The 1149082-nt window shown below is 39.7% G+C and overlaps 11 protein-coding genes across 63 annotated transcripts; 5 read left to right on the top strand and 6 right to left on the bottom strand.

Moving 5' to 3' along the window:
• Positions 1 to 6136: 6136 nt before the first annotated feature.
• Positions 6137 to 44601, bottom strand: GPRIN2 (G protein regulated inducer of neurite outgrowth 2). Of its 7 annotated transcripts, XM_038140597.1 has the most exons (7): positions 43966 to 44601; positions 42943 to 43089; positions 41483 to 41612; positions 40827 to 40951; positions 39479 to 40154; positions 39122 to 39245; positions 6137 to 10354 (listed from the first exon to the last, which is right to left on the bottom strand). In XM_038140597.1, exon 7 carries the CDS (start codon positions 10336 to 10338, stop codon positions 8548 to 8550), a length of 1791 nt encoding a protein of 596 aa, XP_037996525.1. In that variant the 5' UTR covers positions 10339 to 10354; positions 39122 to 39245; positions 39479 to 40154; positions 40827 to 40951; positions 41483 to 41612; positions 42943 to 43089; positions 43966 to 44601; the 3' UTR covers positions 6137 to 8547. The 7 variants fall into 7 exon arrangements, with proteins under 7 accessions (XP_037996525.1, XP_037996528.1, XP_037996530.1 ...); XM_038140600.1 differs by lacking the exons at positions 39122 to 39245; positions 39479 to 40154; positions 40827 to 40951; ... (1 more) ...; positions 42943 to 43089; positions 43966 to 44601 and adding exons at positions 31065 to 31162; positions 34595 to 34862; XM_038140602.1 differs by lacking the exons at positions 39122 to 39245; positions 39479 to 40154; positions 40827 to 40951; ... (1 more) ...; positions 42943 to 43089; positions 43966 to 44601 and adding exons at positions 31065 to 31129; positions 34595 to 34862.
• LOC119702455 (synaptotagmin-15-like) lies at positions 36421 to 46036 on the top strand. 3 transcript variants are annotated; one of them, XM_038140603.1, is made up of 8 exons: positions 36421 to 36987; positions 40029 to 40227; positions 40894 to 41036; positions 41565 to 41860; positions 42624 to 42794; positions 43296 to 43416; positions 44468 to 44647; positions 45745 to 46036. In XM_038140603.1, exons 1-8 carry the CDS (start codon positions 36573 to 36575, stop codon positions 45879 to 45881), a joined length of 1662 nt encoding a protein of 553 aa, XP_037996531.1. In that variant the 5' UTR covers positions 36421 to 36572; the 3' UTR covers positions 45882 to 46036. The 3 variants fall into 3 exon arrangements, with proteins under 3 accessions (XP_037996531.1, XP_037996534.1, XP_037996532.1); XM_038140606.1 differs by lacking the exon at positions 36421 to 36987 and adding an exon at positions 39150 to 39256; XM_038140604.1 differs by lacking the exons at positions 36421 to 36987; positions 40029 to 40227; positions 40894 to 41036 and having other exon boundaries at positions 41484 to 41860.
• A 2168-nt stretch (positions 46037 to 48204) lies between these two features.
• Positions 48205 to 78107, bottom strand: SHLD2 (shieldin complex subunit 2). Of its 15 annotated transcripts, XM_038140579.1 has the most exons (13): positions 77680 to 78107; positions 66306 to 66406; positions 64826 to 64910; positions 62584 to 62649; positions 59337 to 59492; positions 55836 to 58290; positions 55199 to 55306; positions 54240 to 54434; positions 53240 to 53374; positions 52076 to 52282; positions 50981 to 51215; positions 49236 to 49351; positions 48205 to 48653 (listed from the first exon to the last, which is right to left on the bottom strand). In XM_038140579.1, the coding sequence occupies exons 6-13, from the start codon at positions 57337 to 57339 to the stop codon at positions 48481 to 48483; spliced, it is 2673 nt and encodes an 890-aa protein (XP_037996507.1). In that variant the 5' UTR covers positions 57340 to 58290; positions 59337 to 59492; positions 62584 to 62649; positions 64826 to 64910; positions 66306 to 66406; positions 77680 to 78107; the 3' UTR covers positions 48205 to 48480. The 15 variants fall into 15 exon arrangements, 12 of the variants coding, with proteins under 12 accessions (XP_037996507.1, XP_037996506.1, XP_037996508.1 ...); XM_038140578.1 differs by lacking the exon at positions 62584 to 62649; XM_038140580.1 differs by lacking the exons at positions 62584 to 62649; positions 64826 to 64910.
• Positions 78108 to 78229: 122 nt separating this feature from the next.
• Positions 78230 to 107420, top strand: GLUD1 (glutamate dehydrogenase 1). The gene is made up of 13 exons (XM_038140623.1): positions 78230 to 78810; positions 90495 to 90575; positions 91415 to 91470; positions 92363 to 92426; positions 94049 to 94143; positions 98275 to 98454; positions 99992 to 100129; positions 101216 to 101353; positions 101481 to 101561; positions 102324 to 102447; positions 103341 to 103432; positions 105379 to 105441; positions 106058 to 107420. Exons 1-13 carry the CDS (start codon positions 78375 to 78377, stop codon positions 106175 to 106177), a joined length of 1668 nt encoding a protein of 555 aa, XP_037996551.1. The 5' UTR covers positions 78230 to 78374; the 3' UTR covers positions 106178 to 107420.
• Positions 107421 to 129815: 22395 nt separating this feature from the next.
• Positions 129816 to 146111, bottom strand: SNCG (synuclein gamma). Its single transcript, XM_038141350.1, has 5 exons — positions 145566 to 146111; positions 140618 to 140659; positions 139625 to 139752; positions 131293 to 131361; positions 129816 to 130197 (listed from the first exon to the last, which is right to left on the bottom strand). The coding sequence occupies exons 1-5, from the start codon at positions 145684 to 145686 to the stop codon at positions 130168 to 130170; spliced, it is 390 nt and encodes a 129-aa protein (XP_037997278.1). The 5' UTR covers positions 145687 to 146111; the 3' UTR covers positions 129816 to 130167.
• A 6971-nt stretch (positions 146112 to 153082) lies between these two features.
• On the top strand, positions 153083 to 175541 carry MMRN2 (multimerin 2). Of its 3 annotated transcripts, XM_038141083.1 has the most exons (7): positions 153084 to 153754; positions 163320 to 163442; positions 163707 to 163813; positions 165799 to 165864; positions 166931 to 167104; positions 168150 to 170054; positions 171071 to 175541. In XM_038141083.1, the coding sequence occupies exons 1-7, from the start codon at positions 153474 to 153476 to the stop codon at positions 171457 to 171459; spliced, it is 3045 nt and encodes a 1014-aa protein (XP_037997011.1). In that variant the 5' UTR covers positions 153084 to 153473; the 3' UTR covers positions 171460 to 175541. The 3 variants fall into 3 exon arrangements, with proteins under 3 accessions (XP_037997012.1, XP_037997013.1, XP_037997011.1); XM_038141084.1 differs by lacking the exon at positions 166931 to 167104 and having other exon boundaries at positions 153083 to 153754; XM_038141085.1 differs by lacking the exons at positions 165799 to 165864; positions 166931 to 167104 and having other exon boundaries at positions 153083 to 153754.
• Positions 175542 to 176273: 732 nt separating this feature from the next.
• BMPR1A (bone morphogenetic protein receptor type 1A) lies at positions 176274 to 250820 on the bottom strand. 2 transcript variants are annotated; one of them, XM_038141108.1, is made up of 14 exons: positions 250674 to 250820; positions 213219 to 213340; positions 212220 to 212271; positions 197588 to 197795; positions 188854 to 189016; positions 187444 to 187546; positions 186855 to 186954; positions 185955 to 186054; positions 185014 to 185158; positions 183837 to 184029; positions 183160 to 183457; positions 182496 to 182671; positions 181843 to 181973; positions 176274 to 180884 (listed from the first exon to the last, which is right to left on the bottom strand). In XM_038141108.1, the coding sequence occupies exons 4-14, from the start codon at positions 197652 to 197654 to the stop codon at positions 180759 to 180761; spliced, it is 1602 nt and encodes a 533-aa protein (XP_037997036.1). In that variant the 5' UTR covers positions 197655 to 197795; positions 212220 to 212271; positions 213219 to 213340; positions 250674 to 250820; the 3' UTR covers positions 176274 to 180758. The 2 variants fall into 2 exon arrangements, with proteins under 2 accessions (XP_037997036.1, XP_037997035.1); XM_038141107.1 differs by lacking the exon at positions 212220 to 212271 and having other exon boundaries at positions 250674 to 250819.
• A 7462-nt stretch (positions 250821 to 258282) lies between these two features.
• Positions 258283 to 374675, bottom strand: LDB3 (LIM domain binding 3). 11 transcript variants are annotated; one of them, XM_038141097.1, is made up of 19 exons: positions 368595 to 368714; positions 368366 to 368490; positions 336938 to 337089; positions 324525 to 324600; positions 313323 to 313345; positions 309754 to 309957; positions 304257 to 304426; positions 303268 to 303304; positions 289814 to 289849; positions 288278 to 288475; positions 284943 to 285104; positions 283211 to 283318; positions 279377 to 279424; positions 276564 to 276691; positions 270948 to 271248; positions 269548 to 269728; positions 267248 to 267368; positions 265830 to 265945; positions 258283 to 264633 (listed from the first exon to the last, which is right to left on the bottom strand). In XM_038141097.1, exons 2-19 carry the CDS (start codon positions 368456 to 368458, stop codon positions 264544 to 264546), a joined length of 2244 nt encoding a protein of 747 aa, XP_037997025.1. In that variant the 5' UTR covers positions 368459 to 368490; positions 368595 to 368714; the 3' UTR covers positions 258283 to 264543. The 11 variants fall into 11 exon arrangements, with proteins under 11 accessions (XP_037997025.1, XP_037997017.1, XP_037997015.1 ...); XM_038141089.1 differs by lacking the exon at positions 284943 to 285104; XM_038141087.1 differs by lacking the exons at positions 284943 to 285104; positions 309754 to 309957; positions 313323 to 313345; positions 368595 to 368714 and adding exons at positions 317702 to 318108; positions 374540 to 374675.
• A 242-nt stretch (positions 374676 to 374917) lies between these two features.
• WAPL (WAPL cohesin release factor) lies at positions 374918 to 511503 on the top strand. 6 transcript variants are annotated; one of them, XM_038141078.1, is made up of 20 exons: positions 374918 to 375058; positions 381175 to 381302; positions 449762 to 450285; positions 463496 to 464542; positions 470282 to 470397; positions 484339 to 484434; positions 487534 to 487686; positions 487923 to 488059; positions 490049 to 490160; positions 495347 to 495574; positions 499449 to 499560; positions 500561 to 500658; positions 502174 to 502250; positions 503429 to 503604; positions 503902 to 504017; positions 504701 to 504862; positions 506082 to 506289; positions 507448 to 507536; positions 508573 to 508668; positions 509022 to 511503. In XM_038141078.1, exons 3-20 carry the CDS (start codon positions 449784 to 449786, stop codon positions 509085 to 509087), a joined length of 3591 nt encoding a protein of 1196 aa, XP_037997006.1. In that variant the 5' UTR covers positions 374918 to 375058; positions 381175 to 381302; positions 449762 to 449783; the 3' UTR covers positions 509088 to 511503. The 6 variants fall into 6 exon arrangements, with proteins under 6 accessions (XP_037997006.1, XP_037997004.1, XP_037997010.1 ...); XM_038141076.1 differs by lacking the exons at positions 374918 to 375058; positions 381175 to 381302 and adding an exon at positions 445800 to 445823; XM_038141077.1 differs by lacking the exons at positions 374918 to 375058; positions 381175 to 381302 and adding an exon at positions 446517 to 446655.
• OPN4 (opsin 4) lies at positions 382375 to 411012 on the bottom strand. Of its 9 annotated transcripts, none has more exons than XM_038141100.1 (13): positions 410118 to 411011; positions 409902 to 410035; positions 403180 to 403389; positions 401103 to 401236; positions 399758 to 399961; positions 397720 to 397891; positions 396715 to 396879; positions 394040 to 394147; positions 392713 to 392893; positions 391034 to 391180; positions 390455 to 390523; positions 389977 to 390012; positions 382375 to 389144 (listed from the first exon to the last, which is right to left on the bottom strand). In XM_038141100.1, exons 2-13 carry the CDS (start codon positions 409964 to 409966, stop codon positions 388959 to 388961), a joined length of 1677 nt encoding a protein of 558 aa, XP_037997028.1. In that variant the 5' UTR covers positions 409967 to 410035; positions 410118 to 411011; the 3' UTR covers positions 382375 to 388958. The 9 variants fall into 9 exon arrangements, with proteins under 9 accessions (XP_037997028.1, XP_037997029.1, XP_037997027.1 ...); XM_038141101.1 differs by having other exon boundaries at positions 409902 to 410026; XM_038141099.1 differs by having other exon boundaries at positions 409902 to 410001; positions 410118 to 411010.
• Positions 511504 to 580727: 69224 nt separating the features above from the next.
• On the top strand, positions 580728 to 1066802 carry GRID1 (glutamate ionotropic receptor delta type subunit 1). 5 transcript variants are annotated; one of them, XM_038140277.1, is made up of 18 exons: positions 580728 to 581035; positions 583177 to 583332; positions 775131 to 775415; positions 848315 to 848520; positions 948128 to 948181; positions 960169 to 960342; positions 971320 to 971481; positions 972743 to 972862; positions 1011871 to 1011972; positions 1013327 to 1013524; positions 1015440 to 1015764; positions 1017207 to 1017345; positions 1035561 to 1035756; positions 1043011 to 1043177; positions 1044531 to 1044771; positions 1045034 to 1045120; positions 1053588 to 1053623; positions 1061691 to 1066802. In XM_038140277.1, the coding sequence occupies exons 1-18, from the start codon at positions 580957 to 580959 to the stop codon at positions 1062117 to 1062119; spliced, it is 3156 nt and encodes a 1051-aa protein (XP_037996205.1). In that variant the 5' UTR covers positions 580728 to 580956; the 3' UTR covers positions 1062120 to 1066802. The 5 variants fall into 5 exon arrangements, with proteins under 5 accessions (XP_037996205.1, XP_037996206.1, XP_037996207.1 ...); XM_038140280.1 differs by lacking the exon at positions 580728 to 581035 and adding an exon at positions 581818 to 582854; XM_038140278.1 differs by lacking the exon at positions 1045034 to 1045120 and having other exon boundaries at positions 580729 to 581035.
• Positions 1066803 to 1149082: the final 82280 nt, after the last annotated feature.

Below are 1149082 nucleotides of genomic sequence, written 5' to 3'. Positions count from 1 at the left end.
AATATCAGGGGTAAGGAACCATATGCATCTTTTAATGGTCTCTTTCCTCCCACCCCTCATGGCAGTACACACTGCTCCTCCCCCAGCCACAGCCTTTGCCATGCCAGATGTGCCTTTTTATACAAACCTGCACAGCAGATCAGAAAAAGAAACTTAAAATTACAACAGCTGAAGCAAAAGGCAAACTGGTGATCTACTAAAATAGAGGCAAAAGGTTGGGGAGAGATGCAGTTTTATGGGAAAATAAACAGGACAATCTGCTCATGTTAAAACAGAAGCAAAGATGGAGATGTAGTCAGCAGTTCTTCAGCGCTGGATACAACTGTATCAGTGTTCACAATAACCCTCCAACCAGAGTATGAAGAAAAGCATTTTGGATGCATGAAAGGGATCTAAATACACATCAGAAATAGTTAATGAGGATAAAAGCCTGCAGCTTGTCCCTTCAGAAGTTTGTGACACCACATAATGCATGGCTACACCCAAGATTCAGTGCTATTTCTTGCTGAGTAGGAATCCTACTTACAGTTCTGCAGCATAAAGCCCATCCTTCCTTGATTTGGCAAAAGTGTACTCCTTTGTCACCCAAAGACATTTTTCCTTGCGCATCTGCAGTGTGGGAATGAAGACCAGGGAGAGATTCATCCCCTCCCATCCCCTGAAAACATGACGTTCGATAGAAAACTGGAAGCTTTCTCTGCATTTCTTAGGTATGGGCCTGCAAAACTTCTACTGGGCACCACTCAAACCACAAAAAACTTGAAGAATATTCTCTGGTGCAATGGCTTAACAGCAAATTTTCTGGGGTTTAAAGAAAAAAGAAGTTTGTTTTCTGATCAGATTGTTCCTCTTTCAACAACTGCAATAATGTAGTTGAAGGGCATCAGCTGTGTTAACTTCTCTGCTAAATGCTGCAGAGTGAGTTCCCTGCTCTACAGCGCTACCACACAGCTGAGCAGTGCCTCCATCCCTGCCTCCTAAACGGGGAATAAGGAAGCTCAGCAAGCCCGGCACGGCTGCGGGTGCAGCGGGACACCAAGGCAGACCGAGCTGCCGGCTGCTCCCTTCAGAAGCAGCAAAAGTCCCCAGGCAGAGTATGAAATTCTAGAAGAGTCGTCATTGTAGCCGTCAGGGAACCTCACGCAGGCTCCCGCGGGAATAGCCAGCTTCCTCAAGCTCTGCCGCTGGAAAGGGACTGTTTTCCCTTGTCCCTGCCAGCCCGGGTGCATGACCTCGCACGTATCCTCTCTGACGTGTGTCCTTGGTCCCCCTCCAGGCAGGCGTGACCTGGCACCCGGTCCCACAGCTGTGCGCCAGATCCATCCCCGGCCTTCCCGCAGGGCCCGTGGCCCCAGGGCGACCTCAGCCCCCTGCCCGCCCAAGGAGCCGAGCGGAGCAGCCGCCTCTTGCGCTCAAGTCCAAAGGCTTCACTGCCCCACAGGGCACTTTCAAAGCTCTCTGCACTCTATTTATTCACCTTGAATCTTTGCTGTTGGTGTCGAGCCACCTCAGTGCCAGAGAGGAATGAAATGTTTTTCAACTCCCACACAAACAGTTTCTTATATATACTGTAAACAGATGTTTCAATGGCCTTTTTCTGCACACCACACACAGCCTTCTTCCTTTCTCTAGTTTAGGGATTTCTCATTTCTGCAAATTTTTTACTTACTGTCTATTCTTCTATCCCACTTCACACTGAGCAAAAGTACCACCTACACCTAACTCCACACTCATCTTTCACTTGAAGAGGTTCTCAGGAAGGTCTTCTGTAGCTTCTCCAGACAGCCTAACCAAAGGCAGAACTTCTGGAAGAAATGCATTGCTTTTGTGAATTAGGGTCCCACCACAGACATGAAAAAACTTCTTACTTGTTGTGGCCCAAACCTATCAGTGCAAAAAATAACAGGCACAGCACCAAAGGACTCACACTAGAGGGAGGCATGTAAACAGCTTACAAACGATTTTAACTAAACTAAAACTATTTTTACAAACCTTCAACCTGCTTCAGAAAAGTTGTTCTATCACAAATATAGATTGAGCTGGTAGCAAAGCAGCAGTGTGATTTTGGTCACTAAACATTTTGCAGCCCCCCCAGAATATATACACACACATTCCAGTCAAAACTGGAGCAGGAAAAGGCTCATAGTGCAGACTTGGAACACAAGGGCTGCGTTACAGCTCCAGGGTTTGCTCTCACTTGAGTGGGGGAGCAGGTTGTTGAACAACATCCATCACACAATCGAAACAGATCTCTTCTGCTTTCTCAGAAACACGTGTCTTTTCTCAAGATCCTTCTTTAAGAAAGCAGTTATGGCAGCTTGACAGTAAATGAACTCCTTATGCTACTGTTAGAGGGAGGCTGATGCTGAAAAAAGCATGGAATTTAGAAAACACAGGTCACTATGAGAACAAGGAAGAAATTACAACAAAACCAATTATAACATCACATCATGCACTTAAATCAATGTAAAAGCTGTTCTAAAACTGGATTCTCTGAGGCAGTGGCATTTGTGGGATTTTCCAGACAATGTGAACACAAGACAGCATTCAAATCACCTGCACACAGGGATTTCTGCCCAGTCCCAGTCTGGAGTGCATCAGTTTGCACTACAACCAGCACCAGAAGCAGTGTAAGCAAATTACCTACAAGCCTGCAAAAAGCCATCAGAGGGGGGAAAAGGCCTGACTTTTTATGCATGTGTCTGTGTCAGGGGAAGGACCTCAATCTCCAGCTGCTGCTGGAGTTGCTTTAAGGGCAGTACAGCACTGGTCAGGTGCTGGCACTCAGGCCTGGACAGTTCTGTGTGCTTCCTGCACCACAAAAATCTGCCTGTCAGCAGGTCTGCTGGGAAGCACAAACAAAAGGGTGTTCGGGCAGGATTCACTGCACCCCAAGCTGTGACCCCATCTCTGCTTTACAGTAAAAATTGAGGTGAGCAGGGAGCAGAAGGTGCTGGAGAGGAAGAGCGGGTCTGTCCTGTGGAGCTGAGCACCAGGTGGAGCTCAGAGATGTAATCCTGGCCAGCAGGAGTGCACGGGAGCGCCTGACCCAGATTCCTTAAGTCCTACTACCTTTAACACCTCGGGGGACAAAATCTCCCCTTCATCTGGCCTACAGATACCACATGTGATACCTGTCTTTAGTGCCTGTAGGTGAGCAGAAGGTGGCTGGAAGGGGATGGAAGTCTGCAGCATCGTTTCCTTGCCTGCGTCCCTCCCCTTTGCTTTCTAAGCTTCCTTCAATGCCATCTGAGTGGCACAGCCTGTAGTATACTGAAAGCCTGATAATAAGACAGATGACATCTGTTTAGGTCACATATCTGAAAGGATTAATGCTCCCAAAGACTTACAAGCTACAGCTTAGTGCTCTGCTATCTGAACACATTGGCCCTGGTATATGTGATGGCTGTCAGCTCAAGGCTCAGAACTTCTACAGCTCAAGAAAGATGGAAGCTGGACATCCAAGCAACCATGGCAAAGGATCTGTACCATTCCCTTCATGGATACGGTAAAAGCCACAAGCAATTGTACGCCAAGTCTGGAGAATGAGTTCCAGGGGAAAGAAACAACTTCATGGCCCTGGTTTTGCCTGTGGCAGGGTGCTGCCCCATGGAAAATGGACATGGACATGCTCCTTCCAGCGGGCAGAGGTGAAAAGGGAGCACAACCATTTTTATATGGGGGCAGAACTGCTGCGTGCAAGTTGCTTTCTGGACAAGAAAAGGAACAAAACTCACACTAATCCATGTCACCCACAAAGTTGCTCCTGTGGAGGGGCAGGGGAGTGGGATGACCTGGACCACCACAGCTCCCTTCCTCAGCAGACATGAGGGGCTTGCAGGACACACAGTACTTGTGGAGGCAGTACCTGCAGACACGAGCAGCCCAGGGCTCTGCACACAGGCTCACAGGCATTAGATTCCCCTGTTTTGATAAGGGTCAGCTGGATCTTGTGGCCTGTGTAAATAACAGTGCTTTGGAAGGAAGCTGAATAGAACATTATATTCTCCATTTCAGATCTGTAGTTCTGAATGGAGGGAAAAGAAATAAAATTTAGAAATCAACCCTAGACCCTAAAGTCCCCTGAAGGGGAAAGACACAAGAGACTGACGCAGCAAGTTCCACTAAGTTACTTAACTGGTACCATGAGAGTTGATTAGAATTACTTATTTCCAACTCATAAACCCACATGCTGCCTCTTTCTCTCTGGCCAATTAACAGTATTACTTAGCACTAATAAACTGCTTTCATTTTCAAGGGGCTTAAGAAGACAAATTAATCACCTCAACATGTCTGAAAGGAACAGATGGCAATGAAGTATTAACATGGCAATTTCTCAGCTGGAAAAGCTCCTGAGAGAGGGGGCAGTAGCAGTGTCTGGAGGATACCTAGCCCTGTTCCCTCTGTGGAGCTGGGGTCTCTCGATCTCACCTCCACTCTCAGCTTCTGCTTTCACCCAACCTCACCACACATTACTTTTCCTAGAGCAAAGCTACACTGTTTTTCTTACTCATTCTTTAATAGTTACTTACATCCTTCTAGAAGGCCTCTTACCTCAGCACATCTCCAGACAGGTCACTACTGCTTTGGATTTAAAAGACTAAATGTCTATCCAATAATGCAATTAGTCCAGCCTGTCATTATTCTTACTGGCGATAAGCAGAGAAGTGATCAGGAAGAAACACATTGCTCTGTCCATACAGTGGAGATGCTCTTTTCCCTGAAACATCTTGGTTACATTTCAGTACAGAACAGCTGACTGCCTTTTCCTCTTCTCACTCGCCCCTGTCCCAGAGGACTGTGCAAAAGTGCTGTTCTGTGGGGCCTTTGGGCTCAGCTGTACAGCAAAAGATTTCTTAAGCTGCATCTGGAAGGAAGACAGGCTTTCTGTGGAACTGGGGTTCCTAAAGCAAAACATGTTCAGGTGAGGACCAAACAAACAAATACAATTATTGTAATAGTAACTGATGTGACAATGACTAAGCAACTGTTTAGTGTGCTGTTTTAGCTTTTTTTAAAGACCTGACTTAACTATGGATGGTTTTTATTTAAAGCATTAAAATAATACCTTCTATTTCAATATTTAACCCCAGTCAAAATTATCTCAAATTGAAACTGCAATGATAATGGTCAGTGCCAAATGTCCGACAGTTTTGGCCTCTCCTCTAGGAATAACAGTAAACACTACTTCAGAATGAAATTAATTCTTCTAACACCTTTTCAGAACTATTTTAGCACGTACTGATATTAGTATCAATTGCCTCCAATCTCTGCTGAGCCACTGAGCTAAGCATCTCAGCCCGTTATCAATCTCAGCCCTCAGTATCAATGTACAATGAAATCCTTCTAGAGACATTAGTCGGTGTCTAGGGACAACATGACATCATAACATATCCAAAACACTGCATTAACTGGGGCTGTTCGTGCATGTTAAGGTAAAGAAGGCACACTGAGACAAAAGCATTAAGCACCCAGTGTGCCAGTGCATCCCTCCCTGAGAATTCCTGGGAAAGGCAGCCCCAGCCTGCTCAGCTGGAGCTGGTACCTGAGCACTCAGGCTGGGGAGCGGAGGCAGCATGGTGCAATGCAAACTGGTCTTCAAATGGGCTTGGGAAAATAATACACCCTATTTCACCTAGCTTGACAAGCATCTGTGTTCAGCGTTGACCCACTCAGTTATAAATCTAGAGTGAGTTTTCCTGACACTATATTTATAATTAACAGTAGAATGTAAGGGATGTGGAATTTCCTAAGTTAAAAAACATTAAAAACGGAGTTTTCACATTTACAAGAGCAACATTTAACAGAGAATACTTAATATACAAAATGGCTGCATTTGATTTTTTTTTAAAAACTGAACCCAAATGCAAAATTATTTCAAATAACCCTTTTTTTAAGACTTCGATTGTACATGTAAAACAACTTGTTTTATCCCGGAAGCTAATAATCAGATGAATATTTTTCTCAGATTTCCATTATATTCTTGTACTTTAAGCCTTCCCAAAAGTGTAGAAAGTCCTCAGGCATAAACACTACTTTTTGTAAATAACAGCAACCCTGATTAATAAAATGAAGATTCAGAATGTCTGTAATGAGTGAGCATCTGTTTTTCTGAACTTGCAAATAGTTGGTATCCTTTGCCTTTACTTGTAATTTATTCTTCTCATTCAGGAATGATAATCATATTTAGGACTGTAGTAGCAGGTCATACCAGTGCACAAACCATAAGTAATTGACACCAGAACTGTATGAAATACAAGAATTGTTCCAGGTTTTGGAGCACAACAGACAAAGAATTCAAAGGACTTTGGCATTATTCCAGTCCCTGCTGCAAACTCTCTTTTTGACCAGTTTGATGCTGCTCTTATCATATCATCTTCTACAGCTGGGGGCTTTATTTTGGAGAGGTGCTTGGAACAGCAGGGGTGGGAAGGAGAATACAGTTTTTCCACATGTCAAATAAAGTATGGATTACAACAGCCATGGGAGGAAGGTACTCTTGCTATTTTAAAGCTTTAGGTTGACTCTTCAAATCTTGAATTCTCCTGCACACCCGAGGACAAGCTAACAGACAGCACAAGGTTTTATACCACTATAATGCTTAAAATTCTCAAAGTGTAAAGTTTGAAGAAAGGAAAAAAAATCAATGTTCAGTATTCTGGAGCATAAAATAAGCCTGTACAGAAACTGCTTAGCTAAACTTTAGTAACAGCAGAATAGTTTTAATTAGTTACTCATTACTTCCTTCCTCCTACTAAAGGTTCAATAAAAGGAATTTTAACATTCAGATTCATTAGCAGAACTTAGATGCTCACAGCTGCAGAGGCATCCTGAGTAAGGCATTCTATTCCAGGGGCTTCACACTTGGTTTGTATAAAACTCATTTTGAGGTCAGACTTCTTTGAGGCCCAAGTCCCAAGGTCTAAACAAAGCCTCCTGAACACCAGGTGAATTTCACAGGAGCCAGCTCTTTGCCCAGGAGTGAAAATTTGATCTTGATCTAATCTACATCATTAAATTAATGCATCACAGGACATTCCAACTAGGAGGTCCCACATTTAAGGATTTTATAGGTGAAAGTTTAAAGCTGTCCTAATGACCAAGGGTTCCTCTTGATATGCAAATGTCAGGTGAACATCATGGCATCAGTCTGCTAACTTACTGGAACAAAAACCAAACCAAACCAACAAAGCACAACTCCACACATTTAAAGTAAGAGTTGGTAATTTCACAGCAGTAAATTCTCAGACATTGCAAATTTTCCTTTGAGACAGAAATGGATGTTTCTCTTTTCTCTCATAAAAAAAAAATATTGCACATCTCATTTCCCCAAGAATCTTAGGAATTCACCAAAGGCACAAATGACACTAGAAATAGTATTCTCAGCTTCCCTGACAAACCTTTTACTTCAAACAGGCCCTGCACTATGGCTGCTTTACACTATAATTACAGGTTTCTCACTGAAAACTTGTTTGTGAAGTTGTTTCTAGAAGAAAATAAATCTTTAAGCTGCCCAAATGACCAAGGCACTCAGAATAACCTTAGGACTGTCCTTTGGGGAAGACACAAGGTCTCACTTTCAGCAGACGCCTGACGTCAGACTAGAGAGGGAACACAAGACAGGCAAAGGTTACATGCAAACTGTCCCCTGTGGCTTATGCAAGAGCCAAATAACCACTGCTCAGGATAGATGCAGATAAAAAGAACTCACTGGAAATGACTTTTAATATAAGCAAACCAAAACTGCTCGTGAGTTATAGGGTATGGTGGTGCCACAGACTAATCTGAACAGCTTCCATTTCAGGTGTCTAGAACAAGCATTCAGTAAGTAATCCACATTGCATCAGTCATCTTTGGTAACACGGTACATTTGTGTCAATCATTTGGTAAATATAAGTTCTGGATGTTTAGAGTGTAATTCATCATAACTACAAACTAATTGGAAAGTTGATGGAGTGTTCTCCAACCGTACATGAGCTTGCTAAGGGAAGAGTTCAGACTAGCAACACTGAAATTACTTCACAGTAATGTAGAAAAAAAGTTACAATTCTTTGTCATAAAACATTACACTAGTTTGTTATTTTGTCTACAGTTAAAGTGGGCTTATATCAGGATTATTAAATTGACAGCAAAACAGCTGCCAAAACAATTTAACGGAATGTGATTTAAGCTAACTTTGATTAAAGCATTTTTTCTAACCCTAAATTATTAAAATACAGAAAAAAGCCATCATTATTTCAAAAAGATGTATCATTTTAAAAAAAGTTCCATTCCTTACAATACAGCTTAAAACTAAGGTAGAAGGAATCAGTGCTACATTAAATACAGTCAAGAGCATTTGGATGGCATCATTTAAGTATAATATTATGTTTTCTGTTATATGGTCCAGCTGTGGACTTCTCCTTGCTTTAATGCATATTTGATGACCACTCCACTTTTCCCATTTGTCCTGATGGGGGCTGTCCACATATACTGTGTTCACACCTAAGAGTCAGCATTTATGTACAGTTTAAAAGCAGCACAGCTATCCTACACCTACAGCTGTGCTCACTCCACTGCAGTACTTGAGCGAGCGCAACAGCTTGGATATCTCAGCGAATGCATCATTGTCCTGAAAGGCCTTTTTTTCCCAGTTTTTTCAGCGGGTGACTCCTCATTACTTTTCCCAGCTGCCTCAGCAGGCTCTGTCTGGAACTGTTCTATTTGAAACTCGAGATGTTTTTGAATGGCTACCCCGAGGACTTCTGGATCCACAGATGCCCCGTACACTTCCCACGTCATTCCTTCATCATCCCATCTCACTTCACGAACTGGAGATCTGGGGGCCTCCAAGCCTTGCTCCAGGTTCACCTCTGGGAACACATGCGAGTGACCTTCTGCTGCAGCTGCTGGGCTCGTTGCCACCGATTTGCATTCCATGGTTGGAAGAGTTTGTACCTCGGCATCTCTGCGCTCCAGAGCCGGTTTCAGGCCCTTGGTTATGTCATTCATGGAGGTCATAGTCCACATATCCTTAGTTGTCACTGCCATGTCTGCACCTTGCTGGCTGCTCAGAGCAACACGGGCAGCCTTGGCCTCTGGAGGAGCTCTCTCCTGCGGAGCAGGTTGCAGTTGTTCTTCAGGAACGTTACAGCACTTCAGGATTTTCTTGGCATCCAGGCCCGATTCACTTACTGAAGACACCAGCTTAGGATATGTCAGAATGTCTGAAGCAGAAAAAGAATGAAAGTAGCCAGGTGCTGCCTGCTCTTTTCCTGTCTCACTGACAGAGCACACCAATCGCGGGATGAGCTGGATGGATGGGATGGGCAAGGAGTGGCAATAGGCCGGGATGGTGGCATCTGCCTTCAAGGCATCCTGCCTGAGACTGCAGGGCCCCGCTGAGTTGTTGTGAACTGTCATCACCATGGGGGAGTACGCAGAGTTTGGAATATTACCGTAAGTCAGACCACCATGAATAATTCCAGGGGCTTGACTGAACGTTGTCCTGTTTGGGAAACCATTTCCAGGCATGTGGGGTCCTAGAACAGCAGAGTGAAATGTGCCAGGATCTGTGTAAACAGTAGTGTTACGTGGAATGCTGCCACTGTCAAAGGTATTTGTGGGTACTTGTTGGTCTCTAGGTAGGACTGGAAGATGAGTCACAAAGTTTTGATAGTGAGATGTATTTTGATTTGTTTCTGATCCATATCTCTGAGTTTGGAAAGACATTGTAGCCACTGGTGGACCATGCCGGCAGCCAGAAGAGCTTAGGCTGGAGTGAGTAGCACTGGTTTCTATGTGAGTGACATAAGCCTGCTGTTTGCAGCTGCAGGTTAGGTCTGAGTGGCTTCTCTGAAGGGCAGTTCCTGATTCTTCCATTTTACACATGTCTTGCTGGTGAACAAAGCAAGTTGAAGAAACATTCTCAGCAGTGCTGCTCTTCACACACATCTTAGTGTCCCCCACTCCCCAGGATGCTGAGGACTGTTCAGTGACAAGAACATGGTTTGTATTCTTAGTTCTTCCCTCTGAATGATCATTGGCTGATTGGTCATTTATGGTTTGGACCTCTGATCCAAGTCCCATCATCCCAGGCTGTGAGGAAGACCATCCAGGACTCTGCACACTCCTTGCATCACTCCTGTTTTCCAGGATATGGCAGATGGTGCTACTATGGCTTTTCTTCAGCTCCTGTTTGTTTTGCCTTTCCTCTAAACTCCTCGAGTGCCCAATACAGGCCAGATTTGAGGAGCTCTTGGACAGGAGGTGACTGTTGACATTCAAGAGACTGTGACAAGTAGAACTTAGTGAGTCCTGGTAGCAATGGGTGTGGAGCTGGTGGCTGTCAGATGACATGGCAAAAAAGAGAGATCTGCAAGAAATGGTGGAAAAGAAAAAAACACAATTTAAGTAGGAAATAAATGTACTGGAAACTATAATCTCTACTGACCTTCTGCTTGGGCTTCCTGCCTTTCACAGTTCACAAGAACTTCTAAAAAGTACAGTACTTTAGTCTAAGCGTACTCAGACCAGTCAGTTTCCATCTTCCCTTTCCCCAAAGAGTTTTTTCCCTAAATTAGATACAGGATTTTTTGAAATTCTGGTGGGTTTTTTTCCAATTCATAAAACACAAAAGGAAAAAATCCCCCTTGGTTTCTACCTTTTAATAATAACTATCTCAACATTACCAAGTATCCTCTCCCCAAATTCACTGGAGCCATTTTTGGGACATCCAGAGATGTCATGTAACTTAAGCAAAGACACAAGTATTTTCAAACTAGATAGCTTTTCATCACAGTGGTCATTAAGCCAATGATGTTAACTCTATCATCAAAACAAAAAAAAAAGTTTACTTTTCAGTCTTTTGACATCGTCATTTCAGACGCTATCCAGTCACTGATGGAGCATTTAAACCTTGAAGCTGCAACAACTAAACAAGTTCTCCTTTTCCCCATACCTTTCCTAACAAGCTTCTTGATATTTCATGTTACAAGAAGATCACTGTTTCAGCCCACCGTTTTCCCCGAGCCCACACAAGTGTACTGCAGATATGAACAAAGTTGTTTTGAACCCCTGTGACAGAAAGGGCATGAAAACAAGGAAATGACCTCTACCAAGCCAGTGTGGGGTCACTGCCAGTGTTCCCAGAACAAATAATGCTGGGCAGCATTCCAGCTTGCCCTCACCTCCGGCACCACAGGAGGTGGCTGCAAAGAAGGATCCAGTGGAAGGCTGGAGGTGAAATTCCCCTCTCTCAGCACTGCCTCTGTTAAGGGTGCATGCTCTGGGCTCTCAGGCTGCTCACCTTTGCAAATCCACAAGTCCATGCTGGCTGTGGAAGGTGTGCACTCATGACACCAGAGGCAGGGTAAAAATGAAACAAGAAAATCTTTAGCCAAAGCCTCGCAGCTCTTCTGTCCTTTTTTATAGTGCGCCCAGTCATTTCTATTTTTATAAAACCCTTGTTTCTACCAGTGGGTGCAGTACCCTAGACATTATTAACATTTATGTTAGCAATTTCACATCTGAGGGGAGTTGTGATTGAAGATTATGAATCTCACCAAATTTTTGCTGATTGAATCACATCTTCCACTGATTGACTACACATATTGCCTTGGTGTCACAGAGGTGTTGCAACATTTGTACAACTAAAGGTATTTTTATATGCTCATATATATCTGTATCTACCCACAAAAATACATATATGTTTTTTCTACAAGAACTCACTGTGTTGAACAGAAAGATCCAGAGTATTTGCGCATTGCTTCCAGGCCAAGTACTACCAGATATTTTGTTGTGCAGATGTAGAGAGTGAAAGCCAGATTTTCTCATCTAAGACAGCTTTCCCTCAGATATACTCTATGCACTCTGCCTCCTTAGCAGGTCTCTCACAGAAACCTGCATAATTTCTTGTGCACTGTATCACTACAATAAAAAAGGAATGTGTGGAACGGGGAAGGTACATACACATGGTGAACAAAAGCACTCTGCAAATGTAACAGGGAAGTTCACTCCTACCATCAAGGACACCGTGGCTGCAAGGGCTCACATTCAACACTCTCTATGTGATCCTTTTAAAGTGATATTTACAGGCTTCAAGAGTCACGTACCAGTGTAACAGATAAGAACATGCCTTTTGCTCCCTCTGCCAACCAAGAGCTCTACAGCTGACCCAGGCAGCTATCAGTGCTTGTAAGTAATTTCATTTCCATTGTTAACGTTGGCAAGCTAACAGGCTGCAATTTTCCCATCACCTGAAATCCACTTGTGTTGGCTGTTTGCCATCATAAAATTAAATTGAGCATAACAACATTAAAAAAAATTAATATTTGCAATCACATTCTTAAAAAAATTCTCATTGTGGGTTGTGTATCAGGGACTTGTGACCAGCAGCAATATCCTCTAGCACAGGGTTGCTACAATTTGGACTGTATGCAGAAAAAAGGTGAATTCCCATCCTTCACATGTGTCACCTCTCCTGCAGTCACTTCTGCACATGAGTATAGTCTGTCACAGGGTTCAAAGGAGTCAAGAGGATTAAACACCAGAGCAATAGCTGCCTACAAGGTGAAAACCTTACATTTAATCTCTTTAAAAGATAACACCTGCAAAGGCTCTCACACACACCTGGATGAAACAACACTTACTAATGGCAATCCTCAGACACAAATATTGAGACTCAGGTGAAAGGAAGCGTCAAACATATCCTGTTACAAATGGTGCAAGGCTGTAGGAAGCTTGAAGGTCTCTCTTACAAAGTTTACAGCATTCAAATACAGACATGTACACAGAAGCCAGGGCCCTGTTTGCTTTCTTTGTGTAGCAATGGAGATTGCTGCAGAAGCCTCTGCAACTGAAAGAAGTGATGCATTTGAAACTGATTGTCACCTCACACGCAACGCATTCAGGTGGATGAAACAGACCAAACACAGTGACATCATGAGAGCAACACCCAGGGTGATGCTGGCAAGAAAACCTCCAGAGAAAACTCGGAAGAAATTTATTTTTGCCCCCCTGCAGGTGAAATTGTGACTGAACATGGGCCAATGTGGCATATATTACACACATACATGTAGAATATTCTAAGCAGCTACTCCCAACAGCATCTGAACATTGCTGCTCAGACAGACCAGTGTTCCACACTAGCGTCATTGCAACCATTCTCCTATGGCCTTGGGCCTTCCCAAACTCTGCATTTCACACAGGCACTGCCGGCACTGATTGCCCAGGGTGCCCAAAAATACCCTGAGAAGAGGCCCAACACTGCACACACACCTCCCCAGGTGCCAGACCTCCCACTGAGCCAGGGTCCAGCCCATGGCTTCTGGGAAAGGCTGGGAAGCAGAAGGGACTGGATTGTCCTCCCCACACCTCTGCCAGTGAGGGGCTGGGTCCCGTACAGAGAATGAGGTGCCAAACTTTTTAAAAATCCAACCCCAAAACATGGAGCCTCTGCAATGTCACAGCCATGCAACACCTTTGTATTCTGTGAATCAGCTAATCAGGAATGGATTACCCACATGAAGCATGCATAGAAGCACACTGATTTTGTGGGTACATAGGCACCCAAACCAACTTTCTCTGTGCGTGCTGGGCAGAGCAGACTGCTTGGTTTAACTTTCATTTTTAAAATGTAAAAATATAACTTATAGGAAAGGAATTTTATTTAAAAATATCTACTTTAAGTTCCGAGTCTGTCTGAAAGATTTTGCTTTGAAATTTCAAAGGAAATTCACACCTGAATACACAAATAAGAAAGTATGAATTTTTGAGGCAAATACTCTGCTATGAATATATAGAAAATTGTTAGACAAGCAGAGAAAGGATTAGGATAGAAATGGAATTAACATCCACTATTTTTGGCTTAGCTTCAGATAGCTTATGAGGGGATCTAGGCTGCTTTCACTAATTCCACTGAACTACTTTAAAGCAACAAATGTGTATTTTGCTATGACTTATGATTAAAGTTTTGACCTATTTAATGCACCAGTAAATTTAGTCTCAAAATATTAAATACAATGTATGTTATCAATTGAAAGACATTCACTGTAAATTGACCATGATTCTAAAATCCTTCGGTATTTTTGTACTCTGCACACATACTTTAATTGAAATTTTGACAATACGCTCATCTTTTAGTTGGAAACTCTTTCCCCTTGTCTCATCTGTCCACGTAAAAAGTCCTTTTCCCTCTTTTTTAAGAGCTCTCGTTTAGTACTTTGTTACTATAGGAAGTTAGCAGACAGTGAGGCAATGAGAATCACCTGACATGCTGAACAACACAAGTTAGCTGCAGAATTTGGGAAGAGTCAGAGAAATGCAACACTATTTACTAGAAATATGCATGCATGGCCAGACACTTCTCTAAATCTTCCACAGTTATTTTTTCTTTATATAACTCCAATGGTCAACCCACAAGTCAAGAAGATTTGTAATAATGACTGCAACTGTGTTTGACCCATCTTCACTTGGCTGATCATACAAGAAAAAAAAATTTTTTCTTAATTTTATGCTTTCAAAATCAGCATCTGACTGCAAAAAAAGTCATAAAATCAAAGCCAGTTTCAGGGGTGAGAGCACTAATATGCAAATGTGGAATTTGGAAAAGGTAAGCAATCTGATCCATACCACATTTTTGGATGATGATTTATTTTTGGATGCTGACCAGGACCCTCCATTGCAGCATGAGCCCTTTCAGAGAAGACACTTTCTGACAAGAGTTAGGGGGTTGCAAGGTCTTTGTCCAGAATTTGCTCCTTCATTTGCATCATTCTGACCCTGCTGTGCAATAATCAGCCCCGCAAAGCAAACACAGAACTTCTGCAACACCAACCTCCAAGACAAACACAATTACATTTTATACAAGAAGAATAGTGTCATTTTAATTAACTTAAGGAATATACTTGAATAGAAGGCTGCTAGATACAGGTTCTTAATTTATTTAATCTTATTACAAACACCATGGTTATAAATTTGAAAGTTAAGAGCAGTATATGGCTAAAATGATGGAACTTTAATTACACCCTAAGGGCCAGTGGCCAGCCATAAACACTGCTGACCCTTGTCTGGGGCACAAGACAGTACTCAGGAAAACCTGCATTGCTGCCCAAACATCCAAGCTCCCTCAGGTACCAGAGGCAATTCAGTATATTCACACTGGGTTCTCCTTCAGGCCTGGTATTTTATAAGCAATGTGGCTTCCTTACTGCAATCCATGACTAAACTTCTAAGATACATGTTTAATGTGGCAATATGGCATTAAAAAGAATATCACCTAATATGATACTCATTTCTTTTAGAGCTGTACCAATTTTACAGAAACTTATACCATAAAAAAAAAAACCAGTGTGCTTTTGTCTAAAAATTGTCCTTGCTTGCCCACATGGAAAACTACTTGCACAAGATAAGAACGATCTGTTTTGCTTTAGACAAAGATTGGCATGATAGCATTAAGAGATCTGATGGCCTCTCCCTAACTACTACTACTACTGAAGGAAATAGTTCATTAACAGTAATCACTAACATCTACATTGGGGGGAGTCAAACCACTCGAGAGGCATTGGCAAAACAGGATTAGCCATGGTAAAAAGCTTAGAGATTCAAGTGTCTGAGATTAGGAGTTTTGTTGTTGCTGTTTTTAATTGTTATTTTATTTTGGTGAGGTGTAAGTGAAAGGAATAAGCAGAGGAGTTACAGCAGGGGAAAGGTATCACTTGTCAGGGAACAAAAAATTTTCTCTAAATTCTGTCAATACAAAAAATAATTTCTCTAAATTTGGTCAACTAGATTAATAAAGACTCAGGTTGAGACCCCAATCACTTAACCTTTAATCCATCATCTTTCTGTAGGCTTTCCATTTTGGAGTAGCATTATAAACAAACCATGCCTTGTTCAGTTTAATCTGCTAATGCCCTTTTGTAAATATTTTCTATCATCCTAAGTATTTCCAAGTATCAGCCAGATCTACAGGACAGACTGGCTTGAGCATCCAGAGATACCAAGAGACAAACACAAGAGGCAAGCGCACATTTTGCATGCAAAGGAATGGGGTCGTTTTCCAGTTCTGCACTGCAAGAGGCACAGGGGACAGTGGGGCCATGGCACTGGGACCACCATTCACATGGGGGAGGGCGAGTACACTTGGCAGGCTGGAAAACATGAAAGCAGGAGAGCTGCGACCCACAGTGCTCAGCACTGCCAAAGCAGAGGTCTGGCCCTTACAAGGCCACCGGTCACAGCCTCGTTAGTTTCTGCTAATTACTGCTTTGGCTGCCAGGCTTTCCTAAAACACTTCTGTCTTTTGCCTGTGCTGTGCCGAGCACATTGGGCAGGTATCTCTGCAGTGATTGGTGACAAGACTCAGAGAGAAGAGCCCCCTGTACCCCAAGTGTTAATGAACCCTGGCTCTCTGCTTCCTGAGGGCACAGCAGAGATCTCTTCCCCAAACACTGAGGGTGCCACGGGTGCCCTGGTTCTTCCCAGTGGCCTCAGCAGGAGATAACAAATACCACAGGAGATAACAGATACCGCATTAGAAAGTGGATAGATTCCAACATTTGCCCATGCATCCACCTCAGTGCGGAACGACAAGGCCACTGGCACAGAGTTATCCCAACAGCTTAGCAGAGCCATGCAGGAAGGTCAGCATTCTCTTTTAAGGACCAGGGACAGCCTAGAGCCCCAGCACAGCCTGAGCAGAGCTGACAACTCTGAATTCTAAAGATAAAAAAGACTAAAATGAAAGTGCCAGGAGAGAGGAGCCTGATAAGGGTGAACCAAAGGAGACAATTTCAGTGACACCTTTAGCTGAATTCCAGGAAGGACAATTCACAAGGCCGTAAATACATTATTGGAAAATCAGAGAGAGAAGCATTCTGTCACAAGGGAGGCATGTGTTGGGACACTGTTGGGACATCCCATGTGTTGGGACACGACACCACCACATGATTTACTACTGCAACATGCAATGTCTTCTTTGCCACCTTTTTTATTCAATCATCTCTCCCAGAAACAACTTCAAAAATCTCTTGGACTTATCTTTTTTTAGCAGAATTTTATGAGCAAAACATTACTCCTACTATATCTCCATGTGGAGATCTGCCTCAGCATACAAACTAAGCTACAATATACCCAACAGAGATATTGTACAGTCATGTTTTGATGCTCACTTTTACTGTTTGACAGCTCACTTCTTTAAAGGTCATCTCTTCAGTTAGAAGACTTAAAACTTTAATTACAAATTAAATATGACGACACGGTCATTTAATCAGCTGTTTTCACCAGCTGGGGCTTAACAAAAGTCAAATACAACGACAGCAGGCAACATTGACCTAGAATCATGCTTACAGTGAATAGTGCATGCCTAAAGAAGTGGCATATTAATATAATTGTCTTTCTAGCTTAAGCAGAACAGAATTAAGCAAAATGAAACTGTTAATTCAGATGCCAGCATTATGCTGCTAAGAATTCATGGCTACTGATATCCACTGGTATTGCAGAAGTCCTGTGACAAAAATATTTGATAGTTTCTTTAGGAATTCATCTTTAATGTAGAAAATATGCAGTGGCCTATGCGCATTTGGATTTGTTTCAGAGACAGACCCTAGTGAGCCTTTTCCTCTTCACAGCAAGGGCTCAAATCCTATTCCTTCACATGTTCCAACTTGGAAGAGACAGAATTGGTCTAGTGTTGAACTCCCGCTCTTCAGAGCTCCACTTTTGTACCCACTCTTCAGCCCTGAGCAGACCAGCTTCAAAGCAACCCCACTGACCTGGAACTCTGCAGAAACACATGGCCATAGCTTTGCTCAGTAAGCCTCTGCCTGTCAGAGGCCCAAGCCTGCCAACTGTGTGAATCACAGCTTCCTGGGCAGCAGCATGAACTTAAAAATCATACAGAAAGCCAGAAGCATGCTTACAGCCTCCTTCCAATCTCAGAGTACAGCTGGATATCAGTGCAACCTGCACAAGAGGCCAGCAGTTTGCACATCCAACAAACTCCACCCAAAGGGGCTAAGTGATTCAAATATCTACTTGCAAATTTATGTGTTTGAGTAGAAAATATTCAATCAATAATTTTTGCTGTTTGCTCGAAAGCTTAACAGCGACAGTTAGAGGGAAGGCACGAACTCAGCTTATCTCCCCTGCCCTATGGGCATCCCAGCTTTGATGGCACTGCACTTCTGTGTGAGGGCAGTGGGACACCCCTCCCTGCCAGGTGAGCACCCCTGTGACAGATAAAGCTGTGTCCCAGCCTGTGTCACAGGGTGCACAGTCCGTGAGTGTGCTCTGTGCTGGCTGCAAGGAGGCAGAAAAGCGCAGAGCTGAGCGTGTCTGACGTGCCCAGCCTCCCCATAAAGCTCACTCCCTTGCCTCAGTGTTGTGCCAACAGAGATAAAAGCTTTACAACCAGCTGCAGTGGCAGACAAAGGAAGCCCAAATCTGCCTTAAGAATACTGAATATACAAACATAGCCACAAGCACAGCAGCTTTTCATGTTCACATATCATCCTTAACTGAAGGATGGCAATTCCTACAGCAGCATCAAGCAGCAATAATGGTGATAGAAACAAAGGTCTCCAAACATCTCCAGAGGATAAAGACAATAGATTTAGACAATTGGATTGAAGGATGCTTTGCCAAAATAATTAAAGATGGCTCATTATTCTTCAACATGTGATAGCTGAATCTCTTTCCTATCTAGAAAAATCTGGCAACTTACCTAGCAAAACCTGGAAATTTACCTTTATTGCTTGTTCCCCTGTTTCCCCCTGTGACTGAAGACCATACAAGGGCCACAAAATCCCCTTCAATTCTTTATTTAAATAAGAGCATTTATGAACTGTATGGAAAACCTTGGAGAAAAGAATTCAAAACCACAATCCATCTACCTGTAGAAGCTGCTCTCAGTAGTGGCAGAGAAAAGACTGACTTTGACATTGTGGACTGACATAAAACTGACTTCCAGAACTGAAAAGCCAATTGCTCAGTAATTAGAAAGAGGAAACAATTGCTTTCTAATTCTGTCTGTGGTCACTGACATAGTGTATGACCTTGAGCAAGTCATTCCCTTTGTGACTCAGTTTACTCATCTGTGACTCACAGATTAGATGCAGAAGCCCCTGATGTAGGTATTTAAAGGCTTAATTCATGATTGTGAAGCACTCTCAAATCCTAGAATAAAAGATATTAAATATAAGATGCTGGAGATAATGTATTCTGGCCCTCCTTTTGTAATATTTGGATTGGAAGAAATAAATAGAGCATCTCTACAGGAAGTTCTTGTTGCACTTGCAGAAAACTCACCTTATCAGTAAAGATACCATCTGTGCTTCAGAAGCATAAGTTTAAAGCACCCCCTGCAACTTTCCAGCATCATGAACACAAGTAATCTCAAGGATTTCAAATACTCAAACTCAGCAGAGTTTCCCAAATTAGGTGTTGTATGTATACAGTCTCTATACAATATGCGTGCTGACAACATGTATATTGTATATGCACGGTGTATTAAGTAGCAATGATTAATTATTATAAGCAGCTTCATTAAACTTTCTAAGCAGAGTTGTCACAACTGCAGACCACGGTGTCTTGCAGTGCCACATGCACTTGTAGGCTTTTATTTATTGTGGTGAATTTCTCACGAAAAAGAGATTCTGTGACTAATTTAAGCCTTCAGTTCACACTGCAAGCTGTCTTTTATATATCCTTAAGCTGGAAAAGAGCTGGCAACCTCTATCCAAGGGGCTGAGTATTGAAAAGAACTAAAAAGGGCACTAGCTAATTGTGTTTCATAGCATTAAAAGTTGCCATTGTAGTATGAGGTAGCTTTAAAACTATTTAAACAAGGAATATGGCAATAGGAAGTTTTCATTTAAAACTTGGTGTTTTGTCATAAAAAACCAATATGTCAAAGTGCAATTTCTGTCTGTCAGAAAAGCAACTGTCCCAATTCATCTGTGGTGGAATCAGACCCATGTGGGGAACTATTATCTATGGTTTTCAGAGAACATCTGAAAGGGATGGAAGGGAACACTTCCCTACTCTCTCAGGACTGAGAGGACAAAAACATTACATCTTGGCTAGAGGAGAGCCCCTGCCTCCCAAGGCTTGATACCAGAGACTGTAAGGAGAAAAAACCCAAGACAGAGTAAATTAACTGCCAAAGCAGCAGACTAAAGTTTGCAAATACTTCATCAAATCCAAGTATGTGAAGGAGTTCCTCTAGAACTAATGTTTACACCCTATGTAAACAAAAAAATTTCCCCTCCTCTTGGTTAATCTCAATCATAAACCAAGCTGCAGAAGTCTCCACTTCCTTGTTAACATGTAATAATGTCAGAATCACAAAGTTTTGAGGTATAAATTTGAAACAACTCAAGAACCACAAGACAATTCAGTTCCTGTCATCATTCAGGTTGAGGAAGATCCCACCTGTGTGACATGGACAACTAGAGAATAACTCTTCAGGCATCTGCTGTTAACTGCTAGCAACAGGATACTGATTATAAAGAATAAAGGCTCTGCTACAGGAATTCTTAGCTTTTCAGACATTGGTTTGACCATATTCAAGACTCACACAGACAGAACCCTAAGAAATCTGGTCTGACCTCATAGCTGTCTCTGCTTTGAGCAGGAGACTGGAATGGATGAATTCACAAGGTCCCTTCAAAAATGGCTTTTTTTTTATTCTTTTCATAAATACGTGCTTTTATCCCTCAGTGCCAATGAATGTCATGTACCTTCTCAACCTGAGAAGCTGAAATGTGCAGCCATTTTGCAATCCTGAACCACTTTTAATTGATTTGTGGAACCTGTACATTTTACTGAAACCTGAGCACCTTTTACTGAGACAGGAATGACTTTGGAAAGGAAGCACAAAGGTGATCTATAGGAAAGAGACAGTGACTGCAAAAGTTTCTTTCCAATCCTCTAGCACCTCTGTTGTTACTAAATCAAAATCATGCCATCCCTTTCACAGTTTAGAGGCCATTGAGAACCAAATAAAACTGCTATAACTGTTTTTCCTTGGTGTTTCAAGAAGACACTGATAAACACTGAACTTTCCCAGCAGATTCTCTGCAGAAAGCAATAATTTAAAAATTCTTAAAAAAAAATAAATCAGTTTATGAGAGCTAGGGTGGCTTTGTGCATTCATCATCTCTCCAGTTTCCTTGTCAGGGCTGCTTAGCTTGAGCTAGAAAGGAGTTGGATCTTTCCCTTCAGCTCAGATGAACTGGTTTCTGTCAGTCTTCTGCACTGTTGACTGGAGTAAAGCTCTGCAAGTCAAATGAAGGTCTTACAACTGCTCAATCCCATTAACCTTCATTTGCACACTCAGGTGTGCCCTTGCTAAAGATTAATTAGCAAATATTCTGCAGATGGAGAAAGACTCCTGCTCCTTTCTCTGCTTTGTATTAAATCCACACTGTGCACAAGTCAAGCCATCATTTTGCAAGAACTTCCCCACACAGGGACAGGCCGGTTTAAAGGTGATCTTTCTTACGAAGCTTTTTTTGGTGCAGAATGATGCTTGGCTATAACTCACATACCAAACTAGGAAAGATCTGGCTGATGTCACCTTCATTTCTTTGGCCTGACCCAATTCCCATGCTCTAAGTGCACCTACCTAAGCAGCCCCAAAGTGATATTTTTTGTGGTTCCTGTTGCTTAAGATAATTGCTCAGAGTGGAACTTTACTCTGAAGAACTTTAACAATTTTTCTAAATGGAAGAGGCCATCTTCTTCCCAACAATCTCAGGAAATACTCCTAAAGGAGAGTTCCTAACATGCAGATGGACTACAAGCTGCATAGCTATAGATTAATTCGATTGTGATAAGGCATCCATAGGAAATATTGCATCAAATGATCTTAACCAGAGAAAAGCTCAGCAGTGTCTTTCAGTTCACTGCCTTCTCATTGTATCCCCTGTGCAGATATTCCTGACCACTGTACTCCAACATTTATTTTAACATTTATTTTCATTCTCCCCCTTATTTTGCTTTCACAGAAAAGATCTCTCTCTCACAACTGAAATGCTGCTCCCAACCCCATCAGAAAAAAGAAAAAAGGCTATTGAAAGTTTGTTCAATTCACACCTTCCAGAATCTGAATAACCCAGAGAGATACTGTGTATGCATACAGCTTTACTGTTTACACCAGTTAAAAAACTCTTATTCCTGTACAATGAAGCTGCAAGAATTAACTAAAAGGCCAGTGCCTGCAGTCCCTATGGCGTGGCTCATGGCCATGGAAAATGATATAAGGAAAAAAAAAAAAGTTCAAGGCTGACAAGGAAAGTAAAATACAACATCATTTGCAGCCTATGAATCCTGCTGGACTGTTGCTCTTGGGCCAAAATGGTTTGAGACTAGAAGCAATGAAATAATGCACAAACCTGCCAAAGATACTTGCTGCAGCAAAAATATTGGTATGATAAGAAAAATAAGAATTTTTTTTTCTGATTCATTGGAAAAAATACTTGCAGAACAAATACTATTAACAGGTATCTTTCAAGTCTCTAGCATTGGAACTAATTCTCCTAGGCTGCATTCTCCTGCAAAATGTGTAACAGTTTGCAATATTCAAATACAAGGGAGCAGAGTGAAGTACACTCCATCCTCATCTAAAAACATTAACTCCAGGGCAAAGGAATGAGCAATTTAGTCTCTCTAACCTCCAGGAGAGTCCACTGGAGAAGAAACAGGACATTGTTGCTGTTCTACTCAGAAAAAACCTGCCTGCAGTCAGGTGTAACATTATCTCACTGGTACAAGCAAATACCTCTGCTCACCTGCAGTGGTTAAAAGCTACCTCAAATTCACCCTTTGTCATTGCCCTAACAGAAAGAAAGAAATAAAATCAAACTTCAGAACTCTAATGATCCTCAATAACAATTCTCCTCTGTTTTACCCTCCCTCATACCTCCTTATTTTTCAAGTGCAGCTTGAATACACATAGTTTACAATGGAAGGAAAAATGTGGACTTGACATGGTTATCTGATGGAAATTCACCACATTTTGTATTATAAACTAACTCTGACACTACAAGGCCATATACAATTTACTGCTCTTGTTTAAGCAGCCCAAAACAACTGTCAGATAAACTAAATTGCAATTCCAGCTTTCCCTGGAATACAGTTAAGATAAAGTGTTTGGACAATAAAAGTCAACAAAAGCCAGTGAATGGAGAAGTATTTATGGAGTAACCAAGACATGGCATGAAAACATAAAGCCCTCCTCTAACCCACCCTCCTGAATGAAAACTTCTCAAAACCTAATTGTTTTGCACAGAGACTCCATGCAGAGGTCTCTAAACTCAGATCCCACTACAGTCAATGTCCTGCAAACATTCAGACATACACTAAAACATGCAAACAACCATCTGCAAGCTTTCACCAATCTCCTGGTGCAGGAAAAGCACTGATAGTTTTGTATTTTGTATGAGATTATTACTTAAAAGCATGAGTCAATGGAAGAGAGGTAGATTTTGATCTATATAAGGTCCATCTCACTTATCTCTGAGATCAACATCTTGCAAAATGTATTTATTTTATCTTTCCTTTCCCATCAGCTTTCATGCTTAGAGTTCTCTAAATGGAAATAACTGCTTGCTCCCCCTCCCTTTTCCCTCTTCCCCTAAAATCCAGGAGTGCATCAGCATAGACTCTTGCTTTAATCACAACACATACAGAAAATAGTCTTCTACTTCTAAGGATTCTGATATAAAATATTGATCTAGTGACAATAAAAAGCCAAACCAAATCAAATTTGGGACTTTGGGAAAAACATGTTTTGGTTTAAGAGAAAAATTTTATTTGCCATTTTAAATAGCAATTGACCATTTATCTAGGAAGGTAAAGTGCAAAACAAAGCTGATATGCAGAAAGCACTGAAATATTCCTCACATTTCTCTTATGTTGGATATTCCTAGGAATTTAAAAAATATGTGATACACATGGTGGAAAACAGGAAAGTACACGATTCTCTGGCACATTAGTACTAAAAGGCAGAAATTTAAAGCAATAAAATTTATACTTTTCTCTTATTTTTAGTATCCAAACACTAACATGCACACAAGAGATAATCAAAAAGCATCTTCATAAACTCACAGATGTGCAGGTGAACAAGCTTATGGGGTTTTTCTCCCACAAAGAAACAGTGACATGTATACTCTGGAAATATTTAGCAAAAGACAAACACATACACATGTAAGCGAAAGACATCAGCACAAAAAAACCCACCTTCTACAGAACTACATTAAATTCAATTAAAGCTCGGAGTCACAGTTCCTCATCATTTCAGAAAAAGAGAAAGCCACCATTTCCTGGGATTTTCAGTGCAGCTATCAACCCCCTGCTGCCAAGACAGCACTTACAGAAGCCTTGGTCTGTCTCTGTGCAGCTCCTCTCCCTTCCCTTCCTCTCATCTGCTTTGTTACTCTCCTGGCAGAGCGGAGAGGACTCGGTGTCCTTACAGGAGACAGAGAACTGCCGTGGTCCTTACCTTCCCCCCACTCAGAGACTGCACATCCAGCTTCCCTGCACAAGTTACTTGGAGGGTATTTAAAAACAGATGCTCAGAAATCTGAGGAGAACAAAAGCCCAAGGAGTTCAGATTTCCTCTCCTTGATCCGCCTGATGCTGTTGACACTAAGGTGAGCATATGATAAGGGGAAGGAGGTGGGATTGCCAGAGAGCATCAAAGGCAGGAGACTGGGAGATGGGGTTCCCTCTGCCTCGACGTGGCACCCCTTCCTGGCTCCCCCCTTGGCTGGAGAGGAAATAAAATGGAGCCTAGGAGGGAGGGAGAGAGATAATCCTGCAGCTTCATCTGATTAGAGAAACTGGGCCTGTGCAGAGCTGGCAATGCCGCCAGGGAAGCACAGGGAGGGGAGGCACACGGGGCAGGAAGAGGAGGAGCACAGGGGGAGGAATAAAATTGTAAGGGTTAAAGGAAAATTATAAAAAGTATACAAAGGAACTGACTTCTGGGCCAAGGCATCTTGGTATGTGAGGGTATCAGCCTTCATATAAAGGTGAAATCACCAGAAGGAAACACCCATTGCTGCTGGCAATGTGGAACAATCAGAAAGTAAACAAATCAAACCCCAAGCCCAGAATGCATCTGTCCTGTGGGCACAGACTGGGAACAAGGATGTATCCATGGACTGCAAAGAGTGAGATTGTTTGTGCTGAGCAGGGAGAAGTGCAAAAAGCAGTATGCTACAGAGAGATTCCAGATTCTGCCAAACAGGACACAATTTAGAAACCATCTTCTATTGCAAGCCATTTTCCAGAACCTGTTTCCACTTACTTACACACATCTTAGTTGAACCAAAGTGACTTCCAAGGAGCTCGTGTCAACACACATCGTGGAGCTCGCAGCTGAGGCTGCCCTCCCACAAGGCTCCCACTTTTGCCATCCCCCTCTCCCACACCTGGCACAGGTATTTTTGGGCTCACGTTTGCCCACAGAGTGTGGCCATCCCCACCCCAGCAGTACTGCAGCCCTCAGGGGATCCCAGGCTGCCGGAGGCTGTGCCAGCCTGCCCTCCCTGCAGCGCTGTGTCCTCGCCCTCAGCCTGACACAGGGGCTCAGCCAGGCATGGGCAGGGTGCTGAGGGTGCTGCTGTTGGGTATCCCCCACCCCATCCTCACCCAGCAGGAATATCCTGCCTTGAGGAGACAGGCACACAGCTTCTCCAAGCTGCCAGGCGTGACCTGGGGTGCATCAGGGAATACCAAGGACAGATGTGACCAGAGGAGTCCCATCCCCATCCACAGTGGCCCATTTTTGTACAGAATCTCCTCTTTTGCTCACCTTTATGAGGGGTTACACTCAGTCCTTTCCCAAGGATCTCTCCAAGTTTCCACATTGTGAGCTGCTTTTATTCCTTTCTGGCCTATAACCTCCACTTAGAACTTCACACAAGGGAAGGTGGTTGGATCTCTAATGGAGCAAGGCGAGCGATGCCAAAACATCTGAAAAGAACCCTTTCAAGTCCTCTTTCTTTCTGTTCAGGAAGCAGTTAATAATTCTTGTAAACCACTCCAGCAGTTCTCGTTTTCTCCTAGTACCCTCCTTCACCAATACCCTCCTACCAGGCCTAGCTCAGCTGAGAGAGGGATCAACACCCCTCCCCAGTGCTTTTAGGAATGTACAGTTGCTCCCCGAGTCTTCAGAATGGGCTGCAAAAACAGTAATTTCCTGTGTGCTTCCAGGCTTTGTTCCTAAGATGCACTCCCCCACAGACTCACTGAGCAATCACACCCTCAGGCTGCAGGTCAGGAAGCATTTCGGGGGTTAAGAGCCATGCACGGGTCAGCAGCAGCTTTCTGGCTGCATTATTTTACCTGCCATGTGGTACAGCAGCGAGGCAGAGTAGGCACTTGCAGTCAGCTCTTTGTGCTGACCTTGACAGCCTTTCTGCCAGGCTGGAAACAGAAGTTCCTTGAACCTGTCCCTTCCAGCACATCCTCATCAGCATTCCTGCTGGCCCAGGATCATGCCCAGGCAACTCTTCCCATCCCATGGTATGGGACTGCAGTGGTGCTGCAGGGAGAAGGCAGCTCTACATCTTCCTTTTTCATTCCAGCAAAAGACCTTTGGCTGACATGGTGACACACACCCCTGGCACCTATAGCTACTCCAACATTGTTCCAGTGCCAGTGGCAAGCCATGGAGCAACTCAGGACGACCCTTCCACTCCAATGCATCTTCCAAATGAGTGTCAGGTTGCCCAAATGACATCCCAAGAACATGTAAAAGACAAAATGAGAGGGCAATACTGCACTTAGCTTTTCCCCTAAAGGGTTTAGGGGAATGAAGTTGCAGGGCTTTCTTGTCCCAGATTTTCTCTGTCCAGCAAGGTTCACTAATTTCATTGAAAGCATCAAAATGTGCTTACTGGAAGACACTGGTGACCAACTTTCACATCAACAGGTCACAAATCTGGGCATCCATAATGCAATTGGCATACAGCTTTCTCATTCTACATTTTTTGATGAGAAAAGGTGTTAAACTGCCTCAAATTCAGATCTGGAGAATTTATTCTTGTATCTTTCTTTAAGAAAGTTGATTTTTAAAGGAAGCTGAGAAATCAGTAGCCTACAGATCCATTAGGCCAAATCCAGACAATGCTGATGAATTTCTTTTGAGGAGAAGGACAGCATTATTTTTCACAATAATGATTTCAGAACTGTTCTGTCACTGTGGCTGACTAGCATTCATGTTTTCCTGAGAACTCCACCCAGGGCTCAGACATGTGAGAATGTGTCTAATTCCATGAAATTAAAGCCCTATGCCCAGCCATGGAAGAAAGCTTTCAAAATTACTGTTTACTGATTTGGGTGCTTGAGCTCATACGAAAGCAAGCCACCAGCCCCCTGACTTTGAGTCACCTGGTGTGAGGAGAGGCAGTCAGCTCTGCTTGCCTGCTGAAGGAGGGCACCACCCAGGCAGAGCTGTTGGATCTGCAGGCCAGCTTTTGCCAGTCTCCATCCAGGCAACCAGGGATTCTGCATTCAAGAGAGAAGTCCAGCCCTAACCCAAAAGCCCTTTATCTAACCTAAAATCCACTGGCACACTTTGGCCATCCACTCCTCTTCAGAAGAGGAAATGGGGTAGGGAAACCATCCTGATTGCTTGGTGCCTCCTAAAACCAGGTACTGAAGCCCTCCTCTCACCCCTTGCCATTTATAAGCCCACAGTATTTTCTTGCACTGCCAGGTCTGCTGTCATTTAGAGCAACTTTGTCCTGCCAGGTGGGTGACCTGAACCCACCCAGACTGTGCCTTCTGAACTCCTCCATCAGCCCTGAACCTGCTGAGCTCTGCTGCTCTTTGTGGGGCAGGTCTGAGTGCCCACAAACACTGCCTGCATTTTGTTTACATCTCTGTCTGGAGGCTCTGCATGGAAACCCCCCAAGGCTGATATTTGTTGTCTGTTGATCCAAAGCCACTTAAGCCAGTGAAACTGCACCTTCCACCAGGCAGATTTTATCTTAATGCATTTCTGGGATATGTTCTAATCTTCCACAATAAGGCAGCCCTCCAGGAACAATATGCTGTCTTGTGGGTAACACTGCTCATTTGCCTGAATGTCATCTGCCACAGCCAATTTGGATCAGGTTTTGGATTTCTCCATTGTAAAGCATTTTTGAATGTTTCTGAAGAATAACAGCCCCTTAGCACAGTCTGGGAGAGCCTTCAAGATAATAACTAATGCACCATGGGCAAATTTAAGTTTTTCTATGCCTATGACCAGTCAGAAGCTCTCCACTCCAGATATTACTTTTCCCTTATTGAAATTGGCATTCTGTATGCAGTACCACTTTTCAGTTTTTGCTTATTCTCAGACACCTAAAATAATTCCAGTCAGTCAGGGGTAGGAGCAAGCATAGCAAGTGTTCACATACACACTCAAGGCAACTGAAATGCACTGAGATTGTTTAAAAACAGGAAACTGACCATCACCTTCCATTTGACATAAACAGCAGGGTTATTTCTAACGGAGTTTTATAAAGAAAGCAATTCTGTCAGGTAAGTGATATCACATTAACTTCAAACTTTCCAACACATCCCAATTAATCACCACAAATATCATTCCATGAGGCTATGTGCCACATGTCTAACACATCTGTCAACCTAATTTGTCTACAAACACTCCATACAGAGTTTTGGGTATAAATATAAACACTATGTAGAGTGTTTCTATCCAACAAGCATCATGACAAGTTCTGCTTTTTGTGCCTGGGAGAAGACAACTGCTGGTTAGACATCCCAATTATAGCAGGCATGGTCTCTGAATAAGCCTCTATTCTGCAATTTTATTTTTTCTCTGGAAAGGAAGATGATTTGTGTGGGTTTATCTCAAAGTCTCCATGAAATCTGCCAGGTCACCTACATTTATCTTCATTGGGAATAATGCTGTAACACTACTGACATGACTTTTTTCAAGGAGCAACATAGATTCACTTCTCTTCTTTGCAGAATTAATCTTTTTGAAAGCTGTCAGAATTTTTAGACCTGTGAAAACTGGTGGTTTTGAGCTCTGTCATCTCCTTTCTTTTTCATCTTGGATATAAGAGCAGTTTTCTCAACAAAGCAGACCAGTTATTTTTCCTTTATTTTACCTTGTTACCAGTTAGCAAGGCAGCCCACTGATAACAATCAATCTCATGTACTTCAAAGACTTAGCAAATCTCTAAAAAGCCCTATTTTTAGTTTGGTTATCAAACAAATAGAACGGTAGCTTATGGAGAATGAAAACAAGCTCCCTTTTTTAAGCATGTTTTGCAATAAGCCAAAGATGATATTGCACAAAACCTTACATCTCCTCTTAAATCAGGGGAGTATCACATGGACACTCTGCTGCTCTACTTCTCCCAGATGTCATTTCCTCCCATGCACAACCACTAGAATGTCTTCCCTACACTTCTTTAATATCCATTAGCAGAAAGCAATAAATAATTGCACCAAAAAAAAAAAAAAAAAAAAAAAGGCAACCAACCCTTCTAGCCAGTTTTGGGGTAGCTTTAAGCTGCCTTTCATGCAATAAGGGCTTTGGCCTTTTGATAATTTAGTCACATGTTCAGCTTCGCCCTGCATTTGATTGCTAGTCTTCCATCTGTTCTGTACTCAACTGCAAAGGAGGGAAGCCAGGACCACATAAGCAGGCAGGGCTCCCAGGGCCTGCTTCCAGAAAAAAAATCCCACTACAGAACACCACACTTTGAGAAGGCACCACTCATTCTCTCCTTGTGTGACTTGCCCACCAGGACACTCTTGCAAGTTTGAATCTTTTTTATTCAAAACTACATTCATGTAGATACTAAGTGTCCTTGGTTTACTTTTGCAAATAGTGTCATTAAAAAAAAATTATTTGGTCTTTGAACAACAAAGTATGAGAGTCTGCTGTAGATGTTAACTGGTGCCCAGGGCTGAGGGCTCTGAACAAAGCCTGCTGTAGAGAGAGTTTGCTTTTCTTAATGGGAGTTAAGCATCTAAATAAAGACTTGAACTTTGATGCCTCAATTCCCACATGTAAAATGATGAAATGGGACCAGCAAGAAGCTGGGGAAAGTGCAAAGCAAAACACTACACGAGAGGAAAGCTCTGCAGACTGGGACATAATTTGCCTCATGCAGTTTGAAAAAAACGCAGCTCTGCAGCTCCAAGAAAGGCTTTGTTTTCCCATGTGACCTGCAATATTCCCAAACAACTCAGACCACAGCCATCATAATGTCTCATGGCCTGCAAATCAGCTCCAGTCCACTCAAAATTCCTAATCCAGACTCCCTTTCCCTGGACAACAGGCCTGGGTAACATATCCATCCTCATTTCTTCCCCATGCAGCAGGAGCTGCTAATCCTGGTCTCCCTGACTTCATCCAGGATTTTCTGAGGAGACAGTATAATGGAAGGAAGAGGGGCAGAGGCTTCAGGAAAGTTGGGGGAAATTTGAAGAGGGTCTGGATCTAGTCCCTGGGGCTGCCTATAGAGAACCAGTCACACAAGAGGCATGATGATCCTTGATTTAATGAAACAGACAGAATTATTGTACAACCAATACACCAGAGTGACATCCCAAATTAGACAAGAGCTGAGAGCAGCCCCACTGTATACTAAATAAGGCTTTCTGCACTAAGCCCTAGATTTCAAAGGAGCCCCACAGCAAGAGAACAATGCTATTTCAAATGTACCCAGTGTCAGAGGCAGTCCAGCAATATGGAGTGTAAGCCCCAGGCTAGCTCTGCCTGCAATAATCTGCAGGCTTGACTCTGTGACAGATTGAAATGCAGTAATAGTGTTTATGCAACTAATTCTTGTTCTAATCTATTAGTTTATGTAACCTTTGCTCATGGACATACTGACTCAGAGGTTTCAGGAATCTAAAGAAAATCTCCTTTAACTCTCTCCCATCCTTCAACCCCTGGTTGCCCAATAAACAGGTTGTCAGAGATCTTGTTCATTCTCTTTGAGAAAAACTATGCTGGCAGTGGGAAAAAAAGGTATCAGTTAAATTTCTCAAAACCAGTGGTGTTTTTCCCCATGCATACCAATGAAGTCATGTCATAAGCTCACCTGTGATGTGCAGGTGTCCTTCAGGTTAGCATTTCCAACCACAGCGTGTCCCATTTGAGACCGGGCTGGGAAAGGCACAGCAATTGTTTGCTTAGCTCCTACAGAGAAAAAAAATACTGCTATCTAGCATTTAGACTTCTTTATTTTCTTCTGAGTAAAGCAAGGCAACAATACCCGTGTCAATGACACTTATTCTTCCTAGCTTGAAAGATTTATTTTCATCTCTCTCATATTTCTTGTATTTCCTAGAACATTCTCACATCTATTTTAAGTCAAGAGCTAACCACAGGAACAGTGTGCAGAATTCCCTCTGCAGCAGTCACAACTCTAGTGATTACCACACAAAACATGCCCACATCAGCTTATTTGATCCCTTCCTGGCTAGGCTCTAACATAGAGTTTTGAAAGGATTGGAGTCAGATCAACCCTTTTTGAGGTTTTTTTTTTGGGTTGTGAGGTTTTTATTTTGTTTGGAGGTTTGGTTTTGTTTTGTTTTTGTGGGGGTTTTGGTTTGTGCAGGGTTTTTTGTTTTGTTTTTGGGGGGCTTTTTTGGGTTTTTTTTTGTTACTGTTTTGCCTAGGTTTTTTGGGTTTTTTTGTTGCCACTGGAATAGGTCACACAGCTGCTGCAATGTTGCCCTCATGACACTCGTTAAGTACCCCAGAGCTGATTTAATTTCTAACCCTTAGTATCGAGGATTCCTACACAGAGCAAACCTGATTTATATCAACTGCAACCAAAAGTATTTGGAGCCAAACCCCACGGTATTGAGTGTACTTAGGAGACATCACCATGTATTTTTGATGCATGCTGGACACTACCCGTACTAGATAAATACTCTGTAAACGGATCAGGCATTCCTCATTACTTGTTGCAAAAGCAGGGTAAGAATGGGCAGAGTGCCTGTTTCCAGCAAGTTCCTTTGCAGTGGGATGGTGCCCCAGTGGATTCCTGGTCACGCTGAACCGTTTGCTCCGGCAGAGCCAGAAGCTGGGTCCCAGGGAGGTCGGGCAGTTCCAGCACGGCCCTGTGGGGCCCTTTGCCAAGGAATTCCAGCAGGGACAGCCCCAGGATGGCGCCCGATGGCCACCTCCTGGCCACTGGGCAAAGACAAAGGCATTGCTTACCCATATGAAAGAACGACTTCATTATATGAAAGGTTTACTCCTTTTTTCCTACAATTAGCATTTAATTTTTTTTTCTTACATCTTTCACCCTCAAGATCTCCCTACAGTCCTTCCCAGGCTTTTAAGCAACCTTTAATTCTTTGTAAACACAAAAATGTATGGGATGACCCCTATAAATCTGTTGCTGCTAAACAGAGAGCAGTTTTAGGTGCACTGCAGAAACATCTTTACCTTAGAGCAAACGGATCTACAGCTTTCAGTATCTGATTCCAGATGTAAATGCTTCCAAAAAGACACATCACCTTTTGCTCTCAGTTAAAAGTTTGCATCCCCTAAGGCTGTACCAGTTAGGGCTGTATTACACATGGTGTAATTGCTATGCCACACACACGATTTTGTGCTTCCCTGCAAACATTAAGATGGATTAGTGTCTAGAGATTCACCTGCCTGCTCAGCAATCCCTCCCCACTTGTCTAATTCACATTATGTCTGGCCTAAATTCATTATCCCTCAGCAGAGAGGGTGAGGCTTAGGAAAAACTGTCTAAAATAAACACCAGACTTGCCTTAGAGCAACTCCTGTTGTTCCCTACAGCTGTGTGAGCAGTTCATTTTTCATGTGTACACATACAATCTTGCAAGGCCCTGCCAAAGTTACTGAGTTTAGATTACTCTTATCAAGGCTGGGAAGTGAACAAAACTGGAACAAAAAGTCAGATATTGCCTCCAAAAATCTTTAAAACCATGCAAGCCAGAGCTACAGAAGTAGTTTTCTCTGTAAAAATCTCTACTTGTGCATGTTATCTCTGAACCTGGAGTTTATTAATAAAGGCATTTTAAAAGGAACATTTTGTATTCTTATTTTCTTAAAACATCAACAGCCAACTAACTTTCATAATGCAATTTACATTACAAAAAAAAACTCTTGCAACCATAAGAACACATTCTAGTAAAAGCAAACCTGAAATTCCTATTCTAAAACAAAGGAAAGAAAAGTCATTAGAAAAGAATAAAAGTTCATATTTTTCCATTTTGCTTCACACATCCAAAAAAGTCACCTTTAAAAAACTTTTTGGTTTGCTCTATTATTTGCACTAAAGTCCATCTTTGGCCAGGAGGTGGTGCTATAGTCTATAAATTCTGTTGTTAGGCAACACCAATAGCTAAAGCTTACTAAAAGCAAAAAGAAAAGGTAAAAAAAAAGAGAAACATTCTAAATCCTGTAGAAGTGCTGGCATGCAGACTTTACCTACAGATGCTTTCATATCAATAGGTATTCTGTAACAGTGCTAAAAGATTTTCTGAGGAGGCACTAAAATATTTGTGTCTGTCAAGGATTTCAAATACCTAGCAAAACATGATTATCAAGGCATGGAAAAAAACCTGTCATGCACAGCTCTGAGCAAGCTGTAACAGTTTTTATGTGGCCAAGGCTCTGTTGAGCAGCTCTGGGCCATGAGGAAACTGATGGAACAGTGGAAGCTTTTTGCAGCTCCAGTGAGAGCATTCTGTCTGCCTCTCCCTGAAGAATGTCAAGGTTAGCTGCAGGTCAGATTTACTGGGCCAAGATGAAATGCCAAAGTAGGAATCCAAACCCCATGGCTAGGTTAAAGCTCTTTCCCCTTCTCTCCTTTCTTATTTTGCTGTCTTTCTCCTCATGCCCATCTAGAAGCACCAAACATGGCATCATCTGAAGATTTTTTTCTTGCTGTCCATGTTGCCCTGTGTCTATCCCCATTTTCCACCTGTAATTTTTCTGGGAGAGCTGTTCTGGATTGCAGTCTGCTTGACAGTGACTACCATCAGCAGCCAAGCTGAGAGAAAACAATTGTGGAAGACTTGTTCCCTTCTGGCTGCACTTCCTCTCCCGTTCTCATCTTTTCTTTGGAAAGGAAACTAACAAGTGACTCCCAGAATGGATCCAAGGGGTATTTGCTAAGAGAGTAGATATTTCTTTCACATATTCCTTTCTGAAACTATCAATTATCCATAGCCTGCTACGGCCAAGAACTAGGTGTCAGACCAAGGCCAACAGCAGATTGTGGGAGAAATTCTTATCTCAGTTACACAAGCGTGGATCTGGAGGAACTCCAGTTATTAAACAATCTATAAAATTAGGATAACAATAAGTATTATTTCAAAAAGGTTTGTGATGGTTAACTACCAGTAATTAATGCTGGTATAGAAATCAGGCAATGGTTGCCTGGAAATGAAAGGCACTATAGAAATTCTAAGTACTCATTATTTCTGCCATTTGCAATTATACTTTTCAATGTAATCTATTTGTTGTAGTCAGGGTGCCCATCAATGCTCCCTGCAGACCCCAATCTATTGTTCCTGAATAATTCACTGGTCTCAATAACAGCAGTTCACATTTAATTAGGGGAAAAAAAAAAAAGTTTACCTCTTTCTAGATGCCATTACAGATGAAGGTACCACCAACACAAAAGTCAAAATTCACAAACACGAGGGAGTGGGTGTGAAAGCAGAATAACTTGAATATATTTCACTTGAAATGAATGGACTGGAAGATCATTCTATGACTGCAAAATAGGATTGAAAAAACCAACAAATGAAAACCCTTTTATTGGATGGGATCTGTTGAAGCTTTAAGATTATTAATAAATTATGGTAGGAGTTAGACATCAGTATAAAATGATGCTATAATTACTTATCTTTCTAAAGACCTATTGATGCTTGTGATCCTACAACTATATCTCATTTAAATACTTTTCTGTTCTTTATCAAGGAATGTTCCTATAAACAGATTTAAGTAATTACATGCAATCAAATTAATTGTAAATCAGAACTGGAATAAAAGGTTTATACATCAAGTAAATACTGTTTTTTTCAAAGATATCCAACTTAAAAAATACATTATTTTGAATTTTATCCAGTCTAGTGGGAATTACATGAATATAGGATAAATTATTTGCTGTTACTTAGACTGGTGTCAAATGAACACTGTGACATCCCTGTTTTTAAGGTAACACACTCTGGAAATTGTTTTGTGACAGAATTTTTAAGTGGTCTTTTAAAGCTCAAGGTTTGACTGTAATATGTCCCTGGATAGGGACACTAAAAAATGTGTATGTTACAAAATACGCACCAGAAACACAGAATATTTGTAGTACAATATCTAGGTCCACAAAACATGAAACTCTTAGCTAGCTGTTCAGGGATTTAGGCTACGAAGGAGGCTGCAATCAGAGATAAAGGAGGGTACAGTTGTGTTTCATGTCCTGTGTTTATTCTGATTTCCATCTGTTGCAAGAACTCAGCATAGAAAGACTGGAACCGGGAACTCCACAGTGGAGCAGAGAATCAAAATGAAAGCTCCCTGCTCAACAGCTTTGCCATCACCTCCTTCCACAGGAACTTGGGGAGGGTGGGATCTGCCCCTCCGGGTCCCCCTGTCCCACGAAACAGGAGCTGAATCAGCAGATGGTCACTGGCTATGGCTCCCCAGATGTCCAAACTCCCACAGCTCCACGCAGGCAGCACGGCTTGTGTGGGAGCCAGAGCATCTGGGACTTCACTGGTCAGCACTGCTCTGGAAAGCAATCAGGTGTTCAAAGCAACTTCAGCACTCCTCACACAGCCACTAAACTGAGCTCAAGCAAGAAGACTGCAAGAGAAAGTAGACAGTTGCTGTCTTGCCACACAACTCAACATTTTTGGTTGCCTCAGACTGCTTAGAGACTTATCCTGACCAGCGCAAAACTGCTGAGGGAAAACCTCTACTTCAATGTTTGCACTTGTTCAATGGAGAAATAAGAGTGGCAAAAGCACCGACTGTGCAATATTTATTTATTTACAAGCAAAAAATTAAAATATATGAAGCTTTTTCTTTTTTGGGTAAAAACTGTCTAAACACTTTCTTCCAGAGGACTCAAAAATTAATAGAAAAAGCTTAACCATTCCACATTTACAGCAGAACATTTTAAATGCAATGAAAAGAATTCTAAGATTCTACAGAAACAGAGGACATTTCATTAGGATCCTACTGGTTTTAATTCCTTTATGCCTTTCTTTGGCTTTTAGATTAAACAACACTATGCACTACACATGCACAAATTGTGAAGAGAACATGTAATACAAACAGCTGTCCAATTTAAGGTATAGGTTCTTGTCACATACTGGCTGTGAAAGAAGCATTAGGAGACAAAAGGTGATGGCAAATACTTTGTTTCTGAAGTATGCATGAGTAATTTGGCTGGTTAAGATCTGGTTGGTTGTATCCATTACACACTCAGAGATTAAAGACCATTACGTTCATAAATACAAATAGGAAGGGCTGTAATTGCAATTGTCTAAGGAGATATGCGTTCTTTTGTGCTTACATATTTTGTTTAAGATATAAAAGAAATGCATCCACAGTCATGTTCTTGCCCACACGAATATTGAGAATTAAGCTACTAATATCAAAGAATTTTTCCGAGTGCAACTGTAGTTTTTGGAGTTCTCCCACACTGGCAGTGTCACACAGGTGCCCTTTTAGGGCTGACAGAGGACTTATGCAGCACAAGGGTCAGCATCATTCCTGCCCGATTCCAGCCCTCCCTCCCGGGAGGCTCGACAACGTCTGTCCTCGGGGAGCCTGGGACAGCGCGGGCTCTTTCCCGGACGGGTCCCTTTGCTTTTCTTGGCCAGAGATGCCTCTCTCTGAGCTGCTGCTCCCGGCCTCTGCCGGGTGCGAGCGGCGGGGGCGGGCCGGGGAGGGGCTGCGGCGCTCGGACAGCGGGGCGGCGGCGGGCACTCGGCCCGGGCCCGCAGGAGCAGCGGCACCCATGCCCGGTAAGTGCCGGGGGCGCAGGGAGGGAGGCGGGGAGGGGGTGCCCGGCTCCTCCCGCAGCCCCGGCCGGGCTGGCGTTTGGGAAGGCTCGCTAGAGCATCGGCCCAAACCTGTCCCTGCGCCCTCCGCAGCCCGCCGGGGCAGGGGCAGCCTGGAGCTGCAGGGCTGGCAGCACCGCCAGACAGAGGAGAGCTCGGCCCTGGAGACAGGCACGGCAATTCGGCAGTCTTGACACCTCTCCCCCCCAGTTATTTAATTTACACTGTTCGTGGGCTTAGACCGTGTCTTTATATGGGGATTAAAACTCGTGCTGGAGAAGGGGCTGCTCGTAAACTTGCTCGTACGCCAAAAGGCTTACTGCAAAGTTTAAGTAAAGCTTATTAAAAGCATATAATCACACAGCAAGCAAAAAGGGATGCAATCCCAGAGGAGACAGAGGATGCCTGTCAGGACCTGCTCTATGCTAGGATAAACCTGGTACCTCTTAGCAGGAGACAGTCCCCTGGCTTGGGTAGGGGGAGATGAAGTGGTCCAACAGGTCTCTTCCATCTCCTCTGCCATGATCCTGTACCACAGCAGGATACAATACATCAATTTCTCATGATGACAGGTAGTTATTTTAAAAGATACATATTTTCTCCCAGCATACAATGGATGCAGCTTATCTGAATGGTCGATTTTGTGACTAGTGCTACATTGTGCCCTAAGCGACTGGTTCTGTTGCAGATCTAATCTGATAAAATGGTCTAAAAGTGAGACAAATTCTCCTTACTCTCATTAAATTACAGGTAACTACTGAAATGAATAAAACTTTATATTTACAGCTGTGTAAATTTAAAAAAAAAAACAGAATTTGAGTCTATGCCTATGAGTGTGTCATTAATACTTATCATTCTGCAGTTAAATTCAGTACATACAAATTCATTTACTAAGAGACTGGAAACTCATTCTCTTACTCGAAAATCAATGCACACCTCATCTTATTGTCTTTAATGGTAAATGGTGACAAAGTGGCTATAGGGCAACACAGGACTGCTGCTGAGACCATCAAAAACTTGTGAATGAAGAGGACAAGTTAAACAAAGACCTGCACAGCTTACTTGAAATGTTAATCTTTCAGATCCTTATGTCAGACAGTACAAGTACCAGCCATATAGATATTTGTGTTGCTTAGGAAACCATTAATTTCTATTATGTCCATGGGCATTAAACTGAAGCATTTTTTCTGCATCTAGCCTTCTGAGATGCCCTAAAATGTGAGACTGACTGAAGATATACTTGAGCATGCCCCACAAAACTAAAAGGAACAAACACACAAAATTCCCATGCTCATATGCATTTCCTCATACTGTACATTCTTTTCAAGGAAAACCAATTTACCCACATGGCACAGTCAGACTTGTCTCTGTATTAATATTAACCCACACCAAGTAGGAGCTTGTTTCCTGTTGCACAGAATAAGGATTGCACTAATAGCCTGGCTGAATGCTGGAACCCACGCAGTTCACCCACCTCCTGCAAGGACAGCAAAGTGCTGTTGCTGTGGTACAGCCGGGAGCAGGGCGGCTGCTCATGGTGGTGCTGGGAGACAGGAGTGACTGTGTGACTCGGGGAAGCAGCCAGACAGTTCCTGCAGAGGCCTAAGGCAACACACCTGGAGGGGAGCTGCAAAACCAACTTGGCTCCAGTGACTCCACCAAATGCAGGAAAATGAGTCAGGATCAGATTAAGGCCTTTGAGGCGCTATGGGCAGGTTAATTTTATAGCACAAGGTAATTACTTAAGTGTTCTGTAGCTGAAGGACATTTCATGTCACTTACTGCAACAGGGCAACACTGAAAAAGATCAGCAATATATGTATTTGCAACTCACCTCCCATACTCTTTATAGCTCTAATGAATAAACTAAATTAAATGAAAATAGTTTGGAATTATTCAAAACTATTATTACTTGATAGTCAAAGCTCTCACTAGTGTTGACTGATGATTTTGTGCTTGTATTGTCTTTATTTTACTTGTACCATTGCATAGAGATGGCTAACTGCAAGGTACCTACCAAGCACAGACAGATAAAAAGGAATAAAGCATAAACAAGTTAACTACCTAAAAGCAGAGAAGAAGAAAAAAAATTCAGTACCAGTTGTAAGAAAATGCCAGGTCACTTCACTACTTCAGTTTCAGGGGAGACCTTGAGAACTGTCAGCATCCAGTACTCAGCTGCTCCTGAGCTGTCTCCCATAGCTGCAGAGTGGAAGATCTTTCTAGAGTACAGGTACAGAGTAAAATAAGCTTTGCAGCCTATCACTCCAGCATTCTCAGCAAACATGTGAAAGCAATGAACTGAGCCCATTATCAATTGTCTACCCTTGGTCTAATGAGAAATTTTCACAACAGAATTTCTCATATTCATATTAAATACATTTATTAAGTTTTATTTGGATTTTGGTTGGTTCACAGTAATTATACAAGATATTGTTGTATGTTAAGTACTCACGATTCCGGAAACTGTGTTTAATGGATATTTAACTTTGACTTCACAGATCAGGAAACACATGCATCCTTAGAAAGAAAACAACCCATAGCTTTACTTTGTTCCTTGTGCCAGGGTCTAGATTCAAGTCAACATAGATGAATAGTTGGAAGAACAAACCAAACCAAAATAATGGTACCTTTCATATTAGGTGCTCCAGGGTTTTTTCTTCCATTATGCAAGCTCTAGCACTTCTGCCATGCTAAGGTAAATGCTAACACAAAACAAGAGCCTGAACAATTCTTTGGCATTTGGGGTTTTTTTATGTCTGTAGTGTCTCCTATTGCAGTAACTGCCAGTGCTTCTGAACGCTGTAATCTGTCACTGCCATTGTCATGTGTCTTCAGGTGCTGCACCATGCTATAACCAAACAAAAATGTGCATGTGAGCTGCATGCTTCATTTAAAAATAATTTTGGAATGGTGTTTGTTAGCTTCAATATTCCTGTCTACACGCAAAATATACTTAACTTTAATCTTCCTATGATGTTTTGTGTGCTTTTATGTTTGAACAGAACAAGCAGTTGCTGTGGCTGGAGGTATAATAGGAGGGATCCTTTTGTTTGTTCTCCTTGGAATAACTGCGTATCTGCTCTGGAAAAAATTTTGCCGCCTCTTTTCTTATGAAAAGCTCATCAATCCTGTCAAAACAACAAACGCAGATGCCATTATCCAGGATCAGGCAAATTCTGAGATTCATCTAAAAAGCACAAGGTATCTATTTTCATTTTGTGTTTAAAGCATATGCTATGTAATTTATTTCAACTTGTCAAATGTCAAATGAGCAGGTGATCCAAATATATGCATGAACAGAAATAAAGGAGATCCCTAAATTATATGAAAATATCAGTCATAATCTGTTTTTAGGTTCCTTTAGGAAAAGGATAATTTAACTATGAAAGTGATGATTATTCCTGATTTATTTAAAAGAGAGAATATATTCAAGTGTAATTGGTGACTGGATAGCTTTACCTGTTAGACAAACCCAGCCTATGTTCCAGAGTAATTTCTAGTCTAATAACAAAAACAACAGGATTTAGTTCAGGAAGGAGACTCTCTAAGAGAATTAATCATTGCAGGGGGTTTGGACTCTAAAACAAGCAGCTGCAGTTAATTCTTCCTTTTCTTTGAAAGATAAATTCTAAAGGGAAGGAAAGGGGGTAAGAGAAGAATCTGTCAGAAGAATTAAGACCTAATGTGCCTCACTGCCTTTTTATGGATTAAGCAATTGATTTTATTTGCTTTTTGATTTTAGTTTTACCTTTGCATGTCTGTAGAATTTTTACATTGTGACATAAGAACAGTAAACTTACTACTCTCATCAAGTTTGGTTTCCAGCTTTAAACCAGAAGAGTCAATAGGTGCTGTTGTCTTGTGCAGGTCCAGAAGTGTTCCATTTATCATTCCACCAACACTGCATGGGCGAGACTGGATTCACCTGACAAATGAAGAACAGGTTCAGGAAGACAGGGACCCCTTCATGACCCCTCAGTCTGGACCACGGTCATCATTTCATTCTTTGGGTATGGCATTGCAAAAATGGGACTATTTTTAAGGGTAGGGTGGCTTTAGTATTATGAAGCATAATACTAGGGGGCACAGCAGAGATTGCATTACACAGCACAAGCCCTAAAGGCTCTATGCATTTATATATTTTATATATGAGCATTGGGCAAGAAGGTAGTAATTTTGGTCCCAGTGTTGTGGTACTTTGCTTATTTGGCAGACGAAGCAACCTCTCCTCCCATATTTTGTAAAGGCCAGGAAGTGTCTGCTGTCCCCAGGAACAGCAGTCACCAGGTGCACACCGCAACAACAAATAGCTAGAACTAACCTGGTAGAATCACAGGAATAAGAGAAAAGTGGTGCAGCCTACAATTACTCCCCCAAATTTGAGGGAAAAGGAAATAAAATATGAAACTCTTACAAAAAAAACTTAATTGTTAATAAAGAGGGGAATTTGCTTTACCCAAACACAGCAGTGGTTATAAAAATGCCGGCAGTGGTTCTTGAGGCTAATCTGAGGGTGCTTGCTTTGCCTTTTCTTGCAGCTGGAGCTTATGTTGTAGGGACCATTAACCCAGATCTGTACAAGGTTCCTGAAGACAAAAGCGAAACAGATTTTCCTGATGGCAGCATTGGCCGCCTCTGGTTCTCCATAGAATACGAGCAAGAGTCAGAAAGGCTCCTCGTCTCCTTGATCAAAGTCAGAAAGCTGCAGGCTCCTGCTGACTCCTGCAGTCCATTTGTGAAAATCTACCTGCTGCCTGATGAAAGAAGCTACCTGCAGTCCAAAACAAAACGTAAAACTCTTAACCCGCAGTTTGATGAAAACTTTGTTTTCCAGGTACTTTTTCTTTTGATGAGGCAGATTTTTGTTTGCAAGCATTAACTTGTCAAACTACAGTACATGTTTGTATGTTCACAACGCTTCTACCAAGAGAGAAGTTGTTTCCACCAGAGACAAGATTTTTTACTGGGGCTTCTGGAGATTCTGGACTACAGAACCGATCTTACTTCTAGTCTGTACTAAGTTAAGGATTCCAGAACTTGCCCTGGGAATAATGAAAACTCCAGTTTGAACTACAGCTGAGCAGTTCAGCCCAGCAGTTCTAGAAGTCCAGAAGGAGCCAATACTGACATAATGCTTTCACAGCTTTTGGTTTCTTTGCTGTGGAAGTAGGCTACACAGCAGAACCTAGGAGGAATCTCTGGGTTGCTATTTGTACAGTACTGCACACCTTTGCTTCCCATGCTAACAGGCTTTCAGCACAAACCACAACACCTTTAAAACCACAAAAGTTTGTGTTTCAGACAACTGAAAAAATATTTAAAGATTCTAAACATTTGTGTCTGAAAGTGAATGCATCACACAGCACTAGATCCATATGAGCTAAAAAAACACCAACTTCAGAGCTTTCAAGTGAACTCGTATTGCAGCTTGGATCTGGACTTCCACATAGCACAAATTTTAAAAGTACTTCAAATAATTAAAGGAAATCTCCACCTAAACTTACCACAGTTTGAAAAATATTTCCTTTGAAGTCATGCTAGAATAGGAAAGTGTCAGATGTTTTATAATTATTAATATTCTTCGTTTTCCTGTACAGGTTTCCAGTAAAATGTTGCTCCAAAGGACACTAAAGTTTTTGGTTTATCATGTTGATAAACAGAAGAAGCATCATCTCCTAGGCCAAGTTATCTTCCCACTAAAAAATGAAGCATTAACTGAGGACAACAAACTAGTCATATGGAGAGATCTGGAGAAAGAAAACTTGGAGGTATGTGATACCAGACTGCTTGGCACTGTGGAACTTCTGTTATTTTACAAGTATTGGAAGGATATAGCTGAAGTAGAACTACATCCTACCAAGTGCCTCAAGTGCAAAATTACTTCATAAACATTTGGAATCAAAATTCCCATCTTACCAGATGCAGATCCATAGCTGTTGTGAAGGGAGTACCCAAATGCTTAGAAAAAGTCACATGAATTAGGAGGTCATTACATAAGAACTTTTGTTATTTGCTTATCTCTTCAATTACTAAGAGCAGAAGAGGCAAGGAAATAGATACATCCTGGAAAAGAGTAATTCTGAAGGTTAGGAAGGCTGATCAATTGGTTCCATCAAATGTTACAACAGCATAAATAAAGCCACTACAATTCACTCACATGCCTTAGTGTGACAGAAACTATAAGCATGAAAAAGGATTGGTCTCTCCATTTGACCACATGATAGAGAGTTTTTCAGACATATATGACAGGTGTTGTTCTGCTTCCAAAGCCTCCTTCAGAGCATGGTGATATCCAGTTCTCCCTGAGCTACAATGACTACCTGGGCCGTCTCACTGTGGTTGTTCTGAGGGCAAGGGGATTAAAGCTGCAGGAGGAGAGCCCTGCTGCTGGTAAGTAGGATTTCCTCCTTGCTATCAGCTCCACAATTCCTGTTTTAATTTGCTGCTTCCTCATCTGTACACCCAGGCTTGTGCTGTGGGACTCTGACAGGAGCAAATAAACATCCTGGTGATTTGAGTGGAAGCAAGCCATATTTTGCCCTGAGGCAATTAGATCTTGATAGCTTAGTTTTGCTATGTTTGGGGTTTGTTTCATAATAAAAGGTTTGTGCTGTGGCAATTGGTGGTAACTTCTTTCTCCTGCTTTTGTACAGTGAGCAACATCCTTTTGCTGCTCTCCAGTCCAGAGAAGGCAGGATTTCAGGGGATATTGACATTAACAGTTGCCTCAACTCAAATTCCCAGGGGTAACAGCTGCAGGACAACTGCTTATGCTGAACACCTGTCCTGGGAGGAACTGAGTTGGGAGGACAAAATTCCAGTTTAGGACAGCCTGGCTATTGTTTAAAGGACCATGGCATGGACTCACAATTTTCTCCCTTAGTGCAGAGGGCTTTTTCTGGTACATCATACTCGTGTATCCCTGGTCTCAGAGATTACCTCAAAATGCTCTTTAAAATCCAACACTCAAAAGCAAAAACAGATGAAGAACCAAACTTGTATTTCAGTCTGTAGTGATTTCTTGCAGGGCTTTGAAGTAAACAATATAAATGCAAAATACACCTATCATTTAAAAAGAAAATAAGTTTAGTCCTCTATATACACACATCACTATGAAGTTTTTTTTGACTGAACAAATTAAGCCTTCAAAAAAGTCTCCATCAGATGAAGGGAAAGCACAGAAACATAAGATCAAGGATGCAGGCTAAGAATATGGCTGCTTATTTTAACAGCACTTAAATTGGAAAGTGCACTTCAAAACTGCACCCTCAGTACTTTATAGGCTCCCTGCTTTATGTCATGCTGTCATGTGTGTTACAAGAATCTTTCACAATCTGATGTTATGCTTGATATTGACTCCCAAAAGGAAGAAATTCCTTAAGCCATCTCCCAACTGCTTCTTGAAGATGTCTTTTAGTCTTGAATTTCTTTTTCTCTAAAGGTGTGTATGTCAAAGTCTCACTAATGAACCATAATAAATTCGTCAAAAGTAAAAAGACAGCATCTCTTCTGGGAACTGCCAACCCTGTGTACAATGAAACCTTCAGTTTCAAGACAGATCAGACAGAGCTGGATACAGCAAGCCTGAGTCTATCTGTGCTCCAGAGTAACAAAGGAGAAAGTAAGTTATATAAATTATTACAGTCATAAAAATTATTACAGTCAAGGTGTCAAATCTCTTACGTATTTGAGACATGTTTAAACCTGAGAGGAAGTAATTCCTTTTCAGCAATAATCATAAAACTTGTAAGAGTTTTGGGGTATTTCAAAGGCTGTCTCTTTAAAAGCAGAACAACTTATTTGTAGTTAAGCATATGTCTCTCTTTCAGAGGCTAGATTTCATGGAAGACATGAATAAAATCTCTGTAGACTAGTCAATGCCAGTACAAGATGCTGTGCCTTTGTTTCATTCCAGTATCCCATTAAAACAAGCTTATGTGAACACTTGTGTAACACAGCCTCCAAAACTGTGTGGTCGTTCACTCTTTCCAAGCCAATTTGAAAGAGGAATAGCAATTTTAATTCTCTCAGCAGAGAAAAAGAAGAGAGATTAGCAAACATCCCCATTCCCTGGCAGAAAACCTGATGCTTGAGGCCACCTCTTACCAACTGTTAGAGAATCCATTAGAGTTCTGCTCACAGAAGCAAATCAGAATTCAGTATTTCCACTGCTCACAAGAAAAACATCTTCTCTGCAGTGCAAATATGATCTCAATAATTTTCCCCATTCACAGCTGAGAAATCCAGGCATGAATAAACAATCTGGTCCTTGGCAGTGGCAGTACACATATTACAGCTCCCAGCTGTCTCAGTAACTGCATTTATTTTTTGCAAAGCCAGAGCATTGTGTGAATCCCACTAAGGTTGAAGATGCCCAAAATTAGGGCACACTTCCCCAGTAAACCTAAGGTAAAGGGGCAGGGCAGACACAGATCAGATATTTGTACCTTGAAGATGTTTTACTTTAACTTCAGGCACAAGGACAGGCCTGCATTGACTAAACACCCACTTACTGCCACACCTTTTTAATGCTGAACCTCAGCAGGTAGAAGCTACAGAACCTGAAGTCCAGAGTTATTTCCTGGAGGAATATTTTGGTATAAAAATACCTTTTAGAACTGGCATTACTCAGAGAAACACATGTTGATACTCTAATGTAGGCAAGGATTTCAGAGAAGCATCACGTGTGTTCATCACTAACTGCCTTTTTTTCCCCAGAAACACTTCTGCTGGGACGAGTAGTAGTTGGGCCTTTCATGTACACACGTGGCAGAGAACTGGAACACTGGAATGAGATGATCAGCAAGCCCAAGGAGCTGGTTAAACGATGGCATGCTCTCTGCCACAGCACGTGAACAGCACTGAGAAAAAAAACAACCTTAACATGGAAAGGCTCTTACTATCTTTCTCATCTAAAGGGTACAAAAATCTTTGCTCAGATTTTGTACCTGAAGAAGAAACTAATAAATTATTTCCTTGACCAAACACAAATCAAAGATTTGGTCCCTGATAGGCTGGGAGTCCCTCTTTCCTCTCTTCAAAATATGTGTTAAATTTAATTAACATGCAGCCGAGCAAACAAAACAGCCATACATGATCTCTCAGTATTAATTATTTTGACTGGTAAATTCCACTTCTTGGTCATGAGTTCTGGGCACAAATGATCACACATATAGACAGAGCCCAAGAATTGCCAGTGATGCCACCAGGCCTATCTGCCCACTGCTCCACATCACCACAGTGGCTTCACCAAAGGGGAGAGAAGCCCAGTGAGCATGCCAAAACAGACAAAGCCCAAAAGACACCGACTAACACATGCAGAACTTGTTTAAAATAGCAACGTTATATTTAAGACCTCTTTTGAACAGGAAGGATGAAGGCACTGCTCACTGGTCACACACCTGGAAGCAGCTGTTCACATCCCTCAGCACAGGGTATTTCCTGCAGTAATTCAGTTCAATGTTTTCAGCTGACCCCAAGTACAGCACTTTGTGCTGACACTAAGGGACAAGTAAAGAAGTCACAGAGTCACAAATGACTGGAGGCTATTCCAGTACTGGAGTACTCTGAGACAGTAAGATGAGGACATGTCCTGTCCTATTATATTTCTCTCTAAACACATCTCTGCTGGAGACAGAGCATTGATTACAAGAGCCTTGGCTTTGACCTAGTATGACCATTCTTACAGTGACAATCCAATTAGCTTAAGCCCCCGGGCATGTGTCTGTTTTAGTAGTAGAGTCCTCTTCATTAAGTAAATTACTGCTCTCTAAAGTAATTTAGAGCAATTATTCCTAATCAAAATAAAATAGGACATTTTTCTCTTTTTGATTGTTCACTGGGGACCTGAGCTCTGTACCCTTCTCACTGTACAGTCATAAACCAGACACACAGACCACTGCAGCAAAACATTTTGCACAATTATGTTCCATAACCTCTACAGCTGAAATCAAACCAACTTCCTTTCAAACAGGATACAATATTAATTAATTCAAAATCTTCAACATACTAGGCTTCTCTGGGGAGATGAAACCACTTTCCATTTTGATAATATTGTTACTACTTAAAGGAAATGTTACGAATGAGAAGATACCACAGAGGAATTGAAGATAACAGACCTCCCTGATCCACCATCTGATATGCTACACAGTACCCTCAGTCTGTCTTGCTAATTACACCGCTGGATATAAAATGGGCCGAAACTCATTACATTAAGCTGAATTTGACCAAGTGCTCAACCTTCATTATATCTAAAGGGATAATACCAGCAACTCAACCCCAAAGAGCTGTAGTCAAATTTCAGCCCCACAAAGCTACTGCAAACCAATGTGATCAGCAAAGTTACTGTGCTTGTTCTGGGAAGAAAAACTACTCAGTTATCACACAGTTTACATATTACTAAAATAAAGTGATTTTACCAAGTAAATTTTGTATTTTATTATTTCAATCATACCATTAAGGATCTTAAAAGTAAGCAGTTAGAAGTATTTCAGACAGTTGGTTTATGAGTTTGTGCAGAAGATGTATGCAATGCACAGAGCCTGTTAACAAACAGGGTGAGAAGTCACCTGTCTGACTTTATGTACAGTACGGTCCTCCTTTCTTCCCATACATTAAAGTAACAATACTTCCAGCTTGTGTGTTCAGTAATTGCAGCTAAATTGTGAAGAAACAAATTCTAATGCACTTACCAATGTACTTGTACTCATGGTCATCCAAGGGAAGCAAATGAGAAAGGCCCTTTCTGACTCTTCCTGAACAAGAGTTATTTCAAAGCAAGAAACATCATCAAATCAGGAGTTGTAACACAGTGTTTTCAACTGTCACATAATGAGCAATTTCTTTACCTACTGCCTTTTTATATAACATTCATCTGATCTCGTGCTTGAGACTTACCTTGAGCTGCAGGAGGTGGAATGATTACAAGACAATTCTGTTCTACAAGAGAAAAGAGCAGCAGCAAAATTGCTGAGGGTAAATGGCAAAAATTTTGCTTTTACAAGAAGGAAAGCAACCACAACAGCAAAACAAAACCACCATATGGGATAAGACAAACAAAAATTGTGTAACTTAAATATTACTGAATTCTTTCTGTCTTCCTCTAATATGGCAGATCTCAGGAAAATTCAGTCTCTCACAAGAGTAGTGAACTTTTCTGAGGAGAAAAAGGAAAACAGATACAGAAGAAATTGTTGGAGTTTATTAACATAATTATTAACACAAATATGCACGTATAAAAATATATTTCATGAAAATTCATCAGTGTTACTCCAGCAGTATATACTATTAGCAGATATTCCGAACCAATCCTTTTGACAGTTTTGCTTTTTTCATAAGTTAAAACCAAAATTCTTTATTATAGTTTTTTGAAGAGATTTGCTCCCTTCAGCTAAGTAATTTTTCTTCTGCTTCCCATCTGTGTGTCCTTATGGTCTTTGTTACTCAGTGTAGAGGTCAAAGATCAGGATGAAAATTCAGCAGGTGGAAATCCTTTTGCAAAGGATAGCTGTTCTCATCTAGCACGAAGTGGCTTCTGATTTCCAACAAATAGGATGCTTCAGTATCTGCCAGCAGTGCATGACACAGATCTGCCACTATTGTGCTGTAGGTTATATCTGAAGAGGGCACTACAAAACACAAAACAATTCAATTTACACTTGATTTTCACAGTAGCACGTAACATTCAAGTTCTATCTCCATGAAGCTCCATTGAATTACGGGAAGTGAAGTTTAACATCTGAATAGAAAATTAGCTGTTATTTTTAATTACTTTTAAAAAACAATGAGCTGAGCCTGTTTCTCATTAAACTGTTAACACCAGTGAATCACATAAAACACCTCAAGTCAAACAGGATGTATCAAGTGAAGCTTGTCTGAAACACAGCTCAGTGTGAAAACATGCCATGAAAACATGCCATCTCCTTCTAAAAGCTCCTAAGACATTCTATTTTGCACATAAGGAATCTATTTAGCTATTGAATATTTAGGTATATAACTACACCTACTTAGTTATATAATAGGTATTCACACCATCTCACCTCCTGTTGTTGCAACCTGTCCTCTGAAATTCTGAGTTTGTCAGACAGCCACTGAAATATTCTTTGATGTTGGTTGCTTAGGGTTTTTTTAAACTGTCAACGATCAAAAATTTTCCTTCCATTGTGAAATTTGCTGCCTGTTTCTATCACAAGTAATTCATGAATCAGTACCTACTAATCTCTTCAGCCAGTCTGCAGGAATATTGAGGAAGATTTTTTCCACCAACTCAGACACCACATGAACATAAATTTCATATCCTTCATCTTCTACTGTCATCAAAGCAGGTCTAGATCAGAAAACAAAGTTTCATGAAAGTTAGCTGCTATGGTTTGTTTTCTATTGAAGCAAAATTTTAGAAAGCACTACAATTTAAAATCTTACTCTACAACACAATACCAAGAAATAGAAAAATGAGAAAATCTCTATGTACTCATGCGTCAAATCTGTAGCACTGGAATCAGTAATAAAGAAATGGCCTTAAACTGAGACAGGACACTCAGATTAGACATTAGAAGGAAATTTTTCACTGTTAGGATGCTCAGGATTGCCCACGGAGGAGGTGGAAGTGCAAAGCAGGGACATCAGCTTAGGTGTATCACTTGGAATTGTACCATCTGTATCAACATCACTATATATCTGTCTTAATACATCACTTTATAGCCACATAATACCAAGGTATATCTGTTTTACTGTAAAAAAAAAAAAAAACAAAAAACAAATGTTTTCACAAACCACTGAACAAATAAAAATCCCTATTGGGAAATACTCCCAAGGTGATGCATTTTTACTAATTAATCAGAAGAAAATTCCAGTGCAAAAACATCAGGCTTTTCTCTGAAAAAAATGGACGTGTAAATTCTTCATCTGGATGTGTTCCCATGCTGAGAATACAAACACTGGAAATCCTTATCATTTTTCTACCATCTTTTGTCCAGGAGCAAATTGAGGTCCTTCATGTCCACTGAGATTTTATAGTCTTATGAAGGACTGGCAGAACCTTTTCACTTAAGGAAAAACCTCTTTGCACTTTGCAGTTAAGGAAAAAACCTCCCTGACAGGAAAACAAATAGGACATAAAGATGCAAGTCTATTTTGCTTAGAGTACTAAGCAAATACTAAGTCACTACCTGGTAAGATAAATAGGATATTTAAGTCCTAGTTCATTAAGTAATGGTATTTAAGTTGATGATTCATTAAGCTCATTAAGAAAGAGTTTAGAAAGAATTTGAGAAAAAATTTAGATAGAAAATTTACATATTCTAGAATTCTATCACATCCATGGTTGTCTCAAACATTTTCTAGCTACATGTCTTTCTAGTCACAATGAAAATTATATTTCAAAAGTCCAAGATAAATGTGAGAATTGAACAATTAGTTAATAAAGATGTACCTACATCAACTAGATCCACTTAGTTTATTTTCTCTAAGTGTGAATATCTGTGTCCCACAGTGCCATCTGGTGATAACTCACTATCTCTGCTATCCCAGAATGTTTACTGAAAACACTTGTCAATATTATTTCTGCACAGCAGAAACTGACTAATCAGTTTAAAAACATGGTTCTGCGTTCACGTGATTTCAGATTTAGGCTGGAACAAGATTTTCAAGGAGTTTTCCTTTGCTCCTCAAGCTTCTACTCCACCTCAGCTTTATCTGACACAGTACTGGGTAAACATCATTCCTGCATGATAATAGTAGTCAAAGAAATAAAAAAGTTAGATTTAAACTAAGAATATAATGTATAAATAATGACAATATAATACAGCAATTCAAAAACAAATTGAAAATTCATTAGAGAGACAGGGATGATTGCTAACTACACCCTTAAACAAACAATTTTAGATATGGGGGAAGTTAAAATGGAGGAAGTTTACCTCCCTAATAATACACATTACTTTAACTCTATTTTGTTTACCTGTAGAATGTTTTTACTTTGCTGTATGGCAGACATCTAATACACTGCTTATAGATCATGTTCTCATCTGCCTGTAGCTCCAAACCACATTTGGCACAACCTGAATATGTAATCATAGACAGAGAAGCCAAAACACATTCCAGTGAAGTGTCAGCGGAGAAGATGATTTGCTTGTACTGACCAGTGGAAATGGTAAATTTCAATTCCAAGATATGGGCTTTCACTTGAACCACTCCTACAAAAACAATTCAAATATGAATTAAGCTTTATTTAGAACCGAAAGCAAAATCAATGCCTACAGCTGATTAAAAACCAAAATTGCTATCAAGAACTTTCTCAGTTTTTTCCCCTTTGTTAACACATGCTCAAATTTTTACAGATATTTTAGTCAGTGAAAAATCCTGGTGGCTAAATATTATTTTAAAATGTATAAAAGCATTACATTTTCAGGTCCTATATCAGTACATGACACTATACAAACTGCCTGAATAAGAGATCAAAATTGTGAAGAATTTCCAAGTGATTTTCTTCCCCCTGTTTCCAAGACACTGAAAAGCATAGCTTTAGCAACTTAGCTTTTCACTATTTATATTTGAACTACAGTTAAATGCTGCAAGAACAACTTTAATCACTTCCCAGAATGTAACACCAACCACAGCAATCTTCTGGGTTTATCTGGGAGAGGATGACTGTGTCAAATGTCTTCTTTGAACTTTTGTAAGAAGCTTGCAATAGCAGTAGCTACTTCACCCTTGCACTGGAGAGTTCCAGTTTTTGAGAAACACTGATAAACTTTCAGTAATTAGTCACATCATTACTGGACTGGCTGGTGTGGACAACAGAAGTCAGCATTTCCCTCTGTGCTCCAAAGCTGCCTTTGCATGGCACCACACACCACATGCATCTCTCAGCTGAGCTCATGGATGAAGGCTGCATTCAGTTTGGCCAAGTACAGAGCAGCAGCCTCCAGAATAAATTCAGAACCAGACCTGGACTACTTTAAAAAAACAACCATCTTACCTCATCAAGAGAGCATCTATTTTGCCTCCTTATGCATGGCACAACAGACATTACAGAGCAATGGATAACATTTACCTGAGCATTTTTCTTCCAGGAGTGCAGAGAGCCTTGTCAACCCCATGAGGGATGTTTGACTTTTCTGAAATTTTTCTTTAAATTCAACTGCCCTTTTATCATCATCAAACAAGCATTCATAGGATGACCACGGGGTTGTGTGCAGTTCCAAGTCACCTGAGACAGAACTACACTGGACCAAAAGGTACTTGAAGTCCCATATGTGGTCTACAGAACAAAAAAGCAAAGGGAAGAGTTTACTTTCTATACCGTGGTTAACTTACAGAAAGTCAGGGTCACTAACAAGACTGAGAAACAAATCAGAAGACATTCTCATATGATCAGCTCTGGCAACTTCCTTTTAAGTGTGATGACATGTAAGGTTTTTCCTTTCCCTATAAACTTTGCGTAAGTTGTCCCATAACAGAAATTTCATTTCACCTCTACCAAATTCAGCTCTCAAGGCAACTGAGACTTTTGAAAAACAAACCAGCTCTGAAATTGGTTGTCAACTCTAATGCTGGCAATGTCTCAGAGAAAAAAAATCTTCATGTTATTAAACTTCCATTTTTTAATGTCCCTGTTTTTTAATCTTCTATCTCCACAATTATCAATTTAACATAAACCTAGTTTAATTTTTTTAAAAGAAGAGACTAGGAATTACTCAAAATTTGGTAGGAGTCACTGCTGAAACACAGTCTATGTAATTCTTGCAAGAGATACTTTTACTTAGTTACAGCTGGACTTGATCTCAAGACCATCAGGATATAAAGCCTGACACGAGTAAAGTGGAAAGCAGAAAATGAAAAAAGGAGTAGAAAAAACCCAGTAATTCGTGCTAAATGAGACAAGGATAAGGAAGACCCAGCAAAACTGGTAATACAGTTAACACTCATGGGTTTTTACAGTCACATAGCCAGTCACTATACAAGTAAGAGCATCTTGTATATAGATTCAAGTTTTTAAATATTTATGCCTTCTCAGTCTTCTAAAGTGCATTCAAATTCTCTTGTCTGCACTGCTTCTAAACAGAGGAGATACGTTAGAATTAGCACAAAATACATTACCCCTCCAAGGGGAATATTTAAAGGTTGAATGGATCAATGTTACCAGCTGAATACTTAAAAGGCACTAACAGCATCACAAAAATCCTTTTAGACCTACCAATAGCTACAAGGACCTTACCTTTTTTCCTCTGAAGCTGTGGGTACCAGGCAGCCCCTGCTCCCCACAGAACCATCCTATAGTGTTGATCTCTGTTCTGTTCTACAGTTAGAATAATTTTTTTTTGGCTGCCACCTCTGTAGCTGTACACAGATTCTGAGAAGAATTGAAATTACATTACTTCTACAGTAAAAAGCATATAAGCACATAAACCCCACGTGCCTCAGCTTTACAGTGAAACCATGGTGTTATCACATTTTATGCTACAATTAAAAGCAAAGAAGAACACACCTATGATTTCTTCTGGACAGAAAATAACTTGCTTTCTTCTGCAACATGAATCTAGTTTAAGGGAGTGCATAAAGTTAATTAATAAACTTTTATCCATCTAAGCACTCAGTAGTTGGACAACTCCCTTTGAAGCAGGAGGCATCTGAGCATCTTTCAGCTCCCATTCCTTCTGACTTGTATTGAATAGAAAGAAGTTGTACTCAATCTCTCAGCAATTGGAAGTTCCCATAACTTCTGTGCAATATAGTGGAAGAAACATTTCTCTAGAAGTTTTTACATAAAAGAAAACTACAGGCACAAGGTGAACAAGGCACACTAAAACTATTAGTAACAGTACATACAAATTGCAACAACTAACATCTCTACATCACTCTTATCCAGGACACTGTATGTTTGTTTCAGTTCCACACTACAACTACAGCATTTTCCATAATTAATTATTTTTGAACAAGAATACCTGGATGAAATATCTAACCAATATTTAGTTCTAATATCTAGATTTACATACGAGAGCAAATTTCTATCTATCTAAAGTCTACATTTAAAACTAATAAACATGCTACTGATGATGTGGGTAGAAATTTGTATCTTACTGGTTCAAGATGATAGTGCAATGTGATCAAATCTTTGTGCAAAGCTTGAAATCAAGCAGTGAGAAACATTTTGCCTTGCAAAATTACTATTTAAGTTCCACCTACTGCAGAAGTTGAAGTCCAGTGCATGAACTTACCTGTTAACACAGAAATATTGATAATTTTCAGGATTGAGTGCACCAAAGTATTGGGCTGGAGCTGATGTAGCTGCACATACCGAACATCATCCAGTCTCTGAACTTGTCTTTGTGGAATGTCTCTGAAGTGTGGAAATTCTGATGATATGTATGCCAATAAGCCACGCAGAACACCATCATCCACTAGAGGATAAACTTACATGGAAAAAAGGCAAAGTCACATACTGCTTGTTATGCTCAGAAGAGTAAAACTTGTGACTTGAAACATGTTTACACTGAAAAAATCAAAACAGCTTTAGAATAATTTTAAGGTAAGAAATTCCTGAGATATATAACACTAGATTTGAAATTAAACTGTACTTCAGGGTAGTATCAAGAGGAGGCAGATGAAGCTAAGTGCAATAATTTAAGATATATAAAAAAAAACCCCTTGTACCATAGTTTGGTAAGAAGAAAGCTGTTCTTGATCACTGACCCCAGAATCTGCCTTAAGAGCTGGCATCACAACAGTGGACATCACAAGGACAGGAAGAACATTGGTGATACTTCCACAGTATTTTCCCCTCAGTCTCCAACCCTCCATGGCCTGCAATTAATCACGTTCCCTGAATGGATCTACTTACTCCACTTTGCAAAAAAATTAATCCTCATGCAATCTCAGACATCACATGGACAGGTCCTGGGATAACTGCTCTTTCCTAAACTCAACTCATTTTTTTTTTTTTTTGAGTTCAGAGTGGTAGCCACCAAACTTGATCATTATCTCCATATGCCTATCTGATGTCATGTCCACACCTTGTGCTCAGGTGTTCCTGTCACATTTTTCTATTGTGTTTTGTACCTCTCAGTTGCACCCATTTCTATTTTACCCTGTGTGTGAGGCATTGCCAGCAAAATGGAGTACTTGAAATAGCTCTCTTACTGTGATTTTCATGGCAACCTATGCACTACAATCTTACATTCTTCTGTATTGAGAGCTGAGCAGTTCCCCAGATTCAGTAACTGACTGGAAAATGTTGACTGAAGCATGACCTCTCCACACCAAGGATTCTCATACATTATTATATCTGCAAGAAAAAAGCCAACTTTATCAACTCATGTGTTGACAATATAGAAGTGTATCCTATTTTTCTTGACTATATAACTGTCTTACATACAGATGTGTAAAGCACAGGGTTTGAGAGAGATCACTTGGAAACACAGTGATTTTTTTTTTAAATCTACCAACACCATTTACAATGAGTTAGTAAAATTTTCTCATTAGTTTGATGTAATTCTTACATTTATTAGCCTCCTAGCAGACACTGCTTATATCTGGTTTTTGGTAGCACTTGTACTTTTCAGGAACAACTGTTTTAAAACACTGACACCTTACAGAACAGCCCTGACTCTCCATGGCTGTGTCTGAGGGCAAGCTTCCATGGAATAGTCAATGTTGCCCTGGCAGGATGACTGAGAACTCAAATGATGTAAGTGATGTAAAAAAGCAACTTACAAATGCTTAGCCATAGTTCCAGATTACTTGTTACATTCTTCTACTTTAAACAGGCATTTTTAAGACCCGTATTTTAAAAAGGCAAACAAAAGAATTCTCACCTGTAAGCAGTACGATATCCCCAGGAAACACAGTGAGGGACCAAAATGCAGCACCACGCCACAGCACCACCTTTCTCTCAGTTTCTGACTGGTCAATAACAACAATTGTTGCCACAGGAACTTTACATGAAGATTTTGGTTTAGTCTTCTTCTGTATTTCTTTGATATGACAAGGATGTACAACTGCGACCAAAATATTGTACTTTTGATTTTTGCTGCAGCAATTCTTAAGTAGTGATAGTTTCTTTTGGAGTTTCTTGAACTCTGCCATCCTGTCTGGATCCACTCTCACCCCAGAAGCAGGCGGAGAAGAATTCAGTTTAGCTCTCTTGGATTTCAGCTGTCTTTTAAATGCTGAGTGAGATAGATGAAAGGAATCTTCATGCTTGCGGGGTCTTTTAGAAAAGTTCTTGTGAGAACAGTTCCCTTGAGAGCACAGTATCTCAGAGCTCAATGGCTCAATATGGATTTCATTTACAAGTTGCTCAGCAGGATCATTAAGCTCTTGAAACTTTTCTGCATTTTCCTGAGCACTTTCTTCCTGTTTTGTAGCTTTAATCGAAACATTTTCCCCATCATCCTCAGAACTGAAAAGTTCAAGAGAGCTTGCATCCTCTTCCTCATATTCATTTTCAGTCACAGTAGTAGTACATGTTCCAACACCAGAATCACATTGGAAGTGATCATACTGTCTTTCTTTAGCTTTTTTGCCTGCTTCTATTTCTGATAGTTTTACAATACTTTCCTGCATCTCATTCTGTGCAAAAACAGCCACCTGACTGGAAGTCACTACACTACGAAACTCAGTGTCTGCTGACACTGCAAAGTCTGCACACTCATTTGGCTCTTTTGGTTTGGACTCCTGACCTTTTTGGAAAAACATATCCATACATTGACATCGATGATGATGATGCTCACTTCTGTGAGCTGCCTGAAGTCCCACAGACTGTAGATGGATGCTGACCTGCTCAGGGCTGGCAACCAAAGCAGAAATGTCAGAGCTGTTAACTTCTGAAGGACGGGCTTTTCTCTCAGGGAGCTCTGGGCAGCAGGTACCTGATGGTTCCTCTTGTCCAGCTGATTCTGCACGGCCCTGGGGCAGGTGTTGATCTGCAGCCTGATTTACATCTGCAGGTGTAAATCTACCTTTGGATTCCTGACAATCAGAGCGAGTCAAACTTGTGCTCCTTTTAGGTGTGCTGGTACAAGTTAGTGCCACAGGGGCAGGAGATGGCAAATCTTCTCCTTCTTTTGCCACGAGCCTGCCCTGCTGAGCTCTGTCCCCACTGGCAGGGACCCCTGTGGGTGTGGAGCTTTCTGCATGGGGCACCGAGGGGGCAGCAGCACCCCGGAGCTTCCCAGGAACAAACCCAGGGCTATCACACAAACAGCGCAGCTCCCTCCACCGCTCACCAGCGGGGGCTGAGCTTTGCTCTAACCCCTCCCCTGGCCTCGGAATCCTGGGTGCTCCCACAAAAATATGAATTTGAGGTCTCTTTGACATTTTTGACTGCTGTGTAAGTTTGACTTTAAATACCGTGGTTTATGCAATAAGCACAATAATAAATATTAGCAAATGCAAAAAAAAAAAATTTACTTTTTCTTTGCAATTTTAAAAACACGTAAAATTCATGGGAGTATTTCATAGTTTAACTGGTAAAAAAACTACTTAACTACTTCAAGCCTATAAAAATAGATGTACAAATCTTAAAAAGAGAATTTATTTTAGAAATATTTAGCACTTATTTATGTCAAACTTGCATAGAAAAATTAATTTACAGCAACACCTAGTTTCTGATTCTGATACATGGAAACACATTATAGTGAAGTTAAAATTAAGTTTAATTATTGACCTATTTGTCTTCATTTACTATTGCTAATCAAACAGTCAAATGTGACTTCACCAATCAGTACTTGCTTTTAACTCATCTGAAATAAATGTAAGAAATCTTCACAGCATGGTTAGGAGATCATTTCATCTCCCAGAAAATTACAGTTTCAACTAAATGATTAAAATACTAGAGCTATTTAAAATTAAAGTTTGCTAGAAATGCAATATTTTACGTGCTGTTTTGGCATGAAACTACTGTTTCAGGCTATTACTGATAAATAATAATTATTTAATAACCACTAAGAGGTCAGTAAAGCTTGAGCAGGTGATTTAGGATTTGCTTTAATTCATTTATGTAGTACCAAACTACTCAAGAAATTACTAGCTTTTCCAGCTAATTAAAAATAAGCCCACTTACACAGCACACAAAAAGAAGACCTTTTAGTTTTTAAAACTCCTGCTGTATAATTATGATTTTAATATATGCAGAAACAAATATAACTGTTCCTTAAAATGCTGATTACAGCTACTTGTTTTGGGAGTGCTGTTGCTAACAGAAGTTGCTTCAACAGGCAATTCTGCAGACGAGGAGAGCACCAGAAAAAAATTTGAGAGCTAATCCAGCTGTAAATAGAAGGAAAAGACCACTGAAACAAATGCAGCACTGAAAAAGATGCAAATTTTTCATTCAGCACTTATTAAATTAGCAACCATTTTCCTAACAACCCCACTAGGGGTCAATAAATCTGCACATTCATAAGGCTCATGTTAACATGGAAAAACCATAAACACCCCAGAATAGTGAGCTCTGGTATACCACTGCTGTCACTGGAAAAGCAATATACAATCTCTAAAATTAGTTAGGGCAAAATACAAAGAAGCTACAAAACCTAGAGACTAGTACTGATCACTTTTATGGTTATAACAAAACAAATACCACCTAAAACACTGGAGTGTCCAAACTTCTGCAGTTGTACACTTAAATTTAGTCCCAGAAAATGGTAACTTTTAAAGGACAATAACCAAAGCTGTGAAAGCTTTGAGTTACATAAAGAATGGTAATATACAAATATCCAAAAGAACATAATTTATAGTCAACACTAAAGTAGTGGATCGGGTAAGGGAAAGACTAAGCAATGTGATAGTGAGGTTGAATCCCTAAAGTAGTGATGTTAATAAGTTTTGTAGATAAAAGGCTACCAATACATGATGTAAAAAGCTTAGTAACAGATCTGTGACAAACAGAAAATGCTACTAACAGTTCAAATGAACTTAGTAAATGTCCAGTTACATAGAATTTATCAGCCCCTCATTTTAAGTATCACTTCTCTTTTGCTTGTTGACATGTTTAAAGGTTTATAAGTTACACAAAAATTCAGAAAGTTTTCCTTAACTTTGCAGTTCTGTAACTTCTCTAAACTTAGGATTTGTTTTGCTGATTCACATTTTGCAGTGCCAGTACATTAAGGCCAGGCTGGATGGGGTCCTGAGCAACTTGGTCTAGTGAAACGTGCCAATGGCACAGGGTTTGGAAGTTGATGATTTTTAAGAGATTTTCCAACCTGAGCTGTTCTACGATTCTATGATCACACCAAAGGAATTGAATCTTGATGTTGTTTAATGAATGTTTGCAATTAAAATACAGCTTATATTTTCAAAACATAAATTACCTTAGGAATGGCAAATGACGTCTGCCAACTTTCTGATTCCTGTAATAGGGCCACTACTAAATGACCTGTTTTGGCAATTTCCAAGTGGCTTTTTGGATCAAAGATGTCAAACTCCTTCCTGTACTAGGAATCATCAGTACCTAAAATCATTTAAGTCTGTAAAACAGAAAGAAAAAAAAGATTAAAGTTTAAACACTTTTGCATACAGAGAATTTAGGTAAAGTACTGTTGCTTTGCTGCTTTAGAAGAGAATTATTACTCCCTTAATGAGTTTTGTTAGAGAAGTTCTATACCTTGTTATAAATAAAAGTTTGAAAGAACAATTCACTTCAGCAATTGTTCAGCAATTGATTTTTTTGAGCAAAAAAATCTATCAATTATTTTAGTATAATTCTACTGCCACAAAAAAAAATCCATTTTATACTGATAGTTAAATTCTCTGTGGGCAGACAGTGGGTTAACTAACTACACAGAAGACAACAGGAGCTAAAACTCATGAAGATACAACTGAAACCTGAATGCACATATCCATTCTACCTGTTAATTATTACACCATTTCCTAATTTGTGGAAAGGTGCTCTATTCCTAGCAGCCAATGAAAGCCAAGCTTTTTATCTCTGAAATGGTCAGAGTCTGATTGACGGGTCAATGATCTATTAAAAAACAGTAACTACATCAGCAAGTTTTACATTTGCAAGGCACTGCAACTGAAGTTTAATATACAGAAATATTTTATGCTACATAATATATTTCCTCCAATCTAAACAGTAAGACAGGAATTCTAAATTCAAAGGTTTTTAAAACAAAATGTCATTAGCAGATTGTTCATCTCTAATGATCTGCTGCACATAGAACAAAATTAAAAATAGCTTTAAAAATCCGCTTCCCTCTAGAAATGTTCTGATGCTACATACATGACCTTAAAGTGTCCCTAAAATGCCCTAAAAATACTCATCAATTTTATTCCATATTTTTCTGCTCATTAATAGTATTCACTCACCATGACAATCATTAAGCATTATGCCAAGGTAATTTAAGAGGGTGACACAGCTTCAGCTTCCTATAATTCTTGAATACTCACAGTAGCCACATGCCTGATCTCTGTTCTGAGAAGTTACATCCAAATAGTCTCACCAAGTCTTTACTCAAGCCCTGTACACTAAAAGTAAACCACACTAATTCAACTTCCAGTTAAGAGTTTCTTTATGAATGCTACACACTACAAAGTTTCAAACTACATATAAAATTACAGAAATAAAAGACAGTAATGCATCAGAAGACAAAAAACTATACCAATATAATGCAAAAGTGTACTTGCCCCTCTAGGAACACTAAAGTTTTAGAAGACACTGTATTCTTTTAACTTCCTGCTTTGATTTGCTTTAGCTTAATGATGAACATTCTAAACATTCTAAGTAAGTGGTTAATGACTTGACCCCTAAAATTCGCAAGAAAACATTATATTGTCCTTTACCTGCTGAAAAGCTGGTAATTAAGTAATAAATACATAAAGTAGGATATTTCTTAAATTCTAAATTTTAACTTCTATTGTGGCCTTTACCCTCCCTTATTCACATACTTCACTTTATACTCCTCCTACATGTAGTATAAAAAATTTAATGATTGATTCATCTACCTTACAACAGAGGAATCTGAATTATTCATAGCCATCTTCAGAGTATTTGTTTCAGTTCAATTCAAGCTGTAGGGATGTTGGGCTGGGCTTTTTCTTTTCTACAACTGAACCCATTGATTGTGGAGTAGAAAATCTACTAAGACAGTTGCTAACCAAAGGGAAACCAGAAAAACTTCTTGATGCAGAATTCTGATTACATCACAGGAAACTCTTCTGGCACTTTCACCGTGCTGCTCAAATCTCCCTCCAAAATTCAACCTGATCTTTTTAAAAAGCCAGATACTGCAGCTGTCCAGCAACTTTGAAAGAAGAAACAGCAAGCAGTGTAGTAACAGTTTCATACACTGAGAAATTGAAACAACTCCGGAATGAAGTGAGGAATGCATTACACGTTCCCTTGCCACTTGTGCAAGAAAAAGAAGGGAGATCCTTCAACCAACAACGCCTGCTGGCACTGCAAGTGAATCAATATATCAGCAACAGCACCTATCTACTAAATCAATAATCTTGGTCCAAATACATAGTGAGAGAAACACAATGGAAAATAAAAACTGACAGAAGAGCTCAAGCTAAGCACCTTGTAGCTGAAGCAAACTTACTCTACGTTAGAGTGAGGGATGTATCATGTGGGCTTCAAAGAAGATGCTATGTGAAAGTGAATGGCAGTCCAAGGAGATTTACGTGGGCTGCAGTAGCCCAGGCTGGTGGCACCTAACAGGGACTCAAGGGAACACAGATGGGGGAGAACATACACACACAGGGGCAACTGAGGAAATTAACAGGATAGGTCTTCTGTCATCCTCTGTGATTGTTACAAGCACTAAATACCTTTTATTTGAATTTTCATACAAGGTTTCAGTCAAAGACTGTAGTCCTTGACTGAAACTGACCTGTCTAATCAAATGCAATTTTACACCAGGATGATCATTTGGCTCACACACTAACACTGTGTTAGCACATGGAATACTGTGCACAGAGGCTGCTGTCAACCAGACCTGCTGGTATAGCAAGAACCCTGCTAGTTGATATCAAAATTGATAAAAATCACAAACCTTCATTTGCCTACAGCAGTATCTGTAATTAGTATAAAGTTACTTCTAAATGAGGTACTTAGGTTATTATTGACCATAAAATAATTTCTATTAGTACTTACTATTGAAGTTAAATAGCAGCATTCAGTATTTAGTTCTTCTCACTGGCTATGAACAGAGGACCACAATACCATTTGGACTCAAGATAGATGCAGCTGGTTTACAAGTACATAAAGCCTGTATTCAGCAATATCCAGCCATAAAACACGAGGTATCCAACTGTTTTTCCTTATTTGGAGCACTTTCAGTAACAAGATGATTTTTACAATAGAGAACACTTATGGTTTAGGTAACACAACAGAAACCTTCCTAAATACTCCTGCAGCAGCAGGGAAGTAATTTAAACCAGAAATCAGTGTTCTAAGCAGTTCCATAGCCTGACACTGTAAAAATGTTAAATCAAAATACTGAGTAAGAAGAGGCAAGTTGTTCTTCATAATTATTACTGAACTATTAATATACAAAAAGAAGGCAAGCAATCACATGGCATTGCTATTGCTAATATTTAATGTGTACCTACTTGCCAGCAGGATCAGGGCCTGTGGTTTCTAAAGTTGTGCTCTAGAAGGAAAATATTTCCCTGGATCTGAAATGAAGACATTTCTTCTATAAATACAAGCTCAGATCATATAAAAGGCATCTACTGAGCAGTTGCATCCGCCATTTTATTTTACCATTATTATTTTTTGGAACCAAATGATGCAAAAATCTGAACACTGATAATACTCTTCCAATTCAGCACTGAGATAGTCTTCATTGTGTTTGAAAATTGGAGTAAAGGTGGTAGGCTTTTGTGATTAACTTGATAATTCTTTCCTCACAGCCTTTGTGCCTTTCAAGATGGCCCCTTAAGTAAATTCTATTTATTGATTTTTGTTTTGCAATGCACAAAAGCATATAATTAAGAAGATATGAGCATCCAGTGGCTGCTACAAACAAAAGAAGTCAAAAGTTCTAGAGAACACTGACCTTTTGAGTAGAAAAGGAAGATAAAGGTAAAAGGTCAAAGATACATAAACGTGCCATGCATGTTTCGTTGAAGAACACTCATTCCCCAAACCCTTACTTCTGAGAACTATTTAAACAACTAAACTGCTATACCTTCTGTCAAGAAAGATATTATTCCATATATTTCAGCATATTAAAATACCTCACAATATTAGAATGCCATCATTGTGGCTTTTTTAAGAAAAACTATTTAGTTTGCAGAAAATTTCCACAGGTATCATTACCAAAGAAAATCCATGTTGGGACTGAAACCTGATAAACTGAGATGAATAAAGCAATACAGCACCTAAGATGAAAGCAAGGTAACTGGTCAAAGAAACATCATAACAGCCTGATCTCCATCAGATTAACTGCTGGTAGATTTCACTCATTAGGACCAGAAGATAGATAAATATAGATAGATTAAAAAAATATATATATACATAAAGAAATATTTAAAATACAAAGCCACCAATATTATTTTCCCATCTTTACAAAAGCCTTACTCAAAAAAGATGAAGTCTTATAATGAAAGCCTGGATGCTGACTGCACATACTGCACATTCATAGTCAAAAATGGGATATTGTCACAGTTTTGGACAACAGTCATAGGTAAGACTGTCCGTTTGCTTTTGTACTGTGGGAGACAGGGTGTTGAAAAGGTGTAATTCTTAAGTTTACCATGTGAAATAATCTATTTGATTTCCATGGAAGTAATCTACTAGTGCCAGGAAAATGTCTTTCTCTCCCCACCACAAGTGGTTAAGTTAGCAGTAGACCTTAACAGAAGCTGCACTTCCTCTTGCCTTTAAGACAAGTGGGATACTTCTCATTTGTCAGCATCACTAAACAACTCAAATTCATTGTCTGTCAACTGAAAAAATCAGTCACTCACTCCAAGAAGCCATACTGGAGCACAGAAGTCATCACTACAGCAAGTCAATTTCCAAGGTTGTTCAAAAGTATAAACTACACAAGGAGCTCCAGAAGAAGCCAGGTGGCACATGAGCCCACAAGACACCTTTAGACCAACAGCTCAATCACAACTTCATTTCCTTCATCACTGTTTATATAGGATCCCTCCAGAAGAGCAAACATTTAACCTTGCTGCAAACATAAATGGCAGCAAGTACTTTTTGTCAGGACTGAACCTATGGCACCAGAGCTATCTAATTCCCTCCCCATGCCAAGCCACACTGTGCACATTTTAGCTGTTCCTCTAGTGTGCAGCTACATCCTTTATGTGGTATGATTAGTGTATTTCTGTGAGGTTCAAAGGAGCTGGCAATCCAGTCCAATCAATAGCTGATCTCCTCAGTACTTCCATATCTCAGGAAGATGAAAGCTGGTTTTACACATTTCTATAGATCAGTGTCTCAAAAGAAAAGTTCAAACACGTGCTTTTGATGTGAGCATTGTAATTTAAACAAAACTCTTAAGAGATGTTAACTACATGCTAGCATGACAGTAATGACTTTTATATCCAAGTCTAGAATTTCAGTTCTTGTAAAGGCAAAGGATTTTGAAGATTCTGTTAATATTTCCCTTTTACACACACAACAATACACTTCAGCTGTGAGTGAAAAGGATTTGCTCTTTTATCTATAAGTCAAGAGGTAAAAGATTTTTTAAGAGATAAAGCTCCCTTAAGGAAACATAACCTTCAGACTTGGGCCAAACTGTCTCAGTACACTGGTGAAGAGCATTACAAAGATCACTGATGGTTCACTGCCCACACTTGCTCCTTGTTGTGGCCACAGAAGGAACACACCTACCAAGTTCTCTGCAGAACTGCATGAACGTCAAACACTCTTCCATGGCTATTCCAGTAAGTAGTAAAGTTGTTAATTTACTAAGGCACTGCAGGAAAACAAGACAAAAAATTCAGACTATTTTAAGTGAGTGAGAACTACAGTGAATCTTCTGGAAACAGAAACAAAGTTTTCAAGTATTTTGGCATTTACCTAGGAAAAAATAAAGACATGATAAATAAAGAAAATTAGCACTAGCTTTTTAATATATAAGCCTTTACATTTCAATGGTTTAGATGGATGTCGGTTTAGCAAACTGGTTAAGCTTTAACAGGGAACTGGCGACACTGAGTAACTATCAACACAGCTGACTGAGCCAAAGGTGCCTTTTAGATGCAAATTTCCTTATTTCAAAGAGGTAGCTTTTCTCTCAGACTTTAGGACAGCAATGCACTTTGACTTCTATTAAAAGTAATTTGACAAATTACACTTCAAAAAATTGTAGATCACAATTTCTACCCTACTGTGCCCCGAAAAGTTAAAGGAAATCATCACAATTGAACAAAATGTGAATGAAGTGTACCGATTAAATGCCAGAAACACTGATTTGGCCTGTACCCTTTTCCATGGTAATTCAGTCATCTGAAAACACCTCAAGAAAAATAAAAAAACTCAAGGCATGATGTAACAAGTCATCCTGGGTCTCCCTCTACTGTTCCAAGTCATAGTGTGTAGCAGCAGGGCACAGCAGCATAACCACTGGTAAAAATCTTCTAGTACCTTTGCTCTCAGTCAAAGCACATCATTTTCTTCACTGTTTTTGTTCAAGGCAATACCTCAATTATTATCTGTACTGTGCCATTATTGCTGTGTACCTTCACTCAGCTGCCTTTGATTCAGTAACTTTTATAAATGTTTTTACTACTTGCAGTACTACATAGTCATGCCCCTGAAATTTTAAGTTGTTTAACTTCCGAAGCTCCTGAAGTATGAAGATTTAAGGATGGAAACTAAAGAGATTTATCTATTTATTCATTTGTCTTCATGCAGAAGCTGATCCTTTCTGAAGTAAAACTATAAATTGCTTCTTTCTGCAATGCAAAGAGAGTAGAGATTATGAAGAAATGGTCACCTCATAGTTTAACATCTGTATAGGAACTGCAATCCTGTTTGCAAATGCAATTCTTTTTCTGTTTGCCAGGTGTTGCAAGTTCTATACCTGATTTTCAGTAGAATAGAAACAATAGGACTGATGTACACAAGGACAATATTGGCTACTAGTATATTAGCATATCCAGAAAACCATGTGAGCTGCTATACAAAGCTAAATCACAATAGTCTTCAAAACATATTTTTAAAAACACTAGCAGGAAGTTTTCACACAGAACAGAAGCGACAGTGCCAAGGTCAGAAATCTATATTTTTAACAGGAGTTCTATTTAATGCCCCAACACACATATGAGTTGGGCACTAAGGTAGCTCTGAAGAGTGTTTTGTAACCCACCCTTACTCCATGTCAAGTCACGTCATCTACAGAAAGACAGCTACTGCTCCATGTGACTCGTGGTGCTTTAGTGCCACACACATGCGCCTGAATTTTACATTCTGCAAAAACATGAAAGAGGAAAATTAGAGGTGAAGAAACACAAAGAATTTGCAATCCACTCCATATCAAAGTACTCTTTGTATCCAGCTAATGATTTGAGTAATTCCAGGTGTAACTAGCTTGTGTTAGGAAGCACATGGAATATAAATGAACAGCTTCGGTAGTATTGAGCATATGACAGGAAATGAGTAAATACATATTGTTTTGGCACTTTCCCTGCCAATAAATTTCACATTAAAACCTGTTTATATGGGCTTCCTTTAAAAGATTTTAAAATTAGCAGATAAAGCAGGAAACCCATAAAGCTATTACACTAAACATGTGATCCATTATCTTTCTCTAGAGATTAGTAATCTTTACAACAGACCTGAGATACAGGAATTCAAAAAGCAGTACAGTTTGTTCTGTCTTGGCTAATGTTCTGAATTACCTGACACTGCATTCCAAGAACTACAACTATGTTAACATTTTATATTAAAACTTGATCTTGCAGGTCAAACTAACATAACATCTAAATGAGTGCCAGTTTAGGAGCCACGTGCTCATAAAAAACATTAGGTGAGGTATGGCAACAGTTCATGTTAACCTCTATGAAACACTGGAGCAGAAGAAAAATTTGAGAAAATTAAAAGACATAAAACTTCAGACATCATATTTGTCAGCACAAATCTAAAAACCAGCAAAAGGAGATTTAGTTTATATGATGGAAATCAAATCAAAACATAATTGAAGGCATCTTTGCAAAAATAAAGATAGCATTCATTCAATAAATACAAGAGACAAGAGAGAATCAAAATATTAACATACTTCTCTCAACAGGAACTTTATGACATTACAATATATAAACAATATGTTATGAACTTCAGCTGCCAACAGAAAAACCATGTAGAAAACTGAACAGTCTGATCACAGTGAGAAAAAATTTAGTAAGTGATGGGTATGGATGGAAAGTTTCACAAAATGAGCAAGTGCAATAACTTGATTTGATGAAGCTGAAAAGAAAAATATCCAAAACAATGTCCACTTAAATTGCATTCCTCATTAAAAACGGCAAATACAGAAGAGGGAAGAGGTAACATAAGAATTAAGAACTGTGCAATCATAGTGTGTTTTTTTAATTCCTTCATACATTATAATGTTACTTGTCACTTCTTTCTCCATATGGCAAACAAGTAAGTTTTACTTTACCAGCTCTGAAGGAAGTAAAGATTCCAATCCCAAATGGGAAGAAGCTGCCAAATCCCTTTACCTATGCTTATCCCTTTAACTGGGGAAACACAGTGTTTAAAAAACAAGCACTTACATTTTATATCCAGGGAGGTTTAAAAGATAAAGTTCTGATCCTGGAAGCTATTCTATGCAGTTCCCTTCCCCAGGCAGCCCTGAAGTGACAAACTGTTCAGTGGGCATCTCAGCTTTGTTTGGAGCATGCAAACATGGGGAAGGCAGCTGTCCATCAGGGGCATCCTCTACTGCTTAGCATTGCAAAGCCACTGACACTGTAGTGCTGCATAGAACAGTGGTGCTATGCAAAGCTTTTCCTCTCCAAACAGAGGGCAGCTTCTTAAGACTACGAATATGGAAAAAATTAAAGCTCCTTAAAAATGTCTTGACTCACATTCACCTTTCAAGAATGAAAATTTCACTCTTGCAGCCAACATCAGTATTTTAGAAAGATGTGGGGAAATTTTACCCAAATAGGTCAAACTCTATTCCTTCAAATTCTCAATAGCTCATCTTATATAAATCAAAACACAGTTTAGCAGGGACTGAAGCTGTTCCACTGTAGAAGTTATCTAGGCTTTTCCACATTACATTGGTTTTCCAGCTCCACGACAGAAATTTGCCACCATGCTTCACAATAATAACAGTACTCATGATACTTCAAGAGTATCAGTAGCCCATTATTCTAAAAAATAAGCAGTGACTTCTCAGCTCAGGAACTAGAAGTCAAGAGCAGAACTACTGGCAGAAAGCTCACCACTGATCTTTAGGATTAGTACTGCTTTACAAGCACTGATGCAATGAGGGGTTTGAGCTTATTAAAAGAATGAAAGTCTCACACCTGAGAAGTCAGAGCTCTGCCTCCTGGGGCTCCTCTGCTGGACACAGGAAGGCCAGGGAACAGCACAACTGCAAAGTCTGTATGCCCAACAGGTCCTCTAAAATTAGCAATTCATGCAATTACACAACTAATAAAGTCACCTTCTGTAGCAGGCACAGGCCCTGCAAACCTGCCTTGGCGTTCAGAGACAGAATGCTGAGTCAGGATGACTGGACAAAAGGAGCCCCTCTCTCCCGCTCTTGGACCCTTGCTTATCTTTCTGTAAAGCTATAGGTCACTTTCCTTTAACCCTTACCATTGGACAATTTTCAATCCTCCCTAACCCTATATAAACCCCTGTTTCTGCCTGGCTCGTCGGAGCCGCTGTCCCTGAGACCCTTCGAGACACTCCGTGGAAGAGCTACGAAGAAGACCAATAAAGACATCGTCTTGGAACCTCACACAGCACTCTCCTCTCTTTCCTGGTCTTCCGAATGCCTGCTGCGTGCCCCAGCCAAGCCTAGCAAGCCCAAAGAGCTGAAATCACTCATGAGCTGATAATCACTGAGCTGAAATCACTAAAGGCTTGCTAAGGCATAGGCTAGGGGCACTGCCAGAGCTTGGGCTGATTAGCCCCCCTCAGAGCTGAGCTATCCGGCTTTGATGCAGCTCCTGGGTACACCCCGTATCCCAGCCAGCGGCATTAACCTTCCTCCAACTTATCTCAATTTTATGCTCTTTTACAATCTAGGGTGGGAAAACAGAAAACAACAAATCTAAGTTCAAGAAACCACACTGCTTTAAACAAGCTGATCTGACATTCTCAGCAAAAAAAGCACAATCATATCTACACTGGCATATTCCCAAAGAACTCATGCCAATCCCAGTATTTATTTTCTTTGCTTGTTGAGTAATTCCACCTTACTTAGCATTTCAGAAATTTTTCTAACCAAATATAGCCACAGGTCAAATTATATTACCTACTCTTCACCTGCCACGGTGCAATTTGCTGGGTGAAGATTTGCTGAAAGACTGACTTTATTTCAGATATGTTAAGCATACAGTATGAAAACAATTGAAATTAAATCTGCTGGCAAAACATAAATGTAATGTAATTGACAACCATTCCTCTTCTCCAAACTGACCAACCAAAGTAGCTTATGGATAAAGCCATGGGTAGTACTTGTTATTCCAAGAGAACTTCTGCTCATTCCTCTGTTACTAATTTCTCTGGATTCTTTTAATTCAACAGAATCTGCAAAAGCTTACATAACTCCTATTTTTCATCATCTTCAACATAAAATTAATGAACTGAAGTTGCATTAGACCTCACTATATCAGTTCCTAGGAATAAGTAAATTGAATATGCTCTGAAAATGATAAACATTCAAGACAAGAAGTATTTTACTTATCACTATGGAAAATAACCAAAGACTTTCCTATATTCCTTTAAGAAAACCAAGTCTGATAGGAAAGAAACTGTATGAGCTTATTAGAAAAGCAAATTCCAGGAGTTTCTCCTTAAGAGTACACACTGCCCATACTCCATAACTTCTGGCCTATATTAATTCAGATATGAGGACCAAACAAGTTTGTAGAACCAGCTCAGTTCCAAGCAATACTTAAGGTTAATATGTCCTCCCCATATTTTTAAGGCATTGGGAATAGATTATCATCTGGGTTTTTTTGGGTTTTTTTTATGGGAACTGAAGCAATGAAAGGTTTAAGTAACTTACTTTTGCTTGCACAGTACATTGAACCACGTGTAGAACCCAGTGAGTGATTCTTACACACTCAGACCTTAAACATTGCACTGCCATTCCCCAGTGCATAATCCTTCACCTTTTTGATAAGATACAAAACTATCCTTTTCACCTCAGCTTTTCACCCTACCACTTGAGATTTTAACAGTCAGCATCCCTGGTTATATCACTTCTGTATCTACAATTCTCTCTTCCTGCAATATGAGATTTATTGTCCTCCTCTGCTTTTATTCCTTACTTGAGGTCTCGGGTGCTGGTTTACAAGCACAAAATAATCCAATGATTCAAAGTCAGGATTAACACAGGGCATCTGATGTAACTATTTCTTTTTGTTTAGTTCCTGAACCTCATACACTATTTGAAGGAAGTTCTCTCTTACCTTATATTGTACAGAACTCACCCACACAATCACACCTTAGTTTTCAAAACGTTAAGAATTACTTTAAGTCCTGAGGCAGTGTCCTATATTCTACTGTGACTTTAGGACTCACTCTGGGAAAAAAATGATGAGTGTTTCCCCACATAACAGACTTTTTTTTTTCTTTAAGTTAACAGGTCCATTAACTTCTTTAACTTACATAACCTTCAGTGAATTAGCCATCTAATAAACAAGAATAACTTGCACCTAAAACTGAGTAACATTAATGGACTTGCACTACAAGCATGAGTTCAGTGGAGGTGAGGGGCAAAGTATTTAGGGAGAAGAGAACAGTGAAGGAGAGTGGCTTCTAACTCCATCCTTCACCTACTCATCTATTACTTTTTGGTCACATGAGGAACAATCTCGATTTCTGCTTAGGCAGTCCAATGTTACATTGATGTAAATGCCACAATGATAATGCAGCCTTAAAACCTGAGGTGAACATCTTGGCATGCTCTGTTCAAGAAAGCTGACCTCCAATGATAACTGAACAGTCCAAAAGCATACATTATTTAGATTGACATTTAGTGTTCCTTTACTAAAGAAAAACATCAGGCTTATTTATATGAAAACTGATAAAAGAAACCAGGATAAGCTTTCATGACTTCCATGGTGACTTTAACTCATTTAGTCAGAAGAATACAATATAGTAGTCCTTCTGAAACCAGAAAATCTCTTACTAATGATATGCAGAGACCCTGCCTTTCCAATACTTCAAAATAAGCTTAATTTCAACCTACTGGCTTTCAAAGGAAAAAAACAGAAGAGATGAAGTAGAACAGGTAAGTTAGACATCATCTTGCCAACATTGACAAGATTAGACAATGAATAATAGTCACAACAAACTGGATACAGTGTTTTCAAAAATTGTTCAAGTGTGCTCAAGAAGGGACAATTTAATTAAAACAGAAACATTTCCTTTTCTGACCTATATTCTCATTCTGAGATTCCTCTGGGATGAGCTATCCAACAGTGATTTTGTGCTGGATCTCTACATGCAGGGCACCATGAACAATCCTGAGGTCTCTGAAAGATGACCAAGAAAAGATATCACAATACACTTTTACATCCAGCATAACCAGCTATTCCCACCTCCCCAAGAAATCTATGATGTGTTGAACAATACCAGCCAGTGTACTCTTGGAGTTTTCTGATAACACCAATTTCAATTATACCAACAAACTTGAATGGTAATTCCTAATGCTTTGTATGTGGGCTTCACCCACCAACATATTTCACAGAAGATTTAAGCGTTCAAACATATTTTAACAATCTTGATTTCCATAACCACTCTAAAGTTAAAGAGGCTAAAGTTGATTTTGCTAATAGAAATGCAAACAAAAGCACTGCAGGAGACTAGTATTCTCTAGTTCATAAGAGCTTTAATGTTTGTTATTTAAACAATACACACTACATTTATGTCAACAACTTCTGACTGTCAATTGAGTATTAAACCAAGAAAAAACTGGTTTGCAGCCTCTGATGATTTGATTCCAGGTTGGAAAGATTTGGGGTATAATTTTCAGCCAGACAGCCAAGGGCACCAAGAGCTGCAAAAAAGATTCATTTCAATTGTAAATGTTACTTTCAAACAATTCTTATTTCACTCCTGGCAAACCACTTTCTGCTGTTATTTGCTATGTTAACTGAAGGAGACAGGAATTTTTAAAAAAACATCATTTCCATGAAATAAACTGACTAAAGTACTTTATTTTCCCCTTAACCTTATTTAAGAAAACAAAGCTGGCATGCTTACAGTGCATCTGGGGAAGATTTATGTCTGTATATCTATCAGCTTTCCCATTACTAGCTTTTTCATCAGCTAATTTCAAACACACTTAACAGTGAGATGAGAATCACAAATATTTCAGGATTGGGTATCATGCCCTCTTTTGTCTTTTAAATTCGAAATGAGGAAATATCAATCAAAAGCTAAAGATTATGCCACAATGACACAAATCTTACACAGATTCTCCCGGATACAGGAATTGAGAAAGGAGAAGCCTTCACACTGACCCACAAAAGCCTCTATCCTGCATGGCCATGTTGACAGGAAGGTCACTGAAATCAGATTAATTTGTTACTGACTTCAGCAAGCTTTGGGTCAGACCTGCTGCCTCCAGAGAGAGTTACTTCTTGTCCCATCCATCTGAAAACAAGAAGTGGTGTTACAGGGATAAGAGTCACTAAAAAGCATATTTAATGTTTATCAGCTAGATTATCTGGCAACACTCATTATCAATACATTGACAGTGACAGTGCCAAAACATGGCACTGAGAATTTCTGTGTATCTATAGGCTGCCTGACCAAGAGATGGGGGCATCAGCTCCTGTATACAAGAAGAGCTTTTTATATCTGCTGTCACAGAGCTGAAGTAACCAGTTGGCAACATCAGTCATCATGCACAGCAACTATATAAACAGATGGAGACAGAAGGTCTTTAAAGCTAACAAACATAAGCACAACCACTTTTCGTGGCAATTAAAAATATTCAGTCATGAAGTAGTTATCATAATTTATTCAATATTTTGATTTCTGCAGCAGAATTATTAAGAAGTTAGAAGCTCAGAAAACTGCTCTGCACCACTTACTGAGGGTTTTCCCAAGTACCTTTCACTTACAAATTAGGAATCCATGTCAAACTCACATCCTAAACAATGGGCTAACAGACTAATCACCAGAATTTCTGGAAATGTAAAGAAAAACAAAATCTTGTGTTTGATTAAATAATAAATTTAAGTATTATTTTGCTCATCTACAGATTATTTTTGTAGCAATGCCTCAAGTGAAAAACAAGACTCACTCTAGCCTAGTCCCTACAAGGCTAAACCTAGAACTTTCTTATTTACTTGCATGATTTTGAGTTTCACTCCCTACTTTTACAGTGCTATAGACAAGCAAAAACATTACTATTTACAGATGAAGAAAACAACAGCAGCTTATTACTTAAACTTAGCAGCCACTAAAAACTTCAATTTAATGCAAAGTAGTACATAAAAATATTAAATAATCAGACCACAGGTACCTAAGTATCTCATTAATAAGACAAAGTATTGAAAGGTTTAAAGCCTTTATCTCAAATGGAAATAATCTGAATACCTCTTCCCCAATTTTGCAACATTGCAGAAAGCACATCTCAAATTTGCAATATGTGCAAACTAACTTCTGCATCCTGCCTGGAAAACCACCAAATTCAGGTTCTTTTTTATCAAGGCTAAAGGACAAAAAAATGAAGAAAACCTATAAGTCTGCTCTCCAGATCCGCTATGGCTCAACACAGCTGAAGCTATTTATAGAGGAAAGCCTCTAAACCAATAGATCTCAGTACTGGTATCTTGTGCTATCAGTAAAAAGGCTTTTAATAAGCTTTGATCTCTGATTGGTTGTAAAGAGATGACTGAAATGAAGATTTCTAGTCAAGTGTTCACTTGGTAAAAGTGCTCATATAGACAGTCCCAAATTAACAAAATCTTCTGGGATTCAGTTAATTCATGTGCTGCCTGTGGCAGCATCCTACAGGGCCAACCCTCCACCAACAGCAAACCAGAAAACTGCTCCACACATCCCAGCTCATTCCTGTCACATCACGTACTGGCTAGGCATAAAAAGGGAAGAATATAATCAAGAAATATGGCACTTAGAGTACAACAATTAATTCACAAATTTGGAATTAAAATTAAGATCAGATTACATTAATTATTCCTTAGACCCTTTAATCTGTAGTATATTTGTTTCATTTAAAAATACATCTTTGAAAGAACAAATGCTGTACCAGCATTACCTCCTATTATTCTGAAGACTGAATGTTGGTACATTCTCTTGCAAATAAAGAAAATACCATCTCTACACATCCTATGCCAAAACCAGTTAGACATAAAGTTTTTACATTAAAGCATTGGGAAAGTGGAAAATAAAACTCATGAACCTGAGAACACCTCAAGTTAAAGATCTGGAAAATAATCACATTTCTATTTGGTACTATTTTAGTACATTTTGCCACAATATGCAGGCAGCTCCCATGCAGAAGGATTTCTGTGAAGTCCTACACACTTGCTGCTTGTCTTCACTGTGTCCATTTAACACAAACACACAGGATCTCAGCCAAGAGGTGTGTGAACAGCACTACACTCACCATTCCTGTCAGATTCACATCCTCTCATTCACCCAGCAACTATTATGCAACTGTCCAGAGATCTGTTGACTCGGCAGAGGCTGAACAGTTTCTGTAGCAGTTTGGGGTAAGAAAACAACCCCAGCTCTCACCTATTTACTTACATTACCAAGGTCTACATAAAGCAGTACAGCATAACATATAAGCCCAAGAAAAAAATAAAATAAGCTTTTTTTTTTTTTTTTTGCAGTTTCTGGCGCAATGAAGAAGGGAAACATAAATACTCATATAGGCAATTCAAGGGCAAACAACTTGCTTCAATTTTTACTTGGAAATTATCTCAATTCTTTAAGCAAAGGGGCTTTGCTTAAACTGTCAAGTGCTTAATGTGGCATGGCTCACAACTTAAAATGAAATTTTCTGAATCAACTGTAATTCCATCTGCAGTTTATCTCAAAAGCAGTTTGTCTCCCCAGAAGACAGTTTACCACAGAAAGGAACTGGTCCTCTGTACAAATCAACCTTCCTCCTGAGTGTGCTGTCTAACAGAGGCTCAAACTCTGCACTGGAGGCAACCCCAGGGTTACCCTGGCTTTGAAGGGTCCAGGCAGACAAGGGCAGAGTTAGCCAGAGCACTGGGAGGATCCCTGATTTGCAGCTTCTCTGCTCCTTCTCATCTGCTCTGCTCAGCTGGTAAGAAGACTGGGATGTGAGCTGGGAACAGCTATTCCAGTTTCTGAGGGAATTCAGCACCAGTACACCCCGGGAATGTTTTAGCCCAAATAGCTAGTACTTCAAATAATAAAAGGATTAAAGCAGGAAGTATTTGATTCTTGTTTCGGATCCTTTTTCTCAATAAAATTTTAAAATCCAACACAGAAAATTACTCCACCGGCTACAAAATTGCTAACACACACCTTAAAACACTAGACTGCTTTAGAAAGCCACAATACAGAGTTCATTATTGTTCTTATCTATAATAAAAACAACCTGCTAAAATTTATATTTTAAAAGCAGCTTACAGGATATTAAATCAAGTTGTTTGTCTCCCTGAGTTAAACTTCACAGATTTTAAATAGAAACTGATACCTGTCATGTACACACAGCTGAAAATGACCTTGCTGCAGAGTCCATGAATAACACAGACAGATCCTACCACACAGGTATTGGGTTTTCTCTACTTATCTCTCTCTCGGGATGTAGTCCTAAGACCAAAACTTTGTATGAAACGAATGAAGTTAGAGAAACTCCTGACTGAGAAGACAAAAAGTTATCTTTTAATTCACCCCAGCGATTTTGTTTTCATTGATGCCACTCAAATGTGAGTCTTCTGATGGCACCCCGCATGGTATATGAGAGTAAAGAAGACACAAATCCTCTTTGATTATTGCAACTACCACTTTCATGCCGGCTAGAACTCATTCTGAAGCATGCCATTTTTAATTTTCTCTGGCAAATTGATTTGATTCAACTGCTCACTGCTCAGCACACAACAATTCTGGAATGGGGAACACAGACAGTGTTGTAACTCCTGCCTCCAGAAAGGACTTGAATCACACAGAAATTTGGTACAGATCTGCTGAGTTTGGTAAACTGCCTCTAAACTGCACACGTTACTTCAGTCAAAAAAAGGTGCCAAATAAAACTCCCTAGTTATCTTATCTCTTACAATGTTTAAAGACTAAGAAATTTAACATGCTGATTTAGTTATTCTCAGCATTCAACCCACAGCTTGTTAAACGTTTTGCCAAATTCCAGTCTCGTTTAGAAATGAGGGTAGGTATGGTACAGCCACTGCTTCAAATACAACTGTGAAACTGAGCCTCTGGAGAGATCCACGTGGTTCCCACACTGTCATGTCCCATGCTCAGTCTCAAATACATCCACGAACGTGTGCTACACACAGGCTGCCACTGCAAGCAGCTGATAATTGAGTGTGCTCATAAATCAGAGAGAACACAGCTGAAAGCAGGACAGGAGCTAAGCACATTAACCTTAACATCTACTTCTACATGCTTGAGCAAACTGGCTAGTCACATCCTTCATTTAACCTGTGTGTTTCTGCAATGATATTCCAACGTACAGAACAAGGTGCAAATAATTACCTGATAAGGACTAATTGCCACAATACCTCTCATCACCTTCTTTCCTATGCGTATACAAAATTTAGGAACTCACTGAGCTCTAGCTAATGAGAACATGCAGATGACTGAAATCAGCTCAAAGCTGATACAACCCCTGAGAACACTGCAGTTCTGTGAACTAAACACCAAAATAGTGGTGGTTTTCCATAAACCACCTATAGTGTGGACAGAAAACCAAATCAGTGAGCTTGTTTATGAAGCCCTGTGTAAACATCTAAAAAGCAAACTGGCCTAAGGACCAGCTCCTTTCTGGATTTTTTTCCCCCATATCACTATCAAGGATCTTAGTTCTCTAGACTACAATGATAAACCATCTTCATTACAGATAAAAACCAGCCTGATTAGTGGTTCTTAAGAGAACTTCTTCAGATTCTCAGGACAGAGAGCAACATTAAATAAAGATAAAAATAGAGCATCAGTTGGCTGAAGAGTTTATGTGAGTTAAAGAATCCGTGACTAATCTCCCTGCTGACAAATACACACAAAAGTTAGATTATTTTCCCACAAGCCTTGTAGCACAGCCCATAGTGGTTAGAGAGATTCCCACAGAGATAAAGCAACTTCCTGGTTATTCCTGGCTTAGGGGCATTGGTCTCCCACAAGCCTAAAAAGAAAAAAATACCCATTGTATTTTCCAATTAGCAGCCCAAACCGACAGAAAATGAACAAGCCACTTAAGTGTTCTAAAATAAATATAGTTCAATAGTACAGCATACTCTCTCTCACGCTCTGACAGCGGACCTTACACAGCTTAAAGCAATATTCTTAGGAGATGTTGCCTGAGCTACATTTAAAAAATGGACTTGAATGGACCAAGAGGCAGCAAAATGAAAACCAGTCGAGCAGACAAATCTCAAAGTTTTTTCCAACCTCAGGGATTTAAGGGTTCTATGAAAGCAGCCATGTTAACACCTTTACTCGAGGCCTCTGTCCCCTCTCGGCAGGGCAGTCCCTTAAGCACACATGGAAAAGCTGGCTTCTCCCACAGGCGCCTTTCCCCGGGAGCGCAGAGCACTGTGCGTGAGCACGCCCTCACTGGCACTGTACTTGCGCTGAGAGAGGCCTCGTTTTTCACGCGGCTGAAGGGCGGCACGTGAAGGCTGCTGGCCCCGGGCTCTCCGCGGGCCGCAGCGCAGCCGGCCGGGGCAGGGCCCCGCGGGCCGGGCTCCTGGCAGCGGCGGCGCAGCCGGCCCGGCCTCCCGCCAAAGGAAAGGGAAGGGGCGGTGCGGCGGGCGCGCACTGCGCAGACGCGGCGCGGCCCCGCCCACCCGCCGCGCCCCCTCCCCTCCGCGAATCCCGCCGGGGGCGGCGCGGGGCGCGGGGCGCAGGCGCGCTCGGAAGGCGCGGAGAGCCCCCGCCCCCCGCGGGCGCGCCGCCCCCCCCGCAGCCCGCGTTTAAAGGCGGCGGCGGCGGCGCCCGGCCCCCGGCCCCTCCTGTGACAGCGGCAGCACCGCTCCGATCCTCGCTTCTGGCGGCCGCCGCCATGTACCGCTACTTGGGGGAGCTGCTGGCGTCCCGCCTGGCCGCCGGCTCGGTGCTGGCGGGCTCGGAGCCGGGCGGGCCGGCGGCGGCGGCGGCCGGGGGAGCAGCGGTGGCGGCGGCATGGGGCGGCGGCCGGTGTCCGCGGCGGCACTACTGCGAGGCGGCGAAGAAGGAGGACGACCCCAACTTCTTCAAGATGGTGGAGGGGTTCTTCGATCGCGGCGCCAGCATCGTGGAGGACAAGCTGGTGGAGGGGCTGCGCACCCGCGAGGGCATGGAGGAGCGGCGCCACCGCGTCCGCGGCATCCTCCGCATCATCAAGCCCTGCAACCATGTGCTCAGCGTTTCCTTCCCCATCAAGCGCGACAATGGCGAGTGGGAGGTGATCGAGGGCTACCGGGCGCAGCACAGCCAGCACCGCACGCCCTGCAAGGGAGGTGAGAGCCGCCGCCTCGCCGGGCCCGCGGAGGGCCGGGCCGCCCCGCCCCGCCGTGCCCCCGACCAGCCCCCCCTGTCCCGCCGCGCCTGCTGCCCGCCCGGCCGGCGAGGGCAGGCGGCCGCCTCGCTGTGCCGCCCGTGGTATCCGATACCCGAGGAAAGGCAGGCACAGGGCGGTTCCTGCCGCGCTCCGCTGTCCCGGCCCCGCGGGTGACCCCCGGGCCAGCCCCGGGCCGGGTGTCACGGGCTCCGGTCGGGCCTTCGCCGTACTCACCGCCTGCCTGGCCCTAGGCATGGCGAAGAGATTCCCCCGCCTGATTTTAACTCGATGTGACTCAGACCTCCATAGTGTTTGTAGGGAAAGGGGGGAGCACCATGCCAGAAGTGCCTGCTCGAGTCGGGAGCTGGAGGAGCCACTGTCACTCAGCTGGCCGTGTTGGCGAAAAGCTAGTGCTCCCACAGAAAACGTCCGTAGAGAAAAATTACAAGTTAACTGTGTTTCCAATACCGGCTGGATACATAGTTAGACAAAAGTGATTTTTCTGTGAGTGGCTAGCTCTAGGTAGGTGACACCAACGACATGCTGAGGGACCGAGAGGGTGAATCCCACTGGAGCTGAGCGGAGCTGGGCTCTCAGGGGATCGGCCGTGATCTCAGAGGAGTCAGACTCCCTTTTAGTCTGGGATAGATGGCATTTCCTTGAAAAACAAATACAGATGTCCTTCAGCATAACTTGCTCAAGTGCTCTGATCTTTGTGGACATTGGAGTATTGGAAACCATTTCAGGTCTCTGACTCAAACCAGAGCTTCTGTAGCCTGTAAACACTTTTTTTTTTCAGGGTACATCAGCTTTATAGTAAATCATGATGGTTACAGAAACAAAACAATTTCTTACACATGAAGTCGTCCAACTGCAAGACTAGATTAGGAAGGGTATTCTTAAGTAAATGTGTTTGTGAGAATCAGTTCAGCTGGTATATATGACATGAGGATTTCTCTCTGCAGCACAAATAGTGTGTCCTGTTAATGTGATTCCTAACATTCCAAAATCAAATATCTAGTGAGTGTCCTGTAACATGCTAAATTCTTACCCAAAAGAGGCTAACTCAACTTTTGGTTGTTTACTTGAAGCAAGAATTAGCATGAGACTCCAGCCAGCATGGGCGTGGCTGAAGTTTACTCTGTGTGAATCTACTGTTCTATGCCATTGCTATAATTTCTTTTAAAATACTGATGGATATCACACTGCTGTTGTATTTCTGCTTCAGTTAAGTTACTCTTTGCTGCTGCTTACAAAAAGTCTTTTGCTGCACAGCATTCTTAAGATCTTGCTTGCATAACAAAATGCAGTCCAGTGGCAAATGAAGTAATAAAATAATATTGATATATGATAGCTTCTGATATTTCACATTAGTACTGCTCATAAGTGAAGGAACTAATGTTTCCACAACAAATAATTATAAAATGCATTGAACATGAACAAACCCCACCAACTGGGTGATTGAACACTGTCTGTTCTGATACCTACATTTCTAAATCCTCACCAGAATGTCTTGATTTTTGGTGGCATTTGTTATGCCTGTCTGCACTGAAGCAAACACTGGAGCACTTACAGGCAATTGAAAATGACAGCTCAAGAAAGTAGGAAGTCTCAGTAGTTTGTCCTTTTCTTCTTGTGCAGCTCCCCACCCCCTCTGAATTTAGGGAAGGAATTGCAAATGATATTTCCTTTCCATTCTTCAGCACAGAGATCATTAATGGATTTCACCTTCTACTGCTCTCTAGGAACTTGCTCACTCACTATCAGGTGACAGATCTGAATTGGTAGTAAATTTAAATGGGATGTATGATAAGCAAAGATCGATTGCTTGAAATCCGCTATGGAAAAGGTATGAGGAAGTAGAAAATTCTGCTTTAAAGATGGAGTGGTAGAGATATTTCTGCATTTATAGTGCATTTGATCCACCTGAAATGCAACAACAATTTAAGCTTTTATCCAAAAGGGATTTTTGAACTAGAATCCTGGTACAGTCCATAGGAATAAAGGCACAAAGTCCAATGAAACACAACTCCTTACTCCATGTAACAGTATGAAATGGGGAAACTTGCTGAAGTGAGTGTCCCACACACTGTGGACCCCAGAGTCCAGTGCAGGTAATTTGCACCATCAAGAAACAGCAAGGGGCATAAGGCCCCCTTCTAAAAGAAGAGGTGAGCTGACAAGTGGAAGGCTTGCAAAGACATTAGGAGGAACACAGCCCATCTTTCATATGCAAAATTGTGACCTTTAACTTTGAAAACTTCCTGAAAAGTAAAATTTGGTAAAGCAAGGTTACCCATTCTGCTTTTTTTTTTTTTTTTTTTTTTTTGGTGTGTGTTTATGTGTGTATTTGGTACTAAGAAAGAAATGGTGTTTAGTTACTGCTAGGTGAATGCTAGCAAGTGGGGATGCTTTGTCGCGTCTGCTGTTCTTTCAAGGAGCATTATGCTTTAAAAGCTCATCTCTTGTATTTCTTGACGTTTACATAAACTGAAGGATAAGAGATGCTGGTTAGAGAATATGAAATACTGTTCTGTATGCAGATCAAACAAATGATCAAAGTACACTTTAAGATTCAAGTAGGAAATGTAGGAGTACAAAAGTTTTTAGGTCTTTTAAAGGCTGTCCTCCTTTAATTGTTCCTAATTTTTTCAGTGCATTCATACCAAAATACTTCATTAGTGGTTATATGTTACTTCTGTATGCCCTTCTGTTTATAAGGGCATTTACAGATTGAACCATGGACTAATGAAGAATTTATACTGTAAATCAAATTTTAAAATCTTGATTTAAATGCCCTAAACTTGGAGGCAGATGAATTACTCAAAGAAAAAGAGTCTAAATAAACATTTTAATTATATGCACTTTAGCAGCACCTTCTTATTTTTTCTGAAGGTTTGTAGTTAACAGTATAACATTTAGATGATGTTCCTTCTGTCAGAGGTATCTTCAATTTCTTTGCCTGCTCATTCTCTTCTGGAGTGAAACCTCAGTCCCCATTTAGTGCCCAAATGTGAAAACTGACAGAATCTAAATGCAAGGTTTATCTTTATAAATCTCACATGTGCATGCAAATGATACCTGCTGGTATAAACCAGCAGTTCCTTGACTAGTAGTCCTTCCATATCTCCTCTGTGCTGGCTTCTCTTTTGCCTGCAAAGTAGAAATACCTCAATAGAGTGAATCCCATGAGAGGACTACTTTGAAAATCCAGGTCCTGAGTGGATGGATTACTGTAGCCTGATACAGCTGCATGAGGGCAAATCCAAGATCAGTCTTACATTTTTTGTATAGGCAAACTTCTACACCTTGGTGAGAAACTTCACTGTCGTATTTCTGTTCAAGAAGTACAATGCTCTTAATACTCTAATTCTAGCAATCAAAAGCATTGTTAATAAAAATAGGAAGTTATTTAATGGCTTTTCCTACTTTAGTCTCTCCCCTCGAAGCACATGTAAGAGCAGAAGTCAGCTTGGTTGTGTTGGACGTAGCTGTCAGTACATAGCAGTGCAAGTGATTCTTCATCAGGTGAAGAAGAGTGCTTTTCTGGAGAAGAAGCATGAGGCACTGAAACATGCTGTCTTTTCAGTTTACAGCTTTTGCTGGTTTTCCACCTTATAGAGAGAACCCAGAAATAACACTTCTTGTTGAATCTTGTGGTGCTTACCTATTTAATTGTCGAGAAATTAATCCTTAATTCTGCTTTGGGGGTTGCAAACTTTTGCAAGTTGAGAAAGTGGTGATTCTTTTCTTTAGCAGTGCTTCTCTGCTGTACTTTAGGAATCTTTATGGAACCATCATGAATATCCCCGTTTAAGTGGTAGGTCTTGCAGCATGTCCAGCATGCAAATCCAGCTTTTAAGGACTCCATTTTCTGCAAAGTAACTGTTTACCAGAAAGGAAAAATCAGTTAGATGCCTCCTCATCCCTCTGAGAATATGGAATAAGCAATTTTCTTCTGCGTTGGAAGTCAGGTTGCTTATGCTCCAAATGTAGTATTTATACAACTGGAGTAATGCTGTGGGTCACATCACTCTTTCCTTTGCTGATGTGGTGCCTTGCATGCCAGTGGCCAGTACGAACAGGAAACCACAGCTGCTCTTGTTCACTGCACTGACAGCTGCCTAAAGAAGTAAAACAAACCAAGTAGGGTGCAGGAAGTGAGATGTCTGAATACAGATGACTTTGTTGGAAACTACTCTGGCAGTTCCTACTTAAAATAATAAATTCTTCTAAATAATTTCATCAGGTTCTGTGAAAGGTGTAGAACTGGTTAAGCTGCTTTTTATGTGGTTGCTGATGGCTATTTATCATTAATTGGTCAGTTTCAGAAAACGAATTGAACTTACTGCATTTTTACCTGCTTAGTAGTATAGAAGTGATTCTGTGTTTGTTAGGCAGCATTTATTATGGGAATAATGCTGTTAAGTGGTTTCAAAACTTTTTCAAGCCTTTTCCAACTGTTAACCAACTGTCCAACAGGTCTGTTATAAATGAAACCAAATGAATCAGAGCCAGAAACAGCCTAACTTGTTTGTGCTCACCCAAATGGCTGTAACTAAGTCGCAGCTGCTTCCTCAGTTCAGAAAGGCTTTAAAACCATCCTTAGTTCTGGACTAGATTTAGTATAACCTTCATTTACAGAGGAATTTTGAAAGCTTTGTCAAACATTACTTCTGAGTTCACTCCTTTATGTGAAGACAAATGAGTCTTTATTTGTTCAGTTGACTTGGAGGTGAATGAATTTGATTTCCTGTGTGGTGCTGCCTTGGCTGGTTAGTGGAAGGAGCTATTCTGCACTACAAAACTTTCCTGTTGTCTGGTCTTGGCTGCATTTATTCTGTCTATCAGGATTTATCCTTCTCACTTGGCTCATGAGTTCATATTAATGAGTTTCTTACTGCATAAGGTGACTTTTACTCATGCCAGCCTTGCCGCAGTTTTCCAGTTGCAGAGGTCCAAGGCTGGCACTGATCTCAGTGCCCAAAATACTCTCTGTTGCAGACACTATTGTGGTTAAAACAGTGTACATACCTGATGATGGAAACCTTACTTGCAAAAGAAAAACCTGTACATGCAGGACTTGGTCCAGAACATGAGCTGTCTCAACATTATATATTCCTTTTCTGAGAGGGTAAGGAGCAGTGCTATAAGGTATCTTGGAACCAGCAGAGCTGTTTATCTTGGGGTTGAATTAGCAGCTTTGATTTTTTTTAACTCATGCATGGGTGGAAGTTAAGAGCTTGTGCTTTTGGCCAGGGATCTTTCGAGTAAGACATGGAAATGTACCCTATGGACCATGCAACAGATGGAACTAAAACATGGACCATCTGTAACCTGAAATAAACCTTGGAAACTGATCTCACCCCAAAGGAGCGGGAGAGGTTTTTTGGGGGAAAAAAGGTAATTAGCCTAATGGTGATAACACTTGTAGTGCTACAGCTAAAGCTTATACGAGTGCCTTACTTTCATAGAATCATTAAGACTGGAAGATACCTCTAAGATTTGAGTCCAACCTTTGACCGATTTCCAAAGGTTTCTATTCTCTTATTGTAGCTTATCTGACTTCACAATTAGTGCAATAGTGGATATACATTTAAATTGCAAATGAAAAAATAAGGAAAGGAATATGTGTCTTGTCTTCTACTGTCTTTTAATATGCTAGTTACAATGTGAACCATATCAGGTTTTTGTTTTTCCCTTTGATATTCTTGTAAGCAGCTATGCCTTGCTCTTTTGGCTGTGAATCTTTTTAGTCTCAGCTTTTTCATATAATCAGCTCATACCGTTGCTGCGGTAGCCAGCTTTGTCCTTGATCTTAAATAGTTGTTTTCCCTTGCTACTGTTGGCTCTTTGTCTATTTATAGAGAGATCATACCTCCCTCAGCATTGGGCTTTCTGCATAAACACGTGTTGGGGAGAGGAATCTCCTGTGTGATAGTCTCCCTCCTGTTCTCTGGGTGATCCTAGCGTACACTTTTTTGTTGCACGAATTGCAACAGCTCCATCTTGTTAGAAATTACACTCTTAAGAAGAGCATGGAATTTGCCTGCCTCATGTCAGCACTGTGGTGGCTTCTTGTTTTGTGGCTCCTATGGCATTTGGACCAGCCAGGGCCAACTTGTGTGTTATTTCCGCCCTCTGCACACACCCCCCTGCACGTGGTAATAATAATAATAATATCTATGTGGAAGCAGTTTACTGTATCTCCCTGTTTCTGTCCTTGTTACTACAGTGTTCAGTGCACTTTAATGAGTGATCTAATCCTTTGGGTGGGGCTGAGGTAGTTCTGTAGGTGAGAGACTTTACTTCATAGCCAGATTCCAAGTGCATAGATTTATGTCCTATTTGCTTGCCTGGTAGTGCACTAGATTTGCCATATTCACATTTCAAACCAAGTCTTGTCAGTGCACCAGAGGTACTTTTTGAATAGAGAAAATTCTTGGCTTTTCTCAGCATGGATTGAAATAAACATGTTTGTTCAAGCAAACTTCAAGTGCAGCTTATTAAAAACATACAATAAGTGATATACTGAAGTATTCTGTCTGGCTGAATACCTTGTGGTCATTTTATACATACTGGTGCTTAAAGCAGAACAGTGGCATGTCTCTGTAGGGGAATGTCTGTCCTGCCCCAGCTTTGTAGCTGGCTAGTGCTGTGTAGGAAGAGATAAATATTTTTATCTCCTCTCTTGGCAGTTAGTGAATTGAATTTAGGAATTAGTGACTCTTGTTGATGATTGGTGTACAGTGTTCTTGTTTTCCAGTTCTGAATTACTCATCTTGCTTTGTTAGGTTTATCTGGAATTTCTTTGTCTTTAATAATTACAAATTGGTCACTGAGCTGTTTATCACACTTTTCAAATGGTTAAATAAGGCTCAGCAGTTTCTTTCTTGGGAAGGTTGGATTGTTTTTCTGAGTCTAGAAAAACGTGTGTGTTCTGAAAGGGTTTAAGAATTGCTTGGACAGTATGTCCCTAGTGAGTTAAGTGTCAGTGGATACTGAGTTTGATGGTAGTACAATCACAACTGCACTTGTTTACTAACCAAACATGAAACTATACATAATCCAGAGTTAAAACATTAAGGAACTAAGGCACTGCAGTAAGTGCTGGGACTAATTTATGGATTTTGCAGAATCCATAGGTGAACATCCATACTGAAGCTCCTTCAGACTGTGGACTTAAAGGAAAGCCTTTGGACAGGGTCAGGCAAGCTGCTAACCCACAGAGCTGCTGCAGAATCCAGTGTTGCTAACTGGGAGATTACCATGCCTGTAGTCACTCCTAGGAGCTTCCAGAGGAGATGATGACGTCTGTGTTGCTGAGTGTGTATGGCTAGTGTAGGATAGCTGCTGCTCTGGAAGGTTTCTTTTGATGAGCAAGCACTTTGCAAATAGAGGTGAGCGGAACCAATGCACCACACTAACAGGAATTGTCATCTGTAAAGGACCCAAATTACTTCCAAAGTTCACAAGAACATGACAACCAGAAGAAAACACTGAAGTCAAAGCAGGACAAAACTCTTGGTTAGATATTAATAATTTAGGCTGAGATGCAAATGTGTTCCAGGTTCTGGGGAACTTGAGAGACTTACTAAGATTTACAAGATATTTAGAACAGGAGGAGTAGTTTACCAAGTGTTTTGCTTTGAACTGTTGCTATGGCAACTGTTGAGGGGTTTTTTGAGACTTTAACTACCTCATGCTCGTTAGTAGCGAGGGCACATGTAGGTACTATCATTTGGGATCACTGCACAAGAAGCTCAGAAAATAGTGACACAAACTTCTCTAAATAGATTTGTAGGCGTACTAGAAAGGCAGTAGTCATCCTTGAAAAGCTGGTGGTTCTGTACACCACATTTTCCAAGGAAGCATAATAAACACGCTTAACATCATGGAACATATTGAAGTCTGTACAATGTAAAATCTAGTAGGATGTATAACCAATTTTCTTGGAAATCAAGGTCTTTGTTATGTGTATGCTAGTACACCCCTGGCTACAAAATGATAAAATGATTAAAATTATAACTAACTGCTGTTGCTATAGAATCCAAAGTAGCCTTGCTGATAAAGACTACTTGGATGTGAAGAGGTAGCTGAGTGAAGTGTAATAGCTTCATAATTCAGATCATAAAAAAGAAGTTTTAAAAGCGTAGACACTTCTGTGTAGTGATAAAGCCTTCTCTTTATACTGACAAATACTAAAAAATTAAATGAAAACTTATTTCCTCATTTAGAGACCTTTGTGCATAAAAAAACAAAGTTACTCTTAGCATACTGTTTAACTTCTTGGGGCGTGGTAAGGAAAGAGAATTTTCAACTGGAACAAGAATTCATATGTTTTCCAATGAAAAGTATTTTCCATGGCCATGAGTCATACTGTAACTTGAGGCTTTCTTCAAACTATTTTTTTGTAGTTAGCTGTAAAAGGCACTAGTTTCCAGAGACTCACTGAGTGGGACTTGCCAGAGTTTAAAAAATTGTAATCTTGCTACCTAACAGTGACTTTGTTTGCTTTTATGTGGTGGGAACCTTAAAAAAAAAAACAAAAACAAAAACAAAACAAAACAAACAAAAAAAAACCAAAACAAAACAAAACAAAAACCCAAAAACCACCAAAAACCAAACCCAGTATTTTATCTGTGCATATGGTCCATTTTTAGACTTAGGCTATTGAATGCATACTAACACTGCCAAAAGATGCCACACAAATGCGTGGCAATGCTCCTGCCAAATTATGAAGCTGTCAAACTAAATTTCAATGATGTCCAAATAGAATAGAAATTAAGTAAGTCTTTTATCTTTGTGCATCTGCTTGCAGATGGAATGTACAGCATTCTCAGATGCCTGCTTCTCATCAGTCTTAACAGCTTAGCACGAATAACTTCTCTGTCAAGAGGTGGCCCTCCTGTAGAGTAATTACAATTCCTGGAAAACAGTAACTGGCTGAATTGTGAAAAAGAATTAAGTGTTAGCACATCTTAAATGTTATGTACTCCTGCCAAGGAAGGGAAAAATTCATCACACCTGTCCACATCCAACTTGGGTCCGCATCCTGAACTTCCCCTAATGAAAGATTTTACCGCATAAACTAGAGAAGAATGACCAGTAAAGTCAGCACAACTCTCAGAATTGACTAGTCTTCCAGTTACAAAGATAAAGCCAGCAGTCAAGCCATTTTAATTACCACTGTTTAAAAGCCTGGTAAAGGAGTTAAACCTTATTCTGAAGTACAAAGTTGTCCAGAAAAGAACAGTTTTGACCTCAAGTCTAGAGGTTTCCTGTGTTCTGGTATGTGTACATGGCTGACAGATAGGCAGCTCAGTTGAAAGCCTGTCAGTACTTTGTTAGTTTTGGGGCTTTTTCCCTATTTACCTTCATATGAAAACTTAACATTTTTTACGTCAAAGTTTGTGGTAGTCCTTGACTGGAATACAAGGAACCAGAGATCTAACTGTTCTACATGCACTGGAGTAAATACTTGCACCAACACTTCTAGTTAAAGTGCTGCTTGTTTACCTCTTCAGATCCTATTTTCTGTATGATTTGCAGAAGAGGCTTCCCTCTCTTTTTGTGTTTAGCTTCTCTCTTTAAAATGTTCAAGATAATTATCCCAAAGTATTTAGTTTCCTTGCTGCTTTTCATATATCAATAAACAACATTTTGTGTGCCTGCAGGAGTACATTTATAGCAAAACTGCTTTGTATACACAGCTTGGAAGTTTGAATAGGTAAATGGGTTGAATAAATACACAGTGATCTAGTTTACCTGGGGGGTGGAGGGGCAGAGTTCACTTTTGGCCAACATAGGCTGTGACTCCAAACTTGGCTGGCTTGAGCAATACTCAGATGAGACCTGTCCCCAGAGTACCTGCTCAACCAAGAGGGAATGGTTTCCCCAGGCAGGACAGCCAGTGGCATATGTAGTGCTCATTCTTGCTCAGAGCTTGACAGAAGGATAACTGCTCCTCTGAAGGATCAGTATAAGACATATTAAAAAAACTCCAACACGTTCATGTTCTAACTTTGACTGGTCTTTTGGGCTGTGATATGTTCTACTTAAATTTTGAATATTACTTCCCATGAGAAGGTTATTGAAAGTTCAGCCATTAACTCCTTGCAGCTATCTAAGTTAGCAACTACTTAGTTTGCTTTTGGAGACCACCCTTCCCCCATATACACAACAAATTTAAATTCTGTTCTGCGGAGGCATGGTACTTTCTTTTACTGATTGAACTCACATAAGAAAGCAGCACTTGGCCCTCAGCTTTATTTGAGCAGCCCTTAGTTCCTTTGAAACTGGGATTGTTTCCAGAGCATTCAGGAATGGCTTTCATAGCAGCACAGTGCTTTAGTTTGGATAATGTATGCTGGTCTTTTTTCAGTCCTGAGAACCTGAATATGGTCTTCTCTTTACATAATAGGAAATTTGTGGTGCCGTGTTCTGGCATCTAAAGGACACTCTGTGCCTGCTGCAAACCACCGTGCAACTTGGCAGAACCTACGGCCAAAGATTTGGGGAGTAAAGATGGGAATAATAAATTATTCATGGCTCTGTTGTACAGTTGGTTAAGTAGGAGAAGCTTGGATAGAAACAAACATACAGCTGTAGGACCCTGTTGGTTGTGGCCACATGACTTTGGGCACATGTTGATCTTAAACATCGTATTCAAGCTTCTCTAGTTCTCTGTATCTGCTCTGTCAGTTTGGTTAAATATTTCCTACTCTGTAGCTACCTTCAGATACATGAATCTTAACTTTGAGTTCAATAAATTCATTGTATTTTTCAATTTTTCAGAAGACTGGTAAGAGTCAGGCAGGTGAAAGATCTCCTTACCTTTGTGTAACCATTTTTTTACTCAGCTCTGGGCTGCCTTGGATGCTGGGCTCACCCATTGTGCATCTGAGCTGCTGCCAGCACGCAGCAAATTGAATTTGCATTTGTACCATGTGTCAGCACACACTTGCAGCCCTGCTGAGTGACTTGGAGAAGGGAATGCAGGTGTGGGCTGACTTCCATGTGGGTGTGGGATGGGTGGCCTTGTCTCACAAGCTTGCTGGTGTAGGACTATTCCCTCAAAAATGTTGTGAAAAAAATTTGAACTAGCAGAGTGGTTTGTTGCTTTTTGTTTTGTGGCTGTGCCTAGCAGCCAGGGCCTTAAAGCCAAGGCTTAGAACTTAACAGGAGCTTGTATTACTCCATCAAAAAGATCTTGATTATAACCTGTACTGATAAGTTATGTTCAGGAACAAAGCTAATCTTGTATATACAATGAATGAAGTCCAAAACTAAAGATCTTGTGGAATGCTGAAGAGCTTTATCAGCTTCTCGAAAACTCTGCTCTTAGCTACCTGTCAGCTTGATTCATCTTCTTCACAAAGAATATTCACTTTTTCCCTAAGGCTGAGTGCTGCCATTAAGCTACTTCAAAGAAAATTACTGAAGTAGTGAATATCTGCTACATAAAAGATAAACATTTGAGTAAGGAAACAGGGTCTCATTCTTTATCTCTTAGAGTAATTAAGTTGATAAACAACCTATTTGCATGCTAAAGATTGTTGGTGTGGATTAACCCTTCCCAATTTATAAACACTTATGAAGGTGTTGAGTGAATTCCTGTTTTTTCTCATGTGTCTTTTGCAGGTATTCGTTATAGCATGGACGTTAGCGTGGATGAAGTGAAAGCCTTAGCATCTCTCATGACGTACAAATGTGCTGTGGTTGGTAAGTGTTCATTTTCCAAGCAAGATTTCACTCTTCAGTTTCAATCAGTACTGATGTAATTACATAGAAAAAACAAACATGTAAAGGATTAAAATGAATTTCAGACACTAATCTCTAATTTATATCTGTATCAAGGTGGGAAAATCTATAGTGACTAAAATAATATGTATTCCCTCTCCTGTCCCTGAAAATACTTTAATAAGGTTGCATTTTCGTTTGAAAAGTCCAGATTCTGCTAACTACCCTCTCCCATAGAAAGTACTACATCTTGAACTCAAATTCAAGTATGACAAACTTGGATTATTAGGGAACTAATTTTAGGGGGAACAGATGGAAGCTCTGAAGGATTCAGGCAGGGGAGCTGTGGAGAGCAAAGGATAAAATTCCTTTATGGGTTATAAAGAGGTATAACTTGTACACAGCTACTAAATTGTAGAGGAGTTTGGAGAGAATCTGCATATTATGTATAAGAAAAGAAAATACTTTCCTAATGTATATAGATGTGCTTAGGACTCCCAAAGTAACATTTTTGAGCTAAACCAGTAAAATATAAAAGGTAAAACTTATTATTTCTTCAAGTGTCAAGTACAAGAGATATTTAAGCATAGAAAATTTAAATAATGAACTTTCGACTTTTAAAGACCATTTTCAAAGTGCCTTGAAAGCTCTCCCATTTTTATGAGAGTACCTAGATCAGATTATAACTTCCACTTCAGAAGCCATAAACGTAGCAAAACCAAAATCACCACAAAAATCAAAGATATAATTACACATCTTTCTCATGTGTTCTGCCTTTTAATGTTGAAAAAGTAAAATGATTTTCCTTTGCATTCTTGTAGATGTGCCATTTGGTGGGGCAAAGGCTGGTGTCAAGATCAATCCCAAGAACTACACAGTAAGCCTAATCATAGATAAAAATTTGGGTATCTGCAATACTGAAGCCAGCCAGTTAAAAAAGCTCTTCTAAGGGCATTATTGACCACTTAAAACCTCCTGCCACTTTCTGCCTCTGTAAAGGCTGAATGTAGCCTGTGCATGCAATAGGTAGGAAAAGAATTTTTAAAAGGTCTGTGTTTCAGAGGTGGAATACTTCAATTACTTAATTTATTAATTTTTTCTGAAAATCAGGAGACTGCAAATAATTTGGAACCTGGAAATTTTTTAAAGTTGATACTGTTAATAAAGGCTTAAATTAAGTTACTCTTCAAAAAAAAAAAGTTAATGTTTTTGTTTATTTTGACTAATAGTTTTATGCTCCATTAAACCATTCTATGCAGCGTTCCAATGTGAATAATAACTAACTTGGCTTATAAAAGGTTTACTGCAGGCTTGCCTTCTTGCCCTAATTAAAACAACTTGTACAGAAAGGAATACTAGAATACATAACAGATATTCTAAGCTCAAAGCTCCTGTAAGGATTTGTGTCAAGTCACTTGGCTGTGTTGATTGCACAACTGGCAGGGCCAGCTCTTGCTGTTGCTGGTTGTAAATCGCTCACAGAGGATATCAGATTTGTTTGCTGGAAATCTCTGCTGTGGGCACAGGTGGTTCTTCCTGTGCCATGGTCCCAATTTGTCATGGATCAGAATGTACAGAAAGAAAGCCCAATGTTTCTTGTGCTGCCTGAATACCAATGGTCTGCCAGGGAGTGGCATATAAATTATATAAATTATGAATCATCCTTTCTTCTGAAAGAAGAGGGCGTTGGCTTGTGCTTGGGCTAAGTTTGAGCAAATACTCATAAGCACTAATGATATCTTCTGATATTTATTCCGTTTTCTCTATAGGACAATGAATTGGAAAAGATCACAAGAAGGTTTACCATGGAGCTGGCAAAAAAGGGCTTTATTGGTATGTTGGGCAGCTTTTTATTCAAATTTAGGAATCTGATTTATTGTGCACTGACAGTGTCCGTTAGATGATATCCTTAAATAACAGTATTTTTGAGAGCTGAAAACAATTAGCATAGAGAACTTTCAGCAAGAACCACAAAGAATTGAGTCATTGCATCCTAGTGCATTTTAAAGGGAACTGTGTCTTAACTTTTTCTGGTGGCTGTTCTAGCTATGAGAAGCCACAAAAGCTGAGGTCACAGTATCCAAAATGAATCACATTTCTCTCAGAGTTAGATCATAAAATGGTGAGCATATCTGTTGCAGTTTTAATCTTTAATAGCAAGCTCTTCACTGTTACTGTTTCCTGTAGTCTCAGTTGAGGCTTTTGGCAGGTATCTGAGGAAAGAGAGGAAGGAAATAGAAGATCCACCCCAGCAAAAGTTGATGGCTTCACCCATGGCAACCAGAGGCTGCAAGGGAAGTGTAGGCAAGAAGCATAGGAGCCTGTTGTAACAGAACCTCAGCTTCTCTAATGTCAGTAGGGGCTTCATTCACACTCAACCCTGAGCTGTTGTGGTAGCTTTGCTGTCTGGATATCTCCTCTGCAGAAAGCTGACTATTACCAGCTCAACTTTTAATTGAAGGGAGCAGCTTTACTCAGAGAAGGTTCTTACTCAAATGAATAATGAGGCATGTTACTAGTTAAAGGACTGTCATGTATTCCTGATATCTGACTGCCTTGGGAATGTCCATCCTTTTATCTGCATTTTCTTGCTCCTCAGCCAGAGTGTTTGCTGCTCTTCCAGACAGAGCATTTACTATCTAAATTAACCTCCTTTATGAACACACGTACTGATGTTACATGTGACTATGGTTTTACTATACACAATGCAAGCTATAGTGATAATCAGTTCTGTGACAATTAAAATGGTTTGATAAAATTATCTTCCTTTTCGGCTCTCTGGTTGGTGCCACACAGCTTTCACAAACCTTTTAAAAATACTTTAAAAAATTGTTGGGGCAGAGTTGCATATAATATCCTGATTAGCAAGTTTCTATGGTCTTAAATAGTCTGGGGAAATACTATTTTTAGCTATCTACAGAAGTGGATTTTTTGTTTAAATTTCAACAGATGTGTGAGACTTCTTTTAAAGGTTTATTTCATCAAGAAAGAGAAATGAAACCTTTCTTGAAGTAAGCAGTGAAATCAAATGCATGTGCTACAGCACAGTGACTAGGTACAGCCTACCTGCAATATTTAAACTCACCCAGGAACAGAAAGGAAATTCTTATGCAGAAGAATCCAATCAATATCACAGTATATAGAAATCATACCCAGATAGCACCCTCCCTGCAAAAAAACCCAAACCACTCCTCTTCTTATTGACAAAGTGGCCTTCACCTTTTTTCAAATGGCTTATGTAAAGGTTGGGGGTTTTGATAATATTGTAGAAAGGTGTGATACAGCATCTAAAACTACATTGGATCCAGAAGAATATGTTGCTTGCATAATAAACTGAGGATTAAAGAGGAAAACAGTTCTTCTCTGCTAAGGCCTGCACAGTTCCCAAGGGAATGAAGATTGACAATAACTATTTGTGTTGGACCCTTAAGAGGTGTTTTCACTGTTGCCAACAGGACCTGGTGTGGATGTTCCTGCTCCTGATATGAGCACGGGGGAGAGGGAGATGTCCTGGATTGCTGACACCTATGCCAGTACCATAGGACACTATGTAAGTCTTGTGCAGAGGCTTTCAAGCAGAAAAGCTGCCTAATCATATCAATTTGTTCACTTACTGGATCTAAAAATATTATTGCAAACTGTGACAACCTCCGTGAGGATTTTAGGGTACAGCAAAGGAAAAATAGCTTTAAGGATAATATTCTTACACTAGCCTTAAAAGAAGCTTCTCTGATACACTACTGATTGCAGCTGTTCAACAAAGATAATACACTGTTTTTAAAGGTATAGACTCTAAAATTGGTTTCTATTTCTATAATTTTCCTCTGTTTTTCGTTGGTACTGTAATTACTAATTTAAAATTGTTAACTGATAACTGAATTTATAACTTTTATAAATACGTGCTTTTGTTCATTCAAGAGACCATGCAAATTACATTCACATGCTATTGGTATAACTTCTAAAAGTTTTAAGACTCTCTGCAGTCTCCTAGAAGTAACAAGTTTCATTGTGGGCTTCAGCAAATTCTTCAAAGTGTAAAACAAAGGACACTGACATAATTTATAGCCCAGGAGGCAATAAAAAACAATTTAAAGCTTTTAAAAATTACTTTTTTAATGCTAGTCCTTGGTTTGGCCTTTGTCAGTGGGGTTATTTGTACCTGTTAAACCAAACATTCTCGTTGTATGCTTTCAACAGGTCTGTTCAAAGAAAAATGCATTGTGGACAACTCATTTGTCAGTAGCTGTGTATTAATGTGTTATTATGCTGTTCTAGTGCATGTTTGCCTATCCCAGCTCCTCTTTGCTTGTACTCAGTGCAGTCCCTTGCAGCAGCTCCCCTGAAGCTCTGCAGGGTGTGTGCCTCGGGCATTTGTGCCACCCACCACGAGCCTTGCGCTGGCACATCGCCCAGGATGTGCCTGCTGTCCTCAGGCATCTCCTGGCACAAGACTTGTCTGAGGCCTTGGACAGTAGGAGGTGGAGTGGCACAGGTTATTCTAAGTCTGAAATGCAGTCTGAGGTATCTTATGGAAGGAAAAAAGGAATGCTTGAGGAATCAGCTGTGCCATGCTGATTAGTTGAGTTAAATTACTTTTGCACAAAGCTCTCTGTTAGGGATATCACTGTAAAACATTATTTGCTTTTTGCTATTCACATAGGTAAATATTTTAATGAAAACTTGATGTCTGATAAAATGGCAAAGTTATGACTTTAGAAGGACTTCAAAATGCTGGGTGCCAACTAGTTCCCTGAGTCAGAACTTTAAAATTCCAACTTAGAGCAAAACTACTGCCTCAAAGCATTGAGTTTTAACATTTAATCCATTGCACTAAAATGTGTATTTCACTGTGATTCAACAGCACTGTGTTATTGAGACTGACAAGAAAGATCACAGCAAGTGCCTGCTTTAAGATTTACTGTACTGAAGAGTTCTCATGCAGTTTTATACAAAAGCTCCATTTTTTAAAAATTGAACTAAACCCTGATAGAGAAGTTTTCAAATGGATGAATTTCTTATTCTTACCACTTTATAACCTCACCTTGTTGTGTAGTCCTACAAAATCTTATGATTCAATGACAACAGAAAAGAAAATAACTACTGAGAATTAAAATTTGAATTACCCTACAGCAGCATATTTTTAGACTCCCTCTGTATGGCAGTATCCTATTGAAAAATAAAAAAAACTGAGAGGATTCAGGAACGCTTTTCTGCAAAGTTAATTAAAAATGGAAATAAGAGGCAGGAGGGAAATATTAGTTTCCTTAATTTTGTTGGGTTGCTTGTTTGTACTCAAGAGAGTGGTAGAGCCACAATAGCTACCACAATAGCTATTGTGGAACTCCAGAGCTATTGTGGAAAATTATCAGGTAATGGAGAAGGAAAGTGAGAATTCTGACAAGGCTATAAAAAGGGGAATAATCCATCAAAACCAGTTTCTAGAGGAAGATGTTTCTGTCTGTTTGGCACACCAAGAGCAAAAATAAAGGTGATTATGGAATACTAAGAAGATAAAAATGACCATGGGGGAAGAAGGGAAGGGAACTAAGAGCAGAAAATGAGCAATGAACAGAAGTGAAACAAGCCGTAATTGCAAACACAGATGGAAGCTGTGCAAGGCACCACTTTCCATTCAGTGGAGTGGAAAGATAACTCTGGTGAGAGGGATCTCTCTGAGATACAGACCTGATGGCTCTGTGCTTGCACACTGCAGACAGCTGTGTTCAGGGAGTTCCAAGTGGGAAGGATAAATCAAATAACAGATATGAGCAGATAAGGGAAGTTTGCTCAAAACCTACCACAGAGCGAGGAAGTTGGAGAGACAAGGAGAACATCATTGCAGGGGGGAAAGGAGTAAAGAAAGGAGCAAAGGTTAGTGCCTGAACATCACCAAGTTCATAAGCTACCACTGCTGACATAGAAGTCTTTGATGCTAGCCATAAGCCCTTTTTCAAGGTTCTCTGTAAAAGCCATGCTCTTTGGTTTTCACCCAAGATGTTTTGAAAGTTTTTGCTTATTGACTTGAAACCAAAGATTTTAGGACTTTGACATCAGCCGTGGCTTTTATATGTGACTTCAAGAAGTCCTGGATCTGCCCTCACTTCATGCTCTATTTTCTTGCCAAACCATGCAAGTTGTTAATAACTACCATGTTAACTGTTCCAGAAAATCCATCTGAAGTTGCTGGATCACTGAGTTACATATGGCTGAAGTTTCTTATTAAATTAATCCTTTCCGCTCTTCTGTACTTCCTGACACTATCAACTGACTTTTGGTACATAGGAAAGGACTTTGATAAATACATTCTTATATATGGTGGGAAGCTGTATTTCTTCACATATTTATAAAATATATTCCCTCTTTTGTGAATGCACAAAGCCCAAAGCATAGTTTAAGACCATATAGCAGAATAAAAACCTGAAAGTCCATCGAAGCATCAGGCCAGGTCGTTCCAAGAGAACACTCCTGCCAATGTTTGTTACAGCTGACATGCCACAAGAGGGAGCATACAGCTTATGGAGAGCAGCGAGCTGGGTTTTGGGAGGCTGAATTAGGAATTCTGTGGCAAGCCCAGCATCACTTTCATTGTGCTTAAAGAGGCTTATATGTTAACTCACTATCGTTTTCAAACAGTAAATAGTTTTAGTCTTCATTATGGCTCTAGTCTCCTCCAGCCATTCTGCCTCCACTTACTTTTGTCTGCTCCTTTCCTTCCTCTCACCAAGCATCCTGCACCACAGGCATGCAAATGCCTTTGGCACAAGGGATGGAGCAGAGGGAGCCTCCCAGTGAATGTGTGGCTGGTGGAATGGAAACCCATCCGGCTGCTGGCACTCTCATTTCAGTGGATTCTCTTTTATCCCTCCTTTTTCACTTGTGCTGGCAGCCAAGCCACCGTGTGACTGTGCTCCCAGGGTGTGGGAGCATGGGAACCACTGGTGACAGAAGAGGGAGTTCCAGTGTCTGGTTTGGAAGAATTTCGTTCATGTTATTAATTCCAATTGGAAAAACCAGCTATGGTTTTCAATGGCTATTTTATCTTGGCTAACTATCTGGAATATGGAAAACTTAATTTTATTGCCACCAAATTAAGAATAGAGGCTTGATTGTAAATGCTGCTTTTCTGAATAGAAGTAATAAATACACAACTTTTCCCATATGACCTTCAAACTGCAGATTAGAGCATCCCTGTATTCTGACTACCGACCTCATGCCTTGTTTTGTAATTGTAAAATATCTGAATTTGTTATTGAGGAACACTAAACACTGTTTAAAGATGATTAAAGCCAGCTCAAGGATATCAAAAGTAGTGATGTAAAGAAATTGTGGCTGTAAATAGGAGCTGATTTTAAGAAACATTCCTGAGAGCTTTTTGATTTGACTGCCTGTGGATGTCACCATGATATACAGACTGAAGTTAACACACACACTTAGAGGCAACAAAAAATCACAGACCATATCCACTATTGCATGACACAACTTTCCTGACAGAATATTCTGAGGTGTTCACACAAAGTGAGGAAGGAAATCATCTTTACAAACTAAATTCATTTAAACTATATCATGTTCTGACTCTTAAACTTTCTGTTTGCCCTTATGTCAAAAGTGTACAAAACTTCTTGTTCCAGCTGTTTTTTTATTGATTAATCCCATGTCTCACAAGTCCTTTGCTGTTTTACAGGATATTAATGCTCATGCATGTGTAACTGGTAAACCCATCAGCCAGGGTGGGATCCATGGACGTATATCTGCAACTGGCCGTGGTGTCTTCCATGGAATTGAAAATTTCATCAATGAAGCCTCATATATGAGCTTATTAGGAATGACTCCAGGATTTGGAGATAAAACATTTGCTGTTCAGGTAACTTTTTTCCTTAGACAGTAGGAAAAAAAGTAGTACACAGACTTTCAGTAGAGCTGTTTTTAAAACAGGCCCTTAAAAACTGAGAGAGCTTTAAAACTTCCAAGTTAACCTTTACTCTCCAACTTTAGAAACATTTTTCAAGCAACACAGGTCTCCTTTATTTTAGACTGGTTTTTATAAACTGAACTTTCAATTGCACTCTACAGGCACAAAGCCTAATCTCTATAGTCATTATGATCTTGTAAGCTACAAACAGCAGAATGAAATACTGTTACACGAGGTCTTTAAACTAAGCACACTTTTCAGTGAGCTGTGACACTGGTTTTACCTACAGAAATTTTGTTGCAATGTTTTACAATAAAAAATTAGGAACAGGAGAAAGTAAGGGTTCCATTACAGAATAAGCAGCTGAAAAAATAGAAACTAAGACCTTATCCTAAATTTGTAGGGTTGAATATACATTTTTGGTGCTCCTAAGACTTGGGGATTTATGTACTTGAATTTTGAAAGTGATAGTCAGTAGTATGCATTATCATTCCTAAATTTTCCAAGAGAGGAAGCTTGTTCAACTTTAAACAGTATGTTAAATGGAGCGTTTGAGGAACTGATTTGTTTTGTTGCTTTCAAAAGTGCTTGTTAGAAAAGAAATAGCAGAGTAATTGTAACCTCCAAGTTGTCCTCTAGTTAACCTGTGGTCTGCAACAAACATCTCTGCCCTGCACAGGCCCAGCAGCACACTCCTCTCCCTGCACTTGGGCATTTTCAGGCCTGGCAGAGGACTAACCAACAGGCACTTAAGCAAAATATAGACTGAAAACATGGCCATAAGAAAAGCAGAAAATTCTGCGAGGAAAACGAACCTAGAGCATTTCAGAGACCTAAAGCATGACAGACTCTTCTGCCAAAGTTTGCTTCTAATACATCTGCAAAAATCCCAAATATAACTGAAGCTGTGTTATACAGGAATTGATTATTTCTGTATAATATATATTTATCCTATATATTTATAGCTTTTTTTTCAGCACAGAATCGTACAACAAACTTTCAACATTGATCATATGACTTTTTGTCTGCTATGTGTGTTCTTTTACTTCCAGAACATCAGCATCCTGGAAGTAAAGGAACTTAATGGCCTGGAATTAAGTCAGTAGTCATACAAAAATCCATTAATCCCTTTAAGAGGGTGCCAATCATAAAGTGGATACACAAAACATTCCCAGGTTGATAAACATCATTGTTTTGACACTTTCATACTAGCATTACCTCTTGCTTTCTATATTTCCAGTATAAAACACTTATCACAACTGTATATTGCTGGCTACAGTGCATCATTTCTGCAGTGAGATTCAGACAAGAATAGCATGTATGTAGATTTCTTCCATCTTGCCTATGCACATCTAATGCCAAGATGTGCCAATAGATGAAGAACTATTTAAAACTGTATTTGAAGAACTATTTAAAACTGTATTAGCCCTAGCAGTAATCATCATTTTAACTGGAGGGTTGACTGCTTTTCCCTTTCTCTTTCCCTCAGGGATTTGGTAACGTGGGCTTGCATTCTATGAGATACTTGCATCGTTTTGGCGCAAAATGCGTTGCTGTCGGAGAGTTCAATGGTTCCATCTGGAATCCTGATGGGATTGACCCAAAGGAACTAGAGGATTTCAAATTGGTACGAAACTTAGCTAAGCAGAAAGAGTTTCATTTTTGTCAGCTTTGCAAGTACATAGAATGACTGATGACTGTAACTAGTGTTGTGATATTTAAAGCATGCTGCAAATAGTCCTTACAAAATGGCTTAGAATTATTGATTCTTCTGACTTTCCTTCTTATCCCCAACAAGAATGCAAATGCGGGTGGTTCCTTTTTTACCCTTTAACCTTACTCTCAAAAAAATGCCTGTATGTGTGCAGGCTAATTACTTTTTTTTTCAGAACTGGAATTATTATTATTATTGTTATTGTTATTATTATTATATTGCCTTTCTCATGCCTAAACTAGAAAGGATGTCTTAAGGAACCAGGGCAAGGAGGTTCCTGAAGGATTCCTGACTGAGAATCACAAGCACATGGTCATTTAAGATGCACAAAGTGTACTTTTGCTGTTTCTTACCTGTTGGATGTTTCTGAAAGAACGAAAGCCTGCCTGGCAGTGTGACTTGAATGTGTAGTTTATAATGAAAACTGGATGTGGTCTTTTTATTTCAGCTTCCAAGTGAAGCAAACTTGAGGGTACAGTTCACAGGCACTAAAATACAGTCTTCTACTTAAAGCTTCTTAGGGGCTTATTTTATGTGTCTTCTTTTATATAGGGAATATTTGAATTTCTTTATCATCATCTTTCTCAAAAGAATGTAGATTCTATTACTAAACAAAGGCTATCATTGTAGTACTGAATTTTAAAAACCATTTGAATCTTATGTGATGCAACTTATCCTGGGTGTAGCAGACTAGTGAGTCATTTCAGTTGTTTGAAAGCTATTTTAAGAGCTGAGAGGAACCTTTTTTTTTAAATATTCCAGAGCCCAAATGTTTCTCAGTGTCTTTATGCAGAGAGCAGTTATGCTTCAGTCTTGGGAACTTTGTTCCTGAAGCTTTGTAGCTTGCTTTTTATGTCTAAGTAAGGATAGGAATTACATTACGTGCTGCCTCTCTAGTACTTTTGCTTCTCCTTTTTCTCACTCTGAAAGTCAGAAGGGAAGAAATTGGCATGAGTGCACAACACACTAAAACCACTGAGGTTTGTTTTCTTCACACAGCAACACGGGACAATCATGGGCTTCCCTAAAGCAAAGCCACTTGAGGGCAGCATTCTGGAAACAGACTGTGACATTCTCATCCCTGCTGCCAGCGAGAAGCAGTTGACCAAGGCCAACGCACACAAGGTTAAAGCAAAAGTAAGTCAGAGAGTTCAAATGGAAATGAAAACCAGAGATGATCTGTTTAAGTAGTAATTTTCAATAATCAGCATGAACAAACCCAAATCTATTCCTCTGAGTTACTCTGTGCTGTGATTTCTTTCAGATTATTGCTGAAGGTGCCAATGGGCCTACAACTCCTGAAGCTGACAAAATCTTCTTGGAGCGGAATATCATGGTTATCCCTGTAAGGCTCTATCATGACCTTTGATTTTCATTTCAAAGGAACATTTTTGTGAAGAGTACCAAGACCCTAGTTATTGAAGGCTTTTATTAATAGCCATTCATTCTCTAAGAATGTTTTTTTAATAACTGATGTCTAGGAAACAGGTGTCAATGTTGCTGAAGAATTATAACATTTATTAAAGACCTCACTACAACTTAAATGCCCAAAGATAATGATTGTTAGTTGACATTTGCTCAATCAGAAGTGCACTAAACACAGTAACAAGGAAGAATAAATATTCTGGCCAGTTTGTAGACATGGTGTGTCTGGATGATGCTCTGACAGAAACATGTACTGCAGAGTGTATAGATAGTTTGAAAAAAGTTTAGTGATAGTTTGAAAGAAGAAGACCTAGCCAGCTGTAATGACAAATTTTTTTCACAGAGAAAGGGTGTCCTGATCAAGTGATCTTGCTAGATAGAGTAGCTGATCTTCAGCCTTTACTCACTGAGATGGCCTAAGAATGCTCTAATTTTCTTACACTTGTGGTAAAAGAGAAGTAAGTAGTCTGTCAAGCAGATCTGAACTTGATGTGTTCTGAAGTCAAGTTCTATTTTAAATCAGTAGAAGTAATCCTTGAAGAAGAGGGTGTTGTCCTGTAAGAGTAAGAACTGGATTGTCTTCTGTGCTGCAGTTTAAAGTAATAATGCTGCTTGCTTTTGCAGAATATGATAGCGCTTTGTCACAGGGTCACAATTCAAAATATTTCTTCTTTCTATGCAGGATCTTTACCTGAATGCTGGTGGTGTAACAGTATCCTACTTTGAATGGCTGAAAAACTTGAACCACGTCAGTTATGGCCGTCTGACTTTCAAATATGAAAGAGATTCAAACTACCACTTGCTCAGTAAGTGCTCACTTCTGCTTCCACACACTGTTTAATTAATAGACTGGACTAGCAAACACCAAATGTGGGAGACATGGAAACAGAACTCTTTTAAATTCATCACAATTTCCCCAGAAGTCTGTAATTGCTGCTTACTAAATAATGGAAAAGGTTTCATAGGTTAACTGACCTGCAGCTCTAATGACTTAAGTTAAACACATTCTTTTCTGGTTATCTTTAAATTCTTTCCTCAGTTTTGTAAAATAGTGAAGTCAAGCTACTTAAGTGAAGTATTTACTACTTCTAAATAAACTGCACACTTTCAGTTGCACACTTGGTATTCAGGAAGCATTCAGATGAAGTTCAAGCAGGTGCCATTGTTCTGCACATACAACAATAAAGGATTTCTATAAAGGCCAATAATATAATAGAGAGAGGCACTAGAAAAACCTGCTTATGGCTCACAGCTCCACTTATGGTCATTCTGTGCTGCCTGCTTTCTGGGAAACAATAACAATTATGTGATGAGAGGAAGCTCAGTGGAGAAGAACTGGAGGATGTTGCTCCATTTTAAACAGTACTCTGTATAAAACATTAGAATCTTGAGACACTGGACTTGACAAAACATATACCTGTATTGTTTTTAATATAACCCTTTCTCATAAATCATGCATTTTAAGGTGTGTCTAAAGTAGGGGAGAGTTATAGCAATTCTCACGTAAATCCCTTTCTTAACTTTGAGATTGTGTTGTCTCAAATGCTCTTTGTTCCTATTTAGGAATTTCAGAATTCCAAGAACTAAGATTAAATAAATATCAGTGAAAATACCAAAGTACTGTTCACTGTCCTAAGGAAAAAAAAATCCTAAAATTTCATATTCTTCAGTTACCTGGCATCTACTTTTTTTCCCCTAGTGTCTGTCCAGGAAAGCTTGGAAAGAAAATTTGGGAAACATGGGGGAACTATTCCAGTTGTGCCTACAGCAGAATTTCAAGATAGGATATCGGTAAGTAGTTGCTGCTGGTTTTGTTTTTTTTTACTGTTAGGGGAGCTGTACTCTATATTATCTATACTGATATTGTAACTGAAATCTAAATTTTACCATTGTAGCTATCATGGAGCGCTTTCCCCCGAGCAAAGCATTAGTGTATGATTAGCTTGATGGCCAAACAAAGCAAGCAAATGATCTGAACTGCTTCAGAATATTGGAAATAAGCTATTTTTGATTTCTTTTACTTCAGTCCATGCAAAATACCTCCAAAATAGTAAAAAAGCTACAGTTTTAATACAGATGCTTTTTGTATTTTGGAGCTCTTGTTGATATAGTTTGCCTGGTTTTCCAAAAACCTTTGAACAAGATATCACACTACAGAGAGTTTGATGTTTCTGTAACTCCAGAATAACAACTGGGTGAAAAAATTGTAGCTTGGTCCTTTAAGAGAGAGTCAACAGGCAAAGAAATGTCAGGTAAAATTCATTGCTATCTATTGTGTAGCAATACATGGTGGGGAAATTTCCACGTGAAGGGATGGGTTGTGAGCTCATCCATTTGCATTTAAAAGGAAATTGTGGAGCTGATGACAAAATACAAGCCTAGAAATCCACTGCAATCAATAACCAAATCCAGCATTGGAAATTGTTCTGAAGGGGCAAGACTGACTAATGATGCACCATATGAATTCAGAGTGTGCTGCCTTCTGAATACTGTGTGCAGGTTAGGTCTCTGCATCTTCAAACACTGCAAGGGTGGCAAAAGTTCAGAGCAAGATCACAATGATAGATAAAATACAGGAGCTTCTCTGACATGGAACAATGGACTAACCTAGGTCCTTCTAGCCTGAAGTGGAGACAGTGATCTGTAGAATGAGGGATATGGAAGGAGGTGGGTACGGATAGACTGTTTACTGCAGGGAATGCTGGAAGATAGTGAGATGTGTTCCAACAAAAGCAGCACAGTGAGGTGCAGAATGAAGAATAAGGGGATGGTTCCAAGCAGAGCAGACAGTTCAGGTGTGCAATACTCTGCCAAAGATACATGGAAACTAAAAGCATCAGTTGGTTAGGTTTTTAAACTCTAATTCAGGAGGAGGTGGGACAAATGAGGAGGGGAGAAAAGTCCAGCAAGTTGTGAAAAACATTAAACCATGCTTCCTCAGGAAGAAATCAGGAGAAGTGCATATAAACTTGGACTACAGTCAGATGATAGCAATAGACTTTAGCCTGATCCAGAATGGTACATTTTATACATGTTAGGCTATATGTAGCCTGTTATGGGTTCTGTGGCTTAAAGCAAATGCTGGATCTCTTAAACACAAGCCATAGAAACTGGCCTAGTACATTCTGCTTCCAGCCCAAATTGGTATTTGAAGGAAAGCAAATGTTTTGTGGACCCAGATGTCAAATTATTAGTAAATTACAGCAATCAGGGTGATGGAACATTGAACCTGTAATGATTCATCCTAATTTTTCAACTGCTTATCGTTCTGTGTATTTAAATTTTAATGGGAATAAAGCTGTGGAGTTGCTAAGGGCTAATGTAATGTGGAGTATATGAATTTGGGATCTATGCCCTTCCTCAAACCTGTCTGTCTTCAAAACAATTGCAATAGGTTGTTGACTCTTGGAAACTTTTTTGTTTGATATTTACGGTGTGGTCTGAAGGCTGAAAACAGTAATTACTGCATCAGTAGATAATGGTAGCATCATGCATCTAGAAGCTAGGCCCATAAAAATCTTCAATGCTTACATCTGAGGTTTTAGAATTGAATTGACCCTAGCTAGCTCTTCACATAACACAGTAAAGGCTATTTAGATTCTTCACCCATCATTAGAAGAGAATGAGTGAGCAAGCTTCAGTAATTACAGGAATCCAACATCTCATTGTCCCCAGCACACAATGAGGACCTTTTTGCGTCTTGGATTAAACCTTGATTTTATTCTCTATTATTGCAGGGTGCATCTGAGAAAGACATCGTGCACTCTGGGCTGGCTTACACGATGGAACGCTCTGCCCGGGTAAATATTGCATAACTCTATATACTTCCATGAAGGAAAACTCACATGACTTTGGGACAGTTTTTCAATAGGTTGTACAGAATTTCTTTGCAATTAAAGGAGTAGATAAATAGTACATGATTAATGAAAGTCAGAGTATGAAGAATTTCTGCTCTGTGCCATCATGGCCAACTTTAACTGGGTATAATAAATACCATAGATTATTCTGGTAGAAGTAGTTTTTTCTACTTACTGTAGTAAGTAGAAACTTTTTAGTTGTCTTCTTGTACCTGGCTAATCTGGGACATGTACATAAGAGTGCTTTACTTCACCATTAGCAGTTTTGGATTAATTCCTCAATGCTGCATGTTTAATTAGTGGGACAAAGGCTACTTGAAACATCTCATCTCTCCCTATCAGGGTAAGACTTGAAAAGGGGTATTATAGTGACCTGGGAAAGATGTCTTTCCCTTTCAGTTGTCAGTTGTAAGGGGAATCAAGAAATTTCAGAATTGATCCACAAAGGGTCAGAGCTCTGATACCAATCTAGCAGCTCCTTACTTAGATCCTACAAGCAAAATTGTTGAGCTCTTATGGATAAACCTGCAGAAACTACATGTAACCTTTTCTGTTTCAGCAAATCATGCGTACTGCCATGACATACAACCTGGGTCTGGACCTGAGAACAGCTGCCTATGTCAATGCAATTGAGAAGGTCTTCAAAGTGTACAATGAGGCTGGTTTGACCTTTACATAAACAGGCCATGACCGCTCCTTGTTGTATCCCACCCCTCGCTGTTAATGTACCCTCTTCTTGAGAAAGCTTATCACAAGTTTACATGTAACCACAAATTTTCTTTTCTTCTGACATTATAGTGGATTCTATTCTCAATTAGTTTCAGTTCCAAACTAGTCTTTTTTACAATAAAAATCCATGGATTAGGAAATTGTATACAAGTATGTATCTGAAGATAACAGTTCATCTGCACTTGTGGGGGCCATTCTGGGTGTTTCGCCTACAAAACAAAATGGTACATTTTATGTATGGAAGAGTGGTCTTGCCACCTGAGCCACTTCTCAGACTTCAGATCAGATACTGTACTATATGAGCACTTAGCTCATTATTACTTCATGCACTTTTGTTTAATGACATAATTTTGGCTTCAGCACTTTCAGTAAGGCCTTGTATGATCAATGCTGTGGCATTGTCAAAGGAAGAATGGGCCTCCAGCAGGGATTAACTTTGATAGGAGTCTAGTTTTTATTTGTAGTAAAGCTTCAGGCCTGATTCTCTTAAGGCAATATTTTTTCTTTAACTGAGCTACTGTTACAGGACTGCCTTTCCTCGCTTGTTCAAGCTTTTTAGTTTGACTATCATCATGACGTTTGTAGCGCTGACAGACTAATATTTTTATAAGCTGAAACTATTGAGCAACTCTAGTTATGTTTTTAATCAAGTATCTACATAACTACTCTGACTGTAGGTTGTTTCCTTTTTTTAAGAAAAGGATATTCTGAATTTGGTAAGTAATCACACTTAGATTTTTTTGGAATTCTTTTTCAGTCTTTTCCCTTCAGAGGCTTTCTGAAAATTAGATACTGCCTTGGTGAACAACTAGAGTGAAACTGAACCCAGAAATCATTGGCCAAACCACAGAGGAGTTAGAATGCTGCTATAAACTTAATTCACTGTCTTAACACACACAGCCTTTTTTTTTTTTTGTCATCAGGAGGTCTTGAAGGTTTTGAACATAAAGTACAACAAAATGGACCTCAACAAAATATTGGATCAAGCACAGTTTTTGAAGTTTAAGGCTTTTGTCCCTTGGAGTCCCCTTGAAGTGCCAGATGTTATTTATGTAATGAATATGAATGTTTTTTTTAAAAAGACAATTAGTCCCTCCCAGAAACTCATGCTTTTTTCCTAACTACTTTGTAACTGCATGACATAACCTGGAGAGAGAGCAGTTATTAAAAAAAAGTTGACCTTTCCAAACCAACTATGCCGGTGTATTACTGTTTTCTATTTCATGCAATAGCTTTCCGTAGCTACAATCTGCATCTCTTCACAGCACACATGTCAGTTCACTACCTGACCACTACTAAGATACTGTCCCTGAATTATCTTAAGGGGCTCACTAATACAGATCTTTGTCTCTTGAGCTTGCCTGTCAGCAAGATTGCACATATTTAGTAAAAAATTTCAGGTCTTTTTAGCTTATCCTCAAAAATTTGTGTGAAGAACTATTTAGTAGTTAGCATGGAGCAATAAACCTGTGTGAGGCATTTAATTGGTGGCTTACTCCGTCATGTATGCTAGCATCTAGGGCTATAAAAGTACTGCAGATAAAACAAGTGCAGCATATCTATATACACACTGATACTATTTTAAAAAAACATGCACCCTTAGAGCTTGAGAATTACTGTGATCAAGGTATGGATCTCTAAACACAAGATCTGTATCCTGGATCATATTCTTCAGTGCTGTTTTTACATAAACCATTATGGTTTTAACAGTTTAGCTCTGACAAATTGTAACCAAAACGTGGAGGCTAAAAGCTCACAAATAAACAGTTATATTACGAAAAATAGAAATAATCTTAAAAGTAGTGTTGCATTATCTGGCAGCAAATTCATTTAAAGCAAAATTCTTACTGTTGTTCTCTCTCCCCTGCTTAATTTCCTCTATAGCTGGTAGGGCAGCCCTAGTTTGGCTAGGCAAACTTGAAAAATGGGACCCTTTCAGTGCTGGAGCAGACAGAAAGCTGGCATAGATAGCTAACTGGGATATCTTCTACCTCCTATCAACTTGGAAGGGAAAAAAAGCAAAAGCCTGCACCATGCCTGTATTCCCCAGTATATAAGCATCCTCTGTTCTTGTGTACACACACATTACCACTTCTTTTCAGGGGATATCTTGGAAAAAAAAAGCAAACCTAACACCTGGCATGATTTTACTAAACCCAGAGATGAGTCCTTAGGGTTCGCTGGATCTCTACTCAGCAGCTTGACTGCAGTAGTTACTGACCTCTTGTTAAACAGTCATTGTTGGAGACATGAATCCAAGCATATCCAAGGGTGGGTGTTACAAATACTTAAGGTACTTCCAATCAAATAATTGAGATTCTTGATGAGACAAATGCTTGGAGGCTGACTTGGAAGCATGTCAGCTGATTTGCCCTTTGTAGCTAAACACAAGAACTAAATCCTTATCAGTGATCCCTGACTTCTTGCGATAGCCTGCTCTGAAATAATCTCACACAGTTCTGAGCATTGTTGGCCTCACTCCTAACATTGAGACAGTTAAGAGGAAAAAAAAAAAAAAAGAGTTGCACGTTCCTTATCACATTTTGTGCACGTACCTCTCAGCACCCAGCAACAACAACAGAGAAGAAAGCAGCAAAATTTTGGACGTTTTCTATGAGTTAATGTGATTTCAGAGGTTTGAGTACAAAGCAGCTTTAGCCTTTTCCCAGCCCAAGCCACAGCTGAAGAAGGCAATCACTCTCTGGGATGCATGTTATAAATACTGGGGTTTTTTTTACTAAAACTGTAACTTCAGTTAGATGTTGGACCCTCCTTACATATAATGTACATACGCACACAAACACCCAAGTCTTATCTGCCAGCTAATAACCTTACCACTGCTTGTATTCACTTATATGCCACTAGACATTTACTAAGAAACTTGCTGTACTGTTTGGCTGGTAGCCAGTCAGGACCTGAAGTCAGACCAGAACACAGGTTTGTAACTGCTCTGGCTCACACCTACTACACGGAGCAAAGCACATCCTTACTGGGTGTTGGTAAGCTCTCATTCAGCACTTGATACTGCTTAGGTACATAGTTTGTGCTGAATAGCAGCTCAGCAAGTACTCCAAAGCTGCAAGTGAAGCCCATGAGGATGACAACCACAGTGTTCAGGGTCACATGTCACCTGCAAACTACTAAATGCAAAATGTTTTTATTATACAGAAGAGCAAGCAGAGCAATAATTTTTTTTTGTCCCAGCAAGGAACTCAGTACTATACCACTTTTTGTTTGTTGTCAACTGTCACCATCAGGAAGAAGTGTCAAAGCAATGGAAATTCTTGCTGTGATTTCAAGATGCTGGGTAAGTAACCTCTAAATTATTCTGTTACTAACTGAGAAGTCTGTAGTATCAGATTCTAAGATCTCATTCTAAGTTCATAGGCACAACAGAGTGTTCCTGGCTTCTGAGGATTTTTTCTGGTTGTTGGCGCATTACTCAGAATCACCTGGTTCTGATTCTTTCAGCTGCTGTTCCTGTGTGGGTTTAACAGGAGCCCTGCAGACACGGTCAGTGCCTCCTCTGTGGCACAGCACTGCCTGCTGTGCCTGTGCTGTGCAGAGCTGCTGGAGTGGCCCCAGTGACTGACAGCTACTGCAGCCAAGTGCTCTGCTGGCAGCAGTGCAACCTCCTGCTGCTGGCATTGGCTCTGAGCGTCACAGTGCTGCTGTGCAGTGCTCACATACACCTCAAACACACTTGAGCCTTCCTCAACACAGGACCTAACTGTGGTTTTACCAATGAGATCAGAACAAACACAGTCAGAGAGGCACAGCAGTTCTTACCTTGTCTGGAGAGGGCTGGCGGGTGCTCAGCTTGTGACACCTGTACCCACACACAATCAGGACTTAGGCTCAGTGACAAATGGGAGACCAGCTCTCAACACCTTGACTTTACATGCTGCCCACTTTAAGCCAGCCTTTACTCCACAACAAAACCCAAAAAAACAACAAACCAAAAAACATCTTGGCAGTAGTAGCTTGACACAGCTCTAGTTGCCTGCTCTGTGCAGTAATCCAGTCTTTCTAGACCAGTGACTGTAAACGTGTTTTTATATGTGTAACCAAAGGAATACATGCAGGCCAGGCAGAGTGTGAGTATTGTCTTTATTTCAGAGTATATGTAGTAGAAACTTGTTTACAAAAATTTCAGTGCTGATACATTTTGATCTTTATTGTCCAAAGCTTTTGCCCCATGAAGTTGCTTGGTTTGCTACATTTTTTACAGCTTTTTCACCAGTTTCAGCAACTTTGTAGACTTCATCAAGTGCTTTTAAAAGAGAAAAGAACAAAGGTAACTGTAGCATCATTGCAATAGCTACCCCTTTCCCAGCTGGTGTGGGACAAGAAGCAAGGCAGGGTTGAGGACCCTGTCTGGGTCCTGACGTTTTGGAATAAACACAAACATTACCGTACCTTTCTGACCAGCAGCCTTAGCCTGCTCTGCTGCTTGCTGCACAGTCTGGTTCACAGTGTCAACTGCAGTTAAGAGGAAAAAAAAAAGTCAATTAAGCAGTCATTACCCTTCCCCTAATTTCAACAGTCACATTTTCAAAGGGTTCCCTAAATGTTTCAGGGCTGGAAGATGAATTATTATTCCATAAGGATGGGCATTCTGATCTAGTGGTAGAGGTGCTATTAGGACTCTGGTTGCAGTTCCCCACAGCATCCATACATGTCGGTGTTGATGCAGATCATGGATGTTAATGTGGGGGACCTAGACTGTTCAGAAACAAATGCTGGTAGAGAATTGGGTGCAATGAAACCTTCCTTTTACTTAGCCTGGCTAGGATCTGCTGAGAGCAGTTTGATTGGTAAAGATTCTTTTACCAGCTGCATAAACTGGTGCTCACTCTCTGAACTGGCATGCTCTATGAGCAGCACACCAAAAATTATTAGTCTAATACTTTCTCTTGTACCTAAAGAAAATGTATTCTGTAAGAGACCAGAGTATTTTTAAAGGCAGGGAAAAGTTCAATAGAAGAGACATACTGAAAAATGAAGAGCAAGAGAAAGTATTGTCTTAAAGCCTAGAAAATAGTGGTAAATATTTGGATTATCAGCTTCCAAAAGCTGTGATCAGGGAAGTCTTGCTTACAGGAGTCAGAAGTTTGGGGCAAATGGCCTTGCATTGGACCTGTATTTATTTTATTACCCTAGCTCAAATTACTATTTTTAGAAACACCATAGATGTCTTCTGCACAATGGGTACTGAGGGGGTGGCTGACTGAGCAAGATATTCCTGATGGAAGTGGCAGGAGGGAGAAATGCTGAGGTGAGACATTTAAGTGTCTAAAACTTCAAAGGTCTCCAGGCTTGCACTGAATGTCTCTTCAACAGTGGTTTTATTAAGTGTCTTGTAAAAACCAGTGACCTATTTCACCTGGAGCTTGTAGGACATTTTCTACTACCCAAAAGACATGCTAATTATCATTACATGCCATCTTTTGCTGCAGTTTCCGAATGTCAATGATGTTCACTGCTCATAAGATGCAGCTAAGACAAATGCTTCCCATAGCAGTCTTAGGTCACAGCCAAGTTTGTAACTGCCTTCAGAACCCATGGGATAGATGCTAATTTTAGATACTTGCAAAGCTCAGTTGTGCCACTCTGTACTTGGCAATGGCTCCTGGGACTGTGCCTTTGGGGCACATGCAGGCACAACAGAAGTAGTTCAGAAACAAGGTAATGAATAGTTGCAAAACCACCAGATAGACAGTCTTTTTTTACTTGAAATCTGGCATTAATCCCCCTTTATTTTCATTTAAATGGGGGTTTAGAGGGTACCTCTAGGATCCTTCCAGTCAGTGCAGTACTAAGAGTGGCGTGATGAGTTCAGCATCGTGTGCTGTGTATTTACTGCCTGACATCAAGGTACATGCAGATTGCACAGAAGTGGCCAAGTCAAGCCAGTGCCTGGGACCACCCTCTGTTGTTCCAGAATCCAACTCCAGCTGGAAGAGCCATGCTGCAGTGCAGGACTTGCTGGGAAGGTATAGGCAAAGGGCTTCAGACAGATGATATCCAGGCTTCAGACAGATGATATCCAGGCTTCAGACAGATGATATCCAAAGGGCTGGTTCAGCTTCAAGTGCTTGGGACAGAGGGACAAGGACTGCAGCTACTATTTATAAACTTTGCTCTTAGAGTTTGTTGACTCCTAAGCACTTAGTTCCATCAGCTGATGGAGATTAGCACTCAGCTCCTCTGAAGATGATAAATGTCCCTTCTAAAACATCCATATTGTCTTCCAGCATAGGAAACAGCAGATGTTTCCCTCATGTTAAAGAAGTTAGAAACATCAAAAAGCTGCCACAAAATACACATTTCTAGGACTACTCTATGGCAGAATCAGAAAGAAATCTTCATTTGAAAAATTGATGGCTCCCTTTCAATTGCCCTCATCCTGGTGTTTTTCTTTCATGCTTCAGCATAAAAATAGCTGAATTAAGAATATATCCAAATTCTTTGGAAAAGAAGGTGGCTGTGGGATTGTTCATCCTTCATCTTCCCAGCAAAAAGAACCAAGTAATGGTAAATAAGTAGCAGGCTTCCCACTTGCTTCACTGGGCAAAGAGCCCACAGGTAATATTTCTACAGCATTTGAAGTCACAGGCAAAATAACTGGTTTCAAGAGTTTACCTAAATGTCATGTAAAGAAATATGAAACAGTTTCCAGTGCTCACATCCTAAGCACAAACACTTCAGGAACCTCAGCAGTGCAGGTCTCCATGTTAAAGCTCCACTAACAATGGTTATTTAACTTCAGGGCCAGTTCAGCAAAACTCTCTGCAGGAGTGAACTTGGCTCATGCCCTGAGCCCCTGCAGCTGCACTTGTGCTCTTGGTGGGGTGTGTGACTGCAGGACTGGAGCACTGACATCAGGGCGCTTCACTGCGCCTCTCTGGGCAGCACCGGGCGGATCAGAGCCCTCAGAGCTGGGACACTGCTGCTACAGAGCTCATACTTGTCATGGCTGGTCATATTAGGAAGCAAAGCCCTAAACAAGCAGCCTCGCCTCCACTCTCAGCTTTCTGCTGTCCTGTCATCAATGCATCATCTGGGCACCCACTCACTATGAACCAGAATAGGAAAAGTTGTTGGAAACCCAGTAGTTAATGTCAGACCTTCACTTACTATAGTGTTAGAGGGCTTGGAGATTACAGGATGTGCTGACCCTACCCTTGAGGGCAGCATCTATAGAGTTCATGCCCCGGGGGCAGATTTGCTCCCAGCAGCAGGGGTGGGAACAAAGCAAATACTTTAACACCCAAGGCACAGGAGGAGGGAAAGGAGCAATTTGTATTTACCTGCCACTTGTGCAGCGCTTTCAGCTTGTTGCACGGCTTCCCCAGCGAGCTTCTTCCCAATACCGAACATGGTTGCGCTCAGTCCTCTCTCCCCGGATGAGGCGGGCGAGTGAATCCCTAAGTTCGGTTCTGTTACACTGTTTGGCAAAGTGCAGCTTTTTATAGACAAAGCAGGACTCCTCCCAGTAGTTAGAGGGCAAATGCAAACTGGAACCGGGAAAAGTCATGAGCGCTTGTTGGGTGATTAATATACCAGGCATAAAAGGGTGAAGAGACATTAATGTTTGTTATGATTTCCTCCCCGGAGAGAGGGCGTGGATTCATCGGCAGAAGTTTTCCATAGCCCAGGAATGAAAGCTTTGTTTTTCCATATCGGGGAGTTGGTAAACAGTGTGCATGCCACAGCTGTCCTGACCAAAGGCTCCAGTGCCGCAGGGGGATACACAGACTGGCACAGCCCGTCGTGAACCGGGCAGAATAACATTGCATTGCAAAACATTCCGCTGAAGAATTGCTTAAATCAACTCTGTCATTTCAAAACCTTACATAGAAAAGTATCCAGTTTCAGATGATTCTTGCCCACATTCTTTTGATCCCCAGTGGGACTTAAAATTCACAGTTATAAAAAGAAATGGAAGGCACTAACCCTGCTTTCTAAAGTGTCTGATGAAATCTTTATTGTGTTAGAGTAGGCTCATAATTTTGTGGTGTGTCATAATTAATATTTTAACCTCTTATTTACGAGGTCTGGTTCAGGAGAATAGGTTTGTGCCCTTCCCCACTGTCTCCACAGCAAACACTTTGCAGGACCCAGCACAGCCTCCAGAGTCTCGGGCATCAACAGCAGCTGGTGGGGTTCAGGTGGGCTCACTCCAGCTGCCAAAAAGCTGAGCTGCCCAGCCTTGTCCCCCCAGCTGTAGATGGGATGTGCAGGAGGCAGACTGCGAGCATGTGGCCCCCACAGAGCCCTGGTCCCTCTCACAGGGCACCTTTATGTTGTCCAGCCACACAGGAGCTGACCTCACCCCAAAACACTAAGCTTACTTTTTTCTGGGATCACAAGCTTTCCAGCAGAACTACTGTTGTGTGTTGTACTGTGATCAACAAAGGGTTTCACTCTGGTGATCAAATAAATATTGCTGAAAGCAGGGTGAAAATGCATCATCTACCTCAGAACAAGGGTTCATGTATCAAACTGTTCTGTATCCTACAGCTGCCACCACAGGTGCTCTAGGAATATGTCTCTTGAGGCCAGGCATGGCACTTCATGAACAACAGTTCCTCTGCAATGTCCCTTTTCAGCATTACAGTAAAAGCTCTGTTTTCTTCCCACCACTGCCATTTTTTTGTTACAGACCACAAAGTCCTACTTTATATCAATTAAATAGGATGTAGAGTTACTGAGGGTAGTGGGGGTTCCCTTCCTCATTTTATCTTCTGACAGCAGGGAAAGGATTATTCACCTTTTCAGATTATTATCTGAAAGGATTATTCACTATTCAGATAATTATATGAAAGCAAATTCTACCAGAATGTGCTTACAAAAAAAGAAAAAAACACAGAAGGAAAGTAACAATATTAGTTTTAAACTGACATCAAGTCGAGGGTTGTTGACAAAGTTCAAAACAGACCTGCAAGCAGGAAAAAAGGAAAACAAACACAGAAATATTTCAGATAACTCAGACCAGCATCTGATCAGTGGAAATTCTTTGCACAGCAGCCAAGAAGTAAAACGTACACATTGTTCCCTGTGACATCCTCAACTACCCACAGCCAGCCTTGTTCACAGGAAATTGCAATTTCCTAGTCCTGTTCTGCTGCTGCTCCAGTTACTGACAGCAGAGAGATGCGCAAAGACAGCAAGACTCAGAGTCAGCAACAGGTTTGTGTATTTGCCGAGGTGTGTTATCACATGACATTATCACTGGAAATACCCCTCCTCATCCTATCCCAATTCCAAAGTGAAGAATGGTTCCCACTGTCACGCACTCCAGTACCACAAGTACAGCTTTTTTTTGAAAGCCACGTTAGCTCATAAGCAACTTCCATGGGTGTAGACTGATACAGCACCAGCACTGGCTTTCCAGTGAACATCAGCACAGAAATAAAATTACAGAACCAACCCATATTACACGACACCAACGCACTGCAGGTACATATTGAACTGTAGCATGGGAGAGGAGAGAGCATGTGCCATCACAACACTGCCTACACACAGGTAAAGGTGATGTTTGCCTCACAGAGTGAAAACACATAGCATTAAAATACACCCCACTTTTCAAATACAAAAACGACCCATTTTCTCAAGGCATGGAAAACCAACGAGGGGGTGCAGCTCCCTGCAGGCAGCAGGCCTTTGATCACGCCTGCATTTAGACTGACACGGGCTGCACTCAGTGTCACGGTATCTGCCAGTGCAGCAACACATCTCACTAACTGCGCTCCCCAACTGCACAGCTCCTGGCACGGAGCCCCTGCGCCACAGCCGCTGCTCTTGCTCTGCAGGGCCCCTCACCCTGCCCGGCACAGGGACACGTCCCGGGGAACTCGGCTCGCTGCTGCTCGGGGGCTGCCGAGAGCGGGCCTGGCTCCGCCGCCGCGGGGCTCGTCCTGAGGGCGGCCCGGCCCAGGCCTCGCTGAGCCGGCACGGCGCCCAGGGCCGGCAATGCCGGGGCAGAGCCGAACGCGGAGGCTGGAGCTGCCGAGGCACAAACACAAACACTGCCGGAGCTCAGCCACCAGCCAGCACGGGCAGACACGCCGAGTTGCAGAGCAGAGACAAAGCCCAGCACCTTCACCATGGGCAATGGCTGCAGGGCCTTCATCCCCCAGGCTCGATCGCAGCGCCCACCCTCCCAGCACACCGCCACCTCGCATGCCCGGGTCCTACCTGCCCACCATGTCCTCAGCCAGCAGCTCCCCCGGGGAATCCTCTCACAGCCCCTTTAAAGGCTCCCCAGCCTAGACCCACACAGCCAGGCAGCCCCAGCCCAGGTGCAGCAGGTTTTGGGTAACAGCCCTTATTTGCCACACCTGGTGGGGTTTTGAGTGAGGGTCCACCTGTGTGATTGGTGGGAAATAAACTTCAAATGTGAAAGGAACATCACAGTCCATTTGTCCTATGGGCAGGAAACCCCAGTGCTGCTGTGGCCCCTGAGGGCAGACACTGCTGACAGCCCCAAAAGGGAGCTGGACAACGTTGTTCATAAGCTCAGATTTCAAGGAGTGGCTGGGATATCCTTTCCAACATTGCTAATCCAGCAGTCTTGGTTACCTGGGAGGTGGGACCAAGAGGGCCCCAGTTTGCTGCCCGCTGCTGCTGCTCCTCTGTGTGGAGGAGGGAGGTGGCGTGGGGCCTGCCATCGTTAGGCCCTGGTGTAACCGCATCACCCGGGCACAGCGTGCAGCCTGCACAGCAGCTCCAGCTCCAGGACATCCCAGGGGCACATGGGCAACAGCATCCAACACACCAACAGTTTATTCGTCTCCAGGTTTCTTGATCTTACTTTGCCACATGACAGGAAACTACAGCTGCAAAGACTGGTTTCAGAGAGATTGGATTCTTGATAACCTCCAGACCACTAATCACAGTATTCACCCAAGAGAAGGATAAAAATCTGGTAAAAGCTGTGCCCCACCCATGCCCCTGGCCTGTTGAGCTGTGAAGAGGAGATGAGGAGGGCTATTTGCCCCTCAGCCCCCCGGGAAGGTCTCTGGGGCATTGGAATGGGGCATGGAGCAGAGGTGCTCGGGCTGGGCAGCCCAGCCAAGTTGAGACACGAATCCTCGTTGCTCAGCATTTCATAGCTAAGGCAGCTGCAGGCACACCCAGCACCTAATATAGGGAAGTCTGAGAACTCAAGTGTTAGATAACTTCACGTGTCCAGGGCTGATGGCACAGGAGCTGCCAGGAGCTCTAGGGATGTCTGCTTTACTTTTACAGAACATCTGGAGGCTTCAGTTGGGATAGGAGGATGCAGTCCTGAGCTGGGTCATGGTCCCTATGTGATGCATGAGCGAGAGAGAGTCCCAAATACTTCCAGACCAAAGAGCACTGTGACTAAGGCAGGGACCTTACTTGTGGAGCAAAGTGCTTAAGTTTAGACCTGGAAACACTTGCCAGCAAGTGACTCAGACTCACGGGTGCCCACGGCACAGCGTGCACCCTCGGGACAAAGAGATGTGAAATACTCCCATCAGGCTCCTGAAGCAGCAAGGGCATCCCTGCACTGGAGAGCAGGAGTCAAGAACTGCCTCTGGGTGCTCCCTGGTTGGATGCATAAAGTGATTTCTCCTCTCTTAATTCAGTGGGTGACCTCCAGTAGTCCCTTCAGCCAGGCTGTCCAGTCCCTACCCTGCCAGCGCTGCTGCCAACCCTGGGCCAGTGCAGTGGGAACTGACAACTGAGTAGTCACACTGAAGACAACTGGAATAAAGGGATATAAAACTGCACACCAGGAGTCAGGGCTGCATTCCCCATGTACAAAGCAGGAGGAGCAGTGTCTGTCATGCAAGGGGACAATAGGTTTTACTGGTGAAAATACTTGCAAGTGTACAAATATTTTTTGTAATTAAGTTATTTGCAGGCAGAAGAAAAAAGGTGTGATGGAGAGTGGTGTATGTGTCACACTGGTGTCTGAAATGCTGAGCCTAAAGAGCACAGTCTCTGAAGATTTCACCATCAGGAAGGTAACTATGAAAAGTACTAAATAATAAAGTACTATTGGGGGTTGCCCAGTAACTGAGAGTGCAATAGTCTAATGCTTTTTCTGTGAGCTTGTACTTGGGTAAATATTTAGGCTTTTAAAGCTTTAAATGACAGGAGCCATTGCATAGGGCATTGCTCTGTGCAAAGCCCTGGACTATGTTTACTCACAGATGGTCTATTACTTATAAGGTTCTGTAAAGGCTTTTCTGTTCGTGCAGTCCTTGTGCAGATTGCAGACAAGTGTGGTCTTTGGGTCCAGTGATGAACCAGTCTCTTCTTGGACCAAATTCGCAGACACTGGCTTCCAAAAAGCCCTGGACAACCCCAGCGCTTGGTCAAGAGGTGCGAGACTCTGATACCTCAAACAGGCCTGGACTGCCCTATTTCATTGCAGCCAGACAGTTTTGGACATGCTTGGATTTTCTTTTGTAAGACACAAATTATATTCTTACTGAAACAGGCTGGTAAGGCTTCAAAGCAAGAGTGAAAGAAAAAAGGGGGAAAAAAAAAGAAAGGAAATATTGCCTAGCAATGAGAAACAGCCTGAGGCTGAGTTAAGAGCACTTACTGTGAGTGAGTGGATATTAGTGCCTTCTGTTGACAGAGGCAGCACTAAGAGGGCATCCTGTCTGGCTGCACAGCCTCTGATTGCCCAGCAAGCAGCAATCTCAAATAAATATTTCCATCTCCTAGGCGAGAAGATTGCCCCCTTGCCTGTGTGGCAACAGCTCTGTCCCTGCACAGGCCATGGCTGGCTGGGGCTGCCTTGGAGCACCCGCACAGCCTGCACACAGCCTGCACACAGCCTGCACACGAACCGTAGCTCAGGCGTGGCTGGAGCAAGAGCAGAGCACCCTCAGGGACCTCTCTTGCACCTCAGTGCTGCCACTCGGCTTCAACAGCAGTGCCCCAGGTGAGCACTGGGGTAACGACGATTCCAGGGCTTGTCCCCAGGAGATTTAGCAGGACATGTGTTGTGGGTAATGGAAACAAGACATTTAGATGGGCATCAGACTGTAGGAGAATGGAGAAGGGGTTAGACACCACCTTCACTCCCAGACACCACAGGGCTCCTCTGCAGTGGGGGCTGTTGGTTTCCATCCTTCTGCCAGACTGCAGAAGGGTTCAGTACTCCCCTCCCTTACAGTGACCTCACAGGGCTCTGAATCAGAGAGCAAAAGGGATTAGCAAGACACTGTGCGATCCTTCACTGAAAACCCCAGCAAAATAATGAGATTATTAAATAACAAGATGATCTGAGTAGGGCAGATCTTACAGTACCTTTATTTATCTTAATCTAAAAATGCAGAGGATAGGAACAAACAAACAACTGACAAGAAATATAACTCCAGTGTAATTTTTGATTATTGGAAGAAGACTCAGTTTCATCACATGACTGTTCTGGTGTCCTAATTATGAACAGTTTCACTGGCTTTGTAAATACACTCAGCAAATGTGGCAATAATCACTGAGCTGTTGTAAGAGCAGGGCAACAGCATTGCTGAAACCTTTTCAGCCACGTTGACAATTGTGAGCAGATGTGCTAAAAGATGCATTTTTTTCTGCTTAAAGGATGAGAAGGACCTTCTGCCTTATAAAATTTGTATTTGAAGAGAACAAAATTATCCAGATATCAAATAGCTCTCATTTTTCTACACAAAGAAGTAGGTAATAGCAGACCACAGAGAGATTTATACAAGCAGTACTGTTGACTTGAATTAGCATCATTTTTTAAATCCACATTTTTTCCCAAAGCCAGACATTGCTTCTGCAGCCTGTCCGGCCACTTTTTCTACTCCATCTTGTGCTGTCTTGGAAGCCTTGTCAAAAGCTGCAAGAGAGGGAAAAAGATAAGCAGAAAGTTGGAAAAATGCAACATGGTTTAATACTTATCATAGAAGAGAGGTGTGAAAATTATTAGACTACAAAAAAAGGAATGATATATCTTCAAAAAAGGTTCTGGACATTTTGCTGCTCCTCATCTAACATCAACAGGTGCCCAAGCCTGCCCTTCTTGTCACATCCATGGAGCTGTGGAAGGTGTCAGCTCTAAGAGGATACTGCCAGTGTGTTTTGGCTTTCATGAAATATTTTAGACCCCAAAATTGCTAATTCACCCCTCATATTTAGAATCTTATTAAATTAATTTAAAAAAATAATCAGCTTAGTTTTTAGTTTAACTTGTTCCCAATGCCCAGCTGCAAGATGCCAACCCTTGCTTGACAACACCATTTCACCTGCAGGATCAGTAATGTTCAACCCCAGCTGCTGCCCCAGCAGGTGCTGGGATCCAGGGTAGGGCTGGACCTGGACAGAGCCCTGCCCTCAGGGCTGGGGTGGGGGGAGCAAGATGTAACATAGAGTTACTTAATCCTCTAGAAAGAAGAGCTGTCCCCACAAGTTTTCTAAATAGGAAGCCAATGTCTGAATGCTGTGCGTGAGACTCGGTGGCCAGGGAGTGTCAGCTACAGGCTGCCAGAACATGCGTGGAGCTACTAAGCAACAGATCCTGAAATCCTTCTGTGAGATTTATACAGGTTGTTATAAAATCGTTAAAGTTGTTATAAAATGTTAAAGGTTATACAAAGTGGTGACTGAAACCAAGGACTTTCAGGCTGAGAACACCTGTGGGACAGAGGAGAATGAGCATGGGCCGCTTCTGGCTTGTGTTGAGCTTCTCCATCTTGATTTGAACGTCATTGCTCCTACCTTTCTGGCTCGCATCTGTTATCTGGTTGACTGCATCCTGAGTGGCCTGCCCCAGTGTGTTTGCTGTAATGAAGGGAAAACAAAATCAAAATCCTTCCCAGCTGTTGGTGTTTCTGGTTACGGAATTCCGTACGTCAGTCAGCTTTCTGCGTGCCTGCAGCAGGCTGTGCCCCTGGCAAGGGCCTGGGCTGTACAGAGCAGGCTGAGGCTGTGCCCTTCACAGGGCACCCTGGGCACTGTGTGCTGCCACAGCAGCTTGCCCCGAGATTAGCACTCACCTGGCACCTACGGTCAGCTGAGCAAATCAATGGCAGTTAAGCAGGAGATAAGAAAAGATTAGCAGTGAGTTGGAATGATGACATTTAGCTGCAAGCTGCTTATTTAACACTACACTTGCTTTTATTGATTTTTCTACCTTATTATGCTGGGGGTAGGTTGGCCATCTAACGTGCATTTTCCCTATGGGCCGTTTGGGACTAGAGCCTGTTCTAAACTGGAAGCAAGTGCATTAAACAGAGCTGGACAGGAGAAAGGAGATTTTTACAAACAAGATATGAATAGAAGAAGAGGAGCAGAAACTAGAAACGTAACAGATCAACTCCAGAATATGAAACATTTAAAAAGTGAGATGCCTTACAATTGTAAGATAGCTGATAGTTTATGAAACAGTGAAGTGCCTCCTCACTGGCAGGAATATATTCAGGATGCAGCAAAGACTATTTTGTTTTCCAGAAAGGGGTTCTGTAATGTTTGTGGGACTACAACACATTTATCCCCAAATGTATGGAAACTTTCTGTAACTTCAATATAATCAATGATGTTACTCATGTATTTCAGCTATACAAGGAAGTGTTTGCAGGATCAGAATCCTGAACCATATCCAATCAAATTATACACTACCAGGAAAGAGCAGCAGGCAGACACGGTAGAGAATATACTATAAAAAGCTACTGTAAGCTGTACACATTTTGCAACTTTTCATTTGAAGGAAAAACTTTTATGCTTTGCATTGAGAAGTTGGTTTCCAATGCCAGCGCTAATGACAACAGTGCTCAGCCTTAGAGCATGGGCATTGCTATGACAGAAATGTGCATACAGGGTTTTTTAAACCCTGCACTCTGGTGATCACTGCTGAAGAACACAACAGAAACATGCCCTGTACACTACAAACTATCCATTGCAATCAGTGTATTACATTACCAGAAGGCACTGACAGGCCAAAAGGCAAATGTTAATCAAAGCTTAATTCCAACATACTAAAAGGAGTGCTGATTAAAAGCCACTGCAGAGCATGAAAAAAGACCATCCTGAGCAATGCAAATGGTAAATACAAAAGGTTGTTACCACAAAAAAAAGGCTTCGCTGCTCTAAAAATATTAAGTTTAACATTTTGGAGAGTGAGAAGAGTTGGACAGTGCCCAAGAGCCACAGAGGGAGAAGTGGGTGAGTGGGGTGAGGCAGCTTTGAGAGCCACGGCTGCCCTGTGGTCTTCTCCAGGCGATGGCCAAAACTTGCAAAGTGAAGAAAAAAAAAAAGCTGTGTCCTGCTAGCACTGATGCAGCTATGGGTTGTGGTATTCAGCAACTAAGCCCCCCTCCAAATATAAAACAATATTTAATCTTTCTTACCAGCATCTTTTGCTGCACCTTCAGCTTGTTCCTTCAGTCCCTGGAAGCTTTTACCCGACATTGTGGCTTCTGATACCTGTTGAAGTCCTCTCTTTTGATAAAATTGAGCACCTGGTGATGTATAGCACACTATGTGATAGTGTCCTAACTTGTTCTGGTTTTATACATCTGCCAGGAGACCTGCTGATTCTTTTGGGGGTGATTGGTACAATGGGTGGAGTTCAAAAGGGAAGAATGAGAGCTGAAAATAGAGAAAAGCTGTTTATTTACCCTCCCTGATGAGAGGGTGTGCCCAGATTGAGATTTTTGCTCCATCGCACTGTCTTTGTTTGTTAATTTGTGCCGTTTGTTTTTTTTATAACCAAAACTGAAAAAAAAAAAACCTGTTCCACCATCACAGGCAGAGGAAAGCCACTGAACTGAGCTTTACAAGTGCTGGAAAACTACTGAAGTGCAGTGTGTGGGCATGGCCAACTTTCATCCCCACTAGGCTGACTTCCTTCTCCTTCCTTCAGTCCCTCGGACTTCAATCCCAGCAGACCCTCATGAGAACAGAAATCAGCCCAAATTTGTTTCTGTTCTTACAAGTTTTAATCACAACCCCCTTTTCTTTTCAGGTGGGATAATGTTAGATGGTGAGAGCTGTTATTTATGTGTATTTTTATAAGAAACTGCTAATCTGGTCATCTTTCCAGTTGCCTGCTCAAGGTGGATTGTAAATCCCATCATCACAGAAGGCCTTGCCTGGGTAAGGCAGGTAACCAGTGCCAGCACTAGCAGCTCTCAGGGGAAGGGAAAAAAAAAAAAGAAGCCAAATTAGCAAACCCACATTTTCCTACTGTGGCTTTGTGGCAAGATTCTTTTCATTCAGAAATTATGTTTAAACTCACTTCCTTTCCTAGCATTACCACATTAATAAAAGTTTCTTGCTTTAACCTCTGGCATTTCCCAGGTTTTCACTAGCCTTTGGAGTTTATATTTCCTGCCATCAATCCCCAGTACAAAGGTACTTTGTACAAGTAAACTATTGGCAGAGTCAGGAGCCAAATGGCTCTCCAGTTTTGTGGGGTTTGGGTTCCTCATTGCCATTTTCTGGGGTACAAAGTGTCTCTGTTTGGATGGCCACACTCATACCCATATTTTTCTTCCTGAGAAAAGATTTGTGTTGGTAAACAGGCACAGATGCCACAGATGAACCAGGGTGGGCACTGACGGTTCTCATAAGTTTAGGACTTCATTAGTACCCAAGAGAGGAAGAGTCACGGAAAACAAGGTTCTGAGAATTCCTCTGCTGCTCGTGCTCTGCCTGTCATTTCAGAGAGCTCTTGTCAACTTTTGCACCACTCCTTTGTTATTTCAAACAGCATTCCTCTTTTCCCCTCAATGGGTCAATTAGACTTTTAATTATATATTCACAGCAGGTATCTTTTTAAATTCCTTGCTGATTTCTTTCCTGGAATGATCTTCTTACTTGAATTCACAAAAACTCAGATAAAAAGACACCCAGTATTGTGAGGCTCTGGCATTTTTTGGAACCAAATCACTAACAGAGACCTACTTATTTTTCTTGCCCAAACCTGAGAACACAGCCACAGCAAAGCCACATCAAACAGGTGGATTTCAGCTGTTCTCAGCCCATTAGTCAGGAAGATTAACTTTTGTGTGGAGTGTTAGTGAAAGGAAGGAAGAAGCTCTCTGGAGCTCTCTGGAGCTCACCAGGCAGCTTGTCACAGCTCAAGAGAAGATGTGCCCAGGCTTCAGCAGCAAGTACCTCCCGATGCCCTCCCTCTTGTTTCCACTGCAGGGTTTTCGGTGCAAGAGCCCTGCAGGTGGTGGCTGGGATAGTCAGGGCTGAAAGGGACACCAGGAGTTTAGGAAAGCATTTAAAACTGAAGCATGCTTACATCAAGCATTAAACATGCACCACATTAGAGCATTATTTTATAGACTCATAATCAGTTCAGGTAAATATTGCTCTCAAATTCTGTTCTAATACCTACCTAGATTTCCCCAGCTCCAACTTCTTCCAAGCCAAAATCTCTGTTCAGTATTTTGGACTCAATATGGGTGTCTGAGCTGTGCCACTGCTTGCTTTACCTCCTGCTCAAAGCATTAGGTAGCATGAATTCCTGAGTAAAACTCACACTGCTGACAGCACGGCAGCATGACTCCTTATCTAATGTAATCTTATCTTTAGCATCAATATAATTATTCTGATTCCAAATTGAGAAAAAAGAAAAGTGAGAAAATTACTCTTGCCCAAATTGGCATGGCATGATCATAATAATGCAGCCCAGAGCAGAGGGAAGAGGGACATTTGCATAGTATTCATTCCATATGATGGTACCAATAATCTGTGCATCAGGTGGCAGGCTGAGTTACAAAATCACAGCAGAAAATTAATGGAATATATTGCATAATATTTATCCACTCTGCGAGTTAACATTACATTTAAAAGACAACAGTAAGCCTTTTGAACTGATGTTAGATATTAATTAGAGTGCTTAAAAATGAGGATTTGAAAGGGTGGAAAGTTAATTTGGACTTTTGCTCCATTCAGGTCTCAGTATCTGCTGAGCCTGCAAGTAGAAATCCTGGTTAATGCCAGCTGGGGCAGGTACCACAGTGCGGGCAGAGCCACACACCAAGGTGCCCCCAGAATTTCAGGCTATTCCAAAAGTTACTCCACCTGGTAATGCCAGGGTGCACCACTGACACTGGCCAGGACCAGAAATCCAAAAGTCCCAGCACCCCCAGCAGCACTGTCTGCTCACCTCTGACACCTCTGACATGTAACATGTCTGACTCCCTTCTCTGTGTCTGAGTCCTCAGGCTTTTTCTCCACATTCTGCACCTTCACAGCTTGTGATGAGCAGTTATTTGTGTTGGGGGAAAAGAAACCCAAAACTGATTCTTTAAGTGCTATGAGTGCTTCACAACCCATGGCCCTGGAAATAGCTGGCAACTACAAATACGCAGCTCAAACAGCTGTGAGTTAAATCTAAAGCACCAGGGGGAAATTAGAAATTGTTCTGGTTTCCTTTCCTTTCACACATCTTCTGTGGCAGCTTTGAGCGCCCTCTCATATATCAGTGACCTGAACCCTTCTGCTCTACTACCTGATGAAGGTCAGAAGTAACTAATCAGAGCTACAGCTTATGTTTTACAGAAGAAAATGGGCAAGCGAGGTTAAGTAAAAAGCATTGGAATTTATTTGGGTTTTCTTAAATTTTAATTTTACCAGAGCTGGGATTTATAGATATGTGTAGTGTCCATTAGCAAGGCAAATGCAATGATGTGTTAGGGCTAAAAAGTTCTACACAAATCACTTCAGAAATTTACAAAGTGTGCAGTGTTCAACATTCATGGCTGCTAAAGGAGACTGATATTAGTGTGGAAGGGATGTGATGTTGATGCCATGAAACAGAAGTGTTTTAAGAAATGCAATGGTTTGCTCATAGATAATTATTGTAAGTCATACGTCAGTAATTTAGGAGATCAAACTAATATTCAGTTCAAATCCTGATATACAGTTCTGGGAGAAAAGGAGGTTTAACTGATTCTTCCTTTTACACAGGTGGTAACGTCCTCCAGGAATTATCAGTCAGCTCTGCTTCAAAGTATGAGATCAATGTAAGGCCAGAGCAAATGGAGTTCTTTACCTTCTTCAATCTTGAGGTAACATCCAGGTGAAGTGTCATGTTTCTACTGTCATCTGGAGCACCTGAAACCACCCTTAAATACTGGGACTGCTGTGGAGTCTCACAATATCCTGCAGATTCAGGACTAGAAAAGACAACAAAAAATTGTCTGGTCTTTAAGTTAGAAAGGCTAGGAAGATGAGAAAGGCTTGTCTCCCACCCTAAAATCTGGCATGGGACTGGGGAAATAAATAACTGGTCCTATCCCAGGAGTGACTGGCTGGGAAAGCTGAGGAGGTGAGCTGGGATGTAAAGTCTACAGAGAGAGAGAGAGCTGTCTATATTTTCTAGGCACATTGAGAGGAAGGAGTGCTGTGGCTCTGCCCTTCTGGCACACAGTTGTGCTGCCCACCCCACATGGGCTTAGTGGGAGAGGAAGGGTGGAGAAGTAGAGCTGCTTTGCAAGCTGGGATCCATGCAAAAAAAGCAGTGCCAAAGCTTGACAGAGAAAGTCTGTGCTGCTTCAAACTCATGGGGGCAGGGGTTTGTCTGATATTCAGAAAGTGCAGTTTTGATTTGACCTTTTTCTCATCTGCTATTAACAGTATGGAGTATCTTCTTGTGATTTGGTGGGGTTTCAGCACATTTATGAAACAGTTAAACCGAGTTTCAATGTGTCAAAGAGATGAGAATGTGATTTTATAGAGAACAGCATTATAAAAACAGCCCTTCAGTTTTTACTTGGGTACTCTGTGAATTCAGTTTTAGTACATGCATTATGCAGACACACAAATAGGACTTTCAAATGAAGTGGGATTCTAAGTGTATTATTACCTGATTTGCATTTAAATTAGTGGAATGCTGTTTGGAATATTCTGTAGAGAGCCACTGCTTCCTCTCCTTCATCCCAGACAAACATATTTGAAAAATCAGGTCCTGCATGCCCTTCAGCCCTTGGCTAGGATGTAACTGGGGGGGAGCTCACAAAGGCTGTGAGCTCTATCAGAACAAATCACTCAATAAAACTTAACTGCAGTTTTACATGGAAAGGAAGTTTTGCTGTTACAAGGAGAAAAAATGGTTTTCAGCACTTTGTTGGTCACTTGTATGGTGAGGCTGATGCAACACTTGGCAGCAGCTGTTCCTGGCTCGTTGGATCCCCTCAGAGGTCAGAGTGCAAGTGCCCAGAGTCCTCACTGGGGACAGACAGTGGCCACACTGTGCCTGGCACTGGGTGCTGTCTCATCACAGTGGGATTAAGTTAACAGCTGGTGTGGTGTGACAGTGGTATCACATGTACGAAGTCCACTTCAATAATTCACAGGGTGAGATGAGTAAAAGAAATTCTTGATTGTACAAGACCTGTCAGCAAAAAATGATTTTGTTAGTGTTTGCTTCCCTCAGCACTTACCTGGGCCAGGGGGTGCCAGCACTTCCATAGTGAAAGTACCTTCTTCTGTGGGATGTTTCTGACACACCTCCTCCATCACTGCACTTTTCACTTTCCTTCCATCACCTCTCATCACACTTATCTGAATACTCATTGAAAGCACAGACTTCCTTTCAACGAACCAAACAGATGCACAACAAAGTTTAGTTGAATAATTATTGGACAATATTTTGTCTCTTTAATCAACAAAAGAAACAAGTCCTCACCTTTCTTACCTCTGACAAATGTGGCTCTGACCTCTGGCTTCTGCTCCACAGCTGGGTGACAGCCAGTCTGAGACAGGGACAGGGAGGAAATAGAGGCTCACTGAGCCATTGCATGGGCACAGCACTACCCTGTTCTCACTCACTGGCACAGGGTACTCATGTTGGAGGAAACTGCATGTCCTGGCGTCTGTCTCCAAGACTTGGGACGCCTATGCAAGATGCATAAACACTCTCTGGGCTCTGACTGCCATGGGACTAGACCAGACCTGTGCAGGGTCTGCGCCTGCCTGGGCCCCGAGCAGTGTCTCCCACGTGAGAGGCAGGCAAGTGCAGAGGCAGGTCTTTGGGAAACATTTACTGCCCAAATGTTGGGCAGTAGTCAAGCAGTGTTCTCAGTCCCACAGTTCCAGATACAGGTGTGTAAATACTGGTAAAACACATTCACTTCCACGGGAAGGAAACACAGAGAGCAGCACGCTGCCCTCCCAAGCAGCCACGCAGCTCAGTGTGGCAGAGATGTGGCACAGCATTCTTAGCTCAGTAATTACCATTCTCTCCTGGCTTAAGCCCTTGGAGCCAGGGGCAAAGCCTGCTTGAGAGATGGGCATTTGGGGAGCAGCTTACTGCTCCTTTGAGTTACAGCCTGCTCCAGCCTCTCATGCATGCCCTACATAGGGAAGGCATTCACCTCCAAATTTTTGCAAAACGCTTTTTTTGAAACACACTTTTGTTTGTATCCCCATAAAGCAAAACCTTTGAGCAAAAGGTTTTTCTGTCTCTCTCTAGTGAGCGCTGAGAATAGACTCCAGCCTCCTGCTGCTGGGCATGAGTATCTCTTTGTGTCCTCTTACCTTGGCCTCAATTTTAGTTCCGCTGTTTAATTGGCAGATACTTGCAGGACACCAGAAAAGAGTATGCACATATCAGATACATTTTCCTTTGAGGGTCCTTGTTACCTCTGCTAGGGCTCTTTTGTTCCCTTTCTGTGTTGAGATCAAAGACCCACTGGGATGGAAATCCTGTGGTCTCTGCAAGGCAATGCTTCACACATACTGTTATGCCTGAAGGAGGCTGCCAGCACACTTTCTAGATGCTTCCATGCCACAGCAAGTCTCTTCTGTAATGCCTTCCATAGTCATCATCATTTAGCAGCTTAATGAAGATTATTGGTCTGATTTTGAAGCAGTTTAAATCTCAACAGTTTACACTGGCTTCTCCTGGATTCGTGGGTGCTCTTCCTGCAGGTAAATAAAAGAACCCATTTTTATATCCACACCTACTGATGTGCTTTAGACGTAGCCCATTATTTACAGCAGCATTTTCCTGCTCTCTACCCTGGTGAGTGTGGAGGGTCTCTGCTGCCCTCACTCAGCAGCTGATCTGCAGCCTGACTGAGTGCTGTAATTGATACCAGCTCCGTGTTCATAGTGCACCAGGAGATTCTCCTTTGGCACCTGCCCTCACACTCACACGTGTCACAGCAAGCCTGCCCGTCCCTGCCAGCAGCAGTGCAGTTCTGACCAGGTCAGCTGGTGCCCATCACATTTCTTTAATTACCTTCTGGCAGCTTGTTACATCCTGATGTCAGGACAGCTTTCTGGTGCAAACAGAATAAACTGAGCTCAACGTCACCTTCACATTCCTTTAAAAAGCCTCCTTTCATCCACTATTACCCCCACGTACTCTCTTAAACATGGCAAGTATTTAAGAAGTGAAATATTTGTATTTCAGCCCTGAGAGACAGAAAGCTAGCCTACCTACAGTACTGTTTTCAGAAATAGAATTTTTCATGATTCTTCATCTCTTACAACATAATTTAAGGCCCTTACAGTTTTAGGTAAGGGCCTAAATACTGCACTTTTACAGGAAGAATGCATCAGTCTCCAAGGATCCATATCTAAAATGTGCAAACAAAACCAACAAGACAAAGAACTTGTTCAAACACCTTTTATTAGTTAAAAAAAAAAATGTCCACAATGCCTATAGATCCCAAGTGCCAGTGCATATGGATGCAAGACACAGATTTGTGAGTCCAACCAAAATATACAAAGCAACTGGGAGGCCAGGAGGGAGGTTGGGAATGCCACACAGCCCAGTACACACCTGCATGTTACTCACAATTAGAGGAGTCTGGCTTACATAGATTGTACAACTGGTTTATGAAGCAAGTGCAAGACTACAGAGCTGAATGTAGTTAGTCTATGGACAGTGGGATTTTCCTGTTGTGGTGTCAGCTAATACTTCCATGTATGCTCTTGGAATGGTCTCTTTTGAGCAAGAATTCCTTAACTTGATGGATCACCTTCAGTTTCACCCTGTGAGAGAAGACAGGTAAGAAAGCAGGTAAATATTTCCAGTGGAAAACATAAATAAATAAATTTAGGAGAAAAATCAATGCTGACAGTCACCATACAAAACTCCACAAACAGTTAAAAACAATGAGGGCCATAGGTAATGCAGAAAATAAATCAATTATCCATTCCTTCTGGAAACCAGACACACTCCTGGTGTAACTCCAATCTCTGGGGATAACAAGGGTGTGAATTCACACGTGGTGCAAGTCAAGTTAATGTGGGGCCAGGCTCCACTGGCAGGAGTGTCCTGCTTTGTGCTCCTGGGTCTGCTCCTGCCTGACCCAGCCTGACATCAGCACTGCTGCAGCCACGCAGCCATTGGGATTGTGGGGCCCATTGCTGGGACTGGCAGTGGGGGGTGATGGCTGGAGGAAGGTGAGAGATGCAAGATGAGACTTTCAGGAGCTTTGGGGACCATGAAAACAGCCTGAGCTTCAGAAAGGCTGAAAACTGTGGGGTTTGGGTGCATGCAGTACTTGTGGAAGGAACAGACAAAGGCCTTAGCACTGAAATTGTAAAGGAAATACCACATGAGAAGTGTTTGCCCCTGTTGTCCATGTTGGACAAAAAGTCATCCCTGCTCAGGAGCTGAAATTGGCCCAGAGACAAATTTTTGACCCAGAGCTTCAAAAGACTATTGCAGGTAGAACAGTGCAAAAATTAAATGAACTAATTTAAATACAGAAAAATCTATAGAGAAACCTAACTTGTTATCTAAATCTCTTCTAAAGCATGGCTGCAAACAGGAAAAAGCTATTCCATGTGATGACAGAACCATAAGACAGCATTAACTTTAATATGTGCATTTGTACCCCAAAATCAACCCAAATCAGGCAGCAGTTTGCACTCCGTCCATCTGTCACTCTTGAAAAATTCCCAAGATAAGGAAGTGGCAAAAACGAGAACAGATGAGCTCAGGTTTTTGTCCAACAGCTCGGGAAAGTGGGAACAGTGATGGGCTCCTTGCGTGGTAGTTCTAGAACCTCAAGTGGCAAGGGGGAGGTTCTGCCCGGGGGAAAGCAGTAACCCAGAGAGGCCGGGTGTGGCACCACTCACCTCTCCTGCCGGAGCCCCCTCTCCCTCCAGCCGGGGCTGCTCGGGCGGCTGCGGCGCTGCCAGGTCCTCCTGCCAAGTCACAAGCAAGATGTTTGTCCTTGCTGCCACATGCAGAGTCATCACCCTAATCTTAGACAGGCTGAGCATTACACACACAAGGAAAATAGCAGCTTGAATAGATGGCAGATACTGCTTGAAATCCATTTTTGTTGTGCAGCTGGTTTGAGCAGATATCTATGAAAAAGCCAACTCAATTTCTTACAGCCTGGTTCAGGGTCTTTTTCATACAGAAAATTAGTTCTTTTTCTGTCATTGAGACCAGAGTTTTGACTCCATCAGTGTGAAGAAATTTGGGAGGAACAAATAAATTACCCAACCTTTCCCCACATTATCTTACCCTAAGCATTCATTGCATAGACTAATGAATCGAAGATATAGCAGTACTGCGGTGCTGTTAATGTCATGCTCCAGAAAAAATATCCTTATCAAAGGATAAGCCTTTCTTTTTGTTTGAGTCCAAGCATTTACTTGAGTATTTTGGGCTCTTCTAGCTACTTGCCTACATCTTTCAGCTACCTTCCTATTCGCGGAAGAAGAGAAAAGGTTGCATTACCAGGTAATTATGTTAAACACAATTTGGCCACATGGGAAGACAAAATCCTGACCATACTGGATGTGCACAGGGAATGGACAGAAGAAATGCAGAAATGCACCTGGGTGGAATCAGTCAGTGAGAGTAAGAGGAAGAAGAAATAGCAGGACCTCAGTAATTTTAGTTGAGTTCACCAGAAAACTCAACTAAAATGACAAAGCTTCTCTGTTCTCTTCGAGCACACATGCCCAGCAGCTCCCCTGAATGACTCTCTTCCCACATCAAGTCAGGGCCACCATAGAGGGAACCAGAGACACATATATTATGGAAAGGAGAAGTCAATTTTGTACGGAAGGCAAAGTTACAAATGTCAACATTTTGGAAACACAAGGCAACCACTTTGCTAGATGCTGCTGCTGATGCAATGCAAATCAGTGTCCCTGCCAAACCTCCTGTAAACAAAATTTTATGCTCTGTGTGTTTAGGGGACTCTGCCTTTTCACTGTCCAGTCAAAACTGTTCTCATCAGTAGGATAACATCCCTGCCATGCTTGCTGCTTTTTGGACTGAATTTGGGAATAAAAAGGTGATGTGAAGTAAAAAAGAAAGATAGATGGAGTTACATAGATACAAGGTAGAGTCCATGAAAATTTAATCTGGAAACTGAACTTCAGATCCATGTGTGGCAGCAAGGGGAGCCAGGAGGTGGAAGCACTGCAACCTGCATGTCCTACCTATGAGCTTCCTGTTCTCCATGCAAGCTACTGTAAGATCAATCCACTGGAGACAGAAAATAGCCGAAGTACAAGCTGCAGCCCTCTGCTGATGTCTGTCACAGCTGCAGGCATCCTTTCTTCACCCTGCTGAGACCAGAGCTGATCAGTCTGTTTATGGAGAGCACCATGTGCTGCTGCTGTCTCCAGATGGGAAGCACAGTGTGACCATCTTCTCCTAAGGAACCTGCCCTTAACTTGCATTGCATTGTTGGCTGAAATGATTCCTGCTGGTACCAGCCTGAGCTGTATTAAGCAAGCTTAGGTAACCAAATGACATCAAACTGCACATCATGGAAGTCAGTTTCTCCTGCAGGGAGACCTGCAGGTCTTCAGGAGAGGCCACTGCTCTGATGGAGCCACTTGGTCACAGTCTTCCTGAGATGAGTCAGCTCTCCTGCTGCCAGCAAACAGCTCACTACTCTGAATTTATGGACGCTCATCCAGCCTCAGGATCCAGCCTGCAGCTTTAAAGCACTTTACATTTGCATTTACATTACACTTTGCATATCTACACCTTATAACTCAACAGTGCACATTAGGCCAAAGCAGGTAAATAGCCTCAAATTGTATTTTGAAGCTTTACAAACAGATTTTTGACTATTAGGTGGAAAGGAAAGAAACTTCCAATGGAAGCCACTGACAATAGCTGCAACAGCAGGTATTTCATAGTGTTTTGCAGGTGGAGTTACCAGCTGCTGTGTGAAATTGTGAAGGTCAATCAAAGGCAACTGCCTAAAGTGCTGAGCTGCATTGAGAAAATGGGAACAGCTCACAGTAACATAAGGACCAGTGCAGTGCTCTCCATCTTTCTACAGGGTATGACCACCTGCTGTTCCTGTGGGCAGGGAGCTTGGCTCTGGTAGATGTGGAAAGAGTCCTGGGAGGGGGACACCTTTCTCAGTACCACTCTAGGGATACTGTATACAGGAGCAAAGGGTGAGCTGGAGAATCCCTGTTCAGCTATTGTGCTGCTTCTTAGATCCCTTAGATCCTGCTCTCTGCCAAGACTGCTCTAGAAGGCTAAAAATCAACCATCTATTTTTAGAAAGGGAAGCAAGTGAGTTTCTGGAGGATGTTTCTAAGCTATGTTGGAGGAGCCAGCACAATAGCAGGATGAAGAGGTGTCAGGCTGTGTTAGGGATGGCGCTTCACAGCCTTTTTCTCACGCGCTTCCACCCTGCTCGGAACAGGGAGCAGAAGATGAGGAAGGGCTGCATTCTTCAGCTGGGTGTTACCTGGCTGGGGATTTCAGGCACTGCTCAGGAAGACAAATATACAGAGGAGGACCATGTGGTGTAGGGGTCTCCACTTTGGACAAAGAGCCAGAAGTTCCTGGGCACCAGCTCCAGCTATAGCTCTGACTCACAGAACAATGATGGGCAAGACAGAAGGGGTGAAAATCCAACCTCCTTGGGGGGCAGAAAGAGTTTTGCCATTCCTGTCAGTGCTCATCTCCTCATTAAAAGGGGTAACATTTTCTAAGCTAAAGGCATGTTGAAACCATGAAACAATTAGTAATGCTCCTCCTGCTCTTAAAGGGAGAGCCAAATATTTCCCTTCAAAAATCATGTGTTTTCTTAGAAAAAAATACTTTAAATGGAAATAAATTAAATATGTAGTTTGCTATGGGCTATTTTCTTCTGGTTTTGGGTGCGCACTTGAATATTTTTTTGCTAATGAAGCAGGAAAAGTGAAATACTTGAACATAATAGTTAAGTGAAACACAAGACTCAGAATTCCTTCCAAGAATAGTACACAAGTTTTTAAATATTTTGTGTGTTTAAAAATATTTTTATGCAGAATATATGCACCACAGATCTCTCTATATAAAATACAATATTTCACTAAGGTTATGAAACAGAGGTACGTGTTCAGCTATCACTAATTAAAAACTCAACAAATTAAGACCTGCCATTTATAAAAATAATGGTAAGGGATCTTAAATAGACTGTACTATAGGCTTCTGGGTTCATATGTTTTAATAAGGTGTTTTAAAAAACTGATTTTGAAAGCCCAGAAATACTGGAAGAAATTAATTACAATTTAATTCATCAGATTTCTTATTTTCACAGGTTCTATGAAATTCCCTTTTTCAGGTCTTCAGCAATTGACTTCTCCACTGTCTGAGTTCATATACGAAGTAGAATTTATATTTTTTGTCTATATTATCTTGCAGGCCAGTGGGAGTTTTGTTGCTGTCCCCACATATTCGGACATAAACAATCTCACTAAGATTATCACCCTTATATAACAGAGAAAGCAGCCCAGATATTGGATGCTGGAATATACTCATCTCAAAATCTCAAAATATACTCATCTCAAAATCTCAACAAATTCAGTGGCAAGCAAGATATTATTATTATTATTACTATTTTAAGGCTGACAAGCCAGAGAGGTTCACTGGCAGCCTAATGTGCTACAAATTCAAGGGCCCTCAAAGGGACATCAATTGCATAAGGTGGAGAGGTTCAGCCTCCTGTAGTGCTCTTGACCTTGGGTGCTGGAGCAAACACGATGCTGCCTGGCAGCATCCCCACACCACTCCCTAGGAAAGCCTCAGGCAGCCTGGCAGGTCCTGTGGACGAGCTGTCCTGGACAGGTTTCAGGCTGAGTGCTCAGAGTGATGCCAACAGCTCTGACTAAGGGGCCAACCCTTGATTAAAGTGAGTGGACCCACCAAAAGGACAGACAGACGGGCATGCAGGATTCCTGTCTTACCCTGCAAATCCAGGTAGTCTTTTGTGGTGGCTTTGTTTTTATCCAGCTCACAGCCAGACTCTCTGAGAGTCTCCTGGGACTGCTTATACAAATGATACATATTTAACAGGAATACTATGGGATTGCAGGGGTACAGCCTTGAGCCATGGAACACATCCATGGTCTTGTAGGCTTTAAGGCTTCACCAGTGCCACTAACTCAGCTATTTTGCATGGGAAAATGTCTGCCTGAATGCACTAATGTGACTGAGAGTAGAGCACAGAAAAAGTGTCTGTAGGCAGAGTGCCCCACTCCACGCTGCTTGTGCAGTCTCCCGTGCTCCATGACATGTGGAAGGATACCACTGGGATGCATCACTGCATCAACTAAGTACAGGGAAGCTTGAATACAAAAGGGAACAAGTTTCAGCTATTTATTCTACCTAATAGTTGGGTGGTTTGGCTGTTGATTTCCCTGCTCCTCCTGCTTGGCAGCTCTGCATTTGGTGCCTTCTCAGATGCCCTTGGTTGCTCTCTCCTTGTGGCCCTTGCCCAGCCCAATCTAACTTGGACGGGAAGGTCACTCAGTTTCTGCTTCTAATTCCTTCCGTGTGACAGACTGTCTCTGCATCAGAGGCGTTGCAGGGTGTAAGTGAAGGGAATTAAGGCCATGAACAGCAGCCTTTCCCATTCAGGATGTGCAGTTGTTATGAAAGAGATGAGCCGTGGCGTGGGTGCGGCCCACGTGAACCAGATCAGGTGCACAGAAACGCTGCGATCCAGAGAACGCGCCCAGCGGTTGCACATAACTGACAAATGCTCATCTAATTAATGGGTTGAAGTGCAAAAGCAGATCAGACCCAACTCAAAGTGACAGAGTCATGAACTGACAACTAATTCATAAAAACTGACACGACAAATAGATCTAAAGGGAAGATTTAGATGGAAGGTGTAGGGAAGCATCAGTTAGTGGGGAAATTGTTCCAAACCCTGAGGGACATTTTGAGAGCGTGTGTATGTACATGGGCTTGTTCCCAGCCACGTGGTGTCTGCATTGCAGCAAGCTCTGTGCTGTGTCATACAGACGAAGCATTAATCCTCTTCTAAGACAGGGATATTTAGTGGATGGTTATCTCACTGGAATCTCCTAGTGTCCAGCCCAGGGATGGGGATGGGTGCAAAGCCACAGACAGAACATGCTACTGACCGGTTCTGTTCCTTTTTGTATTGGAAAAATTGTGGAGGTTTTATAATCTTTTAATTTACCTATTTTTAGTTGATACTTAAAAACTCCCCCAAATGAGTCAATTCTTTCTCGTACTCAGCAGTGACCAGGTCGATGCCAAAGCCCTATCAGGCAGTGCCAGCACAGCTCAAGGTTGTTCTCATCTGGTGCTTGGCACCCCTCCATAGGTGTAGGGTTACTTCAAGCCCATTTCCTTCTGCGTGGCTCTGAGTGCTCCCCCCAAGGACAGTGAGGAACAGCAGGCTGCCAGGGTGTCCACACTTCAGCACCTGCTGAAACTGTGATGCAACAAAGAGCTGAATTCTTTCCCATGGCCAAAGTCACCATCTGATACACCTGCACCCCACGGCTATCCTGAGCAAAACTTACCCCAAAACCCTTAGAGTACCCCTCTCTTTCCTAATGTGTGCCGGCCACTGATCCCAGCTGTCAAATGCACAGACTAAATGTCAACAAGCTCCCTGTAATTGATATTAATACTGGCAATGGCCAGCTGGGGACATGCCTTCTTGGCCACTGGTGTCCCCAGCCCCAAGTCACCCTGAGCACTGCTCAGTGCCATGCAGTCATCCCTGGCACTTTGAACAGCCCTTCTATAGCAGGGAGCAACACTGCAGATAGTTTAAAGCTCAAATAACACGTTGGCAAGTGCTCTGTGCAATTAGAAAGAGGGAGGATATTGTGGAGCACAAACAAGTCGCAGGACTGGATGCTCTCTCAGACTTCTGGGGCTGAAATGCTTGTGATTATTCCAGGACTGCAGGATTATAAAAGTGGATATTCACTGTTTAAACATTTAAAAGCTATACATTATCACTCTTAGTGTATCTCCAGTGGGTCTCCCTCATGCATTACAGTGCCTGGTGCTGCTATTGGCAGACTCTAGATGTATTTCCATTAGCAAATTGTGTAACGTGACAGGAGCAGTTCTGGAGAAAAAGCAGCTGGTGCTAAGAACCCAGCACAACTCCTTATACTCCTGTCAGGGCCCTCCCTCTGGAGCAGCTTTGGCTCCATGGCAATTATCCATTAGCAGTGGGGGTGCACTCAATGTGCACGTGGTGCCCAATCTTCTCTGTCTAGCTGGATCTAAAAGATGTCTAGCTACATGCTAAAATATGGTGAGTATGAATAAAAGATTTGCACTCTTAAGCTGAACTAATCCAGCAGAACAGATGAACCTTGCTTCACAGAAACAAATGTTTTTCCTGATTTTTTTCTCCTGTGATTTTTCTTGTTTTTCTCCTCCTGTTTTCAGTCTGCTGCCTCAGCACCTCTGCTGTTTGGCATGACACTGTATCCAAAGCAGTTTCCTGACTCCATTTAGTCTGTCCTTTGGCATGTGACACATCCTAATTTTTTATTTCTTAATCAATCTCCATTTTAAGTCTAAACAATTGGACATCAATGGAAGACATCAGAATGACAGTTCAGATGCCCTCTGGAAAACCTGCACTGGTTTTAGCTCTGAAATTAGCTGTAAACTGTAGCTGTCAGTCTTTGAGGTGGGGTTCTCACTGAGGAGGAAAGGAGAAGAGGATTGCTGCTGCTCAGTCCTTGCTGGAGGGGAGACAGCTTGCTATCTGCAGCAAGGATTCCTACCATCAGCAAATTCCTCACTCTCCTGGGTCAATCACCCCATGGTCAGTGGAAAGGTAGGAAGGGGTATTCTGGCCCCATGGAATTAGGAATCACTGTTTGCACTCCTGCAGCCTAACTGCTGTTCCCTGTGGGAATAGAGATTAAACTTATCCCAAGGGCTTAGCAGAACTCCTGTATCTGCCCTTTTCACATGCTTTCAGGAGGACATTTTGCGTCACTTGTAGCTGCTGTTCTCCTCTTTTGTTAGGCTATTCTCTCAGGATTTATATGTGTGTAGAAGTTTTGTTTCACATCACAATGTGTTTATGTGCAGGTCAGGAAATTAATCAGCCGACTATCTGAACAATTAAAACAATTTTGGCCAGCCTGGCTTTGCTTTGATTCTGGGTTTGGGTTTGCTGTGACTCATAAAGCTCATGTGGCCATCAGCAGCACCGATCACACTCTCTGAAGAGGGGAGAGAGAAGGGCTTACCAAAGAGCTGCCAAGTATTGGCCTCGTGCTGTACAAATGGGTGCTGTTTGTTACCAAAGCATCCTCTCTAATGATCAACACTGCCTTCATCTAAGGAACTGTTCTGCTCCTTCAGACGCCCCTTAATCCCCTCACTGGAAGCAGCCCCGTTTGTCAAATTAGACTGGAGAACAGAAGATGCCTTGTTTGAATCTGGCTTAATCTGTGCACAATTTGGGCCTTTTATCAATAAGCACTTGGTTGTTGTCAAAGCAGCACGAAGCAGAGCAGCAGGGTCAGGCTTTCTGCTGGAAGCAGGCTGTGCCTGGCTTGCTGCTGCCCTCTGCTGCCTCCGGAGCTGCCGTGGCCAGGGCAAGCCTGTGCATCCTGCCAGCACCGCACAGGGGTGAGGGCAAGTGCAGGCTCCCGTGCCTTCCCACTCTGCACATCCCTGAGCTCTGACTCAGTCCAGATGCTCACTGCAGCCCACACACATTTCTACTCAACTCCCTGGGAAAAATGCTTTTCTACATTCGTAAGAAAATGGAGAGCCAGACTGTTGCCAGCAGTGCCCACTGACGGGACAAGAGACAACAGGCACCGAGTGATTCATGTGTCCATCTGAACAGAGGAAAACAATTCTCTTTTTCCTATGAGGGTGGACAAACACTGGCACAGGTTGCCCAGGGATATTGTGGAGTCTAATTCCATGGAGATATTCAAAACCCACTGGGACAGTCCTCTCTCACTGGCCCTAAGGGGATTGGACTGGATGATCTCCAGGTGTCCCTTTCAAACTAAATGATTCTGAGACTATAATAGGCATTATATGATAATATTAAGTATTATACAAAAGCAGATATTGCTGAAAACCTTCCATGAAATAAGTAAAACCATCAACTGTAAATGTTTGCAGGTTAATCCAAAGGCTATTCGGTCCTGCCTATCACAGAGCAAATAAACACACCTTTTTTACAACTCCTGTAGTGGCCACGATGGTCTCTGCTCCTTCTACAGTCTTGCTTGCCACTGTGTTCACGCTGGCTACTACAGCTTCTCCCACCACGTTGGCCTGCTCTTTGGTCTTCTCAGCAACTGCAGTTTCAACAAAAGCAGAAAAGTCAGCAAACTAGACACTGCCAGAAGGCTGCCAAATTCCCTGAGATGACAAATTATTGCATTGATGCGACAGAAGAAATCAGCCCTGGTGCAGTCCTTGTTTGGATTTTTTAGATGAGATCATGTCTGCATTTAGATCGTGTATGTGAGGATTTTTGTCTGGCACAAAATGCTGCTTAGAGAGCAGCACTGCAGCCTGTCAGTTTTGTGGGCAACTGGAGAATGAAAAATTCACTATCAGATACTAAGAGACAACAGTGTAAATAAGGTATTTTGCATTGCAGACAGTGCATGACCTCTTTCAGGTTACTTTCTGTTTGATTTAATCAAAAAACCAGCAATAGTTAGGAAATTCTCCAGGCAAAGGATCCATCCATCTTCCTTCAGGACAGTCCATATGGCTGCTCCTCCTTGGAGTTGGGGATACCCCAGAAGGGACCTTTAGGTCCCTGACTCTGCAACTGCGTGACAGGACTCTCCCAATGACCACAGTTTTGGCCAGACAGGATCTGATTCAAGTAAATCCTCTCCGTGTGCTAGGCTGTGCACCCGACATTGTGAAATAGCTAAATAGCTGTGAATCATCCCAGTCTGCCAAGTAACCTGCGGTAGATTTTTCCTGACCTACTCTACTGATTAAATATTTTCTCCCACCTGTGTCCACTGCAAATGCCAGACCCTGAACCATCACTCCTGGCAAGCAGCCTCCATTCATCAGTGGGAAGCTCAGGCAGATCAGTGGTGTTCCACAGAGACCTCCCACTTGGCAGGGGTGATGGCCTTCCTAAGAGGTCTAACAGTCACCACGGATTTCCAGATCCCTCTCGGGCTGTGCTCTTACCTGAGGTCACACTTTGCACTACACCCTCCTTGGTCTTGGTGCCTGTGAAAGGAAACACAGTCCATCAGTGCTGCCTGGAAATTACACCCTGGCTTCTGGACACAGATGGTTTCCTGCTCTCAGGAACTGCAGTGAGGAGCCAAGGTGCTGCTGGTACCTCCTGCTCAGACACAAACCATTTGTAGAGTCAGAAAAGAGACCAGCTTTCCTCCCCAGTAAAGCCAAAGAGTATCTTTGTGTTGAGAGCTGGACAGCTTCAACAGCAAATTCTCTGGAGATGCCTAGACCTGAAAAATCTTGATTATAAAAAATTGTCCCTGCAATATTTCCAAATTGAGCAGTTGAGTGGTGGTAAATCAAATTTAAGGTAGTTGTAAAAATGACTGCGAATAAAATCACCTGGTAACATCTCACCTAACCTCACTCTTGCAAGACAAGAAGTCACATCCATGACTCTCCCCTGCCTTTCAGCAGGCTACTGCTGAAAGTGGTAATTTAAAGTCTCACTCTATACCACTAATAAAGACTCCGGAGAAACCTGAGAATGAATTTACAGAATGATCACCTACCTCCTACATACCTACTTACTAGATTCCCAGTTTGGTGCCTCAGCCTAGACTGTAAGTGTCTGCTCCCAGCAATGCATAGAAAGCAGATGGTTTTATCTCAAATTATGAAAACACACCATATTTATGCTTACATTGTAATTTATCTCACTGTTCTCAATGCAGAAAAGCTAACAGGATGTCAAGGCATTCAGTTTGCAACACAAATAGCCCTGAGGAATAATTAATCTCTGTGATTTTCCTCCACACTTGAAGTGACAAGCTATATATCCTCTGTACTTGATACTGCTGCAGATAAGTTAAATCATATGGTAGATGGGCAGCCCCCATGGTAACTAGGTGCTTTACACATTAAAAAAATAAAGGATCAAATTGATCTCTCTTGGAAGTTAAATAAGCCAAAATATTCCACTGGTCCCACTTTCTTATATTGCAAACCATCTGCACCTACACAGGTTCTCTTCAGGTTTCCCATACTGATACAACAAAAGGATTTCTATGGCCAACTATCAAAATGATAAAAATGGACAACAACCAGGCAGATTTTCGACTCCATGATAGTGGAGCATCCATGGGTGTGGAGGGAGAAACCAGTTACAAACCACAGCTCATTCTCATTAACAGCCTGAGAAGCAAAACAGGTGCAGTGCCCTGATAACAACTGATACATGTTATGTATTATTGAATGTAATTCTCAATTGTTGATTTATTTTGGTGGTTGCAATGTTTGCCTGGGGCAGAAAAAAAAACCTGTTCTACCAAAATATGCCCTCAACATTTCACTCCACCTTGCTGAACTGTCTTAAAAGTCAAGAAATGAAATCTTTGTACCTTTAACTTGTTACTGCCGTAAGCTACAGTTCCTAGTGATGCACATGATACAAGTGCACTGCTGTGAACTGGATTTCATAATGGTGCCCATGATACAAAACAAGTGAAGAAGCACAGCATTGAGCAGAGGAGGTGCAAGTCTCAAGCCACGAATGTGAGCCCCTAAACGGGCCAAACACACAAGGTTCAATTCAGGCACCATCCTGCTTCATTTTCCCTTCCAGCAGAAAGGAAAGTCTGCCACAATATTGATTTGACATACAAGGTTGTCTCACAGCAGACTCAGATCCTCAAGATTAGCCCTTTGCCGGTTTTTGGTCAAACAGCAGTGGATAGGTAAGCAAAGTACATGATTTGCTGTACCAGCCTTTCATGCCTTTGCAGTTTTGCAGTAGACACACTTAGTGAGGCAAGAGCTGCAGTTTTGTAGCCAGACTTTTTTGCCAGACTTTTAAGGGGACTATCTGGGCTCAATTCTTTCACGGGGAAGAGTATGGAAAATAATTCCAGAAAGGAGGGATGCAGATAGAAGGAAAACATCCGAATCCATTTCACGACAGAAGCAATGTCATTGGGAAGAGTCACTGCTGCAGCCTGGGGAGAGCTCGCCTCATCCTCCCAGCCCAGCCACACCCGATGACTCAGGCTCCCATCCATTATGCACCGCATGAAACCCGACCTTCCGGCCACGCTCCTGCCAGCAGCCCGCATCTGTTGAATCAGAAAGCAATCACCTGATGCTCAATCTCATTTCACTCATTAGTCCTTGCCTGCAGCTTGTGTACCCAGAATGAAAAGTTTGTGCATCCTGTCTCTTCTGAGTGCCGTGAGTCATCTGCCCGTGCTTTGGGACCGCCAGGGTGGGACTGAGGTGGTGGAGCGCTATGCCCTGGGAGAAGGTCTGGAGTAGAGAGGGATATTTTAATGGGCATTAAATCCTGCAGGAATCACTCAGTTTAAACATAGCTTGGTGTGCTGGGGCTTTCTGCAGCACACACGGTCGAAAATCATTCTGGAAAACTAGAAGTGCATTCTTTGCTGAGGCTTCCTGAACTATAGCATTAAACAGTATTAATGACCCAATACTCCGATGCGGCTTTGCATTAAATTCATTAATTAACTTCAGCCGCACTTATATCCCTATTCAAACCAAATTAAAAAAGAGAGCCCACTCAACCATCTGCTGGATCCATACTAACCGTGCAGGGATCTCCTGACATTCAGCACACTCAGAGGCTGTTAGAATTTAGAGAGCAGAAGGTGATTTCACCAAGCACAGAGGTGACCCATGATACAGGACTCCTCCCTCTCCTTTCCTGCACTCTCTTCTCTACCCCACGGGTCCAGCAAGGCCGGCGGCAGGGCAGGGGCACCACATTGCAGGCTTAGCACAGGAGGGACACATCTCCTGCCTGGCATGGGCTGTGGGAGCTGAACCTGTACGGATCAGAGGGGGGATGAGGTGGCCACAGTGTCCCAGCGATGCTGTTCACTCCAGACAGATGCCTCTGAGTATTATTTTCTCCTCCTGGGCAGCAGCAAGTGACTCATCAGACGTGGTGGTTGTGCCCAGACGTTTGGAATCCTCCTCAGAGAATCAGCAATGACTTAACACAAACCTGAATAAAAGTCAGGGATCCACTTCATCCATCCTAGGCCCTGGGGATTTTGCTCTCTTTCCTGATGTTCTCAAAAGACCCTTGAGGTTCAACACAGTATTATTCTCCCCTAGCATCCAAAAATTCAAGTCTCATCACCTAATGCTCTAGACGAAGCTGCTGGGATAGGGCTCTGCAAGGGAAGAAGCAAGGAAGGAACAGTTCAGGTCTCTGATTTACTGTTCATGTGGCACACAGTGACCAAAGGCAGCATGAACAACATACTAATCACTGCAGTTTTAACCAGTATACCACACCTCCAGCTTCTCTGGCAATTAAAACAAAACCCCCATTTTCTGAGCTAATCAGCATCTGGTCTTTACTTTTCCTGCCTATGAAAGACTGAATTTTCCCTAAAGGACTGAGCTTCCCAACAGGAACTGAATCAGGCCAAGGCAAAGCTCTGACCCGTGCATGACAGGGCAGGAACCAGCAGTATATCAACAAAGCAAACCAATACAAGGAGAAACCACTTAATCCTCACCTAGATCCTTATTTGATCCTCATTCAGAGATTAAGATTTCAAGGCTTTTAGTTTTAGGCTCATAGGAAACGTCATTGAAAAGGTCAGAATCTCCTAAAGAGAGCTCCTGGCTCAACCATGAAAACCAGGTCACAGTATGGAGCTGTACAACGTGACTGAAAAGAGATGTGAGAAATTATGCATAAAAACTCTGAATAACCCCAACACAACTCAGATCTGGAAGCAGATGGAGCAGTAATGATGCCACAATGTGACATCCACATGTGACATTTCTTAGACTGGTGTTTCACTTACTGTAGTTGGTTTAGTTGTTTACAGGGATGCTGCTTACCTTTTTTTTCTTGTGGGTCAGCTTCAAATTGAAATGTGAACTGTTACATCCATTAATTTCCAGCATGTCAATAATTAAGTGTTTAAAAATTCAAAATAAAAACATTACTAGACCTGCTACATACAAATTTTGTATTTAATTTGTAAAGTACAAATATATTTCTGCAGCTATTGGCAGTAGAGCAGTTTTAAATATAGTAGCTAAGTACAGCTGTGGATGTTGCAGTAGGATAGCAGGAATAGCCTGCATGTAAACTTTCCTACAAAAAGAAACACTCCCACATCCAGCAAAAATAAAGTGCTGTGTGAAATGCAGTAATCAGCAGTGAGATAATCAGTCTTGGGAACCTAAGAGTCTTTAGTTTGTATTATATGGAATATCTGACCATCCAGCCATATAATTGCATGTGCTAGATAAGTGGAGATAGTGGGTTTCAAGGGTGACCTTGAAAGGAGAGGTTTCAGCCCATTAACTGTGAAAGAGGTCTCTAGGCAGGACATCAGGCACGCTGTTTTCCAGATCCTATTCTTTGGGCAAAAGGAATTTGGGCGTTTCTTGTAAAGCGAGATTAATGTGTGCATGGGCAATGAAAGAGGTCAGTGAGGAGAAGGATTTTAGGACAAACCCATTTATTTGTGGGGAAACAGATGCATCCTGCAATCCCCTCATACTAACACTGTTGGCTCCTCTCAGGGACCTCCTCAGTGAGTCCCTCCCAGTGTGGAGGTGAGGCAGAGACCGGCAGTGCTCGTTTGCCTGGAGAGCACCTGACTCACCCTGCAAACAATCAGTGAATAGTCAAACAAACCTTACACCTGGGCATCTGCTCCTTAACAGCATTCTGCCTTCCCTCAAGTCATTGTTTCCATGTCTAACTTACAGCTGGGGAAACTGAGGCATGGGGAGGTTGTTGTAACCCAGGTTTACACAGCAACTCTGCTGAGCTCAGGATCTTATCCAGACTATCCTGCTAGTCACTCTGAAGCTTCAGCCACAATATCATTTCCCCAGACTTTCTCAGAGACAATCTATGCAGCTTTTCATGCTCAAAAGTAGACCAAAACTAGTTCTCTCTTACCTACATACATTACCCCTTCTTTGGTCTTCTCTGCAGCCTCTGTCACTCCCTGCTTGGTCTTTTCTGCAGCAGCCACCACACCTTCTTTAGCAATGGAGAAACCTTTCTTAAAGACATCCATTCTTGTTGCTTGTTAAGGTATTATCTGGGATGATCTGAATGAGGGAGCAAAAGCAGCAAAAGGCACCTCAAGGCTGGGACTGCAAGACGCAGCCTTACCCTCGGCAGATCTCAGCTTCTCTGGCAGGCTCTGCCTTTGCTCTTCCTCCAGTGCTGGATGAAGGCAGTGTGGCAGAGCTCACAGCCCTCGCTGGCTCTTATTGATGAAGTGTGCTGCAGTGTAGCCAATGCCCGTGTTCAGCTGATACTGAAATATTAATGATACGGATCTGCTTGGAAGCTTTAATAAGGGAGGGGGAGAGGAGGACGATGACAGCAGTAGGTAAGGAGCTGTCTGGAGAATTTCCAGACAGAGAGAGCTTTTAAAATGTGCTGCGATGCTCTCAGTGAAGGATGGCCTCAGTGAAGAGGGAGACTTTAGCAGAAGAGCTGAGTTCCTGAAAGGGCAACTCCCCGAGGCTGCAGCAGGAGCCAAACACCAGGGGCTCTCCTGGGCCCCAGAGGGCGGAGAGCACATAATGCTGACAGTGTTTGTAGCAAACAAACAGGGTCAAGGTTTCTTGGTCTGGCAGTTACCAGAACCCAGCCTGCACAAAATGGTAACAGGAACATTATTTCTAGTAAAACCTCAGAAAAAGGGAACCAGCTACAGCGTGGTGCTCAGGTGAAGTGAACTTGAGGTCCCACCTGCTATGTTTTGTCAAGTGTGAAGTCATTCTGTATAAATGGAGGGGTTTGCTCAGCTGTACATCCCATTACAACAGTTCATTTCTGAAAAATCAGACACCTGTTGGGGGAAATCCTGTTTCCTATTTGTTTCTCTGACTTGCTGTAGACAGAGCCCTGCGCTGCTGCCGCAGAGTGAGACAACATCTCACACCAAACACCATCCCTCATGTCAGAGCTGCTGCTGCAGAGCACAGCAGGGTGAGAACAGCCAGCACAGAACTGGCTGGGGAAATCTTACAGAGGATCCATCCAGCCTCAAGGCCTGGCTAGGAAAAAATACCAAAACATGATCATTAATCACAGCTGGATATCCTAATGTACTTGCAATTAAAGTGTTTTCTGAAGTAGATCCTAAGCTGATCCCAAATCAGCTATTGCCCTGCCAGCAAAATGAAGTTCAGTGCTAGCTGTGAAAGCAATTGCTGGTGCAGCAAGGTGATTTATTTATTTATTTATTTTTTAAATAGTGTCAGATGGGAAACTGTGGAAGCCACATTGCATCAGCCTTTGAGTCCAAAGCATGACCTGCTCTGGCTGTTTTTCCTGCACCAGGCAAACAGAATATGAACTTCAGAGGCTGAGCTGCAATTTTGAAAGATAGCACACCACAACATCATGAAGTGCAGTGGTCTGCAAGCCACTGCTGCCACAAGTTATCAGCCTGGAAGTGTCAGATGGGGAATGACTACACAGAAAAAAGTCTGAACAAAAAACGTTGTATCTGTACGTACATGTAGACATGTATATGAACAGCTCTTACTGTGGAATTAATTCTTCAGTTTTTGGAACTGTTTTTCTTACCCCATATTGAAATTATTGAAAAGCTGTTGATCTGGGAAATAACATATACAGTTCGTAATCCTTTTCTCACAAATAAGTCTCCTTACTTATAAATGAAGAACAAATTTCCCTCTGAACATAAAGGAGCCAAATCTCTGTCAGACTAAGGAATTTATCAATTGTTAATTTTAAAAAGTGAAGGAATCAGAGGAAGGTCTGCACAGCATACCAATTATAGGACCTCACATAGTTCCAGAATGCAGCAGCAAGAAGTGGAAAAGGTTTTTCTTACCATCTGTCAAAATTCCCCCTAGGTGGTTGTTGCTATGGCTGGTGCTCCTTCCTGCTCCCAAGGTGCTCTCAGACTGAAGATATCTACACCTTACTGTGCCATACAACTGTGGTTTAACCTTGCTGCTCCTGGAGCCAGTCACAAAACTGCCATTGATTTCACCAGGCACAGCCAGGAGTCTTCTTTTAACTACATTTGTTTAAAAAAATGAATTTACCATCTTTGGGAATTGCTCCAGGGCCTATTTACTTTTTCACCAGGCTTTCAAAGACCATAAAAGCAAAGCACAGACATTCCCAGGGTTATGAGTTTTACTGGCATTTTCAGGAGAACACCAAGGCTGATAAGGCTGAGTGGGAAGCATATCTTGATTTCGTTCAGCTATTGTTCTGTCATTGTGATTTGTACAATTCAATTTTACGTATTTTGCATTGCTATAAAAGGTAACAAATACATGAAATATCAAGCCATCCTGGAATGTGAAACATGAATCATCACCAGATTGAATTAGCCAATACTCAAGTGGGATACTCCTTTCCTGCCTTCTCCTGTCCCAATGACCTTGGAAAAGGCTCACAAGACATATTTCAATGCTGTTGGATCCCTCCCAGACAGCAGGCAGTTTGCACAGGCATTGTTGTACCTTGAAATCTTTTTAGGAAAGCTCTGAACTCAAGACAACATCGTAGGCAATCTATACAGGGCAAGCATCCCCAATGGCTCCTCAATGTTTGCCACCTCCAGGTGACTGCAGGATCCTTCTACTCAAAGCAAAGGATTCAGTCCCAGTTTGTTGCCAATCCTACCTCAGACAAAACTAACAACAAGATTAACACAAGCTACCTTGGCTTGAAGATTTTGCTAGGGACTTCACTTTCTGCCTGGTAAGGTCTCCCCCTTTGTATCAGGTAAGCTATCAGCAGAGAAAGGCCTCCAGCAGGCAATTCAGAGACCCCAAGTTCCTATCTCACCCGGCAGCAACCTCTTTTTCTCTGTTTTCTGCCTTGCAACACTAGGAGAAGCTAGTTAAGCTACATCACTCTAAACAAATCTGTAACTCAAAAACATTTGGCTGATCTGCATAATACCAAAAGAAAGCCTTATCTTGACTTGTGCAATGACAAACCATCCACTTGCTGTTCATTTAAAGTCTGAATTCTGGCTGCTCAGACTTGGCTATTGAGCCTCTTGCTGGATAACAGCAGATTTTCTTGAAACTTCCCCTGAAAGGAGCAGTTCCCCACCTCTCATGTGCCTCCACCTGTCCCTGGGTGTTGGTGGCTGACCCCGGGAAGCAGGTCTGTGCAACATCTGCCAGCAATTCTGCAATATGGGCAAGGAATTCTAACTCAAGTCTACATATTCCCAAAGCACTGATCCAAGGCAAAGAAAAGAATGCAAAGCAGAAATCAACATTCCCTGTCCTCTACTGTCTTTTTCTTTGTTCCTGCAACAGATTAAACAGGATTTTACTTAATTTGGGTCTCTTCCTTCTTGAATTTTCCCAGCTGCAAGCTACTCTGCCCACAAAGACTTAACCTTGTCTTTGACAATGAACTTATGCTGGAGACTAACAGCTGACAAAGTCATTTTGCAGGATGAAAGGAGTGTGATTCGGTCATATTCTATTGAAGTATTTAAATTGTATATGATATTGTGTGAAAGACAGGTAAGGAAAGGAAAGACAGACTGCTTTTGTGGCTGGTAAATATCCTTTGTTGAGGAAGTTATTTTATGGAGAATAATATTAACGCTAACAGGATCCAACCTTGCTATATATAAACAGAAATCCTTCCTCTCTCTCCATTTATGAAAACTTCAAAATGCAGAAAGGAGAACTATCACAGATCTGTCATTTCCATGCCCTAACGAAAACAAGCAGTTGTCTGACATCCTATGGCAAACAGTTTAGGATTTGAATCCCTGCATGTATGTTTGCATAGGTAATGAGCTAATTTCCTCAGCCAGGGAATGAATAACCCAGGGACAAGCCATTTTTCAGGAACACACACAGGGATGAGCCACATGCAGCGCACAGAGTGCTGCCAGTACAGCGATCTTCCGTGACTGATCTCTGCTGTCAAATACCACTGAGAGCTTTTGAGCAAACCATTAAAAATACAGGCAACAAGAATTCATCTTCTCCCTCTGATGGACAGACCAGCAAACGGAATTGCTCTCTAGCCCTGCAGTCCCCTCCTGACACTCTTCTCCCCGCACTCTCTTCCTCCAGAGCAGCTGCACACGCATGAGCGCGCATCGGCAGCGGGCAAGGGATGAGACAGCATTTTCCAGATCTAAATCCCAGTGCCTAATGAGAAGTTATCCCCTTGCTGTGCAGCTATCAACAAAACTGTCTTCCCAGACATAAAATCCTTTCAGTTATTCAGTCTGCTTCAGAGATTTGGAACTGGGATATAAGAATCTAAAGCAACACTTGCTTTCCATCTTTTCTTGGCTTTTAAAACACTTTTTCAAGGATTTTTTTTTTTTTAATACACAGATTTATAATTTAGGTCTATTATTAAGAGCTTTACAGAGTAAGCAGTGAATCCAGAAAGACAGAAAAGAAACAAACAAATTTATCAGAATCTATTAAGTGAAAACTGAATTTCTAAGGGCTGTTTCTCCAGAGACATGCTGACTGGAACAGCCAGAGTGTTTGCTTCCCAAGTACAGCCAAGTCATTTATCTGACAGGCCATTGATCAAACACATTGTTTGGCACTGTTTACTCCAAGGTTGCCCACCTCCCATCCATCTGTAGCTGCAGGGCTCTGACCCTAAACAAAAGGAAAGGGGCCAAGATGAGATTTTGTACCTTAAGCAGATTACCCAGGAGATGGTGCTGGCATCTGATGACTTGGTTATGGAATTGCAAACAGGACACTGAATTCTTGGGGAGGGCAGTATCAGAGGGGGTTAAGAGCTGTGTTTAATGGACATGGTTAGAATTACCAGACAAGGCAAGAGCACTCCTGACACTTATGGGCAAGATCCCAGGGCATAAGTGATCGATCCAGTGTAAGCGGCAATATCAACTCTTTAAAGACCAGCTTGAAGTCTGAAGAAGTTGGAACACTTTGAGGAAGTACTTCCTGGAAATACTTGGAGAAATAGTATTTCCATGAATAAGAGCACAGGGGGAAAAAAAGTCACTAGTGATTGGGGACGAGGAGTGGAGGAACAGTACCTTTTGGTTAGCTGATCTTAGAACCACTAAAAACTTGTGAGAACAACCAGGGCACCTCCAAAGATCCCCACACCACTATTAGTATAACATCCCTTACTGAATGGGTTTTGAGGATATTTTTGGAGTAACACTTCATTATAACACTTCACAATACCACTTTGCAAATAATGTTCCAAACCATCTTTTAAATTGATTTCAGTCACCCATTTTTTCACTAGAGCAGTGGTACCCAGCTCTGTAAGATACACCAACACTAGACTAGGCAAACTGAAGGGTGACTAAATATCTACTGATGTTAGTTGGTGCAGAGATGTCTTTCTCATCTAGACATCTACCTCCTAGAAGACACTGACCTCAGAAAGCAAGGAGCAGGTAGTTACAGCAAATATGTCTGTTTTCCCTCGTTCCATACCGAGGCAACAGCTCACAAAAAAAAAACAACAAATGAACAAAAACCACAAAAGAAAAAAAAACAAACAAAACACACACACATAAAAAGAGGCAAAGTTGTGGTGTATCTCATTCCTTAGTAGGTACACTCTTCATACCTGCTCCTCTACAGATATAAAAGAAAACTTAGAGCTCATTCTGCCAGCAAATCTGATGTTTTTAACCAATGTTATTCAGGTACCACAAATTATAAGAGCAGTTACACTAAAATCTCAACTACTGTTCAGTAAGGAAGTTTCTTTGAAAAATGAATACCTTTCCTGTGTTCATGGCAGCATCCTATGCTATGCCTGCCACAAGGAAAGGGACTTCATCCCTTGCCTTGCTCCATATTTAGCATCTTTTGTAACCACTGCCAAAAACCATCATGCTAAATTATTAACCTGCAAATCTGTGCCTGCTGCACCCACAGGGCAGCACCATTACAAAGGTACAGAGAACAGGTTCTTGCACCTGGAGGGGCAGCAGATCTTCTGAGCCAGAAGGATGGCAGAGAAACACTGCCCCATCACTTGGGAGAGATCATACCCATGAAGAATGATTTCAATACCTGCAGCACCAAGTCACTTCTCTGCAAGCCAGGATCTCACTGCAGGTCAGGCTATACCCCTGTTGCTTGTTTTGTCTCATGTTTGCTTCAGTTCCTTCCTGATAATGGTCTTAATATGTAAACAAATATAATGCTTAGGTCACATCCAGTTACTTGTGAGAAAAGCACATTTCTATGTGAAACATGGCACATGAAATATTCACACATTGACATGTGTTACGGCAGGATGCACACAATTCAGAAATAAAAGCAGCAGGAAGGAACAGAGGGAAGTTGCTAATTTTTTTCAGTCTTCAGTCCAGACCTTGTGATTTCATCTCCCTGGAGAAGTGACTGCTACAGCAAGAACAGGTTTTCCCTTAGAATTAGCAAAATCTCTCCCTGCCTGGCCCCATACGTTGTTGTCACTGCTTTTAGGCAGCAGTGACTACCACAGGTCAGGAAGGGCACTTCTGTGTTTCTCTATGTTCTTCTATTAGGCATAAAATAGAGGCATCAGGAGAGGGGTGCAAATCCAGCCAGTCATAAGGAGATGCAAATTCACAGCCTTTAATAACAAGGCCTTCCAAAATCCTGGAGAGATTTTTCCTCTATTTTTAGCTGGTGTTGGAACAAATCCATAAAAGCTTTACATTTAATGCTCTGCAAGACATACTGAACTTTGGCTGATCATCTCATCATTCACACTGCAAGATGATCTAGCAGTTCTGCATTCCCACTTCTTTTGTCAGTGGAGCATCATTCTACTTCACTTTATTCTTTAAGATGCCAGAGCACGTCAAGACAGTGAAAGAAGAAACACAGTTAATGAAAGCAACAAAACTAAAAGCAGCACCACCAGCAAAGCAAAACCAGGAAGAAAACTACATGCAACCTCCACAGCTTTTTTAAAAAAAATATTATTAGAATGTGGTGACAGAGGTAGCTCCTGACAGCAGATCTTCTAATGCTAATTAAAAAAAAATTAAAAAAAATTAGGCCTGACACCCAGAGATGACAACCCAAACAGAAATTCTTAAAAATGCTCTATTAGCCTGGCCTCTCTGAAGGACAACTTCATGAAAATCTTCCATTTTGATGGAAACAGACTATGATTCCCAAAGCTATTTTGCAAAGGTAACAGAATAAATTGTAGGCTCTTTTTTACTGTACATTTGCTCTGAGTCCCTCAATACCCACAATTTGTTCTTTTATATATATATAAGAATAAATAAATATATATATATACCACATAATACTACATATTATACCCTGCTGCTAAAGCCAAGGTATTTCAGCCTTTAAACTGTACGTAAAACTTCCATATGCAGCACTGGACCAGGCAGGTCTGTGACATTTTCTGGCAGTGTAATGAGAGTCTGTTAGAGCACTCAGTATTTTCTTTCCTTTCTTTTCTCTTCCTTTCCTTTAAGCTAACATCCTTTTCCTGTGCCTGAGCGAGAAGGCAGTTGATAAAAGCCGAGTTCCTGTTCACAGATAAGTTTAGAAGGCAGGCAAGCTCAGAAGTTCCTTGAATAAGCTATATTCCTACCACCTCATTTTCCCCCCTGTCAGAGACGTCTGAGCCCCACACAGGAACCAGGCTCGCATTGTTCAATAGCCACGGACGTTTCCACAGTAGCTGGGAGGGCCGAAAGCTCTTTCCGCTCTTTGTTACAAATTTTTTTTTTATTTTTTCCTTCCTTCTTCCAACTTTCCAGTTAAAGAATATTGCCGGGGCATTTCTGAAGTAATTCAGGCTGAGCTTCAGAGAAAAGAACACGAGACAGGTGTAAGTGGGGGGAAGAAGCCCAGGATGCTCGTGAAGCTTTTGCTGGTCTGTAGCACAGTAGGACTGGCAAAGCTGGTGGAACACGCAGACCATCATGGAGATCGTGATGGCTCCGTGCACAGCTTAAAGCCACGAGTTCACGAGAGCTCTGCACACCCCCAGAGAACTCCTCTGCCACGCCAGGAAGGTTACTGGGAGGCAGAAGGGTTCAGGGAGGACACTCAAGATTACCCTTCAAGTGTGATCTCCTCACATCAGGAAGAGCGAGGGGATTTGGAAGCTGCGAGCCCACAGCCCCGAAATGGGTAAGTACCCCAGCATGTCTGTCTTACTCATAACAAGAGTACAATCCTCTCTGATATTTTTATAATCTGTTGATACAGGACTGTTTTGATTAGAAGCTTCTCATTAAAATACATTTGATTTTAGGGGCCAATCTGTACCTAAACAAGAGCGGTTTAAATGCTTTGACTACACAAACAGAAAGCTGACTTGCCTGTGGAGGATGAAACCACAGATGGGACCAGCTCTCTGCTTAATCTGAACAGCAGAATGGGGTTAGGGGTGTGCACACACCCAGCAGAGGTGAAGCTTCCCAGTTCTGCCAGAAACCAAAACACTACCTCTAGCAAAGCAGAACTAGAGGAAGTTATTTTACTGACTGTTTCTTATCATGAACCAATGCTGATTATTTCTGCTGAGCATGGCAAACTTTGCCCATTAGCAGAAGATGCCTGCCTGCAGACTTGGGCCTTGGAAATGGAGAGAGAAAGGTAATGGCAGGATGTTAGGAAAATAAAAATAGTGAGGAGTAAATATAATGAAGGAAGGAATAATGAATAAGCATGAAAATTACTACAAATTTCACACCCCCAACCCCCTTCCAAGGTTTTCATGCCAAGAAAATGATTCTCATGGTAATCTGTAGCTGAAGAGTAGCCATTCTGAGAATAAAAGGCATGTACTTCACTAGAAATATTCCAAAACCCTATGATTTGTGTAAGTTTTACAGGGCATGTAAGTAGGTCTCTAAATGTTTAAAATAGATGAAAACCAAGCAGGACAGTGAATGAATCTTTTATAGCCTTGATGGATGGATACAGCAGAGCACTGTTCAGGAGAGCTGAAACAGCAGCACACTTAGTGCTGTTCACAGCCCAGTGCTTTAGGATGCCCTGGTATTTTTCCCTTTAAATGCTCTTGAGGAAAGGAAAAAAGTGAGATGGAAAGAGACTATAAATCCTTGCTCATGTCATGCTTCCTTTTCATGCAAACTGAAGTATGAAATCTTGTTTCTAATCTCACCTACATGTAAAATTAAGGCCTCTCTTCTGCATGTAACATGGTGAGCGTATGAAAGCCTTGCTGTCTTTCATACTACACCTTCCCAAAAATCTATACCTCCCCCTAAAAGCTCCAAGGCACTTCCTAAAGCCTGCAAGGCTTCCTGATGGGTAGTGGTAGATAATGACGTGCTCTGTTAATTAACCAACTCCTGGTTAATGCAGTTCACCCATGGTCAAAGGAAGGAAACAAGGTCCAAGGGGCACTCTGGGCTTCCAAGTTACTCTGCAAGGCGGTAATCATCTGACTGCTGCTTGAAATGCTGAAAAGATTCTGAAAACTCCTAGTACTATGAAAATTCAGTGCTGTAAAAAGGTCAGCATTACAGGCCAGCAAGATGCTGTAATATACTGTCCTAATCAGGATTTCTTCCTTGGCTCTGTAGCTCTGTTCAGCACCAGCTTGTCTAATTCAGCTCAATACCAGCTATGACTCATCCTAATTTCCTCCCAAGGAGAGAAATACTTCCTTCTTTTATGGAGATAGTTGGATAATGAGTCAAATCATAACATTCTTCCCAATTATAAAGATATGTGGATGACTACAGACAATCCAAATCCAGCCTGGCAGCAGCTTTAAGGTATTTGCTGTTTTGTAGTGCTGTCACACTTAAGCACACACAAGGCCAGGCAGCTGCTAGGTCTTAGGAAAGAAATTGGAGACTTTGAGAGGAATTATATCTAAAAGTAAAGGGAAAGAGACTGAAAAAGAAGGGACAACACAATGCTTCTTGTAATTACACTCCAAATCCTAAAATGGTTGAAACAACACACTTTCAGAGCATGAAGTCCTCGTGTGCCTGTCAGCTGCTGTGGCTGCAGTACCCAGCTAGGCACGGACAAGATGTTGTCATCAATCTGGTATTTCCTCCCTACAAGTGTGACACATTCCCTGGAAAAAAGTCATCAAGAAATGGGGTTTATATCTCTCAGGAGGAGAACAAGAAGAAAAGCATCAGGAGTTAAATAGGAATTGAGAGATAAAGGGAAAGAAAGACATGCCAGAAAAAGGTGTGACAGACATGCCAAAAACAGTCCAGCATGGTGGAGAATAGTTTTCTACCAAAATGATGCCTTACATGTAGTTTGCTTTTGAAATAGGAAAGAAAGTCTATGGTAACTTAGTCTTTGTGACAATGTTTTGACTCTCATTATTTAAAAAAAATAAAAGCAATATGTGTTTTGTTCAACCACTTCTTATTTTCTCTTTGTATTAGGAATAGTGGTAGTTACAAAATATTCTTCTATTTTAGAAACATGTAGAGCATAATTTTTCATATTGCAATTATTCAAATTATTGAGACCATCATGACTAAGTACTGCAAGGTATTAATCAGAATCCTCTGGGGTCTGTTTCAATATGTGAGATGAAATGACTCATTAGATCCCAGTCAAATATGCTGGATATGTTATTTTGCTAATTCCTCTAAGAAAAATAAGATTTTTCACGTTTTAAAATATAAATCAGTAAGAAGTCACTGGCCTTTAGAGGAAGAACTAGGTAACAGTTCAGTATCTCAGCTGTTGCTTGTATCAGAATAAAAAGGAGAAGCTCTGCATGTTTAAGTGGACAAGTGTCTGTACGTGTACAAAATCAAAACTATCAAAAGAAGCCAACTTTCCAAAAGAAATCAACTTTTATATTGCTTTTCTCCCCAGCAGCTGTGTGGTTTGACCTCAGCTATTTTATTCTACTGCTGAGGTAAATGGATCCACATGTACCCAAAACTTTCAGCAGAATTAAAAAGGGAAATTAGGAGACCTGTACATCAGGAACAGTCAGGCTCACAACTCAGATTTCATGCACTTAGTGCTGTATTTCATTAAAGAAACCAAGACAAATGAAGCATGTAAAAGGCACATGCAGCTCCAACAGCAAAGCCCAAAGCTGCCTGTACCCTCAGTTAGCCTGACCTGTCTGTCAAGTAACACTGTAAACCAGATCACTTAAGCATTCCAGGCTAAAAATAATCTTAGGAAAAAGCAGAGGTTATTTTTAACATTCCCCCTCAGTAACAACACTGGCAGAGCCAGTTCCCAGGTGGATGGCTCACCCTGTAAGGGAGAAATGGACCATGGGGCTGGAATGGGAAGGAGCACAGCAACTACAGCTGCCTTCCCCATCTATCCCAAGTCTCACAGAACTTCTGTTTCCAGAAGTGTCATAATTTCCAAGTGGTCCCTGTTCTGGTTTTGCCTTGCAGCTGGGCAGGTTCATTTTTCTTTCTTTCTTTTTAATCTGCAAAAACACAGTGTCATCTCCTGGGATTTTTTTACAACATATCCACAAAAAATGGAAAAACAAAATTAAAAAGTCTCCAAACTCTACCACCTGACCTATTATACATGAAAGGCAGAAATCTTCAGCTTAAATAAATCCTTAATTTCACTAATATATTTTGAGTTTTGGTCACACAATTCTGTGAAGTCACCCTTGATTAGAGGAAGGTTTCCTGATGTCAGCCAGGTGTGTTATCTCTCTGAAACACTCACCTCTTCCTCTCATTCCACATCAAGGAGCCACAAAGAATCAGGCCTGTTCTCATGACTACCCAGTGTGTCAAAACATGTAACTATCCTCCCAAATGTACACGAGCAGGGAAAACCCAAATCACTTATTCTAAGGAAAGTCAGTGTTCAATCTTAATAGCTTATTATTTTTTGTCTGCTTTTACAGGAAGAATCCATTAATTTAATTAAGACCAGTTCCACACTGACTCATCTATTTCTTCAAAACAAGGCAGGGGCTTTTGTAGGAAGCTTATGGGATACTGAAATTTCCCACCAAAGGGGCACAGAACATACACTTAAAATAATACAGTTTGGATAAAGTGCAGCTAAAAGTGATCTTTAGCCCCCGACATCCTGCAAAGCAGTGGAACAGCCTTTGAGTGCTCAACAATAGCTTTGGCAGTGCCAAGTGCATGAACAGAGGCATTGGTTTCCTATCAAAGTTAGGCACTTGGCTCCTTTCAGGACTTCAGGAAATATTGGCCAATATTTGGCCGTTGTTGAATGGCTCAGCTGCAGGTGGAATAGCTCCCCATTAGCCTGCTTGATGCAAATGACACAGCTCCATTCCACACAGTGCAGGAATTATTGAACCCTCTGTGCCCGAGGGATGGATTTGTTTCACAGCTCATTACTGCAAGCTGCAGCAATTAATTTCTTCAGCAGATAGCAAGGGAGCTCCTGTTTCAGCACAGCCACAGAACCACTGTCAGCACTATCACCACCTGGACCCAACACCTTCCTGCTTGTGCAGTGACCAGTGGGCAGCCCTGAACAAATCCCCCCTTGTGCCCCAAACATGGTCAGGGCAAACCTTGATGCATGCTGCCCACGCCCTGAGCACGTGCCAGCGGAAGCTTGGCTTCCCAAGTGGTTTTGGCTCCCTGGCATCAGCACAGGTGTGCCAAAGGGGACCACAGGCTGCAATTCCTGCTTCCAGGTGAGGTCTGACAAAGGAGTGATCCGGCTGTACTAGGGGTGAACTTAAGTCTGCAGGAATCAAAGGATAAAATCCAAGTGTAAGCTGTCCTTTCAACGGGCTGTAAATCTTCCATTGAGGGGGAATAACAGAAATGAGGTAATGGCTGTGGATGCTCTTGAAGAGGAAAATCCTCTTGCATTGACTTCTCTGGTATTGTTGTACAACAGTTGGATTTGGCTCAAAATCAGCTTCCAGTCAAGCCTCTGTTCCTTGAACTCCTGCTCTCAGTTCAGGACTGCATTTGCTCTGAAAGTCTTCACTGTGCTATGGTTTTGGACGTCCTGCAGGACAGGACTACCCCAGCTGATAACAGTTTACCTGTTGGAATACACACTGCATTCTGCCTGGGCTACTCAGGACTCTGGAAGATTTCCAGCACTGCATGGAAACCACATGTTTGAAATTACCATTGCCATTCTTTTCAGTCCAGTTTGTTAAGGTGAGCGGCAAATCAGTCTGCTCTCAGCCCATTGAAAACCAGAGTGTTGCATGGGATGAGACACAGGGAGATCCCAGACCCTGCCTGAAAGGGAGTTCTACTCCTTTTGGGAGTTTTCCTGAGGGAAAGGAGAAATATGAGAGTTTCTGCTGTCTGATTCTAATACAGAGTTGCTGGCTGCCTAGGAAGAGCTGGAGAATTCACTGACAGATCACAAGGCATCACTTGTCTGCTAATTAAAAACCCAGTGGCACACCATGCTCCTTTGGAGAGCCAGTGCCTTCCCCAACAGCTGAACACTTTCTATATTCCATAAAATATAAAAAGATACATCTGTCTCAATACTGACATGCACAGTCTTAGTTTGGATTAATTTAAATGTGATGCTTTATTTCTGTTTTATTGAGGCTGCTTTTTCTTGTCAGTGAGAAATTTACACGGAGGGAAAAGCCAACCACAGCTAAAGCCTTATTCTTCTATTATTCTTCATCTAGTATAAATCAGAAGTCATTCTGTACAACTCAGTGGAAAACCACTTGTTTAAACTAAAAGAACAGTCTTCTACTACCTTCCCATAGCACACTAAGCAGGAATTACTGCTTATCTGGTGCCTTTTGTGCTGCATAGGAAAATGTTATGGTCCTGAAAAGTTTTGCACACCATGAGTAGTAGACACAGGCGTGGCTAGGCAGGAGTCTTCAAAGTAATTATGGACACTGGCATCCTTGAGAATAGAAACCTGAGGAAACTGATGGTGAAGGACAACTCAGTTGGACCAGTACAGCCAAAGGAATAACAAAACTTATGAAAAACATCCCAACATCCTGAATTCCTGAAGCTTTTGTTCAGGCAAAAATTCCACTGACCTAGGAAACATCTAAAATTACGCACTGCAGTGCCAATCAAGAGAATATGTAGCAAAGAGAACTAAAGTGTGTCAGTCCCTCACTGAGCTGGGGAGCATTACTCACACTCACAGACAGGCTGCCATTGTCTGTGTGAAGGAAAGACACTACCCCATATTCATCTGAGCAGGGTCAATTACTGCAGAACAGCCATCTAACCTTTTCTCCTGGTCCTGTGGGTTTTATTTTGTTTCCTATGATATAAGGTGGCCCAGTCAAATCCTAGAATCAGAGAAAGAACTGCCTCCATTTTGCAATGTTTCAATAGATCCAACATAAGAAAAAAATAATTTTCGTATCAGTTTCTAAACACCCGAAAGGTTCAAATAAAAAGAGCCTGAGCTAACCTACATTTGCTGAATCTTATTTAAATACAGAATGCTTTGTCATCAGATATATTTAACCTCAGATATAAGAATACAGTTGCCTCAGATTTAGGCAGAATTGAATAGGTGCATGTGAAGACACTATTTAATAAGATTAATTCATAATTAGAATGAAGTCTAGGGGAAAAAACCAAAAAAAACCAAACAAAAACCCCCCACCAAACCAACAAACAACACCACAGGCTAGCAAAGAAAACGATTAAAACACTTTTTCCTGGTTTAAAAAAAGCAGGGATTAATTTCTTTGCAATGTGAACCAGGAAAAGCCATTAAACAAATAAAACATTAGCAGCCCTGAATTTGCTAGGGTTCCCTCAAGAGGTGCTTCAACTTTCAGCATTGTGATAAATGCTACTGTTCACCACATTACAGGGAAGGCTTTTCTGGTCTCCTCACATGAGCAGCTTCTTTCTGCCCCTCTCTCTTCCGGGCAGCAGAAGCTTGCACCAAAGGAAACTGTATTAAAGAGAATAAAAGCAGAGGGTGTTGAGTTGGTTACATATTCAGTGAATGAAGCGACATAGTTACAAACAGGAGAATAAATGCAGCAGCAGAGCACAAAGCTGCTGTGTTCCAGAAACCAGCTCAAGAAAGAAAGTGCTATTTGTGAAGGAGCAGCTCTTTGAAATTTCACAGCTTGATTCAGAGCCTTTGGTGCCAGAGAAGTCCTGCATGCCTCACTGAACTTTAGATCAAGCCCTTCGCAGTCTTTTACATTGTTGCACTTAACATTAAAGAATGACGTATTTTCCTTCAAGGTTAATCCCGTTAAGGAGTATTTTTAGTTACAGATAGCAAAGTTTCCCTAAAGGAAGCATTTGACAAGTTGTGCAAAAAATACTGCAATAGAAGTTTCATCTTTGGGCACATGAATCTATTTGGCAGCTCATTACAGGCCTTATCTACTTACTTGAGGAAAGAATAAACTTTGATAAGCTTTATGGAACTCAAAACCTCTGAAAGTTTTTGTGATTAAAACCACAACATGGAATTACATAGCCCTTCAGCTCCACAAACCAACCTTCTAGATCAAGTGAGAGAAAACCAGTGAATATACAGTAAAGAAAACTGGACATAAAGAACTGTGACAGGCATTAAAGGATGTTTTGACTGAGAGTCCATCATATTCCCCCCTTTTTCCCCCCTCATCTTATTTATTCTGCTGATTACTAGTTCAAAGCAGGCATCAAGTTGGGATCAACCACTGATTCAATTTCTGATACAACATAACACCTTTCTACAGGTGTTGGGAAGCTCACCAAGTACCTCCAACACTTTAACATGTTTTGAAAAGGAATCCTTGTGCTTTTTGTTCTGTTTGTCCACATCCACCTGTGCAATACAGCAAAAGCACTCACAGTCCCACAGTGCCTCATTCTTGCTCGCACAGGTTGATGCATGTGCACATTTGGCTTTGCTCTATGTGGCTGACATGACTCCAAGGAATTCTTGGGAAGGACTTGCATATGGTGGGAAAAAAAACAACAGCCCAGATGATGATTCACTGGGTGTGGATTGTTTTCATTAGGAAAGAACAAAACCCTGAAGCCAAAGAATCCTGTTTTAAAAGGAGGTTTCCACACTGAATGCAGACTACTGCCTGGAGCTGGCAGGCATCCTGCTGGCAGGGGCAGGGATCCTGCACCTAGCAACGACACCAGTGAGCTCCAGCAACAGTGCCTGGGCACTTTATTTCCCCAGGAAAAAGGAGAGAGGATTTGAGGGGGGAAAGCCTCTCCCAGGTATGCCTTGCCAAGTGCATGAGAGAGGACAGCCCAAAACCAAGCACAAACCAGGACCCTGTTCTAGAGTTATTTAACCAACACCAAATACCAGGAGAGTGCCACAGCTGTTAAAGCCTGGCAATGGTAAACCCAGTAAACTTAGGCACACCTTGGAGGCAGATGTCACCAGAGCACGTGTACTGGTCTGCTGGATTTTACTGAGTGGTTTTATACTCTGACACAAGCAGTGTTTGGCTCTGGAAGAGTAATACTTCAATAAAAATTTGAGGATTTGTCTTTTAATTCAGCCCTGTAAGAACCAAGACACCCATTGATCATGGGTCCAAAATTTCCCCCAGTCACTTGTAAAGGCCTCAAAGCTACAACTCAAGCAAGTTGTTTTGGCTGGAAATCACAACAAAGACAGCAGCCTCCTTTCCTGTCCTGCTTTCCCAGCACTGCAGATTTCTTTGCCAGATTCCTGCCCTTGCTTCTAACAGATGAAGAGTTTTGCTTGCATGAGTGCTTGCTGAAATCTTAATCACATTTTCCTTAAGAAACAGGGGAGCAAAACCCACAAGCCTGGTGAACTGTTCCCAGCGAGCCCAGGCTGTCTGCCCTTCCATCCTGATGTTTTCAGCTTCCTTGCAGCTTTGTCCCGGTCTCCTGGCTGCTGCAGTGCCAGCTTCTGCTTTTGTGCAGGACTCGGTTCCCCATTGTTACACCAACTCCCTGAGAGAGGCAAACCTTTTCCATATATGCTGATAGCTGGAGATTTGGTTCCTGTATTCCCATTTAAAAATACACTGCCTAAAGTTCAGCTGTTTCCATTATAGTTATTACTCGTCACTTCCTGCCCCTTCTGGTCTTGGATTTAACCATCAAACTTCAGCCAACACTCGACTGCCAAGTCTTGACTTTAAAGGAAGAGGCTCACCTGCACTCTGGGATTAATAGGTGCCTATGTAATTCTGACTTGGAAAATTAATCAGACTATTAAAACTCACTTGTCCTTGCTAGAAGCATAAAACTAAACCCTTTTACTCCCAAAATTATTTTCCTGCAAGTGATGGGAGAAATTATTTTGAAGCTAGCCTACTTCACAAAATTTACTACATTATCTTGAAGAAGTAATACTTAGGAAGATATTATTAATGGAATTAATGTTGGATTAAGTTTTCAGAAGCAGTCTGCCTCAACCTGATGAGTCAGTCATATGGCATCTGAAATGGCAACATGCCTAGAAAGGCAATTTGACATTTAAAGTGACATTAACCCACAGGTTATCATGGGCTGGAAATTTCTCCTGCAAAATGAAAGGACTGGAAATGGAACTAATGCATCAAAGTTTAGACAATCAGCCCTTTTGTAACAAACACAGATAAACATCTCAAATGAAAAATGAATTGGGAGTGGAGGGAGAAGGTAGGAATCATTTTCCACTTTCCTCATCATACAGCTGGGAAAAAATACAAAGTAAAAATAAAGGCCTTTCTGCATTTCACTTTTTCTTGGCACTGTTACAGCCAGGGACTTAGAGACCTACTTCAAACTGTTTTCCCACGTTTTCCCTCCACTAGGAACTGGTGTTCCTTCACGCAGTCCCGCCTGGTCACATACATAGAAGCCTGCATGAAGGAGAAGTACATTGTCAACTCCCAACAGCCCTGCCCAAATGGAGCCCCAGACTGCCAGAAGATCATGTAAGTGTCCTAAATAAAACCAGTGAAGAAAACAATATTTTCTCTGAAGTATCTAAAAGACGTTTTCAACAGTACTGAATCATTATTTCTAGGGGAGTTTAAAACAAATTTCTATCTTCCTTGGTAACCGTTTTGGAACAATGTGTTTAATAATAAAACCCTCTCTACACCTCATCAGAATACTACAGCATTCAGGATCAGTCCAAACTTGATTGCAAAGGACTCTATTACAATAAACCTAATGCCTTGACCCTTCCTCCCCAGGTACAGGACAGCTCTGAAGCCAGTCTACCAAGTGAAACAGAAGACTTTGAAGTCTTTGCAGTGGAAATGCTGCCCTGGATTTATTGGCAAGGACTGTGAACAGCGTGGTAAGCAAAGCTGGAGAACAAGTACAGGAATGAATGACTAAATGCCAGGCACAATGGCAAGAAATGAATCTGCCTAATTTTTCTCCTTTTTTTAGAATTGATGCCTTGTTTTTTTCAGCCTGCTATGTCCCAAATCACTGCTACTTTGAGACAAGAGCAGTCATAATTAGCTGCAATTAATAGTTAAATAGCATTAGCTACTTACTATTCTGTTAATAGCACCTTTGTAATCTTTATGCATGGAGAAAGGTATTAATTTGCTGGAAAGCCTGTCAGACGTGCATCTTAGACAAGTCCATCTAGGAATGCCTAATTCCAGGTACAAACTGGTGACACCAGAAAGTAACACTAGTGTGTGAAATGCCCCTATGGCCAGTACACAGGATGAAATCATCAGAGTTGGAAATCACAAGGTGTCCAAGTTCAGAGGAGAGGGCAGCCTTCACTCTGCAGTTGGCATTGCTCCTCCTCTCTGCTTACCCTGGCTGCAAAGGCACTGGCTCCTCGACAGGGAGCAGCTCTACAGCACAGGCAGGAGCAGTGCCCAGACTGTAACCTCCAGGAAAGCTCCAGGCACAGCCTTTAGAGTGAACTACTGTCACCCATTGCACTGGTGAATAAAGCAGTGGGGGCAGCAGATTGAGGGAGGGGATTTTGCCCCTCTACTCTGTCCTCCTGAGACTCCACCTGGAGTCCTGCATCCAGCTCTGGGGTCCCCACGTTAAGGACATGGACCTGTTGGAGTGAGTCCAGGAGCACCTCTGCTATGGACGCAGGCTGAGAGAGCTGGGGCTGCTCAGCCTGGGGGAGAAAAGGCTCCAATGAGATCTCAGAGCACCCTCCAGCACCCAATGGGGCTACAAGAGAGATGGAGAGGGACTTTTCACAAGGGCATGTAGTGGTAAGACCAGGGGAAATGGCTTCAAACTGAAACACGGCAGGTTTAGTTTACATATTAGGAAGAAATACTTTGCTGTGAGGGTGGTGAGGAATTGGAACAGGTCTCCCAGAGAAGCTGTGGGTGTCCCACCTTTGGAAGTGTTCAAAGCCAGGTTGGATGGGTCACTGAGCAGCCTCGTCTAGTGGGAGGTTCCTTGCCATGGTGAGGGGGTAGGAACTAGATGGTTTTTAAGGTCCCTTCCAACCCAAATCATTCTGTGATTCTATGATCTGTGCAGCTGCCAATAAAGAGAGAGGGGAGATAGCGTGGTTTAAAAACTGAATGGTGGTTTTAAAAGTGGCATTGGCAAGATTTAGCAAATAATACTCAAAAAGCAGAATTTAAACAGATTTAAGAATAAATAGATTTAAGAATTTAAATGGAAATAAGGGAATTTAAATGGATAAAAGGTAATTCCCTCTAGCAATTAAGTCAACCATAACAATAAAGGCAAACATATGTCTGAAAATTTTTCCACAATCTACATCTAACTCACCTACAGACTCCACAGATAAAAATCTCTGGAGGTTCAGCTTTTCTTCACAGATAGCTTTCATTTGTGGTTTGATCTCTTTGTGAACTTCACTCGTAATATTGGAAAGATATTATCAAATGCAGTGCAACTATTTTAGTCTCTCTATTGTTACATTCATTGACCAAAAACCAGCTCCTCCATCAATTCCTTCTCATTTGTACAGCATCATTCACTGCTGCTGCCAGTTCAGGTAACTGTGGAACAAGAAAGAGGAATTTGCAGATCTTTAGATGGGACCTCCAGAAAAGAAAAAAGCCCCATTTATTTGCAATAGGCTAATTTCTTGTGAGCAAAGCTTGGCATGAGTTAAAAATCCCTTCACTATACTGCACAGCACTGCAATGTTTGCCAGTGCAAAGAAAGTAAGTTCTCCAGAGAAGGTGTTCTTTCCTCAGGAAGCCTGCCTCCACACCATTTACACAACACATGAAATTCCTGTGTGGTCTTGCTAAACTGCAGTAGTTTCTGCATTTAAAACACCTTCACAGCTGTATCATATCTCAATTGCAGATCCTAATTTTATTCTGGTGCCAGGAACTGAAACTGAAGGACAAGAAGAAGAGTTCTCAAACCACAGTATGTGCTTGAAGTTATTTTGTTTGTCATCTTTTTACCTCTCAGTCACTGATCAGGAGAAAGAAAGAGAAAAAAAGATTTGAAGCTGTAATTTTCAAGTGATAAGCTATGGACAAACTCTCCAGTGAAAGCATTCTCTGGGAAAGCTTTGAAACAGTACATTTATTGACATAAATGAGGGCTTTTGCTGTAACACTCTGTGAATGTTCACAACAAAGCATCCCAAAGTTTCAAAGCTGTGTGGTGAACAGTGGATGCCAGCTGGTGCAGAGCCTTACCCCTTTCAGTAGCATGGATGTTAACCCCTTGCTCTGCAACGTGGGCTCACAGGACAGCACACCATGCTCACAAATCTACCAGAAAAACAACCCACTGAAAACGCTATTTTAGAACAGCTCCCAGTAACTCTGAGATTACAGTTACAAGGTACATAGATTTGCATCTCAGGCACTCCACCCTACCAGGGTAAGTAGCACGAAGGACCCTCCCTTACTGCCTGGAAGTGGTGTGGCTTGCAGTGCTATGAAGTGCCTTTCAGCAATTAGCTTCAGGGAAGTATTGCACACTTTGAAATCTACAGCTGAAATTCACAAGTATTTATTTAGAAAAACATCACTTAAAGGGCCCCTCCATGAGTAAACTCTGACACACACTGTGCTCCTGATTTCTCAGTGGAATGTCTCAATTGCTCTTTCATCCCCTCCTTTTATACTAGGCTGTTAAACCTTGCCATCCTTTCAGTCAATGGCTTGAAAAGAGTTAGTATTCCAAAACATTTGTATGGCATGGGGAGATTTCTAATTAAGAGCATTTTACTGCCATCATGGCTATTGTAGCTGAAGTTCTCTGCAAACATTTGAATATATTAGGTTTCCATCACTGTTGGAAAAAATCCTTGCAGATAAACTGCAATTTAAGGTGCCAGAAATCAACAGATCCCCTAAATGTCAGTGCAAAATTTTCAGAATGAAAACCAGACAGGTGTTCTCAGAGGTCTTGCATGAATACCTGTCACCTGGTCGCTGCACCCTGTTGCATGACTTTGTTTTTCTAATCTTGTGACTAGTGTCAACATCAGTGGATTCAAGAGAAATGTTCGAAGTCATTCAAAATCATGAGGCTTTACTGGATGATCTTCAAAGTGATATTCATCAAGCAGCCAGCACCTTAGGTGACTTACAGAGACTATTTGAAAACAACGGTACAAGCATGGTGTTAGAAGTGAACGAGAGCAATTCAGGTGAGAGGTCTGATGCAGAATTATCAGCCCGTGACAGGCCCTGTGAAACCACACAAATCAGAAAGAAAATGTGAAAGCAAAAACACCCTGATATTCCTTGATCTGCTGGTTGCTTCTACAGAGAGAAAAAATGGGTGCAATCCCAATGCAAATGAATGAACCAAAGAGTAACTAGAAATGGGAGAGGAAAGACATTGTTCAGACTATGCCTTAATCACAGAATAAAGAGGTTGCTTATATTTAAAATTTGTTAACCTTACTATTCTGCTTCTCTTCTGTGGGGATGCAGAGTTTAGATCTGTTCTTTTTCCATACTCACGCTCTATTCGCTGATGTGTGGAATAGCACACTGGTGTTTCATGAAAAAAGGAAACATTTGACCCATCTCTGGAACAGTGTTTCTGCCATATACAGGAGTAGAAAAAAAAAGAATGGCTGAATTTAACCTACCATAGTGAGCCACTGGCTTGTAGAAACATTTTCCAATGATACAGACTATACAGTACTCAGTGAACTTCAAGGCACTTGAGTTTGAACTTTAAAGTTAGAAACTGAGCCTTAGTATAATTCTCATACAGTCCAGATACCTCACAGATTTTTCAAGTTATTTACTCCTGACCTGGAATATTCAGCTGTTAAGATGCTGTATAACCTTGAGGAGTTGAAAGCATGAGAAATAACATTGTGGCACATCAAAAAAGGAAGAGCCCACTAACTAAGAACTGTTGAGGAAATGGACAGTTATGGCCACTGGAAAAACCACCTGTCCATAGGTTTCAAAAAGCACCATTTTTAAGACATAAATGGGGAAGTCAATACATATCCAAATTATTTTTCTGCACACTCTTAGATACCATGTGCTTCACAGTAACCTTGATTTAACAATAGTTTTTTTTTTTGGAATTGTTGAACTTTATCATGAGGTCAGATTTTGGGGAGTAAGACAGCAACTACCATAGAAAAAATGAACACTTGAGTTAACCTGTATAGATTGTGTTCCAAAAGCAGAATTTAAATTTAATTTTTTTTTCAACTGTATTAACAGATCCTCAGGAAAGGCTTCTGCAGCAAGTTTTGTTTCCTCATGTGGAGAATTTCCTAAGGAAACATTTTAACCCAATGTGGACAAGTTTCAACAAAAGTTTACAGAACCTCTCCAACATAGTAAGAAATCTGTCCCATGATGTGGAAGCCAACAAGAAAAGCATAGAAAGATTCCAAGAAAGCACTGTGCCCAAGAAGGAATTCCAGGAGCTGGGAACTAAATTTGAATCAAAAGTCCAAGAAAACATAGTGAAAGTTGATCAGGCGAAAAGAGATATAGAGAACAAAGTGCACATGGAGCAGGCTAATATTCACTATAATCTCAGCATGCTCAAGGCAGATACTGACACGAGACTCAAGAAGCTTCATAAGATACAGCAGTCCCATTTCTTAGCTTTGAACAACAGCATAGCAAACCTGAAACAAGAGCAAAACCTTCTTGAAAGTAAACTGGAAGCTTTGAAAAAAAATTTAACAGAAGTCTCTTTACATCATGGTCCCAAAGATGAAAACAGCCAATTAACCATCAAACATATGAATGAAATACTGTCAGGGCATGCCAAGCAGCTTAAAGAACTTTACATGGAGTCAGATGTGGCCTTTCAGAATATTGCAGTTTTAGAGAGGTGGTTTAAGGAGTTAAAGAAAAACATCTCAAAGTATAGACCAGAAGATCTTACAATAAGTTTAGCTGAGAAATCAGTTATTATGGAAGAAAACAACGCAGCAATGGAAAGGCAGATATCACAGCTCAACTACACTCTCTCAAACCTTCAGGAAAACTATTCAGATCTGCTGCGGTACATGGAGGAATGCAATTGCCAGAGAGTATCTACTGACACTGATGTGCTGGAGGAAGATCCAAGGAATAGCACTTATTCCCTTGAAGATACCCAGCCACAGGATATGAAACACTTAGAGTCAGTTTTCAGAGATTTCTTCAGGAGTGAAATTGAAGAGCTCTCCTCAGCTATTCCGTCCATCCATCTGTCTCTTAACCTCCGTCAAGAAGAGAACAGACAGCTTCAGTCACAGGTTACAGCTTTTTCAGAAGACATGGGCTTGCTGAAGAAGAAAGATGAAGAAATTCATCAACACATCAAGTATCTCAACAGCTCTTTTAGCTCTCTTTTGAAAGACGCAATGCGGCACGAAGAAGCACTGGAGGCTTTACTGAGACACGAATTTCTGGATGTCTTTTTTGAAGATGATTTTAGTAGCCTAATACCATCAGTATTTCAGCTGCAAGAATCTCTCAGACACTTCTCAGATAAACTGCAAGAACAAAATGTGACTTTAGAATCTCTTATGAGGAGATTTCATCCCTTGGAGAGAGGTCACCAGAATCATCACGACGCTCACATGCCTCCTAAGCACTCTGAGGAGGAAACACAAACCTCCTCTACTCTATACGAAGTCAGCAGTCAACGCAGCGTCATAGAACACATGGAACCCAACTATGAGGCTGCCAAAGATGACTCCTCGGAGAGCTCAGCCTATAATGATATCATGACTCTGAAGAATGATATCAAACATCTGAGCCTGGCAATCCAGAGGCATGAATCCAGAGGTGACATGAGTCTCTGCTGCAATCATACAATAGCAAATGCAATTGAGCCACTCAACGTTTCTGTAGAAATTCTCTCTGCAGATTTAGCAACCATCAAGCGGAATCTGGAGGAACATCTGGTGACTTTCAGAAAACTATTTGGAAGTAATGAAGAATTAGATGCCTCAAATATAAGTCTGGATGTTACAAAGATTCAGTCAATGCTGCAGAAAAAAGGGAGAAGGCAACAGAAAGGTCAAGACAAACAAAGAGACAAGAAAAGGTCTGAGAAGCACAGAGAAAATACACAAGCAATAAGTGGAAGAAATACAGTGCAGACAGAACTTGTGGAAAAAGGTGTGTTCTCTTCTTTTACTTGCTCATGTACAGGTCTAGCTTCTTTCTAGGCCCTGATGCAAGTTCCACACACAGAGCATGTTAGTATTAGTTATAAGAACTATCAGGTATCTTGTGGGATGCTGGAGGGAGAAATTCTGACATTACTTACATCCTCCCCCTCCACCATTTTAAAAAGAGAAAAAAAAGCAGTTTGAGTGAGAACCGAGTTGATATTCTGCTGTAGGTTGGTTAAGGCAAATAAAATTACACCCGCTATAGCTGCTAGGAAATTGGTATTAAACTAATTAAACTTCAGGTCTTTAGAAGACAAATTTTGTTTGTAGATGCTCATGTTAATGCAGTAGCAGTCTTCTCTTTGGAAGCTGATGTGGAATGCTTTTTTCCCTGTTACTTTATTACTTGGTTCTGGAAGGATTGTATTCAAAGCACCAAATCCTTCTCAAGACAGATGCATTAAATGAACTGCTATAATTTGCACAAGTGGAACAGGCAGGACTGACCACAGAGCACATACTCCCTCTCTTATAACCAAGCTTCAGAGACAAGTTTTCAGCTTATACTTCACTGGGACTGGCCAGTTCCCTTTCCCTATAAGCATGTGACCATAAGCACCCAGTAATCACAACCACTACAGCTTTAACACTGGCTTTTATGATTGCAGCCCTTGCTATGGACAAATAACAGAGCAAAAACCAGCCCCTTTAGGCAGCTGTGCTGCAAAACTGCAGTTAAGACTGAATAAGCAGATAACATATTCTTAACTGATTTATTTTTGGGACAGTAAAAGAGTGCTATTTTTTCCCCTGGGTGGTCCCAGCATTATACTTCTCCAAGAGTTCCAGGGAATAATTTGATCTACTCCAGTGCACATAACCATTTCCAGTGTCTAGCTTTGCAAAGAAGCATATAAAAATCAGGCCTGAGAGGGATTCACCTTATCTCCCATCCTGATGATCCTGGGGAGAGAAGAGTGCTCACTCACTGCTAAAATCCTGTTCCTCTTTCTTTTGCAGACTCATTGGTGGCATTCCACGTGGGATTCTCAGAAAGAAAGGATAAAGAAAAAACTGTGAGGTTTAATGAAACTTACCTCAATTATGGAAACAGCTATTTCTCTGAACACGGCCACTTTAAAGCACCACACAAAGGTGTCTACCTGTTTGTTATCTCTGTGGAGTTCAGCTCAGGACCAGCACTGGGACAACTCTCCTTCAGCCGTGGGTACAAAAGAACTCTCTCAAGCAGTCAGAGAAAAACCCCACATGGAAACACCATGACTACTTTTGCTATAGCAGAAATGGAGAAGGGGGAGACAGTGTGCTTTGAATTGCTGCACGGCTCTGTAGTGAAGCGAAGCCCACCTGGGACAACTATGGGTGGATTCCTAATATCTAAAACTTGAATAGTGACATTTATGTTTTATTAACCTCCTTCCATAGATGCAATGGATGCATTCATTTTTGCTTCATCTGTGATGTATTCAATGCTACTGCATGTGTTTAAACATAGCACTACCCTAGGTTTGTCTTCATGCTTCTTTTCTGGAAGTGTTTGGCTTTTGATTAGTTGCTCATAAGCAGCAATGGGATTCTCTTTCAAGTGAAAAGCTAATGGTTTGGACTCCAGATGTATCAGCACACACACATTCCCAAATCCTTCCAATGTGAGAACTGCACATAAATGTTTTGTGGGACTTTCTTCACTTTGAACACAAATTTCTCCTTTCCCTTGGCAAAAGAATATCCTCCCATGACAAATACCCCCAGTCAGTGTCAGGAAAAGATTTTAGGTAGGACTGCACACTCTCATGTTATGTGGATGGTATCTTAAAACCCAGAAGCCAGGGCAATTTTACCTTTTAGTTCTCTGTGGACCAGAGACAATCTTGGAAACTTCTGCAACTCACTCCAGTGTTTCAGCCTGTGCCCAACAGGAACACTAGAAGAGATCCATCAAACTCAGTAAAATTCACTCTATTGCCAGTATTTGCAAGCAAGGATCTCCTAAAAGGTCCAGTCTTTGTTTCTTGGCCTGTGATGTATTTCAGCTACACTGCAAAAATTTAAAGCATTGTTAAGATGAGCTACATTTACATTTAGACACTAGGAAAATGTTTACAATATTTTAGAAGTATTGGTGAAAATGCAGTTTATTTCTAAAGTTAATCCTGGAGAATATAATGAATTCAGCCCAGAGTTCAGTATTTAGTAAATATTTTAAAACCAAGCAAGCAAAACCAAAATCAAAAGGCAAGCTCAGTGGTCTCTTGTCACTGCTGAATATAAATTTATAATTAGAGTAAACCAAAGAGTAGAACTTCTGAAATGTAGAGGGCTTTTTTATTTCCAAAACTTCAAAGTGACCATGCCTGGTCACGTCTTAAACTTTTCTTCTGTCAAATAAAACTTCCCAAAGACTTTCACTCTAAAGAAGTTCAAGTATTGTGGTATTTATATCTATCCTAATACCTTACAAAGCAATATTAAAACAATTAAATTTGCCAAAATGAAATGCACTTTGAAATTTTCAGTATTTTTGATGAAAATACAAATTATTATGTAAATTGCCCTTTTAAGGTAGCATTTTTTAACAAATCTATTCTGCTGTTAAGAATTTTCTCCTCATCTACCTGTATTCTGAACAATACTAACCTATCATTAATTGTTAAAAACCCCCAACACATTGGTACCAACACACAATGCACTTAAAGCAACAGTCTGACAAGCAGACAATACCTATCTTTTGAAATAAAGCAACAAAGCAATTTCAGCTGACTTGCTGAGAAGATTGTTTTCTCTATCCTGAAAAATCCAAGAAAACTAACAAGAAGAAATGCTCCTTATCTCCTCCTGGCCAATGCAGATTTCCACAGGAGATGCCCAGGCCAGGTGTTCCTGTTTTTCTAGCATGGAGCCATGGTTCACACTGCTCCGTTGCAGACAGCACAAAGTGCCTGCAAACTCACTGTCATTTTCTGTCCCACTTCTGCTCAAAATATCTGAGGGAAGAAAGAATAAAATTGAAGAGGTGAAATGAAGAAACCATCAAATTGTAAGATCAGGTTCTTTCAGTACAAAGCTCCCATCCTGGGGTGACTTGCCTGCGTTTTTACCAATGTTCCTCCAATTCCTGACTTTTGTGGTGGCAGCATTCTGCAGAGCCAGGCCAAGTGTGCTGCCTAGATCAGGGTGGTTCAAGGAGCACCTCCTCTTCAGGGCACACCAGTTCTGCATCTACCAGTCAAGTTCCACAAACAAGCACCACTGGGGAGTATGTGTATGTTACATATGGGGGATAGGATACACCTATATATTTCAGAACACTTTGTTTTTAAAGCTTTGACAGAAAGCTTCAACTGGAATGAAAACCACTTGGAAATGGACACAGGAGGTAGCAGAGACCATTGCAGTTCATTCGGTCAGGTTTTGTGTCCTTCCTTGTGCTTACCAGAGTACTTTTGTTGAAGAATATGCCAGGTGAGTTCAGAGAACATTGACTCCAGAGTGAACAAAATGTTAAAGATGTTTTTGTATTCTAAAGATGTCTTCAAATAGGTGCTTAAGTTAGTCACCTGCACATACAAAGGAGACACACTTGACTGGAAGACTAATTTTTATGTGGCAAAAAATTAATGAAAGACAATGGGATAAATCATTCTGTGGGCTGCATAAGCCAGGAAGATCGACTTCCTTCTTAAGCAACAAGAGAACAATGATTAATCTACTGGGCTGTGGTTGTTTGTTCAAAGCAATAAACCGGCTTTTAAATAAGCCTCCATCTAAACCACTCCTGCATTTTTTTGGTGGGATGGTTGTTTGGGCTTTTTTGTTAGATCAACATAGCCACACCACTATGACCTGTATTTTTAGGCAAACTAGAGAAATCAATTTAATGAAGATAATTTAAAATTCAGCTATTGGTTGGCTCAGTGGATTTAGGAGAATTTCCAAACATGAAAAACAACCTGAAGCTGACCACAGGCACTGGGAAGAGTTGTCTGTAAAAGCTTCAGTTTCCCTCACAGCAGACTGACTATAGAGTAATGTGCCGGATGGCCAGGCAGCAAGAGGCACAGAAATGTGTGCTCACTTCAGGACACAAATATATGTAATGTCAATGTGACACTCATATTCAAAAATAAAAGCTTCCAGCAGCTTTTAGTACTTCCTAGGAATCTGCCAGAAAATATTGCCACGGCTTCAAGTTTCTGTATTTCCAGACTGAACCACTAAGCTTTGTATCTTAGTGCCTTCATGGAATTATTTTGTTATTAATGCTGCTTTATGAATGTCAGTATCTTATAGTACATTTCAAAATTAAAGTCTCCTAATTTTTTTTTTCTTTTCTATTAATTAAGACAATCTCCTTACCGTACTCCAAATTCAAGTACTGACTGTATCACATCTAAACAATTTTACTTTCTATAGATCCAGCAATGCCTGAATTCTGCAGATAATATCCACATCAAGTCAGAGTCTGAAGCCCATGGAGGTCTCCTCATGAAGCAGACTCAGGAGGTGGTCAGCCCACAGGAGTGGTCCTTTCCCAGCTCAGATTCACAGCTGATACTGATCTACTGCATTCACATCAGTGAGAAACACCAAAGTGGTGTTCTGGGGAAAGGTGAAGATAAAACTGCAGAAGGAATTAAGGAAATTAACAAGATTATATCTGATCCTTTCTGAATTCAGTGATACTTCTGCTATTTATTCAAAGCTTGTGATTCAGTTTGCTAACTACTCGGTGTGCTTTTTGGTATGCCCACAAAACATCCATGTGCAGTGTTTACACATTTCACTGGATACCGCTGTTTCACCTCTTAGATACAGATGCCAACTCATCAGTAACATATTTTATACAGTGGCCAAACCCACCCCTTTATAAAGGAGAACATTTTGGTATTTATTACCAGCAGGCAGTAGAACCTTCACATCTCAAAACTGCCCAAGGTCGTTCCCAAATCCTTTCCTTAGGACACAGCACCACCGCGTGGCTGTTCCACGAAGCAGCACCGAGAGAAAAGCTGCTCCTTAGAGCACGGACAGGCGCAAACACTTACCCACAACTTTCCTTATGTCCTCCTGCAACGCTGACACGAAATCCCAGTTTTAAATCCAACCAGGACCACTGCAACCAGTGAAGACATTCCATTCCAAAATAGCCACAACCGTAGGAAAAACGTTTGCTTTGCCAAGATGCTAATTTAAGGAGACTAAATCTTTGTGCAGTCTAATTTCCTGGTGTTATGTGTTAAGGACAGAAAGGTTTGAAACGATATTGCTGATCTTTCCACTGCACTTTCCAGAACTATACTGCAAGAATTTAACACCTGATTGTATAGGGAAAACAAACCCAGGCTTATAATTACAATATACTGGCAACAGTTTTTATGGTGTTCAGATATAAAACCTTTCTAGCTACGGTAAAAAATATGTATTTAAATCAAAAGATTACTCCTGATTAAATGCAAAAAGAGAACAGAAACTGATCTTACTTCTTTCTCCTTGTAAACTAAAGGTGGACTCTATGGAGAGTAGAAGCCAATGGATTTCTGCAATGAGAAAACAAATTCTGACACTCTCTTCATAGTACTCAGGCCAGGTATCCCCTTGACTGGTCTTCATTCGCTTGAATCATAAAAACCAGAGTGAATTTAGCAGGATATACAGAAGCACCTGCATATTTTTGCAACAAGCAGTACATACAGATATTAAACTCAAATATCTTAATTTGGATACTATTACACAAAAAGAACATTGTACACGGAGGGAACAAAAAACAATTACAAAATTCCCCGTCCCTTTATTTTTTCTATTTTTACTTGGTAAGCTTAAGGAAAATTTATATGGATAAAATCAACATGTAGGGAACCTGCATATGTTCAAATAACAGTATTATTTGATTTCGACTTGCTTTTGGCTTTGCTGTAACACAGGGATAAAAATCAGGAGAAGGAAACACTGTTTTTTTACTGTTGCACCCAAATTTAAATATCGTGCAAGGAATAAAGAGCTTGAACTTAGAGAGCACCAAATAATTTTCAATATCATTGAACAATAAAAGCAGTAACTAACAACTTATTCAGAGACTGTGAGGGGAAAAAACCATAAACAAGGTACGAAAAAGTAGGGAATTATTTAGTTACAGTATTAGGATTTCCAAGTTATTACATTTTTAAGGCAAAATCTTATAGTAACAAAACACATTACTAATGTGTACTAAAATAAGGTTATTTACTTAAAAATGATACATTGGACATAATCTGTGTACAGAACAAGCAATTCATGGTAAACTCAATAAGGCACCTTCTAAAGCAGATGCTGTACAAAATACATTAGTGTGTTACATTTTTAAAGTAGTATTCTACACTTCTGGCATATAACACACACAAGAGTGTGACCATTTGTCTTGTTCCACTCTTCTTTCATATTTTATTTACATCTTCTCTAGGTTAACTACAATGTTATTTATTCTTCTTGTATACAATATAGTACATTTCAATTTGGGCATGTCATGTCGGAGCACAAATGTCACTACATGATGTGGGCTTCCATAATTGCATTAAACAGTAAAATATCACAAAGCAACAATTACATTAGATTTGTTGAAAAACCAGATGTCATGCGCCCTCTAGTTCTGCTGTACAACCAAGGCTGAGCACCATGGTTCCACAAGGACTGTGCTGTGCAACACTGCCAGCTGCTTTTAGACATCACCCCTACCTGGAATAAAGACTGTGGGCACAGGATAAAGACTTAACTCAGAGGCACTGTCAGGAGAGTGAGCAAAGGCTAAATCATTCTAATATTTCACAGAAGATGAGCATGTAACTTCCCTTTAAAAATATCAGCAATAGCAAAAGAATGTTTATTAACTTTATATCTCTGCTCTTCAAACACTTTTAGACCATTACAATACTGTCTGTTAAGACAGAGTAGACAAAATGCACCCAAATTATTTGTTTTATAAACACATTCAAATGGTCAATTCGATCAAGATCTAAAATTTGATTCTAGACTACTATGGAGGTAAGTTAAAATATTAATTTTACATTTCATTCAAGACCCCAAAACAGGATAATTAAAGACACATTTCAGAAAAAGTGATGGATATTGGGAAAATTGTTTCTTGAAGAAAAATTATATTAAGTAAAATTCAGAATAAACTCAGATTGTAAGCCTAATTTTCTCTGTAGGAATACCACATTTCTGGTAGAATTTACAATTAAACAAGGAACACAAAAACTTTCCTTTTAGTTGCTGTAACAATAAGAATGAAGTGACTCCAATTATTTCCATTTAAAATCACATGGAACAGGTTCAATAAACATAAAAGCCCCTCTATTTGAATGTTTAAGAACTTCCAAGGCACAGTCTTGATAATCCCCAAGGTATTTTCCACACAGTTGATTTTTGTATTAAAAAAAAAAACAAACAACCAACCAACCAGAAAAACAACCACATTTGCCAGTTTTGGAGGATATTTTCTCAAATGACAAATGCTTAAAATTTTGACCACCAAAAATCAGATTAATCACAGTCCAATAGAAGAATATTTTTACCCTCTCTGAACTTAAAGGCTTCTGAACACTACAGAAAGCAGCAACTTACCTTTGGAGTCTGCATTAATTATGCTTAGTTAAGTAAAAATTAATGGGCTGGCTTAGAGCACATTTTTTCCCCTCAAATGATAAAGTATCAGTACAGACATCCTTTAGTGTTAATGTTTTGTTGAGTACCAGAATCAAGGAAGCTGCTGTTCAGCACAGCAAGAACTACACATGATACATTTGAGTATGAACACAGTAACTGAAGTGCTGATAAATTAGGTTTAAGGCAAAAAAGATTTTTTTCCCCCCTCTCGAAAAGTCATCTTTGCAGCAGTTGGCTCCCTCTATGTTAAAGTAAACCTGAAAATCAATTTAGGTCCTAAGGTGTCTAACCATCCTATTGCTGCCTTGCAAATAACTAAACAATGGAAAAGAAAATAAGTGAAAATTTAAAAATTATTGAAATTCATACTTCCAGAAGGGGCTTCCCAAAGAGCTGAGAAAAATGAACTAAAAAAAAATTCACAAAAAATGTTTACAGCAAATGATGATGTGGCAAATTCTAAAAGAAATGACACAATACTCTACATAGGACGGGGTTAATTTAGATAGATCTTCATGCTCTGAAAGTTTAAGCTAGCAGGGTACCTACATAAACATTTTTTCCTTCTTATTGATAAAAATTCTAGAGAAGGAAAAAAAAAGCTTATCCCTTACTGTTTTTGGCTTATACCAAAAGTTTTCCAACTACCTGTGCAAAAATTATGTGCGAAGACATGATTAACAGTTTCAAAATCATCATAAATTTCTTGGCAATGGACGGAGAAACTTTTTTTTAAAAGCCCTTTATCATGAGGATTGTGGCACAATATCATAAATCTCTCGCTGTTTTCAAATAAGTTAAAGTTGACATACCTATGAACTTCTCAGCCAGAATACATATTAATACTTAGAAGGCATTACTAAACAAAAGTAATGACTTTATTTAAAAAAAAAGTCCCTTGAAATAGCTAGTTTTCTATAAAATATGTAGAACTGTTAAATAAAGTCTGTACATCACAATAGAAAATAAAAATACTGCAATCTTTTGCCTGACCATTTACATTATGGGAACTACAGGATTAAAAGGAAAAGGTAACATGCTAAAAGTTTGTAATTGTACACAAATCACATTACTTCTGTGTTACATTGCTTTGTATCAGTTGTATTTTCAAGGGAAATTTAAACACATCAAAACAATCTCTATGTAAATATTTTAAGACAACAAATAATCTGGCATAAATCAATCTGAAGTTTTAACAATTTCATCAATTCTGGTATTATTCTTTTTTCTTCAAATCTCAACTATGGCATGTGTGTGCATATATCTAATTGTACAGATGTACCTAGGACTAGGCATTTATTGTATTTTTTTTACTAAAGCACACAACACACCGTATAAATAGCTTCCCTTTTTAAAGTTATCTAGAACAAGATTTACAGTACAAAATTATAGGCACTTAAATTATCAAATAGATTCAATGGTTCCAATACTGTGTGTTCAATCTTCAGACGATTCATGCTTTGAAGCTTCAACTTGAGTTATGGTACTATTGTCTAACTTCCACGTAGAAGTGCCAAAGGAGTTATAAATCAATAATTCTACTTTACAGTAACCTCATGGAGGGTTCTGGCTTCTATACACCTTGTGTGGGTCAGTGGTGAAAATGGGGAAACCTCTGTTTCTCGTGCAGGATGAACAGTTGGCACAATAAAACCAAGTTTTACAATTGTGCTAACTTACTGTATCTTCATGCTTTAATTTCAATGCCATTCCTCCCAAACTTAACTAGAACTTACAACACCCACTGATTTACCTTGTCTCAAATCTTCACTTCCACTAAGTGGCCCACAGATGTGGCATCCTGTATCTACATCAGAGCAACCCAGCTCCAAATCTTCTGCACGCTGTGGATCTGATCTTCAACAGTTCCCGTACTCACTTCTCCTGGTCTTGACCCTTTACTGCATTCTCTGATCTTCAGAGCACCCAGAGCTTCCTGCCTTCCCTCTTTTGTGTCTGTAGACCAGACTTGGTCTCAAGCCTTTGAAAACTCACCTTCTGCCTAGTTTTGTCAAATGATGAAAGAGCACATGGTACAGCTGACAAATCCCTTCCTTAGTGGGAAGAAATTCAGAGCCTGAACTCCTATCAGAGTCCCAATTACAGCAGGAAGGCAAAACACATCACCATCAGTCTTTCTGCTAAGATGTATTCTATGGCAAAAATGCTGGTTGCATGTGGCACTGTGAAAAAATATGACAAATTTCAGGGATCCAATTATGAAGCTCTCTCTAGACTGCAAGTGAGATGACCAAAGCAGCCTACATCTCTAGAAGAGATTGTTTCAAGCTCCTTACAGATTTAGGCAGGCATTTCTTAATTAGTTAATGGTTCACATTTTTGCAGTTCTCCTTGTGACCAAATAAAAAAACAGAAAAAAAAATTAAAACTGAGACTTCTGAAGATAACTTATTGGCAAAAGATTCAGTAGCAAATCTCTGATTGTGGAGCCACAAAATGCACGGAGCCCTGACCATAAAACTTTGTTCATTTAAATGGTTTCTTATATATTCCAAATGACAGCAAAATAATCCTGGCACACACATAAAGGCATAAAGAACTGTTAAACTGAGTAGTATCACAAACAGATTAATAACCTACAGGCTGTTTCACCAAAACTTGGTATGGATTGACTAGGTTTTATCAGGTAGAAGGCAAAAAACTCAAAAGCTTATATTCTCCATCTCTGTTGAATCCATATAGCTTGTTAGGCTTTCACAGAAAGCACTGTAATCTGAACATTCAATTCAGTACCCAGAGTTTTACTGGAGACTCACTAAGTATGATTGAAGTCTCAATGCAGCTCAAACCAAAACAAAACGTGTTATTTTCTCAAGGCTGTCCATATATGTAGCACATAGTGTATAGAGGCTCTCAGTATCATGGTCTATGAAGTACTGAAAGATTTCATTAGCAGCCTGTAGAAGTGTGCTGAGAAAATATACTGAATCTCAGTTATTTCCTCTTCTCTATTTTTATCTTCCTCACCCACGTTTGAGTGAAAAGATCTAGGGAGTCCAGCTTTGCTCTCCAAAGTCAATTTCCTATGTCAAATCTTTACATCTTGTGATTCCACCATCTTGGCAAGTGTCTTCTTGATCCTCAAGGCAGTGAGCCTTGAGGCAGGATTATGAGCCCAGCACTCAGACATCAACTTCAATATTGCTCTTAAACACTGCAAAAGGAAAAACAAAGGATGCTATTGAAACAACTGCTACACCCAAAGTTATAATTCTGGTTTGCTGTCAAGCTCATATTATAGAACTTTCAAGTTCAAAACTTCCAAATTTTCTGCAAAACTGTTGGTATAAAATTATTATAAAGAGATCTACTGAAGGAAAAAACCCAAAACACCCCAAACCCAACATCCACATGCCAATCCTTCTTATCCCACCCCCTCACTGCCTAGTGTTACAGTAGGGGGAACGAATAGAAGTGTTGATTTAGTCCCTCAGTGATGCATTACCAGAACTTCTCTGTACAGCTCAAGAACAGTGGCACAAATATGGCAGCAATAAACAGAAATATCTCCACATGTATGGCTGCAAAACCATAGAGAATTCTTTCAGGGAAAATGAAGATGTGACAACAGTTCTTTCAGCAGTCAAAAAAAAAATAGGAGAAACTGGGAATTCACAGAAGTCAAGGACTTGGGGAAAAATGGATATGGCTTACTTAATTTGCTGTGTGAAATAGTTATGTCTTATTTACTGTGTTTCAGCTGTGCCCATTTAAAAACACATATAAATGAGAGTATTTTAGTTATATCACAGATTGTCCTGGGATGTAACAGTAAAAAAGGGAAGAGGAAATCCATAAAGGAACTGCTTCATCTTTCAGGAAATATCTTATGCCACAAACCAATAAGCTACATCTATTAAGACTAATAACATGAATTAAAAAATAATTTAAGTTTTAGCTCCAATTAAACTCTGAATATATTCCACTATCTAAAATACAGTATTTTGAATTGATCTCAAGCATGTCTTCCTCCAATTATTGCTATGAGGTTTTCAAAGTATCAGAATGTGGGAATGCAGTCCTACTTAACAACATTTTAGTATTTATTAAACTAAAATACCATCCCATAATAATGAACACACTGAAGCAGCTTTTCCTCTGAGCACACTCACCTCATCACTGTTCCATCTGTTCGATACCACTGGGCGCAGGCGTTTGACACACACCACTTCTCTCATGTCCTCATAGGATGGATCATTTGGCACCATGTCATAATATGGCAACTGGTACTCTTCAACAATACCTGGAAATAATTGTGAAAGATTAGGAACGATTGAAATAACTAAATCTACCTATCTACACTTGGATTTCTTTAGCTGGGAACAAAAACTAATTTTCTGCCATGTTAAACTTGCCACACTGTTTTACTGTGGTAAAAATCTGAAAATTTCACTACGACAACAATTTACAAAAAAAGTTCCAATATTATGATTATTAACTTTAGTAGCTACGATAATTCCTTGTAGTGCCTTTGATTTTGATATCAAATGCTATCTTCAGCTTTTTCTAATCTACTACATGCTACAAAGAAGCACAGAGAAATAGAAGACAGAGGAATAATACAGGTGAAGATACATTAGGATACAAAAGAAGATTTAAAGAAAAGCTAGGATGAGTCACTAAAATATTTGTCAGACTATTACTACTGCTTTTAAAGAATACAAGCCTAATGATACAGCAAGTTAATTATATTATTTCCTGGTGAAGCATTACTAGAGGGAGGGAAGGGCCTGGTAGATTTTATACAGAATATTGAAAAGTTTACCTCCTGTGACACAGCGTCGAGCCATTTCCCAGATGATCAGCCCAAAACTGTAGATGTCAGCCATGATGTATGGCTGGAAATGGTTTTTATTGAGGCTTTCATCCAGGACTTCTGGAGCCATGTAACGTTTCGTTCCCACTCTGGTGTTCAAGGGAACATCAACTTCGTTGGTGTCACTATATGAAAACATTAGCAAGTTACAGAATTGTGGACTGCTGCAAGGTGTGAAATCCTGTATGGCACAACCACTAAAAAGACAAGTCTCGGTCTCCATAGAACTTAAACTAATAAAAGTATTTAATAATTCTATTAAAGTATCACATCTTCAATTAAGTTTCAACTACCTATATGCTGTTCAAATTTAATGATGAAAGAATTTACATGATTGCAATTACTATGAAAGGCTAATTTTGAATAAAATAATTAGTCTCCATCTCCTCTACAAAACTTTTATTTTCCATAAGAGTATTTTCATTGTTTCTTAACAACCTATTTTCATCATGATGTTTACCAGCTTTTAATAACTACATTTTACCCACAAAACTGGGAAAAAAACCCCACAAGCACACAACCAAATGATTTCATGGGCCTTTTTAAACTGAGTATCTGGTGCATTAAGTAAAAAAATGACATGAAATTTTTCCCATGACAGAGGATTTGTTACCTGTTAAACTTGACTGCAAGACCCAAGTCCGCAATGCAGCATGTTCCGTTTTTCTTTATCAAGATGTTTTTACTCTTCAGGTCCCTGTGTGCAATTGCAGGCTTGCCTTGTGTCCCATAGATTTCTGTGTGCAGGTGGCACAGGCCACACGCAGCAGAATAGGCCAGTTTGAGCAAAGCCCTGTTGTCCAGAGTAGTGCACTTCAGAAAATCATACAATGATCCGTTTTCGTGATAATCCGTGATCAAGTAAAGCTGTGTCCAGGAGCCAGTGCCTTTAATATCTGCTGCTATGAAACCTATGAAATGCATAAACCAAGTTACTATTTATTTGTACATAAAATTTTTGTGTAGTCGATTTAGTGATAATTCCTAAAGCTGTATTTTCTTGTACTGTAGCAGAAAATATGTGTTGCCCTTATGAAAACTAACCATGTAGAACCTCTGATTTTAACTGTATGTGAGGTTACCAGTCCAGCCTTCCAGAAAATAGATTGCAGATGTACTTCCAACCAAAAGCAGCAAAATTCTACACTTTGAGTAACATTTTATTAGAGCACATTAAGGGAATAACCCATCTGGTGATTCCACAGAAGCTGCCTTAGACCCCTCATGCCCCCCAGTAAGAGCTCCTCCTCCTGCACCCTGGAGCAGCCGAGCAATGTTCTGCTGCCTTACCGAGGATGTTTTCGTGTCGCATGAGAACAGTTTGGTAAATCTCTGTTTCTCTGAACCAGCTGGCTTCTTCTGTGGTGAAAAACACTTTGACTGCCACTTTTTCACCCCTCCATTTGCCCATCCACACTTCACCATATCGTCCTTTTCCAACTTGCCTCACCATCTGAATTTGTTTGGCAATAGTGCGTTGAACCTAAGGAGACAAAAAAAAAAAGCTATAACATGGAGGAGGGAAGCACACCAGTTGACCAAAAGTACCTGGCCAAACTGCTTGTCAAGCTTGGATTACTTTCAAGTTTGATACCATTGTAAAATTTTTTCCATGAAATGTTTTACATTCCAATTTTGGACTCATTATTGCTGCCTCCAAGGTACAAAAAAACCCAAGAAGATTTAAGTCATCTCAACTTCTAACTGAAGGGTATCTTTTCTTGCATTTTATTTCTGATTTATAAATAGTCATCTGTCTCACTGGCTGATTTTTTAGCAAGTATTATATAGGACGGTGAATGAACAAAATTATGAATAATAATCACAAAAGGTTTCAAGTTAGAAAGGACCCTAAAGATCATCTACTTCCAGCCCCTCTGTCATGGGTGGACACACCTTCCACTAGAACAGGTTGCTTAAATCCCCATCCAGACTGCACTTGAACACTGCCAGGGATGGAGCATCCACAGCTTCTGTGGCAACCTGTTCCTGCGCCTCAACATCCTCAGTGAAGAATTTCTTCCTAATATCCCATCTAAACCTACTCTCAGTTGAAAGCCATTTCCCCTTGCCCTATGTCTACACGACCTTGTAAGAAGTCTCTCTCTGGCTTTTCTATTTTGATGGTCTGTGGATACTAAGAAAGTAAAATCCGAGTTCACTCAATTTGATACTTATATTAGCCATTTTTGTATTTTTATTTTAAGAGCTGTAGGCTCTAAGTTTGCTTCGAATTCTGCTGACACCAACAGATTTTTTTAAGATATCTGACACTTCATTTTAATTAACTATGTGAAGATGGGATTTAAACATGTTCAGTTTGTACTTCACCTTCAGCATAATGGCATATAAAATAACGAGCGTTTTGTATGAATAAACTGCTTTGTTCTAGGCATTAGATCCAAACCAAACTTTGTATGCGATGGAGAGAAATTCAGTGAAGAAAAATCTCAAGCTTATGACTTACCAACAGTGGGAGTCCTGATCCACTCCCAGAACTCTGTGACTGGTCAATAAGGTCTTTCAATGACTCCCCAGCTGGAATAAATGCTTCATCTTGTTCCAGGTCACGATTATAACAGTGCCTCTTTGCCATCGACTTACAGTAATGTCTGCAAAACACAAGTTAAGCTGAACTCCAAAACACTTAAAAATATGTAACAAATTGTTCTAGGAAAGGAGCTATTTAAAAATATGCACTTTCTCAAAAGAAAAAACAGAGAAGGAGATGTTACTGTATTTTCTCTTTTCCTGAAATGTAACTTACATAGCTTCTTAATGTTAAAAAGCTGTTGCAATGCATGAACAGGTTTGTCAGCTGATTGTCAGTGAGGGGGAAACTCACCATTTTCAATACTCAACTCTCAGCTAGAGTTACCAGTACAACATGGCTGATTTTAGGTTAAATGAACAGACAGAACCTTGAACCACAGCAACTGAGACACAAGCCTTGGAAACTGCTAGAACAGTGATCACCTCCAGCACAGGGCTGGTGCTAACAGAAGCTCCTGAATGAACTGCCACAGCTCAGCTGGACATTACTTAGTTTTGAAACTCGGCAGAAACACTCACAAGCAGATGAAACTTAACTGTTGAAAGTGACTGAAGACCCAAAAGCATAAAAAGCATATTCCTGTTTACCAGCTGCTTTAGCATCAAAGTTATGTGTAGCTTGCAGAACGGTAAATAATTTGAACCCAGAGGAAAGGATCAAAATCACTTAAATTCTCTGCTGTGAACATTTCATTTTACCTAGTGATGGAAACTGCTACCCACAGAAATGTGAAATTAGGTTACCACTGTTTCCAATCGCCATATGATTAACTGAGTACATTAGTAAAATAACTGTACGTTTACACTGATTTGCAAAATTAAAAATGTTGCCAATAAAGGAAGTTGCTTTCTTACTTGTAACAAAAGCAGCTAAGTAAGATGACCATGACAATTATGCAGACTGCCATAGAAATCAACACTGCCATCCAACGAATGCTGCCATCAAAAAGTCCATCTATTTGACAAAAAAAGAAAAAAAAGAAAGAAAAAATAGAAAGGAAAAAAAAGAGAGTTTCCAACGTCTATTAATTAAACATATATTGTAAACAGTTTATTTAGGTATGGTTTCATATATTGTGTATCAAAGTAAGTATTTATACCACAAAAGCAAAGATATTTTCATTTGGATGACAAAAAAAAAAAAATTCATCTTGAGATTTTGGAGTTGTTGGTTTTGCTTGACTCTTGCTAGTTTGTTAGAAAGGAAATTAAGGATTTACAGCAGTAAGATTCTGAGAAGATATAAAGCTACAGTTAGACCAGTACAATTTGCCTAGCAATGAATGAGTAAGCGCATGAAAACAAGCTATTTTTGCTGGGAACAACAGAAAGAAGAGAATGAATTTGCAATAAAGAGGTGTTAACAAGGTCTGAATAGATTTTTACAATGGCATTCATAATGGTAAAAGCACAGCAGAGATTAAGAAAAACATTTTAAAAAGAGATCAGACTGTGGAAACAGAATAAAAACAGATCAGAGGATCACATGCAGTCAAGAAATGAGCACATTAAGAACAAGAATAAAAATGCCATGAGTGACTGACTGATCGGGAAAAAGATTCACTTGAAAGTGGCAAAAAAGGAAAACAGAAAATGAAGAGTAGTACGGATCTTCATATAAAAGTTACTGAGTAAGGAAAAAACCATATTTGTGCAATACTGTAATTACATTTTCTCTTTATTTCTACTGTTGATCAAGAAGAACAGAACCTGCACAGCACTTCTTAGCAGTGTGAACATACAGGAGGTGTTTACCTGTACTGTCAAGAGGTGGTAATGTTGGTTGCAAATCCTGATTGCAGAAATCAGTGCGACAGCACTCAATCGTTCGGCGTAACTGCGCTTTAGGCGAGTCCTGTTGAAGGAGGATTCAATGAACATTTAGATTTTGAAGCTAAAACAAGGACAGGAGATGCTATAGCTACAACATAGCACGGACAAAACTGTAAGCTATTTTATTTAAAAGGCACTTCAACCACACCATTTAATGTATGAGATCACTTTGCAGTGGCAAACAGACAGCATCTAATCTCTGAGCCTACATTTGATCTTGCATTTTTTTATATTTCATGAGACCTTTTTCAATCGTTGCACAGAAATAGATGGTTTCTACTTAAGTTGCTATTTAATACATGGGGAAAGTCTTAAGCTTAGTCAAAACCAGTTAACCATATGTTAAGTAAATACTGCTCTTAAAACAAAAAACCCCATCCCTTTAGAAGTTTTTCTCTTATCATAGCAGCAGTATTTGCTTTAGAAGCATCTTCAGAATGCCATATAAAAAAAGGAAGTGGCATAGAAATGAAATAGAAGTATGGCACTGGTATAAATCTCATTTTTTCACCTTGCACTGGAAGTCTGAACCTTCATACTTCATGCAGCCAGAAGCAAGCGTGGGTTCTCCATGTTCATCCTCCTCAATGATAGCAAAGCAATGCCCATTAGTTCTGCAATAAACACATCACGTGTGCTTTACCAGCATGTTTATCACTTAATATTCTGTATTAGTTGACCATGAACCTTCTAAGAATTCTAGAATGAAAACTTCTAGAAAAATTCTTGAATACAGTGGTTACCATCCAGTTTGAGAAAAAAAGACCCCCACAGTATTCTCAAAGAGAACACTACAGGGATATTTCTCACAAATATGCATTCATTCCCACAGCAGAGATACTAAGGAAAACAAATTTAGAAATAAAATAATTTTGTTTGCCTAAAATCTATTAACACTAATTCAAAGAAATGCAGATGTGGAAAGCATAGTGCCATAAGGTACCCTGCATGTAGACACTGTGTATTTTTAACTAATAACTTTATTATCAGCATAATGGCCTATCAGTTGCTAGGTCAGACAAAAATTTTTAAGGTATATACAGACTGCACACACTAGAGGGCAATAAAAACCAATAAATAAATATCAAGAGGCTCGAAAGACAAATACTGGAACATTTTCTCAGTTCAAAACTGTTTGTAAGTTACTGCCTGTGTTTACATTTAAAAAGACAGCAGTGTTTATTCTACCTCCTTCCACAGAAACTGCCAACTGACACCTTGGAGAGACTGAAACCTATGTTAAAGTGAAGACTCAAAGTACAGGAGCAAGTAATATGTTTTCAACTGTGTATATTAATTCCTAAGGAAGAAAACAGAAGGGCCTTGAACAAGGAATTGCAAATGGAGCGAAAAAAAAGAAAAACAAGGACTTTGCAGGACATGAAAAAAAACCTACCTTAAGCAAGCACATAGCCTATGCATGAATCTGTTAGGATTCTTACACCTATCAAAGATAAAACTTCCCTCCTGTCTCTACATGTCCACAGGCTTTTCTTTATTTTCCCCTGCCCTTCCTTCACAGTCTGTAACTACTGAACATGAAACAAGGAGAATTCTCAGTAAATGGCCATGTTGTTTCCACTGCCTTTTTGACTACTAGGTGAAGAAATAAGCAAACAGGTGGTCATGTCAGAAGGTTTAGATTTGGGTCATGTAATACTCACCCAGCTATAAAATACCACAGGGTTACTTAAAACCTCTGTCCTTCAAAGCAGTTGCTAGGATTAAAATGACCAGTTGTAAATTGTTCTAAGGTGTGGTGAAAACAGAGATGAGCATGGGTTTTAGCACTCACAGAACATAATCAATTATGGTCAGATCACCTGAGAGAACCTTGGTCAGCCTTCAGAGGTACTGTGCTCTCTCAAAATCCAAAATGATATTCTTCAAAGAGCCTCTCTATCCTGAATGCAACACTTACATGCACGTGTTGTTAATAGCATCATCTGGACAATGTCCTGAGCAGTAGCATTTAAGAAAAGGTAAGGTGTCCTCTGGAGCAAGCGTTACTCCATTTGCTTGTTTCTTTTGGTCAGAATTTGTCTTCATTCCTGTACCATGAAGCATGCTGTCTGGCTTTTGACCTGGACACAAAAAAATACAACAAAAAAAGGTTTGCATCTCTTTGAAAACTGCTCAAGAGTTTTACAGGCAAAAGATGACAACAATAATGACATTAATAACTGAAGTATACAAGGCAATCTCCTCTCCCAAGATTATAGCAGAAATCTGAGTTAATAATTTTATTCTAGAAATGCCCTGCTGACACATTTTGTACTTTAACAGCAGATCTTCCAACCATATATAATCAATATAAACAGAAAGATATTTTCTCTTTTCTAGGCAGGGCAGGAAAGCAGTGGTATAACTGGTTAGAATTTTCTGAAGAAAGTTTCTCTCATTCATGAGTTTAGAAAACCAAAATGCTGACGGCTTGATAACCACAACAAGAATAATTTTATGCATGACTGAACATACTTAATATGCAATTTTCTAATTTTCTGAAGTAATTTTTTATAGATTCACAGTCTCATGGAAGAGCAGTAATAACTCCAAAATCTCTTGGTTTTTTTGATCTTTGTATGCATTAGTACTTCAAAACACAGCTAAAGTAAATCTTGTTTGCAAATTAAATTTCAGTAAATGACAGGAACATCCATCCAAACAAGCTTTCACAGAACAGAAACAGGGCTGCATCATGTTCCAAGCAGCCCTCAGTTTCTCAACAGTAGCAGAGTTAAGCATCATTTGTTCTTGTTCATATTATTAAAGCGCTTTTGTGAATGTAGGCATTCAGAAGAAAACAACTGTTTTCTTCTTAGTGAAGAACATGCAGAACAAAAATTATGAACATTATCTGCCTCATTTGGAATATGCTATGTGATTACTGTATCAGATGAGAACACCTTTACCCATCTCCTTCAGCTTTATCATACAGAAATCTCTTTCTGTCCACCACCTTGGCTCTAAATCCTCAAGGTAAGAACCAAATACAGATAGAAGAGCTGTGAACAAACTATCATTTGCACTGACACAGATTACAGCAAGGCTCTCTGTGAGGCTCAGTGTTGGCAAGATAAGCCAGCAAGCAGACACTCAGGACCAGCAGAAGCTTTTACAAATTCAGTTATTAATAAAAAACTGGAGGTCATAATAAAAATTTCAGTTTTTCTAAGGAAAAAAAAAACCTGACCAGGAAGCTCAGAGTGTCTTCAAACAGATTCTTGGGCTTCCTGTTAAACCTAGCAAACATGAGCTGTAGAGTGATGAGAATATTAGTGTCCTGTTGTACCTTGCTTGAAACGTGTCCAGAAAAACTTGATTAAAACTTCTTGCAGATACAGCCCTCTGCATCACTCTACTGTAACATCCACTGTGTCATTCAGACAAGTGCCAATTAAATACTTGTGAAATTTGATCCTACTGAAAACACCAGACTTGCAGATTTGCTCATCTGGTTAATACAGCACACCTAGTGCACTGTCCAATGAAGCAAAGTAAGGCAACTGTGCTTCTTCTGGATACAACTAAGAGAATATCCTGAGAAATACACCATTTACCTAAACACTGAAATCACAGAGCAGCGCTTTATTTAATATGTGGTCTTCAAAGAATATATCAGTAATGCCCAAGTTAAATCATCCTGATCTGTACAGACTGTTCACAAGAAACAAGATCCAATGCTAGAATAACAGTAGGTTATAGGTATTTCTGATTTAACAAGAGGAATCCTGCACAATTGAAACAGCTCCTCCATCCACCCCCCTCGCTTTCTATATATTTCTTCCCAGCATAAACTGAAAGGTAATTTTAATACTTTGCTAGAGACATTACAAAACATTCTGTACTCACATTTAAGAGATCCTTACCTGCTCAGAGAACAGGTAATTCTACTTAATATTTAAAGCAAAAGCCACTGCATATGTACAAATATTGTCTTTCTAATTTTGTTGAATGACTGCAGTATCTTTCTCAATTGATGTTATAAACCCCTCTTATCTTCAGGAACATTCCACATGTTAAAAGTTTTTATGGTACTTTATGACCAGTGTCTTACAGTCACTCATCCATTTTCCTACCCTGATCACTGAATGCAATGTTATTCCACTTTATTAGACAAGAAATCCAAGGGACCCTTAAAGCATGGCTTCTCCTAGCTCAGAACAGAAAGAACAACACTTTTGTGCATGTCTGGCATCTTTTAAAGCAGTATAATTCTCTGTAAACTAACACTGAAGCTTGACTACAGGTATACCAACCTTTTATACTAAAAGTGACAGGAAACACATTTTCCCTCTTCATTTATTAAGATGGATTGTATGACAAGATTTATGAAAAGCACATGCCATATAAAATCCAAACCAGATAACTGTATTTTCAAAGAACAGCATCTTTTCTTTTGTTCAGTTTCTATAGGCAAAGATTTTTATTCAAGGCAAGAACAGACTACAATTTCATTATTTTTGTAATGTAAAACTCCATAGTAACCTGCTTTCATCTTACAGGTAATACCTGAACTGCACAAAGAATGGGGGGAAAAAATCACTTCACTCTTGCATTTTTACTTTCTAAGACTGTAACCAGAACTCTTCTTAGACAGGAGTTTGAGTACCCAGGGAAGAGAATAGGAAAATTTTGAGGAAGTTTGAGATTACTTCACAAAAAAGTTTTTAATTGCCTCCACCTAGGATACCTAACTGTATCCTTTACTGCAGTACTGCAATTCACCCTCAGCACTTCAAGACTCATTAGTGTCCACCTTAAAGCTGTTGGGTATGGGGATGGGAGTCAAGCGTGGAGAGACTTAGCTTCCATCTACCTTGGATGTTAAGAGGGCAAATGAAGGCCCTGAACTCACAGGATGCTTCATTGCTGTTTTTCCTGGTTGATAAATACTGAGTAAATGAACAAGAGAGAACTAAGGATAGGTCTAAAGAACATCTTGCTCCAAGGTTTATGTCCCCACCCTCAGAGCTTCAGCTCTCAGACATTCACACTGCTGCATCTTCCCCCTGGGAACAGGACAGGCAAAGGAAGGATCATGTTTTAGGATCTTGTGACACTACACTACCTGATAATGTAATTAATCTCTTCTTTTCCATGACACTTGCAGTTGTCACTCTGCAGTACAGCTAAGAAACATACATACACAAATCTCACACAACCTTCAAAGGTGTAAGTGCAGTGTATTGTGCACTGAAACACAGCACCCAGAGACTTCAGGCACAGCAAAGCTTCCTTTCCACTATTTCCTAAAGTCCACCTGCAAACTGCACAGAGCTGGGGGTGCAAAATAATAGACATCAGCAACAAATAAGGTATCACACGCTGGAGAGCTTGTTCAAGATCTTGGATCACTTCTAGCCTGTTTATCCAGCCTTGAGAACGACAGTATCATAGACTTCTAAACATACAAACTGCTCTGTAATGTGTATTTTACTGCATTACAAAGTTACAACCTTCAACAAAATATCAGAGTAAGGGTGGAACATTCTCCTAACCTCACAGAGTAAGACACTGATGAAAAAAAAGCTGAGGGGGCTTCAGGTTCTGATTTTGTCTTCTGCTCTGCCCCACCATATACTGCATGCATTGTAGATTTATACTAGTGTGAACAACTGTTACAGACAGGACAACACTTAAATGGTTTTCTGTTTAAAATTAAACTTTATTTAATAAAATAAATGAAAATTTCAAAAGCTAATAATAAAAGAAATTGTTAAAACAGAACAACGCCTGACAAGGTATCGTATCCAGCCTTTGATCAAAAATATAAATTATTCAAAGCATTGCTTCTTCCAGTCACAGAAAATAACTTAAGACTATAAAATGTATTTCAAAGAAGCACAGGATATTAAAAATCTCACTAGGTTAGAAATCTAAGTCAACTTGAAAGCATGCTTCAAATATGAATATTAACATGGATAAATCTTAAAAATGTACTGTGCATGACACTGCAGTGTTACTAATCACTAGTTAACCTGCTTGCAACTCAATGCCAGGATACAGATATAATTTCATTAAGTCTTCTGATCTAAGAAAAGATTTGTGTGACCCATAAAAAACCAGCTCTATGAAATGCAGAGACAGCAGTAAGTGTAAGAAGACAAATACAAAAGCCAAATTATGCCTACAATTTTTTACTTAATTGTATCCTCTCTTTCTCCACAAAGAAAGGTCCAATATGATCTACAGCAGTTCATAATATAGGTGTTGCCCATAAAAACATTTCTATTCCAGACTACATTATCCTTTAAAGGGATTTGTCCTAGCAGAAATACAGTGCTAGAGGCATTTCTTTGCAGCTACTGTGATCCATGCTTGTAAACTCCAAGAAATTCAATATTCAAGTAACAAGAATCTTAGTCAGAAGAGCCCCTTCACCTGCCTTCCTGCTAGTGCTGATGCCACTGGGCTCCTTTCAGCAAAGATGAAAGTTGTACCAGAGCTCTTTATGTTAGACATGCCCTCCTTATGAAAAAGGCATACCTTGACATTTTTATGTGGTGGTTCTAAATTACTTTTTCTTGCTTTAGGATGCAGATACTGCAACATCTCCCACTCCAGCAAGCACATTTCACCTTTTGCCTATCACAAACTTTCATAATGATTTAACGTGTTCTGTTATGTGAATTAAACCTCAGTACAACTGACACAGCTTGAACACCATAGAAGGACTTGCTCCTTAAAGACAAAATAGTTTTTTTTAAAATCAGAAAAACTGTTTGAGTGCAAAGAAAGTATCTTAAATGCTTCTCCAAACTCTGTGTTAGGCATTGTAACCATAATTCTCCCTATAGTGCTTTTTTATATATCAAGGCTGTGATCTCCAAAGACCAGGTATGTTAGAGGTAGCTCCATCCAGCAGAACTGGTTCCCAAAAATCACAGCATTTTCCCAGACTACTGGTTTGAAACCTCTCTCCTGTCCTTCTAGCTCTCCCAGGAGCTACATCAGTGCTCAACTGGGCTGATAGACAGCCCCTGCCTCCTCTGCTTCCCAACCCGCAGTCCTCAGCCTCTGCTCCCACCTCTTTTCCCCAGAAGTCACTTCTGAAGACTGTTCTGCTCTTAAGCACTCAATATAAAAGCCAGAGACTTGAAAATTTTGTGCATTTTTCTCAAGAAGTACACTGCATTCTAATTTCAATTAAAAGGGCTTGTAAAGAATAAAGTTACTTAAAACTAAATGCGAAATTTTAATAATGAAATCGATCAACTTTAAATAATCCCTTGGAAGAATTTTAAGCAGACAAATCTGTAAGAACACAGTTGCTGCCCATGTTTTAAAGACAGATACAGCCATTAATTGGGGAAATCACTAATAAACAGAACTAGTGTTTTCAAATATTGAATCAGCTACTGACAACTGTAAGTTCCTTTGATAGATTTTAGAATTTTGTTTCAGATTAGTTTATACATTCAAATTCAGTTAACTACTTCATCTGAAATTGAGAACGTGCATAAAGTTTTTAAAATGTATCTTAATATATACCTTATCTATAGCAAGTATTTGAATAAAAGTAATTAGAGCAGTGAACTAAAATCAACAGGTTTTTTTTTATTTCACTAACAGTGGCAACTTTAAATCCATTTTAATAGTAACACTAATTATTTTTAAATTTGACTTTTAATATATCTTTATGCATATCAAGTGGCATTAATACATTTTCAGTCAACTAATTTACAAGGATTAAAATACTGGTCTTCTATGGCATCTCTGAAGAATACATAAATGTGTGATGAACCACATGGGAAGTAAACTGCCAGCAATGAAGAACCAAATTTATGAGAACATGTTTAAGTAGATGTTAAGCACTTTATTACTGCTACATATATTGATCAGACGTGCTCATCAATGCACTGTAACAACAAAGAAAGTACTCTACTTGGAAGTAAAAGTGGTTCTCTGCATGAAAACCCTGCACTACTGGGAAGACAAAACCTGTTTAGTGCAGCCACAAGTGCAGCTGAAGCCCAAGACCTCTTGCCTTAGATTAGAAAAAGGAGGTGGATGATGATGCAAAGCAAGTCATAGACTCAAAGCTACTACAAAAGTCTTCCACGGCAAGAAAGGAAATACAAAATCTTTTAATTGAAGAGGTTGCTATTAAATCTGGCCATCTGCAACTCAGCCTTATTTCTGACTATTTCTCAAAGTAAGTGAGGAAGTCCCAAAGCTATAAAGACACAACCCAAAGGGTAACCACTGGGTCCCCCTGCTGCATAGCACCAACCTGAGAAACTGCAGCTACTCACCAGTAATGTCATGGAACTGCCTCTGGCTTCTGTTGTTACTGTAAGAATATTTTCACAGTAATCAACACATGCAGCCACTTGCTTTTTCAAGTTACCTGTTAAGGAATCTGGTGTGTATATATACATGCAGCTATACAGACACATTTGCTTTTATCATTCTCTCAGGTCTTGGTAAGCTCTGAAATTCCTAACATTCTGAAGAAGCATCCAAGAAAACCCCAAGAGAGCAAACCATTAACCTGGATGCCAGACACTGAAAGTACACACACTGGTTTCTACTTTCTCTGCCTTTTCTTCCTCTTTCTGTAAATCACATAAATTCTCTTCAATTCTTCCTAACGAATCTTCTTCACCTCTGTTGATTACTTTATGATGCATTTTTCTAACATCCTGCATATATTTTTCTTGTTGAAACTACTTTTTCAATGGTTTGAACTTTTCACTTCAGATTTTTTCTTTCCTATAAAAATTTCAAATGCTTTACGACGATGATCTTAATTCTTTCCTCCCCCAAGAATCTAGGGAAAAGCAGAGAGACTTGACTGTTTTTTTCCTTCCCACCCCTGGAAACCAAGCATATTTCATATGCTTGAAGCAAAGCCCTTAGGCAACTTGCAAGGAACTAACAACATCTCAATAAGCTCAACTTTTCCATGGCTTTCAGAACTCCCTCAGTGAAAGTCAGGAAAAATTTCTAAGATAAGGAAATTTCTTCTTTTGAAGCTGAAAAATAATTTTCAGTCTTTAAACTTAATTTATCTATATTACTTACTGGAAGTTATTTACTGAACTGTTATTAATCACCATGATCATGGAAGGAGTTAATGTAATTTAATTTTAAGCCACTAGAAAACTTGTATATTTGTATTATTATTTCTATTTGAATCTAGAGAGGAAAAAAAATCTTCCGTTGCTATTGCTTATTATTAAAATGCTAAATATTGGTAATGCAGAGGAGTAACCATGACTTCAGCAAAAAGAACAAAGCATATTCCTACCAGCCTCCTCAAGGGAACAAGGGAAGAAGCTGGTCTCTTCCACCAGAAGCAGTAACACTGCTTGAATACAAACAGAACAAGCTCCACAGCAAAACATTACGTCTGAGTATTTTAGAGCAGAAGAGACCTCTGGAAGTTACCTGGTACCACCACCTGGTCAAAACAGGACCAACTTCTACATCAGACCAGGTTGTTCAGTCATTGCAGTAAAGTTCTGACTACTCTAAGGATGAATATTGCACTACCTGCTCAGGCAGCCTGTTGTATAATACTTAACCACATTCGGTCAAAATTTCTTTCCTAATTTCTCAATGAAATTTTCTTTAGTTTATTCCCATTACCTAATCTAAGAACCTTACAGCTATCTGAAAATATTTGTAAATCTACTACAGACTTCAAGTATCCCCCAAACTAGGCTGCTTCTGTGCAAACAGATGTATCAAGCCCAGGCTTTGAAGAGACAGCTCTGCTATAGCCTTTAATCTAAATTGCAGATTCACACCAGAAACAAAACAAAAACAAAAAGATCAGCATTTGGGTACTTACTAGGCTTCCTCTTCTCCCCATGTTAATGGGTTCATTGAATTGTTATTCTCGAAAGTAAATAGCTCACATAGTATCTCAAAATCAAGCACTAAGCAGTAACTGATCTACGTATGGAATGAGAATATAAACCCTTTTATAGTCAAGTATTTAAATGGCAGTACCAAATTTGTTTCCTCTATTTTCTGAAAACATCTGGAAAGCTCTGTGTACTTAAACTTAGGAGGAGTGCACAGCTGGGAGAATGAACACTCTTACACGGAGACCCAACCAGGGATGCATATTTTCAATTCAACCCAATTTGACAGAGAAGTTAAAGTCCTAATGACAACTGGATTTCCAGAAGTTTTTTGATAATTGGTGTATGGGGTAGATGTGAATAGTCCATAGGCTCACCTTGGCCCATCAAGTAGACAACAACAAGTTCATTTAAATTAGTTATGGCATACCACTTGTAGGCTGCTGGGAGTATCAAAAGGCATGGGGAACTGCACACTGCAAGTTCTTCAGTGGGTCAAGTTAAAGGGAACAAATATTCACACACAGAGGGAATTGAAATTCAGAAAGTCAAACCTTCACTTCTGCTGCTCATCCAATTTGTTCTGTCATGCACTAGGCAGTTTTGGAATTGCTTCTATTTAAGTATTTGCTAAAATAGACCTAATCTATACTACAATGAATGATCACTAGAATGTCCTTTTTAGGGAAGCATCCACACGGCACATCAGGCCAGTAAAGTCACCTGCCCACAAAAGAAACTCCAAAAGAAAAAAAAAATCCTACTTCAACCACTGGAAAATGCACAACTCTGCTACAAATTAGAAAGATAAGCTTATTTCAACTAGTTTATATTTACCTTGAACATGGAGAATGATAAGCAGATAGGCTCCAAGCAATTGCTCATGAACTCTCAATCGAGTCATTGTTCACTTTTAATCCTTCCTGTGCAGGGCAATTGGTCCTTCTGCTTGACAAATGCTAAGCTCAGTCTGTTCAGTGAAGCCTAATACAGGATTCGGTGCTTGACTGCAAGGATGCTTCTGTAGCTTTTCCACCTTTGTTTCCTAGAAAATACAATAAAACAAAATGTTTAAAAACTTCATGTATTTGTGAAACAAGAAAAAACCCTCAAGATGGTCATCATGCTGAGCATAACCAACAAACCCAACAAAAAAATCCCATGTGTTTATTAATGTTACTATCTGAAAACATTAGCTATGTTGACTATCTAACTGAATAGCAGGGTTCATCTGAAATATAAACTTTGGTAACAACCCACAGGGATGTTTTCATATTCCTATTAAAAATACTAGATATGTCAACTCACTGGTCACAGATGTATAATTTTAGACTTGCATATAGCTGTTAGAGGTAGTATTCAACAGATTTAACATGTAAATCTGTTTGAAAACTATTTTCTTTACAGAAATGAAACCTTCTTTAAATAATTTTCCATAAAAATTAAATGCAAGTGGTGACTTCCCATAATACTGGGGGGGGAAGCAATAACACCATGTTAGGCCACCTGTTGAAAACTGCTGGTAGAGAAGCTTTATTGCAAAAAAACCCCAGCCTCTCTGCTGGATGAAAATCAAATTTGCATTAAATTTAGCAGTTAGTTTGGTTACCTAACATACTTATTTTGTTACTTTTTTATCCTAGAAGAGTACTGCAGAAAAAAAAGCCACTACTAACTGCAATTCAAAATCATTACATCCAGGATTCCCAAGCCGTGTGCAAATTAATTCCTCCTGAAAAATTACACTACCGTATGAACACGCCATTTGCTCCACAAATAAAACATAACTCTACTCTTGTGCAGTGGGTGAACATAAAACCAAGACAGCCAAACTGAGGAAGAAGTCACTTTTTCAGACTGCAGTAGCTGCAGTCACGTTCCGCTTACAGAACTTTTCAATGGTGATGCATGAGGGGAACGTAATTGGGCCTCAAAGGACTAAAAAGCAGCTTGAACACCTCAATAGTTCCTTGCAACAAAAGCGAAGCTGCACAAAGATGAACAGAGCCCTGATTTTGCCTCTCCTCGGCCTCGTTTCGGTGGGGTTGACCCCCCTGACCCCTGTCAGCCTGGCGCTGCTCATGAATGCCAGAACGGGCGTTCGCTCGGGGATGGGCAGCAATTACTGTTGGTGGCCGCTTCCAGCATCAATAACTCAATCTGTGTGTCGGCGAGACCCAAGAACTTTTCATTTTAATGAGTCTTGGGAGGCATTTAACATGGAGGCAAATTAGCGGCTGAGCCAGGAGGTGTCCGTCACTTCCAATTTCAGCGGGCGCAGCGCCGCCCCGACCCCTGGCCTACTTTTCACACGTCTCTGACTTCTCCCTAATGCAGCCACAAAGAGGGAGCCAGGCACCCCGAGCCCCACGGCAGCCACGGCCCTGGCCAGGATTATTGCCAGGTTGTGGTGGGACGGACTCGGAATCGCGCACTGTGCAAACGTCCGGAGCAGCAGGAACTTCAAAGTAAACTTCCCAGCCAGGCAGAGGGAAAAGCAATGTGACAGCAAAAATATTCACTCTTTAGTGTCCCTATGCTACAACACCAATTCTGACAGTTAATAAGGAACATCCTTCTAGCTGTAAAACATCAGGCCAGCAACCTAAGTGCAAAAGTATTAATGTTTATTCTGTGTTTCAATGGCAATGAACTTCCAATCCTCAATAAAACATGCAGAATTTGAAAACTGCCAATAGCTTTATGCAGCAATAACAACATGGGCTTCATTTCCAGTATTCTATCAAGCAAAACCAAATAAATCTTAGTAACAGTCTGTTTAAAGTATTTTTAAAAACAATTTCTGTCTTGTCCAGTTTCAGAAGGAACGTATATTTGCACTGTTGCACATAGCAAGGGTAGGAAGTGCAAGTGTTTAAAATTTGGCAATCTTGCCCCCCAGTTCACCAGAGGGCAACACTGGCACAGGAGCGTGTATTTGCCCCTGTACCACACAGCACGTTACGAAAAAAGAAATCAAGAAAAAACTGAAGAAATTAACCATTTTAATGCAACTCACTCCAATTTCATGGTGATTTTTGTTCAGTGACACACTCTAAGGTAATTTCCAGAAATGTTGTCCAAGCCTATTAAAAAAATAATGCTCTCCACTAGTATTTTAATGTTTCCCTTTTCACACACACACACACACACACATATATAATATATTATATATAACCTTGCAATAAAAATCAAAGAGAACAAATTCTAATTCCCATTTTCAAAACAAAAAATACCCTTTCAGACTGCTATTAAACAGAAAGACTAGCAGCCCTGGCTAAGGCACAAAACTGGAAGACCAACAGGAATTTCTCCAAAATCTGCCTGATATAACAGTTTAGAATGACACAACTAAATAACCCCTTCAAATATATTAAAGCAGCAATTAACACTTGGAATGCTACTCTGCCAACAGAATGATGCTGACGAGATTAAAACCCATAAGCCAATCAATTGATTTTGAAGTTCTCCATCTCTTTTCCACTCTAGCCACAGTGTTCAACTATAATTCACTAAAAAGTAATTTATTCATCAATGGTAACACCTGATTTTTCTGCACTGTATTTTATTATTCTTCTTAGTAACAGTTAATTGAAGAAAATGTTTTTATTATAAAACTGTGGGTTTTTTTCTGAACTGGAACTCAGCAGTGAACTCACAGCACTATCACAGCAGTCCAGCCCTATGTTCTGTATGACTCCAAATACATGAAGCTGAAGTGTGCAAGAGTTCTCATATGGCCCAAACCAACTCTGAAAGCATGGAGTTCAGTGATAACTGTTCTTTAGATGTGGCTATGTAGTATTTTTAACAGCATGATCCCCAAACCAAGTGAGCTCTGCTGTTCCAAATTTCAATAAAGAATGATAGTGGTGAATGTAACAACAAAGATAGCATTGTGTAAGGGGAACACACGAAAAAATGCCATTCTTAGACTTCACAAGAATTAGAACATAAATTAGAACATACAATCCACCTCAACAGACAAGATATTTCAAACCATTCGCAGCAGTACTTGTAACACCAAATTAATGTATTTAAACACAACAAAACTAAAACTTACTAAATGGTTCTCTGATGTGTAACTGGGGCAAGAAGCAACTTAAGTAACTGTAAGCATATTACCTCAATCACAGGGACTGTTTTGAACAGGACTTTGAGATGAACAGAATGCCAGAGATAAACTGAACTGTCAGTCTAAGTCAGTGTGCAACAACAGCTTTCCTGGAAGATTATGAAAAAACCTGATATGGTGCCACAAAGAAAATTACTCATTTGGATGAAGAAAAGAGGGATTATAAGAACAGTAAAGAATTCACTACAGGGCAGACAAGTAGTTTCAAGAACAGAGATTAGTAGCCTAGTTCAAATGGCATCTGAGGACCTTGATTCTTGATTCAGCTTGACTGAAGAATACTCACCCTTTTCATTAATGAAGTAGGCATAGAAAGCAACAACTTTTTAAAAATTGCTGACAAACAAATTGTCAGTTCAGCTGAGTGTTGCTTATATGCAGGAAGATTTGGATCATATGAAGAACTAAAGTAACAAATGGAATGAAGTACAACAGCATGAAATTGGAAAAGTCATGCATATTGCATGCATGCATATTGGGAATTTCTGCTTCACACAGACTAGAAGCTCACACATAAGAGATAGCTATGTCCAAGGACACCAACTGATTACAGAACATCAGACACATCCATGTGATGTGGCTGGGAGAAAGACACAAACACAACTCTAGTATTTCCTAGGAAAATTTCCCAGGGATAACAGAAAGGCATGAATAGCACAAAGATAATATGACTGATAAATCCAACATCCATCTAGAAGGATACTATCTCAAGTAAAGAAAGCCATTTGGAGATAAAAAGAAAAGAAAATAATACAATTAACACAGTTAAAATTGCTGGGTAAATAATTACACTTTGACAACATAACAGGAATAAACACAATAAAGGCAGACAGCTATTCAATCTTAAGAAAATTACTGGTTCAACAACAAGGTATGGATTAGCCATTAAAATTCATTTGGATCAGAAATTAGAAGACAATTCCTAACCACTGGTTAGAAGGTTGTGGGGCAGATTTTCAGACTAAATATTGAGTCCAAAAACTTAATTAGTCTTTAGTTTTCATAGGCCACCATCTCATGTAGCTGCAGGTGTCAGGACAGGAATAGACTGATCTGGGACTACATTTCATTATTCTTAATACAAAAAGAGCTACAGTTAGCTTCAGTTTATCCAAAGTCAAACAGTCAAATTTAACCAAGCCCATAACAAGAAGAAAGTTTCAGATCCTGTACTGTGTAGTTCTGTCAAATACTTGTACAAAACCTACTTTTAAAATGTGTTTTTACTATGCTATTGCAAGGCATGCTTACACAAATTGTTGAAAAGTGTCACAATGAAACACCCGAACTCCCTATGCTTGAGTGCTGTCAAATATGTCAAATTAAACAAGCAAGATAAAACCACCCCCAAAATCTGTCAAGAAATCCTACAGCTGATGGAGAAGACTGCTGGTTATTGCAAGACAGCTGGCTACATGGCCATCAACAAAAACTTCACGAAATCCCCTATTTAGGCACTAATCTGTTCAAGCTCACAGAAATAACTCCCCTGAACTGTGGATTGTGTAAGAATTATTTAAAATTTATAAATAAATAAATTTAAAAGCTAAGAGACTTTGTAAATTATACAAGTCCTTTCTCCTAGAAACTAAAGTGAAATCTGAAATGCTAAATGAAGCACAACTGGGTGTATTATATACTTCTCAAAAGAATGAAAAAAGAAAACTTAGTTCTCTCTGTAGTACATACAGAACCACGTGTTTAGAACACGTGCAATGCAACACATTTGTTCATTCAAAAAACACAAGACTCTAACAACAGGTTTTTTGCAGCAGGGGAGCTCAGTCTTAGAAAAGGACTTCTTATTTCTGACCAGTGGGAAAAGCCACCAAAATCCACCCTGAACAGTCAAACAGTTATCTCCTGAAACGAAGATTTCCCACTGCAGGCAAATAACAAATGTGTACATCATGGCAGAATTTAGAAGCCAAAGTACTAAATTATGATATATCTGTCTGTTTCATAAACAAAGTTGTTAACGGTGAAGAAATTAAAGCCTAGCTGCTTTCTACCATGCCCAACAAAATTAGGTAATTGGGGACGCCACTCACTGCACTCCTGAATGCCCATCTTACTGTTACTCTGGCCTTCCAATTAACTTACTGCTACAAAGTTTCTTCAGTTAAATTAACTGAATGACATGCAGCAAAATTGTTTTCCCACTGCAATCAGGTATTCAGACATATCCTAATGTGTTACAAACACGACACATTCTTTTATTTGAACATATTTAGAGAAAATGTCACTGCACAATTCTTATTCACCTCGACCCATTTCCCTCTTTTCTCAACTCCTTCACTTCGGAAGTGATTAGCTGGCTTAGAGCTTCTGCCCTTAGGACAATTAGCAAATGGACACCCATGCTCTTTCTGCAATGACATTAACTTCTGCTATTCTACCCGGAAGCTATCCTTCTCATATGTTTTTATAATCTATTTATCATTTTTGCTAGTTCCTTACTGTCATGCAGTCAATGTGAACTAGGAGAAAAGCCTCCACACATAATGTATTCCATCTCTAAATTGAGAGAATCATAACTTAAACCTTTTAGATCTCATTCATAAGAAACATACTTTTGTTCACCAAACATAAGCAGCAACGGAAAAAAATCATCAAAATTTTACATGTCACTATTAAAAATATTTTGGTCATACTATACTGCCCACAAGACTTATCACACATTTTAGCTCTGAGTTTCAATTATTACACACAAATAATATACCTGGGCTGAGAAAAGGAAAAAGCTGGGCCTCAATCCTGAATACATGTTTGATCACACTTTAAAAAGTGGACAAAGGACCTAAAATAAGTGCGCCAGTGCCTTCAAAATTACAAATGCTCATAGAAAGAATTTCTAATGTGCAACATGTCTTTTAGCACTATTAAGACTCACAAATGTTTTCACAACCTTACAGTATTTTTTTTGTAATTTAAAGACAGTTATTAATAAACTTATGTAAAAAAAAAAAAAGACCAAAGAACCCAGATCCAGAAATTGACAGGCTAACATTTATTTTGCTTAACTCCCAGCTTGCTTCTGCTACACCTATAACCTCCGCCCAGCCTAGAAGAAGAAATTCACAACTCCTTCATGTTTCCAAAGTGAAGGTGATTATGCAAACTACGGAACTCACAAAGAGTTCTGCAGAAACTGGGTTTTTGTTCGGTGCTTAAAGAGCACATTTTTCATGTCATGATTCCTATGGAAAACAGCCTGTATTTTTGGTCGCTGACTTTAATCAATAAGAAAGCACGCTGGACAAATCGCTGCTTTTGCCATTCGTCAGTGACATCGGTGTGTCCCAGCAGAGGAGTGAGGGACCCGAACCAGACCACATCCCTGCCATGCTCAGGCACAGGAGTGAGGGACCGGAACCAGGCCACCTCCCTGCCATGCTCAGGCATAGGAGTGAGGGACTGGAACCAGGCCACCTCCCTGCCATGCCCAGGCCACCTCCCTGCCATGCTCAGGCACAGGAGTGAGGGACCGGAACCAGGCCACCTCCCTGCCATGCTCAGGCATAGGAGTGAGGGACTGGAACCAGGCCACCTCCCTGCCATGCCCAGGCCACCTCCCTGCCATGCTCAGGCAGAGGAGTGAGGGACCCGAACCAGACCACATCCCTGCCATGCTCAGGCACAGGAGTGAGGGACTAGAACCAGGCCACCTCCCTGCCATGCTCAGGCCGGCCCGCAGTTCTGACTCCCGGCATAGGAGTGAGGGACCGGAACCAGGCCACATCCCTGCCATGCTCAGGCACAGGAGTGAGGGACTGGAACCAGGCCACCTCCCTGCCATGCCCAGGCCACCTCCCTGCCATGCCCAGGCCGGCCCGCAGCTCCGACTCCCGGCGCGCTTCCCAGCCCGAACGCTTCGCCCACAGGAGGGAGGTGTCAGCTCATTTCCCAGTAGGGGCGCGTTGCTAGAGCCTACCTCGCTCACGCGCAACCTTTAGAAAATGTGGCTGCTATTTAAAAGACACATCACTTGAATTTCAGTTTTTGGTACAAAGGAGAAAACAGCGGCAACAAAGCTGAGACAACTCAATACGGGGTTTGGGGGTTAGCTTTTCTTAACATGAAAAAAAACAAGGCTATAAACTACTTCTCTCCCTCTTGCTCTCGCCTCTTCCAGCCTTAACTCTCGTTTTCTAGGTAGTAAGATTTTTCCAAGTGCGCTGGCCAGCCGCCAGCTCCATAAAGCGAGAGGGAGGCGCTCCCCCCGCGGCCCCTCCCGGCAGCCCAAGGCGCCCGGCCTGACATGCTTTTCAAGGCGTGCTAGACTGCAGCGCAGACTTTCTGGCTCCACTTCCATTGTTTGCACGGCTGCTTTGCTCCTTATCCAGAGCCGGGATTAGCATAAGAATACTGTCTTCCCCCTCTGCAAGCCAGCTCCCCTCTAGAAGACCTCCACCCCTTAAGAATAAACACAGGGTTGGGTTTCTTTCTTTTTTTTTTTTTTTTTTTTTGGGTTTCTCTTTAAATCCCTTTTTCCTATTCAGGACTTGTAGAAACCAATAAAATAAATAAAACGCTGAACAAGCGAGGCTGACAAGGCTCAGAAAGGCCCGATTGCACAGATTAGTAATTACCAAGGTCAAAAGAGTCAACACCTGATAATGCACGGAGCCCTGAGTACCCACACTCACATTCTGCACATGAAAGTTATTAATGGATATGCTTTCCATAAGGAGCTGAAAATAAATAAATTTAGGAAGGGGTAACAGAAAGGAGCTTTTAAATCCCCCTTCCTTTTACTTTACACCTGGAAGAAGGCGTTTCAAATTACTGAGAACAGACAGGAAATATTACTTACGAAGACAACCCTCAGTCAAAAATACAAACCAACCCCTCCAAACTGCGAGTGGTGATGCCTTTACACAGGGGAATCTGCCTGCTTTACACATCTGCAAACCCTTTCCCTCTGGTATGTGACAAAGGGACTATGAGCCCTTTTAGAGCAAGTGACATGTGATCTAGTATTAAAAAAGGCCGTCAGAAGAGCATTTCAACAAGAAGCGAACTGCTTGCCCTCACAATGCCTCACACTGTCAACATGGACATATTTTTTTGTTCTGCTACTCAGAAGGTAACAGCTGTCCAAGTGAATTCATATGTCGTTTCATGAACAAGATAAAAACACACTTGTAAATATTACTTCATAAGGAAGCAATGCAATTTTTAAATCATCGAATTCCACACTCCCCACTGCAATGGGTGAGAGATGAGCTTTCCTTGACAGTATTTGCTCGACACATACAAACAGCAGAGACAAGACTAGCAAGTTCAACATCATGAAGATTTGCTAATACAAAACGCTGCTTGGCAAGGTAAGCCTTAATCCTCACTTTCCTCACCTGCTTGTCATGCCCACGGAGGCACTGTACTCTGCTGAGAGGAAAACTCCCAAACTCCCTGTCTAGCTGTTCCCACAAATCACTGTAAATAACACACACATATCCTCAAAGGAGTGGTCTCCATCAGACTTCCAAAGAGGCATTTCAATAGCTGGATGGGACAAATAAGTGAAATTGTAGGTGCTGCTTGTTTATTCTCCTAATAAATGACTGGTCTGGCTGGGGGAAGTTATTTTTAAAGTGTTCTTACTACAGAAACAAAATTTTAGATAAATGTAAGTTGCAATGTTTACCTACTAAGTTTGTTCTTTGTGTTAGTTATATTATCCTTATAACTTAAAATCGTAACCTTTCTTATTATTTTGAATTTAAATGAATAGTTGACTAACTTTTGTCATCTGTGAGCCTTCACTTCACCCTAGAAACAGATGTTGGGGATATTTTTATGAGATTACAAACTCCACGCAGAGAACACGAGCAGGTTACCACCTTCACAGCAAGGGCAAAAGAAGTGAGCAAGTATTATCAGTAGCAAGTTTAGAATAGCCTAAACTAGAATCATTCATTATCTTACATAGAACTTGCAAAGTGTTCAGATAGTCTCAGTATCAGAGTGATAAATGCTTATGTGTGAAGTGTGACATGCTCACCTACAGAGTTACCTCACACATAGTGGATATATTAAACTAGATTGCTATATTAGGAAAGTGCTTACACAGGACAAATAATGTAACATTAATTATATGCTGCATTCAGCATCTATTTTCATCTGCAACATTTAATTTCAACGTGACATATGTAAGAAAGTATTATTGCTCTGGAAGAATTTTCCAGGACTCTAAATGTATGTGTCTGAGCGCTGTCTTACCCTGTTAGTGTTCTGCAAATCTTGCTGAGATAAAACCAGATTTTAATGCAAACTTAAGTTAAACTCGAAGTGCACTGTAGATCCGCTTGGTTAAATAACTACAGAAACAACATGGCATGCACATGCACACAAATACTCTTAAGTTTGAACAATGTACTTTCATCAAATATACCTTCAAAGACATTTCCAAACCCAAACACAGTAATCTTTCAATAGGTAGGCAAAAACAGAGTTCAAAGGTAATGTTTACTTCAAAAGTTATAATCCTCTATTTCCCTGCACTGAAGTGCTAAAGCAATACTGTTAATTTTTTTTTCCTCACAAAATTTAAAAGCAAACAAGAGCTTTCTGGTCATGAGATTAATGAGATTAAAAATCTCCCATTTGTAATCAACCAACTACACCAGTTCTTTTCTCAGTGCAAAAAGGTTATTTTAAACACACTATGAAACAGTTACACAGTAGAACTCAGGACAGCAGGAAATCAACATAGAGAGTAGAAGCTTGGTTTGCTTTTAAATTAAGTGAAGTTCACATTCAATAAATAAAATCTGTAAATTTTTTCATTCAGTCTTTGCTTTTCTCTCCATATTGTAAGAAAGCAACGGGACTAAGACCTAAAGAAATCAAAAAAGTACAGAGATTATATGATATATTCCTTCCATGAATTTCACTTGGTTTCCTATTTTCTCTTTGACCATCATGGTGTACAACTTAAACTGCCCATACTCTGTATTACAAGGATGACTTGGACACTAATTTTTTTTTGCAAACATTTCCCTCACTCTCCCATCATCCTTAAATTGAAGGTATCTCCTCTGATGTCTCAACAGTTCCCTAAGCTAAAAATCTTAAAAGCAAAACCATGTTCCTCCTAAGTCACGTCTGCATTAACTTTGGCAATTCACTTATTCCCCAGTCATTCAAGATCACATTCTTAAAATTGTCTCATTCTGCATTTTCTTATGTAACTTCTGTCAAAGCTGTTATTCCAGCTAGGGGTCATTTATTCCTTCCACATCTTCACTATCAAAACCTTCTTTCAGGATTCTTTAGCTTACATGAATCACCTCTAATAGGATGGAATTAAGGCTGATTCAAATTAAATCTGTGAAGGAAAAATTGAGGTTACAGGAAAACCACAGGTTCCATAACGGGAAACAATTTTTGTTGCTAGTTGAAGAGAATACAGAATTATTTCTGGCAGAGAGAAAGGAGACAAAAAAATCCATCATGATTGAACCTTCTCTATTAAGCACTATATAGTATCTTGTAATCCTCTACCACATCCTAAGTATTTTTCCATTTCCCTTTTTTTTTTGAGATTTTTCACACATTTGAGTTAAGAACTGTACTGAAACCAAACCAGCAGATGAAAGACTGCAGTAATTTATTGGGTCAGCGTGACCAGGTTTTGGTAGCAGGGGGCTAAAGGGGGGGGCTGCTGTGAGAAGCTGCCAGAAGCTTGTCCAGCCAATGCCAGCTGGCTCCAGGATGGACCCACTGCTGACCAAGGCCGAGCCCATCAGGAATGATAATAATGCCGCTAAGATAACATATTCAAGAATGAAAAAAAGTTATTGCACAGATGTTCCTGTGGCCAGAGAAGATAGGAGTGAGAATATGTGAGAGAAACAACTCTGCAGACACCAAGGTCAGTGCAGAAGGAGGGGCAGGAGGTGCTCCAGGCACCAGAGAAGACTCCTCTGCAGCCTGTGGTATGGCCATGGTGAGGCAGCTGTGCCCCTGCAGCCCACGGAAGATCATGGGGATGCAGAGATCCACCTGCAGCCCGTGGAGGAGCCCACACAAGAGCAGGTGGATGTCTGTGAACACGGGAAACTTGTGCTGGAGAGGGTCCTGGCAGGGACTGCACTCTGCAGGTTTCCCAGTAGGACTAGTGACCCCATGGAGGACTCCTATCAGAGCAGCATGTGCCTGAAGGACTGCACCCCAGGGAATTGACCCAAGATGCAGCAGTCTGTGCAGCAGGGAAGGAACTCTCCTCCCTAAGCAGCAGCAGCAGGAACGTGTGATGAACTGACCATAAGCCCCATTCCCTACTTCCCTTCACTGCTGGAGAGGGGAGGTAGGGCTCAGGAAGGAGGGAGGAGTGGGAAGGGAAGAAGGTGTTTTTAAGATTTCTACTTCTTGCCTGGCTCTGATTTTAAGATGTTCAATTAATATCCCCAAATTGAGGGTTTTTTTGCCTGTGATGATAATCAGTGAGTGACCTCTCCTGGTATTTATCTCCACTCACAGAGAGGGAAGTGATAGAGTGGCCTGTGCAAATTCTAAAGACCAATACAGCAAACTTTTTTTCCTCTTGCCCATTAAAAAAGTCTTTTAAATTCAGAGATTGGTGGTATAACCAAACATGAAATTTACTGAGGGGAGGGGAAACCAAGTAGATTGCAAGTGTACATTTGCAAATTCCAAAACAACTCAAAGGGCACGGAACTGCAAGACACCTGTATAAATATCCCTCTTCTCATACACTGCCTTCTCAAAGACTTCAGGGACTCTCCTTTGCACAGGCAGACGTCTTATCACTTTACTTTCATCCCACTGAAAGCCTAGGACTGAACTGTTTGTAAAAAACTTTCATATGCTTTACCTGCCAACTGAAACAAATAATTGTTTTTCAAACACCAGCAACTTGAATGAGCATGTTTGAACGAGAACAGGAATTTCAGATCTTAGAACAACAAAATGTGTTTGAAGCCTGGTGAAGTGTAGCCATTCCTGTAGATGTGCAGGAACCCCTCTGCACATCTACACCGTGGAAATTCTCCTAACAGATGTGACTACTGACCCCTCTACCATTACTCTAAATAGATTCAGATTTTTACTCAAGATACCCTGAAATTCCTGTACTGTGCTGTAAACTCAAAACATACGTATTTTAAGGACATGATAAAAATATCCTTTCTTTACATAGACTTCGCTACAGCACACAAGTAATTTTTTTAAAGGAGGGTACATATATCTGGTTTAGAAATAAGAAAATTAGAATGTTTCTATCACAGTGTCTTTATAGACATTAAGGATATTATAAAAAGACTCTTATCTAAATCGGTCTTAGATTTTGATAAGCTAACAAGTTAAGCTGCTTATTATTTTAATATTTACTATTTCAAAATACATTTTAAATTGACCCCTAGAATTAATTAAATTCTGTATCAACTGAAACGTTTTAGAAACACTTCACCTAGCATTTCATGAAACTTACTGTACCTTTACAACCTTGGAACCTCTGGAGAAGGACATTCTTAAGTTTTCAACCTAGTTTAGAGGAACCTACTCCACAACTAACTACTTAGGACTGCTTCAAAATAGTACCATCAGAAAGAGACATTTATCTGCTTTGTTTTGGCTCAAGGGGAAAAAAAGGAAAGAAAACAATTCTTGAAAGCAAAATTAATCCCTGTATTAATGTCCAGTTGAAACCCACATTTTACTATTCCTAATCTAATCATTAAATAGAAAATAAGCAAAAAAGGCAATCTGGCATGTTTCTAATTACATATCCATGTTACAATAATCTGGTTGCAAAATATATTCCTATCAATACAAACATCTTCAGACTGCACCGCAAATGTGTTCCTTGTATGCTTTTCTCATTGTAAGATCTTAAATTGTTCTCTATCCTACCCGATAAAATTCCCATCCTCAGCTACAGAAATAAAATACAACATTTAGCTTCCTTTTACTACACAGGAACTTGTCTAGATTTCTTTGCAATCTGTTGTCCTTGACACTTTCGAGAGGAGCTCCTGAGCCAAACAGAGCCAACATAAAAACAAAGGGATTCTCAGCAGCTTAATCTGACCTCGCTGAGCCCGACAGTCTTGACCTAGCAATAGGAAGGCTCTTGTTTTGTGTGGTCTGAGATCAAGATGATGAGACTACTGGAACAAGCTGGGATAAGCCAGGGGCAGTGGCAGTAGGGAAGTCCTGTTAGGAGGACACTGCAGAACAGAGCAGCCCAGAGTGGAACCACTGGCACTTCCTGTTTTGATCAACTGATTCACAAGATGACACAGATGTCTGGTTCCTCCACTCCTGGAAAATGCTTTGAGCACACTGACCTGTATTTCCCATTTGTGGTTTGAGCCTCAAGTGGCTCAGCCTGTTTGTTATGGAATTAACTCCTAGCAAATAGTTTGCCACCAAGGAAATTCAATGGCAGCTAACCCAACCTTATAAAATAATTGTTTCCTAACAGAACTGAGAGGATCTTAGGTAGCCTTGATGATTAACAGGAAAATCATTGCAGGAATACCATTTCATCACTGGCACCCTTCATTCTGAAGCACCTGGTATGTGTTTCTGGCTACTGAATGAACGAGCTCCATCACATAAAAGATGCTCCTACCACTACTGGTTTGGAGGACACAGGAAGATGACAACTCTATGGACAGTAGAAGCTGAAAAGTAGGAAGTTATTCCTAAACTGTCAACTAAAGTTATTGGTTCAGCAGTTCTATGTTAGAAGACTCCTAACTCGTGCCTTGCTGCAGGCAAGGCAAACTAAGGGAGTATTTGACATTTTAATGGGTGGTGCTGGAAGTCATCCAAGTCCAGTTTTCAACATCCCAAAGAAAATAAAGTAATCATACAACCAAAATCTTCCTATTAACTAAAGAGACAACACTATATGGGACACCAGTTGCAGAAGGGAATTGAGCACACATAACCCTACTGATTACATGTAATATACTAATTAGAATTTCTCCAGCTGCATTGCACTAGAAATGCACAAATTCACAAGTGGAATTAAAACAGAGCTATTTACCCTGCTAAGTCAGAGGTAAGAAAATTTTACACTGAATCACAAAATAAAGTAGAATTAGCAAAAGTACAATGAAAGGTTGTACTACAGAGATCCCATATTAAAGAAAGATAAAATAAACTATCTTGAGAACTGTCAGACATTTCATACTCTTCACTGAACCCTAAAATGGAAGAGACAACCAAATAACTTTAATCCCAATTTCTCTCTGTAAACCAATCAGGAGCTAGCAAATAAACTATCAGGCAGCAGTTTTAGATGCAAACAAAAGACACCTTTTGTACATAATAAATATTTAAAACGAAAACACTCACCTTTACTGTTTTTTGTAGGTGTCCAAACTCACAAATGGGCTCAAAGACATACCTAAAAGCAGGTCAGGCAATGAAATACAATACTGCTGATCTCTGACTCAGGAAGCACATAAAATGTCTGATCAACACCTGGGCAATGTACCCAGCTCACATCTGGTATTTATAGTGTTTTTCTCTTTTGGCATTCATGATCAAAATTTTCTTTTGTCTTTATCCCTTTGCTATTGAAATTCAGCCATAAAAGGTATGAAAACAAGAAGCAGTACATAGGAGCGGGAATAATTAGCACAAGGACTTGTTTTATTTGCTTGTGATAAGCTCCCTTCTTCTTGCCGTTTCTGTGTTTGTGGACTTAGAAGTCCTAGTAAAAAGAGAACCAACTGTGTGAAGATAGAGAAATTTTGTGGTGGAGTGGTGTTGCCATTTTATTTTTTGCCAGATCAGCTATTTACATACAGGGAAAGAAAAAACAACCTCCCTCCCTCGACTGCTTCTAATACTACTTGTCTTTAAAAGGACAGTGGACTAGAAGGCAGAAAAAGTAACTTGTGAAGGTGGTTAGGGGTGTGTGTTTTGTTTCCCTTTTCAAAACAGTATTGTGCCCAGTTTTCAACCCAACCACTTATGCCCTGCCACTTGACACTGTGTAAAGCCTTTTCCCAGTCATATCAGCAAAATAACAGACTAATAATCAACTAAAGCATTAGCAGTATTCATAACTAAGCAGATTCTACCAAACAAAATTTGCCTGATACTGTAACTCTTTTCCAATGTGCCTTTGTACAACAGATGTCTCTGTAGTTGAGACTGAGTTGTCTTTTTTCATAACTGAGATACAGACAGAGATTAGATCAAACAGCTGTTTTAATATGGTGTTAAAGACTGTCACTAGCATAAAAAAGGTGGCTCTGAAATTTTTTATAAGATATGGTGGCTGTTTATCATATGCTTTTTATCCCTGAAATACTCGAAATAAAATTTTGCATGCGTTAACCTTACCTCCGAATTAGGAAACTGAATGAAACTGTATTGTACTTCAAGCTTCCTCCAGACTGTTTTCATCTGTACTTCCACTTCATTAGTTCAAAGGTGGTATTATGGAAATGCATATTTCTACTGATCTGCAAAATACAAAGAGGATTTGATTAAAAAGATGGCTGAAGAAACTGTGTTGACAGTTTATGGTCTAGAATGTGAACTGCACTTGCAGATACTTTTATCTGGAATTACAGAAACCATATCCTATGATGAGCTGCTCCCAGCTAGAAACTGCCTAAGAGTCATGCATATCCAATAGCTGCACAGTTGCAGCAGTTGACACACAAAGTAATTTCAAAATAATTTTACTGTTATCAGTAAGTGCTCATATTAAAATGAACCAACAAAAACATTTCTATCCTTTAGCTGGAAAATGTCTTTGAGATCATTGAGTCCAACCTATGACCTAATACCACCTTGTCAACTAGACCATGGCACTGAGTGCCACTTCCAGTCTTTTCTTAAAACACCTCCAGGTACCTCCAGGTGACTCCAGCACCTCTATGGGCAGTGCATCCCAATGCCCCATCACCCTTTCTGTGAAGAACTTCTTCCTAATGCCCAAGGAAAGGATACATTGTTGGTGACACCAATGGAAAAAACAAGCCATGCACAATTCAATCTTTATTATAAACACCAGAGAATCTTAAGACTGCAGTTCCACACCAAATATCCACTGGGGTCACACCATTAGTTCCAGTACACCAGAAACTGCAATATACAGAGAAATACTTGATAGGTTTTTTTTGTAGCTGTGCACAGGCATGATTACTCCTGGGAACTGAAAAGCAAGCCAAGAATTTAGACAAAGGTACTGGCAGTCAGGTGGTTTTGATTTTTGGTTTGTGTTTTTAAACTGCTGTACATCCCAGCAGAGAAAAGCCTGGCACAGGCTCTTACCCAGTTCTCTTAAGGATTGTGAGCAAGCCTGACTTGTGTCAAGTCCCAGCATTTTCAGATGCATTGTTGATAGCTAAGATGGGCTTACCAGCTTTGTTAGTTTGAGTCCACACTGAGCAGCACCTATTGCCAACTTTTCCCATTTTATCATTGTCACAATTTGTGAAGGTTTCCATCATCTGAAGCTTCTAAGAAGATCCTACAAGAATTTTACCATTTAGAAGCGCCAGTCTTATGACTGTGATCATAACATTGAAAATCACACAAAGGCTTGAACACCACCATTCCTGCTGTACTGTTAAATAATACACAACCACTTGTACAGTGTAGAGATGGAATGACTTTTGAATACCAAGGCCAACAGGAGGGGTGCAGACAGAGAAACCATGTGTAGGATTTCCAGCAGAGAGAGTTTCAGCACCCATTCTCCTTCTCTTTTCCTTTCTACAGACCATAAAGACCTTTCCATTACAAGAAGGTCAGAATACTTCTGTCTCCACATCCATTTATAAGCACTGCTCCTGACACACTGAGGTTTAATAGTCTTGGTAATAAATAATAAATTTGTGCTAAATGGTAACCCAAAACCATCCAGAATATCAGATAGCACCAATTCTTAAAGACAACTGTCTCCTCTGAGCAGACAAGCTGACACCTGACTTACTTCTTCCATGGTAAAATTGAAAAAAACATTCTAGCCATGCAATTGTGTTTGTAGATTGTATTTGCTTTTTAAAGTCAAGAATCTGTAAAATATACCTATCTCTTCTCTCTAACCAAGGACCTCAAGTTCATCTTCTGATGGACTCCAAAAGAAAAACAACAAAAAAGTTGGTGTGTTTTCTGTTTTTACAACACCTCCAATCTCCCTGTATCTAGTATCTGATTATATAAAGTCGACTTTGTATTATTTATAGAGTTTGCTTTGCGAGAGTAAAGACATTTCTGAACAATGCAGCTCAGGAGTTTTTTGTTTTGTTTTTAAAACCATGTCCTCCTTGTATTTTTCCAAACTCCCAAACTGGTGAAATAGCTGTTCAATTCTCTAAGTATTCATTGCCTTTCCTGATTCCAACCCCATGGATCAGATATCTAAGCTCTCTTACTAAACAACTTTATTTTGGTGAACTTCCTGATCTGCACGACTCTAGGTATGTCTATATTAGCATTTAATTCAAATCAGGACTGCACTTTTGAAGTCCATCTCCCAAACAACCCTCTTTTCCTTGCTTTGCTTTACATTGCAAAGCAGTCATCAAGTACACGAACCACGTTTCTTTTGAATAAAATCAGATCACAGAATGAGCTTCAGGTGTACATTGTACATGCTCCAACCACCAAGAGGAATTCAGCCACAGAATCAGACCGGGCCCAGCTTGAAATAAAACTCCCACCACCTGTGTAGCACTTATGCCAGGTTCTCAGCACCTGACAGTTCTGATCTTATTACACCACTCTGCTTGGTAATGTGGACGCAGACTCTTTTATGACTTACTGAATTTTTGTGTCAGTTCCAGATTCATCTCTCCCCTTTTTAAAAGGAAAACTACAAAACTCTGTCAGATATGGGACAGAAGTAATGATAATTATTACATTACGGGAGTGACCTCACAGTGTTACTGTTTCTTCCACTTCTTCATCAGCATGAAATGCTACTTGAGAACATACTCAATTTTATAAAAATCAATTTACTTAAATATTTATTTTTATATACTTATCCAAACTGCTTAATTATTAATATATAAGTTTTTCAAAATGTTTAGTGCCATTCTTGATAGCATCTTCCAGAGAAGTGCCATCAAGTACAAAATGAAACAAGTGAATAAAATATTTGCACAACTATACCTTCACTTTATTAGAATTTGCAAACCTACAGCAACTATAAGAGGCACAACTTCAAAAGTACGGAGCCTCACAGTGCTTGTCACTAGTTACTAGCTATATTAATTCCAGATTTATCTACAAGTTGTTCTTAATGCCAAGATTAAATCTGAGATCTTTATATACTATCAACTGAAAAATATCAGCACTCAATTGGGGAAAAGAAAAATCAGAATTACATGAACACACTAGCTACCTAGATAACCCAGAAAACTGTAGATTTTCTGCCACCGGCAGGCCCCAGGGAACAGTCAGAATATCTAAACTGAGTTGATTTAAACCTCATTCAGGAGGGGGGTGGTTCCTCTGCTAGCCAAGTGCAGGAGGCAGCAGCTATGAGCAGGACAGAACGACCGCAGGGACTCGCAGCGGCAAAGCTCGAGTCAGCCTAACTTGCCTTGAGGAGCAAACTTACTCAGCCTGTGGATTCCTTTTTTCTTGTCTTACCACATATCTCCAGTTACTGCTTCCCTTCTCAGCAGTTCCAGTTTCTTCAGTTCCAGGGCCACATCCAACTCATTCCCTCACCTGTCTCTTTTGATGCCAAAAACTTTCCTGGCACTTGACTTCTCCTGCACTCTCTTCATTCCCACTCTGCTCCAACCGCCTCACCAGTTTCCAGGTGGATTACTTTATTCATCTTAAGTTATCTTTCTTCCTGAAGCAGCCTGGTACTTGTTAAATACAGTGTGTATTTAAGGAACAGAAGTTTGTAAAATAACTTAAAGTAACATAGGAGTTAAACTAATTCAAGTGCAATTAAGTACATGATCATACAAGAACTCATTGGTACAGACAGGGTTAAACACTTGACCATTCACTCCAGCTTCCAGGTACTTCTTTCCGGCTCTTTCACTTCCTCCAGCATCCACAGAGCACTTCTGCAGGGTGCCCATTCAGGTAAACATACCTTTATTTCAATTTATGAAACAGAACTCGTTTTGAAGTTTCTGTAAATTTAAATCATGGCAGACATAGGCTTGGGTGATATCAGACTCACAAATAACAGGAAAAAAAAGGTCAAAACCATTCAGCATCTGAGACTTGGGGTGGGAGCAAAGGGGAAAAGGAGAAAAGTGTGTGGTGCTCGCAACACATGTCTGTGTGCAGTGTCAGAGTTCATGGCCAGCTGACAGCGCTGGTAACCAGAGAGGGGAGAGGTTTCAGAAGCAGAATTATTCCTCTTCAGGTAAACTACAGCCCTAGACAATAGGCTTTTTGTTAGAAACCTATGCACAATGAAAATACACTGCAGACCCATATGGTAGCCTGGAAGATGCTTCACTTAATCTCATGACCGCCACTAGAAAATACAGCCAGAGTTCTTGTAATCTATTGCTTTTACTGGACTACTACTGCTCTGAAATATGAGTCGAATTGCAAAGGGAAAGAAGCCATACCAAATTTCCACATTTTACTCCATAGTTCATGTCCAAAGATAAGAATTTATTAAGGAAACCTTTTTCAACAAGTTTACATGTGAGCTAAACCCTCACAGCATGCTGGGAAAAGCAAACATCATACTGTATGGCAAATTTGGGGCTTGCTGGTTTTGTCTGTCAAACAGTGAAGGTATATGAGCAAGAACACCTCATTGAACAAACAGCCCTTCCAAATACAATGAGACCAATTAATGAAATAAAATAAACTGGCTGAACGAACACTTTCCAGTCCCTGGACACCATGTCTTCCAGGTTGCAAGAGGGGAAAGTGAGAGCCTGAGACATGGTTCAAGCACATTTATTTGATCTTTGAGGCAAGGTAGTTCAAAATTGTTCAAAATCATGTTAGTAAAAATATACCTCCATGAAAGCTAATTTTTAAAATTAATTTTATACCTACCTTCCCTTGAGTTTTAATTAACCACCATTAAGTTATTCTTGAATGGTATTAAAAATGCAAGGAATTATAAAACATTCAAGCACTCCATATCTTACATTCTTCACATCTGTATTACAGTGGTTTGGCATTCCTATATATCTGGTCAAAACACTCAAATTAGTTCAGAATACCACTGATCTTTCCAGCACTTCCACGTTGCTCTTGGAAAGCCTAGATTTTGTTGTTTTTATTGATTGCTGCATCCTTGATGGCAAATAGCATTCTAAATCATTTGTGAGAACTTCAGAAATACTATCATGAAGCAATTTGAAGGAAATGACATATCACACAGGACAGAAATAATACAGATGGAAACATCAACTGGGCCATTCCAGTACTAATCTAACCTGGCTGGTTGGTTGTGTAGGCAGGTGGAGTAATTAATGAGTGCTGCTGCCACTAATGGAATCAACTCCTGATTCACCTTGCCGTCTGACAGAAAATACAGGACCAATCCGTACGATTCAAAAAACCCCCAGAAACCTACAACTGTTTTTCCTTAACTCAGATCACCCTCTTTTTTGAGGGAGAAGTTCTCTATCCAAGCCACACAACCTTTTTCTTCCTGACTCTGGTTTTTTTATTTCATGAACATGTCTAGCTGGCAGTTCAATGGACCAGGCCTAGCACAGCAGAAATTTTTTTTGCAGAACAGACAGCTCCTCCTGTCTGCTCAAGAGGCATCAGAAGACTCCTCACATCATTTGTCCCCTTTTTGTAGGATGGGAAAATCTGTTTCCTAGAATAACCTGAGCTTTTCCTTCTGAGGCCTTACAACCATGCAAGCACACACAGACACAAGACACCCTGAAGAGGCAGCATCTGAAGGACCAACACACTGTATAGCAGCTAAGCAAGCACTCTCCTGCCCTTGTTACACATTTTTGTTTTCATCATCTTCAATGCCTGTTGAGATAGAAGGCAAAATGGTCTACACAATGAAGTTCCTGAAATATCATTGCCCCTGGGCATAACTAGAAGTATGAGAGCACAAAAATTCCTGAGTAAGGTGGGACTGTGCAGTACCTGACAGAAAAAAAAGCATTTTCCAGAATGACACCAATCTGCATAAATTACAGTACACTATATGAGGGTGTGACAGCCTGGCCAGAGAGTGAGAAAACAGGATTCGTTTTCTCACAGTGGACTTATGAGATTTTTTAGGGAGTTGTAGAGAAACAATGATAACTTGTTAGTATAAACAACCTGCAGGTGGTGTTTTCCTGCTTTTCTGTTTTTCTGTTCTTCCCAAGGACTGTTTGTGAGAAAGATGTTTTTGTTAATTAGCCAATCAAATAGAATGTGTCAAACCTATCTATAAAAGAAAAGAATTTTTGTATTAAAGCTGCTGTTGTGCAAACCATCCTTCTGGTGAGTTTGTGTCATTTCTTGCTCAATGGTGATAACCATACTCTCCACAGCATCTAGTGGCACAAATAATTCATTATAAGGGCCATGAGAATCCAGGCACAAGGCTCATTCTACCTCATAAGCAGAGCTAGATAATTCCACCAGGTCTTTACTTTGCCCTGGCAGATGTAATTTTCCATACCAGAAAGAATCTCAGCCTCCTGATTTCTTAGAGGATATCTTCAGTGTTTTATTTTGGCATGCCTAGCTACATCATCTGTACTCATCTGCAGGACTCCACAGGCTGCTGTGCTCCCACGAACGCTGCAGAATGCCTCTCAGTCTTCTTAAATATTATTCACCAGTGAGCCAGTAGAAGCTGAAAAATCAGTTCACTCTCCAAACTTCAGAGGTAAAAGGAATCTGACAACAGCATGCTGTTAAAAGAAAAGTAGTTACCCTCAAAAGGAGACCCATCAGCCTGCAGCAGTGGTGACAAATCAAAGCCACCAGTTCATTCTGTGCTGAGAGGTGAAGTCAGAATTTGACTTGTCAAGCTTCGTCAAGTAACAACTGGGCAAAAGCCTTTGCTGAGCAACTCCTTCTTTCATCACATCCCACAGCTCTCCAAGTATCCAAAAGAATTTCTCTGACAAATATGCTTGGTTTTCAAGAGGAATGTACAACTCAACTGCTTTAGCACAACTTTGGAGGTACCTGGCCCAAAGCTCCTCCACCTGCAATCTCAGCCTCCTCTTGGGATACTGATGACAGAGTGGCACCACAATTAACAGTCTTCTGCTGTGCCTGAGATCCCTGAAAACATAAGGCTGCTTCTGACACCACTGACTTCCTAAGTCTTCCTGAGTTGCAAAAAATTTTATCAAAAAGACCCCTAACCCAGGCTCCATGCTGCGTTAAACCACCAGGCACATTTCCCAGTGGGCTGCAGACAGTCACTGGGCCACACTTGCCACCTGGCTAGTAGGTTGCCTGGTGTGGATGGAAGCAACAATTAAATTTGATCACTTGGCACACAGACTCCAAGGCGCGCATTCTTATCCTAATGCTGATCCTGGGAATGCTGCCCAGAGTGCAATTTCTCTCTGACAAAAGAGCCAATGAAATTTAGCTTCTGCCTGTCCCGCAGGACATATTAGACCACATTCTGATAGGTGATCCTCTTCTCCCTCCCCCTAAGATTCCTGCAAAAGGTCAAGCATTTCTTCTATCTGTCTAATTTACAGAGTAATTCAAATGGTGAGAAACATTTTCAGGAACCCTTTGATTTTAAAAAAATAAATAAATTCTGTTACAACTTTAAAATCCCATGGTTTTGCATACTATCAAAATATTACAGAGCAAACCACCTGAAAACTACACTACTGTTCTATCACACTGACTTATACCTGTGTGTGTAGGATTGAGATTTTCTTTCTTAAATTTAAATTTCATATAACAAATGTTTAAATTTTTAAGTAGTGTGGTGGGTTGACTCAGACTGGATGCCAGGTGTCCACACGCACTGTCACTGCCCTCCCTCAACTAAACAGCGAGAAGAAATAGAACAAAAAGGCTTGTGAGTTGAGATAAGGACAGGGAGAGATCACTCACTGATTAATGTCACAAGAAAAACAGATTCAACTTGGGAAATGAGTTTACTATATTACCATAAAATTGAAGTAGGATAACAAAAAATAAAAGCAAACCTTAAAAACATGTTCCCTCCATCCTTCCCCTCTGTTTGGGCTCAACTTTACTCCCAAAATCTTTACCTCCTCCCTGCATGTGGAGCAGGGAGACAGGGAATGGGGATAGCCATCAGCTCATCAGACACACTGTCTCAACTCATCCTTCCTCCTCAGGGGAAGGACTCCTCACACCCTTCAACTGCTCCAGCATGGCCTCCCTCCCCTAGGAAACAGTGCCCCCATGAACTTAAACAATGTGACTCCTTCCCACAGGCTGCAGTTCTGCATGAATTGCTGCAGTGTAGATTCCTTCCACAAGGTGCAGTCCCTTAGGAGAAGGCTGCTCCAGCCTAGGTTCCTTCTACAGCATTGCGAGTGCTCCAGCAAACCTGCTCCAGAATGACCTCCTCTCTCCATGGGGTCACAGCCTCCTCTGTGACCTCCTCTGTGACCTCCTCTGTGACAGCCTCCTCTCATAAATCTGCTCCAGCATGGGGTTTTCCATGGGCTGCAGGTGGAACTCTGCTCCATTGTGGACCTCCATGGGCTGCAGGGGCACACCTGCCTCACCATGGGCTGCATGGGAATCTGCTCTGCCATTTGGAACACCTCCTATCCCTCCTTCTCCACTGACCTGGTGTCTGCAGAGTTCTTTTTCTTTCTCTGACATATTCTCACTCCTCTCTCCAGGTGCAGTTGCTACTGCACAGTAACTTCTTCCCTCGCTCACAAGTGTTATCCCAGAGGCACTTCCACTGTCAGTGATGGGCTGAGGCCTGGCCAGCAGTGGGTCCCTCCTAGATCTGGCCAGCACTGGGTTCATTTGACATGGGGGAAGTTTCTGGCAGCTTCTCACAGAAGTCATTCCTGGAGCTGCAACAAAAACCTTGCCATGCAAACCAAATCCATACACACAAAACCATATTAAACACAGGTTGCAGGCTGGCTAACTTCTGACAAGAAACACAGGTCCCAGGAACACATAGATGGGAATGAAAAAACCTTTCCAACAAGATCACTGCCTTCAGCAAAGCACTAAGAGCTATCAGCTCAACAGCTCTGAACACATGGAAGTATGACAGATTCTTCAAGGAAATCAGGAGACACCTCAGACACCACTCCCATCACAGTAAGGTTAATGGCCTTCACCATCAGCAGACCTATCAAGTATGTAAGTTTTTCTATAGAAACACGCTGACATTCAAGAGTAAAATAACTCTTGTGGAGGAACCTTTAGAGTCCACATTACATCCAGTCTCCTGCTTTCTTTAAATCACTAACTATATAACACCACATAGCAAAAGAAAAAGAAAGGCATATAAAAATATTTCAAATTATTCTAGACAACTTCAGAATTCATTTGGACCACGTGTAGTATCTAAAACTTAGATATTTGGGTATTTTCATAGATTCCTTCAAAAGACAAAATTTCAGAAAGTCATAACCCCATAGACTTCTAATGCACAATGTCACACATGGTCATTTACAGGAAAGTCTGGCATTCCACAAATAACTGAAACTCTTGAAACAACTGTAAGTCTTTGGCAGAAAGATACACAACTAAACGTTTTACCCTTTTTTGTAATTCAGTGGTAAAAAAACCCCCACCTTTCTGTACATAAATTGAAAGAATGCTTTATAATCCAGATGACCATGTGAAATTACCTTGGTAGCCTTTGACTGTCCCTCATCTCAAGCAGATTGAACTTTCCTTTGTCCATTTACAGGTACTGTAAACTTTTCCTGATACAATGAGACCAATTCATTATTCAGACAACTGAGTATTATCCCCAGAAAACACAAGTCGTCTTTTTTTGCAAAAGTGGTTACACACAAGAAAGCTATAATTATGGAATCAACTCTTTTAGTAAGATGTTTGTACTAGGGACTTGTTGGAGCATACTTGGGTGTCTGAATTTTCTTTAAACATTGTTATTTCAGAAAAAAAAAGAAGTGCCAAATGGAAATTAGAATCATGGAATATCCTGAGTCAGAAGGGACCCACAAGAAATCATAGAAGTTCAACTCCTGCACAGGACCACCCCAAGAGTCACACCACGTGCCCAAGGGCATTGTCCAAATGCTTCTTGAACTCAGCCAGCCTTGCCCTGTGACCACTGCCCTGGGGAGCCTGTTCCACTGCCCAGCCATGCTCTGGATGAAGAGCTTTTTTCTAATATGCAACCTCAACCTCCCCTGCCACAACTCCAGGCCACTCCCTTGGCTCCTGTCAGTGTCACCACAGAGCAGAGATCAGTGCCTGCCCCTCCTTTGGCCCTCAGGAGGAAGCTGTGACTGCAGTGAGGTCTCCCCTCAGCCTCCTCCTCTCCAGGCTGAACTGACCAAGGGACCTCAGCCTCTCCTCCCCTCAAGGCCCTTCACCATCCTCATGGCCTCCCTTGGACACTCTCTAACAGCTTTCTGTCTTTCTTGAACTCCACACAGACAAGGCTGCAGCAGGACAGAACAGAGAGGGACAATCCCATCCCTTGACCAGCCAGTGATAGTGTGCCTGATGCACAATTAGAAGAAATTTCTCAAGTAATAAAACAAGCTGGATATTTGCTAAGGTATTCTTTACTCATCAGAATTTTAGAAGACATGAACATAAAATAATTTCCATCCTTACCATTTGCATGATAATACAGCACTTGATTTGCAAGTCTAAACTCAGGCTGCCATGGCCTCAACATCTGCCCCAGCTCAGATGAACAGGTTGGAGTAAGGCAATGCTGCCTCACACAGCAAATAATACACAGGAGTAATTCAGTGTAGACACTAAGGTGCTCAAAAATCCTCAGTCATTTCAGCTATTAAGTCTCACAATTACTCATTCTGAATGCTAGAATGTTATACTGCCTCTAGTTCTTTGGTCACCATATTATGAATGCTTTCAACTTGACCTAAGATTTCTAATGACAGATTTGTGAAATACTACATCCAGAATAGACCTGAAGGGCACAAACAAACACAGAGCAGGAAAACCCATCACCAGGTTCCTGGACATGCTGTACAGTTATCTAATATCTAATGTGGCCTCCTGCATTTCTTACTGATTTATTTATTTAGAAGCAATGGTGAGGAATTCACCACATCTCAAATTCTCTTCTTCAGATGCACAGGAGTCCTGGGGCCCTCATCAAGGATTTGAAAGAAAACTAAGCTGCCTTTCTTTTCCCCTTAGCAATAAAAACTCATTGTGGTAAAAGGTGGTGACAGGCCACTTGCAGAGAACAATACAGATCTCTTCTGGTTAACTGCCTGGGAACAGGTTCGTTTTGTACAGCACACCACCTTCCATGAAAAAACACTACAAGAGAGGGCTGTATCCTGGAAAAAAAAAAGACTTGAAGAAGAATGGCTAAATTAAATCCACAGCTTCTTCAGCGTGGGAGAGATTTTTGTCAATCAAGCTCTAAAGGCACCAGAGGTGTGCCTGCTGAGAACTGTGACACACCTGGTACTCTGCACACTCCTCCAACTGCTCCGACAATGCTGACATGAGCTAACAAACGTGACAGCTGCTCTCCTTCAGACACATCTCAATTCTTTATTTTGGAAGTCAAGGATCATCCCACTAGTTGTGGATGGACAGTGTGCTCCCAAGAGGGACCTGATGAGCACAAGTGATCCTTCACTGCTGTGCCTGTTAAAGACATCACTTTTTGCAGAGATGAGCACAATGCCTATGGAAGAAAAGGGAAAAGGGAGAAAAGAGGCTTAACTTGATTTTTAGCCAATTGAGCACTCTTGGGGTTGGAGAAGACCCCTGAGATACAACCACAGTTTTAATACATGCTTTATAGCAAAATACACACCAAGTGAGAAGTTATTTTATTCTTGGGATGTACAGAAAGTAATTTAGACTTCACTGTGTTCCAGAGTGGCTTGAAAAATAATATGAAAGCTTTTCCATCAACACTGAAAGACAGCATCAGAAAAATATGAGCAAGCATTCGTGGTAGTTATTGTTCAATCATGTTTTCGAAAAACCCATGCTTATTTTTGTTCTGGAAAGCTTGTCCTGCTTCAAGAAACTTAAGATACTTGACATTGTTGCTTTAATATGACTCCTAACAAAAAACCCCAACCAACCAAAAAAACCCCAAACCCATAAAAAACAAAACCCTCTGACTCTAGCAGCTTTTTCTATTTACTGAAGACACAAGAGCCAGCAGCTGACACTTGAATCTCATCTAAATTCAAACAGGAAATACACTTTAAGGAGTTATCAATTGCAGACTGATTCATCCTTGATGTAGTGGATTCTCCATTCTGAGAAGACTTTTAAATGCACAGGTAAGAGCATTTATGGCATACTGGGCTAAGAATTTAAGCTGTTTCCTTTTGCCCACAAACAGACAACAATCCCAGCTAGAATTACTCAAAGCTGAATACAACATCCACACTGCATAGGCCAACCAAGCAGAGCTCCCCATAAACAGGACCACTCTGAAAACAGTGGAGACAAAATTCCACTGCACAGAACAAGGATTTTTTATCTTTCCATCTTTGTCTCATTTGTGGCTAATTAATAATACTTAAACTCAAAAAAAAAAAAATTTGGAAAAAAGATGAAAGCAGAGCTATTTCAGGTGTATAAATTAGGACCCCATGTGATGTATATCTTTCAACAAAAAGCTGAAACAAGTTTAACAGAATCACTTTAAATTATTAATTATCCTAAGTAATTTCTCTTTTGGTGAGGAAAAAGGAAAACAGAGCATCTTTTCATGTTCCCTTAACTTAGCCATTCAATTTCCTACTCAAATAAGTAAATAAAATTCTTGCTTTAATCAAGGAAAGATAAGAAAAGGAGTTTGAATAGAGAGGTGACCTCTGTCCCTCTCTACACTGAGAATCATCTACATTCTACTATTAAACCATCATGCCATTTATATGTTAACAGGGTTAACATATAAATAAAAGAAGCAGCAAAATATTTAGCCCTGGTAGCTTCTTTACTGGTTATGCTAAAGCTCTACGTGAATCTCAGCTGATTTAACCCTTCAGACGCATGACATCTATTTTATAAAATTATACAGGCAATACTGCAGTTGAGTGTTTTTCCCTGCAGAGCAGCTGCCTCCTCCTCCTAAGCAATGTGGAGAACTATTTATAAAATAGCAGTCAATACTGTGAAATTTAGGGGAAGGCAGCAAAGATTTCCAAATAAGATTGCTAGGTTATCTTTTCTTAGAGGTTTCTTTGTTTTCACCTTCTGTAACACAGACTACAGACTATACACACCACTGCTCAAGGACTCTGCAAGACAAGGGCCCAACTGCAGACAAACATATTTTGGGCTCAAAAGGAATTCAGTCACATCTGGGTATATGCTCAAAAGAAACTTTTGAAAAAAGGTTTTTTGAAAAAAGAAACTTTTGTATATGACTTACAGACTTCACTAAGAGGAGCCCTCCTTGCAGATTTTCATCCTTTAAACAGGTAACAACAATGCAACTGAAGTGTCACTCTTCAGGTAGGTCCTTTCAGCATAACATAATTTCCACTGAACCACAAAGCTACTGAGCTTCCTTACTCCTTGAAGAAAGAAATTTCAGCCCACTAATGAACTGAAACTTGCATTTTCTGTTTCACAAGAATGCAAGACACTTGGAAGTGATGATAGATTTCAACACTAGATACTTTCCAAAAGTATTTATTGGAAATAGAAAAGAATCCCAGTTCAGGGCAGCAGCTTCCTTATTCAGGTAAAGAAAGGTGAAAAGCTGTCCAAGAGCAAACTGAAAGCAAACAACAAAAAAAGTCAGTTTTTCCTGAAGGGTTTTATAAAGGATGGACTGGTTATTTATATTTTGCCTCTGTTTTTTTCTTTACAGCAAGATGCATAAATTAAAACGACTTATATATAACATATAATTAAACAAGACTGCAAAAAGTAGATATATATATAGATATATATATATATACACACACACACACTATCATGACAACTTTTGCTTGTTCAAATCCAAAATACAATTGTTGGAACAAACAATTGCAGGAAAAATGTACAGACTGGGGATTCAAAATGTTAAGATTACATGCCTTACAAAGCCAAAAATGAACAAGTTCAGTAACCCTATTTTTTTAAATGTAAATTAACATAAAAAAACTTATGTATGGAATCCCTTTCTTATAAACCACAGAAACTTTGGAATGATGAAATGACCTTCCACCTTATTATAAGCAGCTTTGAAAATGACTAAAATTGAGACAGAATTACACAGTGTGCAGAAGCAGGCTCTAGTGATAGGAGAATCTTTCCCAGAAACACACAGCTTTCCTTACTATCAACTCAGCCCTGAGCCAGCAATGGGTTACTTCCTTGGGATTGCTTGAACATTGAAGATTCTGTAAAATAAAGTATGTATGTACCCCAGGTATGCCCCTGCTTTTACTTCAGGTGATTTATTCAAGTATATGTGAATGCAAGTCAGGAAACACTTTCCAGCACACAAGGAAGTCTGGAAAGTCTGACTTGATTCTGCTGTCTCTAAAAGAGCCACAAGATAAAACAATAAAAGTTACTTAAGTAAGCAAAAATAAATGAGTATGTTTAAAAAGAAGCTCTGCTGAATAGAAGCAGTACTCTTCACATTCCTTCTACCATTAGTATATTCTCAGAACTAAAATAGAACAAATATTTAAGTATATTTAAACAGAACCACACAACAACTCAATAACAAGCTTACAGCTCAAAAACAGAACTTGAAAGATCTAAGCAGTGTAACTAAATCTTAATCAGAGCAGCATGCAATCATATGCTGGCAGTCACTAGAGCAGACGCCTGCCACCAGTGTAATGTAAGCATCTCCATAACCTAACTCCTCCTTATTTAGAAAGAAGAGTATCTGGGATAAGGACAAAAAGAAAAGTTTGGAGTTGCAGGAAACCCAGGAAAGGGTGAGTTTAAGACGCTGTAATGTTTTTTGCTTAAGCATGTATGTCTGGAAATCAGGTGAGACCCAGAAAGTCTGAAGGTCTTTAAAATACAGATGTGTGTCTCTAACAAACCAGAATATTGTATGATAATTCAGTGACCTGATTAAGCCAGTTCTGACTGTCAGACTGCCAAAACCTTGTGTGGATCAGACTATATGGGTCTTGGCCTTTCCTAGAACCAGAGAAGGGAGTGGGGAAATAGGGAGGAAACAATGATGTCAGGGGACATAGATATGTATGACCTAACACAAAAACTCCTAATAGTGCCCTTGGACACTGCTAACTCCTGCCAAGGCTTGCAGAGGCATCCAATGGCCTTGGGATATTTTGTGTTTCCTGAGATAACTAGGGAGGGAGAAGAGGCAACCATGCAACACACATTCTTCAAAATACTGCTCAAAAAGCTTCAAAATTTAAGTGTTCAAAAATTCTCCTGATGAATTAAGAGCTTGCAGGCTTTCCTTGTCTACATGCTCCCTCAGGGGAAGGTTTATCTCTCTGTCAACAGACCCTAATGCTTTGCAATTTGTACAATGACAGTATCAGTTCTATGCACAGTCCAGCAAACAGGTTTGGCAGAGGTGGGGGGCTTCTTGGCTGGCCATAGGGGGTGTTTTCTTCTGTTAAATAAGCTGAAAGCTGTTCACAGTTCCTCTTTGTTAAAAGATGTGAAATATTTATAAGCTATCTTAAGAGGAACATTCTTAGATACTGTAAAATAGCAGCAGTTTGGATATGTAATTCTTATCACGCTACTTGTAACCCGAGCCCAGAACTGACAAACTGAAAAGCAGCCTCAGAATCCTGGATCTGCCTCTGGGAGGGAGAGGTCATGGAAAAAAAAATAAAAAAGGCATCTGATAATTTGAAAACTGCATGATCAAGATGCTTTCAAAGATCCAGAATCTCTTGCACCAAATCCAGTGAGAACATGAGCAGGATGAGGCAATACCCTTCTGTTGACAGATGAGTTGACAGATGAGACTTTCAAAGGTGTATCAAGAAGAGCAGGAAGAACAAGAATTCACCCTCCATCAGCTTCAAAGGTCACGACAAAGAACCGTTTATCAGCAATGTACATAGGAAGGTGTCTTGCAAAAATTAAATAGCTACCAATATTTATACTTTTTATACTTTGACTGGGATGAAGAGGAGGGAGATCATTTAGAATAATCAAACAGGTAAGGAAAAGATGTGGAAAGAGAACAGCTTTCTTTTTTCGCTACTGCTCATCTCCAGATGGAAGTTAAAATACCCCAGAACTCAACCTACCCAAAGAGCAAGGGAAGGACTCACCCCAAAGCTGCTCAGCCTCACTGTGCTCCTTCAGGCACACCGACTCCACACAAGAAACCACAGTGTCTGCTGCATGTGAAGCGATGACAAACAACTTTTCCATTTCATGCACATTGAGAATACATCTTTTACAGGTTTTCCAGCACCTGGATTATTTTTTAAAATATTTTCTACATTAAAAAAACCAACCTAGACTTTACAATTTTTAAATCCCTTCGTGAACTGTAAAAATTAGAAGTTTTCACAGCATAGGCTATAGTTGTGTATCAAAAGTTCAGTGTATTTTGATGAGCTGCAAGTTCAGACTGTTCTCATGTTATGTTTTTATGAGAAATAATTGTGTTAAACACCAATCATACAGCAGCAGGATACACAGCTACCACTGAAAAACAGATAAAAAGCTTTCCAAGCCACTGTCAGCAAGTGAAGCTAAAATACTTTATGGAGAACCTAGGAAGTGCTAGATTTCTGCTACTGCAGTGCTGCAAAACCGTGCACAATTCTAATGGGAAGTTCCTTATAATCTAGTCTTATCTTTATTACATATATCTTACTTTATTTCATCCTCTTTAAAAAGGCTTCCCCAGATGCTACTATAATAAAATAAAATATCAAAAAAGCCACTTTTAACACGAGAAATTTTTCCAATACAGCTGTTACAAAGAATATATCAGTGGAGGAACAATTTTCACTTCTTTCTTTAGCTGACTCTCTGCAAGATCACTGCTCCTTTCTGACAATAACGATATTGATCAAACCAACTGACATATGCAAAATCAAAGAAAAAGACATGGAAGAAAGCCCAAAATTCCAACAAAACTGACCATTTTTTAAAAGACTGAGTTAATGCAAGAGACCACACAACAACAACAGAATACCTAGAGAAAAAAACGGTTGTATTCCCTTTATAGTTTCTTGGGTTTTTGATGAAACTACAGCCATATTTGAGAAAGCTTTCCAGTTCACAGATATGTTCTATTTCTCATTGATGTTGCAATAAATCCTAATTAAGACAGTAACAAAAAGGAAAACATGAAATGTGCAGTTTTAAATAATAGCCAAGGGAGACACTAAATGCTTGTATTTCCACCTTCTAATGATGTTTGGAGGGGGAAAAAAAGGCCTCAGAAGAGGAGTAACAGTTGCAGAACTGCTGCCAGTACAGAAGGTAAACAAATAAAGGAACATGGGGACAAATGTTTCTGCAGGGCTTTTGTGACTGGGCAAGGGTAATGGTTTCAAACTGTGTGGTAGGTTCAGAGCAGATATGAAGAGGTTTTGTTTACCGTGAGGCTGTGAAAGACTGGCACAGGTGGCCTGGAGAAGTGGTGGATGCCTCATTCCTAGAAACATTCAAGGTCTGGATGGACAAAGCTCTGAGCAGCCTGAGCGACTTGGAGATGTCCCTGTTCACTGCAGGGATTTGGGCAAGATGTTTGAGAGATCCCTTCCAACACAAACCATTCTGTGATTCCATGAATGGGCTTAATTTACAGTCACCACGTTAAAAGTAAACACAACTTGCAAGTTGCCACTAGTCCTTTGGAGCTATCTCCATACATTTATGTATGCACAGTACAGAAACTGCCATTTTCAAGCAATCAAAATTGAAGGAAGTAGCAAAAAGAAGACAGGCCAGATCTCAATGCCAGTACACGGTTAATACCTGAAAAAAACACAAAGAATCAGGGAAAAAGATTCTTGCCTTTAGTATTTGGGGAATTTTCTCTAGTTTAGTAATTTGCCTTAAGGCTTCTCATCCTCTACCAAGTTCCAGCATGGTTTATTTAACAATAAGGATTCTGTGGAGTCAAGTGGTAACAGTCACATTTGATAACATTGCCAAGAAAAATCCAGTTGGAAAAATAACATAATTATTAGCTTGTAGAAGGCTTGCAGAAGGCCAGAACACCGATACAAAACCCGTCACAGTTTATTTCATATTATAACAGAAATGATACCATTGTCCTCTCTTGAGTTTGAAAAATTGACATGCATAAATTCACGCTGAAAAAAATTACTGTCAGTTTTCAATTATACCTATATAAAACCAGTTCCCTACCAGGGAACAACAGGCAAGAGTTGACTAGGCCACAGGGACTAAGCAACAGTTCTACCCAGAGCCATTTCCTACCCTGCATCACAAAAATAAGGAAGAAAACTATCCACAGTTCACTTTGAAATAAACTCCCTCATTCTAAGCCCGACAAAAGGATTTTAACACTTGCAGAAAATCAGGGGACTCACAAGAAGTACACTAAGAGTTACTCCTTTTCTGGCAAATTATTTGTGCAAACCACTGCCAAATCTAACATTGACAGAAAAAACACTTCAGAACTTTAACATTTTTAAAAGTCTTTCCATTGTTTCAAATATGCTCTTCAAAACAAATAGCATTTAACATCCATTGCATTATGTTATCTTCCCCAGGTCACAAACACCCATAATTTTAAAAAAACACAGGTAGTAACTGCTGTAGCACAGGACTATGCACAGTTATTTCTGCTAATACAAATGCTAAGATTTAAAATAAAATAGGAGCCCAAATCTACTCGGACAATCAAGATGTCAGGCTAAAAAATTAAAAATAAAATGCTAGGCATCCACCCAATAGCTCTCACTGACAAAATATTCAGATTGAGATTTTCAGATAGCCTGTAGCACCAAACTATTTGGCAGCTCTATTGGCTCAGCTCTCTGTATAAAGTCAGATTTAAATCAGGGAATAGAAGACTACCATAAATGAGGGATACACAGAAAGAACAGTCTACACATTTTTTCATTCCCTGACCTAGATCTTCAGTGAGCTAGAATGCAGGCCATCTGAAATAAACAAACCTTAGTTACAAGTAACTAATTTTAGAAGTGAATTTTAAAAAAATTGTTAAATCTCCTTGTAAAGAAAGATCTAGTAGAAAAAGCCCACAAATCTGACCCTAAATAAAGGGCCAGCACTCAGTGCCACATCTGTTAGCTGAGTTCTTACCTCCTGTGACACAGAAGGATGAATGCACACTGAAGTTCCAATTTTCATTTTTGCCCTGATACACAATAGAAATGAAAATTTAACCACTGAACCCAGACAAACCAACATGGCTGGTGTTACATGAGGTCGAGCAATTCTCACCCCAATCCTCCATTCACTAACTTTGGCCCTATTAAGCTGGGTTAGAAATCAGGTGTATTACAATCTGCAAGAGTGACCTCTTCATACCAACTGCCAGCCCCACAGACCTCGGCTGCTGTCAGACAGAACCATCAACTCCCACAGGTTGGAAGAGACCTCCAGAAGTTGCTCAGTCCAGCCCCGTGCCCAATAAAAAGCCAAATTCCATGTTCAGTTAAGCTGCTCAGGACCTTGACAAGGAATATCCTGCACATGTCCAAGACAGGCAGTTCTGCAGCCTCTCACAGCAACGTGTCCCCAGTACCTCACCATTCTAATTATTTTTTTTTAATCCAGTAAGAAATTACCTTGCTGTAACTTGCAACTACTAATTTACCACCCTTTCAACATGCACTCCTGGGAAGACTGTAGCTCCACCTTCTCTGAAGATAACAAACATCATTCCTCAGCCTTCGGCAGGCTGAGCAAACACACCTGGTGCGCGGCAGCCCCTCTCTGCGGGCCACACCATCGCATCAGTCTCCCTCTGGTATGGGGGAACCCAGACCTGGAAGACCAAGCCTGCAGGCTGCTGGCTGTGATTTCTCTTCCAATCCAGCAGAACACTGAGCCAAACCCAAAAGGCTTTCAGCTTGATCCCACTATTGTCCTGCCAGCGGCAGACCAGAGCCCTGTGTAACGTAAGCATGAAAGTCTTCAAACACCTGATAGGATGGATTTCATGCTGTTGATTGGGGTTTTTTGTTTGTTTGGGTTTTTGATAGGTTGGATTTCTGAGAGCAGGACAACGACTCAACTTGCTACATGGAATATCATAAAAACGGAAGGCACAGACCCACCCATTATCTCATTGCCCTTTCAGACAGGTGAACAAATAACAGCTTCACAGCAGAACCAACAGCAGACACAGAGGACATCCTCCATTCCCCAGGCCCTCAGCTCCAACACCATGTTAATTCAGTGCCAGAATAATTTTGTTGCCTGCCACGGCAGATTAAGGGAAGTGTTTTTATGAAGATCTATGCAAACATTCTGCAAGGCAAGCATGTGTGGGTGGAAGCAGTATAACTCAGATATGTGAGTTAACTTACAGTGACTCCAGCAGCTGTGCTCTTTTTCAGCTAAGGCAAGAAATAAGGTGTTGGTGATACATTTTATCCAGAGCTGTGTATTTATTGATTTGCTCTGGATCTCAACACAGGGCCTTTACCATCACAGACTACTGGCAGTTCCCAAATTGGCAGAAACACCTGAGTAAAATACATTAAATGTGCATTTATAGCTCTTTTCTCATTTCTAGTCAATATACACACTGATCTGATAGAGGAAACTATTTGAACTGCACTGAAACCCATTACAGAGTCACAGACTGGAACAGAAACAAAAATGTGTGGTGGTTTTTTACATCAATTACCTTTATATATTCACAACAGCAGCTGCATCCACTGCATACTGCTTTGTGTGAATCAACTTTTTTTTAAACCAACAACACATGCATTTTAAATTATAGAACGAGGAGCAGTAAATTGAGAAAACACTGAGAAGAATTTGGCAAAAGTACCTGAGGTGATGAAGTAATCTTTTTTTACTATATATAGTCTTAATAAGAAAAAGAGATTCAATGTCAATGTTTCATTTTTGCTATTATTGTCAGATTTCATTCATTTTAGGGTAAACTCAATCTTAGCAGTGAGTTTATGTACAGATTTTAACCAGACAGGACTAAATTTCACATGTTGAGGCTGAAGTGAAGGAAAGTTCTCAAACCTGTACCAGAGACACTTCTGCTGACAGAGACACAAAAGACTCTCTGCAGTGAAACAGAAAGAATCAGTTGGATCCCTTCAGTTTTGGGGAGCTCAGGGATGCAGCAGCAGCAAGTCTGAGGAAGAATTTTCAAGAACAAAATACTCTCCACGAGTGTTTCATTTTAACTAAAACAACTGCAGAGGACTCTTCAATTCAGCGTGTGATGGCTTTTATTTGTGGGAGGAGGGAGGGGAATAAAAGGAATTCCTTTGACAAGAGAGCTGCACTGCAAACCACAACCAGGATCATTTTACTTCTTTAGCTACAAAGAGATTACATGCCACGAAGAAAAATCCCATGATCTAACAGCTTTTACAAATAATACCACTCTGACCAGTTGCCAGAGAAGATATTTTTGCAGCTGATTTGCTTTGTACCTTTCACAGCATTTGATACACAGTATTCATCATTCAAGCTCTGATGAATGTGGTATCTCATGCCCTTGCTGAGCCTTCCCACGGACAAAGCTTTACTTAGCTCTTGAACTAAATCTAAAGTCGTTATTTATCTCATGTTTGTGATAATGTACTGAAGGTAGAGGAAAAAAATTCAACAGTTATGGACTCCTGATTTGCAGAATGATTTACAACCTGAATTAAAAGCGGGGGAGAAGAACACAACACCCCAAATAGCACAACACAACATGCTCAGAGTTTCAAATTGAGATGTCCTGCTTAGTTTCTTTTACCTGAAATGATTTATGCAGCCCCAAAGAAGTACACAAGACATGCTAATGACCCTGCAGGAACAGTGGGTACCAGCTGACGTTGCTGTAACAACTACAATAAATATTCCACAAAACATTCTGTTACAACGTCAACTTGAAACTTTAAATACAAACTCAGCTCTATTATAACCAGCCTTAATGATATTCTCCTGCAGGTCGCTATTTTTTTAATGGTGAAAACTTTAAGATGTGTGCACTAAGTACCTGACTATTGTTCTGCCGAGGAACAACTGAGTACTGCTGCAGCGCAAACGCGAAATGGAAATTACATGATCTTTAAAATACATTGCTTCAAATCGCTATTTTGTATCCATGGAGAGAGAAGGGAAAAACAAGCAAAATACAAAAATCTACACTTCCACGAAAAAAGCAAATATTTATCTAGAGGTTACATCATACTGTAAATACAGGTAACAATTTCAAAAATGAGAAGGCAATAAGCGCATCAGATAATTAACCTTCTAGCGGTCAAGGAAATATCTGAAGCACAACAGTCTTACAACCACTGTTCCAGCTAAGCAAAACTAAACAGCGCCACGAGGATTTCTGATCTCTAAAAATAGCTCCAGAGCCAGTTCTTTCCCAGTAAGTCGTTACGCTCACGGGAGGCAGGGCAGAGGCCGAACGCGGCCGCGGTTCGGGAGAGCGCGGGCCCGGCGGTGCCCGTGAGGGGCGGCGGGCCCGGCGGTGCCCGTGAGGGGCGGCGGGCCCGGCGGTGCCCGTGAGGGGCGGCGGGCCCGGCGGTGCCCGTGAGGGGCGGCGGGCCCGGCGGTGCCCGTGAGGGGCGGCGGGCCCGGCGGTGCCCGTGAGGGGCGGCGGGCCGGGCCCCTCCCGGCGCGGGCGCGGCGGCGGCGCTGGAATGCGGAGCCCGTAACCCGAGCCGCGCCGCCCCTCCTCCCGCACCGCCGCGCTCGCACACACGGAGCCTCAAAATGGCATCCCGGCACGGCCTGCCCGCCAACCGGGCTGCGCCGGCCTCTCCTGAAACGGGCAGGAAAAGGAAAAGCCTTTTCTCGGGGTCCGGCGTGCCCGCCGCGTCCCCTCGCCGCCGGGAGAAAGCGGTGCCCGGCTCCGGGGAGCACCGCTGCCCGGCCACGCGGGTCTCCCTCCTTCGGGCACCGCTGCCACGACTCAAAACTCACCCGAACTGCGCTGCGAGGCCTTAGACACGAACCCGTCTCACTCAGAAGCAAGGCACTGCTAAGAACAGCTCGTCCATTACAAAGGCCTCGCACCTCAAAAGCAATGCATTCACGTAGATCCAACGAGACAGATTTCTGGAACGATGTGAATTGTCCCTTTCTCAAATGAAAGGGACAATACTGTTATGAATTCACTTGACTTTCCAAACTATAAGCACATAGTTTATTTAGGATACAACAACACTACAATGTCTTAAGTTTCATGTCAATTACATACAAGCACAGAAATTAGTAAATTACCCCTCAAAACAAGTGTGAGATGATCTTACAGATTAACTGTCTCCATCTATTTTCTCTAAAAGCGAGCAGTTTTGTACCATGAAAAAGGGCTGTTGCAATTTGGAGTAAGTATTTTGCTGTAAACAAAACAAACAAGAATTTTACCATTGTGAAGATACTGAAATTACTAAGATGCCATTATGCTACCAGATAGCAGAGACTTGGAAAAATAATCATTCCAGTGACAGCACACGTAAGGAGAGAAAGAAAATAATCTGAAAAACATCTCTCTAGTAATAGTGATTTTACTCACTAAGCACACTACCAAATGTTCTATCAGGAGCTGAGAAAAAAGCCTTCCACGCATCTCAGGAGAGCGCAGGTCTTCTGCCATCAGTGTGGAAGCAGGGGCTCACAGTGACTCCCTCTGGTATGACTCCCATGGGAGGTGCTTTGTACTTTCCTTGGCTGAACTAAATCCGACACTGCAGAGCACTGCTAAGGATGGTAATTCTGCAACTCTACCAAGAAGAGACCTTTGGTCACTGTACACTGGATAGAGTCCCTCTGTTCATGTAAAAAAATATCTCACCAGCAACAGGCTGCCAGAAACTCTCTGCTGTAACAAAGTTTTAGGCCTGGATCTTAAGTCAAAAAAAGAAATTCAAAGCTCAATGACTTTTACACAGGATTCCTTCACTCACATGGTTTCCCCCGTATTGGTTCACAGCTACAAAATATGAAAGAATTCAAAATGCTAAGAGACAGTGACCTAAAGCACTGTCTTCATGGTAAAACCCTAGAATCTAGTGAGGAATGCCAAACACCACTACAATGAGAGCTTCCAAAAGACTTTAAATCTGAAAGAAGAAAAACCTTGAGTAGGCAGGATGATGAAAATAATCACTCATTGATATACTAATACAGCTATCAAAAATCCCCACTATCAATAAATGCTATTGCAGGTCAAGGATCAGAAGCACTAACAACTGGCTACCTCTATAATTCTAGGCAAAGTAAGCATAGAATTATTTTTTGTTATGTATAAGAACAAAAACCCTACTCAGGTGCCTTTGTTACAGAATATGAGCACTTTAAACAATTTTTTTGTTTACTGCAAACAGACTTATATTTGCAGGACCTCTTTTTACAGAAGGCAAAATACAGCCAATTTTGCTTCTGTGTATCAGATGTGATAGCATTTTGTCTCTCAGGTTATGTAAAACTCAGACTTTTAAATTTCAGACTTTTAATCTCTCCTATCTGTTAGCATTCTACAAAATTTTATTTCCAATTTGTAATTTCTATCAGATAATCAAAATTAGAAGTATTTTCTATTTTCACCAGAATTCCTCTATTAACCTAAGGTAACAGAAAATGTCATGCACATAACAAATAAACAGCTATTTTTCTTTTAAAATATATTTAATAAAGCTTACTCATTGGAATAAAATTTATTCAAATTGTTGGTTAGCAGTGGAAGAGCAAGTATGTTTACATATTAGAACTGAAGCTCAAAACACCATAACATGACAGCTATTAAATGCCCTGCAAGAAGTTATTAGTGTTGATTCTCTTTCAGAAGGCCAATATAACAGTTCCACCCTTAGCATCCTCCCTGTAGTTTTACTTTGTTGTGTCTTTTTTAACATAAACTTTCCCGTCACTCCCACAGGTCGTGTTTTGGTCTCGAGACCTATTATTGGGATATTTCACACAACAACTATGTAAAGAAAATTAAGCCAGTGCTAAAACTACAAAGTAATCCTAAAGGTTTCAACAGGGGTTAAAGCCACTGTGCTAAAAATAACAAGATGTATACATATTTTACCAAGGATTCTGTTTTCCAAAAGAGCAGATAGAAAACTGTGATGTTTTACAAGGACATTCACAAATACCTTCAAGTACTTCAGCACAAATTTCATGCCAGCAAAGATTACAAGCAGTCACTGTGGGAGGGAGAGGGAACCAAGGAGAAAAACAAAACCAAAACCAACCCAAAATCCAAACTCATACTGCCATTACAAATTAATTTTTACAAATGAAAAGTAGTGTCAGGAAATATACCTGCTTATAACAGTTTTAATATTTCCACAGTCACAATCTTGGAAAACTACAGACCACGTATCACAGAAACATACAGACATGGTGAAATGGTGGTGAAGAAGAGACACAAAGGTTACAGAAAGTATTGTTAGAAAGCACTTTGGAAGTGGAAAATGTCCGTGAACTTCTTTTTGTACTTCTCTTGGGTGCGCGAGTAACACAGAGCCTAACAGGTGTCATTCTAAACAAAATGTCCTTTTGAACACACTTGCTTTCCTGTGAGAAATGTGACTGGGAACATCACTAGCTGCTCTAGCAAGTGTCACTTTATTCACTGATCTCTAACCATGGACAAGCAGTCCCACTGCGCTGTAACTGTGTGCCTGGCCAAAGGAAGCCGTGCCAGTCTGCTTGCAGAAGAGAATCTCCTGAAAGATGTATCCAAATTAATGGTTTAAAAAAAGTTATTTTTAAAGTATACTTTTAGAAGCTTGCACTCTAAATTAAAATTAAAAACTCAACAGTATTGGCAAATTTCTTTGCACAAGACTTAAATATTTCCTAGTATACCTTCCAAAAGCACAAATTATGGATGATACTACTTCCTGCTGAAAACTCAGCAGAGAAGAATAGCATTTGTCAAATCCAGTATTTTCAAAAAACAAGTAAATTTGCAACAAGCAGTTTAACAGAATCTGGTTTTTATTACAATGTAATGGGTTCCGTAGGTGGAGGAGTGTGGACTGCAGACATACTAATATATAAACATGTGGCTGCATCAGTACTCCTATGAGCTTGTCAGACATTTCAACACTGTATTTTTAGATTATTCTCTCATACCAACTGCACTGTTACAGTGGCATTTAATTCCATTATGTTCATTGCCAAAAAGGTAATCTTCTGCTTCAACTACAGCAGTTCTTTGAAAAAATACATTTTTAGAGACTGTATTTAATTCTCAAATATATTTTCCCAGTCATAGCCATGAGCCAGCTTAGTGTAATACAGAAAAGAGCACCTACATTTCACTTTATAGATGCTATGTCACTTCATGCTCCTTTTGACACACTCTGTAAAAATCCTTGGATTTGGGAATAGCACACCTGTGGTTATATCTGAGCCTGCTACATAGATTTTATTGTGCTTTCTCTCTGTTCTAATAAAGCCTGGGTTAATGAGGAGACCAGAAGAAAAAAACTTGGCTCAATTGATCTACTCTGCCCTGGCAGTGATGCCAAACACACATCTATGGTATTTCCAGCTCTTAAAACTCAGGTGATTGTTTCATCTAAATTTTATCTCTTCATTCAGGGAAAAAAAAAAAAAGTCATCACACATCAAACAAATAGCATTATGAGCAGCAGACATAAGAAAGCCTGGTTTTCCACAGATTTGTTCTATTTTGGTCTGTATCTTTTCCCAGTGTAATTGCTCCAGCTCACTATATATCCTGTATGATTTCACTCCCCCGGTCCCTTAGCAATAGATCCATTTCTCCACACATCCCTCTAACCACAGTTGTCTCTCCCTTCCCTCCCACATCCTCTGGTGCCAAACAACGTCTTGCTGGCTGGACAGTAATGTGCATATTGACCTCCCTCTTACCAGGCAGAACAAGTTTGCTGAACACTTCTGATCGTAACATCCTTCACCTCTGGGGACATTAACACAGCTCAAGACCTTTGAAACAGAAACAGCGTGACATCCACAGTCTGACTAGATATCTAATCTTCAAACCTGCTGATACATGAAGCTTGTCTTTGAAGTTTTAGGTATTAGCAGTTTGCCAAGCTCCAAACCTTTACAGACTACATCAGAGGCAGAACTACAAAACAAAGGACTCAGCTGCAAAAGAGCGAAGAGGAATGTAGGGATGGGAAAGAAAAGATTCTGACCAACTCATTTTTGCTTTGTGGAGTGAGGATACAGTCAATATACACTAAGAAGTTACACAGGATCACCAACATTCAAGCTAATTAAAAAAAAAAAAAAAAAAGCACTCCAAACTGGGTAACATTCCCAAACAGCAGACTTACCCACAAGCACGTTACACTACAACTAAACTGGGCCTGGAAGGGGCACTCCTGTTCTCTATGCTGACAGTAACACTTGGTCTGCCCCCACAACCGCAGCTAGACTGGCAAGAAGTGAAGCCTACTGAAAAAAATTCAAAAAGAAGGCAAAAAACAAGTAATGGGCTCTCAGCCAGTTTAGATTCCTACAGCATCAGAGCAGTGCCAGCCAGTGCTGCTGAAAAGCAAGAGGGAAGGACGCACCAGGGTGGCGTGAACAAGGAGTAGAACTGGCCCTTCGAGTGTACCCGGCTGCTTAGGCTGCTTATCTGCTGCACAGAACTGCCCTCTCCATCTGGCAGTTAATTATTCATCCAGCAGACATCAATGGAAGTCTACCTGGCTACACTGCTCCAGTCCTTAGGAAATTATATGATCAATCTTTCCACACTAAGCAAAATAAACTACCTGAACAGAAAATGTTTAAGATAAGGCAGATACAAAAAAACATGTTACTTCACGTTTGATGGCAGTTTCGTTAAAGCAAACCTAACAAATGTGTCAACGAAGGCAGACGGGTGCCAGTGCAACATTTAAAAAAGCTGTAGGCGTTACAGACACTACTAAGTGCAACAGCAGAGGAGCTGACGTGCCTGGCTGCGTGTGGGTGTGATAAAAGGCCTCCAAATTCGCCGCCTGCTCTGTGGCAGATGTCTAGCCCAGCACTCTGCCTGTGACACCGCCTGCTATCAGACCAGTGGGAGCTAAGGGAGAACAGAGTCCTCCCTGGCTTCATCCAGAAACCTGGGGAGTTCCTGACCTAAAACCAGGCACAAGTGACTGCGCTATTGCCATCAGCGCACACATCCGTCAACAAATCCGTGTGCTGGCAAATCTGCACAGCACTTTCATCCCCAGCCACGTATTCTGACAGCAACTTTTCAACTGAAATATTTGCTGTGAGGAAGGAAAGAAACGCCCCATTTTACCATCCTTGTAAACCTGCCATTCCCTTACACCGTGGAGAAAAAAAGTAGTGGTGAAACACTATTCATCAGTTTCTTACTTGCATTTAAGGTTTGATAGGTTACCATCACCATCTCTCTCTCCACTGTTTCTCTTTCCTTAACTGAAGAGGCCCAAGTCTACTTAGTGTTTCATCCTATTTGTACTGCTGGAAGAAGGAAAAATCAAAGAGAACAAAAAATATTACCTTCTCATTTTAATGGGACTGTTGAAATTGTATTACCAAAAGGACATAACCTGTATGTCCATATATAATGAACTTGTACAGCTGTATAATCACATTTTTAAAATACTTAACTGTATAGAATGCTGCTTCAAAATTGGCCTAAATTCATTTAAGCCTGTACTGATTGTAAGAAGAGAAGTGCTGGCCCTCCTCTCCTCTTACTCCACATAAGGTACCACAGTGAGCTGGAAATACTGAAAACCTAGGGGTTTTCATGTGGTTAGTTTTCAGTTAAATTGGCAAACAAATCCAACCTTTTACTTGGCCACAAGTACAAAAGTGACAGTGGAAACACAAAAAACAGGAGAGAGGAAAAAAAATTCAACACCTTACACAGATATGTTCAATCTAAAGTAGGAGCTTCAAAACAAAGATCTCGCCAAGTGTTAAAACCTCATTTAGAGCCTATTACTGTTTTTGCCTCTGTTTGAATTAAATTACATTGCACTTACTGTACCTCATCCAGTATTTTATCATCCAGGCATTCAATACTGCTCAAGCCAGTTTACAGTACCTGTATCAGCTATAAATTTCACCACACCATCCACTCCCCTTCCACACTCTTTCCTAACACACGGAATAAAACAGTCCTTGTCGCTTGCTTTCAGTGAGGCTGTTACCACCTCTCTGCCCCAGGGGCACCTGCCCAGTTCTTCCTGGGAGCTCAGAACTGGCCAGGGCATTCCAGATGTGTCTCACCAGTGCTGAGCTGAAGGGCATCATCACCTCCCTGAGCCTGCCCACAACACACACCCTTGGACAGCCCAGGAGGCACCTCCCCAGGTGCAGGGCTTTGCACTTCCCTTTGCAGAGCTTCACGAGGTTCCTCTCTGCTCACTTCTCCAGTCCATCCAGGTACCTGCAAGGGGCTGCACAACCACCTGGCCCACCAAACACTCCTACCAGTTCTGTATTGCCTACAAACTTGTAAGGTGCTTCTGAGCGCCTCTGAGGTGCTCTGTCCCACTAACCATGAATGTTCACTTGGTTGCACTGTACCAGAAATCCAGCTCGACCTCTGGGTCACACTACAGTTGATCCCCAGCTGGACTCCGTGTTGCTGATCACAACTCCTTGAACCTGGTAGCTCATCCAATTTTCAGTCTCTCTCACTGTCCATTTGTCCAGTCTGTACTTCATCACTTTGTTGATGAGGATGTTAAAAGTGACACTGCCACTACCCTAAGGAATCCAAGATAAACAATATCCACTGCTCCCCACTCATTCACTGAGACAGCCTCCTGCAGACCCCTCCCAAGATCACCCATGCTGACCTTGTTAGGCCTGACCCACACCTCTCAACTGACTCCTCATCCACCCAAAAGAAAGAACTTCAGGGATCTCCACGGCAGTCTCCCAACAAAAATCCCCACAACACCATGCATACCTCACCACCTCAGCCTGTCCTTCCTGGAGAGCCTGTAGGGAGCCCTTGCAGCGCTCCAGCCACGTCAGCTGTCCCACCCCATCTCTGATCAAAACAAGATGCGATGCCACAGCACACAGACCTCTAATTTCCCTTGTTTGTACCCAATCTTTTCCACAACATATTGAAAAGAGTGAAATCCAAATAAAATAATCAACTTAGGTTAAATTTTAAAAACTTCATACTGGCTACACTTCTAATAGCCTGAAACCTCATTTCACACTGTGACAAAGTTACAGATGCTATAGAGAAAAATCAACAGTGACAGTGGAGTAATAATGCATGGATGGATAGCTATGGGAAGAGGTGCTTTGCAGATATATACAGAGCAAGGAGATTTAGAGTTCTGTCACTCCTGTCCCAGGTTAGAAGAGAGCTCCGGGCTCCTCTCCAGGGCTCAAACCCAGCAAGCCTTTCTCACCATGCCACTGCTCCTCTGCCCACACTCCCTGTTACCTTAACCCAAAGTCCCACACCTACCTGCTCTTGGAGACCCTGGGATCTGTATTTACAGCACACCCACAGCTCCTCTTCTCAATCAAAGTAACCCAAAGGAGATTTATTTTACCTTCAGTTGGTCTAAGTACACACAGTAGAAAATATCTTCCAGTAAACAATTACTTCTTCCAAAAGCAGAAACAGTTTGAAATCAAGATTCAAAATCGCTGAAAATTCTGACATTACTCTTACATAACCTCAAACTTTTAAATTTTTGGTAAAAATTCTTTGAAGCAAGAGTCCCTTCGTACAAAGCAAAAAAACCTTCTTAGGGTCTTTTATTAACTAAATTATCCTACACATCAGCACTCAAACCAATGCTTTCTTAAAGACCAGCTCCACCATTTGCACATCTTAGTACCAACAGGTAACTCTGACGAATACCAACATTGTCAAAAAGTACAAAGACAAAAAAGAACGCAAAAGAAAATGTAAAATTACACATTTTTATAACCTGCTTTGTAGCTTAGAGAGACCTTTTCTAACTACAATTGTTTCATGTGCTATGGATCTATACTGAAATGGATTCAATATGCCTTACAGACTCGGCTAGCTCCTGGCTATTGGGATGTAGGAAGAAACTTCCACAGAGTGGTGTAATTCCACAGTTGTCTGCTAGACTGTCTTACATGTTGCTCTGGAGCAATACTGCTGGCCATTGAGGGGACCAAAACACTTGAAGCATTTGCAACATTCTTTTCTCACTAGTGCACCCTCCTTTCATATAGTTGTTAGTTGGTTACTTTTCCTGCAACCAACTTCTCCTCTGAAATTACGTCAGCAGAAATTAAAAGATATTTATAAAGAACAACCAAGCAAAATCACAGAATTTCATTGCAGCAAAAAACTACACACACTACAGATGCTTTAGGACAAAGAAAGAAATTCTTACATCAGCTCTTTCCTCCACCTCTATTCTCCAGGCTCCTAAGACTATTACCGACAGTATTAGAGAGATGTAAATATTATACAACAGCATTTGAAGCTTTGAGAAAAACTTGAGTAATGCCATTTCTGCAACGGAACCTCTGGCTAAGGAATGCACAGCTGCTGAGCAGATGCATAATTTCAGCATTTAGATTCCATTATTTCAAGGGGGATTTTTTTCTTTACTCCATGTTTTCAGATTTTCTATTTCCATCTGGTTTTTGACCTCCTTCAGCTTAGTCCACTCTTCTCTGTTTTAGTTCATTACACCAAAATAATTTTCTAAATTAGAAACATCTCTACATTTAAAAACTTGTGAATTTAAAGAGAGGTGGGGGAGTGAAACAGGGCCAGGGACAGAACAAAACCAGACAGTTCAACAGAGGCTCGGGTTTGAATAAAAACTGTCCTGTCTGGATCAGGATTGATTTTGCAGTTCCTGGTCTAACCCAAACTGGCGAGCCTCTAACTGCATTCCTTCCATGAAATTTTAAGAGCAGGAAACTGAAGAATATCAGCTATTTGGGAATGTTTCTAGACTTTGCCAGAGCCCTCTGCAAAACCTTCTGAGTATAACAACAGTCTAGGTTCTGATTCTTTTTAGAGTTATGATTAATTATAGTTGTAAGTGTAAAAAAAGTTTAACTTACCACATACTAAAAGAGCTTTACAAAACATATAAAGATTAGTGCAAACCAGTGAGTGGTCGTCAAATCAATTCAGTAAAGAAGTTATTATTATTATATATTATTATATTATTAATAATTATTATACTATTATGCAAGAGTAGTAAAATATTCAGAATATATATACCGAGACAGTATTGTTTAGAAAAATTTCTATTAATCTAAGTCAAGCAGAGGACTAGAGCATAGAATATTGCCTGTCTTAAACTTCAACACTACAAGTTTTAAAGATGAATTATCCCTGGTAGAACCACTGACTCAAATGTGACAGATTGGCCATAAAACCTATCCAATCTTCCATTTAATTTTAGGCTCAGAATAATAATTTGCCTGGGTGGGGAAGGGCACAGTCTTCAATCCAAACAAATAGCATACACATCAGAATATTCTACAGGAAACTTTCTATAGAATATTTTCACAAAAAAGAAAAGGAAAATTATTTTAAACTAGTAAATATGGAAGATAAAATTATAAAAAATACATCTATACTTTAAAACAAAACCCCACATTTTTATTTGGTGGGATTTATTGTTTGCTTTGAGGAGACATTCAAACCAAGTTAAAAAAAAATCTTTGAAGTGAAACTTCCCATATCTTCTATCATCAGGGACATTTCTGCTTAATACTTGGTACCACTACTGAATTTCTCATTACTGCTAAAATCCCTTCAATAACCCGAACTGAAGATTGATTCAGAGCCCAAAACAGGGAGGGAGAAGTATGGCTGCACCTCATTAGCTGGCAGCTCATCCCTGTGCCCTGTCCCAGTCCTATGTTGTAATTAACTCTCAGTTGTCCAAACCTGACAACTGCAAGGCCTGCTGCTTGCGTAACACTGAGAAGGAAACAGGAGGGTTTCTAAAATCTTCTCCAAGGCATTCTGTTTCTCTTCCACCAAGAAGGACATGCAGCCAGGAAGAGCACATTTTACCCAGCTTTGTGGTCTCCTCACTCACATTTCCAGTCACTAAGGTTCACTCTTTTCTTCCAATAAATCCCTCTTTTTCTCATGCTACTGCCCAAGTTCTTTCGTTCCCAAATATAAAGGGACAAGTAGATGATACATTTTTCATATTCTCAGTATTTCATATATTCCATTATTCCTCCCAACCCTTCTGTTTAAGCTTCCTTTTCAAGCTCTCTATATCCCTGCAAAAACACACGTAACAGTTCCTCTGCCTGACCACTGTAAATTTCCATCTGAACACAGGATAGGAAAAAGAATGATTAATTTAGAAAATGTTATCTGAGCTTATTCACCACTCTCATATCCCTGATGTTCTGACTCTGAGCACACAGTGTGCTCATTTGCACAAATCTCATGAGCAGAGTATCGATTCTCTGCATAAGTGAAATCTCTGATGACCTCAGTCCTCCAAAGTCATTTGAGCTCTGTCCACCGATTTCCAGTCAAATTTGGGATCAGGCTCTCACAGAGGAAGTACAAAGGCCTACAAATGGTTCTAGGTGGGATTTTTTTTTTAAACCAAGAAAAGAAAAGCAAATTTAAATCATTTCAACGGCTGCAGCAGTGGAAAGGAAATCGCTTCCACAAACCAGATCCATTTCCTGGTATGTATCTTGTGAGACTTTGATATTTCTCTAACTTATCCTTGCTACATCTGCTTGTATTTATGAACCAAAGCATGGCAGTACTGACAGTTTTCTCCTTAAGATGGTGAACTCAGCAAATATAGACACGAAGAAGTGCTAGTTGCTTCCACATTTTAATCTAATAAAGTTGACTGAAACAACACTGCAAAAATGTATGTGATATCAAATTTTTGTAACAAGCATAGCGGCTGTTATAATATATGATGCAAATTAAGCTGCAAAACTGCAGAGATGAGTTAATAATACTGATTTTTCCCCCTTTTAATGCAAAGCAATTCATGACACTTGCATTACATTTAAATGCTCTACATTTTCCTCTCTATTTTGAGGAAAAAAACAAGCATAAGAGCATTTAGCTGCATGTTGCAGGTACACATTCTGTGAATTGTTACTACACAGATTTTTGTCTAATCAGAATATCTTAAAACATTCAAAGTTCACACATTCATGAGACTCAGAGCACTTTCCCCTCCCCCCTGCGGTGACAGCTGGGTGATGGCAGGGACAACTCCATCAGGGCAATCACCTTCACTGTAACTACAGGTGTCACTGCAGAAACGCAGAGCTGGTGACACACCTGACCTTCAATAAGGCTTTGCTGTGGCTTTTCCTTTCCTCTAGCTTATACAGCCTATGAATATTATCACCATCATGAACCAGAGTTTATTTTCCTACCCTAACTCTTGTTTTGAATTTTGCTAACCAGACTGTCATTAAACAGTACTAACCCTAACCGTAACACCCAGAATTCGAATGAAACGGGATGGCAACTACAAGACACCCTTTAGAAAAATGGCAAGAAAAACCATCTCTGGATTATAAATCTGAAACAGAGTGACTATATTTCTCACACTGCTTGTGTACAACTGAAACAATGGGGTCATAACCAGAAACCCATGCAAGGGTTTTGCATTACCACAAGATGAATGAAGTTCTTGGTCTTCTCAATATATTAAATATATGTCATCCTAAAATGCTTCAGTGTCCAATCTGCTACTGTGAGTTTCAAAATATATACTGCAGACTAGTGGCATAATTGCTTTGTTTTGGAGGGAAATGGACGTGAAATACACCTCATATGCTCTGTAAATACACCCAGCAAAGTCCTGGGAAGCCAGTTCTCAACAAAGTCCATCCTGGCAAGTTGGCAGTTTGTCCCCCGATTTCCTGGTCAGTGGTGGGCGAGCTGTGTGTTTTATCAAGCTAAAGCTCTTGGGATTTACATACTCCAAATACAATGTACTACACAGATGTTTCTGGACTAAACTCCTCACAGAATAGCTATTCCATAGATCTTCTCAATAAGAGCACCGAGATTGCTAAGATTATGTTTTCTGTACATAAGAAAAATGAGGTGCCTGTTTCAAACTTTTACCCAGTTCCAAGTATCACCTAGTGTGGGCTCCTCGTTATTCTTAAAGGACACGATGTAGCAGGTCAAGTTTTACATTCACTGTCAGTTTTAAACAGCTTAAAGAGTAACACTACTTGCTGCCGAGGAGCAGTGAACCCTCAACAGCTTTCACAGCAGCCTTTAACTGATTGCAAGAAAACAAGGCAGAAAGAAATCACGTTTCCCCCTAAAGCACTGACCATCCTGGAAGGCACAAAAGAGACCACTGCAACTGGGAACCATCAGCATGGCTGTGGTGGAACAACTGCAAAGGGTCCTGCAGATCTTGTCCAAGAAAGGGAAAAGAGGAACCACTAAAGCAGCAGTGAAAGGAAAAACTGGTCAGGCACACTCCATGCCTGCCTCCAAGTCCTGCATTTTGGGAATGCTAGCAAAGGAAACAAGGCTTGAAGTACTCCATCTATACCCACATTTGTCTCTGATGAGATATACTTTTAAATTGCTGAGTTCCTTCTGTCATTTATTTACAGATGACAGTAAGATAAGTGAAGAAATCCCAGGCACTGAAAATATGCCCTCTTTTTACTGAGAAACCAAGAAACACTTTCCCAGGTATCCAGATAGGACAAATCTCCAACTGATGCTTGAAATAAGCAAGGACAAACAAACATTTGTAAGTTTCTCTGCCACATACTGATTGGTCTCTTTCATTCATCTGTGTTTTCCAGCAATTTACCAAAGAAGCTACTGCAGCTCTGTATGTCAGAGCTGGTATCCAGAAAAAGCTCACATATCATTTATACACTCCACCATATCCAGTATTTTTAATATGCATAACTATTTTCACTACTAAGGATCTTGCAGAGCAGTGTTCAAAACATTAGGATTTGGGGTCCCACAACTGGCTTTAGGAAAGTCTATGCTCTAGCTACATACTGTTTTAGTAAACATGTCTTTTAATCAGTGAATTCCAAGTAACAAGCTATTTCAGGCTTGCAGTTTACCAAGAGCTTTCTGCTCTAACTTGAACAAAGGCTCAAACAGATAACATCCAGAGGTCCCTTTCAAAACTAAATTACTTCACAATTAAGGGAAGAAAATAATTCAGATCCAGCCACATATACTCTCTGTTGCTGGAAGAGATCAGCCAGCAGGACATACTAAGGACTGGCAGCTGAATCTTGCAGGTGCATGAGAAAACCCTTCATACCATTTCAAACCACACCTCAAAGCCTACCAGGTTGTACCTATCTATACAAATACATATAAAATACACAGCCCCTCGCACATACCCCAAAGAAAATGTGGTGAATAATCTAAGAAAAAGCTACAAAAGAACGAGACCAAAAGACAAATACATTGTCAGCAAGAGTTTTATCCAGGCTGCTACAAATGCCACAACAGGGAGTATTTCAAGCTGTAGACTGGGTAAATTACCTGACTACGAATTGCTCTTATGTTAACTTTTTTATTCCAGGATTAGGTTCTACTAAAAATCAAACAAACCTTTCAATTTGGGAGTCTTCCTTATCTACAAAAGCAGCTTCTCCATCCCTGCAGGTAACAGGCCTGAACAATCCCTAGCATGCTAACCTGATAAAAGAACTCAAAGATAATTACTTCTAAGCAGAGAACAAAATATGGAAATTCGGAGGGCAATCAATTTACACTGGGAAAAATCGTCATACAACTTGACACAAAGTAACAGGCAACTGCTGAAAGGAAATACCACAGCTACTACCATTCCCTGCTGCTGAATTCACTCTTAATTTTACCAAAACAACATCGGACTGTGGTTGATTGAAAGGTGGTAAAAAGCCATTTGTGCTTTTGAACCCTGTTCAATAGATTTTGTAACCAGTTATGAAAACCGCGTACATAATCGGTCCTCAACAGCACAATCTTTCGCCACCAAGGTACGGGCGAATAATCATTCGGGGTTACTATTTCTTCAGACTTTTTACGTTTGACGTCGCTGAACGGCAAAAACCGATTTGGAAAGCCGGCGTCCAGCTTTGTTCAAGGCTCGCACAAAAGAAAGGCGAAGCACCTTATTCCTCGCACCCTTCCCACGACCACGGGCGCTGCCGCTCGCTCGGGCTGGGGCCGCTCGGCACCGGGCCCGGCATTACAACACCGGGAAGGGAGGGCAGGAGGGAGGGAGGGAGCGCACGGCCGGCGAGCGCCGCGCCGGCCCTGCCCACGCAGAGACCCGCGGGCCCCGCGCAGCCCCCGCGGCGCCCCCCGGCCGGGCGGCGGGCAGCGCCCCCAGCGCCGCGGCGGGGCAGGGCTGCCGGGCCGGGGGCGCTCCCGGGGCCCCGAGCGGCCAGGCCGGGGCGGGAGGGCCGCCGCCGGCCGCGGCGGAGTCCACCTTCGACGGCGCCGCCCGGGGCCGGCGCAGACCCTGCCGGGCACCGCCCGGGCCGGGCCGCCCGACGGCGGGGAAGGGGCATCGCCGCGGAGGGAGCGCCCCGCGTCCCCCCGGCCGCGGAGGTGCAGGCGCGGCGCTGCCCGGGGCGCCCCGGCTCTCCCCGCCCGGCCGAGGCCTCCGCGGCGCGTCCCGCACTCACCGGCGCTGGGGGCTCCTCATCCTCCGCGCGGGGACGGCAGGCGAAGGGGGAGGGGGCCCGCTCCCCGCCGCGCTCCGCGGGCCGTTCCCGGGGCCCCGACGGCTCCGCTGAGACGGGGGCGAAGGCGGGTGCGTGTCGGGCGGGGGAGGGCGGGACGGCGCGGCGCGGGCTCGGCGCAGGCTCCGTGTCCCGGCAGGCGCTCCCGGCGCGTCCCTGCGGGGCGGGGCGGGAACGAGCCGGATTCCAATCTCTGCAGCCGGGCGCGCGCGCGGCGGGGGCCCGCGGGGAGGCGGGAGCGCGCCCGCCGCCCCCGCCCGTCCGTCAGCACGTGCCGTGGGCGGGAGGGCTGGCGGGGCTCCCCGGGAAGAAAAGTTGGCCGGGAGGAACCAGCCGGGCCTGCTTTTCCTCCCCGGGAGCCCCTCCGCGGGCGGGAGCGCGGGCCGCAGCCTGGGCCGGCTTGTCGCTGGGCTCCCGGGCCCCGGCGTTACCCTGCCCCGCCGGCCCAGCAGCGCTTTCCCCGGGAAGAAGCTCCTTCGGGAAAGGGCGGGAAGGTGTGAGGGGAAAAGTTGCCGAGCCGGTGTCGTGGAAGCACCGCTGGCCTCGAAGAGGGTCGAGACACGAGAAAAGCAGCTGCGGTTGGATTTGGCTGCGGGGCCGGGAGGCTCCATCCAGATGCTGGCGGGGTTGGTGCCGCGCAGAGCGGCCGAGCTGCCAGGATTGACGGGACGTGGGGTGCGGGATTGCCGTGGCACCTTCGGAGGGAGCTCAGCGGGGCTGCCTGTGAGCTGCGGGCAGCCAGCGGGGCAGCGGCGTAGGGGAAAGGGAGGGATTCACATGGGCCTTTCGGCTTCGTGGAAGAATCGTTCTGAGAAGGCTGACGTTGCAGTGCCGCAGGAGGGATAGAGTTCCATTGCAAAGGACAGCATTGTTTGCTTTTTCCATTTCCTGTATCTAAATAAATATGCCCAGTTAGTTAGATTGGAATACATTATAAGTTCTGCAATGAGCTGCTCTGCTTGCTGATAAGGATGCTGAAGGCCATGATTTGCATTGTATTTCAAAGCTCCTTATCATTAGGACAAATTGGAAAAGTAATAATTTGTCTGTCTGTCTTCAAGCGAGGTCTCCCAGCAGCAGTGCAGAAGGAGCTCCAGTGACAGTGTTATGTGCCGGGGAGGTGGCACAGCTCCCACCGGGGCTGCTGTTTTAATCCTTCACTCGATAGTGTGACAGCAGTTGTGCTGCTGATGTCCTCTTGCTTTTCACCTATCCTGTCACTTGGTTACTCTGCACCAAGAACTTTGCACACAAAGCCAGCTACAGGGCAAAATGAAGATCACATGGATCGTACAGACGTACTCAGTTTCCCTTTGCTGCACACCAAAACACTCTTTAGGCCTTCAGGATACACCAGTAATTGCTGGTGTGGAGATGGCTGCGCAGATAAACTGAATGCAGAGAATAACCAGTTGGGAAGCAACCTGGCTTATTGGTGCCAAATAGCCACATGTGCATATATTGCGGGAAACATGGGCTTGCTTGTTTTGTTGACCTCTCCATAGTGTATCTCCGTTTTTGCACGCTAATATCAGATAGGACTTGTAAATGTTGTGTACTCCACTGCAGAGTTGTCACCTCTGAGTGTAAGATGAGAGCACTTGGCTTTGCATTGGCTCACATGCGTCTCACCCACAGATTGTTAGATGAGTTTGCTTCACTTCTGTATTATCCTACACAGCGAAACAAAAGAGGAAGTAAAACTTCAAACCTATCACCTTCACAGACTCCTTTAAAATGTAGGCAGGTAAAGGCACACCTAATAATTGTATGTGGCCAGATACTGTGGTGATAGGCATTTGAAAATGCAGGTCTTGTCTTACTAGACTTTAAGAAAATTTTTTCCGATCACCATCATCCAGAAAAATCTGTCAGTGTGCGAAACAAAGCCAGCCTGCAAGAAAGACAAAATCACAGCTTCCATGCCAAGCAATACAGAACTCCTATGCTTATGTTTATAATTTCAAAGGAAAATATGAGTCTGCTGTTCTTCCACTCTGTGTACTATGAAATTATAGCAGCAGAAGAGACACTCAATATGGAAGAAGAATGCAACATGCGTGTGTGTGCTCCCAAGCAGATCCAAAGCTGTTAGTGCTAGCATCTCTTCAGTAATCATGTGTGCTAATACAGTCCAGTGCTTGTCAGATGTTAGATATTGATTCCAATCCAGGATGCATGAATTTAGCCACAGCCACCAGCCTTGAAATGGATTTAACCCTTTTTCTGAAATGGATCAACTCTTTTAATCCAGTTCCTGCTGTGTAAATTTGCACACTGCAGAAATTGCTGTCTCAGCCAGTACTTTTCAAGGCACTTGGGCATTGAAGATACCCACAAGTCCCTGTCAGGGCAGGAACAATGTTGCTGAGGATGAAGTTTGTATTGCTATGGCAAGTAATGCCCATCTCTACATAATTGAGTGCTATTAGCTCCTTGTCTTAATCACAAAATAAAGTTGGCAAAAATAAACTACATTATAATAATATTAGGACTGCAGGAGACCAAACTGCATCTTAATCTAAAATGATGAATCATAATGGCCGTAGAAAGTACTTAGATCTGTGATGAATGTCTGATTAAACATCACATAGAAAATACTGATATCTTTTAAAACAGTGCAGTACTTGGGTTTCAAATATCTCTACCAAGATAGGTAGAGAGACCTTTTTAAACCAGAAAGTGAACGCTTCAGATGATGGGCTCTCAGAAAGACACAGGGCTCCAGCAAACGAGTTAGCAGCAGCAATCTTACCTGGTGAGGATTTTAGGAATCTGCAAGAACTCCGACACACCAGGTTTAGTAACACGAAGTATTTATTTTGTTAATTGAGCCACACTCAAAAAATACTGAAGTCTGAAAATCTGAAAATAAACTTAAGTTTATTTGACAATTGGCCAAGACGAGATGTGGAAGTCTAACATGTGATATAAAAGAAGCAGTTCAAAACTGACTGTCATGATGAAGAGAGCTGTATTAAAAAAAAAAAAAAAGATTGTCTTCCAGCTGCTTTCATTGTTATTTCCTCTCCAGGAATTTCTTATTAGTTCTTGGAATCACTAGGGAACTGCAAACTTGAATATCAAAAGAACAAAGAGGTATATATAGGGAGAAGGTCAGCCATGTGATAGGACTTGATCTTTGTAGATCCTTCTTCCCTTCAGTCTCTGGTATTCAGATGTCTTAAATCTGCGGTCCAAATATATTTTTGAGAACTGTTTGCAATTAGATGAGTATTTCTCTGTGACTGCTACAAAAATAAATATTCCATGTTACATATTAAAAGAATATTGCCCTTCAGCCAGGGACACAATTATTTCACTTAATATGACATGAATTTGGCTTTGTCTCTTTTTCACAACTATTTTACTTGAAAGCATATTCTTTTGATTATAAATTTATCCAGCTGTTTGTTACTTACAAAAGTAATGGATTTTATTAAGTTTTTTAAATGTAAGCAAAAATAATTCAATAAGGCAGAGTCAAATCTGTGAAGAAATGTTTTTTAAAAATTTTTGTTAGTGGATCACTGGTAGTAAAGAGGCAAGCCATGTCCGACCAGTCTGGTGTGGAACAGAGTCCAGGGCAGCATTGGAGAGCACTGTGGCAATAATCCAAGGAATAACAAACAGCTCAGTGTGCAGAGCATGGGCACAAGGAATCAGAAGTGTTCCCACAGATCAAGCACTTGGTGTGTTTTGGGGTTACTTGGGCTTCTACAGGGGATTCTTCCTCGGCCTTGTGCAGGTGGCCGTGGAGGAAGGAGGACACAATGGCTGTACCTGTCCCCAGCAGCTGCAGGGTGGGAGCTGATTCCTCACTGAACTGTGCTGTGGGGAGCTGATGCCCCTGCTGCGGCAAAGGGCTGCAGTAATGGGAGCACTTTGCTCTGGGAGACATCTTCCCAGTCAAGAACCAAACTTCCCGCTGCTTTTTCTGTTTCTTCTTCCTGTGCCTAGTTGAGCTATATGATTTTGTTTTTATGGATTCACATTTACAAAACCCTTGTTGCAGTCTTCTCACCGGGTTGTAATAAACCCTGAGATAACTCTCCTTTTAAATACAAATTACCTTGTTTTTCTTAAAGCCAGAGCATTAAAAGTCTTATCACAGAAAAAGAAAATATTTGTAGGCTCAGCAGAGGCTTCACCAGGGTGTCTCACTCACATCTGTTTGTTTGGAGAATTAGTAATATGTTTTCCCCTAGATGCATGCACATAAAATCCCTAAAGTCTTCAGTTGCTCAGAGAAGATTAGGGATTTCAATTGTAGTGCTGGTTTTAAAATTTACGTTCCGAATTATCAGTCAGTGGTGCCAAATGATCTACAAAGAAGTTTGAATTATACTCAGAGAGAAGCTGAATGTTTGTGTTCCTCCACCTTTTGTTACAAGAGGTGTTTCTTTTACAAGTTGGAATAATCCTTAGATCCAAACCCACACTGTATTAACACTTCCTCTGTTAAGCCTGATGCTCAGGCTTTGTCCTGAAACTGGAGCACTGCTGAAAGCGGAAATGTTTTTAAAACCTGCCGTTACACAAGGCAAATTCTCATCAATACAGAAAATTTCTGTCTTGCTGTGTATAACAGCTTTGTGCTCAGGAGGCATGGATTCAAGTGGCTGTGTTTCTGGCAGCTGTAGGAGCGGGTACTGTAGAGATTTACAAAGATGGACATTTATGAGACTGAAAATGCTCTGTTCTTCCAAGCTTGTTAAAATGAAACAGATCTGATCACATACAAAAGAAATGAAAGAAATAATGTCATCGCTTCCTTATTTTTTCTCAGTCTAAACATATCTTTAAACATGAATAAATTGCTGCTAAATAAGAGCAAGTGCAGCAAAATAGTCTCATTCACATCTTTTTTCATATTATAGTAAAACCAGTATGGGACTACAAAATAATAAAAAGATATCCTCGTATTTCAGCTGAAATGTCTGAAAATATGTAATGAAATTAAAGGCATAGCAATGAAGCTTTTCTCTCTTAGTCGGTAAGGTACTTGAATATTAACTGGAACTTGAACAAGTCAAACTCATACAGCTAAAAGCAAATCCCAAAAAGTAGTCTATAACTCCCTTTGCTTCCAATGAGAAATTGGCCTGTGTCTACAAATCTCCTCATTTGGCAGCCACACCTAATACAGTTTAAACTCTCACTGGCATCAGCAAAAAATTACTTGATTAGGGATGCAGGATTTGATCTAAGATAATAGCATATTAAAAATCCACCATGGTTTCAAAAGCTACTAATGGAAATGAAATCCCTGAGAATATAAAACATTCCAAGCAGTGGAACAGTTTCCATTGTACATACTCAGAATGCTAAACAATAGCAGCTATTGCATGTGTGACCATCAGGAAACACAGCTGTGCTTCTTTGTGTTACAATTAATTACTTCCGTTGTATATAAAATTGAAAGTATTGGTACTCTGGGGCGGAAAAAGGATATCCTGATACACTGCTCCTATTTCCTTACCAAGGCCTATTACTGAATGGTTCACCATTAATTCACTCTCAATGAATTACCCTGCAAGGAATAAAGGAAGGGTAGATTGGGTGGTTAATTGTTAAGCTAAAAGCTAATTTTTCTTTGGATTTTCACTCTCCTACATTTTTATCTCATTTTACTACTTTTGCATATGCCATCTTTCATAGTAATTGTTCACTTTTAATTAGTTGCACTTAATAATGAAGGTCTAAAATAAACATTTACTTAACTATCTTTTTACTTAAAGATTGTTCTATTAATATTTTTTAAGTTACAAGATCAGAGAAAGCACAATCTTTCTCACTGTCCTTTAAGGAAATGAACAAAATCATCTCAACTGAAATATTTGTGGCCAGGTTCTCTGAAGCTGGCACACAGAGCTGCAATTTATACCTTTCTGTGCCAGTAAATATTCCTAAGCTGGAGGGGAATGAGGATTGTTACCCAGAGTTAGGGAGGAGTAGTAACAACCCTCTGTTATGCATTCTTCTTTTTTTTTTCTTTTCTTTTCTTTTTTTTTTTTTGAGAATTGCATAGGAGCAAGAACTGTTTGAGGTTGTACTAAATAGGCAAATATGGACCCAAAGGGAACACACTACCCCCAATCTTTATTATCTACTTTTTAATAACACTGACTCTTTCTTTTTAGAGAACTTCTAAACAGAGAGCAGCTTCTGTGGCTCCTTAGGAAGTCAATGAAGTCTCCAACAACCACCAGCCATGTAAGTCTATAAAAGGTGGATAATGTGTTCTGTATTTGTCTCTGAGAATTTAATTTCTCAGGATGTCTCCTGTCCTAGAAGTCTGGCAGTCCATCACCTTTCACCACCAGACTGTTTCCAATCCATTCTAGGATGTCTAACACAAAGCTGAATAAGTTACACGTGGAAAACATGGAGTCCTTCAATGTGAGAGTAAGTAAATTTTGCCAAATGAGCTGAAACCTTTGCAATTTTGAATTCAGACTGGTGTCATGATCCAGTAACAGAATAGCAGCTCAGAAGAGCTCCCATTCCAGAAACTTTACATAATAAAAATAGCAGAAAATCACCGTCCACAAACCAGCCCTGTTGTCCTTTTGCTGCAACAGATGGCACTGGGAATACAATCCCAAAGCAAACTGTGCTCTGCCATTGTTTTATACCCACACAGCTCAGATTCAGGTATGCTCTCTCTGAGGCCACAGCTAGAACCAGAATCCCTGGCTAGCACTTTGGATTTCTTGCAAGGACTTTTTGGCCAGAAGTAGATGCCGTGTAGAGTATATGCAATAAAGCAGAAACTTTCAATTAGTGTCATCTATGTTGTGCATCCACAATAAATCTCAGGAAGTCTGGTATTTGCAGGATGCAGTAGGCAGAATACACTCACATGAGCAGCAGAGCCCACTCTGTCACCTTTTACCCCACAGCTTACAGGCCTGTGAAAGGAACAGGAACTCTGCTCAGGCTTCTGCATGTGCATTAATCACAGGGAAATTGACAATATCCTTGCAAGCAGCGCAGAGAAAAATCTGCAGGAAGAAAATCTGTCAAGGAATGTGCAGAGGACAGCTGAAGAATATTTTGTTGTGAAAGAATAATACCTGGTCTTTGTTTATAATACGCAAATAAAAATTTTATTCCTGAAATCCTATTTTTTATATGAAGCCAGTTTTTTGGAAAGTGTGCCCTTTTTTTCTGCTCCCACGTCTCCTATGCTATCAAAATTGTGGAGTTGTTCCTTCGTAACATAAAAATACCTAACAGATAACAAAACCCAGGTCTCAAGGTACACTCAGATTCATGCATTATTCTTAAGCTATATATAGTAAATGGACTAGATGACAACAATTTAGGCTTAAATAGTGCAGGTATGAAACACATCCACTTAAAGGAAATCAGAATCCAAATTCTGAGTGTTTTAATCCACATATATATGTCCCATACATGCATAAAGGAATGCTTGCATTAGTCAGCACGAGGATTTCTTTAAATGAAACTAAACCTCGATCCCAGCATTATTTTCCTGTCTACATATGATTAGATCTTAAAATAATTTAAACACTGTAAATCATTCTTTTGTTTTGAAATGAAATCTTTAATTAAAGCTATAGATATTTATTAAACCTACTAAAAATCCAAAACACCCTCTTTAATGCACCATGAGAATAAAACAATCTAGAACAGCAAGTTTTCTGGCTTTAGTGCAGCAAGCAGCATTCATTCCACAAGCACTGGAAGAATCATCAGCTTCATTCAGTTCAAGGTTGTATTTTTACCTATATCTTCTAATTGAAAGAAAAATAAGTTTCAACTCTTTTTCAGAGACACTATGCACAGTAAAACTAAGCAGAAGCAGAAGAATTTCCATAACATCTTTGTCATTAGTGAAAATAATCTGATTTCTAAAGTAGTAAGGTTAGAAAATACTTTTGTAGTAGAGGCAGATTTATTAACGATACTTTATGCATACTAATTTATTATTCCCTAACAGTTATAATCTGGAAACTTTTAAAGGAAAAATGTTTTGTTCAAAAGTTTAGCTTTGTTTAAAAAAATTCCTTCTTGTCTTTATTACAGAGAAAATTCTCGTGACTCAGCCTGACAGGCCTTATTAGTACAACACACATTTGTTACTGTTTTCTTTTGATGTAATCTTCCTAAGAGGAGGAACAAATGTATTTTAACAGCTATCCAAGGGCATATTTCATAGGCTCACAGCACAGAATTTATGCCTGAATATAGTCTGAATCTCATCCATAACTCTGATTTGCCTGGGAGAACAAAGCGTTTCATTGTGTATTCAATAATGGTCTCAGCAATCTTATTCACACATTCCTTCCTTTCTTAATCAACAGAAACTGTTTGAATTCAAGATGCATGATTGGGGTGGGAGGGGGAAACAATGCCAAAGCCTATACTTTTGAAATCTCCATTTCTTCAGAGCGATAATCTCTCTTTAATAATCACTGTTAGGAATCCCTTCATGCAACATTTGTCACACATTTTGCACTATGTCCTTCCCTAATGAACTTTGCTCTATTCCCCTTTTCCACCCTGTCAGCTGGCATGGTGCTCTGCTTATGCCTCTATTGCTTCCAGTTCCAACAACTGAACTCCCCAGGGATCACAGTGCACAGCTTAGGAAGCACTGTCTTGTGCAAAGGTTAAAGATCAGAACAGACAATCTGAAAACCAGCAATTTTGATCTGACAAAATACTGCATACATTCTGGGCATTCTTTTCAATTGCATTTCTTATGCACATTGTAAACAGAAATTGGGGCTGGGAAATAAAATCAAAAATGCACGAAGTTGTGATTCCTGATGCTGTACTTGGTAATGGCATCTAAATCCAAGTCTGTTCATTTATCATCTAACTTCTTAATTAAGTTTAATATACTTAGTTCTATCTCTAAAATGCCTGCATTTCTGAGGGGTGTGCAACAGGAATGCACAAAATGGCTGTTTTTGTAAGACACATTGTTATATGAAGTCATCCTTTCATTTGTACATATTTCTTGGCACTAGAGCTCAATGAGGTTGTTCAAAACACTTTGTGTATCTTAAGTAACTTTTGCTAAGAAACAGTAGAACTCCTTCCTGAATTTATGCAGTCAAACTTTGTTTGCAGATGTAACTGAAGACAGCATTTGCCCACTCCTTACAAAGTTACTGTAAACAGTATTTGTTGGCACAATAAGGTCTGGGACTATCCAGGTCTTGCTGAGTTACAACATGTACTGTTAGCAGACTGCATCTTTTAAGCATACTAATATTTGTTTCAAACAGCATTATTTGGTCAATAAAATATTCAAGACTGATATACAATAAAGTTGAAACCAATGGTTTTAATTTTTATTTTCAGGCCTGAAGTAGAGAGTACAAGCTTGTGTATGCTTTCTTACTGACATTACATGGCTGAAAGCTGTCAGCTGTTCACACGGCATATTAATAAATATACCCAAATCATAAAGCTTTAACTGTTTTTGCACACTGCTTTTATTACTAGATTGTTTTATTCATGTTGGCACAGATAATCCATGCAAAGTAATTACTCGCATCTCATAAACCACCAGACATTCTGTTCTGAAACAATTAGGAACTCAGGAAAAAATATCTATCTAAAAGCAAGGGCACTTGTGGCATCAAGTCAACATGTCAAAATATTATAAAACCTAGACTTCTAATATATGATCACTGCAGACAATAAATCACTCAGTTTCAAATTCTGATGTTTATAAATACGAAACAAATTAATATCCACTACCAGGAGATGAGTATTGCAAAAAAACATTAGCGTACCCAGCATTAGACACTAATGAATGTGTTCAGTGCTGTGGACATTCACATTATTAAACATAAATACAAGTAATCTTCAGCAAAACATTTCACCCAAAGTACTGACCCCTGAAGGACCAATGGAAAAATATTTTTCCTTGTTTTGAATTGATTTTAGAATTGAGAACTGTATAATGTGTGAATCCAATATAGTGAAAACTAATGAAAAAAGTCCTAAGACTGTTTTTTTTTTTTGTCCAGATAACAAAAGTAGCTGCATTTGGAAACATTTAATTTGCCCTGTTCTGCAAAAAGAACATCAAAAGAGAGAAAAGCATTAAAAAAAGCTTTTGAATCCTTTGACTGAAAAGTTATTGAACACTTTTTAGTTAGACAAAAGACTGATATTTTTAATTGATCATTCAGAGGTACAGTATCTTAGCTTTATTGGGTAAAACCTCACATTAATTAGAATAAAAAGAAATATTCAGAAGAACTTAGGACTTATCTCAGGCATCTCTTACAAGACATAAAACATAATCAAGTACACATTATTCATCTTGCATATTTTTGTATAACATTATTTTCCGTGATAGTTAAAAGGCCGTATTTTGAATTTTAGAGATATACATTATTTTATATACATATATATATATGTATATGCATTTTACCCTCTCCATATCACAAAGGTGATGTAGCAGAAGAGCATCAGCAGTTATGTGGTATTCTACCCCTGTGAAAGTTAAAATGCTACATTATTATTCACAAATTTCTGGTTCAGATATGTGCAAAAATTATATCTTAATATAGATATCAAGGGCGGGTACGTGGATTCCCTATTTTTGGACCACATTATGAAGCAGCACAAGTCATAACAGGAAATTTTTATTACATGATAATCCTCAGGGTATCTCTGTTCTTCATTCAGAGATATCGCTGTACCTCATGGAGTGATATGTAAACTAGCTTTAATCTCACTTGCTCAGACACCAGCTGGAGTCAGGGCATGTGCTACAGTGCAGGTTCTCTGCCCAAGGAATTTTTCAGGACTCTCTCAAGCCAGTACAGCTCCCAATGAAGTCTGTGCTGCTGCACTTTCGCTGCTGCCAACCTGCAAGCAAGCTCAGCTCTGCTCACACACACTGCGTTCCCTTTCCTGCAGTCCAGACTTCAGATGTACCAGATTGATCCTTGCTCACCCTTCTGTACGTATCCAAACCATCTCTCTCTGGAGCTACTTGTACCCTCATTTCTTACTTGAAGCCCGCTCCCTGACTGTAGTGATCCTGGCTGCCCCCACCCAGCCTCTCCTGCCTCACCCTCCTCTCCGACATGCCAGCGTGGTGGAGCTGCCCTTACCTGGCTATTCCCTGCTCCAACCCCAGCCTCAGGAAGGGCTCCCCATCTCCTCAGCGCCCCATCTTTCCCCACTCAAGCAGGGGCCTGCAGAGCCCCGGCATTCTGGCAGCCTGGGGTGCCCGCTCTGCGATGCCAGGTCCCGTCCCCTGCCCGGTTTCCCGCTGCCCACGCAGGCCCGTGAGGAAGCGCAGCCCTGCGCTGGCTGCACCCCCTGAGCTGCAGCCCGGCGCCTCTGGCCAGGTCCGAAAATGATTCATCCTCCGTGGTGCCGGAGAAGAGGAAGCTTATAGGGACATTGAGGGGGAAGGTGGAGGGGAGAATGAGGCACACGCACATAAACGCGTGCAGATCAGAGGGGAAAGACCTCGTGAAGTTCTCCTGAGGCATCCATCTCAAGCCCTTCCCACGGAGCGGAGCCTGAGTCCCTATTCTGATGTCGCAGACAGAGATTAGTCCCACTCAGTGGCCAACACTGACACAAATCTGCCTAAAGAGTATCTTCCATGCAGTCTCACTATAGAGTATGCTGATGTGAATTCTCTCAAATAACAGATAATAATAAACATTTTGTTGAATGGCACTGAGAAATGAAAAGGAAATGTAGAATTTTCTCACTGTTGTGAATATGTATTTAATGAAGTCAAATAGGAGTGGAAAAAATATTTAACTTCCATAATTATGATTTATTCTTCTGGAGAATATTATGAGCCAGATCTTTGGATTTTGTAATCTATGGGACCATATTCACACCAGCCCAGCACCGACTGAAAACAGAAAATTTGCTAGCTTACAGAAAAAAAGTCCAAAACAAACAAACAAACAAAAACAAAAGGCTTTGCATATAATGTACTAGTGTTTTAGAATAATTCATGCATACAAAAATCTGACCCTGTAGCAACTCAGATCAGATCACTGCTAAGATCAGTGAAAACTAAGATACCTACTGAATAAATACAGGTCATACATGTCAAAACTGCCACAGGCAGTTCAGGTTGTTGGTTTTGTCCAAGATGCAGACTGCCTGCAGCAAACTTAACTCTTATTCTAGAACTCCAAATTTCATTTATTCCTCCCCAAGCTTTAGATAGTTTTTCATCCCTTAAAAGACACACAAATGAAATAGGCATTACCCATGGGAGGGACAAGACAGACAATATTATGTAATTTTTTGCTACTCAGAATACAAGGTAAAATAGGTGCAGATGGCACCAGCATGTGGCCCACAGAAAGCATCCTCAGCCTCAGAAGTACTAATTCAAACTGTCAGTACTGCAAGCTGTCAACACACACATCATAATTCTCACTTAAATGAGTTAATAAAGCTTGAATGGTGATCAGACTTTCCATCTTAACTCCATCAGACAGAACTGCTGTCTCCCATATAAAAGTCACTGATATTCAAACATTCAAAAGTATTATCAGTACTATAGGTATTGCTTATTTGAAAAAAAGAATTTTATGAATAACTGTCTGAACAGCTTGAAAGTTGTTCTCAAGCTATTAGGATAGATGTCTATATGGTTTTTAGAACAGATGACTGTATGGTTATCCTAATTGCTGGAACATAGCTACTGTTTTCCAATAGAAATACTGCTACAATTCATGATGTGCTGCATTTAAAGTAAGGAAAGGAATAAAGAGTATGTGCCTGCTGCCTTATGGATTTTTGATACACATTCATTCACTATAGGAAAAAAAAAAGCCTTTTTCCCAATTATGTGGGATAGAGGAGGAATTTTTGCAAGCTGTCTCCCACAACTTAGCTGTGCTAGATGGATGTTTTTCTTCTGTGTTCACTCGTGTGAAGGTCCAGATGTAGGTTCCTACCTCCCTCTGATATCAGTGGGAATTAGAAACCAAAGCAAGATTGAATCTCTTTTTTTTTCCGCAGGAGGAAAGGAAAACTGGTTTTGAATTAAAAGCTGGCCTTTCTAGTGAGCTCTATTCCATTCAATGTAAGAGCAATTTGGAGAAAGCCAGTTGTCCTTTTCCATTACAATTTGAAAGTGAATTATCTACTGTGCACATAGAAGCCAAGTGCACTAGCAAGGCTGACCCAGCCATTTTATTTTGAAACTGTTATGGTTTGTCACCTAGGCTTCCTAGCTACATATGGATTCAAGGCAGACTTGTTATTTGGAAAGAATCTAAAATATCTGATGCTATGAGGTAGCACCACAACATAATGGAACAGCACTCACTTTTCCTAGAGGAAGCCCTAATCTATTTATTTCCCTTTGAAAGCTACGGCCTTTGGTTCTACAGATGACTGTACATATGGCACTTACTCATTCTTGCTGTGAAAGAAAATGACTTAATACAGAAGTATTTTTCCAGTTGTTTTTAAACACCAGTGTGTGGTCTAAGCAGTAAAACTGCTATGGGTAGTTAACTTGAAACTGTATTTGCACATTACTTTTTATAATAAGGTTTTTAGTTAATTTCAAATTTTCTCCCAACCGTTGCTATAATAATGGACTAGTTCATGAGTTCATTTGGTTTGGACTGCTCATTCAATAGGTTTTTGTATGAACTTCACAAAAAGAACGTTCTGCATTTATGAAAGAGGATAAAGTTAAACTTGAGAAGTACCAACATCTAGCTTTTACCGAGAGAAGTGCTAGCCATGGTTATCAGCTTTATGATTGCCCAGTTAGTCATCTGTTTTACCCCAGCATTACTGACTACCAACTCTCCTTTTAAACATTGATGGCATGGGCATGCTTCTTGCACAGGGGCTTGTCCTTCTTGGAGTAGAATGGCTGACCTTCCAAATTCACATGGCATACCTAAAATGAATAATAAATGCAATCAGGAATAATTAAGGAAAAAGAAAAGGGAGAAAGATGTGACTATCAGTTTCAACTGTATTGCTCTTCTGCCCATGCATTTCTGTGGTAGTCTTTAGGAGTCATGTATTGATTTGCTATTGATTTAACCCACTGAAAGAAATCAAGTTAGGTCTTTAAAAAGACCCCCACTGTGAGAATTGCATATTAACAACACATAACAAAACTATCATTTCCGCAGAAAATGGGGCAGCTAAGGCAAATGAACGAGCAAAAAATAACATGAACTATTCAGAGAAAGTGTCTTTAAGTAATCAATATTTGTAAGTGATTAACACAAGTGTTGGCTTGTGAAGGAAACTTGCTTAGTATTCCTTTCTGTGTTAGAATTTCCAAAAGACTTCAGTTTTCACAAAACACTTTTTTGCAAACCTAGTTTAGCTTCAGATATTTATAAACATTTCTATACTTTCTACTAGTCTACCTAAATTTTAGACTTAAACAAACATTAGAAATTGTCGCTGTCAGTTTGGAGTGGCCAACATACTATTTTTAGCTAATTAGAGATTCTAGATATTATTACTTTAGGAATAATATGTTGCAGAGCTGCTCAGTGGTATTAGAACCAGATGAAAGTACTGTTTATCATATGGATTTTTCTGCTTTGTGTGCAGAGTGTGGGAATATGGCCACTCTCCAGAGCTATGTGCACACCACAGATTGATGAGTTTGACCAACTTCTATGCTAATTACTATTCATGCTCTCTAAACAGACTTCTTTTTGCAAGTTTCAACAAGCATTCAGCATGGAAATACAAACTTCACTGCTTTGTAAGTAAGATTATGGTTATACTGTTCAGTATGGTGTTAATTTATTTTCAGTCTTGCTCTATCTTTATTTGGCAAACACTGGAAAGAATAACAGCAATAGTGGTTTGTACTGCTGTATGTACTATCTAAAACTGGATGTTTTATTAGAAAACACTCACTTAAGATGGTCAAATTCCATAATTCTAGTAAAAGTTATGGAGGAGAAGGAAAATTACTCCACCCTTCTCCAAATGGAAGTAAAAAATGAAATTTCATCCCTCTGTGTCCTTAAGCATATGTTAGTTATTACTGCTTTCAGGTTTTCTGATGTTACTACACAATTTAGGAGTGTAAAGGAATGAGACAGTATTTGATGTAGAACCTACAGCACAAATGAAGCAGGTGTCATGCCAAGTGTGTCCAAGGGCTTCAATGAATTTATCTCCAGCTTCAACAGGATAATCACAGCCATGACATTTTGTGCTGAACAAAGCAATGTAATCTAAAATAAAACAAAAAGCAAACTTAGAACAAACTCTCAACATAATCATATTAAGTCCAAAAGAAATAGAACCTTTCCAGACAATTAATGTTTTGATTGTTTTTGCTCAGTTTCCTACTACATTTACTGAAACATTCCTACTGAAATATGCTTCTTTTCTTTCATTATTTAAATACAAACTCAGTCCAGAACCCCCCATTAGTATGACATTTATCATCACAAATGTAGAAGACATACAAAAAATCCATGGAATTTGAAGTTGTGTTGCTCACAATACTTTCAAATTAGCTTTAATATATGTGGAATTTATTCATAGGAAAAATATGGTTGTACAAAAGAATGTAATGACGAGGGAATGTTACAAATTTCCATGCCTGTATTAATGTTCTTTTTGCATAAAGAGAGAACATTATGGAAACCCCATACTGGCTGATTAATACATCTTCACTTTATCAAGTGTGATTTGAAAAGGTTTGACATTGAAAAATATTAGTGGAAATTCCAAAGGTATATGGAATCCATGAGAGTTATTTGATGTTCTGACAAAACCTCCACTTTTAAAGTGTAGGTACCCAGTCAGTCATGCTGTATGTTTTTTTCTCTTCACTAATAAGCTACTCTGACTTGTAAAATTTGAATTGCATAACCATAAGAAAGAAATCTCCAGAGAGAAGTAGGCTAGGAGCTCACTGAATGCACAAGGGGAATACAGAGGGAATACCACTGAAACCTTAACCTCCTTCCTGACTATGTCAGGCAACTCATTTGCATGGCAAGTACCATTTTGGGAAAACATGGCCTTTTCCTTTCTTAGCTGGCAAGAAGCAGTTTGTTTGTTGCAGCAGCCAGGAAGCAAAATCTGCACCAGCATGTGCTGCACATCTGTGCAGACCTATCTCTTCATAAGCGTTGGTTGAACAATTCTAGTGTGAGGCAACTGCATCAGAGGTCACAGCTCCAGCAGCTCAGAAGGATTGTGGACAGCCCTAGAAGACTAATTTTTCATTTCTGGTGAGCAGACTCTACCAAGGAGGGGAGTGGAACAGGGGAAAATGTGTAGGGAAGGGAGAGAAGTGAAGGCAGGCATTGTGGACATTGAGGCTAAGACCAGTGCTCTGCCATTCTCTCATATAAACTGGAGAAGAATACAGACACAAATACTTGTATATGTGGAGAGTGGAAACAAAATCCATGCTGGATGGGGAAGTGATAATATTTTGTTCACCAGCTGCTTTATTCTTACATTGTTTCCATGAACACGAAGCACCCAATTACTGTGCAGAACTGTCCAGACTGCCATACCTTTCTCACAGTAAGGCTCCCCGTCCTCCATGTGGAACAGGCTATTCCCAAATGGCTTCTTACAAGCAGCACAGACAAAGCAACTTGTGTGCCAAGTCTGTCTTAGGGCATGCATCACTTCCTGTAAAACAAACAAACAAACAAACAAACAAAAATCTCCAGCAGAATAGCCAGCCCTGCAACTTCCTCCTGGAGAACAAACACAAAGCAGAGATGCTCTAAATTCTTCCCTTCTGTATCAGCCAGTTCCCCTCCTCAAAAGAAAGAATTATGACAGAAATTTGGCTCCTTCTGGAAACAAAGAGGAAACAGGACTGCAAGCCTTCTAGAACAATGTATTTGCCAAAGTGAAACAACATGGTTCAGCCAGCAGTTTGTATCAACATGCCCAGCCGCTGTTGCAGGAGGGATTCTGCACAAAGATTCTGATTATTTTCTCTTTTGTTTTGACACAACCACTATGAACTCTTCAATGCAAGAGTATGATTTGTTAAATAAATTTCAGAGTAATTTTCTAAGATGAGGAGTAAGTGGTGTAAGTCTGTTGTTTCAAAATAATCTAGATTGTATAGTAGTTTCTTTATGCTTTTTACAAGAAAAATTCCCAAATTAATGTAAAAATTAAAAAAAAAGGAAAGGTTCTTTTAAAATGAGTCTGCATGTCTCTTCCTAAGGCATGTGTTTATCACAAAAACCCCCAATTCTGTGCAACTGATGTTCTCCTCAACTGAGTACATCTAGATTTTATCAGCTTCTTACTTCTGTCCAGTATGGAGAAATCTCTATTACTGCTCCATTCTTTTGTCATACAGAAGTCTTCCAAGTCCAAAAGCTGCTGTACTTGGCTCTGATGCACAGTTACCTGCTAATTTGTCAACCTTACGTGTAGCTAGGATGATGTTGGACAGTGCCTCTCTGTCCAACAGCCCAGATTTCAAAGGGCCAGCTGCATAACTGCTGTAAATTAACTTTGTTAACTTCAGTGAAACAGCATTGATTTATACCAGCTGAGAATCTAGATCCTATTTTACGTTGCTTCCAATTATACACATAGACTCTGATTCTCTTTTAAGGATCGTTTTTAATGTCCACTGATTATGAGAAAATGGATTGAAGTCCTCTTCCATGCTTTCAATCCAGTGAATAGACAAAATAGTCTAATTTAGATTTGCCATATATCTCATTAGAAAATCACCATTTGAGATTCATTAACTTCTGTTACTGTTTGCAAAACAACTATTGCTGATAAATAGGTTTGGATCCATTTATGAACCTCAGTGAGGTAAGAAGCAAAAATAGCTTGAGAAATCTTATTAATATAAATAGAGGCAGCTGGCATCTTTGCTATTTTCCTGATGAAAATCCATAATGGGAAACTGATTTGTGCCAGCATTCATTAGGTAGGTTAAGTCAGCACTCTGCTATAAATTACTCCTTCTGCCGCAGTAGCAAACAAGACTTGGTTGGAGCCAGAGCTTCACCGTCGATGTCTGATGCTGCCACCCCTAACTGGCAGTTGCAGAGAAGAGCATCTGTAATGCCAACATTTAGACAGATGTCAAAAGGTGACAGCTAAGCAGTGAGAAACCAGTCGGGGACTCCTTGCTTCTTCATCTGAGTCACACATTCACTACAACTGCACGCATAAATACCCTGCTAAAATTATTGATGGTATTCCAACCTCACCACCATCTGAGGTATGTGGAGACCAAATTAAATTGTACATTTACTTGTAAATTAGTCCTTTAAGACAAAAGTGGCATGTATTTTTGGCTTTGTGGAATTCAGATCTTTGTATTTATTCTGTATTTTCTTAACTATAAGAAACCAGCAGAATTCTTCAACAGCTGTGCTACTAGCTAACAGGTGCAACAAGAGCATTGGGCCTCTTCCCAACATCACTGATTTCTCTACTGAAATTTTGACTAAATCCTATGTAAGAAACAAAAACCCAGTTCAAGTCTCTTACTATAAAGAAGAGAGATAAAAGTAACATAATGTGTATCAGACAGCAAAAAAACTATCCAGAAAGTGTTACTTATTTTACACTCAGTGAGATGCATATTGGATAACATATTCCATCTATGAGCTCAATAAGGTACAGAAATATCCAAGACTTCCGATGGATAAAAAATATTATAAAATAATATGATTCTCATTCTGAAATATTCAACAAGCTGGTAAGTAAGTCTTAAAAGGACAAAATAATAAAACATCTACATTTACTGCTTGCAGTCTAAACTATTTCACTACTTCAGGGATCCAGGCAGTTGCAGAAAGGGTTAATGTTGTTCTCTTACCCCCATAATCTTAGTGTGGCATCTGGCACAGGTCGGTGCAAAGAACTGTTCATAGCAGCGCTCACAGTACACACTGTTCTGCTCCTCCACAAAGCACATATCAGCCAGGGATGTCTTGCAGTAAGCACAGTTGAATTCTTCTGGGTGCCAAGAGCGACCCATGGCTACCAGGAAAGGACCTCTGGAAACAATAATCATTTATTTGTAATCTTGTTTAATCTTACTTGTATTGTGAAAAAAGGTTGAATGACCCTGATTGCAAACCCACTTTCTCAGACACCTTGTACACATGTAAGAAGCTACTTGAACCATGACGTGCATATTTAAATAATCTGAATAGAAGTGGCCTTTTCAAGACCATTACTCAAAACACACTGGTTAAAACATTTCATTATTGTTTGATCTCACACACTGCATTTACAGACAACTGTTGGAAAAATCAATTGTTTTCATATCTGCATACCTGTAAGTGGTCTTTGTAAGCAGATGCTAAGACAAGAGGAAAAGGCCAAAGGCAACAGAAGACAATGCTACTATTTGAAAGCATGAAATGCCAGGCAAATTTCCATCTTTACACACCCACACCTCACAACACCTCCTAAAGTCTCCTACCTTCTTTCTGTCTGACAGCACTGCGTGCAGCATGTTCTAGAAATGTCAGACTATCAGGTGACAACTTGCTGTTTTGTTATGTGGAAGACACGTTAAATTCATTTTGGTGATTGACTCTGGTGATTGTAGTTAGATATAATGATTATTACTGGAATATTTCCATTCCAGAATATATGAAGGGCAATAATCAACAGTTCCACACCACCAAACTAGCTCCTTTTAGTGGGGAGGACTGTCATTAAACATGGATTACTTAAAGTTGGATAGCAGTGCACAGGCTAGCAGTAGGCACTGGTCCAGCAGAATGAATTGGGAGAGAAGGGAGAGGCATGCTATGAATCATTGGTAATAGAGTGTAGGCATTATCTTTCTCCAGACACAAAAGCAACAATTACATTTGGCTGCTGTTCCAAAATGATGCCTTGTTCCTTTTCTCTCCACAATCCCCCCCTCTGCTCCCAGCCCCCTAACTCTCCCAATGAAGTTGCACAAACCTCCTTCAAAGGGTTACCTTAGGACCAGAAACCTGTTTAGAATCAAGCAGGGATTTGCTGCAGCATCCAAGAACCAAACAATTAGCATGTATAACACTGCAGTGATAAAAAGTGAACCACACAACAACAAAATGAGCTCTGGAAATGTTAAATTAATGAAGCAGACAACAGACATCCCTGCTGGGTAATTTAACAGAGTCTTAGGCTCTGGAACTGTATATTAATGTACAATAACCAGTCTCTCTGATACTTTTTTTTCCTGCTTCATCCCTCTTCAAAGGCCCACGACCTTACCGAATGATGCTGTTACAGTGCCCGCAGAGAGGAGTTCGGCTGCTGGCTGGAAAACGCTCCGCCCTCTGAACTGTTCCCCGGGCTAATGCAGGGGGCTGGGAAGGAGTTGAAACTGGAGACGGGTAAGCAGAAATGGTGGCAGGGGATAGCACTGGAGCACCCCTTGGTAGGATGTGCTTTGTGACGGTGGTGGTGGATTTTCCAGGTGCAAATTTCTGGGAAAAGGAGTCATCTGTTACCCAGGGAGGGCGACTCGCAGGCTCCGTGTTGGCAGGGGTGTAGGAATGAACTGGTGCTGGAGCTGTTTTAAGTATTCCAAAAGAAACCAAGAAAGATTTTAAAGTCTTTTTCTTCTACTGTCAATACAGCAACATTTACCAAAGGGTACTCCACGACACACGTACGATAAAAGCTTCAGGTGATAGCTCATTATGGCCTGTCCCATTGTTGCTCATTTGTTCTGGGCTGAAGCCAAAGGTATCAGCACTATCACTGACTTCTAATACCCATGCATGACAGAAATCATTGCCTACTGGCTTTTACAGATTTTATGGAGACCAATGTCAAGATCATCTCTTCCTTTTCTTGAAGGAATGGATATGACAATTCTGTGATAATGTCAAAGATTGCCATATACTCTGTTTAAGACAGGTTAAAAATATAAAAGCCAAATAATATAGTAAAGTTTTAGATATAATTCCCCAGAATTTCAGTAAGTTATGCTTAACTTTTGATTTCATTATATTAATTAAAATACAAGATGTTCTACAGATGTCACTGTTATCCTTTGGAGGTTTATTCCTAGATTTTTGAAGAAAAACAGGCTCCCACAGGGAAAACAGAGAGCACTGGAAGCAATACTGAGGAAGCCAATTCAGCTCACATGACCAGCAAGATAAAGCCAACAGCACTTAGAAGAAGGCCAGACTTGTGGTTATGACTGATCTCAGTTCAGTTCTTGGCTCTGCCACAAACTTCCTGTATAACTTTGAGCAAAGCAAAGAGTGTCTGCGCTTCAGTTCCTGTGTGTAAAACAGAATATTATCCTTTCTCTCTTCCACCCTTTGACTAGCACATAAAACCTTCAGTGCAGTCTGTCTCTGTGTTTGTGTGCACCAGGCTCTAATCTTGGGTGGAGTTTTATCACATTAAAATAAGCAGGAGCCAGGGCCTGCACATACTGACAAGTTTTCCCATTATCCTGCTCCTTTCAAAATGCCAGATCTTGCATTATGTAGAACTGAAGTTACTGCCCAAGAAACAGCCTCACTTTGCCAAGTACAGGAGCACTAAAAGCAGTTTCCCTTTGCAAGGAAAACAAAGCAAATGATTGAAAAGAAGCTTGGAGAGCTGAAGTGTTTTGCCCAAATGAGAGAGCACAGGCTTGGGAACAGAAGCCAGTTCTCCAGCAGTCTGGGCAAACATTCCACACAGTAGATCCCAGCACCAAGAAAATCACAACCAAATACAACATGTATAGGTTTAAGGGGCTTGCAGGTAGAAAGGTATTTCAACCAAGAGGGCTCTGAAAGTAACATGGATCTTTCTGAATAATTAAGTGGTGAGAAGTTTATGTTCAACTTAACGCTGCTTCTTCAGGCCACACCCTGCCACATAATAACTTACACTGATTATTGGCAATTTGCAAGTGCTTAAATTGCATAGATATCAATGCACTGTGATCACCCTTGGGATCTTTTTATGGAGGTCAGAGTTGAATCTAGTGCATTTGCTTGATAAAAATTTCTTATGGTACAGCATCAGCAACGTTTCTGCTTCATAAAACTGTATCCCACCTTAGCTTGAGGCTTCTTCATTTTTTTTAACTTGGAAATGGTAAACAGTATTTAAAGATTTCAGAACAGAGTTTATATGCAATCTCTTTAGATCCTGAGGCTCTTGCTATTTATGTATAATGGTATTAAGATAGGCAAAATTAGAAGTTAATATTTCATCTCTAATTGATGAGTTCATAAGGCTCCCACCTGTGAGGCTAATTAAACAAGGTGACTTCAGCTCACTACACTACATTCTCTCTACCTTCTATTTCTTTTCACTCTTTCTTTTCTATTTGCTGCAGTAAAATAAAGAAAAAGAAAAAAGGAAAGTAAAATAAAACAACAAAACAGGTTTTTTTTCCAGCTACTAAAAGGAAGTACCAGAGGATTTACTGCAAAATGATAAATGCTGGATGTTTGCATCTGCTCCGAGTTCTCTTTTCAGCGGTTAAAATTTAATTTTACTGGCCTGATTTATTACATTTTCCTCCTGTGAACAAGCTGCAATTACTATTGCTTCAAAACAGTATCACTGCAACATATAAGAAAGATTTCACTGACTCTGAGATTTTAGCAATTGTTATTAAAAGGGAATTATCTTATTTTCTTACAAGTACATCCCTAAGCTTATATGAACAATTCTTTTGTCTTGTAGCTACTGCCATACATATTCAATTTGAACATTTATGTATTTCAAAAAGTCTTCTAACACCAATCAGGAGAAAAAAGGGGTTGTTAGCTACTAAAAAAGTACTAAGATTCAGTATATCAGAGAATATATTCTCAATTTTCTATGAGTTGAACATTAACTGTTAAAAAAATGAATACTTCAAATAATTCAGCAACTTAGCCTCTATCACCTTGTTTCTCTCAGCCCTCATGTTCTCTTAGAATAGGAAAGAATGAATGGCATTATTGTTGTTCTGAGAGAATGGCAGGAGAGGAGGTCTCTCTTAACAGGAGTAGGAACAAGCCAATTCCTTGCTTCTGGGGAAGTTGGAATTCTCCCCCTCAGCTCTTCATTTATGGCCTATGGCTCTTTTCTCTCCAGACAAAAAGGCACATTACCAAGACCCACGTAGTAAAGCAAAGATTTATAGAGTCCCAAATGCTTTGGTCACAGACTTGCACTGTGAGAACATTTTTTTCTTTTTTTTCCCCTTTGTTAGTAGATGACTAAGTGTTACTCTTTATTATTATCAGTAACAAATTAATAAACACAATATGATATGGCTTGTTCTGCACTTAGTGGCCACATCCTTGAATCCCAAAGTTTTCCCATATACAGAGTAGATGACAGACAAAACAGATGATGTTTTATAGGGAAACATATTCCTATTTATGGGCACTAAAAATGAAATAATGGTGTGGAAGCTGCTGGTTTAGTATTGAAGGTGCTTAGGATTCAATATAAAGTTCATTAAGAACTGTGGGAATCTCTCTACCAGTTCCTCAAAGAGCAGATCAGGCCTTTATGCTTGACCAGTTTTGCATACACAAGTTGGACGTAGGGATTTAAAAGGAAAGATCTGCTTTCTTTCATTTAGGCATCGTGTTACTTCGGGGTACAGAAGTGGAGCCGGATTTTGGGATCCATGAAAGGCTGTGCTGGTCTGGGAATGCCTATGGCAGAGGAATACCCAGGTATCTTCTGCCATCTAGTGGGCCTTGCTCAGAAGAGAAGCCTTTAAAACATGGGTTGTGAAATTTAAGGAAAAGATTTCAGAGTTCCCAGCTTTCTCTACTGGAAAAAATTAAAGATCTTCAGCAGCAGAAAATTTCTCACCTAAATTAGATTAGGGAAAGTGCAGACTGCCTGATAAATCCCATCTGAGCAAGATACTCAACAATGCAGTTTCATTTTGAGACTTGTTTCAGTTCATTTGGGTTTTATTTTCAATCTGACATTAAAATAGCCTCATAAATCCTCTCAGTGACTGATTCAGGAGTCTCTATATTGAATATATGAGCCTGTTGACTTGTGTTTTAATCTGGAAGTTGCTGTCCCACATTTCCAAGGGAAGCCAGTCATTGACAAAGTTGGATGAGGAAGTTTTCTAACTGTCTTGGTGGTTTGTTTCTAAGTACTATTGATTCTCCCATCTGTGACAGGAAATGCTATTTCCTCTATTTCTTCCCAAGTGGCAATTTCCCATTTGCTCTGCAACTGTCTCTGAGGACAGCTCATGCTCCAAAACCACTCTGAAGTGCTGCTACATCAAATATACAACACTTCATATAGTACCAAAACAAGAACCAAACATCCTCCTTGAAGTCTCAGCCTGGAACCTCTCTTGTACCTGAGTCACTTCAGGGTTCAATTATGAAGGCATTTTAGAATCCCTTACTGGATATTTCAAACTCCTAAACAGTACATGAGGACTATTTCTTTCTCTGCCAACTATTTAAGTCTTTATTGAGAGGCAACGAGGCTCAAAAGCAGCAACATAAGGAATTGCAAAGGAACACCAGCAATGTAAGGAAGTGCAAAGAAGATGCCCAACCCAGGAGAAAACAAAAGCCTTTCCTCTTATTCCAAGTAGAATTCAACAGCCAGCTTTGACTTTACCAGATCCAGCCAATAATTGGAAATAGCTGCAGATGTATTTCTGTGGCAGGTTTGTATATTGAACTTGAGTTTATACTTCCCCAAATGAGCACAGGGCTTAACATCAGTCAGTGTTATTTAGGAGATCTTTTGACTTGCCAGAGTTTGCTCTCTTCTGCATTATAGAAATAAATCTGCTGTCATCATCTCTTCAAGTCAAAAATAATAGCATTTGCCTTGAGTGAGAACATGGTATACACTGGTGCACTTAACCAAAAGCAAGTAAGGAGGAGCTGAATGTTTATTTACTTTGAGACCCTTAAATAGCTCATGAGAGTTCTGACTTGACTTTTTCTACCTTTATGTCTCAAATATAAAGGTCAATTGATTTGTCTGTCTGCTTTATGTCTAACTAAAATTCCTACATTTCTTTAATTTTAGTAAATCCAGAAACAGAACATTACAGAAGACAGAGTTTAAGACTGTAACAATTGTTGGCCTTTCCATGTTTATTTGACTGTGAAGATATAAATCAACTTTTTAATTCTCTTGCTAAGATCAGAAAAACCTTAATTTGAAACAGAACTGCCTTTAGATTTATATTGGTGACTCATTTAATTGACTCAGTTTGAAGGTTCACATTTTGGTCATCAATGGTTTTAGAAGCTCAGTCCATTTGTAACATATTAATACCAAGGGAATTAAAATAATATCAAGGAGCATATTTTCCAAATGAATGAATAACCAAATATATTCCTTAACTTACTGTCTCTGGGAAATGGTATAGCATTATGAGGTGCTTAAATACCTCATTCTTTATTTCAAATAGCCTAAGTTTGAGGAATTCAATTTATGGTTTTACCTATTTTGCAAATATATCCTACTCAAGCAAACTTCACCTATTTTACCTCCCTCCTGAACTGCGCATTCTTTTTTTAGCCATTTTCTCAATTCTGTAGTGCCACTGGGCTCCTAATTGGATACACTGTGTTATTTTTCAAATTTATTTCTTCTGAAAAATCAGGCTACACATTTGTTATTAGTCATTTCCCTTGCTTTTATTTTACCCTCTGTTTGTTTCACATTTTAACTCTGAAGTAGAATACAAATACAACATAATCCTCAATCTTCGGATAATCTGAGGCAAAACTAGCAACATTTAGACCCACATGTATAAATACTTTCTGGTATATCTGTGTACAAAATGTGTGCTTTCTACATTTTCTTTTTCCAAAAGAAATGTGTGAGCATTTTTTTCTGAATCTTTTCAGTACTTTGAAGGCTCCTTACCTGGCTGGTAGACAGAGGGCTTTATGCTGGCAGTAGTAACAACTCTCATTTTTGAAGCAGCAGAAGGAGCAGGACTTTCACCGTAGCCTCCAGAAACTGGCATTGGTGTATATGACTGGGTTGTGTTTCTAAAAGCAAAATGTAGGTGTGAACAACTTTATAAACAGAAAAAGCTACTGATCATGAAGTAACAGATCTGGCAGCATCCAGAGCACTCCAAGAGGAACTGTCTGTGAGAACTACAGAGAGAATGCTGGGAGATTCATCAGTCTTTGTCATTGCTAAGGAAGGCTTGGACAATTCTTTGGAAAGAAAAATTAGTCAAATAAGGATTTTAAGTAATGGCAAGTTTGCTGTTGTTGTCATCACAGAAAACAGCTTGCTGAGGGAATATGATTAATTTGAAACTCAGTTTAACAAGGGATCAGACTTTACAAAACTGCATATGAAGTTTGTGTTTTCTGTTCCTCTGCAAACAAAAAGGCCTGGTCTTGTCTAAGATAAATCAGTGGGTCATATCTGGACTTAAAAATATACTTGCTCAGCACAATTATTGCTATTACTGCTATTAATTAAATGCTAATTAGTATTTATATACTGTTATACTCTTTTCAAAAATATTGATCTTTAAAAATTTTTTGGAAACTAACTCTTTTCCCTATTTACACTGAAACATTTACATTAATTTTCCTATTGTTCAGATTCATCCTTCAGATAAAAACCCCACATGATATGCAACATTATGATGCACTTCCTTGCAGTCCTAGAATAAAAACATTTGCTCTGGATTCCAAACATCAGTAAGAAACAGTTTTTCTCTATCTTATGGCTTTGATGGTGATTCTCAGTTTGATTACAGTAACAGATTAAAAAATATGCCTCTTCTATCTGCCAGTTACTTGGGGTGATTCTGTTTGTAGTGCCTGTGCTTCACAGACTGCTAAAAGAGCATCACAGTCAAAGCAAGCAAGAGAGAACAAAGAAGTACAGAGAAGGGAAGCAACAGATAACGAGATGTGTGCAGTAAGAAAAACCTATTCACTACAGAACATCCTTCTTACTCACCCTGAAAACAGTTTTGCTTGTTTTTTCCCTTCAGTGTCACTCCCTCTATGAACTAGATCCCTATCTATTTGTGCTGACAGCTAATGAGTTATTTCCAAAGCGGGTTTGTCTACAGGAAAATATTTGTCAGCATATGAAAAGAAGCATCCATCTTTCCCAGACTATTGGTCCAGCTTGACTTTACTTTCTTTAACAGTGGAAACAGATGTCATCTGGAGAAAATACATTATAATCTCACATGGCAAACCCAGCAGATTTCTTCCAGTACAGGCAAGAAACATTCTGAGGAATGGAAACTTTCAATTTTTAATTTTGAACAAAATAAACCTGTCCTCAATGTAGTTTTTTGTTGCTCTGACAGTGTTTCTACTATAGATTTAGTTTGCATAGCATTGCTGCCTCAGGCTAATTTATTTTGTCTATGTAGCAAGACCTAGAAACTTAGCTATTGCTACAATGGCTATAGCTAATTATTGCTGTACCTAGTCCAGGGCTTAGGCCTGGATTTGGGTCCACTGTACCGTGAGTGAACACAAGTCTCCAAGATAAACTATTTTAGTGGGTTTGTATTCACTGTAAATTCTGTTGTGAGCCCTGCTGTGCTTTTGTAACTGCCAAAGCTGTTCTAAGCACTGTCAAACTTTCTGGGTTCCATTCTTGCTGTCTATTTCCTGATGAGACCTCCTGTGTGGTGCCTCAGAAGACACTTTGCTTGGGATCACGGGACAGAGGCTACTGCTCCTGTCATAGCACAGGGACATGGACACTGTGGCACTCTGACTTCACCCACAGCTTCCGAAATGTCACCAGCTAAACACACCTAAAGACTCGTCCTTGTTTTAAAATCTGATACTTAGGGTAAACTACACTGCTCAGTGCCCAATATTTACAATGTGGGTTAAAAGACTTTAAAATGATGAAATGATGTGTCACACAGCCTGAATCTGAAAATGTCATCCAGTCAGGAAAGTCTACTCCCAGGTGCACAGATCCAATGGTTAGAAAGACTAATTTGAATCTCTCTTAATGCACAAAATAAATAAAGAAGTTCTGAAGCAGATTAGTAATACTTAAACTGTTGTGAAGAAAAATGGTTATTCAAAATTCAAGTGTTTCCCAAATATAATACCATAGTAAAACCATACCACAGATTTCCTCGTTTTCAGGGAAATGAAGCTGAAAAAAAACCCCAAAATAATACCCCCCCCATTCATAGTATCAAAATCAAAGCAAAATTAAAAGTAGTACTGAATCCTTTTAACCCTTTTACATGTGTATGATGCATATTAAATACAGTAAGAAAGATAAGAAAGCTTATCGAAGAGGAATAAAGTGTTATATTACATCATTAAGGGTTTAGTGAAAGAAAAGATTTATCAGAATTTCTGCTGAAGAAAAGGCATGTGATTAAAAGAACCAAAAAAGAAAAGAAACAAGAAAGAAGGAAATTAAGAAAGAATAAAAAGATGTTGTAAGCACCAAAGATGCTTTAATGGATCAAGAAGCACTGGCATCTCAAAAAGCAGTGAAAGCAACCTCACTGAATTTATCTGTAGCAGTCAATGGCACGTGACAGGCAGCAAATTAAATACTGGCTCTGAAAACTATTAGTTGTCAGAAAAAGAAAGAGTAAATATTTCTAAGCAGATAATTTTTATGTTAACGCTTCACTAGATGCCTACTAGTAGCAATAAACTGGCTTGTTAAGTGCTTTTAAGGTAGAATAGCTGCACAAAACAGTTTTATACCTCTGCTTTGACTGGTAGCTGATGGAGGTGGAAGAATGCCGGTTGAAACTAAAATGAGACAAAAGTGGTATTTGAAAAAATATACACAAAAGATTGGGATATCTTGCCCTACCATGAATTTCCTATGAGTAAGAAGGGCACTTAAATGCTGAAGTAAACAACATGTACATATTTATAATCATATGAGTATTACATTACGTTTTGTTTTCTTATTTAAAATACGAATCACAGTGAAACCTGAAGAGTGGTAACATAGGTCAATAAGTCACACTTATCTGATCTTGTTATTTCATTGTGAAACTCCAATTATTTTTATTAGCAGAAAAAAAATACAAGGGATTTTTCTCAGTGTCATAAGTTTACATTGCATCAAATCTGAAAAGCAAACCTTGAATGAACCAAAGGCCAAAGATCAGGGAAGTGCCCCAGCCTGTGAGGCAGCTTGGACAACCCCATGGAAAGGACAGACTGGCACAGTTGAAGCAGAAACATCCACCCACCATGTTCAACTTTTGTCTTGCAGAACCTTTCTATTACTACAGTCTTAGGTAAACAGGTAGATTTTTTTTTTCCTTGGGGAAACAGTGTAATTTCAGAAAATAAATGAGTCATTTATGCAAATACTGGAAGTACTTGAAAGCCTGCACAACGTATGATCTGAGAAACAAGAGGATTCAGAATGAACAGAGCTCGTGTCTGCAGGGCAGTGCAGGGCTACAGAGCATCAATCCCATCCCACAGGGGCACAGTCCACATTTCCCAGAAACACCAGGAGTCTGCCTTATGCCAGTTATTTTCCTCACTTCTGGAGAAGATTTTTTTTCGTCTCTTTACCATGGACACAGTGCTTGGATTAAAATCTCCAGATCAGAAGCTACACTTGGCTTTTAGAACCATAATTGTAACTCTTTCCATTGTTTCTCCTGGTTTTGTATTCCCAGAGTGCTGTTGCATGGGGCACCCTGCTTTAACCCTCTGGATGGAATGACCCATCCCTGAAGAGCTTCAAGCTTATTCAACACTCTCCTGCTGTCCTTGCTTCTTTTAAGTAAGAATGTAAGTGGAACAGATAACAGTAAGTCAGATTTCACTGCAGATGTAAAAGAGTAATACAGTCTGTTAAAGATTAGTGATTTACTTCAAACACTCCTCTTCAGGAACATGATCAAGATTTTACTCATGTTAAGTGTTATGCATATGCTCACAAAAGAACAGGATCTACTAAAGTTTAAAATCAGATTTAAATAGTTAAGGATATTGATCAAGAAATCCTCCTGCCTTTTCTTGGTGGATGCTTTTAAAGCATCTAAAAGGGAAAAAAACACCAAACACTGGAATAATGGTGATAAAATCTCAGCCTCATCTACCTAGGACATCCCCATCCTGTAAAACAGTGGTGTAATTAAGGTCAGCCATATTCTTTTTTGAAATAAAATTATATTCAATGCTCAATACTCCTCTGGTATATGTCAAGATAAAACTGGATTTTTAGGTCTGTCTTTTGGCATGCTAAAGCATTGCATGATTTCTAAATGAAAGCTACCAGATGATCAAAAATTTGAATTATAAATCAATTTAGAAGTAATTTTTAGTCCCTTTCATTTCAATACACTAGCTATAATACACAACACTTTTTACAACAAACATGGAAGAAATGCACCAAGATAAAGAACCTATTCCAGCTGCAAGACAGCCATCCAAAACCAACCAACCAAGCAGAGTTCACTTCTTGTACTTGATTATCAGGGAACCAAATTTTTACAGGTCCTACAAGTCTCTGATTTGCCCTTATGTGCCAAGACAGTAACATTTGCCTGTTGGTGACGGGGAAGCAGATGACAGCATTGCCCATGTGCCATCCACTGGCAAAGCAGCAGTGTAGTGTATAAAGTTGATATGCTGTAGATCTTTTAAATGTGGCCAGGTGCCAGCAAGAGGTTTTAGGAGTCTGATTAGAGCATTTATTTTAGAAATGGACAGATGTTTTTCATAGATTCACAGACTTGCTGAGGTTGAAAGAGGCCTCAGGAAGAATCTGATCTAACCTGCTGAAAGCAAGGCCAGCTCTGAGGTCAGACCAGGTTGCTCCATGTTTTAGCCAGTGATGTCTTGAAAATGTCCAAGAGTGGAGGCACAGCCTCCCCAGACAAGTCACTTCCTTTCAAAGGGGCAGGAAAAGCAGCAATGGTCCATGACAATCTAATTTACTAATTTACTTTCAATTCAAATGCCTCAATATCTCAATGTCATCTTTTTATCCTCATTAATTTTGTTTCACACTGATTAGTCCATGTTTCACGCTGATTAGTCCATAACTACAAAGGAGTTAATATGGTTTCGGGGGTCTCACACTGCTTCCCCTCTCCCATTAAATGCATTTAAAATTTGAGGGAAATGAAAAAAAGCTCAATCAAAAAATAGTATTTCATTAGCTCTAAGAAAGACATGCAAGTAGTGTCAGCAAGTACTGGTTATCTTTCTACTAATCTATTAGCTGTTTATATGTAAAATATGCATAATTGTTGCTTAACTTGTCCCTGCCCATGGAACTAGATGATCTTTAAGATCCCTCCCAGCCCAATCCATTCTATGACTTCCATGATTTCCAAGGAAGGAATGAAAACAAGCTCTTAGGAAAGATTTAGATGGATCCTAAGATGTAGAGTGGTGAAACATGAATAGATGTGCACTGTCTGGACAGAGTAGTCACCATTTAATTGAGCAGTCTTCCATTTAATTTCATCTTCTGACTGATTTCAATCTCCAGCTGAAAGAATCCCTAAAATCAAGTATTTTCTGTAGCTCAGGAGAAATAATAGCTTTTGCATGCTAGTGTTGAATCAAACTCAAATATGCACAGTTATTATTGCTTGAAAAGCAAGGAACCTTACCTGAATAGAAGGGGCTTCTTGAAACTAAAGTTACAATTGGTGTACTTCCACTCATCAGCAGTCAGTTTTATTCCTTATGTTTTATCAGTTCCATACTGGGATTACTTCCCCTGTGTAAGTCCCATGGCTGGAAACAGACATGTTCACATCCTAAAACTGAAAACTCTTCTGATGTTTTGTTCTGTAGCTATTTCATTTCTGCATTGGTTTCAGTGATGTGAAGCCAACCAAACTGCTATTAAACAGTTCCTGTGCCAAGCACTTAACTGTTCTGTGATTTTCTTGAGAAAGACCATTATACTTCTTGCCTTCATCATACTCAAACCTTCAAACTTGTGCCCTTTGTCAATTTCAAACATCACCTTTGGGTCATTCCTAACAATTTTTTTTATATAAAGATAAGACACACATGGATAATTATAATCTCAAATGTATTGCTGATTTAGTTTTTTATTATTTCTTAAAACTGTTCTAATTGTGTTCAAAAGAGTCTTAAAATCCCCTGCTTTTCTCTGTTAGTTGTCAAAGTGTTATGAAAGCAGCGAAAAGGCTTGGAAGTGAGGCAGTACAGCAGCATTCTCTCTTTCTAGTGATAAAAGATTCCTGTGATCCTGTGTTTTCACCAAGAAAAAAAAAAAAAAGGTCCATCATTCTCACCCAGTGTCTCTAGACAAATATTTTCATTTCAGGATGGCAAAAGCAGCACAAACCAACCAAGTGAAACACCTCTGCTCCAAGAGGACCTTGTGGTCACATATCCTACATCTAAAACGTAGCTGTTTCCTAGCTGGGTTGTCATGCAGAAGATAAGGAAGAGGCTGTTCTTTTAAACACATTGTGCTTTTTCTCTCCAATTCAATCCCTTCAGAAACTGAAAACCTCATGTCAGAGAGCATAATACAAAATCAAAACAAATTAAAAGAAGAGAGCTTTACAGATATACCTAGACTGAGATGAGATAGCAGATGAAATAGTGGAAGCTGCTAATGACATGTTCTTGGGCCCATGGAAAGACTTAGGCTGGGAAAGAGAGCTGGGGGCTGCAAGAACTCTGCAGAAGACACATAAAAGCAATAAAGCATGAACAAAATTATTTAACAGGGGCACAAATCATGGCATCAGAACCAGGCTCTGGCAGGATTCAGATACAGGAAGACTGCTGCATAGTTACCAGGAACAGGTTTTCTGTAGCACACATCTGCAGACTTACAGAATAGCACAACCAAGCACATTCCTACAGAACACAAGGCAAAATGCACACATTATGGAAACATTTTAAAACCAGACTCTATCAACAACTGAGACAGAAAATATTACAGGACAGGACTTTTGTCAATGATACATGCTTTTATCTGAAAGATCTGAAGATGTTTGAGTCTAAATACAAGATAAACATTTCCCTATGCAAACAGTCCCAGACAGAAGATTGTCCTAGCAAAACCAGAAGTAATTGGAATGATTAGTTTAGCAAAGGGTTGGGTTTTTTTTGTTTGTTTTTTTGGTTTTTTTTTTTTTTTTTTTTTTTTTTTTTTTTTTTTTTTTGTTGGTCTGGAGAAGATACTAGGTAATACGTTTTCTTCATGCTATGATTTCAACTGAGGGATAAAAATTATTTAAACCTTATCATAATTTTATGTTGAAGTGCCTCTCAGGGCAGTTCTGAATTTGAGCATAAGACCTTATTCAAACCTCCTTTGCTGTGTGGAATAAAACCACTGCATTCTGGTAGGTCATGGCTAGGTAAAAACTGACTAAAATAAGAAATGAATTAGTTGGTATATATACATAAACTAGGAAAAACTAATTAAGAAGTAGAGCCAAGAGAACATTTCCAATTCCATTTATACATACCTAAAATATGATACCTCTGAGGTCTCAGTTATAAGTGGTTTATATTACTGGAAGTGTGTTTTTGCTTGGATTTTAAAAGCACGCTAAAACAGACATCTTTTCAGAATATTCATGTAGCAAACCCCAAAGATAAAAGAATATTATGTACCAAAAAACTCACTATCTCCAAAATTACTGTCATGTAAGTGACAGCTGTAGAAATCCCACACATTTCCTCACAAGCTGTCTGACAGTTTTTAATATACAACTGTAACTCCCAGTGTGCTGCAAGTGTTAGGAATGCATCTCCTTGAAACTTACTTCAGCTCAAAGGCTAATTCTCATTAGGAAAAAAAGATCAGATAAATCTAATAGAAATGAATTGATTTAACTTACAGAGCAAGTCAATCATCAGGTGTCCACCATGTTTTACTGATATCTGCTGTGACACAGTAAGCTCAGTCATGTAAGTAAATGACATTTTCTGATTTTCCATTTCTTGTCCTACTGCAGAAACACTATTAAAAGAATCTTCATACACTGCAACTAAGATGAGGAGTTGTTTTGGTTTTGTTATAAGTGGTGTAAAAACATTTCTAATTTTAAGCCCAGACTTGCTTTCTGAAAATGAAGTTGTTTTTAGGGCGGTTTTATTGTGCAAATTCTACGCAAACATGAACAACATATCACAAAATTGAAAAAAAACCCCACATAAAACCCCATCCCCCCCAAAAATATATAAAAGCATATAAACCAGGTTACAGCTTTTCATACTACATTCTTAAGCTAAGAATGTGTATGCAGCAGTTCCAAAGCCAGAGGGGTATAAAGCAATGGAGCATTACCTTTGGAAGGAGGATGAGAAAGACTCTTGCACTACTGAGGTGGTGGCTGGTGCTGCCATCGGGCTGGCTGTGTTTGGAGCAGCAGTAGCAGGCTGAGGTGCTGAAGCATGTGGTGCAGGAGCAGCAGAACTGGGAGCCACCGGGGCATGCTCAACAGGGGTACTAATTAGAGTTAAATTAAATAAAACAAGAAGCATCTTAAGAAGGCGTGCATTTACATGGAGAGCATAAAACCTACTATGTTTGAACCTGCAGCTGCAAACATAGTAGCTGGCTGGGTTACTGAGGGAAAAGCACAATTATGCAAAGATAAAAAGACATTTGTTCAGCCTTTTTCCTTGTGCAGTTCAGACTGCAATGCAGTGTTGATCCTGCTTGACTGAAATTTACCCCAGGTGTTAAACAGCACTTCAGTCCTGCTCCCACTGATGCCGGTGGTAGGAAATGTGGCACCCAGGACTAAAATGGCTGTGAAGAGCCTGTCACAGACTTGTGAGCTTGTATAAATTCCACCAACTATACTGAAATGAATTACAATAATCTAGTCATGTATCCTGTGACTATTCAAGCAACCTGTTGAACTATTAATATCTTCCATCACCTCTCTCAAAATTGAGAATTACTCATCTCTTCCAGACGGACAAATGGAGCAAAGTTAGCAGGGTTTTTTTGGGTTTTTTTGTTTTTTTAATCAGGGCATCACTGTACATAGTTGTCTTGTCCATGAGCAGTGGCCTAGAAACACAACATCTACTTGTTTAGACCTATGTCATAATCATACTGTCACATCTCTGTGTTCTTACAAATTACTCCTATCACGGTGCTGGAATTTGGTGATTCTCTTGCTCAAGGTACAAATGCCCAAAATGCTCCTTCCTGAGCACAGCAAGTATCAAGTAGCAAAAGAAACCTTATAGCTCCACAGCTGTTTCTTCAGCCAACCTTAGCCCTCTAACTCTCTCTCTCAGCTTTTTTTCCTAAGCAGAATTACCATCCATTGTGCAAATTATCTCATACTTTCTTTTGCTTCTCTCGGAAGCACTGATTGGACAAGTTATATTCCTCGGGACCTAAAACAAGTGTTTGGTATTTCTGAACTTGGGATACCCCCTTGTTCTCCATGGGACTGTCCCATTACCCCTGTCCTTCACCTCCTCTAGCTCTTCTAGAGCTCAATAGTCTACATGATGGTGTCTTAATTCAGCTGAAGATTTTGTTTGATTAGCTGAAACAGAAGCTGGTTGTTATACCCACAAACCTCAATGTTTAATGCAGCCCTCAACAAAAGCATTTGTATTTTCTCCCTTGTGGAGATTCATCTACAATTACGTACATAATAAGTAAGTTCCTGAAAACAATCATCCAGTTTGCAATTCTGGCTTTCAAATCCTTACATCAAGTTTTGTAACAGTTTTGCAGAAGTTCTTCCATAGTAATATGCATTTGAGAGTCAGATGATTTCTTCCATCCTGATGCATTTCATGATATAAATTCTTCCAATTAACTAGGAGGCATCAATTTCACAGCCTGTGTTACAGAGTTGCTGTGTATTATCCATCACAGCTAATCTGGTACTGAATTTCAACACTGCAAAATTTTCCCTGTGCCACAGTGGGTACCAGAATTACCCCATTAAAAGCTGTGGAGTCACAGTTTTCATATTACATACTTACATATCTTTGATTTGGCAAAGAGGAAAAGATTGAAACTATGCTGCACATTGAAATGGAACTTAATGTATGTGTCAAAAACAAACACAAACTAGGATTTCACCCATTTTGTCTATTTGCACTGATGTGAAAGGGAATTTACTACAGATTTCAGACGATTCAAGACGTCATACCTTGAACAGAACAGTTAACTTAATTAATTGCAATTTAATTGTAACAATCTACAAAACAATCAAAACACATATTCAGTGATAAATAATGAAAAGAAAGTAAAAAACCCCCAATCCATATGTGTGGACATGGACCTGTGTGGAGACAGATTTGAACAGAATGAACCCGTATAAATAAAATTAAAACAAATATACTAGAATACCTTTTAAAGTTTAAAAGAAGCACAAACAAATTTCATCTTGCATAGTATTTGTAATATTTCTTTTTATGTGATTAAAATGTTAGAGGCTTGCTTACCTTCCTTCATGGTAGAATATGTTAATTGTCAAAACAAGGAATTGGAATAAATATAAATGAAGTGGATATAACCATAAAAATCAGAGTGGTTTGGTTACATAAATTATATGCAGTTGATAATATTCTCAAAACAATTTTATAGAAAGGCCTCGAGACTGACTTGACTGGTCTTAATTTAGCAACTATAAATTTTACATAATTTTATATATATTGTCAAATACAATAGCCTAACTGTTTTTTTGTCTGATTTTTCATTTTAGTTATTCAAGAACAGAAGAATTTCAAGAATTGATAAATGTGAGTGCTGCTTTATAATAGAGATCATCTAATGCAACAGCTTCATTATGACATGTTATAGAGTGGTTTTTGGTCAGTTTTTAAATACAGTAATTTTGTAGACTTTAAATCTTTACAGTACTTTGTATTTTAAAAGACATTGAAAAAATCAAACATCTTCATATTTGCGGTAACAAACAAAAGTAAGTTAGGTGGATGAAAACAAACACACATCTCTTCTCAGCTGATTTTCAGTCATGAAAAGGAACACAGATCAGTAGAGGTTAAGAAGATAATAATGGTTAACAACCATAATGAGAACACAGCAACAAATGCACTCTAACATTTAAAATATAAGTGTAGATTATACTTTTTCTCTTGGTGAAGACCTAAGTTCTGAGACTTTCTATCCCAATAACAAGGAGTGGATGATTAAAACAGCACTTAGTCTCCTTTATGTAATGCATGAAGGTTTTTGTGTTCTAATCCTCCAACAGATGACTTGCAAAGAAACAAAAATATAGAAAACCAAAACTAAAATGGATTTGAAAAAAATCTGTTATTGAATCATTTGTAGAAAAAAAGTGCCAGAGAAAGTATTTAGAGAAGGCTGTAATGCGGAAGGATTTAATATTTGAATATGGGAATGTTTGTGGAATCCACCAAAAATACAGAAATATCAGCTGCTGCTTCTCTGCTGAAGATGCTTAATGACTTGTCTCTGCGTTGTAGGTATGATCCTATGATAGTCACTGAAAATGTAACACCCACACGAACCAGAAGTTGCTGGAATCGGAAGAACTGGAATGTCTGCCTTTGAGGCAATGGGCATTTCCATCTGAAGGAGTTAGAGGTTGTTATTACCAAACCATTGCAAAGCTCCAAACCGGGTCAGTTACGCAGTTACACGGCACAGTGTACCTTTGGTTACTGGATGAAGCAAGAGGGGCTTTCTGGCCAACACCGGCCTCCCCCTGGCTTGTACCTGCTCCAAGCCTCACAGACCCCTTGGAGGCCGCTGGCTGAGCATTGGCAGTGTTGGCATCCCTGGTGGATGACTTAGGAGGATGCCAAGTACTCGAGGTCACATACTGGGGCGCATGCGCGGTACCTGTAGGCCTGGGTGACAGAGATTACAAGGGTGTTTGTAAATGAGGCATTTCCTAGGGAATAGCAGGGGCTTGAGGAACAGACAGAATTCCAGCCACAGATGGAGCTGGAGATCATAATGACAATGCAGATGAAGTAATCTTGATAGTTCATTGGTTAATTACTGCTTAAGACCAGGAAAGGCTTGACAAATTAAAAAAGGTACCTTGTGTTAAATCTGAAAATCATATTGCTATGAATATCAAAATAAGCGGAGCTGTGATGGTAATGGAGGTGGAGAAAGGCTGTGGTATGACAGATCACACAAGATTAAAGCAATATAGGAGGACAATAGCACCAGTCACATATCAGAAATTGTTCCTGGCAAAATAAAATAATAGTTAAAAGAAAAAGAGATTTCAGTGAAGCAGCTGCATAGTCCTACAAATGGTTTTACACAAATGAAACTGCTGGTGAAATTCTAACACTGCTTGTTCTTTACAATTTAATTTATATTCAGGAATCAAGGGGTTTATTTCCTTCCTTTTCTTAATTATTAATTTAAAAATAAAAATCAATTTTCCCAACTGTTCAAGTGCCAGTTGCCATTGCTTGTGTCATTATTAACAAATAATGCTTGCACTCAGATATTAACTCTATGCAACCTTCATTCAAAAATAAGCAGTCTTTTAAAAAACCCCAAAAATAAAAAGTGGTTGCATTATCACTGAGGCAGGAATCAAAAACAAAGAGAAAAGCAGTAGTATAAAATTCTTTTCATGACTAACTACAAAGAGGCCTTTCTTTGCTCCATTAAACAACTGGTCTGATTCACTCAAAAAAACCCTGTGTATCAGTACTTGGGGGTTTAATAAATGAACTAATAGAAAACAACAGATTTCTATACTTAATTGCAAATGTTCTGATATCCTTTGGGAGAAAACAACTTGACATGAACGAACTTACAGAGGGACTGTTTTCAACCTCATAATCCATTGAGTATCAATCAATATCTGACATATAAATGTTCTTAAAAAGATAATCTTCTTTAGATTTTAAAAATGTCTTGAAGAGTCTAGACAAAGTTTAAAATAGAAATTGTTCTTAAAACTCCATCACAAACTGACAGTACTCCATTTCAAGAATATTTGATTTAAAACTTCTTATTTTTCAGGTTTAAAAGTTTTGAGAAACACAATCCCCACCTCACACTGCACAAGAAAGAAATGCCTAATGAACCCACTTAGCTGAAGCCTCTACCTTCATCATCTGCTCAAAGAGTGTATTTTTATAACAGGTTTTGAAGTAAGAACAAGGAAGTGGAGATATATTCTTAACAAGAAGTAAATCAAACACAGCACACATTACCTGTTTTCTGATGCTGCTGCAAGGTTTTCCTTGTCTCTGTGAAAGGAGGGGATACAGTATGAAATAAATGCAATTGCCAGTGATGGCAAAAAAAGCCCCACCCAAAACAACCAGAAAAGAAGAACATGGGTTGGGGAGAAATGTTTGGTTGCAAAAAGCATCCTAGAGTGGTTGCTTGTAAATACAGCTGTGAGAAGCCTCTTCAGCTTTCCAGGTGAAACCACCAGATATACAAGTTTGCTGTATGCCTCTTATCACTTGCAAACAACTTTGTTTCGATAATAAAATAAAAGGAAAATTAACAGTTACAAATGAGACATTGTATGTGTGTATACAATTTCAGGAATAGTTTTGACTTTAATAAGTTTCCTTTTAAAAAACAATTCAATAATATTCCAGCAGAACATACTCGGATGCCAAATCCAAGCACTAAAAATAATCAAAGCTGGGCAGTCTTCATGGACCCAATATTTTGAAGTGATAAGCAGTTAAATGGTTAACAAAAACTTACACAAAAAGGATTTCTTATGCCTGGCATCACTTAAAAATTCTCTGCCCTATCCAAATACTACTTTTCTCAACCTAAATTGGATTAGAAACAATTCCTTCAACTGGAAATCATTCCTTCATTGAGGTGAGGAGTAAGTCAGTCTCAGTTTCACTGACAGAGAACTGGGCTGTTATTCTGTAAACACACATACACACTTAAAAAAATAACTGATCTGTTTAAATGCAAGCTATTGTTTATCTGTAAGAAGTTAAGACACAAGTAATTTCATAAAGAATAGAATCCATTAGCCTTAAACACCTAAGTATGAAATCCAGTTAGTTAAGTAATTGAGATAGTCTCACTAGTTAGCAATTTAATGGGTGATTGCATCCCTTCTTATTTAAGGAACTGTGCTGAAATTTCAACAGGTTTAAAGCTGAAATATGCCAAATGAGAACACTTTTCTTTAGTGGCATGTAAAATTACAAACCACAAAGTGAATGTCCTCATTTACTCAAATGAACCTTCTTCCTGAAGCATCCTTTGAAAACAAAAAAGGAATACATGCACTTGTTTATATGGATTTTCTGGGCTCAAATCATTAACTTAGATTATGTTTGGAAAGCTATTCTTAATATTTTCCACATTATTATCAGTATTGTGTTTATGTACTTTTACATATATATATGTACAATCACATATTCTTTCCATAGTTCAGTTCCAAGAAAGTTATAAAAACCAATCCAGTTAAGATCAGCAAATGCTTGGGCATAGGTGTTCTCTACGAATTTTTAAAACCTCTAACTAAAATGTAGCCCTAAAACATATGAATTGAAGCCAGATTTTGAAACCCAGAAGTTGGGAAATGCCCCTCAGATGTGTCTGAATAAGATGTTCCTGTGATCAGAAGAGCCTGCCTTGAAGAGAAATCCCCCAACGAGGTCGATGGCTCACCACTCTGAAGCAATGAGAAACCAAACACTGTCCTTATGGCAACCAAGCTGTGAGTTCACCGCAATGCCAGCTATGAAACAAGGTGCAGGAGGATGGATTACAGACTGTGCAGGTGTGGGAACTGTTAATTTACCAAGAGCCATAATCATGCAACAATGTTAAAGAAAACAGTCAGGGCCTAGAAACAAAATACAGCACTATTTATCTCCAGTGTTGCCAAATGCTCTATGAGAAATTACAGCCAAGACCAAAAGGCAGGCAGTTGGGGTCAGGCTGAAGCAGTGCTAAGCCTCTGGTGTTACAATTAATCTGATCCTAACTTTTCTGCTCCAATAACTGTGGCTACACTGAACAAGGCAAAAAAAAAAAAAAAAAAAAAAAAAAAATCACTTGACTCAAGGTCACTTTGAGGTCGGTATTTCACAGAAGCTTTTTCCCCAAGTGTACAGTATTGGATAATGTTGAGTGACGATGGCAGGGGAGTTGTGAAGGTTAAAACAGAGAGAGAAGTATAGTAAAAATACTTCCACAGAATAAATCAAAGGAAAAGGCAGAGTAAAGGGGAAAATGAGTTCAAAGGCACATAACACTGCTTCATGGTTTGCTTCCAGGACCTATTTCTCTTCCCAGTCAATAGGAGTAATTCCCATTTGGCTACCAAGAAAAAAGGCTCAAGATCAGATGTGCCTCTGACTGGCAATACTTGCATTTTAAGGAACCAACAACTGGATTTCTGGCCTTTACAATCAAAACATTTTTTGTAAACTAAATGCAGAAATAACTTTACTTTTGAGCCAAATACATCCCTCGGGCAGGCTCAGTAAAGTCAATACTTTCACAACATGAAAGAATTTGGCTCAGAATACTATGAGCTGTTTGTATCTCAGTCTACACAGGCTGCTGCAATAACTGACAGTAGTGGATAATAGTTTTGAGCTATCTGGGAGAGATTTAAAATTACTGTGGGGGATTTTTTTTCTGTCTGCAGTTGTTTTTAGTCCCCACTGAAATTGCTTTTGATAGAAGGGCCTCAGTCAATGACTGTTCTGAGAAAACAGTGCAACTCCCACAGATTTTGTTAAATGTTGGACCTGTATTTCAAAGAAGACCTATTCATAATATACTGTCTTCCCAATTCCACAATACATTATACAGTAGAAATTATGAAATGTTTTCTTCTAATAAAATATGCTATATGATAGGGTGCTAAAGGCAGAGTGAAGTGATAGAAATAGTCTTTCCCTCACACACACCAACAAGAATTACAATAGTCTGAGTAACAGAAATCAAAATTCATTTGCAAGCCAAGCTTGTGTGTGCTATTGGACCCTAAAAATAGCCTGGAGAATCTTCAGAATTTTCAATAAATGAGTATGTTAAATCTCAACTCTATGTACGGGGCATTGGAATGTTTTCCCATTCTATTTTTTGGGAACAAAATGCAAAAGATCCTCAAACATGTACATGTAGCAGGCAAGCTGAAACGTAGAGGAGGTGCACCTTCCATCTACCTTCTTCTTGGATAGTAAGAGACCTAGACTCTCTCTCTTGAAAAGCTCTGCTCTATTCCCCTAAAATGTGGAGACAGAATCCTGTGATGTGCAAGGAAGACCTGGTGACATAAGAAACAATAGGTGTCCCGAGGGCCCGCATGATCCTTCAACTGCTCTTTCAATACTGAAGCAAAAAGTGAATATTCTAATTGAGTTTTTTCTCTATACTCTCGCAGAGCAAGACTATTTTTTTTTTTTTTACAGATGAGAGACTAAAACTTAATAGATTTGTTCATGGTCTAAAAGAAAGTCCACAGCAGTGTAAAGAACTGAAATAAGCTCTCCCAAAACCCCGCTGAGTATTTAAAATATCAGTTCACCCTCTTTAATGAGGTATTACAGATTTTAAATAAATATATCTGTTCAGTTAATCAGTATTTTACTGTATTGAGAATCCAATATAGTCTTCTACTAAGTCTGATAGATATACAATTTTTTTTTTTCAAAGGGGAAATAAACATAAAGATTATTAGGGTCTATATTTATTGAAATTAAAAATTCTGTTTTTCTAGTAGTGTAGTGTGGATTTGCAAGACTTATAACTTTCATCCTAGCATGTAGTTTTATAAACATATTTGCCTACAAATAAAATTTCCTTTCAAGAAGTAAAAGTAACAAAGTAATTTTAAAGAAATTCTTATAGGGTGTCTGGGAGTAAAGTTGTGTGAAAGCTATTTTATAATTGCCTTCCAAACATTTTTTGTCTCGAAGGCATGAGACACTGACACTGTGGAAACTGGACACTGAGCCAGATTAACTGCTGCTCTGATCCAGTGAGGCTATTTCTACCTTTCTGTATTTGCAGCTGAGAATTTTTCCATGGTCAGATGACTATTGAGATGACTTGCCTTTTTTTCCCCCATGCTATATTTCTGTTATTTTAACAAAGACACCAGAAGACAAACAAAGAAATGACAGGCAGTTAACTGGAGAGGACAGAAGATGACTATCATGCTGGTTTAGTTAACACTTCAGCTTGGGATCACAAAAAGGGGTAGAAGAGCTAGTCTCTCTTTTTCAGCCACTGTAGTTAAGAATGTGAGCAGCCCACGCCAAAACAATTGCAATATATCCTACTATGTTTGCTTGCCAAAACAGGGAAGTACTTTTCTCACAGGGCTTTCCTGCTTTGTGCAGACAGTGCCACAGAAGAGAAGAAGCATTATTACAGATTCAGTGGAAAACAACCAGCAGCTCATTCTCAACACATACTATGGAACTCAATCAAAGCAGCTCAGGAAAATCCAAGCCAATCCCTCCTATGAATGCATTTTAGTGGCATCTACAGGCTTGCTGTTAAATCTAACAGTCACAGAATAAATTCAGCTGGACGTACAGCAGCCTTAGTGTTGGGGAAAGTAAGGTAACTCTTGCCCAAGGTTTACATTGTGATATTTGGCATAAGAACTCCAATTTAAAATTTTATCTTATTGATAAATACATCACTTTAGTAAGAACAAAGACTGCAAAATTCTGAGCATGTGCAGCAATTGGGGCTGGGATTTAATTCAGATAATTATTCCCTATCTTGACCTTAAGTGTACAATTCGATTTAATTGAATGCTTTTCTGTGGCTTTCTATAGCCCCACGGTAAAGTGCAGGGATCTGCCACCAGGAACCTGAGCACAGGATCCAAACTCTCAGTCTATGTTCCTGACCACTACAGACAAAACCAATGCACAAGTTTGGGCTTTGTATGACAGGAAATGATTCCCCTCTCACTGAAGTGTTCTTTCTCATCATGACCTCACTTTTCTCCAGGGAAGCTGAGGAAAGAACAAGAACTCAGAGGTTTCACTTTCAGGGGGTTGTTTTTTAGACCTACTTTTTAATTTGTGCACATTGATGATAAGAAAATTCATATTTCCTCTACATGGCATTAAACTAGGTTTGAAGCTGCCCCTGAAACCCAGCAACATGTCTGTGCTGTTCAGTTCCTGAATTAAATATCTAAGTGGTATGAATTAGAATGGTTGTCATTTTTTCAGAATGTGAATTAAATTTTATTTCATAAACTCTCTCAAGGATTTTCTTACCTTCCCTCTCTCATTTGTAATCATATAACATTCTGGGTCAGCTACAACAAAAATGCTTACATGGAAATGAACTATTAGGAAGTTATTAGTATTTACGGTAATTTTGCTGACATTAATGCAATTTAGAAGCAGAATAAAAGGAAACAGTGCCAGTGCTGTGCTCCAGCTCACCCTAAGCAAAGCTGTGAGCCAGGCTGATGATCCACAGACCCCAGCTGAGTGCCTCTGAGTTACAATGCTTGTTGGAAAACCTGCTGCATGTTAGAACTGCTTTTCCCTTTTTGGACTGAGCAGTCAGAGAGAAAGGCAGCACTGGTGTCTTGGTTAGCCACCTGCATCAGCTGAAGGATGCACATGAAAATTTTAAAGGTTGCACAGTAAAAATGAAAGTTAATGTTCATTAAAAGTTACATGGTGGACAGGAACATGCAGGAGACTGAGGTGGTAAAGATAAGATGCTACGTATAGGTCAGTACACCCACACCCAAAGTTTAATTTCAGCTTTAACAGGCTCTGTTAGCTTATGCATTGCTTTCTTTATGAACTGTTTTGAGAAAAGTTTCATGGTATTTTCTAATTGCATTTGGAGGCTTCACTCTTTCAATTTTAAGTGGGTACACTGAAGTGGATACACTGTACCTTGCATTGTCTTTGACCAATTTATTCTACAGGGAAACAAGGGATTTACAATGCCCCAATAATTTTTTTTTCCCATAGAACTTCCAGGAATATTTAGAGGAAGAAAGACTTGATATTTGATCAATTTTCTCTCCTGATTTCACTCAAGATTCCACGGAGACAACTGAGTTATTTCACTGTTCCTAAACTTTTGTCACTCTTCAGGTGTTAAAAGGTAAATGGGGATTAGAAGATATTAAATTGATGTGCTTATTATTTTTTTATTATGTTCCTTAAGTGGAAAATCTACCTAGAGAAGTCTGCTTTATTTCACCAGCTGTTGTGGAAAGACAGGCCATGTCTTTCAAAAGTAGCAGTTCTGGTAATTTGAGCAGCAGATAGGAGGTTTTTGGCAATAGGGCAGATCAGCAATGTTAATCATTGGAAATTTTGGACAACCAAGGAAGGAAATCAAGATGCCTTAGCTTGTCTTAGCGGCGTCAGATGGCTTTGATTAGCAGACATAGAACAAGAACGTTACTGTGCTTGAGAGCAAGTTTTAGTCAATTAATTGTCATGTATCCTGCAGAAAGCTGTCAACTAAAGGCAAACTGATTAAAGATTAAAGAAAGTAATTATCTGGTCATACCATGCACCATACCAAAATTCTGGCTTTTTAACTTTGCAAACTCTAATTTGTGTAAGGATCCATTTAAGTTTCTGATACATATAATGATAATCCCAGTCACTGAAGCTCATGGTAGACACAGCTAAAGAAGCTACAACATCAATTCAACTCCTGTGGGAACCAGAGTGAACAAGTGAAAAATTGGTGTCACTTCTGCCCCTGAGGAAGGCTTCAGAAAGCTCTGTGATGTTGGACTTTTCAAAAGTGATAAAGTACTCCCAGAAATATTGTTCGCTGCTCTGGAAGATATACTCCATCCAGTTTTGCATAATGAGAGAGAAACTGCAATGAAGTGACCTCTGTATTACTTAGAAAAAAACCATACTGTCCTTCCTGTGCAGGCAGGCATGAGGAGGGGGAGGCAAGGGAAGGAGCCACGGAACCTCCCTCCTTTGGTCCCTTTGTCATGCATGAAAGGAACAGAGGTCAAACTGGAAAGCCACACTGCAGCCACATCCCATCAGCACACACTGCATGCAGTCAGTGCCTCTGCTGCAAACTGAGCACTGCAGGAGGTCAGGGGGGCTGCTGGAGCAGAAGGCAGGGCAGCAGGATTCAGGAGACAGGTTAGTTCAGATCAAACAGCCTTGTACCACAGCACAAAAGGAGCATGTCCCTGTGCCATAACCAGACAAGCACATTTACCTGGAAGGCCTTTTGGTTTTGATTTCCTACTGGCATCAGCTTTGCTGTGTCTTCATTAAATGCTTATAACGCTATGTTTTACTGGCAATATTGGGAAGGGCAGGGGGTGCCTATGACTACCCACATCCTGTGTTTTATCTTTATTTTTGGCATGGAGGTTATTTAGAAGACAGTATTGTCACCAACCATTGTCCTCTGCTCAGCAGAGCCATCACAGGTCAGAATATATTCAGCATGGGACAGATACACCTGCCTATCATCAGTGTTGGTTTAAAGAATTACATGACTCATCGAGTATTCAGGAACCTATTTTAAGCCTCACTGCCATTAATTGTGACTGATTTTCCTGTGTGAGACAGCAGACTTCTGCAAGTGCTCAGGAAACACTGCAAGATGGGGTTGGTCCCTCAGAAGCCACATCGAGTGAGATAAGCCTGAACATACTAAAATATAATAGGCTAGGCTTGCCCTTTCACTAGAACAAAGCTACTGGTTTGTTTTTTTTTTTCAAAGCTTTAATGCTTTTTTATCAGGCCCAGGTTTGTTCCTGTCATTAGCAATGATATGCACTAGAGTGAAAAATCCAGGCCGATTTCTCTGTCTTACAGACAAAGTCTGCCTCCTCCGCAGGAAGCAAAAACAAGGCCTCTTCAGAGCTATACAAAAAAAGATCCATAACATTAATTTTCTGGACTTGAAGATCACCATGACAACATAAAAGAAGATCTTTGAGGAGTAAGAGTTGAGGAATTATTAGTCTAAACATAAAAAAAAGAAATGACATAGAAATACTTGATTGACAGTTTTAACACAAAAAGTCCATCACTTGTGAAATTTTTTAAAGGGATTGGACTAAGCAGTTGAAATATGCTGTAGTAAAAATCTTGCTCTAAGGATTAATGAAGGCACCTTCACAAAAGGTCTTTAACATTGCAGCAGTTCTAAAAGCTGCCAGATATTCAGGATTTCTTCCTATTGCTTTTTCCCCCCCTTTTTATGTAACTGCATAAAGAATTGTCATTCTACAAGCTTGGAGAATGTTAGATTCCATTTTTTATCCTACAGAAAAAAAGATTAAAACTATTCCCCTACATGATTACATGGTTTATATGCACTGAATTGATATAATTAAAATACCTTTCAAAATAACATTAAGTGCAAACATTGAGATATAATCTAGACATTTTCATTCTAACACATGCACTAGAACTCTTGAAAATGACTAGTATCTGTATTATATTCATAAAACATTAAGGATGCACAATTGTTATTACCATTAAGAGACTGCATTACTACTTATTCATAAAAACATCTAGTTTGATTGAAAATTAGAACTGGAAGATTATTTTGCTTAGGTACATTTTATGTTTATGAAAAAAACCTTAATTGCCTACTGATATTTAAAATTCTATCAAAGTTTCCCATACATAAGTAAAATTTACCACCACTTTGGTTCACCAAATGTTGCTCCTGGCAACAATCAGGAAAAGTTAAAATGTTGCTCTTATTTCATGCAGTGATGCTGATTTACCGTAGGTACTAATAGGATAGTGTGATCAGAATCTGTTTGTGTTCCCATAAGGAAAATATGAATGCATGTTGTGAATTAAGTAGCATGTCCTCAAGTGCTCTGGTATTTAGCTAAGAAAAGTGAAATGCATTTTAAAAGGAATTAGTGCTTATGTCCTCTTAAGGAATACTGAAGAATCAGGTTTTTTATATATGTATGATATTCCTTTAAACGCTTCAGTATTTGGCTGATTCATGCAAAATTCTCCATGAACAGCAGCGTTTCCTTATTTCTATAACACAGAAAAAATGGGAGTTTGAATGAACTTGGTTCTTATAAGAACTGCTGAGACAAATTTGGAAGCAGCAAAAAGTGTAATAGTTTCAATCTGATCTCATGCACTAATCCCTTTGATTGGAATTAGATAAAGGTACCTAACTCAACTGCTTTGTCAGGTTTATTCCAATTCAGACAACTTCCAGGTCAATAATAATTACAGCTAATAATGGAAAGCTTTTTGACCAGATTTTTTACTTGGGAAAATAAAGTTCTCCTTCTTTCAAATAATCACTTGAAGCAGTTATGGTCTTAAAACAGAATAAAGTACTGTGTAAAATAGGCACAGAATTATTTTAGTTTTAAAACCTTTTATTTCAGATAAAGCATGCTGCTATATACAGAAAAAAAATGTGAGTCAAAGCAAGAGCAATACAGAATGGGCAACATATTCCTTAAAACTTACAAGATGCTTTTAAAAGCTTCAGTGCACCAGCAGTATGATATATTCTTCTCACTCCTAAATCATCTCTAGCAAAATGTCATTTCCTTGCAGATCCTGAGCAACCTCAGCTATCTCTCTTTCATATAATGATAAATTAAAGTTTCCAACACAAAACTTACAGCAGTGGTTCCAGTAAATGAGATTTGCCAGAATAATATATTGAAATATAACTTCACGTTGCTAATATCTTATTTCAAACAGCATCATTCAACTATGCAAACTAAGTGTGTTATACATTTAGCAAAGTCTAGGCCAATCAGTTTTCCTTTTCAACTTTCTATCTCTTACTTCATTATCTTTACATCAGTAAAACTCTGTGAAAATCTCATTCCTTTTCCTTCTAAAGAAATACTGTCAATAACTTCCCTCTCATTTTCTTCTAGAATTAAAGTCAAGAGACTTCAGTAGTGATGTTTTGCTGTATACTGAAGTTTGAGATAATAAAGGAAAAAAAGCTAAACTACTTTATCATGAAGAACATGTCCTGGGTTGTGTCATGATTTCATCTTTGGTGACAGTGAATGGCTAACAGGCTAACAGCAGAAACCAAGTGCCTAGCAGCACATCTTTGCACGAGTGGCAGGCTCAGGCTCTAAGTCAGGCCAGCAGTTAATGTGTTACTGGGACTCAGTGTTTGCCCTCGGACTGGACGGGGGCGTTTAGCTTTTAACGTTAAGGAGCTGCGCGGACAGGCCGTGATGCCAGTTGCGCAATTTGGCAAAGCGTGGGCTGTTACGTTCCGTTTCAAACCTCTCCCTGTGGCATGAGGAAAGAGAGAGACAGAGACAGAGAGAGACACACATACACAGAAGAAAGAAAGGAGGGAGAAAGAAAGGGGTTAGGGACCATGGCTACCACTCTCCTGCCTTACAACTAGGGCAGTGGCAATTTATTTGGATTTTTCCGCAGCTTTCAAATCAGCATAGTGAAGGCTGGGTGATGCTTTTTGGACCATGTGTGAAAGGTTTTGCAGTGGTTTATTTCTGAGAAGTAACTTGATATAACTTCTTATTCTTTGACTTGTGCTTGGTATTACAGGGCTGCTTTTGCTAGCAATGCAGTGTAATCCCATTGTTTTCCTCCCAGCAGTTTCTCTTGGCTTCTCCCTCCCTCTCACACAACTGAGGAGTCAGTGAAAGTTAACTCATACAAGTGCAAAATGAATGCAAATTATTTTCAATTCTCTAACACTTAGGTCAGCCCATATATAACCTGCTGTCCTTCCTGCAAGGACCACCAATGCCAGGTTTCAGCAATACTTTTGTATAGCTTCCTCAGAATTAGTGAGTATTAGTGTTGACATTTTGCATAGATATTTCTGGTCATTTGTATCACAAAGCAGAACAACAGGGAATTTTCAAAGCAGAGTCCTGTGAAGTACTGGCCACCTCCTCCCATCTCTGACTATGGAGTGGAGTGCTCGAGCCATGCTCAGCACCTCTCAGGATTTAATCTTTTCTAGATGCCCCATAGCTTAAATTCAGCTTTTGTACATAAAAAGGGGAAGAAGGAATATGTGAGATGATAGCACAGTCAAGGAGAAGTATATCAAACAGAATGAAAAAGAAAATGTTCTCGTTATTTGCAAAACTTTTTGCAGTCATTGCAAACAAGGTCATTTTTTTCCTTATTATTAACACTCATAACACAAGACAATTAATTGTGTTAATGCAGTGGAACTTGAGAGTGAAACCAGCCAAACAGAAAGGAGCATACTGGGCTGGTTTTACTCCTCAGGCTGAGGAAAGCACAAAACAATAAACAGAGTAAATGCCAACAAATTCACTGATATTTCTAAATTTTTTGTGCTTAGTAACACAGTGCCATGCAAGTAACAGTCCTAAAGGAGTCTTGATGTATGACTTCTCAAACTATTTTTTATGCTTTTAGGTAATTAAGAGATATAAAGTATTTCTAGCTGAAACTTTCTGATGGTATTTTTTTCCAGCTACATGAGCATATCCTAGCTCCAGGGGGTCTGACATATAATTTAAGAACTCCCTTACTGCTTTGAAGATATTACCCCTCCATTCAAGGGAAAGGTATTCAGAAACATCTGTTTGGCTTGAAATGGATCCCATCTCTCCAGAAAATATTCCACAACAATCATCACATCAGCAATGAAAAGTTTTCATTGCAAATTATACCTTTATGTGTGCCTTCAAAATAGCAGCAGCATGAGCAAAGGACAGTCATACAACACACTCATTAATATTAACTGACAGGAATGTTCTGCCACCCAAATTCCCAAGTTTATGGGTTTTTTTGAACATATGTCATGAAGTTGGAAGCAGCAATTTAAAAGTGACTATTTTTATGTAAAACAGTTCTGCCAAAAATAAGCTACATCTTTCTTCACTTTTAAGTGTTTGGAAGAAACCTGATCACCATTCCATGCAATTCCTGCTGGCTCCACTGAGGAGCCGACACAAAGAGACAAGGGAAACACCAGAGAGAGACTGCTCACAGCCTGCCTGAGGCCACAGTGATGGATGCCTGCACAGCCAGGGCCCTGCTGCCAAATCCCCAGTGGAGTGTGTCCTATGTTTAGGGTGGGTATCAAGCACCCAGATGGTGCCAGCACTGTCAGTGGGGTAGGAAGGAGACCCCAGTTCATTCCTTGCACCAGAGCTTACACCAGTTGCACTGTCCCTGTGTAGCTGCCTACACGTGCTCCCTTATGCCTCTACTATCAATGCACACCTGAAACCTGTTCAACTGTGCCTAAACATAACCAGAAGCATCCTTGGGCAAGAAAAGAATAACACAGTGATACCTAAAGACTGCAGAAAATGTGCAAGGCACTGTGGATGTAGTCATGTACTTGGAATTACACTGACTAGAATGTGCAATTTACATGTGTTGATGTGTTATCAGGTAATTATTGTCAACATATCTCATACCACGTAAAGTTTCCACTATTTTGTATTTTTCAAAGCCACAGATTAGACCTAGAGAGATTATTTCTTTAAAACCACATATTACTCTCAGATATGAATGAGGCAATGTTAAGTTCAGCACAATGCTTTAAATCCCATCATAATAAGGATTTGGACGTGTGCTATTACATCAAAACAGATAATGCACAATAGATGTAATGAGAATTAGGCTTGCATATTTGAGGGAAGAAATAAATCCCTGAGGGCTATAATGTCAAGCCTGATGTTCAGGCACCCAGCCATGAACTTGGGCGAACTGCAGCGGAGGGCTTACAGCAAACACCAACTGAAAGCATTCTTGTATTCTCACAGGGAACACAGCAGATTCTTTCGCACCGATTCAACATTTGTAACCTGCACTGTGATCAAAAGCTCAGAACCTTTAAAGAACCCACAGGGCAGTAAAATACAAAATAGAAAAAGAAGAGGTGGATTGAGTAGCAAACACATCATGAACCCAGCCGGTGGCTTAGAGCAGCTAAAGTGAAACAGGGATTTGAAGTATGCAAACAGAAGCTAAGGATTGCATGCAGAATGCTTCTGATTCAGCTGCAGTTTTTAAGCTCAACATAATGATATTTAATACATCTATTTCCTGGCTATGCAGGATGATGATAAATCTTTAATTCCATATTATATCTCTGAACACATCCTCTTTTTCAGTGTTTTTGATACATCATATGAAACAAAAACATTTATCCATTAGCAAAAGCAGTCCTGTGCTTCCATATTCTACAAATTTAGGTCATATTTATTCCAAACAAAACATAAACCAATGATTATGGGTATGAATGGAAACAACTCCTTTACTGTATCATTTAAGGAGAATCAAATGTCAATCAGAGGGTCATCCAAATAAATTGCTCACAGATTTCAGTGCTATCACAACATTACATATTTTTATCCACTTACACATTCAAGCAGTTACACGGGGCTTGGAACTCATTACATTCACACACCCAGTAAAGTATAGGAAAGTTGCATGAGCAGAGAGCTTTCATATTTGAACATACACTTCAGCAAATTTACACTGTTTTTCCTAAAAACATGCTGATTTGTTATCCTTCTCATTCAAATGCCTCTCAATGATAGCATTTTAATTTTAGTGATTTTTAAGTAAATGTGTTAGAATATTTTAGGACCAAAATATAATGAAGGAAATTAATATTAATGCCATTTCAAAACATTATTGGGTTATCAGGAAGGAGAAAGCTGTATTTTTCACAGGGACTTGCCTACCTTGACCTCCTCAGGGCTTCTTCATCCGGATCTTGCACTATAGGAAAAAATGTTTCAGTTAAAAAACAGAAGCAAAGAAATTGACTTTATGGTATTTAAATTTTTTTAAAAACTTATCAAAAGCCTATCTAAAGGTGCATTTACACTGACTTTCCAGCAGTAATTTGTAAGAACATCATGAAGATAGCAGTTCCCTAGGGACAGGAAGGAGGATGTTAGGAGGAAGGTAGCTATTACAACTATTTTCCCATTCATTATTCGCAATGTTTCACAGCTGCAGGCCATGATTCTACAGAGAGGTCCTGCTGTTTTGTACAAAGCAGGAGAGACAGCAACAGCACTTTAATGGGGGAAGGGAATGCTAAATATTTCCTCCTGATGTGGAAAAAGGCCCTGATCTTCCTCCTCTCTACAGCAAGAGCCACCTGTGAGCTTAGTACCAGGTAGCCACAAAACCATTTCAATAGGCAACAAGGTTAAAGCTCTGTGATATTCACATCAGATCTAGGTTTAGATAACAGAGCTGATAGAGACATAGATTCCATACAAATGGTGATTAATTTATTTTTTTTTTACCTCCAGAAGTCACTTCTATAAAAGACTGTTACAGAAGACAAGACATGTTTATAATTTTTGTCTAAAGAATGGGCAGCTCTGTGAGTCTAGGCTCCAGGAAACCCAGATTGCACTGCAGAGACTTGATTTCTAAGTAGGAATAATTGTGGGGTCCCAAATGCTCGTTTACTGTACAATCTGTTATACTTTTATGCTGAGGCCCCTGGCAAAAGAATTTTCTTCATAAAGCATAAGGTGAGATTATTCACTAAGATTTCTGAGTTCCCTCAAGTTACATCCAGGATCTTCACCCTCACTGACAACTACATGAGCCTGGACAAAAATATTCCCTGAGTATCAGTGGCCAATACCAGGGCAGTGAGGAAAGACATGAATCTAAAATCAGGATGAGGGGGATGTTTTGTTTTACTTACTGTACTCGGTTCCAGTCATCTGAGCAAGGATGCGAAAGGACTTGGACTGCAGGTTGGCAGAGCGACGGCTCCAGTCCTCACTGTCATCCTCAGGCTTGTTCTGAGTTTTAAGCACAGCCTGATACACCGGAGAGGCACTGTCTACATGAGGGTCCTTTATAGGGAGGGTACTGCAATTCAGAAAGGGAAATGTTGGAAGCAGCCCCCTGGTCACAGTTTCTCACCCAGCCATCCCCTACATGGCTTTGAAATGATCCATTCTTAAAAAAATACACAGATCAATTTTATGTTATGGCTCATTCTGTCTCTAAAGGGCCTGTTATCATTCACATCTGTTTGGAAATACCTGTTCATGACTCCTCAGCCAATTAAGGAACACAAGCGTGCAGTGGTTAGAATATGTGGAGAATAGGCCAGGCAAAAACATTTATTCCTCTGACCATTTTTGTTACATATTATTTCTTATAAAAACAACTTCACATTGGTACTGTTTTATGTTTTCTTTAAATTACAGTGTTGGGCCACTGTACCTTCAGGCTGCAATTAGAACTAAACCTGTATTTCAGTATAAAAATAATGAGGTACACTTTTATAGCTTTTTCTAGAGATGATTCTTTTTCAAACTGAATTAAACTTCCATCTGCCATAGTCTGGATTCATTGCCTACTAAACATGTGAAGCACAGGAAGTCTAGACTTGCACTCAAGACTTGCATATATAAGTAGTATCTGAAATCTTTAATGACAGAATGTTTCTCAGGATCTTACAACATGCTTAATCATCTTGCAAAGTGATATATCCAGTTGTACACACCTAAAATCAAAGCTACACAGGTCTGTATAGCACAAGTGAGGTAACCTCGCTTTGATTTATGATGCAGGCTAGAAACCAGCTTAGCAACTTAATACTAAGTTTGGTGGGCTTTTTTCCCCAGTGAAAATAACTTCTGCATAGCAGAATTAAAATTAACTATTAACAGAGCTGCAGAAATATACACTGAGGGAATGATGTGTGCTTGGAGCAACTTGGCTCCATGGCTGCTCTAAATAAAAGGTCTATTTTTGAAGCGAGTGATTTATTGTAACAGCTTTATGCTATTCCATAAAGAGCTTTGCAAGCAGCAAGCTCAACTTCATGAAAACTGAGAAACAGTTCTGTTTAAAGTTAAGGGCCATTTGGTCCAACAGTTGCTTCCTTGGTGCAGGCTTAGTTAGTGCTAAGATACCACTGTGCAGAGAAAATCTACAGAGAAGCTGGGTCTGTGATTTGAAAGCCTGAGAGGACTCATGAAAAGCCAGGATGTCTGCCATCCTACATAGAGTAGGATGCAAATGTTACCAGGTAGTGCTTTAAATATCAGTTCTTCCCAGCTGACACACTCCTCTTCTTCAGCACTGGCAATATACACTGATTTGATGGATTTACACATAATAGCATGTATTTATAACCCCCATATATGCAAACTTCTCACTTTCCTGAGGAGTCACCGAAGTACAAACCCCAGTTAAGTTTTTTTGTGTGTTTCCACACAATCACCTGTGGGGGGGAACACAGCTTAGATGAATTTAGAGAAAAACTTGACTCTTCAGTTTAAGCTCTGCCACGAAACATACAAGTTATGTAAAAAAAGTTCCTTAGTGTGAAAGATGGCCTGTAGGAGGAAGAAACATTTTCGAGCTCCTTTTTTAGCTCATGTTTCCTAGACCACAATCCTTACAATATCCAAACACTAGCAGGTACAGAAGTTTATTTTGGGAAGGCTCTGCCATCAGTGACTTCCATTAGTGCTGCTCCTGTGTGCACCAATGGACAAAGTGGTGCCATATCCTTCTTTAGGTGGAAGAGGGGAGAGAGAACAGTAGCCCTCCTCTTGTGGCCCATCACACATAGCTAAAGGGCTTGCTAAAGCAGGCAGGAAAGCACAGCATTGAGTTCTGCCTTCTCCTGCCTTCTGCAGGAATAGTCTTTGCATGGCAAAGAGATTCTCAGTAATACCAACAGTAGGTCACAGCAACGCCCTCGGGACTGTTCTGCTGCTGCTTCTGACACTTGGCTATGCTGAAAGTTCTGTCAGGGCAGTGTTCCCTAAAAGGTGACCATGTTTTCAAGTCCCTAAGGCACTTCAGGGTGCTTCACACCAAGAACCTGCCCCGTATGAATTCCAGAAGTGACTGCCTGATGTGGGCCAACAGTTAACTTTATATCCCCACACTGACTACTTAATCTTGTGGAAGCTTAAAAACCTGCTGTATGGGTCAGCAAATTTCCCAGCTGAACACTGATCTAGAGTGGATAATAAACCATTGGATAGACAGTGCTGCTGACTTCAACCATGGACCACTGTGGCAGCAGTGATGTGCCAGCCACATACAGTTCAAATTCCTCTGTTTAAATCCTCTAGCTCAAATGTTTTCTTCTCATATTATGACCTATGTACAAAAAAAGCAGTTCAAAGGTTTATGCATAGATATGCCATTAACTCAAACATTGTTAAAAAACCAGAGCTGGAGGCTGGACCACAAATTTCACAGTAGCAATGTGTGGCATTAATATGACATATTAATATCCTTATGGTAGATGATTAAGGCAGGAAATGGAGCTTGGTGAATTAACCTCCCCAGCAGAGTGAAACATGCTCATATAAATTGAGCTAAATTAATGCAATACATTGGAGTATTTCCAACTCTGTCTTTAATTCAGCAGGCCTTTTTCTTTTTTTAAAAACATAATTATATTGTGGATGAATAACTAGGACATATAAGCCTCTCAGCATGGAAGTGTAAAATAGAGCACATCGCTGAATATGAGCATTTCATACACCTAAATGTGACAGTTGATTCTTACAGACAGCCTAAAGATGCACATAACCATGTTAATACCTCTGTTATACCTCTTTGTAATTTAATTTCTTTCCATCTGGGTGTGGATGTGCAGAAATATCATGCATCTTTAAGCATATTACTTGAAATTGATGCTACTGAAAAAAAAAAAAAAAACTCTTCCCAAATGGGCTAGCTGTTGGAGGTTTTTAATCTAGAGCCTAAGGTATTCTAGTAGGAGTCAATAAAAATTATTTTCCTTTTTCTTATTATCATTTAAGTCACACATTTTTACCATTAAAAAAAAAACTTTAAAGACAGTCAAACTTTTCTTAATAAGTAGCAATAGAATTTTATTTTTTGGATGGTTTACTATGTGAATCACTCCCTGGAGTCATTATGCAGATTTAATTTCAGTAGCTATTAAGTAAAAACTAAGGAACACTGCAGTGTTCTACCCCTGACGTAGACACACAACAAAATATTGTGACATCAGGTATTAGACTGATTCCAGCTACTTTTAAATAAGCCCTAAGGGGTAAAAACCCCACAACCCAACAAACAAAAGTTCATGTAGACTGGTAAATAGACAGCCAAGTTGACTTACTGCAGAGGACACACAAGATCTTAGTTTGTACAATCACATTATTGATTCTTCTACTTCAACTGTCAGATCTTATTCCCCATAAAGGTGCTGGATGTACGTCTTTATACAACTTGTGAATTTGGCTAAAACTGCATAATGGAATTTAGAAGTGGTTTGACAGAAATGTACTCAAAATGCACTGTCCACATGGTTTTACTGCAGCCACCTAGCTCCTGGTTCTTCGTTTAGCAAGATCAATTAAAACAGAAAAACAAAGAGTAGAAAAATATATTAAGTCAGGGCATTTGAAATTTTCTTCCTTTAATTTTCAGCATGGAGTCTGAGTATCAATAATTCTGTCCTTCCCTTTATATTTTCCATGGTGATCCATTAAGTGTGGCTTATTTCTAAGCAACAAGAGCCTGACTCTGATCTCATGAAGTTACAACATCACTGATTTCAAATTGTCAAATTAGAAAATGAATGCATATCTTAAGCCTGTCTGTCCTTCATCCCTGATAAAATAAGTAAACTGTTTCCAGCTGCTGTTTGCCCTTCAGATGTGCAGTCCGAGTGTGCTTACCACCCTACAGACATTTGTGGACAAATGAAAAGGACTAAGACTATTAATTAAGAACCAAGACCAAATTATAGGCTGATAACTGAGACAAAATGAATCAGCACACAATTTGGTCTGCTTTTATATTAAAAACAACTCATACAAATACTTCTACATTAAGCATAATCGTAACTCAGACTTGATAGGTTAAGCAAGCTAAAGAACATTATGGTTTCCACTGCAAATTGAAGTTCAGAATATCACAGAGGAAACTAAAGGAAACTTATAAAATGAAAAGGATCCACATATGCAGCATTAACTTTATAATCATCTCATCATTTAAATAGGTAAATTTTTTAAACATTACTATTTGCATCATATAATGCAACAGCATTTAGCAGAAAGTGCCAATGTATCATAAAATGTCTCCTATAATCCATGCCTATGAAGGATGTGAACCCTTATAGAGAACACAAATGAACTTCACTAATTGGAAATATGATTCTACTCAACACCTGTGGAGATTCACTGTGTCATGGCCAAAACCAGCTATAAGTATTGCTTGTGATCCATCATGAGGGGGAGCTGTGACAAACAACAATATTGGTGCAAAAAGTTAGCTGAAAAGAAAAATAATTATAAAAAAGAGAAGAAAATGGCCAGCAGAAGGGAGCACAAGCAAATACATAAACCATCCTCATCTGTAAAAAGCCTGCAGCGAACATATGGAAAAGAAACTACGTTAAAGTGTGTTGCTATACCTGTATTTTGGTGTCATATCAAAGGAAGGCAATTTCTATTTTGGGCAGAAGCGTACCCGGTAAGAGAGAAACCTGGCTACATTCACTGCATGTAATTTCAGTAAAATTATTACAACTCTGGATAAGTTAATCGGGTAAGATTACCAGAAACATGCACTGGAAAAGCAGAGTTATTAAAGATCAGGGGATTTTGCCATAGTCCAAAGGATCTATGTAAAACACATGTACTGTATGTAAACTGGGACAGGGAAAATAAAGCAAAACATTCCATTCTGAAGAATAAAACAGTAGCCAGTGCTAAATAAATATTTTGCATTCTTCACGTCTCAATAAAAATTCCACTCCCCTTTTCTGTCCTTTCTGAGTTATGCATATAATAATGACTATTATAAATCATGATTGTCAGGAATGAAAAGCCATCCAATATCATATACAGAGCATTAGATGTATTTTTGTGGGGTTTACCAGTTATAGGAGGAATACCAAAACACTAGGTTAACAACTAGCCCCTACCCCTGACCATGGTAAGAGCTTGGAACTTTAAGGTCCCTTCCAATAACAAACCATGCTATGATTTTTCTAGTGACCCATCCTTTAAATTCAAAACATGGAAGAGCTTTTGGACACTGTCTAGGATTGATATGGATTTTTCATGTGTAATATACCCCAGGAAAAAAAAAAAGAGTCCAGGAAGAGCAAATGCGTCATGCAAGTAGGGATATTACAAGTACCATGCAGAGAAAGAGCATTCCACAGAAGGAAATAACCTTACCCAGCAAATTCTCCACCCTGGGCTTGTGCCTGGCCTGCAATTGCATCCATGATAGCATCCTGGGAATACATGCTGATCGGGGTGTTATACTGCGCGTGAATTATGGTAGCCTTGCCGCCAAGGCCCTTCACCTCAATGGGTTTGTGGGTAGACAGGGCAGAGTCCTTCAGGACATTGGGGTTGAAACGCTCCGTGAAGTCCGTGCTGGGTTATGCAAGAGTGAGGTTCCACGGGGAAGGAAGGGAGGGGAAGAAAGGAGAGAGGCGTGAAGTTAAGTGAGGGAAGCACCACCAAGAGAGGAGTGTGCACGTCTGTTCATGGCATCTCACCAAAGCTTCTCATCAGGGAAGCACAGACAGTGTAAGTGCCAAGCCACAGTGAAAAGATGGCTGTGCTAATGGATGCCATTTTTGGGTTGGCTTATGATGTATAAAAAGGAAAAAAAAAAGGTGAAATAGCTGTCACTGTATTAAAATACCACAAAAAAACTGTAAGTATTTGTGTGATACTTAGATATACTAAAATTCTGTTGTTATATGCATATATACATATACACATCTAAGTGTATACAAACATGCACATGTATATATGCATGCCCATGGGACGTACATGCACAGTGCAGAGAATTCCCACTTTTTTTTCATCCATTTGTGTTTTCAGAAGGGTCTTACAAAGGTCTGGAAAGTACAGTGAAGTGAAGAGAAATCAGGTTCTCTATTATGTAGAAGGTTTCAGTACTTTCTGTCTGTGTTATTAATCACAGTGAAATTTAGTACTTGTGCCTTTTCATCTTCAAGGCTTTCCTTACAAAGACTAAATCTTCCCAAAATGTCTGTACAGCCAGCCTGAAGTGCTGCTATGGCATGACAAATGCTCAATCCCAGATCAAAATACGCAACATTGCAACCAAGAGGAAAAGTGCAGTTGGAAGACTTGCTGCCTTAGTTTCCAAGTGACTCTATTAACAAGGAAAGATTTTATATTTGACAGAAGGAGCCCCTAAAGCAAGCTAACTGAAGCTTCCATGACACCAGAATGAATCAGTTTGATGTCAGACTGCAGCCAAAGAGCAGCTGGTTTTCTCGTAGGGCTGAGCTGTGCCTAGTTCTAGTCCTAGAGTTAGCACTGAGCCCCGCCCAGAGTTCCAATGACCAACGTCAGCCACTATGGTGGCTGCTCTTCAACCTATGGGAGATCAGGCAAATCTCTAGTCTGCTGTTCCTGTCCTGCCAGCAGCAGGAGGATGCCAGCAGGAGAGATCCCATACACTCACCAAACTGGACAAAACTGGAAATTGCATCCTTTGTGAAATAACAGAATTTCATAAATGTTTCATTCAGAACTGAACCCAAAAGCTGCAAATAGATATTTCTCCCCCTTCAGAAGAACTGCTGAAGAATTTATATCAGTTTGATTGGAACAATTTTCCTTTTCAGTTTAAGACATCAGATTGTAAATTTATTGGCTAATATTGTTTTTCTCTTTACACACACAAAACAGTGTGCCTGGTGAGAGTTAAAACCGAACCCTCAACACAGCATGATGAAAAACGTAAACTCAAGTAAGGCTGGCAGCCATCTGACAATTATCTAGAGACTATTACAGGTGCTGTGCCACCTCTGAAGCCAGCCAGGGGATTTCACTCTGTTTTCAGCCTTTTGTTTGGTGGGATGCTCTGACTGAGGATGGACAGAGAGAGATACAGACACATATCATTGCAAATCCTTGATAGAACATCGACCGCCACATTTACAAGGACCAGAGACACACAGGAGCACATGCTGCATTACAGCCACAGCCTTCACTTGCACATGCCAACATTTTAAGGGAGGGAAGTGGGAAGAGCCATTATGCATTCAAAAAAAAGTGAAAATTATCTTTTTACCAAGACATTCTCACATTTAAAACACATCTCCCTTAACTATTAATCAACTCTGACAATTCTATAATTACAGTGACATCATCTCTGGAGGGGTGATGTGCAGAGACATGCAGGTTGCTGTACTGAGCATGCACGTGCCTGACTTCAACAGCATCTCTTTTCTGTGTAATACCCTAAACAATCACATGATAATTACAAACACATCCTCAAGATCTTGAATTTACTGTTCTCTTTCTTTCATACTGTTGGAAGTACTAAAGAGATTCTAAACCCAAGATCTAAGAAGATTGTGTGAAGAAAAGGACAGAGGTTAAATAGGCCACCTTTGAAGAATAACGTTCTAAGCAATTTGTTTCCACAGTCAGTTACAGAAATCAAAGCTACTAATGTCAGAACAGCCTAAACTTCCCTCATGGTAGCAGCAGGAGTCATTTGGGATTTCACTTGTGGTCTTGAAACAATTTTAGTCATGTCTTTCAAGAGGTTTTAGTCACATTACATACACCAAGGCGAAGCTTTCAGTGAAGTTAACAGGATTCCGATAAAAATAACAGAAAAAAGTACAGATTGCCAACTGCTGAGTTCTTTTTCTAACTCTGAAAGCAAACAGAAGATATTAGTGCTTCTAAGGAGTGCTGGACAAAGTGGCAGAGGTAAGGCTGCAGAGACAGCACATCTGCAAAATGAATGGAATCTTTCTCCTAAGCTACAAAAGGATCAGGAAAATAAATCCCAAAGCAAATAGATTACAAACACCCCTATAAAGTGACTTCTACTTTCTAAAACAATCCTGTCAGAATAATTATTAACGTAAACTGGCTAGGATTTTACACTCCAAAGGACTTACATCATCACACCCACACTTGACTGAAATCAACAGAGAATGCAAGATCAATGTAAATTATATGTACTAAATATTATTTCAACTTTACGTATTCTACTACTCCTAACTTTGTACTGTCAGTTTAAATTTGACATTTAACTATTAGAATTATTTATTTTATACTCAGTTTAACCAGTCTCCAGCAATTTATGGACAACACTCAGGTCAGAGGCAAAAAGCAAGAGTTTAGAGACAATCCTCTGCCCCTAGAAAACTAAAGGTCAAAACTGAGGACTCTCTGAAGTCTCCCAAATAAAGCAGATCAATCACATTTTCAAGTCAATAGTTATTTCTTTTTTGGGCAATACATTTATCAAGGTAAATCACTTCACAGATTTTTTTTTCCTCCATATCAGTATCTTACTCCAACCTAAATTTGAATTTTAGCAGACTTTAGAAATTAATTTAACATTGAAGCAAAAAGTACTTTACTAATAACACACCAAAAAAGGCTCAGATAACACTCTCCAAACTCTAAGGGCATGAAGATGACTTAAAGATTCAAGAGGATTTAAACCTGCCCATAGAAGCAAAACCACCTGAAAGCTTTTAGAAGAACTGGGCAGGCTCAGGTGGCAGCTCCACTCACAGCATTAGAGCATCACCAAGAAATGCCAAGCGGGAGCACTGCTGGACAGCAGGGGCAGCGCAGGGCGCCTGCCACACCAAGCAGATGTTTAAAAAAATACTTGCACTTGCAAGCAGACACAGCAGGAACACAGGGGATCATGCTACCCCAGAAAACACATCTTCACACACACAGCATCACACAAGTATCTGGCACTACACAGAGGTGATACTAACTTGGCAGCGGTGTTGGTTATGACCTAGAAGAAGAGAAAGAGAACAAACAACATCAAAACCAACCACACAGAAAAAAGGCAATAGTTTGTAGAGTGCAAAGGGTAAAAGATATTTACAAAAGATTACTACAGCTCTTCTCAGACCATCTACAAATAAGAACAAAAAGTAAATGTATGCCTAAAAACCCTGACATGATTAAGAAAGGAAAAAATGCAGGGATTACAGTTGATCCACCAGGACTTAGCAGGGTACCATGGCATTTTGGCTGACTGTTGAACATGATCTTATTGCTGTGCATCCTTAAAAGTACTACTACCAAAGTGAAGGGAGAAGGGAGCAAGGGGAAAAAAAAGAGGATTTTCAGAGTATATTTTCATCTGGAAATAGCAAATGAGTGGTAGAGACTATATTTTTCTCTTAGATACTGAATATTCAGGGATAAAGTCTGTTCTCAGGCCACCCTCAGAGTTGGTTTTGCAAGACTGAATTTTAAGTCTTTTACATGCTGGGGAAGATCCAAAGAATATATTGGTAAATGTTTTCAAGCTAAAACTAAGGAAAATGCCTTTTTATGTGAAAAAGCATTTGCCTAGATAAGACTGCACCTACATTATGCCACAAGGCGTGTAAGTCAATTAACTTTGGAATAGTCATTCCTAATTTATTCCGCGTGAAACAAAGCAAGCCAAAGTTTGCTATATGTTTTTTGGGATATCCATATCAGTATATTTTATTCCAACTGGTTCCATACAGTACAGTATGAAAAAAAGGTATGTTCACACTCCATTCCTGCATCTCTGCATAAACCAGTGATGGTGTTTGCACAGTAATTCCAAAGCACCATTACACAGGATAAAGCTGGGAGTGCAGAAAAGAGTGTGCTCAGTCTGGACTACAGTGCTCTTCCCAATAACTCTGTGGTGGTTGCACAAATAGCAGTAATGAGCTGTGATATTTATTTTAATTTTTTTACCCCGAAGCTTAGAATACCCACATTCTGCTTTTTTCTTGGCTGAAGAGTAATTAGTTCTATTTTGTGCAAAATAAAGAGGAAGAGATCCACGGTCAGTTAATAAACTTTTTTTACTTGGCTGTATGGAATGCTGTTGACAGAACTGGGCACTGAGGATTCCATCTTGCTGCTGTGACATTTCTGTGTCTGGGACTGATACAATATACTGTACAGGAAAGCTACACTGTTAAAGAGTGACATTCCAAGTGGATTTGGCCCCTCCTGCTTTTTCCTTGCAGAACCTTTGATATTACTGCTTCTTCCTACCTATGATCCTTTTGCCTTGGCTCATCCAACAGCACTTTTCATGATCAAGAGGACTCTAATGAGCCAAAGCTGCAGCAAAGGCTTTGCACTTCTGCATTTCCATGGTAAAGCAACCACAGATCACCCTCTGCAGCTACTGGTCATTCTCTCAGATTTGAAAATATTCTTCTAGCTTTATAAACCCTACATTAAGCCAAATGTTCTTACAGGAACTGTTAGAGATATATTAGGAACAAGCTGCAGCCTGTAAGCACATCAGTAATCCTATATCCATTTTAGGTGTATGCAAGACAGCTGGGCACTCATTTACAATGAAACCAAGTGTAATGGTATCATTTTCTGACTCATCCACGCATCTACCATACATATAAAATAACATTTTCAAGGCAGAACTATACAAAACCCCTAAAATACACCTTAATTAAAGGGATATAGGAGTATGTCCAAAGAAAAGAAACATTATGTGCACACACTAAGAACAGCTCAGTAGTCTTAGTAAAAATTTTTTAGATGTGAAGAGGCTGCTATGGCTTCCTTCAAAAACAGTAAAGCTTTGCTTCTCCTTATGGTTAGGATGTGATGAGAAAATTCCTCCCAGTTCAGAGCCACACATAATTTTAGTTTGACTCTATATAGGGACATGTCTGGAACACCCAACTTGCTGCTCACAGGGGTCACACAGTAAGAGGCCAGTAACCCAAGCCACCTGGCACGTACTTGTGGGACAGGTATTTACTGCCCTTGACCTACAGTGTGAAAAATAACTTACACTGGAATGAAAAAGATGCACGTTACAAACTATGACTCACTGTTCATATTTATTCATACACTCCAGAGCTTTCAGCACATCACGTTCCACACTCCTAACAGGCTATCTTATTTTTCACCTTGGGTCAGAGTGATAAAGCTTTAATGTAAAGTGTATCAGACAAACAGATGCTTTGTTACTCTTCACAGATCAAGGAAGTAATCTCAAAATTAATTTCAGCTTCTTGATAGGATTTTCTAAAAGGTTTAGCTAAACCTGTAACACAATTAAGTTTAAATCATCTGGTGAAAAGGGCACAGAACTGAAACGTACCTTAAGATCACTCCTCATGCTTGAACTCTCTCGCAGCTTTTATCATACAGCTAGGTGCATGTTTGTGAAAGCACAATGAATTCAGTTTTGGAGCACCACAATATCACAACCATGTTGGTAAGAATGTTCCCAGTAAAGACCAGAGCTGATTTTTCAGCGCTCACAGTGCTTCCTTATTCTCATATATGCACTGTGAGATTGAGATTATCATGGTGCCACCAAATCCCAAGACAGTTACAGGTTCCATGTCTTTCTCCACAGAGCAGGAGGTAAGATACTTCTTACTTCATGGATAACAGTCAAGTGGGAGTGGGAATGATAGCACTATTGAGCTCTGAATTTTCTCTGCATGTCAACAGACATGTACAGTTCTCTAAATCTCAGAGAAGTTACCAGACAAGACATATTTATTTAGTGCTTCTAGACTCTTTGATCCTTTCAGAATGTTCCTGCACAGCAGGACAAAGGTTTTTTATTTTTCTGTTTGTTCATCAGTGTTCCAGATGGTAAAGGCAGATAGCAGTTCCCTAAAATTTCATTTAAACTGAACAGAAAGGCTCACACTCTCTTTGGTGAGTGATGGATGTAGTTGTGTTGTAATTCTGATAACAAAAGGGTCACAATGCTGAGCCATCCAAAATTCAGCCCCTTCACCCTCACCCCTGCAGCTATTAAGGAGGATTATGAACATAATGGAGAAAAAAAACAAGATATACACCCAGGAAACTCTGTATACTGAAATAAGACAGTAACTGATATTCTTCAGGAAACTGTAAATTAAGAGACAAGTATTCTGAGGTTTATTTTGCTGATCTTGCTTACTAACTGAAATTATTTTTTAAAGGTAATTGCTTTACCTAATTATCAAGTACAAGAAGGAAGAACAGAATTTTCTCAGATAAGTTAATTAGGATTGTTAATGTTGAGTGCTCAAGAGAGTGGCAGTGAATCATCTAAAATTGCTTGAAACATTTAGTACAGGTGTATATGCTCTTTTAATAGGATGAAATAGCCCTACTTTTCTACAACTTAAAACCTCTTGGTTTTATTTTTGCAAAGAGCTTCTGCAAATGGATATAAAGTACTTGAAGATATGCAGTTGCTATCAGACCTTGAGAGAATTGTTGGAATTTTTTTGTTTTCCTTATATAGCCCTAGTGCCAAAAAACCACTTTCCCCCATATTCCTAACAAGAAATTTATCTTCATTAAAAAAAAACAACAACACCCAAACCCACAAATAAACTAAAAAATTAAATTTGTTTGATGATTTATACATGAAGGCAAAAAAATTAGGAAAACCTCTTTCTTCCTGCTTTTTCTCATGTACTGCAGTCCAAGCTCCTCACTTCACAAACCTACTAATAAAACAGTTGACCTGCAATATAGGAATATGGAAAACCTTGACAGCATGGGATCAAACTATCTGGGCAGTGTCAGTATCTGGAGATCATTCCTTGTTATAGCAAAGTTAACATGAAAGCTACCAGATGCAAGACATTCTTCAAGCCAGAGGATTCAAAATATTGCAGTTGTGACTCATTTTGCCTAGGAAAGCCAATGCATTAAGGCAGGAATTACAGCAGGACACTCCAGGAGCTGGGTGTGTTGGATTTGCCGGTCAAAGCCATTTCTCTCTAGCAAAGTACCAAAGATCAGGTGTGGTTTATAGCAGCTGCTCGGATGTCTGACAGCAAAACTTGGTCCTCAGAGACTCCATGCATTACTTAGAACTGCTGAGTGTCACAGCCCTGAGATGACTACAGTTACTTCAGTCCTAGTGTTCCCCCTCATGCTCTGCTGACTACTGCCAATCCATGCTGCACGTCGCATACCAACAACCATTATTCTGTAACGGCAATGTGGGTATGTTTTGGGGGCTACTGGAAAATTTAATTATTGATCCAGACTTTAATAATGATTGCTAGACAAATGCACAATAGGGTAAGCACCATTACATTCACTGCTCAGCAAGTTCATTACTTATTGAAATAATTAAAGATGTTACCATGTTACCTACCCTCTAGGAAGTCCACCTTCCGAAGCCCTTCGGTTGAGACTCAATTTATGCATCTCAGCCATTTCCCTCAGGGTCTCTGCCGAGTAAAGGCCAATGGGGTTGTTATACTGCCTTGCAGGGCTCAGCTGGTGAGCAGGGCTACTGCCACCAGCCAAAGCAGGGCTTGCTTTGGAACCTAATGAGCTCTTGGCAGGTGAAATGTCAGGAGTCACAGACTGAGAGGACTGAGAAGATCTAACTGTGGTAGTCTTTAGGTAGGAAGAGCTATTTGAAAGGCTGATCTCTTGCTGGTTGAGGTAGCCTGAAAAGGTTCCATTGGTTGCTAAAACACTACCCACAGGCCCAGTCGCCGTGTTAGTTAGAGGGCTGAAGGTTGCTCTGTTGCCATTGATTTCCCAAGCAGGTTCCTGTAGTAGCAAACATGCAGGCCAAGAAAAGAAAAAAAAAAGAAAAGAGCAATCATAGAACACATGCAAAAATAACATATCTGCAATTAATGCTGTAAACACAGTCATAAACTAGCAATAAATAGATTGGGGCCAAAGCATTCAAACTTTCAGGGAAGATTTTCAACAAAGAAATGCATTGTTTCAAAATAAGGGAAGCAAAACCAACTCAGGCATTTTTTTACTAGGTTTTAGTTGAAATCAACAAATAAAGCTTAACATTAACAGAGCATTTGATACTAGTCAACCTCACAGCAATAATTTTATATTAAGGCAACATTGTCCATTAATTTCTAGGATAATTAAGAAATCTTAAAAAAAAAGTCTTGAGGTAAGAATAATTTTAGATCATGTACAACCATAGAAGTCAATGCCATTATTACAAAGACACAATGATTCTAAACCACACCATTATGTTGTCTATGAGTGCACTTGAGGTTATGGAAATTATGCCCTGCTTTCCTGGGCTCCGGCTCATGCTGATCAGGCCATGCAGCAGGGTTAGCAGAAACCAACAGGACTCGAGAACAGGCACTGCTCCACAGAGAGGCTGCTCCTATGCTGATTGCTCCTGCTTCATTTCCGCTTGAGTATGTAGGTGTGTGTGTGATCCTACAGCCCTGTCCCAGATAAAATTCCTAACTGGGACAGCAGCAGGTATTGCCTTAGCCAGAGCAATCTCTCCTACAATACTTATACCCACAGAAGTCTGTGCTGGTGCTCAGATTCAAAACAATCTACCAAAAACTCAACTGGAAAAACACAGTCCAACACTTGAATTTCATAAATGATTCACTATAAATGCACCTTAGTGAAACCAAAATAGGTGATATGAAAAAAGAAAAATGCTCACAGTAAAGAGGCCCAGTAATGCTGGCTAGTTGCTGCAGTCCAGCTCAGGGGACAAGGACAGGCAGGGGACATCAGCCTGAAGCAGGAATGGAGCCCAAAATCTGGCCTCAATGATAGCCTGTTCAAGAGCAGGTGGTGGCCTGCGGTGACGTTGTGCCTCATTCATTGGCAATACAATCATCATCTTTAACACCTTGCATGAAATATAGGTCTGAGAATAATTCAGCCTCTAATTCTATACTTTTGCCATTATTGATTATCATTAATGTAATTTACTAATTTTGATACTATGGTTCACAAGAAAAATATTTTTATTGCCCTTTTGGATTTTTTCTATATTCCATGTATAAATTTAGGGAGCATACATTAAAAAAATCAAGACAATACGCCTTGATTAATTAAAATTTATTGAAAAAACCCCTAAAGGTCTAAGGATATAAATAATCATAACATTAAACACATTCAAAACATGTTGAATCAAAAGTGTAAGGCAGATGAAATTAACTAAGATAATTTTTCTTAGTGATAAACAGGAAGAGATTTTAGCTGGCATTAATAGCTGCCCAAGGCTGTAGAAACAGATAATCCTAAAAGCATTTTCTGACCATGCCTTTTAAAATAAATACATTTGCAATACATACGTTGGTTATTATACCCTGCCACTGAAAACAGCAAACAACAATCCCTTCCAGTGGCACACTGAAAGCTTCTGGATATCATTAAACAGAAAACAGGGCTTCTCTCTAAAAATGTGTTCAAAAAGAGGTACAAATATGTTCAAAAATTAAATAATCACTTGGGCAAACTATTTTTACATGCCAGCACAGAGGGACAAAACAATTATTAAATAAAAAATAAACACAGATGTAATAGAGAAGAAAAAGGATATGCTGGAGTTATATTAATTTGTTATCCTGAAAACTCTGTCGCTTTTAGTTAACTGTGGGGTTCTTCCTACACCCCAAAATAAAAGGACATGCAAGGAGAGCTGATTGTAAAGTATCAGTTCCAACTGCTTAGCCCTAATGCATTTTCACAGTCTTGGTGTTACTGGACAGTAACAACAGGCAAAGGGAAAATTATCGGACAGCTGTAAAAAATGATGGCCGATGATTTTGCTCCCTTTTGGCACAAATGGAGTTCTGGTTTTGCTCCTTAAACAATCTCTAGCTGGAATATCAGCATACTGGCAAATCAGAATTTTAAGAACCCAGCAATGCCAGGTTAGCAATCTCCATCTTGAGTTCGTATTTTGGATAGTTTTAGGGTAGTTGTTTTTCCTGTGTTGTGGGGGAAAAAATGGATGAAACAAGAAGTGTCTAAGGTAATGGCTGTATTTCTAAAAAATAACTGCCTCATCATCAGCATATTTAGCTCGTCCCTTTTGTGACTACCAAAAAACCTCTGATTCAGTTTATTCCTGGGAGAATATTGTAGAATTATTTTCTATCTCCAGTTGAGTGTCAAAATCAGATTAATGCAGAATTTCAGAACCCATTTTGGACTGTGAAGGGCAAATGTCTAATACTGAGCAGCAGCACTGAGCTTTCAGCATTCCATCACATGAAATGCAGCCAACAATAACAAACGTTCCCCTGTTCCCCATCTTTCATTCCATTCTGTTTCAGTGGCTGGAAAAGCAGGCTGACATTTCCAGCTCCCGGAGTCTGATGCTACCCCTCTAGCCGACCAGGAGAGGAGGCTCTGACACTGAGCAATGGGCTTCCCTTCAGAAAGATACGGGATCGTGCAGCAATCCCTTACTGCGGGAGGAAAACTGTGTAACGTCAGGGAACGAGCTTCAAACTGATAAATGTAGAGGAGTCTCAAACCTTTTGAGATAGAAGGAAGCTAGGAATCAGCTCAATTTCCATTCTGAAATATTATTATTTGTTTATAAAAATCCAATTTCTGTGAAAGGCAAATGCTCCTTCTTTAGTATCAGGGAAGTGAGAAATAAATTTAGATTGGGAGATATAATACCAGGTTTTGCAGGTCCTCTCCCTTTGACAATTCATTCTCTATTTATCTATTGCTGTGACCCTACAGCCATTACTCACCTCCTGCACTTCTGGGAGAACAATTTTAAAAGTATACCAGTGATTTTGACCACCCAACATGCTCAAGAAGCAACTGCTGCTTGAAATTTTTTAGGGGATAAAGGGAATGGAGTCACCATGGCACTGAATGACTGCTCAAAGACATAATCAAACTGCTTTTGGCTGAGCCAGGTTCTCCACCCTATACTCTACTTAAAAAGTCAGTCATCTCCATCTATTTTCTCTTAGACACATAGGCTCCCAAATTTGGCAGGAAACAAATTGTAAGTATGGCAAGATCCTCACTGGATCCTCCAAAATAAGTGCTGTCAGTAGTGTTTCTCAGAAAGCACAACACATAGCCATATTATTAGAATTAACAAGGCTGCCAATAGCTTCATGCAAATGAAGAAATGTTAAAGCCATGCTTAGTCCTAAAATGCCAGCTTGAATGTTTTGAACTGCACTGAGCTGAGTCTTCACTTGTGTTGCGTCCCCTCTGAAGAGGTGCAGGAACTCATTGACTGATTGATGGCTTAGTTTAAATCCTTGGACTCAAGCTTACTCTTACTGTTATTTGAATGCTTTCAACATTAACTATGCCCTTTCTTCCAGCTATGCCCCACCTGTGCAAAAGACTTCACTAAATCAAAAGTATTTGACTAAACTAAATGAAAATTGTTTCTAGTTTGAGATTTATGTCAGATATAGTGAAACTGAAAAGCAATCAAACCTTACTTCCAATAATAGCCCTACATACTTATGGTTGCAGAACCTGCATAATCTGTAGCACTGATCATCTTTGTGAAAGAATGACTGATCTTTCTGAAAAAAGTATGCTTGTTTCCCTAAAACAAAAATAAAACCAAAAAAAACCCCAGTGAACGGTGAAAGAAGTGCATGCTTGAAAATTAGTGGAAGCTGCAATAACATACAAGAGGATTTATGGTTTTAACTAGACACTGAAGTTGCACATGCAGATTGTTTAGCTAACATTGCCACACCTTAACCTTAACCAGAGAAGGGTGAGGAAAGCTTCTCTTGATCTATGAGGATGACACTCTCACGACTGTCTTGTAATGCAGTCTTTTGCTGATTTTTAAAAAATACCATCAAATTCATGTCATGCAAACCATCAGTCTAAACACTGTCAAGCAGAGGTGTGGAGGTGACTTCTGCCTGTGTGTCACAGAATTCTTCATTTCTACAGTGATACTTGTTAGTAGAAATAATAAAGGGACAAACAAAGAAACCTTGGTTTTAAAGTGTATTTACTGTAACACAGCTTACTGCCAAATCACCATTACATGGCCTCTGTCAGTAAAGTATCTTTATTCTGGATTTTGAGACTTCTCTGAGAGCCTTTTTTCCTCCCAAACAATCCCCAGAGAAGAATTCTTCTTCACTTAAAACTTACTATTAGCATAGACAAGTGACACAAGTGTCACGCCTCTTGACCTGCAAAAGGTCTAGCACTCTGATGTTAGCTCTTCCCCTGGGTGAAAGACCCTACACCTAAGATCTTCCTGAATACTGCAAAATAACCTGTTTCCCACCATACCTTCCCCTGGATGCCACCCTTTCCCTAGAAAGGTTCCACTAAGTCTCTTTTCCAGCGGCTGGCACTGCCTGCAGCTGGCTCAGAAAAGGCTGCCTCCAGCAGCTCCTACAAACCTTTCCTGACCTCCTTGCACAGGATTCTCAAACATAAGACAGCAAGCTTCTGAAAATGGGTTGGGTCTTTTGATCCTCATCTCTCTCTGAAGGGCTAGAATAGGAAATGTAAAGTGTCTTTATGGCTTTCATGCCAAGGGGGCTTTTAGGACCTTCAAGAAACCCCTGCTGTGTGTAAAGTTAACTTTTCTATACAGTGGATAGTTAAAGGAGGAAAATATTTGCTGTGGTAAACAGCTTTGAAAACCTATGGCAGCAATTTTAAAACTGACAATTGGCAAGGAAAAAATGCACCTAAAATGCACTGAAAAGACTCATGAAAGTCCAATATATTAGAGCTTTATGTGCCTATGGAGGAAGGAGACAAAGTTTTCATACCTGTGCAGGTGCTATAGAGCCCCCAAACGTAGGTGTCAATCTCATGTTGGTGTCTGATGAGACACATCTACACACTGCCTTGAACACTGACAGCCTTCTGGGGGGGTCTTCAGGGAAAGTGAGAACTCCCTCCCCTTCCTGTCCCTATTACTTTGCTGGTGCAGTCAAACACCAGTTTAACCAAAAGAGTGATTCATAACTTTTGTTCTAGGAATTTCACAGTACTGTTTGGTGACTCTTGCAATAAGTTCCTCCAAAATAACTTTTATAAAATCATAATATAAACAGAAACAATTCTGAGCAAGATAAATTCTTAATTTCCTCTGCCCTTGCCAAAAAAGTTTACAAGATCCAGTCTGAAAAAACATTTTCTGCCTCAACTAATAAATGGCCAGTCAGGTTAATTTAAAATTTCACAAAATAAAATCGAATAAAATTATTCCCCCCAGGTGCATTCTCTTCTGCTATTTTGAACCTATCTGCAGCAGTTTCAGGGATGATGTTACCATCTGTGCTCTGAATTTGGAAAGCACAGTGTACATAAAAATTACTTAAAATTGATCTATGGAAGTTGGAACTGTCAAAACCAGTAGAAAATCATCTAATTCCCCATGTATTTTGATCTTCAGTGTTTTTTTATTTATATGCATGCTAGGAATGGAACTGGCACAGACAGCAGGGATAAGTTGCAGCAAGGGAAACTTTAGCTCCTGTCTATTTATCTAATCAAATGCATCAGCAATACAAATGTTCTGCCCAGAGCCTGAGCCCAGGGATATATGCACCATCTTTCAGGTACCCCTGCTCCTCAGTGTCTCCAAAGATACAGAAGATGAGTTGCCAGGTACGGTCCGTGTTTATTCTAAAATGAATTTATTTTATGAAAGATGATGTACTTTGACAGTGGAAACCAAGCCATTCATTTCCTCTGCCACTTGCTGTTATTCCTTAAATCAACTTATCCTCTTTAGTTTTTATTCTCAGGTCTTCTGAATACTGTGATAAGAACACTATTATGATGCAAGCTTTCTAACGCCCTCATGTCCTCTTTCCAAATCAGTGTCATTTCAGTTGCAGACAGGATTTGGATAGATTGAGGCACAGTCTAATGGGTCTCCCCAACAATCTACAAAAGCAAATGTAGATTTTTGAGAAGCTTTAGTGGCTTCTTGTAGCTAAGATGAAAACAGTTGCTCAGAATTGCTTAGACCAAATCACATCAGAGGATAGCTGGATGCTTTGGTCCTGCTAATCAGAAATTAGCAAAATACAGATGACTAATACATTGCCTTGCAGCAGTTTTGCTGCCTGTGCATTCATTAAACTTTTAATTATTTGGGGCAGGCAGAAGCTATTTCCTGTAACAGATATTTACCTTCACCTCAGCAGACAGAAATGGTAATCACTCTGGCTGAGGAGAAACATGTCACTTACCTTCTGATGGGGAATTACAGCCCTGGGAGAGTCAATTCTGGGAGCTGTGGTTGAAACTGGCACTGGGCGTTTAGATCTGGGGATTAAAAAAAAAAAAAAGAGAGAGAGAAAATAAAAGATATGTGCAATCTGCACTCCTACTTTTTACCTCTAATTCCAAGCCAAAAAGCTGCTACATCAGGACTGAAAATTAAGCATAGTCTAGACTTTTTCTGTCCTACATCCTCACCTACAAAGTTATTAAATGAGAGAAAAAGCTTGAGAAAGTTTCTCTGAATGATGAAAATCCACCAGTTATGGAGCAACCTCCGACTTGGGAGATCATCTGTTTTCCAATATTTGTGACAAACTGCATTTTCGTAGAAAAGTCAGATAAATTCAACTAGATAAATTCAAGTTTGGGTAGCATTCTGGAAAAAGAGACTTAGAGGTGTTTTAAAATGCAGAAGCTAAACTTTGGTGCTGAGGCACCTGAAGATAACTCCTCAAAAGATTATTATTTAATAGCTTAAAGTCTACAACTACAACTACTTCAACCTCTCTTCAGGAAGAAACTTGGGCTTCACTTCAGACAATTGAGTTTCACAATGAGCAGAACACTACTGAATTAGCCATTCCAGGTGCTTGTCTTTCAGCTGTATTTGACAAGTATATGCCCTTGATCATTTAAAAAGCCCAAAATAAACCCTACTAAAATGCTCTGAAAAGAAACAGTTTGCCCTTTCATTGGAATAACAAAGAAAGTACAGTGGCACATGTCATCTGAAGCACTTCTACTATGCCCAGGTAAGTGAAGAAGTAGTTGTGGGAGGTGTTGTGAGAATCTGCCTAGTGGTGAAAGTTCCCCTGAAATCATTCCAGTACATATGGGATCACCAGAAAGAAGGAAACTAAAAAGAAAAAAAAAAAAAAAGTCAAAAGAATCAGAATTATACAAGTAATATCCCATTTCCAACCTAGAGATCAGGCTTATGCCTCAAATTCTAATCTTTAGAAAGTACATTTCAAAATTAGGACAAGTACAAAAATCAAATAAAAATACTTAAAAGCTTACCAATCAAGTAGAAGCAGCTAAGACACTTGGGATTGTTTGCTTTAGACAGGAGATGAAGAAGAGAAAATATTGCAGAGGCTTAGAAAATAATGAATGGTAGAAAAAGGGAAATAAAACTACTCTTGTGGACATTGAATGAAATTGAAAAGACAACACATATAAAATTGATAAAGGAAAACATCTTTTTCTAGAGAACTTGATTAACCGGAGGTGAAACTCATTGTTACAAGACATCATTGAGACTATGAGAAGAGCAGAGTATCAGAAAGGATCAAACAGTTATACTTAACAAGAAAAACCCCGAGAGCTGCTGTAGACTGGCTATAATAAGTAAGTATACAGACTTTCATTTTTCACAGCACAGCTCAAAAGACCTTCTGTGTTAGGTTCATTATTTCCTTACTGAGGGCTGTGCTGCACTTTCCTCTGAAATACTTACCAGGCGCATCCATCAGAGAGGGAAAGCTGAGCTCAACAGGAACAGGGCTCTTCCCCCGTGGCAATCCCTGCATTAATACCCAGCTTCACTCTGGGTTTAACTTTAGCTGCCACACTTAACATTTTTTCCATAAGCAGTAGTGAATGTACAAAAAAAGACCACCCAGGAAAAAGGAGTAATCCTTACAGGGACCGTAGGATTTCCACTTAGAAGGTATGGAAATTTTGCTACTTTGAGAGCTGAAAACAATGCTGTGTAACAAATGCCTACCTTGCAAGCAGGTACTATGAAAATTAATGCGGTCTGAGGAAACAATGAAAACTGGCATTTTGTTGAACAATGTGTAATTAACCTGTGAAATTCACTGACAAAGTATTCCTGAAACAACGGGCTAGAAAACTGTAATTCGTACTCACAGATGAAATACATCACAATATACTCCCAAGATGTAATTATCTGAGAATTAGATACCTTCAAGTTCTAAGAATAAGAGCTACTCACTAACAGCCTAAAACAAACTTTCCTCAGGCAAATTATCTTCCCTCAGGAATGAATGCCATACTCTTCCTCCAACCATTTTAGCTTAAAAAGAGAATCGATAAATCGTATTTATGAGACATGCACATGTATCATGAAAGACAGCAAAAAAGAGAAAAAAATCAACTGCAGCTCATAACACAGGGTAGCTGAAAACTGACAGTGACAGTTTATGAACACAAAGATTTAGGGGATGATTCTGCTCCTCTTTCCATTGCTGTAATTTCTGAGTACACCCAGTTATTTCTGTGAGGTGACACTGGTGGCCCTGGGCATACCATGTTAAATGTCCCCCTGCTCTGCTCACTGATGATGAATTTCAGTGCCAGAGTTGCTCAGCACTGTAAATGAGGTTTGCCACGTACAGAGGTTGAGCAACAAACCACACACTGCATGTTTGATGCTTAACTGGAAAACAGTTATATTGCAGCAAAAGAATTTATTTACCAGACTATTCCATCACTTCTGATGTTTCTAGTATGTTTAGTTTTTCCTCTCTCATTACCTGCCCACAGAAGATGATGCTAAAAAGCTGCATTTCTTCCACGTTAGCAATAAAATACATCTGTCATTCACAGTGGTAGCCAAGATTTGTATGTGACACCAACTTGGAGATTTCAAGCTGTTACTTGAAAATGATGTTCCCACACAGCTCTGACTTGGATGTTTATAGCTTTGATATTTAAAAAGAGAATAATGAGGCTTGCTAGATCTAGCAGAGGCTTGCACCAAAGAAAAGGGCAGAAGAGGTGAAATCAATTTGTGGAATGAAATTGTATGCACTTGCAGAATAAAGTGATTATTTACATAAGAGTCATTATTCCTCCAGGACAAAACATCTGCAAGTTTAGAACATTCTTTTTTTTTCTCCCTCTCTTGCTAGATGGATCTAATCTTGCAGCAACAGAAGTTTGCTTTTCAAATGATGATGGTGCTGTAGTGAACATATGTGTCCAGGTTTACATTTTAATCCACCAATTGCAAAATTATTTTATTCCAAACACTTGAGGGTGTACCTGCTCAGTAGGGCTATGAGAAGGATGAAAGCCCAAATGTCACAGATGATTGCGATCATTTTAGATTTGATGCTGAAATTTTTCATCAAGATTCTTTTTCTTAGGCATTTAATTTGATTTCAACCTTTAGACATTTTCTTCTACATTTTCCAAGTTAAAGATGGAAACAAAAACCCCATTTCAAAATGAAAACTTACAACAGTTCTGATGATGACCAAATACATAATTCTGGTATTTTTTTAAACTCTTCTCATTTCCACAGATACACCTCTTCTGTCCCTCAGCGCTGGTTCTGTTTTTTAATGAAGTTCAAAACCAAGATGGATGTAGTTTTGCAAAGCAGTTCAATTTTGATAGCACTGCTCAAATGACTGCCAGAATTTCTACTTGTTCCCACCTAAATAGGTCTTTAATTGAAGAGCACTTGACTTCAATCCTGGTATTTTTATACTCACAACAAAGGTTTATTATAAGTCAACTACACTGAAGAGTGCAACTGCTGCCTAAGTCAAATGCCTGCTTAAGAAAAGTCTGCAAAGGAGTTCTGTGATGCACTATCAGTTTAAATTGCATCCTCAGGGGAGCAAAATATTGTACTTGAAAAGAGGTGACATGATCTAAGAGACAATAGCTCTTTTTCATCTTCATGGGGTTTTTCTTCTATTTCATATCTTCACCAGTCAGTGTCTATCTCTAGTAATTCTCAGGACAACTAAAATCAACATTTCTCTTTTACAGTATGCTTTTTCATTTGTCATTTTATGACACATGAGCACTTATTTACCACTTTTTGAGTATCTTAATAATTGTACCCTAGTATTTCAACTACTAGAAAATGAAAAGGCATCAAGTGCATGGAAAGGTAATAAAACAGATTAAATTAGAGTTAGAAATTTTACATACTTTAGCTATCTGAAATGGAGGCATTCTGGCTGGAGTGGAGCAGAGCAGGTAAGCACAGAGCAGGATGCAAAACAAAACGTAGAATAGGGCTTCTGATATATATATGTATGTTTTAATGCACTAATATTCCTGAAAATTTGCTGGGAATGATGATGGCAATGTCAGGGAGAGATGTAAAAAGATAAAGTATTACTCACGGTTATCAATTTGAGGTATCCATTTCATAAGTGCAAAAGATATCAATGTGCCAGTTAAATTTTCAGCTAACCAGTGAATTAGGCAGCCAAGCAAAAGCTGCTGCTTGTTCCTAAGTCTTGCACAGAAAATTTTGAGTCCCATGATACCATGGTGTAATTTTCAGTGCCCTGCTTGGGACATCAGCAAGCACTCTTAGTGACTTCTCATTGTCACTCCTAGTGACTGCAATGAGAATCACAAAGACAAAGCCCTGAACATCTCACAGTACTACAAAGTGTACTTTGAAGTGTACTTTGAAGTGAGTACTTCAGAGTGCTCACTCTGAGCCTAGGATCAGCCCTACTTTCCCTCTCTCAGGGTTTCATCTGAGCCTGCCATAAAATTGAAAAATACTTCCACCAGCAGTATTTTGCTCTCTATATATCAATGGCAAATGCAAATATTAGCATTTGGTTGGATGACTGATTGATTAATTATTTCCCTGCATTACATTGTACTCAGATTGCAAGTTGGGAAATTGCACTTTCCAGACCTAATGTTCACACCCACAGTGCCATAAGGACAAAAGCTTGTTTGGCATAGAGGGCATCAGCCCAAAAGGGAGCAGTCATCCAACAAAAAAAGCTGTTTGGAAGTACGTAATACCTATTTTCCCTTAGAAGGAATCTGAGTCAGAGGCAACCACAGATATTAAGGGATGGAAACAGAAAGTGAAAAGGAAGAAGCCTTGGAGATTTTTGTGAAAGGGAGGAAAGAAAGCAAACTGAAGCCAGTATGTGAAAAGATGAGATTTTTTCAAGGTTTTCCTGATATCTCTTTGACCCTTTCTACTACTCTGGCATCTGCACAGTCCCTGTTGTATCCTCCTAACTCCTCCCCTGCTGTAGAAAATCCCTCCTTTCCTGAACTGCTCTGCATTCTGCCCTCCAGCTTGTTCCCTCCTGAATGGAGCCACCGGCTGCTAATGCCTCCATCTGCTCTCAATTGACTTGGTACTGACCCTAAAATTCCTCCATCCCAGCAGCTTCTATGGGCAAACAGGGAGGCTATCCAGTATCCCTGCAGCTCTGCTCTGAGGGTTACAGCTATCCACAGGGTACCAAGTATGAATGCTGAGCACATGCTTGGCACTTACCCAATATACACAGCAAGCTCCAAGGACAGGTAATTTCTCTGTCTCATTCTTCCTGTCTTTGCTCTGTTTTTAAACCATTTCCAAAAACTTCCTCTACACATCACTACTGAAAACTTGGATAAGCCATAAAAAATGTGGATTCCGACCAAGGAAATTTAATTTCATGACAAAACTTGTTTATGCTGTCATGGGTTGAATTTGTATGTAGATGTATATTGCCATTACCACTCTTGTAGAAATACATTAATTGATATCAAATTTATGTGCGGCCCAGTGCAGACAAACCCACAATACTCTTGAAATATTCAGAAATACCTAAATGGGGATTATGAAAAGGAAGCCATGACTCTCACATAAATTGGTTAATTGCAGAATTTGCATTGCCTAGTTATAGACAATGTCGGTTCAGAATCAAAAACAAGAGGCTGAAATGCAGTCAGATTTATCAGAGGGATCAAGGCTTAAAAGCATAAAAACTTCAGATACAGCAGCTCACTTGGAAGCTAAAGTTTGGCATAATTATTTATTATTAATGATTTAATAATTAGATTAATTATCTATAATTACTGAGAGATGCTAAAAAAAACCCAAAACCTACTGAAGGTAAACATATAAATAACAAAAAGATTTGTTCATTTAAGATCATCAGAAAAAAATGTGCCCAGTGCTCAGCACTGATGTGCTCCAGCAGCCACCAGCCAGGGACAGCACAGACACCAAGAGCTGCCCAACAGCCAGGCTAAACAGGCCTTGGTTATCACAGACGTGGTTATCACAATGGGTTGCCAACAATTAGGAGTTTGTTGGAGAAACAAAAAACTAGGGCAGACAGCTTTTATAGGAGTTGATGGGCAAACACCACGGTGAAAAGGATTCAAAAAAAACCAAAAAACTCATAGGCACAAAGAACATTTACAAGACTTAATCTAGTAAAGCCTCAGTGTTTTACCTGATTAAAAAATTCCTCATTACACTTCTAAAAAATTCTTTTTCATCCATTCCAATTAGCTTTAAGTGTGTAATTTACATTTTTCCATGACTGTGCTTAAGCTAATCAGCATTAACAGAAAAAGGTCCCAGCCTGAGCAGACTGTGACCTTGCTGGCTATTGTAACATTTTGGCTAACTTCCTCTTTGCAGAAGGCAGGCAGGAACTGTTTGTCTGAAAGAATACTACTGCCATGTTTATTTACTAAGCTGTGTCAGCCCACTGACTTCAGTGAGATGGGCCCACGGTACCCATCTTGACCTTTCCATGGTGAGTGAAATACAACACGTGAAGGAATTCACATGGAGATTATCTTTAGGGAATCCAGAAACTATTTCTCACATAAAACGATGAATTTTAAACTCGCCTCTAAGCTGGTATTAGGAGGCAAAAAAAAAAAGATGTGCACTCTGAGAACAGTTCTAATCCCTAAGCAGAATCTTGCTGCAATGAAAACTTCACTGCCCTTTAAAGCCTTGGCATATATCCACAGTTTCCAGGCTCTCTTCTAAAACTAACAAGGACACTTTATGCAGTGAGTGTAAATAGCAATCCACTAAATTAAACTGCTCATGTAAGGAATATATTTGTATTTATTCCAGTGACTGACATTGATACTTTATTTCATTTTCCATGGAAATAGCAGCACTAAATGTTACTACTCAGAGAGAGTAGCTCACAGTCCTATCCAAATGATAGCCTGACATCTGTAAACAAATCCTGCTGTCCTCTCATACCTGCATACGGAGACAACTGGGCACACCTGTTTCACACAGATTGAGGGAGGACCAGCTCTCTCAGTAATACAGTGAAGCTTCCTTGACCCAGTAGTGGGATGTAGCTTTTTCAATGCTTTAAGCATACAGAGCCACCAGAAGGAAGGAAAAAAACCTTGGCTATTGGTGGTAGACAACTTAGAAGTTCTACATCACAGGTGCAAACAAAATAAGCTAACTAGTATGGCATGTCATATCCACCATTAGTGTTCTTTTTTTCTACTAATCTGCTTAATATTTTGAATAGTCCAACTAGTTCAGACCATGCTTTCATCAATATTGTATATATAGCTCCAATTTACCCTGAACTGGAACCAATACCATCTTTTAATTCTTCTGAGCATAAATACAGCCCTATTCTGGTTCTGATTTAAATGTGCCCATCAGCAGACCTAAAACATGCACAGAATTGGTTACTACACCCAGCATCAGACAAAAGAAAGCAGTTTACAATAACCACTGAGTTCCCCTTGCTTGCAGTTTGCTGTCACCACATGCTTTATTTATAGTAGGCCTGAAATAAATACTGCAGGATCAGCCATCTTTTGGTGCTGCACAAAAAAAGAAAGCTATTAAATATTTACCATAAGTCTCTCATAGCCTCGCCTCTGACACTTTCCCTTTCAGTTGAGAAAAGAATTATTTAGCTCATGATTTTCCAGCAAAAGACAGCCAATTGTGACTGTCTGGAAGCAAAGGGTAGCACCACTGGCATGCCCTGGGAGGGGGAAGTTTTGTCAATGTGCACCCCGCACAGAAGTCTCCACCTCCCCTGCTCCTCTCCAGCAGCACAGAGTGACGCCAGAGCGGAGCCTTAGAGTGACACAGGAATGTTTGTGCCAGCAGAATGAGGCACGCTCATGTTACAGCACTTTCCAAAACTAAGCCAGTACATTTGGTGAATCCTTTCCAAGGAGGCCGATCAGATTACTTGAGTTATGTTGTGGATGCTCCAGTGAAACATGTTGACAAATAATGCTGCTCTCTTTTTGTATTTACTGTGCATTTAAGAAAGAAACCCATTTGTATGAAATAAAAATAGACTTTGCATGCATTTTGTTTTTCACTGTGAACTGGATACTGCCTGATCTGATGTTTATGGCCTAATATCTGTGGGACAGACACACAATTAAAGATGAACTTTGACTAGCCTAGAATTAAAATGCCTGAGGGCAGCTGTGTAGCTCAAGTAACTGATTAGAAATTGATACTGAAAAATGACTGAGAACTGAACTCCAGGAGGTCACAAAAAGACTAAAAGCAAAGCAAAGTCTTTTTTCCACCCCAACCCAGGCTATTACAGAGTATGAGCATAGCCTTCCATAGCACAGTCCAGCAGAACTAGCACCAATCCCCCCTCAGTACGCCTAGAGCAATGCAGGTTTCTAAGGAATAAGCTGTATTTATAGCGGTATGTAACACTTTAGAATATCAGCCTGGTTTCCCTGAGTGCCTCATGGGAGTTCTGCTGAGTAATAATGCACAGTGCCAAAGACACTTCTTTCCTTCTCCTCTCACTCCTGCTCTTTTCTTCAGCAAAAAAGAATTCACTTCTTAGATGTGCTTTGTCTTCTAAACTTAACGAAGCAGTGCTAGTCTGGAGGGTCCCAGACATTGCCACATCACAGGTCCCTTTCTCCAGGCAAGGTCCAAATACTTCAACTTCCCAGCACTTGCCTGTCTGCATCTTTTTGATTCCCAGAAGCAGCAAAGGGAGGCACACTGCAGGCTGTAGAGAAGCCTGCAGCCAGGCAATGCAGCTCAAGGCACTAACAAGTTCTGGCTGCCTGATCAAACTTCTGGCTTAGCTGGTGAGACTTCCAGTCTAATTTTGTGGGTTTATGTGAAAACATAGCATGGTTGAGGTGATAAGAACAAATTAAAGAGGGAGTTTAGGGAAAACAGTTGCCAGACAACACTTGACATCCACAAATTCCCGAAGCCATGGCTGAAACATGGAGAGCTCCACTCAGGCCAGTACTGAACAGCACTGAAGGTCCGTGTTAGGGTGCCTTGAACAGTGCAGGTGCTACTTGAATTAAAATGAAGTTCATAAAGGAAATCACAGAAGCCCATTGTTTAGGCAGGCAAGTATGAATAGGGGCTCCTAACACTTCCCTTTTTCCTATGATTGATGCCTTGCAGCTGGATGTCCTGCACAAATGCTGACACCATGTACAGCTTTTTTTGACAGCCAAATTAAAACAATAAGCAGTTCCCCACCCTGATAAAAGCCCACAGGGAACAAAGTGTTGTAATAAAAGTGAGAAGCAGCAAACACTGTCTTAACTGTCAGGTTATAAACAATGCTCATGAAACCTTCATGGCCACGACCGATAAAGGGAAAGGCCATCGCTCTTGAGAGCCAAGAACCATTAGAAAAAAAAAAAAAGCTTTCTATCTTAGAGCATTTTCATCAAGATTTCACATTCCACTGCTTCTTCCATGGCCTTACAGATAAAACAAGCAAGATCTGTTCCACTTCCAGTGCTGCAACAGCGACATCAAGCCACAGATTGCCTGGTAAGGCATTCCATGACCTTGATTCATATTCTGTAGAGCCATGTGACTACTTCACATACATGTCCAATATCACCACAATTTAGAGCTTAAGTTTTCCTATCACAACAGTCAATATCCTAATGCACATATGTGCCTTTTCCATTGGAAAGGATTTCCAGCATTTCCAAACTTGACAAATAGGATAAGTGAGCACTTTCATCTCTGTGCTCTTTATGGCAACTAGGGCTGTTTTTCCATAGTACTAGAGCACTGCTCCAGTTTCATTGCTGCAAGCCATGTCTAAAAAAAGTCAAAGTGATCTCTTAGCACAGTCATTTTCCTAGTAACCATGTCCCAGGAGATTCTGCCTCTCTTCTGTCTTGTTCTTATTTGGTTGAAAGTTACTATCCCTTTCCACTGCTACCTTCTTTTCATGTTATTCTTTTCACCAACCCAATATGTGTAAAATTCTTTGCTGAAAAAAGTATATTGCATAGTACATTTTGGGCAGATATCTAAACTGACAATCTTTTTGTCCTTGGGTAAATGAACACATTTGTGTCAAGGGAAAAAATATTTTTAAGGCAAGATTAATATAACTTCCTGAATATAGTGGAGATGCCTTTTGTTTGAGACATTGGATCCTTAACAGGGTTCTATGTGTACCTCAGTTGGTCAATATTGCTTGCTGCTAGAATTTAGCTTCTATAAGTACTGAATTGTGCAAAGCAAAACCAGCTTAATGCCTCTGAGCGCAACTTTTTTTTTTTAATAGCCTCATGTCATCTAAGAAAATTAATTATTTAAAAAAAAATTACTTTTCAGTCTTTTTTATTGGGTTTTCCCAATAAGGCTGAACAGGTCACCAAGACAAACTAATAGCTCACATCAAGAAGTAGCTGAAGAGAAGAGTCTTTAACTGTCTAAGTTCAGAGCAAAAACATCATGTGAGAAAATTTTCATTTGATAAAAAGCTGTTTTATCATCTATTTATGTCTGCTAGTATTTCATTTTACTTCATGCCATTTACCTTCTTTTCAAAATGGATCATAGTTTATCTACATCTATTATCTATGCAAGCATATTTCAGTCTCTGGGATAGAATACTCCATTACTGCTTTCTTTGATTGTTCTTTACCCATACAACCTGAGTATCTGAATTATATATTATTGCTTTGGAACCGAGAGACAGGGAAAGCCTTAAAAAAACAGAAGAAACAATAAATAGAGATGAAAGCAATTAATAATGGTACTTCCACAAGTTTGGTTTTTTTTTTTTTTTTTTTTTTTTTTTTTAAATGATGTGGCCACTAGAATTGCTGGTGCTGTACTTTAGAGGTCAGCAAATAAAAAAGCATAATGATTACTCAAATGAAATATCCCCGGCAATACTTGATCAAAATTACTGTTTTAAGTGACTTGTCTCTGTGATATGTATTAGGATAGTCAGGATTTGTTAGTCATGAATTTGGAAATTCTTCCTCTGTGAGTAAGAAGAGTTGTTGGTTTCTAGTTTTAAACCATTTATGCTAGGCCATAGAGGCAGACACCGGAGAATTTTTCAGGTTCCATATCCAGGAAGATTAATACTAAATATGGAACAATTCAAAGCACAATAAGAAATGTTTTCTCTAAATGCAAAAACATAAAGGTTCAACAGAAAAGCAGACAGTCATTCTAACAATCAGAAAGGATTTTTCTTAACTCTCAATTAAGAAGTATTCAGAACAATAAATCTTTGCCAAATAAAGACATTATACATATATTTGTAATAACACTAACTCAGAGTGAAGAAAAAAAGAAGCTGGAGTGGGTGATAGGATGAGAATGCAACTACACGCATCAAGGTAGTGATTTTCTACTCTATCTGGAACACTCAAAGACAAAATTAAAGCCATGGGGGAAAATCAGCCACATATTTTGCTTTATAGTACCCTGTCCTGTCTTGGAAACTTCATCTAAACTCCTTATTCTTTAGCTATTATTCTGTTCCTGATACTGATTATCTCTACTGCACATTCATATATGAGGTTTTTTGGGATATTCTCAGAAATTGTACTTCCACATTACAGTCTGCTTTCTGTACTTGTCTTTGCCTGCCCTGCACAAAAATGATCTTCTTCACAGTGCAATAAAATTAGCAGCTACTTCTCTTTCTATAATTATGGAGCTTTAAATATTAATGCATTTATTACAGAAATCCTCTGTGCAAGGTTATCTAACTTGAGAACAAGTTTCCTTGGAATCAACATTAACCAGCAGAAGTTAAAAGACTTATTAACTGCTTTCTTAATAGCAAGCAAATGGTAACTTTTATCACATCTCTATGATAAAACCTGCCCTATTCATGCTCGACTCCCTCTCTTTCCCACACTTGGGCTACATCTTTCTTATTCAGTCAGATACAGAGCAGACTTTCAAACTCACAGGGGCCAGACCATTAGCACAAATTCTCATAATTGCATAATTGCACAAGTTCCTCCCATGCACTTGTAATACTTGTTCTGTTCGTTGTCTCTAGAACAGTTGTTCATAAATTAGCCAAACTAAATTGGGTTGCCCACATGAGAATAACCAAAAGAAACATCACTGTTGGATTCATTTAACAGAAGCTTGAATGCATGTGAGATTACACCTGTATTCAATAGGCTAAATCCCACACACTCAACGTAACCATTCCATTTCTGTAGGAATCCATGCTGACTTCTACAAGAATCAGAGCAAATTTTGGCTTCTCATCTCATATCTCTGACATGAGCACTTCAAATAAATCTAACAGACAGGGATAAAACACTTGCAACCTTCAGTCATAAGTTTCATAGGTTGTCCTTAGGAACACAACAAGTTTAAGATATTCCAACATACTTCTGCAGAGTGAGGCTCAGGTTGTGGCTGGCTGATTTGATCTTGTTCTGGGCCTCCAGGTGGGTCATGCTGTCAGTGTTGACTCCATCAATGGCCACAACAAGGTCCCCCTGGTTCATCTGTGACTGTGCTGCCTTGCTGCCAGGGGTGATCTGTGTGGAAAAAGACAAAAGAAAAAGTCTTATCATGACAAGTCATCCTGTATCCAGAACAGTTGAAGAACTTGCCCTGAATTATAGTACAGAATAGATACAGCAAAAAATACACTAATAGATACAACAATAGTTGTATCCATTATTGTATGGGTGAAAAATCAAAATTTTTGGGAATTAAACAACTTGAAGTTAATTCAAATATACTTCTGCAAAGGTCCAGGACACCATCTACTTGTTGTTACTTCCATTTTGAGAGGTTACGCCAAATGTAGTGTTCCCTTACCACCTATCATCACTATCTCAAGGGGATAATTATCTCTATACAGCAGCAGTATATAGAGATATTACTCAGAAGCAGAAAATGAATGAACCACTATCCACTGCAAGATTTTATTGTATTTTTCCTCCTAAAAGCCATTTTCCCCAAATTAATTCATTTTATTGAGGGGACGAAAAATGAATGCATGTGAGTGGCCTTGGCACACTTTGTTTCTTTAATAGCAGGCTTTAGAGGAAATTATTCTACTTAACTGTACCCATATACAACTGCAGCTCCATTACCAACACAAATTACTATGTACCCATCTCACCAACTGTTCGACCTCACACTCCAAAGATCAGCACTCTCAGAAATAAGAAACCACAGGGCTGCAACCACAAACCCAACAACTGACACAGCAGTCCAGAAGTTCTGTTTGTTCACTGCAGCAACACATTTTGTTGGCTCCAGTCAGCTTGTGAACTGCACCTTCTCTGAATGGACAGCACCCTGATTTCAATTTTACACAGCCCTCTCAGCTTCTGTATGAATAACACCAGTACAGCACTAAACCAGAAAAGCCTTCACATACCATCAGCCAGACAAATTTTAATGAGCACATCAGAGTTGTCCTCTGCTTTCAGCACCCAGTACAGAAAGAGCATGGATATAAGCTATAGGTACTTTTTCTTAGAAACTCACTTCCTTCCATTCCTCACTAAAAATCCCAAGGATAATCTAAAGTACTACAACAAAGGCCGCATTCAAAAATTCTGTTCCTTCAGTACAGTGAACATAAAATAAAGATGTACTTGATTATGAGCCAAAAGTCCCTTGTGAATTCTGCCAGGCTGAAACCATGAAGTCAAATTTCTAGTAATTTATAAATATATACATACTAGAAAAAAAAAAAAAAACCTGCTTTGAAAACAATTCCCTAGACTGTTAGCTCATGTGTTTTACTGGCAAAGATGAACAAGCAAAAAAAGGAAAAAGCCCTTTCTTAATACACTGTTAAAGGTGCTATTGAGGCCAGAAGTCCAATTGACAGTAGTGTGACAATGGGAGGTGTCATTTTACTAGCACACTAGTTCTAGGGTCAGAGTGCTTGAACACACAGCACCCTGGATACTCAGACTATTTAAAAGTAAAGATTACTTTGGAATTAGGCACTGTAAGTAATTCCCAGAACTGATTGGACTGAAAGACATAAGTTTTAATACCTTTTCATTTGAGATAAAAGCAAAGAGTTCTGTGTTTTCTGAGTGAAGGACAGCCACAAATACAATGTTCTCATGCAAGTAGAGTTGACTGATAATGGCAGTACTATTCCCCAACGTATTTTCCTGGTGTTAAGGAATCAAGGGATGGGGGAAATATTTCGTGGCAGTTTCAAAGATTGACTTCTATTCTGCAGTCTAATGCACCCTCAAAAAAAAACCCAAAACAAAAAAACCCAAAAAAACCAAAATAAAAACCAAAATATTTGTGTTACAAGCATAGCTTTTCTAACCTGTTATGCAAACATTAGCTTCTATGCATTTTATTGACTTGCATTGTGCCAAGTAGACAGAATTCAGAAGCCCTTAAAGAATATGGATTATTTGCACACCCACATGTATAGTAACTCAAAGATGCTTTCCTGCTTAGTCCCACAAATATGTTGAGAAATAGAATCTGCAATAGAATAAAAGGTAAAGAAAGAGCAAAAAGCAAACTAAAGCCAAACTCAGACAAATCAGCCAGTAAGACTTGAATTCATCTAGTAGGACGGTTCTGTCTTTTTCAAATTATCCTTTTTTAAATAAATAATCTTTACACATCACTTTTCTAAGACACCACTTTTAACTTCCTCATGAAACATACAAGTTCTTGCCACAGAATATTAACTGTGTGATGCTGGTTCCAAATTCTGAGACACTCCCCCCCCACCCCCATCATTTTTCTTGTCAACAAAGACTGGTTTTTGAACATAACCCAGTTCCTGAAAGTTAAACGTCTGCCCTAATTTGGGTATTCTTACTCAACACCTCTATCTCTCCTTCCACTCCTCAGTGATGCCTAAAACAAAATAAACCCAGGGAAGCAGAGCTTCCAGAGACAGGATAACACTCTAGATCTGGGGCTAGTTGAACACAGCTCTAATACACTGGCTTCCCTCTCACTTGCTCTGACTTCTGCTTTTAGTAGCCCCACAGGGAAATGCTATACCTTAAAATAATGACACAGCAACTACAACCCTCCTAGAATTAGAGTCAATTTAGAGGGAGGCGATGGCTGTAATGAGTGACCTAATTTCACTTCTTCTAATGGGATATTTTATGCCTAATATTTTAGAAAATACGACCTAAATTATAAAACATTCATCACAAGAATCTCTCAAAAAAATAGTCCTCAGTAACTCTGAATTTGTGGTTTACGTGACTTTCTAATTTTGCAACACTGCTTCTGAGGCAAGGAGCTCCAGGAGCACCATACTGTGAAAGAGAAGGAAACAGTCTCAGTCATGGCTCAGCCAGTGGCTACTTAAAAAGGAAATGAAAGGGCTTCAACTTCTTCAACTAAGTAAAAGAGTAGCAAATTCTGTGTGGGATTCTTTCATACAATTGTATTTTTTCAATTCCCATTTCAGGGGACAGCACTTCACTGATGTTACTTTACCTCTAAAAATCAGCTTATCCTTACTTCACAGACAGCAAGCCTCACAAGTATAAAAGATAGATCTAATTTACTGTATCTGCAATTCAGACAAGTAGTAGGTATCAGGAATTAATTACTTCTTCTCATGGTCTTCCCATGGGTTAAAAGCACTCTGAGTTATTTGGTTCTTAAAATTTTATATAGAAGGCATTATTAAAGACTGGATGCATAATCTGTATGAAATATGAAAATCAAAGTACAAAATTACATGTATTTTAGTTAGAACCTGGGAGACATCTCTGTGAGTGCTCCTAGTGAAGGCGCAGCATGCATTTCCAGCAGACATCAAGAGCAGTCAGTAATTGTTGTGAACAAAATACCAGTGTGCAGATGGAGATACAGGACACACAGATCTGAAGTGTCAAGGCACATTCAAGACTATCTTGTTCCCATTTCTAAAGATCCAGCTGAAAGGAATGGAATGCAAAGAGTTTATCTTTTATCTGTTGGTATTTTCCTTTGAAAATTCATCTCTGATCTACTAAAAGATTTACTAAATATAAACCACAAACAGAGAAGAGCTCACTGTGTCTTTCTAAAATCTTGAGTAATTATTTTCTATTTAAAAATATTTTTTGAAAATATTTTTGAAGGACGAACACTAGTTAAACCCTAGATTTAGACTGGAAATCCAAATCTGTCTACACAGCAAATTCTACTTTGCTCTTATCTCAGCCTCTCTTCTATTAACAGAAGTAACAAATTTAGAGAAATATACTACTGTCAAGGATAAATATGCATTTTTCAATTTGCCTACTTCACTCTTTTTTTCCTAAAGGAAATCTCTGGGCAAGTTCTAGAGAGAATGATTATAGAAAACCTTTGTAATGGCCTTAACTCACTTGCTCTGGATTATAACGTAGCTCTCAGTTGCTAGGTGCTGCAAATGCTTTTATTTAATGCTACAGTGAGACATTCATCAGAGTTTCAGGGTACAGCTATTTCTGTCAATTGATTTACAAAATCCAATCCAGGGTAACATCAACAGATCTAATTTTACTAGAGTTCTTTAGTGCCTCAAGCCCAAGCACAGATTTTATCTTGGAAAAACCAAACATCTCACTGCTCTCAGAAAAGCAGAGGAATACGTGCTGCTTCAGAGATGTGAATTTTCAGCCCTCACAAATTTCCTACAAGACAGACATCTGACTTCCAACATCCCCAGCTTAAAGCAAGTTGGCAGGCTGGAAGCATCACATGTTCCTTCCAGCACACCACAGAGAATTCTTACTACACTGTGTTGTGAGCGGATGGGTACACCAGGTGAAAATCTAGTACCACAGTGACAGCTGTGCCCTAAAAAAACTTATCTGCACTAGGTTCACAGTAAATACTACTTAGCAGGAGCTCTGGGAGGCAGTGTACAAAGAGCAGCTGCTGCACCACCTTGAGAACTGCACATGCTGCCAGCCAAGCCCCCTCAACTCCACTCCAAAGGGAAGAGATAGGGATCAGGCAGCATTTGAGTGGATGGGTGGTCAAAAACTAATGAGAATGCTTGTACAAACAGATGGGTGGACACAGTTTTCCTACTCCCGAGGAACTCCTAATTTACAAGGCAGACAAAAATACATAGGAAGGCCTACACAAATGAGAAGCTGTTAATATAGCCTGCAGCATCAGCCAGGGCCTTTTTCCAGCACTTGAGCTATGCCTGACTCCATCCTGATCTCAACCCCAAAATGAACAATTTATATTTTCTGCTTCGCATTTAAGAACAACATTTCAGAGAATCAGATATTCACTAGCATTGGAAATGTGCAAAAGCACAGAGAATGAATATGCTCTCCTCTGGAACATAAGAAATAATTAAAAGAAAATGTTCTTTTCCATAATCAGAAAATAAGAGACAACAATGTCTCAAGAAAATCAAGAAAAGGATTGGCCAGAGACTAAGGAACAATATATTTCCTCTACAGAGAAAAGAGCATTTAAATCTCTCCCTATTACATTTATGTGAGTATTTTTTTGCACAGAAGATTCCAACAAACTCTCAGAGTCATTCTAAGTTCTGAGGCTCTAAGTGCCTGCAAAACTTCTCTTCACACACAGGAGCATGACCTGGTGAAAGGAGAGACATGCTTTGAGACCCCACCGCAGAACAGCTACTGAATGCCCACATTGAATCTAGGCAGTTACCTCTAGACCAGAGACATCTCTTCCTCTCCCATAGTAAGAAAGTTACTTGAGGAAGTTCATATTATTCTTTCCTAAATGACTCACTTGCCATCCTTGTCCCCATAATAAAAGTGTAAGAGCTCCAAAGGGAAAGTAGTGTTTTTTCTTAGAAAACAGAAAGCAATTCTGGACAAGAAAAAAAGCAAAGAAAATGAGGAAGACCCACTGGGATAAGTCATCAGGCAGGCAGAAATTCACCATTTCATTTGACACATTGCCAGAAGGCACAAAACATAAACAAGGAAAGAAACTACCTACATAACCTATACCATAGAGCAAGCATCCTATGGCTTTTATACTTTTCTGTGTCAGATAGGAGAGCTCAGAAAGACCAATTAAATACAAAGACAAGACTGTGGGAAACCTGAAACTAACTATCCTTGCACGTATTGCAAACCAAACCTAAGGAAAACTTCCATTTTGCAGCTACTATTTGCCTGAACGAATTGCGTCATTGTTTTCAATTCACTATTGAACAGTGGGCTTTAATTTTTTTTTTCTTGTTGTTCCCCTTTCCGTGGTGTTTCTTGCTTCGGTTTGGCTTTTCCTTTTTGTTTTTCATAAGACAACAAGAACTGCCTTAAATGAACACTTGTGGCATGTGCAAAATATGCCACTGACACCCTGAAGAGATTCCATTTACACTAAACAGAGCTGCACTGGCAAGCTGCAAAGACACTCTGAAGTGGCCTCTCACTCTCTGCTTCATCTGTAGCCAGGAAGGGAGATTACAATACATGTGAGAACACCCAAAATAGCTCTAATCTACCTCTCTCGGGTACCAGGAATCACAGCAACACAGAGATTTTGTGGGATGAACAGTAAAGCACTTACAACTCAGGACACCCTATGCTGAAATGTGTATTCCAACAGCAGAAGGGCTGGGAGCACTCAAACCAGCCAGCTTACCTCCTTCTCAGGAGTGCCAAGCCAGGTTGGAATGATGCCACCTTGATTAACACCAAAAATTTCCCTTACACTTAGCATCACTCACAAGCCTGCTTTTCATGCACAACATATAGTCTCTGCAAGGAAGAAGACAGATGATAGCCCTTCCTGCCAAGCTAACTAGACTCAGGTGATGAAAATAAGCCAAATGTAAAAGACTTTCAGCTGTGTAATGAAAGGAAGCATATAGGCATGCTTAGGGAATTGCCCTAGGCAAGGCTTTGGGGCATGTTTTGAGAGGCAGTGTGAATACACCTGTTCCTATTTGCAAGATCATTCCATTCCCTGCCCCACCTCCAGGTTCTCTGATGGAAAAATTTTGAATATTTTGTTTAAAAATAAAGGGAAAAAGCCAAATATTGTGGACTTTGGACATTAGCTTGTTAGAAACATGACTGCTCTATGTTACACCAACTACACAGATGATAGTAAAAGAGTGGATGTGGCTTTTTAACAAGATGTGTTGGTGTAACTAGAAGGTTACGCAGCTTTTTATATCGTGTATGGTATGATTAACAATGATATCTCTTCTCCCAATCTTTATCCAAATGTATCTGTTCGATCTATTCAGTCTGTTCTCAGTTAGCATCACACACTGTGCCAAGGTAGTGTGTGCAGTGCATCTCACAGAAATTAAATGGAAGCAAAGAGGTGAGTCATATAATGACAAATGTTGTTTGTTTTGTTACAACAGGTTTTGAGAACCAAGTGACTGAGTTCTTATTTGGTATCAAGGAGTTCAATAACCTGAATGCAAATCAAAACCAGGAATAATACTGATTGCTAGTATTCTGGCAGCCCCCATCTGATCTGTCAGCTTCCACAGGAAACCCCCTGCAGCAAATATACACACAGCTTCCAAGTGCCTGCAGGATCAGAAGAGCCAAGTTTCTTTAAAGGTTCCCCATCCTCTTCCCTGCTTCTCCTTTTCAAATTTGAATTCATTTTAAGGCAATTGTATAAGGTGGGATATTTTTCTGTGTTTCAAGCAGACAGATGTCAGTCATCAATATTGCCTGCTTCATTTTCAGCTTCTTGAATTCAACATTCTGTGCAGATTTTTAACCTGCTCACAGAAACACAATTTGTCTTGTCTCTCTCTACAACCATTAGCAATAAACTGAGGAGTTTATGTCTTGCTATTGGCCACTATGGTAAGATTTTCTTTTTTACAAGTTCATTCTGCTTAATGTATCTCATTGTATGTAACTAAGACCATGATGCTTTATAACTTTGAAGGGCTTTTGATTGGTCCAGCAACAATAAGGCCTGACTAAAAGGGCATTTGAGACAATACTGAGAGGCTTAGTTTGGCAGTTAGTGCCTTCAGCCACTTCTGATATTAAGCAACTTAAAATAGCTTTGAGCAAGTCCTGAGGTTCTGGCACAGATATGACAGATGTGTAAGTGACTCTTGTGCTCCTGCATGCTTGTAAATTAGGGTACTTATTAAATAGATGCAAGCTTACATTCAATTGTTCCTTGAAGGCATTTGTTTGAGTTGTCTTTGCTTCTGGCCACCAGATAACCATGGAGTCGTTCTTCCTCTGCTCACTAAAATACAAGCTGCCAGTTTGACCCAGCAAACAGTAATCCTGTCTCTAGACCAGAACTATTTAGTACTGAGCTCCATGCTTCACCTACAGAGGGTAAAACAGCCTAGCACACACCAGCTGGCAGCTGTATGAAGGAAAATGAGATGTAACACATGTCCACAGGGACAGGGGCACTGAATCAGAACGAAATTTTCAGGAACTGCACTTGGTATCATGCCCTTACTTCTGCATATAAGGCTTTAGGAGGCCATAGTGCCCAATGTGATTCTGTTCCAAGTGGAGGGCCCAGCATTAAGCTGCCAGCATACAGCATCAATGCCTCCCTTAACACTTACTTTATTCACAGGAATAACTATTTTGTACCTGGACCATTCATCGAAGATCTGTGAGAATAAACAAAAGCACAGGCTTCAAACTTCAGAGAGTGAAGAATTCTTTTTAAGATCAAAGTGAATAAAACAGAATAGAAGCAAAGTTCCCCTGAGAAAGTGCAATGCCAATTTCTTCTGCTATAGGCTGTTTCACATTTAGTGCATAACATGACATCCCACCAGGCAGCCCAGCAGGATCCCTGGAAATTTAAAGATGTAGCAAATAAAAGAAAAAATTTAACACATTTAACAGGTACATAAACTTTTGGATGTTTCAGGAAGCTAGGAAATTGTAGAGATTGAAGATCGTTGTACCTGTTAAAATGTAATTACTTAAACTTTGTTTTCCTAGCGGTGTTAGAGTTGAACACAGAGAGGCCACTTCCCTTGGTAAACCACAGGAACCATGTTTGTTTAACAGGAAATAATCTGAACATATCACCATGATCTCAAATCTAAAAGGGAAATCATGTTATGTTGAAGATTTTTGTGTTAAAGTAACACAACCTGAACTTTAAAAAGGAAGGATTTTGATTTTCCTTATTTTCAAAAATGAAAGCATCTCTGAGGAGGAATGTGGCTATTGCTGAGGACAAGGAGGGAACTTTATTGATAGTATGATGATGCCAATGCTGGTTTTGGGCATTTTAACCCATTAAAGTATTGGGTAGAGCAATCTTCAAAGATTTCCCACTGAGAGCTTGCACAGTATCAGAACACACACATACACATGATTTTATTTGATGAAGAACAAACCAGTGACATGGACGGTTCTGGTCAGTGCATAGAGCAGTATTAAGCTGACAAGTTCTCAAAAAATGATTTTCTGTGGGTTTTTTGCAAATAGTATTTTCCAAAACTCTCCAATAAAAAAAACTTACGCGACTTTAGAATGTCTTCCTGTTTAGAAAAAATAAAATAATAGAAATTAATTGTTGTAACACACTGTCTACACTGTCTGTAGTTAAAGGCTAGTTAAGATTCAAAATTTAAAAAAAAAAAGTCAAATTACTAAAATCAAAGAAGTATCATTTATTGAGAAAGATACACTGATTTTTGGTTCAGCTAATAATGTTTGTTTAATTTCTAGTCAAAAATAAGTTAGATTAGCTGGCTGTGCTATACACAACAGTAACCTAGGCTGAGAGTCTTCTTTCTCCATAGAATACTGCTTCATCAGCTCCTCTTCCCAGCCTGCACCATTTTCTAGGGAGAATTGGAAGTAAACATCTTTTACAAAACATTACACACACACACACACAAAGACATTAATTAGGAAAATTTACTGAAAGTCTTCATTAAACACAATTACTGTTTATGAGCCAAATGTTTATGTACTAAAATAAGGTTTTAACAGGAATGTTAAAATATGTTCCATAATGTTCAGAAGCCATAAGCAGATTTAGAAGAAGGCTTTTAAAGAAATTAAAGACCTCAGCTTGTAAATAGTTCCCTAGAGTGAATGGCTCTTCATTTAAAGTGCTCTTGAATTGGAAGATCCAAACAATGCCACTCACCTCTATTGCACCATGTCTTCTATGTTTATGCCCAAGTTTCAGACTGAAACTTGATTCAAAAAATCCCAACAACTAAAATAAAAGCTGTTCTTGGGGATATTTCATTCTAGAGAAAGGCAGGAGTCTGTCATCTCACAATTCTTAATTCAGCAGAGTGCGCAGAGCCTCAATTATCTTTGGATAAGGTACTGGCTTTCTATTTGTATTTTCTGCAGCCTTGTTTGTGCTGACATGTTTTGAATTCCCCGTGGAGTTACCCACCCAGGTGTGTGTGGAAGGGGATTCCAACTTGCAAAGCCTATGATCATAGCTCGCACTCGAAAGAAGGTATTAAGGCAGGAAGAGAAGCCTGATCAGAATTTCCTCTCCAGCTGGCATCCTGTTATGGACAGCCCTTCACCTTCTGTGCTGCACACCCTGCTGATTAGCAGGTGAGGGTTAGAAAGCTTTCAGTCTCATTGGGAATGCTAGGACATATCCCATCATAATACATTCTTCAACTTCATTTTGTGCTACATTCCAGAGACTCAATTGAAAACATCCATCATTTCAATTACAGAGAACACAGTGGGCATCCACCAATTGTGAATGAACACTTTCTGCCAAACCAAGAGCCCCCTGCAAAAATCACCCTGCAGATTTGCCTGTGGTACTGATATTGCTGGTTAGTGATACTTTTACCTGCTCATTTGGGGACCAACATTTCTGCCAATTCCTTTTCGGGTATTCTGCTTCTTTCCTGTTTTATCTCATTTAGGTTTAGTGCTCACCACTTACTGGTGTAAGCAGCAGCAAGACAGGGCAGTGTTTTTCCTCCACATGTTTAAATGGAGTATTTCAAGAAAGGCCTTGAAGATGTTGATCATGTATGTTCCCCCAACTCTCACTCCTCTGTACATTTCTATTTCTTTCAGGTGACTACCTGTACTTGGAAACATCAATCATTTCTACTAGATTGTAGCACAATCAATGCTTTAGGAACTTAGTGCAAGTATTCCAAAGTGGGTTAAACACTCGTATCCAATAAATATTCTGAGGTAACAAAAGTTAGGAGCATAAATTGTGTGAAAATTATCATTAGCCTGCTTGGGATACTTAAGTAGGCTTCAGAGAGAAGAATATGCTTCTGATTCTTAGTTTAAGATGCTTCATGCTTAGTTCAAAGCATAGCTCCTTAAGGATCATTAGGCTGTGTAACTTACGCAGAAGTAACAGAATTAATCTGCAGGGTGCCTCACTTCCATTTCAAAGTGGTACTTTTATCTTTAATTTCTTTAATGATAAGTGCAGACATTTTTCTCTGCAAGCAGAGGCTGTAATGAGCTCCATACCTAGTCAGAATGAGCTTCTAAACTCTGCTTGTCCAAATTAGAAATTTTCCCCTCCCGTTCCAGAGTAAACATGCTAATTATGATAATCTGGTTGTGTATTTTGTTAAGGAATAAACATTCACAGGACATCTATTTAAGTCCATGGAAGGAATGCAATCAAGTTCAGAATTTGCCTTAACAGTATTTTCCTTGGCTACATTAGACACTGTCTTCTGCAATGAAGCATGTCAAAATAATTGGTTTGGAAGAGGCAGCAAGAAAGTTGTCATTTGACCAAGAAAGAATTTCAGAAGGTCTAAGGTAGTATGCCTTTCTGGGTCCAGTTTGTCTTTTTTCCTTCATTTGGCACCGAACAAACTGCTGAACAATGAATTGTATAGATGAGAAAATATGACAGTTACTTTAATAGGGATTCCTGCTGCTAGTGAAACCATTATTTGCCTGATACAAATGAGGAATGAAAGGAACACAGAAAAGAAGTTAACCCTCCACTTTGATGTCAAATGAGGACTTAGTTAAGCTGCAGGACAATGAGCTTCATCACTGTATTTTGTCATCAAGCAAACATCTGAATGACTAAATTAAAGTGACATTTTGAACTGCATAAAGAAAAAAATTACTATAAAGCAGATTGATGTATTCCCTAACACCAGCATGCAAATCTCAGATTCAGACAGTGTTATGACTGATGGAATTATGAAAGTTTTCTGTTCTAGGCAGTTACATTTACAGTGGTATTTTTCAGAGATGTACACCTACATGGAAACAAAGCTTGTAGGCATTTTTGAGTTTTAATATGTTGTCCAAATTTGGTCTTGGCCACCCTCTCTAGTTTCATTTTTCATCTGTTTTCTTTTTTTTATATCCTTCTTCCTCTTACAACATCTTGCTCAGTAAACTTGCTTAGTTTTATTAATCATGTTTGCAGAGAAAATATTTAAAAACTGTCAGTGCTGGAACTTTGATGGGATCAACATCAACGCTGTAACAACTGCAATGGCAGCAGAAAACATTTCTCAAAGTGAATATGCAGCTATTTAACAAACAGTAGGCTTTAACTTCAGACACCAGGAAGCGGAAATAAATGAAAATTAGGAATGCTTGGATGGTTATTGGACAGCTGGGAAGATTCCAGGGGCAGACAAAAGTGCCAAATGCAGCCACATTAGTAATCTCTCTTTATCCTAGGATGGGTCTTCTATTTATAGAATTATACAGCCCTTGAAGAAACTATAAGATTGCCCACGTAAATGATACAGGAGCAACACATGCATTTTACATGAAACTGCCTAATAAAATCCAAAGATGCTCCCAAAATCTTAGCAGACCTCTTTTAAATATTACCACATATTATGTCCATCTGGTTGTCTCAGCTGGTGACAGGCATTTTCTTCTGAATGGTATTCCCCCCTGCATTTTTGTACCATTTTCAGGATTGAAAGAAATTCACCCTCTACCTTCTGCTCACACTTTTCATCTATCTCCTACATAAAATCCTTAGAAAAGGCCTCCTGAATTCCAGATCCTACTAGTCAATCTTCTGGGTCATATCCAGTCCAGCACACATTCAAGTGAAAAGAATTTCACACGGTTACCTCCTATTCTAGATCAAGAAAGGAACTATTTCATAACATTATTCTTCAACAGCTATCCAAAGTAAGAGCTAGAAAAAGACTCCTACTATTCTGTCTTGCATTAAGACTGAACTAATTTCATGAGCAAAGTTATGGTGTTCATGCCTGAACATTCACTACTAGAAATAACATTTTAACTGCAAAATTTTATCAAATTGGAGAGACTCACATGGCTGCAGAGGAAAATATGAAGCATAGGCAGTAGCTGATATCAAAGCTACATGTATCAACCACTCAGGGAAAACATAAAAGCAAGCCTAGATTCACCTAGTCATCTTCTTTGAGATGGGACACACCAAGAAGTGGAGGAAATTCTCTGGTTTTAAACAGAGAGGAAGCTCTTCCACACACTTCAAGTACCAAGTGTAACAGGGCCCAGACCTTCCCTGGCTCTGGATTTCAGGGTAATACAAGTATGGAAATTAAAGAATCAGCATCTTTCACAGTGACAAACAGGACATCAAACAAGATTTTGGGCAAAGAGAAGCTGAGACATAAGAGAAAGAGAAAACTTGTAAAATAAGTTTAAGTTTCTTTCCATGTTAGAGAAGAACAAGATCTTCTCCACTTCAAAACATCTAAGATTATCTCATCTGCTGCTCTCTGTGAATACCACAGACAAACAGAATTGATATGAAAGCATGGATTTCAAGCTCTATGCTACTTGGCTCTGCAGTCCAGGTAATATTTCTAGCATCTGTTGCAGCCTCTGTGAACAGATTTGCATTGATAGTGCAGAGGTAAAAGCTCCACAGACAATAAGGTGTTGGTCAAGTCTCTCTGAAGGCCCCTTATCCTTTTTTATCATGCATGACCCTGTAAGAATGTGCAATGCAATCATCCAGAAGAAAAAAAAGCACTAGGCTGTCAAGCTAAGCTTTTGCTGGCTGCAACTCAGATATGACACAAAGTCATGCCCATCTTATGTAAAAATTGATAAGAAGGCTTAGCGCTGTTTATGGTATATCAGTGTGTAATTAAAAAGCCTTGTGCTTATATCAGTGGATACATTGATAATCAACTGTCATGGGAAAAAGAATCCAAAACAAACCAAAGCAAAAAACAGAATCAAGAACTGAAAGTGTAAATATCCAAAGTGGTTAAATCCTTCTAAAGAAGAAGGACAAAGAACAGAACTGCTCTAAGATTAGCAGCTTTTGAAACTGCACTATTACAAGTACTTTCCCCAAGTAAGATGTGAATAAAGCTGCTGTTAAAGTTAGTGAATCAAGGAGTCTCATGCAGGAAATTAATTCCATTGTGCACATTCTTTCTGTGACCCCAGCCCGTTTGTTTTGCAGAACCGGAGAACCTTTTCTGTCCTGACAACACACTAGAAATAAAACTTCAGTAGAGCAAAACTATTATGGTCCAAACTCCCCATTACTTTGCACAATTCATTTTCTTCAGTGCAAATGCAAGTATTTCAGTTCCTCTGTTAATTGCTTTGCACTACAAATGCCTTCATAACTGCCAGGCAATGGTAAATCAGAGTGTTCATTTTCACCTCAGGCATGACATCAATGATTTTGTTTTAAATCACATTCAGAAAATATCACTTGAATTTACAATAAAGTTCTAAAACTCTTCTCTTTCCTCTATAGTTTTATGTTCTCATTGGTTTTATGAGTATGGAAGTAAAATTAAGGACAACAGGCAGCCTGATGCTCCTGTCCCAAAAAGCAACCTCCCTGCTTTTATCAAAGTAAGAACTTGTAAGTCCATTTCATCCTCACATCTGGGAACCCTCTCTAATGACTATGGCTAGGGCCAGAGCAAATACTTCACAAAAGATACTCACATATAACTTGCCATATTGCAAAGTCAATGCGTAACACGCCTTCCTCTTTGTACCAGAGGTGTCTTCTGCTCCAGTGTAGACACTCAAAGCACACTATCTTTGCAACTTTTGAATGACATATAAGCTTAAATCACAGAAATTAAAGTTTGAAGTTGCCTTTGTTGGCAGAATGCAGACAACCAGCCCATGTTAGTGGCAAAAAGTCAGAAAAATCCTCCACAGCATCAAAAGGATCTGTCTGCATTTTTCTGTAGTTCAGTTAAGCATCTCCTTGTCATGACAAACCTATGGAGCATAGAGATCCATTAAAAAATATATACATATAATGGATGTAGGAGAGACTGGATTTCAGAGTTGTATCTCATTGGGAAGAAAGGATGACTACAGAGCCTTCTGAAGTAAATATGAATCAACACTAAGAAAATAACTTTTTTCCCCCCTTAAAACCTTTCACTCCCTTTCTAGCTTTCTGTAATAAACAGAATAACCAACTGGGAAACATCATCCCAGTGTAGATAGTGCACACACTCAAATACAGTCACAATATGTTAACATGCCAAAAACCTGATGAATCTTTATGCTTTTGCATAAGCCATAGACAAAGTATTTATGAGTGCATAGTGCATATATTTCCATAGTGGACAGCAACATTACAATACACCATTTTGTTAACCCACCATCTAAACTTGTTGATATTGATAATGGAAAAGTTTATTTTAAAAATAAATTTGTATCTCAAGCTATGATAATATTCTTGACATTCAGTAATGCAGATTTATGTTCAGTACTACAGCACTTACCAATATATTGACTGTCCTAAGTATATTTTTAGAAGTGGAGTTTATTTGTCACAGAAATTGTTTTGCCTTGTTAAAACATAGTCCTCTATGTGGCCTGTGCTTTTATACACGGCCCCGTTCATGAAGGGCACTAATCCATATTATTACATGTACTAAATGCCAATTAATTCTCCCTTATGAGTTATGATAAATGATTATTTTAGGGTGGAGCTATACATTTTCCAAAGGGTCTTTATCACAGCTATGTTGACAGGACTTTAAGTATGGTGGTATGCTTAGTACTCCCCTGAAGTAGCTGAAGTATGTGCCACAGCAGGTGCCACAAGCAGAACATAGATTTGCTTTGACATTAAAACATAGGGTATAGTAAGAGTGCAGGGTTGTTTGATGGATTTATAAAAGCACATGTGGTGAATGGTTTGGAAAAGTGGAGCCTTTGGGCTTCCCAGCATTAGAGTCAAAGCTAACTCAATCTGAAGAAATCCTGCCTTGCCATGGCAACAGTTCTTTGTACTTCATGATTGTCTGGGTATCTGTCATTAAAGAAACATTTTGCCACCTCTAAGGAAAAGCTCATTGAAGTGTAACCTCTTGGAGACATTAAGACCAAACTATTAAAACATGCTCTTTGAGCTTTAAGGGATACATTCCTATCAAATAACTGTAAAAATTATGCTTGAATCTGTTTTACAAAATAGAAAACATGGTTTACATTTCTTTCCCATTGTTGACCATGTCCTCTTTGTAAAAACTTAAATCTTGAATTTTTGCACCAACTCTTAGTGTCACAGAATGTTGGCAGTCAATGTAGTTCTAGCCCTTCAGGGACAATGTGGCATAGAAGGTGACAGCTTTCACCAAAGGATCTCTCTGATCTATGACTTTATGTCTCCAGCCTAGAGTGACCATTTCAGCCACACAAAGTAGGAGATGGGAAGCTCCTCCTCATTAGCCATAGCTAAACCTCTCCACCAACACTCATGCACATCCCATCCATGAGATGACATTTGCTCCTCTGCTTTCCACTATCAATGTGAAAATGTCACAGTGGTTGTGATCTCGCCAATTTTTTCCCACAAATTTTTTTCACATTACCTTGTTCTTTCGGCCTTTGCAATACCATTCTACAAAGACATTGATTATTCCTTTACTAATACCCCAATGATAGTACAGTATTTAGTTTTCATTTTCTTCATCCATCTGCAAAATCAGTTTTTGCTTTCTGTACAAATTACGGTTACAGACAACTTGCAAAAATTAAGTAAAATATCTAACCAGTCTGCTTGATAGTCAGTTGTTGGACTTGAGTGCCAAAACTGCAACTAAAATTAAAGATCTGTAAAAAAAAAAGTGGAATCATCCCAACTGCCACCAGGAAAGCAGCCTAGGCAGTGCATACATTTCCTAGATTAGTCCTAAAATATTTACACAGCCATAAAACCTCAACCTCACTTGTAATTAAAGAAGCCAGAGCTAGATTCCCAGATATTAAAAAAAAAAAACCCAATTATATTCTACAGTGGTCATTCTCCTTAATGTGGTTATATTAGTTTATTCCAGCTAAAAATATTGCCCTTATCTTAGTGAGTGTAGAATTTCTCTTACAGATGAATTTTAACATTATGTTAAAATTATTAAATTTTAACATTATGTTTTCCAAGCTCTTTTTATACACAAGTGATTGAGAATAGTGGTATTATCCTTCAACTCCGAAGGCTCTCTTGATGAATATATTCCCCTGTAACTTCATAGAACCAGTGGAATTATACCAGGAATAAATCTGTTCCAGTATCTTCAGTTACTCTATTTGGAAACCAGTCATTTGCCTGACCTTCAGTGCAATGCTAAAAACAGAGTTTGTCTGTCATCAAGAGCCAGTGAGATTTCAGATAAAACAGAAGTCATGGCTCCTGCAATGAAATTCCAGGAGTGTCCATCAAAGGCTTGCCAACAATAGCATCTCACTCAGTCAAGACTTTCATACTTTGATAAAACTGGGGGAAAGGGGGAAGAGGGGATTTGACATTGGGAATTGGCCATGTCACAGCAACTTAGGGCTCACTCTCAACTATACAAATCCAAAAGAATTCTTTAATTATATTCTACTAACACTTTTATGAGGTGAATAGCTTTGGTTCTTTAAAGGTCCAGTAATTTCTCACTCTATTGACAATTTGCTTTTTGGGGCTTTTCAGTTGGCTGTGAGATTTTTTTTACCCCTCTGGGGGAACATTCCTTCCAACTACCAGCACCACAATGTATTTAAAATAACATACAGAGCAACAAAAAATTAATCAGGCCTGTTCTAAACATCAGAGTAAATATTGTGAGCAAGCAGTTAAGTGGAAGCAGGACTTTCTTTAAATTACAGTACATCAATCTTGTGTTCACTAGACCAAAAGGACTGTTACTGAAGGACAATTGCCAGGCAAGATTTCAAACTTCTTCCTTATGGTCCCATGCCAGTATATAGGCTTAAAGTGCTCTCTCTTCTGTTAAACTGGCATTTCTCTTGACATTACTTAACCCAAATTTAAATCTCAAAATACCATCCCAGACCTTGCAGAATATTGCCCAATGCTTTGATAGTGAGAGATGGCAAGATAAAAGGTTACCAGTCATTTCCACATGCAGCTTAGATATCCATCAGTACATACAATGCTTGCTAACAATCTCACTATCTTGGAATATATGCTTACATTTCTGGTATTTGCACAGTTTGCTCAGTCTTGTAGTTTGGTTTCTACTCAGAGGATATAAACATATATAGGATATATATATATGTTGAGACTATGGATAACAGAGGGTTGGAGTGAAGCCAACAAAAAGGATATCATGTAACATGGTCTTCTCCTCTCCCAAAATGGACAATGTATATTTTAATCAAAAAATTAATCAAAAGTCCTGTCCTGGTCTTTGTAAAGAAAATTAACCATTAAAAAAACAGATTAGGGAGGTGTCAGAGGTAAGAATGGAAAGGAAAAAGACTTCAAGACAATATCAAGGATCTCAGAAGTGAAAGAGGAATTTCAAAGTTGAGGACATTAAAATTCATACTATCAATTTTTAAGTGCAACTTCTAGGCAGCTCTCCTTGAACAAGAGGCCATGGCACTCTCCCTGTTACATTATCTAATTGAATTGAGGACTATCACAGCGCAACCTCCTTGCACTACAAGATGACACAAGTCACCAGAGGCAGGGAGGAAAGTGTTAAGAGACACAACCAACCAATGGCTATTTGTCCTTGGAATGAAGCTGCACAAAAAGTAAAAAGATACCATCAAAACAGCCTGGATTTTACTTATTCTGGTATCAAAGCAAGGTAAACTGGGCAAAAAGTAAGCAATGGTGTGACAAATGGAAGAGAAATGATATATATAGATATAGATATATGTATATGTAATCAGGAATATCTGTTCATCATGGGTGTTAAAGAAAAGAAAAAAAAAAAAAAAAAGAAAGGAGTTTTCTTAGGCCATTAGCACCCAAAGATAAATACACAGGTCCCAGGCAGTAGACACTGTGTAGAGAGAATAGGGAGAACACCTTTTGTGTTCCAACTAAAAACGAGCTCAATTAAAAATGAGCTCGACTAAAAATGTGCTAAGGACATTGCAAATCACTGCCTTTCCCATCTGTTCTCAGGATTTGATATCTTTCTATTAAAACATGCTTTTACTTGATTATTTGTTGTTGTTGTTAACAGATAAACCTAGGAATTTGGAGATGTTATTTATTATAACTTTACTCAATAAATAGATGAAAATATTCAAATAAAAACTATGAAACAAGTAGATGTTTCAAATTCACCTCTTCAAGGAGGTCACCATAATCGCTTTTAAGGTGTTACAATTTAGCCAGTAAAAAGCTTCTCTCGTGACACACTGAGAAAATTAGTTTTTACTGAGTATCCCATTATTGTCATTGCTGCAATGGTGAGAAGATATGAATAGCTTCAAAAGACGGCATGTACCCTTTATATTAAAAAAAAAAAAAAAACTTTGGCAATTTGGGGACTTTTCTCAATAGCTCATGATCCCTATTTTGCTAGGGCAAAATTGTGCTGTCTGCAGTGGAAAAAGATAATATTTTAGAGAGTATTTTCTAAACATTTCTCTTCACAGCATTAGTGTATCCAAGGGCAGTAGCACACTGGTGTGGATGTGTGGCACAAATAGCGTCAGACAGTAGCCAAGATGCTTTATGGGAAGACTGAAACTAAAGACTTGTGGCATCCAGGCCACAACATTCACTGTGGATGTTTTATAATTAAACACCAGCGAGGAAAGTTTATTCCTACCTAAACCCTTCATCTACGCATTGAACCAAGAGGCTTAACAACCAACTACATGGTGAGAGCTCTTTCCTGGCCTCCTAACCTTGGAGATGTATATAATATTGGAACCCAATCCAATCTCTGCAAAACCAGTGGAGGAGGATCAAGACTTAATGGAGACAAAAGAAGTAATATTGTTTACCAGTCCTCTTAACAATACTTCCTTTAGATAAAACTAATTAAAGGTCCAGTTAACAGGGGAATAAGGGCTAAATTATAATAAAACTACTTTTTACTGCTTTCTAGTCTATAAAGACCTTTAATAAAACAAAATTTAGAGACCAAATTAAGCATTTGAGCTAAATACTCAGAGTAGCAAGAAATAAAGACATCTACCCATATCATCAAATGGCATGAAACTCAGATCTAGCCTGGAATTCTTTCCCTATGAGAAAGATCAACATTTCACACTGTACTTATAAAATGTAATACTGTACAAGAGAGTGTCCTGCCTCCTTTCCAGGTTGTCTTTAGGACACATGAACTCCAGGGAATCGTGGGTGGAATGTATAAAAGATCTTATTGCAGCTGCTGGTACTGCATCTGTTCAAGGGATAAATAAAGCAGCTAAGTTCTAGTTTTGGTTTCATATACTGCCAGTCCCTTGACATGCACAGAAATTATATACCACCTCCTCATCTTGTCAATCACACTGCAAATATGTCTTCAATATTGTGGAAGGGATGATCACTTTTTTTTGGCTAGGAATGTTCCCACAAGCTGGGATAACCTCCATGACAAGTCACACACACTGGAAAAAAACCTATAAAGCACTTCATTTTCTTCCAAAGAGTAAACTGTTCATGTAAATTATCGACCTATAGACTTTTTCTCATTCTTCCTAGGAAAGAATTTGGTCTAGATAAAACTGATCTGAAATTAAAACAGAATTAATTCACTAATTATCTAGACCTTCAAGGAAGTTTATTCTGTTTTGTTTCCCTTCGCCACCACTTAACCCCCACGTTTTGGCATGTGGAATTTATGGAAATATCCTCAATTTCTCTCAGCTTGTATTTTTTATATATATTTTTAAAGAATATTAATATGTTTTACTATCCATGGTCAGCATATTTTCTTCAAAGATGAAGTTGGAGATTACTATCTAAGATGCCACTTTGCACAGTGTGGAACCACTGCTATGAAGAAAATTAAGCACAGATATGTATGGAAAGGGAATTGCTGTTGAGCAGGACAAATCCATATTTTTGTGGACCATGGGACCATAGGATGTGTGGCTGTAAAAGGAGCAAAGTCTCTTCCAGGAATGTCAGTGAAGATGTACTCTATTGTCAACACAGAAGTGATATTGGTATTATTTGCAGCTTGGATTTCTTAACAGAGGCTAGAGAAAACTATTTAATACAGCAACACATGTAATCAGAGAAATGGGAAACCCCTCAGCTTCACACAGAGCAGTCATGAACTTCCATGTGGCACCATACTTAGCCAGCTCCTTCCAGCACATTCCTGCTCTGTCCTTTCATGGCTCTATAGCACATGATAACACCTTTTGGAGGGTCTTTCACTTCCCAAATGCAGTCTTCATCTTTTTGCTCCTTCACTCTAAGTGCACTTTATCTGAACAGCCCAAAAACTAGAGCAAAGAAAGGATAGCACATGCTGGTGAGGCAGAATGTGGGAATAGAGCAAGGAAAGGAGGCTAGGGAAAGAGGTCACCTAAGCATCCAAGGCATACGGAAGGAGGAGACAGCAGAGAACAATCTCACGTGGAGTGGGGAGGAATGCCAAGAGCCATCAGTACTTATCCTTGCAGCTGGCTGCTACAGCTGAGGCACACAGCTCTCGAGGTGGGATAAAGCCTCCCTCAAAAGAGAGGAGAGCTTTCCTCAGGGGTGAAACAGCCAAACAATTCTGGCACCTCAGTAATCTGTTCCCCCTTCCCACGACGTGCCAACAGTCTGATACCTACAACTCTGTGTACTCAGCCTGAACTACTGAGAACTATATGGCAAACCAGCAAGTGTTTCAATTTTAGAAGAGCTGCCCTGAAAAGAAGCAGCACCAAGCAGTGGGCAATCAAACAGGGAAGAGACTGCAGTTCAGGTAGATGTGGTTCGCTGCTGTCTACTCAACTGAGGATGCTTGCAGACTGCTGACCACTTCTTGTCATGAAGACAGCAAAGCACACATGTAATAGAGAGATTCTCATCCACCCACCCCATAGAGCTGACAAAAGGATTAAAGGATTTTATCTTGCATAATTTGTTAGTTAATTTAAGCCAAACAGTGAGATAAGAATCTTTTAGACAGGAACGGAATTTTGAGGTAGATTAGGTTACAACTCTTGTCCAAAAAAAAAAAAAAAAAATCTACAGAAAGACTAATATTTTTTCTACAATAATTAACCTTAGCCATTGCTCATGAAAAAGGCCGTCTTACTTTGACTTTTAATTTTTTAAATACCTGTCATAGTACTAACTGCCCTTAGCTGTTTTTGAACCCACTATGATTAGGTAAGGAGAGAATGCTGACATTCTCAAATAGAACAGGAAGGTCCCAGTGACCCCCAGGATCAAGGAAAGGCGGCCCAAATTCACCCTAATACCAGGGCATTCAGATTTGGCACTATATACCAGAATCTGGGGTTACATGTAGTATTTTTGGAGTTTTGGATAAGATGTCCCATTCCACAAGCTTGAGGTAAACGTAGCATTGGTTCCAATTCAAAATAGCTTCCTAAGTTACTGGATGCTTTAAATATAGCATGAGAGTCCCACAGAGGCTTCTCAAGAGTGCGCACAGCACCCCAACCAGGTATAGTAAGTACTACAATGCTTTGCAATGATTTTTATTCATGCCACAAAGACTAATTGTCACTAATGCTGGCTTCAAATTGAGAACCCATAAATTGTTTAAAGTAAGCGTGTGCCTTTAAGCCTGCTACTTTTAATAAGAATAAGGGTTTATGTCTGTATTAGGTATGGCTAAGCAAGAGAGGCATGGAGCCAAAATAGCCCAGAAGCTGGAATTTGGACTCTGAGTAAGGGAAAGGTGGGAATAGGGTGAGACCATGTGAAAGGCTGTGTTCCTCCTAATCCTCAGCTGCCATTGCTACAAATCAAGTGTATTTGGAAGGATTTTGGAGAAAGGTTAAAACCTATTTATGCACTGTGTCCAGGCACTGAACACCTGTGGCACAGATGATCACAACACCAGCTACGCACGTGGGAAGTGCAGAAAGTAACCCTACCCTTGTCAGGGGATTTGCATGCCTTTAACACATTTGGCCCATTTCGTCTTCCTAAAAGAAGAGCAAGATCTCATTGACGTTTTGGAAAATGGCTGCTAACCACCACTACCAACGAGTCACCTTGTAGGAAGCCCATTCAAGCTATTATCTGGAGCCATTTGTAAGCTGAAAATGAACTTTCTGAGGGACCTAATTACATGTACTTTCTTCCCTCTACTTATTGTGTGCTTTTTCTCCTGTAAATCTCTTAGAAGAACACAAACAGCTTTACATTTAGGGAAATATACTCTTCATGGATTTGTAAAACAGAAGATTTTAGAACTGTCCCCAAAGGATACCCAACAGTAAGGCTGACCTAAGCTTCAGGGCAAGCTTTCTGTGACTAAGATTTTATTTCTTTTAACACCTGAGTTTTACAATAGTAGACAAATAAAATACTTCTAAAAAATCATAATCTATGCAACACATTTTGACAGGTGATACTGGTTAGCTTTTAAATATATAATGTGACTTATGGGTCAACACAATGTACCTTAACAGCACATTCATTGAGATCCTTGTCCTCACTCTGTACCAGCAAAAATGAAATTCTTTATGAATTAATGAATGTCATTTATTAAATATCATAGCATACTTCTACCAAATTAGTATGTAAGAATTTAGATAACTGTAACAGAAAGCCTACTTGGATATTTTCTCAGGTAACCTTTTCATTAAGGCTTAAACTACACTAGTACAGCCCTTTAACATGCTGTGCATAGAAACCATTCTTCTCCAATTAGCATTATTCATTTGTACTAGCACAGTACTGCTGACATTGCCAGAGAAGGTTTTAAATTCATTTATACCCTCAATACCTGCACTTGCAATCGATTTTTACCATGTTCAGCAGAAATTTCCCTCTTTCCTCTCCCCTTCTCAACATCTTTCAACAGGGCCTGTTGAAAGATGTATAATAATTTACCTGCACATTAATAATTTGGCTAACCTTGCAACAACACTCAGTGGAAAGGAAGAGTATTATCTCATATTACACCGGACAGCATTTAATGCTATATTATGCATTAAAATGGTGGCACCTCAGGGACCCATGTGCACACACTTCTAGTTACACACAAACTGGCTACATGAGATTGTCTTCTCAGGTAGCTCCAGCCCACCATGAAAGCTAGAGTATAATGAAGACTACTGCATTTTGTACACCATTTTCATACTTCCATACATTGCTACTCAAGGTTGGTGTTATTTTGTATTTACATACCCACATTTTTTATAGTTATACTATAACTTACACTTTATGCTACTAATTAGACAAGATGGGAACTGCTGTTTTACAGGAAGTGAATGATAACATATTTGCAGAACGAATGTGTTCCTTGTGTTCCACTGGCTGGAGAATATTTTGCAATAATGTATTCAGAATGGAGATACTGACAGAGTTATCTGCAGTGTTATTAAGACACTGAGTCATTTACAGAGTTCAGACATCAGACACTAATAAAAAGTTTTATCTGAAAAAAGCTTATTGTGCATTTTAATTATAAGCATTAACAGTTCAGCAGCTTTAAATTCATAATTTAATAGTTACCTCCTGATGTTTAGTCATTCTAAAGAATCTGCAAAACTATTGACTTCAATAATAATTACGTAAATCTGAGGACTTCCTGAAATACCACATCAACTATATTCTCGTACAAGTAAACTCTAGGTCAAAGACTGACCAATGTGTCAGACCACATTATCCAGTTGCCAGGGCACACTGTCAAATCTCAAAACAAGTGAAAAAGGAGTGCAACCAATTTGAGTTGTGGATCTGTTTCCTCATGTAAAGAAAACCTTTTCCTCCCTCCTCCATAAAACCACAAGAGCTGCTGTTATCCCCAGTTGTGAACTCAGGTTTTCACCAGCCTTGAGCCCATGTTTCCCACAGCTAAACTATATGTCTCCTGTTCAAGGGAAGAGCTGCATTTCCCTTTCTTTTGCAGGAAAGAAAGCTGCAAAGTTACTTTATTAACTGAGCTGGCAATTGCACAGATGTTATTCAGCCCAGTTATTTCATAGAATGAGCTCTTTTCACAGATAATGCCACACAAGTATTGATGATTCAGCGACAATCCCACTCCAAATTAAAAAGCATTTAGGAGGTGAAATGAAGAAAGGGTTATGTATCTTGTGTCTGAACAGTCAGAACACCAGGTTTAATGATCCAACACCATTTAAACCAAAACCTCAGCTATTACTGGCCATTACTCACATTTATCTGGCCTATATTCTACCAGGGTGTTATGTTTCTCCTGAAATTCAAAACAGATATAATTGAAGAACACAACCTTAAATAGACAATTTCTTCACAGCATCTGTGCAGAGCACATAATACTCCTTATATACCCCTGACCTTCAGCAGTGGACTTAGTATTTAGTGATTACTTTAATCACACAAACAGATAAGAGGGGCTGCCTTTGTGTTCTGAGTATCTACTTGATTTAAGGGAGAAATCATTTGACCAAGAGCGGCAGCTAGCTACATGCTGTTCCTGGAAGTTATTTTGTCAAGTACAATACGTACATTCAAATCCCACTGCTTTATCATGCTACAGTTTAAATAAACTTGTATTAAAAGCACTCTTCAACAAATAAACTTGACTTTAAAGTTACAACAACAAACTTCATGGATTTTTCAGAATATTTTCTTCAAGGAAAGAAAACAAAAGCTTCTTACTTCTAGCATGACTCTTTATCCAGAGGGAAAAATAACTCATCTTGTGCTGGAACTGCTTTGGATACAAAATTGGATATTTGCTGAAATCAAACCTTCTCTTAAAGTGTTAGAGGCTCTGGTGAAACATCCATTAGGATTACTTTTTAGACCTGACACAGTATTTTTGATCAAGACAGAAAATGTTGTCTACCTCAGAATAACTAACACCCTACCTCTTAGAGCACCTGCACAGCCATGTTCAAAACTCTGTTTTACTCAGAGCAGAGACCTGAACTGCCTCCCTGATAAACTGGGATTTTTTGATCCCCAGGTGCCAGGACCCATTTCTCTGGTCCAACAAGTATTATTTAAATGGAACACAAATATAGAATTTGCTTCGTTTTTCCTTGTCTGACAGAGACACGACACTTGTGTTTGACGAGACATGCAACCTTATCATACAAATGCCTCGTACACTAAACTGCCATTTATAGTACAGATGCTGTCTACTGGAACATCTCAAATAAACAATACCAAATCAGGAGGCTGAGGAGTTACTTGTAGGGCTCAGGCTCACAGAAACACAATAATTTCTGATGTAGCTGTAAATATACCAGAACTGGCTTGCAAATTAGTTTGAAAGTAAACATACCACATCAGATAACTGGGTCTCTCCTAGGATACTGACATTGTTTGTATATATAACAAATAATTGCAGGTAATAAAATTCACAATGCTTTAACTTCAGATGAGGTGACTGTTACTTGAGAAGTAATCAACAAATTAAACAGATAATCACAAAGAAATGCTGATGCCCACAGAATCGTTGTTCTATCAAAAAAAAACAGATAGTAAAGTTTCAGAGTGTCCTGAAAATCTGGCCTGGAAGTATTTAACCTTCCACTGACAAGGAACTATTTTGAGTTAAACTGTAAGAAGGTTGGAAGAATGTGAAACTAAGGTGTAAGAAATTACTACAGTTTGTCTAGGCATAATACAGTCATTATATTAAATGGCTCACTTCCTTCTCAGAAGCTGACTCAATAATTTGAGCTTTAAAGGAAAAAGGAAACATCTCTACTGAGTAATGGTTAAAGAGGAAGACTCCTAGACGTCTAGAGGACATCAGACTTATCTGTTAATTTTGTAGAATGTCAACTATTATAAATATTAATCTATAGTTTTTGGTATAGTTTTTCTTTGGAGATTAAGAAAAACCCTCTCAAAGCTGCAGCTTTAGGACATCTACTCAGCAGTCTGATTCACCAAAAGTGGATGCTCAACAGGTGACGTGGCACCAGCACTTCAAGAGAACTTGCTGAATTGTTTCAGTTTACTGAATACAGGTAAACTGCATTTTTCTGATTATAGTTTACGTACAGCACCACATGGCCATTCAAAGGACAGCTGCAGAATGCACAGAGCCTGACCCAGATCATCTGAGGCTTCCCTGCATTCAAGAATAGAAGAAAAAAAGTGAAGAGGGACTGCCTTCCCTCCTCAGCTGCCTGTTGTAAGGCACTGATACACAGCAGCCCACAGGAAATGAATACTTTCACACAGCTCCTCTAAAGCAAAGGCAGTGACAGCCAGAGGTTGGCATATGTATGCTAGGGAGTGGAGGAGGGACAGGAAGCAATCAGCAAGAGATGCTGATAAAAGGAAAGAGCCTAACAACTCTGAGAAAAAAACCTTCCTGCTCCTGCAGAGACAGAATGCAAAATGCTAGACCAGGGTTTTCCCCCAGACTCAAAAAGCTGTTTCAGGTTGCTTGTAGCAGAGTCAGTATACAGATAGGCTAATTTAATTATTTTTGTAGCAGTGTTTGCTATTTTCCGTCCCTGGACTTACATAGTTACCAGATTTCAACCTTTTCATCACTTAAAGGAATAAAGAAAACTATTTCTTGAATGTTTTTGTTTTGTTTAAACACTGTCTTCTGTTTCAGGCCCTGGCTTTTGATTTGGAAGGCAAGCAGCTAAAAAAACTCTCTATTAGGAAATACAAAACTGTACAGATAACTGCAGAGTCAATATACTAGTCATGAGTCACCACTGTGATTTAGAGAATATTTTCACTACCTCGGATAACGATTGCTCATTCACACATTTCAGCTCATTGCATCACCTGCAAGCCAGCCTGTCTCACTAGAAAAGTTTACTGTTCAGAAATAAAGACTCAGAACTATATGAAGACGTTCTGTTATTGCATCCAAGCATGTGCAATCATACCATCTTAGGTAGCATGGCAACCGAGCACTTAGATAATTAACTATGTCCAAAAGCCTTCTTACAGAGGATTAGGTCTATAAAATTAATGAATTCTGCTTGCTTCCAGACAGTTCAAGCAGTAGGAGAAAATAAACAGCTTTGCTGCCCATGTCAATTTGGAAAGACCAGATTTATGTATATGATCATGCCACTGGTGACAGTGCTTAGCACTGCCAACAACCTGCAAGTCTCATTCATTTCAGCAGGGCTGACAGATGCTTAGCTTTATTAAGTCTGTCAATACTGTTTTCCTATGTCTGCTACCTGCTCATGACGTCTCATGACAGAATTTGACATCTCATAACAGAATTTGACATCTCATAACAGAATTTTTCTTGTGGGTAGGATGGTCTGCAGGGTGGAGATTGGAAAAATAGTTTACAGATGATTTCCTGATGCTATTGTTAAAGGAGTGTGAAAGCTGCAGAGCTACCTTAACTCTTCCCTACTTGTTTTTGTCTCCTGTTTTCTTGTTCCCATCCCCTACATTATTCAGGCATTTATTTTTAGATAAAGCACAGATAAGCAGAACAATCCACTTCAGGGCAACACATCTTCACCTGTCACCCAGCTGACTGACTGTGACTCCTGTGCATTATGCTGTTGACTATTCAGCAATGAGCTGATCACCTGGGCCTACCTGAATGGAAGAAAATACAGTGTCTGAGACTCCATTTTAAAGATTTCTTTAGAAGTGAACTGTGATGCCAAACAGCTCTGTGTAATTCCCTTCCTCATCCAGTGTGTTGAGAACATTTTTCCTGAACAGAAGCATTAGCAATCCCACAATCCTGTACTGTGCTTTTCTCAGCAGGTTTCAAAGACCTTCAGGATTACTCCCCTGCTCTCCAGGTAAAGTGTGAATGCAGGTCAACAGGTACCCACCCTATGTCTACGCATGGGCTAGCTTCATAATGGCACAATACCAGCGTCCTCTTTTGGGAGGGTGCTTGGAAACATCTTGGTCTAATACTATAGATGTGATGAACAACCCTGCTGTATTAGACTCTTTCCATCATTTTTCTCAGGGGCTTTGAGGCAGTACTCTTGCAGCATGACAGAAGAGCACAGAGCCTTCATGAAAAAGGAAAATTCCTCTGTTCTCTGTGGCCCACCCACAGACAGTCTAATTAATCTGGGGCAGTCAAAGCACAATGAACATGTCTGCATGCAAACCCAGTCTGGAGGCTTAGAAGGACACTGTGCACATGTAGCCAGAAGGACCATGGCACATCTGCCATGGCACATTAAATGCAATTACAATACTCTTTAAGTTGCAGTATTTGGAGTTTAGGACTCATCTTACACATAGAAAGTCTAATCTCATCTCAGAGCAGCTGTGGATCAAAACCAATCCATAAACAGGTGTACAGCATCCACTAGCAACATTTAGAGCTGTGTGCCCTTTCCAAGAAGGAGATTTTCCTCACAGTTATCTTCTCTCCCCTCCTCCCCACCAGGAATATCTTAAAATATAAGTACAGCTTCCTTTTTCCCACCTCAATAAGACTGCAATTATGGCTGAGTTCATAGGTCAACTCACTTTTGACTGAAATTTCTGATCTGTTTGGAGATATATTTATGTGATAAAGAAAACAGATCATCAAAAGTAATGTATTACACTGTGTTCCAATTAAAAACACCACAACCAACAGGCATAACTATCCCAGCTCCCCCCGAAAGAGGCTATTTTAATTCCTGTATGTCTGCTTCTGCCCTCATAAGGCAGGCTCTAAAATCCAATCCCATCCCAAAGCTGTAGTCCAAGCTAGAAAACTGGGCCTCACTGGGAAGAGTTTAAAAACACTTAACAGTGCTTTCTGACACGGCTATGGCTGAAAATGCAGTCAGCTCTGTAAAGAGCTAATTCCTCCACACCTCTGGGAATTCAGCTGTTGCAGTTTCACTTCTGCCCCTCCTATGCTCTCAAAAGCCTCATGAGAATCATGCAGCCTTTGGGCATAGTGTTTACACTTCCACAGATTACAATCCGAGACAATGAGCTCTTTGGGAAACAATTGGCTTTTCATTACTGACTGTGTCACATATACTGCAAGTGCTACAGCCCTGGCCCATGGCTGACAGACTCTTAAGTATGACTGAATGACTTATAAGAAAATAATCAACACCATACGGTGCAGGCTGTGAAGTGCCATTAAAACACAAAAATATGATGATACCTCTCTGTACTTACCTTGGGTGGGATGAGAAAAGAAATACCAACATTATTTACAGGAGCAAAATTAATCTGAGTTTATGAAGGGAGTTTATTTTTGTAGATGGGGGGTATTTAAGGTTGTCTTTTGCTCGTTTGCTTTTGATAAAACTGCCGGAACAGCCTTCTTTGCAATTACTATGCTGCAAAAAGAGTTATGAAAAGTATGTCTCATCATCATAGTATTAAGGTAAACGTGGCTCTGTCTTCCAAGAAAGAGATAATGTGCATAAGAACAAGGGAGATCAGATGATAGAGTTTCACAGGATGAATAGGAAATAGCACAGCTAAGATTTCAGAAGCTCACCGACTGACTTTGATCACTTTTGTTGCAGAGATATACATTTTGTACCCACAACTTAACAGACTGTATTTTTTCATAATGAAAAAACCCCCAGTTTTAAAAGCAGTGTAGGTGGCTTTTTTATTATTATTTTTGCAATGGAGCAGACCTTTTATTTGCATTCTACTTGTTTGTCTAATTAAATAATTCTGGTATTTCTCTTACATACTGTTATGTAAGTAACCTCTCTTGTCACTGTACTACAAAATAAGCCTTGTGCAGGTGATTTGTGGAGGAGCCAAGACCTCTCTAGAAAGATCTGAACATTCTGGAGCAGATTTGAGGCTGTCAGAAACAAGAAAAGAAGAAGGGAGCTACGAGAAATCACAGAACTGTCTTACAAGAGAAAAGTAGGTAAGGGAAACACAAATTTCCTCAAAATCATTCAATGTTAAAAATATTTAGGAAATGGAGCTAATTCAGGTAATAGGAGTACTGAACTGCAACACCTTAAAATAACACTTCAAGGAGAAGAGAAAAGAAAAAGGCAGCTAGGAGATACATGGCTGTAATTGACAGACACACCAAGTAATTAATTATTAAATCCATGCTGTTTGTCAGCTGCAAATGGAAGGCTTCTGCATAATTTAAGACAGTATTTTAATTACTACTGAGCCTTCTGCTTGACACGTCTAATTTTTATCTATCTGTTGCACCCCATCACAAGAGGGGACACATCCCTGTCTCTGTTCAGTTTTAACACCTAACTTCACATACTTACAAGCAGTTATGTGTTTATTTTCTAGAAATATAATTCTATATTCCCACTCAGAGTTGTTCTATTCCCTTTCTCCCAAAATCGCACCACTGAGGCCCCTATCAGCAGAAAAAGAGACAACATTGTACAGAATAAAACTGGAAGCTTACTTAAGAGAGACAGTATCACCATCCATAAAAAATATACCAACCAGAACTGTCTTCCTGAGGCATTATCAATGCCAGGTTGTACTTCAAACTGGCCCATTTCTAGTCCACATTATATTGTCTTTATTCACACCTAGGTGCAAAGATCTCCAATTCTGCTAGGCCAGGTCAAAGTGTACATATGACTGCTATTTTCCAACCCAAACAAGCTCAATAAGGTTTTTTTGCACACTTACTCTGGAGATGGTCAAGGGCATGTTGAAGTCCTTGCCCCCTTGCAGTCGGAAGCCCCACGGTCCAGGTCCATTCAGAGTCACACTGTAAGCCATGTTGTACCACTTTCACAGGCAGCAACAGGGCACTGCAGGACAGAAGGACAGGGCAGACAGAAAAAAAGTGTGAAAAAGCAGACCGAGAACAGGGAAGGGTTTTACATAAACGAAAGCAATTCTCTCTCTGCCTTGCCTGTTCAGTCGTGCTCTGATAGCACCTAAGAATAGATGGGAGCTATAATGCAGATGCTGATATCCCAGCTGAGTAGGGCCCATAAAAGGTTTGTAACCAGACACCTGCTATGCAAAGACTCCATGACTCAGAGGTCTAATATAGTCCCCACGGAAGGGGACAGATCTTTCTAGGCTCCTCAAGACCCTCAAGCTGCTCAGTTACTTTATGGACAAAACGCATGTTTTAATAAAACAAGCAAACAAAATCCCAAACACCCAAGTCTCTTCACTAACCTGTTAACTACAAAGCCATTTTTAAATTCTGCTTCAGCACATTGGTATCTTGCACTGTAACATATAATACAAGTTCTTTCTATATAGATATCTCCACATGTTGCAGAAAAGGCACCAAGAAAATGTTAACCTTCTCTTGCAATGCTTTGTTAAACTGAAAAAAAGTATGTACTGCATGTATTTAGCATCACCAAAAAAAAAAAAAAAAAATCCCACAACTTCATGTTTGCTCTTAGTTCCACTGCCCTTGCTTTCCCTAGGAAAAATTAACATTTATTTTTTCTGAATACAGAAAGATCATGGGATTCTTCTAATCAGCATATGATTTCTGTGATAAAAGCACGGTTTCACTACATACTTGTTTCATCATTTCAATAAAAGTCTTCTAAAGGTGTGACGCTTGAATTAAAGTCTAAGAATACAAATAGTTAGCTAATTGCTGCCTTAATTCCTTGATTTTTTTCATAGTTTACATTCCAGTTCTTAGGAGTTCCATAAAGCTATAACCCTTGTTCAGTAATGCTGGACAGCATGTCTGCCCCAGATTGGAAATTGCTAAAATACAGAGGGCACAAGGGTAGGGAAGAAGCTGTTGGCAGAAGCACAGATATAAACAAGAAGTTTCTGCTCTCAGGGTAAAACTACGAACATTAAATAACACTCACGCCTTTCAAGTAATTAATTTGTGCAGGACCTCCAGAACCCCTCTTCTGTATCTTTGCAGCATATATCCTCCTTTATCCTCTTGTTAGAAAGAAACTGCCGTTATATTTTAAAAGGGCGGGAAAATGTCCCCCAAACACGTGTTCTACTCTGATTATCAAAAAGTCAAGCAAGCCCACACAATGCACTACAGTGAGGCAGCTCAGCTTGAACATTGATCACTCTGCCAATACACCTACCTTAAAACATGACAAATATCTGATTACAAAACAGCAGAGAGCAAACACTACCAGGAACTCAGTCTTTGTCTAAGGAGATGGTCAATAATTTTTCAAAACCATGAAGCAATAAAAGTTTCTGTCTAGTATTCACAGTGCCAGAAAAGCCATTTGTATAAGGGAATAATTAATCTCTGCATAGGCACTAGACTAAACCATATGGCCCTCTGTTTTAGCCAGAGGTCCACATTAAACCACAGCAATTCACACAGATTTAAATAAAAATTGCACTAAGCCAGTGGAACTGGCCCCAACCAAAATGAAAGCAAATATCAAGATACAGCTTGAGAATAAAGCAGGGTTTTGATGTCTCATAAATACCTTGAAGGTACATTTACATTAAGAGTATTTATAATGTCCTCTGTGAGTCCAGAACCACTGATGTTTGGATGATTACTTTGAGGAGAGGCAAAACGGACTTGTTTGACTTAAAATAGCAGAGTTTCCTAGCCTGCCAGTTTATCTAGTACTGAAATTTTTTTTTTTGAAAGCCACATGCACACACAGAAGTTTGAAGGCATATTCTCATTGTACTTTTACTTTTCCTAGGAATTCACTGCTGTTTTTTTCCCTCAGAATTCACTGCTGTTTTTAGTGCCTTATCTTGGCTCCATTTCAAGAGTTCAGGAGAACAGAATAAAAGCAGGAGTAAAATACACATAACAAGTCATTGCTTCACTACTAAACACGGTATCACATAAATAAGTATTAGAAGAAAGCCCACAGTTTTATGGACTTAAAATTCTGTGCGTGTTACTTTCCCGTACCTAAATCTTCAGTTATTTGCGTAAAGAACATTAAAGGGAGGGAAGCAAAACTCAGAACAAAATTAAACCACACAACAAACTGAACAGAGCTAAGCACTTAGAAACAGAGATGTTGTTTAATCAAACACTCTGCTTCTGTCCTACTTTCACATCTCTAACATGCTATTTTCTTATCAGGACATCTGAAAGGATCTGAGAGATCCTTTAGGCTGAGTGGCGAGCTAAGAAACGAGAGCGGGCATTGCATTCAGGTCTCTGTCATTTGAATGAAATGTTAAACTGAGGTCACTTGTTCCTACTCCTTTGGTTTCTGTCCATGTCTGCACAAATGTTCAGCATAGCTTGGCATTTTTAAAAGGAAAGTGTAGAGGATATGCCAGTGTCCTGGCCAACATTTCCCTTCAACACACCAGGACCACAGCTCTTTCATGCATCTGCACTATCCCTACCAGGTGCAACTCACAGAAAGAATATTCCAGAGTTTTCTCGCTCTAAGCCTCTCTGGTGTCGGTATCCCCTCTGCCTGCCTGAAGAAAGCTCTGCTTCTAACAATGAAGTTAAAATGCTATAGAAGCTCATGCTGTACTCACAGGTCTATTTGTTAAGGACACCCTCAGCACAGGTCTCATCTTCCACAGACTTTCAGTACTATCAGCCTCTAAATAAGAAAGCTGGTGATCCACCCAGATGGCTGTTTCAGCCCTGCCCTGTTTTCAAAGGTGAGACATCAGTGCAGCAGGTCCAGTGCTGCCACAGCTACCAGTACAAACCTCAGCAAAACCTTCTGGGAAACCAGAGGGTGAAATAAACTGTGTGTACAGTACTGTCAATTTCCTTGTTTTTCAGAGGATTCTGATGTTTAGATTAGGTTTTAAGTTGCTTTACATAATTGCCTGCTAGTCTCTTACAAAAAAAATTTGCTCAGATTTTGTTTCTCAAGGTGTGCCTTCTTCCCTACATTCTCTGGCTATGGCAAGATCCATGACTTGCTTAAAGCTCCCTCCCTTCAGAGATAAGCTATGCTGAGTGCTGAGTCAGATGAGGTCACTGATGTAAGGGGTGACATTTAAACAAAAAACATATTCCAGGCGCAGGGTGACATTTTCTCTACACATATCAAATCAGAGGATTTTCCAGAGCTCCCCAGGCAGCCCCCCTCCTGCCCCAAGCTATTCCCAGCTGACTGAGGGGAACAGCTGCAAGGAAGCTGGATGGGTACCAGGCACAGGAGAGTGCCACCACCTCCAGCAAATGCCTCTGAGCTCGAGCAGAGCCGTCCTTCCACAAGCCCAGCAGAGATGTTACACCAGCGGAAACAATTCACACGTGCTCGGAGACCATGCTGCGCGTATTACAGTGAAGCGGCTTTGGGAGCGCCACAACTGCGCGCTCGGGAGCGCACACACGTGAAGTGAATGAAATAAAAGCCACTAGTGTCAATGCTAAATTAAGGTGGAAGGAAACAAGTCATGGAAATTCCAATTGTTAAAGTTGCTACTACTTCACAAAGCTGGACACATTAGTCAGGGGTTACATTTTAGCTCCTGTGGCACAGGGGAGATTTGAATTACTGTTACTGCAGCAACAAGGTTATATCGTTTAGATCATCAAGGATTTCAGAAGCGGATTGCTTGAGCGCTTGACTTCTGAGCTGCAACAGACTATGAATCTCTGGCAGATAAAAAAAAATGCACACAAGGTCATAGTTTCATTGTTTTATGTTTAGGCAAGTGAAAGATTTGTGCCGCACATGAAAAACTATCATCTCCTTAACAGAAAGATGTTCAACAAGCTGGATAGACTTTCCCTTATGGAAAAAAACCCAATCAAACAAACAAACAACCAACCCAAACAAAACCCAACCAACCAAAACAAACAAACAAACAAAAGGCAAAAAGATTGTCTTTCTTACAGTCTCCCTCACCTGAGGGAGTGGCAGTACAAGAAGGCATCATTCAGCTTTATGACAAACACGCCCTTTTTGTCCCATGGGTCCCTGCACTGTCCCCAGTACGATTATCTACAATCCTTCAGAAGAGCAGGAAAGTGAGGTGAAGGGAGCCTTGGAAGAAACAACTCACTAAACACACGCATGAACAAAGCCCAGGCTTTGAACCAGTTGTTCAATATGGGCAATCCTAGAGTTTTCCAAAGTTTTGAATAAACCCAATGCTAAGTACATTTCACATGAAATCAACAGCTGTACTTGGGGACTGATCTTCATTGTCATCCACAGGAGGAAATATTATACATTTAATATATATTAGCTAAGCAGTGGTAAGGAATTTGAAACTGACACATTAGAGATGGAAAAAATAAAAATTAGCTCTGAATTCCTACCTTGCCAGTGCCAAATTGAATATAAAATTAATTGTCAAGAGCAAAGATATTTTTACCCACAAGTTCAATATTGCTTCCAAAGTAAGATTATTCTGCAAAAGAGCTCATTGTGATCTCCTTTCCCTCACTGCTGAACTCTGAACTAAGTTGAGTTAATCCTACTTGTACTTCCATGTACAGCTTTGTTTCACCTATTGATTTAAAATCTTTCAATTTTCACAGACCTTAGGATTTCTGAGTTCATTTTAGCCCCTTTATTAAGTTGCCCTAAGTCTTGATCTTTCTCAAGCTGCTAAATTTTCTATCACACTTGGCTTCACCACATTCTGCTTTGTCAATACCTTACTGAGACTGTGCTTTGTGGGTTCCAGAAAAAGCCAATAATGCTGGGGAGATATGCTAGAGCAATATAATGATAGAATTTTATCTTCCTTCTCTATAATATAATTTCCTGTTTGCTGCTGCCAGTATCTCTTTACCAATTAACCGAATTTGCTATCTACCCCTCCCTCTAGATGCTTCACCATGACTATTTCCATCTTTACCAAAAAAACCCCAAAACAACCTGTATTTCACACTTTTTTCCTCTACTGCATGGCCTTTTTTTTCCCTTCACCAACCTCTTTTCACTACCCTAAAAGATTTGGTATACAACACAGTTTAGTCAGAATTAAACTTTAATAAAAGATATGAAGATTTTTTGGTAACTGTATTAAACTGGAAACCTGTGGAGAAACAGATTCACCATGAATGGGAAGGGGAAGATACCTCTCCAGACTGTGAAGACTTAGGTGTATGTTACTAAGTTCTCATCTTACCAGCTTTTCAGTCATTGTTTTTAAAGACACTTACTATACCATGTAATACTTAGGACTCCTATGTCACTTATCTTCCCATTATAAGAAAATTAATTTTTTTAAGGTAAAGAACATCTAAACACCCATTGTTTTAATTAGATCCTGTTTATAAACAGAACCACAGCACTTAGGTTACCAGCTTTAGGTGAGAAAATGAATTAACAGCAGCAAACTGGATGAAAACACAGGGCTCCGTTTCTAATACATGTACTTGAGGCAGAAAAAGTCTGCAAAATGCACTGCTGTTCAGTTGTCATTGTTGTTCTCCAACTCCATGGTAAACCAGGAAAGTTTACAGCAATCCTGTGACTAGTGTAATCTGTGCCTTGCTGCAGGAGAACCTAATTGACTATTTGGCCTCAGGAAAGAGAAAACAGCGCATGAAAATTCCAAACAAACCCAAAGACATCACAGTCAGCTCCACACAGAGCAGGGGCTGAGCTCTGACATCGAGGTCACAGGACCCCTTAGAGTGCAGGCTTTGCCTCCTGACAGCCCGAGGTCTGGCACAGCACGGGGAGCGCACAACGAGCCTTACGAGAAGGATCCTGCGCCGTCAGTGTAATTTGGCCATCGCAGATTCCTCAGGGATCACCACAGCACGCTGATGTAGCGGTGCGCCTATAACCGCAAGGGTGCAAGATAACTAAGCAGCCTCCCAGAAGTTACACTTCAGCCGCGCCTACTCACTTCTGCCTTCCCAGTCAGGGCTCTCCGGGGTTTAATTTTCCACTACAGACACGATGTAGTCGCGGCGCGACCCACCTTGCACCGCAGCGTCTCGCTCACCGGTACCTCCGGGCCGAGCGGCCGCGCCCCGCCACCGCCGGCCGCGCAGCGCTGCCCGGGCCGCGCCGGGTGGGTCCCGGTCCCGGTCCCGCCCCCGCGGGAGCCGCGGCTGCCGCACCCACGGACATCGCCCCCGCAGCCAGGGGGCGGCCGCGACCGGGGCCGAGGGAAGCGCTGAGGCACCCTGCCGCCCCTGAGGCGAGGGAAGAGCCGCTGCCCCGCAGGTGGAGCCTTTAAAGCGCCCGGGCCGCCGGGAGTGCCGCGCTGAGGGAGGCGGCCGCTCCCCGTCCCGCCGCGAGGGGGCGCTGGGCGGGCGAGGCGCCGCGGGAGGGGATTTGCCTCAGGCGGTGGCGCAGGGACCGATCCGCCAGAAGCCGCTGCCGGCGGTGTGTAAATATCCGAGTTTGGGCCGAGATCACCTCGGGGCCGCGGTGGCAGAGCGGGAAGGTTACACAGAGCTGTGGGGAGCGGTTCGGCCGAGCTCCGGGGCAGCAGGTATCCCGGGGGGCGGGCGTTCCGCGTCTGAGCCCTCAGGGAAGGATGCGAGGGATGAAATGGCGGCGGGAGCGGGGGGGCTGCGCCCGCGGGTGGGACCAGGAACGCTCTGGAAGGCGGCGAGGGCGGCCGGGAGGGGCTGCTGTCCTGCCCAAGTTCAGCAAAAGCTCTTGAGCCTTGCGCGTTAATGAATTGCGGGCTTGGAGCTCGCAGCCTTCAGCCCCTTCGCTCGCCGCCGGAACACGAGTGAGAGCGGTGGTTTCATTCACTGACCCCTAGGAAAAGTGGAAGCGAGGTTGTTTTCCCCCACTGATTCACTGGTGCTGATAAGCAATAGTCGTTTTAGTTAAATGGAAAAGTTAAAACGACGTCCCGAGAGAAGACAAAGGGTTTGGAAGACAAAAAAATGCAGAACGAACAATTTAATTGCCCACCAGGATACTGATGCTGAGATGATTTAAGAGATTGAGCCTTGTGGTGCCTCCACATGGTCCTGCTGAGCGCTGTCAAGGACCAGGCAGCCCGCTCCATGCCTCCCTCTATTCAGCAGTTCTGTTTGGTTTGCTTTTTTGGCTTTTTATGTTACGCTCCCCAAAGTAGCCTGCAGAAAGCTGTTTTTTCAGTGCAAATGACAGAGCCACTGCTTTTTGGGTTTGTTAATTTTTATTTTTTTTTAAAGAAAAGCCTGTTCCCAATCGTTGACCCGCTGGAAGCGCTTGCGGTGCCCCGTGTCATCGGAGCCCCCGGGGATTTGCCCAGGAGCGAGGACTCCCCGGGCTGGGAAGGTCCCGGGCAGGGGCCCCGCGCTGGCGCCGCAGCGGAGCGGCCGTGCCCGGTCAGCACCAGGGACAGGGCGGCGGGCGGGCCCGGGGCGAAAGCCCCGCAGGGAAGGGCAGAAAGGGCCGCGACAAACACAGCAGTGGGACCGCTGAAATACACAGCCCTTTTGAGAAGCTTCTCACCTCCAGCCTACTTAAAAGGGGCGCAGTTCAGGTTTAGTGTTTCTCCTCTTATGGAACCTCGAGTCTCTTTGCACTTTAAGTCCAATGTACAGGATACATGGAAAAGGCCAGGAAAAACTGATCTAAATTATTTCTGTATTTATCTTTGGCCAAAATTCATATTCCTGTGGACTGTGACTTACTAGTACTTGCAAAAATATTCCACTGACAAATTGGCTTATATCCCCAATGGAAACATTTTGTGTTTTGTGATGAGGTGAGCAACCTCATAAAGTAGCATATTTGGTGATTTAGGCTGGAAAACATGATCCAAATGGTGGGAAATTATGTTTATTTCATGATGTTCTGTTAGATTATCCCATTCTATGTATGATAGAAAAAAAATGTATTTAGATTTAATAATAAGGCCTTTCCAAGGCCTTCAGTAACCTGATTTTCTGCTCCCTGGTAAAAGTATCGGCAAGGATGACTGGGAAGTGGCCAATAATCCTGTTCTGATGGGTGGTGGATCAGTTTCGCTTCAGACTTTGTTTTTGTTTGAAACATGATGAAATACACAAGCTTGTATGTTTCTCCATGGGTCACTCAGGCTGGGGAACTTGAAAGTATGAGAGCTCTACCTGCTCAGCACTCCCCAAAAGAGCCTGCAGGCTTGTTCCCAGAAACTTGTGCCCTCCATTTGGAGAGACAAAATCCTCTGTCCCATTTTTCTAGAAAGCACTAGTGACAGTATTAAACACATATTTTAAATGATGTTTCAGAAATATGGCCTTGGAATAGTTCCCTGAAACACCATTGGGGTCACCACTTATTACGAAAAGCTGAGCACTGAGACTACACTGTCTGGGCCATCTTGTGCAAACAATCCTATTTGCTTTCTGGAAAGTAGCTTACTGATAGATTTAGCTGTCTGTTTTCCTCAGTGACTCACTCAGTATGATTTGCTTTTGACCTGTGAGTTTCATTCCAGCCTGGTCAATTTCCTTTACTGGAAAATTCAGATAGTTCTGTCAAGGGCTAATTTTCTGCAATTCTTTCTCCTGGTCTTTTATCCTTTCTTCTAATCACAATCTGATCTTCCAAACTGTTTTGTCATCTGTTCAGCCTCAGATCAGTCTCAGAAACATTGTTTTTCTTGTAAATAGGCCCCTCATTTTCCATAAATTTCTGCAGTATGGTTTCATAAGGTTTATCAGGTACTTTAGTAAGCTGTCTGCACAGTTTATTTGCAGTAATTTTAAACTGAAGGTGCAACCACCATGGATGGGAACTTAAAAAAATGACTGCTACCCAACTATTTCTGTATTTATTAATGACTGCTACCCAACAAGGCTGGCCTCCTCAGGCACTGGGTGGCTCCTCACCAATGATGACTTTAGGAAAATTATCAACTAAAGTACAGACATTGCAGCACAAAGTATGGATGAGCTTTCTCCTGGGATAGTGCTTTTGACATCTCATCTCACTCTCTGCCCAGCTGAAGGGGTTCTGAGTTCAGAAATAAACTAGTGATGAGTGTGGCTTTCTGAGAGCCCCTACTGAGGAGCAAGTATGGGAAGAAGATACTGCCTTTGATTTGGATGGGCTGTGTAGTTGTTAATTCTCTGTGGTAACACTGATGTGACTGTTCAGACAGAAGTGCTAGCATTCAGAGGAGCGCAGATCTGGCCTGCACTTGCACTGTCATTTACCCGAACTGTAACAGCTCCAGTAAATAGGGCTGTTCCATTTGTGATTGCTTAGCAGTTCTGTTTCTCCCAGTTCTTTGCCCATGCTGTGTGAGGGGACAGGAGAGTCAGTGGTTTGTTCCTTTTGTCGCTGGCAAATAAATGGGCAATTTTCAAAACAACTCACGGTTTTCATTTCCCTTCTCACAAAAGACTAGGAGGATTTTCTTTAAAATTAGGACTTTGGGTATGTCCAGTTAACAGTCTGATTCATGTGGGATTGTGTTCTGGCACTGGCAAAAAAGCTGCCAAAGCTTTTTAATAATTTGCCAAAATTATTTTCTTTTGCAGAAAATCTTAGGAACGTGTAGCAAGCACAGCTCAGATGAGGATCATATTTTTAGTGACTTTAGTAATTTTATTCTTGTACAATAGAGATTCATCATTCCTGTTTTCAGTCTTACCTTAGTAATTTTGCAGGCTTCCTAGTGTTGCCCACATGTAAGAGCAAACAAACATGCAAACAAAATAATCAAAATGTGAAGCTGTTCTCAATAGAACATTGAGAATTGCAATTCTAGAGTGTTGCTCAAACATGAAAAAGAAGGCTGTCCACATGATAACCTCCTCGAACTGTTCCTATCATTTCCCTGGGCTATATTATTGGCATAATATTCCTGGTACAGGATGAAAACAGAGTTATGGCAGTAGGTAATTCAAGAGGGGCTGTCAGCAGGATGATCCCCAGAAATGCTGCTTGACTTATAACCCTCACCACTTTCATGCTAAATTTGAGCTAATCTGGCTACAAAATGTCAGCACGAATGTCTTGTGCACTGATTTTAGATAGAAGAAAAGCTGGAATTCTCTTAAAATTAATATTTTCAGTTAGCTTGGCTAAATAAATGTTCTCCTCTTAATTGTAACTCATTGTTTAACTGTAAATACTCAGCTGTAAATGCAGGCTCTTTGTATAAAGGGAAAGGTGAATCTCTTCCCCCTTGCTTCCTTTGGTATTTCTCTGCATCTCTCCATTGAAGATTCATTAATCCATCATTGCATCTTTCTTACAACAACCAGCCACTGTTAATCTTCTGTTTGAGTATGCAAAACCTTCCTGAACTTGTCTTGGGGCACTCCAAGAGTAAATGATCTGACCTTTTCCAGATAATCTTGGGTACTGCACTGAATTGAATTGCCCAATGCACAGGAGTTAATGCCCTACTCTGACTCAGAACTATCTTTGATGCTTACCACAAAGCAGTGTCAGCTGAGTAGCAGTCTTGTTCAGTTTGATTACGTGGTGCCTTGAGCTGATGATTTTTTTCAGTTGAGCCCATTGATTTATTGAAGCAGTTTTCATTGGGACGTCTGAAAACTGGGGTAAATTTTGCTGAGGAAACTGTGAGATAAGTTTAACTCAGCTGCTGCTGAAGCCTGAGTGCTGGTATATGTTTTTCTTCAAAGGGTAGCATCTTGGTGCTCAACCTTGAAGAAAGATCAAGAATATCTTGATGGTCAGGTGCTAAATATACAACTCACTAGACAGTAACTGAGCAATCAGCTCTGTCCTTGCACAATGTTTTCAGGCAGTAAGAAGAGCAAAGGACTAATAAAGAAAGGCACACCATGTCAACAAAATGTTCTAGACCGTATCTGTACAATCCCAATAAGTAAAATAAACTTGTTTTGTAGCTTTATTGGCAGTTTAAGTAATTCAAAGTTTGTTTAGGGCCAGCCAAGCTTTCCAACTGAGTTTCAGTGGGCTCTGGGAGGACAAGTGTGATACAAATTCAGGATCCTATTGTATAAGTAACCTGTTTCAATTCCCCCATTATTTAAAACAGTGCATGAGTTAACCGAACTCCCAGACAAGTCAACAAGAATGCCTTATTCTTTATTCCATTTCTGTTATTTTGTCCTTCAGCCCTTTCCTTTACATGCTGGATATAACTTGTAGAGGGAACAGAATAAAAGTTTAAGTGATGAGTTTTTTTCCTCTTATGAGCTCTTTCAAGTTTAGATCAAGTAAACTAGTAACAGCCAAATTTTACTGAAGTCAAATAATTCTGCTGGAACCAAGCCACTAGCACTTGGAAAGAGGAAGGAGAGAAAGACAAGTGCCTGCAAGTTAATCACATGGTGAAACAGAAACATTACGGGGTCTTCTTGACTTGTCGAATCAACCAACATTTTGAGTGTACTGTAGTGTAACTTGCACTGTATATGTAATAGCTGTGAGTGTTGTGTTTGGGACTTCCAAAGATTGTCAGTTGTTGAAGTTCAATTGAATGTCCTTTGGACCGCCAGAATCCTTTTTCAAATTTCTGTCTCCAGTCCTGACATACAAAACTGGAGAATAAATACTAATATTGTGAAAATCTTAAGCAAGTAGTCACAAAGACTCAAAGTGCTTAGTAGAGGATGTTGCTTTATTGCCACTGGACTTTTTGTTTTTTAACTGAAAAATTCAGAATTGATTTATGATCCTCATGAAGTTGTTTAATTAGCATGATTTTCTGTTCAGAGAATTCCCCTTAAGTAGTGGATGAGACACCCAGTTCCCATCAGGATCCACCTTGTATGGCTGATTATCTCAATCCTTTTGCTGTAAGTCTTTACTGGTATCATGCCATTCCTACTTCAATGGCTGTTCTGGTATGATATCTGGCCTTGACCATCTTTTGGCTAAAGAAATGCCCTGATCCTAAACCCCAAATCCTGGGTTTCCCAGAAATGGCTTCCAGTGATGCTGGACAATCAGCTGTGTTCTTTTGAAAACTCCTGCTGTAATTTTATTTTTACAAGCTGGAATTCAGGCAGCTCTGTTGCCATGTTCATGAACTGCTCGAAGCAGCTGTCTTTGTACTGTGACCCAGTGAAAATGGAGCAGGTTCAGCTGTGATGGGACTCTTTCAGGAAACAGCACAATGAAGGGAAGCTGCAAGGTGCAGCTCTGTAACATGTGCTGTGGCATTCCTTAGCCCTGTCTCTGGAATCATTATGGTCTGGCTCCTGCATGTGAGGAAAACCAAGGGTTCAGTGAAAGCAGCAAGGAGAAATCTGACACAAGATGGTAACTCTGAGTCCCTTTTCTGGCCCACAAACAGAAAGAGAAGATGCCTGTTTCATATTACTGTTTTTCAATATTTTTGGATTCCCTGATTTATTTGCAGTTAGTTTATTTTGATGCAGTGCTAATGGGTATCCTGAACTGTGTTTTCTTATTTTCCTTCTTTTGCCTTTGGTCATAGTCTACCATCACAATTTGGGGTAAAACAAGAATTAAAGTGGGTGTGATTTATTGAAATGAAGTTTCACATCATGTTTCATGGAATTTACATGGTTCTAATTTCTTCAGGTGAAAAAAACCCTGATATCTACAGTGCCTAAAGAGAGCAGCTCTTCCTGTGTGAAGCTTACTTCTCATCTAACTGAACATAATGATCCTGAAACTGAAAGGCTGGTGTGGCTTTTTCTTTTTCAGAGGAATGATTTTCAAAAGGAATCCATGCAGTGAATGTGATGAACCACCAATCTGCCTGATGCTACTACCCCAACTCTGTCCTTCATCAGATTAAGTTCTCTTCTTACTTCACTGAGCAGCAGCAGAAAGTGAGTTTTAACAAGTGCATCTGGAAAATAGTACTTCAAATAAGATCTATCAATACACATTAAGGGTTCTGCCATGTGCTTCTGTTACTCAGAGGCTTCAGCTGAGGACAGCAGCATCAAAAGGATTCATATTTTTAAATCACAGTTGGAGGGTTATTATAAGCCCAGACTCCATCTGTTTACATGTTAAGGTGTAAGCATAAATAGTTCCTTTAAAAGCCAGGAAGGAGGTGTGTTTAATTAATGCTGGCTTTGCCACCTGAGGGCATTGGGGCTGCTTGGAAGGGGGTACTAGAAGTGTGAACTACTAAAAATTAGAAGAAGGTGGTGATACTGCTGGGAGGGGTTGAAAGCAGGACTGTCCATGGGATGAGTGTCAAGGAATGCTCAAGTGCAGAACCTGACAGGTAGAGGGGCTGAGTCCTGATCAAGAGATCAGGGTTTGAAAGGGAAGTGAGGGTACAAACAGCTATTTCTTAGCAGCTTCATGGAAAGTGTAAACAAGGGCCTTCCCTTTGGCCCTGTGGGTTTACTAGAGAAAAGTTGACTTGTCCCTCATTGCTGGAAGTAGGGAAAATGAGAAGAATCTCTAAGGGATGTGGACTGAGCTAAGCAGGATTTCTGCAGTCTGCACAAGAGGATGAAGGTGAGCAGTCACACTGGGAAATAACTTGTAAGTTTAGATCTGAAACTTTTTGTCAAAAAGAAAACCAATTTTTCTTTGTTTGTTTTTAAACCTCTCTTTCTTCTTTTCTTTTTTTTATTTAAAGGTGAACTTGCATAGCATATCTAATATAGACAAATAAGGGAAGAGATATTACTGAAAACTTTGTCATATGTTCCGTTCTATGGTTATGTGTTTGTAACCATGACCAGTCTAGTGTATGTTAATACTGCTGGGATCCTGATGAGAACTGATTTCCTTGAAGTCACAGGTCAGCACTGGACAGTTACCCGAGAGATTCTGGCATGCTGTGATAATAGCCACATGCTCCATCCACTAGAAATGCTTCCATGAGCTTTTAAAAGTACAGTCTTATTCCTGCCTTCTTTCCTTCCTTTCATGGTGAGCCTCACGTTATTCTTAACAGTTCTTGGAGTTCAAGCTTTGATGAATTGTCCTATTTTAAATCCTTTTATATTAACGGAGCTCTTTTGTGCATGAAAGTAGAAGTTGGTCCTGAAAGTGTAACTCATGTCTGGACAGGACAGAAACAACTATCTGATGTTCAGAGCCAGCTAAACCATACAGTGTTCACTGATTTCCATTCTAAGCAACATTCAGGGAAGTTTGTGGAAATCTTGTTGGTTTGATTTTGTAGTGCTTCACACAGCTTATGTTACCCTTGTTTCCTGGATGACACTGCTGGTCAAGGATTCCCTTCTTCTGTGAACAATTTCTGCCCCATTAAAAGAGCAGAAAACACTAAAAATGGTTCTACCACCTGTTTGACTTTGCTCACTTCAAGGGACAGACCTTTATATTTCATATAGAGCTTCTGATCAAAAACATGTACACAATTGAATGCTACATATTTTTCTTAGTTACAACTTAGCAATAAAATGCCTCATTCTACTTCACTCACATTACCTGTAAACAACAACTGAAGTCTGTGTGGTGGGCATCTGTAAATTATTTCTGTTGAGAAAAAGAATGCCTATGCATCCCTTATCCCCTTCAGTAACAATCTGTGTCTTTCATATGTGATAGTGCAGTTTAGATGTTTTGATAACTGTACAGTAAAGGAAGAAAATGTGAATAAAATAAATGGGAAAACAATTATTTCCAGTTGTGAATCTTGGAACAAACTGTAAAAGCTTGTTGAGAGTAGCCACATGATGATGAAAAGCACCTCTATTATCTCTATTTTATAGGCAGAAATACTTAGATATGAGATCAGGTAATTTTCCCAAGGTCACACAGAAAACATGGAAAAAAGAAAAAATAGAGTCTTGAACTTCTGTTTCAAACTTGTATTCATTTTTTCAGGACTGTCATTCCTCCCCTCATTAAGGGTTTGCTATACCAAAGTGCTTGCTGCTTTCTACATGAAATCAAATTTGCAACTCAGCTCACATATCAGTATTAGCCTTGGCTCTAAAAAATCTGAAACTTAGAACAAATATTAATGTAAAGTTTCATGGCATTAGCAGCAAATACTAGTCTGGAAAAATATTTTTAAAATTCACTAACTTTTGGCACTGACCTAACATACTCTTAACTCCTTCATTTCACTTGTGTGTCCTGAAGGGTTTTGTAAGTATTTATGTATATGATTAACTTTAGGCATCTGAAAAACTTAATAAGAAAGCAGTTTTACCAGTTTTACAGCAAAGGGGTGCATCTAGAAGTGTTTAGTACATTTTTGAAGTATTGAATCTTTTGAGGGAAATGCTGTTACATTAGAGGTACAGTCACTTTCTTTGTAAATTTTCAGGCATGGCACTGTCTGGAAGGGTATAGATTTTCCTTTTTATTTTTCCAGTCAGTGGAAAACATTGCAGGAATTGTAAGTATGCCCATAAGTGTCCCCGGGCTATTCAGGAAATGTTCCTCTACAGAACTTTTCATGGGACCATGTGCTATACAATGATGTAGTCTCAGATTTTTGAGTCTGTTTCCAAACCATCTTCTTGTACATTTGTGGAAGTGTAAATGTTGAGGGAAATGAGCAATGGCTTTGCTTTTACATTGTGGGTAAAGCACGCCCCACAAAAATTCCCCTTGGCAAGTTATTTACATAGGTGTCATGTTTATTTTTTACGTGTGTGATGAGCTTTACTCTCAGGTTATGTCTGTGCACTGGCACAGCTTAACCAGAGCTGCAGCTCTCTCTGCTCTACACCATACCTAAGGCTTGACTCGAGCCTGATCAAGTTACACATTCTACCTATCCTCCAAGTTACAGTCAGCATCAGAAGACCTACTTAGAGCATTTTTGCTGTGCTTCTGAGTCATTGATCTGGTGGATTATGACTGAGTATGGATTGCAGTAAGCCAAATGAAAGTGGCTCTTAAAAAGATTGTCCCAATAAAGTCTCCTTGGCAAGGGTTGGTTAAGATTTTCCTGAAAGTGACTGAAAATGTCTTTGGTGCTAAATCTACATAAATACAGGTGTTTGTGTAAGTTAAAAAAAGAAAAAAAAAAAAAAAAAAGAAAAACCAAACAAAAACCAACCAAACCAAAAGCCAAGCCAAAAAAACCAACCCAACCCAACTCTCCCCCCCAAAAAAAATCCCACAAAAATCCCCCCAAAACCAAAACAAAAGAAAGCAAAAAAAACCCTAAACAGAAGGGTAGGGATGAAAAGTTCACTTTGAAGAGGGGTGAATTGCCTTTCATTTTTTTCACAGCCACTGGGGTAGTTCTACTATTTACCCTCCATTTCAGGTGAGTCTTAATTTTGAGAGCCAATTTCATTGCCAAAAGAGTTTGTAGGGTAATATGCAAACCAGCCACCATAAGTCTATGTAGTCTAGTATCATGTGATTCTGACATCTCTGTATTCAGTGAGTGAGCATTTTCCTATACTGATGTGACTCCTGCAGCATTTTCTTTGCTCTGCAAGCTGGGTGTACAGAATTCCTGTGCTGTCTTCTGTCTCTCCAGAAGAGCCCTGGTGCTTCCAGAACTGCTGTAACTAAAATAAGTGTTTTCCTACAAAACACAAACAAAATTTTTATATCTGGTTTGTATCAGACTGTTAAGATGGATTTGCTGTAGAGAAACTTTCCTGCCTTTATTAAGCTTACACTGATGATAAGCTCAGTGTGTTCTCCGTAGAAGGGAAGTAAACAGGACAGCTTGTCAACTGTGAAGTTTGCATAAGTTTGAAAATGAGCATTTAGGTTATAAATTCGAGGAGGTAAGGGAGGCACAGTAATCATTTAGTGTACAGGATTGTGGCTTGTGTCTAAATTTGCTGGGAACGACGCTAATAAGAATTGATTTGCTTGTTTTAAGACTGCTTTTATATAAACCTCTTTATAACATTCCTATGACATTAGCAACTCCAAGGCCACAAACACAGGTGTTTGAACAGAGGTACTTGTTACCAGCCACTGAAATGCCATCGAGTGATACTAACACTGCATTGCAGATAAGGGCTCTCTCTCAGCAGTGGTTTCAGCAGCAGAGACAGATGGGTGCCCTGTCAGAGTTACCGGGACAGCAGTGCCTTTCACTGAGGGCTCAGAGGATGAGGGGACATAGTGGCACTTCTTGGGATGGCCTGGGGAAAAAATGGCACCAAGCACCCTGAGGAAAATTGGCACATGTGAGAACGGTGACCTACTCATGTTACACCCTAAAGCTCTAGAAACACCCAAAAAAGCATAGGAGGTGTCTTTGTTTACTTCTGAATGTCAAGCTTGCTGTGGGTTTTGCGCATGATTTCAAAGAAAATACTGTTTGCTACCCTGACTTACTTGAGAATGTGTGAAATGTCAGTACTCGTGTCATATTCTATAATGACACTTTTTTGTTCAGTGGTAGGTGTAAAAAGTTTCCAAAAGCATGGAATGTGACCATAAGCTGGAAAACACGGGGAGTAAGACCCTGGTTGTATGTGAAAATTGGAAAGACTGGCAACATGTGGCTGCTGCCTTAGGCAGTCCTTCAGTCTTGGCTTGCAGCAGCCGTTCATTACAGTGGCTCTTGGCACGTCCTTCGCGGGTCCAGCAGCAGTGGCCAATTGCTCAGCAGTTTTGCAGAATTGCTTGAATGATCAGACCAAACAGTTTCACTGGTGACCCAGGCCTGAGTTTGTGCCCCCATGAAGGGGCAGAGCTTGTGTGTTAACTCCCAGCACCACTTGCCATTGCTTTTGCCAGCAGCCTGCTCTGTGAACAGCTGCTGGAGTACAAAAGGCCACAGGGAAGTGTCTCAGATTTGCCCTAGTCCTGTCACACTCCAAGTCACTGGAACATGTCCAAGTGCATGGTAAACTACAGGCAGTCTCTGCAGAACAGCCTGTACAGTTGACTTTAAGTGAAACGTGAATCATCTCAGTCCTAAATTATTTTAATCCAATCAGTCATCTGTGTTGAAGGGTGTAAAGAGACAGCAAAACCAAGAGAATGGCTGCCAAGTGGAGGATACAGGACACAAATAAATCTGCTAGGATGAGATGAAATATGAACTAATAATGATTTATTCCAAATGCCGCAGGGGTTACAGTGTGGAACCACTTGTAGAGATATTCAGAGGAGATGAATTTTGTAGGCTTTCCCCTGTATGATTTTTATAGACATAGCAGAGGTGAAGGAAGGCAAAGCTGTTAGCTACACAGAGAGTACACACAAGGGTTTTGAAGTGCTCACAAACAATTTCTCCCTAATTAATACATGCTTTACAAGTCTCTTGTAAGTAGATGAGCATGAACAGCTGTAGTTCTTTTTATAGATGCAAACTAATCTCTAATACATGTTGGAGTTGAAGGATACAGAGAACAACATGCTGTGGATTCGTAAAGCTCCTCTAGCCATGGAAGTATTCTTTTTATACCCTCTAAAAGTGGAAGGGAATGCAGAGGAGTGCAGAGTGCAATCTTGAAGAGTACTGCTTGGAACAAAATCATGACTGGAGCAAAGGATCTAGCTATTAGTGACAAATATCATACACTCCTTGTTAACACATCAAACAGCACATGTTATACCTATTTTCTTGACAGATTCAGTCTTTTGTGACCCATATGAAACAGGCAGCATTTGCTAATGTTTCTTCCCATCTTTCAGTAGTGTCAATGGCCTTCATGACAAAGAAAGATTTACATGTTTCATGCTTTTAAATATTTTTAAAAGCCTCAGCAATAAGTTGTAATAAAACCCCTTAGACTTGAGGAATGTCTTTGAACATGTTTCCTGTTTGAAGATGTTTTCTCTCTTCTTTCTCCTTATTGCTAGCTGTATATATTATCAGTTTAATATTGTCCTCTGCTGGGTGACAATATCCTGTTGTGGTAGGTGAAGGGAGAGACTGTAACAGCTCCTTTCCATCTCTGATGACTGTGATTTCATTTACATAAAAACACTGTGGATTTTGAACAGTGTGTTTCTTTTGGGAGTTAATTACCAGCCTGAATGCCTCACTTTTTTCATGATTAACATTTTGTCTGCTGCAGAAGTCATTATCACTTTCAATTTCAGTTTTAATAACCTTCCTTTTAATAAACCTCAATTTGACCTAAGTTTCCAGTAGTTTACTTCAAAACAATGCCCCAGACTTTCTGGAACCCACTGATTTTTCCCCTCAAAATAATAAGCTCATTACATTTTTATTGATTTTATGGCTTTTTCTGATGTGACATGGGGAAGAATTGATTTACTTAGGACAAAAAATGCCTTGCTGGGTTCCCTCCATTATTGCAACCAAAGGAAAAACTGCTGGAGGGCCTATGGGGAAGAACCTGTTTCAATAGTGCTTTGTGCCATGGTCTTTTCAGCTCAACTCCACTTTGGACTGAGTGCTATGAACTGCAAATGAATTTTGTTCACTTCTTCTTATGCACTAGGAGAGACACCAGGGAAAAGCTGAAAGTCACTATTGACAGAACTCTTTCCTTTCCTTTCAGGGGAAAAAAGTACAATCTCGTGGATTTAGTCACTGCAGAAGAAAACCCTCAGCTATACAAATGCTGCTGTTTAGAGAAGGGGAAAATGAAAATGCCAAAGTGGGGATGATGTGGCTTTCATACATCTCTAGAACAATCATTTTTGGGGAAATAAACCTTCTCCTCCCAATATTTACTTTTGAAAAGCACATCAAAGAGTAAACAACTTTGAAGTATCAGAAAGCAGATGTATTGACTTACCCATCAGACATTTCAGTACAAACATTGCTTTGTATTCTGCATTCTTCTCATGAAACCTGCTAAAGGAAAGTCAGAAGGAGTTTCATAAAAATCTCCTATAGCTCTATGGAAATTAGCTGAGAATGGGTTAAAATCATCTCTTAAGCCACTGTTGGAAAAGAAACTAAGTATGGAAAGGACCATAGCCTTTTCCTCAACTGTTACTCCTTTCTCTTTCCCTGTCTCAGAAATTAAAATAAAGATACGAGACTTCAAATTACTGCTAAAGTGCATTGTCTTTCATTGGATTGTAGAAGAAAATGGGGGAAGATGTGTCATTAATGTCATTAATGAGAGAAGGGGGCAATGACTGTGTAATTAAGTTTACATTTGGTTGAGAAATTTCACAATAATGAAGAAACCATCTTCAGGAAGTAATGTACATTTCCCCCCAGATTTCTCAGCTTTAGCTCTCTAATAGCTTTGAAGTTAATACACTAAGTGAAAAAGCCAGTTTTGAATATTATACTTCCCTCTCAGGTTAATCCTAGAAGGTTTCTAGGTAAGGTCTGTGCAGTGGTGGGAATTATGTGAGCAGAGTAAAATCCAAATGAAAGAAATTTTTTTGTTAGCTTCATAAAGAAGAAATATTAAAATTAAATTGTGACTCAGATCAAGATCTGATCCACTGGAGAGAGTTCTGATGCTGAAAAGATCATGCCTCATGTTTTTATCCTCGCTTGTCTTGTGCTGCGTCTTTGTAGGAGCATTTCAGACCAATCTAGGAAGGTATTCTGGATTCAGCCAGTCCACAGCAGTTCCAGAGCTGTTGGCTAAGGTGATATTCTGGCTTGCACCACTCACTTAACTGCTGGACTTCTTGCTCTGCTTGCTGGATTTAGGGTACAGGAAACCAGAGTTGTATCTAGAAGGCAGCTCTACTCCTTGGACACTGCTGCATGTTATTGTAATACTGGGAATCTTGGCCGAAGATGATCCCTGGTGAGACTCTCCTGTTCTTTGTCCAATACTGTTCAGGCTCTCACTTTTCTAAAGGATGCAAAGATTTACAAGAAATGGACAACACAAACATCTACAAGGAGATCCCATTGAATCATCTATAAAAAATGACATATGTTTAGCACTTTGCTACTCCCCATAGCTGACTGAAAAGCAAGCTTAAATGATGGAGGGAAAAGTAGATCTGAACATTTTTTTTTTAATATTTCATTAATAACTTATGAAAAAAACTCCACCTGTTAAACAAGCTAATGCACTAAAGCATTAAAGACTTTGCATTTGCTACTTAAGTGCTGGTCTACTTTGAAGAAAGACCATGCTAATGACAACACATTCAACTATGAACAGAAATACTGTGAATATGCTCAGCCAGCCTATGAATTCAATCGGGTAAAGAGTTTACATAAAGAGTGACTAATTAGGGTCATTAGGCAAGAGGTAATGTAAAATATCGTGTTAACAGCATGGATATTTTGAAGGGGGAAGCAAACAACATAATGAGGTAAAAATAGAGGGAAAGATTAACTAGCGTTTTTTGACAATAAACAGCATTAGCTGTCACTTGCACAGTACCAAAAAATCAGTTAGGATGAGGCTCACAATAGCTCATAAGGATCATTGCTAATAATAAAGAGACAATTTAAGGTGATTGTATTACATTGGAGTTAGTGCTGCCTTGTTTTCATCTGTCAGCTCTTTGCTTTTTTTTTCCATGTCTGCTGAGAATTAAGGCAAGTTGACTCACTTGTGAGAGATGTCAGATATTTTTACCCATATGCTGTAGCTATGTCAGATGAAGAAGAAACAGACACTAATACAACATCTTACTGAATAGATGACATGGCATATTTAAAAAACTGACCTTGATTTCCTCCAAGCTGCATGTTTTAGATGTTTGCTGCAACCCAGAACAGAGAACATTAAATAGTTAACATCACTTTGTACGAGAGTACTTGCCACAGAACTTAGGCTGTCTCAGAGGCATGAGCCATCAGAATGACTGTCTCAGCTTAGCATATACATGATTAATATAAAGATGGCACAAAGTTAATGCTTCCATGCTCCACTAAGGAAATCACAGACCTCATTAGAGGACTTACTAAATTCAACAAAATATTCAGGTTCCTTGAAGAAGCTGAAACTTCAGAAGAATCCTGTAATGTTCAACTATGTTCAACTTCTGCTTAGTTTCAGCAATGGTCTACCCTTTGTGGTCATGTTTTCTGCGTTGTTCTGGGAATATTGTGTAATTTTTGCATCTGAAAAACAACTTAATTTGTGCTCAGGGACTGGGATTGTCATTAGTTTTTGTTGCCAAACATTAAAATAATAGTTCTTACGGTAGGTGTAGCCATGTACTCTGTGACATTCAATTCCACCATCAATATGTCATCAGCATCTACAGCTGTCTGAAAAATGAACACAAATAAGACAGATGTAAATGACATAAAGGTATGCCACAATATCTGACATATGCAAAATGCATAGGGGAAAAAAGAGGACAGCAGAGGAATGACTGAAAAGCAGTGATATGTTAAAGATAGCCTTGTTTTTTACATCTTACCATATTTGTTCATTTGGTAACAAATGGTGGGACGACCAAGATCAATCGAGTAATTTGGACAGTGAAAGACAAATATCACTAAATGCACACTTAAAACCAAACACGAGACAACTCTCTATTCAGATGTAAAGTTCTCTAAAACAGCAGCAGAAATGCAATGAAGAGAGCTGAATAATGAACCAGGGTGGGAATAAAAAGCTGATGACCTTTTACAGCCTCTAAGTCATTACTCATTGTGTTAACTCATAGGTTATCCGCATCTTCTTGGCAGGAACCTTCATGATTAATTATGGTACAATGTGCAGATTTGTTAACTTGTCAGTTGTTAGAGAATTTAGGTATTACAGACTATTACCTTCCCACAATTTGCAGAATCCTGGCTTGTCACTTTGGCTCTTGTGTCACTACTCTGAGTTGTGTCTTTATCAGTTTCGTAGGAAATTTGTCTTCTGGCAAGTCTGGAGAACATACTGGGAGTATCAGTTTCTGTTTCAGTACAGCCCTAAAATTAATACAGCAAAAACATTCACTCTAGGTCCCTTAGACTCTCATCCAGTTTGCCCCAGTTTTACCTAGACAGAAATCATAAAAGAGACAGGCATTGTAAAAAAAACATTTCACGAAAGTTCTGCCATATATAATTTCATAAAATGTCTGCTTATAAGAAGTACAAATACAACTCTGAAGTCTGTTGCATCTAAAATTCAGCTTACTTTTTTTTCCGTCCACAGGATTCACTGCAAAATTTGAAAGAAAATAGTCTTTCATTACAATCTATTGTGGAAACTTCTCTGATGCCTCTTGTAGCTCCAAGGAAACTGTTTCCACAGGACTACCCACTTAGGAAGCACAGGTGTTTGGAGGAATCAGGGACAAAGTTTCCAAAGTGGCTTGGGTGGAAGCAGAAATAAATAGAAGGAAATGTCTCAAGACTGCAGAATCAATGCTTTAGAAATATTTTGTTTCAGTAAGGAGTCCTGGGTTTATAAACTTCGTTCCAATTAATGAGAAAACAAAACCGTGTTGCTGAGGGATTCTGTTGTTTTTTTAAGAATCAAGACTTGCAGTGTAAGAGATGCAATAGAAAGACATTCCTTTTCTATTAGCCAGTTTTAAAACCATCCACCTGACTGGAGGCTACCAGCCAGAAGTATTTCATTTTGATTGGACTGAGAAATCAAAAGAACAGAGAGGGCAAAGAAATTGAAATGTCACTGTTAAAAACAGCTGTCAGAATTCAGCGCTTGGCTGGACTAGATATAATTATTATCCTGACTGTGAAAAAGAATTGCCAAGAATTTTTTTTTCAGTTATTTGGAAACTTAGTTTGAAATTACTGCAATGAACTAACTAATATGCCTATTTAGTTAGTAATATAACTTTGAGTTACAGAAGGGAGCTTGGTAGCCAAATACTTGCCCTGTTTTCAGCTGCTGGGTAAAACATTTGTTTCCACTTAGATTGGCAGCAGCAAGCTGTTGAGGTCTTCTGTGAGAAAGATTCTGTAATGGATTTACTGATTTGTCTAAATCTGATGATTAATATGTTTCCAAATACATCCCATTTTCAGAAAGCATTATCTATTTCATTACAACCTTGCTTTCACTAGAGAACTATTTTCTGACTAGCAGTTTCTTTTTTTCTGTGTCCAGACTGCAAATCTGTGGTGAGACAAGCACAACCTAAAAGTATGATCAGACTTTCCCCTGAGCTCTATGCTACCTTTATTTTTACTTACAGGTAAGGCTTTATAAAGCCTTTTCTATTGGTAACACTTTACTTCCTAAAATTCCTGTTGTTCCATCTTTCCACTCTTCCTTCAGTGTCACCAACCATCAAGAAGAAAATTATCTACATTCTGCTTTTACACTTAGCCTTCTATCTTTAATTTTGCTTTCTCTCCACTTTCTCTGGAGCCTTTATATTAAGCACCATAATGCATTTCATCTAAAGAATCTGCCAATTGGAAGGACTCTATATGAAGATGAATTGCTTTGCAATTAAAAATGGGTGTATGGGAAGTGTCTCCCTTACTGATTCACTGTCAGAGAGAGAAGACAGTCTCCTTTTTCCTTTCTGCAGCCCATTTATCTCAGAAGACTGGCTGGTTACGGTCGCTCGTCTGGAGGAGTGGTAACTGCTGAAGGACCGTGAGTCTTTAGGAGAAACTCTCAGTAGGGGTCCAAGGCAAGGAACATATGTTGCAATGGCTCTTCTAATGGATAAGAGGTAGAACCAGTCAGATTTTTTTCTGGTAGCACAAAAATTCAATTATCATAAACAATGCATTTATTCAGAGATATGAACTAATGCTGCATGGACTGGAAAATTACTGGGTACAAAAAAAGTTTTCCAGATATCAGATATCTCATTTACAATCACCCTGCAAGATCACTTATTCGCAGTGTTCTGCAGAACTCAAATTTATTGCTTGGCAGGGATAAGGGCATTATCTATCAAATATAACTCTTGGAACTGAAGGGAGCTATTAAAACAATGTTTTATCTGCTTTCAGCTTAATCAGGGTAAAAATAAAATTCTGTCCCTTTAAACTGAACCTCGCAGAAGTACTACATAATGAATTATTTTAATCTTCCCCTAAGCAGCTATTCTAGCTCCTCTTACACATCTGTTTGCTGGCTATCTGTAGAGTTGTACAGAACATGCATTTATATTACTGTATTACTTTGCTCATATGCAGTGTTAGGAAACTCTGGCCTAGCTTTCCTCTTCCTTCCCCATGAAGAAATTCCTGCCCACCTCTTCTCTATTCAGTTACTCAGTAGGTCTTTGTAAGTGGTGAAAAAACAGCCTATCTGTGGCATTGCTGCCATTTGTCAAATCTCACTGCCTGTATCTGAACTTGGAGTGGTAATGACCCTTCATTTTACCTGTCAGAGGAAATACTACCTGAAATATGAAAGCCTTGAGAAACATGAGGAGGATTCACAAAACGGGGAAGAGGTGGTTTGGCTCACTGTATTACCTCTCTCACTGGCCTGGTTAATGTAACAAAGTGCTATCAGCAACTCTGCCCAATGTCTGCCTCTCATGAAGACAGTTAAAAATTTGTGGTGCTTTCCTTTGAGATGGAAAGGTTTCCATCTTTTATCATGCAATAGGTAAATACAGATCAGTATCCATAAACACTTCTAACTACCATCTGCTCAGGAGTTTGTTCCAAGTACAAATTCCACTGACATTTCTATGGCATTGAGGAGTGTTCCTGGGGAGGGCAAGGCTGTTCTACAGAGTTAAAATGAGCCGGTGAAGGAGAGTTCAGGTACTAGACCTAAAAGTGACAAATTTACTCTCAGATTTTCTTTGCTATATTAAACATAGCTTGTAAGAGTGAACTTACCTGTATTTGGGGTGAGTGATGGCATAAATGATGGGGTTATGGATGACAGAAGCTTTGGCAATCACAGCTGGTATGGAGTTCATGAAAGGTGTTAGGACGTGGGAATACCTAGAGTAATGCAAACACATCATATATTTACTACCGAGTTCTGCATTGTCTATGCAGTTATACAGTGGCAAGATAGGCTTTAAAGCTCTAAAGATAGTTAAAGAGGAGTTCTCTACCAAAACAGTGAGAGAACAAATTCTGCATCATTTTCCTGTAAAGATCAAATCAGTCTAATTGGATTTCTGAGAAATAGGATTTTCTTGGGGCTTCTCTGGCAGTACTTCACTACTATGACTCAGGATTGTGGTAATTCCCATGTTGTTTAACCTAGGGACAATGTCAGCCTTTAAAAAGGCCTTACCATCCTGGTGAGGAAGTTTCTCATCATACTATGGGAATATATATGCTCTGTGATGAGGTGGAAGTGACTGCCAATTGCAGTATAAGAACCATTTTGTCAGCTGTCTGTTGAGATGCCATTTCACCTCTTAAGGCTTTTCCCTGATAAAGATAAGGATGTTCTCTATGTGCAATATTTAACATGGTTTCTCCTGATCATACTTAAAAAACATTGGTTAGAAGTATAAATCTTCACATATTCTGGATAACATACAGTGTGACCTTACTGGAATGGAGATTTTGACCCTGAGCTGAGACTGCTTTGGTAAGGCTGATGGAGAGTTCAGCTAAGAGAAATAAACAGTGGCAAAGCTTTCTGTTTAAGCTAATCATTCCTGAGTTTAAACTAATAATTCCCAGAAAATGCAACCTGTAGACCAAAAATATTAGTGAGGATGGCTGTGTGCTAGCTCACTATTCCCCATTCAAAATATTTTCTAAAGGAATTAAAGTTCTTCCTTCTTTTTCATATGTTGTTGCTCTGTCAGATGAGTTGTCTTTAGTCCAAGACTATAGCCACAGACTCCATGTCTGCCTCCCATATGTAGCATGCAGCAAGATTTTATCTGAGTCCCTTGCAATAAAATTTCACATCCAGGCATCCAGGCTTGGTTATTAATCTGAAAAATCCCAGTAGGGTTGCCTAAAAGAAATAGCTCAGAAATGGAAAAATCTGAATGAAGTTATGTTGCTCTCCAGATATCTTCATAAGGAACATTTAAAAATGCTAATTTCTAACATACTGCAGAATTATAAAATTATTCATGTGTTCAGATTTTTGAGAGTGTGAGACATGGAGCAGACGTCAAGTTCAGCAGGTACTTGATCCTCCTAAGGCAGATGCTGAATTGTATGTGACAGCACAACAGTTCTACATAGTGGTCAGCTTAAAGCATCCCCTATTGATTTTCTTTTAGGTCTCTTACAGTACTGCAAGATAGCTGTGCTTCATTTCTGTGTCTCCTTCCTGCTCCTCTGTGTTTAGCTGTCACATGTCACCAGTGGAGGATGTCCAGTACCTAAGTTCCCCTTTGACAGGAAATGGGGCACTAGGACACATGCGAAGGATTCGTGTTCCTGAGTGAAGAATGTCTTTACCTTCATATAAAAAATGTTTGTTGCAGCTGGGAATCACTCATCTGCATACAAAGGGAGAGGATCCACTTCCCTCAGTATTTTTTTTTCTTCTTAAACCTATGATTTTTTAAGTGCTGTGTTTAGGAAACTGCCTTTCTAAGCAGTTGAGACAAAGCCCTGCAGCGGCCTCTTTCTTGGGTGTGTAACAAAAATCACCCCTGTCTCCCAAAATGCTCCATGGTAAGTAAATTTGAGCTGTGTATCTATTTTAGGAACACCTACTTTTTATCTCTGACTTGAAAAATAAAGACAGAAGTGTTTTGTACTGTCATAGGAATCGTCCAGCTGAGGTTATGCAGGTGACAAGCCTTCCTAAAAGAGATAGTCACACACATTTTAGAGAGGCTAAACTGAAGCACAGGAAAATTCAGATCTTAAGGTGGGAGAAAAAACCACACAGAGCCAAGGCATCTGGATTCCAAATCCATTACTTATGCCTGGATTGCATCAACTGTCTGGTGTCAAGCGACATGTTTTAATACTGTCATGCTTCTGTTGAAATTACTGTATAAAACGCTGACAATTAAACAGATTAAGAACATGCTTTGATGAGTTATATCTAGGGTCTTTTATATCCAGCATCAAAAAGCTCCCAACACATGTATGTACTAATTTTGAACTTGCTTATATATGTAAGGAATTTTAGCAGTTTGATGTAACACAAAAAAATGAATATACTTTTGTAGATTAAAGAAATAGAGGAAAAGAAAGAGAATCAACCCCTGTGAGGATCTTCTTGGAGTGCTTTATTTAGCCTTTTGGTGCTAAATAAGGTTCAGATAGTTCAAATATCCTAGTATAGAGAATGCATTCAGAAATCTTCAGCATGGCAGTTTATGTTGCCAGTAATAGTATTCTTGTCTTCTTTCTCTCTCTCTGTTTCTTTTTTTTTTTTAATTTTCTTAAAGTCAAACTAAGAAAAAATCAGTCAGCATGTGCCCCATTGGTTAAATATCACTCCTAAATAGATGAATGTTTTGGACATGCTTCAGGCGTCAAACATGACAAGCAGTTTTGACTTTGATCTGTCTTTTACAATTCCACATCTCTGCTTTCACTGACTACTGCTTTGCTGATACATTTATAATTACCCAGCAAAAGCTACCAGAGCAACAACAGAGTATGGTGACCAGGAAATGACAAAAAACAAGATGACAATCAGTGCAATTTTGGCCATCTTCCACTCATTTTTCATCCTCTGATAATGTTTCTGGAACTCTCTATTTCCACGTTTGCATCCAAATGTCTGAATAGACCTGGGGAAAATAAACATACAACAGCAAAAAACAAAGGTAGGGAAGTGAGCAAATAGCTTCATGAAGTGGGACAACAATTACTGTTCTGCTACTTTAGGCTAAAACTCATTCACTTTTATTGCACATTAATGCAAGTATGTGACCCATGCTTCCCAATTTGATGTACTAATCAAAAGCAAAATCCACATGTGCTTCAGTGAAAAAAAAATAGCAGAAAAGTACCAAAAGATTTTCCACATAAAGCAGGTATTCAAGCCAATTGAATAATGCTGAGTTAAAGGCACTTAGAGGAGTCTTTGCTTCCCTGGGTCTGTTTTGCTACCTTGCTGTCACTTTGTACTTCTGAGCTAAGTCACCAGATCCACTGGGATCTCTGGGACTGGTACCCACAAATGGCACATGGAGTGGCAGGCTGCCCTTTACATTAAAAGCAATAGCTTCTTGTTTCAGAGTCCTGCTATTAAATCTTCAATCTCCTTTTTAATTTAAATTTATAGTTCAATTCCATATATTTTTCTGTGAAACAGTTATTGATTCACTGTCATTAGGTGTTTCCAAGGTCCTTTTGTTTTTATTCTGATTGGTTAATCTCTGTACCCTTTTCCCTGTCATTAGATAATACACTGATAAGCTCAGGCCTAAATTCAGGAATGGCCCTTCTAAGAATCATAGAACCATGTTGACTATTGACAGAATTCTTGTTTGGTTTTCTGTTTCACTTGTGCTTACAAAATAAATGTAAGAAATGCATCCAAATTTTCTCCTGTTCTTTCTCTGTTTTAAGAAAACAAACAGTCACATAAGCACAAGGATAAAAATTTAGGACTGTTGGCTACTTACTTGTTGGCCTTCTTGATAGCCTCAAAGATAGAGACATAGCTGTATATGATAGCAATCAAAGGAATGAAAAAGACAAAGCAGAAAAGCAGCATTGTGTAGGCACGGACTGATGGTGTGAAAGTCATGTAGTCCCAGGAACAGGAAGTCAGCAAACCCTCAGGAACATATGCACCTACAAAGGAAGACAGGAGAAGGCATAAACCACTAAGTGAATGTTATTCTGAGTGCAGAAGTTAGAGAAGATATTCAGAATAACATGGGATTTAGTCCTATTCTCTGAAATGGAAAAAAGGGTTTAAAAGGATAAACAATTCTTCATGTAAAGAACTTTTATATTTTCTTTTATTTTGTGTCCCTATTATATTTATGCTTAGCAGTCTAAGGCTTCAGAAAACTGAATAATTTTGCTTCAGTCTTGAATATTGTTTAAAACTCATCAAAGTCAAATGGAATCTCTTCAAATACTTATTTGGGTCTGGGACCAGACCTGTATTGTTTTTAAATATCTCCATTTCCTGTCAAATTGCTTTCTTCCTAAGGAGTCAAACCAGTTGCTCTAGATACCACTTTTCTAAGCATGTGCAGATATGAGAAATTTACTGGGCAAAAGAGAAAGATTTATTGTGTAGACCAAATCATTTTGTCATGAAGTAAAGATTAGAAGAAGAAAAAAAACCCAAAAAAACCCCAAAAAACCAAAACTCCAAAACAAAACAATGTTTTGCCTGAAATAAAATGTATTATCTTTAAAGGAACTGTTTCAAACTGTTAAGTAAATAAATTGGCAATAGCAACGGTTTTTTTACTTTGGAATTTTAATTTTAACTGTTTACGCTGATGCTTTCTATTCCGCTCTCAAAAACATTGCACCAGATGTTCTCAAATGCATCTAATTACAGTGTGAGAGTTCATACTGTGGGCACTATTACAATCTAATTACAAGATAATAACACCCTTCAAGCAATTATTCCACCTTCTTCAACTGAAAATCTATAATCTAAGGCTATATTGTCGTTTTGTTATTCTGACAGCTCCTCACTCAACTAAAGACTGCTTCTGTCAGTATTGCAGTTTGCCTGCTTAAGCATGCTTAGGGGGACCAGAATGGCAATAATATGACAATAACAAAATTCTCCTGAAATTCTACTCAGTACCTGAGTTGATTGTTGCATTCTTCACTAGTCAAACATGTCTATGTTCTCACCTCAGTTGGCTGACACATTCCCTTCTGGAATTAGGGAGCATAATGGTGGGCTGGGGTTTTGAATGATGAGTTCATTCCAACTTAGTGACTGCAACTGGTGACTCTCAGGAAATAAACTTAATGGTAGTGAGGCAGATTCCAGTGAGGAAGAATAACATGAACTCGCTTTGTCACAAATTGCAATGATCAAGGTGCTGTATTCGTGTTCTAATTTCCAGGTGTAAAATTCACATTAACAAAAGCATTTTAGATTTTAGTTGCTACTGAATGCCATGCTTATTGGAAGCCAGTGACAACACCAATGAGTGAATGGAGAATGTGGGCAACACCAGGAGCAGTTTGCCCATCCAGAAGACAGTCAAGACTTTCTGAAGATCTCCTGGCACAAATGCTCAGACTCTTTTATGTAAATGAAAAGAATTAGATAGACACTGCTGTCTCAGCAGACTTCTGGGGAGGAAAATCCATCAGAAATAACACAAATACATTTATTTAACTTATATATTATTAAAATTGATTCAATGGAAGTAGACATGGGATAATGAGCAGACAAATTCTTCAGAAATTTTGGCCATGAATTTATCTACTGTTCTTTATGCAGCAAGTAATGTGCTTGAGGACAAGGGCCACTGTCATATAATATGCTGTAATGCCCACTGCATTCTTTTCTTTTGATTAGAGACTTTCAGTTTCAACATGTATTTCATCTTTTTTTCAAATTGGTATACTCAAACCTCGTATGTGAGCTATTAATTCAACCCTCTTCTGTGCCTTTAACTGGTCTTTAATCCAATACTACGAGGGCAAAAAAAAGTTTTATTCCAGTTCACTTACTCCATCCAAAGAAAGGTGGGAGACTCCAAGCCAAAGAGTACAGCCAGACTCCTACCAGGATTATTAGGGCCTTCTTCTTTGACGTCACTCCAACAGAAGCCAGAGGTTTAGTGATGACAAAATATCTGTCCAAGGCAATCACCATCAAAGTGATCATAGATGTAATGCCAAAAAGAGCTCCGCAGAAGGCATACAGCTCACAGCCTTGCAATGAAGATGACAGAAGTAGCACTGAAATTAATCTACCCATGCTAATTATTTCTAGGAGAATTCAAGTCTGTGTTTCTTAGGAATTATTGTCTTCTGGAATTTGTACAGCAGTGAAAGTTGAGTTTTCCTGCAGTTATAATGCTACTTCAAAGCTGCTGTCTGTTTTGCTAATTACATTATCCATGGAGATAAACTTCACAGATTTTGTTTGCTTCAATTCCTGGAGACAGTGATACTTAACATATTTTCAGTCACTGATTTCTGGTGTTTCTAGTGGGATCATTTCAGCAGTCCATTAATATCTCGTTTAACTCCAGTTTTACTGCAGGCCCCATAGAAGCAGCTGTTTTGCTTAACAATGGGATATAGTTACTTTGGTACTGTTCATGTCTCAAAGGCAGAAAAACTGAAGTAAATATGAATATATTGGTTATATTCATATATATTAATATATAGGTTGTTCAAACAACCTAATGATTAAAAGCAGCAGTTTGGATTAGTTTTGACATGTATGCAAATGAGCACTTAATGGAAGTAAAATATAAATATGCTTTTAGTGATCAGAGATCAAAATAGCAATTTTATTTCTGTGAGTTTCCTTTCTGTTAGTACCTATTCAATAGGCAAAGACTGGTCTTTCTCTTACAACAGTTATATTGGAAGAATGAAAACACCTTCATTCCACATTTTCTTACTACACAGGAAGTGCAGAATTTCTGTTGTGAAAAATCAGATTTTCCAGGCTTTCTTGCCTCAGTATGCCAGGTGCAAGTCCCAGAGCAGGTTATTTAGAAGGGCTTTTAGGCTGGTATGCTGAGGGGGAGTGCTTCTTTGTCAGAGGACTCCAACAGTAACTAAGTCATGAGGTGATTGGGGAAGAACACTGGCAAGAAGATTAGTGCTGTGCCTGATGTTGCCAGTGATGCCTTTGTATCTGTTCATTAACATAATTTTCCTCTTCTGATAGCAGTGTATTTATTGCACACAGACATAAATATTCAAAGAAATGTTTGTGACAACACTGAAACAATGTTGAGAAATTATCTCAATATTGCAAGAGTACCTGAGGGTAGATAGATTAACTGCCACTACAGTAAGAACAAACAGTGAAATCTTAGAAAGAATATATACAAACCTTTCTCACCAAAAATCCAGTGTTTGTAGAGACTGCTGGTGAAAAATACCGGAGACTGTGTAATGGACATCAGGAAGTCACTAATAGCTAGATTGATGATGAGTATGTTGGCTGGAGTCTGAAGGCTCCTACTCCTACAGAGATCAGAAGAAATGTTGCTAAACACTGCTGCACTGTTAATTATGCTGTTACTCCTTCCTGTGAGCTCAAAAATCCCACCATGGTAAGCTAAAGCAAAGTGCTTCTTGTTTCCCTCATGAGGGAACACAAGCAAGGCCCAGTTTTACACCCTTATACTCCTGTGCATTTTACAGGATTGTTTCGATAACCAGCTCAATGATGGGGATAAATCACACTGTTCTTTAAATATTCTAACCAATGCACTGCATGTCCACGATTAGCAGGAAGTTAGAGGGTGTACACTACGGGTGTCTGGATGTGGGCTGTGCTAAGCAGGACAAGGGGCATGCATTTTTTCACTGCTGATAAGATCAACAGTGGCTTCTAATACAGGGATTAAGCCAACTCACTATGAACCACATCAAGCACTTTGTTTTACATCAGTTCTTCTCTGTGACACTCATTTCACTGGCTCAGACTCTCTTTAAAGGAGCAATAAGCAGCCTTCAGTGTATTCTGCCTACTTTTGATATTCATAATATTAAAGTACCATGTTTTAAAGGGTACACATAAAAACTCAACTAAGAGCTCTTCACTTAAGGGCTCAGTGTAACTACTTAGCTCCTTATTCAATTTCAGACTTAGACATAATAGAAAAATAGGTGAATAAACCACGTTTTTTTGCACTGGTCCAGAATCAATCACTAGGACCACTGTCCCCTTTCTGTCAATTTAGGAGCAGGGAGGTATTATTAGTAGTTGCTTATAGGTTGTGTGTATTTGTTTGTAGTCTGTGAAGTCACTGAACACATTTCTGTTTCAGGCAACTGGTTCTCCTCTGGTTTGTCATAACTGTGACATATGTCTGTGACATATGACTGTCACATATGACTGTTTGTCATAACTGTGGCTGCTTTGTAAGCACCTATATGTTTTCTGAATTTCTGATGTACTCGTTACTTAGCTGTCAGTATCCCTTTCTGTCTTCAAATGAAGACAAGCTGTGTCCTGAAGTGGAGGTGCCATAACTGGATTTCCTGTATGGGACCAGCCAAAGAGCTAAACTGGCTCATGTACTACATCCTCACATATCTGATCTGCATACCAACACCTTTTCTCTTCTTACGGCCACTGCCATTCTCACTTAAGTATGCCATTGTACTCTGGATGAATGTGCTGCAACCTACTGCTCATAAATACAGGCTTGAGACCAAGACAACTTCCATCTACACTCCAGTGATCCAAGTTAACAAAGCCAAATGATCCTATAATTTGTTGCTGTTATTTTGGTTTATTACATTTGTGCCTAAAGACCAATCACATAGTACAAGTTCGCTGGCTTGAATATCATGTCAATGCTCTGCTCCAGTGTGACAAATCAGACACAGAATGAGGAGTGAACAGGAATGGTGAGCATATGACATTGTTGTCAGAGTTCCAATTTCCCTCAGATAGAAAAGTTGGAATGTGGCTTTAGTTAAAAGGAAACAAGCCAAGTGTTGGAAAATGTGGAAAAAATGGGACACGGCCACTAATGAACAGGGAGGAAGAAAGAAACAAACTGACTAATAAGCAACAGGAGGAAGGAAAGATCTAAAATAGAGCAGATTTGTGAGGTACAGAGGTGCAAACCAGCCCATCAGTTCAATGCAGACACAGTTAGCCAGTAGAAAAAAAGCCACTGTAACATTTCTGCTTTGGCTGCGTTTCTATAGCTTGGAATATTTCATTGGTTCTTTGCAATCTTGCTAACTGTTTTACTATGGCTGTGGTTAATGGGAAGAAGTCAGAGGGAGATGGCAGGTTGCCACTTTTTTCCTACAGCAGTGGCTCTTGGTACATTTTACTCTGCCAGTCAAGAAGTCTGACAGTATTCCTGGACTGTGTTTGCAGCGCACAGGATACAGTTCAAGTTCATACATTTGAACATTTTAAAAGACATTCAAAAGAAAGGTACCTGCAGAAAGCATAGAAGACCAGGAAATTACCCAGAGTTCCTGTAATGCCCACTATAAGGATGACAACTCCAATTGTGTAATGGGCATGATCTGGGACATCCACTGTGGGAAAGGCACGAGGAACATCTTGCACTGTCATCTTCTGTGGAGCAAATAAGAGGTCATAGGTATATTGCCAAACTTCTCTGAACAAGCTGTCATGTGCTTCTCTAGAAGAGAAAATGGTCAAGAATGCAAAAAGACAAGAAGCAAAAAAAGTCAGAATAAATTCAAATTCCATTTACTGTTGATAATCTTTGGGGCATAAATATGTCATCAGAACTGCAAAGGGCAAATGATGGTTTGTATGCTTACTGTTGATTTAGAGTTTTGGTGAAGAAAAGGCAACCTATTCTCTCCCAAAAGAAAAATAGGAATATAGAAGAGAAAAAGACACAGGAAGAGACCTGTTTCATTGCATCTGATATCAGGTAATGCAGTATTTAACAACAAGTAAGCTTCCTACAGATTTAATTTCAGGAAAGTTTCTGTACCTGTGAAGTACAATTTCAGATGTCGTCTGACATCACAGGCTAGACTTCTCTAACTAAGTAGAAATGTTCTATGGATAAATAGGCATTTACTCCTTTAGCAGTATGGCCACTTCATTTTTCCCACTGAATAACACTGCATTTTGAGCTGCCCTCACGAGCTGATTACCAAAAGCCTGGCAGCTTGAATAAGAGTCTTTTGGAAACTAAATTAAGGATCAGAAAAACTAAACCACAAATCCTTTATACCCTATGCCTGGTTTCCACACCAGTTCTGGTTTTGGTCTGCCTGAATCAAGGTATTTTGCTCTCTGTGAAATATTTCATAAACTACTTGATTGAAGTATTTGTGTCTTAATCAGTTAATAACTCACAGCAGAAGTCAGTAGCCAAGTCTGAAGATTGCAGTATTGGAAATGGGTATTTTTGGACGATAGAGGTGGACATTACTTCTGAATACATCTGTGAAGTCAGGCTGAGATTATTACAGGCAGTGTGGATTTAAAACCAATGTGCCAGTAGCAAGAGGTGAACCCCAGGAGTGCCTGGAATTGTGGATGAGATTGCTTTGTGTGCTGAAGATCTGCCCACAGCAATCCTCAACACCAGAGTGCACTCCCTAGGTTTCTACATTAGCAGCAATGAAATGCTGGACAAATACTCTGACCTTAGAGAAAGAAAATGTAGTTCTGGCTGTTACTGTAATTGGAGCAAAATGTTAAGTTTGATACACTAACTGAATGACAGTATCACAGCATTTATGGTTCAGGTTCCTGCAGCAAAGTGGAAGTTGGTGTAACATCATTAACATCAAAGGGCATCTTGCCCAGCTAGAAATTGCTGTGCTCAACACGCTGCCAGTCAACTAACTAACAAAAATAATCCCATACTAATAGCAAGTGGATAGGGAGAGTCTGAGATAAAACTCTTTCAAGTGAATGAGATCAGGTGTTCTTTGGTTTGGGTTGGTTTTATTTCTCCTTGGTTTTGTGGCTAGAACATTTTTAACCAGCTGTTCAGCAGAGAGTTAATTGTGATTATTAGTGGAATGGAGATTTCTGATGTTTTTTCCCTGTAGCTATCCATTTAATCAGAACTAGATAAATGTAATAGAAATGAAGCAACTAAAGGAGCTGGTTTTGGCTACAAAGAACAGATTAAAGTGGCTTTAATTTGAATTAAATTTGTGGAGCACTAAGGACAAGGAAAGATTTGAAAGATTCATTAATGAAACAAGTTCAGAATCAATAAAAGTGTCAAGTGTGAGAAAAAATAAATTAATAATATTTATACTGGAGCAGTGCTAGGGCATAAAATATAAAACTACATATATGATCAGGAAAAGGTGTGTGGCAAAAGGAATAAATTAGCATTTTAGTGTGGACTTCATGCAGGCCTTCATGCAGGCCTTGGATTTTTACCAGAGGATACCACTCAGCTGTTCTCTAAGAGATAAAAATCAATTATTTAAAAAAGTAGTTTCACTATTTTCACTGGAAATACAATTATTATTTTTTATGTCAAAGAAAGGTACTAGTTGATCGAGAAGGCATTAGATCAGGCCTAAGCACTTCAAATCTGTTGGTAAGTTGCATACATACACACAGCTTCCATAGCAGAAGACAAAAATATGTGCCTGTATCAAGTTCAGCCCTGTGTCTTCTGCAGGAATCAAAAGAAAGAACAGGGAGAAAAAGATAGTGCTTGAGAAAACGAGGTCAGCAGGATAATCAAGAAATCAGATAATTCCCAAAGCCTTTCTCTATTTAGTTTCTTCAGTGCATTAGCCCTGTTTATTCTGTCTTCTATTATCATCACACAGTACAAGTACTTGCTTGGCAGGGGAGAATAAAAATCCCCTTGTTGCAATCCATATTGTCGCACTTGTCCTTTGAGAATACTCTGAACAACTACTTCAGTTGCAGTGATAATACACAGCAGTGTTGCCTTGCATGTTTTCTGTTCAGCCTTCTTTCTATAAACACCTCATAACAAAGATCGCTGGACTGGGACTGGCACTATTTAACATTTTGTTGGCAGTATGGACAGTGGGATCAAGGGCACTCTGAGCAGCTTTGCTGATGGCCCAGCTTTGTGGTGCAGTCAGCATGCTGGAGGGAAGAGATTGCATCCTGGAGAGGGACCTGGACAGGCTTGAGAAGTCAATCCATGCAGAACTCATGAAGTTCAGGACCTCCATGTGGGTCAGGACAATCCCAAGCACAAATACAGGCTGGGTGATAAAGGGATTGGGAGCAGCCCTGGGGAAAGGGTCTTGGGGGTGTTCATAGCATCATAGAATGGTTTAGGTTAGAAGGGACCTTAAAGATCCTCTAGTTCCAACACCCCTGCCATGGGCAGGGACACCTTCCACTATCCCAGGTTACTCATAGCCCCATCCAACCTCACCTTGAACACTCCCAGGGATGGGGCATCCACAGCTTCTCTGGGCAATGTGTTCCAGAGCCTCACATCCTCACAGTAAGGAATTTCTTCCTAATATCTAATGTAAACCTACCCTCTTTCAGCTGGAACACATTACCCCTTGTTCTACCACTATGTCCTTGTAAAATTTCCCCACTGCATTCTCTTGTAGTCCCTTCAGGTACTGGAAGGCTGTTCTAAGGTCTCCTCAAAACTATCCCTTCCCCAGGCTCAACAAACCCAATCTCTCAACCTTTAGTCAAGATTAAAAGCATGTTTTATAACGTTGTTTGGGTGTGTATGAAAACAGGCCTTTTGCTAGAGCTGTGTAAGAATTCATGTTTTTAATCTCTGGAAGGCATATCATTTATTATTTATTTACACTATAGTTTTGCAGAATCAGTTTGAGAAGTGCCACACTGGTTCAAACGAGCATCCCTGACAAAACACCAGCCTGCCTTTAGCCAGGGCTGGGCATTTCATAAATACAAAATGTGCATAATAAACAGTGATGTGGGAATTTAATTTTAAGAAGAGTTTTAATAATTGGTTTGTACCCTAAAACAGTGTTATGATCCATTGGAAAGGAAAATCTTAGTCCTTCATAAATTTTAATCCTCCATATATAGTTGTAATCCTTTGCTAAATCCTACTCTGTCATTTGCCTCAATAGATGCCGAGTCAAGTTATGGAGTTGCTCTGTGTCAGTGTGTTTCTTTCTGGCAGGTTTAAGTGTGTCCTTGTGGAAGCACTAGAGAGAAGCAGCTAGGTTTAATGAAGTTTGTCTTCTTAAAATGCTCACTGTTTTCCCGAAAGGAATATTTGTGTACCACCTCCAACAAAACAGCTAAAGCAGAATTGTGTTTTCAGTTGTCTTGCAGTAAACTTGCCTGAGACTTGCCAACTTGAGATGCTTTCTGGGAGTTTGGAGAAAAGCAAATGTTTTATGGATAAATATGTCTAAATCGTTGCTGCAGCACAATATGGAGCCTCATTATTCTATATTTATGACCTGCTGCCACAGCTGCTTGCAAGGGAGGCAGCATTCTTCCTTGAGAGACAATCAGAGGAACCAGCTGGCTTCTTTAGGAAGAGACAGACTAAGGCTTGGTGCAAGCAGAGAAGGAGTAAAAATTAATCAGCCACAGGGCAGATTCATTAAAGCACATAGGGCAGAACTTGTTTTTCACAATAAAGTTTGTCAAGACCCTCCAAGACACTCATCTGAGGATAGGTGAAAGGACAAAGGAACTTCTTTGCAATCCAAACCAAAACCACGACTCCTAAGTGATTTGTCCAGGTAACAGGGAAGTCTAGAACAGATATTAAACCCAGGAATATTTCATGCCTGTATCTGTTTTGTCTTGGGAATCCATTTATCATACAGTTTCCTAAAAAGAATGTTTTCTAAATAGTTACTTCATAATTGATTAAATAAAAAAACCCAAATGAACCATACCAGCTAACTTCTGAATAGCTTCTATTTGAAGATATACCATTTTTCAAAGTCCAACACACATCCCCATGGCATGAGAAAAGCATTTCTGTATAAGTGATAAAAGGACAACATTCCAAGAATAGAATTCAGCTATTACTGAGAACATCTGTTGTTTTTCAGAGTGGGGAAATAAAATCATATCACTTAAGTACCGTTCACTTTGAGATGTTTATTTCTGAAGTCCTACTAAAGCTAACAGTGATGATGGTAGGAGCAAGGCCATGCAAGCAAATACTCACAGTAAATAATATCTGATATAGCCCACTCCTCAGAGTCTCACAATGGCAAGAGTATAAGATCAGGTTTAGTAATAGCTACAGGGAAAGAAGAAATCCTCATAAGGTTGTTTGGGCATTTGAACATATTTCAGTGCTGATTGTGATTGATTGATTGATTTGTATGACATCAATTCTGAAGCCAGGAGCAGAAAAAACTATGTCAAAGACATTTTTTCAGCTACTTCTGCGTGAATATGGCAGAAGGATTGTATCTAATTTGGTGTAAAACAAGACAACAAAAGGGGGAAGAAAATAGGAGTGCTATGTAGTTTCTTTTATGAATTCACCTCACTTCAAACTGTAGGCACTGGTTTTGCAGGGAAAATGTTACAATAGAAGAGAACCCAATTCCAAAACATTGCAAGTTTTGGCAGTCCAACGTGAACTTTGGCAATGTAACAAGTCTGTTCCTAATTTTCCTACAAACGCAGGTAAGGAAGCCACTTATTTACACAGTATGACTTATACAACCAATGATAGTGTTAGGCCTTTTACATTACAACAAATTACATAATTTAGCAAAACTATCTGACCAGAAACACTGTAATTTCCTGGGGTTCCTCATGTGGTGTTTGTACTGCCTACCTACAAGAGGCCTCAAACAACTAGTAGCACTTATTTTCCTTTACAGGTCCTTTCCCTGATTTCTGAGCTTGCCTCTGTGGGCACTTGCCCTGTGATGACAGGCAGCACAGAGAGGAGTGTAATCCCCCCTCAATTATGGTTTCAGCAGGGTGACGCTAACTGCTAAGCCCTCTTTCCAGTAGACAGCAGGGCTTTCCATAGATGATGCTTGCCCTGTTGAGCAATTTGGATAGCAGATTTTGTATCCCATCTTCCGGATTTACTCTCAGCCACAAGCAGCACACACTGCTTTCACTCCTGAAACTCTCTTAAGCCAGTGTTTGTGTCAAGTTAAAATGCAAAATTTTGGTGATACAGACACTTGACCTAGGGAGAGGAAAGGGACAGCTAATGAGATTGTTCAGCAGAACATGAAAAAAAATCAATTTTTAATTTTCCAGTGTAAATCACTGTGTCCCCAGAATCCTTTTCCATTTTGCCATGCACTCTCCAGTCCCTTTTCTCCCTCCCTGCTATGTTCTGCTCCTTTTTCACATGTTATCTATCTCATTTAGCTTTTCAAGTGCCTTGGCTCAGGATACTTCCTTGTTTATTTTTCTGTAATATACTGCAGATATCCAGGTTTTATTAAAAAATAGATTTAAAAAACTTGAAAAATTAGGTTGGTTTGTGTTTTCATTATAAACTTTTAAACAGACTTTAGTAAAAACAGCACATGAACAGAACCTGTTTTCCTAATAATATTCTGAGAGACAAAGCCAGGAAGAGGACTTCTGAACTCCTTTGGTTCAGGCTTATGGGGTGGGATGGAGAAAATTTTTAGCAACCCCAAAAAATTCCATCCTGAAGCATCATCACAACAGATTCTCACTTTCACACTTCCAAGGAAAATGTCTTTCTCTTTAGTATCTAAAAACTCAGAAAGAGCTTTGATAGGACTTACCTGAGAAAACCTTCGAAAAAACTTTCTTGGGTAACTGCACATAACTCTTTTAACATTTACATAAGCACTCCACTGCACTTACAGATTATTACAGAAATGATGGGGATTTCCGCCCTGAATAACCACACAAGAGAGCATTGTGTTTGAACTGCTAAAAGCAGTTTAACGTACAAGAACATCTTGTTTTGATAGTTTGCAACATATTTGATGCACTTTGCCATTAGACATTCCTGCCTGTCTTCTGCCCATGCAATTCTCCTGAAAAACACTGCTTGTACAGCCCTTTCTGCATTAAATAGATAGTTAAAGGAATAAAAATAAGATTTAAAAGTTTTCAGTATGTCATTATTGCATTACAGCATAAAATGTGTACATGCTCCTTAACTGTCCATTTACAATCCTACAAATGCCAGCCTTGCCAGAGATCTACATGCTACAGCTTTAAGTGACAGAAAACACTTACTGTTGGGGCTGTAAGAAGCAGATCCATCTGTGTGTAGGCATTGGCTTCCGAGTCATTCCATGCATTGAGGGACTCCACAGTTTTGGGTGCTCTTGGTGTCCTCAGAGGGAAAAAAAGATCCCCTTCTAAATGGGCTGATTATTCAGGTGAACAAAAAAATCTAAGCAAAAACCAAGATAGAAGAGCTGTCCTCTGAATTTGAGTCAGCCACTTTACCTTTGTGTGTGTGAAGCAGGTGACTGGATTCTTTGGAATGGTGTGAGATCCAGTGCAGAGTTTCTCACTAGAGCTTCAGATTGCTTCAGTCCATCATCAGCTCAGCAAAGGGCAGCAGCAGCGGCTTCCATTTAAATACGGGAGAGGGCAGAGTCCGCACATGCCCAGTTTGCAGCTTGTTCCATCTGATTCCAGCTTCATTTCAATGACAGTATAAAACTGATGCTCACTTAAAAGTGCTGGTATCACTGTTTTGCCTTTGATATCTGAATTTTAATGCTATTCTGACTATCTCTGTATGAAGACAAAGAAGTTTAAAGGTGGAGTTCAATCTGTCTGAAATATACAGTTCTTTTTCACCATATTGGTGAGTTAGTTTTTGTAGTCTGCTTTTAAAGAAGATGCATGTGTACAGTTCTGCTGAAATTGTCAGAACTCAAATAGATTCTGATATTTAACAATGTGCTTGTATGCACTTCTGTCATGTAGAATTAAGGTCATGGTTGTTTGTTGGTCTACTTCTAAAAATAAACAAAACGTAGGGATAAAACCTGACATCATCCTTTTCTGCTCTTTAGTTAAAAAACAAAACAAAAAACCCTACACAAATACCTCAGGTGGAAAACAGCAAATAGCCACCTGTTTCAGGAGTTGTCTGCTTTCTTTTCAGTTGTGTTTAGGTAAAGTACACATGAACGGATTCCCATTCACACAAATCTGGCTTTACATTCCACTGTGCAAAGACATGAATTGCTGTATTCCCAGTTGAAGGCCCATGACTGTTGTAAAGTGAAGTTTAATTGCAACAGAGAATTAGGCACAGTGTGTGAAAAAGCTCTTCCAGCAGATACTGCAGCCTAAGTATCACAGAGTTTAGGCCTTCCACCCACTGTCCAAATGACCCTGATGCAAGCTATTAGCTTCACTGCAGTTGGTATTAAAAATAGATGGTGTGAACCGTTACTGGAAAGCCTTTGCGAGAAGGCTGTGTTAGTAATGGTGGGAACTGCATTCCCCCTGCTCTGCACATGTACCTCTCCTTATGCAGTCTAACCATAAACTGAAGGATCACATTTCTTTGAGTGAATGGGAGCTGTGCCTCTAATGAAAGGCACTCACCTATAGTGTTGCAGTTTCCCTTGATAGTCATTTAAGGAGGGAAGCAATCCTTGTTGTTACCAGGCCACTGAATGTTAACCAGCAGAGATGCTTCTTAGCCTCTACAGGCTCTCAAACCATGACACCCTAAGAATAACTAATAGCAGGATCATTGTGAAAGGCACAGAAATTTCATTGAGTGTCCCTGCCCTGCAGGGTTGGTAGACACAACCAGATTCAAACCAGCTGTGGCAGAACTGTACCCAGAGATGGCTGATCCACTGATTAGTTTCACCTTTGCCAATGTCTGAGATTCTATGGTCACTTTGTAGATTGGGCTCTTCCCTTCTTCTCTCTGTGTGACATCAGACACATAAATATCAAGGCAATGGTGAATGTGACATTAATGTACAAACTTCAAAAGACATTAATGTGAACTCCAAATCCACCCATCTGTGCATGCACAGTGCTTGCACTGTAAGGATGCTGCAGCAAACAGTGGTGTTGGACATTTTGGGGGATAGGACATTTTTGGAAGATAATTTTGCATTTTGCTACTAGTCAGGAGATGTCATTACAGAAAGCCACAATGTTAAACTGGCAAAGGCTTGTACTATCTTCAAAGGAAGCTTATCGACGAGTAGAGCAGAAAGTACAGAAACGAATGACGTGCAGAGAGATGAGACAGTGGTGGGTCTCCCATGTGTGAACTCTGTACTCAAAGGAGTCGCACAGTTACATCCTGATCTTGTCAAACTGATAAGACAAAGTTTCAGTCAATCTTCAAGACAAGCATAAATACTAGATCAGATGTGATCTTTGACTTGACATTCTCATTTTCATTGCTTAGATCCCCTTAGTTTTCTGCTTTATGTCTTAGTTTTGGACAATGCCAACACTCAATCCATTTACATACAGCTTGCACATAAAGTTCTCCTTTTCCCTGGGTCACAAATGACATTTTTCTTCCTTCCTATTTCCTCTCATCTTAACAACAAGTTAATGTGCTGAAAAGATTTCATTTCCAGTTAGTCTGGAAGCACTGACTTTTTTGGCATTTTTAGGAGAGCCTGTAATATGTTTGGCAGAGTAATCAAATAATAGAATAAATATATATTTTTAAAGTAAATTAGACATTATAGAAGCTGTCTTCCTGATTCATTAGATTTGGTGTTGGTATACTCCCCTTTGCAGAGAGATTACTTTGATTAGTTCAGCAGTTCCTGAGAGCAGATTATGAAAGAACACGCAGTGTAAAGGAGAGAAAGAAAGTTTTTCCACTGGGAAGCAGATGCTAGTCCAAAGAGGGCTACTCACTTGGTATCCTTCCTTAGCCTTAGGACTCTGCTTCTCTGAATGCTAGGCTCTTGCAAGCTAGGGAAACTATTTCTGAAAATGGGACCCTAATGGGACTCAGACTCATGGCCAGTGGAGATCTTCTCATATTGTGGTAGTTTTGTGATCCTTTATTATGGCAAATTGCTAGAGGCAATTCAGCTGCCCTGTTTTATGTGTGATGGCTCCGCTTCCATGAAAGGAGAGGAATCATCCTACAACTGCACAAGGTTTGAGATATCTCACCCTCTGCCCCTAGGGCTCAGGGAGCCATGCAAAGACATGCAGCAATACACTTACAAAACTTATTTTCTCTCAGGTTTTCTCTGCTTTATATACAGTGTTAAACCAGAGAGAAGAGTTCTAAGTATTCTGTTGGTCAATAATTGTTTTTTCTTTATAGTTAAGGCTATTCCACTTGAAGTTAATCATAGCATAAGACTTGTGGATCAGGAGGGAAATTTGGCCTCTCTCTCTCTTTCCCTTATTTATTCTCTACCAAGAGCTTACCTCTGTTGTATTTCTGGGAAGCCCAATGGAAAAAGAACATATCAGTTTATGACCCCAGGTACTTTCCAAAGGCATCAGCTCATTCTAAGGCTTTCCAACATTTCTGCCACAAATTCTGTGTGTGAAACATGCAGAAAGTTCACCTGGCTTATGGCCCAGGTCTGAATTGAATTGCACTCCAGTAACTTCTAGAGAAAGGAAAATCTGCCTAGCATTAATCTCTCAGAATTCTGTCACATTGAACCATGGTGAGAACAGCCTTCCCACCTTGAGAGTCCTGCTTTCAGCTGGATGCCAGCTGCCTACCAAGCTACTCCATCCTTCCCCCTCTTCAGCAGGATGAGGAGGGAAGGAGAAAATTAGATAGAAAAACCTGTGGCTCAAGATAATGGCAGTTTTATAAAGCAAAAGCAAAGACTGTGCAGAGGAAAAGAAAATACTTATTCTCTACTTTCCATCAGCAGGAGCTGGGCAGCCCAGGAAGCAGGGCCTCAGTAGGCACAGCAGTTATCACAGAAAACAAACACTGTAATAACAAATGCCCCCTGCATCCTCCTATCTCTTAGCTTTCATTGCTGAGCAGACATCATAATGACATGGGATATCCCTTTGGTCAGCTGGATCTGCTCTCCTGGCTATGGCCCCTGCCAAGATCTTGCCCACGCCGAGCCCACAGGTGAGGGGGAATGCTGGAGAGGCAGCATTGCTGCAGTGCCAGCACTGCTCAGGCAGAGCCAAAGCACTGGGGTGTGAGCAGCACCTTTCTAGGAACCAGCACAGCACAGCTCAGGGAGGGCTGCAGTGTCAGAGTGAGCTCCAGCTCAGACAGACCCAAGGCAACCTCTTGCTGCTGATAATTTACTTCTGTTCGCAGTTTTCTATAAATTACAGGCAAAAATAGCAGAAAGACCACAGACTCTGGGACCCTTCCAGGAAACAGAGAAAATTGTCTAACAGAAAAAGGGAACGATAATGTCTGGATAAAATTTAATTAAAGTCCAAATGAGTATAAGATTTCTTTCACAATGACAGGAAAAGAACTCATTTGCCTCTTCTTTGGCTGGGAGCTGTGGGGGGAATTAGGTGTTAGCTCATCTCAGGAATACAGAGTGCACTGCAAGAACAGGTAATCTGCTGCCGACAAGGTAAACAGACTGCTTTTGGGAAATGCTGGGAGATTTAAAAAAACAGGGATGAGGTCAGCTAGGCATTAATGACTTTGAGGCACCTTCAGAAAGGCTCACCTGGGAGTCTTTAAACTTTCTGAAAGATCACCTAGGTTTCCAAGGCCAGCATAAGGAAAGAAGAACAGACTACTCAGAAATGGGAAAGGTAAAGTCCCACTTCTCTTTGAGCACAGACACAGGTTTGGGATTTGAGTTACCACAAAGGAGGCATTCACAAAACAAAGTTGTTAGGTATCGTTAATAAGTTGAGTGATTGTATTTTTTTACCCATTGTGCTGTGGGGAATGATAGCGACAATTCCTGAAAACATTTTGGGGAAGACAATTCTCAGTGCTCAAAATATGCTCTGCTCGCCCTCTAGACATGCTAGGTAATCCTATAAGTGAGGATAAAGGGCAGAACTATCAATTTTTCATTTGAGTGTCCATTTATTTGCAGTATCTGCCTGTCAAAAGGGCAAAATCACACTATAAAATCTGAGTCCACAGCAACCTTCCCCACACAGCTCCCCTGGATAGTGCGATCCCTGGGTATCTCATTTGGTATTGCTTCTCAGTGGCTGCAGCCTCTGAAAACATGTTTCTCTCAGAAGCATTTTTAGGACCCTATTTTTGTACTGGTACCTGCAACAAATATATCTGCTTAAATATGCAGGTGAAAACTGGTTACTTGTTTTACACAAAACTCTGGTTTCAACCATCTGTGTTCTTTTTGCCTTTTAACAGCTAAGATCTGTCACAGGGGAGCTCTCCCACTTCTTAGCTGTTCCCAGAGAGTGCACTGCAATTTTGGCACCCCAAATAACAAGAGAGGGAGAGAGCTGTGTAATATCTATCTTCTGTGTGCTCTATTAATCATAAAAATTAAATTTAGTTCTTCATGCCTGCAGCAACTTGGCAAGGGGACACAGGAGGCAAGAAGACCCTTTGTAAATAAAATTGTTTAACTGAATACCAAGTTCTGTATGGCCTTTCATGGGAGCATACTCTTGGGACTCCCTCAAAGATCAATAGACAAAATAGAAAACAGTAAATCAAATCACCATGGTTTCTATTGTGCTGTAGAAGGGAATAATTCACCTCATGGGTAGTTCTAATTTTGTAAGGTAGCCAAGATCTATGGTGAACAGCAAAGGCACAAACTCTAGGGTGCAGCCAGCAAGCTCTAGCTCTGGGCTGTTTAGCCCCACAGCAGGAGAGGGAGAATCCTAGGGCTGGGCCAGGTACAGAAGGGCCACACCAGAAAGGATGGTTTAGCAAAGTCCCTTCAAACACAAGATTTCTTCTAACCAAAATCTTTTCCACCGAGATGAAAAGATTCCATCAGAGATTTCTCCAACAGTCTGAATGTAGCCCTGTAAATGGCATCAGGCTGCTAGTCTATGCAAGGCACAATCCAGCAGCTTCTCTGCCTGAGTTCCCCCAGTTGTGCTTCCAGCTTCCTCTGGGGGTTCATGGCTTCAAGGCCAGCTAGCCTGAAAAGGTCAGCCCACCTCTGTTCACTCTTGTCCTTCCTCACAGAATCTGAAGTGAAGTAGTTGCACAAAGCTCTCAAAACCAACCAAGTTGGATTTGCAGTGCCTCCAAAAAAAGCCTCTTAACCCTGATTTGTGAAGTGAGCCCTCAGACTCATCCTTCCCTGTCTCCTATGGCTTAACCTCTTTGCAAAGCCTACCCTTCTGCAAGGAACTCTGGTTAGCCAAACTGTTTTCATACAGTTTAAGCTGGAAGCTTCCCTACTTCTAGTTCCCAAATAAGAGCTCTCACCTTCTCACGAGTGAATTGAAGCTGATTGTGCTGGTGCAGCTTCGTGCCTACTGTTGGCAGGGAGAAATCATATTTTAAAAACAATTGAAAAATTGCTGTATCATTGCAGAAAAAATGCCCCATCTTTTTGGCAACAATTAGATACAAAACTTAAAGAAAAATTCCCTTGTTACTCTCTTCCCGTTAATAAACCATGTCTTTATCACATACAAGTCAGTCTATAGTGGGCTGAAATATGGGATCAGCATATGGTGGTGTCGAAGCTGCTTTGTAATTTTTGCTGAAAGCAGGCATTATGAAAGATTTGCTCATGCAGAGGTACAGCAGAATTGTGTGTTTCCCAGGTACTATACTATGCCAATAAGAGGAGGGTTATTGACAGGGAAGAGGTGAGAAAATTGCAGAGAAATTCTATCAAGTATTTTCCCCCTACTGAAATGCTGGCTGCCACTGGAGATGCACAGCAGTGCCAGGATTTGGTCAGCACTGGCAGAGAGCTTGTACTGCTTATAGGGAAGAACAACTGGGACTTTTTGGTTTTTGATTGTTGGTTTTTTACTTCCATCTGCTTATGTGGTAGTTACTTAGGAAATATACAGAACTCAGTGACTTGAGCCTCTTGTGGGAGGGGCTGCAGAAATATCTTGCCAGGTAAGACAGAGGACAGTAATGGAGAGAGATCTCTGATTAATAGACTAAGGAAAGATGAACACCATGAAGCAGTTTTTATCCACACACAGCAATCAATGATATTTGAGAAATAATAGTTCATGATAACCAGAGGGTAAACAAAGTGTGATGTCACTTGATATCAAAGAATTATCATTTTTCTCCTTAGCTAATAGCACTATTGTCCACAAATTATCTGCAGAGAATACATTTGCTGCCCCGATGGCGATACAATTACTTTTTCTGCCACACAAATCTTGTCTTACAACATCTCTGTGAAAGAAATCTTATCGCTACAAGAAATACCATCAGTGGTTATGTAGGTGAAAAAAGCAAACCACAATTGTCAAGCCACTGGTGGGAGAAAATTCTGTTGGTGCACTAATAAGCAAGCATCTGAAGTCTCAGCAACTCCCAGCCATTGCAGATGCCCTGTTTTGCTGTTCCAGACTGCACTGTGTCCAGTGCTTTCAGAAACTGGAGCAGGATGAGAAGGAAGAAACAGACCACTCACTAACATCACTGAATTTTCAAAATCTTGTGTTTGAATTGTTTCTGAAAAGAGCCTATGAGCAAGTGAAAATTAAAATTGCCAGAGAATGTTTTAGCTGAGTCTGTAAGCAATTTCAGTGTCCTACACAAGACAAAAGAGCCAGTAGTAGCCTGCACCAAATTCTGCTTCAGCTGCAACTGTGTACAATATTTGGTGAGGATTCTGTAATGGCCACTGAGAGCAGAGACATTATGAGGAGTTTGTTCCTGCTGCAACTCAAAACTCTTCACACAAAGTCTGAAATCAAACAGACCTAATGCTTAAGCTAGAGCAGAATGCAGTGCAGATACACTATCAGAGATTCTCAGTGTACAGAAATGTAAAGCCATATGTCTGTTTCTTTATAAACTCTTCTGCTAGGGCTGTCATCCAGCCTGTTATCATCGTGGACTCTGATTTCCCACATGTCCATACAAGGCCTCTAAATGAAGGCATTCTTCTTTGTTTAGCTCTGCTGTGTGGCCTTTATTAGTACCTTTATTAGTACTCTGCTAAATGCCTCCTCTGGATCCTCAGTGACTTCTGTTTCAGTTGCTATGACATCCTTTTACTCCAACCTTAATTAATGGAAAGTACAGGACAGTTATCACAAGTTTGCAGAGAGGATGCAAGTGTGCAAGTGAGACTGTGTACAACTTAGTCTAAGACCCTTTCATTTTGATCCTATCCTCTCCCAGCTCCCGTATTTAACTGTTGTTGCCCTGGATCCTCTTCTTTGACAACGCTTCTCCCTTCTTTTCTCTCAAATCAGATAGATATTCAGGTTTTCACTTTTAAAAGCTTTGATAGATTCTCTGTCTCTAGCTTAGCTATCATCTTTCAGACAGCTCTGGCTTGCCAGCTCTCTCATCCTGTCAGCCAGTGATGCCCATTTCCATCATTCCCTGAACAGTTTCCACCATGCATGATTTGCTTGTCTCCATGCAGTTCTGCATGCTGGTGGCAGTAAGAGACATTGACAATAGCTGGGCTGCAGGCACACACAGCCTGCTGGCCATATTGACATCACTGATCTATAGTGTCTGATTTTATCTGCTCCTCTCCTCCCAGTTCATCTCCATTTCTTGTCTCTTTTGTGCTTTGATTACAAGCTCTTTGGAGCAGAGACTTCGTATTCCATGCTGGGATGGTGTTTTAACTTGCCTAACATTTCTAAGTATTAGAGCAATGCAAATGTAGTAGGACTTCCATTTTCTGGTAATGCCATGAATTTGCTTAACAAATGTACTCAGCTTAATTTTTTGCATGAACTCGTGAATAATTCAGTATGACTACCAGAAAATGTCAGTGTTCTGTTTTAATAAAAGTGTGGACAGCTAAAAATGGTTTTCAGAGTTTAAAAAGCAAAAAGTAAGCCTTCCGAATACACACACATCTCAGAAGCAAACCTGTATGAAGTGATAAATACTGGCACCAATCCTCAGAAAGTCAAACTGCAGTTTCTTACTTTAGTTCTGTGATTCTGCCTACTCCCTTCAGAACTGGCATTCCTGCTCATGACTTGCAGATGATGCTGCAAACCACAAAAAACATAATTGGGGGATAATTTTGCTGCACAGCAGACAAACATAGACAAACATGTCATCTCTACTTACTGTAAGAAATTTTCACTGAAATAATATCCTGAAATTCATATATGTGGTAGGGAACACTGGGCACTGCTCTCTTTCTGTTCTTTCCAGATGGCCACAAATGTGCTTGAAAAAAGAAAACACATGAAAAACATCAAGCCTTGAGTATGGGCCTGAGTCCCTAGGATATTTGAGTGATTTTGCACACTACCATACAGTTTCCTTCTTGTACAAACTGAAAGGATGTCGCCAGTAGGAAGTGACTGACCTCTCCCTGTGTAAGAAACAAGTGAATTGATGAGCATCAGATTTAGACAGGCCTTATCTCACTTCCAATGAATGACTCAGCTACTTCGTTTCCTAGGGAGAAAAATTAATGTGCTCTTTTCTAAGCAGAGTTTCAGTAATGAAACTTAAGACCACAGAACACCTCAACATAAAATGGACATTTAAGAGGCATTTCTCCCTGGTCACAAAAACATTTTCTTTGTGTGTTTCTACCCCTTCTTGTAGCTTCAGTTACAAAATGGAATTTAATAATTATTCTTATCCTCTCTTGTTCCCCCCACCAAAACAAAATTCTATCCAGCCAGAAAGTTAAGCCTTTGCCCTTAATGCACATATAATTTACTAAACAAATGCATTGCTGCTGCCTTTCACTCAAGAGGTGAAAATGCTACTTTTTTAGAGTTCATTTGTAATAAGTAATAGTCAGGGAGAAGAGGTAAGCAGAAATACAGTCACTTCTGCCTTTACTAATTTAAATGAAGTTCAAAACATCCTAACCATGCAATCAGGACAAACTTTGCTATTATATTCCTAACCATAGACATACTTTAAAGCCCACAAAGTCTCTTTGTTTTTAAACTCATTGACTTGTGGCACAGTTACTTTTTTCGATTTCTTTCAGAGTGAGAGTGCAGGGCTGTTTATCTCTCAGTTCAGAGAGAGACATCCTTGGGCAACAGTTGGAACTTGGTACCATCATGAGACAACTGCAGAGATCTCAGTCTGCTCTGGTATACTGCAAACAAGGCAGCAGTGATAATGGTTGCTCACTCCATGAACAAAAAAACCTCACGGCGGCACTCTTAAGTTCAATACCAGAGCAACTCAGACCTATTTTCTGAGCATAAACAGTGGAGGATGAGAATGGCTATTATGAGTCAGTCCAAAGGTGAGTCAAAGCCAGTGACTGAAAGCAGCATGCCAGGAAAGAGAGCAAGAATATGGAGAGATTTCCATAAAATACTCTTTCAGCCACAAACAGTATGCAGCTCAGCAAATCTGTGCTTCTCAATCCATATTTCAGTGATCAAACTCAAACATTGATGGGGCTTTTGTGGGTTTGTAAAAGGATGCAGGGTGTAGGTAGGAATGTAGTTTCAAGTTGTCAGTGTAAAAGTCTGCGAAAAGAAAGGCTGCAGTCTGAACCATGAAGTTATTTTGGTCCAAGCTAAATTGCTCTTTAGCTTGAGCACAAGCACAGAAATCTGAAAGCTAACACAGCTTCTCCTGGAAGGCTTTGTATTATTTAAAACACAGTCATACTACAAAACCAGTTTTCAGCTCAGCTTAGCCACTCTCTTCATGATGTGCAAGTGCCTTTCAAAAGAGTTGCCAGAATGAACCAGCTGAGACCCAAGCTCCCTTTCCTTCCTTTCTTCTAATTATTGGGAGAGAAATTATTCCTCTTAAAATGAATTCTTGCTTCACCAATTTTAATGAAACATTTCATTTTTTTAATATCCCAGATAGTCTTATTAAAAGCTCAGCTTTTCAAGGTTTGATGATCAGAGCTGAGATTCACATTCCAGAGAAGTGCCTGCAACTGAAGCACCCAGACTACCTGAAGATTTAGGAACGTGGTTTTTATATAAGAATTAAGCCTAAGAATGGAGAGGCTGAATAGGACGAAAAATCTAACACAGTAATGGAATATAAACATGGGAATAGTTTCTAATCACTGCTGTTTCTCAGGCTTTTCTTGTACTTTCACTGAATTTCTTCAGTGCTTCTGAATTTCTTACCTTTGCTTATTGAAATTACAGCAACAAAAGACTCATCATGATTCACTGACCCTAGAAAAATAATGAAGGGGAGACTTCAGAGAGACCATTTTTCATTCTCCAACTATTCCACTGGGACCAGGCTCTTAATTTTTGGTAGCCAGTGGGGTTATGGATATATGAGAAACATCCACTCACAGGGAGATGAGTATTTTAGTTCTTTAATGATCATCTGTGCACATGTATTTTGGAACCCTGGTTCTGGAACTTGACCTATATATTTATTGTGAGGGCACTTGAGGTACTTTTCTGAAAATACATATGTAGCAGTCAAAGATACTGATGATTTTTTGTGCAGGGTACTTACCTAACTAAACTCTGAGGAATAATCTGCAATTTGTTTTCTTATAATAAAATTGCATGAGGCAGAAGGTTGACACTGTGTAAATTCAGGATACAACTTATTTATTTACCAAAAGATAGAAATTACTCAGCTTATTTAAATGAATTTAAATATTTTTTTCCTTCACAGGAAGGAAAGCTTTTTTAACCACCTGTCCCCAGCTGAGGAACTTTCTGCTCATTTAATACAGAGTACTTCCTCCTGTCTCCTTGCAGAAAAATAATGGCTATTAGGTGACAGGTCTAACAGAAAAACACCACCTAGACACATGAAACCAGGTACATTTAAAACTTTTGTAACCCTTATTTTACAATCACCTGCACTAACTTCTACATGAAAGTCCTAAGTCTTAATTTACACAGGTAAATGTTCATGTTTCTGTCCCACAGCTGATGGGGAGGTGGTACATTCTAAAAAATGAGAATTAACTTGAATGACTGAACCTCACAGACGTTTGATAACCTGATATTAAGTAATATTTCCCCAAAATACCATTTAAATATGGTATATACTTAAACACCTAAAACGCTCTGACTTTGGAATAGGGTGCAGATTATCAGTGCTGACAGCAAAATATGAAGTCAAATTATTGTAGCTGTGCAACAGAAATAGTGAGGGACTTAAAAGGCCAAGTGATGAGCTATACACTCTGTTAAAGTGTAAAATGTCTGTAGTCTCCAGGGACATAAGCCATCAGACAGCTGTAGAACAGTATGCAGAAAACAGCCAAAGATATATAGCTTGTACTGAACCGAGGTGCTGATGACTGAAGTTTAGGTATTCAACACATAAAGCAATTCAAAAGTGCACACTAAATGATGGCCAGAAGAACACATACAGTGTAATAAGTTACTAGTTAAGAAGATAAAAGGAGCCAAAGTTCATAGTCTTTGAATTCAAGAGATTGGAGAGCTGGATCTGGGTTTATAGGGCTTGGTCACAAACTCAAAGTGCACTGTATTGCCCTGGATTAATCAGGAGAAATCCAGCACCAAGTTATCCCATGCAGCTGGGAACTACAGAGAATCTGGAACCTGGGAGTGGTGGGATAAGGAGCTGCTTCAACGAGTGAAGAGCCTGCACAGCGCCAGCAGCAGCCCTGATCCCTGGGGAGAGGAGAAGCCATGGGCAGAGTCAGGCTCTGGAAGGAGCAGCACAAATGAAACATCACCCCATTAACTTTGGAAAAAACATTGCTGCACATGCATGAGTTTCTCATTTCTGTACTACTTTATACTTTGTAAGTTTAGTGCAAATTTCTCTTACAGAGAAGGTAGATGGAAAGCACCTAATGTTTAAGTATTAGAAAAAACATAAGAAAAGGGACAGACAAGAGCAGAGGAAGGGAAGGAGTCAACACAGAACAGACCAAAGCAAGAACTGAGATACCATTCATCAAACAGAGGTGCCAATCCTTTACTCTCTAGGAACAGAAATAAATCTACTTACAGCATTAATCAATAATGCCTGAAATCAATAATACATAGCAGACTAATGGAACTGAAAAGTCATTAGTGGTGTGGGAGGCTTACTTACTAAAAGCAACCTGCATGAACATTGACATTAGCCCTAGCCAGAGGATGGACAATCTTGCCTGTGCAAAACCCAATATTATATCTTCAAGTGATATGAAAAGCAGATTCTGATTTGATTTTTTTTAACAAGAAAAGAACTGTCAAAATAAGCCTCTTGAGAGGGCCCTTTCAATATTTTTTTGCCTGGAGCTTCTAAACTAAAAATATCTTTGTTTCAAAAAGGTTATGAGAGGATATTCAGGGTTTTTTCAGGATACATCAGTAAAAAATAACTAGTTGAACTGTCTTTTGCTAAGGGACAACAATTAAGAAACTTTTTAGTAAAGCACTAACTAGCTTTACTGGTTAGTTAATAGTTTACTAGTTAATTAACTAGTTTAATAGTTTACTAGTTAATTAACTTCTTTAGCCAGAAGTTAATAAGGGAAGGAAAAAGAGCTGTTATAAGTCTAATAAGTCAAATCAAGTGTATCTTGCATGAGGAATACTTATTGACATGAAATACTTTGATCTTACTAATGGTTCTGACATAATATTTATATGAGAGGATTACAAATTTGTGACAGCAAGTCTGTCACAGGACTCATCTCTTCAAAAAAGGGACTCGTCTGAAGAGCAGCTGTACTCAGACAGGAATGGCCTTTGAATGTCCAAAGCAGATGGAAAAGGTCTCTTGCAGGTTTTGCTCACCAAAAGATTGATATTCCTAATAATGAATAGCACACAAAGAGAAAGAGAAGAGGTATCTTTCGCATTGCCACCACCCACAAAGGAGGAAAACCAAAGCTAGTTTTCTGGAGAAAATGAATTCTGAAATTCTTTTTTTAAGCAACCAGCAGACCTTTGAGACTTCCAAAATTTAATGCAAGTGCTGATCATGTTACTTCCCTCCTCATTCTAAAGATTTTTAGTAACTTCAGACCCCACTGCTAGTTTTCTTCCCTTTGGTCCTTTGTTTTTGTGCCTAGAACTTGTCACTTCCTTGAAAGGAAAGTTAAAAACTCAACTATCTGGAAATAGAAATTAGGTTAAATCACAGCTCATGCAAATTCTACTAATAAAACTATTTTCAAAAACTGGGCAAGTTTCCAGATATAGATGAAAAGGTATAAAATAAGATTGCAGAAAAAGGTCTGTAAGAACCAGTGTGATAACAACTGGGATCCCTTAACCTCTATCAAACCTCATAATGCTATAAAGCTTATGGTAACAAACTAAAGCATATGCTAAGTCACGTTGATTTTAATTTTGTTTATGCATATGATAGATTTAAGCATAACTAATTTTAACAACCCTTTTGTTGGCCAGGAATATAAATATTAATATGCTCATTTCACTAATGAACACATAACCTTGCTAAACAAATGAAAAATTAAGAGCATTCCCTCCGTGCAGGTCTGACCAGAGCCCACTGTGTTACATTAAGGCACAATCTGGTAAAAGCAAAACTCTGAGGTGAGTTCTCAGTCACCCCTGACCATGTGGTAAATCCCATAATGGCAGACATTGGAGGGGTTGGGTTCTTTCAGGAGTGTGTATAGGAAGAGAAGAATATATAGTACTGTCCACACTGATCTATCAGTGCCGAGGATGTCATCCTAGGGGTTGGAGTCCTGCTGGGAAATTGGGTGTAACTGGAAAAAATTAACAGTAAGATGGCCTCCTAACATTGCACTCATTACTATTTAAATGTTATTCTGTGAAAGCTTGATAGTTCAAGGAATAGCTCATTTTCCCAGCTTATACTGTTCTTGTTCCACTAGAAATATTGCCTTTGTGATGAAGTATTTCTTTTGTCCCCTTTTTCACCTTACTCTGTTCTTCTCATCCCCATCTTTTCTTTTTCCTCCCACCCTTCATTCCTTTCCATTTTCCCAAGTTCTCTCATTCATTCCATTCTCTTACTTATCCTTTTTTTTTCATTTCACCATCTTTCAGTCTTTGAGGAAGAACAGTTCGTTTTGTAGGAAAATGGAAAAGCAAAAAGTAAGCTATTTTTCTTAACAGGGAACCATACCTACAGTAAACTAATGCAGGATTGTTATTGTTTGGAACAAATCTGAGTTTCCCATCAGCCAGGCCCACTCTAATTCTGTGTCAAAGAGCTCTTTGCACACCCAGCAGGCTAACAAATACATAGACTTTTTAACAAGACCTTTAAAAAGCTTTCACTCAAATATTTGGCGCAGACTTAGAGGGGTTTTTTTTTAGGCAATGAAGGAAGCCTGCTTTGAGGAGAATGACATTACTGCTTAAAATGAAAACATGAAAATGTACCTTCCCCCCACCCCCAGAGAAAAGGCACGCTACTACATGTTGCTGCATATAATTCACTAGTTGAATTAAAATAATTTGGAAAAGTCTTTGCTTATTCTAAAAAAACAATCAACAGTTTAAAAGAATTCCATGACCTGTACTATCAGAAATTTACTATATAGGAAAAATTTTATAGATACAGCTGTTTTGTGAAATGGATGTTCACCTGATTATTTGTAAATTAGTTCAAGAACTGCATAATTCTGGTTTTAGAAGCTATACAAGGTGGGTGGGAGTATTTTCTTTAAAACAATACTTAGAATCTGTCTTGCAATCCAATTCATCTATTGAACAGTAAACAATGAAAGTAGGTTTTGTTCCTTCATTTGATTACATTGTTCCAGCAAATGCAATCACAGAAAGATTAACTACCTTCTGAGATAAGACACAGGCCCCAGCCAGAGGCAGCTGTTAAAGTTTCATATCTGCTTCACAAGCAATTGTCTGTGTCTAAGTAAGCAGTGTCTTATACAGAAGGGATGGGCAAGAGGTGACTGCATGAAGGAAGAGGGCTAATTTTAATTTCTCTGAGTACAGTTTCATTTGAATAGCTATTGATTTTTAATGTAAAAGCATTGACAAGGCACAATACTTTTACTTACAACCTATTTTATCACATGACAAAACTACAGGGCCTTTTTTCCATCTCTTCTGCAGCAGGATACCCAGTGCATATTTGTTACATTATAAGAAACATGTAATTTTTTTGGTAAGTGAAATGATAGCTCCAAGAAAGGCTTTCTGATATAATAAAGCAAAGCACATTTTAGCAAAGACCTCAAGTCTTTAGAAAGCCTCCTTTCTTGGTTATCAGTTGTGATGACAGACATAACAGATCCTTCTGTAAACACAGAAAAGTAATCTTCTCTGATTGAACTTGCCTTTTACCTTAACAGAGCCTGTGGAGGTCCATGGTTCTTAAACTTCTCTCCCTTGTTTCTACTTTGTTAGCCACATTTGATTCAGTCTCAGTTGAACACCACTTTATTCCCCTACTATCACTTGGTCTAAGCAATTCTCAGTGCTTGAAAAGCAAGTTAAACCTTGACTTGTCTACTGTTCCTGAATATGATTCATTTATTAGAAGATTAATATGATTATCTATTAGATTCTGATTAATCACTAAGCAGATCACTAGTACATTCAATTTTAAGAGAAGCACTCTTTCTCTTACTTCAATCCACATGCTCTAGCGTGGCTGGAAATTGTTCAGGTATTATAAAAAAAAAATCACATGATATTTCTGGACACCTTATCAATTTGATTATAGCAAAAGGAAAAAGCAGCACCAGAACAACTTAGTTACTGGAGAAAAGACTGAATATTCTGACTGTAATGATCAGGAGAGCTGGAACATAAAATATGTGGAACATGAACAACCCATAAGGAACTCACTTTGTAAGGAAGCTCCTCAGTTGGGAGCTGCAGAAGTGAACAGTCTGGGGCATCAAAGAAGGACTGAGGACCATTGCTATAACCCACAGAAAACATCAAGTTTCTGCCCATAACATACTACAATATTGTCCAATTTAATATGCAAATTTTAATTAGCAAAGACAGCAGCAGTTAGTCTGTAAAGGGTCCTAGGGCACTGCCACAAGACTGGAGCTATACAAGAGAGACCAATTAATGAAAAATTAAGTTTGAACATGAATAGCCTTTCCTAAACAGGGCTTTGTTGCAAGGGTGACTTTGGCTTAAACAGTAGAAATAATTCTCAGTTGCATTTGCCAGAAGCAATTTTTACATGTAATAAACATACACAAGGTAGCATATATCAGTGGTTCCCACTTGGTATCTGTCAGTTAGTATTATAAATTGAAAAGATTTGTACACACTTCATGAACCCTGTTACCTTCACCTCAACCCCAAAATTCAGAGTTGTTGACTAACTCAGTGAAAGCTTACTTCTCTCAGTCTTGGGAAGTTGAAGGATCACAAGAAATGCTGAGAATTTTGGTTTGGTGCATACCAGGAGGGATTAAATTGTTTACTTACTTATCACTTAATATCAAATACCCATGCTTTAAGCTATTACAGAATTAATATTTTATCTCTAGAAAAAGGATTAATACCAATTTGTGCTGCATATAAGAATCACTGCAGTTTATACAACAGTAATTTCCAATGTGAATGAGAGCCGCACAAACATAAATAGAAGAATACTCTGCTAATACATTATTAAAAGAATTTAATATGAGGCTTTAAATGAAAATTGACTTAGTATGTCTAAAAAAAGCTGACTACAATAGACTGAACTAGTTTTCCAAGTTCTCCAGGAAGAAGGATCACAGGATGAAGGTCTTTTCACATAAAATGTTTTCAGACAGGGTCCACCAGATGAAGTATGATTGAATTAAGCCCATTCATAAAAGCCTTATCAAGTTAGCACCACTCATTTACAAAAGCAAAAGAACAAAAGAAATACTCAAATATGATTTTCAGTAGGTAAAACTGGTGTAAAAAGCTCTGTGTCAGAAAACACTGAGGGCCAGCACTGGAAACCAGACACAGCAGCACAGCCAGGAGAGCAGAGACTGCCACCAGCCAGGGTCCAGCCCCACTTCACCTGAAAAGCTGCCAGGTCAGGAGAGAGCAGCTGAGAGTCTAAATCTTTAGGCACACTCCTAAGGACAACATTAGGAACTTACTGTAAAATAAGACTTGCTGAGAATAATGAGGACAAGAGATCTCAGGGAGCAACTCTACAGTCAAGTTGAGAATCCAGAGCCAAATACCAAAAAAACCCAGACAAGGCAGGGCTAGAGCTGCAGCCCAGCAGCATTCCTGCAGAGAGGAAAAAAAAGGGGTACCTAGGGCTGAGCTAAATAGAGCTCCTCATCAGGAGGGGTGGGTGGAGGCAACAGGTGAGGCTGCTCAGGGCATTTAGGGCCTGTTAGTTCACACCAGGTTCTGACAGCTTGAAAACACTCTTGGTCCCCTGAAAGCAGCTGCTTTGCTAACATTTATAGCTCTTCTTTTACCTTTTCTTGCCATACTCCCCAAGGTAAAAAATTAAAAAGAAAGCATTTCTTTCAAGATTACAGTGTGATCACACAAGCTTAAATTACATTCCCAAGTATTTCTCATGCTGCATTTAAATTCACTATGGTTTCTCTTTAAGTTCCTGATGGGAATTATACTCAAGTGATTTCCAGCCTCTCTTTTGCTCTCTATAACATTGGACTTCAACAAGCTGGCAGATCAGATAGACATGAGGCTATTCATGCTTCCCCTTCATTTTATCAACAGAGCAAATGAATGCTCTGAATCAAGGAGAAAACAGAGGACATGTCAACACCATTCAGTAAGCACCATGCAGAGGTGATAGTTTGGGTTGTGGAAGCAGAATGGAGATGTCACCACAACACTTCTTCCTGGCAAGTTACTCCTGTTGAGCAGTATTTTTCAGTAGTGTTAACTGTTCTAATTGTAGTGCTGCACTTTCTTTCATGCCTTCTCTTAGCACTTTTAGCTCCTCTGCATGGCAAAATAGCATATGGTATAGGACACTAAAAATAATAATAGCAAAGGAAAATATACAGGGATAATGGTCAAGAATCTGCACCACCTTATACTCTGGGATGTCCTGGTGTTAGGTACACAAAGATCCCTGGTATTAGGAAGGTATACATGTTGCATGTTCTGCAAGACACTGTGGGATGTTATTTAAAATAGCAGCTGGAGGGAAGGAGAACTGGCCACATTGATTCCAAGCTGGTAGTGTGGGGCTCCTACCATTTTCAGAACAGTGCACCAAATTGATGCAAGTGAACACAGGCAGAGAAAAATGTTTTGAGCTGTCACAAGGCTGTGAGGAATGTGATCACATGCTGTGTAGGCACAAGTCATGTGCAGAGCCAGCTGTGCCAATAATCACTTGAAAATTAAATTGTAAGAGCAATGGGGCCTGTGATATCTGTTCGAGACAGTATAATTCCTCAAATATATCCTAGGTCTGTGCAAATACAGTGTTTGCTTAGCTGTGAATTCTCTGAAGAATTGTGTTGCATTTTTTTTTCCTGCTTAAGATGAATGAAACTGTGTCGGTCCTGAGTGACAAGGCTTTAATGACCCTAATTGGCCTCATCTTACACTCCCACCCACACACTCTGCCTATTGGCCCTGGAGTGCTACTTAAACTCAGGTCTGAGCCTGTGTAGCTTTGGTGGCTCTATTTCTATGTGATATGGCCTTTTTTTCCTTAGTGTTGCTGCTGGTAATGCCTTATAGCTTACAGAACTCCTTCTGCTTCTCATCTGCCGCCATTTAGGCTGTCCCTATGGTTTGTCATTTATATAATCTGTTGTCATATTGCATTTTAAAGGTATGGTTTTTCCTTCCTGTACAATGAGCCTGTTCAGAGAAGTGAAAATGAAGTTCAGCAAAAGTGAATACAGGAAGCTGATGGAGGCTGAGTATGAGTGATGATAATGCTTTACTTTGGCTTCTTTAGATATGCCCATTAAATTACTTGTAGTTTTCTTCCTTGTTGTTCTACAGAGGGGGTTTGGCTGCTTTTGCTGCTTCAGAAAGCAATTACAAGGCAATTGTTTTAGTGAGGATTCATACTTTATTTGGTGTTTCATGAACACCCTGTTGTTGAATCCCATGAGTGTAATACTGACAGGATAATCTGTGTGGCATAGGATTATTCTGTGAGCATTTTGACCTTGTCTTATTTTATAAGTGTGAGGAGATAAAGGTTTCTTGTGGTGCACCATGGGCCAAACTGCAACTCAAATGTGACCACTCTGTTTGTATCAGTCAAGTCCTACTGTACTTTTTGAGGAAGGCCTGCCATCCCAGATGCTCTTCTCATAAAGCAGGCAACTGAGAAAAGGGGAGCAATAACATTCCTTTTTCCCCAGTGCCACATTTCTTACTACAGAATGAGCTCTTTTTTGTGGAAGCCGTAAAAGACTGCAAGGGGCAAGATGTTTCCATTTTAAGAGTGTCAAGAAAGGGGGTTTTCTGCCCTCTAAAACCACACAGAAGAAAGGAGAAAAAAAGGTAGGAAGGAAGTAGTATCTCTTCCTTGTAGCACAGAACTTGGACATGAATTAAGAGTCATGTAAAGCTATTCAGAAAGTCCATCCCAAAAACTAGAGGCTGCCTGAGTCCCAGCTTTGTCTAGAAGCCTTGCCTATCCTTGCTTGCACAGAAAGCTATGTTATTCTGGAAAGAAAGAAGGAAATTATTTCTGCCTTATAGCTACTAGTAAAGAGGAAGTCAGTAGTTAGTTGTGTGTTTGTGGGTGTGAATTTGCTGAGGGATGACCCAGCTGGAGGTAGAACTACATCTCTTGGTTATAACTGCCTGGAGGGTTCTGATGCTGCAGCAGCTCTAGCCTGGTCAGGTGGGAGCTATGGCAGCAGAAGCTGCCTCAGCAGGATTATTATGCAAAACAGACCAGATGTTTATGGCATAGGGAACCTATTTTTTAACAATCAGAGATACTAATGATGATCATCGTAGGTGTTGTTATAGACAGTATTTAAAGTGATTTGGGCAGCCCTGTCTGACTACCAGATATTTTAGAAAAGGCAGGGAAGGAAAAATATATCCTCTTAGTGATACATAAGAATTTTCAGTGTAGGACTAGTGTATCAATTATGTTTCTTTTTCATCAGTGTAGAGGAGGACGCTGCCATTAGGCAGGAAAATTACTTTCCTTTTCCCCCCTTACTGCTGCAGTTTTCACAGCCGCCTTCTTACAAGTTGTCTGCAGTTTGTTGTTAAACCACTTTTGCCCCATAAGACACTGATATTTTTTAAAACAATATTCTGTATGCTTTTTATATGATGTGTAATCTGTTGTGGAGCCATGGATATAGGCATTAATGTTCAACCTAAATCACCATTTTTTCCAGTAGGTCTAGTGTACTTGGCATACACCAGGCTAGTGTATCTCCAAGAATATTGCTTTGCACTCAGCCTTCATGCTGTTCTCTCCCTTCCCCAGAGGCTTTCTTCAGCCCTTTAATGGCCTTGGTGTTTCCCTTGGGCCACAAGCCATGAATGATCTCTTCACCTGCTCTCAGAAAGCTTTATATTTTGCTTCTGTGTTCCCTGGTGCAACACCAACAGCCCTTGGCAGAGCAGGACCTGGCTTCTCTTCTCATGCTTTCAGTCCCCAATGCTCTGTGTGATTTAAAGTCTTGTACTCTGTCATGACTGTATCAGAAGGAACAGTCCTGCTCTCACAGGGACTAAGATCATATGCAGGAGAGGTGCAGCTTCTTTCTCTGGTAGAATGTTAGGTTGCCACGTTGAAGCTTTTTTTCCAAGGAATATAAAAGATAAACAGTAACATACCTGGGAAGGAATGATAAGTTAGCTATTAACTTTGGCTAGGAGCTTTTTTTTTTTTTTTAAGTGTTTAGGGAAATTGAAGCTAAAAGTAAGTCTCTCGTTTTCATGGCTATTTTAATCTAAATGAGGAAGTTTTTTTGTGTGTAGAAAAACCTTTAGATTCCTGTCTTTCTGAAATGCTCCCTAATTACTGAGGCATTGTAAGCTATCAAATAAATATTAAATATACATAGGCTTTTACATAAGGACAGACACTAGCAAACAGTGGAAGGGGTAATACTCTGGCACATCAAGGCTTGTTTGCAGAGTAGCTCTTAGGTACACTTGTACAACAAGCAGAGCCATTCAAACCTACTCAATAGAAATAATTCTCACTGATATTTGAAGCTGTTATGGGTTTATGACAGGACCTACATGGACATTTTCCAAGCCACAAATTATATGACATAAGAGGTTGGGAGCAAGCAGTAGATTTAGATATTCAAAGTCAGTATGACACAATGCACTGTTAATAAGTAATTGACTGTAAATGCAGCTCTCTACAAGAAGATTAACTGTGCTCCCTTTTGGAACATAATTACTTGAGTGAACTTCTCTCCTGAAAGAGAAATCAAATATTTGTGGGAGTCTCCTGGAGGTGAAAAAAACCCTTTTTTGGATTAACATAGGAATGTACTGTTATAAAATGTATGTTTTTTGTTAAGTATAAAGTAATGTTTGAGTAAGTTGCAGTTATCTAGAGATGAATACCTGAGGATTGTTAGCTGTTGAGAAAGTGCAAGCTTGATTTGAATTACTGGCTTGTATGAAGTAAAGAAATCTGATGGTGTGTGGTGCAGTGCATTGGGCCAGTCTTTTGCTGCTGGGGATTTGCCTGTAAGGACTAACAAAGCCTTTAGTCTAGTTTATTTATTCATTCACACTTGTTCTTACTTCCCTTTAAAGGAACTGAACCCCAGTGCCTTAGAAAAAACCTAAACTTTCTGCTAGCTGGATGAAAGCTAAGTACAGTGATGGAGACACAGCATGAGTGCCTTTGTGTACCATCCTTTCTCCTCTCAAACATGTCAGAGAAGCCAAGGGGGAAATGTAGAATTAGAAAAGGAAGAGAACAAATGTGGTAAAGAGAGATGAAAGTGGAATGCCAGAGGCACAATGAGCAGATGAAGCAGACTGAATGAAGAATGGTGATGGGAAAGACTTCATGCTTTCTTTTTGTGTAAGAGTAATGGAGAAATGTGTGGTTTGCCTGTTTTCACTCCCTGTCTCCAGGATGGTTGCAGCTATGACTGTGCAGGACTGATACTGGGCAAGATGCTCTGTGTCCTGTCTGCTGTAGCTGCTACCTGGCCAAGATAAATATGCTTGGCTGACCTGGAAGTCTGCAGACCATGTCTGTAGTTGCTGTATTTGATAACTGGTGCTCTTGGTAACCTGTGCAACTGCAGATGGACTTTGTCATGCAAGCTGAGGAATGTCTGTGCCAGCAGTGCTCTGAAGCCTCAAGTGAGAGCACCTAATATCTGAGTGACAGTCCTACCCCACACCAAGTCCCTGCAGTTCCTGCTTGCTAGGTGCAGGTTACATCTTTTGTAGCAAGTGACTATCTATCAGACAGCCAGGTCTGACAGAAGGAACAGTAGATCTCTTGCTGTTAAAGTACACCAGCGGCACAATTTCCTCAACCAGGCAAAATCAGGAGTATGCCTTACACAGTTCTTTGCAGGATTACATCACCTTTATGGCCAAATTGTCAGAATTTTGAAAAGGAAAACCATTGCACATTGAAAGGTGAGCATAGATGGATAACTATCATGCATTGCTCTGGATTTTCTGCCTTCCCCAGTGTTTCTGTCTCTGGGAGTCTCTTGGCAGTATGTAAGAGCTGCAAGTTAACTAAATGTCACATTGTATTGTGCTGTGTGATGTGCTGGCAAACTCTGCAGTGGAGTAGGACCAACCATGTCAGTAGTGAAACTGTTCCCAGTGAAGTTCTATTTGCATTCCTTGTAAAGTGCTACTGAAGCCTCTGAAGGATTCAATTTCCTTTCTATTTTTGTATCATTTTCCAAGTCTGTAGTTAATACTGACTGACAGGGCCAGCTGAGAATCTTGGGATTTCCTATTACAGATAATTAAGGAAAATACTAATTCACGCACAGACAGATGCCTTGTTGTAAATTGCACTGCATGAATATCTTTGCCTTCACTGCTAATTCTGTTTCCTACTGATTACTGAATCTGACTCATTTTATAAGGTGCTAGGGGCGTGCAGCAGGTTTCCAGCCAGGAGATGTGTAAAGAAAGCTTCAGAGAAGCTTGATCTTATGTTTTCTGAAGTGTTGCTTTTATGGGCCAGTTGTCTGAATAGTTCCGACCTAAGATATATGACAGCTTGTATTTTATGCTTTGTTAATGGAGCTTGGAGAAGGACCTGGGAGAGGGAACTGCTTTTATCAAGGACTTTTCCAGTTCACCTTATTTATTTTAAAACTGGTGTTTGGTTTTATTTTAGGCTAAATTTAAGTTTCCTGTTTTGTTCAAAAGAGAGATTGCTGTCAGGGAGCAGTAATAACAGGTGGTTCTGCAATATAGGTGAGCCAGAAGCTGAGGATGACAGCAAAGCAGTGTAGAAAGTAGCCTCACCAATGCCACAGGACTTGTGCAGGAAGAGCAGAGATGGCCCAGTGGCAGCCACAGCCATTGTGAGACAAGTCTAGTGCTTAATTGTGCCAGGGTCTAAATAAGAAAGATGAGTTGGGGTCCAGCAGGGATCAGCAGGGCATGTTAATTGTCAGCATAAACATGTAACCACGTATTTGAGCAAGTGAGTAGCTGGTAATAGAAGTACAATGCTGTTCTCTTCAACATCTTGTGGAATAGCTCTGTTTCCTGGGAGACTGGCTGCTTATCTTGTCCGTAAAAAGATCTGATAGTAATCCCTGTTCTCTAGGAAGGAAGGTGCTGAAGTCTCCTGAGTCATAACTTGCCAACAAGCAAAACGGTAAATGTTGTTTGTAACACGTCTAAGTACAATGAAACATGAGTGGAGAGGAAGGAGATATGTGCTTGTCTTGCACCTTCTCAAGTGTCTCCTGCAGAGGGATATGAGACTATGTTTGCTGGAGCCCCACCAGTTTGCTCCCATCTGCCTGCACTGGGTACCAGCAGGAGGGACATTCTGGCACTTCTGCCTTTTCCAGTCTTCTACCTGATGAAGAGGTAGTTTGAGTGTGCAGGCTCAGGCAAAAAACACCTGCAGTACAGGTCTGGCACCCCAACTGAGTTAGTAGAGCTGCTGCTTTGGTGAGGGGAAGGACTTTCCAGTTGGAAACAGACTAAACTTTGTCTGTCATCAAGGGATCACACAAGTATGGCCTGGAGCAGATCAGAGCTTACCCTTCAGCACTTCATCCAGATGAATTTTGAAGTTCTGTTCTTTGAATATCCAAGTTACCAATCTGGGGGCACTTTGGACAAATCAATGCTGCTAGCAGGCATGCTTAACACTAACTTCCTTGTGCTGGGGAAAAAAAAATACAGATTAGATTCCTGGAGTTCAGCACAAAAGATGGGAAATCAGTAGAAATAAACAGGACGTAAGTTTAGTATACTATGAATGTACTTGGCTGAGGTTGCTGAGTGTCCTAAAAGACAAGGCTATGGCAAATCTCAGTAACTGGATTTTGACAGACTCCATTGCAATACCTTCCTTTCTAGCTCTGTTGTGCCTCTACTTTTAACCTTATTTTATAATTTCATGTCTCAGCATAGTTAACTGTGATTATGGTCATTGATATCTATTCAGTGAACTGCTTTTTACCAAGCTTTGCTTCCAAGACCATTAACCCCTAAGTGCTGGGGCTATTAGCAAAACAAAGGCAATCCACACACCTCCAATTTGCAACTAATTCCCTATATCCTCCCCCCTAGAATGCTGCAAAAACAATGTCTAGCCATGCACGCTTATTCTACTGATCTGAACAACCCAGTCAGCGTTGAAACTTGTATTTTTCTAGCCATACACTGCAGTCATCCTAACCCACAGCATCACTGCTACACAGAGTAAGGTACTCTGTGAGCTTTAGTTAGGCTCTTAATATTAGAGAGCTGAAGTTAAAGTATTTGTGTGTATACAGAATGCCATTTTGTAAAAGCATATGACTCACTTGGCACTTACTAGAATATGGAGTTTATGATAGAATTATAAAATAGTCTTGCTGAGAAGGAACCTCAGGAGGTCTCTCATCTAGCCTCCAGCTCAAGGCAGGGTCAGCTCAAAGGTCAGACCAGACTGTTCACGGCTTTATCTAGGTAGCTTTGGAACCTTAAAGAATGGGAACTGCACAGTCTCTCTGGGCACCTTGTTTCCCTGCCTGCAGAGGTTTTTCTGTACCTGCAGCTGGAATTTCTCTCAAGACCAGCACATGTTATTACAATTAAAATAATATTGTAAAACAAGTGTGTTGGACTGTAGTTCAGGAGTAATGTCAGATGCAGAGCTGAAAATGTACATGAGCCACAAAGGAAACGCTGTGGATGGGGACAGAAGCCAATGTCTGTCAAATCTGTTCTAGCTGCGATCCAGGGGCCCTACTCATGGCTCTTAATTGCACATGGAACTCAATGTCTGTAACTCAGCCAGAGTAGAGGCTGCTACAGAAACAGTGCCATGCCAACAAAAGTACCCTGAAGTAAAAGAGGTGTTTGTAAAAGTTATATTTGATTAAATCTTCCATACCTTGGTTTCCTGAGGAGTTTGACACATTTCTACCCCCTGCAATCTAGGCATGATTTGCGTCTCTGCTGCTCATTCTTTGTAGAGCAGCAAAACCAGCATGAAATTGATGTGCTCTTCTTTCATTGCTGCCCAAAAGGTTCTGAATAGCAACCCTGGAACAGAGTGGGCTTGTTGACTTCATTCTGCAGCTGCATGAAAAATCTGCCTCTAAGCCTGCAGCTTCAAGAAGACAGCACAGCATCTGTTCACATAAAAGATAGCTTTGAGTTTGTCTTTTTTTTAAATAATGAGAAACTTAAACTACTGGGTTTGAATGGAAACTTGGAAACAGGTTACTTGGCTTCCCTCATTTGCCAAGGAAAGCTTTCCACTTATCTTTGACAAAGGACTGGATGGATTTTCTTCAATTTAATTTAAATATTTTTGCTCCACATGTGGAGAAATTAACATCTAATTTATGAGAAACTTCACTTCTGGTATAATAATTATATTATGTGAATCTCTGTTTAGTCAAGGTACAAAGTCTGATTTTTATGGGATGGTTCTTTCTATAGGTATTCTTTATATGCATTTGCTCATCACCATGATAGGTTCCTATCAGTTTGTAACACTGTGTCCTTCACAGAAGTTATGGTTAACCCAGGGGCCAAATGCAGAGTGCTAGGGAGTAACATCTGGGCATCTGATTTCCATGGGATCATGCATAGTTCTGCTCTAATAAAGCCTAGTGCATCATGTTTAAAAACAAAAAAGGCATTCTTTGAGCAGATCTTGAAGTCACAACATACTGCAATGTCTCTATTATCCTTCTGTTCTCATTATGTACACAGGTTTGTAAAGCCATTATTATGGACATGTTCTAAAATCAATATTGAACTATTGCTTAGCAGATTGATAGCCTGACTTCTAAAAAATATTTCTACTGTTTCTTTGGAAATTGCTGTCTTCATAGTCCAGCTTAGAAGTTTTGTTATTGAGTACTGGGAATGGCATTTAATTGGCAAGTGTTCTACCATAAAACCCAGGTACCTTGGTCTGTCTGCTTTCCAGTAAGCTGTAACAATATTCCTGCCTGTGCAAATCTGGCCGAGGTATTCTGTCAGTGCATTCTTTGTTCTGAGATGCCTGGGTTGATACCTTTGTGTGGATTTGTGGTGGTGGGTGTTCATTGCCAGGTGGCCTCACCACTCCATAACAGAGCATTTCTGTTGTCCTGGGACTGTCAGACTTCACCAAGAGACTTTTGTATGGGAAGCTTCAGCTCCTCAAAGGAAGGCTATGCAGGACAAAGAGGTAAAAGCTTCATGGCTTTGTTCAGCCATATCTGAAAGGACCTCAGTGTTGGAGATGAAACCAAGACAATTCTAAGCCTGCCAGAGGTAGTAAGAGCAAATTTCCCTAATGCAGTGGGGATGGCTAGAGCTCCATCAGTGATGTTTATGGCCAGTTGTTTGGCAGGACTGTGGTTTGCAAACCTGGCATTTTATTTCCCTGTCAATGGCAGAAGGAATCCCTCAGTTACAGATTGTCTCAAACAGAAATATTCACATCCATACACAGAGCTAGTTTACACAATGGAGCCCAGTGTAGAAAGGGAGATGAGTCTGGTGCCCAGAGCTGTAGTACTGCTTTTCCTTACTGTGTTGCTTCTGCTTGTCCCAGCTGGCAACTGAGTTGTCTCTGAGTGTACATCATGCATATTGCATCCATTTTCTGTGGGAAAAGCCTTGCATCATGTGAGGTTTTATTGAAATTCTGGTCCCACAACTCTCACTTAGGGAGTTTATTCGTATTTATTCTCTTAAAAGTGCTGGCTGAAATGACATTGAGGAATATCTGTATGACCTGCCGGACTAACACAGCTGTGACAAACCAGTTCAGCAGTACAAACACCAAGGAGGTGCCAGAAGCAAAGCCATGAGCTTGGTCAGCTGATCAACTCATGAGATCCTCTGTCACCATTAGGTTGGACGTGACATACACATGATCAGGGTCTAAGAAGAAAAAAGTTTTTATTCTGTGTATTCTCTAGCTTATATACTCTTAACTCAGCTTTGCTTGCATGCTGGCTGTCAAGCCCCTCCATAATCTTCATTTTTGGAGTCTGTGCTAAAAGGAATGCACCCGAAAGCAAATGGAGAGGTATTGAATTATTTACTTTTTGACTATAGTCATATTAATGAAATCCCTAAGAGTAAAATTGGAAATATGTCCAGTGTAGTCCAGAAAGCCAAAAGTCCACTGGCCTATCTTAATTTACAGCTGCCAGTAGCAAAATGTAGGACTTGACAATACCTTCAGAGTGATAAAAATGCAGTTTCAAGTAGTTAAGAATCAGATGAAGTCAAAATCCAATTTTGAAAAATAAATACACTGTTTCATTAACTCTAACATCTGATTGCAGCATGGTTCATAGCCTGAGCTGCAAAAAAAATGATTAGCAATCCTAAGGGCAGGTACAGAAATTAATGCTGCTTCATTTTCAATGAATGTTTGCTAACTTCTTTGTTTACCAGTAGGTGTCACTGGAGTCCAGCAGAGAGCTGTTACTGCTTTAAAACATCTTTTCTGCTTAATCGAACCTTTATTTCACAGAGGAACATTCAATATTTGTACATGATGACGTACATACAATAAAAATGAAGAACTGTGATCAATGCTCTTTCAACTGTTTTTGCCTGCCTTAGCTACTTATAACTGTTGGTGGATAATTCAATGATTTGAGAAAGATTCTGATTTTTTTTTCTCTGCAGCATGGCTGAATCTGGTCCAAGCTGATAATGACCAAAGCCTTCTATTTTACACAAAGATGAAACCACTTAGCAGTGCCTGTATGATTACTCAGCCCTTGCCCAATCTTGCATTTGGTGCTGGGGAGAAAATGGAAAATTAAGCCACAAGACCTAAATACTTTTTTCTCCCTTTTTTGGGACCTGTGTTGCAAATTAGTCTAGGAACTGACTGGGACAAGAAGGACCTGTCAGCCACAAAACAGCTCTCTACAAGACTGAGAAAGCATTTAAGGAACAACATTTCTTACACTTTATATTAGAAGATGCAGCACTGTACTGATGAAGGCTAGAATTGAGCTGAAGTAGAGCATGGAATGATTTTTTCCTTTTGAAAGACCTGTAGTTCTTGTCTGCTGCATGTTTGCTTGACAGCTGGTCAGGAAAGGTATTCTGATTGAGATGAGCTTTCAAGTATGTTTAAGTATCTACCATCTGAAAGGCACAAAACCCACTAAGTAGACACTGGCGTGCTGTTCATGCCACTTGGTATCATCACTAAAAGATAATAGGAATTATGTTTTGTTTTCCCCGAGCCATGGTACAAGGCTTATTCTTTGTAAAAACCACTGGGGAAACCTTTTGATTTAGTCAAAGCATCTTAGTTTGAGCCTAAACTCTTGCATCAGTAATTCTCCAATTTCTTTCAAATGTTTACAAAAAAAAAGAAAAAAAAAACAAACCAAAAAAAATGCCGCACAATAAACATTTATCTCAGCATTTCAAGGTCACAGATCCAGCAGAGAAGTCTAGCATAAAGAGGCTGCCTGCAGGCCAGTGTATTATTAGAATAATAATGTGGTTTTGGACAGTAAATGCACTGCCTGCTCTGTTGCCCTTACATGTGGCTGATCCAGTAATGAGTCATTTCCGTGACACGTCTAAAGAACTGGGCAATGCACAGATGTTTTCATCCTTTTGGTATCATTAGCTGCTTTTCTGAGTGTACTCTGCCACCTCTCCTTATCAGCCCCTCTATTCCGTGCTGTGGTGTGATCTTTGCTGTGGGGTGATTTCATGGGACATGGCTGCATTGTATGCAGGCAACCTTAAGTGTGAATAGGTTTGCCAAACTGGCACAGTGTAAGGCCCTGGACATACCAGGGTCTTGTGCAACAGACGTTGCAGCTTTCTTGGTGGTGCTGCATTATAGTCTGAGTAAAGGTGAAAGTAATTTGTCTGGGCCTCTCTTCTGGCAGGAAGCTAATGAAGTCACTAACTGATATTTTGTTGCCTCCTACATTCCCATGAGGAAATCTTAATTTGATTTTTTTTTTTCAAGTTTCATTTTATCAGCTTAATTTGCTAGCTAGTACATGAATTCTGTCATGACGTTCAGGGACACATCCATCCGGACCTCATTAGTAACATCAGTTTTAATTCTCTGTGGATTTCCTTCTCCGGTTGCAGTTGATGTTGCTGTCCTTTGTAGCACTGCTCACAATCCTCAATGGCCACACATCCTGGTTCCAGTGCACCAACAAATTTGTTAATCTGATATTGCTGGGCTTTAATGGTTTGAAACGACTATAGAAGTGCTTAGTTACCAGCCACTTTCTAAAAAGTAGAAGCAAGTACTTGGGAAATACAAAGGTGAAAGCAAAACTCTTGTAAATTAAAACTCAAAAGGTATTGTTACGGGCTACAGCATCTCCATGTGACAGCCACATGCAAATCCAATAATCAAAACTAAGAGGACAAAGGAAGATAAAGTGTTGGTCACATACTTGCCCTTTTTAAAAGATGAAGGAAGCAAAGCAGCAAAATAAGCAACAGAAATGGTTGCTCCCTGATTGCTGGAAGAGGAATAGAATAGGACAATGACAGTTGCACCAATGAGCTTGTTATAAGAACCAATTTCTTGATGGGTTCCTATGTTTTTCTTTCCCCAACAGGCACAATGTGGACACAGTTTGGTGGCTTTCCTTAAGGGCTGCTGCCATAAAGACAGACAGAAATTCAATAATAATGTGAAACAGAGAGATCTTAAAAGGAAGCAAAAAAAAAATTTAGGAAGAAGGAAAGATTGGTATTCAATCTGGTCATCCTACAGGGCTGTGAGAGATCTCAGATATTTGAGAGAGACAGCACCCTTTTATTCCTTATACAACAATGGGAACTTGCTTTGATCAAAGGAAGGAACCTAGGCTTTCCTTGTGGATTTTAAAGTGAGGCTGTATCCTTACTGCAAATGCCTTTGTTTTGTTTTGTTTTGTTTTGTTTTTTCTCCCAAAACATGTTGGCACATTGTAAAATTTTCAGTGGAAAACAGTACAGGTGGTTACTTTCTCAGCAGAGCTTGCTGGGAATATATTGCATAGCAGAATAAAGTTCTGACCTTGATGATTATAACAAGGTGAAAGCTACTTTGTGCTTTCCCACTAGTGTTTCACCACAGGTTTTTCCAGTAGACTTACAGGCTGATCAGCCAGGGAAAAAAGCTGAACAGAAAACCACTGAGAATTTAGCCGTAGGTGAATGACTACTGTTGGTTCATCGAGTAAAACGAGTCATACCAGAGGTTCTGGCCTTGCAGGGACGATGCTGCCTCTCACATGATTGCAACAGATGGGTGTGCAGGCCAGAGAGAAGGTGGAGTAACACAACTTTTTGTCTGGGCCTGATCCAGTAATGCCATGATCCAGGGAACTTTTATTTTTTAAATCATGGAGAACTGGCCCTTTGCTGCACTGATAGAAGCATTCCTTTGGTCTGTCCAGCAGTGTTTGTTTTAACCTTTTGGTTACTAAACTTAATGCCTTGGCTTGACCTCCACATACGAGGAGGCAGCTACTGAAAATTATGATCCAAAGCTATATAAAGATGCCCTGTTTGAGTGCTTTCAGTCCTTCTTCTCAGGGTTCAGTGTCAGAAATTAGCAGTGCAATATCCATTGGAAATACCTTACTAAGAAAAGTGTAATATTTATTGACGGAAATTATACTTTGCTGTACACTGGGTTGCAGATCTCTCCTCTTTCCCTGCCTTTGTGCTTCCTACTTTATGGTTTTCGTGGCAAGGTTTTGGTAGCAGAAGTGGCTTCTGTGAGAGGCTGTCAGATGCTTCTCTTGTGTCCAATACAGCCAATGCCAGCTGGCTGTAATATGGACCCAGCACGGGCCAAGGCCAAGCCCAGCAGTGATGGTGGTAACACCTCTGGGATAACAGATATAAGAAAGAGAAGAAGAAAACTGCCCAACTGCAGCTGGAGAGAGGAATATGTGAGAGGGAGAAGGAGATAGAGGAAACTGGGAGCAAAGTTAAGCCTGGGAAGAGCGAGGATGTGGGGAAGGTGTTTCAAGATTTTAGTTTTATTTCTTATTATTCTACTCTGACTTGGCTGGTAATAAATTTAACTAATCTTCGCAAGTCAATTCCGTTTTGCCTGTGACAGTAATTGGTGAGTGATCTTTCCCTGCTCTTTTCTTGACCCATGAGCCTTTTGTTATATTTTCTCTCTCCTGCCTAGCTGAGGAGGGCAGTGACAAGCGGCTTTGGTGGACACGTGGCATCCAGCTTGGATCAACCCACCATGTCTGCCCAGTGCAGGCACTGCAGCTCTCAGTACAACCCTGCTGTTCTTGCCCAGTCCTGTGCTGCTCCTGGGGCTGGTGCTGCTGCCCTTCCTCCAGCATGTTACTGGTGATACTAAAGCCCTAGTAACTATTTTAGAAGTTAACTAAGTATGGTAATTAGCTACTTCATGTGTCTTTTTACCCTCCCCTCACCTTTGCTGAGCAAATAGCAAGGGGGAATACTCTCCCCAGTGAATTGAAATGGCAAGGGCCTGTGTGCTCTCACCCGTGTGTGCCTGTAACATTTGAAGGACAGCAACAGGAGCACGGTGACTTTTGGCAAAGAAAGAGCAAAAAGCACCAAAATGTTTAGCATTTTAAGTGGTGCTAACTGGGACGTGAAAGCACTGCAGCAGCTGTGAGTGCAGCAGGACACCCTCTTCACCCTGGTCCCTTCCCACCTGGACAAGAGGCAAGGAAGGAAGCACTACAGGGAGTTGAGAACTTGAAAGGCAAATGGTGACTAGGCTGAGAGGCAAAGGAGAAGGAGTGGAATGTGAGGCTTTGAGTTGTGAGGAGAGCATTTTAGGCATGAGGAGCAATGGGGAGAGCTTTCCTATGAGCTACTTGGGTTTGCTTCTTGGGTAGTGCTTCACAGGGAAAAAGGGCAATGGATTATGAGCTTATTCCCTTTTTGTGGGAAAAGGACTGCAGTAAGGGTGCATTATGGTGCTACTCATGTATTTGATATAAAGGATACCTACTGCTATGGTCCCTTTAAAACCTGTAGCCTCAGTCATGCTGCTATTACTCTCAAATGCTATGTTTTGTCCATGAAGCAGCACTGAGGAACCTTCCTGACAGCCTTCTGGAAGGATGTGACTGTCTTCATCTGCCCCAAGAGTATCCGCTGCATGGGAAACCTTCTGTTTTCCTACTGCATTGTCTCCCTTGTCTTTTGGAAGAAACTGATACAGTTTAAAATGTTTTAATGTTTTTGAAAGGCTCTGTACTAGGCTGCAGCTCATTTGGAAAATTCTGAGTTGTTCGCCCCGCACAGGTCCTGGCACAGAACCTCAAGAGGAGAACTGAGAGGGATCCAGAGTGCGTTAAGATGCAATGTCTCCAAATAACTGTTCTGTCCCTTTTATGTGTTCCTTCCAATTATGTTTTTATCTCTTTTAAATCCACCTTTGATGCATTTGAGCTGTGCTTTTCAGGGCTGTCTGACTTTATTATAAGCAGCAAAGATGACAGTTTCTTTTGGGGGGTTTGGGGAGTAGGCACTAATGGGAAGCTGTAGGATTCACTTTGGCTTTCCCAGTAAACTTTTAAGGTGGACAAACTACAGTTTGAAAATGGCTGCATTATCTCCCACTGTTGTTCCCATGAAGACAAATGCCAAATTGGAGTGTTTCATGGGCTGCTTTTTTCGTGAAAGGATTTGTGTGGTTGGTTTTGGGGAATTTTTTGTCTGAATGGAGATGGCAACCATCAGTAATATAATTTCACAAAAAGCATAAAATGCCTGTTGAATTCCACCCTCTGAGAATGAAACATACCTACTGCCAAACGCAGATGGGATTTGGCTTTTATTTGCTCTGCCATGGTACTTGCATATTTGAGGTGAGCCAGATGCAAATGGGAAATAGCAAAGCTTAATATGTTAACTGCCAAGCTTATTAAGATACAGGGTGTCAAATTTTCAAAGTACCTCAAGTATGTTGGGGCAGTAAAACTGGCACATCTCTGCTGTTCTTGAGCACAACGAGGTTTGTTTTGCCATCATCATCCTAGTAAAAGGCTTCACTTACAGGCTTCTGCTGGTACCCAGGATAGGATAGGCAGCACATAAATGAGTTTAATTTATCCTCTGTTAGTCATGGGAAATTGCCTCATGCCCGTGAATCTGCAGTGGTTTGGGTTACTCTGTGTGGGGTTTCTACAAAGACTGGAAATACAGCTATTAATATGAAGCTAGCCCAGGGGTATAAGGTGTGTAAGAACTTTCAAATACATCAAATTACTATCGTTAGACTGCAAAATTCTCAACATTACTGTATTAGTGACTTAGGTAGCCCAGGCTTTACATCGGAAATAGAGCTAATTTAATTTCAACTCTTCCAGCTTCACATCAAAATAGAAACTATTTCCTAATAGTTTCTTGGTGTTACTTCCTTACTCTGGCCATATTCTTCACTTTTTCTGGTTCTCAGGACAAACTTTTATGTTGTAAAGGACTTTTCAGACCCTCAGTGTTTTGAGCTTTCACAGTTGTGTTTTCCTCTTTGTCTAACAGATCAGTCACCAAATAAGACTATGCAAACTCAAACAGGTTTAGCTATCCATTTTACTCTTAGAGTTTAAATGAGCTATTTAGTGGCTCTGATCAAGAACACTCTCAAGAGAACAATCTTCTCAGTTTTTGTAGCCAAATTACGGATTTTGAAGTCTATCCCCTCTTTTTCAGTGGCTCTTCAGTAACTGAGTCAGGTGGTGAGATACAGATGAGCTTGTTAGCCTAGTCTGAAACACAACACAAACCTCAACTACATTCCAAATGGAACTTGTATTTCTCATTGCAAGGCCCTGTTGGTTTTATCTCCCCTTTCTCCAGCAGTGCCAGCTGTATACTGAATTGAGAGAGCACATTCACAGCATGTTTGTGCTTCAGAAGTAATGCCTGAAAGCTCCAACACATAAGTAGAGATGAGGCAAAGACCAGATTTACCCAGATCACTAAACAAAACCATAGTCTTGCATCTTCTTATTGTGAGGCAGTGATTTTACCTTTGGGTAAAGTAAATATTAAATTAAGAAAAAAACCTAGAGGTATTGAGACAACTCTAACCTCTCCTGCGCAGTGAAATCAGCCTCTTAATTAGTTCTGCATTTGGGACTTGTCTTGTAAAGCCTTGTAAAGCCTCAAACGATGGTTTGAGTATGAGCATGTGATGTGAAACCATTTTAGACTCCAAAGTTGTAGAATTTCATTTTACTTTTCTGAGTTCCTCCCTCCTCTGAAAAATGACCAGACTACATGTGTGAGATGTTGTTTAGTGTTTTTCTCGTCATGCATCCCACAAGGATTTTATGAAATACTGCCTACAGAATACAAACTTTTGGATTTGGTGACTGTTTGATGTCCATATGCATTTGCTGCATGACACAATCCTTGTGGAGCGTTTTTGCTCTCTGCAGTGTGTATCATTAATCAAAGCCTCAAAGGTGTGCATAAATCTAACGCATGTGGGTGGATGTAACAGCTTGTGGAAGTGGGAGCATGTGAAAGGCACAGTTTCACAGCCTGCCCCGCGTTCGTTCCGCGGGCCTTCTGTGCAGAGCATGTTTCCTCCCTGGAGCGGATGTGGAGGCCGGGCACCGTGCACCCTCTGTGAGTACCAGCCAAGGCGGCACGGAGCGCAAGGGGCTGCTGTGCCCTGGGCGAGGCACCGCAAACTTTACATGGAGTGCGCGCAGGGCCGCTTCAGCGCCTGCTGCCTTCTCCAGCTCCCGGGCAGGGTTCTGACCCTCCGCGGCTCCAGCCGGGCAGGGGCGGCCGCGCTGCTCCGACGCTCCTCGACGGGCGCCCGGACCCACCTGGGCCTGAGCGCCATCGGGGTGGGGCCGGTCGGGGCTGCCCGCGGCGGGCCCCGCTGGCCCCGCCTTCAGAGCCTCCGCGCGGGCCCGGGCGGAGGCGGCCTCGTGGAGGCGGCGGCTCCCGCCGGGTCGGGCCACCCCGTTACGTCCCGGCTCGGGCCGTCCCGCCGCGGGGACCCGCCCGCCGGCTCCGGGGGCCGGGCCCGGGCCCTGCGGGCCCCGCGCCGCGCCGCAAACTACAACTCCCGCCGGGCGCCGCGCGGCAGGGCGCAGGCGCGGAGGCGGCGCGGGCGGCCGAGCGAGGCGCGCGGCGATTGGCCGCGGCGGCGGGGGGCGGGGCGCGCGCGGTGACGGCAGGAAGGAGTGGGGGCAAATGGCGGAGAGATGGTCCCGGGGCCCGTCCCGAGCGCGGCGATAATCCCGGCGCGGAGGAAGCGGCGCCGGAGGAGGCGGCGCCGGGGGCCCTGACGCCCGCGACACCCCGAGAGGGTCCCGCTGCCGGAGGGGCGGAGGCGTCCCGCAGGCTGAGCGCCTTTCGCAGGCGGCGCTTCGGCGGCCCGAACCCGCGGCCGGAGCCACATCGGCCGGGCCCGCGCCCGGCACCCGCCGCCACCGCTGACGCTGAGGTGGGTGCCGGGTGAGGGGGCGGCGGGGGCCGCGCCGGCCGCGGAGCGGGCCCCGCACCCCGCGGGCAGGAGCCGCCGCCGCGGCCCCCGGCGCTGTCCCGCCCGGAGCGGCGTGCGGGGCCGCCGCCCCCGGCCCGGCGCGAAGTTGCGGGGCGGGAGTTCGCTCGGGGGTGAGGAGCTGGGGGGTGCGGCTCCGCGGGCCGCGCCGCCCGGCCGGGCCGCGGCTGCCCCGGGCACTTGTGTAATGTGGGCCGGTGGTGCGGCGGGGCGGGGGAGGCGGCCGGGCGGGAGGGGAAATGACATCAGGCAGCGGTGGGGTGACCCGGTTCCGCTCGCACACCCCCCACCCCCCCGCCGCAGGGGGAGGGAGGAAAAAAGAAACTGTCACCGTGGGATTTCATCAGCTCCTTCTGCCTCCGTGCATTTAACCTATTTTTCTTTCCTTTGATTATGTAAGAGGAGCGGTGTAGAGAGGAGCCATGAGTAGGGGTGGCTGATGGGCATCCTGGGGAATTACCGCGGTTTTTGTCTCCAGCTGGTCCGCCGAGTTAGAGCTGGGAAATGAGGGAGAACTGTGTTTTGGGTTTTTACACCTATTTACGTTGCTTGCACCGCTCCAAATGGTGCAGCACAATGCAGGCGAGGGAGGCAGGGAGTGGAAACAGAAATTGAGCAAGTGTTTTATTTCCCTCTGAGTGAAAAATCAAGAGAAAATTGTGAGTAAGGAGTAAAAATCCTCTTCTGTTGATGCTCTTGTTTAAGGAGGCACCTCTTTATGTTCTTAAATCTAAGATACAAGTTTATAGCAGAGCGTATTTATGTTTTCCTAATACTCATCTTTTAACCTATGCACTATTAATTTGTGTTTTGATAGTTTGATTTAGAACTTCCAATATTATTCTGAATTTAAAATTCATAAATAAGAAAATGTGGTTTACTTTCTGAAAATTAACTCCTCTTGACTACAGGAGTCTCCTCTTTGGAACTGCAAGCCACAAGCCATAAGTTAAATCTGTCATCTTTGCATAGGCTGGGAATCTGGTATCAAAAATACTTGAGTACTTCTTATAATGCTTATTATAACTAATACTTATCTGAGTCTTGAGGGTTTAGGGGCAGAAAAATGTGCTAGTGGTGAGTGAAATGTTTTTTTCTTTCCTGTAAGTTATTAGAAACTGAGATATTATTACATGTTTTACTTTAGCTTCTACAGCTCAAAAACCTGGCTATTTTGGTCTAAAATGTTTTGGTTGCTGTTACAAGTATTTACAAGCATTAGCAAGATAAAACTGGTAATTTAGATTTAGTTTGCTCTTTGCTTTCTAAACTATGTGTAGCTAGAAAAGAGAAACTTGGAGCTACCTACAGGGGACGAAAAAAAGAAGTTTGGCAGTGGTTTGTGTGGGGAAAAGAGGAGATGGGGTTCAAGAGTGCTGTCTCCTAGGAGAAGGCAGGAGCCCTCTGCAGAGTGGGCTTTTGCAGCAGAGTTCTGCTCAGCAGATAAGCACCTGCTTTCACTTTCCCTCAGCTGCACCACCGGGGAGAAGAGCCATTCCCAAAGTGGGTGTTCCTGTAGCTCTTCTGCATTGCATCACTATCTGCCTGGTAAACTTCTGAAGTTCAAATGTGATCATTTTAGTTCACTTAAAATTTTCTCCATGGATTTTATCCCCATTAATTGCTTGGTTCCTATGGTAAGTGAAGGTTGGCCTGGTCTAATGGAGGGAGACTATGATTACTGAGACAGTCTTGCTAGAATGAAGTGATAGAGGGACATTTCTGGAAAGTAGCCTGGCAGTTTTGGTGGATGCAAAACTGACACTTCAGGTTGAGAAACTGTGAGTGTTGAGATGAAAACTAAAATAGGAATGACAGTGTGTTACGTATTCGGGGAGCAATAATAAAAGCAGATGTATTGAACAAATAGATCATGATAAGGCCAATAAAAATTATTTTAACTGCCATTTTCATATGCTCTATATGAAGTTAATTAACATTTCAAAAGTTAGTTTTCTTTGATTCTGTAGCTTAACTGCCTTTTCTAGCAGACTTTTTCCTAGTATGGAGAGGAATTTCAGAGAGAAAGATGGACTTGATTAGATTCAGGCTGACTATAAAGAATTGCCATTTCCTATCCATGTTTAGGCCAAAAAGAGAGAAATAGTGGTTCACAAAACCATATACCCAGATATGAGGGTTTGTGGTTTGTGTTGTCATTTGCCCAGTAGTTGAACTATATGTTTTTTGGTAAAAATCCCCCAGGTGGTCTATTTTCCTTCTTGAGATAAACAAAAGTAGAACAACAACACATGCGAGGAGCTCTTAAATGTGTTCCTGTTTGAGCTGTTACTTTTACACTTGCGTTCTTCTGAGCAAGCTGTGGAGTGGCTGTGCTTGTAGGAGCCAGCGAGCAGTAACGGCTCACGCCGGCTGCTGAAGGTGTCCTCCGTGTTCTCAGAATGCATTGAGCAGTGTCTCTGTTCTGTCCCCTGATGAATCAGGTTTACTTGTGGGGGATTGTTGTGCACCAGTCCTGACCACATCATGTTACCAAGTAAAACACTCGTTAAGTGAGTCTGAGTGTGAGAGATGAGCATGGAATGGAGTTGTCATCATTGTGATTAATTAGTACCTAAAATACATCTACAGCAATGTGAAATATTCTGACAGTTTTTGTATTTAACTGGCAAGAGATTTCTTTATGCCATGCTGTGCTGTTGGACTCTAGGAGAGAGCTGCGTGTTCAGATGTCATGAAAGTACTGCTGAGTTGTTTTATCAAAGTGCCTTCTATACTTGAAAGTATAAAATTAGAGCAGAGCAATACCATTCTTAGAAGATTTTTCTTAAGGATTCATTGTTTATAAATGGTTTATAAATGTGCAGGTAACTGAATTTTGATTTATTTTAGTGGGTGCTTAGTGCAGAACCTTTGTCCTAATGACAGTCACCTGTGAATGAGTGAGTCTAGAAAGAAGCGGGTGATGGATCTCTTGGTTGTGTGCAATGTACGTGCCTGGTGCTTGTAGGCCCAATAAAGGGTGAAAGTAACAATCATTTGTACTAGAGAGGTGATGAATTGATGTTTCTTCTTTCTTTCGCAACAGAGAATATGAAACAGGAGCCAAAATGACATCCCGATTTGGAAAGACCTACAGCCGGAAAGGGGGAAATGGCAGTTCCAAGTTTGATGAAGTGTTTTCCAACAAACGGACCACCCTTAGTACAAAATGGGGAGAAACCACCTTCATGGCCAAATTAGGACAGAAGAGGCCCAGTGTCAAACCAGATATTTCTGAAGTTCCTAAGAAACCCAAAGTTGAAGATGAGGTAACAGAGGATCCATTTGGATTTGACAGTGATGAAGAATCTCTTCCTGTGTCTTCAAAGAATGTGTCACAGGCTAAAAGCTCCTCTCAGCTGGAACCTGGTGAAGCTGCTCAGTCTGAGGACTTCACTCCTCTACTTGAAGCAAACAGCAGAATTAATCAGCCAGACAGTGGAGAAAATGTTGCCTCCAGCAAGTGCATACCTTTTGACAATACTGTTCCTCTCCTGAAAGAAAAGAGCACAAGCAAAAGTGTGGAAGATGGAGAATGCAAGAGCAGCAGTGCTAAACTTGTAACTGCAGGTATGTTTGCTCAACTGTCCATATACTTCTGTTTTCCTCTGATTTTTGCTGACCTCCCTTTAGACTTTGTGTTTTCAAGGGATTGTTAAATATTCTGATAAAACTGGGGGGCAGTTCTTAATTGTAGAGGATACTATGTTTAACCAAAAGCACTAAAGAGCATGCTGTGTTTTGCACACTGCTCTGAGGTCTTTGGCCTGTAATCCGTGTGTCTGCAGATCGAGGTACAGTGCTTTAGCTTCAGGGCAGTATGTTAGTCCACTTAGTTCAGTTATTCCATAAAATGGAATAATAACGTTCCTTTTCTAAAATTGCTGAGTGCTTTTGTGATTTTTAAACATGTATTTTGAACAGTGATGAGTTAGTGGTAGTAGAATTTAGTGTGGGTATGTGTTTGCAGCTGCGAGGGTCCAGATACAGCTAAGGCTGTGCTTTGTTTCATTATTTGGGTGGGAAAAGTAGTTTTCTGAACTTCAGCTGCACAAACCTTTTCTGTTCGTAATTAGCACAACTATATCAGTATGTACATAAACTTCAGACCTGTGAAACTACATTCTGTCAGACTTCCTTTTAGAGGTGCTTTTGGGCTCTGGAGTAAGATAGCTTAATACTTTTCAGAGGGGAGTTCACAGAGCCCATGGAGCTGGCAGCACTGTAATTTTCTTCAAGTCGTTCTTGGAGAAGATCAGATATTGTTACATCTCATGAGAGGTTTTTGTATAATGGGCTGATTAAACTACGGCTTCTATAATTGGGTAGAAGATCACATTAGATGAACCTAGATGAAGATGACACCTACTGACTTGCTCTGGGTTATCAAAATCAATTTTAATGAGAAGAACTTACATAACTTTCATTTCTCAAATATAGTTAACCCAGGGATTTGAGTGGACTTGTTCAGTTGCTAATGCAGTGAACAAGAAGATACCCAGTAGTAGATAGTCACAGTTCAGTTATTTTTTATATATATCTTAGGGATCTAATTCAAGAAAACCCAGGAAATGCTGATTTGAGCTATAGTTTGAACTACTTTTGTAGGATGTGTAATTGTCTTTTGATCTTGCTCTTTATTTTTGCTGCTAAAATATTTCTTGCTTTCATATGATTTTCAGCAGCTGTCTTTAACTATGATTCATCCTCAGACTGGAAATAAAAATTATGAGATTTTAAAGTTTGAATATAGTTTTCATAAGAAATGGAGTAAGTTCATCCCCCAATATTTCTAAGGGGAAGAAATAGTGAGTTTCCTTGGTTTTAATGAGAGATTGTAGTAGAACAGGTTTTACAGTGAAATGGTTTCCTTGTAGACAACCTCTGTCAGAACAGTATTTTTAAGATTGGAAAAGAAAGTGAGAGTGAGAGAGTGGGTAGAAAATGTGATGGAGCTCTGAAAATTCATAACCTGTGAAAGGCCAAGAGGAACAGACTTGAGCAGTTTCATTGGTGCTTCCTGATTCCAGTCCTGTGGAAAATTATAATATACAATCTTTAGCACAGAAAAACTTGCTTATTTAAATTCTGGAATTCCTTGCTAGATAATACTATGTATAACATAAATGTACAGCTCTGAACAGGAGGAAGCTGAGGAATCTTGGTGGATAAGTCCTTCCAGCTTTTGAGTGTGGTGGTGGTCTGAATGCAGAGGGGGAGGTTACTTAAACAACGTTTTTCTGAAGGAGTTCTGTTCTGCAAGATTTTCTGAAATATTTGTTACTGATTCTGGCAGTTCAGCCAGAAGTAGTGAAGGAGAAGGTGTATCTTGATCTGATGGTTCTGCTCTTTGAGTCTATTACATTCTGTTGATACCCAGTCAAATGAAGATAAAAACACTTTTCACATCTTTCTTCAGAAATAAAATTCAGCTGTGAATGAATCTTTGCAGAGCATCCTAGGAGAGGCTTTGGTTTCCTTACCCTTATTTAAAGACTGCAGTCTTGGTGGTAGTGTTTCTTTTTGTCAGTTAGTGTAAGTTAAACTTGGATTGTTTAAGCTGCTGTTACGCTTGTGTGTAAACTGATCCAAAATAAATAGAAGTTGTCTTGAAGGACGTTGCTCAGCACATGAGCAATTAGAGATAGGGGTGTATAGTCAGCCAGTGTAAATGTAGGCGCTTCAAAGGCTTCTTTGTTGTAGTGACTGCTCAGTAAACTTTAATGGGGAGGCTCTTTCAAAACTACAGAGAGTTAATGTGATTGATTTGGGATAGGCTTCTGGAGGATTGAAGGGACTTGGGAGGAGTGTAGTAGTGTATGTACCTCAACTGCTTACATGTCCTTGCCCTCCCCATAATAATTTTCCCCTTCCTGGTGGCTCTTGAGCTCCACCAGCTTCAACCAGATTTGTCCAAAGGGCTTAGAGGTCCTTGAGACAACAAGCTTGAGTATTTCTGATGAGGAAAGGAAGAGGGCTGGGAGGGAAAGCAGGCAGGTAGAAGAACATGAATATTCCCAGTGTAAGGAAGACTGCAGTGTGAGCTCAACCTTAACCCGCATACAGCACTGTATCTCTGGGTGTGGGAAACTAGCCTGTGTTAGTATTGATGTTGAAGAAAGTGCTTTTATTTGTTTTAAAGTGCAATTTACTAGTCCTTCTCCTCATACTGCCTAGACAGTGCATGAATAAAGGTCTCAGGACTCACAGAGAGCATGAGCCATGGTTGTGTCTTAATTCCTAATGTAGGTGAAGATAATGCTAAGAGTTAGACTGAGTTGAAAAATGTGGCTTACCATGGCTATGCACAAACTGAGAGATACAGTTAATTGTGCTCCAATTGTATTATCCTGCCTCAGTGGCCATTTCTCTGGACATTAAAATGAAGGTGATGCAATGTCTGTTAATTTTAGCTAATGTTTGGTATTGAAAAGCAGTTGATTTGGAGATTAGTTTTAGCAGTTGTGCAGCCATGTAACACAGTTGAGGATCTGTATCTTTTATTTAAAATGGTAGAACTTGCTGGTCTTTTTTTTTTTTAATAGCCTTCAGCTAGTGCTTGTAACAATCTCATTTTAAGGGCTTTGAGAAGCTCTTAATGTGGAAAGCTTCTCATAATCTTACCCTAATGTTGCTTGATCAAGACTTAATACTGTCTGAAGAGTGTCTATGAGTAATCCTGTATGTAGCAGGTAATTTGCAGATAGGGGTTTAGGTAAATTTGAAACAATGAAAGACTGTTCAGTTTTAATAGTTACTGTTAGGTCATCTTTGTGAAGGTAGGGAGAACTTAGTAGCTGGGAAGTAAGTTGTGTCATTGGAAAAATATCACACTGGTAATTCATATAAAGCAAAAATGCAGCTACTTAGAAAATGAGGTTTATTTGAGACAGTATTACAGTACGGTAAGGTAGAAACCTTCAGAACAATATTTGGATTTTTGAAACAGTCTGGTGGGATCTCTTTTTTTAGCTGTTAAACTTGTTCTGTAAGGCATAAACCCAAATAGTATTTCACACAGGCTTTGGTATAAAAACATGACCTTGCAGAGCAAAGTTTATAAGCTTGCTCTTTTAGAATATTTGTTAGCTTGTAGGTTCAATTAATGTAGTACAGTTTTTTGGATGAAAATTAATGTGAAAGTTTGATGAATTTTAGGAGTTGGTATGGCATTTCATAGTTATATTAGTGTATCAGTATGTTTTACTTTGGACAGCTGGTTTGCCTGCTCTGGGTATTTCAGTTCATGGAAATACTTCTGGCATTGTAGTGTGAGTTTGCCTTTTGACTCTGGATGCTGTGATGATCTGCTGGCTTCTGTTTGTGCACAGTGCAGAGCTCTGTAACTCAGGCCTTCAGAGGGTCTTTCCAAGGAGTTGATACTCTCCATCAGAGAAGGCGCTTGGGTTGAGAGATGTTTCTCATCTCTGCATACTTCATGTTCTGGTTTATGCACTATGAGAGTCTATTCCTTTCCTGCATTAATTCTAACTGAAAAAATTAGGTATTTAATCATGCATTAGTGGAGAAGTATTTTAATTGGGCATGGATTAAGTCTGGCTTGTTTTAGGGTCTATGAATTTATTTATTGAAAATGTGTTTTGCTTGCTCTGGAGAAATAGAATGGCTTAAAATATCTTTCCAGACTACAGAACGGTGTAGGAATTGTCACTTTCTGCTGTGTTGTAAGGTTAAGTATAGATTTTGTGGTTATTGTGTTGGCAGTGACCTTTGAGGAGGCTCTTTATGATTAAAAGAACAAATTATTTTCTTTCCCCTTAACATTTAGAGCAATAATGAAAACAGCTATTCCTCATCTTGTTATTTGTTCCTGTGTACTGGTATTCAAAGAGGTTTTGCTCTGGCAGTAGTTTTGCTCTTGGTGCTATAAGAAAGCATTTGTCTGTGGACTGCTGTTTGATTCTTTTGTTTTTCTAGGTAGTTCTTAATGACCTCATTTTTCACTTGGGGCCAGTGCACTTACAGGTAGCAAATCAAAATGGCAAGTGTAGTTCTTAAGAACGTGTGCTTCTGCAGTGCAGGAGCAAAGGGATGTGGCTGTGCTCAGCTGTGTCTTGGCCCAGGATGCAGAATCTAGCTGTGGCTGGTTGCTGGAAAAGCACAGAGTAAATTGCAGAAAATGGATGCCCTTGAGGAAGGAGATGGTTTAAGTCGTCAAGTCTGTTCCTGACATACTATCCTGGTAGTACCTTGGTGACTCTGCAAAGCCTCTGCATCCTGCTTATGTGGGTGGGGAGCCCTATCTTTAGATTTAAGTTTCAACTTCCCAAGTGCAGGTTTGTTACATAATTGCATTTGACCACCAGATTGGTCAGGGTATTCCATTCAAATTGTTTTTAAACTTCTGTTTCGTGTTTAACCCTGACATGGACACTGAAAATAGTAGTTCAGCCAGAGGAATAGCTTACTTCCTCTGCAGAGTTTTTGAGAGTAATATTTACTTTGTGAGAAAGCATTTCAGTTCAGTCATTTTCCATCCAAAAATGGAGCAGAGCTGGGGGAACCTGAATGAGGCCTGAGCATTTGGCAGTCTTAGTTGACAGCTGGCAGCAGCCATGATTAAAAACAACTGCAGCTGTGCTCTGGTTGGGTCAAAGCATTAAGAAACTGATAGCAGAGAAGGGGAAAGGTCTGCTGGAAAATATGTGTGCTCAGAGAATTTCAGTGTTTTGAGGTTTGTTTGGATGGTAGGAGTTATGATGGGTATGTGGATAGCTGGGGTTTATCCACAGGTCCTCTCTCCTTTTATTGCTTTTTGGTAAGTTTTCCCCTTTTGAAGATATCCCCTTTCCCCTTACACACAGAGTTTTGTTGCTGTAGCAGTAGCCTGTGTTGAAACTGGTGTCATTATTGTTCTCTCTTTTTTTTTTTTTTTCCCCTCTGCTGCTTCTTTAGTGGTGGCCTGTTGGTTTTTTTCCTGGGGTGTTTTTCAGAAGTCTGAAATGGTTGAAATTCTGTTTAAATCTCAGTGTTTATACTTGTTTGCTAAAATGGCAATACAGAAGAATACCCTAATGTTTAGGAGAGAATCTGATTTCTGCAACATATTTTTCCTAATGACAGGGCAGTTCATACTATGTATGTCCATGCACAGAGTCCATGGAACTTTCTTCCCTTAATCTCTTCATTCCCCTTTCCTATACAACAGCAAATTTTGCAATCCATTCTTTTAAAATCATTCTTTCTTCATGGCCTTGTACAATGAACAGTTTTTAAAAAAACATACTTTTAACTGCTTCTTAGTTTTAATGGTGAAAAGGTGGAAATAACTTTACATTGAAAACAGTTGGCCAGAGCTTGTGGAAGCAGAAAATCCCTGTTAAGGTGCGTACCTCTCAAGTGGGCCAAAGCATGCAGGCAAGCAGAAACCAGTAGGTAAGGAAGCTAGTTCAGACTCAAACTGCTGCGGTCTTATTAACTGGATGGAAAATGTTCTTCAGTTTCAAACTTAGTTCATCTTTTCATTTAAGAAACTGCTGCTGTATTTATTTAAAAAAAATTCAGCATATTCATGAGTACTGTCTCAATTCAGACTGACTTAGACTAAGTATACATTTGCTCTGACAATTGTTAATGTTGCTGTGTTATAGTGTGCTTTATTTTTTTCCCCATAGCAGCTCACCCTAGAAAAGGTGGTGAATTTCTGGCATATGTGAGCCCCTCATGTTGCCCATGACACTTAGTAGTTGTTTATTTCTGCCTTGCTCTTGCTGCTCTGAGCAACAGATGCCCTTCTGAGTTTGGAGGGAGGAGGAATGTGTCTCTTTCATTGGGCTTTCGGTGAGAGGTGAGCACATGTCAGGGTCTGACAACTCTTGGACTACCAAGTGTAGCAGCTCTTCTGTGTTTTTCCCCCTGAAGGTTTGCTGGGAAGGCAGTTGTGCTGAGCTCACTGTGCCCGCTTTGGCCAGGTGTGCGTGTACAGATTGATTTGAAGGTGGTATTGAGAGATACAGTGGTGTCAGGTGCAGTGAAAGATGAGAGAGAGAGCAGAATACCTAGTGATTGCTGGCCAAAGAACTAGAAGAGGGGGTAAGACAGCTGTTACTTTAAAAGCCATCTTGTCATACCTTTAAAAATATTGCCTGAGTTAAAGGCAAGGGATTAGTTCAGTGAATATTTTCTGCACAAGAGAGAAGGTGACCATGTCAGCCTGCACCCCTGTAAAATTCCACTTCCATTAAAAATTACAAGGACATTTTAGAAAGTTGTACACTTGTACACTGGCTGCCAAGTGTACCAGCTTGACACAACTTCTTGGAATGCCTCCTGGTAGCGCATCTTCCCAGTGGAAGAAAGTATATGAGGAATTACTTGCATGGCTGAAACAGGCGTGCAAGGTTGGAAGGAGCAACACTGTGGGTAGGGTTCAGCCTTTCCCGGGCTGGAGCCAAGGCAGTGGGGGATGTTGTGCCAGCAGCATGTTCTGAAAGGCTCAGGGAAAGAAAATAATGGTCTATTGGAGATGCTGAACAGTATGTTACCAGACTGACAGATGCATCCAGGTGATCTGAGAGCAGAAGAGGTGTCTGAGGTGTCTTCTGTCTCATGTTTAAAAGAATAGCTAACTGAAATGGAGTCGTAGTGTCATTAGTTAAGACTATGTAAGAAACAAATTAATTTTTTAATATAAATTGCCTTAGAATTTTGATATTCAGGAATATTCAGAAAAGGAAACAAGACAATCAAATTATTCTTAAGGAAAAGAGTGCTGTCATGGCAGTAAATTAAGTCTCACCACTTTAGGGTTTTCTGTGACTTCTTTCCTGCAAAATAAGGTGCCGCTTAAAACATCTGCAAAGAGTCAAACAGTGTCTGCCTCATCTGCATACAGACTTGTTGGGAATTCAGTTACTTAAGAATTTGTAATCATAGCTGTGGATGTGGTTCTATAATTTTAGCTATTTTAGAGATTGTCAACCATGAAACTGGTCTTGGGAGTCACATCTTCCTGTCTTCTGTTCATACCTGCTAGCAGCCACTGCTTTTCAAGATCTCATAGGCATTAATGGACACTTAATTCAAATAAATTTTGCCTGTTTCATAAATTGTGTATTTTGTTTCTATGGGCTTTTTTTTCCTTAGTTTTCCAATTGTTCAGTCATAGACAGAAAATGGATCAAGGGAGTTTAGTCTGCAGCCTTTTCTCCCTACCAATCAAAACATTTCATTTCCAATGCATAATGAAATTTGTGCTCTAATTTGGAAAGAAGCATGGCTTCTCTGCAGTTCCTGGTTTTCTGACCAAACCAGAGATAACACTCTGTGTGTCTCAGTTGGGCTCTCTTCCTGGCAGTGAGGGGTGTGATGTAAGCACCTTTGCTTTAGCTGGTCAGCTGCAAGTTGCAGAGTGAAGTGATCTAGCTTTGTGTTTGAGAACATTGGTGAGGGTGTAATGGAGGCATAATCAATGTTTCCAAGTGCTCAGGGACATCAGGCAGAGCTGTATCTCATAATGAGCTTAACAAACTGTTCCCTCCATCCTGTGTCAGGGTCTGTTCCTGAGCTGTAGCCTGTTAATTGTATGGGCCCTCAGTAGCTGGAGGGCTCTCAGGGCCCTGCATATAATTCTTGATGTTTCGTTTTCTTGCCACCATGTCTTGGTGTCTATTGGAAGAGAAATCAAGAATGTAATACTGGCATCATGCCACCTGCCTGCTCTCAAGATTTCATTGCTTCTGACTACCTTTAATATTTGCAGGGAATTATGGCTAATACTAAAAGGAAAGAAACATAGTGTGTTTGCTGATTTGCTTGTCGTGAATGGTAAGCATGTTTCTCTCATTATTAATGTGAAGATTTGTACAGCTACTTAGCACTGAAGTAGGAAAAGGTTTCATGCTGCAAAGGCTATAGAAGGCCATATGCTTTTTGTTTGTAGCAGGGAGGATGCTTTGCTTGGCTTTAATTAACAGGAAAAACTAACCCAAAGTTCAAGTTAGTAGGGCTAACATGGAACACTGGCAACTTGTCCATGAGTACATAGCAAAAAGTAAGCATTTATTTCACATATGTGATAATACCTAGAGTAATACTGATTGTCCTTTTGTGTTCAGTTTTCTTCTAACATTTGTGCTGTTCGACTGGATTTGATCAAACTTGGTGTGGTAAAGAGAGATCTGAAAGACTCAGTGCTGTCTCAGGTGCCATCTGTGCTCTTGCCTCCCTGCTGCCTGCCTGGTGGAAAGGCAGACGAGGTTTTAGCTGGGTCCCTAATCCCTGGGGAGGCAGCAGGGAGGGCCGAGCCGGCACATGGAGCTGGCACATGTCGCGCTGCGTGAGCCGCAGCGGGCGCTGTCCCCTGCCCAGCCCCAGGCTGCTGTTGAGGAGGCTGCGGGGGATGATGGTCGAGTTGTGGGGCAGCTTTGCGCTGTGAGCCCTGCATCTGTTCAGGGTTGAAATGTACAGCGGGAGGCCTTGTTCACACAGCCCAAGATCCTGCTCTGTGCTCCGAGTAACATGAAAACAGCAAATAAGGTTCTGCAGCTCTAACACTGAATAGTTAACTAAAACATTTAACGTTTGACTGTAGGCAATTAGTGTTAGACTGTTAATGATGGTTTCCTTTTTACAGAGCTGAAAATGATATTTGCAGACTTGGAGCTCCTGTCACTTAGCCTTGTAAGTTAAATGGAAATGAAAGAAGGTGAAACAGGGACTAGGCTGGAGGATGGATGGACTACGGTTGCTTGGTTTTCTTGTGCAGAAGAGTGTTTGATTTCCTAAAGGATTACTTTACTTTGTTTTGGATTCCATTTTGGTATATGCTATACCTGAAGAATCAGGGTATGAATTGTTAACTCATAGCTTCACTATTTGGTGGAGAGAGTTTTTTGTTTTCTCCAAACTTCAGTGTTTCCTCTGTCAAAATTTTACTGTTACAGGTACTTAAAGAACAAATGAAGTTGAAATGTGAGACATTTTCATGTCGGAATTGTCAGATGTTGAGCTGAAGGATGTAGGTTTCTTGTCTCTAAAAAAATTAATTTCTCTTTAAAAAACAAAAGTGGAGTTTTTTAATTCTAGAATTGCATTCTTCATTTTGTCCATGATCTTAAAAATGACAAGGCAGGAGGTAGTACCACTGGCTACCTGTGGTAGTCATGAGACATTTATTGTTGAATGTATAGAGTAACATTTGTTCCATCTAACGAGTGCTTATAGTTAGTGTTTTTTAAAAATAGGATTGGTACAGAAAGTTGTCTTTATATCCATCTAGTTTGTCTTAGGTTTTCCATGTAGGTATAGATGTATATTTCTTACATGTTTTCAGGTTTGTGACTGAAAAAGCAGTGGGATTTTGACAACTCTGCAGCATTCCTGCTGTTTGAGTGTTTGCACGTATCTGTATATATTATAGAAGAGAGTAAGCTTTATTGTCTTTTGTAAATTTGCGATCTTGCATTGTCTGAAATTGAAGTTTTTTCTCTAGTGGTAACTTGATTAAGGTTACTTGGAACAATAATCATCATCATCACTTAAATGCAGTTTTACAGATTTAGTAATATGCATCTGTGTGTGTGTGAAAACATGTCATTTTATGGGAAAGAGTGGAAGTTTTACTTTGACTTTTTTTAATTCATCAGTGATGCTGAAGATATCTGTCTTGTTAAGTGACAGAAACTAGAGCATGAAATAAAGCAACTTTTAGTGAGCTAAACAGAAAATAAATCATGATTACCACAGAACAGTGATATGGTTCCTAGGTATACAGTGTTTGTACTTGGGGAGGAGGTTATGCCGTTGCTGGTTTTAAATTACTTGGGAGAGTTATTCTGGTATTTGAGCCCCAAAAGAGCCTAATTGCAGTTAAAAATAGGAGGAGAAGTTCCATGTCTCTCTTGGACTACAGAATTTTTAATGATTCACAATTTGTTCCTTTTTTTTTTCCTACAGTCATGCTAGCTTCTGTTGTAGTAGTTGCTGACAATAAATAGTGCAATTTTAAAAATCGGAGTTATTGGAATTGCAGTTCCTGTACACCTTTGGGCAATTAGGAAGTGATTAGCAGTACTTTCTGGTATTGAAGGTTCAGGCTGACAGCTATTGACCCACTGATGAGGTGAGACCAGCGGCTTGACAAAGGATCTTTAGAGGAAGTATTCCTCTAAATGTCGCTGCTTAGTTTTCCAGTAATGCATTGTGATGATCCAGTTTTAAAGCCAGACTTCCTACCTGGTGTATACTAAAGAGTTCAGTGGTTCCATTTTCCATCAGCCTTGCTTATTATTGGAGATGGAAAAACCTCCCTGGTGCAGTTACTAAGACTTTTGAATTACTGCGTGTTTTTAAAATTTTGGTGCCCCAGAATTAAGGGGGAGGTCAACTGCCACTTCTTGCTGTTTAGCAGTACCTTGGTGTGCTGTATTAACTTAGGAACTGAAAGGTAAAATTGAGACGCAACACTTTGTTGGTACTTAGAGAATCTTCTCAGACAACTCAAGGTTCAAAGATGCTGATGTGATGGGTTACACAAGGGCCACACAAGTCCTGCTGTGACCATAAAGAGCTGTTAGTGCTCTTTGCCTTGGAACATTTCTTGGGAGTATAGTAAAGCAAGCATCAATAAAGCCATTTGACTGGGATAGAATGGATTTGTTATTTATTAGTCAGCCGAGCTGACTGGAGAAATTGATCACATTTAATGAGAAGAAACAATAAGTTCCCTTAGATATGGATCAGCAATGGTGAGCCTGCAAAACTGTGTATTTTAGCAAGGAAGTCTGAAAATGTTTTAAATTTAATATGCTGTTTTTCATGCCTAGAGTGTTGTGGTAGTCTTCAACTTCACAATAATATTAAACATATGGGAGAAAGGAACATACTGTACACTGTCAAACCATCTCCTTGATTACAGAAAGAGTCACTTTGGTTGTGTCTCTTGGATTATAGCAAGCATGAGATTGAAATGGGAATAACAATATTGCTTGTATAACATATTGATACTGAAAAAGAATAACCAAGATTCCATCATGGAGATGGCAGGGTTAGGGTTCCTTGTTCTTTGAGGAATTCATCTTGGAGTTTTGCATTTCATATATTCTGTGAAAAGCTTTTTTTTTATTTCTAGCTGAGTATGTATAACTTCTGCGACAGATCTCAGCAGGACTCCAGAAAATTTAGATGCAGTTTGTCAGATATTACTTGTCCTGGTTCCCTGAGAAATTTTAGCAGGGATTAAACCAATTTCCTGGTTTAATGTACTAGATTTTTCAGTACCTTAAAATTCTTCTGTAAAATACATGTGCAAGGATGACATTTAGATGATGCCATTTTAATTTGAAAACAAGTGAGCCAAAGTCCCTGCAACAGTGCTGATGCTTGTTTCCCTCATCACGAGGTTGAAATCTTCTGGTCAGTGCTGTGAAAATTCCGTGCCACTTGGGTAAATGAAAGCTGATGAAATTCAGTGTGGTGAGGACTAGTGCTAAAGAGATGCTTTGGCCTTCATTTTACTGATGAGTTTAGGAAGCCTTTGCTGCCTAAAAAACTTGAACCTTTGGGGTTGCATTCTGCCAGTGGAACCCTTTTATCGCTGTAGTGTTCTGCACGTGTCTTCTAAGCGCGTTCTCTTCTAGCATGTCTGTTGTCACTTGGCCCTGTCCCAGCTGTTTCTGTGTATTATTCAGTTTATCCCATCATGTGCTACTCTTCTGTGCACCAGAGTCTTCTGCATTGTCAGACTTCTTATCTTGCTTCTCCTGGCCCAGGCAGCCTTTTCAGTGCCAGTGGTAACGGCAGGCGCCTGGGCTCCTGTGCTTGCCGATACTGTCTCAGAAATTTCCAAGAAATTCTTATTTCATGGAAATACCCCCCTTATATTGCTGGGCGTCTGTGTGGGTGTGATGTCAACAGAGAATGGCAGATGCAATCGTCATGAAACTCTGGTACCAAATCCACCAGGCTTTTGTTGGTATTCAGGGTAAACAAAGGGAATGGGTTCCCTACCAGTTTAGAGGACAGCAGGTGGAAGACTTAGTACTGGCATTACTCCTGGCATTGCTGTTGTGCGGGTGCTGGTTGGCTGGAAACAAACCTTACAAAAACTGACTTCTTATAGTGGAACTTGTTCTCCTGGACAGTGCAGGATGTGAGTGTGGCTATGGGTTGGAGAAGTGTGAGAATAACTTTTGGCAGCAGCTCTTCTTCAGAGATGCAGAAATTGATTGCAAAACATGAATTTCAGAATTGATAAAATGAAAATTTGTGATGAGAACTGCATTTTTATATTTCTTTTGTAAGTCCAAATATTTTCATTCAGAGCAGTTAAAAGAAATGACAGTTTGAAGTTGTTTGCTGTTTTATTCAGGGTACAAGAAGGAAATTATTTCCTTACATAATAGACAATTTGTAGTTGTTCTTTATCTCTAGTTATTCACTGTAGGTCACTTGGGTGTCAGACTTCAGCAATTGTCTCTTCTAAAAATTTCACCACAAAGTTTCTCCTTTTTTGTGTAATTTGCCTTGGTAAATATGTGGTAGTATTTAGGGTTTACCACTGTCTTTTACATGATGCACATATTTTCAGAGTGACACTACGAGGTTTTTTTTTGGTAGACATTACAAGAAGACTTTATTATAGCAAAACCTTTAAACTGGGGGACTTAAAAAGTATAAACCAGGTGGATAAAGACCTGTAATATTTTTTGTCAATGATCACTGAATATGTTTTGTTATATTGTAACTTTCCAAAGTTGCCCGCATGGGTGACTATTTTTTTAATATTCCATTTTAGTAATAAATATATCTTCTCTTGTAGATAAAATCCAGAACTTGAAAGAAGATAATGGGAACAGTCATTTCATCTATGACAATGCTGGAGACAGTAATAAAACCAGTGCTGAGACCACAGACACTTCTGGATGCAACACTGAAGCCAAGGACTTGCCTGATTCTTGGGACTCCCACGTGGGAAAAACAGCAGATTGTCCATCAGAAACATCTCAGACCAAGGGGCCACTAAGAACTCACTTGTATGAATGGGAGGATGAAACTGAAGACACCAGAACTGGAGAGTATATATTAGCTTTTGACAATGAACATCTCTCAGAGGTGAAGAGCAAGGATGAGGAGTGTGATAAAGAAGATAGTGAAAATCCAAAGGAAGCCATTAGCGAAGAACTTGTGCAAACTATTCCTAGGCCAAGCAACTGTAGGACATATTGTCGATCCAACAAAGCAAAACTGCAGGGGGCAACAAATTTTGACAAGCTAATGGATGGCACTAGTCAGTCTTTATCCAAAGCAAACAATGAGTCAAATAATGATGGTCTGAACGCAGGAAAAAAAGTTTCTTTAAGTAGTGGGACCAGTTTTAGAGGGACGGTTGGACGGACTAGAGACTACACTGTTCTCCACCCATCTTGCTTGTCAGTTTGCAATGTCACCATCCAGGACACCATGGAGCGCATGGATGAATTCACCTCAGCAGCCCCCACTGACCTGGGCGAAGCCGGGCGCTTGAGGAAAAAGGCAGACATGGCCACCACAAAAACTACAACCAGGTTCCGACCAAGCAATACCAAATCCAAGAAGGATGTCAAATTAGAGTTTTTTGGGTTTGATGATCAAGACGAGGGAGGGGGAGATGAAGGCGCCTCTAGAAGTTCTGGGAGTTCCAATTACAAAATCAAGTACTTTGGGTTTGATGACTTGAGTGAAAGCGAGGACGAAGATGAAGAGTGGCAGGTAGCAGAAAGGAAGGCCACCAAAAAGCGAAACAGAACGGTACCATCTGCTTCACTACAGTCAACCTCTGATGGCAATGAAAACTGTTCCCAGGACAGCCAGCTCAGCACTAATGCAGGTCAGTAGAACTCTTTTGGAATACATGGGTGACATTTAATTCTAATTGACTTCAATGTTCTGTTCTTTTTGCAGTGTACCTAGGAATTTGTCCAACAATACTGATTTGGAAACCTAACAATTCAACTCACTTGAAATCTAACAGCTAAACTTACTTCTCCTGTGGTCCTCTCTGGTGTTTCATATCTCTCTTGAAGTGTGCTTTATACCCCTTGATCCCTTCTTGCCAGAAGGGAGAGGGTTTTTTTCTTTTCCAGTTGAAGATTCGTACCTTTTTGGTGTGTTGAGCATAAGCATCTATGCCTGGAAGGCAGGTATCCTCCCATAGAGCCTCCAGATCAGCCCACAATTGCAGAGCTGAGAGCACACATTTAAGTAGCTCTTAAAAAATGGGAAATATCTTTTTGTGGTTTTGAATGTGTCTGTAGGCAGTTTGGACCTTTCTCAGGCTCCATCTTATCTGAGGATGCATGACTCAAGGGAGAGGCTGTGGGGACCCATGGAATGCCAGATAACTGGCTTTGGGAGAGCCTCTGCATATCTGTATCTGTTCTTGTTTCAGTTTTTGGGTATCTCCTTCTTCTGTACAGGTTGGGGATCAGGGTGTGTGTGTACTCACACACATATATATGAGTAAAACTGTGGATGTGGCAGCTGCTGAGCAAGTTCTTCTGGTGGTTAAAATCCTTTGCAAAATGAGACTTGCTTGGTGGTTGGTTGGGTCCTGTGTGCTGGTGAAGAACAAAAGGAATACCTTTGGTGGAAGGTTGCTTTTAGCTCTTCTGTTTTGGAAAAGTCTAATGCCAGAGAATCACTTGTGTTGGAATAAATATTTCAAAACACTGGCACTGTTCCGTGGAACATTCTGGTCCTCCATTTTGGAGCATGAAGCATGAGAAGTTTTATCAACTCACTGAAGTTGTTACATTTTAAGACTTTGGCCAGATGTATTTCATTGTGATAGGAAGAGAGGGTTTCGGTCTAGCTTTGCAAATGTTGGAGAAGCTGGGGATTTTTTCCTACAAATAGCTTCTGCTAATATAATCCAGAAATAAAATTTCAGAGGAAAAAATGTTCATTTCTCTGTTCTAACTATAGCTGTTTCTAAAACCAGAATTTTCTGTAAGCCTTTTAATCAAACTAAATGTCACCACTAGGGGTTTTTTTGTGGATTTGAAAGGAACAAATGAATACTGATGTTGTACGAGAAGATTATGTTTTCAAACAAAAAAAAACATGATTTGTTTTCATAAAATTTACTTATGATGAGACACTTGGGTTCCAGCCTCTTTGGAAAATGGGTTTATCTTACAGGGCTGCTTAAGAAGTACTCTTAGTTCCTGTCTTTAATGACTTTTTGTTCAGCCATTTATTCCAAGGGGAAAATTTGCTTGTACAGTTAATGCAGCTGAGATGCTGACCCATCAAATAATCCTTTCAGCTGCTGTCCTCAGAAGTCTCAAAATATCCACACTTTGCGTTTGGCACTGCATTCACCCAGCAGGCCTTTATCCTCCCAGGTATCACAGATGTTTTCTCAGAAATATTTTCCTGATAGATTTCCATGGCACAGGGGGATGTAAATTTATGTTTTGTTAGTTCTTAATGCGCTCCCCCACTTCAGGTAAGAGCTGCCTCTCATTCCCTCTGCTGGGAGATGCTTCCCCTTTATTTTGCATCTCCTTAGCTCATTTGATTCTTTTGTGCTGCTGTTGGCAGGTGAGATTTGACTTGCAGGTTTTTTTCTGAAATTTGAAAGGGTGATGCCCTGTAGTTCAGATTATGAAAATAGGGAGTCTGATGGTGTCCTGAAATTTGTGGGTCTCCTTGCTGAAGTTCACACTATTTTCTCTCAGACCTTTGCAAATTTTGAGAACCATGATCACTCAGAACAATGATGATAAGAGTCCTTAAATACAGTGATGCTGAGCCTGAGAATTTCTCAAGAACTTCTGGATCTAAGCCTGAAGTTGCAGTAAAATGTGACATTGCTCTGAGGTATTGTCTTGCATACTGGAAAAATGTGACTTCTGCATCCATGAAAAATGCCAGCTTTGACTCCAAGCCTGAGAAACAGCTTTCAGAACGTCTTGCACAACAAAACTCTGTCCTGAAATGGTGAACAATACTGAGAGGTGCTAATGGTATCTGAGTTCTGTATGTGCTGTTCTTTCTTTGTACTAATGAATAAGTGCCTAGATAAAAATCCAGTGTTCCTGTTTCAGGTTGACAGGTGAAATGCCAGTCTGCCTCTCTGAATTTCAGCCCTGGAAAATCCCAAGACTGATTTTGGTGTTCTGTGCATAAAGAGTGTTACAGGGCATAATCAGTTTTTCAAGAAGCTTGATGCTTTTGATGCTTTCTGTCACAGCCTTACTTTGCCATAATAACTGATTTGGTTACTTGCTGTAATCTAGGTGTATTTTTATGAAACAGACTTTAGAACCCTAATTTAAAACATCTGATGAAGATTTTGTAATGGAATATTATAAAGACTTGCTTCTAGTCTAGTAGTTCACAGAGGGAAAGTAGGTTCAACAATACATTTTTAAATGTTTCGACAAATGGAATTTAAGAAAGCGCAAAGACTACAGGAACGGTGTTGTTAGTGCAGGAAAAATTGCAAAACAGATAAATTCAGTTTTGGTTAGACTGTCTTTCATTGAAAAACATCTTCTGTTGCTCACTTCTATGATAGTCTTTTCTCCTGAAGTAGTTAAAAACACAAAAAAACCCCTCAAACAAAAGCCAAGCAAATAAAACCCCCACCTCTGAAAAAAAGCTCCCCCTTTTAAATTCCTAGATGTTATTACAACACTTTTTAATGAAAATGCTTCTCAACTTTATTAGCCTTAGATTTTTGCTGAAGTGTTGAGTTCCTAGTAAAAATTTATTTTGCCATTGCAATCTAAAATTCTCTCAGATTCCTCTGTAGCAACCCAGTGAAGCAAAGGCCCCTTTGGCTTGTGAGCCTCCCAACTGGATTCTGCCAAAATGCCAGGGGCTAAAAGTACTGGTGAGACCTCCCTAGATTTGAAACACTGCTTTTGTTGTCATTTCAGTGGCCAGAGTACAGGATGACTCCAGTGAGGACAAGCTTTTAATACTGGAAGAAAGTGACTGACTTGACTGTAATAATCAATGGGGAGCTGTAAATCTATATTGCAGCTTAGTCTTTTGCTTTGTAAATCAGTTCTGTATGCAGCTGAACCTTTGTGTCATCGATTCATTTTTCCTTTCAATGATCAAGATGAGATTCCTATAATCTTTTTAGGTAATATAGCTTTTGTATATCAGCATCTAGCACTCAGCTCAGTTCTGGTGAGCCAACTTGCCCTATTTTTTTATTTTAATTCCTTTGCATCTTCTCAAAAACTGAGTCACCTTCACTGGGTAAATATTTTAAGCCAATTAAAACTACATCAAAGTCCTCAAAGGCAGAGTCCTGTTTGGGCTTCAAAACCTTTTGCAGAATTGCCCTGAGACACTAAAACAAAACTCCGTTGTTGTTCCCCAGGAAATTTACTGTGGTTGTTGGCTTAGTTGGTCTTTGAACATCTTCTAGCCAAGACAGGCAAATTATCTTAAAGATTATAAATGCCTTGAAAATGGTTAGACAGAGGAAAAAAGGCTTTACATGCTCCCATACTGAGAAAAAAAGGTAATATTACTAATTTCTCAGGGGAGGGTGCAGAAAACTCCTCCAAAAAGCCATACAAGAGAGAGCCAGTGGAAATCAAGCTTCAGTAGGGTCACTGCTTACCAAACTACTCTAGTGTTTTCCTCACTTGAGTTAACAGAAGACTTCTCCCCCAGACCCTGTTTAGTTTAGATTTAAAAGTCTGCTAAGATAATGTATGCAGAGTGCTTTAAGAGTGCCTCAAAGGCCTTCAAAAGCACTGCTCAGATAGAAGCATTCCAAGTCATCTTACAAAGCTACTAAGTGTTTGATGTGCTAGCAACATTAGAAAATGCAGAATTATCCTATTGAAAGCAGAAGTTGCATTTTTTTTTTATCAAGAAGTTTCTTTGAATTTAAAATCAACTAATTTAAATGGGATAGTTCAGAATCACTTAGGAGTAGAATTCAAACAAGGAAATTGAAGGTGTTAAAATTGTGGCTTAGTTGATCCCAGAGCATTGTTAATCATTATTGAAGGCAATGCCAGGTCCAAGTCTTAGCACAGGGCACAAGTTACTGTTCTCATTTGGTGGGTGAAATATTTTGTATTTCTAGAATGACTTGCATATTTGTACTGGCTGTGGTCAAGTAAACTGCTTTTTAGCTTTTAATTTACAATAGGAGGGTCCAGTTCTTTTGGTTTGACTTTCTTTGAAAACTGCACTTCTTCAAAAATATTTCAGGATTTGTAAGGATATATATCAAAGCAATTTGATTTTACTCCTTAAATTGGCTTTAGCAAGAACTAAGTTGTCTTTTACTTCGATTTCGAAGTAGTTTTGTGTTATTTACGTTAATGGAAATTGGTCTGTAGTATTTTTCCTCAGTTACACTAATTTTATCAAACTTCTGTTAAAGTCAGTTGTTTTCAGAGGGGCTGTTGATGCTATGTTTGTAGGCTCATGTGCTCACCTGGCACAAACACACTGAACACCAGTGGGATAGAATGAACCAGTGAAAGGCTGGTTCCAGGAGATGCCTTGCAGCAGGCATCCTGCCAGTTCTGGTGCTGCCAAGCCTGCTGAAATTTACTACAATTTGGGAAACTTTGGAGCTTTATTTTAAGAGTAGTTCTATTCCTCAGACAAGGTTTGTATCCTTGAAAATGCCATTAGAAATCTGGTTGCCTGCTTTGCCTTTGCTTGCCTTCTTAACCAGCTTGGCTGGTCCTGTGTACTTGGGATTAGAGTAACCCATCCTACCTGCTTGTATTCCTGCAGTGCACTTTTCAAACAGCAGCAGCTTTTCAGGAATGGATTGTTTTTTAAACAGATTGTCAGATGAAACAGTGCCTCTCTGTGCCTGTCTTTATTTTGATTTTGAAATTTGTGGTAACTTCTGGTTTGTGCCAAGTAAACCCCTTCCCTTGTCTCCACGGGATTGTGCTTCAAATAAAGCGACACAAGTTTAAAAAAAACCTAAGGACAAAAATGGAATTTGATGAGTGAATTGCAGATTTACAGTCCAGGATGGGGTATTGGAATCGGTGGTAATGCAAGTATGGAATCCATTGAGAGGCCATGTCAGCAGTTTCTGCTAGCTGACTCTTTCCTGAGCTGATCACAGCAGAATAAGCAAATACAAACAGGCTGCCTTCATGAGAAGTGAAGGAAGATCAGTTCTTCTCTTTTGTAATTGTGGTGTGTTCTTATAAATCTCTTAATCTCACACTTTTGAAGAGCCCAATCTCCTGCTTTATTCATCTGCTGCTCAGGGTTGTAGCAGTAAGCCAGCCATTAGTAAGCTCTTGTGAAAGGTGCCCTGGGATTTGCTGGAGTATGGGATGGGAAGCAGTAGCCTGCAGCTTACCCAGTGGGCAAGAGGTGCTGTATTATTTTTGATTGTGCACCTTATCATACTTCTGTGTATTACTGCAATCCAGTCAGCGAGCCTGAGCTGCATCCAGGACTGTGCTTGGCACTAAGGCTGATTTTTCTGATAAATATTGATTGCTCATTATGTAATGCTCATTATGTGGAATTGTCAGATGCAAGAAATGCTCTAGCAGTTCAGCAGCTTTTAAAATGGTTGTTTCATGTCTATATTTACCTTTAACAGATCTGGAGTTTTCAGAGGATGCATCTGGTGTGCTTGAAGGCAATAAGAAATCCACAAATAAACAAGGTGATAAATCTAAGGAAAACACCAGGAAGATTTTTAGTGGGCCAAAGCGGGTAAGTAATAATGCTGAGACCAATACAAAGTTCTTATTTTACTGAACTCTTCAGTATTGATGTTTCTTCTTAGATATGCAACAGGGTTTTTTGAGATCATATGGCCTTTAATATTATTTTTGAGATCATATTTGGCCTTTAATATTATTTCTGGAAAAGTGAAATATTCAAGTGCAATGGTTTTGTATTTATTACTGGAAGGTTCACTTTTCAGGTTCACATTACTGCTATGGAGAACCAGACTTGTAATGCAGATGCATTCGCTGGTGATCATTTTTAAAGCAAAGCATCAGTAAATTCTGTGTATTTTACTTTGTGATTTGATGGTGTTTGGGGAGGGATTCTTTTGGTCTCTTGTTTTTGCTCTCCTAAGAAATATCTGTCATATTATAGGAGAGAACTTTTCTTAAAACTTCAAATTGGGCATTTGTATAGTCTTTATAAGGATAAGTGCATTTATAGCATTTGGTATAGTGAGATTTTCTTATAGTTGGAAAAAAAATAGCTTTCAATCTCACCCCAGTCTTCCTCACCCCAGCTGTGTAATATTCAGTATGAATTTGCCCTTTCACAGCATGAAAAGAGCTTATTCATTTTCTTGATCTTACAGAAACGTGGTTTATCTGTCACTATGGGTACTCAGTATTTTGAGGTTTTTAAAAATGTGCATACAGCAAAAATTGAGTGTAGCCACCAGGTAAAAGTTTGCAATAGGGGGATCCATGTAATCTCCATTAAATGAAGCTTTTATGACCTATCTTAGTCCAGGACAAACATTTCCAATGCTTAAGGACTTCTCATGAGCTTTTTGCCTAACTTGTGTTACCTGGTGACAGCAGTCCCTGTCTCACCATCATTGCAACCCACAACTACTCTAGGAGGAGACAGAGGGAAATGAGCTTATATTTCTGCTTTCCCTTGGAGTTCCATAGGGTTTGCAAGATGTGGCAGTTGCATGGTATTATAGAAACTGTCTTTTATGTGTGTTCAGAGTGTGTTCATGAGTCCAGCACTTCAAAGAAGTTTTTAAAATATTTTTTTCTAAGAAATTCTTATAATTCCTCATGAAGGTAACTAATTGCTTGCGCTATATGATAGTTTCACTTGAAGTAATTTTTCAGTGCGCTTTTTTTTTTTGTGGTCTTCCAGAACCAGAAGATTTATCTCCCCAGTTGTGTTGCTATATATCAATTTCTCATTAAAAAAAAGGATTTGTGGGTGGAGAAAGGATGACAAATTTGGTTTAGCTCTCAAAGCATGCTGGGGAGTATTTTCATGTGGGAGGATACGTGACCAGTAGGTCCTGTCAGTTGTGATGCCCTTTGAAAAAGAAGTGTCACTTGTTGCTTTGACTTTGGACAGAATGAGAAGCTCCTCCCTCCATAGTTTGAAGTTAGATAAGTGAGGAGGCTGTTTTCACAACTGAAATAGTATTTCTTGGAGATGGAAATTCCTCAGCTTCTGCTGATTAACTAATCATTTTTTAAAATTCATCTTCTTATCAGTGAACATGTTACAGTACACTGAGAAACAGAAGTACAGGAAGTGTAAATTTGACTGTAATTTTTTCAGTTATATATTTTAACAGCATAAAACAACTGTGGGTGTTCTGCTAAATACAGAAGGTTTTTTTTTTAAATTTAAATATTTAAATGCCACAAATATTGTTCTGTAATTGCATTTCATGTGCTTCTTGTTAATTTTTCTTCTTTAAATCCCTTAGATTTTATGTGAAAATGCTTCTAATTAATTTTGAATGTATATATCATGAAATTATGGGGTAAGGAAAAAGCCTTACAGCAATATCATACTATGAGGGAGAATGGTTTCCATTCTAGAAAATTCTCAGTTGGGGATAAATTTTATTCAGTTGGGAAAGTTGAGAACGAAACAGCTTTTTTTGACCCTGTAGTGATATAATGGAGCTAGAAGTAGATGTTGCTGTAATTGAGATTCAGATTTAAACTTCAGTGTCTCTAATCATATGGCTGTTACATGGAGTTACTAAAAAAGCTTGTAAAGCTTGTTCTGAAGGTAATTAGAACTGCTATAATTATCTTCCTAAAATATGGATATAGGCTCTTTATCTTAGTTGTATCTTAAGAAAATTCTCATTCTGGGAATGGAAAAAAATAACTAAAGGTATTAACCTGTTGATAATAACTAATGATCTTCAACAAAAAGATCTCTGGAACTACTTCACTGTGTCAGCACCATTTATTTTTTCTTATAGGAGCTAGCAGATCCAGTATTAAGTGTTTTCTGTTAGGTGATTTTCAGAGCTGTGGCACTGCATCACGCTGAGCTGCCAAGAAAAAAGCTCTGTTACTCAGGAAGCAGCCGGTACTATCATTAAATTTCAGCAGATCCAGAAAGCTCAAGTATTTTTTCCATTCTGTATTCAGCAGATCTGTCACCCATGGTTGTAGTTTTGAAAACTCGATCATTGTCTCCTAGTGCTGGACTCCAGTTCTTGAAACTTTGAGTGTATGTACAACAAAATATTACTAACATCATTGACATTGTGAATAACAGTGGTTCTAAACACTGCTTTTACTGTAAGGACTGAAATCACTGCCTGCTTGCAGTAACCAAGGACATTGATACGTGAGTAAAGTCTCAACCAGAGCCATGCTTTTATGTGAATTAAACCTCTTTATCCGGAGCCTGAATTATAGGAGGAGTGTTACATTCCATAGCAACATAATTAAGTACTTACAGTACATAAATATTGGCATGACTTGAGTTGCAAATTATGGGTGTGAAGCATACATGAGTAACATCTGCAGAAGTTTGTTTGCAACTGTTTACAATTTTAATTCAACTGGTTGGGTAACTCATGCTCTAGCATGTCAGTTTGGGAGCTCTGGATACACCCACCTGCTGGTCCCTTTGAGCTTAGTTCCCCTTCTACAGATGAAACTAATTCTCCATTAGCAGGCAAACCCAATAGAGCAGACAAGAAATTTTTTGTTGCTATGGTCCAAATCTACTGAGACCAAGGACTTGAAAATAGGCAGCATAAAAATTATTTCCTGACATTTCTTGCTCCTGCTGCTTTCACAACAGATTTTAGCTAGAGTCAGCAAATGAAGAGAAACAGTTTTTGTAGGAATACTCTGGAACAGTTTCCTGTGGTCTTATGCAAAATATCTGTCTCTAAATAGGAATCTGAAAAAAGCCAACAAACAAGTGTAAGATAAGGAGGGCTAGTCTATCCCCAGACTTTACCTTTTGATCTATTAGCCCTAAAAATTAATGATTATGTTTAGTGTTTTGTGTCAGTTCAGTGTTTGTGTTGTCCAGCATGTCACTAGGGACCACCAAGTCCTCTGAACAGCACATTTTCTGGCATGGCCCATCTGCTCTTAAACTAAAAATGTATAGTGAGTGATCTGCAGCTCAGTACTGATCCTAGTTCTGCCTGTGGCCATAGGAAGCTAACCTAGACGTGGTGAATAGTGATTACCTTTGAATATTTCAGGGTAAGAATTTAGATAGAGTTGCAAATCATAGTTAAAAGGTATGGGAGCCTTTCAGCTTGAGGGGCCTGGGAGGGGGGCAGAAACGATGATCTTTCTGTTACTGCTCTTTGGGGCTGCTGAGGCATGTGGGAAGACTGAAGGAACTGCATGAAGGAGACAGGAGGTATCACAGGAAAAAAAAGCACTGGCTCTCTCAGATTGGCACAACTGGAAGCAGACTCAGTTTTATGTTTTCTCAAAGTAGCATGAAATTTCAATTAGATGAGTGCTTTATCAGGATTTTTTTTCCTATGCTTTAGAGTAGGTGAATTTTAGAAACAAGTCCTTTGGAATTAGTTTCTTAAATGTTAATACCTTTTGCACTGGGTATATTTCATAAAGCTTCCGTGCTACTATAGAATTTAGCATCCCTAAAATACTGACATTTTCCTGAGAGTTTGAAATGTGTTTTTTATGATTGGTAAGATGAGGAAGAAAGTGCTCAGTGCATGGTCAGTCTACATTGACGATTTATGGACTACTGATCAAGCTAAAAACTAACCTGAAGGCTAATTCATTGCTTAATGACTTGTGACTCCAGTTAAAATGTGCATATTTCAATTAAATATTCGCTTTTGCAATGAAAAGTTATTGTTTTTAAATGACTTGAAACTAGCTTAAATTTTTTTCTTATTCTCTTACATTGCCATACCTGGAGAAATGTCTTTAAATTTCACTAAGTTGAAATCTCAGCCCTAGAAAACCTGTCTGGCTTGCAACTGTGTACACATTCCCACATGTACCCAGTGAATGGGGATACATCAGTGGGCTTGTTCTTTTCCTCTTGTGCACATTTTGGCTTCTACAGGAAAGGGTATGGAAAAACCTCTTTGCCACTAACTTGGTGTCCATGGTGTTTCCTTTGGCCCATTCAATTACTGGACCACAGAGTGTTCTGTTTGTGCTGGTTTTGGCTGGAATAGAGTTAATTTTCTTCAGAGGAGCTCTTAGAGGGCTGTTTTGGGTTTGTGCTGAGAACACTGTTGGTACTGCTAGGATATTTTCGTTATTGCTGAGCAGCACTTACCCAGAGCCAAGGCCTTTTCTGCTCCTCATGCCACCCTGCCAGCCAGGAGGCTGGGGGTGCACAAGGAGGTTTGGAGGGGATAGCTGGTCACCATGACCTAAGGGATATTCCATACCATATGCCAATGTGCTCAGCAATATAAAAATCTGGAGAAGGAGGAAGGGGGGACACACCTTTGGAGTGATGGCCTTTCTTCCCAAGTAGCTGTTACACCAGATGGAGCCTTGCTTTCCTGGGAATGGCTGAAAAACTGTATGCCCATACAAAGTGGTAGATGAATTCCTTGTTCTGTTTTGTTTACATTCATGGCTTTTGCCTTCCCTGTGTAACTGTCTTTATTTTTTTGTGTTTTCTCACTTCTACCCTTTGGATTCTCCCTCATCCCACTGGGGGTGAGTAAGCAAGGAGGGGGTAAGGCTTAGTTGCCAGCTGGGATAAAATCACAGCAGTCCTTTTTGGCAGCTGACATGAGGCTCAGTGGGTTTGAGATAGTGACAGATTTGATTGGGATGTGCTAGATCAAGCTGATAGCTGTTAGTGCATTTTAGCTGTTAATTGGCAGGTGTCTGCCATGGGGCCCTCTTGCCTTACTGTGTGGCATGGCATTTGGCTTTCACTGCTTGCTGTGCCTGGGAACATTTTGGTGACAGCACTTTTTTTAAAGTACTGTTAAAGTTTGGTACACTAAAGTGGCATTGCTTGAAAGTTCCTCCACTAGTGTGGAATGCAATTGCCAGGAAAAGCTGAGATCTTCTTGGATTTACAAAAAAAAAACCCAGTCCCAAAGCCAACAAAGCCTTCTACTGGAAGGACTGAAAGAGGCCAAAAGTACTTACAGAAGCACGTGGTTATGCTGCTTTTGTTCTCCCTTTGCTTGACCAGCTCCCTCCTGTTTCACTGTGCCTTCAGTTTGCTAGTGTTGTGTACTACTATAAAAATAACTCACTATAAAGGAAACATTTAACATAAATCTTAGTCCAGTTCACTAGGAAAATCTAAACTATTCTATCTACTCAGTTGAGGCGACCCAAGAAGAGACATGAAATCCTCTTAACCTGGTTTAGTCAACATTGCAACTGAGAAATGCTCGCTAAACACAGCAGTGTTAGCAGGATTCCGTGCAGCGCTTTGATCAAGTGATGCTAGTGGGGTTAGTCATGACAGTAGCGTTGAATGCGTGAATGGAAGCATTGCTGAATTCAGACACAGCTTAGCCAGCAGACTGCTGCTGAACTTTGTATCCAAGAGAAACACTTGGGCCAGTCATAACCCTGTAACCACTGCTTTTCACGTTTTAGTCAAGTTTTAGGAATAACTTCTGTACCCAACAAAGTACACAAATGTCTGCAAGATTTCCTAGCGTGGTCTTTGGACGGGTAAGTTGGAAGGACATGTTAAATCAATACTGTGTAAAGAGCACTTATTTTCAGTTACCAAATGCTGAACCAGGAAGAAGTTTTCCTTTTTTTCTTCTGTGCAATTTCAGTCTGATTTGCAAATAGTCATTTTGACTATTTGTTTTTCAATAGTTCGTTATTGAAATGCATCTTTCTTGTCTCATAGGCAGGTTTTTTTCCACGAGGAGGTCAATTTCATAATGGAAAATAACATACTCCTGTTATAAGGTTAGGCAATGTCAGAAACTGTCAATACCTGAAAAAAAAACCAACTTAAATGTGAGCCTTTGTTTCTGCTAGCATTTGTTGTAATACATGTTTTAAGGGTATAAGAGATCGTTTACAGTTTGATGGGAGCTTTCTCCACTGGTGTTTCATGCTGACTGGAAGGAGCTATAAATACCAGTTAGAAACAAATGCTGGGTCTGAGTAAACTAGAAGTTGAAAATGAAAAGCTTATACCTCGTTTTTGAAAGTATTTTGAAATTGGAGAAGTACGAACCCGTGCCCCCTCTGGGCTGGCTGCGTAATCTTAGGGCTAATGTGACAATGACGTGTGTGTGGGAGGGGACAGAAACTAGGCTGCTCTGTGGTCTGTAGTTTTCCACTTAGCTTGTGTTGTACTGTGCAGTAGATGTTTATCAAAGGCATCCTGCGAGTAACGTTTCTTTTTGCTGGCCTGCAAACGAATCAGCATTTCCCCAAATCAGATTTTTCAAGATTTTTCTTTGTTCTTTCATTTTTAAGTTTTAGAGTATGTGAATGTTAGTCTATCTTAAGTGCACAAACCTATGTGATTTTGCTTAATTTCTTTTCCATAGCTTATTTCAAATAAGTAGTTCTGAAAAAGCAGCAGAGGAATCATAATTCAAAAGTTTTGCTATCAGTCATAGCCCTTTCTATACATTTAATGGTAGGATCAGAGTAGATTGTCCAGGGCTCATTTTAAAAATAACTGCTTGTCTTCATCTTGCATAAACTTTAGTTGAAGTGTGTCCTACCCCAAGGATGAACAGTTGTAATAAAGCTTTTTTTTCAGTGATAATAAACTGCTGATAACTATGCACATTGAGCTGCTCTTTGCATCCTAATTTAGAAAGTTGAAATTGCTTGTTTTTAGAAGGAAAGATTATTAGTTGGCATAAGCTGTTTTGACTCCATTGAGGAGTCAAGCTGAATTTGAGCAGTGTAAATATTGGGTGACCACTCAGTTCAGTGCTAAGCCCAGTCTGTCAGCAGGCTGACAAACGGTGCTGGGCAGAGCTGACAACCTGTGACTGCCTGTTGCTGCTTCTGCACTGCTTTCCTTTCATTTGCTGGTTGGTACTTCTGGCAGATTGGCTCCCCAATCCTGAACTGAAGTGGTTTTTGTGGGGATTTTTTTGTCTAAATATGTTTTGTTGGAACGATGAACAAGAGATGAGTTGTTGTAAGTGCCAGCCAGTTATAATCAGCTTGTCTATTGTAAGCAATTTTCATATATTGCTGGAATAAAAATACATTTTTAAAATATTATGAAAGGTGAGAATAAATCTGTTCAATAGCTGATTTGTTAGAAACCAAATTGACACTATTATTTCACCTAACATTTGCAAAACCAAATTCTTCTGTAAGCATATTTATTTAATACTGGCTTCCAAGTGCTTACCATTTATGGACTTTTTAATTATTATTAAAGTAATTAGACCAAAACCAATTCTTAATGTGTAAGTTAGTAAGCAGGATACTAGTCAGGACTGGCAGGTTTTTAGATTAGTCACCTAAATTGAAGAGTGAGGTAGCTGCTGTAATTTTACTGAATTGAGTTGGGATTTAGCCCCTCAAAGCCATCCTGGACTGAAAGAAGATGTCAGGATTTGGTCTTCTCACTTCAAGATAAGCATTTGATGCTGATAAAAATTATTTTCTTCTCACTCCTTCATATTAAACCATGGTGAAGAGGTTGTTCTGGTAGATGCCAAGCTGGGATCCTTCCACCTGGTCAAAGTGCTTCCTCAAGTGTCCCCATACGCAGCTGTTGGGTAGAACTGTGGGAACAGAATTCTTGGAAATGCCTGTTTTCTGAGTGGTACAAGTGGTCAAGAGAGGTACTAGCAGTTTTGTCTGAGAAGGGTAGAGATGCAAAGTGAACATAACATGCTAAGTCCTCATAGAGGCAAGAGGAACAAATGAAAAATAAGCCTGGAAATCCTTCTTCCCCTGTGCCTACTTAGACTTTTCAGGAAGTAGAAAAATCAAGTTGAATGGAAAACATTTAATGTCATGGTGGAAATGTGGCATTTTATACTGCCAGTTCGTACTAGCTCTAAGGCAAGAAGCAAAGATTGATTAAAGTATTTTTCAAACTAGATTCTCTCTTGCATCCTCATATTCCCTGCAAAAGAAACCTCACACACATCAGTTGTGTAGTTCCAGTAATTAACTTAATGTTTTAGTAAACTGGCAACGCAGGACAGCTGTGTAGGATAAGTGGTACATTGCACAAGGTCTCCTGTAGGAAGCTCTAAAAGGGGAAAAACGCTCAAAGGAATTAAAATACACCAGTTTGATTTGCTAGTGGGAGCTTGATTTATATGCAGATGAATATGCAAAATTGTCTTCACAGCTCCTGTGTACTGTACATACACAGCTCCTGTGTATGAGCATGGCTGGTTCGCTCAGCTCTGTCTGAGATTTGATGTGCAGTCAGTAATTGCACGGTGAGACGCAAGCACGTCCTGAGGGGGAAATCAGTGGTGCTGAGGGCCCGGTGTCCTTGTTAGAGCCATTTCAGAGCTTGTACTTTGAATTGGCTTTGTTTTGACCGGGTGTAGGCAGTGCCTGGTAACAGGTGGCGTGAGGTAGGTGCTGCTGAAGTTTGATCGCGCTGGGAAGCGGTCAGGTCAGCATCCTCAGACTCAGTGGTGCAAACCCCAGAGCTGTTCTAACTGAGGACATCTGGGAGATTTATTCGAGCAGTGTTTTTACTGATCCAAATGCAAACTTTTCTGTGGGTGTACACACACCTCAACTGTATCACCTCTGGAACTTCATTGCAGTCACAATTTTGTAAGGCTTTCCTGTTAGTAGATGGGTAGACTTTGGGTAGAATAGGATTAACAGGAGGAGGGGAGGGGGACCTGTGTCTGTGCTGGCCTGCTTCTCTCTGCCTTTCACAACCAAGAGAGCAGGAAATTTTTGTGAGCAGTTTGTGCTGGGAAGTGCTTGTGCCAGGGCGTTCCTTGAACTGCAGGTTTTTCTCTTCTCTTGAGCAAAGCATTATGTTTTCAGTATTGTGGTGATACGTCTAAACTATTGTACCCTGTCCCTTTTAATGAGACTTATTGAAGGTTTCAGGCCAAAATATTGACCATAACCATTTTGCTTCTGCTTCTGAGCTGACCTTTGAATACACTCAGCATAAGCAGCATACAGAACGTCACTGGCTATTTCTGTTAATGAATCTCATTTATTAGATTGTCGTGTTTCTTAAGTTCTGTTTTAATCCTTCACTTGGGTGTTGGACCCATTATTTTGTGCCCTGTGGGCCTCCTCCTGAGCTTTAAGGAAGAAAAAGCTTTTGGCAGATCTTCAGAAGTTGGATGCAGAAAAAGCTTCAGTGACATTTTTTTCCCCTGCTCCTTGTGTTGTCTGATACTCTTAAACCTTGTTTGACTAACAGCTTGTAGTTGTCTGGCTACGTGTGTGCATAATGTGTTTTGTGTTTAAATGGAATAGTACCTCACAGTTAAGTGATCCATGGCAGTAGTTTATTGGCACTAGTCTGCTACTTTGATCCAAGTAATGGAGGTGCAGTTCAGATTTTGAGCACTGCAAAACCAGCTTGGTGCTGGTTTTAAACTGCTGTTGGAAACTGCTGTCTTCCCTGAAGTCCAAATTAACTTTTTTTTTTTCTGTTCTATAACATGGCTCAGCTTGTGCTGAATGGATACTCCATCTTCCTGTTTTGAAGTGTGATTTCTTTTTCATTGCTCTGAGTGATATTCATTCCTTTCCCTTTTCAAAAGAAACTGTCCATCATGAATATTCCTCTGCTGCATAACAGGCTTGTCACCTTTTTCCTGTTCAAAGTGAGACATGCAGGACAGGACAGTACTCTTAATGATGATGAATACAGAGTGGTAACTCATATATTTTGTTTATTGGGGTTTTTTTTGGAACTTGTAGTTTTGACAAGCATCTGGCATACAGTGTTACTGAATGCATTTCAGATATAAATAATTCATTTATCAGGATATCTGCTGAAAATGTTCTTGAGTTTTCTTTTGCCATTGTCTACCTTGGAAAGCATTCTTGCTGGCAAATAGATGCTCTTCCTTGTTTTGCTAGTATTTTCTGTGTGACTCATGTCCCTGGCTCTTATTTTCTGTGATTCTGACATGTATGAATGGCAGGCAGTGCTGCATCAGTATATGCAGAGTGCCAGCTCTTGAAAATTTCAGCTTGGAGGCTTTCAGAGATGGGAGGTTGAGCATGACCCATCGATGATGCCATTTGGAGATGATCTTACAAAAGAGATAGCTCTCTGCATTTTGTAAAATCCCTGGCATTAGTCCTGGTTTTCTATCTGCACTCACCCCCCCAGAACCACATGCAGAATCCCACAGTACCATATGCCTTATACCCACCCTGGAATATTTGCAGTCTTTCAGACATGTGTCTCTGTGTGAGCAGCTGCCACTTCTAGATGTATGGAAAAAGGAAACTCCTTTGCTATTCAGCAGAAGCCCTTACAGCTGATTAATATTGCAGAACTTATTTGCCTTAAGAACACAGAATTCAAAGGAGTGATGTACTTCCACTTGCATCTATCCCAAGTTAGTTTTTAGCGAAGGCATTATGAGAGAAAGGTCTGTGTTATTTGAATAATTGCAAGGTTTTCTTGTCTTTAAGGGAAAGTGTCTTAAATTATTGCTGCTTAAATATCAGTGTTGCTTGTTCAGGGAAGCTTGTTATTGCAAGCATTTGAGTTGCCTTTTAAAAAAAACACCCCAAAACCAAACAAACCAATCTCTTTGCTTTTGTGATCAAGCCCTTCTGAAAAGTCGTTCTCCACTAGTATTCATTTGATCTTTGATAGTTTTCCTGGCTTCAGTTCTGCCACACAGTAATCCAAAGCAAGTCCACACAGTGCTTGCTGGTTGATCGGTATTGGTGCAGTTTCTTTGCACTTGATCTGGAAATTCATCCTAATTCTGTGCTGCAAGCGAAAATGGGAAGGTTGCTTTAAGAGGTGGTTGGAAAGGAGGGATGTGTTTGCTGTGTTGCTGAGTTGTAAGAGAGGCTCCAAAGTCTCTGCTAATGTGCTGATGAGAACATATTTCTTTGGCAAGCGGCGCTGGATATTTGCAGGTGTGTTCTGGTGGACCAGCTGTCTGCAGGCAGTGTGAGACTGACCAGATAGCAAGTGGCAGGGTGTCTAAGGAAATACTGCTGGGAAGGTATGGAATCACAGGTCAATCACTTGTTTAGATCTTTTCTGATTTGAAGTGGAAGATACTACAAGGAATGGTCACTAAAACTAACTTTCCATAGGTATTTGAGATTTTAAGGATTACTATTTCCAGCTGTGCTTCAGGCTCTGTTACAAGAGAGCTGTTAAATGCAGATGTCCTCTTTCTCAGAACAAGCATTTATTGGTGGCATTGCTTGTTTTCATATGTAAAATGTAGCCTTTTTTCTCTATTGCACTAGTAATGGTTAAGTTGTAAACTGCCATGTCACAAAACACTTCGGGATGCCCTAGCTTTTGATTTAGTAAGGAATTAAGGGAGATGGGAGAAGAAAAGCCCATTTTTGACTGTTAAACAAAAAGCATACCATCTTTGGAAGCCTGTGAGCCCTGAGTATTTAGAAGGAATTTGCTTTTATCTGTTTGCCCTGCTGAACTCTTTCCTACGCATCAGCTGTTGCTCTCTGCTGGGGGAGACACACTAATGCTGTGTGGCCCTTTTGCTTGCGCTGCCACAGCTGCTTGTGTACTTTGTTGTAATTCCCTCTCAGACACTGAATGTGCTTCCTGTGGGCTGGGCCTCCTTGCCCTGTGTGTGTATGCACGGCAGAGGTGCTGGATTTGGAAAAGCCAAGCAGACTGTGGGTGCTTCCGTGGTGTGGTGAGCAGGGGACCAGCCCAGCTGCTGCCTTGCCAGGACAAGCTCAAACCCAGCCTGACTGTGCTCCCCCTGTGCCTGCCAGGGGCTGGGTTGGGCTCCTGGTGGGGCACAAGGCCTGAAGGAGAAGGAGCACGCAGGTGGGGCACAGGCAGAGAACTTCACCCCAAACTAGTCTGATTCTATAAAATGATGTACCATTCGTGTTACTTAGCAGAGTGTGTTGCTTCCTTGAATTATCCTGTACACCAGAGCAGGGCACCCTCTCTTGCCAATCTCAAATATGCACTAAAATGAAGTGTGGAGCAATTGCAAGCAATTCAAGACACAAAAACACTCAGTGGTTCTTTTCCATTGCAGATATCTGAAACTTGCATATTTCTTAATTTAAAAAAAAAAATCTTTGTTTGTAAATTGCCCTTCCTTTATTCATTGCAGACCCTGAGTCAGATTCCAGGTAAATATTTGCTGCTCAAAAAGGTATAGGAGAAAAGACAGTTAACATCTGGACCATTTTCTAACTTTTTTTCCTATTTGTGGGCCCAGATGTTCTCTTGTAACTGCAGTATCCTGAACATAAAACTGGTTTCTCAGTTAAAATTTTGAGCTGAACAGGTACTGACTGAAAGAGCTTCCTTGCAAAACTGGTGAAACTTAAGATGATAACCACTGTATACATGTTGATGAATGGTACATGAGCACTGCTTTAGGAACATATTTTAACAATCCAAGTTTCTCAGGACCTCACAAAACCACACTCAAGGGGGGAAAGAGGCTTTTCTCTTGTCTGGAGAGTGGAATGGTTTAGTGCTTTTGGGCTGTGAAAACATTTAGCTGAGGCTATCATTCTGCTAATGTTCCTTAAAATTTTGTTCAGTACGGCTTTGTCTTGTGAAGAACAGAAGGATGCAGCACAGTAGGGTTTTACTCTGCAATAATACAGAAACCCTTGACTTAGAGAGTTGGCTTTCTAGCTTTTGTCATGCTAGAACCTTGTTCCACTTTGTGGAGTGGTGCACAGTCCCTGGCTGGTCCTAGGGCTTGCCATATTTTGCCTCTTTGGGCTTGAGCTGTATTTGGGTTAAATAGTTAATACATTGTATTTTGACAGAAAATGTTTATTTGAAATTATTTTTTCACATTCAGAATGCTGTCTAACTCCTGTGAGGAAGCAGGTACTTACTGAGTTTACTTGATACTTGGCATGGTGGGAAATGGTGAAAATTGTAGTGGAGTATTAGTGTAGAACAATATCGTGCAAGTAGGTTGGTAAATGTGAATGCTAGAAATAGAATTCTGTCTTTACTTCCTCTAAGGAGTATGTTATGTTTCCCAAAAATTCAAGGACAGTAAATTTTGATGCATTTTGATTTGCCTTGACACATTTTTGAGCAAGACTAAAAAAAGACTTCTTAATTTATTAATATGGGTTAAGGCATTTTGTTGGAGTGTTTTTCTTCCTCCTAGCATCAAAGTCTATATAGAGTTCTGCATTTTTGTTTCTAAACCAGTCATATTTCTACTGACATGGTGTTTGCTAACATGTTTTTTTCCCTGAGCTGTCAGTTTTTGTCTATAGGAGGGTTGCAGATCTTTTGCCTTTGAGTAAATTTAAGAGATGGGACAACTGAAAAAATTCTTTAAATACATATCATGTCTTTTGCCATTTGAGTGGGTCCATATGTCTTTAAAACAATCAGATGCTTCAAAGTCTCTCTGATTTTTCCAGTACATGTGATATTGAGAACTTGTGGTGCTGGGAATTCAGCAGGGAAAGTGAGGCTTGTTTTCCTTGTTTGGCTGCAGTATTGCTACAGTAATTTTGAAGTGTGTAGTGACTACTGGTAATTTACCTAAGAAATAACTTTTATTTTATCTTATAGTCTCCCACAAAAGCAGTGTATAATGCTAGACACTGGAACCAGCCAGAATCAGAGGCTCTGCCAGCACCACCAGCTTTGAAAACTCCCAGTGTCCCAGTAAGTAGACGGTTGGTTTTTCCCTCAAGTTTACTAAATCTCCTTTCCAGATTCACTGATTTTTTTTTTCTTTTTTTCTTTCTTTCTTTTTTTTTTTTTTTATCCAAGTTCTTGCTCTCTGGTAATGTCACAGTAGTTCAGAATGAGGTTCACTTTGTGATGTGAGCTGTTAGAATTTGATAGAAAGGAAATTGTTAGTGCAAGTACTATAGAATAGGACCTTTCATATAGCTTCAGTATAGTTACAGAAAAATACTTCAAGTTCTGTTCCCCAGTGCTGAAGTTAAGCTTTCTAACAATGGACTCCATTCCATTTTCTGAGGGAACTCCCAGGATTAACTTAGTAATAAACACAGAAGTCAGCAAATTGCTGATGAAAAAGGAAAAACTTGAAAAGAGCCTTTTCATTTATTTTTCCTTTCTAATGGAGTAGTGCTGATGGCTGACTTGAGTCTTTAGATACTATGCATGAAACACCATTTTCTGTGTACAATCAGAAATGCTAACACCAACATTTTGGATATCAAAAAATACACCAGGAGTAAAAACAGTTCTTGAAGTTTTGTCCAAAAATAAGTGATTGTTTTGAGATTCAGAGTAATTGTTTTTTTAACTCTTTTGAGACTCTGAGAATCCAGGGTCTTTGGCTTATATTGCAGCAATTGTTACTGATTATGCTAAGAGAGCACTGTACATTGTCAATAAATGTAATTTCATTTGGTGCCTTGCTGATAATACTGGCCTGAGAACAGAAAATAAGAAAGTAGATATTTTTGCAGTGCTAAGTCTTCAGCTTTTGTTGTTGTCACCAGTTTGTAGTTGTTTATTTTTTGTTTATTCCTTTTTATTTTGTTTGTTTGTTGTTTTGGTTTTTCCAGATTTTTTTGTTTGTTTTGTTTCTTGTTGGGTTTTTTTTTTTCAATTCTACCCCTGTTTGTGATGTTCTGGTACTTCTTCCTCTTTGATTTGTGGTTGTTTCTGGTTGCTTCCTCACAGTATTCTGAACAGCCTTCTTTGGATGTTAACTGCACTGCCTGGAAAATGCAGATAACTGAGTTAAAAACAGCCATTTCCACTAGAGTCTGAGGAGAGAGCAGAAATTTCAGCCCTGGGTTTTTCTTAAACCCCTTTCTCAATTTAAATTATGTACCTTTGAAGTGAAGGTTTTGTTGCTTGCTGAATCTCTTGATACTGTTTTTTGTGAAGTACTCTGATAGCTGACTTAAGGGCAGATTTCAAGCTAGGGAAATGTCTGTTTCATTCATTCAGACAGTCACTTTTGTCTTCTGTCAGACTTCTACTTTGTATCTGGAGCCATCAGAATATTAATTCAGGAATGTGGTAGAGGTTTGGCTGCACTAAGCACTGAGGGGAATTTGTATGTGCTGCTCCTGTTATGAAGTACATCTGAAGTTGCTTCAGACATGGTTTTGAGCCATGATTTACATGTGTGTAATACTTCAAAGGTGCAAGGTAAATGAGCCTTGAGCCAAATGTTCAGTGGTAGTACCTGCACATGTGATCCTGCCTCTTTAATTTCTGTAGAAATTTCTCACCTGAAGGTTGGGAGAGGTCTGGCTCAGGTTTATGGTGAGAAACTCACAGCATGCAAACTGCTTATGCCAAGTACTCTCTTAGGGCCTCTCCAAGCGCCCTTGGAGTTTGCTTTGAAGGGGCAGCCATTAACCAAGGCTTGGATGAGATCCTTCAGTGGCTCTCCAGTGTTCACAGACTGATAAGATCAGTCCTCCAGTATGTGCTCTAAACCGGTTTTTCTGGGTGGTTTAATTCCATTTTGCCACTAGTGCTGAAGTGAGTGAATACTGAAATGCCTCCTTGATAGAGGCAGAGTATAAAGAATACTTCAGTAATATAGCAGCTTCTTTTGGCTTTTATTTTAATTTTGTCTGTCAGTGTACAGTGCACAAGAAGACTTTCTCTCTAGCTATCCCCTGGAGTAACAGGTCATGCATCTTCCATGCCTGCATGTTAATTCTATTTTTCATCCACACTTTAAAAATATTCTCATTTTTCTGTGTAAGGAAGATAAGTACATGATGTTACTGAGAGATTGAGGGTGAGTAAATGCCCATTGGAATTGGCACTTGTACATTTAGAATTTGGCATTTGGAGGTCTTTTTCCATATGCCTTGTTTGCTGTAGTTTGTCTTCATATTAGATTTTGTGCCAAAGAAGTAATCTGAAGATAAGCTGCGCTTCAGCTTGTAGTAGCCTCAAAATAATACAGCAAAGTAAGTTGAGGAGAAACCTGTAATACTTGCTGGAGTTGTCTGGAAACCTGTCAGTAGTTATTCTAGACCTAACATCAAGTTCTCTCCTCCCTGTAGAACAGGTTCTGCTGTATTTTGTGCTGTGATATGCTCCTAAAATATTTACCAGCACAAATAAGAGAATACTAAGAGCGTGCTCTATCTGGTTTGAGGCCTGCTCTGTGCTCTCGTGGCTCTGTGTGGCTTTTGTAGTGCTGCTCACAATGAGCACTGGCAGTCTCCTGCCTCCAGGCCAGGTGCAGTTTGGAGTGTGAGGCTGGAGGGTTGGACACGAGTGCAGGCAGTGTCCTCTGGCAGGCAGTGCCAGAAGAGCTGGCACAGAGCTCTGCAGGCCAGGCTGGGCTGAGGCAGGGCTGGCTCAGGGCTGTGCTCCCATCCAGAGCTGGCTGCTTCCTCAGGGCTTCATAGTGCAACCAGCCTGGGCATTCCTGGAAGCTCCAGTGCAGAGGGGTAAGGGACTTCAAAGAGCAACAAATAAATACTGAATTTGTTTGGTTTACTTACCCTGAACCCTAGGAACCAATATAAAGGACATTTATTCTTCTGCTGGTTTTAGTTTCAGAATTCCCGGAGCTTTCCTGATACTTGGAAATGGTTTTGTTGGGTTTTTTTTTGGTTTTTTTTTGTATTTAAGAGTAGACACATTGTCACACAGCTTAGGTACCTACATCTTGGTAGTGCAAGGCAAGGACTAAAAAGTCCCAAAATGTGAGTTTGACAATTGCACACCTGTACTGTTTCCTGATGTATTTAGTGTATGTTTTCATGCTCAAAACATCTGCCCATTTTAGCACTTTCTTATTAATAGGTAAGGCTATCTTCAAAGGAGGCAATTCATAAAGATGATGGAGTTTTTAAGGCTCCTGCACCACCTCCCAAAGTGATAAAAACTGTGACAATACCTACTCAGCCCTATCAAGAGATAGTAACTGCATTGAAATGTAGGAAAGAAGACAAAGAAGTAAGTATTCTTAACAAATTTTTAAGATAAAGCATTACTAGTAATCCTAACTACTGAAGGAACAGTGTCAAAACACAGTTTGGCTTTCCTATTAAAAATAATATTTTGAATGGCCTTTATTAACATCTTAATGTTTCCTTGCTCTTAAAACTGAATATATTTTTAAACTGTACTTATTAAGATTATTATCAATCCCAAGAGCAACTTACTTAGGTCAAAATATTTGTCTTTTCCAGTTATACACTGTTGTTCAACATGTAAAGCACTTCAATGATGTAGTGGAATTTGGTGAAAATCAAGAGTTCACAGATGATATTGAGTACTTGCTAAGTGGATTGAAGAGCAATCAGCCCCTAAACACACGTTGCCTTAGGTAAGACATCTAATACCAAACACAGAACCTGTATTTGAAAGAGGTACTGAATTAAATATGCATCAGAGAAGTGACCATGCTTTAAAATTTCACGGACATTTACCTGGCACTTCTGCCATGAAGAGTAAAATCTGAAAATAATAATTAAGATTTGTATATTTTGAATAATTGTAAGCAGTATGGCTAAGAAGATGAAATAGTAAATTGTGCAGTTAGAGACATCTTTGACACACTTGTTATCCTTGCTGTAACTCAAAATACCTTCTGATAACTTGTTCATATAGTGCATCTTTTGTGTTATATCTGTTCTGTTTTTAATGCAAATTCAATTCTAAAATAAAATAAAATCCCTAAGACTGCAGAGTTTGAGGAAAATCTAGAACTGCGATAACAGTGAGATGTTGTGTAACTTCAGCTGCCTGTCCTTTATCTCCTATTGAGAAATAACATAACTGGCACCCACTAAAAGGACTGAGGCCTCAGTATTTATTGGGAGGTTCCTTAACTTGTCTTGGACTACTCTTCGTATTCAAGTCACACGTTATTGTGAAGTTGGCATCAAAAACGTTAACCTTACTTTAAAAAAGTTTGTGACTTGATACCGGTGTCAATTGCCTGGACATGAAAGTAATTGTAATAATGGTAAACAAAATAACCATGCAATAATATTGTTATGTACCTCCATTCTCCTTTCTGTTCAGTTAAACTACAGCAGTAGAGAAAGAAAAGCTTGAATCAATTGAGAGAGGTGATGGTAGTGCTTTGTGATTTGACTGGCTGAGAAAAAGCTTTCTGTGCCTCTAAGACAGCTACTTTAAAGTTTATTTGTTCCTCAGAAATCATCAATGAATATTGTTGCTGGAATATAAGTACAAGAACTCTATCACCCAGTTTGTTTATACACTATGATAAGAATGAATTACTATTATAATGACAGTTTAGGAATGTTTTTCATATGAGTGCTCCCTGTTTGCTTATGTGGCAAAATTCATCAGATTTTTAAGTAGTTCTTCACAAATTTGTATAATGGAATGTAACTTATATAAGCACAAAAAAAATCTTTTCTTTCAGTTAACAAATTAAAAGAAAAGTGTTTTTCCAAAGGAAATCAATGTGTAAGGATAGGAGTAGACGTAAAAGACTGAAACAGGTCAGTAAGCTCTAACTGGTGCTGTTGTGATTGGAGACAGAAAGACGCCTGGTTCTTTTAAACACTTTAAACACCTGTGTGAATTTCTTAGAGACAGGTTCCTCAGCAGTCATGGAAGACTTGATTGCAGAATCACTCCCACATTAGTGCACATTTAAAAGCAATGTATTTTTAGCAGTTGTTATGTTGCACTGTGCTAGAAATGGCAGGCAGCTTACTGAGAAAGCTAGGGGAAAATGCCATTTTTAAAATAAACTATTACACTGGTCAGTGATTACTGATACATTTGTCAGATCTTTTTTGCAATCTATAGTGTTTCCATGAATTACAAATGCAGCAATACATATAAAAAGAAGTTGTATGTATAAGTAATGTTAGGCATAAGTGAGACTAGTCAGTTAATTAGATAAGCCTTAGACAGCAATGGAAGCTCACATTTACAATTTCTCATAATGTCTTGGTCCATAACGAGCTCTCCCACATCTCTAAATCAGAGCTTCATGCTTAATCCATGGTGCTTCACTTTCAGTTTAACTATTGGAAATTGTCAGCTTTTTTTTTAAGAACCAAATTCAGGCTGCCCTTTAAAATCCTGGTTTTAGCCAAGCTTAAACTAAAGCAGACATAGTTTGGTGCTGATAAGCAGCTTGAATAAAACACCGCTCACCAGTCGCTGTTCACCAATTGCAAACCTGCCTTAGACAAATTTTAGAAGAAACATTCCAACAGTTTACCAAGGTCTGAGGCACGTGGTCAGTCTTGTGTTGAAGACTTGTTTATCTGCTGTTCTCGTTAGGTGTGGTCATTTCAGTTGTTCTAACCCAGCTAATTTTCTCCAGTGTAATCAGCTTGGCGACCAAGTGTGCCATGCCCAGCTTCCGAATGCATCTGAGAGCACACGGGATGGTAGCCATGGTTTTCAAAACACTGGATGATTCCCAGCACCATCAGGTATGGATACAGTGTGCATTTCATTGAAGTCTGGTGATATCTCTTCTGCTGGGTGGGTGGGGATTTTGTTCAAGGTCAAGCATCCAGTATACTGTGTGCTAGTGTAGTGTATCTAATGGTGCCTCTGGGATCAGTGGCTCCATTTTAGGGAACACTTATTAGTGGCATAAAAAATGAGAGCACCTGTGTTCCACTGACAAATTCCTTATTCCACTGCTTATGTGCTTCTGGGTTTGGAAATTCTTTTTTAAAAAACTAGGCATTTTGTAATAATGGACTGTGCCTTGGATTGCTATTTGATTTATTCTCTTAAGCTTTTTAAGAGTTTTATTGTTGTATTTTAAATTCTTTCAAATACATTTGAAAGGAATCCTTTCTCCTTATATTTAGGGGTGGCCCTCAATCTCCAGACTTGCTTATATGGGAATTACCACCTCTTCTGTAGCTGTTGTAGGGATTTTTTCATGTCTTGTGCTTGTCTCCTTGGGCACTGCTGTAATTGCAGTTTTAGGATTCCCTGAGCATAAATAATGTTCTGTTGGATCCTAGGAAAGGTAAGTTTCATCTATTTGTGGTAACATGACCTGAGAGTTAAACTGAAGCAGTTTGATTTTCCTTCTTGTCAATGTTACCTCTGTGGGGTATCCCTTGAGATATTTTTACAAAAGCTGGAAAGATGAGATTTTACTTGAAATAGGTAGTAGGTAGCTATGTATATCAGTGAGGTTTATAATTTTCTGTAGTAGCTCTAGAAGAATGGCATACAATGCAGAATGCAACTTTGCACCCACAGAAATAGGCATTTCAGAGATGGTATTTGACATCTTACTGTGGGTGGGGGGAAAAAAGCTGTAGTTTTAAGTAACTGATTTAGAATAATAGCTTGTTTTCCATCTCCCTCAAAAATTAGCAATGGCTAATTGTAAAACATAGGCACCAGGTTCAATGAGTTCCTTGTTTTGTGAGCTGTCAATGTAGTGCCAAGTGATATTAGAAATAAATGAAGTACAGTCACTCTGTTAAGGACAGTTGCCACCACTGAGTTGCAGGAGATCGGCAGAGGACAGCTACAGTTCCCTGGAAAATGTACAAGCTTGCTTGGGGGTATTTTTGGCTGTCTTTTAACAGTTTCCATTATTCCTTCATTTTCAAAAGAACTAGCACATGCAGTTCAAAAGGAAATTGCGTGCTATTATTAGTCTGCACTAACAAAAAGCATTGATTATATTCACTATTTTCAATATACTTGATGAAATGCTCCCTTTTGTCAAAGAAAAAAATTGATAGTTGATGTTTGAATATCGTTACAGTACATTCTTGGTACAGGTTTTACAGTATTGTGAAATTACTGATTTATCAAACTACTCTTGATAAATGGTAATGGGTGTGCCCTAACTACTGGCAGTATGTGCTTCAACACTAACATCTCTGCATAAGCACACTGTCTATACTGCCCTTTCATTCACTAATTATTTCACTGATACTTTATTTTTTTCCAAATGAATAGAAATGTCTCCACTAAATCTCAGTTCAAAGTAACTGAAGAACAATAAATCACACTCAGCTTTGCATGCATGGCTCAAATCCCCCTGTAAGATAAATAAGAACTGAGCTAAAAATGCTCAGTTATTTGGTTAATGTTTTCTTAAAGTGTTTTGAAGATGGGAAAACTGCCACAATGACACTGTTAATGGAAACAAATATGAACTTATACTGCATTCATTGTTCAGATGCAATAGGAGAGACTGAGTGTACAGGGGACTCTTAACATTTCCATAAGGAGTATAAAGTAGCAGTTGCATACTGGCAGTTGGCATCTCTTGAACCAGCAGGGAAAAGAAAATACCATCTATCTTACAGAGCTTTGCCCAAAAATAACAACATGAAAATTACTTGTTCCACCAAATTTTTCTTGTAGCCTTGTGTTTAAGCATAAGTTTTTAATTGACTTTGTCTCTTCAGTGGTGCTCTGTAAAGATTTTGAAGCATTATTGATTTTTAAAATAAAAACTATATTTCCATTATAGCTGTCAGTAGTTAAGCTCAGAAATGTGGTTTTATAATGTCTTCAGCATGAGAATTACTTCAAAAAAGATAAAAGTGCATTATATGTAGTGCTGAACCCTAGAAAATAACCATCTGTTCCCACAAGCTGCAGTATAAATAGAACCAGCAAGAGAAGACAAGGATGAGAGTGGGTGTAAGTGGTCTGCCATTTCTGGAGTGTATGTTCAAACTAGGATGTTTTCCTGAGTTCTGTGTGAGTATGGAGTGCAAATCCATAGTTAGATACATCATGAAATTTATGTCTAGAGCAAATTTTATTTATTTTACTTTTTTCTCTTCTCTGCATTTATTTGAAGCAGAATGTGTTCTACACATCTTGAGGAGTAGAATGGGATGGGGGAATCTCACCCAAAAAAATCCCTCTTCTACTGCAGTCTGTAAGGGTGGCATTTGGAAGGATTGATTTGGTTCTTTGGTTGGGATTTTTTGTTCTCTCAGAATACTGATCAAATACGAGTTGTAACAACAATTATCCCCTTGTTCCAAACTCAGAATTGTGTGTATGGTAGGGCACGAGATAGCATTCAGGCAGTATGGTTAATTAAACACTTACAGAAGATCAGAGCCAAATGTAGAAATGTTTTGTTCAGGATGAAGACTATAGGGACTAGGAGAAACCAGCTTTACAAAACCCTTATCACTGGTATGAAGCTAAAGTAGGTTTGTTCCATGCTGGAAGCACCATTCACATTTGAGGTTCTTATTTTTATATCATCACTCTTTTCCTGTTGCACATCAGCATTTGGAGGCTCATTGGCCTGAATCTCTGCTGTGTTTGTGCTGTGGCAGGAACCTGGCCCTTGTTTCCCAGAGCCAGTCCACCCTTTCTGCTTTCCCAGCAGCCCTCCTGCAGCCTTAAACCTCCTGCATCGTGTCTTGGTGATCTGATCACATCTAAGTGTCTTGAAACCTGGGAGGCCAGTCTGAAGGGAAGTGTTGGCAGAGCTGATGCAGAGGGAAAAAGAACCATTACTCCCTTCATAATGGAAAGCTGGTTGGGTTGAAAAGAAGGGAACCTGGAACAGGCAAGGGCTTGGTACAGATGTTTACAGTGTGAGTGTGATTGCCCTTACCAGACTTAGGGGTATCTATAAAGCATTTCTGAGCAATGATCTAAGATCAGTCTCTGACTTCTTGAAATGCCTAAATAATGGCAGCCCAGACTACAAATTCAGCAGTTTCCCTCTGTTAACTCTTCCATACTTTGTAATTGAAAGAAACTCCCTTGGGACCTTCAGCATGTTTTTTTTTTTAAACCAGGAAACTCACGTAGATGATGCTGGTCATTAAAATATAGTTCTTCATAGATGTTGAAGTCCCACATTGGCTGAACAATAATTAGCTAACCTTGGGTTCCTCTGGAATGTGTGCATTCCTGTGTCCTGTTTTAATCAACTGCCATTCTGGAAGAACCCAGTTCTTCAAGAACCTGACATGTACAGTTTAAGCCAGCTGCAAGTAAATGAAGAGTAAACAATTTCTGTAATTAAAATAATAAAATTGCAAGGCTGATGGGAGAAAGTTAGTGAAAATCAAAGGTAAGCAATGTATACCTTCTGCAGACAGGTCACACACACATAGGTGCTTTCTGCCTTACATCTGGCAAGGCTGAAGTAGTGATAAAAGGCTGGGGTAGCGATGCTCACAACTAAGAGTTGTGGGGTTTTTTAACAACCCTGCCTTCGTATATTCATGAAAGATGTAGATTTGGAAACTCTGGCTTCCTTCCTTCAGTAGTTCAACTGCATCTTTGGTAGTTGGCCAGATTAAAGTCTTTATTCACCTGAGGATTTCCTTAACTCAGACAGGGAGGAGTTTTGACATAGCTTTTGATAGACTGTCAGCTGCCTAATCCTGTCTTGGAAATGCTGATACTGCTTAGTATGACCAGGTATGAATGAGTATTACTGACTTCTAAAATAAACAGAGTAGATAATGATTGCTTTGGTGGTTGGCTTAACTCTAAACAAGATGTTAATCTGCTATGACACAGAGTTCTGCTCTTTCCTGTTGAGCTGCACAACATTTATATTCCAGAATTAGTTTGTTTCCATGTTTAATTTATCTTCTACAGAAACAATTGTGATGGATGCCTGCAGCATGTTGACTCCTGAGGGTTGAACTCAGAAGGAGCACACATGCCCCACACGCCCCCCAGTTCTCAACTCCTCCAGTTATGGACAGAGGTTTCTGACAGTTTTGTGCCCAGCACACCTCTGTTCCCAGTGAACATTTCTCCTCTTTCCTGTAACTTGGAGCTCAGTGCTCTCAGTGCAAGTGTGGTACTTAGACACCAGGGATGGATGGCATTGCTTCACTGCTGTCTGTCCTTTCCTGACTGTCGTCTTCTGCCTTGGCTTTTCTGGAGCTTCATGAAGGTAGCATTTAATTCCTTCTTCAAGAAGAATCAAGTATTCTTTAGGCAGTCAGATGTGCCTGTACACCAATTCTGTGTAAGGTATGGGCAGTCAAGTTAATAACATTCACGTGTTAAGGGCTGATGGAGATGGACAGGGGAAGCTGGTTTATATTCTGGCTACTTCCGAAAAGCAGAATTCCCCTGGAAAGAAAATGCTTTTAGGCAGGAAAAGTTTGGATAAACTATTAACTGACATGCCCATTTGGCAGAATCAGAATTTATGTCCCCAGGCACTCCCTCTCTGCAGTCAGTGTCCTCGTGATCTCTGGATTTTCTGGTGCTGTCACCAGTTCATCCCCTCAAACCAGAATGTTCACCTACCTTGCCATGTACCCTGAGCTGTTGCACTTTGGTCCCCTGCCATCTGTCTCTTCTCTAATATTGTGTTACTGGAGTTACTATTTCTTACTCTGTCTGCAGCACTGAGTCTCTAAAAAGTAGAAATCCCTGCTTTTCTACTAGGGCTTTGTAAATATATTGAGTGCTTTATGTCTCAGTTTTATTTGTCAGGAGAATGCATTAGTAACTTGCTGGAAGGAATCTCCATTCAACAGTGGGTGCTCATGCAAGTGCTAAGACTGGGGCCGGTCAGGAATTTTCTTTTATGAATCTTCAGCTTGTTTATTAAAAATAATTGAAATTGTTTACTAAAATGATTAATAAAATCTGTTTGTTTTTTTTCTTTCTCTCCCAACCCAAGAATTTGTCCCTTTGTACAGCAGCTCTAATGTACATCCTTAGTAGAGATCGCTTGAACATGGATTTAGACAGAGCTAGTCTAGATCTGATGATACGGCTTCTAGAATTGGAACAAGATGCTTCCTCTGCCAAGCTGCTGAATGAAAAAGACATGAATAAAATTAAGGAAAAAATTCGGAGACTGTGTGAAACTGTTCACAACAAACATCTTGATCTCGAAAACATCACGGTGGGTAACATGCTTTTATTGGAAAGCCTTCGCAGTTGTGGAATGCTTAATAAAATGGAACTTGTGAGCATCATCCTTCATTTCACATCCCCAGCAAAGGATTCCTGGTGTTTCATCTACCTTTTATGTATACCTGACTGCACTGCAAGTGTTTTCTTCAATTTTGAAATTTCCTTTTTTGGAAGTTGTTTTAGGAGAAAGTTAGAATGTTCTTCAGCTGTCTGAGTCTCTGTTTGCCCCTGCTAAGGGTAGCTAGTTACAGGGAGCAGTTGCAAACAAGTAACACTAAATAACTGTGTGTTTGAATCTCACATAGATTGACTCCATTTCTTTGCCTAAGTTTTATAGGTACTTTCACAAACAGGGGTTCGTGCATGGGAGTAAGAGTATTGTGTGCTAAATTAAAAAAAATCTGTGGTGCATGTTTTCACATTAAAAAAAAAAAAAACCTATCCTGCAGAAGCTGATTTTTCCCTACCCAAAGTGTGGTGGCAGTTCTGTTGCTTATGATGAATGTGGATGAATTTTTTTCCTTCCTTTCTCAAACACACTTGTTCTTTATGAAAATACCTTAATCTGTAGCAGAGTGAGCTGGTTCTGTTTAGGTTCTGTTTAAAAAGAAGTTGGATGCTATCATCAAGCTAGCTTAGAAGATAAAAAGGCTAAGTTGCAAGGCTTTTTAGAAGAGTGTATTTTAAGAATTGATTGACAGATTGATTAGATGAGTGGCCATAAATGACAAAAAGAAGTAATGTGTCTTTGCTTTTGTCATATTTCAGTATAGTTGATGTTAGTATGATTTTAATTTTTTGACATCCTGTAATACATTCTTTTCAAGATTATTATTAGGGTTTTTGCCATTTTTTCTGTAATGCTTAGAGCCTTTTTTTCTGTAACGCTTATATTCAGCGGGAGAGGCTTTTGATTTATTGCTTATGAAGTGAGCTTTTCAGAGCTTTGTCTGTGCAAGTAACGTTCCAACTCCTGGCAGTAATCTGCAGTCAGGATTGTGTTCCATATTCAGTTAGACTAAAAGATGACGTGCCTTGTTGAGCTGGCACTTTGTTCTGTAGCTTTTGAGACTTTTGTGTCACTTTAGGAAGAGTTTCTTTGGGGTGTTTTCTCTCCAAATTCTGGCCATGGAACAGAGAGATGAATCAGTATGAAGAGCCACTGTTCTGTAGCTTTAGCAAGAGCTGAATTTTGGGTGAGGAAGATAATATCCATGACATGATTGTTAACTTTGGTAATCAGATTGTGTGACACTGGATTACAAGTTTCAATTTTTAGGCTTGTTTCATACAAACATATGCAATGTGCAGGTAGGGAGCTCAGATTAACTTTCTGGCCTTGGAAATCTGCAGAGGAAGAAAGAAGATGAGACGATATTCTGCACTTTCAGTTTACAGTCTGAAAATACCACCACAGAATGAAATTTGTTCTCTAGGTGGTGATCAGCTAGGATTTGGTATAATCAGAGTCGTCTTTCAGTGCTGTTTTGGCACTGAAGGCAGCTCACATAGCAGAGTTTGTCAGTGCCAGGATATCTCTTGCACTGTAAAATGTAAGACAGCTCCCTTTATTAAGCGTGGAACAGCTGGTGCAGGTTCCTCATTGCTAAAGCATCCAGCCACAAAGACCACTGTCTCCTGCTTGAGCTTTTCTCATATTCATAATCTGATCTAGCCTGTTGCTTTTTTATGAACTGTAATTCTTTTCTTCTTTTTTCTTAGACATGGATTTTAAAAGGAGAGGATATATCAAAAGGGTCTCTGTCTTGTGAGGAAGTTGTTCATGAGTAAAGAGCATTAATATCCTCGGCCATCAGTTTCAGCTGCTTTATTTGAGGGTTTTTCCCTGAGGCAGCTCTATTTCTTAAATTTATTTGGAGCTGTTGCTGTGAATGCATTGAATATTGTAGTACCTCACAGATGGAAACTGGTTTCCTCCCAGCTGCACCATCTAGAAGCAGAGACTGTATAGTATTTAGAGAATATTTGCAAGCCAAATGAGATGATTAGGTTCTCTTCCAGTTTAAAATAGTAGCAATGGTAAGTTGAGACCATAATGAACTTCACATGTTGAAGATGAGGCTGCTTTCGTGTAGATCCCTGTCATGAGATACAATAAGTAATCTCTGTTTTGTACTAAATGGCAGGCAGAAAATGCAAAAAAAATGCAAATCTTCTGAGGGTGAAGAAAAGCTCTGTGCTTTTTCAGACTCAGACATACCCAGTGCGAAACAAGAGGATTGCAGCAGATGTTTTTATACCTCCAGTTTGTGCCTAACCAGTCACACCTTCGCTTGTTTGAGTCTTACACAGATCAAGTGAAGGTGATCAATTTGCCTCCCTCTTTCCACAGACAACGTTGTTTGTGTGTCTGTGTAGAAGTGAGGCTGGACTGATTTTTAAATATTCAATGGTTCTGTTTTCTTGATGACTCTTTATGTTAAAAACATAAACCCAGAAACCAAGAAGGAGGTGTGTGCAGCTTGAATTTGTTCCAGGCTGGCTGTGCTGCTTTAGAAGAAGATAAACCTGAAGAGCTTGACCTTCAGCTCAGCAAATAGCCCTCACCTGTCAGTGAGCGCAGCCCTCTGGAGCTCCTGCTTTTGCAGCTGCCCTCTCACTGTTGCATCATAACAAAAGCCTTCAGGAGAGGCTGTGGTGAAAGAGCTTAGTCTGGTTTGCACTCTCAGCATAAGGCTGAAATGTTAAGGCAACCATGTTCTGGGCCTTTGGTGTTAAAATTTTTAGTAATTGACAAAAAATTTGAATGTAATGGAGTATTTTACTCAAAAGCAAAAGAGTTACGAGGTTTCATTGCTTTTATTTAAAAAAAGGAGAAAATTGATGTCCTTATTAAGTGTGTACAAATATCAGATTATATTAGGGTTATTTGAAGTCCTGTTGCTATGGCAGAAAACTAATCACTATGTTTTTAGTATTGTGTGGCCTTTGAGCTTTTGTGGTTGTAGGTATTTAGGAAATTAGCTGACCTACTGTAGGTATGCTTCTGCTTGTGTTCTCTTGATCCTCACAACCCTTTGCTGACCCAAGGATTCTTCCATTTGCCCTGGAGGAATGCTGTTACTGTTATGCTGGTAGTGACTCTGTGCTGCAGGGCTTGCTCCTACCCAGAAACAACTTGGGCTGTTAACTCTTCTTTATCTGATCTTCAACTTTCTTTTCCTCCTTGGAAATCAAGTATTTTGAAAGCACTGAAGCTGCTGGAGATGTTGGAGGGTGGGGGGAGGACTCATACTGAGACAATGGAATATTTGCTCAAGCTTGTTGAGTACTGTTCTACTTCCATTTGCAGGGAATGAACTTACCTTTACTGTTGCTGAATTTATATATGTATTCCTAAAAGTATCAGTAAATACATGCAAGTTTACTGCAGTTGTTCAGTTTAATTGCTTTATTCTGTAGATTTAGAATTAAAACTGCAAGATAACTTCATTGGAAGCAAATGTGATATATGAGCAGCAAAGCCCATGTATCTGAGAGATGGAGAAGCTGTGTTCACTGGGGGATTTTCTTGATTTTTTTACTGCCTGGCTGATTGGTCCATTTACTTCCTCCACTTGTTTATTTTGATAACGAGAGAAACAGATGACAGGAATCTGCTTGGGTTTTCTAAGCTATTAAGAAAGTTTGAAAATACCAAGTATCTTTTTTATCAGTATTGTCCTTTTTTTAAGATATGCATGTTTTCCAGTCTGTTCTTGCACCCTCTGGTGGTGGTTCTCAGAATCTATACTTTCGTTTTTGTGGTTTTCCTATGACGTATGTTTATATGATATATATGTTTACTTGATATATAGGCTGCACACGATGGTTTCACTAACTCCACAACCTCACTCTTTCAGACCGGGCATTTGGCAATGGAGACGTTACTGTCTCTCACCTCAAAGCGAGCTGGGGACTGGTTTAAAGAAGAGCTGCGACTTCTGGGTGGTCTGGATCATATTGTAGATAAAGGTATAGTGAGGATACTGCTTTTACAGCATGAAAAAATAGCGAATTGGAATAAAATGTTTGCTTTTTGTAATGTTCATTTCCTGTGGTTAAAAATAGAAATATTATGTATTTTTCTTAGCAGTGTTAAAAATAAAATACACAATTCAATATCAAGTAACTGAGAAATATTAGTGATTTTAATCTGTTTCAGGTGGGATTGAAAGTAGTTTTCATGTTAAACAGAATGTGTAGGGTGTTGCATTACAATGTATGAGAATAAAAATGGCTTAAATATGGACAGAATGCTGTTACATATCTCTGTACAGCGCACTTACTGTAGAGTAGAATCTCCTTTTGTAGTCTTCTAGAATTATTTTCAGACCAGATATTTTTAAACAAAATATACCAAAGGAAGTAAACCCTTCAAGAGGACAAGAGGAAATGGAGGTGGGGAGAGGGTTCAAAGATATGCCTCAGTTAGTGTGTTAGTGTGTTTTTGATCAGAATCTCCTAGCTAGGAAAAGGGACATTTCTAAACAAATTCTTGACCTGAATAAAGCTTGGTCTTAAGTAAGCAGTGGGGGAACAAAGAAAGGACTGGCGAGATGGAAGTATTCAATTTTAACACAGTTTCAAGTTGTTGTTTTAGACTTGTAAAGTCTGGGGAATGTGTGCTTGTCCTATCTCTTTCCTCTTCTAAAAGACTCTCTTAGAGTTAAGGAACATAGTCAGGTGCTGGACACTATTAGTAGCAGGAGAGAATAATATATATGATTAGGTAATTTTTAACTACAATCTAAAACTTGTAAAGACAATGTTGTAAGGTTTGTTGTTTTCATTTACTTGGAGAAATGAAAAATTTTGGAGTTCTGATCATGTCTTTGTGATGATTTCCTCCCATTGGAAGTGTGCAAAGTGTAAAACAAGGTTGATAGCAACTCTTGAGTAGCTGGTTAGTTTGTACACCTGGATTTTGGAGACCTCTTACTTATGGAGGAAAACAACTTCTTTTTGTGTTTAGTTAAAGAATGTGTGGATCACCTAAGCAGTGATGAAAACGAAGAGAAGTTGGTTGCTTCGTTATGGGGTGCAGAGAGATGTTTACGGGTCTTGGAAAGTGTGAGTATGAGCAGATCCTTTGCATTTCTGAGAGCTGCTTCTTAAGTAGTTCTGGTTTACATTCTTTCACTGTATAATCGCATTATAGCTCTATAAAGTTGATTTTGAAATTTTTGAAAATTTAAGTTGCTATTCTGTATGTGTGTACCACATTCTGAGATTATTTTTGTTTAAAATAACTAAATAAAACATGATGCTTTTTCTTGAGTTCCTACAAAAAGCTGCTGTTTATGGATATTGTTTTTGAGGCATGAGTTTTGACTCTCCAATGTGTGTCTAGTGATAACTGATCATTATAGAAGTGGGATTTTCTTAAAAGCAATAAATCAATGTTAAAAGAGTTGCTACTTTGAGCCATCAGCTCAAAGAGAGTTGTCAAAAAGTGCTGAAAGAGAAAATGGTGCTGAAGGGCAAACGAGTCCTGTCATCATTTGAGTGTGTAAATACAGATGGTAAATATTTCTTTAAGAACTTGTAAGAAAATGAAAATACGGGGTACTTCTGTAGAGTTTACTTGACAGGAATGGTGTGTGTGTGTGTGTGTTTCTCTGCAATGCCTTCACTGAGTTTGGTGTTTGTTACTGGTGTTACTCTGTTGTGGTACCCTAAGAAAGCAGAACAGTCTTGTTATGTTCTAGCAACACATGTCCACACATCAGCAAACATTTGGGATCAGAATATACAGGTCAATGAATCTCGCTCAACAGCTTAAACCCAAATTAGAGGGCTAAGAGTTATAGTGGTCACTTGTTTTCTTCCCTAAAATAGAAGGACAGACTTCAGGATAGTGTAAATGCAAGCTAAAAACTGAGAAACATGAACAATTGTTGAAGGGTACCTTAAAAACTCTCTTTACCTTTCTTCTCAGCAGCAAGAAAAAAAAAAAATTCAGAGTCATTTTCTGCTTTTATATTCAATAGATGGAATTGCCAAGCAAGAGTGGAAGAGCTTTGTCTAGTGTTAGAAAATTCAAATTTGGACTTAGGGTGTTTGTGGTGTAGTAAGATCCTAGAAACTTGGGAGAGATGACAAAATTCAAAACATGCCAAATCATGCAAGTCCAAGAAAAGAACTTCTGTTGCTTCTGAAAATTGATTCCAAATTTCAGTCAAGGGAATCAGGGACAACCTTGTGTGTTATGGTTGGATGCATTATAAGCTCTCAGAAGTGGATTTGATGTCAAGTCCTTAAATTGCCACATATATGATTGTGTTCTCTATACACACTTGGGATACTGCAGTCCCAGAGTGAGGATTCAGGATTCTGCTGTGGCAGAACATTCTGCTGTATGGTTCTGTACTTTATCAGGGAAGATGGTTTTATCTTCAGTGCCACAGTTACATAGAGATGAAAACTCCAAGGAAATACTGAAAAATGAGAAGTGAAAGTTTACACTGGATAATAGCCAAGAAATGTGGAACTGAATAAAGTATAGTAGTAGTAAAAGAGAATGCTTCTCTTTCATGGGAAAAAAGCTCACTTATTTTTAATACTGCTTTCTCCTTCTCTCTTTAGGTAACTGTGCATAATCCAGAAAATCAGAGCTATCTGATAGCATACAAAGACTCTCAGCTCATAGTCTCCTCAGCTAAGTAAGTTGTAGAAAAAAATCCCCCAAAATCCCAGTTTTGCAAAATAACTCACATGATAGGGTAAAAAAAGAAGTGCTTTATACCAGGAGATTCTAGGGGTGAATAACCCCAAACTTTCCACTGTGTTTTTTCACTGAGTAAAGTTCATGTAGATGGGGGTTTGGACAACTACCTGAGTACTGCTAATGTGTGGAGCTGCTGCTGTTGGGTCTGTAGAAGCTGCAGACTGTGGATTCAGCTCCTGCTCTGCTAAGAAGAAACACAGAAGAGGGTGAAGTGACATTTATTTATTGTGTTTTTGTTATGCTTAAGTGTTTACTGGAATGGAGCATAGCAGAATTGACAGTGTAACTAAGAATTAAAATAGTGAAATCTTGTTCTTGGCATTTTTCCCTGGCAGAGATTCTTGTACAAACACCTCTAACCCATTTATCAATCTGGGTGAGGTCTCAGTTGGCTGGCAGAGCCTGTCTGCCCCTTGTATTGCTCTTCATAACAGAACAAATGAAGCTGAAAGTTTGACTCTGCAGACCTTATTGGAAACATGATTTCATGGTTATAGGTTAGATATTTGGAGTATTTCTTTAAATTAAAATTAAGCAAACCACAGTTTAATATGTTACTTAAACTAGCATATATTTTTGACATTTCTGGTTTTGTTCGTAACTGAAATCAGGGTGGTGGTTTAACATGAAACTAACGTAATGCAGTAAAGTCGTGCCTGTGGTCCATTAGTGTTAAAAGATTAGGATATTACTGCTGGGAAGTCATGTGTCATTCCTTACTGAGTGGAAGTAGTTCTGAGAAGAGAATGAGAGAACATTCTGGTAACACTGTCAGAATCATGTTGTGCCAGAGGATATGACAGGCTGGGTTTGTAGGAGCAGGAGATATCTTTTATAAAACCATGTGATGAAGCTGGGAAGGAAAATTAACTTGCTCTTGAAATACCAAGCTGATAAGGCCCTAAGATTTCCAGGTTTTTGTTTACACAATTTTCAGTTGAGCTCATAAAAGATTTTACAGGTGATAAGTTTATTATCTGTCCCTATAGACTGGGTATCAGAAAAATTCTGCATAAAGCTCTGTTTCAGGTTTTTTTCCCTGTGAAACAAGTCTACAGGTGGAATGCTCTGTATGTTGTGAAGATAATTTTGTTCTGCCCCATCTCCCTGCAGAGCACTGCAGCATTGTGAGGAGTTAATCCAGCGATATAATCGTGCTGAAGACAGTATCTGTTTACCAGACAATAAGTCTGTGCCTCACCAGAATGTAACTAACCACGTGGGTAAAGCTGTGGAGGACTGTATGAGGGCCATCATTGGGGTCTTGCTCAACCTGACAAATGATAATGGTAAGACGACAATTTTTTTGCGTATTCTGTGTTGAGGTGTCAAATAAACCATTAGTGGAAATATTTTTTTTTATTGATGATGGTTTTTCAAGTCCAGTGCTGTGAAACAGTTATGCATGGTAGATGTTTGCTTACAGCCCTCAGTAATTTGTCTTTGCAAGCTGGGTGAGGAACTGCAAGTGTGAAATGTTCAGATGAGGGCTGGTTTGTCATTAGAGCCAAAAGGCTTTTATTAGCTGCTTACCATTATATATGGGAGTGTTTTCACTATTGAGCCTCTGAACTCTTTGTTTGCAGAATGGGGTAGTACAAAAACAGGTGAACAAGATGGTCTGATCGGCACAGCGATGAATTGTGTGCTTCAGGTTCCTAAGTTCCTACCTCAAGAACAGAGATTTGATATTCGCGTGCTGGTAAGTTCTTGTGCTTCTCCTAACAACAGAAAATGATTTGCCTCCTTGTGCATTGAGCTGCTCTGATTCCTCATGAAGGAATAGTTTCCCCTACAGTGACCATATATATACCTAAAGTGAGATACTTCAAGTTTTTGTAAGGATTTGGTGGGTTTGAGGCTTTTTTCCCTGTGTTTGGTGGGAGAAAGTGCGCTGCTTGATGAACAAAGAGATTTAGCTAAATACGTGCGTGAATTAATAATTTTCAGACATCTTTTCAGTTTTGGAAATAAGGTTGATATTATTGTTTGAGTTCAAAGCTTTGTCAGATTTACCTCAGCTTAAATAAAATGGGTCAGAGTGGCCTAATAGCAGCAGTGAAATTGTGTCTGTGAAGGATCACTTATGAAAAGGGTTGGACACCTGAATCCTTAATCTCTGTAAAGGAATTCTCAGCTCCGAAAATGTGTTTGTGTTCAGAATTGGAAAAAAAAGAGATTCCAGCATAAAAGTTGTCCTGTAGAGGGATCTCTGTTCTATCTTGTATTTCTTTAAATCCTGATCCCCCCAGTCTTGTCAGATTGTTTGAGAAGTTGTGTATTCTCAGAAAGATAAGGACAAAGATGTTTATCTAAATAGATGTTTTTTGCAAAATCATCTTTTTTCCAATGTGTGTAATCCTTTTGGACTCTCCAATTTTGCAGGGATTGGGTCTGTTGATCAATCTCGTGGAATACAGTGCCCGGAACAGGCACTGCCTTGTCAATATGGAAACATCGTGTTCTTTTGACTCCTTGTGTACGGGCGAAGGAGATGAAAGCCTGAAGATAACTGGACAGATTGATGCTGTTCAGGCTTTAGTGCAGGTGAGAAGTGTTTGTCCTGCAGTAGTTCCCATTTCTCATTATCAGACTGTCAGGAGGAAGGCAGAACTCAGCAATGAAAATGTGTCAGTATTTCTGTTTAGCATTTTGAGGAGTGGAGCAAGGTGGGGGGAAGATTGCTGCTCCCAACCCTGACTTCTGCAGTGCTGTCCATTACAGAAACAGCTTCCCTGTAAAAGACAGTGGTTTACAGACATCCACTAAAACTCTTTTGTTCCCATACAGTTTATTTCTCATTTTATTGTTCCCAGATTATTTACTTTGACTTTTGTTTTAAACCAGCTGTAAGCTACTTTTGTCTTACATACTTTGCTTCCATAATTTTTAAAGTACTACGTTTTTGGGACTTTGCAACTTTAAATTAAAAAACAAGATAATCCTTTATAAAAAGCAATAAAATACAGATGTGATGATTATGGATGTGAAACAGCATTCTTAAATTGACTGTAAGAAAAAAGAAATCCACCAATAAAATGAAGAAATTAAAAAAAACCAAATCCACCAATAATTTTGATAAATAAGTTTCACCATGCAAACTAAAATGAAAAAATTGAAAGGAAATTACAGATTTCTTGTTTCAGTGGAGTTAATTTTATGGACGCTTTTAGCAGTTGTATTTAACTTGGTGAAATAACTGTCCAATAGCAGACAAAAAAAATCAGTAAAAAAAATAATATTAAATATCTTAATGTGTGTAGCTTGGCAAAGCAATATTTAAAACTGGTTGTATGGTATGGGAAATAATTCATGAGAAATAAGTGTCTAATATGGGATTCATGGTTCATTCACATTCTTTGCTAAGTCATTTTAAATGACTCCTTCATATTTTTGCTCTAAGAAAGCCAAGAGGGAATAATTAGCAAGAAAAGAAAAGGAAAATTGGTAGAGAACAAAAATGGACAGGAAATTATGGCAGCTTTTAGTCTTCCAGCCATGTCTCAAGGAAAGTGATTAAACTTTTACGATGCCCAAGAGGAGCGTGTCAAGCGGTTCAGCGCCAGGCAGGGAGATCTTGCTGGGGAGCACAGCGCTGGTGTGGGGCCAGATTATATTTTCCTTTGAGGAAGAAAAGCCTATTGTTAAAAAAAGTATTGAAGGGTAATTGTATTAAGGGGTAAATTGTGAACAGGAAATAGAAGTATTAAGTCAATGTTTAGGGTTTAGTTTCTAATGGAAATTCTGCTGGAATTCTCCACATCAGCTGTTCCTGGAGTGTGAGCGAGCGGCACAGCTGGCCGAGAGCCAGACGGACGAGCTGATTAAAGAAGCTCCCACAGCTCAGCATGATAAGAGTGGGGAATGGCAGGAGACAAGTGGGGAGATCCAGTGGGTCTCCACAGAGAAGTCAGACAGTACTGAGGAGAAGGAAAAGAAGGAGGAAGATGATGAAGAACTTGATCTTAATAAAGGTACGTTGTCTGTCTGGCTGTGATGAGCTCGCAAAAGGCAAAGAACAATGTGATTGCATAAATCCCTCCTTGTCCTCTGCTTCCTCTTTACATCCAGTCTCTAGGGCTGATATTTCCTCAGTGTATCCCAGGTGAAACTGCAGAAGTAGGAGCTATTCAGATCTGAAGCATGAGAAGTAGAAGCTGTTATGCTTCTTTTAACTATTACCTGTTTCTTAAAAAAACAAACAAACAAAAAAGCCCAAAAGAAACAGAAAACAAAACCCAGACCTTTTTGGGACACTCTATGTACAAAATATTCCGGAAAGGATGGCTTTTAGGCTGTTACCTTGTTCTTCTGGAACAATCCTTGAAAGTTACCTGCCTTAATTTTGTTTTCCAGGGTTCTTGTTTCAAGCTACTTTAAGGAGTTGGGTTTTTTTCCCCCTCCTCTCCCTGTTTGCCTCTTCTGCCCCCATCTGCTTTGTGTTTGTCTTTTCCCTTTGTCAGTGGTGTCCGAGTGCCTGTGTAGTGCATTGGTGTACTGCATCTTTGGTAGTTTGTTCCAGGAGTTTGAGTATCTCTGACCTGTTAGATAGTTTGTCTCTGGAAAATGGATTTGAAACATCATTCCTTCTTGTTGAATCTTCTAATAGTAAATGCAGTGTATGACTTTTAGTAGTGTTTTCATCTTATCTTAATAGGTGTGGTATATTACCTTCTCCAAGCTTGCTTTATATCCTTCCTCCTTTTTGTAGTTCCATCAACTAGTGTCTGCAGTTATTTGTAGTTTTTCCCAAAATGCGGAGTCATCAGCAGAAAATGTTATCCTTAACACTATAAACTACTTTGGGGGAAGTTTTAGAGGCATATAGTATCACATGAAACATTTGCATTGGTAGTTTGGGGTGTTCAGCATACAGTTGGCACATGAAAATGGAAAATGACAAAATACTGTGCAGCAGAATGAGTTGAAAGTGAATGAAGACCATTTTTCTTGTCAAGAATGTGCTGCTGAGTCAGTAAGTGTGGTGTTTCCTGATCTCAGAAATCTCAGTCCAAAAGCTCGTTTTGTTTGAGGAAAAAGCATTCTGGAAAGTGATAATGAAGGATTGTATTTGCAGCAGTAAAAGATACCAGCTGCTTAGAGAATACAATAGACTGTTGTCTCTTTTACAGCTCTTCAGCATGCTGGGAAGCACATGGAAGACTGCATTGTGGCCTCATACACAGCATTGCTTCTAGGCTGTCTCTGCCAGGAGAGTCCAGTAAGGGAATAAGTTGATCTTAAGTCCTGTATAATGTTTAATGAAGTGATAATTTGCTGTATTGAAAGGGGTTTATTAAATTAGGCTTCAGTGTGAGCAGTACATTGGTGAAGCTACACTGATGGATACAGCTTTGGGAAGAGTTGCCAGAGTTATTCCAGCCAAAACAAATTTTTTTAACATCACTGTGTTTATCAAAAACAGTTGGAATTGAATATTTGACCTCTTTTACCTCTCTCCAATTCCTTGTAGCTAGCAAAAGAATTAGCTTTGGAAAGGCAGAGGAAAATTGGCTAAGCCTGTTCATTCTCAGTAGTTTTAGTAAGCAAGTTACCATCAGACTTATTTATTGTTTATCAGTCTGCTGTAGTTTTTTCTTCCATTGAAATAAGATGAACTTGTGTGTGTCCCCATTAGTTCAAAATAATTGTCTTGGATTGGAAATATATAATGGAAAGCTGAAGTTAAAAATATGGAACTCCAATGGCTGAGAACTCAGTTAAGTGTCTCCTATCAAAGACGTGTTCACCTGCAAATGAGTTCAGACCTGCCTTCAGGCTTGTCTAAATGTGCCATGGTGCAGAAATGGCCTTCAAGGTGCTGTTCTGTGTCTTAGACTGATCAGTGTCCATTACAGTTTTAGTGTTCTGAGTGAGCCTGACCAGGAGATCAGTAATTCTCAGCCCTTCTCAGTTGAAAAGGGAGAGGCTCTCCCTGTCAAGGGAGTGATCTGGTGCCTTGATAATCTTGTAGGTCCTGGGAATATATGATAGTCTTCTTTTTTGTTTTATTTTTTTTTTATTTTTTAAAAACTTCAATAAACCAACAATAAAAAATTTTAGCAATTGTTTTCTAGAAACATAAACACAGTGGAGATATGAGTATTGCTTAAAAGAAACTTAAGTCATAAAGATGGCAGCAGAAGCCATCTTTATGCTGTGAGTATACTTGCCTTAGTGCATCTCACATGCAGAGCATTATATTTCTGTGTCAGAAAAATGTTTTCCAAATAAGACAAGATTGTTGTATTTCTTAGATCAACGTGACTACTGTGAGAGAATACTTACCTGAAGGGGACTTCTCGATAATGACTGAAATGCTCAAAAAATTTCTCAGTTTTATGAACCTTACTGTAAGTAATGCATATTTCTAATTGATATTTGTAGATATTTTTGTAATTTTGTTTTCTATTAATATTTCATGCATTTTTAGAAGCATTAACATTTCTCAGTTTGCATCTTCATAAGAGCGCAGGATGATATTCTGTTTTTTAATACTGAGAGGCCATTTGTCTGTCATAATTTTGTCTGTCATTATATTGTGATTGACCAGGAAGATATTTCTGAATTGGCTGCCTGAACCTAGTTGCTTTTACTAATGCATAATTGTAAATAGTTAAACTCTGAAAATAGAATAGCTCTCAGATATTTGAAGGAGGTGCTACAAATGCTTGTTTGTTACTTGTGTTTTCTGTTGCATTTCCAGTGTGCTGTTGGAACAACAGGCCAGAAATCTATCTCTAGGGTGATTGAATACTTGGAACACTGCTAGATACTTAACTTCCGCTGCAGGCACTCTAATGCTGGAGCTACCCTTAGACAAAAGAAGAAGTCATGAAAGAAGTCCTTGAAGGATATACCAAGAGCATTCATCTGTGTCATTCGTGTTCGGATTTTTAAGGCTACCTGGTCTCTTAACCATGCATTCAGCATTTTCTAAAAGACAGTTACTACATCAATCTGCAACTATCAAAAATGAGGGGAAAAAGGTTCTGAGGAAAGTAAATAAAGAAACCTTGCTGTTTATGATGCAGTGCAGTATTTAAATATTTTTGGCAGGGTTTACCCTCCCTATCTTTTTTCTTGCTTTGTTCGTGACAAGTTTCAAGGGGAAAAACTTGCTGCTGATAGTGCAACTGCTGTTTATGTTGAGCCACTGTTTCATGCCAGCCAGGTGCAAAGGCAGCTTAGCTACTGAGGTATCAAACAAATGTTCTAATAAAGAAGTTCTGGACAGCAGCACCGCTCCTATTTGAGTTTAATTTGCTCCTGCTTTTTTTATTACTAGATGATTCCAAAATCATAAAATATAAATTTTTAAATACTTTTGTGATTTTAACTACTGTCTATATTTAAAATTTGTTGGAATCCAAAGAGGCAAGGATTGGATAGTTTATTTTTTATACTGTTTTGATTGAAATTAGGTTGTTGAACTATTTCTCAGTTCTAAAACTCCCATGGCCCATGTACTGTAACCTGCTCGACCATAACGCTTTGTAGTTCCAAGAGCATGCAGACTCATAAACACACAAAGCCATTGAGGGTATGTTATCCACTAAAGGAATAGTGACTGTAAAAAGTTGTGCCCTGTTAAAATGCAAATGAAATAAAGAAAGAAAAAAAAAAGATTTAAAAATATTTCAAAAACACTCACTCGCAGGGTAGTTTACACTTCCGATAAGCGAAAACTTTGAAATGCTGTTTTAATTTGTTTCAAGGAAGAACTCAAGGTGTGTTTTATAACGTTGAATACAATGAATTTGGTTGCTTTAGGGGGAATAATTTTAAAGAAGCTAAAACACCAATGGGGATTAATGTTTCCAGCTGACATAATCTTTCTATTTCATTCTTCTGTAGTATGACAGAGTTGAAATGCATACAACACAAAGCCTTAAATTGCTGATATAGCTAAGATTTTGTTCAGTCTGAGGTTTAGTTCACAGCAAAGCATTGTGTTTGAGGACCTAAGTGGAACAAAGAATCCCAGAAAATACATGACTTTTTAAACAATTTTTTTCTTGCACTCACTATTCAGACCAACAGAATTGATTATTAAGTATTTTTATTAAGGTGGTCTTGAATATTTGCAGACTGTTCTGCGATCTGCTTCGTTGACATTTTTAAATACCTGTATAGGTAATTACATCATGTTACTCCATTGAATTTGTAAAACTTGAAGCCATAAAAATATTAGTTCTATGTATAATGAGGGGGAAATAACAGGAAATCTAACCTGCTTTTAGATCTTGTGTTATCTCCGTGTATAAAGTTAAGAACTTGTGCTTTTGTATCAGTGCCAGCTGTAAATTTTTTACATACAGTGGCTGCCTTCTATGTCTTCCTATTTTTGATAATGCAGATTGTTGGGAATTCTGTAAGGAAGTAACTGATTAACGGCAAAAATCTTATGTTGGTCATTTTTTTTTGCATTTTCTCTCATCACCTTCTAAAACTTAGTGTATCAGTGTAACTTAGAAAAGTTTTTGAGGTTGTGTTCCCCTTCTTCAAAAAAAACCCAACAAAACAGTATTGAGAGAGAGGGGAAAGGTGTATGTAAATGATCTGCATCAGGAGAAAATTATTAAGTATTTGGCCCATCTAGTTTTTGGATTTTAGAGATTTTCACATCTATAATGAGATTTCAAATTGATTATGTAGTTTCATGTGGGGAGATGGCAAGAGAAAAGAAGATGCAAATATGATGATAGGGGAAAGCAGGGACAACTACCTTTCTTTGTTACACTGGTAATTGTTTGGGAATTGATTTACCTCAGTGTTTAACAGTTTTTTTTTAAATGTAACTAATTGTCAAGCACTGACAAATGCAGATTTTTTTTTTTTTTGAGGGTGGGGGGAGAAATCACCCTGTGAACTGCAGTGCATTTTTGTGTGTTAGACCCTCAAATAACTCTGCATTAAAGGGTACTTGAGGTCAACTTGCAAATTAAAGTTTTAAAGTAACATTTTTTCCATTGTAAATATTTGTGTAAATACTCTCAATTGGAAATTAGAACAGTAGAGTACTTTTCTGAATCCAATCCTATTTTTATTTTATACAGTATTTCTCAGCTGTGATCTTTGGAGCAAAAGCCAACGGCAGGAAAAATAGTTTGTACCAGTTTCATGAAGTATGTCTTTGGGTTTTTGTAAATAATTTTAACTCAAATAAAATTGCTACTTTCAATACATATCTTGTCTTTTAACATGCAATAAAACACTCCTCTGAGTGATTGCAGAAAGAAGGCAGTGTCAGGTAAATTGCTAAAAGAAAAAATGAAAAAAAAAGGCTGAAAAAAATGATCAATGATCATCTTGAACGTAGTGCTTTGCTTTTCACCTGCGTGTTGGGATAAAAAAGTTCAGTGCCTGGACCTGAGGCTGTGGTCACTCAAACCAGCCAAGGCTGGAAGTTTTCTGGAGATGATGTATGGTGTCTCTTGATGCATTTTGGAGTTCTCTGCACAAGTTGATCTTTCAGTAACAACTCTGGAGAGCTGTAGTCAGAATAACATTAATGTGACGGAGCACAGGGAAAATGGCACAGTTCTTATGGTGAGACTTTTCACAGCATGGGGGGTGTTAATGGCTTTTTTAAGTGAAAAGGGAGGAAATTGCCATGAATGTTGCTCTGTTTCTTGATTCACATGAATGATGCTTTAATTTCACAATGGATTTTTTCCCATGGATTTTTCCTTAATTAGTACAACTAGCTCTGGGTACAATATGCAATAATTCATGAACTGTAACACGAGTTGAATGTGATGTGTCATTGCCACTTGGAACAAGCAGCAGCATAATGTAACGTTTTCTGTGCTGTAAGGGAAAGGTACTGGAGCTTGAAACATGGAACAGTGTGTTATTAGCGCGTGGTGCCGTAAGAGCCAAATGCAGCTTTATGTAAGCAAATGTTTTAAAAAAATTCTGGTAAGAGTATTTCCTCTTTTTTTGTTGGTAGTTACGTAATGGAAGCATTGTGTGTGAATGCTTAGGGGTGACATCAGCATTTTCAGATTAACAGGATAATTGTGAAGCTTCTACAGAAGATTTGGGAGTCAAAGCCTTTTTCATAAATTATTTCCCTTTCAATCTGTTTTGAAGTGCTTGATTTGCGTAGGAGAAAGTGATGTGGTCTGATGCATGTGGCACTGATTTATCTCATATTTCCTTTCTGGGCATCACTAAGCAGAAACCAGAGTATACTTGGTTAGCTGAGGCTATAACCAGGCAAGCCCACATATCTTTTCCAGTCAAGTTTCTTTTCATGAGTGTGATACTTTTCTTGTTTAAAAGGCATGGAAAACCAAAAATGTGAATTTGACTTCAAAAGATAACGAGGATTTAGGTAACTACCATTCTTCTGCATCAAGCCTGCCCTTATTGGATGGCCTGTTAATTGGATTTTTGAAGATAATGAGATTGGAATTTACCCTGAATTCCACTAGCCAAGTGTTTTCAAAACCGGGCCACTGTAATTTTTGATCCTGCTGCTTCTCTTCCTCTGTGTAATATGTTAATTTGTCTTTGGAAAAAGGACACTACTGAGTTCTTTCAGCTGTGTGGAACAGAAGCCTTTCATACATATTCTTTTTTACTTGCCCTAAAGATCCCCTATCTAAGGGATTGTAATTTATTAAGATGTTTGCAGCATCATTAGGTTCGCGTAGTCTTCCTGTAAATAAAAATGAAACCATTATAAATAATGCAATTGTTAGAAGTCCTTACCCAAGGGTAGATTTGTTTGCTAATGCCACAGGATCTTTATTCCAGTTGTGCAAACTGACCTGCATTTGTAGCTATGGGTTGTGCCCCAGGTAGGCGTGCTTGGTACGATTCATCTGTGTGTGAGTGACAGCGGCACGCTGGTGATGCCCTGGGGGCTGCAAGGAGCCCCCGGGACAGCAGCCTTGCTGGGAGGAAAGGGAGCTGCTCTGGACAGAGCCTGGCATTTGAGAGGCAGACGTGTCACATCTGTCACCTAACGTTTTCACACTGTATCACCACATCTCCTGACCTGCAACTTGAACTTCAGTTCATCACTCTGGAGAGGTGAACGCCAAAGACTTTCTCTCCATGTGTGGAAAGCCATACTGGTAAATAATCAAGAGTTGTGCAGGTAGTAGTACCTATTTCCAAAGTTCTGGTCTGTCCTAGGTGAACCAAAGTTACATAAAGGAAGGTTCATTGAACTTCTGCAGAGTAAAATCAGGTGGTATCTAAAAGGGGACTCTGCTTAGAGTAAAAGAAAGAATAACAGGAATTGTATTAGATACACTGCTTAGTGTAGGAATCCTTTAAATTTCCTGTATTATAACAGAAGATTGAGTCATGTCTCTGCATTTAGTTTTCTAAAGGTTGGGAGGAAGATTGTTAACCTGGGGTGTGAGGTGGATGAAATTATGTCATTCCAGCTGTAAAGCTGACCCTGTGATTATGTCCTAGAACGTTACTTTGTTTTTCACTGTTTCCAGTACATAAGGCATGCAAACAAAGGTGAAAGGCATTACTGCAAAGTTTGAAGTGAGAAAGGGAAGGAAGGAGTTGGTTTTGTCAAATGATACCATTCAGGAGCCTTGCACACACCTTACCGCTGGGAATGGTGTCAAAGTTGTGGAACTGTGGGGTTTTATTCATGGATGTTTTGCTGGCCTCTTACCCCAAACATGTGTCTCTTGAAAGAGTTTCTGGGGCAAAAAGTTTTAAAATACCCAGGCTGAGTTGTTTTCTGATCTATTGTTAAATCTATAGTCTGAATTGAAGTACAAACCGTAAGCAAGTCTTGGAGTAAGATCACTTTGTGTCACAGCTCTGTGCAAAGGCACGAATTTGGGTTCAAAAGCTTGATGTTCAGGTTACTGAGCCTTAAAAAGCAGTTCAGTAATGTGTTACATAAAACTGCTGTGTAACATCTGGTGTCATTTTGCTGGCTCATATTTTAAATTTTTGTCTTCATTTGACAAGGAATTTTAAAGCAAAGTTATCTTACCCAAATTAAAAATAACTAGGTTGAAGTGCTATAATGAAATTGTACTTCAGCAGCAGAAATTGAAGATTGTAAATTAAATAGAACAGTTATTGTTTGTAGTCTCCTCTGCCCTAACTATTTTTAAAACCTGGCTATAAATTTTTAATGAGGAAATTCTTCTTTTTAGTGGAGAACTCTGATTGCAGTTTGTGTGCTGAGTATATTCATGTATCTGAAATAACCAGTTTCAGAATGGAGCTTCATATTGCAAAACAATGTTTTTTTTGTGATACCTTAGATTACAGTGAGAGCCTTACTGAGGCTTTGGTGAAAACAAATTTGTAGCGATTGTAGCCCAGATAATTATACAAGTTCCCTCTTACTTAATATAGGTTTTAATGGTTGTTCAGGTATAGTTTCAAATGTGAGACAAAAGCACACATACAGGTCTTCAAGTCATTTAAGTATCCCTGTAGAATATAAATTGAAAATACTGGGGAAAACCAGTAATCTAGAATGATTTGTTAGTCTATTATATATCCAGTCTAGGACTGTAAAAAAAAACCCCAAAACCTAAAATCATTCTGTTGAGAGACCTAAGTTTTGATGCTCCTCACAAGAAGAGACAAATCACACATCTATCTAGGGGTTGTTATACAATGTTAAACGGTTTATACAAAGATGAACTGTATGTTAATTTTATGTAATACTTGTGATTAGCCTTCAGAAGTTCTCAGGAGAACTGGTTTGTGCTCTTTGATACATGATACAGCTTCATCTTTTTTAAATCTGAAAATGCCGTAGGATCGATGTGCTTTGGTTTCTGAACTTTGCTACCTGGGACCAAGTGGAGCAGCTCTTGAACCACAGGTGTCTGTTGGAACCTTGGGTACAGGGAATATTTCTCTGTCAGGGAGGTTTCCACAGGTGTGTGTACACAATCCCACCCTTCTCTGCGGATTTTACCTGGTCACCATTTTCAAAATGCTCAATTCAAAGCCTGCTAAGCTCAGTCAGTCCTACATTGTGGTGATGTTCTTTAAAGCTGAGCTCAGTCTGTACCTTTTTCTGTGAGAAAACCTCAGCAAATGCTGAGTTCTCAGCAAGACCCAGAGTTCTCTTGCGTCAGCAGGGAGCAGGGGCAGGGTGCCAAACCCATGGGCAGGGGCTGGCATGTGCACAAGGGCTTTGCTCAGGTCACTGGGAGCGGCTGTCTCAGCTCGGGCTGTTCACAAACAGCTCAAGCTGTTCACAAAGGAGTCTGAATTGGGATGGGGGAGGGCACCTGCTGAGGCTGTTTCTGCCCCAGATCTTGCTGGTACTAGAACTCCCCCATGTTTCCCAGGCTGATCTCAAAACCCACCTGTGTGCTGAGCCATTGTGAGCCTTATTCCAGTGAGAGCAGCACATGGCACTGTTGCAATGCACTTTCTCTCCTAGGTTTAAGGAAGAAAACACATGCATTAAGATTCCAGGAATTACAGAGTCAAAGGTCAGAAGGAGTTTCTATGAGCCTAGATTTCACTAACTACTGTCATATGTGACATTCTACTTAGTCTTGTTCATTGTGTGGTTTGACTTCCCAAACCTCTTTGAGCGTTAAGAGGTCATCTTCCTTTCAAACAGAATTTTAGGCATATGCAAGAGAAAGAAATCTGAAAGAATAAGACTCTTTAATACATTGTAGTTGCTGTTTTAATTGATGAAGTTTCCACAACACCAGTAAATGTCTAATTTCAGGAGCTTGTGGAATTTTTGATGTCCTGAAGTTTAATTTAGAATTGTGATGATTCAGACTTGTAAAAGACAATGTTTCAGTGGTAGCATTTTAGAAAGTTGTCATCTGCCTGTAACCAGCAGTGGGGAAGCAAAATAAATACCCTTGGTTAACAGACTTTCCCTGGAGAGGAAGTCAAAGACACAGAGTTCTGATGGGATGAAGAACAACCGTCATGCAAGTTATGATATCCAGAGTTGGATCAACAATTGGGCCTGGTGTGTGGTTGTACAGCACTCCCTGTCCTGAAGCCTCAAGTATTTCTTGGAGGAGCCAGGTGCTGCTGAAGGCTCTGAGGGTCTCCAGATGGGTGAGCAATTAGCCCATGGGGGTTGTGCTTCCCAAATCATACTCCAGGAGTACTGCATGCTGTCTAGGGTTAGGTTGCTGAGCATATAACCTACAAGCAGGTGCCTTGGAGATTCCACACACTGTTGAACCAGAAGCAACTTCTTGCAGCATTGACAGCTTGGCAGGATAAGCTGAGGTCAGCGTTCTGCTCAAGGTTTGGCAGTGCACAGTGTAACATTTGCAAACTTTATCTCTCATAAAGTTGTCCAGAACAACTCTGGCACTCAGCTGCCAGGTGCCTTCCTTGGAAGCTGCTATACTTTATTGACTGAATGCAATTGGAAATTGTGGAACGTGCCTGTGACATTTTTCTACATCATTCTCTATTCATCTTCCCCTCTCTCATTTCAATATCGCTGCTGTAATAAGATTTTATAAGAGAGAACTCCTTTGCAGGAGTACCTGAGAGTTGTTCTTTAGCACCACGAAGAAACTGATTCTAGAATTTCTCTTCTACTCTGGGAGCTGGTCAGAGGAGAGGAGGGGATGTGAATCATCCCGGTCTAAAAAGACTCTTAAATTACTACTGTTTCAGAATGCTGAGGTCTGCTTCCATCAGTCTAAGGTCCAGGCTGCATCATGGCACTTGTTTTATTGCCCACCTTTGCAGTGCCAATTCCACAGAAACACTGAGCACACATGAAGTTTGGAATCCTGAATTTTCACACCATAGTAAGAATCAGCACTGACTATTGCACTGTGCAGTAGTAGTAGAAAATAGGGGATTTACTTGGGAGTAAACTCACCTGCCATGATGTCCTGTTTAAGAACAGATACTAGAGTAGAACTCTGGTTATTTGAGATGCTGTGAAAGGTGTGAAATTCAATCTTTTGAAATTTCAATCTCAATGTTTCAGAACAACCATCATAAGCATCAAACTGCAAGGAACAAAAGGAAGATTACAGGTATTTTGCTCTTTATTTTCATGAGGAGTGATCCAGGAGGTACACAAACCTTAACACACAGCTTCAAATTTGTCTTGCCAAAACAAGCTCAAGATCTTGAGCTCAAGAGTGACAGGTATTCCATTTGCAGGTTTCATGCTGATTGCTTCGTCTTTGTAGAAACACAGTAGCTGCTGAAGGCATGTTGTGCCCCTGCCTCCTCTGATCACCCCTGCAGCTGGCAATAGCCCCCAGGAATTATCTTGTGGAGTTTCTGTGGCTCTCAAAACACTTGAAGGGTTTGTCTGGAGTCCTGTCTCTGTGATGCCCTGCCTGTGGCAGCGGGGGAGAGCTGAGCTCTGCCTGCTGTGCATGTGTGGGCAGAGGAGGTGTGTCAGTGCTGGGCTCCAGAGTGCTTTGTTTATGCAAGGAGCTCTGTAAATGCACCTGGAGCCTTTCAAGGGGGATGCAGCACAGGCAGAGCTGAGTTCCCTGCTACTCTGAAGCTGCAATATTGGTTTAGGCTGCTCTGGTCACACTGCCTGAGAATTGCTCGCATTACTGTGTAACAGGTACCACTCTGGTCAGACTGCAGGAGTGTTCAAAGGAGATCTTCTGAACATATGGATCCCATAATAATGTGGGATAATCCCATAATAATGTGGGATTTGGAATGGCAGTGTGGGGCTTTATGAAGGGTAAGTGGTAAGGTGTTAAATTGTGTCCTGCACGAGGGTAAATGGATTATCAAACATGAGAAAAACCACCACACCTGCTAGAGTAAACAGGTGAAGGAGATGATGCATGAATGTAGGATGTATGTAGTGCTTCCTTGCAGCACTTCTGCTTAATCACAGGATTTACTAAGGAGACATCCCTGCCAGTGTCTGCCAGACCAACAGCTCTGCTATTACTGTTTGTCACTATTTGCAGAGGATCTCAAGACAGAGAGCACACTAATTAAAAATAGACTTCTTGGAAATTTGGCGGAGGGAGAAGTGTCAAGGAGGTGTGCTGTCAAAGCAAAAACTGTGTAGGTATGAAAAGAGCTATCAATCACTATCAGGGCCAACTGGTGTGGACCAAGAGCCCTGGAGCAACCCAGTGAGTGACTCTGTTTTGTAACATGGCACTTGCAGTGGGAACTAGAGGAAAGACTGCGATTTTCCAAAGAGCTTCAGAAACAGTCCTACTAACCACAGGCTAGCAAGTTTAACCTCCTTCCAAAAGAAATTGCTGCAAGTTACACACTGTAATAAAACACAAGCAGCTGGTGAGGTACTTGGCTAAATATTGGGGGGAACAAGAGAAACTAAGGATTGCTCTTGAAACTCCAGAGGAGCTTATAAGTAAGTAGGCGGGTGTAACATAGTTAATATAAAACCATGCAAATGTTTGTTGGGAGAAACTCTGGAGATCATCTAGTCCAGACTTGTGCTTGAAGCTAGGTCAGGTCAGCCCTGGCTTTGCCCTGAAAAGTCGATAAAACATCTGATGATGGAGATTGCACAGCCTCTCTTGGTACTCCACACCAGGGCTATGCTTCTCTCCTAGAGAGGAAAAAAAGAAAAAGCAAGATGTACTTGTCAAGTTTAAAAAAGAAAACAAAACAAAAACCTACAAACAAACAGAAAAACCCAACAAAGGAACCAGAGTTTTCCCTAAAGCTTCCTTGAGCCCCTATGCTGTGGAGAGAGAGAAAAGTCTTCTATTGGACTGATACCCTTCACTCCAAGGGTTTAAGAGAGAAGAGCTGAGTAGAAATAGCAGTCTCATCCCTGCAGGAAAGCAGGACTCTGCTGCGTAACCACGGGCTTCTGCTTGGGTTCAGGACTGCCCTGACAGGAGGAGGGGCTGGCTGGGAGGGGTGGGAAATGCGGGCACTGAGGTTTTGGGTGTTTGAGGTCAGATAGAAATCTGAGTGCCCAGAGCTCAGCACTGCTACCGCACGGGCTGTAGGCAGTGACAGCCTGATTGGAAGCCCAATGAACTTGTCACTGGTAAGTAATGCACGGGAGGAAAAATAGCTCTGTACCACAGCAGGTTAAACTGCAAATTAACTGTTGCCTGCGGGCGTGAGTCTAACTCTTCAGCTCCAACAGAGGGCAGAACATTTGTAACATTAGGTGTGATTAGGAAATAAATAGAAGAAGAAAATAAGAACCATCTTTATATCACAGGATGCATCCCTGATGTTGCCTTGTTCAGAACTCAGCATGGATTTTAGGAAATAGCAAGAGGCAGATACTTTGTCTTCTCTTTTTTTCTGCTTTATTCCCTGATTCATCAGCAATGTGGAATAGCCAGAAGATGTTTAATAGTCTACAATTCTTCAGCTTGAAGAAGAAATAATGACTGGAGATACATGACTGGCAACAGTAACTACAAAAAATCAACTAAGATGTGGAAAAGAGAAATAGAAAATGACTGCCTCTCCCAGTGCTCTCCTTTGTTCTTGTAGCAGGGAGCCCAGTGCAATTACCAGGTAACAGAATTTGAAATAAGTAAAAAGAACTACACTTTAACACAGCACAGAATTAAACTCTGGGACTTGCTGCCCCACAATCCTGGGAGCAGTTTGCTTAGAGTGTTTTGCTGCTGAGCAGTAGTAGCCTTTGCATGCCAGGCAGCTCAAGTGCACAGCAATGCATGAGGGAGCAGTGTCAGCTCTCTCTGGTTTCTGCAAGAGCTCGTCTCTCCTTTCAAATTTCGCCCCAGGCCCCCCTGGCTGTGCCATTCCTTGATGGCAGCACCATGTGTGTTTCTGCAGTGTGCACATGCAGCACAAGCAGCTTTATTGCAGCCTAATTCCTCAGTTACCAAACAGTGTCCCAGACACTGCTTCAGGATTAGCTGGGCTTAAAGAGTCATGTCCCTGGCTGACAATCTTGGAGAGACAGACTGGCCAGGCCCTGGCTCCCTCCATGGGGCAGGGAGAGGGCTTCCACCCCACTGCTTGGGTGGTAGCATGGGTCTTTTCCCATTTTTTCTATACTCTTGGCATGTATTTTCCAGAGCTCACCATATGCCTGTTTATCCCCTTCCTGCTTCTTTTCTAGCTCTAATTTCCCTTCACCTGTCTGCCTTCTCCCAGCCTCCACATGTCTATTACCTCTTGTGTAAATAATTTGTATTCTTTTCAAAAATTAACCAAGTCCCCTCTGAATAAACTGCCACAATCAGATTGTATTTCCAAAAATATTAAACAAATCCCACAGACAGACAGACATGCCTTGGCAGCAAACCTTGCTCCCACTTTGACCCTGGCTGGAGATGGCCTCACTGCAGTGGTGAGTATCCCCTAGAGCAGTGCAGGTTTCACAGATCCAGGCTGGTGAGGACCATCCTTAGCCAGCCCTTCTGCTGCTCCCCCCCGGGTGCACCACGCATGCCTTTGAGCCTTTCCTCAGTGCTGCTGTCCCTGCGGCAGCCCCGGTGACAGGGAGGGATGCGAGATGGATGTGCTGCCCCGGGGCTCAGCGAGGGGCAGCAGGAGCAGCCGCCAGGAGCCGGGCTCGGCGCACTGCCAATGCTGACATCGGCAGTTCAGGTCCCCAAACGCATCACCTCTGAGCTCAACCCCTGCCCGGCCACACGCTGCTTGTTCCGAGACCATCCAAGGATGTGGGAGGGCTCTGGCACGGTTAGGAAAGTCAGGCTTCTTAATTACACAGGAAAGTGACCCAAATTCCAGGAGCCGCTGACAGAAGTGTATGCTGCTGTGCTCCACGGCCAGCTCTGGGTTAATAATTAAGGAGTGCTATTTTTAGTAGACGTTTGCAATAGATTCCGTGTGTCTGAAACCTTCCCGTGGAAGTTCATCACAATGTCATATATTTTACTAATTTTAACCTTTTTTCTGTGCAATAAGTAGACATGATTCTAAAAACCTCTTTGATTTTTTTTCCTGCCCCCTCCCCACTGGGAAGGCTAAACTATGGTGTGAGTTCTGACCATGCTTTCTAACATCACAGAAGAGCAAGTTTGGCTAGGATATAAATATAAATCCTTAGAAGGCAGGAGGCAGGAAGAGTTGGTTTACAACAAGATGGAGACTCTCTCAAAGAAATGTATAGATGTCTAAAGTTAAATTCAACAAATAATCTGCTATTCTGCCAATAAGAAATATACACTTCTAACAACAAATTGAAAAAATAACTGCAATGCTTGCAACCTTTCCTACAAAAGAGACAAAAATCAGTGGCAGCTCTTAGCATAATTTGCCTAAATTCATACACTGATTTACATGTAAGAGTACATTGCCATGACAACTTTTAAATCTTGCTAAATTCTGTTCTTACTACTACTATTTTTTTTCTTGCTGTACTTTCTAAAGTGACCTGCAGTCTGGGATCTCCTCCACACACAAGGACCTTAAATCCTGCATCTGTAACTCAGAGTAGCTCTAAAGCTTGTTACCCTCAAAATCTTGTTAATCAAGAAACAGAAAACATATTATATATATGTATATAAAAAAGCCAAGAATTTATTGTTAGTATGGCTGAAATCTTAACTTTACTAATCATAAGTAATCCAGACCTAATTATTACAAAAAATACTTCTAGACAGAAAGAGTTGCAATAATAATAATAATAATAATAATAATAATAATAATAATAATAATACAGCTATGTCTCTTATACTCACAGTTCCAGCTTCTTGCCCCTGTCCTGGTGTTGCACTCACCCTGCCACTCACCTGTTGCCCTCACCCTGCACTCACCCTGCCACTTCTCAGGGTCCTCATGGTGCTGCTTTCAGTGTGGTGGTAGGGGTGCTAAGGCTGGGCACCAGCACACAAGGTCTTTTGGCTGGGAGGGATGTGATGATGGCTGCATCTTTCTCACTCCAGGATCCACCTGGGGTCATTTTATCATCACTGGTTTGCAACCCATATGATATCCAAATTTGCTGATGTATCTTGCATATGGTGGAAACATGTTCTTTGTTCTCTTATGCATGAAAAGGTGGTTTTGTTTGACTCTAGGTCTGTGTTTTTAATGGAAAACAATGGTTGGTTTGTTTGTAGCTATGGGGCTTCCAGTGGCAAGCCTGTGCCTCATCTTTTGTCCTCTTTTTCCCGTACTCCTCCTCACTGCATCCTGTGCCTCCTCCTCTCAAGGCCTCTGCCACCACTCCAGGTCTGTGTTTTCTCCACGTGACATCATTTATGTTGGTTGTATCTTCTGCACAGAACAATGACCCATCAGTGCTGTCTGTGCACAACTACAGTGGTACCATACAAGGATAAGCAAAATTAAACCAATTCATCCATGACTGTGTGGTCAGAAGAAAAAATGCTGTTACAGCTAAGCCAACAGAAAACTTGCAGGTAGGTCAGCAAATGTTCTGCCAAAGCAGGCAGGGCGTGACTCTGTGCTGAGGCCTGAGAGCAAAGCATATGGGCTGTCCCCAGCAGTGGCAGAACCGACACAGGGCTACAGGCCACCAGCAGGCCACTGTCTCATCAGCAGGATGCACCAAGTGCTGCTGCCATTCTGCTGTGTCACATTCCAGCTCCAGCTGCAGCAGTGCCTGACAAAAATAAGGTACAGGTGTTGAGCATCTGGGATCTCTATTACTGCTCCTACAATAAAAGAACCCAGCCTGGCATTTTGGTCTTGCTCCAAGCTGTCTGGGCAGATGCTTGAGTGGAAAAATAGCTTGCTGGTGAGATCAGCCTGTTCGATCCAGGCAAGTGAGAAGAGCACACGTTATTAAAATAGAAGGCAAAATGAGGCAATTCCTCTGCCTGTCAAATAACTGGGTAAATCTTCTCAAAGTCTTTGCTCCATGTGCTTTTTTAGATTTGGCTATCTCTGTCCTATGAGAGTCAAATATTCTTGGCAGTGGAAATGCTGCTCTCACAAGTACCAAGTGCCAAGCTTTTAAAAATTAGTACAATGTAGAGAACATGATTTGTTTTCATAAAGAAGTTGTTGAGACAGCCCAAGTTTCAGACAGGCTTTTTTTAAAAAAATAATACTTTGTCTGTTTTCAGGAGCTATGCCTGGTTTTCACTGGAAGCACCCTGAGGCTGGGAATCTCTCTGCAGCTACAGCTGTACTCCTGCTCTGTATCCAGGGGTGGGAAGCAGTATTCCTGGCCTGCCTCCAGCCAGGAGGGGCCGAGGCACAGTTTGGCAGGCAGAACATGGTGGTTTGTGCTTGGCCAGAGAGGCCTCTCAAACGATTTGGACCAAGTGTCCTTTCACGTTCCCCAGCCTGGGGTGCTCCAGAAAGTCTGTCCAAGTTAATGAAAGGCAGGCTGCACAAGCTGAAGCTTCATTAAACCTGCAGCATGGCTGCTAAGCCCATGCTTTAGTTTAATTCACAAATGGGATTGAGTCAAGTGTTTACCAGCTCTCCCTGACCCCAATCCCCAAAGGCTCGCTGTGTTTGAGCTCTGAGCTTAAATGTCTCTGCAATCCTGCTTCTGGGCCAGGCTGGAAAATGAGGACACTCATGTTTCCCTGTGGCAATGGCCAGACCCCTACATGAGGTGAGAGCTCACGGCTGGCCTGTGCCCTGCTTTCAGCTGGGATGGAGTTAATTTCTTTTTTCTGGCTATTACAGTCCTGAGTTTTGGATTTGGAATGAGAATGGTGTTGATGACTCACCAATGTTTTGGGTTTTGCTAACATCCTAAGCCAATTAATTTTTACTTTTTGTTTATTTGTTGTTTTTGTTTTGTTTCAGTTTTTTGTTTTTGTTTTTGGTTTTTTTTTGGTTTTTTGGGTTTTTTTTGGTGCCATGCCCCACCAGTAAGAAGGTGCACAAAAGGCACTGAGAGGGAGGGAGTGTGGCTGGGATGGATGACCTGAACCGACATATTCTGGAGAATATCACTCCTGGGGGACTTAGCCAGCCGTGGGGCCAGTCTGGGTTTGGGAAGGGTGGTTCTGGCATTGGTCAGTGGGTGGTGAGCAGTTGACTTGTGCATCACTTGTTCGTTTCCTTTTTATTATCAGAATTACAATAATTTCTTGTCATTTCTGTATTTTACCTTGTTCTCGACGATTAAACTGTTCTTATCACAAGCTAGAGTTTTACTCTGATTCTCCTTCCCATCCCAGCGGGGTGAGGGGGAGTGAGCAGCTGTCTGGTGCTTTATTTCCAGCCGGCTTTAACCCAGGCCAGCGCATCCCGGCCGCCCACAGGCACCCTCGCACCTCCCTGGCTGCCGGCCTGCTGCGGCAGATGGGGCGGGCAGGAGGAGCCCGCCCCCGGCCGAGCAGCTCCTCGGGAGGGATGGAGCCCAATTCCCGTCTGGGAGAGATGGAAGGGAACGTGTCAAATGTAGAATTGAGGTTGTTTTGTGGCTGCCTCTCCCCTGGGTATGACTCTGGGAGCTGGGGGGCTGTTACCCCATAGCCTGGGCTGCCACCCGAGCCTTGGAGGACCTCACCTGGTGACGCCACCCCTGCTCACAAAATCCATCCAGGATGGCTCCCCTCGGAGTTTCTCTGGGATTCCAGGCTGTGAGGGTGGACGTGGGGCTGCGGAGCGCCTCAGGTGTGCCCCTGAGGGGAGCACCAAGCCCCCAGCCAGGCGCTGAGGGACGGGGCTGTGCCTGGGCAGGGTGGCCAACCCAGTGCCAGGTGCTGCCCGCAGCCCTCAGGGCTGGGGCTCACTGCGACCCAGCGGCGGCTGGGGCTTCCAGAAGGTTCCTCAGGCAGGTGAGCGGCGGCTGGGGCCTTCCAGAAGGTTCCTCAGGCAGGTGAGCGGCGGCTAGGGAGTTCCAGAAGGTTCTTCAGGCAGGTGAGCAGGGGCTGGGGGCTTCTGGAAGGTTCCTCAGGCAGGTGAGTGGTGGTTGGGGAATTCCAGAAAGTTCCTCAGGCAGGTGAGCAGGGGCTGGGGGCTTCCAGAAGGTTCCTCAGGCAGGTGAGCAGGGGCTGGGGCGTTCCAGAAGGTTCCTCAGGCAGGTGAGCGGCAGCTGGGGCCTTCCAGAAGGTTCCTCAGGCAGGTGAGCGGCGGCTGGGGAGTTCCAGAAGGTTCCTCAGGCAGGTGAGTGGTGGTTGGGGAGTTCCAGAAGGTTCCTCAGGCAGGTGTGCAGTGACTGAGGGCTTCTGGAAGGTTCCTCAGGCAGGTGAGCCGATCCTGGTGCCTCAGGCAGGTAAGCAGGCTGGGCTCTCGCCACCCCGTGGCGCTTGCGGGTCCTGGCCATTGTTTTCCCCTGTGTTTTGGGGACAGGTGGCAGCCCTACGCCGTACACGGGCAGGAGGGCTCACCCTTCGTGACCCGAAAGGCTCAGCCGCGGCCAGGTGTTTCGCTGCTTATATTGGCTCTCGGCCACCACCAGGGGGTGACATGCTGAAATTTTCATTTCAGAATTGTAGAAATGAGGAATCGCGTTCTTTAAAGGTCAGAGCTCAGGATAAAACTCTGCAGGTAAAGAAGACATTTTCTTTTGTGAACTGGCCATGAGCTAACTGCTCATCTGCTGCTCTTTTGGGCTGTGTTTGGGCCATAGTCAAACCTAGCTGGGAATTTCCTGTGGAAAATTTCCTTCAATTAAAAAAACAGTGATTTGTTACAGCTGAAACTGTGGAAAAATAGTTGTGAATTCTGGGTTTCCTGATGTGAAGAAAAAAAAATCATTTGTATATAGTTGAAGTATCCGGTTTTACTAATATTTACAGTAATATGTTTATTTCACTCTTCTGTTTGGAAATTTACATTCTCCTGGACAAAACTAGTAAAACAGGTTTCTGCATGGTGACATTCACACTGTGAAGGTGGTGTGTTGCCTCTGCCCCAGGACTGTGAGATAAGAAGAGATTATTTTGGGCATTATTGGATACTCCTAGCAGACAGCTAGGAAAGTTACTTGGTGTCACATGATCCTTGGGAGCTTGCCAGCAAGCGAATCCATGCCTAATTACATGGTCCATTCAGCTGCAGCCACTCAATATCCAACACTGTTGTTCCAGTAAATGTGAATTTCACGTGAAAGGACGTAAACATCAAACTGCAAACTAAACATGATGTAGACCCTGGGCCCCAGGGCTGCACCAGGGCTGAGGAAGGCACACTCCTCACCTCAATGAAAAAGAAACAACAAAAAAAATGAAGGCTGGAATGTTACTGTTTGGGTCTCTAAAAAGCTTCTTCATTGCACCTGTGCAAATAAAATAATAAGGTACTCACAAAAACCCCAGTTAGTTGCTTTGGATAGTGATCAGCATGCTTGCATCAATAAAGATCTTTGCATAAAACAGAAAATGGCCTAATTTAACACAGCAGGAACTAAGGAGGGGGTGATGGTTGGAGCTTAAGCAATTAATAATTAAGAAGACAGAAGATACTACCTGAGAAGAAAACAGGCTGTGTAACATAGAAGTGACTGCTGTAGTGCATCCACAGGGAAGATGGGGCTCAGACACTGATTCTGGGCAGCACTTCATCAAAATGCAGTTGCATTGCAGATGTAGGACTCCAGTGGAAATATGTAAATTGATAGAAAGGATCACTCTTTTAACTGTTCTCTTTACTCAGTTTTGGAAGCTTGGGAGGTTTTTGACTCTTAAGGAGCTTCACTGTCGAAATCTCTTGCTAATTTCTGTGGTTAGGCAACAACTTAGATGGAATACACACCTTGTTTTGTGGGGTTTTTATTCCTGTCCCTGTCCATTACACAAGAAAAGTTCCCTGCTAAAATCCAGGCATGCAGTTTCTATTTTAAATCTCAAGTGTTTGTTTTTTGTGCTACAATACTGCTGACTTTGCTATAGTTATACAATTAGTTCCTTGCCCTCTGTCCAAGACATTTTTAACTCCCCTTTTCTGTTTTAAATAGAACTGAATTGGAGAAGAAACATGCTTCTAATTCCGTCTTCTTTTTAATTTCAGTGGAGATGGAAATTCAAGTTGCTCTTGAGGGGAGAGTAGTAGATGGACCAGAACTACTTAATATCAGAGTCATAATTCATACTGCTCACATCTCCTCTTAGAAGTACAAACTGTACTGTTCTTGAAATGTCAATGCTTTTTTCCCCTATTTAAAATACGGATTCGATCTCTTCATCTTGGAAAAAGAACTTGGTGTCTTCATTGATTTCACAATACAAAATATTCATGCAAAGCCTGACTTCTCAAAGGACTGTGAGGCAAATGTTAGCACGATAGCAATAATTTAAATCAGAGGTTTTATCTCTGCTGAGCCACTTCTTTTTTTATCCTGTATGTTTTTAGATAATAAAGCACTTTGTTACTAACTTTTATATGCACTGACAAGCATAGAAAACATTGTGAGTAGGCTGCATTTGGGATATTTAGTTGCAGCTGTGCCAGGTTCCTAATAATAATAATAATTTAATTGTTGCAATCATGGACTCGACTCAGCTACTGTGCGAACTTTAGATAGACCCTCAATAGCCTACTGAATTCAGTAGGAGTTTCTCTTCTAGTGAAAATTACAAAGGTTTAAAAAACGAGTTCATCATCTTGTGGATCCATGTCTGCTAATTGTACTTCTTCCAATTGCTCGTCATTGCTCCCTGGCTATACTTTCTTGCCTTCACAGCTTGTTTTCCAGCTGAGCAGTCCCTGTACAGCTCCAGTTCTGCTTCTGAAGAAAATACATTAGATTCAGTGTGAACTCAACAAGGAGTGATTTCGTCAGCTCTGTCATAGCTAAGATGCTCTAGCTGTGCTCTTCCCCGTTTTTAACTGACATAATTGTGCTGTCAAAATGTTGTTGTGTAAATCAAGCTGCAGTGTGTTTGCAACATCAGTGCTAATGTGGCTGGTCTGACACTTCCTTCTAATTACAATTTGCATACTTGCAACAGTTGGCTGAGCTGCAGGAGGTGCTGAGATGGGCGAGTCATGTCAGGGAGGCTGGGAAGGAGCTGGAGAGCTGCCTCCAGGCACAGTCTGCAGTGGACCCACAGCCAGACAGATATGCTGGCACCCACGGGAAAGAGGGAGAGAGGGAGGAAGAGAGGCCGGTCATGCAGCAGAATGAAATCTTTTACCAGCAAGGACAAGGCCTGGTTCAGGTACCTAGAACATGGGATTCTGCTTGGAATCCTGGTCTGCTGCAGGCAGATGGGCTCCATCTGTCAGACAAGGGGAAGAGCATCATGAGTCACAGGCTTGCCAAGCTGGCGGGCAGGGCTTTAAAGTTTCTGTGGGAAGGGACCTTCAGCCCATCCCACTCCTGCCAGTTGAATGCCAGGCCAGCAGGAGATGCCCAGAGCCTGGAGAGGGGACACGTGTCAGCAGGAGAGCCCCTGAAGGGCAGCACTGAGGAAATCCAGGCGGTCCAAAGCTTCACTGGGGGCTAGATTTAAATGCAAAATGCTAGATTTAGATGCAAATGCATGTAGCATTGGGAGTAATTAAGAGGAGTTAGAAATGTGTACAGATCTGCAGGGCTGTGGAACCATGGACATGTGTGGGATGGATCCTATGACCCGAGTACTGGAATGAAAGGATTCAGGAAGGACTAGCAAGGGAGACAAGGAAGAGCTGCAACCATCTATGTTAATGTCCAGCTGGAGTGCATGGAGCTGTGCCTGGGGATGCAAGAGGAGCTGGCTGAAGGCATATGGGTCAGGATGAAAGGAGGGCAGGGATAGTAGCATTATAGTGCCAACCAGGAAGACTGAGTGGAAGAGGCAGCCTGCTCTTCATGTATTCTTTCAACCACCCCAGTATCTGTTGGAGGGATGCCACAGCAGAGCATAGGTAATCCAGGGGGTTCCTGGATTACACTGATGCTAACTTCTTTCTCCAAGTGACAGAGGAGCCAATGAGGAGAGGTGCCATGCTGGATCTTGTTCTCACAAAGAGGAGGGGCTGGTGGGGAATGTGAAACTTCAGGGCCGCCTTGGCTGGAGTGACCATGACACGGTGGAATGTTGAAGTGTTAGGACAGCAAAAGGGTGCACAGCAAAGTCCCTGCCCCAGACTCGAGGAGAGCAGACTTTGGCTCTCCAGGGATCTGCTTGGTACAGAGCCATGGGATAAGGTCCCGGAGGTAAGAGGGTTCCAAGAAAGATGGTTACTATTCAAAGATCACCTCCTCCCAGCTGACTTGACCCTATGTGGAATCCTGTGACAGAGGCAGTACAGTTTCTTAGGTGCTTTCTTACTTGGCTACAGAGATTCTGCAGAAAACTAAAAAGGCCTCTAGGACAGATTACATTAATGATGGGGTTCTGAGATCTGTACTACAATACTTCCTGAAAATTTGATGTGGTACATATCAATATATGAGGCAAACACTTTATCAGGATTATAGCAGTCCTCAAAGAGATTCATTGGGAGTGGTAGGGATGGGATGAGGTAAATACTCACCCAGACAGGCTTTACAGTGTCTTTTGTCACACATGGTACAGAGCAGAAAGAGGAACCAGACATTTTTCTGTGATAACCATAGATTCTGAAATGAGAAACAGCAGTCATGGAAATTCAGCCAATAAAACATGGGTATATCTGGCTGCTATGGAGAGCTTTTAAGCCTTTCAGATCTGTGTCTTCGTAACTGAAGCGTTATGCATAGGTGTTGTTTAGCAAAAACGTAACTCAAAGAATTTTTACTTCACTGACTGAGACTGATGTTTTGCTACAGAGACTGCTGGAGTAGTGAGCACGGGCTGATTCCTTTCTGCTCAGCTCAAAAGACTCCAAAAGCTGTACCTTTTTAAGTGACTCTCTTATTGGTAAACATCTATTACTATTAGGTTCAACAACAGACTTTTCTCCTTTGCTAAGCTCCTCTGAATCTCCAGCATGCATTTTTATAAATTCTATGCTGAGATGTTTATCAAAGCTTAGTTGGGGAGCATGGTACATGACCATTGACTGCACCCCTCAATGCAAGTTGTTCTGTTGAAATGAAGTGCCTCAGTTCCTCCACTCTGCACACCTCTCAACCCAAAAGGCAATACCCAAAAGGCTTGTATGGTTAATAAAAATTACCACATCCTTCAGAGTGAAATTGCTGAGAAGTAGCTGCAAACGCACATTTCCTTTAGCATTAAATACTGTGTGGCCTACAGGTCACAGAGCAGGGGCAGCTGCCTTTGGACAGCTCCTCTTGGCTCATTTGGCTTCTGCCCTTCCTTGTGCACACCTGCTCCTGGGGAATTCAGGCAGATGTTCCCTAAGGACATATTTTGGAATAAGAATGGGGGCGATGCAGATTTTTGTGTGTCTGTCCCTCTCCTACCTTTCACCTCTTATGTCTGAATGGCCAGCTCCAGAGCATAAAAAAAGTGAGAAGGGGATACAGAAATGCTAAATGAGCATTTAGCTGTTCATTTATCATTGGTAACCTGTTTGTTTGGGGCAGACATTGCAAGATTAATTGGCAAAGAAGCATGAAGCAGAACTGGCTGGCAGGGAGCCTTGTAATGCCCAGCACTATGGCCCTTTCTGCCTTGCTTGGAAGAAAACATGGTAACTCCTGTCCACAGCCTTGAAATTAATCCTATTAGACACTCTTTTGGGAAAAAAAACAAACATACAAACAAAAAAAACAAACCAAAAACCAAGAGGCATGCAGTTTTCCACTTGGATTAATTCAGTGTGAATCTATTGTAAAGACAGATCCTCCCATCGTGCCTTGTATTTCCACATGCTCTTGAATGAAAATGACCTTGAGCCTGTTGCAAGTTTCAACTGTTCCAAAAATCTAGGAAGACAGGGAGAGGATGTGACAGCTTGGTCTGTTTTGCTTATTCAATTAACAGAACATTCAGGGAATAGGAGATTTATGAGGAGCTGTCACTGTCCTTGATGATCCCTGATGGGTTTCAGCTTTTCATAAGAACAAAGCATCCACTGCTGTGGTGAGGGAAAAACCCTTTTCCATAACTGAAACACCCCAGCAACACTTTGTCCAGGCCTGTCCTCTTCCTCAGACCCATTTTAAGGCAGGTGTATACTCATGGGGATCTCTCCTCAGGTACAGATGTTTTATTACCACCCTTCAGGAGGGACACCAGTCTTGCAGTAATTTACTTTTCTTCTCTGCAATGAAACAGAAAAGCGAAGGGTTAAGAAAAAGCTTTGGTGCCACTCAGTGGACTGGGAAGGAGAATAACATGAGACACTCCTAAGTTAGAGTAAGCCTTGCAACAGGAGAAAATACTAAAGAGAAAGGGAAAAATATTATGAGATTGGGAGCGGAAATGTTGCTTTGGTATTACTGCACTGAATATCAGTAGTGAGGCTTGCAGAACCTAATTACAGCAAACTCATACACAAACTCTACATTTGCAAGCAAGTGAAAAGAAATTATTTCAGGTCAAGGAAAAGGATCCCAGACATTGCTATATCTGGCAGATTTACTGGCAGCAGAAAGATGGTGATTCTTTTACCTTATGTATGCACAGAAGTGTTAAGAAGTGGGTGTATCTGCTGGATTTCACTCCATCCTCATTAGCTCTGCTCCCATTACAGGCCCAGAAATGTAGACCTTGGGAAGAGGCAGCGTTTGTGTTTCATAATGCCCTCTACAGGGTCTCAGAAGCAAAACACCTGCTTAAAATACTGAAATGTGTTGTATTAAACATTATGTAAGAGCAGTTTGCACACTCTAAGGAAGAAAGCTGAAATATGTTAATAAGCAATACTCTGCTGAGCAATACACTGCTACCTTTCTATGGTTAAGCTGGAAAATTGCACATCTAAGTAACTTATTGATTAAAAGAGCCTTTAAATAACAACAAAACTGCACAGTGATCCCTTCTACTTTCTGTTATCAGTGGATGTGTTGCAAGCCCAGCAAAAGTCTGCATTTTGTGAGGCTGGAACAGGCTCAGATTGCTACTCCACTCTGTCTCCTGGCCTGAAAACAGGATTCTGTTTTTTTAACATTGCCATTTTATACTGCACAGTTTTTGGGAAATCAACATATTCCTATCTGTTAAACAGTGCTTTTTAGTGTGAGTTTGGCTCCACTTCTGAAGAGCCAATAACATTTGAATGCATTCCAATTTCCATTGTAACTCATGCTTGTTAGTTTGGCCAGGCTGGAAACTTGCAGAATAGCTTGGGTTGCATGAAAACAAACATTGCAGAGCTGAACACAAGGCCCTTAAAATCAATGGGAGACTTTTTCTCTTGACTGCCCCGGGTCTTGAGGCCGACCATGGTTTGCTCTCTCCTTGGCCAAAAGGTTTCAGGCAAGCGCTTGCACATTGCTGTTTGTGTCTGCTCTCTGAGTCTCTGCTGGGCAGCCACAGGGACAGGGCATGACTCAGCTCTGCCTCAGCATTCTCGCTGGCTGGATGCTTTTCCCCCAGTATAGGTAGGGCTGCCATTACTCACTGTTGCACCAATTTCTGTTGCAAGAGCATCTCTTTAGTTGTTTGTAGCTCAAATGAAACATTTAGTCTGAAATTTTTCATACAGTTTTTTTTTCTGAAATAAAAGTATATATAGGTTTTTTAAATTATTGTGTGTTTGGGAGTATTCCCTTATTTTGGAACAGGCACTTAATATATAGTGAGAATGATGCTTCATATCAGGGAAAACTTTTTTTATTCTGTAGCCAAATTTGAATGAATTTTCAATTATCAAAAAATAAACACATGGGAAGCTCCAAGCAGTATGATGAAATGCAACCTGTCTGTGGGCACAGTGCTTTTCATTCCTAGATCCTGCTATAACATCAGAAGAGTGTTGAAAATCCACATTGGATCTGATGCCTACCTGTATGTTCTCTTATGTTTTGGGCTTGAATAATGTCTGACCATTTTTGAAAGGAAAAGTGGTTGGTTGGTGGTTTTCCTAAGGCAGATGTTTCCTTTCTCGCATAAATGAGTAATTAACTTGTTTTTAAATATCTCATAGCAACTCTGTAATACTTCTCGTGTTTTTGGCAAAAGCTGCTCTTGGCATATGGGCAAAAAGGAATAATACCCTTCAAAGTAACTGTATCTATCATGTTGTATCCTTAAGAGAATAGGCTGGAAAAATGTGGTGCTCTTAGACAGTTATGTACATTACTTTTTACCCATCACTTCCAGCAATACATCCTTCTTTTAGGAAAATGGGTAGGTGCAGTTTCTCTCTCAAGAAAGATTTAATGCCACAAGAGGCAGGGAAAATATGAAGTAGTCTGTTGCTCTTTATTCCCTGGCCGGTTTAAATCCTTAGGCCACTCCATATTGCCTTCATTATCCTTTTACTGCCCGATATTTATCATAGGATTTATTTTTCCATTGTACTCTTCATGAAATGGTGATAAAGAGCTTATTTTACTACGTTAAAATCTTTAGAACGCACAGGATTGGAGCTTGCAAGTATTTAATTCCAGATCATTTCAGAAGAGCAATTAAATTTGCAACTGTACTTTGGAAGACAGGATCATTGTGTATATTTTTCTTGTAGTGTGATAAGTAAATGTGCCACAAACCTTCATTTCCATGACATAACTCTCTTGAGAGTGGCATTGGAGATAGCATTTAAATCAAAGTAGGCTGTAATGCTCAAGTTCAAAGCTTAGATGTCAGCTATGTTGTCAAACTTCTACTGACTGAGCGAGCTGTAGACAAATTAACCTGTAGCTTGAATTCCTAAATCTACCTCAATTTGAGTATTTTGCTGGTTTTTAATATAGTTCTTTCTTCTTTCTTTTTTATTTTTTTTTTCTTTTGCCTATAATGGTGAAACTAGCTTCTAAGCCATTTTCTATGGAATAAGGGGCTCTGTAAGTTCTGTTACATTTTGCTCCTTTTATTGATACACTACTTACTGAAGATAGCATGTAGTGAGAGCCAGATTCAGCTCCTGCCCTCATCAGCAATCAGGAAGATAATAAAGTGCCTTTAAATGCTTTTCTTTCTTTACCCCTCTTCAAGATAGAAGTGTATCAACAGAGAATTCTATAGCAAGCTGAGCTGGTTTTGTAATTATAATGGCTGCCAGCTGAATCAGGTAAAATTAATTCACTCCAATTGCTTCCCTATTGTGGTTATTTTTAAAGGATTTTGCCACACAAAATGTGTCTTGACATGAATACGCTTTAAAGGAAGTATCACAAAGCATTTTGTAGTGTAAAATGGGTTTCTTTGGTGTGTGGGTGACAGCTGAATGCCACAGTGGACCATTGAATGATTGCTCACAACTGGGGGAGCCCTGGTGGTCCCATTGGGGTCAGTTACAGAGCTCGGGTCATTTGCAGATGAGTGGCTGATTAATCAGGCATGGCCACTGATAATGGGGGAACCTCTGTCTTAAAGGAGACTGAGGGCATGCAGTGGGCCCTGTCCCACTTGAATAGTTCTTCATTGAACTGACTGGACTAACAATTAGACTTCTCTAAGCTTGTTTCCCCTTACATCAGTATCAGTTGTGTTTCCCTTGTCTTTCAGTGACCTTACAATCCATGCATTCTCTGTTAGATCATGACTAGCTGGCCAGGGCCAGGGGGGCAGCTCACTGCAGTCCCATATTTGTTGGTTTTGCTTGATAATAATTTCCTTAGATTCATTGTTACCAATGTCATGGAAACAATGGATTGTTTCCATTCAGTATTTTAAGTTGGGAGATCAGAAGCAAAGTTGAATGCCAGATTTTTACCAGTAATTAGGAAAAGAGATGGGAAAAAAGAAAATTCAACTTGAATTCATATAAGCTGTCAGATGTAAGATAGAAACTGTTGCCCTAGAGTAAGAAGTGTTTGTTTTTATTAGGAAAAAGCCAAACAAACAAACTTATCAGCACAAGTTGTTATTTCAGACTTCGTATTATTTTTGGGGCTGCCTGACAAATTTTTTCCCAGACTACTCAGAGATGCTGAGTTCTATTTAGCCTACAGAAAATCTGGATTTCAAGAGAAAATTACTAATCCGATCACCCAGTCATTCACTCCAGAAGGCAGGTAATGATGAAAGTTTTTAGTGTGTATTTGTGGTGATTCACTTTGTGATTATAACCTCCTTAGACTGAAGTAATTTTTTTACCTGCAGCCTTTTCTCACCTTTGCTTCTTTTACCCACTCTGTATACAATTTTAACTGACACAGGGCATAATTCTTGAATAAAAACCTTTAAAAACCTTTCTCTTGAAAACCAGCTCACTCTAGGTTTGCATTTTCTTCTGTTGCCTAAAATATTATGGGCGAGGGTCAATGGGAGTGGTTTGCAATTGCTGTGCAGCTCTCTGAGTCATGACTTTCTAGGCTCAAATGACTCTTCCTTCAGCAGATCTGTTTCTGTAATGCATTTTTTTAGATTTTAACCCTGTTGAGTTAAATTTGTGATTTCAACAGTTTGTTCTATGTTTTTTTCTAATAGGGGACTTCCAAATATTCATACATGTACAGACTGTGCTACAAGGTGTTACTTTTGGATAAGACCACAGCTATGTCTCAGGAAGGGAAAAATTTTAATCTTTATAGATCTAGTCATGAACCTGGATGTGGCAGTCAGGCTGAGTTCAGTGTGTCTGGGCTGAGCTCTGCCAATCAGTTTTTAAAACTGAGATACAAAGGAATGAAAGGCATCTTCATGTTCTACACTGGGCATGCTGTGTGGATGATTCCAGGTGAGATCTTCCAGGTTTTCCAGCCCCCAACCCCCACCTGGCCACCATTTCACCCTGTGCACTGACACCACAGCTGCTCTTGGTGAGCTCTGCCATGTGGGGAGCCTGAATGGTGAATGGTTTGGCCTTTTCTGATCTCTTATGATTCACCTCACCTGCCTCCTCTGTATTATTAATCTGAAATGCTCAGTAGAGCTGAGGAATTCAGTATGTTCAGCAGGGTGAATATGATCCAAAATGCTGCTGTGCTGTGTGATAAGGAATACATTGAAAGGAGCTAATATTCTATTCCAGACAGATCCCTCTGATTTATGTGTGGAGATTTAAAACTATCCAATGAAACATTTCTCCCACTCACTCTTGGCTTCTGCTGATCTTTCAGTCGGTTTCCTGGATTCTTCTGTTCTTACTTACATCTGAGCTGGGCAGCAAAAGACACAAGCATTCTGGTTTTGGTGCTTATGATTATCTTACAGGAGACAGGGAATTTTATGTGTATTCTCCAGGATTGCTTCAAATGTGCTGATCAGCAGATATGCATGCCTGTAAGCCAGCTCAGTAGAACAATTGTGAAATAAAAACACAGTAGTACACAAAGCAGACTTACTGTAGGTCTGGGGGTTTAGAGTTTTCAAAAGCCTTTAGAGAATTTTGGAAAACAAATCCTATTGAGAATCAAAAATATTTGAATGGTTAAATCCTTCAGTCTTTTTTGAAAAACTTCTCATAAATGAATAAATATAGAGAAAATCAGTGTATTCCCTCCCAAAGAAAGAAAACAAGTCCAGGAAATATACAGATTTCAGATGACAATGGGCAAAACAACCTGAAAAAACTATAGATTATATAAGGAAAAAATTACTCCAAAGTTAGTTTTAAATTTGTTTTACAGTATATACTTTTGGTGTTTGGATTTTTTTTAGCATACTTATCCCAACCAATGCCTAAATCTGGATTGAACCTAAGTGTAACTGCTGTGATTTCAGGGGTTCAAATTTTGTCCTGAAGTTCCAGGGAAATAGATTTGGAGCTGGCTGGAGTATATAATTCTCCATTATCACACAGTGGATGTTGCCTTAGTCACTGCTGCCTTTCATTTGAAGACTCTGTAACACTGTGTGATATCTAGCACAAGCACATAAATCACTTTCTTGTGAAGATGATGCTTGCAGAGGGTGGCTCTTGCCTGCAGTCTGTCAAGCAGAGCCTCACTCAGATCATTTGCAGTCTGATACCCCTGTACCTCAAATCCAAGAGTGGAGGATGGAGCTCTTTAGTCAGATGGTAGTTGCACCAGCTCTGCTTCTCAGAAGTTCTTTCTGTCGAGGTTCTGCTTCTGTTGCTGTGCTCAGTGATGGAGAACTGGTGTGCTCATCACTCAGTTCAGGTGCTGATGGTCATCCCTCCTCTTATGTTGTTACCACAGTTCTGGGAGTTCTTCCACAGCTCAGATGGCTAAACCAAGGGAATTAAATGTGTATGTTCTTCGATAATTTTTAGAAGAAAACATATGTTTTTACTGTTTGTATTCTGAAGAAAACCCAAGATTTACATATGTATCTTAGCTTCTCTTCCCATGCTTTTTGAACACATGCAATGAAGTTGCTTTGTATGTTTAAATTTTGTCTCAAATACAAGAGGTTTAATTTAATTTTAAACAAAGGTCAAGCTTTCCAATAGATAAGGATGTAAGAGAAGAAAACCAGAGAACAGGGCTACCTTGGTACCTTCCCAATCCTTTACTGTTGAGGAAGCTATTCACCACCTCTTTTGAATTTTAAGACAGGATACTTGGCTGTAAAATGTGAAATAAAGTAGGATAACTGCTGTCAGAATCCAGCTGTAATAATTGAAAGAAAGAAATTCACGGAAGAAAAAAAATGAAAGGAAAAGGGAAAGGCACTTTTAACTCTTAAAACGGGGAATTATAATAAGGCAGTGAAGTTCTTTAAGACAAGTTGTAGTTTCATCAGCATGGAGCTGAGATGTTCTGAGGCCTGGAGTTTGTAGAAGGTCTGTAGGAATTGCAGGCAACAAGAAGAATGGAGAAAAAAAGCAAAGATGAAAATGCAACACATTGCCTATCTGAGGGCTAAAGCTGAGAAAGGAATGGCTTGAATGAGACTTCTGCTAGGACAGCAGAAGGATATTTCAGTCTCTGGCTCAAGGGATAATTTCACTCTGAATGAGGGAGTGAAGGACCAGAGGGAGGTCATGGTGTTTGAGAGATTGGTGATGAACTTTTAGAAAGTGTGAGAACAACAGGAACAGAAATAGCCAGCTGGGAAATGATAGCATCTGTTTTGAAGGTCTACAAGCTTCCCTTGTCACTAGAGGAAAGAATATAATAGTTTCTGTGCTAAGTCAGAATAGATGGAATTGGTAGTTTGGGAAAAATGAGAACTGGTCAGTGATTAAAGCCACAGGACTGAGCCGCTTGAGTGTCACAGAAGTGCCTCTGTATGTGTTCCACAATCTTAATTCACTATGCAAGCAAAATTTTTCTTTAGGACCTGCACAGGTATAAGTCTGTAAGTCTGTAAGGACCCACTATCCTGTACTGAGACACTTGCCACAAGAAACGAGATCAAGGGAAATCGGTGGTTTTAACATTGCTGGGTACAGACATGGTCACAGAGCAAAATTCTACATGTGGCTGCCTAACTCCATTGTAGGACAAATTTAGAATAAAACTTTACACTGAGGAGATGGAGAACTTTGAATTTGTGGGAGAAAGAGGCTTAGAAATGTGTTGTGGACAATTAATGTGGTATCTGTGTACCCTGAAAGGAGCTGTTTATCTATATGATAGAGACAGCAGAGGCATCACCAGTACAAAGTACCCTGCCTGCATACACCAGTGTGCCCTTACATGGCTCTAGGAAGTGAGAGCCTCTCTGGAGGCATGACCACTGAGAGCTTCCAGTTCCCTCTGCCACTGGCAGCCTCTGAGGCTGACAGAATGTTGCCAGCTAATGCCAGCTGGTAGTCCAGAGAGGCTCTTCAGATCAGGCACCCTACAGCTAACATAAGGGGACTGCTTTATTTTCACAGTAGTAGCTCTCAATATGTTTTCATTCATGCAGAGGGGGTAAAACTACATTAGTTATGCAAAGAAAAAAAAAGAGGCAAGGAGTTATTTATCTAAAATTCAAATGGAGGATTAGCTGCATTACCATCTGATAAAGGAGGCACACAGAATTAAAGACAAAGGTACATGCCTGTGTATGTCAGACCTTTGACTGTCTAATCCTGCCCAATTGCTGCAGTCAGGATCATAGAGATTATTTTTGTGAGCTATTGCTCAGCAAAAGCAAAACAGATCAACCATAGTTTGTAGAATTAGATTGGCCCTGACCTGAGGCATCCAGCACAAAATACAAAGCTTCTGGCAAAAATAGAAAGAAATATAACCAGCTTGTCCTCCTTAAATCTAAGTGAGGAAAATGCATCTGGTGTAGCCATAAAATCAGAGGTGACTTGTTTTAGAAGAAAGGAAAGCATCAATTTGTCATTCTGTAGCTGTTTTTTACTGAGCAGAGTTGCTGTAGGGATCAGTGCAGTCAGCGGTAGAGAAAGACTATTAAATGAGTCCACTGCCCTGCGCTCATGGACGTAATCCCTTGATGCAAATGCATGGTTTATTAAGGTTGCAGCGTACTGGCTGTGGGAGTCAGACCTCTAATAACATCATCCCTGGAGCTCTGGGGGAATAATGCTGCTTCTCTTTAGAGGTGAGCTGTGGGTGGTTGTGCACCACTGCTGTAAAAGGGAACTCTCCTTGCTGCTAAGAAAGGCCATTTGAAAGAAGCTATGAATGTTCAGGCTAGCTGTAAGCATTAAGTGTTTTTCAGGTATGTTTACTGGAGCCAAGCTTAAATTCTCACAGAAAAATGTTGAATTTCAGATTCCATTTTAGTAAAATTCAGTTCGGAGAGGAAATTTCTATTGGATGACGTAGGAAGTCCTAAGGAGAAGAAGAGAAGATGATTTAAAAATTCTGGTGCTGTTGGAATCTCCATCAATTAGCTAAATGAAAAACCAAAAGAAGGGTTCTAACAAACCAGACCGAATGCAGGGGAGAGACTTGGAGCACCAGGTAGCTTTGTATTTATTACAGATCCTGTTTCAGAGAAGACTGTTGTCAAGTTATCTGTCCTTCTTTCTTCTCTGTGGGATGTAGTGACCAGCAGCAGAGGTGGAAACACGGCCATGTTCTACAGATGTTTGTGGTTGTGTCCAGGCCAGAATTTCCTTCCTGCTCCCCCTACTCCAGGCTTTTGCAGCTGCTGTGACTCCCATCCATACTAAAGACACAATGGTAGGAGCACCAGGATCCATAAACTGCTGGACTTAACCTGCTGTGTTTGTGTAATGCAGGGCACATTGAGGGCCTATGCACTGAAACCTGGAGATAGCACAACTGCATCTATGCCTAACTAGCATCACAAGAGTGAACTTGCACTACACACCACATTTTCAACTGAGCTGATGTTTTTGTTATCACAAGAGACTCAGTTCATCACAATAAAAGTAATTCATCCTTCACTTGCCTGTCAGATCCTTGGGTGCGCTTCATCTTTTTTCTATTGTAGGAGATGATGTCTTTGCAAAGGCAAATGAAATGCAGCTGAGAATGTAATTTTGTTCACTGCCTGTTGCTTTACAAGCTCAGTGTAGCATAGGACAAAACAAAAGAGAAGCCCTGAAATTGGGACTATTCGTTTTCCCTGTATTTTTGTTGAGGTTTCTGAAAGTTGTACTTCACTCCAAGTTTCAGTTTGACTTGCTGCCAGGATCTATAAACCAGGGAAGAAAACCCCAACCCTCAGAAAACAGCTCCTGGCAAAGATGTTGAATTGGTTATTCAAAAATCAAGACAATTGCTAACTATTTTTTTTTAATATCAGACTTATTATAAAGCCTGTTGCTAATTGTTCACCCATGTATATTTGCACTGTGTTAGAAATTTTGGCTCTGAGATAGCATCACTTAAAAGCTTTGATGTTCACCTTTTAGAAAATTAGTTACAGTCATTTTTCCCCTTCCTAAAATAAATGTGAGAGGAAACATCAAATTAATCATAGGTACAAAGACTGCCTGTAGTGAGGTAGCTCATTAAGCTTCCTTTTCCTGAGTTCCACATTTCTTTCAGAATTTTAATCTTCATGGATTTTTTTTTTGTGTTGGAGTGTGTGTAGTATTCTGCAACAATGAAATGATTTGCTGGGTCATTTATCATCCTTTGCCTTGAGGAAGGTCTATACAATTACCTTTGTGTTTGTGTTACACTCTAAAGTTTTATAATCCAGGCTTCCAGAATTTGTGCAGTGGAAGATGCACATTAGAGAGGGTGCATCCTTGCTTCTGAAAGCCCTTCCTTGGAAGTTATGTAATTACATCCCTTTACACAAAGTAAACTGTTTATTTTTCTGGTGCTGTTCTTGGGCTTGCAGCACCACCTACAAGTTACTTCCAAGCTGCAGATGCAGGCTGGTGTCTTCCTCTGTTTGTGCACCCCATGCCATGACGTGGCTGCAGGTGGCCACCCTTCTTCAGCCCTGTGACAGCTCCAGGGACTTCTGCCCTTGAAGCTGGCAGCAGGGCTTACCAGCAGGTAAGGATACTGTGGTTCAGTGACTTTGTCTTGGGAGCCACTGAAGTTTGCTCCGTTCTGAAGGTTCCTACATCCCATTTATTCCTCAGCTCTGGATTTTAATTAATGAGGGAGGAGGAGTCATGGAAGGGAGCCTTTGTTGGCACTAGGGGGTGGACCATATGCCAAAACTTTATAAACCAGTCTGAAAGGCAGTGATCAAGTCCAAAGAGAGTCACTATGGCAAACAAAAGCAGCTTTATTGTTTCATCAGGCAGACATTCACAACAAATCCTTTGGATTTTTTGGTTAATTTTAGAATTTCTCTATCTCAATTTTACAAGTTTAATTACTTAGTTTTGTGAGAGTGAAATTAGTTACACTCTGGTAGTGGGATAATTGAACTGCACACACCAAATATTATTGAATCAATACAATAGCTATAATGGCTTTGGTGGAGTTTTTTCTTCCCTATCTCAGAGTACAGTATTACTCTCATACTTTCTTGGCACTATGTGCAGTTCAGAATATGTTTATCTGTAGCTCTCCTGCCCATTAATCCCTCTCTCTATTCCAGCTGATAAATTTTACTCTGGTGGAAATTGTGATGATACACTGTATTCTTCCATTTCTTCTAAAAAAAGTATGTTATTTATGCTCATGAAAAGAAAAAGTATGTTATTTATGCTCATGAAAAGAAAAGGCACTTACCAGTATGGATACACTCTACAGCTCTTGGAACAGCTCACACACTGCTATTGCAATACCAAATGAAGCCTGCATTCATACAGGGTTCTTCCTGCTGTTGTTAAGCAGATGAGGGAGATTATTATGTTCTATTCGAGGAAAATTTTGTTTGAAATGAAAAACTTTCAATATGGCTCCAGTGCAAAACCAGCACATTCCTTTAGTTAAACCTATGTAATGAATGTATCCAGTCTGAATTTCAGTTATGGCTTGTTTGATGTACCTTCATCTAAGGCTTCTTCGACAGTAGCTGTGAGGCAATCCCATTTTACATCTCAGACATGAACACACACGGGAACTTCCTGACAGAGTGACTGACTCCTGCTGGTAAACTTTGAAAAGTATATCGTTGAGCTGCAATTCTCCAGACACTATTATTTTATTTTTCCTCCCCTCCCTTCATTTTCTAGTTGTCAAATTTGTTGTGTCATTTGTGAGGGGATGAGTATTTTAGATTCAGAGGCTATGAGTATGGCACAAGAATGTGATTTCAGGTGAGGAGAATAAGCAGCAGGAAGAGAAGAAATGTCAAGTAATTATACAGGTTGCATATTAGCTATCATAATAATACAATGAAAAACCCAAACCTCTGAGTCTCAGCAGAGAGTCAAAATTTCTAAATTGAGAATAGCTCAAGTTTTGCGTAGCATGTCAGGTGCTCTCTTGGATTCTGTTAATTTGACAACCAGATTATGAACTTGTAGAAAATAAAGATTTGTTTTAGTAGTGTGTATTGCAGGCTTTAACTGAGCTTTTTTATTATATGTTGCATGTAAGAGAGAAATAGTTTTTTTGCAATATAGTAGCAGATGACAACTCCAATCCAATAATTTTAACAAAATCTGTTACTCGAGCTAAGTGCTTTAGATGTCTGTGGGAACAGCTGTAATAATTACTTAGTTGTTTACCTTGATGTCATGCAGAAAAGAGGGAAGGCTAAATGGTAGCAGATGTGGAAGCTTTAATTACAAGGAAATCAAACGAGGGTGTCAATTTTGGGTTTAAGATGCTGGCAAAGCTTTCTGCAGAGGCTCGGCTGAGTCAATCACGTTTCAGAGGAAGTCTTGTGCTGTCCTTGCACACATTACAGTTTGTTTGAACAAAGCATGTTTTTCTGGCAAGCCTCTCCTTCCCCCTGTCCTTAACGATTTCAAGAAGAGCAATGGAAGCACTGCTCTGAGACCTCATTTAGCTCAGCACCTTCTCTTCCCAATTAGCAAATATCCTGTGTCACTGATTTTAAGAATTAGTTTGACAATAGTTCTCTAGCTAATTACAGCCTACTGACTCCATCTTGAAGAATATTAATTTCCAGTTATCAGGGTATAATATATGGAAATGCTGATAAGAAGGATTTGCTTGCATTCTGATACAACTGCTCTTTGAATGAGGACCAAGTGTTGCAGGTCTTGTCCCACTGTTCCCATCTTATCACTGACATTGATATATTCGTGTTGCTTAAACTGAATCACTGCATGTGCACCTTGAATGGACATTGTGCTCCATCAGGGTTCTTGAGTAGGTTCCCTAGTGTGAGTTTGGGTACATAGACATAATTAGAGCAGCTGGTTTTTTGTTTGCAGGTTAAGGAGTTAACCTGGATCCCAACTGAAGCCACTAAGCACCTCTGTTCCCTTCAGGGGCTGATTTACTCTGCTTGGTGTCTCAGTTTTCCCTCTGCAGGATGAGGGTAGAATAAATCCACCTGTAAGATGTGAGAAGTACAAGGGTAATAAACGTTTCAGCAGACGGGAGCAGTGATCCCGATTTCACAGCCCCCCTAAGTACACTGGGAGGACTCAGCCTTTTTGTTTGATGCAGCAGCATGTGATGGTGAATGCCACTGATTTAGTGATCCCACCTGTAGTACAAGCTCTTCAGTTCTGGTGCTTTCATCCCTACCATTGCACTGACGTGGGATGGTGTTCTGTGTTTCACTGTAGAAATATGAGTCTCACAGGCTTGCAGTTAAGATAAGAATTATTATCTTTCTGGAACAGATGAAATGTCTTGGGTATTGGGGGCAAGAAAAGTTGTATCATATCTTAATTTTGTTCCCTAATAAGGAGAAAGTGAAATAGAATGATCTCAGGGCTGAGCTCCCTTAAATCTTATGCATTTGAAACAGAGAAATTATTTTATTTCTGTGAATTCTTGCTTTCCAATTTTATTCAAGCATTTGAAAAACTAGGGAGGTTTTTTTAGGTATTTGGTATCTTCACTTTGTGTTTCAGGAAATATGTTTTTGGTTTTTTAGGTTTTTTTCCCCTGGTTTACGCAGGTCATCCACATAAAGTGGGATTAAAATATCCATCTGAGAATCATCCTCCTTCATGTATTGGTGCCTTTTCTTTCACTGGGATTATGGACTTTTTAATTTATTTGTGTTACCTTTTTATTCTATACGCACAGCTGCTTTAATTTCTTAATATTGCTTTATTGTCACACCTTCAGTCACACCTGAGTGCTCCAATGGTGAAATCACCCACTAAATTAACTTCATACAAAAACTTCAAAGCTACAGATGAAAATTTCTGGTTTCAAATATATACTTAAACAAGCAAACAAACCAATCTACCTCAATTGAGAGCCTATGAGAAGTCTTGAACTGCTCTCTTTCCTGCAGAGAGCAATGTGGCTTGAAAAGTAATGTGTGTTTTACTATTACTACTCTGCAGAGCACGTGTGGGATACAGGCAGAGTCTGAGAATCACTGAACATATTCACAGCCCTCTCTGCACAGGAAATTTGCAATCAGACTGTCCATCATCATGTCGTCACGTTCTCCTCTATGCTCACAGCTGACTCCAATGGATAGTAAGTGCTGGCTTCACAGCTGACTTCTCAGTCACAAAAATACTGCTGTCCTTGCATCTAACTGTTCCCACATAATGTGGGCTCCCTCCTCCCAAAACTCAATTTCACTGCCACTGAACCTGTGATAAAACCTGAGCACTGGCAGATGAACAATTGTCATTCTTGAAGGTAAACAAGGAACCTTATCATTTGGCTGCTGCAGATTGTGACTGGGAGATGAGTGCTGGGTAGTGACAATTCATAATGAGAGATTGCAACAAAGGGGGAAACAAAAGTCTCTGTACTGATAATGAAACTACTTAATGGTTCTGATTTATACAGGACTTCGAGCTAGTAATCTCCCAAACAAATTGTCACAATTATTTACATTTCCTAACTGCTCAAGCAACAAAAGAACTAACACTATGTTTCATTTTTACCTTATATTAGCTTGGATATTTTTACCTAAGGGATATAACTGCAGAGAATTTGACAAGGGTAGGCAATAATTCTAAATTATACCATATGAAGGATTTGTATTTAACTCTTCCAGCTGTTTCCTTTGCTCAGCAGGTCACAGGTGTTGAAACTCAAGCATTTGAGTGCGAGTTACCTTGCTTTCTAATGAAGTTGGCCTATCCTTTGTCCTTCAGTTTTTGTTCGTATTTTTTCCAGTCCTAGAGAATATATAATATTGATGGTCAGATATGAGGCACACTGGCAGTGATATTAGGTATTTTTTCTGTTTACCAGTATGCTGTGGTTTAGCCTGTCCAGGTACTTGTGTTTGTGCTCTCCAACTACTTGTGTTTGTCAAGTGCAAATTCACTCCTTTGCAACTCAGTTTGTAGTTTCACATTTGCCTAATAGGACTCCTCATTTCCCTCAACTACAAAATCTGCACTCAGCTGCTGCTTAATCCTGTTCGTGTTTTGGTGCCATTTTCAGCTCTGAGGAAAAAAGATACAAGTAGGTGTGAATCCCTCCCGAGGGCACTGGGAGTGCAAAATCTGTTTAGCTGGCAAAGTCCCGTCAAATACTTACTGGTACAGGATTAATATCCTGTCCAGTGACAGGGAGTAGAGATCACAGCTGTCTCCTGGTAGGGCTGCCACTCCCTAGGAGATCTGCAGTGAGTGACTCCTAGAAGACTTCAGAACTGCACCATGTCTGCTAGAGTTTACATTATGAAGCTATCTATCATGAAGAGCATTATTTCTTGGCCAAGGAAGGACCAGGTGAATGAATTATACAATGCGCATACAGAGCTTAAAAATATCTCTATGAAATTGAAAAAAGGCAGAGATATTTCTCATGAGGGAAGGGAAAGAGTGTTAATCGCATTTACAGTCATCACTTCAGGAATGTGAGTTGTTGGTAAGATGCTGATAGGTAAGATAACAAACTGCATCCCCATGTTGCATTCTGATTCCACTTGATGCATGTCTACAGCATGTCCCTGAAGCAGGATTTGTTTTCTGACCTGCTGTTGGTATGAAAAAAGGTAAGGGAGAGTAAACCATTAGAGCTGTGTCCTCCTTTTTAGTAAAATGCCAACCTTCTGTTGGGGACAGTTGAGCCATTAGCACGGGCTGTTACCTAGACTTACTTTGCTATTGCTTGAGTCTTCTGATGCCAGGAGGAGATGCACGTGGGGCCCTTTAGAGCAGAATTGGTGCGGTTGAGCCCATCACTGGATACACGCAAAGACTTCAGTGTTCCTCTGAAACGTCTCAGTGTTGTCTTTACCGTGAGCAGCTTCTGCTAATTAAGGTGATCTAAACCTCCTTGTCTGGCAAATAGAGCAGTGTGAAGAGGGCTGGCTGCAGGAACTGGTCGGTAGTGCACTTTTGGTTTGTTGCTGCTGTTGGAGGGCAAAGGGACTTCTGACCTGTTCCCTTGAGAAAAGAAATAGTTTGCTAAGCCTGGAGTTACGGAGGCTTATTTAGTGTTTGCCTTAAAGCTAGCCTCTGGCACAGAGGAGCCTGGATCTTACTTAGAGAAACATTTTACCTTGTAAAGAAAGTCCAGCATTAACTTCAGGTGGGTTTCAATTGCAAACTTTTGTTCATCGTACTCAGTCTGTAAGGAGGGGAGAGTTGGCATTGCTAGTCAGGGTTGAAAATTTCTTTAATGTTTTGGGGGAAATCTCATTATTGAATGGGACCCAGTACATGTAGAAGCTGTGTGCTACTTTAATTAAATTCTCAAAAAGCTTGTGTACATTGGAAAAGGTATTTTTGAGGTAATAGCTGGCCAATTCATGTCAGGAATATTGGGGCCTTTCTCATTCTGTTCTTTATATCTCCTGTATTAAAAAGGCAGTATATTATACTAAGGTGAAATGAGCTTTGTGCTGCATGGATTACAAAGTGCTAAAGGGCAAACACATTGTCTAATTCTGCCCTTTTGAATATTCTTTAGGGTAGTCCTCAGGTTTATAATTATGTTATAGTAAATAAATTTTAGTTTGCTTGTTTAAAAGAATTATGCTTTTATGTAGAGAATGGATCATCAGACCAGACAATGAAAAAGAGTGACTGTTTTCATGTTCAGCTCTCTTTCTCATGGGGTATTTCTGAGCCTCTCCGTACAAGCTTAATAATGCCTTAACCTAGTTTTTTGCATTCACTATGAAATAAGGTTCACAGAGGCTTATAATTGTAACCTTTATTTTGAATCAAGGGGGAGGGGAAAACATACCTTGAAAATACTGCTTTGAGATAGTCAGATGCTACATTCTCCTAAGTTACACAGTCAAACCCTGTCTAGCTCTTGGCAGTGTGTATGACTATTCCAGCAAATTTAAGGATACAAAATCATCACTATTTCAGGTGCCTAACCAGATCAAGATGCATTGCCACATTGTGAGCCGGTTGAAATGTTACCTGTGTACAGTAAGGAAAAGAGACCTGGATTACAAGCCGAATTCAAAATTCTCAGGTTGGTGTTCATTCCTGTGTCGGGCTTTCTCAGAGAGGTGATTACTGCAGCACTGACTAATGGTGGTAAGTTCTGTCCCATTGAGGATGTGCACATGGGTACTGGAATGGCACCAGATTTTGAAGTCTTATCTCCGAGGACAGTAATTCCTATGTCTTCTTTCACCTAGGATGTCTCTTCTTCTGGGATGTTTCAGTGCAAGAAATAAAAGGCAGCTGGGAGAACTAAGTGTTTATGTGGACCCTAATGGGATTACCTGTGATTGGCCTGTCAGCATGGGGAATATTCCCAGATGATAGACAAGCAATGTTGTCCCAGGTAGCACAGCACAATCCTACTTCACTTGGCTGTTTCTAGACCATCTTTTTTGCCTTCATTCTTCCTTTTTTGAGTTGCAAATGAGATGGGGATGAGGGTAAAAAGGGCTTTTCTCAGTTTGTTACAGTCTTCTTGTCCTTCTCCTGTGACTGCATTCTTAAACTACTTCTGCATCCATACCCTGAATGACCGTGAATATTAAGTAAAAATAGCCACTTGATCTTCTGCTGTTATGAACAGAAGTGTTTGAAAAAATTTCTTTCGTATGCATGGGACTTTTTTCCCACCTAAATTTCTCTCTGCCTCTCCAAGAAGGGGCAAATAAATTTGAAGTTTGAAATTAATATTTTCTGTTTTGCTAAATGGAAATTCAGCTTTTACACTCACTCTCCAGTTAGATAACACCTTAGGAAATGATTCCATTCTCACTAATGGATTGTTTATTTTAAATCATTCTGAAAGACACTCTGTCGTTCTTGGATAGAACTGTTCTGCATGGCAGTACATTTAGTGTGAAATACTTGACATTTTAAAATTTGTTTGAAAAGGGAAATGGATTAAAAAGTTAATTTGTTACAGTGTATTTCCATGATGATAAATTCAGAAGATCTTGGGTTCCCATTTTCAGGTCAGGAGAGATTTTAACTTTAACAAATCAAAATAAAAGGAATTTCTACATAATGCATGAATGATGTATAACTTCAAAGGAAACTTTCCCGGAGGAAAGTTTTGGTTGTCCTTTCCTAACTTCTCTTTACTGCAGGGGGTGGGAGATAAAGGAATAGGCACATGGGGATGATTGAAGGTTTAATAAAATAGTAGAGAGACTTCCACAGTAGATTATCAGTTTGAATCCAACAGAACCTGTTAGTACTGAGCAGCTGCTTTGTCCTCTTTTGGTCATCACCAGCTCTCTTTACCAAGAGGATGATGACACTGCAGTAAATATCAACTTGAGCTTGAGACAAATTGAAAAAACTGGTCAGTTTATGAAAATTCTTCATCTGAAGGCCTAGTGAGTTTGTGATGTAATTTGGGGAGAGACATATCTTTTTGGACTGAAGGGGCTGCTGCATTTCAGCAGCTGTGGAATACAATCCTTGCAATAAATTGGGACTATTTTAGATAAGTTAGGCTGGGTCTTTGCCCCCTTTGCTCCTTGGAAGGCTGTTCCAGATTTCTCTAATGGCCTTTTTTCCCATCTGCTCTGGGCTGATTTTCCTGCTCTAGACCCAGGAGCATCTGTGTCTCTTGGGATACATCACAACAGTTTGCACACTGTTTGAACAGGGCAGTCCGGTGTCAGTAGCAAATGCTCTTGTCACTGACAGAGACTCTTGACTCTCAAGACTCTTGACTCTCTGTGATTAAAAATAATCTATAAGTGGATCCAATACTTGGAGTTCCTTAAATGCATGGTTTTTGTTTTGTTATGAAAACATCAAGCTTTTGTGATAGGTGCGACTTAGGAATTAGTTTTGAGTTGTTTGACCTCTGTTTAAATTTGAAATTAGAATCTGGACATTTCTCAAAACAAAACCACCCAACAAAGAAAACCTTTAAGAAATCAGGAACAATTTAAGAAATCATTTGATGGATTTTAAATTTTATTTTCCTACTTTGACAACTATTGTGTTAGGACTCATTTCAACTCTGTTTAGAAGAAGTTCTGTTCTAAAGGATAGTTGTAAGATAGTATTATGTTTCCCAGGGGTTGGAAATCATGCATGTAATTTTTCAAATTAATGACAAGACTTGGATGGAGTGTGTACTCTTGGAACAAAACTGTCTTGTTAAAACGGCCTGTGTTTAGACAGCTTACAGCAACAGGAGATTAAATTGCTGGATTTGCCTTTTATATAGCTTGATTGATGAGAAAACTCTGCTGCAGTATTCATTGTTTATCAAATGCCACTCAGCTAGCGGCACTAACAAAAACAAATATTTATTGGGTGCAAGATTAAAAAATGATATTGCAGAAATATGTGACCAGTTTCTGTAAAGATTTCTATATCTCTGTAGGGGTAAAAAGTTAAGATGTGCTGAAACAATAATGAGAGACACTGTGCAGTGTAACCAGGGAGACATCAGGCACTGCCACCATGCCAGAAAAGAGGTTCTTGTTGGTGATCTCCTACTGAAGAACACTGCAGGAGTAACCTACATGTGTTTATAAAATCAAGTGCTTTCCGTAAGTGCCTTCTCTTCTCCTCCTACTCCTTTCAAAAATAAAACAACCCCGCCTTTGATGGATGTTCTGTTACTGTCACTCTTCACATGTAGCTTGCTCTGTGAGGGGTTACATCTGTGCATTACACATGATCCCCACCCAGCTGCAGGACTTATATCCACAAGAGGCAAAGGAAGCTTATCCATACAATTATCTGGTTGAAGCACTTGAATGTGTTGTCGTGGTTAGGGCAGTGCTGTGGACTGTTATTGGAATGAGTGAGAGCCTGAAGGTGGATTATCACAGTGGTAACCATTTGGGAAAAACAAAGTTCTCATGTGGCAAACAAATTGTGGACATATTTGATATACTGTCTATACCCTGTATGTATAGAAGAGGATTAGCTTTTAGGGTTTTGTGTATTTGCACAAGAAAGGATTTGGGATTCCATTTCCTCTGTAATTCCAAACCATGAATAATTAACAGTTATTACCTGATAATTTGCAGGGGATCCTCTCTGTGTTTTTTTTTTTTTTTTTTTAACTTCCTTATCTAAATATGGTGTTTGTAAAAGTGAGTTTCACATTAGCTGTAGGTTAATATAATGTGAAAGACATGCTGGGCAAACATCCTCTAGCTAGTCTGTGTGAAACAGCTCTGATCTGTGTTGTCTTGGCTAGTTCGCATAATTTCCCAGGGAGTCAGTTTGAACTGTTCTTTTATTGGTTTATTATTTTTTGGAAAGTAATCCTCAATATATTTGTATTCATAGCAATGGACAGTAAGTAATTTAACACCCTCTATCTACAGTCTCTGTCAGCAAATGGCCTTCTCCCGGTGGGATTTATAGTTACTTCATGGTTTCAAAGGAGGAGAATTCAAATTCTGTTTGCTGTGCTGTGAGCAGAGTTATGCTATTTATTTTCTTTCTCTCTGCTTTTCAGTCTGGCCTTAAACTAACACTGCTTCTTTTATTCCAAAACAGAGAGAAAACCTGAACCTTGGAGGAGGTTGCAATTATTTTATCCTGTCAAGGTGTTTTTCCTCTCTAAAGTAGGGAAAGGTGGGAGTGTGGGGAAGAAAACGAAGCAAAAAATTAACCCCAGTTCCACCTTACTTACGGTGAATATTTTGTAGGCTTACTGTCTTAGTCTCTGCATTGTGTTCTCCTATTGATTTTTGAGGAGGAGATTGTCTGGGGCAAGACTGAGGAGTGAAGATGTAATCCCCAGAGGTAAGGACTGTATATGTGTGTCTGCACAGCTCCTGTGGGGAGATCTGACTTAAGGTCTTTCTTTTGCATTGCATTTCTGTTCTGTTGTTCTGTTACAACTTCCACTTCTAGATGCATTTTAAAAGTGTAAAATGAGGGGAGAATGAGTTGGTTTTTTTTTTGGTTTTGAGTTTGGCTTGTGGGGTTTTTGTTTTTTGGTTTTTGGGTTTTTTTTTTTTTGTTTGTTTGTTGTTTGTTTTGTTTGTTTTGTTTGTTTGTTTGCTTTTTGGGTTTTTTTTGGTGTCTTTAAGAGATAAAGGTAGATCTCCTATAGCTCTCATTTGAAATAAGTGAATGAAGCATTTGTGACTGATTTGTTTGGGGTTTTATTTCCTATTTTTGCAGTACCTAGTCTGTAGAAAGAGAGTGTATGTTATGAGGTGCTCACAAGCTGCCTAAGAAGAAGCAGTTGTGCACAGTGCCAGGGTGTAACACTGACCATACAGGAGGATTGCAACAGGTGGGGTGTTTCACACAGGAGCTGTGGATAACTTGGAGCCTGTGGAGGTTAGCTGCTTCTGCAGGAGACAGCCTGCAGCCTCACAGGAGCAGGTGATTGGAGCAGCTGAGGTGATGGGACTGAGCTGGGGAGTCAGGTCATGCATTGTTGTCTGGTCAAATGGAAGAGTTTAAATGACCTCAGAGAGCTGCATTTCAGAGACATCATGCATTCCATAAGTACACTAGAAAAGCTTGGTTTGGATGCTGGACTCCTCCACCCCCTTTAACTGTGAACCTTTGGCAAGGTAGGCCATGTTGGGGAGTTAAGTGTTAGTTGTGTCCTGAGGAAGGCTGTCCCACAAACAGGAAAGGACACTGATTTGGGAGCATGTCAGTCTGGCACTGCAGTGCATAAAGCACACCTCTGAAAGATAAAACCAAACTAACTCCAAAAAAACAAATTATTGGGTGGTGTATAAAATAAAGCCCCAGCTCTGCTTTACCTTTGCAGAAGCAAACACAGTTTATGGTCGCTTAAGTAGGGGCTTTCTGTTAACATATGTTGAATCTTGCAATTTCTCAGCCTTCCTGCTCAGCATCTGTGAGTCTCAGTAGGAGAATCGTTGCTTGGTAACTCAATTGTCTTTTTGCATTTACTGCTAGAAAAGAGTTTTCAATTGCAGTAACTTGATTATCATGGCTTGTACATAGATCTAAAACTCCTTAGCAAAGGTAGTTTGTTTACTGGCAGGATAAATACTGCAGATATACAAGAAGTGCTTAGCAGTGTTTTCAGCAGGGGTGAAGTTTTTCCAATGTGTTTGTATTGCTATTGAGATATCAAATAAGTTGCATGGAAATTAACGTACTGTATATGTGCCAGTATCAATGTGCCATTTTGACTTCTTTTTTTTTTTTCTTGTGGAGTAGAAAATCACCTCTGAGAGTACAGGTTCCCATCACCTGACTAGAGTCTTCTTTGAGAAGTGTATTATGTACAGTTATTCACAGCTTGGCAGGAAGATTTTTATGGGGATTTTTGGTGTGAATGGAACGCTTAATGAGTTGGGTTTCTTAGGGACTCTTAATTCTGAGGGCTTGAAGGGAGTGAGAAGGAAATAGTGATCATTACCTTGTTTTCTGCATTGCTTTCCCCGCCCTCCTCTCTTGCCTGAAGTAACATGAATTTCACAAACCTTGCAGGATCAATACTTACACTGCATACTAATGTGTTTTGGAGAACTACAGAGAAGATGGGAAACATGTTCATAGTGTGGTTTGAGAGAAAAGGAACAGCTGCAGTTGCCGCTTTCAGTTGTGCTCAGGAACATCGGCATCTGAAGGTGGCCCTACCAAAATGAAGGGCTTTTGATCTTATTGCCACATGAATTTAAATATTGGGTCTTAGGCTGTGTGCTCCAAAGCCATAGGAGAATTATTTTTTCATTCAGTTTCCAGGAGTTAATTCAAGGACTGAAAATTGAGGTAAATGCCAGAGTAGGCTGCATGAAGTGTTAGATCAATACTTGAAATTGGCACATGGAATGGCAGCTTTGAAACGGATGTGCATGTGAGAGTGATTGATAAGTGCACTGAGAGCCTTTTAAGAGAAGCTTGGGGATTAATTTTGTTTAAAATGGAAGGAAAACAGTATTGATAAAGCACTGTGTACTACACTTTATGGTAAGTGGTACAAATGAAGGCTTCAAAGAGTATTTAAGTGCTTTATACTATTTTTTATCCTCAAGAGTATTATTAAAATCAGCATTCTAGGTTACAGAGCTTATGGGATATGTTGCTTCTGGGATATCTTTTCCCTTAGGACAGAGAGGGATGGTAGACTTTGTGGTTTGGCTGGTGCTTGGATTCTTTTTACCCCCACCTGTGGGGATTTTCATTAGCAGTTAAATGTATCTGGACTTAAAAAACATCTGTTTAACATGAGGAACAGAGGATTTCTTTCATTTGCAACTTTTAAAGTCTGGGTATGCACTAGAAAGTCGCCATTTAGTCCCCATCACATCTTTTGTAAAGTTTAGTGACTATGACTTTATTCTGTGGACTTTATTCTGGAGTGGTCTGAAAGCATGGGGTGATATCAAGTATTTAATTATCCCAGGTGTGCCAGTGCAGTCAGCAGCCAGGCTGTTTGTACTCCTGAGGAAGTGATTTGGCAGTGAACCGGGATTGTAAACAGTAAAAGGAGAACAATGTGCTGCTTCAGTGCTTTGCCATAAAGGGCTGTTCTTTCCTTGAAGAATGTAACCACTGAAAAAGAATTACAGTTCCCCATTTAGAGTCAGCCCCTAGTTGAGGACTAGGTTACTGTGTTCTGTTTGTGGCTTGGATGTTTCCAGGCAAGAAGGGAGAAGAGAGCAACATCCTTTCCTCCTTTTTAAATGTTTCTCTTTGTTTTGAGGATCTGGGATCTTCAATATTGGACCCTTAGGCTCTTTTACTACCATCTGAAGTTATTTATTATCAGATAGGAGGTAGGACAACAGTTCTTGCTAGGCTTTTTTTCTTAAAATTGACCTGCTGGAGAAGATTTCTTAAGGGCATGTGTTCTGAAGCTCTTTCCTATATGAAAACTTCTCACTGGACACTTGGAAATTAATTTTTATGATCCAGTGTTGCCTATGTTGCTCTTCTAAAAATCACTTAACTAGTGGGCTGAAATTTTGCTTTGGCATAATACAAAAATGAAGGTGACCTACCCTTTTCTGATGCAGTTACTGCTGGAGTCAGTGATCCAGGTGTGGTTTTAATGGCCCCTGTTGTTTGGATCGCTTAGCAGGCTGACCTAATGTCTGAGCATGGAGCTATGTTTAAATTTGCCTTAAGGAGGTTAACTGGAAAGAAGGGAGCTGTTGTTGGTATGAAAGGTAGTCTACAGAGAGGTTGAAAGTAAAACTAACTTGCTGGGAAGTTCGAGCGGCAAACTGAAGTACATTAATTAAATGCTAGTAGTGAGCAGGTGGGGAGCCTATCTTGAAAAAGACTGTGATTTGTATGGCATTTTAAAGAAAATCTAAATAAGATTTTAGGAAATAAATGACTTGGTTTTTTTCTTTTCTTTTTTTTTTTTTAAATCTTTGTTCCTTTGCCTTGCTGTAATTAAAAAAAAACAAACACAACAACAAAAAACAAACAAACAAACAAAACCAAAAAACAAACAATATTTAAATATCTCCTCCAACCCAGAGAGCTTTTATGCTCATCTGGAGTTTCCTAAATCTGAAGCAGTCCCAGACTCCTGTTGTTGGCATAAGATGGGGAATAAGAGTGCCACTGGCCACAGCAGAAGGGACATGCTTGGAGTCCTGGCTGAGGCAGTGTAAGCACAGCTGTAACTCGGTGCTAGTATCTGGAATGATACAAAAAGAGGCTTCAAGACCAGTACGTATTTCCAGTTGGGGCTGACAGATACTGAACTTGAAACATTGTGACATTCAAGATTAACAAAAAATTTCGGATGCCAGTTGGGGAAGATTGTATATTTTTTCCACCTTTGTTATACTACACCTTTATGTCTAGAAAATGTGCAGTTAAATCCTTGACCTTTCATATAAAGCCTTCTGGCACTTTACATGAGAATAATGTGATTGTGATTGCTGTGACGTGGCTGGTGTTTGGTAATTAAATCTAAATTGACTTATTCTGTGATGCAGTTTTAAATATTCTGCAAACTTCCTGGTAGCAGAGAGTAGGATTTTTTTTTTTAATTAAAAAAAGAAAAAAATAAAAAATTTCCTTTTCTTAATCCTTCTAGTAGATTCTGCAGTAAGAACTCCCTACTTCCTGGAGAACAATCTGGCACTCCTAGCATAATACAAGTATTTTAAAGATGAAACAGAGAGAGGCACATGCCATACTCACAGGATATTTTTCTCTTCCATCATGCTGGCTTTATCTTGCCATCTTTTGAAGGTGAAGCTCTCTGCCAGTAAGATTGCTTTAGCTTTGAAGGAAATCACACTCTTTGAGAAGTGGCTTGAAGTAGACCTTCTTCTACTCAGTGCAAAAATAACAGTATCCTACCCAGAACCAAGAGAGTGTGAAAATGAATTGCTTATATAAAATTCGTATGAATAGTTCCTTAGGAAATACTTTTCTTCACTTTTCAAATAGCAGCAATAAAGATATAGCAAGGAATCCACTGGAAGATGTTCTGTGTTTTACCTTTTCTGCTGGAAGATGTTCTGCATTTTAATTTCTCTTCTGAAGCATTTCTCCAGTTTGCTAAGGTGGTGGAGTTCTTTAGAATTTTTTTTTAGTGGTGTCACATATATTAATTTTACCACAGAAGACACTAAAGAAGAATTTTCATGATCCTGCTTCCAAATGTCACTTTTGTACCACTCCAGTGGTTTGGGGCTCTATTCCTATGGAGTAGAAAGAAAATAAGCTGCTTTGGAAAGAGTTGTTTCTAAGAATGTTAATTGGACAGCAATAAAGTCCTTCCATGCCTTTGCCAGGGTAATTGTTTTAGGCACACCATAACTCACAATACTGAACTAAGAAAGTTTCCATTTCCATGCAGGCCTTAGTTTTATGTTGTCTTCAGTGAGGACAGTGCTTAGGCTGCTTCTGGTCAGAGCTCAAAAAGACTTACTGATTGTAAGGTGTAAAAATTTTTATCCCGTATCTTAAGTAATGGTGTCTCCCCTGTTTAATAACCACCAAGTAGGCATATTCTCACACAAAGAGGAAAGTCTCAGAACTAACCAGGTAATTCTGTTCAAATTATTTCTGGTGGAAATAATTTGCTGTCTCTTAGATCCAGGACATATTTTGGGTTTAATCTTGTTCTTCAGTTTTATCCTGGAACTGGGGCTGCGTAAGTCAATTTTCCCTATGTTAGTGGCAAAATCTATGTATTTTCTTAGTATAAATTAGGCAAGGCTTCCTATAAATTCAGTGTTGGAGTAGAGGATCTCAGGAGCATGGCGTGAGGAAGTGCCTCTTGGGAGATGTGGTCAAATAGTCAAATACTGACTATTTCTTCCTAGCATAATTCTGTTCCAAGATTACACCAGAGTGTAATAGCACAGTATCTCTTCAAAGACAGAACATAATTTCTGCAAAGAATAGACATAATTTCTTTAGTAAAATGTGCATTTTTAACAGCACCACCTGGTGACTCCCATAGCAATATTTCCTCATTAAGTTATAACTGATGAACTTGTTTTTTTGGGATAGGTCACATAGCTAATGTTCAGTCATATGAGCTTGTCTGTAGCTGGGTTTTTTGGCTTATGTGATACTGGTCATTGATTTCTCTTTATTTGGGTAGGTTGGTCTTATCTTGCTGTCTGTGACTTTCCCCCAAGCCACTTGCTGCTGTGAGCTTTTACAACAGTTAAAACCACTTGTTAACCACACGTAATTAAAGGTAATTACAAAATACTTAAGGAGGAAGAGATCGCATCAGTCTTCAAAAGCCATACAGATGTCCAAATATGTCTAAGATGATGTTAACTCCTGTGTGCTAACTGACAATCTATTAACTTCAGAGGTTAGATTTTATTTTGTTTTCTGTGTTGTGTCCTGTGCTCCCTGATTTATTTTGTGAAAAGTCTCTAGCAAGTTAGTTTTTATTATAATAACCTATTCACAGCAAAGTGGAAGCTGACTTGCTTAGTAGAAGCTCAGATATTAGATAGCTATCAGGCTCTGCTTCTAATATAGATAGAATTCTAATAAAATATTTCAGCCTTATGAAAATAAGAAATAAAATATTTCAGGCAATGTGTCTGTCATTTTTATCATATCCCCCATAGAGTCACTTTATGAGCTTTGAGCTAATACCAGCTGCAGATTGGAACAGGAGCATTATTAGTAAGCTGAACCTGTCATGCAGGGTGATTATCTAGAAGATCGTTTTAATACAAGAACCCATAACCACCAAGAATAAAGCTCTTGAAAGTGTTCTTGGGACAGCAGTGGATCAAGGATAAGGCTTCTTTTCTGCTTTTCCTTATAGGCTTTGTTCTGTTGCCCTGAAAAGGCCATGTGTGACCTGGCTTGTCAGGGATGACCAGGTCCCAGTGAAGTCCCATCACTGGTCCCCAGAAGGAGGCACAATGTGGGTGTAGAAAAAACAAGGTAGAAGGTCACTGGATATATTTATCCCAAGGAAGCAAGGGTATCACAGGGCAGCAGCACAGGAACTGCAAAATCTGCAGTTAGGTTGCAGTAGCAGTTTCCCAAAGGACCGATTGTAAGAGGCAGTACTTTGGACTTCAGTGATTTAAAAGGCTGTAATTCCCTGGACCTATTCAGTCAAAGTCACCATAATAAAGCTGATATGAGAAAACACAACGAACCAGGTTACAGCTGTTTTAAAGATGGGTTTGAACTGTGATTGAAACAGGGTAATCAGGGGAAACCTCTGACATTGCTGATTCAACTTGTCATTAAAGTAATCTTATTGTAGCCTGTAGGAGAGGATCGATAGCAGGTGAGAGATAAAGGCTTCCCCCTGGTTAGAAGGGAGGCCTGCTCTTGGTCTGCAGGACTGATTTACCTCTGTTCTGTAAGAAGAAGAGATTGGAGTAGATTGAACAAATACCTCTGGCTTTACTTGCTCTGAACTGAGAGGTGTTTAAGAAATTGGCACTAATGGTGCAATACATTAGTTGTGTGGCATGGGGATTTTTTGTTTGTTGGGAATTTTTTCTTAAGCTGTCAGAGATGGAGATGATGATATTTGTAGACAGGAACTTAAGTAGTTCCTAATGGTAGCAAAGAATTATTAGCTTGAATTTTTCCTGCTAAATGTATGGAATTGGTGACTGTAACTGGTCAGCTTGTTTAATTTCAGTTTCTTCTTCTTTTTCTGATACCATGGACAGAATGAAAGTTAACATCTAGAAGAGACAAAAAAAAAAGAAGGGTTCAGAGTAAATGTGTCTTGCACATGCTCTTAGTCCATGCAAGCCCCACAGAAGTCCTTTAAATGAAAAATGCTAATTGGATACACAGCAGCATCCAAAATTCTGTGGAGAAATACCTTTGGGCATACCTCTGCCCACTTACTCCCAAACATCTTTGAACCCTTCTTTGTGTTGCAGTATTTCATTCTAATTCAGGTTTTAAACTCTGAATGTTGAGCTGTGGGGTGTTAGAGCTGGTGCAGTGCTTGGGTAGACATTTGGTAAGAAGTGCTTCTTGCTTCCAATAGAAACAGAAGTGGCCATGCAAAGCAGTGGAATAGATGAACAGATTTTCTTCAGGGATGTCTAAGAAGTTTGTGGGAATTTCCTCCTTTCTGCTTACTACAAAAAGATGCAAAATGCTTTCCCTCCCCCAGACTGCATGCTGGATAATATGAAAATTGAGTTTCAATGTATAATTTCTGGAATGCTTTGCAATTTATTTTGACGCAAAGTCGATGGCACTAGCTAGAAAGAAACCTGGCTTGTAGGGAGGAATTCCCACGAAGCATGTGACACTTGTGCTGCTGCTCTCAGGTTCCCTTCCACGTCGGTACAGGCACAGGTGGAGCCTTTCCATCCTCGGCTTTTCCGAGAGAGAGAGAGAGAGACAATGACTTTTGCAGACAGGCGATGGCACTGTTGTACTGTAGCTTCTCAGCCTTCCATCCAAAATGTCTCTATTTATAAAAAAGGGCTTGGTATTTACCAGGAAGGGAGCAGATGAACCAGATGCATTGCTGCAAGATTTTCTTGAAATAATTCTGTGTAAAAGAACAGATTTGAGTTTCTGAGAAGTTTATATGTTGCTAAAACTCCCAGAAGAATGTGTTAGCATGCATCTAAATTAGATGTTAGCAGTGGACACAGTTTAAGGCATTCTTATTTATTTTAGATTTAAAATGCAACCAGCAAGTACTTAAACTCCTTTCTATCTTTCTTTTTTTTCTGGAAAATGCAAACTTCATTTGTCAGAAGTCTTAATGCATTTTTGTTTTCTTCAATTCACCCAGAAATTGCTTAGTGCAAAAGATCAGTTCTGAATGATGCCTGGTCCACATGGGCAGACACCTGTGGTGGCTGTGGAAGCAGCATTCAACCTGCTTGTCTTGGCTCACCACAGTTGTAGGAACATGGCAGATGGACTAAAATAATTTCTTTGGAGGGGTAGGCTTTTGCCATGTAAGTCAGTGCAGGTCTTGATCAGCACCTTCAACTTCAGCTGCTAGATGAGTTCATTTAGAGCTGTCACTTGTGCACTGACATCAGCACATGGCAGTGAGGTATCTAACCCTGCTCCAGTCATGCCACGCTCCTCAGATGGAGTTCCATCTGGGATGTGTTGGTAACAACCTCAGCCTCGAGGTGATGAAAGTGTAGGTAACAACGGGAAAGTCTGCGTTCAAAATACAGATGGTAGGAAAAGCTGAGCAGGCTGTTGCTGAAATTAACTCAACAACTTGGTCCCTTTTCCTGGAGGAGCACAGCCACCTCTCTCTTCTAGCAGTGCTCTGTGACTCCCTTAGTTTTACCTGAAAGGTGCCTGTCTCCTGTTCACCTGCATCTTTGTTCCAGCAAGGCCTAGGCTGTGGTCTGAAGGTAAACCATGCAGTTTGGATGAGGTATAGCTGTAAAGCTGATATGGGGCAGTACATAAGAAATACTGGCATCTGTGTTTCCTCCCCAGGCCCCCTGTCACTGACCAACCACTTCAAACTGGCAGTATGAAATCTCTAGTGGGGGAAAAAAAAAGGCCAATTCCATGACAATCGGCAGAAACACCATCTAAAGTGAAAATTTGAAACTTCTGAAAAGCTAAACTGCATCAAAGTCTTTATCTTTCACTCTATTTTTACATTTTGTTTTTAATTCTCACCCTGAAAATGTATGACTGATTTAACTGAATCTGTGTGATGAGACATCATGGAGTATTTTTGGGAGGGGAGAGAGAAAAGATACAGATAAATCTGGTCAGATCATTTCACTGGCACTGCATTAAAAAAAAAAAAAAAGCTTCAACATGATGTTTGGTTTCAAAAGTAAATATAATATGTTTACTATGTTTAGCTTTGGACAATAAAAAACTTATTAAGCTTGTACCCTCTTCTCTTCAACCTTTCTGCCAGCTGTGGGAAGAGCTGAGAGAGTGAGATGCTTTACTGGAGCTTGATTTCTCACTGGACGGACAGGCCCTATTGCTGCCTGATGAGGTGTGTAGGTGACTCAACTCTGAGGCCTTCCTACTCTGAGGAAGTCAATTTATTTTCTGGACAAGATAAATCAGATTAGAGATAACCTGCATGCTTTTGTGAGAGTATCAAAGGCAGCCAATCAAGCTAATAATAGCAGCATTATTACAAGACATCTGATTCTCATCCATCACGAGAAAGAGATAATTAGCTAAAATGTCCCTTGGATTATTCTAAATCCATACCTAGAATACAAGGGTCAGGTGCAGAGAAGGCATATATATGCTAAGCGCAGTTTCACCATCGGCCTTGAGAGAGGAGATGAAATGTTGGTTGGTTATTTTGCTGTACTCTGGTGCTGGCTTGTGAAGTGTGCTCTTTTCAAAACTCTATTCAGCTGGTCTTTCCTGAGGTGCTGATGGCCACAGCTGGCCGGGAGTCTGATAGTTGTCCTCAGGATTCCTTTAGAAAGATACTACACAGATTCAAAGGGAAAGGTGCTAAATTTTTGTTTTTTCCCCTAGGCCAAGGTACACTTGCACCTCACTTTTTTCTTTCTCCTGACAGCACTGACATCTCTCTGGAACATCCTGTCTGAGCCCCAGGTGTCTCCAGCAAGGTTCTGCCTGTCATTCATGATGAGGGATCTCCATGTGAAACTAATCTAGGATATGTGGCACTTATGCATTAAGTGCTGCTGAAATTGGGCTGAGTCAAAATGTTGATGACCTACCCTGCACTGAAATGAGGCTGATGATGCGTAGTGGTGAAATGCTTATTTCAATACTTAGCTGATGATGCACTATTTATTTTAAGGCTATTGAACTGTGCGGTTCTGATAAGGTTTTGAAAGGCAGCAATGAAATGTCCTGATTGTATATCTGCCACCACTAGAGATGAATCAGAACTCTGGAGGCAAACACTGCTGGATTCCAGGTGTTTAACATCTAAAGTTGGTTCTGAATTGCTGTACCTTAGATACGTGTGTCTCTACATGGAAACATATCTGATTATATAGAATATTCCATTTCAAAGAATCCTAGTTTGGATTTCAAGCTATAAACTCTGTTAAAGCTCTGTTTGGATAGAGATTTTGGACATAAACCTCATAAAGTCACTGTTAAAAAATTAATTCTGCCTCATTTATTCCTTTAAACAGTGAGTACTCACATCAACAAAATTAGGTTGAGGATTTATGGATAAATACTCAGATTTTTCCTTCCAAATATCCTTGTGTTATTGTTGCCTCCAAATGTTGCATTTGAATTATAAGCCTGAAATATTACTTTTTCTTCCTCTGGAGGTAAAATTACCTAGTATTTTTATGCAAGACAACAAAATAGGGGACAATTTCATGGAAGACACTGGGTTTCTAATATCTGGGTCTGTGACTATAAAACCTTTTTATAGTTAGTCTAGGACTGCACAGATTTCCTAGTACAGAATCAATGCTTTTCCCTGGGGAATACAAGGCTTTGCTGGTGGGCTTCCCTGAACAAGTCCATTCTAGATTTCTGCCTAGAAGGTAGTCCAGCACATGGCACACGTGGGTAGAGTCATGCCTTTTTTTTAAAGCATGTGTTTGCCACACATGCCAGAAGCCTGAAGATTTTTTTTAAAAAATTATGTTCATTGAATTACAGAGTTTAAACTGAACTTGCTAAAGAGTTTAAAAAAGGCAAATTAAAATCTGCTGGAACTAAGTGCATAAGGAACGGAGCCATTTTTGGATAAGGCTTCATGACTAGCAATGGTTATTTGAGAATATAATATACTTTTATCTTACTATTGGGAAACTCAGTTGCCTTTTTTTTAATTAGGTGAGTTTTTTGCATTTTCTTCTGAAAGTTTGGGGGTTTTTTGTTTGTTTATTTTTGCTTTTTTTTTTTTTTTTTTTTTCATCAGCTGTATAATTTGAAATTAGGGAACTACTTTAGAAATACTCTGATATGCTTTGTGAACTGTCTCACAGTAAAGCCTGGTGTGGCAATAAGCCTACTTATGGTGTCTAGATCCAAGTGCCATATAAAAGGTTCTTTCTGTTTTGTAGGATCTCTGTGGCTACTGTTATGGAAGTTATGCTTCATAACCAATTGAACAATTTCTGTGGATACCTAAAGTAACTAACAGCACAATATGTTTTTCTTGTTGAACTGTGTATTGCAAATAAAAGATCCGTTTCAAGGAACTGGTTGAGTGATTCAGTTTCCCTCTCCCATTCGTGAGGGCTTGGGCTGCCATGCTGTCTGAAGGTATCAGCAGAAGCAAATGTCTCCCTATGCAACTGGGATTTAAACTTGTGAAAATGAAGTGTGAGTGATGGCCACATTAGGACTGGTTTTCAGGATGGCTTTTTTTCTGCAAGATTCTTACTACTTTCAAATAAATAAGGGCTTTCTTTCAGCCGCTTTACCATGATCACATATTTTATTTGAAAATAAAATATGCATTTTTCACTTCTTAGGATTGGAAATAAGTGCTTCAATTATCTTTTCATACACCTGAGAGTGTTTGATCAGCAATTAATACTGCTTGCCTGAAAAGAAGGACTTGAGTTGTGTATTAAAGGTCATTGAGTTGTAGACACCCATAATGAAACTGTCTTTGGGAATGATTAAAGATGCCAAGCAATAGTGGCTGTCAGCACTGCTTGGGCTGTTGGATCCCTACATCCTTTCTCTTTAGAGCAACTGATCAAAGGCAGAATTGACAGCAAAGTCACGTTTTTCGAGACGAGAGGTCTAAGGGATGGCAGGTTCGAAAGTGTAATGTGCAGGGGCTGAGGGAAAAGGATGTGTGGGAAGGAAGTGTGTTAACCAGATGGCTCCACTTTGCTGTTTTTGGGAGCCCTTGAAGAGAGTGAGGGGGAGATCAAGGCAGTAAGTTTCTGCCTGAGCAGGAGCTCTGTGTGTGCTTTTCGCCTTGCTGGTTCAACTTGACAAGGCTCAAGGTACACCCTGTAAATAAACTCCCTGGTACTTCACTTTTCATCTTTGGAGCATGCTACCCTTGAGTTGGACACTGTATGGTACTAATGTGGATCCTCTTTCTTTCTGGAAATGGTCGAGCCTTTTCCTTCAGATCAATTCCAAAACATCCAACTTTCATAACTGTTCAATTTCAGGGCTTCTGAAAGTGGATTAGAACTTCCAGTTCCATGGGAACTTCTCAGTATTGGCTAATTGATATTTGTGTGCACCTTGGTGACCTTTAGAACAATCTAATTAAAGTGCTGCAGAATTCCTTTGGAGACCCATCTCTGCAGGCTCACAGTGGATATTATCATCCTCTAGGCCTCCTTTTAGGGGGATCCTGTGACTTTTTAAAGACAAAGCAAATAGGGATTCTAGGCTACTGCAAAAGAACAAAGTGATATGTAGGGATGAAGAAATGTTGCATAACCTGTAACATTGCTCTAACAACCTTACCAGTAGTTACTACTAAAATTCTCTATGGTAGATGATATGCAAGCAGCCTTTAACCTAACAAATGAGAGAAGGGGGGAAAAAAGATATTATTAGCAAGCATAAGATGAATCATGACTATATATTCCCCAAAGTGGTGAAAACAATATCTATTTGTGTTCTACTTGAAAGAGATTTCAGCATGTGGGTACATTGGCTATTTATTTGCTGCAACTTGAGATAACCACTGTTAATTTATATGAGTGCTCACAAACTTTTTGAGTAGTGCCCTTTAGTTTAATTGCAGGGAATATTTTTACATTTTCAGTTTAGAATTATTTGTGCCATTTTAGTTTCTCGTCTCAGCTGTTCTTGATATTATTCATTATTCCTCATCTTGTTACTGAATTACATTTCGTGAACTAAGTGAGATTGCAGTGATTTGTGATGACATATGGTTTACTGAATTGCAATGATCTCCTGCTAAACTTGTCTGCTATTAGTTTAAGACTCTTGGACTTTTATCAGAATACTTCACTGACAGTGGATTGACTAGAAAAAAGTTTTATTTCCTTTATATGACACAAATAGGAACTTCTTCAGGCCTGGCACAAAACCCACGGTCCATTTGCATTTAGTCTTCATCTTCTGGCCAAATTCCAGTGTTTACTGTATGCTGTGTCTCTGAAAGAGAGGAGAATGCCAGCTTGCTTTTTGGGTGCATCACTGAAAAGAAAGGTATTGACAGTTGTTTGGGGGCCCTTTCATGAAACAGCTTTTTTTTTGCTGTTGTTTCTATTTTTTGTTTGTTTGTTTTGTTCCAGTTCTTGATGGCCTTTCTTAGCCTGAAAGAGTCCAGGCTATAAACAGCACATATTGCTCTTGGTGTATGAGAAAATCATGTGCAAAATTTTTTCAAAATTTTTCAATTTTCCCCAAATATTTACATCAACCTGTCTTAAGCTTAACACAGTGACCTCCTTTTTGGTAGCAAGGCAGGGATTTCTACCATTTCTCTGGCCTCTGAGGGAGAAGCAAATCCTGTGTTCTGGGGTGGAAGGCATTATAATCCTGTTGGTTCAGTCATCAAACTGCTTTGTCAAAGTGCTGTAGAGAAATACAAAGACGACAGTTCCTGTCCTGGGCAGCTGTTGCTTCCAGTTATCTGACAGACTCTGATGGAGAAACACAATGAGGAGCTGTGGCGAGGCAGGGGTGAAGGCTGAGGCAACAGCAGAGACTGCAGAGGTGAAAGCAATTGAAAGTGGGAACAGAAATTGTAGGTTGATCTCCCTAAGAAACTGCCAAAGTATAAATTGTCCCTGACAGTGCTTAGCTATTTCTTCTTGTGTTTGCTTGCCCTGTGAACAGCTGAGTGTTTATGGGTTTTGTTAGAGGCAGAAGTCCTAATTTAACCAGTGATATAAACCCCTCCAACTTTATGCTGATATGAATACACAGTGACCCACTTCAAAAAAAAGAAAAAATCAATCTCTATTTCATTAATTGCATTTAAACCAGAAGATTATGCTCTAAGGGAACCTAAGATCTGGATATTGGGCCATTTGATGTCTTAATTAGGAATAGAAGTCAATGACAGTCAAACTTACTAGAGCTGATACACTCTAATATTGACCTTTATTATGAATGCTTCATTTTCATGGTTGATATGTAAGAAAAATTCATCCTTAAGGTAATGGCAAATTTTATGCAGATAGATCTGATTCTAATTCTCTCTGTTCTAAGAAAGACCTTTTTTTTTCTTTTTGCCTGTGGTTTTGTTTAATTTTTTAGATAAAAAAGTAGTTGCTATTTTTCCTGAAGTTCTTATAGATCTCTTGGAGCTTCTCTCATGGGACACCTCTCATGGAGATCAAAGAACAAAATCACTTCTGTCACATTTGTGGATCATTGCAATATATAATTTTGTGTGTGTTGTGCTATTTAAATGACTGATCAAAATCAATTAGATGAAAGTATAAATTGCTTTTTAAGTAGATTAGGATAATAAGATAGGAGTTACGTTATTCAGGATATATACCCAACCTGCTTTTTGATGTTTAATGGCTCAAATTCTCATAACCAAAGGCATTAGTATTACATGTTGTAACACTATCAACACTGCTGAACTGTAGCTCCTGGAGTCAGAAATCCTATACATTAAAAAGAAACCAACAGATGGCATTTTATAAGCCTCATGCTTCATTGTCCTATAAATAGAGATTATCAAATGCATAATGAGCATCCAGCAAGAATAATATTCCTTCTCTTTTAACTACTTTATTAATCATAAGCAAGCAACTAATACCTTTTTTGCCTCTTGCTGGTAGTTCTGTATGTAATATATCTGATGTTATTATCATAAGACTGTGCTCATCTGTGAGTTAACATTTCAAGCGGGACAGAGAGAACACAAGTAGCACCCACTTTTTTTTGGTCTTTTGCTACCCATATTCCTGTAGTGTGCATATACTGGTAAAATGGTTTTATTGTTTTTTTCATTAGGGATGGATTTCAAATGGTTAAAAACTGGATTTTTTTTTTTTTTTTTACTAGAAGGGAGGGTGGTAACTGGCAATTAAGTATAGCATAAGTCTTAGCTGAAATGAAGTGAAAGAAATTGCTTTTAAAATAATAATAATGCCTGGTAGACAGAGATTGCTTATGGATGGTGTAACCAGCTGTGCAGGAGAAATGTCAAAAGATGGTTATGGGAGCATTTGGAATGTAGAAAAATCAATCTAAAAGGGTGTTACATAAAAACTGTGCCTTTTATCATGATGGTGCCTTAAGACTGTTATCCTGTATCCTGTGATTATGAGGTTCTTTCTGTTGTGAAATTGCTCTATCTTCTCTCATATAACTCCCTTAATGTTATTTACTGTCTTCTGTAGAAGGAAAGCAATGTGCTGCTTTTAGTCATGTGAGAAGTAATGAACTAAACCATCTTGTTAAAAGAAAATAGATCAGCAAATCAAAAGTGTGCTTTGGAGCAGAGAAGGTATTACAAAGGAAAGAACCCTCATTATTTCATACATCTCCTTTCATTGCACATTCAGAGCCCTGTCGGCTTATTTAAGGCCTTATTGGTGCTACATTCATGAAGAGGTTTTGGTTTTGCATCAGCAGTTCCTAGTGATTCCTTGGCAAAGGTTAATCTCTCCCCAGACTACAGGTCATCTGAGACTTCCTCAGCTCTCAAGAAGGGGCATGGTCCTTACCAGCATTTATTTTGGTTTGTGACATTCTGGGGTTGATATGTACATATAAAGAGTCATACTTATTTTGAATATTTCTTTATTTTATTCTAGAAAATACATGTTTTTTGTGAGGAAAATTTCTTGCAAACGTACAAATGGAAGCTTTTCTTTAAATTAATTGTTTTGCAGGTTTTGTCAGCAGATAATGTCATGAAAGGAACAAAACTGTCTCTGTCTTAATGAGGAGTGAGACTAGTAGCCTGATAATAGTTTCATTAATGACTATTCATCTGTTAGTGAAAATGCATAAAGAATGGCCACAGAGCTGTGATTTGGACCTGTGGCCATGAGTGGCTTTTTATGGGTGGAAATGGAGCTTACCCTACAGTTTTTTTGGTGCAGCCACTTTGCTGCCCCGTGAGCTGAGTTGGCTCCTCCAGGTCCCTCCTCTGAGCCAGAGGCTGTGCTGTGGCCATAGAGCACTGTGTGAGTCCAACCAGGGGCATGGGGTTGGAAGAGGACTATCCCCTGGGATGAGCCCACACACTCAGTTCTTGTGCAGTCAACCAGTTTGCTGCCCTTGTCTATCAGTGTGATTATTAAATCATAAATAAAGGATTGATGTTTATATTCCTGGTGTCTTTTTAGAACAAGGAAATATAGAAAACTGCATTCTGTTCTAACTTATATATCCTTCTCAAAGTACTACAGGCAGCCATACTTTTTGCAAGGATATTCTTGATAAACTTTTCACTGGTGGGGAAAAGGAAAAAGAGCTGGAGGGGTGAAAATCTGAGGTACTTAGATTGAGGTCAGACCCATTCTTGGCCATTTGGCTTTGTTTCCCCACTATGCTTTATTGTCTCTTGAAATCTGAAACAGCATCCTGAGCTGCTGCCTGTGCTGCTTGCCGGGATGGTTTGTGAACTGCAGAGAAGCTAGTGCTGGCTGTGGCCTTGTGCTGAATGGGAGTTCACTCTCCCTTTAAACCCTCTCTCTCTAGCATTAATCGGAAGCAATTAATTATTTTTCCTGTGAGCTAGAAAGCTTATTCTTCTTGTGAGCTGATTTGGTTATCAGTAGTTGTATTAATTTAGTGATCTGATTCCTTGAACCTATTGCTTTAATTGTAACTGTTCACTCAATTTTTTTCATTGCATTATTCCATCTTTAGTTTAGTAAAACTGTACAGTGAATAAGCTTAGAACAACTATAGTTATTTAAATGGTTTTTTCTTGTTCAGCCTTGAAATCAAATCCATAATTGCACAGTTCAGATTTATTCCACTACATTGCAGCAAGATGAGCTCAAGGTTACAGAAACCAACAGATGAGAAATTTGCTTGCATCTTGTTTTTATTTTGCCACCAGTGTTCAAGAGTCCCTTTTAGACTCTGTCAGTATTCTGAATTTGTTTCTCCTCTATAAGCAATATAAAGTCTGATTGTGTGCTAATGGAAAATCGTTTGAGCTGCTGTGTTGCCACCTTCATCAACAGAAGGGTGTTTTCGTCCTGTGCACACAAATTCAAATGATTCACTCCTAACTGCCCAGAGTGAGAACTTCCGCTCCAGCATTTAGAAGTCTAAAAAGAAGAAATCATTCGCTCTTCTTTTAAAATGCATCCTCTGAGGCCATATTAGTTAAAGCACAATCAAATACGGAGCCCAAGACTGATGGAATTGAACGGGCTACTGCCACTGAGGGACGGAGATGCTGCCAACCTGTGCTTGTGTACCTGGCTAGCGGGTACATAGGAACCACTCTCTTAAACTCTGTAGGGAACAGGGTGGGTGGCAGTTTCTGCCTACTTAACACCGTTAGACAAATCCAGGGATTGTTCTCCATCTAGTGGCAGTTGGCCCTGTGGTTGGCCTAAAGAGCCAGGGTCTGGAGCCTGGAAACTTCTGAACTTGTGTTTTTTGTTAGTAACAATCTAGATAAGTATAAATTTGTGAGTGGTGGATTATCTGTGGCTCTGAAGGACCCGACAGATTTTTATCACTGCTTCTGTGGTTTTGTAACCAGGCAATGATGTGGCTGGGTGGGCAAAAAGAAAAGGAATGATGTTGCTGATGGAGGGCTTTGGCTTCTGGGGCTGGAAATGCTTGTGCTGAAAACAACACTGAGCCCAGATTATAATACAAAATTAATCTCAGATTATGACATAAAATCCATGCATCCATAAGCACTTGCACTTTGAACAGAGAAAAAGAAATTTCTACATTATTAACATATATCAGGCATTGCCAAAATTTTGTTGAGTTGAGTGTCTTGGGCATGCTGGACTGAAAAGAAAAACACAAGTAGGAAAAAGTATCTTTTGAGTCTGCACCTAACAATTAGATGTGCTTGTCAGGTTAGGAAAACAAAGTTATGAGGTTTGTATTCCTAAATGGGGGAAAGGACAAATAATTGTGGATGGATAAAGTGCACAAAGAATCAGGGTTTTGCAGGGATATGTCTTGTTATAATTGTTCCTTTCTTTCACAGCTCTTCAGTGTGGAATTAGAGGGAGGTAAAATTCACCAAGAGGTGTCTGTAATGTATTTATTAAGACTCTTATTTTATGTGTGTAAGGTAATCAGTAGCTAGTTTGCAGCTAGCCCAAGCTTTCAAAAGAAATCCAAGTAGGTGCCAAGGCCGGCATGAGTAGAGAAGTGACTGAAGCAAAACTGTCCAGCTGCTCTCCATGGTGTGGCAGTGCTGAGAGCAGCTGCATTCTGCTGGGTGGGGTAAGGACCCCTGGCAGTGAAACAAGGAACCTGAGCAAAAGTGACAATTTCACTGTGGTGATGCCAGGCCACTCTGGTTTTCTTCCCTTCTTGCATGGGAATTTTGATTTTGCCTAATGCTGGGTGGGTGGCGAGGGGGAGGGGGTGGAGGTAACTCTGCTGTGTGGACTGTCCTAAATCAAAAGCAAAAGGTTTTTGGGGTTCATGAGGACTATTGTATTTGCTGCTGATTCTCCTGAGCCCTTTTCTGTAAGCCTGGTTAATTTAGTTGACACAGAAGAAGGTGGTAGAGCAGTTGTGGCTTTTATTAATTTATTTTGACTGGTTTGCACTTAATTAAGGGACATCCATGAATGCAGGCTGGAAAAAGGCTTTGAGTAAACAGTAGGATGGCAAGTGCTGCTATGCCACCTGTTTCTCCTAAAGGCATTTTACTTGGTGAATTATAGGAACTATGTGAAATCATTGAAGAATGGATGCATCTTCACTTAGTGTTTCTACTGGATTTCTGTAAATCCTGACTCTAAATCTGGTACTTGAGAGGGAAACCTATGTCTTAATAAGCCCAAGTAGGTGGTGAGGTCAAAGATCTCAGATCAAAACAGGGAGAAGGGTAAAATATAATTTATCCATAATGATAAGTCCATCAAAAGCTTAAATGAATGACAACAATTTAGAGGTAGTGTTCCAAACAAAGCTCAGAAACAGAATCTTGCTTTATTGTAACATATAGATCACTATTGTAACACAAAGATCACTCTGTACTTGTGATTTTTGTATTTTGGTGCTTGTAAGTCCTGAGTGAAACAAGGAGCTTGTAGGATGAAGGGGAAAGATGGGATACTCTTGTGTTTTCACTATGTACTGTGTGGTAAAAAAAGATGTTTAGGTACTTGGGCAACAGATTTTGTGGCTCTGCAGGTAGACTAGCACAGGTGATGGCACTGATGCACTTCCCTGTATTCCTGCAGGAGAAAGGCAGAAGTGGAAAAGTATGTGCATTATTACAAACAACCCACTTTGCAAACTGGGATTAAGCTGGCAGACCAGTAAGATAGCTAGGAGGTTTTTAACAACTTGAGAAAACTTTCTGCAAAGAAATCTTGGAGAGGTATTTCAAGGTTATATTTGAAATAGGGCAGGAACTATCCCATGGAAACTGGTCAGGCAATGATACGGTATTGATAAATCTGGAGGGCTGCTTGAGAGCATAAAAAGTCTTTAATGGTTGCATACCCTCAAGTATGTGATTTAAAATGTAGGTGTAAGGATATATTTTGGGTTTGAGGTTGGTTGTTTGGTTTTTTTTTTCCCTTGGCCCCTCACCCTGCATAATTGATTGAATGTAAAGTGTTCTTCCAAGAGTGCTTTGCTTGCTTGCTTGTGGACTCTTGCATGACTTAGAGCAGTACATGGAGAATCTTCCTTTATTTCCAGGGAAAAGAAATCCCTACCTTACTATACTCTGAAAGGTCAAATTCAATTTAATAAGTTTATCTCTCTGGAAAACAAGCATCTTTTTATAGCTAGTGAAGAGAAAAAAAGAAGATTTTACAATTTGAAAACAAGAATCTAAAGCATATTATAGTTGTGTAAGTGTGAAGTACTGAAAGCTTCTACTGCTGAAACCATACTGGTGTAAATCCTCAGTACATGTTGAAGTCAGTAGCATTATTCGTAATTCTATTATATAGTCTCTGTAAAAAAAGGAGAGCTGCTGGGAAATGCAATTCAAATTTGGTCTTAAAGTGCTTATCTAAGGGCTGTATCCTACCAGCATTTTAAAAATAAGACTTGTAATCAATGCCATTGCTTAAGAATCAATGTTGCCTGGTCTAGTCATGTGTGATAATACAGCACTGCAGCAAACAAAGCTATTTCCACTGCAGGCTTGCAATCAACTGGATAGCATGTAGCTGTGGTAAAATATATTGCTGTATAGTGCCTCACAGTTTGGACTGGGAACAAGGTAAAAGTGTATTTAGTGATATTATGAAGACATTGGAGAATGTGGGAACTTTAAAAACTGTTGGTCAGTGAAGTTTCATTGGGGTGCAGTGACAGGGACTGTGACTCATGCAGTACTGGATGCTTAAAGTGGTGCCTGTTTTTTATCCTCCCTGCCCTTTTCATAAACTCTTTACTGCAATATCTCCAAATTTTCAGAAGACTGGAAAAAATGTTTGGGCTTTTTTATACTCTTTTTCAGAACTGTTGAGTCAAGTAGATGGAGTAATAGCTTTAAGTTTGAATAAGAATCAGTAAAGAGAGGTCATTGTTTCCAGTGTTGTCAGATGTTGTGCATCCACAACCAAAGCATTCTGGAGCTCTTAAACTAATTTGTATTTTTTTCTCTCAAGCTGAAACTTCTGCACTGTGGCAGTACCATCCCAATGGTGCTATGTGGAATGCTGCCAAGTCAGGTGGTCCTGGGCTGCCTATTTCCACTGGCCACACTATAAACTACTGCAAACGGATCTATGATACACTTACGTTTTCAGCCGAGGCTGTGTGAATGGCAAGGGAGAGGTGTTGAAGGGATGAGGCACCACCAAGATGTGGCTTGTGTGACTCAAACCATTGCAAGGGTTGTGAATGCTTGGGTGTGCTCATAGAAATAGTTTCTTTTCAGGGAGCAGCATAAAATGTCAACAGAAAATCAACCTGACATAAACAAACTTCTTGACACGGGAAACCTGGGTTAGAAAGCTGTTCTTGCACACAAACACCTTCTACAGCCAAAAGTAGAAAGGAAGCAGTGTGCTTTTCTTTTTTTCTTTTCTTCTCTCCCACTTTCTCACCAGGCCATATGGAAATATTTCAAGGTGTTTTTTACTTTTTTTTTTCTTTCTCAAAAGAGGTGTATGTTATTCCCCTGCTCCTTTTCCAACACCTAGTCATCAGGACACCCCTTTCTCATGTGGGAGACCTAGTTCAAGTGCTTACTCTAGCAGAACAGAAGAGATTACTTGAATGTAACTTAGAGAGGAGTATAACCAGCTTGTAGCTCTGGGTGGGTTTGTCTCTAGAGCTTTTCTTATCCATCTCAATATAGTGTATTGCCCCCTATTTCACATAACCCTCCCCACCACGGTTAAAAAATTGAAAGGAAAAGAAATCATTAGACATCTGAAGTCCTGTCACTCAGGTCAGCAATGGAGCTTGGATACTGAAAATTTGCATCCAGACTCAGTTGAGTGGAATGGGTTAGTCTCAAATACCATAAAGAGCATTTTCTGTTTGAAATTATTTAAAATAAGACAAATTTTCCCAAATCTTAGAATCTACAGACTTGAAATTACTTAAAATTACTTGTTTGACCTGCCAAAAACAAACCTACTGTGTTTCCCCTATACCTCCTTGAGAAGTAGGACAGCTGACTGAGTGCAGGAACTGAGGAAAGGAACTTGATGTTCTTGTTCACCCTTAAATTAAGAACTGAATACAATGTTCATGCAACAGTCCACTCAATTAGTCATGAAATGAATTGGTGGCTGTGGTGGGAATGAAGCCCAGGAATCATGGCCCCTCTGCTCCAATGGCTGGACTGTGCTGCCTTTAAAAAAGTATCCCCTTCTTTGAGTAGGAAATTTAAGATATACCATGAAACTTTGCCCTACTCTTTGGCTTGATTTTTTTTTTCTTTCCTCTAAGGAACAAAAAATACAACAGGCAAAGGCTTTGGTAGACTAATTTTTAAAGTCAGGCATACAATGAGAAGCTGGTGTTTTTGCAAAAGAAAAATCTTCATTTCAACCCTTTCTGGAAACATGAGTATAAATTATGACCTCCATTACAGGGAATATTTTCCCGAAGAGCAAGCAGATTCCTGGGAAAATACATTCTGTGTGTGACTGCCATTAATGCTTATGGGGTTACTGAGAAGCCAATTCTGCACCTTGTTTGTACTAATGGTTGCAGAAACACACTGGGAAACAAACAAATAAACAAACCCTACCCCAAACAAGAAAACCCAAGCCACCAACTCCATGACACAGCATTGCAGGACAAAAGAGAGGCCTTACCTACTGGTAGAAATGGCCCATTGTGAGACAGTCACTAAACATAATATGGCTTAGAATGCACTGCTGAGAAAGATCAGGGATTTTTTTTACAGTAAAATTAATTTTGCCTTAGAGTACTTTCCATTGCAAGGCTTTCAGAGGACTCTGCACGCACAAACTGCATCAGTATTTAGGGACGGCAAAGGATTGAATTAGTGCAGTTGAAAAGGTCCCTATTCTTTGCCTGAGATGCAGAAAGGGCAGCGTTCAAGTTTCTGGCTTGTAGCAAAATATTTCTGCTTACATCACTTCTTGGTGGAGTTTGCAGTGAAGCAGGAACAAACACGAGATCAGTTACTGGCTCTTGGCTAGAGGGCAGAACTTTTTAAATGTACGTTTCCAGACTTTTCTGATTCTCTGCTTCGCCATGCAGCAGCATCTACTTTGCTGGTTTTGTTACTGTCTAGATGGGTCAAGTGCAAAGTAGCAGGAATGTGACTTCTCCGTAGTCTTCACTCAGCTGAGGTGAACTGCAGGTTAAATAGTGGCTTTCTTTTTCCTTTGTCTGGTCTAACCACCTTGCAGCTTCAATTGGCTCTAACAAAGCAAGGATGTATTTTTATGGTCAGGTTGGGAAGTTTTACAATAGTGGAAGTACTGGGATTTGTACTCACGGTGAAGTATCTGTAAGACATAGGTGTCATTCTCTTCCTATTACTACCTGTAAGATTGGTCAGTATATATTTATGGAGGCTGCTCAAGAAATGACATATGGGGCTTTTCCTGTTGTGATTTTCCCTTTGGGATGTGTCTGTCTCTTTGGGTTGCTGTGATGGCAGAGGACAGCTGTCCTAGCAATGTCTCATTATCTGGAATAGGCAGCTCATTGAACAGCTCATGAGACTGGACTGTGTGTACTATGTGGATGGATCAGTGAGGCATGCAAGATGTTTTTGAATGGAGTTCCCCTGGAGATGGTTTTATATTGGAGAATCTTGTAAATTGTTTTTTTCCCCTTAGATGAATGCCAGTGAAGTTAGTTCAGAAATTATCTTGATATGGCAACTATTAGGAACAATTGACAAACACTTTTACTTGGAGAGCCTGCATTCTTATGCAACTGTACTGTAACAAAGATGGCAACCTTACCTACTTTGCTTCCTTTTTATTTTAGAAAAAAAAAAAAAAAAGGATGGATCTCTGCTCAGGAAAACAAACTTACAGAGTTTAGCCTTTTCCAGTTAGTTTGCAGTGGATATAATGACAAGGGGCTTGCTTAGAAATGAAGGAAAAAGGTGTTTTCTTGTAACTATGTATACTCCCATCCCTTACAATAATAACAAAGAATTCTTTGGTCACCTGAGAATTAGAGTTCTAGTGAAATACCTATTGGTGATATTAAAATGTTAATAATTTTAATATTATTCATATTTAAATGTGAATAAAGAGATTCCTTTTCTTCTGAATCAAAGTATTAACTACATACAAATGCCAAGATAGAGATTACGTTTACCAACACTGATACAAATTGCCTTGTGCTACATTAGAAGAGCATTTATGCAAATATAAAAATGTGGGAGTCTGGAAAGGCCTATTGAGACCCTTGTCTATTGTAAAGAAAATTCCCATTAAAGAAAAATAGGGTGTGAAAAGTCACAGTTGAAAGAGAGGAGTAGGGAAGTATATATGAAGCTTATCAAGATGCAACAGATATAGCAGTGATGAAATTAAGCAAATATAAGTACAAATTAAATCACATCTAGGCTGTGTGTATTCTGCTGAATTAAATCAGGTAAAAATAAGGAAATAACAGTGCTTTGCCTTTTTTATGGCATCTTAAAAGGCATGTCAATCCAGATAAAGTGTTGACTGTAGTAAAATTTCAGCTTGTTAGTTGGCACATAACAAATTAATCAAGAATGTCAACTGTCCTGCAGAGAACTCTATAATTCACCAGCCTCTTCTTGTAGACTCTAGTCCATTTACTCCTGCAAGATTATCATACTATGTTATCAACCATGAAAAGAGAAGAGGTGGTTTCAATAAGCTAAAGGAAGCTTCAATAAAGCAGCTGAAACCTCAGGCTGTCACCACAGGAGAATGACAAAATGAGTTTTTAAACAGAAGCATCCACAAACTTTGGAATTAAGTTAGGCTTGAGGTTTTGCATTACTGTTTCTGAAGAGAAGTACAGCTATTGAATTTCATGGCATTTAGGATAAGAAATGTTACCTTTTTGTGGGTGTGTTAACAGTAGAGATCTTGGCTATTCCGTTAGGAAGGGAGATTGTTACCATGTGTATTAGGATATTTTGGGGATTTTTTGTTTTCATTCTTCCAACTCCATAGACCGAGCAGCTAACAACTGGAGGTATTAGCTGCATCTTTATATCTGTTTACTGATACAGAGGAAGAGTTCCATTTACTTTCAGAAGGAATAAATCATTGCTACATGTACACAGACAGATCTATACATGATTTTATGTGGGGAAGCCTCAGTTTACCTATAGTAAAAGGGTGAAACTTGGGAGAAGACTCAAGAAATGCTGAATCCTAAAGACCTCCATTTTTTTTCTGAACATAGGCTATGATAAAGTCTCAATGTTTTGGTCTTGCAGAGCTCCTGCTTATGAAGCAGTTTTGTAAATGTGAGGTGCTTTCCAGATCCAGGCATATCCTGCAGCTATGGTTCTGCTGATGTCTTTCAAAATGTGCTTCATTCTTGTTATGGCAGCACAGAGGGACAGAGCCCTGGGCACAAGACTCTTAGTGTGGCACTGCACAAGCCTTTGAGGTCACCTTTCTAGGATGTTCTATGTTTCTAATTGCAATGCAGTTTTTGGAGCATTATTCCAGCCTCTTGTCCTCTTGTCATAGCAAAACCCATTTGGTACAGGTTTTGATCCTAGGTTCGCTTGGACAACAGAAATGAGCCCAGCAATAACTTGTGATAGGTCAGCTCAAAATCACCACAGTGGTTTGCAAAGGTGGTAAGAGCTGAGATGTGTGCAGAATCGCATTTGTTGCCACAGAATAGAACTGTGACTACGTGGCTGGTGCTCGAGTTGGGTTTATACCTCACATATTTCTGTTGAGATGTCATTCTTCTGTAAATCCAGTGGCACCTTGTGAAATAATGTGTCATAAGTTGTCCCCAACACAATAATGATGGAATATCACAACAGCTTGGAACATTCTTAATATGCAAAATGTTGGCAAAGGGATTGGCTTTTAGTGCTGATTGCTGCACCTAAACAAGGTACACCCACTGCTAAGTGTCAGCGCTCCCCCCATTGCAAACAAGGAAACAAGGAATGGCAGGGCTGAAAGGAGTGCTCTCATTTGTACTGGGCTTAGAAATGTAGTATTGATAACTTGTTTGGAAGGAGGGGAAATCATAGGATGAGTAATTGTTATGGAAAACAGAATCCAAGCCAAGGTTGTTGGGATTTTTTTTGTTTAGAAAAAAAAAAAATTAGAAGGAGAGGAGAAAGGAAACAAAAATGCAGATAATATGAAAGACAAGGTAATGCAACCTGAATTAAAACCAGACACAATGAAGTTTTGATGTGGCAACTTTTCATCTTGCAGAGATGCTACTGAAGTTGCAATTCTCTTTGCTGTGGTGGATCCATTTAGGTCTCATTTCTTTGCATGTTACATATCAGATTTTATAGTATTTGAGACTTATTCTGTGCATTTTTCTGGTGTGTTTTTTCTTCTGACTGTAGCATTCTGTCTGTTTTTGGGGCCTATTTCAGTTGGTCTGTTTTACTGTATTCTGGTCTCTTGTCTTTTCCCCTCTCCCCCCCTTGGCTGGAACTGGATCCTTTTCTATATTCAGAGCATTTGCTCATGGATTTCACAGGAAATTTTGTAACTTTTCCAATTCACTGGGTTTAGAGTTTTAATATTTTATATTACTATTTTCCTATTACTAAAATAGCACCCAGAGGCATCCCAGCTGAGGTCAGGACCTTGCTGTGCAAACTAAAATAGGAGGCAAACCTTCTCCCAGGTGCTTGGAGGGCAACTGACTGGTGTTTGGGTGCCTGCATAAATTGTGGGATTAATAGCTGCATATTTCTACAGGTTTTAGGCTAGGATGCCAAAGCACTTCTCACACACAAATAAATTTAGCCTCCTTTCCTCTATGAAAGTCAGAGACTTGGTTCTGCAGTAACACTTTCCCCCTCTCTAATTCCCACACATGTACTTGTTACTGACATATATATGACTCTGGTCAATATAGGTGCTTAACTTTTTAAAGAGCCTGTGTAAGTCACTAAGTGCATATTGATTTGAAGCAAATGTAAATTAGAATTAATTTTGACTTGCTAACGTAGTCAAATAAGGAACATTTCTATTGATCTCTGTCCCAGAAGCCAATTATCTGGATTAAGTGTTTTTATTACGTGAAATGCAGAGTATAGTATATATCATTCTGCATTGATCAGTGTGAAATTGCATATTTAAAACAAAGACTGTAAGTAAGAATAGTTAACAAGTGATTTATTTTTAAAAAGCATATCTTGTTTTATTTACCCCCTGCTCTTCCCTGTTCGAATGCTGTGTTTGTAACTACCGCTGAATTGGAGGCTGTTGATGCATGTGGATCAACAGGGATTCTTGTTCATATCATTTCAGCTTCCTTCCCTTTCACTCTGCTCCATCTATATACTGTGTGTTCCCTCTCCCTTCTGTCTTCCCAGCCCCCTTATCTATATTTCCTACTCCTTAGTGCTGAGCAGTTCTTGCCGTACTGTGCTCTGCATGAAAAAAATGCTTTCTACATTGAATAAATACATTGCAGCGGTCGCTCCTGCAAGCAAGCACTGCTCAGCATCGGGAGCATCTACTAGCGCACGTACAGGTGATGGTTCTAAAAAGTGTGCTGAATGCGCGACAGGGATGCTGTAGCCTGTGCAAGGGGTACAGGCGCCGCCGGCCTCTTTGCGGCCACTCTACCGGGGCTCAGCCGGCGGCGGGGGCCGCTCTTTCCCTGCCGAACCCCCGGCTTCCCGGTGCCATCTCGGGAGCAGGATGCGGCCACGGCTCGCTGTTACCAGGCTTGCGCTTGCAAGACGGCGACCTCCAGGAATCGCTCTTCCTCCCGTTATCCAAAGACTGACATTATCTGTATGTATCACTATAGCGGTCCGTGCCTCAGCCCCGCAGCAACCTAATAATCTTGGTAACATCCTGCTCTCAACTCATTTTCTTGGCAGTAGTTTTAATTACGTTTCAGGCTCCTGAATGAATTTGTTTTCTCTGGATCCGCGGTATATTGAGACGCTTGTCACGTTTGGGTGCCTGCAATCACTGATGCGCTTGTTTTAGGGGATGAATTAGTCTTCTGAGCCTGAGCATGTCCAATTTATGAATTAGATTTCATTGAAAGCTAGAACAAAACAAAATAAGAAAAGGTTCTGCCGTACCACTTTTCTTCCCCACCACCTCGTCCCCAGCGCGGGGATAAAACCCTTGCATTTCCATTTTTCTCCTCAAACACGGATCATGTCCCGGGCTCGAGCGTGTGGAAGGAAGAAGGGGCATTCCCTCCATCTCCCGCTTCGACGCGCTGCCCCCGCGCCGCCCCCCGTCGCTGAAGTTGGAGGAGCGGCAGCGGGCGCAGCCCCGCGCCCTTACCTGCGGGGGCGTCCCGCGGTGCCGGCCGGGCGGGGGCTGCGGGAGGCCACGCCGCGCTGGGCACTCTCCGAGCAGCGGCTGCGGCCCCGCGGAACAGCCTGTCCCCGGCAACCGGGAGCTGCCCACCCGCCTCGCATCCCTGCGCTTGGAGCATCCATCCCCTACCCCTTTCCTCGGGGTGACATACATTACATGTAAAGATACACACATATATGTAATTCTGGCTCTATCTAAATCTACTCCATCGCGGCCAGCTGCCCGGCTGTGGCCCCGGCTGGGCGCTCCCCGCAGCGCTGCGCGCTCGCCCGGCGCGGCCCGTGCGCCCCGCTGCCCGCCCGCCGCGCCGTGCCCCGGCGGCACCGAGCGCCGAGGCTCCGCAGTCACGTGGCGCGGGGGGCGGGCGGCGGCGGCGGGGGGGCCGCTCCGCAGTTCGCGGTCTGCCGGCGCCCCGGCACACACCGAGCGCTGGAGGCTCCGCCGCGCCGCCTGCCAACCCGGGATCTACCTCCGTGATTTTCTAGCCCCGTTTTTTTTTTTGGTTTTTTTTTTTTTTTTTTTTTCCTCCCCATCACCCGTTTTCCTCAATCTTGGATAATTCTTGGGGTGCTGGGGGATTTGGGGATTTTTTTCTAAGAGGGGGGTGTCTGGGCATCTCCCCCCCGCGCCCGCTGCCTTGCTCCACCTGCCCTTGCGCCTTTTTTTTCTTTCCCCCTGTCACTCCACCAAACCCGGGCTGATGTGCTGTGCGAGAGGCTGGAAATGGAAGTGTTGATGCTCTGGCTTTTCCCCTGGATATTTCAGTGCGTTTCGGTGCGGGCGGACTCCATCATCCACATTGGTAAGAGAGGGAGCGGGGGGGGGCGGGTTGGAGAGGGACGCGGTAGATAAATAAATACATAAAGGAAGCGTCTCGTTTAGCCGCGATAATGTCACGGGCAGCGGTGGAACCCAACTCCACGGAGAGACAGGAGGACGGATGGGAGGAAGGCAGCTGTATTCTGCCCCCCGTTGTAAAGTTAGGGCCGAAAGGCCGCCTGTGCGCCGGGCAGGGGACCCGCCGGGGCCGCCGCTGCGGTCTCCCATGTGGCTGGGGAGTCTGTGCTAGGACTTGTTTGCGTGGAAAGGCTTTCTTCCCCCCCACCCCCCGCCTCCTCGCCACCGAAAACAAACAACCACCCCCATCACCCGAGCAGGAGAGAGGCATAATCTGAACGTGCTCGCAGGGAAAACTTTCGGGGAGATAGTCCCCTGGTTTCCATCCCCTGCCGTAGCAGGTGTCAGCCAAGGCGGAATGCGGGGGGCGGAGGGGGGAACTTGGCTGGGAAGGGGTTAGAAAGGCGAGCTTTGCAGCGACTCTGTGTGAGTGTGTGCGTGTGTGTGTGTGTGTCTATGCGCGCAACTGTTGTGGTTTGAATAAGATCTCATTAAAACCCCTGGGCAGCGAGAAGGCTGGATCAGTGGGAGGAAGAGAGGGATGAATAAGAGGCAAAGCAAAGGCTGATGTGAACTTTTATGGCTTCTGAGAGCAAGGCACGGTGATGTCCGCGGGAAGCCTGGCAAGCAAAAGCGAGGCTCTGCAGTCACCTTTTGGCTGGTGTTGAAAGGTACCAGCAGGAACGAAAATGAGGATGTTTAGGGGCGGAGAGGCGGGAGAGAATCACTTGTAGAGGATGATAGAGGAGGAAACGCGGGAGTATGTCCGGGAAATGAAAAGCCGTAGTTCCCACTAGCCTTTCGGGGAGGATGGAACATCAGAAAAAGGAGGGGGCCGGGGTAGGAGTCATTCTGGCGAGGGGAGACTCCACGGATACGGGAACCAAGTCCCGTGTCGACCCGAGGCAGGGAAGGGGACAAGGGGACCAGCCCTGTAACAAGTTTTCCGGCACGGACGGCTCCGGGGCCGGTGGGAAGGAGGCTCCCGTCGTCGCCGCTCGCCTCCGGAGCCTGGGGGCGCAGCCAAGGCAGACGGCATTGCAGAGCCATTAAGGAGATGGGGTCAGCCCTGACCGCAGCGGGGGACTCCGGTCCAGGGGCAGTCTCCTGGGCAGGGCAGCCCCCCACGGCACCGGGGCCAGCCCCGCGGGGAGGAAGGGAGGCGGCGGGGCTGCCTAGGGGAAGGGCCGGGGTAGAAGGGTAGGTGAAGGAGCCTCCGCGGGTCTCTCTCTCGGCCCCGCTTCTCCTGTGCGTTGAGCGTGTCACCTCGGCTTCTCCCCGCACGAACTTCAGCCGGAGTGCTGTTTGTTAACTAAGTGCTGGCAGAAAGAGCGGTCCGCTGGGCAGGAGCGGGGAGCTGCTGTGTGCAGAGCTGTGATGCACACGGGCAGTGCACGGAGGCTCAAGCCACAGGCACGCATGGTGTGAATCAGCAGGACTTTTCCAGGCTGGGGAACGATGTTTTTTGCTTGTTTTGTTGCCAGCTCTAAAGATCTCCCAGCGCCGCGTAGAGCAGGGCACTAAGCCTGGCGTGGGCACACACACGCTCCGCGGAGAGGGATTTTATGTAACACACATCGCCAGATGTTTTCACGTTAACTGCATAAACAGGACAGTGAAATTAAAGCTTCCAGGTTACTGGACACAAATCCCGGCTTCACGTTCGTGTGTGCTTCTAAGCCTCAATAAAAACCGCGGCCCGAAAGGCAGCATCCCAGGGAGAGGTGAGCAGCGAGCAAAAAGTTGGTGGAGTTTCCAAGCCTGCTCCCTTTCCCGTCACTGGCGAAGCAAGTCCAGCACCCCGTCGTGCCTCTGGTTCAGGGCTCCGTAAATGCCGGCGGAGCAGAAGTGACCGGGAGGAACGCTGCGCTGCCCCGTGCCAGGGACGAGGCCGCTCACGTGTGTGGCCCGGCACCACAGGCGTCCGGTGCCCCCGGGGCTGCCTCAGCCGGTGCCGTGCGAGCCGGCTTGAGCCCTGCACTGCCCAGAGGGGAGTGAGGGTCCTGGCCAAACCCTTCTCACCCTCTGCCGCCTTCCTCCCCTCAGGTGCCATTTTCGAAGGCAATGCTGCCAAGGACGACGAGGTGTTCAAGCAGGCGGTGTCGGATCTGAACCTCAATGATGACATTCTCCAGAGCGAGAAAATCACTTACTCCATCAAGCTCATAGAGGCCAACAACCCCTTCCATGCGGTGCAGGAAGGTGAGCGCCTCGGGCGGCACCCACGGCGCGGGGGGGCTGGATACGTGGACGGGACGGAGCTGAGGAAGGATCGTCCCGTCCCATCGGCGGGGAGGCGCCGCCGGTGACAGCCCGGGCCTGTCCTGGCGCTCGGCTGGAAACTTTTCTTCGGTCGGGGGTTGGCGCTGTCTCACAAGGAAAGGGGAGGGACGGCGCGGTGCGGCGGCGGCGCCGTGCCCAGCCCAGCCCAGCCGGACCCGGCCGTGCGAGCGGGGCTGCCCGGGCCGGGGCGGCAGCCGCGCTGCGCAGGGACGGCCGGACAGGGCAGGGCATGAGGGGCTCCACAGCAATCGCCAGTGCCGAGGGCAGGCCGGGCCACGTCGCACCGCTGTCCCCGTGCAAGCAGCAGGGCCGCGCGTGGACGCGTTGGGGCAGGGCACGGGAAGGGTCCCGCCCGCAGGGAGTGAGGCGGTGATGCGGCACTGAGGGGCCGGGCAGGGGGTTTGACTCCGGCCGGAGCGGCCGCGGAAGGTGCGGGCACAAGCCGGCACTCCTCCTCGAGCATCCAGGGAGGCAGGGCCGGGGCGGCAACGTGAGCGTGGAGCTCCCTCGGGGGGCCGGGCAGGGGGTGAGGGAGCCGGCTGAAAGCCTTCCCAGAGTTTGCAAGATCTGAAAAGTAGCTCCGTTGGTAAATCATTCCAATTAGATTTTAATTTTTTTTTTTTTTTTTTTTTTTTTTTTTTTTTTTTTGCGAAAGGGAAACGTTTAAATTAATCAGCTTGCCTTTACAAATAAGACTTTAAAAAGATATTATTTGTGATTTAATGAAGTGAAGGTTAATTATGGCCTAGGTTATTTAAGAAGCTGTGTTTTTCAGTAGTAATTATTCTAGAAACAGAAAGCTATTTATATACCCAGACTAGAATATTTAAAAAATGATTCATCACCAGCCTTACCCTTAGTTTTACAGAGCACAGCGAATCTTTCCTGGTATGAAAATTTGCATTAATCCATATGTATTTATGTCTAAGTTGTGTACATGTAAATTATGGCTACAAAATTATGCCAAATGTTAATTTTCATGAACTCTGAACAATTTCTTCTGCTCACTCTTTTCCTCAGAGTAGGTGCTAGTTAATATTATGAGGAGAAACAGCAAGATACATATTTTCAAGGGCCTCATCCGACTGACTGTAAGATTCCTTCAGCTGCTCTGAAAACTTAGCAAGGTGCTATGAAAAAAAAAATCTTTATGACAGTGGGAAGAAGGGGACTTGAAAACAATACTCCACCCACATATTCAAACACCAGAAGAAACCAAAAATCTCTAAATTCTGGTGGGTTGATTTATTGGCAAAGAATAACCGAACAATTGGATCTTCTTACATTTGTAAAACCTCAGTGTCCTATATTGGAGCTTATTCATATTCATGGAAGTGACAGTAGTTGGCTGGCTGAACAATAGCTTTCAACAATGTCTCTTCTCAGAAGTAAAACTGTATGAAACCATTTTGAATGCCCAGCAATCTGAGCTGGCAGTCTGGTGGATGGGGTCCCTTTGCTCAGTTTTGTTATAAACAGGAAAGCATGACCTAGTGGAGGATTCTTCTTGGTCTAGTAATACTTTTTAAAAATTGAGTTATTTGCTAACCTAGAAGATTGGGGTTGCATTTATGAAGACTACAATGAAAATTAATTATCTTTGTTGAATTTCTATTCTGCATCCACAGAAAAGAGCCTGGTCAGATTTTCAGCCATTTTGTTACAGGAGCTTTGTGCTACCTGATTATATTTAAATAAAGATGTTTTCTACTGTCCCTTCCAAGATGCTCTTCTACTGCTCATTGCAGTTTGAATTGCTCTTTGATGAACTGATAGCATGCTGGAGAATTAAGGAAGTGGTTGATGATTCTTCACTATTTCAAAAAGAATTTGTTCTTTGTGGCTGCTTCCTTAAGGCACATCAAGGTGTTTTCTTTTGGGAGGACTTTGTTACGATCCTTTCTGCAAGTAAAAGCTTGCCACAATGGGAGGCCTACGAAAAGTGTCTGACTTTGCTCAATTTCCTGGCTTGCTTTGTTGGTTCAGGTCAGGTCTTTTTTTTTTTTTAATTTAAGATTTAATTTCCTACATTTGAAACTGTCATCCATGTGGGCAGAATAATCCATGGGATGTACAAGTTGCTGGTCTGTTCTTACTGAGCAGTGTCTCATTGCCCAGTGTTACTTGATGTTGCTCTGATTATTCAAAATGTCATTGTATCTCACTGTTTGGATGTCCTGCTCATTTTGGTAAAATACTGCATGTAGTAGTCAGAAAAACCTGGAGAAAATCTGCTGCCCAGACTGCTCACAGAATATTGCTGCCACTACATAAAATGCCCTGACATCCGCATTATTCTTCTGCACCATCTTTCCAAGGAATGGCATGGAAATCAATGTTGCAAGCCTTAGCTTCAACTTTTTTTACAAGTGAAAACCAATTTGGAGTAAAAATAGACCATTGTCTATCACCACCAGAATAGTTCACGCAAGGAAACCAATCAAATACTGGTTTTATTTGAAGTGTCCTTTGCACAGTCTTGTAAGATGACATTGTAAATTATCTTTAAGTCCTTTTAAAAGAGAACTTTAAAGAGGGACCTTCATTTCAATGATATTGTGCTGGTAGAATTATAGAAAGTCATCATTCCACATAACATAGTCTATTACACAATGAGGAAACTTTAATTACTGACAGAGATAGTTCTAGCATGTGTTTGTCCTGGCATTTACTGCGTAGGTAGAGAACATCTGCATGGGTAGGAAGTGCAGAAGAGTAGTATTAGCAGGGTTTTCTAAGAAGAGCAATGCATTCGTAGAACTGAAGGCCAAACAAAAGATACCTTGCTTTTCATACAGAGTAGTTTTCAGTGCTGGGATGTGCTGAAAAGTATTGCTAGATTTTGCGGGAAAAAAAAAACAAAACTCTAGGGACTTTGCTATAGTGAGATGAGGGAACTATAGTGATACTCTCTGGTGACTGAAATCAGTAAATAAAATTCAGAGATATTTTTTCTTCAAAGACTTGGTGGACACTCATGTTAATGATTGTGTCAGGTACCAGAGAACTGCAGTTAACAAAAAGTATAAATTTTGTTTCCTTCTCTATCTTTCTTTTCAGTATGTATTGCATAAACAAGATCCTGTTGTGCTGTTAAGTAATGAGATTGTTTTGGTCCCATCAAAGTCATTCTATAACAAAGTGCAGCAAATGGGTGCAGGGAGCTCCAGTGGCAAGGGATGAAACAGTAAAGAATGAACAGACCCTGGTGTATGCATAAAATAGGCCTGTTTTGTCTGCCCTTGCAAGCAGTCAGTGCATTTGGTAGAATATTGCTTTTATGTATGTGGCAATTACTTGAGGGAAAAATTGTTTTTTCACTGACTGTTATGGGAGGAAATATACATGGGGAATCATTGTTCTTTTCATATGATTTAGAGAAATAAGCTCAAACCACAAACGTGAAGTTAAACTAGATTCTCACTTCCAAAAGAGTTATGTGCTCAGTTTCAGTTACATGATTGCAGTGTGAGCTTGTTTTTTTGTGTGGCCTGTATTACTAGTACTGTAGTAACCTTTTTGTAATTCAAGGATTCAGATAAGCTCAAAGCTACTTTTTAAGCTTTCTGTTCAAATTGAGATTTCTGAGCTTGTCATTGGTGCTCAGAAGGGACTGCATGCATGACAGGTGGCAAACAGGTTTGTGGATGGGCTTGAAAATGTGATGGCATGTTTAAACTAAAAAAACCCAAACAAAACTGACCTGAAAGTTTTTAAACTGTTGCTTTCAAAGGGGGCATAGTTAGCTGTAGGTCAAAACTGGGACATGGGAAAGCTAATACTTGCCATTTGTAGCATCCTTAGGAGAAGTGATCCAAAGGAGCCTGTTACTCAGAAACTGCAAAACTGTAAACCCCTTTTTCTCAGTGGATGATGCTTACACATCTATGGAGCTTTCCTGGAGCTGAAACTTGCTGTTCTCTCTGCATAGCAATTTCAAATGAATTGTTTCTAATTTGAGAGGCCTTGTATGTGTGCTTGTTGTTGTTAAAATGCTGTCAGTTCTGGAAACCAGAACAAATTTGGAAAATCAGCATGTGATTTGAGAGCAAGAATGGTGTTCCATAAATGGGTTTATTGTCAGTCCCATACACACTGCTGTGGTTTCAGAGCAACTCAGAGCTGCTGAGTTTTTGGGTGTCTGTGCTGTTTACCATTGAGTGAATGTGATCTGTTACCATAGTCTGTAGCACTTGGTAATGATATGTACTTGACATAAAATAGAATAGACAGAATAGACTATTGGAAGTGACCTACAACAATATCTAGTCCAGCTGCCTGAATAATTCAAGGCTGACCAAAGTTCAAGCGTGTTGTTAAGAGCAATGTCCAAATGCCTCAACTACTGACAAGCTTGTGGCATCAAGCACCTCTCTGGAAAGGCTGTTCCAGTGTCTGAAACAGGGGGTTTCTTCCCTTGCACTAAGGAAACGTTTCCTCATGTCCAGCCTAAACCTCCTGTGGCACAGCTTTGAGCCACACATCAGGTCCCACACATCAGGTCACTGGATCTCGGGGAGAATAGATCAGCACATGGCTCTTGATCTCTCTTGTCTCAGCACACAAATGTTACAACCACAGTTGCTTTCTACAGTTTTGTTTGTTGAGAACATGTAAGTTGATCAAATAAGATGAAATATAGATCTGGAGAGCCAGACTCAGCAACTCCATTGCTATTTACATTTATTTGTGAAATATTGCATGTACAAATTACTAGGGTTTTTATTATTGTAATTATTTTAAATTTTTTTATTAAAAATAACCCTAAAAACCGAAACTTTATTGATTTGACCACACTGGCTTGGGGAGCTGGGTGCATAGCTAGGACCTATAGGCCGTACCTAGATTTTTAAAGTAAAGCATTAGGAAAAAATCCCATCTGCCACAATTGCAAAGGATTGGTTTATATCGATGTACTGTCAGTTTTTCTCCAGTGTTTTCTCTTGAGTCTTTCATTGTCAAGTAACTTTACCTTTATCTGCTCTTCTTCCATGCTTGAACACAGATTTCATACTGTTTTCATTGGGGTGCAAGGTCCTGTTTGGAAGTTTTGACAGGTGCACTCCTGACTCTCTGGAAAGCAAATACTGTTACATACCTTTTTTCTTCACTTTAATACCAACTTTCAGCAGTTTTTAAAAGCCAGCCAGAAAGGGTGGGTTTGGGTTCCCACCTGTGGTCAGAGAGGCCTTGCTGTGCAACAACACGTTTTTTCTGCTGGTTCTCCTCATTTAAAAGCTGTTGCTCAGTGGGGAGAATGGGTTTAACAGTTTTACCTCCTTGGGCCCTCTGAGGTCAGACCACGACTTGTTAAGGACTGCCACAGTGAAGACATCTGTGATGCTGTCATCTCATTGTGCTTGTGTTTCTATGCTCTACAGTTGTCTGTCTTGGTGTATTACAAACAAGAGTGTTTTCAGAGCTAACAAAAACAGCAAATTAAAATGTCTATCTCCTGATATTCCTGTGCATTTGTTATGTTGAAAGCAGGGATGTGCAGTAGGAAGGAAAGGAGTTGATTGCCCATGAGGGAGTCCCTTTGGTGCTGAGGATGGAGGCAGGCTGCAGTCTATGGGCCAGTATCTATGCCCCCTTTTGTTGTAGGTTCACCCCTCTTGCTGTTTGTTACTTGGTAGCCAACAGATGTTCTGTTCTGGTCACAGTTTAACTGCGGGTGCAGAATATTTGGTACTTCTGGGAGGCAGTCCCACTCCAGCGTGCCCCTGGTGCAGTTTGGGTGTTTTTACAGGCTGTAGCGGGGTTAGTTCCACCCCAGCCACGTGCTTTGCCTTTGCAGAAGCTCCTGTCAGTTCAGGCTGGGGCTGGGCTGCCCAGAGCTTGGTCTGACACAGTGTCACACACCGGTGCTGCAGGCACTCAGGGGGACAAGGATGTGTCACAGCTTAGCGTCCCAAGGGAGCAAGAGGCTTTCTGTGGAAAAGAAAGTGTACCAGCAGTGTAGATGGGACCTGATTGGGGCACCTGGTCCTGCCCCAGCTTGGTGGAGTCTGGGGGTGGAGGCCACGAGAGGCATCTCAGTCCCTGCTTGCTGTAGGATGACAGGGTCTGCCTTATTATTTTCATGCTTTGCAGTTAAATGACTTACTTAGTTTGAAAGAATTATTTTTTTTTTTTTAATTCCTCCATCTGCATAGCCGGTTAAGTGCATTTCTTCTTTCTTCTAATTGCAGACCTGCTAATACTTTTATTTCCATGTAAGGTGTGGGTGACCCATCTATTTTGAGGGTCTCATATAGAAATTTAGCTGCAGGTTAGGCTATAGTTCTTTTTCAGTATGTAATGGTCTTTCCTACTGATCCTGCTGCTGATCCCACTCATTTACCAAGGAGCTGCAGTTGGGTTTCTTATTCTGGGATTTCATTATGGAAAATATGCTACTCATTAACTGGTATGCTAGAAATTATCCCAAAAGATCAGAAATAAGCAGTGTTCATTAAGATGTTAGGGAACATGTTTTAGGGTCAAAGATTTTCTTTGTGTTTCACTTATTTATTATTTTTTTAGAGAAAATAATTTCCTGAGCACTTTGTTTGTCCGTGGCAGCTGTTCTCAGTCATTAATGTGGAGGAGGATCTGTAAAAGTGAAATGAGTACACAAAACCTCCTCAGCCTGATCTAGTTAAAATAATGGCTCAAGAACAGGATCCTGAACTCTGAAATACAATTTGGATATATGCATATACATGCTTGCCCATATACTCTGTACAAATAATTTAACTGCTAGACTTACTGTAAGGTGTCCAGCAGGGAATATGCCTTGAACCTTTCTGTGTTCAGAATCTTCCAGCTACAGATGATTAGGAGATTGACTATCTAAGTATTACATTTTAAATTACATCTTTATACTTGCTGAATGAGATGAATTTAATATTTTGATGTGATTTATCATGCTGAGATTGAGCTGTACAGTGAAAGTAGTTAAAGCTGCACATTCTTTAAATGGAGGGGATGTCATGTTTATTAAAACTGTTTGTGGCTTACCACAGTTGTTTACTGGAAGGGAAACAAAACAAAGACTCAAAGCCAAGTTATACATCTGACTGTAAGACTACAGCACACCAAGACTGTAGCTGAAACAGTTACTTCACATTTCACTTTTTGTCACTTCAGAGCAGCCAAAATCTTTTTAGGCAAAAATCAAAATGTTTCTCATACTTTTATTCATAATAAATTTCCTCTGAGGGGAATTCCTGCTGTGTCTTTATTTGTCTCTGTCATCTTGTGCTTAGAGGTGTTTTTTTAACTTGCCCCTCAGAAAAAAAAATATTACTTAGATTGTTGGAATCATGCTGCTGTGTGAGTCTTGTAATTGTAGGAAATTTAACTTTTTTTTTTTTTTTAAACCTGCAAATGTGTCTGTTTTTCTGAAAGTGACTGGCTAGAGTAAAATTGATCCACAGAGCTCTCTTTTTTTTTTTTTTTTTTCTTGGCAAGACATTTTTCCATAATTTTCAGTTATTTGAGTGGATGATTTTGAAAAATGGTTTACATGTTCAATTTCACATTTTTATACTTCTTTTATTTTGATGTGATAATACTTGCAGTGATTTTTCTTACGGACAGAAATGCTATGGGTCCTTTCCACTTGGAAACCTGTTGAAAGTGGTCAGGTTTCAGAGTGAGGAATGACATGTTTTATGCACAGGGCTTCCTTACACAGAACTGTGTTGGCTCTGAGGTTGAAATCCTTGGTGTCATCTTGAGAATCCTTTCCATTTCATTCTTCACTGAGGAACGGGAGCTGCTGATGCTGATCCTTAGTGCAGCTCTTTTCATATTAGGAATCTTGTCAAGCAAATGGAATTGAGATTGTTAAGTAGTATAGAACATTTTGAGATACTTGTTCTATATCATATGTAGATCTGTAATAATTTCAAAGGCAGATAATAATGGTATGCTAATATGCCAGGTTTTCTTTCATTTACATAACTTTCAGATGATAAATATCTGAAATGAGAACTATGTTGAACAGCTTTTTTTTATATTTTTCCTAATAGCTTGCATTTAATTATAATTTGGAGACTTGATTGCTGTGTTTGAAAAAGGGTTCAGGTTTGTGGGTTTGGAGTGCTTTTTATGGCCTGAAAGGTTTGCCTTATCAGAAAGAAGCTGTCTGCACTAGCACAGCTTTTGTAAAGTTCCTTCATTCTGACCCTGTTGTGCCTGTCCATTTTCTCTCTTCTGCCTATTACATATTCATGTATGCAGTTAGAATACTGGAAAGCACTAACAGCCAGTCCTTAAAGGTAGAAAGAACCAAGAGGCATTAATTTCAAGTGTTGTTTGGCTGCATTAAAACACACAGCAGGGTTTCTGCTGCTTGACCTTACTGAGAACTATTCCCTTAGCAACCTTTCATAGAGGGAGTAAAAGGACAGTAAGAAAACAATTTCTCCCCCATATAGTCAACAGAATAATATCTAAGAAATTAATTTCTCTCATATAAACACATGAATCTCCAGCCAAAAAAACCCCAGTGGGGCCAGGGACTCATTAAGTACCCTATTCCTCAGTCTAGTAATTTTATCCTCTGCTTTTTAATTTACTTATCTGAGTCTTAGAGATTTTAACTAGTAACATTGCTGATGGAATGCTTTCAATGTCCTCAAAATCTAGTTGACAATCTGGTTTGTTCTTATTTAAAAATGAAATAAAAGGATTTTCCATAGAATGGAATGTTTGTGAAGTTAATGAGACTTGTTTTTGTCAGCAAGTAAATGACCTTATTTACACCATTACATGATATTTAGGAAACAACAATTATTTGCTGCTTGATAATACTTTCAGTAGAGAAACTGTGTAATGATCTAGAGCATTTCCATAGCCCTTTGTCTTCCTAACCTCTCTGCTCCTAAATAAAGGTAAAACTTGGAATGATGGAAGGAGGAGTTGGCTTACGGGAGACAGAGTCTCTCAATGTCTTTGTGCATTTGCAAATCCTTTATTTTAAAACAATTTGTTTAAATTTAATTTTACATTGATTTAAAAAATGCTTCATAACTCCCAAGTAAACTCTGATGTACATTGAACATTGTCTTGTGTGCAATATTAGCTGCATTCTAATTGAAATGACTGATGATTTGCCCATTTTCTATCCTACTTGAAAATATTTTTGGAATGAGAAAAGTTATCTGAGAATTTTAGAGAAAAGGAACTTAGGAACTGATGTCTGAAAGGGTCAAACCAGAGAGGGCTAGGATGTTGAAGCGCACAAAAAATAAAAGGGAGCAGCCCAATTATCTGCTTTAAGTTTTTTTTTTTTTTTTTTTTTTTAGTGAAACTTTCTCTTTTTTCTTTCTTTCCTTTCAGCTTGCTTTCGTGCTGAAGTTCATCAGTTACTGTGGAAGTAACAGTGTTTTTGGTATAGGTAGGACTTAGTGACCCAAAGAGAAATAGAAAAAGCTTGTTCCTCCTCTGGTCTGAGCAAGGTGTTTGCACAGTGTGGGTCTGGTTTCTAAAGAGGCCGGAGAAGGGCAGGGGTGCCACATCTTAGACCAGTAATCATTTTGCTAATAATCAGCCTGTGCAAGGCATTTCACTTTCCAAGAGGAGAAAAGGAATTTTTGCTCACAGGATGAGATGGGGAAAGATAAAAGATACAGTGTAGCACAAGTTGAGGTTGACAGATCTCAGCTTGTAGAAATCCACTTACCCAGGACAGCTGGACAGGAGCATGCCCTTATCTGGGTTAAAGCATTGTGCAGTCCATATGAAAAGTAATCTCATGTTTCAGCACTACCTAGCTTTTTTTTTTTTTTTTCCTTTAAAAAAACCCTCTTTCTAAAGGCTTAATGCTTTGTTATGTGTTGATGGCAGTTTACATTTTTGTGACCATGGTGTGTCCTCTTTGCTTTTACCTTGCTATTTTGAAGTATAATGTAACATCAGACAAAACTGAGAGTCATCTGGGCAATGTAATTAGTGATACCTGATTCTTTTAGAATCAAATCTGCAAGCCTAGTTCTCAAAAGTGTCTTTGAGTACTGTCTTTACTGTCTTTGAGTAGACTTTTTTTCAGTAATCCATTATTTTTCTCAGGAAGTGTTTGTCTCTGTTGTCCATTTGGTTTGTTCTTAGCGTTTTATTGCGAAGTCAGGGACTGTAGAGTTGTAGCTGGTATCTTTATGCCTGGTGTTCTTAACTAAAACTCCAGTTTCTCAAAAGCATCTAGCTGAGGAGACTCTGCTGTCTGTGATTGCATGTTCCAGAGCCACTTCATCACTTCTAGCCATGCACCATTTTGTATGAACAGCAGGTCCATCATTCTGCCTCCTGGTGAGGTCTGTAAATTTTGTAAATGTAAATTTTATCTTCAAATTCTGATGTCTTTTTTATCTGTTTTCTCTTGTTTGGCAGCATGGTGTTCCCCCCATACTTCCCTCTTCCCTGCCACTGCTCAATGCAAAAGATGTTATGAACATGCTTTTCATGATTTACTGGATTATTTTATTTCCACTGCATTTTAATCATTGTGATGACATCTGTTGGCAGCAGTACACAGATGCTTTGTCAGGGTATATTCTGAGGTTTGTAAATGCTTACTAAATCTACATGACAAAACTAAGGTTTTGTTTTTTTCATTTACATAGCAAGAAGTGGGATTGCATTATGGAAATGGAAAGTTGTCTCTGGAAGGTTTAGTGCCTTTCAGTGACCAACAGGTGAAACCTCTAAGTTTCATGTAGCTTCCTCTGTGTTACCTGCTGCAGTGAGCCTTGCATTACAGAATTAAACCTCTCATCCTGCTTTCACTGATATGAAGGGTAATCTTCCTCTCTTTTTAAAATTTTTTATTTTAAAAAGATTTTAACCTTTAATACTGTCTATCACTGCCATTATGACGAAATGGAGAACACACAGGGACAAGAAGCCAGAGCTGCTTCTTCAAGGCATCTCTATGGCTCTCAAGAATGGCAAAATATCAGGAATATAAAAAAGAAATTATAGCACTGGCCAGTTGTCTTTGCTTTAGGGTATTCTGGCAATGCTAGTACCTAAATGTAGTCAGACTAAAATGGTAGTTTGGTGAAAAAGCTTTTGTGAACTTGAGGCATATTATGCATTGTCATAATTTCATAAGGTGTTTGTGTTTTCTTTCTTGTGTTAATTATGTTCAAAGAAGTGTTGCACTTTGTGCAGCTCAACATGAAGAAAAGTACTTGGTGATTTGCAAGAAATACCTTGTTGATCAAAGATGGGAGTTCATGTCCTGCATTCATGGTGGCACTGGGGCTCTAAACCAGTTTTTGGTAATGCTGGTAACTGGTCTTTGTTGTTGCTGGCCTGCAGGGAGACTGTTTGTAATCTGGAGTCTTGTCTCTTGCCTTGAGAAATTGTGGGTGGTTGTGTTGAGTCAGTAGAAGTGGCACATCTAAAGGATGCTGTGAGAGGAAGGCTCGGAGCAGGATGTGTGTCATGTTATGCTTCTGAAATGTATTTTCTCCGAAGAATAAATGAATAAGCTGTGACATGGGGTAATTAATAGGGAAGCAAATTCTCTTAGATCTCCTGTGTTTGTAAAAAGAGAAAATGTGCTTTAAAGTGATGCATTCTTTTGGGCTTGCAGGGGAGAAGAGCTTTTAGTCTGTAACTTGTGACAGACTTACAGTGTAGAAAGTTGTGTTTTTTATATATATATATATTTTTTTTTTTTTTCTTCCAGAAATAGCATTTCTAAATTGCCCGGGGGTGTAGTTTACCTCTGTATAAAACCTGTGCATGGAGTGTAAGTTAACTGTAAAATTCATACACTGTGAAATGCAGCAGAGGAGCCCAGAAAACTACTGAACAAGGCCCTGGAGAAAAATATGTATCTTACATACACACAACACTTTACCTGACAAAATTCAACTTAAACTCAGTCACGAGAGAATCAAGGGACAGGAAGAAAAAGGTCTTAGCCTGGATTGCTCAGTTCACTTTCTGGGACAATTAGGGGAACTAATAAGGTAAAATTGCTCTGTCTGAGGTTGAAGAAGAAATAGAAGGAGTTTCTCTGAGTGCAGAACAGCACAGCAACAGTTGGAAAGGCTCTGCTGGCTCCAGTGCCCCTGAGAAGTTCCTTAAGGCAAATTGAAGGCTCTGATCTGTCTGCCATTTAAATCTGTACCCAGATACTTTGCTGGTGAGGTGAACCAGACTTAGGAAATACAAATAAATATATAGATTTAAAAAGTTCTGTCATATCTCCATCTCTTCAGGGCTACTTTGAATGTATAATTTGAAAATATCTTATCAGATTATCAGATTAACTGGGAAATAGTCATATATCCTAGGGCGCCTTTGGCAAATGCACTTTGAAGCTGAGAATTTTAAGAGGTATTTTCAAGATTTAGCGTGTTATTACAATGTTAATAAGTAGCTTGAGAACTGAAGAAAAACTTATGATAGTGTTGATAAGATGGAAGCTATCTGAGGAAGCTGCGCTACAGCTCAGATAGACATGCATGAGAGAAAATGAAATTGCTCCTCAAAAAAGGTCAGTATATATGTAAACTTGGCAAATAAAAAAAAATTCTGGTGATGTTACATATACGAAAAAAAGAGACTTTTTTTTTTAGCTTTTGGTCAGAAAGTTTTCTATCAGGTATTACAAAATCATTTTTGTGGGGTTTCACGCCCACCCAGGGTGCCAGATGTTGGGTTTCACCCCCGGATTGTGGTGACCCCGAAAGATGGAAAAGTCTCTCCTCCAACCCGTGCCTTTGAAGAAAGACTCAGCAGTCTTCTGTTGTCTGTTCTCAAGGTTGTTTATTGTTGGTTATCTAAAAGATTCTTCTCCCTGAACTGCTGTGGCCCGTTCAGCAGGTCAGACAAAGGCACTCTGCCCTCCCAGGGGGCTGGTGCCATCTTTTATATCATATATTACGTACTACATGTTTATACCTTTTCTCCAATGCCTACTATCTATATTGAATGGTGACTTTCTACTCTAAACCAATCTGTGAGTGCCAACATCACCAAAGACATGGAGGCTAGGAAGGAGAAAGAAAGACAGGGCACACCCAAATCCCTCCATCTTAGATCTCCTTACCCCCATGTACAAAACTTGGACCCCTGCGTACAAGGCTTAAAACCCCCCTGTACAGCACTCAAAAATCCTTCCTTTCACTTCGTGACTACTTCTACTATGCTATCTAAACTTGTGTGTGTGTGGCTTGTAATGCTTCATACAGAGTTAGTAATTTGCTCCATGGGCTAAGATCAAAACCCCACGTGTGTCTTTGGCTGCATGCCAGGGTCTCAGAGCCCCCTGCCAGCAGCTCTGGCCATCCAGGGCACCCAGAGGGATGTTCTGGATTCCGACACATTTTCCTTATGAAACCATACAGAGAGACAAATGAAGATGTAGTTTGATCTTGGTCTCCTAAATTCCAATTTACAAAGTTTTGTGAGTTTCTTCATGAGAGGTTGTTAATATGAAGTGTGTCTGTGAACTTTCCAAATGATTACTAATTGCCTTTGTATCCATATTTGCAAATATTAGTTCATGTGGGACAAGCAGGGCCATCAATGTAGTAGAATGTTCACACTGCTTTAGAAAATTGTGCCTACAATGCAGTCATCTGAAATAATACTGAGATTTAAGTTAATGGTGGGAAATATTTGCTGACAGGGCTGGCTTCAAGGCATTCTTTTTCCTTCCTAAAGGCTGATAAAATTCATTGAAATGTTCTGAAGTATATTGATGGTTGTCTCAAGATGGCTTAAAGAAGTATTATGCCATTCTCCTCATAATTATAGTCTCTTTTTGATGAGATTTTACAGGAAGTTAATTTTATCTCTTTTTCTATAGAAAAGTATTTATATAGAAAGTAAACTTGTTGAGACTATTAGTTATCTTGATACAGGGAAAGACCAGTTGATTTTCTGGATGCTGATCCTGGATTAAGTTTTAAATTGTGGAATTTTAACTCTGACTCCAGTTGCTGGTGTATGAAAATAGTCAGGTGAGCAGAAATGGGAGTCCAATTTTTCCAAGCTCTGATCTGTACAACACAGTTAGGAAGACAGAACTTTCTGACCTCTGTGTGCATCCTTGGGATTTGAGTTCCTCTTCCTAGTGCTCACAAAGTGTTGTCAGATACTTCATGCCTGCTCCCGACACGAGAGAGGCCCAAAAAGGGATCTTCCTCTGGAAAGATAGCTTAAGGTTCTTAGTAGTCTTTAGCTTCATTTCTTATTTTCTTTCCTTGCCTTCTCACTGCTGGCATCCTTTGATCACCGAAGTACCAGAGGAAGTGATATTTGGTAAATCAGCCTGGTGCACCTCTTGCTTAATTCTGTTATCACTTTGCAGTGCTTGTTTAAATCAGAAGTGGGTTAAAGAAGATGTGGACTTGGGAAGAAATTTTTCTCCTGGGTGAGATAAATGGGGAACAGCTGCTTGCTTCATTTTCACTCTCTGTGCTCTGTTGGATGTGATCCATTTTTCAGTTTTCTGAACTGTTTGGGATAGAACAGTTGATATTGTTGGGGGTCAGTACAACAGCCCGAATTTCATCTGCTCTGCTCTTGAGTTGTGTTGCAGTTCTGGCCTTTGGCCTCTTCCTGTAGACTTTTTTTCTGTACCTCTGGAAAAGTTTCTGAGTGCATTGATCATGTAAATATACTGAAACTTGGTCATGTTGTTGGTTTTCAGTTTTGTTTTTTTTTAATTGCCTAGTTTGGTCTGTGATCCACATGTTGAAACCAGTTGTAGAAGATTTAGGAAATAGTCCTTGGTGTTCTCAGGACCCATGTGTTATTGACTCATTGATGATATTTTCCTGGGATTGCAGAGAATTGCAATCAGTGATCCCAATGGTCTTTCCAGCTTTGTCCCCCTGGCATGGAAAATAAATACAGAATTGTAGAAGGATTTAGGTTGGGAAAGACCTTTAAGATTATTGAGTCCAACCATAAAGTGACAGTGTGCTCAATGTCACTAACGTCATGCTTATGTTGATTTTCCTTAAAATAAATAATAATCTGTTAAATATTTTTTTTTGTGGTATTGAGGGTTTCTCTTGTCATTAGTTGACTACAAAGACTTAAAAAATTGACTGGTGTTCTTGAATGATAAGCCTTTATCTAGGAGTTGACAAGCAGAGGAACAACCCCCTTGAGTTCGCCAGTCTTGTTTTCTGAAGGGAAATACAATGTGAAGGAGGAGAACCGTGTCTTTGAAGGTATAAACCTGAAAAATATGAAATGAAGATAAGAATTCAGGATGTCTGACAACCATAAGCTCAGATATTGGCCTGTTTGCCAAGCATGACTGTTCCCCTGTCATAATGCAGACTAGAATTCTTTAATAGCTGCACTTCAGTGCTTTTAAGCTAGTGAGTGATTATTTCATCTTCTGTTTATATCATTCATCAAAGCAGTCTGGGCTGACAAGGCCTGGAAAACTCTCAAGGATTTGCTGCTGTTAATGCAGTGTACTACAGTGGGACCTTTCGTGTACAACGATGTTGCTGAGTACTTTTAATACCACAGTCTCTATTGTCACTGACTCACTAAATCATAGGAGCTGCATGTTCCTCCCCATCTGCCTCATTTGAACCGACTGCAGAAAATTCCCTCTGTAACTTGCATGTGAACATTTGAAGTTGATTATATTTGTTGCCATTGATAGCAAACAGTAGTTTGCTGCTTTTGTAAGACTCAGACCATTTGCTTAAAATAGAAAATAGAGAGAATTAGCTCTGTGAATATTTTGATGAACTTCACTGTTTTCAGAAGTATAAATAAATCATTATATTTGATAATGTTTTACTGTTCTAATTTATTGAATTTATTAGATGTTTCTTCAGCTTTCTTCAGTTCATAGAAGTGTAGTCTGAGAACCAATACTTGCTTTTTTTTTTTGTTCACAGAGGTTTGAAAGCATAACTTCATAACCTTCAGTAACCATGTGAACTTTTGCCTGGCTTGATTCTCAGCCATATTAGAGCTTAGGTTTTAGACCACGCATAACCTCATGGCAACTCTTTGTTTCTAAGTAGTGCAAATCACTGTTACTTTTTACAAGCAGGCCCAGAATTTGTGCACAAAAGGTCTTTCCAGGCCCACGTGTGTTTAGACCTGATCTGTGACTGAGACAATGTGAATACAGTGAGCATGAGCCACGTCCAGTCCTGGGGTTAATTCTAACCTGTCTGTTGCAGAGCTTGACTCAGTCATGGGAGTCTCCTTTGGGATGCATTTCTTCTTTCTTTCCAGGTTAGCTTGGCTCTTCAGCCTCAGTGAGTGTGTGTCTTATACAAGAGAACAACTCAACTGGTTTGCGGCTTATGCTTATTGCAGTCACTTGGTTTTTGCAGTATTTTTGAAAAGTTACACCCCTTTAACTCAGACACAAATGATCCTCTCAAAGGTGACAGTGTGCCCAGCTGTGCTGGCTGGAGACAACCAGGGCTCTGTCACTGGACTAACTGCTTCCAGCTGAGTCATGAGCCTCAGCAGGCTTGATGGTCCTGTAAAGACTTGAAGTGGTTCACTCTAAGAGAAAAGACTGCAGTCTGATATGTGCTGTTCAATATAGGCACAAAATAAAGACTATAGCAGGGGAAGTTATTTGTTGAAAAGTGTTCAGTCAGCTCTACAAGAAATAGGCAATAAATTCGCTTGACTGTCTTCATTAAACCCCAAAACATCTGTTGCAACACTTTTTATGGTAACTGGAGTAGGTATTATATCTGACTGTAAAAGTTATAGATAACATAGCTTTAAAAATTTATTGCCTGTTTTACTAGTCATTGACAAATAATTTCTAAAAGGAGGCTTTACAGGGTCTGATCTGTGGAGTTCAGAGATTTGGGGTTGAGAGTATCTAGGTCTTGCAAGGAGAGTCTGATTGAAGATTTGATATCAGATGATCTTCCAAGCTCGTAGCCAACTATTGCTAAGAAATGAGGAAGAGCTAGTGAAGTGTGGACAATGGGAGAAGGAAAAACCAGAAAAATCCCTACAGGGGTCTCCCAGCCCTAATGTCACCCATGCAGGTGAAACTTGGTATCCCATCCTAAAAACATCTTTAAACTGTAACAAGAGAAAGGCTCTACTTACCCAAATTGCCACACTGTATTTAATAATTTACTGTAGCTTCAGGAAGTGAATCTGGAAACAAATATGTCAGGAGATAGGGCAGAGCAGGAGCTGCCGTTACTGGATAGTGCAAGTCATACAGAAGAGTTCTTAGTCTCCTTTTTTAATACACAAAAAATGTTACATGTAGCACAGAACATATTCTAAAGTGGATTAGAGATACACCATTAGTTTTTGAGCACTTTCAGTGGCAAAATGTAAAAAAAGTTCTTTGAAAAGGCATGTAAGCAACTTTGCTCCTTTATCATACTTCTGAGAAAAATGTAAAACAGAAAATGCAAACAAAATTAACCCCTCTGTTTATAAATAATTCATTCAATGAGGTTTGTGGAGGAAAGGTTGAAATCTCCTTTATTTCATCTTTGGTATTTTGAAAGCTGAATAGAGTGAAGCTTTTCTGTTACAGACTTCTTATTAAAAATTATTCCTGCCTCAGAATGAATACTTTTTGGTGACAGTGATGTTTTCTGTTGCCTCTGCTTATTCTCCTTAGCAAAATCCAAGGAAGCCGTTGCTGTCAGCACTGATTCTTCTTGTGGTAAGAAATATTTTTGGTCTGAAAACTAGGTAGCTAATCAGTCTTGGTCAGTGTCAGTAGACACACAGAACCACTGCCTTCCATAATTTCTTTTGTTTCGTATCATGAGGATATTTTGGAGAAACCCCTAAATTTCCAGGGAACTGGTAATTCTTTTAGTGTGCTTGGCTACCTGACAACAAAGCCTTATTGTAATTCAGAAGACTTCAAAGCAAATGGAATTACTTCAGCCTGAGATCTTTGGGTGGGCTTTGCCATCCCTGTTGTTGATGGTCACTGGTGCCCGGGCTCACTGAGGCACACCTAGAGCTGTCCCAGGGCTCACTGAGGCACACCTAGAGCTGTCCCAGTGCTGCTGATGTGGCTTCTGTGCAGGCATCCTGGCAGGAAGAAGGGAAGGGAGGCAGCAGAGGAGTGCTGTGGCTGGATCTGCTGCCCTTGCAGCTGGCAGGGGCTGCTGAGCTTTGCATGCAGACAACCATGGGCGATACCCACTCTGACTCTGGGCCATTCACAGAAAGAACCTCACAACCTCACAGACTGTCCTTGAGACTCCTTGGTCTAATGAGGGAGCAGGATATGTTGGATTGCTCATGGCTGATCATTTAGTCTCTCTGTCAAAACTTGTTACTGAAGTCTGTGTATGTGGGCAAAATTCCCTTTAAACTTCAGTGAGAAAGTTGCAAACTGAGGCAAGCAAGTCCCAAAATCTGGAATTTGAACCAATTTCCCCACTTTTCATATGTATGTAGATATATATACATGTGTGTGTGTATATATATGTCTAGAAGAAATGCTCACCATTAGGAAGATTATGTACATATTTCCTATAAGATATGTCTTATTTTATGCCAAACCCAGTCATTATAGGAGTGAAATCCTTGCAGTTAGGCTGACTGCAGCCCCCCCAGGACCTTGAACAGTACTTTCTTGAGCACTCTGGTTGAACAGTACTTTCTTGAGCACTCTGGTATCTCCCTTGCAGGCCCAGCCTCTGCCAGGCTGATTTTTGATGAGGTGACCCAGCCATCAGCTGCTGAGGCACAAGGTCCCTGCAGCTCTTGCTGCATTTAAGATTGTGTTTGCATTGCATTGGAACTCTTCAGTCAAGTAGCTACATGATCCTCTCAGTGTCCTCATTTCCCACAGAACACTGAACCCTCCACTTAATATCTCCTTTCACTGTGATGCCTAACAATGTATGTTTGGTAAGTCGCTGTAAACTTGCTGTAAAGCTCCTGATGATTTGGTGCAACAGAAAGAAAGCATATTTCCATTGGAACTACTTTTGTTCTTTCCATTTGTTCTGCAGCCAAATGCTTCAGAAATAGCTCTGGTGGTTGGGTTTACCTCTGCAAACCTGAGTTTTTTGATACTGAACAATTTCTGTTCAGAAATTACTAATTAGCTGGAGGCTTGGGATAAAACAAGGGGTGTCAAATATGGTAAGAATCTCTAGGGAGGTTGCTGTATACCTGCCCTGTGTGTTTGATTAGGGAACACTTCTAAAGCATAGGAAAGAGAGAAGCTGTCATTCTTGCCTCTAATGGGAGGCTTTAGAGATGGAGCTGTTAACTGCTCTAGAGACGGCACTGTGGATTTCCCTTTTGAAAGTGTCTTGAGAGGTAATTTTCCTTCTCCAGATCCCTGGTGACATGAAGGGCTCAAAAGCATGTGTCTGACTTACAGACCCTCAAAGTCTTCTTATCCAGAGAAAATCTTCCCTGGAGTCTCCATAAAGATACTTGGAAAGGAGATCACTGCTTGCACAGGGCCATAAGATCTCATAAAAAGGAAAAGCTTTGCGCAGTAGAGGATTTTTCTTTTTTTCATATACCCCCTAATGACTGAAATCAGTAAAATAACCCCCAACTATAGCCTATCACACAGCAATGGAGAGGACTTGGGTTAGACAAAGTTTTCAGCTTTATATAAACCTTCTCTGTGTTTTATATAATAGCTGCGTGTCACTGTGAAGGACTCTAAAATGGCTTTCATCAAGAGGGATTTACATGAACACTGGAAGACAAGGTGATGCTAGTACTGACTTTTTTCACATGTACTCTTTGTTGTTTTAGCAATGTCAAAATTTCTTATAGCCTAGATGTTTCAAAAAGGCAGATAGGTACATGTAAATGGTTCTTCAGAATGTTTATAAGTTTTGGGCTTGTAAATTGGAGTTTAAAAGCCTCAGTCTTTATCTGAAAAAAAAAAAAAATTAGTCACTTTCCAGTAAATCTGTATTCTTTTAAAGAGATTATTTCAGCCATTCATTTTATTGCCTATCACTGTATAGATTCTGATATGGTTGCTCTCTAATAATATAATCATTCTGCTCTACCTACTTGTAACAAGCATTGTGAGAATTAATTAACAAGTCCTCATTAGAATATTCAGCACACTCTTAAGCATTATATTCCAAGAGATCTTGCCTTGATGTGCTTTCTTTTCCCCATATGTATTAGGATGAAAGGTCAGGAAACAGAGTTGCAGCGTGTGACACCAGGGATGTGTGTTCAGATGGTGGGGTGAGGGTTGGCTGCCACACCACTTGCGAGTCTCTGAAATTGCTCTTTTTATTGCCTTTTGATGGTTTTGCACCGAAAGTTTTCTGAGCATAGCTGTCCCTTCTCTAGTGGTGTCAGACTTTGAAGCTGAAAGAGAAGTTAATAGCATGATTTGTGAGAAAACTGGCAAGGTCCTGTCAGCTCTGCAACCACCTGGTTGCATAGTAGTACCTGTTTAGAGAACATTTTCATCTTTGTGGTTTTCTGCAGAGTAACCACTAATACTTAATTAGATGGTTAATCAGAAAAAATAGCAGGACATCAGTTCATATGGATTACTTTTATTTAAAATAACTCTTGGCTTTCATAGTAATCTAATCATCCTTGGTCTTACCATTATTTTTTCTGGCTTTTCTTCAGTTACCAGGGATCAGCTACAGGCCCTTCTTTGGTAAACTTATAAAAATTGCCTAGGTGGCAGGCTCTTGCATGGAAGGAATTGATATTGAGAAAAGGCTGGTATTTTGTATGTCTTGAGAGTGCCAGCATCCTGTAATCTGATGAAAACTTCCCCACCAAGTCCATCAAGCCTTTCATTTCTTTTCTGTGACCTTTCCCAGTCCTTGCTCTTGTCCCTTTGGTTTACGTTTGTCCTCAGAGTGCTATGCCAAAGTAGGGTTTGGCCTTGATATCTTGGTATCTTGTAATTTTCTAAAGGAAAATAAATGGCTGCACCATTTCTGTTTACCTTTTAGTCTGATCTTCATTTGCTACATATCTTTGATAGCTGCCAGAATGCATTTCCAGCTTTCTTGATGGTTGAGTTTATCTCCCATCAGATCTCATTATGTTCTACAGCTTTACTGCCCTAGGAAGGAAGTATATGTATTTCTTCATCATGTTATTGTTTTTGCTCCTTTACAAATATAATCTCTTCTATTTTTGTCCATTTCTGAATGTGTGGGTAACAGCAGTTTCCCAGAACACTTGCTTTGTATTCTTAAATCATTGCACCACAAACAAATTCCCTTTTTGGCTGTACTGATGTCTCTTTTTCCCCTCGTAGTCTTGTCATCACACATTCCTGCATCATGAAATGCTTTCTTTAGGCTCATCTCTTTTCTTCCCTACTGCACCAGACTTTACTAATGTTTTTTCTCATCTATCCCTTTCTTCTTTTTCTTGTCCGCCTTTACTTTTGGACCTCCAATCTCTTCTGTTTCTCCTACCAGGACAGCCACAGTCATCAGGTGTGTGTGATGTAGGATGTCTGTTGCCTTAGTACTTTGAGAAAGCTTATGTGAAAAGGACACAAACCCTCACATTGCTTAGTAATGAGGGGAGTCAATGTGCAAGGGATCCTTGCACCAGAAGAAAATCCTTGTTCCTGACTCAGAAGAAATCTGAGGACTTCACCAGGAGGAAGACACATTCCCCACACCTTTGTATTTCCTTTGTGCCTATTTTCCTCTCAGACTGGATGCACATAAATATGCTTATGTGGCAGGTCAAAGCAGGAGCCATATAAACTGTCTCAGAGCACCCAGCTCTCAAAGTCACTGCATGTGCATCTTTATTACAGTAATCATGTTTTCAGATTTTATATACCTGCTCTCCACATTCTCTCTATCTAGGCTGTATTTCCTATTTAAAGTGAAAGAAATGATGCATCTCATCTTTAAGATATATATTTTTTCCCATCTGTGCATTAGCACAGCTATAACTCTAAAGGCTACACTTCAAATGAGTGTTGAATTCTTACATTGTTTGCAGCAACAAGCACTACAGTGATAAAAACACTTCCATCATGGGCTGTAGCTTGGCTCTTGCCTCCCACTGGGCATCCCTTTCATTTCCACTGTTCGTCTTTAAGCAGCATATCTTGTCTGCAGACACAATGGAGAGACAAGCTCTTCAGAAATGTATGCAATAATAATCATCCTTTCTGCAGGCTATTCACAGTGGTGAGTACTTTGGGATCTGTCCTTCTGTAGCAAAATCGTGATGTTTCAAATGAACTTTATTTTAGGGAAGTAAGGTAAGGCAGTGTCCAGTGAGAGAAGTATTTCATATTAACTTGGCTATGTGAATTTCATAGGTAAACACTGAAATGCTCAATTTTTCTCCTGGATCAAGGTGACAAGACTCTACGATATTGATTTAGAAAGAATGATGAGTGTTAGTTTTTACCCTGGGTCTACAGTGGTGAGTAGCAAACCAGCAGAGTGTCAGTCTCCAGTTTGCTCATGAACATGGCACTTAAGCAGGGTAGAGAGATGGAATTTTGGGTCTTCCTGATGTGAGGTTCCCTCTCTTAATGTGGGTGAGGGTTTCATGCACATTTTCAGTACAATCATCAATAAGTGAAACAAACTTCTGTGGTAGAGAAAGGAAGAAAGCTTTAATTTACTTTTGTTTGCTACCTTTCTCTGTGATTATTTTGTTAAGTAGGATGAGTTTCCTTGGGGGGAACCCAGAGTAGGCACAAATGCTCTGTTCTTAATTGTGTACTTGGTAGTTGCTTGTTGATGAATTAACTCCACAGTTTGGACATTCAGAGTTGGCTATGGTTCAACTTACCTAACCCAAATGCTTTGGTTCTCTGCATGTGTGTGATAAGTGTCAAGCTTTATGTATGCCAGTGGCTTCAAGACAGCTAATTTGGAGTCTCTGTTAGTCAAAATGCATATTTGAAGGCATCTTGCATCTGCAGATGAATGTTTTTAGCTTAGTTGAGGCTCTGGAGTGAGTTTGTCGCCATTAAATGAGGGTTGTTTGCAAGGTCTGAAAAATAACAACTCCAGATCCATGCAGCCATTGTCATGTAGCTGCATTATGTGAAATTTATTCTGTGTCTTCCAGTCCTCTGAAGATTTGTGTTGTTTCTGCAGGGAACAGCTTAAAGAATCCAGTAGCTATAAAAGATCTATGGGAAATTAAAGTTACTGGGAAAGTATTTCCTCCCTCTTCCTCTGGTTTGTTTGATTCTCCCTAGTTTCCTATCTATGACAGAAAAATGTGTACGACATTGCCATTACTTTAAATAATTCCTGCTGCTAAGCAGTGCAAGTTTGATGTGACACAGTCAGTGCTGGGAGCATTATGATCTGTATACTGGCCCTGGGCATGCTTCTTTGTATGTCTGTCTTGTTTGGCTTTGTTTATAAACTTTTAGTGTCTTCTGTTTCTAGCTTTTGTATTAAAAAAAAAAGAAATTATGAAGACAGAGACAGGGATATAATGAAAGTTTGTTTCCAAATACTTTTACTAGTCAGTGATCTCTATACTTTTTTACAATTTAACTGAAATTTAGGATTTTTGAAACTGTATTTAAAAAAAATCTTCATGACAGTAGTAGTAAAAAGGATAATCAAGTAGGCATCTCCCATAGTCCAGACTAGTGCATTGCATACCTCCTTTAGGTTTCCATCAGAGGGTCGAGATTTGGGTTTTGAAGACCAAAACACAGTGACAGCTTCTGGCATTATAACTTTTGGAAATACGAGCTTTACATGTGCTTTCACGGTTTTTGTTTTGTAAGGTATGTAGAAGATCCAAAGTCTTGAACTTATCTGCTAAATTTAATTTTCTTCCATTGTTATAATTAGAAGTATGGAAATGCATACAAACTTCACATAATGTACACGAAAATCAAAAGCCATCTTGTGCTATTGACGTGAACTCTTAGTTAGATACTGGCAGATTTTACACTTGCCAAAAGCTGAGGTTTTGGGGTGGGAGGAGAAAATAGATAAATTTAGAGTGAAATGCAAGAAATTTTTCACAGAAAGAGATGGAATGAAAAATGTATTGCAACACTTCTGGCAGTGTCTTCACATAAAATATTTTGACTTTTTGCTTTTGGAAACGATGTAGTTCAGGGATGAACCCTAACAGTTGTTTATGTGAAACTGTTGTTGGGAAGTTTTTATGCCTTTGCCAACTTTACTATATCTCCAGCTATGACCAACCATTCCATCCTAGTTTTTGGCTTGAAGAATTGTCTAAACTAAAAGGAAATATTATTGAAAAAATAAAAATGTCAAATACAATTTGGCATCTGCATTAAATATTTGGTGTTTTAGAAAAAAAAAAAAAGCTTTAAAGAAACATTCTTTTTTTCCTCAGTATTTTGCTCCTGTAGTGGATTTTAACTTTGTTGTAATGTTTTGCTAAGCCTAGCTCTAGCTATAATTCTAGGAGCTGTAACTGGTAAATAATCACAGGTAAGTGAAATATCTCTGCATATTTCTGTACGTGCAGACAGCCTGGCATTGTGATATTCCCTTCAGGGAGGGAATACGTTGTGAGAAATCGAGTCTGCAAATTATCTGTCATAAAAATGCTTTATTTCTGGCAAAGCTACAAATGGGATGTCTGTGTTGATGCATGCCCATAGTGTCATTAACCATGTTCCTTAATAACTATTAATTAGCTTCACTGGAGCTCTGGTAGTCCAGATTAATTACGGTGGGAGGGCCAAAGAGAACTAAGGAGCTCCTTTATTTCCCTGCTGCTGAGAGTTGAGTGCACTTAGGGAGTGGAGGCTGCCTTTGGTCATTCTGTAACTCTTTGAGTGATGTTGGCTTCCTTGGATCTTTTTACTTGTCATGCCTGAAATATCACCTATTAACAGCATCCAAATCATGACTGGGAAGAGGGGCACGCTCCTCTTCCTTTGCATGCCGGTGTGCAGCTGCCAGGACTGCACACAGATACAGTGCAGATACTGTTACGAGATTTTCCTTCATCTCACTATTTTCACATCCAGTACCCTTTGTTGCAAAGCTTGTAAACGAAATGAGGGCAGAAAAGCAATGAGCTATTGGGGAATGCCCCAGTGGACACAAACAGGAATTGTAACAGGACAAGTAAGAAGAACCTCTTCACAAAGTTTGTATTCCCATGAATCATACAGGAGCTCCCATTACACATCAATGCACTCAAGGATGACTGTTTTCGTATATTCTGGACTGGAATCCTCTTTATCAGTTTTACGAACTAGAAACTTGTGAGTTTTTTATAGATCTTCAATAAATATCACAGGATCAGTTCTGCTGACCCATCTCAAAGAAATATACCAGATGGATTAGCCCTAATTACTGCTCATATGCAGCTTTGCTTGGGAAATGTCAGTGTTTTCTCAACCTTTTTCTATTTCCAGTTATTATCAAACAGTTTCTCCATAAGGAATTAGCCATGTTGAAAATTAAGTAATATCTTAAAGTTACTGCTGAAGAGCAGTTGTTTTTCTCTCATTTTGGAGTATTTAATTATTTTATCCCTTTCTGAATAGGTATTTCTGGTATCTTTGTTTTCCAAATTCCTCCTAGTAGTAGCAGTAGAGAAGGCTTTCCTGTTGTGCAGTCACTGATGTTTTCAATATAAATGGTGTGAGTGGCTTGAAGAGGATTTGGCAGCACCTCACTGGGAGAGAAAAACTTGCCTGTGACCCCCTACTTGTCTTACCGTATTTTCCAAATACATTTTTTGATACTTATATTGCAGTTGGAGTTTGGATGAAATACAATTTTCTTTTTAGATAAAATACATTTTTTCTTTTGCATCTTGTCCCTGTGAAGCTCTTTCATCCTTACTCTGAACAAGCATTTCCATGACTGTTGGCTCTTCATCAGACATTCAGTCCATTGTTGATACACTCATGTGTTTTAAACAGACATTTACTGTTTAATACAAACAGTAATTACTGCTTGTTTTCTTAATTCTAGTTCTGTTTTTCTCTGATTTGTCAAGAACACAAAAGTCATAGCTTGTTTTCTTAATTTTGCAATGTTAGAGTTCTTGTACTATTTTTAATCCTAAATTCCACATCAACATCACTTTATTGGAAATGTATTCTAAAGCCTGATGGTCTGTGTTGCTTATACCCAAAACCTTAGTTTTGGGTTTTGGTTTGGTGTTTTGTTATTTTTTTTTAAAGGGAAGGGATAGAGCAGGACTATTTGACATGATTGACTTGTAATTTATGCTGTAATAGTGGAACTCAGTTACTAATGTAAGCCTAAATCTGGCAGGTATGTTGGTTTAGATAAACAAAGCTGTTACCTTTAATCTTGGGCTACTGTAGGTAGGAAGGAAACAATGTCTCATTCAGGTTACTTTCTAATTAGGAGGGAGGATGGTAGGACCTGGAGAGAATTCTGCAATTCTCACTTTATAATGTAAGACTTAGGCTTCAACATTCATTTGTATGTGACTTACTCTTCCTGGACTTCAGTGATGCAGAATAGAACAGTCTTTGACATTTTGCTTTTATTATAATAAATTTGTTGTTGCTCTTATTTTAAATTTTTATGTATTTTTTTCTTGAGACCTGAAAGAGCGGCACATTAATTCTTTTAATATTAATCTAAATATGTAATAAATGCAGGGTTGGTCCAGTCTTCCAGCTGGGTTTTGTAAATCAGAAAGGTCTTTGTTGTCACTGCATCCTCTCTGTCTGTGTGGACCTGAACCCAACTTAAAATTTGTCTTACTTCTGAATAGTTACTCTTAGTGATTTGAAAGTGATTCAGCACTGAAAAAAGCATTTTTTGTGAAAAAAATTTAAAGGTATCTGTTTAATCAAAATATTCAGAGTGCCTAATCCTTGGCGAAGTTAAATAAAGCAAAAAGAAAAACTTGGACTTCAATTTTCCATTATTTACAAGGAAGAGATATCACAGTGTCTTAGTAGGAGATTGTCTTTACATTGTAGTTTCAGAGCCATTCCACTGTACCTTTTAGCTCAGATAGGATAAGACCTATTTTGTTCTCATTAGATTTATAATCCCAGAATTACTTTCAGCACAGATTGCTTAATGGAACAAAATTATGCCAACATCAGATAATCGTTGATTTTTACAAAATTGAAGAAATGAATATGACCAAACTTGAATATATATCACTCAGAGCTTTTTATATTATCTATTAACTCTTGGCTTCAGTAACATAAAATGGATATTAAAATGCAGTTTAGTGATTAATCCTTGAGCTTTTCCATGTTCTTATACAAGGTTTTTTAGTAAAGTTGCAGTCCTAATTCTTTGTAGAAAAACATTGTACATCTGTTGCTCAGAGTAGGCATGATATTGAAATATCAAACAGATAAATTTCTCCAGCCTTCTGATAGACATTTAAATGTTTTTGTTCATAAAGTGTAGGTATTATTTACTATCTTGTTTTATGAGCTATTCCTTAATGCTGTGCGATTTCATTAAACACTGATAGAAAATTGGGAACTGAAAAGGGGAACTCAGTCTTGGATGATATTCCCAACTACAATGATATTTTAGAGGACAGTTTTCTACATGCAGATTTGTGGTTTTGAGCCTATGTCTCTGTCATGATTTTTACTGTGGCACATTAGTGTTAAAAAGGAGAAAGAGACAAAAGGTGAAAATTCTCTTCCACCCTGGCAATACAATTTTGTGGTGGCCTTGTCTTGTTTTGTGTGTTTTTCTGTGCAACTATTATGAAGGCAGGTTAGTATGCTAATATGGAAGAAATATAGATTTTGCTCCAATAGCACATACTGTCTCTAGGATGTCGTTTAATCCCAACTGTTCCCAGTCTGTAATTCAGTTGTAGCCGTGACTGGTGCAGAAAAAGCTACTTGGCATACCATGGTCTTACTGGGCAGCAAAAATATAGAATCAATTGAAAGAACAGCTTGCAGATGTATTGCTGTAAGAAAACAGAATAGCTTCATGACAGAAAAAAAGCAGAAAAAAATATATGTCTATTTGGGTTGTGCTTCAGCATGGTGCATGAAACCGTGTTACTTTGTCACTTGGAGGCTGATTCTCACTGAGAGAACAGATGAAATTCAATATGTGCTGGCTTTTAACCAAATTTTAAAATATGATAGGAGGTTTTAATTTTAACATGTCATTATACTTAATGTTGGAGGAAAACTGAGTCTTTGTAGTCTTGCTGGTTCACTGATGCGTGTTGTGTAGCTGTCGTTAATTTGAACATGAAGTGTGTCAATGAAGTCTACAGAGGTCTTAAGACATCTAATCTGGTCCTCAAAGCCATGTGTAACATAACACTTAACACTGGTGGTGAGGTAATGGGTTTTATTTATGGTGATGGACTTGATATAGATTTTCTTATCCTAGCATATAAGTTTTCTATCTGATCTAGGGTACTACTGCAAGATACAGCGTGAATTTGGTGATGAGATTCATTAGTAACCTACTATTTACTATTAGATTTAGGGTTGCTTCTATGTTATAAGACCACTGACAGGACACCTGGGTTTAGTGATTTTGTAAATGTGTGCAAGCCCACAGGTGTAATTTCACAAAGAGGGATCATTTGTGCTGTGTTCAAACTTTACATGTTCTTGTTGAACCAAAGTGGTATTCAAAGTGTTTTTTCTTTTTTCTTTTTTCCCACCAAAATTATGGGTGTAGAGATTTTTAAAACGGGAAACAACATTCTGGGATCTTTCTCATTTTGCATCCTTTGTGTGAAATATTTGACATCTTCTTTGAATTATTTTCATTGGTGAAAACTTCTGTCACAACCTGAAGGAAGCAGCCAGATAAGGAATGAGAGTGAGAGTTGCTGGCACTGTTCAGATTCTTGGAGGTCTGTGGTATTACTCTTTTTAGACTTGTCATAGGCCAAACTGTTTTGTCTGGCACTGTTTAGATATGTCCAGATTTCTCTGCAGAATGCAATATCTGAAGAATATTTAACCTTTGTTCTTTCATACTGCTCATAGGAGTCAGCCTCCTGGAAGATCTCAGATGAATTTAATGAAAGGCTTTATAACTGTAGTTCTACTGTGATTATTTTATAAAAGAGGAATTATAAGCCTGTAAGTTCTGCTGAATTCCCTTGTTAACAGCCCCCATATAGTAGAAAGCTTATTATTTCCTAAGGGAAAAACTAATATAAATGATATTGTAATATGCCATTAACAAGAAGGTGACAGTTTTACTTGCACTATTAGTTTCAGGTTACTAATCATGGAGAGCAAAATATTTCATGTGCACTTGACTATAATTAACCCCTTATGCCTTTCCCCAGTAGTCATGTAATTTAACAAAGCTTCATTTGCAGCAGCTCAGTAACACAGCATGTGCTCCTACACATGCAAAGACCACTTCAGCGACTCCCTTCTGCTAAAGGCTGCTCATACTGCAGGGCAACTTGCAGGATTAATTAGTCCCTCTCTGAGTTTCTTGCTGCTGTTGCAAATCTTATACACTAGACAGCAGGCAATTCTGCATTCCCAGAGTCTGTTACTACCTTGCTCTTTTAATTCTGTTTTTCTGGTTTTTTGCTTGGTTTCATCACTATAACATGGGCATATATAGGACACTAAATGCTGTTTTTCAAGAGAAAAGAGAATGCAGGTAAAATTGGATGAAACTGAGCATTAATCATGTTGCAGTTGGTGTAGTTGCACTTGCTTGTATTTTACATCTGCAGCACTTCGCTGCAGTGTGATGTATCATCACACTGTGTCCTGCTGGTTTCTAAAGCTGAGAAGGAGGAAATGCCCCTTGTTCCTTTACTCAGGTGGAGCACTCGTGCTGCTGATGGGCTACACAAAGGTAGCCCTGCAAGGTGATCCTGGCAACACCAAGGTGTAAAAGAGCCCGTGGTTGGGTGCTTTGCTGAGTTCCACAAGGCTGAGTTTTTTTGATGATGTAGAACAAAGATCCAGGCAGGATCTAAGTGTCATTCACTTGTTCCTGTTAGCCAGGAGAGCCTGAAGTCTAGAATTGTAACTATTCTAGAGAAAGGGAGAAGAAAGGTGCATGACTCAGTCCCCTGCAGCTTATGTTGCTGGAAGTGAAATTGCTTGAATAGTCTTTTAACTGCAGATCAGTTGCTCAGCTCAAGTGATGCCTACCTGTCTGGTGTCTGTTTAGTATTATCAAGTGTGTTTTAAGTGTATTGTCATGTGCAGCGGTAAAGTACTTCCCTGAATGCTCCATTTGCATGTTTTCCTTGCATGTGGGGTACCATCCTGTAGGTTAGACATGTAAATAGTTTTTACTTTACGATTGGTATTTGCTGTAAACTTTTACATCCCTATTTGCTGAATTGGATCTGTAGTAGAGATTGATTAATGAAACAGACTTCAAGAGCAACCAGAAACCACAATGATGTTTTGAGAAATGTAGGTCTGTTTTTTCCAGTGTTGGAAACTTGCATTTACACTGGAAAGTTAAACTATTACTGCATGGTTGAATTAAAAGAAGCAAGGAAGGAACAGGTCACAGTAAGACACTTAAAATTACTTCTATTTAAGATTTTTTTAGATTAATTCTGTTTAAGAAACTGTATGCAGCATGAAAACTAGTTTCATCTTCATGTGTTTTTTCCTATTGATTTTTATATTAGTTTAGAGAAAACCGTGGTCAATTTTTAAATTAGGGGAAATTGCCAAAATAAGCAACTATCCACAAATTGGAGGATAACAGACAGTTGGTCAAGTATATCTGTGCACTGGAACTGTATTCTCTTGTTAGCTGTTCAGATTCTCCTAGTCAGCAGGGTCCAGGCAAAAAATCTAAAGCTATGTTGTCATTGGTTTGTCTAGACCAAATGAGATACTAACCCTCCCTTCTGCAGCAGCAGTAGTATAATAAACGTGTGTGGGATATGCCAAGACTTGCAATCTTTGTTCAGTCTAAAAGATTAAATCTTGTGTGGGGAATGGAGTACTTTATTTAAGGAGCAATTACTTCAGCTTCTTCCATCTACTTTAGTCAAAAGGAATAATTGACTCCTTTTCTCTTGGTGTGAATCCTGCTATTCAGAATGACATTTTCAAAATTTTCATAATGCAAATTCTGTATTTCTTCATCGTTAAGCTGAAAAGATAACGACACCTCAGCTATCTAAGAAAGGTCACAGAGAGTGGGATCACAGATTTCTTTTTGTCTCTCTTCCCCAGTCATTTTACAAACCCATATCCTGCCCAACAGAGCACTAAGGCAGCAGCAGGTGCCCTTGCTGCAGTGAGACGAATTCATGCTTTTGGTCATCTCCACCCTGGAGGGTGATAACATCACATAAACACTGAAGACTTGTAAACACTATGCACAAATGACCTACTCAGGCCTTGTATGTCTTCTTACCTTTGCAGTATTTATTCATGAGAATAGATTTGCCTTTTAAGAAAAAATTGCTAATGCTCTGTGACCTCTGAATTGGAGTAAACATTTAAAAGTGCATTAAAAATCAGAACAAAACCAACTTGTGAAATAGAGGTTCTTTCTGCATGTATTGAAATACTGGTTGATGATGTTGTAAGAAGATAGTGATGTGAGATGGATGTTCCTTGTTTTGCTGGTGAGGTGACCTTAGGCATTACATGGCTGTATTTTTATTATGTTCATGCCCCTACATTACTTTAAGAAATGTGATGGTCACTTTTCTCAAGTTCTATTAAAAAAAATAGGCAGATGCTCTTAAAATAAATTTAAAGATAGAAACTATGAAATTAGAATTAATATCTTGCAAGTTTGTGCTGGAAAGGAGTGATGAAAATATAATTCTTGATGGTCACTTTAAATATGGAAGAGTTTGTAACAAAACAAAACCAAATTCCTCTTACATTCAAATTAACATTTCTGCACAGTTTAAATGACACGAGTGTTTTTGTAAAAGTTATTGCAGATCTATTTACCTTCAGAAAGGTACACAGTGGGCATCACAACATCAGTAGAAAGCCAGAAAATCTACTGCATGGTCAAAACTACTGACTTTGCTGAAGTGTCTTGAGCAATTTGAAGAAAACAAGCTTTTCTTGCAAAATAAAGGATCTCTATCTTATGGGGAGATGTTCTAAATTTACCTGGAAATTTACAATGCCAATTTCTGGCTGCCCTCTGTTGACACAGTAGGTTAACCATGTCCATGGGCAAACTTCAATGGGAATTAAGATCTTTCATTAAGATCTGAAAGATTACAGTAGGGAAATGCCTCTGTTTATCATTAATGAAATAGAATACAATGGAATGTTGGAAGATAAGATTTAGGGTATAATTTATTCAGATGATGAAAGCATGAAACTGAAGGATTAGTTTGGTCACCCTCCAAGATCCTCAGTACGTTGGAAGAATCCAAGAAGTCTGGTATGTTCATGAAACATGTAACAGGATTTTTGTACTCTTTGGCTAACGAGTGTGACAGGTGCAGTATGTTCTAATTGCTCAGAATTACACTGTTTGAGTTTCTCTTTCTTGTTTTATTACTATCAGATGCCAAGCCTCTAAATGCGTTCACACTTGTAGTGACAATAAAACATGAAATTGTCAGTGTTTGTTTTTTATGTGTATCCACGCGTGTGAACGTGAATATGTAGTATGTGTGTCATATTAGCTTTGACTGCAGTATAACTTCAGTCTTCTTATTGAGAATTGGCTGCATTGTGCAATGTAACAGCATTCCATATGTACAAAACATTTATTTTTTCCTGACTTCATGTTTACTGTGGAAGTTTGAAACATTTATTACTTTCCCCTTCTTTTCCAACTTTTTTTTCTTTTTTAATAATCTAAAATTAAATCATTGCAGGGCTTATTTTAGGTTTTACAGATACTGAAACATTATTAAGTACATTTAAGTAACTGATCCAGCTTTAATTTCAGCTAAGCTAATAGTTTTTCATTAGTCCATTTTCTTCTGAACAGAGGGGTATCTGGATAAAGAAGTATTATCAGGCACTGTTCTAAAAAGTGGGAAGGGCTGCCTGTAACAACATTAGGTGCTCTAAGGAAAAGCAGACAGTATTTTACTGACATCTGATTGTTCAGTTACAATAATAGCTTTCATGTCTGCAGCAGTACAGTGCCAAGTCTTGTAGAATATATGCATTGAAAGTGATTTTATGAGAGATGAAATAAACTCTCAGAATCCGTACTCTGTAAGGCTGGATTCCATTAAATGAAATGTGCAGTTTATTCAAGACTAACAACTTACTTTATGCTTTGGAGAGGCTGAAAGCAAGAAAAAAATCTGGTAAGATTGCCGGTGTTCACTGACATGGGGGTTGAGTGAGTCCCTTCAAATGAACTCATAGTTCTTTGGAACAGCATGTTGTTAATGATCAAAATTATATAAGATTAGGCCTGCAAAAGATTGGCTTTATGTAATAAAAAGGTGTCAAGCCACTTAGCTGGAGCTAAGAGAATTAAATTAATGAAAGGCAGTGAAATCAGGTCTCCAGTGAGTACGGCATCCGCTGATCAATACAGCGCGTTAGCAAGTGCTGGGGAGGGATCTGTTTGGAATGCTGATGGCGAGCAGCCCACTGCAAACAGCCACCACCAGCTGGGGAGCTGCTCCTGTGTCCTCATGTGCCCCGTGCAGCCCAGGCCCCCGAGCCAAGAGGGCTGGCTGAGCCTTTCCTGCCTGCTGCTGCTGCACTGTGTGCAGGGAATGGCACAGAGGTGATGATGAGATGTGGGTTGTTGGCTTCGAGTTCGTGATTTCAGTAAGGCCCTTTTCCAAGTGGGGAATGCCTTTGTCTAAATGAGACATGGAGAATATCATCTCTATGGTCTCAGCCAGATGTAAGGGACAATTGCCTTGAGTGGTCAGCAGTTGCTGCCGACTCAAGGAACCAAGGCTTTTACCAGGACTTCTGTAGTTTCACATTAAATTTGCAAAATCTTTCAGGTACAATTTACTTAAAAAAAAAAAAAAAAGACTTTCTGAAGCCTTACAGCCTGTGTGCCGTAGGGAAGTACGTGTGACAGTTGACAGTTGAATTTTGCAGCTTGAGGTTTTCTCCTGTTTTCAGACAGTAGAATCTGGTTTCAGCTGTAGAATCTGGTTATTAAACTGCTTATGCAAAATGCTGCTGCAACTGAGCAGTCCATTGCAGTGACAATTGTGAAAGGATTTCCCAGTTTGTGAAGAGAATCAGAGCTCTTGAAAGGGTCATGGAGTAAACTAAGGGAATGATCTTTTAGAAAGTTCATGCCTCAAAAAAAATGTCATAGCCATGTGTCTTGCACCAAGTTTGTCAGCCATATTACAGAAGTCTAAAATTAGAGACAGCAATGTTAATAGTGAAAGTTATAGACAGCGAGAGTTAGTTTTCTTACTGTCTATGTAAAAAAAAAAAAAAAAGACTTAGAGGCTTCAGTATCATCACAAAGCTTTAATGCCAATTAGCGGCTGAGTTATATTTATTGTAAGTAGATTAAGAAATAAGATGACAGTGGAAGTGAGGATACATCTGAAAGTTCCAGCAGAGATAAGCAGAAGGAAGATTTTGTATTTGTGGAGATTTTTGGTATTGGAGTAACTGGCAGGTTATTTTTCATTTTTTGCCCAAGGTAGGTTGGGAGGAGGAACAAGATTTTTTTTTTGCCTGGGTGATGACAGCTCTGGTTTGTAAAGAACCTGAGGTTCACATTGGATCTTGTCAGTTCAATTGTTCTGAAAAATATGAATTAAAGAATTATCTTCACTGTATTTTTATTGCTGTTGTAGCTAGAGATCAGTACAATAGTCTCTCTTACTTTTTGATCAGTCAGCTGTACAAAATGCTGTATGTTTTAAATTGCTCAAGTTCAGGAACTCTTCAGAAGTGTGTAGATACTTGTTCTCTAAATATTTCAACATTTTTCATTTTGTACTTTCATGTGAAGCTATTTTTAAAGAAATTGCCAATGTCTTTGAAAGGAGCAATAATAAAAAACCACAGTGAAAAATTACAAGATGTGTCATTCAAATACAGGCCTGGGAGGCAGAAACTTGTGACATTTAATCTCAGTACTAAAACTAATCCTTCTACGGCATTTGCTTCTCCTAGGATTATCCTAATTTTATTAATACAAGAACTATTTCTATTGCTAACACTCAGGCAGCAATCCGTTGGCTTAAGCAGTGATCCTTGTGCCTCACTGGAGCCATTCGACAAGGGAGGGTGTTAGTTTTCTTCACTCAGTCAAGAACATGCCGTGATTGCTGGGGCTTGGATTCTGGAAAAATCCTAAAGTCTTTGGTCCTTGTGCTTATGGCTTGAGCTATACATGTGCACACACGACCTGTATCTGTGTGCATGTGTTTTGGTAAGGATTATTTGGGAACAGAATGGAAAAAGCTAAATCCAACTTACTTTGATGTCAGTGTCAACCAAATGCTAGTTCCAAGAACTATCTTCAACAAATAGTAATCAACAGTAATCAACAAAGGGTTATCCCAGATTTGTTCTTTTAAAACTATCTGTGAGGTTAAGCGACCAATTGGTTCAAGAGACTGATTGCCTTTATCTGACTATTCCTTAGGAATGGACTGTTGAGATAAATGCTGTTAATTAAATACAAATCCTTTTCTCCTTTTCTCCATTGTGCAGAAACAGCCTTGCCACTGGTCCCTCTCCTAATCTTGTTATAACAGTCCCCTGATAGGTCTCATTAGATTGTCTTGTTAGCTGATACAGAGTACTTTTTACAGCAGAACAGACATAAAAGTTAATGAGTTATAATGTGTCTCAAACACTAATGTTTTCTTTTATTTATTCACTTTTGTTCACTGTCATCATCTACTTCCTTTTGTTCTGTTGCCCGCACAAAAGCCATGTGTGAAAACAGTAATTTATTTACTTTGATTAGTTTTTATTTAATCTGTCATGGTTAATTGGATTTAATTACTTTTAAATCATTAACTTAAACTGAAAAACGTGATGGGGAGAGAAAAGCCCTGAGTGTCTTGTACAATGGGAATGGGACATGCCATGAGCTAGTTCCTGGTTTGCTTTGATGGAGAATACCATCTATTTTGTCAGGAGAACTTATGGAAATATTGTCACCTTTAATTGCATGTGTGGCATCTTCTCTGTTTCTCTCTGCGACTTTCTCAGAAAATCAACTATTACTTAAGAGGCTCAGAAGACAGTGTCCTCTTGAAAAATGACCATTTGTAAAAAGGAACACTTGTATAAAGTGATTCCAGTATTTGGAGTTGTCCATGATTGTGCTAATTGAGTTCACTAGATGGCCTGTGGAAGGTGAGTTTAAGTAAAAGTAGCATGATTGTTATGGTAGTCTTGTTAGCAAGAGATTTATGAATTGCTAACTATCAATAAGTCAATTAATTACTCTGGTACCTGTCAAACTCTTTTCTTGCTGAACTGTTGCTTAGGTAGTGCTGTTGGTGTTTGATGTTTCTTTAAAAATTCTGGCTGGCCTCTGAGACTTTAAATTAGCGCGCAAGATGAGGTGCATGATTGTTGTAATTAAAGCCTTATTGCAAATGTTCACCTTCACTTTTTGTGCAGGACATCCGGTACACTTATGTCTGCTTAACTGGAGAGCAAGAGTTTTTTGACTTTGCAAAATGATCCCAGTGCCCTTCAGAAGATGAGGACCTCACATCTTCCTATTTCTCAGAAATCATAGTAGCAAATGTACCTGCCACTGCTGAGCTCTTTTTTGTTTGGTACTCACTCTCTACTTTTGCTGGTTCCAAGGTATCCTTTTGCTTTTGAACCTTGGTTAAAAATTTTGAGGAGTCAGTCTGGGGATTTTCCTCTTTCTTCTTAGAAATCTTTTGATGAAATGAATGTATCCTCAGAAGGTGCTGTCAGCTAAATTGATACTTTCCATCAAAGACAGATAGCAATGTTAGGTGTAGCATCAGGTGCGCAACTCAGATGTCCTGGCTTCCAAATCATCTGCTTTTTTCAAATGTAATTTTATTCTCCTTTCTTGCACCATTTTATGCACATGATAAATCCCCAGCGAGAGTTGGCTCTCTGAGGAGGAATATGTGTTGAAAAAATGATGGCACTCTTTAGGCAGCACTGCATGTTCCCATTTATTTTTCACTTTTGCATGGACATGATTTTATTCCATTTGGAGCTGCTGCTCTGAGCTTTCTACTACAGCATTTGTAAATACGTCCGTGACACTGGCTCAGTGTTCAAAGAGGGAAGGATGAGTGTGTCCTCGGAGAACAGTGCTGGGAGTCTTTGCCAAAGAGCTGTAAGATTTAAGAAGCGACGGCTGATTGCTTGGCAGATGAAAAGTGGGTGGGCTGATTCAAGTGTGGGTGCTGGCACGAAAGAAGAAATAAAGCTGAGAATAAGTACAGGAAACAAGAGTGCAGGTAGGAGGAACAGGGGAACTGTTTACTCAGCAACCTAATAGCTCTTTCAGTTCAGGCAGAAAGATGGTTGGTGGTTTTTGCTTAACTGGTCAAGTGCCACAAGTTTACTGCCCAAGTGTTTTAAAAATATAAAATGTGTATGGGTTTGATTGGGTGGATTTTAGTATGAATTATTATGTATGGTTTAATTTGAATTAAGAGTATTCCTACAAGCTTTTTATGGGTATGACTAAGTGGTCAACTCTTCTTATTTCTATTAAATCTGAGTTCAGACCAGGCCTTAAATATCTGCTGGCTTCTAGAATGTGTGGTTAGGCCTTTATCTCCTAACAATTTTGTTTTTTTCTGAAAAAAACTTTTATTTTTTATTTGTTCAGACTTTGTGCATGGGTACAAGGAATGGTAAAGTCTTCATTGAGGCAAGTACATTGTCTCTTTACTATATTTACTATTTCAGAGACCCAAGTTCAGCATTATACTGTGCAAAAGAGCACTTGAAACATGCTTGAAACACAAACAGCTGGTAAAGCTGCTTATTTTGTGTAGTGTAATAAGAACAAGAACCATGACTGGTTACTTATATTTTGTCCTAAAAGACAAAAAGTCTGTCAAAGACATCAAGATACACTTAAACAACAGCCATTCCAGGTTCTGCCTTCTATGATGTGTACAGTAGGGGCCTGCAGTATGAAAATGATTCCCATTTCCTTGGTGAGCAGAGCCCTGTGGCTATTCTGTCTATGAACATATGATGAATTATTCTATGGGAAATAACAAATGTTTTCTTTCAGCCCATATTGGATTTTTAACACGCATCTGCTACTTTACCAACAGCCTCCCATATGCTGCCACAAAATCATAACTTGCACATTTTGGTCTTGGAAGCAAATGTTACCTATAGGCCTTGGCTTCTGCCTCAGAGTCCCCAAGAACAGTTATAAAATGTTTGTGTAATTAATTTTTTTATGGGATACAGCTTTTGTTTATTTAAAAGATATGGAATGTAATAATATCCAGGTGTCTGAAACTTCTACCAATGCTAACAGCAGAGAATTCACAAGTATTATAGGATGAATCTTCCAGGAAAGACTGCAGGAACATAGTGAGCAGCCCCTGCTGCTACTCAAGTTACTGCATGAAGACTGAGCATCTGACCACCTGTAATTCCTGAGAGCTGGAGAGTGTTTGGCATTTCCTGTAGATGCAGACAGGGAAAAAAAAAAAAACCTTCATCTCACCTTGCAAAAGTTCAGCCATTAAATCAAATTGTACTTTCACAGTTAGCTAAGCCCCCATAAAATGTGAATGGCTAAGCTTTTAAAAAACAGTTCTTGCAGTTTTTAAGACCTGTAGGTTGGGAGCAGAATAGAGCCATAAGTTTAGGAACTGAGAGTTACCCAAATTTTAAATGAGTAACACGTGAGAATCTATCCCCCACTTTGCTTGTTTGATTAAGTACCAGGTTTTGTACCTCACCCTGTCAATAGAACTGCCAGAGTCAGCAATGAGAGGTAGAACCTGTTCATGCTTTCCAGTCACTGCCAAGAAGAGACATTGAAGAGCAAACCCAAATTTCTTTTGCAAGCCTCTCATCACAGTGGTAAAGCACTAAATGATCCGGTGCAGAGCCAGAACATTCCTGTGGCTTCTAGACCAGATTGTCTGAGCCTGACCAAACTCCATCTGGGTACAGTGGAGTGTCTCCTAATGCCCCCTAATTTTGTCAGAGTTTTCCATATGATTTATCTCAGAAGTATTATTGCCACTTACAGAAGGACTAGCTTTAGCTCTTGGTGTCTGTTGTGTGAAGCCAGAAAACTACATTTGCTTCCACAGTCAGCCAGAACCGGAATGATTATAGCAAATATAGGATACTGGGTGTACAAACTGCAGTGCAGTAAAAGAGGATAAAGTGTAATGGCTAAAGGAGAAGTGTGTTGCTTCTTCAGATATCTGTGATGAACAAGTCCAGGGACTTTACTGCCTGGTTAATAAAAGTGCTTCCATTTGGGAAAGGAGAGGGATTTGTATTCTAAGTGCTTTTAATCTAAGGGCTAATAAGATGTTTGATCTGGTTCTATTCTTGCAAGCATTTTAAGAAGTAAAGTAAAAACTGATACTAAATAAAATGTAATTACAAAGAGGGGTAAAAAGAGATATTTATATTAGCGGACAGGTTTTTTTACTTTTTCAGTTTCTTTTTTGAGTTTATTACCTCATGGATTTGTTCAATTTCTTTTTTCCCTTGTGATTTTATTTTTTCTTTGTTGGCTTTCTGTATACTTAATTTATAGTGTTTACATAATAAGCATAATTACACCTAATTATGTCATCTTTCCACTGAAACCTGTAATTACCGTTATGATGTGTAATGACATCCATGTTAAATTTAGTGGGGGAAAATATAAAGGAAGACCATACCAAATTAATCTAAGAATGAAATTATATAATAATACAATACTACAATCTCCCTCCCTCAAACAGGGGTAATTGAATTGTTGCTAATCAGACAAGTCTTGTTTCAATAGTATTCATTTCCTTTTTTTTTTAAACATGAAGAAATCTCATTCAGTTTCTTTCTCAGATCACATTTTTGCTTTCTCAGATTCAGAGACTAAATTTTAGGATTTTTCCCTGGCCAATAGTTATGCAATGTAAGCATTTCACTTATGATGTGCAATTAGGTTAAACCAGAGAATTAAAAATCTGCGCACTGTGTGAGAAGTACAAAAATAGATACAGATTAAAGGAGATCTTTTGTATCTTAAAATCTTCTCCGTTTTAAGAAGTAGGGCTTTAGCAGTAGTAAATATTTAATCAACAACCCCAAACTTCACTTAAAACCCAGAAATCACTGCCTTTATTATCCAGATGGAGGAAAGCTGTAACCAAAGGCACAGACTGTAATTGTAGAAGTTGATTTTTAATGTTGCAAATGCATTATTCATTTTATAACTGAGAGCCCACTTAAAGGTTAAAAATTTTCTAGTCCTGCTAAAGATGGAATGGGAGATAGATAGACATATGTGTGGCAGCTGTGGACCTCGTCAGAGATTTTTTAATTGAATTCTTTGTTTCTGGGCACTGTGTGATTCCTCTCTCAAAAAGGTGAAGGACAGAACCGAGCGAGTCACTGAGTTTGAGCTGAAGGCTGAATATCTCACTGAAATGAGCATCCCTGAGCAGGTACACAGACTCTTGGGCATCACATGGGCTACTGAAGTACTTGTGGAGCTACTGCTTGTGTAGTAGCCTCCTCCTTCAGGAGGCCAGAGTGCAAAACTTTTCACCCCTCTGTCTGTGGAGACTCCAGAATATACATTGCTTCAGGTCATGGTGCAAGACTTAAAATAAACTTGGGAAAGGAGCTCTGGAAATTCTGGTTAGCAGCCTGTGAAGAGGAATGAAATAGCATTTCCAATTCATTTTGGGCATGCTCTGAATACTGAAAGGGTGACCCCTTAATTATTCTGGTGACTCATATTTAAATTGTTCTAAGTGATTTGTTCTTGGTATGAGATGCAGACCTTTTCCTAATAGAAAAAAATTAGAGTGGGCTTTCCTGAGGTCTTGAGCACAAAGTGCATAGGCAAGAGATGGGAAAATCCTGACTTTTGGCACATCAGGGTGAGACCCCCCCCAAAAGGTTCTAACTACCCTGTGTTGGTAGCTAGTCCTTTCAGAAAGCAGCAGCAGTTGCTTGCAGTCTTCTAAAGGAAGCTGATCTGGCCCAGTGCCACCTTCAAACAACTTCTCTTCTATTGCCTACCTAGAGCCTCTTTTGCCTCATCGGTGCAAGGTCAAAGTTTGACCTTGCAGTGAGTTATCTTGGGAAAGATAATTCTGTTCACAGTCCATTCTTTTTTCAATACAGCCTTGTCAATAGCCTCCTCTCTGGAAAAAAATGCTTCCAGGGATTCATTTTGCAATCACACCCCATTTATAAATGGGCTTTTTCAGGCAGATGATGGCTGAGCTGAATTCAACCACAGTGAAGGCACATCACTTGCAACATAAAAGGGACTTTCCTTGATAGGCTGGATTTCTGGACTTGTTCATTAAAGCACAAGAATTAAAATGCTGTACTCCAGTTCCACTCACAAGTTCCTTATGCCCTGCCCCTCCTCTCCATTTCAGTCATTGACTGTAGCAGACTCTTGCGTAACTGCCAGGCTGTACAAATGAAATGGAAACCACTGAGCACAGCTGAATCAGAGGCATGATTAAATACATTACAAACTACCAGGAATAGGAGGAACATGCCACGAAGGCATCGTATATCAGGCAGTGTATGTGGGGGGAAAGAATCTGTCAACTTATTCTTTGTTTGTGCCGTGGTAAATTGGTGCTTACCTACGTGTGTGCACGTGTAGAGCTTTGTAAATACCTGGAAGAAAAGTTAAATGCCTGTGAAGACCTCTCAAGCTATTGCTCTGAAGTTAGCAAATTAATTGGCTCAAAGTATCTTTCTTGCAAATGAAGTCTGAAAGCTGTTTATGTTTGACTGAAATACCATAATGGAGAACAAATGAATGACACACTTAATTACATCTGTGGAATTCAATAAAACATGCTGCTAGAACATATGCATAAGGGTTGCAGCAGAGTTTTATTTTCTGAGAAATTAATTGATTTATTTTTTTATTCATAAAAACACACAAAATGGTACTTGGTGTTTCAGTTTTGTTTTTTTTCTATAGCATATTTTTATTTTCTCTGAAACAAGATTTGTTGAAAGGACTTTTGTCCATTGATGTTTTCAGGACATACTTTCTGAGCAGCCCCCAGGTATTTGATATAGCTCTTAGTTTTCTACTTTTTTTAATCTCCCACTGAGTACATGTATGTACAGTTAAAATATCTGCTTTGGAGTACCTCTGAACTTGTCCATTATATGCATGGCCCTGGGATTGATTTCCTTACCTTCACCTGAAAACACTCAGCAGGAGTATGACAGAAAAGCCAAAGTAGCAAGACAGCAATTTTATTATTTGTGATGTTTTGTCTCTGCAGTGAATGTGCAGTAATCCTGAGCCTAAGCAGTTGAAGTAGTTGGGTCTGTCTAGGTTCTCTGGGAAGCAAGTGAGTGAGGAGTGGAAGGGACATTTGGGATTTCCTCTTGCCAGCTGTTCCTTTCTGTACTCCGTGTGGTGATAGACTGTTTTCCAGAAGAGTCTCCATACTGTTTCCTCGCCCGGGACTTGACTCATCCCAGTGTAGGCAACAATATAAAGCGGTGTTGTTTACTCTCAGTGATGAGTAGGTGGGCACCAGGCTATGCTGTTGATACACATTACATAAATCTAGGTGGGCTGTTAATTGACAAACAGTAAATTGAACACGGTGACGTTCCAGTCAGAAAGGAGTTAAAAGTAAATCTCAGAAAAAAGCAGGAAGAAAGGCAACATCATGGCCTCAGTGAATTCTTGGAATGGAAGCAGTCAAGTCCCTCTGGAAGAATAGAAAGAAGGATGAGGTTGCAGCAAGTTGCACTTCTTGAATATAGCTGCATGAAGAGCTCAAGTGATGGGTGAGAGCCACAGAGACCCAAGCAGACTTGGAGAGGGCTGTGAGGGTAGAGGCAGAGAGAGGGTAGAGGTAGAGCAGAGTAGAGGAAAAGCCTTAAGGCCATTGTAAAACACTTTCCTGTCATTCTTGCTGAACCCTGGGCTCCCCAAGAGAGTGCACTGTGGACCTTCTGCCTCCCTCTCACAGTAGGAGCTATCATAGGGAACTGTGGTCTTGGAAAGTCCCAAGGAAGGATTTGTGTTGACTGTGAGGTTACAAATAATGTTTTCTGCTCTTTTACTTCCAAAGCTGCAAATCTGAGGAAGGAGGAAAGCACTAAGGCTGATTCCTCTCACCTGTCTTCTTCTCTTCCCCTCTCTTCCTGTTATTCACTGTATCCTAGCAGCCAGACTGCAGGTAGAAGGGCTCCAGAGGGAGTAGGAAGATGTGGCCATTTAAATACCAGGGATAAGTTCTGGTTAGGAATGCTTAACTCAGTGGTAGAAACACTATCAGAAGGTAAGTTCTGAGTGATTTGGTGTTATCCATCACTGCCAGTCGTTTAATTTATCAATATTGTCTCTTTTAGGACAATGTATCTCAGCCCTTGCCTACAAGAGGGAAAAACAAAAAAATATTTTTCAACCTGTGTTGTCAGTTCCATTACGAACTCCCAAATAATGTTAATAAAGTTTTTCTTTTATACTTCTCAGTAATAAAGCTGAATTTTCCATGTAATACTTTTTAAAATTTTATAGTAAAACAAGGCTTTTTTTTTTTTTTTTTACAAACTCTTACCATGATGAAGCTTTCTCAGATGGCTACAAAAATATTTGACATGTTAGGCTCAAAATGGTGTTGATACTATCTAGGAGAAAATCCAAAGTACTTTGAAGCTGATGATGGAATTTTCAATATACTCACTGACTGCTAGGACCCTGGCAGATATGTTTTCTTTGTGTGAGTTTCAGAAATAGTTAATTAATGTCATTAATGCAATTTGATGTTACCTGCGCTGCCTTTGAATGAAAGCTGATCTGAAATGTGACAGAAATGAAATACCATGAGATAGCTGCAGAAAGACCAGGAACCATTACAAATGGTTCATAATGAACACATAGTTCATGTGTTGATTAGAAGGCAATTACCAAATCTATGGACAACCAGGAAATTGGAAATGCAAGTTGATATAGGAGGAATGGAGAGAAAAAAAATCAGTGAAACCACATGGAAATTTTTCATGCTCCTCTGTGTATTTAAAGTAGATATGAATACTTCTTGTAATAAAATCTTATGATTTCTGCAAGACTTGCACAAAAAAGTGACAATTTAAATGTTAAGTCTAGAGCAAGGGAATATCTTCTTTGTCCACTATATGACCACAGTTACCTGTTGCATTTTTAATGACAACTTTGTACAAAAAGGGTAATTTATTCCTATGGCTATTTTGTCAGAAAATGATTATTTATGTGGAAGCAAACTAGGGAACATTTTTGATTCTTGAAGTAAAAGTCACTAAGTACATATGATCCATTTAAAAAATCAATTTTATTTTGTTCTAGGTTTCTTGCACTCTAGACAATTGCTTTTTTTGTCATGATGGCTCAGGGTGACTTCAGGCTGACAAATCTTTCAACATGACAGGGTGCACTTAGTGCTCTGAGGACATAAAATGGCTTCTGTTTATCAGAGTCTTTAGAGAATTATATATATGGTGGAAGCCATGTCAGAATTTATCTCAGTCAAAGCTAATATTAAAATCACTGTCAGTTTCCAGGTGCTTCTCCTATCTTGGAAAGTGTTTCAATTGGTTAACAGTCACGTTTATTGATGTCAACTTTTGATGGATTGTGTGAATAAAAGAAGGAAGAAAAATATTTAGTATCCATTGTACCAGACATCCACATTTCAGTGAACTATGAAAAAGTATCTATGGGCAAAGTGTGTTATCTTACAGTGTTGCTTGTTACAGCACTGTATATGAGATATAAATGTTCTTTTTTGCATCGTAATTCTTGAGGTGAATTTCCCTGGAGGAAAAGATAACTGTTTAGCCATAAACTAGAAAATAGTTTTCTTGATAGATGTACTGAGTTCCATTTGGTAACAAAGACAAGAGCAGATGTGAGTAGCAAACTTTCCTGTTCCACACATATTCCAGCATAAATTTGCTGTAGCCACAGTTGTCAGAGAAGTCACCTCATGTGTTAACTCATTTAACCTTTGTGGAATGAGGCCCCCTGAATTCAGTTCCAGTACTGACTTGCACGCTGATGGGGTTAGAGCCTAAAAAGGGAGGAAGAACATGGGCTTGGAGGAAGTTTAGAAGGGACACAATGAGAATCAGAGGTCTGTTTCATGAAAACATGAAGCTGCTCCTCAGCTTGTTGGAGGGAATGAACAAATTTCACTTCCAGGGTGTACGAAAAAGCAGTTTCAACATGGGAATATCTTACATGTGCACAAGCATTGCTCTGGGAGCTCGTGCATCAATGTGATTATGGGTGAAACACCTGGATTTACATTTCTTTGTTTATGCAATTCTGGCTTATGTCAATAGGCTAAGTCTGGTACATGCAGGTGAGGAAGAAACTTATTTCTATTATCATATATAGTGTATTGTTTTGAAGAGGTCCCTTTTTTTTTTTTGTACATTAAAATGAATTAAACTCATCTAGAAGTTAGAATTTATATTCACAGCAATTCAATTCTCAATGCCAATTACTTCTATCAACACTAAAGTAGGTTCAGCTGGGGAAGAAATATATTTCCAGCAATACCCAAAAGCCATTTTAGGAAATACATATTGGAGAAGCATTTGGAAGGTGTGATTTGATTTCAACATAGAAGACAATTAAAGGAGCATTAAGTCAGTAAGGATGTGTTTTTACTGTGAAAAGGTTTCCTTGCATTCATGCCCAGTGACTTTATAGGGGTGCCCACACAGCACTGGTAGAAGGAATGTCCAGGTTGTTGTGATTGTTGGATGATAAACTGTTTGCTTTTCAACAAACAGGAGTCTTTGAAACTCAGTAGCCATCAGAGCTGGGAATGGCACAGCAAATCTCCAGCATCCTCATAAAAAACAGAGAACAGCATTCACTGAGGTGAAGAGAGCAAGGGAGCTGTATCAATGAGATGCCCCAAAATACGTCTGGTCACCACACAGGAGTGCAGGCCCACACAGAGGTACAGTCATACTTCAGAAAGATTTTGAGAAATAGCAAACAATACACAGATAAAGAATTTTTTCTGTATTGAGAGGAATTTTGAGCAAAACTGCGTGATGAGCACATGAATAGCAGCATTGCATTTTGTGGAAAGGATACATAAGCTTTCTGAGAGTTACTTTCTGTACTGAAGTTAAGTGCAATTTAACATGTCTGCTATAAAAAACCATCATAATCCAATCTGTATAATGAGTTCATTGTTAAATGCTAATAATCATTAGCATAGAAAAGAAAATAGTCTGACAATTACCCTCTAGTAAGAATTCTGTACATAGAGCAGAATTCCCATTCTGGTTTATCTCCATCATTCACTTGTTCAACTTGGAAAGAATGGCCCTCTCTTTCAAGGGAGAAGTGTCCTCTTTTTTCTTGGGAAGGTATGTCAGCATAATCCATCATAAAGAGAGACACCTTCAGGAGACCATGTGTAGTTTTGCTTCTTTACAAATATAAGTTCTCAAATATTGACACATATATTGCCTTAAATTGGTGTGAAATTGATCCAGTCTTAGAATGAGAAAGAAAAAAAAAATGAGCCCAGAAATACATCACCAGTGAACTCTGCAGTCTTAATTGGTAAACAATAGAGCTGTAACTATTTTGTTTTGATTATATTCACTAACGGAGTAATTATCATTTTAATTGATATGTATGAACAGGTGCTTACACTGAAAGCAGTTTCAAACTGGGATGCGTTATGCTTGAAAAGTAGCTTGGGTGATTGTTCTCATTAGCCAAACAGATGGCTGGACGTTTGCTTGCCATTTTATGGAGAGAGAATTATAATCTGACAATATTTTTACATAGTATGAAATATTTATAAATCAATAAAAGATGAAATTTATGGTCAGTATTAGTATAGAGTAAACGCAACTCACATGCTGGGGAATGGCATCTCCATGATAAATACCAAGCTACTGTTCTAATTACCTCTTCTGGAGGGTTTACTTTCAAGTGCAATGAAGCTGGAGCATTGGCATGCTCAGGAGTACGTGGAAGCAGATCTTATTTTAAATGATGGATTTTACTGCCCTTCTCTGGACACCCTACATCTATCTGCTTCATTCCCATCTATTGCCTGGTTTTAAAAAACCTTAGGGCTTCTTAGGAGAAGTCTTGCTTTGCATCTCTGAATGTTAATTTGGTACACTCTGAATGCTGGCTTCTACATTTTAGCCTTGCAAAGGCTAAATGAGGTTGCAAATGAGGTTGTGTGGGTATTTAAAAATACTTAATCTGAATTTACTTTTACATTTGAGAATGCTCTTCAGTTATACTCTGTACACTTTAAGATAGTGCTCTCTATGTGGAATAGTTGTGATGGATGTATTGTGCTCTCGTGTGGATAGCACTGTAGTATTGATAGTGTTCATAATTTGAATTCCAGCATAATTTGAACTTCCTCTCAATTTGTTACTGTTCTTGGCAAAAATTTCTGATTTTGAAAACTTCTATTTTATGTCAAAATGAATGTTTGCGGGATTTTTGCTCCCAAAAAACTGAGAAAGGAGATATAATCTGTAAAAAAAGTGAAGGCAGTCACTTCCAGTTTTGGAGTCACAGAACAGAAAGATTAGCGTTGTTTTCCCATATTGCCCTGAGATCCATAGACACTGGGCTAATAACTGTTCTTTGGAGCACACGTTTTCGAGTCTTAGTTCTCAATGCAAAAGTTATTTTCCAGTGAGACTTACTGAACTTTTTAAAGTCTTCTGAGAAGTCTGGCTTCCAACCAAAACCAATCAACACCTAAAATAACAAATCTCAGAAATCTGCATGTTAATATGCGGAGTTTGCTTGCTTCTTTATAGTTTTAACAAGGTATTTTAGCTACAGCTGGTTGGTGGTGGCCAAGCACCTGTTGAGTCTTTCAGGTATCATCTCCTGCTATGCAATACTGCACCAGAATGAATCTTCTCTATTTGGCACTGTAATACTTTGCAGAATGTTGATTGCAGAATCTGGAAGAGAAACAGATGACCAGCTTGAGGGATCAGCAATAGCACTTAACAAACTTGAGAGTTCTTGATGATTACATTGCTTTAATATAATGTTCCCGTTAATAAATGTTAAAGAAAACAGAATTATGATACTGTGGCATAAATAGAAAACTAAGAAAAAGTAATTCATATTGCACATAATATTTGGAAGTCCTGGACACAGATTTTTACACGGGTAGCAATTTCTTTTAACATTCAAATGCCCTAAAAGCTCACATATTAAATATACAATTATGGCTGCAAACCCAGAAACACATTTTGTGGGAGGTAGGAGGGCTTTTGCTTAGCACTGGCACCAAAACAAAGCTGTAACCACCCCTCCCTTTTAGCCCCTCCCCCTTTTCATACCTCCATGGCCCCATGATGAGCTTTTTTTTGCTTTAGACTTTATTTCAGCTGTGGGATCCAGATGAAACTGCAGCCACACAAAAAGCCATGCTGGCATAAAAGCTCAGAGTGTCATGGGCTAGGTGGAATGTTTGGGACTGGAGGAAAGCAGGACTTCTCTTGGTAACAGCCATTGCTTTTGCTGCCTTAAAATATTTAAACTCCTGCTGTTGCTGGAGTCCTTTGTGTACCAGGCTTGGTACTGCCCCAGCTGGGGAACCCTTCTCTGCAGCATGCAGTACCCAGTCAGATGTACTGCAGTGTGCTGTCCCTGTGCACCAGGTGTTACTCTGTTAAGGAAGCAGCTGTAAATTTCAGATGCTGCTTAGTTGAATAAAAATGATTTTTAGCCTTCCTTGTTTTCTCTCCTGCATGGGATAATGTCCTGAGCACAGAGCTTCCAGTTATTATCTCTAGATGAACTTGTGCACTCTACGTTCTGGCTGAGCACTTGAAGCTAAGATGCAGATTCTTTACTGCAGACAGACTGTAATGCACAATGCATCTAAAACTGCCTCCCCCTTGGTCCTGTGGGGCCAAGTGACAAGGCATTTCATTTCATGCTAACCAGTGAAGACATTTTTGGTGCTGAACAGCATTCCTCTTTGTTTGCTAGTGTGAGAGGCTTCAGAACAGTAAGTAACATCAACAGATTTTCTCATGTTTTAGCCATATTGTTCTGTAAGCCAAGGCAAGGCAAAAGACAAAACTAAAAATGAGTTGTTTCAGTCAAAATATGATGAACAGCACACTTCTCTGAAACTAAGTTACAAATCATTCTGTCAACAAATGAAATCAACAACTGAAATCACTTGGCCTTCCAAAGGGGGTGGTCACCATGGTAACAGAGGATCCCAGACGCTTCATTTTCCCCAAACCTTTATTTATGTCATAAATGGAGTGGGAGCCCATCCTTCTTTTACTGAGGGAACAGGAGAAATATTTTCATTGGTGCTTGTTATCTGCCAAAAAATCCTCACAAAGTTGCACGTTACTGGGTGATGTTTGCTGGAACAGGTGCTCCTGCAGATCCGAGACTTCACTTGACTATGAGTGGAGACCCAACTTTGTAAAGCATTGAAATAGTCCATAAAGGCTGATGAATTGCCAGGAGAAGTGAGAGGAGGAGAGAGGGAGAAGGGAAGGTTTGGTACTGCTGGCATATGAGTGCTGGAAGATAAAAGCAAACTTTCTCCAAAGCTAGATTTCTTAATTTCCCATGGTGAATTTATCATATTTCAAGGGCCCAGAGCTCATAAACACACACCTGGCTCTTGAGTTGTAATTTGTGTATTAAAGCCTCTTGTTGTGAGGTTCCTGTGCTGGAATAGGCAAAGTTGTTTTACTATTATTGTACATACAGTCAGTTCGTTCTTAATTTAATTTTATAAACATCACCACACATTTTGTCTGCTGCTCTGGTAGGCCATCTGGAGCAGTTGTTTTCCTTCTTTTACCTTTATTAATTTCACATGCAATAGTAGCCCTTCACTTCATAGTTCAGTTATGAACTAGAGAATGCAATGAACCAGAAAGAGTCAGTTCAGACTGAAAAGGGATCTTGAGCAAAGTTCCACACTCAAGACCATACCTCAGGAAAAAGAACAGGTCTGAGCACTGATTTTGATTGAAATACTTCAGAATAGTCTTTCATTGCAGTAGGGCACAAAGTGGAGTAAAAAATAGATTAAAAAAATCACTTGTTTCTTTTTTTCCCCTTCCATTGCTCCCCCATTATTGTTTGCTCTTAATGCTTTATGAAGAAATCCTTATCTCAGGTCTATTTTGCAAAGGTGTTCTCTGCTTGGCCCCAAGCAATGCCTGGGGACAGTTCCTGATGGCCTTACTTTATCATGCTATGTATGTGTATTTTTGGGAACTATTGTGATGCCAGAAGCCTTTGCTTAAGAAAACAAGAATTCTCAAAGCACCCAGCTGAACTTCACTCTTGACTTTCCCTTTCACTACCTGTTGCCTTTAGGAAGAGAGCCTATTGTTTAGGCTCAGAAATGGGTATAAACAACTAATTTAATTCCTAGATTCAGAAATAGTTTTGAAAACCAGCATAGTTTCAAAGTTAATTTTAGAGCTTTTTTTTCCTAAATTCTATATGCAATAGTTTTACTAAACCAAATTGATTTACTCTAAAAATAAACTTAAGTTCCATTATTATAATGTGATCTTCATTATAGATCCTGTCTTTATTTTTCATAGTGTGATGTAGTGGGATTTTCCTTCTTTCTGTTCTTTTTTACATGATTCTATGATGAAACATTGATCTTGAGGTTTTTGTTTGCTATCCTTAATTACGATATAGACTTTAAAATGAGTATGGTATTTCAGATTAAAAAGAAAAATTAAAGGGTAGGTACATAATAACCTGTAAATTGTTACCTGTTTTAAGAGGAGAAACTAAACATTAACCAGGAGGACCTTCCATCCACTTCAAGGAAAACAATGGCATAAGAAAGCTCTTCACTTAAAAAAAGAAGGTTGTGTAATTCCATTCCAACATCTGTCTGAACCACAAAATTCAGAAGTTTGGAATGTATTAGGAGGGGAAGTGTCACAACTCTTGTCTATCATTCCTGGGCTTAGCCATCATTTCTGATTGATCCTTTCACTTTGGAAGCTGCTTGTTTCTGATGCTGCTCAGGGCATTTGGGGTGCTTTCAACTCCGTGCTTTAGTCCTGTATTCTCCTCTGCATATGCAACAAGTAGGCCCTGGTGACAATATTCAGAATTGTAAAAAAGACTCATCGTTGGCCACACATGTCAGTGATAATGAGAACAGCTTTCATATCCTTAATCTTTAAACTTCTCACAGTGCACTGGAATAGTTCCTGCATGCATGCAAATATCCACATCTAGTGAGGACATCCTTTAGGACTGTCTATTGGATTAATTTCACTGTAATTTTCTGTTTCTAGGTAGTACAAATTCAGATACAGTATTCTCAAACTTGTTCATTATTTGAATAATCAAGTAAACTTCCTGATGAATGTTGTTTCCTGTCTATATTCTTAAATGGTTCTGTCATGATTATTTTTACTTGAAAAAGTGTTTTCTGCTAATGACATAATATTTCTAGTGGGATTGCTGTTTTAATTTATTAAGATCCCAACTAATTGCTTTCTTTCAAATGCTATTCTAGTAGACTTCATTTTGTGGAAAATTTACAATGAAATTTGGATATGTTTAAACAAGTTTTTTTTTTTTTTTTTCTAATATGCATAAAATTACTGTCCAAATAGGCTGGGTGGGTCTATGAGTGAGAAATACTGGCACTTGATATGGAGCATTTGAATAAAGAGGTTTCAGTTTTCATATATGCTGACTGGCCTAGGGTAAAAGTTTTAAATGGAGGTTAAAGGAGGACATGAACAAAATGCCCACAACCCGAGCCTGAAGAACTGTATAAACATCAAAAACTATACTGGGAAAGCCACAAGACAAAAATTTTTGCATTTTGGTAATTTACAAAAGATAATGAAATCAGGATCTGGTGAGATGTGTCTATTAAACAGATTTATATTGATGCAGAATTTGAGGTCAGGTAGATTGTGAAGTTTAAATAAGTAGGTGAAAATTTGTGGATGCTCACGAAAGTCTTAAAATTCATCAGGTTTGTTAACTGATAAGTACTTGTTTATTGATAGGGACAGTGCAAAAATGGAAATAATTCAAACAGCCTTCAATCTGATCCAGAAAAATCCAATGCTGATGAAGTTAGGTTGAGTGAGAACTGCTAGAGGAACAGAGAAACAAGGGCTTTTAAGAAGGCAGACATATAAAACTTCAAAATCTCCTGGGGGACAGTTTAGGGAAAGCAGAAAGTAAGGTGACCTGCTTTCAAACAGATGACATTAACAGCATAATTCAAAATTATCCATGTGTGGAAGAAGGATAGCAAAGGAAGATTATTAAAGACTAACTTGACTGAATCATGAGCTCCCCACTGGTTTTATGTAGAAGAGAAAATTAGTTAGTTTACTAAGAACAGCTATAAAAAAGTAACACAGATTTATAGAGAGGTACTTAGAAAACTGAGGCACAAAATTATATGTGTTTAGCAAGAAACATTAAGGATATCAAGAACTGCTTCTATAATCACATTAGCAGCAAAAGGAAAAGCTCTGGTCTTCTGTATCAACAGAAGAGAGATTTCTCAGGAGATGATGTTAAGAAGGCCATTATTCTTAAGGTCTTTTGAAAGAGATCAAATATAAATAAGAGCAAAATTACTGCTTACAATAAAAGGAAACAGTAAGTTCCAGCTTGGAAAAGAACTTTAGCACTTTGCTTGTTAAAAATATTTTCACATCAGCCCATGTTCAAGATACAGTGTTTAAAATCTCTTGGAGTGAACCTTAGGGCCAAAAGTAGCTGTCCTGTAGAAGCCTGTGGAGGGTGGGTAGCACTGAAAGAAGACACAGGTTTCTTCATCTTTAAAAGAGGAGGCCATGGAGGACAAGGGGAACAGTGCTAGTAATCTGGGCCATTCAATTCCTACACACATTTCTGAAGCACAAAAGTTAAAGTAAATTGGATGTACTGACTTCACAGGTTGGGGCAGGACTGCCTACTGGGATATATTCTCTTAGAGTGTGAGTAATTGAGGTACAGGGGGTACTTTCATTGTGGTACCACTCCTCAAAAATGTGTAACTTGATAGGAAACCTTGTCTTTTGTATCACACTTCAGATAAACTTGTTCCTCTTGCATCTGTCAAGGGCCTGTCTTTATCTTTTGTTCTATTGCTGGAAATAGTTGGCAACAACCAAGCAATAAACCCCCCTATTTAAAAAGAAGACCCAGAAAGCCTTTTGTTCTGTTTATGTCCTTGTATATATATAACATATAACGTAGGACCAATAAAAAAATTTGTCAGCAGCCTTAAGGAATACTTCAGCCCAGTGAAAGAGGTAAAAAAGTACTAACTCTGGGTCTGTGAGGTTTTGGGGGTTTCTGTTTGTTTTGGTTGGTTGTTTTTTTTAAACACTGTAGCACAGAGTCCTTAAAATAGAGGTTAGTTTTCTTCTAGCAGTCAGAAGAAATCATTGGTTTGATAGAATCAAAAGGACTGCTGACTGAAGTAAAGGTCATTGTTTTATGTTGAGAAGTTAGCAAGAGTAAAACAGCAAGAAATAGAGGTCTCAAAATGGGCCTTGCAAAATCTGATGACAACTGAGAACTTGATAAGGTAAGATACTTCTGGATGATTGATTTATAATGTTTTTTGTTTATTTTTTGTGTCCATTTCCTGTGAAAATGTGGAGAAATGATCTTGAAACCCTTAAAAATTACTTTTCTGTGAAATAAGTGCAAAGTTATGTTATGGCTGTGCTTCACGTGCAAATGAGGAAGGACACTAGTGAATTTTTGATGGTCAAAGTGGGTGCAACAGCTGCAATTGATAGCAAATGCCTGTCACAGGTACTATAGGCTAGAAAATCCCAGGTCAGAGATCCTATCTGGGAAAATGAGGAAGCAATTTTCCAGAATAAAATCTTCTGTCTTGGTAGATGTTATTTTTAATGGTAATTTCTGTGAAATTTGGCAGTTGGAACTAAAACACTGCCAGATGTATGGTTTGTTGACATGCATTTAGATGGTTATGCCAAGTAATTTTGTTAAATTTTAAGATTTCATGGTTGCACCCTAATTTTTCCATAGAACACATATTCCCTTTTGTACTCAATGGCATATGTGAAAGGTTGATTGAAAGCAACATTTAAACTTAAGTAATTCTGTTTTAGAAAACTGAAAAATCAGTACAAATATTTTAAACATAAGAAAAGTGCTAGTCAATGTTAACTTCTTAATAATGACAATACCTGAAATAAAGACTACTAAACTCTACTGCATAATTGTGTAGAACTAGGTATTTAATATGAATTTATTAGTAACTTGCAAAAGAAATCAATTAAAAACCAAATATATTCTTGATATATATTAACCATTCCATGAGGACTAAATGCTTTTTAGCTGTTTCACGTGTTTAATATTTATCAGTCATTAACATACTGTGATTAACATACTGTTAAATCCTGAAGGATAACAAATTGAACTAGTTAAGCTGCACTTCCTTGCTTCCTCTTCATTACTGCAGCCCTCCACTGTAACTGGTTAGCATTTATTATTTATGCAATAAATATTATTATTTATTATTTATTATTTATGCAATAGATGGTTTTCTCATATAGTATTTCTGCTTTTTCCTCTCTGTGGCCTTGTTTTTCACTCCAGATACATGGTTAGGGCACAAAGAGCAGTTTTGCAAATGCCTGTTAAATGTTGTTCCCTTGTGCAAACTCTTACTGCTGATTACTGATTGTATGCCTTGCACATTTGCAGTTTTGTGTTGGCTTTTCCAGTAGATCAGGTATAGTGACTTGCCAGGCTGGAGCAGAATTACCAATTGGGGTATAACCTCTTCGAGGATGTGCAACTGAAAGTATGGTGGGTGATAAAAAAGGGAAAGAAAGAGGGAGATTAACCAATAAGGCTGTATTTGTTAGATCAATGGGATGTCAGAATCTTTCTATTCAAGAGGTAAGCGCCCTCTGATAGAAGCTAATTGGCTCTGTCTTATTGCAGTAAAAGGTAACAGTCCCTGTCCCTGTTAACTCAGGAGCTCAGGGAAGGCTGGGAGCCCAGTGTGGCTCTCTCAGCCAGCTCTGTCAGGGTGAGGCACAGCTACATGAGCGCTGTGACCTGATGCTGATGTGACAGGTAAGAGCAGGAGACGTGTCAGCTGTGTCTTCTCTGACACCTCCAGGTCAGCATGGGGCCTCTGCTGCCTTGTGCTTCTCGCTTGTTCTTCCCTCTAATACCCTGGCAGGGCAGTGGCAGTGGCAGGTGAGCGGGGTGCTCTGAGAGCAGCAGTGACAGCCACAGGACCCTGAGGAACAGCCCATATGCTGTGCTGGGGGGCTGCAGTCCCAGCTGCCTGCAGGGGCTGTGTCACTCACCAAGTGACAGCCACCCTGGCAGGGACTGCCTTATATTGTTCCAAAGTGTGAGAACACAGAGCCTCAGGGAGAGCTGGGAGCATCTCCCGTGCTGTGTGGCCACTTGAAGACAGGGGCTTGTTTGTAGGCAGAGCCCAGGTTAGGAAGAGAAGTAATGAGGAGCGTGGCAAGACAGTGATGACTGATGCCAGGAGAAATTGCCTGCTCCAGATGGCAACCTGAGAGCTGAGCAGAATGGAGAGGTGAAACCTTCAGTTACTGTAAGGAAGGAAGTCAGAGCATGAGGAGGAGGTTGGTGAGACCTTTGTCCCACGGACAAGCAGAGCAGAGCCTGGTTGCTCCTGGGTGCCCATGGCTGTTCTGTGTCCCAGGGATGGGTCCTGCATATTGCCCCACCTGGGGCTGCTTAGGGCCTGTGTTGTAGTGTAAAATGGACCTGGAGGACATGCAGTCTTGTCCCTTCCATCATTGCCAGCTTTGCAGAGTTTGGATATTTGGTGTATTTTTCCTGCCTCCTGCAACATCAATATATAATTTTGTTTCTCTAACCACTGTCAGCTGTGTGTGATACACAGTTTTATTTCCCCTCTGCCTTTCCTTCTGTCATTATCCAGCTACAAGGAATCTATATACTTTTCCTGTTTTTTTCTTTGCATTCTTTCATGAAAACAGATAGATCTTAGCAGATCTGCAGAATTATATAGTGCACATAGCTTTTCTGTGTTTGGAATCACCAGCCAATAAAATGGGCTAGTGACAATATTCTCTAGTAGTCATGTTACTATTGGAAGTGTGATTGAGTTCATGATTACATTTGTAATTTTAGATCACCACATTTGTCACATCAGTGAGGAAGGTATTTACCTGTTCATCTGTTATAGTAACATTAATAATAATTGCTGTGCTTTGCATTAGGCTGAAGAGAAAAGGTCCTTTCTATTCTTCTGCCACAGGCAGATAGCTTCTGACCTGCTGGCTTGTCACATTACCTTAGTTTTCACCATCTGCGATAGCACTGCTTTTTCCTGTTTTATGGAGTACCTGAAAATGGTTGTTCTAAAGGGCCGAGGAAAGTAATTTTCATTGTAGTGTAAGGGATACAACAAGCATTTAACTTCCCATTATCCATTTGGCAGGTAAAGCTGTTGTTGTTGTTAAGCTGTTTTTCTAACTGGTTTTTGTCTAACTGAAGAAATGGTAATTTCATGCCAATTCATATTTAAAAATTGATAAAACAAGGCATGATTCTTTAGAATAAAATGTAAAGTTTGAGCTATGGCTAAAGGAAAATCAAGTGCCTTGTTTTTTAGTTTCATTTTACCAACAACTAAGTTCTTATGTTCTTTTAAAATACAGAACTCTTGACATGAAAAAACTGCACAAACAGGCTTTTATTAACTCAGCATAGGGTTGGCTTTGCTCTTTTGTCTTTGATTTCTGAAACTGTTTGCTGTCAGTTTTACTTATCCTAGGATATTTTTCTGTTTAACAGGAGTGAATGTTTTCGTTGTCTCAGAATCAGAAATTTGTGTATGCTGGACTAGTACTGCCAACAGAATGAATGTGTTTAAGACATGGAGCTTGTAATTTCTTTGGAGAGGCAGAACTCCAGCATGTTTTATAGTGTATTGCAAGTTTGATAGTAAAACAGTAGCAGAAGACCTAGCCAGAAGACCTAGCAGAAGACTTAGCTACCTAACAGTAGCTAGGAATGGCATATGGCACAGTGACTAAAGTTGACTCAAATCTGGCTTAGCTCTTGCTAGAATCTTAGGTTATTCCTCTTTGTAGATAGGTGAGAGCAGTATTTACAGAAGCAGAGGAATGACATCTGTTTTAGAGGTGCTGGAATAAATATGCCACAGAGGATTAAAACAGTCTTTGCCCAAGGTCATGAAATAATTTAGTGAAACAAGTTGTGTGTAAATATGATAGCTACTACTCATGTGTTGAAATGTGACAAACCATTCCCTATTTTCTTACATTCATTATTATTAGGCCTTTCTCCTGTCACTTCAAATTCTTTCTCTATTCTTGTGCTTTTTTCCTTTAGGCGATTTCTCTTATGACAATTTTATGTCCACTTTTTTCCATATACATTTGTTGCCATGGTGTCAACATCAAAAATACAGATAAATAGAGCTAATTCAGAAAAACAAAAAGAGAAAACCCAATATTTTTTAAATTCTAGGAGTTAAATTAGTATTAATTTTGAAAAGAAAAAAGTATTAATATTCTTTAAGAAAAGTCTAATATACTCACCAGAATTGTTTGTTGTCACTTAAAAGCATGTATAATAAACTATCAGTAAAATTATTAAAATTAACCTTCCCATTTAGACACTAGAAACTGGTTCTTTCATAAAGACTTCAGATTTTAAGAGCTCAGCAATCTCAGATGAAAAATTAGTGTCGAATTTGCAGAACATGAACTGTGCTTCACTTTGCCCCTTCCTTGGGGCTGGGGGCTGTGTTGCTGTGCTCATTCAGAGCAAAAGTGCCAAAGCAGGGAAGAGAGAGGCCTGTCCTTCAGGGGGGTAAAGGTTGTTGGACCTTTGGTGAGGAGCAGGTAGGAAAAGGTTCCTGTAAAGGGGGCCTCTGTTCCTGCCCTTTTCTTTTTATTTTCAACTTATTTAATAAATTATGATCTTTGAGAGCCTGAGAGAAATAAATTTCTCTTCTTTTGTACCCTTTTATAAAGAGTTTTGTTGTATCACTTTTTCCTTCATTACGCTCTTTGCCCCAACAATCCTATTTCTGCTCTCTGACTTGTTTATCTGCATTTTTTTTGTTGACTGGTGTTTTTGGGAGATCTGCTGAAGTCATTGCATTTACCCTTGTACTAGGATAGTTAAACAAGATCACTGTTTGCATATGACATACAATTTGTTTTTGGCAGCATCTTTTGATGACGTGGCCATCCAGAGACTGTGTTGACTTCTATGCTTTGCAAAGGCTGGAGATTGATTTATTTCCAAGTTAGATTTGCAATATAGAAAATAAAATCTTTATAAATGCACTGTCTGATATGTCCATAGTTCTGGAGGTTTTTTGATTTGTTTAGTTTTGTTTTTTTTTTTTTTCTTTGTTTCCTTTTTTATTTTTCATTCAGGAGTGTGGTAATCAAGTGTTATGTTATTTTTGTAATGAAATGTTAAGGATTTATATTTCTAGTTTTGATATTAGTTTTCTCCTTTTTTATCCATGTGGAAGGTATCTTTCAGACTTAGCAATTTTTATTTATTTATTGATCACTCTTCAAATTAGATGAGTAATTCTCTTGGGCATGACCTCAAAATTTAAGTTCATGTATTTGCATTTAAAACAACAGAGAAATGGAGTTTTCAGTTTATACCTCATGTCTGAACTGTATTTTGTCATGTCTCAAGTTTCTATAGCATCTCATGATGAGATGATCCTTTCACACCTTCAGCATTGAAATTTACTAAGTTTGGGGTTTTTTTTTTTTGTTGGTTTGTTTTTCTGAACTTGTTCAGAGGCTCTTTTGAAAGTATGTGGGCTGGGCCAGCATCTTAATGTTCTGTGTGTTTTCATTCTGCAGTAATTAATTCCAAATTAATGTAACAAGGTGCTCTAGAGCTACCTAAGGCTGCCAGGGAAGGCACTCCAGGTGAGCTACATATGAGACTGGGTGTTCCTGAACAGGTCAGAATGCTTCTGATACTCTGATCAGAGCTCCATTTACCAACGCTTTCCTTTGGAGATTTACCAGGTGACAAAAATTGCTGGGAAGGGAGTGGATGTTACTGAAGGGTAGCAGTTAGTAGTTAGTCCCTCGAGCAACTGCAACATGATGTCTACATGAGGCTGGTTTCCCTTTTGTGCTCAGATTAAACTCACACTTCCATTAATGAGAATTACCTGCAGGTGTCAAGGGAAGGGCAAACCCCTCTGTAAAGCACTGGAATGAGCTTCCTTGTTTCTACACAGGAGTGGAGAAGATAAGACTCACTCCCTGTTTTACTGGCGACTCTTGCAGTAAACTACAATTCCACATTGGCAATACATAAGTCAGTTTTATAGCACAACATCACATGTGCTTATATAGGTTTAGGCATCTCCTTGCCATTAAATTGCTGGTGAAATATAAGGGAGCAGGCTTTTCTCCCAGATCCTGGAGAAAGGTGAGTACTTGTCTTTGCAACTCTCCTTCATATCCCCACGGTTGGAGTCGTGGTGGCTCACTGCAGTCATTGCCTCCTGTCTCATCCTGTGTGGGCAGTAAGGTCTATGCCACTGCTATGCTGAAGTGCCACCATCCACAACAGCTCTGCTCTCTATTGGAGCAGCTGTGTGACAGTGACAAAATCATGGCAATTAAACCCATATGGCTCTAAACCCATATAATCATCCAGAAAGGTGGGAGGTTTGACGCAAACCCCAAAATTTTAAGCCTTTTCCAGCAAAATGCACCTTCTTTATGCACTGTAGGGAGAGTTCCAGTGATGTTACATTGCTGAAACACCTGTGAGCTTGTAGGTGCAAGCTCAAGCAAGACAAGCAAGAATGTAGTGCTGCTGAATGTGCTGGCTTCTTGTGACACTGAATGGCCTCTCACAGCTTAATAACCACAAAGCAGTGACAGGGGTCTGCATTTTGGCAAGGGGTGCCTCTCTGTCATGGTATCTTTTTTTTTTTTTTTTTGAAAGTAGAGGAGAGAAAATGTACTGGAGAAAATATATTTTGGTTTTATTTGCTGATAAAGCCAAGTGGATGGCAACCAAATGATGTTGATCTCTGGGTTGCAGCTCCAGTGGGTAGAAATAATGTGTGGGAGGTGAACTTATGGTCACAGACATCAGCCAAAAGGCCTGTTTACTGCTTTATTGGTTAGAAGGACATTTCAGTAGTACTGCTGCATTACAGCTGGGTAAGTTGCATTCTGGTGTGCTGAATTTGGTGAAGCCAAAGAACATATTTATGCTCTGAAAAGTAATTTAATATTTATGACCGATGCAGGGGTTGTGTGGTAGCTTACTTGATGGTCCTTTAGAGAGGACTTCTTTTCAGAAATGATTACTCCTTCCATCTTCTCTTAAATTTCTTTATAGTCAGAAGTTCTCAAAGATGTGTTTGGGGTACAAAACCTCAGACATCAGAGTAGAATATTGAATAAACATGTCTATAACTACTGATTTGAGAAGCATTTGTAGTGAAGCCACAAAATTGATTCCTTTTATTTCCTTGTGCACTTGAAATCCTGCTTGGCAGTAATTGTCTCCAAGAAGAATAAAAATATTTTTTATAAAATACCTGAAGAGCGAAACAGTAGCAAGGATAGTCCACCTCTTCCCCCTTCTCAGCTGCTTGCCTTTGGCTTAAATTACAAGGATTAGTTTAACGCTGTACTTGAAGCTGTATTTGAAGAGAACATGAGAGTCCTGTAAAAAAATTGTGAAATATGCTTTCAGTTTTCTCTCCTGCCATGTTGAGTAGCCTTAAACTTTGAACAGTAGCCTTAAACTTTGAACTGTGCCATTGGAAAAATGTAACAAAGACATTTTGTGCCATGATATACTGCCTGTCTTTGCAGTTAATGTGAAAGCTCTCCATGGTGTGACATGAAAATTTTTATGTTGACTGATTGCTCTTTGTAGTGTTGTGCACTTCTGTAACCTGGAAAATAATGATGTTGTGATGACAGCTGTGAAGACAGGCAGGACTGCTTGTGTTGCCCACTCATGAGGGATGCATTATTAGAAGTTTGTTTTGATAGAATTGTGTTGTGTGGTATCTGCCACAACTGCAGAATCACTGTTTATCCAAAAAAACGAGACATTTAGTTTCCAGCAAATCAATAAATGCTCAGGCAAATGTAGCAGGTGATGTGCCCTTGACAGACCATTGCTATTCAGTTAATAGTTTCTGGCTGTCTTGCTCTCTGTCTTGGTCATTATGCACAGTAGCTTTGCCCAGTACTGCTGTGCTGAGTCAGTTCTGCTCTGGGATGGGAGCCCTTTAGGAACAGCCATTGTGCTGGAGAGGAGTCTAATGATTGTGCATCATTACTTGGACTTGTGTTCCAGTTCTTCAGCCCCTCTCTGGAGGTGCTCTTTTATGGGTAGTAAAGAAAATAGTTACGACATTTACAGTATTAAAAACCTCACAGCACATAGTGAGAACCCCAGTGGTTGCCACTTACTTTTAGTGCAGTTTCCCCATTTGCAAGGCAATTCTATTGACTTCTATTCTAACCCAAAGGAATGGGTTAGAATACAATTATCTGAGGGGTTTTTTTAATGGTTATGATAGGTGTCCTCATTTCCTGTCCTAAAATTGCAGTAATTACATAGCTTATCTTCATCTCATAACTGGCTGAAAATCAGAGTGGGGATCTGCTTGCCAGTCTTTATATGTCAGTGTGTGACAGCACTTTGAGGTGCCAGTGACCTTGGGCGGTCTGCAGTTAAGTATAGACACTGCCTAATTCTTCTGCTCTAAAGCAGAACCTTACATGCAGCTAACAAAACTGAACCTATTAAAAACTCTACTGTTATAATTTTCTCACTGGCTTGATAGAAAAGAGTTTTGAAGGTCACAAAACTACTGCTCAGTTATTTTGCAACATCAGTTCATTTGCAGGTGGTTGTACTTCAGTGTTACTTCTTCCTAAAAATGCACAGAGAAAGGGAAAGAGTAGAATAAAGTGATTTTTCTGTCAAAGTTAACCATCTTCATTAAAATCTAATGTTTTAGTGGCTATTTTCCATTAAAAAACCAAAACAACCTCTTAGAAATTGTATTATCAACAATGTGTTATGCAAGTTTTTCATTAATGCTTTTAGCTTGACTATTTCTTCATCTTTTGACTAACTAGTGCTATTTTTCAGTGAAAGCCAAATAGTTTGCAGAAAATCCAGTTCCATGCATTGGCTTGAAATCATTGTTTTTAGGTTGATCAATTAAATTTCTTTATTTCGTCTGATTGATATGTGGTTTGATGGTAAGAGTTGGAATTCCTTTGTTCCAATTTTGATTTATTTACTCTAAGTGAAGAAACCATGCAGTCAACCTTGAGACAATGTAATATAAGATGCAATCCATATTATACTCATCCCAACCAAACTAATTTTTTGGAACATTCATCTGATTCCTTTAGTCATACTGGACCCTCTTTGGTAGGGTTGATATACAGAAGGTCCCAGAGAGAAAAATCTTAGTAAAGCAACAGAAGCAGATGAGTTTGCAGTGTGAAAGAAACAATCAGAATTCAAATTCTGAACGAATTCCTTGATTTCAAAGATATCAAAGAACACCACTCACAGTAGTTGAAAAGTCCTAGTGTTGACTTGATAAAACACCTGATTTTAAATAAAGAAATGCATGTACTCTATCTACCAAAAAAAAAGTGATTCAACAAAATATTAGTGCAAAAATATTTGCTCTTAGATCTCTTTGTTGTTGCATAGTTATCACTGTAGAGAAATGCTCTCCAGTTCTTCAGCTGTTCTGCTGTTCATCCTTTTTAGCTTTCTCCTGAAGATGAAGTGGGTAATTTCTGTAGTTTCATGTAGGTCTGTTGCAGTAGACAGATGAAACAGTTTTTGCAAGTTAGAGAAAAACTGAGCAACACAAGCCTGACTCTTTTCTAAGCTGTATTCCTGCTTAAGAATTAGTGATCCTGGCTACAGGTAGTTTTTGTTCAAAGCCTCCTGGAAGTACAGAGATGGTCAGGATATCAGGGGCTTTCACTTCCAACTCCTCATTTTGGTGCATGGATGCTCTGAGTCCACCATCTCTTTTGTTGTCACCATCTCTTTATAAAACCAAAACAATATAGAAATAATACACAGAACTTTTCACAGGAACTTTCAGGGAAAGTTCCTATTCCAGTTTATTCTTCAGTTAATAAAAGCTGAAAATTGAGAAATGTTTTTGAGAATGATTAATTAGATGTTTTGTTTGAACATGAACTCCCTCCTTTAAATTTAAATAAAAATGGAATTTCAGTCTTGATCAAGTTTGGAACATCCAATAGTTTTTAACATGTTATTCTACTTTCTAAATATAGAACTACGATAATATATTTTGGTCAAATAGATGCTCATGCTCTGCAGAGATCCTCTTACAATTCAAGTGCAAGGCTGTACAGATGCTTGATTAACATTTAGCATCCTTTCTACTAAGTGTGGGTTTGGTTTTTTTTGAGTAATTGAGGGTTTTGTCACCATGTCTGCAGCTCTCTGTGTTTATCAGACACTCAGATTCCTTCTCAGATTCATTGCTGCTCTCTCCCATCCTCTTCCAGCTCTGGGCTCTTTCCTGACCCCTCTCTGCCCCTTTCTCAGTGTGCTGCAGTTCAAAGCACGTGGCTTTGAGCTTTTGAGCTCCTCAAGTGTGCAGCTCTCTCTGTCCAGGACAATCCCATCTGAGGTGTCTGTCCTGTGCCATCTGGATGATTGCACTCAATAATAATATGACATCTTGCCTCAAATGGTAATTTTCTACACCTGGAAAATATGATAAGTGAATATATGACCTTATCTCCTAGTGCAAGAACCTGAAGTGTTAAGATATATTTACTGGTTTGTGGCCACCTGTAAATTATTTCTGTTCATTTAGGTATAATTAATGTACTTTTGACCTATTAGGGCATCCATAGCTGCAGAGATAATTAACTAGGAAATTATTTTTGTATGCATACAGGTGCACTCATTTAAATGTCACTGATTTAATTTAATAACATGCTGTGAATTTGGACACGCTGCCAATTTGATGGAGTTGTTTGTTTCTTCTTTAATTTATTCTTAGTAAGTTTTTTTTGTCTTTTTTTTTTTGAGTCTCTGAAGAGTTTGGTTGATAATCTTCTTTATGAATAAAGTGATGCTTTGTTTTGTTTTTTTTTTTTGTTTTTAGATAGTGATTAGATGTTTTAAAATAGTAACTATTGTTAGGGAAAAATTAGTTTAGGGAAAAATTAGTTTCAGTATTTGGACAAGAAGAGAAAGAGAACTGCATCTTTCTCAGGACCAGCACTTGACAGAGAAAATGTTTGCTTTTCAGAATTCTTAATAAAGACTGAATAGGTAATGGTGAGTTAACATTTATTGGAAGTATCTATTTAATTACTTATATATTGAAGGAATATTTTTTCCTATTTTTTGTGAGAGACATCGATTGTACTAATGGGAAAATGACATTGCAGCATGTTACATATGTAGACATGTCACCTAGAACCTGATCTGGAGGCCAAGTATTCCCTGCCAATCTTTCCCTGTCCTAGCACAGTTCCACAGGTCAGGCATAGTCAGAAAAATTGCCTGGCAACTATGTAAAATAATGATGGGTGGAATGAATCCCACTGGATGTGCTGCAGGTCTCAAGGACCTGGAGGTTGTGTTTCATTCCTGTCTTAAAGAAATCAAACCTCACTCATTGGAAAGAAAGGAAAATGATGTTTTATGTGTATAAGACTGAGATTAAAAATAACAACCAGCTCTGAGCTAAAATTTTAAGTCGAAAATACAGCCAATGTCCTTCATGTACTTGTATTGGTATTTATCAGTATTGTTGGTAGCTTTCTTAGAAGGCAGTTCTGGAGGGTTTAGGGCTTTTAAATTGTTCAGAGGATTAATGCAATGCTCTTAACATTTGAAATAAACACAGTTCAGCTAAGCCAGTAATTTGTACGGAAAGATAAAGTGCTTCTCCTTCCAATCAAATTGCACTGAGCTGAATTTCCAGTTGTCTTTCTTAGCAAAGGATTTTATTGCCTCCTCTCTTCACAAGAGAGCGCAATCTCTGTTTGAGCCCCATCTTTGCTGTCCTAAGTTCCAAAGCTTACACACTGTAAGACCTGTCAGCCAGTGCAATGGCACTTACTCATATGAGGCAACACTCCTTGACATTATCAGGGAAGAAAATCTAGGATGTGGAGAGAAGAAAGTCTTGCCCAAGACCTTTCTCACGTTGACTTTCTCAGAAAACTGAGCTTTTTCATAAAAAACTTTTACAATGCTGTACAAGAATCAAAGCACCTTTTTTTTTTCCCATCTTGAGAGGTATTTAAAGTGCAAAGCAGCATAAAATGTGCTCAGTTTTGTAGTTCAAATACACTGTCTTGGCAATGTTGTCCTGAAAGAAGTCTCTCTGTTTTTCAGTATCTGCTTGGTCAAATCTGTGTCTCAAGAATCTACTGAAAACAGGCAGGAGTTATTCAGATAAGGCACAAATCTTGTCTATTGTACAGAGCCTGGGTGCCCAAGAGGTGCTAATGCAACTTCAATGGCAGCAGGATGAATCCAAGTGGAAATGGCTGCATTGCCCTGGACTGCCAATGACATTACTGCTCGTCCCTCAGCATTGACTCAGGGTCACAGCTCAAATATTGGAACAGCACCAACTCTCATCATTCCCACAAGTAGGGAGCAGCCAGCTGATGAAGTCACCAACCCAAAACTATTCCCTGATGGATGGTTTATTCCAAATTCCATTGATATTTTCTGCTTTCATAGTGCTTGTCAAACTCAGAACTGCTTTGTTTCTTCCCAGTGATCCTTAGACTCTCTCTAAGCTTTTTTTATCCAGTCATATAAAATCTTAAGTGACAAGATCTAAATCAAGTTCTTTTATTATACCAATGCTTCTCTCCCTACTGCTTATTTCTTGGCATATTTTGAATTTTTTTCATCAATTTCTTTCATTAATTTTTAACTGAAATGAGAAAAGTTCCCCTCACTAAGAAGGTATGTATGTAAATGTGCAACTAAGATCAGAGTCAGAATTCTTCCTGAACAAAATCTTTTACTAAAAAGCAGAACTGTAGGAGAGAATTTATTGAGTTATGGGTGTCAAATTATGCATATTTTATGTTCTTTTTATCCTAGCATATATGAGATATTGCATGATCCTGCTTTATGACCACCTGCTAGTTATCAATTTCAGTCTCATTGTAATCTCAGCTGAAACTTTTCATTGGTACTTGTTCTGTTCTTTTAACTGTAATGACAATATGGATTACCTTTATTTCATATTCTGAACGCTTACTCAACATTTTTCCTGCTTTTAAAATTTATATTTTTGTCATTACTTAGAATACTAGCAGGAGTCCCAAAATAATGAACTTTCTTTTCTACATGCTGTAAACCCTATAAGGTACATCCATTCAATTTATAAACAATAATACTTTCAAAGAACTTAGAAGCTATGTATCAATGACTATTGTGAGACTGTTTGTCAAAAGTTAAATTGTCATTTTTTCATTATCTCTGGAATGTGGAAGGTTATACAATTATACATGTAGATATTTACTGTGAATTTTTTTTTGCATTTTAGATTTACACATACCATGTTTATTTTTGAAATACCTCAACTAGTTTAATAAATGAAAGTCTCTGTTGCTGAGCTCCAGGAGGTGGGGTTATATATTTGCACATACCTTTATTGGGTTATTCAAGGCTTTGGAGGAGGGTGCATCTGTTCTTATTGATGGAAACAATCTCCCAGGAAAACAAAGTAAAATTTACCTTCACATGAGTAATTAGTGAAAGCTCAAAATCAGCTCTTGTTGCACTTAAACATATGCTGCCCTATCAAAAATGTTCACTGCTGAGTTTTTTGACAACTCCAAGGCAATTCTCATCTGATGTTCTCTGGAGTCCTCAGAATTCCTTTACCCTTTTCAGACTGGCTAAGGCCTCCCTCCATATGTGAAATGCTATTTAAGATCTCATGTTTTCACTGATTCCTTCTGGTTAATGAACTAGTGACAGGTGTCTGTATTGATTATTTAAACCTGTTAGCAGTCTGCAATATTATTGACCATTCAGGAATATTTGGGGTATTTTTAGGACCTCATGAATATTTAGGCTCCTGCTTGAGTAGCTCCATCTCTTTTTTCTTTCATCAAGGAAGAATTCCTAAGTGTGGTGCCAGGCAGATGTATTACTGATGGGGAGCTTTGTGGTCTCAAGTTCCACAGGCATATGCCATCACTGTTCTTGCTCAGATCCATTTGTGTTTGTGATCACCAGAGACATCCATGGAATATTTTGTGTTCTTCCCCACACCCTCCATGTCATGAGACCTGAAACTGACTGTTTGTCATGCAGTGTGCACTACAGTGTTTGACTAATCACACAGAGTTTTACAGAGAAGAAATAATTGTAATTGGTGCTATGTGCTTCAAGAACTTTAAAGGGTTTGAAACTAAACTTTGTCCTATAGTGATAGTTCTAAGGCAGTGGGCTCTGGCATATTGTTCTTTATGTAAGAAAATGTGTTCAGAGGTAAGCTGTATAAATAGCTTTTTAAAATGAGACATTATATGATCGAAATATTTTCTCTAAATATTGTGTTGTTGACTTCAGTATTTGCAAGCCAAGGTCTTTCTTCCAACAACTGTGCTTTGCTGGTGGTTATCCTTAAACAATTAAAGCGGAACAGTCTTTTTTTCCTTTATGTCAGGAATTCAGCACCACAGGAAAGTAATTGAGCTGTTTCAAAATAAGTCAATGTCTGAGCTTACTTTCTATAATGCTAGTGTCCAAATTCCCTCTGGTTCAAAGCAGGCCACTTGAGCCATTGGTTATGACAGGTACTGAAAGAGACCATGGTATGTTTTTGTCATGTTTGGGCTATAAAAGCTTGTTCTGTGGTTTCTGAAAACCTCCAAGGCTGTGGTTGGATTTCTTCTTTGTTGTCCTTCTTGTTACACACCTTCATTAATGATGCATCCTTGAAGAAAAGGTTGTGGCCCTCTAACCATTAGGAAGTCTGGTAGCCACTTGCTTTTCTACAAAAATCCATCATTGCATTTTTTGCTGAGGAATCAGCAACATTGGCTCAGTTGCTAGGCGCATTTCAGACAAAGCTCTTTGTAACCTCCTCCAAGATTTGCTCACACATCTCAGGCTTGTGTTCAGTGCTGGCTGCTATTCTGCATGAGACCAAGGCTACAGCAGAAACTGCGTGGTGTCACATCAGGCTATGGGATTGTGAAAGGCCATTCAGTTGTTTCAGAGGCTGGATTTACACCCCAGGGAATGAAAATCCCTCAGTATCTCACTGCACCAACGGAGATACTGAATGAGTACATGTAGTTGTTACTAGTTGTTACCAAACTCTGCTAGTCTGCTTTAGAAGCCATGTAGTTTATTGAAAGCTTCACATCTGGCTAGTTGAACACACTTTCCCTTGGAGTACTCCAAACAAATTAGAAATAACTTCAAAAGGGTAAAGGGCAATAATGAGTCACTTAAATTCAATAGCCTCTGCTGTCAGAAAATTACAAAAGGGTTTTAATTCTTTGTGTAGTCAGGGTGCTTTAGTGGAGTCATGAATTTGTATCCAAGGGCAAGCTCTGGGAACATTTTTAGAAAGATTTCTTAGACATTTCATGCCTACCACAACTAATTTTAATTATCTTGTTTTAAAGAAATAGTTTAGCTTGCAGTAAATGCTGTGCACATGTGAATACTAACGGTTTATAATTCAGGTCATAAAATATAGTACAGAATACAGATAAGACACACAGGCTGAGGGCTTGAGAAGGCCAGTTCCTGTTCTAAAATTACTTGATCTTCTTTTCTGTCTTCCTCTTGTCTCCTGCCTCAAAAATTGAACTAAAGAAACCACCTTTATTTGGAAGTGGACAACTGAGTTCACATGCCATGGAAAGTAAAGATATTCCTTTGAAAGCCTGGGGGAGATACCAGTCCATGTTCCATCCATGGATACACCTGTTCTGCTGCATTCTGAACAATACTGATGTGCTGTTCTGAAAAGCCATGTACCAATATACCAGGTTAGCGTGCAATAAACTCTTGTAGAGCTGACCACATTCTCTGGTGTGTTTGATTTATTGAAATTTATTCACATTATATGGTGCATTTTTATTTTATTTATTTAAAAGAAATCCTAACCACTAATTATTGTGAGCCATTTAATATATACACCGTGTGGTTAACACAAGCTGTGACTCTCCCCTTGCTTTTATGAGCTCGGTGCTAATGCAGTGCTATTTCTGACTCCGGGTGACATGCAGTTCTATAAATGGAGATAATTTGTTTTGCCTATTGAGACACTAAGTTGTCTGAGCCAGGACTGTTCCCTACTATAAACAGTACTTAAAATGAGGTGATTGTAACATCAGCTAGTGTTTCTGGGGACTGTTGCATATTAATGCATGCAATGCACATCAACTGCCAAAAATGAAGGATTTTCTTATACTTTAAGGTCCCTTGCTGTCTAATTTTCTTTCCTCTGCCTTTGTATATTCCCAAGATGTTTGTGATTTCACCTTCTTTCTTCAAATGATTTTGAAAGTTCAGACCTAATATATTCAGTAGTAAAAAGCCCAAGGCACCAGTGTTGCTTAGGCAATCTAATATTCATACTCTATTAAAATATTTATTTGTGTAGTGCTAATAAATTAGTAGACAGGAATGTGACCTTTCCCTTCTTCTCCTCCCTGTGAGTTAGGACAGCTATCTGACATAGCAACACCTAAAACAGGTCTTAAATGCGTAATTTCATGAATCTAACACTGTTACTAATTTCTTTCTTGGTGGTCATTCTAGTAGAGGGCTCAGGTTTTCAAGCCAGACTTATGTATCAAGGTTTAGGTGTGAGGATTTTGAGAATTTGAGTTTTAGGTGAGCTTCAAGCTTTAATAGGCAATGCATTATGAGTTTTAAAATTCAGGAATTACATTTTTTATTGCACATGCATTTTCATCTTGGATCTAGTCAAAAGATACTTTTTCATGTCTAAATCCCTACTGTTAGAAATTCTGTTGTTGCTTACTTGATTTGTGAAGGCAGCGATTGATGTGATAATTTAGGGTTGCTTGTAGTCATGGACATATCTAATGTGAAGTAAAGTTTAGATATGTAAAATGTCTTGGCTCAAAGAGAAAAAGGAGAATTTTCTTTTGAAATCTTTAAAGTAAGTATTGCCAGCTGGAGCTGTTAAGGTGACACAGACCTCAGGGACTTTAGATGGAGATTCATTCATGAGGCAAAGGCAGGATGCTGGGGTTGAAATCTATCATGGTCACAGAGATTTAATAAATGTATGCTTTGTGCTGAATATAAAGCACAACAAGGTTACCTCTTGTTCTCCATGGAATATTTGCATGCCATCATAGTTCTTGCAAACAGATTATTCCAAACAGTATTGAAGTTGATGGAAAGACACTGTATTTCAAATAGTTTTTCCAGGGAACTTCAGTAATGTAAAAATACCTATGAACAAAATCAAGTTAGTGTAATGAGGGAAAGCAAACATCCTCCCCTCCAAAAAAACCAAAACAATTGAGCCTTCCTTGTTACCCAAAGAGCTCATTACAGCCATAATTTCTGTTATTTGTAAGTTTAATGAAATGTGGCTGTAGAAATAGACTCAATTCCTGGATTCAGATGATTCAGATTGTTTGCTTATTTCTTAAGCTTATTATGCTCAGTTGTTTCTTGCATTTATGTTCCACTTCCAAATAAGAAAAGTGGGAATTTGAATTTGATTCTCCTAGGAAGTGTGGGTTTATACATGAATGTCTCCCTTAGTATACAGTATAACCTTAAGGATCTTAATTTCTTTTCAAGTTATTATTGTTTATTACATCAAGGACCTGGGTTTATTGAGGCCCTATTGGATATTGCAGAAATTACAGAATTATGCAAGAATGGAGCAAGTATTCAGTGGTCTTTCAGGGCTTTTTCTAAAACCAGTAAGTTTATACAGCCACAGATAGTAATCATTCTAACAATGTATTCATTATTTAGAAGCTGAGCCTGAAAACCTGTATTCATGCAAAAATAATTTGGAATTTTGTGAGTTTTTGGAAGCACATATTTGAAGCCAAACAGGCATTAAGTTCTGGTCTCTCTTCATTGATAAACTCTTTTTCTCTGCAAAATTGAAACGGGCATACATGGGACAGAAAATGTGGTATACAAGCAGTAAATCTTTCCTTCTTCCTCTGCCCTGTTGATTTAGGGGAGAATTTCACAAGATCTCAAGGTTTTGGAGAATGCTGTCAGGTTTTGCAGAGGCAGTTTGTTTGCACCAGCCCCCTGCCCAGTGAGATAGGCAGGCACTGCTAGGTGCTCTTCCACTGAGTTTTGGTGTCACTGCTATTTTCCTGTAAAAAGTTCTGATTCAGTTAAAGTAACTTTTCAGCAAAAAGTTTTTAGTTTTGGTCCCTTGCCTCTCCTCCTCCCTTTGTTTGCCTGGTTTGTTTTCTGAGCACCAGTGTATCAGGCAGGCATGTTTCCAGAGCAGCTTTTCGCAACTGACTTACGCGTCTGTTTTTCATTCCAATGCCCCTTACTGTGGCTGAAACTTCAGGGTTCTGTCAAGGCTGGTTCAGAAGCTCAGCAGTGTTGGTGAACAAACCTTGAGGCAACCCTGCCAAATACAATTTGCATTGCTGCAGTCTCTGTATGTTTACAAAGTGTTATTGTTTTGACAGTGTCTTACAGGATATGTTATAAGGATTATGACCAGGTAGCCCCAATTTACCTCCAGATGGTCATATGTCTGCCCTCCATATGACATTTCTATTTACATATGTATTTTTCTGTGTGTCTTCAGGTAAAGGATAAATGTCTGTGTGATGGAAGCACAGTCTAACTTGTCAAAGGCACTATTTGTAGAGCAATATGCAACTCACAGTAAGGTCATTAAAATACCTCTAAATACTATTTGAGTTATGTTCAGCTCTTTAAATGTATCAAATGCATCAAACAAATAATTTGCCTTTAGAATGTAGATGGTATATTCGTGCTGTTTGAACATAAACAAAAACATTTGGATGCCATTTTTCCAGGCCTCCTTGAAAAAGGTTTAGTGTAACTAACTTGATAGGAAATATTCTTGTGCAGGTGGTGGTGTTACTTGGTTTTTGTGTGTGTGTGTTTTTTTAAAGCACATTTTATTGTTTCATAACAATACCATGACTTTGTCCCCCCTTTCTCTCAAGTGTGTCATTAGTATCTTTTAAAACAAAGCACTGTATGCGCACTAGGAAAATGCAAGTAGTGTCAATGCTTTAAAAAGTCCAAGTAACAACAGCTTTTTTTTGAGTAGAGACAATTCCCCATTTCTTCAGGGTTACTCAGGGGTGTAATATTCCTATGCTTACGGCAAAAAAATCAGACTTTCTGGTTGAATAGTGAAATCTTCCTAAAAAAATGTGTATCCATGTATTTTGTATATAGAAGTGAAAGTCTCCTTTCTGTTTGCCAGCTACTAGCAGTTTCATGGGTTGTTGCTCTTCATCTGTTCCTCATTCCATTCCATGAACATTGCCTTTTTTACCTTTTTTTTTCCTTAATAAAGAAGAGACAAATGTTGTATCTCCAATAAAAGGTGGGTTTTCAAGTGCTGTGGTATACATTTCTTCTCCTGATTGGAAGAGACAAGGCTCTGTGTGTGTGCTGTGCTGGCAGAGGAGAGCTCTGAGAGCAGCCACGGTCGCAGTGCTGCTGTTCTGCTCTGCCCCAGCACCAAGCTCTGCCTGGGGGGAGTGACCAGCACTGCCCCTGCAGAGAGCCCTGTCTCACATGGAGAGAGCCTGCTCTGGGAGCACAGTGCTGGAGCTCCTGTCATTTTCCATACTTTCATACCTGAAGTCGTAACTGACCTACTTCTTGGCTTTGATTTAAATCTATTCCTTTCTCCAACAACTCTTTTTCTTTTATCAGTGGTTACTATAAATTCATCTGGCAAATCACAGCAGATGTAATCCCAACTCTTTATCTTTCTTTGGATTGCATCTGTGTTTTACTGAATCTGGTAATTTGCACTGAACTCTAAGCTTTTTTTGCAGTTATTATAATATTTTACTTCCTTCGCTTCTGCAGAAGTGTTGGCAAAGAAAAAACAACAACAAAAGAACTAAAATTGATATAATATGTCAGAAAACAAACTTTTAGAAAGAGTAAGTATAATAAGAGTAAGTATAGTTATACTCTTATTGTCTTGGGTACATCCTCTAAAATAATATCCTTGGTTTTGTCTAGAATGTGCTAAGATGAAAAATATTTTTTAGAGAAAATGTAAGAAAATGTAATGTAAAATGAATTTTCTGCGGAAAATTTCACATTCCCCTTTCAAGATGATTGTCCAAACCCTTATTTCTTTTTCCTCAATGAAGTTTTTAAGATACAAGCTCACCCCTGATCATGCTGGCTGTGAGTAATCAGACAGCACCCTTGGAAATGGGACTCAGATCAAAAGGTGGGTTTGATTTGTGTGCGTGTGTGTGATTGTGCCCTGAAAAAACGGAGGAGGTTGTAGAGCTTCCTATGACCCAGCAAAGTGCTCTAATCATTAGGACAAACAACATCTGTTTCTAGGCATCTCAAAAACCTTCTCAATCACCAAAATATTTTTCAAGACGAAGGTATTAAATGAGTTTCCCAACTTCATTTATGATTTTTGTTCGTTTCTTGTGTTTTTTTTCCTCCCAGAAGGTTATTCCAACAAACCCACAGGAAACAGCTTTTCCAACCTCCTAAATTTAATGTCTGTCATTCACAGACGTGTACATACACATAACTATAGTTTCAGCAGAAAGTAGTTTCTGGTGAACAATTTATATCCACAACATTGCAAGTGTGTTATTTCCTAGTATTTCTGATTTTGAGTCAGAAAAGCTTTGTCATTGTTATTTTTGTTACTAAATTTTATGAGCAAGATGTACAAACTTAACATGATCAAAATGCTGTTCTGTCATAAAAAGAAAACACTGTGTCTCTGTTATATTGGCTTAATCAAATGCTGAATCAGTTTATGCTTGAGAATCTTATATTTAAAGTTAATTTTTATGCTAATAAATATTTTTTCTATATATTTTAATATACAGTAATGAAAATAATCCAGTATCTTTTTACCACTGATCAAGTTGGTCTTACAAAATTCATAGGCATTTCTAGTGATAATATACCTAAACCATAGTAACAGAAGCATTGCTCCACTGTGTCCATGCTAATTTAGTTTTGAAAAAGCAGATTGTATGATGGTGATAGCAAGGAAAGAAACAGATACAAGTTTGACAGCTCAGCCTGGGCTGTGTTTCTGGTGTTAAGAATGGGGGACTGTCTCTCCCAGTTTGGCATAGTCCACGTTCAGTGTAAGGAGGGACGTGCCTTTCTTCCAGCAGGGCTCTTTTGGCCTGAGCACGTTCCCAGTCCTCCCCAGAGCTGCACTGCAGTGATCCTGTCAGCTCCACAGCACAAACTCTGGGCAGGGCCTCAATATCACATCCTTATAGTGGATGAGACTACTCAGATGTTGCAAATTGCAGACACAGTGAAGAGACTTTGATTTATAGGCTTGTTGTTCTTGCAGAAGAGACGCGAATGCTTAATTCTGAGTTCTGTTTCACATTATGCAAATTGGGAGGGAGATAGGTGGTTTGAGATGAGGCATTGAGGTTTTTAATCTCCAGGCTTCCATTTCAGGTTCTGCATGAGTCAGAGCAGTTGTGAAACCTTGTTGTTTGGCCAGAAGTCCAGTCTCCCCTGGGTTTTTTATCCATGTTACTGGCTTGTCTCAATTAATATGCAGTTTAGCAATTTCAGCAATGAAAAAAGTCAGTGTCAATATGAAATCTACTTTTTCAAAAATAAGGATACTTTTCTAAGCTGACAGCAGTGCAAAACTGGCACTGCAGGAAGCTTGTGCTTCTGCTGCCTTTTGAGGATGAGAGTTTGTTATCCAGAGCTGTTAGGCTGCAATGTTCTGTTGGTTTCTTACAGTAAATAATTAGTGAAATCTGGAGTATGGGAAATTGGATGTATTTATGTTAATGTCTCTTGGTTTCTGTTTGCTTCAATACTTTAAAACCATTTGTATTGATCCACTGTATTTCTCAGAGGGATATATGATTGTATTCTACTTCTCAGAGCTGAAGAACATTTGAATTGACTTATAGCAAAGCCTATATAAAAAAGCCCTTTCATGGTGGAATGGGCCAACTCTGAATGCTCTGGCTTCCTGTAAAGTGACCATGTTTGGTTTTGTGTGTAGAAAAGATTAAAAGAAAGATGTTTCAGAGAGTGAGATGCTTTCTTGCTAAAGATGTCCCTTTAGAAGTTTCTGTCATGGTAACATGAGGTGTGGAGACCCAGCAAGTCCAGGCTGTACCAGATGGAACACTTTGCTAATTGGTTAATTCTGCTTTAGTGCCTGGCCACCTCTTGGCACTGTGGCGCAGAGAATTTTACATAGATCCAGCAGGGAAGCTTCTCCTTTTTATTATTCTAAAATATGGAATTGGCTTTGATGAAATAAAATTTAAGAAAGTCTCACTAAAACAGTTTATCATGTTCTGAGTTCCCCCTCTTTAACCCTGCATGTGTATCACCTTTTGAAATTGAAATTAAAACTGGATTTTATTTTCTTCAGTAGGCTTCAGTGTTCTTTTAGTAGTTTTAAGATCATGGTTACTGATTCTGCAAGTGAAAAACTGCATTTTCAGTAAATGTGCTAATAATAGATTTTGCTTATGGCCTGTCATAACTACTGACTGATGGATCTGTGGACAGGATGAGTGCACTCAATTCTCCTAATTCAAAAGCAAGCACCCTTCTGGATAGTGGGACAAATTTATTCTTGGAATTATTCCATACACTTAAATGCACTTACAGTTGAGCTGAATATGCACCCTAAGGTCCTATTTGAAGAAAAAATATTAGTAATTTCTTCACTTATATTCACAAAGTACAGAAGCATCTTTTAATTTTTATTATCATATTTAATGACACTGAGATCTTCATGGTAACACAGTAATTTCAAGCCCTGCAGATTCTGCAATGAGAACTGGGTAGTGGGAAAGAAGGGGGCATCCTCTTTCTGCAGATGCTAATTTGCAGCACACAGTTTTTGATAGAGATGAGAGATGCTTAACTAGTTGTTTCCTTAATTTGTTCATTTCTTCTGAGCTTTGGGAACATATATTTTTGTTATTTAAAATGAAGACACATGCTTCCCAAAGGTTTTATTAGTAAATATTTGGTATTGGGAGTGAACAACTTCAGAAGACAAATTTCCTGTAAGAGCAGTGAATTTGTCAGCTACTCAGCATACCTATGATAGGTTCTTCAACATGTCTTCTGTGTTATACTTCAATGAGTATTGCTAGAAAATAAAAATAATTAGGGAATGGAAAATGTAAGAGTACAGGAACACAGGCCAGGTTAGCTTTTTTCTGGAACATGGAGATTGTGACTTGGATTGCATAGATCCTCTATTTCAGTGCCATTGACAACACTGCATTCAACAGTTACAGAGCCAGAAACCAGTTTGGGTTGGGAGGGGCCTCTGAACTCATCTAGCCCACCTCCCAGCAGTGGGCAGGACAATGGAGGAGATGACAGATCTCTCTCTCTCCTGGAATTTTAATGAGAGGAGAGCTAATGGGGGCTTGAAAAAGGATCTCAGAGAAATTTTAGCGTGCCCAAGGAAACAGTGTGTTGGAGGTAATTTAAAAAGGAATAGATTCAAGCATCAAATATTCATATGTTTTTTCTAGACAAACATTTATTATGTTTTGCATTAGATGCTTGTTTTAGCTCTCAGACATGTCATTTCCATGCTAGTAGATTATTCCACTTACATTGTATTTATACTTTCTAGCACTTACATTTTTGATTTCTTGGAAATATTTTTCTGTTTTGGTGATGGGGGAAGGAAGCAAAGAACCTCTTGCCCTATAGTGAAGTCAATTTAAAGATGTAAATAGCAAATTCAGAACAGAAATGAGACACCTAGAGCAACCTTTCACCAAGAATTCCTTTCTGCAGGAAGACGTATTTGTTTTTGTGTAGCCATATAGATGCACACATCTACACCTGATTTATATTAGGGTGCATAAAGAAGGAAAGCATACATCAACTCTTAAGAGCTGACCCAGGCTTGTCTTTCCAGAAATGTTGAAGTGCTCCATACGACCATGCTAGCCTAGCTGAGTTTTCTCTCTGCATGTTGTTGTCTGATCACTGGCTGAGAGCGTTACTTGTTCTCTGGCATTTGGGAGTCCTCTTTGAGAATCTTCTAGCCAAAGTGGGAACCATAATGCTCACTGGAAACAGGTCATTAAGATAACATGCCTAATGCTTTTTGCCTAATACAAACCTGGTTCTAATCAGGAAGTAAACAAAATTCATTTTCTCACCTCAGTGTGCCAATTTATCTAGTGGACAATTGTGCTTATGTTATCTAGAAACATTAAATTTTTTTTAAGTTTTGCTTTTTTCAGATGGTGAAATAAAATGGCATGTTGTCTTCTCTCCCTGATACCAGCACTTTTTGAATCCAGTTACAAATAATTTGAAGGAGTTTCTTCAGAAAAGAGACAGCTGTAGAAGAATATGATACAAATCTCCAAAACCTTGACTGAGATGGAGGTGGATTATCTGCTCACTGTTTCTTCTAATGCAGGCACATTCACCAGGTGAAAGCAGTAGGTGATAAATTTGAAACACGTGAGAGAATGTGGCTGTTCTTGCTCCAGATTGCTGCAGAGGTAAGATTTTCCATCAATACAGGGATGTCTTGAAAAGTTAATGAGAAAGAAAAGTACTGAGAGTAATTCAATGCACAGAAGCCATATCCAGGTCCTAGTCTGAAAACTGGGGCTTCCTGAGCTGAGGGTAGGAGGTTGAAGCAGGGAACAAGTTCACCCGGTTCTTACTCTCTTCTGTAGCAATCCTTTCATGACCCCTGGTGTGGAGAGAAGCAGACAAGTGAGATAGTAAGAGCATGAGTAGCAGAGAATAATTTCTACCTGGAAGAATGATCAGCTTGTTCATGAACAAACTGGTGATAAAAAAGCAGATTTTTTTCTAACATGATTTGGAAGATATTTTTAGCAGGTCAAGAATTTAAAATATTTCTCAGATAATTGAAGTCAAAAGAAAAAAAAAAACCAGTTGTCTGTAACTCATAATCTCTTTTTTTTTTCTTTTTAAATTTTTTTTTTTAGTTCTTCAGCTCTTAGGCATAATACGTTTTTATTCATCTAAGATACAAAGCATGCTTTTGCCAAGCAGTTACTTAATGCTTTGCTATCTATACCTTCTATCACTGTTGTCGTGGGAAAAAGCAATGGTTGAATTAGCTGAAAAATGCCACAAAGCAAGTGCTGTTCTAAACTGTATAGGCCAAAGTATTGCCAGACTGGAGGAGGATTTTGGTTTAGTGGTGTTGCTGAGATGGTGAACATATGAGTGGTTCAGAAAAGAGCTTTAGAATGGATTGAGTGCTGGAGTATGAGTGAGAATGCATATTTGGCTCATCATTTGGACTTCCAAGCATGTATTTCAGCAGCTGAAATATATAGCAATGTTTAGGAAAAGTGCTGTAAAGAACATCATTCTGTCTATTTTTATTTTATATCTTGGTTTCAAGTATTATCTCAATGTGAAGGGGAGCACGAATACAAGCAGACAATTTACACGTGTGTTTCACCCAGCTGTAGCACTGCAGCCTCTTGGAATGATATCCTGAGCCTGCCACCTATACTGCTGCTTCTTATGTTGTCACCAAATTTGCAGAAATGTGTTATCCCATTCACATATTTTTTTAAGTTGTCCTTCCCTTTCTAATGTAAGGAATCTTAAGAGACATCTGGAGGGCTCTACCATGCTCAAGAAAGAATGAGGAAACGCTTTGCTGCAGGAAACTCACTTGTTGATGCAGAAGGTAATCAAACACCACAAGGTGCTGTGCAGAGCCTGAGAAGGAATATAAACCAAACATGCCCTGAATAGGACCATGTCAAAGTGCTTGTCTCCTGTGAGGTTGTGAAAGAATTGAAATACCAGAGGGAAGAAAGCTGTGAGGAGTAGCTGTTTATCACACATGCTTCTGCTTGCTCCTATTTAGAGCTGCTTGCAGTTACTCTCCTCCGTTGGAGCCATCCAAGACACACAGAGAAGCAGATTGCTTACAGGCTGGGAGAACAATGCTTTTTTTAGCTCAGAGAGCACTGTATTATCTCCCTTTTAATGCTGTGCATGTCAGTACCTTGCCCAGCTAATACTGCCAACATGTTTTCCCTGGAAAGCTTTAAACAATATGAAAAAGCACTTTGGGAAAGCTTGTAAAATTCAGTCAATTTGTCACGATGTTTTATAGTTTTATCACCTTAGTCAGTGGAGACTGCGTGCTGCATAGCAAACCAAAAAGAAACAAGCTGGAGCCATCCCTGCTTTTCCATGTTCTAAATAGTCTTTGACATTCGAACACCGTGTTAAAGGGCTGCCTGGTATTGACTGTGGTAGTAGACTCATCAAAGACTACACAGCAGATAGGCCACTTGGGCAGCAAAATAAGTCTCTGGAGGTGATTATTCTAATTTTCCCTTGTTTTTGTCATCTGAGATAATTATTGCTTTGGTGAATCTCTCTAACTTCTTTTAACAGTGAGCAAAACAAGCTAAGTAGAAAAAAAACTTGTTATGGATTCCTTTAAATGCATACAAGACCAAATAAGGGGAGATAATGTAACACCACCAAATTATTAAAGATAGCATTAAAATTGTGTAAGATTGGTGCTTTTTGTTTTAATAGCAGCTGTTTGGCACACAGGCTCTTGTTTATCTACATTGTGGAATATGGATGTGGAATATGGAATGGCACAGCTTCTAGGATCTTTTTTAAAAGATAAGTGTGATATATAGGTATTTATATGAAATCAGTGTCACTTTGATAGCCTAACAAAGCCAGAGAAATGAACCAAGTGCCAGAGTAATTCTTATCTAGAAGAAACATTTGAACATATTGAGGGATATTTTTTCCTATTGTGAAACCGCATTTTCAAGGAGTATTTGGTTTTATCTGAGTCTCAAGTGGGCTCCTCCTTGTGCTCCAAAGTCACATAAGATCCAAGTGGGAAGTGACTTACTGAATGTCAAGAAGATAAAAAAGGGTGTTATTTTGTGACTTGATTTGGATGAAACAGCAATGCCCAGGGGAACCTTGAGTGTGTAGCAGACTGATCCAAGGATAGGTTTCACCATTCAGTATCTTTTTTTTGAAACTATCATGCTTCCTCTGTCTTAGCTGTTCAGAAAACACCCCCAACAACTTTTCCATTATTTTCCCCCCAAGAGTACTAATTTTAAATTAATGTATTGCATCAGATGGTCACAGGATGTTGCACTCTAATTTTGCTGCAGCTGTGGAGCAGCCAGTCTCTTACAGCTTTCTTCCTGTGTTCTGCCATCCTCTTGGAAGGACAACTTGTTCCAGCAGATCTGGGGCTTCATACCTTTCTTTCTTTGTTGTCATGCTGACACTTGTTGCAAGATACTCTGCAAGAGTGGAATGTGCAGACCTTCACTGGCCGTGGCACGGTGCTGTGCCAGTCTCAGGGGTCAGGCAGTGCTGGGGTTGTTGCCTTGCTCTGCCATGAATGCAGTTCCACTTGCTGCTGCTGCACTTGGTCCCCTCCCCTGTGGCTTTTCAGAGAGAAAGCCACAGCTCTCTACTTTCAGCATCCTCTAATTCTTTGTGTTTCCACACAGAAACTCAAATTCTATTCCAAGGCAAGAAATGTGTGCAAAAATGGTAGGGCAGGGTCCAGGGAAGTTCCTGGCCCCAGAGCAGCCTAGCCCCAGTCAGGTGCAGGACCACAGGAGCTGTATGAAATACGTCTGCCAATCAGTCATGGATTTCCTGATTAAGGCTTTTACAAGTGACAGGACATGTGCTTTTGTTATTTTTGTTACAGTTTACTTGCTAACCTTATCTAGAAGTCAAAGTGGGATTCAGCACAGAAATGAGAAATCCTGAGGGTGGGGAAGGATGAAGCAGCTACAAAAATTTAATATGAACTGCAGAGGCGGCAGGGCTTCACTTCAAACATTGCTTGTGCTTTGTGCTGAATTTATTGTCTGTGTAGCAATTGTGATGGAAAGAAGAAAACAAAATGGAGAGATAATGGTTATCAGGATTTTCATAGTTTTTTTTCCTATGTGGTTATTGATGGTGTTTACAGCACAAAAATTAACAGCTCTAAAAAGAAATAATTGATAGGAGCTGTCAGTATAATGATATTATTGTTGGAAGCTTGGTGTGGAATAAGTATGACTTGAAATGAATCAGAGATTGAATATGTCAGTAGAAGAAAAAAAATTATAACTGAAGGCGATTCACTAAGTTAAATATTTGTTAGCACTTAATTCCACATGCAGAATAAAAATGCAAAGGTACTAAATCTGAGCACTTGCCACATTTCAGCATGTTCAAAGTATAATGATTACTGTAGTTATTTAGCATAATGATTAAAATAGTTGCCCAAAGTACTTTATTTATAGAAACATTTGTAATTAGGTGCTTGAACATTTGTTATTTCAAACAGGAATGTCCTGTAGAGCTAAACCATGTGAAATGAATTCTCCAATTAGTGAATTTACATATCATCCTTTTTCTATGAAAAGTAAAATAATTTTCTTCTTCTTGGCAATTTTTGTTCCTATTATTTTGGGTTTTTTTAAAGGAAACAGTATAACATTACTCCTTGTCATATTTAATTCTTAAACTCTGCTATTGTATCCTCAATGAACAAATATCACAATCATTTTCCGTCTGGAACTCCCCAGATGTTATTCTTTCATGGGGAATTCTTGATATACTTATGATCATGAAGATTCTTTGTATTCTTGTAGCTTTCCCATTCCTCCCTCCCCCCAAAAGAGGAAAAACCCAACAAAAACCCAACAATACCTAGCATAAAAAACTGAGCGTGAAATATTTCTCAAGATGAATCAAGTTCATTCTTTGCAAATTAAATATTATCAGGTGCTTTAGTAAGTTTCCTCTTTCTTTTAAATTTCTCTTAAAATTAATTTCAATCAGAGATTAAAATTAAAGATTATTTTGTGCCTGGTGCACAAGACACATTATGATGAAAGTTATTCAAATGGAGCGGTCTAGAGGCTGGTAGAGGTGTTCAGAAAACAAAAAGGCTGTGCCTAAAACCTTGATTTAAAGTTGAGGAAAACTCCTTTGCCACCATTTTGACCAAGCACAAGAAGATAATTAAATATTTAGGTAACAGGAAGATTCTCGTGACCTCTACTGAAATAGTTTCTAACTCCATGGAGGGGTGAAGTTTTTGTATACAAAGTTCCTCTCAGTCCAGATTTCTGCCCCTGTTCGTGCACAGGATGCTGAGATGATGGGAGACCTGATCAAATGCTGGTTCCTCTGCCTGCTTTGGATCAGAGTGCTGAACTCAGGGTCCTTGCTTCCTGAGGCCTGTTATGACCACTGATCCATTCAGTTACAAGGGAACATTTCTGGCCTCCTTTATTCTTTGCTGTGTGACCCAGTTGAGATACTTTGTAGACTCAGTTTGTACCTGGACTCCCTAGAATGTTCATGGCTCTTGTGTTTGTGGGTACTCAAGCTCCTCTTGCCCAGTCTGAGGGGTCTGGGTATTGATCAGGGGGCTCTGGGTTGGTGAAGGGACAAGTTTGACACTCTGGCTGTGTCCCTGGGGGAAGATTTCTCTATTCTGGTAGGAAGGCTTGGTTTATCCTTGAAACAACAGGATATCTGATTTAAAAACTGTATACTGTGATATGTGATAGCTGTCTTGCTGATTTGAATGTAGTTGACTACTTTTTTCAGATGAGGCTAACAGCCAAGGAGGAACACCACTATTTCTGGCTTTGCTTTCAAGCTCCCAATATACCTCAAGAGAAATAGGGATGTTGTGAAACCAACTTCTGCCAAAAGTGAAGGAATACAGAATTTGTCATGTGGGACATGAGGAGCAATTGTGATTCTGGGATGTGGTCTATTGGACTGGCTGCTGCTCTAAGCTAGTGGGACTGGCAGCATTCTACTTTTGATAGATTAGGTTTAATAGATTAGTAGATTCTTAGTAATAATGGTAACAATGCTCAGCATCCTTCATGTCAGTGTTTATGCCATTATTGAAGGGTGGTATTAACCCAAGTCAAATTAGGAAAGAAGATAGTATCTGGACAAGCTCAGGTATTAAGTATTTGCTACTCTGAAAACAGATCATTTGTACCTCTTAGCACTGATGCTTCAGTACAAAGAGGTGGCTTTGGCCTTCTGTTTTCTTAACTGTCAATACTGTTAGGTACTAACTTATGTTCCTGTTTCCAAAGATGCTTTATTCCTTTTTAAGAAATTCTTGTTGCTCTTATTTTTTCTGAAAAAGCAGAAGAGGTGGTTTCCTACAGAAGTTCACACTTTGCTGGGAAGCAGGGAAATGTATGTTTTCTGTTCAAGCAGCTCAAGTGTTTCTATAGCCCCTTAAAAACATGAGTAAAAGAATTCCTTTTGATCTGAAAAAGCCAATTTGCTGAAATGGTACCATCAGAAATAGTTACCCAGGCGCATGACAGAATTTCTTTAGAAGGAGACTGATATTTAGCCTGCTACTTCTGTCTAACCATCAGTGGCACTTAGGATTGCTTTGCTGTTTTACTGAACGTGGGATTTGAGGTCAGGCTATTTAAGGCTGCATATTTAACTGTACTTCAGCCAGGGCATTTGCTGGGGTAGGAGACTCTGGTATTCTAAATTGATCAAAATCAAGTTAATGTGTCGGTAGGACTGGAATCCTGTGGTCAGCAGGCTACTGGCTGATCTCTGCATGCCTCTCTGTGGCTTGTAGCTGGTGAAGACTTGGCTCCTAAAGAACAGCATTGCAGAAGTGCTTGGGATGGAGGGTGTAGGTCTCTTCTCCTAACTTATTAATGTGTGAAAGGCTAAAGGCCTATGGCTGTGCCATCATGATGATCTCTCACTTTTGGATCTGTCGGTGACACCAGAGGCAGAGTCATGGTAAGGGGAATTGGCAAAAGAATTTCTGCTTGGCCTATATGTCCTGATTGTCTATTTAGAAAAATTTAAAGCCCTCCTTTTAAAATCTTTTTAAAAGCTATATCTTATAGAAGCAACACTATGTCCATAATGGAATGTTTTAGTAGGCATTTAAATGTAAAGTGTGAATTCTGTGAAATATTCTTATATATTACAGAATGATTTTTTTTAGAAAAGGGAATATTTAAATTCACTTTCTTTTTATTCTCCATGCTGTTCCTGTGTACTTCTAATGTAACTGAAAGTTAATCTAGAACATAGTCATATTTCTAAGAAAATACTTTTTATTAAAAATTATTTCACATTTCTCAGAAATGTCACTTTGTTTTAGAGTACGGCTTAACACAGCATGATCACTTTTGAAACATTATAACACAACACAAATGTGGTTCCAGCCACATGAGTAATTCAAGGCAGCCTGATGTGTAATTAATGTAGTACTTCACAATGTGAATGCTTTTTAGAAGGAATAAAAATGCAAGTGCAATTTTGCAAGATAATTGACAAGTAAAATGACCTGAAAGGGATGTGATTTGACTTACTTGGGAGCAAACACTGGCTGTTCAGTGGTTGGTAATGTGTACCTCACATACTTGCAGACTATGCAGTGGGTACTGTGGACAAAGCTAGTGAAGGAATTGATGGCAAAACTGAAAAAAAAAAGGGATGATAAATTTCTTTAGTTTGGAAAAGACAATTGGGCTTTGTTTGAAGATAACAAAAGAAAAAAAGGTTTGCAGGAGTTGGTTATTTATAGCTAAGCAGCTCTAGTATGTTGAGATTTATTTGGAATGTCAGATAAATATAAACCCATTTATGCTTTTACTCTCTCCTTAGCACGTGATTTTGAGAATTATTTTGTAAAAAGATTAAAAAAAAAATTGAATTTTTTACAGGGAGAAGAAGTCCATCTTCAGAATACCATGTCTTGTTAGCTATTGTTAATTTGCCAGCCTTTGGTAAAAGGGATTATTATATCAATTCTCAACAATATCGGAGTTCACTTTAAAAAATCCCAAACCAAAAAAAATAATCTGAAATTCAACTTCCCCGAAAGAGGTGAAGGTCAGAGCAGCCCAGGAGAAAAGCTGAGTTGTGAGCAGAGGCTGGGGAGAGGAATCATGGATGGTTCTTGCACATGGCAAAATTCCTGCTCAGCTTGGGTATTCTTGGCTTTTGCCTCATAGATGTTATGTACCATGTGAAACATGGATGAGGCTTGGAGAGACCTCTGGAAGGGGAAATGCTCACTTTCTCAAGCCCTGCAAGCCTTGCCTGGAAGGGGCTGCCCAGCTCCTTGCAGAATTGCTGATTTGGTGGATTCTGTGGGAAGAAAAGGTTCAGGGCTGAGCACCACACTGACATGGGAATAGCATTGTACACTTTAGCTCAGGCTCGAGGACTGTTTTTATGCTAAACCTTGAAACGCAAATGTTCTTCAGTCATTTCCTAGTACCAGAAGGCAGCTACTCTCAGGGCAGGCTTTTGTTCTCATGGATTGCTTCTTCAAATACTGGTAAACACAAGTGCCACATGCAGGTTTGAAAAGCTGGTATGTCACAGTATACATCAAACAGCATGTTTAGAAGTAGAATACCTACCAAGTAAAGGTGTCTTTTGTACATCTAACAGCCTAAAAATACACTTAAATAAGACTTACCTGGTAAGAGTGCCAGGAGGATGCCTTTAAATGCTCAAGGAAATTCTAAGGAAAGGTTATCTTCTCTATTTGAATCTCAAACATCCCAAGGGTGGGAGAATATTGGGTAATCCCTAGAACTGCACAAATGTTAGCAAATTTGAAAATGAACAGTACACTGCAGGTACTTGTGTTAATATATCAAAGCAAGGCCTGTGATGGGAGGGCTGTTCTCATGATGGCTGACTCAAAGCCCATGACCAGCTAAGAAGCATTTAGTAATTTGTTATTCAGATCAAAAATGCTGGATTCCAGAGCCAACACAGGATTATAGTGGCTCTGCGAATTCATCAAAAGACATGTAAACTAATCAAGAAATAAATGCAAATATATTTTTATATTTCTGACTTGTGTTCTCCTATATGTGTGCTGGGAAGCAGGGATTCTGCTCTCTTTCCCAAGGAGTCTGGTCTTGTTTCTGTTTAGCAGTCAAGCAGCTACAGTCACTAGCAAACAAATTTCTCCTCTGCTGCAGGGCTGAGGTCAACAAAGCCCAGAGTTCAGCTCATTAGCAAGGTTTAAGGATAGAAAGAAGTGAAATGTTCCCCTGACTGTTTTGCTGACTATGATGCATTTTAATCCTTTGTGTTTTCTGTCTGCCACATTCCTGGTTTGTGCTCTCCACACCATTCTGTTTTTTGTTTGTTTCTCTGAGTGCACCTGTGCCCCTGCAAGGGTCCTACTGTGCTCATCTCACTCCTGTTGCCCTGCTGCAAGGGAGAATGGGCTGGGAATATGATGGGCTCTTGTTACAGGTGCCAAAGCTGCTTAATTTACTCTGCAGCTGGCCGAACACACAAGTGCTTTGGGAAGCCAGGAGCGCATGGCCATGTAATAGCACTCGGCTGGACAGCAGCTACATAAAACAGGAGCATTAAAGAAGGATTCATAGTCTGGGCCTCTTCAAGGCTGTGTGGTCCTGCAGCTCACCAAGGGTTCTCCTTGTCATGCAGCCCCAGGTGCTTTCCAGCTGAGGAAGTGCATATGGGTGTTGTCTGCTCTTTGTTATGTGAATAAATTAGCAATCACAATTACTTACATGCTTATTCTGGCGTCTTTGATACACGAACAGGCTGAGATTTTGTGTGTGCATATGTAGTCAGAAAAAAAAACCTCTAAAGTGAGAAAGATGTTATTTCGCTGGAACATCTGCATTACTATATTAGCATTTACTGACTAGCAAACCTTAGAAAACCATATAACTAACTTTAACTCTGCATTTTCATGGTTAGCAAAGGGTACGACATCAGGATTTTGCTTTATACTATTCATCCCTCCTGTGTCTTGTGTAGAACTGAAAGGCACCTCACTCTCAGTTATTTTCTGGAATGTCTTAATTTAATTCCTATTTGTTCTTCCCCGTGGCCTTCAAAAAAAAGAAAATAGGTGTGGCAGACAAATTAGAAGGTAGGAAAATACTCTGTGTCAGCTTTTCTGATTGTGTCAGGTGCACTGCAGAAAAAATAATCTACTTCATTATCTCCTCCTTCAAGTGGAATACTAATCAATATCAAGGACTGAAAGAACAGTGTTTGACAAATGCAGGATGCTACTGAGAGTTCACTTTTTAAAGTGATCATTCTTTTTTAACAGCAACTTACAATTGACTATTCTAATTATTTTAAAAAAATTAAGTCTTATAGAGTACTTTATTACTATTTATGCCCTTGAAAAGGAGATGCCATTGAGCCGTCCTTCAACTGTCTTCTACTCCACCTCAAAAAAATAAAGGAGTTATATCATCTTTTCTGGCTAGACAGAGCAAACTGAGAAAGTTTATCATGTAATTTGTTAATTTAGAGGGCGGTAATAAGTTCCCTTATTCTAACGACTCTTCTTCCTTATGTTGTGTTTTCCTTTCTGCACCAAGTTTTTCCTCTGTTTATATTCATTAGTACATGGGATGTAGAGAATGCATTAGTATTAAAACAATTGACTGTGGATGGTTAGGGCAACTTCAAAACCAAAGGAATGCAGATATCATCAGGAGTGTTATCTGCCTGAGACAGTGTTTTACCGTATGAAGAGCATTACTGCTCACTTGAGCCTTGAATCAGTAGAAATGCCCATCTCTAGAAAAAATAACATAAAAGTAACCATCTTCATCTCATTTTAATATACTCTGAGCTAAATGTCAGCTTGAGAGATCTGTCCTTCCCATTTATCTCTTCTCTTTTCAGCAGCAAGGTGATAATAGGAGTAGCCTTGGTTGGATCAGAAGATTTAGGCAGGTGACAATCCACCTTCTTGGAAATGTTCTAATTGTAAATTTGGTCTCTTACTTTCAGTACACAAAGATGAGGATTCGTGACAGCTCATGTACCCCTTTAAGGCACGTTACTGAGAAGCAGCGTTTTCAGAGAGCTTAGTATCCCTGCTTCTGATACTGTGACAAGTGAGGTCAGATAATTACTGTTGAAATTCTCTATTGTTTTGTGGGTTTTTTTCTATTTTTTTTTAAACTGAAAATCTGCCTTCTTTAATACAGTATCAGGAAAGAAGATTTGAACCCAATTTTAAAAATGCTGATCACATTGTTTCTGTAGCTCCTCCTGTGGAGGTTGAATGGAACACCTGTAAATTTTCTGTGGGCCAGCAGCATGTAATTGAATTTTGTAGGTTAATATGCTTTCTGTGATGGACAGAGACTGTCTCTGAAGAGTTTCTCTGGCCAGCAAAAAGACCAAAAGACATGCAGTTGTAGACACAGAATATCAGATGTCATCTTGCTGCTCAGAGTGAAAGCATTTTGTCTTTTTGCATCCCTCCCTCACTGGTGCACCTACCAAGGCCATCAGGAGGTAGCTGTAGGCTTTGGTCTTGCCCTCCCTTTATGGGTCATTGCTTGGCTGTAGATGATGTGTGCTCTAGGATAACCTTAGACATGGAAAATGAGGTTTGAGCAGTGCCCTTGCTGTGTCTGTGTGTCTGTCTGTGCCTGCTTGGCACTTAACAGAGTGGGCAGGCAGCTGCTGAGCTATGTCCAGCCCATAATGCGCTGGTGGGGACCTTCTGGGGATAGGCAGCCTTGGCTCCAGAGCCAACATACTCTCAGTAGTACCCCAGGGACCAGGCTGCAGTGTTCATTGCTCTACAGATGATAATTATAAGGAATTTACTTTAATTCATAATGCCCCTGGTTTTGGGCTGAGATCCCATTCTGCCCATTGTTTTAAAATGGCCTAAAATGTATACCTTGCATCTTGTCTAGTACAAGGTTGCAGCCATGGAGCTAAAACTCTCCAGGTCTCCTCCTGAGCATTGGAAGATCTCTCTTTATAAGATCACTCTTGAAGAAACAAATATTTCTTTCTTAGGAAACATTGTTCCCTGTATCTGCCCTAGAAGATGTCGATATCCTGGTTCTCAAAGTATACTTTGACACAGTAAGAGGTGTTTATTTTCTCTGCTTTCTCTACTTTAATACCAGCTTCACATGGCTTAATCCTCCCTTAATGACTGCAGCTTGGTCCTGTGCCATGAATCCACCTATGTTTGTAGACTTCAACCCTCCCCCCACCCCCCAAAAAACCCCAAACAAAACAAAAAACTGTGAAGACTATTGGAAATCTAGCCAGAAAGACCCTCTTTAATTTCCTTGGCAGAGAGCCTGGAAAGGAAGAGAGAACACAGAATCAAAATAAATTACAGGATTCAGAAGTGCATTAAATTAGCCCTAAGAAATTGCTTTCTCTTGGTATTAGTGAGCAGTGGTAATTTGAAACACTTCAGCCCTGGTCACTTTGTTATTTTAAAAGAAATGGAAATAGAGATGTAGGAAAAGAAACCTTGAATAATAAGGCGTATGGTTGCATTTTCAAGTAGTAACTTAAAGTTAAATGCTTTGGTTAAGATGAGACAACCAAGTGAAGAGTTAATTCTAAGCGGTGTAAAAGGAATCAAAAGATAATTTAGTCTTGAAGGAATTTCTGGAGATTCTGTTGTCAATCCCTTACTCAGAGCAGGGCCAGTGAAGATAAGGTTGCTCAAGACCTTGTCAAATTAAATTTTGAGTATTTTAAAGGCTGCAGATTTCACAGTCCATGTGAGTTTTAGAGGGTGACGTACTCATTTCTCAGCATAGATCAGAGAGGAGAGATTCAAATCACAGAGTTGAATCACTCTTTATATTTGCCTTCCTCTCAGGGTTTTAGGACAGGAGTGCATTTTGGTTTTGCTTTGGTTACATTTTGCCCAAGTTAATAAATAATACAACCTGTCCCTATGAAAACAGAGAAGTTCGCATTGCAGATGTTAATTGGTTAAATCAATATTGTCTGGCCATTTTTCAAATGGTCCTACCATGCTATTTGTCTTCTCTGAGGATTAGGAATCCCCCCAAAGATGCTGTGTAGGTTTAATATAATGCAATCACTAGTAGTCAGTGCATGTGGACTGACTCAGCCAGGCAAACCCGATCAGGTTATTTGGCTCCTGTGCTCATCAACTTCAAAAATAATTCCTGCCAGAGTTTGAAGCTCCCCCAGTACAAGCATGAGAGATGTTACAGAGATCTTTCCACCAGCTTAGGCTGCAACTTCATTTGTTTTTTCCAAAAACTGACCATAACTAGGCAAAAAAATTCAGAAAGGACAGTAATTGCTGTCGTTTTCTCCATGCCTCAATGGAAGAAAAGACTATATTAACAATAAAATGTCATTTATGGAGTGTGCAGCACAAAGATTATCTCCTCATTTCCTGTAGGTGAAGATAATCCTATATTTATTGTGCAAATGTGTAATCCCAAGGGTGAGGATTTACTGCGGAATGGGAAATATTCACTTCAATGCAGTAATAAGGAATGAAAGAATATTAAAAAATTAAATAATGAAAAATGACAGAATCTTCACTCCTCACAGTTTTTGTTCAGTCCTTAATCTTGGATTCATTTAAATATATCAGAATCAAATTCTTCCTGCTTGTGCCTTTCTTATAATTAAATGCCGAAATTAAGAGCATTTTTAAGGATGTACCATAAAGGCTTTATGAATATTTATGAATATTAAGGCTTTTATCCCCCTAGAACCTGCTAAAGTCCAGGGGGTACAAATTTGAAAAGGACATTCTTTGGTTCTTGTCTGCCGTATTGAGCTTCTGAGTTACTCTTTATTTACTTGTTCATTTATTGACTGATTTATTTAATGTGCCCGATATATATTTCACTGGCTGTGATAACAGAGATGCCTTTCAAGATTTGTTTTCCGATATCTATCTCTTTGTCCTCCTTGATGGCTTTATTATAAGGGCTAGAAGAGACAGTCTATTTTCCAAAAGTTGTCTGGATCAGCATCCTGTTGTCTTGGAATTTGGAGATGTGCTGCATAATGAATGCAGTGACACAGTGGAAGAGACACATCAGTGGAGGTTATAATTTTTTCAGCAGCAGGGAATAGTGTAGACATCCTGCGAGTACTGGGGGAGAGAAATGAATCTCCAGAGGGTAATTCAAAGGAAGTATTTGGAAAGGAAGGGTGGCACATTCCCCTGTAGTTCATAGAAAGCAAAGACAGCTAATCAGTGCTCTGTCACATCAAATAGGACAAGTAAATGTCAAGACCTTACTTGAGGAAGGCCACAGGTGAGGGATCTCTAGTTATTGTCAAGGGTATCCCTTCAGTGCAACTATGAATTAGAATTGTACTTATTACAGGACAGTTGTTCTACCTTTTTTTTTTCCTCCTATAAAACATCCTATAGTTTCTTTTGGTTTGCTTTTTGGAATTTTTTTTACACAGAATGTTGCTGGCAATTTTGTCAACATGGCTAACTTTGTAACTAGGAAGTAGTAGTATATGCCAATGTAGCCTACAAATAAGTAACTTGAGGGAAAGAAGAATTTCAAGTTTGTTTATATGAAAAATAAATGAGAGATTATTCACAAAGAGAGATACAACATAAGTTTAATTGAATATATTTACATTTAGAATGCAGAAGATTAATAACAGTAAATGTAAAGATTTAATGTGCAGCAGTAAGTTGTCTTTCACCGAGGATAATGAGTTGGAGAAATTTGTGGAAAAAAACAAAGTAGTATTTCTCTGGGATGCTCACAATGCTCCCTGAACTTTTATGAAGTATTTTAATTTGCCTCTGAGGCAGAAAAATCCTATCCTTAGCAAATCTAGCCTTATTTTAAAGCTGGGGAACTGAAACACAAGGTAGGCTTTCCTAAGGTGCAGGAAGATGTGTGATACAGAGCAGAAAATAGCAACTTGGTTTCCTGTGTCCCAGGCTGGAAGGCTACCCCCAAGTTTATTTGAGATTGCAGTAGAACCTGCTTGGCTGGGTTTAAACATATTGTCTAAGACACTGAGAGCAATTTCCATGGCAGAATGAATTTCAGTGCAGTCCAGACTGCTCTGCCTCTCATCTCTGTAGGTTGTATCCAAGAGTTCAGTGCTATATGGGAAGTTGGTTTCATCTTCCCAGTCTAACAAATGTAAGGGTAGTTTTAGGGTTACCCACTGCTCTGCAGTGTGTTGTATAAACATCCCCTAGTGTGTAAACCTACCACATTTTGTGGAGTCAGAAAACATTTTGCATTCTGTCTCCTTAATTTATTAAGTCCATGAACTCGATGGTTCAACCAGAATCTCCCAGTTCTGCCACAGATACCTGAATGTGTAACATTGCTCAGGATACTTATTCTCTGGGCCCTGCAGTTCTCCTGCTGTAAACTGAAGGCAGTGTTTCCTTGCCCTGGACAGCACCACAATTCCTGTCTGTTCAGTGCCCAGAGCCAGGGGGAAGACAGTCATAAAAATACACCTCTAAGTACCCTAGACCATTAGGGCTTTGCAGCCTTGAAACAGCTCTGACTGCTTTATTGCTATTAAATAGGGAATGAATATTTTGCAAGGGCTACATCCTGTCAGATCTAGAAATGCAGCTCTGGGAGACAGCAGGGAAGGATGAAAGCTTGATACTTCCCGTGTTTGTTGTTTTGAAGCATAAAAAAAGTTTTTTAAAAATTATTTTAAACAGAGTCTTAGTTACTGATTTCTAGAGAAAGTGTGCATTATGCCTATCACTGATGTGATTTTGCTGAGGTCAAGAATAGTACTGTCAAATAAATGTATTGATGAGTTTTCTACCTTTCATTAAATCTTGATTGTTAAACTTTGTTGCCTAAAATTATCTGTTTCTTCTGCCACCATAACAGAAACCATACAAGTTTTGAGAGAGTGTGATTAATAACCTTCATGTAACCCAGCTGGCCAGAAGGCTCCATGTGTGCTCAGACACACACACGCAAACAGATACACAAATTCCAAGGAGCAAAGTGTTAATAAAGGGGTACTCTGGAGCCAGGAATTAAAGTTATGCAACATTCAGTGCCTCTCTGACTTGAAATAACTTAAAACTGGAACTTATTTTGAACCCTTCTCTCCTAACCTCAGTTTGCTAAAGGCTCCAGGAAACAGGATTTGCAGACCACCTTGTTTTAGAGCAGGGTAACAATTATTTTAAAGAACTAGAGAGTGGACACATTTTCTTCCCCTTACATGTTGTTATGGATAATCTTTCTGGAGTCCAAAACCCTACAGAAGTGATGGAAGAATGATGTGCGACTGTATGGCTGGCATGATTGATGAGAATATAGGAAATTTCATGTTCCTGTCATTTTTAATCCAGCCATGTAAAAGGGTTAAGCTGTGACTGTTGCTCAGCAGTCTGTGCAAAATAAAGCAGTGCATGTTTTACCAAATATAAAACCTTTCTGAAAAGTTTACTTATGTTTTAGAGCTATTTAGCAACTTAAATACCTATTTAATTGTTACTAGGTAACACCAATGAATGAGGGAACTTCTTAAAACAAGACTTACAGAATTGAAAAATATTAGTCTGAAATTGGAAAGGAACCACTAGTGAATGCCTTATGACAAAAAGACTTTCACAATCTCTAGCAACAAAAACTTAATAAAATAAAGAACTTGGACAGGAGTTAAAGATAAGACAGACCTTCTGATGTTGTATGAAGAATTTTCTTGCTCTCCCAAGAGGCTGAGTTAGTTCATTCAGGAAGCTTTTTCATGCTTCATCAACAGATCTGTGACATTCATTTTGTTATCGGCTTTCAGTTTTTCTGAGTTCCAGTGACAATGTTACATCTGAAAGCTCCTCATCTTATATTAGAATTTTTGTGCATTATCCTGGGTAAGACATTCATTAACACATAATGCAACATGCAAATTAAGAAATTAGCCCATCACAGAGCACAGAAATAACAGATCTGTCTCATAAGCCTGTTTGTCAAGTCTGCCAGCATAGGCACTTAGATCAGATTTCTGTGCTGAGAGTTGCCATGAATTTCCAAGTAGGTATGTAATTAAGCAGAGTCAGCAGTAAAGTTTTGATCATGCTTTGTTTGCTTTTTTATTTTTAATAACTAAAGTTAGACCAAAAAAAAAAAAAAAAAGCTTGTGAGCAAATGCAATATGCTTTGCCCTATAGCTATCCTTTTAAATTACATGTTGTTTGCCTTTTTTATATGTTTCCTTCCCAAACAAGAGTATCATGGAGCTGTAGTTTAGGATGCTTCCTCAGAAACTCACCCTGAAGTGATCTGGGTTCTTCTTGTCCCTTGACTGGTATTGGGGAAATTAGGATCTTGGACTCTTATTAATTGATAAAAAGCATGTGTTGCATTTCTACATGAAATGTAGAAATCTCTTGCCTTGATGTCAATGTTTGAAAGGAAGAAAAGCTCTTTTAGCTGAATAGTTTTGAGAATAAAAAATGCCCCAAACCAGATCTCTGAACTGGAGTTGAAAGCCTTCTAATTACCCAGGCAAGAACAGAAATTATGTTTCATGAATCATTCAGAACAAGCATGCTTTTAATCCTCTTCCTGATTATATTTTTTTGGTTGGTATGCTGGAAACACCCTCCTTTCTCAGTTCATTTTCTTGGTGATGAGTTTCTGTCTGATAGAACCAAAGCTGAGCTGCTCCTTCTTCCCTCGCTCTGAAATGTTCATATTTTTTCATTTGATTCTTTAATCATGGCAAATCTGCAGTTTTTTAATGGAAAGGAAACATGTCATCTTCAATGTTAAAGAGATGCATGATTATATCACTATTGATTTTCAGCAAGAAAACCCTTTAATTTAGCATATTTCTATTTGTATGAAGTGCAGTTGAACTTTTGCCGTACTTAATTTGGTGGTAGCCTAATTATACAGTTCAATACAATCTAATAATCCAGGCTGAAGTACAGGACAGTAGAACATTTTTCTTTGTGATTTAGCTGGCAGCAAACACTAATCTTTGTGGTTGTTATCAGAGAAAGACATCTGAATCTATAGCAGTATTTGTCTTTTCCTGGCACTCGATTCCTGCCTTCTCTGTGTGTCAGGGTTTTGTTTATCGTTTCCGGTTCTTCTGGGCTCCAGACATTCATCTTCATTTCTGTGGTTTTTCCCTTTTCTCTGTGACTCATGGCAATAACTTATTTTCCTTTTAGGTTGGTAAACAACACACTGATGTGTATTCTGAATGTGATGTGGGATGTTGCTGTTAGATCAGAAGCAGTGACTCAGCTTTCTTTAGCCAGCAAGTAGCCAGTTGCTGACTCACTTTGACAAATGTCTGGTTTATAGTGAACAGGGACAAATTTGACAGCAATTAAGGAACTCCTGATTAAAATCATGTTTCCTTTTATATTCTTTAAACTCTGATACAAGCACAACTAGAGGGAGAAAAAGTCTGTTTAAAGAGTGACCTTGATAATTTCAAAGAATACATACTGTGATGCGAAAGAAATTTGGATGCTACTCCAGTATGAGAAGTTACCTAATAAACTGACTTCATTCTTGGCATAGCTACTGAGTAGTTAAATCAGTAATACAATTATCTCTCCTTGCTTTATTACTGTACTTCATATATTTATATATAAAGTTATGGAAGAATTTCTTGCTTGTTTTGCATGTGTGCATATTTTCTTGATTTGTGGTACAGAGTGCTCTTTTAGACTGCATAAAAACAGCCTTTTACTAATGAACCTGAATCTCTAATTACTACAGTACGATTTCCCCCCATTCCTCCTCCTTTCTTTGTCTAGTGACTAAAAGGTGATGAATCCAAGTCATCAGTCATCACCAGCATCACCCTGTTGCAGTGGCAATTTATATTTCTATTCTGCTCTTTCTGCTGATATACTTTAGATGGAAGCCTTAATAACAACAGGAATTAAAACAAAGGGAATCACAGTGACTTGTAGAGACAGACAATGTTAATTTATTTCACGATTCCCACTCACTTGCTTTTTGAAACAGGAAGACAATAATCCTTCCTTAGCAGGATAGAATCTTGCCTGTCACTGATATCTAGAGAGGCTGGTCTTAACGCCCTGTATGTTTGAAGATTACAAATAGGATAATGCTGTGAGTATAGAACCTTAATACATGAAGATGGGCAGGACTAATCAGATAAGAAAGAATGGGGTTTTATGCTTTTAAAATTGCCACTTACTATTGGGCTTTTTTTTTTCCTCTGCAGGTAAATGCTACTATCAACTTAGTATGGTTATAGTTAGATTTTTTTTGTGAAAGAAATGTGCTGCTGCTGACAAACAAATGTAAATGGAAGAAGGACTATTTTTTCATTAAAAAGTGGATTTTTATTACGTAAGAACTGTTTTTTATGCATGGATTCAGGATACGAGAACTGGTAGAGTCAATGCAATTGAAGTAGGCCAAAGATGTGCCATGAGCCTGACTTTTCCTGGTCCTTTTTTTTTCTTCTCTATTAAACAAAGTAACATTTCCTAAAGACAAAATGTAAATTTGTACTTAGATATGTTTCTGAATCTCTGGCTAGATGGTTTGCTATATCAAGTCTTGGTCTTTCTTTGCAGATGGGTATTGGAAAATAAGTTTCATCATCTAATGTTGGATATGCAGCAGTCTTTATTGATACCTGCTCCTCTTGGAGAAGCTTTTTGTTCATAGGGAAGAAGATTATCTGATCCCATCCTTTCAAGACTGTGTTGAAAAGCACTTTGGGAAAACTTTGATAAATCACACAATTTCTGAAGCCTTATGGTCTTTCTGAATTGCTGTTCATTCCTGAAAAGTTTTTCCTAGTTTTGCCATTTGTTCTTCACAGACATTTACCTTGCTGGCTTAATAACTGTTTTCTTCATTCTCATACCTCTACAATGACACCACTACTGGACAAAATTGAAAAGAAATTAAAAACTGGAAAAAATATATAATAGAAAAGGTGAAGTGATGAAGCACATATCTTTGAGTGAGTAAGTACAGCAAAGCATCACCTAGTAAACTACAGAGTACCTTCAGAACAGTCGAACTGTCAAGGAGCAACTTTAGGATGTCCTTTTGTGAAGTATTTATCTATTGGAATCCCAACAACAGAAAACTAGCACAAGATATAAGATGTATTCTGTTGCAATGAGATTCTACTCATTGTAGAATATAAACATAGCAGTGTCCTGGTGAATTGCAGAAATCTTAAATCTTTAGATTTGCATTTTCAGAACTACCTGTAACTTTTCTGACTATTCATTTTATTTATTATTAATCCCCTAAAATGAATTAATATGTAAAATAAACCAGCATTGCATGACTGAAGTTGGTGGATACATATATTTTGGGGAATTTAAAAAGCAGTGAACAGTTTTGTTTAAAATAGTTTCATGGTTTGTCATTTACCCATGGGTTTCCTTCTGGCTTCCTGTTTGTTTGTCTCAAGCAGTTGTTTCATCTTGTCTTGTATTTCATTGGCTGTTACACCTGGTGAGTTATCTTTACTGAGAAATGCCATTTGTTTTATGTCTGTACAGAGCCTAGCACAAATAGGGCCTAACCTTGTCAAATCTCTGGTTGCAAACAGCAATATTAATAATTAAAAATGGCACAGGAAAATTGGATTGAGACTGGAGTTTGTATGAAATGTAATAGTCAATGTAATAAAAGACAGTCTTTAACATATAAATGGGTTTGAGAAGAAACAGCGTAATCAAATTCAGCTGCAGTTTTTAGTACTTTTCATGTCATGTCTCCCAAGGTGCTTTACAGCACAATAATCATAATTAACTCTGGATTTAATCAGTGAACTAGTGCAGTAATCCACAAAGTGGGACAGTGAGTTACAAGAGCTTGATGTTGGTGAGGACCCCAGCGACTGTGCTATAATTCATGAGGAGATGTCCGTGAAACCCATCAAGGCTGGGTGTGGCAGAGTACATGGGGAGGCAGTTCCATGTTCCAGGGAAGCAGTTGGAACTAAGTCCATTCATTTGAGAACATAGTAATCTGAAGATGGGAGGGTTGGGATGTGTGCTTTGTTTTAGGGTGATAGTGAGAAATCGTAAGAGGAATTTGTATCACATTTTCTGGTTTGCTTCAGTTTTGCTTTTATAAATGTTTGTGAGTGCAAATATCTCTCAAATGTGAACTCTGTGAATTGCAAGTTCTGGTTTCTTGGCAACCACATCAGGACTTTGCTATTTGCAGCTAGAAAGGAGGGTGCATTTTAAAACAGTCTGCAAATTTAGAGGTTTTGATGGCATTCATGGTAACCAAGCTCTTAGGTTTGTTCTTAGTCCTCAGATCCCTAAGGACATTACACCATTGATGTAGTGAGTGCCAAAGTAAACTTGAATTACCTAAGGTTCTCCTGCTTATTAGAAGACAATCTTTAAAATGCAAATTTTACCATTAAAGATGTTCCAGACTAGGTGTGTTCAATAAACTACTTGTAGAAAGTGTTTCAGATGGATAATAACGGGCACTCTCCATGTCATCTGGAGATGATGATGACAGGACCTGAGGAGTGTTCCTGTGAACACCCCGTGGGAGAGGAGGAAGAGGTTGTTCAGGTATAGAAAGGATCAGTGTGGGAGGGGTAAAGGGCATTTGATCCAGTGACATGACCCATACAATTTCAAGTGTAGTTTTCCTCTTCTTTCTACCTCACTTCTTCATCTTACTGCCTCAAATCTAGGGGGTGCATTTGCTGTCTTGGATGTCTGTGGAGCACAGATACTGATGCATATCAGGCAGAGTAGGCAATAGTCCACGGTCCAGATGCCTGATATGCAAGCAGTACAATTTCAAGTCTTAAATATGTTTTTCTTTGCTATTGTATATGATTTACATAAATTGTTCTTTAAAAGTAACAGTGTCTGTGAAGACTTCATTTTAAGTATTTATTGTGAACAATTAGAATGATTTATGTTAAGATGTATTTCTGTCTGAGCAATGAAATCTCTGGTTATGAGAACTGGCTCTGAATTTACAAGATACAGATTCTGCTGAAGTTCAGGTGAACTTTAGCAGAAGAAAAGAGAAAGGTCAGTAAAAGGAGGAAAGTGAGATATTTTCATTCTCATTTTGTGGATGTTGGTGCAGGCTCTAGAATGCATGTTCTAAATGTGTGTTGGATCAAGGTTTTAGACTGTGAGCTTTTAGGATCTAAGAGAGTTTTTAAATTTTACCATGAGGGATTTACACCCTACTTTGAATAAATGTTGAATAGTAGTAATAAAACAGCATAATTGTCATGACTGCATCAAAGATTCTTATAAAGCTTCTTATTTTGTCGCTCTGCAATATAAATGCCCCAGCACATTTAACAAATGTGAATGAGTTGACCTTCTCGTATCTCCAGAGAATGGATAATTTTCCTGCAGATAACGAACCCCCAACAGGCATTTCTAAAGGAGTCAGTCCAGTCACTTACAGCGGGGTCCCAGCTAGGAAGCAGGTTTCATTCTTCATTGCTGTGACACCTTTCCTTACTCTACCCCTCTTTTTTCCTCTTTAGCCCATTTTTTGGAGTTAGGCCTCTCTGAAGCCATGTGTATTTTAAAAAAATTTTTTTTCTTATCTTAATACAATTTTCCTTCTATATAAGCAGGGCTTATATAACTCTTGAGGGGTTTAGTAGTGTTGTTTGGTTCAAAGATGCAGAACTTCTTGAGCTAGAGAACTGTGACTACATACATATCTACACAGTGAAGAAGAAATTCCACTCCCTTCATACCTGGAACTTCTAATGTCTCCCTAGACTGCTGATGGATGCAACCACTGCATAATTTCTTTCTCAAGCTCCCTCTGCATGAAGCAAACTTTTACCCATATATTTATTATTTATTAAATAAAACATTTATTATTTTTTCTTATTATTTTCAGAATCTCTTGACACAATTACTAAAATATGTATGCTTATGGGTATGTTAGTTTGTGCAGATAAGAAGACACAACTGTACAGGTTTCAATTTTCAGAGTTAGAATAAAATCTAGCTACATATCCTAAACTGCATACCCAGATGAAGTATCTATTGTGCTAAAGCAAATAGTGTTACTTTTTACTACTCCCTTTGGAAAAGGGCCATGTTTTTGAGATGAAATCTAGCATCTCAAATGAATTTTTTATATAACTTGATGTAGCAGGATTCATTTTCTCCATCATCTAATGGATCATGTTTATTGAATCAGACAAACTTGAGAATCTGAGCTCTCAGATGTGGAGGGCAAAAAATTGCCTGTGTTTGTTTGGCATCATTGATTTATCAAAACTTTAATCTTGTGCAGATACTTATAGATTGAGTTTCCATCCCTTTGTGAAAGTTCCATTATCTTAAATCTTTAAAACCTACTATTGAGGAAAAAATGATCTTTAGGAAAACCACCAGAAATATTTTACAGAATTTTCATAGGACTGCTATAAAGTAAATGAGTGGTTATTGTGTTTCTGTACATTATTTTGATTCAGTGACTAAGTAGAATATGACTTCTGGAAGGAAAGAAATAGCTTTGATCAAGCTTTAGCAAGGTGAGTAACAAAACTTCTGCAGTTCTGCCTCTCTTAAAGATGCAGATACTCAGCTCTTTGAACTAAAGAAAGATCTTTTCTTCTGTTGAGAGATTTTTGCATTGACAGCAGTTCTAGCTTAACTGTCTGTCTGGTAGTGTAAAGACTGATTGCTCCCATCACCGTAGGACAGAACCCTGCCTATTTTCTCCTGACACTCTCCTTTGTGAACACTGTAGAATATTGCAGCTTCCCAGCAGGAAAATGGACCTTGTTGCACTGAAATCAACTGGGAGAGTTACCAGTGACTGCAGCAGCAGGCGGGTCAAGCCCAAGGTTAAATTCTTTTTTGCCCACACGTTGAATCCAGCAGTGTTCTGTTCCAGGATTTCTGGCAGCTTCGCCCATGCCATAGACAGGCCAGGAAGGGAGGGCATTTGGGGGCTGGCAGAGAACTCCACGTGCAGAGCAGGTGAGGACTTATCAAGCAGCAATGAGAGGCAGCTGAGAGGGAGCCTGGGGCAGGGTATTAATGTGCAACACCTGGGGCAGGGAATTGGCAACACCTGGGGGCAGGGCATTAATGTGCAACACCTGGGGCAGGGAATTGGCAACACCTGGGGCAGGGAATTGGCAACACCTGGGGGCAGGGTATAAATGTGCAACACCTGGGGGGGGTGGAGCTGGTCTTGCTGCAGTACAACACTGAGGGTGCTCCGGAGAGGTGGTCATCTGCTGGAGGACTGCTAGCTTTTCTTCCTTCAAACAACACCTCTCAGGTTAGATTTCTTTCTTTTAGGAGTTGATGGTATAGCTTCTCTCTGTGGGTAACAAATAAGGCTTACTTATTTGCTCTATTTTGGGTTACTTTTGCTTATTGTGAGCATATGTGTTTGTATATGTTACAAGACTTGGTTGGTCTTTGTGAGCTAGGTCAGGTGTACAAATCCTTTCCAGGACTGTCTCAGAGTGGCAAGATTGATGTGTGGGAAGTATCTGAGTGGAAAGAGTTAAGCCTGAGCTGGAAAACTTGCAAAAACTTATCCGTGTTTCAGACTTAGTCCCCTTTGGGCAGGGGATTGTTACTGACCTGATATTTAGACGTATTGGCTGTCTGTCTGGAAACCATGGTCAGGTAACTGTTGTGCCTCCAAGATGGCAATTCTATGCATGTCTAATAATTACATGTAATATTTTAAAGTAAAATCCACTAGCTTTCGTATTGATGGATTTAATGCAGCTTGGCTTTTGCATTAGCTCTTAATTGTTAGTAAACTAGACGGAGATCAAGATTCTTGTGTGTTTTATGGAATACCAGTGGATGAGACAGTTTTTGAATGATATGTACTAGAAATCACTTTGGATTTATCTGTTTTTATGCTGGCTGACAGCTATTACACCCAGTACTCTATGGATTCTTCTCTCCTGCTTGTTTAATGTAATGCTTTGCACCTGTGCAAAGTGTGTGTAAAAAGGTAGGGAGCAAAGTCAGCTCTTAATTGTGCTACGAATGTAAGAAACAAATTGGAGGTGAGTACATTGATATTCATGGTTCTCCTTCTGTAACAATATCCTTTTAGAAAACTAGAGCATATATAGCTACGAGCTTGGCTGGGCATCTGCTAAGCTCTAGTATTAGGAAACTAAGACCAAATATTTTTAAAGCACCAGCTGAATCTTGTGGTTTGTAATTAGGCACAGCTCTCACATTTTAACAGATACTTCATTTTTGTTCTGCCTCTCTTAGAGACTTTTTTCATACAAATTACAAGGGTTTGAAATGAAACAAGGTGAATGCTCTGGGGCTTTAATTGCTAGCTGTTAGTAAACAGAAGTTTTTTTTGCATTAAATTATTGCAAAAGCTTCTGAATAACTGTTCAGGGGTATAGTTTGCTTTTGTTTGGGGGGACTGTTTCACCTTTTGTGAATGCTAATGGCACACTTTGAATTACAAGGATTTATTTCAGAGGCTGTAAAAACTCTGAGATATCTATCAGCTGAAAGGCAGCTCAGTGTTCCTAAACTAGCAGTGTGTAAATGAGATCTTAGACTGTATTTTTTGAGCTCTGTGAAGTGCTGTAGGGTGCACGTGTCTAGCTGTGAAGGATTACTGTTGATCCCACTAGCTCATCTAGAGAGAGGTTTTGATTTTAGCTCCCGCTTTGAATGACTGATTCCTGTCTTGATGGGGTACATACATAATTGTAATCCATTGATTACTTTACTTCTTACTATTCATATGCAGTATTGATTTATCAACCATAAACTTTCATCACTGTCATCTCTGAAAGCTCTTATCTGGAGTGCCACTCATAATGAGAGACTTTATACTGCTGTTACCTGTCTCTGGTGTGGTGGAATGGGTCTCTTTGCCCCCCCAAAACACGTCGCTCCTGAAGGGTGGAAGGAGTGATGTGTGCAGTTGTTGTGGGGGGAGGTGGTTACTGTAGCTGCCTGTTAGGAAGCATTTTTTTTCCTATTAGACAAATTTGCTGCCATTGAAATCCAACCTTGAGTAGCTCTGGGAAGGGAAAAATAAGAATAATTAAATAAATGATAAGTGGTCTGCAGACTGCCCTTAGGAACTTTAGCCAAGCCTTCAGCTCCTAATAAAATACCCATTTCTGCTTTGCACCCAGAGCAGAAATTGAGGTATCTCCTCTAGCCCTAAAATAAGGAAAAACAAACCCAGCTAATTGAAATCCAGTCTGAGTTAGGGATTTCTTCTTACTGCCCTCAAGTAAGCATGTGGGGAGGATGCAATTGTTCAAACATTAAAAGTTGCGTTAGAGATTTCTGCTTTCTCTCTTCACTTCTCCACTTTTCATTTCCATGACTTAACATCTTCCCTGGTGGATTTATGCAAAATTTTAGGCATCAGGTGTCCCCCAGGCATTCCACAGTATAAGGCAGTATATTAACAATGGATTTTTGGGTACACTTCAGCACAAAAGGTTTGAGCTACCAGAAGCTGTCTTGTCCAGAAGCTGAGGCATAACGTGCTTGAATAAACAAGTATTTTGTTTTTCCTACATGCTGTGCTAAGTAAATTTAAAATTTATAATTTTTAATTAAAATTCAAAGTTAAATCTAATTTTTAAAGTAATTTCATCAGACTTTTTCTTCTTACACTTAATGAATCAGCCAAATATCTATGTTGATAGAGATGCTCTTGCTGAATTTTTTTTTAGGTTTACTCTTACCAGTTCTTAGTACTTTTAAGATTATGTTCTGTAGTTTTAGTCCTAGGCTGAAGGTGTACGCTTATTGTTTTAGTCTTCTAGTAAAAAAAGGGGTTTTTTCTCAAATTAAGTTGAGATCTTAAAAGCTGATGCCTGTATGGAAGCTGATGCTTATGATGCATTGACTGATAGCAATATACCTCCAAAGAAATTTGAGCTCTTGACATAATAGCTTTTTGCAAGTTCATCTTGGACTGATTTTATGCTTTAGAAGGTGAAAAATGGATCATGCAGTGGAGAGCCAGGTGAAGTGTGTGAGGGGCTGTGAAAACAGCACCTGTTTTGTAACTGCCTTTGGACCAGCCTCACCTTTGTATTTCTCAGCACAGGTGAAAGCTGTGAGATTGTTTAATTTCTTGTACTAATGCAGGTGGACATTCTCTGCACATTTTCTTGGGGAACCTTCGACAAAAAATAATGATATCACAACAGGGACTTAAGTGTGTGAGTGTACAGATGTGAGTTTAAATGACTAAGTTAATTTTTAAATCAGTCTTTGCTCCAGTTAGTGCCTTTTGGTTTGTGTCATGAAGCAATTTCAGACTTCACAAACCAGGCTTTTTCAAATTAAATTCAACAGGAAGATGCTCTCCAGGAGCACTCCTGAAGCTGATAAGGGGCAGTTAGCCCACAGCACTGGATCAGTGCTAGTCCCATGTAAAGCCCTTATAATCCTGTTCTGGGAGCACTTGGTGATCAGCACCAGCTGGTTCAGTGCTCAGAGTGCAAGATGTCCTCTCACTGTCTTAAGTTACTTGCTGGTATAGATAAAATATAGGAATTAATTGATTTTTTTTTTAAAGGAGGGTGTTTCTTGGACGGAAGCTGAGGGATGGAGGATAAGTGTGAAGTATGCATTGAGATGAATTTAAAGGATTAGAAATTTTTCTCATTTGAATAAACTATACTTGGGTTTTTATTATTTTAATAAGGATAGATGAAAATCTTGCCTTCCTCACTGTTCACAAAGGACGATTATGGCAGCACTACTCCATCAGACAGTAGTCAGTGAAACATGTAGGGCACTTCCCTGAGATGGGAGAAAGGTCTTTTAATCTCTTTTTGATAAAACTTAAACATCTTTCAACTCTTTCAGGAAGAAGGTAAATGCCAGCTGTGTAAATGATGGGAGGAAAGGTAGTGGTGATTATTTTGCATTTGTCATTTCCCACAGAGGGCTTCCACTTTGCATACAAACATTTGTATGTTTTTTAGATCAAGAAAGTGAAGGAGAATGGCTCTACCCCCTGATAATCAGCCAGAGGTCCCAGTGTGTATTCCAGTCTTCTGGTGCAAAATGGGGCAGCTTTAGCAATTTGCATTGCATGTGTCATGCTCTTAATAATGACAATTAATCTGAGTGCCTTCTAGGATTTAAACACTTCTATGGCTGTGTTTAAAGAAATGTTTAAAGAAAGTGATAGTTTGAATTCCACAAGATTAAACAAATGCAGATGGGGGTGGGGGGAGGGTGAGGCAAGCCCCAAACTCAGTAATTAAGGTTATGTGTATGTATCACTTTCATCTTCTCTTCTACTGTTCCAGTTTTACTCTTCATCACATTCTATGGATTCTTTTTAATCTGTCTCCTGGGTGATATATTTTTTTCCTGAGAGCTTGTTGTGCCATTGTGACTGTGAGGGATAGCGTGCCTTTTCTCCTTTCCTGCTGCTATTTATTCAAAAAGATGAATTGTGATTTTTGTGTGCTGTTTCTAGTTTGAGAGCGTGCCAAAGCTTTTTAGGGTTCAACATGCCTGGTGTCCTTTTGCTGTGGGGCTGGACTATACCTTTTGCAGTGATGAAGAGCTATTTGCTGTAGGGGGAACAGGAATCCAGCATACAGGAAAAATCACATATACGTATGATATTAGCAGTTTTTGTAGGTATTTTGTACTTAAAATAGCATGAAAACTGTGAAAGGAGCGCTAGATGAAAGTACTGTCAATTGAAATACAAAACTATGTGTCCTCACCAGAAGTTACAGTCAACTGTTGTCATAAATGGTGCGTTTTTTATGCCTTTTTTTTTTTTTTTTGGTCTCGTAACATAGGATGCTACCAATTATTAATGTAGTAAACCAGAGAGTAGTGATTCCTGGGCACTTTTATCTTTTAATTAATTTCTTTAAAAGGCTTATTTTGGTATTTTATTTTTTTTAATGAAGATATTTTCTTTCATGAGACAACTGGGTAACAGTTTTCAGGCTTATAGTTTTTCAGAGGTTAAGTAATGATGAATAGAAAAAGGGGGTATAATAGAACTCATTCTGGTTTCTATATGTGCATATAATCAAGGATCTTTATGTTTAAGCATACATACAGTTATTTATAAAAATGTGTAGTTTGATATGACTTTGAGAACTTGTAGCATACACAGCATAGCATGATTATAAAACAAACACATACTGTGATTTATGCTAATTCTAGCTAACAAAAACTTTTCATATTACTTTTAAAATTGCATCTTGTTTTCCAAGGGAAATTGGTTTGTGCTTACGGGTGTATTTCCTCTTCTCTTATAGTCTGATTTAATTTCAGCTGAACTTGACAGGAGAGCAAAATTGAAGAAGAGAGGGCTGTTTTGGGGAGATCCTATTAGGATTCCCTGCTTTGAAGGAGGCTCCATGCTTGGAGCAGGGGCTTCCCTGATTTTACCACAATAGAATTTCAACAGCAAGTGAACAGTCTTGTTTGTTTCTTAGCCATGGAATCCATTGTAGTTCCTGAAATAGTTTTAGATTCCAGAATTGGCTCCTATTAGGACACAAATCCATTGGAAATTACTCTGACTAGTTTTCCTACTTACAAAACTACTTGTTATACTACACACTCATTTATTCCCCCTCACCTTGCCTGTTGAAACCACCAGAGCAGTGAAGATCTACCCTTGCTTTCAGAAAATTAAATTTTAGAATGTGTGTTTTGTTAAAGTTGTAGGTGGATCACAACATATAGAATAACTAGAGAGAGAATAACTTGAGTTAATTAAGGGTTTTGTTTGATCATCTTGCTAAATTTATCTCAGAAGAACTGAGCAATACTTGAAGAAATAAAAGCTTTGCTTCAAAAGGTTTTTCTAGGTTACTTTCAGAGTTTGGTGGTATTGGTACAAACTTTTTATAGCTCTTCTCTATGTAAGATGTGTGTCAGTTTGCATGGAGCTAGATGGAGGGGGGGAGAATCCTTTTGTGGTATTTGATGTTGAATGACATGAGGAAGGAACTTTATGCGAAGGGTGGCAGAGCACTGGAACAGCTGTCCAGGGAGGCGTGGAGTTCTGCGAGTCTGTGGTATTTGTTAAATCAGCAAAACAATTTTGTTCTTTGGAAGGGAAATGTAGCTGGAAAAATAGTCTGCGTTTATAATAAGATCATTCACTACTTATTTTGTAGTGGACTGGGTTTGAGGAGAAGGAGGTTTTTAACTTTTTTGGAAGCAACTCGAGGACTACGCGTTTCAGTAGTAGATGTATTATTCAAGGGAGAGAGGCTAACCTCATAAAGCAGTGGGAGAGATATTGAGCTCTTTATTGTTTCATGGAACAATACATGAGGCAGATTACAAATGTTTTGGAGGGCTGGAATCTTGGATGCTGGATTTTTTGATAAAGTACTCATGAGTTGAGCAGAGTTGAATGTTTGAACGTTAAACACCCAGCTGTTCCATGCTGTGAACTGATGTGTTCAAAGTGCTTGCAACTGTACTTAGAGTTGGTGCTTTATGTGCAAGGCTTTCAGTCTTGGATAGAGAATTGGAAGCTGAGTTGTAGTGCACTGCATAAATCCTGTGCTCTTGGGGAGTGAGCGCTGAGGAGCTGATGTTTACAGATTTTCAGCTATGACAGATCTCTGACAGGAATTGTGCAAGGGAGCCAACTCACTACTAATGTTGCTGGTTGATCTGGTCCAAGGTTTTTTTGGGTGCCACCAGAATTATGTTTATATTTATGTGGTCCCTCAGCAGTTGCTGTGTAAGACCCTGGCTTTGCAAAACATATGCACTTAGGCTAAAGTTCTGAAAAATGTTTATCATGCTTCAAACAGGGCATGTTGATATCTACTATGTGATTATTACAATTGTATTAATGTCTTTCGATAAGGCAGTGAATAACCTGTGAAATGTGATTGTCATCTTTGCTCAAGGAATGTAAACAATAGAAATTGGGCCTTTTGGTAATGATTTTACAGGTTTATGTGCTTAAAACCTACTTAACTTCTTTATACTGAATGAGACTTATTTTGGTACATTGAAATCCTCATGCACAATGCCTTCCAGAATCGTCCATGTGGTATTTGTCCAGCTACTGACCAGGCGTGCAAGTCATGACCTTGTGTCTCTTTGTCTAAGAATCCTTGTGAAGCTTTCTAGGAAGAGACAGGCAGAAAGGAGGGTGGGGAAATGAGTGAGTACTACTGGGCTTGTGCAGCCAAAACTGAAATTTTGAATTTTGCCCCAAACTCAACTCAAAAGCGCTCTCTACCTTTTTCCCCCTTTTCTCTCTGTTGGAAATACAAACTGAAGAGGGAAGAGGTAGCTCTTCTTTTTGTTGAGCCAAAAGGTGTGGAGATTGGCTTGAGCTACCTTTGCCAGGCTACTTTGGTTGACTTGTGGATTAATGAAACTGAGAGACAGACTTGTTTGGTAAACAACCCTTGAATTTCAGAATGAAATTGTCACTGTCATCTGTGCTATATCTGCTCTTTACTGCCCAATTTCTGTGTTGAGTGGAAAGCTGTGTTTGACTACCTTGTAAATATTTGTGCTTTGCTAATTATTCTTTTCAGCATGCTTGTTGCTTACCAGGGCATGTCAGGACTTTTATATGCTTTCTTTGTTGTGTGTGGGGTTTTTTATTTGTTTTTAATTTTTTGTTTGTTTTGGTTTTGTTTGCTTGGATTTTTGTAAACAGTTTTTATCAGACATTTGGCTTCTGTTCTACTTTTTTACTTAAAAATATCACTCTAAATTTAAAACATTTTCTTCAAAATCTTGTGTTATAGGAAGTGACTGCTCTTGTAGCAACATGTTTGCTTGTATGAGAAAGTTAGTTCAGCTTTCTGCTCTTGCATTTGCCACAAAACTCCATGTATATGAATGTTAATGGCTTATCTTTGAAATTAAGAATGCGATGCCATTTTTTATATGTAAGTGTAGGATTTTTTTCAAACACTGAGTGCTTTCTCTTGTTGGGAAAACATATCCTTTAAAACTACTGTGCTTGATTAGGGTTGTATGATATGGGTTAAGCTATTCAATTTAATTTGAATAGACACCTTCTGATGATTGCATCTTACTGAAAAATGGTTCTTAAGTTCTTTTTTCTTGAAAGAGAAATATAATACTTCAGCTTTTTTTTTTTTTTGAAGATGACAACTACACCAAGTGTTATTTCACCTATTTAAAAACAAGGTATTTTTAATTTCCTTACACTTATTCAGCTGGTGTTATAAGGTAGAGATGAATGCTGTATAAACCAGAAGTGAATACCTTGGTGAAAAAAAGATTTTAAAAAACAAGGAAGTTAATATGATAAAAGCATAATTTTGAACTACAAAGATTTTTTCTTCAAGATAAGTATCTTAAAATGATCTGGAGAATACATGTTATTAATAGTAAAATACTTATTTTAAAAATTCTTAAGCCCTCTGAGGAAAATGTATGATTAAGTCATAGATGTTAATCTATCTATGTAGCTTAGAGCTGGTTTGATCAGACCTGAATCTCTGTAGTTGCACTTTATTCTCATGAAGCAGTATAAAATCTATTTATTTGAAGTTCTACATTGGTATTTGTCCTCTCTTCCCTGTAAATAACTGTGACCACTTAGTTCAAGTATTTTAAATGCAAAAGAAAGAGAAGAATTAGAGAGAAGTCTGAATATTGGAAGAAAGGTATTCTAGGTTTGTGTGGAGAGTTTTTATTGCTAAGTTAAAATTTTCTTCTGCATGATAGCAGAAGTGAGTAGTAATCTCTGGCATTAAAATTTATGATGCTCTAGGTTTGACATTTTTTTGAAATTTTGAATTCTCCCTAAGTTTTTGCCTACCAATTAAAACCTATTTTAAAAATAAAATATTTATTCTAAAGTTGTTCTTTTTGCCCTATATACTTAGAATAAATTATAAGGTTGATGTTATATTCTGTAACATAGGCTATAAATGGATTCAGGAGTGTCCAAATGTATCTTAAAAGATTAGGCGTATCCTTTCTTTTATAGAATGGAGGAGTTGAAATATTCTATGGATTTTTTTCTGTTTGTTTTTTAATCTGATCATTTCCTTCTTCCCTGCTACCTATAAAGCCTCTCTTCACTAATAACTGGACTCCAAGGGAGGGGAAAATGAAAACTTATAAATTTTAAAACATCTCATAAAAGAGATGTAAACCAGCCTTATGATCTATAAAAATGTTACAGATTGTAAATCATCTATCTGGGGACCTTCCAGAGTGAGATGCAAGCATTGCTACTTATTGGGCAGTTCCCATCTCTAGTTGCATGGGGGTCTAGGATGCTAAAGCTGTAATCTGTAAATGGAACAGTACTGAATGTGGCTTGTTTTTGGTTTTGTTTTGGGGTGGTTTTTTTTTGTTTTGTTTTTTCTTGGAGCTGAGAACAGTATTTATGTTTTTTAAAGTCTGGGGTTGGAGCAGTTGACTGGAATGAAACATTGTGGTAAACAAACCTTGTAAAAATCTGTGGATTTTTCAGGGATTTAGGGTTGTTAGAGATGTTAAGGTGAATATAGCCTCTACTGGATGTCATATATTCAAAAAATATTAGCAGTATATTACCAGAAGATTAAATGTTTCAACTCCATCAGACTTGGGATTCTTGCCTTTTGCACGCTTCTGTTGGTTTACTAGAAACTCCTGTTGTCACTTGCAACAACAAAATCTGATGTGTTCTTCACAATTTTTAGGTCCACTACCTCTATTTTGAGGTCTACTAGTCCTATTTCCTTTTACTTACAAGGTGTTACTTGTTAATTTTTTGCTTTGTTAGTTTTTATTGCCTTGTGTAAAAAGGTCTTGATTAACCAAAGGGAAAATTGTAACCTGTGAATCCAGATACAGGTTGTAATCTCCAAGTTTTGTCCATGAGCTGCCTCGGTCCTCGGGGAATTGCTGCAGGAGGGATGAGGTCACTTGCTTGCTGAGGTCTTTAGCTTCTCTGTGGAGCGGTATAAAGGTGCCAGTTCTAATGAGGGTGTTTTTCTGTGCACTTGTGCTCAAAGCAGCTAAATGCAATCACCCCTTCCAGACATGTCAGAGCAGACCCCAGAGAGCGAAGCTGGTGAGATTCTGCTGTCAGAGTTGAGATCATTTAGCACCTCAAGATCAGGCATCGGATAACAACCTTTATGTGGTGTTGACTTGGAAAGAATTCCAACTGCTGACCTATAGAAAAAAAAACCCAAAAAAGCACCTTTTTTAGTAGAAAATTTACTGCCAAGGTTCTCTTTAAAGCTTGGCATTCTTGCTGTCACCAGCAGTCTTTGCACTGCAGGCACAGCACTGATCTTCCCCTTGTGTGTCTGATGCAGGAAGGGAACAAGGCATGCAAGATGAGTGGCTGTGCTCTCCAGGAGAGCATCGCTGTCTCGTTTTGTACAGGAAAACTAAAGCTCCAGATGACTAGAGATTATGTTCAACTCAAATCAGTCAAGTCTTTGTTAGTTTGGAAAGCTTTTGTATTTTTCTGAAGTCTTTATCTGTGTAAATTGGTAGAGATTCCTGATCATTCATCAGTGGAGATTATATGGTGATGGAGAAAAAATTTTCATTTGACAGACTTTCATATGAGAAATTGAAAAAGATTGTCACTCTGGGGTGTGGTGGGGGAAGTGGGTGGGAATAAAAGAGGAAGGAGTCTGGATGTATGTGAAATTCTATGGTCTTCATCACTGCATGCACTTCACAATGTCATTGTTATCTAAGATAAAAAGGATACTAAGGAAAAAGAATTCTTCTCTGTTGTAAACTCTGAAAACACCCATGGGAGGTTCTACTTCCCTCTCAGTACAATAGAAGTAGAGTTTAAAATAATTTAGACAAGTGAGTTTCAGTTCTGTTGTTCGAAAATTTTTAGTCCTTGCTTGTTAGGGGACAGGAAGGCTGTTCACAGGTGTCTCTTCGACTGTTTTTCAAGAAAACTGCTTCTGTGCTAGGAAGTTCTTGATCTTAACCTACAACTGCTAATGATCTCAATCAACTCTGCTCTCCTATTCCTTTGGCTGAATGTCCAAGAGGACACTTGTCCAGCTGTGGTTGTGCCTCCCTAGCTCATGTACTGAAGAGAACAGTGACTGAGGCTGAGAAATTCTTTGGCTATTGGTATGGAGCCAGGGAGGTTGTGCAGTGGATTTCATTCTCAACACAGCAATGTGACTTGAGAAATTTGTTGCTTTTCTTTTGTTCTTGTATTTCTAGTTAGAACAAGCATTGGCCATATGTAACTAGTTTCTATTGAACTGAATTTTCTGTTGACATAATGGAAAAACAAAATGCAAGGTTAGTAGACCAGAGGATTATATAGTAGGACTGTGTCTTCATATTATGCTCAGAAAAATGCACAGTTTTCTTGTTTTTTGTGTTTTGTTTTTTTTTTCATTTTTCTATGATTTAGTGAAAACTTAATTTTCATTGCAAATAAGTCTTTATCACATTTCCACCCAAAACTCTCTTTTGGTGATCTAACCTACTCCTGCAGTGAATCAGCCAGTTATGACTGATTTAAACAATCAGGCAACCGGTGGCATAAGAAGCTGAGAGTCCCACTGCTGAGCATGGTGTTACCTCACATAGAGGATATTGCTTCAGAAATGGCTATCACAGAACACTTGTCAATGATACACACCTGTACCAGATACCTAAATGTGACAAAAAAGCTTTTCCTGTAATGAAGATTTCATTTTTAATGGTTTTTGCCTTTTGGAAATAGTCTTTATTCTCACCTCCATGCTGGTGATGGTTCAGATGGAGGAATATGCTTTATTTTCATCTCGTAGAGAACATGGAAGAGTGCTGGGCTGATGAAAGTGCCACTACCTGGATCTGATACTTTCTCATTGATGTGACAAAACTGCATGCCAGGTTGCAAGCACAGGGAGACAGATGAGCCAGAAAGGTTAATTACTTCTCATTTTCTTACCTTTATGTTTATTTCAAATGCTCATCTCTTTCAGTGCCTGAAGGTGGCCAATTAATCTTGCGTGCTTTTGTTTCTACCCAAAAGAATGGCTGTGGTGTGTCTGGCTGTTCCTGACAAAGGTGTGAAGAGTTCTGTAGTGAGGAAGAATACCAAAAAGAATAGAAAATAATTTTGCTTTCAGAAGCCTTTTTGAGGGCTTGTGTAAAGCTAAAACTTGTAGTGATCTTAGCATGAAAGTTCTTCCACCAGGAAGATTGTGGGTTATGCGTGAAGAGAACCATGGTCTCTACCTTTCTTCAGAATAGAGCAATTTCATTCCCTGCAAGTTGTATTCAGATGGAAGGCTTTCAAGTAGAGACCCAGCCCCAGGGAGCCGAGTCACCTCCCTGAGTACATTGTCTGTACTTCTCAGCTTCTCTGCTGTTAAATGATTTGCATCGCAGTGGTTTTGTCACTGCAAGCTCTGACTCTCCCTAGCTGTATGGAGCAGGTGATGGAGCTCTGCTTGTTCTTTCACTATTTATCTTTATAGCTCCATGAAAATAGGATAAAATCAGTGTAAGTTTCTCCTGTGGTGCCCTTCTATCTAAAGTAAGGTATTTTTGTGTGGGTTTTTTTTTTTATGCTTATTGCCTTCTATTGCATTTTCTGTCATCGGAAAATACTTTGAGAACCTGTGCAGAGAATGAAATTGTCTAACAGCAGTTCTTCCTGACTTCTGCAGTCACAACTAACTGGTTTTTCCATGTCTGCTACACCAGAAACCAAAATAACTTATTGAAACTAATCTTAGAAAAGCTTTCATTTTTTTTTTTCTTTTTAAATTTCTTTTCCTTTTTTTAAAACAAATTCCATGCTGCAGAGTGGTGTTCATGTTGCTCAATGTTCAGTTTCACTGTCAGAAAGTTGCCTTTTAGCTGGCAAAGAATCAGTAATTTATCAGAAAACTTATGTCAAAACCATGTCAGCAGGAAGTCACCACGCAGAATGAGAAGTTCAGGAAGTTTAATTGTTAGAAATGGTGTCTGGCAAATAAAGGCCCAGTACTTTACAGGACGACCTCACAACTTATGGAAAGGGATGTTTCTGTGATCTTCATCATAAAATAATCAGATTTTAAAATATTTAAGAATTTCTTTTTTTTTTTTTCCAAATAGCCGACCTCTTTATTCCTGTTCCATCTTTTCCTTTGCAGTTATGAAGTATTATTCAGAACAAGCAATGATAGGCCCTTTAGGACATATCCATGTCCTGAAAAGCATAGTTGTAACAATACTTCACAGTAGTGTAAAGTTGAAAAGAAAAAAGGAGGAGAAACAAAATAGTAAAATGTGTTTTTGATGCAGTTATATTGTTCTTATTGGGAATTCTAAGCAGTCCTCTCAATGTAGCTCACAGTTTATCTTAAATTCATTGAAGGGAGCTCTTCAGTGAGTTGGTTACTCAGGAGAAGTGTTTTTGGTCAACCAATATGATGAAATTCTGTGAAAACGGATGCTCTGTGGAGCTCTGAATGATTCTAGTGAAGCTTCCCTGGATTGATAGACCTGTTCCTAAATCTGACAATTGGCATTGTGTTGTTTACTTTTGTACAGGGCAAAAGTGATTTCAGGTGAGGGATTGCTGAATTGCTAACATGCAAGTACCTGGAAAACTTAGCTTACTCTTCTCTGGGTAAGATGGAGGGCTATATCTCCAAAACTGAGAAACAGTACTGTATGGCTACTCACCTCATGAGATGAGGATATGCTTTGTAGGCTTTGTCATGTTTATCCTGGAGGAAGGATGTGGTGATGGAATGACTGCATTGAGCACAGGTGGTTTCAGTAGTACTCAAATAAGCAGCATGCTGGTTGTTGTGAGATATGTGTAGTCTAAAAGGGTATTTATTTTCAAGATATGACTTGCAAAAATGTGGAATTATTTCCAAATACATTTTTGGCTGCCTTTGCTTCTTGCCTCACTTTTGGAAGGCATTCATTCATGTTATGCTGTGATGCAGGATATCATGCAACAAGAGAGCTGGGAAAGAGGCTGTCCTCTATAGGATTTGGTTTCGTATGTTTTTGCTCTTTATTGTTGCACTTGAAAGTTTAATCTGTTGAGGCCTTCCATTAGTAAATACTATTTTACCAGAGCTACAGTGTTGATGTAGTGAGAAGTGGTTGTTTAGAAGGTAGAATGCTGGGCATGGACTTGGGAAGTTTCTTCAGCTTTGTCTCTGCTTCATTGACTCTTTGGGGCATGAAATGTCCAGTTTACTTTGTCATTGTTAAGTCTCTTCCTCTTCAGAACAGAGTTGTTATTACTGTTTTTAACTGTTTCAAGATCTGTTTGAATGTCTCATACAAGGAAGTACTGTTTTCCCCCTCTTCAAGTTGCAGTTTACTGGGCCTTTCTATTGTTTTATAAAAAAAGAGGGACCTCAGTTGTCAGTGCTTTTTTGATTACTTTCCCATTCCAGCCAGGTAATGTTCCTGGACTTGAATTTGATTCATAGCTGTGAAGAAACCAGATTTTTTTACTTGTTCTCATTCTGCAGTAGAAGAGTCAAAAAGTGAGACTTTTCATACTTCTCATACTCTTTTTCCTGCAGATTGTTGAAGTACAGGGCTGGTCTTTACTGGACAGGATTTAGAATGGACATAATGCAGCTGGTGGAGAGTGGTCAAAGATTTCTGCACAGAGTAGGAAAAAGGAGTGGCAAGAGCAAGATGTGATTTAGGGTATCATCCACCTCACTGGTAAAGGAGACTGCTAGTCAAATGAATGAAGAATAGGAGCTACTTCAGGTCTTGCAAATGAATAAAAGAGGAATGATAGTTTATTAAAGGCCTCTGAGGCTGAAGATGGACACGCTTTCATTTTCAGCCTGTTACACTCTTGCAGTTAATTGAGTTAGCATGCAGAAGTCAGTACTTATTTATTGTAATGTTCTTCAACTTCAGTGCTTTTTAGATTGCTGTTTAACACACAATAACTGTTGTATGCAGTTTTGATTAAACATACAGTCATGCACACTAGAAACATGATTTACACATTTTTCAGTGTAATGATTCCGAAGTTATTTCTCTGGGCATTTCAAATGTTGGTTGAAAGTAAGACTCAGAGTAATTGTTTGGCTTTTCATAAGAACTGCTTCTAACCCAGCTCTATTGACTCATCACTTCTCTCTGTCTTCGCTACCACACAATAAGATTTTTAATCTGAAAAACCAGGATTGAATTGTTATGTTCTGCTACTTTGAAACCCAGCCAGCCAGTACTCAGTAATCTCAGAAGAATTAAGAAAAGAGTGGATGGACTCTGTCACATTTATTCACATCATCTTAGCTTGTCATCGGGTCACAGGCTAAAGGAATGATTGCGTAACTGCTACAGCAGAGACACAGGCATTGTCATTAAGGAGCTGTGAACCAAACAGGCTGCTCAAATATGCTTGTGTGCAGCCCTTAGGATGATGCTAATCGCTGCCATCTCTGTATGCTGAAGGTCTGAAGTCACTACAAGGCCACTTTTTTTTTTTTTTTTTTTCCCAAATTCTACTTTAATGAAGTCAGAAGGAAAATCCTCAGCTATAAACATTGATGTGAAACTCTTCAGTGGCACTATATAGGTGAAACAATTGCTTTGCAGTAAGGAGGCAATACTATACTCCTGCTGGAGACGCTCTTGCCATATCTGTATGTATTGTACACTTCCAAGTGCACTGACCAAGACCTGAGCCTCCATCCTCATTTGGGAGAGCTCAGCAAGGTATGTGGTTGCTTTTGATGGTGAATTTGGTTTCCTGTACCTTCCATCCATGCTAATGAGCAGACAAGAAGTTGTTCAGTGCAGTGCTGTGAGGTCTGCTCAAGGAAGATGGGCTGTGTGCTCCTAATGGGGTGGCTGAGCTGGAAACTCTAGGGGCAAAAGTGCCCCAAAAGCTTTGGACTGCTTGTTGTCAGGAGTGACCTTGCTTGTTGCATTTGCTCACAAGTTTTCAGGTGTCTGGCTCAATTAGAAGAAACAAAATTGTGGAGATCTGGTGGGAGAAAGGGAAAGGATTCTCTTTGCAACTCTGAACTCTAATTATTTGCATCTATGCTACTGTGAACTTCCAGATGGCACGATGCTCTGTTATTTTCCAGTGCAGTGCACCCTTTGGGGAATTTTCCTGAGGAACAATGAAACATATTTGAATTTGCATTCTATCCTAGTACCCTGCAAATGCCTTGTAAGCAAGACTCCCTTGTCTGGCAAAAAGCGTCTGTGAATTAAGAGCAACTTAGGTTAGGAGTCCACCTGCCAAATTAACTTAGTTTCGTTCAGCAGCCCCAACTGATTTTATTTAGCAGGCAGTCTGTTCCACATTTGGATGATCTGCTGACATCATGTGCTTTCTTCCTCTAAATCATCCTGCATGAAAACTGGGGTTTTATGATGCCTTAAATGCATATGCATTTTGTCTCTCTCTCTCTAACCTGCTAATGCAAGATGGATCTTGCTTATTTTAGGTAAACCAGCTCTTATTATATGTACACCTAAGTGCTCATTGTAAATACTTTCTTTGAAGAGTCTAAGACATAGAACACACACCAGCATTCATATTTACAAATTTTTATGCCCTTACTGCAAAATGTTATGTTATGGAACAAGTATCTGGCTATTTCAGATATTTGCACCTGTGGTTTCTTAGTTTAAAGTTCCATTCCCTCACCTTTCTTCTTGCTTTGACTTTTTTCTTCTATTAAGCTTTCCATATGCTTTTTGTGCTTATTTTCCTCTATAATGGCATACTCTGCCCTGTGTGATATTAGAGGTGGTAGGGAAACTGTAGCTAACAGTGATCTATAAATAGGATTAAATTTTTTTTTTAATATAAAAATTAGAAACTAGAATTTTAGTAACAAATGGAATGGGCTGCCCAGAGATGGGAGTCACCATACCTGGAGCTGTTTAAAGAAAGACTGGATGTGGTACTTAATCCTGTGGTCTAGTTGACGTGGTGGTGTTTGGTCATAGGTTGGACTCGGTGATCTCAGAATTCTTTTCCAACCTAATTGCTTCTGTGATTCTGTGAAATAGCTTGTTTTCATCTGTCATGTATTAACTGTAAGTGGCAGGATGTGGGAAGACTTACCAACAGTCACCTCTCCATCTTGCTTTTAGGTTTATGATTTGAAATCGGAATTGATAAGAATTTCCATCCCAAGAAAGCTACGCATACAAATCTACACTTTTTATCTCCAGGTTCAGCTGATTGCTCCACAGTGGGAGAGTTGGTTTCCCAGTCATAGAGTTTTATCATTTGAACAGAGACAGCTCAGATGGCTATAGGTGTGCATTTTCCAACTTTCTCTGATGCAGTCTCCTCTCTGCTTGCATACTTGATTGAAAAATGAGGGAATAATGTATTGCACACCAGCATAGCTTTGAGTTTCCTTTCCTGGAGCTAGTTCCCAGCTTCAAAAGGTCTCAGAGATCAATATGTTTATTTCATAACAATACTTGAAGAAGAGAATTCAGCTCTTTGTGAGAAAGGATTTACAATTCACATAGTGCCTGGGCAGTGGAATTGCAAAATTGAAACTATTGTCTGACTAGCAAAGGGATAAGCCCAATTTAAAATAGGGGATTTATGCTTGTCCAGCTGTGCATCTACTTTAGGGCTACCAGTACCCTGTCAAGTAGCTGGCTTCTTAATGATTTGAAAGATGTTTTCATGGTAGGAATTGCACTGTAACTGTCCTATTTTTCAATATGTACAAACAGCTTATACATTTTTTATTTCCACAATAAGATAAGTTCCTTTAAAACAAACAAACGTTCCATTACTTTTCAAAGTGAAGTCTAGTCATGACAATGAAAATCCCTCTGTTTGTGTGAAGTTACCTTGAATGATGATGGAATGCAATTGTAATAATATAAGAATTCTTGTTTTTACTGCCAATCCCCTTGAGTTGTAGCAGCCCTGCAATGTGCTCAAAAATCAGCCCAGCCCTAAATAGTTCAGGACCTCATCTTGGGAGACAGAACTTATACAAGCATTAGATTTACTATTGTTTGAATCATGTGTGCTGTAATGTAGGAGCTGTAAGTGAGAAGTTGAAGATCAGGTCTATTTGCAAATAAAAATTCAAGAGTTTTTTCTTCTTTCCTGTGGTGGTAAGGAGCAGAAAAAGTGTACTGTATGGGCAGCAGGTGAGAGTCGGAAACATCCTCATTTACTGTTCAGGTGGACTTAGTCTGCCAGTGGGGATGTGTAATAAAATTCCTGCATGCAGGATGCAGTACGTACAGAAAGACTAATTTCTTTTTTCCTGTAGTGTCTGCACAGAAATATACTTGGAAGTAGAAAAAAGATCGAATGCTGTTCTGTCTCATCTTCCACTTTCTTTGTGCAGAAAATCTAACAACCATACATTTGGGGAAGGGCTAATGTTTCAAGACTTTTACTCAATTACTGGGCCAGCCTGTGATATATTTGGGATGTGGCTGTATTTATTTATAATACCCAGGTCTGTCCTGTGGTTCTGATCTCCAGTAGGGAAGGAAGAGTAAAGTCATCAGTCCACTTCAGCTCCGGAAGTTGAAACTGTGTGATAGCTGTAGCTTTATACAAGAAGTAGCCTATAAAAGAATGGACAAATGTTTTCTGTATCAGTTTCTGTCACCTATTCCCTCCTTCTCTCTTCTGTGTCCACCTCTTGCCACCTCCCCTTTTTGTTTGTTTTGCTGCCAGAGGCAATTTACCTGTGGCTTGATGCCAGTGAGTAATAAATAAAACGAAGACCTTCAAATGTGTTTGGAAACACACATGAAGGCTGGCTCGTGCTGTACTGTCTGTGATTTATACTGGTGCCTGTGAGATTTCATCTGGTTAGGTGCCTATTTTTATTTTATGTGATTTTGTCTGTGGGTTTTGTGACCAACTCCAGAATATGAATTTAAAGGAAACTTTATAACTGGCAATGTAAACTAGGACTGTTTTTCAAAGGTGTTGTTGAAATAGAGAATGAATGAGGAGAATTGTTATCTTCTGCCAAAAGGATTGTCTTACTGGATTTGTGAGCACTAACTTAGGGGAAGGCTCTTGCCCAGCCTCACTGGATCAACAGCATTGAGTTGCTGTGGGTGGGGCCAGGTGTTTCCCTCAGTCCTGGGTAGACACAGCAGCAGCTCACTGGGGGAATCAGGAGCAGTGAAGGCTTCCCCTGGTTATCAGCAGTCCCAGCAGGACACTATAAGAAGGCATTTTGTTTCTGATCTCTTGATACCTGACATCTGTATGTTTTTCCATGTGCAACTTATGTATAGGATTGTGTGCCAGTGTTGGGGATAAACATTGCTGGTTTTGAGATGCTTTGTGGGCATGAGTAAATTGTGCAGTTTTCATTTGCTGTAGATGATAGAAACCAGACTTGCAGGTGTGTTTCCAGACTTCAGGAACAATGCAGCAGGTACTTCCAGAGTCTGCATTCCACAGACTTGCTGCTCTGTCTGCAAAGCATCAAGGGCACCTGTGGCGCTGCATGCAGAGCAACTGCGGCATAGAAACCACTTTGTAAATGAAATTCCACGCCTCACACAGTTGCTTGTACTGAGGAAGAATTAGGGATAGCTAACTAGGACAGAAAAATTGTTCCTTGTTATATTTGTATGCCCTGCTAAGCAGGGTTCTGCATATAAACAAGCATTACTGCATAATTAGAAGATGCATGGAAACATTGGAAATATATAATGCTCTTCTTTATTGCATCAAAGTATTAGCGATTTTTTTTTACTATTGCAATCTTTCACATAGAACATTTCAATTAATTTTTTTTAAAGTTTTATGCATGGTCCAGGGAAGAAGACTGCTTAAGAACTGCCTGCAGTTCTCAATACTCACCCATTTTATTGCGCCTGTGGTGACTAATGCTTTTGCTTACTTGCCTATACAGTGCTTGAGCAAAGGCCAGGGTTTAATTAAGATTCTAAGTCTTATCTTAATATGCATAATTCAGCAATTATTAAAATGATTTCCTTCCTGCCTCATCTATTTGTTATTGTAATTCACACTTAATAATTTGAGAGGTTGAGAGCTGTTGGCAGAGATTCAGTGTTTACACGGGTTAATTTACTGGTTTAATACTGGTCTGTGAATTGCAGCTGTCAGTTCTGCTCCTTCTATCATGACTTTACAATCAAAATATAAAAATTAATACCAAATTACAGGCATAGATATTTTAAAAAATCAATGAGATGATACAACATAAATATTAGTATTATTAGGTTACTGAGTGATTGGATAAGCCAACTGGAATTAAATAAAAGTGTTGTGGGAGAGGATGATGAAGTAGTAAGCCAAGTCCTTACAAAACATGTTATTTTGTATAGAAAGAGGTGGATATTTTTGAAGCCTCATTTATTGTTTGAGCCTATACCTTCTGCTTTTGTTGGCCATGGGAGTGGGAGGATGTAATGGCTCAAACCTCTCAAACACTACACAATCATTCCTCTCTCCTTTTAGTTTCCAGCTGCAGCATCCTTGTTGAGCTGCGTGCATGAGGTGGTCTTCAGGTCTTTGCTCTAGGAGGCAGGGCGGTGAAATAACTGCGTGCTGAATGCCTGGATCATAAAGTATGAACAAGACTGTCCCTTTGAAAATTGGGAGCAGCCTTCAGTGATCTGTAGAGCTCATGTGATGTTTTTCCATTACTGTTGCTATGCTCCACTGTACCTGCAACAAAAAACATAATTGAGACCAACAGAATGCCTTGCCTACAGGTGCAGAAAAAATAGCCCTGTGTACAATTAAAAAAGGCAAAACACCCCCCTGACATCTTCCCTCTTTCTTCCCTACGGTAAACCACAAGCCAACTCCTTCAGGTTTGATTTGGAAATAATATAGCTACATCTGGCAGCGGAGGTCACGTGAAGTAACTGGTGTCTGAACAGGTTGAATCCTTTAATTTGGAAACTGCTACCCAAAAGTACCTAAAAAGAAAAATCAAATACAAATGATGCACTGTGGTTGTCATCCTGGGTTGTAAATGGCACAACAAACCTTTTGGAGATTGCATGCTCTACCCAGAATCTGTTACTGTGGTTATTATTTTGGAGGCTTTTTAAAACACACTGGAATGTCAACAGCTAGCAATCTTAGGATCCTGCTTGTGAGTCCAGAATGTAACACTTTCAGTAGCTGGGTGGCCCCAAAGCAGGATACAATTCTGTGATAGAAAAAAGAGACTTGTGCTAAGCAGGTGGTGTGAGGAGGTAAATTTTTCCAACTGTTTAGATTAGAATGATTTGAAATGAAAATACGTATGTTGTAGGTATTCTCCAGACACAAGTTCGCCAGTCATTCTGGCTGTGAGGTGCAAATAATTTAAACAGTATCTTGTGAAAATTGTTCTGTTTTTTTTCCTTTTATTTTCAGTTTTGGGTCTCGATTAAATACTTGGCCTTGGAGTTTCTAATGCGCATAGCAGAAATGAGAATTCAAACCGTTTAAAAAACCACAGGTTTAGTTAGAAATTTTTTCAGAGGCAAAAAAAAAAGGTGGAATTTGTAGCTTATTTTAACTGAACTTCTATTTATTTTATAGAATTATGTAGTACAACACAGCAATGCTGATGTAGATATGTGATCAGGTGCTACATTAAAGAATTTGAAAACTTCCACGGTATTACTCTAAGCACAGCAAGGTGGTAGATCCATTGTCATTCCAGAGGAGAAAAGGTACAAAACCCACAAAATATCTCATAACTTTTGGATTCAAATGAAATTAGGAGAAACTGGAGAAGAACTATTGTGGTCTGTGCTTTCCAAATCTCCCAAGAAATTTTGGTGGGTTGGTGAGATTATTGTAGTAGGGCAGGACATGGAAAAATGCTCACTTAAAAATGGTTGAAGATTGTAATTTTCCAAGGGAAATGACTACAGTGTTGAGGTGACCTGCAGGAAGGCAGTGTGGTAACAGCCTTGAATGAACTACTTATTTCCTCAAACAATGAAACTTGTATTTGTTCATGATAATGGCAGCCTAAAAATACTACCTGGCACTCTTAAAATTTGTTAGAATTTCAGTTGTGTTCTCTGAAGCTAACCTAAAAGCTAGAGAGAAGAAACCTATTTATGTCCTGTTAATGAGAAGCTCAAGAATGGTGGTCAGTATTTTTTTGAGGTCTGAATTTTAGGATTATTTATAAAAGCTACGGAGAATTAGTCAAGACTCAAGAGGGTTTTCTTCCAGGCAAAATATTCCCCTAGGATTGCTGTAAAATACATGACTTTGGGTTAGTTTTTCAGATTGTTGTGACTTGTTAACATTTGATTGTTGGGCTATTTTTGGTGAGTGGGCAAGGGATACATCGTCATGCTTTTGCTGTAAGGACTTTTTTGTTGTTGTTTAAGTAGTGCTAAGTAAAGCTCTTCTATTTCCATCCACATTTTCAAAACCAGACTGTGAAATGTGCTTTAAGCATCTATATTTTAAAAGGAACTCTCCTGGGTAAAAAAAATAAAAAATAAAAGCAGTTTGGTTACCATAGAGATTGTCATGCTCAGTTTGCTCCATACCCTGAGGTGTGTGGAACTTAGGACTGAGCTACTCTTGCAAAGCAACAGGTCTTGGTTCGTTTTGTGCTTGCTGTCCTCAGAATGCAGCAGTAATCCAATTGTTCTGAGAGGGAGCTTTTCTATTCCTTCTCTTCATCCCTAGTGCTTATCCATTATGGCCAGGGACTGTTGCTTCAGGCTAGAGAACTAAGGTGAAGTGCTGCTGTGGCAATAGGAAAGGCGGTTAGAATGTGAGAAGGGACTTGGTGTTGAAACGGGAGTCAGCACGGTTAAGTGGAAGCTTGTTTGGTTCTTGCAAACAAGACACAGGAAGGGAAGAGTCATTGTGGTAGAAGGAAAAGTCACCGCATCATCTTATCTATTCTGCCTTTGTCATGCTCTTAAACAACCGGTGTGATGCCAGTGCCTTTACTAATGGCAGCTCTGGGAAGGAAGTTTGCCTGAAGATGACCTTGTGTGTTTCTTCTTTGGGGTAGAGAACAGTCATTTGCTGCTGTAGGGCTGTGACTCATTGAGAACATTGAGTGCTTTGTAGGTATGGAACGGGAAAGCAGGTTTTCATGAAATCTGTAATATTATGAGTCTGGTTTTTGAATTCTGCTGCTCTGTAGGAGTTAATCCAAAACACAATGAGGTAAATGCCAAGACCCCAGTGGCTTGGTCAGGACTTTTCATCAAGCTGTTCATCTGAGGAGCCTGTAAGCTTTGCTACTGGCAGTCCTCTCCCAAACAGTGCACGGTGACTTGTTCCTGTCTTGGCTCCTTAATTGCTTTCTGCCTTCTTTAAAAACCAAAACAACGATGAAAACCACCTTGCCAAGCAAACCCCAGAGAATGCATTGTCTGGTTATGTCCATTCTTACATTAGGCAGTGAGGGTCCATAGGTAAGAAAAACATGGTTTCATCCAGTTCAGGTGTTGATGATAGATGCTGAAGAGAACATTAAAGAAAAACTTGAGAAAAATGTGGCATGTCAAGACAAACTTACCTGGCAAGCTTTTAGAATGACAGATTTACACTGTACTGTGTCATGTGTCTTGGACCTCTCTTGAATAGACCTGTTGCAAGCCCATCTGTATTTGTTCCAAAAAATGTTCACTGAAGAGTTACCATTTTTTTTCATTTCTTTGATAGTTTACTTTAATTGCTTTCCTGTAGTTCATTTTAATTTCAGGTTAATTGTGTACAATTTGATGATAGTGTGCTGTGTCTACTAAATGCAAATTCTCCGAAGGCTTCAAGAGGCATTTCATTTTAATGAAAATGCCATTTGGAAGGGAGATATGTGGTTTTAAAGCAGAGGTCAATTTTGGCAGCTAATGAGTTGGTGTAAATGAAAAGAAATATCTTCCTGAAGGATTTTTTTTTTTTAAGACTAGAAAACATGTTTTTTTTTCCTTTGTCAGGCCTTGCAGTGACTTAGGAAGGCAAGATTTTTTTCTTACAGCAGTTTCTGAGAGAGCCTACTTTGGCAAAGCTTCGTGAACCTGCTCTCTTTTTGCTGCAGATGACAAGTGCTGCTTTTCTTATGGCCAAGTATCTCATTGGCCAGAGCCATGTATAGAGGGGTGGGGGCATGGAAGGAGCAGAGTTAAGCAGAAAGCAAGCTTATGTGAGTACTTTGAATAATCTATGGAGACTGAGTAATTATGTATGGCTTTTAATGAGATGAAGATGTTGATGGTAGGTAATGGGGTTTTTCTGAAGCAAGAAGAAAACTGATGCTCAAAAAACTAAGGAAACGTGATGTGTAACTGCAGTTCTGTGCTAGCTTTAAAAAAAAAATACAGTGTCAAGTTGAAAACATTTCAGACTTATTCACTTGTCAAGGAAGAATAGTATCAACTGAAAGGGTGATGATTTCCAATTTGTCTGTGGGAAATGACCTTGCTGCACGCTTTAAAGGGAAGATAAATCCCTTTTATTCTACATGGTCCTTTTATCCTGTCCTGTTCATTTGTTATTTGCCAGGAAGCAGATCGGATTTTAACATTGCCTCAGCTTGGACATAGGGAAAAGTGGTTTTTAATTACCCAAATGGAGTGGAAAAGTTTGTATCCCGTTAGCAGACCTCAAAGACTAAAGCACCATAAAGTGTAATCACTTAGGAATGTGTGTCCATAGTATTAAGCACATTTGAATGAATGCCAGTGAATGAGTTGTAAGTGGAGCCGGTTGTGAAAGTCGTTGGGTGTATCTAAAGTGTTTGGTTTAGATTTCAGAAACAAACACCAAATAAAACCCAGCAAAAATGGGTTTTTATAGCTAGTCTGTTCTCTCAGATGGAAAGTAATTTCCTCCTTTGAAGGAAGTCTTGTACCGTAAGCAGTATATTTGGTGAGTATCAATGACATTCAACTGGTGGGCTTGTTCAGGAAGATTTTTAGGAAGATTTTTTTTTTTTTTTTTTTTTGGGGGGGGGGGGAATTTCTTCTCTAACAATGTTTGGTCTCATGACTTTTTTTTTTCTCTTTCTAAGTTGAAACAGTGGAATGTGAGCAACAGAACACAGATTTTTTTCTGAAAGAAAACTTCTGGCAAATGATTGAGCTGTGACAGGGAGGTGACAAATGGGAATTAGATGCCCAGCTCTCACCGCCTTTGAGCGTCTTAACTGCCGTTTGTTCTTTTGTTAATCTCTCTTTTTGATCCGAAGTAATTGGTTTCTGCCTGTGTATCTTTATCTCCTTCTGTGAGGGATGTGTGAAGGGGAATGTGTTGTCGGGAGATTCGGACTGCTATGGAAAAGAGCATCAGCTGTGTGCTGGCAGCTCCTTGGATGTGCCAGCATGCTGAAAGTGACCTGTGGAGTGGGACAGCACCAGAGCAGGGGTCACCTTCTGGTGACCTTACTATGCCAGCAACCAAAATTAGTTGCTGAAATGTGGAATAGTCAGGTAGGAGCTGGATTCCGTGGATTCAGTGCAAGCTCTGTATTGGCTGCCAAGGCATGGTTGCTCTGGCTGATAACCTCGGACGCTATCACTCTCCTGGTATCTACAAGCTTCGTGACTTAGGTTCAAGATAAGAGATCTCAATTTTGTTGCACTTTCAAAGCTTAAAAGAGGTCTCAGCTGCTTCAGAATGGAGAAAAAAAAAAAAACCCAGCAAAATCAACTCTTCCCCTCCAAAGAGGAAAAACCCCAGAGAACAGAGAAGAACTGTAACAAAATGACAACCAGGAAATGAACCAACTAAAAAAACCCCACAAACAAGCAAACGAGAAAAACCCAACCCCAGACACTGAACATCAAATATCTCTGAGGAGCCCTTGAGTTTGAATAGGGGAATTATTTATATTGAAGTTCCAAAACTGTTTGTGAAGCCTTTTTCATGCATTTTTAGGAAAACTCCAGCAAAATGCTAAGCAAATTCCATAAGCCAAACTTTCTGTAGGTTGGTAATTTCATCTGAATTGTCATGATGCCTTAGTTTGCTTTGCAAAACTCATTGTCATCAATAGATGAGAGAAATATGTCTGGGAGCTAAGCATGGCTATGCCATAGGTGAGACTGAGGATCCAGAACTGGGCTGATTTCACTGGTTTTGAGTGTTTTCTCAATGTTTTGTATGTTTGTATGCTCACCATCTCGTGTGCAGAACTGGTGCAATGAGTGACACAATTTTATTAAGCATTGAAACACTAAAAACTCAACAGCATAGAAAAATTCGGGTAAACATCTGTTTTGGAAGGTAAAACTGGAAAAGAAAAAATAGACATAAAGAAAAATATTTTCCGTTATTCAGTCTTGTTAGTGAGTTCCATTTCTCCTCAGTGCCTTGGATGGCATGGGAAGGCTTGTAGGGGGGAAGTGGGATCATAGAATTAACAATTATATAACAATGCAAGCAAGACTGAACCCAGCCTGGTTAGGCAATCTGTGCTGTGTAAATAACTTTTTTTTTTGTAGGGGTGTTTGTGGAGATGTGTGCAAAGCAAAAACAGTGGGTAGCTTATAAACATTAATTAATCCATGTGGTGGTTTTATAAGTGAATATTGTTCAATAACTAGGAGTCAATTACACATTTTTTCCAAAGGGCATTTAGTGACACAAGGTAAGCTACTACACTGAGAAATTCCCTCAGCTCTTGACTCATTGCCATAACTCCCAATAGTTACCAAGTGGTTTTCTGCTGTTTTAGGCCATGATCTTTGCAAGAGATTTCCCTGTAATTTCTAGGTAATGTGGTTTGAGTGCTGTATTTTATAGTTTTTACTATAATATATTTGTACAATTAACTTAAACCACATATTTCAATATTTATTATTAAACTATACAATATGTGTAATACTTTATATACTTTTAAGTTTTATTATATAAAGTGCTGGGCTCAAAATGCTTTGTTTTAGAAGTTTAAATTTCATTTCTTGATGTCATTGATGATAAAAAGCAGCACAGGGTGTTCACAGACCTGTAGGGATATCTCAGTATGTAAATGAATCCATTTACCAGCTTGTTTTGTCATGTGTGATTCTGGCTTCTCTCATGCACAGTTATAGACTGGGAGGTATTTATGTACAAACAAAAACTCCAAACACACATTGCTTTAGAAGGCTGGAAAGTCTTTGTAGAAGTCTCTACTTTTCAAAAGCTTATTGGTATGCAGAATATATTAATGTTGCACTTCTTTTAAAATTCTTATTTGCTGACTTCAGCAATTCTTAAAATGGGGGAAGAAAACATAGATTGACAAAACATGAAATATTTCATTAATGATTTTAAACAGAAAAAAAGTCTTTAGGGTTGAGTGAAACCTTTACTTGGCCAAGTAATAGTTTAATGATATTGATGTATTAAATCTATATCAACAGATGTAATGCATTGTAAATGGAACTTTTATAGCATTAAAATCAGTGAAATGTAGGACTTCAAATCGATAAAAGGGTTAAAAAAATCAATGTAAAGGACTAAAAACAAATTAAAAATGGAAATGCATTGCTAGAAGCATCAGCAATACTTTGCCCTAAAAATTGTGATGTGCAGAGTGTTTGATTTTTATGAAGGCAAATCTTAAAATTTAATTTATCACCATGTTACCAAATCCTGCTGTTACTCCTACATTCTTTTTATTTTCTGAGTTGAGAGGAAGGCTTGAGCTGAAAGATTTCACTCAGCCTCAACTCCATATCCTCTTCAAGTAGGCAGCTCTTGTGAGAGGAGAAAAAAAAAAAAAGCTGTTTTGAGTCTTAAAAGTTGTGGAGAATCTCTTTTTGCCTTATTTTGAACAGTCTGAGGGTTGATAGGCCCTCGGCAGCTACGTAAGTGTGCACAGCAGCCTTTCCCCTTTAGCTGCTTGTACTTGATTTCACTGTGTGCAAGTGGAAGTTGTTTTCAGGTTGTGCCTTACCCTACTTCACAGCTCGATGCTGTTTGGCTGCTTCAGGTTTGGAGAGGCTGAGAGTGAGATAACAGAGGGATAAGCAGGTTAGGGCGGACTTGAGGCACAGGGAAGGCAGCTGGGAGCTTGTCCAGGATCTTGGCACAAAGCACCCGGCTGCTTGCTCAGGTTTGGAACTGTAATTTGGCCATCTCCTTCTGCAAATCAGAAAATCCTATAGCTGCTGGTCTCCCAGGGTGCTGTATGCTGTAACAAGTTATGTACTGTGCCCAAGAAATAATTGGCCTATAAAGTGTATCTCTCTTTTTGGAAGCCTTGAAAAACTGATGGTGGATAAAGTGTCCTGTATTGCCAAGAGGATAGCTGTGATTTAGGAAGAAAGTAAAACATGCATTAGAATGAAGTACCCGACCCCGTGGCACAAAGGAGACTTTAGAGCTTCTGAGTTTCTTGTCTAGGGGCTCTGTTTGGTATCTGAAGTGCTGCAATGGCTGAAAGTCAACTCCTACAAAGTGGCGTAAACCCTGTCAGAATGCAGCTCCCTCTGCCAAGATCTAGGACAGGAAGCTCCTGCTGCGAAGCCACAATGAGCAGAGTCTGTTGCTGGTGATGAGAAAGGAACCCACTTAGATTGAGGAATTACCGCTCTGCTGAACTGGATCCAGGCTACAGTCTTTGCACCTATGAATTACTTAAAGGCTTTTAAATTTCTGAGGGGGAAAACCCCTTTGGTGAGGGCTTGGTATTGGGAATAGGATGTGCTTCTATGATGCTACCAAAATAGCCTGAAAGTCTCAGTCTTACGTATTCTGATAATTTTTGTTGTGAGTTAATGTCTTTCTTGCTCCAGAGTTGTCTGCCATTCCCTCTAGGGACCCTTATATCTGCGACAAATGCAACAGAATAGTGCTGACTTGTGAACGGCTGTAGGCATAATGAAAGATTAGTGAGAAAGAAATGGGATTAAAAAAAAACTTCTTTAAGGTTCTATTACTTGATGGCTTATCTTCAGTATCAAACCTTTGGTTAATAAGTACTTGAGGGAGGGGAGGAGACAGGGAAGAAGAAATCATCTTGTAATGGTAAGTAATTTAGGACTGCTATAAAAGCGCAGTAACTCTGTGTTCTCTTGACCACTTGTAAATCAGGCCCCGATACTAATGCCACTAAAACTAGTGATTAAATTTACTCTAATTATTTCAGGAGGGTATAGATAAAGTTTATGCAAGTAAAGGTTTTTAAAGTCTAGACTCGTACTGTGTGGCTCATATCTGCTCAAAATTTGAAACCTTTAAAACTACTTGCATGTTTTATCAGAGCTAAAATTAGTGTAGTAGAAATCTTCTATAGGAACTCAGTGAACTTTATATTAACTTTTCCTTTAACTTCCAAAAAGTAATTGGACAATGGGACAATGTGTAAAACATCCCTGCATCTCCCACGGGATTCTGCTGACAGACCAGGGTTGTCCCTGAGTGCTCTGAGACCTGCCACAACTCTGCTCCTGGGCTCCCGGAGCCAGCTCAGTCAGCTGTGCGTGTCATTGCTGATGGGTTATTGGCTTGTGGCAAAGAGTGACACTGTGGCCAGTTTCCCAGTGTCCCTGTCCTAATCTGAGCCTTATAATATCATATTAACAGATAAATATGACTCCTGACCTATTTATTTTCAGAACTATTTGGGAAGTGCTGTGGGTTGCGTGATGTACAAATCTAAGATTTAGAGGATTATTGGGGAATATTAAATTGTTGTGGCTGGATCACATTCAGTTGATAAATAAAGGGGTTTTTTTCTGAAAGTTGATACATAATGTAATTTTATTCTTAGTCATCACAAGCTTCTTTTTTGTGTTTTTTTTTAATATTTGGCTTTTTTGTAGAAGCCAGTAAGCTACTGACAATTTTAGCCTCCAAATCAAAGGTTCAAGGCTTCATGAAAATCTAATTCCTACTAAAAACCAAGACTTTTGTTCCCGATCTGGTGAGCACTATCAGATTGTGCATCGCTCAGATGGAGAGAGGTGCATAGGAATTGCTTGGCTGTTAACATGGCTATTTCTTCCACTGTGTTTTCATTAGGCCACAGGAGAAGGGGCCAAGTACCCATTATTTTAATGCAAGTAGCAGCTGGAGGCCTAGTTATGCAGGAACTTACCTCTGAGTAACTACTGAGCTTAATCATGTTAGTAAAGTAAACACCTCCCCAGCATAGAGGACATCTGTGTCTTTTAAGCGAGTAAGGTTTGCTACATAGTGGATAATAAAGCCATCCAAATAATTCCTCCCTTTCTAGGTCAGTGCTTTGTTCAGTGTGCACTTGTGTTTTGAGAAGCAGTGGCTGTGAAGTCTGTTGGGCTCTGCATTACGTTAGTGTCACGTTTTCACTTATTCTGTATGTTAGAGTGTTGTGGATGATGTTGTATCTGCAAAAGCTGTGCTACCAAAGTTGTCAAGCTTCAGCTAACAAAGTGTGTACTCTTCCCTCAGGAGATATCACTCTAAAATTAGACATTTGAAAACAGGGTATAACAGAAGTGGAGATGGGGAAAGAAGGTGAGAACTGGATGTATTAGATCAGTAAACATTCTGAATTTACTCAGTAAAAGTGGAGCACATAGAAGGAGAAGTACATCAAGGAATGAATGACCTTTGTTAGCTCATCATTACAGCTGTCAGCATAAAAGCAGATCTGGAGATGTGAATCAGGAGAGCAGAGCAGATGGGTGTGTTGAGGGTAGCTGAAGAGTGAAACTGAGGACAAGAAGTGGAGGGTTTTTTATGGGAGAAGCGGGTGCTCTGTGGAGTTGGATGTGCCAGATCCCAAGTCCCTGAATATTTGATCATGTTTAACTATGGATCTGGATGAAAGAGTGAAATGTACTGAAATATACAGTGAAGACAAGAAGGTCAAGGCTAAAAAGCTGAACTGTCTCATGTGTGAGAAAAAGAGAATTAGTGCAAAGACCTAGATTAATGGAAGAATAAAGTAATATATGTAATACAACTCTAGTAGTTGTATTTTTAATTTTTTTTCTTTTTTGGGGGAGTGTGTCCTTCTGTCTTGAGTGCACAAAATGAGAAGGTTTTGCTGGTCAAATATCTGTGCGATGGGGGCTGGATGAGAGTTTCAACTGTCAGAGCTGAAAGAAAAGGTCACTCCCCAGACACTGTGGTCTTTGTCCTTTTAGTTTTGCTCTTAGGGGAAGTTCTAAATGAGGTAGCACAGGATGAATATGTGGCCCATGAAGGGTTTACAGTGAAGAACAAACTGTATTAAATTAAAATATGCATAAAAACTAAATTAGACTAGCTTATAAAATGAAGTTGAAGCCAATTATGGAAATTAAGCATGATGTAATAGTTAATGAAACCAGTGTAGCAAGCACAGTGAGGCTCTGCTGATTGCCAAGAACATCTTGCTTTTACAGTACTTATGTAACCATCAGGAAAGGCCTCTGAGTGTTTTTAATAACAATAAGCCTTTTTAATAACACTATTCTGCTTCTCTTCTCCACTTTTTTTCTTGTGATATATTGTGCCGCAGGTGGGAGTGCATGAGTTGAAAAAAAAAATTAATTTGTAATTTTCCCAAGCAGTATTCCAGGTTATATATGCATTTTTTTTGTCATTGGGCACTTCTGTGAATGCATGTGTGTACTTCATTTACAAGGCAGTTCCTGGCTCCTGAGGATTTTTATTGCCCTTCCTAACTGAATGGAAGATTTGTGTGGTTGTCTTGATTTGCTTCCGTAGTCAGCAGTCCAAATTTAATTTAATTAGAGGAAAGAAATACCCAACAAAAACACAAAGCAATGCGAGGTTGTGTTGGTTCTGTGATAGTAGCTGTTTCCAAAATCTGTGTTTTTAAAAAAAAAAAGTCATAATGTGAATTTGAGCATTACAGAACTTGATCTGTCAGTTCTCAGAACATCTCAGGCTAATTGCTTTAACAGAAAAACTAGATTTCTCTTCACAAATACTTGTCTGACTGAAGCAATAATCAAATAAGTCTAATGAACAGGAATCTTCATTTTAAAGTAGAGATTTCTTTCAGTATAGGCTGATAATGAAGTTTACCCACTACAGATGGCCTTTTCTTCAGGTTCCAAATTTCTTTTGGGCTTTACAGATAAAAAATAAACATATGAAAAACTTGATGAATTGGTAGTTGAGAGATCATTTCTACATGAGCTGCTTATAAGATCTTGGATAATCTAGGTTATGTGTATCAGATAAACATTAAAATCAGAAATTAGAAGATTTCAAAATGTTTCTGAATTATCAAAGCCTTGTAGAAATACCAGGGTTTGCCAAAATTTTACCTGAGCAATACTAAAGTAGGCCATACACATGCACAGGAAAGTGAAGGTGCTGGGCTCTGCTGTGCCTTATGCTCATTACTGGCATCAGCAGGGGGCTTTACTGGAGAGATGCTTTCTCTTCTGTGAATTAAAGAAATTGTCTGAGAGCCTTAACCTGAGAAGTTTGATTCCAAGCTGCTATCAGTGAATTTTCAGTGACTTTCTGAGAAATACATGATGGATTAAGTAAAAATTTGTTTCTCTAAGCCCTGCTTGTTAATTTGCAGAATATAATTTCTTAGTTGGAAGCTGACAGGATGTGTTGAAACAGTAATATTTTAGGAGAGCATGATCCTTGGAGTCCATAATCCTGACAACTCCAACAATTTCCAAGTACAGATTCATTTGGGCATCTCTATTCAGGTACGTTTACTTCATGTTGTGAAGAAGAATGTCTAAAGAGGGCTGTTAACAGTTTTGCATTGTTAACCAGGCTTTAATCTAAATTTGTGTTAATATCCTGCAATAAGGAGAAACTGTTACTAAGTCCTCAGAAATTCTTGTCTCTGAATTATTATGCACATGGTAGCAAGATACACCAACTAACTTGTATTTCTGTCATAGCCAGCTAAAAATATCTTGAACTAGAATCAAAGCCTGGTTTTGGGTTACTAGAGTTTAGATGAAGCAGTGTAAGTGGAAAATAACCAAAAGCAGAATGTATAAGGCCATGCTCTAAAGATGCTCACTTAGAAAAGTGTATTCATACTCAGTTAATTCTCAGTCAGAACTGGAATTCTGTGGTAGGTTTTTGATAATGGTATTACTGTGTCTGTGATCCTAGGCTAACTTTAATGAATTTTAAAAAATAAATTACATTATTTTCTTTGTTTTACCCTCCTTCAGCTTAGATTGTTGCCAAAACTAGTTTTTTTTTGCAAATAATTTGTGGGAGCACTGACTCTATTACACATGAAATAGTGGAAACAACAGCTCATTGCATTGCATGTGTCTTTTTCCCTTGTCATCTATTCTGCCTCATAAAGCAAACATCCCAAACAAAGGATTAAATAAAAAAGTATAAAAGGAAAAGGGAGTAGAAAGAATAGGAGAGGAAGCATAAAGTGGATTAATATTTTTCTTTTATTTCAGAGAAAAATTGATTGTAAATGAGACTCAAACAGGTTTCTAAAACACTCAATATACTGTCTTTCCTATATTGGCTGAACACAATAGTATTTTGTATCTACACAGAATGATCAGATACAAAGAACTTGATGTTGGATGTTTTTATAGCTAAGGTAAATATAATTACTAAAGAATAAAATTTCCAGATTTCATTGTAACTTTCAGCTATGATTTTTTTTTTTTTTTGGGCTGTCTGGGACAAAAATGCTAATTTTGATTTCAACACAAGTTACACTAATTTCCATCTTAGTTAAGTACTTTGTTGTGAGACTTCTTTCCTAAGCCTAGGGCTCTCTTTGTTGAGTGTATTACAGATGTTACTGCCATTTGTTTTCTAGAAGGAAGATAAAATATTGTGTCTGTCCATTTTTTTCTGCTTGCTACATAGCACTGCAAATTCAGTGTGAAATCACTGCAGAGATAATTCATACCATTCTCCAATAACTTGCATTAAACCAGAGACACCTCAGAGACGATAACATTATCTCGGGGATTACAAATGATGCAAATACAGACTTGGCATGCAGGGTTAAGCTAGACCGTGTAATTTCTGAAACAACAAAAAAGACAACAGGTAAAGTGTGTTTAATTCTTGTTTGTCCATTACAGCCAGGTTTTCAGCTACTGCCTCATAATTATTCTGTGGGAAGGAGGAGACTTTGCTCTTTTAGGAAAGGTTCTTGATGAAAAGTGATAAAATGTAAAGCGCAATTCAGGCTGAACAAACTTTTCAGCTGTGAAATATGAGGCATGTAAGGGAGATGCATGAAGGAGTTTTTCCTGAACTGATGGGCAGGGTAGCAGAACATAACTGGATTTATCATGGAAAAGTGAAAATTACCTAGAAAATTGTACAGCCTTGGTTGTTTGTTCAAAAGACCTCTGGTATATTTTGACTGTACTAAAATCAAGAAAGTAACTTTTGGCCTTTGTGACTACACTCAGGCTCAAATTATCACCATGTCAGAGATTTCAAAATAATGGGTAAATTAACGTTTTAACTTTTTGGACTGAAGCAAACACTAGAATCAGAAATGACCTGCTTTAAGGATGCCCTTTCCATTTGTCCTTACTTCATGTCTTTGATTATACACTGTATGCTGCTTACAATTTGAATAGATCCAAAAAGTGATAAAAACTCATTGCTAGTCTATGGAAAGTTTTCTGGAACACCAAACTCTCAGAGAGGAGGAGAGACAACAGAGTAAAAAGTTTATGCAGGCTTGCGCTTTGTCCCTCCAGAAGAACCAGATGACCTTAGTGAAACAAGTTTTTTGTGTCCATGAAAGGCATCGCCAAGTATTTGTTTCATTAGGTATGTGTACGCATATATATTAAAAATCCCCTTTATATGTGGCTAGATGTGCATGTTGTTTTGGATGTGTGTATCCGTTTGGTTCTTCATACAGTAAATCAAAAGAAAATGGGTTTTAGTCTAGCATAGACTTATCATTGGTGACTGTTTTGAATGCATTTTCTGATTCTGTGTATCACTTACAATTTGAATAGATCCAAAAAGCAATAAAAACTCATTGCTAGTCTACGGAAAGTTTTCTGAATGAATTTTCTGGTTCTGGTGAGTTGGTTAGAGGCTGACTTTATCTTTTAAATTAAACTGCTTACAAAGACACATGCTTAGCAGCTTGGTAGCTGAAATTTTAGTCTGTTATCTTTGTCTGTGTCAGTACTTATACTTGTCAGATATTTGCTGGTTTTGTTCTAGTTGTCATTTGACAGATTTGGAAACATCATGTGTGAAATTACTGGGGCAGTATGGAGCATGGTCTGCACTATTTGAAATGAGTGGAGGGACAGTGTCAGTGAATTGCACGGACTGACCACGGCCAGCTTTCTTTGCCATGTGCTGAATTGTATTGTGGCCAATAGTCACTGCATCCCATACATTATAAAGCTGGAAGACAGGACATTTTGACATTCCGGGACAGTTTGACATGCAGAACATGAATGTGTTCATGTGCATGTGGCATAGCAGTTCCCTGTCAATTTACTTTTTTTCTATAGCTGGTAGCAAGCTAACACGAGAGCAGCTGTGCCAGGAAAGTTTCTGATACTGACTTTGTGGTTTGCCCTAGCGTAAATAAGAGCTGGTACATGACCATCTCATTCATGGTGGGGAAGAGCAAGAAAATTAAAGGGTTGAAGCAATCAATGGGCAGGTTGCTTGAGTTTTGTTTGCATTCTTTGAGCATCAAAAGGCGTAGAAGCAAGTTGACAGATTGTTAATTCCTTTTCTTACACATAGCACCCGTTATAAATATAGAAAAGGAAGAAGGAGGTTTGGGCTTATTCCAGGCAGGATCCCAGTTCCCTCCATTTGGTACATGGGTGGTGTTTCCTCTTCTGGCACTTAGGGATTTGATTGTTTACACAGGTTTGCTTAGCGAGTGCACAATTTAAAAAGTGATTTGACAGGAAAACAGACTTGCCTGCATGTGTGCACAGGAACATGGGAATTTATACCTTCTGTATGGATACAGGACATGGGCAGGAAACCCAGCTGCTGCACTCCAGAGGAATGTGGTCTGTGATGGGAACCTCTTGCCCCGTGCTCAGCCTTTCTCCTGGAGCTCCCCGGTGTGTGGCTCCCTCCCTGCCAGCTGCTGTTTGTTGGGGTGAGCAGGGAGGGGGATGTGGCTGCGAGATCAAGTTACTCTTCAGGACTGGCCAGAATTACTAATTCTTGCTGTAGGTATTTGGTGTTTGGGGCAATGAAGGTATGCTGGGGGTGAAAAAGGAAGACAAAGCTGAGTGGGCTCCAGTGTCTTGCTGCAGCTTGCTCAGCTGTATTGTGTATGTGAAATAAATCATGCAGTTATTTTACATGGTAGCAGTTCTGATTTATGTACATGGGGCATCTGTATTGCACAGGATGCAGGAGCTTTACTGGCTGTGGTTTTGTTGTTGATTGCAATGTAAATTGTTCAGAAAACACTTAGAGGTGCACAATGCAGAGCTAAAATATTTGGATATTAGTTGTGTGCTTAGGAGGTTATTTAATTAAGTTCATCAAGAGACTCAATATTGCCCTTACACAATGATGATCTGTCATCTCTTCAGGTTTTGTTGAATACTTAAACTATACTATTTGCCTCTTTCACATTGTTTTAATGACAGTTCTTCTAAGTGAAATGTGAAAAGAGAAAGAAGCTGAATTTGTCTTATATTCATGTAGTTAATCTTATGGTTGCTTAGCTTGTGCTTGTTTCTTCACAATAAATCACTTTAAAAGCCAGTTCAAATTTTCCATTTCAATATTAAGACACAGTGCAGGAAGAGAAACGAGAACAGCATGAGTTGTGAATGGAAGAAATCTTTTTAAAGCCTGTACAAAGTCTAATGTCGTTGACCATACCACTCTAAACCAGATTTTACAATCTTTGGGTGTCACCTGTGCTGCTGTTTTAAACTCCACTGGTTGTCCTGTGCAGTCCTCCTGTTGCACTGTGTTAGTTGTAGACTGAGGGAAAGAAAAGAAAGCTATTTCAGTATTTTGTGACAGCTGCTTCAGTGATTTCAAATCAATCAGGTGAGCATTTTCATTTGTCTTTTTCTCAGTTCTCATTATTCCTTGGCAACACCAATAAAGAAGAATATAAACGGCAAACTAAAGACTAAATTACAATAGTACAAAAAATTAGAACAACTTTTCCTTTTGGCTCCTGTGGGAGCCAATATTGTGCATTTTGTATTAGATGGATGTGGTAACCAGATTAAGTAAATGTAATGAAGGCTTTATCAGCACTGGGGGAGCAGGGATGTCTTCCAGGGGTGAACACAGCACCTTTTGTAATTTGAATTCTGTTTCAAAAAAGCTGGGCCAGACACTTGTTCATTCTTATATCCTCTAACTTTGCCAGCCATGCATTTCCTGCAGGGGTGCTTTTCATACTTTCTCTTATATCTTCTGGGTTTCTTTCCTTATCTGTGCTGTTCTGTCCCTCACTTACTGCTAATAATTAGCACTTTTCTGGAAGTTGGAGTGATAGAGATCCCTGAAATTGATCTGTGTTGATTGTGCAGCCAACCAACAATGGCAGAGCCAGGGCTGTTCCCAAGCCCCAGTGTCAGCATTGCCTGGCAATGTTGTAGCAGCCAAGACCTGTCTGGTGAGTGTGGAATGTTTTTGTCTTCATTTTCTTTAGAACTGCAAGGTACTTCTATGTAACTTGAAAAAAATCTGTGCTTTTTTTGTGGGTTTTTTTTCCTTGTTTTGTTGTGGTTTTTGATAAAGTTGAATCAGTAGAACTTTCTTGAAGAATGATAAGAGCAATATAATTAGATTGCAATTACATGATCTGATGTAACTTCTGCAAAATAACCTTTCAACTGACAAAAAAACTTTGAAATAATTCTGTTTCAGTGCATCAAATAAAAGGATAAATCTTGGGCAAAGTTCTTTCAGATTTCTGAGACAGGCAAAAGACTGTTTTATACAAGGGTGTCATTTTTGTGTTGTAGGAATGACAAATGACAACCAGTGATTAGGAAATACTTTAGAAGAGTTGGTAGAGAGGCATTTAATAAGTAAGGAATTTAGTTTAAAAAATGCCAGGGTACACTGGGGGTATGGTTTTAGAAGGGATGATAGCTTTTTCTGTGACCAGTAACCAGTATAGTGTTGAGAATTGATTTGAAATGCAAAGCATGGGACAGGCCAAATAACCTGGACAAAGAGTATCTGGAAAAATTTGTTGCTTATTACAAAATGAAAAAATTATGATCATTGATGATAAAAGAAAAATTATATCTTGCTATTAAACGAGCTCATGCATTTCTTTTTCTGGACTACACATTGGTCTGTGTCGTGGAGGCAGTTTGGTCCAGCTGAGTAAGACTGGCTTCCAGATTGTAGCCATTTCCTGAGCTGGCGGCTCAATAATGCTTTCACCAAGCTGTGCTCCCTGTTATTGCTGGCCCTTCTCCTCGGAGCTATGCTTCCTGTTATTAATTAGATGAGAAAAAGATGAGCTGTTCCCCTCTCCCGCACTTGAGATTCATGTCTGGATGGTCCCAATTTCAGTGCTCAGTAGTAGATCTCTCTGGTGCTAACCTGAGAAGCCCCCCTTCAGTGAGAGGATCCGTTTTGCCTTCTCAGCTTGAGAAGAGGGTAAATTCCAGCTAAAATTGCTCCTTTGCTAGCATCAAACCCAGTGTGACTGTGGTTTGGGGAAAGAGGAAGTGTAGTGCTCCCAGTGCCTTGGCCATGTTGCATATTTCCACAGCTTGGATTTAAAATCTTCCTTTTCTGCTCTGAGTTACGTCAATATGCAGAAAAAGATATCATGTTCTCTAATTAATGGTGAAATGAGTCCTGGCAAATACAGTCCTCCATGTACCAAGCAGCCAGAAATGGTTTAAAGGTTCCAATACCAGGCAATGTCAAGCTTGCATGGAAAAGCCAGCTCTAATCGGAGCTAAGCTGGATTGGCTGAGTGCTTGGCTTTTCTAAAATGATCTGCTAAGAGCATTAATTAGTAGCATATCAGCAGGCTGACATTTGAGAATCTTCAGTAAAACTGCAGTGATGATATTGGTCAGTAACAGTAACACCATCTTGTCACTGAGGATTTAGGTAAGTGAGGTTCAGAGGACAGAGGTCATAAGTAGGTGATGTTAAATGGATCAGTTGCATGTGATGCCTTCCACTACAGCTGGGCGATGGCATGAGAATGCAAAAACAGTTGCTGTGGCCACTGCCTTTTCTTTTTGTTTTCTTTATGTGTAGTTTTTCCTTTTACATTCCAACAGAATGATTAAAAGGGTATCAAAATATACACACATGAACAATTTGCAGCAGTAAATAATTATTCAACTTTGTTTAGCGAAATATCTACGTCAGGGTTCCTCACCTTTCTAAGGAGGCTACATGGAACAGCTTATTGCAGGCAGCAAGAACAGGACCATGTATTTTTTACATATTTTTGAATTTAGCAAAATACTGAGGGAGAGTGGGAGGGAATCTGTCTCATTTCTTACAGTATTTGCAACCTATAGCTGTCCTCAGTAGGAGGACTAGGACCAAGTTCCCTCCTTCTAGTGTCGGAAAGGTCGCATGGTAGAATCCAGAAACATTCACCTTGTGTGCCAAATGCAGATTTTCTGAAAATAGCCATATGCCAGTTTGTTATGGTGATGTGCACATGCTTGAGCTAGTATGTTGCCTCTGATGCCAAGTGTTTGTCTCAATGAGCTGAGTGAAGCAGAGTGTCAGTGCAGCGAGTATAATCCATTCTAATATTAGAACGTGGGGCCGGATCCTGCCGGCCCAGCCACGGCAACTGCAGCTCAGGCTGCTCTGGACCTCTGTGCTCTCTGCAAACAGCTCTCCCTCCTCCTCATTATTTTATTTCTTTTTCTAGGAAGTATGAGTAAAGAGCAGCTAATCCCCTCATAAAATACAGCTGCAATATGGTCTAGTGGACAAGTACTCTGTTGAGTTTTTGTTTGTCTCAATTAATGCACTTCCAGCTTGACAGACAACCCTATCCATTGTCATCCTATGTGGAAAGAAGATTGCAACTGATGAAGGAAATACCACTAAAAAACAAAGAAAACCCCACCCCTCCAACCCCCTAGACTTAACTTCTGTCCATGTCTGAATTTGAATACCAAGGTGAAGGACTTCTAAAGATGAAGTTGTACAAGGAAGTGACAGCACAAAATGTTGGGGGATAGATGGGTAGGTGAGAAGTGTTACTTGTCAGGCTCTAGCTTGTTTTGTTTTAGGAAGGGAGTTTGCCTGCATAATTGGCACTCACATATCTCTATTCCACACAAAACTTCAGGAAAACGCAGCTCAAAACACTTAGTTGACTTTGAAATGGCAAAATGGGTAAGACTGACAGGAGAACTGTTCAGAGCTGATGCTGCCACCTTTGGGCAGCTGGAATTATCTCCCCATGGCGTCACATATGTCTTTCAAACCACCAGTTGCAAATAAAATTGGAAATTTCTCTAACCTCTAGAGATTTTGAGCACTAATCTAGTCCAAAACTCCTCTTTAGTGCAGGCCTGCCTATTGGACTTGAACTTAAAACCACAATTGCACCTATGTCATAATAAGTACTGGTAGTAAAATTTAGAGCATGTGATTGTATAGGGTATGAGTGCTCATTTTAGTCAATATTAAGATCTTTCTCTTGCCTATGTTTCATTTCAGTTGATATTTACTTCTAATAAATAGGTCAGTGTTGATGCTTAATTCAGTAGTGTGTTTACTTAATATTCACTTGTTAAAACATTAGAATAATCAAAAATTTTTTTTTTACAACCTCTTTTGACTCAGCGCCTGTCAGATCTGTCTTTTAAAATGTTTTTTATCCTTTGGTCAGTTATAAAAGCATTAGGGCAGGACAAAGATATTTCTAAATATAATGCAAAAATAAAGATATGGTGTCAAAAATGTTTGGTGCTGTCTCTGACTATGGTACTTATAGGAAACTCATCACCATAGTAACTAAGCCTCTGCTAAATAATTACCAACAGATTTGTTCTTTTTTGTCTTCTATGTCTAGCCTTGGCTATAGTTTTAAATATAAGAATGGTATATACATACATGTTAGCATACTGCATTTGGATGAAAAGACAAAGAACTCGCCATATAGGGTCCTAATTCATGCAGAAGTGATTTCTGATTCCTAGGTGTTCATGGCTGCTGTTTTGTCACAAATGAAAGAAAGGTGCAGAACAGTTTAAATAAAGGCTATCTTAGTGCAACAGCTATCATGGAAAGCCAGACCTCAGGAAAAAAGCAAGCTTTTTCTACAAAGCTAAAGCAATTTCTTGAAAGACATTAGATTTGTGTTTAATAAGCAGCTATTTGAAATCGCAGAGCAAAATTCCCTGCCTTGGCTGTTCCTCATACTCCATCAGCAGCACTCGGGCATTGCCTTGCTCTCAGTAGATCAGTGGTGTTGCATTTCATCTTCTTTTTTTTTTTTTTTTTTTTTTTTTTACTTTCTCCCTGCGGTATTGTGCAAAGCAAATGTTCTGATTTGGTTTGGAGGATTTGCTGCCCTGCAGGCTGTGTAACCTGGGTGAACAATGAGCAGAGGAGCCAGCTGCAGACTGGGGGCTTTCAGCATCTTCATTTACTTTTTTGAGCTGCTGATGATCCTTTCTCTGAACTCTTCTCATGCAAAGTGACCTCACGTTTTCTTCAGGAGGATTTTGGAGAACACTGAAGTCTTTTACAAAATCTGTTGCTGCTTATGGGGGAAGTGGCCTGCTTCTCCTTTGTTTTGCTGCCTAGAAATGCTGTTTCATGGGCGTATTTTACCCCATTCTTCTGGGAGGAATTTGCTAGCTTTTCACGCTACTCTTAGCTGTGAGAGAAACTTACTTCTCAAAATGTGCTCAGCTTGAACAGTCTGGAGAGCTCTAGTGAAGTGGCCATGCCTTGAACATGTTCTTGCAAAGCAGTGCATTTGGGTTGAATATTGACATATGAAGTCTTTGTGCTTCTGGCTGAGCTCAGTTTCATCTTGTTTGTTGGGAGATCAAATGGATTTGTTTTCTGTAGTGGCTAATGCAGCTTGATGCTTCAAAGAGCTGACAACCAAATGATCTCTGACTTGTAAGTGGTGTTTTTCTTTTTTTTCTTTTCTTTTTTTATTGTCTAAGAGCTGTTGCTTGTGTTAAACAGGCCATGAACCATTTAGGACCAGACTTCTGAAGTACATGTTGCCTGTGCTCACTGCAACTAACTGAGATGAGGCACAGATGAATCCAAGCTTATAAATTGGTTTTTTACCTTATTTGTGTTGAAACGGGTGTCTTTCCCTCCTGGTGAGGAGCAGCATCCAGATATCTGACAGAGGTAAACATGCACCTTTTAAAATTTTTTTCTTTTATTTTTTTTTTTTGCTTTTAATTTTTAAAAATTATTTTTTGGTGTGGAGGAAGCTGAGGAAATGGGGAAGAGGAATAAATACGGCAGAGATTGTTCTTGACTTTTCTTGTCAAATTCTGAGATGAATCCTACAGATTGTAGAGGTTGGTGTTTTTTGTTGTGTTTAGGTTTTTGAGATTTTTTTTTAACAAACAAACCCCACTAACTGTGAAATCGAGGTAGTCTTTAGCACACTAAATATTCATCTGTTTGAGGCGCAAGCATGAGGTCTCTCATGTCAGTAGATGCACTGTATAGTCTTGAGCAAATGTGGGTTACCCTAGAAACAGTAACAGGAGCAAGACCCGTACCACAGAGGAGCCTGTTGAGGTGTTTTGAGATCTCCACATGTAACAGCAGTAACTTGGGACCTGTACTGTGAAAGTAATTAGTATTTAAAATTGCTTTCTTGTAAGTATACCCTGTAATTGTTGAAATGGATGTGTGGACTGTGTTGTGTTAGGAGATTCAAAAGAATTCAGAGCAATTTCTGTGAGTATCATATGGGAACCATGTATAGATGTACATTTTTTAAGTTGAGTTGAATCAATGAGATGAACATTATGAAACAAATTCAAACTGTTTGCTAAGGAATGAAACTTGAAACTTTCGGTCCTACCATTCCTCTGAAATCTTGAAACTTTAATATGTTCTTCCACTGGATGTGGAACATCTCTGCAAATAAGAAGGTAGAGCCACTCAATGTGTTATGAAATTTGTTAAAATTTGGTTCAGCAGGGCACGAAATGTACACGCATAGATTAGCTCAACCCATGTTGCTTAGAATGGTGATAAGCACTATCTCAATCCGTTATCTAACAATAATCTTCTAAATGGTAGTATGTTTAAATTCCAAATACCTTTGCTAGTGCAATAAGTGAAAGAAAAAAAAACTTCTCTCTGAAGATGATTCATTTGGAAAAATGTCCTTGAAAAAATCTCCTTGTATCCTAGCTAAGGATATGCATATTAAGTCTAATCTGCAGTTTTAAATTCTGCCAAAGATGAAGATTTATGATCAAGGTTAGATTAAAACATGGCAATATGGTCTTGGTTAGTATAACAACAAAGTACAGAAGTGAATTTTAGGCTACAGAAAGTACAATTTCTTGTTCATAGTATCTATCTCATTTAATCTGCATTGGGGAAGTCATGGATATAACACCTCAGTCATTATTACCCTTAACAGACAATTACTCTTCTACTGACTCATGTCCTCTGACATATGGTTTGCTGCTTCTCAAGCCACTTTGAGACTATTAAATAGCCACAGGACTTTTTTGAACTAAGCCTGTGGGCCTTCAATTGAAGCTTATATTTATGCAGTTGACTTGTTGTCCATGTCTCTCATTCCTTATTTTGGCTTGCATATTCTATCTAGTTGCTTATCTTTTAAAATGTGAATGGATTTCTAATTTTTAATTTTAATTGATTTTGGGGACCTGATTATTAAAATAAATCAATTTGCTATTGCCTGCTGGGAAATACTGAGCTATAGTTCCAAGAGTTAAATCTTTCCCAGCCAGAGTTCTGCATGTGAGTAGTCACCAAATAGCAGTAAGCAGCTTCATAAATTTTTTTCCATTTTCATCTTAAATGTTTTGTTTTAGTGTGTTTAGTTGGTCATTTGATTCTATATAACATCATTTGGGTAGTTGGGAACATGGATAAAATCATTGGATAGAATCTTGTCTGTGTAAGTGAGAGATTTTCATCTAGTTGTGCGTCAGTTTCCAATATCAACACCATCCTTTCCATGTATGCTCCACCAAGAGGGAAAAGAGTGTGTGCACAGCGTTACAGCTGACTCTTTGACCTCTGCACAGTGTAAAACATGAGGTACATGAGGATTAACGGGGTCTGGTGTGCTTTGAAAATGGAATTAATGTTAAATGATTAAGAAAACCTAATCTCTCTGGGTTTTATCAATATGTTGTGTAACAATCTGTACGAGCGAACAGCTACTGAGAAATGTGCTTTTTAATAAAAATGTTGTGTTGGTTTTGTATAATCTCTAACAAGGGGAGTCTAAGAATTTAGTGGGAATGAAAGCAGCAACACAGTATGGAATTTCCTCTGTAAAGTCTCTAGAGTTAAAACAAGTGTTTGATTTTTTTTTTTTTTTTCCCCCCCAAAAAACTTTGGGTCCTATATCCTGAGGAGTGATTGTCACAGATTTTCTACTCCAGTGGTCCTGAGCAACCTGCAGTTGCTGATCCTCTTGAGTGTGTGTGTGGGTGGACTTCCAGCCTCAGCTGCTGTCACTCTCAGGAATTAACTGGAATTTGCCCTAAAGGATAACTTGAGAGGATTGGATTTTGCCCATAATCTCTTTTTTTCACAGTTCAAAGAGGTGAATTGATCTGCCTTCTGTTTAGGGTGGCCACGAAATTTTGTGGAGTCAAATTTGTCTTTTGATTAACAACATGAGTTTAATAGAGGCAACTGTTGTTTGCTTCTGTGCTTTAAATTAGCATTAGAGGAATCTGTTCTTGAGAGTAGGTACCAGGGAACTCTGAAATGAATGGCATCTCTTCTTTAATGCTGGATTTCATAATGGTTAAAAAATAAGACTCTACATGAAAACAAAACCCCATGTAGTTAGCTGAATTCCGTAATCTTTTTGTATGGTTTAAGGTTTCTAGAAAATGCTTTTTGAAGTGTTTAAGTAAGTCTGCATGATGTGAAGATTTCCAGTAGATTTTTAAAGAGAAGATGGTAGAAAAATAACTAAAACTTTTTTCCTCTGTATTTATTAGCATATTTACTAAATTTTGAAAAGGCTTTATCATTGAACACTGACTGTCTTAAGGGACCTTTGCTTGATGCTTTCAGAGTAATAAAAGCCCTTTATTGTAGCAGCCTTTATCATCATAAGGAACTGATCAAAAGTTTTAAAAACCTTTTTTGTTTGTGAGCTTGTAGTGAATTCTAAAATTTCCCTGTATTTACATGAAAACAATAGGATTCATTATGTCTCAAATTTTGTTACTTAACTGCCTGACTAAAGTCATGTGTCTCCATCAAGGTGATCTATGTGCTTGTTCTCTATCAGCTATTCACTACAAAACCACTGAAATGTTATCTTGGTTTAAATTATGGGAGAGGTAAATTTCATGGCAGAACACAACACCCCTTTGTTGCTAGTTGAAGCTCATTCAGCATCTAGATCTAAATCTGAATTCTGACTTCCATTATATGCTTATTAAAACCATGAAGTTCAGTCATTTATCTGAAGCTCTTATTCTAAGTGTTCAGTTTTCCCTTCTCCCCTTCATCTTATTTTGTATAAATCCTTTTCCCTGTATCTGTATTATTGTTATTTTCAAGAGGTACAGGAAAAACAATGTGTTTTCTTGTTGAGAAAGATAACATGAAAAAAGATTCAGCAACTAATGCCATGGGTATTTCCAAGGGCAGAACAGTGCTAATGTAACAATGAACAAATAATGAAATCCACCACAGAGGGATTTCAAGTCTGTAAAACAAATAAATTGTATGAATATGATAATAGACCGAATGGGTTCAGAAGTGATTTGCATTGGTGCAGCTACAGGTCTGCTTTGAAAAGTGTAGCTGGATGTGAATTTGAATATTTTTACGATCTGAAAACATCACTGTCAACTTTTTTCTTTATTCAGAAATTCTTATTCGGGAACTGCAAGAAAGCTGTGCTCGTACAGATAGATTAGAAATAAAGACAGTGTAAACCAGGCTATGTAGCTGAATATAAACATCTAGAAGGTGGAAAGTAAATTATTATTTTTTATTTCAATATTCAGAAGTTTTAATAGGAGAATTTTATGCTCAACATCAAGATATGCCACAGGATGCCCTTTGCTTCAAGACTTGTATTGAGCCTTGTGTAAGCTTAACTTTAGTAAAAGACAGATGGGTGTAAGGCTTGAACCCCTTGGAACTGTGAGGTTTAAGCGTGCTCTCGTGTGAAGCGGGTTTTAAAGCACGAGTGAAATTCTTCTTAGCCCTGTGAGATTGTAACTGATTTTTGTTTTTGTGATAACAGCCTCCTCTCTCCCTCTGTGGCTAGATCAACTTACCTGCCTTCAGAGTTTCTCCTTAGAGCTGGGTGGTTTTTCTGCACGTGTAGTCACCCAGTAAAGGCGTGTGATGTGTGAACATATGACATTAAACTTATTATATGATTTTTCAACTTGGTTAAATTTGGCACAAAATAATTAAACTTGTTTTTCAGGGATGAATTCTGTCTATACTAGAACAAATCCAACAAAAGCAATGGGGAAATATTAATAAGAATCATCATCCAAAGGGGGAAAAACACCACTTCAGGCTTTGAAGTCAGCCTGAATCATGCCTGCTTTAAAACAAATGCTTGAAACAAAGAAAATAATTATTCTTTAATTTCAGTTATTTTTCAGCTTGAAAACAAATCTGTATCCTAAAGATACAGGTTCACTTTTTGGTCACATGCTTGTTTTTGTAGAGTCTTAATGTAGTTTCTTAATCTATAATTTACAGCTTTTATTCAGTAAAATACCTTGACAATATACTTTGCTTTTACTTTGTGTGTCATGCTTGCTTTTAGGTACAGCTGCTTTGAAATCTAGTAATTCATACATATTTCAGGTTAACTGAGTTCTTACTCCCCAAGAATTAGCCCATTATGAAATTCAATTACTTCAAAAAATATATTTCTGTCATATGGAACAATTCAGCAATGGAGTTAACACCTTATTCACACCTTAAAGAATTTAATCGCTGACTTAAGGGAATTAAGTGCTGAATTTAAATGCAATCTTCTAGCACCATGTGTTTGGAAACTTGTAGATAAAAGATCAGTTTAATAGAATTGTGACGCCTCTTGTCTCATATCTAGCAGAGCACAGATGCAGATCACAGTATCTGTTCCATATGATGCAGCTGTGCAAAACCACAAAGGACAAACACAGTGGAAAAAACACCTTTGAGGGACTAGAGCATGTACAAAATCATGAGGAAAATCAGATCCAAAAGGTATCTGAGAAGGTCACTTACTAGAGCATTCCAGGAGTATAATATCAATGTAAAGCAGCTGGAAGGTGCCTTTATTATTAATGTTGTGTATGTCTGATCTGACTGTCATGTTGTTTTCTATGTGGAGTCAGGGAGCTTCTGGCAAAGAAAAAAAAAGAGAAGTTTAAAAACATACTAGCAAGTATTTTATTGACTTTGTATTGCAATGTCACTTTACTCTGACACAAGTGACTTTTACAGCACTTTTGCTTCTGATGCTAAAACTGTATTTGATGTCCAAAGTTTTACAGGTCTTCTGGGGGAAAAATAGTATGGTAGAGTAAACTTAAGTCTCTGAATTTAGAAGGCAGTAGCTTACAAATTGGTAGTGACCCTAATTCTTCACTTGGGGGATTACACACTTGGGGTTACTCTGCCTGGCCTGATCTAAACATGGGACAAATCTGCTGGGTGTGATGTGGTATTGTTTGCTTTTAATGAGGTATTTGATACAGAATCTGGTCACAACTGCTGGTATGTAGCAGACTATAAATCTAAACCCTCTTTGCCTTGTTAAGAGTCATAGTTGGCTGCAGACCAGTGATCAAATCCCCAAGCAGGCAAGGAGCACAGGCTGCTCATGAAGAAAGAAGATGTTGCTGTCTCTGGCTGTGCAAGCCTAACAGAGCAGCTAAAGAGAGGTTGGAGCTGCAGCTGATGAAAATAAAGACAAAGTAAACTGGCTTCTCCCAGGGCAGTTCTGGCAGTGGAGTGTAGGTTAGGAATGATAAGATGGGAAAGCAACTCTTCTTTTTAAGAATACTGGCTGAGGAACTAAACATTTTGAGACTATTGTTGGCAGTTCAGATACTTAGAGGTCTGAGGGAAATTTGATTTACTTTCATTAAAACTTCATGTTGGCAAGGGAAAATGTTGAAACAACTTCTTTTCCAAGCTATCATAGAGAACATCCTTGAAGATTGCCTCCCTGAATGTAATCATCTGATCAGGCTTATATCAAGAGAATTCCATAATTGCCTTGTTTTTGTGAGAAGTGGGACTGAGATTACTTTTTGGCAAATCAGTTATTTAACTCCAGCTCCAGGATAGTCAGGCAGAGCAAATGACACGAGACAGTGTCTGTGCTGGATATATTACTTGTGCCTTGCAATAAGCCATGGGTGAATTCTGGCATGTTCTCAGGACTTGCTCAGAAGCCTCTGAAAAAATGTCAGCTCCCACATGGTAAGTTTGTTTACTTCTAGGTATCAACAACACAGGTGCTAGTGTTACCTGTGTGCTGGGCAGCAGAGGAAAGTGAACTGCCCCATGGAATGCAGCATCGAGGGCAGGGAAGCTGTAAGGAGGAGTGCAGGTATCACACCTACCAGCCAGGGCTGCCAGGCTCAGCATTTTCCCATTCTAGTTTACAGGTGCTAACCTAGTGAGCACTACAAGAAGCACTGGTGGGGTTGGTTACCTAGTTTTTGAGGTCCTCAAAGTGTCCTAAAGCTCTGTCCAAGATGAAAAGCATTGCACTGCTCATGACAAATCCCAGCAGCTATTTGAGGGTTAGCAGTAGCTAAAGCTATGGCTAATGGTATCATTTTATGGAAGGAGGCTGTGTTGGCTAGTACATAATGATTAACTCCTGCTACACATTAAGAGTCCTAGAGTCCTTAATTTCTCTTTGAAAGTCTCTAGAGTTAAGCAAAAGAGACCTTGGAAGTACTTACCTGAAAGGCAGCACTCCTAAGCTGTGCGACTTCCCCCTGCTGTGTAGAGCGCCAGCAGGAGTACTTTAAGTGCAGGTTTTTGTGAGGATTTCCACATATGATTCCCTTCTAGTTCAGCCAGACTTCTGAATCCTCTGAGCTGATGTTGTTGATTAAGTGCTTAATACATTCTGTACCCACACTGCTGATGCTGCTGGGTTCCTAAACTTGGAGTGTGGGTAAAAGGCAACTGGCTTGACAGACGCTCTTCCTTGGATAAACCTCTTTGTATCACATCTATGGTTTTATGGATAATGGTACTTGCAGGCCTGGCTTACAGTCCACTCTGCCAACTCAGTAACTCAGTGCTCAGAATATGGCACTGAAAGGATGTTCAGTCTGCATTAGCAACAGCAAACAACAAAAATCTTTGTATAAGAGAAATGACAACATACTGCTAGGGTTTAAACCCTGTTGGTTTGGCACAAACACAGTTTAAGGCAGAGATGTGTGCTCAGAACACAAAGGGTTGAGTATTGAATGACCAAACTTTGCTTTTAAAAAATGCCATATTGGGGTGGAGTAGGTACCTTGTTAGGTATTTGCTTCATGGAGTTGATTCAAGCACATAAATCAGTAAAGTTGCACTGCTTTGAATGGAGCTATGTTTTATATGATAGACACTTTGCTGGGAACTTTGCATAGGCCTGATAACATCTTGGTTACTTCTGAAAGCAAAGATTGGAAACAATTGGGCCCAGTGCTTTTGAAGATCACTTTATTAATGGTTTGATGCTGTTATTTTCTTCTGTCTTCCTAGGCCCTTCAAGGTGAAAAAATTCTCACTATTAACTCTTCTCAGTGTTTCACTTAATCTCCTTGAAAACTGGTTAAATGGGTGATATTGAAAGAAATTGGTTTGTGGTCAGTAATTACTGATTACTTCATCAATTTCTTTAGTGGTTGCATGTATTTACATGTTAGTCTCATTCTCTGTTGATAATTTGTACCTTAAAGAGACCCTGGAGCTTTGTGTTGGTGTTAATATTAGAGAAAGAATTTGTCTTCTGGCAACAGTAGGTGTCAGACCCTGATTTTAGGTGAAAATACTGTAAGGAAGATGTATCACTGAAGGTGATTTTTGTGCTCAAACATTAGAGGCTTATGTTCTGAAAAGTTGTGTTAAGATTCTGCAGCTCTGGTCTATTTAGGACCTGTGCTTTGCTGATGAATGTGTTCTGAGAAATAGTACCTAAGTGATTTTTCTTTTTACAATAAAAAATCTTTTAATGAAAATCCTTTTAGTAGCAACTCTAGCAAATAAAACCTGTTCACTTTTACTGTTAAACTGTCTATAAAAGAGAACTTGCAAACCAGCAGCAAACAGTAACAACAGAGCTCCTATACTTGAACAAGAAAATCAAACATCTGACCTACTAATGTGCTCTTTGCCCTGCTCAGTGGGTCCTTGTTATCTCAGTGGTGCCTGAAATTTATGGTAAAGATAGCCTATTTTTCTTTACTGTGAGCCATGCAGCTTGTGAGCTCTCCTGAATGCTTTGCTGCCTTTCATGCAGCAGAACTCAAAGGATAAACTGGTACCCCACTATGGCATGCTGGGCGGCTGGTAGTGGGCTTGGGAGAGCTGTGTACAACGCAGCCTAAACAGGAAACAGTTGTGTAAAGTGAGAGGAAGCTGTAATTCTTAAGTTTAGGGAATCATCATCTTGCTAGTAACTACAGTCTGATCTCCTATATTGCAGAAACTTGCCAACTCAATTTGGAGGAGTTGGAAAGTGGATTTGAAGATTTTCATGCCTTAAGATTTAAACAATGTTTAAATCTGTTTTTGAGAAAAGGAATGTGCAGAGGTATCACTGCTGGGGTCACCACTTATCACTGAAGGGGTATCGGGGACAAACAAAGGTGATACAGAGACTCCATCATCAGAAGGCATGAAAAGGCACTTTATTATTAGAAATCTACAGTTCTTATAGAAACAATGGTAGACCCTAGACCTGATAGGCCTTTAGGAATCTTCTCTCACACTATTGGTGAAACAACAGTTACAGGAAGAGAGATAATAGTTGTTTTAATTCTTTCTCTGCGCTTTCTCACAGCTTCCCAGGAAAATCCTAGGACAGCTATGTCTCTATCTGTTCACAGGATATGTGATTGCCACACAGAGGGGTGTGGCTTTGTCAAGCCAAGGCACTTTTGAGCCTTTTAGCACCGGCCAGACATGAGCTCAATACAAATGTTGTTTGCCAAGTAATTTCCACATCTGCAAATGCTTTTTAATTTGATGTGAAGAAAATAGTTTCATTTTACTTGCTGATTTAGTGTTAGACTTGTTGCTTTGCCATTGCTCATACATTTTTAGCAGCCAGTTTTCAGTCCAGGGGAAAAGCAAATGGAGGATTTGGGAGGACCTGCACTTAACATAGTTTGCTCGAATGACTTTTAAAGGCACGTGTTGGACTCTGCTCCCCTTGAGCTGTTGTGTAAGGCAGAGCCCAATTCCTGGCTTCATTTAGCCTTAGGATGATCAAAAAGGAGAAGGTGAGGTTTCACTATTGCTGAATTCTAGTGGCTGTCAAAGACAGGCAAGTCCTTGGTACTTGATTCTTCTCTCTGGATAGTCCCTATGGAAAGAAGCAGAGCATAAGGAAGGAGAGTTTAAGGAGCAAGGTCAGCATGCACAAAAAATACAAGGATGGCATCTAAAAATTAGGGTAGTTTTTACTTTCAAGAGGAAGTAATAAGAGCTTTCCAGAGCAAGTGGAGCTGTGCTGCCATGTCCTTAATCCCCTTCTGCAGTTCTGAAAGCACAGCAATGTAACAAGATAATTTTTAGGGCAATTTCAGTAGTGGAGACAAGGAAGAATTAAAGCCTGTAAGAGGCTTCTGGCAGAAGTTTGGAGAAGGTAGAGATGAATTTTGGCAACTTTTCCACGGCTGCTCTTTCAGCAGTAATGGTTACTTATGCTCAGCACCCTCTTTTTGCTGGGAATGGCAAATGATTTCTTCTACATCTGGTGTCTCTGAGATCTGGCCAGCTGGCAGGGAAGTGCCTCCTGATGGACTGAATGACCCTGTCCCCTTAGAGACTGGACATGGGTGCTGCATCTGCTGACTGGGCAATTTCTGTGACTCTGGTTTGCATTTCTCCTGGCTGGAGCAGGGAGAAGGCTCACTTCATTATTGCACGCCAATGGTGCAATGCTTTGCCAACAGTGGTCTTGTCAAACCCTTTCTTTGAAGTCTAATAAGCTTGGGGTGTTGTGGAATGGGGGAATATACGGCTGGTAGAAGGTCATGTCCCTGGGCCTTGAATGTACTTATATCAAAGGGTACTTTTAAAGTTGTTGATCATCTGTCAGGCAGCATGATGAGATGCAGAGTAAACCAGAATCTCTTTGATTTCTTCACTGGTAAGGTTATCTGTATGCATGTTGGTCTTGTTTTTCTGTTCTTAGCCTTGGGCTTTATACAGCTATTGATTTTTTGTTTTTTTTTCTTCTGGTTGTTACCACATTAATGCTTATTCAGGTAAAGATATTTGTTATTTTCCCAAGACAGCCTCACCATTCATTAAGAATGTGATAGGCTTCTGTGTGCTGGTAATGACTGCTTTAATTCCAGCAGACAGAATGCCTTACAAACAGCAGGTTAGATATTCACAGCTGGTTCTGTGGTCCATTACAGCAATTCCTTTTCTTCTTCACTGCAGCTAGCATTAGTATTCAAAAGCTGAAAGCATGTTGGTTGAAAGCTACCTAAATATTTATGGACTATTGCTAGGGTCAGAGTAACAGGGGCAGCAAATGAAATTAAAGATTTACACCATGAAACAAAGCGACTTATCAATCACTCTTTGCCAAGTTCCTCCTGCTTTTTAAAGAAGCTATTTTCTTAGGAGATTGTTTCCAGAAATGAACTAAAGCGTGAAATTTTGATCTGTAGTTTCACTTTAATGTCTGCATTATTTCTTCCAACAAGATGAGCCAGTGGAGAAGACCTTGCATGACCATCAATGCTAGCTGGTGCATAGCTTGATTCCATGAGAACAGTACTCAACGTCTTTTATCTGGGTATATCAAAGCCTCTGTCCAACTTCTGGTCATAAATACCCCTGAGTGAGTGAGTGAGGAAATAAATGAGAGGAGAAACTGGAATGCAGAAACTTTAAAAAAATTCCTATGCTAAGTTAGACTTAAGAATAGAAACCAGGATTTGTGGAGGCTTTCCATTTGAACTTTGCAGTCCAGTCTCAGGCTGGACGTGAAATCCGCCTGTGCTGAGCAGTGGGCAAGCTGAGATGGTTTTATGTTTTTCTGGAGGGATGTAAGAACCTCACCCTGGCATTTGCTTTAAATGAGAAATGACACTTTATTGTTTTGTGAAAGCATGGCAGAACATATATTTGAAATGGAAATTGCCTTGCTTATTCAAATGAAAACCTCTGAGCACAGAAGCCCTGCTTTCATTATTTTGATTAGAAGCTAAGTATTTTGCCGTAGCAAGCAAGCAGGAAAAAAGCCAAATTTGAGAGAAGAAAATACTTTCTGTTCCTTCAATTTTTAATATTTTTTGTGCTTTGAGATGTGTATATTCATAAAAACAAAGTGAAGTATTAATTTTTATTTTTATTTCCTTTTGAGATAAATGTAAGTGATTATCTAGCAAGGAGTCCATAATGTGACAGAACAATGTGAACAAATAAAGAGAAAATGAACTGAACAGTAAATGGCTTTAATAAACAGCATGCCATCTTTTTCTTTTGGATTTTAGCTGGGGATTGCATAAAAGAGAGCCCCAAGATCTGACTTAACATTACTGATTTTCTAGTTTTCTTTCAAAGTTGTGTCGAATACTTGAGGAGAATGAGTCTGGGTATTTTGTTACAATATAATACTTATAAACTAAAAAATTACATTTATGTAAAAAGTACATGCACGTGTTCAGAATATTTTTTTTTTGGCTGGGAAAATTCTAAAGTAGAGCAAAACCTGTAAGAACAAGCTTATAATCTTTCCAGTTAAATATTGAAATAGCATTTATTTGTCCAAAGTAGGCTACACATGTAGTAGTGGCAGTTTGGAATTAGCATTTGTATTTTGCAAATGAAACTGGTCTCTTTGGATGACTCACTCCAGAGAAGTTGTGTTGCTAATCACCCAAAAGGGATTTTGGATGCGCTTGGAGAAGATACATCCTTGTTTGTTCGAGGGGAGTGCCTGAACATTAGTGTTTGCAAATATTTTGGTTTGCAGTAATTGGTGGTTTTTTTGCTTTCCAGGGAAATAAGACCATAATGAAGGTGAAAGAAAAAACAAACCTAAGAAATACATAAAGTGATGTTCACTCTTAGTATATAAGGCCAAAGGTTCATGGAGAGGATCTGAAATTTATTGTCTCTAGATGAGGTTGTTGTTGTGTGTCCTCTCCTATCATCCCCCTGCCCTGAGAACCAAAATATCTGTAACTTCACTGAAATCCTCAACAGTGTTTTAGGCTCAGCATCTCCCAAAAATATCACATGCAGAAAGGTAAATTTGTGTATTTTCCAGTATTGCTAATGTCACTGTGATTTAAACTGTAGTATTTTGCTTAGAATGACAGCAGTTGAGATCCTGAATGTACCAATGTATGTCCTTTGAGTCGCCAAAAAACGAAGAACTTTATATATACAACGAAGAACTTTAAATGTATTTAGAAAGTCAAGTTTTGCTGATTCTTAGCCTGAAAAGAATCTTGGCCTGAAGACCAATTCTATGCTGAGTCATTAAAGAAAGCTCTGACACATGGGCACTCCAGTCTTCTTATTCTGGCTCATTAATATTGGGCTGATGTTCTGCTGCAGGGCCAGTGTGGAAATTCCAAGAACTTCACCAGCTTCAGAGCATCCCCATATTTAGCATTCACAGACATGCCTGTCTAAACACAGAGTCTTTCTTTTGTGTTTTAACTGTATAATCTTTTCCCCAGTGAGGAGGAAGGTGCACACAGCCACAGATGCTTAAATGAAATTCCTCTTGCTGCCCTGTGAAAAAAATTCTGAAAAGTCCTTATCAGTTAAGAATTTTAGACGAAGATATTTACCACTAAGGATCATCAATAATAAATGTTCATGATTTTTTTATTAAAGATTGAACTTGTGACATTTCCTCAACTTTTGAACCTTGTGCAATACCTAATTGAAAATGTATTTATTTCTCCCACTCAGGATGAAAGACATCTAACATTTCACATCTTTTTATCTCTGTTGGTGGAATCAGTTTTTCCTGTGAAATTGATGCTTCCTCCAGCACTTGTCTTTCCCTTACTTCTCATTTACTGGCTGTGGTGCTGCATGTCTCTCTCAGCCAAAGTGGTGCTGACAGCGTCAGTGAAATATTTCAGTGCAAAGACCAAGTTAACCAACAGCTTTAACTAGATCTGAATGGCTGCAGGGAGTCAGACACTGAATTACCTTGTGATTCTGCCCACCCTGAGAGATCTAAAGGCACATTGCACAAAGCTGAGGTTTATGCGTTCAGGTACTTCATGCAGGACCCTAATTACAGAATATTGGTTTGAAAGTAATTCCTGATGATGAGGGGGAAGTTAGGCATGGTTTAGCTCCACAGCAGAGGATACTGACTGAGTATCTATCATTCTAGAAAGACATGGGTGTGGAGCAGATTTTCCTTGCTTCATTTTTAAAATTCAAACAGTAAGTGCATACTAGAGCACAATGCTTTGTGTATTTTGGAGTGTATGTATACGCTGTGTTTGGCTCTTGCCCATGATGTGGGCTGTAGGATGAGCTGTACTTTTCTCGCTTCGGTCACTCAGCTTGGACAAACTTGGAGAAAGACTCTTGAGCATTTTTCCTGATACAGTACAGAGTTCGCAAGTATTTTATATCATGTTCGAAGTCAAAGAGGAGTCCTTAACAGTGGATTCCCAGTATTAGGAATAATGTTATATACTTACACCCTGATATCTGAACTAGCTGTAGTTAGATACTTCCCTAAGATGTACATAACGAATCTTGTCACTGTGGAAGCTGTATTTATTTATAATTCATTTTTAAAAGCTGCTTTGGAAGAATTGTGGTTTGTTCCATGTGTGATAAGCTAATCACAATTTGTGTCCATTCTAATCCTCAGGTTTCATTTATTATGAAAATATGTCTGACTTTCCTGGGCTGGCAGATTTGAGGGGGAGAGAAAATGAACATATATGGAATGTCCTGGCATGGTACTTGGAAGTACACAATATTTCTCCACCAGTATGATCCCAGTTTCCATATTGTGTCTGTATTTTTCATAGTTACCCAATAGAGAGGCAGTCAGTGACTGGACAAAAGGGTTTTTGAAGGGAGTGCCATTCTGGCATGGTGCTGTCTCCAGAGGGTAGTTTTAAATAGCAGGTGCACCAAGAGTTGTCTGCTCTTTGCTCTAAATAAGATAGCTCTCCTAACTTCCCGGCACTGCTGGGAACTGCACTGTGGGCAAGGCCTTGGAGTAGAGACTTTCTTCCTTGCGGCAGAAGGCAGTGAAACGTGTGTGAGATCAGCCTAGCTCCGTGTCATGCTTGCCAGCAATGCAGCCTGTCAGGAGGGCAGAAGCAGAGATGGACAGCTTGCTGCTTGCCAGCAGGGAGCCTGTCTGGAAGCAGTGTTTCCAGGAACTCTTCAGGAGCTGCCCCTTGGAGTGGCATTTGGGCAGCTCAGCCCCAGGGGCTGCACAGTTGCCCTGCTCTCTGTGCTCTTTTACTGCTGTAGTGGATTTCCACACTTAGAGAAGCAGCTAGAAGCCTTATCTCCTGGGGATGTGATTTGCATTCTGTGTTTAATTAAAGCATGACAGTTTATGCCAGAGGATTTTAAAATGGGAAATGGAATGCTTTTTGCCAAATATTGGGATTTTACAGAGACTTGGAAACTCCTTAGTGGAGAATTTTATTTATAAGCTTCAGCCTGTTTTGCAGGGCCCATTGAGTCTGGCTTTGTTTTCTTCTGGGTTTCTCCCTCACCGAGTTATTTCAGCATCACATAATATTGGTGCAAATCCCCTACTCAGTGACAAAGCTGTTTGAGAAACAGGGCACTGACCAAATTGTTTTTCTAGTAAGGAGCTGTGCCTGGGGACTGTTAATGAGAGTGAGAACCTCCTCTGCACTAGGGCAGAGGTTTCAATTTGATCACATCAGGCAAATTTTAACCTCCCTGTAAAGCTGTTTGGTGGCTTGTAAAACAGTGGTTGATGTTTCATTCTGCTTGTTAGTTTTTACAGGACATCTGTAAAAACCTTGTGACCCTGACAGCTTCAGTGGTAGTATCAGAAGAGAAGTCAAGTATTAAATAGGAACAATCATGTGGATAACTGTGAGGACATACTGTGTACAGTAGGTCAGCAAATCATAACAAAGCACAAATCACTTGGTAAATGAGGTCACAAACTTATAATTTTCAATTCAGTTGTTTGCATAAGAATTCACCCAAAATTTGTTAGTTTTGATTAAGCATGAAAAGAATATTATATTTACAAATGCACAGAATTTCAGGCCACCTGAAATTTAATCTTACCGTGTTATTTTACAAAGGTTTATAATGAGTAAACCTGATAGAATTCACTCTTCTCTTAATTATCAGACAAGGCCTCAAATCTTAGGGTCACTTTACACTTTTTGCTGGTTGTGCTGTAAGATATAGCTACCCACACTTCAGCAGGGTACTGCAGAGCTGCTCTTTGGAGACAGGCCCATGAGTTATTCACGTGTAAATTTAGAGTGGTTAGAATTATTCAAAATCCTGTTCCATCAAAAATTTTGAGCTGTAAACCATGGAAAGAAGAGACATTTTCATGTGCGTGAATTCAACGTCTTTACAAGTTGGTTATTTGATGTTGTCAAATAATCTGCACAAAGCCAGAGAAAGCAACAGATTCCTTCTTGGGAGTGAGGAAGCTGGTGATAAGGGTCAGAGGTTGGGAAACTATTGGTGAAATATTTGTATGATGGACTTCTCTCAAGATTACTCACATATATATAAAACTACTTGATTTGCAATTTGCAAAGGTTTGGGTGTTTTGCAGATAACTCTCGATAGTGTGTGTACTTAATGCTGCTCTCTTCTGCCTACCCAGTGATGTTGAAGGGCTTACCCTGGATCCAGAGAAGGGAATGAAGTCCCCATTCTGCAGAGTGTTTGGAGTAGAGCAATTTATACTAGAGTCCATGCAATCCTAACAAGACAATGGAATACTGGAAGTTAGAGCAGCCTGGATCACATTAAGCTCCTGTTTGGTTTCAGATGATTATCAGTAGATTCATTGTGAGATTGATCCTTTTGAGCTGTTGAACCAAGGAAGTGTCAGTGAACAATCCCTAGTGTCAATTATGATCTTGTTTTACTCTGGGTGTACTTAGAATTTAGAGTTTTCAGTCTTTTTCAGTTTAATGTTAAATTGTGCCTGTTGAAGTTTGTTTTGCTGTACCAGAAATAAAGCCTTCTAAAGATGCTGTTCAAGGTGGCATTTCTCTGCAGTGCTGGGAGAAGCTGGATTGGCCCTGCTCACAGAGCCAAGGGCAAGGCCAGAGTGGGGAAGGCTGCTGATGGTAACTTGGTCCCTTGTAGCTTTTTCATAGCTATAAATACAGAGGAATTGCGCAGTAAATGATGCATTTTGAGTGGATGTTTTCGGTGCTGTCTGCCGTGTCTCCCTGATCCTTCAGCAGCATGTAGGTTCAGGTCTAAGTACTGGCTGGGGTATTCATCTTTCTCTGGAGCAAGGCACTGGTTCTGCACTTCAGGAGGATTTGTGACTTTGTGCTTTGGCAACTTTTTCCTATATATATAGCTTCTGTTTGGAAATTGTGATTTCAGGCGGCCTTGGGAAATAATGGATACAGCAAAGGGCAGGGTTTTTCTTTGTTATCACTCTTTGTTGCAAGGGTTCATTCCTTGTCATAGATAGTCTCCTACAAATCTCAGCAGAGCACAGGAGAGGCCCCTTTCCACTCCCTCTGGCTGTGCTGCTGCCTGTGATGTTCCCATTCTGCAGCCCCACTGGGAGTTTGCTAAACTGAAGCAAGGACTGCAAAGCATGCAATTAAAACCTAATTTCTGATGACTGATTTCATGCAAAAGGGCCAAAATAGAATTTGCAGATGCTTTAAGAGAAAGCTAAGATGGACCATCATGGCAAAGTTTATTCTACTCTTAAATACAGATGATTAATATTGAATTTATTATGGAATTGTCAATTTTTTGACCTAAGGCCTGAAATGGGGAAATTAAGCCTTTACCTACCATAAGCAGCAAATACTCATGCTTTTAAATGAATTTCAGTTTGTACCAAAGTAATTTCCTTTGTAATTAATAACACCAATATAGCTGATTTCTTATTTCTTTCCCATACTAGAATTGTCATCCAGTAAATTATGTACCTGTGATTTCCTGTTGATGCTGAAATATTGTCATTTAATGGCCTACTATGCTCATTCATGGATATACAGAAATAAATAAATCAAAGGAAACAGTCTGTTAAAGTGCATTTTCAGCATAATTACTAACACTGGATATGAACTACTCTTTGTGCTATTTCTTGTGTTCAGAAGATAAGAAAGATGTGGATTTTAATCAGTTTCTGTGGGAGAGGCTTATTAAAAAAGATCTTCAGGGATTAAAGAAGCAGAGCAGAAGAGATTATAGTTGTGTTAGTGAAACATCTTTTAAGACATTTCTGTGTATTTTTATCTAACGTATTGTAACCTATGTAACATGATGAGAGAATAAACATCATCCAGAGAATATCCTTTGCACCACTGGAAACTGATAAGAGCTCTTTTTTGCTTTGTATCTGGTTATATTTCATATTACTGTGTTATATCACAGCCTATTACATAGCCTAATGCCCCAACAGTGAGAAAGGGAGTGGGGGACTGAGCACAAGTGTCAGTAATATAGCAGAAATATAACTGAAAGAATTGAGCAGCACACAAATGGTCAGAAAGCCAGGCAGATATAGCAGCCTTTGCAGCTGCAGTACTAGAAATTTTCAATGAGAGAGAAGAATTGCAAATGAGACATATAGAAAACTGTTGTATGGGCTTTTTAATAGACAATTCTCATAGCATCTATTCATCCAAATTTGAATGTAGAAAATAAAATTAGATTCAAATTGTAGTTAGTATTTTTCTGAAATTGCATTTTGAAACCATGGGTTCTGTACTGCAGCTGTTTTTTTTTTTTTTCCAGAATCAGTAGAATTTCTAATAATAATCTAAGTTGTTCTAAATTGCCTTTTTAAAATAATGTAGTCTTGTACTTGTGGTTCACCATTAAAACCTGGCTGCCCTATTTAAATGGTTAGGTAAGGACAGGTTATTTCTGCTCACAGAAATAAGTCCTGGGTGGTCTGCTCCTGTAGACTGCCAGTACATGTATTCTATCTCCAGTGGAAAAGCAGATTGCTGGAATCAGAGCTCTGACGTGGACAAGGACAGCTTGCCATCTCAAAGACTGGTCTCTGTGGCTACAGGATTTGTGCTTGCTGCTTTGTTGGGCCATACGGCTGACAGTAGTTCGGTGTGAACTAATATCAAACAAATGGCACTATGTTTGAGTGTGGGGTGGGCACTGCCAAGATGTTCTTGTTTACATGGCTACTACCACCACTGAAAACCTTTCCATTATTGATACAGATAACTTAAAAAGCTTTCTTTGGACTTTTTATGAAATCTCTCTCTAATCTGGCAGGAACCCATTCACGTTTGCATGTGATGTTGAATTCAAATGCAGAACATCAATGTTGGGACATGCAGAGTCCTGCTGGTGAGATGTGTGGTGAAAAGGTCTAATTTGGCTGGGGTGAAGGACACTCATTTTCCATGTGCAGTGACCGTAATGCTGTGGGTGCATTAGAGTACCCTGAAAGCTGGATACACCCACAAAGCTTTTCAAAATGGTGCAATGCCTTTTGGCTTGCAAAACTGGGCTAGAAGATAAATGTAGTTTTACTAAAAATCCGTAGTAGGGAATGTTTGTATTGCGATGAAAAGAATTTTTAAGTTTTGATTTTGATAATAACATTATTATGATTTATGTTACATTGTTTTGCTTATTTTTATTATGACGTGGTTTTGATAGTAATGTAGGTAATATTTCATGTTTGAGATTTTGATTTACTATTTTACTCTACCATTGTGTAATGCTGTGGAATGAATATGATTTAACAGTCTTAGACCTTTAGTCTTTTGTACTGATTAAGAAAAAAATGATCTGAAATGTCAGGATTTCATATAGAACGAAAATTATATTTTTGGTCTTGTTATTTCCAATTTACTTGTACCTGCAAAACAGAGGAGGACCTTTTAACAATGTGAAAGAAATGGAATTCCAGAAAGACAATCTGTCCTGAATTTCTCAAAGAACTCTTATATGAGTCTTGAGTGATTGCTAATTGCTTTGAGCTGTGCATCTCTGAGAAAAAGGAACATTTCCGTTTATTCCAGGGGAAGGTGGATCAAAATGACCTTTTTGAAGAGAGGAAAAAGTGAGAGTCTGGCTAAGAGGAATGAGTTAGGGAGCAAATATTGAAGGAGGGAGTGGGCGAAAAAAAGATGACCAAAACCCCTGGTTGCAGAAGTGATGACAAAAAGAGGGTGATGGGGAAGAGGAGTGAGAATGTCTTTGATGGGAGGATTGCCCATTGTGCTCTGGAAGAACCTGTTTGCTTGGTTTTTAACCAAACCCTTCCCAGGAGAGCTGGTACCAGCCTCCTGTGGTGTATGCCCAGTCCTGAGCCGGGCTCAGATGTGGGTAAATCTCTGCATGAGCTGTGCAGCGCTTTCTGCAAGGGGAAATGCCCCCATATTCCCCAGGGAGATGGGCAGGGGCTTCCCTGGTCCTGTGAGACTGGCAGTGGTGAGTGTGTCACCGTGCTGTGGGACGGTGGCAGTGGTGAGTGTGTCACCGTGCTGTGGGACGGTGGCAGTGGTGAGTGTGTCACCGTGCTGTGGGACGGTGGCAGTGGTGAGTGTGTGTGTCACCGTGCTGTGGGACGGTGGCAGTGGTGAGCGTGTCCTTGGGGTTGTTGGGAAGCTGCTGGAGGCACAAGGGGCTGCGTTGGGTGCAGGGAGCTGCCTGTGGAAGGACACAGTGCTGTTGGGCTGTGCTGGAGAGGGCCGTGCAATGGGCACTTAGCAGCAATGCTGCAGGAAGCCAGGTGTGATAATTCAGATGTCTGAACAAGGTCTGGAACATTACAGTCAGTAAGAAAGGTAGTGTTCAGAGACGACTGATTGTGTCATTTCTGCTTCTGGAACAGAATACGTGCTAGCTTCTTAATTTTTTGCTGTTTATTGTCTCATTAACTTTTGTCTCAAGGCTGTGTAATATTTTATTACCTGCTTTTCCAATACTTGTTATAAACACCTACTGAAGCTTCATATTAAAGTAATCTCACTCCTGGCATTCCAGGCTGGAGTTCTCAATTCAGATTTGCCATAAAATGCAGCCTGTGAGATAATTATGTTAGACAGAACTGCAGTCTGCAAAATGCTGTAAAAGCTGGAGTATAATTAATTATAAAGTGACCTCTTAAAGAGAGTAGATTTATTTCTTTAGCATGAATTAATTTCCTGATAGAGATTTTGGACTGCCATCAAAACAGAATTGAATCTGTCAGTGTCTGTCACTGTTACCCCATCTAGCAGTATTTACCAACTTTGATGTGATAGGAACTCTTCTGGGGGAAAAAGGGCTGCTTGGGGGCCAGAACTCTCCAACCCTTAACTTCCTTTCAGAATGTCACAGTAGTGCTGATAGCTATTGATGTCTACTATAATTTACTAGAAACTGTAATGAGATCAGCAGCTCCATTCACAGAAGTGGCCGCGTGCCAGTGAGGAGGTGTAAGGCTGGCTCAGTCCGACTTGTACCAAACTGTGATTAAGACTGAAAGGATGGAGGTTTGTACTTTGCTGCTGCTCGGCTGGGCACCACAGCATTGATCAGCCTCCTGCTGTTTTTGTCTTTTTAACTATCTGTGCTGTATCTCTGCAGGAAATGAAAGCTTTTCAATGGATAAACCTTGTTTTTTCTTGTTTTGTTTTTTAAAATACAACTTCTGTATATAAGTTAGTTAGAAAACAGTTCATTTTGGATATAGCCTGTTTTTCTCTGTAGCCACTGATGGTTCTGACTTAAGCTATGTTCAGCTTGTCCTTGGTTGAATACTGAACCTTTCAAAGTTGCTTGGTGATAGACAGATGATGTGGATTGCACTGTGCAGCTGCTGATGCTAAAGCTTTTGAAAATAATTTTGAGTTTACATTTAATACAGGTTCTCATTGTTATTTAAACTGCGTTAATGGTAAGTCCTTTAATTGTAATATTACTAATCTGGCTGAATACAGCCAGTGCATAATTTAAAAGTGTTTTCATTTTTGAAAATGATGCCAGATGACTGGCAGTATGTTTATGAGGATCTTTTTGCTGCTAGATCAACCTCTCTAGTCAATCTGCATGCCAATGCCAAGTATATGAAATACATTTTGTTGTTTTCCTCCATAATCATCTGCACTTTGAAAACATAAAGGTATTGTTGATGAGTCTGCTTTTAAAAGCCCAGAAATGAAATTGTATCCTTGAGACAGATCTGGGTGTTTCTAGTTTGAAAAGAGATGTGGATATTTAATTTGTAGTAGCCAATGAAAGGCTCCTCTGAGTGCCAGGACCCTGGTGTGTGAGTGTTGCAGAGTTCATGTACTGTGTTGGAGCTGTCAGGGAGAAAGGCTGGTGGTGATGTGAAGTTTAGCCTGTTGCTGGTGAGGATGAAGGAAGCCAAACATCCTGCTTTGGATCCTGGTCCCTCTGCTCAAGTGGAATGTTTGCTGCAGTGGGTGGCGTGTGCTGCCCTGGAGGCCTCAATCAGGTGGAGTGGTGGCACTTGCAAGAGGCTCCGGCCCAGCCACACCGCCCAGGGTGCCCCGAGGAGTGGCCCACCGCTCTCTGTGGCAGTGTAGTAGAGGCTCTTCAGAGAGGACAAGTGACTCCCACCAAGCAGTGTGGCTGGGGAAATTTCCAAAGGATTTACAGCAGTAAAGGCAAAAGAAAACCCCGGAGCAGATGATCTTGGTCTGGTTGTGTTGTGGTTGGGCAAGGCTTGTGTGTGGTTTAGGAGGTACCTGTTTTAAAGGCCAGTGAGAATGTTGTTTTTATTCTTGTGCAGATCTGGCTGTGCTGCAGGGGGGACCTGACACATCACAATGTGCTTTGCATTTCTTTGAGCATGAACTTCTCACAAGGGAGTGATGTCTCACTGGTGGATCTGATTGTCTCTCTAAGGGCATCTGAATATAAAGATCAAAACAAAAGTAGCTAGGACAGAGTGGGACAGAGAACCCAGATGATTTGGACAAGGGCTACTGTATTCTCATAGAAAATGTTGCTTTTTAAATTTTTATTGGCACAGAGAGCCAGTAATGTGTACCTTGTAATCTACCTATTTAGGGATCCACTTCACCTAGTGGGACTTGGAGCCCAGTTTGGTTTTCTTATATGGAAAGCTGGTTGCTGTCAGGAAACAATTATCTTTGGCCTATGTTCTTTATGCAGCTACTCTTTAATTTTTTAAAATAGGGTGGACCCTACTGGTGGGATTGAGAAGGAATGTGGGGGATATATTGATGAAAGTCCTGATAGCAGCAGCCAGCCTGTGCCTCTGCCCAGTTGCTGTAGTCTGTTGCTTTTACAGTGCAAAACACTGAAATGTACAGTGCAAAATGCTGCAAAGTAATTGTATATACTTCTATATTTGAATGGATGCAGGAGCCTGCATGTGCAAGCTGAGTGAGGGGGATTCCCTAGCCATTACAACATGCATTTCAGAGCCAAGAATGGAGCAGATGAGAGCAGCCATCCATAATTTGTCTTGCTTCCACAGTTTTCACAGCATGACCTCAGAAGCAGCCATCATGTCTGGCTTTGGAAGGAAAAACCCCTAAATTCTGTGTTTGTTGATTTAAGGATGTGTTTGTTGTCTGGAATTAACAGAATGCAGAGCCAAGTGGGTATTGATGCTGATTGCATACAACTCTGATTTGGATTTTGGAGCTATATACAATTGCACAAATTGTATCAAAGGCAACTTAATTGTCCTAGATTTATTTGTGGTTGTGCTGAATCATAATGAGAGGTCAGTTTTCTTACATGGGAGATGAGATTTAAACAAATTCAGCCTCTGCTCACATGGTGAAGTTTGCTCCACCTCTAAACCCACAAAACTCTTTTTTTCAGCTTTACACATGTGGTGATTGTGTGTTTTGCAAATACAGTGTAATGAACGTGTTTTGGCTAGAAAATGGGAAAGGTGAAAAGTATGGTGTGAAAGGCATATCAAACTTGATTATCTTTCTGATAGAGTTACAAATCTATGAATTATAGGAATTCAAGAAATGTAATGGATTTGGACTTAAGTAAAGCATTAATAATGCTTCATGATAATCTGCTTCATGAAATCTTACTTGAAAATATTGATTCAAATTTACTGTGATGGAGGTACTGCCATATGATATAAGAGTTGGCAGGGCAAGTATAAATGAAGAATAATCTTAAATGGATGAGGCTGGAGCCTTTGAAAAAGCCTCTGAAAATTCCTGGGGAATAATGCTGTATGTGTTCTAATGTTTAATATCTTTGTTAGTAGCACAGAAAATGAAGTATATAAAGTAAATTCTATGGAGGTACTGAACCATGAATATCTCCAATATAGAGGAAAATAGTTAGATAATGCAAAAGACTATTGAGGGTTATTAGAAATGAGGATGAAAAATTGGAAGATGACTGTTGAAAAACATAATCTGAATCATAGCTGAAGGGAAGAATAATGCATAACAAAATTCAGAACAAAACAGTGAACCTCAGGAAATAGATTTTTCCTTTTCTAGTTAACTCAGATTAATTGAAGGTTGAAAGAGCTTTTCTTTTGGGCTTCTCTTTGTTAGGTAAAAAGGCAATCAACTCCCACAAAAAACCACACCCAGCATCACTAAAATACACTGCCTAAGAGAGGTATAGCTATACTTTCCAAAGAGTCCGCTCAAGAGTTCTTGCAGGATTTATCACCTAGCAGACTGCTGTTTGGAGGAATGTAATGGTATCCATGAAAGTGTAGCCTCAAAGATTAAAATGGTATTTGTAAAACTTATTTTTTTAAAAAATCCTCTTAACGAGTTTGTCACTATGAAGCGTGTGAGGGGGAAAAAAAATCAGGAAGACTGTTAATAAAACAAAACATAACCTCCGTTATCAGTAACTCAAGTTAATTTTGAAGTGTTTTGTCTGAGCAGATGCATCTTGAGATTAAAACTTCTTTTACGAGAGCTGTGTGACAAAAGTGGCTATGAATAAAATGCAACCCATGAAGTCTTCCTCTGGCAGCGTGCATGTAATCACATCAGAGGAAATGGCAAGGTCACTGTGTATTAATTCTCTGGGTATTTTATGAAGTTGACCTTTTCTGGTGTTGTATCCTAATTAGTGTAGGCAGACCTGCTGAGCAGTGATTCGAGGAACATGGAACCTCACCTCTGAGGTTTTGGAGGTCTTTGATCACCCTGTGGATTAGCATTTCTATTCACGTCTCTTCTGAACTACGGGCAAGCTGAGCTTGGCATTTCTCTCACTTACATGGTTCCCCTCTACCTGATGGATGCTGCTGTTACTCTAAGATGAAGGGAATCAGTATTTGAAGGCTGGATATGCATGAATGCAGGCATAGAGTGGGAAAATGGTGGCTTATGCTTTCAATAATTCAGATACCTACCTGCACCTAACACCCTGCTTAGGCTTTTTGTCATCTGAGGGTATCAACCTACTATAGATTCTGTGAGCATTCATAATTTTTAATAACTCAGTAAAGAGGAGGAGGAGGAATCTTAGGGAAGTAATCAAGTCGGTTTTCAGGTAAATTACATGGAAAATGTCGACAAATACTTAACTAAAGATTTGTAATTTGGTCTGATATTTAACTATTTACTGTTATTGCAAAGAGTATTTCTGTCTTGTAATCATATGAAGTACTGTGAACTCATGTTTCTAAGAATGCAGGGTATGTATCATACTTACATAACACAGAGGTATATTTTGGCTTAGTAAACAATATGAGTCATTATCTTCTGTGACTTCTGAACACAAGCTTTTAGGGATTTGTGGCAGATATGAGTGCAGAATATTGATTAATAGCAGTAGTACCACTGTTACAGTAAGCAGTCTTAAAATACAGCTTTTCTCAGTTGTGTGGGCTTTATGGAGGATATGAGAAAGTCACTGTGCTGAGAACTGCAAGGCTGATCTGACATCTGTGTCTGGTGCTCTGAGAACTTAAGGTTTGCCTGGTTCAGAAAAAGAAAGTTTGACAATCTTTCTGTAATGACTTTGAGATGATATTTCTGGTAGTAAGTTGCTCCATACTCATGTAGAAAAAGCTTTTACAAAATAGAGAAATTGGGGAAAACTGAAGCTGGAACAAACCACACATTCTGAAACAGTTATGGTGATAAAATGTTGGATCACTGAAGCTGAGCATGTGGTGAATTGAAGAAGCTCTAGACTTGATGTGAGGGTCATTTGATAAAATTTCATAGCAATATGGTACAGAACCTCAGACTTAATGGCTATAATGAAATCTACTGGCCTTAAAAATATGAAACTTTATATTTATTGTTGTAATTTCTAGCTAGTGAAATGAAGATGTCAGGTATTTAGAGGGTGAAGTATTATTATCATTCTTTTTATATTATTATTGTCTCTATTAGATTTTTCCAAATGATCAGTGACACCTGCCATATTGACATGGTGATAAATTTAATGTAGCTTATTTTGGCATACATAGATATTATTGAGTTCAAGATTAGTGCTGTGAAGTCTGGAAGGGCATACTATGATAATCTTGTAATAATATCAACAGGGTCTCACTGACCATCTCCTCTGACCAGCCGTCTACAACAGCCAGAGAGTCACAGCCCTCACCCAAGTGTAATTTTTAAAATTCTTCTGCCAGGTGTTTTAAAGGCTGAGAACAATAGCATGTGTCCTTTCCTTCAGATCTGCTCAAATTGGTGCCTGTTATCATAGCTAAAGCTTGCATTTTTGGTTGGACAAGAGGTGGGCTGAAGTGTGCAGTCACTGTGGAGAGCACAGGAGGTGTGGCTGTGCTTGTGCCAGCCCTGCACTGCCAACAGTCAAACCCTGGGGTGGCACGTGGGGCTCTGGGAAAGCTGCTGCTGTCCCCTCTGGGGGCATCTGTGAGCTGGGAATGTCTCCAGAGGCTTTTAGTGCACCTGCCCCTTAGACTGCTGCTTTAAGATGTTGTGTGCAAAAATCCCATTTTAAAAACATGCAGATGACCTCCTGCCTGAATATCACCTGCTTTTTTATGGTGGATCTAATTGCACACCTAAAGCTACACATTTCGGGAAATGTTGCTGTAAATTTTTATTTGCACAGGTATATATTTATGGATTTGATCATAAGATGATTTGTGCTCTGCAGTAGGCAGTGGAGTCTTGCAATAGGAATGACTGAGAATCAAGAAGAGTGATTCCTCAAGATATATTGCATCCTCATTTTAGTTTTTTTCATCTTAAGTGTATGCCCAGTAGCAGAAGGATAATGGATTTTCTTGGGGGGAAAAGGCTAACACCCCTAACTTTATTATATATATTTTAAAGCTGTTGTTTACAGATTGCATAATTTAAATATTATCAAATATTGTTAATCATGTGTAATAATTAAAATGATTAAAATATATTTCAAATATTATTCATGCAAGACTTATTCCAGATATTAAAAACTTTCAAATAATGAAATAAAAGATTTTTCAAGCCAAACTAATTTTATCTGGTTTTAAAAGTGTTTCTTGTAATATCATTCTAATTTATTCCATGATTCCACTCCTGTTCACTGTAGACCACTTAACAGTGCATTCCTCTTGTAATTGTTGCTGTGACTTCCATACCATTTCTGTGAATTAGGAAAAAAAAGTCTTGCATGACTTATTTTTAGTCAACTGTCCCCAGACCCATGCCAGGCCCTCGAGGACTGCTCAGCCTTTTAGAGAAGGTGGAAAAAGGAGCTGGGGACCTTGCTGTGCTGCCATCTGTGGAATTTCCAGTCTCTCATCCCTCCACTGGAATGCCTTCTTGCAAAGATGGAAAACCACTGACTAGGATTAACATAATCGGGGTTTAAAAATGAATGTTTTTGTGAATAAACTTTGTAAATCTTGATATGAAACAGATTGCTACCTGTGTCCGAAGACAGACAATCAGTTAAAACCTAGCTATGTGTTTTCTTGAGTGAGGCCCTGCACAGCTGTGCATGTGGGTGTTTTATTGCACAGCGTCTGGAATCTGTGTGACCCCTGTGTCCTTTGGGCATCACCAGAGCAGTCTTCATCCCTCCCTGCTCAGGAGCCATAATTCAGCCTGTCTCTGTTACCTGCTGCTCCTCCAGGCCCTGCTGTCCTGCTATTTCCTGCAGCTCCTTCTGTTGTAACCCTCTGAGCAGGTGTCTCCTGTGAGCAATAAAGCCTCAGCCTGCTGTTGATAAGCTATCTCTGACAAATGAAGACCCTCTGAAAGACAAAGGCAGTTCTCATTCTACTTGCCATCTTATCCTCTTTGAAAGAGCATTGAAGTGAGTTCAGGGTTATCATCAGTTTGTGAAATGAATCAGGCTGACCCCGACAGGCAAAAAGTGGGTTGAGCCAAGTGCTCTGGAAAAGCTATTTCAATAGGGAAAAGTAAATATAAATACAGATCATGATGCTCAGAGGGAGAGTTTAGCTTTCCTTAACTTTTTAATGTGGAGCAATTCAGGCTTCTTAAAGAAATGAAGAAGTATTTCAATAAGTAAAGTATTTTAAACTCCAAACAAGGGTGATATGTGGTTAAGGTTAAAATATTGGCCGGGGGTACTTTTTATCTGCCAGGCTTCCAGCCATGTTAGAGTATGAATTTTTGTGCTGCTTGGAAAGTGGGTAAGGTGTGCCAAAGAGGTGTATGCAAGTGTAAGAAGTTAACGTTATGGAAAAAACCCTGAAATTTTCTGTTTGTGAATTTAAGGTGCTTTTTCTATTATCTGTTTACAGCACTAGACACGGAGCTGATAGTATCTGCTTTGAGGATTAAATTAACTTCTTGGCATTTTTTGAATTAGGGAGCATATAAAGGCCATTTAATAGGAGTGCTTCATTTGATGAGCAGAAATTGAAGACAACAAGATTACATATAGCCCATTCTGCAGATCCTGTTAGGATTGTGCATCTTTGTGATGTTAAGAAAAGACTCTCTTCTTATTTGCTGCTGCAGTTTAATTTTTCACTTATTTGAAACAACGTGAAGTGCTTCACCATTCTTTCCTCTCCTTTAAATTAACTGTGGATAATGGAGGATTTATGCTGTGTGTACAGATCATAAAATAGTTTAAGGAAATATTTTTCCAAGATGAGTAGAATTAAGATAAGCTATCTTGGTTTCCTGTGCCTTGTAAAATGAATATGACTTTTGCCACTGGGTGGTTCTCCTTGAGCACTTGAGTTCAGTTGTTCCAGTGTGTGACTGTGCCAGTCTTTTCCACCATTTACTCCAGCATGGCCAAATGCTTTGCTAGAGCAAGTGTGGAGTGGGGAAGAGTTAATGTAGAAAAGAAATAGCTCTCCATTTGTGCAAATAATTTGCAGTGGCAACTTCATAAAATTGAATAAAGTAGCCAAACAGGATGATATGTGCTAGAAGATGGGATTGCCAACTGGAAAACAAAAAAAGTTATTGCAGCAGATGAGCAGGCCAGAACAAAGGAGCTGGTGATGTAGCAGTGCTCAGTTGGGTGCAAATGAAAAAAACACACAGACAATCAGAAAACACAAATAGAAAAGCTGGCAAGAAAATACCTTCTGGTGCTTCAAAATATGCTCTTTGATTTCACTGAGGCAGGTAAAGATTTTCTCAATATTTTCTGAAAAATATGAATTTACATGTAGCGCAGAAAGACTTTTCTGTGTCATATTTATTTGCAGTTAGAGATTGAGAGAATTTGACTGTTCTCTGTTTCTACAGGATATATGTTTTTCTTTCCTAACAAATGCAGTATTCATGCCTGCTCCCTGTGGTGTATCTGTCTAGTGGTTGCTATTAGATGTGTTCATTTCTGACGTCCTGTGTGCTGGAGTTTTCTTCCTGGTCCAGGTGGATGTGTAAAGGTGCCTGTGAAGATGGTGGAAGAGAATCCTGCACCCAGTGGGAGTGTGGATGTGAGCACACCCACACATTGCCCTGCAGGGTGCTGGCCAGCAGGTCTGTGTGATAACCCACGCCCAGCTGCTCCCCACATGCCCTGGAGTGGCCTCAAGGTCAAAATCTCTTGTGCTACACAGTCACTTCCAGTGGGCTTGGGGTACTCTGGGTCAGGCTGGGCATTATCCCTGCAGCCCCTGTGCTGGGCAGGCTTCATCAGCTGACAGAGTGGCTTACTTGCCCCTGAGCTGAGAGGCTATTTCTGTTTGAGCAGTCTGAGAGCAGTGACAGATTCCTGGCTGCGTGACAGCCCCCTGCAACACGTGTTGTGTGGCGGGAAGAGCATGTGATTGGTGATCTGTGTGTGAGGTGGTGAGAACATACCTGTGCTTGACTTCACTTTGGACGTTGGCCAAATACCAAACATGTGCCCTCCTGTTGTTCAGGCTGTGTCTGCTTTTATAAATAATTTTTGGGGAAGCGGACATAGGGGTGGGAAGATGCATATAGTTGAATAATTATTTTGATCTGGTATAAATGACTTTTTTTTTTCCTGGATATTTTTTCTTCTTAGCATTGTGAGGCTGTCAAGAAACATTTTTGCTGCAATATGCTATGTGTGTGTTTCCACACGGAATATATATGTGTTCACGTACACAGTAGTAAATTTGAAAACTGTTATACCATTCAGGAAAGAGATCTTTTATCTATTGTGGATATTTCTCAAAAACCACAACTTGAATTCCTGGTGACAGTAAGAAACAACAAATAAATCTTAAGGATTTCTAGGAAATGAATGGTGAACAAATCAACCTCATTTTTCAAGTGTACTTCTGTATCTCAGTTTCTGTGTGCAGATCTGATGATCCTGTCTCTTAAAGGCCACAGTAAAACTGATAAAATCTAGAAGGACAAGAAGGATGGTTAAAGGTGTGGAGCTGCCTGTACAGGACGAGAAACACAATAGATATGAAAACATATGATAATAGTAAATAATAATGTAAAATAAATAAATAATGTAAATAAATAATGTAAAAATGTGGATAGGAGAGAAATAAGAGTAGGGAGTGAGAATTATCTGCATGTTGTAATATGGGCTCTAACGGGTGTCCAACAAAAATATATGTTTTAAAATAAGTTCTCTTTCATAGAAACCACAATTAAATTGCTGAGCTGCTACCACACAGTATGAATGACAACAAATTGTACAGGATTTAAAAATCAAGAATTTTAATAAAAAATTATTCTTTTGTAGGCTACCTCCAATCCAAAGAATGGATTGGAAGCCAGCTGTAACTCAGGTTAGTTCTGTTAAGTTGCTGGAACTGCTGTCAGTGTACAGGCAGGAGGGTCACACAGTACATGCTCTGCTTCATGTTGTTAATTCACTAAGGGAAGGTGGTATTGGGATAGGTGGTTTCTTATTCCCTTTTTGCTTAGTGATTTCTGTATTCAGTGATTCTGGCTCTTTGGTAGTGCAAGTCTCTTTGTTTTTGGCTGTAAGACCTAAGAGATCAATAATGTTTTTATTTTTCTAATTTAAAAAAAAGTAGAAGCGGTACCATTTAGCCATGGTATTTCCTCTGTGATTAGCAGGGTTTGTTTGAATTAGTTTAATTTCTCTGTAATTGTTGACAGTGCCATTGCTTCTTTTGGATGTTTGTAACTGGATTGTAGCTGAGTGCCCAGCCCACAAGGTGTAAGTCAATTATTAGGGGTCACAGAAGAGCCTTATGCAAGTCACTTGCCTTGAAAATGTACATGTACATACAAACACACACACATATATATATATATACGTATGTATTTAAATACCAAGTCCTGTTTTTATTCCATTCTGGTGTCTCTTATTCCAGCTCTGAACAGTAGACCTGTCTCCACTGCTGTAAGATAAATTGAGTCTGAATTTGTGCTCTGTGTTCTCAAAGGTTCCAAAGTGAAGAGGGCATTATGACAGTCCAACAAAGATAATGCAAACAGGAGAGTGTGTTGTCAGGGGTAAGTGAATACTTTTGTGCAAGCTCATATGTGGTAGATCAAACAGAGAGGAATCAGCACTGCAAACTCCGAGTCTCTTCTTCAAAGCAACACTTGATGCTGTAGCAAGGCTCTCTATCCATTATTTGCTTGTTATTTTATCCGATGGTGTACACCAACCCAGCGATGTTAATTGATCCTTGTGGAGGCAGTAAATGAAAACTCTGACCATGATTCTGCTTTCTGCTCTTTGGTTCAGAAAAAAAACTATTTAATTTTTGTTTTTTTAATCTCCTTGAAGTTTATTCTTAAAAGTGCAGTTCAAGGAGTTAGTGTTCTTCAGTAGTGTATTGGGGTAGAATACTAAGGTGTGTGACGTGCATATGTGTGCACATGTGTAACTGAACTACAACAAATACTCCAAATTGAAAATTGGGTACAGTCATGATCCAAGTGAGATATAAGATAAAGTTTCCTCTAAAGCCAGTAACAGCACTGTGAGTATTCATGGCGGTGTAATAAATCATTCACCTTGTTGAAAGAGTTATCCATACATTCTGAAATTTTGTTTCCATTCAGATGTCTTAAAGGACAAAGAAATGAGTCATAAGGATTCTGCTGCTGACAATAAGCAGCACTTGGTAATTTCTTGCACCTCAGACATGAGAAAGAATCTTCATTTCTATTTCGAAGTAGTAAATCCCAGGTGATTTGCATAAAGGAAATTTGTACTGGAGTGAATAACATTGCCTTTCTTCTCAGCCATATAATGAGGTTGAAAGGCTTTGAAAAGTTCTGTACAGCACTTTGAAATATTTTAGAGGAGTTTTTAGCTCATGTGTTTAGTCTGTGAATGCTAGAGAAAGGGTAACCTCAAACTAGATCCAATTCGGCACTGAATTGCTCCTTTTTTCGTGGTAGCATTTCCTTAGGAAATGGTTTAGGTTTCTAGGGTGGGTTCTGCATCCTTTCTGAATCTTGAATTCGATCATATTTTGCAAGATTTTTTTTTTTTGATGGAGAAAACCATTGTAGTATAACAACTGCACTGAGTGCGTCAGAAACACGTGAGGCTTGCCCAGAACATCAGACCTTCTGCCCTACTTTGCATTTGTGAGCTGTGCCACTTATGAGTTTGTCTGCACTGCTCAGTGCACTGTAGCACAGAAAAACCTTCTGTGTGACTTCAGAATGACCTAGCTCATGTACCAATAGCTCATGCAGCTGTGAACTGCACAGTGTAGGCAAAATGTAAAGTCCGTTTGCAGGTTGTGTTGGTTTGGCTTTTCATGTCTTTCCAGAGACAGTAAGATTTGGTACAACTAAGTCTTAAAAAAAGCAGGGGTAGCTTTAAAATCAGTTCACTGTTCTTTTGGTTTTGTTTATTATCTCTTCAAAGGACTGAAGTGAGATGTAGGAGATGTTTTGCTGCAACACTGCAAGTGCAATTTCATTAAAATAGGACAGTTAATACCTTTGAGATCCTATGAGACAGCTTGTGGCTTTTGCTGAAGCTGCAACACGATTTCCCAAAGCAATACCCAATTAAACATGGGGTTATAAGACAATGTGATCTTCACCAAAGATGGAAACACTTGCTCTAAGGTATACCTTTTTTTTTCCCCCCAAAATGTTCAGACAAAACTATCACAGGTCAGTGGGTTACCATATGGAAAAATCATGCTCTGGCAAATGCTCACAGAAGCCAGCAGAATATCTAAACAGCTCTTGAGAGAGGGGAGGTGGGAAGCTGTTGTAGTTCAAGAGCTGCATGGAGGTAGGTGAACACAAAGGGTTAGAAGAGGAAAAATGTACAAGTTCTATACTAGAAATAGTGTTCAAGGTTCTCATCGCTAATCTGGATTTGGGAAGAACAATTACATGTGGATGCACCCATCCAGGCTATGGAAGGCATTAACTCAGTGACTCCAACAGGAGTAGGTCAGTGGGCACTGTAATAGCAGCTGAAACTCTCTGCTGAGCCTGGCAAAGGTGTGCTCGTGGGAAAATAAGGAATTCCACAGCTGTATTGGAGTTTACGGAGGAAAGGGCCAAAGTGTCACTGGGGAGAGATCACTGGGAATGTGCTAGGAATGCCATGGTTTCCCTTTTTCTTGTTACTGTGTTTTGTGAAGATGTATGTGACACATGCTTAAGTATTCACAGGGAAGCAAAATCTGATTCAAGATGTGGAAAAGAGCAGAGACTTGGAGCTATTAAAAAAAAAATCATAATTGGAGGAGGGGAAATGGTGATGCAAAGAGAGAGCAAGAGGGACTTGATTTCAGCTCCATAGGAGGCAGCGTCAAGGCTTAAAACCAGAAAGAACTTTGTGAACTCAGAGTTAATGTATTGAGTGCTTAGAATCTTAGTAGGATTTTTTTTTTTGGTAAGCATTAGACTCTATACAGATAATTAGAAAATGCACAAGTATACTTGATAGGATTAAGAAATTATTAAGAATTTAAATCCTCATGCTTCAGCACAAAAGCCAATGAATATGACAATATTCTGAAGAATATTCACTTATAGGACTTTGGTTTTGTGTATGTCTGCAAAAGATTTAAAAAGCTTTAGAGAGATTGGTGTGGTGTCAGTGACAGATGTGGAGAAGACACTGGCCTAGGCAAGCCAAGCTAGCTAATATGGTAGATTCAATATTGTATTTACCTTCAGTGAAGGTGTTGCTTGCACAAGTACAACACTGAACTCTGACAGAGGAACAATTGGGGGATAACAAGTCTTCTCAAAATGGGCCCAGAATTTTGTCTCAAAAAACCTTCACCCTTTGCCTTTCAGTGGAGCTGTGACAGATGGCTGTAAATCTATGTTGTACCGTACTTTGTAACAGGAGAACTGACCCTGGACTGCACAAGGGATACATGGACAGTTATCTGCATTAAAAATAGTTTATAGAAATTCAGATTTCTGGTCATTTACTTTTTATAGCACCTGCCCTGTTTAGATTTTAGTAGCCAAAAATAGTTTAACTTGTGATTCTGCTGTGCAGGGCCTGAAATGACATGACGAGTATTTATTTCTCTTCATGCTGTGTTAGCCACTCCAACAGAATGCAATTGCATGCTTCATGCAAGTACTTAAGGAAAAACACAAGTAAAAGAAATAAGCAAAGGACTACAGAAATGAAGTTAGACCTTGCTATCATTAATTTATCTGTATAAATTATCCATGTGACTCCTTGCCTTCTGTCAAATGTGCAGAGATCAGAAATGGAGTTTCCCAGCTAAATCCAATTGATCCTGAAGATAAAAGTTTAGTCTCTCCTGATTTGTCTAAGTGGCATAAAGCCTTGTGCTTATTGTGGCACTCACTCCGCTCTAAACAAACCCTGGCATTCCTGGTGAAGGAGAAAGCCTATCGCTCATGGTTAGGGTTTCTGAGTGGTGGAAATTGGGGATTGTGTTCAGCAGAGTCAGTCTCCATCTCAGCTGGCATGCACCCAAGGTGCACAGGAGAGCTTTGTGCTGGAGGCTTTGAATGGCTTGCCCTTGAGAGCTCAGACTTCCCATAGCAAAGAGCTGAAGCAAGAAGTTGCCAGCTGGTGCTCACCCCAAGTGGAGCTTATGGAGACCAATCAGTGGCCAAATTTTTTTTGGCTTTCAGATGCTTGGGAAATCAAGTGACTGCCTTGTGGGGTGAAGTTGCACATGGGCATAGGAAGTGTCAGGTGAGGGCACTGGTGATTTAACTGCAGCTAGGATCTCCTGCTCAGGGTGATGGTAAGTGGGGGTCAGAACCTCAGGGCTCAACCTGGGTCCTGTCATGAGGGAAGTGGGGAGGCAGCAGTGGGAGATGGTGGTGGTGACAGAAGTGACTGGTGTGTTGAGCTTCAGCTGGTTTTCAATTTTTGTATTAAAAAGATGCATTTTTGTTTCCTTCCCTTTACTTCCTGCCATGTTTAGACTGTAAAATAAAAAAAAAGGCATTACCTAAATTGAAATGCCAAGGTTTAATTGTTTAACCTTTGTTTATAAAAAGTTTCATACGCTCCTCATATGAAACTTCTTGTGGTTGATCTTTTGCTTTGTTGAGCTTTATACTTAAATAACTTCAGCAAGGGTCAGTGGGCAAGAAGCTTGTCACTTCAAAATACCTGCCCTTTTTGGATCACGTTTGCTCCCTAGGGCATCAGCACATTGGGGGGGACAAATAGATGCTTTAGCTGCTTGTTTCATGGGACTCTGTGTGCACCCAGCTCCCTGGTTAGGAGTCTGTGTCAGCTCCTGGGCCTTGGTGCTGTTCAGCTGGTTGGGTTCTGAATGTCTTGTGCTGAATATTAGATAGGGTATGTTCACAAAGTGTCAAAGTTGTCTTCCAGTTGATGGAAAACAGAGAGAAGTGTCTTGAGAGCATTGGTAGAAAACGCTGCCTTTCTTTTCATTTTGCATTTCTGTGTATTCTAAAATTAGTCTAAAAATTGAACATTACCTACCTTTTTATTTTTTAGTCTTTCTCATAGTTTAGCTGATGTATTTGGTCATTGCTTAGCAAAACCTTTTCATTCAGTTTTGATGTTCAAAGACACTGAAGTCCTGTGAGTTACGTGACTAGCTGTGGTCAGTGCAGTTAATCAAATCTATCGTTAAACTAAGAAAAAAATGATAAACACTTCTGCCATTTAGAACCCCCTTTTCCTAACATAAGCAAGTGTACAGTGCAGTCTCCTGCATGCACAGAGGATCAAGGAAAATGGGAAGGTCTTAAGTGAGATGTTAAGTTGCACAGAAATGTCTTTAAGACTGGAAAGGGACTTGGAGTGGAAATGAGAGAAAATGTTTTTCTCTAACTGCCCAGGTTCTGTGTGGTGGAGGCCTAAATGTACAGAGCAATGTCTGTGCTGCCCAGCAGGGTCTGGTCCTGCAGCTCACTTTAACACCTTGCTATGCTTTGCTGTAGCTCAGGGAACAGAGGAAGCAATTTGTCCCTGTGGTGGATGCTGGCCTTGGTCTCCAGGGCGTCCAGCCTGTGTCTGGTATGTGCAGCCACCCCGCTCTAGGGGAGGGCAGTGAGGAAGGAGCTTCTGATATATGCCTTTGTTACACCTAGATGTAGTTGTGTAAAGTATACAAGAAGGAGCCAGACTTCACCCAGGCTTTAACCCTGCTTCAGTCTTAGGCTTCATTAACACCTTCTGTTGGTACTGTGGCCAAGGATAACATTTTGTGCCTTGGGCTCTACAGCTAAGGAAACCTGTTATTGTAAAAAAAACCAAAACCAACCAAACAAAAAACCCCAGAACTTTTCTCTTGTAGAACTGAGAAATGGTTGTCAGTCTAAATAAATAAGTAAATATAAGTAAGAGTGGTCTCCATGGAGCTTCTGAGACTAGTAAATGTGCAAGGTCGTTGTCTGCCAGACAGCCTCAAGATGTAGATGTGGATGACATCAAAATATTCTTACTGTGTGAAAATAGAAAGCCTCTATGACAAAAGCCCCTCGAGAAATCAGCTGGCATCTCTATCCAGGAGGTAGTTCTCCTGGTTGCACAAAATAGTTTCAGGCTGTGGGGAAATAAATTATTTGATTTCATAGTACGTAGTTACTGAGATGAATTGGGTCCAAAATACAAGTGGTTTGTAGTAGTGCATGCATAATTAATACTATAGAAAATGCTCAAGAGCTGTGTGGAACTCAGGTGATGTGGAGAGGGGCAAGGTATTTTCTACATCTATGGTATGTATTTCGACAGAGATCTTTGAATGGACAAATGTGTTCTGGCCTAATGCTCATGAGATGGGATCTGGTTTGGGAAATGGTTGTTTGAAACGTATTGGGAAGGTTGGATAGCTAACAGTAACCATTGAGTCTGCAGAACCAGGCTCCAGTGTTAGAGCTCTCAAGGGCTGTACCTTCATGATGTGTCTAGAGATTTAACTTGACAAGGCAATGCCTCACTTTTGAAGAGATTTGGGAAACTTTAAAAGCCCACAGTGTCAATTGTGCAGGTTATTATCAGTCAGAAAAGAGGGTAATGTCCTGCCAGGCCTTGGTGGTGATTCCCTGCAGCCCTGTACCTTATAGTCAGGCTGCTTCAAGAAAACAATTCAGTGATTATGAGAAAAGAATAGATGCTGTGAAGAATGTGACAGTTTAGCTGGTGTATATAACATATGTTCTGGACGAGACAGTGATTTTATAAAGAAGTTGTGCAGTAAAAAGAGAAGAAATCAGAGTATGATTTCTTCATACAATGATAACTGAAGAAAGCCCACCTCAGCTCTGCAGGGAATACCATGGTTCTTGTCAGGATGTCCAGGCTCTCAAGCTGATACTGTGCTGTCTGTGGCATCTTGCTGTAACTTGATTTTTATCAGTCTAGGATTTGAGTGTTTCTCACAGTAAAATTCCCTAATGCTTAGGACAGTGGGAGGATTGCAAGAAGGCTCTAGATGTTGTGGCTTTCTAACATTTGAATTTTTTTTACTTGGCTTATGACTTGAGCATGCAGTCATAATAAATCTTCTCAGAAAATCTGTATAATCCAGTAATGTATGCCTTTAGTGAGAAGCTGGTTACCTATGAACAAACAAACAAAAATTCCTCATTTGTACTGGTTTCTCTCATTAGAAATTCACTTTTCTAATAAGTCACAATTTTTTTAACTGGTAAAAAAATGATATTTGAAAGCAGGAACCTTCTCTGACCTACTCTTTCTGCTTCAAGATTTGAGGTGGAGTTTTTCCTTTCCTTAAACCAATCTCTCTGTGTGCCCAGCTTGAAATTAAGTACTAGCTTCTTCGTTATGAGGTTTATCTTGTTAGTTAGAGCATTTTCCTTCCATCTGTGTTTAACTCTCTGCATGAGCACTGGTTATTGGTGTTGCAAAGCCCTGTAGAAACAGATTCAAGAAGGTGCAATATTGAATTTCTTACTTGTCTCCACATGATAATGCTTTAGTAATTGTTCTGACCACAGTGCAGTAGTAACTCTCTTGGTCTTCTGTAGAATACATTAAAATGCAGTGGGAAGAGGACAGAGACAAAATTATTTTGGTTTTAGTCTGTGAGTAAAGCAAGCTACCTTAAGGTGTTATATAATGAGATTAAATGAAGGCAAACATAAAACAGAACAGCCGGTTAAGCATTCTTAGTAATAAAACCAAAGTAGCACCTAATAAGGAGTGTAATATGATATTTCTGTATAGATCATGCCACAGGGCTTGAGTTATGCTCTGTTATCTATCCACTCTGACAATATATATATTGTGTATATATAACATAGTTACTGGTAACTGAAATCAGGTGCAGCTGGAGGAATTGTACAACAGCTGAAAGTAGAGCCTTTAAGTGAAGCAACATCTTCCTGTGGAATGGGAGGTGTTTTAAAAGCAGATCTTTTCTATGTGGCTTCCTCTAGATGAGTCTGAATTAATGTGATTTTCATGTGGTGAGAAACCTTAGGTGCAAGTTGTAATTAGACTGATTTTTAAACAATTTTAATAATATAATATATTAAGTATTCTGCATTTCTGTTGGTTTGAGGTAAGCCTGGTTATCTCCAGTGTAATTTGTGTCTATCCCCAGAGACAGAGGGTGATGTAGTTAAAAAAAAAAAGTATGGTTGAAAATGGGAAAAGCTTTCAAGAGGTCAGGTCTCATTTAAACATCAAAATAAGAGGCCTGATCTTGCAGCAGCCTCTGGTAAGGAAGTGTGTAAATGTTGAGACTTTTTGAAAATCTGCCCTCAGGTTCACAGTGGGAACTACCAGGTGTTAAACACATTTGAACAACTGGCTAATTCCATGTATTCAGATGAGAGCTGCTGACCATTTGTGAATATTGTCAGGATTCCTGATTTGTCTCGTGCGGAGCTGAAGGGGAGAGAGAAATTCAGAGTAATACTCCAATAATTTAAAGTAGCTTTAGTAGGTGTTAAAAAAGTTATGTGTGGTGTCTGAAGTTATTCAGTGGAAACTGCTAAAAGAAAAACTGGAGAATGCAGATTTGCAGTGTTTTAATGCCTACCCAGTTTATAGCACTGGATGGCCATGGGGGATTTGAGATCTGCAAGCAAAGTGGTTTTTATATCACAAATGCTAGTGCTGAGTGAGGACAGGAACCTTTCCTTAGTAATGAGCAAAAATAATTTTGGCATTTGTTATGTCTTTCATGAGTGAGGAAAGGAGAAAGTGTTCCTTTTAAAGTTGATTTTAGAAAATGACATAGCAGCTTTAGACTGTTGCTAGGCTTGGGATATTTGCATAATCTTTGAATGCAGTTGTAAGTATGTGATACATTGCAGGGATCTTTCGATAGATCAACCCCTAAAGCTTGTCGATAAATATGTGCTATAAATATGTCCTGAGTCACAACCAGATTCATAAACACTACAAGTCTTTCAGCAGTTGGCATAAATAAATGAATGCTGTTTAGGTAAGTGGGCTCCCTCACCACGGCTGTGCTTCCTTGGATATGTGAAGCTTTCTGGTGTCTCCTCTGCCTTATGTAATGTCGCTGTCCCCTTTGCTGGTAGGAGTAACAGCTGTGGGAGGGGGAAGATCATAGATGGGACCATAAGGATAAGTTTTAGGGCTGTGCATTTCTGGAGCTGCTTGTTGGAGTATGGAACTTGCTGTTTGTGCATGAGACAATGGTGTAACCTTTGTGAACTTACCTTGAGCCTTATATCATTCTGCTTCTGGTAACACAGCAGCCCCAATAGCATTATGCGTGCCCCAGAGTCTCCCTTAAAGTCTGAGGATGTAAAGTGCTGCTTGGGGGAGATGTTTGGGGTTATTTGACTTCGTTGTTTTCAAGTAGGCTCTTTAGTGAGCACAATAGCAGATTGGAAAGGAGATCATGCGTCAGTGTTTTGGTTTGCTTAAAATGTCTACGTGAGTGGGAGTGTGCCATAAATGGCACGTGCTCCTAATGTGCTGGGGAAGCAACAGGAATCTTTTGTAGGTAGTGCAGAAGCAGTGTTGAGGAGGCTTAGGCTGATGCTCATCCCTCCTGCTTTTCAGCTTAAGGTGTGATGCAAAGGGGAAGAGTTTAAGCCTCTCCCCAAAGGGAAGTTTCTCTTGGCCCTGTTTGTGCAGAGATATCTTTAGAGAGGCAGGCAGAGCTAACGTGTTCCTTAGTTGTCAATGCTGCTCTGAATCCAAATGTGCTCCTCAGTACCAAAGCATGGGAGGTTTTATCAGCTTATCTGGAATTGCGTGTTTGACTGCTGTTGTGGATGGCAGAGGAGTGTTTTCCTTTGGTGTGTGCTCCATCTGAGCCTGAGCCACACTGACATTGAAATAATACTCAGCATGTACAAGTAAAATAGTCCCAAAGGAGGCAACAAAGTCAGGCATCCCTGCAGAATGCTAACGAGGGTGTAAAAAATCCTTGTGTCATTGATTTGTCATGAAAGGCGGGTGAAAAAAGCCGAGGGTGAGAAAGTGCAGCTCATTCTGTGTTGAAGGGCAAAAGAAAACATAATTATTGAAGAACTTACAAAGAACAGAGATCAAATATGCAGTGTTCAGAAAAGCAGTTATGTTCTGTGAATAATTGAGATGGTTTGCAGTTAATTCTACCTCGAAACTAGTGTTGAAGGGAAAAAAGAAAAAAAAGTCTAAGCTGATTCAGTTCCACCTAGTGGAACTTAAAATAGTATTTTGATGCCATTGTGATTAATGTGTAGTTCTGTAGAACCATGCACTATTCAAAATTACCACAAATGCTTAATCACAGTTTTAGTCATGCCAGACTACAATTCCAAGAGCAAGTCTTCACTAATGGAGTTACATTTTGTTGAGAAAACAGAAGCACAGTCATTCTACAGAATTTCTGTACCATTGAATTTCTGTTTTAGCTGCTTATGGCTCTTATTATTAATTAAGAAAACTGGAAAAGGTTTAATTTCTGGGATGTTGCACATCCTTAATGACTCACAATACTAAATTTTTTTTTAAAAAAAGTAAATACTTTTAATACCTACGTTAAGCTGCCTTTCCTGGTGTGGTCTTCTAGATCCAGCCAGCTGCAAAACCAATAGCAAAAATCAATTCTAAAGTAAAAGGCTGTTTTTGCTCTCAGAGACTCTTACCTTCTTAGGAGGAGCTAGAGAGCAGTGTCAGAGCTGTCTTTTGGAAAAACAAGGCCATCTCTTATCTGTAACTAGTGCTCTCGATGCATTTTTATCAGTGGAGTGTGGTTTTTTTGCTGATTTCATGGCAGTAGCCTCTCCATACAAAATACAGCATGTTCAATGAAGATGAACCCAAAAACCTTACTTGGAAAACAGCTGATGTGTTTGTTGACCACTTGATGGCATCACTCAGTTGTGCACAAATGAAACTGCGTTGTCAGTAGAGCGGTGTTACTTGTGCTTGGTGTTTTATTTTGACCATCAAAGAGCGAAGTGAGTTATTAATACACTCCCATACATTAAATGAAAACTGCAACTCTAGTTTTGATCACTGTTTTTATTCTCAGTTCTGTATTACTTACCATTTTGTAATAATTTCTTTGTCTGCATAAATGCAAACAGAAGAGTGGTCAAGACTGCTCCTCTTTGTGATCCTGGTTAATTTTTCAAGGATGCAGTCAGTGGTTTAATGGGTTAGTACTGACACAAAGAATGTTGTCCTGCACAGAAATGGTTTTTGGTTTGTCTTTCCGGTGATAGTTCTTTAAATCCTCCATTGTTAATGTGAATGCTAGGGAAAGGGTTTTGGTTTTGGTGTTCATCATAGGTGCTATGAAATGACGGCATTTTGCAGCGTTCGTACCAAAAGCTGTCTGTGTGTGTGCCAGCCAACAATGAGAGTGTACTGAAAGTGCTGAGCCAAGGGGGTAATGGAGCAAACAAGGCACAGTGACAATTATTTAGATGTAAAGGACACTTCTGGTGGTGCCAGGGGAGTTCTGAGAGTTTGTACATGCTGAGAATTGGACCCCAAGACATCGGGTTGTAAAACACAGAGTTGGAAGGAAGCTGAAGATCTAAAAACCGCTTCCCTGGAGCAGTTGATGTCACTGAGCAGTGACAAGGCCCCTGTTAGTGCCCTGAGCCCAGAGGGATGGAGCCAGCTGCTGACCCCAGAACCTTATTGCCTATTCCTCCTCCTTGAATAATGGAAAAACAGTACAAAGACTGCCCAGAAATTGGGGGATGACCTTTAGAAGCAATTTTCCCAAGTTTTTTGGTAAACATTTAAAAATCTTGGCTTGATTTTTTTTTTTCATTTTTTTTTAACCAAACCACAGAGGAGAAATTTTCTTTCTAGTTCTAAGATGCATTTTGTTTTGATAATGGAGTAGGAAATATCCATCTTCACTACATATAAGGTGATACAGCAATAAAAGTGCTACATTTGTTATCTTTTCTCTATATTATTAGTCATTATGTGACAAGTGACTATAGCTTCGTGTAGATTTCCTAATAAAAATAATAAATTCTTTGTTGTTTGTAGAAACATAGTGTAAGTATAGAACATAAAGGTAAGTAAAAGCCTATAGAAATGAAACAAAGAAAAATAAGTTTATTGCTGAGTATCCAAAGGGAGAACAACTGCATGGCTTGTCTTTAAGTGCAAATTATGCAAATTCCTTATGCATTGCCTTTCTCAGTAAAGGAAAGAAGCTGAAGAGTAAGAAACATCATAAAATGTGAGGCAAGAAATAAATTGCCCTTCAGAAAACCCCATTTAGTGAAGCATGAGGTTTCAGTGAGTGCTTAGATAACTAATTTTAATGTTGTTTTTAATACAACAATAATAGGAGTGAATCTTTGTATAAATCAATATTTTAGTAGAAGCATTCTCAGTGATATAGATGAGATTATGCTATGTTTTTTTTTCTGCCTGGTCAGCTGTTTTTGCACAAACCCAATAGTTCTTCAAGGCCTTTTGAGGCCTAAAGAGGAGTAAGGTGTAGATAACTAATAGTCTTTGCTATTTTTCTGGATGACTGAATTAGCTGTGGGCCTGTGCCCTAACTTCATGGAAGTTTTTCATGTACTACACCAGAAACAGTCAGGTTTTCCTTAGATATGGGTGAAAACACTTCTGTGGTTTGTGTTATTTTGGCTTTAGCTGGAAGAATTGTATCATTATCCTCTTGAGTTTGATATATTGCTTTGTGGATGCAGTCTTTCTGCTTGCATCCTTGTCTTGTCTATCTCTTTTTAGTGTTCCAAAAAACTTCCCAGAGGGACTTTTTCCTTTTAATTTGAGAATATCTCTGTGGGCGTGTTTCCCACAGACCCTACATCTTGATCTAACCCAGAATTTTCCAAACTGATACATTTTTATCTCCTAACTCTTGGTTGCTGTAGTGTTTTACCCCAAAAATTTATGTGTATCTCTGTTTATCTAGAAATTGGATAATGAACCAAAATGCTAATTAAATTTTATACCCATAAATAGTACAATAGTTCATTTGTATACAGCACATGACATTCTGCATCTGCTTGCTAGTTCAGTTGGGATCTGCTAACTATGCGTTTTCAGCAGACATTACAGGCCTTGATAATCTCATGTAATATTAAGATTTAGGTTTCCAAACCCAGGCCTTTTTCCCCAGAATCTGCTGTGTTCTTCAGACTTTCAAAGATAAATAATGTGAAAAATTAGTTTTCTGCCAGATTGACTGAGGCTGTAGTACCGAGGCAAGCATGAAGTCTCTTGTCTCAGCAGGAAGGTGGCTTTCAAACCTAATCACAGACACTTAAGTGCCAACTTAGTTAATCACTTCATTGCAGAGTAATACAGCATGTCTGAAGTTATCTTTCTTCCTTTGCAAACCTTTCCAAGCAGAAAGGCAGCAGCCTCTCAATTTTTAGACAGTGATTTTTTTTTTTAAATGCACGTTATTTGTGATTTGGATGAGTCTTCATTTGCAGTATAGTAAAGAGTTCCTAAGGGCTAGTCAAACTGAAAAAGAAAGAAGAATATTCAGCTAAAGACTTGAAGAGGATGTATTAAATATGAGAGGGTGTCCGGAGTGGGCAGGATGGCGATGCCCAGAAGTGAGAGACAGAAAGACATCAAAGTTTGAAGAGGCAGTGTGAATGTCAGTAGGTGGATATATTCTTAGAAATTACACTGGCAGCTGCTCTTTTGATAATGGAGGAAACAAAGGATCAAGTTTCTACCCTTTTCTGATAATAGGAAGTCACTGAAAGGGAGACTGAGAGATGGTCATGTTGTCACATTGCCAGGAGCAAGATAACAGTTTCTCTTAGAGTATTTTAATCCCCAGTGGTTTGGAGAGAGAGGGATTTAATTACAGAGATCTGAGATAAAGCTCTTAATGCAAATATCCCCATGAAGATGGTGCCAAATCAGGATTTTGCCATCTGCACCTGTCTTCAGAATTAGGAAGTACAGGAAGCAGTGGTAGAAATGCAAGACCTGAAGGATGATTGCTGCAAAGTAGAAGTCTTGCATTGTCTCATGTGCTATGAGGAGTCCCACTGATGAGAAAGATCATGTGGATAAGGCAAAGTCTGAAAATTAATAGCTTCTTTTTCAGGCTTAAGTGTGGTCTTAATGGAATTAGACTTGTGGTCTGGAGTTGGAGAGGTGGGTCACAGAATGAGAGAGTTTTGTATATATTGCTATGATGTGAGAATAAAATTGGAGGCAATAGATGGAGAAGAAAGCAGTGTCTTGTGAAACACTGTGATGGAAGTAGCAGTTCAAGATGTCAAGTGTCAAGCAGAGGTGTAAAAGGGGGTCTCTGAAAACAGACTTCAAAATAAAAGGTTAGGAGAGATACTTCACCAAAACAATGAAAAACAGGATTAATTAATAGTTTGAGAAACTTCATTGAGATCCGAGAATAAGCTTGAGAGATGGTCTGTTGATGGAGGCCAACACTGAACACCATGACATGATTTAATTGGCTCAAGTACATTAATGAAGATTCTTTAGGTATGATGATGTTCATGCTTTCATCGTGTTAGACTACACATTTCTTACTGTATGGCTTGTATGATATTGGTGTGTTCCTATAATGAAGTTTGATGGTGATAAACTAATTCTCAGCACAGTAAACTAATATCTGTATCTGTTTAAATAGCAGTCAAATCTGGGGCAGGATTACCAGAACATTTCTGTCCTTTCATCTGTTGAACAAATACTTAAAAGGCCTTATTTCTTAAAACCTATCTAAGTAAAGATATCTGCAACATAAATAAATATGGGAGAATTTAAGTTAGAAGACTATTAAATGTATATTACCATAACTATAGTAAGTTGATGATTGCTGAAGTTCTCAAGGTGCTTTCATTCCCCTTTCCCTTATGTTGGTAGTTTGATGTGGACCAAAGCATTTAGAATAAAATGTATTCAGCTCATAAGAATGTCAAGATCAGGGTTATGAAATTTTTATGCAAAAATCACAGGTTCTTTTGAATGCTTATGAAACTGCAGCTGATAGACAGAATTAGCCATTTACTCAGTCACAGAGTCAAGGATATTTGATTGTTGCTGCAAATCCATAGCTATTGTGAAGTTAAGGAGAAAATTGCATCACTTTTCTGTGCAAGAAATTGTGGGAATGTGGGGGAAATACTAAAAAAAAAGTGGTCCACCAGAGTTTTCTCCCAAGATTGTGTAATCCTTGAATGTTCCCTTGCTAAAGAATTTTGAGATGCCTTAAGTGCTAATGAGTTTTTTAATGGAGTCTGTTATGTTGTTGTTCCCCATTGTGTTACTCATGTAAAAAGTAATACTTTGCTTCTTTATGTCCTCAAAGCTTATTCTCACCCTTCAGTGCAATAATTGTGGAGGGGTTGAACTTCTTGGAATCCATTGTATTTTTGTATAATGAAAGTCTTCTATTAGGAATGACATGTTCTGTTTCACATTCTGTAATTTGACTAAAGAAAGCAATTCAGAAAACATGAAACTTTTTTTTTTTTTGCTTAAGTCATCCCAGTTTTTATTGCTTGCTATCTCAAAACAGAGGCAAGAGGAGAACACACGTACTAAATAGCATATGCTTTCAGGCAGAACATAATCAATTGATAAAAATATCAGAATGTGGAAGCATATTGACTAATTCTTCAATCTAACCTGTGTACACAAACTACAAAACACTGGGAAAATGCCTCAGCTGAAATGGTCTTTGCTGAGATATTTCAGCTGTGTTTGGTGGGCTGTGCGGGGAGATAAGGGGGCCCATTTGCTGTGATCTGTCGCCTCTCTGGTCTTCTTGCTGTAATAAGCAGCAGCATTTGGTTAGTGTCAGCCACTGAATGAAGGTTTTTCTTTTTACAGAACTGGTGATCAGCTCTGAATTGCAAAAATAAGTGACTCTTCAATGCAGGCTCCCATCAGAAAGGGCTTTGTTTTTTGTCTGCTTCTGTCTGGTTTGCAAGTAAATTGTTCCTGCTACAGCCCCGTGTGGTTTGCTGCTCTCACCCTTGGTGACAGCAAAGCTTGCTGGCTGGTGATCTCTGCAGGGGTTTATGGCTCAGCTCTGCTGTTCTCTCCCTCTGTTCTCACTTCTCTGTTCCCTCCCCTACTGTGACTAAATAAATTACCTGTATGACATGTTCGGTTTTCTCTGGCAAGAAGCCTGGGAAATCAAATCTGTTCCCGAACTTGGGTCTCCCATTTGGCAAATATAATGCCTCCCTGCTGTTAAATCAGGTCAGCTCTCAGGAAAAACAAAGAACAATTTCATATAGCTATAATCAACACAGAGTAAATTTAGATAATGCAGCTGACATATGTTTATTGTAAAGACCATCAAGGAAATAATTTTAAAAGCTCTTCATCTTTGTTGCATCAGGATACATGTTGAACATTCTGTGCACAGAGAAGATCAAACATTTTCTTTCTGTTATCCCATATCAAAGTGAAATATATCTATTTTCTGTCTGGTCTAAGAAGATTTTTGGTGGAGTGGTTGTGTGAGAAACAGTTGTGTATTTAATTAGGAGACTTTCTGTAATTAATATTAATTGATACTTAACTATTAATTACTATCACTTGTTCTTAATCTACTTCCTTTGACTTTCTGGCCTCTGAAAATGGAGATATACTTAAAAGTGTTTGGAGGAGGATAAATAAATACGTCTAATAGATTGTGTTCTCTTTTCTGCCTTTCCACTGGAGATGAGGCAGCAGGTCACCTGTGGCTGCGTGGCTGCAGTCCCACAACCTGTGCAATCTTCTTGCAGGGGGAAGCACCAGCATGGGCAGCCTCCCTTCTCCAGCTGGAAGCTGAATTTCCTGCTTATCTCTCTGGGTGTCCCAGGGGGCTCTGAATTGCGCCCCAGAGGCTCTTTGTTCATGCACTGTTAAGGAGCTCGTGCAGACTGCCCAGGGCTGTGGAGTGTCTCCTGTCTGTCTTTGCTGCGCTGGGGGAGCAGAGCCGGGGTTTCCTGGGGGCAGGCAGTGCTTGTCCTTGTTGGGGTCTGAAAAAGCTGCTGAACCCCTCAGCTTGCCCCCAGCGGTCTTCAAAGGGGCACCCTCAGGGCTAGTGCTAGCCTAACCTGTGAGGGTTTCCTGTGCTAAGCTCCCAGGGCCAACTTCGCTGCCATTTATTCACTAGAGTTAGTAAAAACCAGCATCCCTGGCTGCCTTACACTCTTGCACAGTCTTTTCACCACTACTGACTGAATACCTGCTGAGGGCCCTGGCTGGAAATATTTTCTAACTGCAGCTGAATATCAGGTTGCCTGATCTGGAGAAGTCCTGCAGGAACATGACATGCATGGTGCTCTGAGCAGCAGAGCAGACTGCCCAGGCCTCTCCATGGTCTGTGTTTCAAACTCAGTGTGAGAATAATGGTTCATTCCCAAAAACAGATGGGGTCAAATGTATATGCTGTGTTTTTAAATGATACGTGCTTTTCCAGATCTTTTTAAGGACTACAGTGTTGCTAATAATTGTTTAGTCATTCATGAATTGTCTTGGTTTTAAAGAATGCCCTTGTTGTTTCTTTAGTGCTCTGAGACACACAGTGAATGTTTCTTATCAATTTAAAAATTCCCTCATAACTCTGCTGTATGAGGCAAGTCCTTGGAATGGAAATTGCTCTTTATTGTCCAAAATCTTCATCCGGTGTATCCAACAAGGATTAAGGGGTTAAAGCAGTGAAGTGAGTTTTAAAAAATGGGAATTCAGTTCCTGCATGCACCAGGACTGACCTGAAGGAAGGGCCAAAATCTCCATCCACATCAGCTGCTGTCTCAGGGACTGACAGTAGTTATGTTATCTGTCCTCAACTTTGGCATAACAGGACAGATTGCAGATACCATCTCCTACGCTAAAGGTACAGGACCTAACTCTGAAAGGCTTCAGCTGATAGCGTGATATTAATAATTTCAGCTCTGTGTTGATGGCAAGGGCAAAACCTTCCTCGTTCCCTTCTTAGCATCGAGGTCGGCCGAAGGAATTGCTGAGCTCGTTCAAACCCTGCTTTACGTCTTGTCTTCTCCAGCCTGCGACCTGATGACCCTGGGGATCTTAGCCCTGGTGACGTCGACGGGCTGCGCGTCGGCCAACGCGCTGCAGTCGCTGACGGACGCCATGCACATCCCACACCTGTTCGTGCAGCGCAGCACGGGCGGCTCCCCGCGCACGGCCTGCCAGCTCAACCCCAGCCTGGAGGACGAGGAGTACACGCTGGCCGCGCGCCCGCCCGTGCGCCTCAACGACGTCATGCTCAAGCTGGTCACCGAGCTGCGCTGGCAGAAGTTCATTGTCTTCTACGACAGTGATTACGGTAAGGGAAGGACAGCGCTTCAGGCACCTGCACACTTGTTTCTTCTTAGCTGGGAGGTGGGGAGGGAAATGTAGAGGGAAGGATGGAATATGGCATGCTGGGTTTTTCACTGGCAAAGGAGAAAGTGTTTCGAGTGGATGCAGGTCTTTGTCTTGAAGGAAAGGTTGCTGTGAAGACTAGTTCCCAGAGAAGGAGCAAAGTTGCTTAGCAACACCTACCCAGACAGAGAAAGTTGGAATCTTCTCACACTTTTTCAGTAAAATATTAATCAAGTGTTGACATTGATCAGCAGGGGTCACATAGACGTGCAAGGAAGTTCAGCATGGTCTCTACCTGTTCCAGAAAATGCTTTCTATCAAAGCTGAGTACTGCTCTCTCTAGAAATAAATTTTCACAATAACTATTACTTTTTTTTACATGCTTCCACACACTGTTCTGTGTATGGACTAAATTTCACAGTGATATTCCTGGCATTGAACTGAAAAGTTGAGTTAGCATTTTCTCTGAATCTCATGGATTTCCTTCAGCAAAGTTCTTCCATTGAGCTGAAACTTGAGGAAAAGGAGTCTCTGCCCAGGTACCTTATGATAGATGTAAAGGATGATAAAGCCCCAAATCTCTCATTGTGCCAGGCTTTTAGAGGGAAAGGGAACTGTGTATACTTTTTTTTATATCCCCCCACCCTGCTCAACTGATATGAAAACTGTTGCATATGTTTAACTCGTGGTATATTCAGCAGTCCTATCTTAAGATATAGGATCTGTACTGGGGAAAATAAATTTTCTATGGTATGTTTTAAAACCCAGCTAACACTTTTGCTTTAAAATGTGATGTGTAATCTTTTGACATGGTAATTTACCATGAATAGAATTTTAAAAAAGCAAACTTAAGGTTAAATCACAGTAGGAAAAAACAACCTTAGGTATGTCTATGCATATATAGTTTAGATTTTATACATCTTCCACCATTGCAAAATAAATCTTTATTTGTGTTCTTCCTATATACTATCAGATTTTCAGTGGCAAGTCAGAGAAAAATAGCATCTTTGGTTTTGAAGTTTGGTTCCTCCTGGTTTAAAAATCCCCAAAATCCAAGAAGCAAACTAAGGATAAACCAACCATCCTGAGTCTTGGGTGCAGATTTCTCTTCTCAGTTGCCAGATAGTTATTTGCTGTTTCTTTAACAGGAACATGGAGGATGGTGAGGATGGTTTTAAGTAGGAAATCAACTGAGACGGTAACATCTTTTTAATGACATGGAATTGTTTTAAACATGGGAAGACTTCCATGATGCTTGTAGAGCGAATCTGTAGGCTCAAAAAAATCTAGTAATCTAGGAAATAAACTGTCCTGTAATTACTGTTCTCTGTAATGCTTGAACAGTGAATGCTTTGAAAGCAGAAGTTACAAGGTATGTGGTAGGTGTTCTTTTGGTGGCCCTGTGGTAGTGATGAGAATGTTGCTCTTCAGCAGAGGATTGGGTTTAGAGAGTCAAAATTATTCTAACAGTTACTTCAAGAATGAAGGGGGAAGAAATCATCTTATTAGGGTGTCTTAGAAAGACCCCAGATGCTCGATGTGCAAACTGCTATTTTCCCTACTAGCCTGTGTGCTTACTGAGCTATGGTATCCCTTATTCAAGTGATGCATCTGTCTTTCTTTGTCTTTTTCTTCCTGATTTTTTTTTTCCTTGCAAAGGCTTAACATCTCCATAGCAAATCCTGAAACACTTAATTCACATACCTCTAAATTCAGTTATGATCAAATTTATCTTTTCCATTTGGCACAAGCTTTATCAGTAAGACATTAAGGTTATGGAAGAGTGCCACAGGCATTCTTCTCCTTCCAGTGGGGAGTGTGGTGTGCATTGCAGCTGCTCTGTCCTCTCTTTCTCCTCATGGATGCGACATCCATGTGAGGCTAATTCCAGTAGAATGATTTTATTTGTAGGAATTTGGTGGGGGGGTTTCCTTAAAGAAACCTACTGAACCTTGCTAGATCTGGGCATGGAACAGAGGGTAAATAACCAGTCCACTTCCCAGAATATTGCATACTGAGCTCCAAAACGGATGCCTGGCTCCAGAGGCATGGCCCTTTGCTCAGCACTGAGCTTCCACAGAGCCCTGCTCCTGCTTCTCCAGCAGCACCTCACTGCCCAATGGGCAAGTGTTCCCAGCTGGCCATGATGAGGGAGGTGACATATTTATGACTACAAGAGAGTTTCCAGCACTGGGCTTTGGTGGTTTTCTATAATAAGTGGTCCTTCTCTACCGGGTCTCTGAAAGTTGTAGTGTTCATATGAGTAGTGTTTTAATTTGTTCATGTGCTGGTCTCTAAAGGCCCTTGTTGTCCTCCTTGTGTCAGATTTTCTGAAGACTAAATAGCATTGCACAATTTAAAGAACGTCCCACACTGTATTACGTTTAAGCTGAAAATTATTTATTAAAGTTATTACTTGTCCCTTCTATGACGTACATTTTCAATTATCATTTCTGTGGAAAAGTAATGGACTTGGCTGTTAGAAACACAGAGTAGTTTCTGAACAGCCTAACAAGCCCCTAGTATTCTTGTGGTTGCAATGAAATATGCCTTTTTCACACTGAAATGACAGATAAAGTGTATGCACAACTTCAGTGAAAGGATATAGTCCTTTCCAGTAAAATGCTTTGAAGTCTACAACAAGAAATCAAGAGACTCCTACTGAGCTGTACCAGCAGGGGAAAGATTGGTGATACTCATCCATTCAGGTCCCCTGCATTTATACAAAAAAAAAAAAAATAGAAGCTAATACAGATATTGCATCATCATGATTTAGCCCTTGTTTTTCCACTTCTCTCATTTGTGGCTTGTGTGTGGTTTCAGAAGATGCACAGAATCCTGCTCCCCATTGATCACACTGGGAGGCTGCTGTTGCTGAGACTGACATTCATTTTTTGGTGAAAAAAACCAGCTGCCCCTGAGTTTGCCAATGGCTCTCAGATGGTGCTCTGTGTAACCAGGTCTACCCAGCTGTAAAAGAACTTGCAACAGAATTCTGATCTGTTGTGTCATCCTGAGGAGGTTCAGCTGTGCTGATGTGTTTTGAATTATGTTTTCCTCTACAAGAGCATCTTTTGTGCCTCTACATATATTGCAGCAATGTGCACAGGCCTGCTGGGAAGTTTAATATTTTATTTTGCTGACCTTCTGGATGTTGAAGCATCAGTAATCAAACTTTCTGACAGAAAAATTGGTAGTGGGGCAAGTTTCATAAAGAATTTTACCAAGCTGTGAAATGACTATCAGTTAAAAGCAGTGGGTGCCACCCACCAGAAGATGAGGTTGGGAAATAAACAGTTGAAACTGTGCTTCTAGGGTGAGCAAATAAACAGATGTGTGGTTAGAGGATGGATTTGAGAAGGGTTTTGGAGGCTGGATGTGAAAATGAAAACAATGAGGCATATTAAATCATATTTCTGAAGAGAAATGTGAGTAATAGCTATGTTTTCACTAGATTAACCGTACTACTGAAAACACTTTTTATCTCTATAGTTAGATTAGGTCTCTGCTTTTCTTCATACATGTCTCCATATCTATATTACAGAATGTAAGCTAAAATAGGGGCATTTTATGAGTCCACTTTGTCTATGAAAATGGTATTAGACCTGTGAAAAGTAGCTGTATTAGTTTATTCTTAAGTTTTGGTGTCAATAACTGAGTGTTGTTTGCTGAAGAAAAGTGTCGTGTAAACACGACAGAATAAATAATAAACTTTTAGAAAATCAGAATAAACTTTTGAAAATCATTTGACTTCCCAAACCAAGCTATGAAGCTTGGTTCCTACAGGAGAAAAACCCCAAGGCCACAGTTTATTGATTTCTATTTTTTTCCCCCAAGATTAGAGATCTATTATTTTTTATTGATACTGCATTAACTTTGAATGCTACTTGATCATCTTGCTATGTGGAAGGAACTTAATTTTTGATATGACTGGAAGTTGCGTTTCCCACAGCATTTATGTGGCAGTTTCATTTCTGAGTCCTGCCTGTCAGGGCCCTCAGCCGTGACTGTAAATTACAGGAATTGTGCTGTTAATAGTTTTACAGCAAGATGTATTGGTCCTGGAATGGTCTGTCTTTTGTCAAGATCCCTTTGTGCAGGCTGCTACCCTTGCATTTATTTAATTTGCAGAAGATTATTTTAATGAAAATTGAGAAATGCATGCATTTGCACAGTCCACGTGGAGCACTGCAAATCCCTTGTGATGTGAAACATTGACTGTCACAACAAAAAAGAAGCAATACAGAGCATTTGCATATGAGCTAGTTTCACCTTACCTGCTTTAAGTTTTCTTTTATCCTTGTCTGTTTATAATATAATTTATCTCCTGCTTTTTGTGTCATGATTTCAGCTGCCAGACAACCACTTCTGCATCACTGGGGCTGCCATATTTTCCAGTGAGCATGCCTTGCTTAATATAAATACAGGCAATGTGACACCTGAAGTGTTGAGCCGCCTGCATTTGTATTGGTAGGTGCCTGTTAGGTAAATCTGACACTACCAGGAAGTGTCTGACTTGTCCTGCATGGCCTGTGTTGGTAAGAGTTTGCATGTGTTATTAAAAATACCTGGTTTTCTTCCAACTGGTTGGTGCATCCCAGCTGGAACTGTTGTGGAGAAGCTTGAATTGAGATTGCTGTTTAATAGTAAGATATTTGGATTTTAAGCAGCCAGCTGCAGAGAAATGTAACTTCTTTAGGCTCATCAGTCTGCAACAACAATCACTTAGGGAGGGAATCCTCAGCCACCTCTGCATTGATGCTGCTGTATGAGGTAATAAAGGGGAGGGATGGACTGCGGCACCTTTTCACCCAGCAAGGAACAAAATTGCCTGGGTATTTATTCTACACAATTTCTGCAGCACCTAGTTATTCAGGTATAACTGCACACTGGATGTCTAGTTTCCAGACTAATATAAAATCTACCTGGAAAAAAGAAGACTTTCCTGTAAAAAGTTTGAGTCTTTTAATGTATGATCATCATTGCCGCTGCAGAGAATGCCAGGAAAGAAAGAATTCAGCCAAGTTCTCCAGGTCCAACAAGGGAGTTTGTGATACCATGGGGTAGAGAAAAAAAAAATTGACCTTTTGACTTCTACATTGAATTTGATCTGGAAGCTATTGAAGAAATGGAATTGTGTTATCCTTGAATCACTTTTCTGAGTGTAGCAGCACTTAAAGTAATTGGTCTGCTTAAATTAAGCATGGATTTTTGTCATTTGTGATGGTATTTCTTTTTATTTAGTAATGCATCACAGTATATAACACCAAATGTAATTAAAGAAAGTCAATTTCACTTCCAATTATTACTTATACATTACTTTTAGTACTTTGATTTTTAAGGTATGTGAGTGTGTGCTAATAGCAGCAGTGAGATTTCCCCCCTCTTTAATCCCCATAATTCCTAGCAAGGTATAGGAGCATGGGCAGCAGCTGGTTCCCATAAAAGATATTAAATGCTTCCAGGATAATGCCTGATGTGATATACAAATGATCTTGAAGTTATGGTACAGCCTATAGTCTCAATCTGTACCATCACAGTTTACCTGCAAACTTCAGTGGTAGCAGAAACCAGTCAGAGATCTCTGGACCAAGAGTTGGGCCATTTCAGGCATCTTGTGTCTCTCAGAAATTCAAAGCATGAAATAATTCTGAGCTTTCAAATAGTTTGAAAAATGTTTTGCAAAGAGATGTTGCAATTTCTTTTAGAAAATTCAAAACTCCCTGGACTGACACTTTCAGAACAGGTTTGCACTCTGTATTCAAAATAGATATTTTTAAAATCACTTGGTATCTTAAAAGACTTTAGAAGTCTCCATCTGAGTGTATGCTCATGAGAAAGGGAAATGAAAGGTGTTATTAGAAGCAGTTTTCAACCAGTTTTTCAGCTCAGTCATCTGGTCAAAAGTGGTTATTAATCTAGTCCTGAAAGCTCTCTCTGTTCATTCTTTAATGTTGCTTTTTAAACTCGTTTCATTTTAGTGACCAGTCTTCAGGCTCAACTTTGTACAAACTGGGGGCTATCGGTGATTCTCTTTTCCCACTTTTATAGAAACAGAAATAATACAGCACACACTGTCTAGAGAGAGGGCAACTTCAGCAGCCTGGAACCCCCCCAGAGGGTGCAAATTAATTCATTTTGAACAGAGAGGTCTTTGAAAAGTGTAGATGTTATCTGTAGAAGGCCCAAGTTCTTGACTTTCTTTCCCTGACTGAAGGTAGATGGAGTCTCTTGAGTTAGACTGATGGCAGGAAGTTGGTGTGTGAAGAAGATAAGGAGAAATGTGAGGATGATTTGGTGTACTTGAGCAGGGAATCTGAGGACTCCATTCCAGAAGGGAGTCTCTTTAGTTCAGATTTATTAGGGACTGAATGCTTACACATCCACTTAGAAATTGTTGGATGAAAGTATAGCTGGAAATTGAACAGAAAGGTAGAAGGTTGTCCTGGAGGATGTATGCAGGGTTTCAGGCAGTGACATCATTCTGAGAAAACGTATTCAGATATCTCAATTTGCAATGAGCTTTGAATAAGTTCCCAATCCCTACTGGGTTTCATGGAAACAGCAGGGGAGAGCATTCATCTGTGTGTATACATATACATGCAAACACACACATATGTATGGATAGATTTAGATACAGAAATATATATGGAGATATTTTTGTGTGAATTTCAAGAAAAAATAGTAAAGGAGTGTGTCTATTTAAATGCATGCAGGTGTATACACTTGTGTGTAAATGTGTACATGGGTCGATATAGAGATTCAAGGAAACATACTTGCTCTGCTCCTTTTGTGCCTTTGCCCAGTCCCCCAGTAATCCTTCTGATGCCACTATGGGCAGGATTTCTTTGGGTTCTTCCCTGTTTGGAGACTCTTTCTGGTTTGTTTGACCCAGTTAAGAGTTGATGTGGCTTCCTACCACTTCTTCCTGTTTTCCTTATTGAGACAGAAATCCCATTCCTTCTTCTTCTCACATTTCTGTGTTTATTTATTTATTCTTCTTATGGCTGAACCTTTCTTGGGGTCTTCTAGCTTTCTTCAGCACCCTGTCCAAATTGTTTTCAATGTCTAGCCAGCTGTCCACAGCTGCACAAATTGCACCTCCCAGCCAGACACGTGCAAAGGGGGCAGAGTTTTGCTCTTCATTGAATTGAGCTGTGTGGGCCTTTTATACCTTCTGCATTTACCTTCTTTTACGTATTTAATGTTTGGATCTGGTGCTCTGGGAGTTATTCTAAGAGTTATTTCAATTATTTTAGGGGAAAATGCATCATTAGACTGTAAAATTTAAATAAAAAGCAGAGTAAAAATGCTTCAAAGTTTGTTTTTTTTAAGAGTCAGAGCCCATTACCAATGTAATCTGAGTTCTGTTGGAGAGTGATTTAATATTCATCGTCTTATGATAGCATTTGTTTAAGTAGAAATAATGCATTCTTTTTTTCTGTAGAAATGGAATAAATAGGATTAGTCTCACTACTGGGGAACATTGAGTCTTACAGAGATGGTTTTTTTAATACTGGATATTTTGTTTTAGTGTCTCTTGGTTTAGTAACCAAGACTCAAATAGACTGCTTCTTACAAAGTCATATAGGAGAATTATAGAGGGCTTCAAGAAAGAGACAGAACTTGAACTGGGACATCCCTTGCAATAATTTAATTGATTTTTCCCTGTTATGGGAAAGCACTAAATGGCAACATTTAGTTGCCATTAGCTACTGTCACACTATTTGGAGACAGTAGTTGAGTTCATCAATTTGGAATGTCTTATGGAGTCAGGAACTATTGGCACTTTCCACTTCATTGAATCATTTTGATTGGAAAAAGACCTTTAAGATCATAAAGTCCAAATACTAGCCATGTCTCTAAGTGCCATGTCTACAGGTTTTTTAAATGCCTCCAGGGATGGTGATTCCACCAGCTTCACTGCTTCCCTGGGCAGCCTGTTCTGGGGCTTGGTGACCCTTTCAGTGAAGAGTTTTTTCCTGGTATCCTTTCTAAACCTCCCCTCATGCAACTTGGGGCCATTTCCCCATCACCTATCATTTGTACCTGGTAGAAGAAATGGACCTCCATCTGGCTACAGCCTCCTTTCAGGTATTTGCAGGGAGAGAAGAGGTCTCCTGTGAGACTGCTTTTCTCCAGGCTAGACACTCGCAGCTCCCTGAGGTGCTCCTATAGCACTTGGCTCCAGACTCTTCACAAGCTGTGTAGTCCTGTAAGCACTGCACAATGTCACTCAAGATCACCTGCTCCATGGCCTTCCGGGTACCCTACCTCATCCATCAGCAAGAATCAAACCTTGGGGTGGATCAGTCTTCAGCTGTTGCATAGCAGATGAGGAAGGGAACTCAGGATAGTGATTTAGTGCTGGTGTGTGTTATGGCTGGCTTGAATTTCATTTCCAAAGTCAGAGTGATTTCCTCTGCTCTGCTTCTGGCCACTGTTTGCTTATATCAACAGCAAAGTATCTTCTAGCAAAGCATGTGTGGGGAGTCAGGCAAATACAGAAACTGAGCAATAAAAGAATTGTTATGTTTATACCAAAAGACCAAGCAACATCTAGTGCCTGAAGTACAAAATGCCTTCTTTGCATAACGGGCCATAACCCCGTGATCTCACTTGTCCTAATGCAGTTCCTCAGTAATTCTTGAAGTCATTTTGCTTTGGCCCACTTGCATTAATATTTGACATTGCCATTAACAGGAATTAAGACATATCTCATCTTCCAAAAGCCATATAATAATGTTGAGGGAACTTTGTTAAGAAAGGAATAATCCATTAACTAGGACCAACATTTCTCTGTAATCACCTTTCTCCTTCAAATGACAGAATCTTTACAGGAAGGAACTGTCATTTATTTTTGTCATAGGGATAATAATCCTTCCTGCTGTGGAAGAATAATTAAAGGTCAAATTCTGGCGTTGTATTCGTGAGTCAGCACAGCCTGAGCACCAACACCTAACTGGACACCCCACCAGGCCCTTGTGGTGCAATAGCAATCTTGGCTGAAGGAACAGCAGTGTGCTTTTATTTTCAGAGAAGATTTTTTCTGTTGCTTTCCATTAAGGATGCTTTGTAATGATTGCCTTATGTATGGAAGCACATATGAGTGCATCAAATTATTTAGAAGTAGTTTGGACCACCCAAAGTGCACTCTCCCTGTTTAGCAAGGAGCATTTGGTGACATTCTGTGGCTTTGCTGCATAAAGAAGTATCTGTGGGAGTCTTTGTGGTCCTGAATATCTTTTGTTCTCTCCCATCCTGTGCAGCCCTATAAGTCTGGACAAGCTGTAATTAAGTGAAACAATATATTACAGTACTAAAATAGGAATAGCAAGGGCAGCCTTGCAATGGGAAGGGTGGGAGGCTAGCAAAGAGGAACATTTAAAATGCTGGGTTATTGGCCAATTAGTGGGTTTGACTGAGTGCTCATGACAGGTGTATTTAAATTTTCTTTCCCTCAAATCCTAATTAAATCATTAGATGGAAAGAAATTTCCAAATTATGGTAGAAGGAGAGCCTGCAAGCCCGGAGACAAGTGAGTTTGGCAAGTTCAGCAACCCCCAGTAACCACATACTGGCTTCAGGGAGATGTGACGTTGGTGTAATGGCAGTGATGACACTAGGGGTTAAAGTGCTTTTGAGGGGGGATCTTAGACCATCCTCTTCCTGCTCAGATTCCTATTATTTAGCCAGTTCCCTGGTTTAGACAAATAAATGAACAAATTAAGAGTAAGAGAAGTCTTGAATATTTTTTTGGTTATGCCAGAGAACAGTAAGACATTTATGGTCTCTTCAGATAGATGCATCAGAAAGATGTTTAAGGGTTTATAACATGTCGTGCTTGAATAAAAACCCAGTTAATAAAGTGGCAAGATAGAAAACTACAGAGTTAGCACTGAGATTTGTCTGTTTCCCTTTATGGGCTTAGCTATAGTAAAGATGGTAGAGGGGCTTATGTTCACTAACTCAGCCATGCCACTGCACTTCATTTAAAAAAAATCAACAGGGTAAAAATTAGGTAAAAGCTTCACTTTTGGGGGAAAGGAGAGAAGGAAATTTGTTTTTAAGACTGAGTTCTATTTTCTTGTTTAAGTTAAAGAATCTGGACTGAGTAGGTTTAAATAATACATTTGAAAAAATTTTTAAGGGCTCATGTGCCACTAACCTGAAAAATGAGTGAAAAGTCTCTTTGAAATAGATGTTTTTCTAAATTCCATATGTTTAGGAAATACAGGTGATCAAGGTGAGAGAGAGAGCTCCAAAGTCCTGCTGTGCAAAAGGTTGCACTGTGAACTTGATTGCAGACTCTTAGACAGCAAAGAATCAACCCAGCAGCAGCAGGTGCTCACTGAGGTTTGACACCAGGGCTTTCCAGAAGAAAAGGGTCTTGCAGAGTACCAAGGCTACTAAAAGCTTTAATCAGATTTTGTTAAATATGAGGTGCTCCACATATTAGACACAAAGTCACAGGACTAGTGAGTGCTGCTGCTCAGGAAGGGGCTTGTTCCAATGTTTCACTGTTTAATCCCTTTTGTGTGCTAATTAACCTTCTGTGTTTCATCTTCCCAAGCTGATGTCTGGAAGGTTTGTTGTTATTCTTCTATTGTGTATCATGGATTGGAATGGACTAAACCATTTCTGCAGGAGTTCTATAAACCTGAGTCTACAGTAGTTATTGTGATGGTTTAGGATCTGCTAAAAATATTTGAATTTAATCATGGTTAATGCAAGATCTAACTTTCTCTTGGTCACATTTTTAAATTCCTCTGAAGATAGTTTCCTTTGCTTGAAACTTCATGAAATTGATGAATCACTTTGTTACAAAACCAAACAAATTTGAGACCCTTCTGCTGCAGAGGGGCTGGCAATACCACATGAGGAAACAGGACATCCTTACAAAACTAATAATCACCTCGGGCAGTATTTGAGGAGCTCTGACCCTTTACAGGAGAGAATTGCATTTTCATACCATCTTTTTAATATTAATATATGAAGAAGGATTACCCTTGCTGTCTAGTAAAGCAATAGCTAATCAGATATTTGGTTTTTAATAATCATGCAAGTTAGTGTTAGACAACCATATGGGCATTCTGAATGATTGTTTAGAAAACAAATAGCCTAGCTGAATTTCCTCCTAGTGCTCGCTGCTGCTTTTCAAGTGTTTCTTCAGCAGAAATCTGTAGAGACATGTTTTTTTTTTGTCATGGATTGATTAGAAAATGAGGAGGTAAGAATACCTATGGTTTTTGCATGTGGGAGAGAGTGATTTTGGAGATGTTTAGATCAACGTGCTCCTGAATGTTGTTATTTGTGTTACCAATCTAACTGAAAAAAAAGATTAAAAAATATTGATTTGAGTATTCTCTTTAGCAGAACACACTAACCAAAATAAGCAGCTAAATGCTTTTTCCCTTAATAATGGTTTAGACTGGAAATTGGCAAGCAAAAGGAGACCTGTGGGGATATATGCAAATAGCTTTGTTTTCCCATATGTCTTGGGTGGGAGGATGGCTGCTTTCTATTTAGCTAATTCTTTATGTGTTAAAGAGCTGTGGTGTTAGGGGAAAATATCTTTATTTATTTATTTAAAGGAAAAACGAAAGACTCTGATAATGATCTGAAAGAAATATTTTGAACATTTAATGTTTATTGCTGTTAATTACTGTGGTAATTGTATAGAAGTGGCAATGTGTGATGGTAATTGCAAGTTTATCTTTTTTGAAACATGTTAATGCATCCACAAGTGAGTTTTTCATTAGAAAATCTTGTGTAGGATGTAGCCATGTTGTCAGACACCAAACTCTGCCCACAGCCTGTCTCATGGTGGGGAGTCTCTTACAGAACTTGACTGACTTATATGAAATATCATATGTTTATAATAAAATTAAGGCCAAATAGTCATAAACTTAAAGACCGCAGAAGCTGGCAAGATGCTTCATCTCTATGCTTTGAACTTCAATTGCCAATGAGAAGTAGATGGAATTTCAGTGTCAGGGAGATGACCAATTTTCCTTAGCTTTTAAAGCAATCTGAGAGCTTGGTCTAGAGATTGTTTTGCCTTTTGAATACATTTTTTACCATGACCTTTTTAAAAAATGTGACAAGGCTTCGTTTTAGTGAAATATTAGGGAATCTTCCATACATCAGTTTAACCTGTCAGTCAGGTTTACGCTCATGGCCCACAACCGTCTGGTTACCACAGGGTTTGCAGCAGCGAGCAGTGGCTTTTCCACAGCTTTCCTGTTCAAAAAGTTCAGGTCACAGGTTGTGTGTGTGGTTTAGATTAGTTTGCTTTTTTAAAAGTGGCTAACATTTATCACAAATGAGGTTAATGGCTGTGGCAAAGGTTGAGCTGAAGTCCTGCCCCTTAATGTTTCCTACAAAAATGTCAGTAACAGAAGCCAAGCCAAAATCTAGTTGTTCACACTTTTCATGTGAACCCTTTCAAAGAAAAGGTGGTGTACCCCCCTTTGTCATCAGTTTTGCAAAGAAACTCTGAGTATTGATTCATAATAGGGGTTGTATTTGTTAGCATTCCTGTTGAAGAAGGCACTTCCTCCCCTCTTTGAACCTTGACCCAAAGGGCTTAAGTCAGCAGGAGATTATTGAACCAATGGGGATTTTTTTTCTGAGCTACAAGCTTTAGGAGGGGCCTCACTGTACTCGCAGACAGTTTTGTTCTCCTTGTATTGAGGGTGAGGAAGTGAGATCAGTATTTATTAAGTCTGGAGTGGCTTCTGTGTTCATTTGTGGTTCATCTGACAGCCATGCACTTTGCAGTTAGTGTTTCTATTTAAGGTACAGGCTCTGTGTCTCTCCTTGCTTCACACAGCAGTGGGGGAATGGAACCATCCCTATTAGAGGTAATTGGTAAAAAGGCATAACTACTGCCACACTATGCACTGGGGTTTATATCTCACTTTACTTGCTGAGGCTGCAAGTCAGAGCTTGGAAATGATTTGCCTTTCTCCCTTTGTTATCATATGCTGCTTTTGAGGCTTCACTGGAATGCAAGCCATGAGGACAGGGTCATTATTCTGTCCTTTGCTTGTGAGCTTTCCCTCACGATGGGAAGAGCTGTGGAGTCATTTGGGCAACATTAATTGAGGCCTAATCAGGAGCTGGTTGTCTTCCTTCCCCTGCAGTCTACACAACAGCTGCCTGCATGGTGGCAAGGCAGCTAATAAAGCAGAGCCAGCTTTTTGGGAGAGCTCTGTTGATTTGGCATGTCTGTCCTTACAGCTGCCCACCCACTGCTGAGACTGATTGGTGATGTAAAGGGTAGGAGAAAAAGACACATGAACATAAGTGCTGAGACTATTTCAGGGGGAATTTTTTGTGTTTTTACTCATGTCCTCATGCTGACACCAAGTGTTGTCACTTATTGCTCTACATTTGTGTACATCTATGTGTAAATGAAGAGCAGAGACAGTTCATGCTTGTCTTGATGAATGTCACTTACCTGGAACCTGTGATTAGAGATTGAGCTTTAAATACAGAGATAGCATAAATAATAATAATAATAATAATAAAAACCCCCAACAAACCAACCATAAAACCCCAACAACAAACCAACAACTTGTGGAACTAGGAGTTTGGTTTTGTACCATGTAGACACAAGAAGGTGTTTTTTCTGGGAAGAAAAAAAAAATTTCTTGGGATTGTTTGTTTGTTTGTGGATTCTGTTGTTTTTTGCAAACATATAGCTCTTCAGGCTCCCAAGCTAGTCAGTTTTAGGAAGTTGGAGGGTAGGAACTAATGCATAGCACTCAGTCTTTGTAGGAACATCCCTTCATTGAAACTGCACGATTCCTTGTGCTACTTCCTTTGTGCACACCTAGCACAAATGTGTGTGTGTATCATCTTTGTAAGCGCACATGTTAAAAAACCAACACTGAACCCACTGGTAATGAGTCCTGCCTGTAGTTGTTAGAGCTATAAAGGTTTTGAAGTTACAACTTTATTTCCAGGTAACCCTGTTACCTTTGTTTACCATTTTGCTTTTCAGATTTAATTTGTTGTTTTTGGTCTGTCCTGAGTGAGTGTTTTTGGCAAGGTCAGGTTTTGTAGGTTTCAATGTGATGTTGATTTGTGAACACCAAGTATGTGGCAAACCCAGTGGAGTTTGTGTGTTTGAGTGCTGTGAGCTGACTGCTTCTTGGTATTTTCTTCTCGTTTTTCCTGCTCTTTCTCTGGTATTTCAGATGGAAAGTGTAAGATTTCCATCACACCACACAGTGTGTGCCAGGCAGTCTGTTCTCAGGGGCTTCCTGAGGTAATGCTGCCTTCACCATGTGCTGGATGTATGAAGTGTCTTGTCCCTGCCATCTCCCTGTTCAGCCAACACTCTGTTATTAATGGATGATCAAAGGGGGAGGTGCAAGGAAATCCATGTTACCCGAGGTAGCATTCGTGCTTAGGCTTTGCTGAGAGCTTCTGAGAGCTGAGTCTGATAGATGTGCTGTTGGAAGTTAGCTCCATTAGCTCCATACATATTATAATTAAAGTCAGGCAAGCTGATAAATATTGGAGATGGTTGGCTGTAAATCCTGATGATAGTGAAGGTAAAATGTGTTCTAACTTAGATGATACTGAAGTAAAATTACCTGAAAGACTTGTCTCAAGGACAAATTCAACTTCTTTTTAAGGATTAAAATATTTTCTAAGTTAAATTAAAAGATAAAAATTACATGTGATGTTAAGATGTTTGAAATTGTGAGAGCATAGAATATTTTAGTGTGAATTTAATCACATTTTGAAGGACCTCAGCCTGAATTTCCACATGTTAGAAGAATGCTCGGTAGACCATGGAGAGACATTTGCTTTGCTGCACTGGTCTTCCTGCTTGAACGCTCATGTTTACTGTTGGAAGCTTAAGATGATTGATCATAACGCCCTCCACAATTTTATTTTTGTCATCTCTAGTGTTGGATGTTGCTATTTAGGCAAGTGACAAAAGGTATGCAGGCCTGAAGAGATGTAATTGTAGTACAGTAGTGAGGCTTTCTATACGAGTTCCCACTCCCTGAGACATTTTCATAATTGAGAGCTTGTTTCTGCTTTCCAGTGTATATTAAAATGGTAATAATTGCATAATCTCAGTTCTATCCTGCCATACTAATTTTGAGTTCCCATTGTATTGGTCTCTGTTTCATTGTACTCAGATGCTTATACGGCAAACATTATGACTGGGAGGTAATTCTGCCTTAGGTAATGCTCTTTTTCTCTAATGTCCTTGTATACTGATGATTGAAAGTTTAATATGTTTACATCTAGAGGATTCCTGCATGAAAGTTGTTGTTGTTGTCTTTTGAGAGTGGGATATGCATAGGTAGCAAGTGTTTAATTCATCTTCCTATTTTCTTCTCATGATTAAAGATTTTTTTTTTTTACTGAAGATGTCTCCTAGTGAAAGGGGAGAAGAAGGTACAACAGGAGAGTAGGGTTGTTATTTTTGTCTGTTGATTTTAAGAGTGTATTGGGGTTGGAATTGTTTCATGGCATTATGGAGGATGGTTTGTTAGGATGTTGTTAACAGCATGATCCCTGGACAGTGGGGGATGCTTTGGTTCCCTGGGGATGAAAGGTGGGATGCCACTGCTGACAGCACTCTGCTTCATGCTGCAATGCTGGGGAAAGGGTTTGGCACTGGCATGGTTTGGCTTTGGGCAGTGTTGGAAGGCTCCAGAAGGAGGGCTGGGAGACCCAAATGGCAAGAGCCAGGTTTTGGAAAAATGGCTTTGGTTAAAAAACGGTCCCTTTCCCATAGTTCTTCTCTCCTCTGTCGCAGATTGTTGACTTAAAATTGCTTGAGTTTGTTGAGTTGTAATTCAATGCAAAAGGGCACCACAAATTGGGGGTGTTCTGCTCTCCAGTTTCACAGTGGCTGGGGTTGGGGATTTGTACAGGACAGGTCTCTACATCCAGTAATATTTCTTGCGAGTCGGGGCTGGTGAGAAAACAGCTACAATATATTGCAGAATGATGGAGATTAGGGTCATTTCTGTGCTGCAAAATGTCTTGAAAATTGTTAATATTTTTCTTTCACAAAAGTAAGAAATAGTTTTTCATAGTAATTCCTGTCCCTGAGAAATGCAGGGACACTGATATCTTCAGACATTAGCAAAGAGATGAAACTCCAGAAATGCTGGTTTTATTGGCACAATATCGATCTGCTGCTGACTGGGGGTAGTTGGCCCTATTTGGTCTACAAAGAAAAACATTTAATGCCTTGATCATGAATTCAAAATATAAAAATGCTTGTATTTTACTTAATTTTTGGTTTATTTTGGGACATTTTAAGTCAATGTATGCAATATAGTGTTTCAATAAATGCAGTTTTCATCTTTAGAGGTGAACATTTTTTCTCATGCATGCTCTCTTTCTGAAAACACTTGGGAAAAAAGGCCAAATAAATTTAATATGCCGATGCCTTTTTGTTTTTTTTTTTTTTTTTTTGGATGTTGACCTTCCCAGAACAGCAGTAATGATTAGTGATGTTTTGAAGGCAGACATCTCGCTTTATCTCTAGAGTTTTTCTGTATTTTTGAAATGTTAAATTCAAACACAAATGGAAAATGTTTAAATGTTTACTTTTATCTCTGTAACTATTTCTGTGTAGTTTTCTGTTTGTTGACAGGCAGCACTTTGTGTTTCAGCATTGCACAGCTCCAATCAGCACACTGATCTTTATAGTGACTTTGTGCACACTTTACCAACATTTTGACATCATTTTCCTTCCTTGTTTCCTTTTAACACTTGTATTTCTTGAACAGCCATTTCCATTTCCAAGCCCTTATTATCTTTACTAATTAAATAATGATAATCTCTGACCTTGGAAAACCTCACTGTTTGGGTACCTGGTTCAGCTAGACTTCTACATCAGGATCTCTTTTTTAGTCTATTTTTCATGAGAAAATTACTCTTTAGATTGTTATACAGGAGAAGGAAGTGAGGTATTTATGCAAGATAAGACATAAACCTTGTCATGCTTCCCTTACTACAGGCTTGTCAATGTCTTTTTGCCCAGTTTGGATTATTTGCTACTTTAACAAAGCCAAAAAACAAACAAAAACCCAGAAGAAAATGTGTTTTCTTTGTCAGAGTTCAAGTTTTTTGTTTCCAGTTTGGACATTCCAGTTTAAATTGTTGTTATTACTAATCAGTATTCACTGAACATTAACAAAAAGCATTGACTACAGAGGATTATTTATTTTATGCCTTTTGTTTTCCAATTTTCAAAAAGCACTTAAAAATTGTTTTTGTTCAGGAATATTCCTAGTTTTTCCATACCTTTAGAGAACCAATTCCTGTGATTTTTAGTTTTCCAGTTATTTTAAATTCTATTGAAGTTAGGTAGCCACATAGATGTTTTCTAAAAGTGTGTTTGAGGGATTTTTGGATAATTTACGTTAACCTGCATATATGTGGGAATGTATTTATAAGCGATATGATTTGATGGGTTTGTTAAACTCTTTCTCGTACTTCTATGTTTTTTAGAAACTATAAATCTTTATTAGGAAAACCTTGGGTGGTACCTGATTTTTTTGTAGGCGTTGAGTTTGTTTGGTCTGTGGAAATGAATAATTACTGTGGATAAAAGCAGATTCAAAGGTATTATGATGAGCTGGGAGATATTTGTTTATTCCCAATAGTGAATCCAAAGTTTTGGTCTCAGTCTGACTGGTGTGCTTCTCCCTGTAGCAGAGCACCTTATTGAGGCTGTTTAACACCTGCCCATCAGTCTTCGCTGTTAACCTGCTGTCGATGAGATCGTTCACTGGTGGATTCCTTGACAGTTCTCAAGTTACAGTGTAAGGAGACAAAATGCATTGCCAGAGAATGAAAGATGACCTAATGTTTTCTCTCTCGGTGGGGGCATTTCACTTCCAGAGGGCTGGAGTGCTCTGCCTTTCCTTGAGAAACCTTTGTGTTTCGTGTCTGTAACTGGTGTGCCACGTCAGCTCAGTGGTTGTGTTTCACCTGCTGGATTTAAAAACTGTTGAAAACTTTCTCCTCATAACTACGTGAAGCTGATCAAGTATTGGCTACTTGATTATTAAGATTTTAAGACTATTAGACTTGATTGAGACTATTAAGACTTGATTATTACGACTATTAAGATATGAAACTGAAGTGGTGCCCAATCCCTTTAATGGGATCACCTCAGTGTTAACAGGGTAAGCATAAAGTAGTAGGGTTAAGTGTATGTTGAAAAAGAGTGTCCCAAAAGGCTGCCTGTGAATGTTGCCTGCACTATGAGATGAAATTATTATTGCCATATCAATAGAGCTGTGTCCTTTAAAGAATTTTATTCCTTAAAACTGTTTGGAAGTAAGTTCTCTGCTAATTACTAGTTAGCAGAGGGAAGCCTTTGATAAAAAAATGAAAATAGCACAAAAGAGAGAACTTAGTTTGTAGAATATAATATTAGTGGAATCCTTGTAAATTGATTGATTTTTGCCTCTACCACCTCTTGTGTTGTCTTCTACAATTTGCCTATATTACCTATCTGCTTCTGTGTATTGACATCCACAGTCAAAACTAGTCTGCTGGTACTGCAGAAAATGAGTCAAATCAGTGTTGAGATTTCTAGCAATAATGCAGTACAAATATTTTTAATAATTCTGTGGATCCTCTGTGTGTGTTGTGATTTCTGCACTGAGGCAGTGAGGTGCTTTGTGAGTCACACTGAGAGAAGCCTCAGGAAATCCCAAGATCCCACTCTATGTGTATAAATATATTTGTTTTCAAATAAGACTCTGGACCTGAATACTGAGGTACAATGCTAAAGTATTTTAGCTGGTGGTTTGTTTTTTTTTTTTTTTTGGTTGTTTGTTTGGTTTTTGGGAGTTTTTTGTTTTTTGTTTTTTTTTTTCTTTGAGTGATATAACAGCAATAGCATCCTTTAATTTCATGCCTACACATCAGAAGATTTTGAGAGAAGACATAGAGTTGCAGAATGGTTTGGGTTGGAAGGGCACTTCAAAGAACATCTAGTTCCAACCCACCTGCCATGGGCAGGGACACCTTCCCCTCAGTGGCCTTGAACACTGCCTGGGATGGGAGGCATCCCTAACTTCTCTGGGCAATTTGTTCCAGAGTCTCACATCCTCACAGTAAAGAATTATTTCCTAATATCTTTTCTAAACCTGCTGTCAGTGTGAAGCCATTTCCCTTTGTCCTGTCACTATGTGCTCTTGTGAATACTCTACATGCAGAAGAACTTACAGCCAGGAAACCAATAGCAATCATTTTTTTGTGAAGAATATTTTCACTCATTTTCTTCAGGAAAAATGTCATTTCTTATTTACAGTCTGAGGGAACTTGACATCACTGAAACACCTTGGCCTTCCAGACCAGAGCCCAGAGAGAGGGGTAGAAAGGGGGAAAACTCCGTTAGTTGGGGTAAAGATATAGAGAAAGAAAATACAAAAATGTTTGTCCCTCTTTTCCACTCAGAGTACAGAAGGAAACGGAGTAAGCTTGGTGTTTAATGCAAAGTTAGTTTTTTGGACATCCTATACTCAAAAATTATTTCATTGGAAAAAGTGTGTTTTAACAAGGTAATTACTAGTCATTTGCTGAGACTGATTATACTGTAAAGGAGCAGTTTAAAGGCCCAAGGAGAAATAAATGACTCAGAAGGAAAAAGTTGTCATCCACCCATGCAATCCCCAGAAATAGAGAAAACTTTTACACAATAACAGGTACAATTGTGGGTTAAGGAGCCAGGAGCCAAGGAGCTGTCAGCCTGGAAGGCAGCTGAGGAGAGCCTGCTGTGAGGAGCTACTCCTGACAAATCCCCTTCTGCTTCCATTCCAGAAATGGGACAGCATTTAAATCAGTTAATGCTCAGGTGATTCTAATTATTATATATATATATTTTAAGACCCACTAGATGAACTTGTTTGATGTGGTAAGTTAGTTGTAGTGCATTTTTTTGGATGTCTGGGAAAGGCTCTGTGTTTCTAGAAATGCTCTTTGAAGTAGGATTTTTGGTACCACAGCTTTTGAAGGCACATCCATTTTTTAATGTGATTAGCTCAGATACCAAGAACAACACAAGCCTTAAGAGGTCTCAGTGCCCTGCTACTTTAGTGTGCTTTTCTCCAGGTGGTCTGTCTTGGTCACAGCATAATTGGTATTTGAGTTTTTCACTTGAAAGCTGGTTCACATATGACTGAGAGCTACAGCCACACCTTTAACTGCAGTGCAAGCAAACTAAATACGATCACTGCAGATCCAGCTGCTATCACCCAGCATTCCTGTGGGGGTAAATTAGACCTGCCAGGTTTGTTCTCACCACTTTCCAGCTCCCTGAATTGCTCTCTGTCGTTTGTTTTACTTGTGTGAGAAAGAAACTTCCCAACAGTGTTCTCACTGACTCACTTCAGGAGTTCCAACCAAGACCCAGAAAATGCTTGAAATATAAAAGAGATAAGTTGGTCCCATGCATGGCTTGATACTTACTTATTTGTGAAAGCAAAGTTCGAGGCATAGAAGTTTCTCATGCTAGGACATATTTCTCAGAATATGACTTGAAATCTCAAAGCTGCTATGTAAGATGGTCTCTAATGGAGAAGTTTGGGGAGAGACAGATGAGCAGTACCATGATCATCTCCTCAATGAATGAACTTCATCTCTCCATGATTTATAAAATGAGTGGAGCCTCAAAGGTTTCAGTGGGAAATATTATTCCTGAAGTTCATGTATAAGTTTTTCTTAATGCTTGATAAATGAATTTTGTTCCAATTGACACCATTAAGTTGAGTAAATGAAGCCATTTAGTTCAATTTTCGACCTGCCTCCCTCCACCCTCAGTTCAGAACTAGAATTTAGGTTGCTGTGTTTGTGAGAGTTAATCCCACTGCATGTGAGGAAAGCCACTCTTTACCTAAGTCACTTCAAGAAATGATAGAAAAAACACCCAGTATATACATTGATATGTACATGTATGGCAGTTTTGAGTAGCCATCTCAACTCAAGACAAGTGATACAGCTAATTAAATTCTTATTTCATAGATTAAATTGATTTCCAACAGCAGCAAAAGTGTCAGGATGGAATGGATCTGCTTTCTCTTATTCAGGGCTCTCATTGTTAGTTTTTAAAATTTTAGTTGCTAAATTTGGCTAGTGGAGGAGAATGGCCTATTCTTCAGGGAGCTTCAGGCATTTTATCAAAACAGTCAAGAAGGTGCAGATCCTGTGACTGCAGTTGGTAAGGTAGAAATGTCAAGCAGTTGTAGTGTCTACAGGGGTTAGATATGCTCCAGGACAGCAACAGTCCAGGCTTGGAACCTCTGCTCTTTACTGGATTGTGTGCATTATTAGTCATTAAAAATACTTTCACAGGTAAAGAAAGGGAGGGAGTCAAATAATCAAATGTTAAAAGAAAACCTGTTGGTGATCCAAGGATGGTGTGGAAATTAATGCTCAAGAATGAATATTGGCACTTTTTTTTCAAATTGTTTAAGCTTTTCTCTCTCTGTTGAGCTGGAGGAAGAGGTGCTGCCTATCCTTTTGCTCTCTATAAGAAATCAGAAGAACAGGAGAAGGACAGCAATATGCCTTGCTCAGCAGCCTAAGTTTGAGGTATGTCTGGGCTTTGGTTCTTTGTTTCATCTTGGTTGTCCATTCAGTTTCCTTCTGGGTGCTCCCTCATGTTTGAATGTGCAGAAGTGTGATTTGTTCTTTTTGGAAGCAGAAGAGTACTGGAGCACCTCTTATTAGAAGAAAAATTAAGATGATGATCCTGGACGAACCTTTGTCACAATGGTTTGAAGAAGCTTGAAAGTCTGGATCAGTCTGTTTGGTTCGTTCTTTTGTTTTGTTTTTGGTTGCTTGCACAAGGCAGGAATGAGAACCCCTTTTACTGTAACATGTGTCTTGCAAGAGGACTTGCAAGAAGTAGTCCTGTAATGTCTTCTGGTTTCACTTTTCTGAAGAACAGTGAATAAAATGTATGTTTGGCCACGGCCTCTTAAGCAAAACCTTGTAATGCCATAAGCCTAGTTGAACCTTCAGTTGTGGAGGTTACAAAGTCTGAATTTCTACATAAGCTATGTTCTGTGTTTTCATATTAACTGTCACATTAAGAACAAAGATGATTGGCTACATTTATTGCACACTTTATTCTGCAGACATTTAGATCTGTATTTTCAACTTCAAAGGTTAGGTGTCAGGTTTTACAGTTGGGATAACATGGACAGAATGCTAATCAGCAGCTCTAGAAGCTCTCTGACGAGTTTATAATAGTCCACTGTAAGAGTAGTGGACCTTAGGATGTCATATTTCCCTCCGAGTTCTTTTCTCATGCAATTCTCCTTTGTTTTCCAAAACATGTTTTGATGTAGGTTGCCCTCCCTCCCTGTTTTGGTTCATGTTCTGTGTGAATCTAAATGAGTAGCTAAATATCCATTAAACACGTTATTTTATTTGCCCACTCTGTTCATGCAGTGGGAGCACCTTTCTGTATTCAGCCAGCCAGAGCTGCTTTGCAGGTGAATATGGAAATGTGACTGTGTGGATATTGCTGACCTGCAATCTCTCTGGCTAGAGTGCTTTAAAAAAAATAAAATCTTTCTGATCAATCCTTTGATAATCCCTATCATTCCCTCCATGGAAGACTATTCTTATTTTCCTTTAAAAATGTAGGATGCACAACAAGAGTAATTCTGATTTTAATTATTGATAACCTGTGGAGCCATTGGCAATCTAATCAAAACACAATAAGAGAGTTAAACTGTGGAGAAACTGGATGAAGTAACTTTCAGTGCATTGCATGAAAAAATAAGAAATGTTAGCTTTGATACCTACACTAAAAGCTGTGGAGACTCCTTAATATGACTAGGATTGACAGACACACAGCCCCCCACCCCAAAAGCCTGGGGATTTAATTTTCTTGAAAATTCTCTGGGACTGTTAACCAGTTTAAGAAGAAGCTGCAAAGACTGAGTTTGCTGTTTTATTTATGTGTTTCTTAAGTGACTGGTGGTTATCACAGATAGTCCTTGAAGTGTCCTTGGGAAGGTGAGCATTGACTTCCCACTGAATTGATAATTATCCTACAGTAGCACCTCTGAATTCATATATAGTGGGTGGGCTTTTGGGAGTCTGTGACAAAGAGCCAATGTAATAGCTTCAGGCAGGATGCTTTGTGATTGAATGCAAGAGTTCAAATGTACTGAGGACCATTAATATGTGTCAAACTTCTCTGCTACCTCTCCTGGGTAATGAGGTGGAAATGAAGAGAGATGATTCTGAACAGCCAATTGCTAAACCATCTTTGTTTATTGAAGATGTTTTTTCAACTGTTGCTTGTTTTCTTTTTTCTTTTGTTTGTTTAGTTTGATTTGTTTTGTATGATAGAGAATGTAATCTTTTAAGAGTGACTTGTCTCTTTCTCCATCTGTTCTTCCTTTCTTCATTTGTTGGTGACATTTGGATTTGGTTGGTTCTTTTTTTATCTGTAGGGAGATGCTCTTGATATCAAGGTGTTTTTAGGAGCCATCTTTGACAGAAAGACTTACAAGAAACTATGCAGGTAGAAGATCAAATCCCAATTAGATTGGTGTAAAATAGAAATGTCCTGCACAGGTAGACACACATCGCTGACTTCACATTGCTGTTGTGCTTCTGCCCACAAGGAGGCAGGCGCAGTGTTTTGGCCCAAATGTACTGAGAGAAAGGGGCAGGCTGAGTGAAGCCGGGCAGAATGTGCAGAGCAGCTGGCTCAATTAATTCCAAAGGTGGTGGGGAATTTTTTCAGTGTCTTCCTTCATACTATTCTGCAAATTGATAGAAATGTTTTTGTGCTGTGACTTTTATAACAAAGCAAGTTTTAACACTCTTTTGCTTCCCAGGAGTGCTAGAGCAGATACTCAGGTGCTTGAGGATATTCTGGTGCTTTTAATTCCAGCTGGGAATACAGTGGTGGTATTGTAATGGGGTTTGACATCTCTGATCCTCCTCCTACAGGTGATAGTTTATGAAAAGGATCAGTGCTGGACTTGTGGGCAAAGAAAACCTCCACTGATTTGACATGTGAAGAATCCCATGCCAAAAGCAAGAAGAGATTTTTCTGGACAGTCATGTCAGGTGCCTGCGTTGTGGTTTGTTTTCTCCCACAGCTTATTATTCTTTTCTAAGCACAGCTCCAGCAAAGAGTCATGTCTGTTCTCTCCTGATGAGAGGGCATACAGCAAGCTAACAAACTGATTCTACTCTGCCACTGTCAGGAAGCAAAACTCCTACTGACTTCATTTAAAACAAAAGCAAGCCACAAACGCAGAACATCAGAACAACCTCAAATGGTTGGTATCTCACAGTGCTCCTTTCCTTCTTTGTCTCTTAAGACCCCATAACACTGTTTTACTGTTTTTCTTCTGAAGAAAGCGATTTCATCTGAGCTTTTGTAGTTACCTCCCTTTAGAAACAAAAGGGAGACAGGCAGTAAATAGCCTGTTTGCTGGTGATAACCTGATCTGCTCGTGTTCTGCCATAAATGTGCTGAAATGATGCCATAGTGAGGAACTCAGCATCTTGGTCTCCTCACCATTCAGGAGTTTTTGTCACAAGGGGTTAAGTAAAATTTCTCACTATTTATAGTAGCATCAAAGGGCTTCATTTTTATTATATTTTTTTTTACTTGAGCTCTGCTAGTTTTTAATCCATATACAAAGCAAGTATCTTCCATTGACTGACAGACATGAAGCAATATGTACATATTTTTAGAGCTTAAGATAATCTAGAATTAAAAATATTTATTTTAGGGATTTTGGTCTTTAGGAGAGAATAGAACTGCTGTCTTCCAAACCCCATAAAGCACTCTGAAAGTAAGTCTGTAACCCTGTTAAATTTGGAATTTTACAATCTTGGAATTTTACAAGCCCTGTAAAATTTGGAAAAAATATGTTTTCCTTTGCTATTGTTTAAATATAAAGACCAAATTGAAGGAGTGCTATTGGAAGAGAAATTAAGCAGCAGAGCAAAGGTGTTGTGTAAAGAAAGAAAGGTCTTGTCAATAAAAGACTGTGCAGTGAATAAGTCTTTGGTTCCTTTTTGGTGAACACCTTGGGAAGTTCTAAAGGAGCATGATAGAGAAGTTTGCAAATATATACTGAGATCAGCTTTCATGGGAGTGGGATTAACCTTTAAGAATTCTTTATCTCTAAATGCTTTAAAAAAAAAGTTTTATTTTTATGATAAAATGAAGTAATTCTTCAATCTAACCAGAATAGGACCTGTTTATTTCGTTAGTGTTTGGGGTGTTTACCTTGGAAATGAACTTTGAATTTAGGATGCCGTTTCAGTGGTTAAAACATTGTGCTTTTTTTCTTTTAGGGACATGGATGGTAAATATCTATTGTGCCTGAGATTAGGGTGATGGAAAAAAGAGCAAATAATTATCTTTCTTTTATAAGATTTGCCCTAGGGTCTTGGTGCCTAAACCAGTTATTATGCCAGTTTTTCTGCTTTTTGCAGTGGTTAATTACCCATATTTTACTTTTTTTGCAAGCTTATATGATGGGCTTGATGGAGAAGACGGACTCTTGGACTGCATAAAAAGACAGTTTATAGACTAATTATTTCTATGGATTTTCTTAAGCCAGAAGACAGTTTATGGACAAATTATTTCTATGTTGTTTTTTTTTTTAAGCCAGTGATTAATCTAACTGTTGTCCCAAATTGAGGATATGTTGGCCTAAACTATCAGACAACAAAGGCAAATTACTAGAGCAGGAAGGCATATCCAGGGGTGTCAGTGTCTGGTATAAAAAAGTTATTTGACAATCAGATCTTCAGAGCCAAAAGATGGAAGTTTACACTCTGTCTTGCAAGATATATTGCCACAAATAGAAAAGCAGGCTTGAGTGTCATTGGCATAACTGTGATATGATTACAATGATATATTGCAGACATGCAAAATCACTGAGAAATGCCAAGGAGTTTTAGTTCTCTTCTCTTAGTGCCTGTAATTTTTTTTCAGCCTCAGTGATTACTAATATAAGATTACAATATAATATAATTTGAAGAACTTTGCACGTTTGCAAAATGGTGTAAACTTTGAAACCAGTGTTTATTGAAGTTAGGAACTAGTTCTTGAAGGGGTTTTTTTGTATGTTAGAACCAGCTTATATTTTAACATTAGGATTCTTTGAAAAGAAGAAGCAGAGTACTTTTTATACATGGAAACAGAGAACAGGTGAAACCTACCCTGTTCCTTTCTACTTCTGATATAAATAAGAGTTTGCATCAGTTCCTTTGGGGTTAGGATGGCTGCAGTCAGGAGCTGACAAAGCCATCTGGAATATTGCTTCTGGGCAGGGCTCAGCCCCCGAGGCACTGGGCTTTCCATAGCAGCAGGGTCTTTCGGTCTACAGATATTTTAGGAACCGTAAATCATCAGCTGTAATCTCATGTGTTGATTATTTGATGGATGATTTGATGTGTTGATATTTGGTGGATAATGCCATGGGCCAGGAAACAGAAATACCAATTCTGGCAAACCTGCATTCTCTGTTCATTCCTGCATCCAGGAATGAGCACAAGCTGCTGCTGCCACTCCTTCACCTCCACAGGCAGAGCTGTCACTAAGGCTTCCTCCTTCACCCTCTTCAGCACTCTCCTCTTTCATAACTGGTTAGAAATGGCACTTCAAGACAAACCTTGAAGGGCAGTGTGTACAAATGAATAAAATGTCCTTTCATGCCTGGATTTGCAAACATGCTGCTGAAAATATTTGTGGGACTTTTTCCCCTCTCCTCTTCCACTGTGATTAACCACAGTTTAAGAAAAATCCTGCCTGTCAAGCATATTTTTCTCTTTGATTAGAAAAGGAACTAGAATGAATGCTTTGTAGTACTGTGTTGATACAAGACTCCCGGTTAAAAATATTTTGCTGGATGTAAAAGTAATTTAATAAAGCAGTGGTTTGGGGTTTATTCTTGGGTCCTCTGTTGGCCTGTTGATCACCTTTCTCTGTCTTGCTTTGACTTTTCTGTCTGAAAGCTGGGACTTTATTTTTCTTTCAGGTATTCTGGGGTCTGTTGAGTAGGAGCTTTATGTCAGTGTTTGGGAGAGAAAAATCTTTTGTAATCAGTTAATTTGCATTTAATGTTTGAGATCTGTGTTGCTTTCATGTTGTTTATTTAAAAAGAAAATAAATATACAAGTTGAAAGCAGATCAAATACTTCAGAATCCAGCTCCTGCCTTTTTTGTCTGGCTTCTTCAAGTGAAAGAATTTCTGATTTTCAGTATGGGTGTCTTGCTTAAGGGTGGAAATAATAGCTTGTTTTTGTATTTAATTTGTTTGAATGCACATAATTTAGATACCTGGGCTTTAGTGACAGTAGCAGCTTGAAATCCAGATCATTTGCCACTTATATTGAGATTGACTACAACAAAGTCTGTTGCTCCAGCAAGACTGAATTCTGATCCAGATTGCACAATTCCTTCGTGAATATAGCACTGCAGATGAATCACTTCTAAATTAAACAAAAGCAAAACCAAAAGCAAGCAAACAAAATCAACCTTTCCTCCAAATCTCACTGGTATTTTTATTGTTGTCAGGAAAGTGGTTGAGTAAATATAATCAGCATTTCTTCACACTGAACTGCCATCATCAGATGGTGCAGATAAAATAGAAGTTCATTTTCTAAGGCATCATACTTCTCTCAGATGTTTATAACTTCCTTAGATAAGATTTCAGAGAGCATATTACTCATAATCATAATATGAAACTATATCAATTTGAACAGTGTGGTTTTTTCCTACATAAACATGAAAATACTTGTGAAGTGCTTCAGTAGCCCTCTACCCCCCTCATTATTAAATTAAGGATAAAACAATTATGTGTGCTTAAGATATAAATATGCCCTTATATGTGCAGATATATTGAGAAAAGGATATGTCCTTGTAGGTTTATTTCTTCAATAAACTAAAATGACAATATCAAGCCTTGCTCAGCTCAGCACAGAAAGTGTGAAGCTGGAAATTAGAGATAATTTTCAGCATACAGAAATCTCAGTGTCTTCCATTGGCCCCTTAAAGCTTGTTGCATGTATTAAGTGTACCACGTTAGCTTTTCATATTTTCAGCTTGATCTTGCAGTTTCTGAAGGATGCTCAACATTTTTTTGACTGTGTATAATATCTTTAGTATCTGCTATGTGTATAGGGTGGACTTTTAAATATTACACTGTTTATTTCTGGGCCTTGTGCTGGGTTTTAAAGAGTCTTAGAAAAGCCATATTCCTAGGGTTTTTTTCTGTCTTTTTTTTTACTGTGTGGGAAAGCAGCACAGCTCCTTCAAGGACTGAGACTAAAATCTTAGGGTGAAGCTACTATCTTAGTAGTAGTACTTGTTGGGCTTTTAATCATTTTATCAGCATTCATTTTTTATGAGTCTGCTTTGCTCCATTACCCACAATTCCTTTGTGCATGTTTGCTTAACCTTTTTTTTTTCCTATGTCTTCAAGTAAATGATTTTTCTCTGGCAATATGAAAGGAATAATAGGTACTGATAGATTGAAAAGAGTATCTTAGCAGTGAAAAGAGGAGAAAAAAGAATAGGATGCTCAGGTAGCTGTGTCTGAACACTGCAAGGAGGGATTTTAAAGACAATATGTTGGCATCAAATTCCCTATTAGATTTGTTGGTAATTTACTTTGATGATGCAAATTAAATTAATGGCTTTTTCCAGTTTGGTCGATGCAGCAGAGAGCTGAGCTACCCAAGCAGAAAGCAAACTGCCCTAGGTTGGAGGCTGTTGCCTCAAAGTGAGTATTTCTCAGTGAAATCTGACATGGGGATTTTTTGGCTTGCTCAGATGGGAGCTGATCTGGTGAGCTTTTCACCAAACACATTTCAGCTCCTGGTTTTAACTCATGTGGTGCTGCTGAAATGACATGACCTTATTCAGAGCGCTCACTTGCACAGTCAATTTTTTTCAATAATGAGGCCTTCAATAAAGTGGGGAGAACATTTTTAGTTAGGTAATAATTTAGGTGTTCTGGGAGGGAACTCAAGGTAGTTAGAAAATCTTAAAAGTTCTTTCCATCATCACTGCTTTCTCTGGCAATCTGCTCCCACTAACCCTTAGGGCAGCCTTGCTTCTTCCTTACTGGTATTTGGAAGTGTGAATAGGCAGATTTTGGGCAGCTGTTGAGATCTGGGAGGAGGCAGAAGTTGGCTGGATACAGCCTGCCTTGAGGCAGTCACCCATCTTCCCAGTGCTCAGTCTAAATTACAATTCACAATTCACAGGTTTGGAAAACATCAAGCTGCTTTCTCAGCAATTCTCACCCTTAGAATGAGACTGAGAAAAGGTCTCTGGTACAGAGCAGTGCTCTGAGAACACAGGTAGGGCTTCTGCAAGGGGCTTTGAATCTGCTGCTGAGGCAGGTTCTAAATGTTTCATGTAATTTCAAATGTGTTGTTTATTGAGCTAACGTTTTTCTTGTATGCTGCTTTTGTCTTTGTGGTAAATTATTTAGAAAATTATTGTATTTCAGTTTGATGCTACTTGCTTCACCATCATTTGTTCTGTGCTAACATAATGACTTCAAGAGGAAACACATTTATGTTGGAGTTTTGCTTTATTGGAGATGCTTTCCTAGACTCCAGGTAGTATTTTCCTTAAATTCCTTGCTAAGCCTTTCAACACTTTAAGTAATACATTTAAAGAATTTCTATCACACTGTGGCCATGATATTTAACAAAGAAAAGTCATTTTTTTGAATAAGGAGGTTTGAACATTAATATGTTGTTTCATTGCTTAGTCCCTAATTTTCAACATGCCAGCATTGGGCTGAGAAACTTCAAATACAAGCAGCAGTGGTAACATGTGGAATAACCCATGTCTGTCTTGGGAGTTCTGTGTGTTGAAATGAACTGAAATGATGCAGTTGTGCCTCTAAAATGGAAGAATATTATTGTGTGCCAACTACTTTATTCTAATGTTTTGATCTTTTTCTTCTGTCTGCATAACAGGCTGTTGCACATCTAACTAAATGTGCAGTTCTTCAGATCTCAGTTGCACATTCAGTGTTTGTATATTTCTACCAGTGCATCTTTATTCCAGCTTTTTGTTGCTTTACTTTGTTGGACAAAACATCACACAAGATTCAGTGTTAAAGAATGGTAGAAAAATGAACATTGACGTGTACATTGCTGTAGTGTAACTTTACGAGAGATATTCGAGCATAAATTTAAACTCACATTAACTGTGAAACATGAAATGTTCTGAGGCAACTTGCAGTGCTAGTAATAGCTACTTTATTGCTATTTTGTGTGCTTGAAGTCTCTGCCACTGGGTTATGTCTTTTTATATTAAATATAAATTTTCTGTCATGAAAATTGTAATTGTGTGTGCAATGGATTCTCAGGCAGAATAGCTGTGTAATTGCAAACTTGCACTGGAAAAATCCCTTGTCATAAAAATACCTGCTAATTTTGAAAATGTAAAGGCCTGAATCGGTTTTCTGAGAACTTGTGTTTGTTCAGAGTTGTTTGTCCTCCCTATAGAAGAATAATCTTGAGCTTTAGGAAGTGATTAATTGTAAATAGGAAATATTTGGAAAACTTTGAAACCTTCCAGGTACTATTTAATATCTTCCTTGAAAGGTGCAGGGTGTCACAGAAAGCTGCATTTTTAGGTTTGATTTTTTTAAGCTAAAATAATAGAGCTATTCGTATTTATTAGAGGTCTTGGGAAGAGAATAATATTGGAGAATACAGATATATATGAAAACAGGAATTAGGCACTTAAAATTCCTGGTATGGTTGCACATTTGTTTTGAGGCTTGAAAACAGTGTGAATTTATTTCTTAGTCTTTTTGAAATATATTACATCATTCTGTAAGTTTTGCCCTTCCTGTTCTGTAACCTCTGCTCACTTCCTTCCTTATCTGAACCTTTTATAAATTCACATACTTCAAGGCCAGAGAGGATTATCTGATTTGATCTATCTTGAATCTCACTTAGGTAGCAGACTGATTGAGTTTAAGCAGATTGCTTGGAGAGTTACTCACCTTAAACAGAAGGTCTCAAATGAAGGGGGAGCTGCCATTTGCCTCAGGGAGATGGTTCTCATGGTGTCACTAGCCTGATTTTTCACTTTCTTTTCCTGCTTTTTTTGTCTTGCCTTTTTAGGCTTTGAACTTGGTTCTTTCCTCAAACCAAACCAATGATGTCTTCTTTCTCACCTATTTAATGCCTTCTTTCTGCCTTTTTCTGTTAACCCGTCTACACAACTCTCATCTTTACTTGAATGCATCTTTTATCTTCCTTGCTCCATTAAAGAAGAGGAGTTGATAGATATTCCTGTCTTTTGGACCTTTCCTTTCTGCTCTGCTCTTGTTCTTCGATGTTTGGGTCCATGTGTTGGCCAAGGTAGGGCAGCTGCACTCCTTTTAAAGTTTCCTGGAAGGCATTGTTAAAAATGGTGTTTTCATTGAATTGTTTCTGTGTTCATCTGTTGTCATCTGAATCTGGGAGCATGGCACAAGGAGAAACAGGCTGCTGTGTGGCAGGATCTTGTAGCTTTAATGAAATGATAGGGGCACTGGCAGAAACATTTTGATAAAACTCATCACGGTGTGAGAGGCTTCAGAGAGTTTGGACATCTTTTACAGGAGCCAGTGATTGTGGTTCTTTTACTGCACGTAAAAGCAAATGAATCATGCAAAGGTCACAAAAGAGCTTTTTTGGTTCTTAAGTTTATTGCCAACGTTATTGCTGAAAATCTGCAGAGTTGTCTTCATCCTGGTCTTTGGAATTTGTAGACTATCATGAATCATTCTCCTCAGGTGACTGTCCTGTGTTCCTTCCATGGCCCTTTTACCATGACAGAAGTTCTTCTATGAAACAAAGGAAATATCCTTCCTGGGCTGCACAAACTATACTGAGAAATGATCTTGTGCACAAAGATTTATTAGCAGAATCTCTTAACTGATGTCATACCTTCATTGTAGTAAAAATAATTACTTTTGTGGAAAAAGGAGAACAAAAGCAATGTGTCAGGAAAGGGTGTGGGGTGGAAGAATTCCTATTTGTAAATATTTAGCAAACTTCCAGTAAAGATGCACTGGAGGAGATCCAAGATTAAAATGTATAAAAGATACAGTTTCTAAATGTAAACAGTGAGTTAGTGTAGGACCTACCTAGTGTGGGCCAAAATTAAGAGACTTACCTCATGGGGAAAAAATTGATGAGATATTTCCCTTCTTCTTTTTTATATGTTCTTTAACATTTTTATTTTTCTTTCTGTTACTGTTTTTTTTTGTTTGTTTTTTTTTTGTTCAGTTTTGGGTTTTTTGGGGTTTTTTGTTTGTTTTGGTTTTTTTGTATTATTATTATTATTATTATTATTATTATTATTATTATTATTATTATTATTATTATTATTATTATTATTATTATTATTGTCCTGATTTCACTTCTCTCTTTTCCTGCATCAGGTCAGATACAGCAGCTGCTAATGAATTGCAGAAGGGGACACAAGTGCTGTACTGTAGGAATTGCTCCAGCTTGTCTGCAGCTGGCTTCTTAGAGAAATTTTTTCTCTTTCAATATTGCTTCTTCTCCTGCTGTACACCCTTGCTGGTCTTCCAAAGCATTGTGGTGGAAGGCTGGTCATCAGGAGATCTGGTGCTTTTGTGTGTGTGATCTTTTGAGAAAATGCTGCTGCATTGCTGGTTGAGAACAAAACTGCAATCAGGATACCAGAAGCTGCTTTTTCACCAAACGCATTCTTTTTTCAAGGTGTATTGGTCTAGACAGACCTGTAAAATGCACACTGCAATGCCACAGTGGACTCTCATCCCAGCTGATTGCTGCATCAAATCTGCTGTGATAGAGTTTTCCTGGGGCAGCATTTCACTTTGTAGCAGTAATGCTCCTAATATTTGGCAAATGGTATTTTATGTTCTAGGACCACCTCCAAATTATTTGAGTTCAGCTTTGGAAGTCTTCCTAGCTTGCTAAGAGCAGTACAGGTAGAGAAATGAGGCTATTTCTGTCTGCATGCTGGAAAATGCAAGTGGAGTTGAGAATGTGTGGGATAAATTGCGAGCACCTCTGTGAAATATGATCATCATGTAGATGGCTGATAACTGCCAGTGTTGATCTCCTGGGCTGCTGATGTACTGATCTAGCTGAGATCAAGGTAAGTGTTGTACCTGTGAGTTATGTTGCTGTGCACTGAACTGCACAGAATGAAGGAACTGTGCTTTTGAAAGGATAAATGGCTATTACTTTTTTTCCAAGTATCTTATCACTTATATCTGCACACAGTAGAGCATGAGTCAAGAATAGTCTGGTTGGATATTAAACATTCTCCTGCCATGTCCATATACTGCTTTTTCAGAAAGTGTTCGCTTCAGTTTTTAAAAATAGTGAATATGGATTAGATTATTGTTTTTCCCTTGTAGCTTTGAATACAGATTTATGCAGGTATGATGACTTTCTTGATGCTTGCCTAATTATTTCAGAGTAATTTCATGCAGATTTCATAACTCGGGGCAGTAGAAAACTAAAACATTGGTTTAGAAGTAAACACAATAGAAGTTACAATAGAAGCACTGAGTTTATTCTGATGGCAGGAGGAAGGGGAGAGTTTTGTCTTCCTCATGTTTGACAATCATCTGACTTGTCAGGTGACAGTTTGAGTGAACACTCTAAAAACCCTCTGATACTTTTTGTTAAAGAGTTATTTTGTAAAATACTAGAATACCTCCTATAACATATTTCTTTAAAGCCTAATTTAATAAGCAGCATTAATAGGAAGTGTAGATTTGTTTTGAAAGCATTTTGCTACACAGCCTGATAGAAAGAGGTAACTGAATTTTTCTCAAGGGCCGCAGAGAGGAAACACTAAGTCTTGTATTTCAGTCTCTTTTAATACATGATTGCATATAATCAAAGTATCAAAGAAAGAAATGAAAACTGGCTTTGACTGTGTCTTGATTCAGCACAAAACTTATTTGAAGTAATGCTAGAAGTGTCCCTGCTTAGAGTTTACTGGAAGGAGATTGAAGCCTGAGGTTTCTTGTTCAAGTGCACGAACTGAGGTGCTCCTTGTGCTGAGCATCCTTGGCCAGCCTGTTGTGCTAATTGTGTTAGTCCCTTTATGCAATCTGCTAGTGACCGGAGTCACAGAGAAGCAGCCAGCTGCACCTTCCTGAGAATAGCATCACTATTTCTGGCCTGGCCAACTGAAGCCCAGGGCAGATTTAACTGGTGATTGGCCCTGAGCCCAGAGCTTACACAATGTGTTACAATCACCAATCTCCTCCCCAAGCTTTCTCTGGTCTTCATATTTTCTTAGTTTAAAGACACGGTCTTGTTCTCCTATCTGTTCATATTTTTCACTTTTTCTTGGCCATATCAAGATCAAGCAGGTAGAAAGTTTGGATCTCTGAGGTTCATCCGAACTAGAAGACAGTAGTCACAAAAATATGGTGTGTTTTATCCCAAGAAAAATGACATTACTTACATGTGCACTGGGACAAAAAAATACTTCAGATCTTCTGGCAATATGAAATACATTACAAAGGAAGTAGGCAAAGAAAGAAGCTTGGACACCAAGTGAAAATAAAACTAATAACTGAAGGTATAATTCTGAGAAAGTAAAGGAGGTAATACTCAAATGCTGCTGAAGTAAATAGCTCAAGAACTTTAACATGGAGGAAGTATGAGAATTCTTTAAAGAAACGATACACACACACATTAACCTGAATGAATAATTGCCTTAGAGGTTCCTGTGGTGGAGGGGCAGAGGGAAGAGAGAAATTGTAATCCAGAGAAAGACAGACTTTATAAGTCTACATGAAGAAGAGAGTTAGAATTTGGAGGCAGTGGAACATTTTTTTAATGGTTTTACATACATTTTTATGTATGTAAAAAAACAATGGTATGAAAACAGATCACATGTCTGAAGGCAATGTGTGCTAAACTTGAGATCTTTCCTTCGTAAGCCCACTGATTGCTTAAGTACAAGAAATGCAGTGGTTCTTACATGTCTGTGTTTTGGCAAAGCTCTCTGTGCAATGTCATGTGGAAAGTTGTTGGTTTCTGAGGGGGCTGATGTAGGAATGGCATCAATGTCTGAGGAGCAAGGGGTAGCCTATTGCACTGAAAGTGATATGTATAGGTCAGAGAGCTGAGGGTTCTTTCTGGAACCAGTCAAATTCTCTTTGCTGACTCTGCCATGAGGGGTAGCATGGTGTGTTTTTATAATGCAGAATGACAGGAGTTAGTGGGTATCTGAACAGGCCCTCGCTGTGTGCAGTACCCATTCCTGCCTCAAAAACCAGGCTGAAGCACCTGCCCAGCCTCTGAAACAGGCGGCTGGCCTCCTTCTAGGGCCTCCTGAGCTTCCTCCTGCTCTGAGTCACTTGTAATTTACTGTGACCTTTGCCATTGCTCTGCAGAAAAGCTGAATGGGAGCCAGGATGGAAAATGTGGAGCTGACATGTTTGTAACAAAAGTGCCTGGGAAGATCCTGATGAACTTTTTCCATCGCCTGTTTTGTGAGATGTCTAGAAATAGGCCTTCCATTTTTTTCCTGTGTTAGGATATATGTATTATAGAGCAAGGAAGTAAGTACTCCAATATATTTTGAAAACAGGACTATTAATCTCTAATCTTCCTTAAAGGGATGTGTAACAGCTGGTATGCTGATGACAATGGAAAGATAAAAATAAACCAGCTTCATGACAAAAAATAATGCTGACTGATTTTCTTTTGTGGGGTTGAATGTAACAACTTTTTCTTTTCCACGTGGGAGAGTTGTTGCAGGTGCTGCTTGCACAAAACCTGATAGCTATTATTAGAGTAAAAGAGTACTTTCATGTGGTAGAGTTCATAAAGAATGTAGATTGATGACATCTTTCTCTCAGGAAATTTATAATCAAAAGTGTAATCCCAACCCACGGGATTTTTCCTTCTCTGTGCTGCTGATAAGCTCCTGTCTTGAAGATGTTATCATGGGAGATTTAGATGACTGCTCTGTGCTTTATAAGTGCAGGAATGGGCAGCAAGGCATTATTGCAATAAATTTTAATGCATTTTAAAAGCAACCATTTGGGATGGAGTGTTGAGGATTCAGTAAAATTCGAGTTGTTATCATCAGAGGAATTGTTTTGGTCTTTTCAAAGTCCCCTGTCTTGTCAGCAATGTATTGTCAAGCTCTGTGAATTCATCAAGGGAATTGTGCTATTTGGTTCCTTCTCTTCCCATTCCAACTCCAGGAGTTATAACAGAATGTGATTGCTGTACCTCTTATTTGCTTGTTTATTTACCATGAGTATCTCCTGTGAGACATGATTTTTAGGGAAGAGAAAAACTTCAATGCTAAGAAATCCATCTGTGAGATAAGCTAAAGGTAGAAATAATTTTGCATGTCTCCCACAACTATATGTGTCTTTCCAGTAAGCACTATGGGTTTTGGAATGCTTTTTCTGGTTGAAGTGGTTGAGACTGCACAAAGTTATAAAGCTAAAAAGGGTGATACTGATATTAGGAAACACAAAAAGAAAAAAACACCTCGGGGGTCTTCCCTGCTGGTGAGTGACCAGAGGATGGTGTGACATCATTGGTGTTTGTTGGATCCATGGTTAAAAACAGTGAGGCAGGGCCATGCAGTCTTTCTGTAGGTCTCTACATTTTTATTATGTGTATGCTTGGAGGAACGTTCCTCAAAGTGAATATTGACCACAGCATTTCTGCCTGTCAGCACCCAGTGTACTCCTCTGATTCTGTAAAACCCACTGGGCAGCTCTGCAGCCACTTCCTTTGGAGAAACTCTGAAGCACAGGTGGTGGTGCAGGCCACCTCAGAAATGCATTCACAGGTGTGTGGGAAAGATGGCAGAACTCACATAGGCTTCTCTTAGCCTGTCCTTTGTAGCCTTTTGTTATCAGCTCCTGCTTTTCTGATGAATATAAAAACCTCCCTGTGCTTCCTTGGGGTTACTGGTGCTCATCCTTTTTTATGGCTCACGGTAGCCCAGCCTGTAGACAGTACTCTGCAGGTAAAGCCACACTGTACTAGGCTGGTGTTCATACCTTGGTTAGGGAAGGGCACATTAGAGCCCAGGCTCCTTTCAGCAGCATCCAGATGAGCTGCAGCTGAGATGCTGCCTGGGGGTGAGGGCCAGCAAAGCACTGAGACCCCTGTATGCCTTTGTAGATTCCTTCAAGAAAGTCAGCTGCCCAAGAAGCTGCTGCTTGCTGAGGCTGACAGGTATTTTGTCTGTAATACTCAGTGGAATTGCATGTGATTAACCCATCCCTTCCTGCCCAGTTCCTGTGGAGAGCTTCAGCAGTGGTTACTCACCATTGCATCCAAGTGATTTTGTCAGTTCCGTGGATTCTCAGCTGTTAATTTTACGTTTCTGTTCCTAATCTGAACAATTGAAGCCATTGATTGGCAGTGAAACTGAGTCATCTCTGAGCTGACAGTGAGATGTGGAATAGACTTAGAAATACCTGAAATTATTCAGGAGCAGTCAGCTCTGAGGGCTGAATATGAGCTGATTGTGTGTAGACAATTTTGAAGTGGTAAACTTGGGATAAATTGTTGTCAAAACAGTCTGGACCGTGACTACCTCGCTAGTGATTTTGAAGCAGATATTAAAAACTTGAAACAAGTGATGTATCTATTCTCCTGGAGGTTTATTTTTTTCTTCCAGTTTTTACAGTAGAGAAAAAAATTGTAGCAACTGTGCATTAGTGAATGATGGTGATGCAGGCCGAGGCAGTCCAGATATTAATTTCTCTAGGAACAACTGTAATGAGGCTTAAGTCTATGATGTATAAAGTTTTTAAAAAGCCACAGACAGTATTTTTATGTCAGCTCTGTAGAGAGGAAGATAGTCTACTTTTAAAGGTTTTTTTATGTTGAAGATACAGAAAGGTCATGGTAAGAATGGTGAGGTATATTTTTGAATATTTTCCTACTTCAATTTACTTATAGACTCACCTTTTTTTTTTTTTTTTTTTTTTTTTAATAGCAAAAGAGACATAACCAAGGAAAGAGAAAGTTGTCTTTGCTTATGTCTCTTTTCCTGTATGGGAGACTAATGCTACAGGAGTTGCTCCTTTATTTCTTTTTGTGGAATGGTTGCAATGTTGGTTACAGCATAGCTGGAGTTGTTTTTTTTAGCTTTAGGGGACTCAGGTACTAAAATGTGAGTGGAGCTGTGCCCCCCATCAGTATAAACAAGGCTGAGCAGTTTGTGGGGACGAGCTGTAATCGCCACCTGTGTTTTCAGTTCACATGTCACAGCCCATGCTAATGTCCCAAAAAGCACACCTAAGCCACCATGACAGAGGAGGAACTGCATGCCATGTGTGAGCCCAGATTAGGTGAGTTTGTGATGAAAATGCAGGATTTAACTCTACTCTGGTGCAACCTCAAGCAGGCATTTCCAGTGATAAGAGGCTTGTGAATGCCCGGAGGCAGATGAGAGCCTGCTGCACCTACTGTGATCATTTGATTTCTTGCTTGCCTGGGCTCTGGGACTCGCTAGGCATTTCATCAGTAATGGTAAAACTGCTGAATTCATTAAGAATCAGATGAGAGTTCTCCTCATGTGTCAATGAAATTAAATGTGGAGAAGGGCTTAAAAAGTGATAATAAATTTAAACAGACCCATAATTTGGTAGAAGGCACAGAGCATGACACTATCACACAGCAAGATCACTGACTTTTGTTGTATGTTCAGATCATTCCTGTGCTTAGTGCAATTGGGTTTCCTTCATGCTTCATTTGCTTTAAAGAGCTGTATGTTTGTGGAAGTGAACATTAATTGTTCTAAAATTTCACGGAGCAGACATTCCTGATCACAGTGCACTATAAACTGCTTTTCCCAGAAGTGTCCGTCCTTATTTCTTGACTGTTGTGCTTCTAATATGCTTCGCAGCACTCACAGGTTTGCTTTAGAAACCAGCTTAAAACAAAAGATAGGTGGCTATATTTTTCTTGCAAGCTCACATTTTTATTTTTTCTTCTCATGCCTGGCTTAAACCCTTAGCTAACCTGTTTCTGCACATTATGTATTTTTCATTTTTCTTCTCTGCTTAATTAAGTATCTGTTGATTGAAAAAGCAGCTGCTCCAACTGAACACCCTGTACAACCTCGCTGCCTTCTCCAGGAAGGACTGACATCATTCATAAAGCTCCAGTTAAGCTCATAACCGAGCCAATGAAGCAGATAAATAAGGTTCCAGCCTTAGCTTCCAGGGGTTTTTGAATATTTTTAAAGCCTGAATAGAAATCTCTTGATTGGATGGAGTCAACATGACAGAGTAGCTGCTGTATCAGGAATACGCACTGAAAACTCCCGATGTTTTGACCAGTTTGCCAGGCACAAAATGTTCCTTTCTAGCACATGCCCAGGATCGTCCCTGTCGTCATAGAACTGAGCATTTGTGCCCATGTCAGCTTAGGCTTGTTTTGGGATCCCAAACTAGTGCTTTCTGAGAGGCACAGCCTCGCTGCTGCCTTGCTGTCAGTGCCAGCCGGTGCTGTCACTTTGGGCACTGGATTGGTCCCCACTGCCCAAAGGAACAGGGCACACCTGTGGCTGCAGGCCTGGGGCTGGTGTCACACCCTGGCAAAGACGAAACTGAGAGGGCTTTGTGCTTGTAATCACTTGTCCCTTTTTTCAAACTAGAGCTTTGCCTCCTGATGGGTTAAAAATGACTGTTTGTGCTTTGTCTCTTTGGATCGATGTATCCTGCCTACTTTTCACTGCAGTGGAACAGCCTTGGCAGAGGGGATGGGAGGGGTGGACCCAAAGCAATAAAAATGAAGCTTGACAGGGGGTGCAAGCAGGCTGAGAAGCTGCTTCCCCCCTGCTGAGATGTGTAGATGTTTCAGTGACTGTACAGTGAATAGACAAACGTATTATTTCTGTAAAGCCCTTTGCAGAAAGCACACCAAAAACGGGGCTTGTGCTCAAGAATCTAATTACTTAAAGGCTGAATGTGAGAGCTGTTGAGGGAAATAGGAAGTTTCCAGGTAAATATGTGGCAGGAGAGAGATCTCATGGCTTCATCCATGTTATGCCCTAATGATGTGGTTTAGAGGAACGGAATTGCACAGGTATTAAGTTTAGATGCATACAGAAAATGATAACAGCGTTTAGCTTGTCTGACTGGTGGCAATGTGAGGTTCAGTTTCTTTTATTGTTTGTCTCAGGAAAAATTAAATGCTGATGCCTTCCCTTGCTGCAGCATCCTGGTGGGAATGGTGTGCTGCATGCAGTTACCTGTGCACCAAAGAGAGGGCACCGTCTACCATGTTCATAATTTATTATTTCCATGGCAACCAGCAACCAGTGTCAGTCTCAGAATAGTTCCCCAGTATAAACTTTGTGTTTCATACACCGCCTGAATCAGACTAAGGGAAAGGAACTTGTCTGTAAAAGAAATATAGTTGGCTTCTTATTAGACTGTGATATATCATGTTGAAATCAGTCAAAGGTTTTCTCCAGACTGTGCATGGATTACTGGGTTCAATTATTTTATCTGACAGTGACATTTATACTGCAAAGGTCAGCAAAAAAGAAATCAATACATTTTAAAGGATAAAAATCAGTGATAAAAGAACCCCACCAACCTGAAACTCATGCTTTAAGAAGCAGATATTATTCTTAGTGCATTTGCTGAAAGGCATCTGCCAGTTTTTCAGGACAGAGGGTTTTTTCATTAGAATGAAAGGTATTTCTCTAGTGAAGTATATGGAGAGAAAATTCAGTTATATTGACTTTGGAGGCAAACAAGTGGATCAGGGTTGTGAATTTTAAACATCACTAGAAAATGTGCTGCCATTAGTAATAATGCTTTAGTCTGTGTGATTTGATTTGTGATAATATGTTTTTATATACTCACAATGTATACATTTTGAATTGAAATTGGCGAGGCATTTTCTTTATGTACTCATTTTTGTTTATGCTGAAATGCAGTCACAGTAATTCACTTGTTGCTGGAAAAGTGCAAGATGTGTGGATGGAAAGGTAACTTTTTGGTGGACAGCTGTCTGTCCAGCCATTATCATGGGACCTCCAAGTCAGGTTATCTAGGATTTGGAAGCGACAGGTTAATGTTAATTACTCTCACTTTGCCTTTTTCAGTGTAGGTAGGGCAGTGTGTCTTCTACATCCACTAACATGTTGAGTTAAAATCTGCTTGGCTATTTACATAGTGGCTAATACCACCCAAATCCTGGTTTAGAGAAACTCAGTATGGGGCATTAGAGGGAACTAATCTTTTGTCCCAGAAATAAGCTTATCTGAGCAAATGAGACAGTCTTCATGCTGTTTCAGTTTCAACTGCCCTGCCAGTGTCCCCTGCAGGTCTGCTGTAAAACATTGACATCATTGTCAATCAAACATCTTTCATCTGTCCTAAGCTGGCATAAAAGTCATCACAAATTTGCATGAAAGTCAACCCAAGAGAATTAGGAGCCTGGCAAGCCAGAATTTTTGAGGTCAGAACTCGAGTGTGTTGGCAATATTAGTATTATAGAATCCTTTGTGCCCTTTAGACCGTTCTCACACTGCCGCACAGGGTGGCTCCGCCTTCAGCCTGGCAGCAATTTATCCCCTATTATCCACAGATTCTCTGAACTGACACGTGGCTTGTCTTGTGGAATGAATATAGAGAATTGTGTAGTTCTTATTCTGCAAACGATTTCAGAAGACAAAGTTTAGCTGATTAGATTATAAAAGTGACCCAGCTGAAAATAGTAAAACATGAATAATGGCAAATTCTTGGTGTGTTTGAATTACTTTCAAGTGTCTGCTCAGACTATCAAAGAGCTTGGTGGGAGGAGTACTTCTTTTTTGTGTCTGTGATTATTTTGCTCTCTGACCAGCAGGTTTAAACCTCCAGACTCAAGGCTAGACATTTTGGCCCTCATGTTGTACATATGTGCAGATGAAGGGGTTATAGTTACCTTTCTGTCAGAAGTGAGTGTTACAGGGGTACCAAAAAAAAGTAAACAGAACAGTAGTTGTTCTTTTTAAGTCAGATTTGATTAATTAAGCAAGTAGTCATCAAAGTATACAAATGAAAAATGACTCTGCTGGAGGGAAAACCCTTAATTTTTGGTTCTAAGAGGCTTTTTCAGGGAAATGAAATGATTAGCAAAGGACTGCAGATAGCGATGGATTAGGTCCTGAATGTTCAGACTCTGAGGATTCAGAAGGTGTGCATAGCTTCACAACAATCTGGAATTTTGTTTTCTTTCTGCTAGCTTCGTTATCAGCCAATCTAGAATGTGCTCCTTTCCTCTTCTTCACTGAACAAGAACGTGCTCTTTCTTTAGAAAGAAATAGTTCTTAGGTCTGTATCATATAGGGGGAAAAAAATGAGAGGGGAGATGCATTGGTAGCGGTGGAAACCATGTATTATGTAGGAGTTACTGTACTTGGACTTGTTTTCCAACTTTTCTCCTTCACCTTCCAGTACTTTTTCTGCTGTTAAAGAGCAATGGATCATAGAATGGCAACTTTGCTGCCCATCCCTTTATCATGTGAGAATTTTTTCTGCTTCAGAATCTGATGAAACCCAGAAAGTTTGAACATTTGACAAATTGGTCTTTCCCAGTGAGGCAGCAAGTCGTGATTGACTCTTTGTAACTTACAAATTCTGCATAAAGTTGGTTCATTTGAGACAAAATAAGTAAATTCATACATTCCCAGTAATTTATTTTCTAAGAATAGAAAAATGTTATTCTGAAAGTAACTGGAGAGCATTAATTATCCTTTACGTTATTAAGGACAAAGTTTTTTCCATCGCCATCTTAACTTGGATTTCCTTGGACCCTTAAATTAGAGAGTGCTTTGAGTGCATGATTAATACCACTGTTTAATCAAGCTGTGACATGTAGACTAGAGTTTTGTCATGTATGGCTCTGTGAACTGAGGTTCTCTTGAACTGGTTTTGTATAACCTATGAGAATATGGGGATAGTAACTCAATATACTTAAAAATAGCTGGTTTTAGATGTCTGGGATGTCTACAGTGGCCACCTACACCATCTTCCGTTAGGCCCCACAAAACAGGCAGGGGTCACTTGCAAACCCCGTGTTTTATCTCAAGTGTCATGAGACACCTATTTGTAGATGTTTGAATTTTTCCTAAAGGGTCTGACAATCAAAAGCTTCAGTTAAAGATGGGTAACAGATGGGGATAGTTAATTAGCCTTTATCTTACTGTTGACGTTTTTGTTTTGTTTTGATTTTTCTTTTGTGTGGAAATTAATTTTAGAGACTTCAGAAAATACTGAATGAGTTCCATAAGTAAAATTTGCGAGTAACAGCACAACTTGGTTTTTAAATGCTATATGACTGAGTAATTTCTTTGTTCTTTGAGGTGCTCTGGATTTTTCCATAACATTTAAATGAATGTCCAAGTATCTTCAGAACATGGTTTGAATTTCAGACTCTGAGCAGCTCCAGGCTTTTGTGTCATTACTCCTGATAAAATTGGTAATAATGTTTCAAAGAAGGTGCAAGCCATGAGTTTTTCTGTGCCTCTTCTGGTGATGGCTGTCCAATTGGAAATGTGGCAATCCTAAATAAAATGTCCTGACATTGTGTGCAATAGAACTACTGTATTCACCTTGGACAGCATAATGTGGTGCTGACCTCTCTCCACAGAACTTTTGGTGGCTCTCTGCACCCTTGTTAGGCATGGAGTTTGTGTAGGACCTACCACTGCACTGGGGCTTGTGTAAAGCAGTTGAAGGCCGTAAGTGAAAGCAAATTCTTCCAGTTCTCAAAGTAACTTCCACTGGAAATACAGCTGCATGGATCATAGAGAGCAACAGCAGAATATAAGAGGATTCTTTCAAACAGCGAGGGACAAATGTCAAATATTTCCAGCTGTAGAACGTTAAATAGCAAGTGGTTTATCATAGTCATTCAAGCTAGAATGAATTCTAGCATTCTGTCCGGAACACACAGTGCACAAGGATGCTGGCTGGCTCACTACCTTGTTCAGTCTCAGGGGAAGAAATACAAAGAAAACATCCTTGCAAATCTCACTTGCTTATCATGCCAAAAAGGAAAGCTATGTTTGGAAATAACAGTTTAAACTAGGAAGGAGTACAAAAGAGGGCATTGGCATTTGAAACTTCTCCAACTTAATAAAACTGCTACAAAGTCATTTTATACATGACTTACACACCATAACCCATTTAAATCAAAGTGTTGTCCAGCTACTAGAAACAAAGGAATCAATCTTGATCATCAGCTGTTGTGCTTTCACTGGTGTGATTTTGATGGAGGCTGAATAGGTATCTTGTAAAAATCTGGAGGGGAATAAAAGCCAGGGTAAATGCTTAGCCTCAGGCAAGGACACTTTATTGGAAGATTTTATAATACAGTCCAATAAAATTTTATTTTTATTTGGAATTCTTATTGTAAGCAACATTGTAAGATATTAAACAAAGAAAGAAGAGAGAACCTACCCAAACACTGGTTTTCTAATAGCCACAATAGGAAGAGAACCTGTGGAAGTAAGAAAGTATGCTGCTAAAGGCACATTGAAAAAAATAAAAAAACAAACAAAAGAACCCCCAACCCAACAATATTTTTTTGTTATCTTCTGTTAAATTCAAAGGAGGGTGAGATGTTAGGTTTTGTTTAGAAATATATGGTTGGTATTATACTGCACATCTCTTAATAGTGAGGGTGTAGACTCTATTAGAGCTTTCTGCTGTCATCATTACATTAGTGGTAATGTGGACATGAATATAAATAATTGCATTGAAAAGTGGCATGTGCTTGGCAAGATGAGGGACTGTTTTGCTCTTTGCAAGGTGCTCATTTTCTGAAGTGAAGAGACACTGGAAGCAAAGGCCTTTGGAGATGTGTGTTTCCTGCATGTGTCCAAGGAAGGTTGGAGCTGCGCTGCCCACGGTGAGGCAGGCGGGTGTGTGAGTGGATTGTGCATTTCCTGCAGTACAACTCCATCTTCACTCTAAGCTCTTGCTCTTGACTGCTTGACATGGGGAAGAGCCATAAGCCAAACCATACCCACTGTTTTCCAGAGTTCTGAGGTGTCTTCAGGTAATTTGGCAGTTTCTAGAGAAGGGAGTATTGGTGTTAGGGTGAGACCTGTGTCTGTTCCCTGCCTTGGAGCCTGAATGGATCAGAGGAGAAGATAGAAATTTCTCTTACAGGCCACCCACAGATGCTTCCAAAGTCAGGTATCATATGAAGACAGTGCTTCCTGCTAGGCCCTGGTCATTAATAAAAGGCATTTTAAAAAATCTTATTGCACTGTTACTGCAGATGTTCCATTTTGACCCCTCTAAAGAACAGAGAAGTGGATATTCCTCTAGCTTTTTGCGTCTGACCATAATTTGCATGGCTCCATCAGAGTTACATCGCTAGGAGCTTTTGTGACTGAAAAACTGGAATTTTGAGTTACAGGGTGGGGTTGTGGAGAGTGAAAGTCCTACCTCAATGAGCCACCACCACCTGTTCCTTTTGGATCACTGCACTATTTGCTGTAGTAACTGAACAGGTGAAGTGTGCTGTGGGACAAGGTTAGTTTGTTAAAATTGCATTTAGTTTTATGTACACATCTCACTAAAGAGATCTTCACACTGTCAGTCCTGTCACTGTCTCAGTGCTTGCTGTTTCCTCAGCAGTATGAAGGCTGGTGCAGGCAGCTGTCTAGCTCTGACATCTGTCTTGTTTGCCTGTAAGGCACCATGCACACCTGGGGTATGAGCTGAGTAATAAATAATGGTAATAACTGTGATTACAAGCAGTTGTCACGAAATCACAAACCTGCTGAATATTGCACAAAGTTCCATTTAGGCATTTGCATATACATGTGCAGAGATGTGTGTGAGCAAACACAAGCAATCTGGATGATGAATAATTGGTAGGGTGTAGAGAGGAGCACATTGGTTTGAATAAAGCAAACCAAAATTTATGACCAGTATTGTTTGTTAAAGCTCTCTAAACACATTTCCCAAAATTTGAATAGTGTGTTTTTCAAATGTGCTAAATGTTTATATGCTGCTTTCCTAAGTACTGAAACATGGAATCAGACAGATTGTGTAGAAATCTAATTTGATGTGAAATGTATGCATCTACCAAGGAAGGTGTTGTTTCATTTCATGAGGTAGTTCCAAACGTAGAAGGTGATTTTATTTGGTTTTGTTCACTCTGTTTTTTTTAGCAGTGGGTTTAGCCCACAGAGGCAAACTAAAATTCTCATTGCTTGTTTGACTTCGAAGCAATTAGACTAAAAAATCAGTAACATGTAGGGATCCACTCCATGAGACAGTGCTGTGTAAGTAATGCAATAAAGTCCTATTAAACTTTGCTGGTGTCTGAGAAGTTAAAAACTTTTCAATTTACTTTCAGCTCTGTTTTGGTTTTAATATTAAAAACATCTGAGGGTCTGTAAATACATACAGCTGCCTTTGAGTTTTTCCTGCTGATGATTTTAACTGTTTTTTGATTTTTTTTTTCTTCCCTTTCCTGTTTTCTTTAGGGTCATTCACATTCAACTTGTTGCTAAATGGTGGTTTACTGCTCTATGAAAACCTTGGGTTAAGCATTTATCTATCTTTGATTCATCCAAATAGCACACAGGAATCTTCTGATAATTAGGCCAGTTTGTAACAGCTCATAAAGGTTTTTATACCAGTTTTTACTACTGAGGTGGATTGCTGGCTCTGCTAACTCTGACTGCTTTAAACAACTGCTCTGAGTTAGAAAATTCCCTATTCTTCAAATGTCCACGTGTCTGGTCTGAATACTACTGTTGTTTTAGAAATAAGATACAAACCCTTTGATGTATGAATGCTTTTAAATTTTCATTTGCAGCGCTGAACATTCTATTATGAACTGGATAGCTTCTTGTCCTTACAAGGCAGTGGAAAACACTAATGTTTGAAGTGTGGGGTACACGTTTAATCATCCATGTGAGTTTTGCTCACATAGTAGAAATTAACCTGGAATTAAATATGTGTTGGAGCCTTAACTGAGCTGAACTTTGTACAAAATGATCCTTATGGATCAAAACTGAGGCATGGAGAAGGGTACAGGAGCAGCTTGCATTAGAGCATTTCATTCTGTTTTTATTCAGGGAGTAAGTGGAAATCTTTAATCTTTGAATGCTGTTGTTTTGGGTTTTCCTAGCTGAGATTGGAGGAGCACTGATCGAAGTCGTGACTTTTTAAAGAGTCCCTTGAAACTCAGTAGTTTGCTCTAATCTTGTGCTGCAGCCTGGCACAATGTAATAGTTGCACTTTGACATGGTGGGTTAATGTGAAACTCAGGATCAAGATTGAGACTATAAGTGGGCTGAAGCATTAAAATAGGTTGAAATGTGGGGAAAAAAAGCCTCTCACCCTTTTCCAAAGTTTTGTGCTGCTGTAATGAGTGGCTGATGTTATAAATTCCTCACCTGAAGTCATAGCTGTCACTTAGTGGCATCATTGGCTAGAGCTAAAATAAAGACTGTGTCAAAACACAGGAGTGTAACTACAGGGGAGGGAATCAGCAGCAGCAGATCATAGCTTGCCTCTTAAATCAGATACAATTGCTTTGAAAATGTCCTTTGCAATATTAATAATTTAAGAGCCAAACTGTGGTTAAATGCTTGGGGAATGCTAGAACCCTTAAATGTCCTTTTAGGTGAAATTGTTTGTTATTTATGTTTCCCTTGAACTGTCAGTAGTCTCTAATATATGTGTGCTGGTTTGTATCCCAACCTGCCAAGCAGAAGAGGCATTTTGATAAACTCAGTGAGGCTTTGATCTTTTGGAGGAGGATGCTGTATAATAAAATTAATGGATTTTGTCTTTGGAGGGGAGAGTTTTGGCTGCTTCACGCTGCAGCATTCAGAGTGGACAGGGTAGACAGTCAAATGCCATTCCCTGGTAGACATCTGCTCAATCATGGCCCACCCAGCCTCAGAGCTGGAGAACTGCTTCTGCTAACAGAGCCTCCCATTTTGTGCACTGCAGAAAGGACTTTTCAATTTTTGCCTTAATCCAGTCCGCACACACTGCATGTGCTTGGGAAGGTGGGTGCCTTATGGGCAATGTAATTTGAATCCAGCTGGGAGGATGTTTTACAAAAGACAACATAGACACACAGTCTTGTCAAAACACAGGAACTTCTCTGATTGCCTCAGGTGTGTTGCTGTTCTTCTTATGGGGGGCTGCCTGCTAACTGCAAAGGAGAGTCGGCACACATGCATGAAAACAGATCAGGGCAGAGCTTACAAAACTATGTCTACCATTTGTAGCTGTCAGATGGTATGTGCTTGTCTTCTCCTTGTTTGAAGTCAGCATTGTTCTTGCATCTGCCATGCCCAAAATATGAATGCTGTCAGAGAATCATAGAGTATGATCTATCATGCTAACACAAGCAGCTTCTTTCCTTGAGAAGCATGTTTGTCTGACACAGAGATAATGGTACCAATTTTAGTTCTGTATTTTGGCTTGAGGGTCTCAGTGGGCTGTGGGCAGAAGTGATTTGGGGCCTGAATTGAGAGTTACAATACAGATGGAGCAGGACCAGGAGGCAAGGTGGGAGGCCAGGAAGCTCTGGAAAGTTATGGTAAGGATGGGATTCAGTAAAGAGAAAGGGGACTATGCTGGTGGGGGCTGGAGAAGGCTCTAGAAACTGAAATCCAAATGGTGAAAAATGGTGTTTGTCTCCATTGCTCAATCTTCATCCTCAGATTTCTGTGCTGGTTCACCACTGAAAAGGAAAGTCTTAACCCTTACTTTTGTAGCCAATCCCCCTGCCCCAAGACAGGAAGATATGAGCACCTATGAGACAACTGCAACATTGCAAGTATGTTTTGGTGCTTTGGTGCATCTATTCTCTGACTCCCTCTGAGGGGTCATCCTCATGCTTCTCTATTGATGTTTTGATCTGTCCCAGTTTGTTCAGAAGTTGACCCTAATCCTCTGACCTAAACTGCTCTGTGTGGAAAGCTTCTTCCCCGTGGCACCTTCCCAGCCTGGCAAGATCCACCACAAGGTGTGTTTCTTCTAGGACTAAGGAAGTTAGAAAATGCTGCTAGGGATTCTTTTCTCCCTTTCCCAGCACATTTTGTAGTTTTTCTTCTGTGAGTTTTTTGTGCTATAAGACCCATTGGATGCTATTGAAACTGGTGCTTAACCAAATGAATAATTAGTTTGGATACTGGAGACCACACTAAACTGCATTTAAGCAAGCTAGGAAACTGGGAACTGTTTTGTATCTGGAGATAAGCTCCTCAAATCAAGTTGATTTCCAACAGCGAATATTATGCAAATATCATCTGTAATTTCTTTTATTTTAATTCACAGCTCCTGTCTTACCTGGAGTGAGTGGGTCCTCAGCTGCAAAGTTGCATTCTGCACTTGTGTGCATTCTCTGCAATTGCATTTAGAAGAGAATGATCTGTAAGCAAGTGTTAGGCAGACTTTAGAAGCAGAGGTCAGACTGACCTTTCCCTGTGTCTGAGCTATCCCTGCTCCAATGTACTGATAGAGCAGTAATTGAATGGATCTCACAGTGAATAATAGGAAGTGAATCATGCTTTTTAAATTTATTTTTTAAACTCTCCACCAGCCTGAAAAGAAATTAATCTGGCAGAAGTTGCACATATTGCCTTTTCCTCTTTATCCTGAGTTTCTGCCTTCCATGATTACCATGACAGGGCATAAAAATATGAAAGAGGAAGGAATCCTTCTGAGCTCCTGTTGTGCATGCTGCACACTGGGAGCATGGCAGTCCCACTAAGGGAAGTGGAGGGCATGGGGAGTGGGGTGGGTGTGAGCAGTTATGTGCACAGCTCTGTGACAGGTGATTGCACAGCCCTGCTTCCCTGCTCCTGAAATGGTATTGTCCTGTCTGGGGCACTGCAAAGCTCAGTACTGTAGAGAAAAGCGGGTATTTTTCTGCTGCGTTTGACCTCATTTTGGGGAAAGAGACAGGGAGAAAAGGGAGATTGATTTAGTTTCTGTGTATGTGCCATATGCTGAGGGAGCATTAGTCTGCACCTGTGAGGTGGCAGAGGTTGAAGGATGTGAAGCCTGAGTTGGTGGAGTAATGGGGGAAGGGATGGAGGCTGTAAAACAATTTGTTCAGGAAGCCCATGCAACGTGTTGCACTGAGGGCTTTATCTAATTTTATCTGTGTTACTTGTTTACTGAATCATTTGCTGTGGTCCTATTTATCTTCAGGATAAAGTATTATAGAGGGTGTTTTTCTAGCACTACTGAAAAGTGGTTACATGCTCAGAGGCTGTTTCACAGCCAGCAGTAAGACCTGATGTGGTCAGACAGGTGATATTAGCCTCACATTTTCCAACTCTGCCTTCATTTTTAAATGTACAAATCAATAGAAACTGTAGAACTAAGTGTTTGCAAGCTAGTGTGGAAATCTTCAGGATTATATGTTTAAGCTGGCAAAGGAATTTTCTTCATGAATGCTGGACCAGCATGCTTGAAATAAGCAAACAGGAAGGAATCATCAAATAAATGATTGGGATGTGCTGGGTGCCATGGTGACAAGGACAGCATAAATGTTTCAGTTCAAATCACTAGTTAGTTGCAGAATTCCTGGAGTGTGCAAGGCTTTTCCAAATAAATAAAATTTTTAAGGAGAAACAGTTTCAAAAACAACTGTTCAGGGGGCTTATTAAAAAGGCTCCAATCAGTAGTGAGCTCTGTATATTTACTCATAGATTTGTTCTTAAATGATGACATGTAGAAATGGAACATGGAGCAGGGTGTCTCAGCAGCAACCTTCCTGGGCCAGGATTGCTGATAGATTGATGTCTGATGCTGAAGGAGAGGAGTTGGTTACTTGGAGAGGTTGAGCTTGTGATGGGCTGTGGCTGCCTACAGAGTAACCCAAGAAACAGAGCAGCTCAGTGTAAGTTATGTCTCACTGCTGCTGCTGCTGGGGGTAATATTTCCTTCCAGGAGTTTGTCAGTGCAGGGCTATTTTCAGGAACAATCTACTAGAAATGGCACACTGAGCCAAAGTCAGTAAGGTAATAAGCAGATAATAGGTCTTTCAAGTGGTCCAGTTTACCCTTTACTTTTCCTGTTCCATCTAAAATAGAAGAAACAGTGAAAGAATCATAGTATCTGATTGAGGGAAGATTAAAGGCCTTGAGAGTTTTTCTCCTTAGCAGAGAGATATCTTTTTGATTCTGTACAGTGTAGTTTTCAAAATGAGGACTTTATTGCTCATATTGCTGTTATTTTTCAGAGTGAGTGCATATAACTTTTGAAAAGCTGGGATCTCACAAAATCCCTTCATTTGGTGAGTTTAATGCAACTTTGATTAGTCAAATAAGCTTTGTGCTACCTTTCTACAAACTTCTTGTGGTTGTAGAATTGGATGCTCTCCTAGGGGCATCTTTACTGAATTCCCACCTTGCTGAGGACAGGTCTAAACACTGTGGTGCAAAACTTTTGTGAGCTTTGCACTGTGAGAATGGCAAAAGCTGAAGGATGTGCACTGGGCCATGTCCCAGAGAGTTCAGGTGCTTTCCTGCTCACTGCTACAGGTGGGCCATGAGGTGGTACCCACTGATAACAGCTGAAATCTCACTTGTTCTGCATTGGGGGTGACAGAAGTTTTTGTTAGTCTCAAATTGCTGCTGAGTTTCCAGACATTAAATAACTGTTGCCAGACTTTCTTTTGAACTTCTTAAAATAACACAAAAATGTGATGAGAGAATGCATATGTGTGTGAAGACATGTATAAATTAAATACACGGGAGTGTATTCATTTTCTTGTTTTGTGTGCATCTGCATCTGTACTTAATGATATTTCTCAGAGATTTCTGGCTTTTCTGTAAGCAAGACTCATGGCAGAAAAGTGTTGTAGTCTGAGAGGTTAAAATTCTAGTTTTAGAAATTTCTAATTTTACAAGTTCCTGAAAGTGCAGCAAAAGGTGCAGGTGGGTAGATATCGGGAACTTGCACACTGGCAGATTAAATTGATGGTTTTGGTGTAGCACATTCAGGGTGACACCGCAAAAGAGCAGAGTGGAAAACAGAGAGGGAACAGCATGAGGAAGGACACTGCTCCAAGCTTCAGCTAACAGACTGTCACTTGTGCTGCTGAAAGTTTTCCTCAGAGGGGTGATAGTCTAGCAGGAAAATAACCAGCATTTTTGTGGACTGGAAAAAGTGCAGTGGCTGTTAGAAAACCTCCAAAGAGTTCATATTCAACATCAAAAATAGGAGAATAAATCACAGTGTTGACAGGGGACAGTAAAAATATTACAAAGAAAGGAGCAGCTACTTTTTGGCTGACCCAATGTACAACCATTAAAGTCTCCAGGAAAGAGGATGGAGACACTGCTTCTGCAGTTCAGCCAGAGAGAAAGGGATGAAAGAAATGCCACATGGGAAGGATAGTGGAAGACAAGTTAGCATTTGAGTGGGTCAGAAATTTTAAGGCTTGTTTGCAGAAAAATGTCTTCTTAGAACATCCCAATTTACTGAAATTTATGAACGTGTATCACTTTGGATAGCAAATTCTCTTACACTCTTATTCTAGTCAAAATGACAAGCAGAATTTTCCAAGACACCCCTTCCAAAGATGATGAGAGTTTCATGCTCAGGTTGTTTCGTTGGATTCCCTAAACTCCTATTAATATTAATGCTTATTGTGTGCAGTAATTGGAGACAGAGTTGAAATGGCATTTAGCCCTTTATTATGTTTGAGCTGTGTATTTTGTCTGTTCTCAAATGTCTCATTTTGAATTAGAAAAGGAAGAGGTAAGATGACCTTTATTCAGACAGAGGGTTTGCAGTTTCTTCCTACTTTAAAATATAGTGGTACTCCTCACTGATATTTATATTGGAATTTGAAGAAAGAAAATGTAGGTTGGCACCATAATTATCACTGATCTATAGTTTATGAGGGAAAACAGTAAAGCTAAAATTGGAATTTTAGAACTCTGTTAAGGACTTTGGTACCTTACTCTGTTGAGCTATTGCCAAATAAATACACAATGGAATCTTTTCCTTTTTTTATTTTATTCTAGATTACAAGATTTGAAGTGAAATAATCATATTTCACTCCTAACTGAATTTTAGTGCTACTTCTGAAGGGAAGGATTAATTGTAAATGCTTTTTGGATATTCATTTCCTTTACACTGGAAATTGCTTCAATTAAAATGAAAACTCTTGACATTGAATTTAAATGTTTGTCTTCTGTATCCCACCATAACTTTGTTTAATAGACATGTACAGTTTACTGGAGAAAAGCCATTCTAATTCCTCACAGGAAATGATAGCAATTCCTCTATTAGAAGTTCAGCCTCTGTGGTGAATGGAGGTTAGACTACTTGGAAACAGTGCTTCATGATTGGCCTCTCACAATTTATTGCATGGAAGTGGAAGACTTCAGATAGATTGCCTGAATTATTTGAGCACACTCTGAAGATGATTTATTCCAATTATTGAATTTAGATTTCCGTTTTGGAAGTGCAAGTATAAAATCATCTATCCTAGTCAAGTCTTTGCGTCAGGTATTTGTCTAAAGCACCTTGTCTATGGTGGTTCTTCAACACAGCAACTAAGACTGTCAAAATGCTTTCTAGTAGCAAGATACATGGTTGTAGACATAAAGATGCTGGTTAAAAAGTCTCTGGAATAGCTTGGCAGATTAGTTAATGTGATAAATAATTACTTGTGGATTTTTTTTTGACATACATAGTGAGATTTTCTTTTGCTATAGGCTTACATTAGACTTAAACTGCATTATAGGTCTAACCGGGTCTGATTTTTTAAATTGAGTTCTTGTTTGTAAGTATGAGTAGCCTGAAATGGATCTTTCTCAAGCTGAAAAATGAGCAAGTAAGTTGGATCCTGTATAAAATCCATTCCCAAGACCTTCACTTTCTGAGGCTCCTGCAAAACAACCACCAATTATATTCTGGTAATTGGTCATTTTTTCTACCTGAATAACTCTTTCACAGCTAGAACTTCTTCCAAGGTCATTTGCTTCCTCTGATAGAGTGGGATATAACATCTGTTCTGAGTAAGCTTTTTTAATTCCCAGTGTCTAAACCATCACACTCTCCCATACACCTTAGGCCATGCAGCTTTGCTTCAGCTGCCTCTCTGTGCTGCTTTTCTGTCTTTTTTCAGTTTGTTTGCTTGAATTAGTTGTTGTGGAAGGTTTTATTAGTCCTGTGTGTTCTCTCTCAGCTTTTTGCTGGCCGTTTACTAGCACAGCCTTCATCATGAATAATCTGAAATGCATGTACTGGACATGGCAGCACCGTTTGCTCTCAAAAGATTGATTGTAACCATTGAATCATAGCTTTGATTTATTGTAGGTCTGGGCAGTGGCTGTGGGTGATGGATCATGATGGTCATGGTATTTCAGAACTAAAGTTCAAATTATATTTTAAAAGAATTTTCCCCTCCTTTGAAGCATCATGTTTGTAATCTTCTCATAGGGTTTATGGCAGCAGATGATTATAGTGATTGATTCTTCCAGGATCCTATTAGGCCAGCTTTTTTTTTTTTTTTTGCCAATATAGGCTTTTAATTAGTGGGTTTTTTTATATTTTCAGCAAGAATTGATTTTTTTAATGCAATCACTGGTAATATTTCTAATAAGTCACTCTAAAGACTAAGTTCCTTTATGCTGGCAGTAAACAATATAAGGAAATAGATTTTGTCATGGAGTTCAAATGGTTTTAATCTATCTCTCTGCGGATGTTAAAGATTTTTATATTCCTTAATTTTGTCTTAATAACTGAAACCTAGCTGTTGTTTAATTTTAAAATTTAGTTGGTGGTGCTGTTTTGATTGTCTCTTTGTACTGTGGGGTTGAAAATTGATTCTTTTGGTGAAATTCTGCGGCTGTTCTAAGGCAGGACAAGGAGTGGAACAGCAACAAATGTTGCTAAAAGCAAAATGCAGTGGATGAGTGGATGACTTGTGTAGAGGTCTGGTTGGGATGGAGTCAGTTTTCTTTAGCCCACACACTGCTTTGTAGTAGCTTATGGCAACAGTTGCTGATGTGCAGGGCAGATCTGAAATAGGGAAATTGTGGTAAGAGAAAAATACTTCTTGTACTTAATTTTGAAATATCTGAGTACAGCACAGCAAATTACCCTGGTCCAAGACTAGCTGCTGAAATATTTTTGTAAAATGCATTGTAGTACAAAAGGAGAAGCCATTTCCAGCTTTTAACTTGGCTGTGCAGAGATACAGTTGGTGGACAAGGCAGAGAAGACAAAACTGGTGATGTGTGAATGCTTTTCCTTTAATGTGGTTGGCTTTGAATGGAATCATTAAGGTTGGAAAAGACCTCTTAGATCGTCAAGTGCAACCATTAACCAAACACTGCCAGGTCCACAGATGCTTGGATGTTAATGAAGATAAAATGCAAGGGATTTCTGAGCCTTTGGATGTGTTTCTTAATGATCTATTTAAATTAAGTGACTATCGCTGCTGTTAATGTAGAATCTGGGTAATTTACTCACTTTAAAGTGTTTTGTCCTTGCAATAACCATGTAAAATAATGCTCTAAATGATTTAGATGGGGAGTGGAGGCAGAGACATCCAGAATTAAATTTTTAGGATTTTGTTTTAGAATAGTGTTGAAAGCACGCAGGAGCTTAACAGTTTTATTGGGGAATAGACTGGAAAGTTCTGAAATTTTCACAAGTGTCACCTCTTTACAACATCAGACCTCTAAGTATGTCAATGAATACGATCCTGAGAGACTTGCCAGAAGCCAGAGATTAATAGTTTAAGTGTAGGAAGCTTCCAAGATCTCTTCTGGTTTACTTCTAATACAATTCTAAAGACTAAATAATTTTAGTCAAATTTTTTCTTTCCTCACTTTTTGTTGGGATATGTACTTCCTCTGAGAATGAATCTTCTCTCATGAAGTGCTGACAGGACCTATCCCTGGGTAGATGACATGCAAGTTACACTGCCATAAAGAAGGAAATTCATGATAACTTGATAATGAAATAACTTGCCAATGCTCTTCATGAAGTTTTATCTCTTCAAATGATATTGATATTCAAATGATATTTGATATTATGATTTTTTTCCAAGATAAAAAATAAGTGCTAGAATGTTGAAAATAACTATTTTTCTTCCAGTTGTAGTTGGGAATTACATATCTAAAATCACAGTTACAGATGCCTTTGCATCATTCAGGCATTTTTAACATTAAAAATGGAATTTGGAAGTATTCCCTCTTGTTTTCTGGCTCAGTGCCTTCAGGATTTCTTATAAAATAATAATCACATGTAATAAGCATACAGAATTTAGCTTTGTAATGTTAAAGTTATTCGAACTGCTGAAGACTAATCACTGTCAGTGGTATAAGTCACATTTTAATCACAAGGTAAATTTTTGCATTTCCAGGCATGCTGTTACAGGTGGTCAGAATACTCAGCTCTAACTGTGCCCTATCTGTCTGTGATGAAAAGACTGAGTGTTCTTATCACTTAAATCATGGCTCTATTCACTTGACGGCATTTTCAAAGTTTTTCCCTACATCTTTTTTATTTCTTTCACCATAGCCCAAGCACTTGGTTAAGGTTAATATCAGAATGTGACTATCTGTATGCTTTATAATACAGTTCCTTAGCTGAATAATAAAACTGTGTGTATTCATTCAGTGTATCAGATTTAATAAGCATTATCACAATCAAAGTCTGCTAGTACCAAAAGGTTCCCTGCCACTGCTTCCCTAATATTATTGCCTGTGCAAAATAGTTGGATGATGGTTTCTGGGATGGCCACCTGCAGGGAAGGGCATGTCAGCCTGACGAGCACAGGCTGATGAACACAGTTAGCTACAGATTATTCAGGATCAAAGCAGCAAGGAGCCATGAAAAAAATCATCTGCTCCTGTATGGAGAGCTGGCATTTTCCCTCTGTGAGCTGGCCATCCCACCTCTATCCAAATGGACTGGCTTTGCCTGCTTCTTTCTCCATCTGGAAATGTCAGAGCAAGCTGTCTTTTCTGATCTTAGCCTCTGTCAGAAAAATGGAGAGGAGGCAGAGGGGGACACTGAGCCTCAGAGTCGATGTGAAAGGCAGGGTACCATGCCACCCAAAGAGATGGGGGATTTAGAGGTGTGCTGTGGAGTTTTACCTTCCTAATTCTGCAGCAGTCTATATTAAAAAAAAAAAAAAAAAGTACTGCTAAACCTGGAAGAACACCTCTTCTCAATGTATTTGTTCTTGTAGGAAATAATCCTGGCCTGATTATCATTAGTTATTAACCCCTTGCATGAGTTTGGTGCTGCTGAAGTGGAACACTGGACCCTTGGGAACTGATTGATTGTTCCAAGTCCCAGCTGGATCCCATCCTACAAGGCAGTGGTTCTCCAGTCCAGGGGATGCCTTTGTGGAATAAATCCCCTGCTTCCTCTCCTTCCCTGCTCTCACAGCTCTCTTTCCCTCTCCTCCACCCTGCCATCCCCTGCAGCAGCAGCCCTGGGAGGTGTGGGAAAAGCAAAGCTCGTGTGCAGCTGGCAGGAGCTGCAGAGACCTTCAGGGACACAGGATGGGATCCTGGCACCACTGGTGATGATGCTGTGGAGTCATCTGCAGCAGGGCCCCTTCTGGGGTGAGATGACCTGCAGGAGTGAGACCCTGTGAATTAGGAAGGGCTTTAGGGGCTCTCCAGCTCCCTGCCTGGCCTTGCTCCTCACAGGTCAGTGGCCATCCTGGCTGACCTGCAGTGCTCAGGACAGCTCTGCCTGCTGCTCCACTGAGCCCCTGAGGGAACCATGCTCTGTTTCACACCATAAAGAGGCTTTTTTGGGGTGCACGGGGAGAAGGTGGTGGACTATTAACGATTCCATGGAGGGAATGACTGAGGTGTGAGTGAGGAACAAGAGTGAGGGTGCTCTGGGGGTAGAGGTGAGTAGATGGGGGCAGTTGAATCCAGAGAACTGCATCAAAAAAAGACATTAAAATTTGATGACTATGGCTGTGAAGAAAAATTAACTCTAACTTTATTAAGTTGCCATTAGTTATATGTGCCCATTGAAAACAAAATTATGAAATTACTGCTTTCAATGTAGCATAATCAAAAAGTATCAGATCCCTTTAATAAACCTGCAAGATACAATAACTTAGATTTTAACATCACTTTCAGCTACTTTCAGTAGAGCCTAAAAGAAACCAGGCAACTTTAAGAAGAGCTTGACCCTTAGTTTGTAACAGTAATCAGATTATATGAAATCTATAATTAGAGCACTAATATGAGGCATTCAAATTAGTTGAAGTGCAGGCTGTAACAAAAATAGACATCAGACATCTGATGAGTCTGAGACATCAGACATTTGAGTGTCTATGCAGACCTTTGGAAAGTCTTTAACAAGGAGAAAGTAGTAGTATCTGTCTGAAAGCAGAATGATATTCAACCTTGAGTTTTAAGTCTCCCTAAAGAACAGTATAACCTGTTCTTTTGACTCTCCAGTCATATTATTTATATAGAAAATGCAAGAAACATCCACTTGTGTCTTTAAAGGCTATATTTGTAGCTTATTTTAATTTTTCCACTGACAGTGTCACACTAAAATTGTAAATGCAATTAGAAATTGAAAAAAAAAAGGTTCAAACCCTTGCCTTAAATAGTGTACATTATGAAATAAGAACTTTCATATTGTTTTTATCAATTTTTTAATGTGTGTATATAATAAAAATATATATGCTGCTCAGTTGGCTGAAGGGAATGGTAAATCCAAGTGACTATTTATTGCAGTGGGAATAAGGGATAGGTTGGATAAAAAAACGAAGACTAGAAATTGAGATATAAAACATCAAAGGCAGTGTCAGATAAATACCACAACAAAATAACTTGCAGGAGTGAAATATAAAATCAGAAAAAAATAAAAAGTTTTGGAACAGTTAGTTTTGATTATTCTCAACTTCTTTTTGGTTTGTAGGTGGTTTTGGAGATTGTTTGTTCATTTGTTTGTTTTCTTTCTTCAGAACCAGGTCAAAAATGTAAATGAAGTAGCAGCCTTGAGGTTACACTTCACTTTGTGTTGGTTCTTTCCTTTCTGTTCTTTAGTAGTTGCTGGAAGAATTTGCCTCAGTATTCCCATGGCACTCTTCAGTGTCCAGTTCTTTCATTTTCACAGTCAACCCTGCTATCTCTCTTCACATCTCTTCAGCCCATGGGACTATGCACTTCACTAAATCCACTGCGAATTTCACATGATTCACTTTCTTCTTTTCTATGAAGGTTTTTTTACTCACTGTCTCTTCAAATTGTCATCAGCATACTGCAAAGTTCAACAAGGCTCTTTTTTTCCCCTGGTATGTTTATCCTCAATTAACTAGTCTATATTCATCCTAATATTCCTCCTTTAGCTTCTGCACTTACACGGTACCACGGCTGCTCAAGGGAATGCTTTTATTGCTTGCTATTTATTGCTGTAGCAATGGAACCCTATTACCCCCTCCTGCCTCTTGTGCTACAGAGATTTAAGCAGATTTTCATGGTTTAGCTCGAATTTATCCTTGTGGGGCTGGGAAAGAGTGCTTCGATAGATATACACACGTATACATACATACATATATATATACACACATTATATATATATATGCACACATATATATATGCACGCATGCTTATATATGTTCTATGTAAGTAAGTTTTTCAACATTGTGGAATCAATAAATCAATCATGGATCACTTCATCTAGAGATGAGTAGGGTCTCTGTAAGAGGAGAATAGGTGTTAATTTCACTCATTAAAGGTCAATTAAAATTGTATGTTTCAATCATTTCAATCAGAAAAATTACAATTTAAATTTAGAAAACATAGGAAAATGTCTCTTTGTTTGTTTACTTGTAAGACTTAGGGATAGTGGGTGAAAGAAAGCAGGAATCAGGATACTATTATAATATATCCAGAGACCAATAAGCTGATATTTTTAATATTAGACTCTTTCTACATTAAAAACAAACAAACAAAAAAGGTCCTGCTGTCTAAAGAATGCAATCAGTGACCTTCTAAATCTCAAGAGCTCAACTTCCATCTCTCTCTTTTTCCAGTGTTAAAGCACATTTTGCTGATCATTCATTCCACTCTTTTGAGCAAAAGACCTCTGTTCATACAAACACTGAGCACTTGTTTCCAGGGGAAAAAATAATGTTTCTTTTTCATGGAAACAGTAGCTAGTGTATGAAAGCCTTGGAGGTGGCTGGGATGTGTGGTTTACTGTCACTGGATACGCACAGCGGTGTTTCTGGGGACATGTCAGGAGAAATGAAGTGTGAAACTGTATCTGCAACCTCTTGCTAGAAGGCTTTGAAGTCAGGGTGTTTCCAGCAGCTTACATGGCTGTCTCATTCCCTGAAGTTTACAGCTATATTGTCTCTGCTGCTGTGGAAGTCAGTGTAGCGCAGTGTCAGGAAATGCATCCAAATCAACCACAGAACAGTCGCAGCTGGAAGGGACCCACAAGCACCTTAAGTGAACGGTCCATGCAGGGATGTTTAGGGTGAGGAGGAAGACGGTGCAGAGGAAATCTGTTCATGTGCTCTCTGACCCAAGAGCACCTTTTGACAGTGAGAAAAATAATTGTATGAGTGAATTAAGAGAGCTGAAGAAATACTTAAACTGAAATGAACGTCATTTTTGCTCAAAGGAGGAAATTAGGAGAATGAAATTACAAGGAAATCTAAGAAAAAAAAAAAACAAAACCAAAAAACAAACAAACAAAAAACCCCAAAAGAACCCAAACAAAAAAACCACCTCAACACAAACAACCAAAACCCCATTCAGTCTCATTTTGCCTTCCAAAGATTTCCAGCTGGCATTCTTAAGTTGCCTTTCAGAGATCTGTGTCATATTCTCCTGATAAGAAGCTTCTAACCCTGCTTCCCCCTGCTCCGAGTTATTAATTATACTAACCAAATATATTTCAGATGCAGAAGTGCTTGAACATATTATGTAGGAACACACATAATGTGATGATTGTCATGATCAATAAACTCAAACCCTAAAACAACTGCAAGTGGCCTTACCTATACTTGGTGCGTAAAAAAGCTCATAGAATGAGAACTGTTAGTTCTCATCTGCTCCTTTTATGATTAATTAAAATATGTGGATGTTATCTTAAAGCTTTATGCTGTGTTGATGTGTTGTGTCCTCAGAATAAAAACCTGAGATTGATTCTGCCTGGAGTGAAGAGCAGAATTAAAGATAAAAATAAAAATGTTGTATGGTTCATCTGGAGTTCAAATAGAGTTTCCATGTCTTTATAAAACATCACATAGTTGAATTGTTCCTGTGAACTCAGCAGGTTTAGATTTTTTTTCCCCTCAGAAAATTGAGTATGTGAAAGTAATGTGAATTTATTAGCTATAGTTCTAATATTTTTTGTTTTCCTTTCACTGTATTATAGTAATTGTCATCTTTTCTTAAGGTGGGGTTTTTCTTTTCCCCTTTCCAGCTTCTCCACAAGATTAGAAAAAAGAGAAGTCAATAATTACATTAGTCTTGTCTTCACCTGATTGATGGACTTTGAGATGTCTGGCAGTAAAATATTATCCTATCCTTTCTGGCACAACATCTTGTCCTTTTCCAAGCCATTGCTTTATTTAAAGTAACTGAAATTAGCACAGTGTCTGCTCCTGTGAGCTATCTTCAGATGTGTGGATTTGCCAGCACCCACCAAAGATAGCAGCACCTACATGCTGTTGCTCAGCCAGAGATGTCCTTCACATCCTTTTTTAATGATGACAGTTCCTCTGGTGACTTTTGGAGTTGTCAGACTCCTTTCCAGTAAATGAGAAGACATTAGCTAAGGAATGAAGTTAATTAGGGGGAAAAAAGTAAGACCCCTTGAAATATTAACCTTAGGGTGTGTTGGACTTTCTAAATGGCCTTCAGATGAATGGCTGTGATAAGTGAATAAAAGCTTGTCAGATTTTGGGGGAGTTGCTTTGTCTCTGAGTCTTACAATCAAATTTAAATTTACTGAGGCAGATAGATCTCTCAATTCATTTACTCATAAATACACACACAGGAGATGCTATAGGAGGCCCCAATTTCATAAACATGCAAATAGACCTCCCCTCCTGCCACTAAGTAACTGAGAACCCCAAATAGGTCTTGCTTTTGGATGTGAAGAGTTGACTCCTCAGGTGTCTGTTTACCATTATCCTTTTCTACAGTTGAATATTTAATGAGGAGACACTGTTGTCCTAAGCCTGTAAATATTTCTCTTAGCTGTCACGCTGTAGAAAAAAAGTAAAAAAAAAAATTTACAGTGCCTTCACAAAGGCCAGATATTCCATCATGAACATAAGCTGTTAAACAGTCAGGATTGTAGCTTGGAGAGAAGAGTAGCATGGGAGTGGGGATTAAAAAGCTGAGAAGCTTCTTTTGCTTGTCTATTGCTTTTGGGAAAGAGTGGCTTCACATCCAGAAAGGTGTAAGTGTGTCCTGTGCATTTTAAGTGTTTGTCCTGATAATCATCATCAAAGGAATAAATTGCAGTGTGTAGTAACTATGCACTATGTTCATGTGTTGAGAGATCTTGTACGTGGGAGAGGACTTGGCATTGAGTTTCCTCACACAGAGCAAAATAGAGACTTGAATGTTTGTGAGACTAAGGCCTGCAACATCTCATTTTTCAGTTTGTAAAAATGTGCTTATTTTCTTATTTTTTTTTGCAATCTGATGAGTGGAGAGCCTTCTGACAGTAGTCCTGCTGCAGTGTTCCACCTCAGAATGTCCAGTTGTCTTTTGAGTTCCTAAAGCATGGAGCTAAGAGAGGGAGCCTAAGCAGGTTTTAGCTGATGAACAAAACCCAGATGATCTATTTCTGTCTTCTCTAGCATGTTGGTTATGTGTTTTTTTCCCTCCACTCTGGGTTCAGAGTTCTGTTGTTAGAGAACGGAGTACTTGTGTTTGCCGTTGTACTACAGTAGTTGTCATGATGCAAGTGAATAATTGGCAATTGATTTTTTCTCTTTGTTTGTTATTGGCAGATTCCTACAAGAGGGAGTAATTGGTGGTCATTAGATGTGACATGAACTTAGTTTTTATTTTCAACTCCCTATTTCTTCTGCCAAGAGATTTGTTATCTCAGTAGGGATCCTTCTCATCTTGCTTTTGTCAGAAAACACTGGAGAAAAGAGGAGTCTACAATTGATTTTTTTATCCCTTTGCATTTTTCTGCAGAGTTTTATGGAAATAATATTGCAAAAATGGGCTTAAAAATAAGGAAATTAAAGGAGGATGCATTTTTTTCTCTTTTTCCAAATTCAATGTCTGTATAAAAATGCTCTTTGTGAGTCAAACAGCTATCCAAGGAAATCAAACTGCCAATACTACTATACTCATTACAGCCTGATGGACATCATGTAAATAAAATAAAGATTGTCCAAAGGGTCCTTCTTCCCTGTTTCTGAGCTAAAAATATGCCTACTGTTGTCCCATAAAAATATGTCCCACTGTTGCCAGCACGTGAGCAAATATTGGCCAGGTTGAGGATGGGCTTGGCAGGGCAGTGAGCTCTGTGCAGCTCGGGCTCCTGGTGAGCTGGTGTCCATCTGGTACCTGTGCTGTGGTGACAGAGCCTTAGTCAGAGCTGCAGCCAGCTGCCCACCCAGTCAGGGAGGGTTCCTGGGGACCAGGCTCAGTGCCCCGAACCATGTGGTACTGAAGGTTCTGGAAAGCAAGCTTTGGAGTGAAACCTGCCCAAGTGGCCGTGCAGGAGATTGGAGGTAGTACAAAATTAACATCATTGAGAACTTGGTTATGAAAAATCTGAGACTGGTAGAGAAGTAGTAACCTTACAGAGAATGTTTCCTCAGTGAAGACTCCGTCCCTGGAGGGTGCCAACAGCATTAGAGCTGACTCTGATGGCCTCTCTGCTGTTTGTATGCCCAGACACATAACTTTTACTTGAACTTACAGAAATGAGAGAAAGCTTCTCCAATCACAGAATTAAAGAATAAGCTGAGTTGAAAGAGACCCACAAGGATCCTTGGGTCCAACTCCTGGCCCTGCACAGCACCATCCCCAAGAGTCTCATCGTGTGCCTGAGAGGATTGTCTCATGCTCCTTGAGCTCTGTCAGCCTTGGAGCTGTGACCACTGCCCTGGGGAGCCTGTTCCAGTGCCCAACCACCCCTGGGTAAAGAACATTTTCCTGATATCCAGCCTCAACCTCCCCTGACACAACTCCAGGCCACTCCCTTGGCTCCTGTCAGTGTCAGCACAGAGCAGAGATCAGTGCCTGCCCCTCCTCTGACCCTCAGGAGGAAGCTGTGACTGCAGTGAGGTCTCCCCTCAGCCTCCTCCTCTCCAGGCTGAACTGAACAAGGCGCCTCAGCTGCTGCTCACACAGCTTCCTCTCAAGGCCCTTCCCCATCCTCATGGCCTCCTTTGGACACTCTCTAATAGGTTTATATCTTATATGTTGGTGTCCAAAACTGCACACAATACTCCAAGTGAGGCTGTACGAATAAAGAGTTGAATTAGTATTTGCTGACTAGGAGTTAAGTAGACAAGAGCACCAAGCTCCTGTGTCATGCATTTATACATTTTATGCTGTCCAGGTGTTTATAAAGTGCATTGGGATCCTTAGCTGAAAGGTGTTGTATGAACACACATGGTAATTACTGTCACACATGTGGAAGAACAAGGTCTTCCTGCCAGTAGCCTTTCCTCAAGGGGTGATTTGATTTCTTTATCTGCAGTAGCTCCATTGCTGTCTCTCTTGAGGTCAGAACATGCAGTGTTTAAAGCTTACTTAAACAAGAGAGAGACTCACTCTGCAGCCCATTAAATCCAAAGGGATGAGCTTCTGACTTCTCTGCTGGACAGTTAGCTATGCACACACAGAATGAATCTCTCAGATCCTCAGGTGACTTCTGATTTTCTCTGAATGAGAACAGAGAACCTTTGCCTCTCTATTCCAGGTACGCCCTTGGCACCTTTGGTTTGTTTCGGGATGCTTTTACTTGCCTTTGCTTATCCTTAGTTTAGGGTTACTGGTCTTATTTCTGAAGGGTTTTCTTCAAATATCAAAATACAATAACCAAACTTACCGTACAGTTACAGCTACATTTCTGCGAAAGCTGACAGGCTTACAGTCCTAACATCTTAAATGGATAATATTAATTCAGATATTCATGTAAAATAATATGACTACAGAAAGCTGCATCTCAGCCCTTTGAGAGAAAAAAGATGTGTTTTCTTAAGATATTGGTGGATTGATGTTTAGGTTTCTGGTACTCAGTGACAGCAAATATTAAACTCAGCAATTTAATGCAATTATAGAAATTAATTTATGTGAAAAAGATTTCATTTCAACTGAGGCTATACATCAGCAAAAGCATATTTTCTGCCAATGCAGCTATTTTTGGTCTCACAAGAAGATACAGCAGTTGCACTGTGCAGTGTCTTGAAAGATATTTTAATATATAAACAGTAGTAGTGAGGTTATAAGCTATTACAGCTCATTTCAGTGGTTTACCATTGGGTAAACAGTTGGTAATTATTGCACTTGGAAGAATCAAATGGATGCTTTGAATAGAAATGTTAGTTCTTCAGTGAATTCCCTTTCTACATCAGTTGTAGCATATGTCCACATTTTTTCCAACAGTAATGAATTTCCTGAGGTGCTTTCCCTTGTGCTTTTGAATGCTAAGTGTTAAAATCCAGCAGGAGAGACCTGTAGTTGACCTTTTATGCTAAATGTGAAAGGGCTGTTGTAGCCTTTAAAAGGCTTTTGTGCTTCTGGGCCTCCTGAGAAGCTCCAGTTACCTTCAGATTGGATCAGCTGTTTCAGGTGTGAAACATCACTTGTGCAGAGTAACTTAAATATTTTAACCTTTTATGATGAGTCTGGAAGCATCTGTTTACACATGCAACACATCTGGCTTTGTGGTGCGTTCTGTCCCTTTTCCATCTGTTTGGGAGTGAAAATAACCTGTGATTTGACTCTATTCAAAATAGTTTTTATCTTTGAAAGTCTGAAAATAATATTGATGTGGGCAGTATTGACAATTTCTGCAGCCATTATAGAAACTTCAACCTTTGATATTACAAGGAGTTCAGAGTAGAAGTTTGTGTTTGGTTGACCCTGATGCTTGGATCGAAACACACATGGTAGGACTTTGTTTCTATGGAGAGGTGGTCAAATGTCAGTCTGTGATCTTGATTTAAATGGTGAATCAGTATTCTATGCATTTTTCAAAGTTTAAATTTCTGATAGCCTGCTGCTTTTTTTTCCCTCTGAAATGTCTCGTTTCTTGCTCTTCTCTCATGTCTTTGAGAGAAGGGACTATGCGGCTGCTGCGTCTGTTTGGTCAGGCAGTGCAGGTGCTGGTATATTGCTTTGTGTTTGATCCCTGTTAGTAGGACTGTTGAGGAGAGAAAGGTAAAATCAGTAAATGGGAGATCCAGTGGGATTCTGAAAATTCCCAAGTTTTTATTTTTATGCTGGTTGTCAACTGATTTGGATGCTTAAAGTTTGCATTGGCTTAAAGCAAGCTGAGCTGTTGTGTGGAGGAGAAAGCTTTGTAGGGTTACATGGACCATTAGTGTATAGAAATACAGAGAAACCACACCAGCCTGAGGAATTCCTTGCTCTGCAAACTGAATTGTTGGGAGAATATTCAAGGGAAGTATTCACAATTCCTCCTGGTTTACCCTCTGTGTATCACAGACAGGTCATGTAGTGCAGCAGAACTTCCTGTCTGGTCTCATTTGGTCCAACTTTTCTTAGCCAAGCTGAATAATAAAAAAATATCCAATCTAATTAATGGATTTATTGTACTTGATATTTTAGCTGCTTGCTATAATAATGACTGCTTAGTTACTGACTTCATTTCTTTATTAGAAAAAAGGCAAAGAAATTGGGATATAATTGCAGAGGTGTTACTGTGAACTTTGGCATATCTAAAAGCATGCAAGAAGCCAAGGATTTTTTTTAGTAGAAAGTTCTTGAAATAAAACTTAATTAGGAGTGAGGTAACAAAATTAGACACAGTTTGAAATTGTGAGTTCTTAATGGTTGTTGAAAAAAATTATGTTAGCACTGATTGTGGGAATATGGCAGGCAAAGACACCCGAGGAAATTATGTAGGTGAAGTGAGAAATACAAGCTTGGGGAGACACTGCAAGAGCAGAGAAAAAAAATTAGAAAATATATTGTATTAATATCATTTCACAGTTTCACTTGGCCCCAATAAGTATTTATGTTCTAATATTTATGCAGTCATATCTATTGTAACAGACTATGTTGTTATACTTGCTGGTCCCATCACTCTATTTGAACAGTTAAAATAATTCTGTGAGTATTTTAGATCCAAAGTTTCAGTGTTGGCTCAAAATATGATTCTTCTAGATGATTTGGACAAAATAATTCCCCTTCAGAAACATTTATAGTAGTCTTCTGCTGTTCTAGTAGTTTGGAGAAAAAAAACAACTAGTGTTTGGAGAAAAAAAAAAGTTGTTATCTATTGACTGAATAATAATAGCTACTTCTGAAGTATGTCCACTTTCAGTTTTCTAAAATTCTACAATGTTCAAATCCTTCAAGTAGGTTATTATCTGCAGCAAGGACACAAAGATGGTATTGAAAATAATTTATTCAGAAAGCTGACAATGCAGCAGGAGACTAATCATCAGGATATGTGTCTCTGTTTCTAACACCAGGCATATTATCCCTTATTTTTGTAATGCAAACAATTGGCAGTTGTGAGAATTAGGGAGAACAGCCAATGTAAAATAAGAAGAATAAAACCCACTAAACTGAAGGGGTTTAGGAAACATGTTTCAGAGTGCTTATGTGTTATCTTTTGAATCAATGAGTCCTGGAGATGTGTGTTTTATTCTGTGCTAAGAAATGAAATAATTGTCCAATTTGAAGAGAATCAAAATGACAATAAAGTGTATCTTTGAATGAGAGAAGAAACAGGTTTGTTTTTCTTCTCTCTTGGAATTTAAGTATAAAGAACAATGCCTTGAATACCCATCCTCAATTCTTGGACAAGGTAAACTTATTTTTGTAAGTGTATAAATGTTAAAATAATGAAACTATCCAAGCCTCTCTGATACTCTTCTCACTGCTTTAAATATCATCAAAACAACGCTCAAATAAAACTGACACTGGGAAAAAAAAGTGTGAAGTGCAGAACCTGCAATCTGCAAATGAGAAAACTCCAAACCTCACCATCTCCTGCCTGATCTCATTGTTTTTCACACTTATTTATTTTTCCCTTTTACAAATGTACCAGTGAAAGGATTTGCGTAGGTTATTTGAAAACAGAACTCGGTGACGACACTTGTTCCTCCCAGAATCTGCTTGGATGAGAATGACAGGGTGTGAAATTATATCCTGCTGCTTCTTCAGCTGTGCTTTCAGCTCCAGCTTGGGACTTCACTTTGCTTCCAGCTGTTTTCCACCCAAAGTAAAATGTTTCCTGGCCATGTGCTGCCTCTGTTTCTGTCAAGTGGGGTTAGGAACTGGTGTTGAAAAGACGATATAGTGCTCTTTACCTCCTGGAAATTCTTTTCTGCAATGAGCCATCCTAAAAGGCCAGCTGTGCCCAGCCACACAGCTGTTTCACACAGAAATAATAGCTTCAAGCTCTTTTGTCAAGGCCAAGAATCATATTCTGTAAATTCATGAAAGATGAATGCTACAGTAAACTCTAGGAACTTTTTTGTACAAAAAAGATTATAAATAATGTAATAAAAATGAAGTGCTTTGTAGGTGACAATAAGCTTTATAGGTAGCTAATGCCACATTTAGTACTATTCTTTTATGTTTGTGTTCCAATCAGCCAGCACAGTACCCAACCTAACCTCCAGCAGGAAATTATATATTCCATTATTCCTATAGTACAATAAAGCCCTTTATTTATGGCAAGCATTAGTTTTGTTGTCACAGCGACAGAATTCATATCTTGGCAGTGTATAAAGGCTTTCCTTCCCTCCTTGTAATGGTTATCCCTAAAATTGTCCTGTCCTCCTGTTGTCAGACCTGCACATGTGGTTTATCTGTCAGCATTAGCACGAAGGCTCTCAGACACAGAGATTCTATTCTATCTCTGGTCAGATGTAACAGAAGAGGCAGAAAATTAATAAGAAATTTGCCTTTTTTTTAAACTTTTCTCACTTTTTTCTAGATCCAGTTCCAGCCTGCTGATTCCATGGTTGTGGTGGACACTAGAGTACTGTAAACATACCCAATTCTTGTGTGGTGTGGTGTCATAGATCCCTTTTATGAGAAGTGTATTTTCTCTAGTGCAGTTTTCCTTCTAAAGTGTTTCATCCTTTTCAAGAAACTGATGTTCTCTAAGAGGAAATGTTCAAATATTGCCTCTGAAGGTCCTTGTGCTGAGCATGCACAAATCAGAGAGGCAATTAGAAAATTAAAGTATGATTATGTTATTTCAAAGGCCAAGTGTAGGCTACAACCTGAGAGAAGCAAGTAATTGTAAGACTGAAGGCAGAGGAAGCTGTAGGTTGTGTACCTACATCAAACTGGTCCGTCCTTTGTTCTAGACTGAAGTGAGAATTTGGGTTGCTATGCTTGGCCTACGAAGTGTGAAGTGAATGGGCACAAGGAATTATTTCATTATTAATGATCATGGGTAACTTTCTAATGTTAGAATACAAACTTTTTAATAAAAAAAATCACTGTTAAGACTACAGAGACAGGAAAAAAATTGTATTTAAACAGACAGAACTGTTTATAGAACCCTTTATTTTAATAAAATTTTATGTGAACTGTATCAGACTCCTTTTAGTGTTGAAGAAAATGAAAGATTAGCAGTCCTAGATGATGAGAAGTGGAAAGAAATTAGTAACTGTACTTCTAAATATTTCAGTTTCAGCTGCTGTGGAGCAAAGCTCAGCTTTTCTTAAGTGTTGCATGGACTCGTGGTCTTCTAAATGGAGAAAAAAAAATGAGGGCACTCACTTCCTTGTGTGATGTCAGATAAAATAGACTGAGCCTAATTTATTATGTCTTATAAACAGATGCTCCTGCATATGGGCATGTGTTTGTGTAGTTGTGTACTGATACATTTTAAGAAACGATTGCCCTCTTGGTAATTGTTGTGAATAATTATTTTGTGAAAAACTATTCCATTATGTAGGCACCTAAAGTTGTTAGTCACCTCTTCAAGCAATTCTCTTCAGTTCCCATTTCCACCTTTGAATTCCCACCAAGCCCCCTTCTTTCTCCTGGTGTCAAGTAGGAGCAGGCATGTCAGCATTCAGGAAGGTATCATCACACAGTTCTTTCTAATTGCCAACACTGAATAAATTCACATTCACTTATATCTGTGAAAAACGCACAGATTGTGCTTGCACAGTTGAGCTTGGACAATCTCATCCATCTCAGATTTTGCTTTCTCACCTAGCTGGAAAAACTCAGAATCCTTTCCATTTCTCAGACTGGAAAATAGTCCACTTTCCTGGGGGAAAAGGTCTGTAAGGGAATATACAATGCCCTTCCAAGTCCAGATAGTCTTACCAAGTGCATCAAGTATTTTGCGCTTGTCTCCGAGAACATTTCTAACCAGCAGTTCATCAGGTCAGCTGAAAACGTGAGGCAAACCCCCCCAGAGCAGTATCAGCACAGTTAATCTTTTGTAAACAGCTTTCCTTTGGAGGCTTGCACAAAAAGACCAGCAGTTACCAAACCATGAGAAAGGGAATTTTCTTACTGCTTGTGAAGCACTGCAGTAATTTTTAAGGACTAAACATCATTGAAAGAAAAGTCTTTGTCTTTTGTGTCACACATATCCATCAAGTTTGCATAGGTATAGTAATGAATGCTGTCTAATGAATGTAAATTCACAAATTCCAAACTGACTTTGACAACTTTTGTGAAATGCTTTAACCTGTAAATTATAGTTGTTTGTCACTGTTATTATTTCAGCACACTTGCAATATTTAGCAGTTATATGCCTGCTGAAGTCCTCTGTTGCTTTCCAAAAATGCCTGCATAACAATAAACCCATTCCTGGGGTTTAATTCTCCCCTAACTGGCAATTTCGGATGGTGAGCAAGTGTAAGGTTTATGACAGAGGGACAAAGCTGCTATAGACTTGCCTGAGTTAAGCAGCAAAAGATCAGCACAGCCCTCGTGAGTGCACCTTTCATGATGGGGTGGCTGGCTGGATGATCATGTCAACTAAACCAAAACTATAAAGTCAGTAGGTAGTCTGCTGTGGTTGGCACACCCCAAACTTAGTTTCTACTATTTCTGATGTTTCTCTGCAATTCAGCTGGTTTTTGAAGCCAAATTAATCACATTTACAAGCATTCTCATGTTTGGATGGAGGCATGAAGCTACTCAAGGCAGCTTGTTTTTCTTTTGGATCTGACATTTGCTAGTTGACCCTAATATATTGCAGTTGTACATGAGCTAAAGTGGTGTATCCTGACAAGATATTACTTATATTGGGTTTCATGTGTCATTTTTTAAGGGGGATGAAAAGGACTTCACCAGTCTGTGGCCATGAAAGACCACGTTTAGGGGTGGTCAAAGAGCCCACTCAGGTGTGACAGCAGGGAGTGCTACTGCCTTCAGCTGGACTGGGCTCCATCCTCTGACTTGAGCCGTGTCACTAGGTTACTTCAGGATTTAAAAAACCCCAAACTATCCACCAGCTGGTACAATATAGCTTGAAGAGGTTGTTAGTTGCAGTGGCATTTTCTGAAGAGAACGTTTCACTATGGGATCAATAAGTGTGCTCTGACTTCCACCATTCGACTTCTCCCATAAGCTGAAATTTAATGACAAAGGTGTGAGAAATGAACATGAGAGGCTTCAATAATTTGTTATTCATGACAAGTTAGACATTTTTCCCATAAAATTAAGGGTTTCTAAGGACATGGTGCAGCTGTGATCGAGTCACTGCTAATTTTGAGAGCAACCTGGTTCAATATAAGCTTTGAAATTTTTCTTGTTCTAAATTTCACTACGAAATAAAACCTCAGACATTTATTACAGATAAATGCTGAGAGTATGAATGAAGATTGAGTACAGTTTGAACAAGCAGATTTCAGCATGAACATATGAAATGTATTTCTTCATGTTAATGCCCAAAAATGTGGTTAAGGAAAATATATTTTTTCAAAGCATCCTGAAGTTGAGGCAGAGAGCTCAAAGGAATGTGTTTTGAAGGGGCTTTTTGCATTATTTCTCTTCTTTGAACCACTTTTTTTTTTTTTTTTTTTTAACACTAAAATATATTTTAATTACATTGGGGCTTTGTGTCTTCTTTTGTGAGTTCATGGATAAGTGGCAAACCTCTGGTTAGGCAGGTTATTTCCAGGACATGAAAAAACCCAGTAAGTCAAAAGGAAGGCTGCGTATGTTCTGGATCTTGTATTTGTTCCTTGGGAAAAGCAACTGTGTGAGGTTATAGAAAGTGAGAAGTTTAGGTGTGAGTGATTTATCTCCTACTTATTTATCTGTTCCTGGATTTCTGCATTTGACCTGTGATGCTGTTGGGGTGGGAATTTGTTGTCTGTGCAGTGTTAAACCCTGTAGCCTTGAGCCTCTGGGGAGGCTTGGAGAGCCGCCCAAATGCATGAACTGGCTCTTCCTAAGAGTCCTTCTCAGACCTCAGGGAAAGGCAGCTGATGGAGTTTCCCTGTTGGCACTCACTATGAAAAATGGCTGTGTGGAATACTCTTCTTCCGAGAGCACTGCAGGAAAAAAGTAAAAAAAGTATTTTCTGCCTAGTTAGTGTTGCTTGCCTAGCTGGAGGAGGTTCATGCAGTGGCTTTTTTTTCTCTTATTTATTTATTTAATTTATTTAATTTATTTTTTCCCCCCCTTCTTCTGTGTTACAGATATACGTGGACTGCAGGGATTTCTTGATCAGGCCTCCAGGCTGGGACTTGACGTATCATTACAAAAAGTGGACAGGAACATTAGCAGAGTGTTTTCCAACCTTTTTACCACCATGAAAACGGAAGAGCTGAACCGCTACCGGGACACCTTGCGAAGGGCCATCCTCCTCCTGAGCCCACGGGGAGCCCAGACTTTCATTAATGAGGTCAGCACACAGTTTCTTTACCATCAACATTTCAGAAACATGTATTATGAGCCATGTTTTGCCCTTTTGACAGTGCTGGTTGTTTAATGTCAAATAAGATTGTCAGACTCTAGTGCCAGGGAATTGAAATGTCACATGCTCTATGGAATGCTTGCTTCGTGGTTAATGCAAATGGGGCAACATGGGCCAGATATTATATAATATAATATACAGCTCTGTGAGGGGGAATTATTTTTGTCTGGTTGTCTTCTGTGTCAATACTTTTGTCCTGAATTTCATCTACTGTTAATAAGTGACCAGAAAATCTGCAATAATCTATTAGAAAGGAAACATAATGTGCCTGAGAGAGCTGTCTTTGCTGTGGAAATCTCCAAATTTGTCTTAAAGGGGCACATTACTGATGGCTGAAAGTTGAATCAAAGAGATTTTTATGAAATGTCGAGTTGGAATTATATGTTTGTCTTCTTTTCTTAGTGGTTTTTTGAAATCAGTGATGCTAATTAGGACAGGGAGGTAGCTGTTGGGCAAACTTTTAATTAAGGTGCTGTGGGCTAAGTTTTGGCATTAATTAGTTTTATCCAGCTTTCTTAATATTAAATAATGAATTATTTTACAGTGCTTTCTATGTCAGAGTTGAGAATGAGAATTTGAGCCTCAGTTTAAGTTTGTGTATTCATTAGCTAAGATTTTGGCAATAAAGTAGGGGTTTGAATTTTTTTTAACTAACCGGGGATATGACTGAACCAAGAAATTAAAATGTGGATGGGACGTGTTTCCAATTATCAGTTTTGCTCCATCAAAGCCTGTTAAATTAAAAAAAATCAACTCAAATTAGCTCATTAGGGTTGGTTTTTTTTTTTTTAACCATAACAGCCTTAGTAAATGATCCACATTTGTGTTCATCAGTGATTTTTTAAATAACAAGGTAAATTTTATCCTAAATAAATGAGGCAAATAGGTAGTTTGGAAAAGACTAAGCAGAGGGATAAATTCTCCTCAGGTTTGTGCACATGCAGGTATTTCCAGTAGAAGAATGAGGGAGTTAGGTGCTCTCCAAGTACATGTAGCCCTCCACAGCTCAGTCAGCTGTTTTCTTAGGAGCAATGCACATTGCCAGGGAGTCCTAAGAAGCTATCCAAAGCAGGTTAAAGGGAAATGTTTTATTCAGACCCCAGCTAGGTGGAAGTTGTGTCCCCCTTGGGGACACAGGGCTCTGGGATTGTTTGCTGAGTCAGGTGAGTGCCCTGTCAGAGCCCTGAGGTGTCTCCATGGTAGGGGCCAGTATTAAACTGTATTAAACTCTTTTACTACTCACTTCACCTTAAAGCACTGTGTATTATAGGCATTAAGACTAATGACCCTGATATATTTCCAGCTCCCTGCAGGAGTTTAACAGTGGGCAGAAATGAAAAGTAATTTATTTGGCAATCTTCCTATATTGAATCTTGATTGATTCAGAAAAGCTTTATAAGAGAAAATTTAAATCTTAGAAAGGAATTCTCCAAAGGCTTGAAGATACAAGGTGCAGAGTAGGGGAGAACCTTTCCCAGACAGAGGCTGAACTTCTATTTTGTGGAGAGTTAAAATGACTGCAGTTCTTCAGTGTCTCAGTCAATAAGTGCAACTAATTATCTTCAGCAGATTTTCAAGGAGTCTAGAATGACAACCTGCAGCTTAAATTAAAAACTCATTTTATGTATTTTACTGAAATGCATCCTTCACAATGTGTGGCGATAAGTTCCTTTGATGGCTTTACTCAATTCCACAGTTGGTATTTTTTACTATAGGTACCATATTGCTCTATACTGGCTGCTGTTATCAATCTCACTCTACACCTTGGAAATGGTTTAAGGGTTTTTTCCAGTTTTTTGGGAAAAAAAGCCCTCTGAAAAAAATCGAAATAGCAATGCTAGAAGAAAATGTAAGGATATTATTTTCAGATTTTGCACAAATTTATTTTCTTTTTTCTTTAACTCCAGTTAGAAAAAGAAATTGAGGAACAAAGCAGTTTTGAAGCTGGAAATGGAAAATTTCATGTGAAAAAGAGGTTTCTTATTAAGATTTTCAGTTTTGCTGAGTTCATATTTTGTAGCAGGGAAAACTGACAAACTTCAACCAGATTTTTGTTAAAATGTGTTGGCTAATAGCATATCTTCATGAAAACCAGGTGCTGAACACCAACCCTCTGGTGAAATGCAGAACAAAAATGAGAACAGTGTTTGGATTATGGAACCTGAAATAATCAGATTTAACAGATTTTTCTTAGCAGAAGTCATAGACACCAGCCATTGGAAGCTGATACAAGATCTATTTTGCCTTGTTTGATACTGCAAGTAATATATTTTTCTTCCTAAAAATACAGGTCTGGGTTTCAGTCTCATCATCTCTTGGGTGGGCCAGAGAGATCTCATCTGATTGTGGATGTACAAAGTTAGGGGACATTGCCATCTTATGTGTGAAAAACTTCTAAATAGTGGAAGAATCCAATTTCTCTAATTTTTATGTAGACATGGTTCTTAGTTAACTGTCTTAACATCTCAGTGCCTGGTTCTCTCTTGTGCCAAAGTTACTGCGGTAGAAATCACTGACCTTTCCTAAGTTTTCAAGAGTTAGTGTTTAGCTATGAAACTGCTTTGACTGTAAGAATGGAGAGGAGAAAAGTCTTTTGAGTGGTATTGCTATAAACCTGGAATCAGCCTTTATTCAGAACAGGGATGGTAAATGCATTTATAAAATGTTAACTATCTTAGGTTATGCATTAAAAGGGCATTTAGGGACTGAAGCAAGCCTAATCTACAGAGTGTCCCTCCTTAAACAGTTGAGAAAAATGTTCCTTTCTTCATCTGCAGAAATCCCAGATGTATTTGTCTCAATTGTAACGGGTGTATGTGTGCCAGAAAAACAATTTTATATTTTGAAAAGTATGTGATCCTTTTGCAAAGCAATAAGAAAAACTAATAATTCAGCAATGGGAAGATTTAGCACTTTTACCTTCTCTGTTAGTTTATTTGGCCCAGACATAGGAATCTGAGACTCTAAAGGATCCCCCTTTGAGACAGTGAGGATTCACCTGCCTCTTTTAGCAATGGATGTGTTTTTTCAATTGCAAGTAGAAGTATTATTTGTATGGATTGCTTTTATCATTAGGGCTGCACAATGAAATGAATAAATGGGAAAAGTTCAAAGAGGTGACAAAAATGATGAAAGGATGGGAGAGCACAACCTCTGAGGAGAGGCCTCAGGAACACGTTATATACAGCCTGCCTGGGGGAATAGAGCTGCCAGGCACTTGAGAGGAAACATGAGCCGAGGAGGAGGAGGAGGAATTAAGGTGATCATGGGATGTCTAACAGGAAGTAATGACCTGAAGCTAAAGAGGGAATGCTTTCTAACAGGGAGGTCAGCTGGACAATGGGAGTGCTGGGCAGGAGAGTTCAGGGAGGCATCGTACTGCAGGGCGTTCAAGAGTTCACTAGATAAAACACTCTGGTAAATCAGGCCAGTAGTTTGTCCTGAGCTGGTGTGCAGGATGTTCTAGGTGACCCAGGAGCCCTTCTGAAGACCTGACAGGAAACATGTGTTGTGTGAGTAAGTTTAGACTTTGTACTTTTTATATACAACCTATCTCAAGAGGAGGAAAAGATCTTGTAGTTCAGTGCTTCTCACATTTCCTGTGGAAGGTGTGCAGTTCCTGACCACTGTGAAGGGTTTGGTTTCTTAATTCTTCAAGAACACATGATTTATTTGGGATATGTATTTTAATAGGATTTGCCTTTATAAATATAGGTGATATCAATTGCTTCATAGACTTGACTCTTCCTTCTTTGCAGTGTTTGTATACAACCTTGTCTTTTGAACACCAGTGAAATGGAGGCTGTAACCCAGTTGCATGTAGTTATTGACTTGAATATAGAAGGCATTATCAGCTTTACAAAACCTTTAACGCTCAGCATTACTTGTATTTTTGGCAGCTTCACTGAAGTGAAAAATGTTTTTGTTGAGGTGGATCTCTGAAGGATCTGTAGTTCCTTGTGAGCCTGCCTTGCCTGTGAGCTGGGGAGCTGACTGCAGGAAGGTTGCATGCATATCCCTGCAGCACAGCAGCCTAAAGCAGAACTCTCTGCATGCCTAGGATAGTAAGCAAGTTTAAAAAAAAGAAGTCTGTAATAAAAGAGAGCAGATTAATTCCTTTAAAAATTAATACAAAACTGCTTTATCAATGTGGCAGGGTTACGTGAATCACAGCAATTTCAATTTGAGCTGAAGCTAAAAATTTCCAGTATAGCACTGTATTAAACAGCTGTAATTTATCTCTGCCCTGTTTACATAATCACCTCAGTGTCCTCATTGGAAAGCAAAGCCTTCTCTGTTTCTCTTTCACCCTAGTTCCTGCTAAGTGTTCTGACTGATTCTTTATAGATATCCTGCTTTTAGTTTGGGCTTTTGGGGTCATTTCACAGTGATTTGTGGCCTTCCTTCAATCCTGGCCACTGAAGATGCTGAGCTCCTTCCTCCCGGAGCACTCTCAGTCGGCACCTTTATTAGAGAACAGTGCTCCATCCTTCCCTTCTCCCTTCTGCAGTTGGTGACATGCTATCACTTGACTGGAGCTGAATGAAGTATTTATGGCATCTTGAACAATTTGCACCCACAAGCAATTGTATGAAATAGGTTTCCAGGGACATTCACTTCTCAGAATTTAACAGGAAAAAAGTTCAATATTAATTTTCTGGCAATTAGCACTTCATCTCTCTGTCTCTTTCTCGCTTTTATTTATGTTACAAACATTCAACGTATTAGTCCATATCTCTGTTTTATATGCAGTATATAAACATCTTGAAATATTTTTGAGTAATTTTGGGAAAAAATAATATGCCTCTTCTGTTTTTAGAAGGCAATTTCTATGTTTAAGGAGCTGCTAGTGATTTGTGAGTGCTGGTAACAGAACTGTAGAAATAATACATTCTTCTTTCAATAGTTCAAGTTAAATTATGCCTGCCTTATTTCTTCTAAATCCTCCTCTGGTATTCTATTTCTTCCTTAGAGCTAAAATCTTGTCTGCTATTGTTGACATTTACAATATGCTAAGACTCTTTGTGCTTAAAGAGAATAATAATTATAATTAAAGCCCAAGCAAACCTCATTGAATTGCTAAAACTTAAGTGTAAACAAAGCCCTCCCATTCTGGGATAAATTGGCTTTGAAGGAAGTTTCTTTCCACTGGGCCAAAAAACCTCCCAAAACACAAACCCTCCTACATTTTTCTTCACAATGACTAATCCAAGGGATGGGGTAATTCTCACAGGGATCCCAATCAAATGTGCTTGGAACACTCAATTACATGGATTTGTAGACACTGTGAAGAGGGGGGGAAATTGTTGAGCAAATGATTTTATGAATTGCTTACATAGCTTCATTTAAATGGCTTTCTTTTTACTATTGCAGGTAGAAGAGGCAATAATTTAAAATATTTTTTTACTCCACTAGAATGTTGCATGAGATTTTGAACCTGAATGTTGAAATCATGAGAGGCAGGAGGCTTGCATCTAGTTTTGTATATCTAACAATAACTGATAGCACTTTTGTGAGGCTTTATGGGTCAATTGAGCTAAAAAAAATACGGAAATTGGATGCACTGGCCAGAGGTACACAAAGCCCTTTTGAGTCTAAATGCTGCTTTACTGGCAGTTTTACCAAGTCTCTCAGTGTCAGCAATGATGTCTGGTGTGAAAGAACCTGATTTCTGTGCTCATGTTCTGAATCTGATGACTGGGTGCATATACATAGAGGATCATGCATTTTTAAATGTCATTAAATCTGTATGTACAGGAACCATGCTTTCCTCCTGCTCCAAATGCTTCATCCTCACTGCACTTTTGCGTCCTCATTTCATTGCAGGTGTTCAGCTGCTAAAACATGAGTCATTGCAAAATTTTGCTGCTGTCCGCACATAAGGATATCAAGTCCAAAGGAAACTTTGCCAAACATCTAGCTGAAAAGATTGTTAGAAAATCTTGAATTAACATTCATTTGTGTTGTGAGCTTCACTGATTTTTTTTAACAAACCATTTTTTTCAACTTTTTTTTTTAAAATTTTTCATTTGCTGATGTAGAACTCTGAAGAAATTTAACCTTAAGATAGAGAAGATTTTATCTGTCAGGAGAGGCTGCATTTATGTTTGGGGTTTTTGGAAGGAACAGAAACTATTAATGGTTTGGAAACAGACATGTGTTGTACTGGGACACAGACAATCCACTTTCTTTAATACTGCCTTTAGAGCACTCAGTGCTGGCTTTTGCAAGGGCTGAGACAGGACAAATCTAGTGGGCACTTAAAATAACAAGGCTATCAAAAACTAACCCTCTCTCCACCTACTCCTTCATGGATCTGTTTTCCAAATTATTTCACTTCAGGTTGTTTGGGTGACCCCTTGAATACTGTGCCATTTAAAGATTAAGTTCTTATGCATTTGTGTTTTTAGTATAGTGCAAAGTGGAATTGAATACTCTGATGTATCTGTAGCCATTATAATACATAAATATATGCAAAATGTTACTCTGAAATCCTGCAAAGCTGCAGATGACTTTATCATTCTCAGCAAGGATAATTTTCTGCAATTTAGATATAATTTACCAGAAAGGAGATATTACTAATTAATTATGGATGATTAATTTTAAAATAGGCTCCTGCAGTTGCATTTCATCACTATACTAGTGTTTGCCTATTGTAAGGCACTGACAGAAACAGCACAGGTACACGAGAAAAATGTTTGCCTTACAAAAATCAGGAAAAGTAATGGCCATAAAAAAGCTATTTACCATTTTCCAGTTTTGCTTTATCATATAAATTTAGTGAATTGCTTAGCTGACTGTTCTGGAGAAGCTTGGTTTTGAGGATTAGAAAATACATACTGTAATTACTGAATATTAAATTCTTGAACTTACAACGCCAGTGTGCACACATCACAGGTACAGGTTGACTTTTTCCAAGTTTCTAAGCACAGGGACTGACTTGGGAGTTCAGGACTCTGCACAATCATCTCCCCCCCTAAAATGCACTGCTAGACCTGTTGTGCTGGATTGAGAAAATCACTGATCTGTTTCGTTTGTTGTCCCAGAGGTCACAGAAGAAGGCCATTATCCTTGGAAGGGATGAGTAATAATTGCTGATAATAATTTGCACCTGCTTGGCGTCTTTTCACAGGAGGTTTTTAGGAGCTTTTAGCCCATGAAATAAAATTATATTTACCCAAGACTTATTTTTAGTTTCAAACTAATTAAAAAATCAATGTAAGCCTTTACTAATTGCTGGCAGCACACAGTTCAGTGCTCTGTAGGAGAGAAGAGCTCAGGTGAGATTTACGTGGCTTTAAGATTAATCCCAAGGAAGGCATCCTAGGACTGTTGCTGTGTTCCTTTTCCAGTTCTGTGCACCCAGTGTAGGTGTGAGGGTGAGCCTTTTTGGGGCTCTGCCCCCTGTGTAGCAAACAACTCTGTTATGTCTGTTCCTTCACAGTTCAAAGAGTAGACTTCCTAGAAAATCCAAAAGAGAGGGTCGAGGGAGCACTCGTCAAATGCAAGGGGAGAAATGTTTGGGAGCCTTGCTCATCAAAGACAAGCAGTTATATCTGATTAAATAAAGGTTATAACTTGAGACAGAGTGGCAACTGTGCAAGGAGATTGCCTTTTCCTGAGGCAAGGAGTGTTCGGTGTCAGAGGAACAGTGTGGAGTGTTGTCAGCTCCAAGTGCCAGGTGTCACTTCATTTACCTTGGGACCTTGGAGGGTGGCAAATACCACAAAACTAGCAAGGGTTTAAGAGCTCTTTTGGAAAGAGAGTGGAGTCCTATGCTAATAATGATTTTTCCTGGTGGTATTATAACTGGTGTTCTTCTGCTTGCTGTAATTGAGTGGCTTGTTATGAACTGGGATGTTGTTTTACTGAGTGCTGGATGAATTTGTGTCCTTAAAGAATTTGCAGCCTTCAAGAAATGACAGATAAAGATATCTGTGGAATAAAAGGGATTGATGATGCATGTTGTAATGGGACACAAATAGTGTCCTCATTCTGTGATCTTAGAAATTTGAAAAGAAAAGAAATTAAACTGCACTAAACCGAATGAAAGAATTTTAAAATACTTGTGGAAATGTTTTTATAAATAGGGGTAGGTGAAGGATGTTGACACTAAGGCCAGAATCTTCATGATGAGTTAGAGATAACCTGAATGATTGGAATAAAAAGTGTGTGGTATTGGAAGTGAAGATTGTTAGCATATCTTTGATGTGACAGGTAACAAGGGAGCTGTTGAAGCAATATGAAGAGTTGGGTGAAATGATCAAAGAAAGGAGTTAGAGATCCTCTTTGCAGCAGAAGTTTCACTGAGATATGAGAGGAGCTTGTGATTCTTAAGGTCAGAAAGATGAACTTGGAAGTAATCAATATGTAATATCATCAGAGCTGGGAAAGGAATTTCTGCATTACAGATGGGTTAAGAAACCTGTTTATAAGAAAGATTATGTCTAGAGAATCTCTGAGATTTTGGGTTTATCCTGGATGAGAAGTAAGAGTCAAAGATGACACTTCTGTTGTAGTCCAAATTGGCAGGTCTGATATTCTGGCTGTCCATTTTGAGTGAAAAAAAAAGGATTTTCTTTGCCTTTTGAAGGGAGAGTGTTGAGAAATCTCCTTATCCCCATGAAGCTTGTAGGGATATCCTGAAAGCAGTCAGTTTAGACTGACCAGAATATGAAAAATGTCTCATAGAGAAGTAGATCAAGACTCATCAGCATATGAATGACAGAGAATTTTTTTTTGCTAGTTTGCTTGCTGGATGGAGTTAATGTAGAGAAAGGAGATTACAGAATGAATGGGTGTGGCACCCTCCTTGGGAACTTGGAGAATTTCACAGAAAGTATTCCCTGTAGAGAGTGTGCTGGAGTGTCATAAGAGGAAAACCAGGAGAGAGATGCTGGGAAAGAGGAGGTTTATCAAGAAGAAATGTCATCAACTCAATTAAAAGCATCTGACAAGTCCAGCAGGAGACAGTAACAATTTTAGAGTGTGGCTAAAAAGTGAATGTCAGTAGGAACAGTTTCAGTCAAGTGAACCATGTGTTAAAGGGTCTGCAGATGGAAGGGAAAGGAAGAATGGGGTGATAGGTGTAGGGACTGAAGAGAGTGAGAATGGACAGGTCTGAAACACTTTCTGGTCTCAGGGGAGAGAAATGGGGCAAGAAGAAACTACTTTAAAGATCTGTGGTGAGATCTTCTATTTGTTATGAGGGCAGCCATGAGGAAGTTGTCTTCAAGGGTTCCAAAAGCTGGAATGCATTGGACATGTGGAGTGAAGGAACAGGCTGGCAGTGGGAGCTAGGGTTTATGTGGACTGGGGTTTGCATCACCTTTTTGGGTGGTCGCTGTGTGAGCCCCAGAGTGACAAATTAGGAGTGGGCTGTTTGTCTTTGCAGCTCTTATCAGATGTGCAGCTGCTTTGTGTGTTGTCCTCCAGTCAAAGCTGTATATTGGTAGACAATAGAAATGACATGTTTTTGTTGCTGGTTTTTCTGCTGTGTGCAAAATTTCTTGAGAGAGAAAAGAGAGTTTTTCAGGTCTTGGAGCATTTCCTTTGCAGTGTGAGGGCTGGGGGAATAAAAGCACCTCTGACAGCATCCTCTGTGGGGAAGGACTTTGTGTCCAAAGGATAATTTCTGATAGTTTTCATTTTTAGTAATATCTTTTTACTGAATAAGTCTTCATGCTGAAATTTGCAGAGAAGGTAGTATAATCAGGTTTCTGTACAGAGATTTGCTGGTTTCACCATTGTTTTTGTTCACTTCTTGTTCAGGGTTTTGTTAAGATATGTTTTCATAGCTTTTATTCAAAGATCAATCTCCAAGGTTGATCTCTTTCTGTTGAGACAGGTACCTAATGATTATCGTTACAGAACATTAAATATGGAGGTAGAGGGTCATTAGTCCCTTTTTTACCAGCTGGGGCATGGGGTTAGAGAGAATGTAGGCAATTTACTGAGTTCACCTGAAACAGGGATTGAAGTTGTAAATGTCAAACCAAGAACTTGCCCAAAAGGTCATCCTTTCATTTGATACTGCCAGGTATGTCTTTGCCACCATTGACCCCTGGTTGTTTCATTTGAGAGAACTGATTGTCCTGTCAGTCCAGGGATCCTTTTTTCAGACATGCGGCCTTTAACCCCTACACGCTGTGTCAAATATTAAAACTCTCTTTAAATAGTGTGTGTTGGCTTTAGTTTCAGGTAAACAATGCAGCTTGCACATACAGTCCTACAGGATGCTCAGATAACTTTAAAAGTCTGTATTTTATTTATTGAATGGAGTCCTTTCATTGTTACGGAGTTATAGTTTGCTATAGACCGTGCACTGTGAAAGAGATCAATTTGTTTGGCACTGACCCATCCATTTAACTCGAAGCAATCAGATTTAAAGCTTTGCACTTTATTAATGTGTGTACAAGTAGCAACTGGGTTCCAAGGACACTCTTTAGGAAAGCACCTTGAGTGATTGGTCTTGATATATAATTCATATTTTGCTTCCAGCTTTCCAAAGGAAGAAATCACATTAAAATTATTTTTAGATAATACTGTAAAGGGAAAAAACTGTGGCATTGGCATATGACAATGACTTTGTGTGTTTAATGGAAGTATATTGACTTGAAAATGTTGCAAGTTCCCTAACAAGGTTTTTCATAATTTTATTAAAGAGTATAGAGATTATTTTGAGATGTATATCAACACATTAAAAAGTCCTCCAAACAAAACTCATTTCTCCACAGTGTTAATTTTCTAAACTGTACTAGCATTCAAGGTATTTTAAAAATCAGTGTCAGTTCTGAATGCATCTTGATTGAGAGTAAGAACCACCTAGAAAATAGAGCATTTCAACCTTGATACAGATACGAATTTTTAATAAAAGTGTGCAGTTCAAGACAGACTCATCCCTGATGGCTCCCATAAACAGGAGGCACCCTAACACTGGAAATGTCTCCGTGTAAATAAGGTCCAGGGCAAATAAGCAGTGGAACTGTCCAATTTGAAAAAATCTATGGCATGCACAAGTGCTAAAAATAATACCACGGAGACAAAACAGTAATAAAAAGAGGACCCTAAAACCCCATAAAATTAATAATTACTTAATAGAGCTAATTAATAGCTATTGTATTTAGTGCTGATCATGTCTGAGTAAAATTTATGTGCTTATGTAATATAAATATAGAAATATATATGTACAGTATGTATTTTATATCTAAATATATAAACATGTACAACTTGCAGATTATACCATGCCCAGGTCAGTCACTTAAGAAGGAATTTGTATGTCTGGAAATACAGGAGAACAGAGAGTAAATGTTTGTGCTTTGTGAAGCTGAAAAGGAGGATAAAGATATTGGAGCAGAAATGAACCAAAGAGTGCAAGGTCTTCAGGGTTTTTCTGTTTCAGCTCATTAAGATCGTTCCCATTTCTGATGTGCTCTACTGATATTTGCAAATAGCGTTGGCGCCTTTCAGCATAAACTGGGTGAAGAACTGTGTCTTTAAAAGTCTTTTGGAATTGGGCATTATTCATGCAGGGGACTTGCAATGCTGATCAAATGGAACAGGAACAGCGTAGAAAAACTATCTCACTGAGGCTCATCAGCCCTGAGTTTTCTGTGAATGATGAAGACACAAAAAGTGAAATAAAAAAAAGGTCAGACCCTTACTATGAGTGAGCAGGGAAAAGCTGTATCCCGGAAAAGTGCAGAGATCTCTTAGGGAACATGAGGAATGCTGTAGTGTGAGTGATAACATCAGCCAGGCTTTGGTCCCAGAACTCTGCAGTTTAATGGTGACTTGAGCAGAAACTGCTATTTATGGTTTCCAAATGAAATTTGTGGAATGCTGCAGTCCCAGATGATAAGGAAAGCAATCCTGAATGAAATGACTCAGTGCTGGTGTCAAAGCATGAACAAATTTTGTCAGTAACCTGAGGCTGAATAGTCAATTTTGGCTTTCAAGGCTGATCCTCCTGGCATCTGCAGAGGAGAGGCCTGGATGGCTACATGGAATTAGAAGTTACTGAGAAGGTGAAAGGGAGTGTTGAGCTCTATAGTCTTTTAAGTAGGAAGTCTATGGATGTGTTTAAATTAACCTGGCTGTTCTGATGCTCCTGTTGCTGATAGCAGCTGCCTCATATGTCAGGGGTACAGCAGTCACATAGACGTGGCCACAGTGTGGTGTGTGTAATCCTTATCTCTGCTGTGGTTTTTGGTACTTTGAGAAATTAAATTCAAGTTTGCTAGCAAGAGAATTAATGTCTTTTCTCTTGTTCCTTTTATTTCACTCCCCTTTCTGGAGTTTCCCTTTGTGATAGATTTGACTCGCTACTTGTGGTAAATAAAAGAGTTTCAAAGATCCTTACAGTAAATAGTAGTGCTGCTGATGTTAAAATGATCTTCATAGGCACTTAATAAGATACATTTGCGCTGTTGTAATTGGTAATCTAAAGTTAGAATTAAGAGTGTGTATAAATCTTTACAGAGAGGTAATGACCCAGTTATGCTGCGTCCGGGAGCTTTGCTTATGTATAATGCTCAAGTAAATTCTTGTCACTTTGACCAAAAAATTTATTACAAAGAAACCTCTCCAAAACCACAAAACCCCACAAGATCTCACTAAACCACTGAAGCTTTAATGCTGGCTTCTGTAATTAAAAGTGATCACAGTGAACCATATTTTACCACAGCACTGGAGCTGTGAACACCCTCCGTGGCTGTGGGCAAACAGTTAAATCAAGAGACCAATGGTTCTAGAGCACAATGGCACCTGTCAATTTCCCATTCTGATATTGATTTGCAAATGAATATGCCTGTTTGTTTATTGGAATCACTATTATTTCAGTAAAGTATTCCAGCCAAGGTGCAGCAACTTTCCAAGGGCTCTGAATTTCATTGTTTATCAGTGTCAGTTGCATGTGGAAGGATTAGGAGACCTAGCAATGGAGTCTTGGAGTAAGAAAAAAACAACCCACCAAACAAAAATTTGTGAGCTAGAAAAGTACTTTGGTACTCAAGTCCCTTAAAAAGACTAAATGAACTTTAAAGACTAAGAATACAGCAATGTTTCAATTGCTTTAATAAGGACAAAGTAGTATGGGAAATCAGATGCTCATTATTTACTTGTTAGTATAAGCAGTCCTAAAACACTTGCTAATCTTCTAGAACAAGACTTGGGATGTGGAGAATCTGTTTACAGTAGATATATAATTATGTGAATATTTCAGGGATAACTTCTTTCCATCACAGCAAAAATGTGAGGATAAAATCCAGGGATGTTCCTAAGAAATCACAGCAAAGTAATGAGAACAAGGCAAGCTAAGTGGATGGGGTAGTTTTGATGACTGGGCAAGTCAGATGTTTGTGTTAGTATCTTGGGTTTGAATTATCCATATAATGTGTGAGAAAACTTTGAAAACCCTTTTCCTTATTCAACAAATTCTTCATTCACCTAGAATGACCAGTTTCCATAGAGTATGTTAATGTTAGGAAGAAAAATAGTGATTCTGACACACTGCCCTTCTCCTGAACCTGGCTGTTTGTCGTTGTGCGCCTTGTCCCTCAGTCTTGTGCTGTTCTCCTTTGGTCCTGCACAAGAATGAAGGTGGGGGAATGGGGTTTGTCTTTTAAAGAGCTGGGTAAAGTAACATCATCAGCGTGTGAGGCAAGAGTAAGAGAGAATGGAATAGCAGAGTGCTACATGTGTCTTGCCCTCATTCAAGCAGGGAATTTCTACTCATCAGCTCAATCTCCTAAAGAATGTCAAAATGTTATTGAAGAAAATCCCACGCAAACTCTCTCCAGCTCTCTGTTACTCTTGACAAGAGTACATGAAGTTCTCTAATGTGCAAGGGAACTGTATCAAAATGGCTGGGTTTGTGCATTTCCTGCTGCTGTTTATTGGCAGCACGGCTTCTGGAAAGGTTAAAGTAGAGCCTATTCATCCAGAATTCTGGCAGCAGAGGTAGCCAGAGTTTTGGTGCCAGTCCCTTCCATCTGAGTTTGACCTTGCTTTCCTCTTGGTCCTTGCTGTAAAACTTCTCTGTTCTGACGCTCGAAATGTTCTTGGTTTGAGAGGTTTCCAAACCTTGTGATAAAACAGATACTTCCCTTCTTCCCCGTGTCCCTGCTCAGTCACTTAAGCTCCACCAGGGCATGTCACCAGGCTCCTGGTGTCAAGGACCACAGTTAGGCTGAACAAGGTGTAGAATAGCAGCGAATTTCTCAGGGGATCTGTGGAAAGTGCAAATTGCCACTTTTGCACCTGGTCTGTACTGGGCTTTTGAAGTGCTCTCCATTGCTCTCTCTTCTGAGGGCAGCCCTTTTATGTGATGCTAAAACAAGAGCTCTACCCACACAGGTGAGGACTATCTGTCTTTTCCTTCTCAAATTAGGAGTGTCTAGTCAAAGGACACTGTTAGACATCCATATGAATAGCCTTCTGCTTGTGTATTTATTGCAGTTTTCTTCAAAACAAGAGCAGATTTTTTTTTTTCCCTGAGAGCAAGAGAGGAGCTGTTTTTTCTCTTGTTCCCTTGAAAGTCTTTTAAATCATTTGGGAGAAAATATTTGGAAAAAATTGACTGTGCATCAAAGACAAAATTAGACCTCATGGGACAGTAGCAAAAGAGAGAGTATAGAGTAAAGATGAGATTTCAGAAGGTAATGCTATGGGCTCTTGATGGTGCTTAAAAATTAAGTTCCTAACAGGTTTAAGAGCATCAAGAGGGGCTGCAGGGTCACAGAATTTTGATAGAATTAGGGGAAATGCCACCTGAAGATTCATAATGTTAATATTACCATGATATCTCATTTCTTGAGTAGGTCAGCAGGATTAAGTGGAGGCTGTATAAACAAGGATGAATTTTACCCTTAAGCCCTCAGGGATCAATAGAAATCTGAAACTACAACGACTGAAAACTGAGAGCTACTTGTTTTGTGTAGAAGACATTAACACTAACAGAGTGACGTGAATATTTGGAGACATCCATTGATGTCTAAGAACAAGTGTGTCATGGAGGGAAGGAGTTCAGCAAACATCTTGAAACTTCTGCTTCTCATAATTTGAATATTGCTGGAACTGTTCTGATATTTTAGCTATATTTCTATTATATAACTCTACAGCATTGAGAAGGCAAACCTATGATGGGAAGCAAACGATAAATTTGGAGAGAGCATGCAGAGACTTGTATTTGTATTTTGGGAGTGTTTTTGGTTGGCCTTGCAAGAATCCTGTTTGTATTTAATTTAAATATTTATAAGCAAATAGTGAATTTTAAATGTAATTCAATGAGAAGGGTTTGAGTTAGCTGCTATTGCTGCCAATAAATAGTAAATTCCTTTCAAGATTAGCAAATGAAGTATGATATAAGCTATTAAAAATACTACCAATAGAAATCTGGTTCATTAGCTGTGTTGCTAAGGTTACAAATGAGTTTCTTCAAATTGGCAAGCAAGTTTTATATACATGTTTATGTAGAATGGAACTTCTGGTTTTGTGTATTTGCTATCCCTAGATATAATAAAAGTAATGCATACTGACTTTGATTGTAGTTAAATAGTATGCTTATAAATTTATATGCATATAAATTCATACTTACTTACATTATGCAGTCATTAAAAGATTTTCTTACAGAAAGACAGTAAGAAAATCTTTTAATTTTGGGGGTTTGATAAGAGAAATCAAATGCACCCAGTGAAGTCCTCTGTCCAATAAAATGTATGAGTTTTGGTAAGGGCAATATTCTGTTTTCCTCTGAAATTTGGGTTCTGCTTTACCTTTTTTGGTCTGAAATTATTCCCTGTCTGAAGTGATCCTAGTGTTCGTCCTTGTTTCCCAGACTCTGCAGTTCTCAATAGTTGGTTTGGAATAATACATTAACAAATTATAACAGAGACTTCCACACTTCCTTTGTCTGACTGGATCTCAAAATTGGATGGATGATCCCTATTTATAGGATCAAACCCAGTTTTAGCCATTAAAATTCCTCTTTTGAGAAAATTAGATGATTGAAAAATGCCACGAGTCCTACTTAATGGCATGCCTCTCTCAGTGAAAATTGATAATAAGAATTTTATATTAATTTATGAATGATTTATGTCATACTTAGGATCAGATCACACTTTCTGCCTTTAGATGTCAAAGAAACCAAGCAGCCAACACAAACCTTGTCAGATCTGTATTGCGCTACCTACAGAATGTGGGCAGAGAGTGCCAAAGTCATTGGACAGATTTTATTTTAGCCTCTTACCTCACTGATTTACCATAGTGATTTTTCCTAAGGAGAAAGTTGACATCCAGATTATACTAAATTGAACTAATCTCTGATTTAACCTCATGGCTTGTTATTTCAACTAGTTCCATGACCCATTAGCTGTCCTGCCTGCCCACAGTAGGCTGGGTTGCAGGAGAAGCAGATCAATAGGGAATTCTTGGGTGCAGGGTCATTTACAGATGCAGCTGTCTCACACATGTGCGGTTTGGAACATTCTTTCAGGCCTCTCTATCTCTTCATTTGTAGTAGGCCTATCATTATTTTGTGTTCTTTCAACAATAAAGTGCAATTCAGATGCTTTATCTCTTTGTCAGTGAATGTCACAGACTTTTTTTTTTTTTTTTTTTTTTTTTTTTTTTTTTTTGTTGATCCTGAGAAATCAAGGAGCTGGACTGTTGGCTTAAGCCAACTTAGCAATGGGTTTGTTTTGTGATGCTGAGCCATGTGGTTATTGTGTAAGGGAAATTAGGTAAATTGGAGCCCTCTATTAATAAAGCAGAACACTATCAACTATAATTCCATTGCTGCCATTTACTTTGTTGTGATGACTTGGATTTTAGTGCATTATAGCAAAAGCTTAGGTCATATATTGATTGGAAAATTGGTTAAATCTGACTCCCTGACACTTAAAATCAACTCCGTTTGTCAATCAGAGATTAATGTCATTGGAAAAAAACCCCAAAATAATCTTAGAGGAGGGAAAATTTAGATGAGATGATGACTCTAGGAACTTACATAGCAGAGCTACATCACAAAAACCTTCTTTCTGTCTTATGTAGAAGAAAAGTAATGGTTATGAGGGTGTGAATGGATGAACTCCTAGAACTTGGTCTGGAGCAGAACATGTCCTTAAGTAACACTCCTAATTTCTGTGATCAAGTTTTTCCTATACTGATAGCAATGCATCCAGGGCTCTAGGTTCTAAAAATGCATATTCAGAAAGGGCCCAGGGGGGTTCCCAGTGCCACTTTACTCTTCTGTGCTGACTGCAGGCTTGGGGAAGTGTTGTAGCACCTCTTACCTGTGTGTCACATACTGAAAGATTGGGGGTTTTGTCACAACTGGTAGAAATAAAAATTTACAGTAACACAAGGTTGGATTCCCTTTGTCCCTCAGACCCTGGACATTTAAAGACTTAGGAGTTTCTGCTTCTATCAGGCCATAGGAAATTCTGCTCCTTTGGTCTTAAGTCTGTGTGTTGACATCTGCATTAGCTGAAATCTGAGACAGACTCCCTACCTTTTACTAGGCCAGACTGCATTCATTTTCCAGGGCTAAGTTTTCATTCCTAAAAAAAGGAGTTCAAATTGGAGCCCTTGAAAACCCTCCTCTTACCTCTTTTCTTCTCATGACTGCTCCCAGGCTTCCTTGCTGGTGCTCTCAGTTCCCTCAGAAGGCGAATTCCCAGCAGTGGTGTAGTGGGAACAGTGTTCCTTCCCCAACAATGGGCAAATAAGGTAATCACTTTTTATCAGTGTCCTGTTTTTAGGCAAACACTTCCCAGACTGCAGCAAATAAGTTGATATTGACCAAAAGTAATTACCTCCTGAGAGATGATCAGTGTGGCAGGCTGCTCATACATCTGAAATTACCCCTGCATTCCTCGGAGTGCATAGAGCAATTGCTGAGACATAAGAAATGAATCATTGTGAACTCAGATCTCCTTTCCTGATGGCCTCAGATGTTCTGGGATGGGTGAATTGATGCTTGCTGCCCTGAAGTCCTTGCAGTGTAGCCGCAGCCTGGCCACAGCAGATCCCAGAGTGTCCCAGCTGGGATATGAAATGAAATCAAGCTTTGCTGGTGCCCAGCACCACATGGGCCAAAGGAAATCAGGAGAGCTCTGGAGGTAAACCCATGAGCAAAAGTTGCTGGTACTCTTTGAGAGAGGACCTGCAATGTTAGATTTGCAATCACTTCCAAAATATTTATTATAATTAATTTTTAAAATTCTGCATGTACTTTGTCTGAGTTAGTGTCAGTTATTTTTCTTTTAAAGCTCACTAAATTCTTGATCTTGATGATTTTTGTAATAAGATTTTACCTAATGTCATGTGAGAAAAATGTTCTATTATTGTGCTATGAAGCAAAAAAACCCAGTTTAAAGGCTGCTGTCTCTAGATTCTTTGTTGCTCAGAGTATTTCTATTACATCTCCTTTTATTAATCATCTTGCTGAATACAATTCCATCATTTAAGTTCTTCTTTTTACCAGTTTTCCTTGGCTTTTGAGAATTCCTGTGACTTGGAGTTCAAGTTCTTTTACTTACTGTACAAGTACTGTGGCTTTGTCTGTGTTGCTCTGCAAACTGACCCCATTGGTGACCTCTAGAAATGACATTTCTTTTTTAAATATACCAAGAAATTGAATAAAGGGAGGATAAAGTATGTCTGCAACTTATCTAATCATAAGGTGATGAAGAAAATGTGGGCAACAACACAAAAGAGTATTACTGGTTGGAAATGACCAGAAGGAAAGTGGTGTAGCACAGGAATGACCTCAGATAACTTTCTTAAACTCTCATCTGATTTGAACTGGGAACAGCATGCATTAACCAGCCAAAGATAAATTCAACCTTTCATTAAATACTGTGACTCTGTTTTAAATAACTCTGTAAAGACTGATGGACTCATTCAGATGTACTATTTGTCTTTTGGGCTTCTATCAATGAATCAATGTCCTTTATTTGACTGGCTGACACATATTTAATTTGGTGTAATATATGATACATGGAAAATGCCTTTCAGTTTGAAACATTAATGACTGATCGTTGCCATCACTCAAGTTCTGCCTGTTACAATTTAGTTTTTTTCCATACTCATCAAGTTTACTAATAATGATTAAAGATTTTCTTAGTTACATTGTCTTTGACAACAGTGATGATTAAAGACACGGGCAACTTGTGGTATGGAACAGTTCACTTCTGTCCATCATTGATCTTCCTTTCCATACTATCTGCCAGTTAGACCTAAACAGAAGTATGGAAGAGCAAGGTTATTCAGCACATTTGAATGAGTAATTGATGAGTAGACATCAGTTAACCCAATAAAATATATATTTTAAAATCTGTAATCAAGGGAAGGTTATTTCATGCTTATGGGAATATTGGTATTACATTAGAAATTAGATACTTGCAATTAAGATGAATAATGTATTACGTTGTAATAGATAGTGCAATGGTACTACATGGGTTTCAAATATTTAGAACTGATGCTTAATTTGCAGTTTAGGCCTTTTTGTGAATTTTCTATCTGCTTACATAGAGGTCCCTCCTTTTTGTATATTTTTTTCAGGGGGTAGGAAAAAACCCTGAATTTTGAGCAGGGCATACATAACTGATCTGGAGTTTTATTTCAGCACTGTGTGCCTTAGGTAAATGTTCCTGAGCTGAGATATTTGGCACTTGACTGGACTGAGCTGCCTTGTTTTCAGTTCCCAGCTCTGTGGCTTGCCTGCTGGCTGACCTGGACCCGGGCAGGCCATCACTGTGCCGTGTGACTTAGTTTCCCCTTTGTAAGAATCACCTAATGATGCTGATGATCACTAATGATCACTAATGATACTGGCTCCTTAAAATGTATTGAAATCAAACATGTTCATATGGACAACCATAAGCAATGGCTGCTCTTTGCACCTCTGTTTAAAAGGAGACCATACAATTCATCTTCACACCAGTTTTCTGGTTGGTCCCTGACACAGAAACAGAGCCCTCTGTCCCAGGCTGTGGCAGGAGCTCTAACTTCAGGAGATTTATCTTGCTTCTGTTTCTTCTCTTCCTATCTGCCAAATAGGGATCATCACCTGCTTTTTAAAGTGGTTTTGAACCTATAAGAAAAAAATGCTGTATAAGAGATACAATTGTGCTCTGTTTTCAACTTTGTGCCCTAAATGGCCTAAAGTTGTCAGTATTTGGGGAGGCTTCATTGAGGGTTTCAGTTGTACCAGAGTAATGTTCAAATATTACATCTTAGTGTGTAAATGAGCTTCTACACCACATTTCTCTATTTCTTTTGCTACTTTGTAATGGTAAGTTTAAAAATTCACCATTAATTATACTAGTAAGCCTCATTAATACTTCTGGTTCAATAGTTTCAGAGTGAGAAAAGGGTAGCTGTCAAGTTAATGATTTATATCTAGTGTCATGGCTTAAAACCCTATCTTATTTCTGTAAATATGCTTTCTAGCAAAATTGAAAAATAAATCAAAATAATTTAAGGGTTGTTTATCTGAAGTAATAATGTGCTTAATGCATTTGGATATCATTCATCATTTTCTTACAGATGTTTGCACACTACTTTTGATATATGCATAAACTGTGATATATGTATGAAAGAATACTTTAAAATGTATTATGTTCTGAGATGTAGTGTTTTCATAATAAATAGACACCATGCATGTATTAAATATTCTTTGGGGCACATGTACTTAAATAATGTGTATTTTTCCATATATTTTTACTGAATTAAATAATAAAAGGCATTTAGAAGAACCTTAACCACACAGACTTTAGATTCTTGAGAAGAAAGTAGGTAAAGATTAGCCAATACACCTGTATATTACTGCTTTAGGCATACACATGTAGTAATTATTCAGCAGTCTTTGTTTCTTCTGTTTAAATTGACTGAGAGCAAGCTCTTAAGTCATAATACAAGAGTGCATTCTGTGCATGAATATGTTTATTAGACAAGAGTTCTAGATGAGGATGAGACATAGACATATTCTCTTTGCCTTGAGTAGATTTTCAGGCTTGAATTCAGAAATACACTCCGGCTTCTTCCCAGAAGTTCACCAGACCTTACTATATAGTCAGGTAGAGAATATGATGGTGATTTCATTTGCTGTCATTGTTACCTGGTTCCTTGATGTTGCGTGTGTGTGTGGGTCTGTCACAAAAGGCTGAATTCAAACTGATCTGTTTACAGAACATGCATCTCTTGAGCAGTGGAGTGTTAGGCTTCTTCTTGTACTTGCATACTTCAGCTGCAGTTCTGACCTTCACTTTGTAGTACTTTGTATAATATCTGCTTTTTAAACCCATGGAATCATGCCTGGTTTCAAGCTTGCTTCTTGCCATATGTTTGCAATGCAGTTGCTCCATTTCCTATTGGAAATGTTTGCGAACTCCTGTAGCAACAAATTCTAGTTTGTGACCCAAGAGGTGAAGCCCCTAAGAGTAAGAAAGAATATGTTTAAAGTGCATGGGTGTATGATCTTAGCTGAACCAGATGTACCCTGGCAGAAGGACCTCAGTCAGTGCTTTTGGACACAAATAAAATAGAAATATTAAAGTTGGTGTCAGCCTGCAGGGTCAAAGTTATCTGGGTTTTGGGAATAAGATTCAGAAAATGAGGAATAAAACCCCAGCACAAATTAATGATGTAGACATAGAATGGATTTCAGCAGTTTTCTACCAAATGTTGAATAAGGGCATGTTCAACAGTGAAAAATTAAATTAATTTGCCTGTGATTTGGAATAAATTTCACTATGTGCTTCAGGAAGATTACATCACATGCTCCGATTCATTTGTGCTCAGATACCACTTTTAAAAGTTTGTGACTAACTCAAGATGAGGAAAGGTAAAGAGGCTGATTGGTAAAGAAAGGGCTTGGACTTTGGGATTCTGGTATCTATTGGAAGATTTTGAAATGCCAACTTTTCTTGATGAATGGAGCTACAGGTTGTTATCCCCATATGGAACAGTGAACAAAACTCTTTTAGAAAGTAGTGTCCCATGTTGATCATTGGTTACTGGCTGACCTCAAAACAACTTTTTAATTGATTTATAGGATGCAAATGCATTTCCCAGAATTAGTCTAAGCTTTCGTTCAGCTTTGTTTGTTTTTTAAAAGACACTTTTTAGGATGGAGAGGCTTGCAGTGTGCAGCTCTTCTGCAGTGTTGCAAAGGTAAATATCCTCATGTTAGAGCTCAGCCTGCTGCCATGAGTAAAAGCATTCCTGCTTTAATCCTTGATTTGTCTTTCCTAACCTTTCATGGTGGTTCTTATGTGTAGTTTAGTTCTTTGTGGTTCTAGTTTTTTTGGTTGCTGGTGATTTTGAGGCCTGTCATTCTTATAAAATGGGATGATGCATGTGAGTTAATTAGGCTAGGAAAACCCAAGTGAAGAAAAAAAAAGAGAACAAAGGGAGTATACCTGGAGACTCCTTCAATTGCTGTTAGCAGGCTTTGAGGAAAACAGATGTGCATTTGAAGATTTTAGAAGAAAACCACAAATGTTTTTAATTCAGTTTTAAATTGGAAGTAATATTTGACTAAATTAATGTGAAGCAATAAAGTACAAATTTATCTTTTGAAATTAGGGCAATAATTTGATTATATTAAAATGCACCTCCCTACACTAGTGAGGCATTTTGATAATTTGTTCTAATTGCCATTCCTTCTCATACCCAATGCCTAGAATTAAGAAATGTGGTTGTTTTGTTTTTTGGGTTTTCTTTTCCAAATCTACTATCTAATATCATGCTCTCTCCCTCCAAATTTGGAAATGAGAACAATGAAGCCAGCAGTGGGTGATAACTTTCTCACTTTTTTGCAGATAAACACATTGCAGGATTGGGATCTGCCTGCTCCCAGCTGTGCTTCAGCTATAGCTGCTTGTCTGCCAGTGTTTAACTTGTTGGATTGTAAAGTGTTTTTACATAACTAAAGTAGGACTGGCTGCAAGGAAAAGAAAGATTTCCATATGTCTATCCTCTGTCTAAATAATGGACAAAATATTTATTCTATTGGGCTATTTCTAAGTGCTGTGGGGTAGTAAAGATGAGGCAGTGAGGTACAATTATATCCTGTAGCAGTTAAACAGAGTAAAATGCTTTCTTCTATTCCCCTGGTTGCTCTGTGCGAAATTCTTCCGAAAATATATCACACTGATGGGATCCAGTGTCTAGAGCCCTTCCAAATGTACAAGCTTTTTCCTTATTTTAGCTCTCCTTTGTAGAATAAATGCGGTTGTAAAGGGACTGATCATTCACTGAAGTACTGCAGTGGGTTAATTTATTGTAGGGACACAACAATGGGGTTCTCTGTCAATAAGGGGCATTGTTTAGGAGTTCATCCACAGCAGCAGTGAAACAAAAAGACATGTTATTTTCAGGCCACAAACCTCCTTATTGGTATATCTGTATTTCAGTTGCAGGCTCTGCAGTGAACAATGTGAAAAAGGACCACTTGGGCTTCTGTTGCATCCCAATTCTCGTGAAAAACTCATGAAATTCTCATGTAAACTGCTCTGCACAGAGATATGGGAGAACGCAGTGCATAAAATGCAGTTGTTGTGTTTTGAGTCTTACCAAGGCATTTCAATTCTGGGTTTGTAGCTCTGACATAGCACAGCTGGGGTTCAGTTCAGCTGCTCATAAACGGGCTGACTGGGGTGCAGCTGCTGGTTGCCAGCACTGGTTTTAACTGGGCCTGCAAAATCCTCAACCAAGTTTGCTTTTTTTTGGGGGTGGGGGGGGATAAGAGATTTTATTTACAGAATTACAGAATGCCATGTATACAGATAAAAATACATATATATAAAACATATATATCTGTATGCTGATTTTTACGTAATCATGACCAATGCTTCTTTCTTGCTTATGCCTTCTTTTGAAGAGTGTTTGATGTCAACAGTCTCACGATGACCATGCTCTAGTTTCCCTAGCTTTTTGTACCCTTGGTGATGTGTTTCTGCTCCAGAATGGAAGTTTTACTTTGTCTGGAAGGATGTGAGGATAAAAGCTGTTCAAAAACCATGGAAACTCATGGGCAGACACAGACATGTTTCGCAAACTGTCACAATTGGCTTTATTCCCTTGATCCCAATAAAATTAGAGGCGAGCACATGGAGTTGCCCGGGACTGTTCGCTAGACCAGTGGCAGCCACAGAATTGGCTCTCAACTGTTTCATCTCAGCCCAAAGCAGTAACTCCTAGATTTCCTTGCCTTCTGAAAGAAACCTTTGCTAATTATATTAGAGCTCTTGGCAGACTTCAAGGACTTGACAAAAAGGATTTGTTGACTCTTTCCTAGAAGTGGTTTCCATGGCTTTCAGCGGGTATGTTTCTTTTCCTGACGGATCATGAAAGCTGCTACTGAGATAGTATTCTGCAGGCACCAATGTGTATTCTTTTAAGTCCTGTTTTTGATGCTGATAACTGAATAATCATCCCTGTTATAACCTTCCTCTGAAAAACTATCTGATTCCCACGGCACTCTTGTCAGTGGAATTCCACATTTTCCTGTTGCGAGGGAAATAAAACATGCATACAGGAGTTACAGATATGGAAACCTAAAAAAATGTTAAATACCTCAGTCATTTCAGATCATTTAAGATTGAAGTTTGTGTGCTAGAGAAGCACTGCAGTAGTTTAATACCATCCTTTCCTACAGGCATAGGGGCTTCTGTGATATTTGACTGTGACAGGGCACTGCCTTACCATGCAATGTGTGTGGGTGTCCTCATTATAGAAACTCACTCAGTTGTTTATGTTTGCTTTTGGCTTTATTGAAAAGCTTTAACTGTCTTGGAGTTTGTTGAAAGACTGAACTGAGTAAATGGGGAGAATAATGAATATAGTTCAGTTTTTGCAATGTAAAATTTATCCAGGGATTCAGCTGAATGCCCTTTACACCAACAAAATATGATGAGTCGGTCCTCATTTTTTGCATCAATTATTTGTTTGATACACACTGAGCTTTTGAGAGACTGCCTTTGATGTTCAGCAGTGGCTGTGTCTGGTGTGACCCCTTGATGCTTCTTCATGGGTGGAAAAAATTCAGTTGTTAAAAGATGGACAAAATCCCATTTAAGGTCATTATGTTTCTATTGAATTGTATGTTGTACTTCTGCATGTGGTCATTAGTCTTATAAAAACAGCCCCACAAGAAAGCTGAGCATATTTGCATTTCTTTCTTCCTTCCGTGAACTCTTGACTCCTCCACCTTGGTTTAGTCTCTTCTTTACAAGAAGCAGCAGCTTTATAGGGCTTCATCAACCAACATTAATAAACTGTCTTGAAAGGTTTGGGGACATCACAGATTTTAAGAATTGATTTTTGTATCATTGAAGTGAATTTGCATTTTGTATTGACCTCAGTAGACCAATATTCCTAGCTGAAGACAGCCGTGTTTGCAACATGGCGTAAAGCCCTGCAAGAGGAAATGGAACCTAGTTTCCATCCATCTGCCTTGCTAATAGATTAATATTTTTAAATTAAGCCATAAATGAAACATTTACCCCTATTAAAGTTTTCTGGGTAATAAATCTGTGTTGAAGCATGTTGAGCAATGCTGACACTGGTGCTGTGTATTGTACAGAGACAGCATTACAAATAGTTGCAATTTCAGCCATGTAATGAGGTAGCCACAAGCAGCAAAAACCCTCCCTCCTCTTCCCCAGATACTCATTCCATTTCAATGTGTCCTTGTAAAAATTATTTTCCCATAATAAAGACCAAACTGCCAACTTTCAAAGCTCAGGATGAGTGTAATTGAAAAGGATACCTAGTTTAATAAATGTACCTGTAATTGCCTCCCTCCTTTCAGACAATACTGGGGGAAATAAAATTAGCTGCAAATAACACATCCAGAGAATCTGAATGGAAAACAAAAATATAATAAGCAGTTTCATGGCATTTAATTTATATCATGGATTTGTAAGCAGAAAAGCAGAAACCAGTGGACAACAGGGTATGAATCCCCTGTTATATTTAGAGATTGACAGCCTCGTCTTGCAGCACTCATGAGTTGTATTTTAGGAAGTTGAAAATAGAGATAAACAACATAGCTTCAGATCTGGACATCTTTAGGAGCTCAGACAGAACGTGATTGAGTCTGTCAGGAACAAGACATTGGACGAACAGCTGTCGAGTTCACTTAAAACCTCCCTGCAGTTTCAGCAAGCTGGGTGCAGTTGAGTTTACTGCTGTTTGCAAGCTTGTATGTGTAGTGCCCATCATTGCAAAGGTTAGTTTACAGCAGAGTTTGGGTCAAGATATATTTTTTTCAGTGGCCAATTTGTTATTCTCAGTTTTTAAATTATATATTTCTTTAAAGTGCACCTTTCATCTTTACAGATGATTTTCTTCCTGTTATGTTCAATTGAGGTTACAGTGGTGCAGTAAAATTGTTTTGATGCCACAGCCACATCAGTCACAAGCAGTGATGTGGAAACTGACTGGCTCCACTGCTCAGGTTGTACTTTAATGAGGAATTAGTCTGTAGACAGCCTTTACACACTGAATTTTGATATTTATTTGGATGGAACTTCACTGGGGAGAACTCAGATACTGTCAGGTAGCTGTATTCAACTGGGACTGAAGGGAGACCTGCTGCAATGGCATGTCTGGTAGATTATATGAGATTTCCTTGGTGGCGTTGCCTACAAATGTTAAGACTTAAGATGTAGACACATTGGCTAAATTCCAGTCAGAAACTCTTCAGCCTAAGCACTAACACTTTTACAGCATTAATTCAAATTTGTTTTTACCAGGCTTCTCTCTTCAGTAATTATTCGGTTCTGTGAAGATCTCCTGGAATAGAAAAGCTCCAGAGAATGTGAATTCCTCTGTCAGAGGAATGATTTGTTAATCTGATCTTTGTAAATGCTCCTGTCCCAGAGAGGGGCTGTCCTGGTGTCCTGTGGTGCTGCAGCAGCCAGTTGTACCTGGGGTGGCCCTTGTGCGCACCAGAGAGGGGCAGGGGATGTAGCCTCAAGAGGGTATGGCCTGGCACAGCTGAGGTGCCCAAAAGGGCTGATGTCTTCATAAAGAGAGATTCATATCCAAGGTAAAGCTCTCTGCTCCCTGTGTCCTCAAAGTTTTTGGGGTTTTTTGGTCAATTTCAAAGTTGTCTCTCGAAAAATAATCAGCTTGGGGTAGTGGTCCTGTTGCTGAGCAAGCTCAGGGGATGGATACCCAGTGGATATCCAGGGGGTGGTAGAACAAACAGTTTACCTGTTAGGAAATAGGTAAGACCGCCAAAGCAACACTAATTTGCTTGATTGTTTGGAATTGTTTCTATCTTCCCTTGTGGGATACAGTTAGTGTACCACTAAGTTTTTTACAAAGTCACGAAGTTCATGTGGTCTCCACAGATGACATTTTTATCTTGGGAAACAGCAGTAGAAATACATGAGTGGTGGCAGGAAGCAATTTTAAACACAGTCTGAACAATGAGCTGAAACAAACACCCCATCACCCCCACAAAACAAAAAGTAAATGAAAGGTGGATGCATCTTAAACTGGGACAAAATGTACAGGAAGGAGAAGCCACCTGTAAAATACTGTTCCAAGAGACAAAGAAGGGGCTCATTGCAACTGTGAACTGTCAAGAGAAATCAGGCTAAACTACCTGTTTAGTTCATGTAGTTGTAAGGTGAACAGGAGATGAATCTCAACGAAGACTCTGAAAAGCTGAAGGATTCAAAGACATCCTTTCTTCTTTTGCTCAACTGGCTCAGGTAGTTTAGATACCTTTAGCTAGGTGCAGAGAGCATCTGCACTGAGGATATACCTGAATTTGATACCCTCCAGCACATGCACAGCTAGTTCTGGGACAGAATTATCTCTGTGTATGGTAAACATCCCCATAGATATTTTAAGGTTTTCCATCCTCATTTTGGGAAGCAGCTGCAGGATAAGAGCTCTACCAGAAGACAGAAATTAGTGAGGAGAGAAAAAAAGACAAAAAGCAAGATGCATTGAAAAGGCATTAAATGCTTCCAGAGCAATGCCCTGGCATGCAGGGAGGTCCTCAGGTAGAGGGACGTGCAGGGCTTAGTACCTGTTGGCTTTTATTAAACACAAGTCTCTCTGAAGAACATTGCCCTACTGCTCTTTCTGAAGAGCTCACGCCATGTTTATAATAATCATAGAAGGGAGAAAAGGTTACACATACTCTGTTATGCAACTGATTTTGCATTCACTGGACTGCATTTGAGTGTCTGAAAAAGTGTGTGTGTGTGTTTATATTCGTACTTGAAGCTTACCTAGGACATAACCTTTATGGAAAACAAAACATCCCTAAAATGACATTTGTTTCCTCACATTAATTGGAGAGAAAGTTGTGTATAACACGATGCCAGATGCTTGCTACCATCACAAATCACTCCAGAAATAAAAAATGCAGGCATAATTATCTAAGGGAAATAATGAAGCTAGAAGTTTGGGGGGGTAATTTGTCAGGTAAATGAATCTCAACATGAACTGTATGAGCATGGGCTGATACCTGATTTGTCAGGAAGCTTTTACCGTTTGAGGCGGACAAGTGCTTCATTGCTATTTTTCTTAGCTTCTCTTCCTGGCTTTCCCTTATGTTCTTCCCTACCCATAACACCCATCTTGAAGCAGACAGCAAAGCTGAATATCCAAAGTGGCAGGTGTGAAAACTGGATGCCATTGAAATAAACACGGATGGAGAAGGAAACTCAGACCCTTCCAGCATTAAAAAGACTTTGCTTTTAACTGTTGAGGAGGATAACACAGCTAAAGCATGCTGCTTCTATTTTCTCATTCTTGCTGAAATATTTCTCATTAGTAGATTTGTAAAAATGCCAAACTTCACCTAAAACCCAGCTGTTTACAGCTTTTTTTCAAGTTCAGTACACAGTTGACCATCTGACAGGGGAATTCTTGATCTGTAGCCTGAAAATCCGATACAAAATCACTTCAAATTAAATCAAAGAATCTTTTTTTTTTAAATTTCCTTAAAAAGAAAATTTTAAAAAAGGCAGTCCAAATAAATAATTGTGTTTTGCCCCAAATAAAATGTCTTAATCTAACATGATTCCACACTTCTATTTATCCTTTTAAACAGTATTCCCTCCCTGCCCACACAAACACGCACACACTTTTTAAGATGCTAAACAATCAGAAGGAAACAAGGCTATGTAATTACAGCATATGGGACTTATCAGTCTAGAAATTTGAACTTGTTGACCTATTTTAGCCAGATTTGAGGTAGAAGCAGAAACATCAGAGTTGCTACTTCCAGCATGCCTTCTGGGAGGGAGCAGGGGCGCAGCAGTGTTTCTAGGCCTGGCCCTTCACTTCCAAAGTTAAAGCCAAAACAAATGTATCACTTAAAAAGATAGTATTTGCCTTTTAGAATAAATGAACAAATCAATCCAGGGCTGAGTCTGCAGTAACATAATGCACTTCCTCTAAGTAGAGATGAATACAATTAATCAAAATCTTTATCTCGGATGAATCCAATTACATTGGCTTAAAAATGTAAATTGTTCATTTGTGTCAGCCTCCTGGTTTCCAGGAATTCAGACTCTGGGAATAGCACAACATGTCAGTTAAGCTGCTCACAAACAGACATATTTGAGTTTTAAGTGACTTCCTGACATTTGCCTCTTATGTAAGTTATTATGTAAATAGAAAAAGGTTATTTTAATGTACATGGAGTACACCGTGTCCCTGTGTGAGAGCCACATTGCTCAGTCCAGCTTCCTTGAATGCTTGTTTTGGCGCTTGTTGTGGAAGGGTGCTGCTGCTCCTAGAATCTTGCTGGGCTTTTCACACTGGTATGCTGTAGCTTCTTAGTGTATAATTACATGCTGTGGTATCCCAATCAATTCCTTTCAACCAAAGTAAAGGTTGCCCATGTTGGATTCCTAATTGTGGATGCTGCTGCTGCTCTGCTTGTAAACAGCAGTTGCATTTTCCCCTGATTTCCCCAATAATAGAACAAATGTGTGTGTGTGGACATAGTTTTGCAAGGAGAAAATGTGAATCTCAAATAAAAATGAATATTTAGATCTGTGGGTCCAAATATTTTTAATTAAAAAGGGTAAATACACTATTTCTTACTTTCACCAAACCTCAGAAGTCAATGGAATGAGTCTTAGGAAGCAGATGCAGCAGATGTGAACACAAATGCAACACAAATGGTGTGTGTAGAGAGAAATACAGCACCAATTCTTCTGGAGATTGCAAAGAATAGAAGAATTTTGCAGAATAGAAAAATGTAATTTTGAGAAATTAGAGTATAATGGAAGGTATTTGGTATTACGTGGTACCCATTTCTGGAAGCAAAGCTTCCAGTTTTCCATAGGCTTATTTGTTAAGGTCAAGTGGCAGTATTAAACAACAACTAGAGCAAAATGATGCATGCAGTTGTATTTATAGGGTGGTATTAATTACCTGTTAAATATAATAGGGATGGTAAGTTATTCTTAGTTACTGATGTCATGAGACAATGTTAGGTGTAACTTCTTTTGATGGTGTGCAGACAGTCATCATTGAGGGGAAAAAAATGAGTCAGGGAAGAATCATAATTGGGAAAGCAGAACAAAAGTTTTTGGAATGATTTTGGTAATTAACTTTAGTAGAATGAGGATGGGAAGGAGGACAGAATCCACTTAAAAAAAGGGCATGAAACTGTTGCAAAAGAAGAAAAGTTGTGATGAACTCACCTGGGATCCAAATATTTTGAAACTTAAAAGGATTTCTTTTCTTTTGAGGTTCACTCAAAACAGTCTCTGGTGCATTTTAAAACCACGTTGCTAATTGTTTCTCCCACAATGCCTGACAGTCAGTCAGACTTTTAAATACTTTTTCCAATTACTGCCACAAACTCCTTTGTATTCTATCAGTACAATAAAGCAGTTTTACTGCACCTTGCTCTGATGTAGCAAATGAGGTTTCCTGCATTTTTCCTGGCCTGTGTCGTCAGTCAGTCACTGAAGTGATGTTTCAGAGAGCCTGCCTTCAGGTCAGAGCAGACACAGTCCTGCTGAGGCTCTGGGACGTTACCAGTGAAGCCAATATTTGGGATCACTTGGGAATAAGGGAGGAAAGGGTTGACACATCTTCATGCACTCTCCCTCTGCTCTCCCCTCCTGTGGAGGCATGAGTATTTCAGGCACAGAGTAGGTCTGACTGTGATCCATCACAGCTGCTGTCATCACGCCGGCTCTCCTCGAAGTGAAGCTTCCCTGTTAAAATGTTTTGGGAAACGTCAGTCCTGGCATTCCTAGGGGAGCTCCCCACAATGTGGTGGGTGAATGCTGCAGGGAGCAATGAAGGAGCAAGGGCTCACCAGGGCAAGCACAGTTAAAAGGTATAAACCAATCCCTGGTTTACATTTTTCTTAATTTGGTGTTTTGACAATGTGATGAAGACCTGAAAATTGAAGAAAAAATTACTAATGCTACAGTAAAATAATTAAGCCTAATTTCTTTGTGTATTCCCAGGAGAGGATCATGAAGCTACTGGTCAACAGTGAAATCTAATCATTGCTCTGTTCAAAAATTAAGAAGTCTAATATGGTCTTCATCCTCTGATGTGTTCAGAGAAGTTTAGGAATAAGTATTCATGGAGAATATTGATTAGATTTTTATTCAGCTTTCTCTTTACTCTTCAGTAAAGGTTAAGGAGGGTAAACAGCTCTCAGTTCAAACTTCCTATCTGATTTTAACATCAGTCTGTTGCAAAGGCATCTGACAATTGGCTGTGGGTACATATGTGGTTTTTTTTTTTTTTTGGTATATGTTGTGAGAAATGATTCAAATATAGGATTAAATGGATTACAGGGCACATTGGGGAGTGGAGGCTTTGGATTTTAGAGGCGCTCTTGAGTTGCTGTAAAAAAGCAGTTGGAGTCTCTTTTGTGATAACCAAGAAAGGTGTGAGGGAAAAATGACTATTCTGAGCCTAAAAATGCATGTGAGCACGAAAAATTTGAAATGCCCAAGATGATATAGTATGCTCAAAATAGTTCTAAAAGTATCAGAAGCTGGTTCCTTGAACATGTAGACCCTCTTGCCTCACATTATATTAGCAAGTACTATTTTTATCTGATAAAAATATAATCCAATCAAATAATGTGCAAGATGTCAGGCAAGGGGTATCTGTTGTTGCCTAGTATGTGCTAACATCTGTTTACCCCATATGGGAAGTTTTACAGCAGTCTATATAGAAATGATTTTGGTAACTGAACATATTTTGTTTCTCCTGACTCATTATTTACTTTAAGAACTTCTGCTTGATATAGCAGCTTTTTCTTTCTCAAGAGCTTCTTGCCTTATAATAATTAATATTTAACTATATTTTGGTTCCATTTGTGAGCTATTCTCATTCCTACAGAAGTTTAACTGTGATGTGCTGCAGAATGGCAGCTTCAGGTGAGCAGCAGGCAATGGGGGAAGAGTTGAAGGTGGGATGTTGTGAATGACTAATGGCATGGTGCCATTCCAAGGTGGGGATTGGAGGCAGACCATGCTGGGAATGTAGAGGAAATGAGCTTTGTTTACTCTGTATCACGTGTCTCAGCACCTCAGCTGTGATGGCAATGAGGACATTTTAAAACTTGTTCAGTGCTGCTGGACCTTGCACAGGAGGAATTTTCACCCCTAACCAGGCCTTATGTTTCAAGCAGCACAGTGGCAGAAGGATCGTAGCACAGAGCAGATCTCATTCTAGGCCTGACCGTGTTCTGTGCGAGGCATTTGTCTGAGTTAAGAGTAAACAGAGAAAACAGGAGGGACAGGACTGCCAGGAGGGGAGTCCCCGGCAGGGCCCTGCCCCACAGCGCTCGGCCCAGGCGGTGCCCCCAGGTTTGCTGTGTCTCAGGCCCTCTGCCCAGGTGTGCTCACCACCACAGCCACGGGGCCACAGCCACGGCAGCAGCCACGAAGGGCTCCAGACAGCCTGGGACAGCTGTGCCAGGGCACTGCAGGTCCGGGGACGCTGCCCCAGCAGGGACCCTGCTCGTGCACCGCTGCTGTACTGCTGAGAAGGTGGCTCGTAAGTAGCGTTTCCTCCTTTGCTTTTTCTGGCGTGTTTCTTTGCATGCATGGACACAGGAAGCCCATTAGCCCTCTGTAGTCATTTTCCATGCACTCATCTGGCTGAAGGCTCATATTTATCATGCATACATGCTTTTACAAGATCTTTTTATCTGTACGTTTTCACTCAGGAGCAAACTCTGTAACAAGAAATTCTATGACTGTTGAATGTCTGATTGATTTATTTTTAAAAAAGTGACAAAATTTATCTTTCTTTGAAAAGCCAACTTTTATCCCCTGTTGCCTCTCCATTATAATAGAGAGTTTCAACTTACATACAGATGATTCCCTTGTAAGCTCTGATCATTTTGCATAAGTATTAGAAAACTGAAGCTGACCTTGAAGTGGTGAGTGCTGTATTTATAAGTGGAAAAAGGATTGCTTTTATAAAAGATTTGAAAAGATTTTTTTTTGTGTTAGTCTTAAAAAAACACAACAAAATTACCAACCAATACCCCATAAAACTGCAAATAATGTTCTTTCAAGCCTTGTTAAAGAAATAAATTAATTTGTTTTATTAAAAAACATAACTGGAACAAGACATATAAAACATACCAGGTAAAAGGTAGGTGCTTTATAATGAATGCTTTATTACCTGTTTAGTTTATTGTTTATATTTTAATTATATTTCTTCTTAACAGACTATCCCTTTTGTAAGAACAATTTAATATATAAACAATCATATCTTAAACCTTTAGCTGAGTAATTATATACATTTTAATTTTAGCTCTGGGGAAGTTTTAGGCCTGCTCTTTGGCAAAGACTTTCTTTGCTAATTGCTGACTGGAAATGTTATTATGTCAACCCCAAAACAATAGAAGACTAAAGAAAAAAAGAAATGCCAGCTCTTTGGAAAAAGAGCTTTTTAATTGAGCTGAGCCTTTATCAGTTCTGTGTAATATAAATGGTAATAACTTTTGTGCAAATGGGAAGACACTGCAAAGGATGAATAGGAGAGTTGTAGTTTTGTAAAGAGGAATGAACTTCAGGAGAACATTTGTAGCAGAGGTGTACTAGCACTGGAGTGCTGGTATTTAGCATCATTTTTTATTATTCTGCTTTTAGCAAATAATCAGGAGGCTCTAAAGACTTCTCTACACAGTGTGGGCCCAAACTTTGGAATTTCTGCCCAGTGCTTTCTCACAGTGTATGTAGTTTACCTTTTGGACTCCATTGAAGTTTTTCAACTCTTGTTTATCAGATGTTTGTGGCATGATTTCTTGAAGACCCTTCTCTTTTCTGGAGTGATAGACTTTGGTAGGATTTTACTGAAATTTAGATTTGCCTCAATAATTTTAGTTGATTCCTTTTTAATTTAAATATTTGTTCCCCAACTTGTCAGCTAAGCTTCAATTTATAGTAAGGATTGTGCCATCTAGCTTATATTGCTCCATCCCAATGAAAAGCATCATTTAGAAAATCTGAGGGCTAAAATGCACTTGCCTCACTTGCACTTGCACTTGCCTTACAAGTATGGACGTAAGGGCTCACTGCCCTTCTCTGCAATCTTTTTTTCCATGATTTTATCTGTGAGCTTGCTCCCCCAGTCTGAAAACTCCCTGCAGGACCTAATTTACCTGTCTAAAACTGGTACCCTTGAAGGCTGCACTGATCACTTCTGTAACACCAGAGGATGTTAGCACCTCTGACAGAGTGTTTTGCTTTGGGAAAACATCAGAACATCAGCCCAGGGAAAACAGGTATCCCACCTTATAACAGAGTTTGAACATACTGACATTTGTTAGGGCTTTTTTTGTGGCAGCAAGTAATGTCTTTCACTACGTCTGCTTTAGTTCATGCCATGAGTGGAAGCCAGAAGAAGTGGAACAAATGTACAGTGCAGGTCTGCCTTCAGGAGAGACGCCTGGTGCAGGTCTGGCCTGGGGGGTGGGGCAGCACAGTGAAGGGCACAGATCCTGCGTGGTCCATAGTGCATAGGGTGGAAGGGAGTGCACAGAGAGAAAGGAAGAGAAGTGATCCTAGAATATTCTCAGTTGGAAGGGACCCACAAGGTCCAACTCCTGACCCCACACAGGACCATCCCAAGGCTCACTCCATGAACCTGAGAGCATTGTCAAACACTTCTTGCACTCTGTCAGGCTTGGGGCTGTGACCACTGCCCTGGGGAGCCTGTTCCAGTGCCCAACCACCCCCTGGGTAAAGAGCCTTTTCCTCATATCCAGCCTCAACCTCCCCTGACACAACTCCAGGCCACTCCCTTGGCTCCTGTCAGTGTCACCACAGAGCAGAGATCAGTGCCTGCCCCTCCTCTGACCCTCAGGAGGAAGCTGTGACTGCAGTGAGGTCTCCCCTCAGCCTCCTCCTCTCCAGGCTGAACTGAACAAGGTACCTCAGCCTCTCCTCACATAGTCTTCCCTCTAAACCCTTCATCATTTTGGTTGCACTCCTTTGGGCACCCTCTAAAAGGTTTGTATCTCTCTTACATTTTGGTGCCCCAGAATGCCCCCAGGACTGGAGGTGAGGCCACCCCAGTGCAGAGCAGAGCAGGACAATCCCTCGCTTGCCCAGCTGGCAGTGCTGTGCCTGATGCACCCCAGGACAGGCTTGGCCCTCCTGGCTGCCAGGGCACACCGAGACATGATTCTCATCGCCAAGGTTTGGGAGGGAAAGGGTGGCACAAGAAAGATACTCACACATGTAGAAACCCCTTTGGAGGGAGAGTTCAGCATCATTAGATGATTAAGGAGGGAGAATCTCAAGCTCATATAGGATCCTGTACAACTGAGAGAAATGGGCACAGTAGGTCCTGCTGAGGGATATTTAAGGAAATATGAGAGAGGGTTGACTGATAGCAGTGGGAAGTGAAGCATCAGTGCAAAATCAGTGATTAAACGGAGAATGAGAAATGGAGATCATATAACAGTCTGAACATCCTCTCTACAGGATGTTGAAGGGGCATCCCTGTCAGAAAAAGGGCAGGGAGGTGTTGCAGGGGACAGTGGTGTGGGATCTCTGATGTGTGACTGATCTGGTCTGTGATGCAGCGTGTGGCTTCCTGTTTCTTTATTGTGTTTCCCCTCTTATCTTGTTTCGTGCCTCCCTCCATATTTTCCAATAATTCCTCTGTCCTGCAGGGTTCACCTTGAGCATTTGGCTGCTTGTGGCTCACTTGTCCCTGTCCCTGGAAGATCCCTTGCTCTTGTGCCTTTTTTTAAACTGTGTACACCTGTCACAGGGCAGCACAGCAGAGGCTGGCCCAGAAGGTCAGTGTTAAACAGTGTCTCTGAAAACACCATAGCTGGGTGAGGTAGCTGCACTTTTTTTCCTCTCTGTTTGGCTTCAGACACTTGCTATCTAATTACTGAGCACCCTGTGCACCGAACCATACCACTGGCCTTTTCAGTGAGCTTGTAATTCAGTCACTGAGTCATGCTGACCCTCCTTTTTATCCTCTTTCTGATGTATTTATAAACTTGCTACCTGTGCCTGAGACAGCAAAAATCATTCTATAATCTGGACTTCAAAGATGGTGAGAAAATTCAATTCTCAATGATTTTCTTGTGTTCTCTGCAAAAGTAAAGCTCATCTACAACTCTGCTTTGTTATGCTGCCTCACAATAGTATTGCATAAGAACTGATGTCCAAACCTGTTTAATAGTCTGATTTAAAATAGAGCTGAACTTTAAAATTCACTATTTATATGAAGATATGAGAAAATGTATAATGCAGAGAAGTGGTCCAGCAGAGCAGCACTGTCAGCATTTAGCTTGCAGGGGTACATGCCAGCTCTCCGTGTCACTGCCATGTGAGCTCTGTAAGCTCAGCACTGTAGGTGCTAAACCCCATAAAATGCTTGGTTTCAGAGCACTGCTTTCAGTCTAAACACGTGACATCCCATCATGGTGGGTGCTACATAGAAGTGTTTTTTCCCTGGGTGTTAAACCTTGGGAGTGTTCATTACTGATCGCCCTTTTCTGGCTCTTTGCTGGCCACTGATGAGCTTCACGGGCAATTTGAAAGTTGGAACCTAGCATTTGGAATTCTTTTCCACCCTCTCAGAAGCACAAATGTATCTATAGATGAATTATAAAAACCCCCAATATTGTCAGCCTCACACTTACAGGTTTTTAGTTGCAGAGAAACAGGTTAAAACAAAGACTTGGAAGTTTTCTGGTCAATTGTGGAACGTGTTTTAAGTATTCCTTCTATTTCAGAAGATCTCACAAAATATCCTTAGGGTGAGGGAGGAATCCTCTAAAACTAGAAGACTGCTTCTATTAACATATATTTTGTAAATGCAAAATTGTGTCTTTTTAAAAATGTTAAAAAATGTGTAGAAGATAGCTGAGAGTCCAAAATACTCCCAATTCATTAATTTATGATTATTATTTTCCTTCTAATAGTGGCTTTCCCCATCATTTGTATTTCCTTCTCCAGTCCCACTATTAGCCTGTGATTAAATTGATTGTACTTTTCTTTCTTGAGCTCCGACAAAAAAAAAAAAAAAAAAATCTCAACAAAGTATTCAGCAGTGCAAATCTGGGCACTTCATTATATTGTCTCTAGCAGCTGATCAGAAGGTATTGTTTGCCTTTTTTTTTTTTTTGGAAGAAAAATGAAGAACTTCAAATGTTTAGAAGTGCATGTACTCAAACATGAAATGCATAATGATATTGTACTAAATGCATCTGCTGTGGGCTGGACCCTTCAGGAGAAAAATGAGAGACATGAGATGCAGTCCCACATCAGATAATGCTCTCTATCTTTTGACAGCATCCATCCTTTCTCCTGTAGGCATCTGCTGCTCTCCTGTGCAGTTTTACCTCATGGGGGATAGACCCAGCAATCTGTTCTGGCCTGGGAGATACACAATGCTGCGTGTTCCTGCTTCAGGTGTCAGGAGCTGCCTGTGCTAGCACTCCTAAGGAAAACCTGGATTTTCCTTGGCTGTCTTGAGCATCCCTACATGGCATCTTTCTGTGGAGAAAGACATCCTCTAAAGATGGTGCTCAGCAGTGATCCTTCTCCCTTCCTGATTTTAATGGAATCTCATTTGTCTCCTGGAGACCTGAGAGCTTTCTGTGATACATTTTCAGACCTTTTGGGATTAATGTGTGCCTCAGTCCGCACTGCCAGCACTGCTGTTTGTCATGGGCTGGAGGCTGTCTGTCATGGGATGCAAGGAAAGCGTTTGTTGGTGTCAGCTGTGAACTGTGAGGCCTCTAAGGGTGCTTTTTGTAGCTTACAAGGATAATTTGAGAGTCTCTCTGGGGCAGGGAGTCAGAATATCTCCCACTGTCATTAAGGACACCTTTTCCAGGAGCAGAGAGGTCTGATGATGGTGTCTGTTTGCCCTTCTGATTTCTGGACATAAAGTCAGGAAGTTACCAACTTTTTTTCTAGGCTGCTGGGGGCTTCCAAGGAAACTGAGCTGCATCTGTATAAAACATCATCTAGGTCTTCATGGCCCTCTCTGGCTTTTGCATTTTTTAATTTCCTTCATTCTTGTACCTCTTTTGACAGCTTTTTATGGCAGAATTTAGGAGTTTTGTGTCTCAGGTTCTGCCGTTTTCCTGTGCTATGTATTGACCCCAATACAAACATCTGGAGGCAGCTGTTTGGTAGTCAGGTTCAGTAGCAATACCCAAAGAGCAGAGGGAGCAGGAGCTCCTCGCTCACATGAGAACACACCAGAGGCTGTGCAGGAGCACACCAGAGGCTTACAGGGATGAGCTGCTCACCAGCTGCTGACAGCAAACGGGAGGAATTGCCTAACAGCAGGTGAGGTGCTGGGCTCTGAACACGTCCACACAAGTTTGGGGTTGTGTGAAGATGTTTGTGAGCATGGAGAGTTCATAGTGTTAATCCCTGGTGGTGTCACCAGTTCCCTCCCTGGGCCTGATGGGGTGTAGACAGGAATGAAGTGTTTTATCATTATAATGAAGAATGAGTGATGCTGGATGTGACCTGCTCTCCCTACAGTAATTTTGCTGACAGAGGTATATCAAAACTTTTCTTTATAAAATATTCTGTAGAATAAAAGGGAAATAAGTAGAATGTCTTGAAGGCATAAAATAGTTTTTTTATTTCCAAGGTTTATGCTATGAATCACTCCCTTGATTTGCATCCCAATAATCTGATTTATACCCATTTGTTGTTTACTTCTGTTTATGTATAATCTGTTGTCTGATCCTGGTTATCTTCTTTTGGGGCTAAGAGAGGATAATAAAGTTGGAATGCAAAACAACAAAAATGCTTAATTCTTCAAAGTCACCATTTTTCATGCATTGCAATGGGCGTTATAGATTAAAATAATGCAATAAATTGTGGCAGCCAAAATATTTGTATTTCTTCACTTTTCATTTAACCATAAAAATCACAATATTCTTAGTTTATTTAATAGTTTCTATTAAAATAGACATTTTCCCATGAAGCAGTACTGGACTCTTTAGAAAGAAACCACTAATAATCCTCTTTAAGTGATCAATTAATAATAGTCACACTCTAAGACTTTTAAAATCACTTTCCTCACACTTCTGGGCGCTATGTGTCTAGATATATTAAGTTTATATAATTACTATAAGAGGCCATTAACTGGAGCTGAATAAGTGGGAAAAAAGGTTTGATTTTTATAAAAGATGAAATTTTAAAGCATACTTTGTGTAAGATGATTTAAAAAATTAATATATTCAACAAAACATACCCTTCAGTCCCAACCATGGTTTTCAAACTAGATTTTAATCAATTTTTTCAGTTTGTTTCATGCAATCAGTCCTGGTACAAGGTGCTAAGGAGCATTTGCTTGAGAAATTACAATATCATGACTTTGACTTCTGAATAAACAGTAAAATTAATCTAATCCGTACAATCAAATACATTTTCCATGCATTCTCACAATTTTGTTGGAATTTCTTCGTCCTGGGAATTGTATACCTGGTTGTGTACATACCAAATATTTTCCAAGTGCCATCTTTCTACCTGTAGAGTTTCTCCTTTTTTTTTTTTTTTTTTTTTTTTTAACTGGAAAAACTGATAAAGCAAATCTTTGGCAGAACTTTGAAAAAAAATTGTTCCAATGGCCTGCATGCAATTCATGGCACAGGAATGTCTGACTTCTTGCACAATATTACTGTCAGGGTGTGGGTTTTTTAATGTTTTTGTGTTTTCAGGTTTGTTTTTTTTTTTTAAGATGAACTAGTTGAGAAAGGCTTGTGACAGGATGTAGAGAAAAGCTAAATCATGTAAGCAGTAATTAATAGGATTACAGGACATAAGAAAAAGCCTTTGAGAACCCTTCCTCTCTATGGTTGCTTTGGTTCTTGCAGCAGAAGGCTTCCCTTGTAAAATCAGAGCAGGAGGTGCAGCCCCTGAGAGGCTTCACACCAGGGAGCTGCTGTTCCACCCTCTGCTCCCCGTGGCCGAGTGCCTTTGGGATGGAGAAGGGTCCTTCCTCAGTGACAGGTTCAGCAGAAAGCCTGAATGATGAACTGCCCATCATCCTGGATTACCTTCCACTGGGAAGAGGCTCTGCTTCACTGTTGTGGAAGGAAACTGAGAGGGAAGGAAACAGGGAAGGAGGAGAGGGAAAAGCGAGAGGAGACATTTTGTATTGGTGGTATCATTTGAACTATAAAGTTACTCAAGGTATTGAGAGTTCTTTCATTTACAGTGCCTTTACAAATACTAAATTCACTTTAAATGGTGTGAGTATTCCCTCACTGAGCCTTTATACGCTGAGTTTCTGCCCAGAGCAGATTTTTACGATTGTTGTAAGTCCTTAATAAAAAAGCTTCTGCAAGAAATGTCAGGGATTTAACTAGAACATCATGAATAAAGTTGAGGAGGAAAGTGTGCTGAATAGAAAGCTAATGGTATGAAGCTTTGGTTGCATGGAGTAATTTTCCCAATATTCCTACAGTAATAAAAACAATTAAAAATCAGTGACTCATAAAAAAGAGATGGGGTGGGGCGGGACGTGTGGTCCACTGGACAGCTGTGTTTGTGCTACTTATATTCTGCTCAGCACCCACATTGTTCATAAACTTTAACAACAGCCTTGTCCTGCTTAGGATTCAGTTCACATTCCTCTGCCACATTCTGCAGCCATCACATCACCTGCAGAGGCAGGAGCCTCCAGCAGTACCAGGATGGAGCAGCCCAGTGACTGAGGTAACATCTGCTTGATGAAATAATTAAAAGATGCTTACAGCCCCCCAAGCATCTCCTCAAGAAGTATTGGCAAGTCTCTGTCCCCTTCTACAGGAAATTGTCATTGCAAATCAAGAAGAGATAAAAGCGTGGGGAGTTGTTGTGTTCCTGCACGCTTTGGAGCAAAGGATAAGTGAATGTGCTCCTTGTGTTCCAGAAATGTAACAAGCAATTATTTCCTATGTAGGGATAGCATAAAAGGTTTTACTCAGATTCTCTCACATAGTTGCCCATTGCTAACTCTTTTTCATTATTAACACAGGATGACTACTGTTGCAATTGTTAATGCTGTGTCTGATTTGCTAAGTTCCACTTTATTGATTTTATTTTGATTGGAGTAAGACTGATTGCCACCTTGGAAAACAAAGTTGTCCTTGAATGACACTATTTAAGTATTACATTCCCCTAAACATTCATTAAGCCTCGTGCTTTAATTAAACCTAAGTATTACCAGTAAATGTTGGAGGTGCTAAAATTGGGGCAGTAGTAACTGGACATAGCTAAGGACCTTCTCACTAGAGAGTGTCTAAATTGCTGGAGAAGTAAACAAAAGCACCCAGGGAGGATTCTGAGTGCTTGGTTGGTTGGTTGGTTTGGTTTTTTTTCTTTGTTTTGTTTTTTGTTTTTTTAGCAATCAGCTATAGTAAATATTGCTTTTTTTGTTCATGGTGGTTCATGAGACACTTTTTATCACTTAAAGGGAAAATCTGTGTACATGGCTTTTGATTTTGTGTCCTTTTAATGACTCTGTGAAAGCTAATGAGCTTTTGGGCAAAGGAGAAATCCAGTCTGGTAGGCTGTTGTTCTAGATCCATAAGGTCTAGGCTCTGTTTCTCTTAGTTACCTGTTACATGCTGTTGGAAATATAATCTTTTCTTTCTTCTATTTCCTCTCCAGCCTGTTTTGCTGCAGCCTTGGGCCTTTTGTTTAATGGGAACCTAGCTAAGTTTGCTTAAGTTTATTTATTATTGTTTTCTTCCTTGCTGCTTTACAGGCCACTGCTTTTGTTTTGCGTGGTATCTGTGTTAACTTCTCTAATAGTTTTGGCATGTCCCACATACCTCTGTCAGTCACTGCAATGCCACTTCTCACTCATCAGTGAAGATCCGCTTCCCTTGGCTCTGCCACACTGCTGTCAACCAGCATTCCACTCTTGTGCAGAAAGGGCTAAAAATACCTTTCTTTTCTATATAGAATTTTTTAATCTGTAGATCTAGAGTCATTTAACATCCCAGTTAGTTCCCATCTCTGTCTCTCAGTGTCATCACAGCAGTGCAGAGAACAGAGGCTGACTTCCCAGGGTCACAGAGCCAAATTAACAGCTGAATAAAATGCTAGAAACAATCACGGGGCTTAGCCTGCTTATGAAACTGTCTGTGCATAGGCAGGTACCTTAATGTTTGACACAGCTTGTGTTGCCCAGGATGAGCAAAACTACTTAATAAGAATGCATTTCCTTCTATCTTTGCACGTATATCATAATAGTATTTTGCTAATATTTTCTGCATGACACATCTGTACCTACTTAAGAATTTATCCATTCTGCAGCAAAATAGCTGCTGTTGAATCAGCAGTTTCCTAATACGATGTAATAATAAAGAATGTAAGAGATTTTGGCAAAAGAATTTGCTTAGTGTATGCTGTTTTATGATTAGAGGTGGCACTTGGGCTTTCAGGTGAAGTGCTTGAAGAATTTAGATAATAAAATGCTGTATTTTGTGCACTTTTGCCTCCTAAAAAGTGACATGTACTTGTTAGAAACAAATAGAGAACTTAAGCATCTACAAATTTGCTTTGGTCCACTGAACACTGGAAAAATAGGGAGATTCTGCCTGTTGCCTTTTGTTACTTATCATTGCTCACTCAGGTGAGCAGACTCAAACATTGCACTTCTGGCATTTAATTTACCAGTGGTGCTATCTGTAGAGAGTGTAACAATATCCATAATGAGACAGCCGTAATCAGAATTTGATAAAGTTTATTAATGCCTTATCAGGACTTTGGAAGGCTCAGCACACATGTTCTGTTCCTGTGCTTTATCTCTCTTAATGAAATTGGAGAACAGGCTAAGCTAAGGTGTTCTCTGCGGCTCATTAGCTCCTCAGAGCTCTGTCAGGGAGACATTGGTCAGATAAATCAACAACATGTAATGTTCAAAAACCATGAGATTTTATTTTAATTTTATGACTGCAGTAAGGGATGGGTGCAGAATCAGTGTCATGGCTGCAGAGGGCATCCGTGTTTATTGCCCTGGGTAATGGCAATTACTGTAGGTAAGCTAGGGGACTGTATTTTTTCCCATGAATTCAGGCTGTGAAAAACAAAATGCCATGTATTATTTTGTAGTAATAATTGAGACTGTAGGATATCTAAACCACTGTTTAAATCTGGTTCTTAAAAGACCTCAGCAGACACAGCCTAGTGTAATTGAAAACAGTTGCAGTGGTAACGGGTAAAATCTCATAGAATTTATGACAGTTTCTATTGGTAGAAGAATTCCAGTACATATAGAAAAGATTAGATTAATTAAGACTATGAGACAATATTGTCATGTGTTACCTTCTTGAGCTCTGCTGGATGAATGTGTTTCTAATGGGAATACCCACTTCCCAGAGAGTGAGCATGGCCTTTGAATGGCACAGGCTGTGAAATTTCTGGGGACAGTATTGAGCAGATTTGAGTTCGGATTACATGAACCTCATAATTTCTAATGTTTTGTTTTCAGATTAAATCCCAGTGCAGACTGGACCTGCTCTTTCATACTGACACACCTACATTGCTGTGAAATTTATTTCTTTAGTGTATTTGAGTCATTTTGAACACATAATATAGTCTCTCCACCTTGACCTGGGAGCAAGCTGTGGCATGCTCCTACTGTGGAGTGGAAAGCACTTCAGATGGTCCCTGCAAGGGACACTGCAATTGCACCCTCCGGGTGGAATTATTCTCATGTTACTGAGCTTCTGTTTCCACCTGCATTAGCCTGGATCTTCCTGCTCTGTCATCCACTGTGCAACAGGGTCCCACCCTAGATTCCCTGTTTGCAAGGCAGGGCTCTCAGAGTTGAAACACATCAAAGAAACTTCCCCGAGGTTTTCATCTACTACAAAAAATCGATTCTGTCAATTTGCCCTAATGCAAGGGTTCCTTATTTTAATTGTTTCCTCTGATGCCTGTCGTTCCTGAGCAGTCACTGGCCAGAGCTGCAGGCATTTTAACATTACAGAGTGCCTCCTGCTCCCCCCCAGGCACTGCTGGCTGCTTTGCAACGTGAGTTCATCCTTCTTGGGCAACTGGATTAGGCAGTAGTGCCCAGAGACCAGGATCAGTCCAATGCTGGTTTTGTCAGGGAAGGCTCATTTCTCAGGGCAGTGGGATTATACTGTGGGTACTATGCCTGTCTGGTGCCCAGTGCTGCCCAGCACACAGATGCCCAAGTCCCAAGCAACCAACTTGTGCCCTCTTCAAAACAGCACTCTTTCCTTCATGGCATCATTCAATATCATCTCTAGATATGGCCCCAGCTGTACATCTTTTTTTCCACAAGTATTTTTTCAGATATTTCTTAGCCTTTTATGGATTGCTCCTCCCCTTCCTTCTTCACCAACATGGCTGTCTACAGTTGTTTTCTCACATATTTCCAGTTCTGTCTCCAGCTGCAATTGTGCAGTTTTTCTTCCCTTCCTAAATGAGTTATCCCTGTGGTGCCACCACCATTGCTGGTGGGCTCAGTCTTGGCCAGTGGTGGTTCTGTGCATTAAAGCTGAAGCTAAGAACAAATATCAACCTGACCTGAATGCTCTACTCACAGCATATCTGCAGCCAGTCGAGAGGAATTTCAAGACATTATTTTGATTATTAAACCAGTAGGAAGAGGTTAAATCAGTAATTTTGAAGTATTATTATTATTAGCTACAGCAATCAATAATCAAAACAAAATTGCTCTTTGCCTTCCAGGCTTCTACCATTTTATTTCAAAGTACTATACTTTTCTAAAATCATATTGTGAGAGTGAAACTTGACATTAATTTTGATCAAGTGCATTGACCTAAAGTATTATAATGAAGTAAAATGCAAAAAGCATTTCTTCCTTTTCAGGTGGATAGTCTAACTTACATGAGAAAGTGTACGCAAGGGAACCAAATAACTTTTAACTAAGCATTAAAGTTGGAACATTTCATTACAGTAGCATCTTGTCATGGAAAATATTGTTGGTGAGGACTGACTAGTTTAACACTTGTATAGCTCCGAACAATGGAATGTTAAAATTTTCCTATGTGAGTTAATACTTTCTACAGTAAATAAAACTTAAGTTTTATTTAAAGGATTGTACAATTTCATGGTTTCAAAATGTTTTTTAACTATCTTTTCAAAATACCCTGTCAATCATAAAATGTCAGTTGAAAAACATTGTTGAAGAAAAATCTACATTACTTCTCCAGAAGTAGAGGAATCTGAGCTAAGGAAATGAAATTATATTGTTTGGATTGAATTTCATTAATCAGAACTCAAGTCCTACATAAACTCTTTGAATAGTCCCTCTTAGGTACCATTTGGAGAAGGTTTCTGTGATATTGGACAGGCTTGACTGAACAAGAGTAAATCAAATCAACTTAATCATTGGAGTTTTCTTGGGATGGATTAACTTCCAGTTGTCAACCTCAATGTGTATTTCTTTGGGGTAGCTGGAGCAGCTGCCTCTCTCTCTGAGCTCTTGATGAGCTCTCACCAGATTGGACAAGCAACTTCAGCAGCGTCAGAGGGAGGAGACAGATCTGCCACCAAATTCCCCAAGGCTGTGTCCACTGCCTCACACTTGTGTAGTATGATGAAACTGATGGCAGCTGTACTGTGCAGTTAGGCATGTGCTCCCTCACTGATGGCTTTCAACTGGCTTGCTCATTGTTCTCAAATCTTTTGGGAATTGCTGGGTTCGGGTATTTGGGGGATTCTCTTTTTTTTTGTTTCCCGTTACTGTTAAATTAATGATAAATCATTGTGGCAAGAATGGAAGAAAAGGTGTCTCCTCCCTTCTCCTTTCACCTGAAGTAAAATCAAAATTTTACATGCTTTGGTGATTGTGACAGAATGGATTTTTGGCACACTTGTAAACAAAATTCTACCTATAAACAATCTAAGTAATGAAGCAAAAAGGTATATTTATTAGCATAAATTCTGTCTGGGGACTCCAATGCTGTAAGTTTTAAGACACAGGCTTTTTTTTTCTGATGAAAATTACTTTCCAAGAGTTAGCCTAATGCTTTGATTAGCTTTGAGGAGTTCAGTTAAATTAGAAGGTTTTAGAGGTAGGTTTGGGAGGTTTCCTTTAACATGATTACTAAATGCTTTTGCCTTTAATGTAGTCTTTTGCATATTACTTCTTTTAAACATTTGTGTGTATGCTTACATCTTCCAAAAAAAAAAAACCAAAAAAACCACAAAAACCAAGGTAAAGAACATTTAGCTTGTTAATAATACAACTTCAGGTGCTCATCATGTGCATTTAACACCACTCAGAATATAAAAAGTGGTGTCCTGTGGAGATAGTTCTGAAACAAAGACAGGAGGAAAGATTCTGTGATGTTGTCAGCTTTGAGGGCTTTCCTCTGCCTTCTCCCATGCTGAGCTCAAGTGCCTTCCTAGACATGCTTTGCTGTTGTGCCTTCATCCACCCCTGTGCTGTCTTGAAGGGCCCTGAGGCAGTGGTTGAACGTGGTGCTGCTGTTCACAAATAACAATTAACCCAACCTTTCTTCTTAAGGGTCTGGTTGGTGCAAATACATAATATTTAACACCCCACTTACAGAAATGCTTGGTGCACAAAGCTAAGCTAGAACAAGCTGATGGTTAGCAGGACTGTCTGAGCACATCACAACTGGTCATTAAAAAAGTAAATATTTTATATCTGAGATGATTTTATGTAGTTTAGAAGACATCTCTTGTCCTTACTAAACTGGGATTATAGAATTATTTGTCTTCACTTACAGAAACTGCAGACTGTTGAATTTGAAATGCAGTTTAGTTTTTCACCGAGACTTTATGCAGCTTTGTGTTTGGTAGATAGAAGGAAAGTTCATAGGGAATGGCTTTGAAGAGTGAGAGACGGGGGGCTGTAAAATAAAGAGTTAAGACTATTAGGGTGAAAAATAAATTATGATGGTCCTGCCAGGAACAGTGGAAAAAAATGTAATGACTGTCAAAGGGAGAATTAAAAAACTCCACAGTCTTTCCTATCTAATTTTCATAGTGTTTTTAAGTTTTGGGTGTTTGAAGATTCAGAGGGTTGGTTTGAGGTGGTTAAAAGGCATTACATGACAACCATCTTTAATTAATGTGGGTTAGTCAATTTATTAATTGTAATTTACTCTGTAACAATGGAAACATTGGAAAATTAGCAGGACTAAGGATGGTGTTTAGAAAGGTAATGAAAACACTCACTAAGAGTCTTAATTAAGCACTAGACTGTGTGCACTGCCATTTAGGAGCAAGTCTTTTCAACTTCATTCTTCAAAAGAGGTAATTGCATCTTTCTCAGGGCTGCTGCAATACTGTAGCAAAGGGCCAAAATCATTAATCACAATAATGCAGTATAAGTGATTCCAGGCATCTGTTTTTATGATCTGTACTCAACTCCCTGGATGTGAACTTTCCACTTCACTTGGTCCTGTATGTTCGTCCATTAACAGATCTGCACGTTAATTTAGATTTTGTAGCTTCCACGTGCCCAGGTCTGTGTGTACAGGGGTGGCACTGAGCTGTTCTGCAGAGCTCTCTCCATATCTATCTCTTTAGCTGCACCCAGAAAATTATTTAGCTGTTCGAGCCTTTTTGCATGTCTTTGCTCCAGTAGAAGATGTTCCTGTGTATTCCACAAAGCGAAGCTGATGCTGAGAATAAATAGCTGCAGTCAATCACTTGTTCTGAAGTTGAAAGATTTGGCTTTGAAATCTCAGTTAATGTTATCTGAAGAGTAGCTGGTCAAACACACAGAGCATTACTCATAGCTCCAATATTCAGTCCAAACATTTTGGAACATTTGTGGCTAATTTGTTTTCAGACAAATATTTGTACTGTTTTTCCAGAAACAGAAAATGAAATTCTAAATACCCAAGGAGAAGCTTGTAGACTTTTTTTACAATAACTTGTTTATGATTATCCATATCTAAAAATATATTAAAAATGGTAATTAAACAGCCTGTTGAATCTAAGCACATGAGCAAATGCAATTTGAGTGTTGTAAAGATTCCCTCCCTGCAATGTGTTTATGAAAGTCTGAAATGAAGTTTTATACTGTTATGGCTTCTTCTAATGTCATCTTTTCTTCATTCACATCTGCTGCTCAACTTTCAATACTGATTAAATGGCAACACTCTTTGCTGTAATCAAATTATTTAGCAAGTCCTGCTAAAATGCATGAAAATAATTAAAATAAAAAGCTAGAAATTTTTTTAATAAAAATGAATAAATGAATACTCAAATAGCTAATGGCATGGTTTTGTGTGAACACTATCTGTGCATAAGTGTGGAACAGAATTGCAAAGTTGCAGTCTTGTATTTTGTACGCATTTATAAATAATTGTGAATAAGAATATTCTATGCAACTCCTCAAAGAAATGCAGATATATTATTTCTTTGTATAATTTTTATCCTCATGGATAGCTATTGAATCTAAGCAGATAGCAATCTCTCTGGTTCAGGAAGCACTGTCTCCCTTTTGCAAAGCAGACTGAAGCAGAAGTTATGTCATTTTCCCTGATGTTTTACATGAATTTGCTTGTACTGATGGAATTAAGTAAATTCATTACTGCTGTTAGATGTAAAAAAATGGATTTTTCTGTTCAAGACTAAGTAGAGCAGCTTTTTTCTCTTTATATACTTGAACTTTATTGTGTTGGTGAATTGCTCTTTAATAATGCAATCTTTTTTATTCCCTTTCCCAGCCAGCTTTGTCACATTACCTCATTTTGTTGCATATATGAAGGTTTTTCCTGCCAGTATCTTAATGTAATTTTTAAATGTAAGCACATGCAGATCTATGTTCAGGTCAGAGAACTATTCCCATAGGACAAAAGCAAGCAAAAGAGAAATTTAGCTGTATGGCAGAGATATATTAGGTTGCGAAAGAGGCATCTTAGGGAAATATTATAAACCAATTCACCTGAGACTTTTATAACTGGAATTGACAAAACACTAGAAAATGGTCTGTAGAGTGAAGCTTGTGCAGTGCAGAGGACTAGCTGAAATGGGAAAATAGAGCTTTTCAATCTTGAAATTGAGTGATTTTGGGGTAGTGAGATGAATCACATCTGTGGTATATATTCACTTCTGATTTCACGTGGTATCAGCACTATCTGGAAATTGCCCCATTTAGACACTGCATATCTGACTTGCTTTTCCTGTTCTCCCTGATAGCTGGCTGGAAAGAAATAGTTTGGACCATGGTAGCCTACTCCATTTGCAACTTGTGGTGGTGCATTAATAAAAGTATCCTGGAAACAGTCCTGGTGTTGATTGACTGTTGGGTTTATTGGGTTGGTTTTTTTTTTTTTGCTTGGTTTTTACTATTTACAGTACCATTAAGTTGCTGCTGCAGTTCTCTTTCTTGAACTCTACTTTTATGTCCAAGCATGAAAAAACTTGTTCATTTTTGATAGCTGGAATGACACAGTCTTAATGAACTACAGTTTTTGTAGTATTTCCCTTACAATTCCAAGTTATACCATTAGCATGTTGATATTCCCTAGCGGTCTTTGGCCAGCAGAATTTTCTATATTTGTTTCATCTGCAGGAAAAAATAAGAACCCAGTTATTGACAAAAAAAGTATTTTTATTTCCTAATGAGTGTTAAAAATTACTCCAGTTATTTCTGTGGCGTTAGGTGTTGGCTTTTTGTTTGGTTGGGTTTTTTTCAAAAAAAGAAGAAATTGGGATCGCTCAGAAACTCCCAGTTTCAGCTCTCCAGAGCCACTGCAGCAGTGATCAAAAGTCATTGCTATCGGCAGGAATTTGACAGGCTTGTTGTTGAATTTGCACAAAAATTTTCAGAAGCTGTTTCAGAAGTAGTGAAGTTTCCTTAATCTAAGGTTTGTGATATAAATCCTGTTAAGGCATTTGAGGCAAACTGGATGTGTAATATAAACATAATTTTGTTTAAAAGTCTTTAAAATTAGTGTCCTGAAAGGTGCTCTGGTAAGCTGTGCTTTAGTCTTTAATGAAAACCTAATTTTGAACATTTTTGTGCTGGTGCTATTTTAGTACAAAAGCCATGGAATTTTGCCTTAAGTTAAAAATTACTAAAAACGGACTCATTTGACTATTTGCTCTACTTATATTTTCTTTTGATCCCTATGGACTTTTCTTGTGCAGAACTTTCGTTTGCTGCACATGGTTTTATCTGATTGAGATATGGGGTCAAGTTCTGATACTAAAAATCCAGAAATAGTACTAAAGCCCAAGATAATTTTATTCTGCTGATGCTTGGATAACTTAGTAAACTTCCAACCTGAAAGTGCTTCTCAAGTAAAAGTCAGTGGGATTTCAACTGGTGGCGGTGCTGGTTGAATCAAAACTGAATGCATGGTGGATAAATTTGCAGTATGTTACTCTGAGACGTACAGCTTCATCTTGGAAAAGCAAATGTTCTCAGAATCAGATATATTTTACTTATTGGATCAGAAATTAAATCAAGGCTGAAGTCTGGGTTTGCATTCCTACATGGCAATGGAAATCTCCCATGATGCTGGGATTCCATTCTCAAGATAATGGAAATTACATATGAGCGAAGCTTGGTTGTGCAGTGAAGCAGGATTGAATCTAATATTTGGGAACGCTTTTCGAAACCTGGAGAGGTTTTGAAGAAAGCTCACTTTGGCATGTTAGCATGTCTTTGTTGAAACTTCCCAAGAGGATGTAGCCAGGAATAGTCTGTTAGGTCAAGGTGGTTTTTCTTCTCCCAAACATGATTTGGAAAATTTTCATTTTTTGTTAGCTAATAGAACTTAAATGAGGACTTGAAGTTTACTGTAAAAGATCAGTAATTTGTACAAACAAAAATTTCCAAGAAGACCCAGAGGTTCAGTCAAAAAGTTCTAGAGAACCTCAATGCTGATGATTTTCAATGCTGGAAAGACAAAACAGGGTTTAGGTAACTAAATTGTGATTTAGTCTTTCCTGAAACTATCATGTCTGTGCTTCGTACGAATGGCTGGGAGCTCTTGCTACCACTGTACCAACTTTGGTGTGCTCAGATCTCGCCTCATTATTCTGCAGAAATTTTTGTTCTTTATGTTCTTCACAAGCTTTGTCTGAGGTGATTTTGGTCTCACAGTAGCAAACTCCTGAACTGTATTGTACAGCATTTGTTTTGTTTTCTTTTTGGGTGCTTGTCCCAGGAAAACCTTCTCCCAAACCACTGTGTTGTAGATACTGTTTCTCAAATGTCACTGCATAACACTGTGAATTACCTCACCAATTAGTGACTAATTATAACATGGAATTTGGTACATGCATTCAGGTAGAAAACAGTATGTCTAAAAATATTATTTCCTTTCCTGAGTGCTGCACTGAACTAATTGTGCCTTGTGTTTAATGGGAAGTGATTTGTGAAAGGGCTGCGCTCCTGTTGTCAGATCAGTGGTTTCCAAGGTGGGGGGGGGGGAAGGGGGTGTGCACACATGCAAGTGGTGACAATTTGTAATTTCATATTGATCTTTTCACCGTCAGGGACTCTAAATCTTACAGTTATAATGCAAAATTGATGGCTTTGAACATTTGGCTGTCAGATACAAATGTTTCAAATATTGCCCTTGCTTCAATCACTCCCAGAACATTTGTCCAGGAGTTTTTGCAACTGCAAGATTTTTCTTCTGTTAAAATGCTTATACAGCTCCGTAGAAGTTAAAACTACCAAAGCAGTGAAACAAAGAGATACCTTTTAGATTTCTGTGTAGTTTATTGTCACTATTTGTTTTAAAGCACATTGATGAATAATGTAGTTGGTATTAAACTTGTGGAAGTTGAAATCCTTCAGACTTATTTATTCAGTTACATAATACCCTGTCAGATACCAATAACTTTGGAGAATGAGAATCCTGTTGATAAAAATTAGAATATTTGCAGATTTGGACAGCAGAACTAAAACTGCACTGGCAGTGTTCTGCATCTGTTCCCAGCTTCTGAAAGCAGCAGTTTAAAGTGTTCCATCTGTAATCAACAACTGCTTAAAAAAAAGGACAATGACTGTTTGCTATCAGCTATTAACATGGATCAAGACATTTAAAAGATCCTGTGAGCCAAGCTGGTGACATTTCCTCAAGTAATACTCTATTTATTGGGAATGTGCTGTAGGTACCAACTGCATCCTGCTCTGTGTCCTGTCTCTCCTACATAAAACACTGCATAAATTCAGTAACATAGAATATTTTCTTTGTTTTTGATGACCTAAGACTCTGCTGAAATAATTAATGCCCATTTTCAGGGTTCTTTTTCTGTTTCCCGTCATCTTCTCCTGCCTTTCTTGCCGGTCAGTTTATTTCCTGGTGGAGAGAATCCTACCCAGGGCATTTCTGCCTCCTATGCTTGTTTAACCTCTTTGATTGTTGAGTAGCAATCCTGGTTTTGAACAAATCTGCTGCTGGTGGTGTTAAATTGCTGTGGTTCCTATATGGTCGGGAAACAGGCCAAAACCATTTTTCTACAATGAAAAATAAGGCTAATAATGTGAAAACGGTGGTGTTTAACTGGAAGTTTCTCTAGAGGCTTGAATTTCTATCTTCTGTAATCAAAGATGGTCTCCTGAGCTTTTTGGTGACAGAGGTTTGTGAACATCATTTTTATGAGACATCAGAGCTCAGTAGCTAAAGGTATTTTAGGTGTCCAAGTCACCTTCGTGATTTCAGCACTAATGTTTTAATTTCTGCAGAATAAACAAATGGGAAAAATCTGCAGCTTCCCACTGGGGTATACAATAGCTTTCTCCAACAAACTGTTTTAATTTCCTGCATTTTAATGAAAGTACATTCTGTGATGGGGATTTTAAAAATTAGCAGACTGTTAAATGGTTGGTGCAGTTGCAGCAGTAGTGGGAAAATGCCATTTTGGCTTAACAGAGGCAGGATACCTTCTAAATTCCACGACCATGTATGAAACTCTGTCTTCAAAAATGTCATTTATGTGCAAGTATTTTGGAAAATGATGCATGGCTGGGTTGTGTCAAAATGTATGTGGATCTTGTGGCCAATTGTTTGGTTTTGTTTTTTGTTTTTTTTTCCTTTTCATAATTTTAATTGCTAAAGGAATTCATGATAGCTTGGAGAAGAAATAAGTTGAAAGCTGAAGTAGTACATGACAGGGAGGGTAAAGTAGAAGGCATTTATTGGGAAAGACTTTCAACAGATCAATATTTACATAGTTTCTATTATAAATCTACAAAAAATGTCTCACATGCGGGAAAATTGGACTCGCACCTGAAGATTTATATCACAGAAATAGTAGGGCTGAAAAATAAATGCATAAATATTCTTTATGTTTGAAGGCAATATCTAGTGGTGTTTGGCTGATGCAGGATAGCACAGTGTCTCTCTGGGAAGTACCTTTTCCCATAGATTAATTCCAATTACAGAGAACACAATTGTGTACCTAAATGGATTGCCATGATTGAATTTTAAAGTGCAGCACAGTAATGCCTGCAGCATGGCAGCCAGTAATAGATGCAGTATATATATGTAAATAAAGTTGGATTTATACACTGAGAGATAAACAAAGAGAAAGAGTTATGCTGTAAGGAAATAAAAGAAATTATAAAAATAATTTTGGAAGTAGCGCCAGAGTAATATATGAAGCTTTTAAATGACTGGAAGTCTGGAAAAACAGTTTTGATAGTAAATTTCCTGGACTTTTCATTGGGAGCCTGAGCAGCATAATGCAGTACTGTGATTGCCTGTCTCTTCATTTTGTAACCCTTCGTTTGGTTTAGGGCTTCTTTGGGGGAGTGAGGATTATTAATAACAGAAAACTCCTGGAGAGATTCAACCTTGTTGTAAATATCCAGTGGAGGGTGACTTGCAGTGACTGCCGAGGGAACATGCATCTGATGAGAAATTATATATTAAAAATCTGGCATGTTCTACCTGGCTATTTTTAACACACTGCAGAAAATGTGGCTGATTCCCCTATCTGCTCACACTTTTCTCTTTGAGCACTGGCTGTCATAGTCCTGTCGCATGCACCACATTTTTAATAGGTTGCCTCTTTTTCACTCCATGCCTCCTCCTATTAGTCCATTATGGAAATTATAAATATATGAAATGGATCTCAAAATAGAAATACCCAGTACTATTAACTTCCTGACTAAGAGAGGTGTGTAAGGTTTCTTATTTTCATGTTGATCCCATATTGATAAGTGTGGGGATTTTTTAGTTTGGATTGTTTGGGGTTGGTTGGCTGATTGTTTTGGGTCTGGTAGTTTTGGGTTTGGTTTTTTTTTTTGGTTGTTTGTTTGTTTTGTTGGGTTTTTTTTTCTGTTGTTTCATATGAGACTAGTTCTGATTGGGAACCCTTTCTGGTGGAAAATACTGACAAGCACAGAAATAAACTAGTTAGACTTGTCTTTGCCTTTTCATTTTGAAGAAGTACTTCCAGTGTTTTAGACTCATTTGGAGACCTGGTTTTAGCTGAGGGACAGTGTTTGGCTTTGTTACTGGTACTTGCTTAGGCCTTTTTGTTTTTACAGAAGCGTTTTGGCAAATCATTTATGCAAAAGTTTGGAAAAGTAGCAACCATAATTATAAAGAAAAGTTATGTGGATTCTGTTTATTATTAATTGTGGAAAATAAAAGTTATTTGCTTGTGGTATGGGTAATAATTTCAAATGCCATTGGTTAGCTGCTTGTATTGAGACAAAAACATCTCTGATAGCTTCATTCATTATCATATGTGGAATAAAAATAGTATCTGTGCTTTTTCAATTCCATCTCAATATTTATAAAGCTCAAAGCAGTTGTTTTTATCCAGGCAGACTTTTGAAATAAATGGTAGCACAAGAACTGTTTCTCCTTAGGTAGACGTGACTCTTTTTGTTTTACTAATTAGCTGCTATTGATTAGTGTAGCATTCTGAAAATATATAATGTGTCAGTATCTGAGCAAACCTCATTTATCTAGACAAATGTTGATATTTCTTTAATTTTCATCCGGATTCAGTTTCGCTTGAGAAACATTATCATCTGGCTTTAGTTGTGATAGGCTGTATTTGCAGAAGTTTCAAAGCATGTGATACAAACTCATTAATGGCAACAGAATAGATTTTCTGCTGGCTTTAGCAAGATTAAATTCATGTACAGAATATACTGAAACTACAGAAAAAATATTTGTTTTACCAAGATGATGAATTGGGCTGTGACCTAATTGTGTTTTGAGGCTGTGGCAGGGCTGCTCTGCCTGGAACGGCAGCGCTGCAGCAGGGAGGCTGATCCCAGGGCAGGGAGCCTTTCCTTATCCCAGGGCTGTGGGCAGGGAAGGGCAGTGGCTCCATGCCAGCCTGCTGCAGGCAGAGTAGCCCCTTTATGGCTATTAATACGTGGGCCACTTAGGGCTACTCTTAGAACAGAGTTTTAAAATTAGATTTTATCTTTAAATGCCCAACAGTACAATAATAATAGTAACAAAATCTCTGCAGTGTTTCTTTTGCCCTCTATTTTTCTCCATTATTCACCAGTAGAGAGTTAAAAGCTTTGCTCACTAAAAAGAGCACTTGGTAACTTCTTTGTATGGGATGAATTTTTTACAGTCAAAAGGAATTTACGGTAGCAGTGTTCTGAGTTGATTATTGACCACTGCTCCTAACTGGGGAAGGCAGGATCCATAGAAAAGAACCTGTATAATGCTTGTGATGTTATGAAATACTTTTTAAATGAGCATAATCTATAAAAAAGTACAGAGCATGAGAATTATTGTGTGTGTCAGCAATTCTTTAAAGTTATTTGAAGGAAAAAAAATTATACAGCCACCAGCTGAAGTAAGCAGGCATCCCTATTAAGTTTAATGTGTATCAGCAACTCAAATATTTGATTATTCTAGAAGGTCTGACTTGAAGTCAACCATGTTCTGGTGGGTAATTCTTGAAACAGAGTAAGGTATTTTGTGCTTTTATTTCCTTTTAATTCAAATTTAATTAGACAATGACATTTTAAAGCAATGCAGATTGAAGTAAGCATGCAGTGGAATTAGCATGGTTATGTTTAAGTGAAATCGCTGTGCTGATTTCAGGTCTATGTTAGGCTGCACGTGACAAAACTGCAAGTTCAGAACCAGTCATGTTGAAGTCAAAGAAAAGAGGGAATTCTGTCAGTAACGGTCAGTAACGGGATCTCTGAGACAGGAAGTCCGAATGGGGAGAGTGATGGACTTCACTGGCCGTCACTGGATTTGGAAATGATTGGGGAAAGGAGAATGTTTCCTTTCACGGCCTCATGTTCTTCCAGGCCAGTAAAGTTGTGATTACAGCACTTGTGTTCAGGGGACAGTGACCTGAACAAACAAGAAAACCCACATGAAAACAATCATTGGAGGTGTGTCACCATCCCCTCCCACATGTAACACCTTTTGTAGGTGTAGCTCCCTCCTACACACAGATTCCATTGGAAGGATCCTATCTAGCTACTCTCCAGGAAAACACCTGTGGGCAGTGGACTTATGAGTTGTCCTCTGTGGAACCACGTTCTCCAGGCATGGTGAAGCTGAAGGCCAAGGATGAAGATAACTGCAGCACTTTAAGATCCCTTGAGCAGTCTCATGGGGTTTCTGGATGATAATACCATAACTTCCCACATCTTTATCTTTTCCTAAATGTTGAGGATAAGAAACAATCTGTAAGATAACAGAGTCTGGAGATTTTAAGGATAACAGTGGCTTTTAAAACATATAATTTTTCCTACAACTGCATATTTTCTAGCAGTCAACATGCTGATTGGAGAGACAAACCTATCATCTCATATTTGTGTCAGAAGCTGAGAGAGAAGTATCTTTTGGCAAAGTTATAAATGAAAAATGATTATGAAATCCTTGTTTTCCAGGAATGCAAAACCAGAGAGTTAATCTTTCAGTATGTGTGGCAGGCAGATTAAAAATATTCATATCTTGAATTCAAGTACTCATTAGAAAGAAAAATCTTTTTAGCTGCTCAGTTAGTTCTTGTTGTAAATGATTCAGAATATTGATATGTTCCAACAAATGTTTTAGTTATATCTATGTTTCCCCATTGTGCAGTATGTGTTATTGTTAATTGAATATTGCCTCAACATCTTGATTGATTCTCCTTACTCTTTAAACCCATTTTAACAAGTCTTTGATAACATTTTGAATTTAGATATAGAAAATTTGGAAATAGCTAAGTTCAACATAACTCCATTATGCAGCAGAGGGAAAAAAATTTTTGCATGGTAGAAAAAAGGGAAATGTTGTCTGTGACTATAGGAAGACACAAATCTAGGGTGCTTTTCTATTACAGGAGGTAGAAACTCCTGAGGCCACATGGTTTCTGTGGAGAAAAGAAATCCACGTGTTCAAGTTCATTTGTTGTATAAAATTCCCTTAGCAGCTCTGTATTGGGCAACTTGTATTAGGGATTATCAAGTAAGGTTCAGCTTTTGGGAGAGAACCTGATTTATCCCTTTTCTTTTAGAAATCTTATAATTTAATGGCAATGTTAACTTTGCATTGTGTGTGTTGTTTTCTGGTACATCTTTGTTCTTAGCTCTGGGAGAATGAATACATAAATAAAAATCCACTGTTCCTCTGCTGCTCTGCTGCCATTTTAATCCCTATTTATCTTACTCTAAGATGCCAGAGAGGAAGTTTAATGTTGAGTATTGGCTCAATAAATGTCAGGGAGGGTAGGCAGTTTATATCCTCTTTTGCAATAAACATTTAGTTCCCCTGACAAAGACAGTATTAGAATATCAGGAGGGGAAACTGGACTAGTGGCCTCTGCTGCTTTCAGCAGCTGAAAGTGTGGGGTGGTACTGGTGACCAAGCACACACATCTGAGTCTCCAGAAGTGATAGATATGCTGGGATTCTGGAGCTTTCCTGGTAAAAGCAAATATTTCTTGTTTAAGAAGTTGAACTAAGTAGACTTGGAAAATGTCTGCATTTTTCCTCTCATCTGTAACTACTTTGTAGGCATAAACTTTTCATGGACATGGTCTCTTTGCACATGCTATTTTTTTTGTGTGCTTTATTTGCATTAAAATAAAAGACAATTGCATTTCTTTCCACTCTGTTAATGAATGGCATGAGACTTATTAAGCTAAACTTGCCTCTATTAAAATGCAAGATGGGTGTTATTTAGGAAAAGGCAGAAATACACAATTAGAATATAACATCATGCAAATTACCTAGCATTGTTACCATGTCAGGTGAGTTAAGGTGACAGATTAAAGAACTTACTATGCAATTATTTGTTTTATGCATCGTTAATATGTGTCATGTGGATTTTACAGTGAGGAAAATAAGGCAAAATTGAAATGAGGGAAATTTTTCCAATAATTAAATGTTTATCAGTTAAAAGTAGTGAAGTTAAACCTCTTGAGTACGAGTTAATGAATTACCATACCTATTGTATTGGTCCTTTCATTCTGCGTCCACCAGGACACTTTGGAGTAACCAAGCCAAATTTCTAAGGAAGCTTTGTTAAGGTGATGAAGTGGTATCAGAAAATCACTGATAGTTGGAAAAATGTAAAAATAATAGGTTTATAACATTTTTTGAATCAACTATTATATCACTTACATAATAAATATAAAATGCCTGATGTGTATCATAGGTCTTTCATATTCATTGTCTGTACATAGTTTCCTATACATGTGTATCATATATGTTGGTTTATGTTCTTTGCCAATACCTGAGGTCCTTACTAGTGAGCTTTTGAAATACAAGTATTCAAAATTCTTTTCAATATTGAAACCTAAGATTTTTCCTCTTCATATATCCCCATGACTGATATACTTAAGAGACTTTCAGATCTTTTCTTATTACATTTCTGCTTCTGCTTTAAGCTTATGTTTAAAAGTAGGAGAAAAACTCAAATGAAGCCTGCAATTTGAATTAAGGAGAGAATTAGAAGCACACACCCGGAGAGAGAATTAGAGACAGACTTTCATCACTAAGTGTGGTGAGTCTTTCATGCTAATGCCTGAATGCCTCCTACAGAGAAAAGGTGCAAGAGAAAAGGAGAGGAATGATGTGGCCAGGTATTGACACGCAGTCAAGTGTGGTCATGGCACTGGCTGGAGTTTCCTTCTGTTGAGCCAGGTCTGGCAGATTTATGCAGCCAAACTGGTGCCAGGACCTGGATTTAGCTGGGGCAGGAATGGTGCATCAAAATTGTCCTGAGCAGATGCAAAATTTCAAAGTGAGGAGAAGCATGAAGGCTGTGGAGTGTGGCTGCTGAGTGGGCTGCCCCATGGCCTGAGTCAGGCTGCACTGGGGTCTGTGGGCTGCTCTGTCTTCAGGGGATGTTCTTGGATCCTTCCCCAAGCTTCCAGCCACCAGCAGCCACATCCTGGAAGTAATGATCCTGTTAAACAACCATCATGTAAACCTGTCATTCAGGCTGTCAACAATACAGAGGCCAAGCAGGATCATTTCTTTTCCCCTTCCTCTCTCCCAATTAAAGAGCTTGTTGCATCTCTCTGATAGTTTAATCATTGAAAATTGTGGCCATGAATGTTGACGAGATGCAAATGAGGGCTGCCATCTGTTGATGGAGCTCACGCTCCCCACGCTCAGCGCTGAGTGGAGAGCTGGTGCTGGGTGTGCTTGCTCTGTTTCCCCTGCACATGGGAGCTGTCACACAGGGAATCTGAGTCAGAACCTTGGAATGGGAACTCCCCTCTTCACTTCTCTCCTGTCTTCTATGAGTTTATTTCAAGCAGCAGAAGGACAGGTTTCCTTACAGTCACAAAGGACAACCAGGGGATGAGACCCAGCCAGAAGGGGTTTAGCAAAAGCAGGTCCTGCCTGGCCAACCTGACCTCCTTCCATGAAGCTTTGTTGATGAGAAAGAGGCTGTGGATGTTGTCCACCTGGGTGTTTAATGAAGTCAGTGAGACTGTTTCCTGAAACATTCTTCTGGAGAAACTGGCTACTCATGGCTTAAACAGGTGACTGCTGGGTAGAAGGCTGTCTGGTTGGGGGAGGTATCACTGTTGTGAACATGCCTCCTCCAGATCTTGCAGGCAGATCTTTTGGTCTCTACTCATTCTTTGGAGGTGAGTTACTCATTGAACATGCTTTCTGTGGAGAAGTGGCTTGGGGTTTTTTTTAACTACAGGCTGATAACATCATTTTGCTCTGTCTGGTTCTTGAATTGGGAATAATCATTGCCTATCACCTTTTCCAGGCTGTTTAAAATTTTAGAGCGGTTATCCTACATTGCCTCAGTCATATATTTTCCAGCTGAAAAGCTACATTCTATTTAGCCTCTTCTCATGTGGAGGAGTCAATTGACTGACATGGCTGACTTCTTTCAGCTTTCTTCACTGTGAAGTTATCATACTGGAACTATTTTAGGTCATTAGAAATTTAGAAAGTATCATGTTGTATTTGAAATTGCTTAAAATATTGTACTCTACCAACAAAAAGACTGCATCAATGCTGCATAAACTGCTGCTTTCCCCCTGTCTCTCTTCCCCAAGAAATCACCAAATCCAAAGACAGCTCCATGTACAGTAATGGAAGTCTTATGTACAACAATTCACTGTGAGAATATCTATTCTATCAGGTGTGCTCCTTCCTTCTGACAGATTCGTCTAACACTTACTGACATTTAGCAGAAGTTCTTGCAGCAGGTTGAAACAGAATAGAACCTCCAATTTCATTGTAAGTTGTTTATGGATGAAGCAAAGTTAATGGTTTTTATAATCTACATGAAAAAACCACTAAAACACCAATTACCTATTATGAGATGATAATTGATGTTTTAGTGGTTCTGTTCTGGTCCAATCCCAGGCTCAGAACAGGCTTGACTTAAAAGCCAGCTCTGCACTTGAAAGATGCATCAGCTTTTATGACACTGGCACACTGGTGTATATAGTGTTTTTTGGGTTGTGTTTGCCTTTTTTATCTGATTTTGGTGCTTAAAAAGAAAGTTGTCTTTTCTTGCTTGAGTAGTGTTTTTACAGTCTGTGGGTTTTGAATTGCGTTTATAAACATCAATGCACAATGAGCAACTTTAGTTTTAATTGTTAACTATTTTTAAACTTTAATATATGCTTCTTATTTTAATACTTGGGCAACTCAGCACCATTAGTTTAAATCTTGAGAGCAAAAACACGGTTGTCATATTTCTGAGCTTATAGATGATCTCAGGATCTCTCTTACGGCTCTTCTCAGCAACGACCTTTCAGGTAGGTTAATTTCTGCTCTGTTTTTACTGTCTCCCTTGGAGAGAATTTTTTGACAACTTTTAAGGCATAGTAGTCACATACCTCCAGTTTTCTGCATTTTCTTCTGGTAATAAAGTCAGGAAAGGGAAACCCACCTGTAGTGTTTTTCTTGAGTGAAAGACCCAATAGGTTTTATGCGCCTTGTCTGTTACAATGGGATGGGTCAATGTCTTTTGCCATGCTCTGTTAGAGCTGATCACCCCTGCAGAAGCTGATTCCTTGTTTCTCCAGCAGAACTGCCTTTGAAGCTTTCAGAGGGACAAGCCTGCTATGTCTGCTATCATGTGTTTTGGATTTGGTATGGTCTTTTGCGACACAGCCCCCCACCCCCCAATTTGGGTTTTTTTGATGGTGGTAAGATACCAAGTCAAGTGCTTTCCTGTATGGGTGAGAACAGAGAAGAAGGAATTCACTTTATTATCACTTTTTTTATTTTTTTAGAAGCTGCATTTTCCCAGCATCCCATGAGGGAGAAGTCCCTACACCCACATTTCCTACAGCAGACACAGGGTCCAAAGTGCAGATTCTACTGAAAAAAGATTCATTCTCTGAGGACTGAGTTGTCCTTTGCTACTGCTCTTCAGTTCAAATAAATACAATTCTGCTACAGTGTAGAATATGACCAACTGTAATACAATCTAAATTGCTCATTAGAAAAACCCTGCATTGAGCATGGGTTCTGGTTAATAATTTTTATGGTCTGGTCTCACATAGCTCCCAAGTGTATTTCATGTAAAGCAGGATTTTTATGCAGAATGGCTGTTATTGGTGTTCATTTGGAAGCTGAAATCCTATTAATTCTAAATGCACATGGTTAATAATTGTTTTTTAAAGATGCCAGAACCCTGGTATCAAAAGGACCAGCTGTATTTGAAATACTTGGACTAAATGCTACTTAGGAGTTTATATAACCTTCTTTTTCTTTTTCTCTTTTTTTGATAAATTGGCTTTGCTGTCAGTTAAGCAGTGAAAACTTGGACAAGGGAGTTTCTTGAATTCATTAACTTAAAATGGTATTTTAAGAGAATGGAATTTAGTTTATAGAACAGAAGTCCCCTGCAAAACAACAGATGCAAATGACAAAGCATCAGAAATTTTAGTGTTGGATTTTTTTTTCCCATATGTACTGAGGTAGTGAATCTCTCTAATATGTGTCTGGATTGATGAGACAGAAATTACAGCTATTTTGCCCTGAAGTTTGATACTGGAGAGATGATTTCCCCCTCAGCACACAATAAATAAACAGTAAATTTATGACAGTGGACTTAAGGTGATGTAAAAGTTGAACTTAATAAACACATTGAAGTTTGGCTGTTTATCTAGATCTATTTGGTTTGTTTTCCTTGGAGGAATATCAATATCTTCCTTTGACTAAAATATAGCGTTCATGTCCATCATGCTGGCATTGCTCCTCTTTTAGCCTTATACATAAACTTAGCTGTTTACCTAAAAATTTTATATTGCTTTACCTAAGGTAGTTTTGTTCTGCATCATGCATCACATCAAATCTTTCATCAATTGACTTTTTCACTCCTAATTTGGGCCACAAATGGTGATGGGCTGGCACTTTTCTGATACTGCAGAGACAGTTGGTCGTTCAGTATTTAAGTCTGTGTAGCACAAAATTGACAAAGTCCAGAGATTTTGATTATGCAACATTTACACAAAGTATTCAGCCAAGCACGCTGTCAGTTGTTTGAATATTATTTTTAATGACACAGAGGTAGGATATGGCCTGCCACCACTTCAGTGCTGTGGAATAAGCAGGTTTCTTTTCATTCAATGTGATGTTATTCTCTAGGCAGTAGTTTTCTGTAAATGCAGAATGTACTTTTTTGACTAATAAAACTGGAGACAGTCATAAAAACTAATAATGTGTCAACATGTGGCTGACAGTGTACGCTTTGGATAGCTCAAACTTTTTGAAAAAAAGCAAAACCACGGTGAATAGAAATGTTTTGTGCCTTTTCTTTTTTTCAATTTTTTAATTTTAAATTGAACAATTTGTTTTAAAACAAATCAATATCTCTGAATTCTTTGCCATCCAGCACAGCATTAGAGAAAACCAAACAGAACATAAACATGCCTAATATGATTCATTTTCTTTGTCAGATACAAGAACAAGATACCAGTTAAGCTAATAGTAGTTCATAGAATTGCATTTATTTCTTCACAGTGTGACTTTTAAATGTCACCATTCTTTTAAATTCAGTTGAAATCAAAGAATCAAATTTACTTTTTCATTATTATTTTTGCATTAGGCTTTGAGAATTTATGGCTTGTTTATTCTCTTGTTCCCCTCAATTTTTCTGTCTCTGAATTACATTAGAGCTCTTGAGATTGTGTAATGTTCCAGGCAGACACATTTTCTTTGCATGCCACAAACAATGCATTTTCTGTATTTCTCCTTGTTTTAGCTTTAATTACCAGGAAAATTTCCATGAAATGGGATTTTATTTCCTAAGCATTTAACCCACTTGTGCTGCTAAATCCCATTATGGTAAGAGCACAAATGTCAAGGGGATAAGTAGCAGGAGGAGATGAAATCTTATGGAGAAAGCATTCCATTTAAAATAAACTTAAATGTGTCCCAGAGATTTGTAAATTATCTGGATAGGTGAAATATTTTGCCCCCACATCTAAAAAGTTTTCACTTCTCTTCATGAGAGTTCACAACATGGAGTTTTTGTTCTCTTTTATTAACACACTTTATGAGAAAACAGAATGTTCAGAAAATAGTTCTTGCAATATTAGAAAGAACCCATTAATTCTTATCTTTATTTGTTCAGGATGTAATTTCCACAGAAAATTATTTTTATTAAAATTGATATGAGCTCTGAGCATATTTATACCTCCCATTGCTTCTAAGGTTGCAAGTCATCATTGTATTTTGACTCTGTAGGATAAAAACGGAAAAAAGGAAATTCTCTGGCCAATGAACATGTGAAAATGTGAGAACCTTTTATGCCCCTTTGTGATGTACATCTTTGTCTTTTAGCATTGTCCATGAGAAACTTTAAATTCTCTTTCAATGTCTGCCATGTGTTTTTTATACTGGGCTACCAGCATGAGGATATTCTTACTCCAGTTTACTGCTGGCACTTTTGGCTGATGGGCAGATATCTTGTGGTTGACTGGAAACCACATTTCTGCATAATGGCTGTAAAGTCAGTGGATAAGAACTGTTTATACAAAGTCTCAGAAAGCTTTTAAATGGTTTTTTAGAGAACTCATTGTCAGGAGTTGAGAGAAAAATGATATAAAATTCATATAACCTGCTTAGGTTTTGGGCATGATACAAAGTTATAAAAGATTGAAGAAATAGCGATGGGGATATGCTGCTTTTGTTCACTTAAACTAAACCTTGTAGCTTGTTAGAAATCAACAATTAGAATATTTTACTGAGCCAGAGTGTTGTTCTCTAGGTTTTTTAGTTTGGCTTGTCATTTGTTTGTTTTTTTAATGATGTTTTTTACAGTATTCTATTTTTCTCTTTCTCATTTTTCCCTTTGTAAATCCAACTTGTAAGAATACCAAAGTGTTTGGAAGTTTTTCCCAGAAAATTCTAAAGCAGGAGATACAAACAAATGCTAAGGTCAGAGACTTTCCTCTTTGAAGTGTTGTCCGTGTAACAATTAAGGCTGGCAATCACAAAGGGTTCAGTGTTGCAGCCAAGATCTCCTGTTGCCATGGCTGTCCCATCGCCCGGATCCGCTGCCATCCCCTCTGTTGCTTGTGGGAGACTCTCAGCTGCCTCATGTCATCTAACTTCCCGTTGCTCAGCGTGGCTTAAAGGCTGCTGTTTTGCAAGAATCCAAGTTGTTTAAAGAGCACAGAGAAACTGTCATTTATCCCTTTAAAACAGGAGATTTTGCACAGTGGAAGAGGCCAGGAAACAAGCAGCACGGAATGGAGAACTGCTGAAGAATTCTGTGTTCTCTGTTCAAATCATCTGCCCATTGAGATAATTCTGTGCATGCACTCCTTACACCCCACCTTCCCTCAGAGATCCAAATTACTCTTAATGCCCTAAAGTTCACTGCCTGACAGAGATTCCTGCCTCTTCAGTGGGGAAGTGGGGGACAGAGACAGCAAAAGACTCAGGTGAAATGAATCATGGAGAGCACAGCTGTAGTTTATGGATTCAAGCTGCCTTTTCAATCCCAAGCCAGCGTTTCTTTCCAGCACAAAGAGGTTTGTGGTCACTATAAACAGGATTTTTACAGACTGCCATATGCTGTGGAGGTCTTCCTGCACTGAAGTGCTCAGCATCTTCAGCACTCAGGACGTTTATAAAATCGTTAATGTGTGCAGAGACTCTTGTGCTACTTATGCTCCCTCTGCAAAGTGATAGACAGAAATATTGCTGTTGCTATTTTTAGAGTACTTTTGGTAAGCTTGCACTAAAAAGGTCACCTACATATTCCTGTGGTGCTTTGTGCCAGGGAATAGGGTCTCTAGGCACTTCCAGGAAAACAAATAGTATTTCCTAATTATAAGAGAAACCAAGGCTTGTTGGAGGTGGAGTATGAGTCACAAGTCTCCAAAGTACAGTAGGTATTATTTAACATTTCCTTTGCAGAAGTACTTAGAAAAATTTATAAGATTGTGCTCTTCACTAGAATAGGTATTTTTGCAGAATTTAAGTGAATGACTGTGCTATTTCACTTCAATAACACTCAATGAAACAAAAAGAAAGAAAGCAGTCTACACCCCCTTCACAATAAAGGGCCATTATATTTCTGATTATCAGGGACATATTTACATCCTATTTGTAGCCATTTTCTTTCCTGAATGTGTTCTAACAATGTTAGGATGTTTTTCTGTGGTAGCTGTGAGGATGTGGTGCAGGGTCCATGTTTCAGATCTGTGTTATCAGGGGCATCAGCCAGGTAGCTTTTTAGTAAAAAGCTTTTTATCTGTAGCTGAAATATTAACAAATAGTGTTGAAAAATGATCTCTGCTCTAGCAGGAACTAGCTTTTTCAATTTACTCCTAAAACTGCTAGATCCCTGCCCTGCCATTTTATTTTCTCTGTGTTTTTTAACTTGCTACACTTATGTTCATTGTGTTTGTAACATGATGGTGCTCAGTCTCAACTTGTTTTACTACTCTGAAATGACTCTGATTTGTTTAATCATAAAAGAATCTCAAATTAGTGTGGATTGGGGTAGGCAAAGCATTAGAAGTGGTGGTGGTGATGGTTTTTATTCTCTGGACATCCAATTCATGCCAGTTATTTGCGTGATGCTGCTCCTGACAGTGTGGATTTCTCCATTTCAAATGTTGTTCCCAAGAATCAAGTGAAACCATGTATTCTCAGACGTGCATTTTATTGACAGCATTGTGTGCAGCACTAGAGATGTAGGGAAATATTCTGATGTTAACTTTTTCCTCAAGCTTTGTCATTAAGTTAAAACTTAAAATCTTTGTCAGGGTATTTTTTTTTTTTTTTGAAGAATGTCATGCTTGAAAAACAATCAAGTTGTTTTAACATTTGCTAAATCAAGCCTCATATTTAAAATTAGTTGTTACATTTTTTTTAGAAAAATAATATTTCTACAAACTTCAGAAAGGAGGGAGGGGAAAGCTGAAATTAAGTTTTCATGTGAGATAATAAAGTAACTTAATCAAGGCTCTAGGATATGCAAAGCACCAAGGAAGTTAATTAAGGCTGTATGGGGTAGGAATACAGTGTGAGCCCAACAAAAGCTTTGCTCCCAACATCTATAACTTCTGTTTATTACTTTAATCTTTCAGTAGCCCTCTCATGGCTAAAATTATTACTTATTTGTACATATCGTTCATAGATTTGGAAAAGAGCTATTTCCTTGTGATTTCACAGTAATGTTTGGAATATGTATTTTGCAAACAGAAATGTTTTACCTATTGTTTTATAGTAAAAAATAAATATATTTTTCTAATCCCCTGGTTAAGCAGAAAGAAACTACAAATTCAAGCCTATGCAGTTTGATGCATGTGATGCACAGTAAAAGTCTTAAAAATTACTCTTAAAAATTACTCAATGAATAATGTTGAATCCCTTCACTTATTTCATATTTGCTGCAGTAAAGTAGTAAAGCATTAAGATCTATCATTCAACTATGTGAAGGATAATTTTAGATAAATATAACTTTTTGAACATTTGGTGGGAAATATGGGTAGTAAAATTTTGCTGGCGGTTATATATCAGTAGGAATCTTTGCTTGCAAGGATTTGCTCAATATCTTGACTACTAATAGAGACCCTTCAGTAATAAAAGCAATAAATTTGAACTTCCAGCATAGGTAGGAAAGCTTAGCTTGAAGCTAAAGAGCGCCTCTCCTGTCTCTGCTGGTGCCCTATGTGACCTCTAAAAGGACAAGTTAGGCTTTTTCAATATACCTGATTTTTATAAGTGTGGGAGCATCCTAAGACTCAATAAAGTGGAAAGAATCTTTGCCTTCCTCTTTTGTTGTATCTTCATGCTTTTATTCTGCTTGCTTTCTCTTATTTTTCCCAGCTCTCATTTTGGTTATTACATCTTTGAGCAAAGAAATCTGAAATACGTTCAAAATCACCTAAATACTAGTGATCATTGTTTTTTTGTAATGTGGATGCTTTTGGTCTACAGACACAAAACTGCCTGTTCTGGAATTAGCAAAGCCTTGGCAGGAAAGGAAAACTTCCAGTGTTGGCAATGTTTGAGTTTCCCCTGTTGTCAGAATGAAGCCACTAGTCCATCACAGGAAGAAAAAAATTATATCAAAGTAAATAATTTTTGTAACATACATTAAAAAGTCACAGCTTCAATTTTAGCTGTGTAAATTTTTCTGAGTTTCACATTTCAGGTGCAATAAAATTGCTAAATATTAATTCTAAATCTGTATATGCTAATAGATACAACAAAATTTTTCTTCCTGTCACTGACAGACAAGGGATTTCGTTTATTGGTAGGCAAAATGTGACATTTTTCCTTTAGAAGATGTAAATTTTGAAAGGTTTGGTTTCGTTTCCTGCATACTTGAGGCAGAATTTGTGCTAGCCCTTGGGAAGGAAATGCTTCACAGCAGTTTAAAGCCTCATTGGAGGAAACAAATGAAGAGGTCTGGTTATTTTTGTAGTGTGAAGCTTCTTGAAGTTCTCAGTTTACTAAGTGCTATTGGATGGTGAAATTTTATCCCTGGAAATTATTAAAGCATGAGTACTAACAAAATAGAAGGTAAAACTGTCAAGAGCAAACACTTGCCTATCAACAGTTACTCAGAGCTTCATAATTGAAACCCAGCAGGTGAGAACACCTTCTGAGGAGTTTGAAATTTGTGCATTTTGCATTTTGTTTTACTTCTGTTAAGGAGTTGTATAGGAGTAATGATCTACAGAGTAGTACAGAGGAAATTCTGGTAAGCTTTTCCCCCAAAGAAACATTGACTTTTACTACAGAGCCAACATTAGTGAAATCTATTCTTTCCTCTCTCCAGAATCATGGATGATATGTTACTGCAATTTTCAGTCATAAATATGCGTCAAAAAACTGTAACTTTTTATCTTGCAATTTTTTTTTCTCCTTGAAGTCCTTACAGCCTAATGAGGTATCAGCACTGAAAATTCAAAACTGGCAAGACATGCTAAATAAACAAATACACCAGTGACAATGAGGAAATGAAAAAGAGGACATTTAAAACAGCTAAATTTCAGCTTAACTCTGGTGAGGCCTTTAGTATTTTTTTTTTTTTTTTAAGGAAAAGAAAATAATAAAATTACTGGAATGCCACTGCAAAAAGAACAAGGCTACAGGGGTGAAATATTGACCCATTTCAAGTTTTCTATAGAGATTTTACTGCCACTCTTTAAAATGCTGTGGCTTGGCCCAATCTTACCATCTGGTTGTGATGTCTTCACAAATTTTTTTATTTTTCAGACATTTGAATTAATGTGATTAATATGATTTTGCAATTTATATCAAGTCCAAAAGTTGTCATAGAGGACTTCTGTTGACTTGTCATTACATCAATTCATCAATAGATGAAACTTTACTGCAAGGTATTTTGTAAAAGCTTGTCTCACAGTTTCTGATGGATGCTGGCAGCCAGGAGGGCCAGCCCTGTCCTGGGGGGCATCAGGCTCTGCCAGCCAGGCAAAGGAGGGGTTGTCCCGTTTTGCTCTGCACTGGGGTGGCCTCACCTTAGAGTGCTGGGGGCAGTTTTGGGCGCCACAACTTAAGAAGGACATAAAGCTGTTAGAGAGTGTCCAAAGGAGGCCGTGAGGATGGGGAAGCTATATGAAGAGAGGCTGAGGTGCCTTGGTCAGTTCAGCCTGGAGAGGAGGAGGCTGAGGGGAGACCTCACTGCAGTCACAGCTTCCTCCTGAGGGCCAGAGGAGGGGCAGGCACTGATCTCTGCTCTGTGCTGACACTGACAGGAGCCAAGGGAGTGGCCTGGAGTTGTGGCAGGGGAGGTTGAGGCTGGATATCAGAAAAGGCTCTTTACCCAGGGGGTGGTTGGGCAGTGGAACAGGCTCCCCAGGGCAGTGGTCACAGCTCCAAGGCTGGCTGAGCTGAAGAAGCATTTGGCCAATGCCCTTGAGCACCTGCTGGGGCTGTCCTCTGCAGGGCCAGGAGATAGACTTAAAATCCTGTGAATCCCTTCCAGCTCAGGATATTCCATGACTCTCTGATAATTACTCTGCTGTCTCTCCTCTTGTCTCCTGCAGTCCAAATGCTACGCCATGGCTAAGCTCAGCACAAACAGAGATGGGAAAGGAATAGAAGGGATTTATTTCACTTTCCAAAGCCCTGTTGTAAGCTGCTTGGTGGACTCGTATTGTTATTTGAATTTATGCATTTTTGTAGCTAAGTCAAAGTAAGAACTGTGCTGAAGCACCACCTTCAACCATTTCATAGTCAATTCCTCTGCATAAAATACAGGCATTATTGGTCATTTCAGAATAAAAGAATATTTCAGATAAAAGAAAATGCTTTGATTTTTTTTTGAATGCAGTGTTTTGACTTCTCTCTCCTTTCAATAGAACATTTTGTTAAAAGGAGAAAAGCAGCATCATTTTAGGACACAAACAAATCTCTTTGTTTGAATGACTTTTGTCGGTTGACCTAAAATTTAATTTCTCTTAATTTTTAAAAAGTTGTTTTTCTTAAAAACTTCTTTAAAGAAAATATCATTTCAATTAAGTTGAAACTGTTTTATGCATTTTAAAATTGTCTGCCAGGAAACTAAACAAAACCCCCACCATTATTAACTGAGCTCTAAGCTAAGGTATTTAAACATAGAAATCATAGTAGCATTTAACTTTCCTTGCAGTCAAGGCATATCTGTTCATCTATAATCTTTATAAAAAACAGATTTTGCATCAATCACAAAAAAGTGCATTTTCATGAAATAAAGCCTTTTCAACTGTCATATAAGTAAAATATTTGATGTCCCTAATCATATATAACACAATCCCCCTCTGTCTTCCTCAGCAATATCTTTTCTGAAAAGTCATCTTTAATTACTTTGAAGGGAGAATCCTACTATTAATTTATACAAGGGATAAATGGGGGTGCTTTTCTTTCTTTTGCAATTTATCTTGAAATAAAAGAGTTTTGAATGCAAACCAAGAAACAAAACCTGAGTTATCATATATGTGATTCATTACTCATTAAAATTTCTATTGTAACAGCCTCCTGAAGTGGAAACATCAACATATTTAATTGGTGTATTAGGCAATTATTTTGTGGACCTATTGCATGACAAAACTATTGTATTAAAGATATGTCACTTGGTCCAAGTTGCTCTCAAAATTTTAGCATAAATGTTATGAAATCCTCAAATATTTGCTTTCTTGCTGGCAGGAAGAGATACTGCACAAGCTGTTAATGGTATTAGAGAAATTGTGCTGTCATAGAGCATCTCAAATCCAGTTTTGCAAGATGATATTTTCTTTTGAGGCTTACATGGCATTGTATTACCTGGTAGACTTTAAATGTTAATAGCACCATTATCTATGTATATGATTCACTTTTATTTGTTCTGTAATAGGATTTTAAAAAATAGCACCTCTAATCCAAGTGGAGCTTTGTGGAGGCATCTGTTTAGGAATCCTTCTGCCTTTACAGAGATGGTGAAGAAAAGGAGAGAAACTGCAGAAAGGCTGCAGTGGAAGGGAGGGACATGTCTTGAGGGACACAAAAAGAAAGTTTCACAGGTTTCTCCATAAATCTTCTTGTGTTGCCCTTTTTAGTGGAATTTTAATATTGAAGCCTTTTTTAAGGCTCCTTAGTTTTAGCCTTTTAACTCTAAAACTTTTGTTCCTTAGTTTGGATTAGTATATATTTTGCATGATTTACAACAGTATGATTATTTATTTTCCACGAGACTATTACATTTTTAATAGCTGTTTATTAATCCATACTTAAGTGGATTATTTTAAGTTAGCAAATATAGAGCCGGTGAATTGTATAATATGGCACTTTTAAATCAGTACTTAATATGGAGTTTAAGTTTTTAAATGTTTATGATTCAGGTTTTCATATTATATTCGTTTTTGCATTTTCTGCTGTACTGACGCATAAAAACGTAAACCCGGGAATCTCAGTTAAAAAGCAGATTCTCGTTCAGGAAAGTACCAAAGTGTGCATTTAGCTGAAAAGAAACAGAGATATCTTCAGAAACAGGACTGAGAGATAACTAGCTCAGAATTTATCATTAATAATTTCTGGATCAAGGGCATGGCTGGCAGTTCTGGTGAGGTTCAGGCAGGAATACATTTCTTCTGCGTGCTTTGTAGTGCAGGAGGTCGCAAGAAATGAGTTACAGTGAGATTTCCATTGTGTGACTCATACCACAGTTGTTCCTTAACAGTGTGATTCACACCCATGAAAACATTGTGTAATGAAAAGCTGTCCACTTTGTGAAATCACAAATTGGACAGCTTTTTTTCCTTTGGTTTATTTTTTCTTCTTTTTTAACTGTATCTTAACTTCGACATGCAGACTGCTCATAGATTTCTCTACTGTGCATTGCATAAATATGCAAATGTCTATTCTAAATGGCCTTCACTTTTTGTGCTAATTTTGAGAGACCTTTTGGCCCCTGCATTACAAGTCCCTCTAGAAGTCTCTGGTGGTTGGTTTCTTCTTGTCTTCTGTTAGCACTTCTCCCTTGGTCTTCACTGGGTCTGCACCTTAGGGGCTGCAATGCAGAGCCAGAGGTCCTGTCATTAAAAGAGGAAAAAGAGAAGAGCTGTAATGGAAAATAGTTTGGGGAGAACTATTCCTATTGCTTCTACTGGTCATGCAGTGCTGACTTGACAGTCTTCGTTGGAGCTATAAAAAACATGGGATGGACAAACTAGGGAAATGTAAAGTAGTCTGGTCTTCTCTAAACTTATCAGCAAGGTTTCTTCTGTAATCAACAGAGTGACATCCTCAAAGGATGATTCATTAGGCCTGTCTTTACTAGGATAAGTCACTGTGGAGTTATTGACTTAGTGAGCTGCTTGGGTAAGGAACCTAATTTCACGTACCTGGAGTTAGCAGAGATAAGTCTCTTAGAAATGCACAGGAAGGAAATATTAACATTTCTAATGCTGGGAAAAATTGTTGCTGGAAATAAAATGTTGCTTATTACCCCATTTAGCTTTCTTACCTAAATGAAAAGTTTTTAGGTGGTGCTGGGTGCTGTAGAGGTCTCTGTGAGGGAGTGGGGCTTAGACATCTAGTGACATGGGATATTCAGGCTTACACTATGATCATTTAATGAAAATTGCTTGCAAAAAGCAAAGTATTGGAGTCATAGTATCTTAGACACTAAATGGGACTGCATGAAACATATAAAAAACCCCTAATTGTGCATCAAGGAAATATCCTTGGCTTTAAAAGAGGTTTGGTATTATGAGTCATTAGTGATATTTTCCTGAGCAGTCTTTTGAAAACTTCCTCCCTTCCTGTTCAAGTGAAAGGACATTATTTTCCCTGTGAACTAAAGAACTGGGCAGTTAAGACCAAAAGGCATTTACAGTGTCATTCAAACTGAATGTCATTTGTTATTTTAAACCAGTATTTATGGGTCAGAAATTGGCACTTGAATGTAACTACTTCTAGGGCCTTTTGGAAGGACTGGTGAAACCATAAAGAAAAGGAAATACCACAAAAACCCCAACCAAAATGAAACAAATGGAAAAGAAGCTATACAAAACTTAAACCACTCTGTTAGTAGATAGAACTATCATTCTTCATATCTCCAATACTATCTCTGACCTTGGAAAAACATTCCATCTTCCTTCGCCCATGTCCTTGACTCCACTGTTACTCCTTTGAATTTCCACAGTGCACGGTGGAAGTGTGGAACCATTCCAGGATGCCCAAAAAACTCTGTATATACGGTCTACCAGAAACTGGTGGCATTACCTCATAGAGGGACAGCACAGGAGTTTGGAAGCTGTGCTACCCAACAGCAGAAATGTCTGTCTTGTCTCAAAGACTTCAACTTGTCTCCTAAAATCCTGTGCCAACAGCAGCAGAGGTTGGTGCTCCCAAGTATGATGGCATTACTGGTAGAGGGCATTCAGCACCTTGGCAGTGGAAACAGAGGGTTCCTCAGTTTTGGACATTGTCTTTACAGCCTCAGCAACTGAACAGAGTGGAATAACTGGGATAGTGTTTGAGTGATTTTAAATATATTGTGTGCCTTTTGGAATCAACGAGCTTGCTCCAGCTCTGTTTGTGTTGTAAATATCCCAGTGGCATACAGTGCTAGGGGTCACAGGAACTACTGTACAAAGCTGATTATTGAATGAATTTCATTTTTGCATGTAACACAATCTACAGGTGCTACCAAGAAACCATCATACCCAGACTCCACTTAGTTTCTCCTTGTATGATTAAAAATATGTTAAAATGCAGATACTTATTCACAGCATCTGACTTGATATAACTTCAGCTGGCAAAGATCCTAATATTACTAGACACATGCTCAGTGACTAATATTGACCAAGACTTATTTTGATCAGTCAGATGTGAAGAGGTCAATGCAGTTTTTCTGTTCACAAGTGGAATGAAGTCATGTTTTGTTAAAATATTGAAGTTAATATTGAAGTTATTTGTTAAAATATTGAAAATAAGGGTGATTTTTTAGTTAATGATAAATACAGAGATTTGGAGAAAGGCAAGAACTCACACTTAGAGGAATATTTTTATATAAAAATCAATAATGCATATGTGTATATATATATGTATATAAAATTTCTATATTCACTTACACTTCTAAGTAATCAAGCTCCAAGTTTTCCATGGTCTTGCAATTGCTGTAATGCATCAGTTTCAGAGTAGGAAGCATACAGGTGGTAAATCTTAACAGCCTCATAATGTATCAACATTCATAGACCTATTCAAAAGCTGTAGACCAGCAAGTCTGAGTGGTTATTTTATCCAAGAAAATGTCATGCAGTTTTTTTCCACTTCCAGATGATTAATTCTAACAAAAAAAATTTACAGGTTTTTTTTTTTTTTCATCTTTTCCAAAATTAAGCTGATAGTGATCCTAATACCTTCTGCCATCATATCCTGTATCAACAGGTCCTGCCCATCCTGTCACTTTTAGATATCTGACATTACCTTTGTGTATTTAGTTAATTATGGGATGCTCAGCTTTTCTTTAGAGCACACTGGAAGTGCTGGAGGGTCTGTGAGCTTCAGATCAGCTCTGGAGTCATTCAAGTGTGAATTGGCTGTGAGTCTCTGCTGCCAAGTCTGCAGGGGAACACAAAAGGTCTGTTTTCATTTCCTGCCATGAGTAAATTCTCAGGGAATTTGTGCATTCCTTTTGGCAAAGGAAGACTTGTTCAGATTGTGTTTAAGTATGTAAAAGTCCATTTCTAAACAATTTTCAGGTCTTCTTGATTTTTCTCTGAAGCCTTTCTTTTCAGTAATCCTTATAAGCAACATTTTCGTGAGAATAATATTCTAGCTCTGGATTTGAGTACAAATATATTGAACATGTTGGTTTTTTGAAAGATCCTTTATTACACATTCTTCTGGTTATCTCTTTGCCCATGTATGGTTTTAGATTAATGCTGTTGAGGGAGCTGCTATTGGAACACCCAGAGCAGAAAACACCCAAACCGCACTGAAAAAGAGACTGCAAATTCATGTCTGAATACAAACTTTGTAGCTGAAGAAGCTCACAAGAACTGCTCATTCCAAAAATCTGCTCCATAATTTTTCCCTTTTAAAAATGAAGTGTTTGCACTGGATGATCTTAAAGGCCTTTTCCAGCCTTAACCTTTCTATAGCAGCTGAGTAAATGCTAAGGAGAGGGAGGAAGGAGGGAGGGGGTAAAGAAACAATAATTCTGTTCCTTAATAGGTTTTTTTGCCTGTTGTTACCAGTTGTTGCACATGTCATGGATTGAGTTAATTACATGTTAAAAGCAAGATGTTATATTAAAACATATTAGCTCCCAGCCTGTGTGTGTGCAAGGCAGTAGACTTCAGGGGCAGACTTTACCTACATTTGCTGCTTGGATGTTCACAGCCTGACACACTTGATTTCCTCGTGCAGGATCTGAGTTAAGATTTCTCTGTACAGCTAAGTCACAGTCTCAGGGTAGTACTAAGGTCCAGACTCACTGGTATGCAGGCAGTGCCTGAATTTTGCATGAAAATTTAAACCTTTAACGCTCCCGGCCCCCCCAAATTACAGATGGATTTCTAAATACATTAGACTCTACCCATTAGAAATCACGTGCAACTGTCTGCAGGGGAGCTGTGTCCACAAGCAGTTGAGTTTCATGTATTTTCATGATTTGGGATCCTCTTTTCTTCAGTCCAGTTTTGTTGCACGCTGCTCAGAAAGGACCTTGGGCTTTTCTGAGGCTTTCCAGTCTTTGTCTCACAATTCTTCTGATCAGGCTTCAGATGGTGAGATACATTTGTATGGGGAGTTTATAAGGAAAATCATAACAGGAGTTAGATATTTTTAACTTTTACGAGTACGAATTTCCAGATTGCTTCTGTTGCTAGAGCTGAATTTTTTTTTTTTAAGTGTTGAGTTTCAGATTTCTATATTTACATTTGAAATGAGAACTTTGTAGCATGCTTCTATGTCTTGTGTACTTGCTCAGGTTTTGCAGTTATAGGTTCTAAGCCCTTAGAAAAAATAAATTTGACTCATGCAGCACCTTATGATCTAAGTAAGCATTTCTGTGCTCTTTTACTCTGGCCAACAAAGTATTTAGATATTGAATCATATGTTCAAGGTTGTAAATGAAATCTGTGAAGGTCAAGGGTTTTAAAGTAATCTGTATAAATCTCAGGACAGTTACTTATTTTTATATGGTTATATTTTGCTTAAATAGACAAAAAATACAGTAAAACTATTTCAAGTTACTGCCTCTACAGTCATGGGGTTTTTTTTTGGTTTTCTGGGGGTGTTTTTTGTTGTTTTTGGTTTTTGGTTTTTTGGTTTTTTTTTTGTAGAAGAGATAGATGCTTTCTGATACACTAAATGTAGAAGGTAAATTGAAGACTACCAGTTTAGTTTTAATTTTTTTTTCCCTGATGAATGCACTGTAATTTGGAATGGAGCTTCAATTTGCAATTAGGATTTTCAGGCACATTTATGAATGTGCAAATTTACTTTTTCTCCAAAGTGTAATAATTCAATTGAATTTCCTCCCTGTAACCTGTAGTCTTCATGTGTCACAAACACGGATTGTTTGTTGAACAAACCACATGTTTTTTTTTTTATGTACAAGTGTCAAGAATTGCCTTTGCAAATGCTGCTTTAAGTATTTCCTGAAGCTGCTGTGAATCCAGTAACACCTTGATGCTGGACAGGCAAATGGTGAGGGATGTGTGGGTTAAGGCATTTCTAATTATCTCTGAGTTTGCCTCAATACTTTGTAGCTTCACAACATGTAATCCTAAAGGGTAGAAAAAGAAAATCTAGCCTTTGTGGTTATTGCAAGGTGTCTCAATTATTCCACACTTTTAATCAGAATTAGCACAGTGATAAGGCAAGGGGAGCTGACCAGTCACTAATCCTTCCACTGTTTGTTCTCCTAAATCCATATAAAATCTCTCTTAAAAGAATAAATATTGTATACATTTGAAGAACTTGTATCAGTAATTTATTTTTCTGAATCTTACCAGTAACCCTGTTAAAGAAAAAAAAAAAAAAAAGCTTCTATATAGATACTCTTAAATAGCTAACTATTGGTCGACCAATCATTGATAAATTATTTTGCTACCTGACATGAACATCAGGATTGATCCATGGTATATAATTCTCTACACCCCTTAATTGTTTTATATTTGCTTGTTTTAGAACTGTTAATACTTTGGGTTTTTCTGGGCTTTTTGAAATTTGTTAAAAATTGAAATTACTGGTTTAAACGGCCCATCAGTTAACTCCTTTAAGCTTCTGTTTTGTCTTTTTTTTACTTGTGATACTGAAATATTTCTCATTGCATATATTTTCTGAGCTTCCATTGTCTAGCAGTTGAAGATTCTTCATTTTTATCTATTAAGATTCCTGAGGAAAGATTGCTTTGAACACATTGCTAAACTAAAGCATCCCATTCAGCTTTAGTGAGGTAATGTGTGTATGCTGTGTTTGGGTTACAGAAGATTTAGATGCACTGCCAGAAAAGAAATTAAATAGCAGTTTTGAAAAGCAGTTTTTGAAAGGATGAATTTGTAATACCGAGGAGACGGAGGAGCTTTTCAGTTTATTTGAACAAGTAAATGAATAGAGGGGGAGAGAGAGAAATCTTTGAATTATCGTTAGATATGAATAGTTTTCCATCTTGTAAAGCCTTTTCTTCATGTATCTCTCTCTGTGGCTGTCTGTCAATCAGAGTCAGTTTGCTTAAGGACCTGGAAGAGGCTGGAGTTTGCATTGTGCTTGCCAAGGAGTATGATTGCCCTTCCACTTATCGATGTAGGCTGGGTACTTCCCTTAACAGAAGTGTGCTCCTAAGGATAAATACAGGAGAAAGCTTGGAGCTGTTACATCTGCTGATAACGCCTTGGTTAGCAGCCCACACCTTGCATAAAGACCTTCAGGTCTGGTAGGAAGTAAGCCTGGTTTCCATGAGATCGCTCTAGAAATTAACAGTCTTTTGGGGAAAAAAAAAATCAATCCAGGGTTAGCAATTGGCACAGATTTTTGCTAACAGTGGTAAACAGCCTGTTTTCCAACCTTGGTAAATGTAAAGCCAAGACTTGTGCAGTGATAGGTTAATTTCAGCCAGAGATAATCTGAAAATAGATAACTATTGAAGTTAGAGCAGAAGTGTCACCGCAGCATCTTGTTGCCACTTCAGGTTTTTTTGAAGGGAAAAGATTTATCCTGTTCTCCCAAGCTGTGGTATGAGGGAAAAGCAAAACAGAAAGGGGAGGAGCTGGAGCTTGTGACAGCACACCAGAAATCAGATGGTCTCAGGCTGGGGAAGAGGGTGATGAGAAATATCAAAGGATGTTCTCAGTGTGTTGCTCGAGCATCCCCACCATATGTGTGCAGTGAGAGCGTGTGAACACAGGAGCGCTCGAGTGGTGGCTTTTGTCCCACAGCCCCCAGCCACACCCGAGGATCAGTGTGTTAACTGCTGCATTGAAAACCATTCTTGCCCGCAGGGGACCTAAGAAGGCTTGACAAATTAGTATAAGAATGCAGAGTATATGAGGGATAACAAAACAAATATTAGAGCTAGTTAGCAAATGATCCGAAATGTTTAATGCCTCAATTTTGAGGAAGAAAACCCACAGTGCCAGCTGCTGTGGCTCTTGCACACCTCTTGCTCTCTGCTTCCCCACCTTCTTGTTTTCTCAGGCCAGAGGTGGGAAATGAATTTTAAAGCAAAATTTAGAAAAGTGATACTTTCCTACATGAAAGGAAATAAAACAATGTGAGAGATTTGAGTTACAGTTTCACACTTCTGTAGAATTTTTTAGATAAACAATATCTTTGGACAAAAATGGGAGCTTTACTTTGCCATTTAAGATAAACCCATATTTATTTCAGTGCTAATGCACACCGATACATACATTTGTAAAGGACGAGTAAGCAAAATAAATGTCAACCTCCCTGTTACTGCTTTGCTGTTGGGAGTTTGTCATTGGTATTAAGATAGAAGAGTTAAATGGGATTTGAAGGATGATAAGATTTTGCTTTTACCTTTATAAAATATATGTGTGTCATACATTTATATGCAAATGAGAAAATTCTGCTGTGTGACAAAAGGGGAAAATTGTGTTGGTGCTTTCTGATTTGAAGAGGCATTTGATTTATCATATTTACTGCAGTATATTGTTCCAGCTAATACCATACCTATTTAAAAAGGTATAAAGTCCTTTCAAATTTCTTTACAATGCTTGTGGTCAGCCTTGCATGAAATAGCCATTTGTTCTTCTCATATTAAAGCTTGTGCTTTCATGTAGTTCTGAGAATTTCCTATTACTGTAAATTAATTTCACTTCATTAAGTGGCTGGGTCACAGGCAAGGGAATAATAGGAGCCAGAGACACAGGAGATTACTGGTTTGAATAACCATAAATTGGCACCCACCACTTTCTGTCTAATATTGGAAAGAAGCTTCTGGCTGTCAGAGCCATTTGATTAATCAAAAAAGCCTATGAATGTGAACTTTAAAGTAAGACAAAACAAAATTATTATCTACACAAACAGCATTTTGCGGCGTGGAACAATGGATTCTAGCCCCTGTGGGAGACGATGGTAAAGATTCAGTTCTCTGTGTTACTTTGCTGTTATTTCAGGTCACTTGTGATTATTCAAAGTCATCGACTCAGCAGTGTTACATTATGCATAGAGGGCTCAGTTGTGAAGAGATGACTCCAGAGCATGGAGAGTTTTTTATTTAGATATTAATTTGTCCTCTCATGTAAATGATTATTTCTTCTGCCAAGATGATTATGATGGAGTCTAATAAAATAAGATAACTCTTGCTTCTTTTATATTCTTTTTTCCAAGTCTGGCCCCATGTTTGTTGAAAACAACTGAAGAGAGACCCACTAATTTCAGTAGATTTCTGATGAAAGACTAATTCTAAAGAAACCTGAGGGGAGTAATTTTTCCAGTCTCTAAATCCCCTTATACTGAATAGAAAGGACAAAGATGCATTGAAAAGCATCCTCGGTGCAGGTGTTTCAGAAAGGACTGTAAAACTGCCTGAGGAGCAAACTAGAAACTATGTGGTCAGAGAGGCTGAATTTAGGGTACAGCAGCTGCAGGGAGCTGCAAACAAGTTAGCAGGCCTCCAGAGCTGTTGGAAGTATGGTGGATATTCCTGCAGCATTTCCTCTGAAACCTTACACAGGGCGTGGAAGGGAATTCCTGCTGCTCTCTTCTCAGCCATCCCCACTGCTCTCTGTTTAAACAAGGGTGAAAATTTCAATTATTGCTCTTTCTGCATCAAACACAGCTCCTGGTATCGAGTCTGTCTTCTCGGCCTGGAGTTGTATGTGGCACAAAGGCTTTCAGTGTTGCAGTCCTGTCTGGGGGAGAGAGGGAAGATGATGGCTCTTCTGAAAGCACTTTGGTGGTGGCAACACATTGTCAGCTCTGTCAGAGGGTGGAGGTTGAGGAAAAGCTGACAGGTCTTGCCTTGCTCTGAAATACCACATAGTATTTATTCACTCTCTGCCTTTGACACACTCAGATGGAAGGAGTGGTGGTGCTTTTTTCTGATTTTTCTCCTTGTACTCATGCTTGTCATAGGATTACTTGAAAAGGAAATCTTGTTCTAAAGATTGATCACTAATTTATCAATGTTTCTATCTTATCCAGACTGTATATGATGTATATCATGTAGCTAAGGGTGGCACAATTACTTGTGTAATTCTGCAAACATTTACATATGTAAATTCAAAAGGGGAATTTGTATCAGCCCAATTAGTCATGCATTTTAAATCCTATTGATTTTAAAAGTATGTTACTGAAAATTCATAGCCATTTTTGAGTTGCTGTCACTTTACTTAAAACATCGAAGGAACTTTGATTTTTGCTTCAGACAGATGCTTCTAACTTTTTTTTTTTCCCAAGGCTCCTCATTTTCTGTAATAGTAATTCAAGCAGTGATAAAAACAAGACATTTCAGTTTATTTCAGTTATTACTACAATTATTCATCTGAGACAGGTTCTGAGCCTTGCTTGGCAAATAGGATGGAATAGGAAAGCTCAAGATTTCCTGTAGTGGTTTCCCAAGCTGCACAGGCATGGAGTTCAAAAGCAGAACTTGAGAAGCATCAGTATATTGAGCAATTCATAATCAGTTAGTAAATGGAAGTTCAAGTTTTGTTAATTAATGATGCTCAGTAGTCAGAGAGAAGGATTCAGGCCTATGTGAAGGTTGTGAAAAAAGTGTGATGTCCTAGTTGTCCATAAATTACAGGAACAAAACAGTTAAAAATCCATCCCAAGATTGTTTTTTGGTTGCTCTTGGTCTACCACAGGTTCCAGCAGTGGAATTTCAAATGAGGATTGTGTAACAGTGCCAAGCAGTAGTTTTGGTGGTTAACTGCTTTGGGTTTTTTTGAACAAGCAGGGTTTTTCTGGCAAATTTCTGGCACTTGGCTAGGCTGAAAGGTGGACCCTGTTGTAGAGGGTATTTGGCAGAGTATATACCCATATTGGCATACCTTTTCCTCAACTAAGTCTAGCTATCTTTAGTTATGCTAAATGACAAACTGCAGTGGCTATTTGCTGTTTACTGAGCCCAAGGAATAGAATGTCCTCTCCATTTTTTTAAACTAGATAGGTAGTTGGAGTAGAAAAAAATTTTGTTTGGTTTTTGGAAGCTGGTGAAGACTTGTTCTGCTTGTTCATTTCTCACAGTGCAGTTTCAGGCGGTGTAAGGTCACATCTCTGAACAAAAGAGTGTGAGAACTGGGGAATCCTGTCATAGACTCCATCCCAAGAACAGAGACAGAAGTCTCTGGGCAAGAAGGCTTGAGAGAGCAAGCTGTTGGAGTAACAAGGAGGGCAGGTTGAAGTAACCAAAACTACTGAGTAAAGGAACGTTTGTTACGAATTCATTTTTTTGGGGTACACCTTACTGAGCCTAGTATACCTTAATATACCTTATTGAAACATACATTGCAAGACCCAGAAAACAAGAGACACACGGCTCAAAATTCTAGGTGGCCTTTAATTTTCAAAAGAACAGGAGAACCTAGAGTCTAGAGTTTTCACACAGCTGCAGCAGACTCTTCAGTCTGTCTGGGGACACATGGGGCCAGAGATGCTGTAGAGGGGGGGGAAGAGTTTTATGTTTGTAGAGGTTTATCTACAGCTGGGGGCAAACAGCTCCATCTGTCTCTGGGTTTGGAATGAAGTAAATAGCTGGTGAGAGTTTCAGAAGGAAGACAGGCTGTGTACTTTTAATTAATTTGGGAAATAAATCTTCCTGTGGAATAGGAGTACAGAATAGCTAAGGGAAAGCAAAATAATGGTATAGGAGTGTGCTGCAGTCTTCTCACTTGACTGATAGTTTTTCTGTTTCAGCTGTGCAGCACAGACAGGTGAGTAATGTCTTGTGCTTGTTGAGAGGGACAGGAAGGAATCAGCTGACAGAGAGACAGCCAAGACACAGATTTTAGAGAGAATTGCTGAGTAGACTTAATGAAAAGAAACAGGGAACAATGGGAGGTGAGGGAGGGTGATGTTTGAGCATGGTACGAGGCTGCTGTGAGAGGCAATTTGCACTGAGCTCTGCCATGTGCTGTCTCATCTGACACAGCCAACCAAAGTGCTGAAATGTGCTCTCAAAGGCAAGACACGAGCAAGTCTAGTGGGGGAAATGGCTCCTTGCCACTTGTCCCAGAAGTGTCGCCCTGGATGGGAGAGGCATCTCTCTCCCAAAAGCCAACAAACGGTGACATAAAAATGTACTTATTCAAACCATTTCAAAAGGACTGCCCTCCTCAGGTTTCAGTTTCGTTAAGCCACAGAAGGGAGTGAATGCATGACACATAAGTAGAACAGAAACATACAGCTGTAATAATTTACATTGGACTTCCAGGTAAGTTCATACTTTGAGCAATAAATCCTACTTAGAGATAGCAAAAATCAGTGGCCAAGACATGTGCAAACATTCTTCACTTGTTAACATAGCTATCAATACAATCCTGCAGTTCTGTTTGACCCCTGAAAAGTTGCAACAGTGGTTTTCCTACCCGTGCCAGTCCTATATTTGCAACATTTTATGCATGAGTATATGTGTATGTATCTATCAAAATACAGATGCATACTATCAAGTTACATCAAACTTATGAAAATTTGCTCATATTTTCCCAGGAATTGTTATGATAAAGCCAGGAGTAAATTTTTGAATCACTATTCAGTGCAATGAGAACACAACTTTGTTTAAAATGCCCTTTATTCTTTGGATGTCACTGATGACCTGATTTTTTTCCTTCCATTTTCCTTTTTTCTGTTTTAAGTGCCTGTCCTCAGACAGATATGTGGGTATGTATATGTATTTGTGGGAGCATAGCCACACAGATGTGTACAAACACAAATGTGCATATTTACCCAGGGAAGGGGCAGATATGGATTATGGATTGACAGTTCTGGCTATGAGCTTCAGATTCAGGAAGCAACAATCCTTCTGCTACCTTCCAGTGTTTATTTAACAATCAAGCCCCAGACTTAGAAGCAGCTGCAGGAGTGATGCAGAAGGGTAGAATTTGCAAGTGCAAACTTGCAGTGATATGAACTAAGCTTTAGTTTTCAGTTTGAACGATTTAATGGAGGAAGAGGTAAAAAGCACAGGTAAATGTGCATAGCCAGGAGAACACATCTCTGAAGCATTTTTCAAGCAGAGGTACCAAATGAGCCAGCAGTAAGGATGTGTTTCTGGTCAGGCCTCTGGAACACTGACTGTATCTCCAGGAGTGTGCTCTCTTTTGCTTCTTCTGGGGCAGAAAGCAGCAGGTTCAGCACATCCTTTGCTGTGACAAATTCTTCCACTGAAGGCAAGAAAGATTCCAGGTTTTTAAAGCAAGGATGCTGTTGAAGGTCTTGAACAAGGATGAGTGTCTTGAGCTGCTTGTTCTGTCACATGGGGGTGATGTTTATCATGCACTTTATCTCTCTGCCCTAATTTCTAATTGCAAGAAGAGCTCTCATCATACTGTATTTATGGGTTTTTATGGGTTTTTCCCCTACACTTTTCTATTGAAAACTCTTTCTATATCATCTTGGTTTTCTCCAAGTGGAAGTAGTATCAGCCTGATGTGAGCATCGTGGGGGTGGGTTTTCCCCCACCCAGAGCTCTGCCTTACCTACTCTCATCAAGAAAGCAGAGTCACAGATTTCTTTACTTACCTTTGGTGCAGGTTTGTTTGTTTGTTGTTGTTGTGATTTTTTTTTTAATAGATAGTCTTTTATAAGGACCTATTAGCTGATTTACTTTACTAACACTTCTGGGCCTTAACAAACTGGGTCTACAAACTGGGTCTTAATAGTCTTCTAAATCCATCAGTTCTCTAGGATTTGAAGCAGTATTTGAGAGATGAAAGACTCCTGAGGATGAAATCTTGTCCCCTTTGACTTGAATGAAGTTAATATTCATCTCATATTATTTTATTACTTCTTGAATCATATTTATTTCTGTGCAAGTTCTTCAGAACTAAGGTAATTATTCTTCTTTTCTCAGCCCCAAATTCAGAATATAGCAATTCAGCTACATTAAAAAATGGACTTTGAAAAATGAGTTCCTTTTCTTTGGCAGTCAAGCTTTAGTAAATAATAAACATTATGGTAGACAATCCTTATCACAATGGTAAAGGATTACTGCTTTTGTACTTAATGCTTTAAAAAATTAGAACACCTTAATCTTTTAAAAACAATTTGGGTTTGGAAAAACAAATTACATTGAAGCTGACAAGATGCTTGCCAAGTTCCAGGAGATGCAATTTACAACATCTGAGATATTAAACCTTGAATGCCTGAGTTCCTAATATAAACAGGCCCTCGGTATTAACCCTTTCAGCTCTGCTGTAGTCTATAACACATAAAGTGCCTATTTTTGTGTCTTCCTCATAAAACCCAGGAGGCTGCTGCTGGGATTCTGTACAGTCTTAGTGGTACAAGATAAGACGTGAAGTCCTGGATTGACCGCCTCTGTCTCCTGAGGAGAGGCCATAAATACATAAATGTGTATTCCGTAATCACTTGCATAAACTGATCATGGTCCTGAAATGAAACTCTGTGTTTTGGCCTGCCACTGCCATTATAAGGTGAATATAGAATCTCCACATAAGACTTAAAAGAAACCTTTTTATTCTTGACCTGAATATATCCATGATAATACTTATGTCCATATACCCATGTCTCCATATGTCTTTGATATCATATATCATGGCTAGCATGGCCATGTGAGTTTAGCCGGTGGGATGCTTTCTTTTTATCCTCTTGGGGTCCTCAATAAAGTACTTGAAATACAGGAAACATACTGAGTTATGATTGTGCTACTCAACTGTCCAAACTTAAACTCTACTCTCAACCTACCAGTGACTTCAGGAGTCTCTCTTTGATGGTATGCATACTTTCTTACTCTGTTGATGACATTCCATCTGCTATATGAATATATCAATCTATATCTGTCTATCCAGATATATTTATGTATATCTTAAGGTCTGGTTGTTCATGGGTGTACAAATTGCTACACCACAGGTAATGAATCTGTAATAACACCCCTGGTGTTTTTCAAATGAAATTGATGAAGTTTCAAAAAATAGACTTTTCTTTGTTATCTTGAGTGTGTGACCATTTTTTCTTTGTAGTAGTGAATTTCAGCATAATTATATTATCTGGCTTCAGAAATCATAGCTTTTAAAATGCTCTCTAAATACCTGTGTGTTTATCATACTTCCTAGTTTTCTATTGTAGTTAATTCCTTTGATAGTATTTGTCAGATTCATTGCTGATAATATTAAATAAGCAACTAAAGCTCTCAGGTTCCAAAGGACTACCTGCTGAGTAAATTGGATAGGTGAAAAACTTCAAAATCTAAGGATGGCAGAGGAAACTTGGAATTTCTAAAGGTCTCTGTTGTGAAGCTAGGAACTTTGACTGTGCTTAGCTTCATTTAACTAATGATTGCACTTTTTACAAGATTTATTATTATTATTATTATTCTCTGACTTCAAGAATATAAGTTTTATTAAATACACACTGCCCTTGCAGAACATTTTAATAGGTAAGGATTATTCTTCTGTGTTCAGCTTTGACTGTAGGGCTGCTATCCCAAGACATCTTTCTTTACTTCCCTCACATAGATTCCATGATATCCCTTTGTATTTTTTGTTGTCTGTTATCTTGCTGGGTAAGTATCACTCCCTTTCTGAATAAAATGCCACCACACTTGTGTTCTTCTTATTGCTGTTTTTACATCTTGCACTGCCCTTTTTTGGAAATGACTGTTAGTATATCCTCATTAAAAATTGTTATAGCCTTAAAAATTAAAACTAGTTTTGGAGGCTGCAAGCCCTGTTTGCTTTTTAATATTTAATTTTCTGCTATTAGTTTCAGACTTAGTCCCTCAAGCCCAACACTGAAGTATTATCTAAAAGAATCAGATAAGAAATGTTCACTTAATGAAAATACTTTTCGGTTGTTGCATTTTCTGACCATTTCTTTCTATCACAAGTCTTATCAGTCTGTTCCTTTTCATTAGCTGCATCCTGCTTCAATTTTCACTGTACATCTATCTCACCTATATATAACTCTTACTTTACCAGAATTAACTTTACAGTGACACCTGACCTAAGTGAAGAAAGACCTTTTTCCTCTTTCTTTCTTATTTCTTTTCTGTCTCCAGGCTGTATTTCTTGTCCTAGCTAGCTGACCTCTTCCCTCTGTGCTCTCTGATGTCAGGCCAGTCAATTTATCCCTCATGCAATTCAACAGTTCCTGGGATTGTGTGAATCTCCAATCTTCTCAACTTCATTTATTTTTCCTTCATGTGGTTTGTGGTTACTTCCTACCTCCCCTGTCCTCTTTTCCTCTTCTTCATTTATGTTTTTTAATCTTCTGTCTATTGTCCTCACCACTCATATGTCTCAGCCCTTGGATTTTATCTTCCTCTGTGCTTGCTGAGTTCCTCTAGGTCTCTTTATTTGCTTGTCTGTTTGCTCCCTGCAGCACCTCTTTCTCTTTGCAGAGAAGAGTATCAGCTGCAGCTGAAGGTACCTGTAAGATGTGGTCAAATGCATGGCCTTGCTCAAAGGCTTGGTGTGCCTAAGTAGATTCTGCAAACAGAGAAAGATTACCACAGCCTAAACCTTATTAATAGAGCTGATAGGCTTGGTTCTTGTTTCCATCTCCCACAGCTTTTCTCTCAATGAGGATGGATTTCATACCAAATTCCTTGTTCAGTACTGTTTGTTGTTGTGGTTATACAATAGGTTGCTGTCACTTCACCTTCAGAAAAAGAAATTAACACTTGAGAATGCTTCCATACATTAGCCTGAAATTTGAATCCATTTTAATGGGATGTACACTGAAACAATTTATGTGTATTCTAGTCATAACTTGTCACAAACACAATTGTTATATTAAAACTCTGTACATTCTGTAAAATTTGGGGACTGGTTTTCCTTTCTCTAAACAGATCATTAGAGGTTTAAAACATATACTGGTAGTCCTCTGCATAAATGATGTACCACATAGCGGACATTATTTTTTTGTCAGTGAGGTGTAGGATACTTTATTAAACTTAATAGAAATTTCCCTTGTGCATCGTTTCACACCTGCATGGATGGAATGATAGAAATCAGTGCTAAGGGTAGTATATCACAAGTCAAACCAGCTCATCTTTTAAAATTAGAAACTTATTAGTTTCCCTTTTTTTCCTCCTCTGGATTTGTAGAGAAACTTGAGTACATGAAAATTCTAACAAAAAACTGTGTTTTGTCTAAATTCTGCCTCAGAAACAATGGGGGGAAAATGTCACTACTTAAAATGCTAAAAATTACTTGGTTTCAAGAGCAGAATCAAGGCATAGTCTGTAATGTGTGCAGATGTCCCTTGAGTCAGAAGATAAGCTGTTGCCCCAGACAGTGTGGAAAGGTTCAGTCTCAAAACTCCATTTGTCTATGACTTTACAAACACTGTGTGAGCTTGTGTTAGTTAGATGAAGCAGAAATTTTTTTCCAAGGATGAAATATGTTTGTTTTTTAAATTAGTAACTTTGCCATACGCTTCTGAATAACTGTGTGCAAGCCTTTAGGAAAAGTAATTATGTTTTCCAGTCAAATCTGCTCATGCCCCATTACTGTAATGTATATTTTTAATACCATTCTTGCTGCCAAAGATGGAGCTGATGCAGACTGGCAGTAATGAGATCACCGTGGGGCTTCCAGTGTATCTCTGCAAACTTTGGGAAAGCATAGGTGCAAAACATCACAGGATTGGACCCAAGTGGTGAATATTTGAACATCTGCTTGAAAGAAAAATTTGCAAATAAAAGTGAATTTATTTGTGTCTGCTTCCCATTGGCATGAGCTGTACATGCACACCATGCTGGGTGACTGCTGCCTTTGTGTGCCCTTCATAGGCTCATAAGGCTTTGCATAAATTCTTAAAGACTGTGGACATACTGAGGGAGAGGGAGCTCTTCCACACCACCTTTGCTGCTGCTCCCCAAGGGTTTCCCTCCTCTTCCAGCATCCTGAGAATTCTCCCTTGGCAAATGCACAGCAGGCCTGTATCCTCAGGCAGTGTAAAGAACAGCAAATATTGATTCCTCTTGGCAGGGCTGGCCAGCAAAAGTCTTGTGGTTTGAGATGGTTAAGGTGATCTTGCAGGTGTTCTTTAATGCTCACACAGCCGGTGGCACTGTTTGTGCATGTAAAGTACCCTGTGACAGACAAGAAGGTCCTCAGACCTCTAAGGACTTTGCTTTATTTATGTATTTATTTTGCAATTTAGAGCAGAAGAGTCCTGTAGGCAGAAAAGGACTGTTTTGAAAGTGATTATGTTTCAGTCTGACTTTTAGCATCTTTCCTTTAAAACCAGCCATGATTTTTAAAAAAATTAAGGGAAGAAATAGAATGTATGTGAATGGATGAAAATATGGATGTTGGACAGGGTAACCTTTGATATTGATAAATCTTTCCAAGTTCCTAGAGTTTAAGACCCCATAACCTACATTAAATAACAGCTTTGCTGTGTGGTTGGCAACTTTGAAATAGAGTCAGTAAATCAGTATTAAACTGTAAGTTCCTGAAAATCGATGTGGTCTCTTCAAGCAATAGCTGGTGCTTTCATTTCAAAGTTTGTGGTACGTGACCCTCAGAGCTTCAGCTATCATGCTATCAGAACAAGGTATGAGCTTTTTGAAGGGGGGAATTAGGAATGTGTAAGTTGTGTTTTCACTGTTTGGTGTTGGGTGCACGTCAGGTTAAGAAGTTTCATCTTTAATGGATAGTTACTATCTGCTGTTTATACCTGCAAAAAGATCAGACTCTGGAAACCTCTGTGCAAACTCTACATAGTTGAACTTGCCGTGCAAGCTGGAGCTGGAGTTTAGGCTGTTGCTCTGAGCCGAGCTGAGAAAACCCAGTGAAGGGGACTGGTGGTATGCACGTAAAGTGTTGTACCCTGATGTGGAATGGTGCCTATTATGAGGACCCAGAGCAATCCTCCATGCTGAAAAAAGGGTTTCTTTGACAGGGTCTGTGCCTGAAAAAGCATTTTCAACCTTCAGACCAACGTCCAGTCAATCCCCTGTGGGTGTTCCAAACAGAAGACTTAAACTGCTATATTGTTTCAATGAGAATTTCTTCTGTTACTGGAAGATAGATGAAGAATCAAATAAATAAAAAAAAGCCAACTTTCACGTGCTGGGAAGTTCTGATGAATTTTGGTTTATTCTTTGGAGTGTGACTCATGTGTACACTTCTCATCAAAACATTACAAAATTCTTTGTAAATGTCTCTAAAAAGCAGAAGGCTTTTTAATTGAATATAGATGTACAAACCTATTATTTTCAAAAAAAAAGGCGGTGTCAAAGTGAGCAAAATTTAGTTATTCTTTTGAAAGGATTGATTGGTTCTTCAAATTCAACTTGGCATGTAGCTGTGGTAAAATTTTAAGTACCATATTTCTGGGAGGTTTTGTTCCTTAGTTACCATTAGATTCATGTCTTTACAGAAATGTTGCTTTCTGACAGCTGTGCAATTATCCAGTGTCACTACTGTGCCATGTAGTTAAATGGTCAGCAGTTACCATGTTTATAAACACTGTGTGACATTTGAGCTTTGAAGAGTACATTCTTACTGAATGCTTTTGGAAGAGTTCCATGTGCAGTGTTTTCATGCATCGTTCAGTGGAATGGGCACTAAATGGAATGGCAGTGGAGATTGACTGTAATAAGCATTACGTATGAAATGGGAATCAGATTAAACAGAAATCCCAGTGAATTACATCGAAATGATTAAGGCTAAAACGATAGGCAGTGCCACATATATTACAGTAGTTATTCAAGAACAATACAGCTGTGCAGCTCGGGGAAGTTTCAGCAGTCTTCTCACAATCTTCCAATAGTTTTCTTCATCTCCAGTATTTCTCTTGATTAACATTTACCTTTTGTGGAGATATCCTTCAGTGTATTTTTTTTTGATCAACTGTGACCTAGGTAACAGGCAACTAGTGCAGTGCACTAGTTTAAATTGTATATTTTGGTTTGAGTTGTTATCAAATTATATTTATAAATGCAAACTGTCAGGTACACCTTCTAATTAGCATTCATCAACTCCAGGGGTCTGTGCTAAAAGCAGGTGAAGGTTTGGGTCAAATTTACTGTTCTTTGTGTGAAATCCCTTGTTAGCAACCAAAAATGGGATTCAGTTGTGAATAGTATTTGGGAGTTTGCTCAGAGATGTATTTTATTTTTTTAGTCTTTTTCCTTTTTTTTTTCCTCTTCCTTCTTCCTACCCCTTTTTTTTTTTTTTTTTTTTTTTTTTTTTTTTATTTCTTCCCCACCCCATTAGGCTGAGTTGTTTATCTTGTGAAGGAGCTCAGACAGAGGTCAAGACAGGACCTTTGCATATCGTTTGGACAGAACATAAATGAAATATTACAGAGTTTATGGGGAGCTGACTCAGACTAATGAGAGTGTAGAGATCTCCATGACCGATTTGGCCTCTCTTTTGTGGGAGATTCAGGCTGAACATGCCTGGTTTATAGGCTTATATTAATGGAGGAGCCTGGAATGGTTAAAATGCCACCAGATCTCCTGATAGCCTTTCAGTTATTACTTGTGCTTCATCAGGACCGTGGAGGTTAGAACAGCTTTTCTCAGCAGTCCACTTCTGCAGAAGTATCAGGCTTTATGTTTTAATGTTACAGTGCATAACTTGAAAAAAGATCCCTGCTGAGAGAGGGCCATCAGTAATGTTTTTATAGAGTGTAGACCAAGAATGAAGTTATACACTTAGAGAAATACCAAAAAATGTGGGTGCTAAAGGCATGCTGTGCTTGTGGTTGATTAATGGCTTGTAGGAAGTTCCTATGTACTAGCAGTCAGAACTGGCAGCTTCTGGTGTAGGTGTGATAAAGGGAATTCCATCATTCCATCAGTGTGATGATCAGGGAAACACAGGTGAGCCCCCTCAGTGCTTTGGAAGAAACATGTACATACACAGTTCTGGGAATAAGTTCAGAAGAAAGGAAGAATATGGAATTTCTGGCAACACTTTTTTTAGTAAAACCTCAAATTGTTGGAAAATGAGGTTCAGTTAGAAAGGGACAGTTTCAGTGAATTTTCTGTCTGCAAAAATACATCATGGAAACTCTTGAAATTCACATTTTACTGTTTAGAGAAGAAAAATTTTCATATCCCACTTTGAAATAATATTTAGAAATTTTAGTTAGCCTGTCTTAAGTAATAAAAAATAAACCTACAGGCTTGACCCAGTTTACTGCAACTGAGTTTTTAAGATTCTTAGTCTGAATTATTTTAGTTTTATAAAGTTTTATCTAGGGTTGGCATGTTATACTGGAAATTTTTGTTTTAACTTCTGTTCTACTGGTACCATTAACAATTAAACTTGAGAAATAGTATCAGTTTGGAACACTCTTTAGTATGCTATAAAATTATAATATTTATATAAATAATTTATTTATTGTGGCTAGTAATGCTTACTTTATTTTTGATCTAATAATGCTCCTCTGGAGATACTGAGCCAAGAGGTATTTATTTAAAATAAAAAGGAAGGAAGGTTCTAGGGAAGTACAAAAATCTCAGTCACTGGTACAGAGAAACTGTTTTTCTGTGAAGTGCTATTACCTATGCAAGTCACACCTGGACAAGAACTGCACTATTTTAATTGAAGAGTTTTCTAAATATAAGTTGGGTATCTAGGGGATATAGAATGAACCCATCTGTTCTACCCAAATTGACTTTTTTATATCTGCTATCGTAACTTATTTGTATCCAGGACATCCACAAAGCTTCTCAGATAAACAGGTGCACTTTGATATTGTCCAATTAATTACTGTCAGTTGTATTGCAGTGGAAACTTGGTCTGTAGCTCTTCTTTGGGATCAAAACCAGTTTCCTGATTCTCAGGATGTTTTCCCAGACATTTAAATCAAGAACAAAACTATTTTTAAAAATCCAAATATATCTCCTGCAATGAAACCCAGCAGCTGGACCTAAGTTTGAATCAGGTTACAAAATTATATACAGAAGACAGTGACTTTTTTTTCCTCCTGTACTGCAGTTTTACTACTGTAGATTTCAAAATGGTTCTAAAAATTTTTTCTTACTCTTAGTGGATGGGGGAAAGAAAACACAGTAGACAAATAATTTATCCAAAGATGTGAAGGGAAAAGGGAAAGAAAAAAAAAGCTTCTTTTGGAAGCAAACTTACTTGGGACAAGAGCTGGAAACAATTTTCTTTTGAAACCTTTTCAGGGGTAAATGTAAATTGAGCAGGTAATGAATTAATGAGACTGGTCCCTTATGAAAGATTTGCAAAGAGCTGAGATTTAGCCATGACTACTTCTTCAAGCCCTCCTTTGCTCAGCTTCTTGATGAATAATAATTAAAAATAAGTTTAAAAAGTAAAGAATGGGTTTATCTGACATTGTCATTCTGTTCTCTAGGAGGAACTCAGCTCTTCTGTAGGCTGTTTTCTCAGATACTCCATGGCCAGCAGTTCTGTGCCTGGGTTTTGCTCTCAAAACCCAGTGCTGAGGGAGACATGTGGTGTGGGAGCCAGAGACCAGAGGCCCTGAACTAACAACTCTTGGCACAACAAGGAGCCCAGGGACTTGTGGCCTGGCCAGCTGAGGGACATGGCAGAAGCTAGTGACCCCCAGAATTCCTCTTCTTTACACTGTGAGGGGATAAAACTCAGGGGTTCCATCGTTTGTGGTCTCTCCTCAGATGCACAAGCTCAAGCTGTTGTTATTTTGTTAATTCCAAGATTAAATTATTTTAAGGTTTGGGATATCTGAGACACTACCGTGGGAAACCTGGGATTGAGGCAGTAAGGAAACCTGGTCTGTGTGAGTGCAGGGGTGCAGGTGTGAAGGGGCCTGTGTCCCTCAGCTGGTCCCTCAGGAGCTGCGAGTGTGACAGCCACAGGGGTCCTCGATGCTCCGACAGGGAAGTTTCATTCACACAGGCACTCTGGGGGTGGCCATGATCTGTCTGCATGGTAGGGGTCTGCAGGGGGATGTCTGCAGTGGGAATGCAGCTGTGGAGGAGGAGATTTCTAACAGAGACTGAAACCCGGAGCTGTGGTTGAGGGACGATGGGTGACCCGGAGCACTCACTGCAATGCAGGTGCATCTGCTCCCTGATGACAACTGTAATTAGTTATCTCTTCGTGCCCTGCTTTCAGCTGGGATAGAGTTAATTTTTCTTCCTAGTAGCTGTTCAGTGTGTTTTGTATTCACTGTGAGAGCAATGCTGCTCACACTCTGATGTTGTAGTTGTTGCTAAGGGGCACTCACTCCAAATCAAAGACTTTTCAGTTTCCATGCTCTGCCACTGAGAAGGTACATGAGGAGCCAGGAGGGAGCATGGCCAGGACATGGATCCAAAGTAGCCAAAGGCACATTGCGCCACATAGAGCATCATGCCCATATATAAACTGGGGAGAGTTGGCTGGGAGCACTGGTGGCTGCTCAGGAAAGGGTTGGGCATTGGTCAGCAGGTGGGGAGGAGCTGTAGTGTGCATCATTGTCATTCTGGGGCTTATTTTTCTCTGTCTTTTTGTTCTGTCCTTTTTCATTACAGTTATTTTTCAAAGATTTTTTTTTTGTTGTTGTTATTAAACTGCTCTTATCTCAACCCACAGGTTTTACCTTTTTTTTTTTTTTTTTTTTTTTCCTGATTCTATTCCCTATTCCACTGGGAGAGGTGAGGGAGGTGAGCAAGATGCTGCATGGTACTTAGTTGCTGGCTGGGGCTAAACCATAGCAGTTTGCAAGAGATTTGGTTTCGAGTTCTTCCAGTGTCTCTTAGGACACCATTTTCAAATTATTTTCTGTGAACTCCCCAGTTTGCCCTCTGCTTTGGTTTTTCATTGTGGAAAGAAATGATGCTCTCTATCCTCACCATTAAGTTACAGGATGTGCAAGTAATAACTTTTGCTACTTTGGTATCCCCCCTAGCAAAACAGTCTGGTGGTTCTTTTATATCATGGATTTCAGGGTGGTAACCTTTGTTTCCAAAAATTGAAACACAACAGGAACATCTGTGTTTGCCATCTGCAAGACATTTCCTTCTAGGATCCAAGGGCTGGTTGCAGGGCTTCCAGACATTCCTACTGCTTGTTCCCCTGGGTGCACAGGGAGGATACAACAGGTTTGTAACTGTAACGCTGCTGCATGTCATTCTGAACTCTTCAGCACATCCTGCTGTCACTGGAACACAGCCTGCCCAGGTCTGTTTGAACACCCAGTGTCTCCTCTCAGTTGTGTCCAGCCACTCATGCCTGCATCCCTTTCTGTGCAGCCTGCTTTTTGCTGTTAACAGCAAGGTGCTGACCCTGGCAAAGCAGACAGGTATTGAGGTAAAGAGCCTTCCCTATTACTGGCCAGCCATTATATGCTTGGAGAGGTTTTCAGTTTTAGACTTTTTGAGAAGGTTGAGAAAGGATTGTTTCTGTTTCTTTTTTTTTTCCCCCTCAGCAGAATTATTTCTGAACATAGCAGTATTTGTTGCTTACTTTCCTAACTTCTTTAATCCTGCAACTGCCATTATGTAAAATAATGAACCAAGTTACTTTTTCATAAAGGCAATGTAAATATTTGTATTTCACTGTATTCCAATAAAAAAAATGTTGTCATGGATTATTGCCAGTAAATTATTTTAAGTTATACATTTAAAAGTAAACAAAACTACGTATCTGAAACAATCTTTGATTATTTGTCTTGAAGCTTCTTACCCTTTTATCAGTGTTGCTGTGAGATCTGAAATCTCAATGCTTGTATTTTGATTTTCAGTTTCTTGCTTTTTTGTTTCTATTGCAAATGCTTACTAGTGAGAAATTAAATGGTTTCCTGCATTCCCTGCTCCCCTTCCCATCTTCTTGTTCTGGCCTGATTCTGATAGTATTCTGATAGTATCGTTTATGTGTTGTCGCTTGTAGTGGGCCACTGAGTGAATTACAATTCTCTTGTTCAGGTTCTGCATTTTACATTTGGCTCTTGGAAGGTAGCTGGGGAGGAAGAAGGGCACAGTCTCAAATATAACTCTTTTTTATTTCCCAAATTTTTAGAATTTATTTGAGATGAAACAAATGAAAGATGGATGCTCTCTAATTTCCATTGTGCTGTTTATCTCAACAGCAGATTTTCTATTTGATAGAAGTGTTTTGAAGCACTACTCCTGAGTCTCACCTAGACCCCCATCTACATAAGAAGTATAAAAAGAACTAGGACATTTTACACCTATATTAATGATTTTTACATACAAAACTATAGCATAGTTTAACCTGTAAATCCTTTCCCAATAGGTGGCGACCCATTTACTCAGCCACAGTGATATCACAAATTCATAGCCTACTTTCTTTATATAGGGTACATTTATCAAGTAGGATGGAATAGGTCCTTCAAGGATGTTTCATAGACAATTTGTTTTATTTTTGAATGAATGATCACAATCTCAAGCAATTGGCAAGATCCTGAACAGCTTGAATAATTAAAAATGGGTGACTATAATTTCCCAAGTATCTTTTTTCTCTTTAAAGTAAAGAAACCTCACTAAGTTAGGAACATTAAATTCTTTCTTACTTTGAGAATTCTCAATAAATTTCCTTATGATAACACAGGTCTCCAGGACCCTGCTTTTCACACTGCTTAACTTTCATGAGCCTCTGGCAATAGACTGGCGATATCAGAAAGTTGAAACCTGAAAGCTCTTTTTCAATAGGGTTTTTAAAAAGATTTCTTTGGATTGCAAGTCTGCAAATATGGTACAAAATATGCAGGAAGTTTCAGCTCCCTCCCAGCATGTTTTCGTTTGGAGTAGCAGTTCAGGCTATGTGTTGCAGTTCTGAACAGAAGATATTTAGAGCCATTTAGACTTGACTACCTACGGTGATGTTTCTAAATACATTTCAAGCTATTAGAATGCAGAGCCACTGGCTCTGTAGGAGGAGCGCTGAGTGGTCTGGCACTCTGATGACTAAAGATAAACTCTTTAACAGTCTAAATTTAGGCACCTCATTTTAAAAACTTTGGCCCAGATATGTGAACCCAGAAGAATGAGATACGATAATTCATTTCAAATTCCCTGGCTCTTGCGTCTCCCCAGACTGAGCATTTATTCATACAAATTGCTCACTGTTGCAGATGAATCACTAAATGTAGCCAGTGCAATAACTCTGCACCTGAGCATTATTTTATTCTGCTTTGCTAATGCTAGCAGCACTTTGCTCTTTCTCTGTCTGTTACAGCACCTGGCTACTTTGGCTTTGTCTGGATATATTTGGGAGGTGAATAGGGAGAAAATGTACACATTTTTGCCCTCCTGTTCATCACTGCTATCTGTCCTAAGAGCTGCTGCTCCTCAGGAGGTCAGCTTAATGCTCCTCCTGGCTTAAAAGAAATGCAAGGGGGGCAATTCCCAAGGGGATAATGCTCTTCATGATGAAGAGAATTACTGTGTTCTGTCTGTGTTGATTTTCCTCTTTCAATGAGTTTGCAGTTTCTCTTGGGATTTTTGACTCTTTAAATGGGTATTTCAGCTTGGGAACATGAGGAATAAATGGAGGTATGTGTGTTGCCCACAATTTTCTCTTGTGGTTGTGTGGGCTACACAAATGAGCAAAATTTTAAAACACAGTTACTTAGGCAAGTGATTTCTACCTTTTTTAAGGACACAGTGTAAGCTAAGAGTAATGTTAAAGATGCTGGTGTTGGTTACTTAGTGAAGTTTTACCTCATATTTTTGAAGGAGTCAGATATCCCTTAGCCTATATCAAGGGTGGATCTCTTGTCATTCCACTGCAGCCTTAGAAGTCGTGGGCATTTATTCTAAGCCAGTCATCTGTAGTCAGTGTCATAAGAGAAGGTGATTCATCCCATCTGACACTAAATATCTGAGAGGCTTATTATGCAAATGCGTTCTGAAGAGGAAGGTGGTTGATGATGTTCCTGCTCAGCCCAGTGCTACAGTCTACAGAGCCTCTGAGTACCACTGCAGTCTTTTTTTGACATACTGTGGAAATTATCCAGGTTAAAAACCAGTAACTGGAAGTATTTTGTTCATTTGTATTTGTTTGCGGTTTTTTTCTTTAAACTGGGTTCATTTCAGTGATTCATAGGGCCGTTTATAACGGAGAGATAAGAATATCTGTTCAATAAATGGGATCACACTGGCACAGAAGAAAGAAGTGGTTGAAGGCAGGAACATTCAAAACTATGTAATGAACTGCCTCTGCCTCCTGAAATACATGTGTGCATTGTTTTATTAGGAGAGATGAACACACTGCAGTAATTGTTTAACCATGTATTAAGCAGGACATTAACAATATCACTGGCAGTGTATGTACATCTCTCCATGCTTGCTATCACTTTATTAGACTATTAAGTGTCTTGAAGTGAGCTTATCTCTGTCAAACAAAGGGGACACTTAGGAACTTCTTGTGTTTATTGCGAGATCCTTCAACTGAGGTTCTCTCTCAGTACTAGCAGTGCAATCTTCTCCACTTTTAGCTTCCCAGCGGGTTATACATGTATGGATAAATATGCAAACTGCTGAGATGGGATGTTTCTTTATAATAGATAGTGATTATCCAAATTCATACCAGGAAGACGATAACGTGACCATGCAGATAATAACTTTGTCTTGAGCCTTATGTAAATATGAGGAGAGGATGAACTCTCATATACCTGTGTGAACTTCACTTGAGCATCTCACTGTCATGTTTCTAATTAACTAGGTTAGTTAACGGATAAACTATCAGATGTGTAATGAGCCAGAGACAATATATTTTGGGAGGCATATTGAAAAGAAACCCAGCTGAGGAGGATGCATTAGATATATTATGGAGAAGTTAGATCTCCTGAACTGCATGTTCTGTGCAGTTATTCATCAGAGGATCCCTTATGCTGATGTACCACCCTGCCCCAGTGTGCTGCTGTGGTGCATGGACACAGTCAGGGTGCTTTGGTTTAGGAACTGAAGTCAGAGAAGAGTGGCTATCTCCAATTAGTTACTGTTCCATGAAGCAGCAGAGGAAGAGATTAGAAGAACTCTGCAGAAACAATATCAGTAGCAATGAAAACAATCAAAATGAGCTTTATAGCATATTTTTATATAATTTCTTTCTGGAATATATTTTCCATGTTTTATTTATTTTTATTATTATGTTTCTTTTTATTTTTGTAGGCTGTGGAAACCAACCTTGCATCAAAGGATAGTCACTGGGTCTATGTAAATGAGGTAAGAAAGTCAAAAGAGAAAACACAGCTTGCTACATTCTCTCATCACCATCTTCTGTTTCGTATGTTTTGTCACACCAAACTGAGCATACACGTAGCATTTTTGCTTTTTGAATGGCACAAAGTTCAAACTCTGTGGTGTCATTGCTTGTCTGTCTTAGTTCAATTGGCATAGGTTGAACACCAGAGATCAAGATAAAGCTTCCAATATACCTCAGAGCAGCTGGGAGAGACTTTCTTTTACCTTCCTGCTGACACTATTTCATTAGCTATTTAGGAAGCAGAGAATATCTCAAAAGAAATCTCAAACACTGGAATCTCTCTGGCAGAAGCTCACCCTTCACTGCTGTGAAAGCCTGCACACATGCCAGGAGAGGAAAGAGTCCTTGCAAGCTTAGTCCATTCAAATATGCATTTACATGACACACAGGCTTTCTCTAGTGCAGAACTGTGTTGGTGTATTGGCCAACATCCAGAATAACTTAAATTCAAAGTGTAACATTTCTCTCTGCAGCAAATGGGATCCTGTCCTGGTACAATGATTATTTATTTTACCTTAATGCCATGATGCCCTAATGGGAATCGGTTCAGATTCTTATTTCAAAAACAATGAAATGTTGCATCATATATAGTAACTTGTAAATCACTGATAAATGGCAGTGTTTTATAAATTCCTTATTTTAATAATGATTTATTTAAAGATATCAAAATATATAATTTAAAAAGAACAGTGTTTGCTCTCTTATTTTTATATTATAAACGCATAGCCTCTAATTTAATAGCCAATTCCTTTGTTAATTTCTCCCTCCTTTCTTTGCACCTAGCTAATAATTTTGGATAGGCAACTTTTAATAGTAGCTATAAATTGTATTGTATGGCATTAGACAGGCTCTGTAATTAAATAGGGGTTAGGGAAACCGAGTGAAATCCCTGCTTGTAAAGGCTTTATAAATTCTTTCTAGTCCTTTTTACATTTAAGTACCTCCTGGTTTGTCAGCTGCTGTAATGACCCACTACAAAACATCAGCAAGATGCCCAGAGAGCTAGTGTTTATATTCACATAAAGATAATACAGTGCATGTTTCCCTAAACATTTATAGAGAGGGAGTGTTTGTGAATTTTTTACCACTTCTGTTATTGTTCAGATGTTAAAATTCACTTCACGAAGCCTGAATCTGAAACATTGTGATGAAAGCCTTCAGCATGTGTGCACACTTGTACACACACAAACAAATCACACAGGGCGTCAATTCCGCTTCTCTTTTTGGAAGCTTTTGGTTTTTTCTCCTTTGTGGCTAAAGACTGGGCAGGGAAGCTATGAGAGCAGCATGTGAATTTAGAGTATAAATTTCTAGTGAAAAATATCAGTGCACATAATTTTTAAATAGGTCAAAATGCAATTCAGTCCAAACAGACAGAGAAGCTTTTCAGACTCACAAAACTTTAGAGAAGTCTTTGCAGGCAAAAGGAAGAAGAAATGTCTTGGCTGTCCTTTCTTTAACAGAATTGTTGGAATTTGTGTGTGTGATTAAAGCTACTGTGAGAAGAAGGTGCATCGAGCATCTCCATGGATGTATCTGTAGAAATTTGGAGGTTCCTTAGGGCTTGCTTCTTACTGAAGTGTGCATCCCCCTATGCTAGCAAGAGGACAGACTGATTAAGCTTTCCATGTACATGTTTCCAATTAGCGATAGTGGGAAGTGCATGAATATTTGATGGAAAAGATGATGCTGATTCTTACTGTGATTTGCGGAATGGAATTAACTTTTAATTCCCAACAGTCAAATCAGCTCTTTTTGATGTGTTTCCATGAGAGTAGAAGTCTGTTATGCAAATGGACCAAAACCTTAGCCAGTCTTTTTTTCTCCTGGGCAGATGGAGGACCCTACACTTCCCTGTTCACCCTGTGACCTAATGATCCCATTGCAAGGGAAGAGAGGTGTAGGGCTGACTGATTGAAGGGGAGCGCAGTAGCAGGAGGAGAACACAGGGACATTTTTTCCATGGAGGTTCCTTGTATGAAGAGCACTGGATTGTAAACAGGCTTTTCAGGCCTTTTGCACTTCAGGGAACCAATGAAGAGCTTTGGACAGCTTGGGCTACTGAGCTCTGTCCCAGAGCACCTCACAGTGTGCTCTGTCTCCCACTTCTCATCAAGCCAATGAGGACCTGAAACGTGGACTTACTTTGCTATAGGAAGCATGACTATATAGCATGATATTATTTCAATGTGAGATTTTATTGCCTTCGTAATTTAATTAAATATACTTTACTCTCTTTGCACTGACCATCTGATAAAAAATTATCTTTGGTTATTTTTTTTCCCTTGTGTGCCTTCTCATGTGGTAGAGTAGAAGTTTTGGAGGTAGAACAAATTTCATCACTTAAATTTTGTTGGATAAGTAAGACCACTGAGCTTTGGATGAGCTAACTTTAAATCTATATGGCTGGTAATTACACAGCAAATGAACAAACAGCTGTACTGATTAAATCCTGTTTGCTAGTTTTCAATAACCCAGGTCTGTGCTGAAGTATCTGTTCAGTTTGGATGCCATTGCTGGTGAGAAAGGACTTGGTCATCTTTAGAAAAAGGCTGGTTTATTGGGAGTTAAATTTATTGTGTGGGGTTGGAAGGCTGAACCATTACCTGGCAGGTTTTCTAGGGTAAGAGAATACACAAGGACGGATCTTTTCAGGCGGTATCATGTCCTCATATGTCCTCTTTGTAGCCAAAGTGATAAAAAAACCTTACCACTTAAAAATATATATATTTGTTGTCCACTTTTCTGGTTTCAAACTGGTTATGTTTCAATATTGCAATAGCTGTCAAAAGTAGTGGAGATTAGAAGGGAAGAAACAGAAAAGTATTTCTTACTACCCATCCTCTTTTTGATTTATATTTATTCGTCGGCACTTTTTTTTTTAATTCATTGAGAAATGCTAAATCATCTCTTGCTTTCATTTAGATAGTGATTCACCCTAAATTCTGGGTTAAACATGCCAGGTAGCTTTCTAAAAGCCAGAACGCTTGTGATTCTTTTATAAATCTGTATAAAAGCAAACTCTTCCAAATGATGACTACTACATGCTTAGCTGTGTCTCCAGAATAGTCCAAAACACTTTATTATCTTTGCCTGTGTGGGGAGTTGTCAATGAGCTGCAGTTTTGGAAGATCTGTTAGAACATATCTGGCGTTCTGCTTGAACCTTTGCTGTTTATACCTTTGATGGTTGGAGCGACCCACCAGCTTTGATAGACATGTGCTGCTGCTTCTTTTGGCAAGACTGGCGCAGTTACAGGTGGCCCCTGTTTTTTGGATGTTTATTTAATGTTTTTTTCCCTAGTTTTCTTTATTATTTTTGTTTTTTCTCTTGCTTTTTTTTTCTCTTTCATACCTGACATTAAGCATCTCTGTTGGCTCCTCATGACATTTTTCATTCTCCCCTTCTCTTTTTCTGCCTTTTCTGATGAAATGCTGTGCCTTGCCCAGGGCATGTGTCTGTGGGAGAGGTACAAGAGCAATACTAGAAACTGAATTTGGATGATGTTGTACCAGGAGCAGTGCTCCAGGATCTTAGGTCTGCTTCTTTATTAGCAGCAGCAGTAGGTCTGGGAGTATAAAAAGAGTTGGAAACCCTATTTCCCTTTTTGTGGGACATTTCATGGTTTTAAAATTGTCTCCATTTCAAGGGTAAAGAAAAGATAAATTATTCTGGAAAACTGGAATATTGAACTAAATTATAATAAAATTAAACACTGTATTTTATTCCCGCATATCAATATATGTAATTCTAATTCCAAGTTTCTAAACATTCACTATTTTTACATGTAAATCAGTACAAAAAGCAATGAACTACTCTTCCTGGAAGTGGAATGGTACAGAATTCAGCAGATAATTCAAATCAGTTGTTTCACTATTAAGACATAATTTCTTTAATTTATTTTTTAACTTCTTTTTTATTCAGTAGTTTAATCAAAAGCTGTAAGACATGGTCTGGCAAAGCACAAGACTACTTGTTGATATAGGAGAACACTTTTTGTGAAGGGCAGGTAGGGATAAAAAAAGGCAATGTAGTGTTACATGTCAAAAAAAATCTGTACCTATTCTGAAGCTGAGAAGAGGTGAGGGACAAACTTTTGCCTGGAAATATGCAGAAGACATTGAGGAAAATTGGATTTTTTTGTTGTTTGGGGGTTTTTTGTTTGATTTTGTTTTTTGTTTTTGTTTTTTCCTGAGGATGGGGACTGAAATGCCCCAAAGACAAGAAATTAAAATAAAGGAAGATTTTTAATTTCCTTGCAGTGGAGAAAATAGGGTTTGGACACAGATAGAGCTTCACAAATTTCCTTTGATTGACGTTGTCTGTACATGTTTAAAATGTTAAGGCAGCCATCAGTTCAGATTTCATTATGGCCGAGGAAGAATGGGCTAAGGAGGCCAGAAGATAATTGGTGTGAAAGTGATCATGACATGGTAACATGAACATTTGGAGAAGAGGGGAGGTGGGAAAAGGACCATGGGGAAAATGGACATCAAAAGATTGTCCAACTTCACAGCTTTGGGAAACTAGTAATGCTTTTGGAAAGATAACACAGTAAGTAAAGGGTGGCTAAAGAACTGTGGGATTCTCTGAAGATGACGGCATAACAAGGTACTCTTATGGTGACAGTGGGTCATCTTCACAGAACCTGAAAGCACAGATGAATTCTAAAGAAAAAGTGATTTAAGAAAAGGTCTAGGGAAGAGTGTAAAGGAGTAACAAAGTAAGGGATTATAAAATAAGGCTGTGTTGCAAAATTACTCATACCAGGGATCATGAAAAGTAATAAAAAATTTTAGATATAGCAGAAGATAAAGTGAGAGGTGATTACCTGAAAAATGGGGGTGTAATGTTTTTACTTAGTTCCCTAATTCTGACTTTATAGAAACTATTAATTATTACCAGACTGTTAAAAACACCTTGTTGTAGTTTCGGTTGTTTTACATGAATTTGAAGCACTCTGCCTGGTGAGATTTAATATAGAGAAGTGTTTTTGCTTGTGGCTACAAAATGAGGTATAGGTGGTGAGCATCTTCAGGGGCAGTTAGAATCCTTGTAGATAAAAGCCAGAATGAGAATCGGTGCTGTTGTGGTCCTGCTGAGTTAGCAAATGTAGTCCTCAGATATGACACCAGAAACATCCGTTGTAAGATAAGGGAGGCAATTATTTCGCTCTGTTTGACATCAGCTTGGCTTTGTTGGAACAGTATAGCAAGTTTTGGGCAAAATGCTTTAAAACAGAACAAGTCATGCAAAACAATGTTGAAAATGTAGAGGAAAGCTTGGTAAAATATGACCCATGTGTAAAGGCTGAAAAACTTGGGTACAAACATAACAAAAATATGATCTGGAAATGCACCTTCAATCTGGTAATATAAGGGAAATAAAATTTAATCTTCTGCAGTGGAAATTAGATCTAGTATTGGAAAATGGTTTATGATCCAAGTATGAGAGTGTATAGGAACAACTTCCTGGGTTACCTTCTTCCATCCTATCATCTGTCTCTTTTGACACCTGGTTCTGCTCTTGTTTTTTATTCTTCATTTTTCAGCATCCTACTCATGATAGAAGTTGGCTAAATAATTCCAGTGTCAGTATGGAAAGACAAATACAACTGTGTTTTGAATGCCACTGGGCATTTTCTGATCTGCACCTTCTGCTCTATAGGTCTGTCTGTCCATATATCTTTTTTCAATGTGGTTATGACAGTGGCATTTTATGCAAAGAGTCACTGCATATACTTCTTACTTGAACCATTTATTCACTACTTTTGGTGGAAAACATGAATGTTTGGGATCTGTGACTCATGGTTGATTTCCAGCCGTCACGGAGCTCCATTCTTCTCTGTCTAGTGAATAATCTGGAATGACTGTGTTTGATTAGATTCTGTCAGCCAAATCCACCCTTGGGGCCACCTCAGTGATTTGACTTAGCCAGGGATGAACTGAGCATTGTGTTTCCTGGTATCAGTCATTTGTAATGGAGGATTATGTTGTAATTGTGTGTGGTTAGAGGAATGGATAGATTCTTCTATTGGATAGAAGATTGCCTAGTAATGAATTACTTGCACTTTTAATTTTTTAAAAATAGATTTAATTATCAGATGTAAAAAGTAAATCTGAAAGCTAAAGATCAGAGCTCCCTCTTGACTACAGTTCTCATTTGTTGCTTTTACATTACATTGATTTGCATTGATTCAGATCAATCCACATCAGAGCAGATACAAAGGACCATTTGTCATTAACACAAAATAACTTCTTTTTTGGTTTTAGAGTCACCACTTTCTGTGCCATATGGACTAACAAATGCTGAAATTCAATATTTGCCTCTAAGTTCTCAAAATGCAACCACGGCAGTAGTGGGGAGAACTAGTAGCAATTTCATTACGTTAGTTATTTATTGTGTAAAGGTTCAGGTAGTCTCTAAAAATGAATGTTCTATGGGGTAAAGAAGGACTTGTAGGTTAAGTGCCAACCCCTGTGGGTATTTCTCAGGGCACAATGGTTTAAGAAGTGAGGAGGTTAGTGGGTGACTGAATTTCTGTATTCCTGTGTTTTCACATACAGTGTAATGCTGTGCAGAGTAACTTGAATCTGAGGTTGAAAATGGACTCATTTCTTTATCTCTTAGAAAAAGTTGTGCTGTTATTTGTCCCATTTAAAAGCAAACAAAGAAAAATCAAACAGCTTACACTGCAACATTGTGGAGTGGATAGCAGAAAGGTAAATTGTATTTGTAATGGCCCCTGCAAAAAGATGTTTTTTCTTGTATATAGAATGTGGAAAACCACTCGATCCTCATGTACTAACCTGAACTTAATTACTGGGGCTTTTAAAAAATCATCAGTAGCTTTTACAGTGCTAAGGAAAACCATGCTTTAAAAAAAAAAAAAAAAATCAGGGACCAGTTTGTTATCGGTGGAAATCTGTTTTCAATAGGAAATCAGAAACAAATAGTTGTAGGAATAGAATATTATACAAATTCCAAGTCCATAGGAAAGCAAAGTATTCAGTAAAAAAAACCCACTGAAATTCTTATAGGCGTTAGTTAAAAAATTAAACTCTGATTAACACCCAGAATAAGTTGCTTTTTAATAGTTTCTCTTTGCAATCTTCAACGAAGATCCTGATTTGAGTCAGTAAGCACAGAGAAACTACTAAAGCAAATGCAGCTCTAATGTATTTGGCTGAATTCTTCCCAACTATTTTGATATTTGTCAGGCAAGCCCTCTTAACTGAGAAAGAGAAAGGGAAAGTGATGTGGGAAGAAAAGTTCTTGGAATTTTTTTTTGCAGGAAAAACAATAAAATATTTTGGAAATATAGCAAGAGTAGACAATTCATCAGAGAAGCCTTAGACAGGAAGTTGGAGTGCTAAGGGACTTGGGGAACTCTGGGCCATGTGGAGATGACATTGTCCTCATTGCTTGAATACCAGTCAAATATTTTAGACAGCAGCTGACCTTATTCTTCCTTTTTGGACAGATGATGCTTTCCAAATGATGCTGGTGGTGCTGCCAGCAGATTAATTTATATATCTTCACTGGACAGATAAAACTTTCCCAAGCTCAGCCCAGGTGATCAGTCAGAGCAGAGAGCAGAAAAATGGTTATTGATGCTTTCCTTTCCCCTCTCAGAACATTCACTCAGAGCATCTTTCTGCTAATCCTTCCCTGGACTCAAGCTCTTTTTCTGCTGTTTTCATAGGTCTCTCTTCACCACTGTTTCATTGTCTATAGGAGGCAGTTTTCTATATGAGGGACAAGAAAGTGTCTCATCAACCCCCTAGTGTGATGTACTTCTTACTTTCCATTTCCATCCTGCACTTCTGTTGCTTCTGCCAATATTTTTCTTTCTTTTCACCACATCAGATGTGCCCAGTATGTCTGTACGTACTACTGGTCCTCTTGATTTGAGAATCAAATGGCTTCTCAGCTGTCATCTGGGCACCTCTTTATTATTTTCCTTTATAAAATATTTTTTGAAACTTGAGAAAAATGAGCAGAAAATAGAATAGTAATTATCAGATAAAGTCTATCTCAGCAAGATACTTTATTCCCCAGGGGCAGCATGTAGGCAGGTGTAAGATAATGAATGATGAGCAGAGTTTTCTTAGCACATGGCTGTAGAGCAATATTGGGAAAACTGACTTTGGGAGAAAAAAGCCTTATGAATACAGTAGTTTTTCTTCACTTTTTTTGAGAATATTTTTCCAGAAATACCTATGTTATGTGCATTTTGGGTGATCAACAGTCCCTGTGCAAATTGCTGTGGCCTAATTTTTGCTTGGGTAGAACCAGGACTGGGGTCCTGCTCACTTGTTCTCTTTATATGGAAGTGCCTAATCTTATTTTTTTGTTTAATTTTAAAGCACCAATCTGTGTAATGATATTTGTGTTTACTTTGATAACCAGAAGTTGGTAAATTTTTAAGACTTCTCTGTATCTTACTTTTTCTTGGAAAACTTCAGACCTTTTAATAATCATTTATGAATGCAAGTGGGGCAAATATTCTAAGATATTCTCAAATTGTACAAAAATACAGAATTAAAAAAAGGTTTTAAAATAGAATAGAAATACAAGGAACACAGTGTGGAAATTTCAGAAGATTTAGGAAATGACACATTTCAATGCAAAATATAGCAATTTGCAATTACAATTTATTCTAATTGTATTCCAGGTACTCTATATTTATTACTTGCCTAAGGAAATCTCACTTCTCTCCTTTTGGCTGCGATCTTCAACAGTGCAGCATTTATATTTATTTATTTATTCCCACAAAAATCTGTGGGTTTTCTTTTTCTGATAACTGCTTGGAAGTTATACATAGAGCTGAAACAGTACTGGGATACGTACTTGCATCATGCCCAAAGAAATTTGGAGGGTTTAGAACTGGCCTGATTCTAATGCTGTGGAATTACACAGAAAGTGTCTCAGTCAGGTAGGAGCAAGGCCATAGATGAGCTTTGATGAGTTGTTTTAATAGTTAATAATAATAATAATAATAATAATAATAATAATAATTATTATTATTATTATTATTATTATTATTTTTTTTTTTTTTTTTTTTTCACACTAATATCAATGGTGGGGTTTTTTTGGTTGTTTTTTTCCAGCTTTTACTATCATTTTGTGTGCTTTCCACCATGAACCCCAAAAGAATTTTTAGTATGGAATAATATTTTGTTAAATCAGAGGATCTTTTACTGTATAGGTACTCACTATCATCTGAGAAAGACATCTGGACACCCAGTGCAGAGTCCTTATCTCTAGAAATAGAGCTAATTAAATTAAATTAGGACTAATCCCTGTAGATTTTTAGGAGCATTGGGTAAAAAGAAGTGAGGTGTACTACTGGATGTGTGGGAGGACAATAAGGATGGGAGATGGACAGGTGATCATGCACAGATCATTAGAATTCATCCATTGCGTTAGAACATCTGTTCATTGTATTAGAACATTTTCTGTGGTAAGAAAAGTGGACAGTGTTCTTTCTTTAAAGGATCAATCTTTTTATTTACATATGTGTTTGTATATATGTGTGTGCGTGTGTCTGTTCATGTAGGATGCAGAGAAGCCAGCAATATGTAAATGTCGAATAAATCTACCTACAGGATAAGCTGTGGTGAACCTTCTTGAAAAATAGCTAATTGGATAATGTTTTCTGGATTTTCAACAAGTGTTCATTTATAGATGTAAATAGTGCATTGTGGGGAGTTAGAATAACCCATCAAACAGTATTGATACTACTGAAAAAATCCAAATAAATCTCTAGCTTGTCTCCAGGAGCATCCTTGTTCTCACTGCTGTTCTGTTTAATCCTCCAGTTTTCTCAGGGATACATTTTCTGGAAATACGTTTCAGGTCTTTAAATTATTAATGTCATTAAAATTTATAATTTTCTGTCATTACCTCTAGGAAAATAGAGATTGTAATGTGAAACATAATTGTCTCATTTTGCGATTTGTGTTATGATAGTTGAACACAAGTAAAGCAGATGTAAGTATTCCCCTGAGCAATATGACGTGGTATTGCAAACTAACTGAAGTTCTGTGTGTGCAGATAAGTAAACAGATAAACTAATTCCGCAAGTGACTAATATCTGTGTTTCTGAGACATCTTTGAAAGGTTGCATATCACTTAGAGGGGACACAAAATGTGTGTGGTGAGAGCTGAACTGAAGGTTTGGATGATGTGTGATTCTTTGATTTTTCAGTTTTCAGCCATTTGGTCTGAGTGTGCCTACCAAGGGATTCAGCCTTGGAGGTTATAAGTTAAAGCTATGCCATTAAATTGTCTCTCCCTCAGACTCCAGCTTAGAGATGTGTTTTAACACCTCTCAGATCCACAGAGGGAAAATCTTGAGGGGTCTGTAGAGTTTGGGGGGGCGGTCTGCTACATTGTCTCCTTGCAAGGCTAGAAAATGCTGCCCAATATTTTCCATTAAGCCTCAAAATCTTTGTCTTCTATAAGGATATATTTGTTTTCTGATTTACTGTTTTCATGCCACACCAGTTGGTCTGTCATTAATGCAATGAATTTCACCTTCTTCAAAGTTAAAAATTCATGTTCCTAACAAAAAAAAAAAAAAAAGGAAATGGGCAAAGAAGAACTGAATTGAGCCAAGGTGCAGTACTAGTCAACCATAACAAGTAATTATTATAACCCCATGGTCATTTCACTCACAGCTTGACAGAGAACATGGCAAGAAAACAAAAGAATTTTTTCTTGAATGTTAAATGTCCAGAGCCAGGCTCACTTCTGCTGCTGATGCATCACAAGGTGTGGGCCTTGTTGACCAAGTACCTGCAGCAACATGAGTAGTTTGCAGCCCCCTGAGCTGCAAGGGGCTGAGAGAGCCCTGTGCAGGCTGGGCACTGTGCTGGCCCAGCTGTGCAGCCAGGGCAGTCCAGCCCTGATGTGACTTGCTGCTGCTGGCCCTGGTGAAGAGCTGGAATGTACAGCAGTTGCCTGGGAGGTGAGTGCAGGCAGCAGTGCCTGCCTTTCCTCACAGTGAACTCGTGCCAGGACAAAAACATCACAAGCTGCCCCTTTGTTATGATTTCAGGATCAGCTAAGCCAGTGATTTTCAAACTGGGGTAAAAAACAAGGTTGTGGTTTTGTGTCTTTCTTTAAACACAAAATGTGTAAAGCATGGAGTGGAGCTGGCTTCAGCCTCCCTATAAGAGCAGTAGATGCAGGCTCTGTCCCAGGATGGATTAGGAGGTTGGGGTGTGTGAAGGTCTGCTGAGAAACTTTAGAAATTGTGAAGCCTGGAAAGAAAAGCAGCCTGTCCTTGAGGTCTCCTTATATCTTCTCCCAGATTATTCTGTGTGCACAAACTGATGTTCCTAAATGTGTCAGACCCCTCCATAAAGTTTCTTCTATTTTTTATTTCCTAATACAGACAACCTCAAAAGACTTCCTTGAGTCATTATCAGGATCAGTCTGCAGAAATGATCTACTGTACTTATGGGAAAAGTGCTTTCTTGTAATGTTGTTCACAGGTGAAAGAGCCATATTTCCTGAAGACTGTTATGTTTTTCGATTGTTATTTTGTACCGAGGATATAGTGAAGTTCCAGTCTGTCAAACAAAAGGTCTTTCTATATAAATTTCATTTCAAGGTGCTTTTTTTTTTCTTTTTTTTTTTTTTAAAGAAATCTATTGAGACCATTTTGGTGCTTTCCTTTGAGGAACTACATCTGCAAAATTGTAGTATTGCCAAGATGGATGGTACTGTGTTAGGCTGTTTTCTTTTGTTTCAGATGATGTATAAAAAAACAGCATTGTTGTTACTAAACACAAAATGACATTTGGCGTCGACTAAGCATGTGCACTAATATTTTTTTTCCTATTGTCTTTTTAAAATCATTTAACCAATACTGAAAGAAATATATAAAATGTCTGGACAAACATATGTTTTTAAATGGCTGTGTCTCTGTTCCCAGGAAATCACAGATAATGAAATATTAGAGTTGGTGCATAGTGCTCTGGGGAGGATGACAGTGATCCGGCAGATTTTCCCTCTGGCAAGGGACAACAACCAGAGGTGCATGAGGAACAACCACCGAATATCATCTCTGCTGTGTGATCCACAGGAAGGCTATCTTCAGATGCTGCAGGTCAGTGGCTGTGCACAGCAGAAAAAAGTCCATCATAAGAATTTGCCATAGGACAGTTTTCTGTGGCTGTATTAACTCAGAGGAGGAAGGAAATGAGTACAGATAAATCTGATCTGGTCAATGTTTCTTGACTTTATTGATTTATTTTATTTCCCTGTGCTGAGTTCTTTAGGTGTGATGTTACGTCCATGAAGTATCAGCAAGTGGTTGCACTAACTCAGAGCTGATTTTGCCTATTTCATTCTCTTAAGAATCTTTTTATATTTGAAAAATGTTGTGCCATCATAGCCCTATGATATTAATGCCTGTTTATTGTTTTTATGCTTATTAGACATCTGTTGTAAAAGAGTTAATCCAGGAGGATAATAGAACTCTGATAGGTATTGGGCTGCGGAGCATTTCATATTTAGGTAATGGACTGAATCAAGCTGATGTATTCAGTCTGTCCCTTTTCAATAGTCTCAGAAGTCTCCAGCAGCTGCTAATTGTCTGAGTGTGTAAAATATGCACTGCTAGTTCAAGTTTCAGGTTTTGGTAACACATCTGACTCTGGTGTTAGAAACATCTTGACATTTCTTGGCAATTTGTCCCAGATATCAGACTTTTAACTTGCAGTAATTTAAATATTATTTAATAGGTGCTATTTCCAATGCTGGTACAATAATTCAGAAACAAAGGCCTTGGACTTTCAATGGGACTTGTGTATTTTGGTTTACTTTAGACACAGTTAAAAATCTCATTTCTATCACTGTTGAAGGTGTTGAATATAGGTGTAAACTTTAGTGAGACTTATAAACTTGCTTAAAAAAACATTTAATTGCAAACTTAGTCTTAAACTGAGATAGGTTGAGTGAGGAAACCGTGGTTCAGCCTGTGGGCTGTTCAGTGTGGGTGTGTGTGGTGGAGTGACGGAGAAGGGGCTTGGTTAGGCTTGGAAAGGGGCTGTCACCAGCTTGGGCTGCTGCAGCCTGCTCAGGAGGGTATGTGTGGTCAGGTCTCCTGCAAGATGGAATCCTGTCCTGGCTTGGAAGAGTTTCAGACCAGGAGAGAGGGAGAGTGTCAGGAAGTGATATAAGAGTTCCCAAGGGGTAGGGGTGTTAATTTTACTTATTTGCACCCTACTAAAAAGTTGTAGCTGCAGAGACTGAAATACTTTAAGGGATAGATATGAACAGTTCTTCCTTGAAGAGAAGCTCTTCTGGCTCAGGTTCTGTCCTAGCCGTGGCACAGTTTGGGAAAAGCCAAACACACCCCCTGTAGTTCTGACGGTGGCTGTATTCTTTCTGCACAGGGGAAAGTCTATATCTGCCTTGGCTCAGAAAGAAAAGACACTTTTGATCTTTGTTAGTAACTCTGAGGTATGCTGTAATGAGAACAACGGCCGCTCATTTCAGAGGATCAAAGCAATTTCCAGTATGATGAAAAATTATCTATGCTGCACCAACAAATCACTCATTGGGGAATAATCTTCCATTACAGCAGGATTTTGAGTATTGCTGCCTATGCTGGTTTTGCATAATCTAATTCAGAGACTCATCTGAAGGGCTCAGACAGGCCAGTGAACAAGTTCTAATTTGCAAATTTGCAAACTGGTAACTGGGAGCTGGTTTGCTAACACCAGCAGCCTCATGTCTTATTACTAAATTTCACTGATAAGGATCTTTCGATAAGGACCCTTGTCCTGCTGATTTCCAGATGTGGATTTTGGGAAACAAAACATTCTCAGTTTCTGTCTTCCAGAAATATTATACCACCTTAGAAACTGTCTATGAGAGTATGGTATGGTAATGTTATGCTTTGCCCATTAGTTCCTTCTCTATGAACTAAAAAACAAGAGAGATAAAGAAGTGCAGAGGTAAAATGTTTTTGGCAGCTGATTCCATAACTTTCATGTTCAATTGCATTGGCATGAAAGACAGAAGGGCACATGTGAGCGCTCTCCAAATTAGCTGTCCTCACTATATTTTCAAGTGTCTGTAGGTTGAATACAGGATGCTTTTTTCATGTGCAGTTATACCTGAAGTGTTCCATAGCTACATTTATTTTTCATAGGTTTTGCCAAAATATCTTATGTAACACCTTGTGGACATACAGCTCATATTAACTTGAGTGTGACTGATATGTTATTAATGGTCCTTGCAATTTTCCTTGCAGGTACCTGCAATTTTCTGTTTCCCTTTTCCTGCTTAAAAAAATAGTGGTGACCTTTTGCTGTACAGAAGTACATCACTGAATTACCCCTGTTGCCAGAGGCTGCAGGAGCTCCAAGCTCCCTGTCAGGCTGCATGAATCCACCAGAGGCAGTGACCGCCTGCCAGCACTGAGTCTTTGTGTTGCTTTGAAGTACTTTGATTAACACCACAGTTTGGAAATCCCTGCCTCATTCTCCCTTGGGCAGTCTCATATTAATAATTGTTTGTTGTCAAGGTAACTTACCAGCTATTGTTGGTTAATTATTTATTTAATGACTTTGAAGAAGAATAAGCTAATCTGTGTCAACCTCTAGCTGTAGTATTTTTCTGGGGGAGAATTTAGCCCTTTTAACAAGCTAGTGAAGAAAGAAATATTTACGTCATGGATTATTAACTTTGTTCTGGCTAAATTAATGAAAATCTTTTTTGGAACAATTTTGTTCTCTGTGTCTTTAGTACCATATCCTGGAAGGTTGTTTTTCAGTGGGTGATCATCCCGGTTTGGCATTCTGACAAGCCTTTTAAAGATCAGGCTGTTCTGCAAGCTCATCCAAAAACTCATCTGTTCTGAATGCTTTGTGGAAATCCAATCTTATTCCATCAACCCACTTGTCAAAATTTTGCTCATGCCCTTATTTCTTGCACGTATAATATACTCATCTGGGTTTCTGCTTCAAGTGGAGAAAAAGCTTTATAAAGTTTCCTGTCTTGATAGTTTTATTTGACTTCAGAGGACTGCATTTCTCACTGTCTTATTCGTCAGGTAGGATTTTGTGTGCTCATCTCATTTACTTTTGAAAAGGAAAAGACACAGTTTAGAACTTGCTTTCTTCCATTGGCCATTGGTGTCCTGTGGTTTGAGCCATCGGTGTTATCAATGTTGCCTCATCTGGAGAGAAAGCATTGAAACACTTCAGGATTTATAGTCCTAGCCAGGCCTAGTATGTATCCTCACATGGCATTTGAATGGTATATAGTGTATAATTGCTATTAAACTTTTTAGATTATTTCAGAAATGTTCTTACACACTCAATCTGAAAAACTTTTGCTGTATGATTTGCTTCTTTCCATTATTATTATTATTATTATCCAGTATTAGTTTTGATGGCACTCTACAAACTTGATTTTTGATGAAGGTATTTTTTTCTTTCAACAGGTTAGTCAAAATGCATTCATAAATTCAAAACAGATTTATTTTGTTTGTTTTTTTAAGAAAGATTTCTCTTTAGAAATGCAATTCCCATTAGATTGTTTTTTGCCCTTGCTTACTACTTATGTAGTTGATGAGTTCAATCTGTGTAAGATTCTAAAGTTTTAAAATATATTACAGGGACACAGTGTATCTGAAATCATTTAGCATGACCCAAAATACATAGTAGGATTGAAAAGGCAAAAAGAAAGCTCCAGTATACTGTGTCACAAAATTAATGAGGTTATTTCCTGATTGAGAGTCCAGCCTCCCTACTGAATAACTATTCCTGGCATTGCTTGGACATATTTGAGGAGGCATTGAAAAGTGTGGGAGGGTATTCATTGAAAGAGCTGATCTTCTCCTTGAATAAAAATTCCATTCTTCAGTGATGTGTCCATCAGATAGCTACGGAGGCATCTTTTAGCAGTTGTTCATACAAAACTGGGTTTTTATTTCTGATCTCTTTTCTGTTCAGGAGTTGCTGCAATATAACTACTGTAAGTGAAGTTATTTTTTAGGACGTGTAAGGGCCTGATCCTGCAGTTTTGTCTAACTAAATGGCCTTATTCTCATTTGGCTTGTTAACACTGCTATTATTACACAACTGTAGAGTGCTGCTGAGAAGCAGTAAATATTGATTAAACCCTATTAAAGCATTCACTTTCTCCCATAAAGGATTGATGAGCCATATTTTTCCTATTCTTTCAATGCAAACCTATATTTGCTAGTCTCTTTAGCAAAGTTTAATTTGGATTTTTGGCCAGATGTTCAGTCACAGTGAAATTGTTTCTGAGTACAATGTGAATGTAAAGTATCCTTGAACTGACTTTACTGCCCATTGCACAGCACAAATCTCTCCCTGAAGCCCAATGGTGTGTGTTTTCTACAAGGTGTGTTAGCAGAAGAATTCATTAAAAACCCCAAAGCACTGCGGGTGTCCCATGGCCATGGGGGATTTTGTGGTCATGCTGGAGGTTGAAAGCACAGGTAGGCTCTGCAATGATCTTTTCCTCTCTGCCTCTTTTTCCTGCTGGATTTCTCTATTTGCATAATTATTTCACTGAATTTTTGTTCACTGTTCAATCAGGAAGCAGACAAAAGTGGCTCAAAGAAAGCCTCAGTACCTCCATTTTTCATTTGTTATTGCCTCTGAAACCTAATTTGTACCTATATTTATTTATAAATGAGGTAGGATAAAATTAGAATCTTTTATGCTGTTTTGCAATTCCAGCATTTACCTCTTGTCCTTCTGTTTGACTCTTGTTCATGTTCAGTTTTCTTTATCAAGGCACTCCTACTAGACTTTCCTTGCATAGTTAGTGTTAGCTGTGCCAAATTCCTGAGATGTTTAGTGAGTGAAGCCAATGCCTCCAGCTAACAAACTTGAGCATTACAGGGTAATCCAGGCCTTGTATTATTGCTGACACATCATTACAAAACACACTGGCGAAGAAAACACTCATAACGATAAATGCCCATAATAAATAGCTGAAGGACAGTGAGCATTCAGAGAATAGAACCTGTAAGAAGGGAAGAATGTTGTGATATGTGTAACTGTGTAAAAAAAGGATAAAATTTAAAAGAAGAGCTGCTTATCAATTAAAAAGAGATTCTGAGAGTGCAGCCTTACAGAGAACTATTTGGAAAGCTCACTGAGATACTTAAAACTAGAATGGGCAAAACACTAAATAATATAGTAGCTACATGCCTTACTGACAGAAAGCTTGAATAAATATACAGTTGAGGCCTATTTTTTGGTGGTTGTGGGAGAATTTTAGTCATTTTATTTCATTTGCCTTAGGGATAATAAATAAATAGCCCTTTGGAAGTTGGAAGATTTGAGTCTTTAATGAACGTTTGTTTTTTGACTGTGTTTCCATGAATGCCAGAGTGCTGGCTGTGATCCCGCTCTCCCTGAGCAGCAAGTGTGTATTTATAACCTAGGCCCTGGTGTGCTGTCTCACAGTGGGCTCTGCCCACAAGAGAGGCTGATGGCTGTGGGCAGGACCAGGACAAACAGCAGGCAGTCCCCAGGCTCCCAAGGCAGCCCTGGGGACAGTGGTGGCCGGGACAGGGGTGTGGGGTGGCACTTTGTGTGCCTCCACCAGCTGGGGCTGCTGAAGGGAGAGGCCGCAGCGCAGGCCTCAGTCTCCAGGGATGGCTGGGCCCCATCTGCTGGTGCCCCTGCCTGGAAGGTGTGTCCAGGCACAGAACCTCCAGACACACCTGGCTGAGCTGCAGGAGCCCATGGAAAGGGGGAGGAACATCCGGGAGGCTGGGAAGGAGCTGGAGAGCTGGCTCCAAGCACAGTCTGCAGCAGACCCGCAGCCAGACAGATCCAAACTTTCCTGCTGGCACACCCAGAAGGGAGGGAGGGAGGAAGATGGAGAGAGTGAAAACCTGCACGGGGAAGAGACTTTCCCCAAAGCCTGATGTGCCCTTGTAGAGCCAATTCACCACTTGCAGTCTGAAAAGCCCTTCCCATCAGGGGAGAGGCTGGAGCTGAGTGAGGCAGCCTCCTCTGCTCCTTGTGTGGCAGCCGGCTCAACTAAGAAAAGACAGCAGGTGAGAGCAGCAGGTGACTTTCTTTTGAGAGACACAGAGGCACCTGGTTCCTGCTATGACATTGTACCAGGGATGGGACTGAGAGGCTGCCAGGCCTCATACAGCCCACTGACCATGATCTGCTGCTGTTGATCCGTGTAGGCCGCAGCGATACAGGAGGATCCAGGAGGAAGAGAGGTCAGTCAGAAATGCTAGGAGGCCTGCATGGATGAACAAGTAGTTTCTGGACAAACACAAAACACTAAAAGGAAGTCTACAGAGATGGGAAGCTGGTGGAAAACACAGAGAAATTGTCTGAGCAGTCAGGGATCAGGTTTGGAAAACTAAAACCTGGATAGAATTAAGTCTGACCACAAATGTTAAGGGAAAACCCAAAATCTTCTATATATACAGCTGGTGATAACAGGAAAATGAGCAAAAAAATGAACCCTCTCTGAATGGAAACAGGAGACTTGGTTACTCAGGATAAGGAGAAGGCTGAAGTACTCAATGATTTATTTGCTTCAGTCCTCACTGGCAAGTCCTCCAGTCACAAGTAATGAATGTCCCCAACCCTGGCAGTGTCCAAGGCCAGGATGGACAGGGCTTTAAACAGCCTGGTCCAGTGAATGGTATTCCTGCCCACAAGAGGAGGGGGTTGGAATTAGATGATCTTAAAGGTCCCTTCCAACCCAAGAAATTCTGCCATTCTTTGCAATGTATTTAAGAAAACAAAACAAGTGTCCGTCCCTCTGCTCTAACAATATCCTTGTTAGCACACCAATATACCACGAATAAACCATCAATCTTTGCTGCTTCTGCTAAGATGCACTCTGTCATTGGAGACACAAATGTGCAACTGCACCGGGCAGTACTTGGAACTGAGGAAGTTGACACACAGGTTTAGGGCTGGAGTGTGCATAGCAGTCACCATCATCTCTCTCCTCAGGCAGCAGGCATTTCTGGCAGGCTGCACTTGCTCTGAACTCCTCTTCCATCTGCTTCATCCTTGGAACTGACTGCTGTGGCCACTCACAGAGCAGTTTTGGCAGCACCAGGGTACAGATGCCCAGCTTGGGAATGAGTTTTTGAAGCAGTGGCACCTCAGTGTCAGCTTGCCTTCCAGCTGATCTCTGCCTGGATTCCTGGCTCTGGTGGCCACTCAGGAGTTGGGGTCAGTCTTTGTGGCTTGCTGGCCTTCTCAGAAGAGCACTTGTCTGTGATTAGTCCCTCTGAAGGAGCTAAGAGCTTTCTTCTTACATAACTTTAAAAGTAAATTCTGGAAAATCTCATGAAATTAACATAGAAACTTCTATGAAATGACATTTAATACTGTGATAGATTTCCATTCTTTAAAATTTCTGCTTGCTCTACTAGTGTATGGTGGGTTTATTTCTTCAGTGCAAAAAAAAAAGAGCTTCATAAAGTATGGAATAATTTCCAGAAGATAAACCTAAATATGCCTAAAATTATTAATGTACAGGGTATATTCTTTACCATATTGGTGAAGCAGTCACCATCATTCTTACAGCAGATAGATCAAAAACCATTTCAGTACCTCAAGCCCTTACACTGTCAGCAATGGAGAGAAAGAACAACTAAAATTACTGTCACTTCCTCCAAACATGACCAAAATCAAGTACTTTGTTCTAGTCTAGGAATTTTTATTCTGTTAGGGGAAATGGCTTCAGAAAAATATATGTTCTTTCTTCCTCTGTTCCCCTATGAATATTCAAATAGGGGAATTAAAAAAATGCTCCAGAACTTTGAAAACCCAAAGTAGCAAAGTATGTTGCCTTGTTTCGCTTCTCTCTTGCTTTGCTACTAATTCTGAATGCTACCTGAAGATGAATTTTTAAAATTAGCTATTTTCTCATGCCTCTGACTGGTAGAATCAGAGTAGAGCTGAACCCTTGGGTATCTAAAAAATTCCCTTTCAGTGGTCAAGTCCATACTCACAGGGAACTTGACAGTTCCCTAAAAATTAAAATATGTGTGCAGGTGCAGTAACAAGGGCATACAAGCCATGTCTGCTGAATCCTTTTTCTTTTCGCAGCACATTCTGGAGGTTACAGGAAACTCATATTGCAAATATGATTTGTGACATATGGAGAGATTTTGCTGTATTTGAAGTAATAAAGAAAATTATTATAGCCCCGAATTTACTGTGAGATCAGGCCAGAATGATTGTGTCTTTTTTTTTTAAATTTATTTTTTACTATTAGAGATCCAGCCTTAGTTGTGGAAATTTTGATGCTGTTTTTTTCCTAGCTTGCATATTTTCTGTTCTAAATTAGAAGTGTTGATTGCGTGAGTAAGATGCAACTTACTCTTCCATAGATATTGACTCTTCAGTGAGTAATGAGTAAAATGTAGTTATGTATGCATGTCATTTTTACTGGAGTAAATAGAGTATGATTATATGATGGAAGGAATTTTGCTGATTAAAAAGCACCATTTACTCATGTTTGGGATGAGGCTTTCAGCAGAAGAGAACCAGAGTGGCAAAATACCAGTGGATAATACAACAGAACATGCAGAAAATTATTTCCATGGCAAAAAAGTACCCTGGTGTATTCTCTACAACATTTTTTCTGCCTCGGTACAGATCTCCAGATGTAGAATAAGGACAATTGTAGTGGAGACTCCTCTTGGGTAGGCCCCATCTTGCTATCTCTCAGTTTATAGCATTCTTTCAAAAGAAATTAATGGAACAATAGTGATGCAAAGTGCATTAAAGGTCTAGCTGAATGATGAGGATTAGGTTGGTAAACACAGGATTGTTTTGTTTTGCTCTGCAGCAGGAGGTAATTTGAGTTGGGTGCAAGGTTGTGCAGGCTGAGATCCTCAGTGCAATTCCCCCAAGCTCTGTCAGTCACGTGCAGAACTGTGGTGTCTTCTCCAAGCACATGAAAAGCAGAAAACAGTGTCCCCAGGTGCATCTTGTATTTTGCCTTAGAGCTCTCTGCTAGCAAACCAAGCACTGGTTTTGGGAATGAGGCTGCACTTTTCCAGACCTGCAAAAGAACGGTGCCAAATGGAGAACATACAAGGCATTCCTGATCTGTGGGTGTTCCAAGGCAACAGACAATTAGTTGTCAGTTAAAAGTGAATCTGCAAAACCAAATTGAGTTGGGAGCAAAGAGGATTGTGAAGGCTTATAAGAAATGGCATTTTTCCTTATGTATTTAAAACATATTTCTAAGAAATTGGATTTTGTGGTTTGGGGTGGTGTATCTTGTGGGATCTGAGGTTTGTTTGGATTTTTTTCTGTGAAGAGTTCTTTAACCCAGAAGAAAAGTGTTCTCCTGAATAATAAGGATGTGCTTGGTTGCTTTATTTCAAAGTTGTTTGGAAATATCTACAGAACAGGGAAACAGATGCAATTGAGCAGAAGAAACTTGGTTGCTGGGACTCCTGTTAACTCCTTAATTACTTTTCCAAAAACCGGAAGAAGTATAGCATATAGCTACTTCAGGAAATATTCTAAAAAGAAAAGATTTAAGTGGATAAAATAGCAAATAAAGGCAGCGTGGAGTGCTTGTTCAGCAAGGCTGGAAAGAAAAGAAGGGAAAAAAAGATGGCATTGCCAGATGAGAGGGATTCTCCCTGATAGTATCTCGTAGGTTTTGCATTGTTTTCATGTTAAGATCCCTCTTTATGCTTAGTCACTTAAACAAGTGTATATTTGCAGTATCTTTTTTCTTTGTATTTTGATTCTTTCAAAATTAATTTTTGCTTATATAGCTTTTGTTCAGATTTACTTATGCTAGAAGATATTTCAAAGTGCCTAGATTTTCAATTTTCATCAAACTCCAGATTATGGAACATGAAACATTTTGTTTCTGAAGATTAGCATCTTACAAACATCAGAAGTTTACTTGCAGCCAGTGATTCAACAGTAATAAATGTTTAAGCTTTCATAGAGTGTCACTTTTATTGGGACACCTAGAGAGTCACATTTATAGGAAGTATGCAGCTGAATTAACTTCCACCTGCGACCCTTTCCTGGTCTCTAAGTATTACTTTCTAAGGTGAACTAGAAAAATCCAGGAGATAAGTGGCAAAGTCAGGGATGATCATGATTAAAGCCTACAGCTAGAATAAATATTATAAGTATTAGTGTTATTGTTGTTATTGCTGTATTCACAGAAAAAGCTGTATCTGGCCAATGATGTAAAGTGAAGATTTGAGTTTAGTAAAGACTAAATCTAACCCCTTGTGCATACATACGAAGAAGAGTGCATGTGAACACTGGGAACAGGTGAAGAGTATTTAATTAATTTTTTTTTTTTGATCACTTGTCTCAGCCAGCTTCCTCTACTAAAGTTTTATCATTTGAGATGGATACCACTGCCTGTCAAAAGATCCAATAATGTATTGATAGACATGTCTTGGTTTGAAAAATTAAAGACACAGCTCAGCGTTACTAGTGTGGTGTTCTGTTCTTACTGGAGTCTTTGTCATCAATAGTTTATTTCTGTCTCTCTTATGTGAATTGAAGAATAAGGAGGCTAAATTCAGTAGCTCCAGAGAAAGTAGCACATAAGCAGTCTCATGTATATTTGGTGGAAAGAGATGGTGAGACCAAAATAACACTGTAATTTCTCCTCTTTCTGTTCTGAAAGTTGTGTGTGTATTGGATTTTGCTGTTCCAGAAATTACCAGTTGCTCAAATGAATAAAACCCCCAAGAACTTAATTTCATTCTGTCTTTCCCTTCTTGCTGAAATGCTGAAAAAGTAGCAGTCCTTGTCTTTTATTGATAGATAGCTGTACTCCCTCTGTAGTTGGAGTTTATATGTGGAATGTGATCTCTCTTTACAGCACTGCATTGCAGTAACGCTCAGGCAGTGCCCGTGTGCCAGAATCCCTTGGACAGAGGGACTCAGGAGCACAGGCATTTGTCTCAAATGATTTGACTGTTGAACATGTCAAACATACCAGCTTTTAGTTCTTTCTTATGCCTGCTTTTGTTTTCTCTGCTGGTTTTTATCTTTGGAAGATGCTCACATAAAAAAAAGAGGCTCATTCTTATTATTGTTTGCAGGTTTCCAACCTGTACCTGTATGACAGTGTGCTCATGCTGGCCAATGCTTTCCACAGAAAACTGGAGGACAGGAAATGGCACAGCATGGCAAGTCTGAACTGCATGAGGAAATCCACCAAACCTTGGAATGGAGGAAGATCCATGCTAGAGACTATTAAGAAGGTGAGAAAAGACAAACCACCATTGTGTGAGCAATTGAATGAGTTGCTTCATGTCTGCTTGAGCATTTGAAGAAGGTTTTAACTTCTATTCCACTTTTCTTTGATGTATTACAAGCAAGTGATTTACAACGACCAAGGACAATCTACAGCTATTAAACAAGCAAATGATTTATGATAAACGAGTTACACACAGTGCAGTGTGGGTCCAGTGCTGCGTGTTCTACTTCTGTTGTTCTCATAGCTGCCTTCTGTGGAGGAAGTAGGATCAGGAGTAGTCATGTGCATTGAATAATGCATTTTTGAAAGAGGATAACTTAAGGAGCTTGGAGGGGCAGGAAGGAAAACCAATTATGAGGTTTATGACTTATGTTCCATTTTTGACAGCTCAGGTAGCTTTGTAAGTTAGCTGAGCATTAGTAAGGATCTACTTGTGCACTGTATCCGAGAGCAGAGCAAGAGGGATCTGATTTGGCTAAGCTGTCACTAAGGGTTGAGCTGTCTTGCGCCATGCTGAGATACTCAAATGTGGACAGACCTGTGACTCTGCAGACATATGGCAACTTCTTGTATAAAAGTTACTTGATCACGAGTAACAGTAAAAAAAACCCTAATTTATTACTATGCTAACTTTTCCAGTTGTTCAGAAGGAACCTCCTGTTCCCAAACATATATTGATGAAATAATTTTTTTCTAGTAAGATGATGCAATTTGATGATTCTGACAAATCCTAATAAGGCCATCCTTTGTTGCTAAATTAATTTGAACGTCTGTGTCACTTCAGGCTTCTTTGCTACAAAGCCAGAATCAAACTCTGTGATAGTTTCACAGAGTTGCAATTTTGTCTCTCTTTCATGCCTCACTTAGGAGCACAGCAAGTGTCCCCTTTGTTTTGGGCTGGGAGTTCATGCCTTGGTACTCAAGCCAAGAACTGAGCCCACTGCCCTCAGTTGCACTGGGAGGGCTGCTGTCTCACAGTCCACTAGGGCCCTTCTCATTTTCTTTGGGGTCTGTTTCTGTGGACAGTAATGACCTGATGGCCGTAAACACTGCATGTGTTAGTGCTAAAGAATTTTTCTGAAAAAAATTGAAAAACTAAAATCTTTTGTCTAGCGCTGGGTTTGAGCTACTGAACAATGTGCAAGGGCTGCATTTAAGTTCACTGTAAACATGATTTAAGCATATTTGGCATGCATTTTATGCAGAGGAGTGTTTATGAAAGCAAATATCTTGTGTTCTGAAATTTCTTGAACTTACTTCTTCAGGGTCATATAACTGGGCTAACTGGTGTTATGGAGTTCAGAGAAGATGGAGCCAACCCCTATGTCCAATTTGAAATACTGGGCACCAGCTACAGCGAAACGTTTGGCAAAGACGTGCGGAGGGTAAAGATATGCTGCTTCCTTCTCTCTTTTGTTTTCCTCTGAATAATATACATCCTGCCTCACAGGAGAAAATGTTATTCTTCAAGAATGAATTAGTGCTATGCTGCAGAAGACATTTCCTCTATGAGAAATAGTTTCTAATTTATTACACACTTAAATCTTGAAAACTGGTTTTATATTGGTAGGCAGGAATCCTGCAAATTATTTCTTGTGTGCAGTAACGATGCAATGCCATAAGCATCCTGTGAAAATAATAGTGAAGACTGCACAATTTAGCTTATGTATTTTATTGTTAATTAAGATAGAATTGCTATAATAGAAAAATGGAAGATACAACACAATTGGCACTTGTCTTACTGAGGAAGATAGCTGAGTTTATAAATTATGGAAACACACTAGGATGTTGTAAGTGTAGCTGCTGCAAGAATTTGAGATAAATAAAAAAATTTTGGAGAAGATAATTTCCAAAATGAAAGATGTTCTGTCATGAAAAGTAAAGGTTGACCTATCGGTGGTAGCTTGGTGGAAAGAGGACTGCCAAGGATTAAAAGGCAGTTGAAGTGGTTCCGTGGGATTATTGACATAAATTGTTGTGTTCTGTGAAGGCTACCTTGAACATGCTCAGGCAGAGGGGATGCTCCAGAAATATATTAAACTCTCAGTTGAACAGTGAGGTTCTCATTGGAACCCATGCTGTAAGTAGTTTCTAAATTGCTCAGATGGTTGAAATATAGAGAATACCATGGTCTAATCAATGGGTCCTGCATTAAACAGAGCTGACCAAAGAGGATTTCACAAATAATGTAACTATATATGATTTCTTGTTTTCATTTTGCCATTGGTTTCTGTGATTTGCTTTGATTTGTCTGAATTACAAAAGTGTAAGTGGAAAAACAAGCAATTTTTGTTTATAAAATCATCTTTATTGGCTAAACATGAGATTCCTTCAGAGTCTAATTTGGCATAAGGATTCTGGACATGGAGCCAAAGTTGTGCAATATCTGTTGGAAATTCAACAGGAGGGAGACAAGTATTTGAAGCATAAAGTTCCAGGAGATATAATTGAAAATTTTCTGTTGCCAAAAATATGCCTCTGAACACTTCAGTTTGGCTCTTATATTGTGGTGACCAGAAAAGGCTATTTCTCAGTCCACTTTCATTTCTAAAAGATTGAAAACAAGGAAGTCTTAAGTTTCAAACACTGTATTAATTATAAAAGATTATCCTAGTTTCTTAATTTTGGTAAAAGTGTTGCCTATTTAATAAAACAAGGTTGGTTTAGGAGGTGTAGGAATCACTCCTGGTTCTCAGACAGAAGTATGCTCCTCACTTTATGCACAGGTATACAAACCAAAAAGTCTCTGGTGCCATGTGATATGCTGTGGACTACCCCACTGCTTGCAGTGGCCAGTCCAGAAAAGCCTGAGTGTCCTGTCAATGCTGTGTTATCCCTAGCACATGGATGCCGTGGGACATTCAAGTTTGGTCCCATTTTGTTACAGAAGTCCCAAGTGGCTTTGCTTAAGTCACATAATTGCTTGATGCTTCAATATTTACCTTCCAGTAAAATTGGCATGAACACCACAGAGCACAGGTTTGAGCCTTACAGGCAAACTGGGATGTGTGAGTGTACACTATTAGGTTGTTTCTAATATGCATTTCAAATATGGTACCACAGATACAAATGCTCTCACTTTGGTATGTGCATCATACTGACCAAATTGACACATAATCCAAAGGTGTGAGGTGGTGATAACTAAGATATCATTCAAAAGCAACCACAGAGCAAAGAAATAGGTAAAATGACTAAATGGGAAAATTGCTAAAATGGCTGACCTGGTAGAATACTGATTACTTTTGATCCCTAATGTGCCACTTTGAGGTTGTACTGCTAGGTGGTTAATGTAGGAAGGCTTAACTCTTTGGGTGTTAAATTCAGAACACTATAGAGTTCCCAAAAATTGAAAGGGAGGATAATTCTAAATGAGTAAAAAGCTAATGGCTGTGGAATACTGCTCTGAGCTAAAATAAAGTTCTGGAAATTATCCTTTCAGTCTAATATATAGAGAGAGTAAAAGTCAGCAATATGCTATGGAGGTTTGGAAAAGAACTTGGAAGAGATGATACCTCTTAGAGCAAAATTACCATGGAACTACTGGAGTTCAATTATTTAGGCAGCTTGACTTTTTATTATTGCAGCAAAAATATGTTACAGCTTAGAAGTACTTTTAAAGGCGCAGAAAGTCATACTTGTCTTATTTATATTACTTGGGTAGGAGACCAGTTCTGATTTATTGTCATCTGCTTCTGTTTCAGCCTTTGGTCAGGTTTAGCTGTGGGTATTTAGGGTAGAAAACAGAGGGTTGTTTCTGCATGGTTTTTATTTATATATGGAAAGCATCTGTAGTTACTCATCCCTGTCCAGACCCTACAAGAGATCTTTGCACTTGGTATCTGTGACTGGGTAGGGCAAGAGACTGTAATGCAAGAGTCTGTAATATTGAGTATTGAACCTTAGAGGGAATCCATTCAAAAGCTTTAAATTGGACTTTTAACACTCAGCATCCCTTACAAAGTTTCTTGGGGATCATTTCCACCAGAAAGATTCCTGGGAGGATGTCCAAGTCAGTAACTCAGATCTGAAGGAATTTTCAGAGCTGTTTTGCAGAGGCATCTTGACTCTTTTGTTGTCCTGAGATCTGGTCTTTCTGCAGACCATTTTTCGTTCTGCTAGCTGTGATTTAGTTATGATTGCACCTAAATATATATGTTTCATTGCTCAGTGTATCTTCTTTATTCCACTTTGTCTTCTCCTTTCTTACTCAAGTCTAAAACCATGTGGTTTTGGTAAAGACTCACAGAAGCTTTTGTGTATTTCGTGTGTTACCATTTGTTTTTCCTTTGGGTATACTTAAGTGAAGGGGAAACTTCAGAAAATGCTCTAATTTCTTTGGTTTAGACATAAAAGAACAGGGTATGTCCCTTAAGGTATATCACCTTGTTTTACAAAAGGCTCAGGTAATTGCCTTTTATTCACTGTGTACATGTGGAAGTTTAGAAAATGTCGTGTATTCATGCTTAAAATAGAGATTTGTGTGGTGGCTTATTGGGGCATTGAAAGTTGGAGATTGCTAGGGAAACTGAAAAGGCTTAAATGTCTACTGCTTGATGATTACCACTATGATTTACTTTCCTAGTATCTATAAACACCTTCAGAAATAGCAACCAGAATATCTGTATGTTAAAAAAAAAAGGAAAATAAGTGGATGTAAAGTGATAAGGGAACAGAATAGATCGAAAAGGAAAAAGCAAAAATAAAGCTGATATCCTGCTTTCACAGTCCATTGGTCATAGAAGGGGAAAGGAAGGCAGGACTACAGTAATTCACTCCTTAGAGACTATTGTTAGCTCTTATTAATAAAAGCCTTGATGGAACTTTCAGAACATCTGGAATGCTTCATACTTCTTATGTTCCTGCACTTGGGGAGATTATACACAATATAGGAGCTGGATGATCCAGCTGTGAATGCAGAGCTAAGGGAGCTGGAACTGCAGGGTGGCTTTCCTAGTGAGTTACCACATCACTGTGAACTCTTGAGGTGTAAACCTGTTTATTCTTGTTTGACCATGTGTGCAGAGAACACCGTAACAGCTAACACCCATTGTAGGGATGTGATTAGGCTAAGTTAGATGATGCCTGTAAGGAGCTTTATGATAATCTTCGTCTTCCTCTTTGGCAGGAAGATTTTCTCTAAGTGTGAAATGATGTGAGTGTTCCGTTTACTTTACGACAGGGAACATATTTTTTCTAAAGCAATCTGCATTTCTTTCCCAAGCTGGCTGTAATGAAAGCAGAATTAATGGTTTGCACACATTTTGTATTTCATAAGAAGCATTCTGTTCAAAATGATAATGTTTATGATTTGTTATTCATTTCTGTCAGTTGCTATGTTTTATTTTTTTTACATTAGATTTTCTTGAAATATCATCAGCTTTGTAAACAGTTACAGTTGTTTCCTACAGCACTTCTGAGGCAGACTGCAGAAGTCACTGTAAGTAGTTTTTGTGATATGTTTCACAGTTGTTGAAACCATATTTTTGAATTCTCATACCATGGTTTAGTTGGGATTGTTACTTTTAGACAAAAATCTCATTATTATCATGATGACAAATCCTATGCTTCTTATTCATTGCAAAAACAAATGGCATTTTCAGACATCTGCAGTATCAAGTGCTTTCACCTACAAGAATATTGCCAAATCCCATCATATGCTGCTAAAAGTGATATTTACACCAAAAGAATTATGTGGTTCCTACTGCAGTTGAATCAGTTTTACTTACATGGAAAAATACATAACTTAATTGCCTGGGTTTAGCTGTAAAACAGATTCCTGCCTCCTGTTTGAGCACTTCATAAGCAGACACTTGGGTGCAGTATTTCAGTTTTACTGTCTGGCCAAGGTATCTTTCAGGAGAAGTGTAAGACTGAACTTGTGTCTGCTTTTGGTCACTCTGTTACTTTGCAAAGGGAAGGGTGCATAGTCCTCTCCCTCTTGGTAAAATGCAATTTCCACATATTTACATTTGGTTAAACTTTCTGCTTGAGTTGGTTGAGTGTCGTGGTGCAATAATTTTAAAAAAGAGCATTGTGATTCATCCTATTGATGAATTGTGCATTGTGTCAAACTGAAGAAACAACTGAAGTATCTTATTCAATATAATAAACCCCTTAAATTTTTATTGCTGGTTTCCTGTGCATATATGAGGAATAAAATGAAATGCATTCCTTGCATATTCCGTAAGTTGAATTATTCATGGTGAAAAATACAGCTTAATGTATAGGAAATGGCTATGATCAATTTTTAAATAATAGAACAAAACTAAAGAAGAAACATAATAACCTTGAGCGTTTTGGTTTGTTTTTTTCCCTGAAATAAAATGGGGTCACTGCTTGCCCAAGTTCTGCAGATTTGGCTTTTTTTCCTAGATGACATACACTTAATGTTGTGTATGCATTCATTGTAAAATTCTAGCTCAATTATTTCACTGAAGAGTGGGTAAGCAAGTTTCAAAATGTATTTTTTTTGTTGCAGATATGTGATACATAGTTATTTTAAAGTTTTTTTTTTTAAATTCTAAATTATGTTTTTGGAAAGCACTGCCAATGGGACCTATGCTTGTGTATAAACTGTCACTTGTATTTGCAAATTGTGCCAGTGTCAACACCGAGTAAAAGGGATGTCTTGAAAATTTGAGTTGGAATTTCTCCAAGCATGAGATCGTGCTGTCTTCCCCTTTGGAAGGCTGTTTATATGACATTTTCACAGTGGGAAGCTTGGGGGTAGATTTTAAAAAGCAGCCATATCTGAGGTAAGAGAGGGGCCAGCAATTAGGGTGCTGCAGAAGTTTCCACAGCCACGTGCACCGCTACCTGTATGTTTAGGAATTCTGTTTAATTTCTAAGTCACGAGTTATATCATACCTACCAGGTTATAATGAATCGTGGGTATAACATTCTCCTTTTTTCACACATAGGCAGTAATGCATAAAATGGGGATAATAGGAGTGCTAAAATCAGCCTTGTAAAAACAATTGCATCTTTAATTATGGAGTTTTCACCAAAGTTCCTGTAATTTATTGATGAATCCGAGGGAGGTATTCAGAGTGGGATGACAAGAAAAGCCCCTTTCTGTAGCTCAGCTGATGAAGAATCTGTGCTGAAGTGTGGACAATAGAATAAAACTTTTATTTCCATACAGCGTCAGGTCAGGATTTACTGAGCTTAACAAAGAAAAAGAAAAGAAGTCTTTGAAAAAAAACTACACAAATTCAGTTTACCTTTTTGGAAATCCAAAAATGGAGATTATTTACAATTTGTCTTTTTCACAGTATCAATCTTGAACAAAGGCAATAAGATCACTACTCCAGAAATGAGGAACCGTCTGTCTTTTTTAATGTCCTGCCCTGAGAAATATCTTTGATCCGTGATTGTTTAAAAATGACACCTATTCCAGAACTTTCTGTTGAATGTCAGAGTAACTTTTTTTAGTACAATGTCTGTTTAGCAAAACTGTTTTGAAAAAAAAATTATAATAATAATAATAATAATGCTGAAATACTGTTATCTTAGCTGTCAGATAGAATAGATGCCATCTTGGTTTTTATAAGGACATAAAATAAGGAGATCTAACATCTCTTCATTTACAGCATGATCTCAGTGTCAGGGACAGTTGCAAGGACTGTATATTAAGGGAGACCATGCACAGTGTCTTCTCTGCAGTATTTGAAAAATGTTTTTAATTCTTCTAATGGTTGCTGCCTTGTATCATTTGATAAAGTGCAAATACATGTAGGCCAAGCATAATTTATGAAGTAATTTATTTCAGCAGTAATATTAAAATCCAGGGTAACTCTGGTGCCTGTCTGTGTATATTGCTCTGATATATTCAATATGTCCAAAATGGATCTTTAAATATGGGTAGTTAATCTATTTGGTCATGCTTCCAACGTAACTAAGAAAAATGAAAGAACTTTATGGTTTCTCTTTAGTCTTATTAAAATAAACAGCATAAATAGAAGTTATCTAAATTTCCCCTTCTTTTTGTCTTTTAATTTCTGCCATTTCATGCCAGATTGCATTCCTGTATATGAGTAAATATTTTCTCCTGCAGGTTTTCAAAGGACAGGTTTAATGACAAGATTTCTTTGTGATCAGCCCATATGTGGGACATGAGGAACTTGTGTGTCACCAAGCAGCAAGAACTATCTGGCTTGCTTTGACTTGGTTCCTTAATTTCATTATGCTTAAAAAAAGAATAATCCTAATTCCTGAATTTACCTTTATGGAAAGATACTTTCAAAAGGGCATCAGAGTTCTGATTAAACTTCTTTGTTTTTATTGGCTAATTCACTGCAATTGCAGCATTTGGCAGAGATTGCCTGCTGCTGTTCCAGTTCCTTACAGAACTGCCTTTAAATTGAGGACTTCCTGTTTCCAAACTACACAGGAAACATTGAGTCTTACTTTAAAATAGGTACAGTCTATAATCAGTGTGAGCCTGTGTGAAGGAAAGAATTCCAAAATATACCTGGTCCAGTACCACAGTATGTCTTGCAGTAAGAGTGGATGAGTTTATGTATTTGGATAAAGTACACAGATGATATGTAAAAAAACTCGGGTTTAATTTTGAAAAATCATTTTACTGGAATGAAGATAGGCTTATGTAACAACTAAAATGGAATATTCTTTCTGAACATGCCACAGTATGTCTGCACTTTTAATATGTTAATGAGTGTGATGAACAAATATCTACTTAACTCACAACAGTATCTTTCCTATGAAAAGGTAAATTGCAGACTCTAACAGACTTTACTGATGAGGCCTGAAGAACTTGAGAATATTGGGCTTTGTTGGAAAGCAGATGAAATGAAGAGTAAAAGAAAAACAACAAATAATCCAGGGATTCTCTGTTACAGTGAAGGAGTTAGGGAAATATCCTGCTGGTCAGTATTGATCAAAGCAGGTAGCCAGATAAAGGTTTTCTTTCAGGAAAGGAAACAGCATAAAGATAGTTAAATCTGACACCAGTTATTTGCTTTTAATTTACTTGCCAAGACCAGTTTCCCTGACTATGAGCAGAATGACAAGAAAGAGATCTTGCTTACCTTTGGCAATAAATTCCTCTTAGTTGGAATATCACCAGAAGGTTCCAAAGGGTATGCTTTACTTAGGACAACATTTGCATTTATTCTCACTGTGTCTGAAATTCTTGTGCTGTGTTCTGGTCCTGCCCTTTCTCCCACCACTACAAGACTTTGGGAAAATAAAAAAAAGGGAAGTCACATTCTTTCTCCTGGATGCCCTGTGTTCTGGGGTACTGTGTCAGGGGTGAAAGTGGCAGTGACATTTTGTGTTAGGTGGCTAAGGGACTGGTGATTCCATCAGCCTGTCCATGGAATTTCTGGTTTCAGCAGGTTGACCTCAGTATCTCCCTGCACTGTTCATTGTGAAGTCTTAAATTTTTCAAGTTTTATGCAGCAGTAATATTTTGTTACAATGCTCTGAGAGAAGTGGGAATGTTTTAAAGTAGGTGAAATAGCAGAATCTAGGGATGGTATCTGGCTGATACTAGTTATTGGGCATATACTAATTATATAGTCTGAGTTGTTTTTAAAGTAAGAATTGTTATCTAAATATACATGAGGTTGGTAAAAATTCAAAACCAGGTGTACTTTTACAAAGTAGTTGGAAGCTTTCCAAATACTGTGGTTGGCCAGGGAGGTGACTAAAGGTAGTGATGCTTTTAGTTCCTGAAGCCTTACCAGAAAGTAGTCCTAGACAAGTACAAAAAAAAAAAAAAAAAAAAGCTAATATTTAGCAACTAGGAGAGTGGGTGATATTTAATTGTATGAGAACATTTCAGTTTGAGTAGTTCTGGCATCATCTATAATTTTCTTAAAGCATTGTGTGCAATTTATTCTATCATAAGTTATAGTCGGGCACAAGTTTGCTTTGCAAGATTGCTGTCTGAGCTGTGTTGAATCTAAACTGAGCTCATGCTCTCAAGATGCTTTTCAATACCAAACCTCAAGGCCACTGTAGCTAATTGCATTTCAGTAGCACCTGGAGGCTGTGATTTTGTTATACTGAGAGATGTCCAGGTAATTAAATGTATAATTATTGTGTAATGTGTAAACCATGTCGTTGTGTGTTCAGAAATCTGCTACTGCTGTTCTGCCATTCTGACAGGAAAATGCTGTCATAATCTAAGTTTGGAGAACACTCAGTGTTGGGACTTCTCCAGGGTGTCTGCCAAGATAGGGATGAATATTCCTCTGGATCAGGTGTAAGGTGTGACTTTCAGGGTAGGTATAGCAAACAGTGCTGCTCACAGCTCAAACTTGCAGAGAATGCAGCTCCCTTCTGGAACAGAGTCTGAAGCAGTGTCTGCTTTTTTATTTCTTTCCTCCTAGATTTTGAAATAATAGGGAGTGAAGTATTTCATAATAGGCTTTCCAGACTTTCTCAGTAATACTACATGGTGATTGCACTAGAGAAACAAATGTTATCACTCCATGGCTTTTGGGTTTTCTTTCTAGGGCAAAAGAGGGCAAAAGATAACACAAAACATTTCCTTTATGAGCATGGGGGAAGTGCACTGAGGTTTTATTGTTATTTTTCATTAACTCTGATTGGTTTCTGAGTGTTCAGTGGAGGAATGTTCCTCGATAGACTCACTGAAAGACCATTCAGCATTCAGGGCTTTCTTCTGTTTTTGAATACAAGCAGGAGCGCAGTAACCAGTGAAGTGAAAAACACAGATTTGCTGGCTGAGCTGGCTTAAAATGAAAAAAGGAATCTGAATCTAGGGTACAGCCCACAGACTCTGCTACTCTAGTGTGGCTCTTATTACAGCACATTTCAGTTCCTTTCTTAATTAAAACAAAATGTCTAGTCTTGTCGGGATCTCAAGAAGAGTCTCTTATGTCAGAGGCTTGTTCTCTGGGTTTCCTTCTCTTCCTCTCCTGCATCCCCCACTTTCAGACCCAGCTGATGGATCACACTTGTGTGTCGTGTTCTGTGCCCCATAAACTTCTCTCTGTTCAGGAGAGAAGCCACAATGTCCCCCATTTTGGCATGAAATCCAGGGTGGCTGGGTCCAGACTGGCTCTGAAAGACTGGTGCCTTCCTCTGCTGCCCAATCACAACTTGTTAATAGAACTTAACATATTGTCATACTTGAACTGAGAGATCAGATAGATTCTGTCCATTTTCCAAAACTATATTTATTTCCTTCCTGTTTCTATTTTGAATAACAGATTAATTATTCAAAGCTCTATAGCTAACTATGGTATGATTTATTAGAAAAGTAAGGAATAAAATGTAAAATGCCTAGTGTTAAACCTCAGAAGAAGAAAGAGAGAAATGTTCATATATGTTTTCATTCTTTATGTAAGTGTACTTCTGGCTATTTTTCCTGTGGGTGGTTTTACAAGACTTTATTATCAATTCTACTGTGTCAGACAGGACTTAACGCCATCATAACCCTTTATCTATGATGACCTCTGTTTAATCTTTTTAATTATTTACATACCATGCTTCTTTTCTCTTTGTTCCACTCCCAAGCTGCCGTGCAAAACAGTCATTTATTGTAGCCAGTAGAGAAAACCAAATGGGAAATATGGATTGGATGGCCTTTTGTTATTTTATTCTTTTCTTTTTCAGTGAGATTTCATAAGGAAAGGAGCTCAGATTACACTAGAAGGGCATTTTTCAGAACTAATCGAAATTATAAGGTAGTAAGTAATTTTGGCTTTAGAACAATTATTACAATTGCATTAGGTTTTTTTTTTTAGCATAATTTATTATGATTTTTCAAGTTCACAAGAGAGAGTTATGACTTTTAATAAGCACACTGCAGGCAAAATACAGAATAGCTTGGAATGGAAGGGACCATTCCTCTTTGACCTGTCACTCCATGAGGGTAAAAAGTCCCTCTTCAGCTTTCTTGTAGCCACCTTAGGGTAGTGGAAGGTGCTATAAGGTCTCCCTGCAGTCATCTTTTGTCCAGGCTGGATAACCTCAGCTCTCTCTGCCTGTCTTCCTAGGAGAGGTGCTCCAGCCCTCTGATCATCTTCTAGGCCTCCTCAGGACTTGCAGCAGCAGGTCCACATCCTTGTTTTAAGTTGGGGACCCCAGAGCTGGATCCTGATATTATCAGGAAACAAATATTCTTGCTTAATATACATCAGTTGCCAAGAACAGGTACACTACACCCTGTTTCTTCATAATAAACAGCACTTCAGAGAGGATCTTCACCTGCCCCCTGCCTCCTGCTGCCTGCCAGGTTATCTTTCTCTATTCGCACATTTGATAATTTAAACATTCTCTATTCTCTCTGTTTTGAGCAAAATATTATTCAAGAACCTGTGCTCATTTTGCACGTGTCTCTGTACAGGAGGATTTATGATTTATGGTAGGTATTTTGAGTATTGATACTGGATTTTGAAGATAAGCTGCCTTTTTTTTTTTTTTTTTTTTTTTTTGGCAAAGAAATAGAGTTAGCCAGATTCCCTAGAAGGGTGAGAAGAATTGGAGCAGCAAGGATCTCTACAACTTCCTTCCCTCCTGTGTCTCCCAACTTAGCCTGCCCACATTAATAATCTCCATTGCTCCATGGTAGTTAGTCAGGCTGCAGCAAAGATTAAATATCCTTTCCTGTAGCTAAATTAACTTTCTAGATGTAGGTGGTATAAAAATAGGGACATCTATGTACCTACAGCCTCTCTGGCTTTAATTATTTCAGAAATGCTGTCTATTCTGAATTCATAATAACTGTGGGTATTTCCTGACTTAAAATTTTAGCATCAGACTAGCAGCAAGGCTCTGTAGAGCCTGACTTTCTAGTTGAAGTGAGCTGTTTTTATTCTTATTTTGAAACACCACTCCAGGATATCTCCCTTCTGTAGCTCTGGCTTTCTTCAGTAGATATTTCACAGTCCAGTCCAGAAAGACAGTGTGTGGATTAATACTGCTTCAGATTAGTGAGCAAAGGAAGAGATTTTTTTTCCTCCTCCTTGTCCAGTAGAAGTAAACACACCTTAAACCCAAAGCCATTTGTTTACAGCCATGATCCTGCCCCATCATTGCTCCAAATCATTCCCTGTTCCTCATGCTTCCTGTCACCAAAAATAAGCATTAACAAAGTCTTCCAGCACAGAAATTGGGATGGCTGCTAGTTTGATCTATCTTAGAATTATTCCAGAATTTCTGTACCTTTCTGTTGGCATCTCAAAATCACAGAATCTCAGAAGGAGCTGAGTTGGAAGGGACTTAGAAGGATCATGAAGTCCAGCTGCTGGCCCTGCACAGGATCACACCATGGGCCTGAGAGCATTGTCCAAAGGCTTTTTGGTGCTGTGACCACTGCCCTGGGGAGCCTGTTCAGTGCCAAGCCACTCTCTGGGTGAAGAACCTATTTCTGGTATCCAACCTAAGCCTTCCCCAGCACAACTTCAGGCCATTCCCTTGGCTCCTGTCACCGTCACCATGGAGGTCAGCTGGGCAGCAGCACAGTGCTCTGTGGGGAAGTGCCCCAGGAGCACAGGCTAATTTAATTTGGGCAATCCCAGCAACCTGGGGATCCAGTGATTCGCGAGGAAGGGACCTCCAGCTGGCCTGCAACTTAAGCAAGCTGACCAAGTCTGTTGATTTAAATACTGGTTTGATTGACAGCATCTCTGCTGAAATCCACTTCAGGACTAGTTCTGTTGCCTTCCTGATGTATTTGTACTGAAGGATATCTGGTCTTGGCTGCCTCAGACTTTTTTTATGTCACAATATGCTCCGTTGTAAATCCAAATGGTCTCCCTATTTTTGTTGTTGTTAGCCATTTACATAAACATGCTACATCTTTAAATTATGGACAAGACTATAAAACATGCGGGCTCTTATAGATGTATACTGCATCTATAGATTTCACTGTCTCCTAATTTTCTCTGTGGCATATGAGAATCTGATTTTCATGTCAGTTGCTTAAAAAATACAAATCAACAAAATGCAATTCTTCTGGGAGCATTTGAAGGCTTTATACGGACACATTTTTAGGATGGAAAAAGCACAGCAGTAGGATTCATTACTTTACTTTGGTGTGCTGACTAATGCTGTCAAAAATTCAGTGTTGAGAAACAAGACATGCCCAGTGGAAATGCAAGGATATGAGAAAAACAGAAAGAATTTATGGATACTACTCATCAATAAACCTGACAGACAATATCAGCTTCCTTTAGCTGATTACAAGCTAGAAATACAGCTATGCTTTCCAGACTGTACATTATATTACAGAACTTAATATTGCTGTGAGGAAGAGATTTTCTGTATTATCTCTGCAAGGTATTTTGCAGACAGTCCTGCTATGTCCTTCACAGTTCTCTGGGCCGGTCCAGCTGCCTGGCTGCAGCACAGGCAGGGCTCAGCTCTCTCCCTTCCCCTCAGCAGAGGATCTGAGCTCCCATCAGGATAACACACCTGGGGCACTCCAGGTCTGGTTACTGCACAGGGAGAGCAGCCTCACATCTGCTCAGGGAGTGCAGAAAACTGGAAAGCTGGGATATTTGAGATGCTTCAGTTGCCTCCAGTAGAGGAAATTGTTATGTTCCTGTATCACCTATCAGCTGATGAGGATTTGATAGATATTTTTGGACAATCCCAAAAAAATGGCAACAGGTTGTTTAGTAATAGTTTAGAAAGAAAAATAGGGCAAATTTGGATATAAAGAAAATGCAAGATAGCTTAGCACATGTGGAAATATTTAATTATTTAATTAAATCAGATGGCATTTTTTAAAATAACGGATTTTTTTTCATAGACTTAGTTAATAGTTCAGAAAGCTGAGAAATGTTTTGGCCATCATTTTTATCTATGTGATTTTCTGTTCCAGAAAATAATTCCATATAGGGAATTTTTTCTATGTGTATATATACAAACATTAGCTTCTTTCATGTAAAGATAAGGCTTTTATGTAAAAACCTAACTAAATTTTACCCCAGTTTCACCAATAAAAGCAATAATTCCTCTCACTGTAACTGGCAGGCAGTAAGTACAACCAGTGCAACTGGGGGTTCTGTTTCAGAAAGGCAGCACATGTAAGGTCATCCAGCTAAACACACCAAACATACAGCAGTCCTTTAGCTTCTTTTTCTTTGCTTGTTGATTCTCTTTGCAGCCACTCCAGACACCTTTGATTGGCTGTGCATCATTAGCAGGCATATGTAGATCTCAGCTGAGTGTTTATTAAAACCAGGTATTTTCTAATCATGAATGTGTCTCTGATTCTAATTCATAAAGTCTCCTGTATTAAAGCTTACTCTCACTTGGCATTTCTTTTAATTATCTGAGAGAAAAATGCACAAACTTTTTTCCCTTTTAATTTTTCTTTTGCAAAGACTAAAATATTGAATTCTAGCTAGCTGGAATTCTAGCTAGCTGAACTTTGATGTCTTTCTTCCTACTGCTGCCTTTTGTCTTCATAGAAATTTGGTCTCCCTAAGGTTGCCTTCATATGAAGACCTTTGCACTTCTGCAGATCTTTATTTTTCCTTAGTAGCAAATTAGGCTGCCTCAGAATTGGGTTTTGAATGTTTTTTTAAATTCCCTGTTCCTCCAAATGTGGCATTGCTTCACTCTGTATCATGTAATAGCTTTTAAAATATTTTTTCTTACTGTTTTGTAGTAATATGCTTAAAAGAACCCAAGCCTGTTTATTTGCCATGACAGATAATGTGTTCTACCTGGTCATCTCCCAGCTAGATAATTTCTAATTCTCTTAACAGATGTATATGGAAGATTGTGATTTATATTGAATCATAGGCTATCTGGAGTTGAAGGGACCCCCTTATATAATCTAAATTATTAATTAAATATAGGGGACCAGGATACAAGTATATAGAAACCACCTTATGTACAAAATTTCTTCTAATTACATCAGCACCACAGGTTGGTTTTTTGTGCATGTTTTAAGGGATTTATCTGGAGAATGTGGGGTGGAGGAGAAAGGACATCTGGGAAGAGCAGCTGCCTGGCTTCTTGTGAAAATTAGGTGCCTTTAAGGTGGCCAAAGTCCAGTAATGAAGTGCAAATTGATTTGGATCTGATCACAGTCTGGCTCTGTCCCTTTCCCAGCCTAGCTTGTGTTTCCTTTAGGTGTATAATATTGGCCATAATCTCTTGTTTAACTTTCTTGCTTGTATTAGAGTGCAAATAATCCCATTTGTGCCTAGCTAGTTTCTTCTTGAAGTTTATTCTCAGTTGTGTTGTTTCTCTGAGTTTGAAGCAGATTTTAGCCCTATTAGTTAATTTGTGATGCAAATTGACTTCTATTGAGATAAATGTAAGCTGCTAATTCCCATCCTCCTGAAAACTCCCTTGACTTTTCCCTTCTCCAACTATTGTGTACTTTGAAATGATTTACCTGTCATGTCTCAAACTGTTGACATTGTGACTTACTGCTGCAAAAATTACTGAATACATGTGCAAAAAGATGAAAGGCCCCTAGGATGAAAATTTCTATACTACAGTGATTATGCCAGCTGATGAAACTCTCAACTGCTTGTGGTTCTTTTTTCTTCAAAACAAGGAAAAAAAAAACATTAAAACTTTCAGATGTATTATAAACCTCTGATATTGTTTTTTGAAAGAAAATGGTAGACATCTACCTCAATAAGGTTTTAAACAATCTTTCAGCTTCAGTACTTTGTTAGATTATGCCCTCAGGAATCTATTCTTTTTATAATTATGACCCAGAGGAAATATTCTTGAACAGTAAGACTTTTCCATGCTAATAGCACAGTAGATGTAATACTGAATTCATGATTGTTTAAAAGCTTTCTGCCAGTATGAGGTAAAATGAACCAGCATCTTTGAAACAAGATACTAACTTTGGGTTGAATCAAGAACTGTAATAAAGGCAAAATAAATTCTAGGAAACATGTTGAAAATTAGTAGGTTGAAGATGAAAAGAGTGAAATTATTAATAAGAGAGTTCTTTCATTACACAACAATAGGTGCCATTTATGCTGTTGGGAGATTTGTGGTTAAAATCAAAGGATCTGTGTTCTCTCACCGCTGTTCTCTTGTCACCTTTTACTTCAATGGCAGTGAAAAGATGTCATGGGGTCAGTTTCATTTTCAACCAGAAAATGCAGTGTTTTGTTAATGCTCACAGTAGTTGGATCAGTGTTATCAACACCACAGTCATAATAATTATTCTGGATTCTAGAATTCACATTGGACAAAGACTGCAGAGCAGTGGCACTTCCAAATTTGTTTGTGTCTTTTTCTCTATTTTGAATATGGAGAAAAGTGCATAAATTTCCTCTGCAGTATTGCTACATGAGGAAAAGAAATGGTAGAATAACCTATTTACACACATGAAATTTCCATGAGTTCATTTATCAGCTCAAAGTTTTCATAGAGACTACAGGTCTAAGTGTTTATCTTCAAACCTTGTAGCAGAGGAATCCAAAATTGAGTCATTATAGTGACCTCTTCTGGTTTTAAAATCAAGTTTAACATCTCCAAAATCTGGTAATGGAACTTCTTTCAAATCTGGTCTCCATCATGGGGAAAAAAAAACCAGTGTTTTGGGTTCCAGCTGCCTCTGATTTACCTTTTTTTGGATTTCTATTTTTCAACTCAGAATCAGGTTCAAATCTTGGTGTATACAGAAGTACCCCTTAATATCCAAATGTATTTACTTTTCTGATATTTTTTGTCTAACTAAATTTTTGTTTCCAAAATAAGTAGTCTTTGTCCTAGTGTGAGACTGGAGATTGCTTTTAGTAGAAATGGAATTACATTTTTTGTTTTTATTTCTGAATTTTGGAATCTATTCAGTTAACTTTTCCCCTTTTCATTGTGACAGAAAAATCTGAACACAGTAGTGGCAGAGCCTAATATTTGTACATAAATAGTGGAAACAAAATATACACTTGCTAACTTCTTCCCTCAGACTTGATCTATGTGTCTTAATTTCATGTTGCAGAACACATATTTAATATCAAAATGCAGGAAGTGAAAAGCTGGTGTTTTAGATCCTCTTCAAAAATTTTGATTGGTTTATTTATTTTGAGCTATGGTTATTTTTCTGTGTGTTATATCTGCCCTGAATATCTTGCTTTGTAATACATGTAAAAGTCAGGTGGTGATATACCATTTATATGTGACTGTTCAGAAAGTCAGAAACAACTTATTTCACTACCGCAGTACAGCAGAAGTTGATGTTCCTGATGAGACTTAATTCTGTCAGGGCTTCAGCTCTCCTAGCCTGATCCTGGCTGCTCAGAGAATTTCTCTGTATCCTTCCCAGGCTTTGTGTCCTTGCTTCCATCCCTCTGTGGGCCTCCTTTTAGTGTTTGAGTTTGTCCAGGAGCTCATCCACGCAAGCCTGCTGGTGTTTTTTTGCCTGGCTGCTTCTTTTGGGATGCATCGCTCCTGAGCCTGGAGGAGGTGATCTTTGAATATTAACCATCTTTCTTGGACACTTCTTACCTCCGGGACCTTATCCCATGGCTCTGTACCAAGCAGATCCCTGAAGAGGCCAAAGTCTGCTCTCCTCAAGTCTGGGGCAGGGACTTTGCTGTGCACCCTTTTGCTGTCCTAGCACTTCAACATTCCACCGTGTCATGGTCACTCCAGCCAAGGCTGCCCTGGACTTCACATTCCCCACCAGCCCCTCCTTTTTGTGAGAACAAGGTCCCCATAAATTGACTTGGGAAATAAGTAGAGAGCAGTGTGGGGGAAGATACAGAAGTGACTGAAAAGGGGAGAACAGAGTTGGAAAAAATTAAAGTTAGAAAAGAGAAGATAAGTAGCAAATAACTGTATTTTTAACAAAAATATAATTTAATCTCATTGTTTGTAACCATAATGGCAGTTAATTGAAGCATTATCTAAAAAAAGTAAATCTGGAAAAGCAAAAAAAGGATGCCAAGCATAGTGGTAATAATTACAGGAATAGCCCTTTGATGGACAGGTCTAAAATTAAAGTTTGTCTTATTTATTTAGGTTGTAATAGAATGTTTGTCCTGTGTCTCTTATTAGAGATTAGAAGACATTATTGACTGTTCTTGCACAAGAAAACTGATAGCAGCAATCTCGTGCAAGGGGAAGTCAGACTCTTTTAAACCAGATGATTAACCTTGTCATATTTCTGCTGCTGTAGTGGGTAACACTGTCAGATGTTTGGATGCTTTTTCTATATTCCACATTTTTTAATGAATTGAGGGGAGAAGTGAGGAGATCAGTGTAGAATAGAAAAGTAAAAAGACCCCTAATATTCTTATATTCCTGTGAGCCTATGATATGTCTTGAGTAATATACTGAGCTGGGTAAAGACTACATTTAAGACTGTATTTGTAAAAATTCTCTTTCCTTTCATATAGAAATCTTTGGAAAAGTCTCTAGATTTATAAAGTTAAATGCAGTTTTATTTTGTGCTGTAGTTCCAAACTGTCCTTTTCCTATAAATGGAATGTAATGTTGACAACTTTCAACACATTAAAACAATTTAAGGCTCCTGCTGTACTTTAGGAGGTGTAGAGAGATTGGTTTGAGGTTCACTTGTATTAGTGCTAATTTAAAAATGACCAAATGGGGCCAAGAAAATGCTTTCAAAAAAAGAAAGCTCCAAATAAGATAATTAATCTCTAAACCACCAGTTTCACGGGGATTTCACTATGATACTTTGGTAATGTAATCTATGACATGGATGTCCAGAATATTATAGCAATAATTTAAAAACCAGTTCCTGAAATGTTCCTGTTAACACATACAGAAATTTACTGGCAAAGCACTTAGCAAAGATATCAGTGGTAAAGAGTGAGCTGGAACCTCAATTTTCCTACAGTTGTGGAAGAGCAGTCAAGTCAAGGGATATTGATCAGATTTTGCCAATTAAGGATCTTGCCTGGAATATTTTCCCAGTAGAATAACAGCTTCTATTCGCTCTGCAAGCTCTGTAATAACAGTTCACCTAACCATATCTAATCTAGCTTTAAATTAGCTTAGGCATTGCTAGTTTTATTTCCACAACACCATGAAATTCATACAAAGACTGCGAAACCCACTTATGCTCCTGCTAAAAACCTAGCAAGTACAGTTCTGTGGATGCAGTAAATACAATGCAATTATCATAAACAGGACTGCTATATTAACTGCTCATGTTCATGAAATTTTATGTTCCTTTTGGCATTGTGCTAATAAATGGGGCTTAAGTAGGAGAATATCAGTGTTCTACTAAAGTATTTCACTGTCTTAAGCACATTATGTGCCCTCTGAAAAACCTGGAGCTGTGGGTTTTGTCTGTCTTACACCTCTTGTTGTGAACTCAAGACTTTGGGGGGTTTGAAGACTAGAATTCTGATCTGGCTTTATTTTAGACCTCTTGTGTTCACATTTTACCTCAGTCATGCTTACAGTCAGTAAGGATAGAAAGCAGTAGCATACCAAATTCAAAGTGAGGGCTGGAGATTTTAAATTTTTATATTGCTCATAAGATTCTGACTACCCAAACCAATGTTTATTTTGTGGGTTTTTTCCTTGTCAGGTTTATCTGAGCACCAGAGGACATATCTAGGCAGCTTATGAAAAATGCTAATAATGATATCTATTTGTTATAATGTTAAACACTTGAAGGAAGGGGTCCTGATTCAGCAAATCCTTTAACCCAAGTCTAACCTAAAAACTCAGAGTGACTGTTCGAATGTTTAATTTCTTTGCTGCGTTGGGATTGAAACTTTGCCCATTGTTAACATCCTCAATTCTTGCTGACTTCAGTGAGAGCCTCATGCTTGTCTCCTGGGGCAGATAGCTGGTAAGGCCTAAATTCCATCCCCCAGAGAAAATTTAGAGTGGAGGTAATGATTTTGTCAATCTACAATGTAATTACATTGCAAGGTCTCTTCACCAGGTATTAGCATTTCTTGATATCAAAAGATAACACTGTTGGTTTATCAATGTGGGAGAATTTACTGAACTTATTATTCTATGGATGAAATTATAATGTCAGTGCTACTGTTATAGTTCATAAGTTAGACATTTTCAAAACTCTCTAATATCTCAATTTTCTAAGAAAAAAAGGGAGAAAATGAACAGAAGTAGTGTAATTGTGATGTGTCTGCAGTTTTCCTTTGAATATTTATTCTGCAATAGTAAACTGATATTGTCTAATACAAATCAGAGACACACTTGCCGATGTTAATGCCTGATATTTTTTATTTTGGAGTTCTGCTTACTCTGCTGTGGAGAAATTTTATTGTTAAAATATGGCATCTTTACCAAGTAATTGGAAGTTTGTGACATAATGGTGGAAGGAAGAACCTTGAAGATGTCTTTATCAGATAGCTCATCAGAGACACAACTAATAATATTTTGCCATGACATCCAGGGTGTTCTGGGAGGAACAAACAAATAATCCTCTCTTTCTAAAGGATGCTTTTTGGTTACTAAGGTGGTCAGCCTGTCAGGTGCAGCAGCAGTACGTGATGCTTCTGCTGGCTGCCATCAAGGAAAACAGGCTGCATGTCCCTGCTTGCCTGACACTTCTCCTGTGCTGTGGTATTCTATTTGGCCCTTAGTGTCTCTCCTTTTGTATCCTTCTCTGCATCTTCCTTCCACCTCCTGGCCTTCTTGCTCAGTTTTTTCCTGGACATTCCCACCTCTTCTTTCCAGCCCTCTGTGCCACTGCTCTGGGGGATTTAAACTGTGTCCATGCAAACATTCATGTTTTCTATTTTATGTCCGTCCACTACACAGTATCATCAGTTGTATCAGGTCCTCACAAACCTCCTGTCCCCTTTTCTTTTCTAGCTTTTTTCTTTTAAAAGTTGTGTCATTGTCAGTGCCGTTTTATGATAAATTAGTATTGGGTTTGTCAGTGAACTTTTCAAAGGAAGTGGTGTGTTTGTTTGTTTGGTTGTGGTTTTGTTTGGGATTTTTTAGAAAATGCGTTTACTTTATTTTACTCTTCAGCTGGGAAACTTGTCTTACAGCTCAATTTTCCTGATGAAGAAGGCTTGATCCCCACTTCTGAGAAGTGACCCAAGTCTAGTGATCTTCACTGTCTTAGAAGAATGCCTCTGGTGTTATTTCATATATGAAAATGTAAAAAAACCTTGAAATTTTACACAGTGAAGGATTTGATTGTGAAGAATATTTGAAATGAATATTTTAGTATGAAACTTTTTAAAATTATCATGGAGAGTTGACAGGGAACCTGCAGGAGGAAGGCACATAAAGTGCAACTGACATTTAACCTGCAGAGTTGATGGCTTTTGTTCCAGCTGAAGGTTCCTTATTTTTTCATTCTCTGCATTAATTCTTGTGTATTAGAGCTTTTTCTGATGTATGGATAGCAGTGGCCTGGTCTTTATGGAGGGAAAAGTTGATGAACCTGATGATATTACTGTTGATGTTCAGCAAGAAGTCAGGACCCACAGGTGTTGCCACTAAGTCAGCTACCACTGGCACTTCTATTTCTTCTAACTTTGCTTATGTCCCTCTCTTCATTATCAAATACTTGACCATAGGGAAGAGGGTAAGCTGAACTCTGAACAATCATGTTTTGAGTGTAAGTACTTAAACCCTTCTATTTCTCCCAGAAAATGCATTTGATATCTCTTATGTTTTCCAACAAATATTTCCCTTTGTAGCTCCCTGCAGAAAGAAAGAAAGACAGGAAGATAATTTTAGGAGATTTTTGATTTGTCTCTTCAAAATCAGAGATATGATGTAATTATATTACTCTGGCATCTGAAGACTCCAAAGTTTTTACTCTCACTTGCTGTTGACATTGTAGTTGGGGTTCATAAACTTAACTCAAGCCAGCTAACTTCATGCTTGAGGCATGAGCAGAACGACTGCCAGTGATTCTCTCTTACCTTGCTAAATTACATCAGCCAATAAAGAAAAAAAAATATTTCTGAGAAAATTTTTGTTCTATCTGTTGGGTGGCAGAAGTGTGAAATTCACAGATTTTCTCAGGCTTTGCCCCAAATGTGTTCTGCCCTGTCTTTTGATGCAGTTTCAATACCACATATTATTAAGTGCTGATCATCCTAACAGTGACATTTTCCTGGAATGCCACCTCGAGAAGATCTGTGGCCAGCATCTTTGCACAAACAATCCTTGCTGACAATAAAAAGGAATGAGCCTTGATAGCTGAGAAATCTCAATTAGTCAAGTGGACTGAAAGAGAGCTTTTTAACATGGTATTTTGAAAAAAAATCACATCAAGAAATTCAGCGGTAGTGATAGCTACAGTTGGCAGTTTTTCACTGCAATGATGTTCTGGTGGATAAAATTGCACAAGAAGAGCTTTTATTTTGGTAAAAAGATATTAAATTGAAATTTAGAATTCTTTAACTGGCCTGAAGGGTTTAATTTTGACAAGATAATTAAAAAATCACCACAATATTGTCCTGTTTTAATATCTTCTGCCTTGTACTGTGGGTCAGGTTCTCTCATATATTTCCTGTGCATGGTAGTCCTGAGGGACTGGAGTGCAACTGGAAGAATTTATTCAGTGGGATATGCAATATGCTTAACAACTGGTCCAGAGAAAGAAATTGAGAACTAGGATTGCAATGGATACAGGGAAATAGGTTTCAGTACTGGAATAGATGAGCTCTGAAAAGGATTTTTCCAAGGATTCCACTTTGTCAAAACATTTTACTTGAATTAAAAACGTCTAAACAAAATGTTTTGACACTGCCCAACTTAGATTCCTCTCCGTGGAAAAGCATCTTGTTTCAGGAGGAAATCAAACTTCCTAGTGTCTCGTATGGTAGCAGTTCCAGCTTTTTCTCAAGTCCAATCATCACACCTCCTTTAAATATATTCATGAATTAGTGATGTTTCCGATGGGAAGATTTCTTGGACTGCTTCTGGAAAGGCAAGCATTCTCCTAGGGGAAGGATTCTGTTTTAGTAGTGGAATTGGTTCTGAAAGGGTTCTAGAGCACACATGTTTCAGGAAGGAAGAGAAGGCATCAAGGTGATCAGTGAAGCATTCCTGCTTGTTTTCCTCCCTGTTTGAGTGGTCCTGTGCAGCAAAGGCACATCAGTACACCAGGAGTGCTCTAACTCAGAAGCATTTTACTAGTGAGCTGCTGTAACAAAGGAAGGCTATATTAAAGTATGCATTGGGGATTTTGGTTATTATAAATTACATTCTTTGAAATCTCATTTAGAACCAGGAACTAAAACGATGTTGGAAGGCTCAAAGGATTAATTCTTCCTGAACAATAGACTGTCACTGATCACTCTGTAAAGTAATTATACTAAATTTAATTATAATACAAGTGCATTGTATGATAGTCATAGTGTGCCCAAAAGAGGGTTTGAAAAGGTGCCTCAGAAGCATATGGACTGGCTCTGGGAGCACAGTGGCAAATTACAGATGTTGTAATTGAGTACAACTTAATATCAGGCTTTCTTAATTAAAGGTTTGGGGCTGTGTGGGGTGGGTTCTGGCTGGCACACTTTGCTTTTCAACATCATCAGCATAATGGAACATATAAACTCTTCCCATTTTATAGGTTCTGCCAAAAGCCCTTATGACTTCCAGTGGCATTAATGCACTTAAATCAATTCCAGTATCACTGTCATGTTGAAACCAGGAGAAATCAAATTGTTACAGCAATGAAAGAAGAACTGTTGCTCATTCTGATAGGAATGTAGGAACTGCACAATATCATATGCTGATAATATTTCATAATAATCCTCTCATGAAAAATTAAGCCTCCAACTTCCCCATTTCAGTCTCCTCTCCTCACTTTTGCATCCATCTTTGTGTTGGATTTGGACTAGTTATGAAATATTATTGCCCTTGAACTATAAAATTAAGCACTGCTCCTGTTTCCAATTCCACCCTGCCTGCCACTAGGGTGAGAGCCTAAGGCACTCTGTAAACTGAGGGAGCCACTTGGATCACAGCCTTAACAGAAATGATCCAGATTTAGTGATGTTCAGATGCTTAGCCAGAATCTTTTCTTGGCCATGACAAAAGTTGAGTAAGTCATACATAAACAAATGAAATGAGTGCCAATGCTTGGGGAGCACTTCCACAGCTGGAATGGCATGGTGTGCAGTAAGCCTGAGAAGTTTTGTGCTCATGTAATGCTAGGACAAGTATCCTGGGAGAAAGATAACAAGATCTAGAGCATGGATATCAGGAATTATGACGCAGGAATGGTGGCAGTGAGAGGTAGATGCCTTTGGTTTGTGTTGCAACATATGAAGTGTTTATTATAAAACAACAAAAAGTGTTAGGACCACAGGTCAGCAAAAACAAAATGAGTGCAGATTTGTTGAAGTTCCTGAATGTATTCATGGCAAGCTTCAATTTAGTTTTGCACTTCAGTGGAAAAAGTTAAAAATAGAAAATCTGTGAAGAGCAAGAAAGCCAGTATGTCTTCTTTTCCTTTTTACCTTATTTCTTCCATTTGCAACTGCTTTGTTACATAGGAAATCTGATCAGAATATGAGTCTGGTGTTAGTCTTTTTTACATCTATTTGGCTTAGTGTGATAGCCTGGAACACGTTAATAGCGAGTCTGCTGTGGTAATTTACACCATCATTGAAATGATTATCAGATCCTAAGCTGTATCTGCCAGAGATGGGAAGAGTGTCAGTTTATTTTATTGAGGAATATTGAATGTGAAATCTTGCATGAGCTGTAGTGTCAGCATTTTGTCCAGCATCCACGAGGTGACCTTTAACGTGCCTGTGAAGAAATCTGTGTTGATATGGTGGGCTGTTAGGGGGCTCGGGGTGATATGCTGGTGGCTGTCATTGTTTGATGTGATTGCTGGTCTCTTAGTCTTGGGAGGCTCCTTAACCAAAAGGTTCTGACATGTTGCTATGCAGCCCATTATACAATTAAGCCTTGGTTCTCTTTGATTTTCTGTGTGCACATGCAGCCTCTGTAATGTTGCCAGACTAGCACAGACCAGAGTCCTGATGAAAGTCATTAACATGAGATTTATTCACATTAACAGCCAACTCCTGCTTTTCAGAGATCTGATATTCTTTCTAACTGATATTCTATTCCTAAATGATGCAATACCAATTCAAGGCCAGGAGAACTGGCATAAGGAGATAAAAGCATCTCAAAAGAACAAGTAACTAGGTTAAAAAAAAAACAAACTATGAAAACTAGTTAGGAGTATTGAGAAAAGTATTTTCAGTCCTATAAGTTTTTTTTTTTTTTAAATTGTAGCTCTCTATAGTGACTGTGACATTTAGTACTGAAAGGCAATTTAAACTCAGATTCTTATGAGGGATAACTGCATACATATTCACATATATATCTGTCTACATATATCATGTATATCATATATATATGTAATGACAGCTGGGTGTTTCCTAAAGGAGACTTGAAGAAATACCATTTTTATGCCAGCCCTAGGTGAATGTGGGAAGGGGTATATTTTTACAGGAGAGCATTTTAGCTAATTCATTTATTATCTTAGATTTAGCCTGTGTTACTCAGCAGGGTGAAGGAAAAGTCACCTACTGGGGGGGCTGTCTCTAATCTGCCTTTTGAAGGACCTCCTGAAAAGTGCATCTTGTCACTCTTGGGATGCAGGGTCTGTGACCTGGGTACCCATCTTTCTAGCCTTCAGGCCTTCAGGTTTTTCAATATAGTTTAGATGAAAAGCATTCAAATCTTTTTCCCCTCCTGGAATTCTAAAAAATGATTGTGTACTTGTGCTGGTACAAGGCTGACAGCCCTCAGTGCAGGAGGCTGCCTTCTGCTTCTGAGCAATGAAAAGATGTAGTTTTGTATGGTCTGAGCTGCCAGTTCTTTAAGGACCTCAGCTACTGGAGTTTCTTCCCAGTCCTGGATTGTGTCAATTTTGTAGGTCCATCAGAGCGCACATTCTCAACTGTCACCTTGGCAGTGCTAATAAACAGCATTTTAGTAGCACCTCCTGGGCTGATGTGATTGTATTTGTCACCCATTCATTCATCCCTCCCTGCAGCTGCTGCAGTTTGAAGTCTGCAGTGAAGCTCATTGTCAGTCTCTAATGCAGGCCCTGAGAGTTCAGTAATGGCCAAGTTTTCACTCAAGTATCACAAGCTACTAAGTTGATGGGCAGCCAGCCCATCAGATTGTAGGGCCTTTCAGCCACCAGGGCTTGTCCCAAGCCTGCTCCAAAGCAGCTGGGAATATTTTGCCATGGAGATGTGGACAAACCCACATAATTATTAACATAGTGTTAATTTCCTTTAATTAATTTGATTTGTGAACAAAGCCCATAGCCTTCAGACATTCTGGGATCTATAGGGCAAGTCTGTGAGTTACAAAAAAACCCCACATTAGCTGGACCACTTGTAGAGGCCTGATGTACTTTATGGAAAAGAAATACTGGAAATTCAGCAGTTGCTGGAAATTCCCATTAACTTTATGAAAGTTTGTGGGCAGTAATTACTAACAAATTATTTTATTGTAGACCTACTGAGAGGAGGGAGATTTCTGCAGGCTCCTAGCTTTCTACTTTTTATGTACCACCTTCTGCTTATGCCAGGGGAGGGATTTAGGAAGAGTTCCCAACAAATACAATGGACGGTGTTAGTATTCTTTTCTAATAAACAAAAGTGTTTTTTTCCAAGAAACATTAAATACTTCTGCATTTTACTGTGCATGTAGTAGGGAAGAATTTCTTTTCCATTTCCCAAGACTATATTATCTAAATATATACAATTTCTATTGGTGACATTTGCTTTCTACTTTCCTTGTTCTGCTGTTTCTGCATTTTAATGCTAAAATGCAGTGTTGAAGATTTCTAAGGCAAGTCTTCTATGATAATTTTAAAATATAGGCTTAATAATGCACTCAAAAGTTGTCTTTCCTAAGTTAGTCTTCCAATTTTCCAGGAGCTGATTTTTGGCCAGTCTCTATAATTTGAATTGAGTTGGGTTTTTTTTTTTTTTTTTTTTTTTTTTTTGTTTTTTTTTTTTGTTTTTTTTTTGTGATTTTTATTTCTTTTTCTCTTTCAAAAATATATGGAAGAACTAGAAAAGATGTAAGAGGGAGAAGGGTGACTAGAGATACCAGATTGCTTCTATATCAAGAGACATACAGGCTACAATTTTTCGGCTCAGTAAGCAGACAAAAGGAGGGGGAGTGCGTCTAGGTGCTTAGGAAATAAAGAGATTAAAAGATGAAATTAGAGGAATTATTCATTTTTTCTTGTAATGGAAACCTAGATGATACTTAATAAAATGAACTGGTAGGCAGCTTACAACCTATAAGAGGAAGTACATTTGCAGAGACTACCTGCTTATATTTTGAAATTCATTGCCACAAAATGTGTGGAACAGAGAAGTTTAAATGGACTCAGAAGACCTTAGGAAAATGAATGCCTGATGGGTCCACTGAGGAAATAGTCTTTGTATTGCATTAAGGAGATATTTCTCTTGAATTTCATGAGAGGGAATACTGATTTTTTTCTTTAAATGTATAAATGGCTGGATAACAATCACCATAGCAACAGAAAGAATATCAGGTTAAGGCAGTAAGAAAGAGATTTAATGAATGTAATGTGTGTGGTTTTTTCCTCTTCAGATATGTTTGTGGTAATTCTTTGCCATATTTCTGCATCCGTATTTCTCTGAGGGCATTGCCCATTTTAGCCGTAATTCTGTGTACAAATGCTCTGCTGTTCATTGTTAAAAACCACCTGCCCTGCAGTGACCAAGAGCCATTTAGAGTGTAGAAATAAATCTTGTAATGTTTTAGAGTAGGATGATCTTCAAATGAGGTCTGACCACTGGGTCATTTCCAGAGAGCTGCTGCCTTTCCCTCAGCAGAGGTTCTGCTGCTTAACTGTGGCCCTCCATGGGCCCAAATTGTTTCTTCCCTCCACTGAGAAGTTTGGACCACACATAAATCATGTCTTGTTTTCTAATTTGATCAGCTTTGACCTTTCTAGAAGCTTTTCTCAAGACTTGGAAAACAACAACACATCAGGTGCAATATTAAATAAGCTCTGTAGTAATTACATAAACCTACTGAATTATTGAATCCTCCTAAACAAATGATGTAGGGAACTCTAATAAAGCTTCCTGGAGATCAGTGTTTATTTTTAAAGCTGCAGTAAGGAATCTGAAAGGAGAGCCTTTAAGCATTACACATAGTACAAGCTGTATTTCTCACCTGCTTTTATTTCTTACCTTTGACTACTTTGCTGAAATTACCACATCCTTTGTAGTGATGGAGTTTTGCTGGTATGTGGCAGTTTGTGGAGCTGGGAGAAAGTATTTATTACTGTAATCTTTCTTATATACCCTGTGTGCACTGTCTGTCAGTGTGCAAAATGGCTAAGAAGTTCTCATAGTCCAGTATTTTTTTTTAAAGCTGAAAATTCTCCTGAATGTTGATTTGAAGCAGAGCAATGGGCTGTAAAGAAAAGGTTTGTAAATGGTAACATGGAAAAGTATTTTTCATGCTTACCACAGTTTCTATATGAACACTATGCAAAGATTAGCTAAGTGTACTGTTATGTTCCTTGTGAATACTTAGCAACTGGTACATAATTTATATGAACTATAATATCTGTGGATCTGGTGTTTGTATATTCTTGTCTAATTGGCTTTGTGAGCAAGCTGATTTTATTTGCCTTACAAAACCTGTTCTATGTATGTAACAAAGCCCAAGGGATAAATATATTTTTGAAAGCTGCCTCGATATAGCTTGTTGTTAATTAAAACCATTAAATGCCTATCATTACAGAGAAGAAAATTCATGTTTTGCTTAATACTATCTACAGTTCTTCTGTTTCTTGGAGAGGCAATTATCCATTACCAAACACCAAGTTACGGTTTTTTTACTCAGTGGCTTTTGTTGTAGAGGAAAAAAATATCTGCAAATTGTTTAAGCCATTTTGTGTCACATTCTGGGAGTAGCAAGGATAAAGATGAAGCCATATTGTACAGATCAAAATAAGGGAAAGTTCATTAAAAATGGAACTTTCAAATTTATTACAAGAATTTTCAGTGTTCCATAGATGTGGATGTAGATTCCAGTGCCAATAACCACAGCTGGTCAAAATTTACTTAAAATCTTTAGCAGGGAAGCTTTGGCACTTACAGTTTTTACTGATGTCAAGACAGAGTGTTGACTTGTCTTAACAACAATTCTGTTAAAATAATATTGGAGTTTTTTAATTGTCATTTTTAAGTACCAACATTTTATCTAAGACTTTGACCTCTTTGTGTTTAAGTTTTCAATTTGGTTTATAAATTACATTTATGAATCCACACCCTTTGAACTAAAATGCAAAGTGGCTATCTTTTTTCTCTAGAACATTGTCCTTGGTGTATCAAGGCCAACAGAATATCATGTGGTAATTTGTTGTGTTCTCAATGTAAAAGTGTTGTTATCCTATTGCAAGAGTCCCATACCTTCTCAGTGATTTCTCATGGGTAGGTCTTCTTCAACACTACTCCTTCTTCTTCAAAGCCCAGACAGCAACTGACTCTAGGTGCCAGTTCTCCCTGTCTTATAGGACTGTTCTTCCTTATTGGTTACAGCTGTGGGTCAAGCCTGTTTCTGATCTTGGATAATTGGCCTGGCTGCAACTCTTAGGGGGTAAAGCTGCTTTTTAAACATTTCTTATACTCTCTTCCCACCACAGTAATTAGATAATGCCAATACTTATTTTTTAAATAAGTTTCTACAAAAAATTACTCTTGATGTTATGGAGCTTTTCATAAGTGTTTGGAGTTTGAGAGAAGAACAGTTTTCAATACAGGGTTGAGAACTGGCTTGATAGGTGATACCAGAGAGTGGGCTGAACTTTGCCTTCGTTCTGAGATGACTTTAACCAGAATCAGAAAGTGATTCAAGGTGGCCAGGCTTCAGAAGGTGAAAATCACAACTGGTGAAATCACACAGTGGTCTGTACCTCAGGGGCCAGGCTAGGAAAAGTTGTGTTGTTAGAACTGCAGAAATGTGAGACACCAAAAGCATTCAGCTCAGATAATATCCAAGAAACACAGTAAGGAATGGCAAAAAAAGAGCAGTTTTGATATAGCCTGTTGTAGCACGCCGGTTAATTCCTACGTGCAAAGCTCTCTCTCGTAGAAGGACTGAAAAACAGGTCCTGACAACTGTCCGGCTGTGCAAGCCTCCCTTGCTCTCCCTCTCCAGTAAAATTCTTAGAACAACACAACAGGGCATTATTTGGTTACTAGACTCCATAGAGCAGGACAAGAACCTATAGGAAATCAGCGTGAGTTTGTATTTGTTGTTAGAGCCAACTTTTCCATGATGAGGGCTGTTTGTTTACAAACAGTCTGCTGAGGTCACTATTGCATAAATAACAAAGATAGTTCTGCTCTCAAAAGCTAGTAATTTGCTACCAAAAACCATTTCAGAGCTTTGAAAACAATCTGTTCTCTGTGTGAAATGGATTTGTTTCCACTTTACCTACACATAATGAGTAGTGGTAAAGGGAATAGGTCCAGTTTTGTCCACAAGCAGCTATTCTTGAGCTACCTGATGTTCAGCAATTGGCTGTAGCATTCAAAGTATGCTTGGAGTCCAGAACATATTGGATTTTACTGGACAATGTCTTTTAAACTGCAGGAAAAAGAAGAGGGGCTTGTTTGCCTTTCAAATAGGTAAAATCCAGTGGCAATGTGTTTTTAGCCATTAACTTGTGACAGCTGTTGAGGACTTTATACCTGGATTGGTTTCACTTTTGTGATTACTTATCAGTTTTAATTTTATGCTTAGAGACCTGGTCGTTCATATCAAAGGGTAATTTACAATGCCCCTGGGAAAGTGCCTGTTTCAGCAGTATCTTGGGTCCTCACAGTTAATTTATTTGACCTTTAAAAGAGTTGTGGTGTTGCACACACATCTTTTGCTATGGCAATGCTGCCATCTGATTCAACAACAGTATTTCTACAGTGTGGCACATTGTTTGTATCTTAAAGCCTTGAAAAGTGGCAAAACTGCAGGAGGACAGGGGTGGAAGATTTTTGCCTGCTTTTCAAGAAGCCTGTGAGAGTCTCATCGAAAATACCTCCAATTTATTTTCAACACCTTCTTCACCACATTTTGATTTTATGTCAGGGAAATTAAATACAAAAATTTTGGGGTAGAGTAATACTTCCCAGCACTTCATAAAGAAGCCATCAGAGGATAAGATTCTTGTTCATATTGTTTTCATCACTCTCATGATTGCTTCATTTAGTACTACATCTTTCTCAGTGCCTGTGTTGCTGCACTAATAACATCAGCATGTTGCAGTCACTGCTCCTTCAAAGACTAGTATTAATTGAAGCAATTTATTCTAGCAGAGCTGAAGATGGCTATTTATACTTTTATATAATGAATTACAGAATACATTTATCTTGTCTTGTCCTTTCAGCTCCTTTTTCTGCCTAGTATGGATTTGCTGCCCCAGACAAGCATTGCCCAGGCTCAGCACAGTGGAACACAGGTGTTTTTTCTGTGTTGTGTATGAGGTCAGAGATGTTCACCAGCTATCACAATATGGAAAGAGAAGCAACCCTGAATTGGTATCAATGCTGTTTCATTACCTGCTAGCAAAATAATATCTCAAGCTGCCACATAATGGAGCAGTATCTTATTTCACCAAAAAAGATAATTCTCATAATTGAAGCCCTTCAACATAATATTAAACTTGATGTATATGCAATATAAAGTATATGATGCTGAGCTATTCCCAAGAAGTCTGACATTGTGTTAATAAAACCTTTAGGGTTAAAAAAACCCCATTGATTCAATTCTGCAGGAAGCTCCTCAGTCTCAATTCTGTAGAAAGCAGTAGAATACCTTGGCTTCCTTAATGTTAGTAGTATAAGGTATCATGTGTCTAATCTTCATTTATGTTGTAGAGCACTTTTATATGTAAAGTAGTTGGCTTTTAATAGTGTGGTCGTTACATTTAATTGAATTGATCTTTGGATAATGAAAAATGTAAGGGAAAACACTTTGTCTCATGTCAAAATATTTGATATTCTCTGCAATGAAAGACCATAAAAAATGGAGCAAGATACTGCTGAGTTATGTTAGGTAGGGTCGAAATTGTTAGCTGCAGTGAATGGCAGAATTTGAAGAGCAAGACCTGAATAAATACACAAGCTTGTAGAGAATAAGAATATTAATGCAGAAATACCTCTACCAAAGCCTCTGCTGGTGGTCCTCTGACCTAAACTATCCTTACAGCTTTGGGTTAACTAATGTAATTGCTCCCCTCTAGGTTTTCCCTATCTGTTGTGTAGGAATTATTGTAAATGACATGGAGAAAGAGATTCCATATCCATGTGCTATCTAGTTACTCTCTAGATAATAGCAGTTAAGTACTGTCATTGATCTTCCATGGCAAAAATACGCTTCTGATATTAATTTGCACTTTGTTTCAATGCAATGTAATTTTTAGCGCTTTGCATTGGTTTTGAGCTGTTTGAATTAATTTGAAATTTTTATTCCAATTTGAGTAAATTCTCTGCTTGTTACTATGCAGCTTCGTGCCAAAGTACATTTTGTTGGCACAATTGGAGATTTGTTTTCTTAAATTCTAAATCAGAGTTTTGTGGGAGTATCTACATGGTGGTAACTCTGTTAATGCTGCTTTTCTCTGTTAATTGTGACCCCATTCCCTCACATATTTGAAGGGCATTGTGCTGCTTCAAGGGCAGACTTCATGTGGTATCTCAGTCCTAGACATTTGCCATTTGTCTCGCTGGCTGCTCAGGCAAGCAGTGGTGTATATCTGTTTCCTTAGATATGTCAGTTCAGGTCAATTGCTCTTTCCTACTCAAATCCCTCCTTCAGCGTTCTTGAACTTTCTCTATTTTCTATTCTAGGTCTATGCTCAATTAACTTTATATAAGTGTGGCTCTCGGGACTCAGCGGTGTTACGTAGGCTTGCGAAGTTAATGGTTGTAGGCTGGAACCTCAAATTGCTCCTGTGCACTTTTGACAGAATCTCTTCCTGGCTGAGTTCTAGGAATGGCTTTGTTTCAGCAGTAGGGAATGTTTTTTTCTTTTGGAGATGAAAGTAGCTGAGGTTTTCAAGTATTCTGAATTATGACATTCTTTGAATAAACTATGCCTGTACATTTTAACTTTGTGGATAGAATGCCCCTAAACCAGCCTTAAAGATGGCAATCAGTCCACTCACCTGGGAAATGGCAAACTGAGGGCATCACAGGTTAAACCTTGCATTCTGGGACTAATGAAATTGTTCCATGTGGGGAAAAAAACATCTTAATCACCTTTGGTTTGGAAAACATCTTAATCACCTTTGGCTGGGATCCAGAATTATGTGAAACAATTGTTTAGATTTGGTACCTCTGGTGAATTCAAGAACCACCAGAGGGTTCTTTGATTTCCTTTATCTATGCACCTCATATCCTGGATGTACCAAACCCTTCTCATGAAAAATTGTTTTGCTTAGAAATACTAAAAAAATCCCTGTCCTTTCATCTATTTCTCATTTAACAGTCTTCACTGATAATGAATAAATGTTTCTAGGAAACTATTTATATTTCCCGTGAAAGGGTCTCTGTAGATTACAATATGTTTGCAGCAGTCGATCTGTTGCCTTATATCTAGTTTTGCTTCTAATTTTCCCTTTTCTTGGTTATCAATATCTTCAATATTCACAGTTGCATCTTTCATCCTTTTTTTGTATGAACTGAATCCTCCATCACAGTAGCAGTTGTCTTGTTCTCCCTTGATATTCTCCCAGCATGCCTAACTCTTGTTCAGACAGATGCTTACCCCAGTTAAGACCATACATTCTTCTCAGCTGTGTTGTGGCTGCTATGTCCAGCCTGTGCCATGAGATTTGGAGTCCAGGATCACACTGGTACTTGTGCAGCAGTGCTGTTTTACAAGCTCATCATCATTTGCATCTCATTGTCACCCTGCACAACTTGTTCATTGATTTCTGTCTTTTTTTCTTCAGTTGAAGTATGCCTGTTAACCATTTTTCTGTTCCATCAGTGTTCACTTCTGAATATGCAAGATGCATATTATTGTTTCATGTTGGAGTTCTTACCACTCCTATTTATTTTTCTCACCATTTGATATAGTTTGATATATTTTCAGCACTCCCCAGTTTTGAGATATCTTTGCATCCTAGACATTTTAATATTAGTAATTTCCTATTTGCTGCTCCAAAACAGTAAAAAAACTATTAAGTCAAGAAAATCTTAATATTGACTTGCTCTGTGCTCTTCAGAACTTTTCTTCTCATTTTGATACATCATTCTCCATTGTTTCATAGAAGCTAATCTGTAAATCATGTGGTATTGCCTTTTTTCAGGAGACAAATTGCCATAGGTGAGGGTTCATAAGACCTTGTATTAAATAAACCTAAAATTCAGATACAAGCATAGTGTCCTCTTGCTTTCAGCTACCTATTAATTCTGCAGTACTATTGAAAAAGCAGTCAAGTTTCTCCAGAATGACTTGGTAATTTTTAGGTCTTGCTGCCTCATGCTCATCTTCCTATGATTCTCTGGAGAAATTTTATTATCATCCATATAGCACCATAAATTTGCAAAAAAATTGCACTAAAATTGGAATAAATGGAATTCTTCTCCCTGAAGGTGTTGCATTCTTAAAGACTCATTAAAGCATCAACAGCCACATCTGTGTCCTTTGCTGTCCTAGACACAAAACCAGGTTCCCCTTGAAGAAAGAGCAGTGGCAAAGCAGTGCCAGAGGAGGCAGCCTTTCCCTCTGCCCTTTTTCTAACTTTGTGCAGCTTTCCATGGTCTCCCTGCCCCTCTCTGACCTTTTATTGAGTTGATGCAATCCCTAGGCTGCCTCTCAATGGCAAATGGAGCCTCTTGAGCATTAAACAGGGTGGTATAAAGTTTTCACCCAAAGTTTATGTACTGTTTAAAACTGGGCTCTTAATCCTCTGCTTCATAGTTTTAACATGTTTTGAGTTCTCTGTGGCCCTGGGTGCACAGGTATTCCAGTCACACTGCAAATGTTTGGAAGCAAGATGTGTTTTTAATACAAACAAATGCAAAATATCAGACTAGAATGTCTGGATGTAGATGACTTGCTGGTATTTCAGTGCAAACAGGGATGAGTTATACTGGACCACAGAATGTATCTTCAATCAGTTCATCTGATTGAAGTATCTTATCTCTACATTGACTATAAGCTTATGTTTTAGAGTAGAAATGTAGAATATTTGAATATTCCTAATATGTAGTTCTGATGGATTTTTTTCTATAAGTGTTTGGATTTGCTTGCAAGTTAAAGATTCCATACCTTTTCATTTTCTGAATACTCTTTTATATTATTGTGGATTACACAAATACAAAAGAGTTTTTAACTACTACTACTGCTACTACTAATTCAAACTGTGAGTCCTGCTACTACCTTGTTGTGAATAGCAGAAAATTCTGTAGATTACAGTTATACTTAATTTGAAAAGGAATTGTGGACTTAAATGTTTTAAGTGGACTTAAATTTGTTTTAGGACTTAAGTGAAACTCCTTTTATTCCTTAGAACTGTAACAGACAAGTGTCCAATTTACTTCATTTATTTAATGGGCTACTCCCTTATTTCATATTTGTCTCCTGTAAACATTAAGTTTCTTGTATATGTGTCATTTTATTATCAGGTTCACTTATAATCTGCTTTTAGCTGTATTGCAAGGCTTGCAAAGGGAATGAGGCACCAATGTGTAAAATACACATACATGGTAGAAGGACATCATACTTGACATAAACTCTGTTGACTTCAAGGTTAAGAAACAAGTTGTCGTTGAAATTAAATCTGTTTGAGTCTAACTTTAATCTAAAAGCATTTTTAGACTGCGAGTGGCATAGGTTAATTTATTTAACTCCATGGACAGCACAGCTTTTGTATTCACAGAAAATGTGTTCTGGTTGATATGGGTGTTTCTGTCTCATGGTGTGAGAACTGCCTGCCTTGCACTCTTTTCACTTTCCGGTCTCTAAGTTTTTCAGATTTCAAGTAAGGGGTTCCCAAATTTACTTTCTTTGGATTGTGTAACTATAGCTTCAACAAGTTGTTCAGTCAAAGTTTTTGGGTTGTGGTAAAATAGAAGATGTATACTCTGGATAGATTGTAACCATTTCAAACATTAATATGTGTCTGCTGAGAATTATCTTTTTTTATTTCTTATGTGAATCATGTTTTTCCTGAAAAGTAGACCATGTTTAGGATGGTGTCATACTTAAAATTGTGTTGGATAGCAGTGACATGCATTATTTGGACAGTAACTACTGCATTGTGAACTAAAATAGTGTAGATAATCACATTCAATACTGTGATAGACACACTGAACACTTTATTTGCTAATGTCTGTTTTCAACTGTATTTACTAGTAGTTTGGGATAATTTGCATCTCCATTTGGTTGGGCCTGTGACAGACATTTGTTTTGCTTGTGTTTTGAGTAAGTGTCTTTGTTTCATCCTGCATTGCTTGTGGAGGGTGAAAACAATGTTAAAATTGGTATTTTCTCTCTCCAAACTCTTCCTTACAGTTCTAGTTGAAAAGGCAGTAAATATTGACTAAAATTGGATGCATGATTTGAGTCAGAATTTTCCAACAAATTACCTTTCTGTCTGAATTCTACATTTGTTTCCTCCGGATAGCTTTTACAGGATGGTTTAGCTTCTGCTGTATGGCTAGAACTAGAGGATTCCAGCAACAGGGCTGGTTCAGAAAGAAAAGCTAGGAAGCTTTATGTTGAAAATCTTTCATAAAGTAGCTGATTTCAGAGCTTGAACTCACATAACCAGGTTACTTGAGAATCAAAAAATCCCACCCAGACTGCCATTAAATACATGTTCCAGAGACCATTGAGGTTGTTTGTTTTTTTTTAAACACATCCTGCAAGCGCTGATTGTGCAAGCAGTTGTTTCTCATAATCAGATCTAAAAGCCCTTTATCTCCTGTCAGCTGATGGCTGTGCTATAACCTTTGGCTCCAGACTTGTGGTAGGAAATTTGTACATATTTCTACACAGAATGAAACTCTAATGGCCTTAGCAGCAGTACTCATGGTGTGTAACCATGCTGGAAATTAGCTTCTCAGGCACTGATCTTGACAGGTCAGCTGTCACAAATTGATATACATATCTGTAAATACATCAGTCCTATAAACATCATTCTGTCTGCAAGAAGTGGAAGATAAAATCGGCACAGTTCTTAACAAATGAAGTGTTCAAAAGCACAAGGATACACAGGGAAAATCCCCTCTGGAAATGGTTTTCCCTAGGTTCCATTCATGATTTTTATCTCTATAGTTTGCTTTTAAGAGGCTGAAAAGTTTGTACTCTGGAGCACTGTTCTGAAGCAAAATATGCTCCTTCTCCTTGCACTTACCCCTGCTGTACAGAAGAAGAATCTTTGCCTTCGCCTTTTGGGAAAAAAAAAAAAAAATCATGGGTTTACACTGTCTTGTCTCCAGTATTTTTTGGAACTCCTCAAGGTAGTGCAGAATATGAAACAAAGTATTTGAGAAGTCTAGGGCTCTTATATGACATCAGATTTTGAAAGGTACATGTGCAGGAGAAAAAAATCGATGTGTCAGTCCACCAGTGATGAAGTAATAACTTGAATGGGTTACATTTCCCATATTTAATGACTATTTAATCATCACCTGTAGATTTTGCAAGCCATTTTTGAAAAAATCTTGATCATATGCCTAGGACAAGTGAAAAAGGTTTAAACAGTAAGCTTTCTTTACAGATTTGAGACACAATAGATGCAATACACACCTACACTCATCTTTGAAGTCTGTTGAACCATGTTGATTTATGTCAAATGAAAGATATGTCCATTTGGTTTGCCAGTAGCAAGGGCTGAGGAACATCTGGAAATATTTCAGAGCGAGCATCTAAATTCAAATTCAAAAGATACCACGGCTACAGTTATTTATCTGCCTGTGTTGCTGCAGACGCTTGATGTGCAGTCACTCCTCTGTCACTCCAGTCTGCCATCACAGGAGAAGAGTGTTCAATCTGAGAAATTTTAGCTTCCAGGAGTGTCATTAGAAAGCTGAAAATTATTCATACATTCTCCTCCTCCGTCCGCCAGGTCATCTGGATAAAAGGAGGTTTACCTTTAAGTCTTTCCTCTCCTGCATCTCAGCTTTCAAGATATAGTGACTGGAATAATTTTCATCAGTTGTGATAGTTGCTGAATATTCCATGAATGTCTTGTTTTCTTCTAGTTCCCTGTTTATAAGTTTAATGCAACAAACCAGAAATAAAACTATACAGATCTCTTCCATCACATTTCATTTGTTGATTTGATTTGTGAGGCTTTAGGATAAAACTGAAGTCATAGAAATAAATCATGTAAGACATCTAGCCATAGGCATTTTCAGTGAAATAAGTTCTTTCCAAGAAGATTTTGACTTGTTACATGAAAATTAGCTTCTGGCAGGAGGAATCCATATTTCACAGATCTTGGACTGTGTTTAATTTCTACAGGGCATGCCTTCAGCTAACAACACTGCTTCCAAATATGTAAGCATAGTATTGGTGTTTAGGAGTACAGCTAAAAAAAAAGAAGAAAACTGTTTCTACTTGATACTATTTATGTCTCTTCTTAACAAAATGACACTGTGGATTCTGTTTGAAGGCAAAAGGAGTCTGACTGCTGCTGCTGCTGCTCAGGAGCATATTTGGTTTGAATAATCTAAAGGTCACTAAAAATTGACTTTTCTGTTGAACCTGTTCTATTGAATTGGACTGTATTTCTCTTCAGAAAATGCAGTAAAATTAATTTTTAAAATGCTACATTTAATTGAAAAATAAAATATTTAGATGTAATGTTCCAGGGAGATATCCTGAAAACATGCATGTGGTACATCTGGTAGAGATGAGATACTTCTTCATCAGGAGTCTGGGTGCTGAAGAGGCTGTTTTAGAGATCATAAGTAGGACAAGAACAGAGAAAACAGAACTTGAGACAGGAGCTGAAAAAAATACGAGTGGAAACAGTTTGACACTGTAGAACCTGTGTCAAGAATTTATGACTGTAGGTGAGCTAAAACTGTGGAAAAAAAAGGTTGGTCTTTGATAAACATAGGATATTTGAAAATAGGGATCTGAGCAGAGAGGGAAATCTGGGATAGTGCCACCATAGGTAATCCTGAGGACCTTCAGACAGTATAAACTTGCTGAGGAGAAATGTAATATCAGAGTGAACTAAGTGAAATAATAGGATAAATACTACAGGTAATAGACCATTTATATTTCACCCAATAATGAACATACATTCAGGTGAGGCACGTTTATGTCTGTCCTCTGAATCACACTCATTCTGATCCTACATTAAAGACATTCGCACACCTCTCAGCCTCTATCAGTTCTGGATTTGGTCAAGCTGCTGTTAAACATTTTGTAAGTGCTGAAGGATCCCTGCCTGGCAGTGCTTCAGACTCGGTGCTTTCTGTTCCAGCTGGCGACGTGGGACTCCGAGAAAGGCCTGAACGGAAGCCTCCAAGAGCGACGTCTGGGCAACGACTTACAGGGAGTCACACTCAAAGTGGTGACTGTCTTGGTATGATTCTTTCTGAGTTCAGGAAACAAAATGCTCAAAATAAAAAGGATCTGACTGAATATTTTGGGCATTTCCCGCAGTGTTTTCCCCTGTTATTTTCAGCTCTGTATTTTTGGATGATCAGTTACAAAACAAGGAAGATAGATGATGACCCTTTATTATTTTATATGAAGCTGTATCACTGTCAGTGATGCAGAGCATTTGTTTGTTTGCTTATGCTGTTTTTCTGCATTGTAATCCCTACCAGGCATAAAACCAGCACAGGGCCTGAGTGCACAGGGGTGCATTCCAGATACCATCCTTGAGCTTGGATAGGCAGTTTTTAGCATTTCATGGATTTTAAGATCAGATGGGCCAATTATGATAATCTAATCTTGGCTCTTGTACACTGCAGGCTGTAAAATTTAATCAAGTGTTTCCTGCATCAAGCTCATAAATTCCCATTGAGATAAACTATATCTTTTAGAAAGGTGTCATCTTTCCAAAAAAATCATTATGCTTTTGGGACTGCTGTCTGTTAAACTCTGCAGTGGTAAAGAGCTTCTGTCGGCCAAGTGCTACATTAGGGGCAAATTAGGGCTTGAATGCATTCCTGGCTAAGGTATTGTAGTCTACAGATGGCAGCATATGATGTCTTTTTTTGTTGTTTTCAATTCTCTTGTTCTGAATTGTGGTAGAAATAGGCAGTACCTAAGAGTACATATGTACATGAAGGCACTCCCTCTGGCCCCCAATTGGCTTTCCTCAATTTATGCTGTAGTTGGTGTGAGAGGTGAGCAGATCCCTTCTGTGACAGTACCAGGCTACCAAGGCAGCCAGCTGGAGTGGCTGTGCTACCAAAATCCCTGGGATCTGCAGAAGAGCAGGATGCCCATCCCCAGCAGAAACCATACCACAAAATGCTGCACTTCCTTTGTTCCTAAACAGACTTCTTATATTATAATACTCCAGAAACCAGTATATGTGAAAGTTATTATTTGAATTTTCAAAATTTTAAATGTTCACAAAGTTGCAGTGGTGTAAGCTCGTGTTTTAGTATGTGTCCTGGATAAAAGATGAGGCCTTGTATGTAAAAGATGGCTTTCTAAATCTGGGGTTAAATTTCTTCTGGAGTCTCTGCTTCTTCTCAAGAGCTATGGAAAAACCAAGGCTATGGAGAGGATTCAGTGCTGAGGCAGTGGTGTCTGGTTAGGAAGCTTCACCAATATCCCATGTTTTTGCCTCAGAAAGTTACAGGTGTCTCAAAATCTGTGCCAAGTTGTCCAGAATTAACTCAGAAAAAAACCCTTTTGCTCAGAGAAGTAAACTAAAAATCTTGTTTCAAGTATCAGTTAAGATAGTGTTTTGTTCTCAGGAAGAACCTTTTGTGATGGTGGCAGAGAATATCCTTGGGCAGCCAAAACGATATAAAGGATTTTCCATTGATGTCCTGGATGCACTGGCCAAGAATCTGGGCTTCAAGTACGAGATATATCAAGCTCCTGATGGCAAGTATGGACAGCAGCTCCAAAACAGCTCCTGGAATGGCATGATTGGAGAACTCATTAACAAGGTACACAGAGAAGAAGCTGCATTTAAAAAAATTGCAGGAGAATTAATTAGGATGAAGGCACCAGTGCAGAATGCTTCTGAGCTATGGATGGTTTGAGTGTGATGGAAACTACAATTTAAGACTGTATGCAGGATAGGAACTAGAGAGTCTCTTGTTTTATTTGCTTCCAGCTGCTCTCAACATAAATTATGTTGGTGTAAATCTATGTGTTTGCATTGCTATAAGAATAGAGGTCATGTTTGTGTGTGTGAGGGAATGACTATAGAAAATAGAGGAAAAAGTAAGGTATTCTCCTTAAAATATTAACTACTAGTGTTTTATTTTTTGTCATTTTGTCTTTGAAAGTTGTTTTTAGATGGGACTTTCTGTCATTTTGTGACGATATGTTTAATAAAGACCAATGAGTAATGACAATGAGTGTGACTCCCATACAGGAGAAGTAGCCCCAGTAACAGGGGATCAGAATTTAAACCGGTCTCAAGCTTATTCATTCATTTAAAACTGACAGGACCAAATTTCTTAATTACAATATTGCAAATCTAGGAGTAAGTTAATTGAAATACATTTAAGTAAATGGGTAGAGTTTGTAGGTTGGAATCTCCCAGAGAATGAAATGAGTGTATTTTGTTCATGTTCTTGCAACCTCATGTGGGACAAGCGTTAATCAAGAAGAAGAGTCAAAGGAATTAATATTCCATGTTGCTGCTTTTTGTAGAAAAGGTTACTCTTATTCAGTGGAGGTTATTACTGAAAGTGAAAGCGTTCTCATTATCTTGTAAATAGGTGGCTCAGTATCTGTAAGGAGATGTTTAGGAAGAAATAGAAGCAATTAAAACCATTGCAAACATGTGTGTGATAATGGGATGTTCTTGGTTGGTGCTAGGGAGAATAAAGAATTTTTAACTTATTTTACATTGACATAAACTGTTTGAATTTAATGGATTTAAAAAGAAGGTAAGAACTCCTGTTAAATTTCTTTGGAAATTGCTTTCTTTGAAGCAATAAAATATCTATTATGCTATTTTTAAATGGTATTTCTGCTACCATTTGTTCCACAGACTCCAAAGGGTTTCAAAGCAAACCTCCCTCGTCTAATATTTGCTTTACATTCCCAACACAATTAGAGATAGGAAACTGAATGTATATTCCGGTTTGTTTTGAAGAGGCCTCTTTTTATTAAGACAGAAAATATTGAAAATCTAATTGAAGCTCTTCAAAAGCTTTGGGAATCCTATTTATTAACTCCTATCTTACCCTTCATCAAGTGTGCATACTCTTTAAGGATTACCTACCTGCAAAACCTACTTGTTTTAAATATTGAAGCCAAAGCAGTTTAAGGAACAAAGTTGCCTTTATACATTCTTTCTGTTACAAGCTTTTTCCATCACTTTATTCATTTTAAAAAACAAACAAAATCTTCTCCCCAGTTGTCCTACGAAATCTCTTCATGAATATGGAAAGTTGGCAATTCTACAGGGAGAAAAACAAACATTAGCTCTTCCCACCCTGCTAACAAATACACAACCTAAATAAATGGTGTTTCTTTCTTTATTGCTTACAGTGCTCTGGGTTAATATGAATTGGAGTTTTAGGCCTTCTTTGGAAAACAAGTGAGGGATAAAGGTTAAATAAGCTACCTTTCTTCCAGAGAGGAGTCAGAGTCATGCTTCCTGTTCAAGAGAACCTTGACAGGTTTCATTATCCTTCTTTGGACAGTGCAATTAACTAATGCTTAAATGGTGAAAGTGATTCTGGTTTTATTTTTAGAGAATTTATATAAATGCATCTAAATGTTTTCAATTATGGAAGGAAAGGCATGGAGTCACTTGGTTCTTAAAAAGCTACTCCTTAAGGCTCCTGCAGGCCAAACTCCTGGTGGCCGGGAGCGATGTGACATGCTGCATTTGTCTTGCAGAGAGCAGACCTGGCCATCTCAGCCATCACCATAACGCCCGAGCGGGAGAGCGTGGTGGACTTCAGCAAGCGCTACATGGACTATTCCGTGGGGATCTTAATCAAAAAGCCCGAGGAGAAGATCAACATCTTTTCTCTCTTCGCTCCTTTCGACTTCGCGGTGTGGGCCTGCATCGCCGCGGCCATCCCGATCGTGGGGGTGCTGATCTTTGTGCTGAACCGCATCCAGGCGGTGCGGGCGCAGAGCGCGGCGCAGCCCAGCCCCTCGGTGTCCTCCACCCTGCACAGTGCCATCTGGGTCGTGTACGGAGCCTTCGTGCAGCAAGGTACTGGCCACCAGCCCACAGGCAGCTCTGCGTGGGGAGAGCGGGCAGCACCGCTCAGTCCTGCCCACAATGGGCTAAAGGTGCAACAGAAGGCCTGTATGGGCAGGTATTATGTTTTATTAGCCTGGCAAAAGTGGGAAAGGTAGGCAAGTTTGGGCCTTTATGTCTTTTTTTATGCCTTTTCTGTCTCAGTAAGTCCAGAAAAAGCACTAGCAGTTTTACTCTTTGGGAAAATTGTTGCACTGGAAATAGACTACAGAGCTGGTTGGTGCAGAATTGCAGCACTGCTTCAGCTCTGAAACTAGCACCTTTTTAATTGTTTAATGTATAAATAGAAAAAGAAATGTGTCAGCTCGTGCAACCTCATGTATCCACCGGTGCGGTGAAGTGCATTTTGATGCAAAATGTGCATTTTGATGAAAAAATACGTGACTGAGAAATACATATGTTTTTGAACTCATGCAATAGTTTGTCTCTTGGTTGTTTGAACTGAGTATGTAACTAACTTTACACTCAGGAATCTCTAGGCATAGGACAAATCCTACTGAATTCAGTAGGACTGCTGCCATTAGCAAAGCAATTTTTGTAACTAATTGTTTACAAAATCTGCTCACACAGTTTTTGTGCCATATCTAGAATGTTAGTTGTACTCTTGGAAGGCAGGTTTTATTGAATGCTGACATAGGGGTAAAGTTGTTAACTTTTTTCTACCTTTTTTTCATTGTGACTGCAAGCTCTTAAAGCTTCAGCTGGAAAATCCATCCATTGCTATGAAACTTGGCCCCTCATCTCATTAAGGTGGCAGCCTTGATGGGTTTAAGTGCAGTAAAATATAATCAGCACAAACATATGCTGAAGTTAGTAGAACCAGCTCTATGGTAAGGTTTATTCTCCAATGATATACTCAAGCATAACTGTGCTTGAAGACTGCTGGAAAGAAACCTTCACATGATTTGAAATCCTGTAAAGGGTAACAAGTAATGACACTAATGCTTCAGTCTTTGCAGATTTAAATACAGCAAAGATAGCACATAAACCATTAGGCAGTTCTGTGGAGCTTTTTTTCCAATTCTGAAAGGGTAATTGAAAATAGAATATTACTATAATCTGAACAATGATTTAATTCCTGCATATTAGTTGTGCTTCACCATTCAAGTTTTTTTAGAACATTTTTCATGTTCTTTAGATTTGATCCTCAATAATTCTCAAGGGAAATATTTTGAAAGATTATTTTCTAGAACACTGTCTAGGGCAAGAGGTAGACTGGAAAAAATACTTGTGAATTATCAGCCTTAACAGAAGCAGTGTGTTTCCCACAGTGGAAGGGCAGACTGTAGGGGAAGCAGAGAGGAACCTAACAAAGTTTAACATATATGGGCACACAGAAGGTGATTGTAAATGGAAGCTGCTGAGAGACCCTCCATTTCTCTGTTTATTTGTAGGGGGTGAATCCACTGTCAATTCTGTGGCGATGCGCATTGTAATGGGAAGCTGGTGGCTCTTCACCCTTATTGTGTGCTCTTCCTACACAGCGAATTTAGCAGCATTTCTCACAGTATCGAGGATGGATAATCCCATAAGGTAAGAGCCTCTTCTTAACATGAAGCTGGAAACCTGGATTTCACAGGAAGGTATTATCCATTTCAGTGCTCATTCTTGCAAGAAGGAGATAACTCTCTAATAAAAAACTCTGCTTATTTGCAGTGGCTGTTTTTCTCTCCTCTCCCCCTCTTCACCTTCACTCCAACAGCCCTCAAGCAGTTCTGATGGAGGGGACAATGGCACTTTAGTTCTGTATTTTTTCAGAAGAGAGGTCTCTCATGTCTTGCTGGTTGTTTGGTTGCAATTTGTGTGTGTGTATAACTTGTTCGGGGTTTTTTGGGGGGTTTTTTTCTGCAAATTTAAAGGCCAAAGCTTTTCGTTTTTTTAACAACAAAATGTGGAAAAAAAATTCCACCTTCACGCTGGTGTGGAGTACTGGGAGGGCCATTGAAATTTCACACTCAGTACTGACAAGGTTAGAGCCTGATATCTCATGTTTGATGTGGTAGTGATGGAGTGGAGCAGTAGCAGTGCAGCACAGGCTCTTTTTCTAGAATGTGCTGAGCCAAGGATTTCAGGTGTTAGAGGGTAGCGCAGTTAAGCTGCTGCTCTTATTTGGGATTGCACTGGGAAGACTGGCACTGAATGTTGGTGTTCTCTTCCTGAGACAGAAGAATTGTCACTGAGGTGAGGCTGGCACTTTGTGGTTTCTGCACAGAAGGACTTAAGTCCATTTCTTCTAAACATGAGTTCAACAGAATTTCCAATTTTTAGCTTGCCAATGTTCATTTGCAGATAATGCAATGCTTTGTGTGGATAGATCATCATCATCATCATCATTATACCAGGCCAAAAGCTTAACAGGCTTTGGTTTTAAATTCACCTTCTGTTAGTTTGGCCATAATAAAAGGGTCTTAACAGTAACACAAATAAGTACTCCAAGTAATTTCTGGAAATAACATGAGAAACTATGTAGAATAAAACTATCCATGTATGAATGTTTGGATGTACTGGAAATAAGGTTAAGCTCACTGAATAAATTGCTTTTGAAAAGCAAGAAACAAATAGCTATCCAGAAAGCTTGACTAATGATATTCTTAAAAATTTCTGAAGGTTCTACTTCTTTCACTGCAGAAGAAACTTTCTGTTTGGTCTAATCAGTACTTTCCAAAACTCAGCAAAGTTCAGAGGAGGACAAAAGTTGCAGTGTAATTACATGAGGAATGTCCAAAAAAAAGAGGTTTAAGAGCAGAACTATGGATTTTAGAGGGTGCCTTTGAGTATGAGCTGTTACAAAATTTACAAGGGATTTTAAATCCCCTTCTTATTAAAATGAAAGGACATTGCTAAGAATCTTGAGGAGATAAGTTATTTGGGTAAAGGACCTGCTCAGAATAGTTTCACAAGTATTGAACTCAGGCACCCCTCTACTGCTAGAGATGGCAGCTGGAGAATAGTAATTAAATGCCTTTCTATACCTAATGGTAGCTGCCACTTCCCAGGTCCCTTTATCACATCCCCTGACACAAGCTGAGAATGTACAAATAAGAAAACATCAGCAGAGCAATTCAGGTGCCAGAATGTAAATGCCGAAAGAAATTTAAGTTGCCAGAAGTTTCACTGCCTGTGTTCCACCTACTTGGCTGTAGGGGCAGGGATCTCTAGTGGGTGTTGTCAGCCACAGTGTGGATCGTTCATATTGCCTGATGTCAAAAGTGGTCCTGGATGCTGTGGTTTAGGTTCCCAAATCATTCCTGAAGTGCCTTGGCGAGAGGAGGTGGGGTAAAGAAATAGTTTCTCTGGAAACTCGTGTTGAACCTTCATCCATCTCTGAGCTATGATTTTCATGTCCTCACTCTTTAGGCAAACCAGCTTATAAAATAATATGTCAGATTTAAAACAAGTATTTTTTTTTTCTGAGAAAGTAAATTACTGCCTTTCATGAATTAATCGTGGCCTTGTACCTCAGCTCCCCATTCTAACTGGCTTCACATCATATGATGTGCAGTGAATGTTTTTACCTAACTCTGCCACTCAGCTTGCCTTCATTCTGTCTTTCATGAAGCCAGAAAGGAATACTTATGTGAAATCAATTTTTCCCACCCAAAGAACCACAATGAGCTAGAGCTGAATATTTGCTCACCAGCTGAGAACTACCAAATCTATCTGTGTACACTTCCATTGTTAGGAGAAAACAACCCCCATCCTTTCAGTAAATGTCTGCTGTTATCTCTCCCTCCATAGAGAAGTCCTCTGGTGTTCTGTGCTGCTGCCTCCAAATTGCCAGCAGGAGAGAAATAAGTATTATGATGCTGCAGTAGCTGCAGCATAGTTAAGATTTTCATTACAAGACTGATTTTCTTCCCAAGCCCTCTCTAAAATGCCTAATAGAAATTGTTTCAGTATCAAATTTGGCATGTGTGGTCTGTGACTACTGAAATGGAAGTATGTTTGATTGAATAACTAGGTGTCAATCAACCCAGTGATAACTGCCTCCACAATTTCACTGCAAAACAAGAGTGTCATAGAAATCATAAACAATGTTTATTAGAAGGGTCTTGGTGAGACGTTCACTGAAGCTAAGTTGAACTGTTGGAAGGCAGATTTTTAGAATTATCGTGTTAGATGAAAGCCTGCTGATAAGGGAATACTGTTTTTTGGTTTTTATATCTGGCATCGGCAAGTCTCACAAGGCTATTCCACCCTGCTGTGAGTTTCAGAGGCTTCCTGTGGCTCATAGAAAGGTGAAATACCCAGTGTAGGAGGAATGGCAGAAAGCAGCTTTGATCTGCCACCTGTATTTGTTTCCTGACAGTTACTTTGTAAATCCTGAACAGGATTTTTTGTTTAGGTGTCTAGATCCCAAGTAAGAGATGTGCTTAACTTGGAAAGAAAAACTATTCTTCTCCTTGGGTTTTTTTTAAAACGTCAAGGGCTTCATCTCAAGTGTGCTAACAAGAAGAGGCACTGGTTTTCTGGTCTGGTGTGACTGCACGTGCTTCCTTGCTCCTCATGTGTCCTGTGTGCCCATGATTCATCTTGGTGTCATGTGGTGGTGGGGTGGGTCCAAACGTGGAGTTTGAGACCCACATGACAACCTCTATCCCCTCAGGAGATCAAAGCTGAAAAGAAATATGGTGTACCTTCCTTGGCTCAATTTTTCACTTGCTAGTGGTGGGTGCTTCTGCTCCCTGTTGATTTTTAATGCTGCTTCTTAATCCCTTTGTCCAAATTACGTCCTGCACTTCTCCTCTGTGCCCAACCTCCCAGACAGGGAACAAAGGCAATGTCGTGGTTATCTCAGGATTTCTGTGTGTATGGACATCCACAGGCAGGGCAGTGACACATCAAGCAGATTTCCTGACCCCTTATGGGCAGACGAGAGAGATGCTATCCAGTTCAGTATGAAAAAGAGAAGGCAACTGCTTTGGAGCTCAGGTTAGGAAGCTGTGATCCATGCTCTAACTTTGTAAATGACCAATTCTCAATTTTTGTTTTTGATAAGAAATCTAGGTAATGTTTAGGACCTGTGCTAATCCTCAACAAACTCGTTTAGGTTTAAACCCAAATGATTTGCATTTACTATTCTAATATTTGCCTTCAGTACTGTGTGCAGCTGAGGAATCTTCTAATGGATCAGTCTGTCAAGTAAGGCAGAATTATTACATGCGAGTTTGTTCTTTCTTTTGTCTTATTACATTTTCAAACAGCTCTTGGGTCTGCTGTCTGACCTTCCATTTGTAATTATGAGTTTAATTAGCAGTGACTTACATTCCAGCTTCATTTCTTGTTAACAAGCAGACTACATGCAGTTCAATAGCTGCACAGATATTCTGAAACTCAGGTTTAGGAGAGCTTGTCTGACAAGAGGCTAAGAATCATGCAAGAAAAATAGGACATGAAAAAGGTATTCTATTTTCAAATTCAAAAGAGTTTAAACTTTTTATCAAATTGATCCTTTAATTTTTCATGCTATGGATGCCTTGAGAGGCATGTGTACTACATGCATTCATGAATTGCATACAAATGCATAATTTATCTGCTTTAAGAGCTCAGCTGTTGTTTCATTATTTCAGATTTACTTATATGTATTTTAATCCCTCTATTTCTTGTGTTTTGGTGACAGCTGAAGATTCAGAGCAGCTTAGTTGGTTTGATAGGGCGGTACTTGGAAGACTTCTGTGCAAATTCTTTTTCTACCACAAGCTCTGTTTGATCTTGGCAAGCTTAGACTCCTCTCTGTCTTGTTTTTCTTTCTGTATAACACAGTAGTGATATTTTCTTAAAGGGCATATTGTCAGTTTAGTTGTTTTAAAGATGATGGCCATAAATGACCGTATTATAGTAGCATTGCAGGTATCAAAAAAAGATATATTTTCTGGGTTGCATACAAAGCAGAAGCAATCTCAAAATATTTTATAATAAAATGAGAAAAGTTCTTGGAAGATGCCAGCCAGAGGGAAATGAACAAATATTTCATCTGCTGGAGTTAAGTGGATTTGATAGGGTTGGTGGCAAGAACCTCACCAGAATCCCTCTGTATTCACAGCAATTTTGTCTTGGAATTCCTCATGTTTGAAAACAGCCTTTCTCTTGTTAATATCAGATGTGTCTTTTTAAATATGTCATTGGATTTTCTTTTGTTATGTTTAATTTGTACTGTGTTTTGCAATGTCTGTGCAGCACCCCAGGCATGTTGGCAGGAGGCATGTATGAATGAGCATGATAAAAAATAATTATTGTGATTATCATTAAAAGGCCTGTGAGCAAAAGCTTCAATCATAAAATAACTAGATTAAGTCCTTCCATAAAAACAAAGGCTAAAAAAGAGTATAAGAAAGATGCAAGAACTCAAAACTTTTTTTTTTCCCTTTCCAGAACATTCCCTTTCTGGAGCACAGGGGTGACATTTCCTGGGAAAAGCTCAGTGCAGCAGGGCAGCAGTGCTCAGGGGCAGAGCTTGCCAGCATTTGCCTTCAGGCTCTGCTCAGGACAAGGCACTGGGCTGCTGCCAGTGCTCCAACTCCCATTGTTTGTCTTTTCATTTCACTCCTATTGATGGTGCTGCCCAGTGGGTGCTGCCTGGAAAGCCACAGAGTCTGGAGCCTTTTGAAAAGCTTTCTGAGTGTTGGCATATGCCATTCAAGCATGGTTTAAAATGGATCCTAATTACTCCTCTAATTGAACAAGCAGGCAAGCATCTAAGTGCAAATATTTCCCAGGGACATTTTTCTGAGAAAAATGAGAATGCACAGCTGAAAATCAAGCTTGTATTCCATCTCTTCATTTGCCATTAAAAAATGTGCTGTAGATTGAAGATCAATGGCAAACCAAGAGATTTGTGATTCCACACCTCTCCAACTTGACTTTTGAGAGACCTGTATCATAGCATCTCTTCATTTGTTCTGGTTACTGGGAAGTTCTGTGACTGAGGTGGGTTGAGGCATTAAAATTCAGATGCATGCACAGTTTAGAGAAGAAAATGGTTTGGATATAACATTAGCAAAATCTACCATCTGTGCAGGTAATAAAATCTTTATTATTTTTTTTCTCTTGCTTTGAAAGGAGAAAAATCTAGCAAGAATAGCAGCCCTCAGGACAGCCCATCAAAATGTACAAGGATTTGTTCAAATCTGATATTTGGTCCTCCTTGTCTTGGACAGAGTCACCTTTTGGGTCAGATTGTCTCACATTAATATAGGTTATTCCCCTGCTGTCGAGGAGCTGTATGAGTTCTGCATGCATTCAATCCCACTGGCCCCTGACTTACACCTTCCTTTTTGTAGGATGAGGTTTCTTTTTATTACATGGATAGCACCTATGACTTATTTTGTCAGGTTGTATTTTCTATGTGACCCCTAAGGGATAAACAATACATAACACAGTAAGAGAAGATTTTTGCTCAATAGGATACTTAGATTTCTATTATTTTTTTCTCTAAAGAAGCTGATTTAATGCCTTATACAAACTGATAATAGCATCTAATATAGCAGGATATTAAGAAAGCAAAATAATTATTGCTATAGCAAATCAAACAGAAAGGGCCTTAAAGCTTCAGACAACTCCTAACAGCTCAATCCATCATCTCTAAAAACAAAAACAGGAGGAAGAAGAAAAACTCCATAGAGTATTCTCTTTTGGAAATAATTCTGTGTAGGACCCATTAAAGAGGTTGGCCAGTGGGAGTTTTTTCCCACGTTTTCAGGCAGATATCTTAATGACATTGTGAAGTGAAGCAGCTGTCTACAAACCAAACCAAAACCCCTGTAAAATAATGTGTATTTTATATAATTTATCTGTACTGGTCAGAGCCATTAGTGTAACAGTGAGCCTTATTATAAAAGCCATGCAGGTTCTGTTACATAATAAAATATAGTGAATATTACTGCATAGGTTTCCAAATTGCCAGAAAGTCTTTCTGAGAGCATTCCTGAAGCCAGAACAAATAAATTCTATTCACAAAACTACCAATAGTTAGTAAACACTTAATCACAGTAAGTTCATTCCTGCAAAACCATGAGATCAAATCGAAGGTCACTGTTCTCACTTAGAAGACGGAGAAGTTGTGCCTGTTATTTTAATTATTGTCACTTCAGACAGGGTATACATAGGCTTCCAACTCTGCTAATCTCTTGAAATATTTTGGGAACTGCTTCATTTTTTCGTGTAAAAAAACTCTTCTCACCTTGCACAATTCTGCACCAACATTCCCTTATGAACAGTGGTTCTGTCGTGTTTGTGCCATGATTTTTCAGTGTTAGATTTTCTCACCCACCTCACAGCAAAGGTAAATTTGCCATCTTCTGCTCTGGATACTGGAACTTCAGTCAAGGGGTGACACAAATAGCTTTCTGCAGTGAAAAATCATGCAAACTAAATTTATTGGTGCTGTGATGAGGATTTATGTTTGCTTCTTGATTCTTTTTATCTCGTGCATTTGCACAATTCCCATACATTTATAGTATGTATGGTTAGCTAGTCCAATGGCTGCACTACTGTTTGAAATTTAAAGGGAATGATTTTGGTTTTCTAGGTCCTGAAAGAGCTCTTGCAGAAGCTCTTGCAGCTTGTTATAATTTCTTTAATAGTTCCTCCTGTTAAGATAGTTTGTATTCTTGTCTTTGATATGGTATCTTTCAGGAATTGCCAGCCCTTCTGTATACTTTATCCTTTAAAGCAACACCCCAAGAGATTTTCTTTTCTAGTTCTTGATGTTTGTTGAGTCTGGTCTTTTGAAATGTAGTATTTTTATGTTGTTAATCTTGTTTGGGTTTTTCTTCTGCCTCAGGATATTAAACTCCAAAATCTTGCAAACACTTTTAATCTGGATGCTTTTCTCTTTGACATTTCCATTTAAATCTATCAGATCTAAAATAGCCACTCCCTTCATAAATGTCTCCACGATAGAAGAGCATTCATTCTCACACCAGACACTCTTAACACCTTAACTGATATATAGGATGATATTTCATCTACTGAAAAAAAAAAGTTGCTCCAATACATTCTAAAATATTTATCGACCATCTTGCCATGAAGTGGAAATCTGTAAACTTGCTATTTAAAGAAAGGCTTTAAAAATGGAATATCTTTATAAAGAGATTTAGAAACTATTCCTGATGATGTATAAACAAACCCAAAACAAACCAAAAAAAAAAAAAAGCCCAGCAAAACATTTTTAATCAATGCAGGTCATGGTTGTTTAGAGGAGAAAGGAACTTATTTTCCTTGGGAAGTAAGATACTATTGTTTATTACCATGAGTGCTATACTCTCAGTTCTTACTTCACAAAATATTTTCTGGAGAGAAAAAAAAGTTTACTGGAATAGTACTGTGTTACTAAGAGAAGGGTTGCATGTTTTCTTTCCATTTCCTGAGCTCATCTGCCTTACTGAGCAATGTTCTCTCTTCTGCACGTGTGCTCCTTTATAATATAATACAGGAGTGTTTCCAGACTCATCTGGAGATGCGGGAGAGAACGGCGTTGCCTCAGAAAAGCTGCTTTGATACAGCTGACAAAGTTTGTTAGATTACAAGAAATGTAATCACAGGCATTGAAGTTGTTTGCCTTCTAAACCATTAAAACCAGCCTGAGAGAATGTGCCACTGATTTAATTTAATTGATTTATGAATAGTCATGACTATCTAGAAAATAGAAAACCATCAGTCAGAATGGGGTGGATGTTAAATACTGTGTTTCTTACATATGGCAATAATGCAATTTCCAAGCTCATATTTCAAGGTATATAATTAGGCTGCCCAATAAACTAATTAATCTCATTATAATGAGCAGCCAGTTGTTTCAGTTGTTTTTATGTGCTTTTTTTGGTGCTTTCTAGTATGAGGTTCAGTATTCAGAGAGACTTGTGTTCAGGGTGTGGAGAAGGAGAGGACAAAGGGTAAAGTCTCTCTTCCTGGTTACCTTCCTGTACACCAGGATGAGATGAGAAGTGCGCCGTACACCGTGTGCTCAGTCTGGATCCTCTGAGGAACAGGCATGTGGGCCTCCAGACTTTGAAATATGCATATGTAGTGCTTGCACTTTAGACATCAATAATAACTGATGAATGCTATATGTGCTTTCAGTATTAATGAAGAGTCCTATATTTTGATTTCCCAGGAGTATGCAGCACATGCTCTAGCAATCAAGGTGCCTCTTCAGAGTCCCTCTGTTTTCTTCTCTTCCTTCTGTCAGCAGTGATAGCTTCTGCTCTGCTCCCTGTGGGAAGGGAAGGGTGTGAAGTTGCTTTCCAGCATCACATTGTACCTTTGACGGATCTGAATTCATCCAGCCCCTCCACCCCAGCTGTGAGACTGCTGACATGCAGGACTCCTGATAAATCAAAACTTAATAAAGAGTTGCGTAGGACCTTGCTCCACACTGGGATTTCATGGGCTTTAATGATATCCTAACAGTCATTGTACAAAGTACCACTAACCCCAAGTAAAATCTTTATAAGCCAGCACCGAGAAGGCAAGCTTATCTGTTGCCCACTCAATTTAATTAAAAAGCTCCTCTTTGTCATCTGAGCACAAAACAGAAGAGCAGCATTATCAGTACTTAGAACAGCAGTGGAAAAGGAAGAAAGCAATTTCTTCCCTCTCGATCTTAATCATTAATCTTCATTAGGATTTTTAGCTTCTGAATGTGAGCTGTAGAAGACATCAGCGTAGCAAACAATTTAAAGTGCATCTGCATATGTAATAGGTAGTTTGTTATTTTCATTACAGGTAGAAGCATGTGTCAGTTGCCAGATGTGTTTGATTCAGACGATATGATTTTCATGCCAACTTTATGATATGTTTGATTTGGGTGAAGTGACTAAAACCTGCTGTTGGGATCGAGGTGCTGTTAAACACCAGCTGCATTTTTAAATTTTAATTAATAATTTAAGGAGTAGAATACCTTTCTTTAATTAACATGTTAACCCTTTGAGCTACTCATGGAAAGGCCAGAATGGCAAAGTGATTTAAAAGTAAAGCAAGGAAATACTCAAAGGAAGTCCAAACAGGAGTATTTTTTCCTCCAAACATGCTCTTGACATGTTTTCACCTTTTCTTTGTATTTTAATTTCCTTCTCACTGTTGAATGGAATATGGAGTATGGATAAAGGATCCAGGATTACCCAGATTTTTTAGTAGGACTGATTATTCTGGATTTGCAGGGTGAACAGCAACTGCTCATAGCTGCTCTGAATCCCTTTTCAGACTTTAAACTGAATCTGCCAATGTTGTACAGATGTGCTGTTGTGCCAAATCTTCCCTTGATCTGTTCTGAAAATCTGCCCAGTCATGTAGCAGTTTCAATGTGGATCTGAGCATACAAATTAAAGCTCCAGACTTTGAAATCCTGGGCCTGCATCTTAAAAGAAACTCTAATGTGCTAGATGCTCTGAGTGTCTCTTTTATCAGTCTGATACTTTTCATTGTTAGATTGCAAACATGGTGGGCAAACTGAGGAATATCTCAAGGTTATTAGGTTTTTAAAAATATGGGAAAATGGCGTGATGAAGAGGGGTTCTGTAAACAGCCATTGTAAATGTAAAGGAAAGACTGTCCTTGTAAATACAAAGGAAAGACTGGCCTCTGACTTCACTCCCTTAGTTAGACATCAGATGAATTCATATGCAATCATAAATGCTCAGCTGGGAGAGAAACTTCATCCAGAGATCATGAACTATGGGGCCCCACTGGATCCAGCTTTGAGATGCAAGTGCTCAGAAACTAGTTTCCATTGTTGTCGCTATTAATGGAATAGTTTGTTATGCAATTTTGTGGTTTTGAAATCATTTCAAGCAAAACAAGCATAACTTCTACTATAAGGACCATCACGGTTTACTTTACAATGTGCTAACAATTCAGAAAACATGGGACATCCAGAAAGAAAAAATAAATTATAAATAAGTTAATGAAAAAAATCAGCAATCTAAGTGACATGCTTTTACTGCCTGGAGGAGGTTTGGAGAGGAGAAGGGTTGGAAGTATAGTTAGAAACACTGGACTGGCAATCAGGAGATGTTTAGCTTATTTCTATCTGTATAACAGACTTCTTTATGTGCAGTGCTGGAGCAGAGCCAGCATCAGCTCTGGGCAAAATGGACTTTTAGGATCCAGTGACAAGTCAAGTCACACTCACACAGATCACTGCAGATGGTTGGAGCAGTTGAGGTGGTCCTGAGGGCATAGTTTAGAAATAGCAGTAGATAGGAATACCCAGAGGTTTAATTTTGTTTACAGAAGAACCTGTTTTACTGATTATGATGAGAATCCAGTTTGATTTTTGGATCCAAATTTGAGTCTTGTAGCCAGAAATAGTGTTAAAATTTTGAAAATGGGCATGTTTCCTAAATAAACTGCTGGAAGATACTAAGAACTTCTGTGAGCAATGGGACACAGCCTGCTTTTCAGGGTTTTGTCCTGCATCCTCCACACTTGACTTCAGTGAAAGTGCTGCAGATTGTTCTGAGCTTGGTAAACCAAAAGTGGAATTTCAAGTGCTGGTAATAGAATGTATTTTTTCTGCATCGCAGACTCTTAGAAAGTACACATAGCCTCCAAATGTTTTGCAATACAATGTGTGTAGCTAGCAATTAATTACTACTAAAATCATAAACATGACAGTGTATCATTTGTTAGTGTATCATTGTTAGGGGCTTGACTGTCTTTGCATTTCAATGGGTTTAAATTCTGTTTGTTCCCTTCTTTTAAAACTTGATCATGCAGTAGCTCTACAGGAACAGAACTCCAGTGAAAACACTCAGCCTGCAGGGAAGTCAGTGCTATGTCAGGAGTTAAGAAAACAGTTTAGTTTACTTGTCTTTCCCTTTGCATGTAGGAAGAGAGGCTACTGGAAGTCATTTGAAGGAAATTAAATCAGTTTGGAGGCTGTACGAGTTCAGTGCTTCTAGTGCTTTGTGTATGTATTATTTGACTATTTTGTTTTTCATTTTCTTGCTGTTTGTATTTTTATCCTCCAATCCTGGGAGCCTTGAGCATATGCTTTTTGTGCATGACTGGTTTCACTGATCTCAGCAGTACTGCTCTACCTATTGAGTCTGCTAGGTAGCCTACAAAAGAAGTTTCTTTAAGGGCAGTAGAAGGGCTCCTGATGCTGCACTGGGTGGGTGACAGAACTGTTGCCATCACACGTGGCATGCAGGATGTGTAGCAAACCCCTTCCTCCTGGGGCAGAAATAAAGCTGGCTTTAGCATCTTCTCCCTAGAACTGAATGCTACCTTTTACTTTTGGTGGTACCTAATTTAGGGCAGTAAGTCCCAATCCAATAAGAGTCTCAGAGATACCACTACATTGGCAGCAGTGACCACTATAAGCATGGAAGAAGCTGCTGCAGTGCCATTACCTGCTGAGGAGTTCAATCACTATTTGTTTTAACTATAGGAAGAGTAGGTGGTTGACATGGCAACGTGTTCTGTGACACATGTCAATTGATTGGTTTTGTTCGCCACTGAAGGAAAGTCCCTGCTTCTTTGAAATGCTGTGTAGCAGCTGATCCTGCTCCACTGGTGAGGACAAGAGCAGACAGAGCCCTGACTATCTGCACTTTGTCTCCTGCTGTGGTTTGGAAAGGTTCAGTCCTGGTGTGAAGGGCTGCAACTCCACTGATTCTGCATAGTTTAATCTGTCAATTCTTACAGCTCCCCTTGTAGAGGCTTTTTCTGTTAAGGCTTTTGTTTAAAGTGGATGGTATTTTTCCTGGATATCAGATAAAATGAGTTTTATATGAATTATAAAGCAATATATATTTGCTGGTGAAGGACTTGACCCAGAAAAGTGTAACCTAAGCATGCAAGTACTGCTGCTGATCTCTACTGGACTACCTCTGTTGCTAAAGTTAAAATTTTGCTTAGAGTATTTGATGAAGAAACCTGTTGCTCTGCACATCATCACTGCATTGAGACAGAATTAAGAGCATTTAAAGTGACTTGCAGTGAAATGGAACAATGCAGAATTTGATCACTTCACTATAGAGAAGTTGGCAATTTAAGGATTGATTTGAGAGCTCAATTTAATTATTCATAATTTCAAAGAAAATCCGAGATGCCCAAACAAAAATCATGAACTCAGTTCTTTTGAAGTCGAAGGTTATAAGAAGTGGAGATAAACTTGTTTTCATTTTAATTCTCTGTACTAAGCATACGTCCATTCTAAAAATACCTTGAACAGTTTTATTGGCCCCACTAAGTATAATCTTTAAAGTAGCCTATCTTTTAGTTTTTATGTATCTAGTTTAATACACACTAACAACATTCCAATGTTTACCTGGAACAAACATTGAAAATCTACCAAATAATGTCATAATACTTTTTTTTTTTTTAAGTATATTTACTTTTTAGACTTGGAGGTGCTAAAGATAGGTCAAATCTAATGTCACCTCATTGTTCAGCCCTTTCTTGTACAGCTGAAGGCTCATGAAATACCAGTTGCACTAGTGTTTAGAGACACTAACTGCTATTCTCCTACATTTTTAAGTGGACTTGTACTTTTTTGTCTTGCATTTAGCAGCACAGTGAAACTCTTCATGCAATTCTCTGAGTCAATGAGACGATCATCCCCTAGTGGTACTTTATATCCATAACAGAGGGAATTTTTTCTTTCTTTCAGCTCTTCAACCAGTTAAACTGTTCAACTTGGGTAGACCAGCTCTAGAGAATGTCTTTTTGTGAAAGTTTGAACTCAGTTTCAGGTTTCTGAAGACAAGCTTTACCCTTCTCACTCATAAATTTTATTTAAAACTGGAGTTCCAAAGATTGTTTGATTTGTGAACAATGGGTGGAGGCTCAAATCCTTTGCCTTGCAGATTCATAAATGGATATAAAAATTAATCAGGACTCAGATCAGGACTGAGGTTCTGAGTGGTAAGATCTGCTCCTGTAGAGCATCTGTTCATTGTCTGTAACACCGCAGTACCTCTTCTACCTTGATTCAGCTTTGCAGACTCTTTTCTCTTGGGGGACATCTACAAATGACAATCTGATCTGGCGATGCTTGCTTGGCTTCCAAGTTCATCTCTCTGTGGGTGGATTGATGTGATAACAACAAACACCATTTTCTTATTTGTCCTCATTGACACTGAAAATTCTGCCTTGGAGGGAGGAATTCTCAGCAATTTTAGGTCTCAAAATTCTGCACTTTTCTGCAGTTCACAGCAGGCAGAATTCTCTTTCAGCTCATTGCTTTCCACTGGGTATAACTTTATCTAATAAATCTCCTTTCAGATAGGATTTCATGTTCTAGGTGTTTCTTAGGCTTACAATGGTGGTATAAGCTTGTCAAATTAGTTCAGATACCTCTGTTTTTACTTTGAAGTTTACTGGGTTTACTGTTTTCCCAGTGCATAAAACACATATTTCCCTCTCACATAATTGTGTAGGGAAAACAGTTCTTGTTAGGAACTGCACTTATATTTAATTCTGCAGATGTAATGAATTCTTAACTTTAGTGAGAAAAAAAGTTTAAAAGAAAATAAATTAGCCTCAAGGCATTTAAAGATAGAAATTTAGGACTTGTTCTATACATTTTATGTATGCATTTTTAAGACTTCATTTAGGCAGAGCAGCTTAAAAAGTCTCATCATCTCTGGTGCACTTTATCTTTATGGCAGCCATCACCCAGAATATTATGCTGCATTGAGCAAAAATCTCAGGGTCACTACAAAAAAAAAAATCCTTTTTTTTTTTTTTAATAACAGGAACATGTTTTTCTTTTGAAAAATACTTTGATCACATCTGATGATCCAGGTGCCTCCAGCTCAGTTAATTGATCAGCAGTTACCTCAAAGCACCTGGTGTCAAGTTTAGTCTGTCACTTATTATTCATCCAGAAGTCTTGGGCATATAGCAGCAACAGAGTAAAATAAATCCATACTGGCAGCATATTTTTAGTCTGTGTAACTACAGCTCCACAAGGCTTTTACAGGTAAAAAAATGTGTCCAAAAAGTCTATCTTAAGCAATATTTTTATTCTGGCAATTAGTTCTAGTGGTCTAATCATAATGCTAATACTGCTATTGCCTGTGTCTTCTGCAGCATTTGTTTTATAACAATAAGTTGCTAACACATGAAACAAGCAGAGAGCCCAGTCTTCAGCTACTCTGCATGAAGTAATTGTAATTCCACTGGGAATACATATCAGTTGTTGTGTTCATCTAGCAGGCATAAATATGGGCATTAAATATTTTGGCTGGTAACACAGGTTTAAAAGACAACATTTTTCTTTAGATTGACTGCAGATACATTTACTTAAATCAATTGGTTTACATGTACTTGACAATTATAGCAATCACACAGTGGATGTATTTCTCTACAAATTGAAGTTGTGCTCCTGTAACAGTAAGTGAGGGACATTGGCTCTTTCTGCTTTACTGGCTTTATCTTTAATCACACTTACAAAGAGCCTTTAATGGCTTGTGAGATCCAATAACTGAGGTGGTAAGGTTTATGGGGCATCTTCTTATGCTGCACATTTTTGTTGCAAATAATTTTGTGTGTTAAATGCATGAAATCTTGCCATAGGAAAGTGAGACAAGAATTTGAGTGGCTAAAGGAAATGGGTCCAGCTGACAGCTGGTTGCACAAATAAAGGTTAAGAACAATAACAGCAGCTGCCTTTAGAGAATGGCACAACTGTAAGATACAGCCAGTATCTGAAATGTAGCAGTGAGTGGTTTTGTCTGGCAAAGGTAAATTTGAGGGCTTTAAAATAATAGTTTTTAAAACCTACCCTTCTGATTATCTTACTTCAACCTGTAAAAAGTAGGAGATAATTCATCTCCATCCATCTCCATCCATGTATGTGCCCATGCCCACCATGCCAGAATCTTTTGACCACTTCCCTAGCCATGGATGTGCTGAGCATCACCTCCACTTTCACTGCAGAAATACAGCAGAGATATTTTTTTATACAGAGTAAGAACTGTGTAAGGAAGAACTAACACTCCCTGTTAGGAAATTTCTGAGATAGATTTTTGTCTAAGTGGTCCAAAACATCAAACATTGCACTGCAAGAAATCCTAGGACACACAATGCTCCACATTTTCTGTTCCAAAGAAATGCTGCCAGCTAAAGGAGTTGCCTTACTCCCACAGCCAGGCCAACACTGTGCTTCCCTCCCTGCCACCTGTATGCTTGTCTTTTTATTGCAAGCACTTGATTTAAACCCCAGCTTTGCTCTCTCTGCCCTGTGATGCTTAGAGAATTGAACAAACTGTGCTACTCGTAAAGCAACATGTACTGTGCTTTTGTGCAGTACTGATTGTCAATAAAATGTAATTTAGCTAAAATAAAAATACTGATTGTCGATAAAGTGCAATTTAGCTAAAACAAAGTGCACATTTCTGAGTAAAAGCTTCCATGGCAATAAAGGAAAACAGAAAATACTGATAATATTAAAATTGCAAGTTTAGTTTTTTTTTTAACTATCCAAACCCTCATGTTCGAACTTTCAAAGAGAATAGTGGTATCAGGAGTAGGCATTTGTGAAGTTGTTACCAGCTGACACCTGTGTTAAAGTGTACTAGTTAAACATATTTCTGCTACTGTACTTCTACCAAACATGCTTTCCTACACACACCAAAATCACTGCACTAAATCTGGTGGGAAAGGGTTGCTACAGAATACCCTCCTGTGTATACCGAGTACCTTTCTTTGCCCTGTAGGCAGAATGTGTCGTTTAACAGCCAAGTCATCCATTCCTGGAGCTTAAGCAATTCCCTGGGATATGATGAAACTTTAAAAAATAAAGACAGAACTAAATGCAGCATGTAATCATGTAGATCAGACTGGAGGAAAAACAGTTCCATAAAACTGTACAGGAAACATTTAGGGGAGCAGAACAGATTTTTCAGGATTGTTAAAGAAAGAAAGAAAATCTGAACAAATTCTCCCATTTTTCATTGGCATTTTGAATTTCCAACAACCTCCAGGGTGTTTGTTCTGTACTTAACAATTGCCATATAGATCTAGAGAAATAACAGGAGTACTGGGGTTTGGTGGAACTCCTAGAGTTAGCCCAAATCCACAAGTGTGCAATGTATATAGAGAGAAGCTGTTCACACAGTCTTAAAGCTGCTTAACAGCTTAAAATGATAAAAAGTCCTTAACACAATTTAAGAACTTAAACCACTTAAACTGTTTGAAGCAGCTTGTTTGAAGAGTTTGTGGCAGGGGCTGTGCTGAGAGGCAGCCCTCGGAGCTGCAGCCTGGGGACAGGGCTCCCACACCAGGAGTCCCAGAGAAGGGCACCTTTTGGGCCTAAACCTGGCAGGCCTGGGGGTGATGTGGGGGAGAAGAGGGAAGAGCTCCCTATGTATTTTTATGGGGCATTGTGTATATGCCCAGATTGCTTTGCTTTAAATAGCGTAGCAGGGAATCTTACAGGCATGAGAGGTGTCAGCTGTGGCATCTCCCCAGTGAAACAGGGAAAAGGGTGGTAGAAAAATATTGTCTATGACAAGTCTTCAGCTGTGGAAAACAGCTTTGACTCATGGGCCAAGGGAAGGCTCCTAAGGAGCATTGTGAAGAAATCTGCACAAGCTGCAAGCTGCACAAGCTGCAAAATGTTCTGCTTTTGTGGCTCCAGGAGCTGGAGGTGTGGGGGAAGTGGCCTTTCAGATCTATTGACCAGGAAGTTTTTGTTACTGGAAGATTGTTTTTGGGAAAAAGAAATGGGGTGAGGCAGGGAGGGTTGCTTTAGTTAAATTGATGTCAAGCAATGTTAGTTGGTTATGTCAGAAGCATGTTGTTAATATGTGAAGCCTCACATTTATAAAGCATTTTAAAGAAAAGGAGCCATTATTCATGAGATTCAGTTTGGTCCCTGCTGGTGTGTGTGCTCATCAGTGGGCAATTGTGTGTTGGATGCTCAGATGGTGGCACAGCACAGAGGTGATACTTGAGGGCAAAGGAAGAAAGCACAGGAATGGGAATGAACCTCTGAGAGAGGGAAAAAAACAGCCAGGATGCTGCTTCTGATGGCAGTGATGCCACCTTAAATGTTTTGAAGCTTGGGCTGGTTTTCATTGATGCAGGCGGTGATTTACACCTTCCAGTGCAGAAAAGGCTGTAAAACAGGAGTGAATTACATTCTGTACAATTTGAAAATAAATTGTGCATTCACAGCCACTCGGGGTGAGGCCCATTTACACTTCCAGAGTTGTATATGATGAGTAAATGAAAGTTAGGCCTCCGTGTGAATGAAAAATGCCTGTTTTACCAGAGGCTGTGAAAAGAGAGAGCAAGAGAGACTTAGCGGAAATTGGAAGCAAGATTTTATTTGTTTGTTTAAAACAGTCATATTGATTTGGAGTCTGATAGAGCACTGGTATAACTGCAAACTAATTCCACTGAATTCTGCAAGGTATTTCTGGTGAAGTTGATGGGGCTGGAAGTTTATATTTATAATCTGAGTTTTTCCTGTGTTCAGGTAAGTCTTTATCACATTGTATTCCTGTGCGATCTTGGTGGCATATTTAACATGAATGTTATCTCTCAAAAAATAAAAATCTTCACTGGGGTGAAAAAGAGCTTGGGTGTAGTTAAAATCATATGAGCTCAGTACAATAAAATAGTTACTTGGCTCTCCTTTACAATGAGGAATGAAATATGGAAATGTTGTTCGGTGAGGGTGCTTTCTGATGGGTGACAGACATTGAAAGAAACCATTTAATTAATGAAATCTTGCTAATGTCTCAATGCAAATTGGCTCTCTTGCTGATTTCTCAATATTGCTTGAATTTCAGAACATTTCAGGATCTGTCCAAACAAATGGATATATCTTATGGCACAGTCAGGGACTCAGCAGTGTATGAATACTTTAAAGCAAAAGGGACCAACCCTTTGGAGCAGGATAACACATTTGCTGAACTGTGGAGGACTATCAGTAAGAATAATGGGGCAGATAATTGCGTATCAAACCCTTCTGAAGGCATCAGGAAGGTAAGACTGGATCACAGGGGTTTTAATTTAATTTCTGTATTGATGTTGTTTCTATGCAGTTAATGTTAAGTCACAGAAAAGAAATTACAGTCATTTAAAACCCCCCTAAATTCCTATTAAAGTTCCTTTTAGTACCTTGATGGCAGATAAGAATCAAGTTTTGGTGTCATTGTTCTGAATTTAAATACTTTAGCTCTGCCTAAGTTTTCGGTATGTAAGTCCTTTGGATCTGGTATAAGGTTTCTCCATTTTGTGGGAGCTTTGATGATGCCTTTTTGGATGTAATTCTTTACATTATGCAGTACTGACTCCTGTCCTTTGCTCATTTGAGTTTGTTTTCTTTTTTCTGAGTTCACCATTGGAAACATGAGTAAGAATTAAGGGATCTACAGAACGCATACTCATTTCTCTTGAAACAGAAATTTAATGCAAGATTTTTCTTTGTTTATTCCAGACTTTGAAAAATGCATTCACATGACACTGTGTTTTTCCAAAATGTTATTTTTCTCAGATAAAACTACACATTTTTCTGTGGAACAGAGAATTAATTAACAGGGATTCAAGGACTGATGTATAATGGCTTAGGATGCTGCATCTTTGTTCTGAATCCTGTGATAATGAGAATTGGCAATTACAAATGCCCACTCTCTCTGTCTCTCTCACTCTCTCAGAGCCTGCCTCTCTCCTCTGCTCCCCATCTTGAATCTCAACAAAACCAGGCAGCACCTTACATCAAACACATGTCCAGTACATTACACAGAAGGGACGCAGACATGCTGAGGGCCTTGATGTGCTGCTCCTTTAATGAAAAGTGTCCTCTTCATCTGTCTATTGATTTTTTTTCCTAAAACAAGTTAACAGTTTTTATTACCATAGTGAATGTTTGATCAGAGGTACTCTTGTCAGTGAAACACTGATTTACTAGCTCTTTATGCTTTTGTACATGGGACATGATAAAATGGTTTGGGCTTGCATTTTCTTCTTTCTTTTTTTGAATTTTTGAAACCTTTTCTGAACAGTCAGAGGGACAGTATCCAAATTCTGTTGTTTTTTACAGTGCCATGAAGAGAGCGAACACAAATAATGCAAGCCATACCATTTCCCAATTCAAAACTCCTTTATCAAAAGATTCCCAATTCTTTGCTCAACTTTTGGACAGAATCTTTATGCAGACATTTCCTTGTCTTAGCATACAAGTATTCAGTCAAAATTTGGGTTCACCCTGCCCATCCCTCAGATGAGCTTCCCCAAAGCTCTCTGCCCTCAGCTCCAAAATCCTCTCTTCCTTGGGTACAAGATAGAGGTCTGGCAATAGCAAAGTCTGCAGTGGTTGTTGGCTTTTTTTTTTCTTAACCTGCTCAGCATTTTATGAAAATGAGGCCTCTTTTGATATGTTTTGGTAGCATTTAGAGGAGAAATGGAGACATTAAATACTTTTCTATGTATCCTAGCATTTAAGCCAATAATAAAACAGTTTAGCTTAGAAAAATATTCAGTATTTTACTTTTCTTTTTTCTAACATTCTTATGGCAGTGGATGCTCTTTATCCATGAAATTGTAAATACTCTTATTCTGTAAGCCTAGTGCATGCTGCCATTTATGACAGCTCTATTTGCTAAGCCAGAAATGTAACTGTAGATTGGCAGGCAGTTGAGAATACCAATTATATTGTCTGTATGGAGCTGGCAGCTCCATCCTATCTATGTGATAATAACTTTTCATACTAAGTTTGATTTCAGTGTTGTAGGGTGATTTTTATATAACTAGATCAGCTCATTCAATTAATGTCAACAACAACTAAATTTTACTTCAGTCCCCAAAGATGACCGAGGCCGCTATTTGATTAGGCACCTACATAAATTTGCTTTAATATTTAATAACATTGTCAACTAAACTATTGTGTTTATAGTTTAAGTGTCACTCTTCCTAGCTCATTGAACTCTCTGAATAAACAGACAAGTTTTCTATGTCAAGCATTATGGCTAGAAATTCTGGGGTTTTTTTAAAGGAGAATTGATGTCAGCCAAGGAAATGAGAGTTTCCATCCATAAACACATACTGCTGCATGAAAGAGATGTAAATGTGCCTTACAAACGTGTTTCGTAGGAAATGGGAACTCTAAATCTCTCTAGCATAAAAAGATTCATAAAAAATTTTTCTGAATGAGGACTTGCCTGACACAATGCAAAACAAGAAAAAAAATCACTACTATTCTTTCTTCCCTCCTTCTCCTTTCCATTTTCTTCAGACAGTATCACAGTTCAGCTGCAATTACAAAGCCATGCCACTTCAGTGCAAGACAGGGAGTGTATTTGTACCACAGACAGGTATTTCAGGTGATTGTCCCTATGCCATTTATCTTTCTCCATTTCACTGAGATTTTCCTACTCCCTTTGACTGTCTGAAAACAAAGGGATGGCAGTGGAGGAAAGTCATGTGAGCTTTAATGGTGTTTGGTTGCCATGGCAGAGATGTCTCTTCAGACACAGCAGGGTCCCAGCAGCCACAATGACCATCTCCCGTGGACAAGGCACAGCTTTTGCAGCACTGGGAGAGCCAAGAAAAGGCAGGAATGCACTTCAATGTCACATAAGTGACAGGAGGACTCCTGAGAGCCGAGGAGAGTGGGGAGAAGGTTGCTTCTGCTGCATTCCCAAGATAGTTGGAAGTGGTCATTGAAAATGGAAAGCCTCCTCCTATTTAGCAGTACCTCTGCACAGCACAAGAGCAGAAACCACACAAACCACCAGTCCATACAAAATGCTGTTTTGCCACTTTGAGGTATCTGAGACTATCACAGATGAGGATTGACTAATGCTGTCGCAGCAATGTTTCTACAGCCAGGATCTCAGTGAACTGTTTGCTTTACATCCACTGGCAATCAGGGTAATTATTGATTGCACCAACATAAGTAATAACCTGTGGTTTTTATTTCCTTTGGGATGACCCATTTTTGCTTTGAAAGAATGAAGTAATACGAACCCCATGTGATCCTGCATCTCCTATATATACAGATAGGAGAATTAAACTCATTATTGCATTTTATGACGCTCTGCTTTGCTTGAGATTGTTTGTTCCCCTGTCCAATTAATTCAGTGCCAAAATTTCTCTGAACTGTTTCTTCCTGTGTATCACTTTTGATCAAAAGCGATCAAAACCAAGTAGAGTACAAAATGAGAATGCATCATTGATTTAGGCAATAGCACAGTAAGAATTTTTTCCTTCTCTTTTTTACTTCCTTAATGATCACTGAGCATTAAATCAGAGCAATCTTCTTCTCTCTTCATTCTAATTTTGAGAGTAGAAGAAGCTTAAAAGTTCATTTAGTATGATTTTTTAAAAGCTACTTTGTCCACAATGAATTTTATGTTGTGAATTGTGATTGCTCTCATAGAGCTTCATAAATTTCTCCATTCCTTGACCCATCAGCCTTTGAAGCAAAAGCAAATGCTTCTTTAAACTTGAATCTATTGTATCCTGTAGTGGTTCCTTAATTATTTTAATGTTTGAAACATTTCAACAGAATCTAATGGCATGTTTTTTCTTTTTATTAGAACTATGTTGCTTCTCCTAAAGCACTTTTTTTTATAGATAATAAATGTTATCCAACCGTCCTTTTGAACTACTCCACTAATGCCAATGTAAAGGTCACTTTTTGATATTTCTGTGGTATCAGCCATGTAATGGGATCAGCTACACTGACACTCTGTTCTGGCAGTAAATTAATGATGAATTTTGCATTATTCTGGCACTTCTGTCTTAAGTGTGATAGCTTCTTCATAAGTTTCAGATAAATCACAGATATATCAGTGATTAATCTGGAATCAATCTTTTATCATGTTGTTATTATTTCTTAGCATGCTTTCTTTGAAACAACATTGTTTAATGCATCAGTAAGCCAGGATCCTTTGAACAATATTCCTCTATCTCCATCCACCCTGAAGAGTGACATTATGGGGTTGTTTACTGCTTTCCTGGAGTATTATTTTCTTCGTGGCCCTTGTCTTGTCTAGGAAGCCATCTTCTTTGGCCTTTTAATTTTTTTTTAGGATTGTGAAGAATAAATATATTTTTTAATATAAGTTTTGCCCAGGGGGGTTCTTTTTTCTTAAATCTGTTTTCTTAAATCTCTTAAACCAAGGATAAATCTGGTGTCCTTGGTGTGAGCCAAAGTAGTTGTTCTGCCTGGGTGGAATAAATGAGTGCTGCTTTGCCTTTCTCATGAAGAAGTTTCTGAAAGTTTAACCAAGTGATTTTTAGTTTGTTGTGCAGCATTCCTGTATGCTGAGAGTCACAGTAAGGCCATAGCAAAGGAGCAAAATATGAAGTACAATTAGGAGACTGAAGTATAAATTTGAGCTCATTTCAGTAATTTTTTAGTTCAAGCTATCTCACCTGTTCTCAGCTGGCATTTGCACAGGCCCTTTTGCAGTTTTCTTACATTCATGGCCTGGAAGTTAAGGGAGAGGCATGCTACTTAACAACTCCATGAAGACCTGGAGTCTTTGATTAAAAAAAATAAACAAGTTTAAACTATATTTAAAATTTGATGTCAATTTTTCATTGAAAATAAATGTCAATTTGATTTTATTTGGCTTGTACTGCTTGGCTAGTGAAGGTATATAAAAATTCAGCCTACTTCAAACACACGTGTATGTGTGCATTTATGTATCTTGTACATATGTTTTTCAAAGTTTGACAGCTTTTCCTTAAATTGAACAAATGATACTGCTTAGCTGTCACAACAGATATTAACAGGGAAGGGAAGGATGCCGAATTTAGACAGCAACTAAACATTTTGTTATAAGAAAACTTTCCACACAATGAACACACTAATAGTATGAGGTCTTCACTCTTCAGGGAAGAAAATTTCACAAGTGGAAGAAGTTTGGAAAAAACTAATTCTTCCCTTAAGAAAAAGGGATTTTTGGAGATTCTGGTTTTGGCAATCAGAGAGGGAGGGGACACAGCCTTGCACCCAGGATTTCTGGGAGTTGAGACATATACACAACTAAGAGTTTAAACGTCAGATTTCTGATTATGCTAAAATGATCAGGCTGTCAGAGAAATAATGCTTTATAGATGTGATGACATTGGATAGGCTGATTTATGTCATTAAAAATATGTAAAATAGATATGAAGAGTTCTGGCAGCCTTGGTTTATTGACCATTTGCAGTTGCAGGATGTGATTTAGGACAGCAGTGCTACAAACACAAGAGAAGTAGACCTTTACAGAAGATCTGCTGTACAGCATTGAAAGTCAGTGTACAAAGCCCTTGTATCTAAGATAACATACAGAAAGCTGAGGATTGAAAAGTAGATTCAATAATGTGGTTTTTTTCTTTAGCCAGTGCATTGTAATAGGAGTCAAATATTTGAGGAATATTGCGTTCCACAAATATTACTAAGAGATAGATAAGGAATGTTTTGTGTTGTCAGTGTTCTTTTCTAAATTGTAAATGTGAAAAGATGATTTGCTAACCAGTTCTGAAAGAAAAGAAGATAAATACAGCTCTTAAACTGAACAAACCACCAAAAGAACCCCAAAAACAACAAAAGACCCCCAACCCTAAAACTCCAAAACAAAACAAAAAAAAAACAGCAAAAAACCAAACCAAACCACAACAAAAAAAGAAGACAAAAATTCAACCAACTAACTTAAAAATACCCAGAGAAATGTAAAACATATTTTACCTAATTCACGTAGTGAATTAGGCCAGATCTTTATGGGGTGTCTGATTTCTCTATATCCATCAGGCAGGACTTTTGTTCTCTAATATAATGGATTTTGAATAAATTCTGTGTACAGTAACAAGTGCTGCTGCTTTTGATCCCCTGAGGACATATTTTTAATGCTGACAGTTTCCTATAATAGGTAGCAAAATCCTATGTATTATTATTTACCATTGAACACAATGTGTCTGAGTAATACAAATAATATTTTCCAAGGGTTCAGTGCACAGACTCTTTCACATCTTACCAAAGAGAAAGGGTATAACATTTCTACTCTATTTTAATCCAGAAGCAAATGAATTTGTGGATCTTTGATTGCCTCTATGCAGATAAAAGGGAATCAGGGAAAAGAAGTGGATTGCAGCAAGTACCTTACAGAAGGTCTAGGCAACATAATTTTAATCTTTGTTTCCCTGAATTCTGCCTCCTAGCAGATACCTCACCCATTTGATTTATTGTCATGTGTAAGCAACTGTAGGGACTTCAGAAAGGTATGGTTTATGTCAAACTGTGATGAAGTAAATTATCTTATTTGCTCAGCTGAGGAATCCTGTGTAATGAAATAACTGATGGAGTCTTACAAACTTGCAGGTGAATTAGAAACTGAGCTTAGAAAAGAACGGGAAGGATGAACTAATTCTGCACCAGAGCTATAGCTATTTGCTAGGAGATCTTTGTGAATCAGTTCCCATAAAGAAATATGTACAGGACTTCAGCTACTTAAACATATTAGGCAACCAATGGTTACTTTAACCAACAAAATGATATTTTACTGTACTGAACCCCTATCCAGATATGTTTCTTACATCTTTTGTTAATTACATTCATTATGTGCACTGTGTGCAGCCCTTGGTTTCAATCCTAAGGATATCATCATGGATGTGTGTTAAGACAATATTTATCCCAAAACTGAAATAGTGGTACGTGCTTGTGAATCTTCTTACCTGTGAAGAAAAGAGGGAGCTCTTTCAGCTCAGCGCATGCCTTTTGCTACAGGACTAACATAGCTCTCAGAAGAGCTGTGTTTACTTGCAAGGCAAATTTGTTTATTTACATGTTTATATGAGCAAAGCTGAAAAGCTACATTTGTGGTGCCTGTGATGCTCATCACTTAATGCTCACAGTATGCCAGTTTTGTCACTTAAATGTATGGAACCAGTCACATTCCATGTCTCCTACAAAACATGCATCTAATTTCATCATCTAAAGCAATAGCTTTCATTTATAATTAATAACCTGTTACATAAGCTTCACCTACACTTCTAGATGGCTGTGCTATCCTATGTGCATCCTAAAAAAAGGAAGAGATTTTAGCAAGGTTTGTCATAGGTGAGGTCCTTCTGGGAGAGAAAACGGTTAGAAATGTGTTAAGATGTTGAAGGTCTACATATAAACTGTGACCTAATGAAATAGCACCAAAGAATAGAGACAAGATTTGGATTTGTTTGCTGGCTCAGGTTTTGTCCTACCTAGAAATGCAGTTTAGTTTAGACTGTGTTGTGTTCATGCTGTGTTTACAGGCAAAGAAGGGAAATTATGCTTTCCTGTGGGATGTGACAGTGGTGGAATATGCTGCACTGACAGATGATGAATGCTCTGTGACAGTCATTGGAAACAGCATCAGCAGCAAAGGATATGGAATAGCACTCCAGCATGGAAGTCCCTACAGAGATCTTTTCTCCCAGAGGTAAACTGAAACAAAGCTCATTTTATAGGATTTCTTTCTATAGCCAGCGACTGTTCACTTTAATTTTGGCATTTAATTAATAAAGAACAATGAATACAGGACAGCAGAGAGGTTATGAGCTCAGGCTCCAACAAAGCTGCTGCTCCTTCTGCTCCATGTGCATCTGGTTTGGAAGGAGGGGACTGGAGGTGACGTGTGGCCTCACACCTTCAGACAGCACTGCCTCTGGCAGAGGACTGATGTCCTCAGAGCTCGGTGAGAGGTAGAGGAGAGATTGAGGAGAGATCTTGAGCTCAGGCCACGATCTGCAGGCTCTGAAGCAGTGTGGTGCTCCCTGCAGGAAGCAAACAACAATGCCCTGCCCTATCCCTTGGGGTGGAGGGACAGGCTGAAGACTCAGGATGGTGCAGGGCAACAAGAATTGCAGGGAATTGCATGGGATTGACAAGACCAGAAGACTATAAAACTATGCTGTTTAGTGATCTCTGAGCTAGCAGCTGCGTATCTCTTGTCCATGTGAATGTGTACCCTGAACTGAAGACACTCAGCTGTGCAGGCATGTGTGCCTTTAGCAGAAGGTGAGTGCGTGCTCTGCTCCAGGCAGGGATCTGAAGCGAGATTGCCTCATCTTGCTTCTCCTTTATAAAAAGGAGCAAAACTCCAGCTGCATAACTGGAGACAAAGCTGCCTCAAGAGAAAAGATTGTTAGTAAACAGCTAAAACAGTTATCAAACCAAATCCAAAATGAATCATTCATGCAGAGACGGGACACTTCACAAGAGACAAAACAATGATTAATTAGCAACTGTTAACACAGTAATTCAGGCATTAAGAAACAGCATTGAAGTAAAATCCTTTTGAATAAACTACACTTACTAAAATAAATGAGTTGGTCGCTGCTTAAACAGATTTGTACTAAGTGGTGCACAAACAGTAGCATGTTTAGCCTCACATATTTTTGGAATTATTGTAGGAGAGCAGCAGTGGAGTGGGTTGAGCATTTCACTAGTGGGACCAGCTGCTGCAGCTGAATGTAGCCAGACCAGGCATAACTAACTGGAATATGGTAATTTCCCCTGGAAATGCTGTTTGCATTGCAGTGGAATTTTTGACAGTCTCTTTTTTTCCTGAAGTTACCCAGTGGAGTTTACCTGCTGCTGTGAGTAGAAAGAAATCTTGGTATAAGGGAGTTTCAGATGAAGAATACAACACTCTGGTGGTGGAGGGGGGTGGAGTTTTGAATTATGGGATGGTACATTTAAGAACTGTGAAGCAAAAGGAAAAGACAAAAAAAAAAAAAAACCTGTAAAAAAGATCATTGCAAATAATACTTGTCTTTTGAAATTTCTACAGGATCCTAGAGTTGCAAGAAAGTGGAGATTTGGATGTTCTTAAACAGAAGTGGTGGCCACGGATGGGACGTTGTGACCTGAATAGCCATACCAATGCACAGACAGATGGGAAGGCACTCAAGCTGCACAGTTTTGCAGGCGTTTTCTGCATTTTAGCAATAGGCCTTCTTCTTGCTTGCTTGGTGGCAGCATTGGAGTTGTGGTGGAACAGCAACCGTTGTCATCAAGAAACACCGAAAGAGGTCCATAACTTTTATTCTTATCACAATTAAAAGTAGAAAACACAAAAGAAAGAGAGAGCAAGTGGAAGTTGTGGGCTTTTAGGTGCTCTCATGCAATAAATTTGATTTGTTTTGATTTGCCATACTAAGCTTTGCATATAACGTTTTGGGTGGTTGTTTCTAAGAAAATAAAAGCAAACAAACAAAAGTGTCTTTTGTGCACATGGAAGGTGCCAAACTGACAGCCCTGGAGACTAAAGTCCTCTATTTATTTGTAGAGCAGATACAGCATGGGCAGCAGCAGTGCAAACTTCCCCTCATTGCCCCACCAATGTGCCTCAGCCCTGACCTGGAGAGACCACCTTTAGGGGTAAGAGAGTGGTTCAGAAACACGCCCTCGGCCACTCTGCTGTGAGTGACGGGGAGGCCAGTCACGGGCACCCAGCTGTGCCATCTGTGGTGATGTTTTCTCTGATCTGAGCCCCCATCCAGTGGCTGGGAGATCCGAGTCCATCCTGTGCAGGCTGTGCAGCTGTCAGACGTCTGGTAGCTGCTCTCCTTCATGGCTGACCTAGGCTGAGTTTGAAGAGGTACACGAGCAATTAAAAATAAATCAGCTAGTTAATAATTGAATAAGCCATATTGCCATGACACTGTTTAAATGCTTCCCTTCTTTTGAAGTCAGTTTTATTTCTGAAAGTAGGAGCCTCTGAGGAAGCTGACCTTCATATAACATGTTTTATCTAGGAAATTATACCTGAGAAGTTCTTAGGTTTGAAGTTTCCATGCACAGCAGCCAGAAGTTAGCAATGCTAAGATAGAATAATCAGTCTATTCTCAGATCTGTCTTGCATGAAGCCTGTATTTGTTTACCCAGTTTAAATGTTTAACAAACTAACCTCTTGCAACTTTGGAGACATTGAGGCATTTGTAGGTGCTTTCATCTTGGAACAGATGTTTTTTACAAGCTAATAATAGCAGTGAGCTGTACTGAAGCTGAAAAATAGTACATAGCCCACCAATTCTAATCTCTCTTTGTCAAGTTGCAGGAGCAGTAGACTGACATACCTGTCACCTGTAAGCAATTCTGGCAAATTGGCAACCTGGTTTAGTGGATGGTGTCCCTGCCTTTGGCAGGGGGGTTGGAATTGGGGATCTTCAAGGTCCCTTCCAACCCAAACAGTTCCATATGCTATGATTTTGCCCTGCTGCCTTGTAGAAGTTGCTCCTGCTGTAACGCCAAAGGTGGCCCCATGCTAGAGTTGTGAAGGCCTAAAGCCCAGCAGTGGGTGTTTCACTGCACACTGTGAAATCCTGCAGGGCACGGGCAGGGATACTTCCCAAAGTGTCCTCATGCTGTGTGCACAAGCGCTTATCTGGCCATACTGTGTGGTATGTTCCCCTCTCTACACTCAGGGAATTGCCTTTGTGTATCTTTGTAGAGTGAGATGAGAATATGATTTAAAGGCAGTTTCATATAGCTAAGGTGAAAGAAAATCACTCTTTTATTGCAAGGAGTTTTGAATACTCAGTTTCTATTGCTGGAAAAGGATCTGTCTTCCCAAGTTCAAATATTTTCTTTTTTTTTACCCATCCCCTTCCTTTTTTTTTTAATACCTCTCATAAGGATTATTGAATATCTGTGCTTACCCCATCCCAGCTTTTCTCCCTTTCCCATCCTTCTCCTTCCCTTTCCCTCCAAAATGTTCTTGATGAAGGTTGTTCTTGTGCATCTGTAGTGCTCTTTGGCAGTTTCTTTGTCAAACATGGAACAATTTTAACCTTCTGTGTTTTAAAGCAAACCGACGTTACTCCCATGGTAGAGCTGTGCTTGGGGAGATTCTTGTCTGTGGGGCTGGGCCAGCCCTTGGAGCACAACTAGGCTGGGTTGGAGGCAAATTAAACCTAAACAGAGCATGGACAGGTTCCAGAAAGATCAGTGATGGGGAGGCTGCCAGGAAAGGGGGAGCAGAGTCAGCAGGAGCCTTGGCACAGCAGGTGTGAAGGCTGAACGAGGAGGTGAGAGGGCACAGGGCTGGCTGGAGGAAGGTGTACGGAGGGTATGCCACGTGGGGTGGGGTGAGGTGGAATGAGGGGTCCCATGAAAGGGACAGCTGGGTCCAACAACAGGCAGGCAGCTAGAGGCACCTTTGGGTCAGTCAGAGCAGCTGGAGGGAAGTGTGAGGGCTGCCCAGAGCCAGGGACAGGCAAGATCCTCAGGAACCATCTGTCTAGGCCAATGGCCACACATGCCACACAGCCACATTGCTCCAGCCCTGCTGCACACCAGGGGTTGGGGCTCTTGTCACAGTGACCACAGCATCCACTCAACTAAACTAGCAAACGAATGTAGCCGTATTTCCTGGCAGATTAGTGGCCTGACAGATTTTATTTATGTACTACCAGTGAGGAGGGATTGGAATGGGACATCTGATGGCTACTGCAATTAAGGTAGGAAACCAAGTTTCAAAAGAGATGGTGAATATAGGTTGAAGTTTTTTGACGTGTTTAAAAGAACCAGGTTTCAAAACTATGGTAAGGACCAGATCCAGGGCTGAGGGGAGTGTGGAGTCCTGGGCACTCCTCTGCTTGAGGCAGGAGCAGTGGCTGAGCCTGGCATAGGGGACCAAAAGCACAAGGAGAGTTTGATCTCCAGGAGGAGTGTGTTTGGAATAGCTCATTTCTAGCACTGTGTGTTGACCAGCATTTCTACAGCAAAAGCTATAATGATAGAGCTACAGCACAAGTAGCATACACAGAACATTAAAATCTGCCTCTTAGATGCATCTGGTACTCCAGCCAAGTCATTAGTTCAGTAAGAGCTGCAAACTCAAATCATGCTGCTGATTTTCTTTGACTTTTGGGAAGGCTTGGAAAAACACAAGTGTTGTGATATCACATAAAAATTGTGGGAACTGGGATGTCTCCCAGCCACTTTCTTCTGTGAAGCAGAGCTTGTGGAGGGTCACAGAGAATTTTCTTGCAGTCTGAGATTAGAATTTGATGTAGCCTATGAGGCAAAGAGAAGGTGGCAATATTTGGCTTCTGTGACCCTCACCCTGTTAGAAGCTTTATAAATCCCTTGGAAAAAATTATACTGGAACCAAAATTGAACGAGGAGTTGTCATGGCTTGTGAAGCCCTTGTGTAGCATTCTCACTTTGGCATGACCCACCTGGTTGGTTGTATCATGTCAATTGCCAACTTCAAAAAAAAAGAAATGTTGGGATGGTGAATGCACAACTACTATGGCAGATTTATGGCAGGGTTGGGTGGTGTGCAGCTTGCTGGAGAGAAATAAAAAGCATTTTTTAGAGACTCTTATTTTTTACGTTGAGAGTCTGTGAAGTCTATGGCTAAAAAAATGTGCATTGCCTTTATTGGCATTGGAGAAACATTTTCAGCTGATATTAAGGTGGCTTTTTTTGCCAGTTTGTTGTCTTTTCTTTTTCCACTTTTGTATTCCTTAGGCTTTTGTGGAGGTTAGGCTGAGCCAATACATTGATGTCCAAGGACTCAGATGTCTGCATGGTATAAATCACAGGTCTTAATTACAGTGAGTGTAAAGAATGTAGTATTAACTATGAGATGAACAGAGGTCTGTCTTTTGAAACCTGACAGCATAACTTGGATGTTGATATTGACCTGATCTACATTTGTAGACTTTGTAGGAAGAGTTGTGTCAAGGGCACACTGCTTCCAATTAGAATATTTTTTCATTTTTCACGTATGAAGAAACTCAACAACACAAAAATGTAAAAAAAAAAAATAGTATTGTCCCTATGCACTATATCAATTCATTAAGACAAACCTCCAGGAAAGATGAATTAGCTTTATTTTTCCATTTTGTGATTGGTTCACAATTGTTTCTTTCAAGGAATAGTGAAATTTCTTGCAAGAAGAGCAAAGGCTGGGTTGATCTTTTTCACGATGTTGCGACAAGATATTTTTATTCTATTTGAAGGAGATTTGTAAAAATGGTTCTAATGAGTTCTGCTGTACAAATCTTAATGTTATCCCTATTTAATCCTTATCAGATTGGATTAACAAAAGAAAGATTAGCTCCAGCATCAGGAAAAAATGTACTGCTGCAACACCATGCCACATTCTTTAATTAGGGCTCAAGTTTGCAATCTCTTCAAGCTGGAAAATATCTGGTAATGTTAAAATTGCCTTATTACTTTCTAACTCAGAAAAACTTGCACTAGATCATCTTTTTCCAAAAAGATATTCTGGAATTTATAATCACCCTCTACCCGTTGTTGCTACCCAGCCATCCAATACCCACAGTGAAATTTAGCCAGCTCATACATCTATCTGTCTTTGTTAAAATCTTGAGTTTACACAGCTGCTACTCAGCCTGAAATACTGATACCTAATCTTTTGACTTTGGTAAGCTTCAGAAAATTAGGGAGTTGTCAAAAATTAATATTTATTCTGGAGTCTTTGTTCAGTCCCTTTGTGTCCCTTTGAAATGACTGGGCAATCAGATAAAGTTATTAAAACTGGTACCATATAAATGCTGAACTTTTGACAATTGCCTCAGGATTTCTTTAACTTTTGTGTGAGTCTTATGCATTTATTTCACAATATCAGTAAGCCATAATGTAATTTGGATCATTTAACAGCCAAGGGCTTTGCCACATCATCAGATTGTTGGTATCTTTTATCGCCTTTGAAAGAATGAAAGGCAGTTCTCCCATCTTTGTTGTCATTATGATCCAGCGTGGTTGCTTCCTGCAATGGGCTCCTCAGCATCCTCTGTGCTTTTTCAGCTGTGTCTTTGTGTGATGTGCTATTCTCTGAAGATTATTACTTCTGAGATCTCATCAGAGCTATGAAGAAAGCATTCCTTGTTCATCCATATACTACAAAACAATGGAAACTTATATGCAAAGATAAAATATCTTACTATTCATGGAAAGAAAGTTAAATTCCCGTATTTTTCTCCAGCCATAAGATTATTCACTAAAAAATTAACAGGCAGCCCCATATTAAACAAAATTAGTCACTTGTGCAGGATGATTTTTTTGGTTTCTGGGATCTGATACTAGTTGCATCTCTCATAAGAGGTGATATTGATTCAGTTATATTTGATATAGCTCTTGAAAGACAGCGTTTGAATGACCCCAATGAATTCTTAGTTTGATTCTGTCTTTTCACAGATAATATATATGATTAATCAAAAGTCTATTTTTCCAAACCAGCTGTGCTATTCCTAGCAATGTGAGTGTTTCAGAAACTGGACCCAGCGTGTTTGGGGATCTCTAGTGCAAAGAGATTTGGGGGTTTTATTGGTTAAGGCATAGCATAGCTTTCCATGTCCTGAGTTGCTTCTAGTCATTGTCTCATAACTTGTGTCAAATTTATAATTCATTAACAATCACAGCTTAGTTTGTGATTTCTTTCCTTTCTCGTGCTTCTGCAAAATCATTTTATTCAACAGACTCTTTGCTTTTCCATCCTTTTTATTTTTAAATTATTAAAAGGGAGCAGCATCTCAGGTACTGTTCAGAGTGGAAACAGTCTTGTGTACTAGTAACAGCACCTTATAATTCCCATTTCCTGCTACTCCAAGCTTAATAATGTCTTGAATCTCAAAAAGTCTAGACTCTGCAAGCTCTATGAGATAGTGGGAGGTAGCAAAATTATTCTAAAAATTGTCACAAGTATTTTGGCAGTACACAGGGTGAAAGAAAAAAACCCTCTATCTCTGGCCAGGGCAGCCTCTTGTGACCTGCCTTAAACTCCCTTGTTTCCATGTCCACTGATGTGCAAATCCCAGCCTACCTCAGAAATCCATTCTTCCAGCTTTAGCAGTCATGAAAGTTACCCACTATGACTCTCTTCTGGTATTAGAAGAGCAGGAATCCCAGTGTACCTTACAAATGGAAATAGGAGCTGGCAGCCACGAGTTCAATGGATCCAAATTTGTCACTGCTAAGAAACGTGATTTGTACTGTATTCATTTCACTTTAGTTCTCCAGCCAGATACTATTCCATGGCAATTGAGGCTTCTGTATCTTCAGCATGGTGTCAGCAGTGTTGGTTTTGATTATTAAAGAGTCTCTTGCTTTCACCATTATTTTCACTTTCCTTGTCTTTTTCCTTGTCATTTCATTTACCTTGTCTCCTTTGTGGTGTTATCTTTTTATGTGATAATTTGATTTGCGCCAGGATGGTTCCTTTTGAGAGTGAAAGGAAACATGAGATCATCAACCCAATGTTTTATTTTCCCTTCATTGCATGTTCTCTATATTTTATCTTGGTTTTATTTTAAATTATTTTTTTCTGTATTTTAATGACTTGTCTGAAATCTTTGTACATTTTTTGCTCAGTTGCGTATAAATTATCATTTGTTTGTACCACTGTATTGTATGCTACTTTTCTAAGAATAAATAAAGGTTTGTTTGGGGAAAATAAATCATGCAAACATTGGCAAAATAATGCATTTTAATGCCATCTAGAAATTCAGTTTCAAACCAGCTTTGAATGCAATAAGCTGAGGAGCTTCACTTAGCTAGCATTTTTAAATCAGCAAAGCCGTGTTAGGAACCAGTCAACCCAGAATGCAAAGTTTACTGTCATTTGATGATAAAGTAGAAGTTGGAAGAACCAGTCCAAATAAAAAAAATAAAATAATAAAAAAAAAAGAAGCCTATATAATATATAAATTACCTTGTACAGAAGCTGGTAATAGCTGGAAGGGCATCTTAACTAACTCCATGCTGGCTTTTTATGTGAGTGAAAAAACAAGATTTTCTCTTTGGAGATGCCTGTAGTGAAGCAGATACTCTGTAATTCCTGGTCCCAGGCAGGGTGCACATCCAGAATCCAATGAAATCACCCAACTCCTGCTATTGATCACCATAGATTTTGGTCAAGGCTGTAATGGGTTTAACAGTGACTTATCATCCCTGTGATTTATGGCACTGGGCCCAGGCTTCTGCTACCCAAAGCAGTGGTGAAGCAATTGAGTTTTGAACCAGCATACTTCCCTAACTGCAAGGAAGGGATTTTTGTGTTTAGTTGAATTTTTCTCTGTCATACAAGAAACCCCTGCTAATGGGATCCTTAGGGATATAATCTGGATTTACCTGGCAAGAACCTTAAGGGGGAAGAAAATTATTCAACAGAAATAAGCTTAAAAAATGAATGTTGCCATGCAGGGAAATCAAAAAGCAATAACCTGTTTAAAGTTTATTTGGTGTGAGTGTAAGTACTTGCTTAATTTGCATTACATTGCCTATCCCAGAGAACTTCTGTGGCTACTCATGAGCTTGGCATGAGCTTATGTATTTTACTGAATTGGAGCCTTAATGTGTCAGACTCTTTTAGATTCTTCACACAATGTTTACACGGCTAATTTTTGTATGTCTTATCTCAGCCTACAGCGGTATTTTAAAGTTGACTTTTTGAAGGGGGTGTAAAATAACAAAATCAGTAAAAGTTTAAAATAATAAAAAGCATAAAATGTGACTTTTTTCTCAAATTTCTTTTGCATTTTTGTGGTTTGTAATATGCCTTAGGTGTTGATCTGATTAAGCATTTAAGCATGTACCTAAAAATTAAATAAGAGGTGAATTCTAATCTCACCCAGAGCACCAAAACATTTCCATTCTTTTAAGTGGCATAGGGTCAAACTTCAGTTGCTTTGAAGCACCATGTATGAACCAGAGACTGGGAGTAACATGTGCATTGAGGTTATTTGGTGAAGATTTACCTTACCATGCAATGATATTACCATGAAATTTATAAACTTATTTATCAATTGAATTTAAATAATTTTATAGTAGCTGAAATAATCTGTGGTCAATATTACTGAAATATTAAGGTATCACAGATACCAATACTGTGGAAAATATTTTTTTTAATTAATCAATGGCTTGGTTATGATTTTCTGTAAGTCTGAACCCATATTTATAGGCACATATATAAAGAAGAGCTGCACAAACTCACTCAAGAAGTACTAATTCTTCAGAATAATTAAGTATGCAAGAGTTATCTTTTGGGAAAATGGTGGCCAGATCTTTATTATGCTGAGCTATTTTAATGATTTGGCTAGTCATGCCTTGTCCTATGTCAAAATAAGAGCTTGGGCAGTTTCCAAAATACAGCCTTGTATGGGGGTGCACAAACCTGTTCTAAATTTGGTTTTTAATTGCAAAAATTGTGGCTAATAGTCAGGAGTTAGGATTTTGTAAGGCTTTCATATAGCTGAAGTGGAGATGATAGTCTTTGTAAATCAGCTAACACTGGGCATCAAACAGGTTGTAGAAGCAATTCTTTGTCTCCTGTGCCAACTCTCTTCTACTCCTGGCATAATAGGAAAAAAAAATGGGAACTTTTGAGATTTGCATGTGACTAGACAGGAATGGTGAAGGAGAGTGTGGAGCAATCTGTTACGCCTGATGCTCCAGTAGAGTAATTCAGACTGTTAAAGGATAACATTGCTTTGATTTGGGCTCACTAGAGTGTGAGAAATTGCATCCCTTATGGACAAGATTATAATTTAGGATTAAAAAATGTGTAAAGCAATGTAAAGAAACCATTAAGTTTTTGTGAATTTTGGAGTAGAACCTTCATGAATTTACTTTCTTCTTCATAAAAGAGTAATCTGTTTCCTCTCAGTGTAATTTTAGATGATGTCAAATTCTGAAAACACCACCCTCTTGAGGACCATCCTCTTTTGTTGCAATGGTGTTTCAGACCAGAAGTATAAGAAATTATGACTACATGTTTGCTGAAAAGAGTGAAATATTAATTACATTATTAGCCTCACTTTCTTGATCCTTTTTTTTTTTCTCCCCACATCTTCCTTTCCCTTTCCATCTGGAGATGGCCAATGATGTGAGGCTGGGCCTCAGAAGCATGGTGAGAATTTCTAATAAACATACAGATGATTGGTTTCCTGTTGAAAATGCCTGCACAGATGAATCCCTGTTAGTTTCCTCCTCATCTTTACCTTTCCCTGGAACTCCCCTTGGTCCTAACCTCTGTGTTGTTGGAAATGCCTGTAACTGCAGTCTGTAGTGTGTACACTGTAGAGGTTTCTCCGGTTGCAAGTTCTCCTTTCTCCTGAGTTCCTTTGCAGACACATTGGCATGCTCATCAACCAGCACTCATTCTGTACTGCATTTTGCTGCTTGCGTTGAGAAATGTTTCTTTGCATTTTCTTATTGTCCTGTTAATTTTTAACATCGTGAAACCTGTGGAAACATCTGTACCATGTGAACCACTCACTCATTCTCTTTGTCATTGGGTTACCAGCTGGTGAACCAAGGTTGGTAAGGATTTTAAAGCTTGAATATCTCAACATGAGGCTGGATGTCCCCTTTCATATTGAGTAACAAATGAAAATGCTATCACAGCCTCTTCCCTGGCAGGTTTGGGTCTATTGTGAGTCGTGAGGTCTAGACTGTTCTCTCTGTGATTGCACTTAGTTGATGGATGGTGGTGAACGTGGGAGTAGATCACTGCAAGACACTGCGGGGCAACCTGCTGTTCCCCCATCAAGACTGTGTCCAGGGTATCTATTCACAGAGGCAGGGATGCACTTCAAGAGGATAATTAAGACAAAGAGAGAGGTTTAGCTGGTTCAAAGTGATGTGCATTGTCAGCTTCACTGGCCTGCTGGGGAGATCACTGTCTGGGGTGTTCCTGGCAAGGCTCATAGGCAGGACCTGTGGGACACGTCAGAATTAGACCCCTGCTTAGATGTGATTTCAGCTTAGATAAATCCAGCCTGGGTGAGGAGTGCAACAGGACTGTGGGAAGATTTGAACTGCATCATGAAGGTTCTTGCTACTTGCACCAGTTCTGTAGCAAGTCACTGTTACTTGTTTGGTGTCTAGGCTTTTGCTAATAATTTCTTTACAGGTATTTTCTGGCTGAGGGTAGCTGGAAATAAACTTTGGCAATGTATTTGAAACAATTTTCCATCACATTAACATTGACTTTGCAGGATTCTGTAATATCTCACTTTTTTTTCAGGTTTACTTAGAAGAAAAGAGAGTGTTACTGTCTCTTTGTCAAGGAATTTCTGCTCTCTGGTGATGGACAGCATCACTTGGTGAATAAGGTGGCCTCTTGTACATAATTTTTATGAAGTTTTGTTTCTTTGCAGATGATTGCACATTGAATGGAATTAACATACTACAAAACTTTCATTTATTTTATTCTTTCAATTAGGTAACAGCCAACTGGACCTCACCTGATGTCAGTCTCAGTGCCTTCTTCTAACAGCTGCTTTATGGACGATAATTTAGCTAATTGCTAATTTAGAATACATGATAGAGCTTCCTCTTGTAAGAGCAGAAGCTTGATTGCAGGATTGGGCCTATTTCTAAAAGCAGGTTTTCAAGTAGACTCTTGAGGTGCATCCCTGCGCATTTCCAATAAGATTCTGGTATGGTCAAACCGGCTTTGAGCAGAGCACAGTCAGAAACCACTCAGCAAATTTTATGTAGCATTAAGTGCTATTTGACTGGGTCAGCTGCCTGTGTTAAATTAATGACAGCAGACATACATCACCATTGCATCTGTTTACACGTCCCTCTGCATTTCACTGCATTGTCGGCTGTGGAATCTCCGGAATAATGAGTGTCACACAGTGAGTCTTATTAAAAGGGGTTGTTGGTATTAATGTAACACCACGCTGTATTGTCATTGTTTTGCAGCACATCTATTACATATATCATCACTGCTTTTTCTTCTTGAGCAAGCCAATTATGCCTGGTTTTGCCAATCTGTCAGAGCCTCCTGGAATAAATTAAAATTACAGCTTTGCATATGCAGGAGCTGTAACTGAAAGTAATAATAATGACTCTGGGTGAATGCAGGATTTCAAAATAATCCTAACCAATTGTACACATGCAGAGTTGCTGCTGCTTTATTTCTCTTTAACAAAGTAAATATTTGAGTCCATGATGTCTGAAACCCCATGGACTGAAGTTGGTTGCTGGGTGGAGCTGTGGGGTTTGATGCTGAGGAAGCAGAGAATAGTTTCTGGATACCTGAGCATGGAAACTTCACTGTTTCAGGTTTTTTTTTTTTTCTTTGCCTCCTTTTTCAGTTTTGCAGTATGGCTGGCTGTGCCTGGAAGTGCCTCAGAGTGTTCCTTTCTAACTGGGTACAGGAGTGCAGACAGACCTTTGTCTCATGACCTCTGACACCTGTCATTATGAACGCACATGTATGAGTCAGGAAGACTTTTATATGGGTGGGAGAGAGACCAGCATGTTTCCTGGTCAAGGGCAGAAGAGGAAGTGTCTGTCTGACACTGGGGTTTGTCTCATATTTTGAAACCTATTCCTAATCACAAAATTACCTAATTTTTTTTTAAATAGTTCTTGCACAGAATGAAAACCTAATATTAGCATTTGTGTCTTGGTTTCTTTCTTTCATCAAAAGGTAATCCTTCATGTTGTCACCTAGGACAGGAAACAAAAAAAACAAACCAGACACGTGCCCTGATTGATGATTAAGGCTCTATTACCTTAAAGCTTTATTTTCTGCATATCTCCTGAGTCTTTTTAACTGCTTTAACAGGCTTTTAATTCTTGGCACAGTTACCAGCACCTGACTGGGAGGTATTGACATATGCAAGATATTCCCTCCCTGGATGAGCCTGTCTGCCCATATTGGCTAGGTTTCTGAAATTTTATCCTTCTGGGGTCACGGCCATCAATCTTTTTCTTCTCCAGTCTAGTGTGCTTTTATTTCGATGTGTTGGAAGTCGATGCAACTTATCACAGTTTTGGCATAGTTTTAACATCACATTTCTGTAGATATTAGACTTTCCTGTTTGGGCATTTGTCTTCTTTTTTTTTTTTTTTTTTTTTTGCCTTGATGGAACTGCTTCATCATCTTGTAGCATTTTTATGTCTTGAAGTGGCTTTTCTAGAACTCTATGATAAGCTCACAGAAATCACAAGTAAAAAAAACAGACACCACAATGGTGTCTTTAATTAAAATGTTTTTCTCAAAAAAACTTTCTCTTGGAAGATCCCAAGTGTTGCAAGCCAGTAAGCTAAGCAGTATTACCATTTAATTAATTCTATTTAGAATGATCTAGGCAGTTTCTTAAAAACATCAGCCAGTAGCTCCTTCCCAACACCCTTGAATTTGATCATGTTAACTGACTCGAAACCTCCCAATGAGTACCATATTCTTTCAATATGACTGCTCACAGGCATTATTAGAAACAACTGCCAAGAGTCACAGAAAAGCGAGGAAAGAGAAATTGATTACTCTGTTAATCATGGTGTCTGCATTTATATCTTGTCATAATTTCACTCTGTGTGAAAAGGGCAGGCTTGGTTAGTCCTGAAAGGGAGTCATAGTTTCTTGTAGGTGTGACCATGCAGGTTTAGTCATTTCCAGACAATTCTGGTGAGCATCCTCCAGATCCACTCCAAGCCATGGTGTGCTCTTGCTGTCAGTCATAGGCCATTGAACCTGTTGCTCATGATCAAGTGCTTGGGACATATCAGAAACCCTTCAAAGGCCCTTCCAGAACTCAAACTCACTGGGGGACATTGACTTTTCACTTGGTATTTATGCATAAGAGAATTTCCTGACCAAGAGCAATGTTTGGTTAGCTATTTTCCTTAAGCCTGCAGAGGATAAGCCTGAGTGTATAATAATTTTCCTTACACATTTCTTTTCTTCACTGATGAATTTCTTCAACTGATCTATTTGGAGTGCAACAATAATATTGAAAATAGAATTATGAAGCCAGCAAAGGAAAAATATTTTATCTTCTTCTGGCAACACAAGCATATACTTGTGTCCAACACAGCCACAGATGAGAAGTGAAGTTGAATTGGCATGAAATGTCTGAGATGAGACATATTTTTAATATTAACTAAATTTTATATATTAAGTGCAAAAAACTATTTTTTTTACAAGTTACTGATATTTAATGAGAAGCACAGAACTAAAAATAAAGGAGAACATGGAGCTGACAATGGATAAAACATAATAACTTTTAAGATTTCTTTTTCTGGCTTCATTGCCATTTAAACCTTTCTCCATTTAGCTTGTTAGTTTTCAGTAACATATGCTATGTTACTGAATTTCCCCGAAGAAAAATAAAGGAAAAAAAATAGGTTTACAGAATTTACAGAGTCTGAATGGCTGACTTGTCACATAATGCTATCCCAAAACCTCTGCTTCTGGAAATCATGGGATTCAAAGCAGTTTTATGGCGTGCAATGACAAACTAATCTTTTCAAGGGTTTCTGAATTTTATCTTGGGTTTTTTAAAAGGATTTGAAGAATCATTCATTCACCATTAAGATAGTCTCATACAAACCTTGACATTTAGTTATTTAGCTGCTCTTTTCTAATAAGACAAAGAAAAAGGAAAGAACCTTTAAAAATGTGATTTTATAATTCCTCAGAGACAAGTTGTTTTCCATAACCTTTGCAAACATTTTATTTTGACGATGAAAAGTGGAAATAATGTGAATTCCTGTTCTGTTGAAAGCCTTTAAAAACTTTTGTCTGATCTTAATAAGGCCAGCAAGTTGTCCTTAATGCTGAAGAAAGAGAAGTAGGCAAGTGAAATCATCACCCTCTTAAAGAGATCCCAAGCCTTTACTTCTCTATGTACTTCATAAATTGTTCTGATGTAGATAGAATGGGGTGTCTGTGTGCAGGAACTGGTTTTAATCTTTATTGAGAATGAAAATTTTAGCACAGTGAAACATGAGTTTGTATTGTGAAACATAAGAAACTGCAAATCCCACCATTTCCTGAGGGTGCTGTCCCAGGGTGGACTGTGCATAGCAGAAGAAAGGGCCTGTCAGGCCAGGAGAGGGGAACATTCCAAAGGATATGGGATGTTCCTTAATGCTCCTTAATAATCCCTATGGTCTGGACCTGAAGATATGTATTAAGAGCATCTCAGCTGTGGCTCCTCATGTTTACATCTTAAAAGGGCTCAGCTAAATATGTAACTAGGATTAATTCATGCTTTGAACTTTATAACCTTCTCTGCTCAGATGCTCCAAATGAAGATCCTGCTTCGTTCGCGAATTTATTTTCGCTCTGCAAACAATTAACAACTGCTTGTTGCAGTTATTGAAACCTTACCTTTCTCTCTAGGCTGACTTTATCCAAGTCACATTTTACTTGTTCCACTAGCAAAGCAAGGTGAATACACTTAGGATGTACTTGCAATTAAAAAAATTACAAATAAAACATTGGTGTATATTTTCACTTAAAATGATCTGAAGAAGGCATTAGTATTTGGCAAAAGCTCAGAAAAATGTAAATGAGTCATGAGCATTTCACCAAAGCCTCATTTAGGAATATTTGCTCTAATATTTGCTCAGTTCTAATCTGAGTTCTCTTTTGTTTTCTTATTTTGTAGTGGAGGCTTGACAAGAATATGAGTCCCAGATACTCAGAATGCCTGCTAGGAGTCTCCATCCCAGCCAGCAGCATCGTTTAGAAAAGAAGTAGTACAGGGTACCCAAGGGGGCATTACCTAATGGCCTTCTGGGACTTAGCTCCTTAGACACGGTATCATCATACATGGTGCTAGCTGCAGTTTGTGCACAAGCAGAACTTTGCAGCAAGCTTTTGTAGGCAAACAAGTGAGGAAAATGCTGCAGTGAGTGGCTGGGCATCTGTTCCAAAGGAACCCACCCAGAGAGGTTGAGCTTACTCCCATTGGGAATAATGGAAGAACTTTTCTCACGTTTGCCCCAGGTCTACAATTTTACTTCAAGAAAAAGGAACTGAGGAAATTATGAATTAAATCCATGTAATCCTCTGGCCACTGTACCATAAATCCTTAAGTTTCCTAGCTACAGAGTTTAGTACAAAAAAAAAACCAGAGTGTCTGAGTTATCATCAGCTTAGTGCATTGTCTAATGTTTTGAATGAAGGGCCCGACAGGCCAGGTGTGTTTGTTGTCAGGAAGGACTTAATACAGCTGCAGTGGTTATCTGATCAAGTGTTGTGTGATCCCTTCATGTCAAAAAAGTTTATTTTTTATTTTATTATCCATTGATTTTTCCCTAACTCAAAATTATCCCATTAAAGGATTTGGCTGAAAAAGCAGGATTTTTTAAAAGTTATTTGTTTCTTTGGTGAGGAAGATTAGATCCCCAGGTTTCTGGGAGCTTCATTGGGATTTTGGTGAATTTATGACCTAAATTAAATAGGAATTAATTTTCCACTGATTAGCAAAGAATTTGCAACATGCAGCTCAGCCCTGTGATTGTAGAGAATATGTATTCCAGTTGAAATCAATATGGATTTAGCCTAAGCTAAGGACACAGGTTTGAACTGTACATCATGTAACACTAATTCATTTCTAAACCCATGCAGGGATCAGCAAATTCAACGGTTCTTGAGTAATGTAGAAGGGGTGTTAAATCACAAGGTTACAATTGAATCTGTGGTTGACATTGACTGGAATCAAGGACTTTGGAGTTGGCTTGTCAATTTACAGGGGAAAGCAAAGTTGCAAAGCAGAGGATATCACTGGAATAAGATTGTAATTCTCTGTGCTCCACTTGAACACCAGTGATGAAATATTAAAAGGAGTGAGTGGCAGTGACACTTTGTGCTTCATTCCCTGAGCCTGGACTTTGGTATGAATCAGTAAGGCTGCTGGTGTTGTGTTAAACCAACATTTAAGCCCAGGTTGACCTTGGGCAGCCAGGCATTACTGGTACACAAAAGTTTTGGGTAGTCCTGCTTCCTAGTTTGGAGTCTTGCTGTCTGTGTAATGCAATTACAGGTTTGTGTTGGACCAGGGAATTTCTCCAGTTCCAGGGTTGTTGGGCTGTTATGCTTTGCTGCTATTCTGCTGTGTGCTACACTTGCATCAAATAACTACAACTGCAATCATAGCTGTGCTTTATGAAATGTAGAGAAATTATATAATGTAATACCTTTTTATTGGCAGTACAATGCTAGCTGTTAAAATTCAGTCAGACAGCATCCCAGGTGGTTGATTTCACCCTGCCAATTTTGTTGCTTTCCAGTTTGAGCATCTTGAATGCCGTACTGAGGTGATAAACAGCCCACTGTAGGTCTTTGCTACTTCAGGATTTAAAGACAACTCCTTTTGCTGTATTTCCTCATGGAAGCTAAAGTGTGTTGAGTGAGTGGTTCTGACAGACAGATGAAGAGACCACTCTGTGAACCTAGGAAACACATTCTCAGAAGATGGTGATGTGTTTTCTAAAGACCAACACTGTTTTCCTGAGCTCTGACCATAGATAGACTTTTCCACATGATGTGTCAAGATGACAGACAGCTTATGGTCTGTCATGCAACTGTTCCCAACACAAATGCATGGTCCCCTCCCCAGGGCTCCCAGAGTAGGCCTCTCTCAGTGCTGCTCCAGTGGGTTTCTCTTCTGTGCCACACAGGTGACCCAGGGCTTCCTGTTGGGAGGGCAGGAATTCATCATCACCACAACCCTTGGCCAGTAGATTTCAATGAAGCAACTACCCTGAAGTCAGGGGTTTTTTACTGACATGTACTTTAGAAAATGCAGGTACGTGAGATAGTGGTGATCTGTCATGTGGTGACAAGGGGCTGAGCTGCCCAGTGGAATGTGGAGTCCCAGGTCATTTGTTTGCCTGCTGTAGGCTTTTTTCTGAGCTCATGCGCGGTGAGACAAGGGTGTGAGGGATGTGCTGGTCCCTGCTGCCAGCCATCAGTTTACCTCCCAGGAGGATGGGATTGACAACATCAGGAGCTCCAGCAGGCTGAGATTGAGCTGGTGTTTTCTTCAGCAGGTTTTTCATCTGGAGATGTCACCAGACCCTGAAGTTTTGCACAGGCACAGTTGAAGTCCAAGTGATATAATGAGGGATCAGCAGCTCTCACAGTCACACAGAGGAAAGGAAAAGGGCCGGATGGGGTTGGCGATTATGTTTGGACTGATTGTTCTGGTTTCTTCCTCACTAGGACAAAGAAGTGAATCTGGAGCAGGTGCACAGACGCATGAACAGTTTAATTGATGAAGACATAGCCCACAAGCAGATCTCTCCAGCGTCCATCGAGATCTCAGCGCTGGAGATCGGTGGCATGCAGCCAGCTCAGACCCTGGAGCCGGTGCGCGAGTACCAGAACACGCAACTTTCTGTCACCACCTTTTTACCAGAACAGACAACTCATGGTGCCAGCAGGACACTCACAGCTGCCTCGGGCAGCAACCTGCCGCTGCCCCTGAGCAGCTCAGCCACCATGCCCTCCATACAGTGCAAACACAGGTCACCCAACGGAGGACTATTCCGGCAGAGCCCCGTGAAAACCCCGATCCCAATGTCATTCCAGTCCGTGCCAGGGGGAGTCATTCCAGAAGCAATGGAGCCCTCACATGGAACATCCATATGACGAAAACAAACAGTACAAACAACCAGCAGAGATTTTTAATACAAAATTTAAAAGAAACAAAAAAAAAAGAAAAAGAAAAAGAACTCTTACATTTTTCTTGTATATACTTGTAAATAATGAAAGAATGAAGTGGGGTAAAAGTGTATTTTGAATATTCCCAATTTTCGAAGTAAGTAAAAAACAAAACAAAAACAAACAAAAATGTATGAATGACTTTGTAAATTTTGTTCTATATGAATAAAAAGGCAAACTATTTGTGGTCGTTCTCAAGTGCCAAAGAAGACCTGTTACTGGGACTGAGGGCCATGCTTTTCTTTTTTTCCCATGGATTTCAACACTTATTCCCTTACAGGTATGGTTTTTTAAAGAGCAAAAAATGTATCTCTTTCTTGCTAGAAAAATTCACTATGCTCAGATTTCTCCTTTCCCCAGAACCCTGTTTTATAGCCAAGATGACAATTCACTCAGAGAACTTAGCAGCTGGTATTAGCATAGCAGTAAAAAATGGTTTAAAGGTGAATTATAACTCAAATTCAACAAACAATAAACAGAGAACATTTTCCTTCTAACAAGGATTTAAACTTCCACACAGTTTCTAAATTTAAGCACAGGATTATTGGATTGTGTTTTTACTGTCTGCTGTGCTGTGTGGCTCTTTTTATTTAACTTTCTGTGTTTTGTTATACATATATATATATAATATATATTATATATATTATGACGTATATATTATATATATAAATGCTTTGAGAACAACAGGTTTTAGGTTAAGGGGAAAGCTTTTAAGAAAAACTGCTCAGCTCTTTTGTTTCTTGTGTACATGACTGAAAATGGGGAGGAACCAATGGAGTGAGGCAAGGAGGAACTGTAACAGCAGGAGACAATGGCACTGCCGTGACTGTGCCCTCTGGTGACATCTCTTTCTTTAGGATTTCACTGAATTTGTTGTATAATGGATGCAATGCTCCCTGTTGAAATCATATCCCTGAATGACAAGACTATAAGCACAGCTCTGCTTTTTTTTCCATTGATTTTGTAAAGAGAAACATTTTAATGGCCATGTCTATAATCGTGGTAGAAATGGCTGTACAAAGCCTTTTTTTTTGGTCTGTGAAACACAGAGGACAAAGAGCAACACATATTGCTTATTTAATGTCTTGTCATGCAAATATAGTACCAGTGCAATGTCATATGACAAGAAAAAAACAAACCAAAATCTAACACATTGTTTCCTTCCCAAACTGAACTTTGAATGCCAAACATAATGGATCCCTGTACCCCCTCCTACTCTCCATGGATCATCACTCTCTTTCAAAATTGGGATAATTTAGTGTCTTCTCAAATTTGTCCCTAATACTAGGTTGTAATTTCCCTTTGCAGCTGGATTTGTTCACTTTATTGGAGCACTGCTATTTGGAAAGGGCTGTAGATCCTGGTGCGGCAAAATCACTGTCTACATTAGGGTGAAAAATTCTGTTTGAACAGAGGTAAAAATGCATTAACATCCCAGGAAAGTCAGCAGGCAATCTGGGTCAGGTTTTTGGGTAAATAAACATTCCATTCACTGCTCCTAATTTGATTTGCATAATTACACAACACGTATATTTATGGGGTGATTAAAGTCCCCACATTTTTACATTTCTACTTTAAGCAGTAGGGAGGAAAAGTCAAACTGTGACACAAAACCAGCCTTATGGAAGAGTATACTCAGCCTAACACTTTTTAAATGAGGAATATTGATGACGGGCTTACAGGAGGAGTACTCTTAGAGGGATTAATTTGTCTCTGTTGTCAAGCTGGTTCCTCAGGAAGATGGTGCAATTTTGTAGCTTGGCACAAATTGCACTATTTGCTGACTGGATTTATGCTATTTGGAGGTTTGGCCCGCAAAAACTTTGGATTTTTTTTCTTCTTTTGTCATATTCTTTTTCTTTTTGTTGTCTTAACAAACCTATGGCCACAGGAAAAAATAAATCTTCCATAAATACAATAATTAATTATGGCAGAAATAGCTGCACTAAAAGACTGTACACAGAAATCTGTAAAGATGATTTCGAGAAAGAGTGTAAGGATTTGTGTTGGGAAACATCTTTCATTTCATGACCAATTTAAGATTTTGGCAGAAAAGGTGCAAGGAGGTGCTTGAGTGGCTACAAAGGTGTGATCTGTTGTGGCACACAAACCTGCTGTTGGTTTCCTGAGCTGCTGCTGTGCTGTTACTCACAAAACATGCTGCTGACTTGCTGCAGCAAAGCCCAGAGCAGGGGCTTGAAACCCTCTTTTACTGAGGCATCTTCGCTTTCACATTAGATCTTTTTCATATCATAGACTAAAACACTGTAATTTTAACTGACCTGCATTTGTGAAATAAATTGTGAATACAATATATTTTGGGGATTAACTTTAGCATTCTTCATATTCAGTGTTCTCCTCCTGGCTTACTCTTGCTATGTGCTGTAAAGCTTGGAAGTGTGGTCTAACTTATAATTGATGTTAGAGCTCCTTTATTCTCATGCACAGACTATGACTCACCTGTTTGAATGCTTTGCAGGACTACATTTATGATGAGCAGGATCTTGAAGAATCAAACCACGCAGCCCTCTTTCAGGAAAGCATTTAAGCATGTGTGAGCCCTGTGGGGAGCACCTGTTTTATGCACAGGTGAAGTGCATTGCTGATTGATGGTGGAGTTAAAATGCAGGTCTCAAATTAAATATGTGCCTAATTTTTAGCAGGTGAGTGAGGTGGCCAAACTCCCTGGGACTACTCAGCTGCTTTAAGTTAACCTTAAGTTTTGAGTGCTTTGCTGCACCAGGGTCTACACACTGCAAAACTAGGACTCTGCAATGGATCTCTCACTGTCTAGTAATTATTTGTTTATATAAAAGTTAGCAAGTCATAGCTTGAGCCTGTCGGCCCTGAAGGAAGCTGTTAAATCCTTCATGTGCTAGTGGTTTAGTTTTAGATTATTTAAGCAAATCACCAGGTTCTCCTTGAACATAAGCAATGTTTCTTTCCCCATAACTTTCAGTTTTCAAAGTAAATGCAGAATGTATGATTTTCATATCCTGTCTCCTGTTTTATATTTGTATCTTCCTTTTGACAGATCAAAGCATTCACTTTCTATATAATATGTATTCACCACACACATGCATATATATATATATATATATATATATATATATATATGTGCAATTACTCACAGAAAAAGTGAGAAATATAATTTCCATGCGATGTAAATGAGCATAAGGTGAAAGCTCTCACAGAGCTGTGCTTATTTACACCACCTGCAGGTTTGACCCTTCACCTTTAATATCTGGCAAGTTGAAGTAGAAAAGCTGTAGAAGTTTCTGAAAACTTTGGAGACCAAACTGTGCTCTGGTTTTTCAACTGGAACCTCCCTGAGTGTACTTAAAATAGGGAATAATGTGTGATCCCAAATATTCCAACTCTTCTGGAATGTTTACATTGCAAAGGTGATTGAACATGAAATGTACCTTCCTTTTATTGTGCTCTTTTGATGATGAGCTTTCACAAAAGTGACATCTGTGGCACAGCACTTCTAGCATATCTTGTTCTACCAACCCATTAGTTTAGAAATTACTTTCTTACGAAAATGTGACTCAGTTTCTTCTATTTGCTTGCAATCCATGGGCAATCTGCTTTCAATCTGAAGAATGCATTGCTCTTATTTCTTAGTATGTCATGTTTTCCTATTGCAATGGAAAAAAAAAAAGAGTAATTGTGCTTTTTAATTTCAGAGTTGAAACTTGATAGAATGTTTTTATGCTGAGTTACAACTACATGTGTGCAATACTTGTCTTGCAAAGTGAAGTTCCCAATATCTGCCTTGCTTCAATAACTATTGCTGCATTGTAGGCGAAGTCTCAGCAAAACAACTCTTTCTTAGTCTGCTGATAGAATAAACCACTTAAACCTGGGTTCTCACCTGTGTAAATCAGCTTCCCTCCAGGGAATGGGTCAAGCTTACTGAGTTTCAGCAGGTGAAGGTTGAGCTCTTAATATTGGGCTCAAGAGCACTCCGTTCTATAAACTGGGGTAGCTCTGAAAAGGCAAATGTCTCAAAAATTAACCTGAAAGAGGAACTCTATTACAATTTTGAGCATGTAACATGGATTACAGTTTAAACTTTATGCTGGGATTGCTTAAAGAAAGAAAATTTTTCCTAAAATCTGTTTAAACTTCAGAATAGCTCTCTTCTGAGCTTAAGGCTGTGGGTTGGTGACAAGTGGAGCATTCAGAGGAAATCACGTTAGTGGGGTGGTACAGAAACCACAGTGTTCAGACCTTGTTATTTTATTTTATTTTGCTTTACTGACTTGAACTTACATTGTGAGCAGCTAAAGAGTGACATAAATCTAAACACAACACATTTGGGGGACCCTGTCGGAAATTTCTCAGAGAAACCGCATCCTTTGGCATCATCCTGGGAAAGGCAAGGAGAAAGTCAGAAGAAAACTCTGAAGAAAGGCAAAATTAAAGGTAAAAACTGACATGTGGTGAAGGGGGAGGGAGAAAAGAATGGTTACAACTCATGTTTAGTAAAGCTGTATTACTTGTATGAGAAGCCTCAATTCCATCATACAAGCAGTTGCCTCAGCTAATTATTATTTTTCTTAATTTTTAGGAAACAAATAAAAACAACATTTGTTCTACCAGAAACAGTTGTTATATTATTTAAGAGTTGAAATGATTTGTTTGGCGGGGCCTGTTTTTTGGCTTGATTGTTGCTCAGCTGGGGAGAATCAGCTTTAATCAGTGATTTCACCCAAGGCAGCTGTGGGCTGTTTGCTGGGAGACACTCCCAAGGGCTGCTTAGGGCTGCAGCTGGGACAAATCACCTCAATCAGCTCCAATCAGCTCCCCATAAAGCTCTCACTTCTCAGGCTGTGGGGAAGATTTTGGGCTTTGTGCTCTGAGCGGCACAAGCCTCTGGATTCCTGGAGACGGGTGGTGCTTTCTTCTGCTGTTGGAGGGAAGCAGAACAAAACGTGGGTTCTCTAAGCTTGCAAGGTAGCCAATAAGAGAAGCAGGTAGTGTATAAAGCTTTAGCTTTTTACTGAGTTTTGTTTTGTCCTAAATTTACTGTCAACCTTAGTAGAGTTTTTTTTTTTACTTTTTTTTTTTTTTTTGCACTTTCAGGTATACTACTCAAATTATTTTCATTTGTCCCTACTGAAATGGATAGCTTTCTTTGAAATCAATTAATGCTGGTAGAAACTTCACGTTGTGTTGTAGTAGATCAGAACTATGGGAGAGTTGCTTTGTGTTTTTTAAATTTATTTTTGCTAGGTTTCTTTGTAAGATGTGTTATCTTTCAGTTACTGGTTCTGTTGTTGCAGTTATAAAGCTCTGTAGCTTTGAGGAGGTCTGTTTGGCCTCTATGTTACACAAGGAGGAGAAATTCTCAGAATCATAAATGCATACAGCAAGGTAAGAAAAAAGCTTGAATAAAAAAATAAAATAAAAAAAAAAAGAAATCTCTGCCCATTTTGCCAGAGTTTCAAACGCTTGGATGAGTTGCTGGGACAAAATCTGATTTCTGAATAATATGCTACGTGTGACTGTAGTGTAGATATTCTCTGAAGCATTTCTAGGTGAAAACCCCACAACACAGCTCATTGTGCCCCCAAGATGTTTTCAACATAAAGAGTTTTGTTTAAATTTTTAACTGTTTTGTTATAGTGCTACAATGGAAACTGTATGGACAGGGAGATGGAACCTGAAGGTTTATTACCTACAGCTGTAGGTAATTATCAGTCTGCTTTCAGACTCTAATTTTAAAAAGTCAGTCATGAAAGGAAGCATCTTGAAAGTTATTCTGTTTCAGTATTTTTCTAAAATTCTTTTTATCGTGTGAAATGTGTGTATCTGTTTTCTGATGGCATTATTTCCAAAGTGGTTAAGTAGAACACAGCAGAGCTCTACACTTCAGGTGAGAATTGCAGCTAAAAGAACAAAAGGGATTGATGGTGGAGTTAAAATGCACTGTTCAAATTAAATATGGGCCTAATTTCAAGCAGGTGAGTGAGCTCCTTAAACTCCTGGAGACTACTCAGCTGCTTTGAATTAACCTTGAGTGCTCTGCTGCCCTGGGGTCTACCCTGAACTGCAAGTCTACACACCATGACAACTGTGAAGAGAGATCCCAGATTTATATAGCCCTTTCTAGATATCAGCAGAAAAGAAGTTGGCTTTTGTTTAATGTGTTTTTATATGATTTATATTGAAGCAATTCTGTTAAATTAAATACTTACCCGCAGCAAAATATGCCAGCCCACTGAAGTGCTGAAATGCGTAATTGCAAGTTAATCTAAGCAGACGCTGAGATGTTTCTGTGTTGGCTCTGCTGCAGTGGCTATAGTTACAGGTTTCAGACCCTTTTTCATCTTGGGGCACTAGGAGGGATTCCAGTGGGCTTGGTCCTGCTTGCTGCCCACTGCCCCCAGAGGAAGGGCCAGGGGTGTCCTGCTGGGGGTGAGGCAGTGGGGTGTGCCCATGTGTGGGGTTTGCCTGTCATGGGGATGCTGCTGTGCAGGGTTGGCTCTGTTGCTGCTGCTGGGAAAATAATGGGACAGGAGAAACTCCTGACAAGTGCTGGCTGTGGGCAGGTAGAGCACTTACAGGCTGCTGAAATTTAGTAGTTCTGCATTTCAGCTGCCGTTTAAGAGCTGGCCAGGAAAATAGATTGTGATGTTTTGCTTGATTCTAAAGCTAGCTTGGATGACAGTGAGAATTCCTGGGAGGGTGCTTTGGCCACAAAAGCTTTCAGCTTTAGGTTTAGCAGGCATTAATGTGGCAGTAGAGCCCCCAGCTTTACTTCCAGTGGAGTGAGGTGGCATTTCAAGGCAGGGTTTGCTGCAAGCATCCCAGAGAGCTCCTGCTGTGGGAGCAGGGAGCCCCAGAGCAGCACTGGCATGGGGAGCTGCTGGGGAAAGGGAATTGGAGGCAAGCCTGGGGAGGAGCTGGGGGACTGCAGGTCTCCAGAGAGGAGTGCTGAGGGTGCAGGCCCATCAACAAGGGTTGGTGAGGCCTGGAAATTAAATGGCAAAAATGCTGTATTGGGAGTATGAAGGTGCCCTGGCCCATGGACTGGGGAGCATTTGACTTGCTGGATGCTGCTGTCATTGTTTACATAAAGGTCTCCTGAACTTCACGTGCTTCTACACGGTGGAACTTGCTGTTAGACTGGTCCTGGCACAGTGGCTGTATTGGCTGTGCAGATATTTTCATGCTGGTTTAAGTCCATGCTGTTGGATTTCCCCTCCTGTTCTGTGTCTGTAGGTCAGCTCACACATCTTTCTGGGCTGGGATTAGTCGAGCAACATTTACCAACCCTTTGGCAGGGGGAATGTGCTTTTACAACACAAGAACAATTTCTTCTTGTGCATTTGCATTCCTAGCTTTGTCTTGTCATTCATGTCAAAATGTCGAGCAGAGAAACATATGCTTTCAAATGGAGTTTCTGCAAACCATTTGGATCAATAAGGACTGTCTGTCTGCGTATTTGTAACATCTGCCACAGAGGAATATGAAGCTCTGTGAATTCAGTGGTTTAGTAAACCATATTTTACTCCAGACTGTAGTTTGTTGACGTTCAGTGACAGAAAAATATCGCTGCTCTGGGCAATGCAGAGGTCTATTGTAAAGCAAATCCTGCTTTTTGGAAAGTAGATGTTTCATCTTCTGCACACAGCAAATACATGCCATCCTGACAGGCTGGGCCATTAATCCCCAGACGTGTCATTTTTGGCTCCTGACAGCTCAATGCAGCTGCTGATCATCCCTGGGCTGCTCTGATGGCTGGTGCAGTCAGTAACTTCAGTTATTGTGAGACAATACCTGAACAACTTCCAGGGTTTCAGAGAGAAACCACCTGCTTGAGGACACAAAGAGGGGTTTGGATTGGAGAGAGCATCTGGCCACATTCTGTATGAGCACAGAAGGTGAAGGCTCCTCTGTGCCCTGCCTGGTGAGATTTGGATGCTGAGGTACACCTCTAAGGGCTGGAATATTGCATCCAGAAAATGGTGATGGAAGGCAGGATAGGAGAAAGCTCTCACAGTTAGAGAGAGCTGGTACCAGAGTGTGGGACAGGTAAACAGCTTGCTTGACCCCAGAGCAAAACTTCCACCAGGGCATAGGCTTTTTTGCCATGAAAACCGCGAGGTTGCAAAAGAAGGATCCTCAAGTGCTAGCCTGGATATTAAGGAGTTGGGCAAGTCCCAGACCTTTAGTTGTAAAGCTGCTTAGTTCCACAGTATTAAGTGCCATGAAAAGTGTGTTAAACCTTTTATTAAGAGCTCAAACAGCACACAGTAAAAGCACGCAAAATGCAAAGTGTTAAATTAGAGTGTCAATTTAATTACTCTTTATCACCTAATCCCTTTACCTGTGTGGATTGTCAAAGGCAAACCCTTCTCTGCCTTTCAGGGAAGACTTGCAGAGGTCCTGTGGGGGGGAGGGAAGGAGGGGAATTGGGGAATGCTGTCACACAGGCGTGGAGGCAGACCTGAGCAGGACTAATGCATGAGCAGGGGCTGAAAGAGGTGGCTGTGGTGGAGCAGGTGAGCCTGGCTTTCCCTTCCCTTTTGGGGGAGCAAGGTGTGAGCCAGAGTGCCAGCAGCTGGAAATTGCACCTCTCATGGATGGGGATCTTGGGTTTTTGGTTTGGTTGAGGGTGGGGAATAGGAATTGGCTCTACTCTGGCACTCTGAGTCAGCAGTGCCTTGGGCAGGAGCAGGCTCAACACCAGGCACTGGGACTGGCAGTGGGTTCTCTTCAGTGGCTAGAACTTTAGTTTTTTTCAGCCTTGACCTCAAACTGTTATAAGCACAAGCATTAAGACATATTTTTAAAAAATAGTTTGAGGGAGAATTATTTTCCTCACCAATGAAGTGCTTATTTTTTCAAAGACAAAAGCCTCTGTATATGTGGGATTTGATGGTAAGATAACAATGTATTAAAAAAAAAAATTCCTCCTCTGGAGCTGCTGTGCTTCTGAGTTCTTTTTCTTTTTTTGCATTGGAGTATATTATTTGAAATTTTCTAAATTTTAGATTTGATCAAAGCTGACAGTGGAACTGAGGGTCTGTAATTCATCTTGTTGGGAATTGTATAGGATTTTTGTTTTAAATTAGCTGGAGTTGAAAGTCAAAATGATTACTCCATGAGTTGCAAATTAGAAATGTTCATAGTTGATAAAGAAACATTAAAACTTCACTTTGCTTTTGTTTTTAAAAGAAGCAGTTAATTGGAAATAATTAGCATTAAATTACTCACCTGGCTTTAGTTATGATGGGTTTATTAAGTCATTATTGAGAGATTGAATGCTGGCACATGTTGATTATATTTAGATGTCACTTGCCTTTGTTTTTTCAAGTGCTAGAAAGAAATAGCTCAAGTCTTTTGACAGCCAAGAAAAAAAGGGAGAAGTTAGTGCTATGATGGAGTCAAAGACATTTTAAAGTCTCCCAACTATTAAATTTCGATGGGACTTATAAGCCTCACTCTACAGAGCCCCTTTGATAGTCCCTGATCAAAGCAGAAGTCAGTTCAACATTATCTTGTGCTTGTCACATCAGATGCATGGATTGAGTTTTCCAAGCTGTTTCACTCTTTTGGGTGAAAAATTCAAAACACCCACCCTAATATTTGTGGAAGGTGGGTTTTTTAATTTTATTTTGGGTTTTTGTGGTGCTTTGTTTTGTTTTTTGGTTTTTTTTTGTTTTTTTTTTTACTTTGGTAAGTTTCATTATTTTGAATATGTTTTCATATTAATAATTGGAAAATTTCAGACAAGTTTTGCATCCACCTGCAAGGAGAGAATATGGAAAAGAGGCCTTTAAATCACGATTATAACTCAAAACAGTCTAAGTACTTTAAGCCTTATTCTGTCTCTGGGCAAAGGCTCATACCATGGGGCCTTTGGTCTCTGTTGCGGTACAAAACACAGAGTTGTGCATTTGTGAATTCTGATAATGTGAAATATTTCAGACTGATTGAATCTTCAAATGCTGAATGTTTGCTTATGTCTTCTATTAGATATCCTTTGTGAGCCATAGAGACCTTAAATCCTGTGGAAAAAACCCAACTGTTCAAAAATAAAAGCAGTAGAGAAGCCTTTTAGCACTGTAAACAGCTATTACTTCACTCCTAATTCTGTCTATATAGAGAAAAAGGACTATTCATGCAGAGGCCATTAAATAAACTGCAGTAAATATCGCTTATATTCTATTAATGCTAATGTCTGTACATTTCAGTCCTCTTTAGTAAATTTAGTTCAATTATTTCTGCAGCTTCTGATGGGATAGATTTGTTAAAAATATCATATTAGTGTATAAGCACAAAGGTGATGTTACCTCATTTAATGGGATACAGAAGGAGTATTTATTTTTACCTGTTTGCTCTATAGTGGCTATTGTTCCAAGTGCACTAATTTTAAGAGCACAAAGAATTGTCTTGTGTAAGTGAATCAATCTGGCTGAAAAAGCAGAGGCACTTTTGAGTAATGGGGCACGTAATGGGGTCCTTCTGCCTTTCAGAAAACCTTGAATTAAAATGTTTTGTTGTTTGGGTAGATTTTTTATTTTTCCTGTCAAGTGTTTTTTTGTTTGTGTTGTTTTGTTTTAATCTTGAATGGGAAGACAGAAAATGTTCAGTGTTTCCCTGGCTTTCCTTTGCATGTTTGTTTTTAAGGTTGCTGCAATACAGGTGGTGTATGAAGATTTTGGGTGATTATAAGGTCAGAATTTTTGTTGTTTGTTTGTGGGTTGTGTAAGTGTTCCTGTTGCAGTGAAGAAAGTGGCCGCCAGGTCCCAGCCTTAAGAGCAGGGAATTATTTTCTGTGTAGCAGGATCTGTCCTCTCTGTGACTCAGTCATAGTCAGTTCTTACTCAACTTCTCCGAGAACTAAAAGCTTTGATGTATTGCAGTGGCTGATGTAAATCAGGAAAATTTTCTGTGGACTGTGATCTATCACACAGTGCCGAATTATGTCACCTTCAGGCTTGACCCCTCTGCACTGTCACAGGCACAGTTGGCAGTTTTCTCAGATGTTCCAAGCAGAATAAAGCCTATCTGGTTATAATGGAGGGAAAAGCAAAGCAGTGGGAAAGAGAAGCACTCCACTCCTCCCAGTGCTGCAGCTGTGTGCCTGCTCCTCACTGGGGCTGCTGGTGGACCATGGCTGATTTGCCAGCAAGATTAGCTGGAGATCTGCCTTGTTACCTCAGGAAGATGAGATTTCTAACTGGGCTTTTTCTGTTGTCCCTCCCATGTTCTTCAAAAGCCTCAGCTGTGGTTATCCAGCAGAGCATATCCATGCTTTCCAGCTGCTCCTTGCTTCCCTTTTCTGGGATTTGCCTGCATGAAAATCCTTTTCCTTCTGGAAGGAGTGATCTGCTGTACATTTGACATGGCTCCCCTGAACTATATTTCTTCCACTGGAGTCATTTATTTTTTTCACAGAGTAATTTGGGGATTTAAGAATATCTATCTTCTTGTTGGTTGATATACTTGTGCAGCTGATGGAGTGGAAAAAGGAGGGATGTGTGTGGGGCAATTCAGCAGAAAATAAATAGCAAAATAATTTCAAAATCTAAATTTCAGTGTCTGGGGAGAATTCTGTTTAGCCAGTAAAAATTTGTAACTTTGTCCCTTGAGTACAGTGTATTAGCATTAAAATAATTGTCATTGTATGCAAGAGGATTTCTCAGCCTGGCCTGTGCTTGTCCTTGAGGTCAGTTTTGTACAAAGCGGCTGTGCCAGAGCATGGCCTCACCCATGGGGCCAGTGCTGGATGAAGTGGTAAACTGAGAAAGTTGTCATGCTGCTTTCTTTTCTTTTGTTTTTCTTTTCCCCCCTCTCAGTGAGTTACCTTCTCAGCCATCACATGGCCCCCTTTGTTGTGCACATCACCACTGGCTGGAAAGTTGGGGTGCCTGGGCAGAGGCCCTTACTGGGGCTCTGCAGGGCTGACAGGGACCTGGGTGCTGCTCCCCCCCTGCTCCAGACCAGAACTCTCCTCCCCACCCAGGGGCAGAAGCATCTGGGGGCTGATTTCTACCCAGCCTTCGTGTCTCGTGTTTCATTGGAGCGTCTCTGGGCACTTTGGAGCTGTGTGTGTCCCTGCAGACCCAGAAGGGCTCACGGCTGAGCTGGGGCACAAGGACTGACCCCAGCTTCAGTGAATGCTTCAGGGGTCAGTCTGACCCAGAGGACAGGCAACCAGGGAGAGAAGGGGCTGGAATTTTCATCTACCATTCATAACCCTGATCTTATAATGTATTTTTTTTTCTTTTTAGATTTTGTTACAGACAATCATCAGGCATAGGTGAAATCACAGGCTGGGTGTGTGTCTCTGTGGCTCTTTTCTGAACTTACACGTGCCGTGTAACTCATTGGTGTTTGCCTGTGTGGATTTGTTTTCTGCTGGGTGGTTCAATTTGCATGTGTGAAATGCCGAAGTTTTAGTTGTGTGACCTTTTCAATTGTTTGGTTTTTACATGTAAATTGGTTCTATGTCAGCCAAATACTACCTTAATTAGAAAACAAAACATGCAGCCTGACACCTAATGTTTCCATTAGGTTGTTGAAATAGTCTGGAGGTTTGGATTTGGGCCAGACTGTTTATTCAGAATGCATTTTTAATTGGATTATTGGTATGTAATAATTGATATCGCACTGATACATTATTAAAATGTGGATGTGTTTGGAATTGTTCTGACACATCCCAATGGAGTTTAATTGAAATATTTACTCTTATACAGCAGTATAGGCCTTTCTTCTTTCCATGCTAAATAATAAAGAAATAAATCAATTTGTGGTATATAAAAAATACCTCCCTTTGCCAAAAATTGATTCATCTTTTACTGCTATTTGAGATGTATCTTTGAGCTTTTTTACGTATAAAGAAAGCTATTGTTTCCCTCTAGACCATCAGAATTGATATTCATGTTTTTGAAATATGAAGCTGGAATGAGGACTATTTTTGGCCAGAAACTTAGGAAACATCTTTTCTTGGAATGTGCTTCCTTTGAAAACTGACCACTTGCTTATCCTTATTTATTTTTTAGTCGTGTAAAGAGATAAGTTGCTAAAAGATTAAGCCATTCTTAATCCAGGAAAAGATCTTTTGCTATCTTTTAACAACGGAGTTTTACACTAAGAAGCACTTTCAAGAAACAGCTTCAAATGCTTTTTTGAAAATGCACCTTTCTTATGTCAACTGGCTCATCCTGTGTGACCCTTCTAAAAGGACAGGAGCTTTAAGAAGTTTAGGAAGTGTGGCTTTTTGCTCCTGAGAAGCGGCGTGGCATGTGCAGGGGTTTTTGTCCTGCCTCACACACTTGTTCTGCACAGCCCCTGCTGCATGGGCTGTGCTGGTAATTTGAGAGGCTGGGACTAGAAAAAGAGCCAGACCTGAGTGTTCCCTGCTAGGTGATGGTTTCCCTGCCAGCCTGCAGTGGGGCTGCCCCCAGAAGCCCAATGAGCTGTGGGGCTGAGGTGTGCAGAGGCTCCTGGCTCTGGCCCTGCCCAGCTCCTGTTCCCTTCTGCCATGGTGCTCTGCTCCTCTGGGCTGACTGCCTCTCTCTGGGTCAGTAAAACACAATTGGTGAGCCTGAAGTGGATGCAGAAATTTTCTGGTGAGGGGTAAATGTGTAGCAAACAGTCCTGGATGGGATCCTCATTACTTGGTCCTGCTGTACATACTTTAACTTCTGCTTTTCCTGGCTGTAGACATCTCCCACCCCATAAAGCTTCTGCCCACGGTGAGTTCCCATCCTCTGAACCTATTTAGTGTTTCCTTTGGAGATTTCTGGTCCAAAATACTTCTTGGCTCGGAGCTGAGCCAGTGCCTCTGTGAGAAGAGATTTCATAAAGAAACTGCCTGTCTTTGTGTTCTTGTCTGGAAGGATGTAATAATTCCTTGTCACTCAGAGCTGCTCTGTATTTTGGAGAGAGTAATGATATTTCACCACACTTCTTGAGTGATGCACAGAATATTATTTTTTTTAAGTAAAGTTCATGATAAAACTAAAACTCCTTTAAGCAGACATTGGCTTCCAGTAACTGTGATTTGTCCAGCCAGAATCGATGGGTTTGTGGTGGTGTCAGTGCTTTTATTTCAAACACTCATATAAAAGTGCCAGCATAGTTAAAACCCCTACAGGCAGGCTTTAGAAGCTCTTCTCCCCACGGGAGTAATGTGTGCTCAGCATAGAGCCCAAGGGATCAGCAGAGCTGTGTGCTGTCCCCAGGGCCTTATTTGAAGCCCAAAGTCTGAAAGCCTGAGTTGCACAATTTTTAGCTATGACCAGCCTATACAGCTGGGGAAAAATCAGATTTGTTTCACCTGACTTCAGTGCCTGTTATGTTGATGGTTATGTGTGTGCTTTCAAAAAGAAAGTTGGGTGCAGTGGTGAGGAACTTGCTGTTTTACTGCTAGGTGGAGGCTCCCCTCAGGAGTGTGCAGAGGTTATGATCTCATGTTTCCAGCTGGAAGCTGACCCACAGCTCACTTTGTGCTCCTGAGTCAAGAGTGACCAAGGGCACTGAGGCACAGACAATGGCAAAAAGCTCATCTGTCCCTCGCTGCTCATTTGCGTAAAGCTTCTGTGCCAGATGCTGCTGAAAATCTGAGCAAGTTACAAAATGGTTTTGTGTCCTTTTAGTCTGCTTGGATTAGAAGCTTCTTCCCCTTCCCATCTTGTATATATTGCTATCTTTTAAGCTGTTGTAACCAACTGCATGTCTACATCCTTTCAATGCTTTCTTTGGTAAACTGAAATCTTATGATGGTTTAGGGTAAACCCTCCATTTCCAGTTCCTAGGCAATATATTTTGATTTGTGCCAGTAGCTAATTAGGGGAATGAAGCCTCTTTAATGACCTGTATTGCTGAGGACTCACTGCCCCTGTCTGAGAAACAGTGATTCTGACGGATGGAAGATGAAATATTTCAAGTCCAATGTAATAACAAATCCATTCTAAAGTATCAGTTTATCCTTTGCAGCATGGCCTTTCTTGCCTACCAAAGTCACCAGATTGTTTTAGTCTGAGGCAGGTCTAAAAGGCCTACTCTTCTGTAAAGGTTAATTACAGAGGAGCTGGGCTTGGGGACCACCTACTGCTCAGGATAAAAAACCAAAATGCCATTTCTGTAGCTTGTTAACTGCTGTAATCTGCCTGTTCTGGCCAGGATAAAGAATCATTGCCTCATCTGTCACTTGGTTTGGCTCAGGTTTCCTTCAGCTAGAAACAGTTTATAGCTGTTGCTTTCTCTAGCCCAGGGCAGCTGAGGCTGCGTGTGTGTATGCTGAGCACTCATGAGTACAAACCACCTGGATGCATCTCAAAGCAGGAAACCCTTTCCCTTTCTGAGATGAGAGGTCAGTTACTGTCACTGTGGTTTTTGCAATCCCAATAATCATTATGGGTGTCACAATTAGAGTATGGTAGAGGTGACCCTCCTGGGCACTGTGGGAGCTGATTGTCAATGGACAGAGATGTATGTTAATGTAAATATATTTTCAGAGTTATTTTGCTGAAAGGATTTCCATGCTGCCTATGAAATCTGAGTTTTTATAGGATTCAGAACCCCAGTCCGGGTACTTCTACAGGCTAGGAATGGTAAGAAAGTATGGCCATTGCTAGCATACAGAGAGCCAATATTGGGCGTTATCATGGTTCTTAAACATGAAAAAAAACACAACAATTTCTCTGTAGAATGAGGAAAGATGCCCTGGAGGATTACACAAATAGAGGTTTCAGCTCTTGCCTCAGAAGGTGAAAGAGTGAAAATACATCAGAGACACCTTCTGTTCACATGGCATGGATTCATTTATTCTTCTGTCTGTAGTAAGGCCAATGGTCAGCTGAATCCAAGGTCTTTTAAGAGCAGGGAAAGCTTTGGCACCAACATCTCTAATTCAGCCTGGTATTTCTGGAAGGCACTATCTCTTTGCAAGAAACTTTTTTCCTGGAGAAAGGAGCAGTTAATGCCAAATACTCTGCCTATAGTCCCAGATCTTATTGTTATTATTACAATATTGCCTGAGCCATTTGGGATTTCAAAAGCTGGGGTTGAGCTGGTGAGGGAAGCTGGTCTGGCTGTGAGTGTGGGATGTGCAGGAGTCAAGCAGGGCCTGTCGGGTCACTGGAGCTGCCTGATGGGAAGGGGCTTCAGCCCCAGCAGTGAAAGTCTTGGAGTTGGGAGTGGGGCTGCCAGGGACTCCTGGGAATGGTCACACTGGGAAGTTCCTTAAGATTTTGGTGGCCAGGTGGGACACTAGGCCACCCCATATGGGGCTTCCCTTCTCTGAACAACCAACTGCTGGCACTGTGTGAGTTCACCTGGCATCTTTGGGTTAAAATTCCCCAAGCAAATTCTGTGTTGGAGTCTACATTGGTGTAACGTTTTCTGTCTGCATTTATCAGTCACTTATTGCCTCTGGAAGGCTCCCAAGGATCTCTCTGGAAGTCCCTGTGCCTGTTCTTCAGCCAGATTTACAATTCTTGCTAGGTTCCCAGCACCAGTGTGCTGTTCCTTAAATGAATCTTAAAGGGCTCATTTCCTTAGTTATATTCCCAATTTTATTTAATTACGCTTCCTGAAGAGAAGCCATTCTATTTTATATGTAATGCTGCTGTCTGTATGGGAAGTGAGAGGTAGATGGAGCTGGGAGAAGTCTATAGCAATTAAGCTTTTTTTGACAGTAATCAAGCTGTGACCATGCCACCATGATCCCTGGAAAATAAATTTCTCTAGTGTTGTTTTATTTGGCTTTGTTCTTTGAAAGCTTTTTATATAAAGTATTTATTTAAATATTTTTTAGAAAGCAACGTTTTTTTATTTTTCCCAAGGTTTTACTTGCTGCAAAATTTCCTCTGGTTATAACTCCTTTGTCTGAAAAGCTTGAAATTGCTTAGTTGAAATAAGTCTTTCTGTGAATCCAAAGGGGAATTTAGTGTTTGAGCTAAACAAAATTGTGTTTAACCCTTTATTGAGAGTAAGAAGGCAGGTTAAAGGAAAGAGAACTGGTCTTTGAGATGCATCAGCTGCAGATTCCTAAGATACAGTCTGTCAGTGGCTGATGCAAAAAGTAGTATCTCTGAGATGCCCATCATGATTTCTGTAACCTCCCCACCAGCACATACTCTCCCTTAATCCAAGCCCTGACAGAGAGCAATCAGTAAAACTGCTTTTCCAGGTCGTGGGTCAGGGCACAGCCTTGCACCAGAGGTGAGCAGCACCTGCCTGGCAGGGAGGGGAGCACCTTGAGCAGCCATGGGCTGTGACCTGCAGGCAGGGCTGGAGGCTGCCGAGAGAGATTGGGTCTCTCAAATGCTGTCTGGGAGCACTTCAGCCCTGTGGCTTTGATAATTTCAGCTGCAAGGGGTAACACAAGGTTTATCTTAAAATAAAGGCAAAGTTATGACTTCTTTCTTTGTTGTGAGTTTGGGGGATTTTTTTGGGTTTTATTTTTAAAGTAAGATTCTGAGGGTGGTTTGGTTTCCTTGAGTTCGTTTGTAGTTTCTGCTCTATGTGAACACCTTGACATTTCAATTAATGGTCAAAAATTTCTCTATTTAAAGTTCTACAAGTTCAGTGGAGAGTTTTTAAAATAAATGGTGCCTCTGCAGAGTTTGTCTGGGGATAAACTGAGAGTTTTGTCACTACTGGAAGACTTCTCCCTGTTACCTGCAGTTAAAATGGGCAGCAAGTCCAATTTCCTTAGAATGAAAATTATTGGGAAAATTTTACAAAGGATATTAGTTTATTCCTGTACTGAGAGTTAACAATAGAACTGAAATAAAAGAAACTTTGCTGGAATATTTTCTGCAGCAGAATCTTTGCTTTCAATGAATCTTCCTTCTGAATGACAAAAGCTCTTCATCACTCAGGGCAGCTGAACTACATGGCAAGAGACAGTACCATTTTTGCATTTTTGGCTGCAATAGATTCAATAGCTGCTTCCTAGGAAATGGAACAGATGCTGGAACAATGATAGCAAATACCTCAGAATTTAATAACTATAGCTTATGGTTAGGGAATCACCTAAGCATTTGGGATGCTGTAGAACTCGGAGCCTAAACTTTTTCCTGGGTACCCTGGAACCCACAGTGATGTTACCAGCCTTTGCACAGAAATGCTTCTGAAGTGAGTCCAAGCTTCTTTAGGTAAGATGAATGCATAATGAACATCTTAGGTTAATTATTAAAAAGGAAAAGAGCTAGAGAGTCACCTGATGGACAGCATTTGTTGTAAACTCTGACTGCTTCCCTTTGCAGTGAGAGACCAACTGCCCAAAAAATGGTCAGGAGGTCCTTCAGTGTTAACCATATTATTTTTGCAGGAAAAGGATGCCAAAAAGTGAACTTGTACCAAGCTTAGCCTCTTTCAGAAACTAACTTATTAGGCCTTAATGCAAAAATAGCATGTTAAAACATTTGGCAGCCCTAACTCTGGACAGTAATCTGCTTTCTGGGGAGAGTGGTGCATCTCCAATGATATTATAATTTGTATTCACCTGTGCTGGGTATTAGCATCTGCATTAGCAAATGGAGTTCTTGTGGCCTCCTTGGCATCTTCAAACCAACTTGTCTTCCCTCTGAATGCCTGCTCTGAACATCAGGGCTAGAGCTGGCAGGCTGGGGTAGTTTTTTAAGCACACGTCCACTTGCGTGTGACGGAAAATCAGCTGACGCATAATCCATTTATTTCTCTGGTGCGAAGAAATAATAGGTTGCAACTGGTTACCATTTCCTAATGATCTCTGTGCACTGAAAGAGTCATCAGCTTTGTTCCATGTAATTGCATCCTCTAAATGTGGCTATTTGTGGTAGATTACAGCTTGCAACTACAAGCACATTTGAGTAGGGAGCTGATGAAGTCCATTGGTTCTCCTTTTAGCCTTACTCAAGCAGCTTTCTTGGTTTTAGTGTGGTGCCTGCTGGCTTAACTCCATGAGAGGGGTAAACAGTGTCTGAGGTGCTCTTCAATTCCACAAAATATATCCCCTTGTCTTGGCCTGGTCCTTCTACTCCTGGAGTTATATAACTACAAAAACTTCAGTTTCCACTACTGTGAAACACTCCTTAAACTGCAGAATTAGCAAGGAACTCCATGCAAAATCTCCTAGCATACTTTCATTATGCACTGCATATTTTATGCAACACTTAAAATACAGAAAAAAGTCAGAGCTCCTGTATTAGTGTAGTTGGGAAAGGGCTTCTGTGTCTTTGCTGTAGGGTGCATCATGTTAAAGTCAACACTGATCCTATTTTCAGTGCATCAGGTAACTTACAAACCCAAAGAGCAGAATTTGCCATTTTTAACCTTTAGTGCTTATGCAGAAACATAGGCTAGTTAGTTATTTTTTCCAATTTATTATAAGACTTGAGCAGTAATTCAGTCTTCATGCTAGCTTAATCCTCAGCTCAGTGACTGCCAATTACCAACAGAAACAGTGATGCTGCTTTAGCAATTATGATCTCAAGGTTAAACTGAAATGAGAAGAACTGCTCTTGTTTCAAGGTGCCCAGGCCTGAGATCTGTGCATGTCCCTTCCAAACCCTCCTCTTATTTCTGACAAAGAACACTGACAAACAACTCTACCCTTCAGGCTTTCCCAAAACCTTAAAGGCTATCCACCTCTTCTGCTCTGCTTTTCCGGTGCTTAATAATATTATGTGGGTGTGTCTGGATGGAAAACATGGGACTGTTTCATATTGAGTTCATGGGGAGCCTCTTCCCCTCAACTACCCAGGGTCTGTGTTTCTCCTGTGCATGGGACTGTGCACACACACACAGTTTGTTTGAGACATGGGGGAACACAGTGTGGGTGCTGGGCAGGGGAATTCTTCCCCCATGGTCTGAGGTTAACCAGCAGTTACGTCTCCAGTGTGGAAATGTGCTGGGGAAGTGTGATCTGTAGAATACATCCCCAACTGCATCCCTCTGCAGCAAGACCCCTCACCTTGAACTGTCTTGCACAGAGAAAAAAGGTATTGGGCATCTTATTGCCTCCTACAGAACAAGGGTCCCTTTTTCTCCTCACTAAAAAGTAGAGATGTCAAATGAAAACCTGATTTGTTTATTTCCACATGCCAAGAGGTGTTGACTTCCTGAAAAGGAGCCCCTCTCCACAAGTTCTGTGTCTCGTTCTTTGATTAGCAATGACCTTGGCTTCCAGCCAGGAGACTTCTTTCCTCTAAAAGTGAGGCTAATTGTCTACAGCTCCAAAACTCCTCTGGAAAATTATCCCTTTTTTTTTTTTTTTTTTTTTTTTTTTTTTGTGTGTGTGTGTGTGTGTGTGAATGGGCCCTTGTCTCTGAAGGGCAAGGTGTTTTAGAATGCAGAGGAAACTCTACTGCTCTGCTCAAAAAGGGAGGGACTCAAGGACTATGCCTCATTCAGGTAGGGGAAAAAAGCCAGAGAATGTGCTCCATGCAGACCGTGCTGAGCAGCACACCATGCAATGACCTAGCTCCTGTGTTCCACAAATCCTGTCTCTTAAATCCACAGATATGAAGCCTTGGCTTCATATCTTAGCTTCAATTTTCTGCCAACACATGCAAACTTCAATAGCAAGTGCAGTTTGGTTTTTAAGAGATTGTGCTAATAAGTTAATGGGAAAAAAAATATCATTTGCAGCACTTAGAGGCAATTTAGGAGCTCTTACACTGAAATTCCAGTAGTAGCTGGCAGTGGAGTATTTGGAGATACACAAAGTCCAGGTGTAGTAGCTAAGCAATGTCTTGCCCTTTGGAGAGAGGACTCATGCTGGGGGAAGAACAACAGCTTGCATTAGTGTCAAAGCTCATTTGACTTCCCCATCTAGCTCCTTCCCTTCTTTTATATTTTACACTGTTGCAGGTACCTTTGTTTTACCTTTTCCAGGTTCTCATGGCTGTTTGGAGGTGCTCCCTCCATGTGCAGAGGCTGTTTGGGGAACACCTGGTGGTCCTGGCTGGAGCTGTGCAGCCCTGTGCCCCTATGAGCAGCTGAGGCTGTACCCTGTGCTGCCACCCCTCCCCATGCAGTGACATCTGTGCTTGTCCAAGAGAACTTGTCTCAGTAGTTCTTGCTCTCTAACATTTGCTCTTGAAGTTACAGCATGAAAAAAGCAAGTGAAATAATTTCCTTTTCTGCCTCTTGCTTTCTCAATCCACCCTAAACTCCAGTGTGCTGAAATGCCTGGATTTTGTGTTTCAAGTTGGCTCTGAGGGACTTAGCTGCTTTTGAGGAACTTTAGCCTGTTGTTAGCGAGCATTCAGTGACAAGAGACACTGTGAGATCTCTGTCTGTGCCCTGTCCACTGGCCAGCCCCTACCACCACGGGTGCTGCTGTCCTTCTGTAGTTATTATGGCTTGCCTTGGGCTTTGCTCCTTTAGTTGAAGGTGGTTTGTCTGGTCAGGAACAAAGTGGTATCAGAGTGGATGGCACCAGTTGCACAGCTGCTGTACTAGAAATCAACTATTAGAAGGAATATCCACTCCAGAAGCTTCCCAAAACACCATGTCACCTGCTGGTTTTGAATGGGGTGCTGTGTCAGGACCTCTGTGTATGTGACTACACAGATAATCCTTGGGGATTGTTTTTGGCTATAGGCTTGCAACAGGGAAGTGTGCTAGAGATTTGTTGCTTTAGAGGAATATAGAGCCTTTTTGTGGTTTTCATAGAAAAAAAAGGTTTTTATCATTTCCTTGAGAAAACAAAACTTATACAAGCAGCCGATACCTTGGAAAAGGCACAGCAAACCCCACCAAGGGAATCTAATGAAGTCTTTTCTTTGAAAATATCCTTGGTGAATCATGTTACATGTCTATAAAATTAGTTATTATTCATTTATAGTAAGATGCATGAAGACATAAAATTAACCTAGACTGTATAATCCAAAATTATTAGAAGAAAAAAACAAAACTTCAAAAATTTGACCCCAAGAGGTACCTTCAGCAGAAATAAATGTCAAAAATTAAGCCATATGTTTCCATGCAAGTTACCCAGTGATTTTACAGTAGTAAATCCTTGGTGAAAACCTTGTACTCATCTTTAGTGGAGGAAACAGACTGGCAATATTTCTAGTTCATGTTAAGCATTGCTATTTCTTTATGTAGTGTTAAATGCTGACCATAAATACTTCATTTTAGTTCTAATTATTCATATTTCACATCAGTTCAAAATCAGTGAAACTGTTCTCATATATAATTAAGGAAGAAGTGCTACAGTGTCCTAGGAAGGTACCTCCCAGTGCCTGCCTTGTCAAGCAGAAGCATGAATGAGGCAGCAGCCCCTGACAGACAGGAGTGTATCAAGATAGATTACCAAACATTTACCAAATAGATCAAGCAGAACAAGAACTTTGTTTGAGAAATGTTAAATTAATGCTTCACCAGACAAGCCTAACTACTGAAGAGAATTAATAAATGAGGTGTTATTTGTTAAATACGTGGTGGGTGGGTGTGGATGTGTGTGTCCATGCCTATATATTATAGAAGAGCTTTTATTTTATGGAAGATAAACCCCTCTAGTTTTAAAGAACAGGGGCCTCTTTCTAATTGACCACAGCCACTTGTTACAGAAATACTCAAAGTCACCCCAAATACTATGAGATGCTTGCCTGAGTTATGTGCATTCACATTGTAATGGATTGTAGCAAAACTTGGGAAGTTCTCCAAGTCAAAAAACCACACACCCCCCACAAAAAACCAGGGCAAAAAAATCCCCAACAAGCAAACAAACAAAAAAATTGCTCAAAATCTGTTTGGTTTGAAGCTAACCTCCAGTGCTGGTGGCAGCCTCTGGTATTTCCTCTCCATCCTAGAGAGGGATGGTCCTGTGGTTTGGGGTGTGCAACAGCATCAACTGCCAAATGGCCACACAGGGCTCTCCAACCCTCAGTGTCCTGCAGGCAGCAGAAACTAGATGGAATAACTAGATGCTTCTGGTGTTCTGGACCAACAGGAATAACTTAACACGTTCAAGGCTTCACTTACAGAGATTCACATGCTGGAATTGGTTTGTCAGTTCCAGCACAGAGCTGGATCCAGCAGGGGCTGACCTGGTGATGCTGTTCATAAGTGTGCACTATTTCCAATATTTTCCTTTTGGCAAGAAGCAGATATCAAAACCTTTTTTACATACATCTTTGACATTTCACAGTGAGGGCATTGGTCCATCAAGTGGATGTGGTTTACAGGTACTGTGCATTTGTGATGCGCTGCCCTCACTGTATATGAGGGACTGCCTGAAATGTTGGCAGCAGCAGAGGAGACTGAGGCTAATCCTGGTAATCCCTCTGACTTGTTTGTGCTGCACATATTTATCCATTGTAAATGTATGTTTGATGGGCCAGGGGTTCAGTAAAAAAGAATTTGTGTCTGACCTTGTAATACCACAGCTGCTGCCAAATCAGTTCTCGGGTGCAGAGGTCTCTGCAGGCTGAAATGCTGCTCCCCAGCCCTGCTAACATCCAAATGAGCCTCCTCCTTGCAAACACCATCTCTGTGCTGAACTCAGAGGGAATGATTTGTGGTTTCATGTTGACAGTACAGCTTAGGGGGGATGATGTGCACCTTGGGACGGTGGCTTGGTGTTATGTCCAGCCTCAGCTCAGCCTGTCTCCCAGGCTGCCAGCAAACTCTACTATCTGAGTTGGTTCAGGCCACCTTTCTAGCTGTTACAGAGATTTACAGCAAACCTGTGCCTCACAGAATGAAGCAGGGTTTCATCAGAGACTTTGTGAGCTCCTGCTCCCCGTAGTAAGGGAACTGCTGCTGCCTGTCCCGATGCATTCCTAAGCTGTCCTTCCCCAGGCTGCTTCCCCTGAACATGGACAGGGCTGCTGGAGGAGCCTGAAAGCCTCTGAAGAAAGCAGAGAAATATCAGAATTATAGTGCTGGGCTTGGCTTGAAAACAAACTCCCACTGAACCAGAAGAAACATATGGACTTTTCACCTCTTGTTTGTTTGAATTCTCTGCAATTGAGATTAAGCATGTGAACGTTCAATGTTCTAAGCGTGGTCTCCAGAAATAGAGCATCCCAGGCACAGAGATGCCACATTACTGGCAGGTGCCTTTTTGGCTAACAGGCTGGGGTTTAAGTCATGTTCTACTCTACTATATGCCCTGAGGTTTTTTTGTTTTTTGCAGGGTAAGCACTGGTTTCCATTTAGAATGTTGGCCTGAGAAAGACTTTGTTCTCCAGTTGATATTTCTCACAGAAAGCTTCTACTTTAAAAAATCCTCAGATTGAAAAGGGAAAGAACAACAACTCCTTTTTGTTTTTTGTTTGTTTGGGTTTTTTTGGGTTTTTTTTGTGGAAGGTTTTTGACCTGCTGTATCTCAGAGGATGTACTACTATGAAGGCTTGGATACCACAGAAGTAAAGCTCCTGCTATTACTTCTCAGCGCAAATCCTAAATCCTTTAACGCTTGAGAGGTGAATCAAAGCTCAATTGAAGTGAGAGTCTGAGGCTTTTGCTGCTGTGGGGTGTGATGCTTCCAAAGCACCTCTCTGGATGTAGGAAAGCCACATGCAAGGTGTGATGGTTGGAGCTAAAGGCCTTCTCCAAAGCCCAGTGACTTCAATAGGCCCCCAAGTAGCCCTTGTGGCATGCTTTTCTCTTGGTGAGGATTTGGAGAGAGGGTCATAAATAACTTGGCTTGGCCTTAGGAAGCTGCTTTGGATTTGGTTCGTGTGTGGATGAGTGCTCTTGCAGAATGCCTTCTCCTCTCGCAATGCACCGAGGATGATGAAAACCTGGGTGGCACATGTATATGAGAGGGTGGTGATGAGAATATCCTGATCTGACAGGGGAAGGAGCACATTTTGGTAGGTCAATATAGAAAGGTGATGAGCATCTAAAATCTCCTCTTGGCCTGGAGCTGCTCAGCACCTCCAGGGTTCAATTGCTTGGTTTAGCTGCATGATCAGCACCAGTCTGACTGCTGCTTTGTTATTTACCTGTGAAGTGCTGTAATGTAGCATAAAGTTTAAGGTTCCCTAAATGCCCCGTGCTCCCAATGGAGGCACAACAATTGTCATGGTGCAATTTTTCTGCATACAGAACTGCTATCTGGAAAAGAACCCACCTGCAGAAGTAAGTGCCATAAACATATTTGCGTTTCTAGGCTTTTGGCTAAACTTATTTAGTGTTCAGTAATAACAGAAAAATGGTGCTTTGGGACTGGAACAGGTGTCTATTGGGGAAAAATAAAAATAAAATCCCCATGCATTGGTAGCTGTTTCAGGTGAGGAAATAGTCAACATGGCACTAATTTGCCCTGGAGCAGAAATGTCAGGAAGGATTGTGAAAAAGCACTGATGGTAGCAATTATATTGATAACCTATGATTCTCAGAAGTACAGAAATCAATCTTGCACTGCCAGGATTCTGACAAATTCCTATGAAAATCAGAAAGCAATCAATATTAATTGTGGGATAGAAATAGTGCTGAGGACTTTCTTGTTTTGCATGGCTTCCCCCTTTCTTTATTTTTCATCTTTCTCCAAATAGCATGGTTGAAAAACACTGTAAATGAGAGAAGTAAGAGAAATATCAAAAGAGAAGTGTCATTAGATTCACGGAGTGGCCACCTGACTAACCCGGTTTTCTTTATACTTAACTTTATTTAGTATTTTAATAGCTTTGACATTTAGAGTGCTCTCTGTGAGTCCCTCATTCTGTGCTGAGGAGTGCAGGGGGCCACGTTACCAACAGTGAGTTTTACAACTTTTTTCCCTTCTGACAGCTCTACATCAGAGGATTAGAAACAATTCACCTTTTGTCCTCCCATTAGTTAACGAGATGAGTTCATTGCTCTGTTAAAGGAATACCTATAAGTTCATCTGATACTTTACTCACAGCTGTGTGCCAGCTCACAATTTTATTTAGCAGTAAATGAAAAGTTTTGATGCTCCTCAAAGTTTTGATGCCTCCCCTTTTCAGCTCTGCTGGAAAACTTTTCAAATGCTGGGTTCCAGCCCTTTGGTGTGTCACCAGCCATACACTTTGCACTGCATTTCATTTTCCTTTTCACACTGTAGTGGATTTTATTTTAGTTCTAACACATATGAAAAGGAAGCTTTTGGACCTCAAGAGAGCGTTCCAGTTTGAAATATAAGTGAATTTGTGATTGGGAAGCTGAAATAAAAACAAATTGTTTTGAACGCACTGAATGTGTGGGGTTTTTCCTCCAGATTTTCAGAACTCTGAGAGTTTTCTTTTTTAACCCAGTTTGTAGTGGCAAGAGCTGCAGAATCGTTCTGTAGGTCTGTGAGCTGAAGTGGGTCATGCAGGCTTACAGTGATGGAAATAAGGGAATGAAGCTCCCTGTCCTGTCTGCATTCTGCTGCTCCCTTGTTGCTCACTGTGCTGAGAGCAAGGCACATTTGGCAAAAATGGGTAAAGTGAACAGGAAACCATCTCAATTCTGCCAGATTAGAAATGATTGCAAAAGATATGAAGGAGATGGTTTAAAGTCCATGAGTTGAAACCAAATCACATACTATTAACTAAGAACCTGCTACTTTTCAGCACTGTGCACAAGAAAACCAGAGACTATGGAATATATTAGATTGAGAGCATTAAGTTTGGCTAGAAATTGTAAAGTGAAATGCTTTAATGAAGTCTCAGAAAATAAAGAATATGCTTTATTCCTCAAGGCTGTATCTCCTAGGAAATGTACATACACCCAGCTGTCAGGGCAGAGCACTGACTCTGTATTGCAAATTTTTGTGATGGAGATATGTGACTTTGAATTGCTGGAGAGGTCCAGGAAAGACCAATTTATTCTTGCCATGAGTAATAACCCAAGGACCAGGAGGAATTCTGTGGCTGGGTGTAGAGCAGGGAAGATGTAGGTGGGAGAAAAATATTTTGTCATCCCAGGAGCATCTGGGGTTCAGGGGTGCCTGTAATGGGTACAGTAGCCTGATGCATAGTTGCAAGAATCCTTTTTCCAGGAGCAGGGTTAGTTCAATATCTGCTGCCCTCTTCAATTAATTCTCTTTTGTCCATCTAATGGTTGTAATTTTAAAATAATCCTGACATGGGGAAGCAGTAGCATACTGCTGTGAGTGTAGTGCCAAGAAACACAGATCACAAGCCCCGCTTTGTTCTACAGTAAATGGATTTAAAGGATGTGTAGCTGCTGTAATTAGAATATTGCAACAGTCTTTGGAAGCCTTAATTAGCATCACCAGATTAGCAACTCAAAGAAAACTGTAATGCTAGCACCTAACAAGCTTCTTGAGTCAAAGAAAGTTAATCCTGAGTTACTCACAAGTGACTGCATCGTGAACACAGAGCAGGGGAAGTGACTCCTAAAAAACCCAAGTAATTGTTCCAGTGGAAATGAGGTGAGATTAGTTTAGTTTGCCATGCAGAATCTTGTGCATGAGAATTGCTCCTCAGGTCAACCAGCTGGCCTGGTTCTCTTTTCAATAGAACTGGTTGCTGAAATAAACCTGGAATGCAAAATAATGTTTTAAAGGAGAAGGTTTTAGTTCTGAATCTCAGATTAGCATGTACAGCCTGCCTTGGAAACTTTCAGGAGTTCAATATGCCCAACAGATACAAAAATCAAATTCATTTACAGCACTTAGTTTCTAGTTTCTTTAACCTGTCTTCTGAGGAAAGAAACGAGATGTTCTCCTTCATTAAAAGGAGCTGGGTTTAGCAGGGTCATAATATTCCACTCTTTCAACTTAAATATTTTTAAAACCTAGCAAACAGAACTTGCTGTAAGTGACTCTCTTTCCACAGGTAGCTGAGATTTAATGAAGTGTTATTTTCTGAAGAAATGTCTCTGTAAAAGCAGCAAATGATGCTCCATAGGAACCAGTGCATTTTATTTTGGCATCCCAGTGCATTATTAATACTTTCAGTGAAGCAAAATGTGTGTTGAACCGGTCATGCCTGGAATATTCCATGTCATGTGAATGTTTCTGCTGTGTAGATCCATAATGCTTGTGTTTTTCTTCTAGTAGTATTTTAACATGCTTTGGCATTCTTTCTTTCTTGTTGAGTGCATGACAAAACATAATTCTTTGTAGCTCGAAGCTCCGAAGTGGAGGTGTTTCTGCCTTCCCAGGCGGGTCAATGTCACTGTCTATAGCTGTGAAGATTATCTGGCAGCTGATGGTGACTGGGTGTAGCACTGGAAACACAAGAGCAGCACTGTTTATTTGTTAGAAAAGACATCAGCAGCTGGGTTCTGAACTTAAGGACTACTGACTGGCCAAGCAGGTTGCTAGCCCTGTTTATAGAAGTCTTTGTATGTGGCATAAAAAAGGACAAACATGCTTTCAGTGTTCCCATGTGTGATGTAAGCACATGGAACGCCTTTATGTGGAGAAATGGGGTCTGATTTTCCCTAAACAGAAGGATTCTTTGCATTGTTTCATACTTCATTCTTCTCTGCACTTCTCTGGGTATTATTGCCCCTCTTTATTTAACCAGGGCTGTTTAAATTTTGGGATAGCTTCCTTTATTTTTGGCAGCACCAACTCCTGCCACAGGCAGTCAGCTGAGTGTAGTATAGCTGAAGAACATCTATTATTCTATGTCTGTGTGAAAACCTAGCACTGGATCTTTTTTGAGACCAATGACTTATTCTACTAATGAAAAAGAAATCACTGCCCACGCTCATGAAATTGTTTGGTAAGTTTGTCCATTCAATATACTGAGTTTTATTTTCAAACACAGATGTTGCATTTAACTTTATAAGTCTATTGCACTCTCTCTTTAAGGCAGGTTTGGCCTTCCTTGACTTCCAAAGCAGAGATAAGTAATCAAAATAGTGCTGAAAAAAACAAAACAATTTTTCTTAATTTTTTTTTCCTTAAACTTGGCTTAGTTACCTTGCTCTTGTGCACAGAAGCTCTGACATTCTTGACTAAGACTAGAAGAAAATACAGAGGTATTGCTCAGGTTTGAGGCTGAGGATATGAAATCTTTTATCTTCCTTTGCTATCTCTTTTGCTATTTGGGAAAAAATGATGTTTGGCTTCAGTTAGATTTCTGTCAATTATATTTTTTTTTGGTTTAGGCTTTTGCCAAAGCACTGTCTTAGCATTTTATAGACAGCATTTGATCTCTGGTAAAGAAAAGCAAAAGTGAAAATTCAGAACTCACTATCTAATCCAACCTCCTACAGATTAAAATCTGAGTTTTTCCAAATTACATTAGAAATTACAAACTTAATTCAAACTGAAATTTCTCCAGGATTTTGTGTTAGACCTTGGGCCCCTCTTAATTTAAGAACCTTCTATATTTCTGCTAGACCATTTCCATTTAACTTTTGGAGCAGAGGTATGAAAGCCACTTGACAAACACTTGCCCATCTGTTGACACTGACCTTTCAGTACTTTAGCAGTGTGTGTGGAGTGGTAGCATCCTCTGAGAAACACAGCACAGGGTCTCTCAAGTGTTAATTTTCCACTTTTTGTGCATTTTTTCATAGCCTCATGATGAAATCTTCCTGCCTAGATCTGGACTAAAGGTTCTTAAATATCTCTTGTTTCCATTTCAAGGAATGGTCATTTACTTTTCTTTCTGAAATGGCCTTTGGAAAAGTCAACCATATGCCTCATTGCTTATAAGAATAATAAATACCTTTGGGCTTTGGCAAATCCTTAGCTAAATGGCTCCAAGGTTAATTTTCTCTAATAGACTTAGTCACTTGGTGCATGCTAATTTCTAATGGAAAAAGAACAAAGGAAATTTCTGAAGGAAAAACCATGTTGTAATGTTTTTCATGAGTGTGAAAGATTTCAGTGTAAATCCAGAGAAGGGCTCTGGGCCCTGTTTGACCTGCCTTGACCTGGCCCTTCTCAGAACCCATTCCTGGGCTCAGCAGAGGATGGTGAATTAAATGGAAGTGGTCACTGACTGTATTTCTCCCTTTGGGTGCACAGGAGCCAAGTGCTCACCAGAGGCTGTGACCAATTGTGTCAGGTTTTAAACCTGGCCATGGAGGCAAATCAGACCAAACTCCCCACAGGTGCCTCTCCTGCGCCTGAGAGCAGGGTCTGAGCTCAGTGCTACCCTTCCCTGTCACCCCTCTGCCTCAGGGGGTCACTGAGCCTTGCTCTTACCTCTTGGCCAACAAACTTGACACTTCTGCCCTGTCATGGTTGTTCCTGCTTTTCTTGACCTGATCAACCCAGTTAAGCCTCACACTTTTACTTTTGCTCACAACTTCTCTTTGAAGGGGAAGAACAAAAGCAAAATGTTTGCTGCTTTGGCTGATGGCTGATTGGAGGGAGAGCAGTGACAAATGGCTGTGTTCACTGGGAAAGCTTTTATAAGTCACATTTGATGGTGCTGTTGGGTCTTGTCAAGAACAGCTTGGAGTTTCAAAGGTGCTCGCGGCACTGATGGTCAGTGGGTGTCAAATGAAATGGGATGGCAGTGCTTCAAAGGGGTCTGTCCTGGGCATGGAGAGATGAGGCTCCAGATGAGGTGCTCCAGAGGTCCTTCCACTCTGACCTCATGAGATAATTAGTGAGAAAGATTCAGCAGCTTTCCTTTGTGTTCAAAGTTTTGTTTCTGTATCTAAAGTGATCCTGATAGTGAAACCTAAACCAAGCAGAAGCATTGGCACTGGAAGGAAGGTTTTTGAATGCCTATGAAGGGACTGGAAGTATTTCCTTTATGTTTTTCTGTTTGAAGAAGCGCTCTGGAGGTAGCAGCTTCTGCAGAAGTCAGTGACAGTGGGTCAGTGCTTTTGATCCCTGAGTGTCATTAGACCCAGTCCAAAATCCCCCTGTGCAGCAGAGGTTTGTCAGTGCACACAGATTCTTTGGGATATAATTGTCTCCAGGGACTGTTTTAAATGTTGAAATACTGTCCAAGTCCTCTCAGGCCCCTTACCAGTTTACTTTGCTGTGTAGGACCCCAAGATTATCATCTCCTTGAAGACAGAAGCTCCAAGACTTCCAGGTCAGCTGTCTGTATGGGTCCTCTCAGTCCATCAGTGTGTTGAGGGGGAGACAGAAGCCCAAAAACTTAAAAAGTATGTCTGGTGCTCTGGGGTCCTGAAGCATTGAAAGTTCCCAATATTTCCAAACTGGAATAAAGCAAAATACTTAACTCCCCAGCTCTCTGGGAATTATCATTCTCTGCACAGCTCCCAGATATATTTAGAAAATTAATTTCAGGCTCTTTTGGTTTCAGTTTTTTCCTCTTTCTTCTTTAGAAGCCCCCAGAGCTGAATTAACTTCCAGCATCTTCAGAGTGAATTCAGCTTCTGGTGCTGCTGTAGCCAGGAGCTGGGCACTGAGCACCGTGTGAAATGAACCCCTGCTCTCACAAGGGTCCTCTCCTGGCAGCAGTCACTGTCTCAGCTGGTGTAGATTGGCTGTTTCAGCTGGAGTCTCATTAGAGATCTATGAATAATAAATGAGCCCAGGAGATGAATTGTCCTTTCCTCTCTGTTACGGGATAAGGCCAGGTAGGAGCTGAATGTTTTCAACAGGGCAGAAAGAGCTGCTCTCTAGATAAATAAACTAATTCAGCTTGGAGAGTTGTCAAACCAGAGCTTAAGACCAGTGCAGAATTGCAGAAGCTCCTTGGCACAGGTGCAGGTGTAAAATAAACTGAGGGGGAATGGTGCCCTGCAGAAGGCACAGAGAAGCTGCCAAGTCCTTGTGCTATGGTCTGTGCTGGGCAGGGCACAGCCTCCCCTTCCTCCCATCCCTGACCCAGGGCCCACAGTGCTGTCTCTTACAGTGACATTGTTCTGAGGGATTTGCTCAGTCATGGAATTACATGGGAGAATTCCATACATAAGAAATTTTAACACCAGGTGTGACATCTGGGAACTTTGTTTTAATAAAGAACAGTCTCTAACTTCCATGGTGTTTCTGGCCGGGCCAGCTGCTTGAGAAGCAGGAGGTGTATTCCATTGCCTTGCAGTAACATGTCCCATGTAAGTGAAGAGCATTCTCTTGAGGGCTTTTTAGAGGGCAGACACTGACATGACAGCTTTAGATAGCGTAAAAAATTGCATGGGTTTATTCTGTTGGCAATAAACTGTGGTAGTCTGTATTTCCTACATACCTCCCCTGGCTCCACAGGAAATTTAAGTACCTGCTTTTGAAACTATGCAATGGATATTGGCTCTGACAGAGTGGAGAAACCCCGAGCTACACTTTAGCACTATTGGTGTGATATATGATAGACTGATTTTGGTCATCTCTTTTCTATTAAGGTCTTGCTTTCAAAGTCAGGTGGAGTGGGGTTGTGGTTATTTCCTGTTATTAATGATGGATCATGTGTCATTTTATTTGTATCTCAGCTGTTGTTAATGGGAGAAGCAAAGAATTGCAGTGCCTGGGGAGAGAGCACAGATTACACAGGTTACATACTTTTTCCTCTTTCTGACTACTTCCTTTTTTGTTTGTTTTATGATACTGTCATGAAGTCTGTTTGAATTTTGAGTTATAAGTCCTTCACTGATCTTAAAAACTATGGAGAAGGCCGAGGAAATCAGGAAAATGTTCAAACAGCTCTTTGAACAGCAAGTGGAAGTTTTGGTGGGGGTGAGTTAAGGAAAAATGGAGGGAAAAACAGCAGCTACACAGTCTGCGTAGAAATAACCCAAATCTAAATAAAAGTGTAGAAATGGTAATACGTTTCTTCAACTATTTTAACAGATGTAGAGAAACCAGTAAAATTCCAAGATAAAAGCTAAACCACAAAGATTTCTCAAATAAAAGGCTGAGTCTTTTATAGTCAAGAAGAACACTGCATACTCAAGACATGCTCATAAAAGGGTGCAAAATAAACACTAAAGCATCACTGACTGTAGCAATAATTGGAACATTGTGGTTCAAAGGAAGCAAAAATCTGGGGACGTCGAAGCTCAGCTGGAACTGCTAAAATAAAGTAGGGAAATCAATGTACAGCAAAGTACAAGGCAAAACAAGGACAATTACATTTGCTGAACTTGTCAAAGTGCCTAAAGGTCCTGGTGCCATGTGATTCCACGGCAGAGCTCCTGATGATCCTGCACCCTGGCACTGAGCAGTTGCAGGGATGATAGCTCAGGGCTGGGCAGTGGTGCCAGGGCAAGGCAGAGCCCTGCATCCAGCACAGACATGGCTCAATAGCTTAAAAATTACCTAAGCAGGTAATATAAGCAGGAATATATCCATGAGAATGGCAGCTAGCAAGTTTCATCGCAGGGTAGGTAGAATTTTGTGACTGGGAGATGTGTGGAAAATCCATCAATTGACCCAGGAAGCTGCTTGCATTCATTGGGTGTGACCCAATTCTTCCACCCTTGGCTGAGGTGGGATCGGTTGAAGTTACCAATCTTTCAGGATCTAGGCAAATAAATAAATATTTGCTTTGAGAGTTGAAAAATCTGCTCTTTCTTTCCGACTCTGCTCCAAAATTAATAGGTGCAAATGGCTCCAGATGTTGTCTGCACTAGAAGGAGCTTTGATGTTCCTCCATCTATTTTGGGAAGCAAGGCCTCACACTGGCACAGTAATATCAACAATAAAGCTTCTCAGCCTCTTAGGCTACATCTTGTGGATGTTATTCATGTCTTGGCTAATAGATGAGTGTTTCTCGGACAGCATAATGCTGGGGGCACCTGCAGCAGAGGAGCAAAACTTGTCCTCTTTATTGTGCAGATGGCAAGGCACAGGCAGGGTGGCCTGTGCAGAGGGGTAAAGGGAGATTTCTTTCTTGTTTGAACAGGCTGGTATTTCCTGATTGCATTTAATTTTTATAAGGTGTTCAGACTCATTTCAGGCTGTATTTCCTTCTCCTTGACAAGGAGCCTGGGGCTATGTTATTCCTTGTGATGAGCACGTTCTCACCACAGCTGGAATGGTTTTGTTCGCATGCTTCTGCCGACATCCCGCGCACAAGTGTCAGGGTGAGCCGTGGCATGGGGGGCTCCTGCTCACCACAGGCATCCAGGGATCTTCTACACCTGCGTGGAGGGAGAGGAGTCCATGGGCATGTGAGGATCATGGTGCAGAGCTGGTTTAACCTTTACTGGAGATCATTTCAGTGAGGAGGAGAGGGCAGCCAGGACATGGGCTTCAGAGGTGACAGCAGAGCTTTAGTAGGGTCCAAAGTGCACTGCACTGTGCCCAGTGATTCAGAATGTTATTGAGCAAATAAACCCATGTCATGAATCTGCCTGGAAAGACAAAGCAAGTGGGAGGACAGCTGGTCAAGGTTTTAGTAGTTTTTTTCTCTCTTCTATGATCTGCCTTACTCTGAGGTGTATGTGTATCTGAAGCTAATAATTTCAGCTTTTATTTTTTGCAAAGCTCGACAAAAGATGATTATAATCCTTTATATTTGATATTTTCGGCCAACTCAGGCTTGTGGTAAGTAACATGCATTACTAAAAGCAGTCACTCTTTCCAGATGCCCAAAAAGTTTATTTGGAGCTAAATGTGATTACGTAGCTATGACAATGCTCAGTAGTGCTTGACCACTAGAAATGCAGAGTACAGTGGGGATGAGAGATGAAAGCAGAAACATGCCAAGCAGTAATACCAAGCAGAACAATATGCAGAGAAATCAATATTTCCCACTTGTGCAGCTCCCACAAAGGGAATGAATGGCAGTGATTTTCTCAGTTATTGTGAAAAGCATAAAAAATAATTGTTGCTATAGTAAGGAATGTATTTAAAAGAAGTCATGGGGAAATTTGCAGTGATGGGAGAAAAAAAAAACCAAAACAGGCTCCAGATTGCCATTTCAGCCCTGTAGGTGTTCTACAGTTGAAATACATTGGAAAAGAGGTTGCCGTGCTACTTGTTTGTCTTGCAGGTCCCCAGCTTGGTCCCCAGCTGAGTCCAAGCTCATTTCTTTATTATGATCAAAGCATAAACACCCTCAGAAAGTTTAATGTAGTGATAAGAGAACATTTACCAGAACACAGAGCAGCTAAGCTGCATTCGCAGCCAATGTCAGAGATATTGCTTGGTGTTGGTGTCAAGGACCACCCAAAAGTTAAAAAATCAAGGGAGTTTGGGGCAATGCAAAATTATATGCATTCCCTCCTGGATTTCAGTCATAAATTAGACAAATATGGAATCTGTATAGTTAAGAACTCATAAGAAAGCATCCAGCACACAAAGTATTCCTGTAAAAGGATAAATAAAGCAGCCTTGCAGAAGTCATTGGAAGGGCTTCAGTACAATGAGTGGTCAAAGACAGCAGATAAACAGCAGCCAGAACATGGCAAATAATCCAGTGATCTTGGCAAGCAAGTACATCTCAGAACTTGCATATAGGACAAATGGTAATACTCATTTTCATGATGTCTGGCTTAGATCCTTTACATGATGGAAAGCTGAAAGAAGTGCTGGCATTTAGCACTGTGGGTTGCCTTTGCAAATCTCTGCTTTTGTTAAAATACAGCAGGGGGGTAAGCAGCCAGAACAAGTCACCTCATTCATAGCTTGTTGATGACACAGTGAAAATATTTGATGATAGATGTGTGAGTGCCACAGGGGGCAAAGGAAGAATTGCCTAGAGAAATGCTGCAAGAGCAAGTATTTAACTTCCATAGCGTGTTCTCTTTTGCGTTTCTGTCTGAGGCACGTGTTCAAATAGTTTGAAACTTGTCTAGTCAGACCTTTCTGTAATTCCATGAGTTCTGGAAGATGCTCACTGGGTCACATAAATTATGAGGGGAAAAAGATGCCCAGGTGAAGATTTCCTAAAGTTTGCTCAGAGAATGAAGAAAAGAGGAACACGAGAGTTGCAGCAAGCATTTTCTGCTTTTGGCTTTTTCAGATTTCAGAGAATACGGGAACTATCTACAAGGACTGCAAAAAGCCATTTTTGCAGTAGAAGATGTTTCTTGTTGGATTGTTTATAAGTTGTCTATCCTCCCTTGGTTGCCTTTGCAGCATGGAAGGCATTGCTAACATGCTTACTTTCTCAGAAGAAAACTGCATGAACTATTTAGGCTGCATTTTGAGTTTAAAAAAAATTTAAATGGAAAGCAGTTGTAATGGAAATTAGTTTATTTTCTTTCCCTCTGGTTCAGGAGGGGCTACTTGAAGGCACAGAAATCTTGCACCAGTGCTCTTAGCAGAGACAGGGGTGGTTAAAGAAATATTGTTCATGTGCTCCTATTACTGAAGTAGCACTTTGTCTAAATGAATGGTTCTTCTAAAAGTCCTATTAACAAAAAAGAGTGAAAAATTGCTTAACTGTGTTTACATAAGACCTCATTGCTTTTATGTCTGATAGGAGTGTGGGGAGAGGGCTGCTCAGGGCAGGACAAAGGAGGGCAGAAATCTTATTGCACTAAAGGACAGCTGTCTGCCTTGCCCTTGCAGGCATCCCTTGCCACGTGCTTCCAAAGGCCCTGGCTGGGAGCAGAGCTGCTGCTGCACACAGCACTGCCATCTGCTCTTCAAATAACCACAGAACTGGTGGTGGGGATAAAAGGTGCCATTAATTTTCCTTTAAATAGGGCTATGTCTTTCTGTGTGTGCCTTCTGCAAGGAAGTGAAGGATATGCTCCTACTGACTTTGTCAAGTGTAGAAGTGCAACGTAGGTCTCAGGCTTTTGCCCAGGGCTGTTTATGCACAGTGACAGGCTCCAGCATTCCCAGCATTGGGCTAATTTCTGCCAAAATTAAGGCAGCCTGATCACGCGCAAAATGAAGCCAAATTAGGTCCACTGTGCTTTTCTGCATCCAGTGTTGGATGTAACTCAGAGCAATAGTTTTGACTTTGGCGTTGGATTTTTTTTTGGTGTTATTTTTTTTGGTGGTTTTTTTTTGGTGGGGGGCAGAATATCAGCCATGCACAAATTTCTGAAGAAGAGCTATTAGTATAAAACCAACCGCATTCATGTAATTGCAGAAGACGCACAGGTTACTGGTGTACCCTCCACAGAAATAAATGGGATAATTAGCAAGTGCAGCCATGGGAAGCTGAAGGGAAGGACTTGTCCCTGGGAATGTGTCTCTGAGGTGCTTTGCAAGCTTGGAAGACTTTGGCTGGCAGCCATTTCCTCTCTTCTGCTGTTTGGTTAAGTGCTGACACTACCCCAGAGCATGTTCGCTCTGTGTCTGCAAAGCATGAGCTCCTCAGGCATGGGGAAGGGCTTGTGCTGAGACCTGGCCCCAGCCAGAGTGGTGGAGCTGCTGCTGGTGAGAGTTCCTGGCAGATGCAACCTTGCCTGGGTCTTGCTCTCAACACTGCAGTGTCACAGTTGTGTTATTTGACATCATCTAGAGAATCAAGATGAGTTGTGCCAAGACTTGCAAAAATATGTGGCGAGAAGAAGCCTCCTGAAGAACTTGTTCCTAAATAAGAAAAGCTTGTGAAGAGTCAGAGAGGACATAGAGGAACAAAGCCTTGCTAAAGGTCTCTCAGCAGGGTTGGCGGCAGAGCTGGCAGTACGAGCTGGTCAGGAAAGTCAATCTCTTTCCCACTGAATGTTCTCCTTGAAAGCAAATGAAATTTCAAGAGCTTTCAAGGAGCTTGTTGGAAGCTAAACAGCCTGACCCTTTGCTTTCTCAGCTCTCTGTAGCCTCTCAGCTGTTGGAGAGGTATCCAAGCCTTGTTTAGGAGTGAAGCATCCCAGTCTGTTGCTTAAAATTGTATCAAAAAGCAATGTCAGAAACTCTTACTTTGCTGTTTATCAGCAAATCTCTTCACAGCTGTGAGGTGTGCTCACTTCCCTCAATGTATTGGCTGCTGTGTTTAGGACATCTTCTATGTTAGCTGCTAAATGTGTATTTTTTAATAGATGAGGAAGCATTCATTGTCTGTCAGCTTGCTCTAACATGAGTAAGATTCCATTTCTGGGGATTTCTGTTGAAAATAGTCAACACAACTGCAAGTTGGCAATAGCCATAAATACAAGTGAGGTAGCAGCATACAGGACTCCTCTGCTCCACATTTGCTAATTGCAGGATTAGAGGAAGAAAAGCAGAGTGGCAAAGAAAGAAATGCACTGAAATCCAGGAAATCTGCCTCCATTTGCTCCTTTTGTGCCTCCTTTTCTCCTGCCTGGAGGGGACATTAGTGGGACCTCATTGTTCTCTACAACTACCAGAGGATGAGGTCAGTGTCAGTAATAAGTAGCCAGGAGGAGAGGAAATGGACTCAGGTTGTGCCAAGGGATGTTTAGATTGGAAATTAGGGAAAATTTCTTCTCTGAAAAGGTGGTGTCAAGCATTGGAACAGGATGCTCAGGGAAGTGGTGGCATTGCATCCCCTATTCATAAGGCAGGTGGATGTGGCATCTGGGGACATGGTTTAATGGCCAACATGTCTGTGCAGGGCTAACAGTTGGACTCGGAGACCTGAGAATTCTTTTCCAGCCTTTATGATTCTGTATTAGGTAAGCAGATTTCATCCACCCAAAGCCACACCAGCCTGGGACTTTGGCCTGGGATTCTTCCCACAGCTCTGCCTACCTAGGGACCTTACAAACTGTGCTGAACTCCTGCGGCTGGGAGAGCACCGCTGCTGTGCAGACTCCTCCCCACTCTAAGCAGGTCACTATTTCCAGCATTTCTGCCACCCTACCCCAGCTGAATTTAGCCCTGCTGAAATCCTGAGATCTGCAGGAAGGTTTGTGAAAGAGCTCCTGCCTCAGCTCTCCCCATGGCAGCCTTGCTCACTCACCCATCCAGCACTGCTCCGGAGCCGCAGAGCCTGCCCAGCCACTCACCTGGCTTGTGTCCCAGCCAGGAGCCAGTGCCTCTGGCACGGCATTGCTGCCAGTTCCTGCCCCCAGCCCTGCCTGCTGCAGTGGGGCTAGGAACCACCTGAAACCCCCGCTGCACACAAGAGAAGGTGCTCCTGGATATGGAGTCTTGCTTCCGCTCGGTTGTCCCAGGCTGCTGCCACAGAGTCCCTTCTGCAGGGACTCCATCCTTTGGGGTTTTCAGGAGATGCCATTCCCTGCATGACACCAAAGGAATGGAGTGACCTAGCCAGGCTGGCCTGTGTTAAACATTGGTTTAACTTCCTATTTTTCTCAAGCATACAGAAACATAACCCTGTAAAAAAAAAAAAAAAAAAAAAAGTACAGTATTTCTATCACAGGTGTGTTTTAGCTTTTTCTCTCCTTTTGTCTTTTTGTCTTTTGAGAAGATGATTCAAAATCAATAGTTCTCCTTTGAGTTTAATCTTGTAAATGTATCTAGTTTTGTTGATACAATGTTTGACAAAAGATATTTCTGCTAAGTCAGTGAAACTATTCTTCAGGGTGATGTTTCAGGCACATCTTTCATGGTTTATGTCACTTTGTACTGGACTATAAGCCAGTCTGGAATTGCAATCATATTCTGATGAATAAAAGTGGAATAAAAGTGGTGGTTTTAAATTACCTTTTGTTGTTGTTGTTGTTTGCATTTTCTGTTGAACACAACAGACAAAGTCTGTTCACCATTTGTACATCTTTGTAACACTGACCACTTTTCAAAGAGTTTCTGTGGGAGAGCAGAGGAGCTTGCCTTCTGTCTAGCTCTTGGAAGATCAAGCAGTAACTCACCCCTTTGCTGAGGAAGAAGTCCCTGGGAATCTCCGTTTCCCTTCTGGTGCTCGTTCATGTTTCTCGGCGTGTTTCACGGCCAGCTGTTCTCAGCCATCTGTTGCACAGGCTGGGAAGCTGCTCGGGCACATATGGATCAGGATATGGTGCTTGGGGCTCCGGGCTCTGAGTGCCAGCCTGGGGCTGAGCTGGGGAGCGCTGCCTTCAGCAGGGCCATGGGGGTCAGGGCAGAGCTGGGGGTGAGGGATCAATGGATGCAGCTGGGCATGCAGCAGGCCTGTGTCTGCTCTCCATAAGCTATCAGAGATAACGTGCCTTATCTGGAATAACTCGTTGGCCTTTCCAGACTCGAGGCAAACCCTTGACTGAACTGAGATTAGGTTCTGCTGCGTGTACGTGTATGCGCTCTGTCACAAATGAGCTGCCTTGGGCGGCCGTGCCCGAGCGTGGCTCAGTCTGGTTTTCTGGGGAGACATCTGCATTCAGTTGGGAGGAATGAGTAAAGTGCCCCAGATTTAGAGCAGAAGCAAGCACAGGCTGGTTGTTGTCTGAGGAAACGTCAGGCAGAGCTGCTGCCTACCATGCCCGTCTCAGCCCCAGGGGCTGGAGAAACCTTTGTGGAGTCTAAAACTGCTGCCTTACATAGGGAGTGTATCATGGGTATTTTCAGTACTGTCTCCTTTTAGTCTCCTGGGAGAATGATTTGTGTTTTTCTGAGTTTTTTATGTTTTGAGAAGGAATTCAGAGATCTCTGAAGGGCTGTTCCCCAAACACATTGCTTAAGACTGGCCACAGATTATGATCAAAAGCTGGATCAGGTTCATCTGTCTGATATTGGTTCTTCTTTATTGTTACAACTTTTCCTTTTGTTGCTGAAGTCCTGGTCCCTCAGTATCTTTTACTTTCAAGCAAAATAGTGGCTACCCCTGCTGCAACTGGCAGGACTTCCTTGGATTTTAGAAAAGTTCAGGGAAGTGTTAAACATATGAATAATTACCTTAAAAAAATCAGTGAGTCAGTCAGAATAATTGGCATAAATATAGCCAGTGTTTACAGCCACATCTATATGTGGAAATTATTTTGGGTCACCATGGTGTAAATAAAAATGGCATAAGTAAAACGTTAACATTCTTTCTGCATCCTCCAACTCATTTTCCATCTTTATGGCTGCATGTCAGATCAGTGCAAGTAAAACTGGGAGGAAAAAACAGGCACCAGCATTTTAGGACTGCAAAACACAATGGCAGTGCATGGGACACAGGTTATGGTGTAGCTTGGCTTTGAACTTTGAGTCCAGGGACAGTTAATTGGTGCTGAGCCTCCTGCTTCGGTGTCTGGATTACTGTTCAGCTTTGCACTGGATCTGCTAGGCCAGGCTGGGCTTTGCTAAACTGTGCTGCAGGTATGACCACAGCTGAACAGAGCAAAACAAACAGCAGGCATGGATGAGGCTGCAGAACAAAGCACAGAAAAGAAGAAAGTTGTCTGTCTTGCATGTCTTTTTTATCGTGTTATTGAAGTGAGTGGGTTCAGGACTTAGAAAGCAAGACATCATCCCAAATATCACTCAGGTTTTGGAGAAAATGCCTAATATTTAGCATGTCCAGATATTAAGTCCCATTGTATAGTTCTAAACATTATTTTCTCAAGCATAGCTTGTTGTTTTGTTGCTTTTTGGGGAATGCTTTGTTTTGTGGTCTTTTTGGGAGTTTTTATTGCTGTTGTTTTTGGTTGGTTTGTTTGTTTTTTTTTAAATTTTGGTACACTTTAGAAACAAGCTTTTTTGATTTGTTTCCCAGCTAGTGTAAATGTTCTTTTCCACAGTTCTCCAATTCCCTACTGTTCTCTTTCCCACTAACAATTTTTGTACCTCCTCCTTTAACTTCTACTAAAGCTCTGTAACTCAGATGTTTCGTGTTGCTTTCCTTCCCTTCCTTTGCTGAGTTTAGATGTAAGTACCTAAGCTGTAGATGATAAGAGCTTGCTGTGACAGATGCTTGAAGGAGCCCTCTTCCCAAGCGCTTCCAGCTTTTGCAGTTCAGCACCATCAGTGCTCTGCTCTGTTCTCTTGATGTGCAGCTCCCTGTCATTTCACTTTAACTGGAAATAAAAGGAAACTCCTAAAGCAGTCAGCCCGTTTGCTTGTGGGGTGAAGTGAGGCCATCTCCTCTGACACATGATGGAGATCAAGAGGCAAAGCACAGGCTACAAGATGGCAGGTTGGAAAAAAATGTCAGGATTAGAGATCACATTTTCAGAAGAGTCTGCTTGGAACAGCCATTATGAAAATAATCTTAATTGCTCCATGTGCCCACAGCTTGGATGCTGTGTTGTCCTGGCCTGTGAATCCCAAACTGCCTCCTACTCCAAACATAAAGGCCATAACACTGAATTTACACAAGGGTGAGTCAAGATCCATCCAAGTGTACTCATGACTGTCCACCAGGTTTCAGTCTGTGCCAGTAAGACACAGAGTACAGCCCCATTAGTTCTTCATACACTAAATCCTAGTGTAAAATGTCCCCTCCCCACGCGTCCCTGCTGTCCCGTGCTGTGAACTGGGCATTTCCCATTGGTTTGAGGGAGGATGTCACTGCTGGCTCTTCAGGCCGCAGCCCAGTTTTCCTAGGGTTGAATTGCCTTGGCTGCCTGGGCACAGGGAGTGCTTTAGCAGGGCTTTTATTCATTTAGCTGTTGGATACATTGTGCCATTCCTTTATTTCCTGTCACGTCTTCCCTGGCTGGCTTCACGAGGAGCCCCCTTCTGCAGCAGGACCCTGGGATCTCTGGCAGGAGGATGGAGGTTTTGCTCTGTGCAGCAGTCAGGAGAGCAGCAGGAGCATGGCCCGTGTCTGGCGCATCTTTGCTTTCCCCCCTTGGCTGTGTATAACACATTTTGAAATCCCTGGGGCAAGAGCGCAAGAGTCCAGCTGACAGCTCAGAGTTTGAAAGGTAGTAAGACAAAAGATGAGTACTAATAGCTGAAGTAAATTGTGCCTGTAAACTTCTTGGGAAAGAATTACACTGGGGACACGGAACCAGCAATCATCAAGGACTGCTTATGTCTACACTCTTGCTCCTTGATATGTTGGTATTTTGACAGCAGTGGCAAATCGCTTCAGAAATCAACATGGGTGAGCAAAGGGCATTACAGAACTGCAATTGGAACTGGAAAAAAGTCACCAGGAAGTATCTTTACATAACTAGCCAACACATCAAAATGTGCTCCACGCTGCAAATCCAGCAGCAGCGGAAGCCCTGTCAATGACTGAGTGCTATCCTTGCTAGAAAGAAAATCCCAGACGAATTGACTGCTGATGTGAGCTCTGCAGTCACAGACCTGGCAGGGTCTGAGTTAATGATGTTACTGAGTTTAAGAGGTCTTTGATGCCTAATTTTACACGTGCGTAAATGGTGGTGTGTGGAGCAAACTGGTGGAGAAGTTGGCAGCCAGGATTAGAGTCTGTGGGCTGGATTCACCTTTGCCTGCCTGCCTGCAAATGCCAAAAAATGGTGGAGCACTGTGGAGAGAGCCTCTGCTTCTGAGGGAAAGAAAACACTTTCAGAGCTCATGTTGTTTACTTCAGACTGGTCTATCTTGGGTGCTGATAAATTCTTAGTTTTATTCCTTACTGATGAAAAAAAAAATCTGGATAACCCACTCAGATGGAAAAAACCTCTATTTGTCTATATTTATATTTAATTGCACCCTTTGTGCCCACAGCTTCCCTGAGAACAATGCCAATTACCAACTCCTGGGGATTTGAGCCTTTTTGTGACATTTCAGCAAGGAAAAATATACCTGCAAGCATTTAACTCTGAGAAGAATGCTGAACAGCTTCATGTATCATGAAGCATCTTTTCTATCACAACTTTGTTGACTAAAAGTAGACTGGTTTGTAAATCTTGGGGGGAAAAAAAAGTACCTGAACTCACTCCTCCTTCTTGCCCTTCTTCCACTCTTGTTGTCCTGTAGCTGTGGGGTAAATGAAAATGGAGCAGGATAGACATCCTCATTAACACTCTCCTGACTCATCTTCTCAGGATTTGATTATTTTCTTTTTAAGTGTCATCAGAAAGTTGGTATTTTTCTAATAAAACTAGTTTAATCTAACATGTTAGGTTAAACCTCTTCCTTTTGGAATTTCTTCTCCATTAGAAAACTGGAATGATTAATGTTCAGAATACACCGTATTTGAGCCTGGATTTTTGATAAACATAAGGTTTCTAACTACACAACCATCCAAAATTGTATCCAGAAGTTTTTTACCTATAGAAAAATAAAAATTATGATTTTTCAGGGTGACAGACTTCCTTCAGATTCCGGTGGTTGTGAGTTCTGAGAAAGTAAAAGCTGACAGCAGTAAGTTTGAGAGATATTTTAAATTTTCTGTACTTCTGAGCACAGTAAGGCACGGCTTATTTTAATTAAAGCCTGGTTTGCAGTTGCAAGTATAGAAGAAATGGTCCCCATAAAATTTTTTAAGACTCTCTAAAAAGTGTCTTATACAGAGTTTTGCCTGTCCTGTAAAATAAGTTGCATATGTAGAATATACGGCAATCCCATATAAAAAAGGTTTTATTGGCACTTGTAGTAATGACTTTCATAACTTATTCATGAGTTCACTGCTCATGAGTAATTTGGTCAGCCAAAATACAGGCCTATAAAACTTTTATACCTCACTGTCATGTCTCCTGCTCTTGGAGTGGAGAGATAAACAGGGCACGGCAGAAAACACTTTGTAGATCCTCTAAGGGAAGGATTAAAATAGAGTCTGAATTCAGCTGTGAATGAAAGAAGAATGATTAACTGAAGGGGGGTTTGATAAAAAACTCGAAGACCAAAGCAAGTGTGTTCTGGTTTTGACCTGATAGCATTGATATCACTTTTTGAAATGTCTGGGGTTATGTGTAGTTTTGGATCAGACAGTGGTGCTTGTGACATTTGCTGCATATTCTTGCAGATCAACTCTCATTCTCCCTTTAGGATTTGTATTTAGGATGTTGTTTTAGTTTTTTGTTTGTTAGGTGTTTCTTTCTTTTTAAGGTGTTTTTAGTCCTAGTGGGTGGCAGTGGGACAGTTCTATCACTACAGTTGTATTACACTGGACTTGTTTATGGCCTCTGAAGGTGCTCAGGAGGGAGCAGTTCTATGCAGTTGGAGCAACTAAACAGATCCAAAATCCGGCAGTCTGCACACAGAGAAAGTGATCTCTCACAAATCTAGTTTGACACAATTCCCTATTTTTAGCTCTGTGGAACATATCACATGACAAAGTGCCCCGAGGGCATCTGCTGCTCCCTCAGAAGAGGAGGGCTGCCACCCCCAGAAGGCAGGCTCATATTTGCTGCGCTGCTCAAGAAATAAAATTAACTCCTGACTAACCTCACATTTCACAACCAAAAAAGCTTTTCATGCACTTGAGCTTGGAAGTAACAAATTGATTATTACTTATTTCATTTCTCTACCGCTTTAAACCAGATATTTATCATGCTTAAGTTGCTTCTCTAACTTTTTTTTTTTTTGAAAGCATCACCTGTGCATGTTCTCCAAGCTAAAGCAGGGTGGGTGTCTCTCCTGCCTGCCACTCCCAGACATTTCTTAGGCAGAGGCTCTTCCTTTGACGTGGAGAGGACAGTCGCAAACCAGGTGCATTTGTAAAGGGAATATTGTTCCTTTAGCACCATGGTACTGCTGACTCCTTAGACAAAACTGGAAAAGGGTGTGAAGGAGAAGGGACCCTTGGGCAGAACTGGCAGAAAGAAGGCTGGCTGCACACATACTGTTGCACATGTACAAAAGGTCTTCCTTGCCCAGTAAACAAAGGAAACTTTTCAGCCTGGGTAAGGGGACAATGGTTTTTGCTAAAGGAGCTGAATGGCACTGCCTCTTTTTATTTGCTGTTGAGCAAAACGTGACCTTGAGGCTGTTCCCTTGGAGTGCCTGGTATTCACCATCCTGGGATGCTGGATGCAAGGCCAGGCTGGAGAGGAGATCAAAAGGAGTGGGGTAAGGGCATGGAAATGTGCAGCTGGGAGGAATTCACTGTTTGTGGTATTCCTGGTAGTTCTGTGGGCTCACCTGACAAGCCTGCAGATTCTGACTGAAGACAAACCTTGTGGTGAATATGCCCTCCATTATCAAAAACCCTAAGGTTTTTTTTTATGCTACCTAGAATGCTGTAATGCTACTTCAGTAACTCAGGAGGGTCACCAAAAATGCCTAGCTCAATAAAACAGAAGCCTAAGCCTTTGTAAGTCTCTCCCACTCTTCAGACTGGCAGTTCTAACTCATAAGTGTTGTCCATAGAGCCCTGAGTGCACTTGTGATGAGAGCTGGAGAGGTTTCTAAGTTTAAGGCTGTTTTCTGGGTATTCTAGGTGCTGAAAATGGTGCCTGGTATTTACAATCCTGTTAAAGTGGGCTCATTTTATTTGAACAATTTTTCAGCAAAGGAGACCTTGTCCCCTGTGGTTCCTTGAATTATTATACAAATATACACACATATCTACTGTTCCTAGTCTTTTCTTTCCTGTCACAGAACTATCATTAACCTTTGTAATTTACAGTGTTTCTAGCAGAAACTGTGTACATCATGTCCCAATTTTACTGCATTCTGAAGCAGATAAAATTGTGCCCCAGACAGTCTGTGTATGTCCACACCACCACATCCTATGAGTAAAACCACAGAGATGCAAGTATTATGTTAAATCTTCCTTAAGGCAGTATTTTAAAGGACTGTTTGATTTATTTTCTTTTGATACTCTTTGCCAAGGAGATGTGTGCATCCCTCATACCTTGTGTGGAGTTATAGCTACTGCACTTAACAAGGTAGGAGGTCCCATCAATTATATTTCTCAATGCATCCACATGAATGCTGCATCACTCAGACTTCTGCACCCTGCTGCCCGCCTGGGAAGTTGATTGTCAGTCCTCCAACTGCACAAGTGTCATTTGCAGGTTAAAAAGACTGTAAATTAATTATGTCTTTCTGGAAGATGGGGGGAGTGGATAAAAATTCCTAGGTTGCATGACTCGTGACAGCTCTCTGCTGTCTGCAACAAGGGTTATTAATTTTCACCTCCTTGCCTTTCCTCCCCACCTCCTCTGAAGGTCAGTAATAAGGGTACTACTTGCAGCAGCAAAGTGGCTGTCCTGTTAATTTTGTGTGTTTTTTTTTTTTTTAATTTTCTCCTCTGAATATTTAAATTTTTTATAAGTTGTTGAGGGAAATATCATTTGAATGATAAGTTTGTAATTTGTGGCTCTCTGGGAATGAAGGACTGGGGAGGTGAGTTTTCCTGGAATCTTCTGCTAGAGTCCTGGGCAGAGATCATGCACAGGTTTATCTCCAAGGAAACCTCATCTTTTATTTTCCACTGCTTTTGCCTCCTTATTGGCAACAAAACACTCCTCTAAATAATGCAAAGACTGGATCCACAGGGAGAAAATGTCTTGTCTCTAATGGCTTTCTATGTGACAGAGCCCAAAACATAAAGGAGCCATGCACTACTTTTAGTTGTGTTACTGATCGTGGTTCTCTCAGCAAAATTCCCATATTATACAGTTTTTCTTCAAAGTACACCTAGAAAAACCCTACAGGCTAGGCAGCTGGAGCCTCAGGACTATCAGGACCTGCAAACCCCACAAAAGTCCTTACTTCTCCTTCAGTTCCTGCTCTGAGAAATGCCAAGCTGTGTTTACAGGGACGGATCCTGTATGAAAGGAGGGATCTTGTGCAGTGAGAGCCCTCCCTCCTCTGCTGGGGGCAGTCTGGGCAGCTGCCTCTGGGTGAACTCTCCTACTGACCAGCTCTGTAAAAACCTCTGTGCCGTAACCTGCCCAGCTTTGTCTGCTGAAGCTGTTCTATTCTGTGTCATGGTAGTGTAGGTACATCAATGGGTGAGTGCATTCAGTGACAATTCATCTGCTGGCAGGAAATGTAGGGCAAGGCATTTCCACATCCACAAACCCTAATGTTCAGGGAAATTTGGTATTATTAAAGTATAAAAAAAAAAATTAAAAAAAAAAATTCCCAGTTCACTAAAAACGACTGGTCCTTTCTTAAAATCAGGCCTAGCTCACTAAGTCATTGCTGACAAGGAGGACTTGCTTTTAAAACACAGCCTCATGAAAGAAATGCCCTGAGGTGAGCATCAAGAAACCAGAAAAAATAACAAGATCATTTTTATTGTCACTCTCAGTAAGTTATTAAGGATAGTTCAGTGGTGCAAGGAGACCAGTTCTTTCAGTGTTTGTTATAAACTATGTTTATTTATTAGCAATCACCTCTGTGATAGAAACTGTCCTCTCCCCTTACCTGTACAGCTCTGTTTGGCTGTAGTCTGCAAACCATGAATCATGGATGGGATAATAATAAAGTTTTTTATTAATGACTTCTTCTGGAGTTAAAGTTTCTCTTCCAGAAATACTGCAAGTTTGTGCATATGCTTCAGCTGTTACAAATACTTCTCAGCTGCTGTTTTTATCATCGATAGAAGTGACTACTGGAAAATGTGGAACTTTCAGCTGAAGCTGAAAATACTTTTTGTTTTCAGCTGCAAATCAAAACCTGATATATTCCAGTAGCAAATGAAAAATATTTTAATTCTGAATTACCACTGTGTTTCCTCTGGGGAGATGATTTAAGTACCTTGCATTTGTCTGTGCCATCCTCAGATTCTATATTCAATAAGGCATCATGATTTCCCTCTTGTGATGGGACTTAGTGGAGTGTGGTGCTAGAAGTGTGAATGTAATTTAATGGCAGATAAAGAAGAGAAAGGAGGGAAAGACACATTCATTTTCTGTGAAGTATTGGTGATTTTTTAAACATGGAGATGCTTTGCTGTTTGTAATTTTGATAAGAAAGTGAACTTACCAAAGCAAATGATCTTTTTTTTTTTTGTTAAGAAAAAGTGCTCAGTTTCTCAATGTGAAAACATGTTGACCTATCACAGCACCCAAGAACACCAAGCTGTGTAACTACTTTCAGTATGCAGAACACATCTTTTCGTCTTAATGCATATGCATGAAAAAATTATCCTGTAAGAAGCATGCAGTGAAGAAATCTTGATTGCTTTCTGGTGTTATTTATATATTTAAAATCAGAATTTTAAAATTAGTATATGCAGAAAACAAAGGGGTTACTTAGGACTTACCAAAACGTTATAGTAATACTGTTATTACTAATAATTAGTGTGTTGCAAATCTGATACAACTTGATAAAAGTCACTTAATTTAAACCAGTATGAAAAAGCAGAGTAACAGACATTTAAATGAATTTTTTAGCACTTTTTGTATAATGAAGTGATTGTCTCTTGAGTTACATTGGCTTGGACAGCAATGCTGTTACAGTGGGCTGAACAAAAGGTGTTTGATCCAGTGTCAGTCTGTATCTCTTTCCCGGGTGTTGTACAGAAGAAGCTGTTCCATGCTCACAACCTTTGTAATTAATGGCAAGAAAACCTAGGAGTGCCATGGGGTTTGGGTGGGGATCCAAAACGTGCCCTGTGTCTGCAGACCAAGGCTCCTGCTCTGAAAAGCAAGTTGTGCAAAAGTGGGTATGGATGGAGAAAACATCTGCTGTGTCACACTCCAGCAGGAAATCCTTGATTGTCCCTATTTGTTACAGAGCAGTAGCTGTGCTGGTGTCAACTTTTTTTGCTGCTACTTTAACTCTTTCTTCTGCTGCCCTATCTCGTCTCGCTTAGAAGGATTTAGTCACTTCAGAAGGGTTTCTTTCGAAACCTTTAATCATAATTAGGCAAATTGATTTACACGTAGCACTTGTAATCACGTTCAAGTGGATGCAAGAAGGGCTTGGAAAGGACCTTCAAAAGTGCCAGTTAGCTGCAGGCTACAGGCACTGGGTGATGACTTATGCACTGCTGAATAAATCAGTCTCTGACACTGTAAAATCAATTTTGCTTCATGTTGTTCATCAAACAATTATAAATTATAAAGAATCTGATTTCAAAACGCTAAAATCAGTTTTGGATCATGTTGCTTCGTAAGGCAATTGAGAAAAATGATGTGACTTCAAATGTCACATGAGCCACTGCATCCTCGGTCTTAAAAACATCAACAAGCCTCTGATGGCTGAGCTCAGCTGCCAGGTGAAGTGGCACAAGAGGTGGTGCTTTAGCTGATGGTGAGGCTGAAGAAAGGATGTAGCAAAAATGAAGGCGGTGATCCAGGTGAGCTTCATTGCTTCTGTTCCCTTCTGAGAGGAAGTTTTGCCCATCAGACTCTGCCGTGGGCTCTGTAGCTCCAGGCCCTCCTTGGAGATTTAGCTCATAATTCCTTTTTTCTGTACAACCTAGACGCTGTTCAAATAGTTTCTTTAGGATGTGTTAGCAGAGGTAATATTTGAGGAAAGACAGTATCCTTGCTGTAGGAGAGTGAAATGGATACAAATCAGGGAAAGGAATTCAGACGAGTTTGTGGATGCAGAATAGAAGTGCTTACATAAGGCTGATGGAGGTAAACAAAAAGAATGAAAAATTTAATTTTGAGACAGATCTAATTTTGTCTTTATCTGTAGCAGTGACCCTTTAACAGATACTTTCTGTGAGAGAGTAACATGAAGGATGTACATCTAACAGACTGTAAAGAGAAAATTCATGAAGGCAGAGGGCTGAGTGAAGCTTTTTACATGAAACCTTTCCACAAAATATAAAACATTGACAACAATATAATGTTTTATTAGTACTTTTTGACATCAGTAATTTAGTTTTTCTATTTTTGAAAGATCCAAAACTCTAGTCTCAGTGTTTAAAATGATGCATTGACTTACAGGGTTTATATAACTTTAAATTAAAAATGCTTTTAGTGCTATTTTAAAATATGTGAAATAAAAGATTAATACAATAGAAAAAACTTAGTATGATATAATGCTTTATTTTTTCAATGATAAATTTGGCATGGATACAAAGACCATTTGCCTTTACTGTGGTAGAGTTGGTTTCAGGTTTTGTAGGAGATTACAGACTTTGCCAAATTATTTTTGTTGCTCTAGGAACCAATATAATAGTAATAAGTAAAATGAAAATGGAAAAATAAAGTCTCCATGGAAAATGCTGAAAGGAGAGCACTGCCATGCCTAAGGCTGTGTAATACGTGTGGAAAGCACATCACAAAAACCTCAGCAGATGTGAAAGCTGTTGGTGGGCAGGTGTGTGTCCTGATTGTGTCCTGGAGTGCTGCAGGTGCCACGGCTGATTCTGAGTGCAGCATGGCACTGGGGATGGCACAGGGTGGCAGGAGCAATTAGAGGTGTTTGGGCTGCTGACTTGGCCCACAGCAATCACATTAATGTTGGTTTTCTAAGCATTTTGCATGGTGTCAGTAAGTCTGTGCTCCCTGCCTCACAGCTGACTGGGTGTACCCAGGAGCTGCTGTCCTTCTAAAGATTCTTCATTCCTTTTCTTTTCCCTGGAGAGAAAGAAAAAGAAAAGACGATAAAGCAGATCTGCCACTGAAAGCACGGAGCACACTCCCAAGGCTCTTTAGGCATGATGACAGATGTGGCAATGTGTTCTCACAGCCCATGGAAAATCCTTGGACACTGCTGTGGGCTGAGGCTCCTTTCATAGCTCTCAGGGACAGCGTGGGCAGGACACCAGCTGGAAAGCTGGGAATAAGGAAAAAAAGCTCCCCAAATGAGAGAATGCTGTGCCAGGTGGAGCTGACACAATGGGCAGGTCAGAACTGCTCTTGCCAAAGGAGTGGACTTTAAAGCAGAATTTTAGTGCAATGTGTCCTGGGGGGCATCAGACACAGCATCTCCAGCGGGGCAAGGGAGGGGATTGTCCTGCTCTGCTGTGCACTGGGGCAGCCTCTCCTCAAGAACTGGGAGCAGTTTTGGGTGCCACAATTGGAGAAGGATATAAAGATGTTGGAGAGTGTCCAAAAGAGGGCAGTGAATATGGTGAGAGGAAACCATGCCAGGAGAGGCTGAGGTCCCTTGGTCAGTTCAGCCTGGAGAGGAGGAGGCTGAGGGAAGATCTCATTGCAGTCACAACTTCCTCCTGAGGGCCAGAGGAAGGGCAGGCACTGATCTCTGCTCTGTGGTGACACTGACAGGAGCCAAGGGAGTGGCCTGGAGTTGTGTCAGGGGAGGTCGACATTGCATATTAGAAAAAGTTCTTCATCCAGAGAGGGTGGTTGGGCAGTGGAACAGGCTCCCCAGGGCAGTGGTCACAGCTGCAAGGCTGGCTGGGTTCAAGAAGTGCTTGGACAATGCTCTTGGATACAGAGTGTGACTCTTGGGGATGGTCCTGTGCAGAGCCAGGAGCTGGACTTGCTCATCCTTGTGGGTTCCTTCCAAATCAGCTGATTCTGTGATTCTCCAACAGCTTTTGGGAGCCTGGGCCCTGTGCAGATGCAGGTGGAAGATGTGATTCCAGCCATGTTCAGCAGAGCTGGGAGCTGGGCTGGGGGTGGGTGTGGATCCCTGGGAGCTGCAGAACTCTGTCCTGCAAAAGCCCCATTCCCATTGCCTTGGCAGGGAGCTCTGCACTTAGAGCTTGATGTTCTGGAGGTGCAGGCCTGTGTTGGCTAATCGAAACTATAGGCAATGCAGATTTGCTGCTTTGTTGTAATTAGAAATGCATGTACTTCTTCTTACATTAGCTGATCTGCATCTGGTTTGGGGATTCACAGCAGGATCTCCCATTGACTGCTGTTCTGGATATATTTATAGTAAAAAATTCCCAGTAAAATATAAATTAATTATCATTTATATTGCAGTATTATCCCTGATCCCCCAAGGCTGCTAGTTCTGCACAAATTTAGACTGTAAAAAGTGCTTAATTCTCAAAGAGGTTACTCTTATTTTACGTAATTCTGCAAGACAAAGAATGTCTAAAGAGGCATTATCTCCATTATTTTCTCACTCTTGTTCCAGATGGAAAACCTGAAATAGAATAATTTTTTTTTTTTCCGATGGTCTCAAAGAATTTCATACAGGAGACTGGGAATTCAGCCAAAAATACCTCAGATTGCAGACCATATCCATAAACAATCAGTTATTTTAACAGTCCACATAGGTATTGATACTGAGTATCTGTAAATGTATACATAAGTAGCAATAAAACAGTGTAGTAGCTGGAGTCAAGAGATTACAGTGTTTTAATCTGCAAGTCTAGAATCTTAAATGTGCTTTCTGGCATTTCACAATTATTAAAGTTCAAGCTAAAAGTTGAAGTTATCTTTCCTGGGTGGAGATCTATACTCATGAATATGTCCTACCTGAAGCTAAAACCTGAGCCCTGCAGAAATAAATTACATTTCTTAATTTACCAGTCTTTCAAACTCTTGAGCTGTATGCACAGTACGTAGACTACCCTGAATGCACTTGAAAAGGTAACACTGGTGATGTGGAAAATTCTGTTTTGAGATGCTGCTGTTGTTTTTTACTAATTACCATTAAATGCACTGGAGATCCTGGCTTCAGGATAGCATCCTGCTTTGGTGAGGGGCTGCAGGGGAGCCCCTGTCCTGAGCACTGCACCCCATCCAGCAGTGAGAGGGGTCCCAGGGAGCTGTTCCCTGCTTTCAGCAGGCTTTGGGCTCTGGCATCCCTGCACCACTTGGGTCATGGCTGGTCCAGAAGGCTGCACAGGAGAGGGACGGGAAGCTCTGCTTATCTGAGGATTCCAGTTAAGGACAAATCATACTTTTCCTACCTGCTTCCAGTAGCCACAGGAAAGCCTAAAGCCCTGGGTTTCAGCCTAATCAGAGCAACATCTGTAATGAAGAATGGGGACAGCCTGTGCTGTAGCAAACTTGGATCTCAGTCTGTTTTGTGCACCACAGCTCGGTGTCTTGCTTAGAGCTGAGCTGATTAAACAATACCCATCCATTTTAATGGAGCCTCAGCAAGAGTTTCAGTGAAATCAGTATGAGTAATAAATTCCAGGTATGACTCAGGTGGAGATGTGCGTGTTTCTGTGGGAAGAGGCAAGCCAACTTCTGTCTTGAAAATTTTCTTCAAGGGATTTCAAATGTGGACTGTTTATTTTGTTGGCAGGGCAAGGCTGTTAAAGACCTGCTCCAGGTTTCAGTTAATGAATTCTTAATTGAAGAGAATCTTGGCATGATGCAAAATGAGTGTTTCAGTAAAGCTCTCTGCTGAAGTTTCCAGCATCCTGACAGTCCCTAATTTCAAATAATACAACCTATTCCATGCTTATAAAGTAGTTATCTTTTTTTTTACTTTGGGATTTTCCAGAAGTAACACCTGAAGGAAATTATTATTACAATTGAGGTATCTGCCAAGGGAAGTTAGAATATGCAGGGAAATCAGTTGTATCAATTATCACATTTCTGCAGTCTGAAAGAAAACTCTCAAGTCCCTTAAAACAGGTAGAAAATAGCTGAGGTCATATCTCCTACAGACCTGCTGAACAGAAACTCTTGTTTCAGCTAATTTTCCCAAATAAATCTCTAAATCTGGAGGGCTTTACCACAAGCCATTGGAGTAGTGAGGTGATTTCTAACTTTGAAAAATTGTTAACGAGAAAAAGGGGGACCACCAGGAATGCAATTGATGGTGTTTAAAGTTAGAGGTATTGTAAGCTGAGTACCTGAAGGCCTCAGAGCCTCCCTGCCTCCCAGCTGCCAGTGCCAGGGAATCAGTGTCATGAATGTGCTGGAGCTCAGGCACAGCCCTCTCCCTGTGCTGGACTGCAGCCAGCCAGCAGCTGCTGGACAGGAGGGCTCTTGTTCCTTCCAGCTTTCAGGAAGAGCTGCCATCCTTGGTGTTAGAACTTGCTTAGGGCTAATTTTAGGAGTTTGATGAACCATGGTTTTCCTTTCATTTGCTCGTAGGAGTTGTAAATTGCTAATGATCTGCAGCAGAAATTAATTATTTCTAATTATTCCCTTTCAGCCAGAGCTCAAGTCCTCTTTTAGCACAGTGTGTGGATGCAGGTTAAATGAAGTCCAAATCCCATTCCCTTTTCTGTCCTTGAAATGAAGCAGCAATTCCTGCCTGTTCTTCACAACCAGACTGGCTCATGCAGGACTGCACAGGAAGGATGTTCCTCCTGTTTTCAGAGGCAGAGAGGATGCCTGTTAAAAAAAAATCCCATTTTAAAGCCTAAAATGGGACTAAGGTTTTTCTTTTATCACAGGTTCACTGTTTCTTCTAGGGCTTTGAGCAGATCAGGGTGACACTGACATCTCTTCCAAATACATATTCTGAGGAAGATTCTATTTCTGAGGAGAACAGTGCACCTGCCTTGATGTCAGTGAAGGTCACGATAGCGCTCCATGTGTCCTCTGCAAAATGATGATATTTTCTATGCAGTCTGTGTGGAAACAGTTGAAAAACACAACTTTCAAAATTTAAAAGATGGAAATTATTTATATAAAGTGACTCCAGGATTGCTGGTGTTGAAGTATTAAGGCCAACTAAATGAAATGTCAGCCAGTCCGTGGTTACCTTGCCTGAAAGTGTGGCTGCAGCCACCACAGAGGGTGCACTGCAGCCCTGTATTGCCACTGCCTCTCTCATCTGGAGATGGGCTGGGAAGCACAAAAACAGCCTCCAGCAAACCACAGAACTTTCAGGAGACCAAGAGCAGTCAGAGTACGGGAGACCTTTCTGCACCCTGTCACAAAGGTGCTGCCACTCGGTGTTGCAGTGACCCCCTTGGCTGGCACGCTCTGCTGGCAGCGTGCTGCTGTCCCGTGCCTCATGCTGGAAACGCTAATGCCGCTGGCCGGGCTACGGGGTGTACCCAGGAGCTGCATCAAAGCCGGATAGCTCAGCTCTGAGGGGGGCTAATCAGCCCAAGCTCTGGCAGCGCCTTCAGCCTATGCCTTAGCGAGCCCTCAGTGATATTCAGCTTTAGTGATTCTCAGCTCATGAGTGATTTCAGCTCTTTGGGCTTGCTAGGCTTGGCTGGGGCATGCAGCAGGCATTCGGAAGACCAGGAAAGAGAGGAGAGTGCTGTGTGAGGTTCCAAGACGATGTCTTTATTGGTCTTCTTCGTAGGTCTTCCACGGAGTGTCTCGAAGGGTCTCAGGGACAGCAGCTCCGATGAGCCAGGCAGAAAGAGGGGTTTATATAGGGCAAGGGAGGATTGGGAATTGTCCAATGGTAAGGGTTAAAGAAAGTGACCTATAGCTTTACAGAGAGATAAGCAAGGGTCCGAGAGCGGGAGAGAGGGGCTCCTATTGTTCAGTCATCCTGACTACTCAGCATTCTGCCTCTGAACGCCAAGGCAGGTTTGCAGGGCCTGTGCCTGCTACAAAACGTGTCTGCTCTGAAGGCACTCGGGAAGTTTGCTGGCAGAAAAGCAAGTGCCTCAATCTCTGTTTCATCACACACACAATTGCCTGAGTACTGAGCTTCACTGTGGCAGAGGTGTCTCAGCAGTGAGCGTGGCATTTTCTGGGGCAGGCCAGCGTAGTGCTCTGTCACACAGAGCAGCCCTGAGCTGCTCTGCTTTCACTTAATAGTCCACAGCTTAAAGGGATCTGCAAAGGAGATTTGAATCTCATCTCATCTCTGACTCAGAGCTGTTATTTCAGCTAAAATAAGGCAATGATCTTTGAGACAGGAAGAGTTCAGGTGGTTTGCTTAGTTTGTGATAGAAGCAGCCTGTGATTCAGTGAGTATTTCTGCAGAGGAAAGCTAGGGACACCAAAAGCCCCAATTTTTAGGTGCTGTTATTTTAAAACAGTCTCCCCCTGTTGAATGTAGCCTCCTGTTGACTTTAAACCATCAGATAAGAAGCTGCTGCTGCTTCTTTCACCTGTACCTGACCTGTCCTCACACAACTCCTGTGATGTCATTCATTCTCTGGTGGGAATTGTGATAATTTTGTCTGCATTGCATTTGAAGCTGCAGGTTAAAAATCATTTCTCCAGCAAATCTCATTCTTTTGACACAAACCACATAGCTAGAATATTCATTTAGAGAAAGGGACAGCATTATTATCTGAACAGTGACAGTGAGTGCAGTTAATTCCCACATGCTGCTTGATGACACAAATCTGTTCTAAAGAATGGTTGTTTCTGAGGAGCCAACTTTTCTTCACCTCACCATGTATCTCTATTATAAACCACACAGAAAATGGAGCATGCACTGGTCCTCAGCTTCATCTCTTGCAGTGTGGGAGGTACAAGAACTACTCTCTTCATCAGAGGGTTGTTGCGGAGAGAAGTGGGCTTTCCCCTGCCTGGTATCACAGGAGGGAGGATGGCTTAGGCTGGTGACAGTGCTGGACATCTCTAATCCTTCCAGCACCTGCCACTCCTCTAGAAGGACCCCGAGTGATGTCCCTCCTCTGAGCTGAGCTGAACAGAGACACTGTACCATGTACCTTGAGAGCTCATCTGCAGGCTTTATCACAACAATTACTAAGGATCATTTGGCTGTAAACCCTGGTTCCCTCTTGCTATGAATCAATGTCATTAACCTTAGCAGTATTGACGTGTTCTCCCTATGCATTTCAAGCAGTTTAATAAACAAGTGAGGAGTTTAGAGCCTGCTCTGCATGCTGTGATATATTCCTGCTTTACTTATTCTGGATAAACACAGTGACACTTCATTGTATGCTGAGATTTATGATGGAACTACGGTGTGGGAGAGAAGGGGAAAGAGAGGCTTCTGCTGAGATGTGAGGATAAAAAAGCAGGGCTTGACAGAGAAATGGGAGTAACACGTGCTCAGCTGAAGATCAGGTAGCAGACAATGACCTGACACGTGCTGGGTAGGAATCACTTTCAATTCCTTCTATCACGTCTCTGGGATTCTCAATGAGTTTGAATAATTCTGAGAACAGACATCAGTATATTCAGGGAAAAGAGGAAAACAAAGAAGGAAAAAAAAATAAAAGCAGATTCATGAAAGTTGTTCTTTTTGAGATGTATTTTTATGTAACCATAGTTAAGAGCACGGGCTTGAATCATGCCAAAGTATAGTTCTGTGTGTTATGAGGTCCTTGACTATGTTATGACACTCGTTAATGATTAAAAAGACCCAAAACAAATGGAAAAAGCACCTGAGGAAATAACGGAGTCATCCAGAAATCCAATTTCTGACAGTGTATGAAATGACTTAGAGGTCTCCTTTCCTTCCCTTTCCAGGATCTTGAACATGCTGTGTTTTAATTATTTCTTGGCCAGCAGCCCCCATCCAAGGGTACAGGCCAAAGAGATCCCCATGAGGCTCTTAGGGCATTTCTTGGAACAGAATCCCTGTGAACAGTCCAAGCTGAGGAAATGATGCTACAAGCAGAGCTGTCACTGCCCAAGGTTTGTGCTTGGAACAGGCAGGGTTGGACATCTCTGCCTGGGGGCATTGCAGCCCAGCTGGCAGGTGTGGGGAGGTGACGTGCAGCCCCTGGGAGCAGGGACATTGTGGGTCAGTGCCACTCGCCAGCTGACTGTCACAGCAATGCCAGGACCTCTGCCAGGCAGCAAAGTCCTGTGATGCCAGCCAGAAATCTGTGAGGGGAGAGAACAACCTGCTGTCCATTACCTGCCGACTCCTGGGCAAATGAGGAAACAGATGAGACAAGCACAGCACAGGACACTGGGCTCCTCCAGCCTGCAGCTGGCCAGAGGGGCAGCCAAATATCCCACCTCCAATCAGCAGAGAACAGGCAGCAGCTCTGAAGCTCTCTAAAACAGGTGTGGAAAAAAAATGTTCTTCCTGGGGAATGTGAAGCACTTCACTGAGCCTCTGTGTATCTGGTAGGGGCTGAGTGTGCAGGTCCCCAGGGGGAGCAGCCTTTGTGAATGGAGTCCCTGCAGTGAGCAGCCATGAGGAGGGTGCCCAGATGCCATCTGGCACACCTGCCTGTTCCAGTGCCTGTGCTCCAAGCGTCCTGCAGCTTGACAAGCCACCAAAGGGCCTGGCAGCCTCGTGTTTCCTAATTCCTAACATGTGTAGAACTTCAGCTATGACACAATCAGTTTAAGCCATCAGTGAGAGCTGGATCTGGGCCTTTGCAGAGATGAATGGAATATATTTTGTGTTTTTAGGAATGCAGAGTGTTCTGCTGCTTCTGAACAGAGGCTGCAAGGGTGCCTTTGGGTGCACCTCCTCAGCCAGCCGTGAGCAGACCTGTTGCTGGGTGAAGTACCCCACACTGTCATGACTCTAAGTGCGTGTGGGAACACTCAGGAGTCAGAACTGTGCAGGCACAAGCCCCCTGAAGCATTTCACATAGGGAGGTATTTCCCAGCAGACTGGGCTAAAGCACATTCTTCATCTTTTTTTTTCCCTTTTTTAAATATGTTCACTCAGGTCCCACACAAAGACCTTTTAAATGACCTCCTGTCTCCTTCTCTTTCACGAATGTGAATGTATTTGCACCAAGTTTCCCACACGCATCTTCACAAAATTAGGGCTATAAAAATCAGCAATTGGAGCTTTAAACAATCCTCATGTATGCTAAAGAATTTCAGTTCCATTTATGATTTTGAAAAAGATCTTATATTCTAAATTAACAGATATAAATAATTTTTGAAATATATCCTCCTGAGTTTTAGACCTTTTAGCTAGTTTTATTGTACTATCTTAGTCTATAGAAATGCATATCGATATTAGATGTATTTATAGAATAAGTAGGTCTTACACCTGAGTAATTTATACAGATTTTCTACTTTAGACCTCATTAAAAATCATAATTTTCTTTACCAGGTCAGTGTCTTATACTACTTTTATGTAACTCTACAGATTGAATTGGAAGAAAAAAAGAAAAGAAAACAAAACCCCTCTGTGAGTATCTCACTTTTTATTCAATCCATACTGATTAGTGGTGTTTGGTCAGATGTGTAATATGACATTGTTCTTCTGCTGTGATTGGATGAATGCACAGATAATCATGATATGACTCATTACATTTGCAAAGCAAAATCCATTTTCTACCATAATGCTCCCTTGAGCATGTTTTATGGAGATGAATTGCTGAAAGATACTATTTTTGAGAATGTTGGCCATTTTTAGGTGTCTCCCTTGAACAGCTTTAGAAATTATTTCCACTTGGTTTCCAGTGGAGCAAAGGAGCTGGGGCTGGGAATAGGAGTGGCTTGTGTGAGTTGAAGGTGGGAGGAGAGGGCTCACCTGCCCCATCCCATCCCCTCCTGCAGCCTGGGCACTGACCCACTCCAGAGGCACTCCCAAACTGTGCGGGCAAGGCTGCTGTAGTAACAATGCTTATTCTTCTGTGAGTGGAAACAGCACAGGCAGTGATTTCCTACTGACTTCCTCATGGAGGGGGATGCTGGGACTGACTATTCCTATTTCATAAGTGCTTTCTGCCTGAATTAGAGTGGAGAGGCTTTCTGTTATAATTCTGGGGATAAGTTTCCCCCGAGCAGATGAGCTGATGGCCTGAGCAAGCTAAACTTTGCACACGGATGAGGAGATGAAGGAGGCAGAGGGGTAGATGGGCTTGTGGCTGCTGGAGCTCACAAGGATCAGGCCCACTTCAGATGCTGTCTCTGGTTTCTTGCGTTCCACCAGGCATGCTGGGGATTAGAGCTCTCCTCCTCTCAGCCTGCTTTGTATGTCTGTCTGTCTATCTGTCTGTCTGCATGGTCAGAGGTGCACGGTAACAGAAATTACTGAGGTGGAGCATTGGTACCCAATATCACAAGGTGTCATTAGCCCCCACAGCTGTGCATGAATGTCCAAAACAAAGCAAGAGGTAATGCAGGGACAGGGACACACACAGAATTATAGTGCTGGTAGCCCTGTGCTGGTAGAGATTAATATCTCATACACTTCCTTGAAAGCTGAGACAAATTCTAGCTCTCGTAAATTATTTGTCATTACAATAGCACCTTAGTGCTGTATTTAAAGAAAAAAAAAGAAAAAAGAGAGATGATAATTGGTTGCTATATAATGTCATATATAATAGATGATAATTTTGAGGTTTTATGGTGCCTGGAGGAGGGAGATGTGAGTTTGTCTGTGATTACACACAGTGGTGAAGTCATCACCTCATGGTTCAGCTCAAAGAACAACATCAGGGAACCAAGCACTTGAATTAATACCACAGAAGTGGATTAAGGTTTTTGAAGATCTCAGAGAGAGTCAGATGCCTTAACCACCTTTGGATTTAATGCCAAATACAGAACTTCTGGGTTTAAAAAAGAATCCTTCTCTGACTGGGAAACTGTAGAGAGAGTGCACAGTGAGAATTCTCAGCACCCCAAGCTCTTCACAGCAGGAGAGTTTCTCTGGGTGGAGAATGTCCTGACTGAGAGCACAAAGGAGTTCAAGGCACTGATTAGAAGGTTCTTCCTCTGCCTTTCATGAGGAACAGCAAAAGGAAAAAATAATTTAAAAACCTCTGGTTCTTGAGGTAGCAAATTGAATTACTTTTGGAAAAGAATAGTCGTTGGTAGAAGTGTGAAAGTGTTGATCTTATGTATTTTTTGCACATTGTAGAGATCCTTAAAGGCTGTCAGCAGTTTAATTAAATATGACAGCTTGACAAAAGGAGCAGCTAGGTGTGAAATGCATATACTGCTGGAGGGGAGCTTTCTGTGCAACAGTGACCTGGAATCGGGAAGTCGCTGACTGTGACCTTCGCTGCGCTTTGAGGAGCAGCCAGAGCTGCAGGCAGGGTTGTCAACTGTGCAGTCCCTGAAAGTGACACACCACATTCATTACTGCATGAGCCAGGCGTGGTGAGAGCACTGCCACTGCTGCTCCTGCTTGCTGGCTCAAGCAGAGACAAGAGCTGACCCTTCCCCTTGACATGCAAGCTTGGTTTCCTCTTGGTGTAATGGACCAGCCTGGAAAAGAGATGAGAAACTGCATTTTTCCACCTTCTTTCTGTTGGGGGGGAAAAAAAATCAATCTTAGTTGTAGGATTCTGACACTTAATCTTATTATTATCATCAGAGACCAGCCATGACTGTAGCCTGTAACTAAGTTCTTTCTACCATTACATGGCTTTTCCATTAACTGCTCCCTCAAGTGAAAGGCTCTCCATCTCAGTAACACTTTGCTGCATTTCAGGCATCTCTATTACTAATTAATTTAATATTTGCTGTAATAAATCCCATCACAATTAATTTATTTAGCACAATATGGGTATTTTGTGTCTTCGGATTATATGTGCTTGATTGTCTTAAGTATTTCCCTGCTGTTAGGAAGCAGAACCCTCTGACATCCTGATGTGGCAGATCCTGACCTGTATTTCTTTATCTATTTTGTAGCTGCCGAGCTTTAAAGGCCCCTTCCAATGTAACCTATTCTATGATGTTTTGTGACTCTTCCAGCTTCCCAGCTGCAAAAACCACAGCCAGGCAGACCTTGTTAGAGCTGAGCGTTCTCTGCCTCACAAAACTCCTGTGCTCCAGTGCGCAGCCACTGCTGTAACTTTCTTGAACACTACATTAAATCTACTTCCATGATATGTTATCCCATAGAAATGTTATCTTTCATGTAGTTTATGAAGTAAAATTGGTTTTAAATTGAGAGAAAAATCTGGATTGTTCAAGAATAGTAGGTTGTACATTAACTTGTAGCTCAGCTTGGTCACTACTATGAAAACTATTTTAGGTAAGAACTTCTATTCAGAGAGGAGTGTGCATTCATTTACATCCTGAAAAGGAAAGAGAGGGAGATTCTGTATAGGAAAATTTAATAGTCATTGTATTTAGGTGAATGTAAATTGAGGTCTACAACACAGTGCATGCCTCGGAGTAGTTGAAGAGTTCAACAAATTCCTCACAACCACATAGTAATAGATCATTCATTATTATCCCAGTGGATTTCTAGCACTCATTCTGCCATAATTTGTCAGTTTCATATCCTTAAGCATAAACAGTCATTGATGCACAAAGACTTAAACAAACAGCCTCTGAAAGGAGCAAATTAAACATTAGGTATCAGTAACATTATGATTCAGTGATGCTTATTACTGAGCAATAAGTATGTTGTTTTGTTCCCCTACATCAACATATAAACAGGGTGATTAATGACAAAATCAAATGTTTAAATTCTGTTCATGCACTAATAGTCATACCTACAGCAGCTCGTGATTTTGTTGCTAAAACTCCAAAAGCTCTGCAACAGAGACAGCTCCTGCTGTGGTGCTGGTGCTGTGGAGATGGGGTGGACGGGGATGGGAAATGCACTGGGAGCCTTGCCAGTGGAGTTCAAGGCAAGCTGTGAACTCCACTGCTTGTGGAGACTCTGGAGAGGCTGGGCCAGTGCCACTGAAATCATCAGGAAATGTCGATTTGGCCATAAAGGCCCACAGCCATTTCAGAAACTTGTACAGGAGTGAGTAACACTGTAAACCCAGCATGGGCAGAATCAAAACAAAATGTGTGTGCAGCAGGGTGATCAATAAATGTGCTGCAACAGGGCTTGACAGCTTTGCTGGTCATTTTCTGGCTTCCTACTTTTGAGAAATTTTGGGGGGAAAAAACCCACAGATACCCCCTTTCCCAAACTGAAAGTAGATTCAACCTTCTAGTAAAAAAAAAAAAAAAAAGTGCTATTTCAACCATGTCAGCTTTTAAACAGCTTCAGGTTATGAATTTACCAGGTTCATTGCATTGCATTGCAAAATCACCCATGGGTGGTTTTGTTGTGTACTTCATGCTAAAGCATTTGTTTAATGTGGCTGTGCAATCGAACAGCCAACCATTATCTAGTGGTGCTAGGGTGTGTAAAACAAATACCATTTATTGCCAGCTGTTGTCATGAGCACAGGTATGCTGTGAGTTACAGTTGCTGTCCCCAGAAATCAATCACATGCTGTCATTAGCCTGACATGAACTCCAAAAGCCATAAACCACCCCCCAATTTGTGTCTTACTCTGTCGCACCCTCTGTTTACCAGAGTTAAACACACCTCCCCATGCTTTGGAGGGTGGGACTTCCTCTCAGTGGGGAGAGAGGAGAAATGAGAATGGTTATATCCTCAGACTAAAGCTTGACACATTCCCTTCAACTTTCAACTTCTAAAGGTCATTTCTGTTCATTCCTGCTGCGAAAGCACAACTGAGCCTTTTAGAAACACTGTCTTTATAAAAAAAAAAAATTGTTATTGGAACAGTAATATTTGAAAATAAAATCTATCCACTCAATCAGAACTGAAAAGAACTTCTGAAATGTTGACATGTGCATGTAGACATCTGAAAATATTGTGCTTCTGTTTTCTGCTGTCTTCTTAGATAAAATAAATGGTGGAAAGGAACCCAATATGCTGTTTACAAATGAGAAGAATCATTTTTTTTTTCTGTTATAATTAAAAGCTACTGTGCTGATGGTTTTTTTTTTTGACTGCTACTTCTGATCCAGAAAACAGCATATAAAACACATGGGAGAGCTGTAACACCTGCCAGTCTTTACCCCAGGATTATTTGCAATAACCCCTCCTTCACCTCCCAGATTTCTCCCATACAGGTTTTCATTTAGCCAGAAATACTGAAGCATGTATCTCTAGATGAAGCCAAGCAGAAAAGGTTACACTGGAAAGAATCCAAATCACTTTTTGCAGTTTAGAAAGATATTTTAAAGCAAAGAATTAACCAGAATCTGCATAACTTGCAAACCTTTTCAAAACTGCTCAAGACGATATTTTTCTGTCTATTTTTAATTGAATGGTTTTCTGTCAATTATTTTTTTTTCCCAAAAAATTCAATGAGGGTAATGCAACAAATTTAATCAACTTTGGTTTTTTGGTTTTTTTTTTTTTTGGTTTTTTTTTTGGTTGTTTTTCCTTTTTGGATTCCCATTTCATTAAGTCTAAACTGGCTTGTACCATGCATTTATTGATCTAAGTAGTTCACATGTTTGCTTCCTTTCCTATGTCTTTCTGAGCCGCAGTGTACCTTCCCAAGCCACCCATCTTCCATTACTCAGAAGTTAAATCATTAAATACAGATCATAAAGAATAAAAGTAACTCCCCTGATTCCCTCATTAAGAGTGTCCTCTGTCTTGCCCAAATAACTCAGTGAGGCAGGAGTGAGCCAGCACTGCAGCTCAGCCTATCCCCAAGCCCTGGGGAAGTGCATGGGGAAGGAATCCCATTTCTGGCATCTCCATACAAGTTGTGGTTTGGACCTTCACCTCTTAGCTCAACAGAAAGGATGGACACACATGCAAAAAATCCAAAATATGTTTAGCAGCCGCCCAAGGGTGATGATCACTGTCCCCTGCACGGTGAGTCCCTGGTGAGCACAGCAGCAACCTAATTATTGCTGCTGCTGTGGGCCCTGGAATTCAACAGGAAAACATCCTCTGGAAGAGATTTGCAAAGCCTGGCGAGGTGCTACTTAGAGAGGAACTGCTGGCTTCAATCTTGCTCTTGCATGAAGCCTCTGTGTGTAGCACGGTGTGAGCGAGGCATTTTCAGGAGGCTGAGCAGAGAGCAGAGTCAGATTAATTTTCAAGGCCAAAGAGGGAAAAATTTCAGATCTGTATGCCCTTGATGGGTGAACTCAAATCTGTGTGGTTTGAATTTGAGTTCTCTCTTGGTGAGACCAGAAGTCATTTTCTTTTAGAGTACCCCATGAAAATGGGAATGATGGGTTAGAGCCCACCTCCATCCTCAGCCCCTGAGCTCTGGAGTGCACCTGTGGTGCAACACAGCTCCTCCTGACCTGGACTGCAAGCCCTGAGCATCCTTCCTTAGGGAAATTCCAGCAGGGAACAACTTCTGCTTTGTCCCTTGGTGATGGGCTTCTAGGAAAACTGGGGTGACAAACTTGTGCACCCCTGCAAATGTGCTCCCCAGCAGCCCAGCCTGGCTGCAGCAGCTTCTCCCTGCACAGAGGAAAGTGGCAGGATTTATCTGTGTGGTTTCTCTGTGTCCCATTGTTCTTCCCACGTACAACAGAATAATTACAACCTCCCACAAAGATTGAACAGACCAGAGCTTTTGTCCTTATCTCTTCCTGCCTCCCTGTTGTTTTTCTTCCTATTCAGTTGTCTTTGAAAAAGGGTCTTCCTTTAAACATTTCAAAAGCCTCTCCATCTTCTCTCCTCATTTTTTTTTTTTTTGTTAACCATTATTTTATGAGAATCACCACAAATTAATGTTTTATTTTTTGTACCCTCAGAAAGACATTCAGATTCCAAAAGAGAGGTCCATTCTGAAAAATGGAAAAAAGAAACCCTCTAGTGTTTGAAATTCCTGTTCAGATCTGCTTTTGGTGCCTGCAGTTCGCTCCCAAGTCAGGATAACATTTACCCCTGAAGCAGCAATTAAAGATGGAGACCCTAAGTGGAATTAAACTTACTTCCCAGAGAAAGTTTGACTCTCTTTGAGTGATTTCCCATACTATGGGACAAGTGATTTCACAAACACCATTATTCTGGATTGTTTTTCACAGTGATTGTATGGCTTTTTGCTAAAGTCACCACAGTGTTGCTCATTCAACATTCATTAGGATGGGGTTTTTTCTCTCTCTAAGAATCACTTCTCTCTGTCAAACATCCAGTCATTGCAGTGAGGGGATTGGGGAACATTTTACTGAGTGCTGTGCAAAGCAGGATGGAAACCCATCTCCAAAAAGCACCTTTCCAGCAGACGATCTGAAAACTCTTCTGGTGTCTCTGTCGCTTTATAAACAGAAAAATAAGAGTGCACTGTTGTTGTGGTTTAACCCCAGGCAGCAGCCAAGTACCAAGTAGCCTTTTCTCTCACATCCTGCCACCAAAAGTGTCATCAGGTGTTGGGCACTGCACGCTGCAGGGCAGAGGCATCCTGCACACCAATGTGCACTTATTTGTTTGGCTCCCAAAAAAGCCCAAGGTGTTTGAGATTTAATGTCCACAGATATCAGAGGGAGGCAAGAAAAGGAAAAGAAAATCCCTCTCCCATAGATGGTGAGATCTTGCCAAGACTTTGTGGGAGCACTAATTCAGTGTGTGTATTCCCACACAGCCAAGCAGGGACTGCTGGGGATGGGATGCAGAACTCAGCATCTGCACAGGGCTTTGCACATGGATCCAGCAGCTCCCTTTTCCTTTATTTCATCCTCTATCCAGGCAATGATACTGATTTCCTCCTGCCAAGCTTCAGAATAATTTATGGTCCATCATTCCTCCTCAACCCTTAATGTATTCCTTCTTAAAGGTTAGTCTAAAATTATAAGGACAGAGTTTTTACGAAGAATGCTTCAGTTCTGAGTTTTGTTTTGCTCCTTTTGCTCACTGCATTTCTTTAAATTGTGTATGCACTAAATAGAAACGTCATCTTCCAGGCTTCAAGCAGAGACAAAGCTTAGTGTAGAATATTTGGGCTTGCTTTCAGTTGAGTGGACTAAATGAAAAGCAATCAGCATCTATATCTGACTACTGCTCCTAATGAAAAGCAAGGCTTTCAGGGGCTTCAGAGTTGCTAGGGAAAAGTCAAGAGGTGTTCTGTGTTCTCTGGTTCTGCACACATCTAAGTTTTCTGAAATAGAAATATCAAGATTCCTTCCATGAATTCTCAGTGGTGTAAAATCAGCAGCCTGAGGTTCAGCTGCTGGACAGACTGTGACACAATTTTTCTGCACACACACAGCTCTCTGCTTTCCAGGGACAAGGAGCCTGTGTGAGCTCAATAACTATCCAGAGTTTCAGATGTTTATTCAGAAAGAAGCCTTTGAAATTTATCAGCTGCTGTTTGGGATATGAGAGAGAGTCCTGCTCTGTAAATTATGATGCCACACAGTCAGACTTAAAAGCTTTCTTAAAAATCAAATGCCAGAAACTTAGAAACTCCATGAGGGAAAAAGGAAACCTAGGTGGAAGTATTTTTTACATCTTTAATTGCATCCCCTGCAAGAATTTGTTCCCATAATTAAAGGGCACATGATAATTAGCATGAAGAGGCAAACTACAAATGAAAAGTCAATGGAATTGTGCTAAAGGGGCATACAAGGTTTTTTCACATGCAGCTGGAAAAATCCTTTTTTGAAGCATTTATTACAGAGTTGTAAAAAATTATCCATAAAAGAAAGCAATTTTTCCAGGAAAATCATGTCTTAAAAACTGTTTTCCACTTTACAGTCCAATGCTTTTCCTTTGTCATGATAAAAATGCTCAGCATCTTTTGGGGTCCATACTTATTTATCCCTTCCAATAGTTAGGAAATGTCAGTAGTACTCAGAAGGAGATGGAAATGTCAGCAGTGCCATTCTCAGCAGTGATTACACATTTGAGTAAGTAATAATTTTTGATACCTCATCATAGAGACAAACTGGTGTGTAAGCCCCTGCAAAAAACGTGGGGGAGATTTTTACAGTCACCAATACAAAAATTCACACACAAATAAAATGTCTCAATTTTTGACCATTAAATATAATTAAAGTCAGCCTTTTCCTTTTTTTTTTTTTTTCCAAACAGATGGAAAAATACCAAAATATTAAGTATTTTCATCTTCACCACAGGGTTCTTTCAAAGACATTAAACTTTTGGATGGCAGCCAGATTTTCAGTTGGGTTTTTTTTCTCCTTGTGTTCAGGCCTTGCAGCTCTGAAGGCACGAGAAAGGAGTTACATGCAGCTCCCCTCAGCTTGCCCTGCTTGCTATCTCTGCTGCTTGCTTAGCAAACTTTGCTCAAAGTAGGTTAATGTTCTGATGCACAGCAGGCTCAAAAACCAAAGTTTGATTTTGACTTGATTTTTTTTTTTGAAGGCTGTCAGCACTCATTCATCCAAGGACCTATTCTATCTCTCTGTTTACCCACCACAGGACATTTTAAAATCAAAGTCCCAGGCAGTGTTTTTAGAATTCAGAGGAGTTACTTCAATCAACCATTTTGTTCTCCTGCAGTGACAATTGGGATTTATCTAATTGCTAAATAAGGCTTTGCTCGTGCGAATTTGCATGGGGAGTCATCCAAGAAAAACAGGAGGCAGTGGGACTTGCATCAGAAGGCAGGTGTATTTTTGGGTAGTTCTCCTTTAGCATCTCGCCCTCACCATTGCACTTGTCTAAACTCTTCAGGCTCTGAAGACTTTGGACTGGGCCCTGGATCAAGCCTTCTGTGATGGAAGGGAAGGAAGGCAGGGGTCTGTTTGTGGCAAGGAGAGAGGGGAACACAGTGTGGAGGAGGCTGTTGGTGTGTGCATATAGGATGGATATATATATATACATATATATGTGTGTGTGTGTATGTAAGGGTGCGGATACACCCTTCCCTTCTTGCCTCTGAAGTCAGAGATATTTAATGTCCCCTTTCCTTTCCATATGTAAATATGATTCAATGCAGGCAGGTTCCCTGGCACCCTGGTGGAATCACAGAATGGAATCCTGAAATCACATAATATCCTGGGTTGGAAGGGACCTTAAAGATGACCTAGTCCCACCCCCCAGATCTGTGTAGGTTTTGTTGCATGTGCTTTCTGTTACTTGCCAAAGCCACCTGTGTCCCCAGTAAGTATTTGTGATGTTTAGTAGTCTCTGAGAAGTATGTATAGAAGCTAATAACTTGGATTTTGGGAAGACAGGACTGTGTCTCAAACTTATCTTTGAGGGGTGGGCTCATTTGTCAAGAAAGGGAGGAAATAACCAGTGCAAAGTGCTCTCCACAGTGTGTCAGGAGTTGGAAATGGAAAACTATTAATGCAAGTGTGTGGCCTGGAGGAATAAATATATTATATGAGCTCCTGAAGTATGATTTAAACTTTAACTTCTAAGTTGGAAGGGAAGAAGGGAGTTTATATTGCTTATGTTGCTTCAAGGTATTCGTCTGATAATGATAAGTATTTCTCTCTCTGTGTCATTGTAGTGAAGAATCACAGGAAGTTTCTTCACCTGGGATAAGAAGGGACTTGATACTTCACATTTTAATATCTCTGCACTTATGAAATATGTTACAACTTGGGATGCTTCTCCTGAGAAGCTCTAGAAAGCAGCAGGATTGGTTTCAAAGGCAGGATGAGAGTCAAAAGTACCAGTGTTAAAATAGCAATCTGTGTAAGCTGTTTAACAGCTTCAGAGTTATGCAAAGCTGTAACTTTCCCTGGCCTCGTGCCCCAGACTGCCTGTCTATAAAGCACTGCAGCCATGCCTTGACACATTTTATGGGACACTTCAGCGTGCAGGGGAATCAATGAGTTGTTAAAATGCTCCTGCAATGCTGCGTTGTGTGCCTGCAGAGGGGTGGGCTGTCCTGGGAGGGCACAGTGAGAGCTCCTGCAGGCTGCTCTGCCTGGGGGGGCTGTTCCATGAGTGAGGGGCACTCAGTATCAGACAGGATAGCAGGAAGAAGTTTTGCACAGAAAGAGTGATAAAATTCTGGAATGGTCTGCCGGGGGAGGTGGTGGAGTCACCATGCCTGGATGTGTTTAAGAAAAGCCTGGATGTGGCACTGGGTGCCAGGGTTTAGTTGAGGTGTTGGGGCTGGGTTGGACTCGATGATCTCGAAGGTCTCTTCCAACCCAGTGGTTCTGTGAATTTGAATTCAGTTGTGGTGATGTGTAGGGTACAGTGACCATGTGTTCCCTCTGCCTGTGATGGAGCTGCCCAGGTCATTGCATGGCATTACACATCTTTCTGGAACTGCTGCACTGCCTGGCACATTTTCTAATCATGAGTAGCAATAGTTGTATCATAACAACGGTGCCTTCAGCCTGGAAGGGGTGCTTGTTTAACATGAGATAATCAGTTTTAGAAGGCAAAAATGGGATCTAAATCCTAACTCTTGTGAATTACAACGTATAGCTGATGCTCCACATGCTGTGCAGTTTGCAGTATCTTAATTTTGAGCCTAAACCAGGACTCATTCACACAGCTGTAATTTGATGTGTACAAAAACCTCCCAGGAGAACCCACGGGTGCAAGCTGTGCAGGAGAGGTAGCAAACCATGCTGAGTGTGATCATGTGCAGGCACTTCCCCGGGGACACCTTGTCCTGCCCACCATCCCCAGGGGTCTGCAGGTGGGAACCTCCCACAGCACTTCTGTGCTTTTATGTCTGATCCCAGATGGATCCCACATTACACGAGGAGGAGGGAAAGTGGAAAGCTGATGAGCAGAGGATCTCAAAAGCAAACTGCTTTTTATCTCTAAAGGGCTTGATCCACATTGCACTGACATGTTTCTTGCAATGCAAAGGAGGAGCTGATGTGTGAATTAGAGCAATTTATGCACATTTAAAGAACTTTATGATGCTGTAATTAGATGGGCATCTCTACAGAGAGTACATGTCAGCAGCCTAAATAGAAAAGATGAGAAAACTGTTGTATTTTATGTTGTTCTCTTTGTGTCCCTTTTAGGTCCAGTGCACTGTCCAGCTAAATGTTTCTTTAAATTTTGTCCCTGTAAGAGGTTCTTCACCCCAGCAAGATAGCTTTTTTATTTTTATTTTGAGGTGTTTGTATGCACTGGAATTATGCCACTCTATATATAGAATGCTTTTTGCTTTGATTTAAAAATAATTTTTATGCTTTTAATGAAATAGTTTTAAAATAGTTTCTTGCTTTCAAAAGAGCAAAATACAGCTGCTACTAGAATCTGATTAATGCTTGTTATTTCATGATAACTGTAATTAAATTCAGCTAATTACTGCAATATTTATGGAAAACATGGAACAAAAGCTGTAGTTCAACACTTATGCTGCAGAGTATTGGGGCACAGGAGTGATCTAAGAAAAGCTGTAGGGCAGAGTGGTGACTCTGGGGGGTCCTCAGGAGCCCAGACCTTCCCTCTGTGTCCCACTGGGTGACGTGGAGCCAGCACATGCACACCCTCCCTCTAAACATCTTCTTCTCCCATTTCTCTTCTTTGCTGTGAAGGATGTGTCAGCAAAGCAAATCAGTCTCGGGGCTGGGGACAGGAAGGATTGCTCTGAACTGTGCCTGCAGCTCTGTGGAGATGTCCCTCTGATGGGACAGTACCGGGGGATTTACAGCCACCTTCGTCTGCCTTCAGCTTAAGATTTAAAGGAAGAGCAGAGAAACATCATTTCCCTGGAAACTTCTCTCTGGTGACAGCTTCTGAAACACTGAGCTCTGACAGATGGATGTGATGGCAGTTCATGGATATCTTCGTGGTTACAGCAGGGCCATTGCTCTCAGCTCATCACACAGACCTAAAGCAATGACAAAAATGTCTCCAAAACTGATTGAGGGTTTTTTGTCTTGGTGGGTTTTTGTTTGTTTGTTTGTTTGTTTGTTTGTTTTTGTTTGGTTTTTTTGGTTTTTTTTTTTCAATGTAGCTGTGCCTGTCCAAAATGATCACAGGAATTGCTGCAACCAGCTTTCCAAGTCATTTTCTAAACCCACCTACCTGTCCTCATGGATAACTGCTGTGCTAAAACCAAGTTTTATACACCTCCCAAATGGTGGCATGGTCTGCACAACGGCAGAGAGGTAGCCCAGAGCTGACATGGCTGGAGGAGCACAGCCTGGGGGAGGCTGACTGCAGGCAGAGGGACAGAAGTGCTTGAACATCACGACTGACTCACCCTGGTTCTGCTCACTGTTTGTTTGATGGAACACTAAGCACAAAGCTGCCTATCTTGAGCAACAAGTCTCTTGCTCTGAGAACTAATATGGCAGCTATTAGGGCAGGAAAACAGAGCGCTAACTTTGCAATTCGGATAAATGTAAACAGTGCCCTCTGCCACACTGAAAGCAGCTGTGCTTAAACAGCACTGATGCATTTCCCAAGCTCAGAGCTCCAGGGTGTGATTTGTGAGCAAGCCTGTGACCTGGTCTCACCCCAAATACAACTCTTGTCTATTCCATGAATGGCGGATGCATGCTTGGCTTTGAAGTGGGGGAAGAACATGCAGCTTGAGGCAGAAGCCAGAGAGCTGCTTATCCTAAGATCAAGGGTGTGCTCACAGGCACACAGAGGAGCAGCACATCCTGCTGGTTACATGCTGGGGGAATATCCTGTCCTGCAGCAGCAGAGATGCCAGGGAGAGTGGTACCTGTGTTTCAGTCAGAGGGGATAGAGGACACACAATGTGAAGAGATGCTGAAGTAGCCTGGATGGTTGACATCTGCCAGCCACCAGTTCTTTCTCAGTGGTTCAGTGGAGATGGTTCAGTGGTTCAAATGCAACTGCAGCCTTGGAACATCTTGGATAACTTTCAGTCTTTCGTAGTAGATTTGTGGTACCAGCTGTCCAGGTTGGTGTAGCGGTTGGTGTAGTGTGGGGATTAAATATTAAGAACATTTCACTAGGCTATTTCCTCATTGACAGAAACATCCTTTCTAGAGGAGAAAAAAATAACCCTACCACCAAATATTTTTGATAAATGTGACAGGATTAGAATAGAATATTTCAATTTTTAGTTTCAGTACAAGATGCTTTTTTTCAGTGCCCTACTTTCTTAGACTTTTTTTTCTAATGTTATTTTGTGTGGCTAAGAGACAAGAGTTTTCTTGTCTTCCTCAAGTTATTTAGAGCTTTTCATTGACTAATGGCTTTTGTCACAAGTGACAGCAAAGGACCTGTTTGGTAATAGAGATCAATGGAGATGAAGGTGACATTTCAGAGCAGAGTTTTAAAACTAATGCCTTGCTATTTATCTGACCAGGGCACCCAGGAGCACTGGCTCTCAGTCTAAGAGCACCACAGAACTCACTGCAACTTCTGTCCCTGCCCTCCTCCTAAAAATGCACATTTCCTGTATCTGTCTCTCCTCCTAAAAATGCACATTTCCCGTATCTGTCTCTCTTCTCCAACCCAGAGTTTTTCATATTTCTTCCCTGTTTTAGAAAACTCTTTGTCAGTCTCTGGCCCCATTAAATTTTTATCAGCAGACTTCTCACTCTCTCAGTACGACTCTCTCAGGCTGAAGTGAGGTTTGTCAGCAAGGGATGGGTGACCTGTTTCCCCTGGGGAACTGCACCCCGTGGTTTTTGCAGGGACAGAGCCTTTGGTGCTGGGGAGGTCCAAGGGCATGAAGGGTGTTACTTCCTTCTTATTCCCTACTGAGAAAAGCGTGGTGTTGGCACTGAGTAAGTTAAGGAAGTGTGATTTCATGCTCCAGCTCTCCAATTCCAAATGCACTAAAGATACTTGTGAGAAGTGCTAAAGTGATAGACAGTGAGGAACTTTTGAGCCCCTTTTTGCTTGGAGAAGAGGTACAGTAGGAGCTAATGGTCATCCTACATTATCTACCGGAGCAATCATATTTCTGTGCCCACTTCAATTCCCAAACACATTTAGGACTTAATCCACACCTTCTTTGCTAAGAAATCCAGGAAGGCTGGCAGCTTTCGATCCTGCAGTGATCTGAGACCACCATACACTCAAAGTTTCAAAGCAGTGGTCACATTAAAGCCCTACCAGTGTTGAGTAGATTTGTAAATAATTACTGCTTTGATTCCAGCTACTCCTCTCTCCCTACCTGCGAGCGTTGCCATCTGTAGCCAGAAGTACCGGCTTTGGTGGCCTGTTTGCTTGACATCCTCCCCACTTAAGTCTAGAATAAGAAGGTCAATTTAGATAAAGCCTAATGCAATTACGTCTCAAACACAATCTCAGTAACTTCTGTACATAAATGAAATGAAAACACATTAATAACCTCACATACATCCTGCCTGGCTGTCTCACCCAGTGTCATGGCAATGCATTTAGTACAGACCAAGCAAGAGAAAGACAGATTGCTTTCCCAGAATTCGCTCAGTTAATGGAGAAAAATCCACCCTGATCTAAGCTGGCTCCAGCAGTTTCTCAGAAATATTAATGTCTCAAGCTCTCATGACCTTAATAAAGTAAAATATAATGTATTTCAATGGAAAACAAATTCCCTATTTCTTTTCTGCTGGCACTAGGCGCAGCTGATAGCTACAGTGTTGGTTTCAAGCGGAGCATGCTGAGCTAATTATATTTCTTCTAAACATTGTTGATTTCTTGATTGCTAATGTGGTATTTGAGAGTCAGTGATTCTTAAATGTCAGCTTAAGAATCCATCTTTACCAGTCTGAAACCCCTAAATGCAGATCTTGTTTTACCAATATTCCCAGTAAAGAATTACTCGACTGCTTGTCTGGCAAGTGAGACAAATAAAAATTTCCAAAGGCTATATTTTTTTTTTCTGCCCCACATTTAATTGGTGGGAGCATGGAGACACAGAAACATTTTCATTAATGCTTCATTATTAATCAGTAAAAGATGGATGCAACACTTGAGGGAGGCACTGAATGGTGAATTCCCTAATCAATTTACTGTAGCTTCCTTTGCCCTATTAGTGTGAATGTTGCAACAGCACACTGTGAATGTGCTCCTCCCTTAATGTGCTCTTTATGAAAAAGGAAAAAATCCCTGTAACTGGATAAATCTAAACTGTTTGGTAAACAAACACAAATGATATTATTTTTCTTGATCTTTCCAGGGTTCTGGTGGGCACAGCATTCATACAGTTTTGGGATGAAGAGTCGCATAAATATTGCCTCCATATTTTTGGTAAGTTTCGCTTTTTCTTTATTTTGCTTGTATAATATTTTCTGTGTTATTTCCTTTTACAGGTATGGCAACATAACAGTAACTAAGCCTGGGTTTTGACTGGGCTACAGATATATTCAGATGTCCTGCAGTGATGGTTTCCCATCATGAGTCCTCCTGGGAGGGGAGCTTTCCTCACTGCTGTTCAGCAAGGCAGTGCCTCTGTTCCCAAACTTGCACCAGGCAGGCAGCTGAGCAGAGTGCAAGGTCTCCAGCACAGTAGCTGGGACTGTGAGGTGCAAAGCCATATTTCTGTGGGAAAAGGGGAAGGAGTGGAAACCAGTCCCTAATGGCTGGCATCAAAGTACTTTAAAAATGTTTTGAAATTTGGCTATGCAAATTCTTATCCAGTCCTTGCTAGAAATCTGCCTAATGGGAGGCTGTGAAGATTGGCCTTGGGAACAATTAATGAGTTCAGTTGCTCTTGTGTGCAGAACTCCTGATTTTTGGGAACTTTCCAGAAAATAGCTTATTTATGTAAAGAAATCCTTTCCATTTGCACCACTACCAGTAGTAATGCAAAGACTAAGGAACCATGGCTTTCTTCTTTACTGCCTTTATTGAAAGGCAATAACAGACTGATGGGATGTGATGGATGGAGCTGTCTCCAGACACTGAACCATGGGGGTGTTACTCCTTGGAGTCCTGATGTGTCCCAAATCCTGCTCTCCTCCCTCAGTTTCCCAGAGCAGCATAGCTCTGCAGCCTGGGATCAGCCACAGTCTACTGGGGCCAGGCAGGCTGAGCTCTGCCTTGTCAGGAGGCCATGGCAGAGCTAGGGCTCTCCTGGAATCACCAGTGACCACAGCAGCTCTCCAGCATCTGGCACACATTACTGGATGCTGAACACAGAAGAATCTACTCTTCAGTCTCAGTTTATCTCCGTCCAGTGTCCTGAAACCTTTAACTTGTCAGCTGCCTGAGCTAAACCTCTCAAACACTGCTGTCCTCCTGATGTGCTGGGTGCTGCACCACCTCCTCCTGTGCATCCCTGACTGGGTGCTGTCCAACTGGTTCTATTTTTTCTCAGCTGATGCATGTAAGATAATTGGGGTTTTTTGTTCATTCCAAAACATGGGGGATGTATCCCATTATCCTGTTGCTCAGTCAAGTAATATTCAGGCATGACATTACAGACTTGTAACCACTTTTAGGACCTTGGATGAAAATATCTGGGAGCAGAGAAACTGAGGAAAGCAGTTAAATTGAAGATATGGCACAGTATGTTCTCATCCAAAATACTGACTAAACAAAAAGAAAGTAGCACATCTTTTTTGCTTAGCTTTCTCTCTCATAGGATTTACTTTCTCAGCAATGCAGATCAAATCAGATACATCCATGAGATTATTTACTGCTTCCAACTGAAATTGGAAGGGCAGCCGGTAAGAACTGGAATATTTATTTTCTGTTTAACCCTTAGGAGCACATTATAAACCTGAGATCTATCATGACTGAAAAACCAAGTCATTAGATAATGACTCAGAAACCCATTTTATTAAAACATCTGTGATTAAATGTGCATGCTAACCAGCATTCTAATAGGCCATGAGTCTAACTCCCTACCCTTTAATTTGGCCACAGGGAAACCTCAAGCATTTTCAGCATTATTTCAAAAATACTTTAAACAGACCCCATTGCAGGGCAAGAGCTTTTGGAGAGAGATGATATTTTGCTTTGGCATAAAGGGAACTGTTTAATAAAACACTTACTGTGATGTAAAACATAAGCACAGTTTCAATCTACAATACCTGAGGTTTTTTTGGTTTCAACCTTCCCCTCCCTCTCCATCTTCACCTTTGTGCCAGGCCACCAGCACTTTTCTTTCCCTCCAGTTCCTCTACTACATTTTATTCTTTTCCACTGGCTGAAGAGGCATCAAGCCTTTGTGTTGTTATTTTGATGCTTCACCAGACATTACCCTTCCAGGTTTCTTAGTCAGCAAAGTCCCAGACTGTTGACCTTGAGCACTCTCCCATTCCTGTATCCCAAGAAGTCCTGGTCTCTGGGACTGTGCTGATGTTAGCAAAGGAGTGCAACCCAAAGGGGCAGGTCTGAAGATGATAGGAGCTGGTGGTTGAAATCCACCCTGTGCACATTTTAGGAGATTTTGCTTTGGGCATATTCTAGGTTGATCCTGTGGGGAGCAAGCAGAGCACATCTTTCAGTTTAACTTCATCTGTTTGCGTGTCCTGCTCGCTGCTGGAAACCGAAACACAGGATTTGCAGTGGTACAAGGGCAGTATGAGCTGGCATGTCAACACAGGTTTCCTCTTTCCTGGCTTTGCATTTCACTCTTTGTACTTTCCATCATCTTTTGTCTGGTCAAGGAACACTTTCTGTATCTCCCATTTGAACTTAATGAGTGTCTCCCTTCCAGACATGAACTTTCCTCTCTTACCCTTCCTCCTTCTCACTGCTCAAGTTCCAGCAGGAGGAGGAGAAGGTGCTCTCCCAGCTCGGCACTAACCAGGGATGTCCCACAGACCCAGCTCTGGAGCACTTGCCAGCTTATAGGTAATATTTTCCCAGGCACAAGTCTAGGCACAGGACTCTATTGCTATTCCTTCTTCAAAATCATGAAGTGTATCAAATCTCTTGATAAAGCAGCTCTTAAAAAAACAGTTATAAGGAATAAATTTCTTTCCTTTATCTTAATTAAACGGATTTTAAATATTTTTTTCACTTTGGCCTAAGTAAGGGAAAGTCCATCTTTGTTCAGCCATAGAATGAGCCCTGGATGTAGAATGTTGTGATAGGAAATAACAAATGTCCCCACAATTAAGAGTCACTACTATTTTCCTTGTGCAATTGCACCCTAGGAATTCTCCAAGTGTCATAGCTTTTGGGTTGAACATATTTTTATTAAAATTTATGCAGCAATATAAATACATGGGGCTTTTTGGGTTTTTTTTCCCCCTGCCAAGTCAACACATACAACTTTTCTCAGTTGTAAATCTGCCAAGAGTGCTCAAGAGACCTGGACTCACGAGGCTCTGAACCAAAGGTGCTCACAGTAAAAGCTTCTCCATGAACACAACTGGAGTGACCTGCTCTACTGATGTCTGAAATTATGTGTACAAAGGGGAATACTGGAATGGTTTCACACACTGACAATCACTGTGGGCCCCTGTATGAAGCACCTTTTCCATTAGCTTCCTTTTTTTGAAGGCCTTCCTGTGAGGGCATTCTTCTAGCACCGATCCAAATAGATCTTTCACATTTATAAAATCTCAGGTACCCATTTGAGATGTGAACAGCAAGAGATGAAGGGTGTCATAGCTACATGAAAATACAGAAAAAGGCATAAAACATTTGCATGGGACAAAAAGAGTAAAGGATCTTGGGGAATTGCATCTCATGTGGAAGTTACAGCACCATCATCCTTTGTGGGTGATAGTCATATTCAGTTATTTTGTTTTTTGGAACAGCTGTTGACATTTTTTGATGTATGCCATGGAACAATTCTCTTTTATATTCCTTTTCTAGTCTCATATTTTGACTTTTGTTTTCTGGCCACATACTGTACATGTGTACTGTACTGTGAAACAAAACCCTCAAACCTTGAAAAGAAATTTCCTTTTCTTTCAATTCTCTCTTTCTTTCAGTTGTGTGAATGGAAGATTTGTATGCATTGCACATTGTCTGAACAGCCATTGAATAAAATTCACCAAGTGGCACCACTATGTAAAACCTGCAAGTATTCCATTCAATTGGCTTGCTCATATCCAAAGAAAGTGAAGGGACAAATAAAAGGCAAAAACTTTAGCTGGGATCTCCTATCTAAATAAGGACTTTTTCACGAAAAAGAATTTTCTAAATCATCACTTTCCAACCGAGATGCAGCCATGAGATAGGGGTGCAAACCTCCAACTCTCTGTGTAAACCAGAAACCAATTAGAAATACCACAATAATCAAACAAAGCCTTAAAAAGCACCAAAACCATTGTTGCTCTATACACTTCTCCATTATAAATGCTTTCCCTTAGCATTTCTCCAGGACAAAACCTGTGCCTCTCTACTTTAGTGAAGAACTCTTAGGAATATGTGAAATGAATATGGAAAGTTACAGGTGTCCAAAATGCCCATTCCCTTGGTATCCCTGTTGGGCCCAGGCTCTCTGCCTCTCCACTGCTATTTTCCTCTGCACACTCATATAAAAAAATCAAGCAGAACTTGGGTCTAAAGTACCTTTATTAGTGTTAAATTGGATTATTTAAACTGTTAGCCTAACATACTTAATTTGGCATTTGTGTTTTCCTAAGAGCATGGGTTTGGTTTAATTTGTTTCATTTCCTCCTGTACCCAGCCGTCTGTAATTTTACTATCAATTTCTATACTTTTATGGTGACTTAAATAAATATTGCTAAATTATGGAGATTTTATAAAAGCCAAACAGGTAATACCATTAACCTCAACAGTCAAAAATAATCCTATTAAATTTCCAGTCAAATTGCCTCGTAATGAATGTGCAGTGAAACTCACAAAAATTAACCATTTCACTGCAGATCAGAAAAGCATGTACTGAGTATTTTTCTTCACCCATTGCTGTAAGAGCCTGTCACCAGAGATGCCAGCAGCCAGTGGATGGTGATGCAGGGATCTTCTGGTCTGAGGGCCACCTTGAGCACAGTGGTGCTTTTTAACACCAGTCACATTCTCACTGCTTGTCTCTGGCCACAGGAATGGCTTTTCCAAAAGCCTTGAAGGCCAGTGAAATACTATTTTTTTTCAGCTCTTTTATTAGCCTCAGTGGATAAATGTCTTCCCACATTTTGCATCTTTTCTGTTTTGAAAAATGCAAGATTTTGATCAAGGTACACCTGCCTTTCTCAAGACTGTAAAGCTATAGGATTAGGAAATGGAATCAGCACAAATAATTTCCATGTGGAGATTTCTTTTAATAACTTTGCATTTTTATTAAAGCAGGATAACTCTTAATGCCTCAGAGATATTGATGGGCTGAAGGGCTGAGGGAGAAGTTGGTTGGCAATTTCTGCTTTGCAGGGGTTTTCTAGGGGCTGAGCTCTGGCTGATTAATCCTGCCTGATGGCTGATCCAACTGATGCCTGTCAGAGCCTCTGAATGATCCAATCCCCTACAATCTGGCAAGTTTTGTTCTTCAGGTCTCTCTTCGGGCTTAACATCTCTTAGCATAATTGGAAAGAACCACAGCTGATGTTCATAATGGGCAATTGTCACTCCAAAGCCCCCAGGCCCATGGATGATAGCTCAGTGCATCAAATGACCTTCATCTCTGGATGAAAAATGTGAAATAATTAGCCTGAAGAGCAGCACATCTGAAAAAATGTTCCAAATGCTCCAAATTCCCAAACCTGGCAACTACTGCCTGCTTTTACCAGAAGACCACTCCTGGATAGTTCAGAGTTTATGTCTGTGAAAAGCTTTGGGATCTGGTCTGGGCCTCAGTGTGAGCTTCTCACATCCCTCCCCCTTGCCCAGTGAATTCTCCATTCCTCACCTCAGGGCACTCTGCTGCAGAAACAGCTGGGCAGGAGCAGGTGAGAGGCTCACAATCCAGGCAACTGTTCCTGCTCTCTTCAGCCTTTTTTCACCCTGTTCCTAGCAAGGAACAGCTCAGCCCAGAGCTTTGCAGCACTGTCTGCATCTCCAGCAGCTCCAAGAAAAAGCCAGGAGAGAGGAAAATACCTGGAGAAATAAATAAATTGGGAATGGGAGTAAGAGAACTGCCAACAAGAAAATAAATGTACAAGAGAGGAGATGGAGAAAGAGGAATGAAAGCATGAGAGAAGATAAAAACAGATATAAAGAATAAAGAAAAAAATAGAGGGGGGGAAAACCCACAAGTCAAGACAAACCAAAGAAAAAAGGAGAAATGGAAAGACATGCTGAGGAGAGGTATGAGCCACCCAGGAATTTTCTATTACTCTACTAAGGGAATTCAGCAGAGAGATAAACATGGGAAATCCTGACTCAGGACTCTCTCCTCCTCTAAGCTGTTTGTGCCACAGATAATCAATGCCCAGATTGTTTCTTACAATCTTTTCTAGCCAATAGACTTTTCTTTTGCCTGAATTATACCTCCATTTAACATACCTTCTGTTATTATTCTTGTGGCAAGTACTGTTCGTTGAAGACAGTGCTGTGCTTTCCTGGGGTATGGTTTTGGTCTCTAATTCCTATCCAATATTCCAAACTGTAGCTGCTATTACTGGTGGAGAAACGTGGCTTTTGGTTAACTGGTGGAGGTAAAGCAGCAAAATCTGCCTGATAGTTGTGTGTGCAGGACACACAAAGCCTCTAAAACATCTCTCCGGATGGGAGCTACAAAGGAGAGAGCATAGTTCCAATCTCTTTAAGTAGATAGAACTTTCAAGGTACAATGCTATCCCTTTGAAGAATACCCACCAGCCTATTAAATAAACCCTTTCTTTTAGTTCACGGGTTAAAAAATGTGCAAAACTCCACAAAACTCTGTTTTCATGATCTACAAATCATGTGCAGTACCTCTGCATTCTACAGTATCCATGAGCACTCTTAGTGCAATCTGCAGCTCTGGATGGGGAAGGCAGAAAAAGCTTTGTGTAGAGAGCATAATAGAGGGAAAGGGCGAGGCAGGTAGATGCTCACTATGCATACACAGCCTCTGTGTAATCATTATCCAGCATCCACCTTATCTTCACCATGCTGGAAAAAAAATAAATCCAGAATTTATTTTATCCACAGAGCAGCTCCATGAAATGTCACTCTTGCTAGAAATCTTCATGGTACTTACCGTGCACAGTTGTTCAGGTTTTTGAGGGCTGTATAAACATGACTGAATAAGGAACTGATGAACCTCTGCACCTAAGAAATACATTTGTTCATAACATGCAAATATAATGGAGAGGAGACACAAAGTGCTAAATGGTCAGCTGGCAAAAAAACCCCATATTTTCACTGCCTTCTGGTTTTCATAAAAGTTCATATTAAGTTTCATAAAGGTTCACAGGTTCCATAAAAGAACCTTACCTTTATAAGGGTTTATAAGAATGACAGAAGCATTTTGGTTTAATGATTTTTCTGTTTCAGTTTATTTGGCCTTAACAAACTCATTGGCCATTGCACTCCTCATTGCATTCACAGAACATGTGTGCTTACTTCTCACAGATTTATGAGTATTTTGAAACTCACACATTTAAACAAGAAAATCAAATCTGTCCGTTATCTGATGCCCTAGGAACTGTCATTGCCTTGATTAAATCTTAGTTCTGATGGAACTCTGAAATAACGTTAGGGTCTGGTTTCCTGTAGGAGCTCTCTGCAGCTGAGATCTGACCCAGGGAAGTGCTCAGCACCAGAAAGGGACAGCACAGCACAGTGTTCACTGGAGCTGGCCTCAGCTCAGGTACTGCCTGGTTTTTGTGCTGTTGGTTTTGCTTTCAGTGCAGCTGCCAGGGTCCCTGCCTGACTTGAGGCTTCCCCTTGCTCCAAGCCCCAAGCAAAGCTCCAGGCGTACGTGCCTAATCTAAAGAGACAAGCTTGGGAAGAACTGCTACTACACACTTGAAAATACAAGGCAGGAGAAAGTAAATCTGCTGTTTAAGGCATTATTTGACTCCTAGTTTTACCTGAGGTGATATATGAAGTCTAGGGCAGAGGAGAGAGATGAACCTTAACCTTCCGTTCAAGTGCATTTAACCATAAAACTGTCATTTGTCATGGCATGCATGATGAATGCACAAACACAACTGCTTTCCACATTGTTCCTCGTGGAGGATTTTACAGCCATGACACTGCACAGGAATCAACTGGCTTGATTTAGTTCCCTACATCTGCTGTACAGCCTCCTCAGTGCTGTGAGGAACCAGCCCTGAAGGCTGACATGCCTCTTCTGAGACACCATAAAAATGCACACGTTTCTGTTTGGAAAGCTTTGTGGTGGGAGGATGCCAGCTCTACTGAGATAGATAAAGACCTTTAAAAAGCTTTCTGGAAGCTGCTTCTGCAAAGTCTTTCTTTGCAGTATTCAAAAGCTCTCTTAAGAGAGCATCAACACTGGCTGAAATTAAGAAATTAAATTAAAGCGTGAGCAACAGTAAAAAGGAAAACCCCAAAACAAAACAGATACCCCATAAGGGAGCTGCGCCTCTAAGCTGTGTGAGATTTAGACAGACTGGATATAATCATAACAAAAGTCTCAAATTTCTTGCTGCCTCAAGGGATTAGTAGACTTTTGTCAGTAACTATGTCACATAATTCCTGTGACACCTACCACCTTCCTGCCTTTATCCCAAAACAGATGTGAACTTCTAAATGTGAGACAAAAATCTTTCACTCCCTTCACTGGGTCAGTAGCTGGTTCCTGATGCCTATCCTCACTTGTCTTCCATGTCTACTGTTTTGAGGGAGGGTGCTCCAGAGTGGATTCCCTGAAGGATGCTGCCCATGCCATGCAGCTGAACCCCTGCTGCATCCCTCCTGGCTGCTGGCTGCACTTGAGGAAGGAGGGAGATGTGTCACTGTCCTGTGCCTGGGCCAGCCTGCCCTTGGGCTGGGCCAGCAGTGAAGGGAAGAGACCTGGTGGCTCAGGAGCATGGCCAGGAGAAAGCAGGTCTTGGTTTAGCAGCTTTGGAAGGGTTTGCTTTTTTGTTGTTGGTTTTTTTTTTTTTTTTTTTTTTCCTAGTACATAGATAGGAACCAGGAGCACTGTATTAAAATGTTAGAAGTTTCCAAGAAACCATAATTAAAGGAGAAAACATCAGTCTACTCTTCCCTTTAGACTGGTACCACATGGTCATTTTGGATCAAATTCTGCTGCTCTATTATTCTCTGGTGTCCTATCTCATTTACACCCAACAGTTCTTTTCTTTCAGATGCTGTAGTTTAACACCTTACCACTCCACATTATATGGTATTCAAAGCTTTTTACATTATCTTATTGCAACTTCAAAAAAGGCAAGTTATTCAGTATGTCAAAGGAAATAGCATCCATCCACTGCTGGGGCTGAAGGCAAAGGTTTGTAATCTGTCCTCAACTTTATTAAAAAACATAAGGCATCAGCCTTCATGTAGCTGAAATACATTTCCTTGCGTGGTGACAAACCATGTCTGATACCGTAGAATGAACTTGATATGAATTTCTATTCAGTGCACTCAGCCTCCTGAATACTATTTAATTCTCCAGCGCTGTGTGATTGAACACACTGATCATGGAATCAGAAAGCTTGCTCAGCCTTGCACTGCTTTGCTTTGCTCTCTCTTGGGGTGTTTTGTTAGGATTTTGTCATTTTTCCCTTCCTGTGTCCAGGGGTTGAACCTTACCTTCCATGAGCAAGAGGGATTTAACTCTCAGACCTGCCCTTGGTCCCAGGATTGCACAGCCCTGCCTTGGCAGTAGCTCAGCAAATGTCTCAGCAGCCATCCCATGCTCTCATAAGTAGAAATGCAGGAAAGCTGGAAGTCTTAATGCAGCTGAGATCTCTGTTTTGGACTGTCTCCAGGGGCCTTCTGTGGCAGTGGCATGAAGGCTCTCGTGTCGCAGCTTAGTCCAGGGTCTCAGTGACACCCGTGACTCAGTGACACCCAAGCTCCTTCCCTTGGCTCTCAGGGGTATATGACTTGCTAGTCCTGATATCATTAAATTTTGACCTGGGACACGTGCCTCAAGATTTAGAGCAGATACTAAAAAATAAGAAAATCAGATGATTTTATGTAATTGGGGCAGAAGCTGGAGAAGTAGGGAGGTTAATAAGGGAAAGAGGTTTGCTCTTGAAGCACAAGGCTGTTATTCTCAAGTAAATCCAAGCTATCAGCTTTTCTATAGCCAATCTCCAGCTATGTACATCTATTTCTGAGCTACCTGTGCCTGGTAGGTTTGGTTTTAGCACTTACAGCTGGCCTAGGGGAATGTGGGACATGGGCTATTTACAGGGTATCAGTGTCTCTTTCAGGTGCTGGGATTGGAAAAGCATTTTATGTTACAGAGGATACAGTTCCTGCATTCTCTGCCATGCCCTGTGCAGATTAAAGGAAAGATAACCTGCCCAATCATCATTATATGCTCACAAGCATAACTGGAGAAATCCGTGCGTATCGGTTCCGTCAGGCTCGAGGAGATCTGCAGAGGAAACACACGACCCACAGTAAAAATGGATAATACTTCACAAAATTGGTACCTGGGAGCCATGTGGCTAAACTAGCTGTAAAAATGACCCATTCTTTTCAACATGAAATTACTTCTCTCTGGAAGTATAGGAAAGAGATTTTTATGCTGTTTTACCACCTGCTCCTCATCCCCGGGATCTGTGTATTCAGTTTTGATTTATGAGGGAAGGTGGGGGAATCAGATGAATTTTAACTGGCATATGTCCAGATCATAGTGGTTTGAGTTTTTGTTTTTGTTTTTGTTTTTTTTTTCTCCCAGGCTATATATTTTTTTAATCTTTTTTTTTTTTTTTTGTAAAATAGCACCATTTTTACTTCTTGTAAAGCCAGAGAACTTTTGGTTACTTTTCTAATATTTTGTCCACTTCTCTTTCAAGCATCACTTTTGCTAAGGAATAAAAACAAGTTATTTGATATATGGTGGGCATTGCCAGCAGATAATTTGATCATAGGTCAGCTCAACTGTTACAATAATTTCTTTCTTGTTTATGCTAATAACTTGCACGAATGTGTACAACTATACCCATGGGTGTATTTAATATTTCCAAAAAATGTTAATTTAACTGCTCTGTCACCAGACATGCTGGGCAGCAGGGGAGTCATTTTGCCATTACTCTTCAACATGTGAACAGAGGATGCTGAACCCATTATAAGGTCATTAAGAAAAGAAATAATATTTTGGCTGGTTTAAAGAAAATAAAATAAAAGCAGTCTCAACCTTATGGAAAGCCAGGAGCCTCGGTGTGCAATTTGCCCTCAAAAATTAACAACTAACTTAGATCAATCCTCACTTCAGTTGCTGTGGAGCAATGGCATCAAAGTCTATTTGTTAATGCCTAAGAGGAGGAAAAGGTAGGAGGGTTTTGGAGTCAAAGTGTTGCAAATGGGGTCCAAACTCCCCATGCAGGGCAGAAGAAAATGCAGTTATGTGTACTGTGAGTATGTTTTCCTGTTTAGAGGAAAATGTAGAATTTTTTAGAGAGTCCTTACCCTTTCTGGACGCAAACTGCTGGTTAAGAGGAATAAAAATGGAGATGGAAAAGGCAGAAGAAATAAATAGAAAACTCTGTTTCTGTGGATGTAATCGGATTAGCTGACATTGAGTTTAATGACTGATATTTGTAGGCAATCTGGGAAATTTGGATATAATTGACATAAAAACTCAATCAGTGGTTAACACTACTGGTCCTTGGAGATAAAATTTGGTGCAGGCTCTTTACAGAAAACCGTGGGGGGAGAGAATAGAGATGATATAGAAAGTAATCTTACCCCTAAAGGAGTTGCAGCTGAGCCAATAATCAAAAATGAGGAGAAGGCCTGACTTCAACAGGCCACAGCTGTAACTAATAAGAACAACAGGAGCCATAGAAGAGTGAGTTGGTTTGTTAAGAGAACATGCCCCGAGGCAGGAAGGGAACTGAGGTCCGTTGGTACCTGGTGAGAGAGGAAGGGTGTACTCGGAGGAGCTGCTCACCAGAAAACACCGAAAAGGTACAAAACTTTTGTGAGAAAGAGGTGATAGTATAAAATTCCTGTTGCATATATGATAACAGAAAACTTTGTGAAAAAAATACTATTGAAAATTCTGCTGGGATGTTTTATTTCTTCTTTAACTTTTACTGTAAAGACTTTTTTTTTTTTTTAATAAGCTCTCTGTTTATTTACTGAACCTTTCCTGTACTGTAGTCTTAATTAAAACTTATATTTTCAATTTTCAACTCAAATTGTATGTCAGGGGTAATTATCATTTTTTAGATCTTGTGAATAGAGATGTCTAATGAATTAGAAGAACAGAGCCTCTATAAAGACTTAGTTTTAAACAAAACATCACTATGTGTTTTTCCAAAAACCCCAATTTTTCTCACAGTAATGATGTTTTTAATGTTTCTCATTAAAACCATCCTGA

The sequence above is a fragment of the Motacilla alba genome, chromosome 6 (assembly GCF_015832195.1).
Source record: "Motacilla alba alba isolate MOTALB_02 chromosome 6, Motacilla_alba_V1.0_pri, whole genome shotgun sequence".
Taxonomy (NCBI): Eukaryota; Metazoa; Chordata; class Aves; order Passeriformes; family Motacillidae; genus Motacilla; species Motacilla alba.
This window is presented reverse-complemented; position numbering and strand designations above follow the sequence as displayed.

What these genes read in the sequence shown, in the direction of transcription:
- LOC119702455 (XM_038140603.1), top strand. Translation starts at nt 36,573, where the DNA reads ATGTTCTTGCCCACACGAATATTGAGAATTAAGCTACTAATATCAAAG. An exon ending in GTCATCATTTCATTCTTTGG is followed by an intron (nt 41,037 to 41,564) that starts GTATGGCATTGC and finishes CTTTTCTTGCAG; the next exon opens with CTGGAGCTTATGTTGTAGGG. An exon ending in CCAGAGTAACAAAGGAGAAA is followed by an intron (nt 44,648 to 45,744) that starts GTAAGTTATATA and finishes TTTTTTCCCCAG; the next exon opens with AAACACTTCTGCTGGGACGA.
- SHLD2 (XM_038140579.1), bottom strand. Translation starts at nt 57,339, where the DNA reads ATGTCAAAGAGACCTCAAATTCATATTTTTGTGGGAGCACCCAGGATT. An exon ending in AAAGTAAAAACATTCTACAG is followed by an intron (nt 49,352 to 50,980) that starts GTAAACAAAATA and finishes TTTCTGATCTAG; the next exon opens with ACCTGCTTTGATGACAGTAG. An exon ending in CTGGCTGAAGAGATTAGTAG is followed by an intron (nt 48,654 to 49,235) that starts GTACTGATTCAT and finishes TGTGTTTTGTAG; the next exon opens with TGCCCTCTTCAGATATAACC.
- GLUD1 (XM_038140623.1), top strand. Translation starts at nt 78,375, where the DNA reads ATGTACCGCTACTTGGGGGAGCTGCTGGCGTCCCGCCTGGCCGCCGGC. An exon ending in CCAGTACCATAGGACACTAT is followed by an intron (nt 94,144 to 98,274) that starts GTAAGTCTTGTG and finishes GCTGTTTTACAG; the next exon opens with GATATTAATGCTCATGCATG. An exon ending in GGAATATCATGGTTATCCCT is followed by an intron (nt 101,562 to 102,323) that starts GTAAGGCTCTAT and finishes CTTTCTATGCAG; the next exon opens with GATCTTTACCTGAATGCTGG.
- SNCG (XM_038141350.1), bottom strand. Translation starts at nt 145,686, where the DNA reads ATGGATGTCTTTAAGAAAGGTTTCTCCATTGCTAAAGAAGGTGTGGTG. An exon ending in AGAAGGGGTAATGTATGTAG is followed by an intron (nt 140,660 to 145,565) that starts GTAAGAGAGAAC and finishes TTCCTTTCACAG; the next exon opens with GCACCAAGACCAAGGAGGGT. An exon ending in AGTGCAAAGTGTGACCTCAG is followed by an intron (nt 139,753 to 140,617) that starts GTAAGAGCACAG and finishes TTGAAACTGCAG; the next exon opens with TTGCTGAGAAGACCAAAGAG.
- MMRN2 (XM_038141083.1), top strand. Translation starts at nt 153,474, where the DNA reads ATGCTCGTGAAGCTTTTGCTGGTCTGTAGCACAGTAGGACTGGCAAAG. An exon ending in AGCCCACAGCCCCGAAATGG is followed by an intron (nt 153,755 to 163,319) that starts GTAAGTACCCCA and finishes TCCCTCCACTAG; the next exon opens with GAACTGGTGTTCCTTCACGC. An exon ending in GACAGAACTTGTGGAAAAAG is followed by an intron (nt 170,055 to 171,070) that starts GTGTGTTCTCTT and finishes TTTCTTTTGCAG; the next exon opens with ACTCATTGGTGGCATTCCAC.
- BMPR1A (XM_038141108.1), bottom strand. Translation starts at nt 197,654, where the DNA reads ATGACTCGATTGAGAGTTCATGAGCAATTGCTTGGAGCCTATCTGCTT. An exon ending in GATCAGGACTCCCACTGTTG is followed by an intron (nt 184,030 to 185,013) that starts GTAAGTCATAAG and finishes TTGTCTCCTTAG; the next exon opens with GTTCAACGCACTATTGCCAA. An exon ending in CTTGCAGTCAAGTTTAACAG is followed by an intron (nt 182,672 to 183,159) that starts GTAACAAATCCT and finishes GTTTTCATATAG; the next exon opens with TGACACCAACGAAGTTGATG.
- LDB3 (XM_038141087.1), bottom strand. Translation starts at nt 368,458, where the DNA reads ATGGCTTACAGTGTGACTCTGAATGGACCTGGACCGTGGGGCTTCCGA. An exon ending in TGCCCTTGACCATCTCCAGA is followed by an intron (nt 337,090 to 368,365) that starts GTAAGTGTGCAA and finishes TTTTCCACACAG; the next exon opens with ATCACCCCTGGCAGCAAGGC. An exon ending in GGAGCCTTACTGTGAGAAAG is followed by an intron (nt 265,946 to 267,247) that starts GTATGGCAGTCT and finishes GTTTTATTTTAG; the next exon opens with ATTACATTGCTTTGTTCAGC.
- OPN4 (XM_038141100.1), bottom strand. Translation starts at nt 409,966, where the DNA reads ATGCATGGAATGACTCGGAAGCCAATGCCTACACACAGATGGATCTGC. An exon ending in GTCTTCTATGCTTTCTGCAG is followed by an intron (nt 401,237 to 403,179) that starts GTACCTTTCTTT and finishes TGATCTCTGTAG; the next exon opens with GAGTAGGAGCCTTCAGACTC. An exon ending in CTGGATTTTTGGTGAGAAAG is followed by an intron (nt 399,962 to 401,102) that starts GTTTGTATATAT and finishes CTTCATTGCAAG; the next exon opens with GCTGTGAGCTGTATGCCTTC.
- WAPL (XM_038141078.1), top strand. Translation starts at nt 449,784, where the DNA reads ATGACATCCCGATTTGGAAAGACCTACAGCCGGAAAGGGGGAAATGGC. An exon ending in GGATCATATTGTAGATAAAG is followed by an intron (nt 499,561 to 500,560) that starts GTATAGTGAGGA and finishes TTTTGTGTTTAG; the next exon opens with TTAAAGAATGTGTGGATCAC. An exon ending in GTCTCTGCCAGGAGAGTCCA is followed by an intron (nt 507,537 to 508,572) that starts GTAAGGGAATAA and finishes TGTATTTCTTAG; the next exon opens with ATCAACGTGACTACTGTGAG.
- GRID1 (XM_038140277.1), top strand. Translation starts at nt 580,957, where the DNA reads ATGGAAGTGTTGATGCTCTGGCTTTTCCCCTGGATATTTCAGTGCGTT. An exon ending in CTTCCATGCGGTGCAGGAAG is followed by an intron (nt 583,333 to 775,130) that starts GTGAGCGCCTCG and finishes TGTCTTCTCCAG; the next exon opens with CCTGCGACCTGATGACCCTG. An exon ending in TTGGCAAAGACGTGCGGAGG is followed by an intron (nt 972,863 to 1,011,870) that starts GTAAAGATATGC and finishes TTTCTGTTCCAG; the next exon opens with CTGGCGACGTGGGACTCCGA.